The sequence below is a fragment of the Lissotriton vulgaris genome, chromosome 2_2, assembly GCF_964263255.1.
Source record: "Lissotriton vulgaris chromosome 2_2, aLisVul1.2, whole genome shotgun sequence".
Classification (NCBI taxonomy): domain Eukaryota; kingdom Metazoa; phylum Chordata; class Amphibia; order Caudata; family Salamandridae; genus Lissotriton; species Lissotriton vulgaris.
The window spans coordinates 206,494,769-207,526,955 of record NC_141688.1 but is presented as its reverse complement, the minus strand read 5'-3'; the positions used below and the strand labels follow the sequence as shown (position 1 = coordinate 207,526,955).

Genomic DNA, 1,032,187 nt, shown 5'->3' with positions numbered 1-1,032,187 from the left:
TCCTCCACCGTGTCGGGCAGGCGGGCATCCAAGTACAGCTTACGAGTGGATTAAGTCCTTCCTCACTGGTAGAACACAGGCAGTCTGCATGGGTCCCTACACTGCCAACAAGACTCCCAGTTCCTGTGGTGTCCCCCATGGTTCTTAGCCTTTCCCCGCTCCTTTTCAACTTGTACCTCCGACCACTGATCCAATCCCTTCTGGAATGGGACGTCACAGTTTTTAACTACGCAGACGACCTGCAACTCATCTTCCCCCTCAACTCTCCTCATGCCATAAAAACATTTCACGAGGTCATGATTCACATCCAGCTCTGGATGAACCAGAATCAACTAAAACTAAACCCTGGCAAGACTGAACTCCTCCTCCCGGGACTCAGCCATACCCTCTGGGGCCCACAGTACTGGCCCCCAGAGCTCGGCTCTCCCCCTATCCCAGCCAAAGCTGTAAAAAGCCTGGGCATAATCATTGACGCCGAACTTTCCCTCAAAACCCAAGTTGGAGCTGTAGTATCCTCCTGCATGCACCAACTCCGAAGGATCCGTAAGGTCCGCCATCTTCTTCCCCCTGAAGCACTCACTCAAACTGTTATGTCACGTGTGCTTTCCCGACTGGATTTTTCCAATGCAATCTATCATGGTCTCCCTCTATTTTTGCTACACCGCCTCCAGGTCGTCCAGAATCAGGCGGCCCGCCTGATCCATGGATCCCTAGATGGCTATCAGCCAAGCCTTTGCTCCGCAACCTTCATTGGCTCCCGGTGGACCAGAGATCCACCTTCAAGGTGGCCTGTCTCACCTTCAAAGCTCTCCACTGCCCCAGCCCCGGGTTCCTCAAATCCCTCATCCACCCTCACTGTCCGTCACGCAACCTCCGCTCAGCCCACCGTGACCTGCTAGTCACCCCAAAAATCAAAACTAAAAAATTCGGCGGCCGCCGTTTTTCTCACTTGGCTCCTGCACTCTGGAACCTTCTCCCCCTCTCAATCAAATCCTCTACATCCCTTGTTAAATTTCGGAAATCGCTAAAAACGCACCTCTTTTCCCCCCTCAGTTAGGTTTCCCGCACTACGCACTTCCTACTCACTCATCTGTCACCAGCGCCAGGAAGCTCCGGCGACAGCGCGCTTTTAAATGGCACCTAACATAACATAACAGTGACCCTTGTGCGTATTTTGCGGGTGGTCATGCCGATATAGCGGAGCCACAGGAGCAGGTGAGGTGTAAATCACATTACGTGAGTTGCAGTTGGTCTGGCTGTGTTGTGTCCACACTTTGTTGGGTTCTAGGGTAAGAGTTTTGGTGTGGGTGGTTAAGTGACACACACTGCAATCATTGCAGGGGTAGTGTCTAGTTACTTTTCGGAGGCCCCCATGCATTCAGAATGGTTTACGGTTCTTGTGTGTTCTGCGTTTTGGGGCGGGTGTTAACAAGTTAGTCCTTCAAGTTATTGCTTCTCTTGTACGCAAAACGTGGTATGTCCCACTGCGTCTGGCCCAGAATACAGGATCTTCCAATTCTTCTTAATGAGTTTGGCTACCACATTGGTGGCTGTGTTGTACGTAGTGACGCAAGTGATGGGTTGTTCCTGCTCCTCTTTATGTATGGTTTCAAGGAGGGCCTCTCTATTCTGGTTCCTGGCCCTCTTCCTGGTTTTGGCAATGATGGCTGGTGGGTAGCCCCGGGCCTCCAGTTTCTTGGATAGTTCACCGGACTGTTTTTTAGGTCTCGTAGAGAGAGACCTTTTGCCATCCATCCACTTTTTTATGAAGAGGATTCTCAACAGTTCACGTGGAATCACGTGACCACAAGCTCCTTCGTGCACAAGCTTGCATTTCCCCACAGGCTTCCACCTGCCAGCAGCATTTGCCACATCAAAGGCTTCAGCTGCCCCGCCCCCGCCGTAACTTATTCACGGCTGCAGGCCGTGCCCTGTTTACTGTTGACATAGACATTGCCCGCAGCGAGGACAAATGCACACACCCTCCCAATCCTTGCAAAACACTCACACCGCTTGTCTTAACATATTCAAAACTGCACTGATTGCAAACGCAGGCAACTTTTTAACTATCTAATTCTGTAACAGGGGCCACTTTTATTTTGGCCCTGGCCTATGTTCCGTCCCAGTTTCTGTACAAGCACGGACGGCAGAGAGGGTTAAGAACGTTGTTTTCACATGTTGCTGCGTTGAAAGCTTTTTCCAACCCCTTCATTTTCTTCCCCCGCTGTCTGATATTTTAGCCAGGACCACAACTGCATATCATTTTTAGGTTGCTTGATTAAAGCTAGTTTTCCCCACAGGTCACATCATGAACGAGACACACGTTTTTTGTCAGGAGAGCCGCTACTGGCAGAAACCGCATTACAGCGCTTGCTCGCAAGAAATTTGTAACTTGATCCTCAGCCTGCTTTATGCCAGCTTTGTAATTATAATATTCCAGTGGTAAGTCAGACATTTAGGCCAGGAGAAATGCAGAAGACGTAGTCGACTCTTTTTCAGTATTGCTTTAATGTTCATCTCTACAGTGTTTCAGGCATTTCATAAAACATATAATCTTCCTGCCGCTCTCCACCCTTTCCAGGCTTTGTGTGACCTTGTATCCTACCAGAAGACGCACATCCTTTTTGGAAGCCACAATGGGTGAATGATTATCTTTACTTGCTACTATTGTGTATACGTAATCTAGAAACCCAATGCACTTCCACACAGGAAGTGTCCTGCACGCTCGCATTTGTGCTGTGCTTCGGTGTGCGCTTCCAACCAATCTACTGCGTTTGGGAGCGCCACGCGCTCTGATTCTGTACACGCACTCTCCGAAATCAGGGCCCCGCAGTTGGATGGCAACATACACTCCAAATACCACTCAGTGCCACATAATTACACACCACATCATTACACTCTACTGAATGCAAAACACACTCCACACAATACCACTCAGTGCCACATAATTACACATCACAGTAAACCCACTGACCCACCACAAATGGACACCAGTCGTATGGTTGCATCAAAAATACGTATACTTTATATAAAAGATAGATTCAAGCAGGAATATCACAAGACCAGAATAACGTGTAGTAAATCAAGGTCACCAGATTACAATAGGCAAGCTTAGTCTTTCAATGTTCGTTGGTTAGCAAGGTACGATGACAGGGAAATAAGAACGTTGCGGAACCTGGATCCGATAAGAACTCGAGACGGAGTACAAGTGTACCTTGCTGATGGAAGTCCGAGGTGTTTCAGGCGCGGCTACTTGTGAGGGCCGAACGAGGCTGACGGTTCTCCAGAGGATCTCTCTGGCTCAATCCCCCTCGAGGAGCGAGGTGAAGGAGCTAGACTGTGGAGGGTTGCAGCGATTCGGGATCGGTACAGCTCACGGGGCGAGGCGCTGTTCAGGCCTGCGGGGCATACTACTTCTTAGCACGCTGGGTCTGACTCGTGGATCTGTGAGGGGCGTTGAGTTCTCGGGCAGACGGGTGCAGCACCAGGCTTCCGGTACCACGGTACGGGGAGGCCTTTCTTGAAGTGCGGCACGGGCCTTGGTATGCAGGAGCACAAAGCGAGACAGTCGGTACGTTACGACGTACGGACAGTCAGAGGCTATGAGATGTTCTCCGTGCAGATTCCGGCTGGAGAAGATGAGATGTGCGAAGCTCGCTCCGTAAGCGGCGAGGTGACAGGAGAGCAGGCGGCCCGGCACTGAAGCGGAGAGCGGCTCAGGATGGAGCGGGACTCTCTACGGCGGGGTGACCAGGCTCCGAGCTGTCACAGCCTGGGAGAGGGCGTAGGCACCAGAGTCACAACTCTGGCGATGGAATAAGAACTGAGGCCCAACAGCAAACGGGCACAAGCAGATAGAACCCAATGGTCCTGGGGTTGCGGTCAGGGGGCAAGCTCTTGATCAAGCCCTTAGAGATCGTTTCAGGCACAAGTCTACAAAGTCCTATCTGGTCCTTTCCTCTCCGTTCTCAGCAAGGCACCACTGCAGGCCAGTCTTACAGGATACAGACGGTTTCCGTCCATCAGCTTCTCTTGGTCCTTCTAGTCAGGCAGAGGTTCGTCGTGGTCAAAACTGGATCTGATTTGTAAGGAGCAGAGCTCCTATATTTATACTGCATTTCTTTTGTCTTTGCAGGCCAGGGGGCCCGAGCCTGGTTCTACCCGGTTCTGTAGTTCTTCGTTGATAGGACGCTACCGTCTTCTTTCAGGGTGCAGGGCAGAGACATCAGACGCTCCGCAGGAGGTGGAGCCAGCATTGTGGTGGTGGAGCACAACCCTATTCAGAGTCAAGGACTACTCCGCCCACCCATCCTGGTGTAAGCATCTCATTCACCCTCCTGAGCACCCGACTATCCCCCGGGAATCCCCCTGCCCTGTCACTCACACAAACCCAGACAGCAGATATACATCCTGGCAGAGGCGGGCTGAACAGTTAGGCGAGCAAAGGCTAACTTTCTAAAAGTAGCATTTGCAAACACAGGATATGAAAATAAACATTACTAAAGGAAGTATTTTATTATTCGGAGTTCAGGCATACTAAACTTGACCTGCTACCGTGTTCCCTGAGCTTGCCTGGACTATAGCGTGTAATAGCTCTGACAGCTCATCTGGCCTAAGAAACCGGTAGCCCTTCAATAGTGAAGAACGAGAGAGGCGGTAATTCACTACTAGGACATGCCACACTCTAGGCCTTTCCTAACTTACGCTTACAATGCACCCTGCCCGTAGGCCTACCATAGGGGTCACTGATATGAAGGTGAGGGAAGGTTCTGGGACTGACAAGTGAGGGCACTTGCACAGTCAGCGTGACAGTGCGGGACTGTACACGGGGTCAACAATGGCGGACCCGAGGCATATCTTACGAGGCCGCTTCTGTGGGTGGCGCAACTAGCGCTTCAGGCCCACTAGTGGCATTTGTATCTACAAGCCCGGGCACACCTCGTGCACTTTACTGGGGACTGATAGTAAACCAAATAATCCAATCGTGGAAATCAATTGTACATACACTTTACATTGGGAGCACTTTCACTGCGGAACGGATTGGCCGTGGCGCAGTGCCCTGAGCATCGAACACCAGCAAAAACATCTGAGGCACATCAGCAAAAAGTGAAAGGGAGACTCACGCCAAGGTGCCAGGTCTAACAGCGCCCCAGATCTACCTCCCACTTCTGTTTGAGGGATGTCAAACTGACCGCCATATGTGCCCAAAGTGCCGCCGCAAACCAACGGACAAGGTGACTGACTCTACCCATAACATGCTAATATTGTATAACAAGGTGTTGTGTGGGTTCAGTCGTCAGGTCCCCCCACTTGGCCGTGAGCGTCACAATCAGTGATCTGTGCATGAGGTATTGCCCCGGTGGCAGGCCCTCCTCCCTGATGAGGGTATCATACGCCAGTAGTGCCCCATCGCAGTAAAGGTTCCCCAACGCCTGGATGCCTGCGTCACTCCAGTCCACAAGTCTCAATTGCGTAAGTGTTCCTGTCCCACTAGGGAAGCCCACAAGTGATTGCGCGGTGCGTAGGGTATCAGCGTCCTGGTAAGGTATAAACTCCTACGGGAGCATTTGTACGCCACCACCAGGAGGAGAGGTGTTGGCGTCGCTGTTTTATTGGCAGGGTGGAATAGGCTAGTGATGCGTTCTAGGGCATATGGGGGCTGCACAGACGCCGTATCATCACGTCCCCTGTTTGCAAGCCACCTGGCAGCCCACTGCAACTGCGCTGTCAAGTAGTAGTGCTCCAGGCAGGGTACCGCGAGTCCCCCTTTATCAGTGAGTAAGTGCAATTTTGGCAGGGACAGCCTATGCCGCAAGTTCGCACAAATAAAGTCCCTAAGCAGTCTGGTGAGTGGGGTAAAAAAATGCCACTGGGAAATATAGGGGTAAGTTGGTGAAGTAATACAGGAGCCTAGGGAGGATCACCATCTTAGACAGCGCCACCCTACCCGTGATTGTCAGCGGTAACGTGGACCAAAATTTCACCTGTGATCTGATCGCCATTAGCGCTCTGCCCAGATTCCCATCGATCAGATCTGAAAGTTTTGCAATATATTTGAACTCCTATAGAACGAAAGGTGTGCGCCTGCCACTGCACCCTAGTACCGTTGAGGGTGTATTCTGGGTCCTGGTTCCCTTCCCCAAACGCATGTATGCAGGACTTGCCTGCATTCACACAGAGTCCAGAAACGGCAGCAAAGTCTCCGAGGACACGTCCCAGTTGATCTGGTATATGCGCAATGTCTTGTACAAAAACCAGAAGGTCATCAGCATATAGCGAAACTGTATGAGTTGTATTTCCGAATGGAATGCCACTACTAAGGGACGCCCGCAGGGCTGCCGCAAGAGGCTCAATGGCGAGCACAAATAATATGGGCGATAACGAGCTGCCTGGTACCCCTACATATCGGCAACGCATCCGAAACGTAAGGCCCCAACCACAACCGAACTGTTGGTACCCGATACAGAAGGTTAACCATCTCCAGAAAACCACTGTCCAGACCGTATCTCCGCAGCACTGCTGCTAGGTAGTACCATTCGAGGCAGTCAAATGCCTTTTCTAGGCCCAGTATAAGACGTCCTGACCTAGGCCAGATCTGCGCGCTGACGGACACCTCCCGAAAAAATGTCGTATGTGCAGGAATGTGCTCCGTTTGGGCACATATCCATTTTAGTCGGTGTGCACCAGGTCGGGAACTACTAAAGCCAGACGCTCCGCCAAGACCTTGGCTAGGATCTTATAATCTACATTAAGTAGCGCCAAGGGCCAATAGGACCCCTTAGTGGTGGGATCTCTGCCCGGCTTCTGCAAGGACACTAGATATGCCTCACGCATGGAGGGGGGGCAGTCTGCCTTCCTCCACTGCTGTCACATATAGCTTATGCAAGTGCTGCAGTAGATACGCTCTATTTGCCTTGTAGTGTTCCGCTTGCAGGCCGTCAGGCCCAGGCTTTTTAACAGTTGCTAATGACCCGATCGCCTATCCAATTTCCTCTAGGGTGAGGGGGTCCCCCAAGGACTCTGCGTATTCCCCAACAGCTGTGGGCAGCTGGTCCTGCTCTAAGAATCCCTCAATGTCCTGTTCAGTGCAGAGGGACACGAACCGGTATAGCTGAGTGTAGTGAGCTGTGAAGGCCTTGTGTATTTCGTGTTGGATGTGCACCAGGATGTCATCTGACGTGCGTATGGCCCCAATGGGAGAATGAGCATTCTCCTGCCGCAGCAGCCACGCCAGTAAACGGCCGGGTCTATCTGCCACAGCATGTGAGCGAGCCGTATGCGCTGTGTAGTTAAGGCACAGGAGACGCTTAAGTAGGTTCGCATGTTGCGCCCTGAGTCTCCCCAGTCTATCAGCGTGTATGCCTTCCTACTCTCCCTCGCGTTCATACTGTAGCAGTTGGGACTCTAGCTTGGCTAGTGAGATGGGTAATTGTTTCCGTATATTCCACGTGGCACCCAGACAATGGCCCCGGATCACAACCTTCAGCGCATCACATTCTATCAACGGGCTGCTTGCTGTATCCTCATTTTGGTCGCTAGACCTCTGCAACTCGCTTGCCGCGTTCTTCCACAGCAACATCGCAGACATACACAACAGTTTCAGCACACAGCCGACGCACCCTACGACCGTACCAACACCCTCCGTGCCTGGACCCCGGTCAACACCGAAGACACTATCCGCACTATGAACACCATCCACTCCGGATCTCCAACCGACCCCTGCCCCCACCACATCTTCTACAAGGCCGACTCAGTCATCGCGCCCCATCTACGGGACATCATCAACGCCTCCTTCGACACCGCCACCTTCCCAGAGACCTGGAAGCACGCCGAACTCAGCGCCCTACTGAAGAAACCATCAGCAGACCCTACCGACATCAAAAACTACCGCCCCATCTCGCTCCTTCCTTTTCCTGTCAAAGTCATCGAGAAGACCGTCAACAGACAGCTGGCCGCCTTCCTCGACACAAATGGATCCCTTGATCACTCGCAGTCCGGCTTCCGGGCCAACCACAGCACCGAGACCGCCCTCATCGCAGCCACCGACGACATCCGAGCCCTGCTCGACAACGGGGAAACAGCGGCCTTCATCCTCCTGGACCTCTCCGCGGCGTTTGACACGGTCTCCCACCGCACTATAGTGCAGCGCCTCTACAACATTGGAATCCAGGAGAAGGCACTGGAGTGGATCATCTCCTTCCTCGCCGGAAGAACACAGAGAGTCCGCCTCCCCCCGTTCAGTTCCGAGGCCACTGAAGTCATCTGCAGCGTACCACAAGGTTCATCACTCAGCCCCACGCTGTTCAACATCTACATGAGCCCCCTTGCGGCCATCGCACGACAACACAACCTCAACATCATCTCCTATGCCGACGACACCCAGCTGATCCTCTCCCTCACCAACGATCCCGCCACCGACAGAACCAACCTACACGAAGGAATGAAAGACGTAGCCGAGTGGATGATGAACAGCCACCTGAAACTGAACTCAGATAAGACGGAAGTCCTCATCCTGGGATCCTCGCCCTCCGCCTTGGACGACTCCTGGTGGCCCCCTGCCCTGGGCAGTGCACCCAAACCTAAAGACCACGCACACAACCTGGGCTTCATCCGGGACTCCTCCCTCTCCATGACCAGACAAGTCAACGCTGTCTCCTCGCCGTGCTTCAACATCCTACGCATGCAACGTAAGATCTTCCGATGGATCCCCACCGACACCAGGAAGACGGTCACCCAGGCCCTTGTCACCAGCAGACTGGACTACGGCAACTTCCTCTACGCCGGAACCACAGCCAAACTACACAAAAGACTCCAGCGCATTCAGAACGCCTCAGCACGCCTCATCCTGGACATTCCCCGACACAGCCACATTTCTGAACACCTGAGAAACCTGCACTGGCTCCCCGTCAGCAAGAGTATCACGTTCCGACTCCTCACCCACGCACACAAAGCTCTCCACAACCAAGGACCAAGATACCTCAATGACCGCCTGACCTTCTACACTCCCACCCACCAGCTACGATCGACCAGCCACGCCCTCGCCGCCGTCCCCCGCATCCGAAAAGCCACAATGGGAGGAAGATCCTTCTCCTACCTGGCTGCCAAGACGTGGAACTCCCTCCCCATCCACCTACGCCTGACCCCTCTCCTTCAGGAAGCAACTCAAGATCTGGCTGTTCGAGCAGTAGCGGACCCCCCTCCCTCAAGCGCCTTGAGATCCTCCTGGTGAGTAGCGCGCTATACAAATGCTTTGATTGATTGATTGATTGTGGAGTCAATATGAGTGAGAGCTGCGCCAGAAAAGAATCCTGGCGTAGATCGAGCCAAGTAGTCCATCCTGACTATTTAGCGTCCCATGTGCTAATGTGTATCGGCCACTGGTGTCCACGTCCGCCCTCATACACCGAAACGGTATGCTAGCCCTCACCCAAATGAATGTGCTCCTCGCGTGCGCCGAATATGTGATGCCGTAATCTTGACCTCTCCACCGACGACGCAGCCGATCTAGCTACGTCAGTGTCATGTGGGTCTCCTGCAGGAGCGCTATTCCAATGTGATGTCGATGCAGGTACGCGTAGACGGAGTAGCGCCTTGCAGGAGTGTGCATGCCCCATTTGTTCCACGTCAGTATGTTAATGCGCGTCATTACGTCGGTTAGGGGCCAGGGAATGTGTTAACAGGGGTCCTGACAGTGCATATAGATCACATGGTGTCCCTGTCATATACCGGTCTGGTGCAAGAGTTACCAAAACTGAACTGTGAACAACATAACCGTATGGGCGAACCCAGGAAGGGGTCTGTCCAAACTTTCCTAAGAAAACATCAAAATAGATTAGGTCAATGTGTTGCCTACAGGGTGTGTGCCTGGACGGTAATTGGCTGCAACTATCCCCCCTACAACATCGTAGGAGGCGTGTCCTTAGAGATCCTGCGTGGTGCGGTCTGGAGGGAGCGAATGTTCATGTATACAGGCATCACCCCCAGTGTAGTGTTTTTACTGTGTTGTACAAATGCTTTACATATTGCCACTGAGGTAAGCCCGACTGCTCATGCCAACCAACCAAGAGGGTGATCTGGGGTTATCTTAGCTGGGTCACTCCCTTACCATGACTAGAGTTAGGGTCCCTACTTGGACAGGGTGAAAACTACTGCCAACTATAGACCCCATTTCTAACACACTTGTTGATGTTGAATAATTGATCTTTATTCATCAATCTTGCCTTGGGGTATACAGCAGTTAATAAATGTATCTGCCTCTGCTTCTAGTCAGTCCATTACACACACTAGAATACTCCCACATCCCACGTTCAATTACACGAACCATCATGACTTCAGCTCCCATTCTTGGAACCTGATGTCATTATACCGACCATAACACACACACACTTTTAATTTTTAAATAACACAAACAAATTAAAATATGCAACAAAACAACATTAATAAATCCTACAACCTAGTATATAAATGTAACATACATGAAACTATGTAAAGTCCCCAATGGCACCTCAGAACAGAAATAATGAACAATTATAAAAACGATAAATAAATACTTTACATTTTCTTCTAGATAACCTAATAGTCTAAACATTATTATACCCATAGTCCTCCGACCAGTAAGGTGGTTATCGGAGTCTGGTCTTCGTACCACATTCACTTTTCTGTATCAATGAGCCCTCATTTTAAAATACTACATTAGCATTCAGGTGCTATCATTAGGTTGAGTTGAAGAAAATAAGTGTCATTGAAAAAAATAGTGTTTATGCTGAAATCGATATAAGACACCGTTTGGGTGCTAATATACCTCCTCTATATTGTGCTTACTGTCTTTAATATTCTGTATATTTTGAATTAACTATGTCTTTTATCCGTTTGGAATGGACTTTTAATAATGATCGTCTTACCAAAGCTGACAGCATGAGTCTAAGATTACTTTTTGATTTTGTATCCTTAGATAGAGGGTATTTACGAGCATATTGGATTGGACGATGGACTGAGCGATAGATAGAGTTTTTCGCGTTGAAGGTATTTAGTTAATATTTTGATTGAGTTTGGTGATTTTACGGAAGATACGATTGGTTTAATTAATTTTGGGCATTTTGAGTCCATTTTAAGATGGTGCTCACTTATGGGCCTGTTACGAGTAGTCAGTCTTTTGATATGGACGAACAAAACAAGACGCAAAGATGGCGCCAGTGCAACATGCCACAAACTCGCTCCTAGTATACACGTAGGGGGGAGTCTGATATCATGCAGTACAAGTGAGATTGAAAATGATTAATGTGGGGGCGATGCTTCGACTGGAATCGTAGTTTTAGAAATGACTTACTTTTAATACGACAGTTTAACCGGAATATGCCCTTAGATACTCAGTGTATACTGGACAACATTGAGGAACAGTTTTGAGGATATCTGTATAAGAGTACAAGCACGAAAATATGGGTCTTGGTACTCATGATTATAATCTGTTTTGTAATAGTGAATTGCAGCCAGGAAGAGACTACAGGTTTCATGGAATTGGATCGCATAAAATATTGACGTCAGAAATGAAAAACACATACTAAATTAACAAGCATTTGCAATGCAATAGGTCTCGCATTATTTAAGTTTGAGCTATTAGCATTGTAAATGGCAATTGTTTTTTGCTTTATGCTATATTTTTTTTTTACATAAAAAGCTTCATATAAAATATGTTTTATTAAAGTTATTTATGCAGTATCTAAATTTTGTTTGCATAAAACAGTATAATAATATCTTAGTAAAAAAGTCAAATATTTTAATGGAAATTCACCAAACGTTCATTTATGTGTTGGTTTTGAAAATAGCTAAATTAATAGCTTTGTCATTTACAATGCCAATAGTTATAACTTTCGCAAATGTGACACCTATAGCATTTGTAATGCAACATTTGTATTTACGTGACTTAGATGTATTGATATTACAAATAACAATGGCTTTTAATTTTTTTTAATACTTAATAAAAGTGATTGTAATTTATAATGGCAATAGCTTAAACTTTTGTAAATAACTTTTGTGAAGATTATGTTCAGTGTATTTTATTGTAACAAAATCCAAGAACAGAAGTGAAATATTAACATCTTTTTGTGACATTTGTAATAAAGCTTGAAACATTGAGAGAACATATTTGTGCTGTGGTGGTGCTGAGTGATGCTGTGGTGGTGCTGAGTGATGCTGAGTGATGCAGTGGTGGTGCTGAGTGGTGCTGTGGTGGTGCTGAGTGATGCTGAGTGATGCTGTGGTGGTGCTGAGTGGTGCTGTGGTGGTTCTGAGTGATGCTGTGGTGGTTCTGACTGATAATGTGGTGGTTCTGACTGATAATGTGGTGGTGCTGAGTGACTGTACTCACTGTCACTCTGCACGCACTGTCACTCTGCACGCACTGTCACTCTGCACGCACTGTCACTCTGCACGCACTGTCACTCTGCACGCACTGTCACTCTGCACGCACTCTGCACTCACTGTCACTCTGCACTCACTGTCACTCTGCACTCACTGTCACTCTGCACTCACTGTCACTCTGCATGCACTCTGCACTCACTGTCACTCTGCACTCACTGTCACTCTGCACTCACTGTCACTCTGCACTCACTGTCACTCTGCACTCACTGTCACTCTGCACTCACTGTCACTCTGCACTCACTGTCACTCTGCACTCACTGTCACTCTGCACTCACTGTCACTCTGCACTCACTCTGCACTCACTCTGCACTCACTGTCACTCTGCACTCACTGTCACTCTGCACTCACTGTCACTCTGCACTCACTGTCACTCTGCACTCACTGTCACTCTGCACGCACTCTGCACTCACTGTCACTCTGCACTCTCTGTCACTCTGCACTCACTGTCACTCTGCACTCACTGTCACTCTGCACTCACTGTCACTCTGCACTCACTGTCACTCTGCACTCACTGTCACTTCGCACTCACTGTCACTCCGCACTCACTGTCACTCTGCACTCACTGTCACTCTGCACTCACTGTCACTCTGCACTCACTGTCACTCTGCACTCACTGTCACTCTGCACTCACTGTCACTCTGCACTCACTGTCACTTCGCACTCACTGTCACTTCGCACTCACTGTCACTCCGCACTCACTGTCACTCTGCACTCACTGTCACTCTGCACTCACTGTCACTCTGCACTCACTGTCACTCTGCACTCACTGTCACTCTGCATGCACTCTGCACTCACTGTCACTCTGCACTCACTGTCACTCTGCACTCACTGTCACTCTGCACTCACTGTCACTCTGCACTCACTGTCACTCTGCACTCACTCTGCACTCACTGTCACTCTGCACTCACTCTGCACTCACTGTCACTCTGCACTCACTGTCACTCTGCACTCACTGTCACTCTGCACTCACTGTCACTCTGCACTCACTGTCACTCTGCACGCACTCTGCACTCACTGTCACTCTGCACTCACTGTCACTCTGCACTCACTGTCACTCTGCACTCACTGTCACTCTGCACTCACTCTGCACTCACTCTGCACTCACTGTCACTCTGCACTCACTGTCACTCTGCACTCACTGTCACTCTGCACTCACTGTCACTCTGCACTCACTGTCACTCTGCACGCACTCTGCACTCACTGTCACTCTGCACTCTCTGTCACTCTGCACTCACTGTCACTCTGCACTCACTGTCACTCTGCACTCACTGTCACTCTGCACTCACTGTCACTCTGCACTCACTGTCACTCTGCACTCACTGTCACTCTGCACTCACTGTCACTTCGCACTCACTGTCACTCCGCACTCACTGTCACTCCGCACTCACTGTCACTCCGCACTCACTGTCACTCTGCACTGTCACTCTGCACTCACTGTCACTTCGCACTCACTGTCACTTCGCACTCACTGTCACTTCGCACTCACTGTCACTCCGCACTCACTGTCACTCCGCACTCACTGTCACTCCGCACTCACTGTCACTCCGCACTCACTGTCACTCCGCACTCACTGTCACTCCGCACTCACTGTCACTCCGCACTCACTGTCACTCCGCACTCACTGTCACTCCGCACTCACTGTCACTCCGCACTCACTGTCACTCTGCACTCACTGTCACTCTGCACTCACTCTGCACTCACTGTCACTCTGCACGCACTCTGCACTCACTGTCACTCTGCACTCACTGTCACTCTGCACTCACTGTCACTCCGCACTCACTGTCACTCTGCACTCACTGTCACTCTGCACTCACTGTCACTCTGCATGCACTCTGCACTCACTGTCACTCTACACTCACTGCATGCACTCTGCACTCACTGTCACTCTGCACTCACTCTGCACTCACTGTCACTCTGCACTCACTGTCACTCTGCACTCACTGTCACTCTGCACTCACTGTCACTCTGCATGCACTCTGCACTCACTGTCACTCTGCACTCACTGCATGCACTCTGCACTCACTGTCACTCTGCACTCACTCTGCACTCATCATTACTGTTCCTTTTGTGGCATAAAACGGGTACCTCTTCTGCGTGCACTGGTTTATGTCAGAGGAGCTAAGCTTGGTCAATGTCTGAACAAAATGGCAAAATGATATGTTCCTGCAACAGCACAAGGCCGTAGATTAGAAGCTACGAGGTAAGAGACAAAATGTACCCGCAATACCAAAGTACTAAACGCTTCACTGTATCTTGGAGGAATGTACTTACAAAAAAAAAAATCAATCACCCATAACAACGAACCCACCCGACCCGTCCTTATCAAAACAGATCAGACGAAGACTTGATGGAGAGGGCCAGGCACACAACCCGGCCATCGGTCGCCTGGGAAACCAGATCCATCCACGGCTCAGGAGTCCTCTGTGCGTGGACAGGGTGTACTCCAGGAATCAAGTCCGTGCAATTGTACCTAATAATTTTCTCATAAAAAACTCACTGCGCATTCCACCCTCAACGAACAACACGCTTGGCAAAACAACATGCACGGCAAAGGAAACCGGCCGCTCGCACACTCTCCTCTCCTGCCTCCTTGTATCATACCAAGTCACGGACATGCGCAGACGTCGTGATGCGCATTTGATTCAAGTATTTTACAGTTTTATAAAAAATACTCACTGCGCATTCACCAATCAACGCGCGCGGCAAAGGAAACCGCCGCGCACACACGCTCCTTTGCCCTAAGGTAAGCAATTACGGCGGACTCCCGCTTTCGTTTTCCGCCGGCCTGCGAACAGGAAGTCAGGCAGGCCGGGCGGGACAACCGGAAGTAGGAGGGCGGGAGCCTACCCCGCCTCCCACGGAAGAGCCGCGATTGTTTGGCGCACCGGAGCAGGCAGGAGCCTACCCTGCGCCCCGGTGCCGAAGAAGGGAAGAAGAGTCTTGCTGCCGGTGGGAGCCGCTGCACTGAGGATGCCGGTGAGTGGGGCTTCGCCTTGTTGGGGGGGCATCTGTGTGCGCGCGCGCGGCGGCGGACTGTGTATGTGTGTGAGCGTGCATGTGTGTGTGTATGTGTATGTGTCCTGGAGTCTGTGTGTATGCGTGTTTGTGACGGGGGGGGGGGGGTTGCCTGTCTGGGTGCCTGCGTGTCTGTGTAAGTGTAAATGCGTGTGCGTGTGTGTGGAGCCGAGAGGAGAGGGGCTGGTGTGTGTGGAGGGGTCTCTGTGTATGCGTGTAGGTGACGGGGGTGTGCCTGTGTATGCGTGTGTATGTGCGCATGCGTGAGTGCTGTGTATGCGTGTGGCTGTGATGTGCGCATGCGTGAATGTTGACGCGCGTGCACGCAGCTCAATCCAGCCGCTCGTCACAGTTTTGTGTCCCTCATTCCCCCGTGTCAGACGACTATAAGTCTCCAGCCTGGACGCATCCTTCGGATGCGATGTCCAGGCGAGACCTAATAAACATAGATGTGGTAAGTAGTACGAAGAGTGGTTTATCAATGAAAAAAACATAGTTTTATAGCATAATAATGTTACTGACTAGTGTGTTACGATCTTCTTGTTTATTAATGCCAGAACATAACAGGATTTGAAATACTGAGAAGCATAAAGGAGTACATTAAAAGCTGTCTTGAGGTGAGCAGGATACACTAGTAGGCTTCTGTAGTGGTTGTTGCTGACCATATGATTCACGCTGTACTGCACAGTTGTTTATTTGGCTTTGACCCTGGTTTTAATTTTGAACAGATAAAGTCATTGGCTTGTTGAAAATATTTTACTAAAAATGCCAGATTGTGCTTGGAGTAATTGGTGGTTGGGTCTTATAACACACAACTTTGGTGTTTCTGATATATTGTCGATTTCCGTTCCCTCTTTTCCTTTCTCATGGCGGAGGTTAGGCTTAACCTCATATTGAGAAATGTTAAAGAATGGAAATTAGTTATGTATATGCATCTATTTACAGCGCTGATGAAGTCTTTTGGAAAAATACTCCATTGACAAAGCACGCGTGGTGGCTGTTTTTGACTGTGGTATCGGCTGTACTATGTGAAATTGGACCTGTGCTATAAACAAATCTTCGTTGGGAAATTGAAAGAATACGAAAATAAAAGCTACGGACTGACATTGGATTCTATTGAACATTTCTTTTTGAATAAGTGACTGAAAACGTTATTAATATATGAAAATACTTACACTGTTAATGCTCAGGGTATCCGATAAAAAAACTCATGCAATAAAACAACATTAATAAATCCTACAATCTAGTATATAAATGTAACATACATGAAACTATGTAAAGTCCCCAAAGGCACCTCAGAACAGAAATATGTATATTATAAAAAAAAACGATAAATAAATACTTTACATTTTCTTCTAGATAACATAATAATCTATATATTATTATACCCATAGTCCTCCAACCATTAAGGTGGTTATCCGATTCTGGTCTTTGTACCACATTCACTTTTCTGTATCAATGAGCTCTCATTTCAAAATCCTACATTAGCATTCTGGTCCCTTTCACTCCTCTCTTTACCTTCTCTGTCTTCATTGTTCCTACGTCAACTTCTTGGTTGTCCAAACATGTGAGAACCTCTGGGTCACTTTCCTTTAACTGTTATTAACATCCACATCATCCTCCCACCAAACAAATTTAGGTTTGTTTGAATCACCACCATTCTCCTTCAATGTCACTAAAGCCAACTGCTACTCTACTGAAATTTCAAACTTTACAATTATGCAACCTCACAGAATTACATAAAATGTCTGTGGTAAATATTTGATTTACCGTCTTAATTTCTATGCAGGTAAGTACTTAAACAAAAATAACTCAATCGGAAAGAAAGAGGCAGAGTCCGTGGTGTTAGAGTTCTTAGGGGTTTTATTCCTTAAAAAGGAATGATCATGATATCAGATCGGATATCGGGTTCCTGCCACCACTGGGGTGCAGGAAGGGATAGAGCATACTTTATTGACAATACATAGCTTATATACTTAAATCATATTATAGAAACCAATACAGTAGGCGTAACAGCTGAGAGAAGTAAGATAAAACACACACGTGTTAGCAATACGTAACCAAAAAGGCGTAAACTAGGCGTGAACATAGAGGTGTGTGCTAGAAACGTCATATGTAAGCGTCACAAGTAGGTGGGTACATAGCAGAATCTTGCAATGTCAGCAGAAATCTGAGGTCTGGATGCGCGGGCAGCTGCATGACGTGTGATTGACGTGAAGCTGGAGGGTGCAGGGGACTTGACATTTACACTAGCGGAAAGAGACAGAAGTCTGGCATGTCAGATCAACTCGTACCTCTATCATATCTAGTATCGGATGTTTAGGAACCATATTATCTAGAGGGAAAGGTCTCTGGGGCAGAAGTTATTCTATACTGACTGTGAGTGCGTGTATAAACGTCTAAGTGTCTGCATGAGATGCGAGGGGGGCATGGGCCTACCATGGTAACAGAGACTATGAATTACTTGCACGGAGACAGTGAGGCCGGGCCCTTTGCTCTGCAGCTGGGGGGATGTTTACTTAAACTAGTAGGTAGGAATGCATTTTCGAGGAGCGGAACAGATAATTCGAAGGTTGAATACAGTCTTGGCAGGCAGCAGGCTGAGCTAAGCGCCGTTAGCCGCGCAGGGAGTAAGGCAGAGGTCACGGGCACAGAGGCAGCCCAGGCTGAGACATTCAGAGTTAGAAGTCAGGAAAAAAAGCTCGATGGCAGAATTCAGGGCCTACTTCGCCAGAGCTGAAAAACGTGTAAAGTACACCACAAAAAGACGTTGGCATGGCATACTTAGGAACTGAATATTCAACCCGTTCATGGCGGGTCTGAAAGAGTACATGTTAACGGTGGACGCAAATATATTTGCGTCTTCATAGCTGGCACAGGAGGGAAGTTACATGCACTTTAAGCTGGTACATGGAGACGGTGGGGTACACGCTAGGGAACATGACTGGACCATAAAATTTATATTTCCTCATTCCCTCCTTGTTCCCTACGGACCCTTCATGACATATCGATCCTCATGAATCGATCAGTCTGTTCTTGTAACACCATTTGCTCTTCTTTCTTCCTTTCGCGCTTTGAGTGAAAACTGGAATGTGCAATGCACGATGTGGCACACAGTCCACAAATCGCTGGCCCACACTGTAGGCACAGGCAGCAACTGAATACTATGAGTAGGGCAATGCCTAGGAAGGATAGGATTTTCCATCCCCAAGCGGTCAACGTTGTCCAGAACCAACCGGACCAAGTCCAGGTGCCTGGATTCTGATGTATCAAACTTGCAATTTTATGAAGACGTGTAATAGCTTTGTATACCGTTGGCGCGTTTTCTGGAATGAAAACACAGCAACTTGACCCGATGACCTTACAAGCTCCGCCTCTATCTGCCAAGATGACGTCAATAACAAGACGATTCTGAAGAACAACAACCCGCATGGCGGACTGCTCCTCTGTTAAGTTGCCTAGAGCGGAGGTAGTTTCATTCACTACTGCTTCGAGTGTTCTAGTTAATCTACGTATTAGTTTACTGTTTTGGACGGGACCTGTGAAGAAAAAGAATCCTTTATTGAAATCTGTGTATTGCTCCCATGCCGTTTCAGTATAGTCGACAATCGGGAGATCTCTTCGGAGTCTATTCTTTACTAGATTTGTATTTCTGTGATAATCAGGAGGGGCTAGAAAAACAGGGGGCAGAAGGAATGCAATGTAACAGGTACCATCCCAATCTGGAGGTAAGCGTATGTATGCGGTATGGCCACAAACAAAATAGGAATGACGAGTAGCTCTAAAGGAAGACTTGCCATGATCACTGAATTCGACCACAGTAGTACATTTACTATGACCTAAGTGTACTGAACCCTTCTTTCTGACACATAAATCACCAGTGACTGGTAATACTGACATAGCAGGGAGAACTGGTGCAGCTTCGGATTCAACAGTAAGAATCATGAGGTTAATTGTATAATTGCCTAATCCATATACTTCATTTTCTAAATCAGTTTCTATTCTAATGGGAAGTCCCTTTTTGTCAGGGTAACAGGCATTGAGCAGAACTAGGTTCAGGTTTCCCCAAATCCAATTCCCCTCGAAAACAGCAATATCAGGATCTAAAGAATTAATTAATCTAAACCATGCACCACAGGAGCCATTGTGAGTGAACGGGTACGGAAAAAGAGGCAGAACTCCCTTGTATTTCTGGTAGGGAGGGAGTCGGCCACATATCCAACAGTTTGTAGCATTGTTAGTCTGATGGGAGTGATGTAACATACTAATGAATGTATTGTTGCGCAGTGCAAGTCTGTAAGATAGTTCATGAGGAGGTAATTTACTAAAAGAATGTTCGGCAGAAACATTGTAAGCAGATTGTTCACGCTTGAAGATAGGGTAGTATATTGGCAGGAGTATACTAGCAACAATAATCAAAAGACTTAGAAAAAACATAACCAATAATGTCACTATACAGTGACTGCGTAGTGATTTACAATATGTACGTTTCTTGAGTTGTCTCTCTCTCTCTCTCTCTCTATCTCGATCTAGGGGATACATGTCAGAAACTATTTAACCGATTCACCTAGGGGAGGACTTAAACAATTAAACTGTCTGACTTGCTAGATCAAAGTTTTGTTCGATACTCCTCTTGGGGAGTTTTCTCTCGCTTGGGAACTTTACAGTCACTAGATTCGAGGCAGTCCTTTGAGGGGGTGGACGAGTCAGTTTCTGGCAGCAGTTCATTACATTTTTTAATATGACTCGTGTGGATCCACCCCTTTCGGCCTTCCACCTTGATCGCGGTCCTCGTGGTAAGAAGGACGATCTTCGGCTCCTTCCAGCGGGGCTCCAGCGGGCTTTTCCTGTGGAAGTTGCGTATCAACACAGTATCCCCGGGACGGACATCGTGTGGCTTTACATCGGTGTTGTCGGGAAAGGCTGCGGCAACCTGTGAACGACATGATTGGAGTGCAGACATCAAGGAGGCAAGGTAATCTGTCAGCATGTTACAATCAACATCGGTTATTTTCTTAGGCATGGGCGTCCCCCACATATTCGGTGGTCTGCCAAAGACCACTTCATACGGGGATAGTCCTGATCTCGAATGGGGGACCATTCTCATATAGAACAGTGCAACTGGCAGGGCGACTATCCAGTCGACCCCTTTTTCTTTACAGATTTTAGCAAGGCGTGTTTTCAGTGTCTGGTTATGCCTTTCTACAAGGCAGGCGGCCTCGGGATGTCGAACACAATGGAATCTCCACTGATATCCTAGCAGAAGGGAAACCTGTTTCATGAGCTCGGATGAGAATGGCTGTCCGTTATCTGAGTACACGATACGAGGCAAGCCGTACCGTGGGAAGAATTCTCGAACCAGCTGCCTGGCAGTGGTCGGAGCAGTGTAATCTGGGACTGGATATGCTTCGGTCCAACGGGAAAGTGCACAAACAACTACGAGGACATACTTGAATCCTCGACAACGGAGGACTTCAAAAGGGTGATCGGGAGGATGAAATCCACCTTGCTCTACAGGGACGCTTTTACCTGGATTGAACTGACAACAGATCATGCAAGTACGCACTTTCTGTTTTGCTGCTGCTCGTAAGTGTTTGTTGTACCAGAGATTCTGTAAACTGTCTAACATCGCTTTTTCTCCTAGGTGTGCTGGACTATGTGCTGTATTTATTATGACTTGAACCATAGAGTCGGGGAGAAACCATGTAGATTTTCCCTTCGTCACCCATCCTTGATCTGTCTGAATCCCTCCTAGTTCAGCCCATTCTTGATTTCATCTGGAGTGGCATGTGTCTGAATATCGATTACATCTAGTGTGGGATCTTTAACTGTCATACAATGTGTCGGTACTATGATCTTTGTCACGTCAGTTGTCTGGGTGTGAGTCAATGCTGTATGTTTCGCTGTTTGATCTGCCAGGTCGTTACCCTGGGAAACAGAATCTGTAACCTTAGTATGTGCTTTACACTTCATGATGGATATGCCTGAAGGCAGATGTATTGCTTCTAACAGTGCTTGAATGAGGGGACCGTGTTGGATCTTGGCACCGTGAGAGGTCAAAAAACCTCGTTCTTGCCATAACACTCCGAAGTCGTGTACGACTCCGAAAGCATAACGGGAATCAGTGTATATGTTAACATTTCTGTTCTTGGCTAGTATACAGGCTCGGGTCAGAGCGATGAGCTCCGCTGCTTGAGCAGACAGTGCGTCAATACGATGTGTTTCTTTGACTTCAGTTTCAGTGGTCACTGCATACGCGGCCACTAATTCTCCTGTACTTGTTCTCATACATGAACCATCCACGTAAAGTGTCAGGTCTGGATTTGTCAGTGGAACATCTGTTAAGTCTCGTCGGGGCTTCGTTACTGCATTAATGATTTCCATACAATCATGCGGGGCTGGATCTGTCATAATCGAAGGTAACAATGTAGCGGGATTCAGAATGCTGCAGCGTCTGATTTCTATGTGTGGCTGGAATAGCGTCAATTCATAACCTGTCAGTCGTGCTATGGTCAAGTGTTGAGTCTGGGTTCGGTTTAGAAGAACCTCTACAGAATGTGGAACTTGTACTGTTAATGGATGTCCTAAAACAATTGAGTCGCTCTGTCTGATTGCTACGGCTGTTGCTGCTACTGACTTTAAACACGCAGGCAGGGCCTGGGCTACTGAATCCAATGTACTTGAAAAATAAGCGCAAGGCTTATGTGAACCTGCTTGATCTTGAGTGAGGACAGACAATGCTGTACCATCACGTTCTGTAACAAAGAGTGTAAAAGGTTTGCTGTAACATGGTGTCGCTAAAACTGGCGCTTGACATAAAGCTTTCTTTAATTCCTCAAAGGCCTGTGTATGTTCCTGAGTCCAAGGGAGGACAGTTGAAGTCGCTGCCTCCTGTGTTGTCAACTGAATGAGTGGTTTAGCTAGAAATGCATACTGGGGAATCCATTGTCTGCAGTACGAGGTGAGGACTATAAAGGCCCGCACTTCCTTTTGTGTCTGGGGTTGCGGCATATTTACAATTAACTGGATGCGGTCAGGAGTGAGCTGTCTCCCCACTTTGGACAGCAAGTGACCCAAGTACACAACTTGCTGAACACAGAATTGTAGCTTCGAAGGAGACACCTTGTGTCCCTTGTCGGCCAGAAAATGTAGAACTGTCAGTGATGCTTGTTCACATTCGGGCTCACTTCGTGCGGTGATCAGCAGATCATCGACGTATTGCAGTAAGGCAGTGTTAACTGGCATTTGGATACAATCAAGTTGTCTTTTCAGTGCTTGGCTATAGATGCTGGGGCTTTCTGTGAATCCTTGAGGTGCGCGTGAAAATTTGAAACTTCGTCCATTTAAACTGAATCCAAAGAGATATTGGCTCTCTGGGTCAATGGGCACACTGAAGAAGGCGTTCTTGAGGTCAATTACAGTAAAGAACGTTGCTTCTGAATCAATAGCAGTCAATAAGGATGAGATGTCGGGAACCACAGGGTACTGTGGGACAATGCATTTATTCAGTTCTCGTAAATCAATCACCAGCCGATATACTGGCGGTGCATTGGGATCAGTACGTTTAAGAATCGGAATGATGGGGGAATTACAGATATTGGAGTCGGTCTCTACGACCACTCCTTGGGCAATGAGCTCTTCAATGATTTCCAGTAAAGCCACTACAGCATCGGGTGGTAACTTGTATTGTCTGATTCGGGGCAAAACAACACCTGGCTTGAGTGTAACACGGTATGGTGTAATGTGCATGCAGCCTACATCGGTTGGGCCTTGTGCCCACAGGTGTTCTGGTACATTTTTCAATCTGACATCAAACTCTCGTAATACATAGTGACCCTTGAAGTCACGTAAGAAAAGTCTAACTCCTTCCGGAGAACAACATATCACAGCTCCTAGAGCCTTCAATGTTTTGATACCTAACAGATTCTCTGGACATGATTTCGTGAGTAACAAGTCTGTAACACGTGATAATGGACCTACTGCTAGGGGGACAGGTTTCGATACTTCATTTACAATAGGCTGTCCTGAAAAACCAAGGGAAATATTCTGTGAGCCTGAGAGGGGTGCCCCTGGGACTTCATCATGGCTGATTGTTGTGCGACTTGCCCCTGTATCAATTAAAAACTTTCTGTCTTTTCCCAATACTTGACTGTGTACATAAGGACCCTCTTGATCTACAGGAATCTCAATCAGAGGCAAGCCAACCTCCCTCTCTAGGCTGTTTCATGTGTATCGTTGATAATCGGGATAATCAGATTGGGCATACTGGCACATCTGCCGTGAAACTTGCTGCGTCGCGGCAATGGACTGTGGCTGTGATACCGCTGCGGTCTGTCCTGTATGTGGTGGAGCATGCATAGGCTGTGGGTTCTGAGAAGTCTGTTGCTGGCCCTGGTCTTGTCTAGGCGGATGCGGTCTTTCTTTAGTTTTACCTGTTGCTATATTGTGTTTCAGGACCGGACATTCATGTACGTAGTGACCTGGCTGCTTGCAGTAGTTGCATGTCCCTTTAACAGGAGCTGCTGAATTCTGGGTCGTACCTTTTCTCTGACCGTCGGCTGGAACCGACTGGGCCACTGACATTTTCATTTTCGTGTCTTTCATGCGTCTCTGTTCATGATCCTGTTCTTCTCTAATTCTGTTCTGGTGATACTGTAACATCTGTAACATCTGGGATGGCGTATTTGCTTGCCATGTACTTTCAACTTTATATACACGGTTCTTAACTGATGTCAGGGAATTCTCGACTAATTTCGTTACAAAAAGATGTGGGTATGACTCGCTACCTGGTTTCAGGCCACTATTAATAATGAAACATTTCTCGAATCTTGAATAGAAGTCACTAGTATCTTCATCGTGTTTCTGTTTACAGGCTGAGATTGCGTCCCAGTCCTCCTTTTTAGTGGTCAATAATCTTGGCAGAACCTGTACTATCAAACCTGGTAATGCTTTAGCTTTCTCCCCAAGGCCTAGCCCTGGAGTACGGAGTTTTTCCTCGTCTTCTATTTCAGTCCATATAATCTTTTTATCTCCCACCTCCCATTCTCTTTCCTTGAGTTTCTCGTAGATGCCGGTGGGCAACAGAACCTTTAACAATTTCATAATATCAGTATATGTGTAATCTCCCATCAGTAACATGTCTTTAAGTTCTCTGTGAAAACCTGCAGGGTCTTTATCGTGACAGGGTACTAGTTTCTTCATCTCCAATAGTTCTAACTTAGTCAGAGGTGTGTATACATACACACGTTTCAAGGTATTATCGGTGCCCATAACTGGATGTACTTCTCGCAATGGGTTCTGCCTTTCAAAACGCTCCATATGAAACATTTTTCTTTCTGGGGCGGAGCGGAAACATATTGTGGGCCTAAGAAAGTGTTGTATCTATGCCGTTATTCTAGAATTATTTGAATTAACTTGGTACTTAGGCCTCTCCATCCATCCAAGAGTAGTGCTTCTAATGTATCGTGTAAGGGACCTGGATCTGAATGTTGATTCCTGTATAACGTAAGGAGGTGCTGAATCATATATATACCTGCTAATTTCTGCTCGTCTGGGGAAAGGTTCAGAAATGTCTGTGCTACTGTGTCATCATTGTATATATTAGGATTGTCAGCCCATAGTACTGCTGACCGGGCTAGTTCTTGTTCATCCATAGAATTGAGTACATGGTACCCCATTCGTTCTCGAAGCATTTTATCAGTGTTTTGAAACAGATGTTCAGGAGAATTCGGTTTTGTTATGCCAGAGAGAAAAACTCTCTTGCTTCCTGGACGAATGCCTTTCCTAAGGTAAGTTCCCTTACCTACATACGCTATCGTATCTGTAGTCGTTTCTGGTTCTTCAGGTCCTTCCTCCTCCTCAGAGGAGGCGTTTTCTTTTTCTTTTTCGTGTATTTCTAGGACTGTTTTTCTTATTTTTTTGTACATACTAGCTATACAATTCACTTTATCATGTTTTCCTTCAGCTATATTTTGACCCCACTTGTTTAGTGCTTCCATTTCATCCTGGTCTGTCTCAGGCCTGTCTCGGTCTCTTATTAAGCAATTTATGAAAAAACGTAATATATATGCTTGAGTGTCAACTTTCTGATGTGCCAAGGCCTCCTTAATACTTTCGGGATTTTCCCCAGTCTGGACAAAATGATATATTCTATCTAGGTGATCAGTCATCCCTGAGAATAACACTAGGTAATCTGTAGCTTGGCGCAAGCGTAGTGATGCTATCAACATTCTATCGTCTTTACCGGGTACTGGATCGTATCTGCAAACTGGAAGGGGTTCTTTGAGTATGTCGAGACGGGGTGATTGGAGTGTATGGTGCTTCTGCATGTCCCTAAGGTGTAATCTGTGTGTTGCTGGCGGGGTCTGGAGACCCCCTGGCGCACCTCCTGAGGCAGAGGCTTGAGCATTATCTCTCTGTACCTGAATTTGTCTCTTACTGGGATCAGGCGCAATCGGATTCGGTATATTAATCTTAGGTGTGGGAAGTGGCGGAGGTGGAGGAACAGGCTGTCGATCGGGTGTACCTTGTTGGAGCAGTGGCTGTACGTTGTCTTGAAGCGGGTTGCCACCTCCGTCACCGTCAGTGGATTGGTGTAAGCGGGTGCTACATCATCTAGATAGGAAGTCAGAAATATGTCTTTAGTAGTCCTGTGATTTACTTTAGTTGGAACCAATGGTGGCGGCAGATCTTTCGGTATTTCTGAAGTGGCTTCAGGCGAACCCTCGGCCACTAAGTACATGCCATTTACAAGATTGTTTCGTGCGCGGTCTACTTGTTCTGCTTTTACTCGGATCCCTTCAATAACTAATTCGTTTTCTCGGACTTTATCCGACGCCTCTCTAAGTCTGTCTTCTTTTCGGAGTTCCTTTTCGGCTCGTTTATGTGATTCTTTACGCCATAATTCTATGGCATCTTTCTGGGATTGTCTGGCTTTCTTTTTCCACAGTGCTTCTTCTACTTTCAGGATGCTCTCGGCATCCCACGTTCCTGTAACGGGCCACCTGTGTCTTTCTTCTAGGTGCTTAGTATAATCGGCCCATAAATCTAGATACAGTATGGCGTCTATGCCATGCTTGTGGTACATAAAATTTCCAGGCGTGTCCCTAGGGGGGATAGGAATTTCTTCCTCTAGCATCCCTTTCCTAGTTCCTATCTGCTTTAACTTATTGAAAAACGGCATCTTGTTACTTAGTACTGTATTACTCGATTCTTGCTACTTAACTCGGAACACAACTAGTTACACAAAAACACAATAATGCACATACAACAATCACTCATACCACGACATTAATCACATGAAAAACATTTTGAACATATATCTCTACCCTCGATACTGAATGTACTGCTAAACAGCACAGATACACTGTCAAAGACAGTGCAAGAACTTGAATAACTGATATACTGCTAAACAGTACAGATACACTGTCTAAAACAGTGCAGACCGCGTTTGTGTACCCAAACCCGTCTTTACCGGATACATAATAATGCACCCGTCTAGATACGTCCCAGCAATGGTACTCACCGGGAAGCACGGAATCGGAAGGCCTCGGAAAACTCGACTGGACTGGACCGGACTGGACTCGACTCGACACGTGGATACTTCGGAAACTGGTGGGCCTCTTGACACCTCGGACCTTGCTTCTTTCAGCTAGGCTCTGGTCGGGATCCTCCGCACTCCTCACCGCCTCATCTGGGTGCTGATCGCAGTCTCCGTCACCTCCGTGGGCCAGAGGGAGATACAGGAAATCCTGCGGGTACGCGTAGTTCCGTCTTGACTGATGGCAGGGGGCAAAGCTTGCAACGCACCAACCGGCGCGTGGGGTGGGGGAGGGGTCCCTATTCGGGCGCCAGAATAATGTGGTAAATATTTGATTTACCGTCTTAATTTCTATGCAGGTAAGTACTTAAACAAAAATAACTCAATCGGAAAGAAAGAGGCAGAGTCCGTGGTGTTAGAGTTCTTAGGGGTTTTATTCCTTAAAAAGGAATGATCATGATATCAGATCGGATATCGGGTTCCAGCCACCACTGGGGTGCAGGAAGGGATAGAGCATACTTTATTGACAATACATAGCTTATATACTTAAATCATATTATAGAAACCAATACAGTAGGCGTAACAGCTGAGAGAAGTAAGATAAAACACACACGTGTTAGCAATACGTAACCAAAAAGGCGTAAACTAGGCGTGAACATAGAGGTGTGTGCTAGAAACGTCATATGTAAGCGTCACAAGTAGGTGGGTACATAGCAGAATCTTGCAATGTCAGCAGAAATCTGAGGTCTGGATGCGCGCGCAGCTGCATGACGTGTGATTGACGTGAAGCTGGAGGGTGCAGGGGACTTGACATTTACACTAGCGGAAAGAGACAGAAGTCTGGCATGTCAGATCAACTCGTACCTCTATCATATCTAGTATCGGATGTTTAGGAACCATATTATCTAGAGGGAAAGGTCTCTGGGGCAGAAGTTATTCTATACTGACTGTGAGTGCGTGTATAAGCGTCTAAGTGTCTGCATGAGATGCGAGGGGGGCATGGGCCTACCATGGTAACAGAGACTATGAATTACTTGCACGGAGACAGTGAGGCCGGGCCCTTTGCTCTGCAGCTGGGGGGATGTTTACTTAAACTAGTAGGTAGGAATGCATTTTCGAGGAGCGGAACAGATAATTCGAAGGTTGAATACAGTCTTGGCAGGCAGCAGGCTGAGCTAAGCGCCGTTAGCCGCGCAGGGAGTAAGGCAGAGGTCACGGGCACAGAGGCAGCCCAGGCTGAGACATTCAGAGTTAGAAGTCAGGAAAAAAAGCTCGATGGCAGAATTCAGGGCCTACTTCGCCAGAGCTGAAAAACGTGTAAAGTACACCACATAAAGACGTTGGCATGGCATACTTAGGAACTGAATATTCAACCCGTTCATGGCGGGTCTGAAAGAGTACATGTTAACGGTGGACGCAAATATATTTGCGTCTTCATAGCTGGCACAGGAGGGAAGTTACATGCACTTTAAGCTGGTACATGGAGACGGTGGGGTACACGCTAGGGAACATGACTGGACCATAAAATTTATATTTCCTCATGTCAATGACTTCTCTAGATGAATAAAATCTGAATTCACCTTTAGATACAAAACCAGCCTTCTTTATTCTGCCCCAATACCCAACTTTAATTGCGCACTGCCAAAACCACGTGAAAACTGCCCGCCTTATTATGTATGACTTTTCTTAAATCACTGGTAGGAGGTTCTTTTGGAGTTCCCACCGCGGTGCCTATATACTAGACACAGCAATGGAAACATCAAAGGAATTCCAGCACGGCATGGTGGGTATAGTCCAGGTTGTGCTAGAAATGGGGTTGCATCAACACAGGTGGCACATCTTGTGCCCCCTTGTGTGCATCCAAATGGAGTGAGGCACAAGCGTGCCCTGTCAGGTCTCCTTTCTTTCCTCACTGCCACTGTGTTCACGGAAGAAAGACCTCTGTGAAATCAGTGGCATGACGAAAGTCATAATATGCTTGACGGTTCCCTGGCGACGATCCCAGAGCGGCACGACCGCAAAGGTCATAATGTGGAGGTCAGTAGACCGCCGCCCCACCATGAGTCTGGCAGTCCGAGGACCGACAGACTTACAATTAGGCCCCTAGAGTCATAATACTCCTCACTTCTTTCATGACTATGCCTCATATTCTTCTGTACCTCTTCCACTGACCATTTTTCTACTCCCATACCGAATAACCAACCGGAAGTGAATCTCATTCTGGGATTTTGGCCTCTAATCACAACAAAAGGTGATACTACTGTGGCCTCATTTTTTGTGAAACTACGTCCAACCACTTTACCCAATCTTCATTGCTTGCCATTGGCAATTGGATCACATCTATGATTTCCCGGTTGTACCTTTCTACCATTCTGTTAAAAAGGGATTGTACTTAGAGGTAGTTTTATACTTTACTCCAAAGCATTTAAAATATAAATTTGCCTGATGGGAACAAAATTGTACCCCTCTGTCACTCAAAATGTTAGCAGGAATACCCTTGAAGTTGAAAATTGAATCCAGAAATTCCAAGACTGCATGAGTTTCTGCTTTCTCTACTATTTTCGCTGTGTGGTAAATAAATCAATAAAAACCAAAACATACTTCGGGAAACTTCCAAAAGACCCGGCTATATCTATGGCTACAGATTCACAAGGATTCTCAGGAATTAATAAGTCACTCATTGGAGGTCATAAAGTTCGCAAAGGCTTGTTCGCATCTAAATAGTTTGGACAGTTTCTTACGAATCTTTTTAACACCACGTCTAATCCTGGCCACCAAAACAATTTGTTTTTTACAATTGAAATTGCTCTATTTATTCCAACATGTCTTTCATCTGTCAATCCTGAAACTGTAGCTCTCAAGATCTCCAGAGGACCTACCTTTTGTGCTCATAAAATTGTATTATTTTCTAAGGATAAATCAAATATAACATCCCAGAATGTTTTAATGGGTGGAGTTAGGGCACACTTTCTCGGCCAACCCTCTACCAAGTGTTGACTGACTGTCACACTTTATCTTCCTATATTCTTCATTTTGATAGTTGGTTTACCACCATCATGCACTAAAGGCACTTGAAATTCATTCAGTTTTTTATCCTCACATTCTTCCAGGTCAGTGAGCATTCTAAATAGAAAGTTGGCAACAACATTATCTTTGCTGGGAACATACTACATTTTTACTGGTTATCCTCCCTTCAGTAGTTAAAATCAAAACTAAAGGCTTGTGATCATACTGGACAGTACACAGTTTCCACATACAAAAGCCCAGAAATTATAGAATGCCAAAGCACAGCTAGTCTCTCTACAATAGGGCATTTCTCTTCAATAGGCAACAAAGAACTTGATGCGTTAACAGTCACACATTCTTTGTTGCTCTTATCTAATTGACTAAAGACTGCACCCAGTCGTTTACTACTAGCATCCGTTGTGATTATGCAATATGCGTTTGGATAAAAACATATAAGTGCAGATGCATTAGCAATATTTATTTGAATAGTACAAAAATTCTCTTCACATTGTAAAGACCATTCAATCTTACTTTCACCTTTGACAAGTTGCTTTCTGAGCAAACTTTGGAATGTATTTTGTAAAGTATTCTTATATTTCCTATACTCATTGGTGCCAGTGAGACAATTATCATACTCACCAAGAAAGGCTTTGGCCATGCACCCTCTATACTGAGCATGTGTCCAAGATAAGAAACCTTGTTCTCCGCAAATTTACATTTGAATGCTCAAAATGTCATCAACCTGTTATCATGCTCTTCCCTAACACAACATAAATGTCATCTTGGAAAGATTTTACACCCCATCTTTTCCGGAAAACTGAAACATTAATCTTTGAATACACCAGCCGCTGACACTCAGCCAAGCGGCATACGGTTAAATTGAAAACAGTCCACATGTGTGACAAATGACGTTAACTTCCTAGAATCCTGGGATTATGTTATTTGATAGTACGTTGATGACAAATTCATAGTGAAAAACCACTGAGTTCCTCTGGCACGTTACCATTTCCTTAATACTTGATAATGGAAACCGATCTGCTAAAATGTTGTTGTTGTTTAGGTGGCGTAGATCAACACACAAACACATTTTCCCATTACTCTGTCTGGCTACGACCAAAGGAGATATGCAATCTGACACATCAATCGGAACTATGACCCCACAATTTATCAACTTCTCAAGTTCCTTGGAAACTTCCTCCCTCACCATAAAATGAATGCTCCGTACTTTCTGAACTTTAGAAACTTTGTAGTCAACTAGTTACTCATTTGTATCCCTTCATCAATCACCAGGACTTGTTGCTGGCTGGGTGGATCAAGCACGATGTGTAAATTACATTGGTCAAACGTACCGAGTGCAGGTGATCCATGGTTAGCAACATAAAATTTGCCTCTAGCCTGTCTATTCCTAAAATCTAATGGTTAACCAACTACACAAGATGATGTAAATCTTGCCCCAGCTATATACTTCTGGGTTTATGCCCGACTTCAATATTTTTCACCCACTTTCTTTACAAACTAGTCCCTCCTAAGTTCCTTATTGATGTTTGTATATATGGAACCAGGGTCCATAAAATGTTCTAAGGCATCTGCCCGATCGTCATCCAAAATTCAGTTTTAGACTTGTTTGTTTTATTTTGAATATTCAAAACAAAACTCCTAAACAAAATGGTTACTTTTTCACCAGATTCATTGTCCCCATCTGAACTTTCACCTTCCTCTTCACATATAGGTTCATTCACACACTTAACGGTTTATTTTTCCTTCTACATACTTTAGCAAAAATGCCCTAGGATTCCACAACTGCTACATCTCTGTTTGGCAGCAGGACAATATTTGCTAAAAGCTAGGTGTTCCTTACTGTCACACCTGTTTTTTCTCTGGTCTTTATGTCTCTTACAACATGTTAAGGTGTTCTATCTTATTTTGAATTTTACTAACAATCTCATTTTTCTTCATCTCTAGTTTCAATGACCCAGCACACCTACTAGATCATTCTGTCTTATGAGCAATCGCAGAGACATTATTTATATCGGAATCCCAATTAACCCATAAATATTCTTGTATGGCAGGATTATGTGCATTCATAGCTACCTGATCTCTAATAAGGTTGTCAGTTAAGGATTGTAAATTTACAATCTAAAGTTAATTTCTTCGGATCTGCAACAAACTCAAACAGTTTCGTTTTTACCCCGCTTTCAATCTAGTTTTACCAATACAAACTTTAGGCGTATAGTTTGTATACAAATATAGAAATGTTGCCTCCAATACATTAACATTGCCCACCACCACCCTTTTAGATGATTGAGAATATTCTATGAGGCCCAAGGGACTAAAAGAATGCAGTAAAAATCTTTTTTCAGGTTCGCTGACAGGGCATTCTTATCATCAATTGGTGTTATATCATTTAAAAAATAGTTCTTCCACAGCTATTTTAAAACAGGTTCACTTGCCGACGACCAGAAAACTGCAGGTGGGCTGTTGGTAAAAGTCTGTGCAGCAGCTATAAGATTTGAAATGGTTGATTCTGATGTGCTCATTTCAGGAATTGAATTGCTCAGAGTCCACACTTTACCTAATGATAGGGTAAGTTCACTGTCCCTACTACACCACTGAACCTTGAATAAACTCACAAAAATACATTTTTTTCACAAGTTATTTGGAGTAAAATCCGTCTCTTTGATCACTCACCTAAGAGTAAACCAGACCAGTACAAGTGATGTATACGACTGTTTGTACTACTCATAAAATCCCAATCATTTTTTTTTAAAGGAATTTTTGCAAAGGAAAAAAACAATTAATTGTCTACAATAAATAGATTAGGCAACATAATGAGCCGAGAGGGGAACGATAATCGTGAAACAACTTTCTCACCTTGTAAACACTATCATTTGGTGAAATAATAGGTAAAAAATCTTATTCCTGATGGTGGACCCACTCTAAGAGTTCTCCGGGACCCCTCCGTCATCTGTCCGCAATAGATACCTTAAACAGGAAAGCAGGACCTGATATTTGCTTGTCAGCTGTTGCAGTACTCCAGGCGGAGTAACCGGGAGTGCAGAGCATCGCACCGGGTCTTCCTGCGATCTGGTGACCTCCCTCGGAGGTGAAAGACTGCTCAGGCCCCTCGGAGGTGAAAGACTGCTCAGGCCCCCGCCCAGCTTGCTGTGTCAGACGGCGGGGACGGAGACTGCCGCCCCCCTACCCACCAATGTGATCCGCTGGGACTCCCTGAGCCGTGCAGTAGAGAGCAGCATTGCGAGCGAATCCCGGTGACTGTGAGCCCGCCCGTGCCTTGACCCCCTCCAGGGGAGAGGCCGTGAGATCGGCCGCCATATCGGGCAGCAGGGGCTGCTCAGTGAGGCGGTGGGTCCTGGTGCATGGGGACGAGCTGCTGACAGCCAGTGGCCTGAGGAGCGGCGAGCAACAGAGCGGGTGAGTCCTGGCGGCAGTGGGGTACAGGGATAGTCAATTTGGGGGCCCCCATATGCGCAGGAGGCCGGTTCCGGTGGTAACCTGTCTCCAAGCGGCCCTGCTCATTACCCAGCCCAACCGGGTCTCTCCCTTGGAGTACACGCTGCCGAGGCAGACTACTCTCTCGGGCCGGTGGGGGCCTTGAGACTACGCTTTGGGCCGCGTGTTGGCCCCTTGGCTCAGGATGACCCCAAGCTCATCATCGGCTGCAAAAGCGAGCGGCGGAAGGCCCATAACTGATCCCTTTCTGCCTTGTTGGCCATGGGATGGCTGCCCTTGGCCTGGTATCTTTGTTGGAGCCAGCACGGAGGAAGGTTTTCCCTGTCTGTGTACCATGTGCAAGCCCCCCCCCCCCCCAGACCACATAAACGACAAGGTACCTGCTGCTGGGGCTTTCGGCCGCGCACACCGAGCCGCGCCTGTCGGCTTGTGGGGGCCTGCATTGGGGGGGCTCCCGCCTTGCACCAGAGTTCACCATGCTGGGTGAGGCTCTGGAGCGACGGCCCCTTTCTCCTGCGCCACCGCACCCAGGAATCGTAGCCCAAAGGGGTGGGGCGGCCTGTCACCTCTCCTGTTGCCGCCTGAATGGAGTGGTTTGTGGCCTTGACTGGCGGGGTCCTACCTGCAGCCCTGGGCCTAGACTATTTCCTTTTTCTCCTTCCCTCCTCTCCTCCTTAAAGAGCCCTTTTTGTCCGGAACAACGGAGTCAGACGCACACATCAGGAGGCGGCGGTTTGGTCCGGGCCGCGCCTCGGCACTGGTGGACCCTCCTGCCTGACTTTTGGCCACCCACAGGGGTTTGCTGGTCCCCTCACTGCGAGACCAACCTGCAGGGAATCAAGGCACTGCGGCTCCTCGGCGTGCCACCATGGGCAGAACAGACAGATTGGCAAAGGCTCCTACCACCCAAACTAAAATGGACCGTTTCACCACCTTGGAAGCGGGTGCAACCTGAGGAGCCGCGGAGCAGGAGCAGGTGTCTTCTGCGGACTTGTCTACTATCCTGCAAGCCATCCCCGCCTCGCAGACGTCGGTGGAGGGCAAGATCGCGGCGGTGCAAGTAGACATGACTCTTATCCGGCAAGATCTCCGAAACGCCACTGCCCGGATGAAGAAGACTGAAACCCGTATTTCCACCGTGGAGGATAATTAGGCTTTCCTGTTTTCAGTTTCTATTTTTGGTAAATTCTGGTGGTGTTTTTTCATTTTTTTCCAGTGATTTCAATACCTCAAAAAAACAGTGCTTTTCTTTGGTTACTCATTTTCGCGCCATAAAAAACAACTGAAACGGTGTTTTACCGGTGTTTATGGAACGCTTTGCTTTTATTATTGCTTGCTTTCTTCTTTGATGCATAGTATATAGACAGTCTATGTACAGTGTATATGAGGCCCACATGCATTTTTATAAGTCGAAGGTTAAGTCCGCACTTTCAGAAATTTGCCTGAAAAGGGAGGCTCTGTGCAAGGCACACCTCTTGAACTGGGTACAGAGAGAACTTTTTGGAAATGAGAGATTTCTGGGGGTGTTGGGCGTTGTAGGCAAGGCAGGCAGTTCTCATAGCTCATTTAGAATCAATGTGTTGTCATTTGAAGAAAGTGAGAGCTTGGTGACATGTTCATGGTTTTGGGCACTCCTCACAAATCACATAGCATGATGGCACGGCTATGAGTAAAGCTAGGCTGATTTTCACTGCTATTTTTCCCCCTCAGATTTATATAGTGCTAACTCGATCTGAAGGTATTAAAGCGCTTCACATGAGCACCTGTTGCGTTACACAAGGGTACATTCATTTTTGTTAGGGACGGGTAGATTGCGTGATTTGGCCAGAATCACAGAATGTTGAGTGTCATTGCCGAGACTCGAACCCCGTTCGCCAGATTTGAGGTCCACCGCCCTAACCATTAGACTACATCCTCTGCTGCTGTTATTTTCCAGGTTTATGGAAGAGTCTACCATAGCATGGTGCTACCAGCCTTGTGTTAACCTTGTAGGTATGTTCTACTGTAGCGTGGAAAACAATCTGTGCTACAGAATTTAAAAAAACATGAACATCACAGTGCAATCATCTATAGGTCTCTGCTCCCCCTTAGCTTAGAGAGACCATTTCTGCGTTCTCTGGGTGGCCTTAAGATGGTTTTATAGGTCCCTCGGAGAGAGAGGGGAAGTATTTCAGAGTTTAGGGGCTAGGAATTTGAAGGAGCGCCCTTCACTCCTTGCACTTTTAATCCTTGGTGGTATAATGAACAGTTGCAGCCTGGCTGCCCCCCCGCCCCCCACCCCCACCTAAGAACACCAAACTTCTGTGCAGTTAGTTTCATCCTTTACTGGTTATTGTTGTTCCCTCCTCTCCTGCCCTCCCCTCCCTCCAACATCCCCTCACACTTTATTTTTATTTTATTTTATGCGTTTTTATATAGCGCAGACTTTACCCGAAGGTGTCAGAGCGCTTCACAAAAGGAACAGTAGTGATACATGACGAGAAAATGACAAGTGAGCATGTTACAAAAGCATATGTTACGTTACATGAGGCAATGGTGACAAATGTGAGCAAACAAAATACAAGAGGTAGCAAACGCTACGTTACAGGAGGAAAAAGTGACATGTGTGCATGTTACAAAAGAGTACACAATACAAGTAGAAGTACAATACTGCAATAAATGGTAGTCCTGAGTATCCTTCTACCATTAGAATGTGGTGAGAGAGTGAGCTCTGGGAGGAGGGAATTAACAAGGAGACCCTTCACAGTACTGACTCTGGAGCATCCTGCCACCATGGGGTAGAGGCAGTCACACATCGGCCGTGCAGGGACAACCCGCTGCTCCCCAGAATAGCCGCTATATCCCTAATAGAGCTGCACTCGCCTCTGGGTGCTACAACAGAAAAGTGTTCAAGCGCCGGCGAGACAGCCCATACAGCAGTGCGCTGTGAAGCAAGGCGCTCCGAAACAGCTGAATGAATGTGCATTTGATCCTAAGGCATTATGTGCCTAAGCCCCCTTTCCAGACACTGCTGGTCCGCTACCAACCCCAGCCAAGATGTATGTACCGTGCAACCTCTGCACACGAACACAGCGCGAGATGCGTGTCACGTACAGACAAGCACAAAAGGGTGTGACTCAATGCGTCTTGTAACTGCTACACGGATCATGCACCTGTTCTGCCATAACATGCTTATCTTTCAGCTAATATTGGGAAGTGAAATAAAGATGGGAGTAGGGAAGAAACACGAGATCAAAGGGAGACAGAGAAAGAGTAACGGAAACACGAGAAGAGAAAGGAAGCAAGGGTGAGCGAAAGCAGGCGATAGAAAGAAGGAAAGAATAGGGAAAGAAATAAAGAAGGTTAAAGGAAGAAAAAGAAAGAATGAATGAATGAATGCAAGAGAAAAAAAAGTCACCTTAAAGGAGACAGAGTGAGCGATGAACTTACTGAAATAAATGAGAAGTCACAGTGCCGAGTGTAGAGTGATGTCACAGAATGCACCCACTTTCTCACAGACACATGCATCTCCCTCAACCCCAGTTTCCTCTCCTACAGCCCCCCTCCCCTCCTATTCTCTTTTCAATCCTTCCTTCCGAGCTGTGATGGAAATGCGAGCCGACCTCCAAAACGAGAGACATCTGCACAGAGCACAATCACATGGACACTGACACATCCTGATGAATGAGGGCTTTGGCACGCCCCCAGCCACCTCTTGTGGAAAGTCACTGGAGGCTGCGGACAAAGCCTCATTAACAAGTCAATGGTCTTAAAGACCTGTGAAGTACTCCGGTGCGGCTGGCAGATCAAAGACGTGTCTGCCCTGGAGACTGCTCAGCCCGGGCTGACACACTAGGAGGGGGGAGGAGGTGGGAGGGGGGGGGGGGACTGAATCCCGTTTGAGCCCAATAGGTGTCTTCAAGCTCCCTGGTGCAGCTGCCAAAGTAACTCCCAGGAGGGAGGGGGGTTAGGGGGGGAGGTGGGGGAGGCCAAACCCTGCAATCTACCGTGCATCACAACAGCACGTTACTGCAGGTGATATTTTTATTAATGGAAGAGAATATGGGGAAACGAGGGGAGGGGCGCCCGCGTTCTCTCTGTGGAGGCGGCTGTTCCTCTCGCCTGCACACACTCTGCGGCTATGCCCCACCACTTCCAAAGTACAACAGCCACCCCTGCTTTCTTCTCAACAATTGGAGTATCTGATAAGATGATTGCCACAGACCTGCCGACAAACAGTCAGAGAATAGGTAGATTGGACTGTGGGAGAGCTAGTGATGTCTAAAGCTGCCCCCATTTCACATTGAGCAATACTTGGATAGTAAAACCGCTTGAGAGCCACTGATTCTAAAGATTGGAGGTGGAGATCAGCAATTAGAGGTGTCCAAGTGAAGTACACATATGGTGTGCACAGGTGAGATTTTTATTAATGGAAGAGCGTTTAATACACAAATATTTATGCATATCACCAGTTAGTACTGGCACTTTTTCGCACCTCTATAAGAGGGTTAATCCTACTCATGAAGGACATCAATCCGGGTGCCCATGTGCACAGGAAGGCATCAGAAGCATCACACACCAGATAGGTGGACTTGTTTATGCCAGGAGCAGTGTGTAGCTCTGAATCAAAGGAAGTGTGGGCAGAGAAAGGGTGAATGTCTCCTTCTAAGTCACAGCAGTCAGCCCATGCTTGACTCCGCCTCTGCCACAGGCTTTTTAAGGACTTTGGGTTTCCTTTTGCTTGCACCTTTCTTATGCGCGCTGGGTTTCCACCTCTTCCTCCACAGACGCCAGAGTGCCCTCGCTCCAATATCCCACGCTCTGATCTCCGTCTCCCACATCCCCGAGCGCTGCTTTCTACGTCACAGAGCTGGTGTTGGTGTCCACAGTGACGCCCTGCGGGCCTCGGCTGCCCAGGCGCCGGCTCCTGGGGAGGGGAGTCTCCACTCCCTCGGGGTGTTCGGCCAACTTCAAAGGACAGGACTTCACTGCTCTTTCGTATTAATGGAAGAGATTATTGGGCAGTGAGGGGAGGGGCGCCCGACCGCGTTCTCTCTGTGGAGGCGGCTGTTCCTCTCGCCTGCACACACTCTGAGGCTCAACAGAGCCCCCAGGGACTCTGAAAAGGGGCAACAGAACAACAAAGCCTCATTAAGTTAATGGTCTTTTTAAAGACCGTGAAGTACTCTGGTGCGGCCGGCCGCAATTAAACAGACAGCAGACCACAACAGCTCCTCTCCCCCCACGTCAGCTATGAAAATCAGTGACACTCGGTTTAAACCGAGTCACCTGATTTTCATCCGGAGGTGTATTGTCGTTGAGAGTCGGTTTTAACCGAATTCCGGACAGCCTAAGGATAATGTACAGCAGCTCAAGGGACAGGTGGCCCGTCTTCAGTCACACACTCAGGAGTTACACCGCCAGGCGGAGGACGCAGAGAATAGGTCCTGGCGCAACTATCTCTGCCTGGCGGGCTTCCCGGAGGGGGCAGTGCAGGGCCGCACAGCGGACTTTCTGGAGAAATGGCTCAGATCATGGGTCCCCGAGGGCTCCCTTTATCAGTGTTAGCTATAAAGATGGCCCACGGGTCCCTAGCCAATGCCAGGTGCGCCCCCCCCACCAATCATAATGCGGATCCTTAATTTGAAGTACCGTCCCATCGACAGACTGTCTTCCAATTCAGGACGCCATGCTTCTTCCGAGAGGTATCTCTGACCACTTCCGAGTGATGATCCGCACAGGTCCACCCTCGCCTCTGTCCGGCAAACATGAAGGCTAAATGCCTGGTTCCTTCAGGACAAGGATTTTCGGAAGGTGGTGGGGCAGGAACTAAAACAGTACTTTCTCTCAAACAAAGGGTCCCCATAATTCCTTAGCTAGCGGCACCAGACGGTTCAATGTGCTGTGCCCCAATGGAGATGGCGCGGGCCTTTGCCACCTACTACTGCCGATAATATGAGGCTCGAGCCACAACCCTGTCCCTTGTGGACCTGATGGACCTGGATGTGTGGCTGCCTTCCAAGTGTAGACTCCGCTACCCTAGCTGATCTAGACCGCCCCATTACCCGTGAGGAGATTGGAGAAGCGATCGCTCTCGTTTCCTTCGGCAAGACACCGGGCCCAGATGGTCTCCCTCAAGAATATTATGCTCACTATCGGGATGTTTTCATCCCTCACCTTGTGGAATTGTTTCACGAAGGTGTGGAGGAAGGCTCCTTTCCTCAGGAGACGGATATTGCCACCATTGTGGTCCTTCCGAAATCCCAGCACCCCTCGTCGCGGTGCGCATACTATCGCCCCATCTCCCTTATTAACAGTGAGGTCAAGCTGTTCGCCACAATCCTTGCCCAGCGACTCAAACCCCACCTGTCCACGTTGGTCCACCCCGACCAGTGGTGGGTTTATGCCCTCACGTGGGGTGGCAGAGTGAGCTAAAGAACAGTGATGGATTAAACCCAGATCAGTTGACTCTGGGTGAGTGTTTGATTTGCTCAAGCGCTCCGTCCATCATTCCCTTTTGTATCGCTTTGTTTGCCCTACGTTGGCAGTGTGTGCTCAGACGTGAGTCCCTTGCTCACTTGGCCACTGGATTCAAGATAGCCTGGCTGATGAGGATTATGAATACAAAACCGGTCCCAGGATGCTTGTATTCGGTCCAGGGAAGACATGGCTTGGCAGTTCGGGCTGGACTGTTCCCATGAGGCACAGGGTCAGACTGATTTGCATATGGCCATGTCTGAACTGGGGTGGCTGAGTGAGCTAAAGAATGGTTATGGATTAAACCCAGATTAGTTGACTGGGGGTGAGTGTTTGATGTGCTCAAGAGCTCCGTCCATCATTCCCTTTTGTATCTCATGTGGTACCAGACACAGTCTTCGTAGATTGCAATCCGCCTTGGCCATCGCCACCTCCTCACCACGTACCTGGCGCTTCTCCTGGTGGACTTCGAGAAGGCTTTTGATTCAGCGGATTGGGGGTTCCTTCTGGAAGTTTTTGACATGATGGGACTCGGTCCCCGCTTTAGGGCCATGGTCACGGTTCTGTACGCCCTCCCGAGGGCTCGTGTCCTGGTAAATAGAGTCCTGTCGGAAATCTTCTCGGTCTGCAAGGGGACGTGGCAGGGTTGTTCCCTTTCCCCCCTGCGTTTTGCTTTGGTGATGTATCGCTTGGCGACCCTGATGCGGTCACGCGACCAAATGCGGGGATGGGAATGGCCCAGCGCCGGACCAGATAAAATCGCCCTTTACGCAGACTACGTCCTCATCTATTTAGCAGACACCGCCCGGTCCGGCCCACGCTGTCTTCGTATCTTGCAATCCTTTGAACGGGCCTCGGGCCTCCGCGTAAACCGAGACAAATGGGTCCTGGTACCCCTCCGCCTCTCCCGTGAATGCTTAGAATCGCAATCCAATATAGCCCTACGCCATCAATCCTTCAAATACCTGGGGATCTGGGTGACCTTACTGCCCGAGCTTAGCTTAACCCCCATGGGGGGTGGCTCTTTACTAAGATGATGGTGCTTCCTTTACATGCTTCAAAACACCCCCATGTGTTTTCCCAGGGCCAGGTTCCGAGAGCTCGATGGCTTGGCCAGCAAGTTCTTGTGGGAGAGAGGAAGGTCCAGACTGGCGCTCAGTACTTGCAGGCTATCTAATAGCTCTACAACATCAAATACAGATTATGCTGGACAATCTGTATTTGATGTTGTAGAGCTATTAGATACATTTAACCTAATGCGCTATGTGCTCCCAAATCGATCTACCTCATTTGGTGACTTTTTACCTAACGTCTATTTTTAGCTGCTTGTTTATCTGCATTTTTAGCTGGAAATATTCCAAGATGTTTTTACTCTATGCACTATGTACTCCTAAGATTATTTACCTGATGTGTTGGGTGATATTTATTACTGCCCATCACGAATCCTACTTACTATCTTCACCAAAACCTACCTGGAAGCTACTTAAAATTCAGTATGCATCTCCTCATCGTGTGACCGCATTATTTCTCCCTTTTGTTCCTAATTCGTCTTTGATGCTTGTGCCTTCCTGTGAAAAGTGCTAATTATTATTTATTGCTAATCAAGCACTCAAAAAAAGTCTACCTAATGTTATCTTTTATTTTCTCATGGTACTAATCGTTGCTTTTCCTTTTCATGCACTATTTATTGTCTACCTCAATGTATCTGCTGAAATTGTAATGTGCAACCTTTAAATCTGCACTCGTAATTTATCTCCTGCACTTTATATATTTGGTTGTAATTATGATACTTATATATATTTACTTTTATTTTTCTGATTTATTCTTGTTACTTATTGCCTCATTGATCTGTGTAATCTTTAAATCCGCACTCGTAAGCTATCTTACTCACTCTACCCTTTTAGCTTCAATGTGATACTTGCATATTTTTCTTTTTCTAATCTGTTCTTGTTTCCTATCGCTTCTCTGATCTCTCTATCTGTATTACCACCACCACTCCTCTTGACTACTTTCTATCCTTGATGATCCCCTCTTCCACTCTCACCATGCTCTCTTAACTGCGACCTTGCTTATTGCCTCTTCCCCTGGAATTTCCCCCTTCTCCAACACCACCGCCTTATTGCCCACCACTCCAATCTGCCCTTCTGCGCAACCTTTCACGCTTTATTGGAAATTCTACCGCTCTCCGACTTCCTCCCTGTTCCATTCCTGTGCTCCTACTCCCCTTCCCTACGGCGCGCCACCCCGATCTACCCCCGCACATCTTCCTCCCACCCTCCATTCTATTTCAGCGGACACATCATGCTTCCCCTCATACATACTCCCTTGATGATAGAATCGCCCATCTCCAGACATGGCCCTAACTCGTGGTCCATCCTTTACCCTTCAAACCTTTCTAAAAACGGTAAGAACATTTTTAAACACAGACTTCTTATTCTCCACCAAGAAACACTATTTGTAGACAACTACAGTAGCCTAACCTCCACCATAAAAACTAACTAAATTTTTTTCACCAAAAGCCCATCTAAATGGAAGAGCATCTTTCTACGACACCTCCCTATCACAAATTCCCTCAAAATCCCTAATGGTCTGAAACTCTCCACCACTCCCTCCTTTACATTTACTGGTGAAATTGACATCTCTATGTTCAAATAAGGATATATATTTATTCAAGCATCTGAAAAATACCAACATTTTTTAACACCACTTCTGTTCACTATCACAATACCTTATACCTACACTGAACACTAACCTCCCAGCTGCAAGATACCCTCCTGTCCCCACACTTCACGACCCCCTCTCATCCACTCCCTGACTCATTAACCTTAAATAAAAGGCCCGATTCCCATATCCACTCCCACTCGACCTCGCCAGATCTTAATTCTATAACCATCAATGAAAGCCTCACTCCCAATATTAACTCCTGACTACCTCACCAACACCCCCCTGTGGGAGTGCAGACAGGATAAACAGACAAGGAGGCTGTATATAGTGAGCCAGTTGGAGTTGTTTATTGACAGTCGTTGATATGACAGTTCTGGATATGGACTTAGTGGGGTTAAGTGACTCTTCAGTCTCTTCCCTCTTCGGGGAGAGGTCGTCTACTGGGGACTCCTCGGCGGTCTGGTCTTCTCCTTGGGTTTGGCTTCTCCCACGGAGGCTCATGAGAGTGAAAGAAATAAGGAGCTGTCAGTACTTTATATAGTTACAGATCTGTATACTAGGGCTAACCCGTCACTTTACACTGTTGTGGTACACACTGTTAGGATAGACTGGGGTATTTGTGGGGGAAAAGGGGTTTTGTTTAAAGTGGCTATAGGAAAGGGTAATAGTGACAGGGCAGGCTTTACACCGAGTTCGAATGTAAGAACACACAACGTAGACCCCGCTTAAATTATAGTTGCTGCAGAGGTCGTGCAAATAGGGGTGTACAAATAAACACTCGTGCCCAAGTGAAAACAACCCAAACAACGAAGACCACACTCAAATGGGGGGGTTACTGCTGAGGTCGTGCAAACATGGGTGTATAAACAACACTCGTGCCCGTATTGTCCCTGTGCCGTTTTTCCACCTCCTCCCTAGTCCCCCTCTCCCTCCCCTTCCAGACTCGAGACACTCACCGGCTATGCCGCAGCTCTCCAGAGTTGCGGCCTCTCTCCAGCCTCCCCCTGCGGGATCTACCACCCCTCACACCACGTCTCGTCTTCTCCGTCTTCTTCTTTGTTCCTTCTGGGGTCTTCAGCTTCATTCAGCTCCGCGTCTTGTTCTCCCGTTTCTTTCGGCGTCTTCCTCTCTCCTCCAGCTACTTCTTCTTGCCGGTCTCCGATTGGCTCCTTTTCTCCTCCTCCGGGGATTCCCTTCCTTGGTAACTCCCTCCTCCTCCAGTGACCTCATGCAGGACGGTTTCCTGTGTGGGCAGTATACGGAGATGTGTGTTTATCCTCCGACAGACCGTGCGCGCGGTTCTACCTCTTGACGGCAAGCGGCTTTCTTTACAAGATACGGGCCAGGGATGGGTCCTGTTCGTTGTCCCCTCACATCCCCTTTCCCTTGCTGTCATTCTAGTAGGGGTCCCCCCTTGTGGATAACTGGATAGGAAGTCCACATTAATCTGTTCCGTCTCTTTTCTGATGTTTGGTATGGAATCTGTAAGGCTGTAGGGCCAGGAACTATCGTAAAAACCCTCTCATTGTTTCCTTTGTTACGAGCTAACCACTCCAAGGGCGCATGATCCGTATATAATATGAATTCACGCCCCTCCAGATAATATTTTATGAGATGTAAAAAGAAAGGTTTAGACTTTTACTTTTATGGTTTCGCAAACGACGAAAACTGAATAAAGTTAATTTTTATTTGATTTGAGTCAATCGCCCATTTAATGGCCAGCGCTTTCTTTTCAATAACGGCATAATTCCGTTCTCGTGAAAATAACTTTCGACTGATATAATATGGGTTTTTCTTCTCCCTGTCTATTTCTTTGTGAGAGCACAGCCCCCAGTCCTTGCTCAGAGGTATCCGTTTGTAGGACAAAAGCTAAGTATAATCAGGACTAGCCAGTACGGTGTCTGAGGTCAGGGTTGTTTTTAACCGCTCAAAGGCTCTACTCACCTCAGGGGAAGGTTTTTTCAGTTTCACCTCCGTTTTTACTGTCTTGTGTAAAAGATCCGTGAGAGTGGCTGCAATTTGGGAAAATTGGGGTATAAATCTACAATAATATCCTAACAACCCAAAAAAGGCACGGAGATCCTTTGCTGTTTGCGGAAAGGGTATTTGGGATATCGCATGCAGTTTCTTGCTTTGAGGTCGTATGAACCCTTCCCCCAACAAGTAGGCCAAATACCTCACTGTTTGGGCAGCCAGATTACTTTTTGCCGATTTGATTTTTAGACCATACTCTATCAAAGCATGGATGACTTGATATAAGTGGACAAGATGTTGTTCCCACGTATCACTATAAATGACAATGCCATCAATATATGCCCCAGCATACTTTTCATGAGGCTGAAAAATTATATTCATGGCCCTCTGAAAGGTAGCAGGGGCCCCAAGTAACCCTAAAGGGTAGCACTTTGAATTGAAACAAACCATCAGGAGTGGAGAATGCTGTTTTTTCTCTATCTTCAGCTCTCAGGGGTATCTGCCAGTAACCCTTACATAAATCCGGGGTACTGATATATTTAGCTCTTCCTATTCGCTCTATCATAATTTCATCTAGCCTGTCAAATTCCGAGATTTTGTTCAGCTCCCGGAAGTCAATGCAAAAGCGCACTAAATCATCCGGTTTAGGCACCAGTACTATCGGGGAGTTCCACTGCTATTAGACGGTTCTATAATGCCCATTCCCAGCATCTTTTATACTTCTTCCCTGATGGCATTCCTACGGGCCTCAGGAATTCTGTAGGGTCCAAGACGTACTTTCTTGCTCGGAACAGTCTTAATGGAATGTTCTAATAAAGTGGTTCTCCCGGGTGTTAATGAGAAAATCTCTTGTAATGGTGACAAGGCTCTGTCTAACTCATATTTTAAGGAGTCAGGTAGTTCAGGGTCAATACATTGGTCATATAAGAGTTTGTTCTCTCCTACGTTCCCTACGAAGTTTGGCTGGGGTCCCATCCATTTTTAGGTCTCGCTACGACGAACGTGCTGAAAGCGCGTTCTCGCAGCGAGAACTATAGTCGGCGTCTCAGCCAAAAAAACGCGACGACGGGAGACAAGAGCTGGCCGCGCACCCAGCATTCTCTATGGCGGCGTCGGATTCCGACGCGCACCTACGGATCGGGTTGCGCGTGTGAGCTTCTACCGTAGACAGCTCACGTGACGTCGCGCGGCGCAATCCGAAATCGCGCGTTGAAATCGGCTCTCGGAATCCCGCCCCTTCTCGCAGGCACTCGCCCTGCACGTCTTAAAACGCTTCATATGACGTTCCCTCTACGCCTGCAGGTTCGCCCAGACCTCTGAAGACTACAAAAGGTACTGTCACGGTGCCAGTCGCATTTAAGCTTACGGCTCGCACCGCTCTTTATGCCTCTTGAGCCCTGAATCGTGTACCGTGCGAGTCTCACCCCCATCCCGACTCGCACCGCCTCTCTGCCTGCCCTCGCCCTGGGTACGTTGAGACCGTACGCCACGCAGCGTGGGTATTGGAAGGGCACCTTAATACGAGCGCACCTGGCTGGTACGACTCGTACCCTGGGTTCCCCTGACCTACGGAGTACGCGTCTCACGCGGGATGCGGGATAGTTGGTAGGCTCCTTCCCCGGTAATCGTAAGAGGCACACAGAAGCGCTACGAGGCGTTCAGGCCTCAACGGACCGTGCGTCCAAGCATTAGATATTGCCTGCAACCTTGTTGATGCAAGCTTCCTCCACTTTGAGTTAGAAGCTATAAAGCACTTCGGAAGCGAAAATGTTTTGGGTCGTGCTTGTGACAGTGTGCATTTGCCTGAGAGACACTATTGTTTTCAGTTAAACTCACCCATTGGTTTTGTTTGATTACATTTCGCTCGTCTTTGCTGTCTCCTAATTGGCCATTGCTGGCCACTCATCACTTCTGCTCGTCTCCATGGAACAGGGACCAAACAGATTGATTCACCCTAATCCGTGCCCTTCTGCTGCTCCTGACGCGATTGGGATACTATTTCCTCCCTCGCTCCCCCTTTCAAACATCCTACCTATCTGGTACGCCCTCCCTCCTCCCCCACACCTCCCTCGTTTTAATTTCCCTCCACCCCCTCCTGTTGTCACTGCTACCAACGTAAAGCGTACCCTTCCAGTTTGTTGTACACATTGAAACTGCAGTTCGTGAATTATTATACGTATTCGCGCAGTGACGTAAACAGACTATTTTGTTAACCAAAACAGATTATAACCTTGTCCCCGTCTACACTTCTGTCCTTTATGAATCGGTGTTTACAACTGACATTATTTGCGTCCGGTATTTTTTTACTGCAGCTTCCCGACTTTTCTATTACTGAGCATACGTATCACTCTTCTAATGCACCTCAGTCATATCCTGCTGCACTAATTGCTGAGACCCATATTTAGCTTTCGCAATGCACTCGATTCCTGCAGCACTTCTTCAGTTCCTCTTCAGTTCCATTACTGGAGCGCACACAGCACCACCAGTAACTCCCATTCACAATCTGCAACTTCCCTGCTAATCCCAAACTGGCAGTACACTGGTCTTCCAATGCAGCTCAGTCATATCCTGCTACGTAAACCATGCTTGTTCAGGGCCTTGTCATCCTCCAAAAGATGTGCCATTGCACCTCAACCTTCCTTCAGTATCCACTACTGTCCCTTCACCGGGAACAACCGGCAGTGCAGCCAGTGCACCTCGATCATAACAAGACTCGCCTGCAACCATTCAATCATGGAGTCAACCACACTGACCTCTGCTAAATAATGCACCACAATCATAACCTGCAGCTTCTGCTTCAGAGACGCTGCCACAGTCCCCTCAATACACCTCACCCCTGACCTGCAGAATCTGCTATTTCGGTACAGGAGCTTACAAACAGCCCTGCCAATGCTCCTCATTAACACCATCCAGAACCAAATGCTGTTTCATTACGGAGACCAGATACAGCTCAGGGAATGTATCCCAGCCCTGACACTCTATTCATGGTTTTCCAGTACTGAATCACTAGATCTGCCAGTGACCCTCAATCAAGCATTGCAAGCCTGACTGAGCACATGTCCCATTCCTGGCATTTCACCTTTGGAAGGAGGCTACCAAACTTTACCAGGACCTATGAGCAGCTTCCCATTGCTTTTTTTCCTGCCCATCCCCACATCCGGTCAGTTTCTATGCCCTAGTCGAATGTTACTGGCTGGTTTAAATCAGCAAGCTTATAACAAGCAAGACTAGCACTCTATATTACTGCCAACTTTGCTTAGCATAAGCAACAGCTAACCATTCACAAACTATGTTTATATACCAGTTGCAAATTAAAATAAAAAAATTAATGCAAAGCCTTGTAATTTACAATGCCAGTAACTCAAACATTAATGCTGAGAGACCTATTGCATTGTAAATGCTTGTTTAAGGAGGTTAACATGATATACTTGTGACATCCCTCTGTCTTTGTCCAACTCTATTTTATAGGTGACCAGAGTTACCTGTTCAAGCACAATATAGGGTCCCTGCCATTGTCCCAGAAGCTTGTGATCGGAGTACGCCATCATTAATAACACTGAGTCCACCACTTCAAAGGCTCTAGGTTTGGTTTCTTATCATATTGAGCTTTTTGGGCTTCTTGGGCTCTCTCCATATTATTCCTGACTATGGTACGGATCTGTTCCAGATGTGTTCTAAGGTTCCTTACATATTCAACTAAGGGTGTAGTGGTGTTTGGCTCGGTCTACCATTTCTCACGCACCATATCCAATAATGAACGCGGTTGATGGCCATATAAAAGCTCAAACGGGGAATACCCCATGCTTTTTTGGGTTTTGCACCGAATGGCATACAAAGCTAAGGGCAACATGTCGTCCTAACTTTTGGATTCCAAGGCCAAGAGTTTTTTTAAAGTAACTAAGTGTTGCATTATAATGTTCGACCAGATAGTAAGTTTGGGGATGACATGCCGCCGTTCATATCTGTTTAATACCCAGCTGGGTACATACTTGTTTCATTAATTTAGACACCAACGGGGTCCCTTGATCAGTGAGAATCTCTGTAGGGAATACTACTCGGGAGAAAACCTTGATCATTGATTTGGCTATGCTAGACGCAACTGGATGTCTTAATACAATTGGTCTGGAAACCGTGTAACATAGTCCACCAGAATTAGGACGCAACGACACCCGCTTCGTGAAGGCAATAGTGGCCCAATAATGTCCATCCCAACTCTTTTAAAGGGTTCATCTATGATAGGTAGGGGATGGAGTGGTGCTTTAGGAGGTCTGTATCGGCTGTTTTTGTGGCAAATAGAACACTCCCTACAATACCGTTTCACTTGACCGGGCTAGAAATCGTCCTAGGGAACTTTTTAACATTGTCAAATACCAAACCTCCTCAGCCACCCCAAAATTACTAGCTACGATTGAGAGGTGTGAAGATATTGCTAGCTTCTTTTCTGATAAAGTCACCAAGATTGATCAATCCTTCACATTACTACCCTACCACATAGTCAGCACCCCCTCCTTAACATTCCCCCTGTGCCTTCTTCCACACCCTTTCCCGCCCCCCCATGATCCCTCTCAACTCCACCTCTCTATTACCCCTTATGAATCATACCCTACTGACCCCCAACTAAAAAACAATGCTTCATGGAATGATTTTTGCCCAGTATCAGTAATTGATGTTCTCAACATCATCTCCAAGCTTAAACCATCCTCGCGTACCAGAGTTCCTCTTCCTGCTCATTTGGTTCAAGAAATAAAACACATCATCGCCCCACTATGGACCAAAATCATCAACTCGTCAACTTTGCCACTGGTATTGTTCCCGCTTCCCTCTAACTAGGCCAAATTACCCCCATCATCAAAAATACAGCGGCTGATCCCAACGACTTAAACAACATGCGCCCTTTCTCCAACCTTCCCTTCCTATCAAAAGCCCTCGAAAAATGCGTCCTGATACAGTTGGAAAAACACTTTGACCCATTCAACCTCTTAGACGTTTTCCAATTAGGTTTCAGAAAGGGATGCAGCACGGAAACAGCAATGCTCAACATTACTGACAACATACATCGTTCCCTGGACAAAGGCGAACCCTCCCTCCTTATCCTTCTTGACCTCTCTACTGCCTTTGATACTGTTAACCATGTCATCTTACTCAATATTCTCAAAGATCGTTTCGGCTTTGAAGCTGATGTCCTCCAGTAGTTCACCTCTTATTTCCAAAATAGAACTCAACAAATTAAAGTCAGCTGTTGCCTTTCTAAACCACAACCTGTCTCCTTGGGCGTTCCACAGGGCTCTATTCTTTCTCCCACTCTTTTCAACCTCTTCATGGAACCCCTCACCCTTATTCTTAAACAAGGAAAAAATAGTTATCACCTCTATGCTGATGACACACAACTTTACTACAAGATCAAATCCCACGACGACATCTTACATCTTAACGATGCACTGACCAAGATTCAAATGTGGTTCCATCAAAACCACCTCAAATTAAACCCCCAAAACACAGACATCATCCTATTCCCTCCCAAGTACAACTTGCTCCCTATTCAACACTGGATCACGGACATTAAAGCTCTCAACTGCTCTCTCGCCATCTCCTCCTCGGTCAAATCCCTTGGCATTAGCAGCGATCAGAACCTCAATCTTACTCCCCATATAAAAATCTCGGCAAAAAGAGCTCTCTTCACACTACATCACCTAAAAAAAAAATCAAACTCTTCATTTCAGCAGATGACTTTAAATCAGCTGTATAATCACTGTCCCTGTCTAGAATTCATTATGGCAACGCCACTCTTGCTGGCACCCCCAAAGTCCACCTAGCCTCTATCAAATCCGTTCTTAACCTCGGCACCAGTTCTATATCTGACTGTAAGCAATACGATCACATCTCCCCTGTTCTAAAAAAACTCAAATAGCTTCCGATCGAAGGCAGATCCACCTCAAAGATTGCCTGCATCACACACAAAGCCCTTCACCAAAATTCCCCTTCTTACCTCTCCGACAAACTCCAAAAAGCTGGGTGTACTAGAACAATGAAGAGTACTAACGCTCTTGTCCTAGTCCCTCCTCTGCTAAAAAAGAAAGCAACGCAGTCTCGCTCATTCTCTGGTAACGCCCCTTCGATCTGGAACACTCTTCCCAAAGATATACGCTGTAACCCCTCATACTCCTGCTACAAAAAAATACTCATGCTGCTCCTTCTCAACAAATATTGAGGTTCTTAATTCTACTTACTCTCTCTGGCCATGAACTCCACCTCTATGCACCGCTTATACAGGCTCCCCTCTACCTATAATTCACCTGATCCCTCCCTTCCACTAATGTTTCTAAACCTCTCGCCTTTTCCATCTACTGACATACTATATAATTCCTCTCAATCTTCCTGATCTACTATCTTCAATTTGCTACATGATCTTGAACTTCCAAACTTAAATCAATCTTAAAATTCAACTGCCTTACCTTATTATATCAACTGCACTGAGTTTAGGCTGTCTCTATGTTTTAAACAAATCCTGTAAAGCGCTCAGATACTCTTGGGTCCAGCTAGCGCAATATAAAACCTTTAAAATAAATAAATAAATTCCCTCGTTCGATGGGGGTTTGGGGACGACTCACCTCTATTTATACTATCTAGCAACGCGACTTCTCTCCATACATGACTGGTTCAACGGGGGTGGTCCGATCTGGCTTATAGGCTCGAGCTGGGGGAGCTGGGCCTCCCCAGAATCCAGTCCTTTCTGTATTCCTACCTGTCTGCCGGAGGTGACTCGCTCAGAGTTACTAGCCTGGCGGGCAGCACTGCAGTACACCAATTGGACACACACACTGACCTAATGTACACCCCTGTGGCACGGTACCTGGCTCAAAGAAGTGAACAGGCTTCGCCGCTTTGGGGCTTGGGACCTCATCGGCATTACGCATTTGGGCGACGTGTGGGAGGGGGAATCACATGCGCTCCTTCGACGATCTCCAAACTAGATACTCTCTGCACCACCGCCAGACTGCGTTTGGTGCAGCTCTACTATTTACATGCTGAATACCTTACCCCGGTATGCCTTCACCGGGCAGGGTTTAGTCCGTCTGCAGCATATACTAGGTGTGTCCATGACTCAGCTGACTTCCTTCACATGGTTTGGGCCTGCCCCAACCTGGCGGGATTTTGGAAGGATGTCAAGGAAGAACTAACCAAGGTCCTAGGGTGGGGGTTCCCCACGACCCTAAGAACACGATCCTGGGCATCACTGATGGGTTGGACGGGTCTTGTAACGAGAAATTCTTTTTCACTACAGCTATGGTGGTAGCTAAAAGAGACATTGCGGCCTCCTGGAGATGCCCGGAACCCCCAAGTGTGAGGTGATAGCGGACTGGAGTGGATCGGTGCGCCACACAGGAGAAAGTTAGATATGTGGCGCGTGGGTGCCCCAAGAAATATCGCAGAGTCTGGGGGAAGTGGTCGAGGGGAGGTGTAGGCATAAGGGGATAGTCCGATTTCATCCTAGTTTTGTTTTTATTACTGTCTCTACATTGGGTAACAAGAACATGTGCATGTAATCATAGACTATTAAGATATGGTGCTGAATGGCTTGTGCATTCCTTTTGTAAACCAATAAAAATGTGATTATCAAAAAAATGAAAATCTTATTCCCGATTATTTTCTTTCTGTTTTAATGTAGAGTGACTTAACCACCGCTTCCTTTATTCCTCTCTGAATCTTTTCACTGAGCGATTTGCTGTCCTCAACAACAAAAACATGGCAGCATGTATTATAAATCCAGGCGTAAAGACATATTGGCCTAGTGTAAACACTTAACTGTGAATTGTTCCAGTGTTTCTAATATGGAGGCACATCGTAGAGCGACACCAATGTGCATGCAGGACCTTGGCGCTCCACTCTACTGTAATATGAGTCTCTCGAAGATACGTGTTTTGAGGATTCCAAAAGTTGCGCGAGAACCAATAACACAATCAAATTCCAAAAAAGGCCTCAAGCCAGCAGTCACTCCCGCAATATTGAACATGGTAATATTGTTTCCTCTGTATTACCAGCATCAATTAAATTTGTATCCGTTGGATTTCATTGGAGTTCCTGCTTGACACCGCATCAGCATATGGTAACTAGGTCTGCTTGAGTACTTGTCTAGTCAGCCTTGTTGCTACATTGTTGACAACAATACACTTGTTTAAGGTGACTAATAATGCTTTATTCATCAATCTTCCCTAGAGTTATACAGCGGTTAATAAATGTGTCTGCCTCTGCTAATAGCCATTACCTGTCTCCTGTCCTTAACATTCCAATCATCCCACATCCGAAATTCAATCAGCAGAACAACCATGACCTCAGAATCCATTCTTGGAACCTAAAGTCATTACATCGAAAACAACAGAAGTCAGTACTTGAACTAGTAGCTCCTGAGTATATGTAGGAACTTGTTAAATGTTCACCTCTAAAGAATTAGGACAGTTTGCCAGTTTTCCCTGAAAAAGATGCAATCTCATTGACTTCATCTTAGACGTTTTCTCCATTCTGACCGCTTTGGTGGGAAGTACACAGCTACGGCACAACCATTCAAGAGATTACAGAAGCTTCTTGATGACACATCCTAGGCTCGCCCTAATAAAGTTCTTCAACTAGAAGAAAAATTCTTTTTTTATTTCCAAAGGCGAAACTTTGAGTAGGACTGACCATAGACTTTCAACCAGCAGAGGTAAAGTGTGAGTTTTTATTAAAAGAGATAACTTGATCAATGAAATCACCCAGTATACCATGTGAATGACGTACTGTTAAGTTACATTCATTACATTTCTGTAACTAGACAACCTCTACCTACAGAGCCTTGATTGAACTCTGCATATTAGAACATTAGGTCAACAATGTCACATCTGTAAAAGAAAATAGTGAAAAAATGATCTGTATTCTTCCAGGATTACTTTTAAAGGCACATTAAAAATACTGCTCTGCAAATGGACCTTACTAGGTCTCTTTTTTGGAAGACAAGAAACACCGGGCACAGTGTAGTTTACTCTAGAAGGGCATGTGAACTCAAGACATACATATATATTACAAAGACAACTAAAAATGTATTTTATTTTTCTTGTTTGATATTATTTTGTATTATTTTTGTATAGAAAAATTGTTCACACGCATCATTTCTATGGTCTGTTGCTTCTTGTGGGAATTTTTTGACTCCCTTCAGTCATGTCTAAGTTACAACATTCGGGTTCACTGATGAACAGTTTGCCAATATGGTGGGCAGTTGAGCTAATTTTGGCCATCAAAATGGCAAATTCCACAGATAAGAATGAAGATGCAATAGAATTGTTAGCCCTTAGTTTTTCTAAGGGCTAACAATACTATTGCATCTTCAGATGAAGCGTAAAGAACTACATGGGAAATATATGAATATCTCAAAGCAGGGGTGATTCCCCAAGGTCTACGGGTAAGAAATATACCGGGGTTTTTTATTCAAATTAAACAATTTCTAGAACGATGGGCCATGAAATCTAATCATTGCTCCCGTGAAGATTAATAACTGGGCAGGTTTTATTTATGTATCTAAAACAACCTCGTTAGGTTATTTAATAAATAAAGAATGGCACCATAACTCCTGTTTAAATATCATCATTTAATAGAACTATTACCTCCATGGTTTTACTTCATATTCCATCCTTGTTCTCTCTCTCTTTTTTGTTCTCAGCACATTGTAATGTGACAGAACCTTTTTAAACAAAGAATTATCCATCCTGACCCCTGAAAATATAGTGCTTCTTCGATTAGTTCTATCCATCGCCTTATGGTTAGTAATTGCTTTTAATTTAATAAGATTCTTAGATTGCAACTTTATTGATCAGTTAGTTTTAGATTTTTAATGTTGGGAACCCATATTTGTTTTAACATTCAGACAATCAATGCTTTATGCGATCGGTATATATTGATATGGAGCGACCCTGCCGTCAGATGATTTGAAAAATGAGGAGAGGTAAGGTTAAATATTATTATTTTAGGGGCTTGAAGCTAGTACCTTTCACTCTCTGCAGTCTTGATATTTTATATTTATTTTACTCCCTTATGTACTATGTTATTATGTAGGCTACAAGTCCTCATCATCTCCCTCCTACTATGAACCATACACAGGCATTATAAGATGACTTCTAATTAAAGGTACTCATTATTCTATGAAGTACAGTTAGTATCAGTTGATATTGCTATGCATCAACTCTTGGAATACCATTTAGTCATCATTCTGCCCTTTTTATCTTATTCTCTTCATGCAGTCAATTAGATTCAGGAAAACAACACTCCATGTTGCTGTATCATTTTAAACAAGCCCCATTCTTGATATACACGAGATAGATTGAGGTAATAGTATTCTTACATTTTGCTAGAGATTAGTCAGAGCATGATAAATTCACCAATAAGAGTCTGAATCTTACATCTGCTCTAGTCATAGTATGTCTTCGTTTTGGGAAGCACTGTCGCCACTTTTTGAGCATGTTTTGTCACTTGCATGAACCACTGAGACTATAAGCTACTGTCACTTGCATAAACCCCGTTCCTAATGATGTGTTCTTTTGCATGTAAAACGTGATCTGTGCCAATTTTTGAATTGCATCTATGTGTTAGGTCTAGTCATTTCTATGTATTAACTCAAGGAATGAAACCTCTGATTGTATATACTTTCATCCTAGTGGTTATCCAAGATATTTTTATATTGGTTTTAAATGTTTGAAAGGGCTTTCTAAACTCTAGATAAAAATCATGTTTACATATATATTTTGTTTAGTAACCAGTGACGTAGTCCTGATGTCCATTGGTTTAATTGTTTAAAGGAAAACATTTATGTAGTTCTAAATATAACACTGGGAATGTTTATTTGTGTTTGTATACATTATTCAAATTTAAAAAAAACATTTTCTATCCACAAATACAAAATAATATCAAACAAGAAAAATAATAAAATTATAGTTTCAATGTTATAGATAGTTGTCTTTGTATTTATTATTATGTAATATATATGTATGTCTTGAGTTAACATGCCCTTCTATAGTAAACTACACTGTGCCCGGTGTTTCTTATCGTCCAAAAAAGTATTCTCCCTGTCAGGGTAGTATCCTATTTTCAGGGGCCTGTTCGTTTTCCAGAAAAAAACACCTTATCAGGTCTCTGCAACAACAAACATGTAAATGGACACCACACATATTTTAAATAACTAATCATCTCAAGACAAGAATTTATAAGTCGAGTCCCAGTACTTTTCTTTGAGACTGGTATTTATAGAACAAGCATTGGCAAAACTAATAGGTCTCACATTTGGGACAATGTCTTTGCCAATGAATTTTCGTAAGGTGCTGTTCAGCAAGGCAACAAAAAGAGAGGTGCAATGACAATGCTGCACCAGCCAAGTTATTCTGTAGGCATGCACACCTACAAAAAGATGCAGGCATCATATTTCTTTTAGTTTACTGATCGTTACATTTTTTTAAAAAATAACACCAAGTAGGGCAAAACAGCTTTTTGTTCTTACAGTTTGCTGCTGGTCATACTCTCCACCCCATAATAATAATAATATTTTTTTTAATTAAAGAAGAAATGGGAGGCAATGGATGAGTTGAGGGAGAGGAAACAGAGAGTGGGCGAGGGAGGTAAAATGGCAGGACAGAAGAACATGAGGGATGTGCTTAAGCAAAAAGAAAAATCTTAGTCCCTAAAAGTGAGAATTGGAAGGACAGAAGCAACTAATCGGAACAATAGAAAACAGGCTATGCTACAAGGGAGGAACAAACACAAGATGAACAAGCTGGAACAAGGAAAACTATTGAAGAATAAGCAGCAATCAAATTAGTGTGAAAATAAGGCGAACAAATTGTAAGTGGCTTGGCGGACTGTAGCCCAAAATAAGTCTTTGCAACCTGACTGCTCACAATGTCTGGTATGCAAGACCAAATGAGGAAGCAATCTTCTACTCATGGATGACATTTAAAGGTATTAGCTGTACTTCCCTTCATGACTAATAGTTGAACTGAAAATAATGGTGCTTAGTGTGGGTGTTAACATTTAAAGAATACATACCTGCACTTTTTGGGAAACCAATGATTAAATGTGCCTTGCCTTTACACCAAGATACTCCATTTTATTTGTAACATTTCAAGACCATTGTTGTTTTGGCCACAAGTGTATTGCTTTCTAGGATTCTTAGTCTAGATTTCCTAAAGATAATGAGAAGTCTACAAGACTCAGTATGTAATAAATTAGTGGTACTAGATGAAAAGTTTGAACTAGCATGAACGATAAAGAGTGACTTGACACAATGAATTTGGGTATTTCAATAACACTAACATTTCCCCTAACATTTCTCCTCTTGGCCACTACAGAGCACAAGGGAGTAGAGAGTTTGGAAATATTATTTACTAAATAGATCATGTGTTTGTAAAATACATACTATTGATGATGGCTGTTTCCATGAAGTTAATGGTACTTAGATAGATTAAATTAATCGTATTTGCAATGATTTAGACAAACAATCCGATAAGCTGTGCTACACTGCTGCGCCACACTAATAGTTAAAAGTATGGAACAGGATATAAGGAGGGTACATAGTGAGTGGGGTATAAACTGCCACACTTACTCACATACTAGAATGGAGCCCTATGTAATGAGTTACAGTTTTAGACAGTCCAGACTTATTATACATTGCACTACATGCTGAAAAATATAAACGTAAAAGTGATCTTGGTTACCAAGCCAAGAGTAGCCGAGGGTGTAATGAATGACACGTTGGAAAATGACAGCTAACTGGGTGACTGACGTACTACATAGGCATTTGAACACACTCATTGCGCACTACAAACTGTTTAAATAGTTGCGTACCATCAAACATTTTAAGTCTGTGGGTTTTAAAGTAGTAATAATGTTCTGCTGACACTGCAGACGTTTTCAAAAGTCTGCAAAAAAATGTTAGGGCAATGTCAGTCCTCTTTTACAGGGCAGAAAAAATAAATATCAAACTTGATATCTCCTGCAGAATGGGTGTTATCTAATGTAAATATGCTGGACACCTTTTGGGCTGCAATTTAGGGCCGAATGTATTAGAGAATTTTAACCATTCTGTGTCTATGATATGTGTTGATACATAAGGGCCTACTTCTTTCCTTAAGTGTAGCACCGGCCTAGCCCCAATGACATGTGGGGATAGATAGAGAAACATCTAATGCTGTGTGGGGTAGGAAAAATATCCCCATAACTTTCACTTAACACACAGCTACCTTTATAAGTATTTCGGGTGCAGTTTCGCTGCAGAATCAGGGCCAGTGGAAAACGTGTGCCCCTATCACCTCTCCATTGAAGCAGTGGATAAGTGTGGCATTAACATGAAAAGGACTGCAAGGCTCAGCATATCATCACCCTGAGAGTACGATACCCAGTCCAAGCTCTCCACACCAACTTATACTGACCCACCAGTGGATCGTGTAGAGCATGTAGAGCAACCATGCATGGTTCATAGAAAGCCTGTGAAGCATTTTGCCTCCAGGGTCGCCTACCTTGGCGTTGTCAGTCTGGTTACAGTTGTCCCCATTGCAGTAATACATGCTGCTAAGGTAGAGACGCTACGGCTGGATACAGCTGATGTTCCAGTTCCACCCTTCTCTCCCAGGCCACACCGAGTACCCACAATCGAGCATGGAAAGGGAAACAGGACAATAATACAGCACGACTACTGGCGATAGCTAACCGGACAGACATCATGGAATGGCAAAGATTCAGAATTACTGCGGTCAATGTCGGGAAAGAAAAGAAAGATAAAAAAACAACAGGACTGAATATTTTATTTTTAGAATGGAGCCACACTCGGAAAAAAATGATCTGAGATAAAATATGAAAACATCGATGATTAAAATATGTTTGAACTATATAACAATTTAAAATATTAGGGAAGCATATTGTACTATTACCTACGCCAGTGTAGACGATAAACTTTTATTCCAGAGTGATTTACAGGTAATATAAATGAAAAAAAGACTAGTTCTACCCGTTTGCAGCGAGTCTTCTGCTTATTCGTCGAAGCCCTGCCTGCTGAATGTACCAGAATAAAAACCATAATAAACAATACTACCAACGAGCGCGCATGTGTCCCACATGAGCCTGTGGACACATTGACAGGAAGCCAGAAAAGACGGGAACACTTGTCTTGCTAGATGATTCGTTACCAAAGAGTAGCTACCACAGTTACTAAGAATGGTATGGTAACTGTTTAAGAATGTAAACTATAAGTATGTAGAAAATAGCCTGAATAAATGTAACTACCATAAATAGCTCACAACTATTATTAAAGATAATTTAAGACTAGGCATTTTCTTTAGTATCGCAATCAGTTATGAAAGTAAGCAAATATATATACCTTTTGAAAGAGACTGACTCAAAAGTTGGACCCAGTTAACCAAATAAATATTTGTTCCTGCTGTGTACTCTTTGTATGACGCCGAGCAACACTCTTTTTCAAAATAACCGTCAAGGAACGTGAGAAAAAGAGAAAACGGACAACAGTAACCATGGCATGTCAAGTAAGCAAACTAGCTTGACAAGCGGCGGGCGGTAGAGCGTAGGGGGAGAGAGCTTTCTAGAAGTGCTACAAAATAATTATTTCCAAATAGCGTATTAGTATCACAACATTCATAACGTGCGTACTAGCTACAGAAAATATTTTCTTACAAAGATATAGTATTTTTATTTTCGCGGTTTTTCTATAGATGTTATAAAAAATATAGACTACCTTTTGATTTCTGCAAAATTCGAATATACTTATGAGGCGGAATTGAAGAATAGTGTGTAGCAGTTAATTTAATTTGACTCAGTAAGATCTCCGTTTAAAGATGGCTGCCTCTCCGATGCGTGCTTGACGGCTGGCGCGAAAGACTGCTCCCTGACATTTCACTATTTTACAGTGCCCCTGCTGCTGGTGGCCGAGGTCAGGGGAAGATGGCGGCCTCCCTTACCCTTAGGCTGGGCAGAGCCGGGCTATGGAAGGTGATGCTGTCCGCGGCTCCGCACCTTCGCCAAGGCGGCTGTAGGTTCCTGAGAAGCGGAGGGACACTGCAAGGTGAGGTGGTGGGAAGGACGCTGTAAGTGGCGGTTGAAGTAGGCTGTGACATCAGAAGAAAGATGTGAGGTTAGCAGAGTTATGGTTCAATGCCTCGCCAAGGTAGCTAGTAGTCTCTATTTAATGCAAAAAGAATGCAATTCAATTGACTCGGTACCTTTGAAAGGAAGGTGTGAGGAGTATTGGAAGTCAAAATAGCTTTAAGTTTTTGGTGTTGTGTAATGCTTGGTAGTAGTGTGCAACACATGCAGCTGGACTTATTTAAAGACAATATTGTATGGGGTCGGTGACAAGCTTTAATGTGTATTTTGTCCTTAGGACAAGTAGGTCCAACCCTCTGCGGCACAAACACTTTGGCTGCCAGTTTACAATACCACAGTTTGGATCAGGGAAGAGCATTGTTTACAGTTAAGGTATTAGGTATGTCCAGGAGTTAATGCTATAAAAATACTTGTATTTAATATTCATTAATGGAAAGACTTTATTACTAGGATGAGCACTGAAAGTAAATGTTGTAAGCTCTGACTGCACTACTGACGGTTATTCCAATATAAATTTGTACACACGTTTTCAAATTTTAGTAATATGAGGCAATGTGTAATACTCCCAGAGTGCTCTCTGATTATATGCAAATATTTCGGACGCTGCTTGAAAGCAGGTCTGATGATTCTTTGCTTTCAAAATAAAATGTTCACAAAAAATGCAAGTAGGAAAAAAACATTTATCTAAACTACTGCAGCATTATTTAGTATAATTAACATTGCCCTATCAGATCTGGATCTCCAGATTGCCAATCATGGAAAAGCAGACCCAAATGATTTTATGCCAACCTACGTGGGTAGAGGACACAAGACAACAGTAGATTTCATATTTCTTTCTCAAACCTTAATGTCGAAATTTAAAGACTTTGAAGTCATTGTCACTCCCTTTAGCGATCATGCAGCCCTAACATTAACAATGTTTATGCATACCAACTCTTCCCATAAATTAGAGATGGCGACCACTCTTAGGCAGAACAAGATTGAGATCAGTAAACGAAATGGACTAACAATCAGATGGGCTAAAATTAACCCATCCGATATAATGCAAAAATTAATAACGCGGTCCTACTCAAATATAATGAAATGCCTTGACCTTACAACTAGCCACAAAGAAGTCTTGAGAAATTTTAACTTAATACTAGATGCTATAAAAGACCTGCTTACCACAAAACCTAAAATAAACCGCCCTACAAAACCAAAGTGGTTTAATCATAACTGCACAGCGGCTCTATCAAAGCTGAAATCCGCTCTCAAAAATAACCCACGTGATGCGGCTCAGATCCAGTTGCTCAGGCGACAATATACAGGGGAAAGAAAGCAGAGAACTGCCCAACTAAAGCAGAAGCTATGGGACGATCTTCACCACGGCGCAGTCTCACAAAATAGCGAGCTTTTCTGGCGTACGGTCAGAACCCCATATCTTACAGAAAAAGATACCCCAAAAATAGAAGTCGCTATCGATGAAAATACCTGGGTTTCTCACTTCGAGGAAATTTTTAAGAACACTCTTCCAACAGAATCCCCTCTTCCCAAGGTAAATTACCCTATCTTGGTCCCGTTCGATATTTCAGACCTTATAGATGCTCTGCAGAATAGCAAAACAGGCAAGGCACCAGGACCCGACGGGGTCCCGGTGGACCTTTTTAAAAGCAATCAAGACCTCTGGGCCCCCATCTTAACTAGAGTGTGTACAGCTGCAGCAAGTGAGGGAATCCTAACATCTTGGACAAAATCAATAATGGTTCCCATTTTTAAAAAGGGGGACCGACAAGATGTAAAATGCTACCGGCCCATATCACTGCTGGATTCGCTCGGGAAAGTAGTGGGGAGAGTGATTCTAGAGCGTCTCCAGCAGTGGACCGAGGACAGGGGCATAATTTCGGATATCCAATTCGGATTCCGAGAAGGATTCGGTACCCTAGAGCAGGTCCTCAATCTTACTTTAATAATGGGGAAGTATACACAGGCCATACCCACCAAGATATACATGGTCTTTGTTGACCTTTCCGCAGCTTTCGACTGCGTGTCGCACAGGAAGCTGTGGAGGGTCTTAGCTCAATTGGGAATAGATCCACCCCTCTTAGATTTCCTCAAAGAACTCTACACCGGGGCTACAGCCAGAGTACGCTTTGGCGTCAATGGTGAGTTGACGTCTTCGTTTAGCGTAGGGCGTGGGGTCAGGCAGGGATGTGTCCTGGCCCCCTTCCTCTTCTCACTCTACACCAATGGTTTGGAGGAGGAGATGTTGGGGGGGGGGCCCAGGACCTCCCACGCATAAACCGCCGCCTGATCCCTGCCCTGCTCTACGCGGACGACGCTGTCATCCTAGCACGAACACCCAAAGAGCTCCAAAAAGCAGTGAACAGATATACGTCCTTTATGGGCAATTTAGATCTAAAGGTGAACGTAAAAAAAACGTTCGTAATGACAGTTGGCAGACACCGAAAAAGAACCTATCCTATAGTTCTCAATAACCAAAAGCTTGAACCTACCCCACATTATCCTTACCTGGGGGTTGTGATAGATGACCAACTCTCTTGGAAACAAGCAGTGAGCACAAGGGCACTTTTATTTAGGAGATCAATCGCAGCACTAATAACTTTTTCTCAGAAACTAGGCAAGAGACCACCAGTAGAGCTACTTAAGATTTATAATGCCAAATGCCAGGCTATAGCAACATATGGTGCAGGAGTCTGGGGGTATACAGATGTTAGTCCTATTCAAAGGGTGGAAAACACCTTTTTAAGATTCTTATTAGCTACCCCCAAAGGCACCTCAATCTACGCAATGCACCTAGAATTAGCCATACCCTACTTAGAGGACTTAATCAAAATTGAACCTCTGATGTTGTGGCGACGCATCTGGAAATCAAGTAAAAATGTTCTGACCCAAGCCATTATCACAGATGCAATGAGTATGGACAACTCCGTAAAAATAAAGTGGCTCCTATATGTTAGGAATTTTCTTACTGATTTAGGCCTTGAGAGCTACTATTTAGACCCGACAACCATAACAGACATCCCAAAAAAAGACCTGAAACGCCAAGCATTATGCCATTTGGAAACGTTAAGACTTACATCCAACTCCACAAAAACGGCAGTGATCCATTCAAATATGATTCAAATAGCCTTTGTCATTCACCCGTATTTAGAGCTCCAAATACCAACTTACGAGAGAATGCTTATTACAAGATTCAGGCTAAATATGTTCTATAGAATGGTCACCTTCCCGTCACAAAATTGTTGGGACGCTATACTCCCGCCCTGTCCTTGTGACGGTTTATCAATGCAGTCGAATCTGCACGTGATCCTGCTCTGTAAATACCATCAAGCCCACAGAAAGATCTGGCTTTTACCGATATTGAAATCCTGGGGATTGAGACAGTGCAGACCTGCCCTTTTAAGACTGCAAATGTTGGAAACACCGAATGTCTGTTATTTTATTAGTAGTTTCCTAAAATGTATAATGAAACACAGAAAGAATTTGTAAAAACCTTGCCAGTTTGACCATAAGCAGTACATTGCACATTTTTTGATCAAGTCTTCTTTTTTAACTGTGAAATGAATTTTATCGGAATCCTATGTAACATGTTTACTTTTACTGTGTTTTGATATCTTGTGTACTTTTATGGTTTTTCCATTGTGAATAAGCCGAATAAAGATTAATTATAATAATAGTAACACGTTGATTTATGCGAGTATTTCCCAACAATATTCATAATGGACAAACAGTTTAAATACACTTACTGAAAAAAATAAACAAGCATTGACAAAGCCAGTAAGTCTGAAATTGGAGGTCAGTCTTGTTTTTGTCAATGCGTGACTTTTTTAGGTATGGTTTTTGTAAAACCATATCAGTGTTGGAGCTGCTGGGCCCTCACCATTCTAACAAGCATTGGCAAAAACAAAAATAGTTTTTTCGTCTCAAAGTACACATTGCCACAGGAGTTCTGGGCACTGTGCAAAACTGCTTTGTGTGCCAATATGGTCCTTGTGAAAGAGCAGACTGCTGTCACTCACAGTGATGCCAGCTGGTAGAGAGAGAGTGACAGGCAGTCTTTGTGGTAGGAGGAGTCACGATACGAGCGGAGGAGCGGAGGTGCAGAGTAACGGTCGCGGCGGTGTGTGAGAAAAGAAAGCCAGCGGTTTCGGCTGAATTACTGAAGGCGCCCCCGCGGAGGTCAAGGCGGGCGCGACGATTAGGCAGAGACTGAGGCAGTTGGACTGGCAGTCAGCGGTCGGACGGAACGGGACTGGACGGGACCTGGTGGGGAGTCGGAGCCAGGACCTGAGCCTGTGCAGCCCTGTGCAGCCCCCCGTGCTGGGGAAAGTGAAGGCATCGGGCGGCTGTGAGGCTGTGGGCCTGCTTTAGAACTGGTGCAAGTTGGAGCAGATGAAAGGTTAAAGGAGGCTGACGAGGAGAAGGCGGAGGCGGCCCGGAGGCTGAGGTAAAGGCTTAAAAACCCCGGTACATTTGGCAAGCACAGCGCTTAGAACTCCCCCTCCACGGCCCTGGTGGATTGCACTAGATTGTTGGGCGGATTTTGTGAGTTGCAGTGGGGCGCTGCGGAAGTGATGCGAGTGGCGCACAGCTGACTCACAAGCCGCAAGTAAAGTTCACTTTCGGCTCTCGAGGACGTGTGGAAGAGTGAGCACAGCTGCGACGAGAGAAGCGAGCCGTCCGGAGCTGAGCGGAGGGTGTGAGGCTGGGGGAGCAAAGCCCGAGTGATGCCCGAGCGAACCCCAAGTGCAGCAGGATTTGCCAGAGTTGATGTGGCGTCCGTGGCTTAGTTCAAGTGGCCTTTGTAGGTACTAAGTGTGTCTCAACTGTGGTAGGAGTGTGAGGAGTACGTGGAGGTATTGGAACTGGTGGAGTTACTCGCGACACAGGCGTGACTGACCACATAGGCACAGAAACAGGTGAATCCTAGTGAAAAGCATAGTTGCAGCAGGAACAAACAAAAACAAACACAAAAAAAAAGATCAAAGACATGGTGGGAATGGTTTGGATTCTGAAGCAGGGATGTGGAATTCCTATAGCCCGACGCCCAGGACATATTGTTTGGGGTCAAGGGCAACAAGTTTTAATGTGCATTTTGTCCTTGGGACAAGCAGGCCCAACCTCCTGAAGCACAGACCCTTTGGCTGCCAGTTTGCAGTACCACATTAAGGATCAAGGAAGTGCACTGCCTGCAGTTAAGTTAATATTTGTATGCATGTGTTAATGCTGTTCAAACTTGTATTTATGGTTCAATAATTGAGAGCCTTGAAGAACTCATCCTTGAAGAACTCATCCTTGACGGACTACTGGCGCTGCCGTAGTCCTACCCTGTGAACTATTGTCCTGCCTGCTGGCGCTGCCGCAACCTTCTGTAACCTTCATCGTCGTCGGGACCTGCTGGCGTGGCCGCGGACCGTTTGTAACCACCACCTTCATCGGGACCTGCTGGCTCCGCCGCGGACCGTCGCTAACTTCAACCATCCCGGGACCTGCTGGCTCCGCCGCGGCCCGATCATCTAGAACGCCGAGCTCGAGGATTGTGAGCTATTTCATCTACCAGATTGGTAACAAGACTGTCCCGCTACCCTTTTCCCAATCGAGAGACTAGAACCGAGGGGACCCCTGAGTCCAGACCTCCTTGTACTCCTTGAGTTCTTCACTGCGTCTCTCGACTCCAGCAACAGCTGCGGATACTTTCCCGGGACTGAAGTTATCAACCACAACGGGCTGCGTGAACAGCCTAGGAGTTCTGGCGGACGGCGGACGTGACTCCCGGTTGCCCCCCCCCTCTCTCATGCTGCTGCAAGGGCTCCAGGAGCAGTGATGCGGAGCAGACCGGCGGATCAACAGATTTCTTGCGGTGCTGGCGGGGACCGAGGATCGGGCATGGGGACTAGCACGCAGCCTGCCAGTAATTCACCGCATCCTACCTCACCTCCTGAATAGACCCTGCAAAATGTGATATCGGCAATACTACATCCTAGGCTCTAAAGCGCCACTGAGCTGAAAATAATCATAAGGTACTTTATTTACTCCACTCATTTCATATTTAAACCGCCATTGTTCACAAGGGCAGGGGTCACTAACTGAAACCATAAATCTCTGCCGGTATCTCCAGAGGCCCACGAGGCTCCTCGGCATATCTCCTCCACACAGGTCCAAAGCAATAACAACAAACAGAGGACTATGATTCCCCTTCTTGGCGGCCATCTTAGACTGTTCTTTCGCAGTGGCGGCCATCATGGACTAGTTCAATCTCACTATTGGAGCAAGAGCTGAGACCAGACACATAGTCTAAGTTCTACTACCGCGCTCCTTACTTGCCTGTATCTTGTGATAGTGTCTGCCTTTTATTGCAGCCTTTTTACATCTACCTGTTTTTGCAACTGTCCTTACCTATAATGCACCGACTGCTACAACATATATTCTTGTATGCTTACAATGTACAACAATTTGTTTCTCTATGTACTGGCCCTATAACCTGTTTTGAAATTGTTTCTTACCTGTAACGCACCGACTGCTTCCTCATATATTCCGGGGTGCCCACAGTTTACTCTATTTGGTCTTACGTAGTGGTCCTATATCCTGTTTTTACCTGTAATGCACCGATTGAGATGCTGGGATTGAGATCTCTGTCATGACTTCAAACTAATTAATTGTAAAGGGGCAGCTGAAATTCCAGGAGTCTAGTCCCAACAGCTCGACAACGTCGGAGGGCTGGAAGTGGTCCCCCGCTACACGGCGGAGGAGGGCACTGGACATCGAATGCTGTCTTATGTAAAGCGCTTTGATAACCTAATGGGTTCAAGATCCTGAAATGTGCAACGTAACTGATTCTATGTAAACTGCTGTGATAACATGTAACGGAACTGGTGCTATGTAAAGCGCTCTGATAACCTAATCGGTTCAAGTTCGCGCTATAGAAAACTCTAAAAATAAATAAAAATAAAGAAATAAATAAAAATAAAAAATAAAATTATTAGGCTGAGCGCTCTCAGTAAATGTAAGTTCTGACTGCACTACTGACAGTGGTTCCAGTATAAAAATGTGGACACATGGTTTCAAAGTTTAGCAATATGAGGCTATGCTTAATGCTCCCAGAATGCTCTCTAATTAGATGCAAATATTTGCAGAAGCTTGAAAGCAAGATTAATGATTCTTTGCTTTCAAAATAAAATGTCCCTAAAAAATGAAAGTAGGAAAACATTTTTTTTGCTAAACTACTGTAAAATTTCAGGTACCATTTCTTTGCAGCATCATTTAGTAAAATGTTTTGATGCATTCTAGTATTTCCCCAAAATATTCATATTAGAAAATCAGTGTAACCAGTTTCAAGAAGATGTTGGGAACATAAAAATAAACAAGCAATTGGCAAGCCAGTAGGTCTGAAATGGTGGTCAGCTTATTAGCTTTGGCAATGCGTGACTTGTTGTGGCATGTTTTTTTTTTTTAAACCTTATTGATGTGAGAACTGCCGGACCCTCACCATTATAACAAAGATTGGCAAAAGCAAAAATTGCTTTTAGTCTAAAAAAAGAACACACTTCCACGTTAGTTACTGGCACTGAATAAAACTACTTTGTGCGCCGATATGCTCCTTATGAAAGAGCAGAATGCTGTCACTCAATTGAAGCCACCCGAAACAGAGAGAACATTTTGATAAACACTAAAGGTCATTGTTAACACCAGACCAAATTAGGGGCCCAATAATTAAAGAAAGTCTCAAAAGTGCACCCTTGGTTTATGTCCTTGCATTAAGGGCAGCTATATGGCTTTCGTGAATTCACAAGAATTTACAGCAGTAGGGCAAGAAATAGTACTCCTAGAAAATATTTGTGAACTGCATTTTAGCATGCCTAAATATGCATGTGTACATTTGCTCATGCAAAAATCTGAGTGTTTGCAAGTTTATTTTCCCTCCAACCACTTTTTTTCCCAACTCTGGAAGAAAGTTTACGTCTGCCATTGTCAGAAGTAAATTTCCAACTTTTCTCAATATTGGAAAAAATTAGGGAAGAGTTGTTGAAAACCCTTAAAACATGCGAGTTAGTAGGTTTGCACAGACTCAAAAGGACATTCCACCCCTGGAACTATTGTTTACCACTACCTTCAGTCCCAGTATGTAGATCTGCGGCAACGTAGCAACATAAAGGTATTACTAGTAATGTAATGTAATGTATGTATACTTGTAAAGCGCACTGTTACCTCGTTACGTGGCGTCCTGGCGCTGTATACCGCTGGGGAACCCGTCCTGGCTTTCCCTGTGAGAGGGCACCCCCAAGGTGAAGCCAGGCATCCCCGGCGCTGGAAGGGCCGTTGTGGAGATTAAGCAAGCTATTGCCCAGAGTTTCAGAGTGGGACCCATGGTTAGCGTAGGCACCTAGGCGAGAATTATCGAGTCAGCGGACATTGACCCAAGACCCTGCCGCGTCGGGAATTGAACCCTGGTCCCGGGCAGACTTCTGCTTCAGGGTCTGCCGCTGCTAACCAGTGAGCCACACTTCTCCACTAGTATTCAAACACTACTATGGTATGAGCCCTGGCATAATCAGAGAGGCTATATAAGAGCTCTTTTATAATGAGATTGAGGCCATAATTTGTCGCCACAAAACATGGCACCAAAGGGACAAGTGGATTTGGTTACAGGGCAAGTAGATTTATGAAGCAACCTGCCCCATGGACAAGTAGATATTTTAATAAATTCCACAGCCCTGCTGAAGATAGGTGGAGTTGCTGAAGGCTAGGTGTGCCAGGCCTGTTTGTATATCTCCATTCTCCTATCCTCCATTTCCCAGACCTTAATGACTGAAAAGCATTAAGAGCAAGCGATCTCTTATGCAATGGTGCTCCAGTATTTGTTTTACTAACTCCTGTTACCAGCGCTGACCCCCTTGACCAGCGGCCGGGCTTTGCTCCGCCACACCTCTGTTTCCAGCGACCGGCCGGGCTTGGCTTCGCCGGTCAGCCTACATCCCCCAGGATTCCACGGGGGGAAGTGACGACACCTTGAAGCAGCGCGCCAGGCGGCGCATAAAGCATCGTTAGGTCCCTCGTCCCGCGGGGACGCGCGCGGAGCGCGCCGGACGAGGCCCGGACTAAGGGCGGACAGTCTAAGACAGTCCAAGACTGGCCTCGACTGGACTGGACCAGAACTTTTGTCAGATTCACCCTGTGAGTTAACCAGTCTTCAGTGCTTTTGCTACTGTCTGTCCCTAGGTAAAGGGCGAATACATCATCATTGGTAAGGGGCATCAGCCCAACATATCTATCATTTAGTTGTTATTAGCCCTGCACATGTCTAAACAAAAGACCCCCATTGCCCCTGCCAATACCATGGACAACTATTTAGTGCAGGTGGTGGCAAAAATTAATAACGAGCGGAGGTCTTCCCTGGGACTTATCACCTCACCAACATCCTCCCATAGGGAGATCCTAACATTGAACTCAATGAATCAGGACATAACAAATGTTATAGAACAATCTACCCGACAAAATAACGATAGTCTATTGCTAAATGTTTCCGTGGTTTCAGATCTAGATACTAATGTAGATATAACAGCAGGGGATGATTTAGATGTCTCCGTACATGATCTAGAAATAGTCGAGGAATGTATGTTTCCACCGGCACCTGTTCCTGCGCCAAGAGCAGCTAGAGGGGCTACTAAGAATCCTCCCAAAAGAGAAGGGCTGCGGTCCAGTAGGAAAAGACCAGCAACCTCCCCCAGTAAGAGTGTCTCAGAAGGAAAAGTGGGAGAAGATAATGGCAGTATGGGTTGGGACGATGCCATTATAAAGAAACTCATGGGTATGTTGGACACTAATCTAAATCGGATAATTAAACCTCGTTGTCTAAAATTGACCACCTCACTGATAAAGTTAATAAATTGGAGACCCTCTTAAAAACTACTAATGATAATGTGGGGGAAATACCAAATCTGGTATTAGGTAAAATTGATGAAAAACAATCCATGGAAATCCAGCCGGGGGAGCAGTAGATGTAGTAGCTCCTAACCAACCAACTAGATTAAATTCTGGCATGCAACCAAATATTCCTGAAGCCGTTGGCCCCACAGAAATCCCAGGGAACACCACAGTCTCTGGCCCAAATCTAGAAACGGGCCCTGTGGAACTAATTGTAGAAGCCTCACCTCTGATTCTTGTCCTTGCTAACGTGCCTACCCTGAATACAGGTCAGATCGAGCCACCCGAATCCTTGCTAAACAAAGCACTGCAATGGTTGTCCAATAATATGCACATTTCTCCCTGGGGAAAACAAAAGCTGTCAGAGGACTTGCTAACAGCAAGACAAGTAAAGTGGATCGGGAATAAACCTAAGAAATTTGTGGGGGACTGTGTGGTACTGAACTTTAAGGGCCCTGAAGCACTTCCGGAAATCTTGCTCAATCTATTTCCCCCACAACGAAGAACGGCAGTAAATAATACCACTCACGCTGGACTTCTTTTATAGCAGAAGAGGACTGGTGGCAAATCCAAGTGTATTAAGGACCAAGTGGTCAGTTGTGGGTAGCAGAAGGGCTAGGAATGGTCTTATTTGTGATTGGGGGTTGAATCTGGAAAACAGATTTGCGGCACTATCCAACCTAAACGACTGCGATTGACTTGTAAGGAGTAAACGTCTGTCAGCCAAGCCACAGAGAATGCAAATTAATGGAATGGCAGATAATATGGCATGCATACAATCAAAGAAGCAGATCGCAGGGCATAGGGAACCTAGAGTCTTAATCTCTGGAGAGGTAGATAAAGACCCATATGGTAAAAATAGAAAAAGGAATTGCCAGGGAATGAGGCAGTAATCGAGGATGACAAAATAATAAGGGTCGACCCGGTTGAAAATGATGCGGAGATGGGCCAGCCAGGGCCATACTTAGGAAAACCTTCTTTTACACTTATTTCATGGAATATAGCAGGCATAGCAAATAAGATAGTTACACCAGAATGGGTCGATTTTTATTGATCAACATGATATTATCATGTTACAAGAAACTTGGTCACTAAACCCAGTCTTTCGTCAGGGGTATCTAAACTTTTGCATACCAGCAATCAGAAATCGGTCAGGACGCCCCTCAGGAGGCTTATTAATATGGATTCGACAGTTGCTGAATTGCTCATTAAAGCAAAAATCTTTACCATCTAATGATATTTTAGCACTTAACATTAGATGGGACAACGACCAAGAACTCGCCCTGTTTAATGTTTATGCCAGGGGGGTTGGTGCCGGTAAATCCTCAGAAGTAGTAACTTTTTTAGAACAGGAAGTTGAAATGCTAACCTCTCAAACTCACATTATTGTGGGCAGGGATTTTAATACCACCTTTGAACCCTTGGGGGAAGAGGATAGAAGTCTGTCTGAGGAGGAGGATATTAAGTGGGGAATACCTCAGTTGGAGGTGCCTATCATTAAAAGATGGAGTGTAGCGGCAATTCAGCTAAACAGTCTCTGCTTAGCGAGAGGACTGAGAGCGGCAAATGGGCGCACGCCCTCTGACATAAAAGGGAATAATACATTTGATAATGGCCGTGCATCAAGTAGAATCGATTATCTTTTAATATATGTAAGGGCTTGGAGTAAACTGATAGACATGGCTGTGGAAGTAAGATTGGAAAGTGATCATAATCCCCTGTGCATGACCTTTCACTCTTACCTTGAGACCACAGAACATGTCAATAAAAATGAGAGGGTGACGCAAGATGTTGTGTGCTCAAATAATCAACGCCACTTGAAATGGAGAATGTTGGTAGAAGACGTAGCAACATTGGAGGACCTCAAAAAAGTAGTGAGAGAGGAAGTAAACAACATCAAGTCCCATTATGAGAATCCAAATTTTAAGGACTACATGATGGAGGCTCACAAAAGCCTTTTCTGTAAACTTCAAAGCTTCTTCATAAAAACTGTAGAGCCAACCAGAGTTAAAAAAGAACAACCAAGGCAGGGATGGTATGATAAGAGCTGCAGACTGGCACGACAAAATCTAAGTACTGAATTGAGAAAGGGTAACGCTACAACAGTCAGGAAGGCGAGAGATAGTTATAGATTTACCCAAAAACAAGCCAGGAAACGCTGGGATGAGGAACGCTGGTGCGAACTAAAACAGGTCTGCGCAGCCAAGGACTCCAAGTTATTTTGGGCCACAGTAAAATGGGATAGGGGAGGGATAGCCGCACAACCACAAAACCACGTTGCTAAAAATAAATGGACTGAGTTTTTCCAGCCACAATATGCCCGCAACCCAATGCACACATTTGATTTCCCCCCCCCCCTCCAACCGTCTTTTTTAAACACCAAATTTTTAATGAAAAAGATGTTAGTATGGCCTTGGATTGTGTAGCGGGAGGAAAGGCTCCTGGTATGGATGGAATCCCGGCAGATGTGTTTCTATTGGACCGGGATTCATGGTGCACTTATTTTACATGGTTGGCTAATGCAGTGGCTATGGGAGGGGAAGTACCCGTCTCATGGAAGGGAGCGGAAATCATGCCTATATTTAAAAAAGGTGACAAAACTCAGGCCAAAAACTATAGACCCATCAGCCTCATTGACACAGCGCAAAAGCTTATGGGGAGATTAGTCCAGATTAAACTGCAACAATGGATTGATGAAAAAAGCATATTGTCACCATATCAAGCAGGGTTCCGCCCCCTGGCCAGTAGTGTTGACCAAGTTTTCTACTTCATAGCCATCTACTGGAGAAATTTACACTAACAAAGGGCACACTATACGGGATTGGTGTCAGTACAACGCGATGTTTTACAACGCGTTCCGTTACAACGCGATTTTTACATCGCAAATACCATTACAATGCATGCCATTACAACGCATGGCATTACATAGCAGATGGTATTACAACGCATACCATTACATCGTAAGTATTGGTAAGTATATCTTTTTTTAAAAAAATGTAATAAAGTTAATTAAATTAATTTAAAATAATAAAAATAATATAACATTATTAAAACAGTAATTAATTTAATTATAGTAATTTAAAATAATATAATTAATGATATATAAAAAATTTTTAAATAGAAAATAATATAATGTATTTAATTACAATAAATATAATTATAATTTAATTAAGTTATAAATAATACATAATATAATTATAATTAATAAAATTAAAAGAATTTAATAAATTAAACATTTTTAAATAATATAATTTAATTATAATCGTTTATTAATACATTTAAATTAATAATATATTAATTTAATATATTTAAAATAATATAATTAATGATATATAAAAAATTTATAAATAGAAAATAATATAATGCAATTAATTACAATAAATATAATTATAATTTAATTAAGTTATAAATAATACATAATATAATTATATTTAATAAAATTAAAAGAATTTAATTAATTAAACATTTTTAAATAATATAATTTAATTGTAATCGTTTATTAATACAATTAAATTAATAATTGTAAATATTGTTATTAATTTAATTAAATTAAATAAAATTAATTTAATTAATTTAATTTATATAAAGTCGTAATACCCCTGTACCCCAAAACCCAAACCCTGCCCTAAAACCTAAAAACACCCCTGTACCCCAAAACCCAAACCCTGCCCTAAAACCTAAAAACACCCCTGTACCCCAAAACCCAAACCCTGCCCTAAAACCTAAAAACACCCCTGTACCCCAAAACCCAAACCCTACCCTAAAACCTAAAAACACCCCTGTACCCCAAAACCCAAACCCTACCCTAAAACCTAAAAACACCCCTGTACCCCAAAACCCAAACCCTGCCCTAAAACCTAAAAACACCCCTGTACCCCAAAACCCAAACACTGCCCTAAAACCTAAAAACACCCCTGTACCCCAAAACCCAAACACTGCCCTAAAACCTAAAAACACCCCTGTACCCCAAAACCCAAACCCTGCCCTAAAACCTAAAAACACCCCTGTACCCCAAAACACAAACCCTGCCCTAAAACCTAAAAACACCCCTGTACCCCAAAACCCAAACCCTGCCCTAAAACCTAAAAACACCCCTGTACCCCAAAACCCAAACCCTACCCTAAAACCTAAAAACACCCCTGTACCCCAAAACCCAAACCCTGCCCTAAAACCTAAAAACACCCCTGTACCCCAAAACCCAAACCCTGCCCTAAAACCTAAAAACACCCCTGTACCCCAAAACCCAAACACTGCCCTAAAACCTAAAAATACCCAAACACCCCAAAACATATACATCAGTACCCCAAAACATATACTCCTATACTCATACTTATTTTAAAAAATACTTAAATTAATATATTTAATTTATAATATTTAAAAACGAAATAAATATTTTTTTATAATTAATAATAATTAAATCAATAATAACATATTAAATAAAATAATTAAAAAAAAATAATACTTACCAATACTTACGATGTAATGGTATGCGTTGTAATACCATCTGCTATGTAATGCCATGCGTTGTAATGGCATGCATTGTAATGGTATTTGCGATGTAATAGCTGCGTTGTAACAGCATTACGTTGTAAAAGTTCCGTTGTAACGGTAACACACCCACTATACGCTGTGTTTGTGGATTTAAAAGCTGCTTTTGACCTGGTCCCAAGAGAAAAACTGTGGCAGACCTTGGCTGATGTAGGCATAAGCCAAGAACTCCTTACCCTGCTTGTGCGCCTCCATGAAAACAACTTTGCCAAAATTAGGTGGGGCAAGCAGGGAGAAGTGACTGAGCTTTTTCTGGTGGAGCGAGGGGTGAGGCAAGGGTGTGTCCTGGCCCCTACATAATTTTCTATTTATATAAATGGTATTGTTGATCATCTGAAGAAATCTCCAAGTGATGCCCCAATCATAGCAGGTTCACACTTCCCCGTCCTAATGTTTGCGGACGATACGCTCTTACTTTCACGCACACCGAGTGGTCTCCAAAAAACGGTTGATGCCTTTGGTGAATTTCGTGATAGTCGGGGCCTTGAATTGAATACCACCAAGACTAAATTCATGTGCCTTAACCAACAGACCATGTTCAAGGGTGTGATAACGTACAAGGGTACCCCACTTGAGAAAGTTGATGCTTTTTCCTATCTAGGAATTATTTTGCAGGGCGATATGAAATGGAAATCGCATATTAACACGGCAGTACTAAAGTTTAGTCAGCTTGCAGGCGTAGTGGCCCTCAAACACAGAGCCTCTCTGACACAACCAATAAACTGTGCCCTTGAAATTTATATTACGAAAGTATTGAGCGCGTGTTTATATGGCTCCGAACTTTGGGGTTTTTCAAATCTAGGAGATTTGGGGCGGGCAGAAAATAAATTTCTGCGAGGGCTTGTATTGGCCCCACAAAGTACGCCAACAAATCCATTAAAGCTGGACCTTGGCAAGAAAAATGTTGAGGATATAGCACGGCTAAGGCCACTGCTGTATTGGAGGCGTCTGATGGTGACCCCAGAGCTAAGCCACTATGTCACAGCTTTGTTAGACGTTGTTAAGTGTGATCGTTTCCATTGTATTGTATGGTTAAAAGAACTGCGGGGCCTACTTGCAAAGTTAAAACTGGAACATCTATGGGGTAACAGGGATGTGGCTTGTTTTCCATCGAAAACAAAATTGAAAGAAATGTATTGGGAGATGGTGTATTCAACGATGTATTGCAAAGGATCTGTATCCATGTTGTCATCTCGCTTTTTGGACATTAAAATGTTTCCTTCATGCGAAGCATACTGGGATATAATTGAACGCCCGCATGATAGGAAATTATATTTCCAATTCCGCGTTGGAACACTCCCAGTGAATGCTTTCAAGAAACATTGGTCCCCATCGTGGGATGAACATTGTCACCATTGCAAAGACCAAATAGAGCACATCTCCCATCTCCTGTTTTGTTGTCCTTTATATGCCAGCCCACGGCGCAAATGGCTAAAGCCAGTCTACTTAAACATTGGCACTCGCAGTCAATCGACAGCACTTAGAATATTAGAATCTGACTGCTCCACACCATTCGTGATTGCTGTAGCAAAATTTCTTGCTTGGGCTTGGGTAATCCGCACTCACACATTACTGCTAAATGTAATATAATGAAATATGGTTGCCATGTCTTATATCCTCTCTCATCTTAAATGTTTTTTAAATACATTTTATGAATTTAAGCACAAGTTTTACTTATGTATAGCATTCGGCTGTTACTTGTTTAATATGTGTTTTAAAAAAAGTATTTTTAGCTTTAGTATTTATTGTATAGGGCTAGGATGTATGCTTTTATGACCAATGTCGAATAAAGCTTTGAAACTTGAAAAACTTGAGTGACCGGCAGAATTTTAATATAAACAAAAGGTCATGGTTAACACCAGGCCTGGACATACGCAATAAACCATGTGTCTCCAACCAGTCATTTTGTGAACTTCCATTAGTTCACAGACCCCTTAGGACTAGCTCACAGGCTTGAGTTAATTTTTAAAACAATCAAGTTTCTTGTAAAGCCGACTACTCATCCATTCGGGTCTCAAGGTGCTTAGTGCGGGGTGGGGGGTATCTTTGGTTCATTCGAAGAGCTAGGTCTTGAGATCCTTCCTGAATTGCGTCAGTAAAGGTGATTGCCTGAGGTGCAGAGGGAGGGAGTTCTAGGTCTATGCTGCGGAGCGGGGTGGATGTTGGTGCTTCCTCAGCTGTGCTCTTTAAGATCTGTGGGATGGTGGCTAGAGCCAGTTGGGCGGAGCAGAGCTGTCTGGTGGGGGTGTAGGAGGAGAGGTGAAATAAAGAGCTTTGTAAGCGTGCTTGAGGGTGATTCTTTTGTTGATAGGTAGCCAGTGAAGGTCTCTCAGCTGGCTGGTGATGTGACTAAAGCAAGGAATGTTCAGGACGAGTCTGGGGGAGGCGTTCTGAATATTCTGCAGTGTCGTTAGTAAATTCCATTTTGGTGCCGGCATATTGTTTGTTGCTATATTCTAGTCTACTGCTGACAAGTAGTGTCTGTCCTTCTGGACTAGGTGGGGATCCACCTAGAGATCTTGCTCTGCAGTCAGAGCGTGTGGAAGCAAGAAGACAAGATGGCGTTGATTTGTTGTTTCATTGATAGCCAAGAGTCCAGGATGATGCTGAGGTTTGGGGGTTGGTGGGTTCAGAATGCTACGGGCCACTAGGAGTCGTTAAAGGCGGAGGGGTGGAGACCAAGATGGGGACTTGTCTGATTTACACTTGTATCACAACAAATAATATCTGGGGGTCAGAAAAAAGAAAGGGTTTGACAGTGAGGACCACTATGCCAAATGCACACAGAAAAGTATCAGTGAGAAATGATAGTTAGTAAATGGTCAAGTCGAGGCTCAAGAGCACAAGGAGAAAAATGTATTGTTCCCATCAGAAGCCACACTGTACCAGGCCCCCCCGAGCAGTACTGAAGACTGCCTGGAGACGCCGACGGAAAGAGCGGCGCTCCTTTTACCTGCGCTGCAGCCAGGTGGGGTGAAGCTCCTCAACCTACACGCAAGGTATACGGTTGAGCACGCCTGGATGTCCAGGTGATATCTTTATAATTTATTTATTTTTCACAAAGCAGTAGTGTATCCTGTATAGGTCCTGAGGAATGCATTAAGAAAATCTTATGAAATGCTGAAACATGTCGACCACCAATAAGTGCGGTTATTATTTAAAACCTGCACCCACACCTGCCTTTTAACCTTAGGGTTTGGGGGATACTAATAAAATTTCTTTTTTCCACCCATTCACCTAATTTTAGTATTACCCTTCACTTCTCCACTTTAATCACTATACACTGCTTTTGTCATTAGCCACTACTACACTCCTCTGTTCTGCTCTCATATCACATTTCGGTCACGGTAATGTTTACCGGCCGTCTTGTCTCCTGGGTAAGGAGATCCCACATGATGACAATAAGGGCGGTACAGTGTGGCTTCTGATGGGAACAATACATTTTTCTCCTTGTGCTCTTGAGCCTCGACTTGACCATTTACTAACTATCATTTCTCACTGATACTTTTCTGTGTGCATTTGGCATAGTGGTCCTCACTGTCAAACCCTTTCTTTTTTCTGACCCCCAGATATTATTTGTTGTGATATATTGAGTTAGGGGCTTATATCTGGTTGGTCGGTAAACCTGCCCTTAGACCCTCCCCACTTGTTGTTGAACGTGATTTACACTTGTGTCAGCTGTCCATCCAGTTGGCGACTGCCTTCATGCTGGTATGTTAGAACCTCTTGGCAGCTTTAGGTTCGTCTCCGAGGGAGAGAATCAGCTGAGTGTAGTTGGCGACAATTTTGAGTCTGTGGCTTCTGATGATGGCTGCAAGTGGAACCATTTAGATATTGGAAAATGTAGAGCTCAGGAAGGAACCATGAGCCACTCCACAGCTGATCTCTTTGGGTTCTGGGTAGAATGCTGCACAGGACCACATTTTCCTTTTAAAGTTAAGGAAAGCTTGTGTTTATTATCTTCAGGCTGCATATAACAGGACCTGATGAGAAGTACTAGAGTTGGATTCACGAACCAGGGCACAGAGGTCAAGAACTGAAGCACTGAGGTATATAAATCTTAAATTAAAGCCCTTGTCAACTCTTCATTGGTGCATGAAATGAAATGATACTTATAAAGCGCAATGGCTACCCTGAGGCCTCCCAGCGCTGCAGACGGCTCAGCTAGTGGTCAAGCAGGTATAAGTTAGATGCAGGTCCTGAAAAGCCAGGTTGTAAGAAGCTTTTGAAAGGCCAACAGATTGGGTTCATTTCAGGATGTAGTAGGAGAGTATTCCACAGAATGGCTGCATTATAGGCAAAAGACCGCCCGCCACATCTAGATCTCGTTATTTTGGGTGGTCGGGAGTGGAAGGAGGCCGATGAGCTGAGGTTTTTTCCTAGGTTGGTAAGGGGTAATCGGGGCTGAATGACAGCTGGGCCATTTTTCCAGAAGGCGTTGTGGGCCAAAATATGGCCTTGAACTGAGTCCTTTCCCTGATCAGCAGCCAGTGTAGGTATTCCAGGGCTGGTTTTCCCGACTGATAGCGAGGGATCAGGAAAAGCAGTCGGGCGGCACAATTCTGGATAATCTGGAGTTTATTGAAGATATGTTGTTCAGCTCCCAGATAGAGGACGTTCCCATAGTCCAGGCGAGAGAGAATAATAGCCTGGACCATGATCCTTCTTCCTTGAAAAGGGAGAAGAGATCCCTTGCTCACAGTACCCAGTAGACGCTGAAAAATACTGTGATTTTATTTTTGTTCCAAAGGGGAGAAATTTAAAGAAGATAACAATATTTCTATTTAACAGTGAGTCAATGTTTTTCTTCATTTTCAATTGTCAATTACGTCTTAATATTTTATGAAGCGTGTTTCTCCACTTTAAACCTCTCCTATTTAAACACATCACTTTTATTTCTCTGTTATAAATATGACATTGTGTCTACAAACCACTGGATACAAGATGCCTGCTGTTTGTAAATGCAACACATTGAAATGGGAGTACAATTAAATGTCAAGTTCTATGGAATCCATATAAACATAAAGGTAACTCTTAAGTTTTAATTTTCTCCCATTTCAAAGAATTGCATTTGCACACTGCAGACATCTTACTCCCAGTGGTTGGTACACAGAGGGTAATTTTTATAACTGAAAAATACAGCCATTATTTTGAGTGGAAGAAATTTAAAGTGCAGAAAAATGTTTCATATTGTTAAAAATTTTTGCAAAACCATTTCTCACTTCAAATATCTCCTATAAAAAAAATGGTTGTATCTTTTTGTTATACATGTAACAGTGCTAGATATGGTAAAAAGTATGTCATGTGCCGCAAGCATATATGTTACAGGCTCTCATTCACACATAAACATATATCCAATTCATACACGCATGTTAATATATCTTCAAAAACCACACTCTTACTGACACGCATGGTAGTCCTGTCATAGTGGCCCGTAGTCATAGTCTTTGGCTCTATGAACATTAGGCTTAAAGTCAATGAAGTTGGGCGTGGGTTTTTTTGGGAACAAAGCACGAGTGGCTTAGCCTTCAGTAGCTCACAATGATTTTCAGTGATCAGAAGTAGCTCTTACTATAGAAGAAGTTTAAAGACCCCAAACCAAGGGTATTAAACCTTTTCAATAGTGAGAGCTACTTAGGACCCATGAAAACGTATTGAGCTACTGCCTATTATGTGAATGAGATTCCAGCACAAAAGGCCAAGCCATTTAAACACTGTCCCTAGAGCAACAAGTACTGCTGTAGTCTGCACACACCATTTATGACAAAAGAGCCTTATCGGGAAAGGTTTATCTGTCTGATGCCCAAGGACCAGTTTTGTTGTTTAGCTCTTCCTTATGAATTTGCTTTGAGAGTTGACAGTCACACTGTGATTTATGTTCCATTTGTCATGCAGTCCACTGGATGACACCACTCTCATGAAAGCTAAGGCCCAAAAGACCAGCATAATTTATCTAATTGCCCTAAATTTCTTTAGTCGATGTAAAAAAAAAAATCACCCTACCTGAATGAATCAAGGTTAATATAGGTATGTGCAGACTTCACTGTGCTCTGCAAGTGAACATTTCACTACCACCATCCCCATTAGCAGACCTCTGAGGTAAAGGTGAAATACAAATGTAGAAATTACAGAAGGAATGAGAGAGAGAGAGTAACAAAGAGAAGAGGAAGGAAGAGGAAGTGTAAAAGAAAGGGAGGTAGTAAGAGCAGAATAAAGAGGGAAGTAGAGAGGAAGGAAGAAAGTAGGAACATGAGGAAGGAAAATGAGTAAAGAGAGTAGGTAGAACAGGAGAGATTGATGAATAAAAGAAAGGCAAAGACTAAAGAGAGAATAAAAGAAATCAAAGACGGAAGAAAGTCATGTGCAAAAGAAAGGGAGGAGTAGAGGAAGTAATAAGAGAAGAAAGAAGGGGAGGAGGAAAAAGAATGTAAGAAACAGCAAGAGCGAGAATGAGACGCGAAACAGAGCAAGGAAAAGAGAAAGATTCAAACATAGTGAAACTCTCACTGAAATATTTCGCTGCCTTCGGTTTTACTAAATAAACTTCTGAGACATATCATCATGGTGAAGATTTTCAAAGTGAGCTCTGATGTAGACTATTATCTTTTATTCAAGGCTGCTTATCAAGCACTAGAATTTTTTTTTTTTATAGGAAAGATAACGTAACCGCTTCTCGGGATGTATAATCTGTGGTTTGTAATGAGGGCAATAGCCCATGAAACAGACTTCCTATACAAATAAAGTTCAGTTGTGGATTATGTTTTTTTTTTTCCAAATTTGTTAATTAAGGCGATCACAACCTGATCATGTGTAATCTGCGTATTTGGGTGTGGGTAAGTTGACATACTCGTTTTCAATCTTGCCCTTTCACTCTGGTCTATAAATACTATTCGATCTTTTCCTCAAACTACTTGGAAACCGCCAACATTTTTTAATTGATTGAGGGAACTGAAATTTACAAACAGTTATGACCCTGTTTCTGAGTTGTCCAGAATCCATATGCTTTTTTTTCCACATCATTTAAATAACTATATCCATGGGCATATTATTTATTGAGTATGCTGCTAAATGGAACCTGCCACACGTGTCTGGGAAATATCTCGCAGAATTTGGTGCTAACCACACAGACAAATGCAGTATATTTTTCCCTAATAAATTCCAGCAAGTTTGATGCAGTTAATATTATCCAATTCGTAATTCTGACTCCTGAGCAAACTAGTTTACTCAGGGGCTCGGAAAATATCCACCTTCTAGTTGTAAGACTTCATATTTTTGCGAGGTAATGTAAGGGTGTTACTTGCTGAGAATGGCCTTCTTTCTTCTAATGGAAACTTGTAAATGATGATTGCACTAGGTACAGATTTGTTTTACTTAAAGTATATATTCTGAAAACTGTTTAAAAAAAACTCTAAATGTTTATTACACATTTTGAAGCAGCCTTTGGAATAATATGTGTAATATAATAAAGAAAATGGTTTGTGTAGAACCGGGATTTCCTTGTTGGCCGAGGTAGGTATCTTAGGCCAAGTAGGTACCATCGCTTTCATGTCAGGGAAAGGAAAGACACATTCTCAGATAGCCCCTGCTCACCCCCTTGGTAGCTTGGCTAGAGCAGTCAGACTTATCTTCAAGGCAAATGTGTAAAGTATTTCCAACAACGCTCTGTGACCCAATGATGACACCACAAAAGGACTCCACTCGAGTTTCATATGAAAACAAGTATAAGTTTATATAAAAAGATATACGATGAGACCACATGATAAAAATCCAACATATGCGTTTCTGTAATATTTCTCATGGCCTGTTATTAGGCCAACCAGCCCTTGCAGGCTCTGGCGGTAATAATGAGCAATTCTAAATGATCCAATGCATTTCTAATGCATGCTATGTAGTTTGTAATGCAAGAATCAGGCACTTTGCAATGTAAAAATAAGTAATGCCAAAATAATGCAATGCGTAATGCAACAATCAGGCAGGTTGTTATGCAGAAGTAATGTAATGCAGCAATCAGGTAGTTCGTTCTGTAAACTAATGCGATGCGTAATACAACAATCAGGCAGTTCATTATACAGAAATAATGCAAAGCGTAATGCAGCAATCAGGTGATTCGTTCTGCAAACTAATGCAGTGCTTAATACAACTATCGGGTAGTTCGTAATGTAGAATGAATGCAATTCGTAATGCACTCCAGGACTGATCACGGTACTTTAGGCGGTCTTTGCTCCCCTCGTACTGACTCGCAGCCAAGATATGCCCCAACACGGGTCTGGTGTAAACCACAGTGCAGCTCCGCACCCCGGCCCCTTTACTGCCACTCCTTGGCACGTACGGGCCGCGATACGAGCTGGAACAGAGGCTCGCACTGAAAGAAGGGGAGAGACCAAGAGCGTCTCTCTCTGAGCCCGCACCCCGCACTAGGCGGCGACACACATGTTACCTGGGGGGTGTAACCACGCTCTCCTCCCCCCCCTATCGCAACTTGGATCTCCGATGCAACTTGGATGCTCCGGGCCGATGGCAATAACAAAGATCTCGGGGTGAGACAAGGCACACACCCACAGCGTCGGTGAGACTCCCTTGAGCTTCAGGTGTGCACGGTCACAGGGAAATCCTCAGGAAGGTCTCAGGCGGCACGAAGCACACGCACACAGCGTTGCTGAGTCTCACTTGGACTCCTGACACCCACGATCACCGGGCAATTCTTAAGAGGGTCAGAGGCTGCAAAAAGTACACACACACAGCGTCGCTGAGACACACTTGATTCTCTGGTGTGCACAGTCACAGGGCAATCCTCACGAAGGTCTCAGGATGCAAAAAGCATACGCACACAGCGTCGCCGAGACTCTCTTGGACTCTAGGTGCCCACGATCACAGGGCACTTCTTACGAAGGTCTCAGGCTGCACGCAGCACACGCACACAGCGTCGCTGAGACACTTGTTGAAACTCAGGAACACAAAAGTTTCCAGAACAGGGAACTAGCTCTCCTCGGGCCCATGGGGTTAAATTACTTCAGGACACAGCACAGCAAAGTCCTTTCAAGCTGGAAGACACAGCACACAACAAAGTCCCTTCAGCCTCTCCTTGGTTAAAGCAGCAAACTTCAGGCCAGCCCCAGAACACACAGCAAGGGTCAGTACTTTCCTTCAGTCTACTCGGCTGTTTCTTCCTTGGCAGAGGTTCCTCTTGAACACAAAGTAGTTTCAGTCTTGAAAAGTTTCCTGGGCTTTGGAATTGGAATGGGTTTCAGGTCTTATAGTTATACCCCTAAATATCTTTGAAGTCTTTGTGTTCAGGGGGGCACTGACCCCTGTCTAAACCAGTTCTGGGTGTCTCCCTGCCAGGGACACCTTATTCCTTTTGATAGTGGGGGGGGGGGGGGTCTGGATCCTCAATCACTCAGCAGGAGATGGAGCCATTGGTTTATGGCTGCAGCCCAGGCTTCTTCACCTCCAGGGGCTACTCCTCCCCTTACACTCCAAATAAGCTTGTTGCTGTATCACCTCCTCCCCTGGGTCAAGACATTCCCCAGATTCTAGCACTTTCAGATCCAGACAGTCAAACCACAACCAGGCAGAGACGCACAGAAATGTTAGAGCACAAAAACCCAGCCACTTCTAAAAAAAAAAAAATCAAAAACTACCTTTATAAAAAGTGTTATTGAATTGTGAGTTCAGGCATACTAATCTTCGCCTCTCCATCTTAAGCCTTTAGGAAGATAGGCTGGAAACATATTACACAGCCTTCCAGTTCTGTCCTAAGGTCAAGATGGCCTTTCAACAGTGAAAAACTAACTAGGATATTTCACTGTTAGGATAAGGTACACACCCTAGTACATGTCCTCCCTTTCACATGCACTGCACCCTGCCCAGGGGGGTACCCTGGATCAACCACAGGAGTGTCTGCTGTGCATAGAAAGGGAAGGGTGAGGCCTGGCAAGTGGGTGCAATTGTGAGGACAACAGGGCAGTATTACAAACTAAGCTTAGGCACTGCAGTGGCAGGCGTGAGTGCTTTCTTTTAGGCTTCTTGTGTGGGTGGCACAATGAGTGCTGCAGGCCCACTAGTAGCATTTGCATTACCAGCACTGGCACACATAGTGCACTTTACTAGGGACTTTACTAGTAAGGCACACATACCAATCATGGACAACCAATTACCATTACTCTTTACACAGGGAGCACTTACATTTTGACACTGACCAGCAGTGGCAAAGTGCCCAAAGCATCTAAGTTGGCAACACCATGTCAGAAGAAAGGTCTAGGGGGAAAGCAAAAGTTTAAGGAACTGTAGCCACAAAGGACCATGTCCAACAGTTTGCATATTCAAAGTGTATTCTGTTGTAGGCTGGGACTACGTGGTACTAAAAGTGTACAACATTATTCCCCAGTGTGGCAACCAGGATTCAGTTGTTTGACCCTTTCGTTATCCACGCCAATATTTGCAATTGTTTACATTATCCACATCAACTTTCATCTCATAAGAGTGGCTTTCCCACCGAGTAGTCAAACTTGTGTTTATTTTTCATTTCAGGTGTATGAGTTATGTTTTATATATGGTTACCTAAAAAAAGACATCAAAATAGTTACTGAATATTTAGTTGTTTGTCATTATGTCTTTGACCCCTTCCCACTTCTTCTGCCCCCAGTGCACCCACGGTGACAGTTCCTATACTATTTCAAATGCACTTTAACCCGTTCAGTGCTGCGAACGTCCAACGGTCGTCGCGTGCACTACCTCGCTAGTGCTGCGCACGACCGTTGGACGTCCGGATCCCGTTAGCGCAATCGAACGTCCGCACTGGGGCGGAATTTGCGGCGCGCTTAACGGGTTAATTGCTGGGACTGAGAGAGTTCTCATGGGTGGCGGCCTGCTGTGACATTAGGCAGATCATCGGGCTAGCGAGAGTGATGCTTCTTTATGGACAAGTGCTGTCCTTTAATGTATTGTTTACAGACACTTGCCTTTAGTACCCTATGACTAACTGTGTAAATTACAGACTAGGGTCATCCTATGTGAAACAGGTGAGCGAGCCAACATATTAACAGGAAGACCCAAGTTGGAGCTGGGCCAAGACTTTGGCTTGGCTCTAAGAGCCCATGTACTAATCGAGCCATGAAAATGACATGAAATTTATGTAACAAACATCATGTAAAAATGCAATCGTCTCTTAAAAAATTTAAATATATATTTTGCTTTTAGTATGCGGAAGGGTATCACCTCAGTACATTAGATTGTATCACTGCACTGTGAGATTTTTATTATAAGTGATCACTTTTAAATAATAACTTAAAACATTCTTTTCCCACCCTCTTGACAACACATTCGTTTTCTAAGTGGCAAGTCAGTTGTTGTATGTACCCAATGTGTGACGTTGATTTCTATTACAGATGGATTATCATTATAGTCTGTTAAACAAAATACCAGGGGTTTTGTGTACCAAGCGCATTCTGAATGCATATATATATGATGGTGATCCTGTGTGATAATGAAGAAAAAGTAGTCTTGGCACATTAAATATTTTACAAGGGTCATAGAATTTGGTCGAAATGAGAAGCTAGGATTTCCTGTTTCCCACTGTGCTATTAAGCCACCAGATATATAGCTCTGTCTCTTTTCCATTTTACATCAAGGTCACTACTTTGTCTATAATGTTCGGTGCCCGAGGGTAGAATGTGGGTGGCAGAAGCCCCATGAAAGCTCATATCGTTTTGAGAGAGACTTCGAGCAGAGCCAGAGCCAGACATCTGTCTTGAATCTTGCTTGAGCTTTCAGTGGCTCGCCCACTTCTAGTGTGAATGACACCGGTTTTGTCACAAGTTGTGGTTCGTTTATTACATCCATGAGGTCTTGAGAGCTGCAGTGGCTCCAACCACAGCATTTTTGTAGGCCAATCACAGAAGGGTGTGAATGGACATGGGGTTACTATTCACAGGACTGTATGTGTCAGTGACAGTTGTGTGGTAGCATAGAGCTTCGCATTTTCAAGGGACCCGTGATACCCAATAGCAAAAAGTAAGAGGGCCTCTCCGTTAACAGCTGCTTTGCAAATACCTATGAATGCCAAGTGTGGCAGGTGTCTTCTGAGTCTGGATAGGCCGTCCCTGAACAGGACTATTCGTCCCTCACTGGCGCACGTAGAACACCAAAATCTGAGTGAGGGACGTATAGCCCTGTTCAGAGAGGCCTTCTCTACAAACAGGGGACACCTGCCCAGATTTTAAAAATACAAATGTTATACTGGAATGAAGGACTAAATAATAAGGGACGGAGGTGACACTTCTAGACATTTTGTTGATTTCTATCCGGGACGGAAGTACAACAGAGAGCGAGAGTAATTCCAAAATGTATACTTTATTGGCCGGACAGCCCTGAGGAAGTTGTGGGGTAGGCCCTGGATTGACAAAAAATGTGTTTGTTCGAAGGCAAAAAAAAAAATGGAGGAGGCCAGCAGGCCGAAATATATATGAAACAAATACTATCTTAATCTAATTTTTGTTTGTTTGTACTCCAACATTATTTTTTGTTTGTGCTTGAGGCTGGAGTGTTGTGCTCTTTGATCTCAGGATTAAAGAAATTAGGGGAGTTGGGTGAATCTCCCCACCTTTTATAGCACTGAAACTAAGACCGGTATAGGTTAAAGAAACCGTGGGATCATTCAGTAAGCACCAGAACCCCATCAAAACGCCCTTCTTCAGGTTCACAAGGGTTTTCTACTATGATGGCAGGAAGATGGCTGTTACCCTTCACAAGGGCTCTGTGTATCACTGCAATGGAAGATGAGTAAACAGGGCATTGAACTCACAGCATCTGTTTCTACTAGAGGTGGACAAGCCAGGGAATTAATAGAATAGCGCCAGAGACATTGCTGAACACCCTAAATATGAGCAGAAAATGACGATAATTTTTTATTGGTATGGAGATAGAACAGTTGGGTTTGTGGTAGAATCCAGATACAGTGCACCCATGGATCACACACATTTGCTTTTTTAAGCTGTCTCTAGCGATTAGCAGAAACCGGCTGTTACACGGGAGCTTGGTAGAGCATTTCGAGAGAGATCTGTCCACACAATTAAGCCTTTGGGTGGGCTGAACAAAAAAACCGAGTTGTAGCCTTTGTAGGCAGGTGGCCATCACAGAAGTGCTAGAAGCACTATGACTATGAAGCTCTTGAGATGTGCTATGGCAGGTTCCTATCACGTGGGCTGTTCACCTCCTCACCTCAAACTAACAGCACTAATTTCCCTTAGTTATAAAATCTATCCATGGCTGTTAAAAGAGGGTAACAGTATGGAGTCCTGCCCCTGCTCTAATCCATTGCCCAATGCATATAGCTTTTGTTGAAGACAAAATATGAAACGATATTCTAACTCTTAAGTGCTAGCTTTTATTCAGGAATTGTAGTAGTGCCAGAGCAACCATTCATTTAGATTTTATTCTAAAGCTGAGCATTTGGAACAGGTAAACCCAAATTTAATTGCACCTTTTTTGTGTACAATAGTTTCCAGAGTGTAATTATAGTATCTCCGAAAACATTTTCATGGGAGGCATCCCATTATACATGTGAATTCACTCAGATAAGGGTCAGTCAATCGGAGGCTGTTGCTGTGGCTGCAGCTGTTCTTCCTGAGCTGAATACAGGAGAGGACAATAGAGAGATCCTATGTCCTAGAAGAGAGACGATGTCCATTGTACAATTGGCCATTTCTTATGTGCAAGCATTGCTTCTGATACGCATATGCTTTCATGCTGGATCTTGCTCATACTGGTAGAAGAAGGTCAAACAACTCCTTTTCACTCGATTTATACAATTTGCGGATTTAAACCAGACTTATTACAAAGGTCTGTTCAGGTGGGAGAGAAATTCTCTTTTATGTATTGGCAAGGCTTTCTCTCCACTGCAGTCTCACTTGTGCATCTAGTTTGCTGTATTATTTTGTGTGCCCCATTCCCTTTATGTCTGGAATGGTGTGAGTGAATGGTGTAATAGAATGTTGGGGTGTGTGTCGAGTGGATGCTGAGAGATGGGGAGAGTCAGAGGGAGGCTAGAACCCTGGCAGGACCTATCTGCTGTTGCTGTAAACTAAGGTCCTAACAAGAAATAAAGAGCTTACCTCCAACTTGAATAGCACCACACTCCTGTCTCCAGCTTAAATATTTTAGAGACAAATTGTTAAGGACTTGTGTCAAAATACAGCAAGGCACTAAAATGAAGTAGAGTGATACACTGTCATTTAATGGAGGTAAGATCTAGGTAAGTAGCTGCTAGCACCCTCCCCACAGGACAACTAGCTCAAATCCCACATAGAACCACTCACGCTACAAGTCATTGACTGTGCAACAGTTCTACAATACAACATATCCCACCTCCTTTAATGAAAACAAAAGCAACCTCATGTTTTTGAGAAAAAAGCTGATCGTGAAGAAATGCAAAAGAGCAAAATAAATGAATATCAGTAAATGACGTAACTTAGTACAGATCTAAACATAATCTTTATAATGTTCAGGCATATGCCTGGAAATTAATGAATGGGCATATTGTGTAACTTCTTGGGGCAAGGAATCTTGTCGCACTCTTGAACATAATCTGTTCTAAGCAGTTTGTGTACTACATCAACCTTGTCCTCACGAAACAAGACCATTCTGTCCTTGTTCCAAACTCGACCATTACTGGTGTTTACCACATTGGACATCACACGTACCCCACACACACTGGAGAAAACCTCTTGGATTCACCATTACCACGTCCTGGCTTTCTTACTCTCACCCAACAACTTTCTTTCACATCCCTCCTATTGCTAAGTTAAATTATTTACCACAGCACCTTCTGCCTCACTTCCACTATCTTCCGTAAATGATTAGAATGTATAGCGTATTGCACCATCCAATCTCTGCTCAAAAGGTGCAACTCTAGTTTTTGGATTTGGTGTAGATGATGTCAAAGACCAAAAACAGTACTCATCCAATCCTATTTGTTGATCACAGCAAGCTGCAGTTGATCTTTTAGACTACGTTTGAAAATTTTCACCAGACCATTGCTTCTGAGATGTTGTAATGAGGTAAGGGTGTGGACAATGTCCAATTCAGATAGAAATCTCCACATTTACTCAGAAACTGAGTACCATTATCAATAACCAACATGTTAGGATAACCTTCCCTAATAAAACACTTTGTAAGAATTCAATAACCGAGTGCTTCTCGATATTGTTAACAAAGGCAGAAAGCCAATTAGATGCATAGTCTATTGATACCATTGCATATTTTGGTAACTACCCAGGAATCTTTAAAAAGGCTTGTTATATACAATACCGACTTATACAAGGAGGAGATTTTAATTTCTACCAGAATCGCTGGATATGATTTGGTAACCTGGCTTTTATTACTCGAGACCCATACTTCACAAACAAAATCCAGCCCATTTATCAACTCCAGACTGCCAATAATACTCCCTGACTCAACGTTTTATTGCCCATATATCCGATTTCTCTGTGTGAGTCATTCGTAATATCCTCTGCCTAAATCCACTGACAAAACCAGTTGGTCAATCCTGCACTGAAAACCTTTTTCGCATGTTGGCTCAAATGTAACCTGCACATACGTTTTTGTACGAAAGTACACCTTATGACCTGGTCAGCCTGACTTATTGCCTAGTATCTGATGCAATTCTGACAGAAGTCCACTGTGTTCTAGCTCTCCAGGTGCCCAGTGCCAGATCTCTTTCCCTAAAATTGAACAATTGTTCCCCCATTTGGCAATATCTTTAGCCCTCCTCGTACGCGTCTTGTAAATGGTACGCTTGGTACCTAGGGCAGTAAAGCTAAAAATGGTCTCTAAGGGTAGTAGCATGTACTGTGCCATTCTAAGAGGCCCCTTAGCACCAAACAGACAAATTGACATTGCAGGCTGCCTGCCTTGGTGCAGAGAAAAGTGAAGACGCAACATGGCACACCTGTGTGCCATGCCTGCAGACAGTGCATGCAGTATATGTAAGTCATCTCTACAGCAGGCCTGACAGCCCTAGGGCAGGGTAGGGTGCACTACACTACATGTGTCAACATATCTGCATGAGCAGATATGCCCCTGTGATGTCTTAAGTCCATTCTTAGAAATAATAAGTGAACAGGGAATCCATTGTGAGTACATGTTCTGAACACTGGTGTTAACGAGTTCCCCAGCTATATGAGGGCTTCACTGAAACTAGAGAATTTCAGCATCAAGTATCTCGTACTCATAAGCCCACACTGACCAAGGGATGGATTTATTAATATATGCACCAACAGAGCATCTTGGAGATGCCCCCTGAAAACCTGCCAGCTACTTGTGTACAGACTGACTGGTGCAGACCAGCCTGCCACCCCGGGGCGTAAGAGCGGCCCCTGCGCTGCGGGGGTCCTCGACGCTCCAGGGGCCCGGGCCCCCCTCACTCTCTGTAAGACGTCTTGAAGGTAAACTACAGTGCGTGCCCCGCACACCGCGGAGTCCGTGGCATGGACGGTGAGCCTCAATGTTTTGTAACAACCAGTAATTCTAGGGACGACGGGCACGGGCGTATTAACAGAGCCCCCCGCAAGGGGCCCCTACACTCCAGCCAGGGGCCCCCTCACTCTTAGCAGAGGTAGGAAGACATACTGCCTACACAGTAAGCAAGGCAAGGCAGGCCTGTAAACCGTGCGCTCCTCACAGCACGGACGGTGACGTACCTGGGCTTCTATTTTAAACATGAATTATGTTGCCGTGCGTGGCGCTCACCTTCAAAGGAAAGCTGCAGGCTAGCCTGCCAGGCCTAAGGTGAGCGACGAGCGAGCAAGACTCTAGTATGCCGTGTGATTAAAACGATGGTACGCCTGTTTTAGAGAGAGGCGCAGAAGGGAGATGGCGGGAACGGACCATTAAGGAAATATTTATTTTAGCACTGGCAGGGGCCGGGCTGGATATCTGAGATGATGGGGTAGACGGGGGGGGGTGAGCCTTGTTGTTTAGGCCTCATTCCTTTGCTAATGTGGTGCTGCCTGTTGCCTGTGAGTTCATCCGGTATTAATTTAGTGTGCTCCTTGGGGTGATTTACCTTAATTTCTGCTTACCTCGGTCCTGAACTGTAAACGTGTTATGCTCGTGCTGTGTTCTGTCAAGCAAGACAAATTACCAGTGGCTAATCTCTATTCAAACAGTCAACCCATCTATCACATGTGTGTTTTTCTCAGTCAGACACCCATGAGTCCCATCGCTTGCAGTGTCACAGAGCTCGAGCTGCACCTTGCTGATGTGGCCACACAATGCCTTCCGAGGTGTGGGGCTCCATGTGTTCCTTACTGCTCGTGTGGCCTAACAGTTCAGGATGCACTGCAGCCTTCCTTTAAAGTAGGACAGGGCTGATTTTCATAGGGCTGGTCCCTGTCTGCAGTGGCACAGTGGGGTAAACCATCAGGCACTGGAGTGTGGTCTAAAGTATTTACCTGTGACTGAGATTTCAAGCATGCCACTCCTCACATTTTTACTTTGCTCAGTGGGATGCCCTGCCTATGACATGTATGCCCAGTCAAGGTTGGGCATGCACCTAGCTCCACTATTGGTGGAGAAGTGTGGCTCAATGATTGGAGCGGCAGACCCTGATGCAGAGGTCTAGCCCAGGACCAGGGTTCAATTCCCCGCCTCGGCGGGTCTTGGGCTCAAAATTCCAGAGACCTGATAATTCTCGCCTCAGTGCCTATTCCAATCATGCAGTCCCACTCTGCAACTCTGGGCAATAGCTTGCTTAATCTCCACAACGGCCCCCACAACGCTAAGGATGCCTGGCCTCCACCTTGGGGGTGCCCAGGAGTGGACGCCTCACAGGGAAAGCCAGGATGGGTTCCACAGCGGTATTCGTACAAGCGCCTTGAGACCCTTGCGGGCGAGTAGTGCGCTATACAAGTATCAATTTATACTATCCCACAGGACCCAATCGGTACCTCACTAACTATTCCAAAACAGGCCAAAGCTTATCTGAGTTTGCTTGTGATCCATTGGAGTACGGATGTGGTCTGGTCTGCTAGTTTAGGTTGGACTGTTCCTGTAGGATCGAGGCTGATTTGTATATGATTGCACTCTTTATTCTCACTGTGCCATTAAATACAACCATAAACTGAAATATCACTCAGAGTAATTAGCAGTGACTAACATTAAGTCACGTATCACTTTTCTCTTTTTTAGTGTGTACCAACTTTAGAAATGTCAGTTTTTTTTCTCCGGACTTGTAAGACCATAGCGCAATGCAACCACACAGCCATAGCAATGGCAAGTGCCCGTTACACAAATTCTATGCACCACACCATACCATACCTTAATTTTCCCCATGCCATACCATGTTGCCAAGCAAGACGTGGGCATTAGGCAACTTGTCTAGGTCTGCATCTAACCTTCTCAATGCCAGTTTGCTAATATCCTCTGATTGGGCCATGTTAGTACTTGTTGTTTAGTCGCATTTCCAGTGCAGCCTGCTTTTGCTTGTTGATAATTATTCCTGTGTTTCCTCTCCAAGATCTCAAGCAATTGAGCTGTCATTTCTCTGATCTCCACCAGTATCTCCATAAAAATGGAGGAGGAAGCAAATGTATGACGTGTATTGTTGATGGCAAGAACACTATAGCTCAACAGTAACAGCATAAAAACTGTTTAAGACACAAATAAGTGCCTCCTCTTTGATACAGGCCATAAGGCGCACATGAAACATGCTCCATGGTCCTATTTAATACACCCTCTCTCCAGTGCTCATGTAAATACTATCATAATATTGAATCCACTGCTCAAATGTTTTCAACAGGGGAAGCATGTCAGAATCCTCTAATTAGTAAACCGTTGTACATTACATTTTGCTGCATGAGCCCAAATGTAGTTTGACTTAGCAGCATAAAATGTTGCAAACCCACAAACAAAACCCCAAGCGCAAATGAGTTATCGCTAATATTGCTTCGTGGAGAAGTGTGGCTCAATGGTTAGAGCTGCAGACCCTGATGCAGAGTGCCTATTCTAATCATGGGTCCCACGCTGCAACTCTGGGCAATAGCTTGCTTAATCTTCACAACGGCCCCAACAGCTCCAGGATGCCTGGCTTCACCTTGGGGGGCTCAGGAGTGGGCACTTCACATGGAAAGGCCAGGAGGGGTTCCAGAGCGGTATGTGTACAGCGCCGTGATACCCCTTGAGGTGATTGTGGCCTATATAAGCACTACAACATTTACATTAACATTCTATTGATGCAGCATTCTTCAGCGCTTCCCCTCATGTTACCTTTTTTATGTGGAGAGAGAGACAGTGGAGAGAGAGACAGTGGAGAGAGAGACAGTGGAGGGAGAGACAGTGGAGGGAGAGACAGTGGAGGGAGAGACAGTGGAGGGAGAGACAGTGGAGGGAGAGACAGTGGAGGGAGAGACAGTGGAGGGAGAGACAGTGGAGGGAGAGACAGTGGAGGGAGAGACAGTGGAGAGAGAGACAGTGGAGAGAGGGAGACAGTGGAGAGAGGGAGACAGTGGAGAGAGGGAGACAGTGGAGAGAGGGAGACAGTGGAGAGAGAGAGAGACAGTGGAGAGAGAGAGAGACAGTGGAGAGAGAGAGAGACAGTGGAGAGAGAGAGAGAGACAGTGGAGAGAGAGAGAGAGACAGTGGAGAGAGAGACAGTGGAGAGAGAGACAGTGGAGAGAGAGACAGTGGAGAGAGAGACAGTGGAGAGAGAGACAGTGGAGAGAGAGACAGTGGAGAGAGAGACAGTGGAGAGAGAGACAGTGGAGAAGAGTGGGGAAGAGAGTGGGTGGGGAAGAGAGTGGGTGGGGAAGAGAGTGGGTGGGGAAGAGTGGGTGGGGAAGAGTGGGTGGGGAAGAGAGTGGGTGGGGAAGAGAGTGGGTGGGGAAGAGAGTGGGTGGGGAAGAGAGTGGGTGGGGAAGAGAGTGGGTGGGGAAGAGAGTGGGTGGGGAAGAGAGTGGGTGGGGAAGAGAGTGGGTGGGGAAGAGAGTGGGTGGGGAAGAGAGTGGGTGGGGAAGAGAGTGGGTGGGGAAGAGAGTGGGTGGGGAAGAGAGAGGGTGGGGAAGAGAGAGGGTGGGGAAGAGAGAGGGTGGGGAAGAGAGAGGGTGGGGAAGAGAGAGGGTGGGGAAGAGAGAGGGTGGGGAAGAGAGAGGGTGGGGAAGAGAGAGGGTGGGGAAGAGAGAGGGTGGGGAAGAGAGAGGGTGGGGAAGAGAGAGGGTGGGGAAGAGAGGGGGTGGGGAAGAGAGAGGGTGGGGAAGAGAGGGGGTGGGGAAGAGAGAGGGTGGGGAAGAGAGAGGGTGGGGAAGAGAGAGAGTGGAGAGAGAGAGAGTGGAGAGAGAGAGAGTGGAGAGAGAGAGAGTGGAGAGAGAGAGAGTGGAGAGAGAGAGAGAGAGTGGAGAGAGTGGAGAGAGAGAGTGAGAGAGTGGAGAGAGAGAGTGAGAGAGTGGAGAGAGAGAGTGAGAGAGTGTAGAGAGAGAGAGAGAGAGAGAGTGTAGAGAGAGATAGAGAGAGAGAGAGTGTAGAGAGAGAGAGAGAGAGAGAGAGAGTGTAGAGAGAGAGAGAGAGAGAGAGAGAGTGTAGAGAGAGAGAGAGAGAGAGAGAGTGAGAGAGTGTAGAGAGAGAGAGAGAGTAGAGAGTAGAGAGAGAGAGAGAGTAGAGAGTGGAGAGAGAGTGGAGAGAGAGTGGAGAGAGAGTGGAGAGAGAGTGGAGAGAGAGTGGAGAGAGAGTGGAGAGAGTGGAGAGAGTGGAGAGAGTGTGTGTGGAGAGGGAGGGAGTGTGTGTGGAGAGGGAGGGAGTGTGTGTGGAGAGGGAGACTGAGACTGACTGAGAGAGAGACTGAGACTGACTGAGAGAGAGACTGAGACTGAGAGAGAGAGAGACTGAGACTGAGAGAGAGACTGAGACTGAGAGAGAGACTGAGACTGAGAGAGAGACTGAGACTGAGACTGAGAGAGAGAGAGAGAGAGAGAGACTGTTATGGAATTGGGGTCACAGTGTGTATGAAGCTATGCAATGCTTCTTAAGATTGCCATTGTCTACTAATAAAAATGTATTATCAAAATTTGTTCTTTGTATTTACATCTGCTTTTGAAATACTGCATTGTCGCATTGTCTAATGTTTTAAAACTGAACCGAGTAAGAGCAGTGGATGCACTCTTGTCAAAACTGAACGATGAGTAGGCCCGATGTTGTATATCATGACGCGAGTCTGCATCAGGATCCCCATCCTAAAATTGGGCAAACTTCCCCGTCGAACTGATGGCAGGGACCCTGTAATGAATGGACCACCACCTATGATAGCCTGCTGGCAGACTTAGCCCAACCTTTGACTCCACCATCCAGTGTTACTTATAACGGCTGGATTAGTGACAGTGGCGTAACAATAGCCCCGCATCCCCTGCAGTATGGCGGGTCGCTGGCCTAGAGAGCTCTAGACTGGCACGGAAGATGGGAGGGGGGCCCCCATCCATGTAGTTTGCAAGGGGGCCCCCCTCAAGTTTCGTTACGCCACTGCTGCCACCACAGACGTGTGGCTCAGGGGTTAGAGGCGGCAGACCTGGAAGCTAGGATCGGTCCTGGACCAGGGTTCAATTCCCCGCCTCGGCGGGTCTTGGGCTAAAAATTCCACGGACTCGATAATTCTCGCTTCGGTGCCTTCTCGACTCACGGGTTCACACTCTGCGACTCTGGGCAATAGCTTGCTTAATCTCCACAACGGCCCCTCGCGGCGGGATGCCTGACTTTCACCTTGTGGATACCCGCTGGGGCTATCACACAGGGGAATATCAGGACGGGTTCCCTAAGCAAGCGCCGGGACACCCACTGCGGGTAGCTGTGCGCTATATAAGCTCAACTACATTTACATTTACAGACCGGTTTCTGACCCCTTGCAGGTTAGAGCTTGTGCTCACTGAGGTCAGAAACCAACATTATCACCTTCACTATTGTTACCATTTTCTGTTAGATGCCACAGTCCTACGTGACATGTGAAAAAGTCTCACAAAATTACTTTTTTGTTACACTTAAAAAAGGCTAATTCTCCAGCAGTGAAAAGCGCTTGTCAAGAGCCTGTATAATTGTGGAATATTAATTAATGATGTGCTGTTTTCCCAACTTCTTCTTGATGAGAGAAGGCTTTTATATAAATCAATGGCAATGTTTTTAAAATAGACCTGCCCTTTGGGCCTAAACTCTGCACCAACAAAAATTCTTTCTTTTTGTTGGTGAACATGTCTCCAACAATGGCATCTAGATGTGCGTCAAAAACATGTATCCATATAGACCACCATTTAAGGGTATGGGAGAGTTTAACAGGTTGAATGTTGGTACTGAATGATGTAATAGAAAGTTATTGAGGAGTAGATGATAACTGGAGTTAGAGCCTTAACTGGACCTACCTGTTGCTGTAACCTTCGAGCCCAATATGAAATAAATAACTTACCTCCTACTTGAGTGGCTCCAGACTCCTGTATGAAGACCCTGCCCTCTTACTTCTGCTTATGTCTGTAGTGGAGTAGACCCTGGTAATCTGTGTGCTGTTCCAGAACCACCTTTGGTACAGACACGATAGACTGACTTTTATTTTCATACCAAGGCAGTACTACCATAAATGTAGTTTACTGTTCTTTCTACATGGACTAGGCGCCTAGCTTTTCTCCAGAGCTATAAATAAAGAAAACCAGCACTTTCCAATTGGAGACTGCTCTTCTCCAAAGTGCATAGAAATAATCTAGCATTGGGTTTTAACTCTTATCCATGCAGCCCTCCAATCCCTGTTTGCAGTAACCTGAGAATTTGGTTGGGTTGAGATCGGAGCAAAGTAGTAATTCCAGATCTATCAAGAAAGACCAGGAATCTGTTGAAAATATCTACATATTTACAGGTCTGTTACCCTACATTAAGATGTCTTTTTTGGAATAAGACTCAAGGCCCACCTAACATTTTTTTAGTACACTAAATTTCCCCAATATAATGGAGAAATAAGAGAATTCCACTTTTTGGAAAAGTGATGACAAACCCGTACTGTCCCCATTTCTGTGAGTGCAGTTGGCTAGGATGGAATTAAAAATCATGATTTATCTGTTTTTCTACAGTCCAGTAATGGTCAGAAAAACAGCAGTATTGCACAACCAGTGATTCACCCATAACCTGCTAATCTATGTAAATGTTAGAATTGTTGCTTACCAAACAACATCCCCTTTAAAAAAAGATGTCCATATTCGGAATTTGTGAACTTAAGAATTGTGCAAATTAAGTAAAACAGTTTCCCTAATTGTTGAGTGATTTCTGTTTACTCTAGAATGCAGAAGTATAGCTTTCTTTAAAAAAAAATGTTAAATACATGATTACATGTTCAGATTTCCCTTCAGAGGCAAACTCCTATCAATGTTGAATTGCACCAATAAATAGCCCTAGCTATATGGTGGAAACATGGTTTGTTTAGGAACGTCATAAAGCAACAGAGCTACATCTGTTTGAACAACAGTAGCATTTTCACAAAACTTCTTGCCCTGGAATGCACAATCACCCTAGCACTAAAAGATGAGAAAGTAACAACTATTTAATCAGTAAATGAAACATGCATTTTTTTAAAATTGTTTGTCCGTGCAACACTTGGATAATTTAGCCCTTAGATAATCTGCCTGAGAGTTTATTTTTTTACAAAGCCCCTCTGACATCCTTTGACATGGGTCATGTAAGAATAATCTAACTGTGTGATCACTGTGTACACAAGCATCACATATCCAAATATGCGTGGGGGTGTGTGCCCTATTGAAAAGTTTGTAGAGCGCACACCAGCAAGAATATGTAAGCTATTACTTCCTCTGCAAAGTGACCTGTTCACTACATCTTTTTAGCCTCAGTGGTGTCTGCTGTTTGATGTTTCTAATAGGCCTGGAACAAAATGTCCGGTGTAGAAGGATGATGTTGCCAAATCTAAGTCCTTTCGCCTTCACTTTGGCTAGCAATGAACTGGTTGCCCCTCAACAAAATACGGTTGTTCATAACGTCAGAGAAATACCATCATGAGCAATGGGCTCCAAAATTAGCAAGGATTATTTTTATAGCCAAATAAAATATTTTTTGCCATTTAATAAATAGTTCATCGTAAAAAAAGAGCATTTGTACACCATGCTAAGCTGTACATATATAGAGCGAAGCATAATATACGCATCTTATAACGCAGTTTTAAATTAGTGTCTTTTCTTTGGGAAATCAATAAGGCTTTAGTTTTTTAAATATTATTAGCACTTTAGTGGTGAATTGCTAATGGTTGTTTTTGAAGCCCAAAGACAAGATTGAGAAGTCTCTAGCGGCTTCTAGTCACAGTAGAGCTGGATACCCTCTGGAAGCTGTTGTTCTTAGTTTTTCACTTCCTCTCCTCTTATAAGTTAAGTACTACTTTCCATCTTTACATTTTCTTTGTGAGATATATTATTAAAAGTATCTGACTCATTCTCCATTCATGAGGAACCAATTTAACATTTGTAACTATATTTCAGAAACTGTGTCTTGTAATATTTTAAAGTACCTCTTCACGGGAGAAGCGCTTTTTTCCACAACTGTCTGATGGTTGTTTAGTTCTTTTCGCTTTGCATTCAGTGTCATTGATAGTGCCAAGATGATGTTTTAATGACATTTTCTCATTTGAAAAGCTGCAGCAGTTTTAGGATAGGCTTGCTGTTCAAACACGGTCTGCCGTACAGATGTTCAAATCAGACACTCAAGGCTTACATCTTGAATGATTGCTTGACAGAACCCTACTGTATCTCTTTCCTTTCACCACTCTTGCTCCATTTAGAGTGTTTGACTGTGTGATGTCAGAAGCATTGTGAGTCACTTATGCATTATGAAACAGTGATCAAAAGAGGTGTTGCGGCAGGACAGGCTTTTTCCAAATTGGACCTAAATCTACAAATTGATGGCACATAAATCCTTTGGGGCAAATAAAGCAATTTTTCCATAATGATCTTAAATGTAATGAATCTATTCTTATCAGCCTGATATGGTTTCACATTCTGTATTTTAATGAGGTGGACTGGAGCCATGGAACGTGTAGTTGATTCCATGACCAAGGTTCCATGGTACGCTATTCCTTGCGAGGAGGCTGTTGTGGTGCTTACCTGTTTCTTGTTACTGAAATTTGAATAAAGACAAGCAGAGAACACCGGAGTATTGAGTGTTATTGTGCTGTACACCCCTATAACAATTGGCTATGATTTAAGTCCATGTTTGCTTTCATCCACGTGTGGCAGTAATTAAAAGGATCTACAGAGGAAGATTTACAAAGCTGCTTGTGGTGATTGTATGTTTCTTTGATTGCTAATAGAATTGGAATATGTAATAGAATGTAGTGTAGTGTATTCTGCAGATGGTAAGAATGTTATCGATTCATTCTGCTGTTACCTGCCTGATCTGCTGCATGCACTCTTCATCCTATGAACTTTTCCTGAAATAAATACTTAACAACTACTTCGTGGATTGCTATTTCTACGAAGGTCACTACAGATTTGGCAACGAGGATGGGCACAGCGTTTAATTACCAGTGCAAGTAACCGGAGATTTATTTTTATTTTTTTACAAATATCATCTGGAAATTCAGTTTTAAAATCGTGAGTACCTAAGGAAAGAGAATAAGTCTGAGAGGTAATTCACGTTTTAGTTTTGTGTACTGGTGACAAACGGTGTGGCTCGAATGCTCAAGCAAAGACTGAAACCTTTGCGTGGATGTTTTACAAAATGACTGTATTTCAACAAGAAAGAAAAAGAACAGTTAAGGAAACGATTGTCTGTTAAGAGACTGTTGAATGCGTATTGCAGAGCTTTTGGCTAAAACTCTAGGTGAAAGCTGCACCGTTCAACTCAACTTCCAAGCTTTGTTTTGTTTTAAAAAGCTTCTGCAATGCTTACCGGATTTCACTAGTGCCGCGCTCCCCATTTTTCAAATCGCGCACCGGCAACGTCTTCGGAAAGCTGAGGTTAAGACTCGCTCGCATACACATCTGACGTCAATGCGCTTGCGTCCTAAATCATCACCACTCTCACGTATTGCGGCCATTTTGACGTTGTCTTGGCAACGCATCTACGGAAACGAAGAGCGTCTTCACAGCGGATTTCTAAACACGAAGCTCGTGTTCTGGGTATTTATTTTTCACTAATTTCTGGCGCATATTTCAGTATGCACATACTTTATAAGCAGCATTCTTCTTTTTTTTAAAAAAAAAAAAAGATAGTTGAGTGCATCTAGGATTGTTTCCACTTGCAAGTGCATTTAGCAAAGTGTCCATTCTTGAAGTTTATTTACAAAGCATCAACTATTAGTCTCGTTTTTCTTGAAGACAGTTTTCAGTGTTTTATGCAGTTCTGGAATTTGACTTTTAGAATTCTTCTTTTTGAATTATTTTTGTTGATATACTCAAACTTAAAGATGTCAGTGGAAGCAACCACTACGAGATCCAACCCGATAGGAGACCCCAACCCAACTAGAGACACTCACCTTTCAAATTTACAAATTAATTCTCCAAAAGAGTTTTTATCGATCCCAGGAGAGCCAGTCGTTTCATGGTTGGACTGGAAGGAGTACTTTCTAAATTATATAGCGAATCTGGAAGATGTGAATGGCGTTTTCACTCCTGAAAGAAAAAAAAGAATGTTGTTCTACTCATTAGGGCCTGAGGGGTCTTGCATTTTCAATAAAATCCATAAACATCAGAGTGCAGAGGGAGATTTAGATGTTTTTAAGGCAGAAATTGTAGATCTTGATGATCAATTCTCTCCGTCAGTGTGCATTGCTGTTACCAGACAGTCTTTCTTCCACAGGAAACTACAGAAACACGAATCTATAGAGGAATATGTGTCTAGTTTGAAGAAATTGTCTGCAAAATGTAAATTTGCACAGTTGCATGAAGAATTAATTTGAGACCAAATAGTAATGTATACTAAGAATAGAATTCTCCATGAGAAATTGTGGGTGGAGGGTGAAGGTTGTTTAAAAGATATCATAGCTTTGGTGAAAAAAGCAGAACTCTCAGAACGTTGTGCTAAAGTCACCCTCTCACAGGATAAAAAGAGTTCGGATGAGGTGGTTGGGAAGGTTGTAGAAAAGAAAGGCTTCTATACCGATCATAAAAAAAATTGAAAAAAAGAAACCTACTAGTTTTGAGAGGAAAAAGCTTAAAGGTAGGGAACATAAAACGTTCAGTAATGTAGTGTGTTACAGAAGTGGCAGTTACGCACCTTCCGCCACTTATGAAAGATGCCCAGCCAAGGCTGCGAAGTGTTTGGAGTGTGGACTGATAGGTCACTTTTCAAGAGTTTGCAATTGCAAGTCTAAACAAAAAACAAAAGGCAAAATAGCGTATGTGCAAGAAAAAAGTGAAAATTCTTCATCATCGGAGAATGAGTCACATATTAATCTTATTAAAATTTTTTTAGTTCTGAACATTACAGGTTCTTTCTATTTTAAACCTTTGTGTTTGGTTTCAGTGGGTGGCATTGCCATTCAGCTAGCTGCGGATTCTGGGTCTCCTTTCACAATTGTCTCACAAGATGTTTGGAAGAGTCAATTTATTGACAAAATAGGACCCAATGATGTGTCCGCTGAGAGCTACACATGGAATGATATTGATTTCTTGGTTTGTAGAACCTTAATCTTCCGTTTTAAAGAAAGGAAAGCTATTGGGAAACTGTACGTAGCCAGAGTAGGTCCATCTGTGTTAGGGTGGAAGGACCAGAAACTATTAGATATCATTCTTAATCTGAACTGTAAGGAGCAAGTTTTAGTTTCCTGTGAATCTGAGGACACCAAGAAGTGGGTATTAAAAGAGTTTTCTGAGGTATTTACAAGTCAATTCAATTAATAAAGCTTTATTCGGAACATAAAAAACATGTCCATAAAAGCACATACAATTACAAAATACAAACATTTCATAGATTAAAAAGAAAAACATAATACATTTGTTATCCAGAGGGGGATGGAATAAATAGTTAAAATGATTAAAAACACATACTTTTCCTGGCACCAATTGCTTTAAGCAGGAAAGTAGCCGTAAAAAAGCAAATGTCCGGATGGTGCAGATTAAAAAGCAGTTTCATAGTCAGTAATTGTTCTTACTCCAAATCTTTTCAACATAGGCTTTAAGAAGATTTTCCCTAGTTCACTATACAACTGGCATGATAAAAGAAAGTGCGTAGTGCTCTGTTCCGCCTTGTTATCACAAGCACAGGGTCCAGTAGGGCGCATTTTTTACATTAGGGCACGCAACCAGATGATGTACCGTTCCCATCCTCATTCTGGTTAGTACAAACTGGTGCGAAACTCTGGTCACCTGTGTCAGGTATGGATGAAATCCAGTAAAATCATTCATGCTATTGTACAGCTTACATGTGGATAGTTTAAATTCCTCCAAAGTACGCTTCTCTAAACAATAATTCAAAAAAGTAATTTTCAAATTTGACTTGGAGATATTGAGGAAATATAAATTTTATGGTCAAGTTATGTTCCCTAGCGCGTACCCCACCGTCTCCATGTACGAGTTAAAGTGCATGTAACTTCCCTCCTGTACCAGCTATGAAGACGCAAATATATTTGCGTCCAACGTTAACATGTTCTCTTTCAGACCACCATGAATGGGTTGAATGGTCCGTTCCTAAGTATGCTATGCCAACGTCTTTTTGTAGCGTACTTCTACGTTTTTCAGCTCTGGCTGAGTAGGCCCTGAATTTCTGCCACCGAGCCTCTTCTCTGGCTTCTGACTCAAAGGGCCTCTGCCCAGGCTGTCTCTGTACCCGTGAACTCTGACTTACCTTCAGCGCGGCCCCTCGCGCTCAGCTCAAGCCTGCTGCCTGCCAAGATCGACTATAACCTTCGAGTTATCTGTTCCACTCCCCGAAAATACATTCCTGCCTGCCAGTTTCAGTAAACATTCCCCTCAGCTGCAGAACCAAGGGGCCGGCCTGTCTCTATGCAAGTAATTCAAGTAATTCATAGCCCTTGTTGCCATGCTCCCATGGAAGGCCCGTGCCCCCACGCTTCTCATACAGACACTCAGGCGCTTATGCACGCACTCACAGCAAGTATAGAATAGCTTCTGCCCTAGAGACCTTTTCCGCCCAGATAGCTTAGTTCCTAAACATCCGATACCAGATATGATAGAAACACAAGTTGATCTGACATGCCAGACTTCTGTCTCTTTCCGTCAGTGTAAATGTCAAGCCCCCATGCACCCTCTAGTCACACGTGCAACACACGTCATGCAGCTGCGCGCGCATCCAAGCTTCTGATTTCTGCTGACATTGCAACATTCCTGTTAGTGCCACCCCTTCTGTGACACTTACTTGTGACGTTTCCAGAACACACCTCTAGTTCACGCCTCTTGATTACGCACATGTACCACGTGTATACTGTTATCTTGTCTTCTCTCAGCTGTTACGCCTTCTATACTGTTTCCAATGGTATAAAATAAGTATATAAGCTATGTACTGTTAATAAAAAGGTAGCGCTCTATCCCTTCTGACACCCCTGTGGTGGTCAGAACATGATATCCTGGCCATGACCATTCCTTTTTAAGGAATAAAACCCCTAAGAACTCTAACACCACGGACTCTGTCTCCTTCTTCTGATTTTGAGTTATTATTGATTAAGTACTTACCTGCATAGAAATTAAGAGAGTAATTAATTATTTACGTCATTTTGGCGCCCGAACAGGGACCCCTCCCCCACCTCACGCGCCGGTTGGTGCATTGCAAGCTCTGTCCCCTGCCATCAGTTAGATGGACCATACGCGTACCGGCAGGATTTCCTGCATCTCCCTCTGACCCACGGAGGTGACGAAGACTGCGATCAGTGCCCAGACGAGGCGGTGAGGAGTGCGGAGGATCCCGACCAGAGCCTAGCCGAAAGAAACAAGGTCCGAGGTGTCAAGAGGCCCACCAGGTTTCCGAAGTTTTCCGAAGTTTCCCGAAGTTTTGCGAAGTGTCGAGTCGAGTCCCGCCGAGTTTTCCGAGGCCTTCTGTTTTCCGTGCTTCCCGGTGAGTACCATTGCTGGGATGTATCTAGACGGGTTTGGGTACACAAGTCCGGTCTGCACTGTTTTTAGGCAGTGTATCTGTACTGTTTAGCAGTATATCTAGTATTCCGAATTTCTGAAACTCTGCACTGTTACACCAGTGTATTTGTACTGTTTAGCAGTACATCCGGTATAGGGGGTAGTCATCTATGTCTCCAATGTCTTTTCATGTGATCAATGTCGTGGTATGAATGTGACCGTTTTATGTGCATTATTGTGTTTTCTTGTATAACCAGTTATATTCAGAGTTAAGTATCAAGGATCGCACCTTCAGAATCAAGTAGGCAAAATGCCGTTTTTCAACAAGTTAAAGCAGATAGGAACTAGGAAAGGAATGTTAGAGGAAGAAATTCCTATCCCCCCAAGGGACACTCCAGGTAACTTTATGTATAACAAGCATGGCATAGATGCCATATTGTATCTAGAATTATGGACCGATTATACAAAGCACCTAGACGAGAGACACAGATGGCCAGTTAATGGAACATGGGATGCCGAGTGCATCATGAAGGTAGAAGAGGCATTACGGAAAAAGAAAGCTAGACAATCTCAGAAAGACGCCATAGAATTTTGGCGTAAGGAATCACATAAACGTGCTGAAAGAGCCCTCCGTAGAGAAGACAGACTTAGAGAATCAGATAGAGCTCAAGAAAATGAATTAGTCACTGAAGGAATCCGAGTAAAAACAGAACAAATAGATCGCATCCGAAATAGCCAAGTAAACGGCATGTATCTTATGGCCGAGGGTACACCTGACGCCATTTCAGAAATACCGAAAAATCTGCCGCCACCGCTGGTCCCAACTAAAGTAATGCATAAAACTACTAAAGATATATTCCTGGATTCCTACCTAGAAGACGTAGCTCCAGCTTACACCAATCTGCCTGTTCGTGCCCTGCCTACTGACAGGGACGGGGGTGGCACTCCGCCCCCAGGTCATGTTCCGCCGGTACCGCAACAGACTTCTCCTGTTCCGCCAGCCCCGCCACTTCCAGCACCTAAAACAGATCTACCGAAACCACGTTTACCAGATCCTACTAAAAGACAAATTCAAATACAGACTGTACACAGAGATGATAGCCAAGCCTCCGCTTCAGGGGGTGCGACCGCGGGTCCTCGGACCCCGCCATTGACACACAGATTAAATGTCAGGGACATACAAAGTCCCCTCACGTTCAGGTCCCCTCACTTATCCCGCTTAGACGCATTCAAAGAAAACATTTCAGTTTGTAGATACGATCCAGTACCCGGTAAAGACGATCTAATGATATTGGCATCACTACGGTTAAGATCTGCTACTGATATCTTGCTAAGCTGTGTAGGAATGAAGGACCGTCTAGATAGGATATACGAGTTTGTACAGACAGGGAAAGACCCTGACAGTATCAAGAATGCCATGGAAAACCAGAAAGTTGACATACAAGCACAGATATTACGATTTTTCATAAATTGTCTAATAAGAGAACGAGATAGGCCTGGAACAGATCAGAGTGAATTAGATGCACTGAACAAGTGGGGTCAAAATATAGCCGATGGAAAACATGACAAACAGAATTGCATAGCTACTATGTACAGAAAAATAAGAAAAACAGTCATAGAGGTACACCAGAAAGAGAAAGACAAAGCTTCCTCTGAGGAGGAAGAAGAATCTGAAGAACCAGAAAAGACTGCAGGCACCATAGCATATGTAGGTAAGGGAACTTACCTTAGGAAGGGTATCCGTCCAGAAGGCAAGAGTTTTCTTCTCTGCCTTGACAAATCCGAATTCTGCTGAGCATCAGTTCCAGGAAACTGATAAAAGGCTTCGAGATCGAGTTGGGTACCACGTACTCAATTCTATGGATGAACAAGAACTAGCCCGATCAGCTGTATCATGGGCCGAAAATGCAGACATATATAATGATGACACGGTGGCGCAGACATTTCTGAACCTATCCCCCGACGAACAGAAATTAGCAGGTGTATACATGATTCAGCACCTTCTTATCAAATACAGAAAACATTATTCTGATCCCGGTCCCTTACACGAAACACTAGAAGCACTACTCATGGAGAGATGGAGAGGTTTAAGCACCAAATTAATTCAAATAATTCTAGAACAGCGACACCGATATAATACCTTTGTAAGCTCTGAATATGTTCCCGCCCCGCCCCCAGAAAGGAAAATGTATCACATGCAACGCCTGAGTGGCGTTGAAAGTCAGAATCCCTTACGAGAAGTGCACCCCGTTATGGGTGAGGATCGTGTCTTGAAACGCGTGTATGTACACACGCCTCTGACTAAATTAGAACTGTTAGAAATGAAGAAACTAGTTCCGTGTCATGATAAAGACCCTGCAGGTTTTCACAGAGAGCTTAAAGACATGTTACTGATGGGGGATTACACATATGATGACATTATGAAAATGTTAAAAGTACTATTACCCACGGGTATCTTCGAGAAATTAAAGGAAAAGGAATGGGAGGTGGGGGACACAAAGATTGCATGGGCAGAAATAGAGGACGAAGAAAAGAAACGGATCCCAGGGTTAGGCCTTGGGGACAAAACTAAAGCGTTACCAGGTTTGATAGTACAGGTTCTGCCCAGATTATTGACAACTAGAAAGGAAGATTGGGACGCCATCTCGTCCTGTAAACAGAAGCATGATGAAGATACTAGTGACTTCTATTCAAGATTCGAGAAATGTTTTATTATTAATAGTGGCCTCAAACCAAGTAGCGAGTCGTATCCGCACCTTTTTGTATCAAAGTTAGTGGAGAATTCCCTACCGTTAGTTAAAAACCGTGTATACAAGGTCGAGAGTACATGGCAAGCAAACACGCCATCACAGATGTTACAGATGTTACAATACCATCAGAATAGAATTAGAGAAGAACAAGATCAGGAACAGAAACGTATGAAAGACACAAAGATGAAAATGTTAGTAGCACAGACGGTCCCAGCCGACAGTCACAGAAAGGGTACGACCCAGACAAGTCACACTGCAGCTCCCGTTAAAGGGACATGCAATTATTGCAAGCAGCCAGGTCACTACGTACATGAATGCCCAGTTCTGAAACATAACATAGCGACAGGTAAAACTAAAGAAAGACCGCACCCGCCTAGACAAGACCATAACCAGAATCAGTCTTCACAGAATACACAGAATACCCAGCCTATGCATGCTTCCTCAGCTCCAGCACAGACAGTAGCGTTACCACAGCCACAGCCCATTGCCGCGTCTCAGCAAGTCTCACAACAGATGTACCAGTATGCCCAGTCCGCATATCCAGATTATCCCCGATATACATGAAAGAGCCTAGAGAGGGAAGGTGGCTTGCCTCTTATTGAGATTCCTGTAGATCAAGAAGGTCCTTATGTACACAGTCAAGTATTGGGAAAAGACAGAAAGTTTTTAATTGATACAGGGGCAAGTCGCACTACGATCAGCCATGATGAAGTCCCAGGGGCACCCCTCTCAGGCTCACAGAATGTTTCCCTTGGTTTTTCAGGACAGCCTATTGTAAATGAGGTATCAGAACCAGTTCCCCTGGCTGTGGGTCCATTATCGCGTGTTACAGACTTGTTACTTACAAAATCATGTCCAGAAAATCTGTTAGGAATTAAAACATTGAAAGCTCTAGGAGCTATAATCTGCTGTTCCCCGGAGGGAGTTAGACTCTTTCTACGGGATTTCAAGGGTCATTATGTTTTGCGAGAATTCGATGTCCGATTGAAAAATGTACCAGATTACTTATGGGCAAAAGGCCCAACTGATGTAGGTTGTATGCACATCACACCATACCGTGTTACACTCAAAGCAGGTGTTGTATTACCCCGAATCAGACAATACAAGTTACCACCCGATGCTGTAGTGGCTTTACTGAAAATCATTGACGAGCTCATTGCCCAAGGAGTGGTCGTCGAGACCGACTCCAATGTCTGTAATTCACCCATCATTCCGATTCTTAAACGTACTGATCCCAATGCACCGCCAGTATATCGGCTGGTGATTGATCTTCGAGAATTAAATAAATGCATTATACCACAGTACCCTGTGGTCCCCGATATCTCATCCCTATTGACTGCCATTGATTCAGAAGCAACGTTCTTCACTGTAATTGACCTCAAGAACGCCTTCTTCAGCGTGCCTATTGATCCAGAGAGCCAATATCTCTTCGGATTCAGTTTAAATGGACGCAGCTTCAAATTTTCACGCGCACCTCAAGGATTCACAGAAAGCCTCAGCATCTATAGTCAAGCACTGAAAAGACAACTAGATTGTATTCAAATGCCAGTTAACACCGCTTTACTGCAATACGTCGATGATCTACTGATCACCGCACGAAGTGAGCCCGAATGTGAAAAAGCATCACTGACAGTTTTACATTTTCTGGCCGACAAGGGACACAAGGTGTCTCCTTCGAAGCTACAATTCTGTGTTCAGCAAGTTGTGTACTTGGGTCACTTGCTGTCCAAAGTGGGGAGACAGCTCACTCCCGATCGCATTCAGTTAATTGTAAATATGCCGCAACCCCAGACACAAAAGGAAGTGCGGGCCTTCATAGGCCTCACCTCATACTGCAGACAATGGATTCCTCAATATGCATTTCTAGCTAAGCCACTCATCCAGTTAACGACACAAGAGGCAGCAACTTCGACTGCCCTCCCTTGGACTCAGGAACACACACAAGCTTTTGAAGAACTAAAGAAAGCATTATGCCAAGCACCAGTTTTAGCGACACCATGTTACAGCAAACCGTTTACACTTTTTGTTACAGAACGTGAGGGTACAGCATTGTCTGTCCTCACCCAAGATCAAGCAGGTTCACATAAGCCTTGCGCTTATTTCTCTAGTACATTGGATTCAGTAGCCCAGGCACTCCCTGCGTGCTTAAAATCAGTAGCAGCAACAGCGTTAGCAATCAGACAAAGCGACTCAATTGCTTTAGGCCATCAGCTAACAGTGCAAGTTCCACACTCTGTAGAGGTTTTGTTAAACAGAACCCAGACTCAGCACTTAACTATAGCACGATTGACAGGTTATGAATTAACACTATTCCAGCCACACATAGAAATCAGACGCTGCAGTATACTGAACCCCGCAACACTGTTACCTACAATTATGACAGATTCAGTCCAGCATGATTGTATAGAAATAATTAATGCAGTAACAAAGCCACGACGAGACTTAACAGATGTCCCACTGACAAATCCAGACCTGACACTTTATGTGGACGGTTCATGCATGAGAACAAATACAGGAGAATTAGTGGCCGCATATGCAGTGACCACTGAAACTGAAGTTAAAGAAACACATCGTATTGACACACTGTCTGCTCAAGCAGCAGAGCTTATCGCTCTGACCCGAGCTTGTATTCTAGCCAAAAACAGAAATGTTAACATATACACTGATTCCCGTTATGCATTCGGAGTTGTACACGACTTCGGAGTCCTCTGGCAAGAACGAGGTTTCCTGACCTCCCATGGGGCCAAGATACAACATGGTCCCCTCATTCAAGCACTGTTAGAAGCAATACATTTGCCCTCGGGCATATCAGTCATGAAGTGTAAAGCACATACTAAAATTACAGATTCTGTTTCCCAGGGTAACGACCTGGCAGACCAGACAGCAAAACATACAGCACTGACTCACACCCAGATTACTGATGTGACAAAGACAATAGTACCGACAAAGTGTATGGCAGTTAAAGATCCCGCCCTAGATGTAATTGACATCCAGACGCATGCTACTGCAGATGAAATAAAGAAATGGATTGAACTAGGAGGGATTCAGACAGATCAAGGTTGGATGACGAAGGGAAAATCTGCATGGTTTCTCCCTGACTCTATGGTTCAAGTCATGATTAATACAGCACATAGCCCGGCACATCTAGGAGAGAAAGCAATGTTAGACAGTTTACAAAATCTCTGGAGCAATAAACACTTACGAGCAGCAGCAAAACAGAAAGTGCGTACTTGCATGATCTGTTGTCAGTTCAATCCAGGTAAAAGCGTCCCCGTAGAGCAAGGTGGATTTCATCCTCCCGATCACCCTTTTGAAGTCCTCCAGATGGATTATATCCAGATGGACCGTTGTCGAGGATTCAAGTATGTCCTTGTAATTGTTTGTGCTCTGTCCCGTTGGACTGAAGCATACCCAGTTCCAGACTACACTGCTCCGACCACTGCCAGACAGTTGGTTCGTGAATTCTTCCCGCGGTACGGTTTGCCCCGTGTCGTATACTCAGATAACGGACAGCCATTCTCGTCCGAGTTAATGAAGCAGGTTTCTTTACTGTTAGGGTACCAGTGGAAATTCCATTGTGTCCGACATCCTGAAGCCGCAGGCCTTGTAGAAAGGCATAACCAGACACTAAAAATACGTCTTGCCAAGATATGTCAGGAAAAAGGGGTCGACTGGATAGTCGCCCTGCCCGTGGCACTATTCTACATGAGGATGGTCGCCCACTCGAGATCAGGGCTATCCCCGTACGAAGTGGTTTTTGGTAGACCACCGAATATGTGGGGGACGCCCATTCCAAAGAAAATCACTGATGTTGATTGTAATATGTTGACAGATTACCTTGCCTCCTTGATGTCTGCACTCCAATCATGTCGTTCACAGGTTGCCGCAGCCTTCCCTGACAACACTGATGTAAAGCCGCACGAGGTCCGTCCTGGGGACCTGGTACTCGTCCGGAATTTCGACCGGAAAAATCCGCTGGAGCCCCGCTGGAAATATCCGAAGACCGTCCTTCTTACCACGAGGACCGCCGTGAAGATTGAGGGGAGAAAGGGGTGGGTCCATACGAGTCATGTGAAGAAATTTTGTGGACTGAAACCTGATCGAGACTCGTCCACCCCCACCAAAGACTGTGTTGAGGAAAAAGACTTTACAGTATCCGAGCGAGAAAAAACTCCCCAAGAAGCATATCGCATGAAACTCCGATCTAGCAAGTCAGACAGTTTAATTGTTTAAGTCCTCCCCTAGGTGAATCGGTTAAATAGTTTCTGACATGTATCCCCTAGATCGAGATAGAGAGAGAGAGAGAGAGAGACAAGTTAAAAGACATACGTACTGCAAATCACTACGTAGTCACTGTATAGTGACGTTGTTAATAATGTTTTTTCTAAGTGTTCTAATTATTATTGCCAGTATTCTGCTGCCTATCTACTGGCCTATTTTCAAGCGTGAACAATCTGTTTACAATGTCTCTGCTGAACACACTTTTAGTGAATTACCTGCACACGAACTCTCCTACAGACTTGCGCTGCGCAACAATACATTCATTAGTATGTTACACCACTCCCATCAGACGAACAATGCTACAGACTGCTGGATATGTGGCCGACTCCCTCCCTACCAGAATTACAAGGGAGCTCTGCCCCTCTTTCCGTACCCGTTCACTCACAATGGCTCCTGTGGAGCATGGTTTAAAATAATTAATTCCTTAGATCCTGATATTGCTGTTTTCGATGGGGGCTGGGTTTGGGGAAACTTGAACTTAGTCCTGCTCAACGTCTGTTACCCTGATAAGGAGGGACTCCCTACTCGAATAGGAACTGATCTAGAAAATGAAGTATATGGATTAGGTAACTATACAATTAGCCTCATGATCCTTACTGTTGAATCCGAAGCTGCACCAGTTCTGCCCCATATGCTAGTATTACCAGTCACTGGTGAATTATGTGTCCGAAAGAAAGGTTCAGTACACTTAGGTCATAGTAAATGCACTACTGTGGTCGAATTCAGTGACCATGGTAAATCGTCCTTTAAAGCTATCAGCCATTCCTATTTTGTTTGTGGTCATACCGCATACATACGTTTGCCTCCAGATTGGGATGGTATCTGTTACATTGCATTCCTTCTGCCACCTGTTTTTCTAGCTCCCCCTGATTATCATAGAAATACGAATCTAGTAAAGAATAGACCCAGAAGAGATATTCCACTTGTCGACTACACAGAAACGGCATGGGAACAGTACACTGATTTCAATAAAGGATTCTTTTTCTTCCTAGGACCTGTCCAAAACAGTAAATTAATACGTAGATTAACTAGAACACTTGAAGCTGTAGTACACGAAACTGCCTCCGCCTTAGGTAACTTAACAGAGGAGCAATCTGCTATGCGGGTTGTTGTCCTTCAAAATCGTCTTGTTATTGACGTCATCTTGGCAGATAGAGGTGGAGCCTGTAAGGTCATCGGGTCAAGTTGCTGTGTTTTCATTCCACAAAATGCACCATCTGTCTATCAAGCTATTACCCGTCTGCGACTCTCTGCTTTGTGAAACGGACGCTGTGTGGACCCCTGGCTGCCCTCAGTCCTACCTGCAGCAGCTGACTCTGGTGCCTTCGTGTGGACGTCCTCCCGCCTCCCGCCGCCGACCCTTGCAACATCTCAGGGTCTTGCAGCCGTGTGGAGTGCGATAGAGGAGCTGCAGAACCACAATACCCAGCTGCCCTAGCGGCGCTAATCGCGCCAAACGCGCGCCAGGAGGCGCTCAAATACAGAGTCACCCCGGTCGAGGGGGCGACTCTCTGCTTTGTGAAACGGACGCTGTGTGGACCCCTGGCTGCCCTCAGTCCTACCTGCAGCAGCTGACTCTGGTGCCTTCGTGTGGACGTCCTCCCGCCTCCCGCCGCCGACCCTTGCAACATCTCAGGGTCTTGCAGCCGTGTGGAGTGCGATAGAGGAGCTGCAGAACCACAATACCCAGCTGCCCTAGCGGCGCTAATCGCGCCAAACGCGCGCCAGGAGGCGCTCAAATACAGAGTCACCCCGGTCGAGGGGGCGACTCTCTGCTTTGTGAAACGGACGCTGTGTGGACCCCTGGCTGCCCTCAGTCCTACCTGCAGCAGCTGACTCTGGTGCCTTCGTGTGGACGTCCTCCCGCCTCCCGCCGCCGACCCTTGCAACATCTCAGGGTCTTGCAGCCGTGTGGAGTGCGATAGAGGAGCTGCAGAACCACAATACCCAGCTGCCCTAGCGGCGCTAATCGCGCCAAACGCGCGCCAGGAGGCGCTCAAATACAGAGTCACCCCGGTCGAGGGGGCGACTCTCTGCTTTGTGAAACGGACGCTGTGTGGACCCCTGGCTGCCCTCAGTCCTACCTGCAGCAGCTGACTCTGGTGCCTTCGTGTGGACGTCCTCCCGCCTCCCGCCGCCGACCCTTGCAACATCTCAGGGTCTTGCAGCCGTGTGGAGTGCGATAGAGGAGCTGCAGAACCACAATACCCAGCTGCCCTAGTGGCGCTAATCGCGCCAAACGCGCGCCAGGAGGCGCTCAAATACAGAGTCACCCCCGTCTCGCGGGACGCGAGCGGGACGCCGGGCTAAGCCCGGGCAAAGGGCGGGCCCTCTGTGGCCCTCAGTGACCGAGGTAGGCCGGGCTGGGCCCAGTCCCTTTCATTTATTATTCATCGATTAGTTATTCTAATTGCATTAGTGCCCATCTCAGTTGGAGGGCATTCTGATGCAAGTCTTGTGATAGTTACACTGCATCCCAGTCCTTCCTGTTTTGCCTGGGACCGACTTGACTCCAGTTTTTTTACCCGTTTTAAGTTGTCACATCTCTATCTGTTGTTGTGGAAGATGTCAAAAACTCTACGATCTGGAAGGGTAGTGGGAGAAAAACCTGCCCGAAAATTCACTCTAATTCGCTCAAGAACCAAGTCAGTAAACAATCCACCTTTGAAAGGTCAATGTCAGTTATCCGAACTTTGGGATCTACCTGTTATAAAAAAATCTAATTGTGCGACTTTACACAACCAAGATTCTAAAGTCTTAAAAGTACAGGAAGTTAACTTACCAACTACCTCTGAGCCCCGATCTCTCCAAGACCAGTCGGGGGCCGCCCAAACCAGGGTAGGGGGGTCTCCCATTCGGGACTATACAGATGGGAAGCTGAAGACTGAAAGTGAACCATTGCACACTTCATTGATCCCTCAATTATCCATCATTGACAGGCCAAGGGATGACTTGTCTGCACTATCCATTGATCTGGAACTATGGGGACGCTACGTAAGCCCGGCTAAAGTGGAATCTCTGGAGCAACTTAAAGCTCAGGGGGGCGCCACCCCTTCAGGGTTAATGTTGTATAGTAGCACCCCATCTCTAAATAGACATGAAATATCTGACTTGTTAATCTCCTCCAAGAGTCCCGACTTGAATCTCCTGGATAATATTTGTACGGCAGAAGCACGAGAAAAGCCGATCTCTGAGTCTATGATCGCGCTGGAACAACTGCTTGCTTCTATTCTGCTGCTTCTAGGGAAATTTGTAGGCAGCTCGGACTGTATCCTTGAATCAGTTACCCAAATCTTAAAATTATTGTTGCAGAAAGTACCGGACCTAAGTAAGGCCTCCTCCCCCAACCCTGAACAATCCGCACCGGAGGGGAAATCCAAAGCTACTAGAAGCGATCCGGTTCAGAAAAATGAAATACCTCCTACGGGTTCTCATGAGGAGATGCCTCATACTGCAGCATCCAACTGTATCAAGCATATAGGCCTGGAGATCGAGGAGGAGGATAAAGTCTTGCCCGAACTTAAACCGGCTCAGGAGTTATTTCCCATCTTTGCCCCAGATGGTGGAAAAGATCTCCCGGCCGACAACCCTGAGGTCACTGTAGAAAAGAGAAAATACGGTAAACAAATAACTAACAAAGCCTGCAAGAGAAAACCAGTTCGAAAATATAGAAAGAAAAAGCAACGGAGGATCATTTTTCAAAAATGTATAGAGGCAAGGGGGAATGAAATAAGGAATGGGGAACCCTCTTCTATTTCCTTAAAAGCGGACATGGAGGGGAACCTATCCACAGCATCATCAGTGGAGGAGGAAAATGATCAAGGCAGCTTGCCTTCCCAAGAGGATTTTCCACAAATTGGGAACTCTTTACCCGGCTCTCCTGCTCGGAGTGCATTAGGAGGACTACTCGCTCCGCCATCCGGGACTTTAAATCCTTTTGCCCCTCCTTTTGTGGCAACAGTTGACCCTGTAAATGCTCGCCCCCCGCCCTGCCCTAAAGCAAGTATGTCTAAGGCATCTGCGGATGTGCGTATACTAGACTTTGTGCCATTATTTGATACTGACCTCTTACTTAATAGAGCCTGGCTCCTTAAGCGTTTTAGCGAGGTTGAATGTCTCTATCATATTCAGTCTAGAGACATCGAATTGGTAACTCTGTTGGGAGGTAGTCGGGTGTTGAGCATTAGGGTAAAATTCTTTTCCCCCATTATAACAAATCTGATACTTGAACAGGCTGAAAATTTTCAACGTTTAGGCATTGATATTTTGCCTATCGCCACCCCAGGCAAGCCAAATTTTGGTGATAATCTGGGGCTGAGAGATGGTGAGCAAATTGGGGTAACCTCTCCTCTGCGAGACCTGAAAATTTGGGTCTCCAGGGGAAAACGCTCAGTATCACACGTGATGCCTCTCCCACCTGTTGAGAATTCCACACTTAATGACGACCGGTGGAATTGGCTTCATAGTGCATTATCCAAGAAAAATAAGGATAATCCCAAATTGTTCCAACATCTTTAACCCAGCCTTAAACATAATCTCTTGGAACGCGGCCGGATTTCATTGTAGCCCGGAGAAAATGACCTTTTTATTGACTCTGGAGCCTGATATACTGTGTATCCAGGAAACATGGTGCACAGATAGGTTAACTCCTTTAAATGATTTCTTTATTTTGGAAGTTCCGGCTGCGCCCTCTAAGAAAGGCCATGCCAGGGGGGGGCTCGCCTGTTTACTATCAAATAAGTTTCAATGGAGATTCTCCCATTATATCGATCCCAGCAGACTTTTTCACACAATCACATTGGAAAATATGTTTTATGATAATGTAAAATATTCTATGGTAATTTTTAATGTATATATTCCGCCTGAGGAATGTTTTAATGATAAACTGCAGCGGGTTCTCCAGTATATGGATAAGGTTAAAAATTCACCTCCCTTCCCTGTAATTTTGCTTATTGGGGATTTGAATAGCAAAGTCTCAAATGCTAGTCTAGAACTTTTCAGGGATAAAGCTAAGGAGGAAGCATATTGCATCCCCCAGACGCTTTTTCCTGAAAATTCAAGAACAAATAAAAGGGGGAAGATTTTGTTAAAAGAACTTGCGATCGGGGATGGCATTATTCTAAACGGAAGACTTCAATCTGACGTCCCCGCAAATTACACCCATAAATCCCCCTTCGGATCTTCAATTTTGGACTATGCTATTGCCAGCTATAGTCTGTTTCCCCAGATTCTTGATCTAAAGATAATACCCACGACCCTGAGCGACCATAGCATTTTACTATTATCTATTTCGTTAAAGTCTTTGAATACGGCATCCTGGTCGCTTAACGGCAAGGAGGTTACCTTCCACCCAACATCTGGAAGATGCTTCTGGAATAATGCCGCCATTAATGGAGTGCAGGAGGTAGTGACGGATACCCTCAGGGATATAGAAGAGTGGCACGGAAACGAAATAGTTTGTTTTGAGGAACTCATGCAAAAGATTTTATCGAATGTTAAAAAAATTGTCCCCCCTAGGAAAAAAGGAGAGGCAGTTCCTCTGACCCTCCGTAATCTGAATAGGGATATAAACAAACTAATCCGTGCGCAGTACATCGAAAGGGTACCTGTTCGTGGGAAGGATATCGCCAGGTTAAGAAGAAAGAGAAGCAGACTTAAGTTGAAAATTAAAAAGGATAGGGAGGATGAAGTTTGGATTCAACTAAGAGAATCTGCGGCGCAGGGCAACATTAAAGATTTCTGGGCAATAATTGGGAAAGGATGTGGTACGCGCCACTCCCCGTCTCCCATAGCTATACCTGAAGATTTATGGTCTTCCCATATTAGAGAATTATACGCAGGGATTGAGCCCACAGGTGGAGATCTTTTTACGCACGCTGTCCCTGATGACTCGGTCTTCTTCCCTTCTGCGAAGGATATCGAGTTAGCCATAAAAAACATGCGACCATCTGGGGCGATGGGACCGGATGAGCTCCCGATGACGGTCTTAAAACAAGACCCTTTAATCTGGAGCAAAATCCTGTACCCCCTGTTTAGGGCATGCTATCAGTCCAAATGTGTCCCTTCATCGTGGAGAGGAAGCATTCTGGTCCCCATTTTTAAAAAGGGGGCCAGGGACAGCCCCAGTAATTATCGTATGATTGCGCTCCTCGACTCTATCGGAAAGGTATTTGCAAAATGCCTCCTGAGTTCTCTCTCTGATTGGGTCGAGGAACACAAAATTTTGCCACTGGAACAGACTGGTTTCCGTAGGGAACATGGCACCTTGGACAACCTTACTGCCCTTCAGATCATTACGGATAAATATGTCCAGGTGCGGGGGGGGGTTGTTTACGCCGCCTTTATTGATTTCTCCACAGCGTTCGATAAAGTAGATCGGAGAACGCTGTGGAGAAAATTGGCGATGCTGGGTGTCCCTACTCCCCTGCTGGAATTGGTGCGGGCTCTGCACACAGAGACTTGGTGCAGGGTCTTAATGGGGGGCGAAAGGGGGCTTTCAGCCAAAATACCAGCTCAGAATGGTCTGAAACAGGGCTGCCTATTGGCGCCCCTGCTGTTCTCCCTGTATATATCGGACCTCCCTGAGGCCGTGTCCCACAGTGAGGGGATCGCACCAATGCTAGGAGGAATGCCAATAGCCTGTTTGATGTATGCCGATGACGTGTTATTGCTTGACCTAACTCCCGTGGGTCTGGCAAATCGGCTTCAGGCTCTTCAGGTCTTTGCTGGGGAGCATTCCATGAAGATCAATACTAATAAAAGTAAAGTGATGTGTATTGCTGGTAAGAAGAAATGTCGTTTGACTAATTTCAGTTGGGCCATTGGAGGGCATAGATTGGAGGTCGTAACCTGTTATACTTTTCTGGGGAAAATATTCTCGGCCAATATGAGCGAGAATCTTCATATAGAGCACTGCTCCCGCAAAGCTCTTGCCCACGGCAATGGGTTAAAGTCCCTATACCTGGCAACGGGGAAAAGACATTTTTCTAGCCTTCTGGAAGTATTCAGAGCTAAAATCCCCGCCACCATTCTGTATGGTATAGAAATAATAGAGATTAAGTACTGGGACTTTTGCCACAAGGTTGAGGGAAAACTCCTGAGATCCCTCTCGACTCTTAATAATGCCTGCCAACTGGCCGCCTGTAGGCTGGATTTTGGACTCAGGAGTGCCTGGGTTCAGGGTCTGTGCGCTATAATAAGGTGGGTAGCCAGTTTGGCTAGAGCAAGAGAGGGAACCCTGCGAGTCTTACTCAAAAATGAGCTTTTGGGCAATTTCAAGGAGTTCTCCAAACTTGTCAGTAACTTTAGAGGGGCTGTGAAAATCCTTAGATTGGATGAAAGCGCTCTTTTCTCCTATTCTCCCACGCAGTTAAAGCAGGTCCTCAAGGAGGCTTCGTGGGAGTATTGTTTTCTATCTGATAAAAAAACAGTTAGTGGCAAAAGGAATGTGGAGCTGCTTATCTCATCCTACAGGTTGAAACAGCCACAACCGTATGCCCTGTGGAACTTACCTCACGGGGTACGTAGGTTCTGGTTTTTATTACGTTATGACTTAATCCCTCTTAACGTGCTGCTGTCCAAATGGCATGGCACTTCCCCGCTGTGCAATTTATGTAAATTGAATATCCAGGACTGCATGCATGTATTGTTGATTTGTCCTATGCTACGTAGTTTGCGTAATCGATGGCTTAAAGTAATTTGTCTTCGCCTCAGCATTGTCACTTTACAAGATTTTCTTCATGCACTTTACTGCCCACCTAATGAAATGTTTTGCGCCTATGTTTTTAACTTTTTTAAAGGATTTTTAGCTATTTATTAAATTTTCTGGATGTAGGTGCTGGCCCGGCCTTGTGGGACGGATGATTTGCAGTGTACCTATTATGGCTTGAATACTATGTTTTTAAGGTTGTAATTCTTGTATCAATGTTCTTATTCTGCTGTTTTGTATGTGTATGTTTATGTGGCCCTCTTTGAGAGCCAAAACATAATAAATAAATTTGAATTTATTACCCGTCTGCATAAAATTGCAAATCAGATACATCAGAATCCAGGCACCTGGACTTGGTCCGGTTGGTTCTGGACAACGTTAACCTCCTGGGGATGGAAGATCCTATCCTTCCTAGGTTTCGGCCTTGTCATAGTATTCAGCTGCTGCCTGTGCCTACAGTGTGGGCCGGCGATATGTGGACTGTGTTCCACATCATGTATTGAACATTCCAGTTATCTCTCAAATAGTCAAAGAAAGAAAGATGAACAAATAATGTTACAAGAACAAACTGATCGATTCATGAGGATTGATATATCATGAAGGGTCCGTAGGGAACAAGGAGGGAATGAGGAAATATAAATTTTATGGTCAAGTTATGTTCCCTAGCGCGTACCCCACCGTCTCCATGTACGAGTTAAAGTGCATGTAACTTCCCTCCTGTACCAGCTATGAAGACGCAAATATATTTGCGTCCAACGTTAACATGTTCTCTTTCAGACCACCATGAATGGGTTGAATGGTCCGTTCCTAAGTATGCTATGCCAACGTCTTTTTGTAGCGTACTTCTACGTTTTTCAGCTCTGGCTGAGTAGGCCCTGAATTTCTGCCACCGAGCCTCTTCTCTGGCTTCTGACTCAAAGGGCCTCTGCCCAGGCTGTCTCTGTACCCGTGAACTCTGACTTACTTTCAGCGCGGCCCCTCGCGATCAGCTCAAGCCTGCTGCCTGCCAAGATCGACTATAACCTTCGAGTTATCTGTTCCACTCCCCGAAAATACATTCCTGCCTGCCAGTTTCAGTAAACATTCCCCTCAGCTGCAGAACCAAGGGGCCGGCCTGTCTCTATGCAAGTAATTCAAGTAATTCATAGCCCTTGTTGCCATGCTCCCATGGAAGGCCCGTGCCCCCACGCTTCTCATACAGACACTCAGGCGCTTATGCACGCACTCACAGCAAGTATAGAATAGCTTCTGCCCTAGAGACCTTTTCCGCCCAGATAGCTTAGTTCCTAAACATCCGATACCAGATATGATAGAAACACAAGTTGATCTGACATGCCAGACTTCTGTCTCTTTCCGTCAGTGTAAATGTCAAGCCCCCATGCACCCTCTAGTCACACGTGCAACACACGTCATGCAGCTGCGCGCGCATCCAAGCTTCTGATTTCTGCTGACATTGCAACATTCCTGTTAGTGCCACCCCTTCTGTGACACTTACTTGTGACGTTTCCAGAACACACCTCTAGTTCACGCCTCTTGATTACGCACATGTACCACGTGTATACTGTTATCTTGTCTTCTCTCAGCTGTTACGCCTTCTATACTGTTTCCAATGGTATAAAATAAGTATATAAGCTATGTACTGTTAATAAAAAGGTAGCGCTCTATCCCTTCTGACACCCCTGTGGTGGTCAGAACATGATATCCTGGCCATGACCATTCCTTTTTAAGGAATAAAACCCCTAAGAACTCTAACACCACGGACTCTGTCTCCTTCTTCTGATTTTGAGTTATTATTGATTAAGTACTTACCTGCATAGAAATTAAGAGAGTAAATTAATTATTTACGTCAATATCAGAGGCACAGTATCGATCATTGGTCACGTTAAACCCAAAAACCTTTTGAAAACAATCGATAATATATTTGATCCAAGGGATCTTTAAGTGCTGGTCCAAAGAGAGGCAATCCTCAATACTGGCTCTATTCAATGAGGTGCCATCATTCAGCCAAACAGAGCGACACAGTAATAAGGGTCTTAACATGATCATATTCAGTAATTGAGTCCCTGTTTCCTTATGAACCAAGTTGTTGGAGGTAGATTTGGGTAGACACAGGAGCCTTTTCAGGAAATTATTCTCCTCCACCTGTAGACTCCCGGCTGGTGACACACCCCATACTCAAGCCCCATAAAGGGCCGCAGAGAGACATCTAGATTGAACATTTTTTAACATGTCCTTAATGCGTCTATTCCCCAGCTTCTTGGCAAATACAAAACCCCATTAGCACTCCTAATCATCTTTGTTTTAACAGCTTTATGTTCAATATCCCAGCTACCATTTTTTGAAAAGGTGATCCCCAAGTAGCAGAAATTGTTAACTTTTTGAACCGGTTCACCGTCTATAAAATAATGGGAATTAACTTTCGTTTTAGCTCGTCCAGGCCCGCACTCCATCACATAAGTTTTCGACCTATTAATCACCAGTTTCCTGTTTTTGATGAACAGCACAAACCTGTCCATCAAGCGTTGGAGATCCAGGGGGGTCCTGGACAGCAGCACGGCATCATCCGCATAGAGTAACACAGGGATGTTAAGGTTGTTAACTCTAGGGACGTCTGCCGTAACTGTCTGCAGAACAGAATCCACCTCATTTATGAAGAGTGTAAAAGGTAGGGGTGCTAAAACACACCCCTGCCTAATTCCCCTCCCGATCCTGAACTTGCTCGTACACTCCCCATTAGGTCCATACCGAACACTGGTGCTAAGTTTTTCGTACAGGCGGGCCAGAAAGTAAACTATACCTTCGGGAGCTCCCATTTCAATCAGTTTAGCCCATAATATAGCGTGGTCTACCATATCGAAAGCGCTGCTTAGGTCAGCAAAGCATAAATAAAGGGACCTTTTTTTGGCCTGGGTATATTTCCCTACCAAAAGTTCTAAATTCAAGCACTGCTCAATGGTGCCACGACCTTTTCTGAACCCAAACTGACAGTTAAAATCTCATTGGTCTCTGCCCATTCCTCCAATCTGACTAAAAGGACCCGACTCATGACTTTTTAACAGATGAGTCCAGTAAGGATATTGGCCGATAATTTTTGGCATCGCCCCGGTCACCTTTCTTATAGATAGGGACAATTATTGATTCTACCCAAGTAGACGGTATTTTGCAGCAAACAGCTGCATTAAAAATCTTGACCAGCAATGGGCCCCAAATCTCCGGGGCGGTCTTATACACATCTATGGGTACCCCATCAGGTCCCTGGGCCTTCCCTCCCTTACTGGCTCTTATACTAACCATAACCTCATCTATGGTGATATTTAAGGCTACGATGGGCCAGCCTTCTCCATAGGAGGCCGGTCTATTACCAGAGTCAAAAATAATGGAAAAATGCTGAATCCATGATTCCATGCTCACATTTGATGTGAGCTCTGGGACCTTCTCGTCCTTAAGGAATGGGCTGTTCACCGTGGTCCAAAACAAAGGAAAATTCTTCAGTTCTGCCGCTTGGCTAAGATTGTCCCAAGCTTCCTGCTGTAGTTCAGCCTTTCTGCGTTTAAGGATCAGATTATAATCCTGCCTAAGTTGAATCACCAGACTCTTATCTCTTGGTTTAGCTGCTAGAGCCTCTTTAAGGTCACTCCAGGCAGTAGAACAAGCATGGTCAACCACCCCCTTTTATGTCTACTGTTATGCCCTACTTCTTTAGTGAACTTCTTATTGATGGTTGAATTAATTCTATCGAAGTGATCAATACTGACAGCCACAGTTTCATCCTGGTCGAGGATTGCCGTAATTTCCATCAGACAGCTATTGATGATGGAATCAGATGTTATATCGGCTTTTTCTCCTTTCCACCTCAACCTAAAACCATTTGGTCTATCGGGTTCGATATTAGCGATGATACCCAGATCGAGTGTGGGGACAGGATTCCAAATCATGGCTTCAGTAGTTAAACAGTTATGGTCACTTACCATAACATCAACCACCTTGGGCTATGAGCACAGGGGGATTAGGTTTGAAGACCTGCACATAAAATCAATGACAGTATTAGCCCCCCTCCCTATGAAAGTTGGTAAATTTTCTCCCTGGTCATTCTTTGCATTTTCCATATTTTCCATATCATAATCTATCAAAGTTATTCAGGGTTTCTCCATACGAATGGTGGGGAAAATGAACATCAGCATCCCCTGAGCGATTGTAAACACCACATAACTTCTGAGATGATAAGGGGCAAACTGAAACATTAAAATCCCCCACAAAAATAAAATCATAAACGCCATTAACATTTTTCACAAAATTAGTCAGTGCATTATCTAATTCATTAATTGCTGTGTGTCTGGTGCCATCAAATATATTATTGTAGAAATTAATCAAAAGTATATTTCTACCCGCTTCTTGTGCTAGCCATAAAATTTGTGAATGAGCCCCCACTATTACATGCTTTTTCACAGAAATAGGTAACTTGACTGAAATCAAAACCAGCAACCCTTCTTTTGCTCTACCATGGGTCGAAGCCAAGGCAGGAAGTTCATAGGATACAAAGCCATCACTGCCCTTAAAGTTTTTACACCAGGTTTCCTGTAGGCAAATATTGTCAAATGAACTGATAAAATCTTTCCATCATAGCATATCCTCCTTGGCCATCAGGCCTGCAATATTCCAGCTGGCGATATAACAAGTTACCCTTTCTCTATCATGGCTGACAATAGGCGTTCCATCACTAAATACGGACATGTTATCATTAGGGTTAAAAAGCTCTAAGTTATACATTGAATTCCCAACTCCTCCCCCAACAGGCATACAATCTACAGTCAAATTATTAACCAGTTCATTTGTAGGCATAGTTAACTCTCCGGTATTGTTACTATTTGCATCTCCCCCAAGAACCGGATCAATCTCATGCCAATCATTTTGGTCCAAAAAACTCAACGACTGGTACCTATTCTGAATTGGGTCTTGGTAAACCATCCCATTAACAGGTAAGAAAGTACTATCACAGGTTGATAATGGGTTGGGAGTGTGTGTGATAAATCTATTCCCGCCAGGGACAGAGTTCAACATGTGCATCGGCGGGATAGGTATTCCATCCTGAAAACCAGGACAAAAGGTAGATAACACAGGTCTATTTACAATAGATGGATAATTTAAATTGTTCTTTGCCCCCTCCCTGCAATTAGCAGAAGGCAACCTGTTAAGATGGTTATAGAAATAGCCCAATGGTCTTGCGACAACATCTGTCTCCGACTGCGTGAGTGAGGCCGCTCTAAGCAGGACCGTCGCATCATGTTGCGGATGTTTAAAATTAATAATCACGCAGTCGCCCCCACAGGTCTTCCTGGTATTACCAATCCAATTGACTCTTCTGATAGAAATAATTTGATCAGAGTAGCCAACTGGGTAACCACAGTGGCGGTTTAACCATGAAGTTGTTTTATTTTTTAGGGAATCCGCCGACTCCTGGGTATAAAGGGCTTGACTTAGAGTCGGGACATTAGTTAAGACCACAACATAGGGTACACATTCAGGGGGGAGGTCTACTGGGCGCCTACATATCCTTACAGGTACCCCATTGGTCCCCCCTACGGCAGCAGGCGTTGCTGACACAGCTGGCACCGAAACAGCCTTTCCTCTGTTTGGAGCTGGTAATGATCTAGCATCACTATGTGAACTACCTGACACTACGCTTGTTGGCCCAGCTGCCGGTACCTGTGAAGGTCGGCCCACTTCCTGGGCTAATGGGCGTGTTGATACAGGTAACTCTTTGGATAGTTGTTTCCCAGTATTAGCAGTAGAGGGGGCACTATTTGTAAGGTGTAATTGTACCCTGTCCTGTATAGGTGCTGTGTTTGGGCACGCTGTATCTTTAATATTTGATATGGATTTATCCAAACTAACTGCATGCTGATCCACCACAGCCCTTAGTCTCAGTACTTCTGCCCACAAATCATCGATTTTAGCTAACAAGGGCTCTACAAGGGCTCTACAACCATTTTGAATTTATTATCGATAGTACTCACTAACAAGTCAATTTGGTCAGGCTTAATAGAAACACAGCCGTCTTTAGATAATGCCCCTCCTTCCTCGATGTTCTCCTTGTGTATGGTGTCTTTCCTGTTTTTTCTAACAGAATGATTTCCCCGTTTAGGAGCTGTTTTCCTGCATGCTCTCATAAATTTAGTAGCCCTATTGGACTGCTGAGGGGTACCTTCAGAGGTCTCACATGGGTTATCTTCCACCACAATCAGGTTATCGGGGGCTTCAGTAGAATCGACATTGATACCGGTGTTATCAGTCTCGACTGCTGTGACAATGTCATTGGTGGTATTCATATCAGCATTATTGGGATCCGGAGACGAAACCAATGGGAGATCTGGTAATGTACTTTTACCTAGCGATTTCCTTCTATAGCTATTAATTCTAGTAACTACTTTCAGTAAATAGTTATCTGGCAGGGTAGATTGAATAGACATTTTTGGGGTAGTTCAGAAGTCACGGACAACTATTAAAACATAGACAAAGTAACATCCACAAGGTACCACTTGGCCGTACTCACAGGTGAAGCCAAGGGGGGTGGCCCGTCCCGTCCCCTGTCATCCCCGGACGGCCACAGACGGCCCCGCCCTTGTCCCGGGCTTCTCCCTGGCACCTCCCGCGGCGAGAGGGAGGTCAGCGTTATCTAGCGCCTCCGGGCGCTCCAAGCGCGTCACAGGCGCGCCGCCCCTGAGGCTGCTGGGGGCTGTGGTTCGACAGTCTTCGGCGTGTCTCGCTCCTCCGCCGGTATTAGAAACTGCCGCCGTTCACCTAACGGCTCTGCCCTGCCCGTTGGCGTGCCTGGAACGTTGTTCCGCTTTCTGGTGTTCCCCCCTGGGCTCCTGGGAGGTCAGCGTTATCTAGCGCCTCCAGGCGCTTCAAGCGCGTCACAGGTGCGCCGCCCCTGAGGCTGCTGGGGGCTGTGGTTCGGCGGATTCGGCGTGTCTCGCTCCTCCGCTGGTATTAGAAACTGCCGCCGCTCACCTCACGGCTCTGCCCTGCCCGTTGGCGTGCCTGGAACGTTGTTCCGCTTTCTGGTGTTCCCCCCTGGGCTCCTGGGAGGTCAGCGTTATCTAGCGCCTCCGGGCGCTCCAAGCGCGTCACAGGCGCGCCGCCCCTGAGGCTGCTGGGGGCTGTGGTTCGGCGGGTTCGGCGTGTCTCGCTCCTCCGCCGGTATTAGAAACTGCCGCCGTTCACCTCACGGCTCTGCACTGCCTGTTGGCATGCCTGGAACGTTGTTCCGCTTTCTGGTGTTCCCCAAGTCATATGGGAAAGTTGAAGGGTTTTACTCTTAATCATGAGATTCATTTAAAGGAAGGTGCTATCCCGAGAATTCATAAAGCTAGGAACATACCTTTTATAATTCGAGATGAGGTTAAGGGAGAGCTAAATAAAATGTTAGCAAATAAAGTCATAGAGCCTGTAGAAGCGGCTGATTGGGTTTTGCCATTGGTCGTAGCCCGGAAATCCAATGGCAAGGCCCGCTTGTGTGTGGACTTAAGATATTTAAATAATAATATATTGGTTGCCTAATTTCCACTCCCTAGGATTGATGAAATGCTCTCCTTAGCACGAAATGCAAAATGGTTTTCTACGCTTGACTTATCAGCCACATATAATCAGGTAGTTTTGGATAAGAACAGTAGACACCTTACATCGTTTTGCACACCTTTTGGCTGTTATCAGTTTAAGGGCATGCCGTTTGGTTTAGCATCGGCTGCTGCAGTGTTTCAGCGGTTGAGGTCTAACCTATTCAGTCATATTCCCGAAGTTGTCTTTTTTCAAGACGATATTTTGATCATGGGGAGAGACAAAACACATCAGGACACCATCCTTAGAGAAGTTTTAGAGATTCTCAAGAGTAATGGGTTGGTAGCCGAAGGCAGTGACTGTAAGTTCTCAGAGAGGTCTGTCACATACTTAGGACATGAGATTGGGACTTTTGGCATTAAATCCAAGACTGGGTTAGTGGAGGCCATTCTCAAAGCACCTGCACCCAAATCTAAGGACCATCTGCGATGTTTCTTGGGGTTAGCAGAATTTTATGCAAAGTTTGTTAATTTTTCACAAAAGACTTAAGAAATGTGCCTTTTGATGAAAAATAAGGTGGCGTTTGAATGGTGTAAAGTTTGTCAAGCTTTTGAGAACATAAAAAGAGATATTGCACAAGCACCTACGTTACAAGGTATTGATCCTCAAGCTGCCTCGATCATTACTACAGATACGAGTGCCACTGGTATTGGGGGTGTTCTTACACAAGTGACCAGTGATGGCAATGAGGTAATTATAGCTTTTGCCTCTCGTTCATTATCTCTTGCAGAAGAAAAGTACTCGGTCATAGAACAAGAGGTATTGGCGTGTGTATGGGCCATGGAGCACTATAGGAAATTTGTATGGGGAAAGAAATTTTTGCTAAGATCTGATCATAAACCTTTGATAAAGCTACTCACCACAGAAGGTCTTTCCAGAGCATCTGCTAGAATTGCCAGATTGTCAATGAGGTTACAAGTCTTTGTTTATGATGTGCAGTATGTTCCTGGCGCGAAGAATGTGATAGCTGATTTTCTAAGCAGATTTTCATTACCACTTAAGGAAATAAACCAAGATCCATGGAAGAAATACTGTGTAGCTGGTGTTTTTTACGACATTCCTCGTCTTTCTAGATAAATCTGGGAGAAGGAATACCGGAAAGATGAGATTTTGCATTCAATAAAGGACAAAATCACTAATGGGTGGTCCAATGAAGCCAAAATCGATCCAAAACTGAGGCCATTTTGGGAGGTGCGAGATGAATTAAGCATTGAGATGGATTTTGTTTGTAGAGGAGGAAAAATTGTACCTCCCTCTGGTATAAGAGATAAAATTATTGATATAGGCCACGAGGGACATTCAGGAATCTCTCGCACCAAGAGAAATATAAAAGTTTTGTATTGGTGGCCAAGGATTGACGTGGATATAGAAAGAAAGGTACGCGCATGTATCAATTGTGAGAGTGCATACAAAACCCAAAAAACTCTAAATCCTCCTTTATCATCTGTAGGTTGTCCGAATTTACCTTGGGAATGTGTTGCTCTGGATACTCTAGGACCTGTATGTTGGCAGGATGGTTCTTGTAAGTACATTTTAGTTTTGGTTGATCTTTTTTCAAGATGGTTAGAAATTGAGGTGGTTTTGAAAGTGGACACAAAAATGGTAATTGGTTTTCTGGAAAAATGTATTTTAAGAGAGGGTTTTCCAGCTACAATTTTGACGGACAGTGGCGTTCAATTCAAGTCTGATGTAATGAGTATATTTTTTAACAATATCGGTATTGAACAAAAATTTACGGCAGTGTATCTTCCTAAGGGTAATTCTGTTGTTGAGAGAGTGAATAGAGTTATAAAGGGAGTTTTGCAATTGGCAAAGAGAGCAAATAAGAATTTTGAGGATAAACTTAACAAACTCATTTGGTCTTATATAATAACTATTCATGACACTGTTGGTGAAGGTACTTTTGGTTTAATGCATGGAAGATTTCCTCATTGCAAAATCAATTCCGGGTGGATTGGTAGTAGCAAAAGGTTTGATTGGAATGTGGATCAGGTTAAGCAGTCCATTAGTAACTCCCAAGCGAAAAATAAAGAATTCTTTGATAGCAAGCATGGTACTAAAGAAGTTTCTGAGAGAGTTGGACAGTGGTCCAGAATTAAATTTGGAACAAAATCTGGGAAAATAGAACCTAGATTTTCAGATCCTAAGCTAACCACCAAGGTAATGAAGAATACTGTACATTTGGAGGATGGAAGCATACATCACATGAGTCGTATAGCTCTGTCAAAATCTAGTTTTAATTCAGAAAAGATTAACGATGGTTGTAGAGATTATTGGTGGTTAAATGCTCTATCAAATTTTGAGGAAGGGGATGAGCAGGGTGTCAGAGGCTTCTAAATGTGCGGCTATGCCAGGTGTTAGTACTTCAGATATTGAAATGGCCACTGGTACTCCTGAGCTCTCCGTTCCTGACATTAGTACAATGGGTGGTGCTATTTCTGGTCCTGTTACCTCTACTTTTAGTTCCACTCAAGTACCAGAAATTCCTGCAGCAGAAGTCCCTCATGTTCCTTCTGCAGATGAAATGCACAATGTTGGAGTAATTAAGTCAAGTACGACCAATTCGTACTCCAAGTAAATTTAATGATTTTCTGCGTTTGTAAGTTTTTATTTGTTTATAAGAAGGGGGATGTGTGGTGATTGTATGTTTCTTTAATTGCTAATAGAATTGTACTATGTAATAGTATGTAGTGTAGTGTATTCTTCAGATGGTAAAAATGTTATCAATTCATTCTGCTGTTACCTGCCTGATCTGCTTCATGCACTTTTCATCCTATGAAGTTTTCCTGAAATAAATACTTAACAACTACTTCGTGGATTGCTATTTCTAAGAAGGTCACTACACTGCTTTATTCCTACCAGGCGGTACATCTATGCTTTGCACTGTACATCTACGCTTTGCACCATGCTGACGACCGAATCCACATAAATTTGGAAATGAGGTAAATTACCTTCACTATGCAGAAAATCCACCGTTGGGTTCAACTGCCTCATCTGCCGCGTTATTCAACCTGTGGCAGCATCCCAGCAGAGACCTTGTTGCCGCTGACATCATCTGGGCTCGTCACAACGAAAGGTCACACAAAGTGACCTTGCGTGGTGGCAAACATTCATAACTCAAACGAGCCGAGGGAGTGTTGCATTGGTAATACATGTTCATCTCCATATGTTTTAATTTATTCAGTGTTCTGATTCCATAAGAATGTTGAGGTAGAATGTTAAGCTCTCCTGTATCAGTTGCACTGGTACTCTGGGGAGGTTCAGTGAATGTTGCTGTGCTGCATACTTTAATACATTAAACTTATTTAATTTAAATTGGATTTTGGACTTCTTTCGATGGCGACGAGGACAAGAACATTATTCTCAACAGAAAGAAGCAGCACAGAGCAGTTGTGTTGTGGAAAGCAATAATTTTAGATTTCGTTTTATTGAAAAAGGAAAAGAAGAGCATACATTGACTAAATTCTAAACCGGAAAAAGTTAAAGGAAGGAACAAATATCGACCGGAGACAATATCAACCTCAGGAAAAGATCTACAAAGGAATAACACGTCCGTTTACGAGAAGCAGAGAGACAAGAGGCAATACAAGGGAGCCTGTTATTGGAAATTCAAGGTACTGTTGCTCGTAAAAATAATTGTTGTTCAAAAGTGGCAAGTGTGACATACCACAGTTTTAAGAGGACTGGCATTGTTCAAGTGGCATATTTCAATAGTCGCACAGGGTCATCACGAGAGTCGGCATCTTTTGAATTACCACAGCATCGGTGGCAGAAGCGACATTCCGAGAATCGGACGTCATTCGATAACAGCCTTTGTTCCTTTTAGAGCCAGAGGAAGCCTGGAGCGTGCTGGGAAGCGCAAAGCATGCCGATAAGAAATAACGCAGACGCGCACTATGTGGCAGCCATTTTGTTTACTTAGAAAACAGCATATCAACAACGACGTTTGCGGTGAAGTGTACAATTTGAGGAGTGGGTTTTCTTCAAAACAAGTTTGCTTTTAACCCCTTGGGCGTGGCCGCGATTCTGCGCGGCATATTCCGTTCGCGGGTGCGGTCATGACGGCCGAGAGCCGTCATCCGCACACGAGCACTGTGTGCCATGACGGCTCCCGGCCGTCATCAGCATGGACGGGGTTAAATACACAAAAGAAATTATATTGTTGTGGCAGGTACTTGTGGGCAGATGTTGGTTAGCAAACAAAGCTATATAAAAGGAACAACTGTACATATGTAATTTTAAAAGGAAACAAAAGAGGAATAACGCAATTGAACACCTAGTTTTAACATTACAAATTATAAAGAATACTAGACTACCTATTGTATTTTTTTTTTTTTTAAGTATACATGGGTGTGTAGAGTCAGAATTTATAGAACAAGGATTTATCACACCATAAAACTTCAAGAAATGCAGTTTGAAACTCCTGCAAAACATTTTATAATGTAAAGGTGAGCCACCATTAGCCTGGCTATATGAAAGCCATAGATGGGAAAGAATGGGAGCAGAACGTTTTATTACATTGTCTTGGATCTGAAGGTCAGATGGTATTTAGAGCGCTTCCTCAAATAAATGCTGCAGAAAATGGAGAGGCAGCGAATGTGTATAATGAGGCATTACACAGAATGGAAAAAAGATTTAAGCCCACCAGTATTATTGCTTTGAATAGGTTTAAGTTTTATACAAGGAAACAAGAAGAAAATGAATCATTCAATGATTTCTTGACCGCAATACGCACGTTGAGCTTACATTTTAACTTTGGAAACATTTCTGATGAAATGATTAGAGATCACATAGTGGTTCATGTCAAATGTAAAAAGACACAGGAACAACTATGGGTGATGGGAGATCCTAATTTGTCCGAGGCTATTTCAACCGCTAAAGCATTTTCGCAAACTGAAAAGTGGATGCACACAGTAAAAAATATCAGTAATAAGAATGAGAAGTCTGAGGAGGTTTCTGTTATTAAGCGGGAAGATGAGATGAAATACGAAACTCAAAATATGAATGCTGTTCAGGGTCAAAATATGAATTTCAATGACAATAGAAGATTTGAAAGGAATGGGAGTAATGTATTTTGCTACAGGTGTGGCATTAAAAACCATGTTTCATTATTTAATGGTTGTCCAGCGGTGAGAAGAGAATGCAACAAGCATTTACAATGCAATGGTTTCGCCTTTGGAAAAGTTTGAGCTATTGGCATTGTAAATGACAACATTTGTATTTATGTGTTAGTTTTGAAAACAGATAAATAAATGGCATTGTCATTTACATGTATTATACAAGTGTAATTTTTCATTTCACATTTCCATTAGCTTATTGTCTCGCAAATGTGAGACCTATTGTACCCAGCAGACAGCAATTACTACCACACCCAGAGAGACAGACAGACACACACACACACACACACACACACACACACACACACACACACACACACACACACCCCGACCCCCCCCCCCCCCCATTGGTGTATTTTCTGCACCACCTACCATGACCTTATGGGTAAGTTAAATACACCAATGGGGTGAAAGCAATTTTGACCGTACCTTTTTAGAACCAGAGAGCGCACACAGTGGCACTGAACAACAGTGTCACAAAATGGACACAGTGATTAGATCAGCACCCATAGGAGCATGATAAAGGTGAAAAATCTGGCGTGACCGCACAGAAAAGGAAGACTCAACAGCAGATTTCCTACCATTGCCTGGCAGCCTGTTTACACTTCTTGTACCCGAGTAGAAAAAGCATCATAGCAATTGATTCACAGTGTTTCAGAAGAGTTTCCCCACGCTGACGAACCCCTGCACATCCAGGGATATCAGAATATGTTGTGAAATCCTGCACAGGCCAGTCACACCCCCACTGCCTTCCAACCACAATGAAGTATATCCCATGAGGGAATGAACCGGAAATAAAAAACACGAAGGTAAATAAACTTCCAGGCAGATGGATTGGTGGTGGAGTCTCTCACACACAGTGTGGCACTACTCCTGAGAACTATTTCATCATATCAGGAGCACTGAGCAGGTTCAACATTGAAGCAGAGCCGGGACTCCTCTTAAAAAATAAAAGCCAAATCATGCTTAAATAAGCAAATAAAAGCCACACCATGTTTAAATAAACAAATAAAAGACAAACCATGCTTAAATAAGCAAATAAAAGCCACACCATGCTTAAATAAGCATAAATCTATTGTTTGCGTGTTTTACTCCATTATTAGATGCTCAACACAGACCGGTTTGCTCCTGGGCGACCTGCAGGTAGCACAGGCCGCTCGCATCTAATTATGCAGCAATGGATGGTACACAAAGGGGAAAATCCCCCATCATATGGGGACCTATGTTATGCCCTGTGTTCACACATCACCAAAAGCATTTGCGCTGCCGCTGCATTTAGCAAGTGCTTCCTCTTGCTAAATGCCTTTTGTTTTCTAGAGTGCGGCTGTGGGAGCACAAATCTGCCCGCAGCCACGCTTTAGAAAACAAAAGAAATGCAGCACCAAACACAGCGTGTGATTTTAGAATCACTTAAAAGCCCACGCTGTGTTTCTAAGCTTACACCACAATCGTCAGGGCATGAATAGGGAGCAGTTAGGTAGTGCACACAAACTCGTGAATCCCCAGAAAGGATAGTACCCAGTTTCCCGGTGCTCCTATTTATTACCTATTAAATGGTAATTTGTCAACTTCACTACTCGCTGACAGTGCTTTGTCTCGCACGTACACAGGGCGAAGTCAGCAACACATAATAAAATACATGTGTAAAATGGCACACAATGTAATTTTTTTTTTTATAAACACTACCTGGACCATTTCTGTATTACACCCCAGGTATGTTGGGAAGAGTTTTGTGAAGATCTGCGTGTTAAAATTAGTTCATTTTATGTTCACTTTCTGCACGAAAGAGTAGTGGATTTAGCGCTCGGAATTCAGATTGGCGCTGCGACGTGCGAGGTAACTAACACTAGCGCTGCAGGGCTAAAGTGCATAACCGGGAGGCTTTCTGGTGAAAGCACCTAACTGTCTAAGATAAAATTAAACTGTGTATCTGTAGACTTTGCCCTCTGACCCAGAGCAGAGAGCTATATAAACCTTTTGATTATCAATAGCCTACCATTAAATCTGGACCCGAACCTAGTAGGCGGACAATAATTTTCCAGCGGCGGAAGGATGTGGTCCCCACACACACCACCCAGTGGTGCCGAGCTCAAGGGGGATGTCTGTACAAGTTGGAGTAGAGTGAGAGGAGGACCCCATAGCAGCGCTGACTGAGGACTGTGTCACTATCCCATGCTCAGTAACGGCAAAGAAAAAGAACTGCGGCCAAACAAAAGAGAAAAATCCGTAAGATGGAAGGAAGAAAGTGCACTGTGAGAGGGAGAAAGAAGGTTATGAATGGCACTGGGTATTGAGAAAAGGCAAACCCGCAAGGCATGTAGAGGATGGGGAGATAGATAAGAGGCAAAAAGCAGTGATGGATAAAGGTTCAGGAGAAAACGGCAGGGTAGGTAGATGTGGTGACATAACAAGCATAAGGATAAATCAACAGGGCGCAAAAATGACCATACAGGGCAATAAAAGCAACCAGCACCCTAAAGAAAGAAACCATGCAAGAGCGATCATCTTACATAGCGCCACTATGTACAGTGCCCAAGAGACCCAGAGCCAGTAATCAGCTCCGTGCCATCATGACCCATTGAATTGAATTGAAATGAGATTTATAATGCGCAGAACAATAACCTGCAGGTATCAAGGCGCCTATTCAAAACACTCCAAAACATTGATCTACCAGCCCAGGCCACGATCATCACCTGTACAAAGGATAGCTGGAAGGATCAGCTCTGAAAATGTCTTTGGCAGATCCACATTTATTAACTGGAACACTCAATACATTAGACTTTGTAGATGAAGTGCTGCAATGATATTTTTCAGTATTTAAGGTAATGAGGGGGCTGAGCCCGTGTCCGCTATCCATTATAACTCTATCTTACAACTGCCCCACGTGCACCTCTTTTCCTTCCAGAGCAGGGGGTGTAAATAGTAACTGTAAATGGAGAACGGGAATGGGGTAAATGAGAGAAAGATAAGATTATGAGTGAAATGGAAGGGCATGTGCGTAAATGGTGCATGCTTTATATGCCTTTGAGAATGGGAGAGTGTAAAAGGATCTATGCAGATGGAAGACCGAAAGATGGAGTCTGTGGGGATAGGAGAGAAGTAGTGATGGGGACTGTGGTGACACAGTGCGTGCATGAGGGAGCAATAAGGACTTTTAGGATGGAGAGAGAGAAAGAGTATGTGAGGAAAAGAAGAAGTGGAAGGGTCTGTGAGGCTGGGGAAGGTTGTAATACGAGGATAGGAGAGAGCAGGGAGACTGTAGGGTTTGGAGAGTAGGTGAGGTAAAGGGGGTGAAATTGGGAATGGATTTTGATGGCCAGAAATCACTTGGTAAGCATGGTAAATGAGCACTCCAAAATATTAAACAAGAACACAGCTGCAGTGGGGCATGTCTGCTATCACTGGTGTAAAAGGTGCGGAGGCACCAGGGTCCATGAGTATGAGGGGGTTTAGTTTTACGTCCTAATACTTTCAAATTCGACCACCCACCACTGGGGGGGGGGGGTCTCCATCAAGGACTATCCCTGGCAGTGCTATCATGGGCAAACAAATGCTCCAAGAAGGAGATCACAACAACAGGGCCCCCACATCCAGTCTCTGAACTCCTGGGGGGAACAGCACTGATCTGGGAGAGACCAGGCTGGGACCCCCCCATCCGCTTGGTGCCCCAACGCAGATTCCCTACAGCGTTCAGTGCAGCTGCCAACAGTAGAATGGCTCAAATGGTTAGAGAGGGACTAGGGTTCGATTCCTGCATCGGCGGGTCTCGGGCTCATAAATTCCTCTGACCTGATATTTTCGCCCCAGCGCCTATTTCTAATCATGGGCCCCACGCTGCAACTCTGGGCAATAGCTGGCTTAATCTCCACAACGGCCCCCAACAGCGCTGGGGAGGCCTGGTTTCACCATGGGGGTGTCCAGGAGTTGACACTTCACAAGGAAAGCCAGGAAGGGTTCCTCAGCGCCCATCATGAGCTGAAATCATTATGAAAACTTGAACAAACGCACACAATCACCCCGCAGCCTACCTCTATTAAGAAAAGGAATGCAGCAACATAGCTGCTAAGGTTTCAAATTGCTATGTGGGACGGTTTTAAACCTGCCTTAACACCGTTCACATCGATCTGTATGTGCGGAAACCCACCGTCTTTTTACTTTTTTCAGCAAAAGTTTGGAGTGATATTGAGCGCTGCACCCACACGCGCACATGCTTACTGGCGCACACAGTCTTGGTTGCAGCGCACATAGACCTTACACTGCCGCACACAGAGGTAAAAAATTAGAGGGAACATTGGTTATGCCACTTTTTTTTAACCTGCAAAACATTTTCCTTGCGTGGAAATCCCTTCACGTGGACCCTCTGAAAACACGGGTGGGTTCTGGCACTTTCCCACATTCATTAAAGAATTTACAACTACATGTAGTGGCAGCAATGAGTGTGACAAAGTCTTCGAGAGTTTGTAAACACACACACACACCCAGCTATGGCTTTGTGAGGGTCTGCCACATTCTCAGAGGAGCAGCACACCCCTTGTAGTGCTCACAGATGTGTGAGGCGTTGTGGATCTCAGGAGCCTGAACACAGCTCTGGTGCATGGTGTGACTTCCAGCCCAGTGCATGGAGCATAAAAACACAAAAACCCACCAGCAATGAACAGAGTACAAGGGAGGAAAAAGCAACAACAGAAAACCGAACACTCACATCCAGAGCGCCCTCTTGCACAGCACGGCCCTTCAGAAACCAATCACATGAGCGATGAAACTACATGAGAGAATGAACAATACTAAAGGCTGTGTCCAAGCAAACTGGCCTTGCAGGAGCAAAAGAAAACTATAAACTTACTGTTCTACTCAAGTCGTTTTCAGGCTTTGAGCTCCTCTTTCCTGCAGCCCAAGCAAGGGCTGTGTCGCTCAGGAAAGTATTTTCCAAGTCAATGTTTCAAAGTCAAGTATAAAGAAAGGGTCTGCCTGCCCCCTCCCTGGCACCCACCTCTAGGAATCCTGCCTGAACACAGCTAGACAGGTATGCTGACTGACAGAGCACAAGATGGCGGAGGGATCTGGGGTGCACACGGTTACTTTGAAGGTAAGGGTGGGAATGCGAGGGATGGACGAGAGGGCCACAGGGAGTGGTCACTGAGGTGGAGAGAACCGGGGCCCCAGGGAGAGAGAGAGAGAGCGAGAGAGAGAGAGAGAGAGAGAGGTCAGTTAGGCGGACAGAACAGGGAGAGGTCACTGAGACGGACTGAACATGGGCCGCAGGGAGTGGTCAGGCAGGGGGATAGAGGAGGGGCTCGAGAGAGATGACGCAGGTGGATAGAACAGGGATGGTCAGTCAGGCGGATACTCATCATAGGACCCAGTATGGAACCTTCATCAGCGCCAAGAAGCCGCACTAAACACTTAAAATAACAAGAGCCGCTTACCGACTGGATATTTTTATTGCCAATTCAAACATCACCGCAATTATCCGCCATACTATTTGCAGTCCAGCGAAGTTGTTTATCCACGTGATTAGTTTGGTATTTATCCAATAGAAATAAACACACATGGAGCGGGGCAGGGAGGAGCATAGAACAGGCAGTAAAACCAAACAAGAAACTATGATCAAAACACGATGATGCAGAACCTTCAATCTCAATTCTAGCTATAAATGATTAACAGACTTTGGTAGTGCGTTACACACAAATGTTTACATGCACCCTTTCATTGGGAAAAAAACCATGAAACAATGCTCCACGAATAAAGTATTCACCATTTGCTGTTGTATAAAGACGACTCCTGCAGATGAAAATATAACCCGATTTCCCCTCCAGGGGGCCTCCGATGCGATTTAATATGTAACTGCTATTTCAAACGGTCAGGGAGCAACATAATCAAGTGGGCCAGAATACGAATATCTGAAAAAATGAGGCTCAAATGCCATTTCTTTCCAAAACTTGATTTAGATGCTAGAAGGCAAGACAATCAGGAGCGTGACCGCCTAGCGAGCCTTGAGAGAGAAGTGTGCCCCGTCCCACTCTCGTGAGCCCCCAAACCGAGCAGATGATGTTGATGAACCGGCGGTTCGGGGGGGAGGGACACGTTTGCCCCTCTACGCCAACGTGTGAAGGTCGGTCTTGGCAGGTGAATGCTGCGAGTGTGATTGGGTCATGCAAGACTCTTAAAATAAAACTAAAACCCACCTACAAAGTCTTCTTGTCCGACACAACTCAGATTGCGACTCCATCTAGCTGGTGGGGAAAAATCGCCGCTATGCAAGAGACGCGCGCGCTTGGAAAACACACGGCTGCCTGCAGTCCGCCGCCTGAATGGCCTGGCTCGCAGGTTAGGAGGCCAATCCCCCTGCAAGCAGTGATCACAGGGAAGGGCGCCTTCATTGAAAACAACAACAACGACGACGAGTTGAAAACAAGCCGCTCTGACGCTGCGCAGCTTTCGGCGAGGCGAAACCTAAAGAACACGCAGCAAAGATCTTAGGCGTGCAGAGTGCGAAACCCTGGACTGTTTCTCTGAAACCTAATATTCCCATTCAGCTGCATATTCCTGTGCCTGCGTTCATGGGTGTTTTTCCAAAGTAAATTCCTGAGACAAACTGTAAAGTGCTACAGTTGTGTCCTTTCATATCCTTGGAAACAAGTTAACGCTTTCTGTTTTTATTACAATCTAGGCAGCTGTTGAATAGCGGCTAGGATTACCCTTTCCCCTCTGTAGACCACAATTAGATCCAGCCTGAAACTTAAGGAATGGATGACTGATGCTGCCCCAACTTTGCTGTCCTTTCCCTGGTGATCGAGGGTCCTCACTAACAGTGGAGCCTAGAAAGGGAGCGTCAGATAAACATGCCTTGTGTAGAACTGTATTTAAAAAAACAGTGGGTGTTTGGGAGTCATTTTGCCAAGTATTGCTTCCTTCCTTTCTTACCCCCCTCACCATTCATCCGCTTTTGTTTTCTTTCCTTCCTGCACCTCTGCTTACCTTCCGAAATCACCTCCTTTTGTTCACCTGTCTCCATCTTACTTCTTCTTTTCCACCTTTCCTTGGTTTTTCCTCCCTCCTAACCTATGCCTTCCATACTCACTCCTTCCGAGCTGTCATCCACCCTCTAACCCCTTCTGTAAATCTGTCCGTTCCCCTACTGCCGTGTACCTATTTCCCTGTTCATCCTCATCTGATCCTCCACGTTGCTTGTCTCTTCCTTCGCCGATCCTCCCCCCTCCCCCCTCTGTCCAGGCCTCCATCCCAGGCCCTTTGCCCATCTCCTTCCTGCTCTCCATCTGCGCCCCATGTCTCGCCCCTCCTCCATCTCCTCCTCTGCGCGCGAGCCATCCATCCTGCCGCCTGACTCCATCACCCAGCCGCCCCTTTGAGATTGCGCCTGCCCACCAGCCGTGAAATGGTATTTTCTTCCCCAGGTGCCCCGCCCCCTGCTCCGCTTGCAGGTCGCCGAGGGAGCCCTGGCTCGCAGATACTGGCGTCCTTGACAGTCTTCGCCCCTGATATATATTTGTCGTTGCTGAAACTTTTAGCATCAGTGGAACATAAAATCAAGAAAAAGCACTCAAAAGGCACGGACAGCGGGAGGGGGGGCGGGAAAGTCTCGGACAGCGGGAGGGGGGGGGGCTGGAAAGTCTCGGACAGCGGGAGGGGGGGCGGGAAAGTCTCGGACAGCGGGAGGGGGGGCGGGAACTGTATTTAAAAAAACAGTGGGTGTTTGGGAGTAATTTTGCCAAGTATTGCTTCCTTCTTTTCTTACCCCCCTCACCATTCATCCGTCCTTGCTTTCTTTCCTTCCTGCTCCGCTGCTTACCTTCTGAAATCACCTCCTTTTGTTCACCTGTCTCCATCTTACTTCTTCTTTTCCACCTTTCCTTGGTTTTTCCTCCTTCCTAACCTATGCCTTCCATACTCACTCCTTCCCAGCTGTCATCCACCCTCAAACCCCTTCTGTAAATCTGTCCGTTCCCCTTCTGCCGTGTACCTATTTCCCTGTTCATCCTCATCTGATCCTCCACGTTGCTTGTCTCTTCCTTCGCCGATCCTCCCCCCTCCCCCCTCCCCCGTCTGTCCAGGCCCCCATCCCAGGCCCTTTGCCCATCTCCTTCCTGCTCTCCATCTGCGCCCATGTCTCCCCCCTCCGCCATCTCCTCCTCTGCGCGCGAGCCATCCATCCTGCCGCCTGATTCCATCACCCATTCAAAAAAGGGGGTGGTGATGAACAGAGTGTCCGAATTAAGCCGACCACTCTTACCCAGTCCAAAGATCAGGGCTTGATCCATCACCGTTATTTAGCTCACTGCATCATCCCAGCTCAGAACCTGGCTATATGCAAATTAGTCTGTCCCTGGCCCAGTGCATCATGGGAACAGGGCAGACCAAACTACCAAGCCAATTCTTCACCGGAAAGGAGACAAGCTTCTGGGGACCGGTTTCTGGCATTTCAGCCGTCGTCTGCCCGGCTTGCTTGAATCCTGATGGTGCAGTGAGTAAGGGACCCATGTCTGAGTATACCCTGCCACACCTGTAGTGGCCAAAAACGATTCAAAAAAGGGGGTGGTGATGAACAGAGTGTCCGAATTAAGCAGACCACTCTTACACAGTCCAAAGATCAGGGCTTGATCCATCACCGTTGTTTAGCTCACTGCATCATCTCAGCTCAGAACCTGGCGATATGCAAATTAGTCTGTCCCTGGCCCAGTGCATCATGGGAACAGGGCAGACCAAACTACCAAGCCAATTCTTCACCGGAAAGGAGGCAAGCTACCGGGGACCAGTTTCTGGCATTTCAGCCGTCGTTGGCCCGGCTTGCTTGAATCCTGATGGTGCAGTGAGCAAGGGACCCATGTCTGAGTATACCCTGCCACACCTGTAGTGGTCAAAAACGATTAAAAAAAGAGGGTGGTGATGAACAGAGTGTCCGAATTAAGCAGACCACTCTTACCCAGTCCAAAGATCAGGGCTTGATCCATCACCGTTATTTAGCTCACTGCATCATCCCAGCTCAGAACCTCAGTCAATATGACTTGCACATATTCAACAACAAAAGAGCACGGAATAAAGTGATGGTAGTCAGTGACAATAATGTGAATGAAATTGTATTTTTAAAAAAAAGGAGTTTTTCAGAGTAAGTTGGAGCTTTGATGGGATACACCTGTAAGAGAGTTGTGAGAAAATGTGTTGTTGAGGTCAGACATAAGGCAAGGAAAGTAACTGTGATGATTAGAGAAGAGGTGTAAACTATGGTCATACAGGTGGTTTGAGAAAGGTAGTTTATGTTAAGGCTTCAGAGTAACTTTCCCTGTTGTCATAACAAAAAGAGGATTGGATGGATCAAGCCCTGATCTCTCGACTGGGTTTGAGTGTTCTGTTTAATTCAGAAACTCTGTCCATCACCACCCCCTTTTCTGAATCATTTTTGTCCACCATAAGCGTGGAAGGGTATACTCAGATGTGAGTCCCTTGCTCATTGCACCATCAGGATTCAAGCAAGCCGGGCCGAAGACGGCTGAAATGCCAGAAACCGGTCCCCGGAAGCTTGTTTCCTTTCCAGTATAAGAATTGGCTTGGTAGTTTGGTCTGCCCTATTCCCATGATGCACTGGGCCAGGGTCAGACTAATTTGCATATAGCCAAGTTCTGAGCTGGGATGGTGCAGTGAGCTAAAAAACGGTGATGGATCAAGCCCTGATCTTTAGACTGGGTAAGAGTGGTCTGCTTAATTCAGACACTCTGTTCATCACCACTCCCTTTTCTGAATCATGATTCCATCACCCAGCCACCGCTTTAAGATTGCGCCTGCCCACCAGCCGTGAAATGGTATTTTCTTCCCCAGCTGCCCCGCCCCCTGCTCCGCATGCAGATCGCCTAGGGAGCCCTGGCTCGCAGATACTGGCGTCCTTGACAGTCTTCGCCCCTGATATATATTTATTTGTTGTTGCTTTACTTTTAGCATCAGTGGAACATAAAAACCAGAAAAAGCACTCAAAAGGCACGGACAGCGGGAGGGGGCGGCAAAGTCTCGGACAGCGGGAGGGGGGGCGGGAAAGTCTTGGGCAAAAGACAACATGAGACGGGGCATTGGAAATAACAACAACTTCAAACTCGCCAACCACTTCGGCCAAAGGCTTTTCCAAAATGCCGAAAACATCACGGGACTAAAAAAAAAAGTACATGCCCACAGCCACATGACGTCAGAAGTGGGTGGAGAGGGAAAAAATCGCGGGAACGCCCACGAATCTCGTCCGACCATGACGGACTGATCTCTGTTCCAATGGCTAGCCTCAATTTATGGAGCTGGCCAATGGAAGCAGAGGCGGGCCTAAGCCCCACACTGTAGGGACATAAGATTTCTTCTGGGCGGAGCTAGGAGCAAAACCTAAAAACTGTGGAAGAGTAGGACATTTTGCAAATATGTGCAGGGATTAAAAAAAATGTACCACGCAATATCTGCCAAGAATTTTGTCTATGGTGGAAGGTATAGAACAAAATGTAAATGCTAAAGTAACTGAGAAGCATTACTAAATGAGAACATGTCAGGGTGTGTTGTTTCACTTAGGAACAACATTGCAAATCTAGAGGATCCTAATGACATGCCTGTCACAAGCTCACCAATGTGTATTGTTCCAGTGTCCAAGGTGGAATTAAGGCTCATGGCTAATCAGGGATCACCATGGACCATAATTTCAAAACAATACTTCATAGAAAAACTTGAACGTGTTTTTGATATTGTTGGAATTATTCCATCTGATATCAATCCTGTACGTTATGATGGTTCACACATTGACATGATGGGGTATTTTGAAACAACACTTGTATGCAAGAGTAGAATAGCAAACATAAATTTGTATAGTGCTGTTAAGGGAATAAATGTTCTTGGTTGGAGGGATCAATATAAGCTGGGAATTATGTTGAACCCCAGACTTAAGGATCCTGTGATATTGGATGAATCTGTATGCAATAACCACATTTCAATTACAGGTGTAGAGGACATGGAAGAATTTATAAAGGTATCTTTCAAGGAGGTGTTTTTACCGATTCATTGGGTAAGTTTAAAGATTATTTTCATCAAATCAAACTGAAAGCGAATGTCAGACCAGTTAGACAAAAAAAATAAGACCTGTACCAATTAATGTGAGGGAAGTACTTAAGGAGATGTTTACAGAGCTTGTAACAGAAGGTATAATAGTACCCATTAACTCATCTGAATGGGTTTCACCCATTGTTTTGGTCTGTAACCCGGATAAAAAGTTGAGACTGTGTGTGGATTTAAGGGCATTAAATTCAGAAATTGTAGTAGATTGTCGCCCACAACCAAATATTAATGAGGTAGTTTCGATGTTAGAAAGCGCTAAAGTTTTTTCTACGTTGGACTTGAGATCGGCGTATCATCGAGTGCCACTGACAGATGATTCTAAAATGTTAACTGCTATTATAACACCTCAAGGATTATATCCATACACAAGTATGCCTTTTGGCTTATCCTTTGCGGCATCTGTTTTTCAGAGGATAATGTTTAACATATTTAGAGACATTGATAACTTTGTAAAATGTTTCCAGGACGATATTTTGAGTTTTTTTCAGCAAATAATGAGGATCATTTAAAACGTCTGTCGGAAGTTTGTGGTAGGTTGAAAAGAAATGGTTTAACTCTGAAGGCTCACAAGTGCAAAATGTTTAAGGAAAGTGTAGAGTATTTAGGACATACTCTGACAGGTGAAGGAGTGATACCGAAAAAATCCAATGTTGAAGGTATAATGAATGTCCCATCTTCTAAAAATAAGAATCAGTTACTATCGTTTGTGGGGATGTGTGAGTATTACTCTAAATTTGTGACGAATTTCGCAACACAAATGGAACCATTAGGAAGGTTGTTAAGACACAATGCTTGTTTTGAGTGGTCAGAATTGTAAGAAAATGCAATTAATTACATCAAACAAGATATTTTAAATGCAACCACTCTCAGGCCGTTTTGTATGAAGAAGCAATGCATTATAACAGTTGACGCAAGTCTGTATGGTGTGGTAGCTGTACTGTCATAAAAAAGTGGGAATGAAGAATAGAATGTGTGTTTAGCTTCAAGAACCTTGAATGAAACATAGAGGCGTTATGCAGTTATAGAGAAGGAGCTTCTTGCATGTGTCTGGGCATTACAGAAATTACATTTGGGGAATTAACTTTATTTTGAGGACAGATCACAAGCCTTTGGTAAATATTCTATCATCTGGGGGTGGTTGGAATGCCACTGCAAGGATTTCTAGATTAACTTCTAGATTACAAGAATATTGTTTCCAAATGGAGTTTGTACCAGGGAAGAGGAATGTCACAGCAGACTTTTTGTCATGTCTTCCGTGTGAGTCAGGTTTAAAAGGAAAAGATTATGTGGAGATTTTTACCACAATACAAGATGTTGTAATTGGGGCATTTTCAAATATATCACAAGAGACATGGAAAGATTGTGAAGAGAATGATTCAGTAGGGAAATTAGTTAAGAAACATATTGTGGAAGGTTGGCAAAAAAGGTATAATGTTCCAGAAGAAATCATGCCTTGGTTTAAAGAATCGGATGAATTAAAGTTAAATGGGGATTTTATGTACAAAGTTGGAAAGTGTGTGCCACCACTGGGAGTTCGAGAGAGGATTCTTAAGATAGCTCAGAATTCCCATCCGGGTATGTTTGCAATGAAACGTTTAATTAGGAGTTACTTCTGGTGGCCAGGAATGGATCGGATGACAGACCGGGTTGTTAGAGACTGTATAGTTTGCAACTCAAGAGATAAAATGTTGAAAGTTAATGTTCCTCCTCTCAAATCTGTAGATTGGCCACAAGAACCATGGACGAAGTTGACGTTTGATATTTCATGTCCCTTCCTTGATTTACCTGTAGACTCATGGTATGCGCTAGTTTTAATGGATTACCGCTCAAAGTGGCCAGAAGTAAAGATTGTTTCAATGGCTACTACCAGTAAAGTATTAGAGTTTTTTAGAGAAGTATTTTCCTGGGAGGGGTCTCCTTAGGTTATTGTGACGGATAATAGTGTTCAATTGACTTCCTATGATATGGAGGAATATCTCAAGGGTCTCAGTATAAAACATGTCACCACATCCCTGTATTCGCCACATAAAAATGGACAGGTGGAACGTTTTAATAGGGTTTCGAAGTGTTATATAACTGAGGTCAGGAAGGAAGTAGAAAAGTGGAAGAATTTAAGAGAGATATTGTGGATGTACAGAATTACACCACATTCTATTACAGAAGTTAGCCCATTTCGCTTGTTGAAGGGCAGAGATCCTGCTTCAAGCATTTGTCCATGGTGGCTGAAAGAAGTCTGGTGATAGCATTAAGAATGCATTCAACAGAAATGATACTGCTCGAAGAGTGAGAGAAAAACAGGAAAAGTATTAAGTGTGGTATGACAAAAAATGGAACGTTAAGCAACATAATTTTAGGGTAGGAGAATGGGTTGGAGTTTTTTAAAAAAACCTGGTTTATTAAATAAATGTGTGAGTACATTTTATAAACCCATCAAAATCACTAGAGTGTTTAAGAACTCCATTATAACCCAAGATAGTAAAGTTTGGCATGTCAGACATGTTTTTAAGTGTCCTGAAACATTCAGGACTAACATGAGGTTAAACAATGACAGCGTTATTGATTCTGATTACAATGCAAATGTTCCAAATTTTGATCCTGATTTTTATTCAGCTGATTCCAATACCAAATTATTCTGTTGCTAATAGTCAAGGATTCTACTCATGAGATTATTATCTGCCAGGTTGGTAGATTATGTTAGTTAATGCATTTATAGTCTTCTATGTTTTTTTGTCATATTTAGTAAGAAAATATATGCTACTTTTCATAAGGAAGATATGTTACATTGGTAATACATGTTGATCTCCATATGTTTTCATTTATTCTGTGTTCTGATTCCATAAGAATGTTGAGGTAGAATGTTAAGCTCTCCTGTATCAGTTGCACTGGTACTCTGGAGAGGTTCGGTGCATGTTGCTGTGCTGCATACTTTAATACAGTAAACCTATTCAATTTAAATTGGATTTTGGACTTCTTTCAGGGAGTTTTTTGAAAAGCTACAACGCGGGGAAGTTGTGGAGTTAGGTTAATTTCATTATTATCGTTTCAAAGGAAATAGATGAGGGTTTTTATTTTACACTATGGTGCTGGCGTCATTTTATACTTGGGGTGTGAGTGCATATTTAATTGAAGGGGAAAAAAACCAAAGGAGATTTGGGATTGTGTAAACATTATGGCTTAACAAACCTTTACCAATGACCCACCTCATGCATTTTGAGCATCAGGATCAGAACCAGCTGTGAAGTGCGTTGAATGGAATTATTATTATTTAACTATATTATGCTGTGGACGAGGCTGGAAAGATAAAAGCAGAGCAAATGAACAAATGAAATATATTTTATAAAATTTGGTAGGGCTAGTAGGATTGAATACTAACACTTGCATGTCCACAGCCGTCATAAATGGGGATACAAATGTTTTAGAAGGTGCATTAACGGATTTAGATCATTACTTTGCCCCAAAGGTGTGCATGGGTATTCTACGCTACAAATGTTTTCAGCGCAAGCAGAACACAGTTTAATCAGCTGACGATTACATGGCAGAATTGGAAAAATAGCCATAGACTTCAAATTTGGGAATCTACATGATGACTTCATAAGAGATCAGTTGGTCCTGCATGCAAATAATGCTATAATTCAAGAGTGTTTGTGGATTAATGGTGAGGTGCCACTTGAGGAGGTGCTGGCAATAGTGCAAAAAGCAAAACTCTCTAGAAGGTGCGCGGCAAAGATTAACATTCGGCTTAGGAACTAGCGAATGTTTGCAGAATATAAAATAGTAGATATAAAGCGTAAGGCAAGTAGCAGAAGGGTGCGTTTAAGGAGAAAAGGTCAGAGGAGAGAACGTGCTATTGTGATAGTAGGGATCATCTGGCATTTAGTAAGTACTGTCTGGCGGTAAAGCAGAAGTGTAGCAACTGTGGTATGAAAGATCACTATTCAAAAGTCTGCAGAAGGAAGAAAACTAACGTCAAGTATGTATTGGAAGGAGACAGCCCAAATGGAAGTGAGGCAGATGTGGATGGTTTACAGTTGGACTGTGTCAAGAGTTTATACAGGATCTTTGTGCTCAACATCACGTACAACAATGCTAAGGGCATAACAGTTAGTGATATGTTAAACGGTGGGGTCCCAATTAAAATGTATGCAGATTCAGGTTCACCAATGACCATTGTGAATAAAGGCATATTGAAGGATACATTTGCAAGCAGAATTGGGTCGTACTTGACACCACCGGATATTAATTCTGATAGTTTTACAGGGGAGAAAATCAACATATTGGGGTTTTGGTGGTTGGCTTACTCATTCAAGGACAGACTCTCATGGGGGAAATTACACATTGCCAGACAGGTACCATCTGTTTTGGGATGGGTAGACCAGAAGAATTTACTTATCATTCTTGATCCGAACAGTTAGGAGACCGTGTTAATAATGGATGATTGCAGCATGATGGGTAATGCAATGGCGCATGAATTTTCAAATGTATTCAGGAAATACCTAGGCGTATTTGAAGGTTTTTGAATGCACCATTGTGCTCAAAAGAGATGCTATTCCGTGGGTCCACAAGGTGAGAGCGATCCAATAATGATTAGAGACGAGGTGAAGAAGGAGTTGGAGAGTTTGATGGAGAAGGATGTAATTGAGGAGGAGGAAAGCTCGGAAGGGGTTTCGCCAATAGTAGTAGTGCGCAAGAGCAATGGCTAGATCTGTCTATGTATTGACTTGCGCCATTTCAATAACATTGTTATTTAATGACTTTCCCTACCAAAGATAAATGAGATGGTTTAGTCTCTTAAGGGGGCTACTTTGTTTTCTACCCTAGATCTGTCTACAGCGTATCATCAAACAGTCCTCAAACCGGGTCTGCCGTACAGATGTACACATCCGACACTTAAGGCTTACATCTTGAATGATAGCTTGACAGAACCCTACTGTACCTCTTTCCTTGCGTCACTCTAGCTCCAATTAGAGTGTTTAACTGTGTGATGTCAGAAGCATTGTGAGTCACTTATTCATTATGCAACAGTGATCCACAAAGGTGTTTCGGAAGGTCAGGCTTTTTCCAATTTTTGATGGGTCTAAATCTACGTTTTGATGGCACATAAATCCTTTGAGGCAAATAAAGCAAATTTTCAATAATGGTCTTAAATGTAATGAATCTATTCTTTGAAGAAGCTGATGGTTTCAGCCTGATATGGTTTCACATTCTGTTTTTTAATAAGGCCGGAGATTCCATGAGCAAGGTTCCATTGTACACTATTCCTTGCGAGGCGCTGTTGTGATGCTCACCTGTTTCCTGTTAATGAAATTTGTATAAAAGACAAACAGAGAACACCAGGGTATTGAGTGTTATTGTGCTGTACACCCCCTATAACAATTGGCGATGATTTAAGTACATGTTTGCTTTCATCCACGTGTGTTTTAACTACAAAGGATTTACAGAGGAAGATGTACAAAGCTGCTTTTTTCCTATTATGCACTGTTAGATTTGGGGGTCCTTAGTTGGCAGAGGTAGGTACCTTTAGCCAAATAGGGACCCTTGTGTCTAGTCAGGGTAAGGGGGTACACTCCTAAAATAACCCCTTCTCCCCCCCTTGGTAGCTTGGCACAAGCAAACAGGCTTATCTCGGAGGCAGTGTGTAAAGCATTTGTGGACACATACAGTAACCCAGTGACAACACTACAGATGGACACCACATAAGTTGTAGTATAAAAAGAAGTATTTTTATATAGACTTAACACAAGACCACAAATAACAACAAGCATTGGAAATGCAATAGGGCTCGCATTAGGAAAGTTTGAGCTATTAGTCTTATAAATGATTTTTTTTATTTATGTGTTTTTTTTAAAATAGCTAAATTAATAGCTTTGTCATTTACAATGCCAATAGTTATAACTTTCGCAAATGTGACACCTATAGCATTTGTAATGCAACATGTTTTGTATTTACGTGACTTAGATGTATTGATATTACAAATCACAATGGCTTTTAATTTTTTTAAATAATTAATACTTAATTAATTTATTTAATTTGTAATGGCAATAGCTTAAACTTTTGTAAATAACTTTCGTGAAGATTATGTTCAGTGTATTTTATAGTGACGAAAATCCAAGAACAGAAGTGAAATATTAACATCTTTTTGTGATTTGTAATAAAGCGTGAAAGCTTGAAAACAGCTTGAAACATTGAAAGAACCTATTTGAACCAGTGGTGCTGTGGTTGCGCTGAGTGATGCTGTGTTTGCGCTGAGTGATGCTGTGGTTGCGCTGAGTGATGCTGTGGTTGCGCTGAGTGATGCTGTGGTTGCGCTGAGTGATGCTGTGGTGGCGCTGAGTGATGCTGTGGTTGCGCTGAGTGATGCTGTGGTGGCGCTGAGTGATGCTGTGGTGACGCTGAGTGATGCTGTGGTGACGCTGAGTGATGCTGTGGTGACGCTGAGTGATGCTGTGGTGACGCTGAGTGATGCTGTGGTGACGCTGAGTGATGCTGTGGTGGCGCTGAGTGATGCTGTGGTGGCGCTGAGTGGTGTGTGCATCGGTTGAGCTTAGTTGGAGCATCGGTGGAGCTGTGTGGTGGAGCTTTGTGGTGGGTACATCTTTGGAGCTGTGTGGTGGGAGCATCGGTGGAGCTGTGTGGTGGGTGCCTCGGCGGAGCTGTGTGGTGGGTGCATAGGTGGAGCTGTGTGGTGGGTGCATAGGTGGAGCTGTGTGGTGGGTGCCTCGGTGGAGCTGTGTGGTGGGTGCCTCGGTGGAGCTGTGTGGTGGGCGCATCGGTGGAGCTGTGTGGTGGGTGCATCGGTGGAGTTGTGTGGTGGGTGCATCGGTGGAGCTGTGTGGTGGGTGCATCGGTGGAGCTGTGTGGTGGGTGCATCGGTGGAGCTGTGTGGTGGGTGCATCGGTGGAGCTGTGTGGTGGATGCCTCGGTGGAGCTGTGTGGTGGGTGCCTCGTGGAGCTGTGTGGTGGGTGCCTCTGTGGAGCTGTGTGGTGGGTGCCTCTGTGGAGCTGTGTGGTGGGTGCCTCTGTGGAGCTGTGTGGTGGGTGCCTCGGTGGAGCTGTGTCGGTGGGTGCCTCGGTGGAGCTGTGTGGTGGGTGCCTCGGTGGAGCTGTGTCGGTGGAGCTGTGTGATGGGTGCATCGGTGGAGCTGGGTGGTGTGTGCATCGGTGGAGCTGTGTCGGTGGAGCTGTGTGATGGGTGCATCGGTGGAGCTGGGTGGTGGGTGCATCGGTGGAGCTGTGTCGGTGGAGCTGTGTGGTGGCTGCATTGGTGGAGCTGTGTGGTGGCTTCATCGGTGGAGCTGTGTGGTGGCTGCATCGGTGGAGCTTTGTGGTGGCTGCATCGATGGAGCTGTGTGGTGGCTGCATCGGTGGAGCTGTGTGGTGGCTGCATCGGTGGAGCTGTGTGGGGGCTGAATCGGTGGAGCTGTGTGGTAGGTGCATCGGTGAAGCTGTTTGGTGGGTGCATCGGTGGAGCTGTGTGGTGGGTGCATCGGTGGAGCTGTGTGGTGGGTGCATTGGTGGAGCTCAGTTGGAGCATCGGTGGAGCTGTGTGATGGGTGCATCGGTGGAGCTGTGCCAGTGGAGCTGTGTATTGGGTGCATCGGTGGAGCTGGGTTGTGGGTGCATCGGTGGAGCTGTGTAGGTGGAGCTGTGTGGTGTGTGCATCGGTGGAGCTGGGTCACCAGCCAGCTCCACTGATGCACCCACCACACAGCTCCACCTACCACACAGCTCCACCTTCCACACAGCTCCATCAGTGGAGCTGTGTGGAGGGTGCATCGGTGGAGCTCTGTGGGGGGTGCATCGGTGTAGCTTAGTGGGTGCATTGTTGGAGCTGTATGGTGGGTACATCGGTGGAGCTTAGTTGGTGCATCAGTGGAGCTGTGTGGTGGGTGCATCGGTGGAGTTGTGTGGTGGGTGCCTCGGCGAAGCTGTGTGGTGAGTGCCTCGGCGGAGCTGTGTGGTGGGTGCATCAGTCCGGCTTTAGGACCGGATATAGCACTGAGACTGCGCTGATTGAGGTCTCTGAAATCATCAGGGAATCAGTGGATAGGGGCGAGGAGGCCATGTTGGTCCTCCTCGACCTATCCGCTGCTTTTGATACTGTCTCCCACAAAATACTTATCACCCGCCTACAACAGCTGGGGATTGGTGGGACAGTGCTTGCCTGGATCACTTCTTTTCTTACCAGTCGCCTCCAAAGGGTCACCATGCACCCTTTTGAATCTGAGGACAAACCCCTCTTGTGCGGAGTTCCCCAGGGCTCCGCCCTAAGCCCTCTATTGTTTAACGCTTATGTGGCCCCCCTAGCCAAGGTAATTGAGTCTTGGGGTGTCAGGGTGGTCTCGTATGCTGATGATACTCAGCTTATCTTTTCCTTTCGAGACCATTCTGACTCCCTTTTCGCAAACTTTAGGAATTGCCTTGGCAACATCCGCTCCTGGATGTCCACCAATCATCTTGCCCTGAACACCGATAAAACGGAGGTCCTTTTCTTCAGCAAAAAATCCCCCCCCCCATCTATCTTATGGTGGCCTACTATCTTGAACCCTCCCCCTACGCCAGTACAGGCAGCCCGTAATTTGGGCTACACTTTTGATAATGCCCTGTCTGGTAAGGCTCAAGTTAATAAAGTGGTCGGAGCTTGCTTTTCCAAACTACGCATGATAAAGAAAATCCTCCCTTTTCTCCCTCAATCAGCACGTAAAACTGTGGTCCATGCTCTCATTACCTCCCACTTGGACTACGCCAACAGTCTTTACTCAGGTGCCCCACTTTTCCTTGTTGACCGCCTGCAAATTGTGCAAAATGCAGCCGCTCGGCTCATTGGCAATATTCCTGCCCGCACCTCAGTCAGAGCCTTTCGAGAAAAACTTCATTGGCTTCCAATATTACGACGCATTGAATTCAAGATTTTGACTTTGACATTCCGGGCTATCCATGGTACTGGCCCGTCATATCTGAAAAAGCGTCTTAAAATCTCGGTATCAGCCAAACATCTTAGATCTAACAACCTGCGCCTGTTGATAGTGCCCAGATTTAAGCTCTCTCGGACTGGCGGCAGATCTTTTACCATCACTGCCGCCAAGCTCTGGAACAGCCTCCCTCTTGACCTCAGGTTCTGCGAAGCTGAGCCTGTTTTTCGCCGTAAACTCAAGACTTGGCTGTTCACTAAGCAGTAGGACCTGGCTGTGTCAGAACCCTATATGAGATCTGTCTCTGTTTTCTTACCCTGGGGACAATTCAGTAATCTTAGCGCCGGGACACTTCCTTCGGAGGTAGCTGTGCGCTCTACAAGCTTCAAAATAAATAAATAAATAAATCAGTGAAGCTGTGTCGGTTTGATTATGAAAAATATTCCGTCATTTGTACAGGATTCCAAGGATATTATTATTATTATTATTATTATGTTTCTTATATAGCGCCTGAATCGACCCCCGAAGGGGTATCTCCGCGCTTGCCTTGGGAACCCGTCCTGGCTTTTCCCTGTGAGATAGCCCGTACAGGGCATCCCCAAGGTGAAAGCCAGGCATCCCGCCGTGGGGGGGGCGTTGTGGAGATTAAGCAAGTTTAATGCCCAGAGTTGCAGAGTGTGAACCCATGATTTGGTCAGGCACCGAATCGAGAATTATCGAGTCCATGGACATTTGAGCTCAAGACCCTGCCGCGTCGGGAATTGAACTCAGGTCCCGGGTCTGACCTCTGCTTCAGGGTCTGCCTGCTCTAACCAGTGAGCCACACTTTTCCACTCCTAAGACTACAAGATATTTCATGGGAACCAGAATTCATACTTGTATGTATTGACATTGTCCGTCTATACACTACGATCCAACACTGACTGGATACGAGCAGCAGGTTGGGTCTGGGACCAACCTGCAAACTTTTTGGAAACAAACAAGATGGGTCTAGAAATGCTCAAATTTTGTCTGGAAAACAATGTCTTCAGTTTCAATGGTCAGCTGTACAAACAGACACGTGGTACTGTGATGGGGGCCAGCAAGAGCATGGTGGGGGTACTCTTTTGCCAATCCCTGTTGGAATGGTCCCCATACCTTGGTGTAATGTCTGCGGAAGCCGGCCTCAGTGCATTAATGAATGCACTCTGTCTGCGTGTGCAAACCTGAACACATCTGCCTGTGCAGCTATCTTCCTTCTTAGGATGAATGTTTGTGCCTGTGGTGCTGCATCTCAGTCACAGCTCTCAGCAGTTTCCGTGATGCCACCAGTGTAAAGTGCCTCTCACCAATTTCAAAACAGACGCTGTTTAAATAATAGAACACGAGCTATATCTCCTCCTGACAGAGATGCAAAAAACATTTTTACTTAGTGTGGCCAAAAGTCCTCTCCTACGACACAAATTAAAGCAAGAACATCACATTCAAGTAGTGCAGACTACAGAACAAAAATGTCCACCAAAATATCTAAAAATAAATAAATAAATAAATAAATAAATGTGTGTGGCCTTTTCTCGTGTTATTGAAAAACATGTTCACACCACCGTTTTAAAATGATGCTGAGCTAGCAAACGTTGGTAAATGCATTAGGTTTCGCCAACAGAACTAATAGGTTTTGAGGTGTGGGAGCAGTGTGAGTGGAAGGAGAATGGTATGAGTGCTCTCTGTGCAGTGTGAGTGGTATGTGAATTAGGTTGATACTTGTCTGAGTGCACGGTGAAAATGCCTCCATGCGTGGTGGTTGAGAGTGTTCTGTGTGTGCAGGGTGAGAGATGTTTCCCTGTACAATGTAAGGCGAGTATAGTGTGAGTGGTATGTCAATAGTATTAGCGGTTTGTATTCAGTGTGAGAGGTGTGTGTGGAGGGCACGGGTTGATTAAGCGATCACAGGATGTTTTGCCAAGTTCGGATTTCAACTTGTTCCCTAGTTCCAACGTCGGCAGCTCTGGCCATTAGAGCCACACTTCCTCCTCTAGCATCCAAGGCATCTGTATTCCAATGCTCTGATCATAGTGTGTTGTATGTATGTATGTGTGTGTGTATATATATATATCGCTCGAACTTTTCAAGGTTCAGAGAAAAGATACAGCACTCAAGGAGAAGTTACGAGTCATGGAAGGGTTTATTGTGGAGGAAAAACGCCCAGACTCGTTTCGGTGTAAGCCTTAGTCAGTGTATCAATCGTGACTTAGAAACAGCATGTTAATAAAGTTTCTTTACAATCATTGACAACAACTAAACCCTCAAACATCACTATGGACGCCAACTTGGAATGTTGTTGTATCTAACATTCTTCTACATACGAGAAGCAGTTTGACATATGCTAGGTTTCTTCGTATGCATATAAAGAGGGTATATTACATATATTGGTGTCATAATGAATTTGACTAATTTAATAATAAATATATATATATATATATATATATATATTTTGTTTTTTTTTTAAACGTAACTTTTTTTATTGAGGACAATATTGGACATAAGACATCATACAATCCTGTACATACAAAGTTGTATACTGGCAAAAGGTGTACGCCAAATTGTGAGATCACATGCATTTTCATACACATTTGCATTAAACTCTTATGGCAGGTTATCGGACTCAATGTCCTGTCTGGGTTGTGGGAGATCACAGAGTCCTTCCATATAATCATTCCATTTTCCCCATCTATATGTCCATTTAGTGGAACACCCGCTGGATTCATATATGGTTCTTTCTGACACCATGCACTAGTCCATATCTTCCCCCCACTCATCCAACGTAGGTGGTACCTGCACCCTCCATTTTCATGCCATGTTTATTTTAGCACACATAATTTCATGTGTCACCCATATTCTCTCTTTAGTACTCCGATCCGTTGGGCTACAGATATTCAGGAGACTTAATCTGATGTTACAGTCAGTTTAATTGCCCAATACTCGTTCCATACATTTCGCTACCACAGACCAGTATCTCTGGATGACTGCACATTCCCAGAGCGCATGTATAAAAGTGCACTCTTGTCCACTTCTCCTAAGGCATTCGGCCTCCGTGCAATACCCCATCCATACCATTGTCGGTCCTGCTTGCTATATTCTGTGGAGTATATTCCACTAGTCTGAGCCTAGTGGAGATCACAGTCTCTCTAGGAGAGGCCAGAGCCTTGAGCCAGTCCTCATCCTCCAACCCAGCGACGTTGTATTCCCATTTTGTTCGAGTTTGAAGTAGGGGGTCAGCCATATTATTAATTACTTTTTTATATATTAGCTATATAGTTTTTTTGGGAGATTCCCATCTAAGACCCTATCTTCTAGCCGGGAGGATTCTGGTGATGCTTCTCCCTTTTTTAGCACTGCTAGTAAAGCGTGCCGGATCTGCAGGTACCTGAAATACTCTGTATTAGCTAAATTATACTCCAGTTGCAATTGGACAAATGGAATCACTCAACCCCCTTTCCATAGATTTCCCACCTTCGAGATACTTATCAAGTCTCACCTGTCAAATCCATGGGTGTTTCTTAAAGTGCCAAGTAGGTCGGTGTCCCAAAATGTGGTGGCCAATGTGATCTTGCCCTCCCAATCGAAGCTCCTCGCCACACTTGGACCGCGTGTCCCAACAGTTACAGCTTGGCTGAGTTAGTGTATTGTCCCTATGTAAAACCTCCCCCCCGGGGAAAAGCAGGATCTTCCTGTGATCTATATGTACACTGGTTTATCGCGGCGTGTTATTGCCCAATAATATTTCTTGATATCCGGTAGGGCAATTCCTCCATCGTACCACTCTAATGTTAACTTCTGAGTGGCAATCCTGGGTGGCTTCCCGTCCCACAAAAGCTACCTTAAGGCACTTGTCTACAAGGAAAAGATTGATTATTTTGTCGTGTGGATGGGTGGTGGGGAGACAAATGGCTCCCTTTTCTAGGATAGATGCAACCTCTGCATCCAACAAATCCTCTTCTTGGTGTGAGAATTTTTAGTGGTCTAGTATGTGTAACCTGACGTTGGGACCGGTAGGATTCTACATGAAACCCCTGAACTGTTTTCAGGACTCGGACATTGTTTGTGATTGTCATCCAGACTTAGAAAATCAGCGGAGAGACTCTGCTCAGGTGACTGGAGGTAGGGCACTGTCACACTCCCAGGTTGGGAGATCAGCACTGCAGCATTCACCCTCCCATGCACTTCCCTTAGACCCTGCCTATTTAGGGCAGGAAAGAGTGTGGACGCTCAGCGGGATTAGAAACCGCATGTAGGTCAGACTCAGCGGTCAAGGTACTACCGCTCCCACCTCAGCTCGAAATGGGTTTTATATTGTGGATTTATATTGAGGTCCTAACATTTTCTTTGGAGACATTTTTAGGCACACATTATAATTTAATAATTTTAAATATTTTTATTGTTTTTTATCTCCGCACTTGGCATATATAACTTGGCGTTACTCACCTGCCACTGGTCCCGCATAGCAATCCCCATTTTGTTGCGGGTGGTGCCGTTTGAGCGGAAGTACTCTGCTCACGTGACCGGAGTTAGAGCACTGTCACACTTCCAGGCTGGGAGATCAGCGATTTAGCCACCCTCCCTCGCACTACCCTTAGGCCTTGCCTATTTAGGGCAGGAAAGGGCATGGACGTGCAGTGGTGTGCCGTAGGCAAGCCAGACTGCGCCTGCACTAAATAGGACAAAGCCCCCTACAATTTGGTCAGTGGCAGACCCCTGCTGCCCCCACACCCACGATTGGAGCTGACCATAGTGACAGGCGTGTCACTCCTGGGCTGGGTTGGCCTTTTGGAAGAGGGGGAGTACAGAGGACTCCTGTCGCCGGTGTAGTCCATGCTCCCCATCAACCTGTTGAATCTTTGGCCAATTCGATTGGCACTGATGGCCTTTCTTCCCTCCTTAGGGGCGGAAGCTGGTGCAGGTGTTCACAGACAACAGCACCGTCATGTGGTACTGCAACAAGCAGGTGAAATATTTGCTAAGATGTATTTACGTGTGAAAATGTCAAAATAATTAATACTATCAAAGCATATGTGGCATTATTCCGCATAATTTGCCTTTTATTGCCTCATAATGTTGTCAATCCTGCGGTATTATTGCAGTGGGCCTGAGCATAGCAGACAATGAACTCCCACTCATTGCCTATTCATCCGGGTTCTCAGTAGCAGCCTATTATGAATATCTTGATTCAGAGCAATGCATGGTAGCAAGATGGCCTAATATTTCTGTTTATATATACCATGCGTCGTGGCTACTCCGGTCCCGCGGGGAAAGGGCCCGGGCCTGCTCCTTCCTTAGGGCAGAGGAGTGACGCCCACTGCTTTCTCGCAGTGTGAGAAGCAGAAACATGAAATAGTAAAACTACCATTTTATGTTTCTGCTTCCCATACTGCGTGAAAGCAGAAGTATTTCGTTGGTCGGGTCTGCTGGAAAGCAGGGTAGGAGTGGCTAGCCAAATGCTGTGGGCCCTGACTGTTTGGTCGGCCATCTGGGGCTAACCAAACCAGTCGTGCTCGCTCTCCCTTTTCTCTATATAAGCTGCATGCAGCCTACATAGAGAAAATGACCTCCCCATTGGCGCCCAGCTGGGTGCCGTTGCAACCAATCACAACGCTGCCATTGCAGCGTTGTGATTGGCTAAGGGGAGGGAAGGGAGGTTGCTTGCTTCCTGTTCTTTACCGTGGGATCCGGCCAGAGAGCTGCGAAGGCACGGGCCCTGGTTGGTACGTTTTTTTATTTTATATTTTATAATTAACCCACTCCTGCGTGACCTCCCACTTTTTATCTCCTACAAGTAATAGGTGGCTGGCGCACAACAGCGGAGGCGTCCGGGATAAGGAGTTGTTTTTATTCTAACTTTCTATTATTTCTGCTTGTTTATAATTAATTTTAAAGGGTGCATGTTCATGTTTCTTAAGCTAAGTTTATGGTTTTATTTGACTAATAAAGTAACTTTTGTCTGACTGACTGATATTTCTGATATTTTTTAAATCTTTGGATTTTATTTTTATTGACTCATATTTTTTTATCAGTCAGTCAAATTTGGCTTTATTTCGATATAAGGCATATCTTTAAAAGCAATACACAAACATAGTAAAAAGATAAGAGCCAATCCATATAAAATACAATCATACAAAATGGAGTACGAATGGCAACAATAAATTACATGAAATAGTCAAACGTAGATACTAAAGATTACGCAATATACATAAGCCTTTTTGATCTGATTAGCCACGCCCAGCTTAAAAACTTCACCATACCATAGACAAATAGGAGCTGTGTATCAGATTTCAGTATTCGCAAAGCTTCACTATAATGTCTGGTACCCAGCTCTTTACACAAAGGTTAAAGCCACCTATGACGAGGAGCTTTATAGGCAGGGCATTAAAAATAAAAATGGGGGACCGACTCAGTCTTAGAAGCACAGAAAGGACAAAACTTAGTTGTCTGTGCCGGGATCTTCCAGCGAGCGGTCAATTCACCCAAGGGAAGCACTCTGAATTTAAAATATAGGACTCTATCTCTAGGTTTTGGAATCGCATTGAGATAAGGTTCACATAGGGTTACTTCCTTTACTATTAAAAATTCTCTGGTGGTTCTACACCGGTTAGGGTTAGTATTTCTTTTGTTCATTACCCACTTCCAATAAGCTTTTTTTAAGACTGCCTTAGGGGGTGCAGACATGGACTGCCAAGCCTCGCCAAATCCCAATTCTCCGAGGAGATGCTTAACATCCCTTAGCCATCCTATTTTACACCAACCGGACATCGATAAGACTTCCTTTAACCTTTCTGCGTAGCTGGCAAGTTCAGGGACTCTCCATAGGCGAGCCCAAAGAAGAAGGGGTCATAATCTGGCCTGTTCTTTAATAGGGCGGCAACCCATGTCTAAGAGCAAGGGTAAAGTGGGGGTATTAAACGAAAGACCCATTAAGTCCTTCAGGAACTTGTTCTCTGAGCAAGATAACTGGTCCACAATATGTGCTCCCCAAAGCTCTGTTCCATAAAGCGCCGCACTAACACCTCTCACCTTGTAGAAGTCTAGCACTGGGGCGATGGGTTTGAGAGTAGACAGCAGCTGTTCTTTAAGTAGGGCCCCCACCACCCTCTTATGGCTCAATAACATCTTTTGGAGATTGCAGTTCCACTTCATGGTATCAACACCTTTACCCTTTCCAGGGACACCATATTCAGTAAAGGTGGCCGACCTTACTTTTTCGGGGGATTCAAGGCCAAATATTTGGTCTTTTCAGTGTTCATTTTCAATCCCTGAGACTCGCAGAAGGATTGAAAACTATCAAGAAGGCTCTGTAGCCCAACAGGGGTTTTAGAAATCAAAATGGTATTGTCTGCAAATAGTAAGGTGGGTATTCTTCTGCCTGCCAGGGTAGGAGCATCTGAAGGGTATTTTAAAAGATGCTCCACTACTCCGTTGACATACAATGAAAACAGAGTGGGGGCGAGAACGCACCCCTGGCGGACACCCCTATTTACTGTTATTCGAGCTGCCTTTTGACCCTGTTTACCCCACCGCACCTGCGGGGTTGAAGTAGCTAAAATCATGCGTATTAATTCCTCTGCTACTCTCACCAGTATCGTAGCTGCAAATAAATCTAGCCACCCTGGAATCTTTAAAGTTAACAAGGATGCAATCACCCCTTACATCTTTAGGCTTAGTGCCTATCCAGTTAATCCTTCTTACATGCATAACCCGTCAATCAATTGAACTTAGCAAAGGTCTATTTTCCCTAAGCCAAAATATGGTTTTATTTTTAAGTTCAGTGTATGACTCATGTTTGCCTGGTTTAAGCATAGGGACCCCAGTGAGAACAATTAGAAAGGGCTGGCAGTCCGGGGTTAGGTTGACATTGGGAGCTGTGACTGCATCCGATTCTCCTAGTGGCCGCAATTTAGGAGCTGCAGTCAAATTTCCAGTTCTAGTCGCATCAGCACCTTTGCTAAGATTCTTATTTTTATTTTTAGCAAGACCACTAGTCCCAGGACCTGTAGACATCATAACAGTCTTTGGGGGTCATTACTGCTCGTGGGCACTGTAGGCTGCACTAGAGCATCTTCAGCAACCACCCCTGTGAGTAAGGGATCCCCAGAAGAGTTCCCACAGTGCGCAGTGGATGTGTTTACCTCCACCCCTGATGGAATAGTCGGGGTGTTAGCAACAGTAGCCCCTGAAGCTCAGTAGTCCCTACTAGCCCACCCTCCCTAATTCTAGAGTGGAGTTTAATTAGGGATATTAGGGAGAAAAAGTTGTCACGGATGGCCTGCTCAAATCTGTCCAACCGCTCAGTCAGCCTCTTTACTCTCTCTAGGACTGGAAGGAGCAGGGATTTCATTAGATATTCAATCTGCACAATCGATGGAATCTCAGGGGAGTGGCCTGCAACAGGAGCAGATGTCAAGTCTATACTAGTCTTCTCACCTGAGACACCAGAAGCGGCCCACCCTACTAGCTCTTGGAAATGTTTGGCTCCCGCCCCCGAACCCTTAAGGATCAAACCCCCCTATTGCCACTCCTCCTCGGTATCTTGTGAGTTTTAAAATAGCTACCTTTTCGAGGACTAGCAATACGTTTCCTTTTTGTGGGGGCTACTCCATCTACTATCAACGGTGGTGTCACAAGATGAGGAATAGTATCCTCATGGCGAGGTGAAGTAGGTGGGGAAACTAGGGGAGCAAGAGACTTAGCAGGTCGTGAATCTGGCAAGGAGGTCCCATCCCCACATGACGCTGTAACAGACAGCCTCTCTAACCAATCCAGGCTAGCCCTAATGGCAACTACTTGTGGATGATCAGTAGTAGGAGAGACATTAACCACATGGTCAACAGGATGAACTGGCGCGGGAACTAATGCCAAAGGGTCCAAAGATGAACGGTTATGTTATTTTTTATTTTGTTATGTTATTTTATTTTGTATAGCGCGCGGATGCCGCAGCCAAGTGGCGTCCCGGCGCTTTGGAGCATTGAGAACACAACACATCGGAAAAAGATAAGTAAACAGGATCTAAACTGTAGAGAAAAGGAAGGTCTTTAAAGCCTTCCTAAAAGGGAGCAAGTCAGGGATTGAACGAAGAGGAGCCGGCAGAGAGTTCCAGAGGGCAGCCGCCAGCACTGAAAAAGAGCGTCCACCCATTCTAGCTTTTTTAAGCCGCGGCACAATGGCAAGGTTTAATCCAGCAGAGAGGAGGGTTCTAGCAGGGACATAGTGCAGGATAGTCTGTGAAAGAATAGGAGGAGAGGCTAATTTAAGAATTTTAAAAGTTAAGCATAAAGCCTTAAACTTAATTCTTTGCTCTATCGGTAGCCAGTGGAGATCCTGGATGGTTCGACGAGCCGAGACAAACTACGGGAGGCCGACAAGCATCCTGGCCGCCGCATTTTGGACCCTCTGAAGGCGGGATAGCTTGTCCTGATTTAGACCCAAAAACAGAGAGCTGGCATAGTCCAATCTGGTAAGAACCAGAGCTTGGACTATAATCTGTCTGGTCTCCGCATCAAAAAACTTAAAAATTGGTCGAAGACACTGCAGAGTCCCTAGACATGTGCCCGCCACACGCTTAGTATGGGAGGTGAAAGAAAGCTTATCATCAAACCACACCCCGAGGTTTCTGACTTCAGTCACGGGGTGGGAACAGGGCCTAGATCAGATGGCCACCATTGATCTCCCCATAACCCACTTTCCCTACCAAAAATAATGACCTCGGTCTTAGAGGCATTAAGTTGGAGTCGATTGTTCGCCATCCAGCCAGCAACAGCAACAGCTTTTAGAGCTGACTGAAAGGTGGGGGCATCCATGTTGGAGTCACCATTGAGTGCCACCGCCAGCTGCGTGTCATCGGCGTATGACACTAGGGAGAGACCGACACTATGGGCTACCTCCGCCAATGGCTGAACATATAAGTTAAATAAGGTAGGGCTGAGAGCCGAACCTTGGGGAACACCCTGAAGTATAGGGCGAGAAGCAGAAACAAAAGGGGGTGTAGACACTTTGAAGCCTCGATCCTTAAGAAAGGAACGAAACCACTCAAGTGCCACCTCTCCAACTCCAGCCTCCATCAGACGATGTAAAAGAATCTGATGGGACACCGTATCGAAGGCGGCACTGAGATCCAAAAGGATCAGTGCCGCCGTCTGGCCCTGGTCCAACAGCTTCCTGATGTGCTCCACCACAGCCAAAAGAGCAGTTTCGGTGCTATGACCTGCACGGAATCCGTTCTGGGAATTATCCAGTATATTCGCTTCCTGCAGGTGAGATGATAGAATACGATTAGCATGCGCTTCTGCTAGTTTGGCTGGCCAAGGGAGAAGGGAAATGGGCCGATAGTGTTCTGGCTTAGTCGGGTCAAGGGTGGATTTTTTAAGGATAGGGATGACCGTCGCCTGTTTCCAAGCCTTAGGAACACTGCCCGTGCTAAAGGACAAATTAATAAGACCTTGCACGGCAGGATAACAGCATTCAGCAAGTTCCTGAAATTGAATGGGTCTCATGGGGTCATCCGGAGACCCAGATTTGACTTTTGTCGTCAAGGCTAAAAACTCATCCAGAGTCGGACTGGGAATAATCAACAGAGGTTTGGGAACCGAAGATGTAGACATATTCTCCCTGATGGGAAGCTGAGAGAATGATCTATAAATGGCCTCCACCTTTTCTACAAAAAACGAGGCTAAGTCCTCGCAGTGTGCCATGGAGGGTTCAGTAATAGCAATGTCGGTCCTTACACACTCTGAAGATGACCTTGGTGGGGTTTGTACTGTTCTTTATCTCCTGAGAGTAAAAGGCAGCCCTAGCTGCGCATATGGCCCGGTGATACACTCTAGTGCAGGCCCTGTAGGCCGCCTTGAGGTCAGTATCATAAGATTTACGCCACGTGCGTTCTGCCTTTTTACAGGAGACTTTAAGTATTTTAAGAGATTCATCATACCAAGGGCTAGAAGGACTGGATCTAGTCTTACTCCACTTGGCCGGAATAAGCATATCTAGCGAGTGATTTAGCCATTCACAGAAACTATCATAGCCACGGGAAACTTCAGTAGGGGGTAGAGGATGGTATTTCATCAGAAGCTGGTGAAAATGCTCTAAATTCAAGTTTCTCCAGGGGCGTCTAAGACTGGCTGGGGTGTTATTTCTCGGGGAAGGAATAGTAGTGATGATACGAATTTTAATCAAATGGTGATCAGTCCAGGCCATAGGTCTGGGATGAAGCACTGAGAAGTTAGTCGCAAGATTCGTCAGAACGGGATCTAGTAAATGACCGCCTGTGTGAGTCGGTATTTGTACCATTTGAATCAATTGAAGCGCTTCGAGATCTGCTAACAAGCTATGGACCGAGTTAGAAAGTGGAGCATCCATATGCAAGTTAAGGTCGCCAATAATCGTAAAATTAGCTGTTTTTAAAACTAAGGAGGAAATCACCTCCGGAAGACTTTGGCGAAAAGCGCCATCAGGACCGGGGGGTCTATAAATTAATAGTCCCGTGAAAGTAAAGTGGGAGTTCACTGAGATGTTAAAAAGGGCACTCTCACATCCTGCTATGGTGATAGGTTTCCAGATGCTGTTAAAAGGGGTTCCAAAGACAACCGGTAACCAAAGACCCCTTTATGTTGCCCGGCGGTATCGCCTCTATGACCCACCAATATTAATCAATGAAGAAGCAGGCGCTGGAGACTGGAAGGCGGGAAACGAGGATTTTATTCTCTCCGGAGGAGAACACATCAATTCAGACAGCAAGTATCGTCACGAGGTGCTCTAACCACATCTCTGAGGCCTGGCCTCTTATACTGGAGTTTACGACCTTTATTACACATAACACATTCTCGCAATACTTTAGTACTAGAAAGAACATCCTCGGAATCTCCCCTTCAGACCCGTTCCCACATACATTTACAGTCTGATTCCCCACCCCGGTCACAACAGGTGATAGTTGTCACACAGCAGGGCATTCCGCCGATTCACGGAATGCATGGGGTTGATCGGATCTCATGGGGTGGGGGCTTTGATCGGTTCGGGGGTCTTTTGATGGGGAGGGGAGGCTTCCTACTGTACGGGGTAATAAACAGTATCCGCAGAGCCAGGTGGCGGTCTGGGAACAGGGAAGACAAACGGGGATACAGGAAAAGGGGGTTTGCATCAAAAGGGTTTGAGGCCATGAAAGGAATGAGGGGAGGTGTCGCGCTGGGAACAGGATGAGATTCAGTGGTGAAACTGCGCTGGAGAGGGGTTTATGACCCAAGACATGAGAGAGCGGGGGTTGTCAGTGTGCGGGGGAATGCTTGTGAGGTTAAGAGAGAGAGAGAGACGCGCTGGCTATCAGCGAGGGGCAGGGAGGCCATGGCATTCAAAATGGCTGCCGCTTACGCGCACGACTGGGCTCGAAAAGGGGGCAAGATGGCGCAGATAATGTTCACCAAGATTGTATTCATTTTTCACAGTCCTCCCTTTAACATTTCCAAGACATCTTGCTGGCCTATTTCCTATCTACACCTATATGCAGCAATCACAAGTAAGGGAGAGGGGACTTAGGCAAAGGAACTGCGCATATACATCATTTTATAAACATCACATTGAAAAATCTCATCATCTAGTAAGCGGGTTCATTGTTAAGTTGGTTGCAGGAAAAATCATCATAATGCAATATCAGACTAGAATTACACAGTGAGGGCGTCGGGTACAGATCATAGAATAAGAACTGGTGAGTTATCATATAAGTAAGTCCTTTGTATACGGCGGGTGCATAGTCAGTCCAATGGCGATTGGGAGAGAAAGGAGATACAGTAAAAATGTCAGAGTTCTCGTTGTCCTTTGTCGTCTTCTGTCAGCACTGTTGAGCATCTGGATTACCTATCAACAGAAATGTTCATGTGGATTGAGTCGTTGGAGGTCTGCGGGCAGGGGTACTTTTTGTTTTGTTTCGCCAGACCCCATAGGAGCAATGCGTTACGGTTTTGGAACAGGTGCACTTTCTTTTGTAGCGCAGAGCATTGATTTGCAATAAAAATGCGATTGTTCCAGAATTGTGAGATCTGTTCGTGTCTTGAGTCTCTGTGATGGGCATTTCCTGTTGCTTCCATCATCTTCAGGGTGTTTGGTAGCGGGCAGAACCACAGACTTTGTTTATCTTTTCTTCGGGGGCGACCCTTGGTGGAGTTCTAGGTCACCGTTCTGGGGTTTAACATAGTTCGTGGTCTATTTAGTCGGAGCTCCCTCCCTTCTGACGCAGGGAGTACTCTTCTCTGGGTAGCTCAGTAGGATTTGGAGGAACTTGGGAGTTCGGATGGAAAGGTGCAGGTGTGAACAGTCCTTATGGTAGGTCGGAGGAGGAGGGGATGGAGCAAGGCCAGGTCGGGAACAGATCAGGGGGAGGCGGAGAGTTTTCGACAGGCGAGTCCGTAACCATGTTCAGAAAGCGGGGGCTTTTGGCACACGTTGATCATATAGCAGGGGCTTCAGGTCAGCCCTTTCCTTAGCTTTGTCTGAAACCATGCCCCGTCCGGTGTCTCCTTACTGCTGTGGTCTCGCCTCGGCCTCCGTCGCTGATGTTCCACAATCCGCTGTCAGGCCGCGTGCTCCCACATCCGGTCTCTTTCTCCTCCGACAGTGATACCCTTAAATGAGTTTTGAAAAGACAGTCTTTAGAGATATTGCAGAAGAAGGTAATTACATAAGTCTAATTCTCTCCCAACACTAAGCAACTGGGGTAGGCACTCGCTACATTGGAGATTCTTGCGGCTAGCGTATAAGCAATTGATGATGGGTTTGCTGGATTCCTTACAACTTCCTTTTGTGGCTAATTCTTTGGCGCTATGATGGTCATTACGTTCATTTGTAATAGGTACGAGGTCTGGTACTCATGTATTGCATAAGTCTATTATAGTAGATGTCAGTTCTTCTGGTAGAGACCTATTTCCCTAGTACGAGTCTTGCAAGGCTAGGCTGGTCTTCAGGGCCTTGTATTTTACGAAAAAGTGTAACGTGCTATTCACCATAGTCTGATAGGCATCCTTCTGAGGGGTGAACATAGGCTAAACAAGTTTGCATTACATAAAAACATTTTATTATCAACCAGGCTTACTGCAACAAGTTCTTTCGATTTTCAATCTAATTTTTAACTTTGCACACATCCTTCTAACTTTCTATATAAATCCTCGCAACCTGGTTACTACAAAAAAAACTCGGGAGGGGTGTTTTGAAACAATAATTATTAAACTTATCCTCCGGGAAGGAGGGATCTTATGGAAAACGATGAGGAACACAGCGAATCGGAGCAAGGGGCATTCTTCAAGTCCTCGTTCAGGGTGGCTGATACCAAACTGGGGGCATTTTGGGCAGATGGGGGTGTCTCGATCATTTCTTACAGCTTGGGGTACGGAGACAATTTTCAATGGGAATGGTCGCATTACCACAGACACATTTTATCATAGAGGCCACTGACAAATAGTTCCCTGAGGGTGGGTCAAATTTAGGGAACCTTAGTCGTCTTACCTGTCCCTTTCCTATCGGTCAATTTAATTTTCATCCATATTTTAGCAGAAAGGGAGAGGTAGTAACGTGGTGCCGATACAATTTTATTTAGGACAAATTTGTGCAAATACTTGTAGTATTTGGGGCCAATCAGGAGGCGCACCAGGTTCGCCAATTAGGTGCCAGTTGCTAGGAAAAGGGAAAGCGTGGAGGGGTGGAAGAGTGAGTGAGAGACAGACAGAGAGAGAGATAGAGTAAGAGATAGAGAGAGAGAGAGACAATAGGCAAAACAGTACACATGGGACATAGAGAATGACCGTGTATTGTTTGGGCTATTCAGTGCGTTACCCGACGTTTAGGCGTTTCGGGTCTGTGTTAGGAGGTAGAAGGCATGCAGTTTCGGGACAGAAGAGCATTAGACCAGGTAAAAAGGCCGTGAGAGCGTCCTCATTGCGCCGTTTTGCAGCGCTAGTCCGTCTTCATGCATCGGGCGTGACGTGGTTCCAGATTCCTTAGGATACTCTAATCGGGATTCTAACGTAACCTGCAGAGGGAAAAAGGAGGGAAAAGGGGGGAGTGGGAGGACAACATTCAAACACATCAAATGTATGGGCACGAAAGTCCTTTACTTACTGCATACTCGTATTCATCTCTTCGGGATATAATCCCTTAGGGTTCTGGTTTCCTAAAGTCATGGGGGCAGGTAATGTGATAGGTTGTTCATGGGGAGGTTCGAGGAAGGCATTAAGGATCGTGTGTAGTGAAACGTTAAAAAAAGAGAGAATCAGAGGTGCCTAGCGTGAGGTACCCGGGTTTGTAGATGTATCCGGCCTTCGGGATCCCTAAATCATTCCCAAAGCTGTGATGTTCTAAAGCATATCAGTTCGTCGTTCAACCCTGTACCTTAGTACCTTCGATTACCATATCTTTATAACAATTTATCAATCACCCCGATTTACTTTACCCATTCCCAGAAGTCGAGGTCCTTCTTCAAACGTTAGTTCCTGGGCTTAGTCGCATATTTTGGAGGCAACGTATCATACCTTTGATTCGATCATTAATCCAGGGCCGAACAACCACTTCTTCAGATAACCTTAAAAAGAGGAGCAGAACGGTTGCACAGAAAAACCCTCCCACCGATACCCACATTTACAAAAGTATGCGATGCTTATTCATAGTTGTTAAAACCTTTATTTGCAGAATTATTCAGTACGTGAAATGTGAGAGCGTAATTCATATTTTGGTCTGATATGTCGTCGATGGAAGCACATACAGTAGGGGGTTATTTTGTAGCACAAGAACATGTAAAAAGGTCTAATTAATTATTTGCAAGTAACCAAAAAACATTTCATTGCGTGACGGAGAAATCAGGGGCATTTCAGTTCATAAATGGAAACACAGTCGAGCTCATCGTAATCACATTTCCTAGATATATACCGTGGGTATGCATCATAAGCGACGTTATGTATCAGTTACAACAAATATCGAAAATAGATTGTTCATTGAAATCAACATTTTACGGAACCCTTCTTAAATGTTCGCCAAGTGAACCCTCCTCCCTTTAACATCGAGTGCGCAATGGTTCGTACATATATATATATATATATCTTAGTACATCAAGTTTCATTAGCTAAGGAACACCACGAGGCATTCGTTAGTTTCCATTGATACCAGCGCCATTTTGGGCGAGGCCGGTTTAGTCCGGAAGTAGCATCAGGGGCAAAATATCCCCGACAATTGGCGGTTTGGACCAGAGTCCCTTTCGGCAGTTCAAAAGAAAGCTGTGCTAACAGAGGGGCTGGTGGTGTGGACTGTCAATCAAGAGAGGGAGGGAGTAGAGTCTTTCTTACCGGGTCATGTTGATGTTCAGCCGGAACTTACTCAAGTTCGTTAGCCCATAATGTTCCTGGGTGGTTCAGACGGAAGCTGATGCAGACACGAGAGCACCGCCATCTTGTTGCTGTGCCGTGGTTATTTCATTTGAGATCAATGCAACTGTTCCTCACCGGAAGCCTGAAGGGGTCGAGGGCCCTTGGGACTTTGGTAGAATCTTCAAAGTCGAGGGGATGTTTGTCGATGGTGGGGGCTTGCGCCCAGGTGGGCAAGTGCCCGAGTTGCAACTTTGGACAAAAGTTATTCCAGCGGCCTAGACCCGCCTTTTCGAGGGCCCAGACGCCATTTTGAGATCCTTGTGGCAGCCACCTTTGCCGTATCCATCAGGAGTGGAAGGAACTTCTTGTGATGGCGGAGGACAGAGCATCATGCTGCTGGAGCTGGACATTTTTGGTTCGGGGCGCCAGGGTGCAGCAGTGGAGCCTTCGTCTGGGGAGGTGAGAGAGGCTCGTCTGTGCCGCCTTCCTTTCCCGGCGCATCCTACGCCGTCCCTTGGAATCAGGGGCGCACATGATGACCACCCTACACCCCTGATTCCGACTCTTGGGGGACCACTGTACATCCGGTGCTCCGCAAATATGCCCGTCGGACATTGTATGTCCTGTGCTGCGTAAGTATACCAGCCGGGTCTTGTATGTCCTGTACTGAGAAAATATACGAGGCGGGCATTGTATGTCCTGTATTATGGAAATATACCAGCCGGACATTATAAGTCCTGTGCAGCGCAGGTATATGGCTGCCGTCCGGCTGGAGGACATCGGCGCCGGACCAGGGCAGGGAAGCCTCCTACCTGTGGAGGTGGAAGAGGCTCGTCCGCGTCGCCTCTTCCTCCCTGCCCACCCTGCATCCGTTCGATGGAGGAATTCGTGATGGCCGGACCAGAAGATACGAGGGAGGGGGTCATTTGCAGCCGCCCCCTCCCTACCTGCGGCCCGGGGGACGCCATCCCTGGAAGGGCAGTATGGGAAGACCATTTCATTTGCCTGCTTGGTGGAGCCTCCAGGACCTTCTCGCCAGCAATCTCCTTTTTGGCCCATGGTTGCTGGCAGGCCCCGCCCCACACGTGCTAGGTGTTCCGGATGGGCGGGACCATCGAACTGTTACATTGGAGGACTTCCGGAGTGAGCATAACACGTTTTGTATTTTTCCTATCAGTAAAGTTTGTTTTAGTGAGAGTTCTACTAGTTATTCTATTTACCGTTGGTTGTGTGTCTTCTTTACCGTAATTAAATCCTAAGTTTATATAATAGACGCTTGGCTTCCTTGAGTCTTTTCTTTAACGGGGGGTTGTTTACACTGACCTGCAGTTGTGTTTGTTTTTCAGAGTGGGGGAGCAACAGAGAGCAATCAGTCCCAGAACTCTAACATGTCGTTAAAATTGGCCTGACGAAATCTGTGCCACCGAGCATAATCAAACGGGGTGGTCCTGTCTGTTCTGTCTGCACTAGTCTGATTGGTTTTTATCTCACGTCTTTTTCCTTTCTGTCGGTCCGTCCTTTCTGTCAACCCTCCATTCTTACCTATGCTTTGCAGAGTCGGGCATTGGGCTTTCCAGTGTCCAAGACATTTACAGAAAGCACATTGGTTTTGTTTTAAATCTGTCCGTCCTGTGCGTAATGTCGGGGGATTACCTTCGGGTCGTTGTGTTCCGGGGTTGGCTTGTCGGCACATCCCTTTACACCGTTCGCTTTTCCTGTCTACTCCTCGGGGCAGTGCCATCGCTGGCCCTTCCCTTTGCCTACTAGACGTTTGGAGGGTTATCCGTCGTGTCCCCTCACCTTTTCTGAATTCGTCGCCTTCCCTTTGTTGCGTGGCTTCTTTGCGCCACATACCGAGGCTATCGAGCATAATAGGTGTTGTTTCATTCCTACGAAGGGCTATTTCTACTGTTTCTATTTTGTCGAGATCAAAGGATCCTCTCAGTGGCCACTGTTTTTCTCGATCCCTTTTTGTATAATTATGCCACAGTTCACTATAGGCTATAGCAATTAATCCATGCTTCATGAACATGTCCTTATTAGGGGTGCCTTCCAGCGGAGCCGGATGGTTCATCTCTAATAAGCGGTCCGGGTTAAACAGGCTACTGACCAGTGGGGAGAAGACAGGCATGACGGATCACAATGGGATAATAGTCAGCACTACCTATCTTATCACTGCGCGCAAAGACTAGACAGAATATTTCTATTCTACGTTGTTTGCACGTAGTGAATACCTCATGAACCAATTCTGAGCAATCAATCAACGTTAGGTCAAAAAATAAAAAATCAATATGGTCAATGGGGAGAATAAGTAGGCTCGCAAAGGTTCGCGTCACCTACCCTTTCACTATCTGTAAAGAGGGGACCTAATCTTCCCTGTTTTCAGACAGAGAATCTCCAGAAAACAATCTATAACAGTTAATCAATGGGGCGAAGGGGCAATTGTTCAGTGGGGGAGAAAGATAGGTCCGACGGGTGCGTACCTATCCTTCGCTGTTTATAAAGGGAGAGCCTGTTGTTTCTCCGTTTGTAGACAGAGAATCTCCAATAAATTAACAAAGAGTAATACTAGTATTTTCACAACAATTATCAATTTCTTTCAATTATCTATCACTTTCGCAATTCGTCGTGTTTACACGACCTTACCCGGACCGCATGGACAGTTTCTCGTCTTCCGAATCCAGCGCCCGATCGTCCTCTTCTCTCCGTACTTCTCGTGGCACTCCTGATGGTTCCCAGTCAGGACCGCAGATCACTCGAGAGAGGTCTGTTCGGAACCAGTGAAGTTCGGATGATCGGCTGTCAGACGAGGGTCTATCGGACAGGGTACCTTCCGATCGTTGCAGTCGTTCACTCTGTCGTCAGGACCTCTCCCACTGGATCCACGAGTCGCTGATGGGCCCCACGTTTGGGACGCCAATTGTTAAAAGGGGTTCCAAAGACAACCGGTAACCAAAGACCCCTTTATGTTGCCCGGCGGTATCGCCTCTATGACCCACCAATATTAATCAATGAAGAAGCAGGCGCTGGAGACTGGAAGGCGGGAAACGAGGATTTTATTCTCTCCGGAGGAGAACACATCAATTCAGACAGCAAGTATCGTCACGAGGTGCTCTAACCACATCTCTGAGGCCTGGCCTCTTATACTGGAGTTTACGACCTTTATTACACATAACACATTCTCGCAATACTTTAGTACTAGAAAGAACATCCTCGGAATCTCCCCTTCAGACCCGTTCCCACATACATTTACAGTCGGATTCCCCACCCCGGTCACAACAGGTGATAGTTGTCACACAGCAGGGCATTCCGCCGATTCACGGAATGCATGGGGTTGATCGGATCTCATGGGGTGGGGGCTTTGATCGGTTCGGGGGTCTTTTGATGGGGAGGGGAGGCTTCCTACTGTACGGGGTAATAAACAGTATCCGCAGAGCCAGGTGGCGGTCTGGGAACAGGGAAGACAAACGGGGATACAGGAAAAGGGGGTTTGCATCAAAAGGGTTTGAGGCCATGAAAGGAATGAGGGGAGGTGTCGCGCTGGGAACAGGATGAGATTCAGTGGTGAAACTGCGCTGGAGAGGGGTTTATGACCCAAGACATGAGAGAGCGGGGGTTGTCAGTGTGCGGGGGAATGCTTGTGAGGTTAAGAGAGAGAGAGAGACGCGCTGGCTATCAGCGAGGGGCAGGGAGGCCATGGCATTCAAAATGGCTGCCGCTTACGCGCACGACTGGGCTCGAAAAGGGGGCAAGATGGTGCAGATAATGTTCACCAAGCTTGTATTCATTTTTCACAATGCAGGGGTAGCATGATTTTACCGCAACTGCTATACCTCCACCTCTAGCATTGCGAGGGAGGGAGTGCATGGTGTAACCCACAGGGAGGGCTAAATTCATGACCGCCATGGACTGATCATGTAGCCAGGTTTCCGTGAAAAAAAAGATATCCGGATTATCATCAGTTATCAAGGAAAAGACTTCTTGGGAGTGGCATGACAATGATCTGACGTTCAGATGTAGAACTTTAAGGATCGATTGAGTAGCAATACCTGCAACAGCGTGTTGTTTATTATCAACTGGAGGCCTAGACTGCAAACCCCTAGTAAGCAGAGGCGAAGGTAGTTTAAAAGAACAGGTGGGGCATTGAAAAGGCCCACTAAGAGGATCCAAGGAGCCATGATGGTTGTTGGCAAGTGGTTCCCGAGAAAGACTACATTCGGTCATGGCAAATTCTTTCTCAATGACCGAAACAACACGGGTAATAAATTGGTCCATGGTACCACTTACACAACTGCCTCCCCCCCCCCTTAAGCACTTGCCAGAGCGTGACAAAAAAAAGTGGCGGATTTGCTAAACACGATCAGCACATCATAGAACCAAGTATCTCCCTTGTTATAAATGTATACACTGTTAATTGAATCACTTTGTTAGAGTGCAAGCTTGATGTAGTGCTCATCCACCTTTTAGCACCAATCTACGATACCCTATCCACACAAAGTGAGGCAGAGTGTCATATACGATTTATAAACAAACACCAGTGCACATTCTTTTTAGTCACTCTTATCCAATGGGCATCCGGCCACGTCAATCCAGTATCTCAAATGTTCTTGCCATCCACAGATATAGACGCACAATGTTCATTGATAGTCAATGTTCTTTTATTAATTCTTATCTTGTCACAGCCGACGCGCGTTTCGCCCTCCGCGGGCTATTTTCAAGGCAAATACTGTAAGGTGAACAGCATGTATTCTAAGAATCAAAAATTTGCAAAGAACCTTTGGCCATTGTTCCTTCAAGCTTTTGGTTTTCACGCGTAAAGTTGCTGTAAGTATAATTCTTTCATCTGGAATCCATCCAAATGTTGTGTCTCAGAGTTTATACGCGCTACTTGGAGCCTTGATAAGTTCCATCGCCATTACGCGTCTGTTGGCGTCTGAAAAGGTAGCCTCCTTCCGCGTTTCCCTTCCCAGAGCGTGTTGACATTGGCATAGGTAATCCCACAAAATAGCAGAGGGCTGATTACTGAACCTGAAAGGACTGTGTGAATGAAAGAGACAGCAGTGCCTAATACACAGGCTCACCGAGAACTAGATCTCAGGGGGGTGGCCCAGCTCGGCCCCTCTTGGCCCCGGACGGCCACAGACGGCCCGCCCTTTGCCCGGGCTTCGCCCGGCACACTCCCGTGTGCTCCTGCGTCACGGGGATCTAAGTGGGTTTAATGTATTACACAAGGGTCTGTGGGCGGGGCAGAGCACGAACGCTGACCAGGTGTTATGGGTCACGCAGGGACTCCTGGTAGATGGAGTCCCTGCAGCGTTCCAACAGCCCGCACCGAGTCCTGCACGCCACACAACACCCCAGCGGCCCCACCGATAACAGCACCTCCCTCACTGGACAAAGCGGCACCCACGGAGCGGGTGCGGCAAGGCGTGATGATAATATTCCAAAGTCCTCGCTCCTCCTTGGATCGGCAAACAAAGGGTAGGCAAACTCCTCCACCAGGGTCAGCAATAACAGGTATTTTTTTATCTTGCACTGATGCCTGCCTTGCTGGACTGCTTGTTCTGTATCGTCAGGAGATCACTGAAAGGTCTGTTTTCCGTTCTAATGGGATCTTCGGTCCCTATGATCTATGGTTTGAGGGTCTCATTAGCGGTGATCTCAGACATCATTGATTCTCCCCAAGTTCTCTCTCTTCCTGCGTGCATGAACCGGTGGGACCGAAGACCAGGCAGGGTTAACTTCAGACGCCGAAATCAATGGCATTTGAAGCAAAATAATTAAGACATGATGTTATTGGTGTTGCGGGAAGGTAAAGGTAATTAATTGGTTCGAAAATGAAGGCACGCAGCAGGAGGCCAAGAGCCCATTAGATGTGAAGGTCACACATGGGCGGATCAGTCTCAAATGCCACCGCAGACATGCTCGCGTGCTGGTAGGTCTGCATGCTCGGAGGCTGACAAAAGGAATCGTTTCATTGCCCGAGCATCAGTTATCTGAGGCCAAAATGCAATCAGTGCTTGAATCACAACACCTTCTATACCGCTGAGTGTTTTGTGTATGGATTTCTCTTGGCTTAACGATGCAGACCTTGTCCAGTGGAGCTTGAGATCATGGGGGGGGGGCCCAGGGGGGGGGGATCTTGTGATGCCTGAGTAGACGAGGAGTGCTGTTTCTGTACTGTGGTAGGGTCTAAAGCTGTAGTATGTCAGGTCTCCTAATATACCGGCCACCGGGCTGCGATGCCGCCTTTAGGGCCGCTCTCCCGGATGTCATTAGTATAGAAGCGCTTGGCTGTGCAAATTTTAATGTGGTAGGCGATCTCAACCTGCATTTTGACTGCACATCCCAATCAGCTATTAAGAGCTGCCTTGCCGATTTAGAAGCTTTGCAGCTCCTACAAAGAGTGATATCCCCCACCCATTCAGGCGGGCACATACTGGACCCGTTCTTCACCACCTTAGAGGACATAATTATGTACCCACCTATCCAGGTGACATGGACGGATCACATGTTGGTGAAGGCAGCTATTCCTGTGGCAGATCCCATTTTCGTGGCACAGAACAAAACCTCTCTTTCTCGCCAGTGGAGTAAACTAAAACTAGAAGACTTTCACTCTCTACTACTAGGAAAGACACCTTTACCCACCTTTTCGGATGTTGATGGAGGGTATGACTCATTCTGCAACTGGATTGGAACGGCCTTGGATGCACTTACTCCCCTGGTACGCTCCAAGTGCCGTACTAAGGCTCATAGCCCGTGGTATGATGAGACCCTGGCGTCTCTCAAGAGAGAGTGTAGGCAAGCAGAAAGGCAATGGAGGAAAGCCTATGACCCCGTGCGCAAATCCTGCTACCTCACTCTATCCAAGGCATATCATAGAGCGGTCTGCCGAACACGCGCCGCATATTATGCGCAGGAGTTTCGGAACAGCCCTAACCCCCCTAAACTAATCTTCAAGGTCCTAAAAGACCTGACGACTAAGAGGGCTTTGGCAGCAGAAATTTGCACAGACCCTTATTGTGAGAGTCTGGCCTCTTTCTTTGTCCAAAAGGTGCATGCAATCTATCGCACCTTTCCAACTTCCGTGCACCACTCGGATTTAGATGTCTGTCCAACGGGCAATGCTTTGACCTTGGATATGCTGGCCCCTCTCTCTGAGGAGGGTTTTGATCTATTGAGCCAAAAAATTAAATCTGGCTCCCCCGCAGACTCCCTCATACCGACTCAGTTCAAAAACATGCAGGCAACATGTCGCTCACCCTTGTTGGCCCTTATCAACAAGTCTTTGGCCTTAGGGATGGTGCCCACCAAGTGGAAGCAAGCGGTAGTTACACCCATCTTAAAAAAGCCTACCCTAGATCCTGTAAAACCCGAGAACTATCGCCCCATCTCACAGCTGCCGTGGCCTGCTAAAGTCACCGAAGCCCACGTGAATAGGATCCTGGCCGACCATCTTGCCAAAGCTAACATCCTGGATCCCACGCAAAATGGATTTCGTGCAGGCCACAGCACGGAGACTGCCTTGTTATACATGGTCAAACACCTGCGCTCCGTGCTGGATGCTGGACGAACAGCGGCACTCTTGTTGTTCGACTTGAGTGCCGCCTTCGATACGGTATCCCACGAGATCCTGTTGCGGCGGTTAGAGGAAGTTGGGGTCAGGGGTTTGGCTCTAGGGTGGTTCCGCTCCTTCCTTTCCAACAGATCCTTTCAGGTTGCGATACCACCCGGCAAATCTACCTCTCACCCGCTCACCTTGGGAGTTCCACAGGGATCATCTCTGAGCCCCACTCTTTTTAATCTATATGTGAGTCCGCTGGCTGCGGTAGTCAAACGCTGGGGCCTGACAATGGTGTCCTATGCGGACGACACGCAGCTGGCGGTCACACTAAGTGGGGACTCTGCTGTGGACGCCCTTAACTTTTGTGAGGGGTTACGTGCGGTGGCCAATTGGATGAACCAAAACTGTCTCCAATTGAACACAAAGAAAACCGAGGTGATGGTGGTTGGGAAGCAACCTGGATGGTGGAATGACAACTGGTGGCCCCCCGAGCTAGGAATGATTCCATCTCCTGCCATGGAGATAAAAAATCTCGGGGTATGGCTGGACCCAACACTGAGTTTCACCTGCCAAACTAAGAGGGTAGCTGCCTCCTGTTTTGGCATAATCATGGGTATCAGGCCGGTGCTCAAATTCTTTGGTGCCCCCACCAGACAGCTTGTGGTCCAGGCCTCTGTACTATCCAGGATAGACTATGCCAGTGTCCTTCTAGCAGGTACGAACAAGGCAGAACTTATGCGGCTGCAGCGGGTGCAGAATGCCGCCGCAAGAGCGATACTAGGATTGCCCCGACGTTGCTCAGTGTCCAGAGCATTGCAATCGCTCCATTGGTTGCCTGTTGCTCGTCGGATCGAGTTTAAGGTGCTCTGCCTGGCTTTTAAAATTTTGAAAGGTACGACCCCACCTATTCTGATGAATTTACTGACCCCTTATGTTCCCTCTCGATCCTTGAGATCGATGGGTCAGAATCTGTCTGTCGTTCCCCGCTTTCTGCTGAGCAGGATGGGCGGCCGCTCCTTTCGAGTAGTGGCGGCCAAATTGTGGAACTCTCTCCCTAGTGAAATCCGAGCTATGGAGGATTTATTTTTATTCAGACGCGCCATTAAAACATTTCTTTTTAATTAATACTTCCTGATTCAGTTGCGTTCTGTGATGTTGTGTATACCTTTCCTGGCACCAGGACGCCCCTTTGCTGGGGCAGCTGTGCGCGGTACAAAAGCCAATAACATAACATAACATAACGTATGTGACATTGAGCAGCTGCCGGTTGCTGAGGTGGCCAGTGAGGCATCTTTCGAAGAGGTTTCTAAGACCTTGGCTGGGTACAGTAGGATGGAGGTAGGTCTGTACTTGGAGAGTGGCTGGGTCTGCAGAGGGTTTCTTGGGCAGGGGTGTGCCAATGGCATGTGTCCAAGCATCAGGGAAGGTGGCAGAGGTGATTGAGTCACTGCAGATGTGGGTTAGGGTTTCGCTGACTCGTTTCACCACCTCCTTTTGGCAAGGTGGTGGCAAGGGTCAGACAAGGCCCAGAAGTGGGTGGACTTCATAGTAGTGGCCCTCTCGTTCGTGGTGATGGCTGGCCACAATGTTTAATAGTGGAGATTTAAAAAAGGAGTCAATTGTGTTTCACTTGTGACTGATGAGTTTTTGTTTTTTTACCAGTTCACCCATTTGCCCAGTTGTCAGCATCACCTGCAAAACCCACCGGCGTTACCTGCACAAGTCACTAGTATCAGAATACTTGGTTCTCCTGAGGGTCTGGCTACTTATAAACTTGCTAGAGGTATAGCCATAATAACTTTCTTTTTCCCACACTTTCATTCATTCAAAGTCGCTGTTAAGGTCTCGTGTGTAATAAGCTTACTTTGAAGAAGTTTCTCTTGCTGATTAAATAAATTCGCCACATATGATCGCCCGAGGAAGAAGAAGGCAACGCTATCTAGAATTGCTCAGATATGTTTCCTTGATGGTGAGGAGGCAGGAGCAAGGTCTCTTGTGCAATCAAGGAGGCCTCACAGCATGATGCTTGCCATTTAATTATCTCTGACACTAAAGGTGTTTCTGCTTTGTTGGGATACAAAGGTGGCCCTCATGGGCGTCTCAGAAAAAGCTTTAGTAAAGACAGTGCCCCATTCGTAGGAGTGTGGCCACCTCTCTGTTATCATGGACACTTTCCAGACCTGGATTTTCGTGTGTCAACTGAATGCTTTCTAGGAGGTCTAGTTTTGCTTCCATTGAACTAATTAAAGTTTACTTCCATTAAACTTTTGAGACTAGCACCGGATGGCAATCCTTTCAAAGGGAAGATCCCAAGAGTGGAAGCAGAGTGTCTTGGTGACCTGAAGTGAGGTAGTAACTATAGATCTATCGGACACAAATGGGTCCTGCTACCAACTGAAAATACAAAGGACCACTATACATACCAAGACAACATAGAAAAGCCATGGCATGTTTGCAACCATCTCTAAACCCAACTTTTCAACTCGGTCTTGGCCCTCAGTTTCAACCCTTGCACAATTACACACCCAGCACCACAAGAAATTCACCATACATCACCTCCACACATGACTGCAAGCCATGCAACCCACACTACACCACACCACTAATCTTGCTATTGTTCTTGAACATATTCTTCTCCATATGCTGACCTGTAGTATCAATTACCTAACTCCATAACGCGCAACTTCAGTGCACTATTCATAATGGCATATTTAGCATGCCCCGTCTTTTATTGTTAGTGTCTTGCAGGCTAAACAGTCCTATACCAAAAATTACCATATAAACCTTCGGGGGATCCCTAGTAATTTACACTGACCGCTCCCTTCAACCACCTCCTTTGTATGCCTGTACACTTCGCACTTGCACCGGCGGTCACCTTGTATGCTGCGCATCTGTTCTGCAGCCTATCTGGCTACAATAAAGATTTTAAAATCTGATTTCTCTCTTTGCACATCCACGCTTGCCACTATTGACACCTATAACTGCTGCCTCCTTACGGATCTCAGCAGCAGTATTTTATTTAACGCGGTCTTCAGATGATCGTACTATCTATAGTTTGGGTTCACGAGGTTTCCTCGGTGTCTGAATTGCTCATTTCACTATTGCGTGATCTTCCATTTTTGGCATAGTGGATCCCGAAGTTTTTTTGCTTAAATCTCGTGAGAAATAGATTCATAAATGTCAGGCCTTACCAGAGCAGATGCACGCGAGTCCTAGGATGTTCCACCCAACAGGAATGAGATGCAGGAACAAAAAAGGATTCTGTAAGAAAGAGGAGCAGGGGCAGCGGCGGGCCATTTCTGAGGCACATTGCTGTATAGATAGGCAGGGTAGAAGCGCCTCTGGGGAATAATTGCTGCAATAAACTGTAAACGGGTGGTGGTGCTGGACCCATCTCTGCTTTAAGTAGAAATGGGTCCAGCACTACCACCCGTTTAAAGTTACATGATTTTTGGTGATAACAATTGCATTTTTGCATTTTAAACTCTCTTCAGATTTTATTCATTTTATCTTTTCCTCTGTCTTTTCTTGTATTTATCTGCTATGCTTTTGTAAAGGATTTTAAGTAATCATACAATAAACGACTTGGACCACAGGAATGCATTGCAAGGTAGAGCACGCTGCTGTATCTTGTATCACTGCTACCATGTATACTGAGTAAACTGCTGCACCGACCGTGCTATCCATGTATAAAGCTTGTAAAACAAACTTCAATAAACGGTTACCTACAGAACAATAAACGGGACAACCTTCTATCTCAATAAGCATTGGCGAAGCCTATATGTCGCTCTTGTGTAGGAGCTATAGGCTTTGTCAGTCTTTTTGCTATGTTGTATATCAGAGGGGCTGCTGTTCAGCACAGCTAAAAGTTGGTGGCGTAGAGAATAGTGGTATTGGGGAGAGTGGCATAGAGGAGAGGAGAGTTGCTTCCAAGGGCAATCTCCCTTGAGAGGCCCCACTTTTCTATTACTGGCAATACACAAATATCCATTTCTGGAGGAAAACCACAAACTTTCATTTTCCATCTGTGAATAAAACTGAAATAAATGTTGGATCTAACATGCAATTTTGCAGCGTGAATCTTTCTGGATTCACTATGCTGTGCATATTCCGCAATCTGGTGGTTGGGTACGGAATCGTAGTCTTTTTTTTTTTTTTTTTTTTGTAGTCCAGGTGGGCGTCGACGTCCCACCATTTGGTGTACCTTCGGTGACGTTGGCATGCTTCCGGCGGAAGCTACCACCCTTGGGCGCCATCTTCAGATTATTTTTTCCGCCGTTGGGTCTGGATCGTCGCGTGAAGCTCCAGAAGTTTTGGAGGAAAAAAGGAGAAAATACAACTACTATTCGACGGTAAAGACCGGAAAAGTTGAGGAGAAGGAGACCATCAAAGAGGAAACGACGAAGAAAGAGAAGAACTTCGAGATCTTTGACGTCCTTGGAGGAATGCGCATACAGGGGGCCCACTGAGCGCAGGGATGTACAAGACTCTGTTTAAATTCTGCAAAAACTGCCACCACAAGTTCGCGCGGAAGAACCAACACCCGGTCTGCAACCTCTGCCTGCCTGTCGACCACGAGAGCAGAGACTGCAACGCCTGCTCCGTCTTCAAGCAAAAGACGCTCCGAGTTTGAGAGAAGCAGAGGATAGCTCATCGCACGATGCAGGGCAAGGGCCAGGCCCCGACGCTTTACGAACAGGGCCTCTCCACCGACGACTAGGACAACATCGCCGTAGGTCCAGAGGACTTCACGGTCGCAGAGACCAATAAGAAAACGCCTGATATGGTAGGAGAGTCTACGACCCCGAAAACCCCCTCAGGGCCTCGAAAACCAGAGGCGGACCCTCGAAAGGCAGAGTCCAAAGCCTCGAAAGGAGCACCGGCGCCGAAAAGTTCGACGGCCGAAGCTGCATCCTCCGAAAAAGAGCCCAGCAGATCCTTCGACAAGGACTCCCGGAGGCAGAAGACCAGCGGAAAGCAGAGGTCGTCGTAGCAAGCCCCCGACAAAGGGTCTTCGACTTCGAAGAAAAATGAGCTGAAGAAAGCTTCGACGTCGACGATGCCGCCAAAAAGAGCAGCCGAACGCTCGACGACGACCAGGCCGCAGAGATGCTGAGAAAGAAAAGAAGGCTCGAGGCCGAGATGGAGAACATCCTCCAGAGAAAGAAGGACTTCGATGACCAAATGAAAAGTTACAAAATCCTCTCGAGGCCGGCAACGTCCGTTGCGGAGGTGGTACAACAGGAGGAGTTCGACGTCGAAGATCCGCTGAAAACTCCGTAGCTCTCGGAACACGAAGAGGAAGAGGACCGCTATCATAATGAAGAGGATTACGGGGAACAGCAGTCAAGCTACGGCTCGGGTTCCTCGACGGCCCAGGACCAGGAATGGCAGGACATCGAGGCCGAAAACCCGGAGGAGGTGGTGGAGACATATCCGTCGAGGCCTTCGCCACCGGACGACATCGGGGCATACTACGAGGTCGTCAGGAAGGCAGCAGCAGCTTATGGGGTGAAGCTGGAGGAGGAAAAGCCAAAAGCAGATTTCCTGCTAGAAACACTGCTCCCCACACAGACAAGAAGCCAATTCCTTCCCATGCTGAAAAGTATCACAGACCAGGGGAAGGAAGCCTTCAAGGACCCGGCTACATGTAGATCAGTAATGCCGAGGACAGAAAAGCAGTACAAATTCTCCTCACAGGACCCAGCTTATATCAAGGGGTCCGTCACAGCAGACTCTTATCGCTGCAACGGCCAGAAGAAGGGCCAACGTCCCAACAACATCTGGCCCTCCACCTGACAAGGAAAGCAGGAGGATGGACCTAACGGGCAGGAAAATAGAGAGAAACGCCGCAACGCACTGGCGGATGGCGAACTCTAACGCCCTCCTAAACAGACATCAATACCAACATTGGGATGAGATGGGGCAATTGCTCAAGCACCTCCCGGAGCAATACCGTGAGAGGGCATCACACCTTGTGGAAGAGGGGAAAAGCATCGCTAACTCGTGCCTGAAGACAGCCTTGGAAGGGGCTGAAGCGTCACAGAGAGAAGGCAAGCCTGGCTCTGGATCTCAGGCTTCAAAGCTGAGGTTCAGAACAACATCCTGACCACACCCTTCAATGGTGAAACACTGTTTGGAGCCCCAGTTGATGAGAAGCTCACACAACTGAAGAAGGACAATGAGACGGCAAGGTCCATGGGGGCCCTGCAATTCAGGGGGATGAGAAGGGGCACTCCTACGGCAGAGGTGGAAGCCAGCGAGGAGATTCTCACCAGACGTTCCACCAGGGACAACAGAGTGACAACCAAGGTCACCAGGGCCAACAGAGACAAAACTGGAACTCCCAGAACAGGGGCCAGTCCTTTCGTTCAAGAGGAAATGGATGAGGACAAAGAAGAAGAGGCGGTGAACAACCCCCCTCTAAGTGACTGCTCACGAGAAAAGGTGCTCACCCACCCAAACCCTCCGGGGGAAGAGCATGGAGAAAGAAAGAGGAGAGGGATACACGGACAGGACACAAAAGATCATGTAACTCCTGTAGGAGGCAGGCTAAGATTTTTTTCTCCAGGAGTCGAGAAAAATCACCACAGACAAGTGGATACTAAACATCATGCAGTTCGGATACTGCATAGAGCTGCTAAAGAATCCACCAAACAGAAAGTCAAAGAGAAGAGAGCACTCTGGAACAGAGCTAGAACTGCTCCAGAAGGAAGCTCAAGAACTAGTCCTCAAAGAGGCCATCGAAACAGTCCCATTCAAAGAACGAAACAAAGGAGTGTACTCAAACTACTTCCTGGTACCGAAAGTCGACGAAAGCCTAAGACCCATCCTAGACTTACGGTTCCTAAACAAATACGTAAAGACCCAAAAATTCAAGATGACGTCCCTGCAAGAAGTCCTCCCACAAATAAAGGCCGGGGACTTCTTGTCCACCATAGACCTCAAGGACGCGTACCTGCACATCCCAATGAACAGGCAGCACAAGCACATGCTAAGGTATGCAGTGAACAACGATCACTACCAGTTTACAAACCTGGCCTTCGGTCTAAAATCCGCACCAAGGGTGTTTACCAAATGCCTCGCGGCAGTAGCCGCGCATCTGCGAAGGGAGGGGATACACGTGTACCCCTACCTAGACGACTGGCTCGTAAAGGCAAGCTCGTACAGGACATGCAAGGATCACGCTTAGCAAGTCACGAGAACGCTAACTGGCCTGGGTTTCTCCATACACTGGGGAAAATGCTCAATGGAACCGGAGCAGGTGAAGATCTTCTTGGGTGCTCAGATCGACACCGTCCAATGCAGAGTGTCACCCAGCGAAAAGAGGACACTCAGCCTACTGAGGGAGAAACGTCACTACCTGAAGGGGCGAGATCTGACAGTGAGGACAGTGAGCAAGATCTTGGGGATGATGGGGTCGTGCATACACCTCGTCCCCAATGTATGCCTACAGATGAGACCACTCCAAGAGTGGCTGCAACAACAATGGTCACAAGATACAGGAAGTTGGGAGGATCTAGTGGTTGTAACGCACAGGGTGCAGGAAAAAATAAGGTGGTGGACCAAGAAACGGTTAACAGTAGGGAAACCTCTAACACCACCGTACCCAACAGTGACCATTACCACAGACGCATCCCAGAAGGGGTGGGGCGCACATATGAACAAGCTCAGAGTGAGAGGTCTGTGGAGCACTACAGATGCGGTCAGACACATCAATTACCTAGAGCTGAAAACAGTGTTGCTGGCACTCCAGGCCTTCCAGAGACACCTGTACAGCCAGAAGGTGCTGATACAGACAACACCACAACGATGTTTTACATAAACCAACAAGGGGGAACTCAATCATTTCCCCGGTCAAACTTGGCATAGGAAATCTGGAGATGAGCAATACCACTCAAAATAGACCTGCTAGCCATACACTTGCCAGGGAAGGACAATGTAGAAGTGGACTGGCTCAGCAGGCAGACTTCAGCATCCCACGAGTAGGAACTCAATGTCCAGGAGACGGAGAAACTATTCAGGAGATGGGGTACTCCGACAATAGACCTATTTGCAACACGCCGGAATGCAAAATGCCAATACTTTGCATCCAGGCAACCAGAAGCACAATCACAGGGGAATGCCTTATGGATAAGCTGGGCAAAGACATTTTCCTACGCGTTTCACCTGATACCACTGATCCCCAGGGTTCTGAACAAATGCATGACAAGCAACATGACCCTGATCCTGGTGGCACCACAATGGGCCAGGTAGACCTGGTACTCTCAGATAATGGAGATGGCGCAGGGGCCTCCCCACAAGTTCCCAAAAAGAAGAGACCTTCTGTCCATGGAAAACGGAGAAGTGCTACACCCAGAGCCGGAGAGCCTCAACCTCTCAGCCTGGCTCCTGAGGACTTAGAGTTCGCACATCTAAAACTACCAGAGAGCACCCTGAGAGTGCTGCGAGAGGCAAGAAGGCCCAGCACACGCAAATGCTATGGGACAAAATGGAAAAGATTCACTCAATGGTGTCGCAAGAAAAAACTACACAGAAAAATGACAAGGGAATCTACGGTGCTGAGGTACCTCACGCACCTAATAAAGGCAAAACTAAGCTCGTCTTCGCTAAGGGTACACCTGGCAGCGATTGTGGCATAGACGAGAGGAGAAACAGGGAGCAGTTTTTTCACATCTCAGGTCATGAAAAGATTCTTGGAAGGGGCTAAAAGAATAGCGCCACCAAAAAGAATGCCACCACCGGCTTGGAACCTGAATGTAGTACTGACAGAACTCATGAAAGCACCTTTCGAACCGATGCACAAAGCATCACTACAAATGCTGACTATGAAAACTGCTTTTCTGGTAGCAATCACATCACTACGGAGAGTGAGCGAACTGCAGGCTCTAACACTACAGGAACCCTACATTCAGATACACAGTGACAGGGTCGTAATGAGAACGGACCCACACTTCATGCCGAAGGTGGTGTCGAGGTTTCACATGAATCAAAGTATTCAGATCCCTAGCTTCTTCCAAAACCCCACTACAAGCGCTGAGAGAGCACTCCACTCCCTAGACAGTGATGCACTACATGGAAAGGACGAAAGGACACAAGAAGACAAAACAGTTCTTCGTATCCTTTGCAAATAGTTACATGGGGAAACCAGTGACGAAAAACACCATAGCTCGATGGATCGCACAAACTATTCAGTTCTGCCACAAGCAAGCAGGCCAGGAGCTAACAGGAGGGGCACAGGCCCACTGAACCAGGAAGAAAGGAGCAACAATTGCCTTTCTGGCCAACACACCAATTCAGGACATATGCCTGGCGGCAACATGGGCTTCAGTGCACACGTTCAGTAAGCACTATTGCGTGGATGTTCAAATGAACAAGGAAGCACAAGTAGGACAGAAGGTGCTTCAACATATTTTCAACAACCAACGCTCATCTTCCACCCAGCCGCCACAAAAATAACAGAAACCGCTACACAATCTATGCACAGCATAGTGAATCCAGAAAGATTCACGCTGCAAAACGAATAGTTTCTCACCTGTCGGTGTAGTTTTGCAGCTTGAAGATCTTTCTGGATTCACTAGCGAACCCACCCGCCTCCGCCAGAAAGATGAGTGTAGGAGAGTAGGGTCTGCTATCCTATGGTCACCCCAATTTTTGCTTTTTGCTTCACTGGTTTTCGACTTACTGAGGCTGTGGGCCTGCTAATCAGACCCCCAGCCTGCTGTTCTCTCTCTAAATTTATAATACATGTGCTATAGGTACATAACACAATTGGAAATGGACTCCTTGTCAGCCCCTGTACCATGCACTATAGGTGCTCAGGGCATAGGTGCCACCAAGGCCTACCAGGGGCTGAAGCATAGCTTTTGCCACCCCTGGCTGGTTCTTAAATTGACACAACTGGCTGATCACTCAGCTGGGGCAAGTGGGTGTAAACACCCCTTGCTTAGATATAGTATACCTATATCTAAACCTATATCTGGACACATATATAACCTGTGAGCCACTCCTATGGAAGGCCTCCTCAATCCTGGAGGCAGAGTGCGTGGTTTTATGTGAGATGGAGCTCTGGCATGAGCTGAGCCTGTCTGCAGCTGTCGGGAACAACTCCCTAAGCTGATCCGGGATAATGCCATACCATATACTCTTAAGCGCCTTATAATCCTCGCGGTTATATAGCAACTTTGGTTTGGCTTTATCAAAACATGTCGTGTAAGGTGTCATACGAATTGGAATACTACCCCCTCGCCAGTTCTGGCGACGGGGGTAGCATTCCACCCTTCTAGAGGGAGAAGACATGTTACTTTACTGAAACGCGGTTGATTTAAAATGAGCCTCAGATCCACAAAATGGATGCCCCTGCCACAGACACGGGTCTGGCCTCCTGCTGCTGACCGAAACCCGGCAGAGGAGGCCTGGACAAAGAGTTTCCTGTCACAGGGCGGTGTCAAACCACCCCAGACAGGAGATAGTGGATTGGAGTAGGGAGGTTTCAAAGAAACCAGACACTGCCTGGGGAGCACAAGGCTGCCCCTTGCAGGATCCGGCCAAACCGGTTCTGGGGCCTCCCAGCCCCTGTCCCAGCGCGGCCAGGATCAAAGGAAAGGGGTGTAACCACCCCCTTCCTGGGTCCCACCCATAGGAGGGGACCTAGCAGGATGTCCAACCCCCCAGATTCGAATAAGAGGGGGAGCAGTCCCAACGGACCTCAGATCATCCTGAAGAAACATAAGAAACGAAATCTGGACCCTTCGACTTTCTACACGACGTGAGAAGACTGAAGAATCTCCCTTGTGGTCAAGGAGTGACCACCCTGTGCAAACAGGCACCATCCAGCCCTCGACCCTTGCTTTGTTGCAGTTCCCGCCGGAACTCGAGCGACAGAGATCGACGAGATCAAGCTTGCCTGCCTTCTACCTGCCCGATCCACAGTCCCTGCAGAGCTGAGACCCGTGGAGGCGACCGGAAGCGTGGGGCACGCCATCTTGAAAAGGCCACGAGACGCTGACCGTGCAGCCCACGAGTGACCCTCGAAGCTGTACACCGGGGTTTGAGAAGCCCCAGCCCCGAGCTCCACTTGCACCAAAGCTCACCCCTCCACACTCGACGAGTGCTGCGTGGGGCCCTTCTGCTTGTGTGCGCTCGACGCGTTGGCCCGGTCACTTGCCAGCTGGCTTGTGGCCCCTGTGCCGACGAAACTTGAAATACGACTTGCTTTTCTGGTTGCTCCAGATCTGCACCAGCTCCTGTGAAAAGGAGCACCCACTCTGACCCTCCTGGTTCGAGTGATAAGCAATCTCCCGGTTCTGCGTGGATTGCTTTTGCCAAGTGCTGTTTGCTGCAATCTTGAAGCCGACGGTGCTGACGGCGAGAGCCTACGTGGGACAGATCGTGACCTGCTCCTGGACGTCGCAGATGCCCCAGAGCCCACGTGACAGCGGAGAGAAGCCTATCGACAACCGCCTGATTGCGCCCGACATTGCCTGGTTCCGTCCTGGTTCCACCCTGGTCACTGCTGAGTGACCCAGACTCTGTCCCCTCTGCTTTCAGGTACTTTTCTACTTCGATCCACTCTTGGATCGCACCGGACACTTCTGCTTCACAGCGCCTGCAGCTGCAACAGCTTCAAGCACCAAGAACCTGCGTGACAGAACCCGACGCCACTTCGACCCTGTGCACCCACGGCCTGTGGGTGAGGTAACTTTGCAACGCCGGTGTCCTTACACTGGTACACACCTCTAGGGTCTGTGTCTAAAGTTTTGTGTTCCTGGGTTCAGCGGAAGTATCATTTAATTCACTTTATCCAACTTTTACGCACCATTGACTTTGCATTGGTGCGCGCCGCACTTTCCGTGCTGCACCCGTCTCCTGTGGGCTACTCCCGACTTCATCATTGCTAGTCCTGACTGCTCCCAGCGAATCTCTAGGCCCTAGGCCTAACCATTGTTCGATAAGTGTTCCTTATACCACTTTTTTAATATATGGTCTGAGTGGCCACCCGCCCTCATCCATAACTGTGCAACTTTATATGTTTTACTGTGCTTTTGATTTAACGCTTGTGCCCCTTTCCTCATAAAGAGTACTGGGGAGTAATTTAGAAATAAATACATATATTTTTACAATATATACTTGTGTGGTGTCCTTTCATTTGATTACAGGATTGTATGTGGTAAAACAGCTCGCTTAACACGACCTCTTAAGTTAAGCCTTTAAGGCTGCTTAGTCCATGCTACCACTAGGATAGCTTGTCTAACAAGGTTGACTTACAACCTGACATCTTTGGGGTTTGTTTGGACTGATACCAAGTGGTTCCAGAATTGGAAACACTACATATCAGGCCAACTTCTCACATTGGTGTGCAGCGGTGCGGATTTGAGCTTGCTGTTTGTTTTACCATTGCAATCTTTATCAAATTGAAAGATCACATCAAGTACCTCTAGGTACATATAAATCAAAAGCTTAGCATATTAAGTTCTACTGAACTTAGTAGTTGTAGATTAAAGGGATTAGCACACCCTGACTACAACTCACTAGCAAGGTACAGTAGGAAACCACTTAGTGTAGGTAAGTGCACCACTTACACCTCACTAGCAGTCATGTCTGATACAGGTAGAGCCTCAGGCTCTGCTCCTGTAGAAGTTGATCCTATAGGGACAACATCCAGATATGACAACCTTAGCCACAAAGACCTGAGTGCCTTGTGCACAGCCAGGGGGCTAAAAAAGGGCAGAGGCCCTACCATTCCTTCCCTAATAGCTCTCCTAGAAAAGGATGACCTAGATAAGGTGAGTCAGGCTCCCTTAGAATCAGGTGAAGGGATAAACTCCCCTGAGAATGAGGATCTTCCAGATGATGTAGTAGAGGAGGAGGAAGAGGAAGAGGAAGGCTCTGATTTAGAAGAGCCTGAAGATCAGGATCAGAGGGGAAACCAGGTACAGGTTGCCAGCCTTAACCAGGCCAACTTGGACCTACATGGGAATGGGGAGGGCCAGCACCACCCCAGATCTCATAACCAAATTCTCCCAGGTAATAGGAGGGAGAGGTCTCTATCGGGGGACTCTCACCTTTCTAGTGCCTCAAGAGAATCTCAAAGAGGGATGACTTCCTCCCAGAAAAAAGAGCATAGGGCCAGAATGAGGGCTGTCCAACTCCAGATAGAGAGGGAAGAGGTAGCCCTGGCGCAAGCTAAGCTTACCTTGGAACAAGCTAAACTTACCTTGGCAAGGGAGAAAAAAATAAGTGGCTTAGATGCCACTGGTGGCAGCAAAATTCCTAAAGAAAAAGACAGGGCCTATGACAATAGAAACCTGACAAAAATTGTGCCCCCCTACAAGGAAGGGGATGATATCCACAAATGGATGACTGCTCTTGAGAGGGCCTGCATGGTACAGCAGGTCCCTGAGGATCAGTGGGCAGCAATTTTATGGTACTCCTTTTCTGAGAAAGGGAGGGACAGGCTCCTCACTGTTAGACCTGAGGATGCCAAAAACTACTCTGTTCTGAAGAGTGCTCTTATTGAAGGGTTTGGCCTAACCACTGAGCAATACAGGTTGTTGTTCAGAGACACCCAAAAAGCACAGACTCAGGACTGGACTGATTTTGTAGATTGTGCCACTAAGGCTCTGGAGGGTTGGCTGCAGGGAAGTAAAGTTTCAGACTATACAGGATTGTACAATCTTATGATGAGAGAACAGATCCTTAATAACTGTCAGAACCAGCTGTTGCATCAATACCTTGTTGACTCTGATTTGACCTCTCCCCAAGAATTGGGAAAGAAGGCAGACAAATGGGTCAGAACAAGGATTAAGCAGAAAAACCAGAACCAAGGTGACCAGAAGAAAACAGACCAGAAGGGTGGGAATCAGAAAGATAAAGAAAAGGACCAGAAGTCTTCAGGCCCCCAAACTAGCAATAATCAGGGGGGTTCCCAAAATGGAAACAAGAAAAAGAAGAATGATGGCCCAAAGAAACCTTGGTGTAATACCTGCAAATCAGTTTCACACTGGGGCAGTGAATGCACTAAGAAAAATCCAGTCCCCACCACTGCAGCTCCTAAAGCACCTGCACCCCCTAGTACAGTTAACAGTGGTGGTACACAGCCAAAGGGTTTAGTAGGGTTGACCCTGGGTACTGAGGTGGAATCTGGCCTAGTCAGAATCCCCACACAGGCAGTTCTCCTATATGATGTGGACTTATCTTTGCCCACTGCAGTAAGCCCCAGTAACCTGGGCAAATATAGGCAGACTCCCTTAATTAATGAGAAACTGGCTCAGGCCTACAGGGACACTTGTGCCAGTGTCACAATGGTGACACCTGGCTTTGTGGATCCTGGACAGATTGTACTAGGTGAAAGTTACCTAGTGACCAATGCAAGCAACTCCACTACTTCCCATAGTGTGGCTGTTGTGAACTTCTCCTGGGGAGGGGTAGATGGCCTAAAGAAAGTTGTTGTGAGTGCAGACCTCCCAGTAGACTGTCTGTTAGGCAATGATCTTGAAAGCTCAGTTTGGTCAGAAGTGGAGTACAGGACTCATGCAGAAATGCTAGGGATTTCAGCTCATGTCCTTGCAGTGACAAGGTCTCAGGCTAAGAAGTGCCTTCCTGAACCAGTGGTGGATCTTGAAACAATAGACCAACCACAACCCAAGAGGAGGAGCAAGAGGGTTAAGGCTGTGCCTTCCCACTTGCCCCAGGTTGAGGATCAAGTTTCACAGGAAACTGATTCTGCAGTCCAAGAGGAGACTGTCTCAGATGAGCTTGAACCTGAACAGGTTGAGTTTCTGGGGACAGGGGGACCCTCAAGGGCAGACCTGGGGCAGGCTCAGTTAGATTGCCCTTCACTTGAACCCCTCAGACAGCAAGCTGCTGCTGAGGCTGCAGGGAATGCTCAAGGTACCCATAAGGTGTATTGGGATGAAGGGCTCCTTTATTCAGAGGCTAGAGACCCCAAGCCTGGCACAACCAGGAGGTTGGTCATACCTTTGAAGTTTAGGGGCTTCCTTCTTACCTTGGCCCATGATATTCCCCTTGCAGGACACTTAGGCCAGAATAAGACTTGGGACAGGCTTGTTCCACACTTTCACTGGCCTCACATGTCAGAAAATGTCAAGGAGTTTTGTCGCTCCTGTGTCACTTGCCAAGCCAGTGGTAAGTCAGGTGGCACAACAAAGGCCCCCCTGATACCACTACCTGTGGTGGGGGTACCCTTTGAAAGAGTTGGAATAGACATTGTGGGTCCCATGGATCCTCAAACAGCATCTGGGCACAGATTTATACTGGTGGTAGTGGATCATGCCACCAGGTACCCAGAGGCAATTCCCCTGAGGACCACCACAGCTCCTGTGGTGGCAAAAGCCCTCATTGCAGTTTTCTCAAGAGTGGGCTTTCCAAAGGAGGTTCTTTCAGACAGAGGTACTAACTTTATGTCTGGATACTTAAAAGCAATGTGGAAAGAGTGTGGAGTAAACTATAAGTTTACCACACCCTACCATCCACAGTGCAATGGGCTTGTGGAAAGGTTCAACAAGACCCTAAAGGGAATGATAAAAGGTTTACCAGAGAAGCTCAGGCGGAAATGGGACATCCTTTTACCCTGCTTGCTCTTTGCTTACAGAGAGGTCCCACAGAAGGGGGTTGGCTACAGCCCTTTTGAACTTTTGTTTGGCCACCCTGTAAGAGGTCCATTGAGTTTGGTGAAGGAAGGATGGGAGTTACCTCTCAAAAAGCCTAAACTAGACATTGTGGACTATGTACTTGGTCTCCGCTCCAGGATGGCTGAATACATGGAGAGAGCATCCAAAAACCTTGAGGCAAGTCAGGAATTACAGAAAGCCTGGCATGACCAAAAGGCTGTTATGGTTGAGTTCCAGCCAGGACAGAAGGTGTGGGTGTTGGACCCAGTGGGGCCAGCAGCTCTCCAGGACAAATGGACTGGACCCTACCCTATCATTGAAAAGAAGGGAGAAGTCACCTACTTGGTTGACTTTGGTACCCCTAGGAGCCCCCACAGGGTGCTCCATGTAAACAGATTGAAAGCATTTGTTGACAGGGAGGACATGAGTCTCCTCATGGCCACAGATGGGGAACAGGAGGAAGAGAGTGACCCTCTCCCAGACCTGCTTTCCCAGAACCCTGATGATGGTTCAGTTGATGGAGTAGCCTTGGCAGGCAGCCTCACTGAGCAGCAACAGGTGGACTGCAGACAGGTGTTGCAGGCCCACAGACATTTGTTTTCACTCACACCCAGTCAGACTAACTGGTGCACCCATGAGGTGGACACTGGTGACAATCTGCCTGTGAAGAATAAGATCTACAGGCAACCTGACCATGTCAGGGATTGTATAAAGGCTGAGGTGCAAAAGATGTTGGAGCTTGGAGTGATTGAGCCATCAGAGAGCCCATGGGCTAGCCCAGTGGTCCTTGTGCCAAAACCTCATACCAAAGATGGGAAGAGAGAAATGAGGTTTTGTGTGGACTACAGAGGTCTCAATGCTGTCACTAGGACAGATGCTCATCCCATTCCAAGAGCAGATGAGCTCATTGATAAATTGGCTTCTGCCAAGTTTCTGAGCACATTTGATTTGACAGCTGGCTACTGGCAAATCAGACTAGCTGAGGAGTCAAAAGCCAAAACAGCATTTTCGACCCCTAGTGGACATTATCAGTTTGTGGTAATGCCCTTTGGCTTGAAGAATGCACCTGCCACTTTCCAAAGGTTGGTGAACCAAGTCCTTGCTGGGTTGGATGACTTTTGTGCAGCATATCTAGATGATATTGCTGTCTTTAGCTCCACCTGGGAGGATCACCTGATCCACCTGAAGAAGGTTCTGGAGGCCCTGCAAAAGGCAGGCCTGACTATCAAGGCTACTAAGTGCCAGATAGGGCAGAGCAAGGTTGTGTACTTGGGCCACCTAGTAGGTGGGGGTCAAGTTCAACCACTGGAGAGCAAGATCCAGACCATACAGGACTGGGCTCCTCCAACTACCCAGACACAAGTCAGAGCCTTCTTGGGCCTGACTGGGTATTACAGAAAATTTGTAAAGAACTATGGGTCCATTGTGACACCATTGAATGACTTGACATCCAAGAAGATGCCCAAAAAGGTTCAGTGGACAGTTAGCTGTCAAAAGGCATTTGATGACCTGAAGAAGGCCATGTGCTCTGCACCTATCCTGAAGAGTCCTGACTACTCCAAACAGTTCATTGTACAGACAGATGCTTTTGAGTTGGGGGTGGGAGCTGTGCTTTCACAACTTAATCAAGATGGTCAAGACCAGCCCATTGCTTTTATTAGCAGAAGGCTGACCCCCAGGGAGAAACGTTGGTCAGCTATTGAGAGGGAGGCCTTTGCTGTGGTTTGGGCCCTGAAGAAGTTGAGGCCATACTTGTTTGGTACTCACTTCCTAATTCAGACAGACCATAAGCCCCTCTTGTGGCTAAATCAGATGAAGGGTGAAAATCCCAAACTGCTCAGGTGGTCCATTTCCCTACAGGGGATGGACTTTACAGTGGAGCACCGCCCAGGGACTGACCATGGTAATGCAGATGGTCTCTCCAGGTACTTCCACTTAGAACATGAAGACTTATCTGGTCAAGGTTAAGTTTAATGTCCCTGCGTTTGGGGGGGGGTTATGTAGGAGAGTAGGGTCTGCTATCCTATGGTCACCCCAATTTTTGCTTTTTGCTTCACTGGTTTTCGACTTACTGAGGCTGTGGGCCTGCTAATCAGACCCCCAGCCTGCTGTTCTCTCTCTAAATTTATAATACATGTGCTATAGGTACATAACACAATTGGAAATGGACTCCTTGTCAGCCCCTGTACCATGCACTATAGGTGCTCAGGGCATAGGTGCCACCAAGGCCTACCAGGGGCTGAGGCATAGCTTTTGCCACCCCTGGCTGGTTCTTAAATTGACACAACTGGCTGATCACTCAGCTGGGCCAAGTGGGTGTAAACACCCCTTGCTTAGATATAGTATACCTATATCTAAACCTATATCTGGACACATATATAACCTGTGAGCCACTCCTATGGAAGGCCTCCTCAATCCTGGAGGCAGAGTGCGTGGTTTTATGTGAGATGGAGCTCTGGCATGAGCTGAGCCTGTCTGCAGCTGTCGGGAACAACTCCCTAAGCTGATCCGGGATAATGCCATACCATATACTCTTAAGCGCCTTATAATCCTCGCGGTTATATAGCAACTTTGGTTTGGCTTTATCAAAACATGTCGTGTAAGGTGTCATACGAATTGGAATACTACCCCCTCGCCAGTTCTGGCGACGGGGGTAGCATTCCACCCTTCTAGAGGGAGAAGACATGTTACTTTACTGAAACGCGGTTGATTTAAAATGAGCCTCAGATCCACAAAATGGATGCCCCTGCCACAGACACGGGTCTGGCCTCCTGCTGCTGACCGAAACCCGGCAGAGGAGGCCTGGACAAAGAGTTTCCTGTCACAGGGCGGTGTCAAACCACCCCAGACAGGAGATAGTGGATTGGAGTAGGGAGGTTTCAAAGAAACCAGACACTGCCTGGGGAGCACAAGGCTGCCCCTTGCAGGATCCGGCCAAACCGGTTCTGGGGCCTCCCAGCCCCTGTCCCAGCGCGGCCAGGATCAAAGGAAAGGGGTGTAACCACCCCCTTCCTGGGTCCCACCCATAGGAGGGGACCTAGCAGGATGTCCAACCCCCCAGATTCGAATAAGAGGGGGAGCAGTCCCAACGGACCTCAGATCATCCTGAAGAAACATAAGAAACGAAATCTGGACCCTTCGACTTTCTACACGACGTGAGAAGACTGAAGAATCTCCCTTGTGGTCAAGGAGTGACCACCCTGTGCAAACAGGCACCATCCAGCCCTCGACCCTTGCTTTGTTGCAGTTCCCGCCGGAACTCGAGCGACAGAGATCGACGAGATCAAGCTTGCCTGCCTTCTACCTGCCCGATCCACAGTCCCTGCAGAGCTGAGACCCGTGGAGGCGACCGGAAGCGTGGGGCACGCCATCTTGAAAAGGCCACGAGACGCTGACCGTGCAGCCCACGAGTGACCCTCGAAGCTGTACACCGGGGTTTGAGAAGCCCCAGCCCCGAGCTCCACTTGCACCAAAGCTCACCCCTCCACACTCGACGAGTGCTGCGTGGGGCCCTTCTGCTTGTGTGCGCTCGACGCGTTGGCCCGGTCACTTGCCAGCTGGCTTGTGGCCCCTGTGCCGACGAAACTTGAAATACGACTTGCTTTTCTGGTTGCTCCAGATCTGCACCAGCTCCTGTGAAAAGGAGCACCCACTCTGACCCTCCTGGTTCGAGTGATAAGCAATCTCCCGGTTCTGCGTGGATTGCTTTTGCCAAGTGCTGTTTGCTGCAATCTTGAAGCCGACGGTGCTGACGGCGAGAGCCTACGTGGGACAGATCGTGACCTGCTCCTGGACGTCGCAGATGCCCCAGAGCCCACGTGACAGCGGAGAGAAGCCTATCGACAACCGCCTGATTGCGCCCGACATTGCCTGGTTCCGTCCTGGTTCCACCCTGGTCACTGCTGAGTGACCCAGACTCTGTCCCCTCTGCTTTCAGGTACTTTTCTACTTCGATCCACTCTTGGATCGCACCGGACACTTCTGCTTCACAGCGCCTGCAGCTGCAACAGCTTCAAGCACCAAGAACCTGCGTGACAGAACCCGACGCCACTTCGACCCTGTGCACCCACGGCCTGTGGGTGAGGTAACTTTGCAACGCCGGTGTCCTTACACTGGTACACACCTCTAGGGTCTGTGTCTAAAGTTTTGTGTTCCTAGGTTCAGCGGAAGTATCATTTAATTCACTTTATCCAACTTTTACGCACCATTGACTTTGCATTGGTGCGCGCCGCACTTTCCGTGCTGCACCCGTGTCCTGTGGGCTACTCCCGACTTCATCATTGCTAGTCCTGACTGCTCCCAGCGAATCTCTAGGCCCTAGGCCTAACCATTGTTCGATAAGTGTTCCTTATACCACTTTTTTAATATATGGTCTGAGTGGCCACCCGCCCTCATCCATAACTGTGCAACTTTATATGTTTTACTGTGCTTTTGATTTAACGCTTGTGCCCCTTTCCTCATAAAGAGTACTGGGGAGTAATTTAGAAATAAATACATATATTTTTACAATATATACTTGTGTGGTGTCCTTTCATTTGATTACAGGATTGTATGTGGTAAAACAGCTCGCTTAACACGACCTCTTAAGTTAAGCCTTTAAGGCTGCTTAGTCCATGCTACCACTAGGATAGCTTGTCTAACAAGGTTGACTTACAACCTGACATCTTTGGGGTTTGTTCGGACTGATACCAAGTGGTTCCAGAATTGGAAACACTACATATCAGGCCAACTTCTCACAATGAGGCTGGAAAAGAAGGTGGAAATGCATAGAAAAAGAAAGAAAGTTGAAGCCTACAAGATACGCGAAAAGAATTGCGTAAAAAAAAAAAGAAAGGATTAACAAACCTAGCCATGGATTCACTACAAACACGGAAAAGAGACAGAAAAAAAGAATCCGAAGATGGCGCCTAAGGGTGGTAGCTTCCGCCGGAAGCATGCCGACGTCACCGAAGGTACACCAAATGGTGGGACGTCGACGCCCACCTGGGCTACAAAAAAAAAAAGAGAAAAAAGACTACAATTCCGGACCCAACCACCAGATTGCGGAATATGCACAACATAGTGAATCCAGAAAGATCTTCAAGCTGCAAAACTACACCGACAGGTAAGAAACTATTGGTTTCAGTATTGTGCTGCCAGTAAATGAAGCATATCTGGATTAAACAGACACCACTAATATTTCAGGGCAGCCATGTTAGTAAACAAAGGTGGGCTTGTGTCATTGCTTACACATTCGAAGATATTTGGACCTGTTTAAGTCAGTTAATAGTCCATCACTGTGCACATAAGTGGGTCATTCCTTTAATGTCTATCATTGCATGGACATAACTGCTTTGATTTACATGAGATAGCGTCTCACACGTGGCAATGAAATATCACACATAACCACGCCGAGAGAATGGAATTGGCACACATCGGCAAGCTGTGTGTGAAAGTAAGCCCAGGCGGGTGAGTAGTCCGTGTCTGCCCTTCAAATTTTCTTATGCATCTGTAGGCTTACCTGCCTCTTCAAACCTAACAGTTGGTGGCAGCACGCAGCTGACTTATGCCTCACTTGCAAGGGAGTGTATCGTGTTCAGTGGCACCGAGCTCCAGATCAAAGGACTGAGTAGGGCTCTTCATCCCACTTAGTGTTTGAATTTTACTTACATGAGGAATATGTTTTCTTTCCGGAGTTTTATATAGCAAACTAGACACGAAGGTATCAGAGTGCTTTACATGAGCACCAGTTGTGTTACACAAGGACACATTCATTTTTGTTGGCAAGTTGAGTTGGAGTTATTTGCCCATAAACGCAAGGATGTTGAGGCTCCCTGCCGAGGCTCGAACTAAGTTTCCCATCTACGATGCCGACCCCCCACCTGCCGAGTTTCTTTCTTGCTTTTAAGCGAAAGGTCCCTTTTCTAAGCCGTTGTTTACTCGTAAACTACCTCTTTACCTGTATGAATTATTTTTCTTTTTTTTTAATTGGTTGATTGCTATGTTTGTCTCTAAAGCTAATCGTCTCCCTGGAATGAATAACGTATCAAACAAACGTGATTTATCTGCTGAGTTCGCGCGTTTTTGCTGTTCGTGTCCTGCAGATGGCAGCATTGTGTTACTTTGGAAGGGTAGAACGCGGCTCTCTTAATGAGCTACTTCTGTTGACAGGAAGTATTGACTGAGCACTCCCCTGGGCGGAGACCCCGAGGGGAACAGAGGGGGGCAGAAGGGGGTGGTGGGGAGTAAAAAATAAAATGCATTGCGTATTGTTCTACTTGGCCAGTCAGGTGGATGCAGTGAATACATAAACACGTGGACAGGCCTCTGCCTGCAGGGATGTGCAAGCCAGGGGACGGGAGCCAAGTCAGCTTTTCAGGACTGTAAACAAATCCAGTTTAGGTTCATGGCGGGCAAATGGATCTCCTGCAGGCATCATGAGCAGGGCCGGACTGCCCTTGTATTTTCGGTCATTTCCCTGGTGGGCTGGAGACCCCGGGGGCCAGTTTTGACAGTCCAGGCCCACTGCTGGTGCTTATGTCAGTTACTTATACCAGCTCTCCTTAATTTCAGCAGGCGATGGGGAGAAGGCGTGCGGTGTCAAGGGGAAAAAAGAGTAGTGTGAGAGCGAGATGGATGGATGGATGGAAAGAGAGCTCGAGTAGAGGAAGGGAGGTGGATGAGAGCGAGATGGAGCGAGAGAGAGCTCGAGAAGAGGAAGGGAGGTGGATGAGAGCGAGATGGAGCGAGAGAGAGCTCGAGAAGAGAAAGGGAGGTGGATGAGAGAGCTGGAGCGAGACAGAGCGTGGGAAGAGGAAGGGAGATGGATGAGAGAGAGAGATGGGGAGAGAGAGAGAGAGAGAGAAGAGGAAGGGAGGTTGATGAGCGAGAGAGAGAGATGGATCGAGAGAGAGAGCGTGGGAAGAGGAAGGGAGATGGATGAGAGAGAGAGAGATGGATCGAGAGAGAGAGCGTGGGAAGAGGAAGGGAGGTTGATGAGCGAGAGAGGGAGATGGAGCGAGAGTGAGTGTGTGTGAAGAGGAAGGGAGATGGGTGAGAGAGACATCACGATAAGATGAAAGGAAAAGATTGGATGGAGAGAGAGAGAGATAGAGAGAGCGTGCGAAGAGGAAGGGAGAGGGCTGCTTTTGCATCTCCAGTCCAGCCCAGGTCATGGAAACCCTGGCGTGCCTCTCTTTCATTCCAGGACCAATGTTTGTGGTGATGCATGATGACTTACATCCTCATCCGGTACCCAAAACTGTTCGAAAATAAGGCTTGCCGCCACCTGTGCGGTTGTAGGATAGCTCAGCAGGTTGATGCGCCAGTTGCAGCGTCTGCTGCCATCTCCAGATCACTGTGCTCAACTCTCGAATGCAGCACCTGTTTCAGAGATCTTTGGTCACAGGACTACTGTCTGGATACGATGGCCCTGTGGGTACATGCGCCTGCTGAAATTGTGTTCAGTCAACAGGTCACACTTTCGAAATGACATTTAAAAAAAAAAGCATTGCCGAAGCCTGTAATTCAGGCTGCCGGCAATTTGGCTTTGTCAATGCTGATTTTGCTTTATCATGGTTTTTGAGAAACATTATGATTGGTGAAGATGCCAAGCCTTGTGCTTACTGAATCACAGTAAAACTACAAGAAAGTGTTACGTGGGTCCTTCAGGTAGCTCCAGGTGGTATAACTAAAGGATGGTCAATGCACCTGCTTCAGAGATCTGTGCCTCTGGTCAAAGGTTTGAGTCATCATGAGATACAAAAGGTTAACAGGCAATGGCATAACTCAGTCATCTGGAAGTGCCCGACCCTTACCCCCACCCAATCAGCCAAATCACGTACATATCTTCAGGATACCCACATCATATTCTGCAGGAGACTATCACATGGTCTTACACCTGGGTTAATGTGCCTGCGAGAGCATACCATGTACCATGCAGGTCACTGACTTCTATTTTGTATAAAACGCTAAAGGGGTTACTCCTTTCGGTGTAAGAACATGTGATAGTCTCCTGCAGAATGTGGTGTGGGTATCCTGCAGATATGTACGTGCTTTGGCTGATTGGGTGGGGGTAAGGGTCGGGCACTTCCAGATGACTGAGTTATGCCATTGCCTTTTAACCCTTTGTATCTCATGATGACTCAAACCTTTGACCAGAGGCACAGATCTCTGAAGCAGGTGCATTGACCATCCTTTAGTTATACCACTGCTACTATACCGGCAGCCTTGCTGGGAACACAAAGGTCTCTGCAGCTGTGAGCTAATTTAAAGGCTGTTTTGAACAATTGAATAACCCCGAACGAACAGATCTATTTTCGCATTTGTCCATGTTTCCAGTTTCTTTGACGGTAAGAGTGTTTTAAAATGAAAATGTATAAGTTGACTGCCAGGCTCAGCTCCACATAACTCCACTCCTTATGACTCCGCCACCTGAGATTCATTCCCTTGTAACTCCGCCCCATGTCTGTTTCCACCCCTTACTTCCAACGTTCGGGATCCTAGAGTATTTTGTCCCATTTACCCTACTGCATATAATTGCTTAAACCAGTGGTTCCAAATCTGTGCGCCGTGGCACCCCGGTGCGCCATCCAAACTAGCCAGGGGCGCCGCAAACAGTTTGGGAACCACGGACTGATACACAATAGGAGTAATGCCTGCGGTGAAGGGCGGGATGCTTCAGACACTGATTTGTGATCGGTGGTAGTTCTGATTATTCTTTCAGTTCAGGAGCAGGGAAACTGGAGTTCAGGAGAAAGTTAAGAAATCCTGGACGGAAACGGCACCTGATTAGGAGTTAAGGCAGAGCCTTTCTGTAGAGGAGGATGGGGCCTACATGGGACACACAAGGTCAAGTTGGTAGACAGGGCATCCAGGATTTAGTTCAGAAGTGTTACTTAGGAACAGTTCTTAATTTGTAAAATATTAAGTCCCGGTGCTCCAAAATGGCATTTGTGGCGCCCTTGATTTTACCATTGTATATGTACTGGGAGCTATCACCAACACCTAAAAGCTGCAATATCTGAGCAGACACAATTCGCGCCCAGCTCACACGCACTACCATTTCTGTTTTGCACCCAATTCAATTAAAAAATCTTCATTCGGATTTCAAAAATCCATAAAAGCACACTTTAAAAACAATTGACATTTACAATTACAGTTACAATAGGTGCAATAGACACTATAGAGTACATTATTAGTGCATTTACTACGTCACGCATTTCAAAAGTGCAAGAAAGGAACAATAGTCATTGATAGTTCATGAGTATTCCATACTTCTACGTACATTAAAAATGACTTTTAAAAAACAGCTTGTCCGAAATATGAGTTCATCATCCTCCAATCTTAAAAGCATCAAATAAGACTGGTTCAGGGAAATGGGTCTACATTTTTTTAAAATATGGTGCTAAAAACCATTTAATGTATTTCATATAAAACTTACACATGAAGAAGAAATGTACATCATTTTGTTTACTGGTTCCGTCACAAGGACACGGAATCTTGTCATCTACGGTGTGTCCCAGAGGAAAACAAAGTAAAAATTTTACCGTTCCTGCTTTCAGTCTAAACAATAGAGATCTTTCCCAGTAGCACATTGGTAGTGTCAGATACAGCGGAAGTTGATGGGTTAATAGACCATTGTTAATATAGGACACAACAGTTTGTTTCTTCATCTCTTCTGACAATCTTTTTTCCCTGTAACTGGCATACAGTTCAAGTTGGACCGCTTTTTTGTCAGTCCTCTGTATATAAGATGGATTTTCAAAGAGGTTGCCCCTGTCTATACTAGACAGACTCTCTTGTATGCCACGGAACCATGGGATCTTATTCCATTTATCACAAGCTAAACATTCCCTCAAAATGTCATGTGTTAGGCTAGCATATTCATTTGCCCAGATAGCTAACCAAAATAATGCAGGCCTAGCTGCAATAAAGTCACTAATATAGGGTGCATTCAGCTCCGAGTGACAGATAAACCCTGATGATGAAATGGGAGCCCCCAGTAGCTTCCTACAGAGCCGATTTTCTTCTCTTTGTATTGAGGGGGTTTTTACCGACCCCCAAATTTCGGCACCATAAGTTGCCACTGGGATGCATTGGAGCCTATAAATCTTTAAAATTGCTTTAGTTGCTCCAACTTTCCTCGGTTTGGGGAGAGATAAAATTGAGTTTATGGCCTTTGAGAACTTGCCTGTGGCGTGGGCAATATGCCCACGCCACAGGCCGTTCGCAGCAAAGACCATACCTAAATATGGGAAAGTTTTAGTTAGGAGCAACTTATCAACTCCTATCGTGATGGAATTTAATTGCTTAGCACCCGGCCCACAGGACATGATGAATGATTTTTTAAAATTTACTTTTAAATCCAAATTCCCCATATATGATGCGAAATCCCTGACTAGTGCCCGTAGGGCGTTAGGTGTTAATCCCATAAGCACAGCGTCATCCGCGTATAAAAGACACGGTAGTTGGCAACCTTTAATTTTAGGGACATCTTGGGTAGCCTTTTTTAGGGAGTCTCTCAAGCCATTTATGTAGATAATAAATAACAGAAGTGCTAAAACGCACCCCTGTCTCACCCCCCTCTCTACATTAATTGGACCAGAGAGTGTACCCTCCATGTCAATCCGTACTTGTGCCTTTGTATCTTTGTGTAAATAGGCAAGGAAATGTACCAGGGGTGGATCCAGGCCATAAGACAATAGAATCAACCACAATTTTGACCTGTTTACCAGGTCAAATGCGGACGATAAGTCCATGAACGCCAAGTAAATGGGTGACGCCTTAGCAATATTATATTTGCTAATTAAGAGGTTTAAATTTAGGCATTGTTCGATGGTTCCCACCTTGTGTCTAAAACCCATTTGGCAACGGTCAAGTACCCCCATTTCCTCAGCCCAGTCATTAACTCTATTATAGAGTACCCTACCCAGGATCTTTAAAGTATTGTCCAAGAGCGAAATAGGCCCATAATTTGCGGGCTCAGATCTTTCGCCCTTTTTATAAATAGGCACTATTATGCTCGTGGACCAAGTTGCGGGTATTGGGGCAAACGGTAGACTATTGAAAAGGTTGACAAAAATATTTCCCCAGAGTTCTGGGTTGTGCTTGATTATGTCTATTGGGAAGCCGTCGGGCCCAGGTGCCTTGTTGCCAAGGCTCTGATTTATGGCCACGATGACTTCCCCCACAGTGATTTCTAGGGATTCCAATGTTCCTGGGGTATAATCCTCTAAAACCACGCCAGGGCTGGCATATATTTTAGAAAAATGCAATTCCCATTGCTCGCTGTTTTTCCCCCATTTGTACTCTATCACCAAGGCAGGCGACAGGAATGCACATTTGTTAACTTCTGCAAGAGAAGCCTGTGAAATACGAATGTGCACTTGTGAAAACTAGAGTGGATATCCTCTGCACTATAAGTTCACTATGACGTCTAACTTGACCACTGACTGCAGTGACCAGACAGCAGGAGCGTGTAGTTTGACACAGCTTCAGTATCAGGAATCTTGACTTAGCAGGGATGTGGGAGGAATCACGACTGTACACAACGGAGTGGAGGTCTGTGGGGTTATAAGAGCCACCTCACATCTCCTCAAACAGGTAAAACTAGGCCCTGTGCAGACAAGGGGAAGCAGAAGGGGCACACTTCAGTTGCACGAGGGGCCATACGATGGCGCATTCATGCAGCCAGGCTTCTCGGTGACAGAAGGCAGTCTAGTGCAGCCCGTGTCTGATGGAATCCCCCACCTGCTCCTGGTAACCGTCATCCGACTTGATGCAGGTCCACTGTGCTCACATGAATATAGAAGTCTATCTTTGACTCTCCCCAACTATTACTCTGTAGACTCCGTGGAAATGATTTAGCAACACTTATTGTGCAGTGTCATGGTGGGACACTGATAGCAGGACAGGAGCACAAAAATAATCTGAATAGCAAAACTTTAAGTACTAAGGCAGCAGGGGAAAGCTTGCTTCAGATTCCATGGCTGGCCACTCATACCATAATACTGACAATGCGCATTCCAGATCTGTGAGCACATATGAGAGGGCTTCCAAAACACATTTCTGGGTTGCACTGCCAATCATAGGGCTATCCAGTGCATGCCACAGAGCCCCCAGGGCACACTCCAGGTCTTCCAGTGCATCCAAGGGGCGCATTGCCCTCTGCATGATCTAAGTACCCCTGGTTTGTTAAAGTGCAGCCATGCACCACTCTATTCTACACATATCCAATGTGCTTTGACGCCACAAATTATGAAACACACAATAGCTGCACTCTTACACCTGCGATCATGCAAAAGGTGCCAATGAGAATACGTTTTTTCATCCCCCGCCCATCTCCCTCCATTTGGTTCCCAGGAGTGCGCCCCACATCAATCATTATAATCCCTTTGTCGGCTTCATCCCAATTATTTTCAGGGAGAAAAATGGAAGTACTCCTAAGGCTCGGTTTACATCCCCCACCGCCAAAAGAAAGTAACATATTGGGGAGCCGCAGCCAATGGCCAATAAGGCAAGGGAGCCGTGGGTTGAAAAAGTTTGGGGACCACTAGCTTAAACCCTTTAAAAGCTCTAGGGTGAAACCATCTCTAATAATTAGCGGGTTAAATTGCATCATATTAAACACTATAGCATAGGCGTAAGGAAACTTGAGGAGGACCCCCTGCAAAGTACATGCAGGGGGCTCCAACCCAGTATGGAGCTCTCAGGCGAGGGCGTTTGATTTCAGTGCTAAATTTGTGCTCGTGTTTGCTGGTGCTCAGCACGGGCCCTAATAATTAGCGGGTTAAATTGCATCATATTATAAACACCATAGCAGCGGCGTAAGGAAACTTGAGGAGGACCCCCTGCACAGTACATGCATGGGGGCGCCAAGCCAGTCTGGAGCTCTCAGGCCAGCCCCCCACCCCACCCCACCCCCTGCACCACGAGGGCGTTTGATTTCAGTGCTTAATTTGTGCCCGTGTTTGCACTTAATTGTAAACATCATATGTATTTGATAGAATCTACTACATTGTGGCACTGTGTGTGCAGTTTTTGGTATAATTAATTAGTGGGCTATTTACTATTCTTAAAAAAACATTTAAAAGTAGGGCTTAAACTTTTAGTGACGTGTGGGTTGCGCCAGCTGCAATCGACCTGTGTGAAATATCTTGAGCATTGTTAATGATTTTTTTTTATTACAAATTAAGCACTGGTTTGTTTGTCTGAGCGAACATAAATGTTAAGTTGTAGTGGCGTAATGTTGGCTGTTCAAGTATTACTTTGTCGAGAAACCCCTCCCCCTTTTTAGGTCTCGCGACCTATCGATGCGCGCAAGCGCATCGAGCGTAGCGAGAATTCATGTGGCGAAAACATCTTCAAACCAAAGGGCTTTCAGCCCCGCGGTTTTCATGCAGTGCCCGTGTACATGCACGCGCATCGCATCCAAGCCCAGCCCAGTCCTCCCCTAGCAGCACTCCTCCCACGCCAGCAACTCCCCCCTCCCACACCAGCACCTCCCCTCTCTCGCATTCGCGCCAACCGGCTTCTCCTCCCCTTAGCAGCACTCCTCCCACACCAGCATCTCCCCCCTCCCACACCAGCACCTCCCCTCTCTCGCATTCACGCCCACCCACCAGGCTCTCCCGCCCCCATCCGGCTTCCCTCGTAATCTGCCTGCCTCTCCTCGCTCGCATTCCCGACCCAGGCTCTCCCGGCGGCTTTCGTTTTCTCTACAGACTCAAGGAAGACAGCAGAATTCTCTCCATGCGGGTAGTGAATCATTCAGAATCGCTGTCAGTACAGTACTCTAGTTTGGAAGGCAAAAGTAGGCCCAGAGAATCAGTGGTGACATTAGGGTATTGCATCGCTTTCAACTTTAAGGAGCCCCCACTCATTAGTGGAGTTCCTAACGCCATAATGAAGCGCTTGCAGCATTAGCTAAAGGCATGCAAGGGGCATTAATATCATACTTTTCACTGTACCACATATCGTCATACTTTGCTAGTCATGGTTTGTCTATCCCGGTCTTTTACAGTATTCTACCATTGTAATGTTACCCACATTTATTCAGGTGGTCCCATGCACTGATCTGAAATTGGTCTCGGCCTACCTTCAGTTAGTCCTGCAGATGGTGGTTGGGAAGAGTGGCTGAATGTGAAATTTGTTTTCATTTTTTACATATTGTAAAGGAATGATAACTAGATGGATGAGTAAATTAAACATACATTGATGAAAATTGTGTGATCTTGAGGTCCTCAGTTTGAATCCTCGCACTGCCAATTCAGCAAGGTCGCTATATTGACTTTGACCACTTTATTTGGCAAGCATTGTGGACATGTCGGTCTCTTTTAATAATATTATGTCGATTCCGTGCCCTTACAGAGCAGAAAATGTAGGGCTCTCTTGTTATCATAGTATTATTTTTTTGCAGTTTTAGAGTTTTATCGTGAACTCAACCTGAAGGTATCGGAGCGTTTTAAATGAGGACCAAAGACATTATATTTAAGCACAGGACTGCCTCCCCTCGCTCGCATTCCCGACCCAGGCTCTCCCGGCGGCTTTCGTTTTCCGCTTGATTGCCTTCCCTGCTGCTGCTCGCATCGCACTCTCTCCTCCCCCCTCACGCTCCCCCACCAGGCTCTCCCGCCCCCATCCGGCTTCCCTCGTAATCTGCCTGCCTCCCCTCGCTCGCATTCCCGACCCAGGCTCTCCCGGCGGCTTTCGTTTTACGCTTGATTGCCTTCCCTGCTGCTGCTCGCATCGCACTCTCTCCTCCCCCCTCCCTTTTCATCCGCTTTCATCAGGCTCATCTGCTGCTGCCATTCTCCCCTCCCTTCTCGTTGTATTTCCTTCTCGTATTTTCTTGTTTTCATTCCTGTTCGCCAATGCTACTTTGAATCCATTCTAAACAGGCAAAAGCACTTGTGTGTGTTTTAAAAGCATGCCATGGCTTCAATGTGCGATGGCATTGCACAGGCTTATAGCCACAAGTTGAACGTGTCACTTTACCTATCCCGGTACATTCAGTTTCTGAATTTAAGGGCAAATAAGTTACATGTTCTGGTTGTGGCTCCACACTAGTGTTAACATTCTTGACTTCAGACATGCAGTTAGTGGGAGACGGGTCCACAGCGCAAAAGTGATAATCTGTTCGTCTTTTTCATCATTGCTCAAGCAGTAAAGATGCTGACATAGGCTTTGATTACAGGCAGAATTCTTAAGATTACTCAGCAAGAAAGGGGCCACGAGACAGAACTGATCACCGGCGTTCATGTGCTCTTGGAAGACTCTCAGCGGCTCTGTCTCTCGTGCACACACGCACTTATCTCACAAGCACATTCCATTCTCTCTCTCTCTCGCTCATCCTCCTCCATGGGGCCTCCTCCCATCCACTCCCTTTCTCTCTACTGTACTCCTCTTCGCACGCACTCACTACCCTCTCCCCTCCTCCGAAATCCGCTGCCAACTTCTACTCCACACAGCCTATTCTATTACTTTCACCCCCTGCTCCCTTTCTTGGCACCGACATCCGCTGCGGGGTACCTCCCTTCGTCCACACTATCACAGAATGTACTTCTCTTGAAGGGCAGCTCTTGACTCCTCTTGAACTCCGATGCCCAAAAATTAAAAAAACATGTTTTTTAAACAATCCCAAAAGTTTGTCTGCCCTCTTTTTACTGTGTCCCTCACTGACTTTCACATTAAGTCCCCACCACATGTTATCCTTCCTGGCCCCACACTGATCACACTCCTGCCAGGTTAGCCTCGCCCTTTCGTATGTGTCTGGTCTGTTTCTGCACTCTCATGTTATTCAATGTTTCACCACACTCGCTGAATGTCTTGAGGGAGGCCAAAGATTGTTGACATTGTCATCCAATCCCTTTTCATGCGAGCCTGTAGGAATAACCGCACAGGCAGGGGTTCCAGCCCACAACAGCCCTCTCATCAGAACCTGCAAATCGCCTGCAGTCCTCTGGGAACCCACCCCCACAACAAATAGATCAAAGGCGTCCGCCCCCTGTGCGCCTGTGAGACCCCCCGGCCATCTGCAGGGCAGCCCCGCTCAGATAAAGGCACAGCATGCAGAGTCACAGCAGCCAGTCAGCCTGTCTGAGACCCGGGGCCCTCCGTCTCCCTGTCTGCAGAGAGCTGCAGGCAGACGGGCCCTTTCACTCAGTCATCTGCTGGGACGCGCCGAGCAGCGCCTCAAAGGCCTGGTTTGTGAAATTACCGCATTGTGACAACACATCGCCAGTCGTGCTTTGCGCTGCTCGAGCTTGGCCTTGTGGTCTGGCGAGGGGCCAATTCCTCCCTCAGTTAGGAGTGGGCACAATCTTCTAGGAAGCTTTAAGACAGTTTCTATACATTGCGTGCCGCCTATACAAGGGAAGCTATCTCTCCAGCCTCATCATTCAGATGATTTAAGGGACAGTGTAAGACTGACCACAGTCAAACTACCTCCCCTGCGAGACTGCTGCTGTTCCCCACCCCGCATTACACACCATGGGCCATTCTCACCATACTCCATTCGCACTATACTCCATTCTCACCATCCTCCATTCTCGCCATACTCCATTCTCGCCATACTCCAATCTCGCCATACTCCAGCTCCTATAAAATCAGGCCAGGGTGAAATTCTGATCACACCACTGAAGTTAGCCAAATTCCCATTACTTGATTTGGTCTACTTTTTTAAGTAACGCAGCACCTCATATGGATAGATTGAAACCCTTAGGATGGTATTACTTGACATATTTGTCCACAGGCTCGTTTGCTTAAAAAATATACCCTTAGATACTGTTAAGCAGAATGTTGCAATGTAGTCCAGGCCATTACTACAGTTTCTGTGTTAAATATTAAGGGACACCACCACATCACTCAGGGACACCATCACACCACTCAACAACACAACCACACCACTCAGGGACATCACCACACCACTCAGGGACACCACCACAACACTCAGGGACACCACTACATCACTCAGGGACACCACCACATCACTCAGGGACACCACCACATCATCAGTCAGGGACACCACCACACTACTCGGGGACACCACCAAACTACTCAGGGACACCACCACATCACTCAGGGACACCACCACACCACTCAGGGATACCAACACAGCACTCAGGGACACCACCGCAGCCCTTAGGGACACCAACACAGCACTCAGGGAGACCACCACATCACTAATGTACACCACAAAATCAATCAAGGACACCACCACACCACTCAGGGACACCACCACATCACTCTGGGACACCACCACATCACTCTGGGACACCACCACATCACTCTGGGACACCACCACCTCACTCTGGGACACCACCACATCACTCTAATACACCACCACATCACTCAGCACCATAACAGCATCACTCAGCACCACAACAGCACTGTCCTTGCTGGCTAACAACAAGCATTCCCATAGCCAATAGGACTCGCATTAGGAAAGTGTAAGCTATTGGCTTTGTAAATAACAATGCTATTAATTTATATATTTTCAATGCCAACACATATTAAAAAAATAATCGTCATTTACAATACCAATAGCTCACACTTTCCTAATTAATGCGAGACCTATTGGCAACGCCAGTGCTTGTTGAGATGGCGACTCCTCGCCTGGCATTGTTTCAACATCAAGGCTCTCAAGAAGTCTTTCTGGAATGTACCTTTCCGATCTGTGCCACTCAAGCCCTCCCCTACCCCAGGCTTCCTATCAAGCGCTGTACACCGCCCTGGCGTCACAGTCTTTCTCCTACGGAACTCGCGGGGATTTGGCGCTACATTGGGTGGCTCGGCTGTGCCGGGCAGGGCGCCCTTTCTTCCGCCTGTGTTTTTCTTCTCGTCTGGATTTATGGCTGCGGGTCATTATAATTCACAGCCTGGTCCATCCTTTGTTGCTGCTGAGGGGAGATTAACGGGCGAGCCTGCCCGGCCTGGGAACATTTGATCACAGCGCCCACCGAGCAGGCGCCTCTGGCTTCGCTCTGCGGCGCCGGGGCGACCGAGGCACGCTTCTATAGGAAGCAACGCGCGGCTTTATTACAAACGCTGCCCCGTGAAATCCGCCATGAAGGAACACAGGGATAACCTATACTGAGCACAGAGCGCATTTAAAGCTGATTTGCGGTGGCGAGGCAGCGGATTCACAGAGCAGTGTGTATTCAGACAAAATAAATATAACGATGAAACATCCGATCCCTGCCTCGGATGGTCGCAGGTTCAGATGGCGGAACTTGTGCATTTTACAGCTGCAAAGCTGTAATGTTCGTGTGCACTGTCACGCAACTCAGTGGGTTCATTGGGTGTTTATCGGAGATCCTCTCTTGCGTGACCAGGAGGCCCCGAGTTACAATCCTGGTAAAATAACTTATTCGCCCTCCCTGTAATCTACAGAACAAACGGGACAACCAACTATCCCAACAAGTCAATAGGTCGCGCTTGTGTAGGAGCTATTGGCTTTGCCAATGTGTTTTTTGCCATGTTGTACAGCACAGCTGAAAGTTGGTGGCGTAGACAATAGTGGTATTGGAAAGAGTGGCATAGAGGAGAGTAGAGTTCAGTGGCGTAGAGAAGGGTAGCGTGGAGTGGCGTAGCCTAGAGTGACGTAGAGTAGTACAACTGTGCATGCAAGTAACGAAAGCGTCACTACATATATGGTGAAAGCAACATAAATAGGAAGCCATATGCCTGTCTTATTAGGACTGGTATAGAAGGGGGGTTTTACCCGAGATATCCACATGGGACCTGGGTGCTAAGTAGTATATGAAAGAAGGGTCCCAGTAGAGATTGATACATTTGCTTGAATTTATTTGCAAAAATTAATTAAAACAGGCAATGTCAATTAATCACAGTGCATGAGCTATCTTATTTAGTAAGTAAAAGTGCCCCAGAAAGGGAAGGGAAGTGGGATAGCGTGATGCTGTGAAAGGGGAATAGTGAGGGAATAGAGTTGGTGACAAATCATCTATTGCAGAATTATTTCAAAATGCAATAAGGTTTCGTGGCTTCAGGTTTCTGAGCCCAAACATATGGGGATTATCATATATCCCAAAGCAATTGAATTGTTTCTGTTGACAACGAAATATTCAAAATCATAGGGGAAAGCCAACAAAAACAAAAGATGAGAGTAGCCGTCGACGTTTCGACCCCACGCTACACTTGTAGGCGTGATTGTGACCTTACATCGGGGTCTTCATCAGGACAGGGTAGTCGGCAAAAGGGCACTACAATATCTGGAAATGAAAAGTGTAGATATAACTTACTGACAATCAATGTCAAGTTACCGTAGTGAGCGGTAAAGACATGACTGAAACTATTACCATGGTTAACTACATGAAAACCTATTATAAAACATGTTAGGACTGTGCAGTTGAGAACCTTAGTACAGAGAAATCAATCAACATTTAAATATGCATTTCAAATCATTCCATATGAACCACAACTGGTATCTAATTTGTGAAACATCAGTGTATACAGACTCACACCAACACAATGCCCTGACTCAACCAGGAAGAACCAAAATCGTAAGTGGGAATTATTAAATCCATGGGGGTCCTAAGATTCCCAGAAAGTTGGACCTTTTGGATATGGATGGTGATATGTAGTTGAATGAGGTCTATTCGAGAGTTATAAATAGGCAAATTAGAGAGAAACATATTAGAGAAAAACATACCTGCTCATGTAGAGCAGACTTCATGGCCTTGGCCAAAATATTCTTGCTGGGCGAGCAGGCTGCATCTGCAGGTAGGGTAATATACATTACTAGGACAGCCCATATTTGAACTGTACAGGGTGACCTGACTGTTGGAAAAAGGCGCTTACCTATTAAAATGGCTTGAATGGATAAAATCCTGCTCTTGAATATCGCTATATTAGGTAAGGATTGTGCCGCATCTGTGGATGTTAATTGAAGGTTGTGTATCAGAATGCTGCACAACTGATAGGTGGCTTTTATCTAAACCCCAAAAGAACAGGGGGGCTCACCTGATTTGCGTTGTTATCAGCGGGAGCCTGATTGTAGCGAATAGGAAGGGTTAGGCGTGTAATTTGGTCCACCCGAACCTGTGGGCGGTGGGGTAAATGTTAGTCGGATCGTGAAACGATTTAAATACATACAAAGCTTGTGTCACATAAAGCATAACGCATAATTTACCTCGAAAGGTCAGAGGGGTTGGACGTTGTTATTTGATCAAAGCGGAGCGTCCGTGAAGATCGCCTCGCGCGTTGCCGTATCTGTAGGTAAACAGAGGCGGTTAATTATTGCCGACTCTGTGAAGATTTTAGGTCAGTTCAGGAAATTTGTGGGGTAGAGAAGTTCTTACCGTTTAGGAACTGACACGGAGTTCAAGGATTTACGTCTCTCCTGACTGCAGGCTGTAAGCAGGTGGGCGTGGCCTGCGCGGAGGTTATATACCTCCGGAGCGTTGCCCTTGGTAACGCGAGGTGCTAGTGACTGTTCCGGGTCAAAATAAAAGACGGACGTGTAGTCCTGAGCGTTGCTAGTGGCAACCTAATTTTAAAGAGTCAAACGCGGGCCTGTGCAACACCTAGTGTTTACAATCTAGCGCGATTACGTTATAAATGTAGTACATACCTACGTTCTTGAATACTGATGCACCTCTCCAACATGAGGGTGTAGATCAGAAAAAATGTGTGTCGTGAATGTAATAAATAAACTCTCGTGAATAATAATGCATCTCTACACCATGAAGGTGTAGATCATGTAACGTGTATTATTACATTTAGTTAGGTATGCCAACTGTTAAATTAGGTCTGGGCACATCGGAATTGTGAATAGTAGTAGTCTTATTAAAATTATTACCATTGCTAACGGAAGAGATGCACCTCTCAGCCAGGAGGGTGAAAATCTCCTCCATTTTTTCACAAATTATTATAGTGAAGTAATTTAAATATGAACATGGTAATCCTACTATAATCTTTTCAAATGGAGTAACATGGTTATTGTGTACATATCAATTACTGTATTCCTTACGTTCGTATGTATAATATTCCTGTAAAGAGATGCACCTCCCAAACATGAGGGTGAAGATCTCCTTTAACATGAGGTTTGGATTGGACCCTGAATAATTGAAATACCGAGATGGGCAGCACGTTCAAACCCGGCATATATTAGATACTTGGTCCAACATCTCAACATAGCTAGTCGCGCCTAGCGACTATTCACACAGGTGGCTCACAAGGAATTGTTTACTAATGTATAGAGGCTAGCTCACTCAGGGAGCGGAAATGTTCAGGTGTCAGCGACCAAAAGTGGCTAATTGGGCATGGCTGCTCTCTGACTCGTTTAGCCCATTTCGGATAGTGTCCAACAGCGTCATCCATTTTGATTCTCTCAAAGTTAGAATGCGTGCGATGTTACCACCTCTGGGGTCAAGGGTGATTTTTTCGAGGACAATCCATTGCAAGGTCTCTGGAGTGTGACTCTTCAAGGTGCAATGATCCACTAGGGGGGCCCCCTGTACTTGACACCTGATCCTGCTGCTGTGTTGTAATATACGGGCTTTCACCTTCTGTTGGGTCTGGCCTACATATGCCAGGTCACACGGGCACTTAATCCAATAGATGACGTTTGAGGAGTTACAGTTGGTATGTGACTTCAGGGTATACGTTTTTCCTCTATATTTCAACTCCTTAGTTTGAATTGTGGTTGCACATGCAGTGCATGATCCACATCTAGTGTGTCCCACAATCGGAGGTAGATGCCATAATGATTGAATGGTCGGATTCGGCGATGTGGGGAGGAATGAGCGTACAACTTGATCCCTGATATTGCGGGCTCTTTTGAAAGAGTGTAGCGGTAATGTCTTTTGTCCGATGTCCTCAGCTATCATGCGCCAATGCTTATTGATAACTTTTTTTATATCGTTACTGCGCGTTGAAAATGTGGTCACACAGATGATTCGTTCAGCAGCTGAATCCTCTTTACTTTCACAATTCAATAGGTGCTCTCTGGGACTATACCAGGCTCTTTTGCGTGCCCGTTTAGTGAGACGTGTGGGATAGCCTCGAGCTGTTAGTCGGTCTGCAAGATCTTGTGATTCCAGTATATAGTTCTCTTTAGAGGAACAATTCTGTCTGATCCTAAGGAACTGTCCAACTGGTAGGTTATCTCTAAGTCCCCTCGGATGATGGCTGTTATATTCAAGTAGCGAGTTCTGCTCAATGGGTTTACGAAATAAGGTGGTCTCAAGTGATTTTGTTTCAGGATTGTAGTAGATGGTTATATCCAAGAATGCGACCTTCTCCTGGTTGGCCTCAAGGGTGAATTGTATGTCCGTGCTCTGTATGTTGAGCCAAGAATGAAAGGTCATAAGCTCTTCCCGTGTACCAATCCACAAGCAGAGCACGTCGTCAATATATCGGACCCACATATTGATGTGGTGTCCGAATGGATTGGTGTCACTAAAGATCATCCGTTCCTCATAGTCGGCCATATAAAGTATGGCCAAATTGGGGGCAAAAGTAGCCCCCATCGCTACTCCCTTAGTTTGCAAAAAGAACTCGCCCTGAAACATAAAGAAATTTTTCATCATAGCTATTCTCAACAGTTCTATGATAAAGTATGTGGGTACTTGGACTGGAGCCGTTCTGGTTTCAAGGGCCTTTTCCATAATCACAATAGCTTCATGTTGAGGGATGCTAGTGTATAAGGACACTATGTCGCAGGTTACTAACAGTTGATTATCTGGATCGAATGGTCTCTGGTCGATCAAGTTGATAACCTGGGTTGTATCTCGAAGATACGTCTTAGTTCTTGTGGCCAGTGGTTTCAGAAAAAAGTCAATATATTGGTTCAGTGGTTCTAGCATTGATCCGCACCCGGACACTATTGGGCGCCCGGGTGGGTTGTCGAGGCCTTTGTGCACCTTGGGCAAAGTGTATATAGTAGCCAGACGTGGATGACTTTGGTTCAGGAAATTGTACTCTTGTTGGGATAGAAAGCCTGCATCTAAACCCCTTTGTGTAGTTCGAAGTATCTCTAGGGCTAGCTCTTTTGAAGGATCACTGTGAATCAGTTTATAGCTGACTCCGTCATTCAGTTGTCTGTAAATTTCTCCTTTATAAGCAGCAGTGTCTTGGACCACAATCGCCCCGCCCTTATCGGCGGGTTTGATGACTATGTCAGCATTTTCTTTCAAGGTTTTGAGGGCCAATTTTTGTTTAGTACTTAAGTTAAATCTGATGTATTTTGGCTCACTTACAGTCTTTTCCACTTCTTGGATGACCAGTTCTTCGAATGCAAGAATTTTATTACTGATTGCATATGAAGGGGGAAAAAAGGTAGAAGGTTCCCTCAATCCTGTTACTGATGATCTCAGTGGAGCTGTCGCATGTCTGAAAAAGTACCGTAAACGGATTTTCCTGAAGAAATTATAAAGTTCCGTTTTTAGTTGGAATCTGTTTGGAGGTGTAGTTGGAACATAAGAAAGACCCTTGCTCAATACTTTTTCTTCATCTTCAGATAGTTTGTATTTGGAGATGTTTACTACGGGGCTAGAAGAGACCTGTATAGGTTGGGTGGTCACCACCGGTACGTGTTGGGTTGTCACCACCGGTACGTGTTTCTCCGGGTTGATATTTCGCCATGGTTCTCGGGGCGGAAGGTGACTTGTTTCTGCGAGCGTCCACGGCCTCCGTTCTGGTTGCCCATGTTGGATTGTTGTCCACGTTGCAGTCCTCCGGACCAATTGCCCCGACCTCGGGGCGGTCTCCATTGCGTCTGGCCTCTGCCTAAAAAATGAGGTGGCGGTGGTGGGTATGGTGGATAGTTGAATTCTGGATAGGAGTAATTGTATGAGGGACCAGGTGTTGCAGGTTCTGATTCGCTTCCAGAGCTATACGAAGAGTCAGAGAACGTGGTGAAAGGTCTCCTGCCTCTGTATCCACTTCTCCCTCGGTTGGAAAATCGGCCTTGGGTGTCTTGCTTGTAATAGTCCGGTTGGAGGTATGGGTAGACACTTTTCTTGTCGAATGCTCGTATGTCCTTGGCTAATTTTTCTAACTTCTTCGTTTGAGTGGTGACATCAAACTCTTTTAGGGTAGCATCAAGAGACTCAAGGGCGGATTTGGCATTGGTCAAGGTGCTGTCCCCAAGTATTTCAGATCTTAAGGCCGCAATTTCTTTGGTCAGTGTTTGTACTTGTTCCGCGGCTGTCTCCACTCCCAACACCATCCAGTGTCGGGAGCAATTGTTAGAGACGTAGCTAAATCCCTCCTTGAATTTAGGTACGTCGACAAAAATAGCCGGTTCTATTTTAATTTGGAGGCCAACCGGAATGATGTTCTCCTGTAAATATTTCGTGAACAGGTATCCATGAAGTCTTGTTCTAATGAGTTTTTTTTCCTAATCTCTCAAGTCTGGTAATTTTGTCATTCAGAGTGACATCTACTTGTAGGTTGGTATTAGACAGAAATTGGTTATTTTGGTCTTGCAGGAGAGTGTTGATGTAATCTTCTGTATACGAAAGTAATTCACTTTCTACCATGGTCTCGAGAAATGAATTCTAAAGAACGAATTAGGACCTAAAGGAACCTCGCAGGTATGCACCTGCTCAGATAATTGGTATAGAAGGGGGGTTCTACCCGAGATATCCACATGGGACCTGGGTGCTAAGTAGTATATGAAAGAAGGGTCCCAGTAGAGATTGATACATTTGCTTGAATTTATTTGCAAAAATTAATTAAAACAGGCAATGTCAATTAATCACAGTGCATGAGCTATCTTATTTAGTAAGTAAAAGTGCCCCAGAAAGGGAAGGGAAGTGGGATAGCGTGATGCTGTGAAAGGGGAATAGTGAGGGAATAGAGTTGGTGACAAATCATCTATTGCAGAATTATTTCAAAATGCAATAAGGTTTCGTGGCTTCAGGTTTCTGAGCCCAAACATATGGGGATTATCATATATCCCAAAGCAATTGAATTGTTTCTGTTGACAACGAAATATTCAAAATCATAGGGGAAAGCCAACAAAAACAAAAGATGAGAGTAGCCGTCGACGTTTCGACCCCACGCTACACTTGTAGGCGTGATTGTGACCTTACATCGGGGTCTTCATCAGGACAGGGTAGTCGGCAAAAGGGCACTACAATATCTGGAAATGAAAAGTGTAGATATAACTTACTGACAATCAATGTCAAGTTACCGTAGTGAGCGGTAAAGACATGACTGAAACTATTACCATGGTTAACTACATGAAAACCTATTATAAAACATGTTAGGACTGTGCAGTTGAGAACCTTAGTTCAGAGAAATCAATCAACACTTAAATATGCATTTCAAATCATTCCATATGAACCACAACTGGTATCTAATTTGTGAAACATCAGTGTATACAGACTCACACCAACACAATGCCCTGACTCAACCAGGAAGAACCAAAATCGTAAGTGGGAATTATTAAATCCATGGGGGTCCTAAGATTCCCAGAAAGTTGGACCTTTTGGATATGGATGGTGATATGTAGTTGAATGAGGTCTATTCGAGAGTTATAAATAGGCAAATTAGAGAGAAACATATTAGAGAAAAACATACCTGCTCATGTAGAGCAGACTTCATGGCCTTGGCCAAAATATTCTTGCTGGGCGAGCAGGCTGCATCTGCAGGTAGGGTAATATACATTACTAGGACAGCCCATATTTGAACTGTACAGGGTGACCTGACTGTTGGAAAAAGGCGCTTACCTATTAGAATGGCTTGAATGGATAAAATCCTGCTCTTGAATATCGCTATATTAGGCAACATAAATAGGAAGCCATATGCCTGTCTTATTAGGACAGCATATTGCACTTCCATGAAAAATATTGAAAGGCCTCTAGAGAAAAAAAATTAGCATGTTGCAAGAACACAGACGGAAAACAGCACATGCACTTGGTTCATGCTCCTGGGAGGAACAGAAGAATGGAATGGAAGCAGGGATGTGGAATTCCTATAGCCCGACGCCCAGGACATATTGTTTGGGGTCAAGGGCAACAAGTTTTAATATGCATTTTGTCCTTGGGACAAGCAGGCCCAACCCCCTGCAGCGCAAACCCTTTGGTTGCCAGTTTGCAGTACCACATGAAGGATCAGGGAAGGGCACTGCCTGCAGTTGAGTTAATATTTGTGTGCATATGTTAATGCTGTTCAAACTTGTAATTATGGTTCATTCACTGAGAGCCTTTATTATTAGGCTGAGCGCTCTCAGTAAATGTAAGTTCTGACTGCACTACTGACAGTGGTTCCAGTATAAAAATGTGGACACACGGTTTCAAAGTTAAGCAATATGAGGCTATGCATAATGCTCCCAGAATGCTCTCTGTTTAGATGCAAATATTCCCAAAAGCTTGAAAGCAAGATAAATGATTCTTTACTTTCAATATAAAATGTTCCTAAAAAATGAAAGTAGGACATTTTTTTTGTGCTAAACTACTGTAGAATTTCAGTTACCATTTCTTTTCAGCATCATTTTATAAAATGTGTTGATGTATGCTAGTATTTCCCCAAAACATTCATATTAGAAAATCAGTGTAACCAGTTTCAATAAGATTTTGGGGGGGGGAAATAAACCAGCATTGGCAAAGCCAGTAGGTCTGAAATGGTAGTCCGCTTTTTAGTTTTGACAATGCGTGACTTGTTTTGACATGGTTTTTGTAAAACCTTATTGATGTGAGACCTGCCGGATCCTCACCAATATAACAAACATTGGCAAAAGCAAAAATAGTTTTTGGTCTCAAAAAAGCACACACTGCCACATTAGTTACTGGCACTGAACAAAACTACTTTGTGTGCTGATATGCTCCTCGTGAAAGAGCAGAATGCTGTCACTCACAGTGAAGCCAGCCGATACAGAGAGAGAATGTTAATAAACACAAAAGGTCATGGTTAACTCCAGACCAAATTAACTCCAGACCAAATTAACTCCAGACCAAATGAGGGGCCCAATTATTAAAGAAAGTCTCAAAAGTGCACGCACACTTGGTATATGTCCTTGCATTAAGGGCAGCTATATGGCTTTCGTGAATTCACAAGAATTTACAGTAGTAGGGCAAGAAATAGTACTCTTAGAAAATATTTGTGAACTGCATTTTAGCATGAGCAAATATGCATGTGTAGGTTTGCTCATGTGAACACCTGAGTGTTTGCAAGTTTATTTTCCCTCCAACCACTTTTTTCCCAACTCTGGAAGAAGGTTTACATCTGCCATTGTCAGGAGTAAATTTCCAACATTTCTCAGTATTGGAAAAGATTAGAAAAGAGTTATTGAAAACCCTTAAAACATGCAAGTTAGTAGGTTTGCACAGACTCAAAAGGACATTCCAACCCTGGAACTATCGTTTACCATTACCTTCAGTCCCAGTTTGTAGCTCTACGGAAACATAGCAACATAAAGGGATTGCTAGTATTCGAACACTGCTATGGTATGAGCCCTGGCATAATCAGAGAGAGATTGCTGCCATAATTTGTCGCCGCACAAGATGGTACCAAAGGGACAAGTGGATTTTGTTACCGGACAAGTAGATTCATGAAGCATCCTGCCCCATGGACAAGTAGATATTTTAATAAATTCCACACCCCTGGGAAGCCTACGGGAGTTAAGCAATCGAAAAATTGCAAATGATTGACAACGAAAATAACGAATCGTATGCTGTGGTTACGTTGTAAGCCCACTGAACTGCAAACAATACATCTTACAGCACCGCACATAGTCTATGTAGGCGAGCCCTCAAAATGAACCAGGGTTAGGAGATACTTCCCAAGAGTTTGGGAGCCATAAATGCTAAATGAACAGCTCCAGAAGTCCACCTTCCCCCCATAGAATGCACCCCGGTATGCCTACAAACTTGCCAGCACTCCATAAAGCTGTACCTCTGTCTTCCAAAACCAGAGCATAGTCTCTGGTAGTAGGACAGTATACCTGAATATTGTATACACCAGGTCAGTCATTTCTAAAACTCAGCCAATATTACCTAAACTGTGGTAGGTACACTAAAAACCGAAACTATAGTGTTTTTTTATTAAAATGACTGAACTACAAGCACTCATTTAATATTTGACAAAGCACGCACTAAAACCTGGTTAGCACGCTCTAAAACCAGGCGAATAATCTCTGAAAACCAGACCAATAACATTCAGTGAAAGATCCGAAATAGCTGTTGTACCCGGTTCTGTCTTCTAGTTCCATCTGCCTTGCTCCTCTGATGGGAATGCATGTGGAATTTTATAAAATATTTGCTTGTCTAAGATACATGATGCCTCAGAAATCTACCTGTCCTGGAAAAATGATATTTCTCCAGTATTAAATCTTTCATAGATTCATATGCTTGCAACTTCCCTGTCGTCATGGTGGGAGTCTCACTGTAACAGAACAGTATCATAGAGTAAAACACTGCATAGAAAGTCCCATCATATTTGGTTGCCAAACCACCTCATTATTTGGAACAAAACTCAGCCAATCAGCTGCCAGACCTGACCTCACACTCCCCAGTAGAACCATCATACCTCAGATTTCCAACCGCCTTCGTGTGAAGAGGAGTCTCCCTGAGCTCTGCTCAGTTTATTTCCTGTGAACTTTTCACCCTGCTCAACTGAAAGTGTTTCTTATTTCTGGATTGAGGTACTGTTTTTTTTTCCTTTAACTACAATGGCTGAAAGCTCTTAAAAGAGGCTTTTCAGGCCCTGCAGATCCTGTGGAAAACCTAGACTTTACTCATAAGGACTGCTTATACTGTCTCCACCCTTAACATGTCCCTAAAGACTGCAAGCATTGTAGGACCTTCTCGGCTAAAACCACGAGGGACAGGGAGGCACGTTTACTCTTGTGGCTTCAAAAGAAGAAGTCCACTATTGAGACTGACTCTGAAGAAGAAGTTGATCCTCAGACCCTCAAGAAAAGAAAGTCTTCTGCCCCGAGGAGAAATTGGTTGCTAAAAAGCAAAAAAACAAAAAGAGGCTACTTCATCTTCTTTGCCTCAAACACTGTTGAAAAAATCGGCTGTTTCAAGGGAGGTATCATCTGCTCCCTCATCCAAGGTAGGAGAATCTCCATCTGTTCTTCCTGTCAAAATGACGACGAAACAGTCGACGACAACTTCGTCGACGACTACTATTTCAACAACGACCGCTTCGTCATCGACGACAACACAGTCGACAAAAGGTTCGACGTCTATCTCGTCGATGGGAAGATCCGCTTTGACGCCGTCAACGCCAACCTCGTCGACGCCATCGACGACGACACTATTAACGATGATGCCATCGTTGACGATAATCAAAATCTCGACTACGAGAGGTTCTTCGTCGACGGGAGACTCGTCGACGACACGTTTCAAGTCTCCGAAATCAAAATCCTCCATTACTTTGAAGTCATTTCACCCGTTGATGGGCTCGTTGACAACGAAAAAATCATCTGACTTTACCAGTTGGACCAAGGTTTCACCGTTGCCACCGTCAACTCTGTTGGAAGTGCAGTCGGAGGATGAGGAGTCTGGAGTAGCTTATAGCCCATCCAAGCTACAAATAAAAGTCAGGACACTGATGAGGAGTACCACCAAGAGGTACAAGAGGACTTTTCTTTCCAGGATAGTCCAGTGCCATAAAAAAAATGAATCTTTTCAGCAGGCTTACAACTACGAAGTAGAAGAGGAGGTTCAGCAAGAAGTGAAAGAGGAGACTCTCTCTATGCCAATCTCTCTAGTAACAGACCATCGCCATATGATAAATGACTACTATTGCCCCTTTCCGGATCCGAATACTGTCACCTCTAAATCTATTTACAGTCCTGCTCCGGTTCAGAAGACTCAGCCTCCACCTCTGCCTACGCCTCCCACGCAAATACGCTCTCCTCCTGTTGTTCCAATCAGAGATGACCTGATTGAAAGTGACGGAGATCAGCCATATGAAGGTGAACTTATTCAGGATAGCCCAGTTGGGCCTGAAAGGGATGATTATGTTCTCCCTACAACGCCATCTCCATCGCCGTCACCAGCCACTTCTCTTCCTTAAGATGTTAGAGGATTCCATGATTAATGGAAAAGGCTTCGAAGCGCTTTGAGCTTCCGCTTCCAGTCAAAAAGGCAGAATATTCCTTTACGACTTTAAGAGGATTCACGTAAATCTGTCCGATTATTGACTTTCATTGGGAAGAGGGGTTGAAATTGATGAAAAACTCTGCCTCCGTTGCAGCCTCGGTTCTGAGGATTGAAAAAAAGTGAAGAGCACCTGAGTCTTCTTCGGCGTTTTTAATTGGGCATCCTCGGCCGGAATCTTTGGTGATGCAGGTGGCACATCACAACTCTAAGAATCTGGTGTCCACAATGGTAAACATATCGATGAGGCCCGTCAGGGCATCAAAGCTGACACTGACTCGGACACGGCACGAGTGCTTGGATCTTTGCCACAGGGAAAGTTTTCTTCCTTTCGTAGGAGAGGGTCAAGAGGACAATATACCCAGAGACCGGCATTCTAGTCTGGCAGATACCAACCTTACAATCAACAGGGATATCGCCAGTTTTCAAGTGGTCAGCAATTTCGTTCCTCAGTTTCCTCATACCAGCAACAGACAAGAGGAAAATCATCGAAAAGAGGCAAGGCTCAACAGTCTCATAGAAGACAGTGACTGCAACAATGCGCCCACCATCTATACAAACTTCAACAACCATTATCTGGCTCTATTCTACCACACATGGAAGTCCATTACAACGGACAAATGGGTCTTGGACATAATCCATCAGGGCCATACCCTGGAATTTATACAGAAGCCTCCACATCAGCCCCCTACCCACCGAAAGCTACGACACCCGTCCGCTCTCAAAATGGAAATATTATCCCTCTTACAAAAGTGGGCAATAGAGGAAGTTTTACGTCATCAATAAGGGAGAGGCTTTTATTTGCATTTCATTCTAATAAAGAAAAAGCATACACGGAAATGCAGACCGGTAATGGACCTAAGAAGTTTGAACAAATTCATCAAAAAAATGTCATTTCGAATGTTATCCCTTCAAGAAGTATTACTACTTCTTTGCCGAGGAGACTATCTAGCATCCCTGGACCTCTTAGATGCTTATTTTCATATTCCAATACACATAAAACACAGGCAATTTCTTCGCTTTATGGTGGCGGGGCGCACTACCAATTCAATGTATTGCCATTCGGTCTGAAGTCGGCCCCAAGGTTTTCACGAAATGTATGGCACCAGTGGCAGCTCACTTAAGACTTCAAGGTCTTCCGGTACCTTGACGACTGGCTCGTAAAAGGCGCTTCATTTCAGGAAACCCAGCGCTCTGCAGCGCTGCATGGATCTCTTCAGTCGTCTCGGTTTGAGAGTCATCATTGAAAAGTCATGTCTTCGGCCATCTCAGTCTCTTGAGTTTCTAGGAGCTATGCTTCGCACAAAAGAAGCGAAAGCTTACCCTTCGGAAGAAAGAGTTCCTGGCATCCCTTCTGTGAAAAAAGCAGTTCACTTCAGTGAGGATCTACAAGTCATTGTTGGGAATGATGTCTTCTTGTATCCTGTTGCTTCCCAATTGCAGGCTACACATGAGACCTCTTCAAGAGCTTCTAGACAAACAGTGGATCCAATCTCTAGGATTTTTCGAAGATCGAGTGTCCATCTCTCCTCAAATAAAAAGAGCCCAGTCATGGTGGACAATCAGAAAACACTTAACGAAGTGTCTGATATTCGAGCCTCAACATCACAGTTAAGTAATGAAGACAGACTCATCTCTGCAAGGTTGGGGAGCTCATCTTCAAGACTTACAGATTCAAGGTAATTAGTCAGAAACGGATTCGCATCTTCACAGCAACCTGCTGGAGTTAAAGGCAGTATTCTTGGGATTACATGCTTTTCTGCCCAGGATCAGAGGTTCTACGGTCCTAGTCAGGACCAACAGCACAACTACCATGTTTTACCTGCTAAAACAAGGGGGTACAAGATCAGGACTTCTCTCAAAACAAGAGCAGGAGATTTGGAGATGGTTACTTCTCCACAACCTCTCACTACAAGTGCAGCACATTCCGGGAGTGAACAACTCGAGAGCAGATGCTCTCAGCGGATCTCCAAGTGTCTCTCACGAATTGGAGTAACATCAGGGTCACCTTCTCCAGGTCTTCCGTCTATGGGGTACCCCTTCGATAGACATTTTCGCAACAGTCCGCAACTCAAGATGCAAACACTTCGCAAGCAGATTCCATCAGAAGGGATCGTGGAGCAAAGCCCTCCAAATGTGCTGGACAGAAATGTTCGCATATGCATTTCCCCCATTTTCTCTAATTTCAAAGTGATCCGGAAAATGAAATCCGAGCCATGCCACTTGATTCTCATAGCTCCAGCTTGGCAGAGACCAGCATGGTTCTCCGATCTCCTCAAGCTTTCAGTGGCACCCAGGATTCAGTTCCCACTCTCTCAGAATATTATTTCCATGAACAAAGGCCAAATTCTTCATCCGAATTTGAAATCACTCAATTTATCGGCATGGAAGCTCATGAACATGAGTTTCAATCTTTGAATATTTCTCAATAATGCAGAGAGATTCTTTCCAAATCACGGGGATCTCTACGAACAAAACCTATACAGCAAAATGGAGGAGGTTTTGTCAATGGTGCACTTCTCAAAATCTTCATCCTTTTAATATTTCTTCAGAACAAATCCTGCCTGATCTTTTGCATCTGGCCCAAACAAAACTCTCTCATGCTTCTATTAAGGTGCATCTGGCAGCTATATGAAGATATAGAAGACATCCTGACCGTCCATCTCTCTGGTCACAGAGAGTAATGAAAGAATTTCTCAAGGTACTTTTCAGGTCATTGCCTCCAGTCCACTGTCCAACAGTCTCATAGCAGCTTAACCCGGTTCTAGCACAACTCATGAAGTCTCCTTTTGAACCGATACGTAATACAGATTTGCAATTTCTCTCCTGGAAAACAGCCTTGCTTTTAGCCCTCACTTCAGCGAGGAGAGTACGCGAAATTCAGGCTTTCTCGATTTTTGAGCCTTTTCTCCAATTTCGTCCTGACAAGGTGGTCTTGAGGACAAATCCTAAATTCATCCCTAAAGTTCCGTCCATATTTCATCTCAACGAACCTGTGGTATTGCCTACATTTTTAAGGATCCTTCGTCACTTGCGGAGCAATCTCTACACTCCCTAGATGTCAAAAGATGTCTAAAGTTCTACATTGACAGGACAAAGTCGTTCAGAAAAACAAACCAGCTGTTTGTAGCATTTTCTGGTCCAAGAAAAGGGTTGGCACTTTCAAGAGCCAGTATTTCTAGATGGATTTTTTCGGCTATCTCTCTCTGCCATGACAAAGCCGGTAATCCTCTTCGATCCAGAGTACATGCACATACCACCAGAAAAAAATGGCAACTTCTACATCTCTATTTGCCGGAGTTTCTCTGCCAGACATCTGCCGAGCAGCAACGTGGAAGAATGTGCACACTTTTACTAGACATGGTTAGTCTAGATACAGCATTGCAAAATGATGCAGCAGTGGGACAAGCGGTTCTTCGCCAACTATTTCATTGAGGTATTGTCCAAAGTTTTATATATATATATATATATATATATATATATATATATATATATATATATATATATATATATATATATATATATATATATATATATATATATATATATAGATATATCCAACACAAAGATTGTCCCACTTTAAAGAGCCAGCATTCAGGTAGGTTATGGAATTTCGTTTGTTTTTTCAGGAAAACAGCATAGAAAGATGAGAACAGCAGCAAGATTTATTGAACTACTAGCACCAGCATGCCCCGGGGGCGCCAACTCCCACTGGAGCAGGTGCAAATCATTGAAAAACTCTGAAAGCTCCACACAGAGTTTGCTGAAGCCTCTGAAGAAACGCTCAGGGGAGCATGACACGCGTCAGGCTTGTTAATAGCATGGACTCTGTTCTCATCTTTCTACGCTGTTTTCCTGAAAATAAAAACGAAATTCCATAACCTACCTGAATGCTGGCTCTTTAAAGTGGGACAATCTTTGTGTTATATATGTATATATGTGTATATATATATGTATATATATATATATATATGTGTATATATATATATGTGTATATATATATATGTGTATATATATATATATGTGTATATATATATGTGTATATATATATATATGTGTATATATATATATGTGTATATATATATATGTGTATATATATATATGTGTATATATATATATATGTGTATATATATATATGTGTATATATATATATATGTGTATATGTGTATATATATGCATATATATGTATATATGTATATATATGCATATATATGTATATATGTATATATATGCATATATGTATATATATGCATATATATGCATATATATGTATATATGTATATATATGCATATATATGTATATATGTATATATATATGCATATATATGTATATATATGCATATATATGTATATATGTATATATATGCATATATATGTATATATGTATATATATATGCATATATATGTATATATATATATGCATATATATGTATATATATGCATATATATGTATATATGCATATATATGTATATACATGTATGTGTATATGTGTATGTATGTATGTATGTGTATATATGTGTATATGTGTATATATATATGTGTATTTGTATGTATGTATATATGTGTATATATGTGTATATGTGTATATATATGTATGTATATATGTATGTATATATGTGTATATATGTATATATGTATGTATATATGTATGTGTGTATATATGTATATATGTATATATGTATATATATATATATATATATATATATATATATATATACTGTTGTGAACAAGGCGGGTTCCCTGCCGAAACGCGTAAGCCATGTCATTGTGAGAATAATACAACTTCTCTTTGTTAAGAAACCCACGGAGTCAGCTCCTTTTTCGAATCAAGAGACGAAGGATTGGATGGTGTGTATGTGTGTGTATATATTTATTTATCTATGTGTTGATAGTTGCTTTTCTTTCAAGGTTATGCTTTTTCTTTATTGGTATTCTGTTTGTTCAACATATATGATATGCGTACAATTTTTAAGACTATTCTACAATTCTGTAAATTTATATATATTAAAAAAGGAGCAGAGCCCACAGTCTGAGGTTCTATCCTGAGCAACGCATCTTCTATAAGTACTGCCGCTAGTCTGATACAAGCATGTGAATCTATAAAAGATTCAATACTGAAGAAAAAACGAGTTACTTACCTGTACCCTATGGTTCTCCAGTATTATCTTTCATAGATTCACACGTGACCCTACCACCTCCCCGTTACTCAGGTAGACCTCTTATCTCTGGATATATCCTTGGCTCTCACTCTGGGTCGGAAATCTGAGGTATGATGGTTCTACTGGGGAGTGTGATGTCAGGGCTGGCTGCTGATTGGCTGAGTTTTGGTCCAAATAAAGAGGAGGTTTGGCAACCAAATATAATGGTCCCCTATGGGACTTTCTATGCAGTGTTTTACTCTTTGATACTGCTATAGTCATTCTGTTACCGTGAGACTCCCACCATGACGACGGGGAAGATAAAAGCATGTGAATATATGAAAGATAATACTGGAGTACCATAGTGTACAGGTAAGTAACTCGTTTTTTAGTTGTCCCTGTTGGTGCTTTGCAGGGAAGCATGGCTTTATGCTAGAGTCCTCACGATATCAGACCACCAGTAGAAGGTGCAGGTGTCTGATTTAAAAAAAATACAGATGGATGTCTGGTTTCAAACAGTACCTGTTGCCTGCTACAAAGAGTAACCATAGTTTGCCGGAGAGTATAGGTCACTGGCTGCAAAGAGTACATGTTTCTGGCTAGAATTAGTGAAGGTTGCAGACCAAAAATTGTAAAAATGTTTGCTTCCCTATAAGTACTTGGTAATTAGAATAGCATTTTCTTTCCTGAAACCACATTCTTGTCTCGGCTCCCTAGACCAGGCAGTTGAACTTCATCTGCTTAAGATCTTTACTAGTTTTCCATTGGTAATAGAGTTGAATAGAACTGGAACAAAAACGTTATTATCAGAAGAAAACTTAAATTGCATCTGTAATGCACTGAAACTAGGGAAAATCCCACTGTCAAATCTGCTGTATGCGGATGACTTTGTTCTGATAAGCCGGACACCAATAGGCCTCCAGCACCTTCTAAATGTAGCCTACTCCTTTTCAGAAAGGTATGCCCTGCAAATAAACTTCAACAAATCTAAGGTCGTGGCAGTGAACTACAATAAAAAAGGGAAAACCAATTGGCATATAAACGGAGAAGGGTTGGACCTAGTAACCACCTATAAATATTTGGGAGCAATTCTGGACTCCAAGAACTTGTGTAAACCTCAATTGGACTCTTTACTAGGAAAGGGAACTATGACTTACCTGGCCATAAAATCTCTAAAGGCCAAACTCCCTGACCTAACACTCAACCCTCTTCTTCAGGTTTTGCGCGCAAAGCTACAGCAAACTTTCACATATGGGAGGAAATCCCTCCAAGGGAAGGACGCCGCAGTATTGGAGACAGTAATAGTTAATTCATACAGGGCTATCTTCAACCTGCCAAGATATGTCACGCCTGCACAAATTCGGTTAGAATTTGGGATTCTGAAACAAACACTGGGAAGGCGGAGTGCGTATGTTACCAGCTAGCACACGATTCGCAGCGCTGAGCTTGGTTCTCTAAACTCCAACGTATGGTAGAGCTGCTCCAACATCGTAAATCCTCACCTAGAGATTATCTATTTGAGTCACCTAAAGTCCTGGGTCTCTCAGACCTTTGGGGCACTCAAACTGACCTCTTGTCTTTTAAAAAACTCGCGAAAAAATCAGCACGCATCATCTCCTCCATTGAGGATAAGGACTCATTAGCAAAAAGAGTGCACGGTTGGATCACGCTCGGTGACTATGGAAGAATGCAACTGCAAGCATATTTCAACATTGCAATGTATCTAAAAACAAAAGAAAAGTTTTTCAAATTACGCCTTGGCGTAATTCCGGTAATCCCGCATTTGCCACCGTGGGTAAGACAAAAGTTCTCGCAGGAGTGCCGGCTGTGTAAAGCCGACAAGGAGAATATTGTCCATGTGATGTGTAATTGTCCTAAATTAAAAGACTTGAGGTACAACTTATTACGACCCTCCTTCAAATCACACAGCATCTGGACATGCAGGCAGGCTGTCAAATTGTGTTATAACCCTGCTAATACAAAATTAAATTGTTAGGTTGTAACGTTTTTTGAATTAGTTGAAAAAAGACACAAAGGCACTTGAAGGCTGTTTAACATTTTATGGACAACTAAGATACTGATATTAATCAAATTTGTAATACTGAGGAACCACGCACAATGAACCTTTAACAATTTTTAGTAATGCTTTTATTGTTTTGTAAAGATCTTAATTAATCATGTACAAATAAACGACTTACTTACTCAATTGCATCTGATAGATCGCACTAGAAAGTACACTTCCGCAACATGGATAGTGCAAAAGATACTCAGTGCAACGCCTGAAGAGCCTTCTTCAGAGTTCTGCTTCTGAGGGAAGGGAGTAGATCTCTCCTTGAGGAGCTTTCAGTGAAGAGCAATAAGTAATCAAAACATAAAAAATAATCTAGTCGATAGACCATCAGTAGGGTACTTTGTTATAATCAGGCAGCTACTGGTGGCCCTAAATGTGTTTGTATGCTTTCAACAAAATGGAAGCATTGGCTCACGTGTGGTGGATTTGAGAGAAGCTTGGCTCTTGGTTGCAATCTGTAGATGCCAAGGTACCAAGCTTCATCAAGCATTGAATAATCAAAATATGTAATTGGGCTGAGAGGCTATTTCCTCATGGCAGCACTTTTAAAGAAACAAATGTGTGCCCTTTCCTTTAAATCCCATTTAGAATGGTGTCAATCAGGTTTACGTAACATAATGTAACTAACCCTTTACTCTAAAGATACATTACAGCCCTGCTTAGTAGAGAGTACCTATATCCAATTTATAAAAGCTTTTCATAGACTCCGTTTCGGTCATTTTGATATTGGGGACCTACACCAACCCCGTAAAACCTGCCCCCTGCTATCTAATGATATCAGTATCGATGGGCTTTATGGGTCGGTGGCAGACTGGCTCACGTCAGCCAGTGACATCTTTGCTCCCCTAACTAAGTTTCCCCAATCCCGGCACAGCAACTCCCACAAATGGTTTACCCCTCATCTTAAGACCCTCCACCTGGAACTTCGGCAACTTGAGCGTAAGTGGAGGAGAGACTACTGCTCTCTAAGTAGAGATGCCTATGTGGCCGCCCGCAATAGGTACAAACTGGCCATCATCACAGCAAAAAAAGCTTACGCTTCAGGGAAAATCTTATCTGCCCCCTGCCAGTCGAAAGAAATCTTCAAAGTTCTTAATGAATTTACCTCCGACCCTAGGACGCTCCCAACTCAGGCCCCCACACAGGAAGCATGCAATACCATTAGCACCTTTTTTATTGAAAAAATTGTATTGATTAGGGACACCATTCCAGTTATTCCTCCTGGCGCTGGATCTGTCTCCCCTCCCCACAACACTGTCTCACTTACACATTTTCCCCTTCTAGATTCTACTTCTCTGGCCACTCTCGCCACTCGCATCAAGTCTGGTTCTCCAGACGACTGTTGCCCCCCCTCCATACTCCGTGACATCTGCCACTCTCTACCCGACTGCATCCTCCCTCTGTTAAACACCTCTCTCTCTTCCGGTACGGTGCCTGGCGCCTTCAAGGAGGCTGTGTTGGTGCCCCTTCTGAAGAAGCCAGGGGCTGACCCCGCCGTCCCGGCAAATTACCGTCCAATCTCTCTCCTACCTTTCTTTTCTAAAATCCTGGAAGCCCACGTCACCACCTGTCTCTCACAGTTTATCGAGAGTTCCAACTCTCTTGAGGCTAACCAAGCCGGCTTCAGACCCAGCCACTCTACGGAGACAGTGATCTTGGCCGTGCTGGATGCCTTGAGAGACGGTGTCGACAAGGGTACCCCCGAGGCCTTGGTATTATTAGATCTGTCAGCCGCTTTCGACACGGTGGATCATAACATCCTTCTCCACCGTGTCGAGCAGGCTGGCATCCAAGGCCTGCCGTTGGCCTGGGTCAAATCCTTTTTGACCGCAGGACTCAGACCCTTAGTTTGGGCACTTTCAGGGCTCCCAGGGAGCATTCGCCCTGCGGGGTCCCCCAGGGTTCTTCTCTATCCCCTCTTCTTTTCAATCTTTATCTTCGCCCCCTTCTTTTTTCATTGAGGCAGTGGGACGTCACCGTGTTTAATTATGCGGACGACCTACAACTCATCTTTTCTCTTAACTCCCCCTCTGCTATTCCCAACTTTCAGGCAGTCATGTCCCACATCCTCCATTGGATGGGCCACAACCAGCTAAAATTGAACCCCGGTAAGACGGAGCTCCTCCTTCCTGGCAGGAGCGCCACCTTCTGGGGGCCACAATTCTGGCCGGCGGAACTTGGTCCCTCCCCCACTCCTGTGACCTCGGTGAAGAGTCTGGGGGTCACAATCGACTCCGGCTTATCCCTTGGGCCGCAAGTGGGGACGGTGGTCTAGTCCTGCATCTACCAGCTGTGCAGGATCAGGAAAGTGGCATACCTCCTTACACCTGATGCCCTCCTGCGGGTCATCATGGCCCTCGTCCTCTCCCGCTTAGATTTTTCTAACGCAATCTACCACGGTCTGCCTAAAACATCGATGGCCAGACTGCAAGCGGTTCAAAATCAAGCGGCGAAACTGGCCCTAGGGATCCCAAAGTGGCAATCCGCCAGGCCCCTCCTTGCCAAACTCCACTGGCTCCCTGTCACCTCAAGGGTAGCCTTCAAGATCGGCTGTATCATCTTTAAGTCGTTAGCTGGGGCCTGTCCCGCTTTTGTAAAATCTCTCATCATTCCCTACCGCCCATCCCGGGATCTGAGATCCGCTCACCTTCATCTCTTGACCGTCCCCTCTTACAAGCTCTGCAGATCTGGAGGCCGGAGATTTGCACACCTGGCCCCCAAGCTATGGAACTCTTTTCCTTCACTTCTCAAAACCTCTAACTCTTTTACCCTTTTCCGTAAGTCTTTAAAAACCTGGCTTTTCCCCCAATCTGGCTAGTCTTTCTGTCCTCTTTACTTCCAACCAGCGCCAGGAAACCCATGGTGTCAGTGCGCTTTACAAGCACCCCTTACAATACAATACAATACAATACAACCATTGGATGTCTGCCGAATTGGTGATCAGTGAAGGAAATTCTTGCCAATATCCTGCCTGCTGTGATAACCTCTTTAGTAAAAGAAAAGGTTTGCTATTCCCAGCTGTCCGACGATATGGGATGAGAGCAAGTAAATGGCAACATCAATGTTACATTTACACATTTTGCAAATTCGCTAAATGAAAATGTTATTTGTTGATGTATATGGATTTTTACATCTTGAGATATGTTTGCAATGATTTTGTTGAAACTAATATTAAAAAAAAAGCAGGGTCGACTAAATATGATCCGTGTCCCGTGTTTCTGGACAAAGATTTGAAAAGAGTAGGACATCTGTGTCTTTAAAAACACAATGTGTAAAAATCTCATCTGGGTAATTTTTCACACGCATTGCCCGAAGGCTGCAGTACGTCAAGCTAGCAAATTTCTACCAGTAAAAATTCAATGTTTATGCAGCAGTATTTGCCATTCAGGTTGCAATCCTTACTTTGCAGAATTATAATTACTGTGGTAGAATATAAAACATTTTTCTGCACTAAAGGCATTGACTTCTAGATAACAGTCTACAAATAAAAAAATAAAATAAATTGGGGCTTGTGAGACCTTCATGATTCAGCTCTTAAAGCAGGATTTGTTAAATTCTATGAATTTCATTATTCATATATATTCTCCAACCCTTTAGGATTGTGCTTACGTTTTGATAGTTTGAAAAAGCAATTAGAAATGAGAACGAAGGGCTCATTGGGTTTGCATGATGGGCACAATATTTTACTCTCTTCCTAATGAGCCCTGCCTGATGCATGGCCCATGCCACGTCATCCAGGAGTGGCCGCTGGGCCCTACAGTCACTTATGTGTTGTTTATGGGGGAAGCGCCAAGCACAACGTCGCCTGAGATACGAGCACCTGATGGAAATGTCAGCTTTAATAGGCCGCATCTGAAAGCGTCAATAATATCTACTTAAGCTCCTAGTAGGACAATAAATCACCTGGGAAAGCCATTCTCGAGATGTCAATTTATGGAGGAGCCACATGGATTTATGAAGCAGAATTTTATTGTGGCTGTTTGTCCAGGGGCCCTTTGCATGCTGGGCGTTAAGCTCCTACTTAACAACGTTAACCGGTCCTAGAAGCAATTTGTAGTTGATTAAAAAAAAAAAGACTAAGGCGTCTCACACATGACCTAGGGACACTTGACCGCAGTATGTAATGCAAGTGTTCAATAAGGAAAAGGTAGATATGTTTCAGGTTCATGCTTGGATTAGTCTAGCTGAGGGTATATTTTGTATATAACCCCCTTTATCATCTTGTAAGTGTGATGTGCTCGAGACTCTGGAAAGCATAGGAAGATGAAGCTTGAGTCTTCCGAGAAGCTGCATGTGCCTCTAGTTCGTAAACTGTAAACTTGGCTGTAGGACCATTAGAAACTTTCCTGATGAATAGTAGCATTACAAATGCAAAAATGAAACCTCTTAACAGTTTCGACAACATCAAATCCACTACCTTAGTGCAGTGATGCACCTAATGTTTGCATTGGTCTTTTACAAGATGTCCTAGTCACCCACCTAGTCATAATTCCTACATTGACAAAACACTACATCTTCGTACGCTCTAGAGCTTCTCCAGTTGTGTGACCTTTAAGCATTTGACCAGTGAAGGTTTCTCTTAATCCTATAGTGTCTCCCATTTTCCCCTACTGCCATTATTTTTCATCAGATGCAACCAGAACACAGAAAGAGAGACTGAACTCCTTATATAGTTCCCAGCGGGGCCGAGCTCAAGTCTTGCTAGCACTGTCTCTTCAGACTTCTGAGACGACTGGGGATCTGTCACGACATCTGGCTCAATAGACCATCCTTTGACTCAGAGTTAAGTTTCTCCCTCATTTTAGCCTACGCGCAGTCGACCCAGAGTAAGACACTCACAGGGCGTAAGCCTTTGCGGATGGGCAGAGAGGAGACAAGGGTGTCTTTCCTTTTATTATTATTATTAAAAGAAGATAATGCCATTATAGCTTCAAGGAACATATATTATATACTGTATACATTTCACTTATTTTTGGAGTTTAGCACTTAAGATTGGAGAGATTAAGAGCACTTTTTCCTGGTGGTAGTTAGAGAATCCGAGGACGCTTCTTCAGGTGCGGGGGACACCAAAAATGATGGTCTCACCTGGCGCCACCAGTGCGATAGCCAGCCCTGATGGCAAGTAGTCCAATGAGTGGCATGAAAATATTGGGTAGCTCGTTTTGGAAGTGCATGGCACTCGCTGCACCTATCAAAAGTACCCAGGCACATTGCCACCTTACAGCATGGCTGAGACAAGGTTAGTCAGTGCCTTCCAAATACAGTTTAAGTTGGTTGAATAGTGACATGCTCTTTTCAACTCGCTAAAAATGCTGTATTTAATTTAGGTGGGTTGGATGAATAATGCTGTATGTTTCACTTTGGAGTTCTGAATGATTTCAAGTAAACAGTGAGAGCGAGGCTCAAGTTGTAAGTGTAGTGTTGCTTGTATAGCGCACGTATCACCCCAGACGTGGCATCAAGGCGCTGTAAGCATACCGTTAAGGAACCCTTCCTGGCCTCTCCCTGTGAATTGCCCACTCCTGGGACCCTCTAGGGTGAACGCCAAGCATCCTAGCGCTGTTGGGGCCGTTGTGGAGATTAAGCAAGCTATTGCCCAGAGTTGCAGCGTGGGACACATGATTAAATTAGGCACCGAGGAGAGAATTATCAGGTCTGAGGAAATTGAGCCCAAGACCCGCCGAGGCTCTAATTGAACCCTGGTCCCGGGCCAGACCTCTGCATCAGGGTCTGCCGCTCTAGTCATTGAGCCACACTTCTCCACAAGTTGTCTATGATGTCACTCTGAACTCTGAGGTGCAAAACATCTTAACAGAGTTACCCATCTCGGGTGTATTCTGTATACTTCTCTCAACACCCTTGTCCCCTGCTGAAATAAGTTAGTCACGGGTGGCAGAGTCCTGTAGAGCCTTACACATGACCTCAGCTCCCTCAGTTACACTGTTCCATGAATACTAAAGATTATACCTGGAGTCCTGAGACCCATCGCTTCCACTTTCTAACCAAGTTTCCCTTCCCCACACAAATTGTAAATAAAGTACCTCCCATAACCACACTCTTTTATACCTGTATCTTCTCAAATATGTAAATAACTAGTGTCTCCTCATCATCGCTCTGGCATTAGCATTCCCTCCCTAGCCCAAATATTAAAAAATATATAGCATCTGTCCCACCGCCCTCAGTTACTCTGATGTCAGAACAGCAAATAGTCAGGTTTTGAAACTATGTTTGTGCCAGCTGTACAGAGCAATGTATGAGCAGTGCTATAAAAGCTGTAAATAAGTGGTGCAGAGAAGTTTTATATTATGTTGGGTTACGCTATACAGATTTGTTGAGCGCACCATCACCCAGAGGGGTACTCTGGTGCTGAGCAGGGGTGAGTCTAGCCACACCAAGGACCTAGTGGGACCACTCAAAAAGCCAGGTCTTCAGCTTCTTGTGGGGTCCAGTAAGTGAGGAGGTGGCTCTTGTGTAGCGGCTGGCAGTTCTATGCTTTAGGTGTTATGTAGGAGAAGGCTTGACCGCTGGGTCTGGTTTTCTGCATGTGTTGGATACGTGCAAGTCAGAATCCAGACGAGTAGATGTGTCTGGAAGGTTCATGAAAGCCAATGCGATTACTGCAGTGTGCTGAGCCAGTGTTATGTAGTGCCATGAAATTGTGGGTGAGGATTTGTAATTGTGCTCATTAGTGAATGGAGAACTAGTGGAGCTACTTCAGATGTGGTGTGATGTGATGTGAGTGCGGAGTGGCAGGTTGAGGGTTGATCTGGATGAATAGTACTGAATGGTCTGCAGCCTTCTGGTGAGCTTTTCTTGATATTGGCATTGCGGAAGTTCGCATAGTTAAGCTTATTTGTGACCAGGTTGTGCGTGATAGTTTTCCGGCTCCTGATAGGATGCAATTTGAAAATCTTTCTTAGCATCTTCAGGGTATTGAAGCATGAGGTAGTGATTGCATTGTCTTGGGCAGTCATGTCTAGTTTGCTGCTGCTGATGTGGTTCTAGTTATGGGTGGAGGGGTGGTTGTTAGTCCTAGCTCTGTTGGCCATCAGATGGAGTCCCACAGTGATGTGCTCTTCCCGAAGATCATAATTTCGGTCTTGTTGGTGTTCAGCTTTAGACAGTTGGTGTTCACCCAGTGGGAAGATTCAGTCATGCAGGCATTGTACCTGTTCCGGGTACTGGGCCTCTAGTTTGTGAGGGAGGAAATGCGTTGTGTGTCTACAGTGTAGGATGGTAGACATTGATATTGTGAGAGCGGATAATGCTGGCAATCGGGATCATATATGTGTTGGAGAGAGTTGTGCTCAGGGAAGGTCCTTGCAGTTCTCTGCAGATGAGGTCTCAGGTGAGATGTACCGTGCCAGGCTGACTGACTGGGCCCTTGCAGTCCGGAACGAGCAGTTACATTGGAGTGCGTGTGTTAAGGCGTTGGCAGTTGCCCAAGGCTCCAGATTCGAGGGCCCCCCTGAGAAAGTGTTCTTTCTAGCTCATCTCTGTGAATATTTATATTTTAATCTTTCATGTAGAATTCAATATTGTTACGCAGTATAAGGTTTTAATCCGCAAAAAATGGGTAATAAGATTCAAAGTCGTTCCAAACAGTTGCTGCAAAATATTTCTTACCCCTGGCCCCCAAAATCTTTAAGAAGACACTAAAGAAGTGTTACTAAAACCCGGTTTAATGGCACATAGTTTTCTTACTTCTTATTTATACACGGTAGTGACAAACTCAGATAAGCGAGCTGTAGTTGTCGGCCGCGAGGTTTTAAAATCTGCCAGAATGAGAATTCTTCTATTTTTGCCTCTAACCATATGGTGAGGAAGTGTTGTTTTTATCTACATATAGAACGCTCTGCATTGTTGATGACGTGGCCTTCTATTTTCAACACTGTTATATTTTCTTTCCTGAATTGTTTCACAGCTGACATCTGGTGTGAAATGTGCCTTTTGTTTACTTTATCAAATCTTTTGGAGCTTATATGTTCCAGGAAATGTCAAGATATAATTTAACCATCTGCAGGTGTTGTTGCAGGGATTTCTGGGAGAGCTTAATTTGCATAGCTTGTTACAAAAGGGCCATCTAAATCCTCCTGCCTTTTGCCCTTACCTAAGATCTTACCACAGAAGCAAGGCGTCTGACCTCGTTTATTTATAGGGTTCCTAAGCGGCTTGGCTGACTTGAAACGGATACCAGCGCCGGGGCCATCTGACTGAGGAAAACCAGTAGCTCACGAGTCGACCAGGAAGAGGCCACGTCGGTGGCTTAACGCAGGCCCCAGCAGGACACTTCAGGAGGGCCCCCAGCCTTTGAGGCGGCCACATTTAGTCTAATGCTAATGGATATGAGAGACTCGGGAGCCCCTCCTCGCATCCTGAAGGGGACCTCGTCATGTTGCGTTACGTCATAGCCACGTCATTAACAGAACGGCTCCTTTGATTTAACCCGGGGTCTGAATGTTAAATTTAAAACGCACAACTGAGGGATTTTAATCGCCGTGTATGTGTAGTAACAGAAGATTACCATGAGTGGCATAAAGGGGCCCCTCGCACCCGGGGCCTATCATGTGACACTGCACTTTTGTCAGCCCTAGGTACCATTGACCCCTCACTTTTGTCAGCCCTAGGTACCGGTGATACTGCACTTTTGAGAGCCCTAGGTACCAGTGACACTACACTTTTGACAGCCCTAGGTACCAGTGACCCCTCATTTTTGTCAGCCCTAGGTACCGGTGACACTGAACTTTTGACAGCTCTAGGTACCAGTGACCCCTCACTTTTGACAGCCCTAGGTACCGGTGACACTACACTTTTGACAGCCCTAGGTACGAGTGATACTGCACTTTTGACAGCCCTAGGTACCAGTGACCCCTCACTTTTGACAGCCCTAGGTACCAGTGACCCCTCACTTTTGTCAGCCCTAGGTACCGGTGACACTACACTTTAGTCATCCCTAGGTATCAGTGACACTGCACTTTTGACAGCCCTAGGTACCAGTGACCCCTCCCTTTTGACAGCCCTAGGTACCAGTGCCTCCTTACTTTTGTCAGCCCTAGGTACCGGTGACACTGAACTTTTGACAGCTATAGGTACCAGTGACCCCTCACTTTTGACAGCCCTAGGTACCAGTGACCCCTCACTTTTGACAGCCCTAGGTACCAGTGACCCCTCACTTTTGTCAGCCCTAGGTACCGGTGACACACCGATTTTGTCAGCCCTAGGTACCAGTGACCCCTCACTTTTGTCAGCCCTAGGTACCAGTGACCCCTCACTTTTGTCAGCCCTAGGTACCAGTGACACCGCACTTTTGTCAGCCCTAGGTACCATTGACACCGCACTTTTGGACGCCCTAGGTACCAGTGACCCCCTCACTTTTGTCAGTCCTAGGTACCAGTGACACTGCACTTTTGGCAGCCCTAGGTACCAGTGACACTGCACATGTGACAGCCCTGGCCTGGGCTCCAGTGACGCACAACGTGTGACAGCCTGGGCCCAGTGACGGTGCACTTTTGACCGCTATGCCTGTAGGAAAGCAGGTTTTACTTGTAAAGATGCGCTATCAGCATCGAGAGGAGTCCCTTTCCATGGATGCTGTTCGTCTCCCTTTTCAATGAGTTGTGGCTGAATATTCTCGGTGTTTGATGAGAGTGGAGGGCAGGGCCGAATTACAAATGCATCTTCAAGAGCGCAGGAAGTATGTGAGTTTGTGAGACGTGAAGCATTCGATAATCATGAATTGTTTCTAATCGTAAACTCCACCTAAGGTTATTTTTGGCCGGTGTGTGATTCGTGTTGAAGTTCTGTCTTCTGTTTTATGATGCTGCTTGCGTCAGCTGGTGCCCAACACATTTTAGGCCAAGCATGGATTTAGAAATGCAGTGTGCTCTGCTGTGCAGGGTTGTTGTGCCTCGCTGCCCAGAGCGAGCTCTCGGGCAGGGCTGACGACCAGCAGCGGCTGTGGGGTTTTGTTTTGTTCTCTTGCCACATTAATCCGTTACACACTACTCCTGAGTGCAGGCTCCAAGGAATGCCCGGACTCAGAGTGATTCATTCGACAACCAGCGGTGATGTACGGATTCTTCTGGGTGAATGAGGGGATCTAATTGGTGGCGTGGCGGAGTGTCTGTCGTGAAAGGCCTTCTGTAATGTAATATCGAATGACTGACCGGTAATGAAATCAGCCTCTCCGGGAACTCTGCACTTACTGCTTACCAGGGAATAATCCTGTATTATTGACACATTTTAGTTAATAAACCTTAAATCACGGTACTGAGACGTGGACTTTGAAGCAAACCTAATTATGGATGTCCCTGTTCCCCCATGGCTTAAAAGCAACATCTTTAGATTAACTCCGAAAGTGTTCATTAATTAGCGTGTGATTGATTAATAATTTCGGATCCCATTCAGGGTGCAGGGCATTTTAAGGTTAGGTTAGCTGAAGCTATAGTAGCGAGGATCATTCGAATCTGTGTTTATGCAATGGACACAGGTCTCTAAACCACGCCACGCTAACCGTGGAATAAAACAAAACACAGTAGAAATCCTCAAGAATTGCTCCCTAGTGGCTCTTAATACTCATTAGTCAGAGGTTTGTGAACACCTTTCAAATGCTTGATTCTGGCATGTTACAAACTAAGGCATGCCCAAGAATTCATCTATTCAAGAAAAGAAATAGACTGGTGAGAGACGAAGACTGTCTGTCTAAATGAACCCACTTAAGAGAGGATGCATGATGCATGATGTATGCAGCAGACACCTGACAGTGGTACAGGAACAACTGTAATATTAAGAAGCAGCAGCACCAACACATTGTCCTTGTCCACTAACTAAGCATTCTGAAAGATAGAGGGACTGCAAGTGTAGGAAGGGAGAGGTGAAAGGTTAAAGAGCATGGGTGGTCGGCAATAGGAAGGTACTACTGGGGGCAACAGACAATGGTTTCAAATCTTGGAATCATACCATTTATTTAAAGTTTGCTTGACGAAACAAGCAGCCAACCTAACAACCTTGTCATGTGCTGGTGTGATGAGCCATCTTCTGTGATAGGAAGACTACTCAATCCCAATCTGGGACCCCTTAATCGAGTGTAAACCCAGTGTAGGTGTTGGAAAACCCCAATGTTTTCTCAAGTGATCTCTTCGCCGGGTCTTCTGCTCCCAAGTAATATTTCAGTAGGGTTTGCATCTTGCACGTGTAAACCTATGTCTCATTCCAACTTGGCTATATCTAGGTACATAACAATAGTGGTTAACGAGGGCAGTTATTTATCCAGATGTTTTACTAATACTTAAAAAAAAATGATCATCAGTTAGTGCACATCACCAATCAGTTTGTAAACCGGAGCAGGGGCCGGACAGTATAGTAGCAAAGACAAAGAATAAAAAAAAAGGAGGGGAGAAGATGGAAACTAATGATTTTAACGATTTAAAGTTTTTTATTTTTGACCTTATGTGGGTTCTTTAAATGGTAACGGCAATTGTGTCTTAATACTCGTTAAAAGTAGTCATAATGTGTTTCTTTTTATGGTAACATCACAAAAATAAACGTGTAAATTCAAACAGTTATTTACATAAAGAAAGTGTTCAAGAAGTAGTTAACCGTCAAAAAGTCAGTGTTTCAACAATATGTGCACAAATTCAGAGGACCTTCTTAGGGACAGTTACATATTTAAACTCGTAAGACTAAGCCTGGCTACAGAGAGTTCCACGAAGTGGCAAAAAAATTACCTGCGCTCTGCGGAGTTCAGCAAGTGACGAAGTGCGGTAAGTCGCACTGCTCGTGCTGGTTTGTAGCACCAGGAGGTTCTGTAAAATCAGCACAAACTGCACAATGCAAGAGGACACTGCTTCTTTCTTCTGCTCAAGTCGCTGTTCCACTCGAGCTGCAGCTTCCTCAATGCGAGTAAAAGGTTACTCAACGCGGGAGGTAGCAACCTGCCTTTACTGCCGCATTGAGAATTCTCACGGGAGGTGGCCTAGCGTATGACTTTCCTCATTTGTGCTTGCCAACTTAACATTGGCAAGCTACGCGAGAGGAAAAACTCCCCTTTGTGGATTTTTCGGAACTCAAAATTCCGCGAACTCCACGGACGGAGTGGAATTCGTTACCCACCCCTAACTAAAACAGCAAGCAATGTGTCATTGGTTAGTAAACCTAGTAGATGATCAACTTTGTTAACCTAGACATTCTATAAGCAACCCAAAACTCAGATGGGGGATTGCTTGTATCCAGTGTCAAGAAAAAAGTGTAAACTGAACTAATTACAGTGACATTTTTGAAAATGTGAAACTGGAATTATCAATATATTTTTCGTATTTGCATGATGCATTGGCGCAGAGGAACATGTATCCATCTTGGACCGGGCAGGATTAGTGTTTCCTTCTCTCCAATGCAAATTATGTTGTGTTGGACTGACTATTTCTAGAACCAAACTTGTGACTCTCAACACATTTTAAATCACTTATCTGTAAATATAGAAAATATCACCTCTTATTGCTCACTAGTGGTTAGGATAGAATAAGATGGTCTACAAGAAAGTGTTGCTAAATTAATAGCTTTAAATGGTAAATGGTGCAAAGGTATGTAGGCTACTTGCTTATTTTATCCTTGAGCCTTTTGCAGGTCCACTGAATCCCAGTGATTCTCTCGTGTGCTTTCCCCCACAACTCCCGCTCCATGTGTGTACTTCCGCCTAGGAATCTTTCGCCTCAATGTTGCTCTCTCCTGTGCAACTCCTGCCTCCCCTGCGCCCCATGTTGCTATCTCCTATGTATGCTCCTCGCCCCTGCCAAACATCTTCCGCCCGCAATGCTCTCTTCCTCTTTTGCCCATCGCAAACCAACCCCCGTGTTTCATCTCGTGCGCCTGCCCCGCAACCTGGATGGAGGTCGCGCTCCAGTTCCTATGCCGCCAAAGAAAGCACTCAACACGTTGGTGGTCAAAGTGGGGAGGCCCCAATGCCGACATGTTTTATTAAATACTTTTACCCTTATCTGCTGATTACATTACTAAGGGCCCATCTGCCGCAGCTAATATTTAGTTGGACCAGAGTCTTTTGCCCTGTCTTTTGTATTTTGTCTTGACGCCTCCTGACCGCACATTAATCGGATAACTTTGTTTGATTACTGGAATATGTGCCCCCTTATTATTAGTCTTCTCCTCACTACCGCTATCCTAGCGGCACCTTCCTCCCCCCTCTCCCCCTACTACCCTCACTACCCTCCTCCTCAAATTCCCAACATGGCCACCTCTCCAGTTAAGTCTGGAATTAACTGCTTCCAAATCATTTATCCCCTTAATGTGTCTAAAGCTTCAGCAAAACGGTTCAAGCATAACACCATTGAACGTTTTCCTGATTCCCTCTTTGTTGACCAATTCTATAATGGTCATTATGAGCGATTAAAAAATGACTTAATTTTTTTCACTCATGACATTCCCTCCTGGTCCACCAGCTTCTATAATTCCCTCAACGTCACCTCCTACTCATCTATCCCACATAGGACCCAGCAAAAAATGTCTCCCTCTACTTGTTTCAATAGTTCCCTCACTATCTCAATTTTTATAACCATGGTACTATCTTGATCTAATCTAAAGTCACTTGTCCTCTCTCTTTGACCACCTCTTCCCCGCCCTACTCCTGAGACTGGGATCTCCCTTGATTCTTCATCTAGCTCCACCCGTTACTCCCTATCTCCTCCCCAGAGCCCCTTATACTCAATTAGGCCGCACTCCCAGGAGGCACAGGCCGTTCCTCTTCCCCCATTACCCCGTTCCCACCTCTCCCATGCTACCACCTCTGCCCTGCTTCCCCCCACCCATTGTGCACCCCCCCTTAACACGTCTGCCATACCTCTAGCTAATACTCGCTTCCACTCTGCACCGTTCCGGAATTCCAATCTTACCTCCTCCCTCCTACCCCACCTGCCATCTCCTCTATTTAGTCTTCTCCCCCTTTTTAGCCTTCTCCTCCTTTTCCCTGTTCCCTCCTCTCCCATTCTTCACCCTACCTATTATGCACCCCCCCTCAATACGTCTGCCATACCTCTAGCACATACTCTCTTCTTCCACTCTGCACCTGGTATTTCAATTTTACCTCCTCCCTCCTACCCGAACCTGCCACCCCCTATTTAGGCCTCCTCTCCTACAACCTGTTCCCCAAGTTAACTTTCCATACATTCCCCCTATCCCTCCTCTTCTCTTCTACTCTACCTGCTCGCCCCCTCGCCTTGTTCCCCAATTTCTTCACTAACCCCTTGGATCTCTCTTCATCCCCCTATTCCTCCAGTAATGTTGCTCAACCATATCCCCCCTCGGTAATCCCCTCCCTTTCCTTCCCTTAGACCCAACAGAACCACTTTCTGTCTACAACTACCCTACAACCCAACCACCCTCACTCTGCCTGGGGTCCATTCCCTCACATCCACCTCTCCTAGCTTACAGGACCTTTTCAACCACTTCCCCTCTCTTCAACCCAAACCCCCTGCCACTCTCTGACTCCCCTTTTTCCCGTCCTTGCTTGCCGCCCTCCCTCCTTGTTCCTCACCAATTTCCCCCTAACTATGACCTCAATTGTAATCCTCCATACAATATCAACAAAGATAACTCTTTTCACCTCCGATGCACCAACAACCACTCTCAACCATCATCTATCTCCACCTTTGAACCTTGTACTCCAATACCAACCTCGCACTCACACCTCTCCCTGCCCTCCCTCGCCAAATGCGCTCCCTCCTGTAACCATCAAGCCACCTAACTTACAGTGCTCAGCCATACTCTCTCTGGAAAATAAGTTAGGAGCTCTCATCACCTCCATCACCCAGCTTGAAGCTACCATCTTACTCTTAAGCACTAAGATTTCAACCTTTCCAAACACCCCAACTCCCTTGGCAAATACTCACTTCCCCAAACCCCTGATAAATACCTCGCCCCCACGCCCCAAAAAAGCCAGCCACAATCTGTTCTCTGCAGACATCACTAACCTACAGGCAAGTTACAAGACCTCGAATGCCTCCCCCCTTCCACTTTCCTCTCCAAGTAACCCTACTATCTACACTAATCCTACCGTCTCTTCTGTCAGAACTAATCGTCTGCCTTCTTCCTCCCTGGCACCCTCTTACAAGAACAATATCCCCATCACCCCTCATAGCCCAATTGCCCCTGTCACCAAAAGTCTCGTCAGAGCTCTGCTGTTTGCTCCACAACTGCAGATCTGTAATGAAACACAAACTTGAAATTTCTGACACCATCATCCTTCACAATCTCAACATGCTCTTTCTCACAGAGACTTGCTTCAACAACATCACTCATTCTATATTTGATCTCCTGTTACCCACTGATTACTCTATCTTTAGAAATGACCGAACAGACAAAGTTGGGGGAGGTGTTGCAATCATTTTTAGAAACTCCCTTCACCTTAAGGCTTTTCCTAACAGCTCCTTCCGTTCATTCGAATGCTTATCTCTTGAGCGTCCACTGCAAAATTGATCACCAGTCAGATTCCATGTCATTTACCACCCTCCTGGTGGCTGCTCTCCTTCTTTTTTTAGAGGAACTCACCTACTTCATCAGCTACCAATAATCTCAAAGTAACAGACAGATCTTCCTGGGAGACTTCAATCTTCACTGGGGCTCGTTGAAAAATTACTCTAATATGCGGGCCACTTTTCGGTCAGCAAACTATCTTATACAACACTGTACAGAAACAACACACTCTTAGGGCTCAATTCTGGACCTTGTTATATCTAAAGCACACATGGTTACTATTGCTATCCCTATTCATGTAGACTGGTCTGACCACTTCCTCATCCCATTCTCTCTTCACCCATCACACTCTATTACTCCAGGCCAACCTAAAAGGACTACTACCTGGTTCCGTAACATTAAAAACATTGAACTCGATACTCTCTGTGATACCCCTTTGCGATCACTTCCAAGGCTAGACCGGTACTTGGATGTCAACGATCTTACCTCCCAATGCCTCTCGGTCCTTGCACTCGAAATAGATAGTGTTGCTCCTCTCCAAAGCAAAAGGAAAAGGCCTATTCCCTCAGCACATTGGTTGAACAAATCCCTTTATGAAGAAAGGAAGAAAGAACTTGAGAATCCTGGAGAAACAATGGAGACAAGCTCCATCCACCACTAATCTTGCTTCATTACGATCAGCAAGATCCAAATACCACAAACACATCTTCCTTGAAATAGCAGCACATTTCAAAACCCTCCTCGACTCAGCCACTAACAGACCCAAAACACTATTCAACCTCATCAAAAATCCAAACTGCTCTCCTCTAACCTCCAAGTCGGAGGATTCTCCAAATAAAGCAGCGGAAGTTGCTATATTATTTGACAAAAAAGTGATATTATTGGCGGATCAGGTCATTCTTCCTACCCCGCTAGAGGAGCGTAAATACTTAGTCATTTGGCAGAACTTTGACGCCATCTCTGAAGATGCCCTCCTCAAATGCATCCTCGAAACAAACCTTGCCATTGACTTCTTCACCCATACTCTTTATGATTAGACCAGTCTGATTAATCTCTCCCTCAGTCAAGGCTCCTTTCCTGTTACCTTTTAAAACAGGACAGATTACCTCTCTTCTTAAAAAACCCACTGCTGATGTGAACGACTTCAACTTCTGCCCCATCACCAACCTCCCTTTTCTTGCAAAAATCACAGAAAGATGTGTAGCGCAACAACTTTCGCGTCATAACAAGGACAGTGATCTTCTTGACAGTTTCCAGGCTGGTTTCATTCAAAACTGCAGCACTGAAACGGCCTTGCTGTAAGTGATCGATGATGCCCTGCGTATAATCGATTCAGGGTAGTCTTGTCTTCTGATTCTTCTTGATCTTTCTGCTGCCTTTGACACTGTCAATCACAACATTCTCCTTAACACTCTTTAACAGAGAATGGGTTCGAAGGCACAGTGCTCAAATGGTTTTCCTCTTTCCTTTAGGACTGATCCCAAATGGTCAAAATAGCAAACAGTCTTTCTTCTCCATTGGCAGCAGGTGAAGGAGTCCCTCAAGGCTCTAACCTTGCACCCTCATTGTTCAATCTCCATTTAGAACAATTGGGAAAGCTCCTAAGTAAATCTGGGATCCTCCACTATCTCTATACGGATGACACCCAAATCTACCTTAAGGTGTTCTCCACTCACGATCTCTCAATCCTCAACTCTACTCTACTCAAAACTGGATGTTAACTCATCAACTCATTCTGAATCCCTCCAAAACCGAATTCCTCCTGCTTTTAACCCATCTCTCTCTCCTCCTCCTGTTCAATCTTGAATGGATCAGCTGAATCTACTTGACAATAAACCTATTTTTGTCGACAGCGCAAAATCTCTTGGTGTCTTACTCAACAAAAGGCTCAATCTACTCTCCCACATCAACTTCATAGAAAAGGTTGCTCGATACCAACTGCGCCTTCTTTGGGGGATTTGATGCTTCTTCCCGGAGCAAGACCTTAAAATCCCGATCCACGCGCTGGTTCTCTCTAGATTGGCCTACTGCAATTCTCTTCTTACTCGCCTCGCCAAATCCCACCTTTCCCCTCTTAAATCTGTTCTCCATTCAGCGGCTTGTTTTATAGTTGGAGCCAAAAGAAGTGTTCACATCACACCCATTTTGTCTTCCCTCTGTTGTATTCCCATTGAGGCAAGATCAATCTACAAGACGGCTTGTATCACCCACAAAGCCTTGCACCCTTTCTCCCCTCGCTACCTGGCAAATAAACTGAAATTCTCTGGAGGCTCTAGACCGTCTGGTAATGCTGAAAAATTACTGCTTGAGCCTCCCACATTCAATATGGAAAGATCGATGGCTCAATCCTTCTCTGGCAATGCAGTGAGAATCTGGAACTCGCTTCTGCCGCAGCTCCGCACCACCACCACCTGTACCCGGACCTTCAAAACTGACCTCAAATCTCTTCTCTTCCAAAGACACTTCCATAACTAATTCACGCCCTTTCAAGTCCCTCAAGGAAGTTCTTTCACTATTGGAAATTTTGTATTCTATTACAGGGCCGGAGGCTTCAGATTATGCTTCTCAATCTTTACTGCATTAAACACATCAGCCAATGAAAATGAATATTTTCACAAAAAACAGTAAATAAACTTCCCATGACCACACATGAATATAGGCACGCCCCCATAGTCCATAAGAACCCCTCGCGTGCTCTCATCATCCTCTTTCTTTGCTGCTCACAAGTCAGAGTTAAGTGCACCTCCCCTCAGGTCCCCTCAACCTGCTTGTGGTTTGGGATACTGTTTGGGGTTTATATTGCTATGATTTGATGTTATTGCGGGACCATCCGCCTATACTTGGGGCTAATTGTGTTGCCATTTATTATTGCTGTTAATGTATTTTGTTCTTGATTATCGCACTCTCTGACTTAACCTCATTTATAATCTCGCTTTGGGCCTTCAGCTTCGGCTGTTATTTTCCGCTGTAGAGCGTTCGCTTCAGGCGCTTATTCCAACGGTCTTCGACCGGCAAGGGGCCGTGCCGCTTTTCAGTGGAGCCCGGTACCGGCTGCCCTAGGGCGCGCATGGTCTCCCCTGATACGCCCTGAGGTTTAGACCGGGTGGCTCTCGCTCGACGCGCACGTCCGTATAGCTGACCAAATTGGGCTGCTTTTGGTAGATTTTGGTCGCTTTTTGGGCTGCGCGCCTCGATGCGATACCCTGGCTTACAGGAACGCACGTGCTCACACGTTCCACACACCGACGTGCTCCTTCTTCGATCGGCAGAGACTTGGTTGTAAAATAGTAGAGGCCCAGGGTGTGCACACGCTCAGGAGATTTAAGGGCCGAGGTCACTGACCTACTGGACTACAGCTTTGTTGAGGGGGTTTGGGTAATGTTGCCGGATTGTTTCGTATTTGTGTGCTTGGGCTGATAACCTCCCCGCCCCCCCCCCCCCACCCCCGCCCCATTACCCTCCCGGTGTGAGACATTCCAGAGTGTTCTCCCGCGTACCGCAAGGTGTTTTTTCCGCACCATGGAAGATTCGGTACAGTATCCGGACGAAGAAAATGCCGGTGGGGAGGAAATGGTTGAAGGACAACAGGTCGCTATCTTGGAGGACAATATTGTGGTAGCGTTGGATGCCTCGGTCCAAGCTTCAGTGAATCGAGCTATGGAGACGAAGGTCCCTCAGACAGTGCAACAGGCACTCGCAGTTGCCCTGCGCCCTCTACGGAAACAGCTAGAGGGCTACGTGAAACGCCATGGATACGCCAAGAAGAGAAAAGGGAAGCAGGCGGCCTCCACTTCCACCGCTGCGGGTTCGGCCGACCAGCAATGGCCACATTCTCAGTCTTTGGCTTCCCTGCCGGCGAAGGGGACATCGGACCACCCCCAAGCGTGTGGTAAAGCGAGATCCAAAAGATCGGCACCAATGGACACCGATACCACCACCACCACCAATACCGATACTGATACGGACACCGACACTTCAGTGGAACAACCTCCCCCTCCCAAAAAGGCCAAGGTTGTCCCCAAAACAACGGAGGACAAGGTCGCCAAAACCTTCAACTTTGATCCTTCGGATATCGTACAACCGCAGTCCTCAGACTGGGTCCCGCCGCAAGAAGTTTCTGATTATCTCCATGAGAACCTCAGGAAGAGCTTCGATAGGGAAGTCCGTAAGAGGTTGCGGTCGGAGTGTCCTCGCCCAGATATCCCGGATGGGGTGGCTGACACTCCAGAGGTAGACGCCAGTATGCTAACCTTCTTAAAGAGGTTCTCGATGGACCCCAAAAGGGGGTTGGATCGGGCTTGGCGGGCATGCCAAGATAAGCTGCTCGATGTTGTAGGGCCTCTGGCAAAAATCTTGGAGATGGCCCTGGTGGCCAAAGAAGGGGCGTCTTCGGTGGATCCGGACGTATTGGCAGGCTGGGCTCAGCGCGCTATTTGCTTAATAGGCAATGCGAACTGCGCGATCTCTTCCGAGAGGCGCAAGTCATTACTCCTACGGATCGATAGCAATCTGACTGAACTTGCCGAAGCTGAGCCAGGTCCTCTGGCAGGGGGTTTTCTATTCGGAGACCGCTTTGTCAAGGACGTCACTAAATACGTGGGGACCTTCACTGCCTTGGATAAGGCACAAGGCCGGGGTCGCTCGTCAGGCCGAGGTTTTCAGCAAGGCTCCCAAAGAGGAGACTTTGGCCGCGGTCATGGAGAGTGGGACTCCACCCGTGGTGGCACCTTTTACCCATCCAGACCAAGGTTCAACAACGGTCGTTTCCAGTCGGGAAACAACAGAGCGAGCTTCAAGTCAAGCCAGAATACCGGTGAGTGTAACAGATGTTTCTCTACTTCCATTGGGGGGGCGCACGCTGCATTGTCTGCCACAGTGGCAAGCTTTGACTCAAGACGCTTGGGTGCTGCAGACCATTCAAGAGTTTCAGCTGGAGTTCTACTCTCGCCCAACGCAAGCGTTTCCCCCTCCACCTCTCCATTTTTCCCAACTAGATCACAATTTCAAAGACTAAAAGGTGGCGGACCTGCTGAAGAAAGGCGCGATTGCTCAGTGTCAGACGGGCCATCGCGGTTTCTTCAGCAATGTCTTTCTTGTTCAGAAGAAAGGGGGTGGCAACAGGCTAGTGCTCAACCTCAAAGAGTTCAATCAATACCTAATGTACAACCATTTCAAAATGGAAGGTATTCATTTGTTAGCAGACTTATTACAAGAAAACGATTGGTTGGTCCGCCTGGACCTCAAAGATGCATATCTTTCTGTACCGATTTTTCCTCCACATCGCAGGTTCCTGCAGTTTCTCTGGAACGGCCGTTGCTACGAATATTTGGCCCTTCCTTTCGGTCTCTCCTCAGCTCCCTGGTGCTTCACCAAGGTGATGAAGCCGGTGGTAGCCTATCTCAGAGAAAGGGGAGTGCGACTGATCATTTATCTGGACGATATTCTGATCATGGCGCAGGATCAGTCCGTCCTTCAGCAGCAGTTGATCATGACTACTACGCTGCTACAGGCCTTAGGGTTCGTGGTAAATCTGAAGAAGTCGGTGATGGTACCGACACATGTGATAGAATTCCTGGGATTCAAGATCAATTCTCAGACAGCGCAACTATGTCTGCCCCAAGCGAAATTGAGGGATTTGAAGAAGGAGATTGTGAGACTACTGGACAAACGAATGGTCACGCTAAGAGCACTGGCCAGAGTATTGGGGATATTGGCATCGTCTATTCAAGCGATATTCCTGGGGCCTCTGCATTACAGGGCCCTTCAACGCCTAAAGATCAGGCACCTTAAGAGGGGACTCTCATATACGGACTCTGTCTCTCTTTCGGAGGAAGTCCGAACTGAGCTCCAGTGGTGGCTAGGTCACGTGGACGCCTCGAACGGCAGGGCGATCTTCGGATCACAACCAGAGGTGGTAATAGAGTCAGACGCCAGCAGGTGGGGCTGGGGCGCGGGCTGTGGGGAGGTTTCCACAGGCGGCAGATGGTCGACGCAAGAGCTAGACCTTCACATAAATTGTTTGGAACTACTAGCGGGGTCGTTTGCGATTCGCACGTTGTCCCCGAAGAAGACATCTTGTTGCATTCTCCTACGCCTGGACAATGTGTCGGCGGTGAAGTATATCAACAAGTTGGGCGGCACGAGGTCGTCTCTTCTTGTCCAAATAGCCAAGGACTTCTGGCACTATTGCCTCCAAAATCAGATCTCAGTAATAGCAGAATACATCCCAGGTCAGGCCAATCAGGTGGCGGACTGGAATTCCAGACATTTGAGGGATTACAGCGACTGGAAGCTGCTTCCCCAAGTTTTTCACTGGCTACAAGCGGTTTGGGGTCCTTTTCAGACGGACCTATTTGCCTCCAGATTGACTTATCAACTTCCCCGGTTCTTCAGCTGCAGACCGGACCCGATGGCGGCGGCGACCGATGCCTTTCTGCAGGATTGGTCTCAAGGAATTCAATATGCCTTTCCCCCGTTTTTGAAGATTCCCAGAGTGATGACTCAAGTGATCAGACAACGGGCAGAAATAGTCATGGTGACTCCGTGGTGGACGTCAGAAGCGTGGTTTCCCACACTGTTACAGTGGAGTCTCGATCGTCCACGGTTACTACCGGACTCGAAGTGGTTGCTGCAGGGCCCTCATCAGGAGCAACATCCGTTGCTGTTGGAGGGCAGGCTGTCGCTGATGGCATGGAGGCTTTCCGGGAACAGTGGCATTTGCCAGGAGTTTCGAGCAAAACTGCCGAATTCATCAGGCAGGCATGGGCACCTTCCACCAGAAAACGTTACTCCGCAGCCTGGAAGTACTTGGTAGATTGCTGCGTGGGACGACACGTGGATCCCGTGGGGGCAGAGTTGCCCCAAGTTTTAAACTTTGTCGGAGAAAGCTGCAGACGGTCTAGCATACCGTTCGGTCAATAATTTTCGTTCCACTATCTCGGCGGGGCATGCTCAGGTAGACTGAAAACCGGTAGGCATGCACCCGGTGGTTTGCAAGTTATTGAAGGGAATCAGAGTGGCTAACCCTCCTAAACCCAAGTATACGGGTTTATGGGACGTTTCTTTAGTGGTCTCGTTATTTAACAAATGGCCGAGCAATGCGCTTCTGTCTAGGAAGCAATTGTCGGTGAAGTTGGCCATGTTGACTTGACTACGCCAGCTCTCTTTTGGTAGGGGTGAACCAAGCTGAAATTACACGTTTGCAACGTGTCCAGAACGCGGCAGCCAGAGCTGTGGTGGGCTTGCCCAGGTTCTGCTCCGTTGCCAACACTCTACGTTCTCTCCACTGGCTTCCAGTCAAGTAGAGGATCCAATTTAAAGTGCTTTGCCTGTCCTACAAAATTCTCAAGGGCCTCTCTGCCCCGATTCTCACAAATCTCTTGACGCCCTATGTCCCTGCCCGCTCCCTGAGATCGTTGGGTCAGGATTTAGCAGTGGTCCCTCGGTTTAAACTTAGCCGAGCTGGAGGCCGCTCTTTTCGAGTTCGGGCTGCGGCCCTGTGGAACTCTCTCTCCTTAGAGATACGTGCGTCTGATAATCTCTTCTTATTTCGTAGGGATTCAAAACTTTGTTATTTCCCTGAGCCTGCTCTCTCTTAGTTTATTGTCTCTTTGTTGTGTTGTGTTGGATACCTTGTCAAGCGCCAGGACGCTACTTCGCTGGAGCAGCTGTGCGCGGAATAAATATTCATAACATAACATAACATGTTACTTTGCTTATCGTCTTGCAGAAGATCTTCGGATGTGAGAGCACTCGACGTAACAGGTAGAGTGTTTACCCCGGAAGGGGTTTCTTTCCATATTACAGGTCGCACTAAAACATTGTCTCGACATATTACTTACAATTTTTTCCCCGATAATGAAAAATTATGTGTGGTCCAATGTTTGAAGGCTTACGAAGACTGTACCAAGGCCATGCGACCGCAGGGCTGTACACAGTTATTGATTGCGATTCAAAACCCTTTTTAGCCAGTGGTAGCTGCCACTATTGCCAGATGGCTTCGCTTCGTTATGAAAGAAGCCGGTGTTGATATACAGATCTTTGGGGCTCATTCAGTAAGAGGCGCTATGGCGTCGAAATCGTATGGTTTGAGTTCTACCATCCAAGATGTAATGCGTTGTGCAGATTGGTTTTCTGAATCAACGTTTAAAACGTTTTATTATAAGCCGTGGGAGATATTACTTCAGTGGTATTTAATCAGCGTTAAACTAGCATAATCTGAAGCCTCTGGTCCTGTAATAGAATAAAAAATTTGCAAGCCTACGCGAAAAGAATTTTCAATTCTATTAAGCACACGGAGGCGAGGATTATCCCACCCGGCTTAATGTACAGTATGTAATAAGCTTGCCCACCCTATTTTCCAGTGATTACGGTGGTGTTATTTATTTATTTCAGGATCTGATAAGAAGTCGGATTGTACGACCTCGGATGTCAGGATGCTAATCTATAGATGTTCTTCCATGTTGGAGGAGTTGTGATTGTTCAAGTTCGTTGTACTTGTTTCGCCTCAAAGAAAGAGGATGATGAGAGCACGCCAGGGGTTCTTATGGACTATGGGGCGTGCCTATATTCATGTGTGTTCATGGGAAATGAAGTTTATTTACTGTTTTTTGTGAAAATATTCATTTTCATTGGCTGCTGTGTTTTATGCAGTAAAGATTGAAAAGCATAATCCTCGCCTTCATGTCCTTAATAGAATTGAAAATTCATGTCGCGAATGCTAGCAAATTTTTGATTCTATGCCTTTTCAAGTGTCATCCCAGTGTGTTTTTGAGTGATTGTCATCTATTGCTGTTTTATATCTCTTCTTGTATTTCATTTGCTTCTGTAACATGTACATTTGTAACATTCTCCTCATGTAACGTTACTGGTCCTCTTGTGAAGCGCACTGACACCTTAGGGTAAAGTCTGCGCTATATAAAAATGCATAAATAAACCCAGCCACTCCCTCGTGCTCTTTCTTCCCCGCCCGATACCCCCTTCTGTAGCTATACTAGACACCCTTCCTTTGGGATGGAGACTAAAACCCTGCACAAGCTTATTCACAATGGAGCTTTGTGGGTTGAGCGCCCGCCACAGAGTTTTTATCTGTATTCTAATGGTTTGAAAACCTCACAGGCGGACTCAGCCTTTCATTATTCCTTGGTAGGTAGTTTATCTAGGTGCTATCCTGTATTCACATTTCAGCTGTTTAAAAGCACTTTTATTAAAAAGGGGCCGCAGGTACTGAGATTAATTACCGTACTGTAATGACAGATGTCCTGCTCCACTCAGCCCACATGTAGGCCTAGTGGAGCTCGGACTAGTTGGAGCCGCTTGCACAGAGCACAGCAGACCGGGTAGTGTGTGGGCGACTTCTAGACGATCATTTTGCTTCAGTAATTTACAAAAACAGAATAATAAGGTTACAAAGGTTAACCCAGGAATTCTGTAGCTCAAATATCTGGTTACCCTACACAAAGGGGGTTTGTTCTTCCTTTGAGCACTCTGTACATCTGTCAGTCCAGACATAGCATACTTTCTGTTTAAAAGCGTTTTCAAACACAAGATTTTCTGTCAAGCCTTCGTGCTGTAAATAAAAAGTTTGAATAATAAAAAAGAGGTAAGCAACAGAGGAAAAATCATCGATTAAAGCCAAACCTGAAATGACAAGTTAAATAAAAAATAAACTAATACACACACCCTCTGTGAATCTATATCAAGTGTGTGTGTGTGTGTATATATATATATATATATATATATATATATATATATATATATATATATATTCCTGTTTTCACCGATCCGTGGTGAAAAGTAAATGAGGTTAGGACCTCTTTACGTGACAATTCTTCAAACGGTCAAAACAAAGAAAGCAGCAACGATATTATCCAATTTAGTGAAGTATTTATTTCAAAAAGATGAAATAAAAAGACATGGTGTCGTCCATGACTCGTTTCACTCCTCAAGGGAGCTTGTTCACATAACGCGCCCCATAGATTAACCACAATTTTTAATCGGTGCACAGGTGAATTGATTTAGACATAGAGAAAGTGCAATAGTGAAAATAAAGAAAAGACTGAAATGTTGGCCATATTGCAGGTATAAATGAAACAATTCCTTAGCAATCATGTTCCCCAATATAGAAATGATAATAGAATGGATTATTTAAATCCTAAGGTTCAATCAGTGTGTACATAATTTACATCAAATAGATCGTGTTATTTGAAAAAATGTAAAAATAATAACCGACAAGTGTCCTATCTGAATTCAAATTAGGAGTCAAACACCTAAGATGGAAAGAATTGATTAAATAATTTTAGAATCAAGTCTACTGATGTAGGTTTCCAAAATTTCATAAATATATACAATATATACATTTTTTTGTAGTTTAGGTTATGACTCATATAAGTACCAAAAATAAGAATTTGAAGATACTCGACAAGTGTCTTAATCAATATAAAGTACAGACTGAACAAAAAAAGATACACTTTCCAAATCATATGCTTATTGAAAAAAGTCCATTGTCAAAGATTCATATCATAGGGATTGTTTTAGATGTAATCCAAAGGAAGCGTTTCTTTGAAATTGTTATCCTTAGTTGGCAGTAGAAAATCTTTTTGCAAATTATGGCCTAAAATTTAAACAAAAAATATATTTTTAGAAGAACATTAGTAAAACGCACTAAATCTTAATAAACAGTGTATATATAAAAACAATTGTAGAAAGCAACAGCAGAGAGACATAAAGAAAATAAACATTATGATGCCATTTAACTAAATAACTCTAAATCTCATTTCAAATACAGAACATTGCACAATAGAGAAGCAAAAAGTGCAAAAGAGAACAATACAAATATAGTTCCTAAACACCTCATTGAACGTCACAGCTGAATTATAACGTTGGATAGATGCAATGTAGATGCCGATAGATAGTTTTGTTGACTAATTTATAGAAAGACCTATAAATCTTCTGTAAGATTAAGGCCATTAGGAGCTCTAGTGTCGAGTAAAAGAATAAGATGTGCTTCTTTCTGTCTTAGCAGGCGTTCACGGTTGCCACCCCGGCCGGGGACAGGCACTGAGCATAAGACAGTGTACTCTAGGTCTTTTAACTGGTTGTTGTCGACAGCTTTAAAGTGTCTTGCAACAGGGTAATCACTGTTGCTGTTCACAATAGCGCGTTTGTGCTGCAAAATGCGCTAATGCACCGGGAGTTTAGTGCTCCCAATATATTCCAAATTGCAAGTGCATCTTAATTTATAGACTGCAAAGTCTGACCTGCAAGTTAAATGTTCTGTTATAGGAATTTTTTTTATCACTAAAAGCCGATGTATAGTATGTTGAATTACGTGCAAAAGTGCACGCACGGCAAGAGGTGCATTTAAAAAAAACAGTTTTAAAGAACCAAGGTTTTTTTGGTAGAACTTCTGGCATAGGTTTATCTAGGGCATCACGCATTGTAGGTGCTCGTCTAAATGTAATAGATGGCAGATTTGGTAGAATTGGACTCAAAATATTGTCAGTAAGGACAATCGGCCATTCTGAGCAGATAATGCGACGAATTGCTCGCTCTTGCGAACTAAAGGTGGTGATTAGTCTGATTGAGCAATCCGTTTGAGAATCTAAAGCAGGTTTGGGTTTTAACAAAATACTACGATCATGGGACTTTGCTTTAACAAGAGCCTGCTCTAGTGTTTTTCTTGTATAACCCCTTCTGAGAAACCTTTCTACTGAAGAATTCAGACAAGCGTTAGCGGTCATAGTATCACTACAAATACGGCGAATTCTATATATATATATCTAACCAAAGTTCCTTACCGCCGATAGCAAGGTGGGTCTGTTCAGATGCGGACCGCTTCCCCAAAATCCCTCGTTTAGTAACGAGTCACCACACCAAAGTTTTTGTGTAAGCAGTGTATTCCATTTAATCAGGAAATTCACAGACAAATGTCTCCCAGACGCGTTACGCTCAGTGAAGGAGCTTGATCACAATATATATACACACACACATATAAACGCACACACACCCCACCTACCCACAAGTTGTGCACACCAGCCTCAGCCACACACAAATTATATGGATAGACCGACATAGTACACAGTTGTGATTTCACCCATATCCCTTTGTCTTTTTTAGTCATAGTGTAATTTTCGCCTCACTAGTCCTAGCAATTAGGGTTAAGTTGACAGAGTACTGTTATATGTGACTGTTACATATGCGTGGTTGCATGCACGCGTATGTTCCTTCATGTTTCCTTTTAAATGCTTTGGCTCATGGCACTATCAGCCATGAATAGAATAGAGTAACTGATCTGGTCTGTGAGCCAAGGTTATCAGGTGCCTGAAGCCTGCCGGTGCTGGAAGAGTTGTAGTCAGTGGTGCTACCTTTTTATTATTATTATTATTATTATTATTATTATTATTATTATTATTATACCACCCTCTTTCTACAAATTGCCATCGTCTTTTACTTGACAATTTGGCGACGAGCTGGAGGAAGCACCACTTACAGATACCCCGCGGGTGGATCATTTTTTTTTCAATTTTTGAAATTGTGGCTTTTCAACTTTTCTACTTATTCCGTTTTGACATCGCACCGCTTTGATCTACTTTTGAGGCTATCACTGTGTCCACCATCTAAAAATTGGGGGGATTTGTACATAAGTGGTATACTTTGTTTATTTTGCTGAACTCCAGTCTCTGCCATCCGAGATTGGAGATTTCTGCCGGCTATACAATTTTGAACTGCCGGCTATACAATTTTGAACTGCTCTGGCTCTGCTTTTTTGGATTGTGTCCTTATCAGCATCGGATTGGTAACGCGGGCAGTCGGGCAATGCCCGAGGGGCCGGTGTCTGAGCTGCAGCTGTGGGCTGCTTTTTTGAGCAGCCTGGGGGCATTTTCTGTGCTGTCAGGATACCGCCAGCGGCCCAGCAGGTGCTCGAGTGGCCTTGCTGGAGGCAGATGGGCGTCCATTACCTCCCTTGCATCAATTGACAGAGGTGTCACTCCCTTTCTCGCCCTGGTCCGGCCGATTACTATATGCTGATTGAGCGGGGGCAGGGGGCCTGAGCAAAAGTGGCCTCACTTGTTTCAGGCGTGGTACAACAGTGTAAACTAATCGGTGCATTTTTTGTAACCCCTCCCTTCCCCCCATTATATCAAATTTCACCGAAGCAGTGTTGTATGGAAAGGCAATATGCAAATGTGGGCCACTTTTTTTAGCGTGCCCGGGCCGATTTTGAATCCCTTAGCCTACGGTTTGAGAGTCTTTCCTTTGAGGAGCACCTTATCCTACAATTTCATGCTCTTTGTTATGCTGTAAATACTTGAGCATTCCACTTACCAGCTACTTCTTGGTATTCCTTTTCCGAACTTAAGACTCCATTCTCTCCGTGGAACTTCCTCTCAGGAACTGTTTCCGAAGTTCGTGATACCACCTCGCTTGGTAACCAAGGCATCACTTCTTACGTTGCACAGGCTACCTTACGCTGTGCATTTGCACGCTTCAACGTTACCTCCCTGGGTAACCAACGCATCACGTGTTACGTCGCGCAGGCTACCTTACGCTGCGCATTTACACGCTTCAAAGTTTCCATGGCAATCTTTCTACCACAATACGACACACAAGTTTTTGGGTTCACATTGCCAAAGGAACTGCCATTGATTACTGCGTCTTTCCTCCTACAGCTGTTTCAGTGCCTGTGTCATTCGTCAAAGAGGATTTTGTTCTACATTCCAAATTAATTTCATTGCTTTCCTCTTCTCATTCATTCGAGACTGGAAACTATAGTATTTAAACTTTTCTTGCTACTTTTATTCCTTGCCACTTTAAAAAAAAAAAAAAAATTCTTTTACTTGGCTGCACAGTTTTAATAAGGATTCTTGTTGGACAACCCTTCTGTTGCTACGCAGGGTGAAGAACGGACACGGATTTTTAAAATCTTTACTGCTCCGTGAACGAATCCCCGAATTTCTTTCTAATTCCTTCTGTTACTACACAGGGTGAAGACCAAACACTTTATATTTATTTTTTCTCCCCTATTATTTATTACTCAGTGAACATTTTTCTGTAATGATATTTCTTTTAAATATGTGTGCTCAAGGTTATACACTGGCTCCACCGCAATGCTTCTGGTCTGCTGGTCGTACACCCTGCATGCTGTGGATTGAATGAAAAGCATATTTAAAAATTATATACAAACCTTAGATGCAAACGGTAAAATGAAAGCTGTTGGAAAAAAAGGCATTTTTTTACTCTTTGGGTCTCGAAGCGTTTAATCAATTGCCTAGGACGGAGGGTGAAGAAGATAGAAATGTTTGTGAAAAAGCTGTTTCAGACTATGATTGCTAGTCTGCATAGGTATTTCGAGATGTACGTTTTTCCAGAGAAAACAACTTACAGATTAATCCGTTGACAGTTATGTATCTGCTCTTAAGACCTTGTCTCTTAATTGTAAGTTTGGTACTCTGCAAAGGACTTCATTAGAGATCAGGTGGTTATGCATGTCAACAACTCTTTTATTCAGTAGCGACTGTGGATAAACGGTGATGCCGATCTTGAAAGAATTTTAGCTATTGTGCGGAAGTATGAAATGTTGTGCAGATGTGCAAAACAGGTCAAGGGTGTTGTTAGCAGTAGTAATAACGAAATGGTTGCTAAGATTAATGCTAAACATTCGATCAAGAAAGAAGACTTTAAAAAGAAAAAACAAGTCTACCCTTCTGAAGGTAAAAATTATGATCACGAAGGTAATTGGAGATGCTATATATGCAATAGTAAGTCGTATCTATCTAATTATAAATTATGCCCAAACAAAAATTTTCAAATTGCTTTGTCGTTGGGTATTTTGCTACAGCTTGCAGTAGAAGTAGAAATAACAAAGTTAAATGTATCAACCAAAGTGATGGCCGTGATGAGGAAGAACGCAATACTGATTGTAGTGATAGTAGTTCCTTTGTATTCAACATTAAGGATTCTGACCCCACCATTCTCAACATGGATAATACCCTTGTAAAAAAAAAAAACAGTCTGCGATGTGACTATAGGAAGCGTGGGCATTCAAATTTACGCTGACTCAGGGTCACCTTATTGCATTGTGAATGAACTGTGTGGAAATCTAAGTTTACAAAAAGGTTAGGAGGAAATTTAGAAATTCCTGATATCAATCCTTAAGGTTATTCTGGTGAAAGGATTGAGATTCTTGGTTTCAGAACTCTAATCTTCAGATTCAAAAATCGTCAATGCACTGCTAAATTATGTTTCTAAAAAAGGACCTACATTTCTTAGCAGGGTAAACTAGACATTATCCTTAATCCTAATAGTTCAGAACCTGTCATGGTTATTGATAAGCGGAATGGAACTAGCATGATAATGTTAAAAAAAATTCCCAGTGTGTTTAGAACTGAAATCGGCAAATTAATTAATTTCAAACATGAAATATTCTTAAAGGAGGGCGCATATCCCAAGGTACATAAAGCATGCAACATCCCCATAGTTGTAGGTGAGGAAGTTAAGAAAGAACTTGAAATACTTGCTAAAGAAGGTATTATTGAGAGGATTGAATCCTCTGAGTGGGTTTCACCCATTGTAGTAGCCAGGCGTGCCAACGGCAAGATAAGGCTTTGCATAGATTTTCGCCATCTCAACAATATTGTAGTAGGTCAATTTCCCTTACCCCGTATCTCTGAAATGTTACCTACTGTTGGTGTTGCCAACTTCTTTTCTACCATAGATCTATCTGCGGCATACCATCAAATAGAGCTACATGAAAAAAGCAAAGATTACACAGCATTCTTAACCCCTTTCGGGTGTTTTAGATACAATAGAATGCCTTTCGGATTAGCTTCCACAGCAGCCATTTTTCAACTTGTCATGCAAGATATTTTAAACAATTGCAAAAATGCATATGTTTTCAAGATGAAATACTAGTTTTGGGGTGTAATGAACGAGAACATATCTCAGCATTGGAAAATGCACTTAGTGTCCTTAGTGACCATGGTTTGACCTTAAAACACTCAAAGTGCAAATTTGGAGGGAAATCTGTAACTTATCTAGGGCATGAGCTATGTGAAGAAGGGATAAATCCAAAAACTGACTTAGTTGAAGCTATACAGGCCGCGCCCGATCCTAAATCAAAGATCATGTGAGATCCTTCTTAGGATTAACTGAATTTTATTCAAGGTATATTCCCAACTTCTCGTGTCGTACATTTAACATAAGACAATTAGTGAAGAAGAAAAACAAGTTTGTGTGGTCAAATTGTGAAACTGAATTTCTTGATGTTAAAAAAGCTATTTGCTTTGCTACTGCCCTCTCTGGTTTTGATCCTTCACTCACATGCATCATTACCACAGATGCCAGTTCTAAGGGCTTGGGAGCCATACTAGCGCAAAGATCTAAATCTGGTAAATAATGCATCATTGCACATGCTTCCAGAGCGCTAATGCCAGCAGAAGAAAAATATTCAACCATAGAAAGAGAAACCTTGCCATGCGTTTGGTTTCTGGATCACATTTGAGTGTTTTTCTGGGCTAAAGAATGTTTAATAAGAAGCGAACACAAACCCTTAGTATGCTTACTTACCACGGAAGGCATGTTGAAAGCTTCTGCACTCATTGCGCGTATGACCATGCGTGTCTAAGATTTTGTTTACACTATGGTTTATGTCCCCGGTATAGAAAATGTTACTGCTGACTTTCTGTCTAGAATGCTTCTACCTATCATAGAAGATGTTCACAATGTTGTGGGACGAATTTCAAATTGCTTTGGTGCATGATGATGGCTCTATGCCGATCGACCAGGCTGTTTGGCGTGAAGAGTTTGCCAAAGAGGTTCTATAAAAAAATAAAGTAGAATGCTACATTTTGGGTGGGTGGCCCAACAAAAAAACACCAATTCTGACCTTAGAAATGATTAGAAAGTGAGAAATTAGTTATCTTTCATAGACCGTGTGCTTACAAGAGCTAATTAAGACGTTGTATAGATTTACATGCCCACAAAGGTCATAGTGGTATAGTGAGTACCAAGCAAACCGTGAAGAATGGATTTTGGTGGCCAGGTATGGACAGGTTACATTTACATTTACATGTTAATCGAACGTATTGTGAGAAACTGTATCACGTGCCAGTTCAGATAAGTACCTCATTACCCTCAAGCCCAACATGGGAGACCATATACTTCCTGACAATTCGTGGAATACCATTGCCATGAACATCATGGGACCTGTGGGATCTAATTCCAAGTTCATCCTTGCGGCCATTGATGTTTTCTCCAAATGGCCAGTTATCAAAATTGTAGGAAAAATTGATGCGGATGCTTTTTTTACTTTTTTGGATGAAACTTTCACTGAAGAGGGGTTACCTGTACGCCTAATCACGGACGTTGGTGTCCAGTTCTTATCCAATAAGGCCAAAGAATACTTCAAGAGAGCTGGAATAACCCATTGTACCACTTCTTTGTATAACCCCAGTAGTAATGGTGTAATTGAGAGATTTAATATAGTCCTCAAGGGCGCCATACAATCTGCTGGGGTGGCGAACGATAAATGGGTATTACACATTTTTTAAACTGCATTGATGTACAGAACCACCACCAATGTTCTGACTGGCTGCTCTCCTTTTGAGATCATAACAGGTAGACTACCCAGGGCCCAGTGCAATACCTCATGGTTATCGCCTTCTACCTCATCTAACATAGATTTGGTAGCCATCAAGGAGAGAATTGCTCAGACTCATGCCACCAATAAGGAATATTTTGACAAAAAAAAAGGTTCCAAACACGACCCCATAGTCAAGGTTGGCATTCTTGTAAAAGTGAAGAAACCTTGGACAGTTAAAAAAGGAGAGAGCCAGTTCATGGGTCCTTTCGAAATTAAAGAGGTCCTCAAAAACTCTGTGAGACTAACCAACAACAGGGTCTGGAATTTGCCCAGAATTGCTATTCTCAAGGCTAACAAAGAAGTGTATCAAAACACTTATGATTTCACATATGACAAAATAAATACCACTGAATCAAAATCTCTAGACCTCTTTGGTGTTGAAAATGTGGTTGAGAGTCGTGTATCTATCCCCGGTGTTAGCAATGATCCCAGCAATATTGTATGTAATGAAGATCTTGTCAACAGTTCATGGAAAAAACCTGTTTGGCTGTCCGATTTTGTTTCTTTCATCAGAAACAAACTTGTAAAATAATATGCCTTAATTTCTTTTTTTTTCATTAAACGGGGAAGGTGTGTTACATATGCATGTTCTAATTTTCCGTGTGCTTGCATACTCCCATACGATCCTTTATGTTTCCTTTTAAATACTTTGGCTCTTGGCATGATCAGGATGTTTTAGAATGGAGCATCTGATTGGGTTTGTGAGCCAAGGTTGTCAGTTACCTGAAGCCTGCCAGTGGTACTTCCTTTTCCTATGATTAAAGCTCCTTCTTTCCACAAATAGTCTTCGTCTTATTAAGGATACTTTTCTTGCGGGCTGCCCACTGTTCATGTCAGGTCGCCGCTACGATCTCACCAGGCAGCCTGTTGTGTTTGTGACCCCTGAAATCACAAGAGACCCCTTTATTTATCCCCCTTAAAGCTTGTTTTGAAGTTTTTGGGGGGAGTAGTATAAAGTCACTGATCTATTATTATTATTTTTATTTTAATACCATCAAGACTTAGATGCTAATATAAATATTGTTTGATATCACAGTCTTAGCTCCGCAGACTCGAAAAGCTGGCATATAAGGTACGCTTGAGATGAACTGGCCGACCGGTGCCTCGAAGGCCTGTAGCTCTGAGTAAGAGAGACTGGGTCTGCTCCATGCTTTTGCTTTTCTGTCAGCCTGCCACTGGCTTCACCACTCTTGCAACTGGCATGATTAATATTTACTACATCTTAATGGTATTTCTTGGGGTGCCCTGCTTCCTCTATTAATTGCCCCTACAGCTGTTATGTTCAGAGGGCTTCTTTTGGTTGATGGCAGAGAGGTACATCAGCTGTCCAAGGTGAGGGCAGTTTGAAATTAGAATCAACCGTTCATCCCTGGAGGGCCCTTTGAATGGGCAATTTCAAAACGTGCGCTCTGTGTTACACTATTCTCATTTTTATTCTTAAATAGTTTCACTGGTTTTGCTACACATGTTCACAGTTGCACTGTTATTGTGCTAGTGAATAAACCACACCTTTCTTTTACAGTTGTACTTGGTGCTCCCTTTCAAGCGGATAGTCTCTCCACTACTGCCAGAGTGGAATGCGTTTTACCCAGACTCACCCTCTTCCAGGCTCCACCTATGCCAGGCTGATCACAATCCCACAACTTTTTTGTTACACTCCAGCCTCAGCCCAGCAGAACCGTCACGTTTTCAAAATTTCTAGCTGAAATGGAGAATTCATGGGCTCTAATCCCAACTCCTAGACTGGTATTGACTGACCCTGGGTAACTCTACTTGCCGTTCTGTGTCGCTAAAAAAAGGGCCACTCAATTATGGCCAGCACTTCTGCCACTAAAACGTCTGGCAATGAAATAGCAGAGAGTCGGCAGACATTGAGTGCTGTAATTAGAGGTGCTATTTTCAACCCAAACAATGCTATACCCGTACATATACACTAATTAAGTTCAAGAAAAGGTTTATTGAAAAGATTAATATTATCATAAAAACAATACTCCATATATGCAGTTATTTGTCAATACATAGATACTTGAAGATGTAATAAATAATAATAATGATTTATAATATCCATTAAAATAGTAAAAAGGATAACCTAGAAGATATGAATACAATATAATCAAAGGTCCACAAAAAGCTTAAATAACAGTACATGTCAAAAAAGACACCATTAAATTTTGTTTTTATAGAAAATGATAAATTAAGCATAATTATAATCAAATACTAAGGAGGCTTGGTAACTTGTTGTGAGGGGACAGGTAAATAAGTTTTCTAAACAGTATCATCTAGGAATTGTGTAAGTGGGGCCCAAAAGTGAGATCGCTTAGTAAGTCATTCCGTACATATACACTTAACTAAGGCATCAAAGCTTGGTTTATACTCTTCAAGGTGCAGTTTGATCTTTACTATTCCTCATACAGAAGCAGCTGCTTCTGAAGAGTTCTTTACTGTTTGTTGACTGTTTACATTGAGAGGCCACTGATGTCTTTGAATATAAGGTCATACCCAACCTTGCTCTTCTAAGGTCTTGAAGTCTAATGTCCTACCTGACCAATCTCTTCTAAGGTCTTGAGGTCTAAGGTCCTACCCGACTAACCTCTTCTAAGGTCTTGAGGTCTATGGTCCTACCCGACCAAGGTCTTTAAAGGTATTGAAGTCTAAAGTGCTACCCAACAATGCTCTTGTAAGGTCTTGGAATCTAAGATACTACCAAAATGTGCAAAAAAATTAGTTACAATTCTATTCACAAACTTAGCCCAGTGACCATAAGCTGGAAGAAAACACAGTGATCTCAGCAATCGAATGAGCTGTGAATCTGTCCAAGTAGATGCATTTTAATGCACTCTCTAAGATGATGGTATAGTTGGATCTCGCCTATCAGACATCGTATCCAAGCACATAGTAAATTCCTGGGCTTACCAAGAATTTACAATGGGCTTGCATCCTCTGCATATGATTGGTTGGTTTATTGTCACTCTTATTGCTCTGAATAATTCAATGGCTTTTCTTTTTCATCGTGTTTGTTTCTCCATTCAACATAGCCTCTTTATCGTACCTTTGATTGGCTGACATGTGTCCTCCTTCTGCTAACTTTTACAAAACTACATTTTTTTCCTTCTGGTTAAGCGCTCCATGAAAGTGCACATGTTTTCCAGGTCTCTCCCTCACGTGCTTCTCTCCCATCCTCGGGCTAAATGTTTCTCTCCTGGAAAAACAACCCTGCACTTCTTGTGGCTCTCATCCTCGTGTACTTATCCCATTAAAACCTCACGCACCCCTGAATGCTCTTGTGAGCCTACCGTGCAATCTCCCTCCATATTGCTCTCTCTTGTTTGATTCTCCTCCTCCCAAATTCCCTGTCCTGTGTTACTCTACCTGTTGTGTTTTTTGGTTCCTGCAACACACTGCTGCGCTCTGCTCTATTTGCTTTCATTCCACCCAAACACCTTCCGCCACCACTCTTGTGTTCTCTGTTACTCTCTCTCTCCCTCCTTTGCTACTCCCAGGGCCAAATACTCCCTGCCTCGTTATATACGTAGCTCTCTCCCTCGTTTGCTTCATCGCCCCTGCATGCCCATGCTGCTGCCTCCTTCATCTGCTTCTTTCCCTATGTAAAAGTACCACTATGTTCAGTGTTGCTCTCTTGTGTGCTTTTAGTTATGCAACCTCTGTGGGCCCGTGCTCTGAGTTGCTCTGTCCCTCATTTGCTGCTCCCACAGCTAAACATCCTCGCCCAGAGCACTGTGCTGCTCTCTCCCTCATTTGCTTCATTGTCGTTCTCTGGTTTGCTTTTCTTCGGGAACCCCATCCTGCTCCCAGCAAGGTTCCTCTGGACCTCTTTTGCTTCTGCCACTCCTGCTGCCCCTCGCTTCGTGTAACTATCTCCATCGTATGTTGCTCTCTGTCCCCCCCCCCCCCACCCCTCCCCGCTTGATAGCCCTTCCAACCTCCCACTTGTCAGAGGGAACATTAAACAATTTTCGAGGGCTCCAGTTCATAGGAGGTTGAAGGACCGCTATTATTTTTTCCACATTCCGGCAAATTCAGAACCCCTGCCCCGTTAATGAACTAGCCCCAACACTGGTTCATTGTCAGAACATAGAGTGTCCTTTGATATCAAAGCACAGGGCATACATGAACACTTAACATTCAGCTATAGACTCTAAATAGAAAGGACTGATGAATTTGTACTAGAAATCCAGCCTGATGCAGGCCTGATGAACAAGTGGGACATATACCTTATGAATACAGTTATTGATCTAATTCAGTGTTAATCTTTGATTCCGGTCGGTCAGCGATCCAGTCTACCTAGAACAGAAATTCAGATCTCCCTACACCAGAGAGTATCGAACGTGCTAGGACAATGGTGTAATAACATCTTTGTAAGGAGTAGAATTAAGCAGAAATGTCATCTGTACATAAAGTAAACCCTGCAAACGAGGATGTTGTGTTTGTGTTGAATTGGAATGTTTTACATTCTGACTCTTCCCCTATGATTTATTAGACAGTTTTTAACGTAGCATGGTGTCGGTGTGGATATCAGGTCATGGAAATGGTGATCCTTATTCTTTACGTAGTGCCAGATATGCTCTTTTGTGACATGATGATGTCCGAATGCTGACAATCGAAGCATGTTGTTGCTGTGTGATCAAGGCTTGGTTTTGCATGTCTGTCAAATAGTAAATGTTTGGAGTAATTTTGAGGATCGCATTGTAAAATAACGCTGGTACCAGTTGACAGTTTAGGAAATTGCCTGTTGGGTCATTGCCCGTCCTTCCAATAGCTGTTCTTCTGGAGAACTGCCCCAGCTTGTGTGGGATAAGTGATATGTGCTCACAGCTCCGAGCAAGTTGAATTAAGTATTTGCACTAGGGAAATGTCAAACTGAGACAAGTTCGAAGTGGATTGGAGAAATTTAATAGGCGGTTTGCAGTTTCATATCTTTTTTGAGGAAGTCCTTACCAGTAGAGCAGCCTATGGATTTGGAGAATCAACTTTGCTTATTTTCTGTTGCCAAAAGTAATCAAACACCTTAATTTATAGCAAAATATCACTCTGGGGATGCTTGTGTTTCCATTCAGAGGAGTTATGGCTTAGCAAGGGCTTGGGTGCTGGGTTGTTCCAATTGAGGCAAGACCAAGGTGATTTGAATATGGTGGGTCCCAGTCTCTATTGGCGTAGTGAGAAAAATTAGACTGGAATACTGCCCCATAAGTTAAGTGGTCAAGACTAGTTCAAGCATTCCGACCACCACTGTTGATTTTGTAAAAACTTCTTTGTTTCTTTCACGGAAATATTGTAAGACAACATGGTCCAGGTTTATTAGTGCAAGTCTTACACTGTTGCATGGGCATATTTAAACCCCTCTTCCACCCCGCTGCCCATTTTATAATCATTTATGTGATCCTCCTGTTACAAAGGTTCCTGAACATGGTCAGTTCTAGTGATATTAATGTTATTGTTTGGTTAGGCAAGTTGGGGCCAGAGCAGAAGCCTTCACTAGCAAGGACATTTGGGACCTTTTCAGGTTTTGCCTGCAGAGCACTTGTGAAATCTTTTTAATATGTCTTACAAGGGGGCTTGTATCTGTTCTCAAGACCGAATTACTGTGTTCATTCACTTTGTGTGGATCTTTTTTTTGTTAACTTCCCCTGGCTGCAGGCATTTACAATATTTCTATTAAAGCTGTGCACACTATTTTAGCCCCATTCACTGTCAAGATAAGATCTCTTCCCACGGAAAAGGCTGGCCACTTCTAACAGTATGCTGGAATGCTTGCTTTTTATTACTTAGTTGTGTAAAGCAGATACGTTAGTCTTTTTCCTTTTTATGCCTTAGTACCTTTCTTTGCTCTTTGTATGCATTATCGATTGATTTTTTTCTACGTAATCTATTTGGTCATTATGATCAAATTCTAAATGTTATAATAAACATTGCACGTTAAAAATAAAGTTAATAAACCAGGGCTATGCAACCACGTTAAAAAATAAAGTTAATAAACAAGAGCTATGTTTTACCACTTAACAGTTAGTGGCTACAAGTGCAGTTACCTTGCAGACAACCGGGTCAGGATTTGAATGGTGCTGCAGGTGCAGCAGCACCGGGCCCCAAAAATGTCAGAACCCCTCTAAACACATAATATTGGTATATTTGACTACTAAACAGGCAGTTATAATTGCAGTTACTTTGCAGTTGAAAGGGGCTTGATTTAAATGGCACAGCAGATGCTGTGGCACCAACTAAAAGTTGTCCTAACTCCACTAAACACCAAATATTGCTATATTTTATTACTAAATAGGCAGCTACAAAGTGTAGTTATCTTGCAGGCGCAGTAGTGTCATTTTTTGAATGGTGCAGTGGGTGCAGTAGCAACGGGCCCCAAAAGTTGGCAGAACTCTTCTAAACACATGATATTACCACGACATCAATTAATTCTATTATTTCCCTCTTTTGTTTTTCAAAACTTTGCTATTACTTACCCGCACTATACCACTAGTAACAGCACAATATATTGCCTTTTTGTACATCAACAAGTTATAACACTTTAACAGACTTTCTGTAACTTATATTGTACAACTACTCATCAAGCAACAACTAATATCAAACCGCTTATTATTAATCACATAGGTGAAATCTAATGCATTTACCAGTGCTTGTTGGTTCTGCCAACGTAGAGAGGCATGCTTTCTATTTCATTGACTTGCTTTCTAATTGTGTACAATGAATTATCCACAAGCCTGTATTGCTTCTCTTAGTTGCAGCGATGTTCTTGTCAATGTGAATATTTGTCCTGATTGGTATGTTTTTATTTTTTTAGGCATTCCCCCTCTTAAAGTGTTCATGCCGGCCCTTTCGCCCACAATGGAAGAAGGAAACGTAGTGAAGTGGTTGAAAAAGGAAGGTGAGATACTCTGGTTTAGATATCTTTCCATAGTTGTCTTGTCTGTATGATCTACAGTGAGTTATGACTAATATGTTGCAATATATTTTCATAACAGTGAACTGTGGTTGATTCTGTTTTGAACCTTTCAATAGGTGACTGCTCATTCTCATCAGCTGCTAAAAGATAGAGATAGGTTTCAGTGACATAGGATAGTACGTTGAACCTATAGGATTTGATCTTGTAGATTACTGGGCTCATGGTTTATGGTGTCACCAGAAGCTTCAATGGTAATAATGGACAATATTACACATGTATCCTATAAATAGGTGTGTGTGTGTGTGTGTGTGTGCGTGTAAATATACATGCACATTGAATGAGGCTGAAGGAAGTGGAGAGCCTGGGAATCCCAGAGGCAATACCCCATGGTTCAGATAAAATTAATTCAACTCCACCTATTGTGTTGGATGTGAAAATATGCCCTCTATCAGCTCACTGCTTCAGTGACTTTAACAGTTGAGTACAATCTGGACATATTCAGCTGAACAACAATTGTTTCCTGGTCCCTTACGATTTATTTTTGCACACCATCTGGTAGTTTTATGTTATCTGTAATATCTAATAAGAGACTTCTAGCTGCAAATTCCTTACTAGAACATTTCCCAGGTCTCAGATTTTACCCCCCCCTCCCCAAAAAAAATGTGCGTGTGTGTATATATATATATATATATATCAGCAACAGTAGGCCAATTGCGAATCACTAACGTCTCAGTGACTACTCACAGAAAGACCAACGAATCCCAAAAATGCTGCCAAAAGGTATTTTATTCCGATAAAGTTACAGCAGCGTGGCAGACGACGCGTTTCGGGCAGTTGCCCTTGTTCTCATCAGAAATATTTCCCATAATACCCTCCTTTTAACTAAGTTTGTGTGCACCATGTGACAAAAATAAAAATAAACAAAATACTAGTAGGTTAAAGTCACACCAAATTCGTCCGGTGCATTTGCCATTTCTATCTCAATCATAGATACATTACTGTCATTTCATGATTGACAACAGTTGTTTGATATCTGCATAAATGCATATTCATATAAATTCGTTCTAAACTAGTATCTATAAAGTGCATTATGCTTGTGCAATTACGCATGTGCAAACTGCAAATAAATATAATACAATCCCTAAATACACCATATTAAATATATACATAGATAAAAATTGGTTTCTATAAATATGTATATAAAAAATCACTTCACATACTAATTCATGGTTAAAAAGTAATAATATACATACTAAAAAACCTTCTAATTTCATTAGTATGATTATATCATTATTAAAGTGCAAAGCAGTGATAATGTAAACTTAACACTCAAATGTGCAATATGGCGCAAAACATTAAAGTACTGTTTAGAATCCAATTTATTTATTTAGTTTCAATCATACTTATTTTCTATGTTTGCCAACTCCCCGAATACTGGGGACATCTATGTTGGATGGCAACCCCTACTATAATGACTATTTTAACCTCCTTATAATGTGTATCGAAAGTGTGATTAGATATCCGCAGGAGGATCATTGATCCATCACTGCTTCAAATAGTTGGAAAAAAGAGAGAACGAAAAAAGATTTATTCTGGGTGTCGGACTGGGACTGGTAGTAATTTTGAAAAATAAGTGGAAGGTCATAGTTGAAGCAGTTAACCACCAATGCCTAATGTTAGGAAGGTGCTGACAAATTCACTAACTACGGGGCTTGTATAAATCAACGTATGACCGTTTTATAGAAAATGATAAAGATCTTCCGTAGTATTGAGCCCGTTGGGTACCTTAGAATCTAGTTGTAATATCATTTTAGATTCTAATTGCCGCAGCATCCTGTCCCGGTCTCCTCCCCTTCTGGGTTTAGGCACTGATGTGAGGACATAGTAGCTTAGACAATTAAGATTGTTAACATGTACACTTTTAAAGTGTCTAGCCACCGGGTAGGAGCTGTCATTCTTAACGATTGCTCGAATATACTGCAATATCCTGGCATGCACCAGCAGCCTGGTGCTTCCCACGTATCTCAGGCCGCAGGTACTTGCCAGGACGTAAACAGCATACTCTGTCTTGCAACCGTAATTTCCTCTGATTGGCAACGGTACTGGGCTAAATGGAGTGTTATAATATTGAGTGTTAACTCCGAATTTGCAAGACCTGCAACTGCTACAGTTGTAGAACCCCAGCCGGGGTGGAAACCAATTTTTCTTCTTGGACAGTTCAGGGCAGGGATTGGAGATATGTGTCCGTAACGAGGGTCCCCTTCGAAACGTAATGTCTGACCGGGCAGGTAAATACTGAGAACACCACATCAGTTTTTAATATGGGCCAACTTTTGCATAAAATGGACCGGATTTTCTGTCCTGGCCACTGTATGCAGTAATAAATCTAATAGTAGATTCAGCCGAATCCACTTTGGTAGCCATATTAGATGTTACTGGTTTAAAAAAGTTTCTCTAGATCTTGTTTGCATTTTATTTACCGCTCTTTTAAGTATGTTTTCTCTATATCCTCGCTCCCTGAATCTGTCTAGTGCTTCAGCTGTACACTCTTTGAGTTCTTCCTCATTACTACAGATTCCTCGCTCCCTGAATCTGTCTAGTGCTTCAACTTTACACTCTTTGAGTTCTTCCTCATTACTACAGATTCTTTTCAAACGGAGGAGTTCGCCATAGGGAATATTATCTATGACATGGCGGGGATGGGCACTTGTGGCATGCAGGGTTGTGTTTCCTGACGTGTCCTTTCTGTGGAGGGTGGTGACTAATTGCCCTGATTTTTGAAAGATTCTGACATCTAAAAAATCCACAACTGACTTACTGATGTTATGTGTGAATCTGAGATTGTCCTCATTGTTGTTCAATGTCTTTCACAGCATCTTAGTTTCCTTTCCAAATTAAAAACACATCATCAATAAAACGAACCCACATAACCACATTAGCTTTAAACATCGCATGATGTGTCCCCATGAGGACCCGCTTCTCCCACCAGCCAACGTGAAGACACGAGTAGCTAGGTGAGAAGCAGGCCCCCATGGCCACACCCCTTTTCTGCACGTAGGTATCATTGCCAAACAAGAAGTAGTTATGGTACAAACACCAGCTCACAAATTCGCTAAGCATCTTGTTATGATTTGTAACAGTGCACTGGTCGTATACTTAGAAAATGTTCCAGTGCCTCCAGCCCTTTGTGATGGTCAATGCTGGTATAAAGGGCTTCGATATCCAACGTAACCAATATACAATCCTCTGTCCATGCGATGTTTTTTAGTTTTTGTAAGAAAAGGCCCGTGTCCCTTATATATGTTGGCAGATCAGTAACAAGAGACTGAAGAAAATAGTCAGTGTATTGTGCTAGGTGTTCCGTCACACTGTCTATAGCCGAAATGATCGGTCTTCCCGGAACCGGAGACCTGCACTTGTGTATTTTAGGAATCCAATAAAATCTGGGTTAAACTGGTTGTTCCACATGAAGAAATTTAAACTCCTCGCTAGAGATATATATATATATATATATGTATCCAATATTATCCTTCCCAAAAGAAAAGGCGGAGGCCAACACGGGAACAGGTGAATGCATGAGGTGAATGCATTTCGGCATCTTAGCCTTAGTCAGCGCCGTGAAAAGTCAGGGGAAAGAAACGAGTCCACACCTATGAGTGTCCTGCCGCTGCTGGATTGGGACCCAGAATGTAGTAGTCCAATTCGGGGTCCGGCGGCGGTGATGAAAACTGGAGAAGCCAAAGTACAGGACGGTGTGCTCAAAAGTCCCGTATTCTTCCTATTGGCAACATGAAAGTCTCCTTCCGTCCCCAACCGCACAACCACTCTGCCCAGGTGTCTTGTCCGCGGGGGCGACCTAAAGTGCGGGACGCCAAGAAGGACAGAGAGGCCAATTGTGAGGAACGTGAACAGCACAGCAGTGTGAGCAGCTTCTCATTCTAATCCACCCACTTGGGATTTTAAGACTTAGAAGCAAAGACACGGCAGCACCCATCGTGGTGTAATTGTGGGAACCTCAAGTACCAGAAAGCTGTCTGGCACATTCCCACTGGGGCGGGACTTTGTGCATAATTAAAGGTGTTCCACACAGCTGCCGTTTCTCAGCCTGCAGCCAGTGATCAAGGACACAAGATGTCTGAAACACGTATGGCAGTACAGGAGTGAAGATGGGGACTGCGAAGCTCTGTCATCCCTCATTAAATGAAGGTGAAAACTCTCTTGTGGTGGCATCTTCTATGCAGGGCATATATTGATTAATATATATATATGTAAATGTGTATATATACTTTTATATTTATATATATATATATATATAATTTCTTTTCTTATTGAATAAAAAAAAATTTGATGATAAAGTGATACAGTGCATTTGTACAATTATGATCATTTCGTTGCGGCAGACCAACATTTTCTTTACATTACATACCATTGTCTCTTCTTTGTGAATGCCTATATCCAAAGATTTACTCATTTCTGCGGGGGGGGTGGGGGGGGGAAATCATTAAACGGTGTACACAACATTCCTCTACTTATGTTCCACGCGCCCCAAATCTGGTCCATTTTTGTGGGCACCCTCTCCCTTCATCTATCACCCTCTCCGTTTGCATGCACCCATTCATCTCAGTTTCCCAGTCATGGAACTTAAGCCCCGTGGCTCCCTTCCAAGTTCTTACTATATTGCATTTTGCCACCACACATCCAAGGGAGACCCAGGTCCTCTCTTTTGCCATCAAGTCACTTGCATACCATATGTTGAGTAGGTACCATCAGGTTGTGACCTCCATAGTTTTCCCGCAGACTTATCACATTTTCGATGTTACTTTCGCCCAGTACGTCTGCACAACCGGGAATCCCACACTGGTGTAAATATGTCCCCACCTGACCACACCCTCTAGGGCATAGTGAGGAACTTAAGGTACCTATATCTGAAAGAGACACGTTAGTGATAGATTCCTTACCTTAGAATATCCCCAGGCGTCATACTGGATCCGGAAATTTTTGAGTAGCAGTACCCTTGCGCGTCTGTAGGCGTCGTCTGCGGCTCCGCGTCCGTCGTGGGCGCCGTGATGTCGTCGGAGTACTTAGACGCCGCCTCCGCATGCTGACGTCAGTTCTTCTTTTTTCCGCGCCAGCAAGCGCAGATCTGGAAAAAGCAGTACTTTAGTCACTTTTTGACTAGACTTTTTGATCTCTTTTGATAATTTTGAGACTGTGTCTAGGGATGCCTGGTTTCAAACCTTGTGAGGATTGCGACCGACTGATGTCGGTCACTGACCCTCACTGTCGGTGTCTCCACTGTCTCGGTGTCGACCACGACCGCCGGGCCCTGACTACGAATGCTAGGCGGGAGCGGTCCCACAAGCGACTCGAACTCCAGCAGTCGGCCCCGCGCCACGAGAGGTCCCGGTCCCACAGGAGGTCGAGGGACAGGTCGCGAGGTCGGAGCCATCACAGCTCCGAGAGTCGGCATCACTCCTCCGGGTCGAAGTCGTCGTCAGGTAAGCACAAGAAGTCGAAGAGACGTCATCGCTCTTCTGACTAGCCCCCCCCCCCCCCGACGCTCGCGCGACGCGGCCAGGGGTTTGGGTGACACCGCCCACCCGGCTCCGTCGGAGTCGCGGATGCCGCGGCTTGCTCCACACCCTCCGGTCCCTGGGCAGGACGCGACGCCGGGGGAGATAGAACGCTTCCTCTTGGCCATGAGGAACCTCTCTTCCCCGATGGGTTCCGCTGCGCCTTCTGGCTCAGCGGACCCGTCTGGGGCCACTAGCGGGTCTGGGGCTTCGGCCTGACACCGTCGGGTTCTTTGGCCCCGACGCCGCCTTCGGGCCCCACTGGATCCGCTTCGCGAGGTCCTTAAACCGCAGTCAAGCTCGGCCGAGCCTCTGCTGCCGTTTAATGAGGCCTTGACCGATGTTCTTTTGGGCGCTTGGTCCGGCCCGCTACGGGTTCGCCCATAGATAGGAACATCGCCAGACGCCACCGCTCGCCCCGGGCGATACATGTTTCCTGTCCTCCCACCCCAACCCCGAGAGCCTGGTCATCCAGGCTTCAAATTCCCAGACCGCATTCCCGTCGGCTCCGCCGGACAGGGAATCCAAGAGGTATAAGCAGTACGCTAAAAAGCTATTCTCCTCCCTTAGTCTGGGACTGCGGTCTTCCAATACCGCATGCCTCTTGGGCCGCTACACCCACTCTCTGTGGGATATGGTCAGAGTGTCCGTTGGAGGTACGGGCCAAACTCGGCCAAGCCCTTGTGGAAGGCCGAGATGCAGCAAAGTATTCTATCCGGTGTGGGCTGGATACCACTGACTAACTAGGTAGAGCGATGGCAACGACAGTGGAGATTCGTCGCAACGCCTGGTTGAGGTCCGCCAACTTCTCCGCCGGTGTCCAGAATACACTGATGGACATGCCATTGGATGGCCGTCGTCTTTTTGGCGACAAGGCAGACCATGCGCTTGAGCGCTTTAAGGACTCCAGGGCTACAGCCGAGTCCTTGGGCCTCTAGGCCCCGCGCCAGCAAACGGGTGCCTTTTGCTCCTTTCGTGGCCAAGGAAGGGGCGCCCCCACACGTGCTGCCAGCCACGCACCGCTGATTAACATCCAGCGTGGTGGCGGCAGAGGAAATCTCTGTGGAGGCGGTCGGTGACAACGGCGAGGCCATTCCACACCCTCCCCCGCAGCATCCGCTTCAAAACCCTCCTAGTCCGTGCTTTTCGGCCCATGTGACACCAGTGGGGGGGAGGGGGGGGGGCAGGGTTCGCCATCACCACTCTAACTGGCGCACTGTAGAGTTGGTCAGGTGGGTGCTGCAAATCGTCCGAAGCGGCTACTCCCTCCCCTTCGAGACGACCCCTCAAGCCATGCCACCGCAACACCACGCGTAACGGGGGATCAGTTGTGGCTTCTGCAGGAGGAAGTTACGGCCCTCTTGGCCAAGGGGGCCCTCGAGCGCGTTCCTGGGCCAGAAGTAGGATGTGGTTGCTACTCCCACTACTTTCTGGTGCCCAAGAAGGGCAAAGGGGGCCTACGCCCTATCTTGGACCTACGGAACGTCAACTGCTTCCTCCAGAAGGAGACGTTCAAAATGCTGACTCTGGCTCAGGTCTTAGCTGCCCTGGATCCAGGAGACTGGATGGCAGTGTTGGACTTGCAGGACGCTTATTTCCACATCCCCTTCCTGCCGGCCCACCGGCGCTACCTGCGGTTCACGGTAGACCAGGAGCACTTTCCTTAACTCATCTGCGCAGGTTAGGGGTTTCAGTCTTCCTCTACCTCAACGACTGGTTGTTGAAGGCGGGCTCGCCCCAGACAGTCGTCAGCCACTTCCAGACGACGGCAGACCTCTTGTACCAGCTGGAGTTCTCCATCAATGTGCCGAAGTCTCACCTCTGTCCCTCTCAGAAGCTCCTTTTCATCGGAGCGGTATTGGACTCGGCGCAGTTTCGGGTTTACCCACCCAAACAGCGGGTTCAGGATATACAGGCTCTGATTCCAATCTTTCAGACTTTATCCCGAGTCTCAGTCAGGTTGACGCTGCGGCTTCTGGGGCTGATGGCTTCCTGCATCCTTCTGGTGCATCACGCCCGTTGGCGGATGCAGGCTCTGCAGTGGGATCTGAAGTTTCAGTGGGCCCAGCATCAGGGCAACCTGTCTGACCATGTCCTGATCTCGGAGGGCACTGCGAGACAGCTGCAGTGGTGGCTCATGGACCGCGATTGGGTCAGCGGCAGATCCCTCTCCCTTCCCCAACCGGAGCGCGTAGTTGTGATGGACGCGTCCCTCCAGGGCTGGGGAGGCCACATGGGAGGCGGAGATCAGAGGCCTCTGGTCTCCGGCGGAGTCCCGGCTCCATATCAACCTTTTGGAGCTGCGGGCGATTCGTCTAGCATTGAAGGCATTCATTCCCTCAGTCCGGAGGAGTGTAGTGTAGGTGTTCACGGACAACACTACCGCCATGTGGTACTGCAACAAACAGGGCGGGGTGGGGTCGTGGACCCTCTACCAGGAGGCTCTGCGCCTTTGGCAGTGGCTGGAATATCAGGGTGGGACCCTGGTGGTTCAACACCTGGCAGGTTCTCTGAACGCGGGGCGGACGAAATCAGCCGCCGGTGCATGATGGATGATGGATCACGAATGGCGTCTGAACTCGGACGTGGCGCAAGGCCTCTTTCAGCAGTGGGGAGAGCCTTGGTTAGATCTATTCGCCACCAAAGAGAAAGAGCAATGTCATCAGTTCTGCGCGTTGGTATTTCCAAGGCGGCACTCGCTCAGAGACGCTTTTCGTCGCGAGTGGAGTTGCGATCTGTTGTATGCCTTTCCGCCTATACCACTTCTGCCCGGAGTGCCGAAGAAGATCAAGCGCGACCGGGCACAAGTCATCCTTGTGGCTCCGGACTGGGCACGAAGGTACTGGTATCCCAAGCTACTCAGTATGTCAGTCGATCCCCCGGTTCGTCTTCCTCTTCAGGAGGACCTTCTATCGCAGCAGCAGGGGACGGTCCTCCACCCGTACCTGTCCAGTCTCCACCTCCATGCTTGGAGATTGAGCGGCGACAGTAGAGGCCATTTGACTTGCCTCCTAAAGTATGTAACATCATTCTGGCAGCCATGCGTCCCGCCACAAAGTCGGTATATGCTTGCAGGTGGAACAGATTTGTGGCATGGTGCACAGCAAAGGCTGTGGATCCTCTCTCTGCCCCTCTTTGTGAGGTTCTTCTCTTCCTTTCTCTTGTCCAGCAGGGCTCTGCTCTGGGCACTATCAAGGGCTACCTTTCTGCCCTTTCAGCCTTTCTAAGGCTGGCTGATCAACCTTCTATGTAACAGTCCCCTGTTGTTAATCGACTCCTGAAAGGCATCACACATACGTTTCCACCTGTTCCCTTCGTGATGCCTCAGTGGGACTTGAACCTGGTTCTTACTTTTCTGATGTGCGCTCCCTTTGAGCCACTTCACAACTGTCCTATCCGCCTTCTTACTTTGAAGACTGCCTTCCTGGTTGCCATCACCTCTGCCAGGAGAGTGAGTGAGCTCCAGGCTCTATCCTCTAAACCTCCTTTTTATTCGGTCCATCCGTACAACAGGTTGTGTTGCGGACAAGGCCCTCTTTCCTGCCCAAGGTAGTCACAGCCTTCCACATCGGGCAGTTCATCACTTTGCCCACCTTCTTTCCGACCCAAAACGTGCGCTCTCTTACTATCTGGATCGCACACGCCAGTTGTTGGTGGATGACCAACTCTTTATTGGTTACGTGGGCGCTAAGAAGGGAAAGGCGGTGCACAAGCGGACCATCTCGCGGTGGATCATCTTGTGTATCCAGGCGTGTTACTCCTTGGCTAAGAAGGAACCCCCTGTGGGAATAAGGGCTCATTCCGATCGGGCCACGGCGACTAAAACTGCCCTGGGCCGAGGAGTGTCCTTGCAGGACATTTGCCAGGCAGCTACGTGGGCCCCGCTGCACACGTTTGCAAGATACTATTGCCTGGACAGCCAAGTCCGGAGGGATGGCTTATTTGGCCGTTCTGTCCTCCAGGACTTTGTGGTGTGATTATTGGTTCGCAGGTATCCATTCTTAGGTAAGGAATCTATCACTAACGTGTCTTTCAGATGCACAAGTTACTACTTGTGTAACAATATATATGTAAGAGACATTAGTTAGTGATAGATTCATCGACCCACCCATCCTTCCCGTTTGCGAACCGATATCTAGGGTTAAGGTCATCCCCTTTCAGGGCCCTAGTTTCAATGGCACCAGTGTTGGTTTTTAGCATAGCTCTGCGTTTCTGGCGCGGAATAGCTGTGTCTAAGAACTGACGTCAGCACGCGGAGGCGGCGTCTAAGTACTCCAACGATGTCATCACGGCGCCCAAGACACGGACATCGGACACGGAGCCGCAGACAACGCCTACCGACGCGCAAGGGTACCGCTACGCAAAAATTTACGGATCACGTCTGACGCCTGGGGATATTCTTAGGTAAGGAATCTATCACTAACTAATGTCTCTTACGGATATATCGTTACACAAGTAGTAACTTGTGCTTTAAGCAGCACTACACTGGTATAATATGCTCTGTGTAGTAGCTTAAGCTGAATTAATTTGAACGTGGACCGAATTTCCACCTCCCGCCATTCTTCATCGTGTAAGTCATCCACGTCATCCGCCCACTTGGTTCGGATTTTCTCAAACGCATCTGGTGTATTATTTAATATCTTGCGGTAAGTCAAAGAGATTGCTTTCTCCTTAAGATAATCATTAAGGAGTCGGTCCTCTAAGGGCGAGGCGGCTGGGAGATCCGTACCCTTGAGGACTGCCTTATATAGTGCATTTTGGACTTGAAGGTATCTAAACGTTTCCCTCACGCTTATCTCATATTCTCATTGGAGGTCACTGAAGAGAACCAATTTGCCTCCTGCCCACACATCCACTACCCTCCAGAGCCCAATGAGGTCCCATTTGTCGAATCCGGAACATTTTGCCAGGAGCTCCAAACGATCCGTCTCCAGATGGGGGTGACCTGTGTAATCTTGCTTTTTTTTTTTTTTAGCAGTGCCCTTGCGCACCAGATGGTGGCGTAGTTCGGCTACGCTTGCTGACCACAGTTCCTTCGTTTTCACTTTTTGACTGATTTTGTTTTTTTCCTATTGACCATTTTGACGAATTCGAACCACTGTGCTTTTTTTCCTACTACTTTTTAGGTCTCGCTATAGCCAGCGCATGTGCTGGTCTGGCGACACATTTAGTTAATGGCTTTTCAAAGTGCTACCATGGCTGGCCTAGCGCTTGCGTTTATGCGCGTGCGTGTGGGCACGCGCGCAACTGCCAAGCCAGCTTTCAATGCTTTCAGTTTTGCCTTTTGGTGCTTGCTTGTGTTGTGCTGCAATTTACTCCCCCTCCATTGATTGCGTCACCACTTGCGTGTTTTCACAACTCCCGGGCTAAATGCTTTCAGTTTTGCCTTTTAGCGCGCGCGCAATTATGGCCAAGCTTGTAAACTGTGACTAAACATTACTGTTAGGAAAGCACAAATATTGACGTTATTTGGTATGCTGTCTTGTAATAGGTGGGAAGAAATGTTTGTTTATAGAAATGCCGCAGAGGAAATTATGTCCGAGGTATTTGCATCTACCCCACCAAATCCGGCTCCCCCTGGTCGTTTGTCATGGTGCCTCACCCTCAGTTATACCTTTTATGATCTTTGTAGCCCCATAATGGAGGACTCTGTCAAGGTTGCTCCGTTAAACAGTGTTTTCAATTTCATTTCCTGCTTTTGGTGCATAGCTGCGTGACCGGCATTCGACCGTGGTTCTTGGAGGGGCGGGGGCTGCCCCCTATGTGTGTGTATGTCCTACGTGCAGCGTTGTTGTGTGGCAGACGTTCTGGTGAACCGCCAGGCATTTAATGAATATAGTTCTTCTTTATTGCCAAGGTAACTGTATGCCACTGTCTCGAGTGCTGTGTGTAAACAGCTAATTCCCTATTTTTCCCTGCCTCCTGTGAAAGGTCTTCCCCAATTTATATAATTACCAAAATATTAGTTGAAAAATATTGGGCAAGACATTGTACAGCTAGAAGGCTCATTTGCTAATTTGAAACCATAATCACGTGGTCTGTCTAAATGTAGGTAGCTATCTATTTGTAATTTTGTATGTATGCCGCTATTTACTAATGTCTTAAGAAATAGTGTATGCTCCAGAGGAATTCAACTTAATGGTGCCTTTGTATTCATGGCATCACTGGTGTTCTAGATTCGTTGCCACTACTTACAAACGTCTTAGAAATGGTCTATATTCACTGGTGATCTCGTGTTCATGGCATCACTTGTGTTCTCGATTATATTCTGGGGTCATGCTAAGGACAGCTGTGTGTTTGGGTCCTAATTTCGGGTGTGCTTTTAGGGAGCTCGGGACGGTAGATATATTCATTCTTCCGTATAACCCTGTGCCGTACTTATAGTATTACTTATGTTCTAGATATTGTGGGGGCATGCTTGAGCAGCGGATTTTCATGTCGTATTTTTTATTTTTTTTTATTTTTAGGGACATCACGACAGTGGATATACTCAGTCATTCGTGTAATATCGTGCTGTAATATTAGCCAGTGTTTCTCTTTTTTTGTGGGGATCAGGTGTTTAATGTAACCTTCTGCGTTTCGTCCTGGTATCGATGCCACCAATTGATCGTCAACACCGGCACATATGGCAGTCTGCAAGATGGTGGCGCTTTGTTTCTAAAGTAGCACAATGACAGTTTATTATTAATACAATGTACATTAAAATAGCTAATACCTGCCCCACCCCCAATCTACTGTTATAGGTTTGGGGGCCTCGAATAGTCTGAATTGTCGAACTTTTTGGAGTGTGATAGTTAGTACTGTCATTTGCATCACTGGCAGACACAATGGGTGGAGCAAGCTGCTGTGGCCTCCTGATAAGCGCCCTGGCACCTTTTTCTTTTCTTTTTTTTTTTTACAAATTAATCACCGACACGGCTCCATCTGTTATCGTGGTCAAGTCTTCTTTTACCACTGTATCTTGGTTACACTTGTTTACTCTTTTTTTAGGTCTCGCCTTTGCAACCTTATATGTGTTAAGCCATGCAATAGTTGCTGTTGTTGCAACAAGGAGATTTTGGTACATAACTAAATACTTATAAGGTCCCAAAAGCGAGACCTATTGGCTATGCCAATGCTTGTTTGAGTATGTCCCCAAAGAAACCTACTCTTATCAAACCTTGTGGGATCCATCACAGGCAAATTTCGGTGACAGATCCCCAATTGGTATGTCTGCGGTGCCTGGAAAGGGACCACAGCTCCAAGGCCTGCGTGGATTGTTGGACTATGAAGCGCCAGGCTGCTCGGCACGTGAGTCCACACTGTTCCAGGTCCCGTTCGCGAGGGAGGTCCCAGGACCATTGCAGAATCTCTGCCGCTGGTCAATGTTGCGATCCCAGACTACTTCTGGTTAGTCTGACAAGAAGTCACAGCGCTCTTGGACTACTCCACGCTGGTCCCATTCATCGGACGCGGCACAGGGATGGCGCAACAAGTCTAGGTGCCGTTTCCAAGTCATTGTCATCCACTCCTCCATTACCACCAGCTGCAGCAGGGGTGTCTATCTGCCCTTTCACACGCTTGCCAACTCTTTCCCAATCTTTAAGCTCTTTCTGTAGGGACTGGGGGTCAGAGTAAATCTTTGGTTTGCCATCAAACATAACCTTGTGTCTCGCCAGGTATAACATAGCATACTCTATCTGCTGCTCACCTAGTTTACGTTTTAGGGGAATAAACTGCTGTCTCGGCTCTTGTACTTTCAGGGTGAAGTCCGGGAACAGCGAGAGGGAGGCCCCCTCATATTTTAAGTTGCCCAGTTCTCTTGCCTTACGCAGTGCAGCGTCCCCGTCCCAGTAGTTTAAAAGTTTTGCAATAATGGGCCATGGCGTGGCATCAGGTTGAGGGCGAGGGCCAATCGAGCGATGCACTCTCTCTACGACACACAGATGAGAGAAAGTATCAGCACCCAACAGAGTTGTGACAATTTTTCTACAAAGGACTCCATATTACCTGGTATACAGCTAGGAGGTTTTTTGAGTCATCCAGAGTGATTAGGCGCACAACCTGAGTAGCCGCAAAGTGAAATGTAACATGAGGTAGTCAGTATAGGCAATAGGGCGAGCGGTAATCCCTCACAACCGCTCAAGGTTGGACTAAGAAGATCCACACAAATAACAATAGACAACAAAGCCCCTGCACTATACAATATTAATCCATTCTTGGTAATGCTGGTGTCAATTGAAGTGATTGGTTATGTACATCAACACTTTCAGTGTAACACTTCGAGAATGACAAGTCATCAAATAGACATATAAAAGTTCAAAAAGACGTTCCGTTCTTGGTGTAGTATATCAGTTTATTGTTCCTTTATATAGGCCAACACGTGTTTCATCGCAGGGAACACACTGCGAATCTTCAGGGCTGGATAGAAACATAAAAAGTGCATTTGCGAAGATGTTCTAGTCTTGAAAAAATTATGGTAGTGACTTTATCGTGTATACCAAAGTTAAAAGTAGGCATGCCATAGGTGACTCTGTGTCACTGTGACTCATGATCACTGACTAAGTGACTTTGTGAGCTATGAAGTGTATGTGCGGTTGGGTGAATCAATTACAATATTTTTTATTTTCTTTGTGAAGTTTATCTATTCGAAAGAAGAATTTAAATTTTAAAAGATTATATCTATACACTGACCAGAAGAAAAGTAAGGTGACAATGTGAAAAGAGTGTTACTGTGTCAGAGAGGACGGTATCCCATGTGACTCAAGTGATATATCTAGATGACTAAGTAAGCATGACAGTTGTGAATACTTCTTCGCATCTGCGACATCGTGCTCATGCTAAATAAAATAATGCTTATTTCTGCTGGATTCTATGGTTTCACATTCAGTACATTTTTTTAAGAAAATATATACATTGTTAGTATTCATAAACAACCTTAAACTCAGATGACTGTAGAATTATTTAATTCAAAATTTCCCTGGTTTAAACCTAATTAAAGTTTTCAAGTTCTGGGGTATGTGGTGCTGTGTCAGACGATTAAAGGGTAAAGCAGGCCAGTCAGAGGGTAGACTCTGTAAGGTGTCTACAGAGAGATTATGTGAGTAGTTACTCTAGAGAGGACTTGGGAGGAAATTGTGAATTGGCTTAACAGTTATGTTGAACAGAACCTCTGTAATCCCGGACTAGAGTGATTATATTGGCAAGTTTAGAGATGGCTCCTTAGTAGCTACACGAAGGTATAAGTTCTCAAAAATTACAGACACTCACCCTCATGTGAATACAGGCGAATTGATGTTGGTCAAGAACCCTGTTGGGGCGGTACTTGGAATATATACTTTTTGGACTTTCAAAACGTTCGAACACGCTGTCCGCGTGCTAGTTGAATCTGGATGGAACATATGTCGTTAATTCCTTCTTGGTTCCGTTAGTGCAACATCAGAAAATGGATTCGACAATCCTTAACAAGTCCTACCTTAATAGTTAACCGGGAGGAGACGATAATGTAGTAATGCTCGGGTTAAATGTAGGCGGGTACACCTAAATGGGAAAAACGACATGAGGAATGTGTATTTAAAACGTGCTGACTCTTATGGAGGAGAACGTTAGGTCTCGGGTCCTATTTTACAGCAGGGAGCTCGCTTACCTTATTCGTTTAGTACTCCCTCTTGAAGTTCCCGGCGCCGTTTGACAATGACGGTCATGTGACAGGAATATATACCGGTGTTCCGCCTTCATTACTAAAAAAGGCTAGAGCGTTGGTTGCTTCCTTGTGATGACAAGGATTGGCAACAAAACGAAGAAATACTTAAACATTTATATTATCGAGTCGAAACGAGAGAGTTGGTGTATTTTAAGCCCAGTTAGGTAAATGAAAACTCGTGATTTCATATATGACCGGAAAACAATGTGATTTAGAGCACAATACGACGTCAAAACAACCCGTTGTATGGGTAGTTTTTTATATAGTGAAAATTGATGTGGGGGTCTATGTGTCCCTCCACATTGATTTGGGGTTAGGGATTGTCTAACTCCAGGTGCATGTCGACCACCCATATGTGGCAGAGCTTGTGAAAGGATATAGATGGTATTAATATGGGGCACATTTGTAATCAAAACGAACCCTTTCAAACGTTCATTATTTCTCTCAATGACTATTGATGGAAGTATGTACCCTTGTTAATGATATTATTAACTCATTATGGAGCCATATGTTAAGGTAATAGCATGCGTGACATTGATATGTGTCTATACTCTCTGGTTGTGAACAAAGATGATAACAAAAAATGATACAGAAGACAATATAACAGCACATTACATAATGAGAGTTATATTATTATCTATCAACTATGTGATTGGAGACATGTTGCTAATTTGAGGTTTATAGAGCGGTGCAGCTAATTATACAGCTCTAACAAGGAGAGAACACATGGACATCAATTGTATCAGGGTTTAACCTCCTAGGAAAAATTGTAGGTCAGGGTCGTAATTAAGCCCAAACTCGATGCTGCGAAGACGCATAATCCAAGTGGCTTCTTTCCGTCTTAATGCCAGCTCACGGTTGCCGCCTCTCACATGGACGGGCACCGTTTCGATTCCGAAGAACGAAACCCGGAAATCCTCTGTATTGACCTGGCATTTGGCTACATGAAGGGCTACCGGATATTTGGGATCTTGTTTTTGGATGGCCCTCATGTGTTCTGATATTCTGTCTTTCAACATTTTGATTGTACTTCCGACGTATTTTTTGCCACACTGGCATTCGATTATGTATACCACATATTTCGTGGTGCAGTTAATGTTCACTCTGATGTCATAGTTTTCTTCATTGGGTCCATTGAAATGCTTGGTTTTATGTTTGGCCCATTTGCACATTGTACAAAAGCCACACTTGAAAAACCCGTTACTGCGTTGTATTAACCAGTCAAGGGTCATATCTACGCGTGGAACAGTAGGGCTAAGTCTATTCCTCAATGTTCTCCCTTTGCGAAAAGTGATTTTTTTATATGTATTTGATGACTTGTCATTCTCGAAGTGTTACACTGAAAGTGTTGATGTACATAACCAATCACTTCAATTGACACCAGCATTACCAAGAATGGATTAATATTGTATAGTGCAGGGGCTTTGTTGTCTATTGACTCCATATTACCTGCCAGGCCCGTAATACGGAGGTTGCTGTGCCTTGAACAGGCCTCAACGTCCTCAGCTCTATCCTGCAAGGTAATTGATGCTCGCTACACACGTTTCTGAGCACTGCTGGAATCGGACTGGGCCTCTTCAACCTCTGTGATGTGGCGCTCCGCCATATCTTTGCGCTCTGAGTCCGTATCAACTCTCTCTGACATCCTATCCATCCTGTAGGCTAGCGCATCTATTTTCGAATTGATGGCAGTCAAACCCTTCTGCATGGATGCAATAATCTGTTTGATGTCACCTACCGGGTCTCCAGAAGGGGTATCCGACTCAGACAGCACTTTGTGCCTCGCCTCTTCACTGCGCCGAGACTAGCGGTGATCAAAACTGAGCTTGGGTTGTGATTTGTCAGGCTTCCCCATCTTAATAACAACAGCACAACAGACCTCACAGGAACACGCTCTCTGGGTCTAACTGGGGGAGTTCAGCAAGCGGTAAGAGAAACCAGAGCGTATGGGTTGTTGGCAGCAAAATGGGGCCAAACTCAGCAGTTGGCAGATCGCCACTGCTACATTCAGGCCGCAAGCAGCCCACCCGTCGTCCAAACTTCCATGTGGTGGGGGGGTTACCCATCGGGTCCAACAGCTCAAGGAGGATGGTGGCAGTAGGGTTACGCCAGGCAACACCTGCAGGTAGTACACTCTAGTCAGGGGGCAGCGAGTCAGGCCTCAAAGTCACAGGCCAACGAGGCCGGCGTAGCCCACAGCCTCTCACCTTACCGGGCTCGGGCCCGCCGCTCACGTAACCGCGGTAGCGGCCTCCTCGCACCACAGCGCAGTCGCGTCTCTCCTGTCCCATATCTACATAGGCAGTAGGACTCACTGGATTATTTGCAATGCCAAGAATCCACGGCCAGAACCGACAGGGAATCCACCGGCTCCGCTGCATCACCAGCAGCCACGGCCTCTCACCACCGCAGGCACAGCCGCTCTCCTCATGGATCCAAGCACTGTCTGCAGCAGGGGCCTAGGGACCCTAACAGCCCACAAGGCAGCGCCGGAGACACTCCGCCAGATTCAGCCACCGTATCCAAAAGTCACTAACCCTGCCCAACTTCATGAATTTCATGAGACCATGGGCTTAATTTTTGGGTGGTCGAATAACTCTGAAGTGCCTTCGGTCCCACGGGGTTCAGAAGGAACTCCTACTGAGGCTCCACTGGCAGATTCGCTCTCTTCATAAGACGGATGCTCAGGAGCCATTGGGGATCTAGATGGAGGTGCAGCCAGTTTGTGACCTTCTACAGGCACTGTTGCAGTGGTGCTTTTTCAGGCACTGCTGACACCAGTTGGCGGCACCAAACCCATTGTGATTCCCGACTCTGATACTGGGCCAGACCAGCGTCTGTTCCAGCGCCAACCAGGCCCACTACGCCTGAATTGGTGATGGAGCCCTAATTCCCTGAAGGACATTCTGAGGAAAACGAATGGAGGGGATCTGAGGATCCCTTTGGCTATTCCGACCCCTTAGCCAATGACACCTGGTTTGAGAACCTGGTTGTTGCCAGTGGTCTGGACATCTCTCCAGACACTAGCCTCTTCTCTCCTCCCATAGTGGCCAAGGAGGAAGGGGCTTCCTTTGCAAAGGTGGTTGAGGGTGGCTGAGGTCCTGTACCTTTTCGTTTTCCATGGTTGAGATCAAGACCATTGTCCTGACTGAGGTGCTTTAACTTGGTGTGTCCCCCTCAGAACCCTTAATTCCTTTTAACAAAGCCCTCACTGATGTCCTGCTTGGGGCCTTAGCCAAGTCCTGCACTGGCGGTCCTGTGCACAGGAGTATCTCCCATTACCCCCAGCCTCGAGACCGAGCCTCGACCTCCAAAATCAACTGTAGCACATTCCTTACCACACCACCAGATAGGAAATCCAAGAGGATGCATACATTAGAAAAGAGGATTTTCTCTTCCAACTGCTTTTCACTTCGGTCAGTGAACACTGCATCCTTATTGAGTTGCTAGTCCCATACTTTATGAGATATAGTGGAAAAGTGCTGCTCATGGTCTCAAAGGAGACCCGGACCACATTCTCTCAAGCTACTTTTGATGGAAGAGATGCAGCAAAGTTCACCATCAGATGTGCATTGGATACGACTGACTCTCTGGCCTGAGCCATTGCTTATATGGTGGCACTTATACATCACGCCAGGGTGAGGACAACTGGCTTTTGTGGGGGATGTCCAGGCACCCTTATGGACATGCCCTTTGACGGCACATGCCTTTTTTGTGACAAAAGCAGATACAACACTTTTATGATTCAAGGACAGTAGGGCCACTGCTAGGTCGTTGTTGCTTGCGTGTTATTTCCTATGTTCATTTTGATTGGGCATTGCGTGCTTGCTGTTTTTTAACAGAACCGCAATAGGCCATAGGCCATCGGCCATAGGCGGTCGCGTAGCTCCGCCTATGGCCTATTGGTGTCTGTTACGCGCACCAAAGCAAATATGTCTTCCATTACCACTCCAGACATGGCCGCGGTAATTGAAGACATATGCTCGCAGTGTCGTGCACGCGCGCACCACTCATGAGCTTCTTTTTTTTGGGGGGGATTCATTTCACGGCGAGCAACTAAACGCTGACGTCTTGTTAGTACTTGGCTGGAGTTTGCAACAAAGGAAACTTTTGGATGTGATCGCTGTAAGTTGATGGCAATGAGCGAAAAAACAGCTAGTGTTATGGCCTAATTCAACATGTGTCAACTCGCCTACTCAAAAAGTTTAATCTACAGCATATCATATTTGTAAACGAATCTAGGCAGGACCCCGGTACAGAGGTGCACCTCAAAGTAATGCGAATGGTCCTCGGGAAATGTCAACTTGCCGAAAAATTAGAGCGCCCAAGCTGCTGCCGCCGGAGAGGCTGCAGGAGCCGGCCGGGGAGAAACCAGCGCTATAGTGGATGCTGCCTGAGATGCTGGAGGTGCCGCTGTCGGGACTGCAGGTGGCGCTGGTGTAGCCCAGGCAATCCGGCCGCAGCTACTCCGTGCTGTAATCTGCCTACATCAGCATCCTGCGGGGCACAAGAAAAGGACACGTTAATATCTGCGCAGTACCAGCTTTATTTAACACATTTGCAGTCCTGTTTACCCAAGCCAAGCACACAAAATACGCCTAAGGAACCTCTCCGAATTGCAGAGGGACGCAGACTTCAACAAACAGACTGGCACTCGGTCCCATTACTTAAGCATTTGCACACTCGGGGGCGGCTCTAGGCTCATGGCGGCCCTGAGCAGGGAGTGTAGGTAGGGGGCCCCGGAAGAGTGGGTCCGGGTGGGGCGGAGCGCAGAGGATAGTGAAGACGGGGGTCAGGGTGTTTGGGAGTGGGACAGAGCCAGAGGCCACCAAATCCCTGCCAGGGGCCGCCAAGCAAATATGTATCCATCCTCAGAGGATTATCATATTAAGGATATATATTGGCGTGGTGGCCCCTGGGGTTTGGCGGCCCTGTGCAGGTGCACAGCTTGCACATGCCCAGGCCGCCCCTGGCACACTGCAAACACTCTGCAGTGCACGTACAAACTGGACTCTTTGCAAGAGTGTCTTGCTAAACGTCAAGCTTCTTCTGCACTAAAGAATGCGTATAAACCTTTGCATAAGACGCAGTAAGTGTTATGTGCAAAGGGCAGCACTTTATTGAGTCACTCAATGTCCAATGATTGCGTACAAGCAGGGGCGGCTCTAGGCTCATGGCGGCCCTGGGCAGGGACCGTAGGTAGGGGCCCCGGAAGAAGGGTGCTATAGTGGATGCTGCCTGAGATGCTGGAGGTGCCGCTGTCGGGACTGCAGGTGGCGCTGGTGTAGTCCAGGCAATCCGGCCGCAGCTACTCCGGGGCGGGGCGGAGGCCAGTGAAGAGGGGGGGGGGGGGTCAGGGTGTTTGAAAGTGGAACAGAGCCGGAGGCCTCCAAATCCCTGCCAGGGGCCGCCACGGCAATATGTATCCATCCTCAGAGGATTATTATATTAAGGATATATTTTGGCGTGGAGGCCCCTGGGGTTTGGTGGCCCTTTGCAGGTGCACAGATTGCACATGCCTAAGGCCGCCCCTGGTACAAGGTTCATTGCACTGTTGATTGCTACTCCGTGTGCAGGACAGACTATGCTCCTGTGCGCAAGGGTGTATGAGAAGAGATGTGATGAACGGTGTCCTATGCCGAATGCCACTTCGAGTGCATTACTGGTGCGTTAATATACCGCTTTAATGTGTAATTTCACGTCTTCGTGCAAGGTGACTCTGTGCGTGGCTGAATAGGAAGAGACAAGTCTGTGCTTTTGAATGCACCTCCGAAATGCCTAATGTAATGTTACTATCAGATTCTAATTCTGATTAATGTTACTACAGATATGATGTGTAACGTGCCCCATTTTCCACTGCTGCATGGAAACTCAATGTGTGTATATTCAGTACTTAAATGTACATTACCGTATTTGTTGTACGAAGTGTGCAGGGTTTAGCTAAAGATAGATGTGACAAAATCTGTGACGTGTTAACAGACTTCATTTTCCAAACATGGGCATTCTCTATTCTCATATTAAAAAGCCAACCGCTAGTGCCCTCCATGCATCCGTAGCAATCGGAGTAAAACCAGACAGACCCCTAACTCTATTATCCATTGCTAGGCCAGCCACAGAAGGTTTGATATTATATTACCACCCCCTGAGCACACAAATACAATAGCCAATATTGATCTCAACTGTATGCTGGCAAGCCACAGTATATCAAATGATTCAAGTCCATTCATCAAAGGTTTGTAGTCACTTTAAATCTTCAAAAGTTTATTCCGGTCAGATTTTTCTGTATATTCAGTACATCAGTTTCTGTGTAAAGATGGTACAACAGCCAACACGTGTTTCGTCGTGTATTAATACAACACATAGACTTCCTCAGGGCTGCAACCAAATAAACAATGCCCATTTGTACTCTGCACGCCCCACCCCTTCCTCCTTAACAAACAACAAGATAGAAGCAGTTTACGTGGTGAATGGGGTTCAAAGTGGGGAGATTTGCACATCAAAAGAAAGTCGAGGCTTGTGTGAAACCAAACAATATTATGGACCTCAGAGGATACAAAGCGAGGCAGACGGAGAGTGAAAGGGGAGGGGGGGGGGGGGGGGGGGGGCGGGAACGGGCACACGGGGAGGGGGGCTGAACGGACAGCGGGAGGGGGGGGCGGGAAGGCAAGAATTTAAAAAACACTCACCTGAACTTCTTCCGCCGGCCGTGGTCGGCATGAAATGACGAATCCAAACGAATAAAAAAAAAAAACAACGAAACTCCGCCCACCGCCCAATGACAATGCAAAAAGGGTGGAGAGGGAAAAAAATGCAGGAACGCCCACGAATCTGGTCCGTGAATGACGGACAGATCTCTGTTCCAATGGCTAGCCTCCATTTATGGAGCTAGCCAATGGAACAGAGGGCGTATTCAAGTCCCCCATACTGAAAACTAAATATTTCTCCTGGGGGCGGAGCTAAAGCTCCGTGCCCCAGGCGAAACCTAAAAAAGGATTAGGGGATGGGAATGGAGGCTAGGGCCGGGGTACAATAGATATGGTGGGGTTGGAAGGATACGGTGTAGGGATGCAGCACGGACATGGTGGGGGTATTACTAGGAGGTATATAAATAAATACAGAGAGGTGAAAAGAGAAAGTGGAGAGGCTCAAGAGAGATTATGAGTTAAAAAGTCTTTAAAAAGAAGAGGTTTTTTTGTTCGAAGTAGGAAAAAGTGAAGCTGCGGAGGGGTTGAGAGGTTAATGCTGAACCTCCCCGTCCCACGTTTGTATACGGTAAAAAAGACAAAATCATTAATAAATTATTTTTTCTACAAAAAGAGCTTACACCAGGTTGGTTTTGCCACACTGGTGAAAACAATTGTAGGTGTTTTTTTTTTTTTTTTTTTAACCACACATGGTTCACTAAAACCAGTTTCTTCAGGTTGTATTTTCTTTGAATACACATAAAATCTACGGGCCTACTGCCAGGAGCAGTAGGGGGTAGCCTTCAGACTTGCTGGGTGCTTTATACACCCTAAGCCCCCCAAATAGTATAATATTTTATTTTTTGTGCAGAATGTTTTGACTCAATAACGTTTTTAAACCATACAGTATTGACTATCCACTAAATGCATTATGGGGCATCTAATAGGTGAGGTACACACCTCCATGGTTTTTGACTCAAAGCCCTATGTATTATCATTACAGACCAGCTTTTTCAACTAAAACCATACAACTCTTTCAGGCCATGCACAAGTAGGAGAAAGGTTTTATTTTCTCCAAATATTTCCAATGTGCATGTTTGCTGCACTGATCAGCATACCTACATAGTGGGAAAACCTTTAAAGTTAGTCTTTGCACAGTGTTTTGTACTTAAAGGCTACTATGTTGGAAAAATGTGTGTGGCACAAGGCAGCCAAATCGCCACCAGAGTTTTGAATCACAGCGTGCCATATATTGGCAAATATGGCTCTGTCACACAACATATTTATTGTATTTTATTTATTTGCGGTTATTGTAGAGCGCAACACTCATCCCAGGGGATATCACGGCGCTTATACCAAGCAGAAACTTTTGATGACTGATACTGAAAAGCTTAGAGATTGGGGAAGAGATGGGTTTTCAGCTATTTTCAGAACAGGAGATAATTTGTGGTATGTCTTAAGTCGATAGGAAGCTCATTCCACCTCTTTGCTGCAAAGTAAGAAAAGGAACGGCCACCTGTTCTAACTTTATGGGAAAGTTAACTCTGTGGGAAAGTTGTGGAGAAGGTGGTGAATAAGCAACTTATGCAATTCATCGAAGAGAACTCTTGCCTCCACTCAACCCAGTCAGGTTTTAGAGCAGGCTATTCAACTGAATCTGCGGTCCTCTTTTCCACAGAACGCCTGAGACAACTTGTTGACGGAGGGCAGACAGCAGCGTTGGTGTTATTAGACCTCAGTGCAGCATTCGATACCGTGCTGCACTCAACGCTGCTGTCACGCCTCTCAGACATGGGAATAGAGGGCCTAGCCCTGGAATGGATAAGATCCTTCTTGGAAAATAGGAGTTTTCAGGTACATTGCCCTCCCTATAAGTCATCCCCCCGCAAGCTGAGGCATGGGGTTCCACAAGGCTCAAGTCTGAGCCCCACGCTGTTTAATATTCATATGGAGCCCTTGGCACATATTGTGGAATCCTATGGTGTGGATATCGTCACATACGCTGACGATACCCAATTGATAATTCAACTTGCTAATAACCAGCCTGAGGAAGCCATTAATTTTTCCAATTGTATGCGAGCAGTGGCTGGGTGGATGAACAACAACTGCCTTCGCCTAAATGGCGAAAAAACCGAACTGCTAGTGGTCGGTAAGTCTCTCTCTACCTGGTCGCAGGACTGGTGGCCGACGGAATTAGGGCCAATCCCCCGCTTAGCAGAGGTTGTCAGAAACTTGGGAATAATGATTGATGCGGAGCTTTCCTTCAAGCAACAAATTAGCAAAATCACTGGAAAATGCTTTGGAATATTAAAAACCCTCCGCAAAGTTCTCGACCTGCTCCCCTTTGGTGCCAGGAAGAAACTTATCCACGCCCTAGTCACGCCGCACCTGGACTATGGCAACGCCCTTTTCCTTGGCCTGAGCAAAAAAGACATTCAACAACTTCAGTGTGTCCAAAATGCCGCCGCTCGCTTGGTACTGAACCTTCCACGTAGGGCATCCGGTACCACGGCATTGCGTAAACTTCATTGGCTCCCCATTGTGGAGCGTATCAAATTTAAGGCACTATGCATGGCTCATCGTATTGCCCAGGGAAAAGGCCCAAATTACCTGCAAAGACTCCTTATCACCCATCGCCCTATCCGAAATCTTAGATCTGCTGGAGTGATGTTATTCAAACTCCCCCGTGTTCACAGGTCCAGAATGGGAGGTAGCTCCTTCCGTTTCTTGGCTAGCAAACACTGGAATAGCCTCCCCTTGAATCTTCGGATGGAGCCCTCCGAAACAAGATTCAGACAAAATCTAAAAACCATCTCTTTCCCAAGTAAATAGCTTCCTGATACATTCTAGGATTTTAGTGTAACTTGGTTTTAGCTTCATCTGGGAGCAGTAGTTTTTCAGCGCGGGGACACACCGTCATAGGTGTAACCAGGCGCTTAAGAAATAGTCTTATTATTATTATTATTACGTTATGTCCTAACCAATGCCGATTGAAGTGAACGTAAGTTCCTAGTGGAGACATAAAATTCGATCTTCCCATGGGGTATTACTAGGAGGTATATAAATAAATACAGAGAGGTGAAAAGAGAAAGTGGAGAGGCTCAAGAGAGATTATGAGTTAAAAAGTCTTTAAAAAGAAGAGGTTTTTTTGTTCGAAGTAGGAAAAAGTGAAGCTGGGGAGGGGTTGAGAGGTTAATGGTGAACCTCCCCGTCCCACGTTTGTATACGGTAAAAAAGACAAAATCATTAATAAATTATTTTTTCTACAAAAAGAGCTTACACCAGGTTGGTTTTGCCACACTGGTGAAAACAATTGTAGGTGATTTTTTATTTTTATTTTTAACCACACATGGTTCACTAAAACCAGTTTCTTCAGGTTGTATTTTCTTTGAATACACATAAAATCTACGGGCCTACTGCCAGGAGCAGTAGGGGGTAGCCTTCAGACTTGCTAGGTGTTTTATACACCCTAAGCCCCCCAAATAGTATAATATTTTATTTTTTGTGCAGAATGTTTTGACTCTAGTACCTTAAGGAAGTCAGCGCAGGGGAGAGACCAGATAAAGGGTAACCGTGTGATCTTGTCCACTGTTGCCACCTAGGGCTAATGGTGACATCTTAAACCACAAGGTCAAAGGTCGAGCAGTTTGTAAATACAGAAGGTAGCCCAGCACAATATTACACATTACCCATTATTTGCATATTTTATTTTGCTTTCTTTTGGGTAGTTAAACCGAAGAAGTGATCGTCTTCAAAGTGCAGTTAACAATGGGCACTGTTTAGAATTGGAATATTCCGGTTTTGTTTGCCTTTCGTGAATGAATTGTTGCTAAAACAATGGACGCCAGGTTTATGCGATTCTGTGGTTGCTGCGTTTACAACATACTGAACGGTTGCTGCATTTGCCACATAATATGCCTAATTTGGAGATTTAAAAATCTGCTGCTTCTAGTTGAAATGGATGGATACGACACTGACAGAGAAAGTGCTGCATAATGTACACGTGTTCCTGCATTATGCTGGTGGAGTGTGTCGTTATGTCCCTGTGATGTGTGGCAGGTGTTCTAGTGGCACACTTTCAGTGGGTGTATGTCGCGACTATCTGGGATTGGCGGATATACTCTGCCCTGAGTATGTTACTTAAACTGAGCCCACGTGAGTTTGTGTATGTGTGTGTGTGTGTGGGGGGGGGGGGGTGGGTAGTGTATGATATTCCCTTGTGTCGTTTGTGGAGGAGAGCTATGATCTGCTCACCCCCCCCCCCCCCCCCCCCCCCCCCAAGCCATGCGACAACATATCGTCCCGAGGGGTGTGGGTGGGTGTGGAGGTATTGTGTGCAGTGTGATCCTTTGGTGCTGGGTGAGTTCTGTCATCGCTCCCATCAGTGTAGTGAACACAGTGCTGCTCTGAGGGTTGTGTGTGTTTGGGGGGTAAAGAGAGAGGTACACGCTGGGACTCCTTAAAGCGGAGTGTGTATGTGATGTGTTACCCTTGGGTGACTCAAACCACACCGCTCTGAGTTGTGTGTGTTGTACCCCTCAGAGGCCTCGTTATATCGCATCATGAGTGCCGCGGGTCTTTTGAAATTTCCTCTGAGCAGTGTACAGCATCGCCCTGACAGAGGTGTGTAATAACATTATATAGTGCCTCTCGTTATTGAAGTCTCCGTCGCCTTTACATTTAATGCAATGCCTTTCCGTGTGAGTTAAACAACTGGTTGAGGCAGGAAAGCATCCAAGGGTTCCTAAGCCTTAGGTTTGCAATTATCTTTCATTCAGTTTTTGCTTTGGACTGGGGACGCAGTTCCTTTCCTCTCACTGAAAGCAATCTCAGCAGCCAGTTGCAGTGGGTTCAAGGGAAATAGAAGTAACGCTTTTCAAAGACCTACTTTCTTCGACTGTTTGTTTTAAGAATGCTCCAACTTAACAAGTAAAAGGGAGTGAAGAGGTGCCAAATTCTATGTTGACTTCCCTGTAAAGGAACTGGTGACTTAGAGCGTCTGATGATGTTCAGCATCGGTATTTGAGCCACGTGGTTCTCATTCCACAACTGTAAAGCCACAAGCTATCTATCACTCCAGCTGGGAAGCCAATTTCTGTATGGGCATACTGCACCTGACTGCAGATGCCACTAGGGTCATTCTGCCAGTCTTTGGTGCAGCTATTAATTAAAAACCTTTTGGTTTCTAATCCTAGAATCAGCATTTGACCAGCACTGTGTGATTTTGAGCAATTTAATGTGTGCTCCTATTATTACCAGCGTAAAATTGAAGCATGCTGTATACCAGCAACAAGGGTCTTGATGTACTTCAAGCAATAAGGGCCGCTCTGGGTGTGTGTGGCTGGCTTGTGTGTGTGTGATTCTGGGTGTGGGTGTGTGGTAGTAATTTCTGTCTGCTGAGCTCGTCCGTAGGGTACAATAGGTCTCGCATTTGCAAGAGATTAAGCTATTGGCATTGTAAATGACAATGTCATTTATTTATCTGTTTTTAAAACCAACACATAAATAAAAATGTTGTAATTTACAATGCCAATAGGTCTAACTTTTCCAAAGGCGAAACCGTTGCATTGTGAATGCTTGTTATCTTTGCCTCACTCTCCTCTTGTTCCCTGTGTCGCCATTCTCTTCTTCACTACAGGACCACCCGGGACAAAAACCACAAAGAATACAGAGAGCCTTTTTTGCGTTTTGTTTCTAGTAGTAAAGCAATTAGCTGGTGATTTGTACTTGGAATGAATATCGTGTGTATTCTATGGTACATAGCATGTCCAAGCAGGATTTCTACAGTGGCTCCTTGCCAGGAATGACTTATTCTGAGATACTTAACTGCTGTGCAGTTAGCTGGATAATGAAAAGCACAATTCTGTCAGTCTGAATTCTGGCATAGCAACCACAGCTGTGCTTGGAGATGTATTTCTGTCCCTATTATTCTTGCTTTACTGAACATTTGACGTGCAGTTAGCTGCACACTGACAATATTCCTAATTAAGGCTTAGATTTTAGAGCACGTTTTGATACATGCAAAGTATGCATAGATGTTGGCAGCAGATGAGAGCCGCCGGGCCAATCTAATGTTCCTATCTGCAGCACTGAGGCATTGCAGAGTCTCCCTCTCTGCCACCAGGAAGTACATTTTTGTATATCTACAGTGCTGTTTAGGGCTGGCCTTTGAGACAGATTTATCTGTCTCGCTAGACTATTGTTTGTCCCAAAAAAATCATAAATAATATACGTTGGTCAGTGGGTTTTATTTGTTGGGCTGTTAGATTGTCATTGTCATTCTCTTATTGTCTCCACCCACTTAAAGGATACTACATGGTCAAACTAGTCAGCCCACCTCCTTCATTGTTTCCCTTCACTTTGAGCCACTGCACAAAGCACTTGCATATTGTTCAGGCTTCCCTAAAAATAGCTCCTGATTATTCACACCGCCTAAAAATGGCCCTCATCTCTACAGTGACAGAGTTGGTTCAAAGTGAGCTGTATTTTAATTTTCATGTTAACTTTAAATACCGGGTGTTTATTTTATCCGTTTTTTGAAAACCCATTTTAGGATATTCTTTTATTTCCGGTCTCCTTTTTAAAGTTAGTGGAACAAGTGTTACTATAACATTGTAGTTGCCTACAATTTGAGTGGGTGGTTATGTGGTAATTCATTCTTGTCTCCTTCACAAATCATAAAAACAATGCATGGCATAATGTTGTAGTAGACTCTCGATAGTGTAATATGTTGAGTTATTGTGGCACAGACCCTGTGGTGTCTTCTTGAGACCAAAATGCTCTACATATGCCAAACATAGAGGTCTCCATCTTTGAAGACTTCCTTTTGGGGCATTCACCCAAGTGACTTCAGGTAGGAGGACCTGGCCCTGGCCTGCAATCCCTCATTGTTTTCCTTCCTAAGAGTCGTTCGTGAGCATGTCTTTTTACGAGGGCAAAAAGCTGTCTTGTGAAATAGGCTCCATGTGTACCTGGGAAGGCACAGGAGTTTTAAAGGCAATAAAATCGCACCTTTGCTGAAATGTTGTCTTGACATACAAGTCCGGTTTAATGTAAAGAAGTTGTGTGATAAATTTGAGTTTCTGATTTGGTCGTGCAGTTCAGGAATTAGCATAGCTGAGGTGCCGGCGTGTAACCCTATATTTGGCAATTGGTTGACCAAGTGTTTCCAAAGTCAAAACTCTCATGTAAAGTACATGTCCTGCTTGTGTCATATGTTGCACCTTGCCTTTAGGAACGGTAGGCCTGCCAAAGGGGTGACCAATGCACAGGGGAAGTAATAGCTTTGCCATTGTTTTTAATGGTAATGTCGAACTAGCAATGCGGGTATGCTCTTCCAGTGTGCAGTGGCGGATTCGGAGAATCATTTAGCGTAGGGGACTTTCAGGGTAGCACAACCAGTGCTGCAAGCCCTAGGGCACCCCTCTAATCTTACATGCCCTGTGTACTAGGGTACCATTTACTAGGGACTACAGTTAAGTTAGCTATTTCCAATTGGGTATAGTCAATTTGACATACACTTTAGAGTACGTGCATTTGCCATGAGGTCTAGTTAGCAGGCCTAAGGGTACTGTGTCTAAAAACCAGCAGTATCAGTTGAACATTTGGGAGTGACCCTACAGAAATAGCCATTTCCTTACATGAATATACTCTTTAATAATTACAATTTTAGCAGATTGTCTGCTCAACTCCCAGAACTATTGTTAGTGCTAGATAGTTTAAAACTTCTGAGCAAACTTTTGTGTTAAGTGAAGAGATTAACTTGGACGCCACATCTGTATATTTAAAAATAATTTGCGCCTAAAGCAGCTGCCAATGCTTACATTTTAATAACGGAATAATTCCTTTCAGTTGAGCGGGAGGTGGTGAAAACCACTGTTTTCTCTTGTTGCTACAGAGATCAGAAAGTACTAGCCTAATTCCTGCTAACTTGGTGTCAACAGTAATAATCGTTTTATTAAGGTAAAAAAAAGTTAAGATGTCTGTCTCAGCTATGGCTTTCTTTAGGTCATCAAATGCTGTTTCGGGAAGGGGAAAGATACCCCTTTCTTTAACTATTCACATAAATTCTTCATTCTTCCTACAAAGCCTTTATGAACTTTGCATTGTCCTAAATCAGGCCTATTGAGGACATGATTTGATCTTTATCATTCGGGCACTAGTGTTGAAGGTAACAATAGCTAAAATCAGCCTTTGGCCTGCAGAATTGGAATACCCTAAATAATTAACCTCTTTCTCTGGGAATTTGCACTTTTCCTTGTGCAAATTCATTCCAGCCCTAACAATTTCTCCAAGACTTCCTTTAGCACCAAATTCTATTTGTCAACTGTGATACCCAACACCATTATATTGTCTTAAAAAAGACTTCATTCTTCATACCTTTCAGTATTTAGGCCATCATTTGCTGAAAGTCAGTGGACCTGAAGCTCAAGCATAGGAAAAACCCAACTTTGAGAAGTACTTATCACACTTGTATCAAAAACACCACTTTATTTATATTTGGAAGAGAAAATCAATATATAGCGATATTTTGATTAAGGTATTGCAGGTCCACACAAAATCTCAGACTCCTGTCCCTTTTTTTGTTATGACAACAGGGAAAGTTACTCTGAAGCCTTAACATAAACTACCTTTCTCAAACCACCTGTATGACCATAGCTTACACCTCTTCTCTAATCATCACAGTTACTTTCCTTGCCTTGTGTCTGACCCCAATAACACATTTTCTCACAACTCTCTTACGGGTGTATCCCATCAAAGCTCCAACTTACTCTGAAAAACTCCTTTTTTTTTAAAATACAATTTCATCCACATTGTCACTGACTACCATCACTTTATTCCGTGCTCTTTGGTTGTTGAATATGTGCAAGTCATATTGATAAACCCAGCATATGATAGGCTTGCCAGTCCTTTCCCTCGACCAATCAATCCTGGAATTTTGAATCAGTCCACATATATCAGACAACATCAGTGCTGTTGCCTTGGCACTCGTTAGGGTTATATCTTTGGGATGCAACGCTGGGCCACATGAAACCAAATATGTCATTAGGAATGATTGTATTTAACAAACTGGAGTCCACCATGAGGGCCATCTCCTGACTACAAATTTGGCCTTAGATCTATTGATTCTACTCTGTCCATTCTATGGCATTTGAATACTTAACACTCATTGTGAAAGTTCATATTCTTTTTCTGCATCTACAACTTTTCCTGTACTACTGTATTAACACACCTGAGCAAAATATCCTTTCTTGATACACCTTCTGCCATGTGTCACGGTTAGTCCTTAAAGGACTGCTGTTTCACATACACACTTTTTTTTCCCCTAAGTTACCTTCACTCTCACACAATGACTTTTGATACACATTTGTGTCAATAACAATGTGGAGTAGTTTCCATGAAACTATATTTGGTTACTAATTCAACTTCGCAAGAACACGGTTATGATACTTTAACAAAGTCTATACATATATTGTGTAAATGGGATTGTTTGTTTTTGTATGACACATAAACAATGGCGGCCTAACTAGAATCTCAGCCCAAGGCACGATTGCTTTCTGTTATAAATAAACTAGCATTTCCGGCTTAAGGTAGAGGAGCATTTGATGTCTTTTGTGAGGTTACCACATACTGACTTCTCAGCCAAACTGCTTGCTTATCCCGCAGCGAGGGATCTCCAATTTGTGACCATAACAGGACCCGCATTCTTTCCCTTCAGGTAATGGGGTTGGCTCATACAGTGGGGAATTTCTTGCAGAGCACATGCTTACACCCTAAGCAGTAAATTTGGGGACACGCAGTAGGAGCACTCTAGATATATACTTATCTACCTATATATCTCTTTTTAGCAGGGTGATGGAACTTTCATTCAGTTCACTGTCCTGATATTGCGAATCACTTTAATCTGCATCTTGCTATCGATAATAGCAGCACATATATTTTCAACAAGAATCTCTTTGGTACAATAAATATTGAAAACTCCCCACTGTGTATGCCTTGTATATTTCTCTGAGAGAAAGACCGCACGAGTGACTGAGCGAAAGGGTTCGAGATCTTTTACCACAATCTCTGGGAGTGCTTAGGGGTTATCATGTTCTGTGGTTGCCAAAACAGTTTAACCATCTAGGTTTAGAGATGCATACAGTGGCACTGTGGGCTAGATGGTCTCTATGAAATATCATATGGGGGTGCACAGAACTAGTCTGGCACCATCTCTACATTTATGTTGCCCAACAAACGCACAGTTCCTACTGGGAAGTGAGGTACCACACAATACTCCAGGGCTCTTTACCCTTTTTCAAGACAGTACCTAATATTTGCTCCCATACCAAAGATGTTTATAGATCCTCTCACACCTGTGGCAGATTTTCTCAGATATTTTCATTTTCATAAAAGGAAAGAATTGAGGTTTGCCAACTCTCTTCCCTCTGCTTGCACCTTTGGTCTGTAGCTAGCTTTTTTTCTAATTACGTTCTCCTCACCATGACCCTCTCAGCTGACTACATTTCAGTAAGTGTTGCATATCTCTCATGTAGTCTGACTACTTCACAATCTTGGCAACTGAAATGGCTTTCTTCAATGTCTGGTTGCTTGCCACACATAAGAGCTCTTGCATTTTTTGCTGTCGCACTGAACTATTAGCTGATTTTAATTCTCATCAGTCATGGTGTTGAACTTTATTGCCAGTTCTCTCAGTCTTTCTGTACATTTTTGATTTGTTTTGTGTGCCTTTGATGCAAAGTGTAAAATTTGTGCCTGGTTATAGCAACATTCACAGGCATAGTAAGTCTCGAGTCTAACCCCAATTTAGCTTTCTTATATGCCTCTTGAATTGCTATTGATTGGGCATCTGCTGCAACTGTTAAGTAAGAATGTAAAACTGTTACCTCTCTTTTCCTAGAGCACTAAGTAACAAATATTGCTTACTGCTAGAAAGGAAATTGAAACCAACAAGTGCCTGTAAATAATTTTCAAATATGTCAACCCAATCCTCCCAGTCAGTGACTGGAGTACCTGCCTGTAGAAGGAAACTTGGAGATGAAATAATGGCTTGTGCAAATTCCATATAGTAATAAAAACACAGGAACGAAGTAAGGGTGTGCGATGTTTTTTTATGGTTGCATTGTATGTAAAATAATGAAGATAATACTTATGTTGTTGGTCCTGTTTCATTGATGATGCAAGCAAGCCAGGAGGTAGCATTGTAGCTCTCCTATTGGCAAGAAGATTGCTGCTTGCCAAAGAAACAAGAAGTGATGTTGTGCATGAAGCTTGTAGTAAGCAAGTTTATAAAAACAGCCTGACTCTAAAAACTGTACATCCAGTCACAGGTGTGCAGACATTTGATGAGCATCTGCCCTCCGCAGCTGTCTTAGTCAATCAATCAAAACAGCTTTATTCGGTGACAACAAGACAAGCACCATACAAACACCTATATATCAAGAAAGGAAAAATACATTCAGATTAATATTCGTATGCAATAATTAATTCTTATTAAAAAATATATACAGACTTGGACTTCATAAGGAGAATATACGATAAAATAACGAATCCAATTTTCCAAAAGACGATCAACCACAAATTCATACAAGCAAGTGCAAACACTGCAAGAATATACGGTTTAGGAAATAAGTTAATCCTCTTCTTTTTCATACAGTAAAGCATCCAAAAGTGCAGTCTTTTCTTTTTCCAATTGATTGTTGTATGAAGCGGAATGCAGAGCTAATAATTTTCATTGTATCCAAGCTTCATATAAAATTAAACGCGTCCTAGTAGTTAAAAAGCATATTTTTTTAAATAGAGGGGTTTCAATATCCTAATAAAAAGGGCAAAAGAGAATAAAGTGCAAGGTGGACTATAAAATGTTATACCGTCACATGGGCAGGGTGGCAAAATTCTATGCCATTTCTCTGTGCTTGGGAAGGCAATTAAATAGTGTAAAATGCTCATCCTTAATCTTGTCAGATAAAATCTATGCGCTGTACGTACTGCACCAAGATGAGGTAAAACTGGGTACCTCTCGTGTATGGGTGTTCACAGTAGGCTGCCACAGTCTGTTTTTTCATAGCCATACTATCCCTATCATATTCTATGGCACTGATATATCTTAGTTTCAAGTCGCTTTTGCTGTCTTCCGATATGCTTAGGGGGTTTTCTGTGTTTACTTCACATTTTGTCTGAAGTTTAAAAACATGACACAGCCGTGGTATTTTCATACCATGATCTAAGGCTAGGCAGTCTGTGATTAGATGTCTGGAGAACTGTGTTTCTTCTTTTGTCCATGTACTGTGCCAGAGGTTAAGAGCAGCTATAATCAAGGAATCGCTTAGGTATGGCACGCACAGTTCTTTATATACAATCATATTTGCAGTTGCACTAGGGGCTACCAATCTTTATAAAAGCTTATGTTCGAGGCATATGGGCTGCAGATGGTACATTATGAATAGATCGCCATCTGGTGTTGGGCTCGGATGATTGCACTTTGTTTTTCTCTTGGAGAGTCTTTTGTATCTTGGTGACTCCTCCCTTAGTTGGTAGTGCGCATGGGCATCGGCTCCATCCTTAGATTGTTTTTTTCCGCCATCGGGTTCGGATGAAGATCGAGACGCTCCAGATCAACTTCTGAAGAAAGTGATTTTTCGGCGCGTATTCCCTTTCCAATTCGACGGTATTGTTAGCGAACGCGTTCTTTTCCATTCCGACGCGTTACAAATTCAAAATAGAAGAGAAAAACTTGGATCTACGTCGAGGAACAGGAGACCTTTCTCGGCGCAGTCAAGCCCGGAGTCCATGGAAAGGACTCCATTCAAAAAATGTCCATCGTGTGGTGCTAAGTTCCCACACAAGGACCTACACGAGGTGTGCAACCTCTGTCTATCGCCTGAACACGAATCCAGGGACTGCGAAGCCTGCGCAGCATTCTCCTCCAAGCTAACGATCAGAAATCGTCGAGCTCGAAGACACGAGGCTTCCAGAATGCAGGCGGAGGCGATCCCGGAGCTGTTCGGAGACGAACAAATCGAGGAAGAAGAGGACCAGTCTGGGTCGGAAGGGGACCAGTCGGAGGTTGAAGAACTCTTCGAGCAACAAACCGTGAGTGACGACGTCCCCTTACCGAAAAACCGACCCCGTGCGGTAACGACCCCGCCCTCGGGCCCGGTCAAATCGCTGAAAAAAGTTTCCGACGCCCCGCCTTCGGGCCCGGCAACGAAACCGAAACTGAAACCGAAACACTCGGAATCCCACCACGTCGGATCCGAGAAAAGGGCGTCATCGACTTCGACACCGAGGCGGCATACAAAGGAGAGCTCGGTATCGAAACATTCCATGTCGAAAAAGAAATATGATGTATCGCCTAAAAGACACTCGATACCCAAAAAGTCGGAATCGAGCAGACATTCGGTGTCGAAAACAGAAAGATCTGAGGATCGAAAACAAAAACAGCTCTCGGAACCAGGACCCTCGGTACCGATTCAAGAGCAACAAACAGATCCCAAGCAAAAGATCTTGTTTATTGACCCACAAACTGGGAAAGTGGTCACGAAGAAGAGAAAGAGTGAACAGTCAGAAGATAAACCTCTTCCTCCAAAAAAGAGAACAATGGGGACGAACATAACTCCTCCTGCTTCTCCTCGTCCTAGAGACACACCCTCTTCTCCTATTCCTCACAATAGGCCACATATTCCTACACCCTCCACACCAAGACCAGCTACACCTCAGTCAGATATAGACAGTGATATAGGGGAGGGAGAACCTCAAGGGGATGACGAATCTATCCAGGATGAGGAAGATCCATGGGAAAATTACGATGTAGGGTCAGATGAGGACAACGACCCAGAGCTATACCCCTCAAAGCCTTCACCACCTGATGATAACACAGGTTTTGTGCAGCTCATTAATAGGGCAGCAAAATATCACAAACTAGATATGCACACAGAACCTCAGATAGAGGATTTCTTGTTAGAGACTCTACCTAGTGCACAGAGAACATCAGGTACTCTTCCTATGCTAAAGGGTCTTCTCACTCACACAGAAGAAATATTCGAAAACCCAGTGAGAGCCAGGGTGTTAAACCCAAGAATCGATAAAAAATATAAAGCGGCTCCAAAGGACCCAATATTTATTAGAGGGCATGTACCTCTAGACTCGCTGGTGGTCTCAAACGCTCGTAAGAGAGCAAACTCATTATCTACAGGAGAGGCTCCTCCACCAGATAAAGAGTCGAAGTTAATAGATGCATCAGGCAAGAGAGTAGCATCACAGGCAGCAAATAGCTGGCGTATAGCTAATACACAAGCTCTACTCGCACGTTACGACAGGGCACATTACGATGAGTTAGAAAAACTTCTCACACATCTTCCAAAAGAACATCAGAAGAAGGCAGACCAATTAATTCAGGAAGGTAAAATAATAACTAATACTTCCATTAAGTGTGCGTTAGACGCAGCAGACACTGCAGCAAGGTCTATTAACACTAGTGTCATGCTAAGAAGGCACGCATGGCTCAGAATCTCAGGATTCAAACAAGAAGTTCAAACAGCCCTACTGAACAGACCATTTGATCAGAAGACATTGTTCGGTTCAAGTACAGACGAGACATTAGAAAAGATGAAAAAGGATACAGAAACGGCTAAGTCAATGGGAGCATTGCAACAGCCAACGCACAGAGGTTCCTTTCGTAGATCCACCTATAGAGGGGGATCAAAAAACACAGGAACAAATCAGCAATCCACATCTTTCACACCAACATCACCCAGAGGTAATTCAAGAGGTAATTACAGAGGTAACAACAATAAGGGTAGAGGCCGCGGAAATAATAACAACCGCAACGCCTCAACACCAAAACAGTGACTTCATAGATCTCCCCCCAGACCACATAACACCGGTCGGGGGACGTCTATCACAGTTCCTACCTGTCTGGGAAGACATCACGTCAGACAAGTGGGTGAGACAAATTATCCAACATGGTTATTGCCTAGAACTCACAGCTACCCCACCAAACATCCCCCCCAAACAGCGCCCAATGAGTCAGGATCATCTGACATTGTTAAGAGAAGAAGTGATAGCACTTCTACAAAAGCATGCAATAGAGAAGGTCCCAAAGGATCAACAAGGAACAGGAGTATACTCTCTATACTTCCTGATCCCCAAAAAGGACGGGTCCCTACGACCAATATTAGACCTCAGACCTCTCAATGCTTACATAAATTCGGAGCACTTCCACATGGTCACGCTCCAACAAGTACTCCCTTTACTGAAGAAAGGGGACTTTCTTTCTACACTGGATCTAAAAGACGCTTACTTTCATATCCCAATTCACAAAGCCCACAGAAAATACCTAAGGTTTGTGTTAGAAGGACAACACTACCAGTTCAAGGTCCTTCCGTTCGGTGTCACAACAGCACCGAGAGTTTTCACAAAATGCCTAGCTGTGGTGGCAGCACACCTAAGAAGACAACAAATACATGTCTTCCCATACTTGGACGATTGGCTAATAAAGGCCAAATCAAAGGAAGAATGTCTTCACAACACACAGAAGACAATTCAACTGCTGCACCACCTAGGGTTTACGGTGAACTACAAAAAATCACACCTGCAACCAAACCAGATCCAGCAATACCTGGGGGCTACAGTAGACACAGAAAAGGCAATAGCATACCCCAACCCAATCAGAGTACAGACAATGGTCGGGTTAATACAAAAATTTCAACCACAACACTCACTACCAGCACGAGTGTTTATGCAACTATTAGGCATGATGTCCTCTTGCATACTGCTAATACCACATGCCAGACTACAAATGCGCCCACTACAAGAGTGTCTAGCGACACAGTGGAATCAGGCTCAAGGTCAGATTACAGATCTGGTGTTGGTAAACGACCGGACGTATCGCTCTCTGAAGTGGTGGAACACAGAAAACATTTCCAAAGGACGGTCGTTCCTAGAGCCAGTTCCACAAGTAATAATAACAGCGGACGCATCGCTCTCCGGATGGGGAGCGCATATGGACAAATACACAGTACAGGGGAAGTGGAGTGCGCAGCAAAAGAAGCTGCACATCAACTACCTAGAACTGTTAGCAATATTTCTAGCACTAAAAGCTTTCCAAATGCAAATAACAAACAAGGCAGTCCTGATCAGAACAGACAACATGACTGCAATGTATTATATTCAAAAACAGGGGGGGACACACTCTCTCCAACTGTCCAAACTAGCACAGGACATATGGAGATGGGCCATTCCTCAAAAAATCTACCTGTTAGCGGAACACCTACCAGGAATTCAAAATCAAATAGCAGACATCCTAAGCAGACAGTCAGAACAAGTTCACGAATGGGAACTGCACGACCAAATACTACAGCCATTCTTCCAAAAATGGGGGCAACCAGAGATAGATCTGTTTGCAAATCATCAGAACGCAAAATGCAAACAATTCGCATCCAGGTACCCACACCAAAGGTCCCAGGGCAATGCACTGTGGATAAATTGGTCCAACAAATTTGCTTACGCGTTCCCTCCTCTACCACTAATTCCATTACTGGTGAGGAAACTGCAGCAACACTCAATGACAATGATACTAGTGGCACCCACGTGGGCAAGACAGCCGTGGTTCACCACGCTGCTACAACTCTCACAAGTACCACATCAAAAGCTAAGGTTATTACCCATGCATCTTACACAGAACCATGGAGAAATAATGCACCCAGATCCCAAACAACTGAACCTAGCGATCTGGCTCCTGAGGTCATAGAGTTTGGGTATTTAGATTTACCACCAGAATGCATGGAAATCATTAAACAGGCAAGACGTCCTACCACCAGAGCATGCTATGCAGCAAAATGGAAGAGGTTTGCTATACACTGTAACAGTAAGCACATCAACCCTCTGGACGCATCCACTAAACAAATCATTTGCTATTTATTACACTTACAACAATGTAATCTAGCATATACATCTATTAGGGTTCATCTAGCAGCCATAGCGGCGTACCTACAAAACAGACAACACCTGTCATTGTTTAAAGTACCAGCAATTAAAGCTTTCATGGAAGGACTCAAAAGAGTCATTCCACCAAGAAGACCACCTTCCCCAGTCTGGAATCTCAACATAGTGCTTACCAGACTAATGGGGCCACCCTTTGAACCTATGCATAGGTGTGAAATACAATTCCTCACATGGAAGGTGGCCTTCCTCATAGCTATCACGTCACTTAGAAGAGTAAGTGAACTGCAGGCTTTTACGATTCAAGAACCATTTATGCAGCTACACCAAAATAAAGTGGTTCTTAGAACAAACCCAAAATTCTTACCAAAGGTTATTTCAGCATTCCACATCAATCAGTCAGTGGAATTACCGGTTTTCTTTCCAAAACCACAAACAGTAGCGGAAAGAGCCCTACATACACTGGATGTTAGGAGGGCCATATTGTACTATATAGAGAGAACACAAACTTTCAGAAAGACAAAACAGCTATTTGTTGCGTTTTCTCCCACACATAAAGGCAATCCCATCTCCAAAGCGGGCATTGCCAGATGGATTGTAAAATGCATTCAAATATGCTACTTAAAAGCAAAGAGAACATTAACTGTTCCTCCTAGAGCTCACTCTACACGTAAACTAGGAGCATCTATGGCATTTCTGGGAAACATTCCAATAGATGACATATGCAAAGCGGCTACCTGGGTTACACCGCACACTTTCACAAAACACTATTGTGTAGATGTGCACACAACACAACAAGCTAGAGTGGGACAAGCAGTATTAAAAACATTGTTTCAGACAGTTGCAACAGACACGGGCGACCACCGCTAGGGAGAGAACTGCTGTATAGTCTATTCATAATGTACCATCTGCAGCCCATATGCCTCGAACGGAATATGCTACTTACCAGTATGCATCTGTTCTTGGCATAGAGGGCTGCAGAGTGGTACATGCCCTCCCAGCCTCCCCGGAAACCTGTGTCTGTTCCAACACTATCTTATTTAGATACACTTACATGGGCACTCTTATCTGTATTCTACTATACTACTCCATCTAACCCTACTATGGCAAAACAATCTAAGGATGGAGCCGATGCCCATGCGCACTACCAACTAAGGGAGGAGTCACCAAGATACAAAAGACTCTCCAAGAGAAAAACAAAGTGCAATCATCCGAGCCCAACACCTTTCAATAGTTTAGAGGGTTATCGTATTTGTTCTCCCCCATACCCAAGAGCGAAGTCATGACTCTATCCAACACTTTCCTTACTGTTGCACTGACTGGAGTGGGAAATTTACTTTTAAAGATTTTAAAATAGTTTAATGGTGTAATTTATAATATATTGTTTTTTAATAGATTTTATGTTTTTGGTATATATATATATATATACTGAGGAATATATGTCCTGAGGAAATTAGGTTAGCATTTAAAAACCCTTTGAAATTCACTGATAACCATAGGTTTCAGGCACGTTATAGTTAGAAATTAGCATTTAAAAAACCTTAGAAATTCACTGAAAAACCATAGGTTTCAGGGACGTACTAGTTAGTTGGACATTTCACTCGTACAAAACCATAGAAATTCTGCCGTTATATTTAGTTCTGCTAATTATTACTTGCGCCCCCCCCAATGCACTGCTGATGTTACATATTCCATCATTCGTGACATGGTTAGTGACATCACTGATGACCTCTTAAATGACATCACTGATTACATCATCCAGTGACTATTATTTTTAAACAATACCTCCGGGACCAGGCCCACCCGGGTGCCTCATTAAAATGAAGCGCGGGCTCATTTTTTAAACAATTTCCGCGTGATTCGCAACCCCAAAGCGAATTCCGACTAAATTATTGTTTTTAAATACTGTTTTGGCCCTGGAGGTCCTTGTGGTACCCCCTGGGCAGGCCTAAGGGGTCAAAGTGTTTCTACCCTGCCCCCGTTTCTTGTTTTTTATCTTTGTTTTACTGTTTTCTTGTGACTTGGTCCTACATGAAAAATAATTGCTATTTTTAAAATGTATTTTATTCTTTAATATATTTCACATTTATTAATTTATTTATATATATATATATATATATATATATATATATATATATATATATATATATACATACACACACATATGTATATTCAACTGACAACGAAGTAAAACTCTTACTCAGGGGATCAGTTGAGGAGCTTCGATCGAATACCAGTTACGCATTTCAGAGAACGCAGTCTCCTTGTTATGTTTATGACATCAACATTTTCCCCCAATATTTTTGTATTACCATAATAAATATAGCATTTCAATATTTTTGGCATTGATATTCATAACTCGATATGGGGATATTTTAGTTGTCGACATTCTGTCAGTGAACAATTTCTGAATACCAGTTCCCAAATTGCCCCATCAGATATCGGCTTTGCCTCATCTGCGTAAATTGCTTGTAGTTTTCCTAATAGTTACTCTTTTAGAAAAATTGTCAGTTAAATATACCCTGTAAGTACTGCTTAGATGCCCCAGTGGACCCCAAGAAGAATTATTCCCTGAAAGCAATATATCACCATTGTTTTTTTTTATACTACTTACTCTGTGTCACGCTGCCCTGCTGTCTACTTGTAAAGTCCACAAGATTTTTTAGTTTTCCATGTCTTGTCTGTAATCTGATCTGAGTGCTCATTACACAACATCTGAGCACCTTTTTTAGGTCTCTTCCTAGGCAGCGCGAATGTGCTGCTCTAGGAGGGCCTTTAGCCATCGGTTTTCACTTTTCAAGCACTGCACTCGTGCGTGTGGCGGCATCCACCTTGTGGGAGCGAGCATAGTTTCTCAGCACTATAGCAGTGTGCTTTCATTTTCTGCACGGTCTGCCTCTAACGCGCATGTTTAGTTATTTAATTATTTTCGCGCAGCACTGTTAGGGGTTGATGTGAACCATCTCTTCTTTGGCCCGCCCTTTATTACCTTTAGGCCGCTTGTTTGTTGAACTCGTCTTTGATACATTTCTCCCTATTGCCTGTAGTTTACTGTCCTCTTCATCTTTTAATCTGTCCTCTACCCTTCTGCACTTTTCCATCCCTTTCCTCTCTCCACTCTTCTTCCCTTTCCTCTCCTACCTGCATGCACCCTCATGTCCAGTTCTTTAAACGGACCTCTTTTATGGCCTAATCTGTTTCTTCTTTTGTACACTTCTCACCACTCCTTCCTTCTCTGTTCCCCCTTCGTCATTCCCCTCACCTTCTTTGTTTCATTTTCTCTTGATTACCTTGCCTCATTTTCACTCTTTTCAAAATGCATGCAGCCAGGATATTTACTATAGGTGCACTACAGCAGCTCTGACTACACTTCTCTGGCATGAAATACAACAATCCTCAGTTTCTTTACCTTCCCATCAAGCCCCTCCTACCTCATTCTCATTTTTTCATTATTCCCTCATTATTGCGCACTTCCACTGTCTTTCAACTTCAGTTAATCTAGAGAGGGCAACCCCATACTTTAACCGCTAGACAGGACTAGCTACAAGACAGAATTCTATGCAAGCTCACTTAATACCACACCAATCTCATGTCTTGCCTTGGCTCTGTATGTATGGTTTACAATAAATAGACCGTTCCAGCAGTACTGTTTTTTATTGATATGTTTATTAATGGAAAAATGACTTGTAATGAAGCAGATTCAGCTAGTATATTTAATAATGTATATGGCATTAAAAGTAGGCCGTACACACAGAGTAAGGTTTGCACGAGGAGACTTTCCCATATTATAGCCGACTAGAGTTTGAGATAAGATTCTTAGTTCGATACCTGACATTCTTTGTCTGTGTTTGCAAGGGTTGGCAGAGAGAGTGCATAGTACTAACTTGCCGGGTAGTGGGTACCGAGTCACTCGGGGCCACAGGTATTGGTAGTCTTAGGGCCACATTGGGGCAGATATTGCAGGTTGTCCTGTGGAACAGTCTGATTGTTGATGGAGGAGTGAGTGGCTGCGCGATGTGGTGAACCTCTCTGGCTGTTGATTAAATAAGTGGATTCATTATACAATGGTTAAAACCCAGGTCTTGCATGGTCATCAGTTACTTAAACATTCATTGCACAAAGGAGGGAACATGTGGGCCAATGCAGTCACAAGCTGCTTGAAGAAATTGAGGCATCAATGCAGAATTTAGGTATTTAGGTCCCACAATATTGGACATAGACAGAATGAAGTATGCTGGCATCTGGGGCCGCATGCAAGGTTAGATAAGAAATACTTGGCAGTTCCTGAGTTTGTATGTTTCGACTGCTTGATCTGCTCTGGTAATGTTCCCTTTGAACTCTTTTTATGTGAAGAATAATATTCTCTCCACACCAGGCAGTTTCCTCTTGGTTCCTGCTGCAGCAGAGTTTAATATCAGCAGGATGATTCTGTCACTTACCTCTTGAAAGGGAGACAACCACTGAGAATGTTTCGGGCCCTTGCCTTCTTTTACACTGGTGTACATTAATTAATAAAAAGGTGAAATCTGGCTTTGAGGGCAGGGCAATCTTATGTCCGGTCTAAAGTACAGTTTACCTTTCAAAGTGTCCAGTCAAGTGCCAGAGTCTTTGGTGGGAGTAAATTGCAACTAAGCTTATATTCCTTTTAGTTAGGCGTTGCTCCATGGCAACCATTTGGAGGTAACATTGCGACTTTAAAGGGATTGCAGGTAGACAGTTACGTTTCTCTGCTAAAAGCACAGGAGTCAGGAAAGGGGGTGTGACCCCCCTCCTTTCTGTGGGGCATATGTACCAGCTTAGTTTCCAGGCCGAAGTCTATATCTAAGTGTTCTACTGTGGCCATGTCGCAGCTTGATAAGTTGAGTTTCAGTCACTTGGCAACAAAGTCTTTCCTCTGGATGATGATACAAAGCCTGAGACTGCACTGTGCTTCTTATAGATATTCAATGGATGTGGAAATTGCAATACTAACGCGTAGGGACTTGAAGAGATTTATATATTTATTTTATTTATAAAATTTCTAGAGCGCACAAATACCTTCCGGTGTCTCGGCGCTAGAGTTCGTTAAGATTGCAGAGAGCTCCTACATAACTTACTGGTTGAAAAGCCATGTTTTAATGTGCTTCCGAAATATGAGTAGGGAGGAGCTTGATCTAATATTAAGAGGGAGCTCATTCCATAATTTAGAAGCAGCAATTGTGAAGCGCTTATCGCCCCATGTTGCTTTCTTAGTGCGTGGAATATGGAGTAGCTGGGATGCCTCGGAGCGTAAGGAACGCTTGGGTTTGTATGGAGTGATGGATTTTTTTAAAAAGTCCGGTCCGGTATTGTTCAGTGTTTTATAAATGATGCACAAGGCCTTGAACTTTGTACGGCTTCTCACTGGTAGCCAATGAAGTTGGCGAATGATAGGCGATATGGATGAGAATTTAGGTGTGCCAGTTAAAATTCTTGCTGCAGCATTTTGCACTAATTGTAATTTATTCATGACTTGTTCCTGGGCATTCAGCCATAGTCCGTTACAATAGTCAATCTTTGAGAGGACTAGTGTAGACATTAGGGTTTTACCTGAGTTAGGAGGAAGAAAAGGAAGAAGCTTTTTTACCATTCTCAAAGTATAAAAGGACGCCGAGACCACTGCATTAGCATGGCTATGGAAAGTAAGCTTATTGTCGAATAGAACTCCGAGGTTCCTAACTTTTTGCACAGGGTGAGGAGGATCTCCCAGCTCTGCTGGCCACCAAACTGGTGACCAAGACGGGGTCAGATCACCAAAGAGCATGACCTCCGTCTTGTCAGAGTTTAATTTTAGGCAGTTCTGGTCCATCCAAGTGCAAATTGCTCTCATTCCTTCCTGAAAGTTAGCGGCCACTGCAGCTCCGTTCCTATGAATAGCCAGGACTAATTGAGTGTCATCGGCGTATGATGTTATTCCTATGCCGAATGACTTGATCACCCTCGCTAAGTCCGATACATAGATATTAAAAAGCGTCTGACTTAGCGAGGAGCCTTGAGGAACTCCACAAGGTAAGGTGAAATTGGGCGAATAATAGCTACCCATTTTCACAGACTGTTCTCTGTCTGATAGAAAAGATGCCAGAAGAGTCTTAGCTTTGCCTTGGATACCCATGGCCTCGACATGGTCGATCAAGATGTTATGATCGACCGTGTCGAATGCAGCCGATAGATCTAAGAGTATCAGGATTGCTGTACCGCCTTGGTCTAGAATTATTCTAACTTCTTCAGTTGCTTTTATCAAGGCGGTCTCGGTGCCATGACCCTTTCTAAACCCAAATTGGGTCTCATCTAGTAGGTTGTTATCATCCATAAAGCTAGAGAGTTGTAAATTAATTGCCTTCTCAAATACCTTAGAGGGATAAGGAAGTGAGGCAATGGGTCGATAGCTTTTTAACTCTGCTGGGTTTGTGTTGATTTTTTTAAAAGGGGCTTCACGATGACTTTCTTCCAGACTTTAGGGTAATCTCCTGTCTGGAACATCGTGTTGCAAATGTGGGTAAGCACTGGGGCTACCTGATCAGATACTAGTTTAAGTATACTTGGGGGACAAGGGTCCATAGGAGATCCTGATTTGACCGCATTCATGATTTCCTCTATAGATGCTTGAGGAAGCGAGGAGAATGTTTCCAGGATTGGTCTGGTAGATATCTGAGGAGCAGTTGGGCCAACTATAGCATCAGAGATTTTTTGTGTGAAGTTATTAAAAATATCTGTAACTTTTCCTTTGAAAAAGTCTGCGATTTCATTGCAAAAGGCTTGAGAAGGTTCTATAGAATCGGGAACCGTAGGGTTGGATAACTTTTTTACCACCTGGAATAACGGTTTGCTCGAGTTTTGAGCTGATTCTATTTGTGTGGTGTAGAAATTACATTTTTCCTTTGTAATAAGTGTTCGAGGCATATGGGCTGCAGATGGTACATTATGAATAGATCGCCCTCTGGTGTTGGGCTCGGATGATTGCACTTTGTTTTTCTCTTGGAGAGTCTTTTGTATCTTGGTGACTCCTCCCTTGGTTGGTAGTGCGCATGGGCATCGGCTCCATCCTTAGATTGTTTTTTTCCGCCATCGGGTTCGGATGAGGATCGAGACGCTCCAGATCAACTTCAGAAGAAAGTGATTTATCGACGCGTATTCCCTTTCCAATTCGACGGTATTGTTATCGAACGCGTTCATTTTCCATTCCGACGCGTTGCAAATAAAAAATCGAAGAGAAAAACTTGAATCTACGTCGAAGAACAGGAGGCCTTTTTCGACGCAGTCAAGCCCGGTGTCCATGGAAAGGACTCCATTCAAAAAATGTCCAAAGTGTGGTGCTAAGTTCCCACACAAGGACCTACACGAGGTGTGCAACCTCTGTCTATCGCCCGAGCACGAATCCAGGGACTGCGAAGCCTGCGCAGCATTCTCCTCCAAGCTAACGATTAGGAATTGTCGAGCTAGAAGACACGAGGTTTCCAGAATGCAGGCGGAAGCGATCCCGGAGTTGTTCGGAGAAGACCAAATCGAGGAAGAAGAAGAAGAACAGTCGGGGTCGGAAGGGGACCAGTCGGAGACCGAGGAACTCATCGATCAACAAACCGTGAGTGACGACGTCCCCTTACCGAAAAAACAACCCCGTGCGGTAACGGCCCCGCCCTCGGGCCCGGTCAAACCGCTGAAAAAAGTTTCCGACGCCCCGCCTTCGGGCCCGGCAACGAAACTGAAACCGAAACACTCGGACTCCCACCATGTCGGATCCGACAAAAGGGCGACAGCGACTTCGACACCGAGGCTACATGCAAAGGAAAGCTCGGTATCGAGACATTCCATGTCGAAACACAAATATGACTTATCGCCCAAGAGACACTCGATACCGAGAAAGTCGGAATCGAGCAAACATTCGGTGCCGAAAACAACAAGATCTGACGATCGAAAACAAAAGCACCTCTCGGAACCAGGACCTTCGGTACCGATTCAGGAGCAACAGACCGATCCCAAACAAAAGATCTTGTTTATTGATCCACAAACTGGGAAAGTGGTCACAAAGAAGAGAAAGAGTGAACAGTCAGAAGATAAACCTCTTCCTCCAAAAAAGAGAACAATGGGGACAAATATAACTCCTCCTGCTTCTCCTCGTCCAAGAGTCACACCCTCTTCTCCTATTCCTCACAATAAGCCAAATGTTCCTACACCTTCCACACCAAGACCAGCTACACCTCAGTCAGATGTAGACAGTGATCTAGAGGAGGGAGAACCTCAAGGGGATGACAAAACTATCCCAGATGAGGAGGACCCATGGGAAAACTATGATGTAGGGTCAGATGAGGACAACGACCCACAGCTATATCCCTCAAAGCCTTCACCACCTGATGATAACACAGGATTTGTGCAGCTCATTAATAGGGCAGCAAAATATCACAAGCTAGATATGCACACAGAACCTCAAATAGAAGATTTCTTGTTAGAGACTCTACCTAATGCACAGAGAACATCAGGTACTCTTCCTATGTTAAAGGGTCTTCTTAGTCACACAGAGGAAATTTTCGAAAACCCAGTGAGAGCCAGGGTGTTAAACCCCAGAATTGATAAAAAATACAAAGCGGCTCCAAAGGACCCAATTTTTATTAAAGGACATGTACCCCTAGACTCGCTGGTGGTCTCAAACGCTCGCAAAAGAGCAAACTCACTATCTACAGGAGAGGCACCTCCACCAGATAAAGAGTCGGAGTTAATAGATGCATCAGGCAAAAGAGTAGCATCACAGGCAGCGAATAGCTGGCGTATAGCAAATACACAAGCACTACTCGCACGTTACGACAGGGCACATTATGATGAGTTAGAAAAACTTCTCATACATCTCCCAAAGGAACACCAGAAAAAGGCAGATCAATTAATACAGGAAGGTAAAATAATAACCAATACTTCCATTAAGTGTGCATTAGACGCAGCAGACACTGCAGCAAGGTCTATTAATACCAGTATCATGCTAAGAAGGCATGCATGGCTTAGAATCTCTGGATTCAAACAAGAAGTGCAAACAGCCCTATTGAACAAACCATTTGATCAGAAAACATTGTTTGGTTCAAGCACAGACGAGGCATTAGAAAAAATGAAGAAAGATACGGAAACGGCTAAGTCAATGGGAGCATTGCAACAGCCAACACACAGAGGTTCCTTTCGTAGATCCACCTATAGAGGGGGCTCAAAGAATACAGGAACAAATCAGCAATCCACATCTTTCACACCAACATCACCCAGAGGTAATTCAAGAGGCAGTTACAGAGGTAACAACAATAAGGGTAGAGGCCGCGGAAATAATAACAACCGCAACGCCTCAACACCAAAACAGTGACTTCATAGAACTCCCCCCAGACCACATAACACCGGTCGGGGGACGTCTATCACAGTTCCTACCGGTCTGGGAAAACATCACGTCAGACAAGTGGGTGAGACAAATTATCCAACATGGTTATTGCCTAGAACTCACAGCTACCCCACCAAACATCCCCCCCAAACAGCGTCCAATGAGTCAAGATCATCTGTTAAGAGAAGACGTTCTAGCACTTCTACAAAAGCATGCAATAGAGAAGGTCCCAAAGGATCAACAAGGAACGGGAGTATACTCTCTATACTTCCTGATCCCCAAAAAGGACGGGTCCCTAAGACCGATATTAGACCTCAGACCTCTCAATGCGTACATAAATTCGGAGCATTTCCACATGGTCACGCTCCAACAAGTACTCCCTTTACTGAAGAAAGGGGACTTTCTTTCTACACTGGATCTAAAAGACGCTTACTTTCATATCCCAATTCACAAAGCCCACAGGAAATACCTAAGGTTTGTGTTAGAAGGATAACACTATCAGTTCAAAGTCCTTCCGTTCGGTGTCACAACAGCACCAAGAGTTTTCACAAAATGTCTAGCTGTGGTGGCAGCACACCTAAGAAGACAACAAATACATGTCTTCCCATACTTGGACGATTGGCTAATAAAGGCCAAGTCAAAGGAAGAATGTCTTCACAACACACAGAAGACAATCCAATTGCTGCACCACCTAGGGTTCACGGTGAACTACAAAAAATCACACCTGCAACCAAACCAGATTCAGCAATACCTGGGGGCTACAGTAGACACAGAGAAGGCAATAGCATACCCCAACCCAATCAGAGTACAGACAATGGTCGGGTTAATACAAAGATTTCAACCACAACACTTACTACCAGCACGAGTGTTTATGCAACTATTAGGCATGATGTCCTCCTGCATACAGCTAATACCACATGCCAGACTACAAATGCGTCCACTACAAGAGTGTCTAGTGACACAGTGGAATCAGGCTCAAGGTCAGATTACAGATCTGGTGTTGGTAAACGACCGGACGCATCGCTCTCTGAAGTGGTGGAACACAGAAAACATTTCCAAGGGACGGTCGTTCCTAGAGCCAATTCCACAAGTGACGATAACAGCGGACGCATCGCTCTCCGGATGGGGAGCGCATATGGACAGATACACAGTACAGGGAAAGTGGAGTGTGCAGCAAAAGAAACTGCACATCAACTACCTAGAACTATTAGCAATATTTCTAGCACTAAAAGCTTTCCTAATACAAATAGCAGGAAAAGCAGTCCTGATCAGAACAGACAACATGACTGCAATGTATTATATTCAAAAACAGGGGGGGACACACTCTCTCCAACTGTCCAGACTAGCACAGGACATATGGAGATGGGCCATTCCTCAAAAGATCTACCTGTTAGCGGAACACCTACCAGGAGTTCAAAATCAAATAGCAGACATCCTAAGCAGACAGTCAGAATAAGTACACGAATGGGAGCTGCACGACCAAATACTACAGCCATTCTTCCAAAAATGGGGGCAACCAGAGATAGATCTGTTTGCCAATCATCAGAACGCAAAATGCAAAGAATTTGCATCAAGGTACCCACACCAAAGGTCACAGGGCAATGCACTGTGGATAAATTGGTCCAACAAATTTGCTTACGCGTTCCCTCCTCTACCACTAATTCCATTACTGGTTCGGAAACTACAGCAACACTCAATGACAATGATACTAGTGGCACCCACGTGGGCAAGACAGCCGTGGTTCACCACGCTGCTACAACTCTCACAATTACCACATCAAAAGCTAAGGTTATTACCCATGCATCTTACACAGAACCATGGAGAAATAATGCACCCAGATCCCAAACAACTGAACCTAGCGATCTGGCTCCTGAGGTCATAGAGTTTGGGTATTTAGATTTACCACCAGAATGCATGGAAATCATTAAACAAGCAAGACGTCCTACCACCAGAGCATGCTATGCAGCAAAATGGAAGAGGTTTGCTATACACTGTAACAGTAAGCACATCAACCCTCTGGACGCATCCACTAAACAAATCATTTGCTATTTATTACACCTACAGCAATGTAACCTAGCATATACCTCTATCAGAGTTCATCTCGCAGCCATAGCGGCGTACCTACAAAACAGGCAACATCTGTCACTGTTTAAAGTACCAGCAATTAAAGCTTTCATGGAAGGACTCAAAAGAGTCATTCCACCAAGAAAACCACCTTCCCCAGTCTGGAATCTCAACATAGTGCTTACCAGACGAATGGGGCCACCTTTTGAACCTATGCATAGGTGTGAAATACAATTCCTCACATGGAAGGTAGCCTTCCTCATAGCTATCACGTCACTTAGAAGAGTAAGTGAGCTGCAGGCTTTTACGATTCAAGAACCATTTATGCAGCTACACCAAAATAAAGTGGTTCTTAGAACAAACCCAAAATTCTTACCGAAGGTTATTTCAGCATTCCACATCAATCAGTCAGTGGAATTACCGGTTTTCTTTCCAAAACCACAAACAGTAGCTGAAAGAGCCCTACATACACTGGATGTTAGAAGGGCCATATTGTACTATATAGAAAGAACACAAACTTTCAGAAAGACAAAACCGCTATTTGTTGCGTTTTCTCCTACACATAAAGGCAATCCCATCTCCAAAGCGGGCATTGCTAGATGGATTGTAAAATGCATTCAAATATGCTACTTAAAGGCAAAGAGAACATTAACTGTTCCTCCTAGAGCTCACTCTACACGTAAACTAGGAGCATCTATGGCATTTCTGGGAAACATTCCACTAGATGACATATGCAGAGCAGCTACCTGGGTTACACCGCACACCTTCACAAAACACTATTGTGTAGATGTGCACACAACACAGCAAGCTAGAGTGGGACAACCAGTATTAAAAACATTGTTTCAGACAGTTGCAACAGACACGGGCGACCACCGCTAGGGAGAGAACTGCTGTATAGTCTATTCATAATGTACCATCTGCAGCCCATATGCCTCGAACGGAATATGCTACTTACCAGTATGCATCTGTTCTTGGCATAGAGGGCTGCAGAGTGGTACATGCCCTCCCAGCCTCCCCGGAAACCTGTGTCTGTTCCAACATTATCTTATTTAGATACACTTACATGGGCACTCTTATCTGTATTCTACTATACTACTCCATCTAACCCTACTATGGCAAAACAATCTAAGGATGGAGCCGATGCCCATGCGCACTACCAACTAAGGGAGGAGTCACCAAGATACAAAAGACTCTCCAAGAGAAAAACAAAGTGCAATCATCCGAGCCCAACACCTTTCAATAGTTTAGAGGGTTATCGTATTTGTTCTCCCCCATACCCAAGAGCGAAGTCATGACTCTATCCAACACTTTCCTTACTGTTGCACTGACTGGAGTGGGAAATTTACTTTTAAAGATTTTAAAATAGTTTAATGGTGTAATTTATAATATATTGTTTTTTAATAGATTTTATGTTTTTGGTATATATATATATATATACTGAGGAATATATGTCCTGAGGAAATTAGGTTAGCATTTAAAAACCCTTTGAAATTCACTGATAACCATAGGTTTCAGGCACGTTATAGTTAGAAATTAGCATTTAAAAAACCTTAGAAATTCACTGAAAAACCATAGGTTTCAGGGACGTACTAGTTAGTTGGACATTTCACTCGTACAAAACCATAGAAATTCTGCCGTTATATTTAGTTCTGCTAATTATTACTTGCGCCCCCCCCCAATGCACTGCTGATGTTACATATTCCATCATTCGTGACATGGTTAGTGACATCACTGATGACCTCTTAAATGACATCACTGATTACATCATCCAGTGACTATTATTTTTAAACAATACCTCCGGGACCAGGCCCACCCGGGTGCCTCATTAAAATGAAGCGCGGGCTCATTTTTTAAACAATTTCCGCGTGATTCGCAACCCCAAAGCGAATTCCGACTAAATTATTGTTTTTAAATACTGTTTTGGCCCTGGAGGTCCTTGTGGTACCCCCTGGGCAGGCCTAAGGGGTCAAAGTGTTTCTACCCTGCCCCCGTTTCTTGTTTTTTATCTTTGTTTTACTGTTTTCTTGTGACTTGGTCCTACATGAAAAATAATTGCTATTTTTAAAATGTATTTTATTCTTTAATATATTTCACATTTATTAATTTATTTATATATATATATATATATATATATATATATATATATATATATATATATACACACACACACATATGTATATTCAACTGACAACGAAGTAAAACTCTTACTCAGGGGATCAGTTGAGGAGCTTCGATCGAATACCAGTTACGCATTTCAGAGAACGCAGTCTCCTTGTTATGTTTATGACATCAACATTTTCCCCCAATATTTTTGTATTACCATAATAAATATAGCATTTCAATATTTTTGGCATTGATATTCATAACTCGATATGGGGATATTTTAGTTGTCGACATTCTGTCAGTGAACAATTTCTGAATACCAGTTCCCAAATTGCCCCACCAGATATCGGCTTTGCCTCATCTGCGTAAATTGCTTGTAGTTTTCCTAATAGTTACTCTTTTAGAAAAATTGTCAGTTAAATATACCCTGTAAGTACTGCTTAGATGCCCCAGTGGACCCCAAGAAGAATTATTCCCTGAAAGCAATATATCACCATTGTTTTTTTTTATACTACTTACTCTGTGTCAAGCTGCCCTGCTGTCTACTTGTAAAGTCCACAAGATTTTTTAGTTTTCCATGTCTTGTCTGTAATCTGATCTGAGTGCTCATTACACAACATCTGAGCACCTTTTTTAGGTCTCTTCCTAGGCAGCGCGAATGTGCTGCTCTAGGAGGGCCTTTAGCCATCGGTTTTCACTTTTCAAGCACTGCACTCGTGCGTGTGGCGGCATCCACCTTGTGGGAGCGTGCATAGTTTCTCAGCACTATAGCAGTGTGCTTTCATTTTCTGCACGGTCTGCCTCTAACGCGCATGTTTAGTTATTTAATTATTTTCGCGCAGCACTGTTAGGGGTTGATGTGAACCATCTCTTCTTTGGCCCGCCCTTTATTACCTTTAGGCCGCTTGTTTGTTGAACTCGTCTTTGATACATTTCTCCCTATTGCCTGTAGTTTACTGTCCTCTTCATCTTTTAATCTGTCCTCTACCCTTCTGCACTTTTCCATCCCTTTCCTCTCTCCACTCTTCTTCCCTTTCCTCTCCTACCTGCATGCACCCTCATGTCCAGTTCTTTAAACGGACCTCTTTTATGGCCTAATCTGTTTCTTCTTTTGTACACTTCTCACCACTCCTTCCTTCTCTGTTCCCCCTTCGTCATTCCCCTCACCTTCTTTGTTTCATTTTCTCTTGATTACCTTGCCTCATTTTCACTCTTTTCAAAATGCATGCAGCCAGGATATTTACTATAGGTGCACTACAGCAGCTCTGACTACACTTCTCTGGCATGAAATACAACAATCCTCAGTTTCTTTACCTTCCCATCAAGCCCCTCCTACCTCATTCTCATTTTTTCATTATTCCCTCATTATTGCGCACTTCCACTGTCTTTCAACTTCAGTTAATCTAGAGAGGGCAACCCCATACTTTAACCGCTAGACAGGACTAGCTACAAGACAGAATTCTATGCAAGCTCACTTAATACCACACCAATCTCATGTCTTGCCTTGGCTCTGTATGTATGGTTTACAATAAATAGACCGTTCCAGCAGTACTGTTTTTTATTGATATGTTTATTAATGGAAAAATGACTTGTAATGAAGCAGATTCAGCTAGTATATTTAATAATGTATATGGCATTAAAAGTAGGCCGTACACACAGAGTAAGGTTTGCACGAGGAGACTTTCCCATATTATAGCCGACTAGAGTTTGAGATAAGATTCTTAGTTCGATACCTGACATTCTTTGTCTGTGTTTGCAAGGGTTGGCAGAGAGAGTGCATAGTACTAACTTGCCGGGTAGTGGGTACCGAGTCACTCGGGGCCACAGGTATTGGTAGTCTTAGGGCCACATTGGGGCAGATATTGCAGGTTGTCCTGTGGAACAGTCTGATTGTTGATGGAGGAGTGAGTGGCTGCGCGATGTGGTGAACCTCTCTGGCTGTTGATTAAATAAGTGGATTCATTATACAATGGTTAAAACCCAGGTCTTGCATGGTCATCAGTTACTTAAACATTCATTGCACAAAGGAGGGAACATGTGGGCCAATGCAGTCACAAGCTGCTTGAAGAAATTGAGGCATCAATGCAGAATTTAGGTATTTAGGTCCCACAATATTGGACATAGACAGAATGAAGTATGCTGGCATCTGGGGCCGCATGCAAGGTTAGATAAGAAATACTTGGCAGTTCCTGAGTTTGTATGTTTCGACTGCTTGATCTGCTCTGGTAATGTTCCCTTTGAACTCTTTTTATGTGAAGAATAATATTCTCTCCACACCAGGCAGTTTCCTCTTGGTTCCTGCTGCAGCAGAGTTTAATATCAGCAGGATGATTCTGTCACTTACCTCTTGAAAGGGAGACAACCACTGAGAATGTTTCGGGCCCTTGCCTTCTTTTACACTGGTGTACATTAATTAATAAAAAGGTGAAATCTGGCTTTGAGGGCAGGGCAATCTTATGTCCGGTCTAAAGTACAGTTTACCTTTCAAAGTGTCCAGTCAAGTGCCAGAGTCTTTGGTGGGAGTAAATTGCAACTAAGCTTATATTCCTTTTAGTTAGGCGTTGCTCCATGGCAACCATTTGGAGGTAACATTGCGACTTTAAAGGGATTGCAGGTAGACAGTTACGTTTCTCTGCTAAAAGCACAGGAGTCAGGAAAGGGGGTGTGACCCCCCTCCTTTCTGTGGGGCATATGTACCAGCTTAGTTTCCAGGCCGAAGTCTATATCTAAGTGTTCTACTGTGGCCATGTCGCAGCTTGATAAGTTGAGTTTCAGTCACTTGGCAACAAAGTCTTTCCTCTGGATGATGATACAAAGCCTGAGACTGCACTGTGCTTCTTATAGATATTCAATGGATGTGGAAATTGCAATACTAACGCGTAGGGACTTGAAGAGATTTATATATTTATTTTATTTATAAAATTTCTAGAGCGCACAAATACCTTCCGGTGTCTCGGCGCTAGAGTTCGTTAAGATTGCAGAGAGCTCCTACATAACTTACTGGTTGAAAAGCCATGTTTTAATGTGCTTCCGAAATATGAGTAGGGAGGAGCTTGATCTAATATTAAGAGGGAGCTCATTCCATAATTTAGAAGCAGCAATTGTGAAGCGCTTATCGCCCCATGTTGCTTTCTTAATGCGTGGAATATGGAGTAGCTGGGATGCCTCGGAGCGTAAGGAACGCTTGGGTTTGTATGGAGTGATGGATTTTTTTAAAAAGTCCGGTCCGGTATTGTTCAGTGTTTTATAAATGATGCACAAGGCCTTGAACTTTGTACGGCTTCTCACTGGTAGCCAATGAAGTTGGCGAATGATAGGCGATATGGATGAGAATTTAGGTGTGCCAGTTAAAATTCTTGCTGCAGCATTTTGCACTAATTGTAATTTATTCATGACTTGTTCCTGGGCATTCAGCCATAGTCCGTTACAATAGTCAATCTTTGAGAGGACTAGTGTAGACATTAGGGTTTTACCTGAGTTAGGAGGAAGAAAAGGAAGAAGCTTTTTTACCATTCTCAAAGTATAAAAGGACGCCGAGACCACTGCATTAGCATGGCTATGGAAAGTAAGCTTATTGTCGAATAGAACTCCGAGGTTCCTAACTTTTTGCACAGGGTGAGGAGGATCTCCCAGCTCTGCTGGCCACCAAACTGGTGACCAAGACGGGGTCAGATCACCAAAGAGCATGACCTCCGTCTTGTCAGAGTTTAATTTTAGGCAGTTCTGGTCCATCCAAGTGCAAATTGCTCTCATTCCTTCCTGAAAGTTAGCGGCCACTGCAGCTCCGTTCCTATGAATAGCCAGGACTAATTGAGTGTCATCGGCGTATGATGTTATTCCTATGCCGAATGACTTGATCACCCTCGCTAAGTCCGATACATAGATATTAAAAAGCGTCTGACTTAGCGAGGAGCCTTGAGGAACTCCACAAGGTAAGGTGAAATTGGGCGAATAATAGCTACCCATTTTCACAGACTGTTCTCTGTCTGATAGAAAAGATGCCAGAAGAGTCTTAGCTTTGCCTTGGATACCCATGGCCTCGACATGGTCGATCAAGATGTTATGATCGACCGTGTCGAATGCAGCCGATAGATCTAAGAGTATCAGGATTGCTGTACCGCCTTGGTCTAGAATTATTCTAACTTCTTCAGTTGCTTTTATCAAGGCGGTCTCGGTGCCATGACCCTTTCTAAACCCAAATTGGGTCTCATCTAGTAGGTTGTTATCATCCATAAAGCTAGAGAGTTGTAAATTAATTGCCTTCTCAAATACCTTAGAGGGATAAGGAAGTGAGGCAATGGGTCGATAGCTTTTTAACTCTGCTGGGTTTGTGTTGATTTTTTTAAAAGGGGCTTCACGATGACTTTCTTCCAGACTTTAGGGTAATCTCCTGTCTGGAACATCGTGTTGCAAATGTGGGTAAGCACTGGGGCTACCTGATCAGATACTAGTTTAAGTATACTTGGGGGACAAGGGTCCATAGGAGATCCTGATTTGACCGCATTCATGATTTCCTCTATAGATGCTTGAGGAAGCGAGGAGAATGTTTCCAGGATTGGTCTGGTAGATATCTGAGGAGCAGTTGGGCCAACTATAGCATCAGAGATTTTTTGTGTGAAGTTATTAAAAATATCTGTAACTTTTCCTTTGAAAAAGTCTGCGATTTCATTGCAAAAGGCTTGAGAAGGTTCTATAGAATCGGGAACCGTAGGGTTGGATAACTTTTTTACCACCTGGAATAACTGTTTGCTCGAGTTTTGAGCTGATTCTATTTGTGTGGTGTAGAAATTACATTTTTCCTTTGTAATAAGTGTTCGAGGCATATGGGCTGCAGATGGTACATTATGAATAGATCGCCCTCTGGTGTTGGGCTCGGATGATTGCACTTTGTTTTTCTCTTGGAGAGTCTTTTGTATCTTGGTGACTCCTCCCTTGGTTGGTAGTGCGCATGGGCATCGGCTCCATCCTTAGATTGTTTTTTTCCGCCATCGGGTTCGGATGAGGATCGAGACGCTCCAGATCAACTTCAGAAGAAAGTGATTTATCGACGCGTATTCCCTTTCCAATTCGACGGTATTGTTATCGAACGCGTTCATTTTCCATTCCGACGCGTTGCAAATAAAAAATCGAAGAGAAAAACTTGAATCTACGTCGAAGAACAGGAGGCCTTTTTCGACGCAGTCAAGCCCGGTGTCCATGGAAAGGACTCCATTCAAAAAATGTCCAAAGTGTGGTGCTAAGTTCCCACACAAGGACCTACACGAGGTGTGCAACCTCTGTCTATCGCCCGAGCACGAATCCAGGGACTGCGAAGCCTGCGCAGCATTCTCCTCCAAGCTAACGATTAGGAATTGTCGAGCTAGAAGACACGAGGTTTCCAGAATGCAGGCGGAAGCGATCCCGGAGTTGTTCGGAGAAGACCAAATCGAGGAAGAAGAAGAAGAACAGTCGGGGTCGGAAGGGGACCAGTCGGAGACCGAGGAACTCATCGATCAACAAACCGTGAGTGACGACGTCCCCTTACCGAAAAAACAACCCCGTGCGGTAACGGCCCCGCCCTCGGGCCCGGTCAAACCGCTGAAAAAAGTTTCCGACGCCCCGCCTTCGGGCCCGGCAACGAAACTGAAACCGAAACACTCGGACTCCCACCATGTCGGATCCGACAAAAGGGCGACAGCGACTTCGACACCGAGGCTACATGCAAAGGAAAGCTCGGTATCGAGACATTCCATGTCGAAACACAAATATGACTTATCGCCCAAGAGACACTCGATACCGAGAAAGTCGGAATCGAGCAAACATTCGGTGCCGAAAACAACAAGATCTGACGATCGAAAACAAAAGCACCTCTCGGAACCAGGACCTTCGGTACCGATTCAGGAGCAACAGACCGATCCCAAACAAAAGATCTTGTTTATTGATCCACAAACTGGGAAAGTGGTCACAAAGAAGAGAAAGAGTGAACAGTCAGAAGATAAACCTCTTCCTCCAAAAAAGAGAACAATGGGGACAAATATAACTCCTCCTGCTTCTCCTCGTCCAAGAGTCACACCCTCTTCTCCTATTCCTCACAATAAGCCAAATGTTCCTACACCTTCCACACCAAGACCAGCTACACCTCAGTCAGATGTAGACAGTGATCTAGAGGAGGGAGAACCTCAAGGGGATGACAAAACTATCCCAGATGAGGAGGACCCATGGGAAAACTATGATGTAGGGTCAGATGAGGACAACGACCCACAGCTATATCCCTCAAAGCCTTCACCACCTGATGATAACACAGGATTTGTGCAGCTCATTAATAGGGCAGCAAAATATCACAAGCTAGATATGCACACAGAACCTCAAATAGAAGATTTCTTGTTAGAGACTCTACCTAATGCACAGAGAACATCAGGTACTCTTCCTATGTTAAAGGGTCTTCTTAGTCACACAGAGGAAATTTTCGAAAACCCAGTGAGAGCCAGGGTGTTAAACCCCAGAATTGATAAAAAATACAAAGCGGCTCCAAAGGACCCAATTTTTATTAAAGGACATGTACCCCTAGACTCGCTGGTGGTCTCAAACGCTCGCAAAAGAGCAAACTCACTATCTACAGGAGAGGCACCTCCACCAGATAAAGAGTCGGAGTTAATAGATGCATCAGGCAAAAGAGTAGCATCACAGGCAGCGAATAGCTGGCGTATAGCAAATACACAAGCACTACTCGCACGTTACGACAGGGCACATTATGATGAGTTAGAAAAACTTCTCATACATCTCCCAAAGGAACACCAGAAAAAGGCAGATCAATTAATACAGGAAGGTAAAATAATAACCAATACTTCCATTAAGTGTGCATTAGACGCAGCAGACACTGCAGCAAGGTCTATTAATACCAGTATCATGCTAAGAAGGCATGCATGGCTTAGAATCTCTGGATTCAAACAAGAAGTGCAAACAGCCCTATTGAACAAACCATTTGATCAGAAAACATTGTTTGGTTCAAGCACAGACGAGGCATTAGAAAAAATGAAGAAAGATACGGAAACGGCTAAGTCAATGGGAGCATTGCAACAGCCAACACACAGAGGTTCCTTTCGTAGATCCACCTATAGAGGGGGCTCAAAGAATACAGGAACAAATCAGCAATCCACATCTTTCACACCAACATCACCCAGAGGTAATTCAAGAGGCAGTTACAGAGGTAACAACAATAAGGGTAGAGGCCGCGGAAATAATAACAACCGCAACGCCTCAACACCAAAACAGTGACTTCATAGAACTCCCCCCAGACCACATAACACCGGTCGGGGGACGTCTATCACAGTTCCTACCGGTCTGGGAAAACATCACGTCAGACAAGTGGGTGAGACAAATTATCCAACATGGTTATTGCCTAGAACTCACAGCTACCCCACCAAACATCCCCCCCAAACAGCGTCCAATGAGTCAAGATCATCTGTTAAGAGAAGACGTTCTAGCACTTCTACAAAAGCATGCAATAGAGAAGGTCCCAAAGGATCAACAAGGAACGGGAGTATACTCTCTATACTTCCTGATCCCCAAAAAGGACGGGTCCCTAAGACCGATATTAGACCTCAGACCTCTCAATGCGTACATAAATTCGGAGCATTTCCACATGGTCACGCTCCAACAAGTACTCCCTTTACTGAAGAAAGGGGACTTTCTTTCTACACTGGATCTAAAAGACGCTTACTTTCATATCCCAATTCACAAAGCCCACAGGAAATACCTAAGGTTTGTGTTAGAAGGATAACACTATCAGTTCAAAGTCCTTCCGTTCGGTGTCACAACAGCACCAAGAGTTTTCACAAAATGTCTAGCTGTGGTGGCAGCACACCTAAGAAGACAACAAATACATGTCTTCCCATACTTGGACGATTGGCTAATAAAGGCCAAGTCAAAGGAAGAATGTCTTCACAACACACAGAAGACAATCCAATTGCTGCACCACCTAGGGTTCACGGTGAACTACAAAAAATCACACCTGCAACCAAACCAGATTCAGCAATACCTGGGGGCTACAGTAGACACAGAGAAGGCAATAGCATACCCCAACCCAATCAGAGTACAGACAATGGTCGGGTTAATACAAAGATTTCAACCACAACACTTACTACCAGCACGAGTGTTTATGCAACTATTAGGCATGATGTCCTCCTGCATACAGCTAATACCACATGCCAGACTACAAATGCGTCCACTACAAGAGTGTCTAGTGACACAGTGGAATCAGGCTCAAGGTCAGATTACAGATCTGGTGTTGGTAAACGACCGGACGCATCGCTCTCTGAAGTGGTGGAACACAGAAAACATTTCCAAGGGACGGTCGTTCCTAGAGCCAATTCCACAAGTGACGATAACAGCGGACGCATCGCTCTCCGGATGGGGAGCGCATATGGACAGATACACAGTACAGGGAAAGTGGAGTGTGCAGCAAAAGAAACTGCACATCAACTACCTAGAACTATTAGCAATATTTCTAGCACTAAAAGCTTTCCTAATACAAATAGCAGGAAAAGCAGTCCTGATCAGAACAGACAACATGACTGCAATGTATTATATTCAAAAACAGGGGGGGACACACTCTCTCCAACTGTCCAGACTAGCACAGGACATATGGAGATGGGCCATTCCTCAAAAGATCTACCTGTTAGCGGAACACCTACCAGGAGTTCAAAATCAAATAGCAGACATCCTAAGCAGACAGTCAGAATAAGTACACGAATGGGAGCTGCACGACCAAATACTACAGCCATTCTTCCAAAAATGGGGGCAACCAGAGATAGATCTGTTTGCCAATCATCAGAACGCAAAATGCAAAGAATTTGCATCAAGGTACCCACACCAAAGGTCACAGGGCAATGCACTGTGGATAAATTGGTCCAACAAATTTGCTTACGCGTTCCCTCCTCTACCACTAATTCCATTACTGGTTCGGAAACTACAGCAACACTCAATGACAATGATACTAGTGGCACCCACGTGGGCAAGACAGCCGTGGTTCACCACGCTGCTACAACTCTCACAATTACCACATCAAAAGCTAAGGTTATTACCCATGCATCTTACACAGAACCATGGAGAAATAATGCACCCAGATCCCAAACAACTGAACCTAGCGATCTGGCTCCTGAGGTCATAGAGTTTGGGTATTTAGATTTACCACCAGAATGCATGGAAATCATTAAACAAGCAAGACGTCCTACCACCAGAGCATGCTATGCAGCAAAATGGAAGAGGTTTGCTATACACTGTAACAGTAAGCACATCAACCCTCTGGACGCATCCACTAAACAAATCATTTGCTATTTATTACACCTACAGCAATGTAACCTAGCATATACCTCTATCAGAGTTCATCTCGCAGCCATAGCGGCGTACCTACAAAACAGGCAACATCTGTCACTGTTTAAAGTACCAGCAATTAAAGCTTTCATGGAAGGACTCAAAAGAGTCATTCCACCAAGAAAACCACCTTCCCCAGTCTGGAATCTCAACATAGTGCTTACCAGACGAATGGGGCCACCTTTTGAACCTATGCATAGGTGTGAAATACAATTCCTCACATGGAAGGTAGCCTTCCTCATAGCTATCACGTCACTTAGAAGAGTAAGTGAGCTGCAGGCTTTTACGATTCAAGAACCATTTATGCAGCTACACCAAAATAAAGTGGTTCTTAGAACAAACCCAAAATTCTTACCGAAGGTTATTTCAGCATTCCACATCAATCAGTCAGTGGAATTACCGGTTTTCTTTCCAAAACCACAAACAGTAGCTGAAAGAGCCCTACATACACTGGATGTTAGAAGGGCCATATTGTACTATATAGAAAGAACACAAACTTTCAGAAAGACAAAACCGCTATTTGTTGCGTTTTCTCCTACACATAAAGGCAATCCCATCTCCAAAGCGGGCATTGCTAGATGGATTGTAAAATGCATTCAAATATGCTACTTAAAGGCAAAGAGAACATTAACTGTTCCTCCTAGAGCTCACTCTACACGTAAACTAGGAGCATCTATGGCATTTCTGGGAAACATTCCACTAGATGACATATGCAGAGCAGCTACCTGGGTTACACCGCACACCTTCACAAAACACTATTGTGTAGATGTGCACACAACACAGCAAGCTAGAGTGGGACAACCAGTATTAAAAACATTGTTTCAGACAGTTGCAACAGACACGGGCGACCACCGCTAGGGAGAGAACTGCTGTATAGTCTATTCATAATGTACCATCTGCAGCCCATATGCCTCGAACGGAATATGCTACTTACCAGTATGCATCTGTTCTTGGCATAGAGGGCTGCAGAGTGGTACATGCCCTCCCAGCCTCCCCGGAAACCTGTGTCTGTTCCAACATTATCTTATTTAGATACACTTACATGGGCACTCTTATCTGTATTCTACTATACTACTCCATCTAACCCTACTATGGCAAAACAATCTAAGGATGGAGCCGATGCCCATGCGCACTACCAACCAAGGGAGGAGTCACCAAGATACAAAAGACTCTCCAAGAGAAAAACAAAGTGCAATCATCCGAGCCCAACACCAGATGGCGATCTATTTATAATGTACCACTCTGCAGCCCTCTATGCCAAGAACAGATGCATACTGGTAAGTAGCATATTCCTTCTTATAGTTATGCAGGGCTGTCTTGTATCTATCTTTATCGTTGTTGTCGTAGTTCCTACGCCAACGTCTCTCTAGATTGCGACAACGTTGTCTTTCAAGCCTTAATGATTCAGAGAACCATGGAGCAGAGGGTTTATTACGGTTAGGCTGTAATTTTTTAAGAGGTGCCACATGATCTAGTGCGTTGTTCAGCCAATGCACATAGTTGTTGGATGCCTCACCTGGGTCATTTGAGTCTTTGAAATTAGTAGTTTTTAATGCATTATTAAAGGCATGGTGGTCGATATTTTTCCAGTCACGACATTTAATCTGTGAGCGTGTAGAGGGCGCGTCGTGTTTGCGTTTCCTAATTATTATAGAAAATACGACTGCCGAATGATCAGTCCATATAAGTGGGATCACTGTAGGTAGATTCATGTATGGATTATTTGTGAATAGTCCGTCCAAGGTATGACCAGCTTGGTGTGTGGGTGAGGAGACTCGTTGTTCTAGGCCTACAGCTTGAAAATCAGAGATAATCTTGATGGTATCTTTATCTGCATGATTTTCTAAATGAAAATTAAAATCACCCAGTATTGTATATTCTTTGTAGGCAGCTATTGGTTCTAATAGAGGATTGAGAGCTTCCAAGAAAGATGTGCGTGGGGTGGGAGGTCGGTAAAGTAATGTGCCTTTAAAAGTTTGAGTGGGGGAGAGAGTAAAGGTGAAACATAAGGCTTCCATGGAATCATGGATCATTGGCTCAGTTTTTAGAGCTAGGTTAGCACGATGTATGATAGCTAACCCACCCCCTCGGTTTCCCGAAGATCTATCTAGTCGGGTAACATAATAGCCATCAGGAGTAGCAATCTTGAAATCCGGGCCAGAAGCAGAATCAGCCCAGGTCTCAGTTATAAACAGGATGTCAAGATTTTGAGTGGCTATAAGTTCAGCGACCTCATCCCTATGTTTAACAAGGGATCGGGCATTTATAAGAGAGCAATGTATAGATTTTTCTGGGGTTAGTGGCAACCTAGGGGCAGCTAAATTAGAGTGAGGAGGAGTGGATTTAAAAGAGCAGTTTGGGCAGGGATTAATAGGCAGATTGGCCAGAGAGTCTGCACAGAAATGGGAACATCTTTTATCAGTTAAAGTATTGCCAATACAAAGAAGTTGAGATTGAGTGTAAGTTATTACCTTAGGAATATTATGGTTGTTGCATGAGGCAGGGGGTATGGCGCACAGCGCGGAACCGGCGCGGACTGGCACCCCTGTTGGCACGGCTTCGGCGTGGTGTCGGCGCTCCCGCTGCGCTCGACCGCTGCGCTTTAAAGTGCCCATTTTGTACTTGAAGCCACGCCCCCAGCTGGAACGCTAACTCTGTTCTGCTCGGGGAGGCGGCTCTGTGGTTCTGAAGCTAGCCCTGCCCTCCACACAAACGGCACTAAGCCGCGATGGAACGGGGCAGGGGTCCACTAAGCGATAGCTTTACAGGTAAATTTGTACATAAGTTTTCAAAGCGTCTTATCTAACAATTCTAGTGCAAGTGAATGTGCGTTTTAAAACCGAGTATGGTCTATAGCAACTCTGGTTGCTATAGACCATAAAAAGCATGGTAGACCTTTAGGTGATCGATACACACAGGCGTGATCGCCACTACGGAACAGCACCTCACATGTACCTAGCATACACAAGCACAGTCCGGAGACACTGAGGAAAATTGAGGGGGCACAGCCATAAAATACTGATTGGATTTTACCATGGCTATCCAAGAGGCAATCGTTCCACTGTGGTTCAGGTAAAAAAGCATGTTCCCCACTACTATATTTCCACAACCATCAACTAGGAACATCGTGTTCATTTCATGGGCATGATAGGCACCCACATAAACAAGCATTAGCATAGCCAATAGGTCTCGCCTTTGGGACCTTATAAGTATTGAGTTAAGCAGCTCAATATCCTTGGTGCAACAACATCAACTGTTGCATGGCTAAACACTTATACGGTCCCAAAGGTGAGACCTATTATCTATGCCAATGCTTGTTTCTCATACATTTTCTTCTGCCTTTTTCAATAACGTGTTATCTCCCATCCCCTTTATTTCTTTTGGACAAAGTTAAGCCCAGTATATTCATCTCATGGTGCCACTCAACATTAGTCTTTTCCTTTCCGAAGTCTCATATTTGTACCCTCATCCTTGGACTGCACCTCTTCTCCCATGAATGCGATCATCCTGTGTTGCATCCTCGGCCTCTTGTGCTTGCGAATTGGAAGAGCATCTCACCTCTTTCCTATGGTTTCATTTGCCACTGCTATAATTATAGAATAGCTCATCTCACCTACTGACGTCAATTTTCACCTCTTGATTTAAATTAACACTTTGGAGAAGATGAAAAGTCCTCAGGCACACAGTGTTTCCAGAAATGAAATTCTTAGTGTAACTTGGCCACGATCTTCCGAAAGTAGATTCCCTTAGTAGTGAGTGCATAACGTGACAATTCCGAGTTATGACTGTATGCTAACCAAGATAAGAGATTTTCTTTTTTTTTTTTTTAAACCTTTATTGTGCATGAATAAAAGAACAAATACGGGCCCACAACCATCAGGCCGGCCACGATACTTTTGAAGCACAAGTGCAAGCAATGCGGTTCCCCAGCGGCATCAGGTGACATAGCAACAATCGATAGACGTTACACTGAATGGAATCATGTCGCCGAGGAGAAGGAGCATTGAAGGTTAATTTTGAAAGTTTTTGTTATCGATCTAAATATAAATCAGTGAAGAATAGGAACAAAGGAGAACTGAGTCCGTACATCAGCTTCACGACATGAGCAGGCAGCATCATTAATGGAAACAACAGTGGAGGTGAACACCCCGTCAGTATGGCGGTACAGAGTAGAACAACAAGAGCATCAGTCAGCATTTATGCACCACCCACAGCGCCACCCACTCCCTACTAACCCCTATCGCGGACCCAGAGCAGAAAACAAGTCAAGGAAGCGCAGAGAATTTAGAAAAATAGGCCCATAGAAACTAAATGAAGAAAACTAAATCTATCCCCCCCACCCTACACTAATGCGGAGGCTACGGCCTATCCCCCCCCCGGCAATGTGTCTGTCGCCCATTAAAGAACCCGAAATATAGACCAAGAAAAGAAAGAAAAGGAAAGGAAGATGAGAAGAAAAAGAAGAAAGAATTTTAACACTTGAAATATAGGGAGTAAGAAAAGAATAAACTAATCTACGACTCCCAAAAAAGGGGGAGGAGCCCACACAATAACAAAACTCCCGGATTCCCAGCCATATGCAACTCCTACGCCGTGTGAAACAATAAAGGCGGAAGGCATAGAACCAAAAGAGGAACAGAACCAGGTATACCCAGGTCCCCGAGCCAGCACATGAACCACCACAAACAGGATATGTACAGTTACCACCCCACATACGAAATTGCCAGAATAAACAACAGTATCAGAATAAAATGGGAGGAGTCATAACTTCAACACGCGCTAAGGAGGCGTCCCAGTCCGAGATCACACCAGACAGACCAGCATAAGTTATCACCCGGAAGCCCCTAGCCCTAACCAGATCACAAGCGACCACTCAACCATGACACCCGACAGGAGCCCGCCCCAGATGGAACAAAGAAACAAGATGTCCACCCTAGGTAGTATAGAAACTAATAGGAGCAAACTGGACGCCACCCGGCACAAACAGTCCCCCTGTCCCAATGATATATCGTTGGCTGAGCAGGCAGGCAACGAAGAGCATGTAGCAGAGCCTGTAGCTCACAATTCCCCAGGATAGCCAGTTATAGCGCCGACTGCGCCGTATACAGAGGCTGCAATGCCACGAAGGATGTCTTGGATGCAAGAGCAAAGCAGCAAATCGCAATTACAAGTACAGATGGGGAGAATCAAGTCTTGTTGTGCGTGTGATCCGTACAGTCCATATATGTAGCAGTCCCAACCCAATCCCCGCCAGGCAAGAAAGCAGCACCACGGAGAAACTGCCTAACCCTGGCCAGATCTCGGTTGCCCCTCTGAACACACCCCTCGATGAATGCCAACCCCCTCTGAAACAAAGAGACAAGATGGGCGCCAAGGAGGAGGGGGAGGCTCATAGAAACAAAATGGACGGCGCCAAATACCCGAAAGTTCGTTGATCTCAGCCAAAAGAGCCTCCAAGTTATTCTGGTAGTACAAGTACAACAGAGGAAAAAACGGAGGCTTCAATGAAAGAGCCGTCAAGGGGGCCAGAAGTCGCTTAGCCGGCAGGCTCATTGTTGATAGTGGTAGCGAGTACAAAGAAGCAGGCCCCGACTGGGGAAATAAAGTATCACAGGCAGAGTTGGTAAATGGCCATCTACAGGCGCCAATCCAATCGTCCCCGTTCTCACCACCGCTGGAAGCACTTGGTAACACAGTAGCAAACTCAGGCACCAACAAGGGAGTGTGCAATTGTTGCTGGGAACAGTCCCCCCGCATCCGCCCCAAATCGAAAGCTATATCGTCGAGTTTCTCGCTTAGCCTGTGGGAGCCATGAAACAGCGCCGATCGCAGATCACCAAGGGCAGACAGGATATCACCATAGGACAGGGTAGGCTGCGGTCCCCCTGTATCTGGAACACAAGAGGGTATAATCAATTCGGTTCCCAGCCCGGATATGGTGCCGCAGTCCCAGGGCGAGGGTGGGCGATCATCTCCATTCCGCGATTCAGCGGGTACCTCCATCGCGCCGATAATCCGGTCACAAAAACATTGGGGGGTGCGGCATGAATCAGCAACTGCCCTATCCTCCGTTGCCGCCAGCTGCAGTCCAGCGTCGTCAGCGAGGAGCCCCCATCAGCTAAGACAGGTAGGCAGGGCGAACGGGCGATCCACTGAATCCGGGCAAGCCCCGTAATGGAGTCCAAGCAGCACTCACCCAGCACTGAACAAAGGAGCCGTTCGTGCAGTGCGATCTACCCTCCAAGCGCGAGGTAGTTGCGGTACGCGACAATCCACGGCAACCAGTGCGCTGTGGTCCGTGATCCAGAAAGAAAGCCGCTCCTCCCAGGCTCCGGGCGTCCTGCAGGCAGGCCGGCCGTCACCGCTCCAGCGAGGTCCGGCAGCAAGCGGCGATTTACACCGGGGTCAATGGCGTCGGGACAGTTACCAGGCTATCTTCGCACTCCGGACGAGCAGAGATTCCGGAGGGACATGGGCGAAGTCAGAACACATTCCCCGATCTGACAGCCGAGAAATTGAGCAGGATTCCAGGCAGGATAGCAATGCGGGGCTCAAGGGCTGGCGGAGCCGGGAGCCTACACGTCCGCTCCGGTCGCCATCTTGGCTCCTCCCCGATAAGAGATTTTCTTAACTGTAAATTAGTTCAACACATTCCTCCTGATGGGGTAACTATCTAGGTAAGCCGGTGCTTCATTTGTGATTTGCCTGTATTTCTCCTATACCAATGTCTGTCAGTTCACCTTATGAGGCGAGCTCCTTAAAGTACCTCTATAGGGGACCCGAAATGCCAGTCATTCAAGTGTGGGGATTGCCAGCCTCCACTCCCCAGATTGCCAAATGGAGATTTTGCACCCTGCTGGATTGCGGGAGGAGTGGTATAGCCCTCCACTTCCAGGCTTGATCCCCTGTTGTGGCCCTATTCAGGCTGAAAACTGCCCCAAGGCTATGCTAATTCTTCCCCTCTGTCAGCTCTCTGTGCGCAGATGGCTCTCATCAACCCTGCTCTGGCGTGTACCACAAGGAAGCCATTCACCGCCATCTTGTGCTGTTAGCTGGTTAGGGGTAGTGTCAGAACGCTCTCACTTCAAATACCCTAGGCAGCTTAAGGGGCACTGGGAATTCCAATGCTCATGTCATCTACTTCTGCCCTCTGGCTATTGCTTGAGTACTCTGACTGACTACAAAAAAGCTTGGCAGCACTGAGCTCAGACCAGGAACTCCGTTTTGAAGCTCCTTCAACAGCGCATCCTAGTATGGCTTCAGTGATACCGCCTAAAGGATCAACATCGCTGCTACTCCTGTTCATGGTCATCATCAAGATATATAACTTTAAGGCATTGACCTATTTGTCGGAGTATAGTTTGCCACCAGTTCTTTCTTTTTGTCATGGACTTTGCCATCTGTAGCTTTCTAAGAGTAGGGCACCTGAAAGCTTGCAGCTCCCTAAGCTTAAGACTTTCTGTCCACCATTCCTAATGAACATGAACCTCCTGCTCTCTAGCAGGGGCGCCTTATACCGCCTGCTCACAACTGCTTCTGCTCCACAGCCAATGCTCCCGCAGGCTCCTCCTCCACTAAAGCAGCCAAGGAAGGAGCATTTGAGCACTGAAAGCAGTCCAAAGGAAGATCTCATTTTTGGAGCAAGTCATACTATTTTAGCAGCAGTTCCATACTGCAGTCTCAGTGAAGACAAGGGGCCCTAGATACAAGTTTGTCATCTTCTGAGTTGAGTGCCCAATTACATGAATCCTTGCAGTCAGTTTCAGCTCTCCAGTTTAAGATATCATCATATTCCTTGAGGTCACGACTATAGTAGGGAGGAAACTAAAAAGTGATGCAACACTATCACTGTTTCAACAGTGAGAACAGCTGTCTGAGACTCTTAATCCTACCCTCTGAGGCCGGTATCTGCAACTAGAGGACGGGCGGAGCGCCTGAGGCCAATTTCGGTGTTCCCACGAAGCAGGGAACCAGAGATCAGCCCGCCGCAGATGTGGGCCTAGACAGAGCTGGAGACCAGGGACTGGGGTCCTTGAAGTGGCTGCTCCCGAGTGCAACAACAACAGGGACCCGCACCTGAAGCTGCTGGTCGGGTCCCTCACTTCGGGAAAATTGTTAATGACGCTGAGGCATAGGTGCGTCTGCGATACCCTAGTGAGCCTCCCCCCCCCCCTCCCTTCACACAGTCAGTAAAGGAAGCTTGGGGAGCCTTGGGGCTCGTGGATTACCTGCGACCGGCTGAGGCAAAAGCGAGAGATCTTTGCCGCGATCGGGGGTGAGTTAGGGATCGGGTCGAGGTGGGCCCCCCCCTTTTTCTGCTCTTTAGCACGTCCGCCAGCAGATTGGAACCTGGAGCAGCGGAGGGGCTGTCAGAGTGCTGTGGCCCAGTGACTAATGAGGTACCCCGCCCCCCCCCTAGGGGTGCCCCTATAAAGCCTAGGACACCGGTTTAAATACCCAATGGTGTGAGCGGACTCGGACGCCGTGGGAGGACTGAAGGGAGTGGGTCCCCTACCTGAATTGTGGCCTTTGGAGAGGTGGTGGCGTCTGGAGCAGAGGAGACAGGTGGGTCCTGGTGGGAGTAGTTACCTGCTAAGAGTGGGTCGGAACCGGGGACTGTTGGCCTGAGTCGGAACAGTGGTCGAAAGGGGGGCCCCCCTTTGGCGGGATCCACGCTTGATGTCCCTGGTGAGCGGGCGGGCGAGCCGAAGAACCCGGGGTGAGGTGTTTCCTGCGACTGTTCTTTGCATCGAATGTTCGAGCGGGAGGTGAGCTGCGTGTATGATGGCTACCAAGCTGGATGAGAGAAGCACTCCTCCAGGGGTCAGAGGGGCATGGAACCAGTACAATCGAATAAGCTGGACCGCTACACGTTGCCAAGGGGTTCCCCATCTCGAGGTCCTCCGCTGCATCCGCCGGGGACCCCTCGGGCCCAGGGGTGGAAATCACGCTGCATGATGTTATGGCTGCCATAGACGGAGTCAAATCCACCCTGGAACAGCAAATGGTGACGATGGACACTAAGCTGTACACGGTGTCCATTGTAGTCAATCTCATAAGAGCAGACCTCACCAAGGTCAATGAAAAGGTCAAGTCGCTGGATATCAAGACGGCCAGTCTGGTGGACGATGTGGCGCAGCTGCAGCATGACATGCGCAAGCTCAAATCCTCACATATACTGGCGGAACACAAGCTGGACGAATATGAAAGGAGGGCCCGGCTAAACAACGTCCGTATCGTGGGGGTGCCTGAAGTCGGAAGACCCGGCCCCTGATTTGTTTGTGGAGGACCTTGTCCTTAAACATCTCAAGCCCACAGGACTAAGTAACTTCTTTACCATTGAGCACGCCCACAGGATCCCGTAGGGGGAGACAGACACGGGCCCCGCCGGGTCCCATGATCGCCAGGGTCCTGATGTTTAGTGATAGAGACGCAATCCTGCAGGCCGCTAGGTCGGGGGGCCCCCTACAATACGAGAATGCCGCCCTCTCCTTTTTCCCGAATTTCACGCAGGCGGTACAGTAGCAGCGACTGAACTTCTGGCAGTCAAGAAGAAACTGAGGGACAGGGGGTTGAAGTATGCCATGATGTTCCCGGTGCGATTGAGAGTGGAGGCCCGGGACCGTTCGGATGAACAGGAATAAGTCTGGCATTTGTTCTCCTGGATTGTCTGAATCTTGTCCGGTATTGGAGACAGGGGCACCTCCGGGTCTGCTGCCTGGTTCTCCAGGAGATTTGTATCGGGACTTGCGGGCTCAGAAGGGTAACAGGGGTTTTTGTTTTGGAAGGGGTTAGGGGGTGGGGCGTGAATGCCAAACTCTCCTCACTTTACTACCTTTAGTTGTAGTTGTAGTTGTTGTGTATAGGGCGACAGGCACTTTGCTGGTTGGGGATCGGCGAACGCCATGTGCAGGGGTGCACGGTGGGGGAAGGGGGGAGGGGTTCACTTGTTTTTTGAGTTAAGGTTCATATTATTTTTATGTTTGTTTTTTTCGATCAGGTGGAACAACGCTGCAGGGCTGGACACTTTTGCGGGACGGGATGTCACTTAATCAGAAGAGGTCAGGTGTGAAGGTGCTTAGCTGGAATGTGAACGGGCTGGGAGATAAACTGAAGTGGGGCATGGTTAGATGCTTTATCAGGAGACAAACCCCCTATGTGATCCTCCTACAGGAAACGCATTTAGTAGGAAATAGATGTATGGCGCTTCATAGGGGAGGATTTAAATTGGTGGCTCATGCAGGTTTCACATCGGGTTCGATGGGGGGTTGACATACTGATTAGGAACTCCTTTCCCTTAACGATACAAAACACATGGGCGGACAGACGGGGGAGATTTGTCAGTGTCACCGGTCTCTGAGAGGGTAAGGTTGCTACTTTATTTTTGATATACGTCCTGCCTGGCCTATAGGCAGATACTTTCAAATATCTTAGTGCAATATTTCTCGCGCTTCCGGTGGGCATTCTGGTGGGGGGGGTGACTTTAACTCAGTCATGTCCAGGATCGGCATCCTCCGCGGACACTTCGGCAGGACACTTCAGCCTTCTGAGATGGCTTCCTGAAATTGTTGTAACTTTGGGGCTAGTGGACGGGTGGCAGATACTTAACCCAGGGAAAACACAGTACACGCATGCTTCGGGGGCCCACCACAGCATGTCTAGAATAGATTATATCCTGGTCCAGGGAGCACAGTCCCACGTGATTCGCGACATCTGCCATTTGGAGCGAGGGATCTCTGATCACTCTCCTGTGTGGGTCCAAATAGAATGGGACTTCGTAAATAAAGCTAGGGTAGCTCCTATCAACCCGTGGTATCTTAAGGGCCCCCAGACGCGTGGCAAGTTGGTTAGGGTCACCGATCACTATTTTCAAGAAAATGTAGGCTCGGTGGAGTCTGCCCAGACGGTATGGGAAGCCTATAAGTCTGTGATCCGAGGACAGGCATTGTCCGCGATAGCAGGGAAGAAGAAGGAGAGAGTGGCTGAGCTCAAGGAAGCAGAGGAGGAAGTATTGAAGGCAGAGGAGGAGCTAGCCAGGGGGCATACCCCGGAGGGGCTCCATTTGGTTCGGTTAAATCAGGACGAGTTTCTTGGTATCGCGAGAGATAGGGCAAAGGCCCAGACCAGGGAGGTTCAGGGCAGACTTTATGAGCTTGGGGATAAGCGGGACGATTGGTAGCGTGGCTGGACATGCGGGAGTGGGCGTCCCGAGTGGTACCTGCAATAGAGGGGCTGGATTTGGTTCTGGTCACAGACTCGCAGGCCATAGCTGACACTTTCACGACCCATTATCGCTCCCTCTATACTGCAGCGGCCAAATATACGGAGATGGAAAGTGCAGTGATGCTTAGAGATATACAGCTCCACACCCTCTTGGACAAAAATAGAGTATATCTGGATTCCCCCATCACCATTGATGAGGTGGCGCAGGCGATCCGGGGCGTGAACTCGGGTAAAGCCACGGGGCTAAACAGGATTCCTATTGAGCTATACAAACTAAACTTCTACAAGTTGGCCCCCCATTTCCAGTCTATGTTGATGGAAAGCAGGGAGTAGGGGCAGCTGCCTTATGACCAACGGGTGGCGAATATAGTTGTGATCCATAAAGAGGGTAAACCAAAGATGAGCTGTGCTTCATATCGACCGATATCATTATTAAACGTGGAACCCAAGGTCCTCGCCAAGCTACTGGCGACACGACTGGTCAAAGTGATTGCCTCACTGATCCACCCCGACCAGTTGGGGTTTATGCTGCACCGGAATACAGCCCTCCACCTGCGGACCCTTTATGGGGTCCTAGGGAGAGTTTCCACTCTATTGGAGCTGGCAGTAATAGTGTCATTAGATGCAACAATGGCCTTCAACATGTTGAGTGGCCCTACTTATTCGCAGTTTTAGCCAAGCTAGGCTTTGGGGAGGGATACTGTGGTTGGATTCGGTTTTTGTATTCTGATCAGATAGCCCGGGTGGTGGTCAACAACCGCAAATCCCCCGATTTTTCCCTTAGTAGGGCAACCCGGCATGGGTGCCCCCTGTCCCCACTCCTGTTCGCCTTGGCGGTGGAGCCGTTGGCGGCTTGGATACGGCAGGACCGGTCTATCCGGGGTATGAGATGGGCTCCGGGCTGGGAGGATATGGTGTTATTGTTTGAGGACGATGTCCTATTATACCTGACGAACCCCAGGGGCTCATTGATCTGCCTCTTAGATGTACTGGCGATTTATGGGAGACACTCGGGTTTCACCGTGAATTGGCTTAAGTCAGTCATGTTCGTTGTGAGTGGAGAGTTGCCAGTGATACCCAGGGGTTGCCTGGTTCGAGTGGTTACGGACGGGATCCGTTAACTTGGACTATACATAACCCTTGATCCCGCAATTCGTTATACAAGGAATCTTGTTCCACCCTTGCAAAGGCTCAAGAGTGATGTCGCGCACTTGAGAGCTCTCCCTCTGTCGATGTGGGGAAGGGCAGTCCTGTTCTAGATGATGGCGCTCCCGCGCTTTCTCGATGTTCTTCAAAACACGATGGACTCTGTGCCTACTTCCTATTTCAAGGACATTGAGAGTCTCCAGAGACAGCTGCTGTGGGAAGGGAGGCCGCGTATTGTGCATGCCAAACTCACACTAAATTGGTATGACGGGGGGATTAGTTTGCCAGACGTGAAGAAGTATTACTGGGCGTCTAAATTGAAAGCGATTAATCAGGGGGTCTATGGGCGACTGGATGATCCCGGATACGCAGTGGATAAATGTATGCTCCCAGGAGGGGATTACATTAAAGCGCTGTATGCGAAGCCACGCAGATTCCCTCTGACTGGCCCCACGGCACATGCGGTGCATGTGTGGCATGCAGTGACCATACACCTGCAGTGGGAGCATAAATTGATGCTCGCGACGCCACTGTGGAATTCTGCGAAATTGGGTAGCCTCTGGAAAACTAAGGGGTTTGATAAATGGGACATCGTTGGGATACCTAGGATCAAGGACATCTGGGGAGAGGGCAGGATACATTAGTACGCTGTACTACAAGCACAATATACATTAGCTGATTCCGAACTTTTCCGCTACCTACAAATCCGACACGCATTGTCAACCCGGGGGCCGGAGGGCACGTCTCTCCCGGAAGCCTCCCCTATTGAAGACAGGGTGCTCGACGGGCATCTACCAGAGAAAACTCTCTCTATCATTTATAAGAAGCTAGTGAATAACATGGAAGACCCGATACAGGGGTTGAGAGGAAAGTGGACTGGCGAAGGGCTGGAGTTGGATGATGAGGATTGGCAAGTGGCGGTCTCCTACCCAAGGGTGGTGGCCATTCCGGCCAGGCTGCGGCTAGTACAGCTTAAAATCCTGCACAGATTCTGTGTCACGGGTCCTGCCCTGGTAGGCATGGGACGAGCGGAGAGTGCCCAGTGTAGAGGGGGTTGTGGGGAAGTCGTGACATACATGCACATACTTTGGAACTGTCGACAGATAGAACAGTACTGGGCAGATATTCATGAAGAATTGTGGTCTATACTGGGGTGAATTTGCGACCGGAGGCTCGCAGGTGTTAATTGTATGTTTGGGAACCCACAGATCTCAACACATACACTACGCAGTGGGTGACGCTTGCTATTATGATAGCGAAGCGTAACATCGCACAATTGTGGGGAGCCACTCAGCCACCCTGGGTGGGGAAGTGGAAAGAAGACCTAGACTGGTGCATGTTCAGAGAAAAGTCAGTCTTTGTGGCAAGGGGATGCCCTGGAAAATGGGGTAAGAACTGGAGAGCGTGGAATGGGTATAGAGGCGACAGCTGTCCCCCACCAAGTAGTCATAGTGATTTGGAAGCTCCTGAAGTCCCTTGATCTGTTGTATGTAACATCGGTTAATTATTTTGCTGAAGTGATTTGCCTCTGTATTGGTAGTGCCAGCCTGTATGTACTCAGATTATTGTAACATGGTTGAAATGTTTAAAAAATATATATATTTAAAAAAAAACTAAACTAAAGGTAATCCCAAAGGATACAGAACTAAATCTAGAATAGCCAGGTTTTAAGACTCTTTCTGAATAAAGCTAGGAAACTTGCAAACCTGATCTGCTTTGGAAGCGTATTCCATAGTTTGGCTGTGCTATAGACAATGTTTTGTCGCGCCCCAACTAGAGGTACGAATCATGGGGATCATCATAAGCTTGGTACTAGTAGAGCGCAGCTGTCTGCCTGGATGATACCAGCAAAAAATATCTTTTAGGAACAATGTTGCGAGTTTATCTAGGTTCCTGATCGATACTGTGACCTTATGCCCCTATTCGGCCATAAATCCATTTGTTCCCTATATTGGCATAACCGTTTAAGTACGATATTCAGAAAGTCATCTCTGGCCTCACACGAACAGAGCCACATTCCAGAATAGTTCTCTGCCACTTCCATTGCAACCAATTAGTGCAATGACAGAGCAGAAGTCACTATCTGATATTCCTAGATTAACACTCCGAGTTCTTCAACAAGATAAAAACTCAGCAAACCTGGAAATCCCCGCTTGCTGTGTTTTGATTAGTAATGGAACTCTAATGAGCAACTGATAGCTATCACTTCCTAGTGACATCTTTAATTGACGTCTTATGTCCAGCAAACTTGCGTCAAACAAGGCACCTTTCAGGTATAAATACTACCAACGTTGCCTTAAGCAATTGCTGGTGTCCCATTGCTGTTGTATGCTGTATGCAGTACGCTGATGCTGCTGCTGCCCCGTTGTTGGTGGTGAAGCTACTGATACCATTATCGCTGCTAAAGCGCGAACGATGGTGTGGTGAGCTTAGGAGCTGAACAGCCGTCCCTCTGCGAAGAAGCCCAGCAGATGCCAGCTACCCGCGGATGCTGTCCCCCCTCCTCCTCCTCGACGCGCTGAAGAGAGACGCTGCCTTTCTCCTGCAGAGAAATCCAGCTCCAGCGTTTCTAGTGTACCCTTGCGGGTGACTGGAATACCGAGACCCCCTGAAGGAGATACCAGACCTCCATCATTCTATTCAGAGGTATGGTGTTGACTAAACCCTTAGAAGAGAATTCTTGAAGCAAACCTTGGCAAAACCAACTTAACTTAAAGCTACTTACTTACTCCCCTTCCACGTGTTAGGCTTAGGTCATGCACACCGGGGTAGGCTTAGTTAGAAGCACCAGTTGAGTATTTTAGCCTAATGTATATATGACTGTATATATGTTTTATTACTTTTAACCATTGTATATCAATGCTTTTACAGTATTATCTTGCAATACTTATCTTACTGTACGTACTTTTTATCATAACAAGTCTTGCAATTGTGGCAATACATTTCTCTTGTACGAGAAGAAAGACTGTTCAATAAATGTTAACGCTTTATTGACAAACGCCCGTCTCTCTATTCTCTACATATTGTGAAAGTAATCTGCACTAATCTGACTGAGTGAAATACCTGTCTATTGTTTCACACGACCCTAGAGATTGACTCTTGATCTGAGGAGCAAAGTTGTCATGTTGCACGGTTGTTGGAAAACTGAATCCCTTCTTGTCTGTGCCAGGGAAGCTGATCACTTCCTATGCAGAGAAGAAAGTTTCCAGTGACCTCTGAGCTAGTTGGTAACACACCCAATTAAGTTTAGCATAGTCAGTGGAGGCCTGGAATATCCGCAGTTCCACGTCGATACTACTGTTTATGTTATTCCAATGCGCAGGGCCTAGTGGGAAACTAGGAACTGCACTACATGGCGCCCAAACGTTTGGTAAGGCGATAAACTAACGCAAGACGTTAGAGTAACTCAGTCGTGCATATTTCACACCCCTTTCTCCCGTAAATACTCCAATAGACGTCTGGAGTGGGTGAAAGGTTAAAATCCGCCCGACCTTAGTAGGAAGAGATTCCTATGTAAAGCTCTGGTTTATTCAACGTTGAAGGATACAGTGTTCCAAAATATTGTGCACCTAATCTTTGTCTCCTTGGAGACCAACTCTGCAAAACCTGCATTTATAAAAAATGACAGACAGTGAAGAAGAAAGGGAAGCAGTTAGACTGGCAACCCTACTAATAGAGGAAGACTCGAGTCTCCTACAGACAGACCCGGATGCTATTATCATCCCGGTCCACTTAAGAAAGTCTATAACTTTAAAACTTATAGAAAACGGACTGACACCGCAAGGTGGTACAGTAATTTTCGTGATAGAGGCTCACGAATATCGGCAGACAGAGGTATTCTATTCATGGATAAACTTTTCAGCGGCAAACGCTACAACAAAAGAGTTTCACTATTACAAAATAAAGGAACCTCCGGAAGAGTACGCTCCTTTCGAGGAGATTGAAATTCCACTTAAATTCCAAGAGCACCTGCTCTGGTTTAATGGCGTCCTAAAACATAATGATCACATAACCCGGCTCGGTCCACTAGGTAGACCAGGAGCAACGTGGCCGGTTCTAGCCGGCTACACACCACATCCTGACATTGCAAAAATGGCTAAAGAAGAGCTGTTAGTACAGCTAAAAACACTAATTAAAATACATAGGCAATTAGTCTAATATGTAATGCGGACTGCAACAGTCCAACCAGCTGTTAATGTACCACAGCTGACCCCTCATCAGGGGAACACTAATAAAATTACACAACAGAACATACAATCATGTCTTGATAAAACAAATTCCTTTCTGGTTAGCACAGAAAATCACTCAAATAGAGGCAGTATTTCCTGATACTACCCCTATTGAGAAACACAGAATCTTGACAATCTGCCTTCCTATGGGAATCGCACCACACGTGGAGGACTGTGACACTTGGGGTACAGTCTTTGCTTCCATTTACACAAAAACACATGGTGTTCCGTCTATGGCGGTAATACCAGAAGTGCTAAAACAGATTCAGAATGAATACGGTCCAGAGCCCGCTTTAACTCTTGGTATGAAATTACTGAAAGACTTCAAGCAGGTCTAGGCTATATTATTAGCCAATATAAAAGGAGAAGCAGCATCTGTGGCGATCCGCCAGAAGTTGAGGGAAACAGATATAAAAGATCAGCCAGTTGAGCTTGCAACAATCATAGAAAAATGCTATGAAGAATTAGGTAGAGACAGCTTGGGTGGGAAACTGGTAAAGCCCCAACTGCTCGAAAATCCTGAAAAATTATTTATTAAAAATAATTCAAACACTCCTAAAAAGAGCTGGGATAGAAATAAACAATCCACTCCCAAAGAAAAAGTTTTCCAGTCCAGAGGAAGGTCTCCTCGACGGAGGGAAAGAACTCCGACTCGAGAACACCAGTCTCCCCAGAGGGAGCCCTCTGAGTAAAGATATAACCTTAGAAATAGGGATAATCTGAAAAAACCTGATAGATATCAAAGTTTTGATACACGTCCCTCTCGATCTTTTTCGCAGAAATCGGAAAGAAGAGGACGGTCAGACCCAGGAGAGCACACCATGTCCAAAGACAAGGAACCTGCTCAGAGTAAAAAATCTCAATTTCAGAAAAAGAAGGTAGCCAGTATTAGAGTAATCAACCATGCCGAGAATACTGAGGACACAGTTGAAAAACGGGGAGTGACATTGACAATGTTGGACAGTGCAGCAGAAATCAGTATAGCGCGCAAGATCTTGATGAGTCATCTGGAGACCGTGGACACGAATGAATACATTCAGGTTGAAACTGCCGACACCAGACTTAGCGAGCCCCATAAAATATACAAAATAACATTGCGTATAGAGGGTGATAAGACTAGGAAAATTAGGGGTCTATTTTGGGATAAACTCTCAAAAGGCTATGATATCCTGTTAGCTGAAAAAGATTGGCCCCCAGAGTTTGTCAGGGAGTGCCCTCGTGGCGAAGAAAGGATTATGCCTGCCTTATCGAATCACATTCCGATTCACAAAAAATATACTTATGCAAGGAAATGGGTAGTAGCCCAGGCACCTGCATTATATAAAAATCATGTAGGATGGGATGAGGACTCAACTCCTCACAAAATCCAATTAAAAAGGGATCCAACTGCCCAACGGCAGTATCCCATTAAGCAAGAAGCTAAAAAACAGGTCAGGGAGATCTTATATCAACTTGAATACCAGGGGGTGATTGAAACATGCACCTCTCAAATGAACAATCCTTTGTTTCCTGTCTCCAAGCCAGACAATTCATATCGTCTAGTTTTGGACTACAGACATCTTAATGCATGTTGCAAAACTTTTGCAGTAAAAAACTCGCATAGTGCAGCCCTAATGAATAACATAGTTAGGAAAAAATATAAAACGACATTAGACATATCTAATGGTTTCTTTTGTCAAAACATTGCACCAGAAAGCAGACATTTGACCGCTTTCTCTGCATTTGGGTCGCAGAAAAATTCTGTCGACGCCCACAGGGGTTAAAGAACAGCCTAGGACTATTCTCAGCTAGAGTAACAGAGTTACTACAAATCTATGATGATAAAGCATTATCTTACGTAGATGATATTTATCTCACAGACGACGACTTGGATACTCACTTGAAAAGAGTGAACACCATTATACTTGGGTTCGCAGCAGAGGGTTACAAATTCAACTTTAAAAAGTCTCGAATTGCCCATCTGACAGTATTATTTTTAGGATACGAATTATCAAGTGAAGGGAAAAGCCTAGCGGACAACTTCTTAGAGAAGTGCGCTGTACTCCAAGCTCCAAAAACGCTGAAGAATTTACAGTGAAGTAGTGTGGCTCACTGGTTAGAGGCGGCAGACCCGAGAGCAGAGGACGGCCCGGGACCGGGGTTCGATTCCCGGCGCGGCAGGTTTCTGGACCAGGGTCAGCGGACTCGATAATTCTCTCGCCTCGGTGCCCACTCTGATCAGCGATCACACTCGGCAACTCTGGGCATTAGCTTGCCTCATCTTCACTAACGGCCCCACCGCACCGCCGGGGATGCCTGGTCTCACCCTGGAGATACCCATTAAGGGACCATCTCTCAGGGAAGCCAGGAAGGGTTTCGCAGCGGTCGAAGCGCCTTGGGACCCTACGGGTAAGTAGTGCGCTATATAAATGCCTATACATACAATCCATTCTAGGTTTTCTGAATTTCGGAAGAACATACATTCTAAATTACGCAGAGAGGGTTAAACCTCTCTACGAACTAATTAAACCTGATTTTAAACAAATCAATTGGACTCAAAAACACACAGAAATTTTGAGATCACTGCAAACAGACATGTTTGCAAAAACAAAATTAGATACACGTGACAACACACGTGATCTTGTAATCCGAGTCATCCCAGGAAGATGCGGATTCACATACCTGACCTCTAATGAGGGCGAAAAGGTACCAATAGCTTAGAAATCACATTTGTACACAAAGGCTGAAATAAAATTTAGTTCAACTGAGAAAATTCTAACTGCGGTTCAGACTGCTGTAGCAAAAGAAAGGCCCCTAGCACAAGGTAAACGAATAATAATCGTAACACCTATACCGGCTTTAGAAGCGGTAACTAAAGCAAGCATTCCTAATGCTAAAGCTTTGCATCCGAGATGGATTCAGTGGGTTAATTCTCTTGCTGCAACAGACGTAGTTTACGAATTTGATCCTAACTTAAAAACACAGGAAGTTTTACAATATGAATATGAATGTGCTCTGCCAATTGAAATCCTGCCTCTCGAAGAATACGGAAGTATTATATATACTGACGGATCAGCACAACCCGCAGTCGGGGGTAAGCAAGCTTACAGTGCTGCGTGCGGGATTGTAAAAGGTCGCTGGCACAAAGGAAAATTTAGACCACTGGTCACTAAAACACAATCTCTAGGAGATTGCTCGGCTCAACGAGCTGAATTAGTAGCATTTAAGATGGCGCTAGAAAATACCGATCGCAAATTCCCCACACTAATAGTGTGCGATTCATTTTATTGCGTACAATCTTATAATGAATACTTGCAGAATTGGGTGGAAAACGGTTTCAAAGATGCAAAAGGTGGCACAATAAAGCATAAAATGCTTTGGGAACAGGTAGTTCTTTTGCAAAAAGAACTACAAAAGACTCACGTGATTCACGCACAGAGTCTTCAACGTGATGGCGTTCACGTTGCAGGGAATTCATTGGCTAATACAGCCACAGCGGAAGCAACTAAACCGGCTTCCGCAGCCACAAAAAAGCGTACAGAAAAATACATAGACGGGGAAACCATGCTGGCAGTAAAAACGACCGTAAAAGGCGACTGTGCAGCACTACCCGTGAACTATCCACTCAATTATGCATACATAATCGATGCAAACTCCGTTCCTTTTGCTCGAATCCCTGGAGTGGGGGACAGAGTAATTCCAAACAGGAGCAGGAGGGGCTTCCTCTTACTGGAAGCACACATGGGGTTGGGTCTGAGACACCAAACAATTAAGGATTCTCTGAAAGAATTACAATCAGAGTACTGGTGGCCAGGAATGAGCATAGATATTCAATGTTTTGCTCAAAATTGTGAAAACTGCAACAGAGATCGCAGTAATGAACAGGCCAGTGTAGTTTCAGGATCCCTGCTAGACAGCATAAGGCGGTCTATCTGCGCAATTAAAGAAGAGAAGCGCGTCCCATTGTACACAGTTAAGGCTAAACACACTTAAAAATGTGGCCTCCAGCACTCGGCGGACGCCTAGAACTGTTATAAAAGATTTGCGAGTCCATATCGGCATATACGCAATTACCACGTTCCATTCTGACCAGGGTCCTGCTTTTAGCTCTCGAGCTTATAAGGAGGCCATGGCCAGCATGGGAATTGGGTTGAGGTATTCTTGTCCGTCGCACCCCGAAGGGAATAGTGTGGTAGAAAGAAAAAACCGGGACATAAAGCGATCTATAACAGCGAAGGTATTCGGTTCAGGCGCTGGGTGGGTCAAACATTTAATAAGTGTCCAGACTAGTCTTAATAACTTGCCAAGAAATTCTCTAAAAGGTTTCAGCCCATACGAACTATTGTTCGGAATTAGAATGAACATTCAGGACCTCGATAGTCAGATGTCAGTGGTACAAGAAAAAACAACGCACTTTGATGTAAAGGATCGTTTGGCTGTTTTACAGGAACTGAATGAAACAAGAAAATCCTTAAGCAACATAAAGTTAAAGCAACAGCCATCTACCACTGACGAGGCACCACAAGCAACAGCCCCAGCAAGGCCTGTCTGGATTCCAAAGATTGGGGATATAGTCAGAGAAAAGATCGCGGTGAAGAAGGAATTTGGGCCTTCTTACAGAAAAGCAGTACCTGTCTTGGCAGTCACCGGAACAAGATCAGTAGTACTACCGCCCCTTGCTGGTAAAAAGGAGAACAGAGTCGTGTCTATCGACCTGGTAAAACCACAAGCATGTGGCCTATAATCAACAGTAGGCCCAGTGGACTCCCAAGAAACAACAGAATACCCAAACTTGCAACAATCCAAGAGGTTCAAACTGAAAGACTAATCACATTCGATCAGCCTGCAGTGCACAGTGAAGGACTATGCAATAATGCCATGGAACTCGTGCCTCTTGAGACACAGATTGAAACGGTTCGTCAAGAAACTCCAGTCTACAATAATGTGGCATCAGAAAATGCTACTGAGAGACAGATTGAAAATCCAATCCCAACAATTGACAGAACTGTCTCTGGTTATTTCATCAACTTCGACAACTTCTCTGAAGATCAAAAGGACCCCGAAGTGATGCCAGAATCAAAAAAGACTTTTAAAGAAAGAGCAAAGGAACTCTTTAATCAACTGAAGGAAATCTACCTTATTTCCCCTTGGTTAGAGTTCTGGTTCGGTCTAGGTGTATTTTTCCTCCTGCTTTGGCTCATCATGGTACTTTGTTTGGGAAAATTCATTGAGGGAAAATATAGTACAATGGACACAGCAAGTCAGAACATCAACCTAGTCCTCAAACCACACAGATCATCGCATGTGAAGAAAAGAGAACTGTCAACAGTAAATGTCACAGCAATTCCAATACCTGGTGGGGTAGTATGGGAGAAAACTGACTATGAGATCTATGGTCCGGTCGAAATCCTGAAGTATCCTCATCAACTGAAGGTTTCCTTAAGTGACTTTGTAAAACCTAGTACATTCTCTGATGATTGGGACTTTAACCGTATTAATGACATGATGTCTGATTTAGTAATGTCAGCTAGATTCACAGATCATGATTATTTACAAGGTTCATCTAGTTATGAGAAGACATTCTGCTACACACATGGTGATCACTATTTGCATAAATCTGCACAGCCTAGAAATGTTTTTATGTATAATCAATGGGAACATTGTGCTACACCACCTAAAAGCAGTTCTAAAGCATTTTTTGAGAAATTCAAATACTTCTCAGGGTTTAACACTAGTGATGCAGAAACGTTTTATTACAAACTGTTAGATAAAACAGGAATGAAAACAATGCTGACAAATTCTAAATTGATATATTCAGAAGCATTTTATGAAAAAATGATGACATTTGGTTTTGATTATTGGAAAAATAAGATTGAAACGAAAACCATTTGGGGTACAAAAGATTGGCAGGTACAAGGCCTTGAAGCACTATTCAGAACCTGCATGATACCAGAACAAATGTTGTTTTTAAATGACACAATACACCAAACATCCTGTCTTGGCCTAGCTAAGATCAAAGACCTTAACAAACCGTCTATTCCAAAGCCAATACCTGAAAATGCAACTGCAGATATTGAGTTAGACGTAACACAAATTTTACATTTCAACAGAACACATCCTGATTGGAAAAAGTGGTTAATCTGGCCTACTGAACCAAACAGCTGTCAAGATAGATTCCTGAATAAAACACAGGGGTTAAAAATGACCAGACTAGACCCTAGATACTCCCAGAGACAACATCCAGGGATAATAACAACATACAGTGTAGGGAAACTCTGCCTTGAATGGCTAACATCATCCACACTGGCTGAAATTAAGCAACACTTGTCTTTACTAAAAGATGGTGCTGATTTGCACGATTTCATTCTTGGACCACGCAAACAGCGTCCAAAGCGTTTCATAGCGACCAGTATCTATGCTGCGTACAACGAAGCTTGGAAAGTCAAACAAATTGAAACAGCTGAAAAAATACGAGAAATTGATCGTATTAATTTGGAAAAATCACTTTCTGTAGTGGACAATGGGTTAATGACTCTGTCCTCCAGAATATATTCGTTGGACAATATTGTATCTTCTGCCTTTGATGTGATAGACTGAGACTTGCTAATGTTACAACATGGCCAATCTCAATTACGTTCTATTATACAATTAGGCTGGATGCTGCAAAATCTTCGTTCAAGCTATGTGCCTTGGCGTTTAATCAACACAACGTCATTATTTTCCATTTTTAACCTTACTGATAAACAAATCAGTTTGGCACAGAAAGGAGCAGACTATACAATCCTGAGCATCGAAAAACTTGAGAGATTACCATTGACAATGTCAGAAAGTCCTGTCATTGAATGGATAATACACGGAATTATCACTATTCCGATAACAACTTTCCGATTTAAAAAGCGCCTTGAGTACATACCTACTGGCCAGTATGAACAATTGGGTAAAGGATATGTAAAATCTGAATGGAAATTACCATACACACATTCTTGCTATAGTGACAGCGACAAAAATGTATTTCTTAGTGGTGACAACTGTAAACATTCACTAAGCGGTATACTTTTGTGTCAGGGTATTAATTTACACAGAGCTTGTGATGGAAATTCAAACAACCTTTCATGCCACCAGCTAGTCACACCTGCAACTCAGATAGAGCCCTTCTTTATGCAACTTGCAAACGGGAGTTACATTCTTAGAACGGATCACAGATGTTGTGGCCTTGTGCCAGGGAAAAGTTATCTAGTAAGCGTAACATCCATGGTCAAATGCTGTATGCAGGCATTGTTCCCGAGTGGGCCTGCAGACACAGTGACTCCCATCTGGCCTCGTCTGAATCTCTATTCTATACGAATTGATACTTTAAGCAAAATGAAATCTGTGCTTTTGCAGACAACAGTGCCCATAACGTCATCAAAAGAGACGTATGATCTTCTAGTTGCAAGGACAGCTACTGAAGTTCATGAACTTTTATCAACAAATTGCCCCGTGCATTTCGTAGAAATGCTTATCCAACTCCTTAACATGTCTAGTGCTACAGGCATCCCAGGCATATTTAAGACAATTTTTACGGGACTGCTAACACCTTTTCAAGCAATTTTGGGAATCGTTCCTAATTTTGTTCACTCTGTTTTTGGCGGCATACCCCTATTTTTGGGACTTGTAGCAGGGATTTTATTTTTGACCGTCCTGCTTCGTTATGGCAAGCCAAAGCTCAGACATAGCTCCCATGGGAATGGAAGAGACAATCCTAGTAATGCGCTACCGGGACAGGATAACTAACGGCCTTGGATTGGCCAGGCTGAGAGATCTAAACATGACCTGGTTCCTTTCATTCAGACCTATATGGCAGAACTGTATCTTACCGGTACTTCGATGTATGCTATGCGGAGATGAGTGCGTGTTGGACATCTGTCTTTCACTTCCATCAGCAGTACCAATGGACGTCGATACTTTGCTCAGTCCGATAACGGCTCACGCATTGTGTTGTCCCCAGCGGCTACCAATCCTGATGACGGCATTCGTTGAGACTCCTGTGCTACGACTAGGTGGTAACAGTGGAGCGAGTGACAAAAGCAGCATCACCCAGGTACGACCTTCTGTGAGCATTGCTGCTCCCGACTATGATGACAGCAATCATTCTCACACCTGCCAAGTTACAGCACTATCGAATTTGGTTGAACTGTCACCTGAATTTGTAGACCAATTCTTTGAGAGCCTGTCTGATATGATGTTCTCACCCGTACAGAAACAATAACTTTAGAGAAGCTTTCCGACACGCAGCGTTCCCATGAACTCTGAATTCGGCCTTCAGTTTTGATCAACAAAAACTGCTAAAAGCGTTGGAACTCTATTTCCCTGTTCAAGCAATTAATTCTTTTGAATTGAACATTTTTTAATATTGACCTTTTTTTTGGCACGAACAATTCTTTGCTTAACGTAAAAACTATTCTTAGAGAACAGAAGCTTCAAACTTCTATTTCTAAACACATCTAGAGACATAACAACCTTCCTTCAGCGTCTAGCACAGTTATTGCAATACATTTATATGTGATTATTTATCTCGCCCTTCTGTTTCAGAGATATTTCATGTGTAATTCTTTTTGCATAATCGTTCATTGATTTCATATGCAATAATTTTTTGAATGATTTCTATGCTTCAAAAACGTACAGTACCTACATTTCACGTATTGCATTATACGCCTATTTCAAATGCATTTATGTATTTTGGGGTGGGCAATGTTACACATGCATCCTATTGCTCTAGTTTTAGTAATTTGATGGACATGAACCCGTGGAGTGGGTGTTGCGTGTTTATTTAGGTTCCTGATCGATACTGTGACCTTATGCCCCTATTCGGCTATAAATCCATTTATTCCCTATATTGGCATAACCGTTCAAGTGCAATATTCAGAAAGTCATCTCTGGCCTCACACGAACAGAGCCACATTCCAGAATAGTTCTCTGCCACTTCCTTTGCAACCAATTAGTGCAATGACAGAGCAGAAGCCACTATCTGATATTCCTAGATTAACACTCCGAGTTCTTCAACAAGATAAAAACTCAGCAAACCTGGAAATCCCCGCTTGCTGTGTTTTGATTAGTAATGGAACTCTAATGAGCAACTGATGGCTATCACTTCCTAGTGACATCTTTAATTGACGTCTTATGTCCAGCAAACTTGCGTCAAACAAGGCACCTTTCAGGTATAAATACTACCAACGTTGCCTTAAGCAATTGCTGGTGTCCCATTGCTGTTGTATGCTGTATGCAGTACGCTGATGCTGCTGCTGCCCCGTTGTTGGTGGTGAAGCTACTGATACCATTATCGCTGCTAAAGCGCGAACGATGGTGTGGTGAGCTTAGGAGCTGAACAGCCGTCCCTCTGCGAAGAAGCCCAGCAGATGCCAGCTACCCGCGGACGCTGTCCCCCCCCCTCCTCCTCCTCGACGCGCTGAAGAGAGACGCTGCCTTTCTCCTGCAGAGAAATCCAGCTCCAGCGTTTCTAGTGTACCCTTGCGGGTGACTGTAATACCGAGACCCCCTGAAGGAGATACCAGACCTCCATCATTCTATTCAGAGGTATGGTGTTGACTAAACCCTTAGAAGAGAATTCTTGAAGCAAACCTTGGCAAAACCAACTTAACTTAAAGCTACTTACTTACTCCCCTTCCTCGTGTTAGGCTTAGGTCAGGCACACCGGGGTAGGCTTAGTTAGAAGCACCAGTTAAGTATTTTAGCCTAATGTATATATGACTGTATATATGTTTTATTACTTTTAAATCATTGTATGGCTAAGAAACCATATCAATGCTTTTACAGTATTATCTCGCAATACTTCTCTTACTGTACGTACATTTTTATCATAACAAGTCTTGCAATTGTGGCAATACATTTCTCTTGTACGAGAAGAAAGACTGTTCAATAAATGTTAACCCTTTGACAAACGCCCGTCTCTCTTCTCTACATATTGTGAAAGTAATCTGACTGAGTGAAATACCTGTCTATTGTTTCACACGACCCTATAGATTGACTCTTGATCTGAGGAGCAAAGTTGTCATGTTGCACGGTTGTTGGAAAACTGAATCCCTTCTTGTCTGTGCCAGGGAAGCTGATCACTTCCTATGCAGAGAAGAAAGTTTCCAGTGACCTCTGAGCTAGTTGGTAACACACCCAATTAAGTTTAGCATAGTCAGTAGAGGCCTGGAAGATCCGCACTTCTACGTTGATACTACTGTTTATGTTATTCCAATGCGCAGGGCCTAGTGGGAAACTAGGAACTGCATTACAACACCGGTCCCATATTGTTCAAAGCCTTATAGGCTAAGCCTAGCATCTTAAACTAGACGCAACTTGCTACAAGAAGCCAGTGAAGTCTTTGGATTTCCTCTGAAACTGATTCGTACTCTGGCAGATTTAGTAGAAGTCTTGCAGCTGCAAATTGCAGTTTTTTTCTATGTTGTTTCTGCATATTCAAAAACAGTCTATTGCAGTAATCTAATTTTGATAGCACCAGTGCAGTCACAACTGTCCTCCTCAAATCAAAGGGAATACAAGGGAGAGCGTTCTTCAGTTTCATGATTAAATAAAAAGTGGCAGAGACAGTAGCATTGGTTTGTTGAGAATATGCTAGTTTATTATCAATCAATATCCCGAGATTTTTTGCTTTTTCTACTGGTTTTGGCCATTCACCCATCTCTACAGGACACCAAAAACCATCCCATCTGGGTTGGAGATTGCCAAAAATCACTATCTCGGTTTTCTCTGAATTAAGTGAAAGACCATGCTTTCCCATCCAGCTGTTAATTTCCAGCATACAGTTTTGAAATTGCAATGCAGGGGAGGCTTGATCTTTATACGCGGCTACTGCAATCAGCGCATCATCGGCATACAATGTTAAACTAAAGCTGAAATGCTGGATCAGAGGGGCCAGTTCAGAAACATAGATATTATAAAGGGATTGGCTAAGTGACAAATGCTGTGTAACCCCACATGACAGAACATAGGGGGCCGATGTTCCAGGGTCAATGTTTGTCTTCTTTCTGTTAAAAGACGATATCAAGGACAGAGCCAGACTCTTAACCCCAAATTTTCCCAAAAGCATTTGCAGTTAATTATGATCAACAGTATCAAGCGCTACCGACAGAGTCAAGAGAAGCAGGTCAGCAGCACCACCTTTATCCATCACTGACTGTCCTAGTCTCCTCAGTAGCCTCAATCGAGGCAGTCTCAGTACTGTGTTCCAGATGAAAGCCGAATTGGGAGGAATCGAGTTAATCATTTTTGTGGACGAATTGAACTAGTTGTTTGTACATGATTTTCTCCACTATCTTAGCTGGAAAAGCAGCCCAAATGGACGGTAATTGCTTGGGTGAGATGCATCTAAATTAGGTTTATTTATCAATGGAAATATTGATTCATCTTTCCATAATGCAGGGAAAATTCCCAAAGTGAACATAGTATTAAAAATTGCCATGAGAATAGGACTAACCTTCTTAGCTATATCTCTCAGGACTGCAGGGGGGCAAGGGTCGAAAGGGGACCCAGATTTAATTTCCTTAATAAGGTTTTCCATTAGCTCACCAGATACTTGGAAAAGCCCAGCAGAATATTGTTGCCAGGATCAGTGGTAGGGTTTTCCTCACTTAGCTCATGTGTGATAGCGGCCTTAAAGGAATCATAGATGTTACTGACTTCATTCCTAAAGGTGTTAGCAATATCATCACAGAAGCGTTGATTGCTTTCTGTGGCCTTTTTACCAGACAGGGAGGTAAGCTTCTTTACTACTCCATATAGTTCTTTTGTTGAGTTCTTAGCACTCTCAATCTGCCTGGTGAAAAAGGTCCTTTATTCCGTGACCAGCTTGGTTTTATATTTAACCAGTTCTGACGTATTACTCTTTTCTAGTTTATCGTATTGTGCTCTCCAACTTCTATCTAGTCTGTGGTGAGTTTTCTTTTTCTGTTGCTGTGCCTCTGTAAACCAAGGGGCAGAGGGTAGTTGATGATTACCTGAGATTGTAAAAATAGGCACTGTAACCTTAAAAGCTTCAATGAGCCAGCCTGTATATTCACTGGCTGCCACGTCTGCATTTGTACTTAACATTAGCCTCGACCTACTTTAACTTCTGTCTGACACACATAGAAGAGTGAAAATAAGTACAAAGAACAATACTTGGGGTCCCATTTTCCCAGAGAGAATCATCCACTTGCTCTTCCTGTAGTGAAGAGGTCTAATACCTCTGTAGATGGATGGACTCCACAGGAGCAGAGCGAAGCCCACATCGAGCACTACATACCTACCACTAGTTCAATATTAATTTGTGGGTGTTTTTGATCATGCCCTGCGGATTTCTTTAGCCACCTTTCAGTCCTGCTCCTGGGCCTTCTCTAGGAGATTGGAAGACGCCGTGCTATGGAGAGGAGACCCGCGTCTGTCTAAGGAACCGGGTGCAAACCATCAACCAGCAAGCCGAGACTGGCACCATGTAAAAAGAATTCCCGCATAAGCACACGATTGTTGCCACAGTTCACAGAGTATTGCAATTTTCGATTTGTGGAACTTTGGAAACAGGAGCTTTCTTCTTTTTTTGAAAGTGAAGAAGACAAGGAGTTAATCCACCAAGGTCCTGAGGAGAATCCCCGCTATAAGGGGTTTCGAAACGCGTCGACCCTTTCTTCATTTTCAGGCCAATCACATGAGAATGTCATTTGTGAATTTCCTTAGATTGCTTAAAAAATGTTGATGGCCTGCCTTTTCTGATTGATTTGTTGTCCTCTAAAATAATTCTTGTAAAATAATTCCATTAATACCCCACCCCCAACAATAACACCCCCAACAATAATAGATTCCTTTGAATCTAGGTGAGGGTATTCACGTTTTTCTTTTTCTAACTTCATCGTATTCTATCTGTACTTCTGATTTGGTGAGAAAGTAGTTTTGTGTATGACTGCTTCACAGAATGTATGTTGGATGATAAAAGAGACTGTATGATTGAGCTCCATTTTCTCTTGGTTCGATTTCTATCCCCCCCCTTTTTTGGCATTTTTTGTCTATTTCTTACACCACTCCTCTTGAGAATAGATTGTAATATATGTCCCTCTCCCTTTGTTCTGATTAATTTGACAACCCTGTCTAAAATGAAAAATGATTTATGAATTTCAAAAAATATCAAAATTAAAAAGATTAAGACTGACTTATGTTTGTCCTTTGTATGCGGCAATAGTTTGAAGTCGTTGCTCATCTGAAATTGGCTGATTCATATAGCAGTACTGGCATTTTGTTTTGTTTAAACTTATATCTGGCTCAGCCTTAGTGCGCTTTAGCCAAACCCTTTTGTTGTTTCTTAGTGAAGATATGAACTCATGGGTATGGTTTTTGAAGTCATAAAGCCCACCTTCAGGCTTTATCTGGCTTCTTTAACTTCTTAAAACTTGATTTTTCCCTTTGTGGGTTCTGCCCTCTTCGGTTTACATGCGGACAAATATATTCAATAATTGATGACAAAGGCTTTAAATTGGGTGGTATTGAAATTTGTAGCGCTTTCCCAAAGCGCAACTCTATTGTATCTAGTTTATGAAAGAGTTCTCTTCACTTATGTCGGTGTGTATCCTACTGCCAGAGGTAGTCCCATTGTCCAAAGAACAGAACAAAAGACTGAACAAACTTTAAGTAGGCCAAACTTCCTATAACTTACTCAAGAATCTGAATTTATTTATGGGAACTCCTTTTGCTTTTCAAACATCAACATATGTGAGCCTATATAGTCATGCCTCTTCTGGACAATACAAAAGGTTGTGTGACATTAAAACCTACTTGCCAAAGTAGGTTTTAATGTAAGTACTTGCCATTTCCTGCTGTGTCCTATTGGCGCATGTCAGAGTATCCAAAGCAACATAATGCTACTGATGTCGGAACAATCAAAAAAAAGACCGCACTACTTCTAAACCACAAGATAAATATCCTATGCAAACATGAACGGGATACAGTTGGGCATCTGCATGGCTAATCAAACACATGTTGAGTGGCTTTCGCACACAGCTACAAATAGAAAAGAAGTAGTAATGAGAAGACGGAAGACATCTTTCGTGTTTTAAGTGGGAATGCGCTGGTTTTTGGATTGTTCCCACAACAGTAGCCCTCTGTTGCTCTGGATACTGTGATATGCACAACTTTCAGCGTCTCTTTTCTAATCCACTCCTATTCAGGGCCATTTGCTCAGATAGTGTCCTGGGCAAAATATCTAATTTGGCTCCTTTCTTGCTCCTCCTCCACTCTCATCTCTTCCCCTTGACCTTTCCTGAGTGCTATATAATAAGGCTCAGTGCTAAATGTGTATTAAAACAAAAATCAATCACCATTTTTGTAGCGCAGCACTAACGCCCCTAGGCATATCTGGGCACTGGAGGTGCTGCGTCTCGGGCAATGTAGGAGAAGGAGCGGCCCCCACTGCAGCTGCGACGGATGTGGAGCGGGTGCGCCAAATAACCATACAAAAATATATATGCACTTAGAGGCGTAGCTAGAGTCAAATTTCGGGGGGGGGGGCTATTTCTTCCATCTATAGGCAGAGTAGAGATGCAGGGGCTCTGAGAATGAGTAAAAGAACAACAAAGCCTCGTAAACAAATAAATGGTCTTTTTATCCCTTAATTGCTGCATCGGCTAACACTACCTGCCCAGTGCTGCCATCGGCCATTGGCCGACAGCGCCCCACCCGCGCACGGAAACGCCCGCACCGCGGCGGAATTACGGCTGCGGTTAACGGGTGAAAGACCTGCGAAGTTCTCGTGTGTGGCTACAATAAGACGGACGCCAGACGAGCCAGCCTACTGTCTGTGTGTGTGTGTGTGTGCCCAGGAAGCTGTCTCAGCCTGGGCTGACACAACGGGGGGCTGAAGCCCTTTGAGCCCTATGGGCATTGTGCGCTTGCTTGAAATTGCCCACTTGCCCCACTTATGTGGCCCACTTGCACTACTGGACCACCATCACCCTGCCCCAGTGTCTTCAGTGCCTGCAGCAGGCCTGCTTGGAAGCAATATTAGCTGGTGTACCTTCTAAATGGGCTTGGATGGGGGTTCACCCAGCAAAAAAAATATATATATACCAAATGGTGACTTAAGGTATCATTGTCAAATAAATGCTCCTAAACTTTGAGTGACATTTAGCAACTATTCCAGTACTTATGTGGTGTTCTATGGAAGACTTCGCATTCCCCATGGTTACTGGTACTTATCCTCTCTATTTCACATGGCCTTTCTCTTATAAAAATGTATAGCTCATCTTTCTCCACTGCCTGTGTTTTTCAAACCAGACACTTCAAATAGATCCTGAGAATGTAATTTAAGGTGGACATTTCAGAATATTTTGCTGTTGACAGGAGCCCTCAACAGTTACTCTCAAAACCAAGGTGTGCCTTTTTAAAGTCTATGTATTTTTTTATATCAGTTTTTAGTACTCTATTAGTCAACCAGCCCTACACGTTTTAGAAAACGTTCACACCTTCCTAACACTGGATTAGAAAAGCCTTACTTGGAACAGTATCTTCCTTCGTTGGTATATGTGAAATGGTGCGTCCGCATTTAAAGCAGTGTACGCACTTAAGAAAAGTGTTCAAGATAGCTCACTAGGTTGAGCACTAGTGCTTCGATCCACAGCATTGCCAACTCATCCCTACATCCTTCTGGAGATGGTAACATGCGTACCAAACAATTGGGATCTCTCTCAGACAAAAAGAACAATTTAAAATGCAGACTACTCGCTGCAGTGTGCTTATATTATAGGCATAAAGAACAGCAGTGCTCAACATTTCAGCACCTTTGTCAAGAGGATTAGATTTTCTGCTACAAGAGGGTGGAGGGCCAATTCCATTGGCACAGCGTGAAGGTGGAGGGATGAGTAAGTTGCTTCTGTCGACTATCACTATCCCTCCCCCGAGAACAAGTTGTCCGTCTGCCTCTCTATCCCACAAACAAGTCAGCTGTCGGTTGCCACCCCACCCACGCCCTTACCTGCACCCGCTGGAAAACTTAGAGTCCGCCCCGGTGATAGTAGGTCTAGCTAAGCCACTGACCGTTTTTAAACGCCTGTAACATTGAAGAAATATAAAAAATGAGCAGCATGTAAGTGATGACTCTTCCTCAGTAGTGTAATCCTTTACACATAAATCCGAATGCTCACAGACTTTTGTTTTTAAAGAGTACATAAAACCAGTGCAGGGAGCGTAAGCGATGCAACAAACTTAAGGTATCCTACTATCTATTTGCATTTTTTATAGATATCTCCCATTGATATCTCACTTTCGTGTGCACAAGGTGATCTCCTTCTCCCCTCACCTAAATTGTTTATTTAGATGCTAAATTAGAATTGAGAGGCCCTGTGGAGGGTGGGGTGGTGAGAGAGAAGGAGGAGGGAAGGGACTCTGGACTAAGTACCTGGGCAAATAGTCTATGCAGTGATGTTAGAAGGCCTCAAAATTAAATGAAAGATTAAAAGGAGGCACCCAGGCAAGGTTGTTTCGCCCCTCTGAAATTAGGCACCCTGGGCACAGCTCGCCCATGCCAAAAGTCGACTCTGCTCTTATTATTTTGTCCTTTGTTAAAATTAACACCATCTACCAAGACTGCGCACCTCAGCTCCCTGCTGCAGAGAGCACCAACTTCCTCACACCGACTGATGCCCACCCATACCAGCTCACCTAGTGGAACCCCCGCACGAGAAGGAAGCGGTAAACATCATGAGATCCATCTACTCCAGAGCCCCGTCAGACCCCTGTCCCCACCTCGCTTTCAACCTCTGTAGACAACTTATCGGCAAAGAACTCACCAAGGTACTCAACTCTTTGATCACCACAGCCCACTACCTCCGAACTGGTAAAACATTGACGTTACCCAGGAGAACTAAAGAACTACTGTTCCATCTTTGCTCCGTTTTCCAGCCAAGGTCATCTAGAATGCATTCAACATCAGCTCACCCGACATCATAAGAACCATGACCTCCTGGGCTCTTCCCAATCTGTCTTCAGAACAGACGACAGCACCGAGGCAGCTCTAGTCACAGGCACTTGACCTCTCAGCAGCCTTCGACCATGCATTCCATCACACCCTGATCAACGGACTCCACCAGATCGGAACCCAAGAAGTCACCCTCAAGTGGATCGCATCATACCTCACAGGTAGAACACTCAAAATCATCCTCCCTCCCTACTCCTTGCTCCCTAAGAACATCACCTGCAGGTACCTCAAGGTTCATCCCAACCCTCTTCCACACATATTTGAACCCCCCCTGGCCAACATCGTCAAAAGCCACAGACTCAACATTATCTCCTAGGCCGAGAACACCCAACTCACCCTGTATCTGGCCAATCGAAGAACCATTAAAAGGCCATTTCCAAATATGCACAAGAGATGTTCCCTCACTGGATGATCAACAACTGTCTCAAACTCAACACCGACCAGACAGAAGTACTCCTGTTCGGGGAAGGCAAGGACACACACTGGAACTACGAATGGTGGCCCCTGGAGCGGGGCCTAATCCAGACACCCACTGAATGTACCCGTAACCTCAGCATCATCGACAGCTAGCTATCCATGAAGAAGCAAGTATGAGCTGTTTCACCCACCTGCTTTCTCACTCTCCGTGTACTCTGGAAGGTTTTCAGATGCTGCCTAACACCAGGTGAACTGTCACGCAGGCTCCTGTCACCAGCAGACTCTACTACTGCAACTCCCTCTACGTAGGAATAACAGCTCAACTCATGAAGATAATCCAGAACACAGTGGCCAGGCTCATCCTCGGCCTACCCAGATGAACATACATTACCCCTCACCTGCGTAAACTCCACTGGCTGCCAGTCATGGAGATATGCCAGTACAAGCTACTCACTGTAGGGTACAAGAACTTACACAATGAAGGACCTGCGTGGCGCAACCAACCAAACCAACGAGTGACCTGTTACCAGCCCACCAACAAACTCCGATCCAAATCCCGCGCCCTAGCTGCCACGCCACCTGTCACATATGACTGACAATCAACGACCAAGACCTGGAACGAACAATCCCCCCCCACCCCCCCCCACACCCTCTCCCCCACTGCAAGTCAGAGCCTCACCATCGCTCCAGCTAATAATTCAGGAAGGACCTCAAGACATGAATATTACACCGATAAGAGAACAGGCTGGATTCTCCTACAGCGCGTGGAGACCTTCGTGCGTGAACTAGACGCGCTCTACAAAACTGACTGACTGATTGAAAACACTACGCACAAAGCAAGAGAACTGGAGAGCACAAGCTTAAACACGCCAAAACCAACTCACTGGCAAGAATCGAAAGCCCATATTAGTCCTCTACTTGCTAGTTAACTCTAATCTTGGGTTCCGGAGTAGCATGCTACTCGCTGTAAAGAAGCGCTTCACTGCCTTGCAAGCAAGCGCGATAGTATTTCAATGTATAATTACTTCGTTTGTCTTTTCATAGCTCCTGCGCACCCCTCCTCCCTTTGTGGCACACCAACACACAACAAACCCTCGGCCAGAACTACGCTTGGTAGTAGACGATTCCTTCTCACCGAGGTCCTGCGGTAAAAACGAGCACGTCTTTTTCACTAGTAGCTGAAGCCAGTAGGGGTCGCTGGAGCTTTGTTTACAAGCAGCTGCCACAGAAGAGCTCTCCCTCTAAAAGCTTAAGTAATTTAGGGAGAACCCGCACCGCTGTGTGCAGAACCCGCATTGTATTCACATTTTACCTAACGATTATTGATTCGTGGGGTTAATGGATCACAAGTTGAATTTTTAATGTTGTGAATAAAACAGAACATAAAACGTAGGTGGCGGGAGTTAGTTACATTTAAGAGTGCAATAAATATCACGCAGTTATTGGTCAGGCATCAGGCTTTACCTGGGAGAAGACAAATGCCCCGTCCGCCAGCTGCTTGAAGGCTGCCTCCGTTCCTACTGGTAATCGAGTACAGTGGATCGATCTGGGCCCTTGGGAAGGTGGTGATCGATCGCACTGAACCTGCTTAATAACCAGCAGGGATCGCTTGTGGGTACGAGCACCGGCCCCGGCCCTCCTAGGTGTAGAGTGCGCGGCAGTGAGGTGAAATTGTGTCGCAGGTGCAGACGCGTCTTAATGCCCGCCAGGTGACCCTTGTATGGGATGACGTTTGCCCCCCCTTCAAGGCCAGACATCGCATCATAAGGTTTGCAGAAGTCTGGTACATTACTTGAGACAGTCGTGAAAGGATGAAGTACGTGTGAAGTTACAAGAGGGCCTTAATGACGTCCATGTATGTAACGCTTTGTGAGCACGCAGGGCCGGCTTGTGGCCTGGACGGGCTGGGCCCTGCCCCAGGGCGCCAATATCCTGAGGGGCGCACGGAGCTGTGTGCATTGAGGTTGTGCAAACAGCAGCGCTCCTCTCATCTCGCTCCAGCCTTGTACATATTTCTGCGTGCTCGTGTCTGTCAGATTTCCCAGTTTAGAGTTTTCCATCCTTAATTATCATACCGTGGGTGAAGTTTTTAGCCCCCCAACCCACCTCCAGTTACCCACCTTTCTCGCCTTATCTTATCCTGCTAACACACCAACACCCTCATCAGTGGCAGCTGGGCTACGGGTGATTTAGGTGAGCTGGGGCAGGACCGGAGATGTTCGTGTTAAAGGGCCAGTCATTGCCCAGCCTGGGACTGGCCTGTGATCACAAAAGACTTCTTGTTGCCTCATGTTATTCACTAGTATCTGCAATGGCACCACATTTCTCCCCCCCCCCCCGCGCTTTCTTATCAGTCTGTCTGACTGTCTATCTGTCTCCAAATTCGCAGGACGCAGTTTTAGAAAAGCGGCCCCAAATAAAATCAAAATAAGCATTTGCAGTGCAATAAGTATCACATTTTTAGTGAGTTCGAGCTATTGGGGTTGTAATGGAAATGTTTTCAACAGTTATGAGTTATGCATTACCAATGTAGAAATTGATAACGCCTTTTTTACATTAGTGATGGCAACCCTGTCTATAGCACTGAGCTGGTTCACTGCTGGCAGAGGCAGGCAGAAACACAACAAGCATTTGCCAAGCAATAGGTCTCGCATTTACGCAAGTTTGAGCTATTGACATTACAAATGGCAATGCCGTTTTTTGGGGGTTTTAAATTTTATTGCAAGCAAAATCAGATGCATAATTCACATTGAAAAGGAATACAACAACATAGCAAAAAAAAAAGAGGCATAAGAAAAAGAAGTACATTACAGTTCATTACATTACAGTTAAACATATGTTCATATCTAAGAGAAACAGGAAGAAAAAAATTCTGTTTAGTTAATATTATATAAAGGTTGCTAAATACCCAGTTCTTTCTGTATCCATTGATGAATTGGATCCCAAATTCCCCCCCCCCCCCCCCATTAGTCTTTTTTTTTGGGGGAAAACGTTTATTACAAGAAAAGTAATACAATTACAGACCTACAACCACACAGGCCGGCCAGTAGCAATAAATATCAAATTTAAAATGTTACACAGCTCATCAGCCGACAACCCGTGGGTCCGGTAGCGATACCATATGTCAATGCAGTGATCTTGTGGTGATAGGAGGATAGATGAAAGGTTTCATATTTTATATTTTATAAAACAAACACACCAACAAAAATTCTGAGGCAATAGACTATACAATAAGTGGCTGTCTCAGGTAGCAGGGGGAGCGACCCAGCTAAAGGAGCTAATTTGATAAAGGATAAAGGATCTCGAGGAGGGAAGGGGGGCCGAGGGTAGGCAAGCAAGTCGTATACAATAGGATATGGATGCATGGAATGTACGGTCACGGGGAAAGAGGAATATCATAGGTTTCTATGAAAGGGGGGGTGCAAATCTCTCCACGATAGGAGTTCAATTGGCCCCATATCCTTCACCACTTCTTGGGCCTCCCACGGCCGACATACACAGTTTTTTCTCTGAACATGCACCAGTCCATGTTTTTCTTCCATGTTGAGACCAGAGGTGCCCTTTGAGACCCCCACAGTTGGGCTATGTCCCTTTTAGCTATCATGATGCCGAGGGTGGCCCATTGAGTCTGAGCAACGCTGTATTCATTCGGCTCCCAGACGTTCAACAAGCAGCGTCTGGCTTCTGACAATAATGAAACACCCGTCAACTCTCTCATAACAGCATGCACACAGCTCCAAAATACCACGACATCCGGACATTCCCATAAAATATGGAGAAAAGTAGCAAGCATACCGCAGCCGCGCCTACACAACCCATCTACAGAATAACCCATACTCATCAGGCGTGGACCCGTGACATAGACACGGTGTAAAATCTTCAGTTGCACCAGCCGGAGACGCGCCGGAATCGCGACCTCCTTGGGGGAAGATATCGCGGCCTGCTAGTCTTAATCATCCAACTCCAGCCCATCGCCGGTCCAGGCCCCACGAAGCTGTACAAGAAGATCCGAGCGGTCATTGATAAGTATTTTATAAATGAGAGAAATAGTACTATCGGGGACATACCTGTCAAGCTCTCTATCTTCCAGAGGAGAGGACTCTGGAATAGCGGTTCCGGTTGGGAAGACCAACTGAAGCGCGTGGCGAATCTGGATATAGTGGAAGTGCTCCCTATCACTTAATTTATATTCCCGTTTAAGTTCATCGAAAGTTTTGATCCTATTCTTGACCCAGAGATCTCCGACCTTACTGATGCCAATGAGGTCCCATTTGTCGAATCCCTTCGTCGTCCAGAGACTGCCTAGTCTCTCTGCCGCGTAAAGCGGGGTAGCTCTAGTCAGCTTGTCCGACCACCCCGTGGCAGCGGTTGCACTACCCCACACTCGTACCGCAACCCCAGTGGGTCCAGTCAGATTCTTCCTAGCCGATCTAGAGTAGAGCGCCCTATTATAATGAGCCTCCAGGTAACTGCCATCTATCCATCTCAAATGCGGGATTCTGGACCGGACCGTACAGTGCATGGTTGACTGCACTCAGTTGGGATGCCCAATAGTATTGTTTGATATTGGGCAGCGCTATGCTGCCGTCGTACCAGGGCAAAGTAAATTTCGCCAGTGCAATGCGAGGCTGCCCGCCCCACTTCCTCTGGAGGCCCTCAATCTCGCGGAAATAACTGGCAGGCACCAAGTCAAGCGTATTTTGGAGGGCGTACAGGAATCGGGGAAGAGACATCATCTTAAAGAGGGCCGCTCTCCCTACCGGGGACAGCGGCAAACCACACCACGCCGTGACGTCCGACCTAAGCCGGAGAAGCGGAGGAAGCAAGTTCCTCTCATATCGTACTGTGGAACAGGAGCCCAGACTACTATCGATGCCCGGACGGCTGGCGCAAGTCGCCTCTTAGTTCCCATTCTGAATAGTTACCAAATAAAGAGACGGGCGCTGGAAGCAGGAATCACAAGAACAGGATTTATTACTCCTGAGGAGAGCCTGTCATTTCGGACACGAAACACAGTGTCTTTCGGGAGGTGCTCTAACAAGTGCTCTGAGGCATCACCTTTTATACCTTACAAAACACTCCTTATTACAATAACGGCATTGTGAAACAAGGAAAAGACATCCCCGTAATCCTCGTGTCAATCCCAACCCACATATACTCACAATAGAGACCCTTGACCTGCCGATAAGAGGAGGGGGTAATCACGCAGCTGAGTGTTCCGTCGATTTTTAGAATATGTGCGCCTGATCGTAGCCCAGGGGGTGGGGAGGCCAGGATCAATAGTGGGTCCTTTGAAGAGGAGTGACTCCATACAATAAGGGTCAGTAAACAGTATCTTATGGCTTAGCCGATGACCTCGGACATGTGTGGACAGTCAATCGCGGAGGGAGGGTTTACCAACAGAGGGGTTATTCATGAAAGGAAGGGAGGTGCTGGTCAGGCGCGGGCGTGACTCCCAAGGACAGAGTCACACAGAGAGAGAGAGGTCTTATTGACTCGTGCATGAGAGAGCGGGGGCAGTCAGGTACAGCTGGGGAGGGCTATGTCAGCTGAGGCGAAGGATGCCTCTTCAAGAGGAAATGGGGGGGGGGTTTGCGTGGGTCAAGCAGGAGGGTGGCCTTTCAGGGTAGGGTCGCGTAGAGGGAGAGGGTTTCAGGGTCCATGCATGTGAGAGGGGGGGGGGGGTTCAAATACGCGTAGAGGGGAAGCCGGTGATTCTAACGAGCGGGCAAAAGGCCATGGTGCCTAAAATGGCTGTCGGGTACATATGGGCACGGGCTTTTACTGGCGGAGTGATGCGGTCAATGTTTTACGGTATTCATGGTGCTTACAGGGAGGGGAGTGGGAAAAGGCAAATGAACGCCGCTTATGTACATCAATTTTCCTAATTTTCCACAGTCGCCGCTTTTTACATAACAAAGTTCATTTTCCCAATTCATGGGGGTACATATAAACGGGTGCGGTTGAAGAATTAGCATTTGTCAATACTAAGATGTGGCATATAATCATGGACAGTTGATGTGATTGGCAGAATGCAGCACATAGGAAATTGCATTTGTTGAGTTCATAACATTCAAACGCACTACATAGCATAAATGCTTCTGACTTTCTCAGAAAATGTGACCAATGAACATTTTGACCAAGGAGTTGAGGGAGAAATTCAGTCCAATAAGATCTCTTCGCCACAGTGTCTTTTTAGCAGTGAGCCATCACTGGTAGGCTCTCGTCCGTGTCCTTTAGTTGGCGCTGTTGAGCACCGGCGGTGGAGCTATAGGTCCAGCTCGGATCTATCCTTACGCGTTGCAGGGTGCGGTCAGTCCTCTGCTGTTAGACCACAGTCCTGTTCCCTAACCAATCCTTTTAGTGGTGTCTTGTGCTCGGCACCTATATTTCCGTGGCAACACCCTATTCCCACCTGAATGCTGTTCTTCCTTTTGGCAAGAAGTCACGTAGAAAAGAGGGTGTGTGGTTCAAATAGTCGATAGGAGAGAGGGCGGAGTGGGGTCAGATTTCCTGGGACACACCAAAGGGACCAAGGGAGCAAAGGATAACAAGCAAGCAGGCCCATCAATCGGGCTTGAAAAGGGGGACGGAGGCTTCAGGCACACGTGGGTTAGCAGACTGAGGGCTTCAGGGCAGCCCGTCAAGTTTCATTTTCCACGTTTGAAATTGCTGTCTCGTCCCGTATCTTGTTGCTCTGCAGCTTCACCTTTGGTTGAGGTCACATGTGTCTCAAGATCTGCAGCCAGGCTGTACGTCACGTCCGACCCTTCTCCGGTGATCGTATATCTTTGAATAGGTACAAAACAAGCTTTAGAGAACTGGCAGCAGAAGACATTTATGCATGTGAATTCTTCCCTCAATCCTACGCACTTGGGAGATACGCTCATCGGTCACAGTCAGAAGTTTATTACCAAGCAGTGCATATGTTGGCATTCCTACTGAGTTCATGCCAAGTTTATTCATCGTCTATTCACGTCACATATGGAGAGAAATCAGACTCTTATCAACTGCGCATTTCATCAAACTCAACATTTCGGAACCTCCAGGGAGACTCGTCTTTCTAACCTGAGCCTTAACAGTCTAACATTTCCCTTCAGAGCTGGTTAACCCTTTCAAACAGAGCGGGGGGGTGCTATCACCGAGAGTCAGGGTAAAACAAGTTTTTCTCGAGGGACGACAGTTACTCATGGTCATCATGTATATATCGGGGACAGCAGCTGGGGTCAATCAAGTGGGGCCGGGATGCTTCGGGCATTCGCGCTTGGGTGCAAAGGGGTGGGGCAATCTGGGCATTGGGGGTCAATCTAGACGTTGGCGCTTGTCTCTGATGAACAAAAAATAGGGTGCCATTGACATATAGTTCCCCTATAAAAGGCCAGATTGGGGGACCTTAGTCGTCTTGCCTGTCCTTTCTTTCTTAGCCAATTCAAGTTCATTCATTTTGCAGAAAGGAGAGGTAGTAATATGGCGAGATACAATCATTTTAGTCTCTGTCAATTTCGCTGAACACCTTCGTGTTCAATAAGTATCCAATCAGACTGGTGCCAGCGGGGCACAATTTTACAATGAAAAGGAAGAGGGAATAGGGAGACTCTCATAGAGAGTGAGTCGTCCGCAATCTAAACGAGCCATTCGGTACACGTGTGACATGTAGAGAGAGAGCGAGATTAAGATAGATGGAGGGGGAGAGAGAAAGAGATAGAGAGACGTGTACGAAAATAGGTCATTTAGTGCGCTCACAACACAGAACAGCAAGGGTCAGGTAACAAAGAGACGCGAACAGAGGGGAGACATAAACCCGTACAGTACATACTCACAAACTCAGACGAAGGAAGACAGTACATGTATTACATACAAATATATTCACAATAAAACATAGAACAGTTATTGGCCATAAAATCTTTTTCTGCATGCTGCGCATCTTTAATATCCTATTTACCTACGTGCTTAGCTCTTTTTACCTTTCCCTCCTTTTTCCTCTCGCTTGCTATTTTTGCGAGCGTTCTCAATTGCCGATACTCACACCTCGGTCAGCCGGTCAGAAATTAACCTGGTCGGGCTATTGCCCACAGTTGGATCTTAAACCACTTTAGAGTTTTCTTCTTTTGGTGAGAAGTTCTTCAGGCGGAGGCAACGGAGGGTATTGATCGGGAGAACAGTCGGACAGCTTAGTTATATCTGTAAGAGTGTGAGAAGGAGGTGGTACATTTTGAACATCAGCAACATTCCTACTTTCCCAGTCGGGTGGTGCCTCGGTAACCCTTCCCCTAGGACTTTTCCTTGTCCTTTCCCTATCTAGTTAAACGTCTAGTTGCACTATCTGGTGTGCTGGTTCGAGTCAAATTCCGTCGTACAGTACTAACCCATCAAGTTTCTATGTCAGTCCATCCTCCCAGTCGCTACGTTCTGAGGAGGAACAGTCATGTCTAAGTCTACGTCTTTAAAAACTCGTCAACATAAGTACTATGCTCAGATCCCCTCCTTCCCTTTTCGTCGGTCGTTCGATCATCGCTCTTCCATACTTCAGCCGACGTTCCGACGCGACCTGCAGAAGGGAGGAGAAGAAGGGGGTGGGGGCAGCATGCAAAGCACATCAGCATGCAGTAGTCCGAAAATGTTTTTACCTACCACATACTCGACCTATCTCCACGTAGTGCATTCTCTACCATCTCGGCGTTTAAGCCTAGAGGGACCAGTAGTGTTAGATAGATAATCATCGATGGTCTGCGTAACTTCATGAATCACTTGATCGTGACCTTTTAGGTCGTGTGCAAGGGTGGTGGTCAGGTGGTATTTCTGTGGTGTCGCTTAAGGGCGTCTAAAACACTTTTCCGGCTGCCTGTGACACATAATGTAGCTGCTAAATATCGGGCCTTTTTAACCTTCAACCTTAATCATGCTTATTCTTCGCTCATATTGGAGACAGTAGTAACACATTCAAAACTCATTAATGCAACCGCTACAATTATACTTTCTTTTTCAAAATACCTTTAATTAAAAATGTTGGTGCACAAATACGGGCCTACGACCCAGTGGACCGGCCACGGAGCAGACTGGAACTGTGCATAAGAGGAACGAAGTCGGTGATCATTTATTTCATAAAGTGCAGCGGTGCAATAAAATCGTATCGAACTTTCCTACAGGGCGAGTATGATGCATGTCAGAAATTCAAGTTTTCAATAATATTAATTCATTATCCAAATGCTCACTCAGTGCCTACATTACACCAATTCATTGCTTCCAATCATAATTAGTACCCACCCTAAATCAGTTCATTGTCCCAACACATAATCAATATCTATCTTACATCGCTTTCTTTTCTAAGCACATAATCAATATCCATCTTCTCTACTTTCTTTGTCCAAAACTGCATACATATCTCGGAGCATCAAGGTTTGAGCAATCAGGGTGAACACGGAGTTTGAAAGTTTCATTTTGTATCGGCGCCATTTTGGGCCAGGTCAGGCAGGTCCCAGTATAGTCAGAATGTCTCCAGTGACTCGTGGTTGGACCAGAACCTCTTTTGGCAGTTCAAAAAGTTTCTCGTAATGGAGTGACAGACTAGCAATACGAATCATCAGTCAAAAAGTGGGGAGGGAGGCAACAATCATTTCCTACCGGGTCATTCTGGTGTTCCACCGGAACTGAACAAATCTGTATCTTTGCAGGATTTTAGTCATTTCCAAACTGAGGCTGGCGCCGGCAGGAGTGCGCCGACGTCTCGTGGCTCCATCGGAGGACGGGGCGGGGGGCGCCTCGCGGAGAGGTCGGCCCCCCCCGGCTCTTTTAGAATCTTCAAGGTCGAGGAGTACAGGGCGTGTGCTCGTCCCGGGCAAGGAAACCCGCTTTTTGATATGGACCCCTTCTTCAAGCAGGAGCGTTGGGGTGTCGCTGGAAGCCTCCACCTGGAGGGAGGTGGGGGAGGCTCGTTCGCGCCGCCTCCCCCTTCCAGCGACCCCGCGCCGTTCTTCGGCTCCAGCGCTTTGGTACAGCCGTGCCAGGCAAGGAAGATGGGGGGGGGGGGTCGGTGGCTGAGGCAAGACATCCCCCCCTTGTCATGTGGCGGGACTACCTGCAACTCAAGGGTTGCCGTGTGGCGGGACTACCTGTCACTCTCAGGCGTTGCCATGTGGTGGGACTACCTGCAACTATCCCGGGCCGAGTGTTGTTGCAGCCATTATAGCTGAAAGGAGCGCCGCCGACCTCGCCTTGGCTTCGGACTTTGATGTTGGCCGGATCGGGCAAGCGAAAAAGGGGGGGGGGGTCGGTGGCTGAGGAAAGACATCCCCCCCCGGGGCCCGCAGGGCGGAAGGGAATGGGGAGACCATCACGACCTCCGGGCCGTCCGCCCCACAGTCTCCCCCTCCGACGGCGGCCAGCCAGGCCCTGCTCTGCACGCGGCGAGGCCTCGCCTTCCGGATGGGCGTAACCGCGGGCCTGTTGCACGCCGGGAGCTTCCGGAATGGGGGTAGGTGTCTATGGATTTGTATCTATGTCATGTTACTGTTATTTGGGCGTGGTGGGCAATTAGGCAGACATGTTTGAAGCAGGAATAGGCAGCGGAACCTGGCTACCTCGTGTCTGTCTTGCTGTCAAGCTTTCGCTACTTTATATTTCTTATTACGAACTATTCCTAATGTTTCTTATTTTTAGTGAAGTCGAAAGCTCATCAGGGGGTTACTGACTTAGCCCGATTTCTTTTTATTTTTCCTTCTTTTCCTTAGCGTGTTTCGAGCTAAAGTTTCTGTTAACAGGGCACGGTGATCACTTCATATTTTTATATGTCCTTTTTATTAGGGGTACTCCTGGACGGACGAGATGAGTTACCTCCAATAAATGGTCCGGGTTGGAACTAGATTATCAATCAGTGGGGAACACATGTCCCTTCATTAGGGTATCATCCTGGACGGACCAAATGATGTACCTCCAATCACTAGGGTAACCTCCTGGACGGACCAGATGGCCCACCTCCAGTAAGTGGTCAATGAGTGGGGAGCATATGTCCCTCCATTAGGGTAGCCTCCTGGGCGGACCAGGTCAGCTACCCCCAATAAATAGTCAAACAGTGGGGAGTGGGTAGGCATGACGGATTACAACGGGGACAAAAGTCTGCATTACCTACCCTTTACTACTTGCAAAGACTAGACAGAATATTTCTATTCCACGTTATTTGCAAACAGAAAATACCTCAAACGAACAATTCCTTGGACAACAATGTCCAGTCAATCAATCAATCAGTGGGGAGAAAAACAGGCATGACGGATTACAACGGGGACAAACGTCTGCATTACCTGCCCTTCGCTATCTGCAAAGGAAGACAGAATATTTCTATTCGTCTCTGTTTGTGGACAGGGAAGATCTCAAAGAGCAACAATCGATTATTTAATCGATTTCAAACAATCAGTGGGGAGAAAGGTAGGCCTGACGAATCACAAAGGGGCATAACCTACCCTTCTCCATCTGCAAAGAGAGACGAACGTTCCTATTCGCCGCTGTTTGCAAACAGAGAATGTCTCGTTCTCAAGAAGAGAACCAATATTTCAAGTAGCAACCAAAGCTAAATGAACCAATAACAACAATATCAGTATTTAAATACCGATTCCAATACAATCAATCAATCAATCAGATGGATAAAACCATCCTACCAATCAGGCGTAAAAACACCCTACTTAATCTTACCCGGACCGGACCATGCGGATAGTTCTTCGTCTTCCCCCTCCAGCGCCCGATCGTTCTCTTACTCTATGCAGCATTCCTGTGGGATTCCAGTCAGGACAGTAGGTCACTCGAGAGAGGTCCGTTCAGAATCGGTGAAGTTCATTCAATCGGCAGCCGGACGAGGGCCCTCTCAAGGCAGGTATACTCCGATCATTTAGATGTTCACCTCATCGTCTGGATCTCTCTTACTGGACCTTATGTCACTGATGGACCCCGCGTTGGGACGCCAATTGTGGAACAGGAGCCCAGACTACTATCGATGCCCGGACGGCTGGCGCAAGTCGCCTCTTAGTTCCCATTCTGAATAGTTACCAAATAAAGAGACGGGCGCTGGAAGCAGGAATCACAAGAACAGGATTTATTACTCATGAGGAGAGCCTGTCATTTCGGACACGAAACACAGTGTCTTTCGGGAGGTGCTCTAACAAGTGCTCTGAGGCATCGCCTTTTATACCTTACAAAACACTCCTTATTACAATAACGGCATTGTGAAACAAGGAAAAGACATCCCCGTAATCCTCGTGTCAATCCCAACCCACATATACTCACAATAGAGACCCTTGACCTGCCGATAAGAGGAGGGGGTAATCACGCAGCTGAGTGTTCCGTTGATTTTTAGGATATGTGCGCCTGATCGTAGCCCAGGGGGTGGGGAGGCCAGGATCAATAGTGGGTTCTTTGAAGAGGAGTGACTCCATACAATAAGGGGCAGTAAACAGTATCTTATGGCTTAGCCGATGACCTCGGACATGTGTGGACAGTCAATCGCGGAGGGAGGGTTTACCAACAGAGGGGTTATTCATGAAAGGAAGGGAGGTGCTGGTCAGGCGCGGCCGTGACTCCCAAGGACAGAGTCGCACAGAGAGAGAGAGGTCTTATTGACTCGTGCATGAGAGAGCGGGGGCAGTCAGGTACAGCTGGGGAGGGCTATGTCAGCTGAGGCGAAGGATGCCTCTTCAAGAGGAAATGGGGGGGGGGGGTTTGCGTGGGTCAAGCAGGAGGGTGGCCTTTCAGGGTAGGGTCGCGCAGAGGGAGAGGGTTTCAGGGTCCATGTATGTGAGAGGGGGGGGGGGGGTTCAAATACGCGTAGAGGGGAATCCGGTGATTCTAACGAGCGGGCAAAAGGCCATGGTGCCTAAAATGGCTGTCAGGTACATATGGGCACGGGCTTTTACTGGCGGAGTGATGCGGTCAATGTTTTACGGTATTCATGGTGCTTACAGGGAGGGGAGTGGGAAAAGGCAAATGAACGCCGCTTATGTACATCAATTTTCCTAATTTTCCACAGTACTGCGGAGTCCAATGATATCTGAATCCCCAAATACTTAAAATCGTCGTGCGATATCGGTATCGGGCAGACGCGGGGCAACAGAGGCAATTCTCCAGTACCCCATTAGTCTTTTAGCACGTCCTTTCACAGCATAGATGCCTGTTCTATGTTGCATTTTGCTAAAAGCCGGGTCCTCCAAGTATGAAATTGTAACGGATCTGGACTAATCCATTCCTGAGTAACACAGGCACGATAAACAGACATACATATAAATAAGAGTTTTTTTTATCTTCAGGAATGTTGATAGAGGAGGTACCTAACAAAACAATGTCTGCTGTGAGAATAATATTGCATCCAAAAATTAAAGACATAAAGATCTGTATCTGATTAAGTACTGATGAGAGCATTGGACAGGAAAAAAACATGTGAGTTGCATCCGCTGCTTCTAAAAAACATCGCTTACATGCAGTACCTGTCGATGCTCCCCATTTAGAGTTTTTCAGGGGTATGATATAAATCCTAGAGAACCATATAATGCGGAGTACGGGATCTAGAATTAGCCATCATAATGGAGTCTTCTATCAATACATTTGTCACCCCAAGTTTTTCTGCCCAACTTTCTTGAATTAAAGTTAGGTCATCTGAGTATGATGAGCTCAATAAGTTGTACAGGAAGCCTATCTTTCTTTTAATGTATAGAGATTCAATCAGAGATATTTGCAGAAGCCCTAAACGTTGTTCTGGACATAAAGTATTAAAAAAGCTGTGTAATTGAAAGTATTTAAAATAAGCCAGAGTCAAAATATTGAATTTAGCCTGAAGAGTCAGAAAAGAGATCATTTCATCATTGTGCCATAAATAATTGATACAGTTAATTCCTTGTTTACTCCATTTTAACATAATTTGATCTCTAAATATATCGGGCAATATGTAGGGGGTATATCTCAACATTTTCGGAATCCCTAATTGTCGCTTAATAATCTTCCATGCCCGGTATGCTGCTGTTACAGTCTTAAATTAAATTTTCTTGAAGTAGCTAGGTTAATATTTTTTAAAAAGCAGCCACGAGCTTCTGCCCCTAAAGAAAATTCCTAAATGGAAGGGAAGTGTGCTTCATGAATTGGGGCTTTAATGACAATAATTAAAGGATTGATGAACTACAATATTGATGCTAAATAGTAAAATAAGAAATGTGGTGTGCTCCATCCTCCTCTATCCTTAGGGATTGTGAGCTTTTTAAAAGCTCTGCGGTGACGTTTATATCCCCATAAGAATGTTCCCGCCATTCTCTCCAATTGTTAAAAAAATTATATTGGAAACTCAAGGGGTATAGTTCGAAAAAGATATAAAAATCGCAGAACTATTAACATTTTTAATACATTATACATTTTTAATACATTATTTCTGCCATGTAATGACAGGTGTAAGTGGTTTATCCGTTCCAGAGTAGTGTTTGCCTTTTTGAGAATAGGGATGAAATTAAGCTTGGGTATATCAGATATTGGGGTTGTAATATTAATTCATAAATATGTTGCAGAGGATACTATGTTGAGGTGTGTAGGTTGATTTTGACCTACAAATAAAATGTGGGTTTTTGAGGAGTTTAATTTATAGCCTGAAAAAATGCCGAACTCTTCCGCTATCTCTTCAATTTTTGGGATTGCCAATACGATATCTGTGGTAGTCACTACCACATAATCAGCATACGCCAATGCTCTATAAGGAGTCCCTGCCACCTCCACAGGTTTTATGTCTTCCACTTGATTAAGTGTATTAAGGTATATGTCAATATATATAGAGAATAGCAGTGGAGATGATGGGCAACCTTGTCGGGTACCACGAAAGTTAAAGTATGGATTAGAGTTATAGGACCCAATTTTAATATGTGACGATGGTGATAAATAAAACGTTTTCAAAGCTTTAATCATTTTTGGTCCAAAGCCGTTCAGAGCCAAAACATCCCATAAGTAAGGCCATGCCACCCTGTCGAATGCCTTCTCGGCATCCAACAGGGTGATTCAGATGGGTGTGTTAGTAATTTGGGCCCAGTCCATCATAGCAATTATTCTTCGGACATGGTCCGCAGTGTCTCTGTTAGGGAAAAAACCCGTGTTGCCATCGTGAAACGATAGAGGATATCACTCTTGACATACAAGTGGCTAATATTTTGGAGAAGACCTTGCTATCAGCGTTTAATAAAGAGATCGGTCTGAAGGTCGCCGGATTAAGGGGAGGCTTATCCTTTTTAAGGAAAGCCATCAGTGTGGATTGACTCCACGATACAGGTGGAGACCCTCTCTTTGCTTGCACCCGCCACCCACCCTGGTGTTCCCCCCTCCCTCCCTTCCTCTTCCCCTTGACTTCACCCCATCTCGGGCATAAGGACTAGTAGTCCCTAGTATGGATGACGTGAGAAGCATTGAGTGTCTCATTGCCCTCTCCTTCCCATCTTAAACTCTTACTGTTCACCCATTAAATTTTCATCATTTTTTTTTTTTGGATCCCTATTCAAGAGGAAAAATGTCTTATTTTAGTCGGCAAGTAATAAAATAATTAGTTAAATGCAGCCCGTCAATAAGACTATATGAATGCTAATTAAAAAAAAAGTCAAACTTTTTTTTAATTTTTTTACAGCAGTTACATTCAAAATAAAGCCAGAAGCTCTTTAGCTGCCCCCTCCAAGGTCAAAAAGTACGATTTTTCTTTGAAGATTATTTTAAGTTTAGAAGGATTCAGAAGGAAAGCCTGAGCACCTTTGGCTTGGAAGGCAGGTATTAATTTTCAAAACTGCCAACATTGTTTTACTGTGGCATGACAATAGTCAGGCCGAACAAAGAATTCTACTCCTCTCCCCCTTCTTTTCCTGTCAGGACTGGCCAGGTCATAGAGAGCCTGCCAAGAAGTTGTTCAGGCATATCAAGAACGCCCTGGGTTTTGAATTAATACCCTGTCTGATATTTTTTTGAAATGGAAATCGGTGTGCACGTTGAATTTCCAAATCCCATTTCCATTGTATAAGTTCTGGGAAGGCTTCTGAAAAAAGATCAATCATGTATTGTCTTATATTGCCGCCTTCATTTTCCCTCCGGAATACCCAGGATTCAAAGATTATTTCTACGTGATCTGTTCTCCAAGTCCACCAATTTCCAATTTCTCGTCTCTCAACCCTACCAATGATGAAATTTGGGTTTGTTGACTTGTCATAGAATCTTCTATCGCCGATATTCTCCCCTCAGCCTCAGTCACTCTTGCAGACGTCTCATTACAAGATTTAGTGACTTTTCTGAGATTATTTTGAAGCCGTCGAATAGCACCTTGTGTGCGATCATTTTCTGCCCTTGTCTCTTCCCGATGCTGGATCATGAGCTGACAGAGTATATCTAGTGTAGTACCAGTCGCTTGTGTTTGCGTAGTAGCCTGAGTCTGCAGGTTCTGTGGTACAGCCAAGCTTGGGTCATTGGGGAGAGTATCTACATGTGATGTGAGTGCTATAAAGTCTTTGACATCGCACTCCAGTCTATGTTGAGGGGCATCTTCCTCCTCATCCTCAGGCTGCTCAATATCTTCATCTTCACCCTCCTCCTGTCCCAATGAATCAAGCGATTCATGATGTAAACCCACACTCTTGCCGCTCAAATCATCTCTCCATCCACCATCTGCCTCATGGATATCGGACTCTAGTGCCACCGACAAGTCAGTCATAGAGTAGAAATTACCAGCAGAATCTAGTGATTCAGCATCTTCCACAACCGGTAAAGATTCTGGTACATCCTGCGCTGGCTCTGGTTGTGCATTATTAATTAGACCCTCAGATATCTGAAGGGATGGAGGGATTGAATTTTGACTTTCTTTTTAATCCAGTTTTTGAACCAACTTTGCCATTCCCAGTGACTTTGTTCCGCCCAGTGTCAATAGATATCTTTGACCTCTCATTTCCAGTTAGGGCGGCTTTCCCCAGGTTGCTATTCGAACAGGTATTTCCTGGTTCTTGTATTTTATTATAATTTTTTTTCTGTGCAAACATGTCCGGAATTTTGGGAATAGCTCCCAGCCTACAAGTCCCAGAATCCCCCATTATTACGCGGGTATTGTCATTAGTGGTAATTTGAGTTGGAACTGATTGAACTAGTGAAGCTGTTATGAGACCAGGCGCAGAGACAGAATCAGAATTATGAATTACCTGTTGTGGGTTCTGAAGAGGAGGGTTCTGAGGAATATCCTGCAGCATGAGATTACCAGGATTTCCAGCGTTATCGCTGTTCTGTGCGTTCTGTGAAGTCTGGGCGTTATGAACAGTCTGACCACCTTCCTGTGCTGCCGTGGATGCCCTCGTGTTCGGCTTGTTTTGTGTTTTAGTAGCCGTCATCGCAGGATTCTTTGGTGCCATTGCTCCGTTAGTATTACCCCCGCGTCGTCTCTGTACTCAAACGCCTGTCAGAAACCGGGGATTGCTGTAAGCTAACGCTATCGCTGTCTGTGAAGCTGGACCCCGCTCCAGTCCGTGATTCCGGTTTCGCCCTCAGAAGCGGGAGAGATGAGTGCCGCCACGTAGGTTGCAGCGTCCGGCGAAACCAACACCAGAGATCCAGCCGCATCCCGGGACAGAGAAACCGGTAAGAATTCCAAGGGTTTCAGCGTTTCAAGGGCCCCGCACACTCAGAAGACGTAGCTCTCCCCATCACCACTCATCGGCAAGCCGCCAGGAAGAACAGAAAGGCTTAGGGCAGCGAGACCACTGGCGTTGCTGCTCACTCGGACGCCGCTGCGCCTGCCATCTTGCCCCGCTCTCTCGCATCACAAATGGAAATGCCTTTTAGTTTTGTTTTCGTTTTGACATTGGGCCAGATGTATCAAAAGGTTTTACCCATTCTATGTCTATGGTAAAATGCGTTCATACAATATGGCACATTGTCATTTACACTGCCCAAACCTTAAACTCATGTAAATGCGAGACCTATCTCATGGCAAATGTATGTTATTTGCAGTGTGAAAAAGATCAAAAATAGGTGTGTGCGGGGGTTTACTTTCTTATCTCTGTGTTATGTCGGTTCTCGTCAGCCTCTGATTCTTTATACATCTTTTGGTACATTATGTAAATGTTTACCTCTGTATTACTGAGCTTGTGTGTGACTGTTTGCGCTGTAACCTGAGCTGTGGGTGTACATTAATATGGTGCATTTCCTTCTCCATTGTAGAAGCAGGTGAAATGTGATTTATTACAGGTGTGTGGAAGCTGCGAGAACAGATTACTGAGGCATTATGCAGATTGAGTAGTAATTTATTTGTGTTGTAGTACTTTGTTTCGGAGCTTTATGGATTTAGGCCTCATATTTAACTGTTGATACATTTACAAATGGCTTAGAGAGCAGCACAGACCATTGAGCAGTCGCTGATATGACACTATTCTACAGAACATTACTATGGAGACCAGCTTCTTAACATCAATGAGGAGCCGTCACAGAGTTGCTACAGTCAGCAACTCTGGCCGTAGCACCACATCCTCTCACCCTCTTCCAAGACCCCATGAAAAATGAACAGCAGCACAATGACGTCATGTTAGGCAACTACTCTCCTAAATGTAAGCATGGGAGAGGTGGGGACCTACAAGGGACCCGAATGAATAGGCAGTTTTTACTGCCTCTTTTAAGTGGATCAGAGTAGGCGAATATTTAGTGACGGTTAGTTGGCTGTTCCAGTGGTTGTTCCTTTGAGAGCATGGATACAAATGCCAGGGGAACTCCGACACTGTCAACTCGAGCTGGGAAATGCCGTACACGAGAATGTGGGACAGTGAAAAGCAGCAACCGAAAAGGAGCAAGATTAGGTCCGGAGTGCCCCTGCTAGAGGGGTGCTGGGTATCGGACAGGGCAACATTAGGCCTGTTAGAACCTAGGTCACGAAAGAAACAACCCAAGGCAAAAAATATAGAAAATACTACACCCCCAAGGCTCTGACATGCAAACACTTTTGAAGGAGCACAACATTGTGGCGAGCTGTAAAACAAACCACTCGCCTCCCCTGCAGACCAACCGCAGGGGGTAACCCATGACATACCGTTCACACTGCTGCAGTTGAAGGGATCATAACATCCATCCGTCTCCTACGAAATACAACAATGTAGGACCAAACCTCACCAAACACAGCTCACCAATTATGGTTACTGATGCCAGGGAAAATATTAATATCCTGTAACCCCGACCTCACCGATCTGTCTGTTCATCGGAGGATGTGGCCTACCGGCTGGAACGGTCACACTCGACGCTTAGGAACCTGTTTTAAGTCTCGGCAGGGGTGCTCAACATTCTGTGCAAATCACTTAATCTCCCATGTCTAATGAAATGAATGTGTCTGTGATGCAACTGGTGTTTATGTAAAGTGCTCTGATACCTTCGGGTCGAGTTCGCGCTATATAAAAGTCTGGAAAAAAAGTGACAGGAGGCAGGATTGAAGAGCACTGCACTGTTAAAAAAAACTGCAGAACATTACAAAAATTGCAGGGGGTAGCGGTTAAGAGGGGTTTGGTTCTTTTGATGGCTACAGGCTGAGATCTTTTGTGGGTTTTCTTTGAGAGGTGAGGAATGAAGTGTTGGGGAGTGGGAGCAATGACGTGATTGTATCATTTGCACGTCGGGGAGAGGCATGCGCTTGAGCTGTTGAGAATGCTTTCAAGCCCCCCCTCGCCTGTTTACTTATTTTTGTAGAAATATATGTGCTCGTAAACTATTTTTACAGATGTCTAAAACGTGCTGATTACATTTGGTAAGCATCTGACATGAGGTCATTAAGCTTCATATGTCCCTGCACGAGTCCCACTGCACCCTGCTGGAGAAGGCTGTGGCTGTGACTACCCTTGTATAGTGAAGGTGAGTTGGTGCTCGGAGACCATCTAATACTGCTTATAACACTGAAAGCTGCACTCAGAAAACAATCCGGCAGCTCAATATGCACTCTTGCGCCCGTACTCACCTCTCATGCCGATCCCCCCACCACTTAGTCCGTGCAATGACATACCCGGCAGTCCCGCTCTGCTCCGCTATTTCTGCCGCTGGTACTAATTCTGGTCCATAGCCACACCTCAGAGACAGTTGCAGACAAGTTTCACCAAAAGTAGTTCCCACGCAAGCGCAGCCCAGTTTCCAAGGCCACACTTCTCACAGGAGCCGCAAGATAGACACAACACAGGTGATTCCTGTTGTCGGCCCTCTATAAAAACAAGCGGTTAAGAAGCTTTGGTGTGCATCCTGCATAGCATAGGGACATCTGCACCTGTAATGTTAAAGCCACTCTTGCCCTCCCCCACAAAATGCGACGCGTCTCTGAGCTTGATAAACAGCTAGACTAAAATACATCATTTCAAGAGTGCCTACACTTCTAAGGGGAGGCGGGAAGGAATAAATCCAAGCGGCACACCGTCATGGCTTGATGCAACTCTTTTGTCATGTAAATAGTTCCACTCACGAGGACAATGCAGCGCGTGCCTCTGAGGAACAATATCCTGTGGACGTCGTGTGGCTGTGTGCGCTCTAAGGAGGCATTACCGGCGATCAGTGCAGCTGGACGCTTTCCATCAAAGTTCCAATTCAGAAAGAAAACAGAAAAATGCGATTCATGTAGCGAGGCAAAGGCGGACGCAGCTAAAAAGATTCCTACAGTTTACAGAAACAAAAGCGATTTGTGTCTCATTTCGAAGCGAAGCCGGCCAGGTCCATTGAGAAAACAAGGGAAAGTGAAAGAGCACCCGCGCGTTGTAGGTACGGCGTGAGTGTGCCCATCGGAGTGACCTGCAGCTCGTGACAGTGGCAACGCCTGATTAAGTGTTGCGCAGCTGGTCCTGCCCAGGGAGGGGGCCGCCACAGTGCCTAAAGCAAAAAAAAAGCACAACAAAAAAACAGGAAGCGTACAACTCGGCGAAGCAGCCACTTCTGGATTTCAGCAGGTGAGAGCGGCCGAGTCGGTGAGCGTGGGCTACGGACCCTGCATCAGAAGGGCACTCAGGTGAGAGCATGGCCTGAAACACCGGAGGGAGGGAAAGCGGCATCGGACGTCTGGTGTGTGTGTGTATCTCTGTTGACCTGAAACACTGTAGGGAGGGAAAGCGGCAGGGGGCGTCTGGTGTGTGTGTGTGTCTCTGTTGGCCTGAAACACCGGAGGGAGGGGTAGCGGCAGGGGTCGTCTGGTGTGTGTGAGGGCGGCTCTTGCATGTGTGTGTGTTTCTTGCCGCATTTACACTGCAGCCCCCTTGACTGGACAGAAAGAGGACAGGAGATGTGCACGCCGCGTGGCTGTACGTGCGCGTACACCTGCTGATATCGCCGAAAGCTCTGCGCGTGCCCATCTCCTACCCACTTCCAAGGCCAGTCCCTAACAATAGAGCTCGCTGGCGGCAGCGCTTTCGCGCTGCTACGCCAGGCTCGACCTAAAAATTAGTGCTCTTGACGTTTGTAAGACTTGAAGAGTAAGAGCAGGTGCAACAGGGGCAATCCTCATGGGTGGATACAAAATTGCAAAAGGATGGAGTACTTAGCCTATTCACCAGTCAAAAGCCGCACTTACATTGGACAGTACGAGAAACCAATTGAAAAGATGGGCAGTGCTTTAAACAGATTGTCTTGAAGAGACAGCGCATGCTTTGGCTAGGCGCAACCTAAAGTGCAAACAAACGACAATGACAACCAATGGAAAATAAAGGGTGGGATGTAAAGTCACAATAGGTCTTTCACAATCAGAAGGGGGATGTGAGAAGTTGGCCCGATATGCAGTGTTCACTATTCTAGTGATCACTATGCATCTGTCCAAACGACCCTTATGGTGATTGGTTGTAAGTCAACATTAGACCAGCTATCCTAGTAGCGTGGATACGAGCAGTCTTCAGGCTAAACTCTAGAGGGCGTGTTAAGCCAGCTGTTATACCATCACATACCCCTTGAACACCCAGTGAAAGGACACCACACAAGTGTTATGAAAATAAACAATATATTTATTAGAATCGCAACAGCCCTGTACTCTTTATGAGGACAGGGTACTAAGCACAGAACAAAACTCTTAGAAAAATACTTCAAGTGCACAATCAATACAAGTGCCCGAGGGCACGGAAAGTTTAGTGGTCTCGGGCGGACCCGATAAGGCAAGTCGGAAGCGAGGGACTCGGGACCCTTAAGTAAGGAGGCTATGCGGGCACCAAAATGCCGGAGTTACCTAGCCACAAGGGCTGCGGCTGCACAAGTCTTACAGGCGTCGGGGGTCTTCGCTGACGAGCCAGGAGCCGGAAGGAAGGAGTTGCTGGCCGGCGACCAGTGAAGAATAGTTCGTAGAGATCCAAGCCTGGATCAGAGATCGATGATACCTGAAAGCAGAGGGGACCAAGTTCGTACTACTAGCCAGTAGTCAGAGGGTACCAGGAGGGCACCGGATGGCCGTCACCTCGACTAGGTGAGTGGGCGACGCTAGGCTCTGCAGTCTCACAGTCCAGGAGGCGTTGTCGGCGACCAGGATGGAGGTGCGAGCTGTCCCACGAAGGTTGATGCTGTCGGCGTCGCTGGACCCAGGATTGGGGCAACAAGCCTTGGCAGATTTCAGGGCCACGTAGTGGGCCTAAAATGGCGTCTTGAGTGGACCAGGAGGGTCCGGCGTGCTCCTCTCGCAAAAGGGAGCAAAGGCCGGTCTGGAGCAACCAGACCAGCAGCGGTGGTTGTCGGATGTCGTCAAGAGAGTCCCAAGCCAGCGGCTAGTGATCGGACAACGTGCTGAGCAGCAAAGCAGAAGGGCCCCACGCAGATCGTGGAGATGCTGGGAGACTGCACTTCGATGCTGGAGCGGCTCAGGGTCGGGGCTTCTCGGACCCCAGAGCACTCACCAGAGGATTCCTTCGGTGATCGTGCTGGTTTAAGAAAGCGTGCAGGTTTTGATGATGACCGGTCCCTCGAGGTCTCGTCACACCCACAGATCTCAGCTGAGCTGACGACGTGGGTAGAGGTCAGAGGTGCCAGGGAAGCCGGTTCTCGTCGAGCTGGGTCGTCGGAATCCTGAGGAAGGACTTGCAGCAAACCGCAGAGTTCTTAGATAGTGCCTGCAGGTGCAGGGTGACTACTCCTTAGCCACAAGGGAGAAATCTTGAGAAGAGTCTCGAATGTCCTTTCGTAGAAAGTAGTTCTTGATTCAAAGATCTAATTTGGAAGGGTCCCCGCTCCGGCCTTTATCCTAAAGAAAGGGGTGGGTACATGACTAGGTCCTGCCCTAGGGGTGGGACCAGGAAGGTGGGTAGTTACACCCCTCTTCCCTGTTGGACTTTCCCCAGGTCAGGGGCTGCGCGCCCCTGGAACTGGTTCTAGCCGGCAGATGCGTAGTGAGCACCGGGGTGCCACTCCGCAGTCACCTTCCTGCAAAGCCCTACCTACCCAGAATACAAAAAACCCTGTCTGGGATGGTGCGAACACCGCCCCTGACAGGAAACCCTTTGTCCAAGCTCTCCTCGCTGGAAGGACTCTCAGCAGCAGGAGGTCAGACTCGTGTCTGTGGTGGCAGCATCCATTTTGTGGAGCTGAGGCTTCAGTTAATTTTAATCGGGGTTCACAGTTACGTACATGTCGTGTCCCTCTAGAAGGGCGGAATGCTAACCCCCGTCGCCAGAATCGGTGAGGGGGCAGCATCCCGATTCGTATGACACCTTACTCGACATGTCTTGATAACGCTATACCGAAGTTACCGATATGATACGCGTTATCATGGAACAGCCATTGGGTCTTGGTTCCGCAAGCTGCAACCGGGCTCGGCTCGTGCCAGAGCCCAATTCACACGATTCCACGCACTCTGCCTTCACGATTGTGAAGGCCTGCCATAGGAGTGACTGATAGGAACTCGGGTGTCCATTTTAAGGTTAGATATAGGGATACTATACCTATAGCAACGGGCGAGTATGCCACGTTGCCACAGCTGTCGTGCAGCCAGTTGTGTCAGATTTAGATGGCCAGCCAGGGGTGGCATAATACATGCTTCCGCCCCTGGTAGGCCCTGGGTACACCGATGCCCTGAGTTACAGGGTCTGACAGGGTGGCCCAGTTCCAATTGGGTAATGCACCTAAGGTACACACATCAATTTAGCGAGAGAACAGCTAGGCTGTGGGTCTGATTGGCAGGCCCACAGCCCGAGAAAGTCGTAAACCAGTGAAACAAAAGCAAAAAGTCCGGGTGATCATAGGATTGCAGACCCTACTCTCCTACAGGTGACAGCTAAAAAAGGTCACCAAGTTATCTGGCAGAATCTTTCCATCAGGGGTGGCTCCTCTGCAATGGCGGAGGAGCATCACCCCACTGGATCCGAGTCAGCAGCAAAAAAGGAAGACGATATTTCGTTATAATTTTATTTTTAAGCCGCTGGCTCAGACAGTGTGTGCAGGGAGGGGCAGGGCTGAGGAGGGCGGGACGAGGATTGCTACGCAAACTCCCTAAGTGCTCATGTGTGTTTGTCCGGCTGCCTCAGGCCAACCAAAACACACATGCACACTTAGGTTTCTCTAACCCGGCCGTATGGAACAGCTAGATCAAAGAAACCCCATAGACTCCTTGACTTGAGCGGTGCGTTTTTCCAGCCTGCTCAGGATAATCCCCCCGTTGATTGGATAGGGAGTCTGTGACAGTGGCTGCTGGAACAAGATAGTCCCAGTACCGAGGCATGACTCACGAGGCAGCCAGCAGAAGGTAAGTTTTACTTTAATTTTTATTATCATTATAGTCAATTCCCTCCCCCCACATACCTCCACTCACCCTACCGCTTTTTGTATGTGGCTGCCACCACTGCTCTCCACTGCATTTAATTTGTATTGTATGACTCACTGTGAGAAGCTGGCTTGGTATGTTGTGCACATTTAAGTAAGTGGGAACTCTGCACCAATCCAGACGACTCTTATGGTGATTTTAGTGGTCTTAGACAGTCTTAGAAAGGTCTCTAACTGGTAGCTGTGGAGTGCAGCCCTCAGGCTTAGTCCTTAATGAGTGTAAAGCAGCTTGTTTTACCAGAATATAATCTTATTGGTAAAGATTAATTGAAAAAGAACCACACAGTGTAGTTATAAAAATATGTATTTATTATAAGACACTCACTAACACATTCAGATATCTTCTAGCCAGAGGTATACACAATACTTTGCAATAGAATTAGGTACCACAACTCGAGTACCCAGAAGACCTACTAGTTCCAGGGACCCAAAGAACCACACTACGTAAGTAACCAGGAACCTGACAGAGGCCATGTGCAGAGTGGGTACACAACAGCGGTCTCAATAAAAGCCAATGTGTAAAGGAGAGCTACCCCACCCATGGATACCATAGGAACCAGGATACCTACACCAGGGAAGCTGGGTGCATACGTATGAAGTGCCATCAGAAACCGCTGTCGAATTCAATGGAGGACTTCAGGAAGATGCTGCTGCTGGTGAAGGTGAAAGTGTCTGATTGAACCCAAAGGTGGATTCAAGCTGAGACTTACCTGAAAGCAGAGGGGACAGAGTCTATGCCACTCAGGAATGACCCGAAGGTATGGAAGACGAATGCCCACCGATGTCTGGTGCTGCAGGAGAGTTGACTGTGATCTTGGAGCTGCAGCTGTGAGGACCAGGCGACGCTGTGGATGACCAGGGGCCGTTCACAAGCTGTCCCATGTCGGATGTAGGGAGTTGAGTGGTCGGTGTCCGTCGCGAGCACTAACAAGCCTTTGCTACTGCAAACAGCGTGTAAAGCGTAGACGGGGCAGTGTAGGGACCCGCAAGGTTCAGGTGACTCACCACAAGCAGGGGAGTCAGAGCAGGCCCGGGCAATCAGGACAGCCCATAGAAATTAAAGGAGACCCTCGAGAGGACCCATAGGCCAGAGGCTGGGGTTGCTAGATGACCTCGAGCAGCACACCAAAGATGCAGGCCCACGGTGCAGGTGATGCGGTGAGGACATAATACTTGATCACATGAGATGCTCAAGGTTGGGGCAACTTGGAACTGAAGATCTTGGAGGAAGGAAGCCAACAAGCCTTTGCAACAGCAAGTCGCTACAGTGCACAGGGGTGTGGTTCCTGCGGCTCCGATGAGGGATACTGGCCTCATGTTTGAGGTGGGTGGCGGAGGATAGGGCAGGCCTCGAGAAATGTGAAGAACCCCCACCGGTCTTGCTGAGCCTTTCAGAGTATTTGGGAGCCCAGGATCAGCAGACTGGTCAGCTTAGTTGTGGTGCCTGCAGATTCTGGGAAGTGACTCCTTCACTTCAAGGGAGATCCCTTGAGGTGTCTTGGATGCCCATATAACTTGGCAGGTTCCTGTATGGAGCACACTCACGGATGTTGCAATAGATGAGTAGGGCGATGAGACCAGGAGCAGCAGGAGTCTTTCCAGTTGCAGCCTTGATGCACAGCGTAGTCCAGAGTGCCCAGGCAGTCGAAGAAGAAGTGTCTTGAAATTAATCTTGACACACGACGAATCTAAGGAGCCACTCTCAGGTAAGCCCTTAAGTACCTTAAAGAAAGATTTGGGAAGATTCAAAGTTCCCTTCTAGGGTAGGGTTCGGACATTGGGGAGGTTACTCCCATGTCCTTTGTCCAGTTTCACGCCAGAGACTGACCCAAAAGCACCCACAGCTGGTTTGAACTGGACTATGCAAGGGGACACCAACTGTGCCCCTCATGCAGACTGAGTGTTGCTGGCAAGCGCACTCACCCGACTACAATACACTAAATACTGTCTGGGAAGTGGTCACACCTCCCTGTGACAGGATACCTATAGCTCTGCCTTCCCTTGCTCGAGCTTGGCTCAGTAGCAGGAGGGCAGAATCAGGTCTCTGGTCAGCACCAGCCATGTCGTGCTGTATTAGACTGGTACCAGGAGCACTGAAGGCCTCCCAGGGGAGCTTTACAGTCCATGGAAACACACGTACCACACCGCCTACAGTGTAAGGGGATGATATAAAAATGTTTACCAAACATGCCAGGGTTCGTTATAGCCAGTTTAGAAATGGACATCGCGTAATGGCACATGGCCACTCTATGTATCGTAATGGCTGATGCACTAACAACCTGGTAGAATGGACTCCGAAGGTTGTAGGGGTGTTCTGCTCATGCAGGGCTACCCTCACACTTGGCATCGAGCACCCTGCCTTCAGGATTGAACGGCCTTCTTTAGGGGTGACTTATAGGTTTTAAGTGCAGTGACCTTAGATATAGGGAAACCTACATTTGTCTTGAGTGGTGCTAGCACCAGCTTACACTAGCTGCAAAGGCATGGGTGACCCCAGTGTACCTATGCCCTGGGTACCTCAGTACCATATACTAGGGACTAATGAGGGTATACCAGTATCCAATCTGGTATGTACCCAAGTACTTACCATAACCAATTTTGAAAGCAGAGGGACAGGGGTCCTGATTTGCAGTATCCCAGTCGACGAGTCAGAAACAGCATAGCACCAGGCAAAAAGTGAAGGGAACCATAAAAGCAGATCCTACTTTCCTACACGCACCCAGTCTCACTTAGTTGCTTATAGGCGCTTGTGAAAATGTGCTCCAGAAAAGTTTGCTGGAAGGGTGGTTGGAGATGTAGAATAGGAAGGGTGTCAGATTTTTTTTTTTTTTTTAAGAAGTCCGGGATGGTGGTGGTAAATGTTGCCGCTAGGCAGAGAACACCTGCCCACTCGAGTCTTGTAGTTTCTTTTGAGACCTCCTAGAGGTGCAGGTCCCGCTAATTAAAGGCTTGGTTATATACCACTTCATTGTCATCCAAGCCACAAACTTGGAGTTGTGCTTTGTGAAGGGGACAAACCGATGACATTCCTACAGGCCACATCGGTGTTCACTCTAGACCCCCTATAGTCTTTCTGTTATTATAATAGCAACAATGTGTGCTTTGATAGAGCTCTTTGTTTTTGTTGTAGTTCTGCTAACAATGGGGGTTTCTATTGGACAATGTAATGACCCTCATGTCATCAACTTCCAAATGATCAAAGTCATAGTTGGCTGTGCCTATCTTTGAATCTTAGCCTGTCATGTAGTTCCTAATAATACATAGGATCTGCACGTTTAGATAACATACTCTAAGGGATTGGTGTCAGGCTGATTCCAGACACCCCAGACAATGTTTGCCTTTAGACCAGCTAGCTCACAGTGCCACCATAAGCCCCCTAACCTTACCAAGGAGCGAATTGTTTCTGGCAACTATCGAACATGACAACCCATGCTCCTGCAGGGATCGTGGAAAGAGTGTACTACTTTTTGCTCATTCACTCATGCTCATTTGGTCTCCGGGAGATACACAGAAAAAACGTGGCAGCGTTTTCAATAAGCATTTATTGAGCCAGCGTCATTCTAGTTTAACACCTGTTTTCAGAGACCATCATTAGACAGAAATGGATATATATAAGATTACTAACACCGACAGAGTAACTAAAAGGTAGAATTCTACCATGGTACTAAAATAGAAAATATATGCAGGCATATCAATACATGGCAGTAATCAAGCGTACAAATGCAATGCAAATCCTTTTAAGTGTACCTACCTGTACCCAGCATGTATGTGGGTGTAAAGTCAAGAATCCCCTAGGAAAGAGCCAACCTCCAACCTGATGGGAGAGAACGAAGGACCCAGTCCGAGTTAGACTCCCGGCAAGGGATGTCAGACCACTGCCTGCTGGAGCTTCTGCAGGACGGGACCTCAGTGTCTGGTGTCAGCGTGGAAGCTTCTCCTCCAGTTACCCAGCGAAGATGTGGTTCTTTTATAGCCAAACGGGACCCTCAGCGGTTCTACCTAGATATGTATTGGCTTACCGTTATGTATAGTGGACCTGTCATCCAAGAATGACGATAGCTGTGACTTTTGTACAGAGTTATTATACAAAAGAAGGTAATCCTGCGGAGTACCTCATGAGCATGGGCTTAAGATATGATACTTGGAATCCTCATGCATAATAAATAAGGCCAGTTTTGAAGAAAACTGATCAACATTTACTCAGCACATAAGTAGGTAAAAGGTCAGTGCCAGAACTGTTATGTAAAGCGAGATAGGACGAATGTTAGTAAAAGGTTGTGTAGCTACCTAGGCGTATATTGGGGTAGATTGGGGCCCATAAGAAGTTGTTCAGGTTACTCTGATTTCTGTAGCAGGTACTCGACCCACTGAGTTGTCAATCTTATACTATAGAATTCTTGCACCCTTTCCTCGCCTGATAAACCCTTAAGTCTCTACCTTAAAGGATGATAGAAAATGTGGGAGTATGAAATGTTCTTTCAAGAGCAGCATATGAACACAGGAATGCAAACACAGAGCCATCCACAGTTGCATATGTACAAGTATTATATGAGAGTGGGGGAGTGGGGGAGTGAGGGTGGAAGCTGGTGGTGCTGTGAGCAGCCACATCCATTTCCTGCCCTCAGATGTGACTAAGCGAGCCTGCGTCCCTACAGAGTGAATTCACAGGCAGACATTTGTAAAGTATCAGTTAGCGTGCAAGCGTAGGGGCGTGGAAAACTTAAACCTGGGATGGAGAATGTGGGAGTGCGAGCAGCAGCTGCCAATGTAACAGTACAGATCAATATAGTGCTGTTTTAACACAGGTGTACAGCTTGCTTCTAAGTGCTCCTGGAGATCCACGTTTGTCTGAGAACGGGGATGATGGTCGATTTGGCCAGGATCACACAAATTAAACACATGATCAATAAGTGGTTTGTTGCTGTTAGATTCCTGCTTCCCCTATTCCCTCTCCCTCACTTCCCCCTCCCCATCTTTACCACGCGACCTATCACTTGCATTTGGCAGTGATGTCACCAGCTGGAACGTTCACAGCTGGAGGTTCTATTGTGACAGTTCGCCGGTCAGTTGCAGCTCACAGTTACTGAGTTCTGATTACGTGCCCCTCTAAGCACTCCTGCTTTGGGTGTGTTGTCCTACAACTTTAATAAATGATATACTCTACTAAGCTGGCTCCGGAGTACATCTTTACAGTTATGGCGACGAGGTACCTGACGACACACCAAAGGACCCATAGAAAATAATAAATGAAAAGGATACGAGGAAATACACCGAAGTATTAGAGATGAAATAAACGTACCTTCTAATTGAAAAAATATGAAGAAATGATCATCGTAACAAATCGCAGCGACTATTGATGAAAAGCAAGCTGTGCGGTTCTGTGGAGGAGTAACACAAGAGAAAGGAAAATAAAAAGAAGGTACTGCAGAAAATAAAATAAGAACTGCGTTGAAAAGTGCAACAGAAAAAAAGCAGGAGAAATAATAAGGAAGCTACCTTAGTAAAGAGAATCTACGGCATCGCGGACATCTCCCCTTTAGCACATTGCGACGTGTGTGCTTCTACCTCAGGCAAGTTGTGCAAGTGTGGACATAGTCTTGAGGGTGCGAAGAATCTGAATTTGGCTCAGCGGGTAATTCAAGCCGTGCAGCCAGGCGAGAGTATAGAGAACTTCTGTGTGTTTCATTACAGTGCGAGCCGAGTTGAGGTGATCGGTCATTGCGTGAGGAAATCTCCACATAAACAGTGGCGCATGTGAAAACAAGCATTTGCAATGCAATGGTTTTGCCTTTGTTAAAGTTAGAGCTATTGGCATTGCTCTTGACATTATTGTTATTTATGTTTTTTTTAACATAAATAAATGCCATTGTCATTTACAATGCCACTAGCTTTATCTCTCGCAAATGACACACACAAACACACACAGAGCCCCCCCACACCCACACAGAGCCCCCCACACACACACAGAGCCCCCCACACACACAGCCACACAGAGCCCCCCACACACACAGCCACACAAAGCTTCCTACACACACAGCCACACAGAGCCCTCCACACACACCCACACAGCGCAAGCAGGCAACAGGGGCACACGGAGGCACAAGCAGGCAACAGGAGCACACGGAGGCACAAGCAGGCAACAGGGGCACACGGAGGCACAAGCAGGCAACAGGGGTACGCGGAGGAACAAGCAGGCAACGGGGGCACACGGAGGCACAAGCAGGCAACGGGGGCACACGGAGGCACAAGCAGGCAACAGGGGCACACGGAGGCACAAGCAGGCAACAGGGGCACGAAAACGGAGGCACAAGCAGGCAACAGGGGCACACGGAGGCATAAGCAGGCAACAGGGGCACACGGAGGCACAAGCAGGCAACAGGGGCACACGGAGGCACAAGCAGGCAACAGGGGCACACGGAGGCACAAGCAGGCAACAGGGGCACGAAAACTGAGGCACAAGCAGGCAACAGGGGCACGAAAACTGAGGCACAAGCAGGCGGCAGGGGCACACGGAGGCACAAGCAGGCAATAGGGGCACACGGAGGCACAAGCAGGCAACAGGGGCACACAGAGGCACAAGCAGGCAACAGGGGCACACGGAGGCACACGCAGGAAACAGGGTCATGAAAACGAGCACAAGCAGGCAAAAGGGTCACAAGCATAAATTGTAATTTAGACGGGGCTGAAGTGGAGAACGGTCAGTTCGGGAAGTAGTGCGGCTGGTGCAGTGGTACCAGGCCGAAAGGTGAGAGGGGCTGTCTGCACCCCAGTTTGGACAGTTTCCACTACCTAACGGGGATTGGTGGGAGGGGGGCGTACTTCTTGCTTGCTTTAGGGCTGTTACTTCGGGGATGCAGTGCACGCTGCTGCCTGCTGCCGCCGGGACACGACAACAGGCAGGGAGAGGACAGGCTAGGAGAGAGCAGGAAGGGGACAGGCTGGGAGAGGGCAGGGAGGGGACAGGCTGGGAGAGGGCAGGGAGGGGACAGGCTGGGAGAGGTCAGGGAGGGGACAGGCTGGGAGAGGGCAGGGAGGGGACAGTCTGTACATACAACCAAGAACCTACCAAAACCGCAGCAAGATACAAAGAATAACAACAGTATCTTAAGTGTTATTCTGTATCTGGAAAAAACACCTCCTCTGAACAAGTCTCAACTGCTCGACCACAGCAACCAGCAGAGTCAACACAAAGGGAGTCTTGCTACCCTTACCATGCAGAGTCTAGTATGGATGACAGTACAGTCGAGGGATACCGGCTGAGCACAGCACATACTAGTGTGGGCGGCAAGGGCCAGGCACGGGCCCCCGGTACCCACACCGCAGGAAACCAGAAATCGCTCGAAGCCACTGCTTAGCCAGAGTGCAGACAAACAGAAGACCGCTGCTGGCCACAGCAAAACAGCCACAAACCAGGTCATGTATGGGGTACAGACCTCTACCTAGATCCAGGCAGCCATAGACAGAGGAAAGCCAAGAAAGCAACCTGACCAGTTCTACGGCATCGCCAGTGATTTGCCAACAGAAAAAAAATGGCTTGCTGATAAGACCCATGCGCTCGGCACCTGAAACAGGGGCAGAGGCTCTACACTAATGTCGCAACTAAGAGTCGCTCGGGGCCTCAACTGCTAACCAAAGCGGAGCCAGGCAATGCAGCCACGTAGATACCCCAAAGAGAAGCCGCATTCTTAAACTATTGTCCACCTTGTGGTTAGCTTTGAATAAAGCCACAACATGACAAGAGGCAGTGTACTTCAGAGTCCGGGGGGAGTCCGAGTTGCCTTTACCTGCACGAACGCACAAATCAGAAAGGACAGGATGGATGGATGGATAAATGAATGAAAGGTGTTAATTTATGGGCGGTGTGCAAGCTGCCTCTTAACGGGCCGTGGGCTCTCACCCTAAAGTCGGAGCACAACCAGATCTCTTCATCCACCTGCGATACTGAACGCTCACGATATTTGACGACAGCTAATGGATATGGAAAATGAAGCCAGCAAAACCACAGTACATGGGGCAGCGAAAGCAATCTGCTGTCTATGAGCTGCGCGTGCCTGTACTGCTGCAGGTGGGCGAACATAAACTGTGAGAGATACTAGGCCAGTTGAAACCCTAGGGGGAGGGTTTCAACTGGCCAGCACACCCCTATTCTGTTGGGGGGGGGGGGGAGAATTCTGAGAATTCTGAATCAGGGCTTGGCATTCCTCCACACCCGACCTGCCATAGGCCAGGCAGAAGATTAGGGACAGGTATTAGACCAGGTGAGAACCACCAACCTTCGGCAGGACCACTGCACAGCAGGGCACTGGAAGTAAGGGTGCTGCAGCAGCCCAAAAATAATCATGTTGGAGTCCAGAAGGTAAAGGAGCAAGATTTCTGTTTTTCTGGTCACAGTTGCTGTGCGTTTAAAAACAAAGGTCAAATGTCATGCTATGACTACTGACGAACTTCTGCTAATTCAGAAACTGGTATTCACATATAATTCTCTGATGTAAAGAAAGAGGATATTTGTAAAAGTGACTTAGAGGACAATCTTGCTAGGGTACACAAGCTTAAAAAACGGATATCCTTCCGCGTTTCCCTTCAAACACACAACAACGTTTAAATCATGTAAATAGACTATACATAGGATTCAAAATAGCTCAGCAATTAGGACAGAGCAAACGAAGCACACTTTTTTTGCAATTCTGAAGTGTGATGAAAACAAATATTTTAATAGGATTAAAATAAATCAAGGCAGTTTACTTGGTGACAGACGCACATGACAAATATCCGCCGATTATATTTTCTATGCAGTTTACTAGTAAAACCGCGTGTCTATGCAGATTTAATACCCATTCCAATGGGAAATATGCGGCCTGTGAGTGAAGGTGTGCAACCACAACTGTTTTCAAAATGCATCAGCAGCTACACACGACACACCTTTGCCGCTCTCCTGCTGAATCGTCCCGGTAAGTTTGCTAGACGTTTTTGGTAGGATGCTTGGATTTTTCACAATTGCTGAGACTTTAGTAACGGAATATTAATGGCAGCACCACTGCTGCACGGTGGAGGCCTACGCCGATACGGGCCAGGGAAACCAACCTCACATGGGAAGAGCTCCCCGGTGACAGATGGAGGCAGAGGGCCAGGTGGGGAGGGGGGCGTGCGTGCCAGCGAAACAGCAGAGAGGGAAGGACTGGCAGCCAGGGGTAGGAATGCTCAGCTGTACCGCGTCCATACATTCTACATCCGAGCTACAGAAACACCTCCGTTAAGGCACAGCGTAGAAACGTAAGTCCTGGTGTGATTCCCTCTATCCGGCTCCGCCACATACCGGACCAGGCAGACTCAGACACGCCGAGGAGGGCCGGGCCGATACCGAGAGCTGCCGTTCACATCGATCAGCAGAAAATGGGTCCAGACAGGCCCAGTGGCAGGAGCCTGTCATCATCGTGGGAGCATTCCTGCGCCACGTGCCACCTCTGGGCAAGACAGGTCCCGGCGTGCGACACACGGCACCCACTTTCACTGCGGACACCCCTGCCGGATACCTCACGGCAGCAACCAGGTAGCGGAGTCGGCAACCTGTCTGCAGCCGCATGGACAGGCCCTGGCTGGAAAGGGTGAGGGTGCCCTACCAGCAAGGTGTGAGCACAGACCGGTGCAGACTGAGCAATGCGGGCTGGTTAGGCCTGCCGTCCCCAGTGGCACAACGCAAAATCATGGTGCCTCGCTGCAGAACGAAATGAAGGGGCTCAGAGTTCCCGTATCTCTCAGACTTTCATTCGCCGTGCTCTGAATAGGTTCCCTGAAGGTCTGAGGCCCCTGAAGTGGTGTGCCTCGCCGGGGCTTGTTACGCCCAGGGCCCTACCCCTTCAAGTAAAACATAACGAGAAGCACCAGTGCCGACGGCCCGCTAAGCAAGGTATGATCGGAAAGACAAGTGCAAGCTGGACTAGAGTGCTCCCAGTAAGCTAGGTTGAGAAACCAGTGCAGAGCCTTTCTGCCGCAGTATGAGCACTATGCAAACATGGCACGAGAACAGACCAGGGCCTGCCTGATAGACCAGCGCAGACGTGCCCCTTTCCCATGCATAACTGTTCGGCGCACCACCAGCGAAGGGTGCCCACCCTTCTTGGGGTTTTATACTCAATATTCCCCAATACATAACCTCGACTATAAATAATAAATATCCCCCATCCAGGCATGGTCACCATACGCCATTACGGTCCGATCTATAGTGTCCTGCCTCTCTGCAAGATGGGTTCAGACGCCCACCAGGCCTGGCCTGGCACGGAGGCATGTCAGACAGTGCAGAGGTCCACGCCCCCTTTCAATGACACGGATACTGATTGGCGGGTTTTAGAGTCCCACGTGTTCCCGTGATGACACTGCTCTTTATGCTAAGCAGGTCCCAAAACACACCGCTGCACTCCACTGTACCCAAGTACAGAAAACGAGGACCGTACCCATTCTAACGGCATGATTCTTAGGCCGCTAATAAAATCACCATCTGGCGATAAATACTATATGTCCAGTTTCTTTTTTTCTACCCTGAAACCGGACCTAGGATGCGTGTTTCCGGTCCAGGGAGGACTTGGCCTGGGAGTTTGGTCTGGACTGTTCCATTGAGGCACAGGGTCAAGTCTGATTTGCATATGGCTGGGTCCAAACTGGGATGGCGTAGTGGGCAAAAGAACGATGGATTTAACCCAGATTTTTGACTGGGGAGAATGTTTGCGTTGTCAGCAGTCCGTCAATTATTTCTTTGCTCTAACAGTTTCTTTTTGCAGCCTAAAAGTGCTAACCTTTGGATTCCTTGCTACTTTTGAAACAAGACATCCCCAAACTACTGTAAAGCGCTTCGACACACGAGGCATTTGTCCGTGGTACACAAAACAGCGTACTTAACTAAAACGATGAAATCGGAGCAGTCTATATCCCCCACCCAAGTTAATCCGCTAAGCCATCAGCAGAGGGCAACCCCCATCACAAGAACGTGTGATATTAAATCCCGTGTTGGGCACAATAAGCAAGACTGAGTTGCCAGCTTCCCCTCAAGATGAAGGACGGATGGGGAGGGAGGAGTCCCTCCGACACCTCTCTGGGGGACAAACATTACACACAGCAGGCGGAATCTAGCACAATCTTGAAACCTCCCAGACATCACACATGGAGTGGGGGCTAAACCCAGACCAGCCATCACATCAATAGGGTGCGCTGTGACTGCAGGAGAGGGCCTCAAATGCAAGGCCGGAGTCCCAGCCCCTCAGTGTGCAGAGCCGGGCACCACCCGCTGCCAGTATTGTCAGACCACACCTCAACGCTGAGGGGCTTGGCGCCCTTTCACACCCCGAGAGATAGCACCATTAAACATGGAGGCCATGACAAAAGGTGCTTACACAGAACTACCCGCAGCCCCCACCCACCACAACCATTCCCAATACAAAAGAAGAAAGGGAAGGCACAATGCAACCGAGCAGACAATGCTTCGGGGTTTTATATAATAATAAGGTTTTGGGTTTCTCAAGCGTCAGTAATACATGGAAAACGGTGGCATTAGCAGGGCGGGTTTCTTCAGAACGCACGAAGCACAGGCAGTAGTGGTGCGGGTTTTTCCTCACACAAAGCGCCACAGCCCGGCAAAAGCAGCACAACATTCCACAGGAATAAACAGGTACATGTACATCACAGGCAGCAGTACAGAAAGACACAAATATACACACAGGATATGTGTTCCCGACTAGCAGGGAATTCTCGTATAAACCACACATTAGGCGACGCAGAGCAGAGAAGGTTTTGCCAAACAAACCACTCACTGTAAATCTATCTTGCTCTGTGCAGCCAACCACCCACGTTCCCACCAACCTAAGTGGGAGAGCTCCACCAGCATCAAACCGCCGAGCCGTGCATAACACAACGAATCTCAAGGAATATACTTTAAATAGAAACAGAAGCGCCCACCACTGAAAACCTGAGCACTCCCAAAAGCACGGAGGAACGAAAGATCTTTGTCATTTAATGCAAACACAAAGTAGTCTAGCCGTCGGTGTTTCACTACACAAGCACAGTTAGCAATATGGACTGTGTTAAGATGTGTATTTGGTTACAGGTGATTTCTTGTGTTTGGGCTGAATAGTCTTGTGGAATAATGACTTAAAGCGCTTGATGGTAACAGCAGTTAATACGTGCTCAAGAAAGATTCTTACTGATCTTTAGCAACTTTTATAGAATAATGAGCACCCGTTCATGGCATTGTAGGGTTTTATATGTCAGGTATGCACGGGCACCAGCGGGAGGGGGGCGGGAACGGGGGCCGGAGAGCGGGAGGGGGGCGGGAACGGGCATTGTAGAGCGGGAACGGGGGCCGGAGACACGGAGAGCGGGAGGGGGGCGGGAACGGGCATTGTAGAGCGGGAACGGGGGCCGGAGACACGGAGAGCGGGAGGGGGGCGGGAACGGGCATTGTAGAGCAAAGCACGGGCACCAGCGGGAGGGGGGCGGAACGGGGGCCGGAGACGCTGCGAGCAGGAGAGGGGGTGGGAACAGCCAAACAAGCACTCACCTGGACTTCTTCCGGGTGCCGTCAATGCCGGACCAGATTCGGGGGCGTTCCCGAGGGCTTTTGGCCCCATTCGCGCCGAAGGTGCGCCAAAGGTAAGCCCGTCTACGCCCGTCCGCGCCTGGACCGCGCCCAGCGCCAGACCCCCTGCTCCTCGCGCTGCCCAGCCCTCCCGCATCACCTACGATGCCGCCACCCTCCTTGCCCTCAACCCTGGTCGCGCCCCCAACTGCTTCCAAGCGGCTCCTGGACACACCCATGGACCTTTCTCCTGCTACTCCTGCAAATTCATCGGCACCGACAACATCCCCGCTACGACCACACCACTGATTCCCGACCCCAACCACCTACAATGCATCCTTCTCAACACCCGCTCGGTCCACAGACACGCCATTGACCTATGGAATCTATTAGACACCATCTCTCCAGACGACGCCTTCCTAACGGAAACATGGATGAACGCTTCTTCCGCCCCAGACATCACCATTGCCATCCCTGAAGACTATAAGATCACTCGCAAAGACCGTACCGGCCATACAGGAGGAGGAATCGCTATCGTCCATAAGAAAACAATCCGCATCTCAACCAGCTCTGACGCCAACCTCGCCAACTCCGAACACCTTCACTTCCAGATCCACATCGACCCCAAGACCACACTCAGAGGCACCCTCCTCTACAGACCACCAGGAGCCCGCGCAAAATTCAGTGAAGACATCACGGACTTCATCACTCCACACGCGCTCCCCTCCAAAGATTACATCCTTCTGGGAGACCTCAACTTTCACCTTGAAAAGAACAACGACCGCAACACCACCACCCTCTTGGACAACCTCGCCAACCTCGGACTTAAACAACTGGTCACTTCCCCCACCCACATCGCAGGTCACACACTCAACCCCATCTTCACCTCCAGCAATCATATCTCCTTCAGCCACACTACGGATCTCTTCTGGACTGACCACAGCTGCGTTCACTTCACCTACAACAAGCCAAAACCCATCAACCACCTCCAACCAACTCTGCAAAGAAACTGGAACAAAATCACCATCGACCAGATCTCCTCATCGCTCCTTCTAAACACCCCAGCCCACTCCTCTAACCCAAACCAAGCCGCCGCCAACTTCACCCTATGGTTATCCAACACCGCCGACACCTTAGCACCACTGAAAAAACGTCAAAGCAAACATGGCAACAAGAAGGCCTCATGGTTCAACGGTGATCTCAAGAAGTCCAAGAAACTCTGCCGCTCCCTTGAAAAGGCCTGGAAAAAAGACCCAACCACCAGCACCAAGGACGCCTTCAAAAACGCCACCCGCACTCACCACCAACTTATCCGAAAGGCCAAGAAAACAGCATTCAAAGATCGACTTGACAACAACTCCCACAATAGCAAGGAACTTTTCAACATCGTCAAGGATTTTTCCAATCCCTCGGCCAACTCCAACGACATCACCCCCTCTCAAGCCCTCTGTAACTCCCTAGCCTCATTCTTCCACAACAAGATTGCAGACATCCACAACAGCTTCGACAACCAACCCGGAGACCAACCCACCCAACCATATGTTGAACATCCTCCCCCCTCGAACACCCTTAACGACTGGAACCCAATCTCCACTGAGGACACCATCCGCCTGATGAATTCCATCCACTCAGGATCCCCCACAGACCCATGTCCTCACCACATCTTCAACAAAGCAGACTCCGTCATAGCACCGCACCTCCGAGACGTCATCAACTGCTCCTTCAACTCCGCCACCTTCCCGGAAAACTGGAAACACGCTGAACTCACCGCCCTTCTGAAAAAACCCACAGCGGACCCCACCGAACTCAAAAATTACCGCCCCATTTCGCTTCTTCCATTCCCGGCCAAAGTAATCGAGAAAGCTGTCAACAACCAGCTCGCCGCTTTCCTCGAAGACAACAAATCCCTCGACTCCTCACAATCTGGCTTCCGAGCAAAACACAGCACTGAAACCGCCCTCATCGCAGCAACAGATGACATTCGAACTCTACTGGACAATGGAGACACAGTCGCCCTCATCCTCCTCGACCTCTCTGCAGCATTCGACACAGTCTGCCACAGCACCCTTTTACAACGCCTCAGGAACATCGGAATACAAGGAAAAACACTTGAATGGATCACCTCGTTCCTCACCGGAAGAACCCAGAGAGTCCGCCTTCCACCATTCAAGTCCGAGGCCACTGAAGTCATCTGCGGCGTACCACAAGGATCCTCACTCAGCCCCACCCTTTTCAACGTATACATGAGCCCCCTCGCGACCATCGCCCGCCAACACAACCTCAACATCATCTCTTACGCGGATGACACCCAACTAATCCTTTCTCTCACCAAGGACCCCAGCACCGCCAAAACTAACCTGCACGAAGGAATGAAAGAAGTTGCTGAATGGATGAAACACAGCCGTCTGAAACTGAACTCAGATAAAACAGAAGTCCTCATCCTAGGTACATCCCCCTCTGCATGGGACGACTCTTGGTGGCCGGAAGCCCTTGGAAAAGCACCCATCCCGACAGACCACGCACGGAACCTAGGCGTTATCCTGGATTCTTCACTTTAAATGAACAGACAAGTCAGCGCCGTCTCCTCATCCTGCTTCAACATTCTTCGCATGCTCAAAAAAACATTCCGCTGGATCCCCACCGAAACCAGGAAAACAGTCACCCATGCTCTGGTCACGAGCCGACTGGACTACGGAAACACCCTCTACGCAGGTACTACCGCTAAACTCCAGAAGAAACTCCAACGAATCCAAAACGCCTCAGCCAGGATCATATTAGACATCCCGCGCAACGAACACATCTCTGGTCACCTAAAAGACCTCCACTGGCTACCCGTCAATAAGAGAATCACTTTCCGACTGCTAACCCACGCACACAAATCACTCTACGACATCGGACCAGAACGCCTCAACTCACGACTGTCCTTCTACACCCCCTCCCGCCAACTACGTTCTTCCAGCCAAGCCCTCGCCACTGTTCCTCGCATCAACAAGACCACCATGGGAGGCAGATCCTTCTCATACCTGGCTGCTAAAACATGGAACTCACTCCCCACTTACCTTCGCCTTACCCAGAACCACCTAGCATTCAGAAAGCAACTTAAAACGCCCCCCCCCTAAGCGCCTTGAGACCCTCTGGGTATGTAGTGCGCTATATAAATTCTCTGACTTGACGTAGCGTGACGTCGCCAAAAGCCAAAAATTCTCGGGAACGCCCCCGAATCTGGTCCGAGATTGACGTACAGAGCCCTCTCCCAATAGCTAGCCTCCATTTATGGAGCTAGCCAATGGGAGGAGGGGGCTGTTACCCGACTCCACACACAGATCATAAGATTTTTCCTAGCGCATGCGTACTTCGTACGCATTCATTTGCTAGTCAAAACCTAAAGAGTGTCTATTACGACAAACGGAAGACGCGCCATTTTGAGTGTGGAAAGTTGACGGACTAGCATTTTATCACGCACCGGTAGCGTGCCTGCTGCCATTTTAGGAAAACGTTAGCAAAGAATTTAGACCAGCTAAAATCACACTGGTGAGGATATTAAGGTCAAATTAAACACTCGCATCAGAGCAGGAGGAACGTATGAACAGTCTTCCTTAAAGGAAATTTGAATCATGTGAAAAACACAGGTGAGGAGTGTTATGAAATAATTTCAGGAACATTTTTATGAGGAGATAAATACTGGAGGTACTTTGTGACTACTTCGTAAAATAAATACTATCATTTTTGGAAAAAAGTTACATTAAGTGGACAGTTTTTTTTAAAGAACTTATTAACAGGCTTCATTCAAGGAAATAAGTCTTGTTAAACATACAGATGAGGAGTGTGATGTAGTAATTCACAGGAAAATTTAAAGGAAATAAATACTGATGGTGCTGTGTGACTTCTAAGTAAAATCTGCACAGTGTCATCCCTGAAATAATATTAGAAAAGTGAACAGTTTTTCTATTTTACAATGGCTACGGGGAATATTTACAATTTGCAACCTCCAGAAGCATTCTTAAAAGGTGCAGGAGTACCATCGGTTAAATGGGAAGATTGGAAGGAGTACTTCTGTAACTACAGTTCGACATTTGATAAGGAAGACGAACCACTTAAGCCAGAGGAAAATAAAAAAATATGATTACACTGTTTGGGAGCAGGTGGCTTAAAAGTGTATGATATGATATAATATGAAAAAATATTTATATAGCGCACGTTCGCTCCAAGGAGCATCATGGCGCTTTTGCTCCATTGCTGATATGATGTGGGCTTTTACTGTTGGTTTATGTTGTAGCGAAGCAGAGTTAGACAAGTGTTTTGCAGGCTGACTCAGTTAGCCCATAGATCCAGGTTTTAAGGGATTTTTTAAATATCTGTTCAGAGGTGATTGTACGGAGGTGGAAGGGCAGTTTGTTCCATGCCTTGGCGCCTATAACTGCCAGGGATTTTCCTCCTTTTGTGGCCAGTTTGAATTTAGGGACAATCAACAGATTGGCGGAGCTGACCTAAGTTCTCTTGTTGGGTGGTATCTGTTAAACTTGTTATACAGATATCGTGGGCCACGCTTGTGGAAAGCCCTAAAGGTGATCACTAGGACTTTAAATAGGATGCGTTTTTGAATGGGAAGCCAGTGCAGCATGTCCAATGCTGCCGAGGCTGATGATTTTCTGGGCCATCTTAGGACCAGCCTCGCTGCCGAGTTCTGTACTATCTGTAGTTTATGCAGGGTAGATTTCGCCACCCCTGCATACTGACTGTTGCAGTAATCTATCCTTGATGTAATCAATGCAACTGCCACAGTACGGCGGGCTGATAAAGGCAGGAAATTAAAGAATTTTCGAAGGCCTTTTATGATATTAAAACATAGGCCAGCAACTTCTTTAGCCTGTTGTTTGATAGACAGTATCTCGTCGAATTTTATTCCCAAGTTCCGTGCTGCTGTGATGGTATTTGGTGGGGTTTCCGCATCAGTTGGCCAACAGGCATGTTGGGTGAAGAGGTTGTTTTTCCCAAATGGTAGAATTTCTGTTTTAGCAGAGTTACATTTGAGATGGTTGTTATGCATCCAGTTAAAAGTCGCCGTCAGACACTCTTTCAGAACTAGTTCGGCTTTTTCTGTGTCTTCATCCAGCACCAGGACTAATTGAGTGTCGTCTGCGTAGGCTGTAGTGCTGTTGTTAAAGGATGCAATAAGATTGATCAGGGGGGCCATATACAGATTGAACAAGGTGGCGCTCAAACTTGAGCCCTGGGGCACCCCTGAACCAACCTTCTTCTCTTACGAACAGAATTGTCCAAGCATGGTTATCTGTCCTCTATGCATCAGGAAGTTTTTACAGGCATTTTAACACGGTGCCCCTTATGCCTGCCTTGATCAGGCGATGTAATAAAATAGCATGGGACACCGTGTCAAACGCTGCGAATAGATCTAGGAGGATTAAAACTGCCCTCTTACCTAGATCCAGTGAAGTTCTTATGGTTTCCGTGGTTGACAGAAGTGCAGATTCTGTAGAATGGCTTGCTCTGAAACCTGCTTGATTTGGATGGAGTATGTTATTTTCTTCCAGGAAAGCTAAGAGCTGTTTATTAACAGAGGTTTCAGCACATTTGCATATGGCGGGGAGTTGGGAGATGGGCCGTAAGTTGGATAGCACTGAGTGGTCATGTAAGGGCTTTTTTTGTAATGGTATGACCACTGCGGTTTTCCATGAAGTTGGAATAACAACATCGCGAAAAAAGTGAGAGAAGGGGAGAAAGACATTTTTATAATGAAGCTATGGAGGACTTAGATGGGTATTATAAACCTACTGTCTATGTGGCGGTACCCAGATATACATTTTACAGAAGGAAACAAGGTAAGGAGTAAAGGATAGATGACTATGTGTCCGCTTTAAAGAACCTAGCGCTCACATGCACATTTGAAAACATGATGATCTAATTAGAGATCAGATAGTAAGTAATGTGTGCGGCAAATACAAACAAACAGGATGCACGATGGGCAAAGTGGGAGAAACCCCTTCAACAAGTTATTGATATCGTTAAAAAAGCATAATTGACTGGCCGCTGGACAAAGGAAGTTATCAAGGAGAATAAAAGCACAACTGAGGGAGGAAGTGTAGTGGCTAAAATAAGTGGAACCAAGAACAAGGTTGTGGCTAGCAAGATGCAAGAGAAAGAAGAGCAAAGGGAAAGAGAAAATGCATGAACAATTAAAATGTTATCGTTGTGGTAGCAATAAACATTTGTCAAACGATTGGAAATGCCTGGCTAGTAATAAGCAAATGCACGCAGTGTGGACTTACAGGGCATTTTCAAAAAGCTTGCAAAAGGAAAACGAAAGCCAATGTAAAATATGTAGAGGATGAGGAAGATGACGAGCAGAACTCCTCGGATGACAGCGCCTACAACTTGTGTGTACTTAATATAACTGAAGATACTAGTAGTGAGGAAAAAGAGAAAGGCAAAAAGAAGAAACCCATGTGCATTGTGGAAATAGGCGGTGTAAAAATAGAGATAGTAGCAGACTCTGGTTCGCCGTGCACCATAATCAACCGTGAGGTATGGAGAGAGAAATTCCAAAAAAAGCTAGAGAGGCAAATGGAAAGACCAGCTATCTCTCTTAAAACATTCACATGAAAACCTATTGAACTTTTTGGTTTCAGGGAACTAACTTTTACATTTAAGGATAGAGAAACTAGTAGCAAGTTGTACGTTGCTGCCGCTGGCCCTTTTGTGCTTGGATGGAAAGACCAAGGAAAGCTAGCATCACTCTTAACCCGAACAGCTCAGAACCATGTGACATTGAAATTGAAAGGTCGTTAAGGAACTGCATACAATGTGGGAATTCTGACAAGACTCTGACTACATTCAAACCCCCACTGCAACCGTTGTAATGCCCGAACATGCCATGGGAGAGAATAGGAATCTATATAATGGGACCCATAAAATGACCGGAGGAGCAGGTACACATAATGGTATTTATTGATCACTTCTCAGAGTGGCCTGAGATAAAGGTTTGCAGGAAGGCGGATGCAACTCACCTGGTCACTTTCATGGATGTCATATTCACAAGAGAAGGTATACCAAAGACTATAGTTAGTGATAAGGCGAGTCAGTTCACATCGGACATATTTAAGAAATTCGTTGACAGGAAAGGTATTACCCACAAAACCACTTCTGTTTACCACCCGGCTAGAAAAGGGCCGTGGAAAGATTTAATAAGGTAATAAAATGCACCATTCAATTAGCTAACAATAATGGCAAATGCTGGAGGAAAGAAATTAATAAAAATGATTTGGGGGTACAGAAAAACACCGAAAGAGGAAACATTAGTAAGCCCCTTCGAAATCATGAGAGGAAGGACACCATTTGCCAAGGAAAAGATGGGACGGATCAAGACAGCCAGAAAAAGTGAATGGTCTGCGGAAACGGTCAGGAAAAGAATCCAAGAGACACAAGCACTGTGCAAAGAAAAGTTTGACAGTAAACAAACTACAAAGAAATCAACATCAAAGTAGGAGATATAGTGAGTGTGGAAAAAAGTGGACACATTGTCAAGGGACAGAATAGGTTTACAGCACCATTAATTGTAGAAAAAGTCTTTTGTAACTCTGCACGCCTCAGCATTGGTAAGATGAGGCATGCCTCAACTATTCCAGTTTGTTCCAAACCGGATGTTATCCAAAAAAACACAACAGAACATAAGGCCAGGTAAGATGTGAAACATGTGGTCAAACAGGACATCTATGGATGGTTGCGCCAAGTAAAATATGAATCGGACGGAGATGGTGATAGCATAATTACGTCAATAGGCAACAAATGCACCATTCAAGATGCATTGGAACTCACGTGCGAGAATTCGTCACCAGAGAGACAAGTAGCTCATCTGGTTCGGAAGGTAGCCCTTCACCTGAACCTGAGTGCATGGAAGATATAGATTCCATGTTAGAAGAGGCCAGCACCAGTGATGTTCAGGAGCACAAACGTATCGAGTCTATTGGTGAATACGGAGGCCCAAGAACGGGTGCCTCAGAAGTATCACCTGCTGCTAGTAATGTTGCCACGTCTGCGGAGGATCAAGACGCAATGGAACTCACGTGCGAGAAGAGAGACCTCCTCACCAGAGAGACTAGAAGCTCAACAGGTTCGGAAAGTAGCCCATCACCTAAACCTGAGCACACGGCAGATAGAGATGCTATGTTAGAAGAGGCCAGTACTAGTAGGACTGGTCGTAGCTTGGTAAAGCCAAGCAAATACAAAGACTTTGTTTACGACTAGTTAATCTGTTTAGTATACTGTGCTTCCCTCTGTTCTAGGTTCCATTTTTACTTTTCAAGGGACTGTAGGGAAGGAGATGTGCTACTTTTCTGCTGCCCCTCTTTTCCCTCCCCCCCCCCACACCCTCCTTCCTCCCCCTCTTCCCCGCGTGACCTATTCCTTGCATTTGGCAGTGATGTCAGCAGCTGGAACGTTCACAGCTGGAGGTTCTATTGTGACAGTTCGCCGGTCAGTTGCAGCTGACAGTTACTGAGTTCTGATTACGTGCCCCTCTAAGCACTCCTGCTTTGGGTGTGTTGTCCTACAACTTTAATAAATGATGCACTCTACTAAGCTGACTCCAGAGTACATCTTTACAGTTGCACATGGCAAAGGTGAGGTGTGAAGAGAGCACTTATTATTAGGGGAGGAAAAGAGGAAAAAACATAAATGGCGATATTCCACACATCTGATACATTCAGTTGGACTAATTAGAAAAGCTTTGATGTTTCCAGGTAGAAGAAAACAACAGATAAACAGTGTCAAAGTGCATTAAGCCGAGACTGTAGTTTCCTCATCCCATGCAAGAATTTCACCATAGAAGAAATTCTAAATGGGGGCTGGAGAGAGGTTGTGAAGGGGTAGCAATGAGGAGCAGAATATAGGATCAGTCCTGGGGCGAGAATGTGATTCATCTCTGCAGCTCATAGCCCTGGCATTGACTCGCCTCTGGACACAGGACTGGCAGTGTTTACAAATCACTCCCTATCGCTGTGTATAAGTCTGCCCACAGCTCCTGCCCAGGCTCCGCTGTGTTACCACGTGCTCATACAAGGGTACCATGGGATGCAGAGCATCACCAGGAGGTCACAATCAACCTACCTCGCTAGCAACCGATGGCCGCCCTCATCAGGGTAGCAGCGCTACACTCTACGCACTACTCCACTCTGGCTTCAGTGGGCACGGATTTAGCTACTGCAGCACCAACTGCTCACTTTCAGCATGCACTGCACTGGAGCACTGCAGTCAGCTGGCTGCTAGCACTGCCTTCCATTGGAGCCTATCGGCAGCCAATAGCAGCCGACCATGTGCTGGGACTTCACCCTCCCAGTGTCAGTCAATAAGTGAGCCCTTTGATACTGTGACCTCCCTGCCACTGTGAGAGGCCAGTGTGTGATAGGTAGCAGCATGAAACACGTCACGCAGGTGCCACCCTTCAACTCACAACAAAAGTGAGAGGATGTGGTGCAGCGGTCAGAGCTACTGACCTGGGAGCCGTGGTTCTGTGTTTGGGTCTCAGCGTCAGCTCATCATCTTGTGAATTTGGGCAAATCACATATTCTCCCCCCTGCCCATGCTATATGAATGTACTTATTTAAATGAAAATAAAAGAAGCAGTGATCCTAGAGGGGGTGGTGGAGTGGACAAGTAGTGTTGTGGGAGGTATGTGGGGATGGAGGGAGAGGGCACAGGGAGGTTAAGTGAAGGCAGAGAAATAAAGCTGCTGAAGCTAAGTAAACAGAATGCTTAACAGCAGAGTCAGGCAAAAACAAAGAAAAAGAGTGCTATTGTAGCTCTACATACCATCACGACTAAGAATGCATGTGTTGGGGGCAGTCCTAAAGGGAGGTAAAAAATTCCTAAAGGAGGGACTGCTAAATATATCCAACAAACAAAAGCCTGTATTTCCAAAGGACAGAAAGAGGAACCAATTAAAAGATGGGCGGTTCTCCAAGCCCATATTCTGAATGCAGCATGTCTCGATGAGACCGTGCATTCTCCGCCTGGGGGTGATCTAAAAATACTTGTTATATTTACAGAGACAAAACTCCCATCTCGCTCCAGCTGGTACATTAATTACCAGCGTTATCTTGACACTTTTATTGTTTCATGAAAACTGCTGGATGTACAAGGAACTTTGCAGTGCAACAAAACTGGCCTTCCATTCGTCCTGCCTCCCGGGAAACGCCCGATGCCCAGTCCGGCTTGCTTTTACTAAAAGTGGCTCGGAAAGAAGGACCAGACTTCAGTGCAGATACAGATGCAGCCTAATTGTCACCATGTGACGCTTGGTGTCCAGATGACGCACCGCTCTGTCGGACCTTCAAAAGCAACACCCTACCGAGAGCCTAGGCATAGTAGTTCAGGCCTCCACTAACAGAGTTCACCTACACATTTTTCTTCTACCCAACATACAGACAGTGTCTTAAAAACTTGAGGCATGTAGGAAGAGGATATTTTCTACCACTAGCCTTACTCTCAAGGCAGTCGGCACCAGCTGTTTACAAGGAACATACAGCTGTGGATTATGGGACTCAGTTGGTGAGATCTTGCAGCAGTCCCAGAAGTATTTCGTTCAAAATTGGCACCAAGGATTCAAAATGGCCAGAATACAGCCAAATGCATCATTCGTTTGGTACTGTACATTGTTGCGGGTTATCTGGAGTGAGTTGGTGGATTCTGTTATTTTGGTATATGTTGCTACACGGCGGCAATTAATTAGATCTATCACTTGCCCTGACTTCATCAGAGGAGTGATTTCTTCGGATGCTAAAGCAGCTTCCTTTTAATGTAATGCTGGCATATTGATCATTTGTAACATGAGGCAATGCTTCCTGCTCATTACCTCTAACTATAGGAGTAACTACAGTTTCATTGCATTCCTCCTTTACTTTCATGGACCATTGTGCTTGCAGCTGGAAGCAACATGTTGCCCAGATTACCATGAAGGTCCATGACTGAAGCTCTCTGTTAAAGAATCCTGTTACAAAGAGAAGTGTAGTTACTTCTTGAGCTTCTTGTGGATACCCAGCGACCCTGCAAAAGTGCAAGTTACCATGGCAAAGTATTTAGCAGAGGCATGTTACTGCCTACTATCAGTGCGTGTGTCCGCGGGATGTTTAGTTGTTGCTAAATGACTACCTGTCCGTATTAGTCAGCCTGGGGGCAGTGCAGGAAGTTAGTCTGAACGCAGATAGAACGGCGCTGTGACCACATGAATGGGATCATGGGAAGCAGGCTATCAATCCAAGGTGGACACTGTCTGATTGAACGCTGCCCTGCAGCATCTGCTGTCACACAAGACCCAGCTACCTGTCCTGCATCTCCCCTCCATTCTGTTCCTCACAAACACTTCAGCTCTATCGCAGGCCTGGCCTAGCGCCTACCCTTTACAGAGAGCCTCTTTTGTGCACAGATCTCACATGCATTCCATCTGGGCAGGTATTTGCTACTGCCACTCCCACTTCTAACCTACACCAGATGTTCAGTGAGGGAGAGAAATTTGCACTGTTGCTTCCCAGGCTATACTTGTGCATAAATAACTTGCTACATCATCTTCGTACCTTACTAATTTGGTTGAATTGAACAGAGTAGCGCAGCTAACCGGGCCCTTTACAGTGATCTCACAGAGGGACATTCATACATACCTTCCGCTTTTGTGGAGCGATGGCCACACATCGAATGAGACAGGTGGGACAAAGCTTCCTATTAGCTAGATCTGTGCTCAGTGCCAAGTACAAGAGGACTGGATGCAAAAGAGCAGAGATGGCCTCCAGAACAGGACATAGCATGTCAGAAAAGGCCCATAGAACTAGAGGCAATGCTCCAGATAATATATGATGCTATGCGTATTTAAGTAGCGCACATCTCATCCCACTAAAACAGGTGCTGTATGGGCCAAACCAGGGTCGGAACTAGATGTAGAGCAATGGTTTTTATTTTCTTGTATAATCTAAGAACTGAAGGAGGTGGTTCTGGTGTGCATGGGCAGTTGTTCCCGGCTTTACATGTGAGGTAGGAGAAGGAACTACCTCATATCTCGTACTACATACGCGATAGATGTCTGCCGGTAATAGTCCGACTGAGCGGAGGTGTCTGGTAGGTTTGTGGAAGTCTTTGTGGTTGGTGAGGTACATAGGGCCAGTGTTGGGTAAGGCTTTTGTATGCGGGGATGAGTCATTTGAAGAGTGCTCTATTGCAGATGGGATTCGACGCGGAGCCTGATCAATGAGTTTTGTATGGTCTGTAGCACACAGTGTGTGGCGTAGTCTAGTTTGCTAGTGATGGTTTGGCAAGTATTGGAGGGGAGCCATTTGAAGATCTTATTGAACAACTTGAAGGTGTGGAGCAAGGACATGGATACTGTGTTCACTGAGTTGTCTGTTGATTACTTTTCTGTGGTTCTTTGTGTGGGTTGCCTGGAGGGGCGTGGCTCTTAGTTCTGCATCCAGCAGATGGAAGCACAGAGGAGGGTATCTTTGGCAAAGATCACTACTTATGTCTTGTCTGTTTTTTGAGTTTGAATCAGTTAGTGTTCATCCATATGGTGACTTGGGTTATGTTGGCGTAGAAATTGGATTGGGTGCTTGGCGTACATCAGAGGATATGATGAGTCCATAAAAGCAGATGAGACTGATGGGTGGAATCACGTAGACTGTGACTGAGTGGGGCTCAGCCAGGGTCCTTATGTATCTTCGTAGATGATGTTGAGATCGTCCAAGGGGTAAAGGGGTCAGGCTGAATGACATGCAGCCTGCGAGGAAGGAGCACATCAATCAAAAAGCTGGACCATGGATGCAGGCTTTGTGCAGGTGATGGATAAGTGGGTGTGGGAGACTTTGGAAGGATCCAGTAGGATTAGGGACATGGTGCAACCTCCCTCCAAGATCATCTGGATGTTGTCAGTGGTGGCAATGAGGGCGGTGCCTCTACTGACGTTAGGCCTGAATCTGGATTAAGTGGTGCTGAGAAGGTGGATGGGTGTCAGTGAGGTGGGTGGTTAGATGTTAGTTTATCATCTTTTACATAACATTTGCTGGGTACAGTCACAGGGAGATAGGCTGGTTGTTGCCTGCGCCTATGGGTCTGCTGAGGGTTTGTTGAGGTGGGGGGGCGGGGGGGGGGGGGGGAGGGGGAGAGTTCTGTGGCATGTTTCAGGAATCCAGGTTAGTGGCGACCGGGCAGTCATAAGTGAATACAATTCAGATGGTGGCTCCAGACCTGGGTTCAACATCCCAGGAGTGGCAGCTTTATCAGTGATATTTAGACTGTAGTAGTAATGCAGCTTTGCTTTTCAGCATGTGCTAGCACTTCCTCTGCACCAAAAATACCTGATAACCTTCCCCACAATCTTGTAATTTCTTTGCCCAATTACAGAATGGAACGTGGAAAGTTAGTAGCCTGTCCTATAACTCTTCTGAAAATGGGAGGGAAAGCTAATACTGGGAAAGCTTAATACTGCTTCGTGTGTGTGTCATGCCATTCCTCTGACAATATTCGGTATTTGAAGAAACCTTGCAGGGCTGATACCTATATTGCACCTGTTCTCTGTGCCATACCGAAGCTAGAGGCAAACCTTCTCCTATGCTAATACAATTGGCTTTGCAACTACGTCTTTACCAGATCATTGGTAACATGTGTTACATCGCATATCTTTCTTCACATACTGACACCACGGTATAAGATGTCCCCAGTGCCATCGCTTGCTCGTGTAAAGCTGTCACTTCACAGCCAGGGTGTAAGTAAAGTACATGTACTCATTTCTTTGGACAAGAATGTTTAGGCGTATTTCCGCGTGAAGATTCGATGAAATTGCTTTTAGTACTGGATAATTGTTCTCTCTGCTTTACATAATTAAAATGCGCTGTAAATCAATCACTTGTTAAGAGAGCAGACCAACGGGATTTTACTCTCAATTAAGATAATAAAGGTGTGTGTTTACTGATTATTTCAGTTCACGGTAAGTTAATCATTTCTGTCAACCTGGAAGATGGTAATATTGTGTTTTAAAAAAATGTATACATCAGAGAGCTACAGCACCTTCTCAAAAGAAATCCTGTGTCAGAGCCAGATTCATGAAGTCTTCTTGTAGGATGATCTGAGGTGACCTGCGAAGCAGGAGCCTATGGGGGAGCAGGGTCGTAACGTCAGGGTTTGTGACGTCAGATTTGTGAAGGCTATTACGAAGAACCTGCTTCTTCTTATTGGCAGGGCTCAAGTCCTGCACAAGCATTTGCAATGCAATAGGTCTCGCATTAGGAAAGTTTGAGCTATTGGTGTTGTAAATGACAATTTTTTTATTTTTGTGTTGGTTTTGAAAATAGTTAAATTAATAGCTTTGTTATTTAGAATGCCACTAGTTATAACTTTCGCAAATGTGACGCCTATAGGATTTGTAAATCAACAAGTTTTGTATTTACGTGACTAAGATGTATTGATATTACAAATTACAATGGCTTTTAATTTAAAAAAAATAATTAATACTTAAATAAAAGTGATTGTAATTTATAATGGCAAATGCTTAAACTTTTGTAAATAACTTTTGTGAAGATTATGTTCAGTGTATTTTGTTGTGACGAAAATCCAAGAACAGAAGTGAAATATTATTTTTTTTTTTGTGACATTTGTAATAAAGCTTGAAACATTGAGAGAACATATTTGAACCAGTTGTTGAATGGTTGCGCAGATTGATGCTGGACTGGCTGAGCTGGGCTATGGTGGTGCTGAGTTGGGCTATGGTGGTGCTGAGTTGGGCTATGGTGGTGCTGAGTTGGGCTATGGTGGTGCTGAGTTGGGCTATGGTGGTGCTGAGTGATGCTGTGGTGGTGCTGAGTGATGCTGAGTGATGCTGTGGTGATGCTGAGTGATGCTGTGGTGGTGCTGAGTGGTGCTGTGGTGGTGCTGAGTGAGGCAGAGGCGCAACTAAAGCCACATTTTGGGGGAGGGGTGCTAAGAAAAAAGTGCGGGGGGCTGAAACTTTAAGCAATAGGAAGAGTGGAGCTGCAAGGGCTCTTAGAAGGGGTGAAACAGCAATTCCTCATTAATATGCAAAAGGTCATTAAAAGAACTGTGAAGTGTTCGGGTGCGGCTGTGTGTGTGCCCGGGAAGCTGTCTCAGCCGGGCTGCCACACACAACTGGGGGGGGGTGGGGGAGGGCTGAAGTCCTTTGGGTCCAATGGGTGCTGCGCAGAACCCCAGAGAGAGTCATACGGAGAGAAGAGACCCTTAGAAAGAGGCAGACATAGAGAAGAGACCCCCAAAAAGAGGCAGACAGAAGAGGGGATAAACCACCAGGGAACTGGGCATGGAAGGGGGACAAAAAACCCCAGAGAGACAGACTTGGGGTAGAGTGCCAGTATGGAGGACGGCACCCTAGGGAGCAAGCATAGGGGTGGGTGCAAGTGACAGTGCCTGGGAAGCAGAGTATGAGAAAGGGACCTCCGCCGAGGAGCTTAGAATAGGATGGGGCAGTGCAGACCCTGCGCCCCGTTTACCGAGTGCCATACACTAACGAGGATGGTGTAGCTTGGGAGAAGCATGATGGGTACTATGAGGAAAACCAGTCGGGAAAGAATCTTTAGTACATAGTGCCTTCTTATGGTAAAGGCGCTTCGAGGCCCGTGTGCAGCTCCTAACAGGGGCACTATACCGCCGGCTCGCATTTTGCCAGCAACAGACCCTTTCAGTTGTTTAATACATGGATTGCAGGCTCCCGAAACAGAGCCTGGTCCGCACACGGAGCACAGACTCTTGCAGGAGTGTCCGGACGGCGCGCGCCGGGGCTGTGCTCACTGATCAAGCTCGAGGCAGGCAGGATAGTTCACGTACCCCCGGCGTTGCGGGGATGGAAAACAGGATATTATTTCAAATGATTTCTGTTTATTGTTTATTGCCACGAGTCTTGATATTCGTCTCCATATCCATATCTCTCTGTAAATGTATCTCTACCTATCTCATGTATGTAGATTTCATAACTGTGAAAATAATTGCTGCACAGTAACAGGTGGTATTTAAAAATTGTACAAATAAGCATACAACCACATGTTTATTACACAGGGAAAAAAAAAGAAATACACTTTTTAGTACCGGAGTAAAGCAGAACTGACGTAATAAAAGAGCTGCTTATGCCTCGCATGTGACAACTACTTCATACAATGAAACAAATCGCAGGACCTCTTCCATGTGATTCTAACCTACTGCACAAATTGTACCAATTGAGCCATAGTTTGGTGAAATTATCTTTTGTAAGCATGAACAATACTGTAGAATAAACCATATATATGATGCCCAAATTATAACATGCTATTTATACCAAAGAGGGAGGAGGAGCAAGACGACTCGCAAGAGGCAAACCTCCAATTCCACAGTCCGCAATTATAAGTAGCATATTACCTCTACATATGATATATATGTTAATTGTGTATGTGTGTGTGTTTATATGTATATATGTGTATCTATATATATCTATATATCTATATCTATCTATATATATATATAATTACAGAAAGCAGGAAAATCCATCCTTTGCAACAAACAAAAAAAAAGCAAACAAAAATGTAGAGGCGTCGGTTTGTTCGAAACTCTGCGCCCAACTCTCCCATATCTATACACACGGAATTTTATGCATCCATGCATGCAGTGTACACTAGCACACTTCCGTATGTATCCATGGGTACAAAGAACATAAAAGTAAAACACAAAACTGTTTATACGAGCTCCTCCGTTAGCGCTGAAGTTACTCGGCGAGATATACTAACAGGTACTAGAATAAACAAATAAGTTGCACACATGAATGTTTCTGTATACATCCTAGACAAAAATATAGATTTGCCCATCCTAGAAAAAAATAAAATTGCAGAAATACAGATGGGCTTTTCAGTGTTTATTCAGAAATGTGTATCTCATTCATGTACAAGAACATGTATGCAGTAGATCCGTATGAGTTATTGTGTACACTGGTATGTGTGTAATATTTTGATATTTACATGTAATAAACACACATTGTAACTCACACACGCGTTAAGTAATATGTATTTTGGAAGATGTTTACTTATCTTGCGTGCTGAAATACTTGGGTTTGTGTGTGTTTGTGTAGAACGGTGCACCCCGGTGTCTCTGTGGTACTTTGCTTGGGTGAAGTCATAGGCTCAAATGTGAGCCCCCGCTTATTATCACTGTCTCCCTGCGAGAAGCTACGCTGTGCACCTGTCCAGCTCCCAGGGAGTTCGCCTGGTCTTCGAGTCACGGATCGTACGCTGCCCCCTGCGGTGGGAGCTTCCAGCAGGGCTTAAGTGAGGGACAACGCTCAGTACCACACGCGTGTCGTCAGTAGTGTACGGTGACCGGCACGTGTCTGTGCTGGCGCGAAGGCTCCGGTACACATGCTGACAGAGCTAGATTTATACCCAGGAAGGCCTTCGGTCTTAGTATTAACTATACACTGCCCGACTGCTTCATAAAGAAACGGGCGCTAACGTGGCGGTGAATTTACAGGTGCCTGTTTGTGTGCAGACACACAAACCGAGAGACTCCTGGCTGCTGCCCTAAGGTGACGCGCATGAAATTAGAGCAGACACTTGCAGACCAAGGGCTCCCACACACCAGCCTCTCTCTCACCGTGTGATCTGTGGCATATATCCTCTGGTAGAGAGACCGAGTTTAGAACGACCCGCGGAGAGGGGTAGAGGCAAAGATGATTGATCTTTATACCAATACGGGCCAGTAAACAAAGATAGCGTTTAAGAATCCGGGAAGATCGCGAAATAAAGGTAAGAAACGGAATGTTTTAGCATTTCTGTGAGATCAGCAGCGAAACAATAGCAGCAAAGGAATGCACACTTTTTGTCCGGTGTGGGACTTGGGCAGGAGGAACAGGCTGCCAGAAACACGGAAGACAGCGAAACCGAAAGCAGCCCGGGCTGAGAGTGAGAGGGCGGGGTCTGCCCGCGCATGCGCGCTCTTTGTTATGGAGAACGAAGTCCGGCGGCTGAACTCCCGGTGCCAGGAGGGGGCCGGGTGAAGACCAGCTCTGGGGAGCTCCCATGCCGAGACTGACCCACTGGCTGACGAGAGAGACAGGGACACGGAACACGCTGAAAGAGCCCGGTGAGTGTTGGGGGGATGTGTGCGCGTGTGTGTGTGCGTATCTGTGTGTGTGTGTGCGTGCGTCTGTGTGTGTGTTGTGTGTGTGTGTGCCTGCGTTTGTGCCTGCCTGCGTGTGAGTGTGTGCTTGTGTGTGTTTGCGCACTTCAGTGAATCTGAGGCAGGAGATGTGCACGGCGCCGGCCTGGACGTGCGCGTTCACAGATACCAATCTCCGCTCGGGCCCGACCCCAGTCTCAGATTCCCAGGAGGCGGGCCACATTAGTTGTCGAGCTGGACGCAATGCTTCGCATTGCTTTCTCTAGCTCGACCTAAAAAAGGAGTGGGGGACTGACCTAGTTTGGCAGTATGCAAGTGACATCACGGCGCACGACATATCAGATCTAAAGCCTATATGTTTAGCAGGTCTATCGTGTGTACATTTGAGCGTATTGCGAGGACAATAGCACAGTGAGTATGGAAGATATGTGACTTCTACACCTTGCAATCTCCCAGTTTTATGTAACACATCCTGTACATTCATTTACTAACATATAATTTATTGTACATGTAATATGCACGTGTTGATGTAAAGCGCTCCGACACCCTGCATTGGAATGAGTAGGGCAATACAAGAAAAAATAGTGGTACTTAAATTTATTTCAACACCTCCTCAGTAAGCTCTGTATAAATGCAATTTGCTTTGTGTAAATACTGGGAAAGACAGATACATCTGATATTCTTACAGTGCATGCATATCTCCTAAACAGGGCCTGAACAAAGTGAAAAGCTGCCTCTCAAGTATGTGTGAAGTGGTAACAAGGTGTGAGCCTTTGTTTCCCCTCCACTTCATTTGCATCAGATGTGAGGCTCCTGACTGCTCCCACCAAGAGACTGAACAAAAGGAGGCCTGGTGACCGTTCAAATTCGGCCTTTGTTAAGACCAGCAGGCGTCTTAAATAAAAAAAAAATCTGTCCCTTCCTGCACGTTGTTGCTTGTTGCAGATGGAAAGCAGACAAAGTGCAGTCGCTGCTGAAACTGTCCCAGTGTTTGAAAATTACACCGGGACAAGTTCAGCACATTAATTAGTGGGGCCCAAATTCTTGGCTTGGTGGGTGGTGTTCACCCTGTGAAAAAGCGGGTGGACGCCATCCTCCCGCGTGAACCCCCGACTCGTGCCCTGCTTATAGGATGATCTTAGGTGCCCTGCGGCGGAAGGGGCAAAAGGTGCGGGGTTGTAGGCTGCGCCTCGTCCTCCAGTAGAACCTGGGCTAGGCTCTGCGGTGCCTGCCTCTCCGTCCCACCGCAAACCATGCTTGTTAGGGTCTGCACCCCACTACTGTTTTCACATTTGTATTGTATCCTCCATACAGCTGTGTTGGGTTTAGTTGGTTGGGAGAGAAGTTGGGCTTGGAATGAGGAATCTCAGCCTGTGGAATTGTTGCCGGGAATGTGGAATGTTTGTTCAAACTATTTAGATTGTTGGTCTTTTCCCTAGCTATCCTGCCAGTTGTACATTTCAAAGCAATTTCTCCTTTCTTTTTGTGGACTGGTCATTAACACTGGTGCACCTTTCACTGGCGATGAGTGGAGAGAAGACACATGCGTGTTCACAGCCAGCAGGGTGGCTTGGCCTTTTTCGGCACGTGGTGTCTATGGGAGACGCCAGTTTAGACAAGTAGAGGAACTGCTTTTGCTCCTCGATAGTCAGAGCCGAGGTGACTTGTGTTTTTGCCTGAGCCTGAGGTGTCTTTATGGAGAAGAGGATCAACAATGACGTGTCATCAGGACCAACATTAGTTGAAGTGTACAAGCCTTACGTTCCGGGTACCACTACAGCAACGTCAACCCCACAGATATCTTTATTGAGTGGAGCTTGGGAGCACTGCAATGTGTCTGACAATATCAGCGGCATAGGAAACATGTCGCCATATTGAGTGTACTACTAACAGTACACTATGCGGCACCGCGCAACTGCACTGAGAGCATCGTGCCCGCCAATGTCAGCAGCGTAGAGCAGTTTCGGCTGGGCAGGTAGTGAAACGCACAACTATGGCACTGTAGCCTAGGTGTAAAAGGTACTGTTTTGTTGTGTTTTGTCTCTAGGCAGTTCAAGCGTGTCGTGAAGGTACCGGCTTAAATTTCTAAACCCATTACCCTGCATCTTCATTTAAGCGCTTTTCATTTTGAACACCGTGACCTACACAGCACTTATTCTGGCTGGTGTTGTGTACCGTCAATTGCTGTTAGTGTGAATCACGGTGACCTGCACACCACTTATCCTGGCTAGAGTTGTGAGGTGCAGTAAAGCAGCTGGATATTGCCACGTCTTAAAAACATTAGCACAGTGATTTTTCCCCCCAGAAATGTATTATTCCCCTACTGGCATTTTGGGTGTGTACTATGCAATAAAGTGTAATTCCCTCACCGGTTTTCTGTCAAGTACTGGTTTACCTCTTGCGTATAGGGAGCAATGAAAAGGATTTGAAGCATATTTGCAATTCATTGTAGGTGATGTGTTTACACAATAAAAGTTTTTTACATTAACACGTTATTCCTTTGGCAACGAGTGCAAAAAGGTGTTAACACATTTACTAGCGTCAGCAGTGTTGGGAGAGGGTGATTTAGTGATGAGAATCCGTCTGCCATTAAAGTGTTAGACTTAACGTTTCAAAAAGAAAGAATGTCATTATGGAACGGCACAACTGTTATAAGAGACAACAATTGCCTGATTGACAACGGAGAGACAGCCGCTCTCATCCTCCTAGACCTCTCGGCAGCCTTTGACACCGTCTGCCAACGCACCCTAACAACCTGCCTCTTTAACTCTGGGATCCAAGGAAATACTCTGGACTGGATCACATCATTCCTCTCCGACAGAACTCGGAGAGTCCGCCTTCCTCCCTTCCGCTCCGAGGCCACCAAGATCATCTGCGGCGGACCCCAGGGCTCCTCACTCATCCCAACCCTCTTCAACATCTACATGAGCCCCCTCGCCACCATCACACGCAACCACAACATCAACATCATCTCCTACGCCGACGACACCCAACTGATACTCTCCCTCACCAAAGACCCTCTCACCGCTAAAGCCAACTTCCAGGACGGAATGAAAGATATCGCAGAATGGATGAAGCACAGCCGTCTAAAACTCAACTCGGACAAGACGGAGGTCCTCATCCTCACACAATCCCCATCCACCTGGGATGACTCCTGGTGGCCCACGTTGCTGGGCACCGCACCGACACCTACGGACCACGCTCGCAACCTGGGATTCATCCTGGACTCCTCCCTCACGATGACCAAGCAAGTCAACGCAGTCTCGTCCTCATGCTTCAACACCCTGCGCATGCTCCGAAAGATCTTCAAATGGATCCCCACCGAAACCAGAAAGACGGTCACCCAGGCCCTCGTCACCAGCCGACTGGACTACGGGAACGCCCTATACACAGGAACGACAGCCAACCTTCAGAAACGGCTTCAGCGCATACAGAACGCCTCCGCACGGCTCGTCCTCGACATCCCTTGCCACAACTGTATATCCGCCCATCTGAGAAACCTGCACTCTTGTTCTACACTCTCACCCGCCAGCTCCACTCCACCAGCCTCTCCCTCGCTACCGTCCCACGGATTCGCAGAGCCACTACCGGAGGAAGATCATTCTCCTACCTGGCAGCCAAGATGTGGAACTCCCTCCCCGCACACCTATGACTGACCCAGGACCATCTTACCTTCAGGAGACACCTCAAGACCTGGTTATTCGAGCAGTAGTGGCACCCCCCTTCCCTTCAGCGCCTTGATACCCTCACTGGTGAGTAGCGCGCTCTACAAATGTATTGATTGATTGATTGAGCGAGTCAGTATTACATTTTTGTCAGTGACCTTCGGATATTAGCCTCTACATGTGACTTCAAGGCTTTCGAATATGAGGTCATATGTGATCAAGTTGTGGAGAAGTTCAATAGCCAGAAGGTGCTGTAAAAGTTGTTGACAGTGGAAAGTCTCCCTTTGGATAAGGCTATTGAAGTAGCAAGTGGTATTGAATCAACAGCCAAGTTCATTGAACAATTATCAATAAGTACGCAAGTGCGTGCTCTGCAACGTGTAGGCAACACAAAGAAAAGAAATGGTCAAAGAATGAGGAAAGGAAACACTGGGAGTGTTATTGATGTGGTAGTAAAACCTATTTAAGAGATTCATAAAGTTATCCTGCTCCTTATAAGGTATGGGAGAAGTGTAAGAAAAAGGGACATATCATGAAAGTGTATAAAGCTAAATATGGTAAGAACGTTGAGTCCCTGAAAAGTGTAGACACTGTGGGTGATGGTCAAAATTAGTCTAGTCAATCCGATTCCGGTGAAGGAAGTGTGGTATTTATGGTGGGTGAGGAGCAACAAAAAGCAAGTCAGACCGCGTCTGGGAATGGATGGTAAGCGGTATTGGGTGGTCTAGTCTTCAGCAAAGCACAATGTATAGTGGATGTGAATGTAGTCACCATAAGTATGATGGCTGATTCAGGGTCGTTGTTCACTTTGATAGGGTTGGATGAGTGGAAAAAGTTTCTGAATCTGCATACGACAGTCAAAATGGAAACTAGTAGCATGCTTGATGTTGTAGGTGAGTTTGATGCCATTCTAAGCTTTAAAGGGAGCGTATCTCAAGTAAGTGGTAATGGAAGGCTTATGTTTGCTAGGTTGGTTGGACCAGAGGGATCTTGGAATCATGTTGTATCCCTACAGTCCAGAATAAATGATGTTACGCAGGAACAAAATGGGAATTATGTGTGGAAGGATACTTTTCCCAAAGTTGGCAACAGGTTGGGAAAAATAAAGGGATTCATACACCAGATTCGTTTGAAAGCAGGTCCTGACACAGTAGTGCACAAGGCAAGAAATTCTCCTATCACTACGAAGGATGAATTGAATAAGGAACTGGAGAAACTGTCAGCAAGTCATAATAGAGCCTATAGAGAACTCAGAATGACTTTCTCCGGTAGGAAGGATAATGGATCGTTGACTATGTGTATTGATCTGAGGGATCTGAATGAAAGGATATGGGTCGATAGGCATCCTCTACCCAACATTTCAGAAATGTTGACCACTTTTAAGGGGCAAGGGTTTTTATGTTGGGCATGTCCCCCGCATTCCATCAAATTGCATTACGTCGAGATACTCATCATTTAACATTGTTTGTGACTCAATGTGGTACTTACAAGTTTAAGCAAATGTCTGTTTGATTAGGTCTGGCCTCATTTGTGTTTCAGTCTGTGGTGGAGGCCGTGTTTAAGGGCATTGAAAATGTGAGGTGCCTTCAAGATGACAGACTAATTTTTGGAGTTGAAGACGCACATGACAAAACCTTAGCATTAGTGTTGTCCAATTTGAAGGAAAAAAGGGCCACTTTGAAACCAAGTAAATGCGATTTGCAGGAGTGTAAGGAGTGTACAAAGAGGTTTTTGAAGAATTAAGTGTTTCCGATGGTATTTTGAAGCATGCAAATTTGTTGTAGGTCGTGCCTCAGAGAGGACAGGCTGAAGTGTTGAAGAAGGATGAGGGACACTTTTTGGTGGCCAGGAATGGACAGGCAAGTGGAGCATTGGGAAGTATGCACCCTGAGTGTCAAGTCACAGGTAACAAGGCCAAGTTCAGTGGAGGTTGTACCGGTGCCAGAGAAACCTTTGATGAAACCGGGTATGGACATTATTGGGCCTATGAACATTCTTAAGGAGAGCTCTAGATATGGCATTATTTTAGTTGATTATTATTTTTGATGGCCTGAGATGAAATTTGTGGAGACCACAAATACTTCGCAATTGATTACATTTTTGCATACATTGTTCTTGACGGAAGAAGCTTCTATGGAATTAATAACTGGAAATGGTGTTCAGTTTGTGTCAGTGGATTTTGGCAAATTTGTGAACCATTGGGGAGTAAAGCATGTGACCAATTGTCTTTACTACCTTGGTGGAGATGTGCAACAGAGTGATGAAGAACAATGTGCAGCTTTCATTAGTAAATGGTTTGGATTGGTACAAAGAACTGGAGGATTTGGTATAGGTAATACGCACCACTCCTAATACAGTTGCTGGTTTGTCACCAATTGCATTACTCAAGGGTATGTACGCAGGAACCACTATGGTGCGTCCTTGGATGGGTGGCTATGAAGTGGAAGAAGACAAAAAAACACTAATTAAGGAAAAGCGTGAAGCTGCACAAGGAAAATATGTTTCTGAGTACACAGGACGTTTTAGCGTTCAAGAGGTTTATTGGGTCAGAGTCAAATTTCCTGGCTTTGTGGCGAAAGGGCAGTCAAATCTTTCTGATCAGAAAAAGGTAATGTGTGTGAAAAGGTGTGTGGTAAAATTGGAAGTCGGCAAGTCGTGGAACAAGGAGAAGTTGTCGGTGGAAAGAAGTAATTTTTTGTTGGTGCTAAGAAGCCCCTTAAGCAGCCAGGTGTGAGTAGTTCCTACGTAGAAGGTGGATCCTAGCTTGGGAGTGTCGGGGGAGATGAGTCAGCCACAAACAAGACCATTAGTGAAAGAAAACCATTTGTGTGGTAACAAGACCACGTATCATGATATTTGTTTGACAGTTTTTTTGGTGTCAACTTAGGGATGCATTTAGTTTGACATTTCTTCTGTTTAAGGGGAAGAATGTGTTGGTTTTAGTTGGTTGGGAGAGAAGTTGAAGTTGGAATGTGGAAACTGGGATTATGGAATTGTTGGAGGGAATGTGAAATGTCTGTTCAAACTATTTAGACTGTTGGTATTTTCCCTAGCTACCCTGCCAGTTGTACATTTCATACCTACATTAAAAAGTATTATTAACTTACTTCTTGTGGACTGGGCATTACCACTGGTGCACTTTTCACTAGTGACCAGTGGTATGAAGAAACACGCGTGTTCACAGCTGACCGGGTGCCATTTTGGCCTTTTTTGTCGGTGGTATCTGTGGGAGACATCGTGCAGGTGAGAGGAGTGTTGTGTAGTTCCTAAAAATACATAGGATCCTTGCTTTTAGACAACATAAACTGAGGGATTGGCGTCTAAATTGATTCCAGACATCCTCAAAGGATATTTTAGCCTTCAGACCAGCTAGCTCCCAGTTCCGCTATACACCCCCCTAACTTTACCAAGTAGCAGATAGTTTCTGGCAACTATTGAACATGACCAACCTTGATCCTTCAGAGATTGTGGAAACAGTATAGTACTTTTCGCTCAGTCAAACGTACTGACTTAGTCTCAGATAGATGCACAGAATAAATGCTGGGGATATTTTCAATAAGATTTTATTGAACCAACATCATTTTAGTATAAAACATTTTTGCTGCAACAATCATTAGACAGAAGCAAATATATAAGATTACAAGCACCAACAGAGTAAATGGAAGATAGAATTCTGCAATGGTGCTAAAACAGTGAATATATGCAGCCATATAGACGCGACAGTAATCAAGCGTACGCCTACAATACTGACCCTACCTAAGTGTATCTAACATGTATATGGGTGTAGAGCCATCCCCATTATCTGATGGGAGAGAATGAAGGACCCTGTATTAGTCTAGAGTTGGACACCCTGCACGGGATGTCAGACCGCTGCGTGTTGTAGCTTCTGCAGCCCGGGATCACAGTGTCTTTTGTCAGCATCTCCCCTGTCTATTTAGTGGAGGTTTGGTCTTTTGTACCAATAGGAGAGCCTAGGGGTTTCTTGCCACAATAGATACGTAGTGAGTACGATAATGTAAATAAGCCTAAATCAATACCTGCAATTATGCACAGTAGTTCTAGCCCTAGGATGAAAATGACCATGACTTTTCTACAGAGTATGGTAATCCGGTTATGTACGTCATGTATAAGGCACTTATCTAAGAATCCTCATGCATAATAAATTAGGCAAGTTTCAAGGAAACCAATCGACGTCGGTACCGCTCCGTCACCAGCCTCGGTTGACCTGTGCTCATGACGGAGCGGTTCCGTCATGGACCCGCCCGCTCAATGGAACGCCCAGCGCATGCGCAGAATCCGGGCCGCGCCAGCGCAGCGAGCGGGCCATGACTGAACCGCTCCGTCATCAGCACAGCGCTACCGCGGCTGATGATGGAACGGTTCAGTCATCAACAATGAAAAGGTTAATACTGTGATGTAGTTGTCACATTTTTGTGTGAGACACCATTTATTTTAAAATGGATGCAGTTTCTGGTGTTCTGCTCACCTTGTGCCTACTCGTCCTCCCTACCAGTCAGTGTCCTGCTGTAAGCAATTCCTCCTCTTGTTTCTGTGCAGCACCTAGTTGATACCAATGATTCAAAAGATGTATTACTTTTTTAGGAAGTGTGTATTGTGAATGAAGATTCTATCGTGTACTCAAAGTATCACTTACAAGGACTTAAGGCGTGCTATTTCTATGAGACCGTGTTAAAGGAATGTTTCAACTTGTGTTGAACATCTCTGGAGTATTTACAAAAAGGGGTGGTGAGGGACAGAGTCTCTGAATTGAGCAGAAAGCTCTCACCCAGTCAAAAGATCAGGGCTAGATCCAACACCGTTTTTTAGCTCACTGCACCATCCCAGTTTCAGAACCTGGCTGTATGCAAATTAGTCTGTTCCTGTCCCAGTGCATGATGGGAACAGGACAAACCAAACTACAGAAGCCAATTCTTACACTGGGAAGGAAACAAGCTCCCGGGGACCGGTTTCTGGCATTACAGCCGTCTTCGGCCCGGTTTGCTTGAATCCTGATGGTGCAATGAGCAAGGGTCTCACATCTGAGAATACCCTTCCACGCTTAGGGTGGACAAAAATATTTACAAAAAGGGGTGGTGAGGCACAGAGTCTCTGAATTGAGCAGAAAGCTCTCACCCAGTCAAAAGATCAGGGCTAGATCCAACACCGTTTTTTAGCTCACTGCACCATCCCAGTTTCAGAACCTGGCTGTATGCAAATTAGTCTGTTCCTGTCCCAGTGCATGATGGGAACAGGACAAACCAAACTACAGAAGCCAATTCTTACACTGGGAAGGAAACAAGCTCCCGGGGACCGGTTTCTGGCATTACAGCCGTCTTCGGCCCGGTTTGCTTGAATCCTGATGGTGCAATGAGCAAGGGTCTCACATCTGAGAATACCCTTCCACGCTTAGGGTGGACAAAAATATTTACAAAATCAAGCCCTGATCTTTGGACTGGGTAAGAGTGGTCTGCTCAATTCAGACACTCTGTTCATCACCACCCCCTTTTGTAAATCGATTTTGGCCACTATAGGTGTGGCAGGGTATACTCAGACATGAGTCCCTTTCTCACTGCTCCATCAGGATTCAAGCAAGCCGGGCCGAAGAGGCTGAAATGCCAGAAACCGGTCCCCGGTAGCTTGTCTCCTTTCTGGTAAAGAATTGGCTTGGTAGTTTAGTCTGCCCTGTTCCCATGATGCACTGGGCCAGGGACAGACTGATTTGCATATAGCCAGGTTCTGAGCTGGGATGGGGCAGTGAGATAAATAACGGTGATGGATCAAGCCCTGATCTTTGGACTGGGTAAGAGTGGTCTGCTCAATTCAGACACTCTGTTCATCACCACCCCCTTTTGTAAATCGATTTTGGCCACTATAGGTGTGGCAGGGTATACTCAGACATGAGTCCCTTTCTCACTGCTCCATCAGGATTCAAGCAAGCCGGGCCGAAGAGGCTGAAATGCCAGAAACCGGTCCCCGGTAGCTTGTCTGCTTTCTGGTAAAGAATTGGCTTGGTAGTTTAGTCTGCCCTGTTCCCATGATGCACTGGGCCAGGGACAGACTGATTTGCATATAGCCAGGTTCTGAGCTGGGATGGGGCAGTGAGATAAATAACGGTGATGGATCAAGCCCTGATCTTTGGACTGGGTAAGAGTGGTCTGCTCAATTCAGACACTCTGTTCATCACCACCCCCTTTTGTAAATCGATTTTGGGCACTATAGGTGTGGCAGGGTATACTCAGACATGAGTCCCTTTCTCACTGCTCCATCAGGATTCAAGCAAGCCGGGCCGAAGAGGCTGAATGCCAGAAACCGGTCCCCGGTAGCTTGTCTCCTTTCTGGTAAAGAATTGGCTTGGTAGTTTAGTCTGCCCTGTTCCCATGATGCACTGGGCCAGGGACAGACTGATTTGCATATAGCCAGGTTCTGAGCTGGGATGGGGCAGTGAGATAAATAACGGTGATGGATCAAGCCCTGATCTTTGGACTGGGTAAGAGTGGTCTGCTCAATTCAGACACTCTGTTCATCACCACCCCCTTTTGTAAATCGATTTTGGCCACTATAGGTGTGGCAGGGTATACTCAGACATGAGTCCCTTTCTCACTGCTCCATCAGGATTCAAGCAAGCCGGGCCGAAGAGGCTGAAATGCCAGAAACCGGTCCCCGGTAGCTTGTCTCCTTTCTGGTAAAGAATTGGCTTGGTAGTTTAGTCTGCCCTGTTCCCATGATGCACTGGGCCAGGGACAGACTGATTTGCATATAGCCAGGTTCTGAGCTGGGATGGGGCAGTGAGATAAATAACGGTGATGGATCAAGCCCTGATCTTTGGACTGGGTAAGAGTGGTCTGCTCAATTCAGACACTCTGTTCATCACCACCCCCTTTTGTAAATCGATTTTGGCCACTATAGGTGTGGCAGGGTATACTCAGACATGAGTCCCTTTCTCACTGCTCCATCAGGATTCAAGCAAGCCGGGCCGAAGAGGCTGAAATGCCAGAAACCGGTCCCCGGTAGCTTGTCTCCTTTCTGGTAAAGAATTGGCTTGGTAGTTTAGTCTGCCCTGTTCCCATGATGCACTGGGCCAGGGACAGACTGATTTGCATATAGCCAGGTTCTGAGCTGGGATGGGGCAGTGAGATAAATAACGGTGATGGATCAAGCCCTGATCTTTGGACTGGGTAAGAGTGGTCTGCTCAATTCAGACACTTTGTTCATCACCACCCCCTTTTGTAAATCGATTTTGGCCACTATAGGTGTGGCAGGGTATACTCAGACATGAGTCCCTTTCTCACTGCTCCATCAGGATTCAAGCAAGCCGGGCCGAAGAGGCTGAAATGCCAGAAACCGGTCCCCGGTAGCTTGTCTCCTTTCTGGTAAAGAATTGGCTTGGTAGTTTAGTCTGCCCTGTTCCCATGATGCACTGGGCCAGGGACAGACTGATTTGCATATAGCCAGGTTCTGAGCTGGGATGGGGCAGTGAGATAAATAACGGTGATGGATCAAGCCCTGATCTTTGGACTGGGTAAGAGTGGTCTGCTCAATTCAGACACTCTGTTCATCACCACCCCCTTTTGTAAATCGATTTTGGCCACTATAGGTGTGGCAGGGTATACTCAGACATGAGTCCCTTTCTCACTGCTCCCTCAGGATTCAAGCAAGCCGGGCCGAAGAGGCTGAAATGCCAGAAACTGGTCCCCGGTAGCTTGTCTCCTTTCTGGTAAAGAATTGGCTTGGTAGTTTAGTCTGCCCTGTTCCCATGATGCACTGGGCCAGGGACAGACTGATTTGCATATAGCCAGGTTCTGAGCTGGGATGGGGCAGTGAGATAAATAACGGTGATGGATCAAGCCCTGATCTTTGGACTGGGTGAGAGTGGTCTGCTCAATTCAGACACTCTGTTCATCACCACCCCCTTTTGTAAATCGATTTTGGCCACTATAGGTGTGGCAGGGTATACTCAGACATGAGTCCCTTTCTCACTGCTCCATCAGGATTCAAGCAAGCCGGGCCGAAGAGGCTGAATGCCAGAAACCGGTCCCCGGTAGCTTTTCTCCTTTCTGGTAAAGAATTGGCTTGGTAGTTTAGTCTGCCCTGTTCCCATGATGCACTGGGCCAGGGACAGACTGATTTGCATATAGCCAGGTTCTGAGCTGGGATGGGGCAGTGAGATAAATAACGGTGATGGATCAAGCCCTGATCTTTGGACTGGGTAAGAGTGGTCTGCTCAATTCAGACACTCTGTTCATCACCACCCCCTTTTGTAAATCGATTTTGGCCACTATAGGTGTGGCAGGGTATACTCAGACATGAGTCCCTTTCTCACTGCTCCATCAGGATTCAAGCAAGCCGGGCCGAAGAGGCTGAAATGCCAGAACCCGGTCCCCGGTAGCTTGTCTCCTTTCTGGTAAAGAATTGGCTTGGTAGTTTAGTCTGCCCTGTTCCCATGATGCACTGGGCCAGGGACAGACTGATTTGCATATAGCCAGGTTCTGAGCTGGGATGGGGCAGTGAGATAAATAACGGTGATGGATCAAGCCCTGATCTTTGGACTGGGTAAGAGTGGTCTGATCAATTCAGACACTCTGTTCATCACCACCCCCTTTTGTAAATCGATTTTGGCCACTATAGGTGTGGCAGGGTATACTCAGACATGAGTCCCTTTCTCACTGCTCCATCAGGATTCAAGCAAGCCGGGCCGAAGAGGCTGAAATGCCAGAAACCGGTCCCCGGTAGCTTGTCTCCTTTCTGGTAAAGAATTGGCTTGGTAGTTTAGTCTGCCCTGTTCCCATGATGCACTGGGCCAGGGACAGACTGATTTGCATATAGCCAGGTTCTGAGCTGGGATGGGGCAGTGAGATAAATAACGATGATGGATCAAGCCCTGATCTTTGGACTGGGTAAGAGTGGTCTGCTCAATTCAGACACTCTGTTCATCACCACCCCCTTTTGTAAATCGATTTTGGCCACTATAGGTGTGGCAGGGTATACTCAGACATGAGTCCCTTTCTCACTGCTCCATCAGGATTCAAGCAAGCCGGGCCGAAGAGGCTGAAATGCCAGAAACCGGTCCCCGGTAGCTTGTCTCCTTTCTGGTAAAGAATTGGCTTGGTAGTTTAGTCTGCCCTGTTCCCATGATGCACTGGGCCAGGGACAGACTGATTTGCATATAGCCAGGTTCTGAGCTGGGATGGGGCAGTGAGATAAATAACGGTGATGGATCAAGCCCTGATCTTTGGACTGGGTAAGAGTGGTCTGCTCAATTCAGACACTCTGTTCATCACCACCCCCTTTTGTAAATCGATTTTGGCCACTATAGGTGTGGCAGGGTATACTCAGACATGAGTCCCTTTCTCACTGCTCCCTCAGGATTCAAGCAAGCCGGGCCGAAGAGGCTGAAATGCCAGAAACCGGTCCCCGGTAGCTTGTCTCCTTTCTGGTAAAGAATTGGCTTGGTAGTTTAGTCTGCCCTGTTCCCATGATGCACTGGGCCAGGGACAGACTGATTTGCATATAGCCAGGTTCTGAGCTGGGATGGGGCAGTGAGATAAATAACGGTGATGGATCAAGCCCTGATCTTTGGACTGGGTAAGAGTGGTCTGCTCAATTCAGACACTCTGTTCATCACCACCCCCTTTTGTAAATCGAACATCTCTGGAGGGCAGTTGTTGAGGAGCTAGGTGGAAGATTTATCTCCCCTTAAGAAATGGGTTAGTACTAAAGGTTTAAAATATTTTGCTACTGTTTCTAATTTGCCAATGCAACCCTAACCATGATTATACCATGCTGAATTTGCAGAATGTATTAATGCCTTGCATGAATTGTGTATAAAAACTCTTGGATTTTGGAATTGTGGGGGTCATTTTTAGGTCTCACCTGAGCCAGCGCATGCGCTGCTCTGCGAGACATTTAGTAAGTGGGTTTTCAAAGTGCTACCACACGCTTTTGGTGGCCTCAAGCTTGATGTTACGCACGCGCACAGCCGCCATTTGGCTTTTTTCCATCATGGGTCATATAGTGCATCACTCTTACAGCCCACGGTCACTTTCACTTTCGCAGCCACGCCACTGTCACGGCTGCGCAGCCAATGCATGTTTATAGTCTATCCTTTATGTAAAAATTCACGCTGAGAATGGTTGCTTAGCCATGGGAGTCATGCTGGAATTAGTGTGACATCACCACAAGCTGGACTCTGATTGGGTGTCTGCCAGCTTAGTTTTGCGGTGATAGGTTGACCTTTGACAGAGCTGTGCTGCTATTAGTTTTTAGCTACGTGCGTTTACAATGTTGGGACTTATTCGATTGATTTGAGACAAATAAGAGTACAACATGGGTGTAGTGTTTACGAAACCAAAGCTTAAGAAAGAGAAGATACCTAGAGAGGGACAAAAGTTCCCAATTGGGGGCACGCCAGCATAACAAATATTGGAAGAGGCTGTGTATTATACGTATCTGGATTCCCCAATGGAAATTTTATATACAGAGCATTATAAGGCTTTGCAATTTCCTATGGGGATGTCTTTCATTTTAAAAATTGGATTTCCTGATACAAACTATGTATGACATGGAACCAGTGCTGAGAACTGCACAGTTTGGGGCACTTAATAAATGGGATCGCATCGTAACATAGAAAGAGAGGACAAAAACGAGAGAACTGTGAAGAAATCATATTTGGAGGTTGGTTGGAAGGCACTTCTGTTTTGCCTTCCAACCAGAAGAAAAATTGGAGAGTCGCTATGATGGATTGTGTTAGGACCTATTCTACTATAGTTAAGGGAACAAGACCTACTCTTAAGCACTGGAATGCTGCAGCAATCTACCTGCAGCAAAAAACTCACCATCACCATTTCACTTTTATAAATTCTTGTGGATTTTCTAAAGCTGCTAGCGCCAAGACACCCATTCCTGGGAGTGTATCCTGTTCTTCATCATCAAATAAAGTAACTGTTAAAACATCTACTTTTGAAGAACACAATTAAAACCGAGATAATGATTTGTAGACCAACAATACTAAAGAAGAATTTTTTGCTGGGGCAGAGCCAAGGGAAAAATGGTGAGTCCTACATAGACTGTTAGTATTTTAACAACTCTGTGTGGCAGATGATCGTATGCTTTCTATTTTAAATTGGTTATTTTCTTATATTTTTTATTTTACTCATATTTGCCAACTCAACCAGTTTCCTGTTAGATGTGTATGCTTTTTTTGTGTGTGAATTATGAAAAGTATAATTTTTGTTTGATATAATGTAGGAAATATCATGTACTAGTTTTGATAACGGTTTCATATCATTGATGCCAGCTTTGTTTTTTTATTATTATTTATTTTTATTGATTTAATAGCCATATAATAAATCGCTACAACAACAGAAAACACACAATTGTGGTGTCTATGCAAAAATACAGTCAAATCGTCTTTGTGATTTGCAGCATTAAAAAAATGAGTAATGAAATGTCCGAGAATGAGGGGCGATGCCACCGGAGATGTCTATTATGTCTGGATATTATGTATGGATAGAAATACGCACCATCGGGGAAGAAGGTTTTACAAATTCTCCCAATTATAGTCTTGCATCATAAATCAAGATGACAGTATACTAATATAACACTAATCAAACCTTCTTAATAAAAGAGGAGTTTGGTAGAAGGAGTGGGAAAGGGGAGGACACAGTCGTATTTTTGCACAAGCACGTCTATAGAACGAGAACTGGTTACTTAGTGGAAGGTACAAATTGGTTGTTGATTGATTAATGATGTATTTGACAGCTGCAATTCAGAAGTAGATGCCAGCTTTGTTTGATGTTGTATTGCAGTAATTGTTACCTGGTTCTTCTGGTTTTTGGGAAGCATATTTATGATTTTTGTTTTCCTTCTCAGCACAGATGTTTTTTGCTCTCAAAACCTCCATTAGAAATGTGTCTCTCATGTTCTGTAGGTGAGGTTGTGAATGCTGGGGATGCCTTGTGTGAGATTGAAACCGACAAAGCAGTGGTAACCATGGAGTCCAGCGATGACGGCGTCCTTGCCAAAATTGTGGTATGCATTTATATTTTTTCTTTTGTTATGTTTGGTCTTGACCTTTTAATTTTGAAGCACAGCTATGATCAATATCTACTTTCAAGGTGAGATTCTTTAAAAAAGTTAGTATTGTTTGTTTCAGTGCTGTACATATTAAACATTGTTGGTTTCTAGTACTAATTTACACAAACAGGGACGTGAGAAGGCTTTACTTCTTGCAATGACTGTCTATCATTTACTTTGGAAATGTGTAGTATTTCCATTTAAAACTCTCACGTTAGTAGAGACTAACTTGGCTGGGGTTGAGGGAGAGAGAATCTTATTGGCTCCCAACAGGCATCCTCCAAGAGGGAGGACACCCTTACGCCTAGTTTCTTGAGATGTGCTTTAAGTTTCATACATTTTGTAATTTCTACTTTTCTCCAGATTAAGATGCAAAATTCCAGTTCGCTAACCAAAAACCGTTCTGCTGACAAAATTCACAAATGATCAAGTACAATATTTACACTCACGGTCATAAAAACGTGCTCGAATGACACTGCGATGCTGGAAGGATTATTCAACACCAGACATACATAACCTTTTTTTGTTTAGTTTAATATTTATTAATGTTCTGTTTGAAGGACTTTTATTTGTCGATGACCACCAATATCGGATTGATCACTCCGAAGGCAAAAAACTTCCATGTGTGGGCCTGGATACTGCAGTGCTGGCGTGATTCTATGAGCACTGCCCTTACGTTTTGAAATTATTGGGGCCATGAGTAGCTAAACGTGACCACCCTTTCCTAAGTTTGGAGGCCATTTTAATCAAGTGTTTATAGAGCTGCAGTTACAGTAAACGTCCCACGTGCCCCGAAATGGATACAGATACCAGCAGTGAAGAGGAGAATGCAGAGAGAAGCATCTTTCTTAATGTGCCAAGAACATGTGAAGATGTTGTGAAGCTTCTTTGTGAGTTTGTGTCATTTTCTTTCTCTGTTTTTGTACTTTTCTTGGTCGATAGATGTGTGTCTGTGTGTGTTTTTTTGTGTCTGCTTGTGGTTCCCTCCTTGTGTTTTGTAGCATAAACACAGGCACTGCGACTGATGTGCATTGATGTAAACATTTCTGTGGTTTTCTTTGTTCATATTTTCCTCACGTTTTTGCTTTAGGTTGTATTTTGTTATTGTGTGACTGGATCTCAAGTTTGATCTAGCTTTAAAGTATAATCAGTGTGAGGACACGTCAGGAGATGTCTCTGCTGTGTCGAGCCCGCTCAGAGGGCGGCTATGCCCCACTCTTTACAGATGGGAGCTGTAGCTGCCTGCTGATACCTCCATTAATTAGTAAATACATGCATTTAAAGATATGTAATGGGACTTGACTACCCCGGGTGACTCCTCACATTAACGGCGGAGCGGCCTGATGTTGGAGGAGCGCATATGGACTGACAGCCAGGGGTCCCACAGGGCTCTGCTCCGTCTAAAAATAGTTTATTTTAATTTTTGAGCAATTTCCGTGGTTGCCTGAAGCCGAAAGTGTGCCGCCACCGACGTGGGACGCTATTTTTAACCAGAAGAGCTCAATGCGAGCTGTTTTTCGCATGAATGAATGTTAAACAAATGCCTTTCCTTTCAGCACCGCCGCTGCCTCATTAATTCCCCCATCACCAGGATCACGACTGCCAGTGAACTTTGGGCTGGGCCAGGTTGTTAAGAAGGAGCAGGCGGGTCTCCACGTAGAGGCGCCCGCGGCGGTGCCCGCAGCTCTGCATGCTTGTAGGCCTCACGTGGAAACCAGGCCTGATTGGTTATTGATCCGGAAACCTGGAGACTTGCTCCAATACTGACTTCGACACTTGGCATTGAAAGTCTAATTGACCAATAGCCAGCCAGCAAAGAGCTGTGCTTATCACTGGCTTGACCATGCGTCCTAAATGCCTTCCTGACTCATGATGAGCCAGCCAGAATATAATTGTGGTGCTCTGGAACGCTGCCACTGCGCTAAAGATGGCTGCCGCCCTAGCAGAACTAGCAGCAGAAGAAGCAGTAGTTGGACCTTTTCTATTCAGTCTGTGGGACTCTTGACTCCCTTCGCACCTGGCTGCGCGAGGATCGCAAACCTTGAAACACTTGCTTTTTCCAGCTTTATCAGCAGGTGCCACTGCACGTCATCATTGAATAAATAATCCCTCCATGCAGATCGAGGCCATTTAGTACTAACTCAGTGCGGCTAGGGTAAACTTCATAACTTAACATGAAGGACCACATTCCACCAGTGCTTACTTTGAGCCAGTGGTTTCTGGTGCTCGTCACAAACACTTCATTGTCAACACCGGCGTTTGTGACAGTCTGCCACAGGGTGGTTGTGGTGTTGGTGTAGGAATCAGGAATCAGACGAAGTGGTAGATTAAGGTATTTATTCCAAGTTAGGTTGCAGGTATAAGTTAAGGAGGAAAGAAGAAAAGTAATGAAACCCCACCAGGAGCAGTATGTTCTTGCTCAGCCCAGTTATCAACTGACTCCTAGAGTCCAGTTCCTAGAATTCCATGACATCATATAAATGATAACATTCTACAGGATAACTAGACTGGCAAAGGAGAGATGCCAGACATGACACATCTTCCCCTTTATAATGGAATTGAAAATGCAAAACATAACTGCAACAAAATGAAGATAGATAGGGGATGAAGAAAGAATATAGAAAGAAACTCTAAGGAAGAATATAGATGGAAGAAACATAAATGGAAGAATAAAGACAGAACAACAAGAATGAGAAGAGAAGACAATAAAAGTATGTAGAATATAATGGAAAGAATAGAAAAGGTTATAAGTATACAGAATAAAATGGAAAGAATAGATCAAAAGTATTTAGAATAAAATGGAAAGAATAGAAAAACAAAGAAGTGAAAGAAAGGAAACACATCTTCTCCTTCAAGGACAAAAGAGAAGTAGTCAAAACGTTCAAGGTTATAGTAAAACACACCAATTGGCCAGACTGGTATGAAGACACGAACCGGCGAACGGAAGACAATGGAGAAAAACAGAAAAAGGATTATAAGAAAAGTATCTAAAACAAGAGAAAACACAAGAATCTCCCGGAAAGTAAACATAAAGAAAGGTGAAAATTACACCGAACAGGAATACGAACAATTAGAAGGAGAGAAACAAAAAAAAAACAATTGCCAGAACAAATCTAGACAGACATTTCTAGAAAGAAACCCGTACGCAAGGTAAAATAGAAACTGGCAGAACATTAAAAAAAAATATTAAGAATAGTTGAAGAAAATTTATACGGACTTTAGAAAAGAATGACAAGGAAAAACATGAACATCCACTCACATAAAAGAGAAATGGAAATTACATCACATAGTATAAGCAGTAATCAATTACCAACTGTTACATCAAGAAGAATAAACAGTAATTTTTAACATTACTCAGACTGCAAAAATTACTAAAGGACAACCACTCACCTAAAAGAGATATGGAAATCACAACCTGAAGTTAAAGCAGTATATTTTAAACATTTCCTAAACTGCATATTTTAAACATTTCCTAAAATGCAAAAATTACTCAAGAACATCCACTCACATAAAAGAGATATGGAATTGCATCACAAAGTTAAGGAGTACCTAACCTATAAATGATACTCATGAACATCCACTCACCTAACAGAGAAATGGAAATTACGTCACGAATTCGAACAGTAAATATAGTGAATAATTAATTAAGTTAAAATAATAGAACAGAATGACAAGCAGAGCTGTAATCAAATCTCATGAAAACAATAAATTAAAATAAATAAAGTAGTCACCGTAGTCATGGAATAAGACAGTAGCTCTGTAAACATCTCCATTTAAATATGTGTAGTAAGTAAACAGTACCTTCTCATGAAGATCGTTAAGAAGGGTAGTTCTCTGTGCCCATTACTCTGAAGAAAAATGCAGGAAAGCATTTTGAAGAGACAAATAAAGCGTGCCTATCGCTGTTGTAAATAATAAAAAAAAATAGAAACCAAATTTATTTCATAGCGTGCCTGTCGCTGTTGTAAATACTGAAATGCGACAGGCAAAATTATGCAAGAGCGTGCCTGTCGCTGTTGTAATTACTTAAAGGCAGAAACCAAATTTATTCCAAAGCGTGCCTATCGCCGTTAAAATGCAGAAATGCGACAGGCAAAATTATACAAGAGCGTGCAGAAACTGAAGACTGCAGTCACCAACTGCTCCTTCGAGATTACATTGAAGAATTAATAGTTGACCACAATAGCTAATTATTAATACAATATACATTGAAAATAACTATTGCCGGCTGACAAAGCCAATATTATAACTTTGGGAGCCTGAAGTGGTCCGAATTGTCACACTTGTAGGAATGTGATAGTTAGTACTTGAGCCCTGGCATTAATTTTTAAGCAGTGCATTCCACAACCTCGTGCCTGGCAGCAACTTAAGGGCAATAGGTGTAGATACATCAGTGAGGGCCAGGGCTGGATATTGTAAACAAAAACAGCCAATGCAAAAATGTCGAAACCTGCCTCTCTCTCTCTCTCCCTCTCTCCCTCTCTCTCTCTCTCTACCTCCCCTACCCCCTCTCTCTCTCTCCACCTCCCATACCCCCCTCTCTCTCCATCTCCCCCCTCTCTCTCTCTCTCTTCCCCTCTCCCCCTCTCTCTCTTCCCCTCTTCCCCTCTCCCCCTCTCTCTCTCTTCCCCTCTCCCCCTCTCTCTCTCTTCCCCTCTCCCTCTCTCTCTTCCCCTCTCCCTCTCGCGCTTCCCCTCTCCCCCCTCTCTCTGTAAATTGATACTTGTATAGCGCACTACTCACCCGCAAGGGTCTCAAGGCGCTTGTACGAATACCGCTGTGGAACCCATCCTGGCTTTCCCCGTGAGGCGTCCACTCCTGGGCACCCCCAAGGTGGAGGCCAGGCATCCTTAGCGTTGTGGGGGCCGTTGTGGAGATTAAGCAAGCTATTGCCCAGAGTTGCAGAGTGGGACTCCATGATTGGAATAAGCACCGAGGCGAGAATTATCAGGTCTGTGGAATTTTTGAGCCCAAGACCCGCCGAGGCGGGGAATTGAACCCAGGTCCCGGGCTGGACCTCTGCATCAGGGTCTGCCACTCTAATCATTGAGCCACACTTCTCTCTCTCTCTTCCCCTCTCTCTCTCTCTCTCTCTTCCCCTCTCCCCCCTCGCTCTCTTCCCCTCTCCCTCTCCCCCTCTCTCTCTCTTCCCCCCTCCCCCTCTCTCTCTCTTCCCACCTCCCCCCTCTCTCTCTCTTCCCCTCTCCCCCTCTCTCTCTTCCCCTCTCCCCCTCTCTCTCTCTCTTCCCCTCTCCCCCTCTCTCTCTTTCCCTCTCCCCCCCCCTCTCTCTCTCTCTCTCCCTCTCCCCCCCTCTCTCTCTCTCCCTCTCCCCCCCCTCTCTTTCTCCCTCTCCCCCCCTCTCTCTCTCTCTCTCCCTCAACCTCCCCTACCCCCTCTCTCTCTCTTCCCCCCTTCCCCCCCCTCTCTCTCTCTCCCTCCCTGTGTGTGCTGCAGTTAACCTGCAGGAGCTGAGGAAAGTGACAGGGGCACCGGGATTAGTCCTGGGCTTTCTAAACCGGCCTCCAGGGGCTCAAGACCACTGGGGAAAAAAGCCAGGTGGAATAAATGGGCAGTCTAGCCTTGTAGAGGGCAAATAAACATATTCAACATATAAACAAGGATAGTGAATTAGACATGACTAGGTTACCTACTAATGCATAAGTGAAAGCCCCTCATTTGCAGAATTAAGCACATGGCCTTTTGACTCCATGTGAACAAATTCAGCGTCTTCTGGTCTCTATGCATCTCAAGAGAGGACAATAGAGTTCGATCCCCTATGGGTCTAACTTACGGGCGCTATTCTTTTGCAGCTGGAGCGAGGGTAGATTGTGCCTGGTTTCTTCTCACAAACGCTTCCTTGGTACCTGTGCTTTGGCTCTCTGCTAGAGGTCATTGGACTGCCTTAATGTGGCTTTGACCCAAGATATTTTGCTTGCATTCTGTTGGTACATGTTGATGCACATTAAGCCTGCCCAGTACAGCCGGCACTGCAGTATCATAACTGCATGATTTCTGTCCACCGTGTATGGTGCTTGCTTGAAGCCCTGTTTTCTGCAGGTGGTTGGGATGGTGGTGTCCTGAGAGTAGCAGAAGAGAAGAGACAATCGCACTCCTGAGTGTTGGTCAACTGTTGTCCTTGTATGCACTCTGATAGGTGCAAGTGGATATCACCTTCTAATTAATAGGTGTGTGATTCAAGCACTGTTGCGTCTTCTGACGAGGGAAACATACACACCTAGACACCAAGAAAAAACTTCTTATATGAAAGTCTCTTTGTAATACGCTACAAAACATTTAGTTAATGTTTAATTAATAGTTGAACTGATCTTCATTTAATTGACTTTCAATTCATCAATGATATAGTGTTATATTCACACTGGACAGGTGTTCAATAAGTCTCCATATTTACACAACCCAATGCATTTCGGGACCTGCCCTACAACAGGGGAAATTTCTCTAATGTTAGTAAACGAGTTCTCATCGGAAAGTAAATGCTGTGTGAAACCTGAGAGCACCATAGTCTGGTCCAGTAGCACTTGTTTAATATTTAGGTCTTGCCTGAGCCAGCGCGCATGCGATGCTCTGCAAGGCTTCTAGTAAGGACTTCCAACTCTGACCACACGCACACACGTGTGCTCTTTGTTTTTGCTCACACACTATTGGACTTTGCAAGCTTGTTTCTAAGAAAGACAGCATACAATTGGCCAACGGCGGGTGCATGTACCCTCTTCTCTCTCTCCCCTGTCCTAGGGAGCTCGGGAGCGAGCAGCGGACCCCACACTGTGCCTGCTGCATTCCTTAAATTCTTTGCAATGCGCGCGCTTGCACCACTCATGGGCTTTTATTTATTTTCTATGTTTCTTTCATGTATTACCTCTTCTCTTAAATTCCTTTATCTTTCATGTATACCCCGTTCCATTGTATTCCCTCTTCTTTTTCTCTCCCCTTGCCTCTCTATTTTAATTCCATGACTTTTTCTCTAGTCGCCCCTCATTTCGCATCATTTCCTTTCAAATTTTTAGCTTTGTCCCATCCACACTTTCCTTAACTTAACTCCCAATCTCCTTTCTTTCCTATAGGCGTTATTCTGTTTTCTCTCCTTTACATCTTGCAGAACTTCTTCTGTCCACCCTCGTTTCATTCTTTTATCCAGTATTGGGGTATCTTTCATAGATTCACATGCCTGAATCATTCTGTAGTGGGCTGACAAGACTATAGGCCCAAACAGGCCCAAATCTTAGTAGCCTATCTACCTCCTTATGTAAAAAGAACTGAAAAATAGTTCCAACCAATCAGAAGTCAGCACCCTCTAGAACCTCCCAACAGAGGCAGTTCTCCTCAGATTTTCACCGCACGTCATGTGGAAGGGAGTCTCCCTGAGTGCCTACTCAGTTTTTCTTCAATTTTCTTTCAGAATGTCTAAAAAGAAAGCTCTCTTCAAGACTTGCAGGACCTGTGATAAAAAGAGGGTCCATGTAGATGACCAGCACAAGGACTGCATCTACTGCCTACATCCTAATCATATTGTAAAGGATTGTAGGATTTGTCGAACCTTCCCTGCCAAGACTATCCGGGACAGGGAGCAAGAGTTCTGTTATGGCTCAAATCATCTTCTATAGATGAGGAGGACAGGGCCTCTACATCCAGCAAAAGAGCCAGAACCAGAAACAGCTCTTTTTCTGAGGGGAAAAAACATCATAAACCCTCTCACAGAGCTTCAGATCACTCAAGGAGGTCGTCTTCACCTCCTTCTGGATCACCTTTACCTCCGCCTTCAGATCCTACCAAGTCTTCTGCAACTAAAACAGTGAGTAAAACCCAGGTCAAGACTCTGTCACTGGTGTCTTCTCACACAGTCTCTGTGACTTCTTCTACTACGGTATCTACTAGAGCTATAACTTCTCCGATAGTGTCTTCTAAATTTTCGGCCTCTAAGAAAACTTCTGGGGACACTACTTCTTCAAAATCGTCGTTAATCCAGTCGACGATGGTACCATCAGTGAAGTCATCGTCGACGAAGAGCCCGTCGACGCAAAGTAATCGTTGAAGAGCCCGTCAACGACTGCCCCGTCGACGTCAGCAATCCCGTTGACGAAGAGGCCGTCGACGAAGAGCCCGTCGACGAAGAGTCCATCGACGACGGCCCTATCAATGACGACCTCGTCAATGAAGAGCCCATCGACGGCAGCACCGTCGACGACGAGCCCATCGACAACGAGTCCATCTATGATTCAGTCGGCGGTCGCAACTGTGGTACAGACGCCCACGTCGACGAAGAACTCTTTTCTGACCAAAGGACCTCCTTTACAATCTTGGCCTGGATTACCTCAGAGGTCTCAAGCTTCTCCTGTTGCGTATACTCATTTTCAATTGAAAACGTATCGTAGACAGGAATATACCAACATTTCCCCTTTGTTACCCTCACATATCTTAGAGACATATGTAGAGGAAGAAGATTCTGACAAAGATGATGAGGAGGAGGAAGGCACATTTGGGATTGCGCGCCATCCATCAGAGTTACAAATAAAATGTCGGGATGAGGAGGAAAACTTCCATGAGCATTTTTACCAGGAAGATTTGTCTACACCTTATCATAGACAGTTGCATAAAGAACCAAGATCGGAAGACACAGCTCATCTTCCTTCTTCAGTAATTCAGGATTTACAAGCCATGTTGGCCGATTATCGGCAGAGGTTTTCGCATACAACTTCTACTCCGACAATACCTAGTGTACCAGTGGTTACACCGACTACACCACCACCGCCACAAGAGCCTACCTCACCAAGACACCTTGTAGAACCAATGCCACAAGGTAATCAAGATACTTCATCTTCTGATGACGGAAGAGAAGAAGGCGAATTACCTCATGATGATGGGACTAGAGATCCTTGGGATGACTATGTAATTCTCATGCCGTCGCCTCCTATACCACAACCCTCTGACTCGCCGCTGGAGGATATTGGCGGCTTTCATAATATAATACAAAGAGCTGCTGCGCGGTTTGAACTCCCAGTTACTATTGAACCATCGGATTGTTTCCTTCACAACTGTAAAGAAGGGTATAGGAGAATCACCAGGGCTATACCGATAATAGATTTCATCTGGAAGGAAGGCCTTAAGATTATGAAGACACCTGCCTCTATTCCTGCAGTCCTTCCTCGAATCGAGAAGAAGTATCGGGCAACACCAGATGCTCCATCTTGTCTGCTGGGTCACCCGCACCCTCAATCGGCAATTTCCTAGGCTGCACAACAGAGGGAAAAAAATCCATCTACCCCAATCTCCACACTACCAGATAAAGAGGGAAGACGATTGGACTTGATAGGAAAGAAGTTTTCTACCAATGCTGTTTCATCCATCAAGGCAGCCAATTCTCTGGCAATTTTGGCACCTTATGACCGCCAGATGTGATCAGAGTTATCAGAATTTCTGGAGCTGATACCTGAAGATCGACAGCAAGAAGCACAGAGAATAGTGCTTGACGGAGAACGGGCTGCATCGGAAATAATCGATTGCGCTTTAGACATGGCAAACACTAATTTTAGACAGTTAGCAGGATCTGCTGTTCTCAGACGCCAGGGATGGCTCAGAGCGACCTCTTTTAGACCTGAGGTGCAGACAAAGATTCTTGATATGGCTTACGATGGCGAGTCACTCTTTGGTAAGCATATAGATGACGCTTTATTGACCATCAAAACGGACACGGCTAAGTCGCTGGGTACCCAGCAATATAAGAGGATCCTTCAAAGGATCTAGGGGCCGATGGTTTTTACTCGAGAGGAAATTACCACAATCCGTAAAACAGACAATATCAATCTCAATCTCCCTCAATCTCAATATAAGCAGCCTTATTATCAGTCATCATACAGGCAATCCTCCTCAAATAATTTCTCTCGTCAAGCGGACGCCGGCGATCGAGCAATCAAGGCTGCGACTCCAATAAGCGACAATGAGCTTTGCCGGACGCCAGTTCAACCTTCTTCCCCTCCCTGTGGGTGCGAAGATCTCAGCCTTTTACCAACAATGGAAGAACATCACATCAGATCAGTGGGTCCTCGACTTTGTACAAAGAGGACACACTCTGGAGTTCATAAAGAAACCACCTACAACTCTCCGCCCAATGGTCCCCCTCCCCCTCGTCTTCGCTTATTGTTCAAAGAAGCATTAAAGATGTTCCGCTAGAATGCAATAGAAAGAGTTCCAGTCACGCAAAAAAGGAAAGGATTCTACTCTCGATTCTTCCTCATAAAGAAAAAATCGGGGGGTGGCGCCCGATTTTAGACTTGCGCAGACTCAACCAGTTTCTAAAGAAACAGAGTTTTCGGATGGTGACGTTAACAGATGTGTTGAGCTGCCTCAACGAAGGGGACTTTATGGCTTGTCTGGCTTGTCTGGACCTGGAAGACGCTTACTTCCATATCCCTATTCACCCCAAACATCGTAAATACCTACGATTCACTGTGGCTGGCGTCCACTTTCAATTCAAGGTGCTTCCGTTCGGGCTAAAATCAGCCCTGAGAATATTCGCAAAATGCCTAGCTACAGTCTCAGCCACACTGAGGTCTCAAGGAATACAAGTCTTTCAATACCGCGATGATTGGCTGCTCAAGGGTCCATCAAAGCAGGCTACGAGACAAGCTGTAAAAAGTTGCCTCAATCTATTCTCAAACCCCTCCATGTTCTGACCTTTCTGGTAGCAACTCTAGACACCCAACAATGCAAAGCGTTCTTGACTCAGAATCGACAGAGCAAATTACAAAGCCTGGCATGGTTAATTGCAAGAAAAAAGTCAGTTTCTGTCCGAACATTCGCTTCTCTTCTGAGGATGTGCTCCTCAGCGATCAGTTTAGTCCCACTTGCAAGGCTCAGGATGAGACCACTGCAGGAAGAGTTGCACAAACAATGGCAGCAGCCCGAAGGGTCGTTCGACGATTCCATAAAGGTGACCACACGAATGATACAAGCTCTCCACTGATGGTCAAAAAGAAGCAATCTATCTCCGCGTCTCACGTTCCTGGCCACTTTTCCATAGTGTGTCCTAACTACGGATGCATCTATGGAGGGATGGGGAGGACATCTCCAAAACCTTCAAATTTAGGGTCGTTGGTCTCGACACTATCAGAAAAAACACATCAACAGTCTCGAGGGCCATTTTCCTCTCTCTGCAAGCATTCCTTCCGCGAATTGCGAACTCCTCGGTGCTGGTGCGTACGGACAATTCCACCAGCATGTATTATCTCAACAAACAGGAGGAAACGAGGTCTCTCTCCCTATCGCAGTAAGCTCAAGAGATGTGGGAATGGGTTATCAAGGATGGCATAACCCTTAGAGCAGAACATGTCAAAGGAACTCAAAATTCCCTAGCCGAGAACCTCAGCAGATCTCTTGCAGGTTGCCACGAATGGGAGCTGGAGCAATTGCAAGTGAACAGGATCTTCCGAATGTGGGGAACACCAACTCTAGACCGGTTTGCAACACAACAGAACAGCACAGCAAATGCCTCTATTACGCCAGCAGATTTCCTCAACTGGGATCAAGAGGGAATGCCCTGTCCCTGCGATGGTCAGGGATTTATGCGTACGCTTTTCCCCCGATACCATTAATCCCGAGGGTTCTGCAGAAGATGAAGAGGGAACATTGCAGTCTTATCCTAATTGCTCCTCGCTGGCGGAGGCAGTATTGGTTTCAGGAGTTACTTCTGTTGTCACAACAACATTCGATTCGGCTCCATCCAACATTAACCATGTTGACAAGGGAGAGAGGTCAGATTCTGCATCCGGATCCACAATCTCTTCACTTGCACGCATGGCTCCTGACTTCTTAGAATTCAAAGATCTCAACATTTCTCAGGACTGTAGAGATGTTCTTTCAAAAGTCAGCGCTCAAAGCACTATCAAAACATACCGTTTTAAATGGAAGCGCTTCTGTCATTGGTGGGAAACAAATCACGTACATCCACTTCAGGCCCCACCAGAGGATATTCTTACCTATTTACTATCATTAGCTAAAGCAGGTCTAGTATTCTCATCTATCAAAGTCCATCTTGTTTTGATTTCTAGATTCAGAAAGAGTTCTAACAAGCCATCACTTTGTTCTTCGTCACAAACAATTTCTAAAAGGGCTATTTCGAGCCTTTCCTCCAGTTCGACCTCCACCTCCAGAGTGGGATCTCAATACAGTTTTATCTCAATTGATGAGGAGACCTTTTGAACCAATTCACAAGACTGATTTAAAATAATTAACCTGGAAGGTAGCGCTTTTGTTAGCCCTCACCTCAGCCCGGAGGGTTAGTGAAATCCAGGCTTTCACAATATCAGAACCTTTTCTTCATTTCTCTAAAGATAACGTTACTTTGCGAATAAATCCAAAATTCATTCCAAAGGTACCATCTCAATTCCACCTGAACCAGCCAGTAAAGCTTAAGACTTTTTCCCCGGATCCAGTTACACCGGCAGAAAAAGCTTTACATTCTCTTGATGTGAAACGTTGCTTGAAGTTCTACCTTCAAAGGACTAAGGATATAAGGAAATCTAATCATCTGTTGATCGCTTATGGTCAAGCCACGATGGGACAAGCTGATACAAAAGCAACGATAGCCAGGTGGTTATCTTCTGTCATACAATTTTGTCATGATAAAGCCAACAAACCGTTGCTCAGAAAGGTTAAGGCGCATTCAACCAAAACTATGTCGGCTTCTACAGCCTTGTTTGCTGGGGTCACATTGGAGAACAGTTGCCGCTTCGACATGGAAGAATGTCCATATGTTCACGAAACACTACTGCTTACAATCTGCGTCGCAAGACGATGCAGCAGTGGGAGAAGCTGTTCTTCGACATCTTCTTCATTAAGGTTAGACTTTTGAAGGTCTCTCATATTACTTGCTAATATTTCTGATTGTCAAATTTTATTCTTAAATACGAAATATGTTAAATGGCTATAATTGTTTCATATCAGAAGATTTTTGCATTTATTTGTATGTGCATATTTAAAGTGCTCTATATAACCTTCAGGATGAGTGGGGGATATTTAGATTGACGTTTTGTCTCCCACCTTCCTCAAACGACATATTTGCACTTACTGCTTGCTACTCTGATTCAGGCATGTGAATCTATGAAAGATACCCCAATACTGGATAAGAAAACAAGTTACTTACCTGTAACTACAGTTATCGAGTATTGGTATCTTTCATAGATTCACATTTACCCACCCTCCTCCCCGGGCAGGACAGTTCTCTAATGGGAATACTTACTCCTCACTTGTGCTAAGAATATCTGAGGAGAACTGCCTCTGTTGGGAGGTTCTAGAGGGTGCTGACTTCTGATTGGTTGGAACTATTTTTCAGTTTTTTTTACATAAGGAGGTAGATAGGCTACTAAGATTTGGGCCTGTTTGGGCCTATAGGCTTGTCAGCGTATTACAGTTTTTACTAAGGCATTGCTATTGTATATTTGTTAGGGTACCGTGGGACTCCCGCCTCGGCGACGGGGACTGATTCAGGCATGTGAATCTATGAAAGATACCAATACTGGATAACTGTAGTTGCAGGTACGTAACTTGTTTTCTTCTCCTCGCCTGCACCCTCCTACCCAACTCTTGCCTCCCGAACTCCTACAACCTCGTGTAATTTCCATGTGCACAGTAGTGATCTGGTCTCTTCTGTGTTAGAGGGTTTTTCGCATAGAAATTGACTGAAAGTCCGGTGTCTTTCACAATCATGTGTCAGAATTCAGTGCCTGGAGGCGTTTCATATGTAGGCGCTATAGCAATGTATTCATGGGCAAATTCCTCCCCTAACGCTGCATTACTTGCACCTCAGTGTCCCGGTTCCACCCACTATCCCTGCAGTATTCATGGTCTTCTTGGATGATACTCAGCCCTCACTGAGACTCTTGTTTTAAATGTTTCCTCCTGTCTTTTGTCCCACAGGTATCCTGGGATTGGAAATTGCCTGCCCCTTTGTACAATGTATCTCCCTGGTTTTATCCTAACTGTATCCTCCTCCCACAAAGTCCCTTGTTTACCTCCTATCTATCCTGTAAAGCGCTCTGATACCCTCACTGGTCTGGTTTGTGCTCTATAAAACTCTAAATAAATAAATACATTCAGACACTGCTTTATTTCTGCAGTGTTTCATGTAAAAAGTGTTAAATGTAGAGGAAGTCTGCCGATTGATTTTCTCAATAGCTGGGGAATTCCAAGTCCGACTAAACTGCGTCCTTCCCTGTGGCTATAATATACCCACTATCCGATTTGACTGCCAGCTCTTTTTGACAGTTAAGTGTTGCATGTACGATCTGTCACAAGGGGCCTCTGGAATTATGTGGCAAAGGAGGACTAAAATAAGCCATACGACTAATTCAATCAATTCAATTTCAATTTATAAACTTTATTCGGTTCTTAAAAAGACACCATAAAAGCACAGGTACAACATACACAAGTTAAAAAGCAATGTTAAAAATATTTAGTCTAAAAAATATAAATGTTTCAGATTTTATGTACTTGATGGAAGGGCCAGGATAGTTTTAGGGAATTTAAAATGTCCAATGCAATTTTAAGGGACAATATCTCTGGTAGTCCTCAGTCTTGTTGCGATCCGGATGAAGTTTATCGTGCAAAATAAAGTGTAGGCGTCCTCTGCTTCCTTTAAAAATCTCAACGCCAGTTTCGCTTGCTTAAATCTTTGCTCCTTCAGGATACCCACCAGGAACTTGCGTCTTGGCATCGCGTAAAAGGGGCACAGTAGGACAAAATGAAGGGTATCCTGCGGAGATCTATGATCGCAGCCGCAGGTACCCTTCTCCTCCACTGTGCGGGTAAATCCAGATGGTACTGCAAGGATGTGATGTAACATATTGATTCTAAACCGGGTTATGAGGTAGCGATCCTGCGCATTGTACATGACCCTTAGATAAGGTTCCATACCTTGCTTCGGTGTGAGATTGTTATAAGAGAGATTGGTGGGTTTGAGCCTCTCTTTTTCTGCCCTTGTCAGTTTCAGCTGTGCTAACAAAAGATTTTTGACCGAGGTTTTGCACTCCGAGGTTAAGGAGTCGGGGGCTAAGAAGTATTCAGAGCAGCCAATCTCTGTTAGCGAGTCTTTAACAAATTTCAACCAGGGGATTGCATGACCCTTGTCTCTTTTGAGGCAATCCTCGATAATTTGTCTGGTTAGGGCCGCCTCGGGGTTGGTCCATACCTTCACCCAAGCCAGAAGGGGTTTGATTTTAATTTTATCCTCCAGGAAGGGTTCTCCCAGCTCTTCATGTATGATGTGAGCCGAAACACTCTGTGGGACTTTCAGTATTCTTCTTAGAAATTTATTCTCTTCCGTCTGGAGTGGCTGGATTTTTTTCCCCAAAAAGCCCCACACTTCTGCTCCATAATTTACTTTTGCACAGCAAATGGATCTATATAAGGTCAAGATTTGTTCCGGGGACCATTTCCCTAGTCTCTGCCCATACCCCATGATTGCTCCTACTGCGGCCGCCAATTTGGTCGAGTGTTTTTCAATCAGGGGTTTAAACGATAGGTCGTGGTCAAATAATACCCCCAGATATGTGAAGGACTTGACCTGGTCTATTTTGTGTGACCCGATGTTATAAGAGAAAGATCCTTTCGTTGGTTTCCCTGATGTCATGATAAAGGATTTTTCCAGGTTTGTTGCCAGGTCCAATTTGTCCATGAATTTGACGAACCCATCGATTAATTTTTGTAGCCCCAGGGGTGTTCTTGAGAGCAAAACCGCATCATCAGCGTAAAGTAGTACAGGTACTGCTCGATGACCGATTTGGGGTGAGTCAACTTTAAGTTTAAGAAGGTCCTGTTCCAATGCGTTGATATAAATGGAGAAAAGGAATGGGGCGAGGATGCACCCCTGTCTTACTCCACTGTTGCAACTAAAGGGGTCGGTCTTTTTTCCTTCCTGACTGTATCTCACGCTTGCTGAGGTGTTGCGATGTAGATTTTGTAGGGTCTCAACTAGGGAGTGGTCCACACCTAGATCCATTAGCAGAACCCACAGCTTTTTCCTGTTTACGCGGTCGAAAGCCGCAGAGAGGTCCATGAACCCCATATGTATTGCCCCCCTCCCGGCGATGGTGTATTTTGCGATCAGGAGATATAGATTTAGGCATTGGTCGGTGGTAGATCTGCCTTTCCTGAAGCCATATTGTATTTCGGAGAGGATTTGGTGCTCCTCTGCCCAATCTTGCAATCTTGATAAGATGACTCTACCCAGCACCTTAGCCGTCACATCAATAAGTGAGATGGGTCGGTAGCATTGGGGGTCGTCCCGATTGCCTTTTTTGTAGATAGGGACTATGGTCGCCGTTGACCAGGACTGGGGGAGGCCTGCCTCCGCTGCCTCATTTAACACCCTCGTGAGTAGCGGAGCCCATAGCTCTGGTTTGCTTAGGAATAAATCTGGTGGTATTCCGTCCGGACCCGGCGCCTTATTTTTGCTTAGTCCGGTTATTCCTAATTCGACCTCCTTTAGGGTGAAATTTGGTTTAGTGGGCTGATGGGCCTTGGAAAGCTCCTCTTGGGGTGCATGATTTGAATGGTTGTATAGGCTGTGGAAGTGTTTTTGCCATTGCTCCGGCAAGATGGTATTCAGGATTTTTGGGGCTCCTTGGTCCTGAAAACATGGGGCATTGATCACTTTCCAGAAGGCAGTAGAGTCCTTTCTTTCTGCGGCGTCCCTTAGGTCTACCCAAGCCTGGTTTTGTATGCTCTGTTTTCGTGCCTTCACGGCTTTTTTGTATTCGGCTCTGTTCCTTGCCACCTTTGTTTTGTCCCTTGGTTGGGCATGTAGACTGTCCTTCAGGTTTTTAAGCGCCTTTGTGCATTTGGAATCGAACCATCGGGGGTTTGTGGGCATGTTATTATTCTCTCCCTTGGTTCGAAGGGCGTTATTTACTACCTGCGCTATTTCTTCAAATGCTTTCACCACCGCACCTCCAGTTACGCAGGGGTCGAGACATTTGTCGATCGCTGCTGATGCTTCACATAAGAGTTTTTTATAAAAACAGTTCCCATCAATATTGGCCCATTTAATTCTTCTGCCCTGGTCTACCACTCTTTCCAATGTGACCTTTCCCTTTACCGCTGAACAGACAAAACCTTCCATTTTGATGATCACCGGATTGTGATCGCTGAAGCTACTGGCCTCTATGAAGTTTGTACTAATGAGTCTTTTTAGATGAGCCGAGACTAGTGCAAAGTCAATATAAGAATGACAGCCCCTGCCTTTGAATGTTGGAGTAAGTTCTCCTCTCTCGTTTAGGATGGCAAGATCCATGGTGTGGGCAAAGTTGTGCCTTTTCATTAGTCTCTCTAGGTCCCAGCCCTCCGGTGAGTGGGTAAAGTGTGGGCCTTTCATGATTGTGCATTTTGACCAGTCATTATTGGCAGGTAAAAGGTTTTCGCAGAGATGGCAATTAAAATCTCCCATTAGAATTAAATTCATGGGCTCTGGTGTCTTAGCTAAAAAGTTCAAGCAAGTCTCAAGTTCTTTTATAGCTACTCCCTTCTCCGTTATGGCCGGTGTATTATACCAATTCATTAACAGGAAGGTTAAGCTTGGCGAAGTGAACCTTAGCACCTGAAGGTGACGTGTGACCCATTTGGTGTTGGACCAGGTGCCATCAATGTCTAGGTGGACATAAATCGCGAGCCCCCCACTCGCTCTCCCTGAGGTAGCCTTTTTTGCAGGAACGAAAAAGCTTTTATAGCCCTCCATGCTATATTCGTGCGGTTCAGTAGCCCAGGTCTCTTGGAGGCATAGGATGTGGAATTTCCTTATGTAGCTGAGCCAGTCGTGAGATATAAACTTTGTCGCTAACCCTGCGATGTTCCAGGTAGCTATAAGTAAGTTATCATAGGTTATTGCCTTGAGAGTCCTTCTACCTTCGCCTTTCGGTGGACTTAGTTGTTTGTCCTTTGCGGGTGCGACGGCCCTGCTTAATTGTGGCCCGGGGGGGTTAACGATTCTGTTCTCATAGTGTGTCCCCTCCCCTATGCCCTGGGTGCTGGTTGGTGGTGTACTCCTACCTTCTGTGATGTACACAGAGTCCTTGAAGTCAGGTAGTCCGTGGGTTACTCCCACTTTGTCCCCTAATGGTGTAAGGCTTGGCTCGTTCCTGCTTTGGTTTAATGGTGGGGAGCAAGCCATTCTCTGTCAATCCACCCCTTCAAGTGTACTGAACCTGTTCCAATGGTTGTACTGTGTCAGTGAAGAATCATATGTAGGAAAAACTGGGAATACAGGGTTTGGCCTTTGCCATTGAGGGGGGCCATATTGGAAGCCCGGGTGTGGTGTTCTGTTCTGAAAGAAATTCTGCCTGGGCCTTTGAGGTGCCAGGGGATAGAAATAAGATAGATGGACCGGGTGGATTTGTGAGCGGGTATAACTCGGGGGGGCATTGCAGATGAAGTTGACTGCTGTCATGTCTCTAAAATTCACCGTGATGATGTCTCCCGCGATGGTCTTAGTACCTTTGCCAATCCACTCGCCCCTTCTCACTGAGAGGATTTCCCCATAGATGTTTGGGGGCAGGGGCCTATGTATTTGCAGCCACTGAGCGCATTTGTTTTTTAGTTCAGTTTGTGATTCCCTTTGGCCCTCCTTAAGTGGGGGCACTCCTGTAAGGACAACCACAAATGGTAATGCCTCAGGGGGGAGATTAATTGTCCGGAAACGTGTGGCTGTTCTCTTATCGTTTTCGGTTGCCACGGTGGGGGTGCGGACGGTCTTGGGGTCTGCCTTCGGGGTTTGGGCCTTATTTTCTTCAAGTGTTAGTGAAGAGCTAGGTAAAGGTTTATTATTACCGATTAATGATTGATTCAATCAATTAGCAAACTGTTGCAGCATACTGTGACAGTGTACACTTGCTATTTTGTCATTTTATTAAAGATGAAGGTTATAGACTATGAGGCAAATGCAGTACATTCTAACTGTATGGAAAACACTGCGGATTCAAAATCGCATAATTCCATTGGCCCTGACTATAGCACGACTTGCAGGAATTAGTAGATCTGATAGCAGGAGGATAATGGATGTTCTGCACACATAAGAAAGTGCCTCTTGTATTTTATTAAATAAAATAACACATTTATGAGAGACATACCATGCCCAAAACCTTTTCTTAGTGGCTATAATTTCACCCGCCCCTTTTCTTTTTTTAATCTTCAGTCGTATCTCGCTTTCCCTTGCTTTCGCTCCCCATGCTCCTCTACCGCCCACTTCTCTGCTTCTCCACCCGTCTTTCTTACTCCTCTAGATCTGGCTGTCAGCCCTCTTACAAATAGTTATCTTTCTGCCTCCCCTCTATGCGCTATCACGCCATTTCTCTAAGTTTCCTGGGTCCTAGGGGTATCCTAGCTCTTGTCACACAGGTATTTTGCATCTTAATTGTAGAAGTACAGGCAGAGACTGTGCAGCCTCGAAACCGGAACACCCAGAGAGGCCTGGAGAAAGATGTGCCTGTGGGAGTATGGATACAGGAGGTAGAATCCACAGCTTCTGGACTCGGCTTTCTTTAGGCTCGAGGCACTAAGGGAAGCTCAGGCCGAGTCAGTGGTGGACATCTGACTGGAACCATGCTCAAGCCGTCATTGGCTCGCTCACCACTACCCAGCCTTGGTTGAGTTCTGGAATCTGACAAGTGTAGAATACACGTGGGTCAGCTTCGTATCAGCCAGCCAGGCTAAACGGTGGTTAACTCTGGGTGACAAATTCACAAATTGTATTTGTCTATAAAGATCCGATGAATTATTCAGAAAAGAATACTTACTTGGTGTACATCTATTTACACCTCCGCAGTTGTATGCTAAGAGTCTGTCCAATTACACAGGAGTAACTTTACCCTAGGGGTAGGACGTAGACTTTTTAACATGTGGTTAGCCTTCTGAGTTGGTGCCCACATGGGACAACATATTGCCATGTGCTCCATGAGTGGTGTATTTTCTGTGTTTTACACTTACTCTGTGCAATGCACACATGCACTGTGTTCAACTTACACCATGTTTCCCGGGTTTTACATGTATTTGTGCTCACTGCAGGTGACTGTGTTCTACCTCATGATCAAAGATCCAAATCCTGGCACATTCACTCAGCCTTTCATTCTTTTTGAGGTCGAGAAAATGAGTACTGGTGACTTTGGTAACCAAAAGACGCCTGATATTCATTACCAAGATGCCTCTTAGCAGCTGAAAGTGCACTTTACAAATACACGTTATGTTATGTTACTACGATGAACTGCCCCCACCTAACAATAAAAACTATAACAAAAAAGCATTAGAACAGGCAGGGGAAAATTTACAGAATTGCATAAATAAAAAAAACTAAAACACATTTTTGGTGTTAATTTTGTTTTTTATTAGGGTACTTCAGTTGTATATAATGTTTTCTAGGTTATATATGCGGTGACAAAAATGGTTATAATACTTTTTTATTATAACATAACTTTTAGATATGCTGCTTAACATTCACAATGCTCTACAACACATATTAAAAACGTTAACCAAGCCAATATCTCTGTCTAAATACTTAAAAGGCCCCAAAGCGAGACCTATTGGCTATGCCAATCCTTGTTATGGAGAGGACTCGACCTATAGCAGGTGGACCTGTGCTGTCCTTAGTATGGCTTGCTAGTTTATGGCAGGCTCTGCACCTCACCCGGCGGCTTAGCTTCTGATCCTGAGAACTCTGCCGCCCAAATCAATGTGCGGAAGCGCTGAGCAATCCTACTGTAAAAAGAAAAACATCTCAGACCTCTGAAAGACAATGCGTACCAAAACCAATAGTCATTTCCCGGAAACATTTGCATAGTGTAAATTAGCCAGAATAACAGTCCCATAAGGTGTACAGTGGGCCTTCATTCCCTGAATGAATGAATGAATGAATGAAAAGCATCTTATCATACTGCTGCTTCCAAGGAAGCTAATATAACCATACACATGAACCTGACCGCGTCTCTCTAAAAAGGAAGGTTTAAAGATTGGGTTTAAAAATTTCTTCCACTTCAGTTCCCCGTAGACTCCTGGGTAAAGCGTTCCACAGCATAGCAACCCAGACACAAAAATATCCTGCCCTTGCTGTGGCTTTGCTAATCAAAGGAATCTGCAGAAATCTCAGACTGGCAGAGCGAGGAACCTTACTAGGTACAAAAACTCAAACTCTTTCCTGACAATTCCAAGGGATTCTGTTCTGTAGGGTACTTTGAGTTATTGTTAGAACAACACATGCTTGGACCTGCTCTTCTGTGGCTGCCGCATCATAGGCACACAGACCAACCCACGCTAGTGCAGGATTCTAAAATAATTTCACGTGAGGAACTGCCTGCGTAATAGTGCAATTTACACTTCAGACAACATTAATAGGCATAACCAATCCAAACCCCACTGACATCTTTTCATTCCTTTTATCTTTGGGAGGAATGTACCCTGCTTTGCCTATTTCTGCCAGGTTTTCATTTTTTCACAGCAGCGTAGGTTTTTTGGGTGTTTGCTCTGCGTTTGGGGTATGTTGTCCTGGTCTCAGAGACCTGCATTGTTTAAATAGTAACTTTTTGTGCTATTCAGAGCGCCTTTTACTTTAAATATCCTTCCATGTTTTTACAGGCTATACTGCCACCTTCAGAAATCAATGTTTGCAGGAGGAGTCTTAGTTTGTGATCACATTTTTATAGCTTCTTCCAATCAAACAATTGTGAGAAATTAGAACGACCTTGCCCAACAATGTGGATTTGTTGAACTCATGTTTCGGTCTGTATTCGGGAGGCCCTGGAGAGCAAAATGAAGACTAATTGAGTAAAGGTCTGCGGACAGAGTCCACATAGTGGCAGTTACTGTCGCAGAGGCGAGGCAGAAATTGTTGTTCTTAAGCAGCAAATGGCACAATGACAACTATGGAAAGTAGAGCAGAGGATCCCAACAGTCGGTCCGGCCACAGCAACTTCATCTTTCGTGGTTTCCAGAACAGGCTGAAGGACCCACATTGCCTTCTACACTGCCAGAGTTCTGGGTCGTGCTGAAGGGGCGTGAGCTTTGGTCCCACTTATATAATAAGTTAAGTCAGGTGGCAGTACACTAAGTACCATAGTTCGCATGGAAGGTATAATATCGGATTCCTGGGCTCTACTGACTGAACCAGACAGTGGGTCCAATGTTGCTCCTGCTTTTAGCTGGGGCTAATGAGCCTCTGACTTGACAGCTGCAGGGGTGGGGAACTTCATGCAGAGGGTATTTGAATGGGTGACATGACTCATGTTGTTTCCTTTTACTATGACAACTGAGGCACGTCCCTACTGTTTGCTCTGGAGCCGAGGTGAGCATGCGCTCCCACTAGACATGGGGCTGGAACATCAATGACCTAGTTTTCTATGTTTAGAGATATGGGTTTCTTGTTGACTACAAGGCCAATACTAGCTCAATGTAGGTAGGATAGTAGACGATTGAGTCAGTCGACTTTTTGAAAACACAACCTCCTTGAATATGGGCCACATAACTGTGGCACCAATGGTGTACTTCTAGTTGCTGCAGGACCCTGAGATCTTCCACTCTGTTTAAACTGTCCCTTCCCCGTTTTAAACGTGCTAGACTTGGTGGTCAGTCGCTATCTGTGGTTGTGGCTCGGGCCTGGAATGCACTCCCTCTCCACCTGCGCTCTACGCCTACAGTGGCTGTATTCAAAAAACTTCTGAAAACCCACTTATTCAAGAGTGCATTCTAGGATGGTCCCTCGGTGTTCTGCTATTCGCCTTACTTTTTTCCCTCCCCGCGCCAGGATACTCCCCAGTAACAGAGCGCGTTACAAAATGGTTTATACTTACTTATACTTATACTGTACTTGCTTTGTCCCATCCTGAATGCTACCTTTCATCGGTTAGAGAACGTGCTATGTGCTTTGCTGTGGACTGGCAAGTGCAGCTGGGTAAAACTGGGTCCAATGAAGCTTCTATGGAAGGAAGATAGCTTTGGTCTCCCGGATCTCTGTTTATATTATACATCAGCTCACCTACAGCATGAGGTCACTGGTTTGATGAGGAAAAAAGGCACTGCTGGCAGTTATATATGAACAATACACAGCACTGGAACTGTTATGATGGGAGGGAGTAGGAGCGACCATGCGGTGCTCCTTATGTGGCCCGGCCAATAGTTGAGTTGTGGGATATTGGAGTTGTTGGGGTCTCAGGAAGTGTCTGTTTGCAATGACGATCCCTCCTTGGTCTCTTAAGGCATTTGGGCAAATGGAAAGGAACAAGACATTCTGCGGGTGTCTGGCCGGGGGCTGGGACTTTTTTCCTTAGTAGCAAATTTATCACTTCTTACCAGAAGCAATTTGAGGTGATGAAGGACAGTTTTTTACAATGCGCTCGTTTGGCCTACACAATTTGGAACACGCTCCGAGAGACCCCTGAAGAACATGCGGTAATGCAAAGATTGCTGGATTTATCTGGGTACAGGAGACTGATCACTGGGTTGTATGCTGCCCTGCGGTAGGAGCTGGCTTGGGGGAAGTTCATGGAGCAAGCCTATGCTAGATGGGAAAGAGACTGCCTTTTTAGAGCTGTCCTAGCCGAATGGCGGTAGATCGTCTACATTGGCAGAGGTGGTGTGCCTGTAGCGATTTTCTTAAGATGCCGGAGATGTCATGGCTGAGAAAGAACAAAGAGACCAATTGGGAGAGAGCACCTCTGGGTGACTGCCATTTTTATTATTCACGGCCATATTTTTTCTCTTTACTACCCCATGTATTGCAGATCTCTTAAGAACATAGACGCTACATCTTCTGAGAATATGTTGAGTGTTACTGGTGAATTTATGTCAGCAAGACAGAAAATACACAGGGTGCAGACTAGTACAGGTGTTCTGTGCTGTATTTTTACAATCTTATTTTTAATTTTATTCTTGTGTAATTTCAGTTTTTTGTTTTTTTCTTATCTAATTTGAACATTACTTGCATCACATTTTTTTCTGTTTGTGAATAAAGGGAACATGTGTCAGTTTGGCTTTCCGGAGCGTCATCAAAATAGCAGTGTCACGCGTGAGGTGTTACGGAATGTTGGAGGCACTTTTCTGGGGTTGGTTTCATGGCAGATACCCTCTCCTATATTCCTGTATTGTTGTTCCCTAAAATGAATGCCCGCTTACCTCTCTGCTGCTTGCAGTTTCTTCTACGAAACAACACAGCCTATTGACTTGCTCCTGCTTTGAACGAGGCCTAAAAGTTTTTGTATGCACCGTTATGGGACATGTCTGGGGAAGACCAGTTCTATATTATTTATGCAGTCCCCTAAGAGGATACATGACCGACTCCCTTACTTTGCAGGCCTCATTTTCTGTTTATTTGAATTAAATAAAAGAATAGATATATAGAGTGTGGTAAGTAATTACAAATGACCTTTATACATGAGTGAATCCTAGTAACAAATCCTTACAGCAGAGGAGTAAACCTGCCTTTTCCCTAATCCCTACTCATATCAGGTTTCTGGACCTGATGTTCAGCATCCAATTCAAATTAGTACTCCCTAAGTGGCTGTTGCAGGATAACACAACTCAAGCCATGGCAGGATCTGTAGAGTGTGCTCCCTTTGAAGGCGAGAATTGAAGCGGCGGCAACCACTGTATTTTTTTTTCTTTGTGAGCATCTTATTTGCAGAATGTGGAATGGATAAGACTGTGCGAAAACCGCTCATTTCAAATGTCAGATAGATAGGAGACTGCTTGGTGGCTATCTCTTCCATCACAAACATGCATAGTCAGTGCTGTTACTTTGTGTAGAATCCATATCCTGTCAGTTGAGCAGAGTCAGATGCCTTCAGGGAGTATGCGCATGTTGTTATCAATAGTGAATCCTTGCCTCTGAGTGATCTCAATCAGGTTTGTTTTATTTGTAACCAACTTGAATATTACTCTTTTTATTTGAAAAACGCTAAAGAAAGGATGGTTAGTGAATCCGCGTGAGAAAGAACCCTCGTCTGATGTCCTCAGTGTTTGTTCACGGGCTCAATAAATGAGTACCATTTAGATTCATTCTATGTGAATGTATTCCATGTGCATGTAGTCCATCAGGTAACTGACATTGATGGAATCTCCTCATAACAAGGAACATTACTACATTCTACATTCCAGTGATGTAGTACTGACATGTAATATAAATGAGATCACAACAATATCTCCCTTTCTTTACTGTACACAACAACAAAGTAAAACAATAGCAACACAGATGTAGCAGATAAACAATAGCAAAATAGGTATTACAATATAAAACGTATTCCCATACTCAAACATATAAAAATATGAACATAGCAAATTCAGTCACGATACCTCATGACTTGCTGGTTTAACAATAGTGCGACCCTACGTCCTCCGTTCATACATAGGGTGAAAAGAATCTCTTGATTCAGAATCATTTACAAAAGAGAGAGGAGAAAGAATAGCATAAGGTGGCGAAGACAAATTAAATGAAACAGAAAGATCACAAGGATGAACATCATGGAGATGTACTCTCATCACTCTTCCTATATTCTACCATTCATTCTTGCTTGTTCTCACTGCTTTCCTAGTCACAACTTCAATTTTGACAGGAGGTTTAAACTTGGACATCCCTTTGGGAACATGATTGAGATCTTTAACATGGACCCAATCACCCACACGTTAGTATCTTCCCATGGATTTAACTCTATGTAGATTGTCGTATTGATTTTTCATTTTTTTTTATATTCTACAATTTTAGGTCTTACAGCCTTATCTATTTTTGACATGTGATCACTCTTGGGCTGACACACTCGCAGCCAAGCAGGACATATTCTGGAAGCAGGAGGACGACCCCATAGAATTTCAAATAGTGACAAACCATAAACAGCATTTGGACAAGACCTATGTGACCACAACATTTCTTCAACCGCTTTGTACAAATCTATTATGTTTTGCACAGCCCATTGTACACACTCCACTAGAGTGCTGTACATTTTTTGTACTAGACCGTTTGCCTGAGGATGATAAAAAGCAACACATTTACGTTTGATGGCATTAGAATAAAGAAAACTTTTCATCTTTTGAAATAAACTGAACACCATTATCGGAAACAATTTCTTTTGGAAAACCTTCCCTCAAAAACAAACGTTTGAAAAATTTGATAACACAAAACGTGTTTGGTTCTTCAACGAAAGTGACTTCTCACCATTTACTATAATAGTCAACTACCACAATGGCATATTTAAATTTCAGTTGTAAAATAGCGAAAGGACCGATGAAATCAATAGCAGGTTTTGACCAAACAGTATCAGGTAATTCTACAGGCTGAAGTGGCACAGCTTGAGTTTTAAGACTTTTATCACTGGTGGCTCGGATAAAGCATGCCCGTACACTAGCAATTATATCCGAATCCACCCAGGCCACTAATAGCTGTCTCTTCTTTTTCTTTTGGTTATGGTCTGGCCTAAATATCCTTCATGAGCATACAAAATAATCCTATTTCTCAAACAAGTAGGTGGGATAAACTAATCCCCCCTTACCAACATACCTTTTTCTTCAATCGACAATGCATCTGCTACTTTAAAGTAAGCTTGAAAATTTTTGGCAAGAGCTTTTTCTTTAGGCCATCCATTCATTACATAGTTCCTTACATTTTCCAGTTCAATATCTTTTAAAGATTCAGAATTTCATTCCTGTTCAGTGAATGCTGTGTCATGACAAACATCAACACTTGCAATTAAACATTCTTCATTATTTTCATCGTAATTGTCAGGATAATCTGAAAGAAACAGGTTAGTGTTAGATTCCTTACCTTAGAATATCCCCAGGCGTCAGACTGGATCCGGAAAGTTTTGCGTAGCAGTACCCCTGCGTGTCGGTAGGCATCATCTGCGGCTCCGCGTCCGTCGGCGTCGTGGTCGCCGGGATGACGTCGGGCCGACTACGATGACAAGTCGTGCCCCGACTGCCGGGCCTTGACGTCGAAGGCTAGGCGGGAGTGGTCCTGTAAGCGCCTCGAGATCCGGCAGTCGGCCCCGCGCTGCTCGAGGTCCCGGACCAGGAGGAGGTCGAGGGACCGGTCGCAGGGCCACAGTCATTACAGCTCGGCGAATCGACACCACTCATCGGGTTTCAAGTCCTCAGGTAAGTCGAGGCACAAGAAGTCAAAGAAGCGGCCTCTGACAACACTCGCGCGAAGCGGCCGGGGGTTCGGGCGACACCGCCCACGCGGCTCCGCCGGAGCCGCAAGCGCCGTGTCCAGCTCCACACCCGCCGGTCCCTGGGCTGAACGCGATGCTGGAGAAGATCAGCACTTTCCTCACGGCCATGAGGTCGCGATTCCCTCCGTCGGGTCCCGCCGAGGTGCCTTCATGCCCTGCGGACCCGTCTGGGAGCCCAAGCGGGCCGGCAGCTTCGCCCTGGCTCTGTCGTGTGCTGCGGCGCCGTCGACGACTTCAATCCCGACGCCTCAGGGTACCTCAGGATCCAGGCCTGGATCTGTGACAATGCCGGTCGACCGTACGACCCCTCTGCCGACGCCGTCAGAGCAGACCCCTCTGAACTTAAGGACTACCGCCCCATATCCCTCCTTCCATTCCCTGCCAAAGTCATTGAGAAAGCCGTCAATGGCCAACCAGCCGCCTTCCTTGAATCCAACAACTCCCTCGACCCCTCGCAGTCCGGCTTTCGAGCCAAACACAGCACCGAAACCGCCCTCATCGCAGCAACAGACGACATCCGAACACTACTGGACAACGGTGAAACAGTGGCCCTCATTCTACTCGACCTATCCGCCGCCTTCGACACTGTCTGTCACAGCACCCTCATACAACGCCTCAGCAACATCGGCATAAAAGGAAAAGCCTTGGACTGGATCATCTCGATCCTAGCTGGAAGAACTCAGAGAGTCCGACTTCCCCCATACAGATCAGAGAGGCCACCGAAGCCATCTGCGGTGTACCACAAGGATCATCACTCAGTCCCACCCTCTTCAACGTTTACATGAGTCCACTCGCTTCCATCGTGCGTCAACAAACCTTAACATCATCTCCTACGCTGACGACACCCAGCTGATCCTGTCCCTCACCAATGACCCCATCACCGCCAAAACCAATTTTCACGAAGGCATGAAAGAAGTAGCCGTATGGATGAAAAACAGCCGCCTAAAACTTAACTCAGACAAAACGGAATACTCATCCTAGGATCATCCCCCTCTGCCTGGGACGACTCATGGTGGCCTTCAGATCTTGGCTCAGCACCCATACCCACAGACCACGCACGTAACCTTTGCTTCATCCTAGACTCCTCACTCTCGATGACCAAACAAGTCAACGCCGTCTCATCTTCATGCTTCAACATCCTACGCATGCTCAAAAAAATCTTCCGCTGGATCCCCACCGAAACAAGAAAGACCGTCACCCACGCACTGGTCACCAGCCGATTGGATTATGGAAATACCCTTTACGCCGGGACTACAGCCGGGACTACAGCCAAACTACAGAAAAAACTACAACGCATCCAAAACGCCTCAGCCAGACTCATACTGGACATTCCCCGTCATGCCCACATTTCCGATCACCTGAAGGATCTCCACTGGCTCCCCGTCAACAAGAGAATAACGTTCCGTCTCCTCACCCACGCACACAAGGCCCTCTACGACCTAGGACCCGAATGCCTCAACACAAGACTGTCCTTCTACACACCCACCCGCCAACTACGATCATCCAATCAAGCCCTCGCCGCAATTCCGCGCATCCACAGATCCACCATGGGAGGAAGATCCTTCTCCTACTTAGCGGCCAAAACCTGGAACTCTCTCCCCACTCACCTCCGACTTACACAGAACCACCTCTCCTTCAGAAAGCAACTACAAATCTGGCTATTCGATAAGTAATGCACCCACCCTCCCTCAAGCGCCTAGAGACCCTCTGGGTGAGTAGTGCGCTATACAAATTTATTTATTTATTTATTTAATTTATATGGCGCGTTATAACCACCGGGGTCTCTAAGCGCGGTTTGTCCAAATTTACATAGTGAGGTATTGCATTCACTTGATCCCACCTGTGCGCCTAGGGTCTGCTCCATGCTTGCTTAAACAGTACAGTTTTTAATTTTTTCCTGAAGGATAGTAAATTGCTTTCCTTCCTAAGTTCTGGAGCCAATTTGTTCCATAAGGCTGGGAGTGTGTTGGAAAACGCACGACCCCCCACCGTGGTCAGTTTGAAGCGGGATTGGGACAAAAGGGTAGCATCCGACGAGCGCAAAGTCCTGCCCGGTGTATAGGGGAATAGTCGGGATTTCAAATATTTTGGTGCTTTGCCATACAGAGCCTTGTGAACGATGCACAGTCCTTTAAAGACAATCCTCTGACGAATTGGGAGCCAATGTAGCTCCTGCATCAGGGGAGAAGAAAATTCCTGAACTTGAACTTGTCACCAAGGGTGTCGCCCCTGGCACCGTCCTCTGGTGGCGTCGTCCCCGAGCCCCACTCTGGTCCGAATCCGGCGTCGGCCCGGCGCCGCCCGGGGCCGTCTCCAACTTCGATCGGTGAACCCTTCACCGACGACGCGGCCGTGAGGACTAACCTCCTCACTGAGGTGCTCAAACCGCAGGCAAGGTCCTTGGAGCCTCTCCTGCCATTCAACGAAGCCCTCACTGACGTTCTGTTGGACACCTGGTCCAAGCCCTCTACAGGCCTCCCTGTAGATTGGAACGTGGCCCGACGCCACCGCGTGCCTCCGGGCAACCTCGGTTTCCTGTCCGTTCACCCCACCCCTGAGAACCTGGTGATCCAGGTCTCAACTTCCCAGACCGCATTCTCGACCGCCACTCCGGATCGGGAATCCAAAAGGTACGACCAGTTTGGTTAGAAGCTGTTCTCCTCACTGAGTTTGGGGTTGCGGTCTGTCAACACCGCCTGCCTTTTGGGCCGTTACTCCCACTCTTTGTGGGATACGGTTGCGGAAGTGCTGCCGCAGTGCCCGGCGGAGGTACAGGCAAAGCTTACCCAAGCCCTTGCGGAGGGAAGGGATGCAGCACGATATTCTATTCGGTGTGGACTGGATACCACGTACTCGCTACGCAGGGCGATTACAACGTGGTGGTGGTTCGCCGCCACGTCTGGCTGAGGTCCGTAAACTTATCGGGCGATGTCCAAGCCTCTCTTATGGACATGCCCTTTGATGCCTGTCGCCTCTTTGGCGACAAGGCGGAAGGCGTGCTGGAGCATTTCAAGGACTCCAGGGCTAAGGCCTTGGCCAACGCCAGCAGACTTCCGCCTTTAGTCCCTTTCGTGGCCAAGGAAGGGGCGCCCCCACACGTCCAGCTGGCCACAGGCCGCAGAACCAACATCATCGCGGACGTGGTAACTGCTGTGACGGTGCCGGGGGACACCGGCAAGGTCAGTCCACACCCACCCCCCGCAGCATCTGCCTCAAAATCCACCTATCATTAATTATAATGGGGTGGCCCTGTGACCCTCAGAACCTGGGTTCTAGGTTTGTATGTGCAACAATGGTTCTGTTGGGAAGAAAAAACAATTGCTTTGTTTGTCCTAAAGGCTAATAAACCTCATAGGATATTTTAGGTGTTGTTTAAGAAATACAAATACCTCCTAACTTTGAATGAAGGGAATAAACAAATAAACACACCATTTTTTGGATTCAATCCTGTATATTCATTATTTTATAGAGCATTAGTTCTATAAATGACACTAATGTACCAATACTAAAGGGGTTGTCCTAACAAGATTTAACAAAAGCATACAAATGACGGACATGTGATTTGGTGAATAATAGTGAAAAAGTGACATTAACTGCGATTCACAAATAAACATACATAAAAACAATTAAGAATCAGTCCAGAATTCACAATACATTAGTTACAACCATATTTCAGTTTTCTTTTGTTGTGGTTGAAACTGGGTACGGACTGATGGACAATGCTACGTCGACGTTTCGAACCTAATGTTATGGTGCTTGTTTTATCGCAACCGGTTCGTGTCTTCATGAGGACTAAAATTGCAGGTGGACAACCTGTAAGGATCAATGACCTGCATCTATTTCTAGGACGAGGGCAGGGGGATATGTCAGCCGACAATGTCCACTCCTGAAGGATCATTCAATTCACAGGGATCTTATGCAATATATGCATGAGATTCATCCACCAGCCGGCGGAGAATCAGGGAATTACTTGGTAGAGTGCCTCAGAGCGATCACTATTCAGCAGTACGAGGGATGTCTCTCTCCTTCACGGTTTAAGTCGACTAATGCTCTATAAAATAATGAATATACAGGATTGAATCCAAAAATGATGTGTTTATTTATTTATTTGGTTATTCTCTTCATTCAAAGTTAGGAGGTATTTGTATTTCAAAATCCTCCTAGTCCGAGTTTTCAGGCCCATTCGACGCCAGTGGGGGGCAGGGTTCACCATCACCTCCTCCACTGGCGCTCCATCACATCGGACAGGTGGGTGCTGCAAATTGTCTGAAGGGGCTACTCGCTCCCCTTTGAGGCGACCGCTCCAGCCATGCCACCGCAGTACCACCGCATGTCGGGGGATCACTTGCAACTTCTGCAGGAGGAAGTTACGGCCCTCTTTGCCAAGGGGGCCGTCGAGCGCGTTCCTGGGCCAGAAGTAGGATGTGGTTGTTATTCCCACTACTTTCTGGTACCCAAGAAGGGCAAAGGGGTTCTACGCCCTATCTTGGATCTAAGGAGCGTCAACGGCTTCCTCTGGAAGTAGAAGTTCAAGGTTCTAACTTTGGCTCAGGTCCTAGCTGCCCTGGACCCAGAAGACCGGATGGTAGTGTTGGACTTGCAGGACGCATATTTCCACATCCCCGTCCTGAGGCCCACCGGCGTTATCTGCGGTTCACGGTAGGCCACGAGCACTTACAGTTTACTGTGCTCCCCTTCGGCCTTACCAGCGTCCCATGGGTGTTCACAAAAGTGATGGCGGTGGTCGCAGCTCATCTGCGCAGATTAGGGGTTTCAGTCTTCCCCTATCTCGACGACTGGTTGTTGAAGGCGGGCTCGCCCCCAACAGTCATTTCCCACCTCCGTAGTACGGCCGACCTCCTGCACTCGCTGGGGTTCTCCATCAACCTGCCGAAGTCACACCTGTGCCCCTCGCAGAAGCTCCTTTTCATCGGAGCGCTTCTGGAGCAGTTTCGGGTTTATCCCCCCCGAACAGCGGGTTCAGGATATTCAGGCTTTGATTCCGGTCTTACAGCCTTTATCCTGAGTCTCGGTTAGGTTGACGCTGCGGCTCCTGGGGCTGATGGCCTCCTGCATCCTTCTGGTGCATCACGCCCGGTGGCGGATGCGGGCTCTGCAGTGGGACCTGAAGTTTCGGTGGGCACAGCATCAGGGCAACCTGTCCGACTGCGTCCGGATCTCGGAGGGCACTGCGAAACAGTTGCAGTGGTGGCTAACGAACCGCGAATGGGTCAGCGGCAGATCTCTCTCCCTTCCCCAACCGGAACACGTAGTAGTGACAGATGCGTCTCTCCTGGGATGGGGAGGCCACATGGGAGAGAAGGAGATCAGAGGCCTCTGGTCTCCGGCAGAGTCCCGGCTCCATATAAACCTTTTGGAGCTACGGGCGATCCGGCTTGCACTGAAAGCATTCCTTCCCTCTGTCCGGGGAAGTGTAGTGCAAGTGTTCACGGACAACACCACCGCCATGTGGTACTGCAATGAACTGGGTGGGGTGGGGTTGTGGACCCTTTGTCAGGAGGCTCTGCGCCTCTGGACATGGCTGGAACACCAGGGCGTCACCCTGGTGGTTCAACACCTGGCAGGTTCCCTGAACGCCAGGGTGGACAAACTCAGCCACCGGTGCATCATGGATCACGAATAGCATCTGTTATGTTATGTTATGTTAAAATTATTTGTACCGCGCTCGGTCACCAGACGGTTTCATGGCGCTCATAACAAATGCGGAGGGCAGGAACGGGGGTTACTCGAACGCTGACTGAAAGAGGAAGGTTTTCAACATCCTACGAAAGCAATTATAGGTAGGGCAGTGTCGGAAAGCAGTCGGGAGGGAATTCCAGATTTTGGGGGCCAGAAAAGAAAAACGGAGACCACCGTGCTTTTTGCGTTTGATTTTAGGAATGACTAGAAGATTGTGTGAGGTGGAGCGGAGATCTCTCAGGGGCACATATCGCTTCAGACTAGAAGAGATGAAGGCAGGAGCTTGATCAGACAGAGCTTTGAATATCGTACAACCAAGTTTAAAGGTGCAACGCTTAGCCACCGGGAGCCAGTGCAGGCTCCGCAACAGCGGCGAAACGTGCTGGTGTTTAGGCTGATGGTAAACTAGGCGTGCTGCCTGATTTTGCACCAGATGCAGTCTGTGGAGATGGTAACCGAGATTCCCACATACAGAGTGTTGGCATAGTCAATTCTGGACGTAACGAGAGCCATGATGACAAGTATAAGTGCATCTCTAGTGAGGAACCTACTGATCTTGCGTATCCTACGCAGATGGAAAAAGCAGGATGACGTGACAGCATTTATCTGAAGCCTAATGGATAAATCACCAGAAATGACTACGCCAAGGCTCTTCACTGAGTTGACGGTGCAATGTGGAGACCCTAGTGAGGGAGGCCAAAAGCTGGCATTCCATGGGTTGGCTGACCCGCCTACCAACACAAGCTCGTTCTTAGTGGGATTTAATTTAAGCTGACTGTGATACATCCATTCTGATATATCAAGCATGGTAGTTTGGAAGCTAGTGCAAGAGGATAGGGAAGTGGGGATATTCTAAGGTAAGGTCTCTAACTACTGTTTCTTACAGATATATCGCTACCGAAGGTAAGTAACTTGTGCATCAGTGAAGCTTAAAGGTGAGGGAGACCAATAATCTGCACAAATGTTCTGTCCCCCTGGAATATGTTGAATATTGAAATTATATTGTAACAGTTTTGAACTCAATCTTGCTATTCTAGGCAAGTGATCTTTAATGGCAGAACCACTCAAGAAACTTACCAAAGGATTATGGTCAGTCTTTAGAGTAAGTTTTCTCCCCCAAATGTAACATTTAAAACGTTCTACGGCCCAACAACTCAGAAGTTCTTTTTCAATTACAGAAAAAACTTTTTCATTTGATCTGAGTGACCTAGAAGCAAAGACAATAGTCACTTCATTTTCTCCCATAATCTGAGTAATAGTGGCTCCTAAACCATCATTGCTTGCATCAACTTTAATGATGCACTCCTTAGAAGAATCAAAAGGTGCAAGAACACCTGCAGAAACAATTTCATTTTTTAATCTCTCAAGTTCTTCCTGACAATTTTTCTCCCAAACTAATGCTTTCTCTTTCGGACGTGGCGCAAGGCCTCTTTCGGCAGTGGGGAGAGCCTTCGTTAGATCTATTCGCCACCGAAGAGAACGCGCAATGTCATCAGTTCTACGCGTTGGAATTTCCAGGGCGGCACTCGCTCGGCGACGCTTTCCATTGCGAGTGGAGCTGCGGTCTGTTGCACACCTTTCCGCCTATACCACTTCTGCCCAGAGTGCTGAAAAAGATCAGGCGAGACCGGGCCCAAGTCATCCTTGTGGCTCCTGACTGGGCATGAAGATACTGGTATCCCGAGCTACTCAGCATGTCAGTCGATCCCCCGATTCGTCTGCCTCTTCAGGAGAACCTTCTGTTGCAGCAGCAAGGGACGGTCCTCCACCCGAACTTGTCCAGCCTCCACCTCCATGCATTGAGATTGAGCGGCGGCAGTTGAGGCCATTCGACTTGCCTCCTGGAGTCTGTGATGTGATTCTGGCAGCCAGGCGTCCCTCCACAAAATCGGTATATGCCTGCAGGTGGAACAAATTTGTGGCATGGTGCACAGTAAAGGCTGTGGATCCTCTCTCCGCCCCCCTTTCAGAGGTTCTCCTCTTCCTTCTTTCTCTTGCCCAGCAGGGCTCTGCTCTGGGCACTCCTAAGGGCTACCTTTATGCCATTTTTGCCTTCTTGAGACTTCCTATCAACCTTCTCTTTTCAAGTCCCCTGTTGTAAATAGATTCTTGAAGGGCATCACGCACATATTCCCTCCTGTTCCTTTCGTGATGCCTCAGTGGGACTTGAACCTTGTTCTAACCTATCTGATGTGCGCTCCTTTCAAGCCACTTCACAATTGCCTTCGTCTTCTGACTCTTAAGACTGCATTCCTGGCTGCCATCACCTCTACCAGGAGAGTGAGTGAGCTCCAGGCTCTTTCTTCTAAACCTCCTTTTCTTTCTGTCCATCCGGACAAAGTTGTTTTAAAAGCTTGTCCTTTCCTGCCCAAAGTGGTTACGGCCTTTCACGTCGGCCAGTCCATCACTTTTCCCTCCTTCTATCCGCCGCCGCATCCTTCCAAGGAGGAAGAGATGCTCCATGGTCTGGACCCAAAACGCGCGCTCTCCTTCTACCTAGATCGCACTCGCCAGTTCCGGGTGGACAGCCAACTTTTTGCTGGTTACGTGGGCGTGAAGAAGGGATGGGCGGTGCACAAACAAACCATCTCTCGGTGGGTCGTGTTGTGCATCAAGATTTGTTACTCTTTGGCTAGGAAGGAGCCTCCCGTTGGGCTAAGGGCCCATTCCACTGGGGCCACGGCGGCTACTACTGCCCTGGGTCGGGGAGTCCCCTTGCAGGACATCTGTCAAGCAGCTATATGGGCCTCGCTGCACACGTTTGCTAGACACTACTGCCTGGACAGCCAAGTCCGGAGAGATGGCTTTTTAGGCCGTTCCATTCTCCAGGACTTTCTGGTGTGATCTTGGTCCGCAGATCCACCACCGGGGTGGGTATTGCTGGGGTATCCATTCTAAGGTAAGGATTCTAACACTAACCTATTTCTTTTAGATGCACAAGTTACTTGCCTTCGGTAACAATATATCTGTAAGAAACAGTAGTTCGTGTTAGATTCCTTACCGCCTCACCCATCCTCCCCGTTCTGCGGACCGATTTCTAGGGTTAAGGTATTTCCCTTGGAGGGCCCTAGTTTTAGGGCACCAGTGTCGGTCTCAGGCATGGCTCTGCGTTCCTGGCGCGGAAAGCTATGTACAAGAACTGAGGTCCGCGCGCAAGGGCGGCGTCTCAGTACTACGACGTCATCCCGACGGACGCGGAGCGGCAGACGACGCCGACCGACGCGCAGGGGTACTGCTACGTAAAACTTTCCGGATCAAGTCTAACGCCTGGGGATATTCTAAGGTAAGGTATCTAACACTAACTACTGTTTCTTACAGATATATCGTTACCAAAGGTAAGTAACTTGTGCATCAGTGAAGCTTAAAGGTGAGCGAGACACATAATCTGCACGAATGTTCTTTCCCCCTGGAATATGTTGAATATTGAAATTATATTGTAACAGTTTTGAACTCAATCTTGCTATTCTAGGCAAGTGATCTTTAATGGCAGAACCACTCAAGATACTTACCAAAGGTTTGTGGTCAGTCTTTAGAGTAAGTTTTCTCCCCCCAATGTAACAATTAAAACGTTCTACGGCCCAACAACTCAGAAGTTCTTTTTCAATTACAGAAAAAACTTTTTCATTTGATCTGAGTGACCTAGAAGCAAAGCCAATAGTCAATTCATTTTCTCCCATAATCTGAGTGATAGTGGCTCCTAAACCATCATTGCTTGCATCAACTTTAATGATGCACTCCTTAGAAGAATCAAAAGGTACAAGAACACCTGCAGAAACTATTTAATTTTTCAATCCCTCAAGGTCTTCCTGACAATTTTTCTCCAAACAAATGCTTTCAGTTTCTTCAACAGTTCCCTTAACATGGCAGTTTTCTCAGAAAGACCTAAAAAAGAAGCAACATTCTCTTTGTTTTTAGGACTAGCTTTAATAATGGCATCTACTAATCCAGATCTGGGTTTAACACCCTTCTCAGAAATAACATGACCTAGATATTCAATAGTGTTTTTTTTTAATTTGCATTTCCCACGATTGGCAACCACTCCAAATTTTTGCAATTTCTCCAACACTTCATGTATGCTTTTATCATGGATTGTCAAACTTTCTCCTGCTATTAAAATATCATCCTGGAAAGTTACTACACCTTCTATTCCTTCCAACACATTTTCTAAAACTCGTTGAAAACAGCTGCAGCTGAGGCAAGTCCAAAAGGCATCCTTTTAAACTGAAATGTGCCCATTGTAGATACAAAAGCTGTGTAATGGCATGATGAGTCATCAAGCATTATCTGTTGATAAGCAGATGCTAAGTCAATCTTAGAAAAGAACTTAGCACCTGAAAATGTACTGATGATGGCATCAATTCTGAGTAAAGTAAGAGAATCGACCCATATAGCCTTTTCAAGGCTTCTGAGGTGAACACAAACTCTCAGTTGCCCACTATTTTTTCTTGCAATAACCAGTGGAGACAACCATAGAGAGGACTCAATGGGTTCTATCACACCTTCATTACACATTCTTTTGAGAATATTTTGAAAATCATCACGCACACTGAATGGTACATTCCTTAACTTGTCAGACCCCCCAAGATATTGCGGCATAGATTTTCAAAATTAGCGTCACAAAATTTTAAATTTAGCTGCATTATTGTGGCACTTTCTTTTACTTGTAATCATTCCTTTTCAATATTACATCAATGGAAACTATTTTAGCAGAGTATTCCACTTTCAAATAGGCATGTTTACAGTGTCTGAGAGTATTTGTTTGCTTTGCTATGTCTCAGTCAATTTTTCTCATGTTACTGGTAGCCAATCAGAGAACCTTTGGGACTCTGACTTCCACAGGAGTGATATGGCCCAAGGGAAATAAAGATCCCAGGGCCAATCATAACTCTCTACTTCTAAATTGGTGTGCCTACAAGAGTCTAAGACACTCTTGCAAGCCTAAATGCACCCCTGCATGGTTCCGAAACAAAAAGAGAGGAGATGCATTGGTGCCCAATGCTGCGCGCCTCTTTCTGTCTAATCTCACACCCAAAACAGAGTGCAGACACCCCTACCTTGACCATTGGCATTTACCCTTCCACTTTCTCGCCACCGCCCCTGCTTGCAAGCCTACACCATGGTTTGCTGTATTTCGATTCTCTTCTGGCTGCTCATGCACATAAAACTGAGCAGTAAACAAGTTGCACACCTGATTATACTGACTGACCACCCCTCACCCCCACCAGCTACCTACCACCACCCCCTCCTCCAGGGCACAAGTCCTAAAAAAAGAAGTGGGGGGACTAACCAAGTTAGGTAGCTTGCAAGTGACATCATGGCGCGTGCCACCATAGCACATGACGCCACAACGCATGGCATTGCACGTTTGATCACAGGAAGTGATCTCTATGGAAGTGACATCACATATTAAGACCTCATAAATAGGTTTATCAGGTATATCATGGGTACATTTAAGCACGTTAAGAAATTTAACAAGGGCTTGCTCCAAAAAAGTGGTGCAATCCCAATTTTTTATGGGGTTAAGGGTTCTGCTACAGAGGTACCCAGTAAATCGCAGGGAATAATGATAATGTTGAGATAACTCTGGAGAATAAAGCATTTGCTGGAGAGGTCTGTGTTTTATGCAGTCCCAGATTTGCATCAAAGTAGTATAGAAGGTTAATGTGTCTCATGCAAAGCACACCACCTAACATGCAGATGCGAGCTTTTTATTTTATGTAGCTAGGTAGCTAAGTTACTGATTTAAACACAGGGATCCTTTTGTTAATTGCAGTTCATACATTATAATCCTTGAGCTGTGAAGGACATTTCACTCCTACACCTGATAACCCTCACTGACTCATGTAAAACATCTTGTACATTGATTTGCACACTTTCATGAGTTATTATCAAGTCTAATGTGTATGTTATGTGAAGCACTCTGACACCCTGCATTGGGATGAGTAGCGCTATAAAAGAAATAACAAGCATTGGAAATGCAATAGGTCTCGCATTAGAAAAGTTGGAGCTATTGGTCTTGTAAATGACAAATATTTTATTTATTTGTTGGTTTTTAAAATAGCTAAATTGATAGCTTTGTCATTTACAACGCCATTAGTTATAACTTTCGCGAATGTGACACCTATAGCATTTGGAATGCAACATGTTTTGTATTTACGTGACTTAGATGGCAGCTCTGGTCGTTAGGCCACATCTCTAGAGAGCAGGAGAGTGCAGCAGGGGAGAGAAGCACAGCAATGCAATAGGTCTCGCATTAGGAAAGTTTGAGCTATTGGTATTGTAAAGGACACATTTTTTATTTATGTGCTTATTTTGAAAATAGCGAAATTAATAGCTTTGTTATTTACAATGCCAATAGTTTTATCTTTCGCAAATGTGACACCTATTGTAACACAATATGTGTTGTAGCACTGAGTGGTGTGAGGGTGAGGGGTGTGAGGGTGAGGGAGGGTGAGGGTTAGTGGGTGTGTGAGGGGGTGAGGGTGAGGGTGTGTGAGGGGGTGATGTTGAGGGTTAGAGAGGGTGAGGGTGTGAGGGTGACTGAGGGTGGAGGGTGTGAGAGGGTGAGGGTGAAGGTTTGAGGCTGAGGGAGGGCGAGGGTGTGTGAGGGTGAAGGTTTAAGGCTGAGTGAGGGTGAGAGGGGGGTAAGAGTGTGAGGGTGTGTGAGTTGAGGGTGAGGTGATGTGAGGGTGAGGGTGTGTGTGAGGGTGAGGGCTGTAGAAGCAAAAAAGGCAGAAGAATGCTGTTAAAGCGATGCATGCTTTTAACCACTTGACTCCACATTTTGAACAGCTCCAACCTACCTTCCCACTAAAATAATCATTTCGATATTTTGCATATTTTGTAATTAATTAAATACAATATTTCATAATAGGAGTATTTGTTTGCTATATAATTGTTTCTGTATTTGTGCGCATTGTTTTGAGATACAAAACGTGGAAATTGCTTTGGTTGTGTCCCTTCCGCTTCCAGTAGTGATTCAGTGGAGTCCACAATGAGGTTAAGAGCCCTGCTGCAAACCACAGAGCTGCTGTATACACTGTGATTAACGCTTCAATCACTCACTCAATCAGGGTTCTTTAAAGCGCGACTACTCACCCGTGAGGGTATCAAGGCGCTGAGCAGGGCGTGTGGCGGGAAGGGGTGGATTAAACACGTGGCACAAGAACGAAGTCCGGAGCTCACCTTTGTATTTGGTCGAAACAGAATCGTGCCAAAAAAAGGTTACTCCCTAGCGCTGGGTCGCAGCTGCACTGTACATTCTGACTGACAGCACAGGTGGCAACTAGGCACTGCACACAGGACACAGACTGCCCCTGCTGTGTCTCACGAGGTGCACAAAATCCAAATTGACCTTATGCTAGTGGGTATACTGTATCCAGGCCGAGTCCGGAAAAAAAAGGTAACTGCGGCTTGAGTTGAGGCAGAGCGGATAGATGCCAGACCCCAGACACGTGTAAAAAAATATATATCTCTGTTGAAAATGTCGATCCGAATGTTAAGTATGTAGCCCACCTGGAGGGACAAGGTGTCAGAATCCCTTTGGCACACTTGCAAAAACCCAGGACACCCTTGTTTTGCCCCTCGCTGCCAGCCACCATTGAAGTAAGTTTATTTGAAAAGTCTATTAAACAAAGCAACACTGCAATGGTGTGCTAACAGTGACCTCAAGCCCCAGCTCAAACTTCAATTGGGATGGATACTGCAGATGTAATTTCTTCACAGCCGATCACACCATTAGACTTCACAGACCTCAGAGTCTCCTTACCCTCTTTGCACTAGGTGGGCACAGCTTCGCTGGCAGGTGTGGAGGACTAATGCAGGGTAGGAAGTAGGTTCCAAAGTCTATTTACGTACATGCTCAGGAAAATCACTTTCCAATATTACGGGGAAGGAAGGGCAGATAATTCGTCCATCTGCTGCAGAAATCTATTTCATCCAAGGAATTGGTATCCTGGTAGGGTAACGTCCGCCTTTAATTTATCTTATTGAGATAAAAACCTTACCATTGAGATTGCTTGTAGTGAACTATAGCTCTCACTAGCACAAGTACGAAACTGGAAGAACTTTTCAAAAAGTGCTACATTAAATACGAGTGCAGTTTAATACCCTAGGCGGCTGAGATAATTACGTAGTGTAGATTGCTTCAAGTAACAATAATGATTTTTCTTATGAAATCTATCAAATGCAAATAAAAATTGGGAGTGTCTGACTAATCACATTGGTGTACGAGCGGCTCTGCACAGCAGATACAGCATACAGCATTGTCTCTCCAGGAGACAACTAAATGTGTGAGGCAAACTTGAAATAAATAAAATAGTCGGTTCCGGGTAATATGAGAATAGAAAGCAAAGGCGTAGACTTGTGTCTGCTATGCTCCCCACATCCCGCAGGAGGGTACTACAGAAGCTAAAAAGCAAACGGCCCTAGCATTCCAAGTACTGTTGGCTCAAGTAAACTTCTACACCCGTTGCAAAACCGGTATAATAAATATGTCTAGAGAGCTTCTACAACTAATCCAAAAAAAAAAAAACTCTTTTGAAATCCGCTATCCTGTGGTTTGCTTGGCGTCTTTCAAAGCAACAGCACCAGACTAGAGGAAACAGAGAAGGTGGAGGGGCATTTCCGGACACCAATATAAACATGTAGTTTCAAAAGAATTTCACAAGGTACACTGGCAGACTATGGCAAATAATTACTGGAGTACAATGAAAAAGGGAATAATATCCGGCAGGTCTAGGAGAACGGTAATGGCTGAGTGCAAAATCTAAAATGTACACTGGAAGCGCCGGCGCATTTATAAACTGCATTCCCACCGACGGCAGAGGGACAACTCACCACCATCTTTTTCCCAGCCTCGGACATGCAGTGTTGGGGAGGGGGGAGGAGAAATGTGACACGGCGGGCAGGGGTGGGGGTGGAGCGGGGAGAGCGGCGATGAGGGTGTGAAGCAGCAAGGGCCATTGAAGTGAAGCTAAGCTTCACTTCAAAGGTGTGGGAGGAGTGCGGCTGAGGCAGAGCGGACGCTGGGGGAAGTTTGTGGGGCGGAGCGGGAAGAGCTGCTGGGGAACAGATGGTGATTTGATGATGTGCACGCGCATTTTAGGTCAATGCGCTTGCGCGTTGACCTAATAGCGCACGGGCACAGCACCAAATCGCCAGTTGGGTAAAGTCTGTTTAAGTCGCTATAGTCTCGCTCTGCTCAATGCGCATGCGCATTGAGAGGCGCGACCTAAAAATGGTACTTTTAAAATTGTTATTTTTGGAAATACTTGGACAGATCAACACATCTGAGATTCTTACAGTGCATGCACTTACTTACATGAAGGGACAGAACAAAGTCAAAAGCATGCCTCTATTAAGTACATGTGATGAGATAACCAGTTGTTCTTTTATTTCCCCCTCCGTTGTATTTACCTTTGAGTTAGGTTCCAGGCCACGTCCAGTCAGGATACTTGATCAAAAGGAGCCGCCTGACGGGCCTTAACTTGGGATTTATCTTCCACACATCAGTTATAATTCTGTGTACTAAAGGCACTGGTTCACACAAGCATTTATGAGTAGAACTATATATTTTACATACTCCTACATGCCTTTGCAAATCTACCCTGAATCGTAAAAGTGCAGAGAGGGCCCAGTCCTTTCTGTTTGTATATATCTAGTTTCTGAATGTGGCCAGTTTATATGTTTAGGGGCCAATAAAAAGAGTAAGAATGCGTAAAAGAGTACTACAGGACTATGACTACCTGTTCTCTAAAACGCCTGTGTGAATAGTCTCCAATGTCTTTAAAAGTAGCAGGTTCTGGGGTAGGGCAGCCAAACATAAGCATTGAGATGTATAAGACTATAATCGGTTACCCCAAAAACCTACTCTCCGTTATTAAATAACTTATGTGCCATCACCAGGCCAAATGAAAGCCACAGCGCCTCTTAGCACAGACTACTAGTTCTTTACTCTTCTAGCTAGAGCGAGCCCGGAGCTGGGGCTCTTTCTCGGAGCAGGGCCGTTCTATTTCTAGCAGTAATTACAGGAATGTAATGTAACTTTCCCTGCTAGGGAAGGTGTCTGCATGCCTGCAGCGTCCCGGCTGTGACACAGATGCCTACAGCATTTATATTTTCCATGCTGGGAGGGGGGGGGGGGGGGGGGGGGGGGGGCGGCTGTTTGTAACATTTAGGACAGGGTAAATTTTAATCTCAGCACAAATCTCTTGAGCATTCCACCATGATATATGGGAAAACAGCACTCCCAGTGTGGAAAGAGCAGCGCACTCTATAAACCCCCAGAGGCAGGAGGGCACACAATACGCATTATAAGGGAGGCACTGTGCAGGCTTATTATTTTCTACTTTCCGAAATCTACGTGTGGTTTTGGATAAAGGCCTTTTAGTGTGGAGCAGGAGGTGCCGTGATAAGTGAGGCATGCACTTTGTTGTTAAGATCGTAATTGCCCTGCACGCATGGCTTGGCTCTTCTTGCAGGAGACGGGACTGCTTCTGCTTTCTGCCGCCCAGCCCTGATTTCACAGGCACTTTTGTAACAAGCAGTTTAAATGCAACGGTCTCGCCTTTGCAAAAGTTAGAGCTATCGGCCTTGTCAATGACATATTTATGTATGTGTTGACTTTGAAAACAGATAAATGGCATTGTCATTTACAATGCCAATAGCTGAGCATTAGAGAGTAGTAGTAGTGAGTAGTAGTTAGTAGAGAATGAGTAGTAGACTAATAGAGTAGAGTTGTAGAGAGTAGAGTAGTAGTGAGTTGTAGGCAGTAATAGAGAGTGAGTAGTATAGATTAGTAGAGAGTAGTATTGACTGAGTAGGAGATAGTGTGTAGGAGGTAGAGAGTAGTAGAGAGTGAGCAGTAGAGTGTAATCAAGAGTACTAGATACTAATAGAGGGTAGTAGAGTGAGTAGTAGATAGTAGACTGAGTAGTAGATAGATTTAGTAGAGTGAGTAGTAGAGAATTAGTAGTAAAGTTGAGTAGAGATTAGAGAGCAGTAGAATAAAGTATTTAATGGAATTGTGAGCCAGAAAATTGCGATGTGAGGTCACTGCTGTTATGCAAATAGCGCAATTGTACCCGATATCTATCTGAGAAAAATTCTAAGTATTGACCGGAACACATTTATTTGGTACAGTAGGAATCGACCTCCACGTTCGATTCTCGCAGGGCAAGTAATTCAGTGGTACTTTCAAATAAATAAATATGTATCACTACTAATAAAATCCGACTCGGGTGCGATAACTATCACATCAATTACCGGATCACTGCAACGAAGGCCACAGTGTGGTAATGCAGTGAAAACGAAAAGGGTATCTAAAATGGAAGGATTCATGTGCTCTGATGTCAGGCTATGAACCAAGCCCAGAAATCGGTGTATCAGGGGGATTTAGGCAAGAGATGTACGTACTTGAAGATGAGCGCACGTCGAGCATGATAGAAAACACAGCGATACCAAGACGGCAGTGGAAAGGGTGGCAGAGCCACGATTTGCCTAAAATTAAGTGGAGACCGGTTATGGGCAGCGTGGACAGGCCGCAATCAGTAGTGACTGAGCAAGATCTAGTATGGGTCTGCGTCTGGCTGCCCCTTCACACAGGAGACAGGCTACGTTCAGGTCACTCCTTGTCGTACCTTACCACTCACACTTTAGATTCCGATCAAAGCGATTGCAATCCCTTAACCTACCTACCCACTGCTTACTCTCATAAGCAAACGACAGCCAATCGCATTTAAGCCGGACACCCAAGCCCGGACACGTACAAAAGTAGTTTTTACAAAACCTCCATTTGCCAAGTGTCATCGTCATTCAAATGCATTAGACCAGTTTCTTGTCATGTTGTTGAAGCTTCCGTTCAAGTCTAGTGGATTTTAATAGATAGTCAAAGGAAATAGAATATTTTCAGGTCAATGGGTCAAGGCATTTTACAGCCCCGACAATGAGGGGTCCGCCAGTTTGTGGGCCCAGGAAATGTTACCTACAATCGTTAAGGAACGCGGTGGGTGTGTGATTGTCTCCAGTGCTAGCAGTTTTTGAAACCTAATTTGTGGAAGAATGCTCTACCACAAGCGGCCGATAGATGGCCCTCTTGTCTTAATTTTCCCTCTCTGATGTCCGAACAGCGGGAAGCAAAACTGGAGCTTAGAATCGGTGCGGGCTGGAGGCTACTGTGTGGGAGCGTTGCCACTTTTTTAGGTTTCGCTGGGGGGCGGAGCCGTTAGGCTCCTCCTCCAGAGAAATCTATTGAGTATAGTAAGCACTATGGAACACGCCCCCCCGTCCCATTGGCTAGCTCCATAAATGGAGCCTAGCCATTGGACGAGGGGCCTGTCCATCAATGCCGGACCAGACACGGGGGCGTTCCCGAGATTCTTTGGCTTTTGCCGACGTCACGCGACGCCGGGAACGCCCCCGAGTCTCCTCCGGCCGGGCCGTGCTTGCTGCTGTCCTGGGCATCGTGAGTGTTTTTCCCCCGGCACGTTTCTCGCCTCCCTCCCGCCGTTCGTGTTCTCTCCCGCCCCCTCACGCCCCCTGTGTCCTCTCCCGCCCCCTCCCGCCGTCCGTTCCTCTCCCGCCCCCCCGTGTCCTCGTAGGTGCTGCCGCCATTTTTTTTATCCGCCCGGGGGTCAACCGGCAGCTGCTCGGCACCTTGGCCGAGACACGAAGGGGCTGCGACCGCATTGGTGGCTTTTCGGAGGCTCGTCGGCAGAGGCGCGCTCTGATTTGCCGCTGCAGTGGGCCTGTCCCCGTGAGCTGCGCCGCCGTTGGTTGGAGCCTCGCCGCGTCATCAGGATCTGCCCCGGGAGCCGCGCTGTGAGTGGCTGACTCCGGGGGAACCCTCGACGTCAGCGGAGGCCAGTGGGAGCTGCGACGGGGGCCGTGCCTGCGAGGGTGAGTCTTTGGGAACACGTGACGGTCGCTGTCTGGGAGTCTGCATGTGGCGCACAGGTATGCTGATGAGAAACTGGGCAGCATTATGGGCACGCGAGGTGAGCTCGACGGGCGGGTTGTGGGGGCAGAAGGGGCGGACTCTGAGGGAACGCGTGGAAAGTGTTGGTGTCAGAGTTGTGCGCCACTGTGCCTACTATTTCCAATCTCGCTGCACTTGCAGTGATAATGTTTTTTGCTTCTGTGCTGAGTTCACTTCTGACGCAAATCATCATTGGCCCTATAAAGTAACATAACTAGCGCAGGGGGATAGGAAGTCCGTGCGCTGCATTCACGTAATACGACCGACATGTCACGTAATGACAAGCCATAAACCTATATGCTTCACTCAGTGTATTTGTGCTTTGCTTAAAAAACACATACCGCCTAACATTCAGCATGTGACGCACTTCTATACATCATAAAATACTATACTATGCGCAAACACATCATGCAGTTTGGGAATCGAATATGGCGAATGAAGGCTCATTGGAATGTGGTTTGTGACATCCAGCTCTTCCTGTGACAGAATCATAGAATCAAGAGCTATGGACCCTGTGCTAAAATCAAATTAATGACGCCATTAGTACACTTCCTTACCGCTTGCAAAGTGCCCCTTTGGTTGCAGAGACATCAATATTATCAGGACCGATTTGAGTGACGGGGCATTTGTCCAGAAAACTGAGATGCCGTCTCTTATCCGACAGGAAATATTCAGTGTTGCATATTAACATATAATACTGCAGTTTTTATATCTGAATATTCAACCACGCGTAGCAGTATTCGGCTGATTATAGAATGTCCATATTTCTGTTGACAAACACAAATTTCAGAGGCCGGCATTGGTATTTTCGAGAATTTAGCAGGTCGTGTGTTCTTTGGTGGCCGGAAAAGGGAGTGACGACTGAGAGTGCAGTAGGATGTGTTTAGCATTGCAGATAGCTGTGAGTTGGAAATGAACAGAGCAGCAGCATGTCAGCGTAGCGACACCAAGGGAGGGCCTCATATGGGTCTTCCTGTCTGAATGTGGGTGGCGTGCCTGCTGGTGGTGCGCAGTGGTTCAGGTTGTGGTAGAGCCTAGTGAATGGCAAGCAGGGACTTACTAGTTATCAGGGTTGGACGTTCAAGTTTATCTTTGATTAATTCTTGGTTTGAATTTGACTGAATAGTTTTAAAGTAGACAAGATACGTTTTTAGGTCTGGAGTTAGCTTTGCTCTTTTGATTTTCCTAAAATGATATGTACAGTACAGTTACTCAAGGGGCTTTCAGCTTCTCCTCATCATCCATTGGTTTGATATTGTGTCATTCACATTTTTCTTCTGCCCACTATAGAGCACAACTTGTGGCAAAGGGTCAGGCAAGCTTCACCCCTTGGCTAACTTCACTGAGAGTTGCGCCATTCTGCCCTCTCAGAAGAAGCCTATCCACACACAAAGTAGTTCTCTTTAGTGCCCTGGGCTACCATGGCAATGTTTGATTTCTGTTACCCAGAAAGTATTTTTGTTATTAGCCATTTGTTTGTTAGACGGAGGAGGGCCACCAGCTTCCTCAATATAAAGGTTTGTAAAAACGATGGCAAAACAAAATAATCACTGACTACACCAAAAGGCTGGCAGCAGCACCACACCAATTGGCTTTCCCAATGCTTGTTTAGTATGGGAGCCATCACTGAGGAATGGCAAGGCTAATGCTCAAAATAGCTAGCTAAATCGAGAGTAATCTGGTATTTCCCTCCATTGTGTACACGTCATTTTGTATTGTCACAGTTTCCCATTCATGTTTACAAAAATTTGCTTACGGGGATTGGACGAGTCTAATACCACTCCCTGTGTACCTCTGCTGCCATGTTTTTTTCTGTGACAAAGCAATAATCAGTTTTTCTACTGCATGCAACCTTAGGCACAAGGTTAAAATTGCTTGTGACGTTTCTACCCCACCTATGATTTATGATAAGTGGCCAAGAATTGAGGGATGACATTTTATATTGTTTACTGGCTGACCATGCGCAAGGCTCATGTATGGCCAGGTACATTTTTACAGTAAGACAAGAAGTTAAAAAGTATTCGACATTTCGAAGGCACCATGGTGGGGTGTCAGAGGCATATAAGACTGCAATTCGAAGCCATCTCTCACTTTTTATACCTGTAGCTCTCACGCATTATAACATTCATGGCAATTCATTTACTTGTTGAAAAACTCACCCTTTTAAATACACCAAACAAGTGCAACCCTTGTTTTAAAATGTCTTTTTGACTAATTCATATGGTCAGTTCCTAAATACATGGAAAATATTCATGTGAATTACCTTAGTAAAATAACTTGAATGTTCTTTCACACTTCCATTTGAAATAATATTTATTTTTTATAGTGCTCTGTTAATCAGGAGGCCTTTTCAGGACACCAGTGAAAACAAAATATGATCACAAGCTTCTTAGACCCCAGCATGTTGTTTATATAGGAACATATGCAGTGAGAATTTTGTATTTACCTGCATATTAAATACACATTACTACATTTTTATTTCACCTGTGACTGTAATAGAGGGCAGAAGAAGGCTGTGAAAGTGCTTCTTATGATGAAGTGACATTGATGCGCATTGCATATGCAGATTTTTTCTTCTCCCATTGTTATGGTGATTTGGTGCCTGCGGTCAAGAAATGACCAGCTTGAGTGTCAACCACTGGTTATTTGACACTACACAACATTGATAAATTAGGGCTTGATGTACCAAGATTACATAAAAAAGTGATCACAATTAGCTCACCCAATTTTACAAATACAATTTGATTTTGCATACAAACCTAGATACAAATAGGTTGATTCACAAAACACAAAATCACAGGGGAGTGCATAGGGAGTGCATGATAAGTGCAGAGTGCATAGGAAGTGCAGAGTGCAGAGTGCATAGGAAGTGTGGAGTGCATACAAAGTGCACAGTGCATACAGAGTACTGCATAAAAAGTGCAGAGTGCATAGGGAGTGCATAGGAAGTGGAGCGTGTAGGGTGCATATAGAGTACAGAGTGCATACAGAGTGCTGCATAGGGAGTGCAGAGTGCACAGGGAGTGCATATGAAATGCAGAGTGCAAAAAGAGTACTAGGGAGTGCTAGAGAGTGCCAAGTGACTGCAAAAAAAAGGTAATGTAAATGACAATGCCATTTACTTATCTGTTTTCGAAACAAAAACATAAATACAAATTTTGGCATATACAATGCCAATAACTCTAACTTTTCCAAAGGCGAAACCATTGCATTGTAAATGCTTGTTACTGTATGTACATAGATAGCTGTACTACGGCTCGTGCAATCCAGCTGCAAACAGTGACAAAGGTTTCAAATCAAGTCGCCTACCATGCAAAAGGCACGAAGTGTGCGGCCACCAACCACCCCGACGCATAAAACGTTTGCAGGAAAATATATATTTGTCTAGAATGGGGGAGGGGAAATATTTCAGATTACAATGTACTCCCGGTGGACCAGCACAGTACACGTAATTAACATGAAACGTGTAGTGTGTGTGTGTGTGAGTGTGTGCGCATGACGCATTAAAAAGGGGAACGTGTGCTGGCCCACCAGTGGAGGTGGGGATGGGGGTAAAATACACAAAAGACCGCTTGTTGGCTCTTGGAGCAGGGGGGGGGAGGGGGAGGGGGGAGGGGGGGAGAAGGTAAAAATAAATGAGACTCAGGGTCCTGTTTGTGTTTGCCTGTGTCAGGTTCTATTAGAGGGGCAGGTTAGAGACGTGGGCCGCAATCGGCCCTGTGTAAGCCTCTTCTCTGGCACCAACCAGCCCCCTCCTCCGAATCTCCTCTTAGCCCCTGCGCCCCTCTTCCACCGACTTCTGCAGCCCAGCACTGAGGGGTCCTATACTTGAACAACAAGGGGGCCTGTATTACGGAATCACACAGCCTTCTCTCTCACACACACTCCCCCCACATCACACCCCAGAGAGACGGGTGGGAGGGAGGGGGAAGCTTTATGACACCTGAGATTTTACAGAGAGCAATTCAGCAAACAAACAAAAAGAGGCCATTAACAAAGTGGACAGTTCTTTAAGACATGTTAAACCGCTCTAAAGAGGACTTGTCAAAGAGGAGTATTTTGGCAAATTGCTGATGTGTGCTGTATGCAGATGCCCAATCCACAGAATAAGATTAAAGAAAACCAAATTAGGCAGTTAGCAATTTGTATAGTCCTATTTTTTACTATATTGTCCTTCAAGCAACACTGGCGTATAGGAGTGTTCTGGTAGGATAGTGTGTGTATACATTACAGACTAGAATGCTGGGAATTGTTTCGTACACCGCCATACGTGTGTACACTATTTTTTTTAAATTCCTCTTCACAAAAGTTTTTCAACTGTGGAAAGGAGTCGCCGCCGCTGTACAGGAAGGCGTCACATAAGCCTAGTAGATAAATTAATTATACATTCACCCCCCCCCCCCCTGGATTCTCTCCTGGTGTATAATACCAAACTTCTTACTTGTAAACACATGGCTGGTTTGGGAAGGTAGATATTTGAGAATAGCCTTGTCCTGTCCCATTTCTTAAGGGAAAACAAAACCAATTAAGAAAGAGCACATGAAGAACAGCAGAGAATAAAACAGAGTGTTCCTTGATTTGCAGTGAGCATATATATTTGCAGTTTCTAAGTAGGGAGACTAAAAAGGTTTTGGGAACTTGATCGTTCATAAGGAGTGTTATTGTGTGTTTTTTAAGGTCCGACAGAATTTTCCAGATTCATGCCCTTATATAGGTACCATTCACATTGCCCTTATATAGGCAGATAAATCAAGCCCTTATTAGGCATAGCCCATGCTACCCAAATACAGGCATGGCTACTTCCATCTGTTCACCAAACGTCACAACGATTTCTTGGAAAAACATCTTAAGCTGTTAGGGAACGTCCCCTGGCTTGAATATTGATTTCTTCAAGAACTCAGTTACTTTACAATGAACAACTATTCACCAGGGGTTCATTCATGATGTTCATATGCCCGACTTTATGTCAAACATGGCATTCCTAAACCCCCTCAAGGTATAAATATACCTTCACTTGCTATAGCAAGATACGGTGGTTCGGAGCAGTTTGAAGACCTACTTGCCCGACGTAGCTCGCTAAAGCAAGTACCGAAGGAAGCCGAGTCTCCAGGTGACGCACTGATCAGGAAGCTGCCCTTCTCTGTCGAGAATCCAGCTCTAGTGTTTCCGGCTCCCCTTGCAGTGTGTTGGGAAATCGAGTCCCGAGAAAGAGATACCAGACCTCCTTCATTCTAACAAGGTATGGGGCTGATAAGAATCTAGAGAAACGTTCGGCAGATTCTTGGCAAAGAACTTAAACCTATGCTATACTATACTTTCTTATTCCCTCGTACTAGACTTAGGTTAGGTACGTTGGGGGTAGGCTTATTTTAGAAGCACCAGTTGAGTATTTTAGTCTATTATTTATGTATGTATTTTTATATGGCTTAGAAACCATACAATGCTCTTACAGTATTATTTCATATTACTGTTTACGCTGTATGCATTATACTTTGGATTCTGCATAACGATTGTAGCAGTTCACCTCTCTTGCATGAGAAAGAAGACTGTTCAATAAACCCTTTTTATTGAAAACACCAGTCTCACTATTTCTCTGCAACTCTGTAGAAACAAAGCATGCACGATTGACTGAGTGAACTAGTTATCTATTGTTTCCACGACTCTGAGAGATATATTCTTATTCTTGGGAAACAAAGTTGTCATGTTTATGCGGTTGTCGGAAAAGAATCCCTTCTTGTGCATTCGAGAAAGTTTCTAATGACCTCTGAGTTAGCTGGCACACACACAATTAGGTTTAGTATATTCGATAGGGACCTATTGACATAAGTCCTACGTCAAATCTATAGGATATAATATTCCAGTGCGAAGAACCTATTGGGAATATAGGAACTACACTACATGGCGCCCAACGTTTGGTAAGGCACTAATTTAATGCTAGATACTAATGTAACTCAGTCGTACTTTTCTCAGAGACCCTTTTCCGGTAAAATACTCCAATAGACGTCTGGTATGGGTAAAGGGATAGTATCCGCCATAGCTGAGTAGGACGAAAAATCCTATGTATTTTGCTTTTTGGTTTGTTCAACGTTGAAGGATACAGTGTTCCAAAATATTGTGCACCTTATCTTTGTCTCCTTGAAAGTCGCTCTGCAGTTTATATTAAACAACAAGCATTTGCAATGCAATAGGTCTCGCATTAGGAAAGTTTGAGCTATTGGTATTGTAAATGACACATTTTTTATTTGTGTTGGTTTTGAAAAAAGCCAAATTAATAGCTTTGTCATTTACAATGCCAATAGTTATAACTTTTGTAAATGTGACACCTATAGCATTTGTAATGCAATATGTGTTGTATTTACGTGACTTAGATGTATTGATATTACAAATAACAATGGCTTATAATTTTTGTTTAATAATTAATACTTAAATAAAAGTTATTTTAATTTATAACGGCAATAGCTTAAACTTGGTGATAGTTAGAGGGAGGGGCGATAGATAGATGATAGAGTGACAGCGATAGAGTGAGTGAGGGCGATCGATAGAGTGATGGCGATAGAGAGTGATAGACAGATAGAGTGAGGGCGATAGATAGAAAGACAGATAGAGTAAGGGCGATAGATAGAGTGAGGGCGATAGATAGATTAAGGGCGATAGTGTAGTGTAGTTCCTATATTCCCAATAGGCTCTGCGCATTGTAATAACGTATACTATAGTTTAGACGTTGGTCTGAAGTCGACTAGGTCTCTATCGTATATATTACACTTAATTGTGAGTGCCAGCTAGCTCAGAGGTCACTAGAAACTTTCTCGAATTCACAAGAAGGGATTACTTTCTGACAACCGCATAAACATGACAACTGTGTTTCCCAAAAATAAGAAATCAATCTCTAGAGTCGCAGAAACAATAGATAGCTATTTTGCTCAGTCAATCGTGCATGCTTCGTTTTACCAGAGGTGCTTAGAAAATAGAGAGAAGGACGTTTTCAATAAAAGCATTTATTGAACAGTCTTCTTTCTCAAGCATAAGAAATGTACTGCTACAATCTTAATACTGGTTATAAAGTACAGAGTACATAATACGAACAGTATTATAAAGTAGTACTGTAAAAGCATGATATGGTTTCTAAAATACTTCAAGAAATGTAGTCAATTACTAGTCTGCGATCTGTGTCGGAATATGAACCTGTAGGACAGACGGGTGTTCGCCATCCTAGGGCCAACTCATAGCTGTCCAGCTTTAAAAATACTCACATGTGAACATGATCTGATAAATGTGTGGATGGGAATAACTGCACTTTTTGGCAGAGCTTATGAACGATTCATGGGGCAGCCAAAATTGCGTGGCAGAGGTGCTGTGGTTCACTGAGGCAGTATCCACAAGTACAAATACACAAGAGGCAGTAATGGTCAGTTAAACCAATCTCTCCATTTACATTCCTGGGCAGGTGAGGTGTGATTATATATACTATTGTGCACTCACTGCTAAATCTCCACATTCTTCTCCCACACAAGGAGCATTTGCAGCATAGGCAGTAACAACAGGGTTCTCTTGTGCACGGTAGATAGGGTGAGGGCGGTAGATAGGGTGAGGGCGATAGATAGGGTGAGGGCAATAGATAGGGTGAGGGTAATAGATGGATAGATAGATAGGGCGGTAGATAGGGTGAGGGCGGTAGATATGGTGAGGGCGGTAGATAGGGTGAGGGCGGTAGATAGGGTGAGGGCGATTGATAGGGTGAGGGCGATTGATAGGGTGAGGGCGATTGATAGGGTGAGGGCGATAGATAGGGTGAGGGCGATAGATAGGGTGAGGGCGGTAGATATGGTGAGGGCGGTAGATATGGTGAGGGCGGTAGATAGGGTGAGGGCGGTAGATAGGGTGAGGGAGATTGATAGGGTGAGGGCGATTGATAGGGTGAGGGCGATAGATGGGGTCAGGGCGGTAGATGGGGTGAGGGCGATAGATGGGGTGAGGGCGATAGAGTGAGGGAGATAGATAGATAGTGAGGGCGATAGATTGATAGAGTGAGGGGCGATAGAGAGATTGATAGTGAGGGGCGATAGAGAGATTGATAGTGAGGGGCGATAGAGAGATTGATAGAGTGAGGGGCGATAGAGAGATAGATTGATAGAGTGAGCGGCGACAGAGAGTTGAGGGTGATAAATAGTGTAATTATGTGACGTGTAATTATGTGGCACTGAGTGGTATTTGGAGTGTGTTACATTGAGTGCAGTGTAATTATGTGGCGTGTAACTATGTGGTACTGAGTGGTATTTGGTGTGTATGTTGCATGGAGTGCAGTGTAATTATGTGGCGTGTAACTATGTGGTACTGAGTGGTATTTGGTGTGTATGTTGCATGGAGTGCAGTGTAATTATGTGGCGTGTAATTATGTGGCACTGAGTGGTATTTGGATTGTATGTTGCGCTGAGTGCAGTGTAATTATGTGGCCTGTAATTATGTGTCACGAAGTGCTATTTGGAATGTATGTTGCGTTGAGCGCAGTGTAATTTTGTAGCATATAATTATGTGGCACTGAGTGGTATTATGAGGAGCGTATGTTGTATTCAGTAGAGTGTAATTGTGTGGCGTGTGATTGTGGCACTGAGTGGTATTGTTTGGAGTGTATGTTGAATTGTAATTATGTAGCATATAATTATGTGGCACTGAGTGGTATTGTGTGGAGTGTCAGCTGCATTCAGTAGAGTGTAATTTTGTGGTGTGTAATTATGTGGCACTGAGTGGTATTTGGAGTGTATGTTGCGTTGAGCGCAGTGTAATTATGTAGCATATAGTTATGCGGCACTGAGTGGTATTGTGTCGAGTGTATGTACTATTCAGTAGAGTGTAATTGTGTGGCGTGTAAATATGTGGCACTGAGTGGTATTGTTTGGAGTGTATGTTGCATTGAGTGCAGTGTAATTATGTGGCGTGTAACTATGTGGCACTGAGTGGTATTTGGAGTGTATGTTGCATGGAGTGCAGTGTAATTATGTGGCTTGTAAGAGTGTGGCAATGAGTAGTATTTGGAGTGTAGGTTGCATTGAGTGCAGTGTAATTATGTGGAGTGTAATTATGTGGCATATAGTTATGCAGCACTGAGTGGTATTGTGTGGAGTGTATGTAGTCTTCAGTAGAGTGTAATTTTGTGGCGTGTAAATATGTGGCACTGAGTGGTATTGTTTGGAGTGTATGTTGCATTGAGTGCAGTGTAATTATGTGGCGTGTAACTATGTGGCACTGAGTGGTATTTGGAGTGTATGTTGCATGGAGTGCAGTGTAATTATGTGGCTTGTAATTATGTGGCAATGAGTGGTATTTGGAGTGTATGTTGCATTGAGTGCAGTGTAATTATGTGGAGTGTAATTATGTGGCAATGAGTGGTATTTGGAATGTATGTTGCATTGAGTGCAGTGTTATTATGTGGCACTGAGTGGTATTTGGAGTGTATGTTGCATTGAGTGCAGTGTAATTATATGGCGTGCAACTATGTGGCACTGAGTGGTATTTGGAGTGTATGTTGCATTGAGTGCAGTGTAAATATGTAGCATATAATTATGTGGCACTGAGTGGTATTGAGTGGAGTGTGTGTTGCATTCATTAGAGTGTAATAATGTGGCACTGAGTGGTATTGTTTGTAGTGTATGTGGGGTGTTGGGGAGGGGGCTGGGGGTGCTAGAATAATGTAGGGGCAGGTGGCTGCCTCCCTGGCCTGCTCTTCTCGCTCTGGAAACTGCTGGCTGTCTTGTGTGCACAGTTACCTACAGCCCACCTTGGGGCGTACCTGGGAATGGGATATTCTCAGAAACTGCCCACAATGTGTAGCCCAATGCTTAGGGGGGTGGGGGCTTAGTCTAACGTGGGAGAGGATGTGGTGCTACGGCCAGAGCTGTTCACTTTGGAACTGGGAATCGAGTTCCAATCTCTGCCTCAGCTCAACATCCTGTGATTCTGGGCAAATCACTTTATCTCCCCTTGCCTATAAAAATAATATTAACATAAATTGAATGTGAATGTAACGGGTGTTCTTCCGGTCCAGCTCGCACTCCAGCTCACTCTGCCTGTGCAGCCTCGGGTGAGACAAGCTAGTGACGTCACCGGAGTGGAACGTGCTAGCTGTAGCGCTCTATGACCCCGGAGGTGCTGTCTGTGCAGAGAGAGTGCCTTTTCCAGGCTGCGGTTTGCAGCACTATACTTCAAAGCTTTGGGTCTTTTATGGCCGGAGGTAGCGCCCCAGGGGGGAGCACTGGCCTTTTCAATGCCGATCAAAGGCTCTTTGGTGAGGTGTGAGATTGGAGAGGGGGCCGAGGTGTCACTGTAAGGCCTGGTAGCTGCTAGATAATCAGCAGAGCTGGGGTCTGGGGATGGCAAGAAACATCCTCTCTGCCTATGGGGGCCTCGTGACACCAGCTGGGTTACTCACCCACCGAGGTGTTCCTTTCTTGCTTTAAAGCGTTCGATTTTTCTTGTGTGTTTTTTCAGCACTTTTATTTAGCGCGAACTCTATCGGAAGGTATTGCAGCGCTTTAAATGAACACTAGTTACATCACACAAGGTCACTTTTTTAAACAAGAAAAAAAAGCATTTTCAGAACTTATGAAGAATATTCCATTTGTGGAGTGCTGCAGTCGGGGCCAGAGCTGAATTTTAATCAGGGGGGGACTGCAGTTATAGACTGCAGTGTGTCTGTTATACTGACGGTATAAATCAAGGCGAGCCCGATTTGTGCCCGCAGGCACCGGCTCCCGACTGTCATGGCGGTCTGGAGGCAGCGGGAAAGGTCGGAGGTGCCAGGGAGAGGGGGCTGGACACTAACAGGAACGGAGGAACCAAGGAAGCAAGAAAGAGAGGGAAAGATGAGGGAGGAAAGGAAAGGAGAGGAGGAAGAAAGTAAGATGAGAAGAAAGGAGGAGGGGCGACGAGAGAAGAGAGGGATAAAAGGAGGAGGGGTTATGAGGGAGGAGAACAGAAGTGGATTGACAGAATAAAGACTAAGGAAATAAAGCACGAAAGCTAGAGAAAACAAAGGAAGCAGTAGAGGCAGGCATTCAGGGTGGAAGGAATAGCGGGGAAAGATCGATAGGGTAGAAAGAAGAGCATGGAAGGGAGCGGGGCGGGGCGGGGGAACGGCTTCCTTTGAAGTCTGATTGGGGGGGGGGGGCGGGGAAGCAGCTTCATTTGAAGTCTGATGCCGAGGCATGGTGTGGGATGTGGCTGGCGATGTGCACGCGCCTGGCTCACATGAACTGTATCGAATCCGCAGTTTGGGGAGCCTTTTCGGAAGCCTTACTATAATCTCGCCCATCATCCCTATGGGATGGATTAAACAAGACCTAAAAATGTCCCTAAATGGGGATAACAACACCGAAGCCGGGGGAGCTGCGACAGATCCAGCCGATGCAGCTTTTAACGTAACAGGTTTTAATGAATCCGACGAGGATGTTATAAGGATTCCGCTAAGTTTAAGGAAAGCCATCACTATAAAACTTATAAGAAACAGACTATCAGCAAGAGGTGATAGGGTAGTTTTTGTGATAGAGGCACATGAATATCATCAGACAGAGGTATTCTATTCATGGATATTCTTCCCGGAAGCAGATCCAAGAACAAAAGTGTTTCACTTCTACAAAGAATACGAACCATCAGAGGAATACATTCCTTTCGAGGATATTGAAATTCCACTAACTTACCAAGAGCAGGCGCTCTAGTTTAAAGGCGCCCTAAAACATATACATCACATTACCATGCTGGGTCTACTAGGTAGACCAGGAGTAACATGGCCGGTATTAGCCAGCTATACCCCACATCCTGCCATTGAAGAAATGTCAGATGCGTAACTATTAGTTCAACTGAAAGAACTACTCAAAATCTATAGACAATTGGTTCAATATGTCATGCAGACTTTCACAGTCCAACCAGCAATACTGATTCCACAATATCTCCCCCACCAGGGGATTACAAATAAAATTACACCACAGACTTTACACTCAGTCGTTGGTAAATTACCCGCAAAACAGAAACAAATTCTATTCTGGATAGCTCAAAAAATTACTCAAATCGAGGCAGTATTTCCTAATACTACCCCCCATGAGAAACGCAGAATTTTAATAATCTGTTTACCAATGGGGATCGCTCCACACCTGAAGGACTGCGTCACTTGGGGTACAGTCTTTGCTGCAATCTACACCAAAACACATGGTGTTCCATCTATGGCGGTAATACCGTACGTCTTGAAAAGATTCATAATGAATACGGGGCAGAGCCTGCTTTAAATCTTGGTATGAAATTACTGGAAGATTTTAAACAGGTCTCCACAATAATATCTAATATTAAAGGTGAAGCAGCATCTATGGCGATCCGCCAAAAGTAAAGGCAAGTTTGATGTAACTGAGCAACCACAAGAACTGGCCAGAATAATTGAAAAATCCTATGAACAATTAGGCAGAGACCGCTTAGGTGGAAAACCAGTGAAACCACAACTGTTAAAGTCCTAAAAAAGTCTTTACTAAAAACACTCCTACTACTTCTAAAAAGAAGTGGGAGAACAACAAACAAACTTATAAAGGGAAGCGTTCTCAGTCCAGAGGTAGGTCTCCTCAAAAGGAACCCTCTGAAAGGAGTATAACCTCAGGAATAGGGAAGAGTTGAGAAAACCTGATAGATATCAAGATACTGATACACGTTCCTCTCGTACCTTTCAGACTTCGTCACAGAAATCCAAAAGAAGAGGACGGTCAGAACACAAGGAAGAATGCGATAAGTCCCATCACGTTCAGAAAAATAAGAAAACTCAATTCACCAAAAAGAAGGTAGCAGATCTAAGAATAAAACATGCTGAGGATCTTGAGGCTACAACTCAATAACGGGGAATGGGCTCAGACAATGTTGGACAGTGCAGCAGGAGTCTCCATAGCTCCCAAGAACTTGAAGGATCATCTGGAGACAGTGGACTTGAATCAGTTCATTCAAGTTGACACTGCAGATAACAGGGTTAGTTCTCCCCATAAGTTATATGAAGTAACACTCTGGATGGAGGGGGACGTGCCAAGAGAAGTGAGAGCACTCTTTTGGGAGCGGCTTCCTAAGGGTTATGACATTCTACTAGCTGAAAAAGACTGGCCACCGCAATTTGTCAGGGAGTGCCCACATGACGAAGACATCATTATGCCAGCTTTCTCCGACCACATTCCAATTCATTTAAAATATACTTAGGCCTGGAAATGGGCAGTAGCCCAGGCTCCTGCATTATATAAAAATCATGTAGGATGGGATGAGGATTTTCCTCACCATAAAATCCAGTAAAAATATTAACCAACTGCACAAAGGCAGTTACTACAAACATATGATGATGAGGCATTATCATATGTCGATGACATCTATCTAACAGGCGATGACTTGTATAGGCATTTGAGCAGGGTGAATCCCATCATACTATTATTATTATTATTATTGAATTTTATACCGCGCACGGTTACCCTGAGGCATCCCAGCGCCTATAGAGACCAAGACTTGGCTTTGCCTCAGAAGGGTACAAATTCAATTTTAAGAAATCGAGAATTGCCCATTTAAACGTCCTTTTCCTAGGATATGAATTATCAAGTGAAGGCAAAAGCTTGGCAGCAAGCTTTCTAGAGAAATATGCGCTGCTCCAACCTCCAAAAACGCAGAAAAATCTACAGTCGATTCTAGGATTCTTAATTTTCGGAAGAACATACATTCTAAACTACGCAGAAAGGGTGAAACCGCTCTATGATTTAATCAAACCTGATTCCAAAACAGTAATTGGACACAAAAACACTGAAATTTTACGTTTCTTGCAAACAGACATGTTCGCAACAAAACCTTTACAAACACGCGTAAACGTACTCCATATAGTTGTCACGATCAGCCAGATTGACTAACCTGGATATCCGGTACAGCAGGAGCGAGGTCGAAGCAAACTTCCTTCCTCCCTGGATACGGTACTACAGTCGAATGCAAATGTGCACTCGCATATAGGACCCCACCCCGGGAAGGGGAAAAATGGATAAATAAAATATAAAGTTGTGGCAGCCAGAAACCATCTACCGGACTTGACAGCAGAAGAAACGCCAAACGTAGAGGTTGTAAATAAGGACCTGCAGAGGAATACAAGAGCAAGACAGTTACCTTGGGCCCTCCCACTCCCTGTCTTATTGTGTATGTGATAGTAGGAAGGGGCACTTACTCGATGAGGCTTCCACTCCACCCAACAGAAAAGAAGGCAAAATGGTAAAAATAAAGAAAAGAAAAAAGGATTTGCCCAGAATCCTTATATCAGGTAAGAAGTACACGACTTCTACAGTTCACTTCAGTAAAGTCACCAGCCGGTGAATAACACCAATCAGATCACATGGATCCAAAGCAGTTTCAAAAAGGAAAGTTCAAGTAAACACAAGGTTACAGAATCCGGAATCCGAGCCACTCAACAGCTCACTGTGAATCCACAAAATGTTCAGCAAGGTACCTTTGCCACAAAAAGAACGTCCAAAAAGGTTTTGCGCAAAAAATAAGAGGAATAGATTCAATAACACTCTTCTAACTAGCAACTGCTAGTACCTGTTCAATTGTCAAACTGCTGAGGCATCTAATGACTAATCAAGGCTCCACTGGAACCTCAGCTCACCCCACGGCTCAGCAGCTGATGTCCGTGTACCGCGTTCCTTACTTTCAGCGCGGTTCCTGACAGCACAGCTCCTGTCTCTCTCCAGCTCTCAGCGCGGCTCCCCGACGCTGCTCTCCACTGATCCCAGTGTGCTCCAAAACAAACTGTAACACGAGCGCGGAACAAGGTTTCCGCATCAGAAAAACACACTCCACGGTAAACACAGATCCAAGGCTCAATCCACGATACGAGGAAACTCAGGTGACAAGCACCATTGCGAGCGCGGAAAGAAAGTATATAGAAAACGGACTTCAGCAGGCAAGGACAGAGACAAGGGACTACATCAGGCATTCTGGGAGTTGTAGTGCTCTATGTGGCTACAGTCGTGACAATAGTGATCCGAATCATTCCAGGACAATGTGGATTCACATACTTAACCTTTAATGAAGGAGAAAAAGTACCAATAGCTTACAAATCACACTTGTACACACAAGCAGAAATGAAATTCACTTCTACAGAAAAAATTCTGACAGCGGTTGAAACTGCAGTAGCAAAAGAGAGAGCCCTCGCACAGGGGAAACGCATTATGTTTGTTACTCCTGTACCTGCCTTAAAAGCAGTGACAAAAGCGATCATTCCAAATGCTAATGTTTTACATCTGAGATGGATACAATGGGTTAATTCTCTTGCTGCAACAGACATTGAATACGTTTTTGACCCTTATTTGAAGACACACGCATTTCTACAATATGAACAAGAATGTACTCGGTCTACTGAAATTCTGCCTCTAGAAAAGTATGAATGTATAATTTATACTGACGGATCAGCCCAACCCGCTACGGGGGGTAAACAAGCTTATATAGCTGTGTGCGCGATCGTTAAAGGTCGCTGGCGCGATGGTAAATTCCGACCAATGGTCACTAAAACGCAATCTCTAGGAGATTGTACAGCTCAGCGAGCGGAGCTACAAGCATTCAAGATGGCGCTTGAAAATACTGATTGGGAATTCCCCACACTCATAGTGTACGATTCGTATTATTTTGTTCAATCTTACAATGAATACTTGCAGAACTGGATTCAAAATGGTTACAAAGATGCAAAAGATGGCACAATCAAGCATAAAATGGAACAAGTACTTCAGTTACGACAAGGACTACAAAACGCTCAGGTGATACATAATCTGAGTCATCAACGTGATGGTGTTCATGTTTCAGGGAATTCATTGGCTGATGAAGCTGCGAAGCCAGCTGTGCAAACGGCTTCCGTAGCTGCAATCACTCGTTCGAAAATGAAAATAGACAGCAAAAATAGACGGCGGCAGTGGTAAAACATTGCCGAAAGGCTTTCCACTCAAATACTCGTATATAACTGATGCGAATAATGTTCCTTTTGCTCAAATCCCTGGAGTGGGGGATAGAGTAAGTCCAAACATGGAACATAGATTAGGACTAATCATAGCAGCACATGAAGGGATTGCCTCTGCACACGCAGGTGTTTCCACCACAGTGTCATTATTAAAACAGCCATACGGGTGGCCGCGCATGAGGAAACCTACCAGAAACTGTTTTGAAATGTGAAATCTGCCAGAAGACGAAAGTGTCTACAGTGAAACGTCCTGCTCAGACGCCCCTATTTATTTCAGATAAACCATTAGCTTGCGTTTACCTGGACCACTGCGGTCCCTTACAGAGGGATGGTAACTATAAATATATCATGGTCGCAGTGGATTCGTGTTCAAGATTCATTTGGATGTGGCCTCAGCGCTCGGCTGACGCTCAAACTGTTATAAAAGATTTGTGAGTCTTTATCGGCACATAAGCAGTCGGCACGCTACATTCTGACCAGGGTCCTGCGTTTAGCTCTCAAGCTTACAAGGAGGCCATGGCCAAATTCGGCGTTGCATTGCGGCACTCTAGTCCATTTCATCCTGAGGGAAATTCGGTAGTGGAGAGAAAAAAACAGAACATAACGCAATGTATAACAGCTAGGGTATTAGGCTCAGGTGACAGGTGGGTAAAACATCTAATAAGTGTCCAACGTAGTCTTAACAATCTGCCAAGAAGTTCTCTAGGAGTTATAACTCCATATGAAGTCCTTTTTGGAACCAGAATGATATTTTCGGATCTCGATTGTCAGACTTCAGTGGTAGAACAAAAACCCTTTGATATCAAAGACCGTTTGGCTGTTTTGCAGGACTTAAATGAAATAAGAACGAACTCAGTAACGTGCTCTGAAGCCAACAACCACTGAAGAGAAACCGACCGTACCAGCAAGGCCTGTCTGGATTCCTAAGCTTGGGGATCTAATCAGAGAAAAGATCGCAGACAAGAAGGAATTTGGGCCTTCTTACAGACAACCAGTACCTGTCCTAGCAATCCACTGATCGAGAACAGTATTACTGTCGCCCCTTGCTGGTAAAAAGGAGAACAGGTTTGTGTCCATCGACCTGGTCAAACCACATTATGTGGCCGATCATAAGCAGTAGGACAAGTGGACTCGGACAATGTAGCAGACACCTTAATATGGCTACTATCCAAGAGGTTCAAACCGCTAGACTCATCACCTTTGAAGAATCTGTAGTGCGTAAAGGACTATGCAATACAGCCATGGAACTTGTATCTCTTGAGACCCAAATAACAGTTCGTCAAGAAACACCTGTCTACAATGAAGTAACAAGTGAACAAGTGGTTCCAGTGATTTCAACGAATCCTGATGCAATCCCTACAATTGACAGAACTGCCTCTGGCTATTTCATTAACTTTGATACGTTTTCCGAGGATCCCAGCGAACCTGAAATGACACCAGCGAAAAGAGCTTTGAAAGAACAAGCGACAGACCTTTTTCATCACTTGGAAAAAACGAATCTGGTTTCACCATGGATTGAACTGTGAATTGTGTTGGGTGTGCTTTTTCTTCTACTTTGGTTGACTCTTGTAATAACTTTGGGAATGCTGATAAATGGAAGATATGTTAAAAAGGTCACAGCATGTAAGAACATCAACTTACTCCTCAAGCCTCACAAATCATCTCTTCGTGAACAAAGAGACTTATCATCAGCGAACATCGTAGCCGTTCCTATACCTGGTGGTATACCTTGGGACAGAACTGAATATGACATTTTTGGTCCGGCGTTGTGTTGAAGATTCCACACCAGTTCAAGATTTCCTTGAATGACTTTGTTTCATCTAGTACCTTTTCTGATTGGGACTTTTGAAACCGTTAATAATATGATGTCAGACTTAGAAATGTCTGCTGTATTTATAAATCATGAATATTTAGTAGGTTCATCAGATTATGAACAAATGTATTGTTATAATCACTATGATTATCATTTCTTGCACAAATCTGCACATGCTAGAAATGTACTGATGTATAAACAATGGGAACCTTGTCAGACGCCACCAAAGGGTAGCTCAAAAACCTTTTATGGGAAATTTCCATACTTTTCAGGTTTTAATGTATCCAATCCAGAATCATTTTACTTTAAAAATGTTAATAGGACAGGAATGAATTGTATGTTGACAAATACCAAGCAAATTTATTCTGCGGCCTTTTATGCTTAGCTGTCTTAGTTAGGTTTCGGCTTTTGGTAAGACAACATTGAGACAAAAACTGTCTGGGGCACAAAAGACTGGCAAGTGCAGGGATTGGAAACCTTATTTAGAGCTTGTACCATCCCAGAGCAAATAATGTTTTTGAATGACACTGTCCAACAGAAATCTTGTCTTGGGTTAGCCAAAATAAGAGATAAACAAACCGTCCATACCTACACCTACAGCTGATAGCAGTAACACTTCAGAGAGGGAGGTCGACGTACATACTATTTTGCTTCACAACAGAAAAGATCCAGATTGGAAAAAATGGTTAATCTGACCCACAGACACAAACAACTGTCAAGATAGATTCCTGAATATGACACAATGGTTCACATTCACTAGGCCAGATCCAAGATATGTTCAGAGAGACATCCAGGAATAGTAAGAACATACAGTGTAGGGAAACTGTACCTTGAGTGGCTACACAAATCTATACTAAAGGATGTAAAACTACACTTATCTTTACTTAAAGATGGCGCTGATCTAAGGGACTTCTTGCAAGGACCTACTAAACTGCATCAGAAATGTTTTATATATGCCGGTATCTATGCATTGTATAATGAAGCATGGAAGATTACGCAAGCAGAGACTGCAGAACGAATACGAGAAATTTATTGTATTAATTTAGAGAAATCTCTCTCTGTAGTTGACAATGGGTTAACGACTCTGTAATCCAGGATATATTCTTTGGGCAGCATAGTTTCCTCTGCCATAGACATAATGGAACAGGACTTGGTCATGCTGCAACATGGTCAGTCGCAATTACGTTCTATCATGCAATTAGGCTGGACGTGGCCAAACCTTCATTCAGGCTATGTGCCTTGGTGTCTAATCAACACTACGTCACTGTTTTCAGAATTTAAACTCACTGAAAACTGATCAAACTGGCACAGAGAGGAGCAGACTACGGTGCTGAGCATTGAAAAACTGGATAGATTGCCATTTACAGTCGCTAAAAAGCCAGCCATTAAATGGGTAATACACAGAGAAATCATTCTGCCGGTTACAATTTTCCATTTTCAGTATTACTTAAAACACATACCAGCATGGCACATATGAAAGGTTGAGTAAAGAATACATCAAGACATCTTGGGAATTACCATACACACACAAATGTTGGAGTGAGGGAAGAGAAGTTTTTCTTAGTGGTAAAAATTGCGAAAACGCACTAAGCGGTTCTCTCCTTTGTCAGGGTATTAATTTACACCAGGCCTGCGATGATTCATTGAACAACTAATCCTACCACCTGCAAGGCTCACCAGCTGCAGTGATTGATCCAATTTTTTGGCAACTTTCTAATGGAAGTTACATTATGTTGAATGATCACAGCTGCTGTGGCATGTTGCCAGGTTTAACCTATTTCATAACTGTGTTCAGCCAGGGTCACTTGCTGTATGCAAGTATTATTTCCAAAAACCAAGACAGACCGGGAGTCGCCTTTATGGCCTTCACTGAACATCTCTTCTATACGAATTGATACTTTAAGCAGAATTAAAGCCATTCTTTTACAGAAAACTGTGCCACTGACCTCAGCCAAAGAGACCTATGATCTGCAAGTCGCAAGGACTTCTGCAGAGATACATGCCCTCTTAACTACAAATTGCCCTATACATTTCTCTGAAATGTTAAGTCTTATCTTAAACATTTGTGATACGAGTGGTATTGTACATGTGTTTAAGCAGTTTTTTCGGGACTATTAGCACCCATTGAAGCAGTCCTAGGAATATTTCCAAACTTTGTGCACTCTGTTTTTCCGGATTGCCTCTCGTTCTAGGACTCGCAGCAGAAATACTTTTTTTTGCTCCTACTGCTTCGATATGGCAAGTCAAATCACCAGCGATACCCAGTTCACCGTGGAGAACACTCTACTGGCGATGAAGTGTTGTGAGCTTATTGTCCAAATTTTGGGATTAACTTGTTTAATGGAAATTAAATACCACATGGTTTTTGTCATTCAGACCAATCTAGCAAGATTGCATCTTACCTGTTCTACGATGCCTGCTATGTGGAGAAGAATACGTGTTAAGCACCTGTCTCACGCTCCCATCAGTCATGCCAATGGATGTTGATACTTTGCTGGACCCGGTAAAGGCCCATGCGCACTGTTGGCCCCAACGGCTACCGATTCTGATGACGACATTAATTGAGATCTCACAGACTCAAAATGCTACTGCTGAGATACGAGAGGAAACAGGCACACAGGTACCTTTCAATTTGAACATTGCTAATGCGACTAACGCTGACGGCGATGCTTCACATCTATGTGCGATTGATCTTCCTAACAAGGTAATCCAACTTTCACCTACAATGCTAGACAAATTCTTTACAGATTTAGAAGATTTGATATTTTCTCCAAACAATAACACTGACTTTTGATTTTGCACACAGTGCTCTGAGAGGCTCTGAATTCGACCTTCATTTTTCAAATCAAAGTTCTAACTTTGGAACTCTTTTTCCTATGATTAATTTTTGTTTTCCAAATATGTATTTTTTCCTTTTTTGGCACAAAGTAATCTGCTTAAAGTAGAACTATTCATAGAGAACTAGAATTCTTTGAAAACTTCCAGAGACCATATTTGACCTTGTTTACATTCAAACAGTTTATATAATCTGCCATGGAATGGTCTCGACTTTTTCTTCTGTATTTAAGAGCCATTTCCTAAATGTATTTTCGTGATTTATTCGGATAGCATTTTCAAATGTCAAACTATATGCTTTGAATGAAACATTGCTTTAAATGCGTACAGCACAAATTCTCTTTTCGTGTATCACCAGTACCAATGCATTTTTATGTATTTTGGGTGCGTTTTAACACATCATATTTAGATATGTTTAACATGTTTAGAACTTAGTAATGTCGTACATAAGAAAGTGGAGTGGGTGTTGTGTGGCGTTTTAGGTTCCGACTGAATTTTCCTGATTCATGCCCTTATATAGGTACAATTCACATTGCTCTTATATAGGCATAGAAATCAAGCCCTTATTTAGGCATAGCCCATGCTACCCAAATACAGGCATGGCTATTTCCATCCGTTCACCAAACGTCACAACAATGTCTTGGAAAACCAGCTTAAGCCATTCGGGAACTTCCCCTTGTTTGAATATTGATTTCACCAAGATCTGTCAAGAAGGTACCTGAATTCCTCTGATTCCGTGGGAGCAGCAGACGTGAAGGATGAATATCTTCAGAAGAGTATTTCCCAACTCCCCCACACCCCTAGACCCAGAGAACTCTAAGTCCAGGAATGAAAGGGGAAGTGGATAGACAAAAAGAGAGACTGCCACACTGGTGCCTTCTAGACTCTTCTAAACTGGTCAAGTCGCACCTAGAACAGTAAGCACAACATTACTACAGTTCTACACATGCTTGGCTTTTCATACTACTCTTGTTTTATTCCCATTGCCTACCTTATGAATGTGTGGAATTTGCTGCTCTCTAATATAATTTTCTTGTGTTGAAATATAGTCTCTTTTCAGGAATGAAGCTACACAAGTGGAGTTCCAGGGCTAGTACTCCAGACTGGAATGTTACAGGTGGTATACAACTGTATCTATTTTATGCATAGAATAAGATACCCCTATATACTTGGCATTAGTTGACTGGAGGCTGGGTTGAAGTTATGGAAGAATAACCCTACTGAATATGTCCTCAGCATAAGCTTCTTCTCATTTGCCCAGTATGGAAAACCAATTACTCAAACTGTTCTCCTTAGACAGAGTTCAAATACAGTTCAGCTCCGCAATGAATGTTGATAGTTCAAAGAGTAAGAAGACTGGAATGCAGAATCTCAGACATTACTTCTCAGACGATATTCACAGGAAACGAAGTCTCTTACCGCAGAAGCTGTGTCAATGATAACGAGGACAGAAACTCCTACCAGGTGCTGACTGAGAGAGAGGATACTCTTAAGCGCTGTCTTCCGAATTCCTCAGCAAGCCGCCGAGAAAATATGCAGACGAGACTAAAGCTGCTACGAAGGATTATCAGATTCTGCAGGACTGAAGAATAGGAGCAGTAAACAGTTCCTAAGCTCCTAATACTTGCGGAGGAAAATTATCAAACAGATTGCGGAATTACCAGACGCGTGCGGCAGAGCGCGTCTAACTGCCAGAAAATCACAGTTGAAGTGCGCAGAAGATTGCGCGAGCAGTCACGAAATGGCCGCCTGCAATAACCACTAGAGCGCTGACCTAATGAAGTAGAGGCACAACCAGGAACCACTAAGGGAATGACCTTGCCCCAGTTCGCACTTCCCTTTGTAACCAACTCCAGATAGGAAACGTGGTATTTACAGCATGATGCATAGTAAATCTAGGACCTGAAGGAACAGTCTTGTTGTGGGCTAATCGGGATCTGACAGTATCTCAGTTACTTTACAATGAACAACTATTCCCCAAGGGTTCATTCATGACGTTGATATGCCCGACTTTACGTCAAACATGGCATTCCTAAACACCTTCAAGGTATAAATATACCTTCACTTGCTATAGCAAGATACGGTGTTTCAGAGCAGTTCGAAGACCTACTTGCCCGATGCAGCTTGCTACAGCAAGTACCGAAGGAAGCTGACTCTCCAGCTGACGTGCTGATCAGGAAGCTGCCCTTCTCTGCCGAGAATCCAGCTCCAGTGTTTCCAGCTCCCCTTGCGGGGTGTTGTAAAATCGAGTCCCCAGAAAGAGATACCAGACCTCCTTCATTCTAACAAGCTATGGGGCTGATAAGTACCTAGAGAAACCTTCGGTAGATTCTTGGCAAATTACTTAAATCTATGCTACACAATACTTACTTCTTCCCTCGTACTAGACTTAGGTTAGGTACATTGGGGTAGGCATATTTTAGAAGCACCTGTTAAGTATTTTAGTCTGTTATTTATGAGAGATATATTCTTGTTCTTGAGAAACAAAGTTGTCATGTTTATGCGGTTGGCAGAAACTAATCCCTTCTTGTTCATTCGAGATAGTTTCTAGTGACCTCTGAGTTACCTGGCACACACACAATTAAGTTTAGTATATTCAATAGAGACCTATTGACATAAGTCCTACGTCAAATCTATAGGCTATAAATTTTTCCAATGTGCAGAGACTATTGGGAATATAGGAACTACACTACAGTGTGTGTGTGTGTGTGTGTGTGTGTGTGCCAGAGAAATTCACATTTACAGAAGACCTTCTCAAATTTGTCTGATATATGGTCTGATGGTACTTCAGGACATAAAGATATCTAATGTTACTCCACCATAATTATTATACCCTTGTGCTTCTAGCTATCCCTGCTTCTTAAAAGTGTTCCATCCTACAAGCAGTGCTTTAAAAGGGCACTTGAAAGCAACTCATGCTCTGGGGATTATTGTTTTATTGTAAAGAGGCCAAAGCTTTTGCTAAATAATACTTGCATGATCTTGGCCTCAATTAAACAAAATCCATGGTATTAGTCTAATATTACAAATGGCATGATTAACTTCTCTATTATGATCTATCATACAATACAATAGTTATGAAAACACCAACTGCATGATTTGTAGACTATAAGACCTCATTTTATGGTGTGAAAATAGGGTTGCTTTGAGCGTAGTTACAACAGTGAGAATTTCTGCCGAAGTGGAGTACTTAGCCAAAAATAAAAAAAGTAGTTCCCTAAAAGTGAACCGAGGAGGGCTACAAGTCAACAAATCAAAAGGGGTTGTAAAGAGTGTATGCTGCAAGGGAGGGACAATCCTAGGAAGAGGATAGCAGCCCATCGAATAAGGAGCAAGCATATGAGAGTGACAAATTCAACCAATGGTAAACAGGGGGCCGGCTGTAAGCTAACTGTTGGTAACAAAAGATATATTCACCAATGTGCTTGCACTATATGGTAGGCAAGAACAAAAGAAATATGAACACTGTGGCTCTATCTAGGACTCTGGGTGTATGTGAGCCTATGAGCAACTTTAAGCTACAGGCTCAGCCAAAGGTTAAAGTATTGTCTCGTGAGGTCGATCAAGAAGAATAGAAGGGGTCAAAGGAAGGAGAATATGTATTACTGAGCTATGAGCAGACAGTCATTCTACCATATTTGCCTGAATCATTTGAGAAGAGATAATGGATAACGTATTTGCTATTGTAGTTTAGGTCGATGTTGAGCTTGCACTTCGGTTCGAAATGATTGTCTCGCCTGTGTGCTTCATTTCAAGGTAAACAAGATCACTTCATATTTATTTGACTTCAGGTTGTAGGCAGCTACTATTACAGTTGTTTATGAAGCTCAATATACGTATGTGAACAGATCAAAGTTTTTGTTTTAAATTTTAAAAATATATTGATGACCGGGATAGTGGCCAAATTTATTGGAAATTGTGCTTAGATGTTTATCATTGCAGCGTTGATTATCTTTATACTTATAAGTGTGTTTTTACACTTGGAGAAATGTATCACTGCTACTAGTTTCTGTATATTAAGACTTAATCACTGTTTAGATTGTTTTGTTTTATTTACTTTACTGGTATTTATCATTTCTAACTTATTTTTTCCTTTTTAAGTCTCGCTGAGTCATCGCGCATGCGCTGATCGGAGAAACATTTAGTAGGGGCTTTGGGAAGTGCTCTCACAGCGGTGACCAGCTTGCTAGAACGCGCACAAGCACGTGCGCCAGTGCGCACACATCCTTTGCGTGTTTAAGCGCGTCATCGCGATCACTTTCGCTTTCCAAGCAATCGCGATCACTTTCGTTTTTTTAATTTGTTTTACGAGCGCGGCAACTTCGAGAGTACCCTTGTGACTGACCGACCCCTCACTTCAGCCTGGCCAGGCACACAGATTCCCAGCTAATAGTCATTTCCTAACTCCACGAGGACTTACTAACACCATGAAGCAGGCTTTAAGGGCGGAGTGGGGACTAGGCTGGCTGCCACAATCTAAAATAGTGAGATCTCAGACTCCCCTCTTCGCCCCCCAATTCATCATGTTTTATTCTAAATAGCACGGCATTTCATATCTTGGGCAGACATGCGTCATTAGCTCTGGCGTCCTCGTCATTTCTGCACAGCCCTGGGTTGTCACATGAGAGTCTACGTTTGAAAAGAAAAATGGCTTCTGCTTTGGATAGCGCTTATGGTCACAACCTACTTACCTCGCGACGCTGCTTTCAGACTTGTGTGTTTGTGTTACTCATCATAAACCAATTTATGTAATTTAGCCACCAGAATGGGGCATTCTGTATTAGCGGTACAAAAGGGGGTGGTGATGGACGGAGCATCTGAACCAATCAAACACTCACATCCAGTCAACAGATCTGGGTTTGATCCATCTTAACCTTCTTTAGCCCACTCAGCCTCCCCAGTTCAGACATGGCCATATGCAAATCAGTCTGACCCTGTGCCTCATGGGAACAGTCCAGCCCGAACTGCCAAGTCATGCCTTCTCTGGACCGGAAACAAGCTTCTGAGGACCGGTTTCTGGCATTTCAGCCGTCTTCAGCCCGGCTTGCTTGAATCCAGTGGGAAAGTGAGCATGGGACTCACGTCTGAGCATACCCTGCCATCTTATGGCGAACAAAGCGGTACAAAAAAGGGGGTGGTGATGGACAGAGCATCTGAACCAATCAAACACTCACACCCAGTCAACAGATCTGGGTTTGACCCATCACCGTTCTTTAACCCACTCAGCCACCCCGGTTCAGACATGGCCAAATGCAAATCAGTCTGACCCTGTGCCTCATGGGCACAGTCCAGCCCGAACTGCCAAGTCATGCCTTCCCTGGACCGGAAACAAGCTTCTGAGGACCGGTTTCTGGCATTTCAGCCGTCTTCAGCCCAGCTAGCTTGAATCCAGTGGCAAAGAATACCCTGCCAACTTATGGCGAACAAAGCAGTACAAAAGGGGGGTGGTGATGGACGGAGCATCTGAACCAATCAAACACTCACATCCAGTCAACAGATCTGGGTTTGATCCATCACCGTTCTTTAGCCCACTCTACGTTTGAAAAGAAAAATGGCTTCTGCTTTGGATAGCGCTTATGGTCTCAACCTACTTACCTCGCGACGCTGGTTTCAGACTTTTGTGTTTGTTACTCATCATAAACCAATTTATGTAATTTAGCCACCAGATGGGATATTCTGTAATAGCGACACAAGCTACCTATATTTTGTTCAGGTGTTCTCTCGGGGGAGGGGGTGCTAAAGAGAAGCTGCTACTGCGCCCCAGACCCATAAATACTTGATAGCTGCTAGTGATGGCTCACATTTTGCTATTGTTGGTTTACGTTTGGCCTCTTCAAAGTCTGCATTATTAGCACCCCCCATGTTAATTACCTAGCACCACTTTCACCGAACCCACACTCTACTCCCAAACTCCCTAGACTCCATGTTGTTTATTTTTGCGCGTGTACGTGCCGCTCCTCAGCTCCGTCCTTTACACCGCGTATTCCATGCGTGTCCAACAAACACAACCCGAAAAGGGCCCGCTCCCATGGGGCCTCTGGGACCGCAGGATAAAGCAGCAGCTGTTTGGCAACACGTCTCACCCCAAAACAGCAACTGTGATGTGACTGCATTCCACTGAATATGCAGATCTCATTCTGTGGCGGGGAAACAAAAGGATCGGCTTCCCAGAAGACTGTGACAGCCATGTAAATGTGCCATGGCTTCAATGTGGGCAAGAAATACCAGGCTTTTGACATGGCACACAACCACACATACACACAACCACACACCCACATAACTACACACACAACCACACACAACCATACACACACACACAACCATACACACACACACAACCATACACACACACACAACCATACACACACAACCACACACCCACAACCACACACCCACAACCACACACCCACACACCCACACACCCACAACCACACACCCACAACCACACACCCACACACCCACCCACAACCATACATCCACAACCATACACCCACAACCACACACCCAACCACACGCACAATCACACCCACACACCCAACCACACGCACAATCACACCCACACCGCACCCACACTCGCAACCACACACATAACCACACACACAACCACACACAGCCACACACACTTACAACCACACACATACACACAACCACTGGGATAGCCAATAGATCTCGCCCTAGGGACCTTTATAAGTGTTCAGCCACGCAACAGTTGATCTGGTTGCACCAAGCATAACTAAATACTTAGAAGGTCCCAAAAGCGAGACCTATTGGCTATGCCAATGCTTGTTCTACTTGCTATGGATTATGTCTTTACAAAGTTTTTAGCCTTTGTAATTAGCAGGTTTTCCACAAGTAGAAGGTCCTCCTTTTTGTTTGTTGTCTAATTGTCTTCTAATGATTTTAGTTAATTGTAAGAATTCTGCATGTCTATATGGTCACCCTTGATTTTTGCCTTTGCTGGGTTTTTTTTTGTGTGTGAGCTTTAGAACATTGGTCATTTTTACCCCTGTGGTACTTACCAATCCTTAAAATATCGTTAAATTGACATGCTCCTGAAATTCTGTATTGTAAGGTGTAAAAAGTGCACACACGGCCTGGAAGTTAGATGTCGCCTGTGGCTTGAAGTATTTATTCTGCCATCCACTAGTGTGGCAAGGTAGACTTTGCTACAGGCCTGCCATAACGTGACTTCTGGAGTTTAAATTTAAAGTAGGATTTGTTAAAATAACACTTTTGGCAGATATAAACCTACATTTTATATATTAGTTAGTCACCCCTATGTAAGTCTTGTAGCCTACAAAGTAGAGTGCATGGTAAAAGTGGGACATGTAAAAAATGTATATTACCTTGTTGCTACAGTGACAAGGCACTAAAAGCTATTTTCACTGTGACACTATGTAAAAAATCAGAGTACAGATTACATACCTAAAATTGTATATCCAAAATGCGACCAGCTTAATAAATAATTAAACAACTGTTTTTAAGTTATTAACAATCAATTAAATGATGAAGTTGGCTTCGAATAAATATTTAGGAAAAGTAACTTTTAGAATGATACTCTTTCCCTGCCTGCAGTGTCAAACATAATTAAGACAATTTTTGTAGATTTCCTTCCTGAGTGCTGAAGAACCTAACCTTTGTCCTACCAGACTACAATCTCTGTGTATGTTGTGCGTACATACAGTGCCTTTCTAAAACTGGATTTTAGCTCTAGATGTGGGAGGAAACTATGATTACCACAGTACATGCCCACCCTTCTCCCCCCGCCACTCTTACAGCCCTGATAGCCCAAGTTTTGTGTGGCTGAAGACTTTGGCCATCTTGAAAATGTCCTGAAACGTGGCATTTGGGCCTGTTTGCAGCAAGGGAAACAGGAACTACTGTGAAAGTCGGTAGGGTAAGGCCTGGGAACTTTACCCCATTGGTTAGGCATGCCCAGGAGTCACTCCCACCCAGAAGCTGTTAATATGCATAAATGTGGCACCTCGAGGCTCCCATTTCAGAACAGTGTCTGGGACTGAGGAAGAACAGAAGAGGACTGGACCTGCTGTCTGAAGTCAGAAGGTAAAATCTTGGTAGATGTATCCTACCAGTGCTCCATCGTGGTCTGCCTAAAATTACAATTGTGTCTTTGTATACCATGACCATTTACTATCATTGGTGCTCGGTGCTTTTGGGCACAAATTCTACTTTTTAAAATCCTCTCTCTGGTTCCCTTTATTCGATTTTTGTCATCTTGGTGCAATTTTGTTTATTAAATGTCACTCTGTTTCTAATTCGGTTTGTAATTTTCATTGGGCAGTCGCCCACCCCAAATAATAACCCAGTGTCTTACATTAATCAACAAGGAATTGTTTACAGTTTGAACTTGTAAACCCAAAGAAAGAGCAGTTCTCTTGCAGTTGGGTGTCAAAAGTCCTACTAATTGGAATGTGCTGCCATTTACTTTTTATTGCTAGACTACTTCTAGGTAAATACATAAAATATATATTTTTGCTTGAGTGTTTCTCAATGGACAGTTGCATCAAGTAGGGTAAGCAAGATGGTATCAGTGGTTAGTAGCTTCCTGAAGGGGTCTTAAGTCCTGCATTAGATCTGGTCTGGGATCATTTCGAGCGAGTTAATTACTACTTTGGCTAATTTGACAATAGCTTCGATCACTCGGCAGATGTTTTGCAGGGGTAGAATTCTGCATTTTGTGAAGCTTGATCCAGCATTGAGCCTCCATGACTGTGTGGAGAAGGTCACAGCACCGAGCACAAAATCAAAGACTTAAAGCTACAAGAGAGAGCAAGTTCACACGGAGCTACTAAGCCTTTCCTTTTACACTTAATTTTGAACACAATTTGTCAACCTTGCTTATGCATCCAGGCAGACAGACCCCAAATAGTAAATTATTTCTGTTCTGTTTTATTGTAGGCAGTCACAGAGACAGAAAGAGTGAATTATTGGAGACTTCTCCTTTGTAGTTATTGAAAAAGTAGTCACTTTGCGGCCACATCTGAGCTCTGAGGGATCATGTAAAAGGCTAATTTGCAGGTGAGGATACATGTGGCACATTCTCTCATACAAAGGCTCTTGAAAAAAGAGTCGCTTATTGAGCTCCTGAAATGTCTATGTCACTTGTACCTTGCATAGTGTAGAACTTAATTGATCTTAGATGCTAAAAGATTGATTATTTGTACAGTTGTGTTGTAGTCGCTTATCCTCTGGTGCTCGAGTCTGTGTCTGTCGTTTGGAGCTAATGGAATATTCTTGCGGTTGACAGCCTAGCCCCCATGTGAAGGAGCTTGAGTGTTGTCCTTTGTGCTCTGTGCATCCCCGCTGTGTCCTTTTGTTGAAAAGGGGGGGTAACAAAAAGAAGAATACCGAATTTTTAGTCCTTGCTGTATTTTTGTCATCTACAAGCATGCTTTGCAGCAAATAAGTATTTATGTGTTGATTACTTAAAATCATTACAATCAGCAAAGCACATATACAAAATAAAAAATTAGATTAAAAAAAATACAGCTATAGTGTACATTTATATCCAACTAAAAATCTACAACTAAGCCCTAAAATAGTTTATTTGACTGCAAATAATCAGCTTGCAAAAATAAAGTGCATTGTGCCAGCAGCTATAATTTACAGTAGACTATGCATTACTCTAAGAAAGACTTTTAAAAAATGGGAATTGCAAAGGTAAAGAAAGCCCAATAAAATAACATTTAAGACCGCTTTAGCAATAAAGTGCAATTGTGCTAGTAAACTTTTAGCAGCAGAAACTAAAGTACCTTGTGCTGGCAGCTAAAGTTGTCAATATACCAAAAAACTTTAGATTAGTGAAAGATACATAAAAAACAACTAACCATAGTAAAATTGCATTAGGAAGGGCATTAGCAATAAAGTGAATTTGTAGTAATAGACTTTAGCAACAAGAATAAAATGCTTAGTGCTGGCAACTTTGATTTACAATATACCATACATCAATCTAAAAGATACTTTATAACAATGTAGGCAGAGACACGGAGGAAGAAATCGTAGTAGAATACAATTGTGTAAACCGCGGAGATTGTATGTGTTTTTCGCTAAGCAGACTTTAACTGTTTTGATTTAAAGGATGCCAGCACTATCCCTAAGAACATTTAATAGCAATATAACAAACCGCATCAGTATACTTGGTCTATCAAACCCTAACGACTATGGTTTAAAAACCGTACTTATAAACCAAAGAAATACATTGTAGCTTTTTAAATAATTTTAGTATCGTAAATATCTTCACTTCAATCGTCAATATTACAAAGTTTATTTTCCACTATAAAAATAAATGTAACAAATCAGGAAATAAGACGGGTGGTGGCTCCATTTAGACATAAGATGATTGTGTTTCTACAAGATCTTGCCCCCAATTCATTAAAAATAGACTTTAATATCGTTTTCCGCTCTTCTAGCAATTTGGGGCATAAAGTTACTATATGCACTATGATTTCCTCACAGGAACCACATAACCTACGCAATTTAGAGGGCCACTTGCAGCAGTATTAAGAATGAAAATATATGTGGGTTTGGTATTTTATGTGTGCAATAGCAAAAAAAAAAGTAGAATATGTTTCTATTATGCCTCACAAAGTCCCAAGCACACAGAGACTTTGTTTTAGGAGACCGGATAGGCTACACAAGAAAATATGAAGCGACTATGTGCTTTTCGTGAGATCTAATTTCTTTGTGTGCCTCAGTTATACAACTGGCATGTTTAGATTGCGGAACAATTTTCATTTCCAACCCTTAGCAAAGCTCTAAATGAGATTCAGGGCACAGCTGCTGATAGTTCTTGCCAGTAGTGGCAGATGTGCAATGTGTGTTTTTTACAGAATTTTATCAAATACTGTGTTATTTATATCACCTACGACAGACTCCACCAATCTGCAGCACCACAAGGATTCGATAAAGATGTGACAGTGTTATTTATATCTCCTAAGACAGACTCCACCTGTCCTCTACAGCACCTCAAGGAGTGAAAGAACATTTACACTCGGTGTTAGTTCTCAACCACAACAGACTCCACCAGTCCTCAGCAGCACCACAAGCAGTCTATGAACATATACTCACAATGTTATTTAGATCTACTAAGACAGACTCCACTAATCTACAGCACCACAAGGAGTGAAAGAACATATACACTCAGTGTTAGTTATCAACCACAACAGACTCTACCAGTCATCAGCACCACCACAGGGGGTCGATGAACATACACACACAGTGTGATTTGTCACCTAAGACGGACTCCGTGTGGGAGGGATGGGCTGAAATAGAAACTAGGAGGCTTGATTGGTTTATCAATGGTTGTGGTTTATTGCAGAAACAGTCAAAAAACGATATTTTAGGAACTTGACTCTGCCTTTTCCGATGTTGCTGGTGAATTTTCTTCATTGGATTATGCAGTCTTCGAGGGACAGCCTGTTATTCCCCTAGGAAGCTCCGAGGAAAAACAAAGAGGACGGTCAGTGGACTGCACATACTAAATATAAGAGAATATCTCTCGTGTAGCAGTCGCCACACCCAGTGAAAAGAAACAAAATAATGAAGTGCCTGGTCCGTGTTTCTTAAAGGAACCCGTATTTGGCCTGCTTGTCCAAAGAAAGGTATGACCTGTTCTTTTACAGGTACTCTAATTGTGCTAGGGAGGTCCAGTGAAAGAAGGAATATAGGGCGCTGGTGGAAGCAAGAGGTTGTGGCTTTTTGACCAAAGTCTCTATGGATCTTAACACAAATTCCTACTCGAGTGCAGGGAAAAAATAACAAAGTAAAAGAATTGTGTCCCCATTGGTCCTCCCCTCTCCCTTTTACAACCATCCGGCTCCCACGCTAGCTGGCCCGTGAACTGTCTCACTCACCGGCCAAGCCGCAACTCTCCTGAGTTGCGTCGGCATTCTCGTCCTTCCTGGGGGGAATCCACTACTCTTTGGTCCACTCATCTTCCTCATCCAGAACCTCGTGGTCTACCTCGTTTCCCCGCCACGTCTTCTCCGGGTCTTCTCTCTTGGCGTCCTGCAGCTCCTCTCCGGGTCTTCTCTCTTGGCGTCCTGCAGCTCCTCACAGTTCTGGGTTCCGGTCTGTCCTGCGTGACCTCGTTCTCTTTCCTGCCCTGCCTTTTCTGGGTCCAGCGCTGTCTCTGATTGGTCCTCTGTTCCTGTACCACCTCTGTTTGCCTGTAGGAAAGAGTTCCCGTACCGCGGGTTACTTTGACACTCCCCTAGGCGTTTCTGGTCTTTGGCTGCTGGGACATTGAGTCGGTGTAAAAGGTAAGTGTCGGCGGGCTCATCGTCCGTGTTCCCCTGACACCCTGCCAATCTGCAGCATCGCAAGGAGTCGATGAACCTATACACACAGTGGTATTTATATCACCTAAGACCGACTTCACCAATCCTCAGAAGCACCGCAAGGAGTTGATGAACATATATACACAGAGTTATTTATATCGCCTAAGACAGACTCCACCAATCTACAGTATCGCAAGGAGTGAAAGAACATATACACTCAATGTTAGTTATCAAACACAACAGACTCCACCAGTCCTCAGCAGCACCACAAGTAGTCGAACTTATACACACAGTGTTATTTAGATCTACTAAGACAGACTCCACCAATCTGCAGTACCACAAAGAGTCGATGAACAAATACAGTGTTATTTATATCACCTAAGAGACACTCCACCATTCCTCAGCAGCACCACAAGAAGTCGATGAACATATCCACAGTGTTATTTATATCACCTAAGAGAGACTCCACCAATCCACAGCAGCACTGCAAGTAGTCGATGAACATATACACACAGTGTTATTTATATCACCTAGGACAGACTCCAATCTGCAGTACTGCAAGGAGTCGATGAACAAATACACACAGTGTTATTTATATCTACTAAGACAGACTCCACCAATCTGCAGCACCACAAGTAGTCGAACATATACACACAGTGTTATTGATATCACCTAAGACAGACTCCACCAATCCTCAAGCACTACCACAAGGAGTCGAACATATACACACAGTGTGGTTTGTCACCTTAGACCGACTCTGCAAATCTGCAGCACTGCAAGAGTTGATGTACATATACACACAGTGTTATTCATATCACCTAAGACAGACTCCACCAATCCTCAAGCACTACCACAAGGAGTCGAACATATACACACAGTGTGGTTTGTCACCTTAGACAGACTCCGCCAATCTGCAGCACTGCAAGAGTTGATGTACATATACACACAGTGTTATTCATATCTTTATAGACAGACTTCACCAGTCCTTAGCAGCACCGCAAGGAGTTAATAAACATATATACACAGTGTTATTTACATCACCTAAGACATACTACAGCAATCCTCATCAACACTGCAAGGAGTCGATGAACATATACACACAGTGTTCTTTATATCACCTAAGACACTCCACCTGTCCTCTACAGCACCACAAGGAGTGAAAGAACATATACACTCCGTGTTAGTTATCAATCACAACAGAATCCACCAGTCCTCAGCAGTACCACAAGGAGTCGTTGTAAACACATACACACACTGTTATTCATATCTACTAACACAGACTCCACCAATCTGCAGCACCCTAAGGAGTTGATGAACATATACACACAGTGTTATTTATATCACCTAAGACCGACTTCACCAGTCATCAGCAGCACTGCAAGAGGCGATGAACATATGCACACAGTGTTGTTTGTCACCTTAGACGCAGCCAATCCTCGGCAGCACCACAAGGATTGAAAGAGCATACATACTCTGTTAGCAACCACAACAGACTCCACCAGTCCTCAGCAGTACTACAAAGAGTCGATGAACATATACATTCAGTGTTATTTATATCACCTAAGACAGACTCCACCAGCCCTCAGCACCACCACAAAGATTCGAATAACAGATACACACAGTGTGGTCTGTCCCCTAAGACAGACTCCCCCGGTCTGCAGCACCGCAAGGATTTGATGTACATATAGACACCGTGTTATTTATGTCACCTAAGACGGACTCCACCAGTCCTCTACAGCACCACAAGGCGTGAAAGAACATGTACAGGGGGCGCAAGGTGGCACACGACCAAGATGGCTGCAAGCCTGTGAGGCTCTGGCAGCTTAGCAAGAACAATCCGTCATGAATCCTACCCCTACCACATAAATCCAGACTGAAATGCCGTCTGCCTACTGCTAACCATATCCTGTATCGCTGTGGCAATTTTTCTGGCTCCCTGACACTGCTGAAGGGTTCCAGATCGGCCTCTGTGTGTCGAGGGGCGAGCGTGCTGCAACTCCTGGTAGCCTGCACGGCCACTGCTGCTACGTGAGGCCCGGGGATCCCACGTGGCGATGGGCCTCCTTTGCCGGCGTCGACCACGGATGCCATATATCCGCTGATAGGCCGCCCGTCTGAATGCCTTGCTGCCGTGTAGGGAGTGCGAGGCGGATATCTATCGGAGCCGCCGGAGACATACAGTGAGGTGCCTGCTGCCCCGTACTAATCCCTGAGCTCCCGATTGTGCGCCCCGGCCCGCTCCGCATTTGGGCTTTGTTGTACAGTGCTTAGCTCTCTTCTTGGGCTGGCACTCTAGATTACTGTGGGGGTTCCTAGTTCTGGAGTTCTCCTGCGCCTTGTTGGCAGTTGGAGCTCTGGTCAGATGAGGGATGGTCCTACCTGCTCTGTGCTGCAATAAAGCTGTTTCCTGAAAGTACCTGTTCGTGGGATCTCATTTCCATTTACAACAGGCTTCAAGCCGGCCGTGCTCCAACATTTCCTGAGAGCCTTAATAGCACTCCGGCTCATACCACCTATATGTGGCTTGCCTAAAATTTCTTGAGCCTAATTTGTTATTTACCCACAGCGGGCGACATTGAATGCTAGCGGTGATGGCTGAATTCCTTACGGTGTGCTAGTGACTTACTCTGACACACAGCTGCAGCCATTTCTAATTCTGCCCGCGCTGGTCTCCTGCGGTGATCCAAGGTGATCCATGTTATTTTCCAGTGCCGCTGTGTTCGCCCATGGTCTCCCGACCACTGCACTACTCTATCTGTTGTCCCCATGTGGGATTGAACGGTGTACCTGCCGGGTGCGCCTCTGAAGACCATCCCTTCCCCCACTACTTTGGACAGTGTTGCAGGAATACATTTTCCCTCCTAAACGAAAAGCAGCTCTCTTTATTATGTTGGCGCATGACAGCACCCTTTATCACATGCACACACATGAACCCAGTCTCCTCTCTTTACAGTCCCTCGAGCTCCGCTGCCGCTGTCAACCATTACAGGTCTATGAACAAAAAGACACACACATACCGCTAAGACTGCTGCTGGAACGAAGAATAGAAGGGCCGAAATTAGGGTTTTCACTTCGGCGAGGGTGACTGCGGGAGCACCAGCCAGGACTTGCCTTAGTCTCCCTGGGGAAGGCATTCCACGGCACACCTGATGGCTCCGGAGACAGCGCAGAGGCAGCGGGCTTGGGTCGGGAGAGAAAAATCGCATTCGCCACAAACCTTACACAGCAGAACATTTTTATTAAATGCGCACTAATATCTTTAAGGAAATGTTTTCCGTTCAATATAATGAACAGCTTGTCTTCAAGAGGCAGATTGAAGCGTTGAGACACAGAACAGTGGAACACTCATCAATTTGTTTAAAATATCCTTTATTGCCAACCAGAATTATGAGTAAATCTGGAAAAATCTCATGTGATCCGTGATCAAGTGAGCCACTTCATAACAAGCTATTCATTGAGTCATCTCGCTTTCACTTTAAGAACAATACGAAAGAGACGCCGTGCATAACAGACACTGTGCCGGTGCACATCATCGTGCGTGTCTGCCGCTTGTTTATATATGCATCACACTTTCATCTTAAGTGAAAGTGCGATGCATAAATAAACACGCGTGTCTGGAAGAGCGTGCACGAGCTAAATCTCTTGTCTGGGTGGGCGGGGCCTAAGTGCGACAGGACGGACACAAACCCCACTTCCAAAGAGGATGGACAGAAAAGCATTGACTACAGATCTCGCCAAGGTAAAGCAGTGCATGCGCTGCAACGGAGGTGAGACCTAAGAATACCCCCTTCATTCTTGGAGGCACGTACAGCGATTCCTCGCGAAGTAGCTGCCTGCTGGGCACACAGTCCGTCACATTGGTCGGCTGTTACGGACCCAATTCAGATGATCCAGATTTTTTTACTACCCTATGGGGGCACATTCTCAAGGTGGGATCCACATACATTTTATGGGTGTGATTTCAACACTACCCTATGTCCCACAGCTGATAGGTTTAATCCTCTCCTACATCATTACAGCAAAACCAAAGGCACGTTATCCCAGCTGTTCCTAGATCACAGCCTCATTGATGTAGTGCGTCATGTCCACCCACATGAGAGGGAAGGTACCTACTACACCACTGCACACTCATCATGGTCACGCCTGGATTACTGGTTAAGTACCCGGGGGGTAGGCCCTTGGATCCTCTCAGCCGAGCATATGGCTCAGACCATGCACCAGTCAGTGTCACAATTGCATCTCCCAATCTTCTTGCGACCCCATGCTGCTGGAGGCTAATTCCTGAGGCACTGTTGGATACTGTTTTTCGTACAGAGCTTGGGGGGGGGGAGATTTCAGATTTTTTTTAGCGCAACAAAGGCACTGTCACTCATGTAGGCACTATCTGGGAGGCCTTCAAAGTAACGATAACTGTTTGTCAAACAGTTTCGGAGTCCTTTGTCATATCCGTCCAAATTTGTGACATTTAGAGGCTAAAATTAAACAACTTAAGGACGGTCTATGGAATGAGATGTCGGGTGCTCAACGAGTATTACTCCGAAAGAGACTCAAGGATTACACCACCACGGCTGACCATGAAGCCAAGTTCCAAGGCAAATACTTCGTAGCCCGACGGTATGGAGGAGGATCCAGACCCGGTAGGGCTTCGGCGACCGAGATTTGCATACCCCGGTTCTCTAATTATATCATGGAAATTGTAGATGTAGCTGGTGTGCGTCACCGGGACTCACTGGAGATCCTTCGCACATTCACCGAGTTTTATGCCAAACTTTACAGTTCCTGTAGAACTGCTCCCAGATCTATCTCATTACCTTAAAGATATCGCTCTGAGCTGGTTGGGGGATAATCAGTGGGAGTTTTAGTGGCCCCATTTGAGGACGATGAGCTTCGCGCAGCTATTAAGCAAATGCAATCGGGATAGGCTCCAGGATCCGACGGGCTACCTGTAGATTTTTACAAAACTTATCTCGACTAATTACTTCCGGTGTTAAAGGAGGTATATCTTGTAGCGCAAGAGACTCCAATCTTACCAGCAACAATGAGAGAAGCACTCATTACTCTACTTTTGAAACCCAGCAAACCTGCAGACCAGTGCGACTCCTACCGTCCCCTCTCCATTATGAACTATGATGCAAAAATACTTGCCAAACTGCTGCCTATGCGCCTCAGTCTCCTGATGGAGAAACTGGTTCTGCTGGACCAAGCTAGGTTTATACCTGGGAGAGCGCCTTCTCACAAACTTCGGACGCTTTTCTCTATTCTTCAAACTGTCAACCCTCAGTTAGCACTGGTCACGATCTTCCTAGATGCCACCAAGGCATTTGATTCGGTTGACTGGGATTACCTTTTTACCGTTCTTTAGTGTATGGGGTTACCTAACGTATTTCTAGTGTACGTTTGCCTCCTTTACACTTCCCTGACTGCGAAAGTTTTAATTAATGGACATGCTTCACCCTCTCTGTCTCTATCGCGTGGCACTCGGCAGGGATGCCCCTTGTGTCTCCCATTATGTCTCCTCCTGTTTGCCCTTGCCATAGAACCCCTAGCTGCCAGGATTGGGCATCACCATCAGAAGGACCTTCGTTGTTTCCTGCGCCCGATTCTAATATCATTATACGCAGATGATGTTACCCTATATGTGAAAGATTCCCAGCAGAACCTCAACCCGCTACTGTGGGAATTTGTCAAATTTGGTGGGCTCTCCGGTATTCATATAAACTGGACTAAATCTCAGATTTTCCCGCTAACTGCGTCAGCCGAACCATTTGCTACCGACTACCCCATAGAATGGTGTTCCACAGAGGTTAAATATCTAGGTCTACATGTTACTGCGGATCGCGAGAAATTGATGCGGCTTAACTACGGGCGAACACTAGACCAAGTAAAGGGCGATGTGACTAGGTGGAATGCATCCCACTTAATATGGCTGCAGTATCTCCCTTATTAAAATGGTGATCCAGCCGAAATTTTTATACTTGTTTTTAAACATTCTGCACAACCCAGGTAGACATTTTTTCTCCATGCTCCGAACTGAATTGCTACGACTCATCTGGGGGGGCAGGCAGCCCCGCATTGAATGGGACACGTTGGCGAAACCATACTCCCAAGTCAAGTCAAGTCAAGTCAAAGGATTTATATAGCGCACTACATACCCAGAGGGTCTCAAGGCGCTTATGGAGGGGTGGGGAATTACTTGTCAAATATCCACGTTTTAAGTTGCTTTCTGAATGCTAGGTGGTTCTGGGTAAGGCGAAGGTAAGTGGGAAGTGAGTTCCAGGTTTTAGCTGCCAGGTAGGAGAAGGATCTACCTCCCATGGTGGTCTTGTTGATGTGAGGTACAGTGGCAAGGGCTTGGTTGGAAGAACGAAGCTGGCGGGAGGGGGTGTAGAAGGACAGTCGTGTGTTGAGGCATTCTGGTCCGATTTTGTAGAGTGCTTTGTGTGCGTGGGTTAGGAGCCGGAAAGTGATCCTCTTATTGACGGGAAGCCAGTGGAGGTTTTTCAGGTGACCAGAGATATGTTCTTTACGCGGGATGTCTAATATGAGCCTGGCTGAGGCGTTTTGGATTCGTTGGAGTTTTTTCTGGAGTTTAGCGGTAGTCCCGGCCTAGAGGGTGTTTCCATAGTCCAGTCTGCTCGTGACCAGAGCGTGGGTGACCGTTTTCCTAGTTTCGGTGGGGATCCAACGAAATGTTTTTTTGAGCATGCGAAGAATGTTGAAGCAGGATGAGGAGACGGCGTTGACTTGTCTGTTCATTGAAAGTGAGGAATCCAGGATGACGCCCAGGTTCCGTGCGTGGTCTGTCGGGATGGGTGCTTTTCCAAGGGCTTCTGGCCACCAAGAGTCGTCCCATGCGGAGGGGGAGGTACCTAAGATGAGGACTTCTGTTTTATCAGAGTTCAGTTTCAGACGGCTGTGTTTCATCCATTCGGCTACTTCTTTAATTCCTTCGTATACGGTTAGTTTTGGCGGTGCTAGGGTCATTCATAGCATCCACATTCCCATGCTATTTTCCCCGTTGCTCCCACTCACTTATCACAAACTATCCTTATTACACGAAGGTGTGTTTAAAAAAGTTAATCTTCAACAACACATACAATGCTGGGGTGAACTTTATCTGAACGGCACATTTTGTACGCTACACCAACTATGCTCAGACCCACCACCCACTGCCATGGAAACCTTCCTCTATGATCGCTTACACCAAGTGCTTAAAGACTGCACTCCTTCATACCCTAATGAACCTCCAACAGCATCTCACACTGTGCTCAGGCACAACCTCTCACTTGGTCGCTGCACTCTACCACAATCTTTACAACGATGTTGAGACTCTCATGCGCTGCTCGGGATAAGTGATCAGCGGAGCTTGGGATAGACATTACAGATCAGCAGTGGGAGTACTGTTGCACTCAGACGGAGCGGGCTTCCTCTAGTAGTTGGCTCCGCCTCATACATTATAACTTCCTGCATCGCATCTATTATACCCAGGTTACATTACACAAATTTGGGCTAAGAGACAATAACAGATGTGACAGATACCGGGCACAAGGGTCGGATTTTCTGTACTTGGCCTAGGAGTGTTGCTCAGTCAATACCTATTGGCAGCAGGTGTTAATTGCACTGGAACTGATGACTTCCACGACACTACAAGCCTCCCCTTTACTGGCGTTACTTGGGTATACTGAACAACTGCCAGTAGCCTACCGTAAATTTGTATCATTCACTCTATAACTAGCTCGTTGGCGGGTGGCCTGCAGGTCTGGTCATGGTAGGGCACCTAAATTCAAGGAATGGATTGAAGAACTGGTATTCTGGCAAGAACAAACACACACTTATGCTGAACTGCTGCCAACTTCCTCACGGCTCGAGATATTGGGGTCCACTACAATCATATCTTCTGGAACATTCTGTTGATAACTAACGGGGTACCTGTTTTTTTTTTCCCCCCCCTAGTCCTTTGGGAGGGAAGTGTGATGTGTGTAGTGCCCAGTCCTGTACAAAGTGGTAAACGTAATGGGGCAACCCAGTGTCCCTCAGAACCTGGATGTACGTATTCAAAGTAAAAAATGGTTCTGTCTGGGTTTTTAATTACTTAGGGCAAGTATCAACAGCTTACTTATAACATATATCAATGATTCGCAAAGAAAAAATAAAGATATAACACCCACCAAAATTAGAATTCAATAATAAATTCTGAGAAAATCAAATAATCATGGCTGTCGCAATTTACAATTTACAATTTCAATTGCAATATGAAATACGTGGCTGTGGTGAAAGAGTATACCAAAAAATAGGAGAATGGTCCTCCACACCAAAGGGAAAGGACGCAATTCTGACACTAGGTCAAAGAAAATTCCCTATGGGACTCCTCAATAGCATATTGATGCGTCCCAAAGGGAATTTTCTTTGACCTAGTGTGGTGAAAGAGTGACATATGTTGATTGGTAACAAAGACAGTACACTATATACAGAAACAATTGAGCGTGCAATAAAAAGGGGGAGAGGAAAATTATATCAACATGTATGTCCTTATTATTTTATCACATATGCTTCAGGATCCAATTACAAATGGGACTGTGATCATGAGCGTTGTGTAGACATATACAATACGCTGACGTTTCGACCCTGTGAGTTGCTCAAAAGTGAAATGTGTCAAGGTGGGTCTTCCTCCGGGCAGAAGGGGGGATTGGCAGCCCAAAAGCAGTTTTTTTTTTGGTATCTCTGCGTAAAATAAATTGCCTCTCTAGTCAGATATGGGAATAAATCACAAGTACCTCCACCAGGCGGTTGGAGCCTCAAAGTAATTCAGTGAAAGACTTTCACCCGTTGGTTGGAGTCGTAATTTAATGGCCAGTCCAGTAATTTTCGTGATCTGGTAAACAGACCTCCGTCCGTCAATGGCTTTGTTCAAAAGTGTGTGTTATATCTTTATTTTGTCTTTGCGAATCATTGATATGTGTTATAAGTAAGTGTTGCTACTTGCCCTAAGTAATTGAAAACCCCGACAGAACCAGTTGTGTACAAAGACAGGTGTGGAACGGTCCCTGTCGCTCCCTCATGATTCTTATCAATTATTAATTCAAGCCTCTGATCTCCTAATGTTGTCATATGTCGTGTATCACTGATGTGGACTGCTGTATATTGCTGTTTATTGTCTACTTTTGCATGGATAATTCATTGCTATTATACAATTTATTTGTAAGAGCTATGCTGCATTTAACCTTACGTCAATTATCGATGTAACGTGGATTCTTTCCTAACTGATGTGACTTTTTTGTGAAAAAATCAATAAACCAAGTTTAAAAAAAAAAGAACAGTTATCAACCTTAATAGACTCCACCAGTCCTCAGCAGCACCATAAGTAGTCGATGAACGTATACTCACAGTGTTATTTATATCACCTAAGACTGACTCCACTAATTCTCAGCAAAACGGCAAGGAGTTGATGAACCTATACCAAGTGTTGTTTGTCACCTCAGACACACACCGCCAATCATCAGCAGCACCGCAAGGAGATGATTAACATATAAATAACACTATGTGTGTGTGTATATATATATATCACCTAAGAGAGACTCCACCAATCCCCAGCAGCACCGCAAGGAGTCGATGAACATATACACACAGTGTTATTTATATCACCTAGGACAGACTCCAATCTGCAGTACTGCAAGGAGTCGATGAACAAATACACACAGTGTTATTTATATCTACTAAGACAGACTCCACCAATCTGCAGCACCACAAGTAGTCGAACATATACACACAGTGTTATTGATATCACCTAAGACAGACTCCACCAATCCTCAGCAGCACCGCAAGGAGTTGGTGAACATATACACACAGTGTCCGACCTCAGGCTCCCTTGTGATTTGTGTGGTCTTTCATATAATGATTGTGTCTATTATTTGTGTACGTGACTTCATTCAACCAGACATCACTGCCGACGCCCTTGCGTAGCTCTTCATCCTCGTGTAGTACTACCAAGTCTTCGAGATTCACGAGTAATGTGCTGCTTCAGTATAGGCCTTTTTTTTAATTCTTGCAATTTGTAGTCTTGTTTACTCCTAGATAAAATGGAACTACAAGATCCAGAATTCAATGGGGAATAAACAATGACTTGAGCAGTATATCAGGCATGAATCTTGGTAACATGGTAGCGGTGCTCGTGTGCATCTTTCATGTTTGAAGCTAGGATGTTCCCGCACAATAAACAACTCCGCTCTATTTATAAGGGACTTTAAGCAGGGTCTGCATGCATGCAATGTTACCTGTAACCAGTTTTGTTGGTATTAGCTTTTACATGATTTTGATTGGTTGTCCGCACCTTAGAAAAAATAAAATTACATTAATACTCCCACTACCTGGTGAGCCCGCTATGAAGCATGCATTTATTGTGTCCATGCCGAATAACCGTGTGCCAAACAACGGTGCTTGAAATCTTCCGTCCGGAGATCCCTGCATTACATCTGCTGATCGTGTGTTAATGGAGCCGTTCTCAAGCGTCGCCTTTGTTAGTTCAGCAGCCCTGACCCTTGACCCACGCACACCTTGCCTGACCCCGGTGGTTCCTATTGGACACCCCCTGGCCGGCTGCCAGCATCCTCGGTTTCTAAATGTCTCTGTGAATTAATAGCCCGCTCCTCGCTGTGCCTTGTAATGTGCTCAGCATCGCGCCGCCGCTGTCACGTGGTCGCGGATGGCCCTCTTGATAGATGGCCGCGGGAAGGGTGAACGCAGTCGATACACTCAATTTAGCAGCTCCGGCGGAATATCCTCACGTGGCCTTTCTAATGTGAAAATTGCCGGCTCCCTGCGGGCCATGGGAAACGCCGGGGGCGTGTTGTGCGCTAGGGACGGGAAACGCATTTCCATTTCTTATTTACTATGTGTATTCGTGTTGGGGGCGGGGATGAGGCGTGAGAGGGGGAGGACAAAAGGAGAGCGGTAAAAAAACAAAGACAGACCGTGTGTGTGTGTCTGTGTTTTTTTTTGCATCATTCCAAATTCTGCCTAGATTGGTTTTATCAGTAAACGTTCATGGAAATAGTCCATGGTACCGCGAGACCAGAGAGCGTTAGAATAATGTTTCAATGTAAATCTTAAATAAATCTCCATCAAGTCACGGTCCGATCCAGATCTAGAGAATCTATTTTACGTTATTGTAATTTTTACAGTGAATTATAAATGTTACATCTTTAGGTAATGTCACTTTTGGCTGTGTAGCTGATTTTTGAATATTTCACGAGGCATCAAAAATGCAGCAGCAGTCAAAAGCGAGAGGGCCGGGCCCTGCTGACACAGATTCTATAGGTAATTCCGCCCGTCTCGTGGGAGCACGTGTCCTGGTATGGCCCTGTTGCAATAACATCTGAATTTCATTTGTGAAAACGCCGATGGATCTGTATGAGTTGGGCTAGAAAACAACAGACTTAACGTTAAATGCTCCCTATTTCAGGTTTGTGATTCATTGCACTGTCACGAGCTTCAATGTTGCCGGATACATTTTGAAAATATACAATTAATCATATAAAATAGCAAAGCATGCATGTATAGTAAGTAGAAAACAAGACCCACCAGAACCAGGAAAAGGGTGAAAACACGTCGCCCGCTCACTCTGGCAGCACGGAGGCGCATATGAGGTGTGAGGGGCCGTGGTACTGATGGCTCCAATGAGCGAAAGGGATTTCATATGATCCGATTAATTGCTTGTAAAGCGCTACGTGCATCTCGAAAGCATTTTGGAACTAATCAGGATACAGCAGGAAGAAAGACGGACAGGGCAGCTGGTGCAGAAGAATCTAATAGGAGGTGGTTACCCTTAAAACCTGGTATGCCCAGGTGTGTGGTCTGACATCTCGGTGGCACCTGAGTCAAACTACATCTCACGGGTGAGTCCGAAATAAGCTGAATCCAGACTCTCGGTCATTGTGCTCCAATGAAACCGCAAGTTAGTACCCGCAGACCCGCGCATCCAAGAACACCAAGGCATAGCCAAGGTTGATTTGTATGTAGCTGGCACAGCGCAGATTGGCATAGTGGATAGAAATCATTGGACTAGATTAGAAGGTGGCCCACAGAAATTACCTGCGGCTGAGATTAAATCAAGCAATTCACCCATCAACTTTTAGTTTGCAATCATTAAGCTTCAGCAAAAGACTAAAGGCTTCAACAGCAGAGTAAAATAACAAAATCCTCACTTTAATGGATACTTTTAACTGCAGATTCCTCACGTGTAAAATATCCCCTGGCGCCAGACTGGATCTGTAAGAATTAAAGTGACATTGCTCCCATGTCCGAGAGGTGGCGCCGTGCGGCTGTATGTTGTCGTTCTGCCCTGGCATGATAAATATGTATGGAAGTGCACTGCTACCTACCTCTGCCCACCAGTGTCCTTTCATCGACACCTCCGTACTCCGAAGCGGAGCTTGTTCCCACTTTTTCTCGTCAGTTGACGTGTTTTTTTCTCTACATTTGTTCTCACACCCAGTGTGCAAGAGAACATGTCCTCTCCAAAAACTACAGCTTTGAAGCCTTGTAGGCACTGTTGCAAGCAATTTCTGTGACGGACCACCACAAGATATACCGCTCATGTTTGGAATTGGGGCACGACTCCAAGTTGTGTGAAATGTACCCTCATGAATGCAGAGACTATCCGGACGCATGAAGGGAAGCGGTCAGTCACTGAACACCATAAGACACAGGATGCGTCGCGTCTTGACTCTGAGAGAGATGGCGATCAGAGAACTCCTCATCGACAACACCACCACCATGTGGTGCACAATCTGGGGTATGGGGTTCTGGATCCTTTGCTAAGGTGTGAGAAGATGGCCCGATATGCAGCGTTCGCTATTCTAGCGACCACTATGCATCGGTCCAAACGACCCTTATGGTGATTGGTTGTAAGTCAACCTAAGACCAGCTATCCTAGTAGCGTGGATACGAGCAGTCTTCGGGCTAAACTCTAGAGGGCGTGTTAAGCCAGCTGTTATACCATCACATACCCCTTGAACACCCAGTGAAAGGACACCACACAAGTGTTATGAAAATAAACAGTATATTTATTAGAATCACAACAGCCCTGTACCCTTTATGAGGACAGGGTACTAAGCACAGAACAAAACTCTTAGGAAAATACTTCAAGTGCACAATTAAAACAAATGCCCGAGGGCACGGAAAGTTCTAGTGGTCTCGGGCGGACCCGATAAGGCAAGTCGGAAGCGAGGGACTCAGGACCCTTAAGTAAGGAGGCTATGCAGGCACCGAAATGCCGAAGTTACCTAGCCACGAGGGCTGCGGCTGCACAAGTCTTACAGGCGTCGGGGGTCTTCGCTGACGAGCCAGGAGCCGGAAGAAAAGGAGTTGCTGGCCGGCGACCAGTGATGAATAGTTCGTAGTGATCCAAGCCTGGATCAGTGATCGATGATACCTGAAAGCAGAGGGGACCAAGTTCGTACTACTAGCCAGTAGTCAGAGGGTACCAGGAAGGCACCGGATGGCCGTCACCTCGACTAGGTGAGTGGGCGACGCTAGGCTCTGCAGTCTCACGGACCAGGAGGCGTTGTCGGCGACCAGGATGGAGGTGCGAGCTGTCCCACGAAGGTTGATGCTGTCGGCGTCGCTGGGCCCAGGATTGGGGCAACAAGCCTTGGCAGATTTCAGGGCCACGTGGTGGGCCTAAAATGGCATCTTGAGTGGACCAGGAGGGTCCGGGGTGCTCCTCTCGAAAAAAGGAGCAAAGACCGGTCTGGAGCAACCAGACCAGCAGCGTTGGTTGTCGTTCGTCGTCAAAGGGTCACAAGCCAGCGGCTAGTGATCGGACAACGTGCTGAACAGCGAAGCAGAAGGGCCCCACGCCGATCGTGGAGATGCGGGGGACTGCACTTCGATGCTGGAGCTGCTCAGGGTCGGGGCTTCTCGGACCCCAGAGCACTCACCAGAGGATTCCTTCGGTGGCAGTGCTGGTTAAGAAAGCGTGCAGGTTTTGATGATGGCCGGTCCCTCGAGGTCTCGTCGCACCCACAGATCTCAGCTGAGCTGACGATGTGGGTAGAGGTCAGAGGTGCCAGGGAAGCCGGTTCTCGTCGAGCTGGGTCGTCGGATTCCTGAGGAAGGACTTGCAGCAAACCGCAGAGTTCTTAGATGGTGCCTGTGGATGCAGGGTGACTACTCCTTAGTCACAAAGGAGAAATCTTGAGAAGAGTCTTGAATGTCCTTTCGTGGAAAGTAGTTCTTGATTCAAAGATGATCTAATTTGGAAGGGTCTCCGCTCCGGCCTTTATCCTAAAGGAAGGGGTGGGTACATGACTAGGTCCTGCCCTAGGGGTGGGACCAGGAAGGGGGGTAGTTACACCCCTCTCCCCTGCCGGACTTTCCCCAGGTCAGGGGCTGCGCGCCCCTGGAACTGGTTCTAACTGGCAGATGCGTAGTGAGCACCGGGGTGCCACTCCGCAGTCACCTTCTCGCAAAGCCCTACCTACCCAGAATACACAAAACCCTGTCTGGGATGGTGCGAACACCGCCCCTGACAGGAAACCCTTTGTCCAAGCTCTCCTCGCTGGAAGGACTCCCAGCAGCAGGAGGTCAGACTTGTGTCTGTGGTGGCAGCGTCCATTTTGTGGAGCTGAGGCTTCAGTTAACTTTAACCGGGGTTCACAGTTACATACATGTCGTGTCCCTCTAGAAGGGCGGAATGCTGACCTCGTGCCAGAATTGGTGAGGGGAGAGCATCCCGATTCGTATGACACCTTACTCGACATGTCTTGATAACGCTATACCGAAGTTACCGATATGATACGCGTTATCGTGGAACAGCCATTGGGTCTTGGCAAGCTACAACCGGGCTCGGCTCGTGCCAGAGCCCAATCCACACGGTTCCATGCACTCTGCCTTCAGGATTGTCAAGGCCTGCCATAGGAGTGACTGATAGGAACCCGGGTGTCCATTGTGAGGTTAGATATAGGGATACTATACCTAAAGCAACGAGCGAGTACGCTACGTTGCCCCAGCTGTCGTGCAGCCAGTTGTGTCAGATTTAGCTGGCCATCCGGGGGTTGCATAATACATGCTTCAGCCCCTGGTAGGCCCTGGGTACACCGATGCCCTGAGTTACAGGGTCTGACAAGGTGGCCCAGTTCCAATTGGGTAATGCACCTAAGGTACACGCATCAATTTAGAGAGAGAACAGCCAGGCTGTGGGTCTGATTGGCAGGCCCACAGCCAGAGAAAGTCGTAAACCAGTGAAACAAAAGCAAAAAGTCCGGGTGATCATAGGATTGCAGACCCTACTCTCCTACACAAGGGATTCTTCTTTTCGGGAACGTTTGGGCACTTCTCTGGTTGTGAACCATCTGGAGGGATCTTCGAACATTATGGCAGACAAACTCTGCTAGCTACACTGGGCAGACCACGAATGCCAGTTACATATCGAGATGGAACAGGGCATTTTCCAGCAATGGGGAGTACCCTTCGCTAGATCTTTTCACCACCGTCGAAAATGCGCAATGTCAAAACTTCAGTGAGCTCGATTTACTAAGAAGGCTCTTTCTTGGAGATGCATTCCGGCTAGCGTGAAGCACAGCTGACGCCACCTCTTCTGCCCCAAATTCTGAAGATGACCAGGAACAGCTGGGTCCTACTCATCTTTGTGGCTGCAGATTGGCCCAGGAGAATGTTGTACCTGGAACCTCTTTATCCCCTCTCGTGATGGTATTGTCCCTTGTGTGTAAATATATATATATATATATATATTTTTTTTTCTTTAAATCTGCATTCTGTGCTGGGCTTATCTGTTGCTGTTCTGCTGTTTGCCATGCACCCTTGTTCACTTTTGCCCCCCTCGTGCTGGTATTGTCCCTGGTGTGTATGTATATGTATATATATATATATATAATGGACTCAATGGTCACATGGACTCGATGTACCAGCATGCTCCTGGTCTCAACATCTTCACAGGAGGCACTACAGCAGAGAGCGGAGGCGGGGAGTAATCAACTTAAAGAGATTGCTCAGGACACTGCAAGTATCCCCAGGTGCGAGGCTATAAGAGGAAACGGGAACTGGCACTGAACAAAGCTAACATACTCGCTAGAAACGCGTCTGCCTGGCGTTTTCTAGACTGTGCTTTATTTATATTTTTTGCACAATAAATCCTGGTGGGAAGTCAGCACATGTCTGGCTCATTCTTATTTGAATGGGTGTTGGTTTCTATCTATGTGTGTGTATATATGTGTATATATATATATATATATATATATATATATATATATATATATATGTATGTATGTATGTATATATATATATATATATATATATATATATATATATATATATATATATATAATATTTTTTTCTATTAATCTGCATTCTGTGGTTGGCTTATCTGTTGCTGTTCTGCCGTGCGCCCCTGTTGACTTTTGTTTTGTACAAAAAATATAAATAAAGCACAGTCCAGAAAACGCCAGGCAGACTCGTTTCTAGCGAGTATGTTAGCTTTCTTCAGTGCCAGTTCACGTTTCCTCTTATAGCCTCGCACCTGAGGATACTGGCAGTGTCCTGAGCAATCTCTTTAAGTTGATTACTCCCCGCCTCCGCTCTCTGCTGTAGTGCCTCCTGTGAAGATGTTGAGACCAGGAGCAAGCTGGTACATCGAGTCCATGTGACCATCGAGTCCATTATATTTATATATATATATATATATATATATATATATATATATATATATATATATATATATATATATATACATACACACCAGGGACAATACCAGCACAGAGACAGAGCCCCACACACAGAGACAGAGCCCCACACACAGACAGAGCCCCGCACACAGACAGAGCCCCGCACACAGACAGAGCCACGCACACAGACAGAGCCACGCACACAGACAGAGCCACGCACACAGACAGAGCCACGCGCACCCACAGAGCCACGCGCACCCACAGAGAGCCGCGCGCACCCACAGAGAGCCGCGCGCACCCACAGAGAGCCAGACGCACCCACAGAGAGCCAGACGCACACGCAGAGACAGAGCCACAGACAGACGCACACTAGCCAACACGCCGCATACCAAGCACAACTCTATAAGAACAGTTGTGAAGTCCTACACTAAAGTGGTGTTTAAATAATTATTCGCTTGGAAAACGGATTTAGACGTCATTGCAATTTTTGACATGCTTCAAGAAGCATTCCTATGCCCCGATTGTGTGTGTACTCAGAAGTACCCCATGGTACAATTAGGCACTGACTTATGTGATTCCCGATCATTGTGGACTAAGTAGTCCCTGCCCCGCCCCCCCATGCCAAAGCAGGCGCCTACTTCAGTAGTTAGAGTAAAGGTATGGCTGGCGGACAACTCTCAAAAAACACGTGATCAGGAGTGACGGAAAGTAGTTTTTTTTTAAAAACATGTATTTAGTAGTTAGGTCTCACGACCTATCGATGTGCACAAGCGCATCGAGCGGAGCGAGAATTCAAGTGGCGAAAACATTGTGAAACCAAAGGGCTTTCAGCCCCGTGGTTTTCATGCAGTTCACGTGAACCATGTGATTAAACATGCACGCGCATCGGCAACATTTCTCAATCACCCTCCCACAGGCACGCCCCCCCACCAGGCTCTCCCGCCCCCATCAGGCTTCCCTCCCGCATCAGCAACATTTCTCAATCACCCTCCCACAGGCACGCCCCCCCACCAGGCTCTCCCGCCCACATCAGGCTTCCCACCCGCATCGGCAACATTTCTTAATCACCCTCCCATAGGCACGCCCCCCCACCAGGCTCTCCCGCCCCCATCAGGCTTCCCTCCCGCATCGGCAACATTTCTCAATCACCCTCCCACAGGCACTCCCACCCCCATCCAGCTTCCCTCCTAATCCGCCTTTTGCTAATATTTTCGACTTCAATATATCTCACTTGAATTTTAGAAGCTACATTTAATTTTTGTGCTTGTCCTTAGTGACGGTTCGTCCTACGATTAAAAAGGCCTGATAAAAGACCAGGCTCCCTCGGTATTTACATAAATCCATCATGATTTGCATACATGCGTGTTGTGTCTGAAGCAAGAATCCTTTGAGGCTAGAGGGAAATTGGGGATTTTTCTAACAGCCCATTGTTCTCTCTCCTCTTAATTGCATTACCACCCCCACCCCAACTAGACTGTCCTAATATTCGTTCCACCAGACTTAAGCCCCCACACGCCCTCCTTTGAATAGTTGTAACATAAGCTCCCAGCTGGAGTGACCAAATACTTGTCGAAAGCAGCCCTTCCCCCTGGCAGCAGAAATTCTTCTTCACCAGGCTCTCCCGCCCCCATCAGGCTTCCCTCCCGCATCGGCAAAATTTCTCAATCACCCTCCCACAGGCACTCCCGCCCCATCCGGCTTCCCTCCTAATCCGCCTTTTGCTAATATTTTCGACTTCAATATATCTCACTTGAATTTTAGAAGCTACATTTAAATTTTGTGCTTGTCCTTAGTGACGGTTCGTCCTACGATTAAAAAGGCCTGATAAAAGACCAGGCTCCCTCGGTATTTACATAAATCCATCATGATTTGCATACATGCGTGTTGTGTCTGAAGCAAGAATCCTTTGAGGCTAGAGGGAAATTGGGGATTTTTCTAACAGCCCATTGTTCTCTCTCTTCTTAATTGCATTACCACCCCCACCCCAACTAGACTGTCCTATTATTCGTTCCACCAGACTTAAGCCCCCACACGCCCTCCTTTGAATGGCTGTAACGTAAGCTCCCAGCTGGAGTGACCAAATACTTGTCGAAAGCAGCCCTTCCCCCTGGCAGCAGAAATTCTTCTTAGTAGATAAACAATGCGCCCTCCAAACACTGTCCTTTTACATATGTATATTTGCACATGTTTGTGTTAATATACGTTTGCATGCTTAGGTGCCACCAGTTTTCTCAGTAGCTTTTTCTGGACCCTGTCTCCATTCTCCCTACAAAGTTTACTGGAAGCAGACATCGCATGTACCCGCTGTTTAGGATGTTTCAGCTATGTGAATGCTTAACTATGAGTTTGTAACAGTACATCATTTGTATTCCAAATGTGTGTTGCAGAGTACAAAAATGGCTGCTCCGTAGGGAAGCTAGGTGCGAGAGGAAGAAGCCCGAGAAAGGCCAACATACTCCCTTTAAAAACAAGGGCTGGGAAAATGCAGCTGTCCGAGGGCCCACATTTCCATGTGTCCTGTCGAGAAGCCTTCACGGTGGAGTCCAGATTTCTATACTGCAAAGCTAGATGTATCCAACGTGTAACTAGCCTTGGTACAGCCAAGAGGTCTGGTTTGTTATATTTCATTAGCAGCAGCACCATTTCTCCTGCGCCACGCCACATCAAAGGCTCTGTGCCACTTTCACCCACACAGCAACACTTACAGACACGCAACGCCACTCACACCAATGCAAGCCCACTATCACCCACGCAACACCACACTCACCCACGCAACCCCACTCATCTACGCAACCCCACTCATCTACGCAACCCCACTCATCTACGCAACCCCACTCATCTATGCAACCCCACTCATCCGCGCAACCCCACTCATCCGCGCAACCCCACTCATCCACGCAACCCCACTCATCCACGCAACCCCACTCATCCACGCAACCCCACTCATCCACGCAACCCCACTCATCCACGCAACCCCACTCATCCACGCAACCCCACTCATCCACGCAACCCCACTCATCCACGCAACCCCACTCATCCACGCAACCCCACTCATCCACGCAACCCCACTCATCCACGCAACCCCACTCATCCACGCAACCCCACTCATCCACGCAACCCCACTCATCCACGCAACCCCACTCATCCACAAAACGCCACTCACACATGCAACGCCACTCACACATGCAACGCCACTCACACATGCAACGCCACTCACCCACGCAACGCTACTCACCCACGCAACGCCACTCACCCACGCAGCGCCACTCGCCCCCACGCAGCGCCACTCGCCCCCACGCAGCGCCACTCGCCCCCACGCAGCGCCACTCGCCCCCACGCAGCTCCACTCGCCCCCACGCAGCTCCACTCGCCCCCACGCAGCTCCACTCACCCCCACGCAGCGCCACTCACCCCCACGCAGCGCCACTCACCCCCACGCAGCGCCACTCACCCCCACGCAGCGCCACTCACCCCCACGCAGCGCCACTCACCCCCACGCAGCGCCACTCACCCCCACGCAACGCCACTCACCCCCACGCAACGCCACTCACCCCCACGCAACGCCACTCACCCCCACGCAACGCCACTCACCCCCACGCAACGCCACTCACCCCCACGCAACGCCACTCACTCAAAGCCACTCACACCCACGCAGTGCCACTTTCACCCACACTGTGCAGTGCACAATAGGTCTCGCAGTAGGAACGTTGGAGCCATTACAATTGCAAATAACAATGCCTTTTATTTTTGTTTTCATTTTAAAAACATAAAGGGCTTTGTCATTTACAAAACCAATAGCTCCAACTTTCCTACTGCAAGACCTATTGGCAACGCCAGTGCTTGTTCAATTTGGGTCTTATCTTACCAGGTTAATCATGCAAAATCTCATATTTTACATCGCAAACACACTCTACACACAGGCGAGCGCTACCTCCTACTGCCACATACCCTCCTGCGTATCTCACCAGGTCGCTCCTCTCCAATCCCCAGCTGTGCCTGCACCCCATCCAGTGTCAGCCAGCACTGCACCATCTGCCGACCCCCACCATATTCTTTCAGGACTACTGACTTTGTTTCCTTCCCCCGCTATGATGAAGGCATCAAAGCAGAACCTTTCAGCCCCTGACCACCCCCTCCATACAGTAACTCCCTCCCAGCATTTCTTACTGTTGAGCCATACCTCAGCGCGATGCCCTCAGCGTGTCCCCAGAACTCATGGGGTGCTCGGTGTGCCTCTCTGCCCAGGCGGCCATTCAAGGACACTTCGGCCTCGGTTTCAGACTCGGAGCCTCAGCGCGGATAGACAGCGTGTCTTCTCTGGCGATCCTCAGCTTGCGCCCGGACAGCCGATGTGCACGCTTACGGTGTCTCGTGCGCTCCCACCGCACTTTCAGTTTCGTTCCTGCCCTCCAGCAACTTCCAGACATCAATTAAAATGTCAAGAGAAGCCCATCATTAATTGGCTTCCTGCAAACAGACCGGAGGTTTCTGTAGGGTTAAACTGCCTGCTGCTAAAATAGTGTACCACTAGTTTTTCTTTCCTTTGGCGTGTAGTTTACCTATTTTATTAAAAAATGTTTCTCCACATTTGCAAAAAGTACTGAGGGTAGTCTTATGGGTAAGCTCCTTTACGCACAGAAAATCAGAGAGCCCAGGGTGCAGTGGACACACAAGAGCACTGGAGAAAACAAGGATATTACACATGACACGGTTTACTCTTTTCATTGTCAAAGAACCAAATACATCTGATATTTATTTATTCCCACTGAGCCAGCGCTAAGCAGTTCTTTATTGCACACCTTCACCTCTGGTGGATGGACTGTGGATGTATGACGTTACAACGCATACTTTTACCACGCTTGCCTTTACAACGCGGTTTTTACATCGCAAACCTTTACAACGCATAGCGCTTAGAGGTGCTGGATAGTGAAAAGTTTAATTTTCTATTCCAACACCAGTCCCCGTGGACACTAGGGAAGGTGTTGGATAGAAAATTAAACTTATTCCCTATCCTAGAGCGCCCCCCCAGCGCAATGCGTTGTAATGGTTTGCGTTGTAATGCCCGCGTTGTAATGGTAGTGCGTTGTAAAAGTTTCGTTGTAAAGGTTGTTCACCGTGGACTGTGCTTTTAGGAGTCTGCAAGGCTTCTGAAGGTCGTGAAGCATTGGTGCAAGAAAAAATGAAAGTAGTTGAGGCAATATGTCCGATTTGTTGATGTAATACAGAGTAAAACGGGATTGTTGTAGGGCTGGAAGGAACGGACTCAGTCTTCAAGTGCCACTGTCACTGCTTTGTCATTAGCTAACCAAGTCTGCCAAGGGAAACCCAGATGTCTGGCCTGCGATTGTTTACAGCGTACCAAGTGAGTTTCCATATTGACTACAGCCCCAACCCCCGTCTTGCCTTACACAATAAACACAGAGAATGCAAGAATCAAGGGATGCAAAAAGTGCACCTGACACATTTTTACATGCAGGGTAAATTCCAGGTCAACCTGTGTTGAATCACAACTAACAAGCATTTGCAATGCAATAGTTCACAAATCTACGAGAGTTTGAGCTATTGACATTGTAAATGACAACATCTTTTATTTATGTGTTTTGAAAACTTGCAAACGGTGAGTAAATACGCACTTTGAACTTATAGATGCAAGGCTGGCAGTAAAAGAGGCGCAGTTACTGCCAGCCTTGCTTTTCGTAAGCAAGGACTATAAGCACCGCTTGCACGTTTTCAAAGCACATAAATAAAAGCATTGTCATTTACAAAGCCTATAGCTCAAACTCTCGCAAATGCGAGACCTATTGCATTGCAAATGCTTGTTCTTCTCTTATAGATTAAATTCACTGCTGAGGAGAAGCTTCTATCGGGATTCGATTTAAGCCCTTCACCCAGAACCCCACTGCACTGTTTCTTCTCATTGATTGAAGAAGTGAATTCTCAGTCTGTTGAGTGTAGCATAAATGAAATTATCTTTGATTTATGACTTGATGAGCACTGGATTTATGAGCGGCTGCGACGAAGACAATAAATCATTACTTTATCTTTTTTTCATAGTCATCTGCTTATTCGGAGGTCCCTGAAACTTCTGCTATACCCGCACTGCTTTCAGACAGTCTATTTCCCAATTTCTCTTTAGGTTTAGCCTGCTTCTAGATTATTATGTAAAAGCATAATAAAATTCATACATATAAGCATGCGTGCAGGATTTTTGGGTTAGTCCTGTTCATTCATTGGTGATGCCATTCACATTTTGCGCCCACCCACCACAGCGTGGTGCAATGATCCAGCCCACTTGATCCAATGGTTTGTGCCTGTTCACGTGTGTCCAGCTGCCTGAAAAGGAGCCAGTGGTAGTCTTGGCTGCTGAGCTTCTTCTTTATCTATGCGATATATTTCCCAAATCTTTTCTTTTCCAAATTGCTTGTAAGGGTTGTTGGCTTTAGCAAAGCCGGCCAGATTAGCAACCTGAGAAGTTCAAACTCACTCCTACTCATCCCTCCAAAAACTAGAAGAAAAAAGACTGCGGATTGATCCTTCACCGGAAGCGCTTCAAAAATCTGGAACTCCATTCCCCCTCACATCAGAACCATTTCCTCCTTTGTTGAATTCAAAAGACAACTTAAAACCCTATTCCTCAACCGCTCCTTGGCAAAGGGATAACTCGAAACAGATAGCAGACATCTAGCTCTTTCCAAGCTCAATACGCCGAATAACCTTGAAGTGAAATCTGTTCTGCACTACAATGTGTTCCTCTTCTATTGTGCGCTCTTCTTAACATGTTTTACCTCCTTTTGTGTATATGGTGACTACCTACTATGTATATGGTGATTATCTGTTAGTATCTGCTGTAAAGCGCTCCGATACCCTAGGGTCAGGCCAGCGCTATAGAAAACTCCTTAAATAAAATAAAATTCAAAGTGTTAGACCTGGCACCTTGGCGTGAGTTTCCCTTCCACTTTTTGCTGATGTGCCTCCGATGTTTTGCTGGTTTCCGATACTCAGGGCACTGCGCCACGGCCGACCCGTGCCGCAGTGCAAGTGCTCCCTACTGTAAATTGTACATGCGATTGGTATCCCTGATTGGTTCATTGGATTTACTGTCAGTCCTTAGTAAAGTGCACTAGGAGTGCCGGGGCTTGTAGATGCCAATACTGCTAGTGGGCCTGCAGCGCTGGTTGCGCCACCCACCGAAGCAGCCGTAAAGATGTCTGGGGACTGCGACCGCAGAACCCGCGTGCGGTCTCGTACTGTCACGCTAGCTGGGCAAGTGCACCCACTTGCCAGCCCGAACCCTCCCTTGACTACATATTAGTCACCCCTATGGTAGGCCTGCGGGCAGGGTGCGTTGTAGGTGTAAGGTAGGACAAGCCCTGATGTGTGTGGCATGTCCTAGTAGTGACTTACAACTAAAATCGTATTTCACTATTGAAGGCTACCTGCTTCCGTTAGGCCAGACTGAGCTGCTGGAATTATTACACCCTATAATCCCAGCAGGCTCAAGGAGCATGGTAGCGAGTCGTGTTTAGTATGCCTGAACTCAGGATGATAAAAGATTTCTTGTAGTCAAGTTTGTTTTGGTATCCTGGGTTTGCAAATGCTACTTTTAGAAAGTTAGCATTTGCTTGCCTAACCATTTCAGCCCGCCTCTGCTGGTATGTGTATCTGACTGTCTGGGATGTGTGAGTGACAGGGCTGGGGGGATGACAGGTGGTGAATGCGCAGATTACACCTTAGTGGGAGGTAGGAGTGGCTCTTGACTCTGGATCTTGCTGTGCTCTGCCACCACAATGCTGGCTCCACCCTCCTGGGGAGCGACTGATAACTCAGCCGACACCTGGCCCAGGAAGGGCGAAGCCCCATCAACAAGGTACTCTGGCTGCCCCTGTCCGCACAATGCTGGCTCCACCTCCTGTGGGGCGTCTGATGCGCCTGCCCCTCACACTGAAAGCAGAAGCCGAATTACACCCACCGGAGCACTCAAGGACTGAAAGTGGCTATGCAAAGGCCCCCCTGGCCTGCGAGAACAAAAGAAATACCGTATAAAAGAAGGAGCCCTGCTCCTTGAAAGTTAGATCCAGTTTGGGCTACAGAAGGAACTCTGCCCGACGAGAAGGACCGTGAAGGACAAGGAAGGGTACGGTCTCTTGCCTGTGTCTGGTGCCTTGCTGCCGAAGGAGAGGAAAAAGGAAAGACTACAAAAAGACTTTTGCTTTACAAGACTTTGTGCCAAACTCTGCTGAAACGATCTCCAAGGGCTTGCTGTGAACTTGCCCCCTGACCAGCGCCCCAGGACCAGTGGGCGCTACATCCTGAAGAAAGCGACTGTGGGTGCTGCTTATCGCTGCAGTACCGACGGAGGAATCTCCTCCAAGGCAACAACATCCACCTGACCACCGTGACCGGGGCCCAAAGCAACAGCGAGAGCAACGTGAGGTCCAGCCGCCGCTGGCCCGAACACCGTGACCGCAACTGCACCGGGAGCCCGAGAGCAAAGCGAAGGAGGACCTGTCCGGTCCGAGCTCCCGAGTTGACTGTGCCACGAGCAGCCAATCCACATGCAAAGACGGACAGTCGCCCTGTGAGAGTCCTCCTGGTCGGTATCCTGCCCGACAGCTCAGCTGTGAGCGCACAGCTACCACCGGCACTTGGCTGGGTACGTCCTGCACTTGAGGACCGTACTGCCACTTGCCACCACCACACAGCCGCCGCCTCCAGGGTCGGAGCGGACGACGAGGAAAGGACCCTGCCGCCACAGAGCACCGCTGCCCCGGATGACCCGTGACCTGCTCGGCTGAGAGCCGCAACGAACAGCGACCCCGAGAAGGCAACGCGACATGGGACAGCTCCCCTGGAAGCCGCCCGCTCCCCAAGAACTTTGTTGAACCGGCCAGAAGGCCCTAAAGAACGCTTATTGCTAGAAAGAACTGTGGCAACTTGAACTAAGTAACTTGGAACCGTTATTTGAAAGCTTGATAACTATATTCACCCGCCTGCTTGAAGTTTATATAAAGATATATATTTTCAAAGAATACAGTTTGGTCTCATTGTGTGGTGGGTTGGTTGTGACGGTGTAATATTGCAAGTGTTTAACCCTATGTGCCCCAAAGATTAGCCTACGACTGCTTAAGCCACACTACCTAGAGGTTAAGCAGAGGTTGTCTGGAAGGTAACCCTCAGCCCTGACGAGGAAGAGAGAGTCCCTGCTTGTCGCCAGTGTTGCACTGCGCCAACTAGGGCCTCCCCCTTCCTACACAAAGAATGTAATTTGAGAAGGTTTTTGTTTGTCCTGTCTGTATTTCGCTTGGGGATCCCACTAGTAATAGGTCTATTTTTTTCTGCAATAGTTTTTTATTGTAAATATGAGATTTTGCATCTAACTGTTTCCACCTTTACATTTGTGTGCCATCTTTCGTGGACAGCAACAAGGTTGTTGTGAAGCTGAGCTCTCTTTAGACTCCTCACTATGATGCTTGGTGTCGTTAAATGCAGACCAAATATTTCGTCATTTTCTCCTCTATCCTTACTGAGTTTGTGAATAACTCACACTTTGCATACTGCTGGTAGCTGTAAAGCTTATTTTGTCATAGAGGACATTCTAGAAGATTTTAAAAAAAATAAAGAGAGACTACTTGAAAAACATGCAGCGGATTTTACGGGTAGAAGTTACACATTTATTGAATTAAAAGCCACGGTATTAATTGTGTCATGCATTGAGTGCTTGGCCTCCCCAATAGAACCAGCGTATCCATTGGGTTATGGGTATATTGAAAATAAAGGCCCTGATGTATCATGCGTTTTTGCCTTCGGTAACCAATACGCAAATAGGGAGGGGTCCCAAAGGCACCCCTTTCCGTTTGAGAGTGTCTGTAAAGCTATTTCTAAGAGCTGGTAGTGGTCCCTCGGACCACTGCCTGCTCTTAAAAAATGAAAAGAAAACTTTTCATTTTTCTTTTTGTAGAGCATCCCATTTACCTTTAAGGAAATCGGGCTGCTTTACAAAAAGAAAAGATTGCTTTATTTAAAAGCGATCAACAGACATGGTGATCTGCGGATCTCAACAAAAACACTACGGTGAGGTAGGACCCGGGGGAATATTTAAAGACCAGACTCTGGGAACAGTCCCCACAGATACAGAAAAACAAAGTGCCAGAGGGTCTGAAAGAGAAGTGAGTTTACAGTGGGCAGGGAACAGACCAAAACAAAAGACCCCTAAACGGACTAGAAAAGGCGTGGTATACAATGCCAACTCGATAGATGGTCAGAGATACCCATCAGTCACCACTCGGAACCGCCCTTCATCATTTGGGATTTGTCAAGACCATCTATGCAAGTATGTTTAATACAGACGTGAGGAGACCAGGTGGTGGATAGATCTCCTCCGCTGCACAAACAATAGTATGGTGTACCACTCTTTAAGACTGATGAGTGGTGAAGCGTGGTGTGACTGGGTAAGTGCAGTGCAAAAACAGAACTTCAAAGTGTAGAAGTAAAAAGTGTTTATAAAATTGGATAAGGGAGCATAGAACAAACTTTATTCGGATGATGCTCGCTTTGCCAATATTAAAAATTTGTTATAGACAGTTTGAAAAATGCGCTGTCTAGAGATGGTACCAGGTCCGGATCTCAGCAGGCCACCATCCCTGTGATATTTGCGATTCCTAGGTGCTCACAAATTGCGACCTACCTCATTAATATTTACGATGTCTGTCATTTGCGACCCCCTAGGAATCCCAAAATGTGTATTACACACCTTCATACATTCCATTTTGCGATTTCCTAATTGCGACTCCTTGTGATTCGCAATTAGGAAATCGCAAAATGGTATCTTCATACATCTGGCCCAAAGCCTCTTCACCTTTGTAAGGAACATTTTAGCCAGAAAACAGTGCTCTTCATTACCTTTAAGTAACTTATGTCCAAATGTTAATTATCTTGATCTTGCCTTAATGCTTTTGGCTCCCTTAAGGTACATCTTGTATATAACACATCCTCCCTCACCCGCATATCCTCCATATCCTATACATCTTGTTAATCCCTCTTAATTTCCCGTGCCTCTTATCCCATCCGCTTGTCCTGTGAGACCTCTTCCTTCATAGCCTGGACTTCATTTTATTCCTCACATCTATTTCATCCCCTGCCCCTATTAGTCTAGCAGGTCAACTGGCTTTCAAATCTCTCATACTTCAGCTATGCCTAAGAAGTAAGGGGCAAAGATGAGAGCCTAATCTTGCCCTCAGTTTGCTACATACAGGCTGCAAAACTCTTGGGTTAGGGACCAATCCCTGCAGTCTTCACCCACTAGGTAAGCACTGTGATTGGCCGAGGGAGTCCAAAGATTTTATTTAGATTGACTATTGAAAAATGTCCATTATGCTGGACAGAGGAAGGGTTGTCACTTGCGGGAAGGGATGTGAGTAGAGAAAGCTTTGGAGTTCAGCAGTGGCGGATTCCATGTTTGAACCACAAGTCATTTGTTTAATACACCAAGCATGAGCTTTAATAATATGATTCATATTTACTATTCTTTTAACATACACCAGTAGCATTGTAACGCATAGTGCAACAGGAACCGTACCTGTGCATAGGCTGTTTTGTTCTGCCAGGATCAGAAAGCTTTTTCTGGCAGTAGTTTTGTCTCAGTCAGAGGTGAAATACGGTTACATTTCTAGGAGTAAAACAGTTTCTCTAGAGGAAAGAAAGCTCTGTGAATCCGGCCATCTCCTTTTAATAGTATAGAGTACACTACAGCAAATGTATTATGTTTATTGTACAGTGATCACATCGACAAAAAGCTACATTCATATACTTACGTTAAAGCGATCTAATTTGTACCAAAAGTTGTTACTAGCTGTTGTAGGCTGTTATAGTGAATGTCACAATACACTTCAAAACCCAAGCAGATATCTTCAAATAAAGGAAGATCCTAGAATGCCTGTTAGTGATGCTAGACTAGGTAAAGAGAGCTGTGTATTTTCTCCACACTGTTTTGCCCATTTATGCCAGCTTGATTAATACAGTGTTTCTTATACTTTAGGTGGAAGAAGGTAGCAAAAATGTGCGCCTGGGGACCCTGATCGCTTTGCTGGTGGATGAGGGGGAAGATTGGAAGCAGGTTGAAATTCCAGCTGACTCTGGAGGACCTCCCCAACACACAGCATCTGTGGCCCCGCCTACCCAGCCAGAGGTTTCACTGCCTGGGAAAGCGGACCATCGCCAAGGAAAACTGGGGTAAAAATGTCATATTTAAGTATCATAAACAGAATGGTTTGTTTTCAGTTTATATTCCCACTCCAAAGGCATTCTGGGAACTTAGACATGTCCTTTTCCATCAATGGGAGCGTAGCGATGTAAGAGGGCCTTCGTACTGTAATGTTTTTACCATTATTATAAATTAAATAATACCCTCTTAGTATTGGCGGAAGCAGGGATCTACTGAGACTTTCAACCTGATTTACTGCTCAGGCACCAAAGGCACCACATGACACATCTACCTTTCCCAGGAGGAATGCTATTACCTAAATATGTTTTTATGTGTATGAAGGCACAGGTCCAATGTTACTAAAACACAAACAAAATACAAAACATTTAAATTGTTAAGTCTAAATATTAAAAATAAATGTTTAAATAAATGCATCAAATGGAGGCAAAAAATAATAAATACAATTACTATACTAAAATGTGTAAGGGGACAAAGACAACAGCACTGCAACTGTTGCAGCAAAAGCCTTCACCCACATCACACACTTCACTTTTATTTGCAACATTTGTATCCGCCTCATCATACACACAGAAAAAAACGACTTCAAAGACTTCTACCTTCCATGTAGCACCAACACCAAGACCATGACGAACGCCATCTTCAACCTGACACCTTACTACAACACACATTCCACCTACAGGACAACACCCTCATTGAGGGATACAATACTTTATTGAATCCCTTGGGTCTCCACCCCCTAGGCACTCTCCGATTTTCTGTTAAATTCACTTTGCACCTTCATTAGGCATCGAACACCATTTATCACCCACAAGGTCCAGCACAAACACCACCAGATCATACCCTCGTTCCCAAATACCCATCCTCTGCAGCATGCTCTCCTTTCATTGACAGAAACGCCACCATCATAACATTTTGAGTTGCCACCATCTGATTTTAGATATTGTACTTTTGTTTTGGTTTTAGATGCTTTAGGTATCGTGGTTTTGTTTTTCCTTTGCTTTAGAAAAATCCATTGATCTTCCTTCTGGCCAGTACAATTAACCTCAGTGTGAAATGCGTTGCACAATGCTCATCATCCCATTTGATTTGAACATCATCTAAATTGTCTGCTATTTTTCAAGAGGATTTGAGGGTGGGAGGGGGCTCTCTCTCAGTAAATTCGCTCCTAATCCTTGCTAGCATTATGGGAGATTTTTTAGCACTGGTACTTAACTAAAGTATGCCGACACTAGGACTCGTGGCACAAGTGTTGCCCTTTCTTCTTTTGTTTGTCTGTGTTCAGCTCTTTTCTTTCTTTTTTTTCTCCAGTTCTTGCAGTCTTGTGATGCTTGCTATTCTGCAGAATGTAATTTTTTATGTTATTATTTTATTTTTCTGATATTTGGAGCTAGTTTCTGTTTTATTGACATTCTGGAGCTTGGATGGACAGATTTTTCATTGCACTGTAAGCAACTGTTTATTCTTAAAACAGTACCTATTAAAACTTGCACTCCGGTCCCAGGAGATATTCGCCTTAGGACTGCTCTCTTTTTATCCCTAACTTTGCTTTATTTCTAAGAAGGTTTAATTTTTTAATTTGTAAAATGAGTACAATAAAATCTGTTCGGAACTGACTCTTTACTGAGCATAAACTGTCTCGCCAGAGAACACCTGCCTCTTTATTATTTTAATGTAGGATGAACGGTCACATTTGGCAATAAAAATGCCTACACAGGAAGGAAGGTTTTATATTTGTTGTAGATTTATATTTTGTTTAGCATCTTAAACATTGAGTGTGATGTTACATACACGCATTAACAGGCCTTATAAAAAATTCATTTGGAATGAGAACTTGTCAAAAACAGCGCGTCTCTTCCAAGGTCCTAGGGGAGTCGAAAGTGCTTTGGTTTCATTTGTCCTTGACCCCCCCAAGGCACGCCAGGGGTCTGAGCTGTGACAGGCTAAAGTGTCCTGTTTCCAAATCTGTTTTAGTTCAAAGTAGCGGCGCGGTTGCCTATGGTTACATGCCGGGATATGAATCCGTAGCTAACCTGCATTTGCCCATTTGTTTCTACTAGCAGATAGATGTGGAAAGAACGGTTCTCTGAGGATGTTCTAGCAGTGATGGCTGTTGTATGGCACCATATTCATTACCATAAGACCTCAGCATTGCAGACTAGAATGTCATTTGTCGTATATATTAAGAATTTTACCATTCTATTATCTACATTTGTGTTTTATTACATTACACCATTTGTTTAGTGCATGTATAACATATAGGTTATGAAGGTAAAATACATAGCACATATATACTCAAAATTGACTTGATAGATACCATAATTTTTAGCTGCGATATAAGTGCACACGATAGCATAACCCCAGAAGTCTTTGGATAATATTATTCTAGCGTGATGTTTTCTGTACAATAGAGCGGTGATGCACCATGGTGCCAGAAAGTCTTGGGTACTATACACATTTCAATATGTTAAGCCTGTTTCGTAGATTTGGTCCACCGCTGTTAGTTTTAGCATTTTCATAAAAGTTTTTTTTACTTTTTGGACATTATATCCGTATGTTATTTTTAGGAGACTTGCTAAGCTTCTCTACACCCTTGTCAGCAGAACACCCACTCCCTGCAGGGCAGTTTACTGCATTGGAGATTCCCAGACTTGCGCCAGCATATTGGATTTTTGGACAGTGTCTAGTCTATTCAGTTCCACTTAACAACAGGTTTACACTCTGGCAGTCTAGACAATACTGGATTACTATTTCCGTTTGTCACCATCCCCCGAGTAAACCTAAGGACCCGAAGATGAGCCTAAAAGAAGTTATCAACAGACCTCTGGGGAGACAAATGATGCAGGCACAATTCTATGAGTCGTCGTTGCATAGCAATGAGACTTCTGCACTGTCTTGTGGATACTCATACTGTATCACTGTAGTCTGCAGATTCTACAATATGTTATCTATCAAACTGTTGCATTGTAATTTTAGTATGATTGCAAGCACTCCTAGACTTTGAGGTAACAGTACAATTGACACACACAAGATCACAAAACATGAATGAGACGGTGAAAAAACGCTTTTAAAGAAAAGCTAAATGGAATGCATGGGTTCACCATCTAACATCATTAAGCTTTTCACCCAGTGCCGGTGGCAGAGAATTGATGAATATCTTCTAAATAAATGACCATGGCGTCCTACAAAATCCACCAGTTTTCGTAGAATACTTTCTATGCCCCTGGAATTCTGGCCAAGCTCTGCAACTCCCACAAAGAGAACGTTCTTGCCAGGAACAGCAACTTTGAGTTGCTCTTTTCCACAATGCGGGCGCAAGTCTGGGAAACTCCAATGCAGTAAACTGCCCTGCAGGGAGTGGGTGTTCTGCTGACAAGGGTGTAAAGGGGGTGGCCTCTGGCCATGGACTTCAGAAGCAAGGATTCTCAGGATATTGCCTTTAAGGAGTTATTTCATGGAAAATCGTACCAGAGCCAAAATGCCTTCCTTTCCAGCACCATACATAAGATACGTACTTTACAAGACTATCGAGGATCTGCATAAAACCACCTATATCAGCAAGTATGATGGAACTGTATTCTTTTTACCTCACTGTAACATCCCCAAAATATTGGAATCCCATCTTAATTCATTTGTTCCCTGAGTAGGACAAAAAGGGTTTCTTTTACTTAAGGATTTGCGTTACTTATTCTCGTATCCTGTTGAATGTGGTTAGTCAACCTGATAACAAAACAATTACAACCATTTCTTTAGCTGTTACAGCTGCATTCTAAACCCAAACTACAGTTCCCCAATTGCAACTTCCAAGCACAAGTGGATCCATTGTTTGAACTTTGACTTCTGAGACCAGTTGGAGTTGGTCTCACCTTGACCCTTCCATGTCTGTCTGCCCTCACTGTACTGTCGGGTGGCATCTGAGGTCACATGATAAGATAAACACACTGTATTTTTTTCTTTTCATCAACCATCCCAAAATAGCAAGACCATAGCAGTTCTTTAAACCTGGGGCTGGATCTAAATCTGTGCCATGTATAATTCAAAGGTTTTCCTCGGAAATTAAAGCAGATGCAACCTATTGTTGGTACTAGCCCGCACTCAAGGTGGCTCATCATCTATTTTGCAGCAGTCTAGATTTTTTGACCTTCCTGAATTCCATGTGACCCTGAATGTTCCTTAACTTCACCATTTGTGAGTTCCAAAATGTTTTTGAACAGAGTGCCTGTTTTATTAGAGGGCTCGAAGGATAGGCGGCGCACCAGAATTGAAATAGGAATACTATTTTGCTTGTATTGCCAAAGTTTCTGTTGGATGAAGAACGTTGTATTGAGGAAGCCTCTTGGTCCAAGAAATGAGCTTTAGTAGAGGACCACCACTCCATTCACTGATCACCAGCAGAGTGCTTGTGAGGTTGCATTGATGTGGTCGTCGCGGCATAGGTGTATGAATCATTTGCCTCCCACATTCTACGCTCTTTGCTTTCTACAGTGTGAAGCTGTATGGTCGTCCGTTATGCCCAAGTGTGACAGTACAGAGATAGCTGGCTGGACTGACTGTGTGCAGACTAGAATTAATTTGGAGGAAATCATTGCTTACTGCCTCACGGATTCCATATTGCATCCGCATTACACAGGAAAACAAGAGGTATCATAATAAAAAGGAAAATTTAATAAGGGTTTGTGTCAATACAAGAACTTTACCCATTAGTAAAAAATTATGTTTATAACGTCTACACATGAAAAAACAGCATGGCATTAACTTGATGAAGGTGTAGATTATTGTTACCCACTAGATGGTTGATCTTTTGTGAATCCTAGCACCTCTCCACAACTAACTAAGAAAAGCAATAGAGCATTAGACTAGAAACACTTGTATGTATTACAGATCAATGGGAGCTCTTCTTTAGTAGTGGTTGAGAACCTTAGTCTATAAGCAATAACCTTTTACTGTAGTTCATTCCTATTGATCTGTCTGAGGAGTCTCCATCAAATTTGACAGCGGCTTGTCTCATTCGCATTTTGTTCTCCATTTCATATTTTGGGCAGCTTTTTCAAGTGGGGAGGGTGTCAAAGGGCGCCCTAGGTAAAGACTATTGGAGGGCTAGCTAAAAATTACCATGTTATGATTGGTGATGTTCCAGTTCAGAGAGGACCTGGCTTGGCAGTTGAGGATGGACTGCTCCTTTTAGACCAAGGATCAAGACTGATTAACATATGGCTAGGTACAAACTGAGTTGGCATGGTGGGCAAAGGAATGATGGGCAGGAAGGCTATCCAAAGTAATTACCAGTGGTTATACACATTGTAGGCATTCCTCACATCCCTTTTAAGTTTTTAATGTTTTGCTCTATTGCTCTCTGCTATAGCAAAAACTGCTGTCCAGATTTATTCCAAACGTGGCATTGATTTCTGTAATTCTGTGCTAGAAAGTAAAAATAAAATAAATTTCAGCTGTCATTAAAATGCTTCTCTACCACCCCTAAACACCTTGCTGGAAAAAGTATGGATGGGCTCTTTTGGAGCCAGTGTCTCAATATGTTATTTATTTGTTTATTTTATTTGAAAGGCTCTATATAGCGCTGGCTAGATCCAGGGTATCAGAGCGCTTCATATGAACAGAGGCAATCAAGAAAAGCAGTTGTTCAGGATAAACAATAACAAGCGAGTACATCTCACATAAAGTTAAAATAGGGCAAAAATAAGTTTAACAATTTTTCAGGGTACCAAAACACGCAGGTACATCTCATTAATAAAAGGGGGCAGAAATTCAGGATGGTTAGCTGATAATTAAAATATAAATAATATAAATGGGTGTAGCAATTGAGGTCCGAGAAGAGACGATGATGTGTAAAGAGATAGAGTGAAGAGCGGGTCAGGAAAAAACGGAAGATAACCAGTGCATGGGATACAGAAAGTAAAGTCAAAGGAGAGATTATGGGCCCCAGTAAAGTTAAGAAGGTGATGTTTTAGGTAATATGTGAGCTTCCAGTCACTTCTCACCTTTCTTACACAAGATGGCCCCGTTCCCCAATCACCCCTCTTCTGCTCTGGACCGTTAACCAAGAACCTAGTCACCTCCTGGTCTCTACTGCCACACTATGTACCACCGGTACCCCACCACTCCTAACACATGCTTAAGCCAAAAAAGCACTAGTCTGATCTCCACTGCACACAGCCTAGATAACGCCCACAACTCAAAACCGACCACTGCGCTCACATTAGGCACAATAGCGCCAGCTCCAATTCTAGATCTTTATCCACCGAATCTCTCATGAACACAACCCTGAAGCCCAATGTAGATACTGCCCAGCCCATCCATACTCTCTGTTTCCAAACTTGATGACACTATCCTCTCCTCTATTGAAGATCACCCTGCTTCCATTAACACTAGACCTGGTGCCTATCCATCCACACACTGAGCAGGAAACCTCCCAGACATCCTTGCACTGTTCATGAGGTGAATAGAACAAATGCCTGATTCTCTAGCGATAGATATGTCCCAAATTAAAAAACAACCTCTTGTTCCAGGCTTTGTTAATGCACAATCTGAGATTAGAGAAATGGACTCCCAAAAAGGATCCCCAGTCTGACAGCCAACCTGCTGAACCTTCATACCCATGAACCGCCTTTTCCACAGACTCAACGAGCCCTCTACTCCCGATTTCTATTGCAGCATAGTCCCTCTGCGAATCATACACCACAGAAACCCTGCACATGGAATATAACTGTATCCAGATTCCCAGTTATCACAGGCACAAAAAGACTTCCCAAGTGAACATATCGCCTAGACCACCCTCTCAATACACTAGCATCCAGACATTGCACTCCACAAAAAATAATCACTGCAGATCAGCAGTTAAACATGCTACTGATATAGCAGAAACTATACTTGGCGAATACATGAACATTGCATTCCTTATGAAAACCTGGATTAACGTTCACTCAACACCAATACTAGACCTGCTCACATCACTGGGATACTCCATCATCAGACATGACAGACCAGGTTGATTGTTGGTGGACAAGCGATCATCCATAAAGAAGATACTCAGCTTAACACCCTAGTGACCATGAACGACTCGACCTGTGACTACCTTTTAGTCAAATTCTCAACTAAAGGCACCACACCTACCAAACTCTACACCATCTATCCTCTGTTGTTAGCATACTCTTCAGAGAAGAGCTTACTGTTCTAATAACACGGTTCTCCCTAACTGACTACAATGACATGTTCTTAGGTAATTTCAACCTGCACTGGAATTACACTGAAGACGCCACAGTCCGTAACCTAACAATCCTTCTTGAAATAAAGAACCTCAAGTAACTCTGCAATGAACAGACCCACAATAAAGGTTGCAGTCTAGATGCGATTATTACCAGAAGTGAGCTTGTCTCTGTACGTTCCATCAAGCCCATCGACTGGTCGGACCACCTTCTGATACTGTTGAGTCTCACAGCCCACCCCATATCCAACCCAGCCTCCTACAACAAACCTATGTACTGGGAAAGGACTATCAAACACATCCCGATAACGGAGCTGGATTCCAAGAAAAGAAACCATTTGGAAATAGATTACCTTACCGCCCACTATAGCCCAGTGATGACAGATATTCTTGACCAAATGGCAGCGCACAAACTAAATTGATCTTAATCAATCCGATCTAGATCCTGGTACAACGATCTTAACAGAGAGAGGAGTCAACTAAGACTGGAAGATCATTTAAACCGAACCCCTCACAAGCACCCCTCTCACTACTAGGATCCTAGCGATTCACCTGCGAAAACACATATTTGAAGACAAAGCCACTTTCTTTCGCAACCAACTCAACGGCTCGAAGAATTGACCTAAGGAGCTGTTCAACATAACCAAACAACAAACTACCTTTACACCCAAACACCAAAAAAAGAGCCATCCATGAACGCAGTCAAGAAATAGCCAACTTCTTCATTGACAAAGTTGCAAACATTGCACAATCTCTTGTCCAAGGCACATGTCTGTCAGCCCAGACCACGTGCCCCATTGACACTGGCCTCCATGGAATCGCCCCCTCAAGCCCGAACTAAGGGTCGGGTGCCCCTATAAAAACCTAAGACAATGATGATCACCCACTACTGAAAAACAGTCTAAGTGGACAGAATTCAAACCAATGACAGAAGAATAAATCTCCAATATAATTACGCACATGAAGCCCACAAACCACTGTGCCAATCTCTTCCCTTCCACCCTAGTACAAAACCTGAACCATATCATCGCCCCGTTTTGGACCAATATCATAAAAGCCTCTCTTTCTTCCGGCCATGTACCCGAATCACTCCAAAGAAGCCAAATCGCACCCATTCTCAAAAAATAAGAGGTGAACCCCAACGACCTCAATAACCACAGACCGGTCACCAACCGTCCTTTTCCTAGTCAAAACGATGGAGAAGCGTGTCCTGCTACAACTCAACCAACATATAGGGGCCGATTACGATCTTGTACGGAAACTCTTCCGGCCGAATCAGTTTTGGAATAGTTTCTGAATGAATCAGGTTCTGCGAGTCCGACCGACTGATTACGATGCCTCCCAACATCGTTCGATCAGATTCCCATCGACTTCAATGGGAGCTTGTGTTCCAAACAAGAACACAGACTTCAATTGACAAAAGGGGTTGTTGGGGGAAAACATTACATCCTGGGTCAGGCACCCCATGGTGCCTGCCACACTGTACATGCATGGGTAGGGGGGACCCATGGGTATCCCCACAGGCCCGATTGGGAGGACTCCGGGTGAAGGGGGGCCTGCTAAGGACCCCCAAAGTCAGAATCGGACAGGTGATGCGTTTCAGAACAACCAATTCGGAAAGGCTGTCCGAATCTGTCATCCTAATCATTCGGCTAGTCCTGCGGTCCGTAGACCGTGCAATTTGGCTCTGACCCACTCTGTTACTCCCATTGCCTTTTGGAACCGAGGCAGACAGTCTAAACGCTTCTCAGCCATCGTAATCGCACGTTGGGAAAAGTGTCCGAGTTGGTTGGTAAGATGGGTTCCGAATCGGATTCGGATGAATCTATTGCCGTTCGGCTAGTTTCAGGACGACATCCAAATCGACCCCATAGAATAGTTCAACCTACATGACACTTCCCAGTCAGGATAGAGAAAATTCAGCTGCAATGAAACTGCTTTGTTCAATATAATAGATGACATTCATAGATCCTTGGATAAAGGTGACTCTTGCCTCCTAATCCTACTACTATATCTATCTGCGGCATTTGATAAAGTAAATCACCCTACTTTACTCAACACATTCGAGCACCGCACTGGCATTAATGGCACAGTCCTGAGATGGTTAACATCCTATCTTCAGCACAGCTCGCAACAAAGAAAAATTGACAGCTGTCTTTCAAAGCCTGCACCAGTTCCGCAAGGCACAATCCTCTCGCCTGCCCTTTTTAATCTCTACATTGAACCACTCTCAACTATTCTGAACTAAGCAAGGGTCAAATATCACTTATGCTCCGAAGACACCCAAATCCACTACAAAATTAAATCTCCCAATGACATTGTGCATCCTAATTCCACACTAATTAAGTTACAAACATGGATTACCACAACTGCCTAAAGGTCAGCCTCTACAAAACAGAACTAACACTCCTCTACCTAAAAAACAAACCCTTACCAATTCAAGAATGGCTCGAGAGCCTAGTCACCTAAAGCTGTTCTCTCTCACTTTCTAACTCCATAAAGTCCTTGGGTATCACCTGGGACAAAAACATGTCAATGTAGGAGCACATCACCAACTCAGCTAAAGGTGTGATCTACACTATTAAACAGCTCAAGAAACTCAAACTGTTCATTGCTTTTGACGATCTTAAAACAGTAGTGCAATCACTAGTCCTTTCGAAACTTGACTATGGTAACACCATCTTCATAGGAACTCCAAAAAGTCAACTTGCCCTCCTAAGAGCAGTTCTCCATTTGTTCGCCAGTCTCCTCACAGGGATTAAATGGTTTGATCACATTCACAACTCGCCCGTCCACATAAGTCTCAATTGGCTTTCTTTGAAGGAAGATGCATTTTCCAGACAGCTTGGATCACCCAATGCCCTTCATACTCAAAACCCCAAATCAAGCCCCAGGGGCCAGGCGAGCACCTTGCCAGTGCCTGTTTTGGTTCCCAGTCTGGTCCTGCCCCTAATAGCTAGAAAACCAAACTTTCGAGGGCATGAAGAAACTGGGCTCTGCGTAGCTCCAACTCTCTTCTTCTTATTCCTCCTAATCTGAAGAAGAAATCCTCCCAGGCACGCTGTCTCAGGAAATGCTACTAGGATCTGCAATTAGCTCCCCAGAAATCTCCATTGCAACCCCTTCTTCTCCTGCTTCAGACGGGTCCTCAAATCTCTACTGCTCAACAAATATTTCAATACGTAAACTAACTGATGTTTGGTTCTCACGAGACGGTCGTCGGGTCCTTTCAGTTTCTTATCTATTACATAAATGCTGTACTATTATATACTTCTATTGACTTTTTTGCTAATACTAATGTATGGCTTCTACACTTTGAACTTTTTCGACTCTTACGAGACCCCTCCTGTAATTCAAGTAAATGTGTACACATAACATGTAAAGCGCTTTAATACGTACCGCTGTAGCAAGTGCTATATAAAAGTCAAAGAAAGTAAATGTGAGCATTGGTGGTGATGAGAGCACTATTTAGTGTGAAGGGAGTGGAATGACTTTGTTCATCCTAAAGATAACCTGGGAATTGTACGTAGGCTGCAGGCCCACTCATATGTAGGTCTGCTGGATTGTATTGAAAAAAGAAGAAGATTGGGATTGTAATAGATCATCAAACTTAAAACAATGTTTCGGACAAAATACTTATAGGGATCATAAAAACAGGAACGCGCAAATCACAGTACATAAAATCAGTGTACTCAAACCTTTAAAAATGTTTATGCATCAATACCAAACTAGAAAAAATATTTAAAACGTGCATAGAGTGGTTATGGTTGACACACAAAAACTAAAAATCACTCAGATTGGTAAATCACGTTTATGGTCAGAAAGAATTTGTATGTTACCACGTCTATACTACACTTGTCGAAACTATATTAAGGTGCCACTCTTTAACCCTGCACATCAGAGTAAGTTTATAATGTATTGAACCATAGAAGAAAGTAGTTTTTAAGGGGGGAAATTATACGTAGCCTTTGTTGACTTGCGTACAGTATTTCATCTTTTCCCCCGGGCTAGACTCTGGAGAGTATTGAAAGAGAGGGGTCTGCCGGCAAATCTTATAGACATTTTAATCAGACTACATTCATCTAACGCAGCACAGGGTAGGTAGGGGGGGGTAGAGGGAAAACTCTTCCTCCTCAAGGTAGAAACCTTTTGACTTGTTTTATTTCAGTAAGACACTCAACATTAATGTCTTCAGCTCAATTTTTTTTCCAGATTTTTCCAAATGCACTATTTTTTGGGGGTCCTTAACTTTTATCAGATAGTGAGTGATTTTGCTCTTCTTGCCCCCTCAGTGACTCACAATTGTTTTGGAGGAGGTGCTATGCATTACAATACAAACAAAATGTAGCACATGTTTCTCAGACCCCAAAAATAATTTCTGTTCTTTGAACACTCTTTTATTACTTTCGATTTTGCCATCATTTATTTTGGATGGAATGCTAGCTGAACCATAAATTTGATATCTTATGAGCCCTGGTTGCAAATTAGGATGAGACTTTAAATTCCCCCCGGATTTTACCTCTTTTTGATGTTCCTGGATCAAAGATTTTCAAACCATCCCTCAATTGTAGCAGAGCCCGTATACTAGTCAAAGACCATAAGTTGCTACATGGGTCTTGTACATCTAGTCTAATGTGCAAGACAGCACACATTGAGTTTTACAGGAAACTTCCCTGTCCAACGTGGAGTGAGACAGGGATGTGTGTTAACCACTGCTCTTTTTACTCTTTTCATTAGTTACATGAGTTTCCGAAAACTGTTGAAAACATGGCTTTTCAGCTAGGTCTTGCCTTCTCGCAGGATCTCTCTCCTTTTACTCTGGGATTGTCCGCATGCGCCATGAGACTCCCTCACGGGATGTGATATGTTTTGCGCAATACAAATTTCCAGACTAGACTAGACTTAACGGAGTGGTTGATTTTTTAGATAGGGACAGCTGTGATGCCCCAAAATTGGCGTAAGAAGAGTTCCTGCATTATTCTCGGAAGATGGCACACTTTTAATCTCTAAATCACCCCAAGGTTTTTAACTACTCTTGAATGATTTTATAAGGTTTTGTGATGTAGGGGTCTGATTTTAAATGAGGCCAAAACTAATGTATTTTTTTTTAACAGAGGAAGAATAAACTGTCAAAAAGATCTGTATGGGCTGGTAGCTCTAAACTGTAGTTAGTTGAAGTTTTTGGCTATTCAGGTATCCTTCTGACTTCATTGATCCACTGGAGTGCCCATATTGAGAAAGTAAAGTTACAACTAATTCACCAGTGTGCCCACATTAGTAAAATACATAGGAAGACGGTTTCTCGCCAAATTGCTCCAGCACTTGAAATCTACAACACCAAGGTCCTGGGGGGAGCACTTTACGGTGAAGAGCTGTGGGGCACAGGTATCCCAGTCCCCTTTACAACTATTAAAAACATCTCCTGAGATCACTGGTGGATCCTCCCTCTAGCTCCCCTCTGATATATGGACCTTGCCCACAGACAGCTGAAACACAAGTTGAACTATAAACTGTTAGATCTCTTGAAATTCCCCAAGGCAACATCGTTCAGGTGATTCATTTCCTTACGGGAACTATTGGGGAGGTTTGAGATGGAGGTATTCTGGTCCAACCCAGAAAGTATGGTGCAAATTCCGAGGGCAAAGCTGAAAGAAATGTACTGGGAAATGACACTTGCAAAGGACCAGGCAGAACCAGTGACAAGTTTGATTGAGTTTCTGAATTTTAAATCTGTCGCATTTTTTGAGTCGAGTATTGATGAAATTGTTCCATCTATAGCACGCAAACTTTTCCTACAGTTCTGTTATAAGACTTTGCCCACCAGACTGTTCTGTTGTAAGTGGTGCCATAGCGTTTTTCTGACGATCTGTGCCCTGCGTGTAAAGTCTGCCCAGAATACATTGTTCATCTACTTTTCTTCTGTCCACATTATTCATCTCTGAGGAAAAAATGGATATTCCCGCTGTGTAGACTTGCAGGTCCGCATCACTATCTCGAGGTGATGAGAATCTTGTGCACTGACACTCTAATAAAAATGGGGTTTGGCCTCTCAACATTCTGGCATGCATTGTGGATCAGGCGAGAGAAATTATCTGCATGAAGCACTTTTTTCTCTTCGAAGTTGTTTCCTGTATTTTGCACAACTATTTTATGTATCTGCAAATGTTTTATACTTCTGTTTTTATACTTGTGCTGCGTACTTCTTAGGATCTGTGTGATCAACACAAACGTTTTTAGAAGTATTGAACCATAACATAATCCCTCTACATCGATTCTAATTCAATTTCTAGACCTTATTTTAAATAGAATTTGTTTTAAGTTATCTATTTTTGTCTTAACTATAAGTGGTACCCAATTATTTTGCTGTATTAAATGTTGCATTATAGGCTAAGTTGTATGTAACCCTAATACTGATCTTAATTGGTAATGTAGTTTAATTGCATATATTTTGTTATCCATAACCTAGTGCTAGTCCTATACCTTAATATAACCTTATTACAACTCTAATCCTAAAAAAAATGTATTTTATTTCTCATTTTAAACACATACATATTACTAAACCTTACCCTAAATAACTGAATTATTTTGTAAATATTTGTACATTTTCCCCTCTACTACATTCATTATTTTAATGTCTTAAAAATTAAAGCAGATAACACAACTAAAAGTAGAAAACGGTAGTAAATTTCAAACATAATTTTCACTTAACTTTTAATTGCATTATAAAAGTTTCCCTTGATTTTTATTTATACATTTCAGTCAGTCAAATATCTGATATCTGGTATATGCTACAGTAAAACTTGTATTAAAAATATATTCAATCAAATGGGAATAAATAGGTCATTACATGTTTAGCATTAGCTATATACAGGCCACATGAAACAATCTAAAAATAAATCATTATGCGCATTCCAGATGGGCAAAGTTAATCATAGAAGCAATGTGTTATAGATCTCAATCAATTTATACAAGATATAAATTCATGTAAATTATGTTTAAACTACATTAAATAGTCGATGAGTGCTGTGTTATTGCTCGGTTAAGTGCAGGTTCATCTTTTGACCAAAGGGAACGCCCTAACATAATTGGGGCAATTTGGATATGATGTATTAAGGGGACCATACCTAATTCTATATGACATAGTATGATTGGAAAGCTGATGGGTGACTGCCAGGAGACTTCTAAGAAAGGAGTTTTATGTCTGCAAAAGTGAAGCATTAAAAAAGCCCCACACTCCTGCCCCAAATATGATAACAGAACAACAGCGCGTATTGTAGATAATAATTAGTGAATTAATTGGTTTAGATCCCAGTTTCCTTACAAACCGATATAATGCCATAAGAGTTTGGTCAAAACACCTTTTCCTAACCTCAATAAGGTGATGCCAAGTGCCACTTTGGACAAATGGGACACCTGAATAGGAAATGGTTGGTATGTGGAGCAGCTTGTCGTTGTTAATAAAACAAGACTTTAAAGGGGAACACGTTTTCCCAAGTGTCACAACATGTGTCTTGGCTTTATTTGTCTTTAGGCCCAAATCACTCATACAATCATTGAATCTATTTAAATGTATTTTCAGGCCAACACCGGTTATAGAGATCAATACACATTCATCTGCATAATGCAGAGCTGGGAGATTTCTAGAAACTACCCTTGGTACATCAACAGCCCCCTGATTAAGATTACTCTCAAGGTCATTGATATGTAAACAGAACAGAAAGGGGGCTAATAAGCACTCTTGCCTTACTCCACACCTCATTTAATTGGTGCAATAAGTTTGCCAACTGCCCCATATCTGACTCTCTCAGTCCCAGTCCGGTAGCAGTGATTTTCATCACTCGCCACCGTCAAGTTGGTGAGCACGAGCGATGAACATCCACCTCCCAGCGGGATTTCTCCACGCGGGCAATCAGATTTCTCAACGCGGATGGTTGCATTGAGAAAGCTACCGCTCGGGTAGAAAATCTACTCGAGCAGCCAGAAAAGAAGCATCGCCTTCTTGGCCTGCGCAAGGTGCCATTTGCGCTGATTTTACAGTGCGGGGCATACACCCGCTGCTGAAAATCAACGCACACGGCATGACCAAACGCACTCTGCCGCTTTCAGAACTCCGCGTAGCAAGACCGGAGTTTTTGGGTCACGTGGAACTCCGCGAACTCCGCCCAGGCCTAGCTTGTTAGCCATCAGAGTACTATTGTGGTGAATTGATATCTTACAACCATAGTGTTGATTTTATATGGAAACTTGGCAGATGTACGGATGTGCTGGCCGCGGTGCACTGCTCCAGGTTTGTGTACGTGTATGATATAGACAAAACCTGTTTTTATCCGGTTATTTTATTCATTTTGTTGCTCATAACACAGGGCCTTTCCCAAAATGCAGAAATTTGCGGTGTAATTTTGCCACTGATGACTGAGGTACACTTACATAAATCTGTAATTAAAAGGCACCCACACTTGCTATATCATTGTGAGGAAAAGGTTTGTTCCTTAGAGAGCAATGCATGAGCTAAGCACCACTGTGAGTAGAAGGAGCCAGTGCAAACAATCAGTGCAGCCATCTTAAAGTTTGCATTGTTTGTTCCATTATAGTCCACCTTTTTGCTTCACTTTTGTTTGCAGCTCAGGGTGATGTATCGAAGTGTGAACAAAAATCTGCTTTCCATTATTGATGTTTTTATATTGGGTAAATAAAGAAAGTCTGTATGGGTGAGTTGTACTGAGTAGACGCAAGAAGTCCACTGTGGAAGGTGAGACAAGGCTCTGCCATTCATTGGTCTTGTTTCTCTCCAGAGTTCGCCTCAGCCCGGCAGCACGACAAATTCTGGACACACATGGAATTGATTGGAGCAGCGTGGTCCCCACTGGCCCTCGAGGGATAATCACCAAAGAGTGAGTACTCCTCATCAATCAGTACTAATCCGAAAACTGCCACTCCGGATTTATGCTTCATTTTGAGTGCTTTTGAAAACAGACATTGATACTTTTTAACCAGGAAACTGCTTAGGAAACTGATCTATGTCAAAATAAAGCACACTATAACAGAGTAATACACAACACTCTACCAAATAGAGAACATGTGTAATAGCAATTTTTGCCTTAGCAAGTTGGATACCCTAAGACTTCCTAACTGTATCACCAGTGCCTGGCTGCTGACTATCAAAGGGGTTTTATTCACCTCCGCAACAGGTCTCCAACTTCTAGGAGTACTACTATGGCAACGCGACTCTTGTTTGCACAGACTTGGGTCGATAGCTGTCCACTTGTGGTTTCCTAAGGAAATCTCTCTTTTACTCAGGGAAGAGCTAAGGTATTCCTGTTTACTATGAAACCTGTAGGTATCTCTCTTTACTTTGACTGTCAAGGCTGCATGCAGCAGGAGTGCTACTGTCCAGCAGTAGGCTGGATTCCTTTATCCACGCGTGTATTGAATATTTATTACAAGAGGTGGGCTACCAGGTGGGAATAAAGTGCCCCAGATACATTTCTAATTTGCATCATGCTGACTATAAGACAAATCCATGATGAAGACTTCTATAATAAGGAAAGAGATGTCAGAATCCTTAATGCAACTCTTATCCCATGCCAGATTGAATCCCATACCGTAATCTAAATCTTTATCCCTTTTACTTGACGCTATAGTTGTTTAAATTGCAAATTTATTTCTATTGCCTTTGCAAAATGCAATTTTAATTTTTCTTTAAATTTCAGGTTCTTCATTAATGTATTTTTAATTCCGATTTCATTATTTTCCCATGCTTTCTAGTAGTACATGGAATATGATGGCCTACTAGAAAGGAAAGATTATGACTTACAAGTTTGCCTAAACTGTGGTCTATAAGTTACAATTTTAGATACCATTCACTAATGCTATCTGCTGCAGATGCCGACTGTGTCCCTTTTCAACTAAGAAAGTCAAAATCAATCCTTGTTTTCAAAGGTTGGGAAGGTGACTTGGTTGAGACTGTGTTCTTGTTAAGAGTTGTATCCAGGTATAAATTTGCAGTATTGTTTATATTTTTAGCTGACTATTTAAGAACTAGGAAAACATCTATAGTGTGCAGTGTCAAGTCCAGAAAATAGAGTATTGAAGACAGCATGCCAAGTATCAATGTGAAAATTAGGAATTCCACAATGAAACAACAGTACAATGAAAAATAAAAAAATGAAAATTCCAAATTTTAAAATGCCCATCGGACTTTAGGTTGATAATAATGCTGCTGCAATAGTAGAGAACTCCATACTGATAGAAATAGGTCACCAACCTTAAAACTTACTCTGTATGTAATGTTACTAGGTTGGACCAAAAGAGGATGGGATGGGCCTCTTTCATCAGACAAAGTATTAACAGGGCATGTTGGAGCGAATGGAATAGACATGACTTAGGCAATTTAACCCATAGGCCAGAGTAGGCAGCAAAATCATTGAGCGTCTGAGTCAGTTTATAGTGATCTGACTGCATGTTCCAGATATGAAGGAGATTGTAAGCATATAAGGAAATTGCGAGTGTTTCATCTCCCAGAGGGATGCCCTAGTCTGAACTGTGTGATCGAATAGAGGCTGCAAGGGCTTCTATAAATAATTAAAAGAGCAGCGGGGTAAGCGGGCATCCTTGGCGGATACCATCGCACATTGGGATTGTATCTGATATATAGGAGTCCGTCTTCACTCTGGACTTTTGGCACTGTATAGATCAGTAGGACCAATCGCAGGAATCGGCAACCACTACCATAGCGAGGGAAAGTGGCAAAAAGAAATTCCCATTCCAGAGAATCAAAGGCTTTCTCCACATCAAGTACCAGACATCCTGTGAGTGTGGCATAAGTGAGAACCCGGAAGAAGCATTGGGCATTTGTCTTAAGTCTCCCTTCTAGTGGAACATCTAACAGAAGTGGCCAACATATTTGCAGACCTGTTAAGTAGGATGCATGAATATGAAATACATCCTCAAGCTCTGCTTCAGTACTTTCAAAATTGGGGTACAACCACAGTCGATCACTCAAGAGGTATTTGTAGAGCATGACTTGTCAACCCGGGTGTCTCCAGATGCTGTCCTGCTGGTTTCTTTCGAAGAGCCAGGTCTTGAGTACCTTCCTGAAGTGGTTCAGGGAGGGTGCAGTGCAGAGTTGGAGGGGAAGGTTGGTCCAGGCTTTAGCGGCAAGGTGAGAGGATGGTCTTCCGGTGCGGCTACAGCAGATGTGTGGTTTCTGGATGGTACATGTAGTATGGGCCTATACTGTGGAAGGCTTTGTTGGTGTGGGTCTTGAAGTGGCATCTCTTCTGGATGGCAAGCCAATTGAGGTCTTACAGGTGTTGAGAGATGTGTGTTCACTAGGGATGTGGGGTTGAAAAGGAGTCTGGCTGCTGCGTTGGAGATGGTGTATAGTGCGTTGCCGAGTTGGCTGGTGATGAGGGCCTGTGATACCGTTTTACTAGTGCTGATGGAGAGACCCCTGAAGTTTTTTCGGAACATGCGGATCCTGTGGAAGCAGGTGACTGTGTTTACCTGGCATTTCATGGAGAGTTCGCTGTCTAGTACGATGCTGTGGTTGGGGACATAGTCTTTCGGTGTGAGGGTAGGACCTAGCTCTATTGGCCACTAGGAGTCGTTCAATAGGGTGGTATATCTGCAGAAGGTGAGAACTTCCATTTTGTCAGTGTCCAGTTTGAGGCAGTTGTCTCATCCTCGTCGCAAAGTTCTACATGCAGTTGTGGAACTTGGTCTTTGTCTGTGTGGGGTTGGCTGAGAGTGAGAGAACAAGTTGGGTATCCTTGGCATAGTAGATGATGCTGATTTCGTTTGACCTGACGATACTTACTAGTGATGATATATAGATGTTGAAGAGGTTGGGGCTGAGAGATGAGCCCTGGGGCACTCAACAGATAGCACGGTTTGGGTGCGAGGTGAAGGGGGAGGCAGACGTTATGGGTGCGACCTGTGAGGAAGGATGCCAGCCATCAGAGTGCGTCATCTGTGATTCTGACCTGGCGAAGGCGCTGGATGAGACTGTGTTGGGAAACTGTGTCGATGGCTGCGTAGAGGTCTTGGAAGATGAGAGAGGTCGTTTCTCCTTTACAGAGTAGGGCTCGGATGGCAGCTATTGCTGCAATGAGGGCTGTCTCTGTGCGGTGGGTGGCTCTAAAGCCTGGTGGGGTGGGGATCCAGGTACTTGTTTCTTTCCAGATGATTAGTGAGTTGGATGTTGATGGTTTTCTCCAGTACTTTGGCGGGGACTCTGGGGTCTGTTGACTGTTTTGTGTGGAGAGGTATGATCTCCGCGTGCTACCATGCGTTAGGGAAGATGGCACCATTGATTATGGTGAGCTGGTGGCTGATCCTGTTGCTTCCCGGTTGAAGATCTCCTGTAGGCAGGGGTCATGGTTGTTCCAGAGTGGATGGATTTCATCTGGGTTGTAGTAGTTGGTGTGCTGAGTTGTTACCATGTAGTTAGCGGTGGTTGCTGGTTGTGTTTGATCGGTTGCTGAGTATGTCAGAGGGTTGGGGTTTGAAGTTTGTGTAGATGCTTGCTATCTTGTTTTGGAAGTGATCAGCGAGGGAGTCGCTGAGTTCTTGTGAGAGGTGGTGATTGTGTTGAAGTGACAGTGGATGTTAGTGAACAGTCCTGCTGTGGTGTGTGGTGAGACGAGGCAGCAGTTATTGGTGCATGCAGGATCCAAGGATACGGCGCTGTGCAGTGGAGTACCTGTGGGATTGGTGGGGGCCAGGGTTCCTAGAGCTGGGTTTGCCTTTGGCGGGCCAGTGGCACGCTCACGCTGGAGCCTCCATTAAGTAGCACGGGTAGGTGGGAGGGGCTGTTGAGTGGGGAGGATAAACCGGCACAGGTGGGACTGGCAAGTACGGGCTGAGGATTGACAAACAGTGACAAAAAACAGTTACAGTAGTTACAAAACACAGAAAAAGCAAACAATTGGCAGATATCAGGCAGACAAATGGGTGAGTATTGCAAAACAATTGGGCACAAATCAAGGGAGGGTATATCAAATACAATTGGGCACAAAACAATGAGACAGTTGGGCGAATGCAGCTAAAGAATTGGGCTTTCGATACCAGGATAACACAAGAGGTGATGCAGGAGGTAAGTGCTTGAACTAGGTTCCCCGTGGTTCAGAGGGCTAGGATGGCACCTCTGACCCACTCGGCCTGCGGCGGAAGTGGTGACCAGGACCAAGGGGTGACAGGCTGGTGCACTCACAAAAGCATGAATTTGAAATGAATCCTCAAGCATTGCTTCAACACTTTAAAAGTTGGGAAACACCAACAGTCGAACTTTTTGCCACCAAAAATAATGAGAAATGTCAAGCTTTGCCGCTTGATATCCACATACATATTAAATGGGCAATGTTTTTTGGGTGAATAAGTCATTAATAATTTATCTTGCTTTTCCTCCTGTACCACTGATTTCATAGTAGAGAGGAAAACGACACAGACATCCATGCGGCTCGTCCTAATTGCTCCCACTATGGCCAGACTACCATAGTACTCTATGCTGCTGGAAGTGTCCAGTCTTCCACGCAAGAAGCAACCCTTCTTTGCAGACCTTTTAACTCGGCACGAGGGGAAACTGCAACACGGTAATCCCAAGACACGGAATTTGCAACTTTGCATCAAAGGTTCAGAATCAGGCTATCTTCAACTTCCTGCAGTGTATGCTCATCCTAAAGGTGGTTTAGATCCACAGTAAAAGCGTGCTCGGCTTCCAGATGGGAAAGATATGTGTGCTACTGTCTCATCAAGAACATTCAGCCTCTTCAGGCTTCTGTACAAGACATGATGTGTTATTTACAGCATTTTCAGGACAGAGTCCTTGCACACACCACCATTCGGCTTCGTTTGGCTGCGCTGTTGCATCTTATATTCAGAATAGCCAACTGTAATCTCTATTCAAGCTCCCAGTTGTCAAGGTCGTCATGGAAGGTCTCTTAAATATGAATATTCCCACAAAGAACACACCTGTCGTTAAATGGGATCTTACAAATCTCATCTAGCCCCCTATTGAGTAATTTTCCTCTCCTCGACTGCTGTTTCTTTTGTGGAAAAGTAGGATTCCTCGCTGCGCTCACGTCTGTGCGTAGAGTCAGTGAGATGCTAGTCCTAACTACGGAGTAGGTAATATTCCTGTTCATAATCTTACTTTCTTCCGAAGGTCATATTCCCATCCGGTGTTAAACTATTCATTGTTTCCACGACCTCAGTCAGTTGCAGAGAGAGTATTACGCCCTTTTTTGTGGCTCTTGTCAAGCCTCACTCAGGAAATCCTATTTCTTTGTCGCCCGATGAATAATTTGGTGCATTCAAGTGTATAGCGTCAAGGCCATACAAACACAAAATCCTGTAACTAAGGCACGTTCTTGTACCACAGTGTTTCCTAGGAAACACACTGCTGGTGGACTTCTATAAAGCTGCTCCATGACCCCACCGAACTCAAAAACTACCGCCCCATCTCGCTCCTTCCATTCCCGGCCAAAGTCATCGAGAAAGCCGTCAATAACCAGCTCGCCGCCTTCCTCGAAAGCAACAAATCCCTCGACTCCTCACAGTCCGGCTTCCGAGCCAAGCACAGCACGGAGACCGCCCTCATCGCAGCAACAGACGACATTCGAACTCTACTGGACAATGGAGACACAGTCGCCCTCATCCTCCTAGACCTCTCCGCAGCCTTCGACACAGTCTGCCATAGCACTCTTCTACAGCGCCTCAAAAACATCGGGATCCAAGGAAAAGCACTGGAATGGATCACCTCATTCCTCACCGGAAGAACCCAGAGGGTCCGCCTCCCACCATTCAAGTCCGAGGCCACTGAAGTCATCTGCGGCGTACCCCAAGGTTCCTCACTCAGCCCCACCCTCTTCAACGTATACATGAGCCCCCTCGCGACCATCGCTCGCCAACACAACCTCAACATCATATCCTACGCAGATGACACCCAACTGATCCTATCACTCACCAAAGACCCCAACACCGCCAAAACCAACCTACATGAAGGTATGAAAGAAGTAGCAGAGTGGATGAAGCACAGCCGTCTGAAACTGAACTCAGACAAAAAACAGAAGTCCTTATCTTAGGCACCTCCCCCTCCGCTTGGGACGACTCTTGGTGGCCAGAGGCCCTTGGAAAAGCACCCATCCCGACGGACCACGCACGGAACCTGGGCATCATCCTGGACTCCTCACTCTCTATGAACAGACAAGTCAACGCAGTCTCATCTTCATGCTTCAACATCCTCCGCATGCTCAAAAAAACATTTCGCTGGATCCCCACAGAAACCAGAAAAACAGTCACCCATGCACTGGTTACAAGTCGCCTGGACTACGGAAACACCCTATACGCCGGTATCACCGCAAAACTGCAGAAAAAACTCCAACGCATCCAGAACACATCAGCCAGACTCATATTAGATATCCCGCGTAAAGACCATATCTCTATCCACCTGAAAAACCTCCACTGGCTCCCCGTCAATAAGAGGATTACTTTCCGCCTCCTAACCCACGCTCACAAAGCACTCTACGAACTTGGACCCGAATGCCTCAACACACGACTTTCCTTCTACACCCCCCTCGCCAGCTACGATCTTCCAACTAAGCCCTTGCTACCATTCCTCGCATCAATAAAACCACCATGGGAGGCGGATCCTTCTCCTACCTCGCAGCTAAAACCTGGAACTCACTCCCCACTCACCTACGTCTCACACTGAACCACCTAGCATTCAGAAAGCAACTTAAAACCTGGATATTCGACAAGTAATTCCCATCCCTTCCTCAAGCGCCTTGAGACCCTCTGGGTATGTAGCGCGCTATATAAATTTCTGACTTGACTTGACTTGACTTGACTATGTACCACACACTCTCACAAAGCACTGCTGCGTGGACCTTCATGCCCGCCAAGATGCTCAAGTCGGGCAAAGTGTCTTCAAAATCTTATTCCGAACATCTTCATCTGTTCGCAAGCGACCACTGTAGGGAGGACAGCACTGCATTTCTGAGGTCCAACTCACAACAACTGCTCTGCACGACCGCTTCAACAAGGCCCGCCTGGGAGGCAGATCCTTCACGGTGGGGGCGGCTGAGTTATGGAACTCCTTGCCTAGTGAATTACGCAAGATAGAGGTAGAGCGTCTTTTTAGGAAACCAGTTAAGGCCTGGCTCTTTACGGCAGAATAATAGGCCCCGGGCTCGCTTTTTGGTTCTCCATCTGTATACTGCCGATCGCTTTAGCTCCGGGACACCTCTGTTTGAGGTATCTGTTGCGCTTTACAAGTGTCTGTATTATTATTATTAATATTCCAGTCTTTGCAAAGCATGTGATCTACAGCTACACGTGTTGCTAGCGGAAACTGTTACTTACCTGTAAGTATCTGTTTACACTACACCATGTAACGCTGTATATTCATCATGCATCTCCCAGGATGCTAGCTTTGTCGAGATATTTATGACATGGTGCGCCTACATTATCCCGCTTTCAATGCACCAGTACACAAGCTGCCCTGCTGCACTTTATTCCCTGTGTGTGTGGGAGGGGGGAATAGAGTGAATCTAATGTGGAGTTTTTATTCTGGTTCATTGTGGGTTTCGAGTCACCTTGAAACGGAAATATTTTACTTACAAGTAAAACAACTTGCAATGTCTGTGCCTAGCACTAGATGCCAGGAGTGTGTAAAGCAAGTGAATCTACACTGCTACTGCTGGAGAATGATAGCTATCAGATATTATATATTTGATTCATTTTACCTTGTGTTGCTTGTGATGCGGAGTGTGATTTCTTGCTCATTCTCTTCCTTTCTTTCTATGCTTGTCTGTCAAGACCAGGGGTCTTTTCAGGACAAGAACAACATCAAGAGAGGTCATGCTGGGTGAGCATGAGTGGAGCATCTTGGCGCACTCAGACAGCTGCCCTAGATATGCTTAAGACCTGGGGGTGGGGGGAGGGGAGGGGGGGGGGGGGGGGGAATCCCATGAGGAGGCTGGCAGATGAAGTGTGGGTCCTGGATGGCTTTCTGTGATTTCCTTTTTAGACAAGCTGTCACGAAGTCAAAAAGACTGTTAAAATGCAGAAACTATATTTTAAGCTCATGTCGAGTCTGTATTGGAAGCACATAGATGGACGTAAAGAATGAATGTCGGGGGTCACATTTTTTAACACCATGAACCCATTTTTCCTTCGTCTGTCAAAGCGGTCTGAAGGGACATCTTCAATTGACACAGAGACCAGTCTTAATCAGTTTGACATCACACTCTACCTCCGCAGGGGACCAACAACACTGCTGTGTGGCAAGTGGAGCAGAAGGCAGCCAAGCATGATAGGCCACATAAACTTGAAGTAGCCAAGCACGCCTTTATTGCAGTTTAGGCTTCGAAAAGGGGAGTGGGATATGTGAGAGTCTTTGCTCAGAAGCAGCTGCTCTCCTGCAATTAAGAGTGAACGTGTTCCTGTTCCGCCTGAGAACCAGGTCTGCCATCCATTGCCATCCATTGCTCCACAGCTGCCAGGCCCCACGGTAGAGGATGCATATCTCTTCATGCACATCCCCAGAACAAGCAGTGGGTGGTTCTCTATGTCTTACGCATCTAGGCGGGTAGAGGGTTCTCTGTGTATTGATAGAACTATTCATGTCTATTTTACTGTAAACCAATTTGTAGTAAATCTCTTCTTACAAACTGTTTACATATAGGTGTTAAGACACTATTTCACTGTTTTTAAAGATGTCGAGGCCACATCCAGCAGAACTTCACTTCCCACTTAACCCACAGTGCAGTTCGACAGTGGAGGATAACAATGTTGCTACTTTAACACACTACAGCACTTTTTTGTCAATTTCTCAAATGAACTGTCAGTGGTGTCTTGTATTGTATGGTAGTATTTATATAGGGCCTATTACTCCTATGTGAGTATCCTCCGGTGTCTACAGGAAGGAGACCGCTGGAGCTGGCATCCACCCTCACCTGGAATACTTCCCTGTAGCTTACCGATGTTCTACAGGAGCCCCCTGATAGGGAGCAAGATGCTCCTTCTCCCTTGCTTGTCGCCAGTTCAAAGATTTAGCCTCACCCCCACCAGGCGCCACCATCCATTTGACAAGCAAGGCGAGACCAACCCCTACCCTGATGTCTGAAAGGAGTGGTTTGTAGAAGACTATCTCCAGCAGCCATGCCTGCCACAGCTGCAGGGAAGGGAAGCGACATCTGGCTGGCCTTGCGCAGGATCCTCTCGATCTGGTGGGGCAATGATTAGGAACAAGCTTTAACAATGCCAATTAGTTTGACTTACGAATGCATTACCTTTTGTGTCATTGATTTGTTTAGGTACTAAATAAGTTTGCATACAAGTACTGTGTCACTCATTACACTTGTGCATCCATTCAGCGTTCCACTGACTCATTCACCCTCTGCCGCACACAACCTCAACTATATATGAAGTATAAATTAAAAGAATGCAAATGGAATAAAGAAAATGTGATGTCTGAACACAGCAGACGTGTTTGCAATAATGAAACTAAACGTAGCTGAGGGTGCTCAGAAGTACTGTTAATAGTCTATTGTTTTAAACTTCCAGCATAGATGCCACTTTTGACAACAATATGTTTGCCATCTTGGAATGGTAAAGCAGTGATACACTAAAGAAAGCAACCTTGCATAATGACCTCCTGATTTAGAGACAGTGGGCCCATGGGACGTAATGCTCTGCAGATGAAATGGGTGGCAAACAGGCGACTCATTAGCACTGCCTAGAGACTTAGAGTAATCTCTTAGGATTCATTGAAATAAAAAAGAGGAAAATAAATGAAAGGAGAACTATAAAAGAAGACACTTGAAAACTAAAGGACTGGTCAACCAGCCCTGACACTGAAGATAACTTGTTTTCAGGTGAATGTAAACTTGTAATAAGAAAATACAGTCTCAGGACAAGAGAGCCAATGACTTATGAGGACTAAACCTTTACCCAATGCAGTGTAAATGACACTCTGACCAATGGCACAACAGAACTGACCTAAAGGCCTGCTGTGTATATATATGTGATATCATGTGATCAAGCGCTCGTGGAAGCGCGAAACGCGTCATGGCGACTGGAAACACCAACGAATAAAAATACACTTGCACTAACTTTTGGGTCCGTGTCCGTACTTGCAGTCGGGATTGAATCTGTGCCTTCATCTGATTTTCCTTTGAAAATATATATATATATATATATATATATATATATATATATATATATATATATATATATATATATATATATATATATATATATATATATGTATATATATATGTGTGTATATATATATATATATGTATGTGTGTATATATGAATGTATATGTAAAGAAGTATATATTTAATGTTTTGTTTATGCAAGATCCTGGCAGACATCTAATACAAGATTCTAGCAAGAATTATTACAGTGCAAATCTTCTATCACTGCAGTTTGACAGAGGCTTTAACCAACACCATAAATGTGCCCTACAAAGGTAATTAGTGATATTTTATGTAACAAATAAAGATCTGTGGACTTTAATGCAGAGATATAACAATTTTTCTGCAGCTGCCTATTGACTTTATCATGTGCTTTTCACAATCAATATGGGAGGCCTACTGCCTTTATTGCTACTTTTTTATTTTAAACAATCAGGCCTGTTATTCCACCGGTCCTTTCCCCAGTGGCCTCCGAGGTCACTCCTGGTAACTCTACTACTTTCTCCAGCTTTTCGAAATTATTTGCAGCTGACCAGGGGAGGCTTAGAGGGAGAGGGAAGGATGGAGGGGTAGCTAGCGAGAAAGCATACAGATGGGGGAGAGGAGAGAAAGAGTGTGGAGGGGTAGAAAGAGAGAGATTGCAGGAGGAGATGAAGAATAAGCAGCTGCTTTGAACATTTTTCCAGGGCTGTATTTGGTCCCCAGTGCGGCCATTATAACATTTTTTAATGGATTGTCCAGTCTATACCAATCAATGTCTTGAATGTATATACAACACACACTATGGAAGGGTGAATAAACTGGCAACCATAAGGCATACAATTATAAAATTACGTATGTGCTAAGCGTATGCTTGTCCATCACACAACTACCAGGCATACAGTCCTAAAATAGCAAATGTATACAAAATTACAGTTGGCAAACCAAAATGCTCTCTCTCATTACATGACGTAACAAGGATTCTCACTGTTCAAATCTTCTATGCCCATAGTTTGTCAGAGGGTTGGAACCACCACCGAAATCTATTTCTACTATGTTAGTCAGCGGGATTCCATGTAACACAAGACCTAGATGTTTGCTTTAATTCAAAGTAATAATAATCCACCCTGAAATACATAATTATTTTAGCATATAATTCTTACCATCAACATTTCTGGTAAAAACTTTTAACACCGGAATCCTCACCTTTTGAATATTACTCGGGCATCAGACTAGATCTGGAATCTTTTCCATTGTACCTCTACGCGCCTGAAGGTAGCGCTGAGTGGCTCTGTACTGATGCTGTTCCGCTCCAGTGGTGGGTCCCATATTAGTGTCAATCTTGTGCATTTACATCACTTTCTTTCTGACTGAGTCAACCAATGCATATCTGTAGCTTCTTCTAATCTCTCAGAGACCCTTAACATGATTTTCTTTTCCTCTTGCATAACCTTTTTTCAATATGCAAGGGCTGTCATCCTCTAAGACAACAGGTTTTAAACCTTGTAGGGGCTGTCCTAAACGGATGTCTGTGAAAAATCCACACCAGGTATGTATGCGGTGTCAGGCTATGACTCTAAGACCTGTGGAAACTGCACATTGATAAACCTGTAGTCCATCCGAGACCGCAAATCAAATCTTTGTCTTCAAGCACAAGAAGATGCAGCTTCAGGACCACTCCCACTCCCGTCCCAAGGCTCAAGCCCAATTGCCCCCCTCTTTGCTGCACTCTCTGGTAAGCATAAAAAATCCATTTGCACTCCTTCATGACATTCCCACTCCCCTGACAGAATTGGTGGGCGGCCCCAACCATCTCGTTCCTGCTCCTGAAGTGGGTTGACATCTGAGCCGAGTTCGCCTTTGGTTTCGGCTTTACTTAATTTCTAAGATACATGCGCCCATGGAAACAGCTGGACTGCCAAGGGATCTTCCTGGTGGTTTTCTACCTGGTGGAGAACTACCTAGCAGGATAATTGACTTCTAGAGCTGTGGACAAACTCAGCCTGATCATGCGTGGCAGTCACATCCGGAGTTGGTCTCTTCTGCAAATGGGAGAACCATGGCTCGATCTGTTCACCGCTACCAAGATCACAGTATGTCAGTATTTTTGTATGTTGGAGTCTCAAAGGCGTCTCTCGCTCGGAAGCTCATTCCACTTCTGGGACTCTATAGACTTGTGTATGCCTTTCTACAGGTACCACACCTGACCTGAGATCTCCAGAATATCAGAACCGACCGGGCCCAGGTCTCATTGACACAGAGACGACCGACGTGGTAGGAGAAGCTGACATTTACGTGGGACACGGGATACTCTATGCTTGTTCATCCAACGGTACAAGCTTTAAGATAAATAAGACCTGTCCCCGTGAATTCAAAACCTACAGAAGCACGTCATTAGGGATTATGTGCAGAAAGGATACCGGCAGATACAGATCATTTAAGCCGAACTTAGATTGAAGAAAGAAGTGCAAAACAGTGGACCATTCTTTTAATAATAAAGAGATTAAGAATAATATAAAAAGGCAGCCAAAGGAACTTTTTTTATCATCAATTTAAGAAAACGAAAATAATAAGTAACAAATAGTCCTGGATCAATGTGTGATGAAATACATGAGATCAATTAGGAAACCGTGCAAGATGTGAACAGGAGAATTATACAGACGGCAACAAACCAGTGCCATTTGTAGGAGAGACTTATTAATATAGTCTTGAAAAAGATGGTAATGCATCGATAAAAACCATCGAAACGCGTCAACGCCTCTCTGCACGATCAGGAGATTAAAAAACCTAGCCTGTAGGCAAAGTATTGTAACATGTCCAGGATGGTATTTATGTCAAAAATCTCAAAAAACGTGCAATAGTTATTGACAATTTTATGTCTATGTATGTCTCTCCTTTCTTGTATTTTTCACCTTGATATGATATGTATTAATTGTTTTTTTTATAATTCAGTTTTATATGTTTTTGTGCAGGAGTAATTGTACTCCATGAATGTGTGTAGGACATTTTAACATTTGTGTATAATAATTTGTTTTTAACATTAGAGTGTATTTGTATGAACTTTTTTTATAATAAAACAAATGAACTACATTTTTGTTGCATAAGTATATACGACAGGAAAGGTCCCCCGAAGGATCTAGTGGGCCTATTGGGTAGTTTGAGACAAACATTTAGGTTTGTCCCATGTAAGAACGGTCTGCCAAGGGATAACTTCTTTTACTGTTAAAGTACCCTATTCCCCTGGTTGTAGGGGGTCTCTCTCTAATTTGAAACAGAGAGTATGTTATCCAGGACTCCTGGGATTAAGTGTCTATCCTCCCATCAGGCTGTCCCCGCAATGATCTGCTGTGGACCCGGTTCTCCATCCCAACCTCCACAATCTTCACCTACATGCATGGAGATTGGGCAGCCCTACGAAGGTAGTTGATGTCATCCTGGCAGCCAGGTGTATATAATGTCCAAAACTGTATATGCCTGTTACAGGGATATGTTTATGGTTTGATGTAGCCATACCATAGTAACCACCTCCACGCTTAATTGTCTGATGCCCTGTTTGTTCTGTCCCTCGCCTGACCAGGCCTTGCTTTGGGCCCGGGTCACTGTTATTTTTTGGTCTTCTTGCATTTGCCTGATCAACCTTCCTTGTTTAAATTGCAGCTTGTGATGAGGTTTTTGAAAGGGATTGCTGCGTCTGGTTCCCTGTTCTCCTTTTGGGATGCCCCAATTGGACGTCAATCTTGTCCTTGCTTATTTGAAGTGTACTCCATTTTGTGTCACTCCACAGCTGTTCCCAGCAGCTTCTCCCCATCAAAACTGTGTTCCTAGTTGCTTTCACCTCAGAACAGCATATGAGTGAGTTGCAGCCTCTATGTGCACATATGCTTTCTTACTTCTAAGCTAGTTCTGTGAACTAGGGCATCCTTTCTACGGAAGGTTGTGACACGTTCCACATTGGTCAAGCCATCACCCTGTCTGGGTTCTATGTTCACCTCACCTCTCTAAGTAGGAGGAGAGACTATCGCTTGGACACTGCATCATTTGTACCAAAGACCACCGGATAGATGATCAGCTCTTTGTGGGGTGTAAGATATGCTACATTTTGGCTAAAACTCAGCCTCTGTAAGGACTGCATGCTCATCTACCAGGGCCAAAGCTTCTGCTACTGCGATAGTACATGAAGTTCCTAGCCTAGACCTATGCCAGTCCAGACATGGGTGTCCCTCCATATGTTCACAAAACATTGACAGCCAAGTGTTCAGAGAGAGGAAATTTCTCCCACAGGACATTCTGGTTTGAGTCCGTTGTCAGTGCACCTCCATTATGGTGGCCGTAAGTTTCTATAAAAAACCTAGATCATTTCCTTCTGTAATGCTCGTTCTTGTAGAGGCTCTTTCTAGCTGCTGATTCCTCAAATACCCTCCCATCCTCCCTGTTCTGTGGGTGGACTCTACCCTTTAATGAGATCCCATGTCTAGCAATGTCCACACTGGTCTATCAATTTGCTTTCAGGGCTCCAGGTTTGGGAGCGCATGCAAACAGTCTTGAAAGCAACTGATGCCAGCGCCACGGAGTAGAACGGCGTCAGTACGTTACCTGACAGTGCCACCTTCCTGCTCGCAGAGGTACTATGGAAAAGTTTCCTGATCTAGTCTAAAGTCAGGCGAATATTCATCAGGTGAATATGCGGCGAGGTAGTCTCTACCCGAAAGACTGCGAGTGAAGATAACTGACTTGTTCATCAGGCCTGTCTTTATCACAACTTTTCATAATAAACAAAAAGACTTATAACCTTTATCATTGGCCTGTCACTATAATCCACTCAAACCTACTATACTGAGCATATGCTTTCCACCAGGTAACCGTGTAGCATAGTTCTAAAAGCACAAATGTATAAAAAAAAAAAACAGTTGGGGAATCAAAATACTCTCTCTCCTAACCAGCCTGACTAGGCCTGCGGTGCATATTTTTTATCCCCATATTATGTTTGGGTGGTTTGCTACCCTCAAAACACTGGCCTACTATGGCATTCAGTGAGATTCCATATAACAGTCTGGACCTGTCTACAGGTCTTAGTGCAGTGTAATTACAATCCATCCTAAAGTCTATTGTCTTTAACATACTGTTTCACAATAAGTAGGTTGGGCTTAAGGGCTATGTCCTTACTTTATATAAGCAGATCAAAACTTTGGAATCTGGCATGACTTTTCCAAAGGAATCGATGAAGCATGTACCGTTTGCTTTTGGCCTTACACTTTACCCTTTTCAAGTACCCATAAACTGTCAGCCATAATGCATGCAGTTATAATATTGCAAATATGTAGAAAAACAGCTTTCAAAACAGTATAAAACCCCTCTCAACAGGGCCTAAAAGGAATCATCACAGTGAAACCCCCCAGGGTTAGTCACAGGGCGTCACAGACTTTGACTAGGACAGTAAGATGTCAGTTTTACATGTAATAAAATGTCTGTGTATAGCTTGTATCAATATGATAACAGTCAACAGTTATAGGCTTACAGGCTTTCTAAAAAAAAATTTCACAATTAATAAGCTAAACCAAATGCCTGTGTCCTAACATTTCATTATAAGCAGACCACACCTATGGCATCGGACATAAGGTTTCGCAGTGCCTCAGTCAGGTCTATAGCTTGTCACCGTAACCAACTCAGGCCCACTATTTTGAGTGTAAGTTTTTCAACAACGCAAGAATCATACACACAGTCATAAAATTACAAAAGTATCCACAATTGCATTTGATTAAGCAAAATACTGTCTCTTCTAAGAGGGCCAAACAAGGATTCTTACAGATCATGCTTTGTATATCGATGGTTTGTCACATGGGGTAATTAACACGAGATCCCTTACTTACTGCTGCAATCTGAGAATCCATGTAACAAAATACTAACCTGTACCTTTAATATAGAGTAAAAACAATGCACACTTAAATGCCTTTTGACCTTAACATATGCTTTTCTCAACAAATACAGCCACCTAAGGGTGGCTTTAGCAAAACATTTCATAGTTAATAGATCAAACCTTTGGCCATGACCATTGGCTTGCCCAAATATCCCATTCAATCCTGCTGTTGTCAAGTACAGGTGTTGCCATACGCCAATAAGTGCAATACTAGTTGTTTTGGTGGAAGCATACAAATTCGCAGGGCCAGACTGGCCATAGCGGGCACTGGGCCATCCCCTGGTGGGACGCACGGGTGGGGGCTAGTTTTGGGCCCCTGGGGGCCGTTTTCGTTACAGGGCTGTTTTTGCAGCATAGCTGCATACTCGGCCCTGTAACAAAATCGGCCAAAAACCGACCCTGGCCAAGAGTACGGCGGCACCTGCAACCCCCAGGGGGGCAGGCTGAGCACCTTGCCAGGGCCGGTTTTGGTTCCCAGTCCGGCCCTGCAAATCCGGCTCAATCCAATCCTGCACACCAGAACCAGTATGTGTGGAGCATAAACCACTCTTTCCTTAGTATTCTGATAGCTCTTTTTTGTTGATCACATAAGGTCAGGCGACAACTGCACTGTCATGCCAACCCTAAAAATCCATGGAGATTTGTGTAGCTCCTGCATCACAAACTCTGTTGAACACTATACTTAAGCCTGAAGTGTAAATCTAATGTCGGAAAGTGAGGGTGCTGGGACCACAATACATTCTTTGTGACTGCCCACCACCCCTGTACTGTTGCCTGAGAAAAAACCGTAAATGATTTCGCTATCCAAGATGTGTTAACAGTATTACAACGTCATTTATGTTCCGCAGAAAGTTCAAGTTCAGACAGTAATACTGCTGTCGGTTCCAAAAGCCTGATAAACAAATAATCACAGCTGAGTGGAGGGGACACACTTTTCTAGTGGAAGGATACAACTTCTACCTGAATATATACTCTTGGCTACCAACATGTGGGTGGAGCCAAAGCTCCTCTCTGTAGCGCACCTGAAACTCTTTTTTAAGTTCATCACATTCAGTCTGGCAACAGCTACCTTGTGAGGCCAGACCTAATGGTAAGGCACTTTAGGGGATGGGGCAGCTGCAGCCAGGTACCCCGTTTAAGAGAAAGGAAAAGGAGGGAGGAAACCACAGATTTCTAGAGAAGGCGTCTGTAGAGCACACTGGAGCAGATTTTCAAACTAAAATGTAAACGTTTGGAACATGTTTTAGATACAAATGTTTAGGTATCTAAACAAAATGTCTGCATAAGTTATTTTAAACGTGTATTCTGTACTAGGTTTAAAAAAAGAAGTACAACATTTGCTGCACACGATAAATGGGGTTGTCCTTTTCGTTTCAAATGTTTATTAGCACAAAAGTTAGTTGGAGACGCAAAAAATGCAGCAGAGAACAATTAAAAAGTAATTCGCATTCTACAGCCCAGCACTCAATAACATGATGCAGAGTAAAATTAAATAATTTCCTCAGTACTATATACAGTACAGTGTACGAAGGATCAAATTGAAAGTAATACATAATGTATAACATTTTTGATGCAGCTTCCCAAGAGGTATAACATTTTTCCATAGAGGATATTTTGTTGTTATATTTTACATACTGTCTTTCATTCCTTATATGCTTTGGTGCTACAAAAAACTTTTTTATCCTCGACAGTGTCTCTGTTTGCTTCCACCTTGTTAGGTCTGGCTTGATAGCGCAGCTATCTGCAAGACACATGATTACCAATCCTGGGTTGAGCTTTAACTCCACCCAAAGGGGTATTACTCTCATCTCATGCTATAGGATATTTAGTGTATCATTCTGCCTTGCAGGAAGTGCTTCCATTAGAATGTGTGAGGGAGTATTTTACATCTGAAAATAATTGTATTCATGCTGTTTCTAACATTCTATTCTTAAACTGTTATATGCAGTCTATACAGAAAGCAATCCTTTTGTGCGCTTTTTCCCCACAGTTGACAAAGCCAAAAACGAAGGCTTAATTTGATAAACAAGATTTGTGCAAGCAATGCCTGGAAAAAGCATTTGTGAATGCCAGCGTTTTTATACGTTGGCACATAGAAGTCTGAACGATTAGCTTTGCCATTTCTTGTTTTCTTTACAGTTATTACATTTTCTATGATGCACTCGTAGAGTAACTTATAATATGTTTATACCTTTTGTTATCAGTAAGGGAAGACCATTCTGAATTAATTGTTTTCTCAATGATTTTTGCAGGAAATGGGAGACGTGAGATCGGGAAGTAGTTATTGGGATTCGAAACATCCAAGTTTGGTTTCTTGAGTAAGGGGGTAAATGGATGCTAGCTTCCAATTCATTGAGCACCTGATAGAAATTGTCAGCAAGATGCATGGAGATAATCGGGGGTGCAAGATGAATTATTTTAGGGGAACAGGGGAACTTAGTGATAAACCATGTGGTGCACATCACACAGTACATTGATGTGTGGGGCACTATATGTGCCCCAAGGGCCACTTTGCAGTGGCCCACGTGCGATGGGGGCCATGTTTCCTGCAATGGTCAGACCGCCATGAAAAGACTTTTGAAAAGGAACATATTAATATTGACTGAGGTGCCTTCGTCTGCACCCCCTTCATTCAAGGAATACTATTCCGACTGGCACCCCTTCAGCGTCTCCTATCCAACAGTCTCCTCTCCGACAGACAAGGGTCTGGCCGCCATCATTGTAATCCAGCAGTCGGACCGAAGGGCTGTCCATTGGTAGGACCGTCACAGGTGGCCTGTTGGTGGCCATCCCACCGACATCATAATGAGGCCAGTTGTAAATATCCCCAAGTGTGACACTGGATCTCGAAAATTCAAAGCAGTGCTTCTGCATGCCAGCAAGTGAGGTAGTAGACTCTACGTCAGTGCTCCAGTAGTGACGAACAGAGAGACATATATGCACTACCCGTATATGCTGCCATCAGTTCCTTTCTTTTCACACCTTCAGTTTCGGATCTGGACCTATGCTCCTCTTCTTCTACCCTTGTGAAGGGATATTTCTTCTGAAAATCTTTCTAGTGTGCAACAGATGCCACCCCCTAAGACTGTATGGTTGAAGCCTTGTAGGGTCCATCACATAGAGATGTCTGTGACAGACCCCATGAGATCAGCCTTTGGTACTTGGGCTCTCTGCATGGCTCCAAGGCCAGTGACCACTGCACCCAGATGAACCTGGAAGCCACCCGGGATCATGAGGCGAAGCTCTACATGGTGAAGCACTAGAAAATGTTTGTGAGGCCCCTCTACTAGTTGTAGTTGAGAGAGTAGGCCTGCTCCCGAAGTTGTTACCATGGTAGATCTTCCTCAACAGTAAAGTAAAAAAGTTTCCCTTGGCAAGATTACTAGCTAATCAGGCCCAAATGTTAATATTGGACATTCACGTTGGACAAGTATGACAAAACATATATGTATAAAAATTATACCAATTTATTGTTATGTTAAAAACATAAAAAATACATAATAAAAACAATTTCACATTCTATAGGTATGTGCTACTAAAATTATCACAGTTCTAAGTCACACAAGAGTTATAAACATAAGATGCCAATCTTCCAAAAAGACAATGCCATGCAGTTAATCAATTATAAAAACACAACGAGGGGGAGAGACAAACAAAAGACAATATAATTTGTCATTAAGACTTAGCACATCGAGTATCCAAAGTTCAAACACCCAATCCTGGGCACAGTTGAATCTTGTGGTATACAGGAATAGCTTGATTACTCGATTGTGCAATTTGTGTGGCGTAGACGCGTTTCGATGGCTTTTATTTCAATTTTATGCCATCTTTTTCAAAACTGTTTTTATGGTCTCTCTTAGTGAACGGCACTGGGTGGTTGCCTTGTGGTTAAAAAATCCTGTGGGTAAACATACTGCAATCAGTATCTTTTACTGCATTCGTAGATTTACATTGCTTAATTTAAACATTTATTAAGCTCTGATTGCTTGTAACGTTAGGTAAACCATGCATGGTTCTCTCTCAGGCATCAGCTCTATTGATTAATGTGTAACGCTGAATTCGCAGAATTGCAATGCTTGTTAGAGACATATTTTAAACTCACATTACATATCCCATCAAATACACAGTCCATGATTCTTGAAACGGCATCAATTCTATTGATTATACATCTTTGTATTTTTAAACCTTTCTTAGGCCTGGAATTAGAGGCATGCTCAATTGTCTCTTGTCTTACATAACATATACACTTTCTTAGCACATTATTAGCCTCATTTTTTATCTATACTACTTTCGGAGGTCCACATGTCCAATATTACCATGTGTGCTTTTGAAATTATATTTGTATACCGCCAGAGAAGGAACCCCTCTACATAAAGAGCCCATTGGGAGATGAGACAATTTCATTTTTATTCAGTATATTTCGTCTAAACTCACCCACTTCATAACCTTAGAGATTCATTGTTTTACTCTCTATATTAGTTGTTAGCTTTATTTCATGTTATTTGCGAAGTTCTTCTGAATGTTCGAACACCACATCATAAGGTTTTAGGCTGATCTGAAAAATAGTTTGTTGTTTTCTCAGAATTTATACCGCAGAAAAAGATTCCTAATAACAGAGAATTTTAGTCTCTCTATGTAAATGCGTTCTATCTATTTAAAACCCTATTGTTACCTGAGTCTGGTATCTTCTTTTCTATTGCTTCCTCTCATACCACTGTTAAAGGGTCATGCCCGGTCGTGTAGGAACAAAATCTATATGGAGAGGAATTTTTTATTTTTATCATTCATTTTTATCATTCATTATAATGGAATAATGAATGATAAAAATAAAAAATTCCTCTCCATATAGATTTCGATCCTACACGACCGCGCATGACCCTTTAACAGTGTGTATGTTATGTAAGACAAGAGACAATTGAGCATGCCTCTAATTCCAGGCCTAAGAAATGTTTAAAAATACAAAGATGCATAATCAATAGAATTGATGCCGTTTCAAGAATCATGGACTGTGTATTTGATGGGATATGTAATGTGAGTTTAAAATATGTCTCTATCAAGCATTGCAATTCTGCGAATTCAGCATTACACATTAATCAATAGAGCTGATGCCTGAGAGAGAACCATGCATGGTGTACCTAACGTGACAAGCAATGAGAGCTTAATAAATGTTTAAATTAAGCAATGTAAATCTACGAATGCAGTAAAAGATACTGATTGCAGTATGTTTACCCACAGGATTTTTTAACCACAAGGCAACCACCCAGTGCCGTTCACTAAGAGAGACCATAAAAACAGTTTTGAAAAAGATGGCATAAAATTGAAATAAAAGCCATCGAAACGCGTCAACGCCACACAAATTGCACAATCGAGTAATCAAGCTATTCCTGTATACCGCAAGAATAAAATGTGTCCAGGATTGGGTGTTTGCACTTTGGATACTCGATGTGCTAAGTCTTAATGACAAATTATATTGTCTTTTGTTTGTCTCTCCCCCTCGTTGTATTTTTATAATTGATTAACTGCATGGCATTGTCTTTTTTGAAGATTGGTATCTTATGTTTATAACTCTTGTGTGACTTAGAACTGTGATAATTTTAGTAGCACATACCTATAGAATGTGAAATTGTTTTTATTATGTATTTTTTATGTTTTTAACATAACAATAAATTTGGTATAATTTTATACATATGTTTTGTCATACTTGTCCAACGTGAATGTCCAATATTAACATTTGGGCCTGATTAGCTAGTAATCTTGCCAAGGGAAACTTTTTTACTTTACTGTTGATAAGTACCCTATTCCCCTGGTGCAGGGGGTCTCTCTCTGTTAAATTCAACTAGATCTTCCTCAATACAGAAGTATTTTAGTAAGTCAAAGAAGAAAAATAAGAAGGCCTAACTGGACTCTGCCTCTCCCATTGCCACTCTGGTGAAGGAGCAAGGGAGTCACTGTGCCGATCGGTCTCGCTCCTGTTCCACTGGGGAGCCAATTCTGTCTCTCGTTCTAATGCACCATGAGTTCCCGGGCGAAGTGGCAGCAAATGAAAGAAAGCCTTTAGATAGGCTATGCAGAGCTTTTTGGGGGCAATTCTGGTCTCCTTAGGTGCGACTTAGGATCCTAGGACCCCAAATGGCCTCCAGTTGTGTTCCCACCGACTAGTGTGCTGTCTGGGACCCTGGACCCTCTTTGGGATCCTCACAGGCGTCTATTTACACATTACAACTCCTGTTGACCCCTCCAACATCGATGCCGGTATTGTCGCTCTAGTGCTGCAGGAGGACCCATAGCGTTCTGCTCGACCTCTGCTGTTGCCAAATCCAGACTTTGATATTTTATAATCTGTATTCAACCTATTAGGCTCTGACATTCTTCTCCTGCACAGCCACACACACAGATTACACCAGCTCCTTGACTCGAACTCATTTCGGAGCCAGTCTAATGGAAATAACAGTGGTGGCAATGGGGGCGTATTTGCCCCACTTTATGAAGAAGATAATGACTGCATGCAGTTACACATGGGCAGTGAGCACGAAACCTCACCCAACAATGGGCTGCTTTCCCTCCCTGACGAGCAGAAAGCACTTCTTTTGCAATTGTTGTTAGGAGGGCTGATGAGGTACTCGCTCTCCACTTCTGTCCTATGGTGGTTAAAACAAACATGCTCGCCGAGGTCAAACAGCCTGTCCAGGCTCCAGCTTAATGAGATTCTGACTGACACACTGCTGGGAACGTGGGCTAGTCGCCCAGTCAACCTTACACGACTCTAGCAACAACCGTAAAACTGTTTAGAACACCCTCAATGGCACATAGCCACCTGGTAGCCTGCAGGAACAGCCACTACCTGCGGTGATGGCACAACATCACGTCCGACACATGGGTCCTGCAGATTGTCCAACTGGGTTTTGCCCAGCCATTCCTTCTCCTCACACAATAAAAGCCACCTATGGTGGAATACCTGTTGAAGCAACATTTGTCCATCTTATGCCAAGAAGTGCAGGCTCTTTTGGACAAGGGAGCTATAGAGAGGGTTCAGGCATCAGAAGTCTGGACTGGTTATTATTCATGTTACATCTTTGTGCAGAGGGCTGAGGCCTCCATCTAATTCTAAGCGGTACAAAAGGGGGTGGTGATGGACGGAGCATCTGAACCAATCAAACACTCACACCCAGTCAACAGATCTGGGTTTAATCCATCACCGTTCTTTAGCCCACTCTGCCACCACAGTGTGAGTGTTTGATTGGTACAGATGCTCCGTCCATCACCACCCCCTTTTGTACCGCTCCATCTAATTCTAGACAGTCAACCTCTCAGTGTCTGCCTGCACAAAGACAAATTCAAGATGCTCACTTTGGCCCAGGTACTTTCTGCCATGAATCCTTGTGACTGGATAGTGGTGTTGAACCTGCAAGATGCTTATTTTCACATACCCGTCCTGCAGGCCCAAAAATGCAACCTGTAATTCAATGTGAAATAAAAGTATTTTCAGTTTGTCTTGCTTCCATTGACCTCACCAGTGCCCTTTGTGTGTGCACAAAGGTGATGGCGGTGGTTGCTGCCCATTTGAGGAGGTCATGGTACCAGTCTTACCCAACCGTGACGACTGACTGTTGAAGGCAGGCTCAGCACAGTAAGTGGCAATCCACTTCCAAACAACAACAAACCTCTTAACTTTGTTAGGGCTCTCAATGAACCACCCAAAGTCACACCACCTGACTCCTTCGCTGAGGCAACCTTTCATCTGGGCCTACATAGATTCGGTGCACTTTAAAGATTTTCCTACAGTGAATCCAGTACAACCTCTGTCCTGGGTCTTAGTGAGCATGGCACTGAGGCTTCTGGTACTATTAACTTCCTGCAACCTGCTCACTGATCATGCCAGACCTGAAGTCTCAGTGGGCTCAGAACCAAGGGGAAGTGTCTGATTCCATGCAGGTGTCAGAGCACCTGCAGTTGTTGCTTGAGCAGAATTGGACCAGATAAGACCCCTTTCCTGACCCTACCCAGAACTAATGTTTGTGACAAATCCATCACTACTGGGTTGGAGAGATCATCTGGAAGGGCTTAGATCAGAGAACTTCTCCAGAGTCCTGCCTATATTTAAAAATGTCGGAGCTGTTAGTGATTAGAGTTGAAGGCCTTTCTGCTAGCTACCTAAGAGGGGGAGGGTGCAAGTTCTCATGGTTAACCCCACTGCCACAAGGCACTACAGCAAGTAGGCCAGGGTCCTCTGTGAGGGAACTCTGCACCTCTGAAGCTATCTGGATAATCAAGTATTGTACCAGTAGGACACCACCTGGCGGGATCTCTAAACACCTGGCCAGACTTATTCACTCGGACACAGCCTAGTAGATCACAAATGGCAATTACATCCAGGGGACGTACAGGATATCTTCCGACAGTGGGGGGGAATCTGGCTAGATCTGTTTTCCACTGCCAAGATCACACATTGTCAGCACTGTGCACACAAGAGTGTGTTGGATCTCGGAGTTGTTGCATTAGCGCCACATTACTTTTCCTGCTGCGCTCATGCCTTTTTCAAATAATGCCATGTTGTTTATATGTGAGCAGGGCATCAATTGAGAACCATTCGTGCACTATTCTGAAATGATGCCCACGTGTTAAGAACCGTTACTGGGACCTTGCATGGGGGCTGTTATGTTTTAACAGAGTAGTGTGCGTTAGAATTCTGGCATCCCCAGGCGGTCAACGCATGCTAGTCATGGGACCGTCCTACATGATGCACTTTCCTATTGTAAATAAACTTTGATACTTCTATCCAGAGTTGGTGTTTCTTCAGAATGGTTTCTGCTTTGCACGCTTGGTCTTGAGGAGGATGGCATCATTCTCTCTCATCCAGAAATCGCTCTCTGATGCATTCATCTTGGAGTACTCTGAACTCCTCAATGCTTCCCCGCTTCTGTCTCTACTGCTGTGACATAAAGAAGATCTGGCATGACTGGGCCGAAGTCCTCAAGATGGCATGGATTGGGCAAGGAGAGTGTGAGACACGGTACTTCTTGGCCTGTGCATCTGCCCCCCCAATCTGGCACCACTACGTGAGGACCTCTGGTCACAGCAGCATAATCTGCACTACATACGCCGAAGTGCTACTTTGACTTTTTGGAACCAGTCTGGCACTTAAGGATATTCACAAGGTGAGGGGGTTCTTGGTGGTTAGATAGTGTATACACCAGAAAGAGCGTTACCAAAGGTAAGTAAATTGTTCGCTAGTCTCTACCATTTATTCACCATATTTTAGGGGAAAAGGATGTGATGTGAGAGGATTTGGCTTTCTTCTACCCTGAGGTCCAAACTGCCAGCAGTCTAGCTCCAAAAAATCAAAAACAATTCAGCGAGTACAGGCAAATAAGAGGCTTCCTACATCTCTGTTGAATTTTCATATGCCGCGTTCCTTGTCAATTTCTAGATTGCAGATCATTGAGCAAAGTATGCTTTGTCGATCCAAAAATAGAAAGCAGGGCAGATTTGGCGCCTGGTGGTCCTAGTTATGTGTGATTACAAGAGCATTCAAACTAAAATAAATGAAAAATCCCTGTTGGCAAGCTCTGCTCGAAGAGTCACAGCAGTATTATATCCTGAAACCTGATAATGAGATCAGGACAGTAGTAGTCTCCAGCGTAGAACTAGTGATGTGTAGGGGGAGGCCCGGGGACCCTCAGGGCACTGCCCTGCCTGGTAATTAATGCCCTCTTGTTGTCATGGAGAAGTGCCACGGGTTTCATCAGGCAGGATCATTATCATTGTGGCATTCCTTCCTTTGCATAAGCTTGTTATTGTTTTGTCTCCTGCACAAAAGAAACCGGCTTGCTAATGGCGCATGTAATGCGCCTCATCCCGTGTTCGTATTGTGTTGGAATTAATGAGCTGTTGTATGTACACCCCCTGCCATTACTCGTCTCTCACAAATCGACTTCCCAATGGACAACCCGTTAAGTGCTCATCAGCGAAATAAAATGCCATTTATCTAGGAAGCAGGGAGATGGAGTGCGACAAAGGCTATCCTAGTTCATCAGGCGGTTGACATGTACAGCCCATGAGCGAACATATAATATTTGTCTTCTGACATAGTATGCCAATGATCTCTCTGCACACTTGCATGCCCAGGAAGAGCCGCCATTGTCAACTAGTCGCTATTTTGTTGGACAACCAAAAGATCAACATTTAAGTGCTTTGCCTGTGCTCATTAATTTTCCTTAAACAATACCCCATGTGGTTAAGACATTCAAGAAGTTGTTCTTGCACCTCTTGCTGATCTCTAATAGAATATAATTCATCCAGAAGTGGCCTCTGTTTTAAGAAATATATTATGTACCATTGGCCATCACCACTCTTGTCCAAGTTCAGTAAGAAGACCTTTGGATGGGAAATGGGATACAAACATTGTATGAGGTGGGCTTACATATTCTCGGCTCAGTAGTGTCCCATTTTAATAGACACCGGAATTGACGCACCCCAGACATGCCCGCCTGTTTTCATTTCGATGTAATGTGCCGTGATTGTGAATCCACCCTGGCTGGCAGTATTCTGTCGCATTAGCATCTTTCCCCGTGGCTAGTTAGACTGTGGACCAGCACGTCTAACAACACTGTACTAGCCCCTAGCTGTGGCACTTCTGTGCTAATGCAGCCCCCCCGTGTGCAGTTAGATCACGCGATGGCATGGTAACACAATGGCATGCGTGTGGTGTGTACGGGGGACCTGCAGGGGCATTTATTGCAGCATTGGACCACGGGCACTTTGGGCTCGTCAATTTTCTTTGGTGCCAAAAATCAGTCCTGATCTTGAGCTATCTAAATTATTCAACTTTACGCTAGGCCTATTAGCTCAAATTAATATGTCTGATCGTAAGGTGTTAGCCAATGTTATTGTTAGACATATTTCAAATTCATTGTAAAACAATGTACAATTTAGTAGTGCAAGGCTCCCACATTTATTTGCATTTAAAAGCATCCTCTCGTTTTTGTATCACCCTGAGATTAACTGGGCTCTGCAGGATGACTTAAAAAACAAATATTTGGGTATAATGAGACCGATTGTCCTTACCTGCTACTAGCGATTCTTGATAGCGTGACTGTTACCTAACAGGTTATCCAGGCGCTCGAGGATAAAGACATGAACGGAGGATGAGTTCTGTAGAGAAAAACACTTTTTTGTTTGGGGTGTGGGATTCCTATCGCCCCTCACTCAGGCCTTTTGTTGGGGGCAAGGACAACCAGTTTTCATGTGTACTTCGTCCTATATACAGGTAGTCCCAAACGCCTGCAGCACTGCAGGTCCGTGAAAGAGCATTGTATATAGCTAAGATATGATTTATGTCTATATGTAGATGTTGTTTCAACTTACCTATATGTAAAGGTTTGTTTATGCAAAGCCTTTATTATTAGGATGAGCGCTCTGACCGTAAAGCTAGTTGAGCTTACACCATTCTAAGTGGTGCAGTTTAAAAATGTGGATAAGCGTTTGCATAGTTTAACAGTTTGATGCTATTCCTAATGCTCCAGAATGATTTCTCATTAGATGCAAATGCTTGCAGAAGCTTGAAAGCAAGATTGATGATTACTTTCAAAATAAAATGTGAAGATAAAAATATTGAACTAGAAAGAAAAATATTCTGCTGAACGATTGTGCAATTTTTAGTCCTGTTTCTTTAAAGCATCATTTAGTAAAATGGGTTTGCTGTGTGCAAATATTTTCAGAAAAAAAAGATTAATAATGGTGAATCAATATGAAAACAATTTAGGCAAGATTACAGGAAATTTAAAAATAAGTAATCATTTTAGAAGCCAGTTAGTCTGGCATTGTTTACCAGCATGTTTTGTTTTGACATTTTTTTTGTAAAATGTTGTTGTTGGGAGAGCTGCCAAGCGCTCTCTATAAGATAGATGTAGGCAACAAAAAAGAATGTAGGCTAAACGAAAAAGTATTTTTTTTGTTCTTAAAAAGGCATACATTGCCATAGTAGTCCTAGGCACGGCAAGAAGCTACTTTGTATGCAGATGTGCTCTTCGTACAAGATTTTCCCAAAGTAGGCCACCTATTGCCTTTTGTTGTAGTGGACAAAAGAAAAAAGTGACCACTAGATAAAGAGAGCTGGCTAAAAGTGTATATATCCAAATTCAAATCAAATACAAAAACTCTTTATTTAGGCAATGAAGTCTGTCAAATAAAATCGGAGAGATAGCTACTGTCACAATATTTTCTTAAGTCTCCATAATTTGACAAGTAATTCATAGATCCTCAGAATTCCTCGCTGGTAAAAATGGTTGCAGTTCAATTGATAAAAAAAAGCTAATGACTTTATAAGAGTGCCTCCGGTTAAAAATGAAAGCAGCGCTGTTTATTTGAGGCAAAACATTTTCTTCATTTTGGGGCTCTGAATTTATTTTTAGTTGCTTCTCCAAACATCCCAAGAATTTTACCAGCTTTGTGTTCACTTGCGGTTGCTCATTGTTCAGTAAGCAGCTGACGGCAGTTGGTAATGTCTGTGCCCCCTCCTTAGCCCATAGGAACCTAAGCAATCTTCTGCGGTCTTCCAATAGTGTAGAGTAAATAAGTTATTGACTCCCAAAATAGATTGCATAGTCGGCATATTTCCGACTCTGGTTTAACCGCCCATGGTGGTGATAAGTCTAAGGGCGCAAAAGAGTCCTTCTGAAGCTGCAGAAATGTCATTTTTATTATTGGAGGCAAATGTTTCCTTGATGTATTTTTGTGAGCCTTTTCTGTTGCAGCTGCTGAGGACCAGGTAGGCATGTTCTCTTCTAGCAAATGCTCGTTGATCAGATTTAAGAGATCATTTTTACATTTCTGTTCAGGGCTGTTGTGAACTGAAGAGGAGATGATTTTAATGTTCCACAGCTCCGTTGAGCGAGTTTGCGCCAGTGCTTTGTCTAGGGCATGCGACCAGGCATTTTGATGATTTCTCGCTAATTTGTGCTGTCAAAACAAGCAGCTTCCCTCTAAAGTGTACATATGTATACTTTCACTGAAAAACAACAAGAGTTACATTGACATTAGTTAGCTTAGGTGAAAATGCCCTTTAAAATGTAATGTTTTTTAAACTAAAAAAGAAACCAGCATTTACAATGCAACGGTCTCGCCTTTGCAATAGTTCGAGCTATTGGCATTGTAAATGACAACATTTTTGTTTATGTGTTGGTTTTGAAAACAGATAAATAAATGGTATTGTCATTTGCAATGACAATAGCTCAAACTCGCGTAAATAACCAAGAGGCAAAATAAAAATAGATATGTTCCCTAGTAATTGATGTATTACATGCGATAATATATTATTATGAGACATAACAAAGAGTCCAGTTCTATTAAACCGCATCAGAAAGCAGTATAACAAATGACACACCATCATAGCACATAACATCACAGCAGCATACAAAATAGTATAGCATAGCATAACAGGGTGCCATAACAGCACAACTGAACACGTTATAAGACGGAAAAAACTAAATCATTACATTCTAAACCAAAGCATAACAGATTGACATTATGACTGCACAACTGAAAACATTTTCTAAGACGGCTAAAAAATATATTCTAATTCTAAAGCAAAGCATAACCAGGATTAACAAGCAATGACTAGGAAGGGGAGGAGTGATGAACACGAGGGAGGATGGGTGAAGTAGCAGCGAGAGACAGCATGGGTGTGTACTATGTTTTCCAGTCTTGCCCCTAAAACTGATGTGTCAATTACAAAGCACCCCTAAAGCTCTCTTGAATTAACGGTACTCCTCAGTTCCAGGATCCCTTCAACCGCCAAGCGTGTTAGCACTATAGCAATCCAAGCACTACTTCCTAGGGTGTATCCCACCCAAACAAGATTCTGGAACATTAGGCTGTGCCGCTTTCAATCCATCCAAATACCCTGTACCCACCACAGAACATTACGATGTGCGTACCCGCCCTCCAAAGACATTTGCAAAGCCAATAGCTCTGGCTAAACACTTATAAGGTCCCAAAGGTGAGGCCTATTGGCTATGCCAATGCTTGTTTAGATCTGTTACCTAGGAGGTGAGTCGTTGACCTGTAGTTCTCCTTTTTCTATTTTTATGATTGGAATCATCCCTTGAGAGTGAATCTTACATCTGATTAGGATGATGTTGTGGGTTTTAAAAAGGGCAATCGGCTTGGTTTTGTTTGTTGGGGGGGGAGGAGCCCTCATTCCAGCAAGTCTCTCTCTCTCTCTCTCTCTCTCTCTCATACCATATGCCAATTCAAAGTTCTCACACTAAAGCGGTGGTAATCCCCAATATCAGCATCTCCACCCTCTTATGCATGAAGCAAGTACTGAAGAAGGGGAATCTCGATGAGGTTGCAGCCGTCAGCGACTTCCCCACAGCTACGTCACTCGCTGACTAGGCTGCAACCGATACCCCCTTCTATAGGCTATCATCATGGATGTGCATTGGAGCGGCATGCACAGCCCCAGCGCCGCCTTTGGGTCCCAAACATGTTGCAGGATCAAAGGATTGGCAGCCAGTCGCACTCCGGCATGACTTGCGTGTGGGAGAGCCAGGGGTTGTGTGGGGAGGAGGTCGTGCGGGAAGAGGTTAATTTAATTAAAAAAATTAAAACTTACTTTTGCTGTCAGCCCTACTGGATTGCCCTGCAGAGATTACTGTCGGAGAGATCCGGCATCTGTGTATCTAAGTGCAAGGTTGCGGCAGGACATAGAAATCTCAGTCAAGCCAATGGAGCGGGAAAGAACACAAATCCAGTGATGACAGTAGCATGTGCCTCCTGACAGTGGACACGTTACACTGCAGTAAAGGTCAATTTCGGTAGGCAAAGACATATGTGCTCCTAATCACACCTAAGTGTGGCTATAAAGGTGTAACACACTGCTGCAAGGGCTACTGCAGAAAAGCTCCATGCAGCCACTGGGTAACTTTTATTGTACACGTGCCGTGCAGTGCACTAATGTACGCTGCACACCAGCAGCAAGCACTGGGCCATGAAGGTCAGACGCTGCCAGCTTTTCAAGAACTGACTGCTTGTAGACGTATCTTATGTGAATATCCTGAAAATATGGCCCAGCTTCTGCGTCCGGGCCTCAGGGGTTAATGCGGGGTCACCACTGCCTGGGACAGACATAAAATAAGATGATTCTTTTTTTTTAGTTTTATATAGCATGAACTAGACCCGAAGGTATCAGAGCGCTTTACATGAGCACCAGTTGCGTATCTTATGTGAATATCCTGAAAATATGGCCCAGCTTCTGCGTCCTGGCCTCAGGGGTTAATGCGGGGTCACCACTGCCTGGGACAGACATAAAATAAGATGATTCTTTTTTTTTAGTTTTATATAGCATGAACTAGACCCGAAGGTATCAGAGCGTTTTACATGAGCACCAGTTGCAATCCAGACGGACCTGTTCATTTTGTTAAGCATGGGGAGATTCAGTGATGTGATCAGAATCACAGGTTGCTGAGCGTCTCTGACGAGACTCCGAACTGGTTCCCCAGCTTTAAAGTCAGCCGATCTATTCCTTAATCCACATCCTCTTGAGGTAATGAAGGAGAAATCCTAGTTTTCATATATCCAGCTCCCAGACACAATCCATCGTGTGAAGCGCTTTGAACACCACCGAATGCAGTCACTGCAAGGATTGTCTGTACAACCAATCAGCCACCCATAGACATCTCAATCAGGTGGGGACTATCGCAAACTTTCATCCCTCCGAGGTCGGTAAAACACTAGGTCCATTCAGCGGGTTTCTGATGAGGGCGCCTTTTTCTTCTGTGAGGAAGTCAGACCTGGCAGGAAGTGTCACTTAGGAACCTGATTTTAACATTACCATAAGGAGTGCGTGTACCTTTATTTGCTGCTAGCACCCTGCTGTGGAGCCGCCCACCCTTAGCACATACATGCAGCCAACACACGTCACAACGACACCAGTGACAAGACCGGCACGCGCCCGTGCACGAAAGTAAACCCAGCAGCCTGCACTCTCACTCAATCTTTGTCAAAATCTAGATTTAAACTAGTAATCTGACGGAGACAGCACACCTAAACATCGTGGCTCTTAGCGAGATGCATAATGAGAATACTTTCCCACAACCCTGCACAGTACAGAGAATGTTGCTTTGCCCTCCCGTGTCAAGTGGTAATGGACGGCTTCACAATGTCCGAATGCTCGCAGAAGAAATTGTCCCGAATCCGCAGGCTTCCGCTCTTAGATATCCTTGTGTCAGTAGAGACTTAGGCAGCTGAGCTTCAATGTTGCATCACACGGACCAGCAGCCCCAAAACACTCCGCAACAACACCGCTGTCATTTCTGGGACGGAGCTAGCTGCAAGTGAAGTAACGATAGAAGCCCAGCTATCCGAAGAACAAGTCGGCCTGGAGCGCCCCTTGCAAGAGACGAGGGAGGGCAGGAGCGTGACGCTGTGAGCGTGCACGTTGGCATTCCCTGCAGCTCGCGCGTTCACAGACCGGTGTCTGCTCGTGTATCACTTGGGAGGCCTTCACGACGACAATAAGGCTCGGCAGCACGCTTCGCGCTGCAACGCAGGCGAGTCCTAAAAAGGAAGCACTGATATTATAGTTAACTGAAGTAACTATAACTTGCAGTTATTGCCGAACACGGTGTTGTCATCAATGATGACATTTCAGATGTTATCAGTGATGTTATTAATGATGTCATAGAACCTTTCTTGAGTGTTTTACTATGTGAGATCCTAAGCAGTGTATGGCAATGATGCAGTCACAGTTCTGTAACTATAACTGGAGTATTTCAGTGTTTTTGTAATTGAAAATGTTATGGTTTAACTGACAGGTTTACCTAATTATAACGTCACCTTAACCTCTAGTTTTTATTCAGTGAACTTCTGAGATTTTTTTAATTGTAAAGTAAGATATTGTTACCACACCTTACTACAATATCACTTTAACCTTAATTTTCAAGTGAATTTCTGTGGGTTTTTTCAAGTAACAATATATAAAGATGTAATTTTAAGTGAGGTAGACCTAATTGCTTTGTCAGAGGGACAGAAGACCAAATTTAAAAAAAGGCTGGCCTATTGGCTTTAAGAAGGGGTCAGAACAATAACGTTCCACAACGTTCCAGAAGGAAACAGTCTAGATGGGTATCTCTACTCTGCCCCCTATTTTGTTTTTTCAGGACTGAGCACAAAGTTTGAAAGTGGCTGCCAAACATCTTTGTTGATTTGAGGCAGCTAATCACATCTTATCATTTGGTTTATTGGACCTACAGTGGTATTGCATTACTATATATACATATATTTTAAGCCTTACGTTCATAAACTATTGCACGGATTTACACCACAAAAAGCACTCTTTGAGTAAAGATCTAGCGTTCTGTCAAATATGGTGTAGTTCCGATCAGCTGTTTTGGCGGTAGTGCTGTTTTTTTTCTATTGAAAAATCACATTTTGGGGGACCCCGTCCCCCGCACCTCTTTTCTCAGCCCCTGCTAGACGGATCATCCCAAAAATCTCTGAGAAGTAGATGGGTTGGCTTAGCCTTTTTTGTTGTTGAAGGTTTCATGAAGATTCGTCAAAGTGCACCGTTAATCCAAATATCCACTATCTATGAAACCTGGTCCTGGCTATAACAAAACAGTGTTGAGATATATATATATATATATCTCCATAGGTTAAAATTATATTATAGCTTGGAGTTGAAATGAGATGAAAGTTAACATTAAAAAATAATTTAAAAATATTCTTCAGTTAGTGTACTGAACTATCGAAAACCTGCGCTGCTGCCATGCAATGTTTTGACCTCACATATTACATGATTCATGACATGTTAAATGACATCATTGATGACATTACTGATGACATCAGTGATAATACCATTGTGATATACATCTTAGCGTTACTGACTGTGTTTGTGTGGGTCTATAGCATTATTATAGTGCGTATAGTGCGTTATTTACAAAGCAGTAAAGTTTGCGGTGCAAGTCTTACTCCATGTTAAGCAAGATTAAGGCTGAATGCACCTAATGTAGGTGTCAGAGGTCTGTTTCACAGTAGGTTGTAGCACATTTTATGTAGTGAAGATGTTTATAAAGTGTGGACCGTTATTTACAAATTGTAAATGAAGATTTTGAGTTATTGTTGACTATTGTTGAATGTAGGGGTGTCCCAAATGGAGACGTGGTTTATTTCGCACTGGTGTTATAAGCATGGTTCTTGTGATGGTGCTTGCAGCCAAAAGCAGTGGGAAAAATAAGGGTATGTGTGGCCTTGATGATCTGAATGCCAGTGTTTGGCTGAACAGGCAAGCACTACCCAACAAACCTGAGACAGTAGCTTTACTTGACAATGCCACACTTTTTAGTGTTATGGACCTATTAGCGACATACACAAAGGGTTGGGTTAAACAACAGTTCAAAACATCTAACCTCATAACCCCCTTAGGAGCTTATCTGTATGTAGGTCTGGGTTGCCCTCAGCAGTACCTTTACTTGGAAGGATTATGAAGCTGGTGCTGGAAGGGAAACAGCCTTTGCATCGAGGTTTTTACCTCGTTGTGCCTTTACCACACAATTTTGCATGCATATTTTTACCACGTGTATGCCTTTACAACGCATGCTTTACCACTCGATGCAAAGGCTGTGAAGTAGTGTGGCTCACTGGTTAGAGGCGGCAGACCCGAGAGCAGAGGATGGCCCGGGACCAGGGTTCGATTCCCGGCGCGGCAGGATTCTGGACCAGGGTCAGCGGACTCGATAATTCTCTCGCCTCGGTGCCCACTCTGATCAGCGATCACACTCGGCAACTCTGGGCATTAGCTTGCCTCATCTTCACTAACGACCCCACCAGACCGCCGGGGATGCCTGGTCTCACCCTGGAGATACCCATTAAGGGACCATCTCTCAGGGAAGCCAGGAAGGGTTTCGCAGCGGCCGAAGCGCCTTGGGACCCTACGGGTAAGTAGTGCGCTATATAAATGCCAATACATTTACATTTACATTTACATTGATTTAATACAATGCGTGGTACTGGCCGGCATTGTAAAAGCTTGTTTGTGGTAAAAGAAATGCGTTGTAAAAAATGCGCTGTCGTACAACTGTGCTGGAAGTGATATCTAATGTATTGGCTTTTTCATTATGATATTCGGGCTTTTGGCCATAACAAACAGAAACATTTTAGGATCCTTCAGCAGGCACTGAGGAGATTGAAACTGATTTGGGTCACATTAAGAAAGAAGGAATGCAATTGTCAGGTAGAAGAAATAACATAATGTGGATACTTGATTTCAGGGAAAGAGATCATGCCATAGATGGAATTGGCAGAAAGTATTACCAAAGCTACCACTCTCTGCAATAAAGAGCAGTTGAAGCCGTTTCCTGGGCTTGTGGGGTATTGTGCGAGGTTCAGAAGGAATCTGATTGGCACTATCCAACCTTTCATGGTGTTGTTAAGGAAGGGCAACAGTTTCCAGTAGTCTAAAGGGCTAGAGGAGGCTTGGTAAGCGAGAAGTGGAATAAATGCTACAATTGAGCATTTTGACTTAAGTAAAAAGACGATCCTCATGGAAGACACCAGTTTGAGAGGGTTGGGGCTGTGTTGTCCCGATAGTAGAGGGTGAGGCAAGAGTGGTGGTGTTTGCCTCATGTTGCCTTAAACCTGCTGTGAATCATTATTCAATAATTGAAGAAAAATACTGGTGTGCTATTCGGTGTTCTTGTATTTTAAAATTATTCGGTGGGGACTACCTTTTGTGGAAGGTGTGCCAACCGACCTCTTGTCCAAGTAAGTTTTTTCCAGTAAGAAGTCCAAAAGATATACACCTAGAATTAAGTATTTGTTTGAAGACCTGATTAAATTCAGTTTCCATGTAGAGTATTTTCTGGGGATACTTAAAACTACAGAGTTTTTGAAGATTGTCTGTCTAGGAGAATATAATTGAGAAGTGTTGTCCTATGTCAGTAATGTGGTTCCAAGAGAGTGCCATTAATTCTGAGGAATTAACCAAATCAGATGCGGAGGATGAAATGTTGTGCTGAGTGGCACAGTGGGTGGTAGAACGTTAGCTAACTCCTGATCAGTTGCAAAGACCTCTCATCCATTGCACTCCTTTGCAAGACTAGGAGCAAACATGAGTTAGATGTCATTTGTCCATTTAAACTGAGAGGTATATTTTTTTGTTGGAGGGATACATGTTCATGTTTGTGTCGACTCAGTGTGTGACTACTACCAACACGCATGCAGTCATAGAGTTCTTGAAAGACAAATTTAGCGAGGGTATTTCCAAAAGTTTTGATTGCCATTGAAAATATGGTTCAATTTATGTTCCTGGCCATGGCCATGCAGTCATTTTTTTAAAAAGTTTGCTGTTGTGTACCAGCAGACAGCTTTATATGCTCTCCAGGTGACCGGGGTAGTGGAGCAAATGAATCAGGTGGTGAAGTCCTGAGGGCAGAGAGAGCCTTAGAGCTGAAAGTGTTCCTTAAAGGTGTATTGCGAGGGACCTTGTGGGCACATTGAAATACATCGAACTCAGTGACCTAAGTTTTGCATTTTGTATGCCTGAAAGGAAGAATGATTGATATAAACTTAGATTCACTGTGTTTGCAGTATGGAACAACGCTGAGAATGATTGATAGGGAAGAAACTGTTCTTAGATGAAAACATCATGAACAAATGTGCAAGTGCTGGTATAATCAGAAGCACTGCGTCAAGTGGTTGAATGTTAAGTGGATCATGTAGTTATGGTGTGGAAGCCAGGAATAATTAAAAATGGGTGGCCAGAGTTTATGGGTCATTTTTAGATAATTCAAGTGAGGAAAAAAGGTGGTTGATTCTGAAGACGTATTAAGCATATCTTGGTTGATCTTGCACTCTCCCAGCTTGAGAGGTCTAAGGGACAACTGGACGGTTTGACAAGAGCCTCCACCTAGGGAGCATTTGCCTACAGCAGCAGGCTGAAGAGTGGACTCTCCTGGTGGGAGGTCTTTGTTTGCCATTAACTTCTTAAAGCATCTAGTGATTAGACTTGTATATTTGTGATTCTTGTTTACCCCCCTATGGTTTATTTTATTGCAGTCGTTTTGTGGGTATTACATTTTGTTCCTAGGTTACTTGGAGGTCCGGAGTTTATTTTTCTAGTTTTTGTTATTGCAAGGGGGTGGGGGTGTTGAGTCTGAGCATGCTGAATGATGGTTATTTCGGTTTCTGTGTGATGTATGTGAGTGTTTGTACTTAATTTATAATAGATGACTTAGGGTTCCTGGGAGGATAGTTTGAGTAGAAGCAGATATAATGATTCTGTCCTGGTGGTGCTCTGCCTTTAAATAAAGGCACTGAACTTATCTTTTTGTGAACTGTGTATGAGAAGATGTCTTCTACACAAATTCCTATAGTTATGTAGATATGTAAATCAAGATTGCACCACAGTTTAGGACTGGCTATAGGGAGCAAGGGCTAGCCGTTCAGAGAAGCCAAAAGCAGCTAGATACTGCCTGATTGACTTGAGAGTAGAAGTATGACTTGCACTCACAACGGAAGACAACATTTTGAGTAGCAGTCACAGGGATACGATTATGACCTAGTACAGAAGGCCACTCTAACCAAAGTTTGCTTGCCAAACAGGACTACAGTTTTATTGCTGTGGAGTGTTAAACAGTTGTCTTTCATTCAGTTGGCCACCGATACAGAGAACTGATCTTCAGTGAATCTTTTGAGACTGATCTCATGATTTTTGTATCATCAGTGTCTGAAATAATCTCGAACTCAAAAGATCAACTTGAAGCTGCAATAGGGTTGATGTAAATATTAAACGAGGTGTAACTGAGTGAGGAGCTCTTGGGTATTTGGCATGCCGCGATTTACCGAAACGGAGGATGAACAGTAGGGAGGATGTGAAAGATATTGAGTATGATAGAGGATGAAAAACACAGCCAATTAAGGGCTTTATTTTAGATGCCAACATTGAAGGGATGCAATATAAGAGTAGTGTGCAAACCTGCATCGAAATCCACAGAGAGTTCTAACTACACCAATGGCCACATATTCAACTTCGCATATTTCAGTACCAAAGTTCCGTGTCATTCTAGCCTTCTGGGTGTAAATTGCTTTTGATTCTCATATTTTAAATTCTATTTATTACCCTTAGTAGCTACAATTGAATACTTAAAATTAAGATAACTAGACTCTTCTTTTCATCTGGGTAAGAAAATGTTGTTAGATGGAAAGGGTCAATACTTATTTTATTCATGGGTGCTGAAAAAAACATGCTGTGTTCTGCACAGATGGGTCTAGCATGTATCTGACAGTATTAGGAATTCAAGGTCTGTCAAATGGGAGACCTAGTCCTATTTATTTAATATTTACACATGTAAACTGAACAAGCGACAAAAAACAGGTAGCCCTTTCAGTTGCCAACTATGAGCTTATAGATGGAACTCTTCCTCTCGTAATACCCCACCACACTCCTCTCCTGTCTTAGAATCCCAAGCTCACAGTGATACTTTTTCTCCCGTTTGAGTATGCTCGATTTATGGTAGGGCTACGCCATAGAAGCGTAACCACACACAAACACTGCATCAGAACAAAGGTTTCCATGTGTCCCGGTACTCATAGGTAAGCCAGGCAGAATATGGAACAGAGAGCTGCTTCAGAAATGTATTACTCTAGACCTAAAAACTCAGTCTTTTAGGACAGCCAGACTTGAGAGATCTGAGATGATGGATTATAGATTTATATTTCTGGAAATCAGCACAGGAGTCCAGGGGATACTCTTCTACATTTGTTTGCCTTCTCTCTAAAAAACATGCACTGGATAAACCCCTGGCCCAGAAATGTAAATACAGGGACCAAGCACACGTGCTCTTTTTGTAACCTTGTCCTAATACAGGCTTCTCCAATGGGTAGCTCGCCATTACCTGTAAGTAGCTCTCCTGTGTACAGCCTAGCCTACTTAATTAGAAGCGTTTGACTGGTTGAATTAATATATTTACACCTACATTAAATTGTGTGTATTAAGTATGAAAATGTGTAATTTTTCAGAAATAAGCTGATGATTGAAGGAAAGTGGCTAATTTTAAAAAATATATTTACATCTGATATTTGGGTGATAAATCAAACAGAGTTGGGGAGACGTATGACCTTATTATTGTAGGTTACTGCTGGCAACCGTGCCAGGTGCACTGAGTGGATCATTATTAATACGAAAGAACAGCAGCGGACCCTACAGTGCCGCACCTAAAATCCAGTTCCAAGTTAGGTCCTATTTCTATATGTGTTTTTTTGTGCTGCCAACCCCAGCTGCTGTTTGGCGTTGCTGTGCTCTCCAGATCAGTTAAATGGTTTGTTCAATGTTCATGGGGCGCACCAAATAGAAGTCCAAAAAGATGGTAAGTAGAAAATTTCTCTATTTATCTTTGTCCATTATTAAAATACAGATCATCAAATAGTATACAACAAATTCATCCAACGCGTTTCACTCCCTACCAAGGAGTTTCTTCAGGGCTGAAAATACAATAAAAGAAAAGAACTAACATCAGTTTCCTGTGTCATAGGTTCTTTACACATTTCCCATATCACAGTCACTTTTTATAAAAATTTGAAGAACACCTATTTCTCCAAAAGAAGAAATACACAGTATCCAAATAGAGGGAAAGACTACTCAGAAGCTACTACGAAACACTCAGTACTAGTTCATATTGTACAATCATATTGCAAAGGAAAGTACTCTGTGGTTATCCTGATAACACCTCTCCAAACGTATACCACCATGATAGGGGGACAGGAGGGTTTACATGGAAGGCCGTATAGAATAATGAGGAAACCACGAATAGGTACCAGAACCACGAATAGCTCATATTGCTTTTCAAAAAACTTTACCGTTGTGGCACACTTTAAGATGAAAAGACCATCAGTCAAGTTCTAAAACATGTTTCATAAATTCAGTAACAATACACAGTTCTTTGTGCATTCTTTGTTAGTCATATTGTCTTGGTACTATATAGGTACATATTTTCATAGGGTTCTCATACACAGTATGCTTTTCCATCCGGTTTGGGATCGTGTATCTTAGTTTCATTATCAATACATAGTTCCCTATCTGTTCTTTGTCTATTCATATCATATTATTACCGTTTTGATACACACTTTCTGAATATATCACACATACTAAGCTTTCACATAATTTTCCTATCCATCCCAGTGTGGTTTTTACCGGGTTAGGGACAGTGGGGGAGAGATGAGGGAGACGGGGGCAGTTTAAAAGTTACAATCTTTTAAAACAGAGAGTTTGTTTGGTTTATTAGTTTGTTAGTTTTTTCGTAGTAGTATTTTGGTGGGGCATAGGGAGGGAAGGAAAGAGGGGTTATATTATCATAACAGGTACTTACCACTGCAATTTTTTCTGGTATCTTGTATTCAAGTAATTCCCCTGTTTCCAACCTGGTTTCTTGGTTGGTCCTGTTCGTTTAATTTTTCCTGTATTAGTCTATTTAAGAAAAGAGAGTATTTTAGGCCCTTGTATTTGTGGGATCCTAAGGATTACTTTTTTCCGTTGTTTCTTTTTATGCATACCTTTTATCTGTGCAGTTTGTGTCTTCCCTTATATGTTTCCACGTTCCCAATCTTTGTAGTTGTTGCCCACAAATCGATTCAGGAAGTCCAATTTCTTTCCATCCCTGTTCGTATTTGTAAGAGATCGTTGCGATACTGAATGGTAAAAAAATCAAAGAATTCCAATTAGCCCGTCTCAGAGTAGTACCTATTGTTGTGCTGTAGTACGTAGGACTCTATGCAGTTATAGTCTCCTATCCAGAACCTAGTCAAATCGGACAGATATCTAAAGTATCAGCATGTTAGTTGTGTATTATGGCTCTTACGCCACCACCATACAATTGCCGAAGGTACAGCCCAGTATATGTAGTGCTCCCATTCCATACATATTGCCCCTGGTGTCTAATCTCTCTGTTCAGCATGTCGCATTCGTTTTTCACAAACTAGTTAGTCATAATGGTTATACCCTCCGTTGTGCAACCACCGGTATATAGCCACATCCTGTATATATTCCGGAATTCTTTAAAAATACATCATGGCTAGGCTTATACATCCATGGCTGCTAACAATTCACCCCGCAATTAAGAATTTCCCAATGTTCAGAATGTAAGCATTGGGCACTCATGTATCAGTTCCCACCACACTTTTCTTTAGGATATTAGGATATTACTCATTCGACAGGACTATCATATTTATTATAGTCACAATGGAGACTAATTCTTACAATTTCTTACAATTTACTTCCCACATGTGCTATTGGTCTTAAGACTCCCGAGGTTTTCCAAGGTGCCATTATTATATGTGGGTGGGGGGATGTATCCCCCTAAGTCACACCCATTAGGTGTTTGCAATAGAATATACGCTCCCGCAGTATTCTGTTGTTTACGTTAGGGATTGCTTATTTAAAACATAACCTCGAATTGTTGTAACCACAGTTTAAGAAACAGTTTAAGAAAACATCTCCCAAAGGTTTCCGTATTACATATGTTTTAGCTCTTCTGTTTCACAAAAACCCCATGAAGGACAGTTAGTATTCACTGGGGGATCCGGACCTTCTTGTAAACGATCCACCAGCCCTGCTTCCCTTCGTATAATCCATTAAAGTGACGGTTTCCATTAAGTGTGTCCCCTCGCCCTTTACCCAGTCTCGCACCTGTATTTTTTAGCGATGTTGTTAGCGTGTCTGCATGGCTGGTTCCAAGCTGAATTCGCCATTGCAAAAGCCGCCTTATATTTGAAATAAGAAGCCACCTATTGGATAACAGTTCCAGCCCCGCATTTCTCTCTATTCCCGATCTTTTCCGGTCATGGGCGCCATATTTGAATGGACAGTGGTTGCGATATTGGTACTATACCGATATATATATAAACGAAGTAGATATAACGTGTAGTACTATATTTGAACCGACATTGGATATTTTTGAGACTCGTATTTACAGATTGTTTATAAACTTGCCAACTTTTTTTTAAGGCGATACGGTTCGAGTTGTATCACTGCATAAATTATGATCTTATGCTTCCCCATATATTAGCAAATGTAATATTCCGCCTAGTTAGAGTGGATCATTTCTGCTAATCTTGCTCATAGTGCCACAAATGTAATCTTTTCTGATGTGGTCACTATTACAACTCTTAAAATTTTAGTAGCTCTGGACAATTTTCATTGTTATAAGTAGCTCTTATTACTGGAAAGATTGAACACGTCATCTCCTCCTTCAGACAGACCACGAGGGTTCTAGTCATGGCATTTTTTGACCCCTTTAACGGCACAGGCCTCACATAAAGGGCTCCAGCCAGGAAGCGGCCACAGTAAACCATCCCGAACTGCGTTAGCAACATTGGCTCCTGGTGAATGCAAAGATATCCTTTTAAAGGCCTTTGCAATGTTAAAAAGGCTACCTGGTTGAGATTTCCAATTTAAGTTCCCTTACCCCCACTAGTCCCTGGCTGGCAGTCTTCAGCCCATGAGCACTCCCTCCTTAAACAATGGACTTTCAAACTACTGCAAGACAAAGGCAGGTTCTTCGAACTTCAGGATTTAGTACTTAATTTGTACCAGCGCTTGCTTCTGCTGGGCACCGGCAGGCACTTTTGGCAACTAGCACTTGGCTTTTCATTGTCAAACTAAAACCAAGAACAAGTTTGTGAAAGGCAAAAAAGAACAAGGAAGGAGGATGAGAAAGAAAAGTATTAGCGAGGTACAGCAGGGATGCAATACCTTCCAGAGTGAGATACAGAGACAGGAGAGGTGTAAGCTGGTGGAAGGGCGAATGATGAAGTGGCATCATGGCTAGTCAGCCTTGGCATTCTGCAATCTTGCCGTTCTGCTGTGCTGGTGGCACCAGCCCCTACAAATACTGGCGGGGCCCTAAGCTGTAGAAGTTCTGAATTAAAACCTGTCTGTCAAATTAAACATGTGAAAACGAATCTCTTCAATTTTTCTCACAGCATATTGAATATTACACAGAACATGGTTGTGACTGAAGAACATGGACAGGGTACCTCACTAATGTGAGCATAGAGTTCCTCATTCATCCGAAACAGACCGTCTTCCCGACTGTCCAGGCCTGAGTGATCATGGTTACAACCTCACTGGAGCATCCATGGGCAGCCTCACGTAATGTCTCTTGGTCTTGGGATAACTATCGGCCTTTTAAAATGAAAATGGAAGGGGCAAGATGGCGGCCGCTTGAGTCGAGTGAGCGCCACTCCCTGTCTTACCTGTGAGTGCTGATGGCGTAGAGCAGCTAAGGGGGAGCCTCTGGAGAAGGGCAGCAAAAGTGGACGGGAAAACAATTGCCAGACCTTAACGGAGTGGACGGAGGAGGACGACTGCGGGGAATGAGATTTTGATACCTTTTCTGATTTCTTAGATACCTATCTCATTCATCTATTTGGATCGATTATTTTCTGTCATTGAGTAAAAGGCAAACCCCGCATAGGTTAAATCAACCCCATAGACTGACGCAACTCTGAAGAACCACTTACGACTGATAAAGTTTAAAAGTTTAATATAAAATCAGAATTAAGTGCATATACAATCCTTTCAGGATAAGATTCAACAAGTATACAGGAACTAGAAGGAACATAAATTCCCTAAAGAACCTAAGTCTACAAAAGAATACAATCAAAACCAGTTCCAAAATCAACAGATTAAAAAGCATAGACACAAAGTGGATCCGTTGCGTCATCTACAAAAAGAGAATAAACAAGTTAAATCTGTCCATACTCTATGCTAGGCGACATCCCTACTTCGCAAGTTCCTTACCTAAAAAAGGTGTCAGCAGTTTGACTTCCAAAGAAGTTCAAACTCTCTTAGCCTCTAATGGTAACTTATGTTGAGAAGCAGTACCCTTTCTGCCTACCCATCCGCTCTCTAAGGGTCCTCGGCCTACTGCTCTCTTGCGCTCTGATCTTCTGCGCTCGCTCCTCTTCGCTATCCTCTCCCCGGGGTGCTGTCCCTAAATACACAATCACCGTATGGGTGGAACTCCCCTTTGACGCCCACCACGTACACATTCACATGATGTCATTTCTGGCTCTTTCCATAGCTTCATCTCTTCGCGTCGTCCGTGAAGTTGACCCTTCTTCTTAGGCACCATCTTCGTCTTCTTGCTGGTGACTTCATTGACATTCCAGTTGACACTTTCAAGAGCAAAATCTATCACCTTAACAGAACTCTATTCTTTACGGTTGTAATCATAACCTCGTTTTGGTCCTGTGAACGGTCATTTCTAAACAAGACTCCAAATTCCAAGCTTCTCTTATCTCACTTTAGGCCATAAACTTCGTCCAGCATTGTCACTTGAAATTTAACAAGACCTTTGACTCTTGGCTCGTGTAGGAGAGTAGGGTCTGCAATCCTATGATCACCCAGATTTTTTTGCTTTTGTTTCACTGGTTTACGACTTTCTCTGGCTGTGGGCCTGCTAATCAGACCCACAGCCTGGCTGTTCTCTTTCTAAATTACGATATGTACCCTAGGTGCATTTACCAATTGGTACTGGGCCACCTTATCAGACCCCGTAACGCAGGGCATAGGTGTACCCAGGGCCGCCAGGGGCTGCAGCATGTATTATGCCACCCCTGGCTGGCCTCTTAAATTTGACACAACTGGCTGCACGACAGCTGGGGCGAAGACGTGTAACCACCCTTCGCTTTAGGTATAGTAGCCCTATATCTAACCATACAATGGACACCCGAGTCCCTATCAGTCACTCCTATGGCAGGCCTTATCAATCCTGAAGGCAGAGTGCGTGGGCTCGTGTGAGCTAGGTTCAGGCCCGAGCCGAGCCCGGCTGCAGCTTGCGGAATCAAGACCCAATAGCTGTTCCATGATAACGCGTACCATATCGGTAACTCCGGTATCGCGTTATCAAAGCATGTCGAGTAAGGTGTCATACGAATCGGGGTGCTGCCCTCTCACCAATTCTGGCGATGAGGTTAGTATCCCACCCTTCTAGAGGGACACGACATGTACGTAACTGTGAACCCCGGTTAAAGTTAACTGAAGCCTCAGCTCCACAAAATGGATGCTGCCACCACAGACACAAGTCTGACCTCCTGCTGCTGGGAGTCCTTCCAGCGAGGAGCACTTGGACAAAGGGTTTCCTGTCGAGGGCGCTGTTCGCACCGTCCCAGACAGGGTTTGTGTATTCTGGGTAGGTAGGGCTTTGGCGAGAAGGTGACTGCGGAGTGGCACCCCGGTGCTCACTACGCATCTGCCGGTTAGAACCAGTTCCAGGGGCGACAGCCCTGGCCTGGGGAAAGCCCGGCAGGGGAGAGGGGCGTAACTACCCCCCTTCCTGGTCCCACCCTTAGGGCAGGACCTAGTCATGTACCCACCCCTTTCTTTAGGATAAAGACCGGAGCGGGGACCCTTCCAAATTAGATCATCTTTGAATCAAGAACTACTTTCTACGAAAGGACACTCAAGACTCTTCTCAAGATTTCTCCCTTGTGGCTAAGGAGTAGTCACCCTGCATCAGCGGGCACCAACTAAGAACTCTGCGGTTTGCTGCAAGTCCTTCCTCAAGGATCCGACGGCCCAGCTCGACGAGAACCGGCTTCCCTGGCACCTCTGACCTCTACCCACGTCATCAGCTCAGCTGTGATCTGTGGGTGCGACGAGACCTCGAGGGACCGGCCATCATCAGAACCTGCACGCTCTTAAAAACCAGCACGACCATCGAGGTAACTCTCTGGTGAGTGCTCTGGGGTCCGAGAAGCCCCGACCCTGAGCCGCTCTAGCACCGAAGTGCAGTCTCCCAGCATCTCCACGATCTGCGTGGGGCCCTTCTGCTCGCTGCTCAGCACGTTGTCTGGTCACTCGCCGCTGGCTTGTGCCCTTCTGTGACGACATCCGAGAATCATCACTGCTGGTCTGGTTGCTCCAGACTGGCCCTTGCTTCCATCTTTGCGAGAAGCACCCCGGACCCTCCTGGTCCACTCAAGACGCCATCTTAGGCCCACCCCGTGGCCCTGAGATCTGCCAAGGCTTGTTGCCCCATCCTGGGCCCAGCGACGCCGACAGCATCATCCTTCATGGGACAGCTCGCACCTCCATCCTGGTCGCCGACAATGCCTCCTGGTCCGTGAGACTGCAGAGCCTAGCGTCGCCCACTCACCTAGTCGAGGTGACGGCCAACCGGTGCCTTCCTGGTACCCTCTGACTACTGGCTAGTAGTACGAACTTGGTCCCCTCTGCTTTCAGGTTTCATCAATCTCCGATCCAGGCTTGGATCTCTACGAACTATTCAGCACTGGTCGCCGGCCAGCAACTCCTTTCTTCCGGCTCCTGGCTCGTCAGCGAAGACCCCGACGCCTGTAAGACTTGTGCAGCCGCAGCCCTCGTGGCTAGGTAACTCGGCATTTCGGTGCCTGCATAGCCTCCTTACTCTAGGGTCCCGAGTCCCTCGCTTCCGACTTGCCTTATCGGGTCCGCCCGAGACCTTAACCTTTCCGTGTCCTCGGACACTTGTGTTAATTGTGCACTTGAAGTATTTGCTAAAGAGATTTGGTTTGTGCTTAGTACCCTGTCCTCATAAAGAGTACAGGGCTGTTGTGATTCTTAATAAATATCCTGTTTATTTTCATAACACTTGTGTGGTGTCCTTTCACTGGGTGTTCAAGGGGTACATGTGTGGTAAACAGCTGGCTTAACACGCCCTCTCGAGTCTTTAGCCTTAGACTGCTCGTATCCACGCTACTAGGATAGCTGGTCTATAGGTTGACTTACAACCAAACACCATAAGGGTCGTTGGAACGATACATAGCGGTCGCTAGAATAGCGAACGTTGCATATCGGGCCAACTTCTCACATTGGTGGCAGCGGTGGGATTTGAGCTTGCTGTTGTTTTACCACACGTATCCTAAGAATATCTTGTTGAAAGATCGCACAAGTACTGTTAGTACATATAACTAAAAGCTTAGAATACTCTGAGTTCTACTGAACCAGCTGTTGTAGCTCCTCAAGGCTTAGCACACCTTGGCTACAACTCTTAGCAAGGGAACAGTAGGTAAACACATAGTGTAGGTAGGTGCATCACTTACACCACACTAGAAACAGTATGTCGGACAAAGGAGGAAACTCTGGGTCTCCCCTTGTGTCAGTTGACCCTCCACAGGTCATCCCTTCAGGATATACTGTGCTGAGCTTCAAGGAGTTGAGACGGTTGTGTCACTCCAGGAAGATTCAGCAGGGGTCTAACCCCACAACATCCTTTCTGATTGGTCTCTTGGAGACTTATGATGCCAGAAGAGCTGAGAAACTTCGTAGCTCTTCTAATCCAGAAGGAGACATGCCTCCCCTCGAGGGAACCCGAGACGATCCTGACCTCATTCACCTCGCAACCGAGAACGAGGATGTGGAGGAGGATGAGGATGAGGATCTCTCTGGGGATGAGGCAGATAAGGGACAGGTAGAAGTCGTCAGACTAAGCAGGTCCAACTTAAGCAAACATGATAGCGGTACTGGGGGACCCCTGGGGCCACTATCAGGTCAGCTTAACATTGGGAACGGACGAGCCAGATCTCTGTCAAGAGGCTCTGGCAGATCCCTTCAAACCAATGGCTCTCACAACTCGTCTCAGAGAGGGATGACGTCCCCCCAGAGGAGAGTGTACGAAGCTAAGGAAAGGGCAGCTAATCTAAGGATTGAAAGGGAAGAACTTGCCCTGGCCAAGGAGAGGCTTGCCTTTGCAAGAGAGCAACAGTTAAGTGGGGTAGTCCCCACTGGTGGCAGCAATGTACCTAGTAATAGGGAAAAGAGTTTCGATACGAAACACCTTGGTAAGATAGTGCCCCCCTTTAAACAAGGGGACGACATCCACAAATGGATTACTGCTTTGGAGAGGGCCTGCACTGTGCAGGGCGTTCCCCAGAGTCAGTGGGCAGCTATCTTGTGGCTCTCCTTTGAAGGAAAAGGAAGAGACAAGCTCCTCACCACAAGGGTAGAGGATGCTAACAATTACCAAATCTTGAAAAATACGCTCGTTGAAGGGTTCGGCCTAACCACTGAACAGTACAGGGTGCTGTTCAGGGATACCCAGAAAACGCAGTCTCAAGATTGGTCTGATTTTGTCGATTGTGCCACTAAGGCTTTTGAGGGCTGGTTGCTGGTTACTGATTACGAAGGATTGTATAATTTGATGATGAGAGAGCAAATTTTAAACAATTGTCAGAACCAGTTGTTGCATCAGCATCTTGTCGACTCAGATCTGACCTCTCCCCAAGAATTGGGAAAGAAGGCAGACAGATGGGTTCGAACAAGAGTTAAACAGAACCAGGGCCAGAATCAAGGTGGTCAGAAGAAAGCAGACCAGAAGGGTAAAGATTCTAAAGGGGAACAAAGTGACCAGAAGTCTTCGACAGGTCCCCAACAACCCAAAGAGGGTGGGGGTCAGGCTCCCCAAAAGAAGAAAGAAGGCCAATCCAAAAGATGGTGCCAGTACTGTAAAAGTAAATCTCACTGGTTTAGTGAGTGCACCAAGAAAGGAGGAGGGCAGACTCCTGCCACTGCAGCCCCTAAGGCACCTGTGCCCCCTAGTACAGTCAGCAGTGGTAGTGCGCCTCCCAAGGGTTTAGTAGGGTTAACCCTGGGTTCTGAGGGGCGTGACAACTTAGTTGGCACACTCACTCAGGCTGTCCTTGTCAGTACAGGGGACGTGGACGTGTCCCCTGACGTAAGCCCCAATTCTTTGGGCAAATACCGACAGACGCCTTTCATAAATGGAAAGATGGCTCAGGCCTATAGGGACACTTGTGCCAGCGTCACCATGGTGACGCCTAACTTTGTGGACCCTGGACAGATCATGCCAGGTACAGAATTCCTGGTGACCAATGCAAGCAATGTCACTACCAATCACAGTATGGCAATTGTAGCTTTCTCCTGGGGAGGGGTAACTGGCCAAAAGAAGGTTGTAGTTAGTCCAGACCTCCCAGTGGATTGTTTGTTGGGCAATGATTTGGAGTCGTCACAATGGTCAGAAGTGGAGCACCGGACTCACATGGAAATGTTAGGTTTGCCAGCACATGTGTTCGCCGTGACTAGGTCACAGGTCAGGAAATGCCCCACTGAACAGGTGCTGGATCCTGGAACAAAGGACCAGACACCTCCCAAGAAAAAGAGCAGTAGGGTTAAGGCTGCGCCTTCCCCCTTGCCCCAGGTCGAGGATCAAGTCTCGGAGGAGGCTGACCTACAGGAATTGCGGGAAACTGAGCCTAGGGAATTCGAACTTGATCAAGTTGAATTCTTGGGTTCAGGGGGACCCTCAAGGGAAGACCTGGGGAAGGACCAGTTAGACTGCCCTTCTCTTGAACCCCTCAGACAGCAGGCTGCTGCTGAGGCTGCTGGGAACGCCACAGGTACCCACAAGGTATACTGGGAAGATGGACTCCTGTACACTGAGTCAAGAGACCCCAAGCCTGGCATGACCAGGAGGCTGGTTGTACCCTTGTCTCAGCGTGGTTTCCTACTTACCTTGGCCCACGAGATTCCCTTAGCAGGTCACTTGGGCCAGACGAAAACGTGGGACAGGCTCGTCTCACACTTTCACTGGCCTCACATGAACGAAAATACCAAGGAGTTTTGCCGCTCCTGTGTCACTTGCCAAGCCAGTGGTAAGTCAGGTGGCACGACAAAGGCCCCCCTTATACCACTGCCTGTGGTGGGGGTACCCTTTGAACGGGTGGGGATCGACATCGTCGGTCCCATGGAACCACCTACAGCATCAGGGCACAAGTTTATACTGGTGGTAGTGGATCATGCCACCAGGTATCCTGAAGCTATTCCCCTTAGGACCACTACAGCCCCTGTTGTGGCAAGAGCCCTAGTTGGAGTGTTCTCCAGAGTGGGCTTCCCTAAGGAGGTCGTCTCCGACAGAGGTGCAAACTTTATGTCGAGCTACTTAACTGCTATGTGGAAGGAATGTGGTGTTAACTACAAGTTCACTACACCCTATCACCCACAATGCAATGGGCTTGTTGAGAGATTCAACAGGACCCTAAAAGGGATGATTCATGGACTACCGGAAAAGCTTCGGCGTAGATGGGACGTCCTGATCCCCTGCCTCTTGTTCGCCTACAGAGAAGTCCCACAGAAGGGGGTTGGCTACAGCCCTTTTGAACTTTTGTACGGGCATCCTGTAAGGGGACCCCTGTGTTTGGTGAAGGAAGGATGGGAGAGACCTCTCAAAAAGCCTGCAACCAACATAGTGGACTATGTGCTTGGCCTCCGCTCGCGGATGGCTGAATACATGGAAAAGGCATCTGAAAACCTTAAGGCCAGCCAAGAACTCCAAAAAGCTTGGCATGACCAAAAGGCTGTCTTGACTGTTTACCAGCCCGGACAGAAGGTGTGGGTGTTGGAGCCAGTGGCCCCAGCAGCACTCAAGGACAAGTGGTCCGGGCCCTACACCATCCTGGAGAAAAAGGGAGAGGTCACCTACCTGGTCGACCTGGGAACTCCCCGGAGCCCCCACAGGGTGCTCCATGTCAACAGGCTAAAAGCATATGTCGACAGGAAGGACATGAGTTTGCTCATGGCCCTAGATGAGGGACAGGAGGAGGAGAGTGACCCTCTCCCCGACCTGCTCACTCAGAATCCTGACGATGGATCGGTAGATGGTGTTGTCTTTTGTGGCAGCCTCTCCGAACATCAACAGAGCGACTGTAAACAGGTTCTTCAGTCGTTCAGACATATGTTTTCTCTAACACCCAGCCAGACCGATTGGTGTACCCATGAGGTTGACACTGGTGACAGCTTGCCCGTGAAGAGTAAAATCTACCGGCAGCCTGATCACGTTAGAGACTGCATCAAGAGTGAAGTGCAGAAAATGTTGGAGCTGGGAGTCATTGAACCCTCGGATAGCCCTTGGGCTAGTCCCGTAGTTCTAGTGCCGAAACCTCACACCCAGGGTGGTAAGAGAGAGATGAGGTTTTGCGTAGACTACAGGGGTCTCAATGCAGTCACTAAGACTGACGCCCACCCAATACCAAGGGCAGACGAGCTTATCGATAGATTGGCTTCGGCCAACTACCTAAGTACGTTTGACCTGACAGCTGGGTATTGGCAAATCAGGTTAGCTGAGGACGCCAAACCTAAAACCGCATTTTCAACCCCTGGTGGGCATTATCAGTTCGTGGTGATGCCCTTCGGTCTGAAAAATGCACCTGCCACCTTCCAACGGTTGGTGAATCAAGTCCTTACTGGGCTGGATGACTTCTGCGCGGCGTATCTTGACGATATCGCTGTCTTTAGCTCCACCTGGGAGGATCACCTGGTCCACCTGCGGAAGACGTTAGAGGCACTGCAAGCAGCAGGTCTCACTATCAAGGCCACCAAGTGCCAGATAGGGCAGACACAGGTTGTATACCTGGGCCACCTTGTAGGTGGAGGCCAGGTTCAGCCACTGGAGAGCAAGATACAGTCAATCAGGGACTGGGCTCCTCCAACCACCCAGACTCAGGTTCGAGCTTTCTTGGGCCTGACTGGATACTACCGGAAGTTTGTCAGGAACTATGGTTCCATCGTGACACCATTAAACGAACTGACAAGCAAGAAAATGCCAAAAAAGGTTCAGTGGACAGCGAGCTGTCAAAAAGCATTCGATGACCTAAAGCAGGCCATGTGCACAGCGCCTATCCTCAAGAGTCCGGACTACTCCAAACCATTCATTGTCCAAACAGATGCTTCTGAGTTGGGTGTGGGAGCTGTTCTTTCTCAACTGAATTTTGATGGTCAAGACCAGCCCATTGCTTTTATAAGTAGAAGGCTGACCCCTAGAGAGAAGAATTGGTCAGCTATTGAGAGGGAGGCCTTTGCTGTGGTTTGGGCCCTGAAGAAGCTGAGGCCATACTTGTTTGGCACTCACTTCAAGATTCAGACCGACCATAAGCCCCTCTTGTGGCTAAATCAGATGAAGGGTGAAAACCCCAAACTGCTTAGGTGGTCCATTTCCCTACAGGGGATGGACTTTACAGTGGAACACAGACCTGGTACTGATCATGGCAATGCCGATGGGCTCTCCAGATATTTCCACTTAGAACAAGAAGACTCACCTGGTCAAGGTTAGCTTAGTGTTCCGACGTTTGGGGGGGGGTCATGTAGGAGAGTAGGGTCTGCAATCCTATGATCACCCAGATTTTTTTGCTTTTGTTTCACTGGTTTACGACTTTCTCTGGCTGTGGGCCTGCTAATCAGACCCACAGCCTGGCTGTTCTCTTTCTAAATTACGATATGTACCCTAGGTGCATTTACCAATTGGTACTGGGCCACCTTATCAGACCCCGTAACGCAGGGCATAGGTGTACCCAGGGCCGCCAGGGGCTGCAGCATGTATTATGCCACCCCTGGCTGGCCTCTTAAATTTGACACAACTGGCTGCACGACAGCTGGGGCGAAGACGTGTAACCACCCTTCGCTTTAGGTATAGTAGCCCTATATCTAACCATACAATGGACACCCGAGTCCCTATCAGTCACTCCTATGGCAGGCCTTATCAATCCTGAAGGCAGAGTGCGTGGGCTCGTGTGAGCTAGGTTCAGGCCCGAGCCGAGCCCGGCTGCAGCTTGCGGAATCAAGACCCAATAGCTGTTCCATGATAACGCGTACCATATCGGTAACTCCGGTATCGCGTTATCAAAGCATGTCGAGTAAGGTGTCATACGAATCGGGGTGCTGCCCTCTCACCAATTCTGGCGATGAGGTTAGTATCCCACCCTTCTAGAGGGACACGACATGTACGTAACTGTGAACCCCGGTTAAAGTTACCTGAAGCCTCAGCTCCACAAAATGGATGCTGCCACCACAGACACAAGTCTGACCTCCTGCTGCTGGGAGTCCTTCCAGCGAGGAGCACTTGGACAAAGGGTTTCCTGTCGAGGGCGCTGTTCGCACCGTCCCAGACAGGGTTTGTGTATTCTGGGTAGGTAGGGCTTTGGCGAGAAGGTGACTGCGAAGTGGCACCCCGGTGCTCACTACGCATCTGCCGGTTAGAACCAGTTCCAGGGGCGACAGCCCTGGCCTGGGGAAAGCCCGGCAGGGGAGAGGGGCGTAACTACCCCCCTTCCTGGTCCCACCCTTAGGGCAGGACCTAGTCATGTACCCACCCCTTTCTTTAGGATAAAGACCGGAGCGGGGACCCTTCCAAATTAGATCATCTTTGAATCAAGAACTACTTTCTACGAAAGGACACTCAAGACTCTTCTCAAGATTTCTCCCTTGTGGCTAAGGAGTAGTCACCCTGCATCAGCGGGCACCAACTAAGAACTCTGCGGTTTGCTGCAAGTCCTTCCTCAAGGATCCGACGGCCCAGCTCGACGAGAACCAGCTTCCCTGGCACCTCTGACCTCTACCCACGTCATCAGCTCAGCTGTGATCTGTGGGTGCGACGAGACCTCGAGGGACCGGCCATCATCAGAACCTGCACGCTCTTAAAAACCAGCACGACCATCGAGGTAACTCTCTGGTGAGTGCTCTGGGGTCCGAGAAGCCCCGACCCTGAGCCGCTCTAGCACCGAAGTGCAGTCTCCCAGCATCTCCACGATGTGCGTGGGGCCCTTCTGCTCGCTGCTCAGCACGTTGTCTGGTCACTCGCCGCTGGCTTGTGCCCTTCTGTGACGACATCCGAGAATCATCACTGCTGGTCTGGTTGCTCCAGACTGGCCCTTGCTTCCATCTTTGCGAGAAGCACCCCGGACCCTCCTGGTCCACTCAAGACGCCATCTTAGGCCCACCCCGTGGCCCTGAGATCTGCCAAGGCTTGTTGCCCCATCCTGGGCCCAGCGACGCCGACAGCATCATCCTTCGTGGGACAGCTCGCACCTCCATCCTGGTCGCCGACAACGCCTCCTGGTCCGTGAGACTGCAGAGCCTAGCGTCGCCCACTCACCTAGTCGAGGTGACGGCCAACCGGTGCCTTCCTGGTACCCTCTGACTACTGGCTAGTAGTACGAACTTGGTCCCCTCTGCTTTCAGGTTTCATCAATCTCCGATCCAGGCTTGGATCTCTACGAACTATTCAGCACTGGTCGCTGGCCAGCAACTCCTTTCTTCCGGCTCCTGGCTCGTCAGCGAAGACCACGACGCCTGTAAGACTTGTGCAGCCGCAGCCCTCGTGGCTAGGTAACTCGGCATTTCGGTGCCTGCATAGCCTCCTTACTCTAGGGTCCCGAGTCCCTCGCTTCCGACTTGCCTTATCGGGTCCGCCCGAGACCTTAACCTTTCCGTGTCCTCGGACACTTGTGTTAATTGTGCACTTGAAGTATTTGCTAAAGAGATTTGGTTTGTGCTTAGTACCCTGTCCTCATAAAGAGTACAGGGCTGTTGTGATTCTTAATAAATATCCTGTTTATTTTCATAACACTTGTGTGGTGTCCTTTCACTGGGTGTTCAAGGGGTACATGTGTGGTAAACAGCTGGCTTAACACGCCCTCTCGAGTCTTTAGCCTTAGACTGCTCGTATCCACGCTACTAGGATAGCTGGTCTATAGGTTGACTTACAACCAAACACCATAAGGGTCGTTGGAACGATACATAGCGGTCGCTAGAATAGCGAACGTTGCATATCGGGCCAACTTCTCACAGCTCGCACATTCAGATCAAGGCTATCCACGATTCCTGTGAGCCCACTAAATTACATGCAGCGGACTACACTCCTGCGAACCCTTGGTCAGTCAGGTTAAAATCACACATGACCAAACTATTCTAACATTCCTACAAACTCTTTCTACACAGTATAACCTTTAACACACATTTATATATAATTGAATTTAGCAAATCCTTTGATTATAAGCGAATGCATTTTACATAGAATACAACGTTTATATTCTCATGCTTACACCGTGCTATACAGTCTGCACATTTCTTCGCTTTACGTTTCACGCTTTTTTCTCCGTTTAATAATTACATACGTACATGAATTCTGTTTTGCACGTTCTTCTATTCTTAAGCATTTCTATACATTTCTATATTAGCCCACTACGTATACGGGCCTTTCTAATTCTAATACATATTAGAATTAATACAGATACATTTCCTATTACATTTGTTACATCGGCTAACTTTATACCACAAGTGCTATTTCACGTTATAGTTTACATTTTATGCGATATGCTTGTGAATATGGTATGGATATACTTTTCATTCAAATTGTGCTCTCTCAGTTCCCCCCTTTGATGACCTCTAGGGGTCATCACTAAAATTGCAATTTGAATGTCACCTTACACAGAACTAGTTACAAGATTCCCTCTTTTTATCGTTTCGAGAGCTCTTAAACTTTTGTACTGTTGATCTTGCAAAGCAGCTAATCTCCTTTCTTGCTCTCTCATGGACCTTTGTAACCGGTTCGACCTATACCATTTGTACAGTTTCACTAACCCTAACAATGTGATTATGCAAATCAATATTATCAAAACAGGTTTCAATATGTACCACACAACACTTTTACCAAGGTTGGCAAACCAACTTCCAACCTTTCCTACTCCATGACCTACTTTTTCCCAAACATTTACTTTTGTTAAATCTTCGATTTCTTGGTGTATCTCTGTAATGTTCTGTATGACTTTCTCAAGTGGTTTTGAATTGTCTGGAATGTAAGTACAACATTCTTGGACTTTCAAAGCCTTGCAAACTCCGCCCTCTTTTGCTAGCAGAACATCTAAAGCAAGACGGTTCTGAAGAACCATTGCCCTAATCGACTGCATCTCTCCTTCTACTAGCATCAATGACCTTGCAGTACTTGCAGATAGTCTATCTACAACTGTAGCTAGTCTCCTGATCTTAACATCGTTAAGTATCAAACCTAAAAGAGGAAACATCGCTCCAAATATGTCTCCTACTACCTCTGCATCTTCTACTTCTCTTTTCGCTCTTGTCGAAGCCTTTCCTTCTATGATCGCTAAATCCTTTGCATGATATATTTTGGGGAAGACAATTGCCAAATAACACGAACCATACCAATTGTCAGGCAGTTTTACATAGGCATTTCTTCCACATACAAAATATACATTAGGAATAGCTTGCATCCCTTTCATAAAATCTTTCGTATAGTACTCTAACCTAAAAGCATGTTCGCAATTTACTTCACCTACAAATACACTCTCATAATATGTCTTGCTTCGAGTTAAACATAACTTTCCTTTCTGCGTTCTATCCAAAGCTATTGGACCATTGCTACCTTTCCTTTTGTGTGCCTTTTCTTCTTCGGTCCAATCAGTTTTCCACTGTCCTGACATTTTTAGAATCTTCTGCCTTCTGTACCGGTCATCTACTTGTCCTATGAACTTTTTCTCTACCTCTGACACTTTGCAAGTCAGATTATTTCTGCGTGCATATGATGTATCTAGTGTATCCCAAGGAAGAAAGAATTTCGCTAATCTATCCTCCTTTTTATAATAGTCCCACTTATTCATTTGTTTATAATTCGGGACTTCAGGCAGTACCGAATCATAATTTGAAAAGTAGTACTCAAACCCCTCTCTACCATAAAATATACTGAGCAGTAAACTACATGTTATCCCATAAGTCAGTGGGAGATGATGATATCTGATGCCTTCATCTACAGAAGCCGGCAATTGCATACAAACATAACAATCTTTGGCCTCCATGGCATCGATATACTCGTACAATAACTTGGCATATGCGTTTGATCTAAAATTTCCCTGTGACTCGTCTACATGTAACCTACGAGCTTCATCTGCCAGTAACGCCTTTTCACGGATCACATTGCTCTCCTCCTTCTTCCCAACAAGAGCAGGTTTCAAAGTCGTTACAGGCTTTACATCTGTTGTCTCTTTTTCACTTGCATGTCCTACTATGTATGATATGGTAACTACTGTAATAATGAGAAAAATTACTACTGCTATTAGTGTACCTATTATGCATTTGGCTTTTCGGTTTGGGTTGCCGTTCTCCATGTCATCAAACAGCGTAGCTCTTTCCTTTTCGAGGAAAAGTTTTTCTTCAGATCTTTGTTTGCTTTATTTGCTTTCTCAGTCTGTGAAACGCTCTTAATCAACAAAAAGTCTCTATTTCACAACAATGTCTTTTTATCTTCAGCAATAGACAACCCTAACCCTTCTCCGTCCTCTAAATGTATCCCTAATTTTATTCTTCTTTCCACTCGGCGCTAGGTTATCTTCTTCTTTATAGCTTAAACGCAAAAGTCTTTATGCATCTAAAATTATTCTCGTACCTGCAGCTCTAATAACATGTTCCAATAATTCCAAACGAATGACTTTTTCTTCTTGTTCTGGTATTTGGTGACCAAAAGTCGGAAACTCTAATCGATTTAGCACTAGGTCTTTGATCCGACTCAGGTAAAGGGGAATGGGAAGTGTGAAAGTCAGTAGCCCCTCAGTCTCAATTCCAGGCGTCAACATCCATATCTCCACTGCCACAAATGGATCGAGATTGATCACCTGCACTTCTCTCACTCTCCCAGATTTCTGCTAGATAAGTCCACTCTGGGGTGGCGTACCTTCTGCAGGGCACACGTACCCTTCTTGATCTTCTCGGACTCTCAGAGCCTGAATCCGTAGCTTCTTCTTCTAGATCCGACTCTTCAGAGATCGGGACAAGGGTGCTCTCTGGATTTGCTCTTAAGCTTGACCTTCTCCTTCTTTCCGGCCAACTAGCTTCTCCATTCCTTGTCCTCCTGCTTCTTGTTCTTGGACTTATCTCTTGATCACTTACAGCTTGTTCGGTGTCTGATTCGAACTCCCAGGTACTTTCCTCTTCTGAGGCGACTTCGGTCTCACTGGTGTCCTGACCGTCGTCAGCCTGCTCCGACACAGGCTCAGCCTCTTCAATCACCTCTACAGCTTGGCTTTCCCCCTCTGTGGCTTCTCCGCTTTCCACTGGATTTTCATCCGAGAGAGGAGCTGTTTCTTCTAGAGGTGTTGGCACTCTTCGGGTGTGTGAGGCGTGTATCCAGTTGGGCAAGCCTCCACACTTTACTGCAGTGTTCGTAACTAGTATGACCTGGAATGGTCCTCGCCAGCGCACGTCTAGACAGTTCTTCCTGACATGCTTCTTCACCAGGACCCAGTCCCCTGGACACAGGTCATGGCACAAGTCTTGTGCTGATGGAACCTCTGCAGCCTGGACCTGGAGGGACACAGAATGAATGGCATCAGATAGTCCCTTGCAGTAGTCCAAGATCAAATCGTCTGTGATGTTCAACAATGCTGCAGTCGGAACCGATGGCAATCTCATAGCTCTCCCCATTAGCACCTCGTGTGGAGAGAGACCTGTTCTTCTATCTGGTGTGCTACGTATGCTCATAAGAACCAATGGAAGTGCATCTGGCCAACTCAGGGATGTCAATGAACAAACTTTGGCGAGTCTGGACTTAATTGTGCTGTTGATTTGCTCTACGATCCCTGAAGCTTCTGGTCGATAGCTACAATGGAGCTTCTGATCGATACTCAAAGCTGAACATAGCATCTTCACTATTTTGCTGTTAAAATGAGTTCCTCTGTCCGATTCCAAAGAGGATGGCACCCCAAACCTCGGTATCAACTCTCTAAGCAACAATTTTGCTACTGTGAGTGTATCGCACCTACGTGTAGGGTAAGCTTCAACCCATCTGGAAAATATACAGACAATCACTAACACATATCTGAGTCGATTGCACTTGGGCATTTCAATAAAATCCAGCTGCATTCTATTGAAAGGCCCCCCAGACCTCCCTATGTGACTCAACGTGACTGGTGTTCTCTTTCCTACGTCTAGTTGCTGACAGATCGCACAACGCTGACATACTGCTTCTGCCGCTACTCTAAACTTCGGATTAAACCACGTTTGTCTGAATACTCTCACCATGGCATCTCTACCTATGTGTGCTGATCCATGCAATTTCCTTGCCATTGGACTAACAAGTTCGTTTGGTAAAACTGCTCTCCCATCTGCAGAAATCAAAAAATTCATTTCACTTTTGGTACACCCAGCTGTTTCCCATCCCTTTTTCTCATCATCTGGTGCATTTTCCTGAACACATTTCAATTCGTCCCACGTATCTACAGTGTCTAACAACATTGTTAACTCAGTTCTTTCTTGTATTCCCCCCACTTCTACATTGGTGTGAGAATATCCCTGTTCTGCACAATAGCGTGCTACTTCATCGGCATAAAGGTTACCTTGCGACACAAAGTCTATATTCTTTGTGTGCGCGGCGCATTTGACAACCGCTATGGCTGTCGGACCTTGCAATGCTTCTAACAATAATCTCACGAATTCTCCATTCCTAATAGGAGAACCCGAGGAGGTCATGTAACCTCTTTGAGACCATAACTGCCCGTAATCGTGAACTACCCCGAAACCATACTGGCTATCGGTGTATATGGTGACTCGAATTTTGTTACCTGCTAAACAGGCACGGGTCAAAGCAATAATTTCAGCTACCTGAGCGGAATGTACTCCTTCCAGGCAAGCGGCTTCCACAACTCTGGTAATAGTACAAACTGCATATGCTGCTCTCAGCTGACCGATATCGTCTCTTACGCATGAACCATCAACAAAGAATATTTCATCAGGGTCAGGCAATGGTTCATCTACGATATCTGGTCTCGGTTTGGTGCATAGTTCAGTTACATCAAGGCAGTCATGATCTGTACAAATTTCATCATCAATCTCATTTGGAAGTGGCATCAAAGTAGCAGGATTCAAGACAGAGCATCTCTTTAGGGTCACATTCTCGGCAGCCAATATGACTTGCTCGTAGCGTGTGAGCCTGCTATTCGTCAGATGCTGAGTCTTAGTCCTGGTCATTAACAATTCCACAGGATGTGGTACGTACACCACTAACTGATGTCCCATTACCACATTTTCACATCTTTCAATGCTGACACCCGTTGCAGCAACGGATTTGAGACATCCGGGCAACGCTGCGGCTACTGGATCTAATGTAGCCGAAAAGTAAGCAACTGGCCTACGCGCATTGCCGTGTATCTGGGCCAAAACTGCTAAAGCGCAACCTTCTCTTTCGCAGCAGTAAAGCAAGAATGGTTTTTCGTAATCAGGCATTCCTAAAGCCAGGGCACGACACAAGTCCTCCCTCAGCTGCAAAAACGCCATCAAACAATCTTTGTCCCATGGTACCGGATCACTTACTCCCTTGTTCGTCAGTTTTAGTAAAGGTTTTGCCTTCAGTGAAAAGTTGGCTATCCACTGCCGACAATAACCGACCATGCCTAGAAACATCCTGACTTCTCTTTATGTTTTAGGCGCGTTCATTTTCATGATCGCCTCTATTCTGTCTGGAGACACCTTCCGTTTTCCCTTTTCAATCCTATGGCCCAAGTATTGCACTTCAGTCAGACAATACTGCAATTTACTTGGAGACACCTTATGTCCGTTCTCGGCCAAGTGATTTAACAAGGTGATGGTGTCTACCTTGCAAGCTTCCTCAGTTTCTGACGCCACTAGGAGGTCGTCTATGTACTGGACCAGAACCGAGTTCTTGGGCAGTACTAGACTTTCAAGATTTTTCTTCAGCAGCTGGTTAAAAATCGATGGGCTTTCTGTATACCCCTGGGGAATACGACACCATGTTAAAACGCGATTTTCCAGCTTAAAAGCGAACAAATACTGGCTCTCCTCATCTAAAGGAATCGAAAAGAAAGCCTGGCACAAGTCTATCACTGTGAAACATTCAGCTTGAAACGGTATCTGAAACAATATCACTGATGGATTCGGTACCACTGGACAACATGAAACAACGATATTATTAATCTTTCGAAGATCCTGCACTATTCTGTATTTTCCACTAGGCTTCTGCAAACCCATAATCGGGGAGTTACATGGACTTCCCACGATCTCCTTCAGTATTCCCTGTTTAATCATGGATTCGATCACAGGCTTTATTCCTGCAATTGTCTCCGGTGTCAACTTATATTGTGGTGTCCTTGGATACTCGGCATTGGGTTTTACCATGATCTTTACCGGTTCTACCCCTTTGATCAAACCTATTTCTTCTCCAGTAAAATCCCACACCTCAGCTGACACTGTCTCCTTCAAGTCCTGTGGAAGCTCCTCCACCGTTATGGTAGGATATAGTTCCACGCATCCCTGCGAGTTTACAACCTTAAAATCGGCATCATCATCGTTAGTCTGCACTTCTACTCCTTCAGGTGTGCAATATATTGTGCAATTTAGTTTACACAACAGATCTCTTCCTAGCAAACACACAGGGCTAGAATCACAGATCACAAACTGATGTTCATCACTGTAATTCCCTATCTTCACTGACACTGGTTCTGTCATAGGATTCGTCATTCTCCTATTTGCGACTCCTACCACCTGGATCGTCTCTCCCGACATTGGCAGACCTGGGACTACCGCCGATCTCAAAGTGGATCGAGTGGCCCCCGTATCCACCAAAAAGGTCGTAGGACATCCAGCCACTTCAGCCTCTACGTATGGTCCTCTCTGATCTACCTCCAGGGCTGCTCCTAGAGTACAGTCTTCTTCTCTATTCACTCGTTGTCCCGTAAGAGGATCAACGTAGTAGCATTCTTCTCCTCCTACGAACAGTGGCATTTGTCTATAGGTTTTCCCTCCATTTGCAATGCGAGGCGGTTGAGGGAACGGGGCTCGAGGAGTCTGAGTCCCCCCTTTGACAAACTTTCCCTTCGGGACTGCTGCTCCCTTAACCACGTTGTTCTGAACCTCATCCTCCTCCTGTTCTAATTCCCCCGTCTCGACATTATAAGGACACTCGCGTCTCCAATGTCCCACCTCGTTACACTGATGGCACCTCGTTGTCTTTTTCAGTGTCGCGATATCTATTCTCGGTCTCGGTCTTTCTTCCTCATCTCTGCTTTGATTATTCTGTTTCTTTCCTAGTGTTCCTGTTCCCTGTTGCCGCTGTCCACCCTTTCCAGCTGATTGCATCTGCACCAACATCAGCTTTTCCTTAAGTTTCTTTGCCTTCGAATCAATTTCATCGCTACAGTACCTCGCATACCTCAGAATCTCATCTAAAGGTTTGTTTTGCCAACAAATCAAATGCTGTTGAATCATTAAGCTTATGTCTGGTCTCAATCCTAAGACAAACTTTGACACAAACTGTCCTATGTCTTTGGGATCCATCACGTCCAACCCACTGTACTGTTTGAATGCTTTCAGTAATCTCTCATAGAACTCGTGAACGGTCTCTTTAGGTTCCTGAGTGGTTCGATCTATCTTAACCCAGTCTATGTCTTGCACCGGCACTTTCTCTTTTAGCCATGCAATTACCCTCTCGTACTTTTCCATAACTCTCTCTGATGGACCATTCGTCCGGGCATCCCTATCGGGTTCACAAGTGGGCCATTCGATACTAAGTTTACATGCCGTCCACAAATCTCCGGGTACTACGATATCAAATAGGGTGTTCAAATCGATCCACAGCACCTTAGAGATCTTCACAAACCTCTCTACCTGCTTATACCACTCAACGGGGTTCTCTCTTAGCTTTGGAAAGGAATTGGTAAATGCCGCTAAATCCCCCCTACTCCAGGGCACATGCACGTAGCTTCCGTTCGCGATTTCTCGCAAAGGGAAAGCTTCCATTCGCATTAGCTCTCCATCCGGGGACTTCGTAAGTGTACTCCTTCTGACAGATCCCCTCTTAGACCATCTTTCCTCCCATTTATCCAAATTCCTCCACAATCTGATACTCTGGATCAGTTCCTTTATGTGTATTTTCAGCGCGATCGTCCTACGCTCATCTAGATCCTGATCCGTGCAAGTTAGCCTATGGTTACCCTGTAAAGCTTTAGTTCGTGATAGGTCTATCATATACCTGTTTGCCAAATTAGACAAATTTTCATGAACTGACCTCGCTTTCCGAGTAACATCTTTAGACATATACAGTATTTCATCCGGTTCATACAGCTCTATCCTTTCCATTGGCAATGTACCGTCTATTATTTCATCCAAGTCTGATTTTAAACTCATTACATCGAGCCGTTTTGCTTTTATTTCAGCTCTCAGTACCTCACTCCTAGGTTGTTCGCTTACATCCCTCTCACCCCCACTACGCGCCCTACGTCTAGGCACAGGTGAGTTATGAGGTGTCCTTCTTGTTTCTCTTTGTTCCCACCTCTCTAGATCCCAAGCTTTTCCATCCTCCCTTGGGGTATGGTGGAACAATGATCTATTCCCCATCACTATATTCTGTCTTTTCGGCTCGGTCTCTCTAGATGCGAGATAGGATCCTCCATTCTGTTCTATGTCACTGCAACTCCCTTGCTGTCTGGTGTCGCTCAATAAACGATAAGGTCCTTCACGGTCCTCCATGTTCCCGCGATCTCGTCCGTGATCACCGGATGTATGGCGAGACCCTTCGCGACTCCCTATACTCTCGTGATTCCAATGTCGCACATTTTCGCCCGGGGCATGGTGAGTGCACCTGAAACTATCTCGGTACTCCTGTGTCTTTCGTTCTCCCTCACTGAGTATGAGGCGAGGCACTCCCCCACACCCTGTGCTCTTGTCATCGCACATTTGTCTATTGCCACTGGTGGTATGGCATGTATCTCCTTTGCTTCCTTGACTCCCTCCCTCCCACTCCGGGCTGCTTTCGCCAGCTCCGCAGTGAGAGAGGATCCTGTTGTCCTGATCTCTCCATTCTGCTTCTGTTTCTAATCTTTTATTCTGAGTCTCTTCAGCAGCATCCCATTCTTTCAAATACTCCCTTAATTCCTTAAAGGTTTTCGGTTTTGGTCCCCTCAGATCCATCTGTCCTCTCTGACCCCCCTGTTCTATCCAGGGACCCGTTGCCGGATCCATTGGGGTACTCCGACTCTTTGGTCCTAGCAACTGCCTTTGGGAATTGATCGTATTATTCCTGCTTTCCATCTCTGCCCTTTCCCTGTCCCATCGTGCCTGTTCCTCCTGCTGGGCTCCCTCTGGGTTGTAGATTGACACTATAGGACCTATGGTAACAGGTACTTGTAGAGCATCCGGCAATTGATACGACCTTGCATGCTGCGTTTCTGGCACCCTCTGGACCACGAATCTTCCTACTACTCTCTGTACGGGACTAGATTGAGGCACTTCCTCACCTTTCTTGGGATCCCACTCTGTTACTGGGAGCGGTTTATATTCCCCCCACCTAGCTCCGTCCCCTTGCTGTAGTTCGGGGCTTTCGGCTTCCCTGTTGTACGGAGGTGGTCTATCTAATAATAGCCTCTCTATCAGATCCTCATCTGGCTCGCTATCCTCCTCTTCCTCTAGAGGTTTCTTTTCTCCCGTAGTCTCTAGCATTGTGAACAGTTTGTCTGCTTCTATCTTTTGCACCCTCCACTTTTTAGCTTCGTCGTCCCATTTAGCATCCTGCACTGCTTTTACCGATCGTCTCACTCTTTCTTGGCGTCTATTCAAGCTTTTCTCGTGTGCCGCTCTAAACCATGCACTAAGGGCTTCGAACTGTGTTGGCCTCGGTAGAGGTCTCGTTGAGAGCATTACCGCTTTCAGTTGGTTCAATACTTCTAACTTAAACGTCCCATATCTCGGAAACGTCAGTTCCTTATTCCCTTCTGTTAGCTTATTCCACTCGGAGATCCATAGTATTGAGTGTAAGCCTACATTCACTGCCATATAATAAGCTGGTGTGCCTTCTGGTGGAGCTTCTTCCCCTGTATACAAGTTTCTTCTATCTCTCCTAAAGATCGCCCTTAAACGCTTAAAACACTTCATTTTCAATAATCTACGATTTTCTCTTATTCTCTTCCTTGTTTACGTCCCGATGACAACCACCAATCCCTATGCGGCTCTCGCTAATCAGCCTATCCCAGCGCGGTTCTACACCAACCGGCCAATCTCAGCGCGGCTCTACGCTGACGTCACTCGTCCCCTCTGCAGCAGTTCCCCTCCTTTCTCAGCTCGTCTCGCGGTCTTGCATGCGTTTCATTCATACACTGAAAAATGACTACTTCCGTCCAAGCGATCACTTTTCTCTGACTGTACGTCCACAGTCTAACTGTAATTGTCACCTCAACTGACGAGACGTCTTCCTCTCACTTCAGACGCTCGCCTTAACTGATAGGTTACTTAAACACAGTAAACGTACGACCAGCGTCCGTTACTCATACACTCACTCTTACGCTCCCCCTATCATCGGTCCTACGGGCGATCAATGGTACCTCATGACCCCCTTTACAATGGTAGACAATTACTCTGGGTGTTCGATACACCCGAACCACTTAAGCCCTTCTCTGGATCTTAAGATTTTATCCGGTTGCGCGCGCTCACAACCTTCCCTCAATCACACTACAGGCATTCAACTCCGCTTGACATTACAACACAGGTACAACACAAAACACCGCAATCTGGCAACGCATGACCCTTATACTCACTCTCGACCGACTCTGCTGCTTTTCTCTCGACGCACCGTCAGCACCTTCTTCGGCAGGGATTCTTCTTCTGGTCGTCGATGACTAGGGACCTTGGGGTAATCTAGACCTGACCTAGGTTGCCTTCCTCAAGAAGAAAACCATCTTTCTCTGCTACCAACTGCGGGGAATGAGATTTTGATACCTTTTCTGATTTCTTAGATACCTATCTCATTCATCTATTTGGATCGATTATTTTCTGTCATTGAGTAAAAGGCAAACCCCACATAGGTTAAATCAACCCCATAGACTGACGCAACTCTGAAGAACCACTTACGACTGATAAAGTTTAAAAGTTTAATATAAAATCAGAATTAAGTGCATATACAATCCTCTCAGGATAAGATTCAACAAGTATACAGGAACTAGAAGGAACATAAATTCCCTAAAGAACCTAAGTCTACAAAAGAATACAATCAAAACCAGTTCCAAAATCAACAGATTAAAAAGCATAGACACAAAGTGGATCCGTTGCGTCATCTACAAAAAGAGAATAAACAAGTTAAATCTGTCCCTACTCTATGCTAGGCGACATCCCTACTTCGCAAGTTCCTTACCTAAAAAAGGTGTCAGCAGTTTGACTTCCAAAGAAGTTCAAACTCTCTTAGCCTCTAATGGTAACTTATGTTGAGAAGCAGTACCCTTTCTGCCTACCCATCCGCTCTCTAAGGGTCCTCGGCCTACTGCTCTCTTGCGCTCTGATCTTCTGCGCTCGCTCCTCTTCGCTATCCTCTCCCCGGGGTGCTGTCCCTAAATACACAATCACCGTATGGGTGGAACGCCCCTTTGACGCCCACCACGTACACATTCACATGATGTAATTTCTGGCTCTTTCCATAGCTTCATCTCTTCGCGTCGTCCGTTAAGTTGACCCTTCTTCTTAGGCACCATCTTCGTCTTCTTGCTGGTGACTTCATTGACATTCCAGTTGACACTTTCAGAGCAAAATCTATCACCTTAACAGAACTCTATTCTTTACGGTTGTAATCATAACCTCGTTTTGGTCCTGTGAACGGTCATTTCTAAACAATACTCCAAATTCCAAGCGTCTCTTATCTCACTTTAGGCCATAAACTTCGTCCAGCATTGTCACTTGAAATTTAACAAGACCTTTGACTCTTGGCTCGCACATTCAGATCAAGGCTATCCACGATTCCTGTGAGCCCACTAAATTACATGCAGCGGACTACACTCCTGCGAACCCTTGGTCAGTCAGGTTAAAATCACACATGACCAAACTATTCTAACATTCCTACAAACTCTTTCTACACAGTATAACCTTTAACACACATTTATATATAATTGAATTTAGCAAATCCTTTGATTATAAGCGAATGCATTTTACATAGAATACAACGTTTATATTCTCATGCTTACACCGTGCTATACAGTCTGCACATTTCTTCGCTTTACGTTTCACGCTTTTTTCTCCGTTTAATAATTACATACGTACATGAATTCTGTTTTGCACGTTCTTCTATTCTTTAGCATTTCTATACATTTCTATATTAGCCCACTACGTATACGGGCCTTTCTAATTCTAATACATATTAGAATTAATACAGATACATTTCCTATTACATTGGTTACATCGGCTAACTTTATACCACAAGTGCTATTTCACGTTATAGTTTACATTTTATGCGATATGCTTGTGAATATGGTATGGATATACTTTTCATTCAAATTGTGCTCTCTCACGGCCAGCAACGTGGTGGCTTATTTCTAAAAAAGAGTGAATGCTGAGGGCGGAGAGTTCCAGAGGCTGTGGTCTGCGCAGCTTACTATCGCTGCCCTTCGCAGCCGCAGACACCTGGGAACCTTGCGGGCGTGCCTCGCAAAGAGAACACAGAGGCAGCATCGAGACAGCCGGCGTTCTGCTTTGCTCGATGCCGGCACGGAGGAACGGGAGCGGGATAGGTCCCGCAGCCGAGCTGAAACCGTCGGCAGAAGCACCGCCTGTTGGGGCAAAAAGGCAACAACTCACGGGAGACAAGCAGGAGCGGATGGGGAAACAGGACAAATCAGAGAAACCCGGGCTTCGAGCTGTGACGGTGAGTGAAAAGAAACAGGGGCCTTAGCAAAGGAAAACCTCTTCCCGCCCCTGCCTCAAAAGAGAATGACTTTACCTGCACAAAAGTCAACGGAAAAATGGGGCAGGTGGCAGCTCTAGCAGGAGCAGGTACAGTCGCACCGGAGGGGGCCGGTCAGGTGAAGCGGTTACTGTCCCCGCAATGTTCGCTGGAAAGACTGAGGGGAAGAACGTTCAGGGCAAAAATTCCACTACTATGCCTGAGCTAAATTCCCCGGTTTGTGGGAGCTCTAAGGATTCTGTCAGGGATCAGGGAGCGACTGGGCTGTTGAAAACAGGGGCCCAGGGTAATGAGAATTCTGGAGGCGAGGAAAAAGGGCAGAGTGGCGGTCCTGAGAGTGGTTCTTTACTGCGGACTGTGGGAGAATCCTGCATGACGGGGTTACAAGGCGACAGGAGAACTGAAGGGGCGGAGGGGATGAGCAACGAGAGTACGGCTACAGTCTTAATCAGTGGGCAACCACAATTGAGTATTACTGCCTCTCACTCTATGCCGGTGGTGGAGATCAATGGTAAAGGAGCCTTCAGCTCAGCGGACCCCACAGATGGGGATAGTTTTTTTTCCCTGGCGGAAGAGTCAGACATTGACCTCACTGCAGATTCGGAGAGCGGTAGCCTCACTTCGAACGGGACGGACGAGAGCCCCCAAAAACTGCTTATACTCTAAAAAAGAATACACCCCAACATAACCGCAGCAAGGCTGAGATCACTCCCCCACATAGCGATGGGTCCGAGACTAGTAATAACCTCCAATGGGATTATATTCAGGCTACGACAAGCCTTACGGGTTCAGGAGGTTCAAGCTTGCGAAGAGCTGATAGGAAGGGCTCAAGGGGGGAATCTCATTCACCTCCATCTAATACCTTGCTATACGATATGCTTAAATCTATCCAAAGTGAGGCTAGACAAGAGCATAAGAGAGCTCAACTGGCTACTATGAAGATTCAGGGGGCCATTAGGAAGAATACGAAGGCTTGCTCCGAAGTCATTGCCAGAACCGTGGCCTTGGAAGAAAGGATAGTCGAGCTTGAGTCGGGGCTACAGAGTACGGCCAGCGAAACAACAGCAAATGACGATAAGCTAGCGGACATTATGTGGAAGCTTGAAGATTCCGAAAATAGGCTACGCCGGAATAACCTTCGCCTCCTAGGGATTGAGGAGAATGTTGAGGGACAGGATATTAGAGGATTTGTTATTAAGTTGTTCCAAGCCGCATTCCCCGAACTTTCTCATTGGTCCTGGGAAAGTGAGATCCAAAGAGTACACCGCTACCCTTTTACGTTGAAAAAAAATCCTGACCTTGGAGCCAAACCAAGAGCCATTTTGATTTTTTTTATGGTAATTTTTTGCTACAACAGGCCATCTTTGAGAAAGCCGCCCTGAGGCCAAGAGATCTGCAGAGGGACATTTACTTTTCGTTCGCCCGGACTTCTGCCACGCAACTGTGGAACGCAGGTGGCGACTGCGCCTTCTGATAACCCCATTCCAAAAGAAGGGTTGCGAGGTGTTTCTAATGAACCCCGCACTGTTAAAGGTCAACTTTAAGGGCAAGATTCGATTTTTTACTTCTGAAATACAAGCGGAGGAGTATCTTAAAGAACTTCCTGATGTTTGATCGTTTGTGGTTTCTCGGTTTGGGTCGGGGTGGTGGGTCTGGCTTGGGATATGAGTTCTGCGTTTGGAGTATCTGCTATGCTGCTAGGAGTATGGTTTATCAGATATATGCTGATGTTCAATAATTAATTTTCTCCTCTGGGCTCCCCTTTCCTTTCTTTTTTTTTTTCTTCTTTTTTTTGCTCCTTCTCTTTAGGATGGATATTTAGACAGGGAGTGACCATGGGCACTCGGGAAGTGGGAGGCATCACATGGGTCTGCTGACCTATTTTGCCTTTTTTGGGGTAGGGGAAGGGTCTGGGGCAGGGTGGGGGAAGGGCGTTCTTGGGTGGGGGTGGAGCTGCGGGTGGGGCTTGCACAGGACTTAAGGTTATTTTTGGAGACAAGTGATATGAAACAGGATTGCTGTAAGGGACTGGATATGTTTTTTGCTTTCTCTTTTTCCTCTTTAGCTTTGGTATTCCTCTATTGGTCTAGCTGTTAAGAAGTATGGCTAATATTTGTATAGCCACTATTAACATTTGTGGGCTCAATGACCCTGTCAAAAGGTGTTGGGTTAGAGAAGATTTGCGCATCCTGCGGGCAGATATTCTCTGCCTCCAGGAAATGCACATTGAGGCTAGCCGCCACAAACCTTTAGATTTTGATGGGTATCAATTGGTGTCTTGGACCAGACTTGAGGCCAAAACTAAAGGAGTGGCAATTTTGGCACGGAAGGGAACGGTGAGCATTACTTAATCTTCGGTTGATAGTCTTGGTCGGTGGGTTATAGTTCATGGGAGATTTCTGGATAAAAATGTTACGTTATGTTCCATCTATGGCCCTATACTTGATGACCCTGAATTATATAAGTAGTTGAGTTTGGAGTTGGTCGGTTGGCCCTCACCGTTAATTATTTGCGGGGATTTTAATATAAATTTGGGCTGTGATTGGTTGAATCAATCTAGGTGTCTTATACAGGGAGAAAACCCAAAGTCTATCAGGCCCTACGATCTCTTATGGAGCTACATGGGCTGATTGATGTCTGGGCTGTATTGAAGCAGAAGGATCCGGGATTTAAATTTTTTTCGGCACCTCATAAGACCAGCTCTAGGCTTGACTATTTTTTTTATCTCAGCTGCCCTTATCTCTGGCTCTAGTATCACTAGGTTCCCGAGAGTCATGTCGGATCATAATCCACTTGTCCTCGAGGTTAATGTGCGAATCTGTCGGAATAAAGCCGATGCTTGGACCTTCAATAGAGGACTGTTTACGGATACTAAATATATTGAAGCTATGGCTCCTTGGATTCTGACATTTTTAGATGAAAACGTAAATAGTACTGGGATACAAAATGTATGGGACACGCTCAAGGCAGGGATTAGGGGGGAGACAACTCGATATGGGTGGGAAAGCCAGAGAGGAGAGAAGGTAAAAATGCAGAGATTGTATAAAGATTTAGAAGATGCTGAGACTTCATTGACTCAAGCAATATTACAAGGTGGAGACATTGATATCGCTCAGACTCAGACTATCATAGCCAAGTCAGTAATAATAGAAGTATCACAGGCTACAGCAGCTGGTAAATTTATGGCATGGCGATCCAGAATGTTTGAAAACAGTGAAAGAGCGGGACAGGTGTTAGCTGCAAGAATTCAAGAGAGAGTCTGTCATCCGGATCAATGCTATTCTAGATCCGGAGGCTGGCCTGGTGACAGAAGAGCGGGCCATCGCTCTAGCTTTTCAAAAATACTATCAAAAATTGTATTATGAGGATATTATCGATGATGAGATTTTGCAGTCAGAGATTCAGGAATATCTAAAAGAAGTTGAGGTTGAGGCTTTGTCCTCTGAGGAACTTGGAATTTTGGATGCTGAGATAAGAATAGATGAGCTGTGGCAAGCGATAGACTCTTTGCCGTTGGGTAAAGCGGTAGGGCCGGATTTCATACCGGGCGAATTCTATAAGACATTTCGATCTCAGCTTACTCCCGTCTTGCTAGAGCTATTTCGAGATGTTCAAAGGGGGGAGGCACCTCTGGAATCATGGCGAAGAGCCAGAATTGTTGCCTTTTTAAAGAAAGGCAAGAACCCAACCGATACGGGGTCATATCGACCTATAACGCTTATAAATAGTGACATTAAAATTTATGCCAAGATTCTCGCTAATCGGCACTCCCGGGTGATTAAGAAGCTAGTATCCCCACAACAACACGGTTTTGTGCCGGGCAGAGAAACTATTGAACACATACGTCGCACTATTGCTCTTTTTGATTTTACTAAGGTTTCAGGAGACCCTATGGCCGTAATTCTGTTGGATGCTGAGAAGGCTTTTGATAGGGTCTCCTGGCCTTTTTTATGGGCCGTATTGCGGCATTACGGTCTAGGTGATAGTTATATTTGTGCTATCCAGAGTATGTATCAACAGCCTACAGCTCAAATATCGGTTATGGGAAATCAGTCTGGCACAATTTCTATTATAAGAGGTACTCGGCAGGGCTGCCCTTGTTAACCCTTATTATTTGCCATTTATATTGATCCTTTAATAAAAAAAATTCTTTCTAACATTTTGATTCAACGAGTCAGAGCCAAATGAGGAGATACCAAAATCTTGGGTATGCGGATGACCTTGCCATATTGACGGATTCCCCATAGATTGCTTTGCCAGAAATTCAGCGCTTGACGTCAAAATTTGGCAAGATCTCTGGATATCATCTAAATGTTCCTAAAACGCAAATAATTTGAAATGAGAAAATCAATCTGATAGACCCACGTGTGATTGACAAGGCTAAATATTTAGGGATTGAGTTAAGCTCCAAACCGGATGAGATTGTCGAGATTAATCTATCCCCCTTATTAAGTAAAATCGATATTGAGGCGCGTCGGATCAACAATTTACACTTAACTTTGATGGGGAGATGTAATGTGGTCAAAATGATTTTTTTGCCTAAGATTCTGTATGTGTTTAGAGCTATTCCTTTTTTAGTGGACATGATTTGGTTTAAGAAGATAGAGCAAATTATTTCGTGGTTCGTTTGGGCCGGTAAAAGGCCCAGACGAGCTATGAAATATATGACGTTACCAAAGGAGAGGGGAGGATGGTCGCTACCGAATTTCCAATGTTATTATTGGGCAATTGCGCTGCGGCATATAGATTTATTATTGGATGGGCAGGAACCTGTAGGTGGTGACATTTCTATTTATCGTTTAATTTTGGGGGAGGAAGCTAAGGGGCTCCTTTTCAGACACATTGATTTTGCTTATTTTAAACGGGTAAGGTTTAAGACCCTGATGGCTGCTTTCAAGGTTTGGACACCCGTTAGAAAATTGTTCAAAATCGGGAGACTACATATATATACTCCTGTTATAGACAATGCTCTCTTAACGGAAATCTTCAGGGATGGCTATTTCAGAGAATGGAATATGCATGGAGTTCTGGTAATTGGGGATATTGTTATGGAAACGGGGATTATGTCTTTTGAATGTATTAGACAGAAATTTAATATAAGCAACCAGTATTTCTTTAAATTTTTACAGATACGAGATTTTTTGAGTCGGAAAAGGGTTAGCTGGGATCATATTTTGCTTGTAGAGACGATTCATGGTGGACAATCAACTATTTCTACGATGTATAAACTAGTAAATGCAACCAGAAGCGACGACTTGCATAAACATTTTGGTCGTTGGCTGAATGATGTACAGGCAGGACAAGACGTATCTGAAGAGTCTTTAACTCTTTCTCAATCGGCAACAATGTCAGCTAACTTGCAGGTTCAATGTTTTAAGACCTGGTTAAATCTATATGTTACCCCACATCGCATACAACAATGGGGTGGGGTGGATGGAGTTAATTGTCCTAGATGTGGTGAATTTGCGGTAGATAGCGTGCATATGTTTGCTTTATGCCCTAGTTTAATCCCATTGTTGGATGCAGTCGAGCAACGGTTGGAAAGGGTGTTTGGGTGTTTGGATATTTGGTAAAACTCTCACCGCAGGTTGTAATGTTGGGAGTTCGGGATACCTATATGAATGTTCCAGAAAGAATGCTATTATTTATTGCGATGGCCACATTTAGACTGTGTGTAGCCACAGTCTGGCTGGATTCTGTCCCCCCGACCCCCCACGAATGGTTTAGTAAATTTATAAATGTTGGGAAGTGGGAATTGTTGATCTTTAAAAGGAGAGGCCCGAGGGCTCGGAGGGAGGGGGAACGGACCTGGGAGCCCCTTACAAATTGGCTGAATCCTGAGAGTTAAATTGTGCATTAATTTTTTCTGACCTGTTGTGTAATTGATTTTTCTCTCTCTCTCTCCCTTTTAAGTTTGACTTGTATAGTTTACTGTTCCCGCAATGTGATATGTATTCCATTTGTCCTGTGTTGAGATACTCCTGCAGTCCCTGGGGGGGAGGGATGGGTGGGGGGTGGTGGATAATTTTGGAAAAATGTGGGGAATGACAAAGATATAACACTTGATGTTCTTTGCTATTTTGTTTTTTTTCTTTTGGAGTTTGTTCTTATGTCATTTTCCCAATAAAAATATTTTATTAAAAAAATTAAAATGGACTCGAGTGTGCATTTTAAATGTAGGACATTGGATACTAAGCTTTCTACAGACTACCATTGGTGGGAATTATCATGAAATAGTCTTGCTGTTCGTATATGGTATTCTGGAAGAAAAATTAGTATGCTTTCCTCCTGGTGCTACAAATAATGGGTTTCAAAAGGATGGCTCATCTCTTGAGCAACACAGCAGCTTGGTACTGACAGACTGAATGGAAACAAATTAGCTGATCATACCTTGTGAGCTAGCAGACCAAGTATGGGTCATCAGTGTATTCAGAAACCTTACCTGGTTTTATCTTTTTATTGTTCTGGATTTCTTTTGCTGACAATAGGACTAGGGATGTTCTGCGAGGTTCCCCTCTTAGAACAGTCACTTTCCTGTTTGCCAATAGTCCCAGTAGATCTTTGATGCAAGAGAGGTGAGAGGTACTACTGCAAACCCACCCATACCTTTTTCTGTCCAACCAGACATCTTTCCGCAGATTGAGATCTCTGCTACGATTTGTCATTGAAGACTAAGATCTGTTCACTGAGCAGTGACTATTTGAGATTGTTTCTGATGAATCCAACAATGTTGGGCCATTTTTTAGTCTTAGACTTGAGTGGCATCAATCGCTTCATAAAAGATCAAAGGATCAATGCAGTTCTTTGGCTGAAGTTTTACATCATGAGTATAAGTGAAAATACTTTATAACCAGTCCGAAATCGCATGTCTGTAAACCCATGTTGTCTATAGCTGATTCCAAATATTAGGCAAGCCCACACGCTGTCAAAACCTTTACATGAAGATGACCAATACCTCAGCCTATCGTGTCTGTCAACATTGCTTAGACTGGGAGTTGGAATAATTAACATTAGCATTTAGATGTTGGAGTCATGTAATGCACGTGATGTTCAAGAGTCAATGTCTCTGCTATTAATCCATATATGGCCGGTTTATTGAACCCCTGCTAACTGATGTGTCTGCTACGTACTGCTTCTTTCGGTCTGGTCGGTGTGCTGCCAGATCTAGTGGTCAGACTTTTGCCAGTGCAGCGAACAAGATCTGAAACTCCCTAATGGCTCCATTGTGTTTCACCTACAATCGTCTGAATTTGAGGGAACTTCTGAAAACTTTTCTGTCTTCAGACCAGTCTCTTCTCTGAATTGTGGTTTTGGCATCAGGACACACATTTGGGTATTACTGCACTTTATTAAACCTATTGATGATGTGATGGTGCATTCAACCTGGATCACATGTCTGGCCATGCCACAAATGTTGGAATCGATGCTATTTCTGTCACCGAAGGATGTCCATCTGAGGCATAGGACTCCTACTGCACAGTTTCCTCTGCAGTTGATGATGATGAATATGGATGTAGAATCCTGGCTGATGCTTCCCCTTGCCATCCATACTTGAAGGCCCCTCAGATATGCCTGAGATATGCTTGATCTGAAACCTCAGTGTGCTCGATTTCAGAGCTTTTGTTCGTGATGAAAAGCGTGAACCCAGCTGAGTCAAGTCTTTTGATCTCACGCTTGTTCTTCTAAAAGGTCTTGGCTAGCGTAGGCCGCGCAAATGCGCAGTCTCGCCAGCGAGACTTAATGACTCTGAGTAGCGAGGGTAAACCCCGCCCCTCTTCTCCATTGGCTGGCCTCCTAAATGGTAGCCAGCCATTGGAGAATAGGTCTCAGTGTCGTCATTCTCTCGCTCTAAGCCCCGTCTTTTTCAGATTGGGGTGTGTGTTTTTTCATTTTGTTCTACTAGTGACGTTGTCAGTCAAAAACACGCCCCCCAATCGCAAAAGGACGGGGCTTAGATCGAAAGAAGAGCCATTTGTCTGTAAGCCCCGTCCTTTTCAGACTGGCGGGTGTTTTTTTGATTGTTGTTTACATCCTAGAAAACACGCCACCCATTCTAAAAAAGGACGGGGCTTATAGACAAATGGTAAGCGCTTGAGTGCTTGTTATTTTCACGCGCTTGTTTGACACATTATTATTTAAGATTTGTGGTACAGTCGTCCCACTTCATGGCCCTGGCTCTTCGCACGAACAGGCAATAGCCCGACTTTATTTTAAAGCACAGAGTTTTGAAACATTGCATTAAACCCATACCTTATCGACTCCCCTCGGCATGGAGCCTCACTGGAGGGCAGAGACGGCCGGAGCTTCCTCTCGCCTGCTCAGAGTTGCTGCTGGCCAGCAGAGCGCCATGTTTGCCACCTCAGGGCATGGTCACGTCCCCGCTACACCTCAGACGGCCATTTCCTGCGCTCGACCGGGGAGCGATGCGGCGCCTGCACCAGGCGCCCGGCTCAGCTCACGCTGCGGCGCCTGCACCAGGCGCCCGGCTCAGCTCACGCTGCGGTCCGTCTCAGAGTTGCTGCTGGCCAGCAGAGCACCTTGTTCACCGCCTCGGGGCAGGGTCACGCCCCGCTCCCGCTCCACCTCCACCGACGGTCATTTCCTGCGCTTGACCGGGAAGTGATGCGGCACCGGCAGCAGGCGCCCGGCTAAGCTCACGCTGCGGTCCGTACGTAGGAAGGCCAGCTTCCGCTCTCCCTGGCGGAGTCACCGAGGCTGCTGCAGAGGGAGGGAGGAGAGCCTCCGAGAGGAGGAGGGCTGACAACTGCTGTTTCCAAGTTACTTCTGACAGAAGGCAGGAGGAGAAGGCAGGAGGGCTGCGCACGCCTCTTGTCTTCAGCTGATCTCAGGCATCCTCGCCCTCTCCGATATGTGTGTGGCAGTCCCTGGGACCCTGGTGAGGCTGTTGTTTTTCGCCTTTACAGTTAGACGATGCGATCTGCCTGTCTCAGGTTCTGGGTGTTGGCTCAGTTCAGGTCTACGGCACTCTCCTGAAACAATAGCTGCCACTCCAAATTGCATCCTGTGGATGCACCAGGAAAACGGTTAACTGAATATGACGCATCCAGTGAATATTGGAAGGTGTGTAGAATTCGTTCTTAAGGGATTATACATGTTTGGCAATGCAGACTTGGCAGCGTCTGATTACGTGGCTTTAATACTCGTGCGTTTGCGATTTGTAAAGTACAAAGCTGAAGAGATGTAAATAAAGACTGAAAGTTTTAACAGCCCATATCCGCAGTTTCCTGCTGCTGCAAAGATAGATAGACTGGCACCACTTGGCAGCCCAACACCGTACTCTGTTGAGCCCCTGCACTTAGTGAGAACGTGTAAGGCCTGATTCCCCCACCTCCACAAGAACTACCTTGCCGAACAGTATTGTTTTGCCCCACATTGTGGCCTGCCAGCGCAGCCTGCAGGAGTATCCCACCCTGTATACCAGGATCACACACTGCACCATGCCTATGGCTCTCCCTGACACCGCTGGCCTGGTGGTGACATGGGTGGACCCAGTTGGGTGGTAGTTGGGTGTATGGAGTCAGTGGGTGTATGGAGTTCAGTGGTGGTTGGGTGTATGGAGTCAGTGGGTGGAAGGAGTTCAGTGGTGGTTGGGCGGATGGAATCAGTGGGTGTAAGGAGTTCAGTGGATGCATGAGTTAGAGTGGGTGGAAGGAGTTGAGTGGTAGTTACATTGATGGAGTTAGTGGAATGCACGAGTCACTGGGTGGCTGGAAGGAGTTTTATGGTTGGATTAAGCCAGTGGATGGTTGAATTGAGTTTGGGGTTGGATGGGTGGATTTGCATGTTGGATGGACAATTCAGTAGGTGGGTATATGTCTGGATGTGGTAAGTGGATGTGTGAATGGATAGAAAATGGAGCTGGCCAATGGATGGGTGAAAGAGTCAGTTGGCGCATATAGAAAACAGGTGGATCCATGGAGCTGGCCAGTGGGTGGATGCATAGATTGAGTCCGCCACTAGTTGACTGGATGGATGGAGTCTGCTTGGCTCTTGGAATTAGGCTCTGTGTGTGTGTGTGTGTGTGTGTGGCTCTGTGTGTGTGTGGGTGTATGTGTGGCTCTGTAGGTGTGTATGTCTGTGGGGCTCTGTGTAGGTCTGTGTAGGTTGTGTGTGGCATTTGCGAGAGATTAAGCTATTGCCATTGTAAATGACAATACCATATATTTATTGGTTTTAAAAAAAAAACAATAAATGAAAACAATAACATTTGCAATGCCAATAGCTCTAACTTTAACAAAGACGAGACCATTGCATTGTAAATGCTTGTTCTAAGATACCTTTGGTTGATGTGAACGTTTGAGGTTGCTCTTTAAAACGTTGCAACGTGCGTTAATGTTTTTGAATTATTTTGTTTTTTAATTTAAAATATATTTTATGACGCCCCTCTTTGCGTGATTGTTTTTATGCTGCTGATGGCAACGCACCACTCTGACCTGTTCTTAATTCGTGCCTTACAAATGTTATAAATAAATATCATTTGTTTTCCTCGGGGCAGCATCATTAGCAGCTGCTCACTTGTTTCATGTGATGTTCACAGATAGTGGGAAACAGCCATGGGGTAGTTGGAGGCTTGTTCTGGGCCGTCTTCCAGTGTATTTCATCCAGATCGCATCTGCTGACAGCATCTGATACCACAGACCTCTCTCTCTCTCTCTCTAATCCCCTGCCTCTCTCTGTCCAAAGACTGTACTTAGCCTGCCATGTCCTGATGTAGTTTTTGTGAGTCCTGCAGTTATGATGCCTCCAACGTGCTTGTTTATCATTCTGATGCCAACTTTCATGCATTTGGCTGTTCCACTTTCTCTGAAGCACCAACTATTAGATTGCTTCTCTCACCAGAGTGTTCTTCAGATGCCGAAAAGTATTCTGCAGGAGTGTATCTAGTTTTTGTATTTTATTTATTTTTTCCAGGTTTATATTTGCACTCACCTAAGAAAATCTTAACAGTATCACAGCATCGTTTTTAGTTGAACCCGAGCCTAGACTGAAAATGCATGCACAATTTTTGTCTGCAGGTTTATTTTTTGTTACAAAATGATCTCAAAGTAATAAATGTAATTGTCACCACAGGTCCCTGGGGCAAATGCTGGCCGACTAAGGTTACACCGTTCGAGGTCAATAAAATGAGTTTATTGCGGAGTACCTTTAACACTGTGGCAAACTACACAATCATAGGAATATAAATGCATCTAAAGCAAAGAAATTTTTTTAACATTGCGTACCACGCTCAGATACTTCCCTACTGTTTTTCAATACAACCTGGATTTGTGTTTTTTTGCCTGGCCGAAGTTTGTCACAGCTGTAGTAAAGGCATGACTTTTTTTGGTTTTTATATATTGAGGTGCAAAGAACTGCTGATCTGAAAATATCTTCTGTGCTAAGATTTATTTGTTTTTTTTTTTATGATTTAACGCTTTGGTGTTTCCTGGCACCTCCTTCACCCCAGCTGCCTTCAGGATATTGATATCAGTACCTACCTGTGTGAGACTAAACCAGCAAAATCAATGGTTGTGTCGCTCGTATATGAATTTACCGTAAATAAATAAAAATACAAGAGGCGTTTGGCAAAACAGGAATAAGTTGGTTTAATTAAACGCTGCTTCGGGAGAGCCTGCACAGAGTGAGTCTGCTCAAAGTCTCTTATTTACAAAGTTTTGGCCATCAATTTATTCAGTTTATAAGGTACAATAGAATGTTCTCTATATTCGAAAAGAGCATAAATAAATCAATGGCACATTTGATAAGGACACAGGTGGCTCCAGGCCTCGGGGAGAGCTTAACGTGTGTGTGTGTGTGTGTGTGTGTGTGTGTGTGTGTGTGTGTGTGTGTGTGTGTGTGTGTGTGTGTGTGTGTGTGTGTGTGTGTGTGTGTGTGTGTGTGTGTGTGTGTGTGTGTGTGTGTGTGTGTGTGTGTGTGTGTGTGTGTGTGTGTGTGTGTGTGTGCCCGCCCGCCCGCCCGCGCCCAGATGTCCACTGTGAAGTGTGTGCGCACTACGTATGGTGTGCATGTCATATCCTGATTGGTTGAGTGAACCTATTTATATGTGGTATCTAGCTTGTGGTATTTCTGGGTAACGCAAGCCTTTTGCCAAACTGGTTTTATTGGGGCCATTCTCTTGGAAGTAGTGGCAGATGTTATGTTAGTTGAATTTATAAGAAGCGCGCAATTACCCTTGGGTGTCCTGGCGCTGTGCTTTGCCTAAACGTTTGTCAGTGTGGTTCAATGAGAAAACAGCCAGGTCTTCAGACCCCTTCTCAAGGAGAGGAGATCCGCATCATTCCTCAGATGGAACGGCATTTCGTTCCAAGCCTTGAATGTGCAGGTGATAAGACTCCTACCTCCACAGCTGTTTTTTTTGAAGGTGGACATTTGGACATATTTTGCTCCCGTGGACTGCAGGGTCCTAATGGGGGCATACCATTTGAACCTTTCCTCAGATGGTTGGGACCAATACCATTAAGAGCCTTAAAGGCTATATAAAGGGCCTTAAAACAAAACCTTTGTTTTACAGGGAGCTAGTGTAACTGAGTTAATTCTCTTCGGACCTAAACAAATATAGGTGTGCCAGACAATAGTCTAGCAGCTGCGTTTTGGACTTTCTGAAGCCTATTGATGTGCTGATTTTCGGCATTCAGATAGATGCTATTGCAGTAGTCCAGACGTGCCATTACAAGGACTGTAACTACCGTCCTGAAGTTTACTACTGAAAGGAAAGGTTTTATTTTCCTTAAAATTTGCAGCATCAAGAAGCAAGAGGATACACTGAGCTAATGTGGTCACAGAAATTCAATCTATTGTCCACTATTACTCCTATATTTTTCACTTTGGGAGTGGGGGTAGGATGTTTCCCCATATCTGCTGGCCACCAGTCTGAGGTCCATACAATAAGATTGTTTCGAATACAATAACCTTGGTTTTGCTTGAGTTCAATTTTAAGTCATTCGCCGACATCCAGCTTGCTATAGCCTACTTGCAGTCATGAAAACGAGCTCTAGTTTCTTTTACATGGGCGTCTTTAAAGGATAGCACACTTTTTGTATTGTCAGTGTACAAGGTCAACTGAAAACCAAAAGATCTAATCTGGGCTGCCAAGGATATCACGCAAAAATTAAAGAGCGTGAGGCTCAATGACTAACCCTGGGGCACCCCACATGGAAGGCTGAAAGGCTGGGATTTATTGTTGTCCAGGTTAACCGTTTGTGTTCTCTCGGATAGGAAGGAGTTTCCAAGCAACCCCTCGTACCCCAACCCCAGACAACCGGTCCATCAGAACTTTGTGATGAACTGTGTCGAAGGCTGCTGGCAAATCCAACATTATCAGTATAGCCTTCCCACCACAGTCCGGAGCCTCCCTTATCTCTTCAAAAGATTTGATTAAGGCTGTTTCCGTGCTGTGAGCAGCTCTAAAACCATATTGGGTGGGATCAAGTACATTATTGATGTGGAGAAAGCTGTTAAGCTGAATATTCATGGCCTTTTCTATGATTTTTGCGGGCAAAGGAAGCAGCAAAATTGGCCGATAGTTACCAGGGTCTGTAGGATCTAAGGTAGGTGTTTTTAGAAGGGGTAGAGTTGAAGCCTTCTAACAATCTTTCGGGAAGATCCTGGAGATAAAAATGTTATTGATCAAATGGTTAAAAACAGAACATATGACTTCCGGAATAGATTTGAGTATCGGGCCCGGGCAGGGGTCAGTAGGGGATCCAGAACGGGCGGTAGTCAGAAGTTTAGCAGTTTCTTCTAATCCTAAAGGGGTAAAATGATCAAAGACTGGTCCAGAATTGGGATTTACCTGGGTAGTGATCCCTGGATGTGGATCTAACCCTTTCACCTTGGGAGTAAATGTGGAAAATATAGCCTCCACTTTTTGTTGAAAAAGGTGGCCACATTTTCACACAATTCAGGGCTACTAACATTTTTAATGTTGTGTGGAGAGGCTCATTTTTTCACAGTTTTAAAACGTTTTTTAGGGTTGGACTTTGCTTTCAGGATTTAATTTTTTTTTAAAGTATTTTTTGTTTCCAAAAGTAGTTCTTTATAATGTTTAAGGCTGTGTTTATAGTTCACTTTATCGTTGCTACCGTACCCTCTCCTCAAGGCCCGTTCAAGTCTTTTACAGGGCAATTTCTGATGTTTAAGCTTGTCTGAGTACCATGGGGCCGAGGAATTGTCTATCTTAGGGGTCCACTTTTTATTGGAACCAATTGTTTGCAAGCTTTCTCTAGCCAAACTGTGTAAGCATTGGTGGCTTTATCTATATCACGAGGAGGAGGGAGTAGAGTGCTCTTAAGTTCCTCTTCAAGTTGTAACCTATCTAGGTCTTTCCATACCCTTTTTTCCACCATCTTTAGTGGAGCCATTTTTGGTTTCGGGTCTAGTGGTTCATTCAACTCGAATATGATGGCACAATGGTCAGACCAAGTCAGGGGAAGAACCTCTACATAGGATACGTCAGGGTTGTATATCCCATTTAAAATGTGCCCTTTAAGATGCGTGGGACCAACTACCAGCTGTTTAAGTTCCCCAGCTTCCATTATTTTGTTTCAGGAAAGTGGTATCTGGGTCATTAGGGTCCTCAAGATAAAAGTTAAATCCACCTAGTACCGTGAAGGAATCTAAGCACAAACCATCCTCAAGAAGGGTACCCATCGTCTCCAGAAACCCAATTCGAGGAACGGGAAGACGACAGAAGAGTATCCCTTTGAAGATACTGTGATGCTCAGAGTTGAAGTTAATGGAAAGAGCCTCGCAGGAAGTGTTTGATGCGTGACGGAATACTGGTTTTAATAAGCTATGATACATAACCACTAATCCCCACCTTTCCTCAAAGATCTGTCCAAAGAGCAACAGGAAAAACCTTTGTCTTAGCTAGGTCCGGTCCGGAGGCTTGGTCTGTCCATGATTCCGTAATAAATTATATTTTGATGTTCTGTTCTTCTAAAAGGAGTGCACATTCTGTGCTATGTTTAACTAGGGACCTTGAATTAAAAAGCAAACGCTTAATAATGGGTCTGGCGTCTTTACCAGGGCCTAAGTGGAGTTTATTATGAGGGGCGTGGGCTGGTTGGTCAAGGAGGATAGGCAGTTGCGAGCTACATATGCTGCATACCGCAGGTGGACCTTTGACTCCCGCCTCATAGACGAGCCTAGGGCAGCTTAACATGCCCTCTCCCGGCATAAGCTCCAGAAGCTCCTGTTTTGTATAACTTTTGATATCTGGGGTCCCACGGACAGGGGGACTGGCCCTCAGCCCAGTCCAAGAGCGGACGGGCGCAGACGGGCTTGCCTTAGGCGCGCCCTCTGCGCGCGTCACCGTCAGCATGCCTCCTAAATAGGCGGCGTGTAACGACTGGACCGCTACCCTGAGAGTTCCCAATATGGCCACCCCTGAAGGAGTGCCGAATGCAAAAAGCAAAATCACCCCATGTCAACAGTACACCAATAATAATAATTAAAAACAACTGTTTAAAATGTATTTTCAGTGCAAAGTAGAACAGTGATATTAAAACAGTCTTATCAGTCTAAAAACCGGTCAGGCATTAGACCCAGCTCCGACACCGGTTAGGCAGCACTCCGCGTCAGCATGCCTCCTGAATAAGCAGCGTGTAACAACTGGACCGCTACCCTGAGAGTTCCCAATATGGCTGCCCATGAAGTGCAAAAAGCAAAATTGCCCCGTGTCAACAGTACACCAATACAATAATTAAAACAACAGTTTAAAATGTATCTTCAGTGTAAAGTAGAATGGTGATATTAAAAGCGTCTTATCAGTCTAAAAACCGGTCGGGCATTGAACACAGCTCCGACACCAGTTAGGCAGCACAGCGTGTCCGCATGCCTCCTAAATAATCAGCGTGTAACGACTGGACCAATACCCTGAGAGTTCCCAATACGGCCGTCCCTGAAGGAATGCCAAGTGCAAAAATGATGGGAGAGACCCAGCTAAAATCATGATGGGAGAGACGCAGCTTGTTAGAACCCGGCTTACTGGGCACCAGGGCACTCAAGGGTAACTGCGCTCCAATCGCATCAACTGGAGTATTCCCTCACTGGTGTCCTGGGGTCTCAGTACTAGTGGACCCAAAACTGAATAACCAAGTACTCCTCTCCAGCACTTGACTCTCTCAGGGTAGCACGACAGAGCAGTCCAAGGCTAACTCAAGGAGGTGAGGTGAGGTTACACATTCAGAATACAGTGTAAACCGTACCACCAGCTGATAAACTCAATGTCCAGTCAGTGCTTTACTTTTTATAAAAGAAAAGTACTTTAATACACACAAGATAATTATACTACACATAAAACTATGATAAACAGTGAAAACCAAATGTCTCTACAACCCTCTGGGACAGAGTTCTGACCCCAAACAGTATTATAGCGCCTAGACGCCAAGCACTATAAAAACACAGTTAACATGAAAACACACAATAAGCATTGCATATTACAGACCATGTTACACAGGGCTGCTCTCATTCACTAGAGCCTTGATACCAATCTTTGGATTGAAAGGATATAGTTTCAGCATATGATGTGAAGTCAAATGTTCTTGATCAGTCCCGTAACGCCCCACCCAAAGCAACAGAAGTGCCCTCCCGTCATGAGTGAGGACAGCGCTCTAGTGGTGTCAGGGATCTGACAACAGGTGCCTGATGTCTTGGCACAGTTTACTGGAGTCCCACTAGTCCAGTAGCCACTGGCTAGATGTTGGAGGGTAGTGGCTGGACAGAGTGCCTGTTCACCCTGATACCCCCAGAGATCACAAAAAGAAAGGTGGGGGCCTGTTTCACTGGCCTCTATTCCCAGTTACTGCTTGTACAGGCTCCCACAGCGCAGGGGAGGAGCTTAGAGGGCATTTGATCTCACTTTCACAGAGTAGAATCAAGCTTCCTCCTCTCTGGCTCTCTTGATGTGATGCAAGCGTCCTACCACCAGTCTCCGTGATGTGCCGCAAGCTTCCTTCCCACACCAAATCCTTTGATGTGCTGTAAGCTTCCTTTCCACACCTTGGGCAGCTGTCTGTAATTTCCTTGGTCAAAAGCGCACGCTCCCCCAAGCCTCACAGAAACAGCTGATCCTCAATGGTGCTGTGGATTCTCTTTGAACTCGTGGCAGCAGACTCCATCCGTCATAGAGAAAAGTACCTTAGTTCCAGATGCAGTGAACCGTGTCTTATCTCCTGCCTTCACACTGTGGGTCGCGCCTGGCTATCTTCAGACGGACCTGGTGTGGCCGCCTCTTCAGTCATAGATGAGTTTTGAGCAACAGTTAACAACTCAGGCCAGACTATTATCACCTCTGATTGATAAGCTCATCCAATCAGAGGGTCTGATACTTTTGCATCCCGAATACACCTCCAATCACAAACCATTCATGGCGTGTTCAATGCATGGGTAAAGCATGCACAAGTTCCCTTTCTGGTATCAGGCTGTGCAACTCCCTAAAGAGAAATTTTAATTAACTCCAGCCCAGGAGGCCCTGACCAGTGGGAGATGGTCCTCTTCGCAGAGTTAGTGCAGCTAAACCCAGATAAGAGCTGAGTGTCTACCCCAGCCCACCAGGCCTTTCCAAGGAAATAGGGAAGGGCACGGAGGAGCTGGAATGTCCAGCAGAACAGCTTGCATTCCTCACACTGGCTCAAATCACCATTCTTCTCCAGTACACCCACGGGCTCTCAAACACACATTAGGTAAACAAAGGCAACAGGCCCACAGGCATGGCAAACTGCACAGACTTTGTCAGGAGGGTGCCTGGGGACTCACCCCTCTTGACGGTAGATGTATTGCTCCCACCACTGTCAGTCTACCACAGCCTTAATAGAGAGGGCAGTAGCCACTGTCTGAAAAATAGGGGTGCACTAGGCATGTCCCCTTGAACTCGGAGCCAAGCTCTAGGGTCTCAATCCATGTAAACAGGGAGACCCTCAGTGGACATGTATGATTGTCATGCTCACTGAGGTAGGGATCTGGAAACCATACAGTAGCTTTTAAGTGACTTGCCTGGAGATTAGCATAAGGCAGGGGAAGCACTCTCTCCAGAGACATGCAGGAGACTTCCCGTCCCAACACAGCTAAATTCACGATTTGATGTGGTGTGGATACTAGGGGTGGGTGGACAATTCCGTTCCTCCTACGGAATGTGCAGAATTTTGCCTGTTCCTACTGCAAAGTAGGCGGAACAGGCTAATCTCTGCACACTCGGGACGGAGCGGAGTTGGCCTCTCGCCTGCCTCCCGCCAGCACTAATAAAACATTAGAAATAAGAATTAAAAGACCTTACCTTATCGGCGGCGTCCCCGGGCTTCCCTCCTTCTCCATTGCGACTTCTTCTTAAAAGGTGCGCGTGCGCCCACGCATTTCTCGCAAGGAATGCGCTTATCTTGGCAGCCAGGCATCCATCCATCCATTAAACTGGTATACATCTGTCGATAGAATATTTTTGTGGCATGGTGCACAGCAAAGGCTGCGGATCCCCTCTCTTCCCCTCTTTCTGAGGTTCTCTATTACACCCTTTCTTTGGATCAGAATGGCTCTGCTACGGGCACTCTAAAAGGCTATCTTGTAGCTATTTCTTCTTTTCTTTCAGCTCCCTCATCAGCCCTCCTTGTTCAAGTCCCCCATTGTAAACAGATTCTTTAGGGGCATTATTCATCTCTTTCCTCCATCTTCTTTCATAATGCCCCAGTGGGACTTGTATCTCGTTTTAACTTATCTTATGTCATCTTCACAACTGTCCTCTCAGACTTCTCATCTTAACTGCGTTTGTTGTTGTCATATTCTCTGCTCGTAGGGTGAGTGAGCTTCAAACTCTATCCTCTAAGCCCCCTTTCTTCTCTGTACATCCGAACAAAGTGGTGCTTGGGACAAGAAGCTCGTTCCTTCCTCAAGTGGTAACACCATTTCACATAGGACAAACTATTACTTTAGCCACCTTTTTCCCACCTGCGCACCCTTCCAAGGAGGAAAGACGTCACCGTCTGGACCCAAAGCATGCGCTGTCCTTCTACCTTGACCGCCCACAAGATTTTCTATTAGACAATCAACTTGTTGTTGGTTATGTGTTTGTCAAGAAAGGTCGGGCGGTTGAAATGCGTACCTTCTCACAATGGGTTGTCCTTTGCATTAAAATCTGTTACACTTTACCGAAAAGGAACCTCCAGTGGGGCTGCGTGATCACTCCACTAGGGCTACGGCACCAACTACTGCACTGTCACATGGAGTTCCACTTCTTGACATCTGCCAGGCGGCAATGTGGGCGTCTTTGCATATGTTCACCAGGCATTACTGCCTGGACTACCAAGTCCCAAGAGACAGCTTTTTTGCCCGCTCTTCCTCCGGGATTTTCTGGTGTGAACTTGGTTCTCAGACCCTCCTCCGGGGTTCGGAGACCTGGGTTATATATTCTAAGGTAAAGAGTCTAAAACTGTCTCAGATGAACAAGTTACTTGCCTTTGGTAACTATGTATCTTTATGAGATATAGGCTAGTTATAGATTCCTTACCACTTCATCCATCCTCCCCGATCTGCGAACAGATGTCTAGGAATAGGCACTCCCTTACAGGGCCCTAGTTTTGTCCCACCAGTGGTCAGTGTCTTTCATGGCTCTGTGCTTCTGGCGTGGAAAGTCGTCTCAGAACTGATTTCAGCGAGCAGGGCCGGCATCTAAGTAGGCACCACAATGTTATCCCGGCTACCACAATGCCAACGACAGACATGGAGTCGACAGACGCCACCCACCAACATGCAGAGGTACTACTAAGAAAACATTCTCTGGATGCAGTCTGATGCCTGAGGGTAATTCTAAGGTAAGGAATCTATAACTAACCTATGTCTCTTACAGATGCACCGTTACCGTTCTTTAATGTTAAAACCAGTCTTTCAGACTTTATGTAAGTAGTGCACTATAGCCGTTTATGAGAAAGTGACATAATATCACTTTCCTGCTGAAGGAAGCACAGTTATATTTCAAGGTAGTCTAAGTATGAACTTTCTGTAAGTGGCTGGTGTCAATTTCATGTTAGATTTAGTTGCAGAAGTCCCCAAACTCTCCACTTAGGAGGTCTAAACAAATGTTCAGATACAGAGTTCTACGACTATTATTATTCACAAGAGCCATCTCTGCCTGCATGTGTACAATGCAAATTGTACACATTGCAGAACGCTGCCAGTAGGTTTTGTTTTGGAAGTAGCTTATCTACCAAGTTCTAGCAGGACCCGAGAACATTTTTGGTGGCAGAGAATTCAAAGATTGCATGTTGAAACAAGTTAAAATGGGAGATCTTCGCTTGGTGCAATATAATACAGTGATCGTATACAAAGCAATGCCTGAATAAATTGACATGTATATACATTTACATAGAGACCAGAGGATGTGGCCTAATGGCTAACGCAGTCGACCCCAAAGCTGGGAACCGGGCTCGAGTCTCAGTAGGGACGCTCAACATCCTGTGATTCTGGGCAAATCACATTTTTTCTTCAGTGCTTATCGAAATGAATGTGTCCATTTGTAAGCAACTGTTGCTTATGTAAAGCGCTGTGATGCCTCCAAGTCAAGTTTGCGCTATATAAAAACAAAAAAAAAATAGAAAGAGATTGATGGATACGAGGTGAAGTCTGAGAATTCGGGTAGAGGACTGAGGGGGATGGGGCTAATAATCAGTGGTGCATCTTCTCAGTATGTAGCAAGTGTGGTATGGGGGCTTCTAATCTTTGGAACTAAAGGGATATCTCACAATTCCCTTGGAACAGAAATCCACAGGTAGGATCAAAGTTTTTTCCTGGAGGGGTCACACAGTAGATTTTGCATGATCATGCAGAGCGGGATTTTGAATGCTCCCTTGTTTCTGGTTCGCAAAGATAAGCATGAATGTTGGACTGTGACGTGCTGCATTGGGACAAGTATAGGGTGACGTCTCATTCATTGTTTAAACATCACCTTTAAAGTTTGCCTTGTGCTTGGCAGGGTCCATCCTGAGTGTTGTCAATGGAGGGTTGAACAGTGTTGTAGTGGAGAAGCCTTGCAGAAAGGGTTTATGGAGAACTGCAAAAGGTCTAGCATTAAGCTGTTTAATGGTATAATTTACACATCTCCATGTGTTAATTAATAATGTTGCGGTCTACAACAGGAGGAAGTGTGAGCATGGTTTTTGCTATGTAGAGCTCTTGTGACCAGTCAGCTGTAGCCTTGGAGACGGTGGAAGACTCTTGTCTGAGGAAGGGTTCATTCATACCCCTTGCTTTCATGCTTAGAGAATGTAAGTGATGGTTTCGGGAGGGGCGATGATTGCAGAGGAGTGAGGGTGTCAGTAAAGTAAATAATATCCTTCTTTAATTAGTTAAGCATTAAGTATCGAATTGCCATCCAGTGGTTAGTTGCTTGAAGCATTCTGGGATTTTGTTGATAAAGTTAGTCTGAAGGAGAAGATGATTTGCATGTATGTAATGTGAGAAACAAGATGTAATAGACAATATTGAGATGAAGTGGTGTACAGGAAGCATAGAAGGGATCTGAGGACTGATGGTTGGGGAGGAAGCAAAGAGACTGTTTGACACCAAGATCTGAGAAACAGTGGATGGAGTGATCGAAGGAAAGCCATTGTATTGTTCTGGCACCACTGCCTTAGAAGGAAAGGAGTGAAAGCATTGTGTGGTGGTCAGCGTAGTCGCAAAAAGTCCGAGAAGAATATGGGTCAAAGAGAGGTGGGTGTTGTTTTTATGTGCTAAGGGTTAGACATGTCCATTTCTGTGAAGCATAGTTGTGAGGGCCAGACTGCAATGCAATCAATAAGTAGTTTAGGAACCTATTGACCGCCTATAGAGAGGAAGGGTAGTTGAGGTAATTAGAATAATGTTAGTCACAGCTTTCTTTTAAATAGACAGTTGTAAACCAATTTGGGTAGGCGCTGGTGGATGGATAGTAGTAGACGATAGGGGAGAATCAGCACAGGGAAGTGGTTTGAAGATGTGCGGTTTAAATGGAGCACAGGCTGATCACAGGACAGCCATCTTTTGGTAACTTAAGAGAGGTAGGAGGGAGTTTTTTGAGATACAGTTTGCAAAGGGGGGGGGTGTAATTTCATAGATGCAGAGGTGTAGAGGATTGTGCTTACTGTTTCTGATCATGAAGGTGATCCTGCGCAGTGAAACTGATAAGGGTTCTGAAGGGACCTGAGGGCAAAGGGAAGATCTGTGAACATTCGTTGTAACTGGGATGAAGTAGGGCCCTACGCCGGTGTAATTCATTTTCCTGTGTTGATGCCCATTTTCAGACTACTGTATGTGCTTTTTGAGATCTGTTGGTGTTCTACCAAGCCGGTTTTTTTTTCTCTATTGGAGTGTAAGCACATTATTGTTCTTAGTCCCCAATAGTTGACCTGAGGTCGAGTAGGGTCTTTTAAGTATGAAGGTACAAATCAGGTAGTAGGAGTTGTAAGGAGTTTGAAGTGTGCCACTGAAGGACATATTCTAAAGAACAGGAGGAAACTCACTGTGAACTTGATTATTGTAGCACAACTTATGTTATGGCAATATTTTTCACTTCATTGTGGGTGATTTAGCAAAACTAGTGTCTCACCTATGGAAGTACTATTGGATTTGCCAATGTGTTTTAGCCATGTTGTACACCACCATGACTAAGAGTTAGTGTCACAGAGTGGAGTGTTAATTTCAGAGGGGGGTTGAGGGGAGTAGTGCCATATTGTAGAGTGTTGTGGAGTTGAGCGTCTTAAAGTGAAATTGAGTGGGGTGTGTCGTAGAGTGGGGTTTAGGGTCGTAGAGTGGGGTTGGGTTTAGTAGAGTGGGGCTGAGTTCCGTAGAGTCGGGTTGAGTGTTGCAGAGTGTATTGCGTAGTGATAGCGCAGTGCTATTACAGAGAACACATTTCAAATTTAAATGACCAGTACATTTGCACAGACGTACAGTTTTACTAATAGAACTATAAAATGCGCATACGATAATGTGTGTAAATCGACATCACCAGGTGTATTGATTTGATCCTGTTACAATATTTGTTGCCACCATACTTCTGAATCACAAAATAAGTACTCTCCTAATTTTGGTATATTCTGAAATTCTGGTATGTGCTGATGGACACTAACATTTTATGGGGAACTACAATAAAATACCATCCTACAGCCTTTTTACATTCCCTTACTCAGCAAGATTGTCACATAAATCTACTCTCTTAGCAGTGGAGAAACACAAACACCAAGTTTACTGAGAGACTTAGCCTACAGTGGAGTGTCGTAGACTACAGTGGCGTACAGTGGAGGAGGCTGGTGTAGAGTGGTATGGAGTGGAGAGGCCTAGAGTGGAGTGGAGTGGAGTGGTGTAGAGAAGAGGGGCATAGACTGGCGTAGAGTGTAGTGGCATACAGGAGAGAGGAGCAGAGTAGAGTCATAGAGTGGAATATGCTTTGTGTGGTAACGCAGTGCCACTTCAGCAAACACATTTTCTGTTGAAATGATCATTATATTTACACCAACATCAGGATTACTCATTTAATTGTACAGTGCACAACGTGTGGAAATCTGTATCACCTAGTTTACTGTTTTGTTTTGATCCTATTAAAATATTTCCACCACACCTCAGTTACAAAAAAGTGCTTCATTTGTGGTTTTGTAATTCTAATATTTTCCGAAATATGTGTACAGTTCATTTACAGGCATTTACATTCTGCTGTGCACTAGAAAAAATGTATATCCTTCAGCCTTTTTACATTCCCATACCCAGCAAGATTGTCAGAAAAATCCTCTCACTTTGCAGTTGAGAAAGAAATGTAAACACCAAGCTCCCTCGGAGACGGAGCATAACTTTTGAACTTAGTCTTTGAATGCACAGTAGATGTGTCGAGATAAAAACAAAGTTTAAAGGCCTCTTTATTGCTCATTCACTTCTAACCTTCAGAATGGGTATTTTGAGGTTGTTTCAGCACCCCTTCCTCTCTGTCTTTTGCACGGAATCAAGGAAGAGGATTGTTTAAATTATGCTATTTAGTAAGGAGCACTGACCAAAATAAACAAGCTGTTAGGCAGAAATTCCACCTAACTACATGCAGGGTTGATGAATTGGAGTGGCAAATGCAAGTAGACTCAGTTAAGCAGAAAGACAGAAGAGGGTAAACATTTTCAAAGAAATACAGTACTTTACTTCTGTGAGCTAGCATACAGGAGACAATTGGAAATGTGTACTTTCCTTGACTGCTTCACGAAAATGAAGAAATTATTTCCCAGAAAGTGAGCACTCTGGGAATAATACAAGGATCCAGTCAGAGAGGTGGTAAACAGACTATGCCCCACTGGAGGGATGAAGTTATGCTGTCTAAAACAAATAACGCCAGCAAATAAAAAGCAAGCAAATGTGAGTTACAAGCCAAAAAGCCAATGGTAAAGAATGGGCGGAATGCATTCCCAGGGAAGCTTTCGGAATGTCCCCAAGAAGTCATTGGAACCAGACAGCTGTGCTGCCTAGTAGGCTATGACCTAAACAGTAGGAATTTGATATAAATTATCATGTGGACTAGGGAGAGAGGTAAGGGAGGGGCATATTGTGGAGCTTTGGGGTAAATGAGTTTGGGAGGAAGTAGATATCGTTATGGCAATCAGCACTTTTGTTATGCAAATGAATTGGGCTTACATGAGTGTTTAAAAGAGGAGTTTAATCAGTAGTGGCTGTAGGTATGTGTTTAAGTTCAAGGCTAATATCATTGATGATTCAAGTGTTTAGTGTGGTCCGTGAGCAGAAAGGTCAGGTAGGAGAAGAAGCGGTGAATGTTCAGAGGGGCTGCGGCACAGTCAATTCATAACAAGCATTTGCAATCCAATAGGTCTCGCATTTGCGAGTTTGAGCTAATGCCATTGTAAATGACAATGCCTTTTATTTATCGGTTTGTAAAAACCAACAGATAAATAAAAAAGGCATTGTCAATGCCATTAGCTCAAACTTTCGTAAATGCGAGACCTATTGCAATGCAAATGCTTGTTTTAAAAAACTTCCCCAGTTTGTTATGCTTCAGGCTACACAAACATGGAACAAAAGGCGTGTGTGCATTTGTAGATGCTTATGTTTGCATACTGTATCACCTTGAAGCCATACCTATTGGCTTTGCCTTTGCTGTCGGCAACTTTATTCTTTCATTTCTAACATTTTACAGCCGCAAACAGGCGAATTTGAACAAACCTTCAGCAGAAACAGTTTTCCCGCACCGGAAGCGAACCAGTTAAACTGTTTGGTTATTTCTCAGCAGCATTACCTGTCTACAACAACAAACTGCTCTGTATTAACAGACCCCACTAACCCTCTACGCAGTCAGATACACATTTCGCAGCCTTGCTTTTGCCAGTGTTTACTACGAGCAATCGAGGACTGAAGGATTAAGAGCAGATATACTACGGTAGGTTTGTGTGCACATCTAGGTTATCAACAGCCCTGTCATTGAAAGCGCTCGCAGCACACCGAGCACAACACTGCAGGCACACATGCCTTACAGAGGTCCCAGTGGCGACAGCCTACACTCCTACACAAACGTGTGCTGCGAGGAACTGCGGTGTTTAGTGATTTCTGTGCAGAGCATCCTTCTGAATAATTTGTTCAAAACATGCACCCTGAAAAAGACAGTATTTGAATTTGAATTTAAAAAATGTATAAAGCGCAATTATACCATGCGGTTTCTTGGCGCAAGTAGGAAGCTGAGATTTCCAGGGAGGGACATAGGATTTCGGATGGGAAGGCTTGGTGAAAGAGATGAGTTTTGAGGATCTTTCGGAACTCGATGTAGGAAGGGGCAGATCTAACAGAAATGGGGAGTGCATTCCAAAAAGTGGGGGCAAGTACATAAAATTTCAAGCCTCCTGACCTCTTTTTCTTAAAGCGGGGTACCGAAAGGAGAAGCTTGGTGGAGGAGCGTAACTCTCTGCTAGGACGATAGACAGTAAGGGCAGAGGAAATAAACACAGGAGCAGAGCCGGCTAAGGCCTGGAATGTTGTACAGCCCAATTTGATTTGTGGCGAGGCACTAAGAGCTTATGGCATAAGGATGCCTGCATTCTCGCTCGACACCTTTGAATACCACTATAAATGCCAATAGTGGCACGTCAGGACAGGAGCATTGAAAGCATGCTTCCACATAAAGCACCCACATGGGCTGGGACCGGGCAGTTAGAAGAAGATATTAAAAAAACAGTCCTTTAGAAGTCAGAATCTGTATTTTATTAACACTCAGAATGTTACTAATGAAAAAAATGAACAAGCTTCTTAGCTACATAATTATACTTGGGAGCATGACATAAAAAGAACGCATCTGGAAACTCACATGCGAGATAGGCTGGCTATTTTGAAGCATGTTTTCTTTTCCCTTCTACTCATGCTACGTGTGGACAAGGACTGCTTTGTAAAAGGAAATGCACCCGGAGTCACAGGGGTCACGGAGCTATTATGCTGGGGAGCTGGGCTGGGTAGGTGATAGAGCGCGCAGGCCACCTGGCTAGGATATTTTTACTAAATACTCACCTGGGCCCATAATATTTTGTTACACCGTAACATTCACCTTGGGCAACTCACGTTCTACTATCAGTATATCTTGAGATTCTCTATACTACTGATTCCTATATCTATAACCTAGCAGTGTAGATACTAGGAACCTAATCACCTAGGATCAGGAGTTGATTATTAAGCTAGGTATTCAAAAACACTTATAACATTTATTGAATAATGAAATAACCACAGACTCTGGGTAGGTTCAAAACTGTATCTAATCATCATCATATGTCATGAGCAGGCAATTAAACGCTATAAAACGATCTATAGTTAAAATCATTAAAAGCGTATAACTATGCTAGAGATAGATTATGCTAAGCATTTAATAACCTTTGACTAAAACGAAGGTAAAGAGCAGTGAACATGCTATATTCAGATAACAATCTTTCGCAACATTGATTAAAGGAGAGTAAAGAAAGGGAACTTGCTATATCCAATAGTCTTTAGAGCAGTTAAAGAAACTTATTGCAATTCGAAATTCAATTTTAGCTCAAATACTAAAGGGTAGGTAAGATTGGAACACACTATTAAATTCAGCTTATCTCCTAGAGGAAGGGTAAGATAAGGAACATATACTAAAATAGGAACAATTTAGCATTAACTAAAGGTAGGTCAAAAAGTGGAACATGCTAATAGACGAGTAATGCATGAAAATCTCATTTATAAAGGGACAAGGAAAAAAAGAATATATGCAATTGCTCTTAGCAATATTCAAGAATTAGAAATGAAAATATAGATAAGCAATCACCCACACAAACTTTATATTTACCTAGTGTAGAGTGAAGACCAACCCTGGCCACGGGTCAGTTGGAAAAGAAGGGAAGGTAAACTCAAGGACTTAGGTGCCTGTAGGCGAGCAGGTACAGCTCATGGACAGTCAAGACAGGATAACCCCAGAATTTTGATCAGGACCGGGTTCACCAAAGGGTATGACCAACACCCGCAGCTTCGGTTGCAACGCCTGCGCTACTCCCTCTCTGCAAGGAATCTGCCAATAACCCGGTTGGGTTCTTGAACTTCCCAGCAAAGTGCTTCGCCAGCACTTTAAATTCTGCAAACCCCCGAATGGGTTTCTCGAACCTCCCAACAGAGTGCTCCGCAGCTCTCTGTATCAGTCACTTATAGAGTGCGTTGGGTCAGTCACAGGTCAGCTATTCGGACAAGTCGGACAATTTCTCTAGCTAAACCTACGTTAGTTATACTATTTTTCAGGTCAGTGTACCACCCCCCAATGTTGCAAGTGTAAGGATCCCCAATTTTGATTGGACAATGGAGGAGGTTAGGTCATCACACCACCTAAAGTTTAGACTTTCTCAGGCTTAATATTCAATTTCTGTAACCACCCCTTAAATTCAATCTTCTCATGACATATGCTTTTCGACTAACAATGGTGAATACAATATTCATGTACAATTGTAGCAAGTTTAGTACAGTTCAGCTTCGTTCAGCTAGGTCGCACGGCAGGTTCCCAGGAGCATCTTGGCTGTGGCTGTCAGCTGGCTGGGTTCCACTGCTGCAGAGTTCTCTTCCCTCCACAATTGAGACCTGCGCAGTAGGGACTTCCAAAATGGAGTAGTAAGCACCTCCCAGGCCCAAAGGATATGATACATGAAAAGCAAGAGATAACACAGTAATACATGATTACACTGTATACCATGAATTGCTATACTACACCCATTACTTCATAATAACTATAGCATTATTGGTTATGCAGAACAGACAGCTTTGCGAAAGCGGCAATGCAAGCTTAAAGCATGTGAGAACACAGAGCAGCCATATTAGCTTCGTTGCACATGCGCAATTATTTTCCCTCCAAGACATTGAATACGTCACGTCACATGGTTATGACCGACGCATGCGCAGTCTAAATTCCAGCGTAGCAGCGACCATTTTGTAGTGCAAGCGTTTTAAGATTAATAAACACATAAGCTAGCGTCTCTTGGACACCCCGTATGATGAAAAATGTGCAAAATTAGTAAGACGAACATGTTGGTTATTTTATTAACGTTATTTGAGGTTCATGATATAAGCAAGTCGCTTAACATGCGAATCCTTGCTCCATCAATCGGTCTATCATGAAGGCAGGAGCCACAGATGCCTCTTCTTTCATTTCTTAAATATACAAATATACCCTAATGGAACTGCAGCCTTCACGCCAACTTGCTAGGAACAAGCTGAATGCCAGGGTGCCGCGCTAAATGTTGATAGATAAAAGATTTGGAGTGGTAACGGAGAAAGGATGATTTGCGATGCAGAGTCAAAAAATGCAGCTGAAGTTATGCACTTTCAGTGAGACAGATTAGATTAGTGCCGAGATGCTACCAAAAAATGAATGTCACTGTGCGTCATGAAACCAGTGCTCATGTAAAGCACTCCAATACCTCTGCCTCAAGATTGCGCTGTGTAAAGACTGTAAATACAAATGAATTTTACCATGTGTAATGAAACCAGTGCTCATGTAAAGCACTCTAATACCTACGGGTCGAGATTGTACTGAATAAAACTGCTAAAAAAACAGGGGAAAGTGAAAGCGCCATGCGCGCGTTGTAAGCACGCCATGAGCGTGCACATCGGTGTGGGCTGCGGCTCGTGCCCAGTGGCGGCGCCTGCAGACTTCGCCGTACTCGGATGGGTGCTGCGCAGCTCGTGTGGCCCAGGGAGGGGAAGCCAGGGCGCCCAAGGTGGGGACACATGGCAGTTCAATTAGAATTAAAAATTTGCAAACATTCGTGACAAGAATTTTCAATTCTATTAAGGACACGGAGGCGAGGATTATGCTTTCTCTATTTCTTTACTACTAACAGCAGCCAATAGAAACACAGTAAAGAAACGAAAAACTACAACTCCCATGAGCCCTTAGGCCAACCATAGAGAGTACATGCTATATAAGGAACCATAGAGGGCAACACTTCCTCTTTCTTTGTCCAGGAACCATAAAAGTCTAAAGTCATTTGAAGAAAAGTACCGCCAACCATCCAGAAAGGAAAGTCCGAAGGCTGAAGCGCAGGAAATCCAACAGGAAAACAGGCAACCATTCCAAAAGCGCCGAAGGTGCATCAGGAAACACAGCAACTCCAGGATCCAAGGCGTGGAAAACGGTGCCGGCAAGACCAAGAGGACAGATCACTTCTGGTCCGAACCTGAAAGCAAAAACAGAGCCGTAATACACATCCCCAAAAACCTTTGAAGGTCGCATCACATAGGGTGGGGAAAAAATATCAATGCAAAACAACGCATATCAAAGTAAAGCCAAGATGCACATGAACAATGCAGTAGAATACCAATGGGTGGGATAATCCTCGCCTCCGTGTCCTTAATAGAATTGAAAATTCTTGTCACGAATGTTTGCAAATTTTTAATTCTATGGCAGGACAGGAGGCTTCAGATTATGCTTGTTCAAAGCTGTTCCACCACAACAGATGCAATATCTACAATGGGTTTGAAATAAAAGGTTTTAAACACTGTATCAGAAGACCAATCAGCTGTTTTCACAATGTCATGTAAACTTACACCAACACGAAAAGCCTTGGAGGCCATGGCACCCCTCGCGGAATGAGCTCCAAAGATGGAGGTATCAATGCCTGCCTCAGACATAAGCCAGCGTACCCAACGAGCAAGAGTAGCTGACGCCACAGGCTTAAAAGGTTTCAACAAAGCAATCAATAACTGTCCAGACATATCTTGACGAAAAGGAGCAGTACTCACCTCATAATCCTTGATGCAGCGAACCACACACAATTGTGGGTGATGAGGAAATGCAGGATAAGTGACAGTAGACAGATTAGTCTTGGTACGCCTGGAGACCGTAAAAGTAACCCCTTCCGGAGAAAAGGAACGACCAGCGAGGTCCAATGCACGGACATCTGAAACACGCTTACAAGACACTAAGCACAAAAGCATTGTCAATTTTGCAGACAATTGCTTACGGGACAGAGAAGCGTTGGGAGGCCAAGCCTCCAGAAAACGCAGCACAACAGAGACGTCCCAAAGAGCCACATATTTCGGACATGGCGGTTTAGCCATTCGCACACCACGCAACAATGCAGAGTTGAGAGGATGTTCCCCAACAGGCTTACCGTCGACCAAAGCATGGCCTGCAGAGAGAGCGGAACGGAAAGAATTGACGGTCCTGTAAGCAGAACCAGCAGAAGCGACAGAAGCAAGAAAATTAACCACTAGAGAGATATCTGCAGAAGTGGGATCCAGATTCCGTTCAGAACACCAATCACACCACCTACGCCAAGCTGACGCATAACGTTTGCGCGTGTTGGGGGCCCAAGCTTCACTGATGAATCTCTCAGCGTCTCCAGATAAGCCAGGGACTTTCCAGCGTTCCCCGAGAGACGCCACGCTACAAGACGGAGCTGGCCCGACAAGACTAGGGGATGCGGGTGGAGCAGAGGATCCAACAGCAAGTTCCACCTCGCCGGAAGCAGAAATGGTGTCGAGCAACTCATTTCCAGAAGGTCCGGAAACCAAGCTTGAGCTCTCCAAAGAGGAGTGATCAGAACAATCTCCGACAGAAACTGTTTCGCCCTGGCCAAGACTCGCGGGATCATTGCGAACGGGGGAAAGGCATAGCAAAGCTGTGGAGGCCAAGTCTGGAGAAAGGCATCCGTGGCTATGGCCTCCGGATCCGGACGCTAGCTGTAAAACCTGGGTAGCTGAGCATTGAGGCGAGAGGCGAAGAGATCGATCCAGGGACGACCCCACAGGCGAGACAGGGAGCGAAAGACCCGGAGGTGAAGACGCCAGTCGCTGAAGTCCAGGAGATGGCGAGAGTTCCAGTCGGCCACCTGATTTTGGCGACCCGGAAGATACTCTGCAATAAGAGTGATCTTTCTCTGTAGGCAGAAATGCCAGAAGTCCTTCGCAATCTCCGCTAACAACTTCGACCGAGTCCCCCCCAATTTGTTCACATATCGCACCGCCGAGATGTTGTCCTTGCGAAGCAAAATGCAACAGCTGGTGGCTTGTGGAGCCAAACTGCGGATCGCAAATGACCCCGCCAGAAGCTCCAGGCAGTTGATATGAAGGGCTAATTCGTCCTGAGACCAACGGCCGCCCGTCGTCAAGTCCCCGCAACGGGCTCCCCAGCCCCAAAGACTTGCATCCGATTCCAAAACCAGATCCGGAGTCGAGCCGAAAAGGGCTCTCCCGTTCTAAGCCTCCATGTGTTGAAGCCACCACATCATTTCCGACTTCGCATCCTGGGACAGAGGAACCAGGTCGGAATACCGAAGACCCTTCTGCAGATGTCTGATTTTGAGGCGCTGCAAGGCCCGATAATGCAGAGGACCCGGAAATATCGCCTGGATGGAAGAAGCCAACAGCCCGACAATCCGAGCGATCGACCGCAACGATACGTTCGGTGCAGACAACAGTGACTTCAACTCCCTCTTGATAGACCTGACCTTCTGAGCAGGCAAAAGAAGTTGGCAAGAGACCGAATCCACAAGGAAACCCAGAAACTCTATCGATTGAGTTGGAAGTAAATGAGATTTCTGCGGATTCACTAGAAAGCCGAGAGACTGAAGTAGATCGACTGTCCAAGACAAATGGGAGCGCAGTTGTAGAGGACACTGAGCCATCAAAAGAATGTCGTCCAGATACACTATAAGTCTCACCCCCCGCACACGCAGGAACTCCATGACTGGCCGCAGGAGCTTCGTGAAGCACCATGGGGCGGACGAGAGACCGAACGGGAGTACCGTGTATTCGAACCAGGTCCCCAGCCATTGGAACTGCAGAAAACGGCGATGAGGCGGATAGATGGGAATGGACAAGTAGGCGTCCTTCAAATCCAGGCGAACCATCCAGTCGCCTTTGCGTAGAAGATCCCTGAGAAGATGGATGCCCTCCATCTTGAAGTGACGATAAATCACCCCGTTGTTGAATTCCTTGAGGTTGAGTACAAGGCGAGACCCGCCCCCCTTCTTCTCCACCAGAAACACATTGCTGACGAACCCCTGTGGATGGCGGTTCGTTCGCACTATGGCCCCTTTGAGAAGAAGGGAATCGATTTCTGTGGAAATCACCTCGCGATCTCATTGGGAAAAAACAAGGGGAGAAGGGACGGGACCCTGAAGAGGGGGATGGTAAAACTCGATGTGGTACCCCTGAACTGTTTGCAATATCCATGCATCGCTGGAGATCGAGCGCCAATTCTCTAGAAAACACTGAATCCTGCCCCCCAAAACAACACTGTCGAAAGGAATCAGGCTCACCTGCAGAGGAGTAATCCTGTCGTCCTCCCTGGTTACCACCGTAGCCTCCCTTGTTGCCTTGGCCTCGACCTTTCCGGGAGGGATAGAAGGTGGACTTGGATCCGGAATAGGACTGCTGCTGCTGCTGGCGCTGTCCGCCTCCACCCTGATGGGACTGCTGGCCACGTTGTTGACCAGAACCTCGGCCGAACGAACGTCCCCCTGAACGTCCGGCCTTGGCAAAAACCGGGCGGAACGCCCTACGCAAAGAAGATTGCGCCTTGTCCAGGCCACTAAAAGTCGCTACAAACTTAGTCAGTTCTTTCAAAAACGGCTGACCAAACAATAGACCCTGAGCCAGAGCACCGGATTCGGAAGTAGCCAGCTCTGACAAACGTGGATCCATTTTGATTAAGATGGAACGGCGACGTTCCGTTGAAAGGGCACAGTTTGCGTTCCCCAAGAGACAGATAGCCCTTTGGGCCCAGCCAAGTAGGACATCGGGATCAATGCCAGACGCCTCCCCTTGGGCCTGGTAAGCCAGATCCAGGATTTTTGTCAAAGGACCAAGGACATCCAGTAACTTGTCCTGGCACAGTCGCCAAGAGCGGTCGATACCTTTTTTGGGATCCTTATTAAATTTTTTAAGGTAGGTCAAAATCGTAGGATCGACCTCCGGAGTATCCGCTAATTTGTCCGCCAACTCCGGACGAGGGCACTCAGAACGTAACCGAGCACGCACCTCCTGATCAAAAGAGTCGCGGATATGCTCTTGAATATAGTCCGCGACCTCTGGGGCTGGGCACCAAACCTTGGAGTTAGGGTGGACGATATCAGAGGGCTCAAAGGTCAAGATTGGTGGATGCGGAGAAGCGTCCACAAAATGTTCCTTTCGGGATTTCTTCGCCGGAGAGGGACCAGAGGGACCAGAAGATGATGAGGAAGAGGTATCTTCAGTGTCCGGAGTAGGAGCAGACAAAGACCTGGCCAAACGAGCAAAGTCAGACCTATGAGGATTACCAGGAGACTTAGATGAATGCGCAGAGGCAGAGGACGGAATCCAACCCTGTTGCTGAGCATAGTCAGTCAAATGACGCTTAAGAGGCCCAATGGCACGGACCAACGCAGTATTAACAGACTGCTGAACGCCCTGGTCAAGGGCCTCGACCAAATCAAATTCAAAGGACTCCTCCTGCTCCTCCTCATAAAAATATTCCTCAGCATCGACATAGTCTGCCATGATGATGGAATGCACTGAGGAATGAGGTAGAAACACAGAAATAACAAAATCTAGAAATACCAAAGTATAACTAGAGGCCCACAGCAAATGTAAATGCAAGGAAAAAGGTCACAATCAAGTGACTCCGACAGGGGGGGTGACAGCCCCACGCAAGCTATACAGGCAGAGTCACAACTCGACCCAATAAACAGAATAAAGCGTGGAGGGACCAGCTTGCGCAAAGAACAACACCCTAGGCACTGCCTCTAACAATTATGCAGCCCAAAACCTTCCGAGAGGTAGAGGGCGTCAGAGGAGCTCTCCGGCAGGCAAAGTGGGCCGAGGCAAAGTCGAAAAAGCGCCGCCTCACAGCGTTCAGCAGCTCCTGTCAAACGGAGCGTCACAAGTGTCACCAATGCGCATGCGCGGTGACGTGCCGTATTGCCGGAAGAGGAACAGCGCGCGACACGCGCGCGCGAGTCCCCGAGCTCCGGTCCCGCTCCACCAAAGCAGCAACGCGGGCACAATGCGCCCGCAAATACCAGAGAGGCGAACACGCGCTCTCAAAGCACAAAAGCGGCGAAAGCACAAATGAGTAAACCTGCAATAGAAACGCCGGTGGCAGCGCGACGCACAGCGCGGCTGTGAAACAAACGCTAGAGCGAAACCGGCATACAGGTAAACAAGCAATTAAACAGTGCCATGCAATATACAAACAAGTAATTAAAGTCAAAAGCACTTAACTGGCTGCGAAGCAGCAAAGAAAGAGGAAGTGTTGTCCTCTATGGTTCCTTATATAGCATGTACTCTCTATGGTTGGCCTAAGGGCTCATGGGAGTTGTAGTTTTTCGTTTCTTTACTGTGTTTCTATTGGCTGCTGTTAGTAGTAAAGAAATAGAGAAAGCATAATCTGAAGCCTCCTGTCCTGCCATAGAATTGCTAGCTGCTCTTGCACTAGATCATAAGGAGCCGTCACCTGTATCACCGTCATAACCGCTCCGCCGAACCCAGATGTCTTTCTTCTACCCTGCGCACCAGCTAGGCTCGGGAACATGGAGAATACGGAGCTTCAGTTTCCACCCCCGCCACAGGTTTAAAGAAGATTTGGAGGTAAGAACCCCCGCAAGTACTGCTACTGATCAGGGGGGGAGGGAAAGTGAAAGTAATGCTGCATGAGGCTTGCGAGGACTTGCCTCGAAAGTGGGACAGGAGATGTGCACAGCGCGTGGCTGTGCGTGCGTGTGTACAAGCTCCAATCAAGAAAGTAACAGTATTGTACAGGGATTATTGTTGTATTTACTTTCCTGGCGCAACACAGTGCAGTTACATATGGTGCTCGCTAACAGAATTTGACTGTAAGCGTGTGTATGCTTTTATTTACTGCACAGTATTGCTATGCAATAACAAAAACTGTTTATTTGTTCCACGCAATTGCCACACGAGTAAGCGTGTGTATGTTTTCATTCAGGGCACACTATTGCTATGCAATTACGGAATGTGTTTATTTGTCTCATACTATTGCCACTAGAGTTTGTTACAGTGATCTATCTGTTAGTTCTTGCAATAGACAGGCAACACTTTTTCTAATATTAGCTACGAATGAATGGCAAAAGGAGCTTCCAGAACATGGCGCAATGTTAGCTGAGGCTTTGTGGCAACGGGAAGCTTTGTAAGATGCAGGGAAAATTACAGGTGCCTTTAATTTGTCCACGAAACACAGTGGTTAGGCACGGCGGTAGTGGAGGTTGGTTATGGCAAACAGCGTGTAAGAGTTAAATAAAATTGCACGGGCAACTCCACAGTTTGTTAATATTCTGAGCATACAGAGAGGCCGCACTTTAGGCACTATGTAATTATGTTATAGTAGCGACAGGGAACATTGTGGCAGGAGGAGGCTTTTAGAAGATATAGGGAAGTTTAAGATGCCCCTTAGCAGTAGCTTGTACGTTACCACGTTAGAAAATCAGCGGAAATCTTCATCAAGTCACCACCTTACAATATCAGCTGCAATTTTCGTTAAAAAGACATTGCGCGAAAATGAGGTCAGTTGCTAGTGTCCTTTGTTCGCTAGCGCAACACAGTGTGATGAAGGATTTCATACGAGCAACCGCAAAGTTTGTTAAAAGTGGCAGTAGCACTTTGGAAATGCTGACAGATGCAGTGAATTTACCAATGCCCTTAATTTGTCCACGAAACACAGTGGTTAGGCGCAATAATAGCTGAATATTTGTGGCAACAGGATCCTTTTAAGATGCAGGGAAGCTACAAGTGTCCTTAATTTTTCCACGAAATACAGTGGTTAGGCACGGCGGGAGTGGAGGTTGGTTATATGAAACAACGTGTCGCTTGGCCCCATTGGATCCGGTTCCAGCTGGGTCATCCTTTATCCCTGAATTTCAGGACATTGACGACGAGGGATACTGGGGGGGTTCTGAGGACCCCCTGGCACATGAGTCCTATCACGACTGGACACAGGAACTAGGGGAAGCCAGTGGCCTGGTTACCTCCCCAGACACTGGTTTTGTCTCCCCTCCTACCGTGGCTACGGAGGAGGGGGCTGCTTATAGTGTGGTGCTGATGAGGACAGCCAAGGCCTTGGCTCTTGAGCTCCCCGTCGCAACGGTGAGGTCTAACATCCACACGGAGGTCCTTAAACCGCAGGTAAGCTCTCCAGAGCCTCTACTGTCATTTAATGAGGCTCTCACAAACGTCCTGTTGGGCACTTGGTCAGGCCCACTACAGGCCCCCCTGTAGATAGGAACGTCGCTAGGCGCCACCGCCCAGCCCCGGGCGACCCTAGTTTCTTGTCCACCCACCCCACCCCCAAGAGCCTTGTTATCCTGGCCTCTACTTCCTAATCTGCATTCCCAACAGCACCACCAGATTGGGAATATAAGAGGTATTAACAATTCGGAAAGAAGATGTTCTCCTCCCTTAGTTTGGGCTGCGGTTGGTTAACACCCCGTGCCTCTTGGGCCGTTACACCCACTCTCTGTGGGATACGGTTGCGGCCGTGCTGCCTGAGTGGCCGGAGGTAGCCCGGGCGAAACTCGCTCAAGCCCTCGCGGAGGGAAGGGACGCAGCGCGGTACTCTATAATATGTGGACTGGATACCACGGACTCACTAGGAAAAGCGATTTCCACATCTGTGGCGGTTCGCCGCCACTCCTGGCTGAGGTCCGCCAACTTTTCGGCCGATGTCCAAAACACCCTTATGGACCTGCTGTTCGGTGGCAAGGCAGATCATGCGCTGGAACGATTTTAGGACTTCAGGGCTATAGCCAAGTCATTGGGCCTGTCGGCCCCGCGCCAGCAATCTTCTGCCCAGTGCTTCTTTTGTGGCCACGGAAGGGGTGCTACCACACGTCCTGCCAGCTACAAACCGCAGACTAACATTCAGCGCGGTGGCAGACATGATTACCGTCGCAGCAGTATCAATAAGCAACAGCGTAGCTAGTCCACATCTACCCCTGCAGCATCCGCCTCAAAGCCTTCCTAGTCCGAGCTTTCAGGCCCATTTAACACCAGTGAGGGGCAGGGTTCGCTATCACCTCCTCCACTGGCGCACCATCACATCGTAAACAAAAATCAAAAAGGGGGAGTGAAGAGGTGGTGCTAGAAAGCACCACGTGGATGCATCTTCCTCCAGTCAATGATATCAATAACCAACAAGGTTTTTTAAATCTCACTTTTTCATTCACCCCTGACCCTACTTGCACTCACTCAAATACACCTCACATAGCACTTACAATATTTAAGTGCTCCAGCGTAGTCGCTAGTCGTAGCACGCCCGTCCCGCAGCGGGGCGGGAAGACCCAGATGATGAAGCATGACACCAAGGGCCCTTTTGGTGTGTGAGAGGTATTTTATCAAATACTGTGTATGCCTCTTAAACCTTGGCTCATAAATTACCTCTTAGAGGTGGATCTTGTTGGTTATTGACACCATCATATCGGACAGTTGGGTGCTGCAAATCGTCCAAAGGGTCTACTCCCTCCCCTTCGAGGCGACCCCTCCAGCCATACCACCGCAGTATGACCGCGTGTCTGAGATCACTTGAAACTTCTGCAAGAGGTAGTTTCAGCCCTCTTTGCCAAGGGGGCCATCAAGCGTGTTCCTGGGCAGAAGTAGGATGTGGTTGTTACTCCCACTACTTTCATTTCCCAGGACGGGCAAAGGGGGCCTATGCCCTATCTTGGACCTAAGGAACGTCAACGGCTTCCTCTGGAAGATAAAGTTCAAGATTCTGACTTTGGCTCAGGGCTTAGCTGCCCTGGACCCAGGAGACTGGATGGTAGCGTTGGACTTGCAGGACACATATTTTCACATCCCCGTCCTGCTGGCCCACCGGCGCTACCTGCGGTTCACAATAGGCCACAAGCACTTTCAGTTTACCATGCTCCCCTTCGGCCTTACCAGAGCCCCACGGGTGTTCACGAAAGTGATGGTGGTGGTCGCAGCTCATCTGTGCAGGTTAGGGGTTTCAGTCTTCCCCTACCTCGACGACTGGTTGTTAAAGACGGGCTCGCCCCAGACTGTCGTCGGCCACCTCCAGACTACGGCCGAACCCCTGCACCTGCTGGGGTTCTCCATCAATGTGCCGAAGTCACACCTGTGTCCCTCTCAGAAGCTCCTCTTCATCGGAGTGGTTCTAGACTCGGCGCAGTTTCTGGTTTATCCTCCCGAACAGCAGGTTCGGGAAATTCAGGCTCTGATTCCAATCTTTTAGCCGTTATCGCGAGTCTCAGTCAGGTTGACGCTGCGGCTTCTGGGGCTGATGGCCTCCTGCGTCCTTCTGGTGCATCACGCCAGGTGGTGGATGCGGGCTCTGCAGTGGGACCTGAAGTTTCAGTGGGCCCAGCATCAGGGCAACTTGTCCGACTATGTCTTAATCCCGGAGGGCACTGAAAGACAGTTGCAGTGGTGGCTCACGGACCGCGTTTGGGTCAGCGGCAGATCCCTCTCCCTATCCCAACCGGAGCACGTAGTTGTGACATACGCGTCCCTCAAGGGCCGGGGGGCCACATGGGGAGAGGCGGAGATCAGAGGCCTCTGGTCTCCGGCGGAGTCCCGGCTCCACATCAACCTTCTGGAGCTGCGGGCGAACCGGGTTGCACTTGAGGCATTCCTCCCCTCTGTCCAGGAGAGTGTAGTGCAGGTGTTCACGGACAGCACCACTGCCATGTGGTACTGCAACAAACAGGGTGGGGTGGGGTCATGGACCCTATGCCAGGAGGCTCTGCGCCTCTGGCAGTGGCTGGAACATCAGGGCGTGACCCTGTGGTTCAACACCTGGCAGGTTCCCTGAACGCCAGGGCGGACGAACTCAGCCGTCGGTGCATGATGGATCACGAATGGCGTCTGAACTCGGACGTGGCGCAAGGCCTCTTTCAGCAGTGGGGAGAGCCTTGGTTAAATCTATTCGCCACAGAAGAGAACGCACAATGTCATCAGTTCTGCAGGTGGAAATTTCCAAGGCGGCGCTCGCTCAGAGACGTTTTTCGTCGCGAGTGGAGTTGCGGTCTGTTGTACGCCTTTCCGCCTATACCACTTCTGCCCAGAATGCTGAAGAAGATCAGGTGCGACCGGGCCCAAGTCATCCTTGTGGCTCCGGACTGGGCACGAATATACTGGTATCTCGAGCTACTCAGCATGTCAGTCGATCCCCCGATTCATCTGCCTCTTTAGGAGGACCTTCTGTCGCAGCAGCAGGGGACGGTCCTCCACCCCAACTGGTCCAGCCTCCACCTCCTTGCGTGGAGAATGAGTGGCGACAGTTGAGGACATTTTACTTGCCTCCTGAAGTCTGTGATGTAATTCTGGCAGCCTGCCGTCCGTCCCTCCACAAAATCGGTATACGCCTGCAGGTGGAACAAATTTGTGGAATGGTGCACAGCAAAGACTGTGGATCCACTTTCTGCCCCCCTTTCTGAGGTTCTCCTCTTTCTTCTTTCTCTTGCCCAGCAGGGTTCTGCTCTGGGCACTTTAAAGGGCTACCGCTCTGCCATTTCCGCCTTCTTTAGGCTCCCTGATCAGCCCTCTTTGCTCAAGTCCCCAGTTGTAAATAGGTTTTCGAAGGGCATCACTCATATGTTTCCTCCTGTTCCTTTAGTGATGCCTCGGTGGGACTTGAACCTTGTTCTGACTTATCTGATGTGCGCTCCCTTCGAGCCACTTCATAACTGTCCTCTTCGTCTCCTTACTCTTAAGACTGCATTCCTGGTTGCCATCACCTCTGCCAGGAGAGTGAGTGAGCTCCAGGCTCTTTCTTCTCAACCTCCTTTCCTTTATGTCCATCCGGATAAAGTTGTGTTGCCGACGCGACCCTCTTGTCTGCCCAAGGTAGTCACAGCCTTCCACATCGGGCAGTCCATCACCTTGTCCACCTTCTTTCCGCCTCCGCATCCCTCGAAAGAGGATGAGAGGCTCCACCGTCTGGACCCAAAACATGCGCTCTCATATTATCTGGATCTCACACTCCAGTTCCGGGTGGATGACCAACTCTTTGTTGGTTACATGGGCGCTTAGAAGGGACGGGCGGTGCACAAACGGACCATTTCTTGATGGGTCGTCTTGTGCATCAAGGCTTGTTACGCCCTGGCTAGAAAGTAGCCTCCTGTGGCGCTACATGCCCATTCCACTCTGGCCACGGCGGCTACTACTGCCCTGGGTCGGGGAGTCCCCTTGCAGGACATCTGTCCGGCAGCTACGTGGGCCTCGCTGCACACGTTCGCAAGACACTACTACCTGGACAGCCAAGTCCGGAGAGATGGCTTTTTCGGCCGTTCCGTTATCCAGGACTTTCTGGTGTGATCATTGGTTTGCAGACCCATCACCGGGGTTGGTATTGCTGGGGCATCTACTCTTAAGGTAAGGAATCTAATACTAACCTGTTTCTTTCAGATGCACAAGTTACTTGCCTACGGTAACGATATATCTGTAAGAAACAGTAGTTAGTATTAGATTCCTCACTGCCCCACCCATCCTCCCCGTTCTGTGAACCGATATCTAGGGTTAAGGTCATCCCCTTTCAGGGCCCTAGTTTTCATGGCACCAGTGTTTTTTTTTTTATCATGGCTCTGCGTTTCTGGTGCGGAAAAGCTGTGTATAAGAACTGACGTCAGCTCGCGAGGGCGGCGTCCGACGTCATCCCGGCACCAACGACGAACACGGAGCGGCAGACGATGCACGCGCATGGGTACTGCTACGCAAAATTTTCCGGATCCAGTCTGACCCCTGGGAATATTCTAAGGTAAGGAATCTAATACTAACTACTGTTTCTTACAGATATATCGTTACCGAAGGTAAGTAACTTGTGCAATTGGCAGAAAATAAAGAAAGGACCCGCTCCCAACATCCCTATGGAGGAGTTGCCCCTGTATTCTTAGCACTATTTTTGATACCTCTGAGGCCAGGATCCGTAGAGGCAGTTCCAAGGGTCACAAGGGGCAAGCCATAGGTCGTAGCTGCGACCCCTGGAGCTGAGGAACAAAGAAGTCAGTGACCAGAAGGAGTGGGGATGAGAGAGTGATGTATGCAGTACTGTGGTGCGCACGCGCGGACAGGAATAGAAATTGATGCAATTGTATCCACATAACAAATGGCACTCCTGTTCCTTCTGAAATTCTCTCACAATTTATGCTCAAAATCGCATCAAATGACTCGGAACTCTTCAATTCTTTTGTGAACTTGGCTCCCATGATTCTTCCATTATTGTACCTGTGTCTCTCACCCTCGAAGTTTGCTTGTAGAGATTGTCTCTTTTGCTGCACGAAAGCATACGTCCAGATTGTTGTGTGAACGGAGTCTGTCGTGTTCCGCCACACAGCTTTGCTTCCCACAGCCCCTCACATTTGTACTTATAGACATATGCTTTATGTAATGAGAACATTATTAAGTTGTAAATTGTGTTGTATTTTCACCGTCCTAATGAATGAACTGTATTTTCATGCTACAAACGAGAATTACGCCACATACTTTTCCAAAACCTGTGTGAAGCCTTTGCTTATTTCCAGTTTAATTTATTTTTGCAATTTTTTATTGCGCAGACATTTCTGTAGGCATCAGAGCGCTTTACAGTAATAGCATGATACTAGGGTACAGCAAGTTACAGTTACAATGATTACGTTCAGATATATTGCATCGGTAGCAGCGACCGGGACAAGTGCAGGAAAAAAGACGTTTATGGTTTAACCATTGATTAAGATGGTGGGGATACACAATGAAGGTAGTTCGTCTACTGGATAGAGTACTTAGGTATTGGTGTGGGTGATTAACCCAGGTATCTGTCAAACAGGAGGAGCTTGAGGTCTTTTTTTATAGGTGAATATGCAGGTTGTTAGGCAAAGAAAGGGAGGTAAGGAGTACCAGATGCTCGAGGCACTACCAGAGAATGGCTGACTCATGTTCCATTCTCGACTGAAGGAGGTTGTTCAAGGAGCAGATTGAGAATTTCTGGAACCCCTAATTCCTCCAGAGATTTTCAGTTTCTCGCTTAGATAGGAGGGTGAAGATGAGTGCAGCACTCTGGGGGTAATGCAGGTGGGTTTGAATTGGACACTAGCCTCAATAGGAAGCAATTAGAGGGTTGGCCGGGCCGTGAAATGTGGTCACATTTCTTGAGACCTAACATAAAGCAAGCTGCTGCATGTAAAGTTGCTCTGAGTGGATCTAGATGAACTTTGGGAATGCCTGAGAGAAGGGCAATTCTGTAATCTAATCTGGAGAAGACTTGAGACTGCACCACTGTTCTGAGGTCTTGTTCCTGGATCAGTTGTCTGTCGCCCCACAGCTGCTTGAGTTGGTATGATGCATGTCGAGCTAATATTTTGCTGTTCCTTTTTCATCTGCAGGGATGCCCTCAAGTTGCTGGCGCAGAAGGGTCAGAGCAAGGCTGCAGAACGGGTGCCTCCACCTCCATTGGTTTCAGCTCCCCCACAAGCACCCCATCCTGCTGAGACCGCCAAAGCCCCTCAGACTGCACCCACCACGGCAGCTCACCCGAGGCCTCTGGTGCCACCACTGTCTGTTCCAGGACAGCCTCCAGCGCCGGTAATTGAAGGGGAGGCATCTTTGGCACACATTCTACAAAAGGGCTGAAAGTAAACATGCTAATTCTAGGCAACAAGATATGTATTTTGTTTGTAAATCAAAAACTAAGGGATTGGATCAGTAAAAGCCCTAAACAGATATTTCAAAGAAATCACATATTCATTTAAATATTGCCTGTAAATCTGGGTTATGAATGAAATTTTCTTCTGTGTCAGTAATGGGTTTAGCACTCAATAGATATCTCTAAAATGCACTCTGTCAAACATGCACTCATGCACCCATTCATCCATGCACTAATTCACTCTTGCATTCATCCTCTAACGCAACCATAATAAAACACACACACATGTTCAAAAGAAATAAATAGAATCATCATAGTTTATAAAAAGAAAATATTCTGATGTCTAAACGCAGCAGGCATTTGCTTTCATTAGCGAAATTAAACTTAGCTGGTGTCCACATAGCAGCGATATTATACATATAGCATTGTTGTTTTCCAGTATGCCCACCACTTTTAAAACCAATGTGTTGGCCATCTTGGAATGGTAAAACAGCGATGCACAACGGCATTCAATAATGGACGCCTGGTTTAGTGAAACGTGAGCCGCGGGGCACTGGAGGCAAAATGAGAGACAAGCAAGGGGCACAAGTTAGAAGTGCCTGTGCAGCATATATCGTCTTAAAAAAATTTAAATAAAAAGAGCATAAGCAAAGAAATGAAAGGGGAGAGATAGGAGAAAATTGAAAACCGTACGGAGATACTGAAGCACCCTCATTTTCAGCTCCATGTGCATACATGATTAGAAAATTCCTTCATTTATATAGCAAAAGAGACAATGACTGATATAGACTGAACCAGACCCCCATTCAGTACACTGTTATCTCCTGGATCTCAAACCTGTTCTGTGGTGAGACCTACTTCTGTAGAGTGAAAATAATTTTGAGCTACTAAAGGCGAAGCAAGTTTTGTAGATACCAGACACCCCCACACCCAGCTTCATTGACTTTAATCCTAATGTCCATAGAGCCAGATACTATGGTTCGGACAAAATACTTTGACTAGGGGCATTATGACAGGGCTGCCATGTGTCTCAGTAGGAGCGTGGTTTGTGGCTATGTATGAACATGTGTGTGTATGAAGAGGATATATTTGGATGGGTAACCAAGAGCCTATGTTGTATGCACTTGTGACAGAGGACATAGCTTTCGCCATATGGGGCACCATTACATGTATGTATTTTTTTTAATGGGAGGAATTTAAAATGCAGAAAAATTTTCTATGCAACATTTTTCTGCACTTTATATTTCTCCTATTTAAAAATAAAAGGGCTGTATTTTTCCGTTATAAATAGGGCAAGCTGTCTGCTGCGTGTAAATGCAACACTTAGAGATGGGAGAAAATTACACTGAGAAGTTACATTTATATGTATTCCAGAAAACTTATCAGTTTAATTTGGGAATCTGCCTTTACAGCGCAGGCTGACCCATGCGTGCCCTTTCCAAGCAAGCTTAACAACGCTTGCCTAAATCACTCATTTGCGTGGTTGAGGTAGTCAGCAGTCTAGATGTGCAGATGGGCGGGGAGAGGAACAGGAAGGTTCAGAAGAGGGAGGTGTGGGACATGGCCTGCAAGCCAGGTTTATGACACAGGGTGGGTTGGGAAGAGGCAGTTTTCAGGGGTCCGGGGTCAGTTTTAGGGCTCTGTGGGCTATAGTTGAGGCAGTTTTTCGGACAGGGGCCTAGTGGTAGGGCTCAGGCTGAGAAGTCAGGGTTACTTTAAGGGCTGGGGTGGAGTGGATTGCAGGACTCGTGTTTAGAGTTTTAGGGCACCGGGCTGGTGTATGCTATTTACCACGCATATCCCTTTAGCAGTCATGCCTTTTCAAAGAAATTCATTGTAAAGGCATGTGTGGTAAAGAAGCGGTCGTGGTACAGACTGCGTTGTTTAGGCATGTGTGGTTTAGACATTCGTGGTTGTATCATACAACCATCTAATATGACCCCTATTTAAATTGTTGCCTTGACATACAGCAGGGGGAATTTAAAGTGAACAAACATGCTTTACAAACCATTAAGAACATTAACCAATTCAGTACTGCTGTATTGAGAATAAGCTTTGCCACAAAGTGCGATACCAGATTTTTTTTCTGTGGAAGCACACAACTTCGACCCAATCAAATCCTATACACAGGGGAATCTACATGTGGGTGGTTCCGAAGCTGCTCTCTCTCTGAGTAGTACTCTGAAAGCTCTTCTTTGTTGACATCATCCTGTACTGTAAAGTAAAATTTAAAAAGAAAACATGATTCCATAAGACACAAGGCATCCAACCAGTGCCTGAATTAGTAGTAATAAGTTTGCGATCCTTGCATTGTTGAGCTTTTCCTTAGCTCTGAGCAACTGGCCATCAATAGACACTCAATGCTTTTATTGAGCGCACATTTCCAGATCTGGTTCGGTCTGTGCTATACTTAATGAAGGTATATTAAAACTAACTGGAAAATCTGCTGTTTATACGTGTATATAGATGGTGGATCTTATATGGCTGAAGAACAGCCCCAGTGGTAATTGTTTCTCCAAGCCACACAATGCTTAAGAGACTTACTATAGCTGCAGCATTCACACACAAGCCCCAAGGTCGTAGATCCTGCACATTCTTCTGCTAAATCAAATCTTGAATGTGATTCTCTTCTTGAAAGACTTAAGTCTCTATGCCTCTGTGTCCCAGCATGGCAAGCACTGCCTTGAATAACGCCAGAATTGGAAGTAGGTGCTATAGATGTCATGGGGCCAAAGTGAAGCAATGAGCCCATTGACATGTTGTTCCACATCCATGCAGACTAGTAGATGTAAGGATATTGATCATGGTTTTTCCAATTCCTAATGTGAAGCCTCTATAGTTACAGATAACTGCACTTTTCTATAGCGTTAGCCAGCTTTGTACGATTAGTGATTTGTCATTAACTGGAAGGAGCTACATTCATTCATCAGTGCAGGAGAGTGTACCTACCCTTGCAGCTCATGACTGATGCTTTCTTCCAGGGGAGCTTTTCAGAAATTCCTGCCAGCAACATTCGCAGAGTCATAGCCAAAAGGTTAACTGAATACAAAAGCACCGTCCCTCACGCATATGCAACCACTGATTGTGACCTGGGAGCCGTGCTAAAGCTACGGAAGGAACTGGCGAAAGGTGAGCTCCATGCAGATGTACTTGTCATTGGTGAAAGGTGAGCTTCATTTAGAATATACTTGTCATTGATGAAAGGTGAGCTCCAATCAGATATACTTGTCATTGGTGAAAGATGAGTTTAAGGTGAGATTAATTCAGAATATACACGTCAATGGTGAAAGGTGAGCTTGCTTAGAATATACTTTGTCGTTGGAGAAAGGTGAACTTCATGCAGGATAACAAGATAGAGGATTTGGAGAGTCCATTGTAAATCCCGTCAATCAACCTTGGCCTAATAGAAATAGTATTGGTATGCGAAAGACATCGTGAGGACTTTCAGAAAGTTCATCTGAGATTGCATTCCACCCGTGGCTTACTATTGGGATTCGGGTTTGTAACTCATGTTTTGTGGCATTTGATTTGCTGGCTTTATTTGCTTTAGGGTGTGCAGCTTGAGTTGGTATCTCCCTATACTAAAGTAGTGTTTACAGTATTCTACCACCATTTTGTTTCCTTTAACCAGGCTTTTAAATCTTGATCTTATCTCATCACATTTGCTGTACATTCAAAGACCAAGGTCAAATGTTAAGCTGTGTTTTCATGAGAGCCTATTGTTGTTTATTTTGTTTTCGGCTGACTACAAAGTGAGAGCATTTATAGGTAAGAGGAATGCAGCACACTTTCTCCATGGAACCTTCTTGGGCCTTTTTTTTTTTAATTTTAGACATAGCCATCTCAAAATGTTACTCTGTCTTCATCTGCAGAACCCATTTGAACTTTTTTTGCTAAACTCCTCTGCTCTTGACGGAACCAGGCGGGCATGAGTCATGGGCGGCGTCTGCTCATGGCGGCGTGCTTCTGTCACGGCCCCGCCCGCTCATTAATTACCCCACACATGCGGGGAATTAATGCTGCGTGGGCATAGCGGCAGCCCCATGACGGAACCACGCCGTCATGAGCAAACGCCGCCCATGGCTCATGACGGCGTGGTTCCGTCATAAGCAGGCAAGGGGTTAACCGATGGCGATCTTGGGCAATTTACACTGTTATGGCCCATTCACTTTCAAGCGCATGATAAGATATTTTCACAGGAAAGAGCCAGCTATGTTGCAATACAATTTCACAATGCTTGGTTTTCACTTTTATGTGTTCACCATATGCTTTATTTTTAACATCTGTGGCAACTTGTTTTGGAGAGTTGGATTTGTTTAAGGGCACATTTTATTAAAAGTTTTGTGTTTGTTTAGCCCCACAATTATGTATGCGATTTCCAACTGTGCTTTGTTCGAAACACCTATATTACGCATATAAGCTATTTCCTCGTTTGTCCTTGCAGGCGCTATGGTCATGATTTCAATGATGCAGCGGGCGTAGTCGCACAGGTGCCAAAAGCTCTTGAAAACCCACCGAACACAAATTATTGCTAGCCCGTCTGCACCCGTCCGCGCCAGTCCAACGCCTCCCGCCAGAGATGCTGGCCAAAATCTACTGGATAAGAGATTTTACTCTAGAGAGGAGTTGCTTAGTTTACGCCCCTCTAAGCCCCAAGGTTGTTTGGCCCCTCTTGATCCCTTGAGTGGCCCGATAACTTGTGTATGCGAACAATTTAGTCTCCCTACTACCATAGGAGCTTTTCTTAAATCTCCTTCGCAACAACGACTAAAGGTGCTACAGTTGAATGTGAGGTCGTTACCTAAACACCATGCGGAAATATTTGATCTTATAGTTGATGAGTCTCCGGATATCTTCTTCCTAACGGAAACATGGATGAGGGACGACCTCACGACAATTCCGAACTTAGCACTACCCCCTGAATATTCGATTACTCTGGTAAATAGTTACCAGAGGAGGCGGCATTGCTGTGATCAAGAGATCTGCCTACTCCTGCCTCTTTGAGAAGGTTAATATGAAAGGTGGGGAATGCGCATATTTTAACATAACTATTAATACTCACTTTACCTTTGCAGGGTTATTAATATATAGGCCCCCTGGACCCATGTGCGGGTTTAATATCTCTCTTTTGGAGACTGTAGAAGCGTTTGCTGTGGGGTCAGCTAATTTTAGTATTTTAGGCGATCTTAATCTTCACTTTGAGTTGGAACACGATCTGACGATTCGTACCCTGGTTGCTGACTTAGCCGCCTTACAGCTCCTTCAAAGAGTAAAAGGCCCCACCCATAATGGAGACCATGTGTTGAATCCGATTTTTACGAATATCGAGTTGTCCAGTACCACCATCCCTACACCGATAGCCTGGTCAGACCATTTTTTAGTGGAGTTGACTTTTTATATCCCTACCTCTAGCATTTGTAAAATTCAAAGAGCCATGCGCAAAAGCTCTTGGCCTAAGCTCCGATTAGAGGATTTTCATGCACTTTTGGGATCTGATCCATTGGGTCCTTTTACAGACATAGAGACAGGTTATGACTACTATTGCACATGGCTAACTCGGGCACTAGATAGACTCATACCAGCCAAATGGGTTAAAGGACGCAAGTAGGACGCCAACCCTTGGTACGATGATACCCTGGTGGGCTTGAAGAAGATCGGTAAAAGATACTAACGTGAGTGGAGGAAAGATTATTCCTCTGAGAAAAAGACCTATTACTTAAAAAAGCTTAATTTCTAATTTCTAATTTAAAACATTTATAAAGCGCAGCGTGCACCGTACGGTTTCTTGGCGCTGGTAGGGGGTTCGGCAACTGAGGGCAAAGACAAGGAGCCTGTGAAAGAGAGACGGGGAGAGTTACACGGGGAAGGCCTGATTGAAAAGGAACGTTTTTAGATCCTTGCGGAAAGAAAGATAGTGGGTGGCAGAACGGAGATGGTCAGGGAGGGAGTTCCAGAACGTGGGAGCCAGGGTAGAGAAGTTGGTCCCACCCCACTTTTTGCGTTTGAAACGTGGGATCTGAAGGAGAGACTTGGAAGAAGAACGAAGCTCTCTGGTGGGAACGTATTCTTTTATTAATGAAGAAATGAAGGCGGGGGCAGTGCCTTGGCGGGCCTGGAAGACCATGCAGCCGGTCTTAAAGAGGGAACGTTCCTTTACGGGAAGCCAGTGAAGCTCCCTGAGAAGGGGTGTGGAGTGGTGATAGCGTGGGAGACCATAGACCAACCGGGCCGCCTGGTTCTGGATCATCTGGAGTCTCCGCAGGCTGTATGCTGGGATGCCATGGTAGAGGGCGTTGGCATAGTCCAGCCGCGATATCACCAGGGCGGCCATGATCAGCTTAAGTGCCTGTGGGGAGAAAAAACGGGAAACAGTGCGGATGGTTCGAAGAGTGAGGAAACAGGAGGAGACCACAGAACTGATTTGTGAATGGAGGGTGAGTTGGTTGTTCATTTTGACACCTAGTGTTTTGACCGTGGTTGAGGGGGAGGGTGCGGGACCAAGAGAGGAGGGCCAGAAAAGGGAGTTCCAGGGGCTGGAAGAACCACCGGTGAGAACCAACTCGGTTTTGTCCGGGTTCAGCTTAAGATGGTTGTGGTTCATCCAGTCCCTGATGAATGTCATGGTTGACTGGAAATTAGAGACGGAGAGGGAGGAGGAGGATAGATCAAAGATGAGCTGGAGGTCATCCGCATAATTGTACACGGTGACCTCCAGCTGCTGGAGTGCGAAAATAAGAGGAAAGATATAAAGGTTGAAAAGTAAGGGAGAGAGAGAGGATCCCTGGGGAACACCACAAGTGACAGGAAGTGGGGTGGTAGTAAAGTCTCCTAACCGGACCGCCTGGGTGCGGTCCCTCAGAAAGGAGGAGAGCCAGACCAGAGCTGATCCCCCGATTCCAGCAGCCTTGACACGGGAAAGTAGGATGGTATGGTCCACCGTGTCAAAGGCGGCGGAGAGATCGAGGAGGACCAGTGCCTGGTGTTTGTTATCATCCATACCCTTTCTGAGGTTGTCTAGGACTGAGACCACAACTTATTCAGTCGAATGCCTAGGACGGAAGCCGGCCTGGCGGGATGCCAGTCCCCCATTGACTTCTACATGGGCGCTGAGTACCGCGGTGACATGGCGTTCCAGCACCTTGCCCAAAAAGGGCAGCAGGGAAATGGGGCGGTAGTTGGCTGAGATGGACGGGTCCGCGCCAGGTTTCTTTAAGATGGGCACTATGGTGGCTGCTTTGAGCGCAGGGGTCACTACACCCTGTGCTAGGGAGCTATTGAGGAAAGTGATGGGGGGGTTCAGGACAGCAGGAGTAGATTTGTTGCAGGATTCTTGCCGGACAGACGTCAGCCGGGGAACCCGACTTCACTTTGGGAAGTATCTCCAGAAATGTTTCCTGAGTGAGGGGGGGAATGGAGGTAAGATGGCATTGAACGGTGGGAGGGGAGGGATCAACAAAGGCAGGCGAGGGAGGGGGGATGTTGGCCTTGATGGTTACGATCTTATTCAAGAAATAGGTGTTAAGTTGATCGCATAGAAGCTGGGAAGGAGGGATTTGGGGTGAAGTTCTATCTGAGAAGGCCAGGTCATTCACTATACCGAAGATTTCCCTGGGTTTATTTTCGGCTGACATTATTTTTGTTGAAAAGTAGGTGGTTTTTGCGGCAAGAATTGCAGTTTTGTATTTGGCCAGTGATGTGAGAAAAACGGTTTTTAGTAAGGGACAGTAATATTTCCTCCATTGCCTCTCCGCCCGTCGGACGCTCAGTTTAAGCTCTTTTAGGTGGTCGTTAAACCACCTGTTGGAATCCTTAGGTCGACGGATGGAAATGCGACGTAGGGGAGCCACTGAGTCACAGCCTCCAGCCAGCCAGGTATTAATGGCGTTGGCTTGAGAGACGGATGAAGTACCAGAAAGGGTCGGAGTGGAGTTCCGAAGCAGGGAGGTCAAGGAGGGAAGATCGAGTCTGTTCCAATTCCGCGCCCAGGTATTTTTGGCATGCGGAGCTTTGGATACCGGATTAAGAGAGATGGAGAAGGAGATAAGAGCATGGTCGGACCAGGGACAGGGAGAGACAGTCGCCGAGGACACTGGGAGGTTGAGGGACCAGACCTGGTCAAGTATGTGCCCGTGAGAATGAGTGGGGACAGTTATGTGCGGTACAAAGTTGAGAGAAAGAAGGGATTCTGTGAATTCTTTCGAGGCAGTACACTCAAGTGGGTCTGAGGGCCAGTAATTGAAATCCCCTAGCACCAAGACCGAAGCGTAGTTGACCACCAGGTTGGCCAGCAGGTCTTGAAATGCCGGTAGGAATAAAGACGAAGACTGGGGTGGGCGTGTGAAGTAGTGTGGCTCACTGGTTAGAGGCGGCAGACCCGAGAGCAGAGGACGGCCCGGGACCAGGGTTCGAATCCCGGCGCGGCAGGTTTCTGGACCAGGGTCAGCGGACTCGATAATTCTCTCGCCTCGGTGCCCACTCTGATCAGCGATCACACTCGGAAACTCTGGGCATTAGCTTGCCTCATCTTCACTAACGGCCCCACCAGACCGCCGGGGATGCCTGGTCTCACCCTGGAGATACCCATTAAGGGACCATCTCTCAGGGAAGCCAGGAAGGGTTTTGCAGTGGTCGAAGCGCCTTGGGACCCTCCGGGTAAGTAGTGCGCTATATAAATGCCTATACATACATACATTAGGAGGCAAGTAATCGGGGGGGAGAAGAAAAGGGAACGGACTACCAGGAAATCTGTGGGCGGGATGGGGGGGAAAGGGAAGTGTTTGAAAGTTCAATTCAGACCGAGCGATTAACGCCACACCACCACCAACCCTGCCCGCCGGGCGGTCGGCACGTAGGGCAACGTAGGAGGGGGGAAGGGTAGCCAAGAGAACGGGGAGGGAAGAATCACAAAACCAGGTTTCGGTCAAGAGCAGTAAGTCGGGCTTCTCTGAGTCGAGTAGGACAAACAGCTCATGGTGGTGCTTGACCGCTGACCTGGTGTTGAGTAGGAGAACAGATAGTGACGGAGTGGTAGGGGGGATGGGTCAAGTGGGGAGGAACAGAGTAGCGGAGGAGCCAGCAACGAAGATGTATCCTAAAGCCATTTGTAGAACTCGGGCGGAGTACTATGCCTCCGAAATAAAAATCTGCTGTAATCCTGCTAAAGTGATCTTTAATATTCTTAAAGAACTCAGCACAAAACAATCTGCTAATAATTTCCCTACTTCGGCAGCCCAGTGCGAAGAGCTGGCCTCCTTTTTCGTGGAGAAGATCTGGGGCATTTATCTAGCCTTCACCCCTGTGAAAGCGCCTCGTTTGATCTCTGTCACGAGACTTAGTCCTGTCTCTAAACTGTCGGTTATTTCCGAAATCTCTGAGGAGGAGTTTGACAAGTTAACTAGGCATTTTACATCTGGCTCTCCGGCAGATCCCCTTAAGCCTGCCCAATTTAGAGACTCTTCCTTGTACTGTCTGGCCCCCGCTACATAGTCTTATTAATGCTTCTTTTTCAACTGCTACCGTTCCAGCTAAGTGGAAGCAGGCATGGGTCTCCCCCATATTCAAAAAACCCACCTTAGACCCTTTAACGCCCGAACATTTCAGTCCCATTTCCCTGCTACCCTGGGCTGCGAAGATTGCTGAGTCTCATGTAAACTCAATCCTTACTAACGTTTTAAATGCTAATGACACTCTGTATGAAACTCAGCATAGGTTTCGCGCCGGTCACAGCACAGAGACGGCGCTTCTGGCTATGATGGAGCACCTTCGTTCCACTCTTGATCATGGTCAAACGGCGGCACTGATCCTATTGGAGCTTAGGGTAGCCTTTGAAACTGTTTCCCACCAGATCCTGCTCCACCGGCTTGAAGAGGCAGGGATAACGGATATGGCTCTTGCCTGGTTTAGGTCTTTCCTGACCGATAGATCATTTCGTGTTTCCACCCCTCCCTTCCTTTCCAGGGCGCATTCCATTGAGCAGGGTGTTCCTCAGGGCTCGGCTTTGAGCCCCACCCTGTTCAATCTTTACGTTCAGCCACTGGCTGCGGTCGCCAAAGTGTGGGACCTTAACATCGTGTCGTACGCTGACGATATGCAGCTAGTGGTCGCCCTTACGGAAGGCGCCACCATGGATCATGCTAGGTTCAAAGCTGGTCTGGCCCTGTAGCATACTGGATGACAGTTAACTGTCTACAACTAAATTCCGCTAAGACAGAGGTGTTATTGGTCGGAAGAAATACCGATTTATGGGGGGACCATTGGTGGCCATCTACTTTAAGGCAAGTTCCTACACCGAAGACAGAAGTGAAAAATATGGGAGTCTGGTTAGACTCAGAACTAAGCTTCTGTACCCAAACGAAAAAGGTTGCCGCCACATGTTTCGGTATATTACGCAGCTTTAAACCGGTCTTGAAATTCTACGATCCCGCTACCAGGCAGTTGATTGTCCAGTCTACGGTGCTGTCCAGATTGGACTATGCATGTTCATTGCTTTGAGGTGCTAATAAAGCGGAAATTGCCCGACTGCAGCGCATTCAAAATGCGGCTGCTAGGGCCTTAGTAGGCCTGCCACGTTTTAGCCCTACCTCTGCTACTATCCGGAAACTTCACTGGCTCCCAGTAGTTCAGCGGATACAGTTTAAGACCTTATGCATCTCATTTAAAATCCTAAGACTGTCTACCCCCATAATGCTGGGGCCACTGCTGAACATGTCTCTACGCTCGGCTGGTCAGAACCTTGTTGAGGTACCCCGGTTCAATGGAAGCAGAGCGGGAGGTCGCTCCTTCCGCTTCTAAGCAGCAAAATTATGGAACACTCTACCAGTCCATATTCAGGAAATGGAGGAGTTGGTCCAATTTAGGAAAGCCATCAAAACACATTTATTTCCTTTGAAATAACCTTCTTCTGTTTGTCTATCTCTCTGAATTCAGTTTTGTTTCTCCTACAGGATTAGCGCAGTGGACGCCCCTTTGCTGGGGCAGCTGAGCGCTTTACAAGACAATATAACATAACATATTTTACTATTAAACAAGCAGTCACAAGCGCAATTACCTAGCAGCTATACTAGGGTCATGATTTAAATCGTGCAGCAGGTGCACTAGGAAACTCACTGAACACCAATTATTACTATGTGTTACTACTAAACAAGTAGTCAGGAATTCTGTTTTTCGTTCTTTTGTAACCATTCGCCCAAAGTAACACATAGCCTAAAGCATCACTGTAATAAAAGCTTTAACCTATTGAACTTTTCTATCTACAATTTGTTATATTCAGCGCATTTATATGGTACATTTTCACAGTTTTTGTTCGGTCCTAAATTTTTCTGAATCTGGACACACTAACACCTTGGCAAGGGCATTCTCTATTCTATAAATTAGCACTTCAGCCGTCGTAAACACTATATACATACTTAGTGCTAACTTACCATATGGCATTCGATACCAAGCACTGACAAAGCCAATAGGTCTCGCCTATGCAACATCTATTGGCTTTGTCAATGTATTTATAACCATGTTATACAGCAGCACTAGCTTCAGTGCAGGGTAACTGAAAATAGAAAAAGCGCTATAAATAATGGTTGTATCATCCATTTTTTTTCACATTACTTTCAGAAATTTGCAAGATAGCTAAAAAACATTACCAAAGCCAATAAATCTCACATAGGCAAGTCCTGTTGGCTTTGCCTTTGCTTGTTTCCCTTTGCCCTACTATTATCCTTCCTCTTACCATTTTCTAGACCCCCGAACCCATGTATTCTATTGTTAGTATTCTTTTTTCTTAGTATTGGGTATTTCTAAGGTCTGTATTAGAAACTGCTACTTTCAAGGTATTGAATTTCGACGTGCAAATTTTTTATCTATTGTTAACCAGCTCAGCGGAACTCTGACTAATGGAAGTCGATCCGCCAGGATTCGCACCATGGGGTGAAATAATGCTGCTTATGAATTAGCCCCCAAACTCATCCGGCGCCAGTTGAAATGGAGCATTTGGGTACATTTCGCTGCACTTCTAGCAAACCACTGTGCCTGAGGCGTGCTCTATATGTATCCTATCGCCTTTTAAGTGTTTGATTGTGGATGCTTTATACTAGGGTGCCTGGAGTTGGGATGCCTTTGGGAGGTGGGGGGTCTTCATGGGTTCCTGAAAGTGGAGGAGGGTGCTAAAAAGTTAAAGCTTGGTAGATACCGACCCACTCCTTATTGAGGTACTGAGATGAAATGGTGGTGTTTTTGTAATTAACGCGTCAAGCAAAAGTGAACTTGGTGCCTAATCGAAGTGCTCCTGTCCCAAAGGGTCTACTGGCTCCATTATTGTGGAAGCATGCTGAAGCAGTCTAGCTGCCTGGCCAGTCAGTACACGTCCTGACAGTGCCAATTTCATGCATTAGAGTGGACGTCGGCTGTCAGCTGGTATCTCACTCTACTGTGTGTTTGGCATCTGATGGCATGGGCTTCTATCAATCTGAATTCATACCATCAGTTTGGCATTGTTCACTGTATATTTTCCCACATTCTATTTTTGAATCCGTGGACACCCCTCTTCTTCTGCCTCAGTTTCACATATTCAGGCCCCTTTCCGTAAAAGAGAGTTTAGACAGCTCTACAGTTAAGGCAACAGTACTTACTTTTCATTTTCGTTTTTCAAAATAGTGTTTTTATTGGTTTGAACAAAAGAGATTGAGCGATTCGCGACAATCTGCTATCATCATAGCCATTACACAAGGGCTTTTGCAGGCCGTGTTTCCCTCCTAGCAGAAATGTACATTTATAGCATTGTTCAGTCGCACTGTATATAGCCCTGCATAGCAGTTATTCTTCATCTGTGATTTTAGTGCACCTTGCAGAATTCAGAGTTGTGTCTTAGGATGATACTGGCGTTGTAGTCTGTGTGTGGATAGGCTGCTAGGGTTTTAATGCAAATCTAGTGATAGTGTCTCAGGTTTAGTAGAGTGTTTCATGTTTAGCGTATGTCAGTTGAATATCGGTGTATGTACATTGATTTACATAGTAGACATCAGTGGGTGGAATGGTGTCCCAGTCAATGGTTCTTGTGTTCCCCATTCCCATAATTCACTTCATGGAGATTGTTGTGTCCTCATATGTGCATGTGTAGGAGTGGGAGACTCTTGCACCATGGCTGTCTGCCTCTAGTTTGGTATAAATATATAGTATGGCCTCTGTTGTATTTTATCATTTCATACTTCTTTCTGTCCATGGTTGTTTCCACCCATCCCTATTCTGTGCATGAGTCACTCCAGAAGGTTGTGAACATTCGATGGTGCGCTCCCTGATTCCATCGGTCGTTCTGGGCCATGGATATACAGCGGAACAGTTAATAAAACTTACCTTGTGAGAAGAAACTCCATTTCGTGTTTTAAGCAAGTTATTTCACTGGCAACGAGTTGAAGTTGCGTAGAGGGCAACTCTCCGACATCCCACCTATATTGAGCCCAGCTGCGGCAATAGCTCCCTGTGAATTCAAGAGTGCGCGACCAGAGCAGAGTCCCTTGAGCATTGGTAGCTTCAGGATCAGGGTGGGCAGGATTTCTTCCGGAATTGAAGGAAAGAGGAAGAACATGCACGAAACCCGGGTCAGAAGAGCAGCATCATTCATGGGAGGAGCTTCAGTGTTAGGTGAGGTAAATCGGATTCGCAAAGTAGGCACAAGATTCGACAGGGAACTAAAGTGAAGTCAATGTTACAGCTGCGTACATTCGTAAGATAGCAGCGTCGAAAAACAAGACTTCCTTCCACATCTACTTGAAGAACAGATTAATTCTGTCCTCATCACTGTTTTCAATGACATTTACAGTTCTACCAGAGGTATCTTTGCATACACGTGCAAAGTGTCCCTTTCGATTACAATTTCTCATGTTGCTGTTCTTGCCCAACAATTTACACTATTAGCAAGATGCCCAGAGCCTCCACATCGAAAACACTTCATCCTGTTTTCTTGATACAATCTTCCCTTGTGGATCTCTTTCGCCGATTCATCTTTATTTTTTAGGTCTCGCCTATCCCATTCCGCAAGGAATGGATAGGGGAGAATTTTAGGAGGTAAAATGAGTTTGCAAACCAACGGCGGATTTCAAACAGTGCATGTGTTCGTGAACGCGCTTCTCCTCGAGCCGCCTACCTCCTAGAGCTTCACTTCAAAGGTTCCGCCCACAGCATGCGCTGCTTCACTTCAAAGGGCTTCACTTCAAAGGCTCTGCCCACAGCATGCGCTCGGCCTCCGGCATTTCTCCTTCCACGGCTAGCCGGCCGTACTTTCACTTTCACGGTTGCCAGGCCGTGTCTCGCATTTCTCCTCCCCACAGCAATGCCAAGAGCATGTTCTTAATTTAGTACTGCTCTGTGTAGACATTTTTCGAGCCGATGTCCAGATTATTTCTCTGTCGTCACGCCGCGGGGGTGATCAAAGCCAGTACTTAAGTTGAATTAAATCTATTTACATCCAGATGCAGTGAACTATCTTCCTCTTCCCGATCCCTACTCTTCGATCTACGTCTGAAAAGGATGAACAATAGCTCCTGTGACAGAATTAATCGTCCACATTCCAGATCTATTTGTTCATTTGATAAATATTCTTCGTACTGAAAGTTTTGCCTTAATTTCCAATAAAATTATTCGGTGACAATTGTTCTACGTTATTCTTCACACTGAACGGGTCCACTGCGACATATAGGAGCAGATGGCAACATGGTACAGTGGGAAAGGGACTTCTGTGACGCTTCAATCTGCACAGACCTCCTTGTAGCTGCTTTTATTCTGTGCGTTAAATAACACGCTGTCGGTTATAGGGTCTTATTGTTCGTTCAGCATGGCATTACTTCATTTCAAAGTGTCAGCGTGACATTTTCATTTGTGTAAATATATACTGCACACAGTGATATTTATTTGTATCTCTCGCATAAGACCATCTGTAAGTGTAGGTCTGTTTATACTCCCCCCCGTGACATTAAATCATATAAACCCTGCTACTTTTACTGGGAGTTGTGTTTTTTTAACTATGTTGTATAACTTAACTGCCTCGGGGGCTGACCATATATATTTAGGGTATTTATGGATTCACATGCAGTGTCTTTTTTTAGGACGCATTGTACTATCAGTACGGGTCGGTTACAAACTTGTTCTGAATTGACTCTATCACTGCTGCTTTCTGTCCCAAAGGGAGACAGGAGGTGGCAGGTGCGGACAGGAGGTGTGCACGTGTACAGACAGGAGATGTGCACTCCATACGCGTGCACATCTCCTGTCCCCAGAGGCTGGTTTCAGTCCCCCCCCCCCCCAACACACACTCCACGGAGCCAGATCGCCCTGGAGTTTCTACCCGCATACACTGGACCATTCTCTTCAGCCCACTTTTACTGATTGTTTGGGGAAAGATTTCGGCTCTCCTGTATTTGCGTGTAGTGCGCATGTTACATACATGCATTGCCGAGTGTGATTAGTTCACGCTGTGCAGTGGTTGGAAATGTTACATTTGACATTGAACTCTCTGAGCTGTGAGGTCCTTGTGATATTACATCGACTACCAATCAGGGACGATTAAAGGCAAATTATCGCCTGTTCGTATACTAAAAGAACTCACTCACTCAAAATGATCAATGTTCTCACCGTTCACAGGTCACGAGTATACATGTAACACTCAGTACACAGCCCTGAGTTTCAGCCCCAGGGAGTAGAGTGTTTCTGGCATACCAAGTGTTGGGCACTTTATGGTGACTTGGTACCCTGTGTGCTGGCATTGGACTGATCAGCAGAGCAGGTATTCTAACTCAACAGTGTCACACTGAAGTCTTGCATCTGGGGGAAGCGTGTAAAGACGCCTAATGAGACCAGATAAGGACGCATCAGTCTGTGCACCCCTGTACGTGCACACCAGAGGTCAGCCTAGACTCCAGAGCAGCCTTTGTAATCACACTCTAGGGGAGAGTTTAAAGATGACTCGTATGTGTGCGTATGTGGGGGGGAGGGGGGGCACACTATCACCCTGTGACCCCAGCTATACTGGCTAGTTCTCCCCTTTTAAAGGAGCCGCTCTTAACTTCAATTAAAACCTTATCTTCAATTAAAATATTGCCGTATTGTGTCATTTCCTGGTTATATTCCCAAAGTATCTCTTACTCCCGGGCTTACCCGATCGCCTTTTATTTGTCACAGGTGAATCTCTCTCCCATCCTCACTCTCAACCCACATTTCCTTTCTGCCCCTCTGCAGTGCTTTGACACAACTTTAGGGCACTTAAGCACTGCACAATTACTCACCTTTACAAATTAGCAGGTGCCCACCTCCCATATGCTGTACACTCGCCCTATGTCTGGTGCCTACTGCCCTCTCATGTCCTTCTCTGCCTAATGTCTTCTTTCCGTACTTGGCGCTTTAAAGCAGAGTCGAAAAGGGGTAAAGCCCTATAGAAACAAGCATTTGCAGTGCAATAGGGCTCGCATTTGCGAGAATTTGGGCAGTTGGCTCACTCATTTTTTCTTGTCTTCCTACTCGGTGCCCGCAAGCACTCTAGCGCTTGCAGCGCTCCATTTGCTAAACCCCCTCCTTCCTCCCCCCCGCCTTCTTGTTCTGTCATACTAAGGGTTCGCACTTCCATTATGTACAGCGGCTATCTTTCTTCGTACCGACTTTTGACAGTATTTATGGCCATTACTATTACGTCATTATTCTCAGTGCAAGGTACCAAGACTTGTTTAGAAAGGGGACTCCATTCTCCTTGGCCTGAGAGGAGTCCCCTACTGCCCCATCACTGCAACTGCTAGCATTTGCAAAGCCAGGCCTCAGAATGTTTGCAAACCACTGACAGCACCCCCTTAATTTGTGAAAATAGAACAAGAAAGAGAATCTTTTAATCTCGTATCAGAGGACAGAGAACTTGACAATGTCAATGCTTCAATCGCTTAACGAACTGCAAATGTGAGGCACGTTTGTGCTTTAAGGCGTGATAAAGAACACCACCGAAAAAACCCACAAGTTAACAACACTTTTTATTTATCTACTGAAAGCCATGTAAACATGTCACTTCCACGTTCCACACCTCTGTTCGAAATATTTGTCACTTTCAGCCTATTCCGACCTAAGTACAAATTGATAATTGTCAAAATACTTGTGATGTGTAAAAACTAAAATTTTCTTTTCACAATATTTTGTGCTGATTAGGTACAGTACATGTGAGCACAACCACGCGCATTGTGCACACCTGCCATTTGCCTGCTGCCACACGCATTAAGCTCACCAGGCTGCCCACCCCCTCACCCACGCTCGCCAATGTCCCTCCCACCCTTCCTTTGCTCTCCGCCGCAAGGTCTCGCAGGCTCCTCTCCGCCCCCTTCCTTTAATGGCCCTCCCCCTCCCCCAGCGCAGGGCACGCATCGCTTGTTAAAAGTGCGGAAACTAAAGGAGCGATACCCAGGAAAACATTATGTATACTGTTATAAACATGTTTTGGATATCTTGCAAAATTATTTACATTTTTAAAACAATACCACGCCGCTCTTCGCATGCGCACTGTATGGTAGCTTTACAACAAGTAAGTATATTCTAACAGGTTATGGTCGCAAAAAATAGATGATATGCCTTTCGCTGAAATTAGATTGTGTACAATCGATAGCCAAAGGAAGCACATACTACACTATTCACTGAGAGCAAGCAGCTGTTAATCAACGCAACACAGTGAATTAGTGAAACATAGCAGTTTACCCCAGGCTATATTTAATTTCTATGTGCCATGGAACGCAGTCATAATGTTGCTGTGTGGCATGGACTGCGCTCCCAAGCAAGCGCGCTCGCACCACTCCCGGGTGCACCCATCGCCTCTCTCTCCCTCTCTGACAACGCACTTTCAGCAGAGCGCTGGTATTCTGTTGACAAAGCCAATAACTGCAAGGCTGGACTGCAGACTTGAAGCTATTGGCTTTTTCATCAGAATACCGGGCACCCACGTTATAATTATGAAAGCAGGCTTCGTGCTGATACAATGTGATTTTTCTTTCCTACAACTCACTAGGTTTGTCGCCTCCTTGCACTCCTCCCTCCTCCCTCTGCTCCTGCTACTTCACATACCTTCAGCTGCACACAGCCCGCCTGCCAGCAGCAAAGAGCGTTATGGGGAACACATGATGGGGGTGCTGGGTATAAAAAGACCAGATCGTATTGCTTCTTGTTTACTTAAAAAAAGAATTATTAGTACCATGGCACACAGTCGATTCAATGAATTACGTTTCACTTTAGCTGCTGAAAAGATTTTAATGGTAAATCAAGCTGATGTAATTTCACAAACCTCGCCTGGTTAAGTGTTTAGAGTGATATATATATATATACATATATATATATATATCTATCCGCAGCTACCGAACACCAGCCAGTTGCACTCGTGAGCGGGTGCACACCAAACAGGGGTGTGCCCGTTAGGAAATCACAGCTCCAAACATCCACGGACTGTTAATCCAAAAGGAAAGCAGCACACGCAGGGGGTAGTTCCTCAACAGGTTTTATTCAGGGAACTAAACAGCAACGACGCGTTTCGCCATAGGGCTTTGTCAAATTGTGCAAAGAGCAAAGACGCTCGTCTCCTTAAAAAGATGTCATTCAGCATAATCGAGAGCAGAGAAGGACTACAGTACTATTGTCGTAAATGGCCTTAATCTTTGGACGGTATACATCACAATGCAAGTAGACGTACAAACATATGTAACTTGAGTTCAATAATCAAAATGTTACATAGCCCGACAAAAGACATGAATGCATAAATGCCCCAATTATAATTCATAAGCAAAACAGCCCAAGATGGGCAATGTCAGTCCAACTCTGTTCCTCGCATAAATACAGCCCGCGATGGGCACTCGATCAGGCATATCATATCAGATAGTGAGTGTGCAAAAATAGTACATGACACTAGAAAGATATAGTACCGTCATAAAATAATGACACACCAAGTACCATATCCACCCCATATTGAGTGCACACGTGGTACAGTGACAGCAATTAAAGCGCTAATGCTATTGGTACTGTGTCAAAAACAGTCACACTCAGTGTATAAGAATACATCTCGCCCTGGATGGGCATAAATAACACCTGTGAAATCCTGTGTATACACACAACCGAATCACATCAATTCATCATCAATTGTTTAGCCAAGTTGAATGTTCAAGTTAATTGATCATATGATTACCAAAGTTGATCAAAACTGGGAAAGGTACAGTTCAAATGATGCAGTAAGATAAAACAAAATATAACACAGAATATGTAATGTGCAGAATAATCATATATATATATATATATATATATATATATATATATATATATATATATATATATATATATATATATATGTTTGTTAAATTACTGCTTCTTACTGTATTTAAATGGATTAAGATGCAGTGTTAATCTTTAACGTAACATTTTATGTACGCCTAAACTAACAAATACGTAAGCCATCTGCAGCTTGTATGTTTTGCATTCATTTGCTAAAATGTACATGAATAGAGTGATACACAGTGTTTACCTTATTTTGTTTTAGACTAATCGTTCAAGGTGTTATAGATTGCACCCTTCCTCACTCTATCTATCTATCGCCCTCACTCTATCGCCCTCTATCTATCTATCTATCTATTGCCCTCACTATATCGATCTATCTATCTATCTACCTATCCATCTATTGCCCTCACTCTATCTATCGCCCTCACTCTATCAATCTATCGCCTTCCCGCTATCTATCTATCGCCTTCCCGCTATCTATCTATCGCCTTCCCGCTATCTATCTGTCGCCCTCCCTCTATCTATCGCCCTCCCTCTATCTATCGCATTCACTCTATCTATCTATCGCATCACCACAGCATCACTCAGTACCACCACAGCATCACTCAGGGGCACCACAACATCCTACCTCGCCGCCCCCCGCCCTCCCTTCCCGCCACCGCCGCTTGTCCCCGCCCCTTTTTTCTCTTCTGTAACCCTCCCCGCTCCCGCCTCCCAGCTACTCCGCCCACCCGCGCACTTCGCCTTAAATGGCGACCGTGCGAACGCGCAGCGGTCACGCGCAGCGGGCGCGCCGATTGTGCGCCGAAGGCGCGCCAAAGGTAAGCCCGTCTGCGCCCGTCCGCGACCGGATCGCGACCAGTGCCAGGACCCCTGGCCCCCGAAGACCCCGGCCGACCCGCCTGACGTACTCCGCCGCCACCCTCATCGCACTCAACACCGGCCGACGCCCAGAGTGCCACCAAGCCACTCCACGACGCACCCACGGTCCCTTCAGCTGCCACGCCTGCAAGTTCTCCTGCATCCGGACCTGCCTCGCACCAACACCCGCCAAGTCAAACACCAGCAGCACCCACCTCAAGTGCATCCTGCTCAACACCCGCTCCGTCCACAGACACGCCATCGAACTCTGGAACCTCCTAGACGCCACAGCCCCTGACGTTGCCTTCCTCACGGAGACCTGGATGAACACCTCTTCAGCTCCCAACATCGCCATCGCTATCCCAGAGGGCTACAAGATCGTCGGGAGGGACCGAAACACCAACCAGATGGGAGGAGGCATCGCCATCGTCCACAGGAGCACCATCCGTCTCACGACCAGCACCGACAACACCCTGACCAGCGCCGAACACCTGCATTTCCAGATCCACACCAACCCGAACACCACCCTCAGAGGCACCCTGATCTACCGACCCCCGGGACCACGCACGCAATTCAGCGAGGACATCGCCGACTTCGTCAGCCCGCATGCCCTCCCCTCCGCTGACTACATCCTCCTGGGAGACCTCAACTTCCATCTGGAGAACAACAACGACCGCAACACCAGCACCCTGCTCGACAACCTCGCCAACCTGGGACTCAAGCAACTGGTGTCCACCCCCACCCACCTCGCCGGACACACACTCGACGCAGTCTTCTCTTCCAGCACAGACCTCAACTTCAGCCACGCCACTGAGCTTCAATGGACGGACCACAGCTGCGTCCACTTCACCTTCAAGAGAACGACGACCCACCACCACCAGAAACAGACCGCCCGCAGAAGCTGGAACAAGATCACAGCAGACCAGCTCGCCACCTCCCTGAGCCAGCACCCTCCTGCCAGCTCAGCGAACCCCAGCCAGGCCGCCGACAACCTCACGAAGTGGATCAGCAACTGCGCGGACGAACTCGCCCCACTGAGGACCCCGCCTAGCAGACCCGGCAGCAAGAAGGCCCCTTGGTTCACCGACGAACTCAAGAGCTCCAAGAAGAACTGCCGAGCCCTCGAGAAAGTCTGGAGAAGGGAACCGACACCGGACAACAGGACCTCCTTCAAACTTGCCACCCGGAAACACCACCAGCTAATCCGCGCCGCCAAGAAAACAGCTTTCAAGGACCTGTCGGACAACAACGCACACAACTGCAAGGAACTCTTCAACATCGTGAAAGAGCTTTCCAACCCCAGCGCAGGAAACAACGACATCATCCCATCGCAAGACCTCTGCAACTCCCTCGCTTCATACTTCCACAACAAGATCGCAGACATACACAACAGCTTCAACAACCAACCAACGCACACCATGACCGAACAACCACCCCCCCCCCACCACCACCCTCCACGCCTGGACCCCGATCAGCACCGAAGACACCATCCGCACGATGAACTCCATCCACTCCGGATCACCGACCGACCCCTGCCCTCACCACGTCTTCAACAAGGCCGACGCTGTCATCGCACCCCACCTGCGAGACATCATCAACACATCCTTCGACACCGCCACCTTCCCCGAGAGCTGGAAGCACGCCGAACTCAGCGCTCTACTCAAGAAACCCACAGCGGACCCCACCGAACTCAAGAATTACCGCCCCATCTCGCTCCTCCCGTTTCCAGCCAAAGTCATCGAGAAGACCGTCAACAAACAGATGGCCGCCTTCCTCGAGACGAACGGATCCCTCGACCCCTCACAGTCCGGCTTCCGAGCCAACCACAGCACCGAGACCGCCCTCATCGCCGCCACCGATGACATCCGAGCCCTGATGGACAATGGAGAAACAGCGGCCCTCATCCTCCTAGACCTCTCCGCGGCATTCGACACGGTCTGCCACCGCACCCTAGTACGGCGCCTCAGCAACATCGGCATCCAGGACAAGGCGCTGGAATGGATCACCTCCTTCCTCGACGGAAGAACACAGAGAGTCCGCCTACCACCTTACAAGTCAGAGGCCTCCGAAGTCATCTGCGGCGTCCCCCAAGGATCATCTCTGAGCCCCACCCTCTTCAACGTCTACATGAGCCCCCTCGCGGCCATCGTACGCAAACACAACCTCAGCATAATCTCCTACGCCGACGACACCCAGCTGATCCTCTCCCGGACCAACGACCCCGCCGCCGCCAGAGCCAACCTACACGAAGGGATGAAAGAGGTAGCCGAGTGGATGACGACCAGCCGCCTGAAACTGAACTCGGACAAGACGGAGGTCCTCATCCTGGGCTCCTCACCCTCCGCCTGGGACGACTCCTGGTGGCCTCCCGCCCTGGGCACCGCACCCAAACCGACAGACCATGCACGAAACCTGGGCGTCATCCTGGACTCCTCCCTCTCCATGACCAGGCAAGTCAACAACGTCTCCTCGGCGTGCTTCAACATCCTACGCATGCTACGGAAGATCTTCTGGTGGATCCCCACCGAGACCAGAAAGACAGTCACCCAGGCCCTCATCACCAGCCGGCTGGACTACGGCAACGCCCTCTACGCCGGCACCACCGCCAAGCTCCAGAAGAGACTCCAGCGGATCCAGAACGCCTCAGCCAGACTCATCCTCGACATCCCACGAACTAGCCACATCTCCGGACATCTGAGAGACCTTCACTGGCTCCCCGTCAACAAAAGAATCACCTTCCGCCTCCTCACCCACGCACACAAAGCCCTACACGACCAAGGCCCGAGCTACCTCAACAGCCGAGTCAACTTCTACGCTCCCAAACGCCACCTCCGATCAGCCAACCACGCCCTCGCCGCCGTCCCCCGCATCCGAAGAGCGACGACAGGAGGAAGGTCCTTCTCCTACCTGGCCGCCAAGACCTGGAACTCCTTCCCGACCGACCTGCGCCTGACACAAGACCACCTCTCCTTCAGGAAGAAGCTGAAGACCTGGCTGTTCGAGCAGTAGCGGCACCCCCCCCCTCCCCCCCCCCCCCCCCCACAGCGCCTTGAGACCCTACGGGTATGTAGCGCGCTTTATAAGTGTCACTGATTGATTGATTGATTGACTATGCGCTACCACAGCATCACTGAACGCCACAGCATCACTCGTCGCCACCACAACATCCCTCAGCGCCACCCCAGCATCAATCTGTGCACATTCAATTCAAAAACAACTGGTTGAAATATGTTCTCTCAATGTTTCAAGCTTCATTACAAATGTCACAAAAAGATGTTAATATTTCACTTCTGTTCTTGGATTTTCGTCACAATAAAATACAATGAACATAATCTCCACAAACGTTATTTACAAAAGTTTAAGCTATTGCCATTATAAATTACAATAACTTTTATTTAAGTATTAATTATTAAAAAAAATAAAAGCCATTGTTATTTGTAATATCAATACATCTAAGTCACGTAAATACAACACATATTGCATTACAAATGCAATAGGTGTCACATTTGCAAAAGTTAAAACTATTGGCATTGTAAATGACAATGCTATTAATTTTGGTATTTTCAAAACCAACACATACATAAAAAGTGTCATTTACAATACCAGTAGCTCAAACTTTCCTAATGCGAGACCAATTGCATTGCAAATGCTTGTTTCCTTAACAGCTCACACATTTTTATTTTCTCTACATATTTTGTTTACCTCCTTTTCACTGGTAATACACATTTCTTTTACAGATTCAGCTGTATGCTCTACACTCTTTACTATATCAATAGCATTCTTCAAATCCGGATTCCCCACTAATAACTTCACCTGAATTTTTTGTTAGTGTAATGTGCGGGCCCCCGGATGATCATCCGGCCTCCCGGGGACTGAAAGCGCCAGGGTGGAAAACGCGCAGGATCTACACATGGACTACACCAGTCTAGTAGTCGGAAGTGACCTGCCACGAGCGGCCGTCACCCATTTATTAACTCCCCGCAGGCCACGCCTGGGCTGTGGATGTCCCGGGTGCACGGGTGCAAGAACGACTAGACCACCAACCATTACATCCCTATCCAACACAGTTCTTTTCATTAAACAGTGTTTAAACAGAATAACAACAGTCTACAAAAGTCTCTTAGTCCAACACATAAACACACGGTGCTTGCGTGAGCCTCAGCCGGTTGGTCTCAGGCCTCGTCAGCATACATAGTCTCTCATCCGCTGACTTGGCTGGGGGTTTGGTTTCAGACTGTACCTTTGGGGGCCAGTACACCCTCCCGAGCTCGTCCGGCCTGGGCTCTCGGGGTCTGCTCCGTTTGGCGGGAATAGCTTACTTCTGGGACCTCGCAGGTTTGGCCACTCGCTGTTTCTCCTGTTCCTACTTCAGGCACCACAGTGGTCATGGGGCTTGTGTGGTTGTTTGAGGTCTCCCTGCGCTGTTCTGGCGGGACCTCTTTGAACCTCGAGATGAAAAGGGATACTTCTTCCGCTCCTCTTCAGGCGGTTACCATGGTGCCATGGTTTGCGGTAAGTCCACATGCCTGGTTCGTAGTGTGTTTGGAACTTTCCTCCCTGGCGTCTGCTCCGCAGAATGACTGTCGCTCCCTGGTTGAGTCTCCTTGGGGTGGCGTGGTGTCGGGCGCTTGCTTCCTGGTTTTGTCGCTCTCTCCGCCCTTGCACTTCTTCGACATCCAGTGGAGGTGAAAGGTAGGGAGTAGGTCACGGCGGGGGCCATGGAGTATAAGTGCCCATGGGCTCAGCTTAGTCATACAGTGAGGGGTACTTCGTTATTCTCTCAAGAACTCATGGAGTCTTTGCTCCAGATCCACTTGGATCCGTTGACATCCGCAATGATGTCATCCATTGTTGGCGTTAAATGGCGCTCCCTCTTGATTGCTTAATTGGGCAGCCGCATGTCGATACATACGCGGATGGCTCCTGGCTGCTTGGGCTTTTCCGCGATGACCATCGGGGATACCCACGGTGTCGGTCCAGATACTTTTTCGATGACCCTTGTTCTTCCAGGGCTTCCAGCTCTTTTTCTACGAATGGTCACAGGTGAAAGGGAATCCTTCTGTGCCTTAGGGCGACAGAGGCGACTGATTTATCAATGTGTAGCTTGATGGGTTCACATTTGATGCACCGAGGCCTTTAAATAGCTCGGGGAATCGCCTGAGGATTTCTTTCACCTGGTATGTGCTGATCCGACTGGCAAAGGCACTTAGTTTTAGGTCTTCTGCAGTGTAGCTGCTCAGGAGGGTGTCCGCCTCCCTTTCAAGGACGTTAATTGTCACCATTACCTCCAGGTCGTCTGCTTTGATGGGTACCGAGATTTTCCCTGTCAGCGGCAGGGGCGTGTCTGCTCCATACGTGTGTATTTGGGTTTTGGATGGCCCCACGGGAGGACGAGGGCGTAGGCTTTGGTATTGTTGTAGGCCCATGACGTTTACTGTTGCTCCTGTGTCAATGACTGCTTTCACTTCGGTCCCCGCGACCTGGACTATGCATGTAGGTTGTGGACGGTGGCGTTGTTTGAGTTACTTTGCGAAAGAGACTATGTATACCTCCTCATCATCCTCCTCTGAAGAGTCTACTACGGTTGGCAGGCGTTTCGCGGGTCTCCTCTGGGCGTGGTCGGTTGGTGCAGCGTTAGCTACTGATAGTTGTCGAACGGCTCGCGTTGGGGGTTTCTGCCCTCTGAAGTACCGGGTCTTGTTGCGTCTCCTACAGACGGATGCAAAGTGATTAGGTATTCCACAGTTGGTACAGGTCTTCCCTTGGGCAGGGCAAACCTTGGCAGCATTCGGCTCGTGGCCGCAGTACCCACATCTTGATCTGGATGCGCCCCCTCTTGATCCTTTGAATGTGTCTCCTCTAGGTCTGGTCTTCACCGCATCAGTTCGCTCCGTTTTGATGGAGTCCCGTTTCCCTTGGGACTTGGTTAGGGCTTGGTCCATCACATTTCCTCGAACCGCGGACAGGTCGTGTGATCTGGCTAGTATTAATATGTCCTCCAGCGTAATCCTCGGTTTTCGCAGTATGAGTCCTCGCAAGGTCTTGTCGCGGCACCCTTGAATTAGTTGTCTCCTATTTTCTTTTGGATGGTCTTCATCAGTGCACATGCTGGCTAGTTCCCGGAGCCGTGCGTAGAACATGTCCATCGATTCACCCTCTCTCTGGCTGGCTTGTCCGAGCTTGAAGACCTCGAAATTGGGGTTTAGTTGCAGGTCGAATTAACTATTCAGCGCTGTCACTGCCGCATCATAGTCATCTGCTGCTCCTGTGTTGGGCAGATGCTTGAAAAGCTTGAAGATCTCATCTCCGGCATAGTGTAGTAGCAACGATCTCTTTACTGCTTTGTCCGTTTCTCTTGTTGCGACGAAGTAGTTGTTGAGGCATTCGATCTGTTCTACACCCAGGAGCTCGCTGAAAGTGGGCAGAACTCCTGATGCTGCATTCTGGAATGGGATGCGGGCTGGTGCAGCAGCGTTGTTGTCGTTCGCCATGGCGCCTAGAGGCGAGTGTTCTTGAACGTTCTGGGCGGGTCAGAACAAAAATGACGTCTGGTGTCCCACGTGGTGCTGCGTCGCGCTGTTCTCCTACTCTTTGGACACTTTAGCGCTTGGTTACACTGCTTACTCCTTACTTAGTGTGTGGTTGGCTTCGTAGGCCCTTCTGTGTGTTCTCTATCCTTCCTTGTTTTTTTTTTCTTCTTCATGTAGCTGCCAATGCTTGATTATTGTGTAGGTTGCTTCGCTTTTCCTTTTCTCTTGTCCTTGTAGATGCCAATGCTTGATGAGTCAGAGGCCAGTAGGTGTTTTAGCCGCTCCACACGGCAAAGCGCATAGGATCAGAGAGGCCTCGGGCAGTTCAAGCGCCCGGCCTTGCTCAGAGCGCTGTAGGATGGTGGAGGTGCGGCTCGTGCAGGCAGCCCAGTCTGGGCCCGTTGACGCTGGGAGTCAGCGCGTCTTTGCGCCGCGAGGTGTGTAAATTCCAACGCGGCAGCCACGAAGGTGAGGGCGGCGCGCGCACACTGTAAGCCCAAGTGGTAGCTTCGGCCTCCAGCGGCACACCACAACGCTGCCGCGCAGGGGAGACGGTCGCACCACGGGGCAACGCATGGTACGGCGAGGGTTGGGCCCCCTCCGCTCGTCACCAGTGTAATGTGCGTGCCCCTAGATGATCGTCCGGCCTCACGGTGACTGAGGGGGTTAGCACAGGCGTGGAAAGCGCACAGGATCTACACATGGACTACACCAGTCTAGTAGTCGGAAGTGACGTGCCACGAGCGGCCGTCAACCATTTATTAACTCCCCGCAGGCCACTCCTGGCCTGCGGATGTCATGGGTGCATAGGTGCAAGAACGACTAGACCACCAACCATTACAGTTAGTACAACGTACTAATTGATCCCTAATAAGGGAATCTGTTAACTCATTAAACTCACAAGTGTTTGCCAGTCCTCTTAATACTGCTATGTAAATGCCTACCTTTTAATTCTTTCCCTGACTTCTTCCAAAGAATATATGTCTTTCTGAAACCTCCTCGTCAGCCCCGAGTAAGCACCCTTCGAGCTTGCATATGGTTGTCCTTCCATGAGTGTCCTGATCGGTTCTGAAGCAGCCTTCCAGTATGTCTATATGGATGTGGAAGGGATGTCATTTGGACCACAGGACAGGCATGTGGCTATTGTACATTGCGTGTACGTGGTGGGATTAGGTAGGCTTCATGTAGACTGTTTCATTTGAATATTGTGTTTTCCAATGGCTTTGTCGGGAAGTGTTGGTCCAACTCTGGATCAGTCAGTACACTATACAGTTCTGTGCTCTATCTGTAAGTTGATTCAGTTTTGTCACCCGTGTTGGCTTTATAAAGGTCACGCCGGCCTGCTGAGTGTGAGCAGTGTGTACCTCATCACTATTGTGATCTCACATTGCCGCTTCCAACCATAATAGCAGTTGGCATACAAGTCTGATTTTAGTACCGAGTTAGCAATTGGCGTACAAGTCTGATTTTAGTACCAAGTTAGCAATTGGCGTACAAGTCTGATGTTAGAACCATGTTAGCAATTGGCGTACTAGTCTGATTTTAGAACCGTTACCAACTGGCGTACAACTATAATTTTAGGCCATAGACCCTTAGACCCATTTTATTACATTTGGCGTACTAGTCTGATTTTAGAACCTTGTTAGCAATTGCAATATGTCCGGCTACCGAGCCACGTTAGCAGAGACGTTTTAAGGCATTGGCAAAGTGGGCTCTGGCCCAGGGCTCCTGCCTTTCAGGGGGCCCTAATAGAGCCCTCTCTGTTATGCAGAGAGTTTGCTGAGATGACCTTATATATTTTTTTAATAGATTGTTTTAAATACCATTTTCATGTAACATCCATAAAAACAGGACCTCACATATGAGAAATGGGAGGATGTCACAGAGGTTATTTGCTGTAATATTACTGAGCGGCAACTCGATTCAAATATTGAAAACACGTCACTATCCCAGGATACTAGATGTAAATACATTTAGAATGTGGTCGAGTGTGAGTGAGTACTGTCTGTGAGCTGAGCAAAGATATGAAATTGGATCATAAATACAAGGTTGTTCCACTCAGGGCCCCAAAATACATTTTGCTCAGGGCCCCTAAAATCCTAAAGATGTCCCTGCATGCTAGTATTAGTAATTGACCTGTAGTCACAGAGTGTGTGTGTCTCAAATCTTCGCATGTGCATAAGTGCAGCTTTCTAACATGTCTCAGTTTCACAGCACTGCCCTCCGGCCACGGTGCTGAGTGAGTAACTTTCAGTTTTGTTTGTGTAATGTGGGTACCAGGAGTTCGGGCTTCAGAGATTGAATGCCCTTTTCTATCAATCTGTCCGAAACCATTCGATTTAGAATAAAAATGAAGGCGTGGGCTGAGGCTTTCCAGTAATCCCGCCTCTTGGCTCTGCCTGGCTGCTCTAATGGAGGATTACGCTCGGAAATGCCGCTTTATCTTTGGCGCGCGGCAGAAGATTTGGGGCTGTAGCTTGTTTTAAGCTGATGTTCTTTCCCAGCGCACAATGTTTACAAGCAAGGGAGTTGTAATCCGGGGCATCCAATGGCGGCTGAGCACATCTGTATGGAGCCCTCTTTACTCGGGTCGCTATCACCTGCTCTCCCCTCTTGTCTTCTTTCCCAGAACGTTAAAACCCTGGTTATTCAGGTAGTATCTATAGCGCCAGGAAGCCTTTAGGTACCAGTGTGCTTTTGAAATGTATCCACCGTCATGGATATCCTTGTGTACCTCAAGTCCTGTTTATATGTACTGTAAATTGAAAACCATGTCCTGTAGTTGATCAGTCCGTTTTCAGGAAGTATCTGTAGCGCCAGGAAGCCTTTAGGTACCAGTGCGCTATTGAAATTGATCCATCATCATGGATATCCTTGTGTTCTACAAGAAACCTCAAGAGAGATCCGTAGATCACTCTGAAGTCTGGCAGCTTCCGTGCAGGCTGCCGCTCTAACCACTTCCCTTCCTTTCTTCCCTCAAACCCCTTACATCAACGATTTAGCAGGAATCTACCACTCTTCCTGTCGACTGTACACTTTTTCACTTCCTACATTTTTCATTGAACATTTCCCATTCTTAACCCCTCTCCTTCCCAACTATTCACCTACCTATGCTTCCCTTTGTGATGTCCTGATTTTTTTACCAGTCTTCTTGCTTCCCATTTGTCTCCATTTTTTTAAAGGTCTTGCCTACCTGACTGTTAGCTGTCTATGTGCAGCAGCCTATTCATCTTCGCAAAAACCTACAGTGATATCCCTTGGCATTCTTGTCACTCATTTGCATGCTTCTAATTCGGTGGCTTGCCATCATCTTCCTGTGTTTGTTTCTCTCCTGGAGGATAGGTTCTTTACCATCAAATTGATTGGCTGAATGGCTGCGGTGTCGTTCTGAAACCACTTTCGTAGCACTAAAATATATATTTTTTTGATGTACCGATCCATGTAGCGTCCGCTATCTTGAATCATTGAAGAAAAACGTTGCCTGCGTCATGGCCTAGGCGCCTGCCTGCATGGTGATGCATGCATGCATACGTTAACATTCATGAGCATACCTAGAGAAAGAGGTAGCAGAACTGCCTCATCATCCTTTTTGGGGGGGGGGGGGGCGATGATACACTGCTGCAGCACACAAAACATTTTGCTCTTAGCTGCTGCTGCTATACCCATTAGGTGAGACCTGTTAGTCTTGAGAGTGCTAGTTTTTCTTCTCAGGTGCTTCAGTCTTTTTATCTCTCTCTCTCTCTCTCTCTCTCTCTTCCTCTTCCTCTTCCTCTTCCATACACACTCCAGCCTCTTTCCACCCTATGCCTGGCTTCATTCATCTAACTTAGTTGAGCTCTTCTCCGCTTCGTATCCCTAGTTCTTGCCTCGATCTTACCTTCTCTTCTGGTACTTTTGTGTTTTTATTTCCAATCTCAGTCATTCTCCTTGACATCCTCAATTCAGGCCCCCTTCAGGAGCTGTATTAGACCGAATTTTCTGGTCTTCCATCTTCCAACACATATTTTCAATTAATTTTATTATTTATTCTCCTTACCTTGGCACAGTCTGTATAGATATCTCAATTACAATACTCCCTGATGTTCAATTTAGCCATCTTCTGACTCTTTTCACTCACTCAAATAATCCACCGGACAACGCTCATCTGCCACCTTTGTAGGGGTGGGTGTGGAAGGGTCTCGTGTTTCTTTCCAGTGTGTTTCAATGATGGTCTGTTCAGATTTCTTTATATACCTCATAGTTCATTTAAGGATTGGGCCAATGTTGCATATGCAACAAATTCTAGTATGATCTGCCTGCTGCCCTTTTTTACCTAATTTCCCTAAATTTCACTATTCAGCCCTGGGCTATTGGAAGTCTTGTCTCTATGGCTGCTATCTGTCTCTGGAATAAGCAGTGGATGTATGCTTGCTCATTTAAAATCCCAAATTCTCTACTTTGGAACGTCATTTGCTGTGATTCAGTATTATCGCAGACAGGACTCAATGTGAAATATATAGACCAGGATAATGAAGAGTACCAAGGAGGGTAACATTCAAATATAGTGTCAAATACTTCAGTGAAGCAACAAACGAATGGACAAGTTTTATATTGTACCATCTGACAAATCTGGCAGCCTTGGAGAATGACCCTGCTCCAACCTCACCGCGAAATAAATACGTACATAATAATTAAGATTCTAGTCTCTAGCGATTCAACCAGACTGCTTCCTGTCCACCCCCACCCCGCATTCTTCTACTTATAATTGAAGCTTCCTTCTCTGCGCACAGGCCCAAGGGCCCAAGGGCCCAAGGAATTAATGAAATCAGTGAAGAAGACCTAAGCCTCTAGTCTTAGAGGAGGACCTCTGCCCAGATTCCAGCATTGAGGCAGTCTTGCAGACTTTGATCCTTAGCACCAGGAGTGCAATCAGCACCTTGCTACATAAATCTCTGACCAATAAGCACATGGCCATTGTGCGTTGCAAATTATTTTCTATGGTCTGTAGCAGATTAGATAGGCATCCAGTAAATCAATGCAAAAAACAAAATACTGTGATTTCTTTTTGAGACCTATTATTGAATCTACAAGCACCTATATTAAGGACACGAAGTGCTAACTGGCTATGCTACAGACAATCAGGTTACCAGACATTCTTTCTTTCCTGGTAACTCTCGATATCGAGAGTTTGTATACCTGCATACCGCAGGATGCAACAATTGCGGTAGTGGCAGACATGCTACAACAGACAACTTGGTAATAAAACACTACTAGATCGTTTGTCGTGGAATGTGCGACCCTGGCCCTAAAACGTTACTTTTTCGAATACGAAGGGAAGTTATTTTTGCAAGCAACGGGGACTTCCACGGGAAGCACGTTCGCGCCCAGTGTGGCAGGATTATATGTGTACCGTTTTGAGTGTGAACACATACTGTCCCAATCAAACCCTTTTTCGTCAAATATGTTACTGTGGCAACGGTACATAGATGACGTCTTGTTGATTTGGAGAGTTGATGAAAGCTTCCTAATATCCTTTCTTGACTGGTTAAACAGTCTGAGTCTACATCTTAAGTTTACCCATGACTATGCTAAGGATAAGATTGTGTTCCTAGATGTGACCATCTTCCGAGTAGGCAATGAATTACGAACAACAACTTACTACAAACCCACTTCAAAGAACAACCTATTGCACTACTCGAGTTTCCATCCACAAACACTGAGGGAAAATCTTCCTTTCGGTCAGTACCTGCGAATACGACTCAATTGCTGTGACTTGAGCGATTTTAAACAGCAAGCTCAGGACCTGACAGGCAAATTACAACGCCGGGGTTATCCTAATCGTCTCCTGGATAAAAGTTGTAAACAAGCTTGACACCAATATAGGGATGCCCTGTTGGAGGACCATCCGAAAGAAGCTTCTTCTGAAGTTCCTCTCACATGTGTGACGACATTTAATCCATTGTCAAATGCAGTCACTCGTTGCATAAATTAACATTGGAGAGTTCTCAGAAGTACGAATTACGACTGGGAAAAGCCACTGTTTTCCTTCAAACGAGCAAGAAGCTTGAAGGATGCCTTTGTCCATACCCGCCACAAAAAGCAAAACATCACCAGTCCTGATGGGGTTCCGAATGCATGGGGCTTACCTCCAATAACAGGACACTTCCCATGTGGAGGATGCACTGTGTGTCCTTTGACGACCACCACTAAGATTCTGAATCTGGAAGCAGGAAAGGTATGGCAACAAAGAAGTCATACGAATTGTAATTCTTGTCACGTCATCTATCTAATCACCTGCCCCTGCGGGTTGAAATACATCGGAATGACGACAAGACAAGTGAAATTGCGGATCGGTGAACACCGGAGTAATATGCGGTGTCATAAAAGTAACACGAAATTGACATCACACTTTTTGCAGCAGAATCACACACCAGACGATTTAAGATGGACCGTTATCGAACAACTGGCCCAGGGCTCTGAGGCCTTATTTTTGGAAAAAAAGCAAAGGTGGATATATCGCCTTTCGTGCCACCAAATGGGCCTTAATGATGACATTCCTTGGAGAACAGTAATGTAGAGATGAAAATAAAGAATTTCTAATACAATTTAGCATTATCCCCTGCCCTTTTTCTGTGTTTGGTTTTTTAGATCTTTGACTCAACGTGATTATCAGACTCTAAACAGGGTTCCTAAAAATTAGAGGGGCTTCCTTAAATATTTTCGTAATACTAGCAAGTACGTGGGAATAACCAGCTACATATATTAAATGATAACTGTCAACTCGCTGCTTTTATTGATAGGTCACTGTGAAATAGTGGTAACCATTAATGTTTCCCCTTGTTAACCGCCATAGAATTTCACATAATTTTTTAATAATCGAATATACTAATATCACTTACCTATCATATTAAGGGTATTTAACAATGCGGCATACAGCATAATTACCACCGAGATATTGGTAGTATGTTCCATTGTTTTATGAATTGTGACTTTGCTGCTCATGACTCTATAGGACGTCTGGCAATAAATTACCCCCGTAGGTTAACTAAAAACTGGGTTAGAGTCTAATGTAGTTATGTTTAAATAACGTTTTTTTTTTAAAGAAAAATAGAAAAAAAGACTATAGGTGTATGGCTCCGATTTACAACGGCGTGTCTCAGCGTATTTCCATGAGGGTTTATTCAAGGGCCCCAATAAGTTTATAAATCGCATGGACAAAATTGCATTGACATGAACTACGTTGTTAATTCTAGCTGAACTGTAGGTTCTCAAGCAGTTTGTTTGACAAATCATAATATTTCCGATCGTGCGCCTTCTAAGAATCAGGGCACGCACAATACACGCCGAGCACGTGACTCACCCCTGACCTCCTTCCTTTTGTATTGACGCGCCGCCATGGGAGTTTCACTATCCGGGCGACGGCAGTGAATTGAGTAGGTTCGTGGCGGCGAGTTGCTGCGTGCAAAGTAAGTACTGCATGAATATCTGACAGTTTTTGTAGAAACCAGAGTTATGGCGTGTAGGGATTGAAACTTAGAATTACGCTATTATTTGTATTGCACAGATGTCGTAGCGTGAAGAGTGCCCCCACCGCTAAGCCCATGACGACAGCACCAAAGGATCGTGCTGTAAGTGAACAAGCCAAGGTTTTCCATTTTTTAATTGAGTCCCGTTTCATTTTCCCTTACAAGCAGGGCAATGTTTGGGACTCACTTTTAAATTTACTTGTGAGTTTGGTCACATATGTACTAAAGGGTTAGGAACAGACTATCTTTGAAAATCTATCTGAGCCGCGTGTACTGGAATTAAGTCATTATCGGCTGATAACATTGACCAGATAAGATTATAAAAATCATTATGAATGCGAATTAAGAGATGTTATATTCGCGAAATGGGGAGTGACAATTAGAGTTGCACCCTCTGTTTACCCTAAGGGTGGTTTTTAAGTACCATATCACTAAGGAGTGAATCTAGATGCTGGAACAGAGTGGGATACATGCATGAGAATACAACAGTTCCATTTTGTATGACTGGTGGAGAGATATCAAAATACACGAATGTGTTTAATTATTGTTGTGTTTTATTATTTCACAGATTTTGGCCCCTGGAAATACTAGGTGTGCTGACACGGAAAATTCCAGTAGCTTTTAACAATATTTTTTCACACTTTATATCCACCTGGCATGGACACGCCTTAGCGAGCGTGGACCACCGGGGATATTCACTGTTTTGGTCCTGAAGAAAGCTGCATTAATAATTTTGGACAGCTGAAACATGTCGACCTAATTCTTAAAGGATACAAGTGGTTAATAATATTACCTCTAAGAGTATCCAATACACAGTTTTTAACGATATTAGCTGACCACTGAATAAAGTTGGTTCTGGTACAGCTGATATTTTTTAACCTCACTATCACTTTCACGCAACATAAATTAAAAATAACCTTTTTTTACAACAACCTGCTCCGCTGTAAATCAGGTGTTGAAGCACACTAGAGGGACATTCGGTTCCTCCAGTGGGAACCCCATGATGAAGCATGTCACCACTAGGGTGAGAGAGGGTTCTTCTTAAAAAGAAGTTATTTTTCTCTTCTATTCTTGTATGTGTTTCACTCATTTTCTGCCTTTGTTTTGGGTATCGCCTCGTCACTGACGGTGTGAGTTTGTTCTTCTGGTGACTTTGTTTTTTTATTTCTGACCACAGCACCGACCAGTCACTCTTTAGTTATTTTTTGCAAAAATTACTAGGGATATAGGAGTGACCTTTTGAATATCCTTACTCTCTCGTTGTTAGTGTGTGTGTATATATATATATATATATATATATATATATATATATATATATATATATATATATATATATATAAAATATATACAGTAAATCAACCCAACATCCGTTTCCATATGTCCAGTGAATCATATATACATGAGACAGTAACTCTGCACAATTCCAGCTTCTGATTCACACATGTGTGAATAAAACGCAAATACATTTTAAAGCTCAGTTGTGGTTTGATTTCCGGAGCCTGAGTGTCTGACCCACATCTTTCATTGAGTGAGGAATAGCTTCTTATACCTGAAAGCTTCAGAAGTACATTGTTGTGCTTGTGAACCAAGTGTGATCCCTTTGCTGACTTCTGCGACCACAAGTCACCGCATCAAATATCTGGATGTATCTTTTGGTGCCGATTTCCTGCCAGTAAAGATTAGTAAAAGGAACCAACGTATAACTGTGGCTGCTCCCAAAGTCCTACAACTGGTCTGAAGAAGCAATTGGAAGAAATTGGCCAAAGCACGATCACAACATGGTTCTACTATTGCAGTGTGGTCGGTGGTAGATAATAACCCCCTTATCCTTGCCTTCTCACCTTTCTCGATCTTCTGCTGCGACACGATCAACCATTCAACACTTCTGAAGATGCTTGATTATACGTAAACTTGCTTTTCTCCTTTGACTCCACACTTGTATAGGTGGCAGGATGCGGAGTGAGTTACAGCTCAATCTTATCTCTGTTCTCTTTGAAGAAAAGGACAAACCTCCTAGATTTACTTCAGGGTGTTAATAGGCATGGAGTTAGGTGGTGACGTTGTTGATTGTTTGAATAGTTAGAATAGCTTTTTATGAGATGTATCGCACTGTTGATCTCTGATTGAATGCATAAAGCTTTGGCTTCAAATATTAGTTTATTGTACTTTTTGTCTAACTCTGTTTTTTCAAGTTGCCCCTAGATGGGTTAAACCCCAGCTCCGTTCTGCCACTCTGAAGGCATTTTCTTCGTGGCTGTTGCTGGATTTAGAGTCGCAGGTGACAGTGAAATTATGGGATCTTGAGTCTGTGGTGTGTTCTACATATTTATGGAGTATTCACATTCAGCACATAATTCACCATCTGCTGTATTATTACTCGCAGAAGATTTGAACTACAAAACAAATTCTTCCACGCGCAAATGGATCAAAAGTTATCAAGTAAAACGGACTACACTCTGTGCCACACAGGGGCAAACCTTGTAAAAATATCTGCTACCACAGAATGTGCTGCAAATAGCCATATTATTTATCTTTTTGTTGTTGCCTAATTTAGTCAACTGTGCTGCATAATTGGGTCCTCCTTTGCACCATAATTCCTACTGCTCTGCGTAGGAGGAGCCTTTAGCATACCATGGTAACAGTATGATATCTCAAATATCATTTCAGTAGGATTTGTAGAGTGCAGCTTGTCATCCCGGGGGTATCCGGGGTCTGACGATGACCTGTTTAGTTGAACAGCCGGGTCTTGAATGCTCTCCTGAGGTCGGAGAGGGTGGTGTAGGTACGGAGGTGGAGGAGCAGGTCATTCCAGGACTTGTCAGTGAGGTAGGAGAAGGGTCTGCCTCCTCCCCGGATCTTATGGATGCGTGGGATGTGTCCTAGGGCAAGGCGGGCTGAGTGAAGTTGGCTGGTGGAAAGTCATGTGGTGGTTGATATAGGCTCGCCCAGTGTTGTCGAGGACCTGACTGAATTGTGCTTGTTGAATAAACTAGTTGGGTATTTTACATTGTCTGATTGGGTAAACAAGCGGTTATAAACAGAATCTACAACATATATACTAGTCTGATGCTGTTGTCTCGTTAGGTAGTTTGGTTTGCAAAAAGAAGTGTGATATGGCTAGGTTTTCGTGTTTCATCACATAAGTTTGGACACTGTACTAGAGAGGGCGGTTCACGCACCCCCAACCCACCCCTGTAGACACAAGTGCATAGCCCTTTTTAGGTCTCGCCCTGGAATTCGCATCCGAAGGATGCGTCCAGGGCGGAGACTTATAGCTATCCGATGCCGGGGAATGAGGGACAAGAAACTGTCACAAGCAGATTTGGGTGCGTGAACGTTCTGTCCTGCGCCGCGCCGTGCACTTCCCTCCCATACTCCCAGCAAGTCAGCCTAACGCGCATGCATGCACACGCACACGCACACGCACTTACAAAGACACGCAGGCACCCAGACAGGCAACCCCACAGTCACACACGCATACACACAGACTCCAAAACACATACATACACACACACACACACACGCACGCACGCTCACACACATACACAGCCCGCCGCCGCGCGCGCGCACACACATACCCCCGCCCTCGCAGCCCAGCAACAAGGCGATGCCCCACTCACCGGCTTCCTTGGTGCAGCGGCTCTCACCGGCAGCAGGACTCTTCCTCCCTTCTTCGGCACCGGGGCGCAGGGTATGCTCCTGCCTGCTCTGGTGCTCCAAACAATCGCGGCTCTTCCGTGGGAGGCGGGGTAGGCTCCCGCCCTCCTACTTCCTGTTTCCGGTTGTCCCGCCCGGCCTGCCTGACTTCCTGGTCGCAGGCCGGCGGCGGACTGCAGCACGAGCTTGGGATTTCTACACTTCACCAATCATGCCGAAAACGGGCTTTGAGTTACAAGGTGACATTATATATAAATCGACACAATGCTAGACTTTGTCAAAGAAAGACATTTAAAATGCCTGGTCATACCTGAATGTGGCAGATAATATGTGTAAACTATAATTGGTGGGTGGCTCAGTTGCTTCGGGCATGTTTTGTGCCTCCAAAAATATTATTAAGTGTTCCCAGGTCCTCGCACATGGGCGGGCCAAATCACAGCTCACAACTATTCGGGAGGATTCCCTGAAAGAAAACCATTGACGAGCCCCCACACTTTCAATTGAGATGAGGAATAAGTGGCACTGGCTGAGGTGGGGAGGAGCACTTTGCGCGAGGAAGTCGGGAGACTTTCAGCACAGGGACTGTCTTTCTCTACGTTAAGCATGTGGCGACACTCAGTTTGTCAATAAGGATTTCTGGTTCTGGGCACCGTGCAAAATATCGTTGCTGTGAGGACTGTGGGCTTCTATTGCTTTTACGGGAAGGCGTTCACCGACATGACAGTTTTTAACCATGGTGCCGATCTTGGGATTTCTACACTTCACCAATCATGCCGAAAACGGGCGTTGAGTTACAAGGTGACATTATATATAAATCGACACAATGCTAGACTTTGTCAAAGAAAGACATTTGAAATGCCTGGTCATACCTGAATATGGCAGATAATATGTGTAAACTATAATTGGTGGGTGGCTCAGTTGCTTCGGGTATGTTTTGTGCCTCCAAAAATATTATTAAGTGTTCCCAGGTCCTCGCACATGGGCGGGCCAAATCAAAGCTCACAACTATTCGGGAGGATTCCCTGAAAGAAAACCATTGACGAGCCCCCACACTTTCAATTGAGATGAGGAATAAGTGGCACTGGCTGAGGTGGGGAGGAGCACTTTGCTCGAGGAAGTCGGGAGACTTTCAGCACAGGGACTGTCTTTCTCTACGTTAAGCATGTGGCGACACTCAGTTTGTAAATAAGGATTTCTGGTTCTGGGCACCGTGCAAAATATCGTTGCTGTGAGGACTGTGGGCTTCTATTGCTTTTACGGGAAGGCGTTCACCGACGTGACAGTTTTTAACCATGGTGCCGATCTTGGGATTTCTACACTTCACCAATCATGCCGAAAACGGGCTTTGAGTTACAAGGTGACATTATATATAAATCGACACAATGCTAGACTTTGTCAAAGAAAGACATTTGAAATGCCTGGTCATACCTGAATGTGGCAGATAATATGTGTAAACTATAATTGGTGGGTGGCTCAGTTGCTTCGGGTATGTTTTGTGCCTCCACTCATTTTATATTTGTAAAGTGAAAGACTTCAGTTTTAATTTCAGTTTTGGCACTGATGGTACACGCAATACCAGCGCATTTTTGCTACATTGTAAGGAGGATAATAGTTGTGTAGAAGCATCTGCAGTGTGAGATCCAGTGAAATGATTAATAGTGCTTTTGGGCAGCTGCAGCAGCGTTAAAATTCATCACAATTCATTGTTGATGCTCAAATAAGTAGGGCTGCAATTTTGCTATCTTTAATTGGTATGAAATGTTTGTGACACTACGCCCACACACTGTGCTCACACGCTACTTTAGGCCACACACACTGCGCCCACACACTACTTTAGGCCACGCACACTGCACACACACACTACTTTAGGCCACACACACTACTTTAGGCCACGCACACTGCGCCCGCACACTACTTTAGGCCACACACTCTGCACCCTCACACACTCTGCACCCTCAATGCAACATACACTCCAAATAACACTCAGTGCCACATAATTACACTGCACTCAATGCAACATACACTCCAAATACCACTCAGTGCCACATAGTTACACGCCACATAATTACACTGCACTCAATACAACATACACTCCAAATACCACTCAGTGCCATATAATTACACACAACATAATTACACTCTATTCAATGCAGCATACACCCCAAATACTACTCGGTGCCACAAAATTACACACCACATAATTACACTCTACTGAATGCTACACACACTCCACACAATACCACTCAGTGCCACATAATTATATGCTACATAATTACGATGCAACATACACTCCAAATACCACTCTGTGCCACATAATTACACACCACATAATTACACTCTACTGAATGCTACACACACTCCACACAATACCACTCAGTGCCACATAATTATATGCTACATAATTACACTGCGCTCAACGCAACATACACTCCAAATACCCCTCCGTGCCACATAATTACACGCCACATAATTACACTGCACTCAATGCAACATACACTCAAATACCACTCAGTGCCACATAATTACACGGCACATAATTATTCTATCCATCTAGCACCCTCATTCTATCTATCGCCCTCACTCTATCTATCGCCCTCACTCTATCTATCGCCCTCACTCTATCTATCTATCTATCGCCCTCACTCTATCTATCGCCCTCACTCTATCTATCGCCCTCACTCTATCTATCGCCCTCACTCTATCTATGGCCCTCACTCTATCTATCGCCCTCACTCTATCTATGGCCCTCACTCTATCTATGGCCCTCACTCTATCTATGGCCCTCACTCTATATATGGCCCTCACTCTATCTATCGCCCTCACTCTATCTATCGCCCTCACTCTATCTAGCGCACCACCACAGCAGCACTCAGGGGCACCACAGCAGCACTCAGGGGCACCACAGCATCAATCTGTGCAACGATTCAACAACAACTAGTTCAAATATGTTCTATCAATGTTTCAAGCCTTATTACAAATGTCACAAAAATATGTTAATATTTCATTTCTGTTCACGGATTTTCGTCACAATAAAGTACACTGAACATAATCACAAAAGTTATTTACTAAAGTTTAAGCTATTCCCATTATAAATTACAATAACTTTTAAGTATTAATTATTTAAAAAAATTAAGCCATTGTTATTTGTAATATCAATACATCTAAGTCACGTAAATACAACACATACTGCATTACAAATGCAATAGGTGTCACATTTGCGAAAGTTATAACTATTGGCATTGTAAATGACAAAGCTATTAATTTCGCTATTTTCAAAACCAACACATAAATAAAAAAATTGCCATTTACAATACCAATAACTCAAACTTTTCTAATGCGAGACCTATTGCATTGCAAATGCTTGTTTTAGAGGAGATAGCTTTATTTGTTATATTTGTCGCTTCATGGGTTTATACTGGAACAGTTTTCTGCTGAGAAATAGAATAGGGCGTGTATCTCCATGATCATCAGGTTGGGAAAGAATGGCACTGAGGCCCCTTCCAGAGGCATCGGTCTGGAACCCACAGGGTTTTTTGGAATTGGGACAGGCAAGAACAGGGGCGGTGCATAAGGTCTCCTTTAACTGTTTGTAACTTTGCTCCTGAAGAGCAGACCAGTGTATGTGCTTCCCTGTAAAAATTTTGGTGAGGAGGTCTGTAAGGGGACTAGCTATATCAAAGAAGTGTGGGATGAAACGTCTATAGTACCCAACTAGGCCTTGGAAGGATCGGACTTCTTTTTGGGTGACAGGATGGGGGATGTTCGAAATGGCTTCTAACTTGTACACTTGTGGCCTGATCTACCCTGCTTGGATATTGTAACCGAGATACTAGATGTGGTCGGTTCTAAATGTGGTATTCTTGAGATTGATTGTAAGTCTGGCTTGCTGAAAGGTGTTTAGGATCTGGCCTAGGTGGGTAGGTGTGAGTCCCAATGTAATTCCATAGTCTAGGGGCCAGGGTCGCAAACCTGCATCCCCCTTGGCGCTTCAGCTTGGAAGTCGGCACTGTAAGGAGGTGGAGTTGGGCTGAGCTGAGGTTGCGTGTGGGAATGTAGCAGGAGATGCGATTATCGATAAATTTGGGGCTGCAGCCTTTTAGGGATTTGTACACCAGGCAGACAACTTTAAAGGCACAGCGCTGCGGAATGGGGACCCAGTTCAGTTTCCTAAGGAGAGGGGGAAGCATGTTGCCACCTGGGATTTTTAAATATTAACCATGCCACTTGGTTTTGTACCAGTTAAAGCCGCCTAGTGAGGCCGAGTGGAATCAAGACGAGATAGGACCAGGGCTATCACGACCTACACCAGTGCAGCTTGAGATAGTAAACTGCTTATCTTCCTTATTTTTCGCAGCTGCAGATTATGGTACCTACGTGCGTTAATGTGGGCGCCAATGTCTGTGTAGATTGCCCGTCAGTATCAGTTCTGTTTTGCTGGGGTTCAGCTTTAGATGGTTATGGTCCATCCATTGGTGAATTAATGTCATGCAGGATTGGAAGTCAGAAATTGACTGGGGAGAGTTGTCAATCTTGAACATAAGTTGGAGGTCATCTTCGTAGTTAAAAAGGGTCACTCTTCTTTCTTTCAGGGATCTTTTTAGTGGGAGGAGGTAAAGGTTAAAGAGGTGGGGGAGAAGAAAGAGCCCTGTGGGACCCCATACATAGTTTTTAGTTTGGGGGCGATGAAATGTCCATTGCGGAATGCCTGGGTATGTTTTTTTAGGAAGTACTTTATCCAACTGAATGCTGGACCCTGGAAGCCTGCCTCGCTGACACGATCGCCCAGAATGTCATGGTCGACCGTATCGAATGCAGCGTAGAGATCAAGCAGCATCAGGGCCTGTGGCATGCCTGTGCCCGCTTTTTCACGCAGGGAGTAGAGTACTGCTACGATCACTGTTAACGTGGAATGCGCTGGCCGAAAGCAGGCTTGGCTAGGGTCGAGGGAACCTATCTGTTCCAAAAACTTGGACAGGCATTTGGCCACGTGGGCTTCTAATATCTTGGCCATGTAAGGGAGTAAAGAGATGGGGTGGTAATTTGCTGGTGTCTGGGGGTCTGCGCCTGGTTTCTTTAGGAGAGGACCACTATGGCCTCCTTTGAGGCATTGGGGACACAGCCCTGGGACATGGAATGGTTTAGGAGGGGAAGAGCAAGGGTTATCCATGGCCTGTGTTGTACGGAAACGTCATTACTTGGAGATACGGGCACCGGTCTGGCACAGGCTTTGAGTTGGTTGACATGGTATATTTATCCTGTCTGTGTTTTATGGGGATCGGCAATTCAGTACGTTACTGGAGTGACTTGGTCTAGGACCCGGTAGAGACCTTACCAGGTGGCCAGTAGTTTTTTATCGAAAGTGGGTAGGAGTATTACTACCTGGTCTCCTACCGAAAACTGTCTCACCTTGGTGTTTGGGTCATACAAGCGTTTCTGTTGTGCTTGGACTTTTTCCATGTTAGTGTGTATTTATTCCCAGAGAGTGGCTAGTGTCTCTTTTAGGGTTGCGCTATACTGTAACAGGGGACACCCCTCGTCCTACTCCACTGTTCCGTAGCCATATCAAGGAGTGTACGGGTTTTCTGTCCGGACAAGAGCTAAAACGGTGAGTATACCGTGGACTTTTGTTCATGATACCTGATGGCGAATCATACAAGTGGGAGTTAACGGTCCCAGTCCCTCCCGGCCATTTCAGTGCATTTTCTTAATATGTTTTTGATGGTTTCGTAGTATCGTTTGACTAAACCATCCGTCTGCGAATGGTAAACTGATTTATTTAATCCTCAGGATTTCGCACACTTGCTTCATCAATCAGGACATAAAAGGGGTACCTTGGCCCGTCAAGAGCTCATGGGGAAAACCCGCTGTGAGAAAATAATGACAATAGCCTGGGCTACCGGTATAATGGTTGTAGAGGTCAAGGGAAGGACCTCAGGGTAACTGGTGGCGTAGTCCACTAGAACGAGTATATACTGGTATCCTCGGGCAGAGGGAAACAAGGGTCCATCCCTGCTCTCTGAAAGGGGACAACTATGATCGGGAGGGGTTGTAGCGGAGCACGTGGAAGGACCAGGGCGTTCACTAGTTTGCATCGGCAACAGGTGGCACAATATCTGGCCACCTTCTGGTGTACCCCTGGCCAGTAGAACCTGTTCAAAAGGTACTTAAGGGCATGTTTCTTGCCATAGTCACCCTCCCCCTATTTGACTATGGGCTAGGCATAAAGCCTGTTCCCGAAAAACTTTAGGGATTAACAGTTGTTCTTTGGTATGGTTAGGTTACAGAGTGATTCTATACAAGAGTCTCCTTTTTATACAAAAGAAGGGGCCTACCTTTTCTGGCTGGTCTACTTGTGCTTGTTCCCAGGCATCCTGCAGCGTTGCGTCATCTCTTTGGGCTGTTCAGAAACTCCTGCCTAGCATCTGTGGTACATTTTAGGAAGCAAGGAAATGAGCTGGAGTGACATGACCGACCAGGTTATATAACGTTCATTCCTCTTTTTTCTTCCTACGGATTTTTGCTCTTTTGTAGGAGGGTTTGTCTATTTTGTCCTTACTGAATGGTGCACTCTCTAACTACTGCATTGGTAGTGTGTGTGTGGGGGGAGGGGGGGCGCAGGGGAGAGCTTAGTGCCTGCATGTACTCATGAAATTTAGGGAGGTCGGTTCCTAGCAGAATGGACTCTGGGAGAGAGGGCGCTATCCCAACTTTTCTCAATTGAGGCTTTCCTTCTATTTCAATCAACACCTCTGCTAACGGGTCAAGCTTCTTTTCCCCATGAACACAGGTGACCTGGATGCACTCCTCCTCTATAACCTGGGACTCATGGATCAGTTCTCTGACAATGACAGTGTGGTGACACCTGGTGTCTAGCAGCGCGACAATGGGTTTCCCGTTAACGTGAATTTTCTTTTTGTACCTTTCTGGGGTTTCTCCCGCGAATAACACCCGACCACGGGTGTACCCTACTTTGGTTCCTGGGGAGGGATGCATGTCGGGCAATTACGGGCTATGTGCCCTCCTCTGCACACTAGAAACACTGCAGACTTTGTACTGGACTAGCAACAGGGTTTGGTCTGGGTGGAACTCTTGGGGGAAGGGTCTTTTTCTGTTCTACAGGGATTATGGATGTTCTGTTTGAGGTTCTAGGTGGACCTATAGGGAGCTGATGTGAAGGCGCCTTGAACTCAGGGGATCGGTGATACACATGCCAGGTCAACTGCCATGGTGACCATCAGGTTGTGATGCTGCTTAATCCCCTTCAAGATATTGTTCTAGATACATATTTTCAGTGGGTTCATCGATGGAGGAGGAGGAATGGTGTAGCCACTGATTCCCTAGATCCCTAATTCAATAATACAATACCCTCTGTCCACTTTTCTCTTCTGAAGCAACTACAGTAATATTCTTAGTCACACCCCAGGCTCTCCAGGATTGCTACTTTTATGTCGGCGTAGCTGTTACACCTGCCGTATTAGCTGCCTGGTACGCAGCTTGTATTGTGACTGGGGGTGTCATCAGGCTAGACACACGGAAATCCCACTTCTGACACCACTTGCACTAGCGAGGGCCATTCACGCACCACCAACCCACCCCTGTAGACACAATTGCACAGCCCTTTTGGTTGAGGAGATAGCTTTATTTCTTATATTTCTCGCTCCAAGGCTTTATACTGGATTCTAAGTGTACATTCCGGGTGTAGGGTCAGTTCCCACTCTAATTCTAAGCTCGCTGTTTGAATCTCTTGCTCCGTGTTGGCCCTTTGTCCACCTCGGGGTTGTGGAGTGGTGTGGCTCACTGGTTAGAGGCGGCAGACCCGAAAGCAGAGAACGGCCCGGGACCAGGGTTCAATTCCCGATGCGGCAGGGTCGTGGACCAGGGTCAGCGGACTCGATAATTCTTGCCTCGGTGCCTACTCTAACCAGGGATCACACTCGGCAACTCTGGGCATTAGCTTGCCTCATCTCTACAACGGCCCCCACGTTCGCCGGGGATGCCTGGTTTCACCTTGGAGATACCCAGTAAGGACCATCTCACAGGGATATCCAGGACGGGTTCCCCAGCGGTCTACAGCGCCACGACGCCTCAGGGCAGCAGTGCGCTTTACAAGAACACATACATTACATTACATTACATGGTCCCCAGGAGGTATTCAGAAACCTTAGTCCACGACCCTGCAGGGCCGTGGTGATGGGAGACGCAGCCTCCTTGTCCCTCCTGGGAGGGCTGTTCTCTTCCACGGTGCTCTCTGAGCGTTCTCCAGAACTGGGGTTTACTCCCTCCACTCGCATTTTGTCCCTGTCCTCTAGGGGTTTGTCTCCTGCGTCGATGTCGGTTCTGCTGTTCCTGTTTTCCTCGGCTCCTGTCTTCTCCTCACGCTCGTCTTCTTCCTCAGCTGTTGTCGGCAAAAATCCCCGACTCGTCCATCTTCCTTCCTGTTCTTCCACGTTGCTCCTGATACGTGTTTTGACGTCTAGAGTGCAGCCCTTACTGTCGTGTTGAACCAACATTGCCGCCATGTTTGATTCCTTGCATGGCTCGTGAGAGCCCAGGCTGGGCTTCTCACAGACACGCTTAAAACATCTTACGGGAAGTTGGTGCCTAGGGATGTGTGTCGACACCATGCCATGAAGTACAAAGAACATTTCCCTCTGGTCATTTGGAGGACTTGGAGTTTCGCAGGGCCAAGGCTCACATATAGTAAGATGCATGAATCTATTGCTACGTGAATCTGTCGTGGAGCTTGTACCAAGTTTCCATCTCACAAGCTCTCCTAACGCACATGTGTGGTTACGGCAGATAACAGTGGTCTAGTGTCCAAATAGGCGGGGAGAAGTACAGGAAGCGTCGGAACATGAAGCTCCGGATGGGGACAAGTAAATTGTGCTCGGTTTTGGAGGGGATAGTTTTTTAGGGGTGGGTTTTAGCGTTCAGGGCGGGGGGTAGAGGTAGGTTTTTAAAGGGGCACAGAGTTTTAGGCCTCAAGGAAGGAGATGGGGTAGGGGAAAGTTTAAGTGCAGAGGTAGGTTTTAAGGCTCAGGGCAGGGAGGCTGGGGTAGGGATAGTTATTGTGAGGGGGAAGGGTTTTTGACCTCAGGGCGGGGGAAGGATTTGGGGTAGGTTTTAGGGCGGCGGTACATTTTAGGGTTCAGGGCGGGGGGCTGAGGTCGGAGTAGTTATAGGGTAGGGGGCAAGGGTTTAGGCTTCGGGGAAGGGGTAGTTTTAAGAAAGGGTGGGTGGGGTTTAGGGCTCAGGACAGAGGCCAAGGTTGGAGGGATAGGAGAAATAGGGCTTGGGGAGGGGAGGTCTGGATAGTGGTAATCTACCACACTTATCCTTTAGCAAACATGCATCTACAACAAAATTAGTGGTAAAGGAATGCGAGGTTAAGATGCATTCGTTGTTGTAAATGCATTGTAGATGCACATGTAGTTCAGCCATGCGTGCTTTTGTTATACAACCCCTGTGGGCAACAGCCTTTACAACGCGGGCCGCACCAGGTGTTCCATTTCCCTCCAAGTGAAACAATGCTTCCCAGAAATACGCATATGGCTTGATCACGCATATGCATGGTTGAGAAGTGTGGCTCAATGGTGGAGAAGTGTGGCTCAATGGTTAGAGCGGCAGACCTTGATGCAGAGCGCTGGCCAGGGACCAGGGTTCGATTCCCGCCTGGGCGGAATTGGGCTTAAATTCTTCTGACCGGATATTCTCGCCTCAGTGCCGAATCTAAGCATGGGCCCCACGCTGCAACTCTGGGCAATAGCTTGCTTAGTCTCCACAACGGCCCCCGATACACAAGGGATGCCTGGTTTCACCATGGGATGCCCAGGAGTGGACACCTCACAAGGAAAAGCCAGGAGGGGTTCCCTTGTGGTAGGAGTACAAGCGCCGGGATGCTTACGGGTTACTGTTCGCGCTATACAAATACAACACATTTACATTTACCTTTACATGGTTAAGGCAGATACAGGTTTAGTGTCCGGGTGGGCGGGGAGAAAAACAGGAAGTGTTGGTACAGGAAGCTCCTGACGCAAACAATTAAGTGGGGCTGGGTATGGGGTGGGGGTGGGGTGGGTAGGGGTTGCTGTCGGTTTTTAGTCTCAGGGCTGGGGGGTTGGTGTAGTTTTTGTGAAAGGACAGGGTTCTAGGGCTCAGGGCATGGGAGAAGTTATGGTGTAGTTTGAAGGCTGAAGCCGGGTTGGGGGAGGGGGGGTTTAGGGATGGAGGTTGGTTTTAGGGCTCAGGGTGGAGCAGTTGAGGTAGTTTTTGTAAAGAGGGGAGTGTTTTTGGCCTGAAGGTGGAGGAATTGGAACAGTAGTTTTAAGGGTGAGGGTAAGTTTAGGGCTCAGTGCGGGGGAGAGCGGAGGGGTAGTTTTAAGGTAGAGGGTACAATTTAGGGCTCAGCAGGGGAGCTGGGTGGGGGTAGTTTTTGGTAGGAGGAAGAGTATTAGGCCTCAGCGGGGGAAGGGGAGGTGGGTCATTTTAAGGGCTGTGGGGCCAAAGTAGGGGAATAGGATTTTAGGGCTTAGGACAGGGTGGGCGGGTCGGGGTAGTGGTAATTTTTCACATATCTGTTTAGCTAACATACCTTTACAGTTAAATACGTTGTTAAGGCATGCATGGTTAAGAAGCATTTGTTTTTGTTACCATGTTGTAGAACCACGTGTGGCACAGCCATGCATGCTACTGTTATACAACCTCTCCTGTCTCTGGCACTGTACAGTGTGCTGTAGGTTTTATACACCGCCTCCTCAATGCAAGTAGTAACAAGTCTCTTAGAATGTTAATGGTAGTGGTATGTATCAGTGTTTCTTAGGTTACGGTACCTGAACACAAGCAAACCTATTTGCTTAATTTTAGTTAATCGTACGCTGTTCACATTGCATGTAGACCAATGCACTAGAGATATGGAGGTACATGTCCCTTTGATGCATAGCCATTCATTTGTACACCCAGAGCCGGGCATAGAATTCTTCGACTCTGTTCATGACATACAGTGTGCAAAACCAGCTGTGCCTGCTGTGTGTACAGACAGACGTAGTTCATATTGGATAAGTGTTGAAGTGACAACCTAGTAACAAGGAAAGCCTTACTTAATGCTATTTATTGGGTGTCGTTGGGAATTGAATCATGGCTCCGCTGCCGTTGATTTATCAATATTTAGTAGCGGAATGCACCCTTGTCCCCCGAAGACATCTCAAGGTTGAGCCTTGTCCTATACTTAGTCTTGCAACATTCTCCAATGTCCTCCCAGTGTGGCGAGGAAGGCAAAGAGTGGAAACCACAGAAGGAAAATGGGTTCTTAGTACGGTTTGTTTTCCATTTCTGCTGTTGAGAAAGGAGATAGCAGGGGAAGTGCCAGGAGTACAAAGAACGAGTAAGGAGTAGCAGTTGCAAACCTTGAAGTCCCTCATTTAAATGTTTTTTTTTTTTTACGGAGTTTTATATAGCGTGAACTTGACCTGAAGGTATCGGGTATCACAGCGCTTTACATTGCACCAGTTGCGTTACATGAGGACACATTCATTTTTTTTGTAAGGCACGGGGAGATTAAGGGCCATATGTATGAACACATTTTTCCATAGACACAGAATAGATAAAACCCTTTGATACATATGGCCCCAAGTGTTTTGCCCAGAATCACAGGATGTTCAGTCATTGCCGAGACTCGAAACCAGTTCCCCAGATTCAAGGTCGACCGCCCGAGCCATTAGGCCAACTCTTCTTCCAATTCACAGCCCTTGAGGCTTCCTCGATGATTCAAGATGCTGTTGTGGTTAAGAATTTGTTAAAATAATAGAACTAGTACTAGTGAGATAATTGGAATCCCCCTCCCTAAGTTCCTCTATTTTCCTCACCGTATATCTCGAGATGATGCTTTTTCTTCCTCGGTTAGTGACTTCAGCCTCCCCTGAGCTGTTGCCCAAGCAGCTGCATGTTCTCCTAACCACACATCAAGAAGAAGGACCGTGGTGCAGCACGTGGAGTGGAAAGTGATGACTGTTTGTGTCTGTTGCCATGGCAGCAGAGCATTACATCTTCTACAGAAATCCCCCATGTGCAGTGTGGTTGTTTACAAATGTAGCGCGCAGGGAATTACCCATAGGCGATGTCACAAATGCAAAGAATAGGAAATGATAAAGGCCTCAACTTAATATGAATAAAGCATTCCATGCTCCCCGGGGTTATTTCAGCCACAAAGACCCATGCTTTACAGGATTTCTAAAGCTAGTGAAGGTTGGGCTTCAGAGATTGGTACAAAATCTATAGTGATATTAGTATTGGGCCCTGCACCATATACTAAACAGTTCCTTCCTATTGGATTATCTCTGCACCTGTGGTTGTAGTGATATGTGTGCTTAGACCTCATAACCAGTAGCCTCCCAGTCTTTTGGCTCTGGGTCTGGACTGCACTTTGTACTGCAAGGTACGGACAGGACTTGAACGCATTGTGGTGGGAAGCTAGTTCCTTCTTACACACCAAGGCTACAGTTTCTCCCCTGAGATGCCATGGGATAGTTCAGCTCTTCATCCATACACAAGTCCAAAGCTACCTTCGTATTGTTTGAAAGAAGGTGCTAGCAAAGTGCCTTGTAAATGCTGCAAAAGCTAAAAAGTCCTGAAGAGGGTGGGAGGCATTGCATTGAAACAAAGCTGTGATTAGTGGAGGTGACGGTCAGATCAGAGTGTGACAAGAATAAATGGACTTCAAGAGCAGTCGAGATGCATCCGGCCACAGAATCACTTGAATGAACCACCATGGGAAGGTGGTTTACAAAATCGTGGTTAAAACCATGTGAACCGAATGGGACAAAATAGACATTAGCTATCTTCAAAGCACGGGATCTGGTACGCGCTATATAAAACTTTATGAATAAATAAACATGGCTACAATTCAGATATTTAAAATAATCGAGAATTATCTGTCTTGGAAAAACTAAAATTACTAATGAGCTTGCATGCAACCTTTTGACGTCTAGATGGCAACTTGCCATTGATATACAAATCTTTTACCTGAACACCAGTAGTTAGGCTAGACTCAGTCAGCAGACTATCATTCACTATGCCACTGAAGGGAGGTTCTCTGTGTTTATACACGCCTTGTGGAATTCCAGTTTGAGGTTTGAAAAAACCTATAATCTGAAGAAACATAGATCTGTCCTTTTAGAACAAGGTTTTCTTTTACTAGACATTGTGTTCTAATATTGTATTTCCCGCGTTCATACTTGGTATCCATGATCTCCAAGCAAACCATGGCTACCTCTTGTCTCTGGCTCTCTGGTAGGTCTTGATTTGGGGGAGGGTGAAGTGAGAGTGACCAAGAGTGCTGGAATAGAAACAAATGTACTCCAGAAAAAGACTTTTACTGTTGAGAAGTTGCCAACAAAGATCAATCTAACCGCATATCTGTTCCAGCGAACTTAATTGGACACAAAGGGACTATATTTTAAAGTATCTAATAAGGTTAATACACCTGCTGCAGACATTTTGTGTGCCCATCAATTTTGAGAGGGTTTTTATAATAGCAGTAAGATAACTCTGGTGGTTAGTGCAGTTCTGAGAGAGGCACATCATCAAACATGCAGATCACAGCTTTGTATTTTATGTTGATAGTTTAGTGGGCTCCTGCTCTTGACACCGAGATCATTTTGTTACTTCCAGTTCATAGGTTGCAATCCTTCTAGTATAGCACGGTGATCTATTTACCTGTATCAAGTAGCTGCATGGCGAACTGCAAGTCATGGATTTAGTTCCTTATTGGTTTAGATCCTTCTTGTTATTTTCTCAATCTGTTGTTGATCTAAGATTGCAGGGAGGTGCTCCTCTTGCAATTATTAGTCTTTTAGTACAGACAACCCCAATCACTGTGGTAGGTTTTGTATCCTGACTTTGTTGTTCTCTCGACTATGCTCTTAGCACATTATATCCACAAGTATGGATGATATATGATTTATTCACCTTATAACCTCATTCTCTTAAGTAACATTTTCTGTTAATTGATTTGCGCAGTTGTATAGTTTATTGTGTCTGTGCGATGCAGCGCTCCCTGACACACTACACTGGGATGGATAGTGCTATAAAAGGACTAATTAAAAAACAAATTAATAGGTGCCAATTAAATCAATATTACTTATACACATAGATAAGTCTTGCATTCTCACTGTGCATGCACATCTTTTGCATGCGGGGTGGGCGGGGGAGAGGGGTTTTAAAAAAAGTGAAACATGTGTCTCCCAGTCAAAGTTTCTTCAAAGTACTTGTGAAGTGCTAAGAAGCCATGTGCCTTTGTTTCCTTTCATTGTATTTGCATCTATGTGTTAGGCTCCTGACGGCTCCCGATCCGTAGATACTCAAACACAAAAACGGCTGATGGTCCTTTAAGTCAGGCCTTTATTTGTGCCTGGCTGGAAGTGAAAATAAGAATGACCCCTCGTTGCCTGCAGGTTGTTGAACTGAACAGAATGCAGAGAACATACAGGCACTGATAAATTGTGTCCCATGTCGGAAAATGACACCAAACAAAGTTAGCATATTTCCCTGAGTCTGACAGATCTCACCCAGAATCTGCTAAAATGTCATTGATCTAATGGTTCTTTCCAGCTAAACCCTTAAGGGTGTTTGTGGGCTTTTCATCTCATCCTGGCTGCCTGTCAGCTCCAAATGACAGCTTGTTACATTCATATGTAATGAATTCTCACATTTCAGAAGTCTCTAAAGGGTTCACTAATTGAGTTTGTGGTGTGCAATATTTAGATTCTAGATAGCTTTTTCTTAGTGTTTTTTTCATTGGTGATCTTGATTTTTAGTTAATTGTAGATAGATTATCTTTTGCAAGCTAAAGCAAGCAAGTCGAGAGGCATCGTCGCAGTCCCCTTTGAATGCAGAATACTAATGTGCAATCTGTGATATTAGTAAAGATTGACAGGAAAGCCTCTAATATCTTAATCCTTGTAATAGGACTAGAAAGGGCTATCTTCCAATGTAGATGATACCCTCTCTGCTCCTAACTCTTAGTATCACATGTCAGGCGACAGGTTGGAAGTGTTGTAAGGCGATTGAAGGGGGAGGGACGATAGGAGGACCAAAAGTGCAGTAGAACGGGGCCCAGATAAACAAAGTCTGGCCCTTTTAACTCACTTGTGTCAAGAGAAAAAGAAATTGGGAAAATATTTCTTTGTGTGATGCTCGCAACAAAAAAGCTGAGAATCATGTATTTGACTGGAAGATGTGTACTAGCTATAACTTTGAGGGCAACCAGAAACCAGGAGGCAGGTGTAAGGGTGGAAGCTAGATCAGAGAGCGCCACTAGAAAATGCATTTATGTAGCTGCCACATTTTCAGTGCCATAGATGAACCGCGCGCGGTATTCACATATTCCACCATCTATACAAAATCACCAGATTGTTTTTTTTTTTTTAAGTGTTTCCAGCTAAACCAGTTAAAGAGCTAATAAAAGTGCCATGCCACAAGTGGTGCACCGCAGTGACAGGTGCATTGCAAGATTAACTGTTGACTTTTCAGTTGTTGATTGAAGTTATTAAGTTGATACTAATGATTTGAAACATTTTCCCTGACGATATTAATTTCTCGAATTGATGAACTTGGGAAGGACTTTTGAATGAAGTATGTAAGAAATCCTCATCTATGTATAGCTAATTCAAACAGCATGGAAATAATGTTTCCTTCTTTGTTTGCTTCATTATTTGTGCAGATTCCTTTTACACCTCCTAGATTGCTCTCGAAACCTCCGTTTTAAAGAGGCCTCTTAGAGTGTAGAAAAACCCAAAACATTATAGTCTTATTTTTAAAATCTGGCGTGTTGAATCCTGCAGTGCCTCATAAACAAAGGGTTCAGAATACTACAAATAAATAATAAACTCCAAGCTTTCCTTCCAGCTTCAGGTGACCAGCAGTTGTCCAAAATGTGTTGGTAACTGTTTGGCAGTACGGACAGTGCACCCCAAAATGTGTAACGCGCTGCTCTAGTAATTGGTACCAGATAGAAACTACCTGCATAGGCATAGACGCGAGCCTTCTTTGTATATCACGAGCCATGACCCTTGATCTACAGCTGAATCCAAAACTTGAGTTTAGGTTGAAGAAGGTCTCTGATCTTGTCTGCAGGTCTTGGTGGGCCAACATCACACTCTACTTGGTGAAAATTCTCCAAATGTCTTTGTTTTGCTAACATCAAAGCTTTGTTTTACTTGTTTTAGAAGAACTGCTACTCCATGCTCACAGTGTGAGTTTGTTCCTCTTCAAGAAAACCCAAAGGCCCTCATGCCTAATACATTGGGAGTAAGTTTATGCCAGATGGAAGCCAGTGTTAAGGGGAGGATCCAGGCAAAATCGTGTTCATTTAGATGTTTTATCTCTCAGACTAAAAGTAAACGCAAAGCAGCTGAGGGTGCCCAGGAGTGGAGAGAGGGACTGTCATAGAATTCTATTTGAAAACCTTAAAATATCTGGAAGACCCTAGCGTCAGTAGTCTGATATCTCCAGTTGTGAATAATTCCTGCCAGCCACCCTCCCACTTTTAGATGGGAAGAAAGGAGAACGCTTACTGAAATTGGTTTCTTGTGAATTTCAGCGGAAGCCACCTACGGTTTCCCGATGGCGTTGTAAGACCCTGGAGAGGGAGGAAACCCCCAAATTGTGACTGGTCCTGCACTTGACTGCACCAGGAGCCTTGGCCTCTTATTGGGACTTAGGAGTGGAAACAGACAGTCAAGCGCCATAACTGGCCCCTGGGAAAACCATATGGGTGAAAATGTTTCTCGTTGATACTTGTGCCTTATCCAGGGGTGTAAATGTTGCCACAAATTTCCCCAATTCCTTCATGATGGGATCTCCTAAAAGGCCCCCTGTGCCATTGTCCCGTCTCCCTGGAGGCCATATCTCTGAGCTTACGGTCAACTAAAATAAAAAGAGTCCTGCGTCTCTCGGTAGACAAAGAGCAATTAGCGTTGCCTAAGAAAATGTTCTCTCGTTGAGTCCATCCAGACAAATTTTCGGGGCGATAAAGGACCATGACTGTTTAGTCTCCTCGGCTGTGTCCAAAATCTTAGTGGTGGTGCCAGTAATATGAAGCGATTTATCTTGACAAGATCACCATGAGCGATCAATTCCTTTTTTTGTTTAATGGTCCTGCATATATTTCTCAAAGGACGTGGCCATCCTGTTCTGTATTTCTGGAGTCATGGCCACTTTGCCATCCAGTGAAGGGTGGGGGCACTCAACATGGAGGCTGGTGCAGAATGCTTTCCTGTGGCGGCCTGCCACATATGCTGCCGCCTTTTCTAACAGAAACCACTCTCAAGAGCGGGGGTGGAGGATATCATCTGGTTAGAGCATGTCTGATATGTTGTCCTGATGCCCCGGTATTTGTGTGCTTGGAATTAGGCGATAGCGTCTGGAGGGGCCAGGGTCACCATTAGAGTCTGCATGGGAATGATCCGTGTCTAAAGGATCTGAAAGAAACAGGTTAGTGTTAAATTCCTTACCTTAGAATATCCCCAGGCGTCAGACGGGATCCGGAAAGTTTTGCATAGCAGTACCCCTATGCGTCGTCTGCGGCTCCGTGTCCGTCATCGGCGTCGTGGTCACTGGGATGACGTCATCGGAGTACTGAGACGACCCCCTCGCGCGCTGACGTCAGTTATACTTTTTTCCGAGCCAGCAAGCGCAGATCCGGGAAGAGCAGTACTCCTAATCACTTTTTGACTAGCTTTTTCGATCTATTTTGGATCTTCTCGAGTCGATTCTTGACTCTGGTGCCGATAGGGATGCCCGGGTTCAAACCCTGCGCTGACTGTAGCCGACTGATGTCAAGTCGTGCCCCAACTGCCGGGCCTTGACGTCGAAGGCTAGGCGGGAGCGGGTCCCGTAAGTGCCTCGAGACCGGCAGTCGGCCCCGCGCCGCTCGAGGTCCCGGTCCAGGAGGAGGTCGAGGGACCGGTCGCGGAGCCACAGTCATCACAGCTCGGCGAGTCGACACCACTCGCCGGGCTCCAAGTCCTCAGGTAAGTTGAGGCATTAGAAGTCGAAGAAGGGACTTCGCTCTTCTTCTCCCCCCCACCACCCCCCACGCCCCCACCGGACGTTCGCGGGACGCGGACGGGCATTCGGGCGACACCGCCCACGCGGCGCCGGAGGATATCGGCGCCTTCCTCCCGGCCATGAGGTCGCACTTCCCTCCGTCGGGTCCCGCCGAGGGGCCTTCGGGCCCCGCGGACCCGTCTGGGAGCCCAAGTGGGCGGCGGCTTTGGCCCCTGTGCTGTTGGATGCTTCGGCCCCGGCGTCGTCTACGACTTCGGTCCCGACGCCGCAGGGTTCCTCAGGATCCAGTCCTGGATCCGTGACAACGCCGGTCGACCTCACGACCCCTCCGTCAACATAGTCATCAAGGGTGTCGCCCCCGGCCCCGTATTCTGGCGGCGTCCTCCCCGATCCCCACCCCGGTCCGGATTCGGCCCTTCACCAACGACCCGCACCATCATTTCTTCGTAACCTTCAGGAGATGGATGTTCCTTTTGTGATGCCTCAGTGGGACCTTGTACTAACCTATCTGATGTGCGCTCCTTTCGAACCTCTTCACAATTGCCCTCTTCGTCTTCTGACTCTTAAGACTGCATTCCTAGTTGCCATCACCTCTGCCAGGAGAGTGAGCGAGCTCCAGGCTCTTTCTACTAAGCCTCCTTTCCTTCATGTCCATCCGGACAAAGTTGTTTTAAAAACTCGTCCTTCTTTCCTGCCGAAAGTGGTTACGGCCTTTCACATCGGGCAGTCCATCACTTTGCTCACCTTCTATCCGCCTCCAAGGAGGAAGAGAGGCTCCACCGTCTAGACCCAAAACATGCGCTCTCCTTCTACCTAGATTGCACACGGCCAGCTCTTTGTTGGTAACATGGGCGCGAAGAAGGGACGGGCGGTGCACAAATGTACCATCTCACGGTGGGTCGTGTTGTGCATCAAGATCTGTTACTCTTTGGCTAGGAAGGAGCCCCCTGTTGGACTGAGGGCCCATTCCACTTGGGCCACGGTGGCTACTACTGCCCTGGGTCGGGGAGTCCCCTTGCAGGACATCTGTCAGGCAGCTACGTGGGTCTCACTGCACACGTTTACTAGACAATACTGCCTGGACAGCCAAGTCTGGAGATGGCTTTTTCGGCAGTTCCATTCTCCAGGTTTGTGCACGGAGACTGCCCTCCTATTCATAGTGGAGCATCTTCGCGCTGTGCTTGATGCGGGTCAAACGGCGGCGCTTGTTTTATTAGATCTGAGCGCCACCTTTAACACCGTCTCGCACGGGATTCTTCTGCAGCGCCTGGAGGAAGCAGGCGTGGTTGGCTCCGCTCTTCAGTGGTTCCGCTCTTTCCTTGCTGACCGATCTTTCTGCGTGGCCGTTCCGCCCCATCAGTCCAAATCACATCCCCTGGCTCTTGGGGTCCTGCAAGGATCCTCGCTGAGTCCCACGTTGTTCATTCTTTACGTGAGGCCGCTGGCTGAGGTCGTCAAGCAGTGGGGTATGACCATGGTGTCATACGCTGACGAAACCCAGATTGCGGTCACGATCAGCGGGGATTTAGGGATGGAGGCCCCAAGATTCCAGGATGGACTACGGGCGGTTGCCAGTTGAATGACTTCCAACTGTCTCCAACTAAACGCAAAAAAGACGAAAATTATGGTCTTCGGCAAACAAGCGTAACTCTGGGGCGATGCATGGTGGCCCTCAGAGCTAGGTCCCACTCCTACTCCGGTCTCGGAGATAAAAAACTTAGGGGTGTGGTTAGATCCTACCCTTAGCTTTGTCTGCCACACTAAACGCACTGCGGCCTGCTGCTTTGGCATCCTGCGCAGCATGAGACCTGTACTTAAATTATTTGATGCCTCGACTAGACAGCTCGTGGTACAGGCGACGGTGATGTCTCGGCTTGATTATGCCAGCTCCCTCTTGATAGGGATAAATCAGGCTGTACTCACTCGTCTCCAACGTGTGCAAAATGCAGCCGCCAGAGCAGTCGTAGGCTTACCCAGGTTCTGCTCTGTCTCCAACACCTTGCGATCTCTCCATTGACTGCCGATTAGGAAGAGGATCCAGTTCAAAGTGCTTTGCATGTCCCACAAGATCCTTAAAGGTTCCCCTGCTCAGATTCTTCAGAACCGTTTTGTCTCCCTACGTTCCATGTCGCTCACTACGCTCATCGGACCTTGAACTAGCAGTAGTTCCACGGTTTAAGCGTAGTCGGGCTGGGGGACGCTCCTTTCGTGTACGTGCTGCTGTCCTGTGGAATGCCCTACCATTTGAAATACGTACCCTTACTGATCTGTTCTCATTTCGCAGGGCTGTCAAGACATTTCTGTTCCCTTAGTTTTTTCCCTTTCATCAGTCCACTCTTTTCAGTTGTGTTATGTTGCTCCCTTGTCAGGCGCCGGGACGCTCCTTTGCTGGAGCAGCTGTTCGCGTAATAAATGCTCGTAACATAACATAACAGGACTTTCTGGTGTGATGTTGGTCCGCAGACCCACCACCGGGGTTGGTATTGCTGGGGTATCTATTCTAAAGTAAGGAATCTAACACTAACCTGTTTCTTTCAGATGCACAAGTTACTTACCTTCGGTAACGATATATCTGTAAGAAACAGTAGTTAGTGTTAGATTCCTCCCCTGTGGACCGATATCTAGGTTTAAGGTATTTTCCTTCGAGGTCCCTATTTTTATGGCACCAGTGTCAATCTCTGGCATGGCTCTGCGTGCCTGATACGGAAAGCTATGTACAAGAACTGAAGTCAGCGCGCGAGGGTGGCGTCTAGGTACTCCGACATCATCCCGGCGACCACAACACCGACGACTGTTGCAGAGCCGAGGACGACGCCTACCGACGCGCAGGGGTACTGCTATACAAAACTTTCCGGATCCGGTCTGACACCTGGGGATATTCAAAGGTAAGGAATCTAACACTAACTACTGTTTCTTACAGATATATTGTTACTGAAGGTAAGTAACTTGTGCTTTGGTGTTGCAGTGGTATCTTAGTGTGGAAAGACACCCCCAATGCGGCCACTCTCGGGGTAGAGGCCAGTGGGCACATGGAGAGACTGGGAAAGGTATGTCCGCTTCAATATATTGAAGACATCCAAATCCATACCTTACTCATGTCTGTTTGACCGTGCTTTACTCGTATCTTATCAGGTTAGGTTGACTGGCCCCTAGAAGGGAGACAGGGGGGCTCGCTGAGCACCAATCAGCTATCTGTAACAACTTCCTTTCTTGGGGGCTATGGTTGATACAACCCCCTAATGTATCGAGGTATCCACAGCCTCTCAAAAATCAGCATCAAAAGGAATTACAAAGAGGAATTCTTCCTCTGCCTATGCCTCAGAAGTTCCTGGCACTGCAGTGGTAGCCTTGGAGGTTGTTGTGGCACTGGCACAAGCCCAATAAATGTGGGAGCCCTGTGGGCTGAATTATGGGTTCCTAGACCGGGACACTAAACACTCCTTGCTGTTTGCGAGGTATGACACCTGGTCGGTGTCTTCACGGTAAAATAAAGTAGTTTATGCTACCCTGTGAGAGGATGGACCCAGAGGTGGCCCTAAACCTCTAAACACAAAGTAGTAAAGTTCCAGACCCCACTTGCGGGTGTATTGCTCCTGGTGGTCACACTGTTCTCTCTTACCCATATCAAAGCAGAAAGTCCTGTGCATCCGTTTTGTAGCCACCATGATGGTGTCCATGTGGGCTGCCAGCCTGCACATGCGATGCCCACCAGTGGTTGGAAGACCAAGGTGTAGTAACTCCGCACCTGCATTAGGAGCTCCCTAATACAGCCCGCGGCGCCCCTGAAAAGCAAGTGGTGAAATAGACGCAGCAGGTTACAATAATAGTAAATCCATAGCGATAAACAAGAGCGGTGGAGATACTACACTCACGTCTGCTGGAGCAGCGAACAAAGAGTGTGGGGGCTTAGAAGTCAACGATAGACTTTTAGAGGACTTTGAGAAATATGATTGAATAATCTGTTTGGATTCACGTTTTTGCTAGGCTTTTTGGAAACATGGTTTCTTTAATGTTAGATGTTGACTGCTGTTTCATGAAGTGAAGAAAAAAAAGAATAATCCTTGCCTCCAGTCATGACCTTGAATCCTGAAGTAATGGCATTGATACAGTTAAGCCTAGACTGTACCGCTGCAGTGATGGGTGACTCTACTTGGAGAAATGTCAGATTGCTTCTGATAGGGTTTCGTTTTTAATTACCTGTAGCAAGCATAATCCTGTAATAAGTCTACCGAATTCACGGTGAAAGCACGTCTGAGGTCGTTACCCTTTCTCTGCATCATTATGCAGCATGCGCCGCATCAGTTCTCATTTTGCACAATTCGTAGGGATAATGGCCAGACACCACGGTATTCATTTCAAAGTGGCACAAAGATGAACATTCAGCGTGTGAATATATACTGGACATTATACTGCCAGAACAGGATTCCCTTAGACAGCCATGCACAATAATGTTCATCTTGTTAGGGCCAGCCAGATTCAGTGCTTCACCCCTGCATTGTGATAGTAACATAGCAGAAAGCAGTCCAGCATCGATGGCGGTGTGTCACATGATGGGAGCAACACTTTACGAAGACGAGCAGACATTGGTCTTGCAGATTTTTGAATGCTACACAGTTGAAAGTTATGGGTAGATCAACAGACAATGGATAAGGCTTGTTTTTAAAAATTTGCATTTCCAGATATTAAGCATTCCTCTCAAACCTTTTTCTTAAATTTTGTGTGAAGTATACACTTGTCCACTTGCTAGTCTTCCCACTCTCTGTTTATCACTTTTTTCGTATGAATCTTATAATTAAAAAAAATTCTTAGAATGGGGTCTTTGTGAATCCACAGTTTGGATATACAGAGTCTCCCAATCTTCATCATGTTTACCCCTTTTACTGTAATGTCCTGCTAGAGATTTTTTGATCCTACGGAAACGTCACTAGTGGCCACCAAATATATTGTTTTCAGGGGGTCATTCCAAGAAAATTTTACATTTAGATTTTTGTTTTTCTATGTATCATATATTTACTCAGCTCCAAGTCCCACCTTTACCGCTGAACTCCTAGGGCTGGTGCATCGTGTTAGAGGGTGGGTTCTCCCTTAAACATCACAGCTCAATCCAAAAGGATACGTGCACTCTCGGGGTAAACCAATATTTATTCAAAGCAGTTGTCTCAGACATGTTTCGGCGTGCTGCCTTTCTCAATGAGCAAACCTGCTAAAATATGTCATCCGATGATTGTTAGGCTTATGAGTTCTGTTATAGCTTCCCATTGGTGGGCTCACAGCCTATGGGAGGACTACAGTTCGTATGGCCGTGATTGCACAGCTGCGTATTTACTGCCTTGTTAATTGAGCATTGTGCAGTTTATTTGTCCTCTATTACCTCTTACAAGTGGTCAACAGTTATTTTTACAGTTAGCATATATAGTTATTTTTTTTAGTAAGTCAACATGTAGAGATTTCTGTTTTCTGTGCTTGATTAACGTAGCATTTTTGACCGAGGGTTGGTATTCTTTGGCACCTGATAGCCTCTAATCAGTCTCAGCTACCGGCTTGATCGCACTTGATAAGGGAAACACATTTTACTACCTTCACTGTCAGCACATTATTGTGCCTGCTAAATCATCCTCTGCTCCCCTGTTCACACTATCATCCTCTGCTTCCCTGTTCACACTATCATCCTCTGCTCCCCTGTTCACACTTTCATCCTCTGCTCCCCTTTTCGCACTATCATCCTCTGCTCCTCTTTTCGCACTATCATCCTCTACTCCCCTGTTCACACTATCATCCTCTGCTCCCCTTTTCACTATCATCCTCTGCTCCCATTTTCACACCATCATCCCCTACTCCCCTTTTCACACTATCATCCTCTGCTCCCCTTTTCACATTATCATCCTCTGGTCCCCTTTTCACACTATCATCCTCTGGTCCCCTTTTCACACTATCATCCCCTACTCCCCTTTTCACACTATCATCCTCTGCTCCCCTTTTCACACTATCATCCCCTACTCCCCTTTTCACACTATCATCCTCTGGTCCCCTTTTCACACTATCATCATCTGGTCCCCTTTTCACACTATCATCCCCTACTCCCCTTTTCACACTATCATCCTCTGGTCCCCTTTTCACACTATCATCCCCTACTCCCCTTTTCACCCTATCATCCTCTGATCCCCTTTTCACACTATCATCCCCTACTCCCCTTTTCACACTATCATCCTATGCTCCCCTTTTCACACTATCATCCTCTGCTCCCCTTTTCACACTATCATCCTCTGCTCCCCTTTTCACACTATCATCCTCTGCTCCCCTGTTCACACTATCATCAGAACAATTGATGGGAATGCCACAATTTTCAACTGCCATGCAATCCTTTGTGATTGCAAGAATAGTGTAGTTATAAAGTACGCAACTACAGGGTTGCCATGACATCTGTAGCAAAGCTGTTGAGACCTCTAGCTGTGGCCATCAGTAATCCTTCCATGTTTTAATAACCCTTTCCAGAGAGGAAGAATCATGTTCATAGGATATGACCTCAGATGCATTCACTGGTTGCCATCAGTACAACCTTCTCATCTGTACATGGTCTCAGAGACCCTTCATGGCATCTTAAAAGTCGGCCTGCAATGGTAGTCCGCAGTCATGGCATGTAAGCGTCCTGTTCTATATTGACATGCAGAGTCTGAAGGGCCGCCGGACAGCTGTAAATTTGGATGGCCTAGAATGAACCATTGAGGCAGTGCTTCTATGGCTACAGGGTATGTATATGGACCAGAAATCTTCCCTGGTCATTGGCTAATGATAGAATCCATGCAGGCATTAATTAGGTGATTAATGAACTGCGATTTAAAACCAGTGGATATAACATGCTCTCAGGGTCTGCCAGTAGCTTGGCTGATAGAGCTAAAGGGAGAGTCACCCCCATGTCAGTTCTCAGGGTATTATTTGCTCCCTTTCATCAGTCATTGGACCTTGGGTATGGCTGTGGGAAGTGCACTGTATTTCCTGCAATTCTCTGTTGTATGTCAGAATACATTTCTTTTCATGTGTAGTAGATACCAGAGTAAATGTTGTATGCCACTCCTGTGTCGTAGATGCGTGTTAGAGACTTATGCACCTGCATTCATGCGTAAACCTTTTAACAAATTGATAGTTTTGTTGTTGAACAAAGTGTCTATGCCGGACCTCAATCATGGACCAAGAGAACAGATCCTACAAAGAAAGTTCTGATGAAGCTGATGGGGAAGTAGGGATTACTTATACTCGTCTATATTCACAACCTACTAGGAGCTCAAGATCGGCACTAAGTTACCACTGGCCATTCCTAGACTCTCCAGGGTGTACCTTGATCATCGGAGCCGAAAGTTCTCAACTACTTGAGGGGGAAATTTAAGAACAGAATGGGTTATGAAATTGCAACAACTTCCCTCCTTTCTACTGCCCTTTAACTAGTCTTCCGAGGCCCTTTTCCAGATCTCCTTTGGTTTAAATTCAGTTGGAAGAAGATGAACTAGCATGTAGCCCTAATAGAAGTTAATTGAACCCAAACCTGCCATTTCGTCTACTTCTCTTCCCAGTCTCCGTTGTAATTTAGCCAAAGCAGGACCAAATCAAATCATACTAGTTAACATGCTAGACACGCGGAGCCTATTGGGATTTATATAAACCAAAGCCTTGGTTTCTGTGGCATTACTTTTTATTCAGTGGTACAGAAGAAAGAGTATATTCTGTAGTTATCAGTTTAGAGCATGTCATTGTTCCTGGTTTGTGTTGAGTCCATTGATAAGTAGCCGTGGGTTGCACATCAGTCCATACATTTCACTTATTAAAAAGGAGGCTGCAGCTCTTTGTGGACACTGGTCCTCTGCAGGTTTCATGTTGGCCGGGATGTGAGGAGTGGCTGCATTCTCGCTTTCAAAGCTGATAGGCTGTACCCCACTTATGAGAATGACTATCCCCCCATCAGCAAAACTGCCATGTAAGATGAGTAAGCACAATATGTATTAATTCTAAAGACAAATACTATGCGAGTTGTACGAAAGATGTGTCATATAGGTGTAAAGCAAAGTGCTTAGTCTACGCTTATTAGCCAGCTAGCACCAAGTGTCTAACAGGGCTGTAGTAATCAGAAAGGTTGCGTTTCTCAGCCCCTGAGACTCCCAACAAATGCTTTTATTGTCTGGCACTCAGAAACAAGTACATGTGTAACCAGTACGTGTCTGAAGGACCCCTTGTCATTTACCCTGTATATGATTGTGCTTCTCGGCATTGTTTGTTGAGATCACAACCTAGGCTTCCTTTTGATTGCACATAATGTGAATTGCTCTGGAAATAAAATGATTTTCCAATTCAGTGTAAAACACATTGACCTTTGAAGAGTGACCTGAAATGCTTAAAAAACATGACATGTCTAAAAGCAAGACCTGCCTTAATCGTTGCAAGGTTGCTTTGCCATGATCAAGGTGTTGTCACACGGTATAAGATATTGTTCTCAAATGATTTGATTAGAAATATTGATCTGTATGTCTTTTAGCTAGGTTCGAGCAAATGAGTGTCATTCTGATAGTATAGTATTTTTAAGGACTGCGATAGGTTCAGGTTCCAATACTGTTTTAACACTGTTAGAATCTATCTCAGAACATAGTAAATTTTAAATATGGTTGCATATACATATATACATGGCAGGAGTTTATTATATTTAGAATTCGACGTTTCAGACTCTTGAATTTCCCCACTTTAACTGCTAATCCTGAAACACATTGTAAAACCTTGGTCCCAACCTCTGTAGATGTATTGTGATCACACCGTATCTGTAAACACATATAATTTAGAATTGTGCCAGTGAAATTTTATTAGTTAATTGCTCTTGGCATGCTTTATAAAGATCCCGATGCATAAAGTAAGCACAGATCAGCCATGACTAGTTCGTCTCAGCAGAGTGAGCCTATGAGAACTGGAAGGTTAGAAATAGCCTGTGAGGTTTCTGGTGAAGTTACTCTTCTATCCCACTCATACCAAGAATGTTATACCACCCCCTCATCTCCGGCTTCACTGTGTGCCATTCTCTTGTGAGTTTATAATGCTGATGTTCTAGGAATTCTCCTTCTTTTAATCTGATATTGCAAAAGCAGTGTCTTCAGGTCGGAGAAGCATCTGATATGAATCTTTTTAGGTCGAAGCCGCCATCTTGGGGTGTTAGACGGACCGGGAGGGTCGGCCGAGGACAAGGGGAGAGGTCTCCGGGGAGAGCCGTCTCCAGCGATCGTACAGACGAGTAACTTCCCCCCCACAGATGTACACCACACAAAGATAAGGTTTAACGTTCTTTATAAGCAATCTTTAAGTACGGTGGAATGGTACAAGGAGGTCTGGACTCAGGGGTCCCCTCGGTTCTAGTCTCTTGGATGGGAAAAGGGGGTAGCGGGACAGTCTTGTTACCAATCTGGTAGATGCGATGATAAGATGGATAGCTCACAATCCTCGAGCTCGGCGTTCTAGATGGTCGGGCCGCGGCGGAGCCAGCAGGTCCCGAGATGATCGATGGTAGCGACGGTCCGCGGCGGAGCCAGCAGGTCCCGGTGAAGGTGGTAGTTACAACGGTCCGCGGCCACGCCAGCAGGTCCCGACGAGGATGAAGGTTTCAGAAGGTTGCGGCAGCGCCAGCAGGCAAGACAATAGTTCGCAAGGCAGGGCTACGGCAGTGCCAGTAGTCCGTCAAGGATGAGTTCTTCACTGCGTCTCTCGACTCCAGGATACAACTGCCTTCCTGCTCTGGAGCTGCCCCAGTTATAGGTCTGGCGCCCTTTGATGTCCGGACCCTCGCACTTGGAGGTCGGGAGGTCCGGGATGAGGGAGTCCAGACACCCAGCAGGGGGGTGGAGCCAGCGCCTGGGGGAGCTGGGGGCGATCGGCACCTGGCGGGGGAGAGCCATCGACACTTCTTTCTCCCATTGACCTGCCAAGTGGTCCGTTCACCTCCTGGGTGGATGGTGGTGCCGGGATGTCTGGGCCTGGCCAGGCCCAGGGTTAGGGTCGATCTGAGGCCACGTGGCCTCGTGGTGCAGTGTCCAAGATGGCGGCCAGGCCGGGCGAGGGGGCCGGTAGTGATTCGGCCCCATGATGCAGAGATGTCCGGGGGCAGGAGTCCCGTATGAGACGGGGAGCGGGTGGCTTCTGTGGGTAACACCTGGAGGGCCGGGCTCGGGTCCTGTCATGCGGGGAGGGAGCAAGCCCTTCACGTGGCCTGTCCAACATGGGGACATTCAGCAAGCTTCCCTGGGGATGCCTTCCACCCCTAGTTGGCTTTGTGGTTTGTCACTCACATTTTCTGGCTTTCGGTTTGCTGTCTTTATTTGTTTTAGGCTGTCCAGCGTGAGTTTGTGCTGCCGAAGGAACAAAGTCTTTTCACACTACCTCTACTCTTCGCCACTACAGTCTAGGCCACTCTACTCTTTTGCTTACCTTGTGAGCGCACTTGTTGGGTGGCCACACCTCACACCATGTCAGCAGCTTGAACTGTTTCCAGTCCTCGCCTCTAACAAACGAGAGTGCCTGGTCTGCGATTCACCAAAGGTCAAAGGTAGCCGAGGTGGAACTGTACAACCTCTAAACCTCTTGGTGACATCACAGGGCAGAACCAAAGCCTCATCCCTATCTTGAACAGCCACCTATTGGATGCTGAATGCCAGAAAAAGAGCAACGATTGGAAATACAGAAAGTAAACAGGAATTCGACCTTTCTGCGAATTGTTTTTGTTTCCTCTTTCATAAATCCCTTCGACCCTCGATATGAAGGGGAGGGTGTAGAGGTAGCAAGGGGGTAGGAGGGGCGGGGGCAGAGGGAGATGCTAATGTCACCAGATTTGTAGTCTTAATTTGCTTCCTTTGGACTGGCACGTCTAATAATCCTGACTTGCAGCATCAAATCCCAGGGCTGGAATCATGTTCTCTCAACGACATGCAGAGAGGTAGCGGTATCCTGCACTCGTCGTCATATTTATCTCAAGTGGCTGCATGTGGAAGAGTCTGTGTAAATATTTTAAATACAGGTGAGAAGTTATGCTCTCTGGTAAAGACAGTTAACTTCCTGGAGTACTAGTTGAAGCTGGACCGTATGAACTCCTGTTTCAACATTGCCAGGGCCTGATTGGCTCTCTTCACACCATTTTGTATTGTCTGGTTACATTTTCATCTATGACAGTATCCGTTTGCAGAATATTTTGAACCTGAGCTTTAAGCACATTTGACAAATGTGCTTATTGCAACCGCAAGGATACTCTAGTGTAAGTGTCCCATAACCTTAGCATCCCATTCTTGTCACTGCCCTGATCTGCCTTGGTGAGTGTGAAGTCCTAATGTAGAATACATTTGTTACATTAGAAATTGGAGACGGCTTGAAACCTGTGTTTCAGTCTTTTCGTTAGTGGAGAATTGAAGCTTGTGTAGGAAATTGGAGTCTTACACCTATGGTCAAAAGACACAGCCTTGATGTGAGCTGAGACTGAGCTCCCACGAGGTCCAAATAATCTGATACACAAAGGCGGGGGCGTCGTGAACCTGCAGCGGGGTTAGGGTGTATGAATGAAAGAATGTGTGAAAGGGGAGATGGGTAAAAGAATGCGTGAGTAAAAAGGATGGGTGAAAGGGTGCATGTGTGGATGTAATGCTGCGTGGGTGGGTTAATGCGTGAAAGGATGCATGGGTGGGTAAAATGGGTGATAGGTTGCATGAGCGGGTGAATGGGAGAAAGGATGGATGTATAAAAGGATGGGCAAGAGGGTGGATGGGTAAAAGGATGGATTGAATGGTGAAAGACTGAATGATGGATGATAGAAGGAACGGATGGCAGGATGTGAAGGTGAAATGTTTGATATATGGATAGATGTTTGGATTGAAGAGACAAAAGGAGCTAATATAGGGAGTGTCACACTCACTTGTTTTGCTTTCTTGGATCCATCTGAACTTTGGTTCATAATGGGGGGTATTTTAATTTTCTCCCTTGCACAAAAGCAAATTAGCTACTGAGATGGCAGTTTATTTCCCTTAATTAGGCCTTCACTTGAGAAAAAGCATCTGTGTAACAACTTACCAAGCAACAATACCTTGATAAATAATAGACTTAAAAGGTACCAATCAAGCTGGTTAAAGTAAGAAATACATGTATTATCCAGAAACTGACAGGATGCAGAAGTTGGGGGTACGGATCAAGAGTTATAAAGAAAGCAAAAACTGCTCCATAGGAAATCATTGGAAAAATAGTTTATCCTATTATCACTGATAACATTGTCTTTCATTTCTGATTTTCCCCCTCATTATACTGATGAAGGACTTTATCTAGACATGTTATCCAGAATGCAAGTGTTCTGGATACCTTGACAGAAACAGAACTGGCCTCACCATATAAGGAAAGGGTCTCTTATGGAACTACAGCAGCCTACTATAGACTCTATGGCTATCCTTCTGACTGAAATCTGACGACCTTGGCCCGTCTTCTTCGGAGTCTTCACTGCCCGTCAATGAAGTCCCGACAGACACTCGGATTGCTGTGTGGGTGGATCTCAAATCGGTGCTGCTAGTAAGTCGTACTATAGCTAGGTGCCACAGAACTGCTCTGGGTGATCTAGCCTTTTTGACAAACACCCTTCAACAGAAAGTCAGATAGACCAGCAAAGTGAAATTAAATGAAAAGAGCATTTATAGAGCGCGATAGCTACCCTCAGGCGTCCTAGCGCTGCAGACATCACGCTTATTACACAACAGTTCAAGGCTATTCTAGTTTGTTAAAAAGCAGGGTTTTTGGGAGTTTACGGAAGTTGAGTAATTTAGGCTCTGATCTGAGTTGGAGGGGGAGGGAGTTCCAGAGTCTGGCCGAGTTGTGGGAGAACGAGCGGCCTCCACACCTGGCTCTCTTGAACCTCGGTGTTACGGCCAGGAAAGAAGATCCGGATCTGAGCTGTCTGTTTGGGTGATAGGCTGTAATGAAAGATTGGTTAATTATAGCGCCTGTTCTACAGCAGGTTTGGTGAGCAATGCACATTGCTTTAAATTCAACCCTTTCCCTCACTGGGAGCCAGTGGAGGTCCTTCAGTCTGGGTTTGACCGGGAGTCGGCGGCGGATCTGGAGAAGGGTTCTAGCTGCACAGTTTTGGAGGATCTGTAGCTTGTTTATGGTCGTCTGGGGTGCACCTAGGTAAAGGGCGTTCCCGAATCCAGACGAGATAGGATCAGATCCTGGACCATTATCTGTCTTGCATGAAAAGGTAGCAGGGGAAGGATTTTACGTAAGAGTCTTAGCAGGCCAAAGCAGGTGGCTGAGAGTTTGGCTGCGTGGCAGTTGAAATTAAGGGATTTATCCAATCAGATGCCCATGCTTTTGATCGTATCTTTAGGCACGGGGCAGGTCCGAGACAAGGAGGCCAGAATGAGTTGTTGGTGGTATTAATGGAACTGCCAAGGAGCATGAGCTCCGTTTTGTCCCTATTCATTTTGAGACAGGAAGATGTCATCCACTCGGCGACTGCTTCCAGGCAATTTTTCAGACAATTCGGTGTGGCTTTCAGGGGATTGAGAGCCACCAGTAGTGAATCTGAAAGCCTCTCCCAATGCCCCGCTGGTGGACATTCTGACCACATTGATGCGTTTGGAAGGAGAATATTCTCCTATTTGTCTTCACGCTCTCTAAATGCAGTCTGCCTGCTAAGTAGATGCGCCCGCTCTCTCTCGGACATAGCGATCAAGGTCTTGCCTGCCCTATCAGAGAAATTTCAGAAGTACCCTACAAAAACGTGGTCTTATTCGGAAGTCAGACCTTGAAGTATTTTTGTTTTTGACCACTTGAGGTGTGCTGCCACTTGCTTGATGATCCAGACAGATAGAAGTTGTACCATTGTACACCAAGCTTTTGCAGTGGGTCGAGTATTTGGGTAGCCTGCACGAATGAATGAGAATTCCCTAGTAACATTAATTTACTACACACCTCCAAACCCAAGTAAATATAACACAAGATACAGCCAGAACACTTGATGGGTTTAATTTCTGAGGTTACTTCACACCCAAGCAGCTGTTGCTTAAAACATCTCTTGGGTAGACTTAGCTGAGGATACTAAGTGGGACTGCCATCTGGAATTGCTCAAGGTGATTTTGGGCATATGGTATAAACAAATAGACACTTTGACACTTTTATAGTGTAATCAAATGTCATGTTATATTAGGAATTCATGACATTTTATATATTGTTTTGCGATTTGTTTACATTTTATTGGAAAAATATTTTTATTTTAAGGACAAGATTAGTATACTATGACGAAGAGACGTTAATGTGATGTGAAACAGCTGTAGTAAGATAGGAAACACATGCAATATTATATATTTTCCCCTGTATTTGTAAATATGCATCTAGTCGAGTGCACGCACGTGTATTTTATTTGTTGATAGATGAATAGGTAGCCTTAATTCTGCTGATTCTGTACTTAAGTGAATTCTAGCATCTTGATATGGCCTGGGAAGCACTTAAGCACTTAAGAACGTTCTTACTATGAATGTGGGAAATGTTTTATTCCGGTGTGCTCATAGTAAGCCTTTGCCACAGCTCTGATACAAGACAAACGTGAAATACTAAAGGTCTGTGTGCTCTACAGAAAATTGAACAATGAGAGAGAGATAACCAGGTGTAGAATTTACAAGTAGAAATTGTTTATTGAAATATTTCCATATCGGTCTCAATTGGAGCCATGGACCTTTTCGTTTTATAAGGTTTTAATTGATGTGATGGTACTAATGTGGATGAGTTAATTCCATCACAAGACTTTCATCTGTTGACGAGATTTTTTTTTAAAATAATTATTTTTACTGAAACAAGCATCAGTTCATATAGACAATACAGAGGACACAGTAAATGAAAAAAATAATAACATGCGGATGATAAGGATTGTATTACGACATAAGAAGGGAACATCACTGGGTAAGGGTGGTATTCGGTTCAGGGGGTGCATAGATTTCACCCCGATAACTATTCCAAGAGCTTCCGATATGTGCCCATTTTTTGGGGCAACCCCTAGCGACATATACCGTCTTCTCCCTATGTTGACGAGATTTTTATTAGAAGTCAAATGAAGCTTCTTTTTCCATGAATTCCTAGACTTGTTTAAGATGCATTAAAGTGCTCTGATGTTGATTAAACCCACAGTGATCAAAGGTGCATATTTCACTGTGTCCATCTTCATTTGGACAATCCAAAAGATTAGGAGGAAAGGTGTTTGATCAGCGGCACTTTGATATTCGTTGCTAGTGTCTGAGTGAAAGGAACTCTGCTTGGATCCAAGGGCCTGGTGCATTAAAGGGTTTTACTCATTCTGTGTCTAGGGTAAAATGTGTTAGTGCGCATGGCCATAGTCTTTGATTTCAAAGATTCAAATCGTGACAGTGTGTCCGAGTAGGTAATACCTTTGTTTTTCGAATCAGTAAAAAAGTGGGATGTGCATTTTTGTGATTCCTATTTTTTTGTATAACTGGAATATTTTGATGGTCTGTGCTAATGTGCTCACCTTGTAATACACAAGACATCTGCATTTACAACTATAAAGATGATCTTCTTAGAGAGGTACAGTTAACTGGTACATGCAGCTGCTAGTGCTTGAATGTATGAATTACTTATTTGGTATGACTCTACAAACGCAGTCTGCTCAAATTACTCTCGGTTGGATGGAGTAAAATGAATGGCTTCAGTAATTTAGTAGCCTTTACATGTATAAATCAATTTGCCTATTGCATGTTACCCTTGTCATTACTTTTGTCATCCTTTCATATGATCAATTTGTGGGGCACCTAATAGACGACTGTGTTGCTTCCAGCAGTACTTTTGTCTTTGTTAAATTAAGACGTTTTTTTCGGGTACCTGATGGAGGGGTTGTTGCTATCATCTAAGCTTCAGCTTTGACAAAATGGTTGTTTTGCAATTTGTATATTTGGTATTAATGTAACAAAGAAAATTATTTCAAAGTTTAGTCGAGCCATTGTATTATGAACCAATGAGGTTTGGAAAAAAGGTGGATTTTGCCTGACTATTGTTTTCTGTCTCTTTCTAGACGATGTCAAAGTTTCAGTGAATGATTTTATCATCAAAGTGACGGCCGTGACCCTTAAAGTAAGTGAATTTCCAACTGCTAACGAATGAATGGACTGGTTTAAGGTTTCGCTTCTGAAGGCATGTGGGTGCGCTAACTTGTTCATGGTTGTTGTTACACTGGCCCAGTGGCAGCTTCTCCGCTTAGGCTTGTTTGAGCAGTGCAAAAGAAAAAGAAAGCAGTTATTCTCATAATATTTTTCTTTAGACTTCTACCAAGTCTGGCGGGGCAGGACTCTGCTACCGTCATCAGAGGGAGCAGTAGTGGTTTGCCCATTCCTAAGTGCGCAATGACGCTTTGACTGGCTCTCTAGGGCTGGACAAACTGTCAGGTGCACTTGGCATGTTCGCCATTGGGCACAGCCCCGTGGAGAACATGCCAACCCTACTCAGCTAATGCATGAGCATCCAAACATGATACATGAGTTTCCAAACAGTACACACAAGCGTCCAAAAAGGACACTCAGATCAATCCCGATGCTCCTCCTGTAGCATCGGGATTGGCTGGCAGAGTCGGAAGCCTGGGTGTTTCCGGGGCTGCAGAAGATTGATGACGAGGAAAGGCGTACTGCGGCGTTGGAAAAGGTAAATTCTTTTTCTTTAACCCCCACCCCCTCCCTACCATTCCTGTTCATAGGCCGCCGCAACTGCACTGGCCGCAGTCGTGTTCATTCGCTGCAGTGATTTTGATACAGAAAAATGTGTTTGGATCGCATGTGAAGTCCCAGTACTTTTGCTGCTTGGACATCTGTGATTCCAGTAAATCCCCCACCCGGCCGGCCGATGTTCGTTTTTAGGTCTCGCCTAGCGTTGCAGCGCGCATGCGCTCCTCGCTCTGCGAGGGATTTTGTAATCGAGGAGATTTTAGCAAGGGGCTTGAAGCCCCGCCCATTACTTTAATTGGCTGGCGTCCTCATTTATGGAAATCGGTGGCCTGCGATTGGAAATAAGGCTTGTTTGTTACCGCCCTGTCTCCTTTTCTGAATGCCCATTTGGACTCGATGATTTGCTTTATGGCTGTCATGAAGGTATTTGTTATCTGTATGAGTCGTTGACTCCGTGATTATGTTTCTGAAGTTGCTTACACGCACAACACCCATGGCGCGCTTTCACTTTCCTAGCAGACTGTCCCTTTTTCCCATCATGCTTTCACCTAAAGTAAAAGCGCAATGCAAGGTGCTGCTTGTTATTACTCTGTTAAAGTTTACCATATAATTTAGGATGGTTTACCTGGCTTGAATTACCAGGATAGGTAATAAAATTAAAATGTATTTCATACAGGGGCTTTAAACATGACTTGCCTCGAGCTCTGAAAAATCTTTCAGACGACACTGGTATTTCCTCCTCCGTTTCCTTCGGTCTTTCTCTTATCGCTCTCTTCTTCTTTCTCACACCTCCCAACCGCCTATCGTCTTTCCCTCCTCGTGCTGTACGACGTTGCAGGCCAGATAAACATGGCGGCCGGCTGCGCTTACCCTTTCATGTCGCTGTAGCCGGCCCTGGATGACTCTTGCCGAGCCCGGCGTGTGTAGGTGTATCCAGGAAGCAGCAGCAGAAAAGGACTTTCACTTTCCCACAAAGTGCTTGTTTAATGTGGTGGTTTCCTCGAAATGCTCCTATTGTATCACAGTCTAAGAATATTTTCTGTGCCGCTGCCAGTCTGAAATAGATGCTGCAACAGGACAATGCAGTGAAGCCGGCCGCCCCCTGTTTCCCGCCGGGGAGGTTCTTACTAAAACACGGTGTGAGGTGTGCATAACTAGAAAGAGAATCCAGGGAAAGAGGCGTTGACCAAGCTAGCAGGTTTGGATTTTTCAAAGTGCATGCAACTTCAGTACTTGCAAAGACAAAGCACGCATGCTACCTCAACCTATGTGTAGTTGTGCACAGAGTCACGAGAGCTACAAGAACTCATTCAGACAGAGAATAAAAACCTTCTCTTGTGCCGAGTCTGGAAATTGGCAGAATAAATGAACCAGCAGTATTTTGCAATGCTATATGTCTCGCAAGAACACAATTTTGAGCTATTGCCATTGTAAATGGCAATGCCTTTTATTTATGTTTTGGTTTTTAAAAACCTAAATAAAAAGCACTGTCATTTACAATATCAATAGCTCAAATTTGCGTAAATGCAAAACCTATTGCATTGCAAATATTTGTTGATCGTTCTTATGCTGTGGATATCCACCAAGGTTTATGGTTCAGTCTTGTTAATTTAGTTTTTGGGATCAACTAAGACCTCGTTGCTGATCTTTAAATATGCACTTTTAACCGAGAGGATATTATAATAATTGTCTGACGCTTTTGTCAGCTGCTGCTGCACTCAGATCGCACCTTCTACATCTGGCACCTTTTAACCAGCCAGCATGTTTTATTAGTAACAGTGCAGAATGCAGTGAACTCAAATGCATGTTACTGCCCTCGGCGGTGTGAACTGCCTGCCTGCCTTTAGTTGGCCCATAACCACCTTCTCGTCTGTGTTGTTTAGCACATCTCGTGCTGCCCGTGGGCACCTTCACTGCGTGATCATCATACCTATGGTGTCGCAGACCTTGCAGTACACGACAAAATGAATAGAGTTCATCTTATCTGAAGAATCCAAGATACGTCTGGTTTGTAATCCCAATGCCCATATAACACATGACCTCAACTGGCTGACTATACACACACTGGAAAGATGTCCTTTACTGGAGTCTTGAAGAAAAGGTAGGCCAGAGAGAAAAGTCAAAAGGAGGTAAGAATAGGGATATAGCAGCTCTCTAGACTCAAATGTTAATGCATCTTATGTGAGTGTATCTGTGGCCAGGCTTGAAGTTGAATTACAGCATCACAGGAGCTCATAGACCCAGGTAGAATGGAAGGATAAAATACGAAGAATATAGTCCATGGCTGAGAAAAAGAGACGAGAAAGGTGATTTACGAGTGGACAGAGTCAGCACACTGCCCAACACTGCAAGCCTTGGGGTGATTTGGTCAAACACTTAACCATGAGCCTGTATAGTCCAGATTCTTCTATTCTTCTCCTGGCAGCATCAACACAGTGTACACGTTTTGAAGAAAAATGTTGTGGTCCTAGTTCGTGCATGGTTTAAGATTACTCAATAACCCTAGTACATGCTTACCATTGTGAAATCTTTTTCATGGTACTGAAATAATTGATATTCATCTGCCTCGCATTAACCTCTAACAACTTCCATTCATTTTCTGAACCAGCCAAACAATGGAATCAGCACTTTCGCATCTGTCCATCATATTCAGCACCAAATTGTCTATGTACACAGGTAGTGATTGGCATAGTATCGAACTACGCACCTACCCAGAGTCTCTGTACTAACTTTAGGCTTCCTTCAGTGCCAAGGTCATGCTCTGTTTCAGTGCCAAGATCATGCTCTGTTCCATCCAGGTTCTGATCAAAATGGTATTTTGGCAGATAAATAATAAATCCCAGATTTCTATCATGTAAAGGGGAGTATCCTTCCAGAAGGCTTGTTTGTAGAGAATGGTTTCACATACCCCAGGCACATCAGGATCTTAGCATGAACAATTGGAGAATGTTGTTGAAGCCTTGGTGGAGGCTTCGAAGGGGCCCTGAGTGGTGGTAATACATGTGAATACTCCATTGAAGAAGCTGAAAGTTCTACCTTGTGTCTACTATGTCTGAATGTGACTGCATGTGATAGGAGGATCGCCTCGGGCGAAGTGTCTGATGGGACGTGGCGGTGCTCGTATGTATGTCATGCCCTTTGTGGATGTCTCAGTACATCATAGCGTGACCTGTTGTGTGGAAAACGTGTAATATTGACCTTTGCCTACAGACCAATGCAGGTTGCACATATTATGTCCATGCTTTGCAAGGTGGAACGTTGTCCAATACGTCACTGCCGACGTAATACTCGTCCACTAGGTGATGTAATTCTTCTTCCACCTAGAGAACTGCAAAACAACCTTACGTTTCCCATACACAAAATAAACGTTTTGAAAACAGTTAAGCCTTGAAATTTTAATTTTTAATGATCAACTGAATCGTTAAATAAGGAGCTGTAATGTTATCTCTTACTCTAAGACTTTACGTTTTCACATTTTTAAATAACCTAGTTCATTTATATTCTAAATACAATATCTTATTGTTGAAGCATATTGCTTTTCTGCTTAAATTCTCTGGCTTTCAGTTCAATCAGATTTGTCTTCCACATTCTTTCCTTCTTCAGCGTGAGGCTTAGGGAACCCTTTATCATTTGGACCCTTGATTTCTACTTAGAGTGGCTTAAAGACTTTGACCCAATAGATAGGTTTTTTGTGACCTTTAGAGGTACTAAACTTGGTAAACAGGCTTAGAAATCGATAGACCGGTCAATATTTCCTGTTTTTCTTATATTTCCTGTGATGACCATCCTCCCCTGAAGGAGTTAATTGCACATGTACTTAAATCCAAGTTGGTGTTGGCGGCGCTTCTGCAATACACCCTCTGAGCGTAAACTAGTTGCTAGCACTACACATTCAACATTTGCTTACTGTTAAACACGTGGCCAAGCCCTCCACAAGCTCTACTTGTCTAGGCTGAGAAACCACCTCCCAAATTTTAGATTAGGGACAGCCGGTCCCCAGCTGTCCCACTAGATAAGACAGCTGGGGACCGGATGTACCTGTAAAACATTACTGCCTGTAGTATGGCTTACATTGGTTGTTCTTTAACCCCTCCCTCCCATTTTGCATATGACCCACTCGCCATGCCCTCTCTCTTTGGATCTTAGGTGGATTAAGACAAGGACCCGTGCAAGGAAGGTGCCTTGATGGATATGCATTGAGGGATATGCATCGCGGGCTCTTAAGAAATCTAAGGCCATAGACTTGCTGTGAAAGGGTCTGCGGTTGCTTCACTATTGAGAGAGTAAAGGACTTCAAAAGTCACTGTGGGTGTAACTGTTATCTCTTGCTCCATTCTACTTTAAGCAGAGTAGTTATGCCTCCCTCGTGTCCTTGATCATTTTTAGAATTTTTGAAGTTCTAAGTAGCTCTCTTTACCAGGGATATTTCTTAACTTTCACATTTTTAATTCTCTTGTAGTTTCTGCGCTTATTATTGTTTTTTGCTGTGAATAGTCGAGGTTGATCTGTCCTCTGGAGCCTTTTAGTGCAGAGTAAGTTTAGTATGCCTGCCCCAGAGATCCTTATTTCTACTGACATTGTCTCACTCCATGGTAAGAGCATCAATCTCTTTTTTCCACCTTTGTTAATTTATAAAACCTTAATCTGTAGGCTTCCTCAGTTCACTGGTCCTGTTGTCCGGTTCGCTGGGTCCGTCTGCCCTCCATAAACTGGAACTGTTCTTTCCTTACTGCCTAGTGCCAAGCTGCAAAACCAGGGGCCAGAACCCAGGTGCCAAAGTCTATTTTTAGAATCAAAACAAAGCAAGCCCTTTCGAAAAGTCTGACCTGGTGCTTTGAGCTGGACTGAAATCTGCCTTGTTCATGGTTCAGTTGTGTATAGAATTGGTTTTCTGACGGCTCGCTCGCCCATAAGGGCACTGCCTGCTGCGCCAACTCCTTGTGTATTGAAAACTTAAGCCAAGCTAGCAGATGTATCCCATGCACAACGGATGCATAGTTACAACAGTGATAATTTGTATAAAGCACATCAAAGATGATAATGATTCTTAGTGCATAAACTGAAATGGCATTATAATCCTTGGAAACCTTAGAAAGATGACAGACCAAGACAACCCTGCTTGGGTTGATTCCAAACTGCAGGTTACATGCAAGTCTTAGGTGGGTTGGTACCCACTCATTTGTTAGACTGAGCTACATTCTGTATGCGAAGTGCTGTGAAGGCAGAGTCATCGAACACTGAGCATCCACTGAGCAGGTACCATACTGACACCCATTCGAGGATGATTCTTTTTAAAAGCTAATGTGAGGACACGATAGGCCTTGCACCTTATATATTGCGTTTCCTATACAAAAGTGGACTCTTTCTTGCCTGGTCCCCGTAACCTGTGTAATACCCTTCTTATTTACAAGCATCACATATCAGAACTCCATATTTCAGCTTTCTTTAACTATCCTACCTATGATCAAAATTGGCCAAAAGGTAAATTGTAGTAATTGTGCACTTGTTAACTTCCCTTAACAATATGTAATTGTTTAGTAGGCTAGGGGGAAATAGAGCCGAGCATCAGAGCTCTGTCCTTTTGGGGAATATAAAAGTATGGGCAGAGTGTTTGAATTAATCTCAGTCGTTAGTAATTACTCGGGGCATCCCCTCCATCATTATTTTTGCTCATCATACCATCCCGTACTGTACCCAGGCATATACAGATCAGCCGTAGTCCTGTTCCAGTCCAGCCTGAGATTCCAAGCCAGGTCCGCTCTGTACCAGAGCAAAAAAAAACTCTGACTAGTTAAGGCCTATTGCGACTCCTTCAGTAGGGTGCAGCTTGGTTCCACTGGCACTGTGAGCATGGGACCCACATCCGGGCACATCCATCACACTTAAGGTGCCTCACTGATGAGTACAAAAATGATGAGTGGATTGTGAATTAATCTCAGTCATTGGCAATTATTTGTGGCACATCCCAGTCCGTCATTCTTTTTGTCCACCAAGTCACTTCTGGCATGACACAGCCATATACAAATCACCTTTGGTCCAGCTCGAACTGCCAGACCAGGACCACTCTGAACCGGAACACAAAAAACCCAGAATAGTTTTGCCCTATTTGGGGTCTTCCTCTGGGATTCAGAACTCACTACTGACAAACGGCACAAAGAATATGCAGTTGGCCCATTAACTATTACAACATGATTTTCTCAGTGCAACACTAGGATTTGTAAGTAATTTACACAATATTGGAAAATTCCTTTGAGATCTTTTACAGAAATATATTTACAAACTCCCCAAAAATTATATTACCACAATCTCCCTTTCTGTGACACTGCAACATGCCAGAGGGGTGCTTAGAGCGCCAAACCTCTGTGCCCCAGGGTGGCCAGATGCGTGAGGGCGCCCTGACTTAAGTGACAGGCTGGGGTGGGGTCTGTATGTGCCAAGGCCATGCCTACAAGTGTCTGAACCGGCACAGCTGCTAGCCTTCACTTCCGTGTGCCCATGTCCTTATGGTGAACTCACCGGCAAAGCTTGCAGTTGATCTTTCCAATTAGCCCGTCGTGATGGTATTAGTTAGCATTTCGGAGTTTTTCCAATTACGACTAAGAGACACATCGAAGGCTGTGAGGAGTGCGACAAGGCAGTTTGTTTATTAATTGTTGTTTCCTACAGCGTGAACTCAGATGGCACAGAAGGGGCTGCATTGACAGACGGTACCTACACTGTTGTGGAATAAAAAAAGAGATTGACACGGAAGCTGTAATATCAAAGCAAATAGATTTATTACCCTCTCATAAGGGAGACTACGTCAATTCGGTCCACTCAGGCCACTGTAGGAGGTAGTCTAAGGAGTACAGAAACCATGGGCCTTTTATGGCCAGTTTATAGCTAATTAAGCATGAAGACTCAAAAAGAGGTGGTACAAGTATACACAAGTATGGCTATTTCATATGTATGGACAACTGGAAACTACTTAGACAACAGAGGGGGAGGAGTAACAAAAACCCTTACATCAGTTGGAATAGCCTGACAGTAATACATTAAGATAGATACAATCTGGCAGCTACAGGACTTTCTGATCATACATTGCTCTGGCTCCGTGCTGAAGGAGTTAATTATAGTTGATGATTCAAGCAAAATAAAAGGGCAGGCAACAGTGTAGACGGGAGAAGCACATGGCTAACTAAAATGGCTGCCATAACCAAAATGGCTTATGCTTATGCAAACAGCGATTTCTGCTAGTTTCCACACTGTGCTGTAGGAGGGAACGCTGCGGCAGCTGCCAGGAACCCTCTCCCATGAAAGTCCAGTAGCTGTGTTCACCATCTAGCCTCGGTCATGGATCTGCTGTAAATTATGAAAGGAAGCCACCAAGAGCCACCCGAGCCGTGGCGCACAGCGCCCGCGCCCAGCATTGCTTCTTCTGGGGGCTGGGTAATGACAAACCTGGCATAAAGTTTTACTTCAAGCAGAACAGCTTGCCCTCTGCGCACTGTTGCAATTCCAAAAAGTGGAATAAATGAAATTATTCTATTTTGTTTGAATGCTAGACACTTTAAATCCAAAAACACTATACAAGTTGTGCGTGTTTGATTTTACTCTTTACTGACATGTCTCTCAAATCAACTCATGGCATTATTTATATGTACAAATTCTCATTGAAACACAAAAATTATAAATTACAAACAACACATTTGCAAATACGTCAACAATGGGATACTTTTCATATGTTCCCTGCCCAATGCATTTCGGGCCTCGCAGCCCTTCGTCAGGGGCAATGCCTAAAAAAACAAAACAAACAAAAATTGCCTTTACTTTAGTGCAATCGGTTCTTTAAATATGCAAAGTACACCGCAAGTCACTGTATGCATTGAAAAGAGGTGTGTTTATTTAGGCACGGTTATCATTGTACGGGTTATATTGAAACCCTTTATATCATGTAGCACGCCCTTCGTTGTGGGTAGAGTCACGGAGGTTAATGGCACGTTTCCCCATGTTCCTTCTATTTGTTTAGAGCAGATCTTCCGGGTCCAGTGGGAGAACACAAGTCTTGTGGGATCAGTGGTCGTTTGTCACGTTGAAGTTGGGATTACTATTTTTGCGTTTTCGAGTAAGTGAAGAGGAACTTTCCATGTAGTTGCGAGTTACTTTTCAACTAAAGCTGTAACATGTTGCTAAAATGCGCCGTTTTTACATTTTAGAATTGGAGGGAAGCGTCCACAATCAAAACACCTACATTTCTCGGTCTTCTTTCCAACTCATACCTTTAGTCTTCATGTGAGTATGATCAGAAAATACTGTTGACAGGTTTATAGGATCAGTAATTAACCTGCACATGAGCAGATTTAATGAAATGCATACAGTGACTTGCGGTGTACTTTGCATATTTAAAGAACCGATTGCACTAAAGTAAAGGCAATTTTTGTTTGTTTTGTTTTTTTAGGCATTGCCCCTGACGAAGGGCTGCGAGGCCCGAAATGCATTGGGCAGGGAACATATGAAAAGTATCCCATTGTTGACGTATTTGCAAATGTGTTGTTTGTAATTTATAATTTTTGTGTTTCAATGAGAATTTGTACATATAAATAATGCCATGAGTTGATTTGAGAGACATGTCAGTAAAGAGTAAAATCAAACACGCACAACTTGTATAGTGTTTTTGGATTTAAAGTGTCTAGCATTCAAACAAAATAGAATAATTTCATTTATTCCACTTTTTGGAATTGCAACAGTGCGCAGAGGGCAAGCTGTTCTGCTTGATGTCTTTGTTCTTTGTAATTACTTGATGGAGTTTGGACTATCCATCTCCTTCTGCCAGCACGCATAGATAATTTTGTTGAAAAGTCATTGTGGGTAAAGTGAGCGAATTAAGGAGTGCCTTTCCCATCACTAATCTCTATAAAGTTTTACTTAACACGAGACAGCACAGACTGCTACATCTGATCCGGACTACACTCAGCAACAGCAGCAGTTTGAAAGTTAAACAAGCTATCACCACGCCTTTGCGGGAATGGAAAAGAAAATTAGGAAAGTGAAAGCGCACCAGCCTGCAGTGGGAAAAACTAATTACGACAGACCTCAAGCAAACGATCCAGTCTGGGTGGGCGGGGCTTAAAGGCGACAGGCTGTCACCAAAAGGCCTCACTCCAAATCAAAAGCGAGCATTTAGAATAAAGTGTTACGTGTGCCAATGAAAAGCATGAGCGGAGCTTCGACTCCACTTCCGAAAGCAACCCGACAACAATAGATCTCGCAGAGCGACAGCGCATACGCTGCGACCCTAGGCAAGACCTAAAAATCTCTTTGAGGATACTCCAGGGTGTGTCCTTGCACTGTCTCCGATGTTAGTTTTTGATGTGGGTGACTGATCGTGGCTCGTCAAGCAACACTGTAAATGGGGGGTCAGGATGCACACCTCGTAATCCAATTTGTCAAAGTTATTTCATTTCATCTGATGCTTGCGTGCTGATTGGATGTAGTGCCATGCCCTACCGGCACTAGAGTTAACTACTTCACTGTAATGGGGGCTACATCTAGCCCCGAACAAACGCACAGCTGAATGTGCACAATTGCATACATTTTTACCAATTTTAAAAAAAAACATATATGTCCATTTTACTCCATAATTTTCCATATTTCTGATCATTATTCTTCTGTTTTAATTCAAGTCCACACGCTGAAGTTGTCTATGCTGTTTCCGAATTTTTACTGTTCAACTATGTCTATCCAGACTTTAAGAATGAACAGGACTAGAGCATAAATTCATTTCAGGCAGTGTTTATTTTAAAAGTACCCAATGCATTTCGGGCTAAACGCCCTTCTTCGGGGGTCTCTGTAAACAAATAAAAATAATCACAGTCACCAATTCAGTTGTCCACTCGATTATAGCATTACCAACTACCAAAGCCATTTTGATTCAAGCCATTATTCTGTTGCAAAGAACATTAATACATTTAAAAGGCTTTTCGCCACAGTTCTGTGCTTAGCAAGTGTCCCTGAGTATACGGCGCGTTCATTAATTTGTTCCTGTCTGTTTAAATCTTTGTCGCATTGCCATTCTCCAAGCTGTTGAAACCTCCCCATCATTCAATTCCTTACGTTCGATTTTACACGCGATGCAAATCGAACGTAAGGAATTGAATGATGGGGAGGTTTCAACAGCTTGGAGAATGGGAATGCGACAAAGATTTAAACAGACAGGAACAAATTAATGAACGCGCCGTATACTCGGGGACACTTGCTAAGCACAGAGCTGTGGCGAAAAGCCTTTTAAATGTATTAATGTTCTTTGCAACAGAATAATGGCTTGAATCAAAATGGCTTTGGTAGTTGGTAATGCTATAATCGAGTGGACAACTGAATTGGTGACTATGATTATTTTTATTTGTTTACAGAGACCCCCGAAGAAGGGCGTTTAGCCCGAAATGCATTGGGTACTTTTAAAATAAACACTGCCTGAAATGAATTTATGCTCTAGTCCTGTTTATTCTTAAAGTCTGGATAGACATAGTTGAACAGTAAAAATTCGGAAACAGCATAGACAACTTCAGCGTGTGGACTCGAATTAAAACAGAAGAATAATGATCAGAAATATGGAAAATTATGGAGTAAAATGGACATATATGGTTTTTTTTAAAATTGGTAAAAATTTATGCAATTGTGCACATTCAGCTGTGCGTTTGTTCGGGGCTAGATGTAGCCCCCATTACAGTGAAGTCGTCAAGCAACACCACAGCGTTCCTATGCCTCTTACCCTCAGTGTCCACTTAAAAGCTCTGGCCAAGCTATTTAGTTGTAGCATGCAATACCTACATTGATAATAAAATTGAATATAAATCATTATTCTGTATACAGTTTATTGATAGCAGCCCCTGTGCAGTGCTACTCACAGGATTTGTGCTAATGGTAATTTGGTGATACCAAATGTACATACAGCCTTCTCTTCAGATACTCCTGTCCAACCCAGTTCAAAGGCATCCTTTGTGATGAAGGTATGGTAACAGTACTCCTTAACTCTACAAGGCAGAGCATTTTCTTGAACCCTTTGAGACTGCAAAGCGTAGAATAGTATTGGGCCACTGGGCTGCAAATCACGATTCGTGCACTCAGGGTGCAACACGTGACCAATCTTGTCATTCCGTTCTAACTAGATTCCCTTTCCGTATTACACGTCTTTCTGCCCTGTGTGTGAATGTCTATACAACTTACAGGCATGTCTTGTTCTAGGTCACTGTGTCCCAGCTGTCGCGTAGAAGGTTATGCTACGAGTGTGCTGTCCTGTGTGGTGTGGAATGATTGGGACTAACAGGTCAGTAAGGAAATGGCCTGCTCCTTCTAGTGTACCTGTACACTTAGGTGTAGCAGAGTAATGATTCCTACGTTTTGCACCAGAATGCGCGATGATTCTTGAAAGACTCCTCTTTGATACGCAGCACTGGGAGAGTTGGCTATATTAGTGCTATGTGTAAAATGCTTCTCTGTTCCCTCATCTCTCCCCCACTTAATTGCCTTGTATTGTTAATGTTTCCATACTTTGTCCCAAGCTGTGCGTACGCTGTATGACTCTGTTTCAATAAAAAATTATTGTGTTAGAAGAAGGCAGTTGTAAGCTCATGCAGAACAATGGAGAGCAGGTATCATTGTGCTGAGCATGTGTTAGATTGAAATTAGCGAACACCCAGAAAATGTGTACACATGCATAGGAACATGTAGCCTAGCTAGCGGCCAGGTCTTCTAAGATCAGTGAAGAGCACAGTGTTACACTTGCATGCATAATCCTCAACGCCTGCTTGGGCACCAAGCACACCATGGATATATGAGACCTAATGCATCAACACCCTCTGGATCTACTCTTCCTCACAGGAACATAGCTAAACCAAGCCTCTGCACCGGACATTTCTGCAGCCATCCCTGCTGGGTACATAATCACACAAGCCCAGAGGTGGCAAGTTGCCATACTATTCAAATCAAATCAAGCTTTATTCGGTCTTTAAGTTTAAAACCATAAAAGCAACAGAAAAAAATACATACATGTATAAAGACACAATAATTCATTGCAAGATTAAGAAAGAAAAAACCGACTATTTACAGCAAACTAAAATCAATCTTGTGCAGAATAAAAGCGCATGGTACACAGGGACCCCCTTTCACCAGATATTATAGTTCAATACTCTGAGGCCAGGATAAAAGTCAAACAAGTCCCAGATACAAATAGGACCATCTCCAATTTTGGGCTGAGAAGATCTTAGATAGGGGACAATGTTCCTGTGTTTGAATTTAATTAATATCAGATCTCCCGGAATGTCTTTGGGCAACGTACCTAGCCATCCCACCCTCCTGACGCTCAGAATTCCGCCATCTAGATCAGGTGGCAGCGGTCTATTGTTATTGAGCCAGAAGATGGCTTTGTTCAGCAGGTCCTGGCTTGTTTCGAGTTTGCCCTGACTAAGCTCTGGGGCCCCGGAGAGAACAGTCACGTAGGGGGCGGCTTCAGGGGGTAAGTTAATTCGATGCCTTCTTTCTTGAGGAATCCTAGGTGCTATTAAAGAGACACGAGTGGGTTTAGAAGTAACATTACAGCTTTTTGGAATGGGTTTGCTAACAGATGAATCAATTGGTCGTACTTTTCTGTGTTCGGTGGACTTAGGTTTCTCATGATTGGTAGAGAGCGTATCACATAAGGGAGTAGCAGTATTTACATTTGATGGATTAATCCTTTTTACTATTTTTTCAACACTGGACAATCTGTCTCCCAGATCCTTAATTTTTGTGACCAGGGGTGATAGGGCCGCGTTCAACAATCGTTCAATATGGGCCAGTAGGGTCGATTGGAAGGGGGAAACAGAGTCATTTGATGTAGCCCCCGCCTTATACGGCATTGATACAGTTGGATTGGCGGGGGATAATGAGGGGCTACAGCACATTTGATCAACATTTGCTGGAGTCTCCTCGATGTTCCTTTCGGTGGTTAAGCCCCGGGGCAGCGTGTTAGCTTGAGAAAGAATTGTTTCAGGAGATAAAGGTACATCCTGGGGAGTGCAGTTTATGAGGTCAGTATTTCTGCCAAATGTGGGCGGAGTTGATATGTTAGGGGCATAGTTTGTGCCACACAAGTCATTCAGCTACTCCCAGATAGACATATTAATTGGACTACAAAAATCCCAAAAACGACACTAGGCGGTTCAAGGACAATAAAAAGCAAAGGGTTAGTTGTCTCTGTACCTCCTTCTTTGATGGAGCCTAGTGGGGTGGCCCGTCCCGTCCTCCTCAGGTCCTCTGAGGAGGACCTGAGGGCCACATACTATTCAAAAATACCTTCAGCTGCACCACCTACACGGACAGCCCTATCGGGCACCTCTAATTCAAGATATACATCACAGACAAATTTTCCCTGGGAAAAATCCTCTTATACAGACCATCAGGGACCAACACCTGTTCCGCCAACAACATGGCAGACTTTGTCGCACCCCTCATCATCAATGCCAGCACTGTCATTCTCCTCAGGGTGAAGTTTCACCCAAAAGACCTCACTGTCTCAAACTCTACGGCACTTCTAAAAAACCTCAGAAACCTTGGCCTCACACAACACATTACCAAACCTCCCACACCAGCCCAAACACACCAGCAACTTGCTGAGAGCCATTGAGTACCTTAATGGGTAGATGACCGCATGTGCGACACACTGGTTCCTGTCAAGCGCAACCCAATTGCAAGAGCCTGATCTCAGGCCAGCTGGTATACACAGGAATTCAGTCTGACAAAACACCACTGCAAACAACTGGCATGCAAATCGAAAAGAAATCCTGGCACCAACTATAGACCTCTTCAAATCAACCCTAAGACGCTACCACCAGCCGATGCAGCAGAAAAATCTTTGCCATCCTCAAAAATGTTACTACACCCCCTGCAGCCACATCGCCAACTCACAAGACTTTTGCTACAAGCTCGCTACATGCTACTATGACAAAATTATATATAGCAACTCCAACACTTAACTGGACCCTGTCATAATCCCAACTCAACTTCCCGTCACAGCCTCAACTCAACTTGCCATCACAGCTAGGAATGAATCTTGACCTCATGGCCCACTGTCACCACCGTCGAAAACCCTGCTACATTGAAGATCATCCACTTGCCCCCACTATGCCTACTCCAAAGAATTCCTATCAATCAGCGTACCGCTCACACCCATCCTCAGCCTCCATCAACTCTGCCACATTCCTAGACACCTGGAAACCTGCCATGGTCATGCTCAAGAAAACCTACGCTTGCTCAGCCATGCTTTCCCACTACAAACCCATCCCTCAACTGCTATACCCAGCAAAGGTATTAGAGAAAGTAATCAACCAGCATCTCATTGACCACCTCAGAGACCACCAGCTCCTCAAAGCCACACATTCTGGATTCAGGCCTAATCACAGTACAGAAACAGCATTCATTGTCGCCACAGACGATTCTGATAAGACAAAAGTAGTGATATTCAGCACTGTCACGGCATCCTGCTTCCACACCCGGAAGGTGCTGAGGAAGTTGTTCAGATTGCTCCTAAGCAACACTACTAAAACTGTCACTCACACCCTAGTCACCAGCAAGTTGGACTACGGAAATAGGCTCGACACCAGGACCACAAAGCTACTTACTTGAAGTCTACAAACCATCGTAAACTTGACAGCCAGACTCATCCACAATCTCCCACACAGTACACACATCACACTACACCTCATCTCAGGGAGCTCCACTGGCTCCAATACAAAACTCATCACACACACATTCATGGCAGTACACAACTTAGGTCCAGCTTACCTGAACAGTACCATCTCCCTCCCAACAACTAACTAGACACCTCTAGGCCGCAAGACTCTTACTTGTACAAATCCCACACATGCAAGGAACTAGACCAGATGGACAGGCTTTTTCTTAAATCGCACCAAATGCATGGAATGGCCTCCCATTCCAAATCAGTGCCTCCTCCTCTCTTCTTAAATTCAGCAACAAGCTGATACCCTACCTTTTTGATTAACCAACCCTCCGTAGGGAAGGCTAGTCACCTACTTCTGCTCAGCATCAGGATAGCCTCACGGGTGATGGTGCGCTTTACAAATACACATTGAAACAAAAGGGGATGATGGACGGAGCGTTTGAGCAAATCAAACACTCACCCCCAGTCAACTGATCTGGGTTTAATCAATCACCATTCTTTAGCTCACTCAGCCACCCCAGTTCAGACATGGCCATATGCAAATCAGTCTGACCCTGTACCTCATGGGAACAGTCCAGCCCGAACTGCCAAGCCATGTCTTCCCTGGACCGGAAACAAGCATCCTGGGACCGGTTTCGGATTCATAATTCTCATCAGCCAGGCTCTTGATAGAAGCACTCCATCCAGATTTCTCATACAGCATCTGACTGTGTTAGAGGTCTTGTACATCTGCGACAATCCCTGTCACAACATTTGGGGTTTCAACAGTTCTAATTTTTGTTAAAAATGAATGTTCTAGCGTGGGCACTATCGCTGCAGTTTTTCCTACATTGTCTATGCACCCCACTAGTCCTTGCCTTCCTCATTGTTCCTCCAATAGCATGAGATCGTGTACACCTTGTCAACCCATCCACTGCCCTCAAGGTTTGCCCTTTCCTCAGTAATTTCCATTCATGGAATTGACGATTTATTGCATACGTTCTAGACCTTGAGGTTATGTGTCTAGATCTTTGTAGATGAGTTCTGATCAGTGTTAGGAGAACACGTTCAAAAGGTGATTGTCCACCAGCCAGTTTAAGCAGCGAGTGTTAAATACCATACAAGGAGTGGTGTGTTTCTTGCTGTCCTGCTATGTTTAGGCAATAATTGCCATGTCCCCATCAGCGAATGATCTGAGGATATTTCAAAGGTAGAACCACAGCAAAATGTGCCAGGATACTCTCCTGTGTAATATGCGCTTCACAAATACTCTTTACCTAACATTTTTGTTGCCATGATCTAATCTGATTTTATTGTACTATTTTTGCACTTCATTCATTCTAAAGGAGTGCCTCAGTAGCTCTGGAGAAACGGCAGCACTTCTGAAACCCACCACGGTCCCACCGCTGCTGAAACCACACCACGGTTCCACCTCTGCTGAAATGCAACCACGGTCTCACCTCTGATGAAACGCACCACGGTCTCACCTCTGATGAAATTCCACCCTGGTCCCACTTCTGATGAAACCCCACCACTGTCCCACCTCGGCTGAAACACCACCACGGTCCCACCTCTGATGAAACTCCACCCCGGTCCCCCCTCTGCTAAAACACCACCCCGGTCCCTCCTTGCTTAAACACCACCACGGTCCCACCTCTGATGAAACTCCACCCCGGTCCCTCCTCTGCTGAAACACCACCCGGTCCCTCCTCTGATGAAATTCCACCCTGGTCCCACTTCTGATGAAACCCCACCACTGTCCCACCTCGACTGAAACACCACCACGGTCCCACCTCTGATGAAACTCCACCCCGGTCCCTCCACTGCTGAAACACCACCACGGTCCCACCTCTGATGAAACTCCACCCCGGTCCCTCCACTGCTGAAACACCACCACGGTCCCACCTCTGCTGAAACGCAACCACGATCTCACATCTGCTGAAACCCCACCACAGTCCCACCTCTGATGAAACCACACCACGGTCCCACCACTGCTAAAACGCAACCACGGTCTCACATCTGCTGAAACACCACCACGGTACCAGCAGTGGTGGTACCGTGGCAGGTTTCAGAGGTGGGAACCTCTGATGAAACCGAACCACGGTCCCACCTCTGAAACCTGCCACGGTACCACCACTGCTGAAACCCCACCACAGTCCCACCTCTGATGAAACCGCACCACGGTTCCACCTCTGCTGAAACGCAACCAAGGTCCCACCTCTGATAAAACTCCTCCCTGGTCCCACCTCTGATGAAACTCCTCCCTCGTCCCACCTCTGATGAAACCGCACCACGGTTCCACCTCTGCTGAAATGCAACCACGGTCCCACCACTGCTAAAACGCAACCACGGTCTCACATCTGCTGAAACACCACCACGGTACCAGCAGTGGTGGTACCGTGGCAGGTTTCAGAGGTGGGAACCTCTGATGAAACCGAACCACGGTCCCACCTCTGAAACCTGCCACGGTACCACCACTGCTGAAACCCCACCACAGTCCCACCTCTGATGAAACCGCACCACGGTTCCACCTCTGCTGAAACGCAACCAAGGTCCCACCTCTGATGAAACTCCTCCCTGGTCCCACCTCTGATGAAACTCCTCCCTCGTCCCACCTCTGATGAAACCGCACCACGGTTCCACCTCTGCTGAAATGCAACCACGGTCCCACCTCTGATGAAACCGCACCACGGTTCCACCTCTGCTGAAACGCAACCAAGGTCCCACCTCTGATGAAACTCCTCCCTGGTCCCACCTCTGATGAAACCCCACCGCAGTCCCTTTTTGCTGAAACACCACCACGGTCCTATCTCTGTTGAAACACCACCACGGTCCTATCTCTGCTGAAACACCACCACGGTCCCAGCGCTGCTGAAACACCACAACGGTCCCAGCGCTGCCGAAACTCAACCATGGTCTCACCTCTGCTGAAATGCAACCACTGTCTCCCCTCAGCTGAAACGCCACCACTGTCTCCCCTCTGCTGAAACGCCACCACGGTCCCATCTCTGCTGAAACACCACCACGGTCCCACCGCTGCTGAAACCACACCACGGTCCCACCGCTGCTGAAACTCAACCATGCTCTCACCTCTGCTGAAATGCAACCACTGTCTCCCCTCTGCTGAAACGCCACCACTGTCTCCCCTCTGCTGAAACGCCACCACGGTCCCATCTCTGCTGAAACACCACCACGGTCCCACCTCTGCTGAAACCACACCACGGTCCCACCGCTGCTGAAACCACACCACGGTCCCACCGCTGCTGAAACTCAACTATGGTCTCACCTCTGCTGAAATGCAACCACTGTCTCCCCTGTGCTGAAACGCCACCACTGTCTCCCCTCTGCTGAAACGCCACCACGGTCCCATCTCTGCTGAAACACCACCACGGTCCCACCGCTGCTGAAACCAGACCACGGTCTCACCGCTGCTGAAACTCAACCATGCTCTCACCTCTGCTGAAATGCAACCACTGTCTCCCCTGTGCTGAAACGCCATCACGGTCCCATCTCTGCTGAAACACCACCACGGTCCCACCTCTGCTGAAACCACACCACGGTCCCACCGCTGCTGAAACCACACCACGGTCCCACCGCTGCTGAAACTCAACTATGGTCTCACCTCTGCTGAAATGCAACCACTGTCTCCCCTGTGCTGAAACGCCACCACTGTCTCCCCTCTGCTGAAACGCCACCACGGTCTCCCCTCTGCTGAAACGCCACCACGGTCTCCCCTCTGCTGAAACGCCACCACGGTCCCATCTCTGCTGAAACACCACCACGGTCCCACCGCTGCTGAAACCAGACCACGGTCTCACCGCTGCTGAAATGCAACCACTGTCTCCCCTCTGCTGAAACTTCACCCCGGTCCCACCTCTGCTGAAACCCCACCCCGGTCCCACCTCTGTTGAAATACCACTACGGTCTCACCTTGCTGAAACACCGCCAGTCCCAAAAGGTTTGTCTAGAATGAAGGAAGCCATGCCTCTGCCCCTCTGCTTGTGTGTTTCCATGTGACATGTTTAGCAGGCTCTTTATCCTAGGCCTATACTAATGGTCTGAACGTACTCGCGGCTCATTTAACAAGCCTCGCATGCTCATTTAATGAGGTATTAATGAGGTTTGTTTTCAAAGACGAATGAGGGGGCGCTACGGTCACAGGGAGTGAGTCAAATTATAACACTGTCTGGTTAAATAGCTAGGCTTGTCGATATATTTATTTTTTTAAGTAATTTATGAACCACTGTTAAGTGCTCCAAGGCTGGCGAGCTGCCTGTCCGCAAGAGTCTCTTGAAACCAGAACATCTTTTCCGAGAGCCAATTAATGTCCTTCTTTATTTAGGGACGGTGGCTTGATACGGAGTGAACGCGCGTTGAGGAGGTTCAAAGTTCAAATAATGTTTCTATTGGTGGGTGACCTTGGAGGCCGCCGCACTTGTAGTAAGTGCCCCGTGCAGTAGGGGCCAGTGCACTCGGACACCACAAGAACAGCATGGATTAAACTCAGACCCCTGTTAAGATACTATTCTGTTGACCCGTGTTGGGTAGGGTGGCAAATGGACGCATCCCAGGTAGTTCAGAACCAGGCTCTCGACCTGCAAGAATGAATCAGGCGTGTACACTGCTCTACTGCTAGTAGTCATTGAAAAAAACAGCAGTGTTCCGATGGGAACTTTGTCTTAGACATAAGACAGCGTACCCAGAGTAATCCTTCATTAATAGTACTTACCGTCGGACATCATCTGTAAAAAAAACAAATGAATACAGAAAGGAGATGTGGGTTCTGCTACCTGAAATATAGGAAAATGCGAATTCAATTTCGTTCTTTCCTGTATTATCAATACTATTCGAACAAGGTGGGAAGATGACAATAGATATAGTGCAAGGATGGGCACAGAGACCAGTTCTTTTGACCAACAGCAGTGTGAAAATAGAAGCATGCCAGCTAGAGCAGAACTAATATATTTGAATGTGGGCTAAAAGGATAATTGCTTGCCCCTGCTCTAGGTTAGTCTTTAAAAGCAAAGATTCCTGTTTATTTAAGAGTTTTGATAAGCACTAACTTTTGACATCATAGCAAGAGGGGGGCTCTCTGTATGGATTACTTGTGGGTGGATCTTAGAATGCTGTGTTTAGCAGTCTGTCACCTTTGACTCTGGGAGGGGTTTGTACCCCTCGGTGGAACATTCCCTGTGGTGTACACGGCTCTGCTGCCAGGGTGAAGGTAGACCTGTGGCTGTGCTGAGATATCTAGGGAAGGGCTGGTCTCCGAGGAGTGTTCCACTTGTGGAGCTTACCCAAGTGTGGTCTTCGGCTACTGCTCTATTAGCATTACAACTTAACGTGCCACATGCTCCGCAGCCGTGGGGTTCTTAAACCTGTTTCGAATCACTGCCATGTTCGTTTCATTGAATTTGAGGTGTCTGACGATCTGATGGGTGTCAGATCCTAAGTTCCTCTGTGGGGTTTGAAGTGTTGCCAGGCTCTGAAGAAAGACACTTCCTATACCTCATATTATAGATGTTTTATTGGACTATGAGATGCGGTGTATTGTAGGTATAGTGGAGAAGTGTGGCTCACTGGTTAGAGCGGCAGTCCCTGGTGCAGAGGTATGGCCCGGGATCAGGGTTCAATTCCCACCTCGGCTGATCTCGATGGTTCTTGGGCTCATAATTCCTCGGACCTGATTTCTCGCCTCAGTGCCTACTCTGAACATGAGTCCCATGCTGCAACTCTGGGCAATAGCTTGCTTAGGCTCCACAACGTCTCCCAACAGTGCTGTGGATGCCTGGCTGCACCCCGGGGATGCCCAGGAGTGGACATTTCACGGGGAACAGCCAGGAAGGGTTCCCTAGCGGTATGAGTCCAGCGCCTGGATACACTGGTTTGCGGAGTAATAGAGCGCTTTACAAATACGTTTACATTTACATTTACATATGAATGAAAAGGATAACAAAAGAAATGCACTAGCTGGTTTTGCCTATATTAAAAAGACTGTGAAAGCAATACTAATCGATTTGGTGAAACAAAGAAATAATTGAGTCAGATGTCAGTTTGCCGATTGTGACAAGTCATTTAATGCAGATTTGTTTTTTTGCAGGATGGGTTCTTGACAGGTATTTGAGGTGTGGTAATATTTCAGTTAAACTGTCCGTTAAGGTGTAGACATTTTTGTGTTTACTTTCCTACCTCCTGCCTATTCAGTGTAGTGTACTTTTCTAATCTGCTGACGATGTATCTTTGTCTTGGACTAAAGGGTATATGTGCCTGCACGTGCATAATGTGCTGTGATCTATTTACAACGCTAAGTGCCAGCAGCATTCAGCGACACCTCTTTCCGTCCAAGCATGTATGTCCCTACCCTCTCTTATACTCTAGTCCAGTAATGCTTCTGGTAAATAATCGTAAAAAGTCCAAAGAAAATTTAAATAAGAGTTCACAAGCGCGGTGCACCTGGTCTTACCCTGATACATTTAAATCACCAGTGATGCTCTATGTAGTTTTTGTACGGATATCATATCCTCTGTCCTATATTATAAGGATATAAAATCCCTTACCATCACCATATACAAGAATGAGACCAAAGGCCGAGTTATTCATTAGTATTTACAACAAGGGGTGGTGAGGGACAGAGTCTCTGAATTAAGCAGAAAGCTCTCACCCAGTCAAGAGATCAGGGCTAGATCCAACACCGTTTTTTAGCTCACTGCACCATCCCAGTTTCAGAACCTGGCTGTATGCAAATTAGTCTGTTCCTGTCCCAGTGCATGATGGGAACAGGGCAAACCAAACTACAAAAGCCAATTCTTACACTGGGAAGGAAACAAGCTCCCGGGGACCGGTTTCTGGCATTACAGCCGTCTTCGGCCCGGTTTGCTTGAATCCTGATGGTGCAATGAGCAAGAAGAAGGCTGAAATGCCAGAAACCGGTCCCCGGTAGCTTGTCTCCTTTCTGGTGAAGAATTGGCTTGGTAGTTTAGTCTGCCCTGTTCCCATGATGCACTGGGCCAGGGACAGACTGATTTGCATATAGCCAGGTTCTGAGCTGGGTTGGGGCAGTGAGATAAATAACGGTGATGGATCAAGCCCTGATCTTTGGACTGGGTAAGAGTGGTCTGCTTAATTCAGACACTCTGTTCATCACCACCCCCTTTTCTAAATCGAGTTATTCATTAGGTGATGGAACTCAGAATAATTCTCACCTAGACCTTTTGTTTTCTCTAAAAAGGATCTTAATCTGGTTCTTCCCTTTCTAATGAAGCCTTCATTTGACCCAAAGTCCTTTGTGTACGCTATGTTAAGGGTTTCTTTTCGTCATTAGATTTGCTGAGATAGATAGGGAAGCACAGCCTCCCTCTGGCATCTCAGTGAGCTGGTCTGTATCCTCCTGACACGGGTTCACCCTTCTTTTCTGTTGAATATTGTTCAGTATTCCATCTTGAGGAAACATTTCTCTGTTCACCCCTATGTCCAGCTACAGGGTGGGGGAGGCAACTTTTTCATTTATTGCATCTTTAGAGTGCTGTTTATGTTTACTTAGAGGAAACTTCCCTGGGTGGATTTATGAAGATCTGAATGGAGGTTACTCTGTGCAGAAAATCCAATGTGTGCTAGAACGGAGAATCTATTCTATTCTAAGGCTTTGGTAAAGCGCAAACAGCTGCCCCAGTGAAGAGGCGTCCCGGCGCTAAGAAGAGTCACAGAATCCCACCAAGCAGGGGGGAGGTAGAAGGTGAACTAAACAGAGGGGAACAGGAGGGTCTTAAATAGCCTTTCGGAAAGTGGGGAGGCTTTCTAGGGAACGGATATTAGGAGGCAGAGCATTCCAAAGCTTAGGTCCTAAGACCCTAAAGGAGCGGCCTCCAATGCGGCAAAGCTTTGTGCGGGGAACGCTCAAAAGGTACTGGTTGGAGGAACGCAGATCACGTCCTGGAACGTTAGGAGTGAGGAGATTTTGTAGGAGAGTAGGGCTTCCCAGTTTAAAGATTTTGAAGGTCATGATAAGGGCTTTGAATTGGATTCTGGAGTCAACGGGTAGCCAATGAAGTTTGCGGATGGTAGCTCTGGCTGAGCATCTGCGGGGAAGGCTGACCAAAGCTCTTGCCGCCGCATTTTGCACGTGTTGTAGTCTTGCAATTTCTCCTTTGTTAGCACCTAGGAGGAGGACATTAGCGTAGTCCAAGCGAGAAAGGATTGTCGCTTGGACGATAAGCTGGCGGACCTTTGAGTCGAAAAAGCCAAGTATAGGGCTGAGACTCCTCAATAGACCAATACAGGTGGCGGCCACTTTCTTGGTGTGAGTCTGATAGCTGAGTGAAGCGTCCATCCAGACTCCTAGATTTTTTACTAGAAACTTAGGGGGGGGGAATGGGGCCTAGGGATGACGGCCACCAGTGCTCATTCCAATGGCTGGCGTTTTTGCCAAGGAGCAGCACTTCCGTTTTTCCCGCGTTAAGCTGTAAATAGTTATCCGTCATCCATTGGGCCACTGCCGCAAGGCCGTTCCTGAATCTGGAGGCCGAGATGGATGGGCTTTCCGTGAGGGTGATGGCCAGCAGGGTGTCATCGGCATACAACACCAGCGTCAGACCCCACTCTTTGGCCACTGCTGCAAGTGGCTGCACGTAAAGGTTGAAGAGGTAAGGGCTCAGCGCGGAGCCCTGAGGGACTCCCTGTGCAATGGGGCGGGGTTTGGATAGAAATGGAGGAGCTGACACCCGGAAGGATCTGTCCTCTAGGAAGGAGCGGAACCATGTCAAAGCAAGGCCAGAAACTCCGATCATCTCCAGACTCTTAAGAAGGATGTCGTGGGATACCGTGTCAAAGGCTGCGCTGAGGTCGAGAAGAATCAGCGCAGCACTTTGACCGGAATCTAAGATCGTCCGTAGATATTCGGAGCTAGCTAGTAGGGCAGACTCCGTACTGTGGCCGGTCTGAACCCATTTTGGGATGGGTCCAGGATATTATTCAGATCCATATGTTTGGACAGGACACTGTTTACGTTGGCCTCTGCAATTTTGGACAGCCAAGGGAGCAGCGATATGTGTCGGAAGTTTTCCGGCTTAGATGGATCCAGGGTGGGTTTTTTGATAATGGGTGAAACCCACGCTTGTTTCCAGGAACACTAGCAGAGGAGAAGGAGAGGTTGAGTATGGCAGCCATGGGAGGCAAGAAGAAATCAAGCGAGTCCATGAAGTGAGCAGGGCTCATAGGATCCGCAGGGGAGCCTCATTTCACCTTTCTGCACAGTTTAATAAGGTCGTCAGGAGAAATATCAGGGATTTGAGTTAGAGGGGTATCGTTAGAGGTGGAATTGATGGGATTGATAGGGTTGAGGGGGTGCTGAGAGAAAGTTTTGTAAATATTTTGAACTTTCTCTATGAAGTACGTTGCGAGTTCCTCACATTGCTGCGCGGACGAAATATTGGGGGAAGGTGACCTAGTGCTCTGAAGTTCTTGAACCAGTTTGAAGATTATTTTCGCAGGGTTGGGACTCTAATTGATTTTGTCTGCGTAGAAAGCTGCGCGAGCCGTGCGGATAGCTTTATGGTACAATTTTTGTTTCGATATATAGTTAGTTTTGTCCTCACTGTCGAAATCTCTTCTCCAGAGACGCTCTGCTTTTTTACATTCCTTGCACATGGATTTAAGGGTGTCATTGTACCAAGGGTTGGAAGGTGAGGTACGCCCTTTGGTCCATTTAGCTGGAATGAGAGCGTCTAGTCCTCCCGTAATCCAGTCATTAAAGGCGCTATAGGTCGCATTGATGTCTTGGTTAGCCCCCCGAAGGAATTCACCAAGGGTCTTTGTTTTCTCTAAAATACATTGCAAATGGGCTCAGAGAGAACCTCCAGAAAGGATCCAGGTCATTGTACATGGTGGGCATCTCTCTAAGGACTTGGACGGAGGGACACATGCTGGGATTTGTTGAGCAGCAACTTGGCCGTCACCAAACATCGCAGTCCTGATTCCAGCGAGCGTAAGAGGTTTACTTTGCCAGAGTGGTAGGACAACATGTGCTGCTACAATAGTGAATGGAATCGTGTTATAGACCCTTTTCCTGTGACCGGTATTGCTATGGGAGGCTTTCAACATTAGGAATCTGTATGAAGAAGCACCCAGTATGAAAATGAGGCACCATCTTCTGTAGCGTTTTTTCTAATGTATATATATCTATCTATATATATATATATATATATATATCTATCTATATATCCGGATTACTGCGTTTTCACCCAGCGCACAAAAACCTCGCACAGGCAGGGATACCACAGACACAGACCAAGTTTAGTGCTGATGGTTAATTCGTGCAAATTCAGCCGCATGACGTTTCGGCTTCGAAGAGCCTTGCTCACATGACAACATTCACAATGAAAAAACGCTCATTAAAGTGCCAGTAATTGGTTGTTACAGCGTCACGTCGGGTGTGCACTGGCAGCATGCAAAATGCTATTGCCTGCAGTAGCTTTGCGGTATATTCTGGTCTCCAATCGTCCATTTCTTATGCATAACTCCGCATCCAAAAATGTAACTGAATTCTGGCTAAGTGTTGCAGTGAACTTTAAATTCAGATCGTTTTGATTGATGTTATTGACAAAACTCAAAGCTTCTTCTTCACTGCCCCTCCACACTACAAGCAAATCATCAATAAAACGATACCATCCCTTAATATTGTTCTGGATTACTTGTTGGTGTGTGGTTCTGACGACCAGCTCCTCCCAAGCTCCCATGTGCAAACATGCGAAGCTTGGGGAGAAGCTGGCCCCCATTGCCACTCCTTGTAACTGGCGGTACAATAAATTGTTGAACATAAAAATATTGTTAGTTAGACAAAATTCCAACATGTACAACGGCATCATATTGTGTTAATTGAAAAGGGTGGCCCGTCTCTCTAAATAGTGTCTGACAGCTGACAGCCCATCACTGTACGTGATACTGGTATAGAGGGTTGTAACGTCCAACGCAATCAGCCAATCTCCTTCCACCCACTCTATATGTCTGATTTTTTGTAAAAAATCCCCAGTGTCCTGTACATAGGATTCTAGTTTTTGCACGTAACCCTGCAACAAATAGTCTATGTACACAGATGTATGCTCCAGAAGACTGCCCCTCGCAGAGATAATAGGCCTGCCTGGGGGATGGGTCAGGTTTTTGTGCACTTTGGGGATAAAGTACATGATAGGTGTAACTGGATTGTCATTTTTGAGGTATTTGTATTCTGTTTCGCTGATTAATTTGGAGGATTTCCATCTTGCCAATTGTTGATGGTACTCCTTTTTAATTGAACCTAAAGTTTGGACGTTAATGCGTTCATAGCATTCACGGTCATTCAACTGAGAGTAAGCCTCCTTGTCATAATCTGCCTTTGTCATCAGAACAATGATTCCGCCCTTGTCACTCCCTCAAATTATTGTCTTTTTCTTTAGTTAGGCGGGTTGTGAGGGATGTATAACGCTGAGATAGAGCATCATGCTTTCTTTTGGTGGTAGACACATTCCTTTGTAGCTCTTTTAGTTGCATAAGAACGTTCTCGTGGAAGATGTCAATAGCATCTCTTGGTAACACCGGGGTGAATACTGAGGGGGGTCTGAATAGCGTTTTTGATGACATCCTAGTCCCTATTTCGTCGATTTTTCCAATCTCGCTTGTGGTTGGTATAGATGCATCATAACCAGCCCCCTCCGTGACCCAAAGCAATTTAGGAACTGCCGCCACTACAAAATATTTTAAACAGGCAACATCATTATTGTGACTTCTCTTAGAGTGACGTGCCACTGGGTAAGTAAGGTCACTGTGCAGAATAGCACTCAGATGCTGCAAAATCCTGATATGCAGCTATAGCTTTGTGCTACCGATGTATTTTAAGCCACAGGTGCACGTCAAGACATATACAGCAAATTCCGTTTTGCAGTTGTAGCTACCAGAAATAGCCACATCTTGCGTACTGAGCGGGGTTTGATAATTAGTGGTGTTAGCCCCAAATGTGCAGGCTCTACAACTGGTGCATTTACGGAATCCCTGTGCAGGTTGAAGCCACATAGTGTTTTGTCTAATCTCTGGGCTACTCTCATCTAGCACTACACCCATGTTTTTCGCTCTCCTGAATATAATAGTGGGAGTACTAGGTAGCCTGGGGTTGAGTACTGCATCTGTTAATAGTATGGGCCAATTCTTCTTTACAATGACCCTGATCTTTCTTTCTTCACTACTGTATGTTGTTATCAGTCTAGGACTTTCGTGTGCTGCAATCACCTTCCCTGTGGCCAAATCTAGTGCTGTACCCGATTCACCTGATTACTTGGATTTGAAAAGGCTTTCTCTAGATCTTAATTTTGCCTTTTCACCAGCCTGTTGTAGTATTTTGTCAGTGTACCCGCGTGCTTTCAATCTTATGATCATGTCAGTAAGGCATTGATCAAAATCCATGGTAGAACTACAGATGCGTTTTAATCTTTACATCTCACCATAGGGAATGCTAGCTATTAAGTGCTTGGGATGCAAACTAGTGGCATGAAGCGTGGCATTCCCGGCAGTGGGTTATCTGTACAAAGTTGTTTCAATCTTTTCATTTTTGATCTACACTTTCACATCTAAAAACTCTACACTTGTTGTATTAATGTGAGATGTGAAGTGAAGATTGATAGAGTATCTTAATACGGGTTCCTCGTCATCCTTCCTCCTCCAGCCTACTTTTAATTCATCTCTTTGTTTACTAAGATCTTGGTTCCGTTGTTTGTGTCCTGGACTCCGTAAGCAGTAAGACCTAGTCTGAGCTGCTGTCATCACTGCTGGTGGAGCCCTTGAGATCCCACTAGTCATTTCCAGGGGTGGTCTTTGGTGAATGTGTCGCCAATAGATCAGTTTTATCACCTCACGCTGCACTGATCAATTGCTGGAGAAAATTGTCTGATGCATCCAGCTGCCCTGGGAGCTTTCAAGACATGGAATCCGAAGAAAGGCGTCCTGTGTGCTAACTGCAAGAGTTTTAGGTCCAGGGACAAAATGGGAAATCGGGTTACATGTTGCCATTATTTTCTCATCTGTTTCATGTTTTACTGCTGAGAAGATAGACTGCTTAGTGGGTATATTCCTCACCCACCCATTTTTTCTCTTTTTATTACTAACCTCTCCCTTATGATGTCGAGGTTTTTCTTGTGATACTCTGGCAGAGTGTTTGTTGTCTTTAATAATGCTTTTCTTTGCGGCTCTCACTGTATGCAAGTTTGTACTTTACACTATCCTGGAATAATCGAGGACGTTATTTCGGGAGTACTGTTCCCTGTTTGGGCACACATTGAAGCACAGCCAGCTTCTTGGCTCGATGAAAGCTTGGAAACTGATCCATGTGGTCTGGTAACACCTATGCTCGTCTCATCTCCTGCTGAATTTAGGAGCACTCAGTTGACAGGCAGGAAGGTAGGGCACTTGGCTAGCAATTGGTGTCTTCGCCAGGTGTCATTGACCAGCGTACACTGTTTTGTAAATATTACAGATGCATTCAAATGGACTCCAGGATGGGATAGGGCCCAACATCAAAGGGTCATTGATGGTAGAGGTATGGCCTGGCGGTGGCATAGGAAGAGAGGTGATGATCGACTGGACAAGGAGTCGCTTCTGTGTCCTCTCCATCCCCCCAAGTTCTCTTTCTTTCTCCTGGTAGTAAATCTAGTGTAAAAACTGAAAGCATAACCATTGCCTCTCGAGCATGTTGGATGTACAATGGTCAGCTGTGTGGGTAAACAACTGCATTTGCTGCAAGTGAGTGATGATAACTTTGCACGACATTGTAGTCCCGCGCGTTCAGTATTCTCAGTCAATAGGTTTAATGACGGCAAAGACAAACTATATAATTTTACTCTCCATTATCTTGTCTATCCTCTGATGTAGTATCCAGTGAACATTCCCTTCTTGTGCAACACTCTGATGCCCCATGTGGCCTGGTTTGAACTATTTAAAATTATGTAAATAAATAAATTGGACTGAACACCACAATTATTCGCCCTGCCATTTCTTACACATTCCGACAGTGTGATGGGGTGTTGTAAGGATAATACAGTCAAATTGGACGGTTGGGTTTTAGCAGTGGGCCTCCTTTTGTAATTGTGAGTGCCTTGAAAGGTGTCGTGCTTTGTTTCCCGAGAAGCTTGCAAGATTTGCAGACATCTTTGACATCCATTCTTCAGTGTATCAATGGTACTGATTGCCTCCACCACGCACCCTCCTCACCAGCTGTGCCTTTCTGTCCTCTTTGCAGCAAATGCCTGAGGTGAATGCGACTTGGGATGGAGAGGGCCCCCGGCAGCTGCACTCCGTTGACATCTCTGTTGCTGTGGCAACGGAGCGAGGCATCATCACACCTATCATCCGAGATGCCGCCGCCAAAGGGGTGCAGGACATCGCTGCTTCCGCAAAGGTAGGTCTAAGAAGGAGGCGCGGTTGCACTGTAGGTGTCTGTCTCTTGAAGCAAAGGGTTCTTACTGGTCCTGGGCGTTGGGGTCATTCAGTGGCAGCCCTGAAGGCCAGACTGGCAAGCTACGAAGCAGTCTGTGTAAGTTGATGTGTATAGATGCCAGTGGCAGCTGCCAGCTATGTAGAGTGGTGGGGTGGGCAAATGGGTGGTGGCTGAATATATGGGCAAAACAACATCAACTAAATTCATTCCGACATGCATTACATTATGTTTTTAAAGTTAAAATCTTAAAAACGGTAACGTAATGCGTGTCGGCGATCAGGGCCGGTGCTAGAACTTCTGGGGCCCTGGGCGAAAGTGAAGTTGTGAGCCCCCCCAATTTGCATGTAAAATCCAGTTGCGGCCAGCATGACTCGCGGGTGGAATGTCTTGCGGGCGTTCGCGCAGGGGGATGGGTGCGGTGGGGCGCAGGGGGGCGGGTGGGGTGGGGGGTTGTTTAAAAATAAAATAAACTTACCTTCCCAGGTCTCGCGTCATCTCTGCTCCTGACCTGCTCTCCTTCTTTCCTGCTTCTAGCAGGAACAGGAAGCAGGCAGCCTTCCTCCCCTAAGCCAATCACAACGCTGCAATGTCAGCCAACCAGCCAGGCGCCTATGGGGGAGGCAATTTTCTCCATGTAGGGTGCATTGGTGCCTACATGGAGAAAGGCCAGAGTGTGCATGACTGGTTTGGTCAGCCCTGGAGGGCAGACCAAACAGTCAGGGCCCTTAGCAGTGGGCAAGGCACTCCTCCCCTGCCCTAAAGCAGACCCGCCCGCCCCCAACCAAACACTTCTGCGATCTCACAGTGCGACAAGCAGAAGCATCAAATGGTAGTTTTTGCATTTTGTGTTTCTGCTTCTCGCACTGCGAGAAAGCAGTGGGGCAACGCACCTCCGCCCTAGTGGAGGAGCTTTGAAAGTGACATCGTGGGACTATTGATCTTATTTGACATCCCTGAAGAGACCGCACATGGATATCAGTAACAACATGGACAAAAAGATAAATATACTAATGAAATAAGTCCATATATTTTAAATCTGTATTAAATGATTACAATTGTCACATTGGATGGAAAAGCTGGGTGCAGGTCTCACAGAGATGTATATTATTTACACCTCGTTAACTGATTGTTTCGAGAGGAGTGCATGATACAATTTCCAGTTCTGCCTCATAAAGGGACGGGATCATTCAAAATATGAAATGACACAAGAGAAAACCTCTCGCACCATGGATATAATTGCAAATTTCAAAAGGCCCCCTTATCTTTCCGTGCCATTATTGTGCTACCTTAGGATGACATTAATACTTCGTAATTTGTTTTAACATAAATCCTCTCGTCAGTATCCCACACGCACATGCTAAGAGACGTAGGACAATCTTTTTTGTGTGTAGGCTGTTTACTCACCAGAATTATGTTAAGTTTAAAACACAACACATATAGTAAAAAAACATAAGGCCCAAGGGAGAGAATGGCATTTGGACATCGTAGAACAGGATCGTGGCTGCAAGGTGTAGGAGAGCAGGCCAGCTGTTGTGCAAACAAGGCAAATTGTGACTCCCCATTACCCTCTGGTTACTGACTGAGCAGTAAAATACAGCCATAATTTGGGTGCATTGGACACATAACCCAACAAGAACACGGTCCCATTGCACTTTCTACGCTATTGATAGCTAGGCCCTTCAGATGTTGGCTCTTGCCCTAAGCATGGAATTCATGAATCTGTGCTGCCTCTCAGCATTGGACAATGACAGTGAGGCCTAGGGGAGGGTGGGCCTTGCGTGAGCTGCACAGCAGTTCTGGATCATGGCTGTGCGGTGCATGGGAGAAAGAACCAGTGCCATTGTAATGTTGCCATGGACCATGATGCAAGAAAGAGCCCTGGTGCCACTGCACCTGCTGCACTATTGTTAACTACACCCCCTGAGAGAGGACCCTTTGACCTCATAGCCATGTCCCAGTGCTGCTTATCTCATAGGAGGGTGCCTCCTCTTGTGAGTGTCCAACCATGGCTGTGATGCCCATGGGAGGGAGGGCCTCTCGCAGGCCTAACAGCTCTGTAAAATGGCTGGGAGGCCCATGAAAGAGAGAGCTATAGCACACCAGTAGTGCCATGGTGCAATGTGAAAGCATCTCTCACCCTCGTCCACTGGCTGCCAGTAAAGTAAAGCATAATACAGGAACATTGAGCTCTTAATATGCTTGAGCCTGGTGTCACGCCACCTGCTGCACTACCGATTGCTATTCCTCTGTTAGAGACACATGCACAGGGCCACGGTCCAGCACTGTGAGAAAAATGTAATTGGACCCAGGGGTGGGGCGCACACAATGCACGCCCATCTTCTGTGTCTCTCAGCCATGGTGTAGCATTGAGAGAATTAGGATAGATCCATAGGTCTATCAGCACTGAACCAATGCTATGAGGCCCAGGGAGAGGCGCCCTCTCAGTGCTACACCATGACCTCAAGATATGCCCCCCCCCCCCACCACCATGAGTCCGAGCTGTAAGGCCCAGGGAGAGTGGTTCCATTCCCTTGGCCTTTCAGCTATTGTCAAGTGCTGCATTGGAATGGGTTTTTTTCTACTGCCCCTGACATCTAATCTATGGTTTGTTGCTGCAAGGCCCAGAAGAGGGTCTCTTTCCCGGGGCCACACAGTCTTAGTTCCAAGCTATCGCTGTGAGGGCCAAGTAAGGTGATCAATTTTCCATTATCACTTCACAGGTCAGTTTTTTCTTTTGTTGACACATTGCAGGTATGGGGGCATATTGCGTGTGTAAAGGCATAAGACAATGTGCATTGGAAAATAGGGGCACTTTGAGTCGCATAGTGTTTTTTTTTAAATTCTAAATCCCTCCCCTTAAAGCAGGCCCTGTAAAAAGACAATGCAGCTGGAGATTGATTTTTTCAAACTTGATTCTTTTCATACTTTACTTGTGATTATATCCCTTTACCACTTCTTGGAGTGAGCCTTGACTGCTCGCTGTTGCAAATTTTGAGTTTAGAAAGTAAACTCTGGTATTCAATTAGAATAAAATAGTCTCTAGGTTTGAAACACCAGTGGCAAATAGCTACCTTGAAGTCCAGTAAGTACCCTCTGCCACAGGAACTGGTCCGGTGGTTACACTGGACCAGGATATTAAACATGGATATTTGGCAACTAATCTCAGCTTTGTGATAGAAATAAACACTGTGTTCTAAAGCTGGGCAGGGCCCACATCAAAGTAACAATTCCCTGGGAGGGGCAGACCCTTCGTCTTGCCTACAGAATCACTGACACCCCAGCTGTGGCCTGGTTGACTAGTTGGAAATGTGGAACCAGGAGGTTAAGTTTTTAATCCCGGTCCCAAATTGCATGCTCTTGGGCAATCACTTTTCTGAATGTATTGCTCTGCTGCTCCCTTTATGGGAAGATTGGGAGTATTTTGAGTCTGTGTAAAAACTACTAGTCCGTGTGATTTAATAAATGGACTGAATATTACCTTGAAGCAGTGAGGTTCCCCGTCACATGGTATGGGAAACAACCTTTACAACGCACCGTTTACATCACGCTACCACTACAACGCAGTCATTACATCGCAACATCCCTTACATAGCGTGCTATTACAACGTAACCATTACATCGCATGACACTACAATGCATACCATTACAACGCATACCATTACAGCGCAAAGTACCCTTACACTATCCAACACTTACCCTACTGTTGCACCCCTTGGAGTTAGAATAGTAATTTTTACCCCTATACTATCCAATACTTTCCATAAATGCAATGTAGTGGTATATGTTGTAATGGTATGCGTTGTAAATGTAGTATTCGATGTAATGGAATGCGTTGTAAAGGATGTTGCGATGTGAAAAATGTGTTGTAAAGACATGCGTTGTAAAAGTATGCTTTGTAACTTCATACAACCCATGGTATAGTCACCTAAATGCAGTACAGTGGAAAATATATAGGGTTTGCTCCAAGTAGGAGTGCACTGCAGTCCTGGCTCTACTGATTTAACCAACTGTTCGATTCTGGGCAAATAATTTTGTCTCTGTGCCCCGTCCACTGATGGGACAGCAGGGCAGCACTTTGAAACCGCTTTCATGTGAGAAATAGACATTAAAAGATCACTCTCCGGAGAGGGAGAGGTGGGGAGAAGATGTGGCGTTACTTCAGGGCTGCTGAATTTTGACTGTGTCTCATCCTGTGATTCTCGCAATCACTTAATCACACTGTGCCTAAAAAGAGGAATATGTCCATGTTTAACGTAACTGGTGTTCACGTAAAGCACTCCAATACCTTTCGGTCAAGTATGCGCTATATAAAAAGATCAGAAGAAAACGGGTTTCATTTACTCTTTGAAAGCGATTTGCATTTAAATTATGGAAGGTGCTCCTGATCCTTCATGGTGCATGCCCCCCTCGTGTGCTACAACGCCTTCTTTTCTGCCACTGACAAGCATCTCTTTCGCAGCTCATCAGCGTCTGAAAGAGTGAGAGTTGCTTGTCTTTATAAATGTTAAAACTGTCAGGCCCCAAAATGCGTGCTAATTGGCACTGGTGTGGGAAGTGGACAGCATCCTTAATCACAGGTCGTCAAACCTGGCAAAGGCAGGTGGGCATCGCGCGACACGTGGGGCTGAAAGGCCCAGGGGGAAAGGGGCCCCCCTCCCTGGGTGTTAACAGCCATTGCCAAGGGCTGCGAGGCACAGGGGAGGGGGCCCTCTTCCGCTATTCCTACACAAGCCTGTGAAGCCCAGGGGAGAGGCAGCCCTTCCAAGGAACACGCAGTGCTCACCAAATTCGCGAGGCCTAGGGTGTGGTGAGGAAACACTTTTGCGAGGCCCCCTGTTGATGGGCTGAGCGCTGGGCCCTGGGCAGCCGCCCATGCTGCCCTTGCCTAGTGCCGGCCCTGTCGGCGATTTAGGGCATACATGCACACATGGCCGGACTGGCCGTAGGGGTGTTTTACCAGTTTTGCAGCAGTGCTATAGTATCGGCCCCTGTAACAAAAGCAGGCAGCAGAGCTCTACACTGGCACTCCCCACCACTGGGGCTATGCCTGATGCACTGCCTGGGCGTGTTAGTGTTCCTAGTCTTGTCCTGTGTACACACAAAGAAGACCTAAAAAAGCAAACAAAAGTCACATACTTTTTACTTTTCTGCAGGTCCTTGCTCCGATCACGGTGTTCTTCTCTCCTCCAGCGTGGGCCCAGCACTCCCCTAACCAATCCGAACGCTGCTATCATGCTATTAATCAGGATGAGAGAAGCGCCAGAGTTGGATGGAGCAGGCCCCCACAGTGCTCCAAAGGGCACTGGACGTCTGTACTTGCTCTCAACCCGGCTTTCCAAGACAGCGAGGTTGAGAGGTTTAAAGTGCAAATGTCTGGGTGGCAGTTGCAAGAAGGCTTGCCAAAGAGACATGCCCACTTTAAATTTAAAGTGCCCGGCCCATCGCTTCTCTTTGCGGCTCAGGTACGCGAGTTAGTGAAAAATAAAATTGCACTAATGTTAATTACCACTGTGGTTTTCATCTGGGGCATTTTAATTAGTGGGCTACACTCCTCCCCCTTAACAGAGGTGCTGCACCTGATAGATGCCTAAAGGACCTAGTGATGGTCACACAAGATCTTCCTTAACCAGTTAACTGTTTGGAGCAGATCGTCCACTTTCTTCCCTTGATGCTGTTAGGTTTTTCCCTGCAGTGTAGGTAACGCAAGAACATCCCTGGGAGGCAACAGAGGAGCATCCCTGGGAGGCAACAGAGGAGCATCCCTGGGAGGCAACAGAGGAGCATCCCTGGGAGGCAACAGAGGAGCATCCCTGGGAGGCAACAGAGGAGCATCCCTCGGAGCCAACAGAGGAGCATCCCTGTGAGCCAACAGGGGATCATCCCTCGGAGCCAACAGAGGAGCATCCCTGTGAGCCAACAGGGGAGCATCCCTGGGAGGCAACAGGGGAGCATCCCTGGGAGGCAACAGGGGAGCATCCCTGGGAGGCAACAGAGGAGCATCCCTCGGAGCCAACAGAGGAGCATCCCTCGGAGCCAACAGAGGAGCATCCCTCGGAGCCAACAGGGGATCATCCCTCTGAGCCAACAGGGGATCATCCCTCTGAGCCAACAGGGGATCATCCCTGGGAGGCAACAGGGGAGCATCCCTGGGAGGCAACAGGGGAGCATCCCTGGGAGGCAACAGAGGAGCATCCCTCGGAGCCAACAGAGGAGCATCCCTCGGAGCCAACAGAGGAGCATCCCTCGGAGCCAACAGAGGAGCATCCCTGGGAGGCAACAGGGGAGCATCCCTGGGAGGCAACAGGGGAGCATCCCTGGGAGGCAACAGGGGAGCATCCCTGGGAGGCAACAGAGGAGCATCCCTGGGAGGCAACAGAGGAGCATCCCCGGGAGGCAACAGAGGAGCATCCCCGGGAGGCAACAGAGGAGCATCCCCGGGAGGCAACAGAGGAGCATCCCCGGGAGGCAACAGAGGAGCATCCCCGGGAACCAACAGAGCAGCATCCCTCGGAGCCAACAGAGCAGCATCCCTCGGAGCCAACAGAGCAGCATCCCTCGGAGCCAACAGAGCAGCATCCCTCGGAGCCAACCGAGCAGCCAACCGAGGAGCATCTTTGGGAGGCAACAGAGGAGCATCCCTCGGAACCAACAGAGCAGCATCCCTGGGAGGCAACAGAGCAGCATCCCTGGGAGGCAACAGAGGATCATCCCTGGAGGCAGCAGAGGAGCATCCCCGGGAGGCAGCAGAGGAGCATCCCCGGGAGGCAGCAGAGGAGCATCCCCGGGAGGCAGCAGAGGAGCATCCCCGGGAGGCAGCAGAGGAGCATCCCCGGGAGGCAGCAGAGGAGCATCCCCGGGAGGCAGCAGAGGAGCATCCCTGGGAGGCAGCAGAGGAGCATCCCCGGGAGGCAGCAGAGGAGCATCCCCGGGAGGCAGCAGAGGAGCATCCCCGGGAGGCAGCAGAGGAGCATCCCCGGGAGGCAACAGAGGAGCATCCCCGGGAGGCAACAGAGGAGCATCCCCGGGAGGCTGCAGAGGAGCATCCCTGGGAGGCTGCAGAGGAGCATCCCCGGGAGGCTGCAGAGGAGCATCCCCGGGAGGCTGCAGAGGAGCATCCCCGGGAGGCAGCAGAGGAGCATCCCCGGGAGGCAGCAGAGGAGCATCCCCGGGAGGCAGCAGAGGAGCATCCCCGGGAGGCAGCAGAGGAGCATCCCCGGGAGGCAGCAGGAGCATCCCCGGGAGGCTGCAGAGGAGCATCCCCGGGAGGCTGCAGAGGAGCATCCCCGGGAGGCTGCAGAGGAGCATCCCCGGGAGGCAGCAGAGGAGCATCCCCGGGAGGCAACAGAGGAGCATCCCTGGGAGGCAGCAGAGGAGCATCCCCGGGAGGCAGCAGAGGAGCATCCCCGGGAGGCAACAGAGGAGCATCCCCGGGAGGCAGCAGAGGAGCATCCCCGGGAGGCAGCAGAGGAGCATCCCCGGGAGGCAGCAGAGGAGCATCCCTGGGAGGCAGCAGAGGAGCATCCCCGGGAGGCAGCAGAGGAGCGTCCCCGGGAGGCTGCAGAGGAGCGTCCCCGGGAGGCTGCAGAGGAGCGTCCCCGGGAGGCTGCAGAGGAGCATCCCCGGGAGGCAGCAGAGGAGCATCCCCGGGAGGCAGCAGAGGAGCATCCCCGGGAGGCTGCAGAGGAGCATCCCCGGGAGGCTGCAGAGGAGCATCCCCGGGAGGCTGCAGAGGAGCATCCCCGGGAGGCTGCAGAGGAGCATCCCCGGGAGGCTGCAGAGGAGCATCCCCGGGAGGCTGCAGAGGAGCATCCCCGGGAGGCTGCAGAGGAGCATCCCCGGGAGGCTGCAGAGGAGCATCCCCGGGAGGCTGCAGAGGAGCATCCCCGGGAGGCTGCAGAGGAGCATCCCCGGGAGGCTGCAGAGGAGCATCCCCGGGAGGCAGCAGAGGAGCATCCCCGGGAGGCAGCAGAGGAGCATCCCCGGGAGGCTGCAGAGGAGCATCCCCGGGAGGCTGCAGAGGAGCATCCCCGGGAGGCAGCAGAGGAGCATCCCCGGGAGGCAGCAGAGGAGCATCCCCGGGAGGCTGCAGAGGAGCATCCCCGGGAGGCAGCAGAGGAGCATCCCTGGGAGTCAACAGAGTAGCATCCCTCGGAGTCAACAGAGTAGCATCCCTCGGAGTCAACAGAGTCCTGAACATCCGTAGAGGATGGGGCACAAATGCACATTACCCTACCAGTCGCAGTAGTGTATTCTGTCCCTTGAATCGCACAATTGCTGGTCAATAACAAGAAGCTGCTTGGAGGTCTCCCGGGTCCAAGGTGAAGCATCGGCCCCTCTAGTCTTTCCTTCTCTGCTTCGCTCTTCACAGCATCCATTCCCCTTCCAGGCTCCCTCCTCTATTCCAACCTCCTGTCCATCATCTGTGGAATTCTTTGATTTGCTTTGTCCATACTCTCCCCCTGCAGTCCTGCACCCTTTGCTCACTGTTAACCTCCCCAGCCCCGCTTCTCTCCTTTCTGTCTTTAACTTCATCAACTTCCAAACTCTAAAATAACTTCCTTGGTGTATTGTGCTGTGCTTTATGTCTATTCCGACCTCGCTCCAGCCTGTCTCTGGCTGGCTCCCTTTGTACCTCTCGGCCCCTTTGCCTTCACACGTCTTCGTGTTCCGCTGCTCCCCGCACGGCTGAGCCTCTCATCTTCTAAACCCCGCTCTGTCTCGAGCTTCGTGTCTCTTCTGCCCTTTCATCTTCTGTCTCAAACTGAATCCGGTCTCTTTTCTGTATTTCATAACATCCTGTTCCTTTTCTCATCTGCGCAGCCTGTGATTCTGCAGGACGTCTGCTCAGCTTGACACTACTTTTGCTCTGACAGCAGGGCCCTAGTGCTTACACAACCCGTCTGCTCATCCCTGCTGAGAAACAAGCTTCCAAGCACTGTTAACTCTCTGTAACCACCCCATTCACTCCAGGCCTTCTTTACTGCCACTGTGACAAAAAAGACGCTTTTATGTTATTTAAGATGTTACTTTATCTGCTGCCACACAACGGGCCTTTGGTATTTATTCAGTACTTTTAGTTCCTTCGTTATGGTTATTGCTCCTTAGTGCTTCGAGACAATACAAATGGAAGACGGCGCTATACGAATCTCTGTTAACAGGTGGTCTTTAAACATGACGAACAAAGTGTGCCAAGCATAGAAGCCAGCTTTCCTTTTTAGGGCTTTCCTTTTTGGGGCTACGGTCTGGCCCGAAGATGTTCTGTTTTATTTTTAAAACATGGTGGCTAGTAGGCTGTTTTAGGATATTTTCGCCTATATTTGATAAACAGCCATAGATTCTGAAGAGGCATTCATAAATATTTTTTTTTTGTGTTCAAAAGTTTTTATTCGGAGCATATAAGGTATACAGCTGAGCCAAAATTATTAACAGAATAAAGGATACATACATATAGGGTAAATGAACCAATAATGAACAATAATAAAAGCTGTTATATGGGAAATACAAAAGAGTCGTGTCAGTAATTGACAGTAACTTAAGTAAATTAAATAAAACAGAGTTATACATTACATTGAGCATTAAGCATACAGGTATGCACAGGGAGAGTTGCATCTATTGTTACATGACGGTAGGTATACATAGTCCTAGAGTGATGAAGTGATAAGGTTACCACTACAGCGTGTTAAGTAGGAAGGTGGAGGTACGGGAAGGTCTCGGAACTGACATGTATCAAGGAGGTTTGTGTAGATCAAAGTATTCATCTAGCGAGGCCCAAAGTTTCCTGAGTGGCGGGCGCCACGGGGTTGAGGCGAGGGCTATGTTGTCAGCTCCTCTTAAGTTGGTGACCCAGTTAAGCCAATGGGGGAAAGAAGCTTTGTTTGTGCTTTTCCAATTATTGAGTATGATTTTAACCGCAGCCGTCGGCAATAGGTCAAGTAGGGCTTTGTCATTATCATTGAGTGTGGCGGCTTTGGCGAAACCGAAGACAAGAGTTGAGAATTCCCTTGGGAGGGTGATATGTAGGGCTTTTGATATGAGATCAAAGATTCTGTCCCAATAGGAAGTGACGCATGGGCACCTAAAGATTAAGTGTTCAAGGTCCCCTCCTTCACCATTGCAGTTCCAGCACGTGTTGTTGTCCCTGATTTTGTGGAGAAAGAGCCTTCTAGGGGTCCAGAAGGCCTTATGAAGTAGCCAGAACTTGGTTTGTGAGAGTGTAGGGCTTATCTTGTGGCGAGTGGTGGACTCCCAGGTTCTGGCCCACTCTACCTCTGAGGTGGGTGTGGTTGAGAACGAGTCCCAATAGAGCTGGAGTGGTTTGGTTAGGGGGGACGTTTGTGGGCGAATAAGCTTATATATTCTGGAGACTTGGTGGCCGAGCTTGTTAAGTGAAGTGAGGAATCCAGGGAGGGAGAGGGTGACGTCCTTCAGGTCCGCTTTCGCCTGGGCTACTTTGATTTGTAAAAAGTTGTAGAATTCTATATGGTGTAGGAGGAATCTGTCCTGCTGGTCACTGAAGGTGAGAGGTAGGGAATTTTCGGCGAGTTGGTGGGGGAAGATTATACCTCTTTCTATCCAGGAATAGTAGTCCAGTGGTTTCCCTTTGTATGTTAAGGTGGTATTGTGCCAGAGCGACTCCCAGTTTGACTGCCGGAATTGATGTGGTAAGTGTTTGCTAACTTGGAGAAGAGCCATTTTGGTGTTTTTGAAGATAGGGCCCGAGCCTAAGTTGGGACGGAGTTTAACGGTGAGCAAGGCGCAGGGGTCGAGACCTCGTAGTATGGACCTTTCTACAGAGAGCCACACTGGGGTATACTCAGTCTGTGGGGTTAGCCAGTACGCTCCTTGTTTTGCCAGAAAAGCAATTTGATATAATTTGAAGTCCGCCAGGTTAACTCCCCCTAAACTTTTATCTAAACGTAGTTTCTTTAAGCTAATACTGGCTTTCTTGCCCTGCCATAAATAGGAGGAAATCAGTTTGTCTAATTTACTGTGGAATTCTTTGGAAAGCATAAGTGGAAGCATTGTGATAAGGTAGTTGACTAAGGGGGATATCATCATTTTTATGGTTTCTATATACGACCCCACCAGGTGATGAACCGGGGGTACCAGCCGTCAAGCAGTCGTTTGATTTTGGCCAGGGTCGTGGTCTCATTATGTTTAAGGGTACTCAGAAGGTCATCGGTAAATTCTATCCCCAAGTATTTAATCACGCTTGTTTGCCAAGTCAGACCAGACTCGCCTAACACTTCCCTAGGGGTGTGGACATTTAGAGATTTTACCTCGGATTTATCTCTATTTAATTTGTAACCGGATAGGGGGAGTATTCATCAATCGAGGACATAAGCCCCTCGATGGAGTTAGCAGGGTCTTCCGTTGTAATTAAGATGTCATCTGGATACGCTGCTAACTTAACCTGTGTGTCCCCGAAGGAAACACCCGCAATGTCTTTATTATTTTTGATGTCTGTGAGGAGGGGTTCAAGGGCTATGAGGAAAAGAGCTGGAGAGAGAGGGCACCCTTGTCTGGTTCCCTGGTGGAGTCGGAATGGGTCGGAAAGGGTGCCGTTCATACCTATCCTGGCAGATGGGGCAGAGTATAGGGCCATCACCATTCTGGCAAAGGAGTCGCTGAGGTTGAATGAATGCATTCAATGCCGGAGGAAGGACCATGAGACCTTGTCAAAGGCCTTCTCTGCGTCCAAGGTTATGGCTACAGTTGGGGCGGAAGAGGCCTTTCCTTTCTCCAGAAGGTGGCACAGCAGTCTAGTGTTGTCGTTTGACATCCGGTGTTTTAGGAAGCCAACCTGCGAAGGGCTAATTAGTTTGTGGAGGACGGAGTTTAGTCTGGTCGCTAATATTTTTGCATATATTTTATAATCAAGGTTTATCAGAGAGATGGGACGGTAATTTTTAGTGAGGAGGGGGTCTTTCCCTTTTTTGGGTATTACTATGATCGTCGCTTCACTCATTGATGGGGAAACACTGCCGCTAGACGCTGTGGAGTTAAAAAGGTTAAGGAGCGGAGGGTTACGTTGATTTGTTATAGAATGAAGCCGTCCGGACCGGGGGGCCTTATTATTCTTTAGTGTGGTAATTGCTGCCCTGATCTCTGCGCTAGTAACTGGAGAACCTAGGTGAGTCATATCTGTTTCTGAGAGTTTGGGGAGTTGAAGCGATTCAAGGTAGGCAGTGCAGGCTGATTCATCTAGTGGTTTGTCATTTTTGTACAAGTCTTCGTAAAATGATTTGAACGTGTCGAGGATACTAGACTGGTTTGTATGAGTGTTGTTTCTAGAGTCTTTAATGGACGTTATGGTGGACAATTTCTGTTTGTTTGAGATAGGAGGCTAGCAATTTCCCTGCTTTGTTGCCCTCGCATAGTTTTAGGGCCTTGAAACGGTTGATCCATACCCCCGCTCGTTTGCTGGTGATAGTGTTGTATTCGTACTTCTTTTTGGTTAGTGTTTCCAGTGTCTTAGTGTCCAGAGGGTTGGACTTATTTTGGGATTCTAGAGCTCTGATCTGTTGTTCTAGGGATACTAGTTCTTTATTTAGCGACTTGTTCGTCTTGGCACTGATGTTGAGGATGACCCCTCTGATTGTGGCTTTCAGAGCATCCCACAAGGTGTTAGGTGTAGTGTCGTGGGTGTCATTTAAGGTTAGGTATTCATCAATGGCATTAGCTTTTATTAATTTGTTTGCGGGATCTGATAGGGTTTCATCATTGAAGCGCCATCTCTTGGGTGGAAGAATCAATTTGGAGCCAGCCAGCTTGGTGCGAATACAGGCGTGGTCAGAGACCAGTTTAGGGGCAATTTCAGTTTCCTTTATCAGGTATGTGAAGGGGCTTGAGATCAGAATGAAGTCAATGCGTGAATATGATTTGTGCGGGGCGGAGTAAAAAGTATAGTCCCTACTGTCAGGATTTTGGATGCGCCAGGAGTCTTTCAGACAGTATCTATCACAGAGGCGAAGGAGGGCGTCGTGCGAGCGGGATGGGTGGAAGGAACATTTGGATTGTCTGTCTAGAATCGGGTCAAGGGGGAGATTGAAGTCGCCTCCCACTATCATCAGGTCGTCTGGAGGGATGGGTTCTAATGAGCGAGAAACAGAGTCACAGAAATCCGGGTCGTCAGCATTTGGGCCATATATGTTTATTGCATGAATGGGGTCATATTCCCTTAGTAAGTGTGTAACGGAGAGTCTACCAACTTCGTCATGAGAGTGTGAGACTAGTGTTAGATTAGCTTTTTTCGCTAGTAGGGTGATTACCCCTCCTTTTTTATGAGACGCAGGTGAGTGCAATATGTGAATGCCCAATGGATGTTCAGGAACCGTAGGTCATCTTCAGATAATTTGGTTTCCTGGAGTAAAATAATGTCCCCCTTCGATTTGGTGAGATACTCAAAGACTTTCCTCCTCTTTACCGGATGGTTGAGGCCCTTAACATTAAGAGAGATTATCGTGAGGTCATCGGCTAATGATTTTGTATTAGATATTGGAGTGAGGTAACATCGCTGAGAGGTTGCGTGGTAGATGAAGGATACCTATGTATAGTGCTGTGTGCTGGACACAGTGTGGGTCAGTGTGTGTAGATACAACTCTAAGGACAGGACATAAGATACAGCATTGAAATAGGGTTTCGGAATGCAGTGAGAGACGTGTGTCATACCTGTAAGAAATGAACATAAGCAAGAGACAGTACAATACAGAAAGAAAAACTGAAATTCTTTTAACTCTTTTAGCTCCATTTTCTCCCCCCCCCAACAGACCTACCCTCCAACCCCTCTACCCCCTCCCTCCCCTCCCCCCAAATACGTACATAGGGAGTACGACAGCAGTACCGTGCTAGGTGGAAGCAGGAGTACTAAGCTGGTATCTTGTAAATTCCCTAAACATCGAAACTAGCATATTATCAATCAACCTGAAACTTGTCCTACCCATTAGGGCGAATATGCGGCTACAAAAAGTACCTTAAAACTAGCAGTGAGCATTTGTGGTGGCATGAGAGCATAACAGTTCACGCTAAGGCGATACTGAGTTAACGGATAGCATTAGTGACTAACAGAATTGAATAACATTGGTAAATAGCAAAAGTGTGGCATTGTGTCGAAGCGAAATAGACCTGCAATGGTAGATTTGCATACTGTATAGGAAGCAAATGACATAACTATAAGAACAGTAACTCACAATACAGGAACATGTGAGAAGAAAGGACTGCAGAGTTGAAGCAGATGTTATCCAAATACAGAGCATGGGACTAGCACCATAACAAGCCTATTGCGACCAGGCACTGCTTGTTGGCATGGAGTAACAGCAAACATATTGGTGTCTTGTGAGGTGGATGAGTTCATGTTTTTCTTTTGTTCGAGAGGCCGGACAATAGATCCATTTCTTGTTCACGGCGATCTTCTAATAGGTCTGCAAGGGCTCTTGGGTCCGTGAAGAATCTTGGGTGTCCATTCACTACAATTCTGAATTTCGCCGGGCCGGCAAAGGAGAATGCAATTTTTTTGGATCTAAGTTTGTCTCCGAGTTCCAGGAAACCTTTACGGGTCGCCACCGTGTCTTTTGAGAAGTCCTGCGTAAAGATGATTCTATGGCCTTCAAATGTGATGGAATGATTTTTCCTTGCGAATTGGAGGATCATCTCTACATGTAGGAATCTGAGTGGTTTGCATATCAACGGTCTGGGGCCTTTGGAGTTCCTGGTAGCGAAGGTAGGGATCCTGTGTGCCCTATCAAGTTTAAGGCCGTGTGGGAATTCTATGTTGGTGATCATAGGAATCCATCTTTTTCGTAGTTCTCCGGAACGCCAAAAATTCTGATGTTACCTCTTCTGTTCCTGTCCTCCAACTCCACGTTGTGGCGTTTGAGTTCGTCCGTGACGTTTTCTAGGCGTTGGATTTTGGAAGCTGATTGTCGAGCCAGGTCCTCCACGTCGCTTATACGTTGTTCGGCTGCCCCCAAACCTGTGTGTATTGTATTCATATCGGCTCTGATCGCTGTTAGTTCTAGCTGCATAGAGTCGGTATTAGATTTGGTGGATTTAGAGAGATCGTGGAGGTCAGCCAGTTTTCTGAGGATCATATCCATCATGGCAGTCATGTCTGATTTGCTCTTATTGGGGGAGTAAGAGATAAGTGGGTCCGGCTTCACCTTTTTGGTGTTGTTTCTGTCCTCTCTGTTAGCCATCGCAGTTTATAGTAGTTTAACTGCTGTAGGAAGTAGGGTGTGCTCTTGTAGAGTCGGTGAGAAGACCCCGTGTAGTGCTGATACTGGTCACCTATGCCAGTAGGGCAGGGTTGCTGATAGTCTGCTGAGCTTGGCTTCGAGAATGGTTCATATAGCCTGCCAAAGTTACATTTACATTGAGAGGCGGACTCCGTGAAGCATTAGGCTGTGGTTTGTGTAACTTCGACCATGTGGGGACACTCAGTGGTGAGGTAAAAACCTGAAGGGCCACGTGCTAGGCAACACTGGGCAAGAACAGTTGTTCCCAAGCATGCCAGGGCAAGGTGGAGCCGTTCTGGGGTGGTATAGACCTTCTAGAGCTGAAGGCTTAGCATTGAAAGTGCAACAGGAGCACACCTTGTGGGCAGACAGTGTGTTTTATGCTGGGATCGGCGCCGCCATTTTATGGTCAGGCAAGAAGTGCCAGTTTTCAGCTGCCGAGTCGTCTGCAGGGCATCTTTTCCCCCGTGGTGACTTTAAGGGGCGCTGACTATAAATCGCTTCACTTACTCAGCGTGTGGTGGGCGGTTAAAGGCTGTAGAAGGGCCTCTTCAATGATCGGCATCAGGCATTGGAAACGCGACCGGGCGCCACCATTTTAGATGGAGCCGGGTCTGAGCGCGCTCGCCACAGAAGTCCGAGAAACACCAGTATTAGCAGCATGAGGTGGCTGTCAGCCCGTCGGAGGACTCCTCCCGGGTACAGGCGCTGGGTCCCTGCGTTTGGCTCATGTTGCAGCAGGGAATTCGGGCTTATTAGCAGCGTCGCTCTCCCGTTCCACGGAGCTCCTGGTTCAGGCGGCCATTCCCCCTGCCGTCCAAGCCACGCCCCAGGAATTCATAAATATTTTAATACTTTCATGGCTCATCTTTTACAGGAACATATATATATATTTTAAATGTCAGTGACACAAGGCAAATACAAATTCACTGTGTCATCTTTGCACTATGAAAATAAAAATGCACATTTATTATGTCTCAGTAAGTTTGCGTATGTGTGCAGTGATCTACAGGTCAGAAGTTCAAATCCCAGCAAGTTGAAGTCCGCCTTTGGAATGCGACAAATTAAGGACCATCGTCTTGAATACTAGGCAGACATTTTATGTACAGTGTTTACAAACTGCAAAGTGTTGAGTGCACGCTGTATGGAAATAAGTAATGTTATGTACAACCTGTCTTCTCCTACAATGGAATCAGTGAAAATATGTGTGACTTTTACATTGCCCTTATGTGAGTTAATATGTTTTACTGGGGCATACTCAGTTTATTTTAGGTGCTCCAAACTATGATAGATAAGTGAACTGGTAAAAAAAAAAAAAGGCAGAAGATTGTGTGCCCAAGATCACAATATTTATGCAAATGGTCAAGTCATGGTTTCAGCCATAGTTTTCACATTCCGTAGTTTCTAATTTCAACATATAAAATATAATGTCCTCCAAGTGACCCTCCCAAGTGCCAGCTGTGCGACTCTTCTGTGCTTATCGCTGAACTTGTGGATATTTTTTTAACCGCATCGCTGCGGCGGTTATTTTTCCCCTACGCGGCTTTTTTCTAAAAGCCGCGTAAGATGACAAGCTCAGCTCGTCATCCGCACCCCCCACCCCCCCCCCCCCCCCCCCCGAGCTCGTCATCAGCATCGATAAAAGGCTACAGATAGCCAACCTTGTTATAATGTGCTTCCTTTTCGTATTGTAGTTGTATAAAACATAGAATTCCAACATAGGGACGTTTCAAAATGTGTTACGGATATTCCGGAGGCCACTATTAAGCATAATGGTGTAACAGAGAAGTGTAAATGTCCGCCGGGATCTTCAGATGTAGATTCTTATTGTGCTTTGCTCGATTTGCTAAATAGTTTTCCATGAATATTCTATTGCTCTATGAGAATTAATCAATGTGTCTATACATACTCAGTTTAAAGGAAATGTGAAAGAATTTCAGAAGATTATCTGCTGTGAATCGTACTTTGATTCATCAAATGAATGCTGACAGTTTGGGGGGCGTGGCTTGGGCGCCGATGGCGATGGTCGCCTGAGAGCTCGGCTCCGGGACTGAGCCCGGGATTATCCTGTTAATCGGAGGCCGCGGGGCACCCTAGCCCCCGCAAATCGTAGCTCGGCCCAACTGGACCCCACTGAGACGACCGGCGCGGCCTGGACGGGTGGTGATCTGCCCGAAACACGAAGTTCGAGGTCCCGGGGAGAGCGACCCAATATGGCGCCCGGACCCCTTTGTCCCCTTGGACGGGGCCATTAGCCTGGATGAACGCCGCTGAGCATAACGTGCCCTCCTCTCATGTGTGTTCCAGGAGAGTGAGGAGTTGGACTCTGCCCTGCTGAGACCCTGGTATTGATGAAGGCGCCTGGGCGATCGGAAGCTCCTACCACGGTAAACCCGGACGCCTGGAGGTCCCGGCGGTGGTGACGACCCCCGACGCGGCGCCTGGTTGCATCCCCCGATCGGCCCGATCCCATGGGAAGCATAACCCCCTGGTGCCACAAAGTCTCTGGAGGAGTGGGTGGCCCTTGTTCCGGATCCTCGTCAACCAGACGGCCCTACCCGGCCTGGCGCCGAGTGTCTCCGCCTCCTCCTCAGCGCTCTCAGACGACACGGTGGTGGCGTGAGCCGAACCTGTGGAGATCCACCTGGCCCTGGAGAAGAGGATCACCGGCCTTCATCCCCAGGGCCTCCATTCGGGAGAGTTATAGTCGGAGCCCGCACTCGGGGACACCTTTATCTGAGCCCACATTGTGCGCTTCCCACGATATGGGGAAGCCGAGAGGGGCCAAGGGGCCCACCCCGGCCGCCTCTGACTCGGAGACCCCAGACAAGGAAGGCAGCGGCAACCCGGGGGACGCTGGTGGCACACCGCTGCAGCAACAATTTGATCGCGTCCTGGAAGCGATTGCGACCACACGCTCGGCCCTTCAGCAGGACATTGCCCAGGTGGTGGCGAGTCTGGGCCTTCTCAGGGCGGATCATGGCAAGCTATCGGACAGGGTCAAAGAAGTAGAAGGCTCGGTGAAAACCTTGGAGCCGGCACAGCGCACCTTGGCCGCGGCAATGAAAGATGCTCTAACCCGGATTTCTGCCCTGGAACAGCGAGCGGAGGATGCGGAAGGCCGTAACAGGCGCAACAACATCCGAGTGGTAGGCCTGCCGGAGAAGATCGAGGATGACGACATGGTGGCCTACTTGGAGGCCTGGCTCCGAGACACGGTAGCCCCGGAAGGCCTATCCTCTTTCTACACACTTGAACGGGCTCATAGAGTCCCAGCACGGCCACCGCAACTGGGCCGGGCGCCGCGCCCGGTGGTGGCGCGCCTCCTGCATTTTCGCGACAGAGACCTCATCCTCAATGCCGCTAGACATAATGGCCCTTTCAAGGTGGAGAACAGCCAGGTGAACATTTTCCCGGACTACACCTATGAAACCCAACGTAGGCGGTACTCATTCTTGGCGATCAAGCGCGAGCTCCGGAGCGAGGGCATTCAATACTCGCTCCTATTTCCTGCAAGGCTCCGCGTCATTGTGGATGACAAGACTCAATTTTTTGATACCCCGGAGGATGCCTGTAACTGGCTTGAACTGTATAGAGCTGGGAAAGATGGCTTCGCCCCCACATCTCAGACAACGGCGGAGCCGGGACAGCGACGGCGGTCCACGAGGGTGCGGAGTCGCCGGGGCCGTTCAAGCGGCCCTACTACTGCAGAGACATCGACGGAGCGGAAAGGTGTATTGGAGGTGTTGTCTGCCCTTTCTGGGTCAAGAGAGGATGCCATCGCAGAAGAAGAGAACCCTGGTGACGAGGGAGCATCGACGGACTCAGAGAACTCGGTGACGGATAGTACCGGCACACCTGTGATCACACCAAAATCGGTTGAGGACCTTCTTGATGGACAGGGTTGACGGGGTGAGCTGTATCCTTTTGGGTGGGGGCCCGTACCGGGGGTGGAGGGAGCCGATGGTTCAACATGACCACAGGTGAAGCGGGGGGTAGGGGGCCCTGCCTTTGCCCCGAGGGTTTCCATTACTGTTTAGGGCTTGCTTTAGTCCTGGCAGCCTGAGCATCGAGGGCCCACTGCCACCGCCCAGCCCGCACCTGGCCCCTAAGGCCTTCCTACGGTGGCGACTGTAGGATTAGTTGGGGATGAGGGGAATTTTGGAGGGCATGGTTTGGATGGGAACTAGATGGAGTTATTTGGGTCCTGTTCTGGGGAGGGTGGGCAGGGGTTTGGGTAACGTAAATTTTGTTGAGTTTTGGTTGAGGGAAATGACCGCCATCAGTGTTGGGGGGATTGTTGTTTGCCTATTGCTGGGACCCGGATGGGGTGACTTTGCATGCACAGTATGGGACAATGGCTGACGTTGCTAATGTGAAGTGTATTACTTGGAACGTGCGGGGGCTTCATACCATGTCTAGGCGGCACAAAGTCCACGCTTATTTAGTGCGTAGGGGAATACAAATGGCGCTACTGCAGGAAACCCATCTGAACAAGGCGGAAGGGGCGGCGCTACAGCGTAGATGGAGGGGACAGGTCTTCTACACGTCGTACTCGGCGTATGCCAGGGGGGCGCTAATCTGGATCCGGGCTGGGGTTCCCTTCCAGGTCACAAACTCAGTGGTAGACCCCGAGGGGCGTTACGTGGCCATCTCTGGCACTCTGGGGGGGAGGGACCTGAACGTTTGCTGTGTTTACGCACCTAACATGGACCAGATTGCCTTCCTTTCTAGGTTGTCGGGCTCGTTAGCCCACTTTTTCACGGGGCCCCTCCTGCTCGGTGGGGACTTCAATTCAGTGGTGGATGTGGAGACTGATCGCTCGCACCCGCCCCTCCCTGATTCTCCGGTCCGCCGCGTGGCCAAGGGCCGTGGCGACTGGCAGACACGGTGGGGGTTGACGGATATTTGGAGAGCGCAACACCCCGACACTAGAGATTACTCCTATTTTTCGGGCCTCCACGAGTTGCACGTTCGGCTGGACGGGTTTCTTGGCTCGACTGAACTGGTTTCAGCGGCCGTCCGTTCCGAATACTTGACTAGGACCATCTCGGACCATAACCCCCTCCTGCTGGCCCTTCGCTGGTTTCCGGGGGCGCCGGCGGTGCCCACCTGGAAGTTACGCCCTGAGATGCTCGAGGATATTGTCTTCAGAGCGGACTTAGGTGATAAGATCGAGGAGTATTTCGCGTCCAACGGGGGCTCTGCGAGCTCGAGAGCGCTGGAATGGGACGCTTTTAAGGTGGTGATGAGGGGTTATTGCATCACCAAGAAGGTAGGTATGAGGCGGGTTATCCTCGATGACTTGGAGGTGGCCGATCGGAAGCTCCGGGAGTTGGAACTCCGCCGCCCCGGGCACCCTGACCTCCAGGGACGCACGGCGGAGGCGAAGGAAGCGGTGGCAGCTGAGGTCGAGCGGCTGCGCTGCTTCGACTACAAGGCCTATACGGTTCGGTCCCTTGCAGAAGGGGATAAAACGAGCGCATTGCTGGCTTGGCTGGCTAACCCTACGCGCCAGACCTCACTGACGACGTCCATGCGTATGATGGACGGGACCCTAGTGCATACTCAACCGGAGATTCTAGGTTGCTACCGGCTCTACTACGATCAGTTGTACCGCAGTTGTGCTGTCAAAGACCCTGACCTTCTTGAGGACTATTTGGGATCCCTGGAGCTCCCGATGGTGGAGCCTGACGTGGCGAAAGCCCTGGGTTCCGATATCGAACTGGGGGAGATCCGCAGCGCCATCAAAAGGATGGCGCGGAACAAGACCCCGGGACTAGATGGTCTTCCGGTGGAATTTTATGCGACCTATGCCGACCTCCTGGCTCCGAGACTGGTGATTGTTTATAGAGAGGCGAGGAGGCTTGGCCGACTGCCTGGCTCGATGCGGGAGGCCCTGGTGGTTCCCCTCCTCAAGCCGGGGCGAGACTCGACCGATCCGGCATCCTACCGGCCCTTATCGATGCTGACGGTCGATTATAAGATTCTGAGCAGCATCCTGGCCTCGAGACTGATTGGCCACATGGCCTCCCTAGTGCATGAAGACCAGGCCGGGTTCATCCCCAAGCGCAATACGACAATGAACATCCGCAGGTTGTTCCGCTTGCTGGGTGAACCGCTGACGGATGCTCCATGCCCAGTGGTCCTGTCGGTGGACCTAGAGAAGGCGTTTGATAGCCTGGAATGGGACTACCTACACACGGTGTTGCGACGGTTTGGCCTCGGGGAAGGCTTCATCAAATGGACTGCGGTCTTATACGCCTCTGTGTCGGCCAGGGTTCGGGCGGGCCCATTAATTTCCTCACAGTACCCGGTAGAAAGGGGCACGAGACAGGGCTGTTCGTTATCCCCACTTCTCTTTGCGCTGGCGGTGGAGCCCCTCGCAGTGCTACTCCGGTCGGGGGCGCATTACAGTGGCTTCTGGACCCCTTCGGGCACGCACCAGGTTTCGTTATATGCTGACGACTTGTTACTCTTTCTGGAGGACCCAGTCGAGGCCCTACAGGGAGCTAAGACGGCGCTCTCGGCGTTCGGGGCGGTCTCGGGCCTACGGGTAAATTGGACCAAGACGTGCCTCTTCCCGGTCCGTAGAGGCACCCCTAGTCCAGTCCTTAATGGGGGACTTAGATGGGAACCTGACTGTTTCAGATACCTGGGGGTGTACATTTATCATAATCCATTTGACCTCCTGGACGGAAACATCGCCAGGTGCAGTCGAGCTCTACGGGGGAATATGGACTTCTGGGCTACACTGCCGCTTTCGTTGGCGGGGCGGGTCGCCCTCCTCAAAATGGTGGCTCTCCCCCGACTGCTATACTATTTCCGGGCGCTGCCAGTTTGGATCCCACCGGCCACGTTTAGGCTTCTACGGTCGACGGTGACCGGATTCCTTTGGGGCTCGGGCCGCCGTAGAGTGGCCCTTAAGACCCTGATGAGGCCGAAAGCCGAGGGTGGACTTGCGGTGCCGGATTTCGAGAAATATTATCTGGCGGCGCAGCTCCAGACCCTCACCCAGGAGGTTGCCAGGGAATTCCGAGGCCCGGAGGACAGGAGAGGTACAGGGATGGCTAGGCATGTCCTGTCTTTCATAGCTCTACGCCAACGTTTGACCTTACAGGACCTAACGTTGGAGGAAAAGACCATCCGACTGTGCTGGAACCGGGCTCACGCCAGGGGCCAACTCCGGATACCGTATGCGCCGGAAATACCATTGGGGATGCTGACGGCGTTGCCCCATGGCGGGGATTGGTCACGATTGGCGGTATGGGAGGACGCGGGGTTGCAGTTGGTGGGTGATCTTTATGAGGCCGGGGTACTTTTGCCTTTCCAGGAGCTCATTGATCGTTTCGAGATTCCCCCAGGGGACTTCCTGTTGCACTCGGCCCTGGTCCGTGCGATCCAGGCGCATTGGAAAGGCGGACAGGAGGAACCTCCTACGTCTCCGGTGTGCCAATACGTTATGATGTCTGCGGGCACGGTGAAGGCGGTCACCTGCCTCTACGGCAGATTGGTCAATGAAGGGTTGACCCCCCTTACGACCCTCAAGGGCCATTGGGAGGCAGACATAGGCAAGGAAATCCCGGAAGCGACCTGGTCTCAGCTCGTGCGGCGAGCGTGGAAGGGGACGCGTCACGCCCGTTTTCAGTTGGTCCACTATTATGTACTCCATCGAGCATACCTGACCCCGGCAAAAATCCAACAGTATTTCGCTACGGACTCGGCAGCTTGCCCCAGATGCCCGGCGCCAGAGGCAGACCTCCTCCACATGCTGTGGACCTGCCCGGGTCTGTCCTCCTACTGGGCGGAGGTGGAGAAGACCCTGACGGAGGTGACAGGGAGACCCCTATCGCTTGATGCGGCGGTGGGGTTGTTGCATTGGTTTCCACATACCCCCAAAAATAAAATTTCCAGTAAATTTATTGATTTAGGACTTCTCTTGGCCAAACGAGAGGTGACCAGGAACTGGAAGGCACGCGCTGGTCCGACTGGGGGCAGATGGCATAGCGAACTATTGAAGTGGGCGGCGGGGGAAAGTACGCTGAGGTATCAACTGGCTGGGAGACAACGTAGCGAGCGAGCACAGGAGACAGCGCTGGAATGGGAGACACTAGTGCAGGCCCTCAGAGACTATTGCGCCCCCAGCGACTCTGATAGTGAGATGGAAGCGCGCCCTGAGTCCCGATAGGCGATGGTGTTTTCTGTTACTGATACGCTCATCTTGGGTCCTCTCACGAATCCTATTGCGGTTGCTACCATACACTGATGGCGGAGTTGGGTGGGGGAGGGATTTCTTTGCAAGTTAGTGTTTTGTGGGTGGGACTTTCTTTTGGGTTTGGGGGCTTGTTTAGAAAAGCAGATGACGGACGGTGGATTATCCGGACCAGCCTTTCGCTCCTGCTGAACCCCCACTGGATTTTATCGCCCTACTGTTGAACTGTGGGCTGGATGATAATGTGTAAAAACGTGCTGCGGGGGGTGGACGGGAGGCAGTCGATTGATTTCAGTGTATATTGGATACTGGTCATATTTGTAACAGTTTACTGATTCCTGCAATAAAAATATATTTCAAAAAAAAAAAAAAAAAAAAAAAAATGAATGCTGACAGTTTTGCTGTGACCACGCGCTACAACAACCTGTCCTGCTCTGCCATTGGTTGCACACATGTGAGGTCACGGAGCGGTAGGAACCTGAGTGTGTTTTGATGTGCAGTGAAAAGACAGCGGGTGAAACCTGGCTGGTAGGGGTTTCTTGTCTGCCCCCTCATCCTCTTCCTGTCCCTACTGTTCTTGTCCGCTGGGGCCGGGTGGTCACAGGCAGTGCCTGGCTCACTCACAGGGATGTGAACAGAACAAGACATTCATTGTGGCTGCAGTGGTTGGCACTGCTTGAACCACAGGTTTGGCAGCATTACTGTGGATGGGGGACCGCTTGCCTGCCATCCATCCATCCATCCATCCATCCATCCCTCCCTCCCGGTGAGTCAGACAAGTATGTGGACGGAGCCAGTGTGAGCCTCTAACAACCCACTAAACTACAATGAAGGAGGTGTCTTCCTCAACTTCTGGCACTCGCTGTGCCATCTCCTCTCTCTAGTGGCCAGCCCTTCAGAGTGCGAGGCCAACAACTCAAATCCATTCTCTTGCTGTCCCAGCACAGCTGCGAGAAGCCGCTCCACTGGCGGCAGTCCCTAGAAACTGCCCTGCAGGAGAAGTATTATTCCTTGGTACCTTATTTTTAGCATTGTATGTATACCCAGACACCATGATAAAACCTTCAAAAGGGTGTGTGTGGGCTGTGTTTAGTGCTGGCCTTTCTTACACTTTTTCAAAGAAGCTCTCTCCTTGGTGTACTCACGGTAAAACCTACCACTATAGCTTTCACTTGGCATCCACTGTTCCCAAGAGGCCAAATAAACCTGGAAGCTGCGCCAGGAGTCTTTGTGGGTTTATCCTTTAAATGCCTTTATCCCTTACGCCGTGGCACATCTAATGAGTAGTTCATGGAGGGTAGGCACTACAAAGAGAAATGCATTTATTGAGTTATTCCGGGGCTCCATCTGAAACTCCTCAGAAATCTATTTCAGGAGATTTGTATTGGGCCTTTGAGAAAAGTAGTACTATTGCTCTTACTTTCCTAGATCAGTTACAGCATCCACAGTCCACTCCAAAAGAATAATGCTGACGCAAACGTATCCACCTCACTCTGCCCTTGTCATCAAGCCTTTCTGAGACCAGGGTCTCACTTTTGAGCTAGTGTACCTACCTCCCTAGTGCAAAATATTAGCAAACATGTGACACTAAATATAGTGCTTTTCCTGCAGTTCTTCTGCTGATGGCTTCCACAGGGGCCTATTGACCCTGGGACATTGCCGTCAGGTTGGAATAATAGAAGTTGTAAATATTTGGTAAGGGAGTGATCAGAACTCAGTAAAGACATCTTCTTGCACGAGCCTCGTCTAGTGGCAGGGCACTTAAATAGTACTTGAATAATTTGTAGTTCACATGTCCCCTGTAGTATTCCTGGGCGCTCGAGTTCTACAGTTTATACTCCACTTGGTTGGTATAAGGCCAGTGGTGCACGCTCATCCTCTTGTCCTCATTTGGATGGGATCTCGATCTACGTGTTACTTTCCTGGTGGAAGTCATTGAAGACTTTTGCCCATCAGGAGTCTTGTCGCCATTTCCTGAAGCAATACGTGCCTTTCTGCCGGCTAAGAAGTGGGCTTTGCCAAGTGCGTGTTTTTTAAGTGAATGTAAGGCTGGTTACCCCTCTTCCAAAAGAGGTTGATGTATATCAATGCCTACTTACAGCTCTCTCTAGCAACTTTTTCTAAGAGCTCTTAGTTGTCCTGGGTGCCTCAATCAGACTTTTGGTTGAACTCAAGATCAGTCTTTCTGGTACCCACGCTCTCCGAGTGTATGACGTCTGGATCCATGAAGACAGCGCTTTATTCCTTACATCTGTGTACATCAGCAGGTTGATCTGATGATACCTGCTCCACCTTTTTTGTGCAATCTCTTTTTACATGTTTTCTTATTGTAGAACATGAGCTGCAACTATGGCACAGTTGAGATGGCAAACGGCACCGAGTGAGAGATGGAGCTCACTGTGTCAACCAAATGCTTGGATAATGCACACTTAGACCATCAGTACTACTGAGCAAGGCTGCTTACTGGATACCAGAAATCCTCATTGGAAGGGATATTAGAATTTTTATGAGGGCTTAGAGGTTATTTTGTTTGGAGTACATCTCATACTCCGTATGCCTGCAGGAGTGCATCTGGCCAATTTAAAGTAGTAGATGTACACACTTTGCCATTTTGTTTTTCAAGACGATATTTAGTCTTTCAATGACACTTAGTAGTTGTAGGTGGTAACTACAGTGAAATGTTTGATCATTGTCCAGTGCATCTGACTCAATTGTGACGTGCATTCCTCATCTAGGGATTCACTCCCTGACCAACACTTTTGTAATTGTCAGTGCATCACTTTTTCATGTCTAGTGTGCCTCAACCAACTTTAAAAATATGCACACAACTAAGATATACCTTAGATTATTCAATAATGGCATCCCTACAAAATCAACCTGCAGGGTAGTAAGACTACTCATGACTGCATTAGCTCTCTCTAACATTATTTTGCTCATACACAGTGTGCCTCTGACAATGTCTCTCTGCATTAGTCCTAATGTGATGATTGAACCAGCACCAATTAAATGTATTGATCAATCCATCTCTTCCCACATGTGTAGGAACAAGAAATTAATCTAACCATTGTGGTAAAGGTGAATTTGGCAAGACATATCTTTCATAATTTCTTTTCCAGAAACCATCCTGACTTTCTTTACCTCATGCTCTTTCCCATTCCCCCATTTTTCCTTCATCTGACATTATATCTTTTACTTCCCTCAATTCATCCAATGTTGGTGGTGCCACATAAATACGAGCGTGTTGGGTGATTATCAACCCTTTTTAGCAGTGCAGTTCCCAATGCTGCGTAGTAGCGTGTAGCTGGGTAAATATTTCTCTTTGTGACATAAACACTTCCACGTGCTGAACACATCTGAAAGAAACAGGTTAGTATCTGAAAGAGAAACGTTAGTGATAGATTCCTTACCTTAGAATATCCCCATGCGTCAGACTGGATCCGGAATTTTTTGCGTAGCAATACCCCTGCGCGCCGCTAGGCGTCGTCCGCGGCTCTGCGTCCGTCGTTAGCGCCGGAATGACGTTGTCTGAGTACTTAGACGTCGCCCATGCGCGCTGACGTCCGTTCTTCTTTTTTCCGCGCCAGCTAGCGCAGAACCGGAGAAGCTCTACCCCTAGTAATTTTTTGACTGAACTTTTTGATCTTTTGATCATTTCTTCCCTCGAGTCTTCGACTCTATCGGTACCGGTAGGGATGCCCGGGTTCAAACCCTGTTCGAAGTGCGACCGACTGATGTCGGTTACGGACCCCCATCGCTGGTGCCTGAAGTGTTTAGGCCTCAGCCACGACGACCGCACCTGCTCCTACTGCCGGGCCCTGATGTCTAAAGCTAGGCAGGAGCGGTCCGGTAAGCGACTCGAGCTCCGGCAGTCGGCCCGCGCCGTTCCAGGTCCCGGTCCCACGGGAGGTCGAGGGACCGGTCGCAGGGTCGGAGTCATCACAGCTCCGGGAGTGGACATCGGTCGTCAGGATCCAAGTCCTCAGGTAAGAGGCATGAGAGGTCGGAGAGACGTCAACGTTCCTCCGACCCACCCCGTCGCTCGCACGATGCGGCCGGGGGTTCGGGCGACACCGCCCACGCGGCTCCGAGATAGTCGCAAGCGTCGCCGCCTGCCCCACACCTTCGGGTCCCTGGGCACGGCGCAACGCCGCAGGACATCGAGCGGTATCTCATGGCCATGAGGTCGCTCCCTCCTCAGTCAGGTTCTGTGGCACCTCCGGGCCCAATGGTCCCTGCTGGAGGCCCTAGCGGGTCGGGTGCTTCGGCCCCGATGCCGTCGGGTGCTCCGGCACCGACGCCGCCGGCGACTTCGGTCCCGGCGCCGCAGGGCCTCTCCGGATCCGGGTCGTCGCCGGTCGACCTCACCGGCGTCGGCCCCACGGGTGTCGCCCCCGGCGCCCTCTGTGGACGCCGTCCCCAATGTTCCCCTCGGTCCAACTCTGGCGCCAGAACGGCGCCGCTTCCGACGGCCTTTGGAGATTTTTATTTCAATGAGGAGGCCCCGTCTGTTCATCCTGTTTTACAGGAGACGGGTGAAGAGGGAGATTGGGAGGGGTCTGAGGACCCTCTGACACTGGAGTGCCAGTCTCAACAGGACTGTACATATGAGCTTGGGGAGGCCAGTGGTATTGACACTTCGCCAGACACTGGATTTGTCTACCCTCCAACCGTGGCTCCGGAGGAGGGGTCTACTTACAGTGTAGTGTTGACAAAGGCGGCCGAGGCCTTAAACCTTGAGCTCCCCGTCGCGGCCGTGAGGACTAACCTCCCCACAGAGGTCCTCAAACCGCAATCAAGCTCCAGCGAGCCTCCGCTGCCGTTCAATGAGGCTTTGTGTGACGTTCTTGTGGGCACTTGGTCCAAGCCCGCCACAGGTCCGCCTGTGGATAGGAACGCGGCCAGACGCTACCGCCCGGCCCCGGGCGACCCTTGCTTTTTGTACACCCATCCCACCTCGAGAGCCTGGTTATCGAGTCCTCCACTTCCCAGACCGCATTCCCGTCGGCTCCGCCCGATCGTGAATTCAAGAGATATGAACAGTACGGGAAGAAAGTGTTCTCGTCCCTAAGCTTAGGGCTGCGGTCTGTCAATACCGCCTGTCTCTTGGGCTGCTACACCCACACCCTGTGGGACGCGGTCGCGGATGTGCTGCCACAATGTCCGGAGGAGGTCTGGGCTAAACTCGCCCAAACCCTGGTGGAGGGCCGAGATGCAGCGCGATATTCCATCCGGTGTGGGCTGGATACCACGGACTCACTGGGCAGGGCGATGGCAACGACAGTGGCGGTTCGACGCCACGCCTGATTGAGGTCCGCCAACTTTTCGGCCGATGTCCAGGCAACACTACTGGACATGCCGTTCGATGGCCGTCGCCTCTTTGGCGACAAGGCAGACCATGCGCTTGAGCGTTTTTAGGACTACAGGGCTACAGCCAAGTCGCTGGGCCTCTCGGCCACACGCCAGCAATCGGGTGCCTTTCGCTCCTTTCGTGGTCAAGGAAGGGGTGCCCCCACTCGTGCTGCCAGCCACGCACCGCAGAATGTTCAACAGCGCAGTGGCGGCTGTGGAAACCGCCGTCGGGGACAACGGCGAAGCCAGTCCACACCTCCCTCCGCAGCACCTGCCTCAAAACCTTCCGAGTTTTAAGGCCTATGTGACGCCAGTTGGAGGCAGGGTTCGCCTTCACCTCTCCCACTGGCGCACTGTCACGTCGGACAGGTGGGTGCTGCAGATCATCCGAAGGGGCTACTCCCTCCCCTTCGAGGCGACCCCTCCAGCCATACCACCGCAATTCCACCGCGTGTCGGGGGATCACTTGCAACTTCTGCAAGAGTAAGTCGCGCTCTCTTGGCCAAGGGGGCCATTGAGCGCGTTCCTGGGCAAGAAGTAGGGTGTGGTTGTTATTCCCACTACTTTCTGGTTCCCAAGAAGGACAAAGGGGGCCTACGCCCTTTCTTTCACCTGCAGAACGTCAATGTCTTCCTCCGGAAGGAGAAGTTCAAGATGCTGACACTGACTCAGGTCTTAGCTGCCCTGGACCCTGGAGACTGGCTGGTAGCGTTGGACTTGCAGGACGCTTTTTTTCACATCCCCGTCCTGCCGGCTCACCGGCGTTACCTGCGGTTCACGGTAGGCCACGAGCACTTTCAGTTTACCGTGCTCCCCTTCGGCCTTACCAGCGCCCCACGGGTGTTCATGAAGGTAATGGCGGTGGTCGCAGCTCATCTGCGCAGGTTAGGGGTGTCAGTCTTCCCCTACCTCGACGACTGGTTGTTGAAGGCGGGCTCGCCCCAGACAGTCGTCCGCCACCTCCAGACTACGGCCGACCTCCTGCACCTGCTGGGGTTCTCCATCAATGTGCGGAAGTCGCACCTGTGTCCCTCACAGAAGCTCCTCTTCATCGGAGTGGTTCTAGACTCTGCGCAGTTTCGGGTTTATCCTCCCGAACAGCGGGTTCGGGATATTCAGGCTCTGATTCCGATCTTTCAGCCATTATCCCGAGTCTCGGTCAGGTTGACGCTGCGGCTTCTGGGGCTGATGGCCCCCTGCATTCTTCTGGTGCATCACGCCAGGTGGCGGAAGCGGGCTCTGCAGTGGGACCTGAAGTTCCCAAGAAGGGCAAAGGGGGCCTACCCCCTATATTTGACCTGCGGAACGTCAACGTCTTCCTCCGGAAGGAGAAGTTCTAGATGCTGACACTGGCTCAGGTCTTAGCTGCCCTGGACCCGGGAGACTGGATGGTAGCGTTGGACTAGCAGGACGCTTATTTTCACATCCCTGTCCTGCCAGCCCATCGGCGCTACCTGTGGTTCATGGTAGGCCACAAGCACTTTCAGTTTACCGTGCTGCCCTTCGGCCTTACCAGCGCCCCACGGGTGTTCACGAAGGTAATGGCGGTGGTCGCTGCTCATCTGCGCAGGTCAGGGGTTTCTGTCTACCCCTACCTCGACAACTGGTTGTTGACAGCAGGCTCACCCCAAACAGTCGTCAGCCACCTCCAGACTACGGCCGACTTCCTGCACCTGCTGGGGTTCTACATCAATGTGCGGAAGTCGCACCTGTGTCCCTCACAGAAGCTCCTCTACATCGGAGTGGTTCTAGACTCTGTGCAGTTTCGGGTTTATCCTCCCGAACAGCAGGTTTGGGATATTCAGGCTCAGATTCCGATCTTTCAGCCGTTATCCCGAGTCTCAATCAGGTTGACGCTGCGGCTTCTGGGTCTGATGGCCCCCTGCATCCTTCTGGTGCATCACGCCAGGTGGCGGATGCGGGCTCTGCAGTGGGACCTGAAGTTTCAATGGGCCCAGCATCAGGGCAACTTGTCCGACCGACCATGTCTTTTTTTTTTTAAACCTTTATTGTGGGAATAGAAGCATACAAATACGTGCCTACAACCAATCAGGCCGGCCACGACACATTATAAACGCACAAGAGTCAACATGTAAGTTCCCCAGCAGTCATCCAGTGGTATATAGGCAAGCAATTCAAAATGAAGAGGCTGAGTGTAACCGCTAGAAGCAGGATTAAATAAGTTTAAGTTTTTTTAATATAGTAGGAAGTATAGTAGGATCAGTTGCAACTGTTGCGTGTTTATCTAGGTTCCTGATCGATACTGTGACCTTATGCCCCTATTCGGCTATAAATCCATTTATTCCCTATATTGGCATAACCGTTCAAGTGCGATTTTCAGAAAGTCATCTCTGGCCTCACACGAACAGAGCCAAATTCCAGCATAGTTCTCTGCCACTTCCTTTGCAACCAATTAGTGCAATGACAGAGCAGAAGTCACTATCTGATATTCCTAGATTAACACTCCGAGTTCATCAACAAGATAAAAACTCAGCAAACCTGGAAATCCCCGCTTGCTGTGTTTTGATTAGTAATGGAACTCTAATGAGCAACTGATAGCTATCACTTCCTAGTGACATCTTTAATTGACGTCTTATGTCCAGCAAACTTGCGTCAAACCAGGCACCTGTCAGGTATAAATACTACCAACGTTGCCTTAAGCAATTGCTGTTGTATGCTGTCGTGCACCCTGTTGTGCATCCCATTGCTGCTGCATGCAGTACGCTGCTGCTGTCCCTTGGTGGTGAAGCTACTGATACCATTATCGCTGCTAAAGCGCGAACGATGGTGCGGTACGCTTAGGAGCTGAACAGCCGTCCCTCTGCGAAGAGCCCAGCAGATTCCAAGCTGCCCGCGGACGCTGTCCCCGCCTCCTCCTCCCGACGCGCTGAGAAGAGAGCCGCTGCCTTTCTCCTGCAGAGAAATCCAGCTCCAGCGTTTCCGGTCTGCCCTCGCGGGTGACTGGGATATTGAGTGCCCCCTGAAGGAAATACCAGACTTCCATCATTCTATTCAGAGGTATGGTGTTGACTAAAGCCTTAGACGAGAATTCTTGAAGCAAACCTTGGCAAAACCAACTTAACTTAAAGCTACTTACTTACTCCCCTTCCACGTGTTAGGCTTAGGTCAGGCACACTGGGGTAGGCGTAGTTAGAAGCACCAGTTGAGTATTTTAGCCTAATGTATATATGAATGTATATATGTTTTATTACTTTTAAACCATTGTATGGCTAAGAAACCATATCAATGCTTTCTCCAAAAACGCCAGAAAATCCACCCCGTGGTACACTCCTGAACTCCAGGCAATTAAATCCGTCTGCAAAAAATTAGAACGCGAATGGCGTATTAACTTCTGCCCAGTTATTAAAATACAATACAAAAAAGCGCAAAAGGAATATAATAAAAAAATCCGTACTTCCAAAGCCTTGCATTACAAAACGCGCATTGGGGAGGCAGAGAACTCCTCTAAAGAGCTCTTTAAAATTTTTAAAGAAATCTCTGTGCTCACAAATGATAATGTGTCCTGCAATGACTCTGTGGAAACCTGCAATAAAATTGCAAAATACTTCTCTGGGAAAATCACCGACATCTATGCCAACTTTTCTGGCAACCTGACTTCTGGCCATGATTTTATGGAAAGCGTAGATGTTAGTCCTACTGAGCCTTGCCTACAATGCTTCTCGGTTCCCCCTCCTGAAATGCTTGTAAACGTCTGCAAGAGCGTCAAATCGGGCTCCCCTCGCGACCTGGCCCCCCCGAAAGTACTTAGAGCAAGTCTACAAGTACTGGAACGTTATTTTAGGCACGTTATCCAACTATCCTTTTCTTCAGCATGCCTACCAGTAGATTGGAAAAAGGCAATAGTACTGCCAATCAAAAAGAAACCCAATGTGAGTCAGGATATTTTGGAAAACTTACGACCGATCTCTCTCCTGCCATACCTTGCGAAAGTGACCGAAAAAATTGCCAATAAACAACTCATGGCTCACTTAGAATCCAATAAATCCCTGCACAGCTCTCAGTCTGGTTTCCGGACGAACTACTCCACTGAGACAGCCCTCCTGAGAGCGACTGAAACTCTACGGGCAGGAGCTGACGAGGGTCATACGATGGCACTTATTATGCTGGACCTCAGTGCTGCGTTTGACACTGTAGCACACTCCATCTTGCTACAGTGTCTAAACAAGGCTGGGGTCACCAAGGCAGCACTGGGATGGTTAAAAGCTTTCCTCATAGACCGCAGCTTTCAGGTTCAGAGAGGCAATCTCCTCTCAGACAGCATTGCCCTAGAACAGGGGGTGCCTCAGGGCTCTGCCCTGAGCCCCACCCTGTTCAATCTTTATATGGCCCCGCTGGCAGATGTGGTCCAATCGTACGGCATAAAATTAGTATCTTACTCCGACGATATCCAACTGCTCATCTCCTTATCCCAGGCACCCACCTTAGCAGCCGCCAACTTCAAAACCTGCATGCAGGAGCTTGCAGGCTGGATGAACCAACACTGCCTGAAGCTCAATGGCTCTAAAACAGAGATTCTTGTGATAAGGGGAAACACTGCTAGTTGGACTCAGGAATGGTGGCCTCCTTGTTTAGGTCCTCTACCTACCCCTTGCAAGGAAGCAAAGAACTTGGGTGTCTGGGTTGATCCCAAGCTTTCCTTTGACAGCCACGTCCATAAAGTAGTAGGGAAATGCTTTGGGGTGCTGAATACCTTAAACCGGACTCTGGACCTTCTTCCTTTAGAGGCCAGACGCACTATGACCCAAGCTCTAGTCACCTCCCGTATTGATTACGGTAATGTGCTACTTTTAGGGACAACAGAAAAGAACATCAGAAGGCTGCAGGTTCTCCAAAACACGGCAGCGCGGCTAGTCCTCAGGCTACCCAAAAGAGCAGCCTCCAAGCCCACCTTGGCTGCTCTTCATTGGCTTCCCATAAAAAAGAGGATCCTGTTCAAATCGCTCCTAATATGCTACAGGATAACCTCTCAGAAAGCCCCTGAATACCTGAAGGATCTAGCCATCCCCTATGAGCCCAATAGAGCACTTCGCTCTATGGGAACTGGTCTTCTTAAAGTCCCCCGGATAAAAAAGGCCAGAATGGGAGGCCGCTCCTTTCGCGTGATGGCAGCCAACAACTGGAACTCTCTCCCACTGAACATCAGAATAGCAGAGACTGAAACAATATTTAGGAAACTTTTAAAAACCCACCTATATACCCTATAGGTCCTTCACTTCTCCTGCTGCTCTCTCCACAGCGCGGGGACACGCCGGGAGGGCGTCACCAGGCGCTTTATAAACCCCTTTATTATTATTATTATTATTATTATTATTATTATTATTACAGTTCTATTTCGCAATTCTTATCTTACTGTACGTACTTTTTATAATAACATGTCTTGCAATTGTGGCAATACATTTCTCTTGTACGAGAAGAAAGACTGTTCAATAAATGTTAACCCTTTATTGACAAACGCCCGTCTCTCTATTCTCTACATATTGTGAAAGTAATCTGCACTAATCTGACTGAGTGAAATACCTGTCTATTGTTTCACACGACCCTAGAGATTGACTCTTGATCTGAGGAGCAAAGTTGTCATGTTGCACGGTTGTTGGAAAGCTGAATCCCTTCTTGTCTGTGCCAGGGAAGCTGATCTCTGCATGGGAAGTGAAGAAAGTTTCCAGTGACCTCTGAGCTAGTTGGTAACACACCCAATTAAGTTTAACATAGTCAGTGGAGGCCTGGAATATCCGCAGTTCCACGTCGATACTACTGTTTGTTATTCCAATGCGCAGGGCCTAGTGGGAAACTAGGAACTACACTACATGGCGCCCAACGTTTGGTAAGGCGATAAACTAACGCAAGACGTTAAACTAACTCAGTCGTGCATATTTCACACAGACCCCTTTCTCCCGTAAATACTCCAATAGACGTCTGGAGTGGGTGAAAGGTTAAAATCCGCCCGAACTCAGTAGGAAGAGATTCCTATGTAAAGCTCTGGTTTATTCAACGTTGAAGGATACAGTGTTCCAAAATATTGTGCACCTAATCTTTGTCTCCTTGGAGACCAACTCTGCAAAGCCTGCATTTATAAAAAAGGCAGACAGTGAAGAAGAAAGGGAAGCAGTTAGACTGGCATCCCTACTAATAGAGGAGGACTTGAGTCTCCTACAGACTGACCCGGATGCTATTATCATACCGGTCCACTTAAGAAAATCGATAACGTTAAAACTTATAGAAAACGGTAATTTTCGTGATAGAGGCTCACAAATATCAGCAGACAGAGGTATTCTATTCATGGATAAACTTTCCAGCGGCAAACGCTACAACAAAAGAGTTTCACTATTACAAAATAGAGGAACCTCCGGAAGAGTACGCTCCTTTCGAGAAGATTGAAATTCCACTTAAATTTCAAGAGCACCTGCTCTGGTTTAATGGCGCCCTAAAACATAATGATCACATTACCAGGCTCGGTCCACTAGGTAGACCAGGAGCAACGTGGCCGGTTCTAGCCAGCTACACACCACATCTGGACATTGAAAAAATGTCAAAAGAAGATCTCTTAGTTAACATAGGAGAATTAACAAAAGCTTATAGAGAGTTAGTAAAATTATTTATTAAAAATAATTTAAATACTCCTAAAAAGAGCTGGGATGGAAATAAACAATCCACTCCCAAGGAAAAAGTTTTCCAGTCCAGAGGAAGGTCTCCTCGACGGAGGGAAAGAACTCCGACTCGAGAACACCAGTCTCCCCAGAGGGAGCCCTCTGAGAAAAGATATAACCTTAGAAATAGGGATAATCTGAAAAAACCTGATAGATATCAAAGTATTGATACACGTCCCTCTCGATCTTCTCCACAGAATTCGGAAAGAAGAGGACGGCCAGACCCAGGAGAGCACACCAAGTCCAAAGAGAAGGAACCAGCTCAGAGTAAAAAATCTCAATTTCCTAAAAAGAAGGTAGCCAGTATTAGAGTAATCAACCATGCAGAGAATACTGAGGACACAGTTGAAAAACGGGGAGTGGGCATTGACAATGTTGGACAGTGCAGCAGAAATCAGTATAGCGCGCAAGATCTTGATGAGTCATCTGGAGACAGTGGACACGAATGAATTCATTCAGGTTGAAACTGCCGACACCAGACTTAGCGAGCCCCATAAAATATATGAAATAACATTGCGTATAGAGGGTGATAAGACTAGGAAAATAAGGGGTCTATTTTGGGATAAACTCTCAAAAGGCTATGATATTCTGTTAGCTGAAAAAGATTGGCCCCCAGAGTTTGTCAGGGAGTGCCCTCGTGGCGAAGAAGTGATTATGCCTGCCTTCTCGAATCACATTCCGATTCATAAAAAATATACATATGCAAGGAAATGGGCAGTAGCCCAGGCACCTGCATTATATAAAAATCATGTAGGATGGGATGAGGATTCACCTCCTCACAAAATCCAAATAAAAAATGAACCAACTGCCCAACGGCAGTATCCCATAGAGCAAGAAGCTAAAAAACAGGTCAGGGAGATCTCGGATCAACTTGAATACCAGGGGGTGATTGAAACATGCACCTCTCAAATGAACAATCCTTTGTTTCCTGTCTCCAAGCCAGACAATTCATATCGTCTAGTTTTGGACTACAGACATCTTAATACATGTTGCAAAACTTTTGCAGTACAAAACTTGCATAGTGCAGCCCTAATGAATAACATAGTTAGGAAAAAATACAAAACGACATTAGACCTATCTAATGGTTTCTTTTGTCAAAACATTGCACCAGAAAGCAGATATTTGACCGCTTTCTCTGCATTTGGGTAGCAGAAAAAATTCTGTCGACTCCCACAGGGGTTCAAGAACAGCCCAGGACTATTCTCAGCTAGGGTAACAGAGTTACTAAAAATCTATGATGATGAAGCATTATCTTATGTAGATGATATCTATCTCACAGACGACGACTTGGATACTCACTTGAAAAGAGTGAACACCATTATACTTGGGTTCGCAGCAGAGGGTTACAAATTCAACTTTAAAAAGTCCCGAATTGCCCATCTGACAGTACTATTCTTAGGGTACGAATTATCAAGTGAAGGGAAAAGCCTAGCGGACAACTTCTTAGAGAAGTGCGCTGTACTCCAAGCTCCAAAAACGCTGAAGAATTTACAATCCATTCTAGGTTTTCTGAATTTCAGAAGAACTTACATTCTAAATTACGCAGAGAGGGTTAAACCTCTCTACGAACTCTATTAAACCTGATTTTAAACAAATCAATTGGACTCAAAAACACACAGAAATTTTGAGATCACTGCAAACAGACATGTTAGCAAAAACAAAATTAGATACACGTGACAACACACGTGATCTTGTAATCTGAGTCATCCTAGGAAGATGCGGATTCACGTACCTAACCTCTAATGAGGGTGAAAAGATACCAATAGCTTATAAATCTCACTTGTACACACAAGCAGAAAAAGCATTCAGTCACACAGAAAGAACTGTGAAAGCAGTGCAAATCGCATTAACAAATGAACGAAAACTAGCACACGGCAAACGGATTAATATCCTTACAGTGGAATCCGCCTTCGAAGCGCTATTCAGCCCAGTAAACCTGCCTACAGTGTCACTGGATCCGAAATGGATACAGTGTATAGATTCTCTAGGAGCGGAAGATGTGAAATACTATTTCGCCCCGCAATTCGATGAACTGAATGATTTAGAATATGAAGAAGAATATCCTCTGCCAATCGAAATTCTGCCTCTCCCACAATAAGCCTGTATAATCTATACAGATAGTTTTGTACAGCATTTCAACGTAGAGAGCAAATCCTACAATGTAGCATGTGCGATCATTAAAGGTCGTTGGCTGTGCGGTAAATTCAGACCGAAAGTAACAAAAACTGAATCTGTAAGAAACTGTTCGGTTCAGAGAACCGAAATCAGATCTTTAAAGATGGCGCTCGAAAATGCAGAACGTGAATTCCCGACACTTATAGTGTGCGATTCTCATTTTTGCGTCAACTCTTACAACAATAAGCTGCAGAGTTGGATTGAAAACGACTACAAAGATTACACAGGTGCCACAATAAAGCATAAATTGCTCTGGAAACAGGTAGCTCTTTTACACAAAGAACTTTAAAAGACTCACGTGATTCACGCACAGAGTCTTCAACGTGATGGCGTTCACGTTGCAGGGAATTCATTGGCTAATACAGCCACAGCGGAAGCAACGAAACCGGCTTCCGTAGCCACAAAAAAGCGAACAGATAAATACATAGACGGGGAAACCATGCTGGCAGTAAAAACGACCGTAAAAGGCGACTGTGCAGCACTACCCATGAACTATCCACTCAATTATGCATACGTAATCGATGCAAACTCCGTTCCTTTTGCTCGAATCCCTGGAGTGGGGGACAGAGTAATTCCAAACAAGAACAGGAGAATATTTTTAATAGCAGACGCACATATGGGTTTGGGTCCTAGGCACAGAGAGATCAAGGAAACACTGACTGAATTACAATGAGGATTCTGGTGGCCGGGAATGAGTGTAGAACACCAAATATATGCAAACAACTGTGAAAACTGCAATAGGGATCGCAGTAGCGAACCTTGCTACCGGCTACCAATCAGAAAGAGCGTAACGCTGCCTACACCCCATCCTGCGTCCTATTAAACAGTTAAGACTAAAACACACTTAAAAACTATGGTCTCCAGCGCTCGGCTGATGCTAGACCGGTTATAAAAGATTTGCGAGTCTTTATCGGCACATACGCAATTACCACGTTCCATTCTGACCAGGGTCCTGCTTTCAGCTCTCGAGCTTATAAGGAGGCCATGGCTAGCATGGGAATTGGGTTGCGGTATTCTTGTCCGTCGCACCCCAAAGGGAATAGTGTGGTAGAAAGAAAAAACTGTGACATAAAGCAATCTATAACAGCGAAGGTATTAGGTTCAGGCGCTGGGTGGGTCAAACATTTAATAAGTGTCCAGACTAGTCTTAATAACATGCCAAGAAATTCTCTAAAAGGTTTCAGCCCATACAAACTATTGTTCGGAATTAGAATGAACATTCAGGACCTCGATAGTCAGATGTCAGTGGTACAAGAAAAAACAACAGACTTTGATGTAAAGGATCGTTTGGCTGTTTTACAGGAACTGAATGAAATAAGAAAATCCTTAAGCAACATAAAGTTAAAGCAACAGCCAGATACCACTGACGAGGCACCACCAGCAACAGCCCCAGCAAGGCCTGTCTGGATTCCAAAGATTGGGGATCTAGTCAGAGAAAAGATCGCGGTTAAGAAGGAATTTGGGCCTTCTTACAGAAAAGCAGTACCTGTCTTGGCAGTCACCGGAACAAGATCAGTAGTACTACCGCCCCTTGCTGGTAAAAAGGAGAACAGAGTCGTGTCTATCGACCTGGTAAAACCACAAGCATGTGGCCTATAATCAACAGTAGGCCCAGTGGACTCCCAAGAAACAACAGAATACCCAAACTTGCAACAATCCAAGAGGTTCAAACTGAAAGACTAATCACATTCGATCAGCCTGCAGTGCACAATGAAGGACTATGCAATAATGCCATGGAACTTGTGCCTCTTGAAACACAGATTGAAACAGTTCGTCAAGAAACAACACCAGTCTACACTAATGTGGCATCAGAAAGTGCTACCGAAAGACAGATTGAAAGAACAATCCCATCAATTGATAGAACTGCCTCTGGTTATTTCATCAACTTCGACAACTTCTCTGAAGATCCAAACGACCCCGAAGTGATGCCAGAAACAAAAAAGTATTCTAAAGAAAATACAACAGGACTCCTTCAACAAATCAAAGAATTATATCTGGATTCACCGTTAATTGAGCATTGGATTATTTCAGGGGTATTCATACTCCTACTATGCCTAATATTAGTTTTAATTTTAGGAAAGTTTATTACAATTGAATGGACACAGCAAGTCAGAACATCAACCTAGTCCTCAAACCACACAGATCATCCCACGTGAAGAAAAGAGAACTGTCAACAGTAAATGTCACAGCAATTCCAATACCTGGTGGGGTAGTATGGGAGAAAACAGACTATGAGATATATGGTCGGGTCGAAATCCTGAAGTATCCTCATCAACTGAAGGTTTCCTTAAGTGACTTTGTAAAACCTAGTACATTCTCTGATGATTGGGACTTTAACAGTATTAATGACATGATGTCTGATTTAGTAATGTCAGCTAGATTCACAGATCATCATTATTTACAAGGTTCATCTAGTTATGAGCAGTTATTCTGTTACACACACTATGGTGATCATTACTTGCATAAATCTGCACAGCCTAGAAATGTCCCCAGCGGCTACCAATCCTGATGACGGCATTCGTTGAGACTCCTGTACTACGACTAGGTGGTATCAGTGAAGCAAGCGACAAAAGCAGCATAACCCAGGTACGACCTTCTGTGAGCATTGCTGATCCTGCTTATGATGACAGCAATCATTCTAACACCTGCCAAGTTACAGCACTATCGAATTTGGTTGAACTGTCACCTGATTTTGTAGACCAATTCTTTGAGAGCCTGTCTGATACGATGTTCTCACCCGTACAGAAACAATAACTTTGGAGAAGCTTTCCGACACACAGCGTTCCCATGAACTCCGAATTCGGCCTTCAGTTTTGATCAACAAAAACTGCTAAAAGCTTTGGAACTCTATTTCCCCGTTCAAGCAATAATTCTTTTGAATTGGACATTTTTAATATTGACCTTTTTTGGCACGAACAATTCTTTGCTTAACGTAAAAACTATTCTTAGAGAACAGAAGCTTCAAACGTCTATTTCTAAAAACACATCTAGAGACATAACAACATTACATCAGCCTCTAGCACATGTTATTGCAATGCATTTATATGTGATGATTTATCTCGCCCTTCTTCTGTTAGAGATACTTCATGTGTAATTCTTTTTGCATAATCGTTCATTGATTTCATATGCAATAATTTTTGAATGATTTCTATGCTTCAAAAAACGTACAGTACCTAAATTTCACGTATTACAATATACGCCTATTTCGAATGCATTTATGTATTTTGGGGTGGGCAATGTTACACATGCATCTAATTGCTCTAGTTTTAGTAATTTGATGGACATGAATACGTGGAGTGGGTGTTGCGTGTTTATCTAGGTTCCTGATCGATAGTGTGACCTTATGCCCCTATTCGGCTATAAATCCATTTATTCCCTATATTGGCATAACCGTTCAAGTGCGATTTTCAGAAAGTCATCTCTGGCCTCACACGAACAGAGCCACATTCCAGCATAGTTCTCTGCCACTTCCTTTGCAACCAATTAGTGCAATGACGGAGCAGAAGTCACTATCTGATATTCCTAGATAAACACTCCGAGTTCATCAACAAGATAAAAACTCAGCAAACCTGGAAATCCCCGCTTGCTGTGTTTTGATTAGTAATGGAACTCTAATGAGCAACTGATAGCTATCACTTCCTAGTGACATCTTTAATTGACGTCTTATGTCCAGCAAACTTGCATCAAACCAGGCACCTGTCAGGTATAAATACTACCAACGTTGCCTTAAGCAATTGCTGTTGTATGCGGTCGTGCACCCTGTTGTGCATCCCATTGCTGCTGCATGCAGTACGCTGCTGTCCCTTGGTGGTGAAGCTACTAATACCATTATCGCTGCTAAAGCGCGAACGATGGTGCGGTACGCTTAGGAGCTGAACAGCCGTCCCTCTGCGAAGAGCCCAGCAGATTCCAAGCTGCCCGCGGACGCTGTCCCCCGCCTCCTCCTCCCGACGCGCTGAGAAGAGAGCCGCTGCCTTTCTCCTGCAGAGAAATCCAGCTCCAGCGTTTCCGGTCTGCCCTCGCGGGTGACTGGGATATTGAGTGCCCCCTGAAGGAAATACCCTGAAGGAAAAACCGAGTGGATGACGACCAGCCGCCTGAAACTGAACTCGGACAAGACGGAGGTCCTCATCCTGGGCTCCTCACCCTCCGCCTGGGACGACTCCTGGTGGCCTCCCGCCCTGGGCACCGCACCCAAACCGACAGACCATGCACGAAACCTGGGCTTCACCCTGGACTCCTCCCTCTCCATGACCAGGCAAGTCAACAGCGTCTCCTCGGCGTGCTTCAACATCCTACGCATGCTACGGAAGATCTTCTGGTGGATCCCCACAGAGACCAGGAAGACCGTCACCCAGGCCCTCGTCACCAGCCGACTGGACTACGGTAACGCCCTCTACGCCGGGACCACCGTCAAGCTCCAGAAGAGACTCCAGCGGATCCAAAACGCCTCAGCCAGACTCATCCTCGACATCCCACGTTCCAGCCACATCTCCGGACATCTGAGAGACCTTCACTGGCTCCCCGTCAACAGAAGAATCACCTTCCGCCTCCTCACCCACGCACACAAAGCCCTACACGACCAAGGCCCGAGCTACCTCAACAGCCGAGTCAACTTCTACGCTCCCAAACGCCACCTCCGATCAGCCAACCACGCCCTCGCCGCCGTCCCCCGCATCCGAAGAGCGACTACAGGAGGAAGGTCCTTCTCCTACCTGGCCGCCAAGACCTGGAACTCCCTCCCGTCCGACCTGCGCCTGACCCAAGACCACCTCTCCTTCAGGAAGAAGCTGAAGACCTGGCTGTTCGAGCAGTAGCGGCACCCCCCCCCCCACCCCCACCCCCCCCCCCCCCCCAGCGCCTTGAGACCCTACGGGTATGTAGCGCGCTTTATAAGTGTATTTGATTGATTGATTGACTTCCATCATTCTATTCAGAGGTATGGTGTTGACTAAACCCTTAGACGAGAATTCTTGAAGCAAACCTTGGCAAAACCAACTTAACTTAAAGCTACTTACTTACTCCCCTTCCACGTGTTAGGCTTAGGTCAGGCACACTGGGGTAGGCGTAGTTAGAAGCACCAGTTGAGTATTTTAGCCTAATGTATATATGAATGTATATATGGTTTATTACTTTTAAACCATTGTATGGCTAAGAAACCATATCAATGCTTTTACAGTTCTATTTCTCAATTCTTATCTTACTGTACATACTTTTTATAATAACATGTCTTGCAATTGTGGCAATACATTTCTCTTGTACGAGAAGAAAGACTGTTCAATAAATGTTAACCCTTTATTGACAAACGCCCGTCTCTCTATTCTCTACATATTGTGAAAGTAATCTGCACTAATCTGACTGAGTGAAATACCTGTCTATTGTTTCACACGACCCTAGAGATTGACTCTTGATCTGAGGAGCAAAGTTGTCATGTTGCACGGTTGTTGGAAAGCTGAATCCCTTCTTGTCTGTGCCAGGGAAGCTGATCACTTCCCATGCAGAGAAGAAAGTTTCCAGTGACCTCTGAGCTAGTTGGTAACACACCCAATTAAGTTTAGCATAGTCAGTGGAGGCCTGGAATATCCGCAGTTCCACGTCGATACTACTGTTTATGTTATTCCAATGCGCAGGGCCTAGTGGGAAACTAGGAACTACACTACACAACTTTCAACGTCTAAATTCCCATGGCGGACTATAGGTAAACGATCAATATCAAGGGGCCTCGATAAATGGAAATACTAGCAACAATTGACAGAAATCAACTTCTGATCGCCCCATTTCAGATCAGTTCCCACCACGGCCCGCCACACACTCGCTACCACTTGAATACGAGCTAGCACGGAGCAGAAGAGTCAGAGCAGCAACGTAATAACCATCCACTATACTAACCCAAATAAAGAAAAAGGAGGGGAGGGGTAGAGAAGAGAATGACAGAAAGAGGGAAAGACAGAACGCGGCGCCATTGCACTCGCTCCACGGCGAGTAAAGCACGCAGAGCTGGAGGACCCGCTATCGGGCAAGTCATGTAAAACATGTTGTATGTGCAGTCAATATCGTAGAAGCGGGAGAGCAACTCCTTACGACCCGCTAACGCCCCATGGAAGACGCGCGCAGACACCGCGTCCCGATAATGGGATACAAAAGAGCCATAGAACTAAAGAAAAAGGAAAACCAACATCAGAAAGATCCCATCCCTCCCACACCACCTTGCACCCCTGCAGAAGGCTACGGCCTACCCCCCCAGCAGCGTGCCTGTCGCCCTAACTGGAACCCGAAATATAGAAGAATCAAAACAAAAAGGAAGAAAAAGAACACACCAGACCAAAAGAAGAAGAGAAGGGAAAGGGGAAAGGAATACAATGGGAGAGGAGATCTGCAATCGAACATTCAGCTCCTACCCCCCGCCTTAACACAGCTGAAACCCACTGCAAAGCGAGAGAGACACAACCTCAAGCATCAGGAACAGGAAAAGGAGTCGGCCATATTGTCCCAATTGCGGGTAGTCCTCGTCCACGTACATTAACCAGTAGTTAGCCAAAGCAATCCTGTCTCACCCCTGTCCTTTCTTGATCATGGCTTTCGTGCGCAATAAGGTGGTAGGTAGCAAGCAGTTCGGCATGGAGTGCACACAGAATCGAAACAAGGCAGGCCAAGGGTGCAGTCTAGAAGACCCCAGTCTCAAACAGCAAAGCAAGTGGTGGCTGTGATAAACCAGACTGTAAAGTAGCAATATCAGGAGCAGCAAACAGACCGGGTGTGGCCCCGCCGTCCAAGACAGTGAGGTAACCCCTGCAAGGCAGCCACGGGACCTCACTAAAGCAGTACGATTCAAACATCCGCCGGGCTCCCCGGCCCGACCGGCATGGACGGGTCTCAACGTGGGGCTCCCGCTCCTGGTCGCCACAGCCAAAGCTTCCCGGAGATTCGGGGGCGCTGACATAGTCTTGTGGGTGCACGGTAGCAACGCTCATCGCAGCAGCCGAGGGGAGCGAATCAGCACACACCATCATTCGAGCCATACTCATGGGAGACGGGCCAGCAGGCATGGCGGCAGAACTGCTGTCTAACAGAGCAGCGTCGAGGGCCGTGGCCGCACGCAAAGAACATAGGGCAGCCAAGACATCACCAATCGTGGGCTCACGCCCACAAGCCTCAGCCATCGTGTGGTTCGATAAACTAGGTTCGCCGCCCCAAGTCGGTCCGGGACCCGGGGCGCCGGCGGCCATCTTGTCAGTGCAGCAGGGACTCTCCGCTCCTCAACTTCTGGACCGGGCGTTCGAATGAGGCCCACCGGAGTCTCCTCGAACCCCAGCAATGGCAATCTTGGTGCAGAAAGATGGGCCACCAAGTAACAGGGGCGCCGGCGCCACCGTCTCACGGGCGCCGCCCGCCGAGTCCGGGCGGAGGGCTTCAAGATGGCCGAACAAGGCAACAAAGGGGGGACCAGCCTCCTGTACGATCTACCCCCGTCCGAGGCGGGCCGCGCCCCGCCACAGAGCCCTCGGGCCACCAGACCGGGCCCGGTCAGTTGCCACCGGAACAACCGCACAACGGCTCTTCAGCCGACCCCTCTCCACCACCGGGGGCCGGCGTCGACACACCACTCCGGCCGACCGTCACAGGCGAGTCCCCGGCCTGCACGTCGCGGAGGCTCCGGAACAAACAAGGGCACAACTCCAGATCCACAGCATCCAGGAGCCCCCTGGACGGACGGTAAGTGCCAGCAATGTTTCACCTTCCCTTATTTGGTCGATTGTGTCTCCTCGGGGCAGGATGAAGTACAGGATTTGTGCTTCAGGCAAGAAGGTTGACGGAGCCGAGCTACAGTGCGGCCATCACGGTCGCGAGCTTGGCTCCTCCCCCGTCCGACCATGTCTTGATCTCGGAGGATACTGCAAGACAGTTGCAGTGCTGCGTCACGGACCGCGATTGGGTCAGCGGCATATCCCGCTCCCTACCCCAACCGGAGCACGCGTCCCTCCAGGGCTGGGAGGGCCACATGGGAGAGGTGGAGATCAGAGGCCTCTGGTCTCCGGCGGAGTCCTGGCTCCACATCAACCTTCTGGGCGATCCGGCTTGCACTGAAAGCATTCCTCCCCTCTGTCCGGGGGAGTGTAGTGCAGGTGTTCACGGACAACACCACCTCCATGTGGTTCTGCAAGAAACAGGGCGGGGTTGGGTCGTGTACCCTATGCCAGGAGGCTCTGCGCCTCTGGCAGTGGCTGGAACATCAGGGAGTGACCCTGGTGGTTCAACACCTGGCAGGTTCCCTGAACGCCAGGGCGGATGAACTCAGCGTCGGTGCATGATGGGATCACGAATGGCGTCTGAACTCAGACGTGGCGCAAGTCCTCTTTCAGCAATGGGGAGAGCCTTGGTTAGAGCTACTCGCCACAGAAGAGAACACGCAATGTCATCAGTTCTGCGCTTTGGAATTTCCAAGGCGGCACTCGCTCGGAGACGCTTTTCGTTGCGAGTGGAGCTGCGGTCTGTTGTACGCCTTTCCGCCTATACCACTTCTGCCCAGAGTGCTAAAGAAGATCAGGCGCGACCTGGCCCAAGTCGTCCTTGTGGCTCCGGACTGAGCACCAAGATACTGGTATCCCGAGCTACTCAGCATGTCTGTCGATCCCCCAATTTGTCTGTCTCTTCAGGAGGACCTAATGTCGTAGCAGCAGGTGACGGTCTTCCACCCGAACCTGTCCAGTCTCCACTTACATGCGTGGAGATTGAGCAGAGGCAGTTGAGGCCATTTGACTTGCCTCCTGAAGTCTGTAATGTGATTCTGGCAGCCAGGCGTACCTCCAAATAATCGGTATACGCCTGCAGGTGGAACAAATTTGTGGCATGGGTCACAGCAAAGGCTCTGGATCCCCTTTTGCCCTCTTTCAGAGGTTCTCCTCTTTCTTCTTTCTCTTGCCCAGCAGGGCTCTGCTCTGGGCACTGTGAAGGGCTACCTCTCTGCCATTTCCGCCTTCTTAAGGCTCCCTTATCAGCCCTCTTTGTTCAAGTCCCCAGTTGTAAATAGGTATTTGAAGGGTATCACTCGTTTATTTCCTCCTGTTCCTTTCGTGATGCCTCAGTGGGACTTGAACCTTGTTCTGACTTATCTGATGTGCGCCCTTTTCGAGCCACTTCATAACTGTCCTCTTCGTCTCCTTATTCTCAAGACTGCATTCCTGGTTGCCTTCACCTCTGCCAGGAGAGTGAGTGAGCTCCAGGCTATTTTCTCTAAACCTCCTTTCCTTTCTGTCCATCCAGACAAAGTTGTGTTGCGGACGCGACCCTCTTTCCTGCCCAAGGTAGTCGCAACCTTCCACATCGGGCAGTACATCCCCATGCCCACCTTCTTTCCGCCTCTGCTTCCCCCGAAAGAGGAAGAGAGGCTCCACCGTCTGCACCCAAAACGTGCGCTCTCATTCTATCTGGATCACACACGCCAGTTCCTGGTGGATGACCAACTGTTTGTTTGGTACGTGGGCGCTAAGAAAGGTCGGGCGGTGCACAAACGAACCATCTCTCGTTGGGTTGTCTTGTGCATTTAGGCGTGCTATTCTTGGGCTAAAAAGGACCCTCCTGTTGGGCTGAGGGCCCATTACACTCGGGCCATGGCGGCTACTACTGCCCGGGGTGGGGAGTCCCCTTGCAGGACATTTGTCAGTCAGCTACGTGGGCCTCGCTGCTCACGTTCGCAAGACACTACTGCCTGGACAGCCAAGTCCGGAGAGATGGCTTCTTTGGCTGTTCTGTTCTCCAGGACTTTCTGGTGTGATCATTGGTTTGCAGACCCACCACCGGGGTTGGTATTGCTGGGGTATCTATTCTAAGGTAAGGAATCTAATACTAACCTGTGTCTTTCAGATGCACAAGTTACTTACCTTCGGTAACGATATATTTGTAAGAAACAGTAGTTAGTATTAGATTCTTTACCGCCCCACCCATCCTTTGCTCTGCGAAGCGATATCTAGGGTTAAGGTCATCCCCTTTTCAGGGCCCTAGTTTCATGGCACCAGTGTTGGGTTTTATCATGGCTCTGCGTTTCTGGCGCGGAAAAGCTCTGTTTAAGAATTGATGTCAGCGTGCGTGGGCGGCGTCTAAGTACTCCGCCGACGACAGACGTGGAGCCGCAGACTACGCCTACCGACGCGCAAGGGTACTGCTACGCAAAAGTTTCCGGATCCAGTCTGACGCCTAGGGATATTCTAAAATATGTAATTTAATACTAGCTACTGTTTCTTACAGATATATCGTTACTGAAGGTAAGTAACTTGTGCTTGAAGTTTCTTGAAATCGTGCTAATCTTTCCTGCAAAAAGAGCACTTGATGGACAGAATGCAGAACAATGTCATACATTCACCCCAGTAAAGAGAACTGGGCCTAAATCCATCTTTTTTTTGCTCACCATGCCATTCCAGTTTGGACCCAGCCATTTGCAAACCGTCTTGATCCTGCGCCCAATGAGAACAGTCCAGCCCGAACTACCACGCCAGGCCCTCCTGTGCCAGTACTTTATTTTTTTGATCTAATGGAAAAAAGATACTGACTATCCTCTTTAGGAGGAATGGAAAAGAATACTGAATATAAATCAATTACTGTGATCCACTGTACATCTGCTACAGGTTCAAACAATATCACTGATTGATTATAGACTATTAGACAGAATGGTTTCACTGTTTGATGAATTTCCCTTAACTATTATGCTATTCTTCAGTTTCCGTTGGCTATATGCATCCCTGTTATAGGAGTGTTATATGAGTGTTATATGAGTTCCTTAAAGCTTCCCTTAGAACACCCTGTTGCATGATTTACTCAGTCACTGGGGTAACTCCTTCATCTTCACAAGAAAGCCTGTACTGTGGTATGTGTGGATAGGTTACTCCTTGTTTTTATGTAACATGCACTGGCTTAGCACTACTAATGAACCCAATGTTTGTACTGGTAAAATCCAACATCTCCCTATTCACAGTCTGTTTTAAATTCAGCAAGCTCTTCTCTTCTGTGAGAACTGGAAAAACGTTGTCTTTCTGTTCCTTTTATTTCAATTTGCACTCAGCATTTGTGTACAGTAATTTAATTACATCATTCAATTTGCAAATTTAAGCTCTATCGAGCAGGTGTACAGAACTTGTATGAATAATCGTAAACTCATACTTATCTGTAACTGAACCTATCTTCATGGAACAGAGGCTGAAAGTTTTAGAATTACTTGTTCACTTGCAATGCCTACAGCTTGTACTTATTTTCCTGAGAGGGGTAGGGCAGGGCCTTCCCGTAGTCTAACTATGAAACAGATATCGCCAGTGTCAACTAGGATGGCCACAGCATAACTGTTCACTGTACCTTTCACATATGATCCACTCCTCTCATCGTCATAAAGTGCACCAAGTATGCAGTCCTCCTCCCCGTCAGGCACAGTCATTGTATCTGACTAGGCCCTAGGGTCCTTGTGGCACTCACGAGTGCAGCTGCACATTGTGGAAATGAATCGCTGATTCCCTTGCAAACTGTTGTTCCAAATCCACTTGCACCTGTACATTCTGTGGGAATGTACTGCATCAGTATATAGCTGTAACTGTAAGGATAGTGCGGAAAGCATAGCTCTATACAGTTGCCTGATGTTCTGCATGTGTCTATTGGGCTGGGCTTGGTGACACCATCATCACTCCATTCTGTGACATCCTAGTCATCACAGGTATCTGCTTCTCATTCACAGGTTGCAGCACCTGTGTATTAACTCTACAATTTCTCTTCACATCTATGGCACACTCCAGGGCTCATCATCCCATTGGAATCATTAAAATTGTGGCCTGTACCTCAACCTTGACCCCTACCTCCACCTTTTGAATTGTAGGGTCATGTGCTTGACCACCATAAGATGGGGGTAATGGCACATGCCCTCCTTGGTGAAAATAGTCAGTCTGTGCTACCATCAATTTCTCCTATGACAAGTCATGTTTAGACTCAAAATAATCATTACAGTATTTTGCATACACCAACATCTCACAGTTGACTTTGCTTACCTGCACATCACACTTTGTTGACGCCTGGGGCTTCAGTCTGGTTTCAAGCCCAACAAAAAAGCAGACACCAAACCTGATGCACCTTCTTTAGTAAGATCTTCCTTCCACTATATTGTCTTCTGTATACCTGCCTCAATCTCTCATTCCTTACAATTTAAGGTTGTTTTCATTACCTTTGACCAGTACACCTGTTTCATAAGAACCTTCGTTTTCAACTAATTTACAACTACATTATATTGCTTTATACTTTCAGTAGAAGTGCCATCCTTTCAGGTTCCTTCTCTTGCCCCATTTTACCACTGTCTTGAATCTAAGCCACGATTCCCTTTGTGTCGAAACGGCAATGAAATCTGTCCAAAAAACTGTTGACTCACTCACAATCCTGTCAACTTCTGAATAACATTTCTCTGGACCTGCTTTCAGTTATGGAACATCTTTTGTAAAAGTCCATACATTTTGTGTGCTCCAAGGTACATCAATGTAAGTTGGCCCACATGATGCAGGACTAAGAACTTCTCTCAAAGGAAATTCCTTTCAACAGCACCACATGATAAATCCTTTGCTCTATTACTACCAGCACCTTCCAAGACCTTCGGCTCTATTATCCTCCCAATTTACAATTTTCTTCAGATGTTTTTCAAAACAGCGCCTCTGCACAAGGATTGTTTGCTTTCGAAATCAGCTTTCGAAATTTCCATTACATAATATCGAATAATTCTCCTTTTATCTAAATGTTCATTCCTTTCTTTAGCTAGTTTCTTCAATTTCCCAAATCCACGATTGACTTGCTTTCCTTCTTCTAAAATCAAAAATATCACCTCATCAGATGTACATTTTGGAAGCATATTACTTAAATCGCATTAACCCATGAAAGGTTCAATATTTAACGAACATGCTGAACCTCTACCTTTATTAGACCACGCTACATACTCCAGTAACTCCACAACCACAGATAAAACAAAAATGTTCCCTGCCCCCTGTGTTCCATCCCCTTCATAAGGCAAAGGCCTTGAATTCGGGAATATAGCTTTCACTTCATCATCAGATTGTTTCTGCTCTGCACCTTCGGATTTTTCTTTCAGCTGGTTCTTAGTGTCCCAGCCAGCCATACAGTGGAAATGTGTCACCGTTTATTACTCTTCTCTACTCCATGCCTGTCTCATCTGCCTCATTGTAGTATCCATCCAATCCTGAATAGCTTTAACATACCCATTCATGCGTCTGTAATTTGCTTTTTCATTTAATACAGTGTACACTTCATTTAACGCTTCAACAGTGGCGTCACTAGGGGGGTGCGGGGGGGTGCGGACCGCACCGGGTGACACCATCCTCATGGGGTGACACCGTGAGAATATTACACCACATATGAACTCAGGCTGGGCATTTACACGAAGACGCGTATGGGGGAAAGTGCACCTCGTGGTGAGATGACTGAAAGCTGCTAGGCAGCTCCAAAATATGAAAATCATGTCCCTGCTTGTCTCTCCGCTCTCGCACGGTAGTGCGCAAAGGCTACTAACATCACAGGCAGGGGAGCCCCAATGACATAAAGCCATACCTGGCGCCGCCGGGTGACGTCACGTCCTGCTGCGCCTGCGAAAGGCGGGAAGTTTACTTTGGAACTACTATCCGGCTCGGCGGCTCCTGACTCCTGCGGCGCGTGCGGGCGCCTTACAGTCTCTCTATGGACTGCACTAAGTTATGCAATGGGTATGGCAGCTCGCGCTCGCAAAATAGACTGCCACACACACTGTGTGATCCCGACGCAATAGACCAGACCCCACCGGCCTCCTTGTGAAGTTGCAGTGTTTCAGGTACAGTTATGGCAACATTATTTATAATTATGGCAGAGCTCGCATGCAGGCGGCGGCCGCAACTTATCAAATGTCCGCACGCACATAATTGCAGCCAGTAGTAGTGGGCTCGCTAATTGCCGTCCGCCAGTCCTGTAGCCACAGCCCGCCCTAACAGCCCCCAGCACCACCATCCCCGTGTGTGGAGGACAGGGACTCGGTGACCCCCCCCTCCCGTTGTTGTGCCTTGTTTACCCCTCCGCCCTCCCTCCAGTTGTCCGTCCCTTCTCCCTCCACAACACCCCAAACCCCCTGCCCCGCCCGCCCTCCCGTTGTCAGTGATACCTACCATTTGCTATCCAATAGGTATCACATTTACGCGAGCTTGAGCTGTTGGGATTGTAATTGACAATGCCTTTTATTTATGTTTTGGTTTTTAAAACATAAATAAAACGCATTGTCATTTACAATGCCAATAGCTTAAACTCGCATAAATGCACGCCCAGTAGCAGTGCAAATGCTTGTTTACAAAGTAACCACTGCATCTAAACATAAGTGCCATGGCCCAAACTTTAGCTCAGAAGCTGCTGCCGGCAAAGAAGGTGGTCAGGGCGCTGCATACTAAGGATGCATTGTCCCGATTCTACCTCATGCCTCTGCAATACAGCTACAAACACTCACTGCTCATCTAGCTCACTTTTGCACGTTTTTTTACATAGTTTTTCCATTCCTCTTCCTAATTATTTCGACCTTTTCTGTTTTTCTCTCATCCTGGCTCAGCATCTAATGATGAAAATTAGGCAGAGGTGCCCAAAAAAGAATTCCGGTGGGCCCCACCTGCAACCAATAGTTCAAATTAAGCACTGGCTCTTGCCAACAGCAGAAGTGTAAACCTAATAAATGAGCCCAAATAGTTGATTGAATGGTCCTACTGTTCAGGTCCTGATTATTTTTTGGGAATTCATACAGTTTTCTAAAAACTGAAAGAGGATTTTCACTTGATAAAACAGGAACCTACGGCAGATGAAAAATGCTCCAACCAGCATTGAGCAATATAGAGGGTCTCATTCTTTCTCTCGCAGGATCTGGAGGCAAACAGGAGTACCCCCTGAACCTGGCTTTCCTAGATGTGCTAAGCCTGTTTCAGAGTACTGCTGCTGGCTGCCTCAAAACCATGTGTAGGTTTGTGAGTCTACTTCAATTAGTGCCCCAAATCAGCCCAATTAATTACCTTTTCTATAGCTCCAAAGCATAAAACAGTTTAGGGTTCTGGCTAAATCGACCAATTTTTTATATGTCATGTGCCAATAAAGTCACATATAATTATAACTTGTTAGTGATATTTTCAGATGGTACATATAGGTATTGATTAAAATGCGAAATCATTGTTTCATTATTTTACATGAGAAATGATTAATCTCCGAGCCAGGACTGGGCAGTGCAATACAACAAAGGCCCTCCTAGTGATTGTAGCTATGACCAGGGCCGGCCCAAGGCATGTGCAAACTGTGCACCTGCACAGGGCCGCCAAACCCCAGGGGCCGCCACGAGGATCGGATCGGAAGTATCACTGGCGGTCCCCTGGCAGGATTTGGCGGCCTCCAGGCAATGCGTGAGCGTTGTTGTTTTCACTGCAGCCGCGTAGCTAGGGAGGGGCGGTGGGGGGTGGGGGGGTCCGCACCAGGCGGCACAATTTCGGGGGCGTCGCGTGGCACTGTGGCCTTTTGCGGCCTTTATTATTTATGTGGGCCTTGGGACACTGTTTATTGTCCACAAATAAATTAGAAAGGCTGTGCGTGGCCCAGTTTGAAAGTGCGCGCAACTGTTCTTCAAAAATTGCGGTCGCAACGTCCCGGTCCCGACTCCCGCATTTTGCTGCCAGCATTTTAATTTGCTACTGTCCGCCCGTCCGTCCCAGCCTCCAGGCCCGTCAACCAGACCTGTAGAGCGCGAGCGCTACCAATGACGGCCCTGGGGCGACATTAAATCATGTATTATTTTTTCTGGCCCTGCCCCCGCGTCGCGATGAGTAGGACGTAGCAGTTAGCGTCAGGCACTTTACGGCTACGCGCTCTCGCGCTCATTTTGGCCTGGGGGAGTCGGCACTGTTCTGCTCTCTAATCAACCACCCCTGGCTGCCTTGTATAGAGACAGACTTTGGAGTGCATCATTCACGAGTGAGGTAAGAGAGCTTTCAGTGGGTAGCATAGATACCAACAGGGCTTTAAGTGGGCTATAAAAAATGGGGGGGGGGGGGGGTTCTCTCAAAGGCCGGTGGCCGATTTAATTAAGGGCGCGGTTTTAAGACACACTAAAAAGCTTGTATTTTGCTGTTTCTGTCATTGCATTCGGATATGTGATCAGCCCTGTATGTGATACATCATGCTCACTCCGTCTAGGATTTGATGAGATTTAAAAATAATGTAGGAGAACTTGGTGTGGTTTCCCTGCCCACTCAAGGAGGCAACAATAACATGCATGGTGCCAGGCGTGTGCTCCACTGCTCTCGCCTTCTGCTTCTTGTTGGAAGGGCCTCTCAACATATAAGAAGGGAAGGGTGAGGGGGGACAGGACTAGACTCGGCTACACCATTTTAGCAAAATAATGGGGAGGGGAAACAACCTTGTAGGCCCCTTATAGGAGAGGATGTGGAGAGAGGATGTGGCGCAATGGCCAGAGGGAGCTGCCAACGTTGGGACTGGGGAACCAGGTTCGAGTCTCAGCAGCGGCTAACATCCAGTGATTCTGGGCAAATCACTTAATCTCCCCGTGCCTACCAAAAATGGTGTTCTTGTGTAATATAATTGGTGCTCATGTAATACCTTCAGGTCTTGTTCGCGCTATATAAAACGGAAAAAAAACTGATTTTATCACAGAACACTTGACCAGTGGACGACATAACTGTTTTAAAGTTTTGTGAAACGAAGCAGCAGCACGCTAATATTTGACAACGGGCACTGACAAAACAGTTACTGCAACTTTAAAAAGTTGAACACTTAATTAAAAATAAAATTGGGTTAAACCACAGAGCATGCAAGCAGTTTACAAAGGGTAGCAAGGGTATGTTGCATAGGTGTGGTGACTGCTGCCCAAAATGCCACCTTTAGAAAGTCTTTGGGACATCCTTTTTTATGTTTTCATATATGCTGCCAACAGTGCTTTAAAAAGAAAAATAAGTGCAGGTACCCTATATACAACAGTACCTGTTTACTTGTGAAAAGGGTCGGTTCTTTCCCATTAAAGTGTATGGAGTGCAGGTACTCTCCCTCTCCAAATAAAGAAGTGTAGGTACTCAGAACCCGACATTGCAGTCTCATTTAAAGCACTAGCCGTCAAGATGGTCCAGTGAGTTGGGCGTTTCCGTCTGCCCTCTGCAATGATCGCCAGGGCACGAGTTTTAATCCTTGAAACGTCGAGTCAGCGTTCCATCTTCCTAAAGTGAGTAAACTGAGCACTATTAAGTCAAATGACAGAAACATCACTGACCGTTTTGCAGAAACACCCCACTGAGACCCCAAAATCAGAGCATATTTATTGGCACCATTTGTGCTACTTTTGTGATAGGGATTCAGATAAATTCTGGTTTCACCAGGACAAGCAAGACACAAAGTGAAGTCAGTTGTTACTGTTTTCTAAAAAGCATGTGTAAAGAAAAAAACATTTTCAGTTTTTTTGAAATGTGCACGATTTAGGAATACATCTGAAGGAAAATCAGTCTGAACATATTTTATATATATTATATATTAAAGTGTCTTTGCTCGTTCTTTTACATGAAGAATTGCTCATGGACAATGGCTTGTCTGTTAAAATCTCAATGATCGCATAAATTGATTTATAAGCAAAAAAAGTGAGTTGATATGGTCAGCAATGGTTCCACAATCGTTTCCCTGGTACAAAGATCTTTCTGTAATGTGGACTCAGACAAACATTTTGGGGACAATTTCATATTTGAAAAGTGCCAACATTGTCCAAAATGAATTGGACACTGGTATCTGCACCTTAAGTTTATGTAACCTGCCCCAGTCACATATAGGTATTGAAATGGCATAAGCGAGGCATGAAGCAATATGTAAAATCAAGTTATTTGATTGGGGAGTATTATCACTCTTTTTGTGGTTGGTGGGAGTTGTGCTGGATCCCTGGGGGCTATTAGTGCACTGGGCGCAGCTGCCATTAAAAGTGTGTGTACACGCTAAGCATAACATGGCGCATCTTAATTTTAAATTTAATTAAGGGCGTGGTTTTAAAGCACACTAAAAAGCTGTGTTTACCATGGTGTGTCAACTGACTTGTATTTTGCTGTTTCTGTCATTGCATTCAGATATGTGATACATCATGCTCTAGGAGCACAGGGGGGCTTATTTACAAGCCCCTTGCGCGACCAGTGCGTCACTTTTAATATGGGAAAAAGTGGCGCACCGGCGGCGCAAGCGGCTTGTAAATAAAATAAGCCCCAGGGTTTTTACTGGTATCCTTGGTCCATGCGGTAAGTCGTGAGGGGGTGACACCATGAGTTACCCGCACCGGGTGACACCAACCCTAGTGACGCCACTGCGCTTCAAACTTCAGGCCTAGACAGAGGTTTCATATCAAAGGTACAATATCTCTTAAAAACTATTTTTACAAATCAGGTGTGACATTGCGTCAGTCTCTGTGGCACTGTTCCATTGCTTCAACCACAAACATGTGCGCATTCCAAGCATAATCATTTCATGGGCTGGGCTTCCTAGCGGCGAAGATGGTCTTGTCTCCTCAAACTTCTCACATTTATCAGTTTTTTTTACTAATTGTAAAATCTCAGGCTCAAACAAAATTTAATCTAACACTACAAATGCAAATGAATACAAAAATAATGTGTTTCATAATACAATACCCACTTAAAAAAACAATATACATCTGTGTCTTTGATCACCGGGAAATATGAAGGAAATACAAACTCACTACAAGTGCAATAGCGCTTAGAGGCACTGCACAGTCGCTCTAAATTTTAGGCCTTGAACAGCAACAACCTACTCAGGACCACAAATAGTTTTTCATTTTTGTGCAAATAAACTACCACTATTCTGTTCAAATTGGTAATCGAGTACACCTGTACCATTAAAGAAATCATATCATAAACTTTAAACTTAGGACTGGCACACATTTAATGCTGCACAGACACTATACCCTTTCTCCTTGCCTCTATACGAGAGTAATTGACTCATAAGTATGCTCAAACGAAAAAATTCAAGTACAGGTAGTGTCAGCATATGACATTAATACAACACCATAACAATAACAATAATGCAATCAACACCACACAACACTGCAAACCACCCTTAACAGACACTTCTCCCTCCCACATCAAAAAGCCTCTAATTTACCAATCCTAAACTTGATCCCCTCTCCACTGAATTGTGAACCTCAGTCTCAAGACAATGTAAATTGCCCAAATCATGCGAACATCCAAAGTCAAAATTAAGTAAATATTTGCCTTAAAGTTTTTCATGAAAAGCAAAAGTTGCTGCTATGGCAATTCTTCAGAAATGTTGGATGGGCTACAATTCTCCACCAAAACATTTGACGCTTTCTTTTTTATCAGAAAAGCTTGATCAGCAGGATCTGTGGAATTCAAAGGGAATTTAAAACTGAGCCGAATATAGTTTACCAAAAAGTTCTCACTTCATCTTTTTATCATTAGATTACTACATGTAAATATTTAAAATTACATCAGCGTTGTAGCCAGCACAAATAGAGAATAGAAAATAAATTGTAAGATCTCGTGACATACATTTTCAAAATAAATAATACATGGTTTAGTTAGTAGTAATACAATAGCAGGGTCACTTAGAATAAGTTACCAATGTGCTGCATGAAAAAACAAGTTGTATTTCCTTGAAAAATGCCGTAAATTGTTCATCACAAGAAAAGTTATATATTAGGTTTAAAAAATCAACAGTGCAATCTGTGCAAAGCAAGTAAAAATGAGCTTGTAGTCAACAGCTAAAAGTCAAAATAGTGCAAATGCAAAATATGATTAAATACAGAATAATGAAATACCTTAGCAAAAATATCTCCCAATAAAAATATAGCAGAAAGAAGCATTGCAAGAGAGCTACTGACTAAATCTGAAGCACTATTATAATATTTTGATCAACAGACGTTAGATACACAAATATTGTTAGATTTTAAAATACATAACATTCTGTTAGCAACAGATTTAGGAAACAAGATTTTACATCAATTTAAACATTTATTTTCCTTTCCGTCCATACATATATCATCAACTACAGTTGCATTATGAATATGACTACACAAATTCCTTATTCATATAATCGCTCTCATAGTCAAGTCTTGGGATTACTAGTGCTTAAACTGCCAGCTTGTAGTCACTTGCGGGAAGGAAGGGTTTTCATTTTCTCAGGGTGTTCTTCGGAATATTTTCACTGATATGTTTCTGCATGTTTAGACTTCTGTCAAGTGTTATTCCCAGCGACTTCGCTGAGTCAATGATATGGGGTTGTACGTTGAGCGCTGTTAGTTGTTGAAGCCATTCTTCGATGATGGATGTTTGGTTGGGTGGAGCGATTAGGAGGTTTTCCGTCTTAAGGGTATTTAGTTTCAGGTGCTTTTCCAGCAGCCAAATTTGGGTATTTTGTAGATTTAAGTTGAAAGATTGTATGTCCTCTAGAGAAGGGATTTTTAAGTATAGTTTTGTGTCGTCTGCGTACATGTGATATTGGATGTTTGAAGAGCTGAGGATATTGGTGAGTGGTTCCAAGAAAAGGTTGAAGAGTGTGGGTGAGAGGGATGAGCCCTGCGCTACACCTAATGTGACTGGAACGGCCATAGATAGGGATTGATTGTCCTTGAATCTTTGTGTTCTATTTTGGAGGCAGGAGGTGTACCAGTTTAGAACTGATTCTGTTAAGCCCATTCTATCTTTCAAAAGGTCCAGTAGATTCCCATGTTTGACGGTGTTGAATGCCACTCCACTCTGATACTCTTTGCCACTCTATCCTACAACACTCTACTCTTTGCAACTCCACTCCACTACTCAATCTGTGCCCTTCCACTCTGGCAATCTGCACTGCTGTATGCCACTCAACTCTAAAACAATATACTCCACTCAACACCTCCTATGCCTCTACGCTGTGCTCACCAGCACTCCACAACCCTCTACGCCACTCCAGTCAACTCTATTCTGACACTCAGCTCTTCTTCACTCTGACACACTACTCCGTCCCTGACACTCCACGCCACTTAACTCTACTCAACAACACTCAACTCGACTCTGTTATGTTATGTTAAAATTGATTTATAAAGCACACGTTCACCGAGCGGTTTCTTTGCGCTGCACTCTACTACACTTTGACACTCCACTGCACAACACTCTCTTTTACCAACTAACTTTAGGCATGCTGAACAATAGCCACGGTGGTGTACAACATGGCTAAAACATATTGGCAAAACCCATATCTCCTTCATTGACGAGACCTATTGGATTTTCCAAGGCTTGTTGAGTTAGGGCACTATCGCTGCTAGTGAGCCCAAACCTGCGTCAACGATTCTGTGCTGCTCAAACACCTCTTGCTAATATGGGGGATCCAAAAAGACCCCATCGCCCAGCAGAAAAATAATACTTTATTTATAATTTATAACAGTTACTCACTATGGAAGGGCATTTTATCAGCTTTGGAAGGATGAAAGAATGAGTTGTCATTGTCGATTCATACATCCTTTTTATCCCCATTTTTAAGAAGTAAGCAATTACCTATGCGCTATCATACGGCGAAGGACGCCGCTCAGCATGGCTATCGGCTATTCACGAGCCTCATTGTCAAAGGTGCTAGCCAACAAACATGTCCAGGGAGGCATCGACTGGTGGGGGTGCAGATTCCCCAAAGGATTGCCCCATGGCACATATCGGCTAATCTCCTGCCTTCTCAGGCCAGGGCAGACTCGGCATCCTCTGCCAGGGCCTGCTTCTGAAGAGTCCTGGCTCCCAGACCTTGGCCGAGGCAACACTCTTGTGCCTGGACTACCATAAAACCCTTCTGCTCCTAACAATCCTTTTTCACCTCCGCAGCGAGCAAAGCCTCTCGTCCTCTCTGCTGTGTTTTGATTCCTCCTGAAGTTTCGATTAATTGTAAATTCTCAACAAACCTTAGTTTCCAGCAAGGTGTTCATCAGGACAGCAGGTCTTATCACGAGCCTCCTCTTTATTTCTGGCTGCCGTGGCGGGCACTTGCTCTGCGTCATCTCTCAGCACCCCAGGGGTCTCCTGTGGCTCCACGACTCGCGTTGTCTGCTCTTAATTGCCTCCGCATGCCCAGATTGTGTTTTATTTGGTTGAAACACACTTTGCTGCTGCAAATGCTCGGGATAATAGATTGAAAAATAGCGCCAGTTGTAGAGCTTGGAAGACATAAATCAAGGCCTCTCTGGCCATTAATGAGATGCAGTGTTATATTTACGGTACGGGACGGGCAGTGTCTGTAATTTGTACATAATTGTACCCTTCCCTGGAGAAGGGCACAGTTAGAAGGGACAGACAGCAGCTATAGACGTTGATGAATGAGGTGGGAGGGTGCATGCACAAACCAGAGACAACCAAAACCCCCACCCAATTTCTAGCAGCGGAGCAAAACCTCGGCTGCACGTTACTGGGTGTAGCGGCAGGAGCCTTTCTCATTAAATGATCACGTTAATTACCTTTGTGGCCCGGTGCATGCTGGTGCTTGAAGTCTATCTGTGTACAGCATCGTTCGGCTTTTATGTCGACAGATGGAGCCCTGGAAGCACTACTGTAAAGGGATATCTACTAAGTGTTCAAGCGTGTGAATAAAGTTAGGACTTCAAGCACCAGCATGAACTGAGGTACTTTATGGGTGATGAGAGAGGCTCCTGCAGATGTTTGAGCCCCCCAGTAGTACGCGTAGAAGCGCGAGCTCACCCCCTCCAGATGCTCATCATGCAAATGGTGATGCTACCTACTAAAGCCTCAGTGCTCTGTCACTAGGTGAATAGCATACGCCCCTCTCGTTACATTAGCGATGACGCCTATGGCTTATGCTCCTGGGTGACCCAGTAGGTGCCAGGAAACGAATCAGGAGAGGACTTAGCTTTCCGAGTTCAGATCACTGTAACATTCTGCAAAATAGAGGTGCTTCCTGTGGAGATGTGGCAGTGGAAACCCGATCCCATGGTGTGACTAAAGTATCACTCTGTACCTTACTCGGCACTGGCATAGATTAAACGGAGAGAGTGGAGAAACAGGCAGTTGGGCGAAAATTTCTGCGGATTGTAATCTGCAGGCGAGAACAAAACACCTACCCACTACGTCTGGTGCCATAATTGGAACCTACTGCAGAGTAACGCAGTAAGCAGAACTCCTGCAGAGGAATCCGCCCTACAATCTCTTGTTCTACCTACAAAGAGACAGCAGCGTTAGATAAAGGCCTTCTGTGGACTGGTAGCCAGTAAGCAGCTTGCTCCAAAGAGTAGACACAGTAGAATTGTCCAGAAGTCCATCTCGTAGTCTTATACCTGTCAATGTGTGTGTGCAGTACTCACAAAAAAATGTTGAACGCATGGTGCAGGACCTGAAGTTTGACAAGAAGATGTAATTTGCACCACCACAGAAGACTAGTATGGACTAGTTAGCGGGTACAGGGAAAGAAAAGTTAGTCCACTGTGCTAGTAAAAGGTACTTGTGTTTGAGAGGACCGTGCTGTGCCTTGGCCCAGCTCCATGAGTGATGGTGAGGTAGGAACTGGATTGAATCAACCATAAACCACTACTATTGGAATGAAGTCTCTAGAGGAAGAGGAGGGAAGGTTCAGCAGAAATCAATGTAAAAAGTTATCCTCAATAAATAAAACTGTCATTGAGAAAGAGATGAGTCCAGGTGGAAACGGTTTAAAAAATAGTCCATAGGTCATCCAGATCTTATTTACAAAGGGTTAAGAGAATCTTCCACTGTGTATGTGCAGCAGCTGTAGGCATGCTGGGCATTCAGGATCAGCAAGCATTGGACATGCAGGCAGGTAGTGGACCAAGACCAGTCAGTGACCAATCAATCAGTGGCTTGTAAAGCACGGCAACTCACCAGTGAACGTCTCAAGGCACTGGGGGTGTTCCAGGTCTTGGCGTTGTGGTAGCAGAATGTACCAGGCTCTGGTCTTTCGAATCCTGGGAACAGAGGCTAGGGCAAGTAGGGCAGGTACGTAGAATTCGAGGCAGTGGTTCAAGTATGCAAGTTGGTTTGGTACGTGGAAATCGAGGCCGTGGTACAGGTATGCTGGTCCTTCGTTGAGAGCTTTGTGGGCATGTGCAAGGAGCTTGAATGCGATTTTCTTGTTGACTGGGAGTTAGTGGAGTTGTCAGAGGTGTTACGTGATGTGGCCGCGGCGGGGGATGCTGTGGCCAGTCTCGCTGCAGCCTCCTGGACGCTCTGTAGTTTCTTGAGCTGTTTCTCTGTGATACGGGCATAGAGTGTGTTGCCCTAGTAGAGTCTGCTGGTGATGAGTGCATGGATTCTTTGGGGATCCAGCTGTTAGTCTTTCGAAGCAGTTGCAGCATGTGGAAACAGGCAGAGGAGAGGAGTACTGTGTTAGATGCTTATCTATGGGTTCACCCTCTTCAGAAACCCTACTGCAGGCTGGGAGTAACACTGGCCTGAAGAGAAGTCCCCACTGAGTAGAAAGGCCTTCCTCCACACAGATCCATTGAAGACCGCAGAACAGGGATTGTGTTCACTCTCGTCTGCACAAAGTAACGGTCAGGTCAGTCATGAGGGAAGGAACTATTCAGCCAATGAGCCTGTGGAGAACGGTCCGGATAGGCATATTGTAGTCCGTTGTGTGGTGATTTTGGCACGGTCTGCCTGATTTCCAGTATTTTAAGACTAGTTATGAAATTCTCGAGTAGGGCTGAGCAGGTGATGTTGCAGTCGTCCAAATGTGCTATGAAAGTTATTTTTTTCCTCTGCTTATTTTTCGGTTGGGAGTAGTGTGTGCATTTTGAGAAAAGGGAGCTTGGCGACTGGTATCTTTGACTACTGAATTGACTTGGAGCGTGAAAAAGAGTTCAGAACAAGGCTCTGCCGGGATCTAAAGTAGTTTGATAAGAGCACACCCTTGTGGTGTTCATGGCACCTCCATCCCCTTTAAACATTTTAAGCACACCGTACCTCCTCACCTGACCTACATGAGTGATACCCCTGGTACAAATACACCAAAATAACCTCCAGTTCGCCCTGGCTTTTATCTAAGAGCCTGTGGTACCGCAGTGTAAATGTAAATGTATTGGCATTTATATAGCGCACTACTTACCCGTAGGGTCCCAAGGCGCTTCGACCGCTGCAAAACCCTTCCTGGCTTCCCTGAGAGATGGTCCCTTAATGGGTATCTCCAGGGTGAGACCAGGCATCCCCGGCGGTCTGGTGGGGCCGTTAGTGAAGATGAGGCAAGCTAATGCCCAGAGTTGCCGAGTGTGATCGCTGATCAGAGTGGGCACCGAGGCGAGAGAATTATCGAGTCCGCTGAAACTGGTCCAGAAACCTGCCGCGCCGGGAATCGAACCCTGGTCCCGGGCCGTCCTCTGCTCTCGGGTCTGCCGCCTCTAACCAGTGAGCCACACTACTTCGCAGTGCCTAGGCTGCTGCAGGCATGGGTATCTAAGATTGCCCAAGTGCCTGTGTGGGCTGGTGGTGTCAAGCCTGTTATACCCCAGGCTCTTGTACATGAAAAGAGGCACAACCACTTGGATGGGCTTGCAGTTCTCTACGAGACTTCTCCCCTGTTGGATATACGATAAATCCAACAGGGGAGCAGCCTCGTAAAGAACTGCCAGTCGTTCTCAATAGGAGCACTAATTGTTCAGTAGTAACTGTCCCATTGAAGATAGTCCATCCCAGTTGTTGTGCCTTTTTTGTATCTACAAGACTTTGTATCTGTTGAAGAGAGCTTAGTACAGCGGCTCAAATTTTTTTATTCGGAACTAATAAGAGGACTCCCTACAAGTCTATATTAGACTTTATCTCCCCCACCAGGATTGATTTCGGTTGATAATCCTTAGTGGTTCCTATCATGTTGATCAGCGCTTCTACAATCGCAGCCAACCCCAGGTAATTTCAGTCCTGATGAGACGTTTTGGTCCTGCCAAGGGTCGAAACGCCGTCAACATATTTACAGACTAACTAATCATAAATTGTGATACAGTGATTAATTCCCTGTATCCTAAAATGTACTGAATATAAACTGCTTTTTTTATGATTCAACAACTTCACTGTATTTGTTTATTCCTTACCTCACCTTTCCCTTTTTGATTTCGGTTTTGGTTTGGTTTCAAACCTGGGGTTTACTCATTCTTTCCTTTTTGTCCTGAAAGACACTTACAAAAGTGTCTGTTTAAATCATTTCTGTCTAATAAAGTTAGTCATAAAATTTCTGGCTGTGCTATTCTAGTTCTCACAAATCCTTATTGAATAACATTGTTGATTTAAATGCATATGTAGTTATAACGATTGATTCTTCAAAGAAAGATCTGTGAAACATAAAAACCTTACCGAGAATGAGTTCAACATGTAGGGAGACCGACTCTCACATCTACCAATGCTCGTGGTATGAGGTGAATGGAGGGTTTTCGACAACTGTAGCTCTGATCGCGGCTCACTTCCGGGTTGGGACCTGTTCATTCTATCAATGACATGGACGATGGGTCTATGACTATTCAGAGCATGTGCTACCTATTCTAAAAATGTGAAAAAAACGTAATGACATACTTGGTAGATTTTTTAGTTTATCTTCAACATGTGGTCCAGATGAACTGTATACCACTGGGTTTGATTTATTGATAACGTCATTCTATCTTGGATACAATCTTTCAGAAGTTTGCAGTGGTGACTAATATGGACTCCTTTGTAATCTCAAGGTTATGTGAAGAAATATAATGATTGTTACATTACATTGTTGATCTGCCAGAAACTGTAAACTCTTAAGTGTCCTACGGGCTATACAGGATAACTCAAAAAAGCTTTGCCGGATGAGGTCACTTTTTACTTCAGTTGTTCAGTTGAAGCCGTTTGCAACCATGTGGATGTGTCTTTTGCTTTCCAAAAAAGTAGAGAAGGGTATTTTAGAAATGTAGGGCCAGCGATTAGAGCGCTGATTTGTGATGTTTTGGGAACTTTCAAACACAGTACTTGGATGCTGACATTTTGAGGACGTTATGTGAACGTTTGAGTACATAATAGTACAGTATAATGCTACTGACAATGTTTTTTTAACTTTTGAGATGTGTATTCCCTCTTGAGTATCGTAGACTGTGGGGTGATAGGTTGTTGGGTGTCAGTACGCGGTGGTGACCTCATCTGTGGTGATGACATTCCCTCTGCATTGGCACAAGCACTCCTTGCTCCCCTAGCCTGAGCTTTGAAATAAAGATGTCTGCTCATTTGCCGTTTATGGAAGCCTCTGGGGTACTGCTAGGCATGTAAACGTCCAGTGCCATGGAACCCTTAGCTGGAAGGGTGGGTAGTGTCGGTTTCTTGGGTACAGACAGTACATCCCGACTGAGGAATGCATTGAAAATATCTGTTTCAATGTGGGCGAGGAACAAGTATAACTCCTTGAGCCATATGACGAAACAAAGGTCTACTGGAAAATTTCAGGATATCGTCTTGTTCATTTGCCTGGGTCTGAAGAGTAGAAATAACTCAGGAGAGCAGTCTGTAGTGTTCACTCATGCACTGGTTCATTGCTGTATCTCATCAAAAGTGCCTCTCTGCTGGTAGCGATTGATCTGACTTGGCACGAAGCCATCACCCAGCTTGCATTGCTGCATACTACTTTTCCACACAGGCTCCATGTTTCCTAGATTCAAGGTTAGATTGGTTTGCCCTTTTTAAAGACTGCGCAAAATAACATCAAAGGGTGAACTAAAGCTACTAAAACGAGTGACTTCAAAATAAAAGAGTACAAATCCAAAATACCTTAGTGTAAAAAAATGAGAGTTAAGGAAATAATTGCACTACACGTCCAAAATGTTATTTTCGCCAACCCCACAGCCCTTCGTGTATACGAGCACTAATGCACCATTGGCTCGCCATGCATTCTTCAACTTCCAGGTCCTACAACCGCGTTTTGTATTACCACCAGCTGAATACCCCCTCCTGAATGTATTTCTCATAAGTCTGAAGTTTTTGTTTTCTATGCTTATTCTCCTTGTAAGAAGCCCCTGTTCGTGGTTGACAGGACCTCAAGTCTTCCCTCCAGAAGGTCTTCAAGGCTTTCCACTGTGCATCCCACCTGTTGTACTCTCCCTCTGCTGCTTCCCATCGTAACAGCCACATGAGCAATGTGTAGTCCAAGACATACTTGTAGCAAGGAGGAAGTACAGAGGAGATTTTTGGGACCTCACCTACAAACAGCAGGCAGTAACTTAACATTAGAATCTCGAATATATTCATTCTCCCAATAACATTCCAGAATATCCATGGAAAAGTACTGATCAGGTAAGAGGCCTTAAGACCACACATCTTCCTCTTCTAACAAAACAAATAGAGAATGTCCCACCATACAGAGTCCAGATCCTATATAATCTCCCCCTTAAACATTAATAGAACCGTAAAAACTGTGAAATAAGAAAACAAATCTTCAGTAACGACCTAATAAAATGGGAGAAACCGTATGAAAAAACAGATTTATCTGAGAAAGTATAATCTTTCAAATGCAATATGACATCTTTCTATTCCTTGATTACATTTATTCCTTCAATAACACCCTAGAGACCTTTCACCTCACACACATCACTACATTTCTACAGGACTGTTCTGCTTAGATTCCTTATTCATCCATTTTTCGACATTGCTGCATTATTTATATTCTTGGTGAACTCGGTATGCTTGAGCCAGTCTCTTGCTCCCACTGGAGCATGAATCAGGCTACCAACTACCACAGTTGTCTTTCGAACTGCCTGTTTATCTTCAAACACAAAGTTCCTCTTCAAAGCTTTCTCAACTTTATTCTTCTGCCAAACAACTATCACAGAAACACCAACCCACCTTTCTGCCAGTTCATCCAGGCTGATAGCAGTTTGGAATGAGGAATGTGTCCGCAAAATAATTCCTATTATTTTGTTCCTGTGGTTATCAGCCAAAAAAGCATTTCTAAAGTACTTTTTTCAGTAAAATTATTAATTTCGTCCAGTTGTGTACACTTTGGTGGTCATATGAAAGCGCTCTACCATCTCATTTGTTGCAGGTTGATATAAAGATTTTTTTTGTGATAAACGCCGCAACACTTCAATAGCTCCTTCATTTCCTGAGAACACAGTAGTACATCACTGTCAGTTGACAAAGACTTTAAGAAATCCTTCCCATTTAAACAAACCTTCAATAAACCTAATCACAATACTGAAGGCTATATCAGCAACATAAACAATCTCTTGTAATCTGGAGAACATATCTATAGCCGCCCGAAGAAAATCTGTAGTTGCCTCTTCCTTGAATGGGCCAAAAATATCCACTGCTATCTACTCCCAGTGTCCATTGGGAAGAGTTCTGTATATCATAGGAGGAACATACGTTTTGTAGACCCTGTCACCAACCTCTGACTTCTTCTAGATGACACTTTCCACTGTCCAGTCTCTGCCACTAAACATCTTCTCTTAGCCACGGTTTGAATGCAACGCCCATATGACCTTCAGGGATCAACATGATAAACCTAACACTGGGAGAATTTGGGACAGCACGCCTTGTACGCCTTCAACAAAAATCATCCATCTTTTTCTACCAAATTCTCTTTCACTTAAAAAAAAAACCCTAACATATCTTCTGTTATCCAAATTTGCATTTATGACTTATTGTCATTCCAGCCTACTCTGATTGATTAAACACTCGATGTGGTTATTTTTTGTTCCTTCATAAATCAGCATATCATCTAGGAAACACTTCACACCATTGAAAGATTTAATAGGTAATGCATTAGCCTTTGGAAACTCCTGACGCAAAAGCCAAACAGCATTCTATTAAATGTTAAAGTACCCATGGCATAATGAAAGTTTTCAATTCTTGTGTGTCTCTGTTTATGCAAATTTGGTGATACGTAGATGCCAGGTCTATGGTAATGAAATACCTGGCATCCGAAACTGTGGATTACATCTCAACTAAATTTGGAAGAGGAAACTTGTCTACTCTTACCTTCCTATTTGGCCCTCTCAAATCAATAGATAATTGTCTTTACCCATTGAATTTTTGAACAACTTCAACAGGAGTCAGGCATTAAGTAGCGTTCACTGGCTCAATAACTGTACCCTCACACAACCTGATCATCTCATTCCTCACAGCTTCTTGCACATTCACAGTCATTCTCCTCACCTTAGCCACACAGGTACAGATTCCTTTTGAGCTAAATTCTGTGGGCCTAACCTCAGAGACATCTACGTTTAAAGTGGACACTGCAGATTGAAGTTTTTGAAAATCTCCACATTCATTAACCACTAGTCTCACACACCTGTGGTTTGGGAATGGGATTGGAATAGGTGCCTTGTCTTGCTGACGGGGCTATCCTAAAATGTTTGTCCTCTTGACTGCCAAACTAATTTTTTCCTCTGCAAAACAGCCTAAGCCCTAAATTCACTCTTGCCTTCCTTTACCCATACCTGAACCCTTTATTGAGGTGTAGCGCTCTCAACCCTTGAATCTTATTTCACTCTTACCTCCCTTTAATTCTCCCCCCTCAAGCCCCAAATTTACCCTTACCTCCCTTTACCTCTACGTACCCAAACCCTAAAATCACCCTTTAACTGTACCCACCCCGAACCTTAAAATCACCCTTATCGCCCTTTAACTCTACCAACTCCTGAACCCTAAATTCACCCTATGCTCCCTTTAACTTTACTCACCCCAAACACTCAAATCACTCTTTACCTGTACCAACCCTTATACTCGCTCTTATATCCTTTAAGCTCTATCCATCCCCAAATCCAAAAGACACCCTCACCTCCCTTTACCTCTACCCATTCCTAAACCTTAAAATAATTTTTAAGTACATAAAAAGTATTTTTTTAAATGACTTAGCTGTGTGATAAAGTAGTGCATGGAAAAGGTGAAAATGCCTGTGTGAAGATTGTCTGTGGGTAAAGGCTGATTCCCCTCAGGCAGGGCTCATCTCCCCCCTTCCAAACAATTCACTTGCCTTCACTCAGTACCCCTAAATGTTTTGAAGGGGATGTTGGTAACTTTATGCAGGCACCTTCGCCTCTTTGACAGTTTTCCTCTTCCTTACCTCCCCCACACCTTATACTTTGTCTCGCCTGAGACTGCACAAGTGCTTTCGCTTTCTAGACATTTTTTGGCTTCATTGTAACTGATTTCCTTGCTTCTCGTTGGTCAGCGAGTGGCTACATTTCCTCTTCCTGTGTTTGTCCCTTCCCTGGGGCATTGCACAAGTACTGCTTCCCTTGCCCAGTTCCCTTCCACTGCTCGCCACTTTCAGAGGTACTTATTTTCCTTTTACGTGCACCCCATTGTTGCTTGCTCTGCCCCACCCTCTTCCAGCATTGTTGCTTGTCCAATCCACTCCGCTCCTCATTTTGTTGCTTGCCCCATCCACTACACAACCCCCCCCCCCCCCCTTCATTGCTTGTCCACTTCCATCTCACCATTAAAGAAAGAAATCACCCAAAGGTCATGGTAACGGCCTTCAAGATGCTACAAAGATGCAGACCGTGTTATGCTTCCTGCTCTGCATAGCTTTTTTGGCATTCTCTCCACGTGGGCCCAACACAGTAAACTACTACTTAGAAGTAAGATATTGAAACTTTTTTTGTGTAGGCTGATATTAATCCCCATTAATCACTGTCACAGGCAGTCGGCACCAGCCTCGTCAATGCGATTTTTGTATTTACTTTCACAGCTTTTGTACAACATGGCTAAAATAAATTGATAAAGACAATTGCTCTTCTATGGGCGAGACCTGTTGATATTGCCAATGCTTGGTAGTGTTTAGTTGTATCAATATACGGAACATCCTGAATGATTCTCATAATGTCTGTACTTAGGGACTCAAGTGATGTATAGTTTTTTTTGGATGAATTAAACATGGAGACTTCAGTTTACAAAAAGTTTTTTTTTAACATAAACTGTTGTAAGGAAATATTTAAGGGGACCAGACCTATCAAAAGTGGTTTGAAATAAGTCCATAAAAATCAATTTCATTGTTATGCCTTTAATGTTTAAAAAAAAGACAATGATGAATTCAGATGTGGAAAATAAAACGTTGTGTGATGTGCAGTAGAAAAATCAAATGTCTTTTGGTGTTAATCCACACCTCGCTGGGCTCAGTGCCCGCTCCAGGGCCCCCTCTCTCCTCTGGACTCTTGTCAGTGGAGCTCACCTGAGACACATATGCACGCTTGTGTTTGCTGATGTAGCAATCTGGGGCTTCCGCCGAACCTTTTACAAGTAAATAATCTGTTTATAAAACATAGGACTTGTAGTAAATTTAATTATGCTTTTTTTAAGTACTACTTGCCTCGCTGGGAGTTTCGACATGTTTGCTAATCAGCTGAGCAGCTAATAGCTGCTGCAGAGGCGCACATGCCTTGTACATCAGCAGTAATTATGATGGTCGTCTCCCAGGACCTGCCCCACGTGAATGATTGCTTTAATATCTTGAGCAATTTCAGCTCCGTGGCCAATTACGGCGCCTTCGCGCTCCGTGCACGAGCTGCTGGGAGCCGCGCAGCTGATTGAACGGCTGTCGTCTGAGGAGGGCGGGGGCGGGGGCGGGATGCATTGCGATGTGGAAGGTAAATAGCGCATGCAGAATATTGTTATTGCAACCATCTACAGAGGGCAGAAGACCCTGCTGGGAAAGAGAGGAGTCCGTGACCGATGTGTGGGAACGGCAGCCTCGTGGTTCGGCCACGCGAGGATGAGTGATACGTGTCTGCGTCCGTGGGACCTCTGCCAAGGCCCCGCCCACCCTGACTCATATCTTATAATGGTTTTCACATAGAGCATCTGATAAACAATAATTTGCAATACACAACTGCACAGCTTCGCATCAAGTGATTCAGTTGCAGTCACAGCCAACAAGAACAAAGCGCCTGTTGTCTCTACTTTATAAAATTCGTGTACATCTCAGCATGTTGGCCTAACCATCTTTAAAAGGAACCCTTTTGATTGATAAGGTTGGGTGGACAAGTGGTTTGGTACAATGAATGATTCGGCACAGAGTTAGAGATGTGTTACTATTTAGAAGTCGAACCAGGCCGTTGTCTCTAGCGGCAGTTTGCACCTAACCGGTACTCGATCAACGTCAAATAAGTTTAAAAACTCAGTCCAGCCTGCCCAGTGACATTTGATTCCATAATCTCCATATTGCTAATGGATACTTTCAACCACAAAATCCACACCTTCAGAATATCCCCAGGCGCCTGATTGGTTCCGGAAGCTCTCATAGCAGTCCTCCTGTGGGCCACTAGGTGGAGCCGTGTGCCTCCTTGTTGTCTTCATTCCACCCTGAAAGTGACAAAATGGAGCCGCACCTGAGCACCAGCACTGCGCACTCATGCCAGTTCATTTCTTTCTTCTCCTTCAAATGCAAATCTGGCGCTCTACTCCCCCTTTTCATCATATTCATTCTTGAAGAAACAGTTAAATCCTACGTGCAGAGGAACCTTAAACTAGTCGAATGAGACTGTTCCATGACTGTCAGAAACACTCACCAGAGACGGCCCTGGCATGCCTTTGGTGCTTGGACTGGGGCGGGACTCCAAATCCTGTGTAGAATGCGCCCTCATGAAGACAGAGGGGATCTGGAACCGTGAAGTGAAATGTACGTTGCCGAGCATGGAAAATGCCACTAGTTAGATCCCGACTGCTTTCCAGTCCAACCCATTCATGTACACTCTAATTCTGACAAAATACTGCCACTACTACAGAGCCACCCTCAGTTGCACCACCAGCGTTTCAGTTTCATGTCTGATGAGTGTGCGCCGCCACTTGGAGATGACAGCAGAGTTGGCGTCCACCAGCAAGGTGAAGTCCAATTTGTTTACTTTGAACCCACCAGGCTGGAATACTAAGAAAATGGAAGCCTCCAGGAAACAACCGTTTTTTTTCTTTTTCAGACACGCAGAGCTTTAAGGTTAGCCAACGCAAGTTGCCTGCTAGTCATGTATACGCACTCCTTCTGGGACACAGTCTTAAGATCTTGCCAGAGGTCCAGGAGGAGTTGAGGGCCTCCAGGGCTCAAACTATTCAGGATGGTTCAGATGCAGCCACATGCATAATTCGGACTGACCTTGATACTACTGATTATCTGGGGCAAACAGTCAAAACTAGCATGGTGCTCCTTCACCACATGTGGTGGGCCAAAGGCTTTTCTGGTGATGTAAAGGCATCCCATTTGGATATGCATTTTGATCAGTGATTAATTTGAGCAGGTGGTTTCCGGTGCTCGGCACCAACACTTAATTGTCAACAGCTCACGTATGACAGTCTACCACATGGTGGCGCTGCTCTTCTGATTTAGAGATCAGCCAGAAGAACAATATGAAAAAAACATTTCCTATACCCACCACCCTAACCACATCTTTAGTTATAGGGACCTCGAATAATCTGCTCTGTCGCACTTGTAAGCACGAGAGTTGTTTTGGTACGGTCATTGGCAGCCATGACGGGGTCAATGGGTGGTGCAAGTTGCAGTGGCCTCCTTGACGAAAAAGCTGGTTCCGCTCTGGACTCCTTCAAGGAGCGGTGGGCCACCGCTCTCTTCTTGTGCCTTTCAAAACCTGCAACATGAGTTTCTGCTCTCCCGAAGCTGTTCCAGAGGTTTGGCATACTGGCAATGCCAGGCCCCTGCTGCAGTCCTCTCAGCCCTTATGTGGTTGGGGACGGGGATCCAGGGAGACAGTGAGCAGGTCACCAGGACAGAGACCTTCAGAGTTCCTTACGCCCACGCCCTCAGTGTCCACACCAGTTTAATGTATCCCTATTGGCTAACATTCATCCTGTGGGAGGGAGAATCGAACATTTTCTCCGAGGGTGGCAAACTTTCACATCAATCAGATGGATCCTCCACATAATATAGTGAGGTTTGCCCAGTCATTTCCTGCTGAACCCCAGCATATTCCACACCAAATGAAAAAGTGGCTTTCAGAAGAGCAATGATCTTTCTTACTACAAGATGTGCAGACTTTGCTGTCCAAATAGGAGGGTACTAGACTCAAAAATAGGGAGTGGTTGTTACCCTCGCTGTTTACTCGTGTCAAAGAACGGAAACCTTCGTCTTATTTTAGCTCTTCGTCTGCCTTTACAGAATATTTCAAAATGCTCACAAGTTCTGTCTACCCTGGGTGGCCTCGAACCTTCAGGATGTATACTTAAATGTGCCATGCAGTCCCACATATATTACCTAAGGGTCAAAGTTGACAAGGGCATTTTCAGACCGCTATGTTCCCCTTCTGCATTCCCAATACCCCTCATGTGTTTAAGAAAGTGATTGCTGTGGTCTCCGCCCATATTCGAATTTCAGTTTTTCCCTACATCAATGACTGCTGTTGAAGGCAGGCGCACCAGAGTCAGTCATAGAGACGATTAGGTGACTGCATACCTCCTGACATCTTTGGGATTCTCCATCAACAAGCCGAAGTTGCACTGGACTCGTTTTCTGAGGCTTCCTTTCATATGAGCTGTCCTTTATATGGTGCAGTTCAGGGCTATTCCTCCGTCACTACGAGTCCCAGATATTCAGGCTATGATCCAAGTCTTTCAGTCTCGGCCCTGAATCTTGGTGAGCCCAGCTCTGTAGCTTCTTGGCCGGCTACCTTATGCATCCTGCTTGTCTTCTTTAGCAGGTGCCATATATGGACTCCGTAGTGCAAACTGAAGTCTCAGTGTTCCTATCACCAAGGAAACCATCCAGGTTTCGAAAGAGACTACACAACATCTGCATTCGTGACTCTTTAACTGCAATTTGACCAGTGGCAGACTCCTTGCCATTTGCCTCCGAGAGCTCACAGTTGTGACGGATGCATCCATACTGGGATGGCGAGGCCTTCTAGAAGAGGTGAGAGCAGATCACTGTTCTCCAGCTGAAACCCTGCTGCACAAAAATCTGTTGGAGCTGCCGGCCATTCATGGCAGTGCAGAGTGGGATCCTGGGCCCTGTGCCAAGCGACGTAGTTGGCTGCAGGGCGTCTACCTAATGGTGGAGTACCTGGCAGGACCTTTAAATATCTACACGGATGAGCTCAGCCAGCGACGCCCAGTGAATCATGAATGCTGGTTGCATTCTAAGTGGGGCTAGGCCTCTTCTAACAGTGGGTTGTATCTTTTCACCAGTTTAGAAAGTGCTGTGTCAAAACGTTTGCGCCTTGTAGTCCACAAGAATGCTTTCTCTGAAACACTCAGACTAACAACCAATTAAACACAACTAAGAGAAAATCTCTAGAAAAGGTAGCAAAAAAACTCCTGGACACATAGTCCATAAACTACTTATGAAGTTAGCAAATCTAACATAATGACATTTTGGAAAAACAAAAGACTTACAGTTGACCACTCACCCAATTGAGAGCTAGACGGAACAAATAAAGGCATTTCTCTCATTAGAGACCTGTATATAAACAATAGCCCCTTCATTTGCTGACCTCCAGTCTGTCCCCTGCATTCTCAATATAGCCTTCTAGAGCTTCTTAGACATTAAAGCCACAATATGTAAACTTGTCCTACTCAAGGATTCTAACCATTTGACACCATTTAGGAAACAAAATACATCTGACGGTGCAGCTTAAAAAAATTTGATTAATACTTGCAAAGGGAAAACGCCTTTCTCGCTCCTATGCCGATGGGTTGCAGCGTTCACAGCCATTAATAAAGACCTCTCCCAACCTCCTTCCAGAAGAAACCTGGTATAAATATGAAAGGGCCAACTAGTTCCTAATCTGTACCAATGTAGATAGTTCTCCCTACACAAGGTATGCTGTACCTTGCTTGCTAAATTGGGCCCAATCGACGAAGGTGTTATGTTATGTTACAGGTATTTGTAAAGCGCACGTTCACCAGGCGGTGTCTTGGCGCTAAGGGAGGACGGCGGATATGTGACCGTGAACGACTCTAGTTATACGCTTGAGTAAATAGCCATGTCTTAAGTAGCTTTCTAAACTCAGTGTAAGAGCCGGCGGTGCGCAAATTGGAAGTGAGGGTATTCCAAAACTGTGGGGCCAGAATTGTATATCTGAGACCTCTATGTTTCTTTCGTTTGAAACTGTGGTAGACCCGCAGATTTTTATTTGATGAGCCTAGATCATGAGCTGGAATATACCTCTGTACTTTAGAAGCAATGAAGGCAGGGCCACATCCAGGAAGGGCTTTATAGACGGTACAGCCCAATTAGAATAGGCATTGTTGGGGTGTAGGAAGCCAATGAAGGCTTTTCAATAGTGGGCTTATGCATTGGTGCTTAGGTTGACCAAAAATAAGCTTAGCTGCCTGATTCTGAACCAATTGCAGCCTATGTAACTGGTAAGCTGAAATACCAGTGTACAGGGAATTTGCATGATCAATGCGAGAGATAACTAAAGCAAGCACTACGTGGGTCAATGCCGCAGTGGACAAAAATCGGCAAATTTTCTGAATTCTTCGGAGATGGAATAAACATGCAGAGACCACTGAACTGAGCTGGGCGTTCATGGTTAAATCATTACTGATAACGATTCCCAGATTTTTTACCGAGCTGACTGGGAGAGGGGCTCCCTAATGGTGGAGGCCAAAAGTTGAATTTCCAAGGGTTGGCCAAACCACCTGTCAAAATCAGCTTAGTTTTGTCTGTGTTTAACTTAAGCTGGTTAGTGTTCATCCAATCACTAATGAAATTCATAGTAGATTGGAAGCTAGACACAGAAGATACAGAGGTGTCAGTGTTAAAAATCAGCTGAAGATCGTCAGCGTAATTGAAGACCACAACCTCTTTTACGCAAAGCCAGAAATAAGGGGAGGACATACAGGTTGAAAAGTAGAGGTGAAAGAGAGGAGCCCTGCAGGACCCCACAAGTCAATTCTGTCTGCTCTGCCCTAAAACTAGCAAGACGCACTGATTGAGTTACTAAGAAATGAGGTGATATTTCAGGGACATACCCTAAATTCCAGCGCAGCCGACACAGGCGATCAAAAGAAGATGATCGACCGTGTCAAGGCAGCCGATAGATTAAGAAGTACCAGGGCCTGGGTAGAGCCCTGATCGGCTCCCCTTCTCAACTCATCCATAACTGCCAAAAATCACGGATTCAGTAGAGTGTTCTGGTCTCAAATCAGCCTGATGAGAATCCAGGTAATGGGATTGCTCTACAAAAGAGCTAAGACAGGTGGCAACATGAGTTTCTAAAACCTTACTCAGATAAGGCAGCAAAGAAATAGGACGATAACTGCTAGGTGCTAAAGAATCCAAACTGGGTTTTTTAAGAATGGGAACAACCTCCGCCATCTTAAATAAATTAGGAATAATCCCTTGAGCAAGGGAATTGTTGAGAAGGAGTAGAGGAGGGTTTGGGCAGTGTAGAAAGATATCCTACCAAATGGGGAGAGGGCAGATATCCATAGGTGAGCCTGATCCCACTTTTTTAAGTAGGGCATGGAAGCCTTCTCTGATAATTAAAGGAATTTGGTCTAAATATGCCAGATTCATACAAGAGTAAGAAGAGGCCAGAGGGGTGGAGGATTTCGGCATTCTAGCTTTGATGGTAACTATTTTCTCAAAAAAAAAAAGTATTGAGAGAGTCACTTAGAGATTGCGATGGAACAGATTTGACAAGGACTCGATCTAGCTTTGAAAGTTCATCCACTATAGAGAAAATGTCTCTGGTTTTATTAGTAGAGGCTAATATTTTAGCAGAGAAATATTCTGCCTTCGTTTGAAGAATAGTTGTTTTGTAGTCTTTTAATAAGGACACAAAAGTGATCTTTAAATCAGGATTATAATCACGTCGCCATATGCATTCAGCTTTCCTTAGGGCAAATTTCTTAACCTTCAGATCTGCCGAAAACCAGCGTTGGGCATCGTGAGGCCGCTTTGTTCTGACTTTCGTCAATGGTATTATTTTATCTCTTACCGAGGTCAACCTTTTATTAATGTTTTCCGCTTCAGTATTAGGGTACTCCTCTTAAGCAACAGGGGCTGAGGCTGTAAGTAACAAACATAATTCATTAATATCGTCTCGGTTCCAATTCCTGGCCATAAAATTACCCGGCAAAGGGACGCTATGTGGACGAACATTAGGAATAACAAAAGTAACCAAGCAATGATCGGACCATGTACATGGGAGGATCTGTAGATGGGAAATTTCCAGATTGGCCGTCCAAAACTGGTCTAAGATATGCCCTTTGTCATGGGTGGCTACCTTAATATGCTGGGACAAATCATTCCTACTAGGAATTCAGTGAATTCAATGGAACAGGGACTTTCTCGTTGATCATCCGGCCAAAAATTAGACTAATGTTAGAAGTTTGTGTTTCTGGAGAACTATGGCTGCAACACCGCCTCCTGCTTTACCCGCGGCTCTATCTGCCTGAAGGATGTAATAATTGCCCAGGATCACAGCAAGGATGTCAGGGGCAGTGTCAGCCGTCAGCCAGGTCTCAGAAAGAAGGAGAATATCAGGTTTATAGGTGTCTGATAGGTAGAAGATCTCAAGTTGGTGTTTCACCAATGAACGAGTGTTCAAGTAGTACACTGATAACCCCTCCAGTACATGGTCTATGCCACTGATCAAAGGTAGCTGGCAAGGTTCAGTAGAGATCAGCTCTTGGTCAGGGACATTAAGTAGGTTTTCAGAATACAGAGCCCCGGAAGCCAAGAGACCTAGTGCATCAAATTTAGTTGTAACACTTGGGCAGATGGGCCAGGGCCCCTGCAGTGATTTCAGGGTAGGTGCAGAATAAGTTATAAAAGGGGCATAATGTATGCCCCCTGGTCCCTGTTGGGTGCGGACGGGCTCAGATGGACTTGCCTTTGGCACGCCTTCCCCGCTGCGCATGTCCTCTGCGTGTGGGAAATCTCATCTGTTAAAATACACGGTCGAAGCTCCGCCCTCTCAGGCCACCAGCCCGGTAGTGGGAATGGAACTAGAACGCTACTGAAGCTTCCTCCACTCAAACGGGACAGAGACCCGCGGTGGACTGGGAGGTAGAGCGGCACAACACAGGACAAAAGGCAGCAGCAGAAATGATTTTAAAAGCACCAAGCTGTAAGTGTAGTTAAAATTTCATTTTACATGAAGCTCTACAAGCGAGGCTAAAAACAAGTGCAGACAGAGCATTTCAGCATGTAGCATAACACGCGGTGTCCACTGGAACTGAAAAGAAATTAATAGAGATACTCGAAACACCTTCTTTAACTGTAAGCTCTTTACACCTCTCTAGGAAAAAGTTTTCCTCCAGGTTTCCATACTCAAAATACGCCCTGTTCTAGATTTGCCAACAATTATCTTGGGTACTCTAGATGCGCCCATATCCCCCAGCTTCACGTAGATGATACTCTTGCTAACAATCAATACAAAGCTCATCTTGGTCGAGTGGAAATCTGCCAATCTGATTGCGATTCACACACGGTGGGCTTAGATTACCTACATTCGAGGTGCTCCCAGATCGTATCACAATTTGGTCGACACCCGTAGGCACATGAGCAATATATGAGACACTCCAGACCAATTTCTGCGACCCCCCCCCCCCCCCCCCCAAAAATCCTACTCCCACACTCCACAGACACACACCAACTCCACATAACCTCTATTCTCATGTTATCTTTTCCTGGTCTACTGCTCCGACAGCTTTCTAGCTTGCTGTGAGGGCCTTCTTTTTTTTCTTTCTTCTCTTTCTTCCTTGATTTACACATTGGCTACAGTGTTTCCAGGATGTAATGCATTTATGCAAGTTAATGTCATTGAATCTTGTTGTAAATGTTGCAAGTCACTATTCCACCTGCGTGGCTCGCACTAAGTAGTGCTTTTAATATTGCTCTAAACTTTTGAGATAAAAAAAACTATGACTTTTCTTCTTCAGGCCCTTGCAAAGAAAGCCAGAGATGGGAAACTGTTACCAGAAGAATACCAAGGGGGCTCTTTCAGGTAAAAGCTATTTTATTTCAATTAAACCCACTTGATTTAGGAAACCTCATGGTTAGGTCAATAAATAACTAATCGCAAAAAGGTAGCTTTATTCTGACTGTGTGTACATATAACCCCCATGTGTACATATAACCCCCATTCTTGCCAGAGAAGGACTGACCGCGTTTAGGGCTGCTTCTGGTTTCTAGGCTCCCTGTAGACCAATGCAACAGTATGAGTCAGCTTATTATACTTCTGAAAAAGTTGTACATTTGCTTGTTGGGACGGAAAAGTCCCTCTTGGGAATGGACGTGCCCCCCCCTGCCCTGAGTGTCCCAACTGGAATGTTGTCTAGATCCAGAATGCTGATTTTTGTTGTCATGGGCGTCCACAGATCATGGGTGTGTGCCATAACATAGGCCTGTCTAAGGAATTGTGGTGTTTTTGGATCATGTGGGGTGCCCAAAGTGCTACCCTAATAATGGTAGAAGGCTACCGCCTACACCTAGAGTTATGCATTACAAGTGATGTGGTGGCAGCATACTGTGCACTGATCAGTAAGAGTGAACAGGTGCTCTTTAACTGTGTCAATGGTGTGAGACCAACAGGCTTATCCATTTAAAGAACCTCTACTGTGGGCTTGACTCACCTCTGGCCTATATCAGGTTGGAGTGGGGTGCTGGGCAGTGGGTTTGTGGTGCACATGTGCTGGGTGTATGTGTGCCTGTGAGAGGTACAGTTCAGGGAAAATGCAGTACTGTGTTGTGCATCTATATTATAAGCATGTGCTGGGCACATATATAATGAATGAATGGTACAATACATGACAGATGTAGTGATGTGCAGTGTGTGTGTACGCTATATGAATGTGCTGAGTGTATGTGCGCTTGTGAATGACACAATACATGGAAGTATCTGGGCTCCATTTTGGGAGACCAACGGCTGCATGGTGAAACATAAGGAGAGGTGATAGAGGAACCTCCCCAGATGTTTTATTGATGCATTGCTGTAAACTGGGTGGGACACACTGGAGGAAAGGGAGGGCCTGACTTTCAGAACACTTCAAAGGGTGCTCTTTGGGTCAGAGGCTAGGCACTGGGAAGGGTCCTGGGCACCACTCAGGAAGGAGATGGGATCTTAAGAGAATCATAAAGATTAGGGCTGAGGCCCTTCGGTAACCTTTAGATACACATCACTAAGGCTGACAACCAGGAATAACCCTTTAGTCACTCCTCTCCTCTGCGTTGTGTGGCTACCAGATTTTGAGTCACTCCTGCTGTGACGGAGCAGGAGTGGGAGGAAAGGCAGGGCAGAGGAGAGGGCAGTTTAAAAGGAATCAGACATCAACATAAACTTCAAAGACACAGATTAAATCACATTTGGTGTCTGGAAATGGACCATGAGAAAAGGAGCTCAACCCCCCAAAACTGTCAATTGTCAAGCAGCCAGTTAGACTGGGAGAGGAGGAGATGCTCCGCAAGTCTTCTCCTTGGGACCAGTACAGGGGACCAAGGGCTTTTAGATCCCCCGGCTGTGCGAAGACAAAACATCCAGAGAATCCAAGATCACCTAGCTTTTAGGCACCAGTCCCTCCCTGCTTGCCAAGACCAGTGTGCCCTATAAGGGAGAGAAGAGCTTTAGACCATGCAAGGTGCAGAGGGTGATCCTGGTGATACCCGTAAGGAGGTATGAGGAGATGGATGCTGCACTGAACGGGTCATTGTCTGTCTGGAGGTACCTAGTCGGCAGCCCCGTATCACAGGTGGATCCGCTGTGCCCATCAGGCCGTAGTCCAATGCACAAACGAGGAGCGGTGACCCGTATGCCAAAGATGGCCACTAGGACCAGGCTGAGAGTGTGATCTGAGGTTGTGACCGTAGACCAGCACCAGGAGCATTTCCCCCCAACCACTATCACCAGTGGGGAGGAACTTGGGTAACAAAGCAGCAGAGTACCATCGCGAACCCTCTGGATGCTGCCGCACTTCAAGGCCATGTTAAGAACTTGAGAAAACCAGACCAAAGCCTTCCCGGGCCATGTGTGTGAAATACTTACCAGAGGTAGCCGCTGCTACTTCAGCAGCCACAAACTCGGCACACTCACAGGCGCCAGTCTCCTGATACTACTGTCTTGCTGGTGCAGGTAAGACTGATTGTCAGGCCAGATGGAAAAAGGGGAGCTTGCAGTCAGCCAGTTTCAGTACTGTAACACTTTTGGTGATAAGAAAGAGTTGTAGTGGGACTCCTAAGACTCTGACTACTGATGGGGTTAATTTAGTCACCTATAGTGAATGGGGAATAACCATTACCGCTAGAAAGTAAGGAGTGTGACTTAGGGACCGCCGATAAAACACTAGAGCCTTGACCTTCGGGGACTGTGTATTGTTTGTGAATGTCATGGTTTACTTTGTGTTTTTAGATGAATACTACTGTTTTTATGAAAGCCAGTATTTGACTGGACAATCATTTATTGCTACTGCTGAGTGTATTTTGAGTCATGGGCCTGTGTTCACCCTCCTGTGTCTACGTCTCTCCTGAGAAGCCCTGGACTGCTCGACCCACACTACCACTGAGATTCAAGTGCAAAAGGAATAGTTGGCCCAGTTGCTTAGGGTCCATAGTTGGTTGGCTCTAGGTCATGAGAAGTAAAAGGAATTAATCCCCACGGTTGAGCCCAGTAGTCCCTGCTTGCCCCATGGCCCTCTGAACGGGGTACTGACACAGCTGTCTTTTTCTTTAAGATTAATATGTGGAGGAAGGGTTCAACCAAGTGGTTCTGGCAACAACTAATACATTCCCTACAATTGATACTAGAAATGCATATGTCTTTGGTTAACAAGCAACTACATTTTGGTCAAAATTCTAAGCTTGTCTGATCTGCTTGGCTGTATGGCAGCATGCCTTGTATTGGGAATCATCGAAGCGGACGGTTGGCATGGTATATACGCTGCTTTGTTTATAAGTAAAGTGTTTAGTGAAGATATTTGCTACATGAGACGTTCATTCTTTAAAACATGTGTACATGATACTACTAAATTTCCCTCCACACTCTTGCCCCACTAAGTCAAGAGAGGCACTAAGGATCGAAGTGCATGTTGACAGTGAGTCTGAAGAAGAAGCATAGTTGGTATTAAATGCAAAAGAAATTAAGAAATTGTTCATGCCATACTGTTTAGTGATGGTAAATAGTAATGCGCAGTTCCCGTAGAATTGTTTCAATCAATCAATCTGGACATTTGTAAAGCGCGCTACTCACCCGTGAGGGTCTCAAGGCGCTGGGGAGGGGGGTGCTGCTACTGCTCGAACAGCCCGGTTTTGAATAGCCTCCTGAAGGTTAGTAGGTCTTTGGTCTGCCGTAGGAGGATGGGGAAGGTGTTCCAGGACTTGGCGGCGAGGTGGGAGAATGATCTGCCACCAGTGGTCGTTCTCCTGATACGGGGGACGGTAGCGAGGGCCAGGTCGGCGGAGTGGAGCTGACAGTTCGGGGTGTAGAAGGTGAGCCATCTGTTGAATTATGCTGGATCTGTGTTGAGGGCTTTATGTGCGTGGGTTGGGAGCTTGAAGATGATCCTCTTGTTGACGGGGAGCCAGTGCAGGTCTCTTAGGTGAGGTGTGATGTGGGATGTCGAGGATCAGGCGGCAAAAGGCGTTCTGTATGCGTTGCAGTCGTTTCAGTAGTTTGGCTGGGGCACACGTGTAGAGGTCGTTTCCATAGTCCAGTCTGCTGCGGACGAGGGCCTGGGTGACCATTCTTCTAGTGTTGGTGGGGATCCAGTTGTAGATCTTTCGGAGCATGCTGAGGTTGTTGAAGCAGGAGGATGAGATGGCGTTAACTTGCTTGGTGATGAAGAGTGTAGAGTTGAGGATGAATCCCAGGTTGTGGGCGTGGTCTGTGGGTGTTGGAGCAGCTCCCAGACCGGTCAACCACCATGAGTCCTCCCAGGCTGAAGGTGAGGAGCCGAGGATGAGGACCTCCGTTTTGTACGAGTTTAGCTTCAGACGGCTGTTCTTCATCCATTAGGCGATGGCTTTCATACTTTCGTGGAGGTAGGTTTTGTCGGTGACAGGGTCCTTGGTGAGTGAGAGGATCAGTTGTGTGTCGTCGGCGTAGGAGATGATGTTGAGGTCGTGCAGTCTGGGGACATGGGCGAGTAGAGCCATGTATATGTTAAACAGCGTTGGCCTGAGGGAGGATCCTTGGGGTACGCCACAGATGATCTTGGTGGCTTCGGATCGGAAGAGAGGGAGGCGGACGCTCTGTGTTCTGCCGGAGAGGAAGAAGGTGATCCAGTCCAGAGCTTTGCCTCGGATTCCTGCGTCCTGGAGGCTGGTGCGTATGGTGCGGTCGCAGACAGTGTAGAAGGCAGATGACAGGACCAGGAGGATGAGGGCCGCGGTCTCGCCGTTGTCCAGCAGGGCCCTTATGTCATCGGTGGCGGCGATGAGAGCCGTCTCGGTGTTGTAGTTGCTGCGGAACCCGTACTGTGATGGGTCTAGGATGTTGTACTCCTCGAGGTAGCGGGTCAGCTGTTTGTTGAGCGTTTTCTCAATGACCTTCTCCGGGAACGGGAGCAGGGAGATGGTCCGGAAGTTCATGAGGTCCCTGGGGTCTGCATTAAGCTTCTTGACAGGGAGTTGATCTTGGCATGCTTCCAGCTCTCCGGGAAGGTCGCGGTCTCGAAGTAGATGTTGAAGGCTTTGCGGAGGTGGGGTGCGATGGTGGTGCTGACTTTGTTGAAGATGTGGTGGGGGCACGGGTCTGATTGGGAGCCGGCGTTGATGGTGCTCATGATTTTGATGGTGTTGTCGTTGATCTTGGTCCAGGTGAGGAGGGGGTCGCCGTGGGCGGTGGCTGAGGGGCCTGAGGTGTCGCTGGCTGTGGAGGAGGCTTGGTTGTCGAAGCTGTCGTGGATGTCTGCGATTTTGCAGTGGAAGAAGGAGGTCAGGGATTCGCACAGGTCTCGTGACGGTGGGATGTTGTTGGTGTTGGGGTTGGAGAGATCCTTCACAAGGTTGAAGAGCTCTCTGCTGTTGTGTGCTTTGTTGTCGAAGCGGTCCTTGAAGGAGGCCTATTTGGCGATTCTGATGAGGTGATGATGCTGGCGTATCATGTTCTTGTGGGCTGTTTGGTTCTCTGGTGTTTGCTCGTGGCGCCGCTTTTTTCCAGCTTTCGGCAGTTTTGCTTGGAGGTCTGGAGGTTCGCGGTAAACCAGCTGCCAGTCTTGTTCGTGCGGCTGTCGGAGGGATTCTTGATTGGGGCGAGGGTGTTGGCGCAGTCTTCGATCCAGTGTCTGAGGCTGCTGGCGGTGGCGTCGGGGTCGGTGGGGTCTGAGGGTGGGCTACGGGCGAGAGTGGTGTGTAGCTGGTCTTCGGTGATTTTGCTCCAGCAGCAGCGGGGGATCTGTTGGGCGCGTGGTGCGTGGTGGGCTTCTTGAAGGAGAAGTGGACGCAGCGATGATCGGTCCATTGAAGTTCTGTGGTTTGGTTGTAGGAGACGTGGGGGCTTGCGGAGAAAATGGGATCAAGCGTGTGTCTGGCAGAGTGGGTGGGAGTCGTGACGAGCTGTTTGAGTCTGAGGTTGGTGAGGTTGTCAAGCAGGGTGGTGGAGTTGGTGTCATTTTTCTCGAGGTGGAAGTTCAGGTCCCGAAGAGGATGTAGTCTGTGGACGTGAGAGTGTGCGTGCTGACAAAGTCGGCAATGGTATCGCAAAACTGTGCCCGGGGTCCGGGAGGCCTGTATAACAGAGTTCCTCTGAGGGTGGTGGTGGGATTAGTGTGGATCTGGAAGTGCAGGTGTTGAGCCACCTCCTACTCCGTTGGTGCGGTCTCTGCTCGTGATCTTGTAGACGTCCGGGATGGCTATGGCGATATCAGGAGCCGGGTAGTCGTTCATCCAGGTCTTGGTCAGGAAAGCGATGTCCGGGGAGGAAGTGTCGAGCAGGTCCCAGAGTTCCATGGCGTGTTTGCGTGTGTGCGGAGCAGGTGTTTAGGAGTATGCATCTGAGGTGGTTGCGTCCTGTCCTGGTGGGTGGATTCGGGTCTGTTGCTGGTGAAGCTGCAGTTCCAGCAGGAGATGGGTCCTTCGGGCGGCCTGGAAGCAGGAGTGTGTTCGACCAGTGTTGAGTGCGTGGAGGGTGCTGGCATCTTAGCAGTGTCAGGTGTTGTGGTGGTGTTCGTGGGGGCCAGGGGTTCTGGTGCTGGGCGCAATCCAGGCACGGATGGGCACAGACGGGCTTGCCTTAGGCGCGACCGCGCAGCGGTCACCATAAGAAGGGGAGGGGGCGGTAGTAGGAAGGGGGCAGCTGCGGGCTGGATCGGTGGGAGGGGCAACAGGGGCAGCAGCGGCGGGAAAAGCGCGGACAACACTGAAGATGCCTGAAGAAAAGGGGTGCACAATGCCAGAAATACAATTTAAAATGTAAAAATTAATGCACACACAATATGGTGCACAGGAAAGGAAGCAAGACAATTACAGGGAGTGCAGGATGGCAGGAGTAGTTACCGCCGGGCAGACTGCTGGCTCGAACCTGTAACTGGGAGGCAGTCAGGAGCAGTCAGACGCGCGGCGTGCAGGCGAGGCTGCTAGGGAGAGTGCTGACCTTGAGCAAGTGGTCATCCCATCCTGTTTTAAAGTCTAAAATCTCTAATAATTCAATGCTGTTCTTTATGTCTCTCTCTCCAGCATCTCGAATCTGGGAATGTTTGGCATCTGTGAGTTTGTTGCCGTGATAAATCCGCCCCAGGCTTGTATATTGGCTGTGGGAACGTCCCGATCTGAACTCCGGCTGGGAGAAGATGAAGAGGGGAACCCAAAACTACAACCACATCAGCTCATGAGAGTCACGCTGTCAAGCGATGGGCGTGTGGTTGATGATGAACTGGCTTCCAAGTTTCTTAAAAATTTTAAAGATAACCTGGAAAATCCTGCGATATGTGCCTTGCATTAAAGAAAATAGCATGGTGTATGTTTGGGAAGCATTCATTGGATACATGTTACATTACAGTTGTACAGTTATAACAAGCCATAACCCTTTAGTGGCACTCTAATGAACAAATAAAGTATTAATTTATTTGAGTAGGTTTTCTCTCACCTTTCTTGTAATTTGGGTTGATTAGACTCTTATTTTTGTGAAGCAATATGATAAGCGTATCTGTTTTTTACAGCAATAACAGTATATTTTACAAAGTATAGAAACATTTTAGTGCCTGGAATAGTCATTAGTTTAAATTGCTTCAAGAATCTATTCGTTCATCAAGATGCATTTGTGCAGTCCTGAAAGTCATCCTGATTATTCTAAGTTTGCTCTATAAGATCCACCTAAAATTATGGGAGAGTTTCCTTACCATTGCATTTCCCAGCGAATTTATGACTTCATCCTACAAATGCGGAAATGAAGACCGACAAAAGAAAACATTATTGAAATGTGCATTAACAGTACAGACCTATCTGTATGAGGTGGCTTCAGACATGGCAAAAGAGGAACATAGATTGGGGCACATTATTTGTAAAATGATAAGGTCCGTCAGTGGACTATAGAGAAGCTTTTCAAGTTTTAGGGTAGGCATAGATCTAAGCAAACTCCAATAGGCAAACTGTTCCTCCTCTGTCATCAAGGGTAGTTGTAGACCAAGTCTTCGGATCCAGTGCACTGTTCCTGGTGTATGCGCGGTATATCTTCATGTACTAATGTACTTTTCTTTTATAAAGTACACCTCTGATTAATATCACTCTGTAACCTGTATTCCAAGTTTCTAACCCATCTCATCTCCTTGAATAATCATTGGACTGCTCTATCTCGCTACAATGAGCTAGTCAAGTGCTGGAAGGAGTACTTGGCTATCCAGTTTGGAGTCAAATAGTACTGTGGCCCCAGGACAACTGTGATGAACTCCGCTAACTGATGCAGTTGTAGCCCAAGACCCCATGACTACCCTGGTACCCCAGGAAACCGGTGATCACAGTTCAATTTACGAGAAGCACAAAAATCAGCAAGGTCCAGAAAACTAGATTACAGCAATGAAGAGGGGTCAAACCCATCTTTTTATCAATTCTGAGCACACAAGTAGGAAAGTTCTAAGGTAGAAAAATAGGGAAAGAGAGAATCAATGAACTCCAACAAAATGTACGTTCGCAAAAGGTAGTAAGAGATAAGGTTCCTAAAGGTACAGAACAGAATTGGACTGTGACATCAGTTTACAAATTGTTCAAACAGATGAGTTTAATGCCATAAATGTGTGGCACAGGGGAAAGGATACCAAGGAGACAAGGACTGAGTTAGAAACATGTGGCTTTTTATTTCTTTTATACGTTCCCTCTGGAGACAGACCATAAAGCAAAACAGTAGACACATGTGAACTCTTGACTGCAGTCTTCACTCTCTTACATCAGAGTATATGGGATACTTGAAAAGTTCTAGTGAATGTCCTTCACCAAAAAGGAATAAGTCCTCCGGTAACGCTCAACAAATTGTGGTTCAATCGGACACAAAAAAAAGAAAAGAAAAAGAACTGGTAAGGGAATTGTCTGCTTCTGATACATAAAACCCGGGAGGAAGCAATGGGCGGGGGAAGTCAACACATGGCCGCCACCAGTGACGCTCAAGCTTTCTAGTGCTAAGACTTGTGTGAAATACAGCGCAGCTTATAGCGGTTTAGCAGGTGTCCCGCCCTTTTATCCCTCCTTCCCTCTGACCCATACGGCGCCCAGTTGGTCCCGTACCTTGGTTAGCCACAATCCTCCAGGGCCGTGGCGGCTTTCAGCGTCTTGCCAAAGCGGGTCTGGCTCCCTTTTTCGTGGGTCTTCATTCGGCGGTACTTCCCTCTGTTCCACTGCTTCTCCTGGTTCCACCCAATCCGGGTGTAACAAAGAAGGTTTGTATTTCGGCTGCCGGTTTCTCCCAGGTAGTTGGACCCTTCCACACCAAAGACGCTAATTCTTTGGCCTCTTCCTCTTTGTAGGAGGGACCATCAGCTGACCTAGGCAAGTAATCGGCCCAGGCGGCTGGTGAAAGTGAGGTCTTAAATAGGCAGCTTGCCGCAGACTTAGGATTCTGAAAAAAAAGGTGGGGACACGGTAACAGGTAAGGCGGCATCTGGTCAGCAGCAGGCGGTTCGTCACACACCCCCCTGTTCACGATTGGGGAACAGGGAGAGCCGGGACAGAAAGTATTAATTACCATTGGCCGACCCTTTTCGTTGACGTACCTCAAAGGAGTAGGGTTACAGAGCTAAAAACCAACGAAGGACCCTCTGGTTGTTACCCTTGTGTCGGCTCATCTAGTGGAGTGGGGCATGATCCGTATATAGGAAGAAGTGGGTACCTTCAAGGTAGTACCGTAACTTGTCCACCGCTCATTTAATAGCAAGGCACTCCTTCTCTATGGTGGGGTAACCCCCTCTCTAGGTAACAGTTTATGGCGCAGAAAGAGGATAGGGTGTTCTACTCCCTCGCATGACAGTTGTGAGAGTACTGCCCAAACCCATTTTCAGAAGCATCAGTTTGGAGCAAAAAGGGTTTAGAGAAGTCGGGGGACTTGAGAATGGGTCTTGAAGTAAGGGCTTTTTTTAGTTTGTGGAAGTCTTGCAGGACTTGGGGGTTGACTGTAGAAGGTCTTTGGATTTCACGCTCTTTCTGAGGAGATTGGTAAAAGGAGAGGCTAGCTCGGAATACTGGGGAGTGAAACGGCGATAGTACCCGAGGAGCCCGAGGAAAGCCCTAACTGCCTTCTTGGTGGTTGGGAAAGGGGCCTGGGATATAGCTTTTACTTTTTTTTCCGGGGGCTCGATATAGCCATTCCCTAAAACATACCCCAGATACATAACTTTATGAAACCCCGGCTCTGATTTTTTTGCGTTGACGTGTAACCCTGCATCTCGGAGAGCCTGGAAGATGAGCTGACAATGCTGCAGGTGGAACTCCTATGTGGGACTATAGATGACCATATCATCAAGATACGCAGAAGAATAGACCTGGTGTGCTGATAGGACCTTATTCACGAGTCTCTGAAATGTGGCAGGTGCCCCGTGTAACCCAAAGTGTAAGACAGTAGACTCAAACAAGCCAGATGGTGTAGAAAAGGCTGTTTTCTCCTGATCCTCGGACTTTAGGGGTACCTGCCAGTACCCCTTTGTGAGATCAGGGTTATGATCTATTGAGCATCACCAAGCCTTTCGATCAGCTCGTCTACACCTGGGAAGGGTATAGGAGTCACATTTGGAAACCGTGTTAATAGCTCGAAAGTCAATGCAAAACCGGACAGAACCATCCGGTTTCTGTTATTAATACAATCGGCGAGGACCACTCGTTCTGAGACAGTCGTATGACTCCTAAGTCAAGCATGGTTCTGACTTCTTTTTCTATGGCCTCGAGTCTAGCGGCAGGGATGCGGTACGGCTCTTGTTTGATGATCTTACCGGGTTGAGTCTGTATAGAATGTTCGGCCATAGTGGTACAGCCGGGAAGGTCAGAAAACAAAGAGGTGTATGGTAAGAGGGTCTCTTGCAGTGTTCTTTTTTGCTCTTTGGTAAGATCTTGGTTGACTATAAATTGGGATAGGGTTCTTTCCTCCTCAGTTTTGGGCTTCACAATCTGGACGTCTTTGGGGAGGGGACCTAACCACTTCTTTAAGAGGTTTATATGGAACAACTGGGTTCTTTTGGGTTTAACCTGAACCTGGTAGGATGTGAGTCCGACCTTCTGTACGATTTGAAAAGGGCTCTTCCAACCTGATTTTATCTTTGGTATACTGGAGGGGTTGAGGACCAATACCCAGTCATCCAATTTTAATTGTCGCCATTTTTTTCCTTTGTTGTACAATGTCTGTTGTATGGTTTGAGCCTTCTCTAGATTTACGTCAGCGAATTCCCTCAATTTTTGTAAGTGGGAACGTAGGTTATGGGTGCATTCTTAGAACGTTTTTGTTTCTTCCTCCTTTTCCTGTTCCTAATACTCCTTGGTTATTCCCAGTAGACTTCGTGGTTCTCTACCATATAGGAGTTGAAAAGGAGAACAGCCTAGACTAGACTGGGTCTGACTTCTTACCACATATAATGCTAATGGGAGGAGTATATCCCAGTCTTTTCCCTCTACACTTAACAATTTTTTCAAGGTTAACTTTAGGGTAGAGTTATAGCGTTCACACAGGCCATCTATCTGGGGATGATAAACAGAGGTTTTGATATGCGTGATGTCAAGTAATTTACAGACTTCCCGCATGATTTTGGAAACAAAGGGAGATCCTTCATCCGTGAAGATCTCATGAGGGAATCCAACTCGGGGGAAAAAACTCAAGAAGCCGGTCTCTGATGTTTTGACTGGTGGTTGGCACATAGAGTGAAGGCCTCTGGATATCACGTGGCGTAATCCACTACTACTAAAGCATAAAGATTACCCTTCTTGGTGCGTGGAAGGGGACCTATAAGGTCCATCCCTATTCTCTCAAAAGGGATTCCATTTACAGCGAGTGGTTGTAACTGTACACGAGGCAGCCTATATGTATTCTATTTTTGACAAATTTCACATTCCTGACAGAATCGTGTAACATGCGCGAATATGCCCGGCCAATAGAAGTGGCGTGGCAGCATTTCTGTGGTTTTCTGGGCCCCTCTATGGCCCGCCAATAGGTGAGAATGTACAAAGAAGAGCACCTGTTCTCAAAAGGCATGAGGAGCCACGAGTAGAGGGTTGTCGCCCTCCTTTGCTATTCTGTAGAGTAGCTCATTCTGTATTTGGAAGGAAGGGAATATGGGTGTCTGAGAAGCAGAGACTCGCCAGGCATGATCCCAAGCGGTTTGGAGAGAGGGGTCGCTACGCTGGGCATAATGGAAACTTTTATCGGACAACCAGGGGGCCTGGGTGAGGAAAGAGGGGTGTGGTGAGGCGGAGACCCTTTTAGGAATAAGGGTGGTTGTTAGGAGTTGTAGAAAGGAGGGATTATCTTGGCAGAGGATTACTTCTACGGGAAGAGAGGGGAGAACTCCAAGATTGACTTTTAAAGTTACCCCGGTTGGGAGAAAGATTGGTGGGGACACTAACGGATAAAGCTTGACATCCCTGTGTACACACCAGATTGGAACCTCTTGGTTTGTTTTAGGGCATGGGAGTTGCACCAGGGATTGGCGGATGATAGATTGTCCACAACCTGAGTCTAACAGGGCTTTTTTTACATGGACTCCATCCACATATACACTTACATAGAAGCTTGGCCCCATTTCCTCCTATGTCCATCGGTTCTTCAGGGGTTTTCTTTCTAGGACAGTTCCTGGTGATGTGGCCCCAGTCTCCACATTTAAAATTCTGGGGCCCTCGTACCGGTATGGGTTCCTGACGGTATTGCCGGGTATTAAGGGATTCTGCATTAGGCTTTATTTGGTTTATTTTCTAGCTTCGCGCCGGAAGGGGAAGGGCGATTTCTCATTGTCCCAAGATAAGGCACAGGGTTGTGCCCTATAGAAAGACTTAGCCATTTCAACGGCTTGTTCGCCTGTTAATTTAGTGTGTTGTTTGAGCCAACGCTGTATGGGATAGGGTAAGGCTTCTATGTATTGTTCCAGCAAAATAAGGGACATTATCTCTTCCTTCGTGTTGGTTTGGGGTTGTAGCCACTTTTCTTCTGCTGCCTTGAGTTTGAAATAAAGAGTTTTTGGGTTGTCGGCTGGGGTACCCCTATCCTTCCAAAACCTGACTAATAATGTCTCGGTGTCCATTCCAAGATGGTCTAAAATGATGCCCTTTATCTCTTGGTAAGGTGTATCGCCATTTGCATTAGCCACCTGGTATGCAGCTTGGGCATCTCCGGTAAGGAGAGAAGCCAAAAAAAAAGGCCACTTTGCCTCTGGCCAACCCAATGCTTGTGCTGCCCTCTCAAAATTCAAGAGGAATGCATTAGGGTATTCCCCTGCTGTGTATTTTTGTAGGGCAACGTGGGGACCAGATCCAGCACGATTTTGTAATTCGGTTGCTAGCTGAAAGCGTCATCTGCAACCTCTCGCAGTCTTTCTCCTTGGTCTGAGATAGTGTCTCTAAACAGATCCCTGTCTGCCTGGGCGGACAACATCTGCTTTTCAATGTCCCATTCCAGCTTCTCCTGGCCACGTATGAGTTGTTGGATGAAGTTTTCCATGGTTATAGGCGGTCAATCCCACTTCTGACACCACGTGTGGCACAGGGGAAAGGACACCAAGGAGACAAGGACTAAGTTAGAAATAGAAGGCTTTTTATTTCTTTTATACTTTGCCTCCGGAGACCGACCATAAATCAAACAGTAGGCACATGTGAATTCTTGACTGCAGTCTTCACTCTCTTACATCAGAGTATATGGAATACTTGAAAAGTTCTTGTGGATGTCCTTCACCAACAAGGAATAAGTCCTCCGGTAACGCTCAAAAAATTGTGGTTCAATCGGACACAAAAAAAAAGAAAAGAAAAAGAACTGGTAAGGGAATTGTCGGCTTCTAATACGTAAAACCCGGGAGGAAGGAGAGAGGTGGAGTCAACACCCGACCGCCACCAGTGACGCTCTAGCTTTCTAGTGCTAAGACTTGTGTGAAATGCAGCACCACTTATAGCGGTTTAGTGGGTGTCCCGCCCTTTTCTCCCGCCTTCCCTCTGACCCATACGGCGCCCAGTTGGTCCCGTACCTTGGTTAGCCACGACTCTCCATGGCAGTGGCGGCTTTCAGCATCTTGCCGGAGCGGGTCCGGCTCCCTCTTTCCTGGGTCTTCGTTCGGCGGTCCTTCCCCTGTTCCACTGCCGCTCTTGGTTCCACTGTCGCTCTTGGTTCCACTGTCGACTCTGCAGGCATCGTAGTCCAAATCTGGATGTAACAAAGAAGGTCTGTATTTCGGCTGCCGTTTTCTCCCAAGTAGTTGAATCCTTCCACGCCGAAGACGCCAATTCCTTGGTCTCTTCCTCTTTGTAGGAGGGACCATCAGCTGACCTAGTCACGTGATCGCCCCAGGTGGCCGGGGAAAGCGATTATTTAAAGGGGCAGCTTGCGCAGACTTAGGAGTCTGAAAAGAAAGGAGGGTAGACGGTAAGAGGTAAGGCGGCATCTGGTCAGCAGCTAGCGGTTCGTCACAAAATGGTATTAATGACCTTAAGTTGTCAGGTAGCAAGTTCCAGGCAGACCGTTATCCCTGAAACTGCTTGGTTCCTGGCTGAGACCACTTTGAACTTAGGTTCTTAAGTAGTAGTCAGTCCTTCTCAGATTTATAGAACCACCTGCAGAGTTAAGGAGTTCAATTAGTTAATGAGAACTGGTTTTCCTGTAAATGAGGTTGCCGTGTACGAATGTGATCTAGGCTGAGTCTGGAAGCAAGTGAAGGTCTTGGATGGTGGGTCCATGTACTACTGTTTAGAGAAGTTGCTTTGGAACTACGTGCTGGATTTTTTAATGCAGAAGTTTTTCACGTTCGCTATTGTTGTCTTGGATGAAGTAGAGTCCTTTGTTAATAGAGAAATCTAATGATATAGCAGATGCGAGTGGTGAGGAGGAGAAGCCTTCCAGGCTGTGTCAATTGAGGAGTGAGATTAGATCATGAGATTTGGAACAGAACATGAGACTGACTCTCAAGTTGAGAGGGCATTGGGGCTAATTTATCCAGAAAGAGTGACTAATTATGTGCCATTTGCATACATTTGCAGATTGTGGCGGGGATTTCTAATCACTTCAGACTAACAAAGGTTGAACAAGACTGGCTAAAGGAACCTGTCTTAGCTTTTTCATAATGATTGTAAAGAACGAAATTGTGCTAATCTAGGGCAACATCCAAGATGATAGAACATCTTGAAGATGCAAAATAAGATCATCTGGTTGACTTGTCAAATTGCCTACTCTGGGTCCAACAAAATTGAAATATTAAGCTGATATTTATTCATAGTCCAGAATGTATTCCCTTTTGCTTAATAGAGTAGATCATTTGCCATGCTGTGACCAAAAGCTGGATTGGTGAGTGATAAAAATGCTGATGCTCTTGATTATGTTTGGTGTGCTAGCCTAGTGATGCACAAAAGATTAGAGATGTGCAGGCAGTTGTGTATGCAGATATGATTTTCTTTGTTAGCGACAAAAAGATACCAAGCATTAAAAGCCATAGAACAATACTCTTTCCAAAATATTTACTAACTACAAGCAGGGTGGTAGGATTAGGTGGCTCCACTAGGAATAATTGGAAAGTGGCCATTTTGTCTTGAGAAAACTGGTGTGTTTGAAGAAAGTGGCCTGGAGATGGTTGCAGAGATATGTGAAGGGATGCTTGAGGGATGTGGTATACAGGTAAGGCTAGTATGCTATAAAATTTGAAGACCGTGTCTGCGTATTTACCATGGATGTGAAATTGTCTCTTTGCAATAGTCATTGCTCTTTTCGACCTCTTTATAATATTCAGTAACCCTTTACATCAGTTCAGTTTCTGCAGTCTTGTTCTTTGTGTCTGTGTACACACTTGAGTTCAACAAATTAATGAGCCATCTACAATCATGACAATTCAAAGCTGGCTATATTTGTGTTGAGCAGTGCTTCAGTGAATTGGTAATTGATTGTTTTCTGTATCTGCATTAGAGGTTCTTTGTAGTATGGCTTGATGTAGTCTTGCCGTCTCTTGTATTTGGGAAAATTTAAATAAGAGAAGGAAATGGTCTGACCAGCCGACTATCCATGAAATATCTGGATGATGCGACAGGCAGACCATTTAGGTTGTCAGCTCTGAGAGGAAGGTGAAACTCATGTTACGCAGTGCAATGTGTTGGAATCTCACTCTGGCAAGAGAGGGATAAGAAGGATGCGAGAGGTTCCTAAAGGGAAAAAGAGAACATCTGCCACAAGAACTGTTTTTATTCGGGACATGATCTCAATGCCCTTAGCAATGGAGGGGTTTGTTCGAAATCTGGAAGCCGTAATTGAAACACAATGCAGTCAGTGGAAGACAGAGTACCCAGCGCATGATAGTAGGCTGTGGAGCTTTTCTTAGAACCCACATTGGCCTAAATTGTAACTATAGAAAACTGGACGTATATCAATGTCACGAACAAATGTGTCTGCATCTCCTAGTTAAATTACTGCTGTGCCTCGCTGAATGTATATTTGTGTTCTATAACCGAAAACTCTAATACTATCTAGGAGTTGACACAACTCTCCTTCTAATTAAAGGACTACGATGAAACGTCCCTAATTTCATGGTTATCATGCTGTGTGAACGATTAAAATCTGAATTATATCTAGAGACTTAAGTGCTGAAATTAGAAGTAATCGGCTCTGGTAATTACTGACTCCCTCCATTCCATCTTTATTTCTGTCAAGATTTTAATTATGGTCATTTAAGTCAATTATTGCACCTCATGTATCATTTAAAATTTCCACACTGGTCAGAGCACATTTAATAGTGTCAAGAATGGACTTAAAACACATGCTGTATTATTCTGCTTTCAGTAAAGTGATTCCATTGAAATACATTAGGTACATACCCCTAGATTCATCATCGGCATGTTTTGCGAGTCTGTAATGGCGATTAATAAGGAATCGCTATTACAGACTCCCAAAATGGGGTTCATGTAGGAATCGCAATATTTATTGCGATTCCTACAGCTTCCTTATTTGCGATTAGCTAACTGCTAATCGCAAATGAGGAATAACTCCCCATTCAATACTATGGGCCTAAAGGCCCATAGGAAAGAATAGGAAGACATATCAATGTGCGAATCGCTATTAGCGATTCGCATTTTGAGTTTGCGATTTCAAGGGTGCAGGGGTGTCCAAAGGATACCCTGTTGCACCCCTGAAATGATATTGGATGCTGGTGTTACGCATACACATGTCCCAAGCACATGTGTGTGTGTAACATACAACTTAGAAAAATGCACTTAAGGGCATTTTTCTAAGTTTCCGCTATTTACCACGAGGTTTGACTTCGCGGTAAATAGCGGCCCAAAATTTCGATTTCTCAATTTTAAAATGTTTCATGAATTGCATTTAAGGAATCTCAAATAGAGATTCCTGAAATGCAATTCCTCGCAAATTTGCGAATTCTATAATAGCGATTTTTGCATTTGGGATGATGAATCCCAAATGCAAAAATTGCGCTCACAAAGGGCCTGATTCTCAGAATCTGGCCCTTTGCGAGCCGATTTTCTGTTGATGAATCTGGCCGTATGTTACATCTGAAATGTACACTCATTCTTCGGGTTGCATTGAGTTCTTTATCTCCTCTGCATTCTCCACAGAAACCGATCACTTTTTTGCTGCCTTTTAGGTTTCACGGTCAGACTGCTTTTAGCTATCTGTAGGTGAGAGCCTGGTGTGGACCATACTGAAAACATAGTGGGCTTGGAAACATTTCCACTGCTTACCATTGGTTGGCTTTCTTGTCATTCTCATGTTCTTACTTCTTATTCAGTGCCTTAGTTTTCTTGTATTTGTTCATCCCCTGCACTATATCCTCTTCGCCATCCTTTTGATTGACTAACTACTATCCTTCCACTACTCCTAGTTAGTATACTACTTTTTTCTTTTTTTTTAAGCAATCCATCAGAGTGCTTGTTTTTACAAAAGATCTCTTTCATTTACCGCTTCCTCCCTACCAGTTCCCCCCTCCCACAAGCGCTCTGTGTTGCTTCGTCTCCTCCCCACCTGGTCTCTCCCATGTGTGCTGCATTTTAGTCAACTCAAGTAGTTCTCAACCAGCTCCATGTTGCTCCCTCTTTCCTCCCAGCCAGTCCATTGCTAACTCTGGCTTTATTTATATTTTTATAAATATCCCCTCCTACCCGTTCATTGTTCCCACTTACTCTAACTTGCTTCCCTTTCATCCGCTCCTTCATTACTATCCACCACTTGCAGTAATTCTAAAAAATATATATTATTTCAAGAGTCTGGCAGCTATTATTTGCTGCCCGGCAGCTCTGCTACAAAACATTTACTTTCAAGTAGGTAAAAAAAAATGTGGTAAAAAAAAAATTTGGGTTTAGATTTTTTTTACTTACTGATCCTAGTAGTGTCCACCCTCTAGTGTTGGTAAATAAAAAAGAATTACACAAATACCAATCAGTAGGCAGGCGAATATGTGCATGTACTCTCAAAACGCAGTCCCAATAGTTTCATGAGATAATGACTTTTGCCAGTGCTGCACAGTATACAGCAAGTAATATTTTTGGCACTAGTGCTCTCTGCAGTGCAGACCCTTGTAGACATCATCAATCTTGAAAAAGAAAATATTTTCTTCTTTGAAATCATCAAAAAGAACTTCTCCGTCGAAGTTTTAATGCCAGACACTGCTGAGTGAACCATTGTTACAATACAACCTACTCCATCTTGGAACCAGTGGCTTAGTTGCTGCCACGGGCCCCGAGTTCTAATCCCGGATTCTGTACTGCCTCACACTGAGATCCTCGGCTTAGCTCTCTTTGTGTCTCTGTGTGACTACATTTCTTATACAAAAATGGGAGCGCTTTAACCTGACTGACTTCTGTTATTAGGCAACATCATCATGAGGTCTGCTTTTCTCAAAGATCATTAAGGGTGGGGACAGGACCCATGTTTTCAGTCGTACCTTTCTTGTGAAATCTCGCCAGATTAAATTGTTTAAACAAACCGATACATTGCTCCCATCACACCTTCCACTAAGGATCAGCTCCCATCAGCAAGGCCCGTACTCAATCTTAATCACCTCCAACTATACTGCCATCTTTCTGGAATCCTGAAAACATGCATCCATCAACGCCGTGCTGTAGAAACCCACAGACGACTCGACCAAATGACCCAACAACCAACCAATATTCCTCCTTCCATGCTCAGCTAAAGTTCTGGAGCAAGCCATTAACCGATGCATCTGGTACCACCTTGCCAAATACCAGCTACACGATCAGGCTTGAGACTTAACAACAGTACTGAGACCAGCCTCATCGTATCAACAGATGACATCCGGATAATCCTACGATGAAAAGGAAACTACATCCATCATCCTACTAGAACTCTCCGCTGCCTTCAACACCATCTCTCATCCCTTTTTGATCAGTGGTCTCCATGATATGGGCATTCAAGGGCGTGCCCTCCATTGGTTCTGCACGTTTCTGACTGGTAGATTCCAAACTGTCAGCATTGCACTATACTCCTGAGACGCAAGAGAACTCATTTGCAGAGTTCCGCAGGGCTGCTCTCTCAGGCCGACCCTCTTCAACATATACATGATCATGCTAGCATAGGTCATCCAGGCTCACATCCAAAGCTATGCAGAAGACATGTAACTGATACTGTCCCTCTAACCTAGCACCAGGTAATAGTTCACCTCATGCATGACTGAAGCTGCCACCTATATGAATTACACTTGATTCAAACTAGACACAAACAAGACCTAAGTCGTTATTTTCAGAAGGACGCTGTGGGAAAGATCTCGGACCTAATCTCTCAACTAGCACACAAGCTAAAAACCTCAGAATAATTATTGATAAAAAGCGGGACATATTCACGCACATTTACATAGTTGCAGTGTATTGTTTCAAAATCTCATAGATTCTGAAGAAGATCTTCAAGTAGCTATTGAACATCACCAGGAAAACAGTCACCCAAACCCTCGTCACCAGCAGGAAGACTACAGGAAAATCCTGTACGAAGGAATAACCAAGCAACTCACAAAAAGACTCCAGATCATCCAGAACGCAGCAGCCATACTAGTCCTCAGTCTCCTATGCCTTGCCCTCATCACACAACACCTAAGGGAACTCTACTATCTCCTGATACACAAGTGTGAACACTTTACATTTCTCACCCACACTTACAAAGCACTACACAACACGGCCCTGCCTACATGAACAGCTACGTTCAATTCAACCACCCCTCCAGGCATCTCTGTTCTGCCAGACTCTCGTTAGCACACACACAACACATACACAAAAGCAGATCATGAGGTTGTGCCTTCTCATATATTGTTCCTAAAGCATGAAATGATTTCCCACAACACATCAAAACCTCCTCCTCCCATCTTGAATTCCATAAGAAGCTGACGGTCTGGCTCCGAAGGCTGCCCTCACACACCTGCTACTCCATGATACCCTCGCTTGTGATAGCACAACATATAACATTCCACTGGTGGCTCACTGACTTACTTAAACAAGAAGTGCTCAGGAGCACTCAGTCTTAACTCGATGATGTGAATCACTCTATGATGAGGGTGCAATCCATTACAATGCTGAAATGTGCCAATACCAGAGAGCCCTCGTCAAAGCCAAATCTGACTTTCTTCATGCTACTATTCTGGTGGTGAAAAAGTCCACTCTTCAACTGTTTAAGACCACTACAGTTCTCTGATGCATCGCAGCACGCTTGCAACTCAAGTGGTTTGAACTAGAGTCCTCTTGTTTTGTCTCCCGAAGTGGCAAATCTCATCCTGTCTGGCCAACCATTTGTACGCGAGTAGCAGGGCAAATGTTTTATTACCTAATGCAAGTTTGAAGGTTTGAACCCCATCCTGTCTCGTCTCTTCAATATTCTGCGATTTCACTTTCCCACCAGGGTTTTGTAGTCAACACTGCGTAGTAATATCCATTTGCTGTTTCCGCCTGCATGTGCATCCCCTGATCAACCCTTTTCTTTAGGTTTCCACTGCTAGCACAATTTCTATGATACCTATAATACTAGTTTCCTCCACAGCTTTTTATTGCTCCTCAGTAGGATTTAATTGTAATGGTTAACCTTAATAATGCCTTTTCTGCAAATCCAATGAAAATATTGTTTCTTTACTTTAAAGACTGAATTCTTAGTGCCAATAACTTTGGTCTTTTGGGGTAGATGAAATAATTCTTTTTGGAGCAGCCACCTTTCACTTTTTTGAACCAGGCAAGCTGGTACTTTGTACTTGCTCTTCTTTCTGACAGTATGTTACGTCTTGCTTCCTCATACCCATTCAGCATGGACCAGTCTTTCGCTCTTCTTTTCTTTCCTCCTTAGCCCACCAAGAATGAGGGGAAGTTATACAGAGTGGATCCCAGTTGCACTGTTTCTTACTACATCACTCACTCAAGACAGAGTGGATGATTTGCTCTTTGATGGAACTACAAACAGGCAAGACAATCATCACACTTCCAATTTAATGTTGTGTCACCATGTGTATTAAGTTCTTCTACATCTTGGTCAAGAAAGTTTTTCCAGCTGTCATTCATGCGCAGTCCACGAGGGCAATGGAGGCTTCTGCTTCTCTCACCAAAAGTGCCCTGGTAGGTGATATGTGCCGGGTGGCCACATTACACACCTTTGCAAATCATTTCTGTGTCATAGCTCAGAGAATCCTCAGTAATTAATACTTTGTTAGGGCTCTGTCGATTGACTTTGTCGATGATCCAGCACTACTCCATCACACCTACAAGGTGGTTTTGCTTTGGTACTCATAGGTTACGGACCAGCAGGAAGATGGATCCTTCAGAAGAAAGTTACTTGCCTTCCATACTGATAATTTTATAGATGTTGTATCTTGCTTTAGGTTTCTCACTGCCATCCCTCCTCATCTGATGTTACTCGCACTAGAATTGAGGTTCTGTGAAATCCGATCTGATGCCGTAAGGTTATGGTTCCGTCACGATTTTGGTGATGTCGTACCATATTTAGTAAGTTCGGCTAATATGGGGTGAATTCGTCACGTTAACTAGCGAGTTCATTACGTATCAAGAGACTTAGTCTCGAAATTGGGTTCCATTTTGTTCGTGCCTCCATTTTGTGTTCACGCAGGCCGATGAATGTGGTTGAACAAATAAAGCGACCTGGCCTTCGTGTACCGGTATACATTAACTAGGTTCTTCTTGACATTAAGGTGAACTGAAAGAACCTGACTCCTTCACCTGAAACTGACCCTGCTAAGCCAATTTCCTTGGTTGATTGTTGTCTGAGATTGCCAATCAATGTTCAGGACATTGTTAACTTTTAGTCTACTTTCACATGCTTTATCTTGTTCTTTATCTGTCATTTGTTTCCTTTCTATGCTCCTTTATTACATGCATTGTGCTTTCAATTATGGGTTTGTCCAGCTTGTGGAGATTGGATTTGGGACATTCCTAATAATTAACTTTGGGTTGGGTTCTTGCAAACTAAGTTTTCTGTCATGTGATACTTTGTTTGATAATGTACCTCATTGGTCAGAATTTTGTGCAGTGGGTGTGTGTTTGTAATGTGAATATTGTGTATAAAAAGAGATGTCTTGCCGTACAAATTTGAGCAGTCTCCTGAGAATATACGCCATGCTGTACTTCTAGGATCACTGTTACTAGCTGCAGCTAATAAATTTGGTCTTTTTTTTTTTTTTTTAATTTTTTGAAAACCTTTATTGTGCACGAAATAAAGAACAAATACGGGCCCACAACCATCCGGCCAGCCACGAACTCTCATATAGCACTAGTGCATGCAATACGGCGACATAGTAATACAGCAGCACATCGGTCATTAAGCAGAAATCAAACTGGAGGGCACCGCAAGACCATGACACAGGAGTAATGAAGGTTACATTTTTTTAAAAATTTTTGTGCAACTATTGAGTTCAGGTCGTATTGTTCCGTACTCATAAAATAATAAAGTAAAGGCAAGGTCCATGCAGGTGGGACATGACATTAGCTACAGTTTCCGACCAATCCACATCTCGACAAGCAAGTCCCGACCAGGCAGGATGGCCACACAATATCCACGCTACAGGTAGCAATCTCAACATCTCAATCGTATCTCCGCCGCCACCCATCCCCCAGTATGCCTGAACACGGGCCAGGAGAAAGGAAAAATTATAAAAGAAGCAAAAATAGGTCCCATAGAAACTAACAATAAATGAAATATAACCCCCCACCCTACACACATGCAGAGGCTATGGCCTACCCCCCCCTAGCAGAGTGTCTGTCGCCCCATAAACCCGAAATACAGCAAGAGAAGAGAAGAAGAAAGAAAAAGGGAAGAGAAAACAAGAAAAACATGGAAAGAAGGAAAGGAAGATGGTAAGAAAACGAAGAATTACAACAATTGAATATAGGGAGGAAGAAAAGGACAAGCTGATCTACCACTCCCAGAAAGAAGGAGGCGGGGAGGAGCCCACACAATAACAGATCTCCCGGACTCCCAGCCATTTGCAACCCCTACGCCGTTTAGCATTCCGGTCCGGATCCCCCCCGGCCGATCAGGTACATGGTCCGCTACCATCAACCACAATGTCTGCCCCTAAACCACCAGCCCGCAAAAAACAGTCGCCCCATAAAGAAGAAACGAAAATGATAAAACACAGTAATTGCGGCTTGAAATGGAGAAGAGGCCAGCGCGCAGAACAGGGATTACAATCTGAAATGGGTGATAATTGCATATAATACGTAATCAATGCATCAACAAGTGTTTCAGTCCGAGATCACAACCAGGCAGACAATCAGAACCAGCGAGGGAAGAATCATCAGCCCTGTCCCGAACGTCGGAATCTCACTAGGCATAGCCACAGCTGTAAGCACACTGTAGACAGGACAAAGGAGCAAGATGGCCGCTCTCGACAATAAAGAAGCAGGGGAAGAAAGGGGGAGTGTCCCCAGGCATCCACCAGTTCAGCGTCCAAAGTAACAGACTCTCCATTTGTCCCAGGATGGCATGCACTCCGATAGTGTAGAGAAGACGATGACAGCAGTTGTAAAGGCAAAGTCTCAGTTGTCGGAGTGGAGGGAGACCCTGTTACTGTAGCATCGTCTATTAGTAAACACACAACACTGTAGCCAGGGAACGGGCAGCCCTTCGGATCCTCACGTTGCAACACTGTATCCACCCCGTGAGCAGTGAGGGGCAGCAGGGAATCAGCCAGCCGTAGTTGCTCCATACCAGAAGTAGCTTTATCGATCGTCCACTCCAGTTCTTGGGCGTTCCTTAACCATGCCGCCCTCAGATCCGCGAGGGCCATCAGGATGTCGCCAGTAGTCAGGTCCCTTCGCAGTGCTGGCCGATCAGCACTGCGCAGTGGTGCCCTCAGAACAGCCTCGAGCTCTAGGACAGGCAGGGCGGCAGATGTCGAAGACAGGGGAGCCACAACGTTCCCAGTACGATTTGCAGGCGCCATTGTCACCCGTCCAGACCACCCGCAATGGAGTGAGGGGGGGGGGGGGCGACCACAGCACCAAGTGGAGCAGCAGACTGGGCCACCAAAGGTAGCGCGGCGCACAGATTGGGGGCTGCGCGGAGCGAGAGCCTCTTCGCTCGCTGTGAGTGCAGGCACTTACGGCGGTGAAGACGGCCAAAGATGGAGTCCGCCCAGGCTGCCCGTCCCTGAACAAAGGAAAGTGTCGCCTGCACAGTTCCCGTCCCTTCAATAAACGCTCTACTGTCAACCGAAGTCGCGTCAAATAATTAAGGGCATTCAGTCCAGTCTTGTACTGGATTACGCTCCCAAAGAGATCGGCTCCGCCACATCCAGTCCCAGCGACTACGTCCAGCGGCGACCGGCGGCGCTCATCGGGACAGATTCCAGGGGCCGCGCCGGAGGTCGGCAAACGCCGCGAGTTCACGAAGAATCCAGCCGGGAGAGACCTCAGGAGAACGCCAGTGGTTCCGGCGCGTCCATGGCTTCGGTGAAACACGGTTCAATCCAGGATAAATAGCAGGATTGTAGTCTGAAAGCAGACGGGCTGCGGAGCCGGGAGCTCACACGTCCGTTCCGTCCGCCATCTTGGCTCCTCCCCGTTAATAAATTTGGTCTTTGACGCCACTCAGAAGTATTCCGTGTCTCTGTTTACCAAGACAAGTGAATCTGAAGACTTTGGGCGTGCCCCTGGTGCCGCTGGGTTTAAAAACCCGGTTCTTCAGTTGGCGCCCACTGTGGGGCTCGACTTCAGCGGTACCGGTCCAAGCCCGAAGATTGTGGGGAGCTTTGTGAGGAAATTCTGGAGTAGGATCTCCACTTCATCGACCCCTGCATGTGTGACTGTAGGTTTTTACTGCGAGGCTTCCCCTTTCCGACGGCTACGAAGGACTTCCTGACTGTCGCCCTGTCTAGGACCCTCTTGTGATGATTTGTAAAGCGAGACGTTAGACGGTCTTCTGGTGGCGTAACAGACATTTTGGTTAAGTACTAGTGGGTCGCTCCCACCACTTTGTATTGTTTCTTGGGTTTCTTTGATTTGGTTTTTGCAAATACCAAAGCCGAGGGGCTCATATATTTACGAGTATATCGCTTTTGATAACCCCTTGAAGTTTGAAGCTAGATTAGTGAGCTATAAGATGCCTGGTCTTAGCAAATTTAGGAAATGGTTTTGTTGTGGTTGTAGCCGGGAATCCCGATAGGAGGACTCATGTCTGATGCCTCCGGTTGGTACTCCGACTTATGAGCTCTATTCAAAGCATGGTGTGGGTTCCATTACGTTTAATGAAGTATGGGTCCGCTATACGAAGAAAGATGGTGTCTTACGATGGCCCCAACATGGTAGTTTCGAATCAGATGTTTTAGACATACTAGAAGTTGCGCTATTTAGGAAGAAAGCCCGGCCGGCGCTGTTTGACTCTTTCCGCCTCTGGCGTAAGGAAGCCAAACAGCGAGAAATTAAGCAAGCTAAGAGAGATAGGAAAGAAAATAATATATCGATAATACAGGCTGCTAGGCAGTTTAAGGAAGACTAAGAAGATCCTGCGATTGAGGTGTCTGATAGACAACATTGCATGGCTATTGACAAATGTTATCCGGCTTTGCCACCACCTCTTCCAAATGTGACTAATGACCCTGAAAAGGATCCCTTGATGTCGCATTTTTTGAGATTACCACCCCCTTATGTGCAGAGTGCTACGGCACCTCCGCAACCCCCAGTTGTGCAACCCCCAGTTGTTCAACCCCCTGTTGTTATCCAGCCACCCGTTCCTCCACAATTAGTACTTCCTCCTCCAGCGCAGCCCCCTCTAGGGCGCCGGCTTTGCCAACAGTTCTGTCTCAAACTTCTTTGCTTTCCTCTCCTTTACTTACGACTTCTTTTGCTACTGACCCTACGTCTCTGTCGCCTCAAAACACTTTCTGGCAGATGCATCATTGTCCTCTTTTGCGAGTCCTTAATAGCGAATTTTAAGGAATCGCTATTAAAGACTCGCAAAACGGGATGCATGTAGGAATCGCAATGTTATTAGCGATTCCAACATATTCCTTATTAACGATTCGGTAATAGCTAATCACTAATAAGGAATGGCTTTCCCATTCATTCCTATTGCCCTAAAGGCCCATAGGAATGAATGGGAAAGCCATTCCTTATTAGCGATTAGCTATTACCGAATCGCTAATGTTCCGCTATTTCAAGGGTGCCAGGGTGTCCAAAGGACACCCTGTTGCACCCCTGAAATGCACCTGTGCACAAATGTTACACACACACATGCCCAAAGGGCATGTGTGTGCGCAACATGTAACTTTGAAAAATGCACTAAAGTGCATTTTTCAAAGTTTTAGCAAATTACCACGAAGTTCAACTTCATGGTAATTTGCTCTCCCTATTAGCGAATTCACTATTTTTTTGGGTTTCATGCATTGCATTTAAGGAATCTCATTTTGGGATTCCTTAAATGCAAGAGCAATTTAAGGAATCGCTATTTAGAGATTCCTTAAATTGCGATTTCTGCATTTGGGATGATGCTTCCCAAATGCAAAAATACCGGGAGCAAAGGGGCAGATTCTGAGAATCTGCCCGTTTGCTCCCGGTATTTTCTTTGATGCATCTGCCAGTCAGTCTCCTGTTCTCATGTCAACTTCTTCTCCTTCTTCTCGACAACGAATGACTGAGACTGTTACTAGCCTTTTGTCTCCTCTCTTTGGGTCACTGAAAATGACCCCTGTTTCTCCACGGAAACAAACGCGTAGTCAGCTCCCTAGTTCTGAGGAGCAGACGGTGTTAGATCTCCTTGCTCGTAGATGGGTTTCGAATCCTTCCAAGTATAATCTACAAACCGTTATGGATGTCTTCCTGCAGTGGGAAGCATCAACACAAAGGTATGTTTTTAATGTTATGTGTACTTTCCTCTGTGAAGAATGAGAAGATAATGAATTGGGTCCAATTCCATTGGAACTACTTGATGCTCAGTCTGAATTTGCTAAAGGGACGATAGTGGGTCCCGATGTTGAGGAAGCGGTAGAGACGCTTCTTGCATTTAGGTGTAGACTTCCTTCTCAGTCGTTGTTTGAACCTGACCCTTCTGTTAGGAGAAAAGTGAAGCAGTATCCTATGAGAGAGGTTCCCCTTGTATGGAGAGAGAAAGTTGTGGCTAATCTTAATCAGGGTATTCAGGCAGTACTAGCTCATTTTCAGTGAGTGTGGGTACATGTTCTTTGGAAGAGTGCTGAGGTCCTGGCTCTTAAGCAGACTTTGCCTGACCCCCGTAAATACCCTTCTGGTTATTACAAGGAGTTGTCTCAGACAGTTTATGCGTGTGTTATGAATTTAGCTGACATAGATATGTTGTTGGGTAATGTAGTCCCTTAACCTTTGTGGGCGAAGATCCGTCACGAGGATCATGCGGCAGAGTTAGGAGACACGTGGGTTAATATTGTTGCTGCAGATGGTCGGCAGGTAGGAGGGGCTAAACCTGAGCCTTTAGTTGCAGATCTACCCGGTAGGATTATTAATTTAATGAAAACCTTGATGCCTCCTATGCGAGTTAATTGGGACAAGTTAGCAGCATGCAAACAATAGAAAGACGAGAGTGTCTGATTTCTTCACTAGGTTTGAAAACATTCATTGATCATAGTGGTCAGGACATGAGTACAGAAGGTGGTCAAAGGTTGTTCGTGGATAAGTTTGTCTTTAATTTGCATCCTGAGCTTTCTAATAAGTTAAAGGACTCTGAGAGTTCATGGGCTGTTTCTTCTACGGCCCAGATATTGGCTACTGCACAATACTATGAGAACAGAGATAAAGATGAGAAGGATAAAGTAGAGAAGAAGACTAAAGAATTAAAAACGAAGGTTCTTCTACAGCAGGCTTATCCGCCTCGCCCTAACCAGCGTCAGTTTCAGCAACCTTCTCAGTTTCAGCAACCTCCACAGTTTCAGAGATTGTTGCAGAAGCCTGAGTCTTTTCCTCCGCGACTCCCATTAGGCCCTAATCAGTGCGCTTATTGTAGAGAGGAAGGTCACTTCAAGAATAGTTGCCCGATTCTGCTACAGCGTGCAAATGGTATGTCTGGTTTGAGAGGTCGTAGTGGTGTCCAGCAAGTACCTAGGGGTAGGGGACGTGGTGCGTTTCCCCAGAATGAACGTTCCTTTCCCCCTCAGAATTCTATGAATTGTATTGATCAACAGAATGTTCCGTCTGTTCAGTCTGCTCAATATTACACTGATGATTATTATGTTGAAAGTGAGAATGCTGATTTTCATGATAACTAGGACAGTCATAGATAAAGAGAGGGAGTAGTGTCAGTTCCAGTAGACCAGAGTGGACCTTATGTTGAAGTAATTACATCAGGTGTGGCAGAACCTTTTCTTTTGGATACTGGTGCAGCAAAGAGTTCTATCATGCACTCTAAACTCCCTGGCGCACCTTTGTCTGGCTTGATGAATGTCTCGGTAGCATTTTCTGGCGCCCCAGTTCGTAAACCGGTTTCTTGTCCTTTGCCTCTTTCTATTGGGCCCTGTGAATTGGAAGCACCCCTTATTGTAATGGCAGGTTGTGGTGACAATCTGTTGGATCTGGATTTGTTGAAAAGATTGTATGCAACATTACATTATTCTCCTTCGGAAGTACATCTTACGTTGGGTAAGAAAGTCATTTCTCCGATGTATTTGTCTAAAGATCGGCTTCCACTGGAATTGCGTTCTCTCCCTGATACTCTCTGGGCTACAGGTCCTGATAATGTTGGCCTTTTGCAGATTCAACCCTATGTTTTTACTCTCAAGTCGAATGCTAAGCTACCTCGCATTCCCCATAGCGTATTTCTAGTGAAGGCGAAAGAGCTCTTTTAGCGATTATCTATGATTTGGTTGAGAAAGGTATGATTGAAGAAACAAGAGGTACAGTGTGTAACAGTCCTGTTCTGCCTGTCCTTAAGGGTACTGACTCTTCCCGGCCACCTGTGTATTGGTTTGTGATCGACCTTCGAGAGGTCAATAAGATTGTTGTGCCACAGTTTCCTGTTGTCCCGGACATTACTGCCTTACTGACTATGATCCCTGCCTCAGCTGCTTGGTTTTCTGTTATCGATCTGAAGAATGCTTTCTTTAGTATTCCAATTGCTGAAGAAAGTAGGGATATTTTTGGATTCTCTTTAGGAGGCCGAAGTTTCCGGTTTAGGCGCGCTCTTCAAGGTTATTGTGAAAGTACCTCCATCTATAGTCAGGCTTTGAAACTTCAGCATGATACTTTTGTTTTGCCTTCTGGTGCGACTCTTGTTCAGTACATGGATGATTTGTTGGTCTCTGCTGATAATGAAGAGATTTGTAAAGAAGTAACTCTTTCTTTGTTACGGCACTTGTCTGATTTTCACCATAAAGTATCACCTACGATGTTGCAGTATTGCCGCCAAGAAGTGACCTACTTAGGTCATCTCTTGTCGAAGGAGGGCAGACGATTGACCCCAGAGCGTATACAAACGATTGCTCAAATGACTGTACCATGCACACAGAGAGAGGTGCGTGCTTTCTAAGGTATCACCTCGTATTGTAGACAGTGGATTCCGAATTTTTCTTTGCTAGCGATACCTTTGTTGGCACTTACTCTTAAGGACACACCAAAACCTCTTCCTTGGTCTGACGAATGTCAGAGAAGTTTTTCTGAATTGCGTGATGACAGGGGTATGCCATATCTGGTTTTGTCTTTTTCTGTCAATGGATCTGTATGGGCTTTTCAGACTATGTTCGTCTACGCCAATGAGGTATATCCCTTACGTTCTGTGAAAGACAATCCGAGTAATAGTGCCTTGATAAAGGGAATAGTGTATATGATCCGTTATATTAATGCATATATTGCTATCCTTCAGGATGAGGCACAAGCTTATGTTGGTTGGAACGTGACCGGATATAGTATTAGTTTGACAGAGAAAGAGAGATGAAAAAGGTCTCCCCCGATTTGGATTGTACCCCATCGAGGCCACTTTTGTTTGCAAGGTAGTGGTCGAAACCCGAGAGCTCAGCTAGGTAAGAGTGTGTGTGCTCAAACCTATGTCTATTCATCTCAGACTTCTCCTCCGTTCATGCCAGCTATAGGCACATATTTTGTTTGTCACGACAGAGCCTACACATGGTTGTCGCCTGATATTTCAGGAACGTGTTATGTGGCGTTTTTGCTTCCCCCTACATACTTCGGACTATCATAGAACAAGATATGGTAGAGGTGTCTTCAATCAGGAAGATACTGCAGCACAAGAAGTAGGAGACTTTTTCAAGGGTTTCCTACCGTTTTGGGGTCCTATAGCCAATAGCAGGAATATACGACAACTTACGAAAGTGGTTGAGGCCACTATAAATGAAACTGCAGGTGCCCTTAGTAATGTTACAGCTGAGCTCCAAGCGGACCGTCTTATGACGTTGCAGAAATGTATGATGTTAGACGTCGTACTTGCAGATCGAGGAGAATATGTAAATTGATCCAATCTAGTTGCTGTGTTTTCATACCAGATAATGCCCCTACAGTGTACCAAGCCATCTCTAGATTGCATAAGGTTTCTGAGTCTATTCATGTACACGAAGGAGACTGGTCATTGACTGGATGGTTTTGGGGACTACTGTCCAAATGGGATGGAAAATTGGTATGGTTTTAGCTACCCTCTTCTTTTGTTGTCTTTGCATCCGGTGTGGTACCGCCATTTGTAGTCTTTGTGTTACTATGTATGTGCGGAGACCTGTCTCGAGAAGTAGAGAGTAACAGGATGATGCTCCAGTAACACCTTGATGATCTAATGAATATTGATATAGACCTAGATTCAGATTAACGTGAGTTTAGGGCTATTGCCTATGTAATGGCAAAAGGAGGGTCTGAGGTACTGTGAAATCCAGTCTGATGCCGTAAGGTTATTGTTCTGTCACGATTTTGGGGATGTTGTACCATATTTAGTAAGTTTGGCTAACATGGAGTGAATTCGTCACGTTAACTAGCGAGTTCATTACGTATTTAGAGACTTCGTCTCGAATATGGGTTCCATTTTGTTCGTGCCTCCATTTTGTGTTGCCATCACGCAAGCTGATGAATGTGGTCGAACGAATAAAGCGACCTGGCCTTTGAGTGCCGGTATACATTAACTAGGTTCTTCTTGACTTTAAGGCAGGGGTCTCCAAACCGGTCCTGGAGGGCCGGATCCATGCCAGATTTTTAAAATAACTACATGTATCTCAATGGGGATATCCCAAAAATCTAGCATGGATCCGGCCCTCCAGGACCCGTTTGGAGACCCCTGCTTTAAGGTGAACTGAAAGAACCTGACTCCTTCACCTGAAACTGACCCTGCTAAGCCAATTTCCTGGGTTGATTGTTGTCTGAGATTGCCAATCAATGTTCAGGACATCGTTAACTTTTAGTCTCCTTACACATGCTTTATCTTGTTATTTATCTGTCATTTGTTTCCTTTCTATGCTCCTTTATTACATGCATTGTGCTTTCAATTATGGGTTTGTCCAGCTTGTTGAGATTGTATTTGGGACATTCCTAATAATTAACTTTGGGTTGGGTTCTTGCAAACTGAGTTTTCTGTCATGTGATACTTTGTTTGATAATGTACTTCACTGGTCAGAATTTTGTGCAGTGTGTTTGGTTTGTAATGTGAATATTGTGTATAAAAAGAGGTCTTGCCTTACAAATTTGAGCAGTCTCCTGAGAATATACGCCATGCTGTACTTCTAGGATCACTGTTACTAGCTGCAGCTAATAAATTTGGTCTTTGACGCCACTCCGAAGTATTCCGTGTCTCTGTATACCTAGACAGGTGAATCCGAAGTCTTTGGGCGTGCCCCTGGCGCCGCTGGGTTTAAAAACCTGGTTCTTCAGAATAAGATCACACGTTATGCAAATGCGCTTCCTCTGTTTTGCCACTTTTGTAAAAGGTCTCTCAGTACCTTTTTACATGCCTACACCACCAGCACACCAATCTGTACCATATATGACTGATATTGTCACATACGGGTTAAATGGCGCTCATAGTGTACCTAGCACTACTGGAGAGCTATTGTTTGGAGGGAAAATTTTTCAGATCCAGTCATGTGTTGGGAGAATAGTAAGCTGAGGAATCTGTAGGAAGATATAGTATCCACCACAAATATTATTACTGAGAGCAGTTCCTTCGTGGGCTATATTAAACACCAGTTGAAATGCACACATTTCACTAACGAAACAATGACCAGTATGATCGCTGTGTCAGAAGGGAGGAGATTTTCTGCACCACGCTTGGGAATGCGTACTCATTAACCTATATTGGCAGCAGATATTCAAGGCACCCGGATAGATGGTGCTGACTCTGCTGCCAGCATCACCCATTACAGCATTAATGGGATGTGCAGAAGAGATGCCACTTACTTCCAGGAAATACATGGCCTTGGGGCTGTTGATGGCCAAACGCAGAGTGGCGTGCAGGGGGTGGGCACCGAAATTTAAGGACTGGATACAGGACCACCTCTTTTGGCAAGAACTAACATTGACCCTTTGCAGACCTACTCCACGTACCCTCTATACCAAAAGATATATGGAATCCTATGCTTGCCTACCTGTTAGCCCAACCCTAGCATGATGAGGGGGCAGGATAGAATCACCGGGAGGGATGCATGAAAGATCTGATATCAATTTACTACGATATGCCTCACCAGGAACTGGAACAAAGGTATACTTGCTATCTCAGATTTAATCTCTAGGATCTATATTTGCTGAGGGAAATATACTCAGGCTCTGCCCCGAATGGGGGTTGAAACAAACATGTTTATTCCTCTGAATTCTCAACTGAATAAATACATTCTGGTTTTGAGTTGTGGAATTGCACAAAAGCACTCCAGTATTGGTAGAAGGAGGGCTTAGATTGTGATCTCTGCTTGACACTTTCCGAGGGATTCTGCGCTTCTGAGTAAGACATTTTTTCAGGCTGCGTACTATACTTTGCCTCAGAAGACGATTTGGTATAGAGAGTTATTTTCAGTTGAAATTGTGAGGTTACAAACCAAGGGCACGTTTTACAAGTGCCTCTTATGCTCTCATAGGTGACTGTAGATGGAACACGCCTGATAATCAGTCCCCTGCTATTCTAATAGAGAGTCGAAGGGCCACTAAATGTACTGAAAATGTAGTTACCGCATTCAGTATTGGGAAACTCCATTAGGAATGTTGTAAATATCACTCATAAAATCCATCACTAGGCAAGTTGATTCTCTACACGAAAATTTACATTTTCAGTTGTTTTTTAGGCAGCAAAGAAATCTAAACCGGAGACTGATGCACTGATATCCCTGCATGATATGCAAAGGTAAACTTACTCACAAAGAGAGAGAGGGTCTGCGTACACAAAGTGAGGGTCTGCGTACACAAAGAGAGGGTCTGCGTACACAAAGAGAGGGTCTGCGTACAAGAAGACCGGGTATGCTTACATGAGGAGAGGGTATGCATACACGAAGAGAGGGTATGCTTACACGAATAGAGGGTCTGCTTACACGAAGAGAGGGTATGCTTACACGAAGAGAAGGTATGCGTACACGAAGAGAGGGTATGGTTACACGAAGCGAGGGTATGGGTACACGAAGCGAGGGTATGCGTACACGAAGCGAGGCTCTCCATAGATTACTAGTGATACAATCGGAGAGTAAAAAAATTAATTTCTGATGCTGATTAGAATGTATAGCTACTCAATGAGCATATTCATTCATTGTGTCAAATGTCTTCTTCTGCTTTTAATATAATCTAGGCTGAATGGGTCAGGTTTTAGCATGCCCCTTGTAGCATTATTAAAGGAAGAAACAAACGTTTTTGAAGATAATTTTCCTATTCCTCAACAACTTTCTGTTTGTAAAAAATTGTAATAGCTTCTCATCTATTCAGAACATTGTACATTTAGTTTCATCCGGATTGTTTTCAGAAAATTAGGTAATGGGCTGTCCAATTCAAACGGACTTTTTTTTTTAAACAAATTTTATTTGTGAAGTGGCACATATACAGCAGGGCCCTGTTACCCAGATGTATCTGCACAATCAGAGCATGTAATACTGACTTTGACATTCTTCATAATGATACCCAAGAAAAATTAGAGGTAATACAATCAAAATCTAATTCCCCCCCGCCCCCAAACCCTTCCCCCGATCGCACTATACACCCACTCCAGACAGAAACATTTGAATATTACAGTAGAGCTACCCACCCGGGTTCCAACTCCCACCACGCTCCCTGGGTCTTCCCCAACAAGACAGAACCCTACAGATGCGGGTCCCGTACTACAGGTACCGGGTCTAGGAGCAATCCCCGATAGTCTGCCCAACTTTTCCATATTTTAAAATGTTTTTAAGCTTCTGTAATGTGGAGGAGCAGTGGATAACTATGGTTTGATTTATCCGGGAAATATTACGATCCTGGAGCTCTCCCATGAAGACTTTGGACCTACAAGGGGGTAAACTCAGCTACAGACCCCAATCCCACCAGACTAGGTAACATGGCGTGCCGGATTTGAAGATACTTGAAGAATTGGGACTTTGGCATATGATATTCCATCTGAAGGTCCTGGAAGGATTTCAATACCAGACCTCTCATGACATCCCCCAAGACCGATAACCCTTTATGATCCCAATCCCGGAATCCCTGCAAGGCAGTTGTTTGTGGCAACCACCCATTATCCCAGAGGGGAGTCTCCCGCGTTAGTGTGTTCCACAACCCCATCCTACGCAATGCCTGCCTCCATACATGGAACACAACCTTTGTTGCCATGGGTAATGATCCTCGCAGTGGTGCAGAGTATAATACCCTGTGCACCAAGTGATCTCCTATAAGCCGCCGTTCTAATGCGTATGCCAGATCCTCCCGATTGCCATACCACCATTCATTCAATACAAGTAGATGAGATGCTTGATATGACAGTATATCCGACGATGGTAGTCCCCCACAGTAGGTAGACAGAAAACACATCCGCAGGGCCACAACCACCTTGCCCATCTCCCACAAGAACTGCTCAAGAGCCGCATTTACTTGCCTGAGCCAACGGCCGGATCGGATATGGGTGGTTCTGCAACTGATACAGAAGGCGGGGAAGCGTGACCATCTTATATATGTCTGATCTGCCATATATACTCATTGGCATACAGGACCAGGTCATTAAATCTTCACGTACTCTCTCCCACACTGGTACCAGATTGAGTACCCAGGTGACTGCGGGCACATGCGTTATAAGTACACCTAAATATTTCAGTCCTCCCGTCGCCTGCTGAATCGACGATCCTAGGCACCCAATTCTTCCTGGCCTCCGAGCATCCACAACGTAGATTTGCAGGGATTCATATACAATCCAGAGGTCTCCCCCAAAGATCTGCATTATGCGCAGGAGCCATGGCCCCGGTCTATCCACCTTTGTGAGGAAGTTATAAAGCAATATTATCCGACAATCCCTGAGCCCATTCAAAGCCCTGCGGTCAGCGGCTCCATCGGGAGGGCAAATAAATATGGGGACTCTACCAAATCCTGGGCACTCATACATTGGCGTATTTGAAAAAGAACACTATTACGTAAGTCCATGAGAAAATTCAGTTTCTAGTGTGACGGGAAGCGTTTATCCGTGGTCCCCACACCGGAAGTTTAGGGACGCAAGCCACGGATAAACACTTCTCGGCACTATAGAAAACGCTTAACTCAGGACACATACCCGTGTATTTCCCCTGCCATCCCTTTAAAGCATGGAATAGACGTGAGCCAGAGGTACTTGTTATGCTACACTGGGCTAAACTGTTGGCCAATATACACACACCCATGTCCTCATCCGTGGCTCTCATTGACTCTATACACCACTGACACCAGTTACAAATTGACCTATATACTGAATTTGTTCTCACTCACCCTGCGGTACAGACCTGCTGGGTCGGTATTATCACCGGCATCTAGATTAAGCGCTTCGCCATCAGAATCACAGCCCTGAAGAAGTCATGGGTGTATACTCCTAGACGAAACACGTGTTGGCTGTTTGTTTTCTGATGATTGCTTTTCGACGTGAATGAAATTTTAAAAAACAAGAAAACGCTTCTGCGAATTTTATTGAAATTGAATTTTCTCATAGACTTACCTTATAGTGATCTTTCTTAAATACACCAATGTATGAGTGCCTATGATTTGGTAGGATTTCCCTACATGCATATAGGGGTTACTGGGGTCTCCCCAACCTGGCTAGCACCATATTCACTTGAACTTTACTCTACACGTACGCAAATGTAGCTGAGCACCACCACTTCCTACTCACTGAAAACCCTCTCTATTGACTGGTACAAATATAGGGAGAGAGGGCAGCCCTGTCTCGTTCCTCTGCCGATAGAAAACAAGGCTGAGACTGCGCCAGATAACCGCACTGACGCTGTGAGGTCTGTATATAGAACAGTCAAATAGGATATAACCTCAGTCCGAAATGTAATAGTGAAAAGAGGTATACCCACCTAAGGGAGTAGAACGCCCTATCCATGTCTGCTAACAACAGCGCCGCCAGTGCACCCAGTCACTGGATGGCTGCCACCGCTATATGTGCCCGCCTAATGGTATGTCTAGTCGCCCTATGAGGCATAAAGCCAGCCTGGTCGGGGTGGACCGGAGCAGCAATATGGGGCAGCAGGCGATTCGCCAAGATTTTGGCCTCCACTTTCAAAAGGTAAATGGGTCTGTATGATATGTGCTGATCCAATGGCCTACCAGGTTTGTGGTAGACTACCACCTGCGCATGCACCCAGTCCGGGGGGAGAGAGCCTGGGCTTCACGCCTCCTCTACCACTGCGCGATAGTGAGGCCCCAGCTGCAAAAAATACTGCTTGAAAAATTCACTGGGAAACCCATTGGGCCCCGGAGCCTTCCCGGAATTGAGTTCCCCTAAAGCAGCTCCCAGCTCCTAGTCTATCAGCGGGAGCTACAGTTCCTCTCTCACCGCATCGGATAGAGCTCTGGGCGGGAGGTAAGTTAAGAAACTATCAATTGTGGAGGCTGGCAAGCATTTGTTAGTGCCATGAAGTCTGCATAATATGTAGCAAAAATCTCCACTAGGGTCCCTGGATTTGTGAGTGGCTCGCCTGCCGAGCCCAGTATGTGCAGAAGATTCTGAGAATGATACACCCCCAGGCAGAGTCGGTGGAGCATCTTGCTAGATTTCTCCCCCCATTGGTACACTCTACTGCATGTCGCCAGCCAAGCCTGCCTGGCCTCGTCCAGCATAATTTTGTTGGGCAAATAGAAATTGCCGCCTGGCCTGGCCGCCTCCAGCCTCTCGACCCCCTCGCTCAAGATTTTCATGATCTGCCTCCGCCTGTAGTAGCGCTTCTCTGCGTGTTCTGCGAGCTGCCGCACACCAAGATATGTCTGTTCCCCTCAAGGTAGGCTTCATCGCCTCCCACACTAAGTCGGCTCCGGTAACTGACCGCACATTCACTCTCAGGTACTAGTTTATGGCGTCGCCCATATGTTCTCTATAGTCATCATTTTACAGGTGCCACACCGACCGGCGCCACCGAATCGGTTGTCTCCTCCGCCCTATCTGTATGTTGAGGGCCACCAAGGAATGGTCCAACAGACCTCTTGGAAGAATCTCTGCCACCTCCACTATGCCCACAGTCACTCGGGGGGACACAAATTTAGTCAATTCTGGAATTAGGGTTGTGAACTGCCGAGAGATAAGTGAACTCCCGACCGTCCAGGTTCAAATGGGGTCATGCATCCACCCAGTCGGGGTCCCGTCGCTAAGGAATGCAGCTTCGTGGTACCACTACCCTCAGTAGCCCCCCTCTCTCTCCAACGATCTGTGGTCGTATCCTTGACTTCATTCATGTCCCCACCAACCTTAATTCCCCATCAGGCTTATCCACCCAAATAGTCATGAGGTGCTCCATCAGTTTCCACTATAACGGAAGAGGGGCGTATACGCTGCCTAGCACTAGGGATTCCTCCCCGACCTTGCCCTGCAGAAATATGTAGCGCCCCTGGGTGTCGCTCCATTGCTTAGTGTGCACATAGGGGACCCTACAGTGAATCAATATAGCTACCCCTCGTGAACCCCTCATAAAGCATGAGTGAACTCCTGTTGATAGCCATATCGATGGAAGCAGAGGGTCTTTGTCCCCAGAAGGTGTGTCTCCTGTAACATGTGGACATCCAACCCAGCCCGCTTGGCCTGTTGTAGTATGGCCCCATATTAAATCTTATCGAGGGCTCCCCTCACATTCCAGCTGATGATAAGAAGTGAGCCCGGGGACTTTTGCTCCCAATGGGGATATCTGCCATGTGGTGCTGTGTCCCTGAATGCGAGGGTGTGGAAGCCAACCCAGTGTGCATGTACAGACCCACTGTCCGTGTGGTGAAGAGCAATCAACAAACAAAACAACCCCCCACCCTATACCTCAAAAACAATGAAGCATGTGTCGCGGCGGGAACGGTCCACGCCCCCCAACGGGAGGAACCCCGAGCCCTGACCACTGGATCCACAACACACAACCCATCTAGTGTTAGCACTCTCTCTAATAACACAGGCCCACTAATGGACCTGGCCCATAATAGAGCCTCTCCGATCAGATTAATGTTAACTGCTCCACCACCGCCCATCGCTGGTATGCTGGTCAGGGCACCAAAGTCTGCCACCCCGAAGCTGAGCCAATCTGGGATGACGCGTCACAGGACATAGATGGTGCCTTGAGCGTAATCTTCTGGCACCCTTTGGTTTCAACGGCTGCCCCCTCCTAGCGACCTCTGACGATGAGGAATCAGACTCTCTTCCAGGTGGTGTATGAGCCCGCACCCACACCATTTCATCAGTCCATTTAAGCATCTCTTCATGCGAGTCAAAGAAATGGGTGGAAGCTAAAACCCACTTACGCACTATAATACCACTCTCCGGCGAGCAGGGTATAATAGTGCGTAGGGGTGTTTAAGCTCCCTCAAACGGCCTTGGCAGCCAGGAATGACTGCCGCTGAACTAGCCTTGTGTAGTCTGGGAAAATCAGGATACGAGTGTTATCATACTGTAGGGGTTCTTTGATCCGTGCCTGCTTTAGGATGGCATCCCGGTCGTGATAGTTTAAGAGGTTTGCGATGACTGGCCTTGGGCGGGCCCCAGGCGGAGGTTTCTGCATAAGCGCTCGATGGGCTCGTTCAACCACAAATCAACGGGACATAAATTCTGGTGGAAGCCAACTCTCCAGCCACTGCTTGAGGATCTGTTCCATTTTTCCCCCCTCGCAGCCATCTGGAAATCCCACGAAGCGGAGGTTATTGCATCTTGCCCTTCCTTCCGCGTCCTCCACCCACAGCGCAAGACACCGCTGGGTGGTCTCAATGGCCGCCACCCGCTACTTCAGCGTGGTGACATCGTTCACCACTCCTGAGATGTGGGTCTTAGTGATACTGGATACGGCGTTCTGGAGATCTTGCCGCAACAGCATGACGTCCGACTCGACCTCCCCAATCTTAGCGTCCAGCAAGTCCCTGGACTGTGTGATGGCGGCCATAAGTGCTGTATTGTCCGGCATAGTTCCCTGCGATCCCCCAGAGGATACCGCATCAGCCCCCGGGCCAGTAAACTTGTCGATAGGGCCCTGTTTTGATGATCCACCGCCACCCCTTTTCCGTGTCATGGCAGACCCGGATTTCCCCAGCTCCGTCCGTGCAGTCGTCAGATGGTCCGAGTATGGGGCTGAAGGAAGGAGGGGCAACAAAGAGGGGAACCCCCTCACTGGACTCCCGCGGCCCAAATTAGCTGCTGAGCGGGAATGGATAATAGCAGACGGAGAGATGAGAGGAAAGGTGGGCGCTCAGTGGCCTCCACTCAGGAACCCCAGGCCGGCAGTGCTACCAATAGATCTCCGCAGGATACCAGAAGCCAGATAGGAGCACTATGATCCAGGACCACAGCCAGGGGTCCCGAGGGATATCCACATGGACCGATAGGCCACCAACGTACGTCCCTCTGGAGGAGGAGGCCAGGTCCGTCCGCTCTGGGCTGCAGGTCGCAACGAGGACCACATCCAGATAGGGGGGGGAACCCCGTAGCAGCAGCAGCAGCAGCAGCACAACCCTTGTTTGATGGGCCGTACCCCAGTGTCTGGCACTGGTCCCTTCCGATGGTGCCCTCGCAGTCCAATCCTGCTGCCGATGCGGCGGCGCCCCAGGGCCCGCATTGAACTGGACACAGCCCAGCACCCTTACTTCACCAAGGGGTGGTGTGGCCAAGGCGCTCCGATCTCAAGCAGGACCCCCCACTCGGCCCGACCGGCCGTCAACTCACGCCCCCGCGTCTCAGCGATCCTCTAGCTGCTGGTGTAGTGAGTCTCCTCCTGACCACTACTGCACCACCACTACACCCCCCTCACGGTCCTACACAACCGCTGAAGCCCCCCGGATGAATATGCATGGGTAGGAGGAGGGAGGCCCAGGAGCATCTAGGCCATGTTCCGACCGCCTGCCAACTCTGGGGACACCGATGTGCTGGGCGCCTCGTCTGCCACCGAGCCGAGGGGGCGTGAAGGGGGGAGAAGGATGCACCACCGCCCTACGCCCAATAAACAGACCACGCAGTGTCTAAGCATAAAAGGCCATTTTATTAGACCAGGCTGCGTAATCAACAATAAATAACACCCAACCCCCCAACTTAGCATTTCACCTCTCACACGCTTCACCCGTTCTACTTCATCACGAACCACTCCATACCCCCTACCGTACCTCAATCATATCCCCAATCACCTGTCATCCTGCCCGATCCTTGTGACCTTCCAGTCATGCCTCTCGCTGCCATTCGGGGGAAGCACAGTCGCAGACTAGTCTTCCCCCTCCTCTCCCCCCCAGGGATGGGTGAGCCCGCTCTTGACCCCCCTCTCCCTTCCAAGTACCGCCTAGCGCAGCTCTGGCCTAAACTGGCACTCCACAAAGCCAACCCAAAACCACACCCCAAACTGCAGGGCGGGTGGGTGGCCTTTGCTATCAACCCTCCCGATGGTGCCAGGCAACAGGAAGAGGAAGTTCCCTTCGTCCCCTGTGCCTTATACCCCCCAACCTAACTCCTCCTCTTCCCCTGCCTGCCTGCCCTATCCCCGAGCGAAAGACCCCGGGGGAAGACTAGTCTGCGACTGTGCTTCCCCCGGGGCCCGGCATCGCACAATAAGCAGACCACGCAGTGTCTAAGCGTAAAAGGCCATTTTATTAGACCAGGCTGCGTAATCTTACATAACAATAAACATCAACAATAAATAACATTAAACTCCCCAACTCAGCATTTCACATCACACGCTTCACCCGTTCTACCTCATCACGAACCACTCCATACCTCCTACCGTACCTCAATCATATCACCAATCACCTGTCATCCTGCCCGATCCTTGTGACCTTCCAGTCATGCCTCTCACTGCCATTCGAACTCCCCCCCCCCCAAGGGATGGGTGTGCCCGCTCTTGACCCCCCCCTCCCTTCCAAGTACCACCAACCAGGGAACCCCCTGTAGGGTGGTTCCCTGCCCCACCCCCCCCACGGGTCTGCTGTCCACCCACGCACACCGCACCCATCCGCACTCACTCCCTGCAACACCAGATCGCCTCATTCCACAACTAGCTCACCACATCTCTCATCTCCATCATATAATATGCATTCCCCAGGCGAGACAGATGCACTCCGTCGTCCCTGAAAACTAAAGGTTCCTCCAGTCGAATTCCACCGTGCAAGATCACTTTAATGTCCTTGTCACCGCAAAAAAGTCTCATTGTCCTGTTGAGTTTCCTTCGTGCTTTCTCAATTGCCCCGTGCTTCATTGCCCCCCTCCATACTTTTCTATATATTCGAGGAGTGGGACACAAGCCTGTATCCTACTACAAGAACAGGAACAAAACAATTAAAAAACACAAAAGGGGGGGGGCGTGGCCAAGATGGCGGCGTGATCGGTCGCAGGTCCCGGAGGCTCCCTGCCCGATCCCGCCTGATAGCACCTCATTGCGCAGCCAGATCTCCCTGCGGCTCAAACAACCGCCGAAATCGATGCCAGCACTGCACTGAGACCTCCAGAGCCCCGATTGCCAGCATCTGGGCCGAGCGCGAGACCAGAGGCGCTGAAGACTGCAGGCCACGGCCATGTAATGGCGGCCGCCCCGACCCTGTGAGAGCCGGCGTGCTCACTGTCCCCGGCCCTGGAGCGGTCCTACAACTAATCGGAGCGCCTACCTGGGAGACCCCGACGCGACCACAGACTCAGCGGTCCGGGTTGGTGTGCGCCTCTGCTTCCGCGGCCTGACCGGCAGTGTGGTGCGAGCCGGCCGGGCACTGCGGAAATCGACCCCCCCGGCTTTGGGCCTTCCGGCTCGGCCTAGCGAACAGGCCCCGGCAGGGTTGAGGCGGGCCCGGACAGAGACAGGCGGAGAGGCGGCTTTACCGGGATCACCAGAGCGGACGCGGGAGACCCCCGCCAACCAGGCAGCGTCACCAGGGTCAACGGAGCACACCGAGGCCGCACTCTACTGGTTTGGGCGGTGCTGGAGGACCGGGCCTGCGTGGGGAGACTGATCGGACACAGCCCAGCGGTACCGCGGGGCGCCGCAAGGCCACGACTGTGAGGAGAGACCACCCCTGAGCCACCACACGGAGCAGTTACACCCAGGTGAGGAGAGCGGAGGTGGGCTCCGCCACGGGACTCGGGGGGGCAAAATCGTGCCTCCGGCGTTGGGGACCCCTGGGGCCTAGATTACACCTTAATTACAACGGAGTGGGTGCACCCGCGCCTGGGCCCAAGCTTGACTCTTGCCGCCCAGCGTTGCCCCGGGACACGGCGACCATACCCACTAGTGCACGCCACCACTGCCCGCTCTAAACATTGGTCCACTGCCTGGCTGCTCCTTGAAGCGGACTTCTGAGCGTCCACTCCACCGACCACTACAGGGGGGACACTACCACGCCATCCGCGGGCCGGGTTGCCAGGGACGGAGAGGTGACAGCCCCCCCCCCCGGGATTACCAGACTCACCTTTGCACTCAAGTAGACGTGCCCCAACACCCCAACTAACGGGCTCACGAACCGCTGGGGCCCCGGTTACAACATGGCGGGACAGCGAGGGAAGAGGGGGTCGCAGACGCTCCCAGAACTCTTGGCCAAAACTCAGCCGAAACCCAGCAAAAACCCACCCTCCCCGTCGGCCGCGAAAATTAACGCCTGCGCCTGCAGATGACCAGTCGCCCATCACTAGAATATTCCTGGAGACGCTATTTAACTCCCTTAGGGACGATTTCAGGTCCTTAAAGCAGGAAGTGGCGGGCGAGGTCCGAGAGCTCCGACGAGATGTGGAGGGCCTTGGGGAACGAGTGGTGGCAGTCGAGGAAGCAGATCAGTCCAGAAGCATGGAAATAATGCACCTCCAGCAAGAAATAGTGCGTCTCACTGACCAGCAGATGGACCTCCAAGCCCATGCGGAAGACCTTGAGAACCGCTCCCTTCGGAACAACATACGGGTCCGGGGAGTTCCTCAGAAAACGGAGGGGTCTGATGTCACTGGCTACCTGCAAACCTTATTCAGGTCCGTTTTGGGAGAAACAGCAGACTTTGAGATACGCATTGACACAGAGTTGGGTTGCCTAGACGCTCCTCCGCTCCGCCACCAGACATATTGGCCTTCCTACCCGACTTCCCGCTGAAGGAGCGGATCCTCCGAGAAGCACGGCGAGCCCAACCTCTTCAATTCCAAGGTAACTCTATAGCCTTGTATCAGGACTTGTCGTCCATCACCCTGCAAAAACGCAAAGAATTCCGGAAGGCAACGGACTACCTACGGCAACATGAAACTCCGTATTCCTGGGGCCACCCGTTTAGGCTAATATTCAAATGGAACGGGAAGCTACACCAGCTGCGCTCGCTTAAAGACACTTGCACCCTCCTAGGCCTTGAACATGACGTTGATGAGCCCACTCCGAGCTCGTCTCAGAGGCCTTCTGAGGGGGACTGGCAGACTGTGAGCTGCAGGCGGTCACCCTCGCACCACCTGAAGCTGGATGCCTCTATCATCACGCAGGAGTAAGCGACGGCTGTGGCGGAGGTGGCCAAGAAGACTTCTTCCTTTGGTTGATGGCTGCATTCTCAGGGAGATCAATCACAGCTTGCCTCATCCCCATGACGGGGGTGGGAATCGGGCGGGGGGCCGATGCAACTGCCACTGGATGTGACCTGGATGAAGACCTTTACCACAGCCCTGTGTGGACTAACAGGACTGGGACTATACCTATTCACATTTGGCTGTTGGGGCTTGGGAAGTGGGACGGGGGTGGGGGGGATTGTTAGCAGAAATATTACTCCATGGAGTTTGACCGTGAGCGAATGGGGTGTTTTGGGGGTACAGTTAGGGTGGGAACCAGTGTGCCGGGGGGGAACTGATACTAATAGAACAGCCGCGTCATATATCCGTAACTCAGTACTACACCTCACCCTTCGGGCGTTTCTAAAGTTGTGCACAGTCACGCCGAGAACACACACACACACACACTCACTATGCAACATGCAGCAGTCGGAGCTCCTCTCACTCTGCCCAATCTATTCCCCAACTGTTGAGATAGGAGACACTGCTGTGCTGGACGCTGTTCGACTCCCATTACATGACAATGGCTAGCACCAAACTGAGGTTGTTGACACTAAACGTCAAAGGCCTGAACAACCCCATTAAAAGAAGGGCGATAATCTCCTATTTGGAAAACTCCAGGGCCGACCTCTGTTTGCTTCAGGAGACCCACTTTTTGCCCAATGATTGGCACAGGATGCGCTCACGCGCCTTTCCCCAACAATTCTTTTCTTCCCTTCCCACAAAGATGGCCATCTTAGTATCTAGACACTTTAGCGGGAAGATAGGGGTCAAGGCAGGAGAGGTTAAGGGCCGTCTTCTCGCACACACCTTCCAGCTTGGACCCATGAGCCTTACAATAGGGTCCGTTTACGCTCCCAACACGGGACAGGAAGCCTTTCTGAAAAGCGCACTCTCTGAATCTCTTCAATCATCCAACACACTTTTACTCATCGGGGGGACCTTAATTTAGTCATGGACACCAACAAAGACAGATCAGGACACCGCTATCACTGAGGCGGGGGCGGAGTGGCTGCAAGATAGGGGCCTGGTAGACCTGTGGTGCACCGCGCACCCGAACGCAACGCAATACACCTTCTACTCCCACGTCCACCATACCTACGCCAGGCTGGACCACTTCATAGGATCGTCTGAGTTGGTCTCTAACTTAGCTGAGATTGACATTGTGCCCGCAGCGCTTTCAGATCACGACGCAATAGAACGAACAATCACTGCCTCTACACCCTCCCGCCCGAGGTGCATGGCGTCTCCGTGAAACCATGTTACAGCGACCAGTAGTCCACGAACGCCTACATAAATGCATTGTCGACTACCTGACTATTAATGACACACCGGAGGTGTCATTGTCGGCCTTATGGGGAGCCTTAAAATCAGGGGTTCGCGGGGAATTGATTGCGATTGCTGCCAAAGAGGCTAAGGATCGGAAAGAGAAAAGGTCCGAATTCACGACCCAGGTTGCTGAATTAGAGATGGTACACAGCCGCACGAGCGCTCCACGGATATGGCGACCACTGAAAGCTGCTAGAGCCCAATTGGCTTCCCTTGACACGGATAGGGCAGAATTTGCTGCACTCCGCCTTCGACACACATATTATGTTGGAGGCAACAGAACAGGACGCTTGTTAGCCAGCGCCCTCAAAGCTAAATCCCAACGCACAAAAATCACGGACCTCCCGGATGACTCTGGGAACACCCTCACTGAGGAAACCCAGATCGCAAACGCGTTCCGAACCTACTACGCCTCACTGTAGGGCGCAGACACATCTCTCCGGGGTATTGAAGCATACCTGTCCTCTACGGCAATTACGGAGCTGTCCCAGACTAGTGCGAACGCGCTGGACACCCCCATCCGCTTAGAGGAGGTAACAGCGGCTATCTCCCGACTACGCCCACTGTAGTCCCCTGGACCAGATGGCTTTTCGGCGGGGTTTTACAAATCATTTTGCCAGCTAGTGGCTCCCGTCCTCACCCGGCTCTTTAACTCTTTTGAGGGACCGGGCTCCATTCCCCCTGATATGTTAGCAGCTGAAGTGATTGTCCTGCCCAAACCGGGCAAGAAACCGACACATTGATCAGCATTCCGACCGATCTCCTTGCTGAACTTAGATCTACAGCTCTTCACCGGAGTCCTAGCAGCACGCCTGGGCCCGCTCCTACCGGGAATCCTGGAACCTGACCAATCGGGCTTCGTGCCCTATCGCCAATGTAGCGATAACACCAAGATAATGCTGCATCTAATAGAGAAGGCAAACTTCCAAGAATCCGATGCTGTGCTTGTGGCCATAGACGCGGAGAAAGCGTTTGACCGCGTCGACTGGACATACTTACAGCAGGTGTTGCTACACTTCGGACTTGGCGACCGCTTTCGTTCCTGGATTGCTAGCTGTTAACATCACCCCCAAGCTCGGGTCCGGCTGACCGGTATGCGCTGTGACCCCTTTGACACCCGACGTGGGACGAGACAGGGCTGCCCCCTGTCTCCCCTTCTGTTTGCCCTCTACATTGAACCCTTGGCACATAAAATCCGAGTCCACCCCGACATTGATGGTGTCACCTTTGGCGGAGAACCACATACAATTAGCCTTTATGCAGACGACATCATAGTCGCTCTTGACCGACCTAACCACTCGGTGCCCGCCTTCTTGAAGGAATTGGACACGTTTGGCACTGTCGCAGGCTTCAAGATCAACAGAGGGAAATCCCTAATATTACCGTTGGGGGGAAACGCTTGCCCTAACACGCTGGCCCCCACCTATGGCTGTGACCTTCAAATAACCACAGAACTCCCATACTTGGGGATTACCCTTACCTCTACAACAGAATCGACAGTTGCTCTCAACTATAAGTCCCTCACCACTCAGATCCGAGCGGACTCAGCGCGCTGGTCCAAGCAACCTCTGTCCCTTCTGGGAAGAGTATGTTATGTTATGTTACGAACTTTTGTATTGCGCACAGCTGCCCCAGCTAAGGGGAGTCCTGGCGCATGGCAGGTAATAAGCAACACCTACAGGGAACATAACAGAAGAGGAGACAAGGGCAAATTATTCGAACAGAAAAGTTTTTAAAGCTTTACGGAAGGCTAAAAGTTCAGCAAGCAACCGCATCTCAACAGGAAGAGAATTCCAGAGCTCGGCCGCTCTGACCCGGAAAAAACGGCCACCGACCCGACACAGCCTGTATCGGGGGATCACCGTAAGAGCTTGCCCCAAAGATCTCAGGGACCGGGTAGGCACATACCAGGGCAAAAGGTCCGCTAGAATTTGAGGACTCCCACCCCTCAAAATCTTGAACGCCAAACACAGCACTTTAAACTGGATTCTTGCCCTGATAGGCAACCAATGCAGTGATCTCAATGTGCCGGAGACGGAACATGTTCGGGGTAAGCCAACAATGGCTCTCGCCGCGGCATTCTGAACGCGTTGGAGGCGGGTAACCTCCGCCACATTGGCCCCTGCCAGAAGCGAGCTGGCATAGTCCAGGCGAGATAACACTGTAGCCTGGACTATCAGCTGCCTGGTGCGATGGTCAAAGAACTTCAAGACGGGATGCAGCGACCGTAGTATACCAAAGCAACAGGCCGCGGTTCTCTTCGTATGGCCCACAAAACTGAGGGAGGGATCCATCCATACTCATAGGTTCTTTAATTCTGTGACCGGAATGGGGGCCGGCCCCAGCTCCGCAGGCCACCACCTGTCCCCCCATAGTTCCGACCTCCTACCGACGATCATGATCTCCATTTTCTTTGCGTTGAGCTGGAGACAGTTGTTCTTCATCCAGCTCGCCACCGCCCTAAGTCCACTCTGAAACCTGGGGGCATCCCGGTCCGCATCCCCGCTGATCGTAACCGCTAGCTGAGTGTCGTCGGCATATGAGACCATGGTCATGCCCCATTGCTTGACGACCTCAGCCAGCGGTCTCACGTAAAGATTAAACAACGTGGGACTGCGCGAGGAGCCTTGCGGCACCCCCTGTTTCAAAGGATGGAATTGGGACTGGAACGGTGGGATGGCAACGCTAAAGAAACGATCATCTAGGAAAGACCGGAACCACTGGAGGGCCGGACCACTCAGCCCAATCTCCTCCAGGCAATGCAACAGGATGGGATGCGAGACAGTATCAACCGCGGCGCTCCGATCTAATAAAACGAGCGCCGCTATCTGCCCCGCATCCATCACCGTGCGAAGATGTTCAGCCATGGAGAGAAGGGCGGTCTCCGTGCTGTGACCAGCACGGAACCCGTTCTGGGTAGGATCCAAAATGTTAGCATGGATGAGGTGGGCCGAGAGAACTTTGTTGACATGGGCCTCCAACACTTTGGTCGGCCACGGGAGCAAGGAGATAGGCCGATAGTTTTCAGGTTTCTCTGGATCCAGAGAAGGTTTCTTTAAGATGGGAGAGACCACCGCCCGCTTCCAGCTAGCGGGTACCGTGCCTGACTCCAACGAGATATTAATCAAGGAGTGTACCACGGCCCGGCCCACGAACGACTGATCTCTAAAAAGAGTCTGTCTGAGCGGATCAGCGGGGGACCCCGATTTAACCTGCTGAGCCAAGAGGTCAAACCCCTCAGATGTCAATGGGGGCAGCACGTGCAAAGTGGTGTCTCCATAGATGTTAATCGGAGACTTAACTGGAGTCCCTGTGTAAGGCAACGTCTTATAGATGTTTTTGACCTTTTCCCAAAAAAACAGAGCAAGAGCCTCACAGTGAGTGGTAGAGCCAGTCGTCGGGGCACAGGCTCGCTTTGCTAGAAGATCCTTCATCACTTTGAAGATGGTTTTGGAGGGGTTAGAGCTGTTACCGAATTCAGCAGCGTAGTAAGCTGCCCGCGCTCGGCAAACAGCCCGATGGTAAGTTTTGACGGAGGTGAGATAAATAGCTTTTTTCCCGTTATCGTACGCCTTCCGCCAAGCCCTCTCCGCTCGCCTACAACTACCCTTGAGTGTACGTAAGGCGCCATCGTACCACGGACTTGAGTCCCTGGAGCTGATCTTACGAGCGGTGATAGGAATAAGGGCGTCAAGCGCCTTGGAGATATAGGAGCAGAACCTATCGTAGCCTGTGTCAACAGCTACCAAAGGTTCTAAAGGCTCCGCGGTGAGGACACGATGTAAGTCCTCTAGCCGTAATTTACTCCAATGCCGCCTCGCGACCAACTTAGCAGGTGGAGTAGTAATCATTCCCGGCAAGAGGGTACAGATGGCAACCAAAGAGTGGTCCGTCCAGCCAAGGGGTGTAACGGCGGTGACAGAAGCGTCTTCCAAGTTGGTAAAAAAGGGATCTAAAGTATGGCCACCTGTGTGAGTAGGCTGCCGAACCAATTGCACAAGCTGAAGGGCCTCCAAGTCAGCAAGAAGACCGCTTACAGTAGGGATGTTAAGATTATCAAAGTGTAAGTTAAGGTCTCCCAAGATGGAAAAGTTGGGACAACCTACCGCCAAAGAGCTGACCACGTTGGGGAAGGCAGCTCTAAACGCCACATCGCTACCAGGGGGGCGATAGACCACCATCCCCGAGAGTGAAAAATGTGGGGTGACCAAAATCTTAAACACCGCACTTTCACACCCCGCAATGGTCAGCCCAGACCAGCTACAAGTGAAGCTGGAATGCATGGCAAGAGCAATGCCCCCTCCCCTAGTAGATCAATTAAGGGTAAATTCAGAAAAGTCAGAGGGGAATGCCAGATTGATAATAGCCGCATCGTCATCCTTCAGCCACGTCTCTGTGATGGCCACGATGTCCGGGGCCTCCTCCTGTATCAGGTCAAGCACGGCCTGATGATGCTGCACCAGAGACCTGGCATTAAGACTGAAGATACGAAGGGCATGCTCAGGGCGATTGCTGCGAAGAGCAACCATTGGATTTTCCTGTACGATCGAGGTTGGAGGATCCAGAGTCCACCTGCCGCAAGCGCAATGATAAGGGCCAACTAAAGGATGTATAGGAGGAAGACTGCAACTTACAGTCGAGCGTCCTATGTCCCGCAGAGTTTCGCTGGAGTACACAAACATGGCAGGGAGTGCCGCGACCACCACTCAGAAACAACAGGTGCCCGCTGAGCCCTGCGCGCACTGCGCGTCCTTAGCGCGGACGGCCGCAGACGGGCAGGACTCAGGCACGACTACGGCTAAGCGACGGCGTCCCACTGCGCGTTCCCGCTGCGCGGGAAAGGACGACTTTAAATAGGCGAGTCGAATGGCACCACGAGCGAAGAGACGCTCCAAGATGGCGCCCGTGTAAAAAGCTACACAGCCCAAGGCAAGATGGCGCCCACCGACCCAACCCCGGGACCCGGACCCGCCAAACGGCGGTGCTTTAACACTAGCGGCTGTGAAAATGTCAACCCTGCCTAAAATCCTGTATATCTTCCAGACCCTCCCAGTAGCTCCCCCGAAGGGCACCATCTCGGATCTACAAGCAGCACTACATCACTTTATCTGGGAGGGAAAGCGGGCGCGTCTACATAAACAATTGGTACACAGGGGTATAGATGAGGGGGGCCTGGGGATCCCCAACCTACTACAGTACTACCAAGCCGCACAACTCAGATACTTGGTGGAATGGTATAGACCCGAATCAGAGAAAAGATGGCTCTTTCTGGATAGAGCCATGGCTCAAAGGCCCCTCTGGAGAATCCCCTTTTTACCCAGAAGACACTGACCGTCTTACCTCACCAACTCGCCTATAACCCGCACTGTCACTAAAGTCTGGGACGCGGTAGCAGTCAAAAGAGGTCTGACCACATTTCCCTCTCCATTCACCCCAATTTTAGACAACCCAGAATTTCCGCCGGGCAACAACACCTGCGCCTTCACACAATGGCGGGGCACCGCATGCAAGTGCGCAGGGGACCTCTTTGACACGCAAGGCTTTCTCACCCTTTCAGACATCAAGCAAGGCTATGATATCACAGACCCTCATCTTTTTCAGTACTTTCAATTACGTCATTGGCTAACTGACCCTGCGATTGTTACCCTGGTGGGACGCCCACTGACCTCCTTCGAGAAATGGCTCCTGACCAAAGATACTGATCGACATCTAATATCGGACATATACAAAATGCTTACACCCCCCTTAGCGCTAAGCAAAACAGCGGGTCAGTACAGGTGGGAAGCTGAACTGGGCAGAACACTAACACCTAAGGAATGGAGCCAGGTGTTCTATAGGGCATCGCATACCACACGCAACACAATGGGCAGGGAAGCAGCCGTGAAATTAGCGACATATTGGCACCTTACCCCAGTCCGGCTTCACAGAGGCAACCCATCCCGGAGCGACCTATGTTGGAGAGAGTGCGGGGAACAGGGCACTTTGACGCATATCCTCTGGGAATGTGGAGAGGTTCGAAGTTACTGGGACACGGTTTTGTGTAGATATAGGTGCAACCTTTGACACCGAAATCCCAAGATTTCCCGCATATGCCATCCTGGGACTCCCGAACGCACTCACTTTTCCCCTGAAATCTACTCAGGGTCGCCAGATGGCCATTGCCATGCAGGCAGCTACACAACACATTCTATCACTCTGAGGATCGCCAACCAAACCCACGCATACAGGATGGCTACACAAACTCTGGTTCACCCTGGGAATGGAACGCATCCAAGCTACCCTCACGCAGACTACAGATACATTTCAGAAGATCTGGAAGCCGTTTATATCTCTCCTATCTAAGGAGTTCAATGAAATAACTTGCCCGAAATATCTCAGGGTTGGTACAGACTGACATGATTGATAGTGAGACAGGGTGTCAGGCACTGACTGGCATGATTGACAATGCAACAGGGTGTTGGGCACAGACCTTTTCTGAAATGTAGCTATTTGGGGACCATAAAGTCACAGCATTTGATTGTGAAACAAACAGCAACAGAAGATTTCGGGTTTTTCTGTGTCATTGTCTGCCCCATACATCACTTTAACCATAATTTGTTTAAGTGAATTTCAACATACATGGAGACCAGAGCTAACCCTGCCTTGATATTAACTGTGGTTTTGCAGTGATGTGCTGGTCTCTTGTTTATGATCGACTTAACTCCAGATTCTATAAACACAAGAGCACCTCCCCAGACAACCATACTCGGTGCACATGGCCTTCGTTTGAGCACTGCAGGGATTTACCACATTGCCTATCCTCATCCAGGCCTTGCACCCATTCACTCAACTGTCTGCCAACCCTTGCTGCTGTTAAATAATATTATGGGTTTGTTATTTTGTGTATCATGCACAGTGAGGTACATGCATTTACACACAGGTTTTCATATGCATTCACTGCTAGAACGTGATTGCCTTTGAATCAAATTTCCTATAATGTGTAGAAGTGAGTTTTTCTAATGTATGGTAACTATCTTGTCCGCGATGGAAGTCATCTCTGACACTCATTTTGTGCTCCTCCCCTTCCCCAGCCTCCTCTCCTTCCCCACTCATCGCTTATCTACAATCTTATCAGCAAATGGCCTTGTTGTAATGTATTGAGTTATTTTTCCATTGTTATTGCTTCTGATGATCCTTCCTCAGTACTTCCACATAACACATTATTAGTAATTTATCTTGTACTATTTGACCATCTGTAGATGACAGTAGCAGAGGGGGTGCTGTAGAATTATTCATGTAGTGGGTTAGTGCTTATATGTTATGGTAAAATTATGCTAATATTTCATGTGCTCTGACAAATTGAGGATATTCCCTCACACATTGAGGAATTTGCAGAAATGTTGATTTAATATGCAAGATTAATGTTTAAAAACCCTCGTTTCTGGGTTTGAGCCAGAAGACTTCCTGAAGACTAAGATGCTGCTAGGGATGCTGTCTGTTTTTCTATTCTATTTGCTGTCCATTTGGGACTAAATAGAAGTTCTGATTTTACATATTTTGTATAACTCTGTATTGAGAGCCTTCATGGCATTAACTCTGTACCACATTACTTTTGAATGTTGTCCTATAACCCTTTAACTTTTTATTGATATAAAAATCTGTTATTGAATAGGCCCAATCAATTGTAAAATCAGAGTTATTAATTGAAGTGCACTATTCCTAATGTTGATGTTTTCCCAGATGCCTTAAAGCTAGGAACCATTGCATCATGAAATTGAGGTTTAACACCGTCTCCGATAAATGTGAGAACACTGTTTGAGATAAATTTGGGGTGTCTTGATTTTGGGGTACAGTGTTTTACTCTGCACAGCAAGGGTTGGCTGTTTGGGCAGACCACGCGCTGTGCATGTTTACAGCCGATGTGTAGAACCCTTCCCAATTGACAGCACCTATTGCACTTAGCCTTCAGTCATGTGGAGCATCAGTTGTCTGCAGGGCTTGTACCCAGCGCTCCACGGGTCTCCAAACACCGCACAATGCCTTTGGCCATGTCCAGAAGGGTTTTGGTCTTGGGCCTATGGTCAGCTCACCATGGAAAGCGAACGACTTCTGCAGACAGTTTTTTTTTTTTAATTAAATTTATACTTTATTGCACCCTCAAGTCACATACACAGCCGACATCGCCTACAACCCGGAGGCCGGCGGCATCAAAAAAATCACCCTCCAATCCCTGGGTAAAGGTAAGTTACACAGCCGTAAAGACCAACAGCCCGAGGGCCTGGCGGCGAAACTGCAGGTGTGGAACAAGTGTGCAGAGGCAACAGTTCATAGTATCTACCATCGGATGATCATAACACATAAGCAGGATGCACACCCCGCAACGCCAACAAGATCAGACCCAGGGGCAGCATGGCGTGCCGGATTGGCAGGATCGAAATAGCCACCTGGGAGGAACTGCGTATAAACCCAGAGTCGAGGGCAACACCAACGGGGACCCAGGGGAAGGTGTATATAGGGGAGGAGACCCCCCAGACAATAGCAAACCCACCCACCCCGAAAGAAGAACAAGCCAGTCTACCTAAACCCATGCCCGCCACCCACCACCCACCACCCACTCTGCACCACAACCATGAGCCCCTCAGCGAGCTAAGGGAGATAAGCAAATGCCCACTAGGGTGGGATAACGCACTGGGAAGGGGACTGCGGTCGCCATAAACCAGAACAGCCGTCACAAGCAACCCCCAACTCAAAACATTCCAAAAGTCAGGCGTGAATCACCACACTGTCACAACTTTAGGGCCTTCAACCGACACACTCCTCATCCACAGCTGACGCAGCCCCCTCCTCCTGCATCGCATCCAGCTCCACACTCTCTGGATCCGACTCACCATCCTCTTTCGCACTTTGAAACGCTCGAAACAAACCCCAAAAGTTTTTGGGTCTACTCTTTGGAGGTAGGAGTTCACTATACACTTCCGATTGCGTGCAGCAGTAAAGCAAGTCCGTTTCCCACCGTTTTTTAGTAGGGACTGGCCCCCGCATCCAGCACAGTGCTATCAGCCGCTTTGCCGTCAGTAACGCCATGTCCACGAGTCGCCTCATGGCCACAGGAAGAGGTTTTGAAAAACCAAGTAAGGCGAGCGCTGGGTTAGGCAAGAGCACCTCACCAAGGATAGCGCTGAGGTCCGTAAAGACATCTACCCAGTACTTATGTATGGCAGGACAAGTCCAGGCCATATGGAGAAAGTCTGCTGTGTGAAAGTGGCATCGCTCACACTCCGCTGAATCTCTAAGGCCATACCTATGCAACCTCTCGGGCGTGTAGTAGACACGCTGTAAGAATTTAAAATGCACCAGGCGGTGCCTACCGTTGAGCGAGATTTTCCTAGTATTAGTCGCACAATAACGCCACATGTCGTCCGAGATGGGAGATTGGAGGTCAGCCTGCCAGGCCAAACGGGCCTTGGAGGGGGGATATTGCCGTTGTCTATCACCCAGTGACCTAAGAGCTGTGATCAGTTTGCGAGCTGAGGGGGTCTTGATGACATAGGTGAGTTCCGGCACTTCCGGCGGTTCAGCCAAGTCCGGCCCTAAAACGGCAAGGGCAGCTCTGCGAACTCTGTGATATTGAAAACTATGAAGCAGCGTTGCCCCGGGACAGGATTGAAGGACCTGCTGCAGCGTTTTCAGAGTGCCCTTTGAGAAGAGATCACCCATAGTAACAATGCCTAGGTCACGTAGCGCCTTCAGGACGCCCTTCTCCGTCAGTGGAGCCAACCAGGCCGCCCATTCTACTCGGAGCAAAGGTGAATACAGTAGCGTGCACTCACGGGAGCCAATCAGTGCATGCCAAGCATGATTCGTGGCAGCAATAGAGTCCAGATTGCCGACCCTTCTATCAGGCGGATAACATACTGTCGCCGGAAGCGGGACGGGGTCTGCAAAGAGTCTCTCCAGTTTCACATGAGGGATACCTGGATCCCCATGAATCCACGTATGTAGGTGTGCGCCCTGAGCAAGCCTATGGTATCGCTCCAGGTCCGGAGCCCCAAGGCCTCCTTGTTCGTACGGAAGGGTGAGCGTTTGCCACTGCACCCGCGGCTGTTTGCCCCCCCACGCCAGGCGGACAAGTGTCTGGGTAAGTTGCCGGAAAAAGGCTTTGGAAAGGACCACTGGTATATTCACAAATAGGAAAAGGAACCTGGGGAGCACCACCATCTTCATGAGCGCAATCCTGCCCATGAGTGAAAGCGGGAGCCTGGACCACACTTCGACATCATCCACCAGTTTGGAGTAGGCCACTCCATAATTCTCTCGTATCAGGACCTCCGGGTCCGTGTGAATGCGTATCCCTAAATAGCAGATAGAGTCCGTGGTCCATTGCAAGGGGTACTCCGAGTCGAAGGGGAGCGTCACCGGCGTCAGGGGCAACGCTACTGACTTATTCCAGTTGACGCGGAGGCCCGAAAGAGCCCCGAACCTCACCACCTCGCGCAGCACCGCAGAGAGGTTAGTCTCCGGGTCCCGGACATATAGCAGAGTGTCATCCGCATATGTGGAGATGCCGATCTGGTACGTCGGAAAGTTTATCCCTTCAAACCGATGATACTCTCGTATAGCGCAGGCGAGAGGTTCCGCCACCATGGCATACAGCAACGGAGAGAGGGGGCAACCCTGACGCGTGCCCCTCCCAATTTCGATGGGAGCAGTGACCAGGTTACCTATCTTCAGCCTCGCAGTAGGTTTGTAGTATAGGGCTCCCAACATTTGCAGAAACGGCTCCCCTAGGCCAAACTTACGAAGGACCCTCAGCATGAACGACCACTCAACAGAATCAAAGGCCTTCTCCATATCCAAGAAGATGGCAACAGCTTTGTTTTCGTGTTTGACATGCTGGATCGTGCCTAGGACCGTGCGGATATTATAAGTGAGATTGCGTGAGGGAACAAACCCAGCCTGCTCCGGGGCAACCAGGTCCGGAACCAGCAACGCCAAACGAGTCGCAACAACCTTAGCGTACAGTTTCGCGTCCACATTTATCAGCGACAGCGGCCGGTAGGAGCCACACTGATTAAGGGGTTTGCCAGGTTTCGGGATGGTAATAAGCAACGCCTCTCTCTTGGATTTCGACATGCTGCCCTGCTGGCAAATGTCATCGAACAAGAGCATCAAGTATGGGACCAGTTGCTCCTGGAAGGCCTTGTAGAAGGACACCGTGAGACCATCCGCACCAGGAGCGCTGCCAGATTTCATGCCCTCCAGCGCTTCCGTTATCTCCTCCTTCTGAATGGGGGCCATAAGAAACTCCCTCTGCCAGTCGGCCAGGAAGGGCATTTTGATGTAGCTCAAATAGTCGTCGATTTCGTCCTCGAGGTGTGCGTCCCTCGAGGAGTAGAGGGCAGTGTAGTAGGCATGAAATTCGCCAAGATGTCCTGTTTCTCCGTAACCACCACCCCAGCAGCTGTCACCAACTCCTCGATAACCAATGGGGGCCTACTGTTGCGCATAAGTTTAGCTAGGAGTGCACCAGGCCGCTCCCGTTCCCCATACACACGCGCCGTCGCGTATTTGCCCATATGCTTAATTTCCCTGTCCGCTTCCTCCTGAAATTCATCTAGCAAGGACTTAAGCGTGACCGTATCAGCTGCGTCCCCCGAGTCCACCGCCTGACTATCCAGGCCAGCGAGCTGAGTCTCGAGCAATTGCAGGCGTCGCCTGATAGCTTTGAGCACCCCAGAATGCTTCGCCATAGTCATCCCTCTGATGTAAACCTTAAATGCGTCCCAGAGAACTTGAACGCTGTCCACTGAGCCCACATTGGTTGCGAAATAGGCCTCTATGTCCTCAGCGAGTTCCCCTCTGAAAACCTCATCTAAGAGGGAGTACGGGGGGAACCTCCACGTAAAGGGGGGGATCCTTCTGGGAGGAGCCACCAGCAGCAAGAGCAAGGGCGAGTGATCAGACAGCGTGCGCGGGAGAACCGTGCAACCCTTAACCATATCTAGCAAAGAGCGGGAAACAAACCAATAATCTATGCGTGTATGAATGTTGTGATAGGCCGAGTAGTGAGTGAACCCACCCCGCCCCGAGTGCCTATGCCGCCACACATCAAGTAGATCAAGTTTCACACATTCCGACAAAAGGAGGGACGCGGAAGCTGCAGGGGACCTAGGGGGGCCCGCAGATCTGTCAAGGTCCGGGTTCAGCACCAAGTTAAAATCCCCCCCCACAGCATTCTAGAGCCCACAAACTGCCTGCAGCTGTCAGCAAGCGAAGCATAGAACTCCGGGGAGTCGTAGTTGGGGCCATACACATTCAGCAGCAAAAGATCATGATCCTTTCCAACACATCGTGCAACCACAAACCTCCCTTCCGGGTCTACCGCCACCCGGGTCAGCGATAATCGGGATTTGGGATTAGCCCATATGAGCACCCCCCTAGCATGCGTTGTGAACCCCGCAGCGACACAAGCGGGGCCAAGACCCCTCACCTGCAACATAGGGCTGGAAAGTGGCAAAAAAAATTTCTGCAGTAAAGCAAGGTCAATGTGATGGCGTTGCAAATAGGCTAAGACCTTCCTGAGCTTGCGGAAATCGTTAAGCCCCCTTACGTTCCAGGACAGTAAACGCAGAGAGCCCAGGGAGCACTCCGCACTCAGTGATTCAGCAGTCGACATGGCAGATTAGAAAGGAAAATGTCGCAGAGCAGATAGCGTGACAGACACAGTGTAGTAGTCGGCAAAAACAAACCCCCCACCCGGCAAGCCCTGAACCCCAAACAGCATGACAGCAACACTACACAAGCACAACCAACAACTACCCACCCACAGCCGACCAACCCCAACCCGGTCAGACAGAGCATAGCACTACCCACCCTGAACCCACCCGAAACACCCCACTACAAACCCAGGACCCCCTAGAGGGTCGGAAAGCCGAAAGCGCAGGGACAGAGGTTCGAACGGCCAGACTACAATACTCTCCAAGAAGGGCCAGATACAGTCGTTGCTCCCAGCCCCACCCCCATTGCGTTCGGCACCCCACTTAAGCCCCAGCAGCAGAACAAGCAGAGTTGTGAATAATCAGTCCCAACATACCACCGGGAGCACCCCCCCCGATACCAGAAAAAGAGCAGTAAAAGTTCGAGCCCCATTTCGCGGCATCACCACGAACCAGGCAAGTCAAGGGTCACAAACCAAAATGTTATGAAGGCAAAGGAGAGTCACATCGAGAACTGGAATGCAATACATACAGTCACAGTGAAGTAGCCAAGCCAAGCCACGCAGCATGAGACAGTTCAGCCTTGGCCCTCCAAAGATACAGCTTCCTCGTCCTCCGTACGCCGATCCCTCGGGCTGTTGCGCTGTTCTTTGGCCCATTCCTTAAGCGATTTTTTCAGATCAGCCGGGTCGGTGAAAAAATGTGAATGTCCTTGTTTATTTATCCGGAGTCTCGCCGGGTATAGCATGGCATAGTCGAGCCCCATGTCTCTCATCTGTTTCTTGTAGGGGGCGAATCGCTACCGCTCCTCTTGCACCCTAGCTGTGAAGTCAGGATAGAGGGAGATGTTCATTCCTTCAAACTGCAATTTCTCCTTCTCCCTTGCCAGACGGAGGGCCAGGTCGCGGTCCCTGTAGTTTAAAAGTTTTGCAATGATTGGTCTCGGTGGGAGGCCAGGCTGCGGTTTGGGACCGAGAGTGCGATGGGCCCTCTCAACAATAAACATGGGGGAGAAGACGTCCTCCCCCAGGAGCTTATGCAGCAACTTCTCGACAAACAGTTCCATCTTTCCGGTGTTGGTGGATTCCGCAACCCCCGTGATGCGGATGTTGGAGCGCCGTGAACGCGCTTCCAAATCCTCCGTTTTGTCCTGTATGACCTGGAGAAGACGGCCGAATTGCTTACGGTCCTTATCCCACTCAGTTTGGGCCTCCTCCGCCTCCGTCAGCCTACGCTCCGCCATGTCCAAACGTTCCGCATGTTTTGTCCACCCTTTCGGACATCCGGTCCATACGGAATGATAAGGCGTCGATTTTCGAGCCGATCGCTGACATACTGTCCTGCAGGCCCTTCTCCATCGCGCCGAGCATGTCACGAATGTCCGCACAGAGCGAGCCTTCCGCCGCCTGCGTTGATGTTTCCGGAGGAGCACTCTCCGCGCCCTTCGGCCTCCGTTGCTCGAAAGTGAGCTTCGGCTGATTTCTGTCTCCTTTCCCCATGGCAGAGGTCACAGAAAGTGTGCCAAGCAAGGAGCAAGAGGCGGCTCGACGCAGGAGGAGAGCCGGGGGAGCGAACTCCGCGAAGCAGTCCGGAGCACAGCAAGGAATGGAGGTCAAAGATGGCGGCCGCGAGCCGCGTGGCACAGACTAGTCCAGGGGGAGAAATCCAAACTCCAGTTTCACGCTACGGTGCAGGTCACACCGCTGGGTGTCGAGAAGCGCCAGTACACACCAAAGCACACGGCCCAATACCAGTGTCTTTCCAGTCCTCAGGCCGACCAGAGTAGCGGCGGAGCCCGCCAACCGGCAGCCGTAGGGCGCTACTTCCCGCGGTCCGGTCCGTAGTTCACTCCGGGGAGCCCCAGGTCTCCACCAAGGGGTCGCAGCAAACACACACGGGGCAGAGGGGCCACAGTGAGCCAGCACTGGTGAGGACCGGTCCAGAATCAGCACAGGGTAGAAAGCAGTCCGGAAGATCGGGCCACACAGCAACCTCACGCCGCACGTAGTGTTACGTAGGGCGGACAGCCCCCAAGGATAGTCCGCGGATTGCGGCCTGGTCCGCAACTCCAAACTCCGCCGGTCCGTTGATCGGTGCCACCACCGATTTCGATCAGGAAAGGTGCCCCCAGCAGCACTAGGGGTCGTAGAAGCGAATTCCGCCCTCGCTGAGGACCGTGAGGCGCCAAAAAGGATCAATTTGACGAATATTAAAGGGGCTCAGGCGAGGAGCTCAGCTCTCACACGTCTTGCATGGACGCCAGCAAGCTCCGCCCCCCACTTCTGCAGACAGTTATTGATCATGCACAGCTAAGGTGCAACAAATGGATTTTTGGGGGAAAGATTTTTCAGGATTGATGATCTGGAAATAGAATTATGTATCCTGGATCCAGAGAATGTCCAGAATCTGTGACTCCGGAGTATTTAATCCGAAGACAAAATTGGTGTCTTTCAAATTAATAAAGTACTTTTAATGCTTGTGTACTGCCCTTTCCTTGACACACTACATGCTGCTCTGTCAAATTATGTCTTCCTATCACTCCTCTGCAAGTCCTCTGTGCTACTGTCCCCCCTACAGCCTCTGTGCACCTGCAAGCCTGCCTCCTCAAATGGCTCTCTGTGTGCTCCTCTGCCACCTGAAACCTTTGTGTATTTCCCTTGCCTGCCCTGAAACCCTTTTACTCCCTGATCCCTTCAACTCCTTGCTGTGCGACCCTGTTATGCCCCTTTATGTACCCTTATTTCCCTACAGATCCTTTGTGTGGTCCCCTTCTTTCTGTGTGCCCGCCTTCCATCTATGTGCCCAATTCCACTGTTGCCTCCAAGTCTGGCAGCTCATTTTTGGGCAAGAGGCCGATCTCTCATACTGTTGTGCAAACATCTGTGGATAGTTTTTTTTTAAAAAGGTGTGAGGGGTATAGTAAAAAGCAAGGAATCCTTCAGCCATCCCCTGCCTTGCTCATGGGCACTTGGAATTACCTATATTTTACCCCACCAGGCCCTTGGGCAGGGGTTGTATATAATATCCCCATACCTTCTTCAAGGGTAGGGGAGTAAATGTGCTCTCTTCCTGACATGCCTTGCCCAAGAGCAAGGAGTGGATGGGACTTAGCAAAAAAAAAATAGTGTTTGCCAGCTTGGGACTTGTTCCTTCATTCTTTTCACTGTTGTTGAACAAGGTGCAGGCGTGTGTGCAGCAGTGGGTGCAAGCTGACCTACATGGCCCATAAAATGCGTCTGCCTTGGATAATCAGGCCAGTTTGACGGCAGCTCCTGTGCCCTGTTCGCAAATGGGAAATAATTGTGCCCCACAAAATGCAGGTGCCATGGAGTACAGGTCATCTGCCAAGAGCTGATGCACCGTGGCCTCTTCCTAACTGAAGAACAGGGTGCAGGAGCGGGCGACAGCTCATCCTCTCCACTGCTTGTTTTATCATTTTTAGAACCCCCTACTTTGGTACAGTCGATGGGGTAGGCAGACATTTTTTCTCCATCACCAGTGGTGGGGCAGGGGGCGGGAACATGGTGGGGTAAAAGAAAAAAAAATACTTAAAACAAAAACATACCTACAGCCGTCCCCATCACGCTCTTCTGTCCTCTTTATTACAGGAAGGGGAGGCATATACTCTCAGAATGCCCTGCAGCCTATCCTGAAGCTGCTCTCACGCATGGCCGCAGCTACAGGATTGGCCTGAGCCTCCTCCATTTGCGCTCTAGGAGAGACTGTGAGTCTGTGCCACCTCTCTCCAACCCAGCTGTGATACTGGGTTGGTGAGAGCTTTCACTGCGCATGACAGTTTGGCTGGCCTGAGACGTCCGGCAACGCCATCATGCACAGTGATGGGAGTGCACTACCACTTCCCTCAGTGCCTGTCACTCTTAGGCCCGCTCGCAAGACTCGACAGGAAAGGGAAAAAACGAGTGTTAATTATTGTTGTATTTTTTCTTTCCTGCCTTATTTTTTGGATGGGAGGCGATGCTCCTCGTCCATAGCAGAGGAGCCACCGCGGAAAGGGACACTTCTCGCTCCCGCCGATGAGGGTCCGATTGCGGAAAGGGACACTTCTCGCTCCCTCCGATGAGGGTCCGATTGATGTTGTACTTTTACTTGCCCTTTGCCCTAAGGCTAGGCTAGGGTTTGGGAGGCCTTTTATTCTCCCTTACCCTTGTGAAGGCGAGTGAAGGCATGGTATATACCCCTAGATAGCTAGGTGGAGGGGGAAGGGGTATTTCTCACTCCTCATTCCGGTAGTAAGGCTTGAGGCAAAATTGTACTATATTGTATTCTATTGTATTGCAGCTTTTATCTATCGCTTACAACCCTATGTGAGGCGCGGAGGCGCTTTCCTACATGAATAGCATGCTACATTATGTAGTTTGATTGGTTGCAAGGATGTTGCTTTTATTAAGATCCTATGTGCAGTGGTTAATTTGTAAAATAAAAAGTGCCAGGGCTCTGCTCATGAAGCAGCGTTAACAGGAGAAAAGTGCCGGTGTACACTGCCTCCTCACTAGAGCCCCGACAGTTATTATTCTGGAGAGGACTTGGCCTAATGGCTAGAGCTGCCGATTTTGGAGCTGGGGAACCGAGTTTGAGTCTCGGCGTGGCTCAACATCCTGTGATTCTGTGGAAAATAACGTGCCTACCAAATGAGTGTGTCTGTAACTGATGCTATAAGCGCTGGTGCTGAGGATTAGGTGCCGGTGCTGAGCACCTGAAAGCAACGGCTCAAATTAAGCACTGCCCATGTGGAAAGTGTTTCCCGGTCAAGCGCAATATCCACTGAGGTACGGTTAATGTGTTGTGGGACGTAGCACGTTGGATGATGAGAAAGCTTTATGGTTTTAAGTACGCTGTTCGCTTTGAACAGTTCTGTAGGTCTTTTGTGGTATTTCATATGATAGTCTGTTTAGCTGGTCACTGCACAGGATTGTCCAGTCTGAGATGCTGTGTATACTTCATGTCCTGAGCTAGCATGTTTGGAGAGAGAAAGAAGTGGAGAGATCATATTTTTACACCACCCCTGCACTCTTAGCTAGGCAAGACAAGGAGGGGAAGGGGGATTTTCCACTCCCCCAGTAGTGGAGGGATGGATATTTTATTTTGGCCACCGCTTGCCCTTTGGCAGGGACACACTTGGGAGGCCACTAGCTGCCTCGACATTACAATACCGTCTGCCCGTCGCGCAAGGAAGGAGTTGCTAACCGTCCCTGGCCATTAGCAAGAGTAGGAAGTGAGTAAATACATTCCTGCTGTCCTTTCATCAAAACGAGGGGACATTTTCATTAGTCCTGCATAGCCCTCATAATCCCCCCCCCAAATCCCCCTGCCCGCCCCCCTCCCACTCCCCTCAACTCCCCTCCACTCCAGTCCGGGGGAAGCCCAGGGGAAACAGACAGGACAGGGTTCCATTTTGTATCCTTTTTTTTTAATCTTTCAAGGTGAGTTATGTGGGTGGGCACTACATAATTTTTGTGCATTATTGTAGTTTTTATAATGCGACCTTGGCACGATAATTTTTGGCTCTATTTCAGTTTTTTTAATGTATTTATGTACTTGAAATTTAACTTTGTTTTTAAGTGAAAATATATGTGTGTATATATATATATATATATATATATATATATATATATATATATATATATATATATACACCGAGAAATATATAGATGTGTGCATATATACATACACAGACACACGAAGAATATATGCAGCCGCTCTATATCTACTTTGCTCGTACCTTTCACTATCGTGTATTTACTATGCAGTTTGCGTGAGGACAACCAACCAATGCTCTCAAACCATACTTTGTGCCAATTTTTTTTTTCAAGCAGATCCTTGAAACAACCTATAATTTTCGTTGAGACGGTCTAAAGGAGACTATAAAAATAGACCTACAAAAGGAAAAATGTCAATTCTTGAAAACGGTGGTGTTCCCATGGTAACAGCCATTTGCTGTCGTGGTCCCTCTCAGCCAGTGACGTCTCCGAGGCCTTCCCTCGCTGCTTTGATTGCCTTCTGACAGCGGAAGATGCTTTGTTCCATCAGTAAATTGGAGCACTTTGTGAGCGTGTGTCACAAAGCCTTTTTTCACGTGTAATCCTCAAAAGAAGTCCAGAGATCACACACGAGGAGCCCCTTGGCACGTGCGAGCCCCTGTGAGCCGCACACGGCACGCACAGGCCACGCTGATAAACCAAATGGAAGCTTAATGGCTTTCCAGACAATTGAAAACAATTCGCATTGAAGTCACCTAGAGAGTACAAGGCACTTTCTGCATGGACCAGCCCCCAACTATGGGGGCCACCCCTCTACCCCCTCGTGTGGCCCACCCTCATCAATGCACGCACCCTTGGCAGGCGGTCCTGTGTGATGTGTCTTACGATGGAACGGACCCGTTCCGTAGCATTGAAACAATTCTCTGCCCCGACAAAACACCCCCAAAACAAAGAAGGCAGCACCGCCAAACCACTCTAGCTACCGCTTCCCTTACCCTCAGCAACTAAAAAGGTACTGTTTTTTAGAGCAGAAGGCTGGCCTACCAGCGTGTCCCCTTCAGTTCTGGGCCAGCTGATCTGACCCAGCCGGTCTACTGCTGCATCCCCTACTGAGGGAACTCTAGGCGCTAAGAGCATGCACACACTCATACATCCTGTCCGTCTCTTGACGCTCAGTCCTCGCCCCTGTGGTGCCACGGAGGCTAGAAACACTGGTGAATTATATGTTGTTATTAAAGCTTATGTGCTGCTCAGATGTGCATACCTGTGGCCCGGGTCCGCGGGTGGGTGGATGTGTGTGCGGGGTAAAATAGAAGGGGAGAAGGATCCAGCTCGCAAGGGAAGCGTTCTCTTTCAATGGCCTTCTAAAAGTACTGCTTCCGGTTGCATGTGTTCTGAAGTGTCAGGGCACAGGTACAACCACAAGAATAAAAACAGAACACAGAGTCCAAACACTTGACTTTGATGGAGGGCTTGAGAAGCGGGCTTCATCCGCAGTGTAAACAAACCGGTTAGGGGGGCCCGTGATTAAGGTACAGACCCCCTCCCTTCTCTGGTCAGTACCTCAGATCTTTGGAACCAGGGTCCAGGGAGTGAACAATGAGCCTTTGGCTCAAAGGTGTGACAGAGGCTGGTGGTCTGATGACCAGATGGGACTCTCTGCTCTGTCCCCCCCCCCCCCCCCCCGCAGGCTATGGGCTGGGCAGGGGTCCTGGACTTTACTGGTCTATAACTAGAAGCAATGAGCAGTATTAGCAGCCGAGAGGTAGCGGGGCGATAAATTCCAAGTAGATAAAAACCATAATAATTCTATTTATAGAAATCATTAGAAAGAAGTCTGGTCACTGGTGCATCTGAATAAATATTCAGAGCATTGAATGCAGAACTTACCAGCCCATGAATTAAGTCTTCATGCTCTACAACGGGGGCAACAAAACATTCAATGAAGTTTAAATTACATATAATAAACGATATACTCCTAAAACAGAGCAGAAGTAGTAACGTTCTGACACGGCAAATGTTCGTATCCAATACAGGACTAACAGAAGAGTGACTACCATGGGGCCCCCACAAGAACCTTGCAGTTCCAACTCGTAACTCTCAGGGGCCCAAAGCGAAATCCAAGTTCCAGCTTGTTTTGGAATAGGGTTGGTTTTTAGGTTTCGGATTAGGGTTTGAGTTTGTGCAATACAGCTGTTGAAAGACATAGAGGCATATTTATGAAAAAGTGGCACAGCAGAGCAAGTCGCCTTACTGCCCTGATTATTTTTGTGTAGCAAGGCACACCTTCCTGCACAAAAAAATCGTGAGATGCTTTTTCCAATTTCTGCAGCACACATAGAAAGAGGAAAAAGCGATGAGAAACAAAAATATTTCTTCTCGTTACGCCTCACCTGGGAAAAGCGTATCTTTTTGGTGCATTTCCAGGTTTTTCTGTTCTTGTAAATCTGGTAAGGTGGCAAAATCTATGGAGGTTGTTTGGAAACACCTACACGACACCCATGGAAAAGCTACCCTGGCGTAAAGTACTGCTGCGCAGAAATTCACACTGCATTCCATTACTCAAGATTTTTCATTTGCGTTGCGATTACACCACAGTGCGTAGTGCAAAAGTGAGGCAAAAGGGGTCGTAAATATGCCCCCTAATGCTGACAATATACATAGTAAATGCTTACCTTGTTAAAAAAACAAAAGAATACATTTTCAGGAGGCTACTGCAACTGCACCACCTACTCTCCCTGCCAGCGCTGCCAATGACAGTACCAACAAAGCTACTATTTATTGCATTTCTAAAGCGCACTATCACCTCACAGGCATCTTGGCGCTCATAACTCAGTCCTATAACCTCCGCAGGACCTTACTGTACTTAACCCTTAAATCTTAGAAAATAGCCGTGTTTTTAAATTCGTTCTAAATGGCAGGAGATCACTGATTTGTCTCAGCTCAAGAGGTAAGATGTTCCAGAGCTTTTCAGCAGCGATCCCAAATGATCTACCCCCTTCTCTGACTCTTTTAAATCGGGGATTTTTATCAGTTTTGCCCCAGATGAACGCAAAGTTCGGACAGGGACGTACCACTCAAAATTGCGTTGAAGGGAGGTAGGAACCCTTCCATGCAAGGCCTTAAAGACTAGGCACAGTGATTTGAACTTGATTCTTTGTTTCACAGGGAGCCAGTGCAGCTCCGCCAGAGCCAAAGAAGTGGAGGACCATCTTGACCAGCCTAATAACAACTTAGCTGCAGTTGATTGCATCCTCTGCCTATGCCATGCTCTCCTACAAGTGTGCCAATTCAGGCTATTCCAGACCCCAAAGCTATAGCAATTACGTGAACGGACGGTATTATTCTTTGGTAATAGATATTGAATTATTAAACACTGTTGTTGTGCTCATCTCAGACAGCAACACAATGTGATGAATTGTCATCAGTGCCGGTGATGAGAATTAAGTGCTGGTGCTGAGCAACTGAAACCACTGCTAAAATTAAGCACTGCTATGTAGTGGGCTTTGGATCCACTCCTTACCCCCGTTCACTTTCTTCAGAGCATTTTTGGAGGTCAGCTCGGCACAACTGTTAGAAAGCCACTCCGTCAGGTAAGTGGAAGTAGTACTATTATTCTCCACTGGCCCTCAGATGTAGGCAGCAACTCCACTGCCAGAACCCTTGACTTTTCCCCCTTAAACATTCCATATTCCCATCAACCAGACCCAGCAGATGTGCTGCAGCTTATAGGATGCCTCTTTTTGGGTTCCAATGTTGCATCTGGCAGGCAATAGAGTAGGGCATTACAACTATCCAGACCCTCTAATAGAAGGAGTTAGACAGCAGTTCTGAAGTTGCTTTCTGGACTAAACCATTCGACTATTTTTACGAGAGAGAGCTGGTACCAGGCCGTCTTTGTGTGTTTTTTTTCTTTACATTTTTTTTTATTGAATTTAGCACTTTAGATACAGTGAATCATGGAAAATGGTTCCAATCTCAAGGTACATGCATAGGCAGACAGAGATTTTATGACATTCAGGTGTACATACGTAAATGTATTCTCTCATAGCTGTCATAATATATCAATACAATCCCAGCATTCTACATAGGTTGAGGTTATCAGTGTGAGACTTATGGGTCCTGGGATAGGGTTGCTAATCAAAATCTTGGTGACAGCGCTATGGCTACCCATGTTTCTCATGGGAGCTTAGCCTGCTGCCCTAGTGGGTGGGTAACAATCCCTCACCGGTTTTATCTGAGCAGCTGGTTAGTATCCAAAACTAAAAACCTGGGTGCTGAACTGGGGTACTGATATGGGATCAGTGGGGAAAAGGGGTGTGTGTGCAGATGAGAAGGGGGCCACTTGGTCCTCTGTGCCGGTGTGTAGGGCTAGTCTGGCAGCTGGTGGTTATCGATGTGGAGGGGGGGGTCCGCAGGCCGTCTTTGTAAGTTTTTGGCAATGTGTTCCTTGAGGGAGAGGTTAGTGTACAGAGTGAATCTAAGTGACTTGTCATTCGGTAACAGTTGGGGTTCAAAGCTGTCAAGATTCAGATAGTTGAGGAAGATTCTTCTGCATCTTGTTTAATCTTGGCAAATAGTTAGTTATACAAAGGGGTCTGGAGGAGATTTAAGGACCAGTGGAGCCGGCTCCCCACTCATTAATCCCATCACAAAAAAAGTTCCCGGGTCTGTAATGGTAAGAGCGTTCAGCGGAGGGCTGAGTGTACTTTTACGCGCAACAGGGGATTCCCTTTTTAGGACGGTACCCCTCACACAACAGAGGTGTCATGCTGTTGTGTTTCTATCTAGGACCCTAATTCGATATTCCCGATTTATGCCCTTGTGAGGTCATCTTTACCTTTTGCTACAGAGTTGCACTGACGGAGGACTGCAGAATCACCAGCGCGTCACAGCAGCGCTTCTTTCAACATCTTGCCGCACCCGCTCCGCGGGTGCCGCTTCGCTGTGTGTGGCGGGGCTGAAACAGCGTGGAGAGGAGTCCGGGTTCTGAGAGGCTGACAGGCGGTACTGGGCGTGTGCAACCAGCGGGGCTGCGAGCGTGCTGGGACTTCAATACCCAGAAGTCCCTGCAAGAGCGTTCCGGTCCGCTCTCCCTGCCGGCCCGCTCCCCGCCCCCCTGAGACCTGAAAAGGGCGTTCTAGCGGCCAAGCGAGTGGGTCATCTTTACCTTTTGCTACAGAGTTGCACTGACGGAGGACTGCAGAATCACCAGCGCGTCACAGCAGCGCTTCTTTCAACATCTTGCCGCACCCGCTCCGCGGGTGCCGCTTCGCTGTGTGTGGCGGGGCTGAAACAGCGTGGAGAGGAGTCCGGGTTCTGAGAGGCTGACCGGCGGTACTGGGCGTGTGCAACCAGCGGGGCTGCGAGCGTGCGGGGACTTCAATACCCAGAAGTCCCTGCAAGACCGTTCCGGTCCGCTCTCCCTCCCGGCCCGCCCCCGCCCCCCTGAGACCTGAAAAGGGCGTTCTAGCGGCCAAGCGAGTGGGTCATCTTTACCTTTTGCTACAGAGTTGCACTGACGGAGGACTGCAGAATCACCAGCGCGTCACAGCAGCGCTTCTTTCAACATCTTGCCGCACCCGCTCCGCGGGTGCCGCTTCGCTGTGTGTGGCGGAGCTGAAACAGCGTGGAGAGGAGTCCGGGTTCTGAGAGGCTGACAGGCGGTACTGGGCGTGTGCAACCAGCGGGGCTGCGAGCGTGCGGGGACTTCAATACCCAGAAGTCCCTGCAAGACCGTTCCGGTCCGCTCTCCCTGCCGGCCCGCCCCCCGCCCCCCTGAGACCTGAAAAGGGCGTTCTAGCGGCCAAGCGAGTGGGTCATCTTTACCTTTTGCTACAGAGTTGCACTGACGGAGGACTGCAGAATCACCAGCGCGTCACAGCAGCGCTTCTTTCAACATCTTGCCGCACCCGCTCCGCGGGTGCCGCTTCGCTGTGTGTGGCGGGGCTGAAACAGCGTGGAGAGGAGTCCGGGTTCTGAGAGGCTGACAGGCGGTACTGGGCGTGTGCAAACAGCGGGGCTGCGAGCGTGCGGGGACTTCAATACCCAGAAGTCCCTGCAAGAGCGTTCCGGTCCGCTCTCCCTGCCGGCCCGCCCCCGCCCCCCTGAGACCTGAAAAGGGCGTTCTAGCGGCCAAGCGAGTGGGTCATCTTTACCTTTTGCTACAGAGTTGCACTGACGGAGGACTGCAGAATCACCAGCGCGTCACAGCAGCGCTTCTTTCATCATCTTGCCGCACCCGCTCCGCGGGTGCCGCTTCGCTGTGTGTGGCGGGGCTGAAACAGCGTGGAGAGGAGTCCAGGTTCTGAGAGGCTGACAGGCGGTACTGGGCGTGTGCAACCAGCGGGGCTGCGAGCGTGCGGGGACTTCAATACCCAGAAGTCCCTGCAAGAGCGTTCCGGTCCGCTCTCCCTGCCGGCCCGCCCCCCGCCCCCCTGAGACCTGAAAAGGGCGTTCTAGCGGCCAAGCGAGTGGGTCATCTTTACCTTTTGCTACAGAGTTGCACTGACGGAGGACTGCAGAATCACCAGCGCGTCACAGCAGCGCTTCTTTCAACATCTTGCCGCACCCGCTCCGCGGGTGCCGCTTCGCTGTGTGTGGCGGGGCTGAAACAGCGTGGAGAGGAGTCCGGGTTCTGAGAGGCTGACAGGCGGTACTGGGCGTGTGCAACCAGCGGGGCTGCGAGCGTGCGGGGACTTCAATACCCAGAAGTCCCTGCAAGACCGTTCCGGTCCGCTCTCCCTGCCGGTCCGCTCTCCCTGCCGGCCCGCCCCCGCCCCCCTGAGACCTGAAAAGGGCGTTCTAGCGGCCAAGCGAGTGGGTCATCTTTACCTTTTGCTACAGAGTTGCACTGACGGAGGACTGCAGAATCACCAGCGCGTCACAGCAGCGCTTCTTTCAACATCTTGCAGCACCCGCTCCGCGGGTGCCGCTTCGCTGTGTGTGGCGGGGCTGAAACAGCGTGGAGAGGAGTCCGGGTTCTGAGAGGCTGACAGGCGGTACTGGGCGTGTGCAACCAGCGGGGCTGCGAGCGTGCGGGGACTTCAATACCCAGAAGTCCCTGCAAGAGCGTTCCGGTCCGCTCTCCCTGCCGGCCCGCCCCCCGCCCCCCTGAGACCTGAAAAGGGCGTTCTAGCGGCCAAGCGAGTGGGTCATCTTTACCTTTTGCTACAGAGTTGCACTGACGGAGGACTGCAGAATCACCAGCGCGTCACAGCAGCGCTTCTTTCAACATCTTGCCGCACCTGCTCCGCGGGTGCCGCTTCGCTGTGTGTGGCGGGGCTGAAACAGCGTGGAGAGGAGTCCGGGTTCTGAGAGGCTGACAGGCGGTACTGGGCGTGTGCAACCAGCGGGGCTGCGAGCGTGCGGGGACTTCAATACCCAGAAGTCCCTGCAAGACCGTTCCGGTCCGCTCTCCCTGCCGGCCCGCCCCCCGCCCCACTGAGACCTGAAAAGGGCGTTCTAGCGGCCAAGCGAGTGGGTCATCTTTACCTTTTGCTACAGAGTTGCACTGACGGAGGACTGCAGAATCACCAGCGCGTCACAGCAGCGCTTCTTTCAACATCTTGCCGCACCCGCTCCGCGGGTGCCGCTTCGCTGTGTGTGGCGGGGCTGAAACAGCGTGGAGAGGAGTCCGGGTTCTGAGAGGCTGACAGGCGGTACTGGGCGTGTGCAACCAGCGGGGCTGCGAGCGTGCGGGGACTTCAATACCCAGAAGTCCCTGCAAGGCCGTTCCGGTCCGCTCTCCCTGCCGGTCCGCTCTCCCTGCCGGCCCGCCCCCCGCCCCCCTGAGACCTGAAAAGGGCGTTCTAGCGGCCAAGCGAGTGGGTCATCTTTACCTTTTGCTACAGAGTTGCACTGACGGAGGACTGCAGAATCACCAGCGCGTCACAGCAGCGCTTCTTTCAACATCTTGCCGCACCTGCTCCGCGGGTGCCGCTTCGCTGTGTGTGGCGGGGCTGAAACAGCGTGGAGAGGAGTCCGGGTTCTGAGAGGCTGACAGGCGGTACTGGGCGTGTGCAACCAGCGGGGCTGCGAGCGTGCGGGGACTTCAATACCCAGAAGTCCCTGCAAGACCGTTCCGGTCCGCTCTCCCTGCCGGCCCGCCCCCCGCCCCACTGAGACCTGAAAAGGGCGTTCTAGCGGCCAAGCGAGTGGGTCATCTTTACCTTTTGCTACAGAGTTGCACTGACGGAGGACTGCAGAATCACCAGCGCGTCACAGCAGCGCTTCTTTCAACATCTTGCCGCACCCGCTCCGCGGGTGCCGCTTCGCTGTGTGTGGCGGGGCTGAAACAGCGTGGAGAGGAGTCCGGGTTCTGAGAGGCTGACAGGCGGTACTGGGCGTGTGCAACCAGCGGGGCTGCGAGCGTGCGGGGACTTCAATACCCAGAAGTCCCTGCAAGGCCGTTCCGGTCCGCTCTCCCTGCCGGTCCGCTCTCCCTGCCGGCCCGCCCCCCGCCCCCCGCCCCCCTGAGACCTGAAAAGGGCGTTCTAGCGGCCAAGCGAGTGGGTCATCTTTACCTTTTGCTACAGAGTTGCACTGACGGAGGACTGCAGAATCACCAGCGCGTCACAGCAGCGCTTCTTTCAACATCTTGCCGCACCTGCTCCGCGGGTGCCGCTTCGCTGTGTGTGGCGGGGCTGAAACAGCGTGGAGAGGAGTCCGGGTTCTGAGAGGCTGACAGGCGGTACTGGGCGTGTGCAACCAGCGGGGCTGCAAGCGTGCGGGGACTTCAATACCCAGAAGTCCCTGCAAGACCGTTCCGGTCCGCTCTCCCTGCCGGCCCGCCCCCCGCCCTCCACGCCCCTATTTAAGTTCCTTTAACTCCCGCAGCGCGGGACGCAGCGTGGGCGAAGACGGGGCAAAGACTGGGCCGTTTCAGGCCGTTACAGACCGATTAAGACCGGACCGGGCCATCCCCCTTGGTTGTGGTATATCCAACACGTAGCAAAACCTGTCTATATTTTAATTTCTTAAGGGCAACATTAGAATCCTTTAACATGTCTGTTCGAGCCACACGAAGCAAAACCACAAAAAACGGCAAAAAGGTTACTGGGACACTTGATGACTTTATCACACGGACTGGCCTGTCTATTGATAACGAGATCACTAAGCTCCAGCACAGAGTCTCATTAGAGCTGGAGTCTGCTAGGAAATTGTCAATAGAACTAGCACTGAAAAATAAATCATCTTTGGGTCACATTGCAACCTCCAAAACGCCAGAGCGCGCTACTGGCCCTGTCCCCATAATCGCCTTGGCTGAAATACACTCTATCAATGAGGGGGCAGCTTCCGCTGACATCCTAGAAGTATGCAGCAAAGATGTAACTGATAGCATAGTTCCAGAAAACACCTTACCCCCTGAACCCTCTATTGAGTCCAACTAGGGGGTCATAGTACTGGGGGGAACTGGCCCAAATGTTACTTGTGACAATGTTAAACCACCACCCAAACGCAAACGCAAAAACCTTTCAGTCTATGCTAGAAAGAAGGCCAAGGTAGCATCAAACCAAACTTTCTCGGGGGGTCTTGAACAGTCAACCACTAGCACTACAGGGACTGATCCTACTCCCCCTATTAACCAATGTAGCACGGACAATACAGGGCTGTCCAATCCGGTACAAAGCACGGATACTCTAATAGAAGAGGGTGAGAATATCTCTACATCTAGGTACTCTACACAAGGGGACAGGGAAGAATTTTTGAAAATAGTGTGGGAAACGCTTAAAGTATTGTTGAGGCCATTAGAAGTCAGGTTAGCTGGTATTGAAAATCAACTACTTGAAGTAGAGAAGAGGGTTATTACGTTAGCAAGTATAAGCCTTAATGGCAATGGTAATGACGGGCCCATACATGTTCAAACTTTACCAGTGGCTGTTACCCCAAATACTAATCCATTTAGCGTTCTAAAACAAAAAGAAGGGGTAGCCAAAAATAAAAATTCTAACTTGAAAACCACCACCCAAGCAGCACCTACTTCTATAGTTTTGAATGTGCCACTGGCAAACACAACTGCATATCAGCCCTCTGGGACTGCTCAAAGTAATAAACCACAGCCAGCAAATGCCTCCACAACTAATCCTCTGGCCACTAAATCTTCTGCCCCCCAGAAGCCAGTGGAGATAACCAGACCCCACCAGGGCTCTAAGAAACCCGCGCACGATAGGTCCCAAGCGCATAGAACTGACTCATATAACCACCAGACAGCTTATCCCAAAAATAACTTCAGGGGAGGATATATCGATTTGCCACCAGATGCCAGTCCATTTGTTATAGTCCTCACTGGTGTCCCCGAATTACAAAATCACAATGAAGAGAACTTTGCTTCACTAAAAAACAAGGTGATTTATTGGTTAAATTCAAATAAACCGATTCCAAATCACATGAGAAGCAAAATTCTGATGGTACGCAGGGTACCATGGGTTGGACAAATGACTAAGTCAGTTCCGGGCGACTGTATAGTTGTCTCATTTGAGGAACCACATAGTGCGGAACAAATCTGTGCATGGAAATCGTATGGAGACACATTCCCTATTACAGCTAGACCCCTTTCTTTTTTTTACCCTCCTCCTAGAATCCCAAAGCATGGCCCTGGTTGGAACACTCCTAATCTGTTTCATGGTTATGCACCAAATACAGCCAGACAAGCTGAGCTTAATGCGTGGTCTGGGGCCCCAACGTTCAATAGGTTTAGCTGTTTGGACGCGGTGGAATGACTGGAAACTATGCCTAACTGTATTCCTATGCTCTATGATTTGTATTGTACATTGGGAGTGGGGCAGGATCTCTATAGATCAGGGATAACTAATCCACATAACCAAATCAGTTCTGAAGGAAATTCAGTCATGCCGATGGAACGTCATGGTGAAATTCCTACTTGTACAATAAGGGCAGGGGTATCCAATATTGAGAACAAAATAAATAATACACACTTAATTACTACTGCTACACCATCCCTAGTAGTGCCTACAGTTAACTGTGACCCTTCTGATAAACCATTAATTCCTGAACTGAAATTTTTATCCTGGAATATTGCTGGAGTTGGAAAAAACTTGAAGGACCCTGATTGGGCGGATTATATTGACTCTGGTGAAATCTGCCTCTTGCAGGAAACATGGGCCATGGAAACCCCACATAGGATGGGTTTTAAAACTTTTGATAAAGTGGCAACTCAATCAGAGAGGGGAAGACCAGCGGGGGGTCTAATCATCTGGATTAAAATTACCCTAACTATAAAAGCTGAAAGCATAGATACAGGAACTCCGGATATCCTAGCCTTAAAGATCACTACTGCAATGGGGCATCAATACTATATCATTAACATTTATAATAGACCTATAGGTCACTCTAGAGTTTCACCCACGCTGGAAATTTTGGATTCATTCCTTAAAACAGTAGTCGGTGATGTCCCAGTAATATTGGGGGGTGACTTGAATTGTAATTATGAACCGATTCTTGGCATTACTGAGGCTCTCGAGGATGAAGATCACGCCTATAGCATCCCCCAGCTCGAGACTGCCATACACGTCAAGTGCACTACGTTAGCAGTCCAACTTCTAAGGCTAACAGTTGAACACGGTTTACGAGCTTGCAATGGCCGCCTTCCTTCTGACCTATCCAAACAACCAACCTTTGTAAAGTCTGAAAGTAGGCTTGATTTTATTCTTGTATCACTAAGCATTTGGCACTTTATGATGGACTTCAGAGTATCTAACAGGGTTGAGAGTGATCATTTTCCCCTGGAACTCCATATTGAAGCACGCATGTTTAGTGACTCTATGCCCACTGAAGTTGCAGATGCACCATGCGAATCTGTTCACATTAATAATAATAGACGTGCTCTAAAATGGCCGCATCTACTATCAGATGGCACAACCCTTGCAGCTGTTTATTCTCTCTTTGATTCAACCTTTAGCCCCATAGTTGGCTTTCCCCTCCTATCTGAGAACTATGCACATTTTGTTGAATTGCACAAAACCTTCTTTGACAAACTCAAGATTCACATGTCTAAAATGCCAAAGAAGAACCAGCAAAATATAAGGATGGGTTGCCATGGGAAGCTTTGGTTTAATCGCTCGTGTAAGATGGCCAAAAGGAGTCTTCTAACTGCAATTAAAGAGGGCTCTAAATTGGATGTCAAACTTGCAAGGGAAGAATACAAGCACGTCTTAAAGGATTCCAAAAAAGCATGGGAAGAGCTTCTCTGGGCAGATATGCTGGCTGCTGCCAAAACAAACGACAATGTTGGCTTTTGGAGGTTGGTTGCTAATGGGGGGCATGCAGGAAGAGCAGTTAATGACACTTTCTTGGATGAACTAACATGGGTAAACCACTTCACATCCCTGTACAAACAATATGACAGTGCTGCTGTTGAGGACACTTGGTTACCCCCACCCCCTGAATGCCTTGATTTCACCTTGGAAGAAACAACGAAGGCAATTAACGATCTAAAAAGCAGTAAAGCCCCCGGTCCGGACAAAATACCTGGCGACCTTTACAAACATGCAATCGAAGTCTGGGCTCCTTATATCAATTATTTATTTAATGTTTTGTCTATTGATTGTTCTTTTCCTGAAAGCTGGCGTGCAGCAGAAGTTGTACTAATTTTTAAAAAGGGTAGTAAATCTGATCCCTCTAATTATTGACCTATTAGCTTAATGGACACCCTGCAGAAACTCTATGCCAAACACTTATTATTTAGAATGAACGATTGGCTGGAAGAGTCAAAAATATTTACTAAATTTCAGGCAGGCTTTAGGTCTAAGACCAGTACACTAGACCAGGTCTTCAGATTCTGTTGTATTTACTGGAAGTACGTACATATTAGGAAGGGTCATTTGTATGTAGCGTTTGTTGACCTTAGAGCTGCATTTGATCTTGTTCCTAGAAAACTGCTCTGGAGTTCCTTAAACAAAGCCAGGATGCCAGGGTGCCTGTTAAGCCAGATAATTGAGTTACATGCTAGAAACCATGCCAACATTAGATGGGGACCAAATGGCGAACTGTCTCGCGATATTCCAATCGAGCGCGGAGTTCGTCAGGGTTGTGTCCTGGCCCCCACTCTATTTTCCATATTTGTTAATGATGTTCCTGAACATTTAAATGCCTGTAATAACGATTCACCTCAGCTGAATGGAGAGAGAGTACCTGCGTTGCTCTTCGCGGATGATACCATCCTCATCTCCCAGACTAAGAGGGGCCTCCAGATACTCTTAAACTCATTCAGTGGTTATTGTGAAAAAAAAGGCCTGGAAATAAACACTAACAAAACTAAATGTATGGCATTAAACCCTAGCAGACCAGATAGAGGGATTTTAAATCTTAATGGACAAACTCTTGGGGTCGTTGATAACTTTTCTTACTTGGGGGTGGTAATTGACTCAAAGTTAACATGGAAGGCCCAACTTGAGAAGAGTAGGGTGGTATATGCTCAAAATGTAAAACCCATTATGAGTAAATTGAATGCCAGTATAAGCAAGAGTGCAACACCTGCTCTTGAACTCTTCAAATTTAAAATCCAATCTGCCACTCTATACAGGGCTGAAATATGGGGTCCCTGGGCCAGAGAGTGTTTCCAAGGATTGGATAATAAATTTATGAGATCTATTGTAAGGGTTCCTACTAGCACCCCCCTAATCCCCCTCCAATTTGACCTAAATTTTAAACGAACTGATCATTTTACAATTCTAAGACCCTTGATGTTCTGGATTAGAGTTTGGTCCACCCCAGAATTGTTGGACTATAGGAACTGTCTTCAAGAGGTACTAAACCTCGACACTTTTAATTCCATCCCATGGTATGGGCACATACAAAAATGGTTTAGACTGCTGGGGTTGCATTCTTTTTGGGAACACCCGGAGAACCTGCCACCATCTGCAAAAACCATGGTGAAGAGAGTTTTTTGGTCCTATATGTATAACAAGGTTGTACATGAGAGTAGAACTGGCACTTTAACTAAAGAATTTCTATTGCTTAAAGTTGAACCTTGTTTTGAAACATTTCTGGACGAAATTGAGCCTCCTGTGGCTAAGACCCTTTACCTGAAATTCAGATACGGGACTCTTATGTTAACTTCTAACCTTGAACGATGGTCAAAGAAAAATGCTGAATGTACAACTGACAATAACAGAATATGTCCTATGTGCTCTGCTTCCTGTTTGGAGAATGAAATTCACATGCTCTTTGTATGCAATGCTTACACAAAAGCACGGAAAAATGGTTAAAACCTATGTGTGCTCTCCTAGGAACTAGAAGTTGTCGTATTGCATATAGGATTGTCAAAACGAATTCTGATCAGTTCATCGTGTTCAGTATTAGCAGGTTTTTAACTTCAGTTTTCTTTATTCGAAAAAAATTGGGTCAAATGCTTTGAAAAATGATGATAGATTCTCCAAAGAGGTATACTCTGTAGTGCACTTCTGCTGCTAAACTGAATCGTGCTAAAACAACTACTTTTGATTGGTGACCCTTTTTAAGGAAAATGCTTATGCATGTTCTTTATGAATTGTTAATTGGAATTCAAATTCTTTTAATTTGTGTATGTATATTCATGTGTCTTTTATGGCTATTTTTGCCGAAATAAAGATTTTAAATAAATAAAATAAATAAATAATATCCTGATAAAGGCAAAATAATCAGATCCATATTCAGTAATAGCCCATGCAGTCCAAAGCATAGCACGGCTACTCCCATCGACTCCTAGAAAGAACAACGCGTTCTTTAAACAAACCAAGCCTCCAGCAGCCCGGGAAATCCCCCCTGCTTTTGTTTTGATTTGAACAAGAAGTCCTGAAGTCCAGAAAGAACTGTTAGTTCTTAGTGACGTCTTATGTCCAACCTTACGTCAAACCCGGCACCTTTCAGGTATAAATATACCAACAGTTGCCTTAAGCAAACACACAGTGGTTTGGAGCAGAGCTTGCCCGAGAGCCCAGCTGATGCGAGAGCCCACAGAAGCCGCCCCTCCCGATTGACGCACTGGGAGAGACGCTGTCTTTTTCTCCAGCCGAGAAAATCCAGCTCCGATGTTTCCAGCCAGGTTGCTGGGATATTGAGCCCTGACGAAAGAGATACCAGACCTCCCACATTCTATTACAAAGGTACTGAGCTGACTAAACCCTTAAGAGAATTCTTGATGCAGATTATTGGCAAAATAATCTTAACCAATTTACCTTAAACTGCTACTTACTTATCCCTTCCCACGTATTAGGCTTAGGTCAGGTGCACCGGGGTAGGCTTAGTTAGAAGCACCAGTTGAGTACGTTAGTCAATGTATTTATATATGTATATATTTTATCCATTTTAAAGTATCATATGGCTAAGAAACCATATCAATGCTTTTACAGTATTATTTCATAATACTACTTTTACTGTACGCACTTTACTTAACTTTAAGTATTGCAATTGTGGCAATTCATTTCTCTTGCATGAGAAAGAAGACTGCTCAATAAATAACACCTTTTTATTGAAAATGCCCGTCTCTCTATTTCTCTGCACTCTGGTGAAACTAAGTATGCACTGCTGACTGAGTGAAATAGCTGTCTATTGTTTTCACACGACTCTAGAGATATACTCTTATTCTGAGGGAGCAAAGTTGTCATGTTTATGCGATTGTCGGAAACTGAATCCCTTCTTGTCTGAGCCAGGGGAGCTTGTCCCTCCCTATTCATTCAAGAAAGTTTCCAGTGACCTCTGAGCTAGCTGGCGCAAACCTAAATTAAGTTTAACATAGTCAGTAGAGACCTAGATGACCTCAGTCCTACGTCTACACTGCTGTTTGTTATTCCAATGCGCAGAGCCTATTGGGAAAATAGGAACTACACTACAATGCTTCATCATAGGGGTGCCTCCTCAACGTGAGAGACCTAGTCTTTACACAGGCTACTACCCCTCGATACGAGGTAGGAGCTCAGGGATGGTTTTTTATGAGGTCAGTGGGTGTACTAAAACCCTATGTGAGCCTGTTTTGAGATCGGGCAATGCTATAATGTGAGTGATTTAAAACTAACTACGGGGTTAGCTATGCTGCAACTTTTATTCAGGTACCCGGTGTCTGGATTAAAAACTGAATTTTGCTGATAACACAGCTGCCGACATTAGAGGCTTCTGTGTTGTATCAAGACCAACATGTTTCAGCCAACAGACCTATAAAAGTGTCACGCCTTCTTCAGGGTCAATGATGTAGCTAACTGCAATAGAAAAGTGTGAGCTACGTGAAAAAATAATCAAAAAACATGTGCAACAAATAATGGTATGATACTGAACCTGTAAATTTTTGCCTGTTCATTATGTTCAACACACAACCAATTTTGGTTTGTGCAGTTCACCACCTCTGTCTCTGCTTATTAGCCAAAAGGCACGTAAGCCAAAATCCAAACGGTGGGATCCAGATCCCCATGACACACATCAAGGGGCAGGGTCACTACAGGCTCACAAAGGGTTTTAGTACACCCGCTGACCTCATAAAAAACATGCCTGCGCTTCTCCCTTGTAGCGAGGGGGTTGTAGCCCGCGTAGAGACTAGGTCTCTCACGTGAGGAGGCACCCCTATGATGAAGTATGACCCCTCTGGTGTGTGAGGGGAACCGTCCTAAAAAGCGAATCCCCTGTTGCGCGTAAAAGTACTCAGCCCTCCGAACCCGTAATCTTGGCAAATAACAGGAATTCTGTCTTAACTGGAATGAGCTTCAGGTAGGCACTAGACATACAGTTTTGAATGGTGTGCAAGCAATGTTTGTGGCACTGGTTGTAAACATCAGAGGAGAGTTTCAAGTAGATTTGAATATCAGCAATACCTCACTTCCAGCTCGTACTGTCAGATATGCCATTGTCCACAGGTATGGCTACTACAGACCCATCACGGTGCTTATTTTACAATGTTAACTGTCACACTATGGTGAAAGGGGTTTGGATCAGCATGAATATTGCACAAATGGGATTTGGGCTTTCCCTAATAAATATAGAACATGGTGCCCTTTACTTCGTAGTAGCTTTGGCTCAAAAATACATTCATAATGGCCTTGGCCAAAAAGTAACATTGCACCAGCATGTCCCAGGTTGAACTTGTATACCAGACCTGCAGTAGACCGCTTCTTGATTTATTCGACATGTACAGTGGGGTACTTTTCTAGTTGTTCACGTCTGGCTGGTAGGCTGTAAGAGTTCTAAGTGCCAAGAAGTGAGAACTGATCTTGGCTGAACCTTTACTGCCCAAGAACCTAAATATATTTCCAATGCAGTGGTGGTGCCTGAATCACTGCCTGGCAAAAATGAGATTATCCAAGGCAATTGCAAATGCTTTTATCTGATCAGAACGATTTTATGTCTACAACTCCTCCCATCTCAATTCACGTCCAGGGAACTGTGGCATTAGCATGCAACAATCACCCACTAGAGAGAGAAAAACTCTGGCAATAAGGCAGCAGAAGAACCTTACAAGAGAAGCCAACTAGAAAGTGGCACCTAACCAAGCCTGGAGCTTTGAATGCTCTTAAACTTTCTTCATAGTCCCTTCTGCACATCTCATATGACCTTGGAGAGCACTTGCTCGACACATCTTTGAGTAGAAGTTAGCAACACTAAAGATATCTCAGCCTGACCTTTATTCACAAAGCAAGACACCAAGTCATATCCAACTGAATCCACGTGAGAGCTAGCATGACTGTTGTCCCAGTGCTGCAAAAAAGACACCACGAGCTTCACCTTTTCCCATCCAAGACATTGATTTCCATAGGCATGTCAGTGGGAACAAGGACAGTTGTTCACATTGATTTTAAATAAAAGTGTTTAACGCAACATTCAGTTAGTTTTCTCTTTGCAGTGTTTTACAAACATGTTCTGGTAGTTAGCAGATACATTCCTACTCTTCTATAAATGTGGGTGTTATTTTTTTATTGACCCCTCAGAATCTGACTAAGAATAATAGTCTGATTTAGAGGATGTTTGCAAGAGAGAATCTCCCAAAAAATGTCAAATTTCCTACCTGCTTCCCCACAGGCATTTGTGCTTTGTTAAGTGCACTATACCTTTGTCTACGGCTCTGCCGAAGAGCAGTGTTGACTCTGCCAGACACGCCAGCACAAGAGGTGTCTAACCTTGGTTGACTGTCCACCACCATGTCTGGCAAAGTTAGCGGCACAGAAGACTGCCACGGAAATACTTCTTTCAGGAAAGGGTGGTGTTTGCCCCAGAATGTCACAGAGACTCGTAGGTGTGCACTTAGAGTATGTCTCTGCTATGGGGGTACAGTACCCAGACTTCACATATGCATGCAGAATTTCCTCTGCATCCATGAATACAGATGGCTGTTCCACAGAAGTGAATCCTGCCACGGTGAACACAGCCACTTTGGATCTTGCTCTCGGGTAGCTTGGCAAACAACCCTACATATGATGGATAAACCACCACTGCTTTGGCGAGCGTGGTTAGTGCCCCAATATGGAAGCAGAAAAACCACTGACCAAACTATAAACCGGGCATTCATTCTTGAGCGTGATCCCCACACTACCTAACACGGTTACTTTAAGGAGTCTGTCCTCTAAAGGTATATGTCACTTAGTTTCATTCTAATTGGCAACGATAACCTACCAGTTAGTCCCTAGTATATGGTAGGGAATGTAGGTTTAGGGACCTCAGTGGAATTAATATGCTTAAGTGTGTACTGTTGTTGTGTCTGGTGTCAATGTAAAGCCAGGCTTGCCCTGCAGGCTGACTTTAAAATAAAACTGATCTAAATACGAATATGGTATTAAAATTATTTCCAAAAACCAAAACGACCTTTTTATTAATTATAAGTCACCCCTAAGTTCAGCTTTAGGAGCCCATGTTGGGTGTATTGTTATAAAAAGCAGGGATGATATAAAATATGTTTTATATGCCCTGTTTAGCAAAAACAGCCAACATAATGTTCCCAATGGAAGTGCTGCAAGTCCCATTGACTAGCATGGGAAGATTTATAAAACTTAATAAAGTCTAACTTTTGATTGGGCTAGCTAGAGTAATCATTCAAAATGTCAATATAATTGTTACAATAAATCCAACAATGCCAAGGTCGGATTTATTATAACTATTACTATCCTGAAGTTGCCTAAAGCAACCCTGTAGTAGCCTCTTTTGATTGCTCAGCCTTTTATGGCCTAAGAGAAGCTGCTACCTGCGTAGGTGTGGAGAGGCCTGGGCTGCAACAGTAAAGCTATTTAGCGGGAGGGCATTTGCTTCGTAGAGTAGCCAAGGAGAGGAAGGGGGCAGGTGAGACTAACTGGACCGGCCGGGTCTGGTGGCGCAGTGGACTAATGCATCCACTGTAGGGGCCTGTGTTCGAGCTCATGGTCACAGGTACTAATCCCGGCGGGTCCACTCAGCCTTTCATCCATCTGATGTCGATAAAATGAGTACCATTGATTTGGGTAAAAATATACATGTGTTATTCAGCGCCTTGAGACCCTTGGGTGATATGTGCGCTATACAAATACATATGTTATGTTTTACTTCAAAGGCAGGAGAACAAATATTACAGGACCCAGGCCAGCCCCCTCTTCCTTGATCTGTAACCATATGGGAACCCCCTAATTACATTAGGAGAGGGGCTGGTAGGGTAGTGTAGTCAGTTGCTAACCCAAAATAGAGGATAAATATAGAAGAGCTGCAGAAGCTCTTCAGATAACTTCCTGGAACATCAAAAGAACAAGGACTGCCTTGCTGGGCCCTTGGACTGCAGCACAGAAGGCCTGCACTCTGGAAAACTGCAGCTGCTGCCCTCCCTAGGCTTCACCAAGAGAGGACTTTTCCTAATCAAAGGAAAAAGAGTGGATTCATTGATCAGCAACAGGTACAAAAATGCTGGAAGAAGTCACCTGCAATAGTCAAAGAGAGAACTGCCCCAGCTGACCGGTTGTAATTGGATTTTCCTGGACTGCACAGGTGCTTTGTGGGAAATTGAATCCTAGCCCCCAAGAGGCAATCCAGAGTCTCTGAGCCCTTAGCCAGAATTAGCAGACCCCTAATTTTATTCAAGGAACTCTTCACAAGGAATATCTCTGCAAATAGAAATTTTCTGAAAATGATTAATTTACTGAGACTTGACTCAACCTATAGTGCTTGTGGTATTACTAGCTGAGAGTGAATATTCTGACCTAATAATAACCCATTTTTCTACACTCACTATGCGATGGCATACCCTTTGTGGGACACACACAGGGCTTTGAAAGGGTTGTAAAGTCTAAAATGTGTACGATATCATAGTTGTGCTATGAAATATTTTCTAGCCTCAAAATTGAAGAAATGTCTATTAACATAACTTTAGTGACTTCTACTGTGTATCTAAGAAGTGGTAAGATGCCCTACCCCCAAAACTGTGTTGTGGCCACAATCTAACATGCTGCCTTCACTGCTCACATTTCAGTCTGTTTCCCAGTACAGCAAGTCCAAATGAATGAAATATGAGCTTGGTCTGTTAACATCTTGTAATTTCATGGATGACTGGTCAAAACTAAGTGAGTCTAAAACGGTCCCTCTTTGTTGCTACAAGAAAAAAAAACATATTATACACATCTTGTGTACATGTCCAATCTTTTAACTTTTGTAAGAAATGTCAGTGATTCCTTAAATAAACTAGCACTTTAGACTTGTCAACAAGGTTTAATCTGCTGCCTTAAAGAAGATGCTCCATAATTGTCATCTTGGTTAACTAAGTATATGGATCATATTGAGAACATTTTATTTGATACACACTAACTATGATTTACTATATTTTATTTTTGTAATCTGCTTGGGCTGTTCTTGAGGCAGACCAGGAAGCTTGTAATTGTACAAAAGTCCCACAGTAATAATGTTTAGGGATCATATTGATGCACACAGTGATGTACTCTCTTAACTCTGTTCCGACACCTGCGGTGTTGAACCGGATTTTAGGTCTCTGTGTGAAATGGATTTTATATTTGGGTATTTATATAAAGTACTTTTATTGACTATATCTTTATTGAGGTTTTTAAGTTGTGATGGTTTGCGTAACCAAACAAAGTATTCCCTCATTTATTCATTCTTTCTGGTTGGAGATCATTAGAGGTGCATGCTAGAAGCTGTTTGTATTATACATGTACAACTTGCTCCCCTCACACTTCTTTTCTGCTTGATAAATTAAAGCACATAAATCAGGACTACTTCTGAATATGTGGGTTTATTTAGTTTCACCCTTTACTTTTCAATTTCAAATACAAAAATTCTTTTTATAGCATGTTTGAAAAAGACAGATGTAACACTAAATGACAAATATGCAAAACAAGAATTACCAACACATTAATTTCAACACATCAAAATCAACAAAAATGAAACATATATGCACATTATTTTCATATGGCGGCAATTATTCAAATCATCAAGTTTGGAATGCCGATATCAAAAGATACTCCTTTCTACTTTCTGTAAGGTCATTGAAGGACAAAAAAGTCTGAAAAAGAGGGCCAAATGGATACAAATAAATGAATCCAAGTCGCAATTAATCCTGGTTCTTTCGTGGCCTTCTTAATTCCGACGCGTTTCAAACCCGTTAAGTGAATAAACGGGATCTCGTCAGGGTCTTGTCACTTCTGTATCTTTATATTCTGTGCAAAAGGAGAGAACAACACCTTAGTTCTGTTGTTCTCACCCATTTAAAATCACTACACCTCTGCCTTTGAAAAAATCTGTACCTGTAGCTTTGTATGTAGCCGGGTTCAAACAGGTTCAACAGCCTTCTTACTTTGCTTTTGTCTCTGGGAACCCTGTAGGGATAGTTGTGACTATTAGAAAGTTGGGGATTGGTTGGTGATCTCCCTAGTTAGTGAACGGTGCTTAAAATTCATACCTTTTTTTTCCGAGCACCGCTGCTCCTTAAGAAATGTCCTCTCTCCACCTGATTTTCGGTCTTCAGTTTTATGTTTGTTCTCTCAGGCTTGTGCTCCCTATTTATAAAAAGTCGGGGTTATTTGTCAAATGAGTGGTCCCTCTTGTTTTTAGAGTGTATGGGTGCTCAAAAAGCATCTACCTTAGAGGGGCGTCCCTCGGCAAGCGTGGGTTTGCTCTCCTGGCGGGGCGATACCGTGTGTCTTCAGTCTATTGGAAAGAAGAGGAATTTAATTAATCTAGCTTGCGCTCGCGTTTGTGTGTGGCATGTGGAAGTACCACGGCTGGTACAGACTCCTACCTTTGATCCAAGGAGGGGGATTGAGGCATCTGGCAATCTTCAGCGCTTCTGTCGCTCTGAGCTTCCGCGTTGAAGCGGGCGTTGAATGGAAACACCCATCTGGGGATCGGCGTCATGCATTGTTGTCATTGACACGGTCCGGGCATTGTGGGATATGTAGTTCGAAGTGTTCAGACTTTGCACATGGAAATGGCTCGCGCGAAGCACTATTTCAGTATTGTGAGAAAAGGGGGGAGAGTTACAGCCTGGAGACTTCTGACAATGTATTTAACCCGCTTTGGGTGCTATTAAATTTAAGGATCAGATATGCCTCTTTTGTTAAGAGGACATTTTCAGTATCTGGGGGACATTTGGACTGATTGATGCTATACAGTACTGTCCATTTGAATTCCGTTTCTCGATGATTAGCCTCTGTGAAATGCTGCACCATGGGCGCATTCGCTACCTTATTTTTAAGTCTAGATCTGTGCTGTGTGATGCGGGTATTCACTTGTTGTCTCCAGGCTGTAACTCTCCCCCCTTTTCTCACAATACTGAAATAGTGCTTCGCGCGAGCCATTTCCATGTGCAAAGTCTGAACAAGAATCTAAACTACAAGGGCAAGCATTCTTAACGGATGTGGCCTTTAAACACTTCGAACTACATATCCCACAATGCCCGAACCGCGTCAATGACAACAATGCATGACGCCGATCCCTAGATGGGTGTTTCCATTCAACGCCGGCTTCAACGCGGAATCTCAGAGCGACAGAAGCGCTGAAGATTGCCAGATGCCTCAATCCCCCTCCTCTGATCAAAGGTAGGAGTCAGTACCGGCCGTGGTACTTCCACATGCCACACACAAACGCGAGCGCAAGCTAGATTAATTAAATTCCTCTTCTTTCCAATAGACTGAAGACACACGGTATCGCCCCACCAGGAGAGCAAACCCACGCTTGCCGAGGGACGCCCCTCTAAGGTGGATGCTTTTTGAGCACCCATACACTCTAAAAACAAGAGGGACCACTCATTTGACAAATAACCCCGACTTTTTATAAATAGGGAGCACAAGCCTGAGAGAACAAACAAAAAACTGAAGACAGAAAATCAGGTGGAGAGAGGACATTTCTTAAGGAGCAGCGGTGCTCGGAAAAAAAAGGTATGAATTTTAAGCACCGTTCACTAACTAGGGAGATCACCAACCAATCCCCAACTTTCTAATAGTCACAACTATCCCTACAGGGTTCCCAGAGACAAAAGCAAAGTAAGAAGGCTGTTGAACCTGTTTGAACCCGGCTACATACAAAGCTACAGGTACAGATTTTTTCAAAGGCAGAGGTGTAGTGATTTTAAATGGGTGAGAACAACAGAACTAAGGTGTTGTTCTCTCTTTTTGCACAGAATATAAAGATACAGAAGTGACAAGGCCCTGACGAGATCCCGTTTATTCACTTAACGGGTTCGAAACGCGTCGGCATTAAGAAGGCCACGAAAGAACCAGGATTAATTGCGACTTGGATTCATTTATTTGTATCCATTTGGCCCTCTTTTTCAGACTTTTTTGTCCTTCAATGACCTTACAGAAAGTAGAAAGGAGTATCTTTTGATATCGGCATTCCAAACTTGATGATTTGAATAATTGCCACCATATGAAAATAATGTGCATATATGTTTCATTTTTGTTGATTTTGATGTGTTGAAATAATGTGTTGGTAATTCTTGTTTTGCATATTTGTCATTTAGTGTTACATGTTGCGTGTCTTTTTCAAACATGCTATAAAAAGAATTTTTGTATTTGAAATTGAAAAGTAAAGGGTGAAACTAAATAAACCCACATATTCAGAAGTAGTCCTGATTTATGTGCTTTAAATTATCAAGCAGAAAAGAAGTGTGAGGGGAGCAAGTTGTACATGTATGATTTTGAAAAAGGGTCCAGTGTGGTATTTGTGCATGTATTGTGCTGTGTGTCTCGTGTGTGTGGCGCGTGAGTGTGTGTGGCGCGTGTATGGCATGCGAGGGTAGAGCGTGTATGGCGTGCGGGTGTGGAGTGCGTGGTAGGCTGTTTGTGGAATGCAGAGGGAGTCAGGAATGCAGAGGGAGTCAGTTACTAGGAGGGAAGGCGGAGGAGGTCCGGTGTTCATGTTGCTGTATTACTTACAACTTTGAAATAAAGAAGAAGACTTAAACAAGCAACTCAGACTACGCGTCCTTGCTTACAATATCCAGCCCCCCCCACGTCCCGGGACCTAACTCCTTAAGCTTTGGCGGAGAAGCTGTTTGTAAGCACTTATGGCTGTGTTCGTAGGTTAGGGCAATTGCAGCAACTTGAGAATTCCTTGAGATCACGACATTATACATCCTATTGTTTGTTTATAAGTCACTGCCTGCATGTTGAGGACGGTGATGGGAAGGTGAAGACTAACTGCAATGGAATTAAATCAAATTCATTTTAAAAGGTTTTTGAAGAACATCATCCTTGATTCGTGAATGGTAGAATTAATTGTAGAACGATAACTAGTCACATCCTTTGAGGAAGATGCGTGTAAATATGTATAGATATCTTATGTATACACATATATATTCACAGAAAAAATAAAGCTAAATAGACGTTATGGGTAGATAACATTTTCAGGTAAAACTTACTATTATATGCAATCAAACGCACTGAAATTCATCAGTTATAGCTATATCAAGTAAATGTAACTCGCGCCTTAAGGTAACTATATCTCTCGCTCCGCCAAGACTATATTGGCACAATTTCTCCAATCAATATTCAATAAGAAAATTGAATTGCGATACTGAGAAAATGGCTGCACACAATCGCACCAAATATGGCAGAAAGCTAGATCTTGGTTTAGAAAGCATTTGTTGGGATTTGGTGTAAATTCGTTGTATAGTTTTTGAGAAATTAAGGTGAAAACGCCTTTTATATGTGAATTTTAGGGTTCGCGGGAGTCTCCTGAGTGTCCGGCCATCATGTAACTTCAAATAAAAGAGCTATCTGATAGGCCGAGGTGGCTTTTTTTTCCAGTCGGCTGCCTTGCTCTTGTGAGAGTAAAAGGTCCTGCGAACTGCAGCCTTGAGCTCCCACTCTGATTGGCTTGCTGCAACAAGAAGAGAAATGTTGTGGCCACAATTTGAGGACATGGGAACTCAGTCCATGTGTACTGAAAATGAAAAACAATAAGGTATAAGGTGCACTGACCCTCTGGACCTTGTGAGTGACCCCCAGAGAAAATTTTAAAATATATATTTTCTTTTAGGTTTCCGCGATCCTGTGGGTCCAACAGGAGTGCAGTGGCCAGCTTCCTCCTGCAAAATTCTTGCAGTATCTGAAACTCTAGAGGGTTGCTGTTTGTGGGGAGGTTGGCTGCTTGCAGGTGGTCAGTCTCTTGTGGGTGTTGGGCACTGGAGTCAACCCTAAGCCGTGCACAGCTCCCTTCCCCCAAGCCTTAAAAGGCCCCCAGCACCTTATCCCTCGTGGCCACTTATGCACTGCCTAGAAGCCCACCCCTGAGACACGGTACTTTCCCTGCTCACAGGAGCAGGAGCAGGGAAGGTTAGTGTGCTCCTACCCAGTGGGAGCTTTGAAAATGCTCCTGTCAGGTGGCAGCAGACTTTTGTTTCCCTTTGTGTGCTCCCTGTGGGAAGGTAAAATCAGATTCCTCCTGCCCAGCGGCAGAAACAACTGCTCCCATCATGCGGGAGCAATGCCGGCTCCTGCAGCACTCTGGGTGGGTGCATGTGGGAGCCCTAGGTGTCCCTCCGCAGCTCCAATGTACTGTTTGCTAGGTGCCTACGGAGACCACCCACAGAGGACCACATAAGGCCATAGGAAATGGGGCCAATATTAGGCTTAAGGAGTGACCCGTGCATGCTCCTCCACATCATTAAAATAGAAGGTCTTGGAGGATCTTGCCTCTGGGGCCTATAGTGGCTCAGGAAAGGAGGGGTTACACGCCCCCCTGTCCTTAATTAAAAAAAGAAGGGCCCAGGCAATTGTGTCCCCATAGCGTGCAGTGGCTAGGGAATGTGCCACGTGCCCCTCTCCTCTTATTTCAAAAATGGTGTGGATTATGGGCTCACAAGCGCCTCAAGAGGATGTGGGAGGGGAAGCCACATATCCTCTTCTCCTTAAAAAATAAAGGCCCTGGGCTCTAGGGACTTAAGGGCCATTAGAGATTCGGGAGGGAGCAGCGCGCACCCTTAAAAAAAAAGGCCCCGGAGGATGGGGACGCTGTAACGCAAAGGCTCGAGGAAAGGTGCCACCTACCCCCTTTTTTTTTTTACAAATCTGCCCTGGGGGATGGGGTCTGGCTGAGTGCAGCCAGACTCTGCGGCCAATCCCATGCCAGGTGCAAGCTGTCGGGCACAGGGCCTGGCCACAGGACGTGCGCAGCAGGGACTTAGCGTTATGAATGGTAATAATATATTACTTCACAAAAAAACTCCAGAATTTCACTGAAAAAACACAAAGGCTAACGTGTGTGTGTATGTATATATGTATAAATATATATGTATATGTATATATATATTCTCTCCAATCCTGACAATCCGTGTCTAGAAATCAGGCGCTGACTCCGTGGGGTCTCGTTTCAGAAACAAGTTTCATTTTCTTTAGTGCTTGGATCGACGCGTTTCGACGGTCACAGCCGCCTTGCTCACAACACAGAGCAACATTTCGTCATTGCTTTTAACATGTCAACATTTCATTGGATCTTGGAATGGTTTCCCCGTAGTCATGACTACCAGTTTGAAACTCACTGGAATTTTACAGCGTTTCATTTTGAATACAATCGTTTTTGTTTGTATCAACACTCTTAAAGTTTGCTGCACATTTTATGCATCCACATTAAATAAAAGACAATTACTATCATTGTCGATTATTAAGAAATAAATCATTTTTACATTTGTAAATTTTTAAGCGTTTGTATATACATTAAATCATTTACAATGTGTTAAATTTCAGACAGTTGAAATCCGCATTCTTAATATTACCTCTATAAGGGTTATATTGTTGCCATAAAGGGTCTAGTGCCCATTTATTACTTAAGAACCCTCGAATTACAAGGTTCTTTTTAATTTCATCTGGTTCTTTTGAATTAAGCCCAAGTGGGCAGGGGGTAACACATTGCAAAATGCCCAACAAATAATTTCTACGCTACATAATTCATTGATTTAGCTCTCAACTTGCTAGCAAAAAGAAGCCATTTTACTTAAGGAAACCAAACAAAAGGGGTTTGTGAACATATATGCTGTTATTATAGATAGATGACATGTATCTATTAAATTACAATCATTCTAGGACTCTGTTTTCGGAGGGACGGTATGGGAACTTACAGAAATATAAGATCATAAGTTTTGTAAATTATAAATGTACACTGAGTGCTTCGTCTGCATTCAAACCTTGTGGCGCCTTGCTGTCTAGGAGAATAATATATCTCGACTCTAATCTTCGGAGGGCTAATTGTCTATTTCCCCCTCTAATGCTTTTCTTCACATGGTCTATGACGAAGTATTTGATGTTTTCTGCATTGCCCTCGTGTTTCATATTGATGTGCCTTGCCACTGGATACGGATATATATATATATTTTTTATTATTATTTAATTTTATATAGCGCAACAGCTTCCCGAAGGTTTCGCGGCGCTAAGAACACTAAAGATATATATAGGATTAGATAAAAGAGGGGTACAATCTATTGGTTAAAAAGCCATGTTTTTAAGTCCTTACGAAACTTCTGGTACTGAGGTACGATGCGCAATGAAAGAGGCATTGAATTCCAGAATACTGGGGCCAAATAGGAAAAAGAACGTCCTTCCATTCTTGTTCTTTAAATCCTCGGGGTTTGATAAGTGTGTTGATTAGCCGAACGAAGTGATCTTGACGGATGGTATTGATGCACGAGCGCCTGAAGATAGTGTGGTGCCACTCCTGCATTGATCCTGTGCATGTAGCAGAGAGTTTTGAACTTAATGAGGTTATCAATCTTCGACCAGTGCAAGTCATATATATATATTTATATATATATATATATTCACTGAAAAAACCATAGGTTATAGACCATATATAGTTAGGAATTTGCATTTACAAAACCTTATTTTACTCACACAAAACCATTGAAATTCTATATATAGTTAGTTGCACTAACTATATATCGCGCACCCGCAATCCACTGCTGATGATGTCACATATTACATCATTCATGACATGGTTAGTGACATCACTGATGACATCACTGATGACATCTCAAATGACATCACTGATGACAACATCCAGTGACTGTATGTTTCTGTAAAGTTAAAATATGTCTTACATATTGAAGAATGAGTGGATGTATAAGTGTCTGGAAGAAGGATTTAGTAGGTGCATGACTGACTGTATGAGAGAATGATTAAATGTGTCTTAATGAGTGCATGGGTTAATGACTAAACTGTCTTAATTTGTGCATCATTATATCTGTTGTTCTACAAACTGTTGCATGTGTTGATCAGTAGCTATATGAGTAACGGTATGGGTTATTGATTGGTTGTCCAAGTATTTGTATGGGACACTGAGTGTGTGTGTATGGGTGGCTGGGAGGTGTGTGACTCTGTACATAGATGTGTAAGTAGTTGATTCACTATATGTATGGGTTCAAAACTGCATGTGGAAACAGCTGTATGGGCGGTTGACTGTGCATGAGTGTATTGGTGAGTGAATGGATATCTCAGTGCTACATGTCAAAGTAAGTACATATGTAAAACACAATACATGTGAGAGTTGACATATATAAATAACTGTGCATAAGAGCCAGTGAATGTGTGAGTGGCTGTATGGATCATTGTGAACATGTATCAGGGATTGTATAAGAGAGTAAATATGTGTTAGTATATGTTTGAATAAGTAAGGTGTGTATAACTGTATAGTTGAGAAAATGGAGGTGTGATTGATTTTTTGCATAACTGACTAGGTGTGTGAGTAACTCCATGAATGAGTGACAGTCTGTGACTGTCTGTTTACACTGATTGTATCTAAGGTTATATTAGAGTCTGAAGAGGTTCATGGTATTATCACATGAATGATATCATCAGTGATGTGATCAGTAATGTCAAATGAGATGTTATCAGTGATTTTATCAGTGATGTCATTTGAGATGTCATCAGTGATGTCATTTGAGATGTCATCAGTGATGTCATTTGAGATGTCATCAGTGATGTCATCAGTGATGTCACTAACCATGTCATGAATGATGTAATATGTGACATCAGCAGTGGATTGCGGGTGCGCGATATATAGTTAGTGCAACTAACTATATATGGAATTTCAATGGTTTTGTGTGAGTAAAATAAGGTTTTGTAAATGCAAATTCCTAACTATATATGGTCTATAACCTATGGTTTTTTCAGTGAATTTTCAAGGTTTTGTAAATGCTAATTCCTAACTATATATGGTCTATAACCTATGGTTTTTTCAGTGAATTTCATTGGTTTTATAAATGCTAATTCCTAACTATATATGGTCTATAACCTATGGTTTTTTCAGTGAATTTGATTGGTTTTTTAAAAGCTAACATCTGAAGCTGTAAAATGTATTCTTCTTTAAATCCAAAAATATATTTTAGATGTTTATTAATAATTTTTTTGCTTCGCTTTCGATTCGCGAACTGGGAAGCTTTCCGTTAGCTCATCTTGATGCCGCGACCTAGTCCGCGAACCGTTAAACGTTTCGTTTGTGCAACTGTGACGTTTTGCGGAAGCGCGACGTATCACTTTGTCACGTAATGCGTCTTATGACGCGCCGCGTTAGCGCTCCCAGAAGTGCTCCGGACCGCGAACCGGAAACGATCCGGGACGCGGCGCGCACCGCGTAACGTGAGCGGAACAGGTCATGTGACTTGTTAATAAAACTTTTCATTGGTTCATTTCACTTTTGGTTTCCTAATGATGTAATACTAGGTCATGTGATCTAAAATTAACACTTTTCATTGGTTTATAACTTTTGCTTTTCCCAAATGATGAAAACCCCTCCTTCTTTCCTCACTCTGACTTTCATCTTGGTGAGAGAAAGACCATTTACATATAATTGAGCAATGGCTTCTGTACTTGCTTCAGCTGGTGCACCCCCACCACCACCTTCACCTCCTCATGAGAAGAGAGGACCATCATCTCGGTTCATTGCCAACACAGAGGAGGAGGAAGAGGATGAACTTGAAGAAGAGGAGAGAGAAGAACAAGAGTTCTTACAGGAGTTGCCCCGTGTTTCCCGTCGGAAAACTAGTTTTATCTGGCAGTTTTTTTCAATCCCTCGAGGGGAGAAGAAAGTCAATGCAAAATATGCCACCTGCCTTATCTGCAAAAAAAGGCTATCAAGAGGCACTGAAAAAAAGTATAGCATGGGAAACTATACCATGCATCGCCATATGACCAGGTGGCATCCACTCAACTACAGCCGTGCAGAGTTGCGTGACCTGCAGGATAATCCCCCAACAACTCCTGTGGCCAGGTCAACCTTGCATATCTCTCTGACTGGAGGAGAGGCACAGGAAACCGTGCCAAACATTCAAAAGAACTTCAAACACATGAAGCTAACCTGCTTGTATTGTGGGGCATTGCTTTCATGTGGGAACATGAGCGTAAACTTAATGAACATTGCTTACGAGAATCACAATTGCCCTAACCCACCCAAACAGTAATTTTTTTTTGCTCCTGTTGAGCCTTTTTCAATGCCTGTTTTTTGTTGTTTCCCCTCCATCAAAAACAAAAAAATATATAAAACTGTGCAAAAATACATAAAAATCTAAAAATGTTTAGAAAAAAAAAAATAATAATAAAACAACAAAAACATAAAAAAAGTTCTTTTCAGAACTACCTCCCCTTTCAAATAAAATTGCTAGAATGTTTGCACTCTGGCAAGCTCTATTTCTTTTGGTTCGCTTTCCAGTTAGCTGCCCGGTTCGCGAACTAGAAGCGAACCAAAAATTATTTTTTTTTAAAAAAGAAGAGTTAGTATAAGGGAAGTAAACAGAGAGTAATGTTAAAAGAAAGACAGCTATAGGGAGTAAACCAGAGATACTGTTTAATAGATCTATTTAACGAAGAAAAGATGGAAGAGGGTATAATTGCGAAAAACAAAATGGATAAGGAAGTGAAAGAAAAAAAAGAGAGTAGAACAATAACAAAGAAGAGTTTCTTGGAGAATGTGAGTGAATGTTCAAAATAAGATTAAAACATGTGGAATAACAGAGAAAAAATAGAAAACAGAAAAGAAGAAATAACTGAAAAAGATTAATTGAAACAGCAAAGAAATGTAAATAACATAGAGCCATATCATCAACATAGGCAATAAAAGTTTTGCTTTTTTTATCAGCAGAAATATGTCGCCAAAGTATTCTAATTAGCTTGATACATATGACTCCTTGTGAGGCCTGTCTTGCAACATGGTGCATCTTTTTCATCAGTTTCATGTGGCACGATTTAACAGCATGACACATTTGCCTAAATGCATCAATTTGTAATTTCGACGCCTCATAACATATCTTTTGCACCGCTACTGTGTCACAAAACTGACGCACAGTGGCGCAAAACATACATACATATATCATAAATCTGTCCCTAACATTTTAAATAATTAATTCAGGATGACAATAAGGTGTGGTGTCTCCTGAGGTTTGTTTAAGGTGAGGCCTACTCAGGGTTGCATATCAATTTTACGCATGTTGAAGAATACAGAGGAGATAATACATGTGAAGGCCTACCAATGAAGTAAGTCATGTCCTCTTATTACATCATTCATGACATTGTCAGTGACATCATCAGCAGTGCATTGCGGGTAAAAAGAGTAGAAAACATTTACCTTATAATTCTTGTTAACTTTTAAAAATATTTTTTCATACTTTCAATCTGTAAAAGAGAGAACAAACATTTCCAAAAATATTAAAACATGTATTTAAAAATTAGAAAAAAGAAGGGAAAAGGTTCAAGAAGAAACAGTTTTTCAACAACTTTGACATTTACAGAAGCCTCTGCTTCTCTACGTCCCCTACACAATCCTAAAGATATTTATTTTAAACAAACAGTATCTTCATGCTGATGAAGTGAGGCCTATTTTGGAATATGGTGCTTCTTTTGCATTGCTGATGTCTCACAATAGTGATGCAATAGCAGCGCAAAAGAGATGTAAAGCCATCATAAAATTGTGTCTAACATTGTAAATGATTGTTTCAGGATGCAAATAAGATGTATCCTTTCAAGAGGTTTCTTTGAGGTGAGGCATATTCAGTTTTTTTTAAGAAAACAGTACCCAGAAGTACTGCACTGTAAGCATTAACTTTGACACTTACAGAAGACTCAGTTTCTCCATATCTACCTCACATTTCTAAATGTATATCATAAGTACAAAAAGCAGAACATTAATTATACATGTTAAATGGTTTATTTTTGCTGTTCTCAGAATGTATCAAATTTCACTTAAATCAGTGACTTGAAGGTATTCATCATGTAACAGCGGGGAAAAAAAACACAATCAAAATGATTGTGTTTAAAAAACCCATTCAACCTAAGAAATCTGAATTCAAAACTCCTTAAAATTAACTTACTTTCAATGACGTCGAAGGATGTCCTATGAACAGCGTCCACTCTGTTGTGCTATAAATATTTTCAGCCCGCCACTTTCTGAAAGAAAACCTCCATCGTTTTGAAAAATGTTACATACAAGAAAAGACTTCTCACATTCTACCACATGTTTCCACTTGGCCAAATCATGTTGCAGCGATTCACAACTCTTGTAATTCTTCCAATCAAATCCCGTCATTTTCTATTTTCGCAACTTTCAAAAAGAAAACATTTAAGATTATTTTCACAATCCTGGACTACTAATATCTTACCCTTCTTTCTCACTCATGTTCTCCTTTTCCTATGACACTGATACTGCTTACTATGAAGCAGACTTACTTGCATCAGGTTTATATAGTAGGATTTTTAAATCGACATTATAATTAAAAGTTTTGGACCAATAATCTAGACAGCATTGCAGACTTACATTCCCTCTACTTGATGAACCTTTTGCAATTCCTCAGAGGAAATCCCGAGATTCTTTCATTAAAATTTTGGTTTTAAAAACACCAGGTAAGAATTTTTAAGGTCAAACGGCAATTTTTTTTTGAAAGTTACAACAGAATCGTTGCAGAATGACCAGCCGTTTTTAGACTTTAAATAAGCTGTGTAATGTCCTGATGTTGTTGAAGGACCATTGTGATAGATAATTGCTACAGTTACAAAAGTCCTTCCTGATATTGACAGCTGAGAAGCAACAACATTTTTTATTAAAGTTGACAATTTTGATCCATCAGGCCTACATCGTTGGATCATTAAAATGGCATACTGGCCATATCTACGTATAAATAATGTTGACAGCATTTCAGATTTACATTGGCTACACTCCATGTTGTGATCCGCTGCATTTACTAGCTTATTAAAGGAGACTGATTTACTGTCTGGTAAAGTTAAATATATAAATCTTTCTGAGTCTACACTAGTAGTACTTGATACCCTACAGTTCTCGCAGTCATGCTGCCATTGATAAGAAAGCCCAAACAGGTGATCTACATCTACACCCTCATCTTGCAATACATCAAACATATACATTAAAAACTCCTGACAATCCTGCTGATTATTTTCAGAGAAGTCTGTTTGACCTGAACATTCATCTAACAGATAACGAACTTCAGACACACTTTCTACTTTTGTTCGATCAGTGCTACATTTCTCTAACACAGAATTCAACAAACAGCATAAACTTTGTTCCGAATTGAACACAATCTGTTCTTTTAAAGTCTCTAGTGAAAAGAGAACATTAACCACTACATTTGCATAGCAGTTGACACCAGAACTGTTTTCAAATTGAAAACCGACAACATCTTCAACAGAATCCACTTTCTTTCTGCTTACAATTTTCGGTTCATCGACTTTTTGGCTTTTTGCTACAACCTCCCTACTATTACTGATATTTCTTCGTTTACGGCCTACCACACGTTTCTCAATCAAAGGATATTGAGGCAAATGTGGCGCATACTCTCTTCTTAACCTATTGTATTCCTTAACACAATCTAAATCCGCACAAATGTTTGTGACATCACAGTCAATCAAGTACAATCCCGATAAAGTTCTAACTCGTGACAATGCCACATATGCCATACCCTCCTTGAACACAGAACTGCCAATATTCACCAATGCACTATCTACACTTAAACCTTGCGATTTATGGATTGTCACCGCATATGCCAAGCAAACAGGAAACTGTTTACGGCGAACATATAAGTCTTTAACAAGCAAAAACCTAGCAGAACAACGACCAATTAGCTGTACTTCCTCAATGCCATCAAATTTAATTTTTAAAAATTCAATTCCATCTCTATTTCTGTATTTCTCAAAATCAACAACATTACCCATTGATCCATTTACCAGACCTCTTTCAACATGTAAATTCCTTCTCAAAATAATTCGGCAATTTAAACACACATTTAAAGTCTTTTCAAAACCCGCTGTTTTAGATGTAGTCTTCTCTAATGAATCCAATTTTGATTTCAAATTCTATGACAAAATAATTGTTGATCCCATATGCTCTATTTTGTCAATAGCTTCAAGTTTCACAATCTCTTGCTTTTCTAAATTCAACATTTTGTTGTTGAAGATGGAACATTCTGCAAGAGTTGTCATCAAACATATTCCAGATTTCTTCTCAGTAATTTTCTGAAAAATATTCTCAGGCACAACGTCTTCTTCTGGATATAAATTTGACAGTAATCGTGCATTTAAAGCTTCTTTCCCATGCTCGGTCACTTTTCCAATTCTAATATCTTGTAGAATATTCTTGTAATCTTCATCCTTCGCCTGACGCATATTTTCATGGAGTTCAGCATAATTGAAGTTTAACCATATATTGACGTTGCCAATGCTCCCTAGGCACTTCCTGGTATCTTCATGCGTGAGTATTTTGAACACAGGTTGACCGTTTACTGGTGTCAGCTGCAGAAGATCTCCGAAAACAATGATGTGTTTGCCACCAAATAACACATCATACTCAGTTTTAAGAACTTCTTGCATTCTCAAATGCACAAAGGCAAGCATGACATTGGAAACCATGCTTACTTCGTCAATGATAAGAAGTTTCATTTTCCTCAAGACTCTTGAAACTTCAAAACAAGCATCCCCAGATAACTTGTGGTATTGTAATTTGTTGTCATGCTCCACTGGCAGCATCAGTAGACGATGCAAAGTAATACCTTTAATGTTATGTGCTGCCAGTCCAGTTGGAGCAGTGACAACACAAGACAGCGATGACTCAGTCCTTTCCTGCAAATAACAAGAAATTGCTTTAATGAGGAAACTTTTTCCAGTTCCCGCTTCTCCACTCACGTACAGTCGGACAGGCTTCAACGATGTACATGAGCACTCTTTCTTCTCATGACTTAATCCATGCTCAATTTGCTTGGTAACTTCATCATATATTTTCCTCTGCTCAACGTTGAGTTGTTTTTCCAAGTCTTCTAAGTTAACTGAATCCTCCTGAGCATGTGCCATGGCTCTTTCCACTTCATTCATAGCAGTGGCAGCTTCATTTTCGATAATAGGTCCTCCAAGTGGATCTTGACTCAATGAAACAGAACTCTGACTGTCCTGAGAACTGTCTCTGGCAATCTCGGCTGCAATCGTTGCTTCCTGCTCAATTTCCAAAGTTAGCATTTCTTGATATTTGGGAAAAGCAGGACATTCTATGGTCTCCTTAGCAGCAGTGAAAGAGTCTTCGTAACAGAGGAAATCTCCAAGCAGTTCCTCTTCTGCACGCCAAGGCTTGAAAAGTTGCAAAAGTGCTAAATAGAAAAACTCCTTTTTTTCTGGATATTCGCCACTCAATTTTCGATGGTTTACTAATTGGCATTTTCTTTGCTTGACCAGACATCCCTCACTTCCAATTACAGCATACACTCCATTCTCAATATCTTCTTTGATGTTCCTCTTGAATATATAATTTTGTAGAACCTCATATAGACAAACATTCTCAAGGTGACTGCTTCGATTTGGATAATATGTATCCAACATGTTGGTCTTCAAAATGTCGGTACTGTTTGGTTCCTTTTCTGCCAAATACTCAATTTCCCGGACAGGTTTTAGAACTCGATTTCGCGTTGCAGCAAGACCAAGACTCGCCCAAACGATACTCCTGGATTTGGCATAGAGACTTGCTGAAGACAACCGGTCAGAACATTCATAAGCTCCAATTTCTCGATGCGACAACATCTTCAGACTGAAACTGTACAACTTCTTGCTGAGGCTCTTTTCATGGGAAATGTCCTCCCACATATCCTTCAGTTCTGTCTTTTCTTTTTTGGTGATGTAAGATGTCACATACCGAGCCACAGCCATACAGTTGTCAGCCACAAACTGTATATCCATGTTAGCATTCCACATGGACAAAATCACTGGGTTGTAGTCGTTGATGTACTTGGACTCTTCGTTCCTTTTCAAACTGTATGTATTTTTGGGTGATTTCCTCGTGACATTATGTCGCAGCGAAGACATCAAACTGTTCACTCTTCCTTTAGAAATCACCGGTCGTGGAAAGTTGAAACGACATTTGGTGTAGAACTTGTCCTTGTTTCTGAATTTACGACGACAGTACTTTCCACAACGATGGCTTTGGAAACGTAGAACTTGTTCTCTTAGGCTTTTCTTCTCCATTGCGTTTGGAACAGCACACCTAGAATACTGTTCTATGAAGTTCATCACTAACTCATCCGGATCTGTTCCAAATTTAGGTGCATCCTTGATCCACAGCAACATATGTATATGAGGAGCACCTCTTGCTTGGTACTCCTTTCTCCAGAAGAAATCAAACACCTCTCCAAGAGGTGGATTCTTCTTATTTGTGATGAAAGACATCATAGCTTCAAATCTATGATTGAAGTACCTGCATACATTCACTGGATCCAAAGAACACAGTTCTCCTGGTGTCTTGAATTCAATGTTTTCAATATTTCCATTTGCCTCTCGTAGAAATTCAAGTAAGTCTTCCCAGCCATACTCTGCACAGCTCAGAGTAAGGAACCATGTTGGAGTTCCTAAGTTCCTCAGCATACATTTTAAATCACCATGACGACGATACCAGTACTCATTAGTACCACGCTGACACGCCATGAGATTAATTAGGTGAGAATCCAAAATACTGTCTTGGACATTGACTTTATGCATAAAGTCACTTGCCGAGATGTTTCGCATCTGTATACCACTTTTTAAGATGTGGTTCACTGCATATGACAGTCCAGACAGATCGCTTTCAAACAAGAGATGAAACAAATAGGGAATGCATTGACGAAACCTAGGATCTTCTGCATACAATCGTAAAGTCCGGTATTCAGACGCAGGAATTTGATGAGACCGCTCATCATATCTTCCTCCTTGACCTGTTGGAAATAGCTGTGGGAAACACCGAGCTTCCAAACTTTCCTCCCAAACACTAATGGGACTCCCTTTGGCTTGTTTCATTTGAAACAACTCAATTGCATTCCCCATGACTTCCTTGGAATGCAAAGGATGAACACTATAATGTTCATATATTTCTTCACTTTTAGAGGCCTCTACTTTCTCAATTTGGCCAGCACACAAATCGCTATCCTCTTCATCACTTACTTCCTCTTCTGCAACATATACATTTATATAGTACTTATTATTTTTATCCAAATACAATGTTGCCTTTTTGACTTTCCTAACATCCACTAAATCTTGCCATATTTTCTTATTCTTTGTCGGAACACCATTAACCAAGATAACCAAAGGTTCCTCTTCAACTTTTTCTACTCCAATTGTGTTAATGTTTTTGTTCAAATCTAGAGGCAAATAAACAACTCTTCCCTTTAATCCTCTCTGTAAATCTGATGGAGGTAACTTCCCTGTCTTTGGCTCCATTCTTAAAATAGCCTGAAAGGGATGAATACTTTGAATCAAAATAGATTCATAAGTATTTAAATCCTTCAATTCAGAAGGAATCTCAACTAATTCAAGATTATTATGAACCGCCCTAGCAGGCATCTGGTTTTTGTTTAATTTGTTACAACAATAAGTACACACACGTTGATCCGATCCCAAATTAAAAGAATTTTCTACCATCAAGTATGTGGCAAAATCCTTCCATTCACTATTATTTTCCCTTTCACTTTTTGCATATAAATCCACTAACTTAGTCTGATTCTTATAATAAGTGCGTCGACAACACACTCAAGTGAAATTAGGCCTCTCACTTGATTTCATCTGAAACGTGGCAATTTCCTTCTGAAAATTATCTGTACTGGAAACCTGTACATTATCTTCAACATTATCCTCTACTTCTGGGTCAATTTGAACATTCTCATCTTTATTTCCAAAGTAACAAAACTCAATTTCTTCACAAATATTCTTGACATCTATTTCAGAACCATGCAAAAGAGCAGCACATAATTGTTTAAGCATAATTGCTGGACTCTTAGCATGATACAACATTCTCACTATTTTCCTGACTTTATGATGATGCACTGCTAGCATCCTGAAATGATGAAAAACACTCTGGCATACTCTCCTGGAAAGACAAGCCAGTGAATGACCACGCAAACCTGTCACTTGTCTCACTCTGCAAGGATCTAATTCTTGCAAAAACTTCATTTTCTGCTTCAAACTTTTCTTATTAAATGTCCGTACAAAATCACAAAGCAAATTGATGGAATCCTGTCGCACACTGCAAATAGAACTACACTTCCAGGTGTACACAGGACGCTTAGGACGTCGTCCTAAAACCTCATTACCTAACACCTCGTCTGTCTCTGTTGTCACAAGTTTTTCTTTTTCAACTGGACAACCATCCTTCACTTCATAAGCTCGACCACTGGTGTCACCTGCAAACACCAAATCATTATCCTGAAAATAACTCTCCTCATTAAAAAATGCCTCACAACTTGAACTATGCATCCATTCTCCGGAAAAAACTTCACAAAAGTTACTACGATTTACTACTCTCTTCCATCTACTATTTGATTTGAAATCAGAAATTACCTTGCTTAGTGTCCTAATTCTATTGATTACCAAAATAAACAACTTTCGCTTAATTTCAAAAGCATGATCAATAATTTTCTCTACATTTTTCTTCTTCTTATAAAATGCCACTTTCTGTTGGCCTTTTTTAATATTCTTTAATAAATTAACTATTATTCTGTTGCGGAACATTCGTTTTCGAATGTCCCCAAACTGTTGTTTCCTTCTACTATCATGCACAGAGTTATCTCTTCCTCTACCAGTAACATTTTTGATGGGTCTTTCCTTTCCATTTAAATTGCTTTTCTTTTTCTGGACTAAAACATTTTTGGAAGAAATACTTTTTTTACTACAAATATTTCTTATGAATGATTTCGTGCTCTTACCCGGAGCTTTCTTGGTGATTTCACGAGTATTTTGGATAGAGGACTGCTGCAATAATACATGATCTTGCTGTCTTTGACGTTTTCTCGCCTTTGTAATACGATTTTTAGTTGGCATTTTTTCAATTTATAAATGATGTGCAGTTGAATCTGTGGAAAAATATAATAAAAAAACTGTTATTAACCACTATTACCAAACAGTAAATGAATAACAGTCATCATAAACTTAACACCCTACTTATTATATAACATAGCAAATCTTTGGCACCACCACTGCGTCACAAAAATGACACACAGTGGTATAAAACAGGCATACAACAATCATAAATCTCTCCCTAACATTTTAAATGATTTATTCAGGTTGACGATAAAGTGTAGCCTATCTAAAGGTTTGTTTGGGCCCAGATCTTTGGACTGGGGTAAATGGGTGTCATTGATCCACATACGGTCCATCACCTGTTTTGTTTGTTTGAGGTGAGGCCAACACACGGTTGCAGATGACATCATAGACACTCAAATGCCTTATAAATATGACCCAAAACAACCTATGAAGCTCTAGCAGTACATATCTACAAATGTAATTGATTTCAAAAAATCGTTTTTAAACACAGCATATAAATCAATTGTATAGCTGCATTCAAGAGGAAATGAGTGAAAATGTCCTTGAGACACATGAAAGCGTTTTATTGAATGCCCTTGCACCATTTTTGGGACATTATTAACATGGCTATGTAACTCCCATAATCAAAATCTAAATTTGCCAAGCACAGGTGGGAGCGTATTTACAACAAACTTGCCCCATGAGGAACGCTTTCCATTGAAAAAGGGAAAAATAACATCATAGACACTCAAATGCCTTATAAATATGACCCAAAACAACCTATGAAGCTCTAGCAGTACATATCCGAAATGTAATTGATTTGAAAAAATAGTTTTTAAACACAGCATATAAATCAATTGTATACCTGCATTCAAGAAGAAATGACTGAAAATGTCCTTGAGACACATGAAAGCGTTTTATTGAATGCCCTTGCACCATTTTTGGGACATTATTAACATGGCTATGTAACTCCCATAATCAAAATCTAAATTTGCCAAGCACAGGTGGGAGCGTATTTACAACAAACTTGCCCCATGAGGAACGCTTTCCATTGAAAAAGGGAAAAATAACATCATAGACACTCAAATGCCTTATAAATATGACCCAAAACAACCTATGAAGCTCTAGCAGTACATATCCAGAAATGTAATTGATTTGAAAAAATAGTTTTTAAACACAGCATATAAATCAATTGTATACCTGCATTCAAGAAGAAATGACTGAAAATGTCCTTGAGACACATGAAAGCGTTTTATTGAATGCCCTTGCACCATTTTTGGGACATTATTAACATGGCTATGTAACTCCCATAATCAAAATCTAAATTTGCAAAGCACAGGTGGGAGCATATTTACAACAAACTTGCCCCATGAAGAACGCTTTCCATTTAAAAAGGGAAAAATAACATACTAGACACTCAAATGCCTTATAAATATGACCCAAACAACCTATGAAGCTCTAGCAGAACATATCCAAAAATGTAATTCTTTTCAAAAATCGTTTTTAAACACAACATATCTGTTTCAGCTTACATGAGAGACCATGGAATGGGCTCCATGTACAACAATAACTTGTGTTACTGCATGCCAGAATGCTAAACCGAATATGCAATTACAATTTCTCAAAGAAACAAAATCTATTTGTATTTCACTTGAGACAAAGCCACATTTTAAAAACACAGCTTTCTTCATCATTTTCTCCTTAAATCATACTATTCTCTTTCTAAATTAAATAAATCTTTTCTCACCTTAGCAAATACTTTTTGAGTTTCAAAACAGTCTCAGAAGTACACCAAATTGTCTTGAGCAGATCAAACAGGATGCACTCCAGAGGCTGCAGCTATTGAAAGCACAGAAATACAGATATTCATTACACATATCTCTCATATTAGCCAATCATAACTCTTCCCTCACTTTTTTCAAATTAAAACCCTTCCCCCCTCTGCCCTCTCTGCCTTTTTTCCATAGCAACCACCTCCTGGAAGACCTCTCATGTTTGCAAATTCACACAACAATGTTTCAATTGAACTCTGAACTCTCACTGCACCTGCGTATCCAGTGCAATATTTCATTAAATGTGTTTTCCTTGACCATTCAAATTGCATCTTTCAAAGAACACATCCATGCACCCTAACCTTCTGTTTTCAGAAATGGAAATCCACCAATCACTGCTAATGAATCATTAGCACTGAAACTCCGCAGTTTTTTTTCTTTACAAACTCCTACTGTTTCAACTGCCCTTTCATTACCACACTTCATCTGACTGCAGCACAACCTTCTCTCACCATGTTTAAAGTCTGGATTGTTGGACATAGTTACATCCACTGGGCTCAAAGGTATGCTGAGAACAGAAATTTACCTAACCTCAATTTACAAGATGTGGAAATTAAGTGGCTGGGCCAAAGAGGATTAAAATGTCACCAATTGATACCATTGGTGAAAACCTTTATGCATTTGCCAAAACCTGACCTGTTAATTGTGCACTGTGGAGGTAATGATTTGGGCACTTTGACTGGAGTAGGTCTGGAAATGCTTTTAAAGGACACCTTTGAGCAATTAATGGCACTTTTACCTCAAACTGCCTTGGTATATTCCAATATATGCCAAAGACAGAAATGGGGGTGGTCCAACCAATTTTGTCCACAAATTGAGAAAGCGAGGAAGCATGTAAACAAATCTGTTTCAGCTTACATGAGAGACCATGGAATGGGCTCCTTGTACAACAATAACTTGCGTTACTACATGCAAGATATCTACAGAGGAGATGGAGTTCACTTCTCAGATGAGGGCAACAGAATTTTCATTCTGAATTTAAGACTGTGCATAGGTACCTACTTATAAGTACCTAAATGTACCATAAACCCAAAAGCTCTTCTCAGAGCTACCCTTCATCTGATCACTCACAATTATTATTTTTTTCTAACTTTTTTCACTAATTTTCCACAAATTACGCTCCCGAGGCGCTACCCGGTTCGCGAACCGAAAGCTAACCTCGCAGAATTTTTAAAAAAAATGTTTTTTTTCCGCACATATAGGCCTCCTCAGCCACCGTCAGAAAACCTAGGGGGTCAAGATAAGTCTACCATGACCCCTTCTACCCATTCTAAACATTATTTGTCCTCCATCTTGTATCTTAATGCGACCGAAACACAAAATGGTGGACCCCCGTGACGCTTAAAGTTCGCGAACCGAGCCGCTTCCTGGGAAGCGGTCCAAAAAAAAGGTGGGAAAGTAATTTACAGAAAAACGACTAGAGACACTCTCACCAAATATAGATTAGCTCATACTACATAACAATCCCTTTCATTTTCACAAATTTGATTGAAATTCCATTTAGCCATTAAGCCTGTAGACCTCTCTAAGTACCGTGAGGTAAATTACTTCACAAAACACATCTGAAGTGTTGGAATTGACAACCAATGAAAATGTTACTTTCATTTTCTACTTTTATTATCTAACATTTGATTGGTTATATACCTGTATATATATAAAGGAGGAGAAGAAAACACAGCCATTTTGACTGCTACTTCTTGTTGTACTTGTACATCACATTTGAATAACTATCAAACAATTCAACTTCTTTGTGAAGGTAGGTTGTTATTTTTAAAACTGAAGTATATTGTGCACTATAACTTAATATGGTAGACTTTTTCTGATAGATATATACTATCCCTCTATAGTAGTTATAGATTTAGATAGACTTCTCTGTTATAGTTATGAATGGAGTTAGGCTTGTCTTGGTTAAATCACATACACTTTTTTATAGTCCTATTTCCACTCTGATACTATACACTGCCAAAAGATAAATTCACTGATAAAAACTGCCTATCTAAAATTATTCCCAACAGTGCCCTATCTCTACTAATATATATTTTTTTAATCAAAATTTCAGGCAAAATGGAAGGCGAGCAACAAGTTAAATTTACAATTGTACTGGAGGAGAGCAGCCAAGAAAAAATTGATGATTTTATGGATCAAAGTAGAGACCAGGAACTACTACAATGTGTTGAAGCAGTGGATAACCTGCTTCAAAATGAGGACAATTTACACCCTATATTCAATTTTGAAATTTCTGACACTGAAATGTTAGAAAATTTAATGAATTATGAAACACAATCAAAATAAAAAAAATACTTTAAAAATAAAGAAAACAAAAAAAAACAACAAAAACAACAAACAATTAACATACAGTATTAGAAAAGTCTATTATTCTTTTATCCTTATAGTCCGCTGCCCAGAACACTTCCCGGTTCGCGAATTTTTTTTTTTTTTTTGACCTTTCTGGGCCCTTTTAAAACCTCCACATAAAACCTAGGGGGTCAACGAGGATCTACTATGCCCCCTTATGGTAATTTCCCCCTTTGTTTTGGCCTCTTCTTCTCTCTCGATCCTACCGAGAGTTAAGATGGCGGCCGCTCCGGACTGTTTAGAATGTTGACAGACACCGGAGAGCCAATCAGCTTCGCATCGCAAAGTTCCGTTTCGCGAAAAGTAAGCGGACCGGAGCGCAGCCCGGAGCGCTGTTACAGATATATATCTTGTTTTAAACGTTAATTTCTCAAAATCCACTGAAGCACATATATTGAGACCTAGCAAAGGCACATCGGGCTAACAGTCCCTACAATTTTGCAAAGTTTCGTGCAAATCCATTCAGCCGTTCGAGCTAAAAGTGAGCCCAAAGGCCCTATGGAAATTAACATGGGAAAAACGTGTTTTGGGACCCCCCTTTTTTCTCGGCCCCCCCTTGACGAAACCCCCCCAAATTTTCAGGGGCTGCTCAGAAACAAAATGTGCCATTTTCCTGAAAATTTCAGCCGATTCCGTCCACAAACGCCAAAGTTATTAGACATAGAATTTTCAAAAGTCCCATAGAGAAAAAATCCTAACTATATATACCTACTGGCGACCGCCAGTAGGTAATATATATATATATATATATATATATATATATATATATACACACACACACCAATGTAGCTCCTCCTCGAATTTCTAGGCGTCTCAGGTCACAGCCTCGCACACCAGCAAACAAGGGAGACGGACCACAAACGAATCAGCATAAGTAGTTTATTTTATCCACAGAGATCAGCTACGCGTTTCTGGCAAGTTATGCCCTTGATCACGCTGCAACATGTAGATAGACGAAATGATTTTTTATACAGTGTTGAAGAGACGCCCCCTCACAGTGACGTCATATATCATGTGATAAGTAAACAGTGAGAAAATACTACCACTGTATGTTAATGCAGTATGATCAGCACAAAATCGTATTTCTGGATAAATCCAAATATTAGGTATAAATCCTACAAAGATATTAATGATATAAATAAATATATATATATATATATATATATATATATATATATATATATTTATTTATATCATAAAACTCAAAAGAAATTAACTGTATAAATACAGAATCAATAATACGAAATACCTTAGATGTAAACAATGTGCCAATTGATACAGCCTCATTATAGTAATCCTGTTGCAATTCATAGGCTTAACAATATGTGCAAATCTAGCTCAAAACAGTAGTAGACAATAAAGTGCTAAGTGAGAGTAAAATATGTGTGCAGAGTGCGAGAAATAAAGTGCAATACCATTCATCATAAAAGAGATAAAAACATCACGATATAAAAAACTTCTCAGATCCCTGAGATCAATAGACTGCATATCATCCATGAGTATAATTCATCTCTTGACAATAAATAGTATAAAAATATCAAAAAGTTGTTAGAAGCCCAATAAATACACCTAAATCGTAATAGAAAAATATATATACATATTCAATATGGTGGCAAACTGGTGTTTGGGTTCAAAATAAATAAATAATAACACCTAAGAAATCGGGTCTCGCATCTTCCTTTGGCTGCAAGTAGCTGAGCTTTAACAAGCTGAGGACGACACATACCGCATATTCAATATGATATATACATATATACCTAAGAATAAAATTTGATAAATAATCACAAATTCATCCCATCAATAAATATACAGTCAATAGAAAGATATCAAGGAATAAATACGAACCATTAATTTGAATTTGAATTTAAAAACATTTATTAAGCGCGCTTTTACCAAGCGGTTTCATGGCGCTTTTCAGATTGCAAACAACGACAGTGGCGAAGGGAGATTAGGTAGCAAAAGCTCGGGAGAAAAGCAAGGTTTTAAGACTTTTCCGGAACTCTATGTAGGAAGGTGAAGTGCGAAGTCCCACAGGGAGGGAGTTCCAGAAAGCTGGGGCGAGGACCGCAAATTTTGTTCCGCCAGCCTTCTTCTTTTTGAATCGTGGAGTGGTCAGGAGTGCCATGTGGGTGGAGCGGAGTTCTCTACCCTGCATGTAGGGCTTGATGGCAGAGCATATAAACTCCGGAGCGGTGCCCATTTTGGCCTGAAAGGTGAGGCAGCCAAGTTTGAATAGGGCTCGCTCTTTCACAGGCAACCAGTGTAGTGCCTGCAGTAGAGGGGTGGCACGATAAAATTTGGGCAGGCCATGAATCAGGCGAGCAGCCTGATTCTGCACTAGTTGCAGACGGTGAATAGCATAGGCCGGCGCGCCATAATGTTGCCATAATCAAGGCGTGAGAGCACCATTGCCATCACGATGATTTTTAGAGCCGGGAGGGAAAAGAAGCGGGAAATCTTCCTGATTGTCCTGAGGGAAAAGAAACAAGAGGACACAACAGAACTAACCTGAGAGTGAACAGAAAGTTGGGGGTTAGAAGGATACAGAGAGTTTTGACTTTAGGAACTGGGAGTGGGGGAACACCAAGTGTAGGGGGCCAATGGGACGGAGACCAGGGGCTGCAACCACCTCCGGTCAAGACCAGCTCCGTCTTGTCCGGATTGAGTTTGAGGTGGTTGCAGTTCATCCAGTCCTGAATGAACAACATGACAGTTTGGACATTCAGGGCGGATGAGTGAGAATGGGAAAGGTTAAAGATTAGCTGGAGGTCATCGGCGTAATTAAACACTGTGGCCTCGAGCTGCTGCAACATAACAAAGGAGGGGGTAGATGTATAAATTAAACAAAAGAGGGGAAAGTGAAGAGCCCTGGGGAACACCACACACTACCTTGCGGGAGGCGGCAGTGAAACCGGCAAGGTGGACCGCCTGAGCCCTCTCGCTCAGGAAGGACTCGAGCCACGCGAAGGCCAGGCCCTCTATGCCCGCCGCCCTGACACGGGTGAGGAGGATGGAGTGGTCCACCGTGTCATAAGCGGCGGACAGATCTAAGAGGATGAGGGCTTGCGGGAGGTTGGTGTCAATGCCTTCACGTAGCCCGTCCATCACTGAGATCACCACCTTCTCCGTACAGTGGAGGGGCCGAAAGCCCGCCTGGCAAGGGGAGAGGCAGTGATTAGCCTCCACGTGGGTGCTCAGGGTGCTGGTCACATGGGTTTCTAAAACCTTACCCAGATAAGGCGGGAGAGAGATGGGGCGATAGAAGGGGATGATGGGTCGGCGCCAGCCTTTTTTAGGATAGGGATGACGACCGCGGATTTATGGGGGGTAGGGACAACCCCATTGCTGAGTGAATCGTTGAGGAGTGTGAGGGACGGGGTAGGACAAGCTAGGAAAATTTCTCTAAGGATATGAGCAGGGGCAAAGTCCAGGGGGGAACCCGACTTCACCCTTTGAAGCAGGGGGAAGAGTGTGGCTTTGGTCAGGAGGGGAATGGTAGTTAATTTAGGAATGGTGGGAGGGGGGGAGGGGTTGATGAATGTGGAGGATGGAGGAGGAATGTTGATTTTAATCTTTGCGACCTTTTCAACAAAGAAATCGTTGAGCGAATCGCAGAGGGATTGGGAGAGGGGAATCGTAGCGGTAGCCCTATCAGATGAGGCCAGCTCATGTACAGTGGCAAAAACTTCTTTTGGTTGAGACTCCGCTGCCAGTATCCTATTAGAGTAGAATGCAGTTTTGGCGTCAAGAGTGCCTTGTTTGTATATCTTAAGAACAGATAAATAAGTGGCTTTTAGAACAGGGCAATATAGCCGAGATACCCGCCACCCCCTCTCAACACAATCCCCAAAAGGAGTGAAACCGGAAACAGTTCTTGAAGTTTTTGGAAGTGGGATGGAGTGACCATCCCGGCCGTATTTATTAAAACAAAATTAAAACATTAAACGTTTCATGTTATGTACAATTTCATTACCATATTGCGATGTTTGGCTAACCTTAACAGATTCTCTAATACAGAGGTTCTCCTAGCCGAACTAGCAACCTACAAAACATTTCTTGACATATTGAAATTGTACAACCTAACGTTTAAGGGCCAACGGCAAGGTCATAACCGGTGTCAAGATCCCTAACCGGACTTACCCCTCCCACTTGGGATGGGCGACAGCACGGAGGCGTACCTCAAGTGCAACTACTACCAATTTCCCTTGACTTGACGGGGGCACCTAAAACTCGACGCCAGTTAAAGGTCGTTCGAATACTCGTGTGAGGTATCTAGAAGGTATCGTGTCCCTTATCCCAACCCCACGCAACTTACCGCATCTGCCGTCGCAGATGTCACTGGCCCCGGGAAATTCCCCAGGAGGGGGCTGTAACCCCTCCTACAAAGGAAGGGGCCTTGACCGCCTTTCCTTTACTTCCGGCGACCCATCCTTAGAAGGGACCGCCTCCCCATTGAGGGGCCAATGGCCACCTCTCCCGAGCGCTCCCATCCGTGTTGGGTGACGCCCACTCATAGGGATCTACTAATTAGTGCTCACCGATCATGACCTTACCGCCTACCAAAATAAATACGACAGTGCAAATTAACCTAAGAATACATTGGCCACTATGACTGAAAGAGCATACATCAAAATTCGACACTAACTGGATATCTTTAATGGCAAACATACTCAAAACGAACATTCTTTATTCACTCAAAATCAACATGGCACTACAACCTGGAAACGAAAACAAAACAAAATTAATCAACTTTATTATACACAACTGGCTGTCTTCAGGGGCTGGTGGGTGGGTCAAAATTGGCTCTTCGTTCTGTCCCGAGCTCACGTGCAGCGAGGAGGTGCAGCTTCAGAGCACAAGAACAAGAGGATGTCTTCTGGTCTTGCGCCCCTTTTTATCCGTCTTCAGGGCGGGCGTATACCCGCCCCTGCCTGCCCCTGAGGGCGTGGCTGGCTGCGTCGGTGTCTAGGCCAGCCCACTCTAGGGCGGGAACGAGCGCGCCCCAGCTACGCCACTTCGGGCATACCAGCTGAGACGCGCCTCCCGCCCAAAATGGCTTCCCGGGGGGATCGAGGCACTCGGCCATAAGTTCGGGGGGACCGATTCGGTCGCCCCTTTCCATATAGCCGAGATACCCGCCACCCCCTCTCAACACAATCCCCAAAAGGAGTGAAACCGGAAACAGTTCTTGAAGTTTTTGGAAGTGGGATGGAGTGACCATCCCGGCCGTATTTATTAAAACAAAATTAAAACATTAAACGTTTCATGTTATGTACAATTTCATTACCATATTGCGATGTTTGGCTAACCTTAACAGATTCTCTAATACAGAGGTTCTCCTAGCCGAACTAGCAACCTACAAAACATTTCTTGACATATTGAAATTGTACAACCTAACGTTTAAGGGCCAACGGCAAGGTCATAACCGGTGTCAAGATCCCTAACCGGACTTACCCCTCCCACTTGGGATGGGCGACAGCACGGAGGCGTACCTCAAGTGCAACTACTACCAATTTCCCTTGACTTGACGGGGGCACCTAAAACTCGACGCCAGTTAAAGGTCGTTCGAATACTCGTGTGAGGTATCTAGAAGGTATCGTGTCCCTTATCCCAACCCCACACAACTTACCGCATCTGCCGTCGCAGATGTCACTGGCCCCGGGAAATTCCCCAGGAGGGGGCTGTAACCCCTCCTACAAAGGAAGGGGCCTTGACCGCCTTTCCTTTACTTCCGGCGACCCATCCTTAGAAGGGACCGCCTCCCCATTGAGGGGCCAATGGCCACCTCTCCCGAGCGCTCCCATCCGTGTTGGGTGACGCCCACTCATAGGGATCTACTAATTAGTGCTCACCGATCATGACCTTACCGCCACAGGCCCGGATAGTTGACCGGCTATCCGGGCCCCCCCACCAAAACTCCTAGCTAAAGGTCATGTTCCAACGTTTTTAACCATGCTAAGAAGTCTCCTATGAGTAACTCATTTCCCACCCGAGACAAATGCACACCATCCCCCATATACATACTGTCATCATTAATACAACCGTGCGAGATAGAATGCAATGTCCTGGAACGGAACAACCTACTCATTTTGTTATTAAGTTTCCTAACAGAATGGTTCAAAGCAGGGATCGAAATAGCCCCCCGCCACACTTTCCGTGGGATCATATGAGACCACGCAATTATGCACCCCGGAACTTTCCTCGCCAACCAACTTACGGTGGAAAGCATTGCTTCCAGGAGAAGTCGTCTACCGGTGGTGACCAAATCATTGCCCCCTAAATGTACTATGACTATAGACGGCGGTGACCTCATCCGCCCTAACAAACCCTCAAAGTAAGCTTGAAACTGGTCAATACAGAGACCGCCCCTTCCGTAGAAGGACATCCTGTACCCGTATTCCCCAGCTACGTGAATCATGTCACCTGCTTTGAATACGTCTGCGGCACGCCTCACGTATGAGTGGCCCACGACCCACACCTCCTTTCTCACAGCCGGTGATGTCTGACCGCTGGCCCGGTGTTGGGTCGACTGCATAGTCCGCCCCGCCTCGAAGGCTTGCGTAACTGAAAACCAAACAAAAGACAAGAAGCGTGAGTACATTGTTACAGCTTCACAACATGTGCAACCGCACATACCTCTTATAACAATTGGAGGACCAACGCCCCACTCGTTTTACTTGTTCCACATTAAGACCCCTGGCTGCAGCTTCAGTGGCAGCCCCTATCCGAAAGGAATGGGTCCCAAACTCACCCGGGTCCAAGCCTGCTGCGGTAATTGACATCGCGAGCACCCGCTGAAACTGAAACTTTGTCAGTGGGGTGGCGTCCGCGTGTCTCAACATTGTCCCCCCCCATGATGCCACCCTTTGTGCTAGGTAATCCTCTAAACACCTCACCGGACACATGGAGGACCCTGGAATCCTGCGAATGACTATGCAGTCTCCCACCCCACTTTGATCGGTTTTTGACTTGACAAAGGATACCGTCATAGTCTCACCCCTGATCTGAACGTGGTCCCGGCACAAACCCCCCGCCACATCCCGCTTGCTCCTTGCCACCAGCTCACTTATCCTCATAGCCCCGTGAAATGCAAGCGTAAAAGCGGCTCGGAACAAACAGGCCTCGAACTGAGACGAGCATATGTCGGGGAGTGTGGCCAGCAACTGGGACAACCTATCCAGACCTATCGGGCGCCTCTCGTCTACTCTGCGACCCTCAAGGCGTTGCCACCCACGCAGCGCTTTCTGTACAGCAAAAGACGCTGTCGGGTCCTGGATATTATGAGCCCTGGCAACAAAGGAGATAGCAGCACGATGCCTCTGGGCTGTAGCCACCGACTTCCCAGCCTTACGCAAGGACATCAGAAAATGTACTACCCAATCCTCATGCCCCCAAAGTCCCCCTCTCTCAGTCCCCAAAAAGGCCAAATAAGCCCTAAACGCCCCTTCGTATGCCTTCCTCGTCCTTGGTGCTAGACTCTCTCCCACGAGGTAATGAAGTTCGGGGCACCGAGAGACCAGAGAGCTTCGGGAAAGGGTGCTGGCTCGGGGTCCGCTGATGGAAGGAAACCCGAGAAAGCCTGCATTTGAAAACGAGACAGTGCATCAGCAGCCTGATTCATCACCCCCGGGACATGTTTTGCTCTGAATACCACGTTCAGTTGCATACACAGTAAGACAATTTCTTTAAGCAGCCTCAAAATCATTTTACAACGTGCTGCCTGACTATTAATGCATTCTACAACGGTCATATTGTCAGACCAAAATATGACAGAATGATTTTTGAATCCATCGGGCCAGGATTTGAGGGCCACCAAAATAGGAAACAGCTCAAGGAAAGCAATATTACTCGTCAGCCCCTCATCGTGCCACCATGTTGGCCACTTTTGTGCCGACCATTTTGTGCCGAAGATGGCGCCGAAACCCATGCTTCCCGCTGAATCCGTCCATAGACCAAGCTCTTCAGAGGACAAGGCCGGTTTGTTCCAGACGACTCGACCATTGAAATCCGCCAAAAATGCTAACCAAATACGCATGTCTTGGCGGACCTCGGCCGATAACCTCGTGCGATGGTGACCCTCCTTTAGGCCGACCATCGCCTGTGCAATCGAACGGGAGAAGGGGCGGGCCATCGGGATCACCCTTAAGGCAAAATTCAACTTCCCCACCAATTGCTGCAATTGATGCAGCGTAACTTTAGATGCAGTGATACACATTTGCAGGGCTGTCTTGAATTTCGATACTTTGGAAGCTGGTAAACGAAAACAACCCTCACTAGAGTCCAACTCGATCCCGAGGAACTCGAGGCAAGTCGTGGGACCCACAGTTTTACCTGGTGCCAACGGCACGCCAAATTGATTCATTAAAACACAAAATTCAGTCAAGGCCCGGGCACATTCATCATCCCCAGCGGCCCCAAGGAACAGAAAGTCGTCGAGGTAATGCATCACATTCCGAAAACCTGTTTTCTTCGTGTAAACCCATTGCAGAAAACTACTGAATTTCTCGAAATAAGCACAAGATATCGAGCACCCCATTGGCATACACCTGTCCATGTAAAACAAACCTTGAAACATGAATCCCAACAAACGTTGGTCATCCGGGTATACCGGGAGCAAACGGAACGCTGACTCGATATCTGATTTCGCCATCAGCGTCCCGGGCCCCAGGCGATTCAAAATGGCTACGGCCTCATCGAATGATGCGTACCGCACCGAACACATTTCTGGATTAATTGCATCGTTTACAGAAAGGCCATGAGGGGCTGATAAATTGTGAATCAATCGAAACTCACCCGGGTCCTTCTTCGGGACCACCCCTAAAGGAGAACAAACAAAGTTCCGTACCGGGGGGACAGGAAACGGGCCGGCAACCCGACCTCGGGTAACCTCTTTCCGGATCTTATCCTGTACTACAGTAGTATGCTGCAAGACGGAAAGTTGATTTTTGCACGTCCCGACACCCTGAAAGTTACCCACCGGGATGCGGAAACCCTATGAAAAACCGCTTCGTAGCACCCCAGCAGAAGTACGATCTGGGTATTCGCTGAGCCAGGGAATCATCGCCAGGGTATCAATCGGGGTTGGTAAAGGCGCCCCTCGGACTATATTAGACCTGTTTAGCGCCTCCTCTGCCCCCATTTTCACCCGATTTGGCTCTGCACGAGGACTCAGGATGGGGTGCCCCACAACCACTACATTCGTGTTTGAACTTACAAGATCCCGGGGGCCTAGTACATTTGCTTCTGTTGAAATTGAAACAGAACCCCCTCTTCCCTGTATTGCCGGCGGGTCTCGGGTAATCGTCTGTACCCGTACCCGACCGAAAGGGTGTCCCCCCATTTTGGCGGGAGGACTCACTAACAGCACTCCCCACCAATGGCACTTTCAACATTCCCGACTCTTTCATCTTATTCCATGTTAAAGAATCGTAACAGTCCCAGGTTAAACTTTTGTTATGCTCCATCGCTTTCCTGAAAAGGTTATCATAACAGAACCATTGGTTACCTTGGTGTGATGTCGAGTACCCCATAATTCGTGACTGATATACTGGAAATTCAGGGAGCAAATCAGGCCTACGTTCCCCCAAAATTGCCGTGAAAATTCCCCAAGCATTCCCCCAGTTACCAATATTTTCATTCACTTTAAAGGCGGCCATTTTTGCGCGCCAAACACTCGGATGCATCAGATCCTTTTGACCCTTAACAGTTTCGACCTCATAGTGATCGACGAGCAGGGAGAAAATGTTAACGTATTCCCCCGCCCAAATCTTTTCCTTTATTGGCAAAGGAACATGTTGCCCCAATCTTTCTCTACGAGAGGGTGTTGACTCATCCCTTGCAATCGGCAATGGCCGCTTACCTGCACCGGACGCTGCTTCCGTCCCTCGTGGCTTGTCTATCGCCGCATCCGGCGCGGTAACCTTGGCTGCATCACGTTTCTCGCGCAACTGCTTTATGAGTGCTTGCGCTTCGGTAGCCATGGCGCCCCCATTACTGTCCCCCAACCATGCTGCTAACTGTGCCGCCAATTCGGGAGGCATATCTTCGGCAGACGTCGGGGTGACTATCACGGGAATCGGATTCCCCTCAACCGGTACCGGGGTCGGTACCGGGGCTGGCGCCTCGAGCGGAGAACAGGGAACCGGGACGTCTCCCCCGACCGGCCCCCTTCTCGGCCTCTTTGGCTTCCCTCCGGCCGGTGGACGCCCCGATCCCTCCTCGCCGTCTCGCTCCGCCAACCGCTTCTTAATTTCGGACATGTCCTTCATGAGTGCCCGAACCAACTGGTCAGTCGACATTCCCTTTGCTCCTTTCTTGGGCATCCTTTCGACGAAGTATCTAAAAGACAAAGAGAGAGATTAAAACGCTCAAAATTGGCTCTTCGTTCTGTCCCGAGCTCACGTGCAGCGAGGAGGTGCAGCTTCAGAGCACAAGAACAAGAGGATGTCTTCTGGTCTTGCGCCCCTTTTTATCCGTCTTCAGGGCGGGCGTATACCCGCCCCTGCCTGCCCCTGAGGGCGTGGCTGGCTGCGTCGGTGTCTAGGCCAGCCCACTCTAGGGCGGGAACGAGCGCGCCCCAGCTACGCCACTTCGGGCATACCAGCTGAGACGCGCCTCCCGCCCAAAATGGCTTCCCAGGGGGATCGAGGCACTCGGCCATAAGTTCGGGGGGACCGATTCGGTCGCCCCTTTCCATACGCTCTTCTCCATGCTCGCTCGGCTCTCCGTGCAGCCAGTTTCTTCTCCTTAAGGTCTAAGGTGAACCAGCGGTTAGCATCGTGGGCTTGCTGAACCGTGATTCGCCTCAAGGGGGCGAATTCGTCGCCCGCTTGGGTCAGCCAGTTATTAATGGTAGCCAGCTGTGCAGGAGCTGCAAGGCCGGAAAGATCAGGGCTGGATTTGGCCAGAGACGAGCAGAGGGATGGCATGTCGGCTTTGCCCCATTTCCTAACCCAGGTGTTCTTAGGGAGCGGGGGCTTAGTCTCTGGGGCTAGGGCAAGGGAAAATGAAATTAAAGAGTGGTCAGACCAGGAACAAGGGGAAATGGAGGGGGGTGTGGTGGGGATATTCAGGGTCCAGACCTGGTCCAACGTGTGGCCCTGTATGTGAGTGGGGCTGTGAATGTGAGGTGTAAAGTTAAGGCTAGTCATGAGATCGGTGAACTCCTTAGAGAGGGAGCTTTCAGCAGGGTCATTCGGCCTGAAGTTAAGGTCGCCTAGGACTAGCACTGACGAGTTGTTTATTACCAGTGTGGTCAGGAGATCTTGGAGGCTGGAAACAAAAGAAGGGGTGGAATGAGAGGGGCGGTAAATAAGAACAGAGGTCAGGGGAGCCTGATGGGAGCTCGACCGGGTTACCAGGCAGTCTACTTCAGGAATGGGAGGGAAGGGGAGGATCTGGAAATGAAGGTCAGTGCGAGCTATCAAGGCCACTCCGCCGCCTCTTCTGCCCTCCGGTCCGTCCGCTCGAATGGCAGAGTATGAGGGGGCAGTGCAGCTAGAACGTTAGGCAGGGAGTCGGCCTTGAACCAGGTCTCCGTTAAGAATAGGAGATCCAGTTTGTGTGTATCGATGTAATCGAATAGCTCGTACTGATGATTGACCGCCGACCTGGTGTTCAAGAGCGTGGCCGCAGTATTAAATACCGGAGTGTAGAGGGTAGGAGGGGGGGAGGGAATAGGCGGGAGGGTGGTGGGCGAGGAGATCAGCCGTGATATAATAGCGGGAAGGGTGCGGGAGGGGAGGGAGAGTAGACCCAGATGGGTCAGGAGGTCGGTGACAGAGGGTCCAATTGAGCCGGGATTCCAGTATGAACAGAGATGGGAAGATGAATATGTGAGTAAAGGGACATGATGAGGTGCCCCTTGCCCCGGCCTGCCGCGGACGGGCGCGACTCTGGCGTGACTCCGGCGCGCCTACGTCGCGCCCGCTGCGCTCATACCCTGCGCTGACACATGTGGGCCGTTTATTTATTTATTTATTTATGGGTTTGTAACGCGCCGGAATCACACCCGAAGGTGTATCTCTGCGCAGTGCTGTCTGAGGGTGCAGGGAGAGGTAAGCTCTAGTACTGGAACAGAGTGGTCTTAAGACTCTTCCTGAATAGTGAGTGGCTGGTATACTGCCTAAGGGAATAGGGAAGGCTGTTCCACAGACGGGGACCCATAACAGAGAGGGCACGTCCTCCCTGTCTGGTCTTGCTGAAACGGGGAATCTGCAGTAGGAGCTGGTTACTGGAACGCAGGTTACGTGAGGGGCGATGATAAACAAATTTTTCGGCTAGATAGGATGGCCCTAGATTATGCAGACTTTTGTGCACCACACAGCAGGTCTTAAATTCCACCCGTTTCCGGATGGGCAGCCAGTGGAGCAATTTAAGAAGGGGCTGGGAGGGAGTTCTGGGGGGAGCATTTGCCACCAGGCGTGCAGCGGTATTCTGTACCACTTGGAGTTTGTTTAACACTCCTTCATTGGCCGCTAGGAGAAGACCGTTACAGTAGTCCAGGCGACTCAACACGAGGGCCTGAACCATGGTCTTCCTCGAGCTGTCGGGGAGAAGAGGGAACACCTTCCGAAGGAGGCTGATGACGTGGAAGCAGGACCCCACCGTAATGTTGACATGATGTACAAGTGTGAGGTCGTGGTCAAGGCGGACCCCCAGATTTTTCACCACCTGTTTAGGAGAGGGGGCCTCTCCCAAACTAGTGGGCCACCAGTCAGGAGTCCACAAGATCTTAGCTTCCCCGAACAACATGACTTCAGACTTTCCCACATTACACTGGAGAAAGTTTTTGGCCATCCAGCTGGCGACCGCCGTCATGCCACTCGAGAATGCCTGCCTTACCTCAGGGGTAAAGGTTTTAAAGGTACACAACAACTGAGTGTCATCGGCGTATGAAATGGGTACAAACCCGTACGACCTCATAATGTTAGCCAAAGAGGCAACATAAACATTAAATAGCGTTGGGGTAAGGCAGGAGCCCTGCGGGACTCCTCTAGTGATTTTAGAAGGATTGGAACTGAAAGTGCCCATGTTCACCTGCTGGGTACGTTCTGTAAGGAAGATGGTGAACCACGCCAAGGCAGATTTTTCTAGGCCGATCTCCTCTAGTCTTCTTAGAAGAGTGGTGTGTGATATGGTGTCGAATGCTGCGGACAAGTTCAACAACACCAACACCACAGACAGACCCCTGTCCAAGGACATACGTATAGTATCCGTAACCGAAAGAAGAGCAGTCTCGGTACTATACTTTGGCCTGAACCCTGATTGGGAATGGTACAAGCAGCCGGTCCGCTCAATAAAACTGGAGAGGTGAAGGTTGACGTGTTTCTCCATCAGTTCGCTGACAAACGGCAAGAGGGAAATGGGCCTCAAGTTGGACATATCAGACCAAGGGACGGAGGTGTTTTTCCTTATGGGCTTAACCAGGGCATTTTTCCACTCCAGAGGAACTAAGCCTTCAGATAGCGAGCGGTTAATCAGGGTCTGAATAGTGGGACTAAGAACGTTCCCTATGAGATGCATTACTCGGGCAGGAACAAGGTCCGCCGGGCAACCCGATTTAATAGTGCCAATCAGAGAATTGACCTCGTCCAGACTGATCTCAGGAATGCAGGACAGTTTAGTAGGGCCAGATTCAACAGTCTCTAGCTGAGCGCTTGGAAGGGAATCACTAGTATCGACCAAATTATTAGATTGAGCAATTTTTTGGTAGATAGAGTCGATTTTATTCAAGAAGAACCCAGCAGTGTCATCACACAGTTGTTGGGACACCGTCTCTGGACTTTTACAAGCAGCAGGCTTGGTGAAGGTTTGGAGAACCTGATAAAGTATTTTAGGGTCATTGCCTGCCTCCGATAGTTGAGTAATAATATGGTTTTTATGAGCAGCTCTGATATTTCTGTGATAGGATCTCATGGCAGAGTGGTAGCGAAATTTGTCTACTACAGTATGGGAGCTTCTCCAGGTCTTCTCCAACTTCCTACATACTTTCTTTTCAGCACGCAGTAGGTCAGAGTACCATAATTCCTGCCTGTGGTTAGACCGCTGGTTACAAACTCGTAAAGGGGCAATGAGATTAACTGCCGTATTTAGAGCAGCATTGTATTTGGAAAGGGCCATGCCCGGGGTATCCGAGGTGGAGATGTCCGGGGAGACAAAGATGTTTTTAAAGGCCTCCACGGACACCTTGTGCCACTGCCTGCGCCGTAAAGGGAGAGGAGCGGGTTGAGGGCGATCCTCAATAAGAGTTGGGAGGGCAAAACCTATCACAAAATGGTCAGTCCACTCCACCTGAGTAGGAGGATGACAGGTCAACATATGTGAGTTGGACAAAATTAAGTCGAGAGTGTGACCAGCACGATGTGTGGGGCCCTCATTGCACTGTTTGAAGCCCAAAGTTGCAAGATCTGCCAGCAAGGTTTGTGCTTCTACATTGTCTACCAGTTCACTGTGGATATTAAAGTCTCCAAGGAGTAGGAAGTTAGTCCCCATGCTGATATGTGGAGCCAGCGTCTCCATAAGGATTGTGGAGGCATCTGTGCAGGGGCCCGGGGGACGATACACCAATGCCCCCTTCCAACTGGTCTCCAATTGTGAGCTGATTTTGAAGACCAGGATTTCAATATCACTGGTACTGCATTGGTCCAGGATAGTGACGGTGGAGGTGTCCTTATAAATAATGGCTACCCCCCCGCCGGTCTTGACAGGGCGGTCCAGTCTAATTATCTTGTATCCCAGAGGGATCCCCAAAGTAATACCTGGGACCAAATGGGGTTTGAGCCAGGTCTCAGTACAGAAACAGTAATCAGGGAGGGCAGAGTGAATCAAGTCCCAAACCTCCGAGTAGTGTTTCGGCAGAGATCTTACATTGCAGAGGATACTGTTCCCTGTAAGGGACCTGCTTCGGGGATTCTTAGATAGTATCTTGTCTGGTAAAAGATTACTAGGGTATGACTGGAATTGACAACTTTTGCACGAGAACGGACCTTCAGGGAGAGGCCACGAAGCCTTATCACAGCCTGTGTGGGGAGTAGTCCACATATTACATAGTTCGTGAGGGGAGTACCTTAATCTCACTGCTAGGTTATTGTTAAGCGCAGCTGATGTAGGGGCCATGGCCCCTGGCCCCGTTCGGGCACGGACGGGCTCCTCTCTGGCTCGTCTCCGGCGCGTCTAAGGCGCGCTCCTGCGCGCAACCGCTGCGCGCTTGGGTGACGAGAGGGCTTAAATGCCCTGCCTGCTGCTGAACTAGAGCGCTAACCGCGCGAGAGGCTGGGGTGGGGTGACTGGCTCTTCCTGTCCCGCCCTCCGCTCAACGGCACTGGTTGCCGAGTCGGACCGGGGCGGGGCAGGGAAAGAATCGAGCACAGCCCCTCTAAAAGCAGGAAGCCCAAATGTGTCCCCGGTGCTCAGGAAAATATTAGCAAACACTTTTTAAAAACAATTATCAGATAAAGGGCAAATCCAATTTAAAATTAGGAAGGCACAGCACACAGGTATCAGGCAGAAATGAAGCGCAGAGCACTCTCAGCACTCACGGAGCACGATGTCAGGAGCGGGTCGGGGAGACTCTCATGATGCATTTCCTCAATGTTGTTCAATCCATTGGGCCAACGACTGTCCAATACAAGAATCATTTTGGTTTCAAGCTGTCCTAATAGTAAATCCCAGTCCCCACCTCTTTTAAGAGGGGGTATGGCTCCAACCACAAAAGATTTCAATGGAGGAGTAGCGTGGGGGGAGTGGCGTGGGTGGGGTTAGGCGATCCAGCCCAAGCCAAGATGGCGGCCGCAGCCGCTGTAAGCCCGCAATGTCAATCAGCTCACAGACAGCCACGCACAGCCCCTAGGATCCAAGGTAAAGGTTAATAACCTGTTGATTTTCAGGGCAGGTTAGTGCACAATTAAAAATGAACAATTCCAGCAGAAGCGTGTCACCGCTCGCAATCAGCGTGACAAAATGCGCTAGTTTAAAACGAGAGAGCAACCATCTAGCTCCTGCCAGCGAGCCCACTGCCACCGGGCTGCTCGCAATCCAAGTTTGATTTTATATTGCAATATATATATGTATAAAAATGTATAAAATTATATACAAATACACATGTATATAGCTAAAAATACACCAATAGCGGAATAAATACATGATAAACAAAAAATACAAAAAGTACTGTATGTATTAAATGTAGGAGGACGGAAGTAAATGTAAGAGTATACAGACACAAACTCAACCTCGAAATAGGGAACCTAACTAAGAGGAATTGAGTAATTAATGTAGAGTGCTATTCTCTTATAAGGAAAGAACAACATAATAAGACAAAGCATCATAAGAAATGATGCATTTCCTCAATGTTGTTCAATCCATTGGGCCAACGACTGTCCAATTCAAGAATCATTTTGGTTTCAAGCTGTCCTAATAGTAAATCCCGGTCCCCACCTCTTTTAAGAGGGGGTATGGCTCCAACCACAAAAGATTTCAAGCAGGAGAGATCATTGTTGTGAATTCTCTTGAAATGGCGAGCAACAGGGTAGGCCGGGTCATTGTGCAAAATGGCGCGTAGATGCTGCAGAATCCTGACGTGCACCTGGAGCTTGGTACTCCCCACATATCTTAACCCACAGGTGCACGTCAGGACATAAACAGCATGGTCGGTCTTGCAATTAAAATTGCCAATGATCGGTCTTGGCTCCACAGCAAAAGGAGTGGAGTAGTGCGAAGTATTTATGCCGAACCTACACGCACGACAGCTAGAACACTTGAAAAAACCCCTAGACGGTTTTAACCAAGGATTTTGGATTTTAATTCAGGGGCAGCTTTATCCAAAGCAGAGCCCATGTTTCTGGCCCGTCTGAAAGTGATAGTGGGGATGGCCGGTAACCTATTGTTCAAAACAAGGTCACTAAGAACAATAGGCCAGTTCTTTTTTAATATTGCTTTCAATTTTCTGTCCTCACTACTAAAGGCAGTAATCATGCGTGGGCAATCTTCTCGAGATCCAGGGCTAATCTCTTGATCTAATTCAGACCGAGTTTCGGGAAAGAGACTCTGTCTGGATCTGAGTTTGGAGTTCTCAACTGCCTGGTTCAAGATGATGTCAGAATAACCCCTGACCTTCAAACGTGCCAACAGATCCTTAAGGCAGTTTTCATAGTCAGAGGGAGAACTACATATTCTTTTGAGCCTGAGAATCTCCCCATACGGTATCCCTGCAATGGTATGTTTAGGGTGCATGCTAGCCGCATGGAGGGTAGCATTCCCGGCTGTAAGTTTCCTATGCAAAATAGTATTTAACTTGGAGTTAGCAAAATAGACTTCTACATACAAGAACTGCATAATTTATTTATCAATGTGTGCTGTGAAGTTCAGGTTCATGGAGTTGTTATTAACACTCTCAATAAATAGTAGTGCCTCATCTTTGGTGCCTTTCCATGCAATAAATATATCATCTATATACCTTAGATAACATTTTACATGATTATTCATCCAGGTCGAATGTAGTACGGTGAGGACCTGCTCCTCCCACCAGCCGACTTGCAAGCACGTGTAACTGGGGGAGAAACAGGCCCCATCGCTACTCCTCCTAATTGTCTATCGATGTCTTTGCCAAAGGTAAAATAGTTATTATACAAACACCACTCAATGAGTCCCAAAATAACTTTGCTATGTTCATAATAGGCTATAGGTCTCCTGGCTAGATAGTATTGGATAGCATTCAAGCCTTGAGCATGATCAATACTGGTATATAACGTTTCAACATCCAGCGAAATTAACCACATATTTTCCTCCCATTCAATGTCAGCAATTTTAACCAAAAAATCGCTGGTGTCGCGTACATAACTAGAAAGATTATTAACAATGTCTTGAAGGAAAAAGTCTATGTACTGACCAACCTTCTCACCCATGCTTTTAATGGCAGAAACTATTGGCCTACCGGGCACCGGTACTACACCTTTATACATTTTGGGAATTAAATATAGTGCTGGCATGATGGGAAATTCCATATGCATAAACTTATATTCCTCAGAAGAAATGATTCCTTCTCTTTTCCACTGAGCTAGCATCTGTTGTAGTTTACCTTTGGCATTGGAATGCCTTGGGTAGACATCTTGTAGCAAAGGGGGTCATTCAGCTGACGTTTGGCCTCTAAGATGTAATCCTGCTTAGGCCAGATGACTAAATTGCCCCCTTTATCTGATTTTTTTCACCACTATTTCATGATTTTCACCAAGTTTCTTTATCAACTTTACATATTCTCTTTTTATATGTGTAATTTTCTTTTTGGACTTAGTGTTGGTCCGTATGTACAGTTTTTTAATGTCATTAGTGACGCAGTCATGGAACACATCTATGGCATCTTTAGACATCCAGGGTTCATCTTTTGATTTGCTTTTATACGGGCTTAGCCCTGCTCCCTTTTGTAAGATGGAGATCTTGCTCAAACGTGCTTGTCTAGAAACATCAGGGTCAACTTCAGAGTCATAGGTACAAGTGTTTTAAATCATTAATATCCAGGAACGTGTGCACGTCAGAGGCTGCAAGTGCATTGATGTAATCATTAGCAACCTCATCCGAGATATCACTTGCACAGGAGGTCTCTTTGGTAGATTTTAGCGCAAAATGTTTTCTCAATTTAAGTTTTCTTATGTAACAAAACAAGTCAACCCTAGTCATGGCATAATTAAAGCTTTGGACCGGACAGTAATTTAGTCCCAAAGATAATAATTGTTCTCCCACCTTACTGAGGGTGACATTGGAGAGGTTTATTATGGTGTTATCAACTAACGGCGTTTCACCCAAGTTTTTTTCTTTTTGTTTTGAGATTGGGCACTGTTGCTGTTGTTGCCGCTTGCTGCGCCTTTCTTTTCTCCGCTTGCTCCTCCTTTGTTTGTTTGCGCTAATTGCTGCCTTGGCCGCAAAGTCTGTAATCTATCCTCTACAACAAAATCCATCTCTTGTTGCAAGTTGGGTTTTGCCAGTCCTGCCAAGTTTAAATCCGAACATGAGGAAGATGAAGCGGTTACATTATTACTAGAATCGCTTCTGATTGAATCCGTATCTGAGTCAAGGCTTACTATTTCGATGGTTTCATCCTTTTCAGAGTTTTTCAGTAAATTCCTGGGTTGCGTGCTAGATTGCATGCTGGTGCTAGGCATTGCAGTTACGTTAGTATTTATGTACTTTTTACTGAAAGCCTGCCTCTTAGCTGGATCATACTTTCTTGAAAAAGTGAAGATTTTGCCATCGCGATAATCATTCGCATCACAAGTGAATTTGGTTGCCTTGCGGATTTTAATTCGTTCCTCATGTTTTCTTAGACGCTCATTCATTATGTCGGATAGTTTTTTTATTTCATCAGTTTCAGGACGTGCTGACAGTTCCAATTCAATTGTTTTGATTTCTTCTAATAGTCTGCTCCGATCTTTTGCTGCATATTTAATCAGAATGCACACTAAGTTCATCGAGGCCGCCAAGTTACTCCCCCCCCCACTCCTGTAACATTGCGGGATCGGGTTTTTCAAAACTTGGCGCCAAAAGAATGTGCAAGCCGCACGGAACACGACCTACTTCCTCGTATTTACTCAAAGATTTGTGCTCCCACCATTTGGTGCATCCCAACTTCTTAGATCTTTCTAATTCCTTAAATATAGTTTTTAAACTTCTTGTTTGCTCAGTCTGAGCTTTGTCGTGAGTAGGCGTTTTGGTATTGCTACTGGCGCTGGTTAAGCCGTCAAATAAATTGACTGCAGCTTCCTCCCACAATTTGTCGAGTTCGTCAGACATGTTAGTCTCTCTGTGCAGTGTAATGAAATATAGCAGGTGAAAACAGGGTATTACTTTCCGTCTTTTCGTCTGCTGAAAATTGCCGTTCTTAGAACTTCCCCACCTAGAGCAGTGCTTTATCACTCACCAAACACTAATGGACCCGCTCAGTGTGCCGCGTCAGCCGACACGACTCCACGCCGCAGTTCAACCGCCGTAGTGCTCGGCTTCCGTAAATACCAGCAATCCAGGGGGTAGCCGCCGAAATTCCCAACAGGACGTCCGAGTGCAAAGATTTGTAGGCAGCTCCCAACTTCACGGGGATGGGGTCCGTTACGGAGTTAAATCAACCTCCGTTAAACATGTACCAATGTAGCTCCTCCTCGAATTTCTAGGCGTCTCAGGTCACAGCCTCGCACACCAACAAACAAGGGAGACAGACCACAAACGAATCAGCATAAGTAGTTTATTTTATCCATAGAGATCAGCTACGCGTTTCTGGCTAGTTATGCCCTTGATCACGCTGCAACATGTAGATAGACTAAATGCTTTTTTATACAGTGTTAAAGAGACACCCCCTCACAGTGACGGCATGTATCATGTGATAAGTAAACAGTGAGAAAATACTACCACTGAATGTTAATGCAGTATGATCAGCACAAAATCGTATTTCTGGATAAATCCAAATGTTGGGTATAAATCCAACAAAGGTATTATGATATATAATATATATATATATATATATACATCATAAAACTCAAAAGAAATTAACTGTATAAATACAGAATCAATAATACGAAATACCTTAGATGTAAACAATGTGCCAATTGATACAGCCTCATAGTAAGCCTGTTGCAATTCATAGGCTAACAATATGTGCAAATCTAGCTCAAAACAGTAGTAGACAATAAAGTGCTAAGTGAGAGTAAAATATTTGTGCAAAGAGTGCGAGAAATAAAGTGCAATACCATTCATCATAAAAGAGATAAAAACATCACAATATAAAAACCTCTCAGATCCCGGAGATCAGTAGACTGCATATCATCCATGAGTATAATTCATCTCTTAACAATAAATGGTATAAAAATATCAAAAAGTAGTTAGAAGCCCAATAAATACACCTAAATCGTAATAGAAAAATATATATACATATACAATAAGATATATACATATATACCTAAGAATAAAATTTGATAAATAATCACGAATTCATCCCATCAATAAATATACAGTCATAGAAAGATATCAAGGAATAAATATGAACCATTAACCCAAGTCTGATTTCATATTGCAATATGTATGTATAAAAATGTATAAAATTATATACAAATACACATGTATATAGCTAAAAAAATACTGATAGAGGAATAAATACATGATAAACAAAAGATTCAAAAAGTACTGTATGTATTAAATGTAGAAGTAGGAGGACGGAAGTAAATGTAAGAGTATACAGACACAAACTCAACCTCGAAATATATATATATTTACTGAAAAACCCTTAGGTTTTAAGCCTTATATAGTTAGGAATTAGCATTTAAAAAACCTTGCAAATTCACTTAAACCATAGGTTTCAGGCTTTCATCAGTGATGTCATCAGTGATGTCATTTGAGATGTCATCAGTGATGGCACTGACCATGTCATGAATGATGTAATATGTGACATCATCAGCAGTGGATAGTGGGTGCGCGAAATATAGTTAGTACAACTAACTATATAGGAGCAATTTCAATGGTTTTGTATGAGTGAAATGTCCAGCTAACTCCAACACCCCTAAAACTTATAGTTTTTTGAGTGAATTTTAAAGGTTTTTTAAATGCTAATTCCTAACTATATAAGGCCTGAAACCTATGGTTTTTTCAGTGAATTTCAAAGGTTTTTTAAATGCTAATTCCTAACTATATAAGGCCTGAAACCTATGGTTTTTTCATTGAATTTGCAAGGTTTTTTAAATGCTAATTTCTAACTATATAAGGCCTGAAACCTATGTTTTTTTCAGTGAATTTCAAAGGTTTTTTTAATGCTAATTCCTAACTTTATAAGACCTGAATGCCCACCTGGAACCTCCAGTATGCGCCAGGGGGCTACATTGCAGAGGTGTAATGAGGCTATGCCCCTTGTTACACCTCTCTGCAACGCAGCCCCCTGGCGCGTTTGCAGAGGGGGAACTAATTCCCCTTGCATACTGGGAGTCCCTGGGGGCCAACTAGCCCACCAGTAGCCACCAGGAATCTCCAGTATGCGTCAGGGGACTGCATTGCAGAGAGGTGTAATGAAGCCACGCCCCTTTTTACACCTCTCTGAAAAGCAGCCCCTGTGCATGTTTGAAGAGGGGGAACTAATTCCCCTTGCATACTAGGGGTCCATGGATGCCAACTAGCCCACCTGGAACCTCCAGTATGCACCAGGGGGCTGCATTGCACAGAGGTGTAATGAGGCTATGCCCCTGTTTACACCTCTCTGCAACGCAGGCCACTGGCGCGTTTGCAGAGGGGGACTAATTCCCCTTGCATACTGGGGGTTCTCTGGGTCATATCTGCCCAAACGCCGATATTCCGAACGATTGAAAATGACTTTTTTTGAGAAACATTTGGATTTGGATTATCATGTCCTATACTTTGGAATTTTTGCAAGACTGGTTATGAGGATGCTATAAATTACTCAAGTCTTCCCGAATTGTGTCGGTAAAATTGATACCTAGTCACTTTGAATAAGAATGTACTTACGTTTCGTCTAACATTTGGAAGAAATATCTAGTTATATGACAACAGGATACCAACATAACTTGAAGGAAATAAGAACGCCCTGAAGAAGTTCTGTTGTACAGAACGAAACGCGTCGGCTGGCTGTGGTACATAAACTTAAGGAAAATAAAAGCATTTGAATATACACCAAGATTCAGCGCTTCAATAAGGACTCAGAGTGATATGATTTCATTGGACTTATTGTGCAAGTGGTGCTGTGCCAAACTTTGGAATATTCTCCACTACTCTCTACTACTTACTCTCTACTACTCTACTACTCTCTAATACTCACTCTCTACTACTCATTCTCTACTCGTCTACTACTCTCTCTCTACTACTCACTCCCTACTACTCACTACCTACTACTCTCTACTACTCACTCTCTACTACTCTCTCTACTACTCACTCTTTACTACTCACTCTCTACTACTCTCTACTACTCACTCTCTACTACTCTCTATCTACTACTCTCTATCTACTACTCTCTATCTACTACTCTCTACTACTCACTCTTCTACTCACACTCTACTACTCACTCTCTACTAATCTCTCTACTGTTCTCTACTACTCACTCTCTACTACTCTATACTATTCTCTCTCTGCTACTCACTCTCTACTACTCACTCTCTACTACTCACTCTCTACTACTCTCTACTACTCTTTACTACCCTCTACTACTCTTTACTACCCTCTACTACTCACTCTACTGCTCTCTACTACTCACTCTACTACTTACTCTCTACTACTCACTCTCTACTACTCTCTACTACTCAATCTACTATTCACTCTACTACTCTCTACTACTCACTCTCTGCTACTCTCTCTACTGCTCTCTACTACTCTCTACTACTCACTCTCAACTCTCTATTACTCACTCTCTACTCTCTACCTCTCTACCTCTCTCTACTTCTCTCTCTACTAGTCTCTACCTCTCTACCTCTACCTCTCTACCATTCTACCTCTCTACACGCACACATATACACATATATATATATGCATATATATGCATATGCATTTATATATATGTATGTGTATATATATATATACATACATATATAAACATTTATAATCTGCATATCTATATAAATACAAATATAAATGCATGCATACATATATGCCTACATATGCATGTTATTTACATGAAAGTTTTAAAAACACTAATAAAAGCAAAGCTAAAAAGCCACCTCATTACAAACAGAATGGCTTTAACTTAAACGAGGGTGAGATCTATTGCATTTTCAATGCTTGTTTACTTTGGTTCCATCAAGAAGGCATTCAGATGTCACATATTTGCCATAAATTCTGAATGTTAGCACTCTAGTTGCTCATTAGATCACTGTAGTAAAGCTACTGCTCACCAGGGAAGTCTGCTGCTGGTATTCAAAGTGCATGTTTCAGTCTGCATGTCAGAATTTTTTTAATGAAATAGAAGAGGATTTGAGAAGTCCCTCAAAATGTGCCCTAATTTTTCTTTCTTCAGCACTAATCATACTTTCTATGGCAAAATGAACCCCCTCATTTTGTTCCTTTTTAAATTAAATGTTGTCAGACTTACCACTACATTCCAATCAAGATGGCTTCTGGTGTGCCATACTTTTGTCATAAGTAAGACTGTTAGCGCTCTAGCTGTTCTTTAGAACACTCTGGGACATTCTGTCATTGGGCTATACTTGGGCTACATCTGGGTGATATTTGGGCTACATGTGGGCTCTTTTGTCTCTGGTGGCCATCTTGGGAGACTGCATGTCAGAATTTTTTAATGAAATAGAAGAGGATTTGAGAAGTCACTCAAAATGTGCCCTAATTTTTCTTTCTGCAGCACTAATCAATCAATCAATCATCGTATTTATATAGCGCACTACTTACCCAGAGGGTCTCAAGGCGCTGGGGGGGGGGGGGGTGGATCTGCTACTGCTCGAACAACCAGGTCTTGAGTTGCTTCCTGAAGGCGAGGTGGTCCTGGGTCAGGCGGAGGTGGGTGGGGAGGGAGTTCCAAGTCTTGGCGGCGAGGTAGGAGAAGGACCGTCCCCCTGTGGTGGCTCTACGGATGCGGGGGACGGCAGCGAGGGCGTGGCTGGTCGAAGTAAGCTGGCGTTTGGGAGCGTAGAAGTTGAGGCGGCTGTTGAGGTATCCTGGGCCTTGGCTGTGTAGGGCTTTGTGTGCGTGGGTGAGGAGACGGAAGTTGATTCTCTTGTTGACAGGGAGCCAATGCAGATCTCTCAGGTGTCCGGAGATGTGGCTGCGACGGGGGATGTCCAGGATGAGTCGTGCTGAGGCGTTCTGGATCCGCTGGAGTCTCTTCTGGAGTTTGGCGGTGGTTCCGGCGTAGAGGGTGTTGCCGTAGTCCAGACGGCTGGTGACGAGGGCCTGGGTGACCGTCTTCCTGGTCTCGGTGGGGATCCACCGGAAGATCTTACGTAGCATGCGCAGGATGTTGAAGCACAACGAGGAGACGGCGTTGACTTGTCTGGTCATGGAGAGGGAGGAGTCCAGGATGAAGCCCAGGTTGCGTGCGTGGTCTGTTGGTTTTGGTGCGCTGCCTAGGGCGGGGGTCCACCAGGAGTCGTCCCAAGCGGCGGGTGAGGATCCCAGGATGAGGACTTCCGTCTTATCTGAGTTCAGTTTCAGGCGGCTGTTCTTCATCCATTCGGCTACCTCTTTCATCCCTTCGTGAAGGTTGGCTCTGGCGGTGGCGGGGTCGTTGGTAAGGGAGAGGATCAGCTGGGTGTTGTCGGCGTAGGAGATGATGTTGAGGTTGTGCTGGCGTGCGATGTCTGCGAGGGGGCTCACGTAGATGTTGAAGAGGGTTGGACTGAGCGAGGAGCCTTGAGGGACGCCGCAGATGACTTCGGTGGCTTCAGATCTGAACGGGGGGAGGCGGACTCTCTGTGTCCTTCCGGCGAGGAAGGAGATGATCCACTCCAGTGCCTTCTCCTGGACTCCGACGTTGCTGAGGCGTTGTACTAGGGTACGATGGCAGACAGTGTCGAAGGCCGCGGAGAGGTCGAGGAGGATGAGGGCCGCTGTTTCTCCGTTGTCGAGCAGCGCTCGGATGTCATCGGTGACTGCGATCAGGGCGGTCTCGGTGCTGTGGTTGGCCCGGAAGCCAGACTGCGAGGGTTCGAGGGATCCGTTCGTCTCGAGGAAGGCGGCCAGATGCTTATTGACTGTCTTCTCGTTGACTTTTGCAGGAAACGGGAGCAGCGAGATGGGGCGGTAGTTCTTGAGGTCGGTGGGGTCAGCCGATGGTTTCTTGAGTAGAGCGCCGAGTTCGGCGTCCTTCCAGCTCTCCGGGAAGGTAGCGGTGCCGAGGGAGGTGTTGATGACGTCCCGCAGGTGGGGTGCGATGATAGCGTCGACCTTGTTGAAGAAGTGGTGAGGGCAGGGGTCGGTCGGAGATCCGGAGTGGATGGAGTTCATCGTGCGGACGGTGTCTTCGGTGCTGATCGGAGTCCAGGCGCGGAGGGTGGTGGTGGGGGGCGGTGGTTCGGCCGTGGTGTTTGTCAATTGTGTGCTGAAGCTGTTGTGTATGTCCGCGATCTTGTTGTGGAAGTAGGAGGTGAGGGAGTTGCAGAGGTCTTGCGAAGGGGTGATGTCGTTGTTTCCGGCGTTGGGGTTGGAGAGCTCTTTGACGATGTTGAAGAGTCTTTGCTGTTGTGTGCGTTGTTGTCCAGTCGTTCCTTGAATGCAGTTTTCTTGGTGGAGCGGATGAGTTGGTGGTGTTTTCGGGTGGCGAGCTTGAGGGCAGTCATGTTGTCCGGTGTTGGATCTCTGCGCCAGGTTCTCTCGAGGGCTCGGCAGTTCTTCTTGGAGCTCTTGAGTTCGTCGGTGAACCATGGGGCTTTCTTGCTGCCGGATCTGCTGGGCGGGGTCCTCAGGGGGGCGAGCTCGTCTGCGCAGTCGCTGATCCACTTCGTAAGGTTGGTGGCCGCCTGGCTAGGGTTCGTTGTGCTGGTGGGAGGGTTCATGCTCAGGGAGGACGCGAGCTGGTCGGCTGTGATCTTGTTCCAGTTCCTGCGTGCAGCCTGTTGCTGGTGGTGGTGGATCGTGGTCCTTGCGAAGCTGAAGTGGACGCAGCTGTGGTCCGTCCAGTGGGGCCGGTGGCGTGGCTGAAGGCGATGTCCTTGCTGGATGAGAAGACGGGGTCGAGTGTGTGTCCGGCGTAGTGGGTGGGGGTGGTCACCAGTTGCTTGAGTCCCAGGTTGGCGAGGTTGTCCAGCAGGGTGGTGGTGTTGCGGTCGTTGATGTTCTCCAGGTGGAAGTTGAGGTCCCCTAGGAGGATGTAGTCAGCGGAGCAGAGGGCGTGTGGGCTGATGAAGTCGGCGATGTCTTCGCTGAATTGTGTGCGTTGTCCAGGGGGTGTGTAGATGAGGGTGCCTCTGAGGGTGGTCTTGGGGTTGATGTGGACTTGGAAGTGCAGGTGCTCGGCGGTTGCGAGGGTGTCATCGGTGTTGGTCGTGATGCGGATGGTGTTCCTGTGGACGATGGCGATGCCTACTCCGGTGTGGTTGATGCGGTCCCTTCGGATGATCTTGTAGCCGTCTGGGATGGCGATGGCGATGTCAGGCGCAGAGGAGGCGTTCATCCAGGTTTCCGTGAAGAAGGCGACGTCTGGGGCTGTGGTGTCGAGCAGGTTCCAGATCTCGATGGCGTGCCTGTGGACGGAGCGGGTGTTGAGCAGGATGCATCTCAGGTGGCTGCTGCTGTTGCTCGTCGAGGTCTTGGGCACTGCTGGAGTGGTGCAGGTCTGGATGCAGGTGAACTTGCAGGAGTTGCAGCAGAAGGGACCGTGGGTGCGTCTCGGGGTGGCTCGGTAGCAGCCCGGGAGCCCGGGACTCGGGCTGCTACCGAGCTACTAATCATACTTTCTATGGCAAAATATACCCCCCTCATTTTGTTCCTTTTTAAATTCAATGTTTTAAGAGTTACCACTTTATTCCAATCAAGATGGCTTCAGGTGTGCCATACCTTTGTAATAAGTAGGACTGTTAGCGCTCTAGTTGTTCTTTAGAACACTATTGGAGGCTGCAGTAGAACACAAAGGAATCAACTGACAGTCTCTGTCCTTGGTGGATGTACATGTTTTACTGAGAATGTCAGACTTCATTCTCACATGACTGAGAAAGATAATGTGAATTTACAGAAAATATGCTTTCAGTTTAGCTTATAGATCCCCTTCCAGACCACTGTGGGAAAAGCATGAGATAATAGTTTACTTTCAAACATGATTCATGATATCCCAGCAGAAGGCTTTTTCACATGGTTTAATCACCTTAGAACACACCACAATTCCTAAAATGAGTATGGTACCATCAATAAATGATTTATAATGTAACTAAAGTCCTAAAACCCTCTATTAACTACAATGGTTTTTAATGAGGTGCTATCATGTATATTGGTCCCAAGATGGCTACCAATACTTCTTGGATGAAGTGCTGACGGCCAATCAGATCTCACGATGAGATGTGTGGTGAGGCTCCGCCCAGATATATATGTGTTTTTGAAGTTAATTTTCATAAAAACCACTGGAGCAATTTTCACCAAATATAGCAAAGGCTCTTCTGCGTACCAGTCCCTACAATTTTGCCAAGTTTGGTGTAAATTTGTTCAGCGGTTCGGGCTGTAGACTTGTCAGAACGTCCTATGGAAATTTACATGGTGAAAACACGTTTTGGGACCCCCCTTTTTTCTCAGCCCCCACTTCACGAATCCCCCCGAAACTTTCAGGGAAAGAGCGTAGCGGAGCTGGCCAAAATTTTGAAAAATTACACGTAAATTCCTCAACCGGCGCCAAAGTTATTTCCAATAGAATGTTGCGGATTTCCTATGGTAGCTAGGGCCTAACTATATATACCTACTGGCTATCTCCAGGTAGGATATATATATATATATATATATATATATATATATATATATGCCACAAATCTTCCTTCATTCAAAGTGAAGCGAGGGACTCAGCGGGGCTCGTGAAGACCTTTATTTAGAAAAGCAAACGGCATGACCGGTTTCGGCATGGAGCCTTTTTCAAATGCCTCAGTTCGCTAGTTCTTCCCATCTTGTGTTTATAGGACTCCTCCTACCCAGTGAAGGAGGGCCCAGCTGCAGCTCATTACATGCTGATGCCTCCACAGCCTCTGCCACGGACTGCCGATCCCATCATGCACCTTGCTGGCATTCCGTGAGTTACAGTGGGAAAGATCTTTGCAAAATTCTTGGGCAACAAATGCCATCAAGTCCCCAACTTCCCAGTCTCCTTGTGCTTGCGTCCTCAATGCCGGGGGTACAGGGACAGTGCACGTTCACCCCTCGAGAAGTCTCGGACCATCCGATGGCAGCATTACTTGAAGATCACACGCAAGGAGGCAGGCTGTGTAGATCCGATACCTCGGTGACAGTTTGTATCAGTTTCCTGATGTTTTTCCTGCAAACAACACAGCCACTTGTAGGAAGGGTCCCCCTATGCGCGCTACAGGATGCACGCCAATTATGCCACAAATCTTCCTTCATTCAAAGTGAAGCGAGGGACTCAGCGGGGCTCGTGAAGACCTTTATTTAGAAAAGCAAACGGCATGACCGGTTTCGGCATGGAGCCTTTTTCAAATGCCTCAGTTCGCTAGTTCTTCCCATCTTGTGTTTATAGGACTCCTCCTACCCAGTGTAGGAGGGCCCAGCTGCAGCTCATTACGTGCTGATGCCTCCACAGCCTCTGTCAGGGACTGCCGATCCCATCATGCACCTTGCTGGCATTCGGTGAGCTGCAGTGGGAAAGATCTTTGCAAAATTCTTGGGCAACAAATGTCCTCAAGTCCCCAACTTCCCAGTCTCCTTGTGCTTGCGTCCTCAATGCCGGGGGTACAGGGACAGTGCACGTTCACCCCCCGAGAAGTCTCGGACCATCAGATGGCAGCATTACTTGAAGATCACACGCAAGGAGGCAGGCTGTGTAGATCCGATACCTCGGTTTGTGTCAGTTTCCTGACGTTTTTCCTACAAACAACACAGCCACTTGTAGGAGGGCCCAGCTGCAGCTCATTACGTGCTGATGCCTCCACAGCCTCTGTCAGGGACTGCCGATCCCATCATGCACCTTGCTGGCATTCCGTGAGCTGCAGTGGGAAAGATCTTTGCAAAACTACTAATATAATAAAGAGAGAGCCCAAACCTTTGAGGCGGATAATTTCAGGAACCACAGCACCAATCACAACACCCAATACAGCGTTGGAAAGGGCAGTTGCAGCAGAAGGACATAGGCTATGCAGATGCCCACCATATACATTTAAAAGGTAAAATAGGGGGCGTGGCCAAGATGGCGGGGTAGGAGGACGTGTTCTCCGGAGCTCCCGTGTCCACCCAGGCCCCATGCCCTAATATAAGCTAATTCTCCCTCCCGGAATTGCTGTGGGGAGCGGGGAAAGCGGAGGAAGCGGCCGGATTGCTGTCAGCCGGTGACCGAGGCCCACAGTGCACGGAAACGTCGGAATTGGGGAGCCGGGTGTCTGGGCGAAGGCGTCCGGGGCCGGAGCAGTTGCGTAGGAGGCGGAGGAACGAGGGTCCGGAAGGACCGGCGTGGAGCTGCACGGGACTGAACTGGCGGCCCGTGGCGACGAGTGACGGTGTCCGGTGCAGGACCGCGACGCACCGGAGAGGCACCCGCCCCCCCCCCCCCCCCCCCCGGAGGCCAGACTGGCGGCAAACGGAATCTGCGGCTTTGGCCTGGGCTGAGGAGTGACGCGAGGCCCGGCCCCAGGAAGGCGGCCGGCCGGAGGGGCTTGCTGGACACAGGTCAGTGCACTCGGCAGGGGTGCAGGCCTTGCGCCCGAGGCAGCGGAATTGGTTGGTGGGACTCCGGGGAGCACTTCAGCCCCGGTGCGCAAGAATCGGCAGGGGACGGGACATCGCGGGCGCCCAGAGGAGACACCGGGGCCCCTTGGGAGAGCGGCTCACTGACGGGAGACGCCAGGCGCGGCGAAGTGCCACACCCGCACCTTAGGAGCGCCGGAGAGACCCCCCCGAGTATTACCGGCCGAAGTAGTGCCTGACCCTCGGAAGCTGTGGAGGCCCATCGCGACCGCCCGGGTGACATTCAGGAAGACGGCCGCAAAGGGTGGAGATCGCGGCTGGGGGCTGAGCAAAGGGGAAGCCCCTCTGGGCCACCACAGAGAGACATTGGCAATCAGGGGGCGGAGTGGCAAGGCCTGGAGCACGACTGCTTGCCCGGAGGGTTTGCAGGGAAGGACCTGAAAACTGGCAGTGGCTGATGAGGAGGAGCGGCTTGGGGCCCGCTGGATAGTCTGTACAGGGAGAAACGGATCCTGCTCGGCCATAGACGTCGGCCGGGTGATTGCTGCAGCATCGCTGACCCAGCCCGCCTGCACCGGACACTTGAGCCTCTCACTGCAGCAGAGGCCGGGGGCCTGGGCCGCCGGACCAGGTGCCATAGAGACTCCGACGCCAGGCCGGCATCGGTCTTCACGCGAGGCCGGGGCTTGGGCCTGGCCCTAGGCCCCGACCACTTTGCGGCCTCTAAGCAGGTCGGCGAGCACTGTGGACCTTGCCTGCCGGTCCCGGACGGACCTGCCTGGTCTTGCGACACCCCACCGGAGCGTGGACCGGCTGGAGCGGGGGTGCGGAAGGAGAGGTGCCGGACTTGGGGCCTCCTGCTGCGCGAGGCCGTGGCCTCGGCCTGCTCCCCAGGCCTCAGAGACGCTGCACAGCTGTGGCCCCTCGGCCCCCTGGTAGACATAGCGGAGCACGGAGCGGCACTCCTGGGCAGAAGCAGTACCCTGTGGTGAGTTAGGCAGCTGGGGAACAACGGAGAGGACTGTGGCGGCCATCACCCCTCGAGGCCTCGGGGGGCCCGGGAACTGGGCTCCTGTGTTTCTTCCCGCCTTTGCACTTGACCACCGGGGTAGAACTGGGACTGACCCCTTCCTCAGGGGGACCCCTGGTGGCATTCTGGGCCTGACCGTGGAAGACGGGAAGGTCCGCCCGGACATTACTGCAACCCCCACGTGGCCCCTGAGGGCCTGCTGTGGCCTAGCTTGGAGGGCGATCCCTAAGTGCCGTGAGTGACGCCGAGCCCGAGGCCGCGAGGCTTGTGCAGCGAGCGAGGAGAGCAGGGCCGGGCAGATTGGTGCTGGAGGCCCGGGGGGGTGGTCTATCGTCGAGGACACCGACCACTGGTGGGAGCCCGGCAGCTCGCTTCCGAAGTTGCACCTGGGATTGGGCTGTTGGACTTTCAGGAGAGCTCCTCGGCGGCCAACATGTCGAACAACAAGGGGAACCGGAAGGGGGACCGTACACTGCCAGAGATGCTGAGCCGGAGCAGTGCGAGACAGGACCGAGGTCACCCATCCCCACCCCACTCGAGCGGTGCCCAGGGAGCGAGTGGAGGAGAACCCCCGGTTACGAGGTCCTTCCTAGAGTCCCTCTTCAGCTCATTGAGGGACGATTTTCAGACGCTCAAGCAAGAGGTCGCAGGTGAGGTCCGTGAGATACGGAGGGAGGTGGACGGTCTCGGTGACAGAGTGTCCACGGTGGAAGAAGCGGGCCACGCTAGGGACGAAGAAATTACACAGTTGCAACAGGAGGTCATCCGACTCCGGGAACAGCACCTTGACCTGCAGTCACACACAGAGGACCTTGAGAATCGCTCCAGGAGAAACAACATCCGCGTCCGGGGTGTGCCGTCCCGGGAAGAGGGGGAAGATGTGGCGACTTACCTCGGAAGCTGTTCAGAGAGGTGCTGGGGGAACCGGCTGACTTCACCATTCGGATTGACAGGGCACACAGGGTAGGCCCGCAACGCCGAAATTCAGCGCCTCCTCCTGACATCTTGGCCTTCCTGCCAGACTATCCTCTGAAGGAGCGGATACTGAGGGAGGCCCGGAGGAGACCCTCCCTGGAATTCAGAGGCCACCGGATAGCTCTATATCAAGACCTGGCCGCATCTACTCTGCAAAAACGCAAAGCTTTTAAAATTGCGACTGACTTTCTTAGGGAGCATGGCACTCAATATTCCTGGGGACATCCCTTCCGGCTCATTTTCAGGTGGAACGGAACTTTGCACCAGCTGCGTTCTCTTCAGGACACATGTGGAGTGCTGGGGATCACAGCCACTGAGGACGGAGCTCACACTCCGCACCGGAGCCGTGTTACCAGAGACGGTTGGCAGACTGCCCCCGGCCGGCGATCATCTACTTCCTTGTCGCGGCCGGACTCTCCTACGGCCCAGGCGGAGTCGGACGCAACAGTGCAGGAAAGAGCTGGAGCTGATGCTGCGACTGTCGTGGCGCTGACAGCATAAGTGAACTCCGGGGGGAGATCGACATCGCTGTGGTGGAGCTGCAGGTTTGAGGGTCTGGGGGGGTGGGGGGAATGGGGGGTGCGAGGTGGCTGGACGTCCACTTTTCCTGACTTTCCGCAGGCTTGTCCGACAAGGACCGGACTGGGACAATGGGTCTACAAGTTTTTTTGGGGGTAGAGAGGGGGGTGTTTGAAGCTGTTGATCTGGTCTCAGTTGCGGGTGGGGGCCGGGAACGAGAGGGGGGGTGGGGCGGACGGGGAACAGTTGGGGGGGGCGAGGGGAGTTGGGGGATGGAGTGGGAAATGGGGTTTGGGGGTTTGGGATGGGGAGGGAGGGTTGTCCAGTGCACGCAGGGGTTCCTGGTCATTTTGACATTGTTTGTGCTTTTTGATTTGCTTCTGTTTGGCTATGGCTTCGACGGGGCGATCTGCCTCTCTGCTTGGCATGGATGTTGGGGAGAGGAGGGAGGGGTTGCCGGATGTTTCTTGAGGGCGGAGAGCTACGGGTTAGATGGCCTGCCTTATGGTTTGCCTGGAACTGTCTGCTTTTTGTGTCAATGCTCTATGCGTGGTACTCTGCTGCACCACGGGCTGAATGACGCCCTTGTCCTCCTGTTTTTGCGGAGGGTCCTTGTTGCTTTCTACTACAACACCACTCATGCCTCCAACCACTTGTAAGGTAGTGACCCTGAATGTCCGGGGTCTGAATAATCCCGTGAAGAGGCGGGCCGTCCTTTCACTTTTAGAGAACACACAGGCAGATATCTGTCTCCTCCAGGAGACGCACTTACTGTCACAGGACACTCATAGACTCCGCTCACACAAATTCCCCTCACAATTCTTTTCCTCATGCACCACTAAAACAGCTGGGGTGGCGATTCTGGTGGCGCGGCGTTTCCAGGGGGAGGTTCTCCACAAATTTGCTGAACAAAAGGGTAGGTTACTGGCTTATCGATTTCGGATGGGGGGTCTTTTCTTCACAATAGGATCCCTCTATAGTCCTAATGACCGTCAGGACCGCTTTCTTCAGGCGGCGATCGAGGAGGTCACGTCTTCCCAGGATAGGCATGTCATACTCGGGGGAGACTTCAATATTGTCTTCGACTCTGCACTGGATAGGTCGGCGCAACGCTCCCCCCAGGTTGGGGAACTCTCGGCAGACCATAAGGCTCAGCTGGACGAGGTGGGCCTACTTGATATATGGCGACATTTGCACCCGACGGATAGGGACTACTCGTACTATTCCCATGCCCACAAAACGTACGCACGGTTAGATCATCTGTTGGTTACCTCCCCAGTGAAAACGTTAGCATCTGGATCAGAAATGGGTGTGATCTCCCTATCGGACCATGCCCCGGTCGAGGTCCTGTTAACTATGCCCCCGACGTCCGCTCCGCCCACGGACGTGGCGCCTCCGGGATACGCTGCTGCATAGGGCGGAAGTGGTGGCTCGCATTGAGAAGTCGATTCAGGAATTTCAATCCCATAACGATAATGCAGACACTAGTCGAGCCACGCAATGGGCGGCATTGAAGGCAGTCATCAGAGGGGAATTTATGGCGATTTCTTCAGCGGACAATAGGGAGCGGCAGGCCAAGAGAGATGAGCTTACAGATCGTGTTCGGGAACTGGAACAGATCCATCGCAGGACAGGGGCCCCCCGAATTTGGCGGCAGCTCAAGGAAGCCAGGAAGCTCCTGGCGGCCCTGGACCTCGACCGGGCGGAGTATGCAGCTCTGCGGTTGCGTCACGCCTTTTATACTGGAGGGGACCGCTGTGGCAAGTTGTTGGCGAACAGGCTCCGCGTGGTGCGGCAGAGCCAGCTGGTCAAGGAGATCTCTGGCCCGATGGGCATGCCGGAAACTGAAGACGAGCGGATAGGTGCAGTCTTTCGGGGCTTTTACAAAGACCTCTATACTGGGGACCCTCCGGATGAGGAGGCGATGGACACTTATCTGGCCTCGATCACACTTCCCTCTCTGGACCCCGTGCAGGCGGACTATCTGGACAGGGACATTAGGATCGAAGAAGTAGTTTCTGCCATTGCCCGACTCAAGCACGGAAAGGCACCGGGCCCAGACGGCTATATTGCGCTGTATTATAAAACGTTTTGCATGACACTGGCGCCCATCCTGACGCGCCTCTTCAACTCCTTTGCGGAGGCAGGGGCCATTCCGCCTGATCTGCTCAGGGCCTCGATCTCGGTTATCCCTAAGCCAGGTAAGGACCCAAAGCAATGTGGATCCTACCGGCCGATCTCCCTTCTGAATATTGATTTAAAACTGTATACGGGGATCCTTGCTGCTAGACTAGCTCTCCACCTGCCCGGCCTTATCGATCCTGACCAGGCGGGTTTTGTCCCGGGCCGACAGACGGTGGACAATACGAAACGCATTGTTCATTTGCTAGAGAAGGCCTCTCGGATTCCGGGGGAGCGAATGATGTTGGCGGTGGACGCAGAGAAAGCGTTTGACCGAGTCCACTGGCCTTACCTGGAACGGGTGCTCATGAAAGCGGGTATAGGTGAGAAATTCCGCACCATGATCCTTAATTGCTACGTTCGTCCATCGGCAGTGGTCCGCGTTAATGGGCACGCTTCTACCTCCTTCGACATTGAACGGGGCACCAGGCAAGGTTGCCCGCTTCACCTTTGTTTTTCGCGCTCTACATGGAGCCCTTTGCCCAGCGGGTGCGAGATAACCTGCGAGTGACCGGCATCCGGATGGGGGCCTTCACACACGCTGTTAGCCTCTACGCTGATGATGTGATCTTGTCCATTGACAGGCCAGCTGTGGCTCTCCCGGCGTGCATGGAGGAAATATCCTCTTTTGGCGCGGTGTCTGGCTTTCGGATGAACATGGGGAAATCAGTGGCACTGGATATCTCCCTTGACCCGGTCACTAGGGCATGTCTGCAGCAGCGTTTTCCCATGGTATGGTCCTCGGGAGCAGTGCCCTATTTGGGCATCCAGATTGCACCTACCGTAGCGGCAATGGTGTCCACAAACTATCGAGCCCTGGGGGCCAAGATCAAGGAAGAATTGGGCCGATGGAATCGAGGCGCTTTTTCCTGGCTTGGCAGGATAGCTGCTGTCAAAATGACGATTCTGCCTCAGGTGTTGTACCTCTTTCGGGCCTTGCCGCTCCAACCACCCGGGGGATGGATCTCGCAATTACAGGCCGACGTTTCTCGGTTTGTCTGGCAGGGGAAGAAGCCTAGATTGCGTAGGGCCCTTTCGCTGCTGGCCCCTGAAGCAGGTGGACTGGGTATCCCAGACTTTCGCAAATACTTCCAGGCAGCACAGCTGCGATTCCTGGTGGAATGGAGTAGGTGGGAGTCTGATAAGCACTGGCTCTTCCAGGACCAGGCGGTGGCTGGGAGACCGCTGCAGGAAATCCCCTTCCTGCGTCGCCCACATCGGCCCCGAAATCTCTATGCCTCCTTTGTTACGAGGGTGCCACTGCGGGTGTGGGACGCTACGAGCATTCTACGTGACCTCACCACGTTCCCGTCCCCGCTTACTCCACTGGTGGATAATCCAGACTTTGCCCCGTGGATGGAGAGAGGAGCGTTTGCGAGGTGGCAACAGGCGGGGTGCAGAGCCTTGTGTCATCTTTATGGCCCAGAGGGGGTGGTTCCCTTTCCCCAACTTCGCCAGGAGTTTTCACTTCCAGAGACGGAGCGACTTCATTACATGCAGGCCCGCCACTGGGCCCTCCACCCGCAAGTAAGAGAGACGGCCGACCGGCCTTTTCTCCCTTATGAGCACTGGCTCATGACACGGACTTCAGACTCCAAACTGATCACTGACTTGTACAAGCTGCTGCAGCCCCCGGCAACACACTTTTCTCACCCTGGGAGAGAGCGTTGGGAGAAGGAGCTGGGGAGGACATTGAGCCCTAAGGAATGGGAACACATAGCTTATAGAGCGCGGCACTCTGCCTACCACATGGGACTCACTGATTCCTTGACTAAAATCTCTACCTATTGGTATTACACACCGGAACGAGTGCATGAGTTTGACCGTAGTAAAGCGGATGCATGTTGGCGAGGGTGTGGACATAAGGGTACTCTTACGCATATACTGTGGGATTGCCCGCTCCTAGAACTTTACTGGAAGTAAGTGTTGGATGAAATTGATTCTGCTTTTGAAATTGAACTGCCACGTTTCCCTGCCTATACCCTGCTGGGACTTCCGAATGGTCTGATGTATCCCCTTCGTTCCCGTAGAGGAAGACAAATAGCTATAGCTCTAGGCTCCGCGGTCTAGAACATCCTGATTCATTGGCACACTGCTACAGCCCCGTCTATTACTGGCTGGCTCCACAGGTTATGGCATGTGTTGGGTATGGAGAAGCTGTCCCTCACGGTGGCGGGGGATGTGGACCAGTTTAGGGAGCTCTGGCAACCATTTCACTCCCTATTGCTTACTGAATTTAAGGAACTTACCTGTCCCAAATATCTCCGCCTTTTGAGGCTTCCAGCCCAGGTGGAGTCTGCCCCTTGATCTTCCTGTGAGTTTCTCTACATCGTATTGTAGCGCTGAGGTATGTTGAGCTCGGGGACTGTGCACTGGACGGGGGTGGGAGTGGGAGGGGGGGAAAGGAGTTTGGGTGTTTGGGGGGCATGTTGGGTGGGGGGGTTTCATGGGTAATGTCATAACATGTTGAGGCGACTGGTGCCTTCTATCACAGCGCTGGCGGAGTTTACGGATGGCTATTCATTAACGGTACTTTTGGACACTTGCTTTTCCGCCCTGCTGCATTCTCTTGAAATGTTTGTTCGTCCTTACATGTTGTCATGAATAAAATACTTTAAACCTAAAAGGTAAAATAACCGTTCCAGCAAAGTAGTCCCTTCTGGGTGTGTCTGCGTTGTGCTGTGGGCGTGTGCTGGGGTCGTGACAAACGCTGGGGGTGTGTGGTACGTTCCGCCCTTCATGCCATGTCTCATATTGTGTGCTGGGGGCGTGGATTACGAAAAAAAAGTGAGCGTTGTGCCCAATATTTCATTGGTTTTTTCATCCCAGGTTCTGTACATTCCAGCTCCGGGTGTCCACCCTGCTCCCTTTAAATACCCCTGCACTCAATAATCATAATCCACCCTTACTCCTTAAAATACCCCAACACCCTTAAACACTAACCCATCTTAACCCTATAAATATACCCTGTACCCCAAAACCCAAACCTATCCTTAAAAATACCCCTGTACCCCAAAACCCAAACCTAGCCCTGAACCCTATAAATACCCCTGTACCTCAAAACCCAAGCCTACCCCTGAACCCTAAAAATACCCCTGTACCCTAAAACCCAAATCTAGCCCTGAACCCTAAAAATACCCCTGTACCCCAAAACCCAAACCTACCCCTGTACCTCCAAACCTAGCCCTGAACTCTTAAAACACCCCTGTACCCCAAATCCCAAACCTACCCCTGAACCCTAAAAATACCCCTGTACCCCAAAACCCAGACTTAGCCCTGAACCATAAAAATAACCCTGTACCCCAAAACCCAAACCTACCCCTGAACCCTAAAATACCCCTGTAGCCCAAAACCCAAACTTAGCCCTGAACCCTAAAAATACCCCTGTACCCCAAAACCCAAACCTATCCTTAAAAATACCCCTGTACCCCAAAACCCAAACCTAGCCCTGAACCCTATAAATACCCCTGTACCTCAAAACCCAAGCCCACCCCTGAACCCTAAAAATACCCCTGTACCCTAAAACCCAAATCTAGCCCTGAACCCTAAAAATACCCCTGTACCCCAAAACCCAAACCTACCCCTGTACCCCCAAACCTAGCCCTGAACTCTTAAAACACCCCTGTACCCCAAATCCCAAACCTACCCCTGAACCCTAAAAATACCCCTGTACCCCAAAACCCAGACTTAGCCCTGAACCATAAAAATAACCCTGTACCCCAAAACCCAAACCTACCCCTGAACCCTAAAATACCCCTGTAGCCCAAAACCCAAACTTAGCCCTGAACCCTAAAAATACCCCTGTACCCCAAAACCCAAACCTAGCACTGAACCCTTAAAATACCCCTGTACCCCAAACCCTAAACCTACCCCTGAACCCTAAAAATACCCCTATACCCAAACCTAGCCCTGAACCCTAAAAATACCCCTGTACCCCAAACCCCATTCCAATCCCTAAACCCTAAAACTACCCCTGTACCCCATAACTCAAAACTATATCTAAACCCTTAAAATACCTAAGTACCCCAAAACATATCAATCAATCAATCGGTGACACTTGTAAAGCGCGCTACATACCCGTAGGGTCTCAAGGCGCTGGGGGGGGGGACGGGGGTGCCGCTACTGCTCGAACAACCAGCTTCTTCCTGAAGGAGAGGTGGTCTTGGGTCAGGCGCAGGTCGGGAGGGAGGGAGTTCCAGGTCTTGGCGGCCAGGTAGGAGAAGGGCCTTCCTCCTGTAGTCGCTCTTCGGATGCGGGGGACGGCGGCGAGGGCGTGGTTGGCTGATCGGAGGTGGCGTTTGGGTGCGTAGAAGTTGATCCGGCTGTTGAGGTAGCTCGGGCCTTGGTCGTGTAGGGCTTTGTGTGCGTGGGTGAGGAGGCGGAAGGTGATTCTTTTGTTGACGGGGAGCCAGTGAAGGTCTCTTAGATGTCCGGTGATGTGGCTGGTTCGTGGGATGTCGAGGATGAGTCTGGCTGAGGCGTTCTGGATCCGCTGGAGTCTCTTCTGGAGCTTGGCGGTGGTACCGGCGTAGAGGGCGTTGCCGTAGTCCAGTCGGCTGGTGACGAGGGCCTGGGTGACGGTCTTCCTGGTCTCGGTGGAGATCCACCGGAAAATCTTCCGTAGCATGCGTAGGATGTTGAAGCACGCCGAGGAGACGTTGTTGACTTGTCTGGTCATGGAGAGGGAGGAGTCCAGGATGAAGCCCAGGTTGCGTGCATGGTCTGTCGGTTTGGGTGCGGTGCCCAGGGCGGGAGGCCACCAGGAGTCGTCCCAGGCGGAGGGGGAAGAGCCCAGGATGAGGACCTCCGTCTTGTCCGAGTTCAGTTTCAGGCGGCTGGTCGTCATCCACTCGGCTACCTCTCTCATCCCTTCATGCAGGTTGGCTCTGGCGGAGGCGGGGTCGTTGGTCAGGGAGAGGATTAGCTGGGTGTCGTCGGCGTAGGAGATAATGCTGAGGTTGTGTTTGCGTACGATGGCCGCGAGGGGGCTCATGTAGACGTTGAAGAGAGTGGGGCTCAGAGATGATCCTTGAGGGACGCCGCAGATGACTTCGGAGGCCTCTGACTTGTACGGTGGTAGGCGGACTCTCTGTGTTCTTCCGTCGAGGAAGGAGATGATCCATTCCAGCGCCTTGTCCTGGATTCCGATGTTGCTGAGGCGCTGTACTAGGGTGCGGTGGCAGACCGTGTCGAAGGCCGCGGAGAGGTCTAGGAGGATGAGGGCTGCTGTTTCTCCATTGTCCATCAGGGCTCGGATGTCATCGGTGGCGGCGATGAGGGCGGTCTCGGTGCTGTGATTGGCTCGGAAGCCGGACTGTGAGGGGTCGAGGGATCCGTTCGTCTCGAGGAAGGCGGCCATCTGCTTGTTGACGGTCTTCTCGATGACTTTGGCTGGAAACGGGAGGAGCGAGATGGGGCGGTAGTTCTTGAGTTCGGTGGGGTCCGCTGTTGGTTTCTTGAGTAGAGCGCTGAGTTCGGCGTGTTTCCAGCTCTCAGGGAAGGTGGCGGTGTCGAAGGATGTGTTGATGATGTCTCGCAGGTGGGGTGCGATGACAGCGTCGGCCTTGTTGAAGACGTGGTGAGGGCAGGGGTCGGTCGGTGATCCGGAGTGGATGGAGTTCATCGTGCGGATGGTGTCTTCGGTGCTGATCGGGGTCCAGGCGTGGAGGGTGGTGGTGGGGGGTGATTGTTCGGTCATGGTGTGCGTTGGATGGTTGTTGAAGCTGTTGTGTATGTCTGCGGTCTTGTTGTGGAAGTATGAAGCGAGGGAGTTGCAGAGGTCTTGCGATGGGGTGATGTCGTTGTTTCCTGCGCTGGGGTTGGAGAGCTCTTTCACGATGTTGAAGAGTTCCTTGCAGTTGTGTGCGTTGTTGTCCAGCCGTTCCTTGAATGCTGTTTTCTTGGCGGCGCGGATCAGCTGGTGGGGCTTCCGGGTGGCAAGCTTGAAGGAGGTCCTGTTGTCCGGTGTAGGTTCCCTTCTCCAGACTTTCTCGAGGGCTCGGCAGTTCTTCTTGGAGCTCTTGAGTTCGTCGGTGAACCAAGGGGCTTTCTTGCTGCCGGGTCTGCTGGGCGGGGTCCTCAGCGGGGCGAGCTCGTCCGCGCAGATGATGATCCACTTCGTGAGGTTGTCGGCGGCCTGGCTGGGGTCCGCTGAGCTGGCAGGAGGGTGCTGGCTCAGGGAGGTGGCGAGCTGGTCTGCTGTGATCTTGTTCCAGCTTCTGCGGGCGGCCTGTTGCTGGTGGTGGTGGGTCGTCGTTCTCTTGAAGGTGAAGTGGACGCAGCTGTGGTCCGTCCATTGAAGCTCTGTGGCGTGGCTGAAGTCGATGTCCGTGCTGGATGAGAAGACTGGGTCGAGTGTGTGTCCGGCGAGGTGGGTGGGGGTGGACACCAGTTGCTAGAGTCCCAGGTTGGCGAGGTGGTCCAGTAGGGTGGTGGTGTTGCGGTCGTTGTTGTTCTCCAGGTGGAAGTTGAGGTCCCCCAGGAGGATGTAGTCAGAGGAGGGGAGGGCAAGCGGGCTGACGAAGTCGGCGATATCCTCGCTGAATTGTGTGCGTGGTCCAGGGGGTCGGTAGATCAGGGTGCCTCTGAGGGTGGTGTTCGGGTTGGTGTGGATCTGGAAGTGCAGGTGTTCGGCGGTGGTCAGGGTGTTGTCGGTGCTGGTCGTGAGACGGATGGTGTTCTTGTGGATGATGGCGATGCCTCCTCCCATCTGGTTGGCGTTGCGGTCCCTCCGGACGATCTTGTAGCCCTCTGGGATAGCGATGGCGATGTCGGGAGCTGAGGAGGCGTTCATCCAGGTCTCCGTGAGGAAGGCGACGTCAGGGGCTGTGGTGTCTAGGAGGTTCCAGAGTTCGATGGCGTGTCTGTGGACGGAGCGGGTGTTGAGCAGGATGCACTTGAGGTGGGTGCTGCTGGTGTTCGACTTGGCGGGTGCTGGTGCGGGGCAGGTTCGGATGCAGGTGAACTTGCAGGCGTGGCAGCTGAAAGGTCCGTGGGTGTGTCGTGGTGTGGCTTGAAGGCATTCTGGGAGTCGGCCGGAGTTGAGAGCGATGAGGGTGGCGGCGGAGTACGTCAGGCGGGTCGGTCGGGGTCTTCGGGGGCCAGGGGTCCTGGCGCTGGACGCGATCCGGTCGCGGACGGGCGCAGACGGGCTTACCTTTGGCGCGCCTTCGGCGCACAATCGGCGCTCCCGCTGCGCGTGACCGCTGCACGTTCGCACGGTCGCCATATAAAGGCGAAGTGCGCGGGTGGGCGGAGCAGCTGGGAGGCGGGAGCGGGGAGGGAACAGAATGAAAAAAGGGGCGGGCTTGCGGTGGTGGCGGGAAGCGGGGAGCGTGGAGGGAAGACGGAGGGCGGCGAGGGTAGGCGGGCAAACAGGAAGGACACAAGCTGAGAGAAAGAAAAATACAGAAAAAACGGAGGCAAACGCTAACACGGGCAAGGAAACAAGAAAACAATTTTAGCAAGCACAAATGACGGGCAAAACAAAGTCAAAACAATCGACAGCCGAGTCGGCCGGCAGCGAGGCAGGCAGCGAGGCAGGGAAGGCTGAGGGGCACACGCAGCAGCTGGCGGCCGTGCGGCGCAGGGGTGTCCCACAAGTATACCCCTATACCCATACTTACCTTATCCAAACATTTTTTTTAAAAACATGCGTTTTAAGTTGGAGAATTAATTCCTCCTACACTCTGAGGCTCCCTGGGGGCCAACTAGCCCACCAGTAACCTCCAGGAAGCACCACGGAGCTGCGTTGCAGAGTTTTGTAAAAAGGGGAGTGACCTCGGATACCTCTCTGCAACAAAGCCCTCTGGAACATACTGGAGGTACCTGGTGGGCTAGTTGCCCCCCAGGGAGCCTCAGGGTGTAGGAGGAATTAATTCCCCAACTTAAAACGCGCCACAGGGTGTGTTTGCAGACATGTCACCTCAGGGCACGCCCCTTTCCTTCAACACTGTGCAAACGCGCCCTGTGGCATGTTTTAAGTTTGGGAATTAATTTTCTTTCAATACTGATGGTCCCTGAGGGCCAAATAGCCCAGTACTGATCCTGAAAGTAGTTCTAACCATACTAACAGTAACTTGAATTTCCTTCCATAGGCTAACATTGACTGGTTTCACTTGGAAATTCTTCTAAGTGTGGAGTTTTGGAACTTTAAAAAATGCCTCTAAAATCAGCCGAACTACGAATTCCAATTTACTCACCTGTTATCATGAGAGACCTCAGTGCTGCATCTTTCAACTTACTACTGATCCTGAAAAGTAATTCTAACCATACTTACAGTAACTTGAGTTTCCTTCCATAGGCTAACATTGACTGGTTTCACTTGGATATTCTTCTAAGTGTGGAGTTTTGGAACTTAAAAAAATTCCTCTAAAATCAGCCGAACTACGAATTCCGATCTACTCAATTGTTATCAGGAGAGACGTCAGTGCTGCCTCTTTCAGCCCAGTACTGATCCTGAAAAGTAACTTTAACCGTACTTACCAGTAACTTGAATTTCCTACCATAGGATATCATTGCCTGCTATATAAAATATATAAAAATTAAAAAAATATTTTAAAAAGTATTACAATTTCAATATTTTTAACATTTTTTTCAATGAATATTAAAAATATATAATGTAATTTAAAAAATAAAATATCTAAAAATAATAGTTAAAAACAATGTCGTAAATCAGTATAAAAATATATAACAATACATTTAAAAATGATCATTTACAAACCTTTGAAATTCACTGAAAAAAACCATAGGTTTCAGCCACGTTATAGTTAGGAATTAGCATTTAAAAAACAGTAGAAATTCACTGAAAAAACCATAGATTTCAGCCACGTTATAGTTAGTAATTAGCATTTAAAAAGCCTTAGAAATTCACTGAAAAAACCATAGGTTTCACATATGTTATTGTTAGCTGGGCATTTCACTCATACAAAACCATTGAAATTCCCCCGTTATAGTTATTTCAGCTAACTATAACCCGCGCACCCGCAATGCTCTGCTGATGACGTCACATCACTTATATTACATCACTCATGACATGGTAAGTGACATCACTCATGACCTCACTGATGACATCTCAAATGACATCACTGATGACATCATCCTTGTGAAAGAGTGGCAGACCTCCTCTCACCGTAATATAACCTTTGATACACACATTCAAAAATAGAAACTAAATTTTTCAAAACAATGGAGATACCAATACCAGTTACTACAACCTATTCAGTAATTCCAAAATCTACATACACATCCAGTCATTCACCAACAGTTCTATATAGTCACTCAACATGTACTCACGCATCATATGTACTCATACACCTATACATCCTGTTACACACCGACACTCATCTATAGTTACTCACACACATACTCACACATTCAAATAAACTATCAAACATCCATTTACTTGCATATACAGCTATACACACACCACTACACTAACTTCTACAGAAACGTACACATACTTACTCTCATAAAGAATCACTTATAGAAACACATACTTATTTATATAGGAACTCTTCCAATCTCTCACTCATACTCACTTATATACATCAATACTCACATATACTAGTTTAAAACATATGTTGTTACTCATAAAGATACTATTGAGATAGTCATTCACTCACTAATACACCCATACGCACACTCATCCATCCATACAGTCCTGCACACATTCTGTCTTCAAAACACATACAAACAGTGAGTCAGTCATACATGCATCTATGCGCTAAGTAATATCCCCCACCGAACCATACAGACACTCATACTGATACTCAAAAAAACAACTAATAACCCATATACACACTCATGTTGCTTCATGCAGCCACTTATACACAAAGTGAGACACTGATACAGATATTTACATATTTAAGCATTACTTGTTAATACATATTTTCACGGGGGGAGGAGCCAAGCAGGCATCCGAAATGGCCGCATAGTCGCTCGGCTCCGCGAGCCCTTTCGCCCCACATGTCTATCCTGCCGAATATCCTGACCCACGGAGGCATACTTTGATAAAGGAAAGAAAACGAGCACCTACCGTTTGCTTCCGGAGCTCCTGCGTGCCGCCGATCGTGGGAATTATCCCCGACTGCTTTGCGGCCCACGCGAGGGTGAGACTGGGGCGTTGATTAGGCGGAGCCTCCGGCCATAGCTGCAGCACCAACGGCCGTTGATGGCGGCGGGGAGCCTGCCGGTGGGGGCCGATGATATGAAGGACCGCTGCCAGCGGTGAAAACCCGTGCCTCTGACGGGGACCCTTGAGGGGCAGTGTGGTGGCGCGGGATCGGAGGGGGCGCTTGACTCCTGCCCCCTCCCCAAATTTTGTTGCCCGGGCATAGCCAAGGAATGTCCCCGACATAGGCGGGCGACTCCCGGGGCCCGGCGGGACTTTAGTCTTTTGGTGGCTCTCCTTTCCGGACCCTGCCCCACAGTTCGTTTGCCCTGGGGACGCATCCCGCGGTGCCCTCACAGTAAGGCCTGGTCCCTGAATATGGTGAAGAGGGACGGGGCCGACTGGATTAAGATGGCGGCTGGTGCCCTTCTCCACGGCTCACGTCCAGGTCTGGCGGCTGTTGCAAGGATGGGGCCGGGATGCTCGCAACGCATGACGGAGTTCACACCCAGGGACGTGTTGGCTGCCCTAACAGTTTTGCACAAGACCATTGATTGCCATGTCCGAGACCTGGGTGCAAGGATGGACGCCATTGCTGTTTCGCCATCTATGGAGGCCACGGTCCTATTCCAGGGGTCGGCCGATAAACTTGCTGCTGTCTCCATGAGGAGGTTTCGGATCCTCGGGGGCACCTTGGGCCGCTTGAAGACCGGGCTCCCGTGCCCGTGCGTACCGTCTTGATTGCTCGTATGGCTGTATCCTTGGGACACATGTCCGACTGGCGGCTGGGGGTGGAGCGCTGTTTTACTCCTTGGACTGGCCTGGCTGTGTCGCGGCGGTGGCCGGACTGTTTGACTCTGCTCTCCTGGATGATCTTATTATTTGCCAGCTTTGGGAGGTTCATGGGACCGGCGTTGTTGTTGCCTGATCTTTGCTATCTATATTTGGATGGATTTGGATTGCTATGCTCCTTTATGGCTTTGCTTCGTCTGGGCCCATCCATTCTGTTTGGACCCTCAAGACTGTGCTTCACATTGATTAATGAGAGGACTACGGGCGGTATTACTGCCAAACAGGGTCAGGGATGAGGTGGCCTACAATCTATTTGCTTTATTACTGACTGACGGTGCAGTGTGTATCTTCGATCGATATTTCATTGTTCTTGTGCTCGGGATTTGTTATTCTTCCTTATTTTATTGTTTCCTTTTTGGGATTTCCGTAGTGTAGGGGTGAAGGGCGGGGCCGGGCGGCGCGATGAGGGCCCTCCTCCGCTTATTTTCTCTTCTTTTCTTCCTTTTCCCTATCTTTCTATATATCGGGTTCTATTAGGGCGACAGGCACGCGGCTGGGGGGTAGGCCATGGCCTTCTGCGGGTGTGCAGGGTGGGGGGTTGCGGGATGGGTGTTAGATTAGTATTTGTTTCTATGGCCCTTTAGTCTTTCTTCTCTTTTAGTGTTGTCGTCGCCCATGTTCCTAGCGATGTGTTTGGAGTTGAGGGGCGGGGTTTAGACTCGTTACACGATGGGGTTGTGCTTCCACTTCTTCTGATATGTATATTTTATCCCCTGATACCTCCCCTTATTGCTACTGTTCCAAATATCCTGATTTGCACACTATCGCGGGACTGGGTGCGACTGTGCGGCACTTCTTCTTAGTTCTTTATTTGAAAATGAACCTTTTAAATCCTGATTCAAGTTGTTGGGTCCGCTTCCAAACTAGTTACTGTCATTGTATTATCCTGGGCTCCGAACTGATACAACTATGCGTATTGCTTACAAATGTTTTGATTTTGTCTAGCGGCCGGCCGTGATGGTTGTAGGCCCATATCTGTAATCACATGTACTACAAATAAAGGTTCACCAAAAAAAAAAAATACATGTTTTCACTAAGATACACTTAATAAGTCAGGTATACAATCAATTTTACAAAAAAAACATCCATTTAGACACTTATTTACCCATTTATTCTTCCATCGACCTTTAGATATACATATATAAAAAATATTTTTTTTTCATAAAGACACACATTCACTGGTGATGTCACTGACCATGAAATTATCAAAGACCCCCTGTATGGTGTGTGAACTCCTAGGACAGGGTAATATTACAATGCGAACAAATTCCTAGGCAGTTACTAGAAATCAAATTACATTAACCGTAACATAGCTAGATAAATGGGGGATGACCCAAACTCAGTGCGAACACATTTTTAAAACATCAAGGTTCTTTTATTAAGATTTTTTTCTAAAAATAACACATAATAAAAAACACACAAACATGTATTTAACCACATTAATGTATGATGCATTTGATACAATGTAGTCACCATGTGTAACGATAAGTGAGTGGTTATTCACAGAAGGATAAATAAATCATGCTAAGACATCCGAATCCGGATCCGATCCGAAGCAGCCGCTCCCCCCACGCTCCCTCCCTGGCCACTGACTCGACCACGCTGGTGTCTGGTATCGTGTGCATTTCAGCTTGATTAGCGCTCCTCACCAGATTATAGCGCCGAGCATCGCGCTGCAGTCATCCTTAATAGCGCGACTTTGCTGTCTGCAATTGTTGCATGTTGCTGTCTGTAATTGTTGCCTTTAGCTTTTTTACGTTGTGCGCTGGGTTCGCTGAATGCTTAATTTGTCTGCTATTTGAATTACTTTGGTAATATTTCCCTGCTGTTGCTCGGACCCTCAATCCTCCTGCCCCCCCGTTTTGACTCTCTATCCCGCCCTCCATTTCCCTGTTGTTCATTCCCCTGGCCCACCTACCCTCCTCGCTACCGCCTCCCAGCTGCCCCTCCCACCCACAAACAGAGAGATCACCTCCTCCTCTCTGCAGCTGTGACCGTCCGGATCCGATCCGAAGCGGCCGCTCCCTCCCTGGCCACTGACTCGACCACGCTGGTGTCTGGTATCGTGTGCATTTCAGCTTGATTAGCGCTCCTCACCAGATTATAGCGCCGAGCATCGCGCTGCAGTCATCCTTAATAGCGCGACTTTGCTGTCTGCAATTGTTGCCTGTTGCTGTCTGTAATTGTTGCCTTTAGCATTTTTACGTTGTGCGCTGGGTTCGCTGAATTCTTAATTTGTCTGCTATTTGAATTACTTTGGTAATATTTCCCTGCTGTTGCTCGGACCCTCAATCCTCCTGCCCCCCCGTTTTGACTCTCTATCCCGCCCTCCATTTCCCTGTTGTTCATTCCCCTGGCCCACCTACCCTCCTCGCTACCGCCTCCCAGCTGCCCTTCCCACGCTCCGCCCCCCCCTCTTCTCTCCATTTATGACCAATGACCCAACGTGCAGCGTCCACGCGCTGCGGCCGCGCCGAAGGTGCGCCAAAGGTAAGCCCGTCTACGCCCATCCGCGCCTGGACCGCGCCCAGAGCTAGACCCCCTGGTCCCCGCAAATCCCAGCCCACCCGCATTACATACAACTCATCCACCCTCCTAGCACTTAACCCGGGCACACTCCCCAACTGTGCCCAAGCTTCACCGGGGCATACCCATGGACCCTTCACATGCCACTCCTGCAAGTTCGACTGCACCAAGTCCCACACCACACCCTCAAAACACCAAACAGAGATCCAACACTAACCACCTTAAATGCATCCTGCTCAACACCCGATTGGTCCACAGACACGCCATCGATCTTTGGAATCTACTTGACACCATCTCTCCAGACGTCGCCTTCCTCACAGAAACCTGGATGAACGCCTCTTCAGCTCCAGACATCACCATAGCCATCCCGGACGGATACAAGATCATCCGAAAAGACCGCACCAACCAAACAGGAGGAGGCATCGCCATCGTCCATAAGAACTCCATCCGCATCTCAACTAGCTCAGACGCCAACCTCGCTAGCGCCGAACACCTTCACTTCCAGATCCACACCGACCCCAAAACCACACTCAGAGGCACACTCCTCTACAGACCACCAGGACCCCGTGCACAATTCAGTGAAGACATCACTGACTTCATCACCCCACATGCCCTCCCTTCCGAGGACTATATTCTACTGGGAGACCTCAATTTTCACCTGGAAAAGAGTAACGACAGCAACACCACCACCCTTCTGGACAATCTCGCCAACCTCGGACTCAAACAACTTGTAAACACCCCCACCCACAACGCTGGACACACACTTGACCCTATCTTCACCTCCGATTTAGAAAAGGGGGTGGTGATGAACAGAGTGTCTGAATTAAGCAGACCACTCTTACCCAGTCCAAAGATCAGGGCTTGATCCATCACCGTTATTTATCTCACTGCCCCATCCCAGCTCAGAAACTGGCTATATGCAAATCAGACCCTTGCTCATTGCACCATCAGGATTCAAGCAAACCGGGCCGAAGACGGCTGTAATGCCAGAAACCGGTCCCCGGGAGCTTGTTTCCTTCCCAGTGTAAGAATTGGCTTTTGTAGTTTGGTTTGCCCTGTTCCCATCATGCACTGGGACAGGAACAGACTAATTTCATTTCATTTTTCATTTTCCATTTTCCAATCTTTATTTCGACCATATGGTCATAAAAGATGCACATACAATAAAATCACATGAATTCTATCAGATTTGTTAAAACATCAATACATGATTTTAAGATCAACACAGACAATAAAAACAGTTATTAAGAATTGAAGTGATTCTAAAGTCTACCCAGCATTTTTTAAAAGACGAATACGCGTATACCAAACATTCGTAAAGAATTTGGAAAGTGCAAAAACGGTTGGGCCAGAAACATCGGATTTTAAAATCCTGTACATAGGTGTATATTCCCTGCCACCCAAATTCTTAATCAAGGGAAGCAGCCAATGCTTTCTGGCTGCCTTGTAGGCTGGGCAGAAAAAGATCACATGCAAATCATTTTCCTCTTTATCAACGCAAAGAGGACAGTATTTGGTGGAAGGGACTTGTAACCAGGTGCTTGAGAAGGACCGAAAAGGCAATGTACCGTATCTCCACTGGAGAAATAGCTTTCTGGTGAGTATGGGATATATGGGATCGAAAGCCTTCTCAAATCTGTAGAGATCCTTAGTTTGCAGGAATATGGAAGAGAGGGACCCCTCTGTCTGGGTAGCTAAGGCCCTTGCCCTTTTGTGTTCGTGATACAGATTCGCCAGGGATCTCTTAGAGATTCCTGGTGCTGTATTCACTGGTTCGGTCCACAATTCAGGGAGCCCCAGATCGGTGCAAATTGACTGGATGTTTTTGACCCAGGGAATACTGAGCGCCTTGGGGTGCTTTAATAGTTCGGCCAATTCGGCCCTATAGTCGGCGAGATCATCGCCGCTCCATAGCCTGCGCCAGAAGGCAATGGGTCTTAGACTTATCTCGTCGGCAAGTGGCCGTAGCCCTAGATCAAGCCTCAGAGGAAGGAGTGGAGTGCTAGGGGGAAGTGCGGTTATTTGTCTTATAAACCTATTTTCCGTGGAAGACAGGTTCCGACATGGAATGTGGCCCCACAATTCAGCCCCGTACAAGATCGCCCCCCTGGCCTGGGCTTTATATATCTGAATTAAGGCCCCCAGTGGGCGGTAGGTCGAACCAGTTATCATCCGGGATATACCCCCGGTAATTTGCACTAATTTAAGGTTAGCCCTGCTCTGATGGGTTCCCCAGGTCATATTTTCGTTGAGCGTCACGCCGAGATATTCAAACGTGGCTACTCTTTCCAGCCGCACTGCTCCCAGTTGGGGATTCGGGCGCTGTTTGGGGCTCGGATTCAATACCATATATTTGGTTTTTGTGGCGTTGATTTCCAACCCTCTATCCTGGCAGAAGGCCACAAAGGCATCGAGTGTCCTTTGGATGCCCATGGGTGTTTTAGATATTAACAATGTGTCGTCCGCGAACATTATTGCGGGCACACTGTTGCCATTTAATTTGGGGGCATATGTGTAGTCGGTGGCGTTGAGATGGGCGATTACCCCGTTGACAAAGAGGCAAAACAGGGTCGGCGCCAGCACACAGCCCTGTCTTACCCCTCTGCCAACGGGGAATCTATCAGTCAGTTCCCCCGACCTCCCACACCTCACCTGGGCATAATTGTTATGATGCAACCTCTGCAAGGTCAATAAAATATCTGGTGGTACGCCCATCCCTGCCAAGATGATCCAAAGTTTTCCCCTGGGCACGAGGTTGATGGCGGCCCGTAGGTCCACGAAAATCGTGTACAAACTACCGCCCTCGAACCTCACTGTCCTCCAATAGACCAGATTCTAAAAACCTGGTCCACAGTCGATACCCCTTTCCTAAATCCTGCCTGATAGGGACTGAGGGCGCCCACCTCCTCTATCCAGTCCTGAAGCCTATTCAGGAGAACCCTACCGAACAGCTTCTGCGCTACGTCTATCAGACTAATCGGTCTGTAGTTGGCTGGGAGGAGGGGGGATCCCTTTTTGAAAATCGGGACCACCTCAGCCCCCAGCCAAGTACTAGGGATTTCCATCCCACCGAGGATACCGTTAAAAAGAGCAGCGAGGTAAGGCGCCCAGACGGTGGGCTCCTGCTTGAACAGGTCTCCCGGTAGCCCATCCAGTCCAGGCGCCTTCCCCGAAGCCAGGCCTGTAATAGCAGCAGTGACCTCACTCAGTGTTATTGGATCCGCCTGAGGGCCCAGCCTCTCCGGTTCAATTGGCGCAGGGAGTTCTCCGGACTCAGCGCTATATAGGGACTGGAAGTGGGCCTGCCACACTCCAGGAGCTATGTTAGGCTCCACTGCCGAGTGTAGACTCCCTGATCCCCCATTCACAATTCTCCAGAACAGGCGTTGATCTTGAATTGCTAGGGCCTTTGTAAGTTCTTCCCATTGATTTTCCTCCCATTCTATTTTGGCCTGAGCAAGAAGCTTCTTGTAAGCTTGCCTGCGTTGCTTAAGGCGTTCCCCTCCTGTGCCCTCCTTAATTGCTCCAAGGAGTTCTGTTTTGGCCCGTCTACAGGCTACATTATACCATTGTGTTTTACCTTGGCACCTCTCCCTTGGCTTTCGTATGTTACGAGTAAAGTGGGGTGCCGCAACTTTTATAAGTTCCTCATGGGCAACAAACAGTTTGCTCCTTATATCTATTTTATTTGCCACACTGTCAAGATCCCCAACAGTTTCCAGGATGGGAGTAATCTCTGCATAAAGCAGTGGGAGTTTATCCTTGCTTGTGACCATATGCTCCCACCTAATTCTTCTCCTACTGTTATCTAGGAGGAGCGTGGGGCGATTCCCTTCCTCATGGGTCACTGGGGCCTGAGGTGCTGGATGGGCAAGGTCTAACTCGAGGGCATTGTGGTCACTGTCCAACCTGTCTATTACCCTGAAGTCCTGTATTGTTGACCATCTCGCCAATTGGACCAGGACATAGTCCAAATGAGACTCTCTTCCCCGCCGATTGTAAGTATTTTTACCTGGTATATCGGATTTAATTCGCCCATTACACGCTCTGAGTCCAAACCTTAACGTAAGGGCAGTGATTTGCAGTGCCAGTGGGGTCCAAGCTTTCGGAGATGGCACATCAACCCATGGTACTGCCCACCTAACTTCTTCTTCTGATAAGAACCCTTCCTGGAGGCCGGGGAGTGGCTCAAAGTGAGAGTTAAAGTCCCCACCCACCACATAATATGAATCAATCGACAGTTCAGATAAGAAGTTCGAGAGTCCATCAAAGGTCGATGATTCTTTTGCCATTCCCATCGGCCTGGAATAGATGTTGACCAGCAGGAGGTTAGCTTTGTTTGGCCATGTTAATAAGACCGCAAGGATGTCATCAGAGTTGAATGGGTGCTGTGTGGCCACACAGCCCAGGTGCGCAGCAACCCACGTCGTAAGGCCCCCTGATGGGCGGCCTTTGCCTTCCCACCTTGCTGGGATGAAAAATGACGAATAGCCTTGATGTCCGTAGTCCTCTCTGGCCCAAGTTTCCTGGAACATGCATATGTCACCAGTTTCTATGTACTTTGCCCAAGCCGGCTCTTCCAGTTTGTTAGCTAATCCCGCGATGTTCCAGGAAATTATCTTCAAATGTTCGGAGGTGGCAGATGCCATACCATGAGGGTTGGAGGAGGTGAGTCCATGCCCCACTTCAATTGCAGGACCTGTAGTGGGGGCAGCAAAAGATGCATGTGGCACCGGTGATCTTGGCGCACCATTGCCCACAAGGAAAGGAACCGTAGTTATCCCCTCAGCAACAACTACCCCATCAGTGGCTGGGTGAGAAGATTCGGTTCTGCCATAGTCTGAAGCAGCTGGATCATTCAGGGGGCCAGAAATTGAACTGGAGGACACAGTGGGGGGTTCCAGGGGGCCACAGGAGCCCAAGACCCCTGGCACTGTCTTACAGACGGTAAGTCAGTCGACCCCATCCAAACCGTTCAGGCAGTTAAAGCGATTAAAATCGCAAAAAGGTGTTTCCGGCGGTTGGAAGTACGGGCGTTGTAGAAAGCCTTTGTGTTTACGTCTGTGTTCCACCCTTGTCCAGTCATCGTGTATTGGGACCTGGTGCCTGGGAATCGGGGGGAAGAAAAAAGATACTGGGAGGGTCTGTATGGTGGAATCAAGGGATCGGTTCATTCCTCCACAAATGTGTCGTACCGTGCCCGGATCCTTAAAGGTTACCATAATACAGTCCCCCACTATGGTTTTCCTGGTCTTCCCTAGCCATGGAACCCTTCTCACCATGATGATTTCATTATTAAAATGGGATGGCAAGGGTCGGTTCCAGTTAAGCCATTTGATTACCTTTTTCTTAAGGGATTGGTAGTCCTCATTTTCCCCTGATCTTAAGTGGGGGGCACCAGCTAAGACCACCATTAATCTATTAGCTTCAGGCGGGAGGTCTGGCCTTCGTGGTCTGGGAGTTGGGCAAACGGGCGTGGGCGGGGTGGCGTTAACCTGATCTTGATGTATTCCAGAGGACTCTATTTGAGAGCTATGGGAGGCTAGGTCCACTGGGTGGGTAGGTCTGTTGCTTTGGTTATTGTGCCGTGCCTGGAGTTGGATGGCCATAAGGGGTTGCAGGAGGGGGCAGGCGGCGGGTTTCTGGGGGGGGCTTTTTTGGCATTAGTTGCAGCTTCTGCTTTGGAAGGATCCCCAGCAAAGGAATGGGTTCCCACTAGCTTTGTCTGCTTACTTACTAGAGTGTTCAAAGTGGTAAGAGAAGTTTCTAGTAGGGTGAGCCTGATCTCGACTTTTTTTAAGCTGTCGGTAATGGGCTGCAAAAGGGAGCGGAGTAGGAATTCAATGCTCCCTTTGGCAGAGAGTGGGAGGTTTAAGTTTGATGAAGTTACCTCTGGTTCTTTAGTGGTGGCCGTTATACTGGGGTTTGGGGGCATAGGCGGTAGAATGGTAGGCACTATCTCCGTAGGCTTCCCCGATAGAGCGGTGTTTGTGCGTTTCTTGCCAAAGTCAAGATGTGATATTTTGGATTTCCCCCGCCCCCCCACTGTTTTCCGAGCACGTTTACTGGGTGGGGGCCTATGTAACTCCGCCACTACATTTAATTTGGACTTGCTCTTATTAGCCAATTGCGTAGGTGGGGTTTGAGTTACCAGGTTAACAGGAGTATGGGAGAACTCAAGAGGGGCTGGCTCTGTGTTTTTTCCAAGCGCTATCCCTGAAGTAGAAGGAATTTCCCTTAGTAAGACGGGGAAGTCCTCGAGTGTCGATTTAATTAGACTGCTGGGTGGAGTGCCTTCCTCTTGAGTGGTGGGATAAGGAATGATATCGGTCAAGGGCCTAGTTTTCATAGATTCAATGGAGCGCCTGCGCTCCACCCTACGCTTCTCAAGCGAGCTTTCCTTGTCCGCTTCTCCTTTAGTGGGTTTAAAGTAATTATCCAAAGTCCCAGAGCTGGAGGCGCCATCCCTTGAGGGGGTTTCCCGTGGTGGGGGCGAAGGCATTGCCTTAGTTGTGACACAAAGGGGGATCAAGAGAGTGGGCCCAGCCCAGCCTTCTTCGGCCACTGACGGCCAAAGACGGTCCCGCCCTTGTCCCGGGCTTCTCCCGGGACGCTCCCGCGCAGCGGTGTTCGTGCACTTACTTATGGCCTAGGATACAATTGGGTAATGGGTAAGGGCGGGGCGATGAGGGAGAGCGGCCCAGGTGTTGCGGGCGGAGCTGAGCTGTGACTCTTGGGAAACTGAGTCCAGCCCCACCTGCTTGCAGCCCTCACAGCCCTTAGCCCTGGTCTGTCCCAACAACGGCAGCTCCCAAGTTCCAGGCGCCCCTTGGCGAAGCGGGACCCGCGCAGCGGGTTCCGCGAGGCGTGAGGTCAGAGGCAAAGGCAAAGGCAAAGGCGGTCCAAACGCCGTCCAGCAGGTCCACGTACTGCCCAGGTATGTGCGAGTGTTGTCCCACGGAGAGGGAGGAATCCGGCAGCTTTCACTGGTCAGCTGAGGGCGGGGCGATGAGGGAGAGCGGCCTAGGTGTTGCGGGCGGAGCTGAGCTGTGACTCTTGGGAAACTGAGTCCAGCCCCTCCTGCTCGCAGCCCTCACATCCCTTAGCCCTGGTCTGTCCCAACAACGGCAGCTCCCAAGTTCCAGGCGCCCCTTGGCGAAGCGGGACCCGCGCAGCGGGTTCCGCGAGGCGTGAGGTCAGAGGCAAAGGCAAAGGCGGTCCAAACGCCGTCCAGCAGGCCACGTACTGCCCAGGTATGTGCGAGTGTTGTCCCACGGAGAGGGAGGAATCCGGCAGCTTTCACTGGTCAGCTGAGGGCGGGGCAATGAGGGAGAGCGGCCCAGGTGTTGCGGGCGGAGCTGAGCTGTGACTCTTGGGAAACTGAGTCCAGCCCCTCCTGCTCGCAGCCCTCACAGCCCTTAGCCCTGGTCTGTCCCAACAACGGCAGCTCCCAAGTTCCAGGCGCCCCTTGGCGAAGCGGGACCCGCGCAGCGGGTTCCGCGAGGCGTGAGGTCAGAGGCAAAGGCAAAGGCGGTCCAAACGCCGTCCAGCAGGTCCACGTACTGCCCAGGTATGTGCGAGTGTTGTCCCACGGAGAGGGAGGAATCCGGCAGCTTTCACTGGTCAGCTGAGGGCGGGGCGATGAGGGAGAGCGGCCCAGGTGTTGCGGGCGGAGCTGAGCTGTGACTCTTGGGAAACTGAGTCCAGCCCCTCCTGCTCGCAGCCCTCACAGCCCTTAGCCCTGGTCTGCCCCAACAACGGCAGCTCCCAAGTTCCAGGCGCCCCTTGGCGAAGCGGGACCCGCGCAGCGGGTTCCGCGAGGCGTGAGGTCAGAGGCAAAGGCAAAGGCGGTCCAAACGCCGTCCAGCAGGTCCACGTACTGCCCAGGTATATGCGAGTGTTGTCCCACGGAGAGGGAGGAATCCGGCAGCTTTCACTGGTCAGCTGAGGGCGGGGCGATGAGGGAGAGCGGCCCAGGTGTTGCGGGCGGAGCTGAGCTGTGACTCTTGGGAAACTGAGTCCAGCCGCTCCTGCTCGCAGCCCTCACAGCCCTTAGCCCTGGTCTGTCCCAACAACGGCAGCTCCCAAGTTCCAGGCGCCCCTTGGCGAAGCGGGACCCGCGCAGCGGGTTCCGCGAGGCGTGAGGTCAGAGGCAAAGGCAAAGGCGGTCCAAACGCCGTCCAGCAGGTCCACGTACTGCCCAGGTATGTGCGAGTGTTGTCCCACGGAGAGGGAGGAATCCGGCAGACTAATTTGCATACAGCCGGGTTCTGAAACTGGGATGGTGCAGTGAGCTAAAAAACGGTGTTGGATCTAGCCCTGATCTCTTGACTGGGTGAGAGCTTTCTGCTTAATTCAGAGACTCTGTCCCTCACCACCCCTTGTTGTAAATATTCCTATCTTCACCTCCAGCAAACACATCTCATTCAATCACACCACAGCTCTCCATTGGAAAGACCACAGCTGCATTCACTTTGTCTACAAAAAGACCTCAACCCACAACCACCCACAACCTACTTTGCGAAGAAACTGGAACAAAATCACCATCGACCAGATCTCTACATCCCTTTTTCAAACCCCCCCTTCCTATTCATCGAACCCTCACGCAATGGCTAACCAACAGCGCCGACAACCTAGCACCCTTGAAAAAACGCCAAATCAAACTAGGAAGCAAAAACGCCCACTGGTTCAACGATGATCTTAAGAAATCCAAGAAACTTTGTCGCTCCCTTGAGAAGGTCTGGAAAAAAGACCTTAACACTAGCACTCAGTATGCCTTCAAAAACGCCACCCGTATACACCACCAACTGATCCGAACAGCCAAGAATGCAGCATTCAAAGACCGACTAGACAACAACGCCCAAAACAGCAAGGAATTATTCAACATCGTCAAAGAGTTTACTAACCCCACTGCCAACTCCAACGACATCACTCCCTCCCAAACCCTCTGCGACTCCTCAGCTTCGTTCTTCCACGACAAAATCGCCGACATCCACAACAGCTTTGACAACCAACCCGGAGACCGACCCACCCAACCTCCTGCCGAACCCTCACCCTCCTTAAACATCCTTTCTGACTGGAACCCAATCTCCACCGAGGACACCATCCGCCTGATGAACTCCATCCACTCAGGATCCCCACAGACCCCTGTCCTCACCACATCTTCAACAAAGCAGACTCCATCATAGCACCACACCTCCGAGATGCCATCAACTCCTCCCTCAACTCCGGCACCTTCCCGGAATGCTGGAAACACGCCGAACTCAGCGCCCTTCTGAAAAAACCCACAGCAGACCCCACCGAACTCAAAAACTACCGCCCCATCTCGCTACTACCATTCCTGGCCAAAGTCATCGAGAAAGCCGTCAACAACCAGCTCGCCACCTTCCTCGAAACCAACAAATCCCTCGACTCCTCACAGTCCGGCTTCCGAGCCAAACACAGTACTGAGACCGCCCTTATCGCAGCAACAGATGACATTCGACCTCTACTCGACAATGGAGACACAGTCGCCCTCATCCTTCTCGACCTCTCCGCAGCCTTCGACACAGTCTGCCACAGCACCCTTATACAACGCCTCAACAACATCGGAACCCAAGGAAAAGCACTGGACTGGATCACCTTGTTCCTTGCCGGAAGAACTCAGAGAGTCCGACTCCCACCGTTCAAGTCTGAAGCCACCGAGGTCATTTGCGGCGTGCCACAAGGATCCTCTCTTAGCCCCACCCTCTTCAATGTATACATGAGCCCCCTCGCGACCATCGCACACCAACACAACCTCAACATCATCTCCTACGCTGATGACACTCAACTGATCCTCTCACTCACCAAAGACCCTAACACCGCCAAAACCAACCTACATGAAGGAATGAAAGAAGTAGCTGAGTGGATGAAGCACAGCCGTCTTAAACTGAATTCAGACAAAACAGAGGTCCTCATCTTAGGTACTTCCCCTTCCGCCTGGGACGACTCTTGGTGGCCAGCGGCCCTAGGAAAAGCACCCATCCCAACGGACCACGCACGGAACCTGGGCGTCATCCTGGACTCCTCACTCTCGATGACCAAACAAGTCAACGCCGTATCATCATCTTGCTTCATTATTCTTCGCATGCTCAAAAAACATTTCGCTGGATCCCCACCGAAACTAGAAAAACAGTCACCCACGCACTAGTTACGAGTCGCCTGGACTACGGAAACACCCTATACGCCGGTACCACCGTAAAACTTCAGAAAAAACTCCAACGCATCCAGAACGCCTCAGCCAGACTCATACTAGATATCCTGCGCAAAGACCACATTTCTGGTCACCTTAAAGACCTCCACTGGCTCCCTGTCAATAAGAGGATAACATTCCGCCTCCTCACTCACGCACACAAAGCACTTTACGATCTTGGACACGATTGCCTCAACACGCGACTTTCCTTCTACACCCCCTCCCGCCAGCTACGCTCTTCCAACCAAGCCCTTGCTGCGGTTCCACGCATCAACAAAACCACCATGGGAGGAAGATCCTTCTCATACCTGGCAGCTAAAACCTGGAACTCCATCCCCACACACCTCCGCCTCACTCAAAACCACTTAGCCTTCAGAAAGCAACTTAAAACCTGGATATTCGACAAGTAAGTCCACACCCTTCCTCAAGCGCCTTGAGACCCTCTGGGTATGTAGCGCGCTATACAAATTATTTGACTTGACTTGACTTGACTTGACATATACATGTGTGAAGACAGCATATATAAAAAAAAACAATTGAGCATCAGACTGGTATGGTGAGGCTGAGTAATGAAACGTTCTCAGCTCTAAACGCGCGTTTCGGCACAAGGTGTGCCTTCATCAGGAGAGGATTACTCTGCAGGTTCTCTACACATACCTTTGCCTGGGAGTCTGCATTTATTTCGACTCACGTCCCCATCCTAAATTCGCCAGTCCAGTGCTAAATTTCCCACCGACATCCCAGCAAGGTTGGACGTATCGTTTAAAATACATTTGATACCAACAAATCTTGTTCATTTCTGACGTATTTTTTGTGGCTCTCCTGATGAAGGCACACCTTGTGCTGAAACGTGCGTTGAGAACTGAGAACTTTTCATCCCTCAGCCACACCATACCAGTCTGATGCTAAATTGTTTGTTTTTTATATCAGCTGTCTTCATACATATATATGTCTTAGCATGATTTATTTATCTTTCTATGAATAACCACTCACCTATCGTTACACATGGTGACTATATTGTATCAAATGTATCATGAGTGATGTAATATGTGACGTCATCAGCAGTGCATTGCGGGCGCGTGAGTTATAGTTAGCTGAACTAACTAAAGCGGGGGAATTTCAATGGTTTTGTATGAGTGAAATGCCCAGCTAACTATACCATGTATGGAAGCTATGTTTTTTTCAGTGAATTTCTAAGGTTTTTTAAATGCTAATTCCTAACTATAACATGGCTGAAACCTATGGTTTTTTCGGTGAATATATATATATATATTTATTCAACAAGGACAGTGGAAGCCAGAACGAGGCACGTGTTCCTGCATAGTACGTTTGCTGAGAAAGACATTTCCTAATCCTTCTCTTTGACAAAAAGACATCATCTGTCTTTATTTCAAACCTGGTTAAGAAATGTTAGTTCAAGAAAATGGTGATAAAAACATTGTTCTAGATCATTTATTCTGTTCTGTCTCTCGAGTTTATATAAAAAATAAGAGTGGCCCATAAGATAATGCGTGTTTACTGGGTTGCTTTTCTATCACTTTGGGAAATTATTACTAAACAAAAATACACCTATGCACTTTTTGCCGAATTTTTGCTCAAGTAGGTGGGGAATAGTTAGGGCAGCCCTATATGGCATGAAATGGGAATACTGGGTAGACTTGGCAGTTTCCATCTGCTACTAAATTCATTTTTTTCTATTTCATAATATATTGTCACAAGGAGACTGCGTACGAAGCACAGTTGTCTTGAACCAAGGGAAATGAAAACATATTTTTAAATAGACAATTGAAGAGTCAAACAAGTCAGTCCACGCAATCAGGTGAAAGAAAAAGTGTTAAATTAAACGGTATGTATCTGGTTCTAAAATCAGGCACAGCAGGTCTAAACATAGACAGACTACATGACTGCGAAAATAGACAAAAATAAAAACTCAGGCACATTTCTACTAGCCTGGCTCAGCAGATGCACAAGAGATTGATGAAAACTGGAGCTGCCGTGCTGAACTGCTTTATTTTTTAAATGATTGTAATTGTTTTTAAATATTTCGTTTTTTTTCACAATTTTAAAATGCCGCAATGACAAAGAAAATCAAAATAAGTTGCTAAGCACAAATAAAATATTAGTTGTGAGAAGAGGATGAAATACAGCAGTTAGAGCGGAGGAAAGAAGTGCTGGCAGACTTGTGTAATTAGTTGTTTAATTATCGATGTCTTAATGGCAGATGAGGCGACGTTTGGACAGCTTCTGTCCCCATCTATAATGTAATATGTGTACAGATTCATGATGGATTTCCATGTGACCTCAGATGTGTGCCATATGTCTCCACGTTTGAAGGTCGAACTCTACATTACGGATGCATTTGCCACGGAGGCTACCTAGTTGCCTTCCATTGCCGTATGCAAGGTTTTCCAATTTGCCATTATGGGCCTCTTGGCGGCCATCTTTGAGTGATGTATCGGTCCACGGTGACAGGCCCCATACGGTGGAATGTTGTTTCCTTCACTGCCATCTCGATTCACAGGGAAGGACGCGAGGGTCATCGGTTGTGATTTATTTCTTAGGCATGCGTCACAATTTAAATCACGTTGAACATCGGTTGTGTTCCCTAGATTTACCTACTGTGTGTGGGATAAAGTCACCAAGCTAGCGAAATGTGTATACATTCCGGTGGTTTCAGAGAGCCGTGTGTCATTTAGGATTCTAATCTATACAGCTGTTTTTTATGTGGCACATTTTCTTTCTCTTCAGTAATTACCATTATTAAATAATGACAATTTTATATAGGTTGTTGTAGAAACAGAATCATCTTCTTGGCTTTTGGAACATGCACCACTATGGATCAAGGAGAGATATATTACTCGATATCTTCAAACAATGTGTGCAAAAACTCCTCCGAATCAATCACCAGATAAGACAGGGAAACATAATAAATAAATACATTTGGACACACACTTACATGTATATTACATTTCAAAGAATTCTTAGTTACATTTTTGTAATCACAGTAATCATACAATTTTCATCATAATATTAACTCTTAGCTCCAAGAAAGATTTAATGATAGAATAAATGCTAAACATTCTTTGGAAGCTACATACATTATTTCAAGTTGTTGAGTTTTTATTAGCCCTCCTTGAATCATTGTGAACTGGCAGTGGTGACAGCATAAAAATAGTTGTATTCAGGTCTTTTTATCTTGAGTCCTGAGAAGGGGCGCCCTCCTAACTTCATGTCAAGTCTCCACAGTTCTCCATCATTGAATAGCTGCTTCTGCCACTAACCTGAGCAGAGAGGAGGAACGTCCTGCATGTGGTTGTAGCTGATCTGAGACTGGTAGAAGGACTGACCAATCCCCAGTGAAGAGCTGTGCCCAGCTCATTGAGCGAACCGGTGTGGAACAGACCATCAGTCTGCTCCAGAGACATGTGATTGCCCTATACAGATACCTGGGATCCAATATCTCCATCGCAACGACATATGGGCTCAAGAATAGCTCTTTCATCTGTATCTAATGATGATGTGAGTCTGAATTATCCCTGACCTCCCCGTGGCTGTGGGGAGTATGTTTCTGCTGCTCTCTTTGTATTACATGTGTGGTGTTTGGCCTAGCAGTTAGTCAGAAGATGGCACGCAGAACTTAGGTGAATGGAAACACGGTGTGTATTTTACTTCATATAGTGTTCGACTGCTGGGTAGCCATGTCAGAAGCATTTTATAGCAAGCCTAAACTACTGGCAGGAGATCGGCAGGGGAGGCCGCGGATCACCTTTGCGCCGACGCTCCAATGAACAATGTTACAGTGCTCCTTAACTCTAATTAAACAAAAACCATTATACAAAATCACAAATACTTTAGGAGTGCAAAACAGTTCTGCTGCTGCCCTTTAGCCCATATCGTGGGGGTGGAGGAGAGGATAGGGGGGTGGGGGGGGTTTGACGAAATAGTTCTTTAGGTGAGTGTATGGTGCTGGATTGCTTTGTAAACAATATCGGTTTGCGACAGCCCTGTCCTTCAGGGTCTCAGGAAGGTGACGCAATAGTATGGCCTTCATCGGAGGTTCCGCATGAGACGACCAGGGAGGTTCCTACCAGACTGGGGGTAGCAAGGTTCTCTGCCTGAGCAGAGTTGTTGGGCGATGAGAACAGGGGGCAGTCATTCCCGGGCAAGGGAAGCCACTGGGTGAGGGTGTTCTAGACTGCTTGAAAAATAAAATGTTGTAAGTGATTTACGCTTCCTGTCTCCGGCTAGTGAACATGGTGCCCCTAGATTGCATGAAAACCCAGGGATGGCGCTCAAACGGCAGTGTAAATTTGCTTCTGAGATGCCAGTTTTTTACAAGCACTCTGTTGCTAGGGCAGATGCTGCACTGACGAGCCCTTTGAGCAGTACTTCCTTGGTGATTTTTTCATCTTCCTCTTCTGAAGAGGATTGGCATCATCGATGGGCTTTAAAAGACACTCTGGGATTGTGTTGACGACCACTTCTCCCATGCTAGCATGCTCCTGTGCTTTCCACGTGGTGGAATTGGGCATTTTGTTATTCCCTGAGAAATGCATAGATGGCTCGTTTCATTGATTGGAGATTGGCGTGTGCAAATGCGTATTACTTTGTTCAGGGTGCACATAAAATGTTCTATCTTTCTGTTGGCTAGGGGGTGGGGAGGTAATTTGTGGTAATGGATGCCCCAGGACAGGAGTAGTCTTCAAAGTCCTGGCTCTGAAATGGTTGCCCATCGTCAGATTTTAGTTCTTTTATGAGACTGGGGGTTATTATTTTCTCCATCTTAGGGATGACCTCGGTGGCAGCTTGAGACCCTACCAGCCCTATCTCTGGGTATTTGGTACAATCATCTTTTAAGGGATACACCTGAAGTCCAGGCTGGTGCCCTCCCAGGGCTGCTAGGAGCCAGGTACAGTAGGTACAAGGGCTGTTGCTTCTGAGGAGCCAGAAACTTGGCATTATTGACAGGGTGTCACTGTAGTTTCTACCATCTCATCCATCCATGGGAACCAGACTTTTGTTTTGAGTTGGTTCTTTGTCTTCACCATGCCTTGGTGACCTTAGTGGGGAAGCTGTATGGCTTTGTCTGTCAGGCTGATGGAGATAACTAGACAGGGCCCTCGTAGCAAACACCCACTGGTGTCGAACATAAGTTAATGACGTACATTGAATTGAATTTATAGAATCTTCTTAGCCTCTGGGGTTCTGTGGGTCAGGTGTTCCTTGAGGGAGGGACCTCTTTGACTGTGATAACCAGTTTCAGGCATTTGTCCATTTCTGTTGCAGTTCGAATGGCATTTAGTGAGACGGCAAGCATTCTGGACCTTTCTATGATGTTTCTCACATATTCTTTTTATTTCTTCCACGTGGGTGGCAAGGCAGGAAATCCGCTGGAATGTTGGTATCAGGTCGATACTCCACCCGGCAGTCGTACTCCTGCTTTTGGATCATCCGCTTTTCAATGCTGTGAGGAGGTTTAGAACCCGAGCCCTGGAACAGGAACATGATTGGCTTGTAGTCGGTGGTGACCACGAAGGGGTGATCATAGATATACAAATGAAAATGCCTGCAGGCCCAATGTATGGTGATGGCCTCCCCTTCAATCTGTAAATATCTCTGTTTCTAGGTGGTGAGCGACTGGCTGGCTGGCTGGGGTCTAAGATCATTGATGCTGTTTTTGGGTGAGGGCAGCCTCTAGCCCTCTTGAGCTCGCGTTGACGGTGATGGCTGTTGGTTTCATTGGATCAAAGTATTTCAGGGTGGTATCTCCTGACAGGGCAATCTTTGTTCGTTGAAAGGATTCTTCTTGCTCAATACTCTGTGGAATTTTAGTTTGTGAGCTAAACATTATCTGCGCCAGCTTGTCACCTATGTACTACGTGCACGGCAGCCATTTTAGATATCATGGTCTCCCTGTCCACGATCGATCGCCAGCACGCCCCTCTCACCCAGCAAGCATCCTCCGCGCACCCTGGCTCCCCCTTCCTCCCCCTCATGAGCATGACCCTGTCCTTGGGAGTCACGCCAGCGCCTGACCAGCATCTCCTCTCCTCCCATGAATGCCCCTCTGTTGGCACAACCTTCCCTCCGCGCTCAATTATCCATGCAGCATGAATACCACTCCATTGATGGCCCCTCACCCCGTGTCCGACTGTCCGCACAGGTCCGAGGCCATTGCCTAAGCCGGGAGATATCATTTACTGCCCTTTATTGTATGAGGTCGCTCTCCTTCAAAGGACCCTCTATTGAACCAGACCTCCCCACCCCCTGTGATATGGTCAGGCGCACACATCCTAAGACTCGACGAAACACTCAGCTGCGTGACGACCCCCTCCTCTTATCAGCAGGTTGAGGACCTCTATTGTGAAGGTATATGGGGGTGGGATTAACACGAGGATTACGGGGATGTCTTTTCCATGCCCTACAAAGTTGTGATTGTATTAAAGGAAGGTCACATGCCATAAACCAGTGTATAAGAGGCCAGGCCTCTGAGTGGCTGTTAGAGCACCTCGAGACGATACCTTGTTGTCTGATCTGATGTGTTCTGCTCCGTCGGAATAAACTTCTGTTTCCTGCCTTCTGGTCTCCGGCGCCTGCCTCATTGCTTGGTAAACTTGAATGGTACAAGGGCGGTTAGCGCCGGGCAAATCTTGAGAAAAGTCCTAGCCCTACCCTTTTTTACAGTTGGCGTCCCAAAGCGTGGGGCCCATCAGCGACACGTGGATCCAGTGGGAGAGGTCCCGATGACAGAGTGAACGACTGCAACGATCGGGAAGAGCTCGTGTCCGATAGACCCTCGTCTGACAGCCGATCATCCGACCTTCACTAGTTCTGAACAGACCTCTCTCGAGTGATCTACGGTCCTGACTGGGAACCATCAGGAGTGCCGCGAACAACACGAAGGAGAGAGGACGATCGGGCGCTGGATCCAGAGGACAGGAAACCGTCCATGCGGTCCGGGTAAGGTCGTGTAAACACGACGAATTGAGGAAAATTATTTTTGTTTGGATAATACTAGTATTACGCTTTGTTGAAACCCTCTGGAGATTCGCTGTCTGCAAACGGGGAAAAACAAACAGGCTCTCTCTTTGCAAGCAGTGAAGGATAGGTAACGCAGACTTTTGTCCCCATCGTAATCCGTCGTGCCTATCTTCCTTCCCCACTGTTTCCCGAACTGCCGTTCGTGGATTATTGACTGGAGATTCTTTGTCTGCAAACAGGGAAGAACAAGGTCTCTCTTTGCAGGTAGAGAAAGAGTGGGTAGCGATAGCTTTTCGTGCCCACTTATTCTCCCCACTGGATTGTTTGATTGGCCGATTGTTCGGTATTGGTTCGTTTGAGGTATTCACCGCCGCCAAACAACGGAGAATAGAAATATTCTGCCTAGTCTTTGCCCGCTGTGATAAGATAGGTAGTGCAGATTTTTGTCCCCGGTGTAAACCGTCATGCCTATCTTCTCCCCACTGGTTGGTAGCCTGTTTAGCCCGGACCGCTTATTAGAGATGAACCATCCAGCTCCACTGGAGGGCACCCCTAATAAGGACATGTTCACTAAGTATGGACTAGTCGCTATAGCTTACACTAGACTATGGCATAAATACACGAAAAAGAACCCTGAAAGTCAGTGGCCACTGATAGGTTCCTTTAGTGAAAATAAAATAAAAACATTAGAAATAGCGCTCCAGAAAAATAAGACCACGCCCACCATGCTCGACAGTCTCGGCATGTGGCGCAAAGAAACGGAACAACGAAAGAAAAGAGAAGAAGCAAAAGTAGGGAAAGAATTACGAAAGGCAGCCCACCTAGCCGCAAAGCAACTAGAAGAGGAAATAAAAGAAAGAAACGAAGCTACACAAAACCAAGAATCGGGGTTAACAGGCCAATGTCCTGTTAGGACCCCCTCTGCACTCTACCCTGAACTGCCCTCCAAACAACGGGCAAACGATGAGTTACTACTAGGTCCCCCAATCATCTACATGCCCCCTCCATATGCTCCCAGCCAACAAAACCTGCAAGCCCCGAGTGTGAGTGAAAGGGACCCTAGTGCCAGTGCACCGGCCCTCACGGCCTCCGCACCAGCCACCTTAACAACTTCGTCAGACGACCCCGAGGCTAGCAAACAATCATCAGCCCGGTTAAATAGGTTAAGCAAAGATGAGCGGGATGGGATCGACAAAATAGCAAAGACATTGGTAGAACGAAGGGAGAGCGAAGAATACACAATGAGCGTGTATAATTCACATGCCGACAGCCACAGACGGCATTTCATTTTGCGATTCAGCTTCCACACCCTGAACGCGTATGAAGATAGGTATCAGAGTAAGGGTCCCGCTAAACTAACAACACTGTATAGGAAGATTGATGTTGGAGATGGGACTGAACGTGAGGCGACGGAGCTCTTCATGCAAATGCTTGAGGTCCTCCGCCACCTCGCAGAACAGAAACCAGAAACCAAGGTTACGGCCCCTGAAACAACCTCGGCAGAGGTAGCCAATACTATGATGCCTATCCGAGAAGCGGCTCCTTACTGGATCCCGCCACGGGGCCAGGGAACGAGCGATGATATTAATAATGAAAATGCAAAAGGGAGGGTTGTGTACAATTGGGTTTACCAACCATGGGACCGACAAGATATCCTAACCTTCAAGCAAACCCTGCCCGACTTAAGAAAGAACCCGACAGCATTTTACACCGAATTAGGCACAGCCTTGGGTTCGACAATAATGACCTTAGCAGATATTGACTTGTTCTTTGGGCTATGTCTGCCGGCTGACGTGTGGAAGCAAATCCGGAAGGCTGACCACACGGATCTGTTTGGACATACCTGGGACCAACTCGGTAAACTAGATAGACAGCGAGAACCGGGGAGCAAACCAGTGAAAGACATACTGGAACTCCCAGATAAAATAGTCCAGAAATTAAAAACACTGGTCCCGGAAAGAAAAGTAGACTCGTCGATAGTCACGGCCTGTCGACAGAAACCCCAGGAAGATGTGTCAGAATACTTTTCCCGATTCGAGACAGTGTTCTCCGACTACAGTGGCCAGGACATGACCACTGCAACCGGACAGCACCTGTTCGTACAAAATTACGTAAAAGGCCTAACACAAGAGGTCTCCCAAAAGCTGCAGACGAGCGAGAGTAGTTGGGGAGCCTCCAAACCTGCAGCTATCCTTCAGATGGCTCAGTATTACGAGCACCAAAAGAATGAGAATGATAGGGCGTCCGAGAAAAAGAAGAAAGATTTAAAGGAAAGGGTAATGATAGCCCAGATACAGGGTATAGCGCTAGCAAGGGAACATCAAAGGGGGAACTACCAATCAAACACCCCCAGAGATCTCCCTCCTAAAGATCACACCCCAGCATCCCACACTGGACGGAGAGACGTTAGCAATGACCAATGCGCCTTCTGCAAAGGGCTAGGCCATTGGAAATACCAGTGTCCGGTTTTGCTAGAGATGAATAGAAATAGGGATTCAAGGGATGTGGCAGGTGGTCCGAGGAATAGAGTACGGGAACGAGGGAACCCCAGTGACACCAACAATGACAGATCAGGAAGACTGAACACATTTGACCATCCCCGACAGAACCAATATCAGCTATCCGAAGGTGAAAATGCCCCCGATTTTGCATAGGACTGCCAGGGGCAAGGGAGGGATCCAGTCGAGCTCTGTGTTGACCAGCAAGGTCCTTATGTCACCGCTAAGGTCTTGGGTACAGAGTCTCCATTCTTGGTAGACACTGGGGCGACACGTAGTGTGTTATCAAAACGACTGATTCCGAGGGCACCCTTGTCTGGCTCACACATAACGTCGATAGGTTTCGATGGGACGCCCTCCACTAACCCCCTGTCCATACCTATTACCTTTGACCTAGAAAGCAACACTGCTGACGCGACATTTCTACTCTCCTCCAACTCCCCTGACGCCATTATGGGCATTGACTTACTGAAACATTTTCGAGCTACCATTAGGTGTTCCCCAGATGGAATACGAGTCATCCTGTACGACAACCCAGACCTGCCCCGATCCCGTCCCCCACAACACATGTGCTCCATAACTGACACTGACCTGTCCCTGCTCGACACCCTGCCTCAGTACTTGTGGGCCACAAATGACTCTGATGTGGGGCGAATGATGATTGATCCTATTCACATAACTGTACGACAGGACGCCATACTCCCGAAGCTTCCACAATATCGGATATCCCCAGAGGGTGAGAAGGCACTGATAGCGATCATTCAGTCTCTGGTAGATGCAGGAGTGGTTGAAGAAGTGGTTAGCAACGTCTGCAACAGCCCAATCCTACCTATTGTTAAGAAGCAAGGTGAAGGAGATGAGAAAGCGTACCGCTTCATCATCGACTTACGAGAGATTAACAAAGTGGTGGTACCCCAATATCCTGTAGTCACTGATATCACCACCATTTTGACCCTCATCCCGTCCACTGCCACCACCTTCTCTGTTATCGACCTTAAAAACGCGTTTTTCTCTATCCCCATCCATCCAGACAGCCGTTATCTCTTCGGCTTCACTTTAAAATACCGCTCGTACCGATTCTGTAGAGCACCCCAGGGGTACACTGAAAGTCCCAGCATTTACAGCCAGGCCCTCAAAAGACAGCTGGACGCCTTCCAGCTACCAGAAGGAGTGGTGTTGATCCAATATGTCGATGATATCCTTTTGGCGGCCGACACCACCCCGCTTGCAACGACAGCCACCGTCCAACTCCTACACTTCCTTGCAGAAAATGGCCATAAAGTCTCCAAAAAGAAGTTACAGTTCTGCCAGCCACAAGTGACTTACCTAGGCCATCTTCTGTCCAAAGAAGGGAGGAAACTTACCCCTGACCGAATCCAAACCATCTTAGACACCCCCATCCCAAAAACACAAAAGCAGGTCCGCTCTTTGGTTGGCCTAACCTCTTTTTGCAGACAGTGGTTGCCTAATTACAGCCTCATTGTGAAACCATTACTTGCCCTGCTGACCAAAGATGTCCCCTCCCCGCTTCCTTGGACCACTGAGTGTCAAGCCTCCTTTAAGGAATTACGGGATGCACTCTGCTCAGCACCCGTCCTCGGAACGCCGGATTACTCCAAACCCTTCTCCCTCTTCACCCACGAAAGGGAGGGATGTGCATTGTCTGTCCTGACTCAATCGATTGGCCCTAAGCAGCGCCCTTGTGCCTACTTCTCCGCCACTCTTGATCCTGTAGCCAGAGCCTTACCTGCCTGCCTTCGAGCAGTAGCTGCCGCTGCTGTCTCCATCCGTCAGAGCGAGGGAATCGTACTTTTCAACTCCCTCACTGTATTAGTGCCCCATGCAGTTGACACCCTTTTGAACCAGACAAAGACCCAACACCTGACTAGCGCACGACTGACAGGGTACGAGTTGACTCTGCTTGCACCCCACATCACACTTAAGAGATGTACGACTTTGAATCCTGCCACATTGTTACCCCTGCCTGAAAACGACCCCGACGTTCCTCCCATACACGACTGTGTGACCCTCACAGACGAACAGACTAGGAGTAGGGTTGACCTCCGAGACACTGCTTTTCCTGACCCCGAGGGAGAGCTATGGGTAGACGGCTCATGCATCAAACTTCCAGATGGCACCACTTCAGCTGCCTATGCAGTCACGACAGCCCGAACAGTAGTTGAGACAGCCTGCATCACACAACGATCTGCCCAGGCAGCGGAGCTGATAGCCCTCACACGAGCATGCATCATAGCCGCAGGGACCACCGCGAACGTATATACGGACAGCCAGTATGCCTTCGGAGTGGTCCACCATTTTGGGCTCCTGTGGAGGGAGAGGGGATTCCTGACGTCCCACGGTACCCCAATCCTCCACGGAGATTTAGTCTCCGCTCTGATTGAAGCAGTTCTCCTCCCCAAGCGATTAGCGGTGATCAAATGTCAGGCACACAAAAGAGTGACAGACTTAGTTGGACAAGGGAATGCATTAGCCGACATCACTGCACGAACCACGGCTGAGAATAGGACGGTGACACGCATATATGTGACCAGGTCGCAAGCAGAAAAATGGAGTGACACAAGGGAAATGATCAGAGACATACAGTCGGCCAGCGCCCCTCACGAATTGACTAAGTGGGCAAGGGTGGGTTTGAAGGACGAAGAGGGTTGCTGGCGAACAAAAGATGCAAACAAATGGTTGCTGCCTGACTCATATCTGATTCCCATACTGACAATGGCTCACTCCCCTGCACACATAGGATCTGCACCCATGATCGAACTCGTTTCCAAAGTCTGGCATAACGACAAAATCCCCGACTCAGCCAGCCCACTGTGCCATCCAGAGAAGGGTATTTCCTGCGTCGAAAGGAGGGCGTTTCGGCTAAGTAGGCCACGGACTAAGTTAAATCTCAGAACGGTGACCTAAACACAATCAAGGGTTGCCGGGAGAGAAGCTAAACGAAGTCTGTGGTTCTGCCCGCTACCGAGCTCCCTTGAAGGTGATGGAAGCGCCAGACAAGAAGATGATGGAAGCGCCAGATAAGAAGATGATGGAAGCAACAGGAAATACCCCGTATAGAAATCCAAAGACTGACAACTTGCACAAACCAAAGACAATCGCACTCTTCATTGTCTTCCTCTTCTGCCTCCTCCTCATGACCTCCTTCTGGATTCTGGAGGAAAGCACACCGGCTCATGAGACATTGCTACCTACTGCACAGCCAACACCCCTGAAAGAACATCACCTAATCTCTCTGTCGCCCCAGCTCCGAGAAAGGCGCAGGGAATTCTGGAACAATTCCTTCGTGCAACTGCTGCACCAACACAACCTTGCTGCAAATGCTACAAACTGTTGGATCTGCGGGTTGCTCCCGCATGCCACTGGACACTCCATCCCCTTCATCCCTTCACCCTTCTCAGTCCACGGCTCTTGCCTCGCCTGGTTGATCCTCATGCAAGAGAGCCACAAGGACAATGCCACCTCCAGCCGGACAGTGTCACACTTCTACTCTGGATTCTGGCTGAACAAAGTCGAAAAGACTCCTACTGCCCTGTGTCCTGCGCTCACGGGCGCCACCTTCATCAAAGACATTCCAGCCAAAGAACGAGTCGAAGTACAGGTGCTCCACAATCCAGCCAGGACCACCTTCTCTCATCTGCAAAAACAAACTACCGCTACACTGACTGTGGCTCTGTCTGTCATCAATGTCACAGGTCTCGTGTGTTTCGAAGGCCATGGAACGCAGCTGGTGGGTCACAGCGCCTGCCAAATCACCAGAACATTGGACTCAGCTGACCCCCCTTCCTTCGTTGCTTCTCCGAACATGTACTTTGTGTGTGGCACCAAGGCTTACACCTGGCTCCCGAAGGGTTGGAAGGGTATCTGTTACATTGCCTTCGTTCTTCCACCCACATATGTAGCCCCTGCCAACCACCACCGGCAGAGGCGTGCAGACGACCTTGGGCAAGCCGACTCCACTGGAGCACAGTTCCTGGATGCAGCAAAGGGACTTGTTCCTCTGTGGGGCCCGATGGCAAACAGCCGTGCTATCCGACACCTGACCCAGGCAGTAGAAACAACGATCAACATCACGGCTGGCATCCTCGCCAACAACACTGCGGAGCTTCAGGCGGTCCGCCTCGTGACCCTCCAAAATCGTCTTGTCTTAGACGTGGTCCTGGCCGACCGAGGAGGAGCATGCCGCATCATCGGATCCAGCTGCTGCACCTACGTGCCTGACAACTCGCCTTCAGTCTACAAAGCCATTGAACACCTCCACAGACTGTCCTCAGAGGTTCACCAAGAACAGGAAGGATGGTCGCTTGGGAGCTGGTTTTGGGACACTTTGAAACAGTGGGGTTGGAAGTTGTTTTCCTTCGTGCTGATACCTGTTGTAATATTATGTGGGTGTTGCTTAGGTATCCAATGTCTGCCACCTTTGTTCGGCCTTGTTTCCAACTGTATGTGCCCAAAAACTTTGGACTTCCGAAATGAGCACATGAGTCCCCTCTATGAAGTAGAAATACGTGGCCTTATGGGGATAAATCAAAACTGACAAGTTGGCGAGATATGTTAAAAGGGAGGACTGTGGAATTTTAGTTTGTGAGCTAAACATTATCTGCGCCAGCTTGTCACCTATGTACTACGTGCACGGCAGCCATTTTAGATATCATGGTCTCCCTGTCCACGATCGATCGCCAGCACGCCCCTCTCACCCAGCAAGCATCCTCCGCGCACCCTGGCTCCCCCTTCCTCCCCCTCATGAGCATGACCCTGTCCTTGGGAGTCACGCCAGCGCCTGACCAGCATCTCCTCTCCTCCCATGAATGCCCCTCTGTTGGCACAACCTTCCCTCCGCGCTCAATTATCCATGCAGCATGAATACCACTCCATTGATGGCCCCTCACCCCGTGTCCGACTGTCCGCACAGGTCCGAGGCCATTGCCTAAGCCGGGAGATATCATTTACTGCCCTTTATTGTATGAGGTCGCTCTCCTTCAAAGGACCCTCTATTGAACCAGACCTCCCCACCCCCTGTGATATGGTCAGGCGCACACATCCTAAGACTCGACGAAACACTCAGCTGCGTGACGACCCCCTCCTCTTATCAGCAGGTTGAGGACCTCTATTGTGAAGGTATATGGGGGTGGGATTAACACGAGGATTACGGGGATGTCTTTTCCATGCCCTACAAAGTTGTGATTGTATTAAAGGAAGGTCACATGCCATAAACCAGTGTATAAGAGGCCAGGCCTCTGAGTGGCTGTTAGAGCACCTCGAGACGATACCTTGTTGTCTGATCTGATGTGTTCTGCTCCGTCGGAATAAACTTCTGTTTCCTGCCTTCTGGTCTCCGGCGCCTGCCTCATTGCTTGGTAAACTTGAATGGTACAAGGGCGGTTAGCGCCGGGCAAATCTTGAGAAAAGTCCTAGCCCTACCCTTTTTTACAACTCCATTTCCTTGGGGTTTTGGTCTTCATGAGTTCTCAAAGGGGCTGGGTGAGGCCTGTGAGAAGCATTCACAGTAGTTCACCATCCCTAGAAACCCTCTAACTTCAAACACACTGGTCGGGCCAGGGCTTCCTGGACGTCGCACACCTTTCTTCTTCGGTCTTTCAGGCAGTCGTGGTGTTCCCTCATGGACTCGGCAAAGATCAGCATGTCAACGCTGACATTAATGACACCCAGCAACCTGGTGAACATTTCGTGGATGGTATTTAACCTCCGAGCCATCCTATTTTCCGAAGTTGAGCCATCAGTATCAGCAGAGGCCCACGTGGGTGGAAAATCAGGTTATATACCTTGAACGGGCTGTAGTGGCAGCTGGTGGTACCCAGAGCATAGATCCACTTTTGAAAAATAGTTTTCCTCGTTGAGAGCCCCCATGATGTCATCAGCCGCAGGAGTCCGATTGCGATCTCGCTTGATTTCATCTTTTGAGAGCCGCATGTCCATGCAGATGAGGACCTCACCAGGTTGCTTTTCTTTGTTTGTTTCCACTATGGGAGATGATCTGGCCTGCAGAGTTCTCGTGTTGCCTGTATGGGGTCAAATGGAGCTGGGGTAAGGCCACAGATCGGGGCCTGCTCCTCTGAGGAACAGAGCCAGG

General features: G+C 46.0%; 1 protein-coding gene across 2 annotated transcripts; it reads left to right on the top strand.

Annotated features, from left to right (window-relative positions):
• Positions 1–59,356: 59,356 nt before the first annotated feature.
• On the top strand, positions 59,357–857,407 carry PDHX (pyruvate dehydrogenase complex component X). 2 transcript variants are annotated; one of them, XM_086959546.1, is made up of 11 exons: positions 59,357–59,627; positions 268,404–268,487; positions 435,334–435,434; positions 543,005–543,198; positions 559,199–559,297; positions 669,824–670,022; positions 673,065–673,212; positions 742,032–742,090; positions 771,600–771,758; positions 850,291–850,355; positions 857,015–857,407. In XM_086959546.1, exons 1-11 carry the CDS (start codon positions 59,507–59,509, stop codon positions 857,277–857,279), a joined length of 1,494 nt encoding a protein of 497 aa, XP_086815672.1. In that variant the 5' UTR covers positions 59,357–59,506; the 3' UTR covers positions 857,280–857,407. The 2 variants fall into 2 exon arrangements, with proteins under 2 accessions (XP_086815672.1, XP_086815673.1); XM_086959547.1 differs by having other exon boundaries at positions 59,524–59,649.
• Positions 857,408–1,032,187: the final 174,780 nt, after the last annotated feature.

What these genes read in the sequence shown, in the direction of transcription:
- PDHX (XM_086959546.1), top strand. Translation starts at nt 59,507, where the DNA reads ATGGCGGCCTCCCTTACCCTTAGGCTGGGCAGAGCCGGGCTATGGAAG. An exon ending in AAGCGGAGGGACACTGCAAG is followed by an intron (nt 59,628 to 268,403) that starts GTGAGGTGGTGG and finishes TTATTTTTTTAG; the next exon opens with GCATTCCCCCTCTTAAAGTG. An exon ending in ACGGAAGGAACTGGCGAAAG is followed by an intron (nt 673,213 to 742,031) that starts GTGAGCTCCATG and finishes GTCTCTTTCTAG; the next exon opens with ACGATGTCAAAGTTTCAGTG.